General features: G+C 53.4%; 253 protein-coding genes and 2 non-coding genes across 255 annotated transcripts; 137 read left to right on the forward strand and 118 right to left on the reverse strand.

Annotated features, from left to right (window-relative positions):
* Positions 1 to 55,469: 55,469 nt before the first annotated feature.
* On the forward strand, positions 55,470 to 58,157 carry ColSpa_03954 (uncharacterized protein; the record flags this gene model as incomplete). The annotated part of the gene is made up of 1 exon (XM_049270166.1): positions 55,470 to 58,157. The coding sequence occupies one exon, from the start codon at positions 55,470 to 55,472 to the stop codon at positions 58,155 to 58,157; it is 2,688 nt and encodes an 895-aa protein (XP_049126123.1).
* A 480-nt stretch (positions 58,158 to 58,637) lies between these two features.
* Positions 58,638 to 60,042, reverse strand: ColSpa_03955 (meiosis protein mei2; the record flags this gene model as incomplete). Its single annotated transcript, XM_049270167.1, has 5 exons — positions 58,638 to 58,783; positions 58,840 to 58,929; positions 59,142 to 59,185; positions 59,517 to 59,638; positions 59,686 to 60,042. The coding sequence occupies 5 exons, from the start codon at positions 60,040 to 60,042 to the stop codon at positions 58,638 to 58,640; spliced, it is 759 nt and encodes a 252-aa protein (XP_049126124.1).
* A 3,193-nt stretch (positions 60,043 to 63,235) lies between these two features.
* ColSpa_03956 (exocyst complex component sec15) lies at positions 63,236 to 64,913 on the forward strand (the record flags this gene model as incomplete). Its single annotated transcript, XM_049270168.1, has 6 exons — positions 63,236 to 63,286; positions 63,354 to 64,364; positions 64,424 to 64,489; positions 64,615 to 64,716; positions 64,769 to 64,831; positions 64,857 to 64,913. 6 exons carry the CDS (start codon positions 63,236 to 63,238, stop codon positions 64,911 to 64,913), a joined length of 1,350 nt encoding a protein of 449 aa, XP_049126125.1.
* A 45-nt stretch (positions 64,914 to 64,958) lies between these two features.
* On the forward strand, positions 64,959 to 66,100 carry ColSpa_03957 (exocyst complex component sec15; the record flags this gene model as incomplete). The annotated part of the gene is made up of 5 exons (XM_049270169.1): positions 64,959 to 65,066; positions 65,124 to 65,416; positions 65,502 to 65,658; positions 65,715 to 65,968; positions 66,022 to 66,100. The coding sequence occupies 5 exons, from the start codon at positions 64,959 to 64,961 to the stop codon at positions 66,098 to 66,100; spliced, it is 891 nt and encodes a 296-aa protein (XP_049126126.1).
* A 364-nt stretch (positions 66,101 to 66,464) lies between these two features.
* ColSpa_03958 (transcriptional activator Myb) lies at positions 66,465 to 67,671 on the reverse strand (the record flags this gene model as incomplete). Its single annotated transcript, XM_049270170.1, has 5 exons — positions 66,465 to 66,494; positions 66,553 to 67,212; positions 67,287 to 67,340; positions 67,364 to 67,455; positions 67,587 to 67,671. The coding sequence occupies 5 exons, from the start codon at positions 67,669 to 67,671 to the stop codon at positions 66,465 to 66,467; spliced, it is 921 nt and encodes a 306-aa protein (XP_049126127.1).
* A 1,519-nt stretch (positions 67,672 to 69,190) lies between these two features.
* Positions 69,191 to 69,999, forward strand: ColSpa_03959 (rRNA-processing protein utp23; the record flags this gene model as incomplete). Its single annotated transcript, XM_049270171.1, has 2 exons — positions 69,191 to 69,400; positions 69,619 to 69,999. The coding sequence occupies 2 exons, from the start codon at positions 69,191 to 69,193 to the stop codon at positions 69,997 to 69,999; spliced, it is 591 nt and encodes a 196-aa protein (XP_049126128.1).
* Positions 70,000 to 70,546: 547 nt separating this feature from the next.
* On the forward strand, positions 70,547 to 71,525 carry ColSpa_03960 (37S ribosomal protein S10, mitochondrial; the record flags this gene model as incomplete). The annotated part of the gene is made up of 4 exons (XM_049270172.1): positions 70,547 to 70,573; positions 70,617 to 70,699; positions 70,776 to 71,203; positions 71,278 to 71,525. The coding sequence occupies 4 exons, from the start codon at positions 70,547 to 70,549 to the stop codon at positions 71,523 to 71,525; spliced, it is 786 nt and encodes a 261-aa protein (XP_049126129.1).
* A 1,176-nt stretch (positions 71,526 to 72,701) lies between these two features.
* Positions 72,702 to 73,634, forward strand: ColSpa_03961 (tuberculostearic acid methyltransferase UfaA1; the record flags this gene model as incomplete). The annotated part of the gene is made up of 4 exons (XM_049270173.1): positions 72,702 to 72,734; positions 72,803 to 72,918; positions 73,012 to 73,130; positions 73,177 to 73,634. 4 exons carry the CDS (start codon positions 72,702 to 72,704, stop codon positions 73,632 to 73,634), a joined length of 726 nt encoding a protein of 241 aa, XP_049126130.1.
* Positions 73,635 to 75,634: 2,000 nt separating this feature from the next.
* ColSpa_03962 (importin beta-like protein kap111) lies at positions 75,635 to 76,657 on the reverse strand (the record flags this gene model as incomplete). The annotated part of the gene is given in 4 exon segments (XM_049270174.1): positions 75,635 to 75,713; positions 75,728 to 76,374; positions 76,444 to 76,576; positions 76,641 to 76,657. The coding sequence occupies 4 exon segments, from the start codon at positions 76,655 to 76,657 to the stop codon at positions 75,635 to 75,637; spliced, it is 876 nt and encodes a 291-aa protein (XP_049126131.1).
* Positions 76,658 to 78,636: 1,979 nt separating this feature from the next.
* ColSpa_03963 (putative Xaa-pro aminopeptidase PEPP) lies at positions 78,637 to 80,725 on the forward strand (the record flags this gene model as incomplete). The annotated part of the gene is made up of 4 exons (XM_049270175.1): positions 78,637 to 78,712; positions 78,791 to 79,877; positions 79,975 to 80,236; positions 80,300 to 80,725. 4 exons carry the CDS (start codon positions 78,637 to 78,639, stop codon positions 80,723 to 80,725), a joined length of 1,851 nt encoding a protein of 616 aa, XP_049126132.1.
* Positions 80,726 to 82,231: 1,506 nt separating this feature from the next.
* Positions 82,232 to 82,759, reverse strand: ColSpa_03964 (histone H3-like centromeric protein hH3v; the record flags this gene model as incomplete). Its single annotated transcript, XM_049270176.1, has 3 exons — positions 82,232 to 82,447; positions 82,511 to 82,635; positions 82,696 to 82,759. 3 exons carry the CDS (start codon positions 82,757 to 82,759, stop codon positions 82,232 to 82,234), a joined length of 405 nt encoding a protein of 134 aa, XP_049126133.1.
* Positions 82,760 to 85,592: 2,833 nt separating this feature from the next.
* ColSpa_03965 (1,2-dihydroxy-3-keto-5-methylthiopentene dioxygenase) lies at positions 85,593 to 86,089 on the forward strand (the record flags this gene model as incomplete). Its single annotated transcript, XM_049270177.1, has 2 exons — positions 85,593 to 85,622; positions 85,718 to 86,089. The coding sequence occupies 2 exons, from the start codon at positions 85,593 to 85,595 to the stop codon at positions 86,087 to 86,089; spliced, it is 402 nt and encodes a 133-aa protein (XP_049126134.1).
* Positions 86,090 to 87,435: 1,346 nt separating this feature from the next.
* Positions 87,436 to 88,570, forward strand: ColSpa_03966 (putative oxidoreductase; the record flags this gene model as incomplete). The annotated part of the gene is made up of 2 exons (XM_049270178.1): positions 87,436 to 87,564; positions 87,629 to 88,570. 2 exons carry the CDS (start codon positions 87,436 to 87,438, stop codon positions 88,568 to 88,570), a joined length of 1,071 nt encoding a protein of 356 aa, XP_049126135.1.
* A 772-nt stretch (positions 88,571 to 89,342) lies between these two features.
* On the forward strand, positions 89,343 to 90,685 carry ColSpa_03967 (GDP-mannose transporter; the record flags this gene model as incomplete). Its single annotated transcript, XM_049270179.1, has 4 exons — positions 89,343 to 89,591; positions 89,654 to 89,744; positions 89,803 to 90,183; positions 90,252 to 90,685. The coding sequence occupies 4 exons, from the start codon at positions 89,343 to 89,345 to the stop codon at positions 90,683 to 90,685; spliced, it is 1,155 nt and encodes a 384-aa protein (XP_049126136.1).
* Positions 90,686 to 92,618: 1,933 nt separating this feature from the next.
* ColSpa_03968 (lysophospholipid acyltransferase) lies at positions 92,619 to 94,215 on the forward strand (the record flags this gene model as incomplete). The annotated part of the gene is made up of 2 exons (XM_049270180.1): positions 92,619 to 93,714; positions 93,785 to 94,215. 2 exons carry the CDS (start codon positions 92,619 to 92,621, stop codon positions 94,213 to 94,215), a joined length of 1,527 nt encoding a protein of 508 aa, XP_049126137.1.
* Positions 94,216 to 94,997: 782 nt separating this feature from the next.
* ColSpa_03969 (uncharacterized protein) lies at positions 94,998 to 95,395 on the reverse strand (the record flags this gene model as incomplete). Its single annotated transcript, XM_049270181.1, has 2 exons — positions 94,998 to 95,257; positions 95,311 to 95,395. 2 exons carry the CDS (start codon positions 95,393 to 95,395, stop codon positions 94,998 to 95,000), a joined length of 345 nt encoding a protein of 114 aa, XP_049126138.1.
* Positions 95,396 to 104,926: 9,531 nt separating this feature from the next.
* ColSpa_03970 (putative calcium-binding protein) lies at positions 104,927 to 106,035 on the forward strand (the record flags this gene model as incomplete). Its single annotated transcript, XM_049270182.1, has 2 exons — positions 104,927 to 105,022; positions 105,106 to 106,035. The coding sequence occupies 2 exons, from the start codon at positions 104,927 to 104,929 to the stop codon at positions 106,033 to 106,035; spliced, it is 1,026 nt and encodes a 341-aa protein (XP_049126139.1).
* Positions 106,036 to 106,084: 49 nt separating this feature from the next.
* ColSpa_03971 (maintenance of mitochondrial morphology protein 1) lies at positions 106,085 to 107,408 on the reverse strand (the record flags this gene model as incomplete). Its single annotated transcript, XM_049270183.1, has 2 exons — positions 106,085 to 107,291; positions 107,362 to 107,408. 2 exons carry the CDS (start codon positions 107,406 to 107,408, stop codon positions 106,085 to 106,087), a joined length of 1,254 nt encoding a protein of 417 aa, XP_049126140.1.
* Positions 107,409 to 108,155: 747 nt separating this feature from the next.
* On the forward strand, positions 108,156 to 109,977 carry ColSpa_03972 (vacuolar protein sorting-associated protein 51; the record flags this gene model as incomplete). The annotated part of the gene is made up of 2 exons (XM_049270184.1): positions 108,156 to 109,295; positions 109,363 to 109,977. The coding sequence occupies 2 exons, from the start codon at positions 108,156 to 108,158 to the stop codon at positions 109,975 to 109,977; spliced, it is 1,755 nt and encodes a 584-aa protein (XP_049126141.1).
* Positions 109,978 to 112,519: 2,542 nt separating this feature from the next.
* Positions 112,520 to 112,635, reverse strand: ColSpa_rRNA_015. Its single transcript, XR_007414246.1, has one exon. It is a non-coding gene; the product is annotated as a 5S ribosomal RNA (ribosomal RNA).
* Positions 112,636 to 113,176: 541 nt separating this feature from the next.
* ColSpa_03973 (tRNA wybutosine-synthesizing protein 2) lies at positions 113,177 to 115,370 on the forward strand (the record flags this gene model as incomplete). The annotated part of the gene is made up of 3 exons (XM_049270185.1): positions 113,177 to 113,298; positions 113,353 to 113,656; positions 113,685 to 115,370. 3 exons carry the CDS (start codon positions 113,177 to 113,179, stop codon positions 115,368 to 115,370), a joined length of 2,112 nt encoding a protein of 703 aa, XP_049126142.1.
* Positions 115,371 to 115,768: 398 nt separating this feature from the next.
* On the reverse strand, positions 115,769 to 116,780 carry ColSpa_03974 (putative CDP-alcohol phosphatidyltransferase class-I family protein; the record flags this gene model as incomplete). Its single annotated transcript, XM_049270186.1, has 3 exons — positions 115,769 to 116,075; positions 116,096 to 116,225; positions 116,354 to 116,780. 3 exons carry the CDS (start codon positions 116,778 to 116,780, stop codon positions 115,769 to 115,771), a joined length of 864 nt encoding a protein of 287 aa, XP_049126143.1.
* Positions 116,781 to 117,787: 1,007 nt separating this feature from the next.
* Positions 117,788 to 119,143, reverse strand: ColSpa_03975 (global transcription regulator sge1; the record flags this gene model as incomplete). Its single annotated transcript, XM_049270187.1, has 1 exon — positions 117,788 to 119,143. The coding sequence occupies one exon, from the start codon at positions 119,141 to 119,143 to the stop codon at positions 117,788 to 117,790; it is 1,356 nt and encodes a 451-aa protein (XP_049126144.1).
* A 23,061-nt stretch (positions 119,144 to 142,204) lies between these two features.
* On the reverse strand, positions 142,205 to 142,761 carry ColSpa_03976 (uncharacterized protein; the record flags this gene model as incomplete). Its single annotated transcript, XM_049270188.1, has 3 exons — positions 142,205 to 142,250; positions 142,349 to 142,507; positions 142,712 to 142,761. 3 exons carry the CDS (start codon positions 142,759 to 142,761, stop codon positions 142,205 to 142,207), a joined length of 255 nt encoding a protein of 84 aa, XP_049126145.1.
* A 126-nt stretch (positions 142,762 to 142,887) lies between these two features.
* ColSpa_03977 (uncharacterized protein) lies at positions 142,888 to 143,508 on the reverse strand (the record flags this gene model as incomplete). The annotated part of the gene is made up of 1 exon (XM_049270189.1): positions 142,888 to 143,508. The coding sequence occupies one exon, from the start codon at positions 143,506 to 143,508 to the stop codon at positions 142,888 to 142,890; it is 621 nt and encodes a 206-aa protein (XP_049126146.1).
* Positions 143,509 to 146,469: 2,961 nt separating this feature from the next.
* ColSpa_03978 (uncharacterized protein) lies at positions 146,470 to 147,612 on the reverse strand (the record flags this gene model as incomplete). The annotated part of the gene is made up of 1 exon (XM_049270190.1): positions 146,470 to 147,612. The coding sequence occupies one exon, from the start codon at positions 147,610 to 147,612 to the stop codon at positions 146,470 to 146,472; it is 1,143 nt and encodes a 380-aa protein (XP_049126147.1).
* Positions 147,613 to 149,780: 2,168 nt separating this feature from the next.
* On the forward strand, positions 149,781 to 150,307 carry ColSpa_03979 (E3 ubiquitin-protein ligase RBX1; the record flags this gene model as incomplete). Its single annotated transcript, XM_049270191.1, has 4 exons — positions 149,781 to 149,888; positions 149,940 to 150,018; positions 150,084 to 150,154; positions 150,209 to 150,307. 4 exons carry the CDS (start codon positions 149,781 to 149,783, stop codon positions 150,305 to 150,307), a joined length of 357 nt encoding a protein of 118 aa, XP_049126148.1.
* A 221-nt stretch (positions 150,308 to 150,528) lies between these two features.
* On the reverse strand, positions 150,529 to 150,999 carry ColSpa_03980 (signal peptidase complex subunit SPC2; the record flags this gene model as incomplete). Its single annotated transcript, XM_049270192.1, has 3 exons — positions 150,529 to 150,744; positions 150,819 to 150,878; positions 150,949 to 150,999. The coding sequence occupies 3 exons, from the start codon at positions 150,997 to 150,999 to the stop codon at positions 150,529 to 150,531; spliced, it is 327 nt and encodes a 108-aa protein (XP_049126149.1).
* A 1,501-nt stretch (positions 151,000 to 152,500) lies between these two features.
* ColSpa_03981 (putative metal ion transporter) lies at positions 152,501 to 154,441 on the forward strand (the record flags this gene model as incomplete). The annotated part of the gene is made up of 2 exons (XM_049270193.1): positions 152,501 to 153,807; positions 153,862 to 154,441. 2 exons carry the CDS (start codon positions 152,501 to 152,503, stop codon positions 154,439 to 154,441), a joined length of 1,887 nt encoding a protein of 628 aa, XP_049126150.1.
* Positions 154,442 to 155,063: 622 nt separating this feature from the next.
* ColSpa_03982 (mitochondrial import inner membrane translocase subunit TIM8) lies at positions 155,064 to 155,499 on the forward strand (the record flags this gene model as incomplete). Its single annotated transcript, XM_049270194.1, has 2 exons — positions 155,064 to 155,181; positions 155,297 to 155,499. The coding sequence occupies 2 exons, from the start codon at positions 155,064 to 155,066 to the stop codon at positions 155,497 to 155,499; spliced, it is 321 nt and encodes a 106-aa protein (XP_049126151.1).
* Positions 155,500 to 155,967: 468 nt separating this feature from the next.
* ColSpa_03983 (60S ribosomal protein L25) lies at positions 155,968 to 156,821 on the reverse strand (the record flags this gene model as incomplete). Its single annotated transcript, XM_049270195.1, has 3 exons — positions 155,968 to 156,348; positions 156,504 to 156,571; positions 156,797 to 156,821. The coding sequence occupies 3 exons, from the start codon at positions 156,819 to 156,821 to the stop codon at positions 155,968 to 155,970; spliced, it is 474 nt and encodes a 157-aa protein (XP_049126152.1).
* Positions 156,822 to 157,297: 476 nt separating this feature from the next.
* On the forward strand, positions 157,298 to 158,194 carry ColSpa_03984 (25S rRNA (adenine(2142)-N(1))-methyltransferase; the record flags this gene model as incomplete). Its single annotated transcript, XM_049270196.1, has 1 exon — positions 157,298 to 158,194. The coding sequence occupies one exon, from the start codon at positions 157,298 to 157,300 to the stop codon at positions 158,192 to 158,194; it is 897 nt and encodes a 298-aa protein (XP_049126153.1).
* A 974-nt stretch (positions 158,195 to 159,168) lies between these two features.
* Positions 159,169 to 160,222, reverse strand: ColSpa_03985 (enolase-phosphatase E1; the record flags this gene model as incomplete). Its single annotated transcript, XM_049270197.1, has 3 exons — positions 159,169 to 159,807; positions 160,001 to 160,041; positions 160,177 to 160,222. The coding sequence occupies 3 exons, from the start codon at positions 160,220 to 160,222 to the stop codon at positions 159,169 to 159,171; spliced, it is 726 nt and encodes a 241-aa protein (XP_049126154.1).
* Positions 160,223 to 165,880: 5,658 nt separating this feature from the next.
* On the forward strand, positions 165,881 to 166,315 carry ColSpa_03986 (uncharacterized protein; the record flags this gene model as incomplete). The annotated part of the gene is made up of 1 exon (XM_049270198.1): positions 165,881 to 166,315. One exon carries the CDS (start codon positions 165,881 to 165,883, stop codon positions 166,313 to 166,315), a length of 435 nt encoding a protein of 144 aa, XP_049126155.1.
* Positions 166,316 to 170,708: 4,393 nt separating this feature from the next.
* ColSpa_03987 (serine/threonine-protein kinase MPS1) lies at positions 170,709 to 172,658 on the forward strand (the record flags this gene model as incomplete). The annotated part of the gene is made up of 1 exon (XM_049270199.1): positions 170,709 to 172,658. The coding sequence occupies one exon, from the start codon at positions 170,709 to 170,711 to the stop codon at positions 172,656 to 172,658; it is 1,950 nt and encodes a 649-aa protein (XP_049126156.1).
* Positions 172,659 to 174,185: 1,527 nt separating this feature from the next.
* ColSpa_03988 (vacuolar amino acid transporter 2) lies at positions 174,186 to 176,657 on the reverse strand (the record flags this gene model as incomplete). The annotated part of the gene is made up of 8 exons (XM_049270200.1): positions 174,186 to 174,339; positions 174,415 to 174,809; positions 174,870 to 174,935; positions 174,996 to 175,156; positions 175,214 to 175,626; positions 175,692 to 176,236; positions 176,278 to 176,380; positions 176,497 to 176,657. The coding sequence occupies 8 exons, from the start codon at positions 176,655 to 176,657 to the stop codon at positions 174,186 to 174,188; spliced, it is 1,998 nt and encodes a 665-aa protein (XP_049126157.1).
* Positions 176,658 to 179,512: 2,855 nt separating this feature from the next.
* ColSpa_03989 (uncharacterized protein) lies at positions 179,513 to 180,393 on the forward strand (the record flags this gene model as incomplete). The annotated part of the gene is made up of 2 exons (XM_049270201.1): positions 179,513 to 179,865; positions 179,952 to 180,393. 2 exons carry the CDS (start codon positions 179,513 to 179,515, stop codon positions 180,391 to 180,393), a joined length of 795 nt encoding a protein of 264 aa, XP_049126158.1.
* A 270-nt stretch (positions 180,394 to 180,663) lies between these two features.
* On the reverse strand, positions 180,664 to 182,693 carry ColSpa_03990 (transcriptional repressor XBP1; the record flags this gene model as incomplete). The annotated part of the gene is made up of 5 exons (XM_049270202.1): positions 180,664 to 180,891; positions 180,946 to 181,413; positions 181,467 to 182,358; positions 182,426 to 182,507; positions 182,561 to 182,693. The coding sequence occupies 5 exons, from the start codon at positions 182,691 to 182,693 to the stop codon at positions 180,664 to 180,666; spliced, it is 1,803 nt and encodes a 600-aa protein (XP_049126159.1).
* A 6,536-nt stretch (positions 182,694 to 189,229) lies between these two features.
* On the forward strand, positions 189,230 to 189,424 carry ColSpa_03991 (putative delta(7)-sterol 5(6)-desaturase; the record flags this gene model as incomplete). The annotated part of the gene is made up of 1 exon (XM_049270203.1): positions 189,230 to 189,424. One exon carries the CDS (start codon positions 189,230 to 189,232, stop codon positions 189,422 to 189,424), a length of 195 nt encoding a protein of 64 aa, XP_049126160.1.
* Positions 189,425 to 189,484: 60 nt separating this feature from the next.
* ColSpa_03992 (putative di- and tripeptidase DUG2) lies at positions 189,485 to 190,427 on the forward strand (the record flags this gene model as incomplete). The annotated part of the gene is made up of 2 exons (XM_049270204.1): positions 189,485 to 190,152; positions 190,223 to 190,427. 2 exons carry the CDS (start codon positions 189,485 to 189,487, stop codon positions 190,425 to 190,427), a joined length of 873 nt encoding a protein of 290 aa, XP_049126161.1.
* A 902-nt stretch (positions 190,428 to 191,329) lies between these two features.
* ColSpa_03993 (UPF0382 membrane protein) lies at positions 191,330 to 191,716 on the reverse strand (the record flags this gene model as incomplete). Its single annotated transcript, XM_049270205.1, has 1 exon — positions 191,330 to 191,716. The coding sequence occupies one exon, from the start codon at positions 191,714 to 191,716 to the stop codon at positions 191,330 to 191,332; it is 387 nt and encodes a 128-aa protein (XP_049126162.1).
* Positions 191,717 to 195,756: 4,040 nt separating this feature from the next.
* On the forward strand, positions 195,757 to 196,591 carry ColSpa_03994 (putative 60S ribosomal protein L28e; the record flags this gene model as incomplete). The annotated part of the gene is made up of 4 exons (XM_049270206.1): positions 195,757 to 195,808; positions 195,913 to 196,007; positions 196,198 to 196,322; positions 196,414 to 196,591. 4 exons carry the CDS (start codon positions 195,757 to 195,759, stop codon positions 196,589 to 196,591), a joined length of 450 nt encoding a protein of 149 aa, XP_049126163.1.
* Positions 196,592 to 198,777: 2,186 nt separating this feature from the next.
* On the forward strand, positions 198,778 to 200,158 carry ColSpa_03995 (malate dehydrogenase, cytoplasmic; the record flags this gene model as incomplete). Its single annotated transcript, XM_049270207.1, has 7 exons — positions 198,778 to 198,790; positions 198,851 to 198,882; positions 198,959 to 199,069; positions 199,144 to 199,231; positions 199,294 to 199,756; positions 199,805 to 199,955; positions 200,018 to 200,158. 7 exons carry the CDS (start codon positions 198,778 to 198,780, stop codon positions 200,156 to 200,158), a joined length of 999 nt encoding a protein of 332 aa, XP_049126164.1.
* Positions 200,159 to 200,630: 472 nt separating this feature from the next.
* On the reverse strand, positions 200,631 to 201,641 carry ColSpa_03996 (trans-aconitate 2-methyltransferase; the record flags this gene model as incomplete). Its single annotated transcript, XM_049270208.1, has 4 exons — positions 200,631 to 200,762; positions 200,822 to 200,911; positions 200,996 to 201,113; positions 201,238 to 201,641. The coding sequence occupies 4 exons, from the start codon at positions 201,639 to 201,641 to the stop codon at positions 200,631 to 200,633; spliced, it is 744 nt and encodes a 247-aa protein (XP_049126165.1).
* An 867-nt stretch (positions 201,642 to 202,508) lies between these two features.
* Positions 202,509 to 204,453, reverse strand: ColSpa_03997 (E3 SUMO-protein ligase pli1; the record flags this gene model as incomplete). The annotated part of the gene is made up of 7 exons (XM_049270209.1): positions 202,509 to 202,944; positions 203,005 to 203,230; positions 203,283 to 203,388; positions 203,465 to 203,772; positions 203,830 to 203,898; positions 203,948 to 204,181; positions 204,303 to 204,453. The coding sequence occupies 7 exons, from the start codon at positions 204,451 to 204,453 to the stop codon at positions 202,509 to 202,511; spliced, it is 1,530 nt and encodes a 509-aa protein (XP_049126166.1).
* Positions 204,454 to 205,844: 1,391 nt separating this feature from the next.
* Positions 205,845 to 206,348, forward strand: ColSpa_03998 (uncharacterized protein; the record flags this gene model as incomplete). Its single annotated transcript, XM_049270210.1, has 3 exons — positions 205,845 to 206,031; positions 206,107 to 206,160; positions 206,218 to 206,348. The coding sequence occupies 3 exons, from the start codon at positions 205,845 to 205,847 to the stop codon at positions 206,346 to 206,348; spliced, it is 372 nt and encodes a 123-aa protein (XP_049126167.1).
* Positions 206,349 to 207,261: 913 nt separating this feature from the next.
* ColSpa_03999 (GPI ethanolamine phosphate transferase 2) lies at positions 207,262 to 210,218 on the forward strand (the record flags this gene model as incomplete). Its single annotated transcript, XM_049270211.1, is given in 8 exon segments — positions 207,262 to 207,473; positions 207,531 to 207,575; positions 207,626 to 207,917; positions 207,967 to 208,094; positions 208,150 to 208,520; positions 208,572 to 209,124; positions 209,184 to 209,540; positions 209,555 to 210,218. The coding sequence occupies 8 exon segments, from the start codon at positions 207,262 to 207,264 to the stop codon at positions 210,216 to 210,218; spliced, it is 2,622 nt and encodes an 873-aa protein (XP_049126168.1).
* Positions 210,219 to 210,431: 213 nt separating this feature from the next.
* ColSpa_04000 (condensin complex subunit 3) lies at positions 210,432 to 213,640 on the reverse strand (the record flags this gene model as incomplete). Its single annotated transcript, XM_049270212.1, is given in 3 exon segments — positions 210,432 to 210,874; positions 210,931 to 212,610; positions 212,623 to 213,640. 3 exon segments carry the CDS (start codon positions 213,638 to 213,640, stop codon positions 210,432 to 210,434), a joined length of 3,141 nt encoding a protein of 1,046 aa, XP_049126169.1.
* A 482-nt stretch (positions 213,641 to 214,122) lies between these two features.
* ColSpa_04001 (putative RNA-binding protein) lies at positions 214,123 to 216,435 on the forward strand (the record flags this gene model as incomplete). Its single annotated transcript, XM_049270213.1, has 1 exon — positions 214,123 to 216,435. The coding sequence occupies one exon, from the start codon at positions 214,123 to 214,125 to the stop codon at positions 216,433 to 216,435; it is 2,313 nt and encodes a 770-aa protein (XP_049126170.1).
* Positions 216,436 to 216,952: 517 nt separating this feature from the next.
* Positions 216,953 to 219,038, reverse strand: ColSpa_04002 (putative magnesium transporter NIPA8; the record flags this gene model as incomplete). Its single annotated transcript, XM_049270214.1, has 2 exons — positions 216,953 to 218,163; positions 218,219 to 219,038. The coding sequence occupies 2 exons, from the start codon at positions 219,036 to 219,038 to the stop codon at positions 216,953 to 216,955; spliced, it is 2,031 nt and encodes a 676-aa protein (XP_049126171.1).
* Positions 219,039 to 220,568: 1,530 nt separating this feature from the next.
* ColSpa_04003 (uncharacterized protein) lies at positions 220,569 to 221,762 on the forward strand (the record flags this gene model as incomplete). Its single annotated transcript, XM_049270215.1, has 1 exon — positions 220,569 to 221,762. The coding sequence occupies one exon, from the start codon at positions 220,569 to 220,571 to the stop codon at positions 221,760 to 221,762; it is 1,194 nt and encodes a 397-aa protein (XP_049126172.1).
* Positions 221,763 to 236,149: 14,387 nt separating this feature from the next.
* On the forward strand, positions 236,150 to 238,786 carry ColSpa_04004 (uncharacterized protein; the record flags this gene model as incomplete). The annotated part of the gene is made up of 1 exon (XM_049270216.1): positions 236,150 to 238,786. One exon carries the CDS (start codon positions 236,150 to 236,152, stop codon positions 238,784 to 238,786), a length of 2,637 nt encoding a protein of 878 aa, XP_049126173.1.
* A 2,078-nt stretch (positions 238,787 to 240,864) lies between these two features.
* ColSpa_04005 (allergen fus c 3) lies at positions 240,865 to 242,460 on the reverse strand (the record flags this gene model as incomplete). The annotated part of the gene is made up of 1 exon (XM_049270217.1): positions 240,865 to 242,460. One exon carries the CDS (start codon positions 242,458 to 242,460, stop codon positions 240,865 to 240,867), a length of 1,596 nt encoding a protein of 531 aa, XP_049126174.1.
* Positions 242,461 to 246,332: 3,872 nt separating this feature from the next.
* Positions 246,333 to 248,465, reverse strand: ColSpa_04006 (putative acyl-activating enzyme 1, peroxisomal; the record flags this gene model as incomplete). Its single annotated transcript, XM_049270218.1, has 7 exons — positions 246,333 to 246,637; positions 246,687 to 247,083; positions 247,141 to 247,266; positions 247,315 to 247,420; positions 247,550 to 247,566; positions 247,630 to 247,685; positions 247,763 to 248,465. The coding sequence occupies 7 exons, from the start codon at positions 248,463 to 248,465 to the stop codon at positions 246,333 to 246,335; spliced, it is 1,710 nt and encodes a 569-aa protein (XP_049126175.1).
* Positions 248,466 to 249,480: 1,015 nt separating this feature from the next.
* On the forward strand, positions 249,481 to 251,370 carry ColSpa_04007 (FACT complex subunit ctc-1; the record flags this gene model as incomplete). Its single annotated transcript, XM_049270219.1, has 4 exons — positions 249,481 to 249,717; positions 249,786 to 250,288; positions 250,342 to 250,713; positions 250,767 to 251,370. The coding sequence occupies 4 exons, from the start codon at positions 249,481 to 249,483 to the stop codon at positions 251,368 to 251,370; spliced, it is 1,716 nt and encodes a 571-aa protein (XP_049126176.1).
* Positions 251,371 to 253,734: 2,364 nt separating this feature from the next.
* Positions 253,735 to 254,611, forward strand: ColSpa_04008 (uncharacterized protein; the record flags this gene model as incomplete). Its single annotated transcript, XM_049270220.1, has 2 exons — positions 253,735 to 253,864; positions 254,034 to 254,611. 2 exons carry the CDS (start codon positions 253,735 to 253,737, stop codon positions 254,609 to 254,611), a joined length of 708 nt encoding a protein of 235 aa, XP_049126177.1.
* Positions 254,612 to 257,262: 2,651 nt separating this feature from the next.
* ColSpa_04009 (beta-glucosidase 1B) lies at positions 257,263 to 259,021 on the forward strand (the record flags this gene model as incomplete). The annotated part of the gene is made up of 2 exons (XM_049270221.1): positions 257,263 to 257,306; positions 257,635 to 259,021. 2 exons carry the CDS (start codon positions 257,263 to 257,265, stop codon positions 259,019 to 259,021), a joined length of 1,431 nt encoding a protein of 476 aa, XP_049126178.1.
* Positions 259,022 to 260,905: 1,884 nt separating this feature from the next.
* On the reverse strand, positions 260,906 to 262,637 carry ColSpa_04010 (uncharacterized protein; the record flags this gene model as incomplete). Its single annotated transcript, XM_049270222.1, has 5 exons — positions 260,906 to 261,352; positions 261,418 to 261,571; positions 261,672 to 262,104; positions 262,199 to 262,384; positions 262,469 to 262,637. The coding sequence occupies 5 exons, from the start codon at positions 262,635 to 262,637 to the stop codon at positions 260,906 to 260,908; spliced, it is 1,389 nt and encodes a 462-aa protein (XP_049126179.1).
* A 1,085-nt stretch (positions 262,638 to 263,722) lies between these two features.
* On the reverse strand, positions 263,723 to 267,152 carry ColSpa_04011 (uncharacterized protein; the record flags this gene model as incomplete). The annotated part of the gene is made up of 2 exons (XM_049270223.1): positions 263,723 to 266,775; positions 266,846 to 267,152. 2 exons carry the CDS (start codon positions 267,150 to 267,152, stop codon positions 263,723 to 263,725), a joined length of 3,360 nt encoding a protein of 1,119 aa, XP_049126180.1.
* A 3,460-nt stretch (positions 267,153 to 270,612) lies between these two features.
* On the forward strand, positions 270,613 to 270,840 carry ColSpa_04012 (uncharacterized protein; the record flags this gene model as incomplete). Its single annotated transcript, XM_049270224.1, has 1 exon — positions 270,613 to 270,840. The coding sequence occupies one exon, from the start codon at positions 270,613 to 270,615 to the stop codon at positions 270,838 to 270,840; it is 228 nt and encodes a 75-aa protein (XP_049126181.1).
* A 3,218-nt stretch (positions 270,841 to 274,058) lies between these two features.
* On the reverse strand, positions 274,059 to 275,643 carry ColSpa_04013 (uncharacterized protein; the record flags this gene model as incomplete). The annotated part of the gene is made up of 2 exons (XM_049270225.1): positions 274,059 to 275,091; positions 275,171 to 275,643. 2 exons carry the CDS (start codon positions 275,641 to 275,643, stop codon positions 274,059 to 274,061), a joined length of 1,506 nt encoding a protein of 501 aa, XP_049126182.1.
* Positions 275,644 to 283,048: 7,405 nt separating this feature from the next.
* On the forward strand, positions 283,049 to 283,834 carry ColSpa_04014 (Ras-like protein; the record flags this gene model as incomplete). Its single annotated transcript, XM_049270226.1, has 2 exons — positions 283,049 to 283,669; positions 283,727 to 283,834. The coding sequence occupies 2 exons, from the start codon at positions 283,049 to 283,051 to the stop codon at positions 283,832 to 283,834; spliced, it is 729 nt and encodes a 242-aa protein (XP_049126183.1).
* Positions 283,835 to 284,754: 920 nt separating this feature from the next.
* ColSpa_04015 (pheromone a factor receptor) lies at positions 284,755 to 286,476 on the reverse strand (the record flags this gene model as incomplete). Its single annotated transcript, XM_049270227.1, has 4 exons — positions 284,755 to 285,032; positions 285,101 to 285,261; positions 285,323 to 285,806; positions 285,855 to 286,476. 4 exons carry the CDS (start codon positions 286,474 to 286,476, stop codon positions 284,755 to 284,757), a joined length of 1,545 nt encoding a protein of 514 aa, XP_049126184.1.
* A 1,436-nt stretch (positions 286,477 to 287,912) lies between these two features.
* On the forward strand, positions 287,913 to 288,464 carry ColSpa_04016 (single-stranded TG1-3 DNA-binding protein; the record flags this gene model as incomplete). Its single annotated transcript, XM_049270228.1, has 3 exons — positions 287,913 to 288,190; positions 288,256 to 288,344; positions 288,412 to 288,464. 3 exons carry the CDS (start codon positions 287,913 to 287,915, stop codon positions 288,462 to 288,464), a joined length of 420 nt encoding a protein of 139 aa, XP_049126185.1.
* Positions 288,465 to 288,844: 380 nt separating this feature from the next.
* ColSpa_04017 (glutathione synthetase) lies at positions 288,845 to 289,903 on the reverse strand (the record flags this gene model as incomplete). Its single annotated transcript, XM_049270229.1, has 1 exon — positions 288,845 to 289,903. The coding sequence occupies one exon, from the start codon at positions 289,901 to 289,903 to the stop codon at positions 288,845 to 288,847; it is 1,059 nt and encodes a 352-aa protein (XP_049126186.1).
* A 12-nt stretch (positions 289,904 to 289,915) lies between these two features.
* Positions 289,916 to 290,563, reverse strand: ColSpa_04018 (glutathione synthetase; the record flags this gene model as incomplete). The annotated part of the gene is made up of 3 exons (XM_049270230.1): positions 289,916 to 290,068; positions 290,114 to 290,189; positions 290,256 to 290,563. The coding sequence occupies 3 exons, from the start codon at positions 290,561 to 290,563 to the stop codon at positions 289,916 to 289,918; spliced, it is 537 nt and encodes a 178-aa protein (XP_049126187.1).
* Positions 290,564 to 292,185: 1,622 nt separating this feature from the next.
* ColSpa_04019 (protein chromatin remodeling 20) lies at positions 292,186 to 297,156 on the forward strand (the record flags this gene model as incomplete). The annotated part of the gene is made up of 1 exon (XM_049270231.1): positions 292,186 to 297,156. The coding sequence occupies one exon, from the start codon at positions 292,186 to 292,188 to the stop codon at positions 297,154 to 297,156; it is 4,971 nt and encodes a 1,656-aa protein (XP_049126188.1).
* A 41-nt stretch (positions 297,157 to 297,197) lies between these two features.
* ColSpa_04020 (uncharacterized protein) lies at positions 297,198 to 297,689 on the forward strand (the record flags this gene model as incomplete). The annotated part of the gene is made up of 2 exons (XM_049270232.1): positions 297,198 to 297,445; positions 297,521 to 297,689. The coding sequence occupies 2 exons, from the start codon at positions 297,198 to 297,200 to the stop codon at positions 297,687 to 297,689; spliced, it is 417 nt and encodes a 138-aa protein (XP_049126189.1).
* Positions 297,690 to 299,726: 2,037 nt separating this feature from the next.
* On the forward strand, positions 299,727 to 301,681 carry ColSpa_04021 (5-aminolevulinate synthase, mitochondrial; the record flags this gene model as incomplete). The annotated part of the gene is made up of 2 exons (XM_049270233.1): positions 299,727 to 300,102; positions 300,153 to 301,681. 2 exons carry the CDS (start codon positions 299,727 to 299,729, stop codon positions 301,679 to 301,681), a joined length of 1,905 nt encoding a protein of 634 aa, XP_049126190.1.
* Positions 301,682 to 302,432: 751 nt separating this feature from the next.
* Positions 302,433 to 304,697, forward strand: ColSpa_04022 (uncharacterized protein; the record flags this gene model as incomplete). Its single annotated transcript, XM_049270234.1, has 5 exons — positions 302,433 to 302,542; positions 302,609 to 303,310; positions 303,391 to 303,612; positions 303,673 to 303,950; positions 304,012 to 304,697. The coding sequence occupies 5 exons, from the start codon at positions 302,433 to 302,435 to the stop codon at positions 304,695 to 304,697; spliced, it is 1,998 nt and encodes a 665-aa protein (XP_049126191.1).
* An 853-nt stretch (positions 304,698 to 305,550) lies between these two features.
* ColSpa_04023 (putative thioesterase atnL) lies at positions 305,551 to 307,393 on the forward strand (the record flags this gene model as incomplete). Its single annotated transcript, XM_049270235.1, has 3 exons — positions 305,551 to 305,836; positions 305,958 to 306,093; positions 306,220 to 307,393. The coding sequence occupies 3 exons, from the start codon at positions 305,551 to 305,553 to the stop codon at positions 307,391 to 307,393; spliced, it is 1,596 nt and encodes a 531-aa protein (XP_049126192.1).
* Positions 307,394 to 307,532: 139 nt separating this feature from the next.
* On the reverse strand, positions 307,533 to 308,232 carry ColSpa_04024 (isochorismatase family protein 1B; the record flags this gene model as incomplete). Its single annotated transcript, XM_049270236.1, has 2 exons — positions 307,533 to 308,103; positions 308,144 to 308,232. The coding sequence occupies 2 exons, from the start codon at positions 308,230 to 308,232 to the stop codon at positions 307,533 to 307,535; spliced, it is 660 nt and encodes a 219-aa protein (XP_049126193.1).
* Positions 308,233 to 309,029: 797 nt separating this feature from the next.
* ColSpa_04025 (uncharacterized protein) lies at positions 309,030 to 310,688 on the reverse strand (the record flags this gene model as incomplete). Its single annotated transcript, XM_049270237.1, has 1 exon — positions 309,030 to 310,688. One exon carries the CDS (start codon positions 310,686 to 310,688, stop codon positions 309,030 to 309,032), a length of 1,659 nt encoding a protein of 552 aa, XP_049126194.1.
* Positions 310,689 to 313,284: 2,596 nt separating this feature from the next.
* ColSpa_04026 (isoamyl acetate-hydrolyzing esterase 1) lies at positions 313,285 to 314,232 on the reverse strand (the record flags this gene model as incomplete). Its single annotated transcript, XM_049270238.1, has 4 exons — positions 313,285 to 313,842; positions 313,894 to 314,030; positions 314,072 to 314,168; positions 314,227 to 314,232. 4 exons carry the CDS (start codon positions 314,230 to 314,232, stop codon positions 313,285 to 313,287), a joined length of 798 nt encoding a protein of 265 aa, XP_049126195.1.
* An 893-nt stretch (positions 314,233 to 315,125) lies between these two features.
* ColSpa_04027 (U3 small nucleolar RNA-associated protein 11) lies at positions 315,126 to 320,632 on the forward strand (the record flags this gene model as incomplete). The annotated part of the gene is made up of 3 exons (XM_049270239.1): positions 315,126 to 315,502; positions 315,553 to 319,678; positions 319,730 to 320,632. 3 exons carry the CDS (start codon positions 315,126 to 315,128, stop codon positions 320,630 to 320,632), a joined length of 5,406 nt encoding a protein of 1,801 aa, XP_049126196.1.
* A 643-nt stretch (positions 320,633 to 321,275) lies between these two features.
* Positions 321,276 to 323,030, forward strand: ColSpa_04028 (putative NADP-dependent dehydrogenase in aabA 3'region; the record flags this gene model as incomplete). The annotated part of the gene is made up of 4 exons (XM_049270240.1): positions 321,276 to 321,426; positions 321,499 to 322,067; positions 322,120 to 322,855; positions 322,912 to 323,030. 4 exons carry the CDS (start codon positions 321,276 to 321,278, stop codon positions 323,028 to 323,030), a joined length of 1,575 nt encoding a protein of 524 aa, XP_049126197.1.
* A 763-nt stretch (positions 323,031 to 323,793) lies between these two features.
* Positions 323,794 to 324,890, reverse strand: ColSpa_04029 (pyrroline-5-carboxylate reductase; the record flags this gene model as incomplete). Its single annotated transcript, XM_049270241.1, has 2 exons — positions 323,794 to 324,779; positions 324,833 to 324,890. 2 exons carry the CDS (start codon positions 324,888 to 324,890, stop codon positions 323,794 to 323,796), a joined length of 1,044 nt encoding a protein of 347 aa, XP_049126198.1.
* A 366-nt stretch (positions 324,891 to 325,256) lies between these two features.
* ColSpa_04030 (CTD kinase subunit gamma) lies at positions 325,257 to 326,381 on the forward strand (the record flags this gene model as incomplete). Its single annotated transcript, XM_049270242.1, has 3 exons — positions 325,257 to 325,646; positions 325,698 to 325,874; positions 325,941 to 326,381. The coding sequence occupies 3 exons, from the start codon at positions 325,257 to 325,259 to the stop codon at positions 326,379 to 326,381; spliced, it is 1,008 nt and encodes a 335-aa protein (XP_049126199.1).
* A 395-nt stretch (positions 326,382 to 326,776) lies between these two features.
* On the reverse strand, positions 326,777 to 327,443 carry ColSpa_04031 (54S ribosomal protein L12, mitochondrial; the record flags this gene model as incomplete). The annotated part of the gene is made up of 2 exons (XM_049270243.1): positions 326,777 to 327,100; positions 327,216 to 327,443. The coding sequence occupies 2 exons, from the start codon at positions 327,441 to 327,443 to the stop codon at positions 326,777 to 326,779; spliced, it is 552 nt and encodes a 183-aa protein (XP_049126200.1).
* Positions 327,444 to 335,195: 7,752 nt separating this feature from the next.
* Positions 335,196 to 342,815, forward strand: ColSpa_04032 (midasin; the record flags this gene model as incomplete). The annotated part of the gene is made up of 1 exon (XM_049270244.1): positions 335,196 to 342,815. The coding sequence occupies one exon, from the start codon at positions 335,196 to 335,198 to the stop codon at positions 342,813 to 342,815; it is 7,620 nt and encodes a 2,539-aa protein (XP_049126201.1).
* A 384-nt stretch (positions 342,816 to 343,199) lies between these two features.
* Positions 343,200 to 344,750, reverse strand: ColSpa_04033 (histone acetyltransferase type B catalytic subunit; the record flags this gene model as incomplete). Its single annotated transcript, XM_049270245.1, has 3 exons — positions 343,200 to 344,341; positions 344,397 to 344,672; positions 344,732 to 344,750. 3 exons carry the CDS (start codon positions 344,748 to 344,750, stop codon positions 343,200 to 343,202), a joined length of 1,437 nt encoding a protein of 478 aa, XP_049126202.1.
* A 705-nt stretch (positions 344,751 to 345,455) lies between these two features.
* ColSpa_04034 (zinc transporter zipt-7.1) lies at positions 345,456 to 346,932 on the forward strand (the record flags this gene model as incomplete). The annotated part of the gene is made up of 3 exons (XM_049270246.1): positions 345,456 to 345,488; positions 345,765 to 346,690; positions 346,743 to 346,932. The coding sequence occupies 3 exons, from the start codon at positions 345,456 to 345,458 to the stop codon at positions 346,930 to 346,932; spliced, it is 1,149 nt and encodes a 382-aa protein (XP_049126203.1).
* Positions 346,933 to 352,311: 5,379 nt separating this feature from the next.
* Positions 352,312 to 354,494, forward strand: ColSpa_04035 (F-box/WD repeat-containing protein 7; the record flags this gene model as incomplete). Its single annotated transcript, XM_049270247.1, has 5 exons — positions 352,312 to 352,713; positions 352,768 to 353,363; positions 353,384 to 353,776; positions 353,836 to 354,184; positions 354,249 to 354,494. 5 exons carry the CDS (start codon positions 352,312 to 352,314, stop codon positions 354,492 to 354,494), a joined length of 1,986 nt encoding a protein of 661 aa, XP_049126204.1.
* A 1,070-nt stretch (positions 354,495 to 355,564) lies between these two features.
* Positions 355,565 to 357,032, forward strand: ColSpa_04036 (pyruvate dehydrogenase E1 component subunit beta, mitochondrial; the record flags this gene model as incomplete). The annotated part of the gene is made up of 4 exons (XM_049270248.1): positions 355,565 to 355,696; positions 355,813 to 355,946; positions 356,012 to 356,466; positions 356,524 to 357,032. 4 exons carry the CDS (start codon positions 355,565 to 355,567, stop codon positions 357,030 to 357,032), a joined length of 1,230 nt encoding a protein of 409 aa, XP_049126205.1.
* A 513-nt stretch (positions 357,033 to 357,545) lies between these two features.
* Positions 357,546 to 360,495, forward strand: ColSpa_04037 (DNA ligase 1; the record flags this gene model as incomplete). Its single annotated transcript, XM_049270249.1, has 4 exons — positions 357,546 to 357,601; positions 357,706 to 357,848; positions 357,904 to 359,888; positions 359,959 to 360,495. The coding sequence occupies 4 exons, from the start codon at positions 357,546 to 357,548 to the stop codon at positions 360,493 to 360,495; spliced, it is 2,721 nt and encodes a 906-aa protein (XP_049126206.1).
* Positions 360,496 to 361,194: 699 nt separating this feature from the next.
* ColSpa_04038 (uncharacterized protein) lies at positions 361,195 to 363,837 on the reverse strand (the record flags this gene model as incomplete). Its single annotated transcript, XM_049270250.1, has 1 exon — positions 361,195 to 363,837. One exon carries the CDS (start codon positions 363,835 to 363,837, stop codon positions 361,195 to 361,197), a length of 2,643 nt encoding a protein of 880 aa, XP_049126207.1.
* Positions 363,838 to 366,305: 2,468 nt separating this feature from the next.
* ColSpa_04039 (putative acid phosphatase) lies at positions 366,306 to 367,910 on the forward strand (the record flags this gene model as incomplete). The annotated part of the gene is made up of 2 exons (XM_049270251.1): positions 366,306 to 367,739; positions 367,797 to 367,910. The coding sequence occupies 2 exons, from the start codon at positions 366,306 to 366,308 to the stop codon at positions 367,908 to 367,910; spliced, it is 1,548 nt and encodes a 515-aa protein (XP_049126208.1).
* Positions 367,911 to 370,000: 2,090 nt separating this feature from the next.
* Positions 370,001 to 370,243, forward strand: ColSpa_04040 (uncharacterized protein; the record flags this gene model as incomplete). Its single annotated transcript, XM_049270252.1, has 1 exon — positions 370,001 to 370,243. One exon carries the CDS (start codon positions 370,001 to 370,003, stop codon positions 370,241 to 370,243), a length of 243 nt encoding a protein of 80 aa, XP_049126209.1.
* Positions 370,244 to 371,883: 1,640 nt separating this feature from the next.
* On the forward strand, positions 371,884 to 372,783 carry ColSpa_04041 (stress response protein NST1; the record flags this gene model as incomplete). The annotated part of the gene is made up of 2 exons (XM_049270253.1): positions 371,884 to 371,907; positions 371,971 to 372,783. The coding sequence occupies 2 exons, from the start codon at positions 371,884 to 371,886 to the stop codon at positions 372,781 to 372,783; spliced, it is 837 nt and encodes a 278-aa protein (XP_049126210.1).
* A 287-nt stretch (positions 372,784 to 373,070) lies between these two features.
* On the reverse strand, positions 373,071 to 375,261 carry ColSpa_04042 (1-phosphatidylinositol 4,5-bisphosphate phosphodiesterase 1; the record flags this gene model as incomplete). Its single annotated transcript, XM_049270254.1, has 3 exons — positions 373,071 to 373,224; positions 373,263 to 373,583; positions 373,679 to 375,261. The coding sequence occupies 3 exons, from the start codon at positions 375,259 to 375,261 to the stop codon at positions 373,071 to 373,073; spliced, it is 2,058 nt and encodes a 685-aa protein (XP_049126211.1).
* Positions 375,262 to 376,610: 1,349 nt separating this feature from the next.
* Positions 376,611 to 378,584, reverse strand: ColSpa_04043 (uncharacterized protein; the record flags this gene model as incomplete). Its single annotated transcript, XM_049270255.1, has 6 exons — positions 376,611 to 376,855; positions 376,937 to 377,105; positions 377,228 to 377,832; positions 377,890 to 378,071; positions 378,130 to 378,191; positions 378,291 to 378,584. 6 exons carry the CDS (start codon positions 378,582 to 378,584, stop codon positions 376,611 to 376,613), a joined length of 1,557 nt encoding a protein of 518 aa, XP_049126212.1.
* A 1,199-nt stretch (positions 378,585 to 379,783) lies between these two features.
* On the reverse strand, positions 379,784 to 381,559 carry ColSpa_04044 (cAMP-dependent protein kinase type 2; the record flags this gene model as incomplete). Its single annotated transcript, XM_049270256.1, has 3 exons — positions 379,784 to 380,318; positions 380,385 to 380,638; positions 380,714 to 381,559. The coding sequence occupies 3 exons, from the start codon at positions 381,557 to 381,559 to the stop codon at positions 379,784 to 379,786; spliced, it is 1,635 nt and encodes a 544-aa protein (XP_049126213.1).
* Positions 381,560 to 385,830: 4,271 nt separating this feature from the next.
* Positions 385,831 to 386,981, reverse strand: ColSpa_04045 (L-type lectin-like domain-containing protein C126.08c; the record flags this gene model as incomplete). Its single annotated transcript, XM_049270257.1, has 3 exons — positions 385,831 to 386,608; positions 386,691 to 386,761; positions 386,931 to 386,981. 3 exons carry the CDS (start codon positions 386,979 to 386,981, stop codon positions 385,831 to 385,833), a joined length of 900 nt encoding a protein of 299 aa, XP_049126214.1.
* A 717-nt stretch (positions 386,982 to 387,698) lies between these two features.
* Positions 387,699 to 388,027, forward strand: ColSpa_04046 (mitochondrial import inner membrane translocase subunit TIM13; the record flags this gene model as incomplete). Its single annotated transcript, XM_049270258.1, has 2 exons — positions 387,699 to 387,782; positions 387,848 to 388,027. The coding sequence occupies 2 exons, from the start codon at positions 387,699 to 387,701 to the stop codon at positions 388,025 to 388,027; spliced, it is 264 nt and encodes an 87-aa protein (XP_049126215.1).
* Positions 388,028 to 388,345: 318 nt separating this feature from the next.
* ColSpa_04047 (nuclear speckle splicing regulatory protein 1) lies at positions 388,346 to 389,554 on the reverse strand (the record flags this gene model as incomplete). Its single annotated transcript, XM_049270259.1, has 1 exon — positions 388,346 to 389,554. One exon carries the CDS (start codon positions 389,552 to 389,554, stop codon positions 388,346 to 388,348), a length of 1,209 nt encoding a protein of 402 aa, XP_049126216.1.
* A 530-nt stretch (positions 389,555 to 390,084) lies between these two features.
* On the reverse strand, positions 390,085 to 392,243 carry ColSpa_04048 (LMBR1 domain-containing protein 2 B; the record flags this gene model as incomplete). The annotated part of the gene is made up of 2 exons (XM_049270260.1): positions 390,085 to 391,876; positions 391,981 to 392,243. 2 exons carry the CDS (start codon positions 392,241 to 392,243, stop codon positions 390,085 to 390,087), a joined length of 2,055 nt encoding a protein of 684 aa, XP_049126217.1.
* A 3,815-nt stretch (positions 392,244 to 396,058) lies between these two features.
* ColSpa_04049 (CCR4-NOT transcription complex subunit 7) lies at positions 396,059 to 397,627 on the reverse strand (the record flags this gene model as incomplete). Its single annotated transcript, XM_049270261.1, has 2 exons — positions 396,059 to 397,111; positions 397,172 to 397,627. The coding sequence occupies 2 exons, from the start codon at positions 397,625 to 397,627 to the stop codon at positions 396,059 to 396,061; spliced, it is 1,509 nt and encodes a 502-aa protein (XP_049126218.1).
* A 2,152-nt stretch (positions 397,628 to 399,779) lies between these two features.
* Positions 399,780 to 400,943, reverse strand: ColSpa_04050 (uncharacterized protein; the record flags this gene model as incomplete). Its single annotated transcript, XM_049270262.1, has 1 exon — positions 399,780 to 400,943. One exon carries the CDS (start codon positions 400,941 to 400,943, stop codon positions 399,780 to 399,782), a length of 1,164 nt encoding a protein of 387 aa, XP_049126219.1.
* Positions 400,944 to 404,250: 3,307 nt separating this feature from the next.
* Positions 404,251 to 405,182, reverse strand: ColSpa_04051 (eukaryotic translation initiation factor 6; the record flags this gene model as incomplete). The annotated part of the gene is made up of 3 exons (XM_049270263.1): positions 404,251 to 404,797; positions 404,875 to 405,033; positions 405,148 to 405,182. 3 exons carry the CDS (start codon positions 405,180 to 405,182, stop codon positions 404,251 to 404,253), a joined length of 741 nt encoding a protein of 246 aa, XP_049126220.1.
* Positions 405,183 to 411,205: 6,023 nt separating this feature from the next.
* On the forward strand, positions 411,206 to 414,161 carry ColSpa_04052 (H(+)/Cl(-) exchange transporter 5; the record flags this gene model as incomplete). The annotated part of the gene is made up of 6 exons (XM_049270264.1): positions 411,206 to 411,419; positions 411,494 to 411,876; positions 411,927 to 413,072; positions 413,122 to 413,454; positions 413,505 to 414,050; positions 414,102 to 414,161. 6 exons carry the CDS (start codon positions 411,206 to 411,208, stop codon positions 414,159 to 414,161), a joined length of 2,682 nt encoding a protein of 893 aa, XP_049126221.1.
* Positions 414,162 to 416,296: 2,135 nt separating this feature from the next.
* ColSpa_04053 (4-aminobutyrate aminotransferase) lies at positions 416,297 to 417,892 on the forward strand (the record flags this gene model as incomplete). The annotated part of the gene is made up of 2 exons (XM_049270265.1): positions 416,297 to 416,601; positions 416,683 to 417,892. 2 exons carry the CDS (start codon positions 416,297 to 416,299, stop codon positions 417,890 to 417,892), a joined length of 1,515 nt encoding a protein of 504 aa, XP_049126222.1.
* A 7,141-nt stretch (positions 417,893 to 425,033) lies between these two features.
* Positions 425,034 to 428,008, forward strand: ColSpa_04054 (histone-lysine N-methyltransferase, H3 lysine-36 specific; the record flags this gene model as incomplete). Its single annotated transcript, XM_049270266.1, has 3 exons — positions 425,034 to 425,427; positions 425,510 to 427,116; positions 427,169 to 428,008. 3 exons carry the CDS (start codon positions 425,034 to 425,036, stop codon positions 428,006 to 428,008), a joined length of 2,841 nt encoding a protein of 946 aa, XP_049126223.1.
* Positions 428,009 to 428,997: 989 nt separating this feature from the next.
* Positions 428,998 to 430,116, reverse strand: ColSpa_04055 (25S rRNA (uridine-N(3))-methyltransferase; the record flags this gene model as incomplete). Its single annotated transcript, XM_049270267.1, has 1 exon — positions 428,998 to 430,116. The coding sequence occupies one exon, from the start codon at positions 430,114 to 430,116 to the stop codon at positions 428,998 to 429,000; it is 1,119 nt and encodes a 372-aa protein (XP_049126224.1).
* A 2,759-nt stretch (positions 430,117 to 432,875) lies between these two features.
* ColSpa_04056 (uncharacterized protein) lies at positions 432,876 to 436,403 on the forward strand (the record flags this gene model as incomplete). Its single annotated transcript, XM_049270268.1, has 5 exons — positions 432,876 to 433,346; positions 433,428 to 433,523; positions 433,591 to 435,865; positions 435,979 to 436,160; positions 436,323 to 436,403. The coding sequence occupies 5 exons, from the start codon at positions 432,876 to 432,878 to the stop codon at positions 436,401 to 436,403; spliced, it is 3,105 nt and encodes a 1,034-aa protein (XP_049126225.1).
* Positions 436,404 to 437,690: 1,287 nt separating this feature from the next.
* Positions 437,691 to 439,265, reverse strand: ColSpa_04057 (DNA damage tolerance protein RHC31; the record flags this gene model as incomplete). Its single annotated transcript, XM_049270269.1, has 2 exons — positions 437,691 to 438,871; positions 438,923 to 439,265. 2 exons carry the CDS (start codon positions 439,263 to 439,265, stop codon positions 437,691 to 437,693), a joined length of 1,524 nt encoding a protein of 507 aa, XP_049126226.1.
* Positions 439,266 to 440,843: 1,578 nt separating this feature from the next.
* Positions 440,844 to 442,367, forward strand: ColSpa_04058 (uncharacterized protein; the record flags this gene model as incomplete). The annotated part of the gene is made up of 2 exons (XM_049270270.1): positions 440,844 to 441,559; positions 441,614 to 442,367. The coding sequence occupies 2 exons, from the start codon at positions 440,844 to 440,846 to the stop codon at positions 442,365 to 442,367; spliced, it is 1,470 nt and encodes a 489-aa protein (XP_049126227.1).
* An 889-nt stretch (positions 442,368 to 443,256) lies between these two features.
* On the reverse strand, positions 443,257 to 443,829 carry ColSpa_04059 (uncharacterized protein; the record flags this gene model as incomplete). The annotated part of the gene is made up of 1 exon (XM_049270271.1): positions 443,257 to 443,829. One exon carries the CDS (start codon positions 443,827 to 443,829, stop codon positions 443,257 to 443,259), a length of 573 nt encoding a protein of 190 aa, XP_049126228.1.
* Positions 443,830 to 444,148: 319 nt separating this feature from the next.
* ColSpa_04060 (protein CBP3, mitochondrial) lies at positions 444,149 to 445,217 on the reverse strand (the record flags this gene model as incomplete). The annotated part of the gene is made up of 2 exons (XM_049270272.1): positions 444,149 to 444,690; positions 444,800 to 445,217. 2 exons carry the CDS (start codon positions 445,215 to 445,217, stop codon positions 444,149 to 444,151), a joined length of 960 nt encoding a protein of 319 aa, XP_049126229.1.
* Positions 445,218 to 445,947: 730 nt separating this feature from the next.
* Positions 445,948 to 447,380, reverse strand: ColSpa_04061 (3-oxoacyl-[acyl-carrier-protein] synthase, mitochondrial; the record flags this gene model as incomplete). Its single annotated transcript, XM_049270273.1, has 3 exons — positions 445,948 to 446,109; positions 446,196 to 446,918; positions 446,976 to 447,380. 3 exons carry the CDS (start codon positions 447,378 to 447,380, stop codon positions 445,948 to 445,950), a joined length of 1,290 nt encoding a protein of 429 aa, XP_049126230.1.
* Positions 447,381 to 449,246: 1,866 nt separating this feature from the next.
* On the forward strand, positions 449,247 to 452,055 carry ColSpa_04062 (sexual differentiation process protein isp4; the record flags this gene model as incomplete). Its single annotated transcript, XM_049270274.1, has 6 exons — positions 449,247 to 450,081; positions 450,134 to 450,473; positions 450,530 to 450,944; positions 450,993 to 451,198; positions 451,268 to 451,509; positions 451,568 to 452,055. 6 exons carry the CDS (start codon positions 449,247 to 449,249, stop codon positions 452,053 to 452,055), a joined length of 2,526 nt encoding a protein of 841 aa, XP_049126231.1.
* A 3,841-nt stretch (positions 452,056 to 455,896) lies between these two features.
* Positions 455,897 to 456,944, forward strand: ColSpa_04063 (catechol 1,2-dioxygenase; the record flags this gene model as incomplete). The annotated part of the gene is made up of 2 exons (XM_049270275.1): positions 455,897 to 456,118; positions 456,234 to 456,944. 2 exons carry the CDS (start codon positions 455,897 to 455,899, stop codon positions 456,942 to 456,944), a joined length of 933 nt encoding a protein of 310 aa, XP_049126232.1.
* A 766-nt stretch (positions 456,945 to 457,710) lies between these two features.
* On the reverse strand, positions 457,711 to 459,245 carry ColSpa_04064 (filamentous growth regulator 27; the record flags this gene model as incomplete). Its single annotated transcript, XM_049270276.1, has 2 exons — positions 457,711 to 458,512; positions 458,566 to 459,245. 2 exons carry the CDS (start codon positions 459,243 to 459,245, stop codon positions 457,711 to 457,713), a joined length of 1,482 nt encoding a protein of 493 aa, XP_049126233.1.
* Positions 459,246 to 459,287: 42 nt separating this feature from the next.
* ColSpa_04065 (uncharacterized protein) lies at positions 459,288 to 460,638 on the reverse strand (the record flags this gene model as incomplete). The annotated part of the gene is made up of 3 exons (XM_049270277.1): positions 459,288 to 459,656; positions 459,712 to 460,343; positions 460,512 to 460,638. The coding sequence occupies 3 exons, from the start codon at positions 460,636 to 460,638 to the stop codon at positions 459,288 to 459,290; spliced, it is 1,128 nt and encodes a 375-aa protein (XP_049126234.1).
* Positions 460,639 to 466,274: 5,636 nt separating this feature from the next.
* On the forward strand, positions 466,275 to 468,062 carry ColSpa_04066 (formyl-CoA:oxalate CoA-transferase; the record flags this gene model as incomplete). The annotated part of the gene is made up of 2 exons (XM_049270278.1): positions 466,275 to 466,668; positions 466,717 to 468,062. The coding sequence occupies 2 exons, from the start codon at positions 466,275 to 466,277 to the stop codon at positions 468,060 to 468,062; spliced, it is 1,740 nt and encodes a 579-aa protein (XP_049126235.1).
* Positions 468,063 to 472,139: 4,077 nt separating this feature from the next.
* Positions 472,140 to 473,314, reverse strand: ColSpa_04067 (pyruvate dehydrogenase E1 component subunit alpha, mitochondrial; the record flags this gene model as incomplete). Its single annotated transcript, XM_049270279.1, has 2 exons — positions 472,140 to 472,403; positions 472,460 to 473,314. 2 exons carry the CDS (start codon positions 473,312 to 473,314, stop codon positions 472,140 to 472,142), a joined length of 1,119 nt encoding a protein of 372 aa, XP_049126236.1.
* Positions 473,315 to 474,510: 1,196 nt separating this feature from the next.
* ColSpa_04068 (uncharacterized protein) lies at positions 474,511 to 475,533 on the forward strand (the record flags this gene model as incomplete). Its single annotated transcript, XM_049270280.1, has 1 exon — positions 474,511 to 475,533. One exon carries the CDS (start codon positions 474,511 to 474,513, stop codon positions 475,531 to 475,533), a length of 1,023 nt encoding a protein of 340 aa, XP_049126237.1.
* Positions 475,534 to 481,718: 6,185 nt separating this feature from the next.
* Positions 481,719 to 482,079, forward strand: ColSpa_04069 (uncharacterized protein; the record flags this gene model as incomplete). Its single annotated transcript, XM_049270281.1, has 2 exons — positions 481,719 to 481,793; positions 481,849 to 482,079. The coding sequence occupies 2 exons, from the start codon at positions 481,719 to 481,721 to the stop codon at positions 482,077 to 482,079; spliced, it is 306 nt and encodes a 101-aa protein (XP_049126238.1).
* Positions 482,080 to 488,626: 6,547 nt separating this feature from the next.
* Positions 488,627 to 491,276, forward strand: ColSpa_04070 (putative lipase ATG15; the record flags this gene model as incomplete). The annotated part of the gene is made up of 2 exons (XM_049270282.1): positions 488,627 to 488,659; positions 488,751 to 491,276. The coding sequence occupies 2 exons, from the start codon at positions 488,627 to 488,629 to the stop codon at positions 491,274 to 491,276; spliced, it is 2,559 nt and encodes an 852-aa protein (XP_049126239.1).
* Positions 491,277 to 497,844: 6,568 nt separating this feature from the next.
* ColSpa_04071 (NuA3 HAT complex component NTO1) lies at positions 497,845 to 501,543 on the forward strand (the record flags this gene model as incomplete). The annotated part of the gene is made up of 2 exons (XM_049270283.1): positions 497,845 to 499,323; positions 499,381 to 501,543. The coding sequence occupies 2 exons, from the start codon at positions 497,845 to 497,847 to the stop codon at positions 501,541 to 501,543; spliced, it is 3,642 nt and encodes a 1,213-aa protein (XP_049126240.1).
* A 6,768-nt stretch (positions 501,544 to 508,311) lies between these two features.
* On the forward strand, positions 508,312 to 509,531 carry ColSpa_04072 (serine/threonine-protein phosphatase PP2A catalytic subunit; the record flags this gene model as incomplete). Its single annotated transcript, XM_049270284.1, has 4 exons — positions 508,312 to 508,491; positions 508,591 to 508,992; positions 509,073 to 509,372; positions 509,436 to 509,531. 4 exons carry the CDS (start codon positions 508,312 to 508,314, stop codon positions 509,529 to 509,531), a joined length of 978 nt encoding a protein of 325 aa, XP_049126241.1.
* Positions 509,532 to 511,024: 1,493 nt separating this feature from the next.
* Positions 511,025 to 512,043, reverse strand: ColSpa_04073 (uncharacterized protein; the record flags this gene model as incomplete). Its single annotated transcript, XM_049270285.1, has 2 exons — positions 511,025 to 511,644; positions 511,956 to 512,043. The coding sequence occupies 2 exons, from the start codon at positions 512,041 to 512,043 to the stop codon at positions 511,025 to 511,027; spliced, it is 708 nt and encodes a 235-aa protein (XP_049126242.1).
* Positions 512,044 to 517,625: 5,582 nt separating this feature from the next.
* Positions 517,626 to 521,384, forward strand: ColSpa_04074 (eukaryotic translation initiation factor 3 subunit A; the record flags this gene model as incomplete). Its single annotated transcript, XM_049270286.1, has 4 exons — positions 517,626 to 517,669; positions 517,870 to 517,945; positions 518,100 to 518,363; positions 518,427 to 521,384. The coding sequence occupies 4 exons, from the start codon at positions 517,626 to 517,628 to the stop codon at positions 521,382 to 521,384; spliced, it is 3,342 nt and encodes a 1,113-aa protein (XP_049126243.1).
* On the reverse strand, positions 518,094 to 521,450 carry ColSpa_04075 (uncharacterized protein; the record flags this gene model as incomplete). The annotated part of the gene is made up of 2 exons (XM_049270287.1): positions 518,094 to 519,572; positions 519,690 to 521,450. 2 exons carry the CDS (start codon positions 521,448 to 521,450, stop codon positions 518,094 to 518,096), a joined length of 3,240 nt encoding a protein of 1,079 aa, XP_049126244.1.
* Positions 521,451 to 525,309: 3,859 nt separating this feature from the next.
* On the forward strand, positions 525,310 to 527,192 carry ColSpa_04076 (putative G3BP-like protein; the record flags this gene model as incomplete). Its single annotated transcript, XM_049270288.1, has 2 exons — positions 525,310 to 525,535; positions 525,589 to 527,192. 2 exons carry the CDS (start codon positions 525,310 to 525,312, stop codon positions 527,190 to 527,192), a joined length of 1,830 nt encoding a protein of 609 aa, XP_049126245.1.
* A 787-nt stretch (positions 527,193 to 527,979) lies between these two features.
* Positions 527,980 to 528,051, forward strand: ColSpa_tRNA_106. Its single transcript has one exon. It is a non-coding gene; the product is annotated as a tRNA-Thr (tRNA).
* A 2,288-nt stretch (positions 528,052 to 530,339) lies between these two features.
* ColSpa_04077 (rhamnogalacturonan acetylesterase) lies at positions 530,340 to 531,811 on the forward strand (the record flags this gene model as incomplete). Its single annotated transcript, XM_049270289.1, has 6 exons — positions 530,340 to 530,357; positions 530,554 to 530,572; positions 530,645 to 530,806; positions 530,895 to 530,999; positions 531,083 to 531,140; positions 531,196 to 531,811. 6 exons carry the CDS (start codon positions 530,340 to 530,342, stop codon positions 531,809 to 531,811), a joined length of 978 nt encoding a protein of 325 aa, XP_049126246.1.
* Positions 531,812 to 534,695: 2,884 nt separating this feature from the next.
* On the forward strand, positions 534,696 to 535,415 carry ColSpa_04078 (uncharacterized protein; the record flags this gene model as incomplete). Its single annotated transcript, XM_049270290.1, has 1 exon — positions 534,696 to 535,415. One exon carries the CDS (start codon positions 534,696 to 534,698, stop codon positions 535,413 to 535,415), a length of 720 nt encoding a protein of 239 aa, XP_049126247.1.
* A 261-nt stretch (positions 535,416 to 535,676) lies between these two features.
* Positions 535,677 to 537,083, reverse strand: ColSpa_04079 (uncharacterized protein; the record flags this gene model as incomplete). Its single annotated transcript, XM_049270291.1, has 2 exons — positions 535,677 to 536,516; positions 536,565 to 537,083. The coding sequence occupies 2 exons, from the start codon at positions 537,081 to 537,083 to the stop codon at positions 535,677 to 535,679; spliced, it is 1,359 nt and encodes a 452-aa protein (XP_049126248.1).
* A 56-nt stretch (positions 537,084 to 537,139) lies between these two features.
* Positions 537,140 to 537,526, reverse strand: ColSpa_04080 (uncharacterized protein; the record flags this gene model as incomplete). The annotated part of the gene is made up of 1 exon (XM_049270292.1): positions 537,140 to 537,526. The coding sequence occupies one exon, from the start codon at positions 537,524 to 537,526 to the stop codon at positions 537,140 to 537,142; it is 387 nt and encodes a 128-aa protein (XP_049126249.1).
* Positions 537,527 to 538,191: 665 nt separating this feature from the next.
* On the reverse strand, positions 538,192 to 540,309 carry ColSpa_04081 (putative actin-related protein 8; the record flags this gene model as incomplete). Its single annotated transcript, XM_049270293.1, has 1 exon — positions 538,192 to 540,309. One exon carries the CDS (start codon positions 540,307 to 540,309, stop codon positions 538,192 to 538,194), a length of 2,118 nt encoding a protein of 705 aa, XP_049126250.1.
* A 1,672-nt stretch (positions 540,310 to 541,981) lies between these two features.
* ColSpa_04082 (uncharacterized protein) lies at positions 541,982 to 542,758 on the forward strand (the record flags this gene model as incomplete). Its single annotated transcript, XM_049270294.1, has 1 exon — positions 541,982 to 542,758. The coding sequence occupies one exon, from the start codon at positions 541,982 to 541,984 to the stop codon at positions 542,756 to 542,758; it is 777 nt and encodes a 258-aa protein (XP_049126251.1).
* A 7,896-nt stretch (positions 542,759 to 550,654) lies between these two features.
* On the forward strand, positions 550,655 to 552,275 carry ColSpa_04083 (meiotic expression up-regulated protein 26; the record flags this gene model as incomplete). The annotated part of the gene is made up of 2 exons (XM_049270295.1): positions 550,655 to 550,916; positions 550,966 to 552,275. The coding sequence occupies 2 exons, from the start codon at positions 550,655 to 550,657 to the stop codon at positions 552,273 to 552,275; spliced, it is 1,572 nt and encodes a 523-aa protein (XP_049126252.1).
* Positions 552,276 to 561,949: 9,674 nt separating this feature from the next.
* Positions 561,950 to 563,398, forward strand: ColSpa_04084 (uncharacterized protein; the record flags this gene model as incomplete). Its single annotated transcript, XM_049270296.1, has 1 exon — positions 561,950 to 563,398. One exon carries the CDS (start codon positions 561,950 to 561,952, stop codon positions 563,396 to 563,398), a length of 1,449 nt encoding a protein of 482 aa, XP_049126253.1.
* Positions 563,399 to 564,365: 967 nt separating this feature from the next.
* Positions 564,366 to 565,767, forward strand: ColSpa_04085 (3-isopropylmalate dehydrogenase; the record flags this gene model as incomplete). The annotated part of the gene is made up of 5 exons (XM_049270297.1): positions 564,366 to 564,416; positions 564,504 to 564,524; positions 564,596 to 564,667; positions 564,751 to 565,471; positions 565,532 to 565,767. The coding sequence occupies 5 exons, from the start codon at positions 564,366 to 564,368 to the stop codon at positions 565,765 to 565,767; spliced, it is 1,101 nt and encodes a 366-aa protein (XP_049126254.1).
* Positions 565,768 to 569,489: 3,722 nt separating this feature from the next.
* Positions 569,490 to 570,805, reverse strand: ColSpa_04086 (uncharacterized protein; the record flags this gene model as incomplete). The annotated part of the gene is made up of 3 exons (XM_049270298.1): positions 569,490 to 570,224; positions 570,279 to 570,446; positions 570,500 to 570,805. 3 exons carry the CDS (start codon positions 570,803 to 570,805, stop codon positions 569,490 to 569,492), a joined length of 1,209 nt encoding a protein of 402 aa, XP_049126255.1.
* A 4,710-nt stretch (positions 570,806 to 575,515) lies between these two features.
* On the reverse strand, positions 575,516 to 576,007 carry ColSpa_04087 (uncharacterized protein; the record flags this gene model as incomplete). The annotated part of the gene is made up of 1 exon (XM_049270299.1): positions 575,516 to 576,007. One exon carries the CDS (start codon positions 576,005 to 576,007, stop codon positions 575,516 to 575,518), a length of 492 nt encoding a protein of 163 aa, XP_049126256.1.
* Positions 576,008 to 576,982: 975 nt separating this feature from the next.
* ColSpa_04088 (uncharacterized protein) lies at positions 576,983 to 578,443 on the reverse strand (the record flags this gene model as incomplete). Its single annotated transcript, XM_049270300.1, has 1 exon — positions 576,983 to 578,443. One exon carries the CDS (start codon positions 578,441 to 578,443, stop codon positions 576,983 to 576,985), a length of 1,461 nt encoding a protein of 486 aa, XP_049126257.1.
* A 1,020-nt stretch (positions 578,444 to 579,463) lies between these two features.
* On the reverse strand, positions 579,464 to 580,998 carry ColSpa_04089 (GDP-mannose transporter GONST5; the record flags this gene model as incomplete). Its single annotated transcript, XM_049270301.1, has 4 exons — positions 579,464 to 579,883; positions 580,076 to 580,298; positions 580,435 to 580,610; positions 580,735 to 580,998. 4 exons carry the CDS (start codon positions 580,996 to 580,998, stop codon positions 579,464 to 579,466), a joined length of 1,083 nt encoding a protein of 360 aa, XP_049126258.1.
* Positions 580,999 to 586,618: 5,620 nt separating this feature from the next.
* On the forward strand, positions 586,619 to 588,384 carry ColSpa_04090 (uncharacterized protein; the record flags this gene model as incomplete). Its single annotated transcript, XM_049270302.1, has 2 exons — positions 586,619 to 586,726; positions 586,942 to 588,384. 2 exons carry the CDS (start codon positions 586,619 to 586,621, stop codon positions 588,382 to 588,384), a joined length of 1,551 nt encoding a protein of 516 aa, XP_049126259.1.
* Positions 588,385 to 590,873: 2,489 nt separating this feature from the next.
* On the forward strand, positions 590,874 to 592,773 carry ColSpa_04091 (uncharacterized protein; the record flags this gene model as incomplete). The annotated part of the gene is made up of 6 exons (XM_049270303.1): positions 590,874 to 590,950; positions 591,018 to 591,222; positions 591,285 to 591,569; positions 591,627 to 591,690; positions 591,738 to 592,037; positions 592,097 to 592,773. 6 exons carry the CDS (start codon positions 590,874 to 590,876, stop codon positions 592,771 to 592,773), a joined length of 1,608 nt encoding a protein of 535 aa, XP_049126260.1.
* A 4,568-nt stretch (positions 592,774 to 597,341) lies between these two features.
* On the forward strand, positions 597,342 to 598,346 carry ColSpa_04092 (polyprenol reductase 1; the record flags this gene model as incomplete). The annotated part of the gene is made up of 2 exons (XM_049270304.1): positions 597,342 to 597,915; positions 597,958 to 598,346. The coding sequence occupies 2 exons, from the start codon at positions 597,342 to 597,344 to the stop codon at positions 598,344 to 598,346; spliced, it is 963 nt and encodes a 320-aa protein (XP_049126261.1).
* Positions 598,347 to 598,365: 19 nt separating this feature from the next.
* ColSpa_04093 (alpha-ketoglutarate-dependent dioxygenase alkB 6) lies at positions 598,366 to 599,248 on the reverse strand (the record flags this gene model as incomplete). The annotated part of the gene is made up of 3 exons (XM_049270305.1): positions 598,366 to 598,731; positions 598,809 to 599,048; positions 599,123 to 599,248. 3 exons carry the CDS (start codon positions 599,246 to 599,248, stop codon positions 598,366 to 598,368), a joined length of 732 nt encoding a protein of 243 aa, XP_049126262.1.
* Positions 599,249 to 599,649: 401 nt separating this feature from the next.
* Positions 599,650 to 599,835, forward strand: ColSpa_04094 (uncharacterized protein; the record flags this gene model as incomplete). The annotated part of the gene is made up of 1 exon (XM_049270306.1): positions 599,650 to 599,835. The coding sequence occupies one exon, from the start codon at positions 599,650 to 599,652 to the stop codon at positions 599,833 to 599,835; it is 186 nt and encodes a 61-aa protein (XP_049126263.1).
* A 1,390-nt stretch (positions 599,836 to 601,225) lies between these two features.
* Positions 601,226 to 606,059, forward strand: ColSpa_04095 (protein HOS4; the record flags this gene model as incomplete). Its single annotated transcript, XM_049270307.1, has 3 exons — positions 601,226 to 605,165; positions 605,217 to 605,446; positions 605,499 to 606,059. 3 exons carry the CDS (start codon positions 601,226 to 601,228, stop codon positions 606,057 to 606,059), a joined length of 4,731 nt encoding a protein of 1,576 aa, XP_049126264.1.
* A 1,031-nt stretch (positions 606,060 to 607,090) lies between these two features.
* On the forward strand, positions 607,091 to 609,081 carry ColSpa_04096 (ribosome-interacting GTPase 2; the record flags this gene model as incomplete). Its single annotated transcript, XM_049270308.1, has 7 exons — positions 607,091 to 607,111; positions 607,198 to 607,218; positions 607,482 to 607,764; positions 607,839 to 608,367; positions 608,536 to 608,644; positions 608,795 to 608,915; positions 609,062 to 609,081. 7 exons carry the CDS (start codon positions 607,091 to 607,093, stop codon positions 609,079 to 609,081), a joined length of 1,104 nt encoding a protein of 367 aa, XP_049126265.1.
* An 8,451-nt stretch (positions 609,082 to 617,532) lies between these two features.
* Positions 617,533 to 619,307, forward strand: ColSpa_04097 (major centromere autoantigen B; the record flags this gene model as incomplete). The annotated part of the gene is made up of 2 exons (XM_049270309.1): positions 617,533 to 618,041; positions 618,098 to 619,307. The coding sequence occupies 2 exons, from the start codon at positions 617,533 to 617,535 to the stop codon at positions 619,305 to 619,307; spliced, it is 1,719 nt and encodes a 572-aa protein (XP_049126266.1).
* Positions 619,308 to 620,837: 1,530 nt separating this feature from the next.
* Positions 620,838 to 621,290, reverse strand: ColSpa_04098 (uncharacterized protein; the record flags this gene model as incomplete). The annotated part of the gene is made up of 1 exon (XM_049270310.1): positions 620,838 to 621,290. The coding sequence occupies one exon, from the start codon at positions 621,288 to 621,290 to the stop codon at positions 620,838 to 620,840; it is 453 nt and encodes a 150-aa protein (XP_049126267.1).
* A 1,503-nt stretch (positions 621,291 to 622,793) lies between these two features.
* Positions 622,794 to 624,183, reverse strand: ColSpa_04099 (PXMP2/4 family protein 3; the record flags this gene model as incomplete). The annotated part of the gene is made up of 2 exons (XM_049270311.1): positions 622,794 to 623,488; positions 623,655 to 624,183. The coding sequence occupies 2 exons, from the start codon at positions 624,181 to 624,183 to the stop codon at positions 622,794 to 622,796; spliced, it is 1,224 nt and encodes a 407-aa protein (XP_049126268.1).
* An 855-nt stretch (positions 624,184 to 625,038) lies between these two features.
* On the reverse strand, positions 625,039 to 626,660 carry ColSpa_04100 (protein MSS51, mitochondrial; the record flags this gene model as incomplete). Its single annotated transcript, XM_049270312.1, has 3 exons — positions 625,039 to 625,069; positions 625,121 to 625,778; positions 625,832 to 626,660. The coding sequence occupies 3 exons, from the start codon at positions 626,658 to 626,660 to the stop codon at positions 625,039 to 625,041; spliced, it is 1,518 nt and encodes a 505-aa protein (XP_049126269.1).
* Positions 626,661 to 626,988: 328 nt separating this feature from the next.
* ColSpa_04101 (pre-mRNA-splicing factor rse1) lies at positions 626,989 to 630,950 on the forward strand (the record flags this gene model as incomplete). The annotated part of the gene is made up of 3 exons (XM_049270313.1): positions 626,989 to 627,232; positions 627,381 to 629,460; positions 629,636 to 630,950. The coding sequence occupies 3 exons, from the start codon at positions 626,989 to 626,991 to the stop codon at positions 630,948 to 630,950; spliced, it is 3,639 nt and encodes a 1,212-aa protein (XP_049126270.1).
* A 310-nt stretch (positions 630,951 to 631,260) lies between these two features.
* On the reverse strand, positions 631,261 to 632,159 carry ColSpa_04102 (uncharacterized protein; the record flags this gene model as incomplete). The annotated part of the gene is made up of 2 exons (XM_049270314.1): positions 631,261 to 631,929; positions 631,995 to 632,159. The coding sequence occupies 2 exons, from the start codon at positions 632,157 to 632,159 to the stop codon at positions 631,261 to 631,263; spliced, it is 834 nt and encodes a 277-aa protein (XP_049126271.1).
* Positions 632,160 to 641,916: 9,757 nt separating this feature from the next.
* ColSpa_04103 (uncharacterized protein) lies at positions 641,917 to 643,402 on the forward strand (the record flags this gene model as incomplete). Its single annotated transcript, XM_049270315.1, has 4 exons — positions 641,917 to 642,075; positions 642,271 to 642,487; positions 642,543 to 643,028; positions 643,092 to 643,402. The coding sequence occupies 4 exons, from the start codon at positions 641,917 to 641,919 to the stop codon at positions 643,400 to 643,402; spliced, it is 1,173 nt and encodes a 390-aa protein (XP_049126272.1).
* A 4,841-nt stretch (positions 643,403 to 648,243) lies between these two features.
* Positions 648,244 to 648,564, forward strand: ColSpa_04104 (uncharacterized protein; the record flags this gene model as incomplete). Its single annotated transcript, XM_049270316.1, has 1 exon — positions 648,244 to 648,564. One exon carries the CDS (start codon positions 648,244 to 648,246, stop codon positions 648,562 to 648,564), a length of 321 nt encoding a protein of 106 aa, XP_049126273.1.
* Positions 648,565 to 649,563: 999 nt separating this feature from the next.
* ColSpa_04105 (peroxisomal membrane protein PEX17) lies at positions 649,564 to 651,627 on the reverse strand (the record flags this gene model as incomplete). The annotated part of the gene is made up of 1 exon (XM_049270317.1): positions 649,564 to 651,627. The coding sequence occupies one exon, from the start codon at positions 651,625 to 651,627 to the stop codon at positions 649,564 to 649,566; it is 2,064 nt and encodes a 687-aa protein (XP_049126274.1).
* A 421-nt stretch (positions 651,628 to 652,048) lies between these two features.
* ColSpa_04106 (uncharacterized protein) lies at positions 652,049 to 652,556 on the forward strand (the record flags this gene model as incomplete). Its single annotated transcript, XM_049270318.1, has 2 exons — positions 652,049 to 652,359; positions 652,436 to 652,556. 2 exons carry the CDS (start codon positions 652,049 to 652,051, stop codon positions 652,554 to 652,556), a joined length of 432 nt encoding a protein of 143 aa, XP_049126275.1.
* Positions 652,557 to 652,599: 43 nt separating this feature from the next.
* On the reverse strand, positions 652,600 to 653,503 carry ColSpa_04107 (putative acetyltransferase SAR2635; the record flags this gene model as incomplete). The annotated part of the gene is made up of 3 exons (XM_049270319.1): positions 652,600 to 653,005; positions 653,085 to 653,207; positions 653,328 to 653,503. The coding sequence occupies 3 exons, from the start codon at positions 653,501 to 653,503 to the stop codon at positions 652,600 to 652,602; spliced, it is 705 nt and encodes a 234-aa protein (XP_049126276.1).
* A 1,437-nt stretch (positions 653,504 to 654,940) lies between these two features.
* On the forward strand, positions 654,941 to 656,121 carry ColSpa_04108 (protein-S-isoprenylcysteine O-methyltransferase; the record flags this gene model as incomplete). Its single annotated transcript, XM_049270320.1, has 2 exons — positions 654,941 to 654,960; positions 655,374 to 656,121. The coding sequence occupies 2 exons, from the start codon at positions 654,941 to 654,943 to the stop codon at positions 656,119 to 656,121; spliced, it is 768 nt and encodes a 255-aa protein (XP_049126277.1).
* Positions 656,122 to 656,280: 159 nt separating this feature from the next.
* Positions 656,281 to 657,981, reverse strand: ColSpa_04109 (diacylglycerol O-acyltransferase 1; the record flags this gene model as incomplete). Its single annotated transcript, XM_049270321.1, has 3 exons — positions 656,281 to 656,507; positions 656,560 to 657,565; positions 657,724 to 657,981. The coding sequence occupies 3 exons, from the start codon at positions 657,979 to 657,981 to the stop codon at positions 656,281 to 656,283; spliced, it is 1,491 nt and encodes a 496-aa protein (XP_049126278.1).
* A 4,250-nt stretch (positions 657,982 to 662,231) lies between these two features.
* On the reverse strand, positions 662,232 to 663,296 carry ColSpa_04110 (mitochondrial nuclease; the record flags this gene model as incomplete). The annotated part of the gene is made up of 1 exon (XM_049270322.1): positions 662,232 to 663,296. One exon carries the CDS (start codon positions 663,294 to 663,296, stop codon positions 662,232 to 662,234), a length of 1,065 nt encoding a protein of 354 aa, XP_049126279.1.
* A 1,886-nt stretch (positions 663,297 to 665,182) lies between these two features.
* ColSpa_04111 (zinc-responsive transcriptional regulator ZAP1) lies at positions 665,183 to 666,926 on the forward strand (the record flags this gene model as incomplete). The annotated part of the gene is made up of 4 exons (XM_049270323.1): positions 665,183 to 665,246; positions 665,329 to 665,459; positions 665,535 to 666,269; positions 666,501 to 666,926. 4 exons carry the CDS (start codon positions 665,183 to 665,185, stop codon positions 666,924 to 666,926), a joined length of 1,356 nt encoding a protein of 451 aa, XP_049126280.1.
* A 583-nt stretch (positions 666,927 to 667,509) lies between these two features.
* On the reverse strand, positions 667,510 to 669,123 carry ColSpa_04112 (transcription factor IIIB subunit; the record flags this gene model as incomplete). The annotated part of the gene is made up of 2 exons (XM_049270324.1): positions 667,510 to 669,017; positions 669,045 to 669,123. The coding sequence occupies 2 exons, from the start codon at positions 669,121 to 669,123 to the stop codon at positions 667,510 to 667,512; spliced, it is 1,587 nt and encodes a 528-aa protein (XP_049126281.1).
* Positions 669,124 to 669,515: 392 nt separating this feature from the next.
* On the forward strand, positions 669,516 to 670,205 carry ColSpa_04113 (DNA-directed RNA polymerases I, II, and III subunit RPABC2; the record flags this gene model as incomplete). Its single annotated transcript, XM_049270325.1, has 4 exons — positions 669,516 to 669,550; positions 669,602 to 669,871; positions 669,959 to 670,078; positions 670,169 to 670,205. 4 exons carry the CDS (start codon positions 669,516 to 669,518, stop codon positions 670,203 to 670,205), a joined length of 462 nt encoding a protein of 153 aa, XP_049126282.1.
* Positions 670,206 to 672,113: 1,908 nt separating this feature from the next.
* ColSpa_04114 (tyrosinase-like protein orsC) lies at positions 672,114 to 673,515 on the forward strand (the record flags this gene model as incomplete). Its single annotated transcript, XM_049270326.1, is given in 5 exon segments — positions 672,114 to 672,352; positions 672,442 to 672,598; positions 672,711 to 672,786; positions 672,846 to 672,966; positions 672,978 to 673,515. 5 exon segments carry the CDS (start codon positions 672,114 to 672,116, stop codon positions 673,513 to 673,515), a joined length of 1,131 nt encoding a protein of 376 aa, XP_049126283.1.
* A 556-nt stretch (positions 673,516 to 674,071) lies between these two features.
* ColSpa_04115 (uncharacterized protein) lies at positions 674,072 to 674,303 on the forward strand (the record flags this gene model as incomplete). The annotated part of the gene is made up of 2 exons (XM_049270327.1): positions 674,072 to 674,132; positions 674,155 to 674,303. The coding sequence occupies 2 exons, from the start codon at positions 674,072 to 674,074 to the stop codon at positions 674,301 to 674,303; spliced, it is 210 nt and encodes a 69-aa protein (XP_049126284.1).
* Positions 674,304 to 677,941: 3,638 nt separating this feature from the next.
* Positions 677,942 to 680,558, reverse strand: ColSpa_04116 (protein mesA; the record flags this gene model as incomplete). The annotated part of the gene is made up of 3 exons (XM_049270328.1): positions 677,942 to 678,361; positions 678,415 to 679,659; positions 679,713 to 680,558. The coding sequence occupies 3 exons, from the start codon at positions 680,556 to 680,558 to the stop codon at positions 677,942 to 677,944; spliced, it is 2,511 nt and encodes an 836-aa protein (XP_049126285.1).
* A 2,611-nt stretch (positions 680,559 to 683,169) lies between these two features.
* Positions 683,170 to 683,818, forward strand: ColSpa_04117 (myosin regulatory light chain 1; the record flags this gene model as incomplete). Its single annotated transcript, XM_049270329.1, has 2 exons — positions 683,170 to 683,347; positions 683,403 to 683,818. 2 exons carry the CDS (start codon positions 683,170 to 683,172, stop codon positions 683,816 to 683,818), a joined length of 594 nt encoding a protein of 197 aa, XP_049126286.1.
* A 2,984-nt stretch (positions 683,819 to 686,802) lies between these two features.
* ColSpa_04118 (protein DnaJ subfamily C member 7) lies at positions 686,803 to 689,006 on the forward strand (the record flags this gene model as incomplete). Its single annotated transcript, XM_049270330.1, has 3 exons — positions 686,803 to 687,436; positions 687,496 to 688,657; positions 688,712 to 689,006. 3 exons carry the CDS (start codon positions 686,803 to 686,805, stop codon positions 689,004 to 689,006), a joined length of 2,091 nt encoding a protein of 696 aa, XP_049126287.1.
* An 859-nt stretch (positions 689,007 to 689,865) lies between these two features.
* On the reverse strand, positions 689,866 to 690,403 carry ColSpa_04119 (mediator of RNA polymerase II transcription subunit 10; the record flags this gene model as incomplete). Its single annotated transcript, XM_049270331.1, has 2 exons — positions 689,866 to 690,305; positions 690,364 to 690,403. 2 exons carry the CDS (start codon positions 690,401 to 690,403, stop codon positions 689,866 to 689,868), a joined length of 480 nt encoding a protein of 159 aa, XP_049126288.1.
* Positions 690,404 to 691,484: 1,081 nt separating this feature from the next.
* On the reverse strand, positions 691,485 to 692,461 carry ColSpa_04120 (uncharacterized protein; the record flags this gene model as incomplete). Its single annotated transcript, XM_049270332.1, is given in 4 exon segments — positions 691,485 to 691,638; positions 691,689 to 691,708; positions 691,943 to 692,269; positions 692,285 to 692,461. 4 exon segments carry the CDS (start codon positions 692,459 to 692,461, stop codon positions 691,485 to 691,487), a joined length of 678 nt encoding a protein of 225 aa, XP_049126289.1.
* Positions 692,462 to 693,126: 665 nt separating this feature from the next.
* On the reverse strand, positions 693,127 to 695,513 carry ColSpa_04121 (uncharacterized protein; the record flags this gene model as incomplete). The annotated part of the gene is made up of 2 exons (XM_049270333.1): positions 693,127 to 695,379; positions 695,460 to 695,513. The coding sequence occupies 2 exons, from the start codon at positions 695,511 to 695,513 to the stop codon at positions 693,127 to 693,129; spliced, it is 2,307 nt and encodes a 768-aa protein (XP_049126290.1).
* Positions 695,514 to 698,342: 2,829 nt separating this feature from the next.
* ColSpa_04122 (uncharacterized protein) lies at positions 698,343 to 699,044 on the reverse strand (the record flags this gene model as incomplete). The annotated part of the gene is made up of 1 exon (XM_049270334.1): positions 698,343 to 699,044. The coding sequence occupies one exon, from the start codon at positions 699,042 to 699,044 to the stop codon at positions 698,343 to 698,345; it is 702 nt and encodes a 233-aa protein (XP_049126291.1).
* A 9,265-nt stretch (positions 699,045 to 708,309) lies between these two features.
* On the forward strand, positions 708,310 to 709,879 carry ColSpa_04123 (guanidinobutyrase; the record flags this gene model as incomplete). Its single annotated transcript, XM_049270335.1, has 4 exons — positions 708,310 to 708,441; positions 708,547 to 708,697; positions 708,827 to 709,156; positions 709,275 to 709,879. The coding sequence occupies 4 exons, from the start codon at positions 708,310 to 708,312 to the stop codon at positions 709,877 to 709,879; spliced, it is 1,218 nt and encodes a 405-aa protein (XP_049126292.1).
* A 1,526-nt stretch (positions 709,880 to 711,405) lies between these two features.
* On the forward strand, positions 711,406 to 713,214 carry ColSpa_04124 (asparagine--tRNA ligase, cytoplasmic; the record flags this gene model as incomplete). Its single annotated transcript, XM_049270336.1, has 3 exons — positions 711,406 to 712,302; positions 712,326 to 713,029; positions 713,088 to 713,214. 3 exons carry the CDS (start codon positions 711,406 to 711,408, stop codon positions 713,212 to 713,214), a joined length of 1,728 nt encoding a protein of 575 aa, XP_049126293.1.
* Positions 713,215 to 720,821: 7,607 nt separating this feature from the next.
* Positions 720,822 to 723,197, forward strand: ColSpa_04125 (RNA-binding protein rnc1; the record flags this gene model as incomplete). Its single annotated transcript, XM_049270337.1, has 2 exons — positions 720,822 to 722,725; positions 722,924 to 723,197. 2 exons carry the CDS (start codon positions 720,822 to 720,824, stop codon positions 723,195 to 723,197), a joined length of 2,178 nt encoding a protein of 725 aa, XP_049126294.1.
* A 2,307-nt stretch (positions 723,198 to 725,504) lies between these two features.
* Positions 725,505 to 727,543, reverse strand: ColSpa_04126 (uncharacterized protein; the record flags this gene model as incomplete). The annotated part of the gene is made up of 3 exons (XM_049270338.1): positions 725,505 to 726,716; positions 726,766 to 727,072; positions 727,122 to 727,543. 3 exons carry the CDS (start codon positions 727,541 to 727,543, stop codon positions 725,505 to 725,507), a joined length of 1,941 nt encoding a protein of 646 aa, XP_049126295.1.
* A 588-nt stretch (positions 727,544 to 728,131) lies between these two features.
* On the forward strand, positions 728,132 to 731,049 carry ColSpa_04127 (H(+)/Cl(-) exchange transporter 3; the record flags this gene model as incomplete). Its single annotated transcript, XM_049270339.1, has 6 exons — positions 728,132 to 728,947; positions 728,998 to 729,150; positions 729,201 to 729,315; positions 729,366 to 729,457; positions 729,506 to 729,691; positions 729,739 to 731,049. 6 exons carry the CDS (start codon positions 728,132 to 728,134, stop codon positions 731,047 to 731,049), a joined length of 2,673 nt encoding a protein of 890 aa, XP_049126296.1.
* Positions 731,050 to 732,553: 1,504 nt separating this feature from the next.
* On the reverse strand, positions 732,554 to 733,636 carry ColSpa_04128 (uncharacterized protein; the record flags this gene model as incomplete). The annotated part of the gene is made up of 2 exons (XM_049270340.1): positions 732,554 to 733,474; positions 733,547 to 733,636. 2 exons carry the CDS (start codon positions 733,634 to 733,636, stop codon positions 732,554 to 732,556), a joined length of 1,011 nt encoding a protein of 336 aa, XP_049126297.1.
* Positions 733,637 to 737,198: 3,562 nt separating this feature from the next.
* Positions 737,199 to 737,976, forward strand: ColSpa_04129 (uncharacterized protein; the record flags this gene model as incomplete). The annotated part of the gene is made up of 2 exons (XM_049270341.1): positions 737,199 to 737,528; positions 737,722 to 737,976. 2 exons carry the CDS (start codon positions 737,199 to 737,201, stop codon positions 737,974 to 737,976), a joined length of 585 nt encoding a protein of 194 aa, XP_049126298.1.
* A 3,117-nt stretch (positions 737,977 to 741,093) lies between these two features.
* Positions 741,094 to 742,213, forward strand: ColSpa_04130 (macrophage migration inhibitory factor; the record flags this gene model as incomplete). Its single annotated transcript, XM_049270342.1, has 3 exons — positions 741,094 to 741,342; positions 741,397 to 741,792; positions 741,962 to 742,213. The coding sequence occupies 3 exons, from the start codon at positions 741,094 to 741,096 to the stop codon at positions 742,211 to 742,213; spliced, it is 897 nt and encodes a 298-aa protein (XP_049126299.1).
* A 2,468-nt stretch (positions 742,214 to 744,681) lies between these two features.
* On the forward strand, positions 744,682 to 745,601 carry ColSpa_04131 (GTP-binding protein gtr2; the record flags this gene model as incomplete). Its single annotated transcript, XM_049270343.1, has 2 exons — positions 744,682 to 744,686; positions 744,743 to 745,601. The coding sequence occupies 2 exons, from the start codon at positions 744,682 to 744,684 to the stop codon at positions 745,599 to 745,601; spliced, it is 864 nt and encodes a 287-aa protein (XP_049126300.1).
* A 350-nt stretch (positions 745,602 to 745,951) lies between these two features.
* Positions 745,952 to 747,523, reverse strand: ColSpa_04132 (uncharacterized protein; the record flags this gene model as incomplete). The annotated part of the gene is made up of 5 exons (XM_049270344.1): positions 745,952 to 746,277; positions 746,334 to 746,483; positions 746,543 to 746,600; positions 746,653 to 747,363; positions 747,416 to 747,523. 5 exons carry the CDS (start codon positions 747,521 to 747,523, stop codon positions 745,952 to 745,954), a joined length of 1,353 nt encoding a protein of 450 aa, XP_049126301.1.
* Positions 747,524 to 748,048: 525 nt separating this feature from the next.
* On the reverse strand, positions 748,049 to 748,668 carry ColSpa_04133 (uncharacterized protein; the record flags this gene model as incomplete). Its single annotated transcript, XM_049270345.1, has 2 exons — positions 748,049 to 748,380; positions 748,437 to 748,668. 2 exons carry the CDS (start codon positions 748,666 to 748,668, stop codon positions 748,049 to 748,051), a joined length of 564 nt encoding a protein of 187 aa, XP_049126302.1.
* A 692-nt stretch (positions 748,669 to 749,360) lies between these two features.
* ColSpa_04134 (coatomer subunit delta) lies at positions 749,361 to 751,003 on the reverse strand (the record flags this gene model as incomplete). Its single annotated transcript, XM_049270346.1, has 4 exons — positions 749,361 to 749,450; positions 749,506 to 750,313; positions 750,367 to 750,569; positions 750,626 to 751,003. The coding sequence occupies 4 exons, from the start codon at positions 751,001 to 751,003 to the stop codon at positions 749,361 to 749,363; spliced, it is 1,479 nt and encodes a 492-aa protein (XP_049126303.1).
* A 769-nt stretch (positions 751,004 to 751,772) lies between these two features.
* On the forward strand, positions 751,773 to 754,586 carry ColSpa_04135 (uncharacterized protein; the record flags this gene model as incomplete). Its single annotated transcript, XM_049270347.1, has 2 exons — positions 751,773 to 753,122; positions 753,213 to 754,586. The coding sequence occupies 2 exons, from the start codon at positions 751,773 to 751,775 to the stop codon at positions 754,584 to 754,586; spliced, it is 2,724 nt and encodes a 907-aa protein (XP_049126304.1).
* A 4,320-nt stretch (positions 754,587 to 758,906) lies between these two features.
* Positions 758,907 to 760,522, forward strand: ColSpa_04136 (putative magnesium transporter NIPA7; the record flags this gene model as incomplete). Its single annotated transcript, XM_049270348.1, is given in 7 exon segments — positions 758,907 to 758,923; positions 759,025 to 759,068; positions 759,130 to 759,155; positions 759,233 to 759,323; positions 759,379 to 759,630; positions 759,684 to 759,975; positions 759,994 to 760,522. The coding sequence occupies 7 exon segments, from the start codon at positions 758,907 to 758,909 to the stop codon at positions 760,520 to 760,522; spliced, it is 1,251 nt and encodes a 416-aa protein (XP_049126305.1).
* A 1,096-nt stretch (positions 760,523 to 761,618) lies between these two features.
* On the reverse strand, positions 761,619 to 762,570 carry ColSpa_04137 (40S ribosomal protein S3; the record flags this gene model as incomplete). Its single annotated transcript, XM_049270349.1, has 2 exons — positions 761,619 to 762,498; positions 762,548 to 762,570. The coding sequence occupies 2 exons, from the start codon at positions 762,568 to 762,570 to the stop codon at positions 761,619 to 761,621; spliced, it is 903 nt and encodes a 300-aa protein (XP_049126306.1).
* A 1,212-nt stretch (positions 762,571 to 763,782) lies between these two features.
* Positions 763,783 to 766,246, forward strand: ColSpa_04138 (phosphoinositide 3-phosphatase; the record flags this gene model as incomplete). The annotated part of the gene is made up of 2 exons (XM_049270350.1): positions 763,783 to 763,797; positions 763,889 to 766,246. 2 exons carry the CDS (start codon positions 763,783 to 763,785, stop codon positions 766,244 to 766,246), a joined length of 2,373 nt encoding a protein of 790 aa, XP_049126307.1.
* Positions 766,247 to 766,252: 6 nt separating this feature from the next.
* ColSpa_04139 (uncharacterized protein) lies at positions 766,253 to 766,714 on the forward strand (the record flags this gene model as incomplete). Its single annotated transcript, XM_049270351.1, has 1 exon — positions 766,253 to 766,714. The coding sequence occupies one exon, from the start codon at positions 766,253 to 766,255 to the stop codon at positions 766,712 to 766,714; it is 462 nt and encodes a 153-aa protein (XP_049126308.1).
* An 870-nt stretch (positions 766,715 to 767,584) lies between these two features.
* On the reverse strand, positions 767,585 to 769,577 carry ColSpa_04140 (phenylalanine--tRNA ligase beta subunit; the record flags this gene model as incomplete). Its single annotated transcript, XM_049270352.1, has 3 exons — positions 767,585 to 767,630; positions 767,687 to 769,420; positions 769,525 to 769,577. The coding sequence occupies 3 exons, from the start codon at positions 769,575 to 769,577 to the stop codon at positions 767,585 to 767,587; spliced, it is 1,833 nt and encodes a 610-aa protein (XP_049126309.1).
* A 1,676-nt stretch (positions 769,578 to 771,253) lies between these two features.
* Positions 771,254 to 773,518, forward strand: ColSpa_04141 (protein phosphatase PP2A regulatory subunit A; the record flags this gene model as incomplete). The annotated part of the gene is made up of 8 exons (XM_049270353.1): positions 771,254 to 771,319; positions 771,405 to 771,510; positions 771,564 to 771,715; positions 771,770 to 772,261; positions 772,313 to 772,572; positions 772,621 to 772,721; positions 772,770 to 773,107; positions 773,165 to 773,518. The coding sequence occupies 8 exons, from the start codon at positions 771,254 to 771,256 to the stop codon at positions 773,516 to 773,518; spliced, it is 1,869 nt and encodes a 622-aa protein (XP_049126310.1).
* A 474-nt stretch (positions 773,519 to 773,992) lies between these two features.
* On the reverse strand, positions 773,993 to 774,937 carry ColSpa_04142 (protein-lysine N-methyltransferase EFM4; the record flags this gene model as incomplete). Its single annotated transcript, XM_049270354.1, has 2 exons — positions 773,993 to 774,764; positions 774,885 to 774,937. The coding sequence occupies 2 exons, from the start codon at positions 774,935 to 774,937 to the stop codon at positions 773,993 to 773,995; spliced, it is 825 nt and encodes a 274-aa protein (XP_049126311.1).
* A 1,113-nt stretch (positions 774,938 to 776,050) lies between these two features.
* Positions 776,051 to 776,362, forward strand: ColSpa_04143 (uncharacterized protein; the record flags this gene model as incomplete). The annotated part of the gene is made up of 3 exons (XM_049270355.1): positions 776,051 to 776,191; positions 776,250 to 776,324; positions 776,345 to 776,362. The coding sequence occupies 3 exons, from the start codon at positions 776,051 to 776,053 to the stop codon at positions 776,360 to 776,362; spliced, it is 234 nt and encodes a 77-aa protein (XP_049126312.1).
* Positions 776,363 to 776,819: 457 nt separating this feature from the next.
* Positions 776,820 to 778,090, reverse strand: ColSpa_04144 (uncharacterized protein; the record flags this gene model as incomplete). Its single annotated transcript, XM_049270356.1, has 4 exons — positions 776,820 to 776,923; positions 777,025 to 777,312; positions 777,337 to 777,882; positions 777,931 to 778,090. 4 exons carry the CDS (start codon positions 778,088 to 778,090, stop codon positions 776,820 to 776,822), a joined length of 1,098 nt encoding a protein of 365 aa, XP_049126313.1.
* Positions 778,091 to 778,296: 206 nt separating this feature from the next.
* ColSpa_04145 (uncharacterized protein) lies at positions 778,297 to 779,721 on the reverse strand (the record flags this gene model as incomplete). Its single annotated transcript, XM_049270357.1, has 1 exon — positions 778,297 to 779,721. One exon carries the CDS (start codon positions 779,719 to 779,721, stop codon positions 778,297 to 778,299), a length of 1,425 nt encoding a protein of 474 aa, XP_049126314.1.
* An 8,929-nt stretch (positions 779,722 to 788,650) lies between these two features.
* Positions 788,651 to 789,258, forward strand: ColSpa_04146 (uncharacterized protein; the record flags this gene model as incomplete). Its single annotated transcript, XM_049270358.1, has 3 exons — positions 788,651 to 788,723; positions 788,806 to 789,037; positions 789,099 to 789,258. 3 exons carry the CDS (start codon positions 788,651 to 788,653, stop codon positions 789,256 to 789,258), a joined length of 465 nt encoding a protein of 154 aa, XP_049126315.1.
* A 1,660-nt stretch (positions 789,259 to 790,918) lies between these two features.
* On the forward strand, positions 790,919 to 792,726 carry ColSpa_04147 (tRNA (adenine(58)-N(1))-methyltransferase catalytic subunit trm61; the record flags this gene model as incomplete). Its single annotated transcript, XM_049270359.1, has 2 exons — positions 790,919 to 791,401; positions 791,428 to 792,726. 2 exons carry the CDS (start codon positions 790,919 to 790,921, stop codon positions 792,724 to 792,726), a joined length of 1,782 nt encoding a protein of 593 aa, XP_049126316.1.
* A 5,196-nt stretch (positions 792,727 to 797,922) lies between these two features.
* Positions 797,923 to 800,857, forward strand: ColSpa_04148 (glucans biosynthesis glucosyltransferase H; the record flags this gene model as incomplete). The annotated part of the gene is made up of 5 exons (XM_049270360.1): positions 797,923 to 798,339; positions 798,390 to 798,935; positions 798,990 to 799,732; positions 799,785 to 800,434; positions 800,499 to 800,857. 5 exons carry the CDS (start codon positions 797,923 to 797,925, stop codon positions 800,855 to 800,857), a joined length of 2,715 nt encoding a protein of 904 aa, XP_049126317.1.
* A 1,682-nt stretch (positions 800,858 to 802,539) lies between these two features.
* On the reverse strand, positions 802,540 to 803,894 carry ColSpa_04149 (protein FYV10; the record flags this gene model as incomplete). The annotated part of the gene is made up of 3 exons (XM_049270361.1): positions 802,540 to 803,190; positions 803,245 to 803,784; positions 803,844 to 803,894. The coding sequence occupies 3 exons, from the start codon at positions 803,892 to 803,894 to the stop codon at positions 802,540 to 802,542; spliced, it is 1,242 nt and encodes a 413-aa protein (XP_049126318.1).
* A 2,338-nt stretch (positions 803,895 to 806,232) lies between these two features.
* On the forward strand, positions 806,233 to 807,270 carry ColSpa_04150 (transcriptional regulator CRZ1; the record flags this gene model as incomplete). Its single annotated transcript, XM_049270362.1, has 1 exon — positions 806,233 to 807,270. The coding sequence occupies one exon, from the start codon at positions 806,233 to 806,235 to the stop codon at positions 807,268 to 807,270; it is 1,038 nt and encodes a 345-aa protein (XP_049126319.1).
* A 5,775-nt stretch (positions 807,271 to 813,045) lies between these two features.
* ColSpa_04151 (uncharacterized protein) lies at positions 813,046 to 813,995 on the reverse strand (the record flags this gene model as incomplete). The annotated part of the gene is made up of 3 exons (XM_049270363.1): positions 813,046 to 813,138; positions 813,176 to 813,786; positions 813,836 to 813,995. The coding sequence occupies 3 exons, from the start codon at positions 813,993 to 813,995 to the stop codon at positions 813,046 to 813,048; spliced, it is 864 nt and encodes a 287-aa protein (XP_049126320.1).
* Positions 813,996 to 814,111: 116 nt separating this feature from the next.
* On the reverse strand, positions 814,112 to 815,043 carry ColSpa_04152 (uncharacterized protein; the record flags this gene model as incomplete). Its single annotated transcript, XM_049270364.1, has 3 exons — positions 814,112 to 814,552; positions 814,675 to 814,866; positions 814,918 to 815,043. The coding sequence occupies 3 exons, from the start codon at positions 815,041 to 815,043 to the stop codon at positions 814,112 to 814,114; spliced, it is 759 nt and encodes a 252-aa protein (XP_049126321.1).
* A 16,083-nt stretch (positions 815,044 to 831,126) lies between these two features.
* On the reverse strand, positions 831,127 to 836,430 carry ColSpa_04153 (metal resistance protein YCF1; the record flags this gene model as incomplete). The annotated part of the gene is made up of 5 exons (XM_049270365.1): positions 831,127 to 831,461; positions 831,816 to 831,884; positions 832,024 to 835,201; positions 835,256 to 836,059; positions 836,119 to 836,430. 5 exons carry the CDS (start codon positions 836,428 to 836,430, stop codon positions 831,127 to 831,129), a joined length of 4,698 nt encoding a protein of 1,565 aa, XP_049126322.1.
* Positions 836,431 to 841,525: 5,095 nt separating this feature from the next.
* On the forward strand, positions 841,526 to 842,530 carry ColSpa_04154 (uncharacterized protein; the record flags this gene model as incomplete). Its single annotated transcript, XM_049270366.1, has 1 exon — positions 841,526 to 842,530. The coding sequence occupies one exon, from the start codon at positions 841,526 to 841,528 to the stop codon at positions 842,528 to 842,530; it is 1,005 nt and encodes a 334-aa protein (XP_049126323.1).
* Positions 842,531 to 843,244: 714 nt separating this feature from the next.
* ColSpa_04155 (uncharacterized protein) lies at positions 843,245 to 843,759 on the reverse strand (the record flags this gene model as incomplete). The annotated part of the gene is made up of 2 exons (XM_049270367.1): positions 843,245 to 843,655; positions 843,712 to 843,759. The coding sequence occupies 2 exons, from the start codon at positions 843,757 to 843,759 to the stop codon at positions 843,245 to 843,247; spliced, it is 459 nt and encodes a 152-aa protein (XP_049126324.1).
* A 5,302-nt stretch (positions 843,760 to 849,061) lies between these two features.
* On the reverse strand, positions 849,062 to 851,595 carry ColSpa_04156 (target of rapamycin complex 2 subunit ste20; the record flags this gene model as incomplete). The annotated part of the gene is made up of 3 exons (XM_049270368.1): positions 849,062 to 849,178; positions 849,249 to 851,517; positions 851,573 to 851,595. 3 exons carry the CDS (start codon positions 851,593 to 851,595, stop codon positions 849,062 to 849,064), a joined length of 2,409 nt encoding a protein of 802 aa, XP_049126325.1.
* Positions 851,596 to 851,999: 404 nt separating this feature from the next.
* ColSpa_04157 (uncharacterized protein) lies at positions 852,000 to 853,160 on the forward strand (the record flags this gene model as incomplete). Its single annotated transcript, XM_049270369.1, has 1 exon — positions 852,000 to 853,160. The coding sequence occupies one exon, from the start codon at positions 852,000 to 852,002 to the stop codon at positions 853,158 to 853,160; it is 1,161 nt and encodes a 386-aa protein (XP_049126326.1).
* Positions 853,161 to 853,427: 267 nt separating this feature from the next.
* ColSpa_04158 (uncharacterized protein) lies at positions 853,428 to 854,902 on the reverse strand (the record flags this gene model as incomplete). Its single annotated transcript, XM_049270370.1, has 2 exons — positions 853,428 to 854,217; positions 854,277 to 854,902. The coding sequence occupies 2 exons, from the start codon at positions 854,900 to 854,902 to the stop codon at positions 853,428 to 853,430; spliced, it is 1,416 nt and encodes a 471-aa protein (XP_049126327.1).
* A 5,567-nt stretch (positions 854,903 to 860,469) lies between these two features.
* Positions 860,470 to 863,924, reverse strand: ColSpa_04159 (ubiquitin carboxyl-terminal hydrolase 6; the record flags this gene model as incomplete). The annotated part of the gene is made up of 4 exons (XM_049270371.1): positions 860,470 to 860,579; positions 860,630 to 863,523; positions 863,677 to 863,786; positions 863,838 to 863,924. The coding sequence occupies 4 exons, from the start codon at positions 863,922 to 863,924 to the stop codon at positions 860,470 to 860,472; spliced, it is 3,201 nt and encodes a 1,066-aa protein (XP_049126328.1).
* Positions 863,925 to 863,961: 37 nt separating this feature from the next.
* Positions 863,962 to 864,776, reverse strand: ColSpa_04160 (uncharacterized protein; the record flags this gene model as incomplete). The annotated part of the gene is made up of 3 exons (XM_049270372.1): positions 863,962 to 864,054; positions 864,102 to 864,409; positions 864,458 to 864,776. The coding sequence occupies 3 exons, from the start codon at positions 864,774 to 864,776 to the stop codon at positions 863,962 to 863,964; spliced, it is 720 nt and encodes a 239-aa protein (XP_049126329.1).
* A 58-nt stretch (positions 864,777 to 864,834) lies between these two features.
* On the reverse strand, positions 864,835 to 868,432 carry ColSpa_04161 (uncharacterized protein; the record flags this gene model as incomplete). The annotated part of the gene is made up of 3 exons (XM_049270373.1): positions 864,835 to 867,571; positions 867,701 to 867,791; positions 867,847 to 868,432. 3 exons carry the CDS (start codon positions 868,430 to 868,432, stop codon positions 864,835 to 864,837), a joined length of 3,414 nt encoding a protein of 1,137 aa, XP_049126330.1.
* A 3,248-nt stretch (positions 868,433 to 871,680) lies between these two features.
* ColSpa_04162 (uncharacterized protein) lies at positions 871,681 to 872,328 on the forward strand (the record flags this gene model as incomplete). The annotated part of the gene is made up of 1 exon (XM_049270374.1): positions 871,681 to 872,328. The coding sequence occupies one exon, from the start codon at positions 871,681 to 871,683 to the stop codon at positions 872,326 to 872,328; it is 648 nt and encodes a 215-aa protein (XP_049126331.1).
* A 1,253-nt stretch (positions 872,329 to 873,581) lies between these two features.
* Positions 873,582 to 875,125, forward strand: ColSpa_04163 (uncharacterized protein; the record flags this gene model as incomplete). The annotated part of the gene is made up of 2 exons (XM_049270375.1): positions 873,582 to 873,771; positions 873,819 to 875,125. The coding sequence occupies 2 exons, from the start codon at positions 873,582 to 873,584 to the stop codon at positions 875,123 to 875,125; spliced, it is 1,497 nt and encodes a 498-aa protein (XP_049126332.1).
* A 700-nt stretch (positions 875,126 to 875,825) lies between these two features.
* ColSpa_04164 (nucleolar complex-associated protein 3) lies at positions 875,826 to 877,925 on the reverse strand (the record flags this gene model as incomplete). The annotated part of the gene is made up of 1 exon (XM_049270376.1): positions 875,826 to 877,925. The coding sequence occupies one exon, from the start codon at positions 877,923 to 877,925 to the stop codon at positions 875,826 to 875,828; it is 2,100 nt and encodes a 699-aa protein (XP_049126333.1).
* Positions 877,926 to 878,328: 403 nt separating this feature from the next.
* Positions 878,329 to 879,026, forward strand: ColSpa_04165 (60S ribosome subunit biogenesis protein NIP7; the record flags this gene model as incomplete). Its single annotated transcript, XM_049270377.1, has 3 exons — positions 878,329 to 878,554; positions 878,620 to 878,708; positions 878,778 to 879,026. 3 exons carry the CDS (start codon positions 878,329 to 878,331, stop codon positions 879,024 to 879,026), a joined length of 564 nt encoding a protein of 187 aa, XP_049126334.1.
* Positions 879,027 to 879,543: 517 nt separating this feature from the next.
* On the reverse strand, positions 879,544 to 881,201 carry ColSpa_04166 (putative glutamate carboxypeptidase; the record flags this gene model as incomplete). Its single annotated transcript, XM_049270378.1, has 5 exons — positions 879,544 to 880,337; positions 880,424 to 880,694; positions 880,745 to 880,855; positions 880,913 to 881,100; positions 881,153 to 881,201. The coding sequence occupies 5 exons, from the start codon at positions 881,199 to 881,201 to the stop codon at positions 879,544 to 879,546; spliced, it is 1,413 nt and encodes a 470-aa protein (XP_049126335.1).
* A 2,324-nt stretch (positions 881,202 to 883,525) lies between these two features.
* Positions 883,526 to 884,835, reverse strand: ColSpa_04167 (serine/threonine-protein kinase ATG1; the record flags this gene model as incomplete). The annotated part of the gene is made up of 3 exons (XM_049270379.1): positions 883,526 to 883,642; positions 883,703 to 884,644; positions 884,740 to 884,835. 3 exons carry the CDS (start codon positions 884,833 to 884,835, stop codon positions 883,526 to 883,528), a joined length of 1,155 nt encoding a protein of 384 aa, XP_049126336.1.
* Positions 884,836 to 886,517: 1,682 nt separating this feature from the next.
* ColSpa_04168 (uncharacterized protein) lies at positions 886,518 to 887,237 on the forward strand (the record flags this gene model as incomplete). The annotated part of the gene is made up of 1 exon (XM_049270380.1): positions 886,518 to 887,237. The coding sequence occupies one exon, from the start codon at positions 886,518 to 886,520 to the stop codon at positions 887,235 to 887,237; it is 720 nt and encodes a 239-aa protein (XP_049126337.1).
* A 503-nt stretch (positions 887,238 to 887,740) lies between these two features.
* Positions 887,741 to 888,645, forward strand: ColSpa_04169 (tissue alpha-L-fucosidase; the record flags this gene model as incomplete). The annotated part of the gene is made up of 2 exons (XM_049270381.1): positions 887,741 to 888,463; positions 888,523 to 888,645. The coding sequence occupies 2 exons, from the start codon at positions 887,741 to 887,743 to the stop codon at positions 888,643 to 888,645; spliced, it is 846 nt and encodes a 281-aa protein (XP_049126338.1).
* Positions 888,646 to 889,142: 497 nt separating this feature from the next.
* Positions 889,143 to 891,025, reverse strand: ColSpa_04170 (uncharacterized protein; the record flags this gene model as incomplete). The annotated part of the gene is made up of 2 exons (XM_049270382.1): positions 889,143 to 889,488; positions 889,551 to 891,025. 2 exons carry the CDS (start codon positions 891,023 to 891,025, stop codon positions 889,143 to 889,145), a joined length of 1,821 nt encoding a protein of 606 aa, XP_049126339.1.
* A 573-nt stretch (positions 891,026 to 891,598) lies between these two features.
* On the reverse strand, positions 891,599 to 893,416 carry ColSpa_04171 (ATP-dependent RNA helicase MRH4, mitochondrial; the record flags this gene model as incomplete). The annotated part of the gene is made up of 1 exon (XM_049270383.1): positions 891,599 to 893,416. One exon carries the CDS (start codon positions 893,414 to 893,416, stop codon positions 891,599 to 891,601), a length of 1,818 nt encoding a protein of 605 aa, XP_049126340.1.
* A 952-nt stretch (positions 893,417 to 894,368) lies between these two features.
* Positions 894,369 to 896,537, forward strand: ColSpa_04172 (uncharacterized protein; the record flags this gene model as incomplete). Its single annotated transcript, XM_049270384.1, has 1 exon — positions 894,369 to 896,537. The coding sequence occupies one exon, from the start codon at positions 894,369 to 894,371 to the stop codon at positions 896,535 to 896,537; it is 2,169 nt and encodes a 722-aa protein (XP_049126341.1).
* Positions 896,538 to 900,445: 3,908 nt separating this feature from the next.
* Positions 900,446 to 901,700, forward strand: ColSpa_04173 (RNA-binding protein rsd1; the record flags this gene model as incomplete). Its single annotated transcript, XM_049270385.1, has 3 exons — positions 900,446 to 900,848; positions 900,903 to 901,510; positions 901,563 to 901,700. The coding sequence occupies 3 exons, from the start codon at positions 900,446 to 900,448 to the stop codon at positions 901,698 to 901,700; spliced, it is 1,149 nt and encodes a 382-aa protein (XP_049126342.1).
* Positions 901,701 to 903,202: 1,502 nt separating this feature from the next.
* On the forward strand, positions 903,203 to 904,621 carry ColSpa_04174 (UDP-glucose 4-epimerase uge1; the record flags this gene model as incomplete). The annotated part of the gene is made up of 3 exons (XM_049270386.1): positions 903,203 to 903,426; positions 903,509 to 904,302; positions 904,389 to 904,621. The coding sequence occupies 3 exons, from the start codon at positions 903,203 to 903,205 to the stop codon at positions 904,619 to 904,621; spliced, it is 1,251 nt and encodes a 416-aa protein (XP_049126343.1).
* Positions 904,622 to 906,723: 2,102 nt separating this feature from the next.
* Positions 906,724 to 909,057, reverse strand: ColSpa_04175 (tyrosine-protein phosphatase YVH1; the record flags this gene model as incomplete). The annotated part of the gene is made up of 1 exon (XM_049270387.1): positions 906,724 to 909,057. One exon carries the CDS (start codon positions 909,055 to 909,057, stop codon positions 906,724 to 906,726), a length of 2,334 nt encoding a protein of 777 aa, XP_049126344.1.
* A 4,487-nt stretch (positions 909,058 to 913,544) lies between these two features.
* Positions 913,545 to 913,951, forward strand: ColSpa_04176 (uncharacterized protein; the record flags this gene model as incomplete). The annotated part of the gene is made up of 2 exons (XM_049270388.1): positions 913,545 to 913,697; positions 913,841 to 913,951. 2 exons carry the CDS (start codon positions 913,545 to 913,547, stop codon positions 913,949 to 913,951), a joined length of 264 nt encoding a protein of 87 aa, XP_049126345.1.
* Positions 913,952 to 928,241: 14,290 nt separating this feature from the next.
* ColSpa_04177 (uncharacterized protein) lies at positions 928,242 to 931,952 on the forward strand (the record flags this gene model as incomplete). Its single annotated transcript, XM_049270389.1, has 2 exons — positions 928,242 to 929,690; positions 929,955 to 931,952. 2 exons carry the CDS (start codon positions 928,242 to 928,244, stop codon positions 931,950 to 931,952), a joined length of 3,447 nt encoding a protein of 1,148 aa, XP_049126346.1.
* Positions 931,953 to 932,908: 956 nt separating this feature from the next.
* On the forward strand, positions 932,909 to 934,001 carry ColSpa_04178 (tRNA A64-2'-O-ribosylphosphate transferase; the record flags this gene model as incomplete). Its single annotated transcript, XM_049270390.1, has 2 exons — positions 932,909 to 933,127; positions 933,336 to 934,001. The coding sequence occupies 2 exons, from the start codon at positions 932,909 to 932,911 to the stop codon at positions 933,999 to 934,001; spliced, it is 885 nt and encodes a 294-aa protein (XP_049126347.1).
* Positions 934,002 to 934,379: 378 nt separating this feature from the next.
* ColSpa_04179 (uncharacterized protein) lies at positions 934,380 to 935,639 on the reverse strand (the record flags this gene model as incomplete). Its single annotated transcript, XM_049270391.1, has 2 exons — positions 934,380 to 935,338; positions 935,426 to 935,639. 2 exons carry the CDS (start codon positions 935,637 to 935,639, stop codon positions 934,380 to 934,382), a joined length of 1,173 nt encoding a protein of 390 aa, XP_049126348.1.
* Positions 935,640 to 936,309: 670 nt separating this feature from the next.
* ColSpa_04180 (rRNA-processing protein FCF1) lies at positions 936,310 to 937,312 on the reverse strand (the record flags this gene model as incomplete). The annotated part of the gene is given in 3 exon segments (XM_049270392.1): positions 936,310 to 936,728; positions 936,746 to 936,901; positions 936,976 to 937,312. 3 exon segments carry the CDS (start codon positions 937,310 to 937,312, stop codon positions 936,310 to 936,312), a joined length of 912 nt encoding a protein of 303 aa, XP_049126349.1.
* A 576-nt stretch (positions 937,313 to 937,888) lies between these two features.
* On the forward strand, positions 937,889 to 939,228 carry ColSpa_04181 (GATOR complex protein MIOS; the record flags this gene model as incomplete). Its single annotated transcript, XM_049270393.1, has 3 exons — positions 937,889 to 938,468; positions 938,526 to 939,157; positions 939,205 to 939,228. 3 exons carry the CDS (start codon positions 937,889 to 937,891, stop codon positions 939,226 to 939,228), a joined length of 1,236 nt encoding a protein of 411 aa, XP_049126350.1.
* A 981-nt stretch (positions 939,229 to 940,209) lies between these two features.
* Positions 940,210 to 941,241, forward strand: ColSpa_04182 (sensitive to high expression protein 9, mitochondrial; the record flags this gene model as incomplete). The annotated part of the gene is made up of 1 exon (XM_049270394.1): positions 940,210 to 941,241. The coding sequence occupies one exon, from the start codon at positions 940,210 to 940,212 to the stop codon at positions 941,239 to 941,241; it is 1,032 nt and encodes a 343-aa protein (XP_049126351.1).
* A 1,664-nt stretch (positions 941,242 to 942,905) lies between these two features.
* Positions 942,906 to 943,821, forward strand: ColSpa_04183 (transcription factor tau subunit sfc1; the record flags this gene model as incomplete). Its single annotated transcript, XM_049270395.1, has 2 exons — positions 942,906 to 943,064; positions 943,114 to 943,821. The coding sequence occupies 2 exons, from the start codon at positions 942,906 to 942,908 to the stop codon at positions 943,819 to 943,821; spliced, it is 867 nt and encodes a 288-aa protein (XP_049126352.1).
* A 5,896-nt stretch (positions 943,822 to 949,717) lies between these two features.
* ColSpa_04184 (uncharacterized protein) lies at positions 949,718 to 951,130 on the forward strand (the record flags this gene model as incomplete). The annotated part of the gene is made up of 3 exons (XM_049270396.1): positions 949,718 to 950,021; positions 950,141 to 950,983; positions 951,051 to 951,130. The coding sequence occupies 3 exons, from the start codon at positions 949,718 to 949,720 to the stop codon at positions 951,128 to 951,130; spliced, it is 1,227 nt and encodes a 408-aa protein (XP_049126353.1).
* A 3,758-nt stretch (positions 951,131 to 954,888) lies between these two features.
* Positions 954,889 to 955,806, reverse strand: ColSpa_04185 (uncharacterized protein; the record flags this gene model as incomplete). Its single annotated transcript, XM_049270397.1, has 1 exon — positions 954,889 to 955,806. The coding sequence occupies one exon, from the start codon at positions 955,804 to 955,806 to the stop codon at positions 954,889 to 954,891; it is 918 nt and encodes a 305-aa protein (XP_049126354.1).
* Positions 955,807 to 956,388: 582 nt separating this feature from the next.
* ColSpa_04186 (TEL2-interacting protein 1) lies at positions 956,389 to 957,415 on the reverse strand (the record flags this gene model as incomplete). Its single annotated transcript, XM_049270398.1, has 4 exons — positions 956,389 to 956,925; positions 956,984 to 957,145; positions 957,219 to 957,324; positions 957,393 to 957,415. The coding sequence occupies 4 exons, from the start codon at positions 957,413 to 957,415 to the stop codon at positions 956,389 to 956,391; spliced, it is 828 nt and encodes a 275-aa protein (XP_049126355.1).
* Positions 957,416 to 970,551: 13,136 nt separating this feature from the next.
* Positions 970,552 to 972,615, forward strand: ColSpa_04187 (F-box/LRR-repeat protein 2; the record flags this gene model as incomplete). The annotated part of the gene is made up of 1 exon (XM_049270399.1): positions 970,552 to 972,615. The coding sequence occupies one exon, from the start codon at positions 970,552 to 970,554 to the stop codon at positions 972,613 to 972,615; it is 2,064 nt and encodes a 687-aa protein (XP_049126356.1).
* A 648-nt stretch (positions 972,616 to 973,263) lies between these two features.
* ColSpa_04188 (uncharacterized protein) lies at positions 973,264 to 974,724 on the reverse strand (the record flags this gene model as incomplete). The annotated part of the gene is made up of 3 exons (XM_049270400.1): positions 973,264 to 973,505; positions 973,569 to 974,594; positions 974,652 to 974,724. 3 exons carry the CDS (start codon positions 974,722 to 974,724, stop codon positions 973,264 to 973,266), a joined length of 1,341 nt encoding a protein of 446 aa, XP_049126357.1.
* A 2,413-nt stretch (positions 974,725 to 977,137) lies between these two features.
* Positions 977,138 to 978,945, forward strand: ColSpa_04189 (uncharacterized protein; the record flags this gene model as incomplete). Its single annotated transcript, XM_049270401.1, has 3 exons — positions 977,138 to 977,369; positions 977,469 to 977,863; positions 977,923 to 978,945. The coding sequence occupies 3 exons, from the start codon at positions 977,138 to 977,140 to the stop codon at positions 978,943 to 978,945; spliced, it is 1,650 nt and encodes a 549-aa protein (XP_049126358.1).
* A 3,676-nt stretch (positions 978,946 to 982,621) lies between these two features.
* ColSpa_04190 (uncharacterized protein) lies at positions 982,622 to 984,511 on the reverse strand (the record flags this gene model as incomplete). The annotated part of the gene is made up of 1 exon (XM_049270402.1): positions 982,622 to 984,511. One exon carries the CDS (start codon positions 984,509 to 984,511, stop codon positions 982,622 to 982,624), a length of 1,890 nt encoding a protein of 629 aa, XP_049126359.1.
* Positions 984,512 to 989,081: 4,570 nt separating this feature from the next.
* Positions 989,082 to 990,866, forward strand: ColSpa_04191 (vacuolar membrane amino acid uptake transporter fnx2; the record flags this gene model as incomplete). The annotated part of the gene is made up of 3 exons (XM_049270403.1): positions 989,082 to 989,294; positions 989,363 to 989,463; positions 989,519 to 990,866. The coding sequence occupies 3 exons, from the start codon at positions 989,082 to 989,084 to the stop codon at positions 990,864 to 990,866; spliced, it is 1,662 nt and encodes a 553-aa protein (XP_049126360.1).
* A 1,776-nt stretch (positions 990,867 to 992,642) lies between these two features.
* Positions 992,643 to 993,213, forward strand: ColSpa_04192 (uncharacterized protein; the record flags this gene model as incomplete). The annotated part of the gene is made up of 2 exons (XM_049270404.1): positions 992,643 to 992,847; positions 992,924 to 993,213. The coding sequence occupies 2 exons, from the start codon at positions 992,643 to 992,645 to the stop codon at positions 993,211 to 993,213; spliced, it is 495 nt and encodes a 164-aa protein (XP_049126361.1).
* A 5,412-nt stretch (positions 993,214 to 998,625) lies between these two features.
* On the forward strand, positions 998,626 to 1,000,515 carry ColSpa_04193 (putative exo-1,4-beta-xylosidase bxlB; the record flags this gene model as incomplete). The annotated part of the gene is made up of 1 exon (XM_049270405.1): positions 998,626 to 1,000,515. The coding sequence occupies one exon, from the start codon at positions 998,626 to 998,628 to the stop codon at positions 1,000,513 to 1,000,515; it is 1,890 nt and encodes a 629-aa protein (XP_049126362.1).
* An 866-nt stretch (positions 1,000,516 to 1,001,381) lies between these two features.
* On the reverse strand, positions 1,001,382 to 1,002,120 carry ColSpa_04194 (nephrocystin-3; the record flags this gene model as incomplete). The annotated part of the gene is made up of 2 exons (XM_049270406.1): positions 1,001,382 to 1,001,438; positions 1,001,512 to 1,002,120. 2 exons carry the CDS (start codon positions 1,002,118 to 1,002,120, stop codon positions 1,001,382 to 1,001,384), a joined length of 666 nt encoding a protein of 221 aa, XP_049126363.1.
* A 10,180-nt stretch (positions 1,002,121 to 1,012,300) lies between these two features.
* On the reverse strand, positions 1,012,301 to 1,013,086 carry ColSpa_04195 (putative 6-phosphogluconolactonase; the record flags this gene model as incomplete). The annotated part of the gene is made up of 1 exon (XM_049270407.1): positions 1,012,301 to 1,013,086. The coding sequence occupies one exon, from the start codon at positions 1,013,084 to 1,013,086 to the stop codon at positions 1,012,301 to 1,012,303; it is 786 nt and encodes a 261-aa protein (XP_049126364.1).
* Positions 1,013,087 to 1,018,883: 5,797 nt separating this feature from the next.
* ColSpa_04196 (uncharacterized protein) lies at positions 1,018,884 to 1,020,605 on the forward strand (the record flags this gene model as incomplete). The annotated part of the gene is made up of 1 exon (XM_049270408.1): positions 1,018,884 to 1,020,605. The coding sequence occupies one exon, from the start codon at positions 1,018,884 to 1,018,886 to the stop codon at positions 1,020,603 to 1,020,605; it is 1,722 nt and encodes a 573-aa protein (XP_049126365.1).
* Positions 1,020,606 to 1,022,302: 1,697 nt separating this feature from the next.
* On the reverse strand, positions 1,022,303 to 1,022,521 carry ColSpa_04197 (uncharacterized protein; the record flags this gene model as incomplete). The annotated part of the gene is made up of 1 exon (XM_049270409.1): positions 1,022,303 to 1,022,521. The coding sequence occupies one exon, from the start codon at positions 1,022,519 to 1,022,521 to the stop codon at positions 1,022,303 to 1,022,305; it is 219 nt and encodes a 72-aa protein (XP_049126366.1).
* A 1,600-nt stretch (positions 1,022,522 to 1,024,121) lies between these two features.
* Positions 1,024,122 to 1,025,608, reverse strand: ColSpa_04198 (protein disulfide-isomerase; the record flags this gene model as incomplete). Its single annotated transcript, XM_049270410.1, has 4 exons — positions 1,024,122 to 1,024,595; positions 1,024,659 to 1,025,016; positions 1,025,078 to 1,025,266; positions 1,025,484 to 1,025,608. 4 exons carry the CDS (start codon positions 1,025,606 to 1,025,608, stop codon positions 1,024,122 to 1,024,124), a joined length of 1,146 nt encoding a protein of 381 aa, XP_049126367.1.
* A 3,128-nt stretch (positions 1,025,609 to 1,028,736) lies between these two features.
* Positions 1,028,737 to 1,029,252, forward strand: ColSpa_04199 (uncharacterized protein; the record flags this gene model as incomplete). The annotated part of the gene is made up of 1 exon (XM_049270411.1): positions 1,028,737 to 1,029,252. One exon carries the CDS (start codon positions 1,028,737 to 1,028,739, stop codon positions 1,029,250 to 1,029,252), a length of 516 nt encoding a protein of 171 aa, XP_049126368.1.
* Positions 1,029,253 to 1,030,038: 786 nt separating this feature from the next.
* Positions 1,030,039 to 1,030,660, forward strand: ColSpa_04200 (putative oxidoreductase YfjR; the record flags this gene model as incomplete). Its single annotated transcript, XM_049270412.1, has 2 exons — positions 1,030,039 to 1,030,187; positions 1,030,261 to 1,030,660. 2 exons carry the CDS (start codon positions 1,030,039 to 1,030,041, stop codon positions 1,030,658 to 1,030,660), a joined length of 549 nt encoding a protein of 182 aa, XP_049126369.1.
* A 942-nt stretch (positions 1,030,661 to 1,031,602) lies between these two features.
* On the forward strand, positions 1,031,603 to 1,033,203 carry ColSpa_04201 (allantoate permease; the record flags this gene model as incomplete). The annotated part of the gene is made up of 2 exons (XM_049270413.1): positions 1,031,603 to 1,031,964; positions 1,032,021 to 1,033,203. The coding sequence occupies 2 exons, from the start codon at positions 1,031,603 to 1,031,605 to the stop codon at positions 1,033,201 to 1,033,203; spliced, it is 1,545 nt and encodes a 514-aa protein (XP_049126370.1).
* Positions 1,033,204 to 1,033,887: 684 nt separating this feature from the next.
* Positions 1,033,888 to 1,035,955, reverse strand: ColSpa_04202 (FAD-binding monooxygenase moxY; the record flags this gene model as incomplete). The annotated part of the gene is made up of 7 exons (XM_049270414.1): positions 1,033,888 to 1,034,360; positions 1,034,423 to 1,034,789; positions 1,034,843 to 1,034,979; positions 1,035,036 to 1,035,083; positions 1,035,184 to 1,035,341; positions 1,035,397 to 1,035,603; positions 1,035,666 to 1,035,955. The coding sequence occupies 7 exons, from the start codon at positions 1,035,953 to 1,035,955 to the stop codon at positions 1,033,888 to 1,033,890; spliced, it is 1,680 nt and encodes a 559-aa protein (XP_049126371.1).
* Positions 1,035,956 to 1,037,236: 1,281 nt separating this feature from the next.
* ColSpa_04203 (uncharacterized protein) lies at positions 1,037,237 to 1,037,638 on the reverse strand (the record flags this gene model as incomplete). The annotated part of the gene is made up of 1 exon (XM_049270415.1): positions 1,037,237 to 1,037,638. The coding sequence occupies one exon, from the start codon at positions 1,037,636 to 1,037,638 to the stop codon at positions 1,037,237 to 1,037,239; it is 402 nt and encodes a 133-aa protein (XP_049126372.1).
* A 2,376-nt stretch (positions 1,037,639 to 1,040,014) lies between these two features.
* ColSpa_04204 (pH-response transcription factor pacC/RIM101) lies at positions 1,040,015 to 1,041,959 on the reverse strand (the record flags this gene model as incomplete). Its single annotated transcript, XM_049270416.1, has 5 exons — positions 1,040,015 to 1,040,448; positions 1,040,538 to 1,041,305; positions 1,041,378 to 1,041,456; positions 1,041,519 to 1,041,722; positions 1,041,780 to 1,041,959. 5 exons carry the CDS (start codon positions 1,041,957 to 1,041,959, stop codon positions 1,040,015 to 1,040,017), a joined length of 1,665 nt encoding a protein of 554 aa, XP_049126373.1.
* A 15,005-nt stretch (positions 1,041,960 to 1,056,964) lies between these two features.
* On the reverse strand, positions 1,056,965 to 1,059,358 carry ColSpa_04205 (uncharacterized protein; the record flags this gene model as incomplete). The annotated part of the gene is made up of 5 exons (XM_049270417.1): positions 1,056,965 to 1,056,997; positions 1,057,032 to 1,057,920; positions 1,057,968 to 1,058,174; positions 1,058,227 to 1,058,305; positions 1,058,353 to 1,059,358. 5 exons carry the CDS (start codon positions 1,059,356 to 1,059,358, stop codon positions 1,056,965 to 1,056,967), a joined length of 2,214 nt encoding a protein of 737 aa, XP_049126374.1.
* Positions 1,059,359 to 1,061,829: 2,471 nt separating this feature from the next.
* On the forward strand, positions 1,061,830 to 1,063,800 carry ColSpa_04206 (topoisomerase 1-associated factor 1; the record flags this gene model as incomplete). The annotated part of the gene is made up of 2 exons (XM_049270418.1): positions 1,061,830 to 1,062,936; positions 1,063,168 to 1,063,800. 2 exons carry the CDS (start codon positions 1,061,830 to 1,061,832, stop codon positions 1,063,798 to 1,063,800), a joined length of 1,740 nt encoding a protein of 579 aa, XP_049126375.1.
* Between the last annotated feature and the right edge of the window lie 4,030 nt (positions 1,063,801 to 1,067,830).

The raw sequence follows: 1,067,830 nt of genomic DNA on the forward strand, positions 1-1,067,830 counted from the left end.
ATAAAGGGTAGTGAATTACATAAATAGTAATATAGTAATTATAGAAGGACTAGATATAATATATAAATATGTTAAGTAGTTTAAAAAAATACTAAAGAAAAGGACAATAAGTAGTTTTAATTAATTTTATATATTATAGCTTATTTAACTTATTTAAATAGTAAGAGGGTAGGTGTATATACGTTGCTTACTATAATAGGTTGCTTACTATGTATGTACGTTATGCTTATTATTTAAGCTATTAGAAAAGACCTAAAGATATTTATATAAAAAGTAAACTAAACCTTTTAAGTCTATTAAATAATAATCTAAAATTAATATACTAAATACACTATATACCCTAAAGGATAACTAAATTTTGGAAAAATATAAGATATAAAGAAAAACAAAAACTTATTATTATAATATAATTAACTTAAATAGGTAATATTACCTTAATAGGTAGTATTACTATAATAAGTAGTACCTAAAAAGTTATAAAAACGGGACTAAACCCTTTAGAATAACTAAAAAAGGTATTTACTAATAAGGTTAAAAGATAAAGCTAGGTCTAAGATATTTATAAAAGTAAATATTAAAATAAAACCGGACTACCTAAATACTGGTTTTAGGATAGTTTCTAGTTAAACTAAGGAAAAATTCCTTATTAAAGTACTTTTTACGTCTAAGGGAATTTAGTTATATAAAGAAGCCCTTTTTCTTACCTAAGGGCAAGATTTTCTATATTATTAATTACAGCAATAAAAATAACTATTAATAAAGCTACCTTTTAAGCTACTATTTGCCTCTTTATTACCCCTTTTTCTGTTAGTCTTACAAGAAATAACTATAATAACAAAAAAAGTAATTCTTAAATAATTTATTAACTTAATTAATTAAGGGGTGTTTTATAATAAATACATATATATAAGGAATAGTTAATTAACTCTTAAATATATACAATAATATATAAATAAGACTTTAATAAATTAAAAACATTATATAATATGATTTTTAATTAAAAATATAACTTTAATATTTATATAATTATTAAAAGGCCTTAACGTATCTATATAGTAAGTAGCCTATTATAGTAAGTAGCTTACCTTCCTCTACATTTTACGTCTTTAAATTTGATATTAACTTTCCTCTATATATAGAGATACAATATATATTAATTAAAAGTTATATTATTTTTGCCCTTTAAGCGATTAAAAAAGACCTAAAAATATATATACAAAAAGTAGTATTTATCTTTAAGGTCCGTTAAATATCTTCTCACTATTAACAGGCTAGATGTATTATGTAAGATAAAATATAACTATTTAAGTTTAATAATAACAATAATAACTAAAAAAGAAGTAATTCTTAAATAAGCTATCAACCTAATTAATTAAGGTTTTCTTTTATAATAAGAAGATATATAAGATGTAACTAACTAGCTCTTTTCTTAATATAACATAACACTTATTAGACCTTAATAAGTGAAAGACTAATATAAATAGGGTAATAAAGAGGTAGATAACAGGTTAAAAGGTAGCTTTATTAATAGTTCTTTTTATTGCTGTTTTAATGTGATTAATAATAATTTTTTTTACCCTTAAGTAGGAAAAAGGGCTTCCTTATATAACTAAATTCCCTTAGACGTAAAAAATACTTTAATAAGGAATTTTCCTTTAGTTTAACTAGAAACTATCCTAAAACCGGTATTTAGGTAGTCCGGTTTTATTTTAACCTTATTTTACGGATATCTTAGACCCGGTTTTATCTTTTAACCTTATTAGTAAATACCTTCTTTTCGGTATTTTCAAGGGTTTAGTCCTTTTAACTTTTTAGGTGTTACTTATTATAGTAATACTACCTATTAAGGTAATATTACCTATTTAAGTTAATTATATTATAAGAATAAGTATTTATTTTATTTTATATCTTATACTTAGTACATAGTAATTAGGACCTAAATAGGGACCTAAAAGCTAAAAAAGCCTTTAATAAGGCTATGGTTATTAGAGACTATAATACCTAAGCCTTTATATTAGTAAAGTCCCTTATTATAAATAATAATACTATTAATAATAGTAATTCTAATGATATTGAATTAATTGATATAGATTATGATGATATTGAATTTGAAGATATTAATATTGAAAATATACTTATAGAGGTAAATAAACCTATTAACAACATTAAAATACCTAAACTAACTAAAATAGATATAAATACCTTAGAGAGGTTATTTAATAACAAAGATTCTATTAGTTATTATAAGGTATTTAATATTAAGGATAATAATAATTATAAAGCTAATTTTATAATAGATACTGTAGCTGAATTGTATATTATAATAGATAAAACTCTTTTTAGGGATTTTAGAAACTGTAATAAAAGGGTTAGCTGGGGATTTGTAAAAACTATTATAATAAAAGGTTATGGAAATTGTTATATTAAATTTCTAGATAGTAATATTAAACTATTACTAAAAAACTACTTATATATGCTTGAAATAGGTATTAACCTTATAAGCTAAGGTCGTTTAAATAATAATATATCTTTTATTTTTAATAACTTATATACTTACTTTGTAAAAAATAAGGAAATTATAACTAAAGGAATTAAAATAGGTAACTTATATTATTTATTTATTAAAGTTATTAAAAATAATATCTATAATACTATAACTAATAATATTACTAATATTAATAATATTAGTAATAATAGTAATAAAGATATAGAATATAATATATTATTACATAAACGATGAGGCTATATAAATAAATACTATTTTAGTAAAATAAAATATAATACTATAGGTTTAAATAATAAACTTATAATAATGAATTTTAATAATTATGAAATCTATAATAAATCTAAGTTAACTATGAATAGTAATAAAATCTCTAATAGTAATAAAACTACTAGTTATCTAAAAAAGATTAATAGTGACTTATATGGTTTTATTAGTCTTATAATTTATAATAACTATAGATATTTTATTATTTCTTAGATAATTATATTAAATATTTAGAGGTTAAATTATTAAAAACTAAAGAAGAAGCTTATAAGGCTTTTTCTAAATTTAAAGCTATAGTTGAAAATAATTGCCTTAATAATAGTAAAATAAGGGTATTAAGTACTGATAATGGTATTGAATATGTAAATAAGTGATTTAAAGCTATGTTATAAGAATCTGGTATTATTTATTAAAAATCTATACTTTATACCCCTTTATAAAATGGTATAGCTAAAAGAATAAATAGAACCTTATTAAATAGAATAAGGGCTTTATTATTTACTGCTAATTTACTTAAATGCCTATAAGGAAAAGCTCTATATACGGTAGTATATTTATATGACAGGACTCTTAATGAAACTATTAATTATAAAACCCTTTATGAATTAAAATGGAAAAATAAACCAGATTTAAGTAATATAAGGGTTTTTAGATCTATAGTTTTTTGTAAGAATAAAGGTCCTAAAATAACTAAACTAGACCTTAAAGGGCTAAAAGCTATATTAATAGGCTTTAGTACTAATAAATCTTATTATAAAGTATAGGATATTATTAAAAGAAGGCTTATATAGACTAGAGATATTAAAATTCTAGAAAATACCTTTTTATTTTTTACCTATTATAATTTAGATAATAATTTAAAAGATTATAGTATATAACTAGAAATAAGCTTTAATAATAATATTAGTACTAATAATAGTATTAATACTAATACTATAAATAATACTAATACTAATACTAATAATATTACTAGTATAAATGATAGTAGAGATAACAATATTAATAACTTACTTAGTCCTAAAATAACTAAAATTAAACCTATATCTTATTATAATAACGATATAGACGAATTAACTACTGATATTTTAGTAGTTAATACTAGCTATAAAGACCTTACTAGTTATAAATAAGCTATATTTAATATTAATTCTGTAGAATAGAAAAAGGCTATAGATATAGAATTAAAAGAACTAGAAAACCAGAAAACCTGGGATTTAGTTGATCTACTTACTAATAGGACTTTTTTAGGTACTAGATAGGTATATAGAATAAAAAGGGATAAAAATAACACTATAACCTACTATAAAGTAAAGTTAGTAGTACAAGGTTTTAATTAAATAATAGGTATAGACTATTTAGATACTTTTAGTACTACTTATAGACTTGAAACTTATAGGCTACTATTTATTATAGTTTTAAATCTAGGCTATAGTATTAAGTAATTTGATGTTAAAAACGCCTTTATATATGCTAAAATAGATAAAGAAATCTATATTAAATAACTAGAGGGTTATATTAATAATAACTACTCTTTTAGGGTACTAAAATTAAATAAGGCCTTATATAGTTTAAAATAAAGCCTTAGACTATAGTATAAATATTTGGCTAAAAAACTAGCTAAATTATAGTTTATTATATTTAAATATAATAATAGCCTTTTTATTAATATTAAAACTAAGGTTATATTTTTATACTATATAGATAATATATTAATTCTAGGCCTTGTACTAGAAATTAATAAAATAAAAGATACCTTATTTATCAAAATAAAATTACAAGAAATAAGAGATATTAATACCTTTTTAGGGTAAGATGTTAGTATTAATAAAGAAAATAGTATTATATTTATTAGCTTATATAGTTATATTAGAAATATTATTTCTAAATTTAATAAAGAAGATATATATAAATATAGTACCTTTATAGATAATACTTTAAAATTAATTAAAAATAAAGGTATTATAACTAAAGAAGAAATTAAGCTATACTAACAGCAAATAGGCTGTTTAATATATTTATCTATTAAAACTAGGCCTGATATAACTTTTGTAGTAAATTAATGTGCTAGATTTATGGCTAATCCTAGTATAATTCACTATAAAGTACTAAATAAGATCTGGGGTTATTTAAATTATAATATTAACTATAGTTTAGTATATAATTATAATATACTTATATATAAGATATTAGGATATTCTGATTCTGATTGGGGTAATTATATACCTGAAAGGAAGTTTATTTTTGGTTATATATTTTTTCTAGGCCTTAATAATACTATAAGTTGGAATAGTATGCTACAAAAAACATTTGTAATAAGTACCTGTGAAGCAGAATATATGGCTTTAAAAGAAGCTACTAAAGAAACGTTATATCTTAATAACATGCTTAATTCTATAAATAATAGCTTAAAATTAAGTTATAATATAGAAATACTTACCTTAATTACAGATTCATAGTCTGTGCAGTTTTTAGCAGAAAATCCAGAATTCTATAAGCGTACTAAGCATATAGATATAACCTATTACTTTGTTAGGTGGAATATAGTTAATGAAAAACTATTATTAATTTATACTTTTATTAATTAAAACGTAGTAGATTTGTTAATTAAAGGGTAAAATACTATATCATTTAGGCAATTTATTAAGTAAATTAATTTAATAAATCGAAGTAATTATTAATAAGTTGAAATAACTATTAATAACTATTAATAAATACTTATTATTAAGAATATAATTAACTTAAAAAGATAATTATCTTCTAAGGGAATATAAGATATAAAAGAAAATAAATACTTATTAGTATAATATAATTAACTTAAATAGGTAATATTACCTTAATAGGTAGTATTACTATAATAAGTAATACCTAAAAAGTTAAAAAGGACTAAACCCTTAAAAATACCGAAAAGAAGGTATTTATTAATAAGGTTAAAAGATAAAACTAGGTCTAAGATATCCATAAAATAAGGTTAAAATAAAACTGGACTACCTAAATACCGGTTTTAGGATAGTTTCTAGTTAAACTAAAGGAAAATTCCTTATTAAAGTATTTTTTACGTCTAAGGGAATTTAGTTATATAAGGAAGCCCTTTTTCCTACTTAAGGGTAAAAAAAATTATTATTAATCACATCAAAACAGCAATAAAAAGAACTATTAATAAAGCCACCTTTTAACCTATTGTCTACCTTTTTATTACCCTATTTATATTAGTCTTTCATAATATTACCTTAATAGGTAGTATTACTATAACAACTAGTACCTAAAAGGTTAAAAAAAAAGACAAAACCCTTTAAAATACCTAAAAGAAGGTATTTACTAATACGGTTAAAAGATAAAACCAGGTCTAAGATTCTATAAAACTAAAGCTTAAAACAAAACTAGATAATAACTATCTACATAATAAGGTTATAATATAACTAGACTACTTAAATACTAGTTTTAGGATAGTTTCTAGTTAAACTAAGAGAAAACTCTTTATTAGATTATTTCCTTCTATCTAAGCAAATTCAGTTATATAAGGAAGCCCTTTATCCTACCTAAGGACAAGATTTTCTATATTATTAATTATAGTAATCTAAGTAACTACTAATAAAACTAGCTTTTAACGTACTATTTACCTATTTATTACCTTATTACTATTAGTCTTATAATTAAACTATAATATATAAAATTAATTAAAACTACTTATTACCTTTTTTCTTCTTACTATTATTCTAAGCTATTTTATAAGTTTATATATTATATCTAGTCTTTTTACAATTACCATACTATTATATATATAATTTAATACCTTTTATATAAATCTTTTTCAAAGTCTATTTTTTCTTTTAGTATTAATATTACCTTTTTCTACTTGTAGTACTTTTACTTTAAGAGTATTAAATAACCCTTTAAGATATAATCAGGTCTTTTTTACCTTTTAGCGTTTACTTCATACCTTTATCCTTGTATAGAGCTTATAGTTCTTAGCCTTAATAATAATAAGCCTATAAGCTAACTTACTAATACTTTTAGCTTAAAAGTTAATAACTTTATATATTAGTATTAATAAATTACTTTAATATACTTAAATCCTCTTTTTAAGAAAATAAGCACTTTATATATCTTTTAAACTATAATTAATATCTTTACGTCTTGAGAGTCTTAGCTACTTAGCTATAAGGTTAAAGGTATTAATATCTTTAGCTTAAAACTTAACTAAAAAATAACTACTTTAAGGTTAAAAAGTTTAAGGCTTATTTATTTAAAATTAGCTTACATATCACTTTTATTTATTAAAGTAAAAGAAATACATTTTTAGTGATATATAAAGTCTATATTCATATTATTTTCTTAAGTCTTTTATTATATAAGTGCTTTAATATACTAAAGCACTTAATATTAAAAGGCTAAAGCTTATATAATAAATAAAAAAGTATATAAAAAGTAATAATACTATATTCTTTATAGTAATTATTAAACTTAGTAGACTTATAGCTATTATAGCTATTAAAAATTAAAAGCTACTTAATACCTTTTATATAAGACTTTATATACTTTTTAAAATATTATAACTAATTTAGACTAATCTTATTTATAGTTAATTTATTTTTATTAAAATAAATATACTATTAAAATAAAAATTAGCTATTAGTATACTATAAGAAAAAGTAATATTTACTTTTAATAATAATATATAGAGATAACGCTTAGCTATTTATATATATACCTTAAATAATAGAAACCTATTTATAATTACTAGGCTACTTTATATAAGGCCTTTCATAGTAATTAAAAGTTATAATAACCTTTATATATAATAATATTCCTATTAAAAAGCTTATTTTATTAAAATTATAAATATTATTATTATAGACTTTATACTTTATAATTATATTTTATATAAAGGTAAACTAAGCCTATATAATTATAGGATCCTTAGCTAACACCTTTTAATAGTTAATTTTATATTAAAAATGCGTCTTTAGTTATAGTTAACGTTATATAAAGTTCTCTACTTATTAAGGTCTAATATATGTTATGTTATGTTTATTAAAGAGGTAATTAGCTATATTTTATATATTATTAAGTTATAGTAGAAATCTTTAATTAATTAAGTTAATAACTCGTTTAAGAATTACTCTTTTTTTTTAGCTTAGTTATTTTTATTAATTTTAATTATATTTTTTATTATAGTAGTTATCTAATATATTAATAATTAAGGGTTAAGAATAAGATCTTATAAATAAAGGCTATTTTTTATATAGATAATTTTAAGTCTTTTTAAATAGCTTTAAGTATAAAAATAATATAGCTTTTATTTAAGGAGGATTCTATAGTTGTATATAAAAGAAAATTGTTATAAAGAGAAAAAGTAAAAAAGAAGAGGAAAGTGATCTGCTCACTATGTTGATCTGCTCACTATGCATATACATTAAGTATTCTATACTTTATAATTATATTTTATATAAATATTAATTAGCCTTATATAAGTATAAAATTCTTAGGTAAGGCCTTTTAATAAGTAATTTAATATTGAAATCATATTTTTAAGGAAAATTGTTATTATATAAATACTTTATTTATTAAAGTCTAACACGTATTATACTATATTAAGAAAAGAGTGAATTAGCTATATCTTATATATCTTCTTATGATAAAAAAACCTTAGTTAATTAGGTTAATAACATGTTTAAGTATTACTTCTTCTTCAAATATAGTTAACTTTATTAATTTTAACTATGTCTTAGCTTATAGAAATATACTAGTATGTTATATATAAAAAGTTAATTTAGGAACCTTAAAGGTAAAAGTAGCTTTTTATATAAACATTTTTAGGTCTTTTTAAATAGCTTAAAAGGTAAAAATAATACAGCTTTCTTTAAAAACAGAATTCATATTTATATATAAAGAGAAGTACCTATAAAGGTGAAAGAGGTAGAAAGGCAATAGACGTACAAAGCTTACTATAATACGTAGCTTACTATATATATACGTTAACTATAATTAGTATTATAATTTAAATAACCCTAGATCTTATCTAGTGCTTTATAGTGTATCATACTAGGATTAGCTATAAATTTAGTATATTAATTTACTGTAAAAGCTATATTAGGCCTAGTTTTAATAGATAAATATATTAAACAGCTTATTTGTTATTAATATAGCTTGATTTCTTCTTTAGTTTTAATATTTTAAGTCTTAATTAATTTTAAGGTATTATCTATAAAGATGCTATATTTATGTAGCTATACCTTTTCATTAAATTTAAAAGTAATACTTCTAATATAGTTATATAAACTAATAGATACACTACTATTTTCTTTATTAGTACTAATATTGTTATAGTAGCGAATCTTATGTTAGTTAGTATATAACTGTATTACTTATTTGTAAAGACTTTAAGGTAAAGAAAAGAAGAAAACTATAGCTACGCTAGGCTAGATAGCTGGACCTTTGTAGGCACGCTGATCCCGTAGATGACGTGATATAGCCTTGGTTCTACTTCTAGCCACAGGCTCTGCCACAGCGTTTACCACAGGGTCTACTATAGCGTCTACTATAACATCTAAGTCTCTAGCTAATATTACTATGATATTACATTTTTTTTTAAGGAATATTATTACTTATAATAAGTATTTTCTTAGGCTAAAATTATTTATAAGTTAATTCTTTTGTTTTTATACTTAAAATAATTAATTAAGAAATGTTTTGTTTAGTAAAAATATAATATAGTAAAGCTAAGAATAAAAAGGAGTAGGTAGGTTTATAATAAGGTTATATAACACGTTAAGTAGCTAAGGTTATAATAGCGTTATTATTAAAGTAACTTAAAAGGTCTTTGTTAGCTTTTACTACTAATAGCTAGTAATAAAGGTTTTTAAGAGGCTTTATTACTTTTAAATAATTCTAATAAAATTACTATAATACTATTAATAAGTAGTAAAAGCCTTTTATGTTATACTATATAAAGTCTTTATTATAATTAACTTATTTAGTCTAATTTTATAGTTTTTTATAATAATTTTATAACTTTAATATCTTTATTACTTTGTATTTAGGTTTATTAGTATTATATACTATTACTAATAGAGATATTTAGTATTATTTTCATAAAAAAATTTTTAGAGCTTTCAATAGCCTACAGAAATAAAAAATAAGGTAAGCTTTTATATTTTTTGATAGCTAGACTTTCTAGGTATTACTAAGGCTAGCCTTAATAATAAGCTAAAGACTTGTTTAAGGGTTCTAAAGTTGATTAAGGTTATTATATTTTTAATAAAAAACAATTAATAAAAAATATTAATAAAAGCTTTCTTACTTATAATAAGATTATTAAGGTAATGATATTAATTAATATAATACTTATAGTATTTTTAAGCAGCTTTTATATTTCTTTAGGCTATCTATTAATACTCATAAATATATTATATTATTTTTTGTATATTAGTATAATTTAGCTTTTTATAAGTAGTTAAAAAGCGTTAAATATAGTAATCTTAATTAAAAGTTTAGTAAAATAGATTCTTAAACTTTACTTTATAAAGTAATAATCTTATAGTTTTATTAAAAAAAAGATATATTAACAAAGTTAATAGTAAATAATATTTTACTTTAGTTATCTTGGTATTAGTTAACTAAAAAGTAAAGTTACTAAGTAATATACTAACTTAAGGATTTTATATATTTATTAGTCTATAAGTAATTTACTGTAAAAAGCTAAATCTTAATGTAATATACATAGTAATGCTTATGTTAAAAGTCTAAAATAAATTATGGATCTTGATTTAAAGTAATAGTTTTAAGAAACCTAAAAATAAATAATATTTTTTATAAAACATTTTTATTAAATTATAAGCTAGTTATTATTATCTTATACTAAGATAATAAGATCTTTTACTTTTTTAAGTAATCTATTATTACCTAGATAATATTATATTTCTCAAAGTCCTTAAGGTAAGCTATAAGGTCTATAGTAGTATATTACTAAGAATAGCTAAAGATAAGTAAAAGATAAAACTCTTTAAGAGTTTTATTACAAGGTTTTTATGTTTAGTAATATACATAACGTACATATATAGTGAGTAACGTATTATAGTAAGCAACGTATATATACTTAACTCTATGCTAGTTTTCTTTCAAACATTTTTATATATGTATAATAATAGATTCTTTATAAAAAACGCTATATAATCCTTCTAATTATAGCTATCTAAAAAGACCTAAAACTATTTATATAAAAAGTATCTTTTATTTACTTATTCTTTACAGCTATTTTTTATTATTAATATACTAGATATATTAAATAAAATAAAACACGTTTAAAATTAATAAAAAAAATTCTCTTAGAAAAAGATTTTTTTTTAAATAAGTTATTAATTTAATTAATTGAAAGTTTTTACTTTAACTTAAAGATATATAAGATATAGCTAATAACCTCTTCAACGTATATAATATAGTATATATTAGACTATAATAAGTTAAAAACTTTACATAATATTAACTAGACCTTAATATATAGTTTTAATATTAAATTAATTATTAAAAAGTATTAATTAAAGATTTCATAATTATTTTAAGTTATTTTATATTTATATAAAATTTAATTATAAAATATAAAATATAAATAATAATATTTATAATTTCAATAATATTAGTTTTTTAATAGAAATATTATTATGTATAAAAGTTATTATAATTTCTAGTTAATATTAAGAGCCTTAACGTATATGTATAGTGAGTCAGCTATCATAGTGAGTTAGCTATCTCCTCTTACCCTCCAGCTGTTTATATAAGTTAATTTAGTAGCATTATATAAAATCAATTAAAACTACTTATTATCCTCTTCTTTAGAGGTCTCTTAAACTACTTAACATATTTATACGTTATATCTAGTCTTTTTATAATTACTATATTATTACTTACATATTTTATTTCCCTCTATATAAGCCCCTTCTTAACGCATATTCTTACCTCTATCTAGTATTAATAACCCTCTTTTTTACTTAAATTACCTCTACTTTAGCTATATTAAAAGACCCTTTAAGACGTAGTTAGGTTTTTTTAGCCCTCTAATATTTATTAAGTATTTTATTTATTATATAAAGCTTATTATACTAAGCTTTAATAAAAGCTAATTAATATATTAATTTACTAATACTTTTAGCTTATAAGTTTATTATTTTATATAAATAAGTTAATAAGCTATATTAATAATTAGTAATCTTTTTTTTAAGTAATATAAAGCTTTATATAGTATTATATACTATAGTTAGTATCTTTAGGTTCTAAGAGCCTTAGCTACTTAAGCGTAAATTAAATAATATTAGTATTTTTAGCTTAAAATCTAAATAAAAAATAACTACTTTTAGGTTAAAAGAGATAAAATTAGTTTATTTAAAACTAGCTTATATATTTTTTTTATTTATTAAAATAAAAAAGGTTACCTTAAAAGTAAAAAGAAAGTTATTTTTAGTAATATATATAATTTATATTTATATTATTTTTTTAATTCTTTTACTATATAATATCTTTAATAAACTAAAATAACTAATATTAAAAAGCTAAAGCTTATATAATAAATAAAAAAGTAAATAAAAAGTAATAATATAATATTTTTATAATAATTATTAAACTTAATAAACTTTATAACTATTATAACTATTAAAAATTAAAAGCTATTTAATACCTTTTATATAAGACTTTATATATTTTTTTTAAATACTATAGCTAATTTAAGTTAATTTTATTTATAGTTTATTTATTTTTATTAAAGTAAATATATTATTAAAATAAAAATTAGCTATTAATATATTTTAAAAAAAAATAATATTTACTTTTAATAATAATATATAAAAGTAAAACTTAGTTTTTTATATATATACCTTAAATAATAGAAACCTATTTATAATTATTAAGCTATTTTATATAAGGTCTTTTATACTAATTAAAGGTTATAATAACTTTTATATATAATAATATTTTTATTAAAAAGCTTATTTTATTAAAATTATAGATATTATTATTATATATTTTATATTTTATAACTATATTTTATATAAAAATTAACTAGGCCTATATAATTATAGGATTCTTAGCTAATACTTTTTAATAGTTAATTTTATATTAAAAATACCTCTTTAGTTATAGTTAACGTTATATAAAGTTCTTTACTTCTTAAAGTTTAATATATATTATGTCATATTTATTAAAAAGGTAATCAGTTATATCTTATATATTATTAAGTTATAAATTTATTTTTAATTAATAAGGTTAATAACTTATTTAAGAATTACTATTTCTTTTAGCTTAGTTATTTTTATTAATTTTAATTATATTCTTTGTTATAGTAGTCGTTTAACGCGTTAATCTTAAAGTATAGTTCTTAAGATATTATAAATAATAAGTACTTTTTATATTAAAAGATTTAGGTCTTTATTAATAGCTTAAAGTATAAGTATAATATAGTTTTCTTTTAAGGAGCATTCTATAGTTATATATAGAAAAAACTTAGTATAAAGAGGAAAGGTATAGAATTAGAGAGAAGCAGCCGACTCACTATGATAGCCAACTTACTATATATGTACATTATATAAAATAGCTTAATAATTATAAATAGGTTTTTATTATTTAAAGTATTTATATAGATAGCTAAATATTACTTTTATATATTATTATAAAAAGTAAATAATTCTTTTAATATACTAATAGCTTATTCTTAGCTATATAATATATTTACTTAAATAAAAATAATTAAACTATAAATAAAATTAGCTTAAATTAGCTAAATTATTTTAATTAATATATAAAGTCTTATATAAAGGCTTTTTATTACTTTTTAATCTTTAATAGCTATAATAGTTATAAATTAATTACTTTAATAATTACTGTAAAAAATAAAAAAATATTACTTTACATATACCTTTTTATTTATTATATAAGCTTTAGCCTCTTAATATTAATAAATTTAATTTTTTTAAATACTTATATAATAAAGTAATTTAATTAATAATATAAATATAGATTATATATACTATAAAGAATAACTTTTTTTTTAGTTTTAAAGTAATATTTCTTATTTTAATAAGTAAAATAAATATATAAAGAGGTTTTTAATAAGTTAGCTTTTCATTTTTTAATCTAAAAGTTATTATTTTTAATTTCAATTTTAAATTAAAAACGTATATAATATTTAACTTATCACTAAATAACTAAGGCTCTTAGGACCTAAAGACGTTAATTATAGTAATTAAAGGTATATAAAGCTTTATTTTATTAAAAAGAAGGTTTAAGGACTATTAAAGTAGCTTATTAATACTTTTATATAAAATAAGTAATTTATATATAAAAGGTATTAGTAAATTAGTTTATTAATTAGCTTTTATTAAAGCTAAGAACTATAGGTTTTATATAGTAAATAAGGTATTAAGTAAATGTTAAAGGGCTAAAAAAGCTAATTATATTTTAAAGTATTACTTAATACTATAAAAGTAAAAGTATTATAAGTTAAAAAAAGAATTATAAATATTAAATATAAAATTATAAGTTAAGAAGATATTTATATAAAAGGTAATAAATTATATAAGTAATAATATAGTAATTATAAAAAGACTAGATATAATATATAAATATATTAAGTAGTTTAAGATAATACTTAAAAAAAAGATAATAAGTAGTTTTAATTAATTTTATATATTATAGCTTATTTAACTTATTTAAATAATAAAAAGGTAAGTGTATATATGTCGCTTACTATAATATGTTGTTTACTATGTATATACGTTATATAGATCTTTTTACCTTTTAACCTTTTATTACCAGAAATTATAAGAAAGTTAAACGGTCTTGTAAAGAAAACTATAATAACTATTCCTTTAACTTAAAAGCTTTTATAATACTTATACTTTTAGCCGTTAAAAATAAACTCTACAAATACCTTTTAATTAAATAAATCCTCTAATTAAACTTATAACCTTTCATTTTTATTTTTTTAGTATTATTACAAAAATTAGCCTAATAAGGCTATGAATGCTAAAAGGTCTAGCTTAATAAGCTTTTTATTATACATAATAAGCTAATAGTACTTAAAAAAAAAGAACCTTTATATTAGTATTATTTAAGAAACCTATAATTAAAAGCTGTTAGCTTATTTAGGCTAAGAAAAAACCTTAAAAATAATAAAGGAATAACACTATTAGCTTAACTTAATAGTAAATATAGAATACTATATCTAGAACTACTAACGTATATACATAGTAAGTAACACATTATAGTAAGCAACATATGTATACTTACCCTCTTATTATTTAAACAAGTTAAATAAGGTATAATATATAAAGTTAATTAAAACTACGTATTATCTTTTTCTTTAATATTATCTTAAATTACTTAGTATATTTATATATAATATTTAGGTTTTTTATAATTACTATATTATTAACTACTTATATAATTTATTACCTTTTGTATAAATACCTTTTTAACTTGTATTTTTACTTTTAGTATTAATAATCCTTTTCTTAACCTATAATGCTTTTATTTTTATAGTATTAAGTAACCCTCTTAGATATAGTTAGCTTTTTTTAGCCTTTTAATATTTACCTAATATCTTATTTACTATATAAAGCTTATAGTTCTTAGCTTTAATAAAAGCTAATTAATAAATTAATTCACTTATACTTTTTACTTATAAGTTAATTACTTTATATTAAAGTATTAATAAGTTATTTTAATAGTCCTTAATCTTTTTTTAATAAAATAAAACTTTATATACCTTTAATTACTATAATTAATGTCTTTAGGTCCTAAAAGCCTTAGCTGATTATTTATAAGTTAAATAATATAAGTGCTTTTAGCTTAAAATCTAAGTAAAAAATAATAACTTTTACATTAAATAGTATAAAATTAACTTATTAAAAACCTACTTATACGTTTGTTTTACTTATTAATATAAAAAACACTATTTTAAAAGTAAATAAAACCTTATTTTTATAATATACATAATCTATATTCATATTATTTTTTCATTTCATTATTATGTAAATGTTTTAAAAGACTAAAATAACTAATATTAAGAGGCTAAAGGTTATATACTAAATAACAAAATATATATAAAATAATTATTTTATATTTTTTATATTAACTATTAAAAGTAATTAATTTATTACTATTATAGTTATTAAAGATTCAAAAGTAATTAAAAGCCTTTATATAAGACTTTATATATTAATTAAAATAATTTAGCTAATCTAAACTAATCTTATTTATAGTTTGTTTACTTTTACTTAAGTAAATATATTATTTAGCTAAAAATAAGCTATTAATATATTAGAGAAAAAGTAATATTTATTTTTATAATAATATATAAAACTATTATTTAGTTATTTATATAAATACTTTAAATAATAAAAACTTATTTATAATTACTAAGCTATTTTATTTAAGGCCTTTTAGATTAGTTAAAAGTTATAATAACTTTTATATATTATAATATATTTATTAAAAAGCTAATTTTATTAAAATTATAAACATTATTATTTCATATTTTATATTTTATAATTATATTTTATATTTTATAATTATATTTATCATTATGTTTTATAATTTATAATTATATGTTATATAAGTATAAGCTAACTAAAAATAATTATAAGATCTTTAGTTAATACTTTTTAATAATTACTTTAACATTAAAACTATATATTAAGGTCTAGTTAGCATTATATAAAGTTTTGTATTTATTATAGTCTAATATACATTATTTTATATATATTAAAAAGGTTATTAGCTATATCTTATATATCTTTAAGTTATAGTAAAAACCCTTAATTAACTAGGTTAATGATTTACTTATAAATCACTTTTTTTTCTAAGATAGTTATTTTTATTAATTTTAAATATATTTTGTTTTATATAATATATTTAGTGTATTAATAGTAGAGTGTAGCTTTAGGGACTAGGTAAATAGAAAATGTTTTTTTATAAAAAGTTCTAGGTCTTTTTAGATAGCTATAATTATAATAATTGTATGGCTTTCTTTCAAAAATAAATCTATTATTATATATAGAGAAAAAGTGTCTAAAAGAAAACTAGTATAGAGTTAGGTGTATATGTGTCGCTCACTATGATGCGTCGCTCACTATATATATATGTTAATATACTCCTTAGGTACTACTTAGTAATAAATTAGTAATAAAGTCTATAAAAATGTTAAATTATAATTACTAAGGAATTAATAATAGTTTTAAAAACCTTTTCTTATATTATTACTATATAAACCCTTTTCTATAAATATTATAGTTTTATATAAAACGTTTAATAAGTTATAATAGACTAGGCTAAAAGAACTATTAGCTAATAATACTAAAAGTACTATTATAACTAAAATAGCTTTTAGTAAAAGAGTTGTAAGATTATTAATTATCTTTATATAGAGTATATTTATTTTACTACTAAGGTTTTACTTACCTAATACTTATATATAATTATAAAATAAGAGTTAATTTATAGTATTTATAAAGTCTTCCTTGATTTATACCCTTAGACCTAATAAAAAGAAAAAGGCTTTTTTTTAGTAGATAATAGCTTAAAAAGCTTATAAATAAGTATTATTTTATATTAATGTTTTATTTTAGAGCTCCTAGAGCTTAGGGTATTCTTTAAAAATAATTATATATAGTAAAAGGTCTTAAGTAGCCTAAGCTACTTAGGGCTTATTTATTATACTTTTACTACTTCTAAAAGTAAAAGTTAAGATAACTTAGACTACTTAACTTAGCTTTTTTTTATTCTTTTATTCTTTTAGTATATCTTATTCCTAGTGAAATAATATATCTAGGACTATAGCCTTTTACTTAAGTTAATATTCTAAGTAGACTTTATAGTAGGTAAGTTCTTTAGCCTATTTACTTTACTATTTTATTAACTTTTACTTTTTTATAAAGTACTTTAAGCTCTTATAATCTATTAAGACCTTAAATAAGCCTATACTTTATAGTTTAGCCCTTTAAGTATATAAGTATATAAGTAGCTAAGTATAACTAATACTTTTTTATTATAACTAAAGTAATTATATTTAATAAAAGTGAACTTTTATAAGTAATAAGTAATAGCTTAGTGTCTTTTAAATAAATCTTTATAAGTTAATATACCTTTTAAAGTATACTTAAAGTAATTAACCTTAATAGAAGTTTTTCCTTTTAGATTAAACTATTATAGTATTAAGGCTTTACTAAACATTAAACTTAGTTATTAAAAAGCCCCTTTTTATAGCTTTTTTAATAAAATATGATAGTCTTTTTATAAGTTTAATAAATAAATAAATAATCTTAATAAAATTCAGTATAAATACTTAGTAATAATTAATAAATCCTAAGAAACTCCTTACCCTTTTTATAGTCTCTAAGGCTTCTTATTTTATAATAGCTCTTAACTTCTTAAGGTTATATAAAATTCTTTATCTAATAGTAACTATAAGGCTAATATACTTAATAGTTTTAACTGAGAACTTATATTTAATAAAGTTAAGATTTAGACTTACCACTAAAAAGATAATAAGTATATAATAACCCTTTTTTATATTCTTTTTTTAGCTGCTAATATATACTAAGACGTTATTAATATAAGTAGTAATAAAATTATTAAAGAACTCTTATAAGGTATTATTAATATAGTATTAAAAGGTTATAGGTATACTTATAAGACTAAAAAGGTAAACTAGCTACTTAAATAGTTTATACTAAGTTTAGAATATTATCTTAGACTTATCTTCTTTTTTTATTTATAGCTTATAAAAAGTAACTATTATATTAAGTTTAGTATACTATTTAGTAGTATTAACTTAGTAAAGGGTTTTTAAGATTAAAGGGAAAAAGTAATAATTTTTCTTTGTAATAGCGTTTAAGGCTTAGTAATCTATATATAGCTATATTCTTATACTTAGTTTTTATATAAATAAGACTAGTATTAAAGTAAAGGAGCAATTTACTTTAATAAACCCTTTATCTAAGAGGTCTTAAAGTATCTTCTGAAGCACTAAAAGCTCTTTTTATAACATATTATATAATAGCCCTAAGGTAATAGTAATTTATAACTATTTAGTTTTTATTTAATAAGGATTTTATAGTTTATACTTAGCTAGTAAAGTAATAATAGGTATATTTTCTAGGAGTTAAAAAGTACTTTAAATTCCTTTAAGATATCCTTAAAGACCTAGTTAATAACGTTTACTTTTTCTTTTTTTTATCCTTTAAGTAATTCTTCTTAATATACCTTTTCTTATTATATATATAATATTAATAAATATCCTTATTACTTAAGCTACTATTAGCTTTAGTTATTAAATTAGTAATTACTTTAATCTTAATAGCTCTAATTATCTTAATATTACTATTAGCGTCTTAATAAAAAGTTAACGCCTTCTTATAATATAACTAAAAGCTAGTCTAGGTTTATTTAAGCTTCTAAGCTACCTCTTATACACAAAATAGCTACTTAAGGTAAGTGTCTAGTAGTAATATAGTAATAAGGTAATCTTAAAGATAAAGCAAAAAAGACTATTTAAATAAGTTAATCTATATAGCGTTAAGCTAGGTAGTACTAGCTATATTAATAAAAGTTTACTTAAACTTTAGGAGAAAGGTTATTAAAGACTCGTTATTTTTCTATTACATTATATAAATTATAAAAGCAGCTTAAGGGTAAATATTAAAGTCTTTTTAGGTTTGGTTAAAATATACTATAAAGTTACTAAGGTCTTACTAATCTTTTACCCCCTTTAAAGCATAAAATATAACTATAACCTATTATAAGTTAACGTCTAAGTATAAGTTAATAAGATACTAGATTTCTATATTACTTTAATAAAATATATAATTATACTTAATCTTATCTATTATCTATTATACTTAAATAAAATACTTTTACATTTTATCTAAGAGCTTTAGTAAATTTATAAATAGCTTTTACTTTAATAACTCTTTACCTACTATTTAATAGGTAGTTACTATAACTTCTAAGGCATTTCTTTATAGAAATAATCGCTTTATTCTAGATCTCTTAATAAAACTACTAAGTAACGTTTTACTATTACTTTACTACTTAAGCTCTACTATAAGCTTAGTAATCTACATATAAAGTAGTATTTTAGCTTCTTATATTAGCGCCTCTAAAAATACTTACTAGCTACTATTATTACTTTAGTTTTTTATTACTAATTCACTAAGAAAGACTAAATAAGTTATAAAATAAAACTTTTAATATATAAAACGCTAAGCCTAGAGTTTAGTTTAATAGATAAATAACTTAATTAAGTTTATTTAAAGCTAAAGAAAAGAAAAAAAAAGAAGAGAACTATTAAGTAAGGCGCTATGTAAATAGTTAAGCTATTAGGTAGTTATACTAAGCAGAATACCGGGGTAATTACTAGGGGGTCACTAGACGTTCAGCCAAGGCAAAGCCTTGCCACGTTCAGGGCTCAGTCTGTTATAATAGCTTATATATCAATATATACTAAAAATAAGTATAAATTTTAAGAATAATTATATAGATATAAATATTTATAAAAAAGGTAATATTTTTAATTTAGAAACCTACTTATATTTATAAGACTGAGATTTTATAGTAGTTAACTTGTTTTATATAAAAGATTTAATAATAGAATAGTTAAGTAGTCTAAATACCTTAGATAAGGTTATATCTTCTTTAGACATAGTAAACTTCTACTTAGATCTAGCTATTAATAAATTTTATTAGTAAATACTAAAATATATAAATAAATGTTTTTTATTTATAGCTTATTTTACTTATAATTTTTTATTACCTAAGAAATAAAAGGCCTAAAAAGAATATCTTTTTTTATATTAAAATATAATTATTAAGCCTTTAAGTAATAAGTAGGTAGAAAGCTTATTATAAGCTAATTTTAATTAATATTATATTCCTTGTAGCTATATTTATATATATGTTTATATAAGTATAAGCAAAAAACTTTATTATAACTACTAAAGCTTATATAAATACTAAGGTAAATAAACATTTAATGTAAAAAGATCTTTTAAATTAGATTTTAAATTATACCTTAGACACTAACTATTAGACTTACCTTTAAAAAGTAAAGGAATCTTTAACTCTAAGATAAGCTAAATTTATCATAGAATACTTTAAAAAAATCTATAAGTAAAATAAAAAAGCTATCTTATACCTTAAAGGGTAAGTAATAAAAAAACTATCTACTAGAATTCTTATAGGCTAAGAATTTAATATTTTTAATAGTATAAATATATTTAATTTAAAAGGAATTATTAAGATACTGTTATATAATAAAATTAAAATCCTAGTATAGATATATGCTAAGAGATCCTCTTATTAGTATATAATAAAAATACTAGAAACGTTATAGTTAGCCTTTACTTTAAAGTATTAGTTTAAATTAATTATATAAATAATCTAAAATAAAGTTACTTTTGTTTTAACCTATACAAAGAAGCAGAATAAGATCTATTATAAATTATAAGCTACTTCTTATTATCTTTAATTATAGCTTATACTTATTAAAAATACAAAAGAATCAAACTAATAGTTTTATTTTATTATTTACATATAAAGTAATTTTCTTTTTATTAGAGATTAAACTAAACTAACTATTAACTAATTAATATAAACTAGAAAATAATAACATCTTTTAAAAAAGACTAATAAAGAATTAGAAGGTTAGAATTATATAAGACTATTCCTAAAAATTTGTTACTATAAGTAAAAGAGTAACTGTCTATAATTTTAATAATATATTTGTGAACTAGATAAAACAACTTAAAAAAGACTTTCTAAACCTATAAAAACTTACAAGTTATATTAAAACTACCTTTAAAAAATAACTATTCTTTTGGTTAAAAACTATTATAAATATCAGGTAAGTTAACATATAAGATCTAAAAGAAAATAAATATATATTATTAGAATATAATTAACCTAAATAGGTAATACTATTATAATAAGTAATATTACTTAAATAAGTAATACTTAAAAGGTCTAAAAAGACCTAATATCTATTAAAAGACCTATAAAAAAAGACCTTAAAAGACAATATCTACTAGATAAGGTTAAAAGATAAAACCGGATCTAAGATATCTATAAAAGTAAATATTAAAATAAAACCAGATAATAAATATCTATATAATAAGGTTAAAATAAAACTAGACTACCTAAATACTGGTTTTAGGATAGTTTCTAGTTAAACTAAGTATAAATTCCCTATTAGAGTATTTCTTGCGTCTAAAGGAATTTTATTATATAAGGAAGCCCTTTTTCCTACCTCAGGGCAAGAATTTAATAAATCACAGCAATAAAAATAACTATTAATAAAGCCACCTTTTAACCTACTATCTACCTCTTTATTACCTTATTTATATTAGTCTTATATAACGTCTATATCTAGGAAGCATTAAAAATTAAGAATTCTTAGATAAAACTATAAATAATATATATGTAAGTAATAAGCTAAAATAAGTAACTAGCCTAACTCTATTTAGAGTATTAGCCTTTATAGTATAAAGAATAGTTAATAATAAACTAAACAGATATATAGTTATTAATTTATAAGCTTTAAACCATGTAACTGTCCTAGATGCTTATTTAATGCCTTTATAAATAGAAGTAATATAAAAGATTAAAGGAAAATAATTTATTATTATTATAAATACTTAATTTTTCTTTTACTAGTTCCTAGTAAAGAAAAAGTATTAAGATAAACTTATAATTATTAGTTACTATAAATAAAAAAAATCTATGATAGCTCTTATAGGATTTGAGAATTTACTTACTTATATCTAATAGTATATAAATAATTACTTATCTTTATTTAAGGATTTTGCTTAGGTATCTATTTATAATATTATAATAGTATTAAATACTTATAAAAACATAAGAAATACCTATAAATAATCTCCTAGCTATTTAATTAAAAGAACTTAAATTTTACTTTAAATAAATCTTTTATTAGTTTCTTATTAGTCTAGTTATTTAGCTTTAAAGTTAATATATTTAAGCCAAGTAATATAAAAGATTATATAAAAGTATTATTATAAATCTAATTCCCTTTAAACTTAAAGGCCTTAGAAAAATAGATAAGGTCTACTAAATATCTATAATATCTTATTTTATATTATACTAGTAAAATATAACTATTATAGGCTTTAAAACCTTTTTCTTTTAGCTAAGACCTAGTCTTAAAGGATTACTAAGAGAATAAATAAATAAAACTATTACCCGGGGGTGTTAGTCAGTGCCGCGCAAAGCTAAACACCCCCTCCTCATAGAGGGGGCAAAAAAACCGGGTTGCTACTACGAAAAGGTGATTACTACTATGTCCTTACTTTATCTTGACTTTTATTATAATTTTACTAAAATAATTAATTATTTAGATATTTTATTAATAAATATTAATATTATTTAAACTAAATATTTTTATTTAATATAATTAATATATTTTTTTTATACAATAAAAATATAATTATTACTAAAAAAGTTACTAAAATACTATTTACTATTTAATAATAAGTAAACTAATTTAGCTATATTAGTAAGAACTTAGTCTCTATACCTTTTATTTGCTAGACTACTTAGGACTATAAAGTATCTTATATGGCAATTAAGAAGTATTCTTGTACCTTATGAGTTAGCAGTAACCTTTGCATAAGCCTATATAAAGGCGGCTAGCTATAGGTAATAATAGATACTAAAGATGTAGCTCTTATAGCCTTTGTTATATAGCTTGCTGAAGCTGGCTTCTTAGCTTTACTGATATAGGTTAAAGAGATAACTAATTATTTATATAGCTTTTATAATATACCTTTTATATTAAAGTACTTTATTTATACTTGGCTTATTAACTACTTAGAGCTTTAGAAAAAGGCTATTATTAAGCTAATTAAGATATACTATAAGGGAGTAAAGCTAGACCTTGCCTTAATAAAAGACTTTTTTATATAGTATTAGGTAATAGTCTAAGAGTATAATCTTAGCTTTTTAGAAATATAAAACACTAATAAGTTAAAGTATTATATTAGTTATTTTAATAATAAAATATATATAATACTATTTTAATAGCTATTAAAATATAACTATTTATTAAAGGTTATTAATCTTATAAATTAAAAGTTATATATATTAGTTAAATATAGTAATATTATAAGTAATAGTATACTAAGATGTTTAATTTTTAAAATATAATTAGTTATTACTTGAGTATATTATTAGATCTAAAAAGGTATTTACTTTATATATTTAGTAATTAGGTTTTTAAAACTAAGAGGTTATAATAGATAATATATAGTACTTTAATACTAAATTATATATAAAGTTAACTAAGTATTACTATATAAGCTATTTACTTAGAGACTATTTTAGTATTAATATATATAGTTATAATAACTATAATTTATATTTATTTAATAGTAAACTAAGTAAAATATCTTAATATTACTATAACTATTAAGATATTATTAAAAAGTTAAAGTAGTTATATTATTTATTTTTATTAAATAAGTTTATTAGTTATATTAGTATAAAGCTTATAAAGTATTATATTAACTTTAATATTATTTTAAGTTTTATTTTATTTTATATAATATACTTTTTTTAGCTTATAGATATTAAGGTCTTTTAGCTATTTAAGAGTACTTGATAAAAGATACTTTATAACTATATATAAAATAATAACTTTATATTTATAAGTGGTAAGTTTGTTATTACTTTTATTAATATAACTAATATTACTTCTACAGCTATAAATACTATAAAAAGGTTTAAAAAGTTAAGTATTTAGCTTATTAAAAATAATATTATATTATCTTAATTAATAAAAAAAATAAAGTAAAGTAAAGCTAATATATTATTTTATTTTATATATTTTTTATTATATAATAATTATTTTAATAAGGCTATATTTATTACTAATTATATAAAAAAGAAATATAATAGCTTATAAAGTACTTTTTTTTAAAAAAAGATTTAAAGTAATTAAAGAAGTTATTAATAAAAGAGCTTTTAGCTATAAGTACTAATAAAGTTATATTAAAGACTATAGTAAAAAACTAGTAATATAGTAATAAAAAAGCTAGGCCTAGTAAGTTATTAAGTTAACCTACTTATTTGTATTAACGGTTACTTTTAATAATATATAAGAAGTATATAAAAAGTAAGTGACTAAGGCTATATAAGTAGAGTAATAGTAGTAGTAAATAGTATTTAAGAGGATAGCTTATAGCTAAAAAAAAAGAAGTCTATTAATAATATAATACTTTAAAGTATTAGATAATAGATAACGTACTTGTATAGTGAGTCGCGGATCATAGTGAGTCATGTACTCTTCCTACTCTTTTAACCTTTTTATAAGTCAATTAAACCACAATATATAAAATCAATTAAAACTATATATCACCCTTTTCCTTATCACTATTCTAAACTACTTCATAGGTTTATACGTTATATCTGGACTTTCCGTAATTACTATATTATTGCGCGCATAGTTCAGTACTTTCTATATAACTCTCCTTCTAAGGGTTATTCTGTCCTCTAGTATTAATACTACTTTTTTCTACTTATAGTACCTCTACTTTAGTAGTATTAAGTGACCCTCTAAGATATAGTCTAGTCTTTTTTGCCCTTTAGCGTTTACTTAGTATTTCTATTCTTATATAAAGCTTATAGTTCTTAGCCTTAATAATAGTAAGCCTATAGGTTAATTTACTAATACCTTTAGCTTAAAAGTTAATTATTTTATATATTAGTATTAGTAAACTACTTTAATATACTTAGATTTTCTTTTTTAAAAAAAAGTACTTTATATACCCTTTAGTGCTATAATTAGTGTCTTTATATCTTAAGAGCCTTAGCTACTTAGCTATAAGTTTAATAGTATTAGCGTCTTTGGTTTGAAATCTAAGCGAGAAAGAACTACTTTAGGGTTAAAAGTATAAGACTTACTTATTTAAAACTAGCTTATATATTATTTTTATTTATTAAAATAACAAATATTACTTTAAAAGTAAAAAAAAAGTTATTTTTAGTAATATATAAAATCTATATTTAATATTATTTTTTTAATTTCTTTGTTATATAAGTACTTTAATAGGCTAAAGTACTTAACATTAAAAGGTTAAAGTTTATATAATAAATAAGGAGATATATATAAAATAATAATGTTTTATTTTTTATAATATTTATTAAAATTAATTAATATATAACTATTATAACTATTAGAGATTAAAAGGTAATAAGAGCTTTTTATATAAATCTTTATATATTAATTAAAGTGCTTTAACTAATTTAGGCTAATATTATTTATTATTTATTTATTTTTACTTAAATAAATATACTATATAACTAAAAATTAGCTATTAGTATACTAAGAGAAAAAGTAATATTTATTTTTTATAATAATATATAAAGGTATTACTTAGCTATTTATATATATACCTTGAATAATAAAAACTTATTCCTAATTACTAAGCTACTTTATATAAGACTTTTTTTTATAGTTAAATATTATAATAACTTTTATATATAATAGTATTTTTATTAAAAACCTAGTCTTATTAAAATTATAAATATTATTATTAAGTATTTTATATTTTATAATTATATTTTATATAAGTATAAATTAGCTTTATATAATTATAAAATCCTTAGCTAAGGCCTTTTAATAATTAATTTAATATTAAAATTATATTTTTAATTTAAGGATATATTATATAAAGTTCTCTGCTTATTAGGGTCCTATATACGTTCTATTATATGCGTTTAAGAGTTAATTAGCTATTTCTTATATATCTTCTTGTTATAAAAGGAACCTTTAATTAATTAAGTTAATAACTTATTTAAGAATTACTTCTTTTTTTATTATAGTTATCTTTATTAATTTTAGTTATATCTTGGCTTATGTAACGCGTCTTGTGCGTTAGTTGTGAAGGGTTAATTTAAGGACCTTAAAGGTAAAAGTAGCTCTTTGTATAGGCATTTTTAGGTCTTTTTTAAGAGCTTAAATGGCAAGGATAATGCAACTTTCAATTGAGGTAGATTGTATGTTTGTATGTGGAGGGAAAGATGTGTAAAGGTCAAAGAGGTAGAAAGGAAGTGGACATGTATGACTTACTATGATCTGCGACTCACTATGCAGGTATGTTAAGTAAATAAGGTAATTAACCTTTAAATAGTAGTTATATTATATTAAAGAAGTTAATACTTATATTTTATTTAATACTTTAGATTTTTATTAATATAATAAGCTAAAAAAAAAAATTATTATTAATATTAACTTTACTTTTTTATTATAGTATATATTTTATTTATTTAAGTATATAGTAAAGCCTTTTAGTTAAGGTAATGTTAACTAAGTATTAGCTAATGTTGTTATAAAGGTAACTAGGCTAGACTTTGATCCTAAGATATTTGTAGATATAAATGATCTTATTAATAAAGATATTAATAAAGCTATATTTAGTAAAGAATTAGTTAGTATACCTAGGGAGGAAGATAATGATTTTGAAATAGCATTAGTGCTATTTGTAAGACTAATATAAATAGGTTAATAAAGAGGTAGATAGTAGGTTAAAAGGTAGCTTTATTAATAGTTATTTTTATTGCTGTAATTTATTAAATTCTTGCCCTGAGGTAGGAAAAAGGGCTTTCTTATATAATAAAATTCCTTTAAACGCAAGAAATACTCTAATAGGGAATTTATACTTAGTTTAACTAGAAACTATCCTAAAACCAGTATTTAGGTAGTCTAGTTTTATTTTAACCTTATTATACAGATATTTATTATCTGGTTTTATTTTAATGTTTACTTTTATAGATATCTTAGATCCGGTTTTATCTTTTAACCTTATCTAATAGATATTGTCTTTTAAGGTCTTTTTTTTATAGGTCTTTTAACAGATATTAGGTCTTTTTAGACCTTTTAAGTATTACTTATTAAAGTAATACTACTTATTATAATAGTATTACCTATTTAGGTTAATTATATTCTAATAATGTATATTTATTTTCTTTTATATCTTATACTATTATTGCCTATAACACTACTAATATAAATAATAATATTATAAGCACTGTTGTAATATAAGTTATAATATTATGTAATTAAAGATAGTATAGATACCTGGTAAGGTAAGGGCATAATAGAGGATAACCTATTTACCTCCCTATTAGCGTAGGTTAAAAAGAAATAGTAATATATAGTCGATAATAATGCTAGTGATAGTACTATTATAGTAGTAATTTAAATTTTTAATTATTATATAAAAAGGGAAAAAAAGGCATCTCTATAAAGCCTTTGATTAGGAATATTAATTAACACTGCTCTTATTATTATATAACGTTGTAGTTATTGTAGCCTATTAAATTAAAAAGTAGAGGTTTTTGTGTATAATAGGTAAAAGTAATGCTATTCGTGATGCGGGGTAGCAACCCCCTTTTCGTAGTAGTAACCCGGTTATCCTGCCCCTTACGTGAGTAAGGGGTTTTTAGCGCAGCAGACTTAATAACTAAAATCCCTAGGTATAAATAAATAATAATTATTTTAACTAAGGAGTAAATAAACAGCTTTAAAGACATTAAGTATACTTTTATAGTAAATAACATAATACTTTACTATAATCTTAAATACACTTTATTTACTCAGCTAAGCGCTTTTTATAACTATAGATTTAAAGCTTTTTTAATTTTATCTCAAAGAAAATACTAAATAATTACTAAAAAAACTAATCTCTTATATATTAATTTAACTAATTATATACTTAAATAAAGTTTTTAGTTTAATAAAATAGAAGTACTAAGTTGTAAATCTTGAAGTAGCTTATTTAGTCTACGTAATTTATAAAACTAGAACTATACTTACTTTAGTATAAGTGAATCCTACTATAAGTCTTATAAATTATATTTTTACTTTTAAAGTAGTATTATAATAACTTTATTTATAATAAATAAACGCTAAGTAAATTTATGTCTTATATTTGTAGCTAAATATTTATCTTAATTTAACTCAGTTTATATTTATATTCTAGGAACTTTAAATATAAAAGCTAGTATATTATTAAGACGTCTAAATATAATAATTCTTTTTTAAGAAGATTATAAGGAATTAGATAAGATATAGTTAAATAATATAATTTATATATTTATAGACCTAAAAATAGATTATAAATTCTAAAAAGAAATCTAAAAAGGCTATAAAAAGATTAAAAAGCCTAACAAGATATAAGATTAACTTTAATAACTATATTATAACTTTAAACTCCTATTTAAAATTAACTATTATTTACTTTATTTTATAAAGTACTTTAAAAAAAGAGACTTTATGTTTTAGAATTAATAACTTATAAGTTTATTAGACCTACTTATAATAAAAACTATTATACTAAAAATAAGTAAATATAATATAAGCTTTAAAAGAACTTTTTTATTTATAATATAATAGAAAAAATCTAAACTTATTATAAACACTATTTTATTTATAGTCCTTTAAGAAAAAAAGATATAAACTATTAAGAGTATTATAACTTATTATTATACTACTAATTCCTTTTTATACTATTACTATAGATTTTATTATAGGCTTATTAAAGGTTCTATCTAAAAACACCTTATAGTAACTTAAAGGATTCCTATTATTTAAGTCTTTATTAATAGTATTAGATAAGTTTATAAAATTAATTACACTAATTCTTAGATATTTAATATATACGGTAAAAGACTAGGCTAAAGTCCTTTTTTGTTTTCTTTAAATTTATAACTAAAAGATATTAAAAAGTATTATCTTAGATAAAGATCTTAAGTTTCTTTTTTTAACTTTTAGTAAACTCTATAAAAAGAAACAAATACTATACTTTAATTCTTTATATCTTATTATTTTTAGACTAATAAACTATTAAAAAAAACTAGATAATAAAAATATTTATTAAAGCATTTTTATTTAAATTCCTTAATAAAAGATAGATAAATATAATAATATAAATCTAAGCTAAACTAAATGATATATATTTTAAAGTTATTAAAGCTTTACCAAACAAAATACTATATAGTTTTAAGACTAATAAAACATTAAACCTCCTAAGTAATATAAATACATAAACAAACTATAAAATACTTTTAACAAAAGTAAACTTTTTTATTAGAGTAATATAAATATATATAAAACAAGTTTTTAATTATTATAAATATATTTTATTTACCTTAAAAAACTTCATTTACTTATAACTAAAAAAAAAATATTAACTACTAAAAAGTCTACTATAAAAAACGTTACTATAATATACTTATCTAATAAAAGTCTTTTAAAAAGTAAAAGAATTAGCTTATAAGCTAAAGTTATTATTAACAATAAATATTTATTTAATAGTATTAATAGCTTATTTTATCTTTGCTAAGGATCTATAGTTAGGTCTATATTAATAAAAACTAGCCTTAGTAGAACTAGTAAAAACTAATAACCTTTAGTATATAGAATAGAGAAATAACTATTAATATTATGACGTAGAATATATCTTAAAAAAAAGAATTAATTATTAAAGTTAAAAAAACCTTTATACTTATTATCTTATTAAGTAAAAAAAATACTTTAGTATTTATAACACTTAGATAAATACTAATATAATAAAAGCTAATAAACTTATTTAGGAGTTTAAAAGAAATTAATAGGAAATAATAAATAGATAAGTAAAGATTTAAGTGAAAAGAGTATTACTAATATACTAATATACATTAAAGAATCCTAAAGACATATTTAAGGTTTAGGCTTAAACTACTAAATAATAATAGTTATTATTAAAAGAAACTATTATTAAATAATAGCTAAAAGAGAAATAATAAAGTGTTATTTATTGGTTAGATTTAAATTAAAAGATTTTAAGAAGTCTTAGTAAAAGAACTATTAAGTAACTAAATAATTAAGTAATATAGCTATATTATTTATAATAAATACGTTATTAATAGACTAAGATAAGTAAATATACTATTAGATATTACTTAGGACATTATAAATAACTTAGTATAATTTATTACTTATCTCTTTTACTTTTACTAAATAGATAAAGGTTGTTTACTTTTTATTTATTTATATTATTTTTCTTATAATTTCCTTATTCTTTAATAATTATTTAGTATAGTGTATATATTAACTTTATATACTTATAGGCTTATATATTAATACCTTACTAATTCTATATTATAAGATTCTTTTTTATTCCTTAACTAACTAATAAAAGTCTATCTTATAACTTTTACTATAAGTATAATTTCTATACTTATTTTACTAAATCTTAAAATAATGCTTTTTTTTCTTTTAAAAAATATCTTTATATAGTTATGTTTTATAGTAAAAAGTCTTAGCTAATTAATAAAACTAAGAGTTATACTACTACTTTTAACAAGTTTATATTAATAACTTTATTATTTTTACTTTTTACTATAAGTAAGCTTATAATTTTAGCTTAAATAATGTTAAAGTTAACTTTTTTAATTATATTATCTTTTATATTAGTTATTTAGTTACTTTTACTAATAACTAACGTACTCGCATAGCGAGTGGGCCAACATAGCGAGCGGGCCACTCCTTATCGCTAGAAAAACCCCCTTTTTTAACTATTTATTAAAAATCTACTTCTTATCTAAAATAGATATAACTTTGTACAAAGGCTTGGATAAGGGTTATTAAGTAAAATAAAATCTACTAGAAATTATTACTATACTTTAACCCCTAGATCTTTAGAAATTCTCTTATCTAGAGGCCTAGATAAGAGATACTAGGGTTAAAGAGAGATAATATTTTCTATACTATTATTTACTAGAATTTAACTCTTATCGTTATATAACACTAAAAACTAGGTCTTTTTTAGATAAGAAGTAGATCTTTAATAAATAGTTAAAAAAAAGGGTTTTTCTAGCGATAAGGAGTGGCCCACTCGCTATGTTGGCCCACTCGCTATGCGAGTACGTTAAATAAAAGCTAAATAAGTTTTTAAAGTAAACATTTAATTACTTTTTACTAAGTAATTTAATACCTTTAGCTTTTAACATAGTTAAACTTAATTATCTTTTACTTAGGTTCTTATAGTTATATTAATAAATAATAATAAAACTATTATTAATATGTTAAGTGTTAATAACTCTTTTAATAATAATTTAAAGCTCTTTTGAGAAACTATAAGTAGTTAATAATAATATATGCTTTTTAGTAAGTTAAAAAAGACTCTTGGTTATAATGTCTTAGTAATAGCTTAATAAATAAGAAAAACTACTAAGACCTTAATTATTCTTAATAATAGCTTTACTAAAAAGCAAATAAATAATATAGTTAAGACTATTAAAGGCTTTTATAAAGCTTTAACTAAATAAGAGAATAATAAAACTAATAATTAATAGACTATTACTCTTATATAGGCTCTCTAAGTATTTATACTATAAGTACTAACTATCTTTAAGTCCTTAGCTAGTAAGGTAACTAATAAAGACTTAACTATAAAAAATAACCTTTAAGCTTAGTCTTAAGTTATAATCAAAATAAAAAATAAAACAAGGTTTTTTTATTACTTTATACTAATACTTTACAGTATAAAAGAATAAACTCTAAGCTAAACCTTTTATTAATTATATAACTAACCTTTAAGTAACTAGCTATTACTAAAAACAAGCCTACCTTCAACACTAAGATTATATTTAATAGTGTTATTTTTAAGGACTTTATTAACTAACTTATAATAAATCCTTTATGTATTATTACTTTAAAGGAAGTTAATTTATATAGTAACTTATATTAAAATAACTCCTTTATTATCTTTTACTTATATCTTATATTAGTAATAGTAAACCTTAGTAATAAGTATTTTATAAAGTATATTAACTATAATAAGGTTATTAGTAACTCAAAGAAATAACTAGAGAACTATAAAAGAAGTCTAGATATTAAATAAGCTAATTAAGTAGTTTATAAAAGATTATATATACTTATAATAATAGTTTTATAATACTTTATAATTAATATATTTATATAAGTATATAGATAATAATATAAGAACTCTTAGTTATACTATAATAGTTAATAGTTTTTTACTAAGAATTATAATTACGTTTAGTTTAGTTAATTATGTTTTATTTTTTAATGATTTTATAGTTATTTTAGGTCTTTATAGTTATTTATATTATATGTATTATTATTAATTAATAAAAAAGTCTTTAAAATAAGAATATCTTTTATATAAGTAATTATTATATAATAATTATAAGTGAAAATAGTGAATTTATAAAGAAAGGTTTTTTTATATAGGTAAAGATAGCTTTAGGAAATTACTAGGAAATTATAGTAAATTTACCACGCTATAGTAATAGGTCTATTTATGTAGTAGCGGTATATCTACTAAGAATTTACTATAAATTCCTAGTAAGACCTACTTTTATAACTACTAGGAATCTACTAGGAAATCCTAGTAGATTCCTAGTAATTTCTCTATACTTTAAACAGCTCTAAACAAGAACCCCTCAGTATTTCATAACTAATTCCTAGCTAGCTAAGTAAAATAAGATACATTAATCTTAATACTTATCTTATTTGTACTAAAGTGTAATATAAACTAACTAAAATAAATATATATACCTTAAAAAAGGTTATTTAATAACAAAGATTCTATTAGTTATTATAAGGTATTTAATACTAAGGATAATAATAATTATAAAGCTAATTTTATAATAAATACTATAGCTAAGTTATATATTATAATAAATAAAAGCCTTTTTAAGGATTTTAGAATCTGTAATAAAAGGGTTAGCTAGTATTCTATAAAGACTTTTATGAAAAAAGGGTATGGAAACTATTATATTAAGTTACTAGATAGTAATATCAAACTACTACTAGAAATCTAATTACATATATGCTTAAAATAGGTATTAGTCTTATAGGCTAAGGCTATTTAAAAAATAATCTATCTTTTATTTTTAATAACTTATATATTTACCTTATAAGAAATAAGGAAATTATAACTAAAGAGATTAGAATAAGTAGCTTATACTATTTACCTATTAAAGTTATTTAAAAATAATATCTATAATATTAATACTATTAATACTATTAATAACGTACATGCATAGCAAGTGGCCCATCATAGCAAGTGGCCTACTTCCTCCTTCCTCCTTAAACTTTAACTTTATATTAATATTTCTTTATATATAATAATAAGTTCTTTTTTAAAAAAAATTACATTATTTTTATAATTAAAGCTATTAAAAAAAACCTAAAACTATCTATATAAAAAATAGCTTTTATCTATAATGTCCTAAGAATAATACTTTAATATTAATATATTAGATAATTATTATACTATAAGACTTATATAAAATTAATAAAAATAACTAAGCTAAAAAAAATAGTAATTCTTAAATAAGTTATTAAGTTAATTAATTAAGGATTCTTTTTATAACTTAATAATAAATAAGATATAGCTAATTACTTTTTTAATAAATATAATTATATATATTAGACCTTAATAAATAAAGAACTTTATATAACGTTAATTATAACTAAAGATATATTTTAAATATAAAATTAACTATTAAAGGGTATTAGCTAAGGATCTTATAATTATATAGGCTTAGTTTACTTTTATATAGAATATAATTATAAAATATAAAATTTATAATAATAATATTTATAATTTTAATAAAAATAAGCTTCTTAATAAGATTATTATTATATATAAAAGTTATTATAACTTCTAATTATTATAAAAGGCTTTATATAAAATAGCTTAGTAATTATAAATAAGTTTTTATTATTTAAAGTATATATATAAATAACTAGGTATTACTTTTATATATTATTATTAAAAGTAAATATTACTTTTTTTTATAATATACTAATAACTAATTTTTATTTTAATAGTATATTTATTTTAAAAAAAATAAACAAATTATAAATAAAATCAGTTTAGATTAGTTATAGTATTTTAAAAAATATATAAAGTTTTATATAAAGAGTATTAAGTAGCTTTTAATTTTTAATAACTATAATAGCTATAAGTTTATTAAGTTTAATAATTACTATAAAAAATATAATATTATTATTTTTTATATATTTTTTTATTTATTATATAAGCTTAAGTTTCTTAATACTAGTTATTTTAGTTTATTAAAGGCATTATATAATAAAAAAATTAAAAAAATAATATAAATATAAATTATATATATTACTAAGAATAACTTTTTTTTTACTTTTAAAGTAACTTTTTTTATTTTAATAAAAAAAAATTTATAAATTAACTTTAAATAAACTAATTTTATTTTTTTTAATTTAAAAATAATTATTTTTTATTTAAATTTTAAGCTAAAAATACTAATACTATTTAACTTATACTTAAATAGCTAAAGCTCTTAGGACCTAAAAATACTAACTATAATATATAACGCTATATAAAGCTTTATATTACTTAAAAAAAAGATTACTAGTTATTAATATAACTTATTAATTTATTTATATAAAGTAATTAATTTATAAGCTAAAAGTATTAATAAATTAATATATAAATTAGCTTTTATTAAAGCTAAGTATTATAAGCTTTATATAATAAATAAGATATTAAGTAAATATTAAAGGGCTAAAAAAACTTAATTATGTTTTAAAGGGTCCCTTAATATAGCTAAAGTAAAAGTAATCTAGGTAAAAAAGAAGATTATTAATACTAAAAGCAAAAATATGTGTTAAGAGGGGGCTTATATAGAAGGGGGTGAATTGCGTAGTTGGTAATATAGTAATTATAGAAAGACTAGACATAATATATAAATATGTTAGGTAGTATAAGAGACTTTTAAAAAAAAGGATAATAAGTAGTTTTAATTGATTTTATATAATGCTACTTAATTGATTTATATAAATAGCTGGAGAGTAAGTAGAGGTAAGCTACTTGCTATAATGGGCTACTTGTTATGTATATATGTTAATATTAATAATAATAATAATAATAATAAACATGTAAAAGATAACATATTATTATATAAATAACTAGGCTATATAAATAAATATTGCTTTAGTAAAATAAAAGATAATACTATAGGTTTAAATAATAAACCTATAATAAAAGGTTTTAATAACTATGAAATTTATATTAAATCTAAATTAGCTATTAATAGTGATAAAACCTTTAATAGTAATAAAACTACTAGTTATCTAAAAAAATTTGAAAAGTGATTTATATAGTTTTATTAGTCCTATAACTTATAATAACGATAAATATTTTATTACCTTTTAAAATAACTATACTAGATATCTAAAAGTTAAATTGTTAAACACTAAAAAAAGCTTATAAGGCCTTTTCTAATCTTAAAGCTATAGCTAAAAACTATAAGACTTAATAGATATAAGGTAATAAAGAGGTAAATAATAGGTTAAAAGGTAACTTTTTTAATAGGTACTTAGATTACTGTGATTAATAATATAGAAAATCTTACCCTTAGGTAAAAAAAAGGGCTTCCTTATATAGCTAAATTCCCTTAGACGTACAAAATACTTTAATAAGAAATTTTCCTTTAGTTTAACTAGAAACTATCTTTAAACCAGTATTTAGGTAGTCCAGTTTTATTTTAACCTTATTATATAGATATTTATTATCTTGTTTTATTTTAATGTTTACTTTTACAGATATCTTTAACCTGGTTTTATCTTTTAACCTTATTAATAAATACCTGCTTCTAAGTATTTTAAAGGGTTTAGTCCCTTTTTTAACTTTTGAGGTACTACTTATTATAGTAATACTACCTATTAAGGTAATATTACCTATTTAAGTTAATTATATTATAATAATAAGTAGTTATTTATTTTCTTTTACATCTTATAAGAAACCTATTTATTATTACTAAGCTACTTTATATAAAGCGTTTTATATTAGTTAAAAGTTATACTAACTTTTATATATAATAATATTTTTATTAAAAAGCTAATCTTATTAAAATTATAAATATTATAATCTTATAACGTACATGCATACTAAGTCAACCATCATAGTGAGTTAGCCACTCCTCTCTACTTCTATACTTTTCCTCTTTACACTAAGTTTCCTCTACATATAACTATAAAATCCTCTTTATAAGAAAGCCGTATTATACTTACACTTTAAGCTATTAATAAAGACCTAAGTCTTTCTATATAAAAAATAGCTATTATCTATAATATCTTAAGAATAATACTTTAAGATTAATATATTAAATAAATACTATAAAAAAATATAATTAAAATTAATAAAGATAACTAAGCTAAAAGAAATAGTGATTCTTAAATAAGTTATTAACTTTATTAATTAAGGATTTCTTTTATAACTTAATAATATATAAAATATAGCTAATTATTTCTTTAATAAATGTCATATAATATATATTAGACCTTAAGAAGCAAAGTACTTTATATAACGTCAACTAATGTATATACATAGTGAGTGACGCATCATAGTGAGTGATATATGTCTATACCCTTTTTACTTCTTTAACTTTTATACTAATTTTTTTTATATATAAATATATAATCCTTTTTAAATAAAACTTATATTATTTTTATTATATAAGCTCTTAAAAAAAACCTAAAAATGTTTATATAAAGTATTACTTTAAACTTTAAGGTCTTTAAAATAACCTTTTATTACTAATATACTAAATAACTATTATAAGCTAAAATATATTTAAAATTAATAAAAATAAATATATTAGAAAAAAAAGTAATTCTTAAATAAGTTATTAACTTAATTAATTAAGGTTTTTTTAATAATAAAAAGATGTATAAGATATAGCTAATATACATACATAGCAAGTGGCCCATCATAGCAAGTGGCCCATCATAGCAAGTAGCCCACTTCCTCCTTCCTCCTCAAACTTCAACTTTACATTAATATTCCTTTATATATAATAATAAGTTCTTTTTTAAACAAAAGTTATATTATCTTTATAATTAAAGCTATTAAAAAAGACCTAAAACTATTTATATAAAAAATAGCCTTTATTTATAACGTCCTAAGAATAACACTTTAATATTAATGCATTAAATAATTACTATACTATAAGACTTATATAAAATCAATAAAGATAACTAAGCTAAAAGAAATAGTGATTCTTAAATAAGTTATTAACCTAATTAATTAAGGATTTTTATTATAACTTAACAATATATAAGATATAGCTAATTATCTCTTTAATAAATATAATATAATATATATTAGACTTTAATAAGTAAAGAACTTTATATAACATTAACTTTAATTAAAAATATAATTTTAATATTAAATTAATTATTAAAAGACTTTAAGTAAAGATTTTATAATTATATAAGGTTAGTTTATACTTATATAAAATATAATTATAAAGTATAAAATATAAAATTATAATATTTATAATTTTAATAAGATTAGTTTTTTAATAGAAATATTATTATATATAAAAGTTATTATAACGTTTAACTATAAGAAAAGGCTTTATATAAAGTAGTCTTATAATTATAAATAAGTTTTTATTATTTGAGGTATATATATAAATAACTAAGTAATACTTTTATATATTATTATTAAAAGTAAATATTACTTTTTCTTTTAATATATTAATAACTAATTCTTAGTTATATAATATATATATTTAAATAAAAATAAATAAATAATAAATAATATTAGCTTAAATTAACTAAAATACTTTAATTAATATATAAAGCCTTATATAAAAAGTATTTATAACTTTTTAATTTTTAATAGTTATAATAGCTATAAACCAATTAACTTTAATAAATATTATGTTGTGTTTATTACGTCTATCTAAGCCTTAATTAAATGATTATATAGGAAGGCTATGGTAGGTGTTTGTAAAAACTAGTGTGAGGGCTTCTAGGTCTTAATAAGATCTCATAAGCCTTTGTTAGACTAAAAACTAGACTTCTATGCTATACTATATTTCTTTACTGTTTATTTAAGGTATTTTTAGTACCTTTTTGCCTAAAAGGAGTTTCTAAACGCTTTTGTGATAGCTTAGAGGGCTATATATACCCTTTATAAGGCTATATATAGGCTCTTTTTAGCTTACTGGGGCTGGCCTGTGATAGCTGCTTGGACTTAGGCCTAGGCTTACAGGGCCTCCTACTCTTTTTTTGCTTTTATACCTATTATATTATAATATTAGTAGTATAACTAGTATATTAATAGTTATATCTTTTTTTATTAACTACTAATTTTATTTTAGCTTTTTTTATAATTAAGTAATATTAACTTTATAGTTTATTTAGTAAAACTAAGTAATAATTAGTTAATAGCTTTTTTTATATAAATATTTTTTTATTTTTTTATTTTTTATTTTTTTTATTTTATTATTTTTTTAATTAGCTTTATTAAATAAATAAGTTTTTATAAGCTTTTTTCTTTTTATAAAGGCTTATAAGGCTTAATAAGATATTATTAACTATAGCTTTTTATTTCTTTAAGTTTAATAAGTCTTTATATATTTATGCTTTTTTAGGAGCTTTTATAAAATATAACTATTGCTTTTACTACTATTACTTTGTTGTTAATAAGGGTCTTAATTAAGAGATCTCTTATATTATTACTTATAAGTCTTTATGTAGTTATCTTTGGGCTTATAGGATCTTATATTAATTTCTTATAGAAGATATTAGTTGTTTTATGTGTTATTATAATAGTTATTATTAGCTTTTTGTTGTTTATGTTAACGTAAGTCTTCTTAAGTCCTTGGGAGCTCTTTTGAGTTATTAACCTTTTATAAAGATGTCTAAGCGTCTATATGCCTTTATTGATTATATGCTATTAACTTATAAGTGCTATTAGGCCTTTTTAGCTGACTAGTGTATAGCCTTTTGAGCTACCTTGAGCTTTACTTTTAAGACTTGGTGCTGTTAGGTTCCCCTTATGACTACTTATGAGCGTGAGGCTTGTGTGGCTTGTGAGTCCTTTAGCGCTACTATAAGCTCCTCTGCGGTCCTAGCTCTAGCTCCTATAGCCACCTTGGTTACTCTTATCCCTATTGACTTTATAGGCTTTTACTAAGCTTCTTGTGCTGCCTTGGCTTCCCTTATGACCTTGTAGTAGCCCTAGATGAAGGGCTTTTGTGAGGACTTGTAAGCCTTCTAGAAGACTGTTAAGCGAGCTAATGTGATCTATTTTAAGGTTCTTATTAAGCTTAAGGCTGTGAGTTTTTTTGAGTGCTTTATAAGGCTTTATTAATACTTATAATAGTTTAATAGTAAATTTGATGGCTTATTAGGCCTTAAGGAGGTGATTTAGGCTAACTCTTTTATAAGTCCTTGTGGTAGCTTAGTTGATTTTGTGTGGTCTTATGCTAACCCCTGAATAAGTTATATAGGCTACCTAGAGTATTATTAGCCTTATTAACCTTTATAAGGTTAATTTTAGCTTAAAGTCTCTTAAGCGTATTTATGAGGCTTTAGAGGATATTGATGTATTTATAGGTAATTTCTTTAAGAAGTGAGCTTATTACTTGGCTTCTGAGGCCTTATAGGTTATCTCTTTTAAGGGCTCTTAAGATACTGTTACCTTTGGTGAGGTTCTAGAGGCTGTTTTAAGCGTTTATAATACCTTAGGAGAGCTTAAAAGCGCTAATAAGGATTAGGATCTTAATATTAAGGGTAAGGAGGATTTAAAGGATTCTAAGGAGAAGTAATAAGCTTTTATATATACTTATTTTATTTTATAAGAACTTATAGATTTTTATATATATAAGGTTTTTAGTGTTTTAAGTAGATACTTTTTTGTAATAGTTTATATGCTTTTTTTGGCTTTTATAGGGTCTTTTATAGTCTTATAAAGTTACTTTAGGAATATAAGGATTGATTTTTTTATGTTTTTTTGTGTTTTTTTTAGTCTTTTATAAGGTCTTATGAAAGAGTAAATATCTTAAGTATATTAAGTTTTAGAAACTACTTTATAATAATTAAGGCCTTTTTTTTATTTATAAGGTTTTATATAAAATTAATATTTTTTATTTTATTTTAAAGCTTATTATGTTTAGTTTAAGTATTTATATAAAATATTATAAGGTATTATATAGTCTAGTAACTTTTTTTATAATAATATTATAATATATTATATTTAAGGACTTTAGTATTAAAAAGAAATACTATAAGTTTTATTTTTTTTATTTATATTTAAATAAGTATAAAGCTTTTAGATTTATAAAAAGTATTATAGAGGTATAAGACTACTTATAATAGATCTTAAGATCTTATAACTTTATCTAAAAGCCTAAGGTCTTAAGTACTTCTTAAGAAATAAATTTATTTTATCTACTTTTAGTTAAAAGTCTTAAAAGTTATATTTTTATTTAGTATCTAGTCTTAAGAGGCTTTTAGTTACTTAGTATATTAGCTAATAGGAAATTATTTTATATAGCTTTAAGAGTATAAATATACTTTTATAACGTTTTTTATAGTCTTAATCTTAGCCTTAATTTTTATAAAGTTAAGTTTTTTATAAAAACTTATTATTATAGTGTCTAGTTAAAGGTTAAAAGGGAAAATATATGTTTTAGTTTTATACTAAGCTATTAAAGTAATATAATAAGCTTTTAAAACTTTATATAAGTATTTATTTTATAAAGTTTAAAGGGCTTTTATAAGCTTTATAAGGTTTTTAATTATATATTATATTAAGGCTTTTATAAAAAAGCTAGCTTATATTATTACCTAATATATTATATAGGCTTTTTTTAGATTTAGGCTTTATATAAATATAGTTAGCTTTATAAATCTATATTTCTATATTTTTAGTTTTATTTAAGTTTTTTGTAAATAAGTAAGCTAAGAGAGCTTATAGTCTATTATAATTCTTAAGATCTTTATATTTAAGGATAATTAGATTTTATATATTTTTATAAAAAGAAAAGTATTATTAAGTTATTTAGATTATAATATATAAAAAAATTAGTATTTTATAAAGTTAAAGGTTATTTTATAAGTTTTTATTTACTTATAATATACCTTATAAACGTTTATAAAATAAGCTTTTATTATATTAAAGTTTTTTTTATATTTTATAATAATAGTATTATTTAAAAACCTTATTATATTAAATCTTAAAAGGCTTTATAGGCTATTATAAAGTAGTATAGTATATAATAAGAAGAGGAATAAGGATAAAGGGGACCTTTAAGGAACTCTTGTTTAGAGGTTAAACTTTTATAAGGTTTTCTTATTAAATTAGATTATAGTAGTTTAGTCTTTAAGGAAACTCTTGACCTACTATAAGGCCTATTTCTTTATTCTTTTATTTTTTATATTATTAAGTAGTTTAAAGTAAACTAGTTAATTAAATACTCTTATTATATCTATAGCTAAAATAGCTATAGTACTTTTATAGTCTTATATTCTCTTATAGACCTTAAGGAGCTAGTATAAAGTAATAAAAATAAAGTAATTAGCCTGATTTTTTATTTACTCTTTTAAGAAAATACTAATAGCTTTTATTACTTTATAGAGTCTTATATAAGTTAATATCTTAAATACCTTTTTAAAGGCTAATAAGAGCATAATTAGCCTCTAGGAGCTAAAAAGATCTTTATTTAGTTTTAGTTTTAGTATAACTATTATGTTAGCTTTTTTAAAGGGTTATAGAAAATACTTAAGTTTTTAGTTATAGTTTATTATTATTATTATTATTTTTATAAGCTTTTTTTTATAGGCCTTTAGGAACTTGTTTAAGAGCTTATTAGGTCTTAAGGCTTTTTATAGGCCTATATATATAAGTATTCCTATAACTTCTTCTGTTATAGTATTTTATTTAATCTTAATTATACTAAAATAATTATTATTAGAGAAGGTTTATTTTATAATATTTTATAAATTAGCTTAGGCTTTTAGGTAAAATTACTTATAAAATATATTAGCTTTTGTTATATATATATAGCTTATTATAAGGCTTTATATAATCTTATAGAAAAATAGTATTTTTACTAGGGTTTATCTTTTCTAGTTATTTTATCTAACCTACTTTATAATCCTCTAAATATCCTTATCTAACTTCTTATAAAGGACTTAATACTAGCTATTTTATTAAGCTTTTTATATAATAGTCCTTTTAAGCTTTTTTATAGCCTATAGGTCTTATTATACTGCTTTTATCCTTGTTTTCTTTTACCTTTTCTATGTTTTCTTTTTACCTTATATTATTTTGTAAGTCTTTATTGTTTATTAGGAGTTCTTAGGGGGGTTCTTAGTGACTAGGTAAGTGTACTTTATTACTATGGTCTAGAGGCTCTTAGTGAGTTTTATAATAGTGTTATTAAGGTCTTAGGTTGTTTTAATATGTGGTATAATAAGGTCTCTTATGATCTCTTAAAGTTATGTATTGTTAAGGGTTAGCTAGGAGGGCTAAGGGCTTACTTATGTTTTACTAGTTCTATTCTTATAGACTATATACTTATAAGCTATGTAGTCTAACTCTCTATAAAAGGCTTTACTTTTCTATAAGTATTTTATAGTATAAGTTGCTTATATAAGGTTAATTATAGAGTTTTAGTAGCTTTTATAGGTCTATATAATAATGTTTTTAAGAATAATAAGGTTTAAATCTTATAGTTTTATAAGTTTTAGTAAAAGTAATACTTTTTTATGCTTTTTTTTTTTTTTGTTATAAAAAGTAATATAAGTTAAAGTCTTTTATAAGTATAATATTCTTTTAGGGTTTAAAGAGCTTTATAAGTTTATTTAAGGCTATATTTTAGTGTATAGTATTTTAGGTCTTTAAGGACTATAAGTATATAAAAAAGATTATAATAGGCTAAGCCTTTATATAAATAGTAATTAAGTATTAGTTTTATAAGGCTTTATAAGTCTATTATTAGATCTTTTTATGAATATATAATATTACTTAGGCTATACTTTTTGTAAAGTATTATATTACCTTATATCCTATTAGTACTAAGATATTAGCTCTTATAAGTCCTTAATATAGCTCTTAAATAGCTATAAGGTTATATTAGTAAAGATTTATAAAAGCCTCTATTATATTCTCCTTTAATCTCTAGGCGTTATAGGTAACAATACTTAAGTATATTAAGAGTTAAGTAGGCTATTATTATTAATATTTATTATATCTATAAATAGTTCTTTATTATTATTTATAAAAGTATATAAGTTCTTAGTATATATATTAGGTATTTAGTTAGCTTTTATAAGGGTTTAAGAGTAATATAAGCTATATATTTAAATATTTTTTATATTCTTTATAGCTATTATAGAGCCTAGAGGTCTTTTTATTCTTTTATTTAGTTTAGTTATTTAAGAGTTTAAGGTTAAAGAGTATTCTTATAATATTTTTTAAGTTTTTTTTATTTTTACTAAGGGCTAATAAGGGGCTATATAAAAGGGCAGCTCTTTAAACTATTAGGCCTAATATCTCTAAACTTTATTAATATATACCTAGTGCTAAGCTTAGATATTATAGTTTTAGTTCTAGTTTAAGTAGCTTTTATAGTAGTTTAAGTACTTAGGGTTTAGCCTATAAGCTTATACTAAGTAAATATTTTTTTTATCTTTATCTTTATCTTTATAGCCTTTTTAACTATAAAAATTGTATTTTAGACCTTAGTAATAGCTTATAGCTATATAGCTAAAGGCCTAGTAACTAAAATATTATTTAACTTATATAACTTCTTTAAATCTTTTATACTTAAACTATTTTAACTTAAGTATTATATTATTTTATATAATTTTATAAATACTTTTAAAGGTTTTTATTACTACTATTATAATAGTTTTTTTATTATAAGCTCTTTTTAAAATATAAACTTTTATAATTTTATTACTATTTTTTTATTAAAGCTAATTAAGTAAAGTAAATTCTTTCTTCTTATTAGACCTTTTAAAGCTATATATAACTATTTAGAAGTATTAACTATATATTATAGTTTTTAAGTAAAAGGTATTTTTAACCTAGAAAAAGTTAGCTTTTATAGTCTTTTAGTTAGTTTTAGAAGCTATTATAAAAAGCTAGTTTTTACTAAGTAAGCGCTTAGTGTCTAGTATTAAGTTTATTTTAAGAGCTTTATTAGTAGCTTAAATAGTCTTTTAGGGAGTTTTATTTATAATTTTAGTTAGTTTATTTTTTATTTAAATAATAAGATTTTATATAGTATTTTTTATTTATTTATTTATATAGTTTAGTAAAAGGGTAGTTATAGTTATTTATAATCTTATAAGGGGTTTTAAGGTTATATTATTAAGTTTACTTTAAATTTAATTAAATTATTTAATAATTATAATATTATTTATTTTTTTAAATTTAAATTAAGCTAAAAAAGCTTTTATAAGTCTTATAAGACTTATATTATATTTCTTTTAGGTAAAGTATTATTAAGCTTTTATAAGTATATAATTTAGTAATAGATCTTTTAAAGTCTTATAAATAGATCTTATTTCCTAGGTTATTGTGCATTTAGTGTTTTTTGTGATTAGTATAGCGTTTAGGTTTATGGGGTTATATGAAAATTCTTGTGTTGGCTATGATTTTGTAAGGCTATTGCCTTTGTGACTGCTATTGCGGCTGTTACTATGCTTGCGTGGGGTATGTGGTATAATAGTAGGCTAGTAGAGGTCTTCTTGGGACCTTTTAAGGTCTTAAATATGATTTTAATTGTCTTATAAATTAATATAGTTAAATGTTCTTTTATTACTTTTTAAGTTAGTTAATAAATATTATAAAAAATAAAGTATTATTACTTTTTATATATTTTTTTACTTATTATATAAACTTTAGTTTTTAATATAAAATACTTTAGTTTATTAAAATATTTATATATAAAAGAAATTAAGAAAATAATATAAATATAAATTTTATATATTATTAAAAATAATTCTTTATTTATTTTTAAAATAGTATTTTTTGTTTTAATAAATAAAAATAATATATAAGCTAGTTTTAGATAAATAAACTTTATACCTTTTAACTTTAAAGTAATTATTTTTTATTTAGATTTTAAGCTAAAGATACTTATATTATTAAGTTTACTTTTAAATAGTAATAGCTTTTAGGACCTAAAGATATTAATTATAATAATAAATAGTATATAAAGTATTTTTCTTAAAAAAAAGATCTAAATATATTAAAATAGCTTATTAATATTTTTATATAAAATAATTAATTTATAAGTAAAAAGTATTAGTAAGTTAACTTATAAGGTTATTATTTTTAAGGCTAAGAATAAAGGTATTAAGTAAGTGTTAAAAGGTAAAAAAGACTTAATTATATTTTAAAAGGTTATTCAATATTATTAAAGTAAAGGTATTATAAGTAGAAAAAAATAATATTAATATTAAAAGAGAGAATAACTATTAGAAGAAGAGTTGTATAGAAGGTACTGAACTATGTGTGTAATAATATAGTAATTATAGAAAGATTAAATATAATATCTAAACTTGTAAAGTAGTTTAGGATAATAATAAAGAAAAGGATAATAAGTAGTTTTAATTAATTTTATATATTATAGTTAAATTTACTTATATAAAAGGTAGAAGGGTAAAGAAGAGTACGTTACTTATTATAATATGTTACTTACTATACATATATATTATAATATTTAACTATAAAACAAGGCTTTACATAACGTATATGTATAGTAAGTAGCCTATCATAGTAAGTAGCCTACCTCTACCTACTCTCTAGCTATTTATATAAGTTAATTAAGTAGTATTATATAAAATCAATTAAAACTACTTTTTATCCTCTTTTTTAGAGGTCTCTTATACTACTTAATATATTTATATATTATATCTAGTCTTTTTGTAATTACTATATCGCTAACTATATAATTTATTCTTTTCTATGTAAGTCCTTTTTTAATATATATTTTTGCCTTTAGTATTAATAACCTTCTTTTTTACCTAAATTACTTCTACTTTAGTTATATTAAGGGACTCTTTAAGATATAGTTAGGTTTTTTTAGCCCTTTAATATTTACTTAGTATCTTATTTATTATATAAAGCTTATAATACTTAGCTTTAATAAAAGCTAGTTTATATACTAATTTATTAATACTTTTAGCTTATAAGTTAATTATTTTATATAAATAAGTTAATAAGTTATATTAATAACTAATAATCTTTTTTTAAGTAATATAAAGCTTTATATAGCGTTATATACTATAGTTAATATCTTTAAGTCCTAAGAGCTTTAGTTACTTAAGTATAAGTTAAATAATGTTAATGTTTTTAGCTTAAAATCTAAGTAAAAAATAATAACTTTTAAGTTAAAAGGGATAAAGCTAGCCCATTTAAAGCTAACTTATATGTTTTTTTTACTTATTAAAGTAAAAAAAGTTACTTTAAAAGTAAAAAAAAAGTTATTTTTAGTAATATATATAATTTATATTTATATTATTTTTTTAATTTCTTTATTATATAATACCTTTAATAAACTAAAATAACTAATATTAAAAAGCTAAATGTTATATAATAAATAAAAAAGTATAACTATAAAAAGTAATAATAGTATATTTTTTATAGTAATTATTAAACTTAATAGATTTATAGCTATTAAGGATTAAAAGTTATTTAATATCTTTTATATAAAACTTTATATATTTTTTAAAATATTATAATTAATTTAAGCTAATATTATTTATTATTTATTTATTTTTATTAAAGTAAATATATTATTAAAGTAAAAATTAGTTATTAGTATATTATAAAAAATAATAATATTTACTTTTAATAATAATATATAAAAGTAATATTTAGTTTTTTATATATATACTTTAAATAATAGAAACTTATTTATAATTACTAAGCTATTTTATATAAAGCCTTTTATAGTAATTAGAGGTTATAATAACTTTTATATATAATAATCTTTTTATTAAAAATCTTATTTTATTAAAACTATAAATATTATTATTATAAATTTTATACTTTATAATTATATTTTATATAAAAATAAACTAGGCCTATATAATTATAAGATCTTTAGCTAATATCCTTTAATAGTTAATTTTATATTAAAAATATGTCTTTAGTTATAATTAGTATTATATAAAGTTCTTTACTTATTAAGGTCTAATACATATTATATTATATTTATTAAAGAGGTAATTAGCTATATCCTATATATTATTAAGTTATAATAGAAATCCTTAATTAATTAAGTTAATAAATTATTTAAGAATTACTATTTCTTTCAGCTTAGTTATTTTTATTAATTTTATATAAGTCTTATAGTATAATAATTATTTAGTGTATTAGTGTTAAAGTGTTATTCTTAGGATATCATAAATAAAAGCTATTTTTTATATAAATAGTTTTAGGTCTTTTTTTATAGCTTTAATTATAAAGATAATATAACTTTTATTTAAAAAAGAACTTATTATTATATATAAAAGAACATTAATATAAAGTTGAAGTTTAAAGAGGAAGGATGAAGTCGGCTACTTGCTATAATAGGCCACTTACTATACATATACGTTAAAGTAGCCTAGTAATTAAAAAAAGGTTTCTATTATTTAAGGTATATATATAGATAGCTAAGTAATACCTTTATATATTATTATAAAAAGTTAATAAAGTACTTGTATAGCAAGTTACAGATCATAGTAAGTTATGTATAGGCTTATTATACCTTAAAGGGTACTTTTTTAACTATTTTTAAAAAATCTTAATCCTATTTAAAATAAATATAACTTTATATAAAGGGTTTAATAAGAGTTAAAAACTAGTAAAAGGTCTGCCTGAAATTATTATTATACTATAACTCTTAGAAACCTTATTGTTTGCTCTGATAAGGAAGGTTAAGTAGAACTAAGGGTTAGGGTAAAAAAGAAATTTCTAATAGATCTTTTATTAGCTTTTAACCCTTATTAAACCCTCTATATAAAGTTGTATCTATTTTAAATAGGATTTAGATTTTTTAAAAATAGTTAAAAAAGTGCTTTTTAAGGTATAATAAGGTAATAGCCTACTTACTATATTAGTCTACTTGCTATATAAGTATGTTATATAAAGTTATATTTATTTTATATAAGAATTAGATTTTTAAATAATAGTTAAAAAGTACCTTTTAAGGTATAATTAGATAATAGCCTACTTACTATACAGGTATGTTATCTAAGTAAAAATAGATAAATAATAAATAAAATTAGCTTAAACTAGCTAAATTACTTTAATTACTATATAAAACCTTATATAAAAGGTTTTCATTACCTTTTAATCTTTAATAGTTATAATAACGTATATATATAGTAAGTCGGCTATTATAGTGAGTTAGCTACTCCTCTCTACTTCTACACTTTTTTTTATACTAAGTTTTTTTTATATATAACTATAAAATACTTTTTAAAATAAAGCTATATTATACTTATACTTTAAGCTATTAATAAAGACCTAAATTTTTTTATATAAAAATTCGCTATTATTTATAATATCTTAAGAATAATACTTTAAGATTAACACATTAAATAACTACTATAATATAAAACGTAATTAAAATTAATAAAGATAACTAAGCTAGAAGAAATAGTAATTCTTAAATAAGTTATTAACTTTATTGATTAAGGATTCTTTTTATAACTTAATAATAAATAAGATATAGCTAATTACTTTTTTAATAAACATAATATAATATATATTAGACTTTAATAAATAAAGAACTTTATATAACGTTAACTATAACTAAAGATATATTTTTAATATAAAATTAACTATTAAAGGGTATTAGCTAAAGATCTTATAATTATATAAGCTTAGTTTATTTTTATATAAAATATAATTATAAAGTATAAAATTTATAATAATAATATTTATAATTTTAATAAAATAAGCTTCTTAATAAAAACATTATTATATATAAAAGTTATTATAACTTCTAATTACTATAAAAAGCCTTATATAAAGTAGCTTAGTAATTATAAATAAGTTTTTATTATTTAAAGTATATATATAGATAACTAAGTATTACTTTTATATATTATTATTAAAAGTAAATATTATTATTTTTTATAATATACTAATAACTAATTTTTACTTTAATAATATATTTACTTTAATAAAAATAAATAAATAATAAATAATATTAGCTTAAATTAATTATAATATTTTAAAAAATATATAAAGTCTTATATAAAAAGTATTAAGTAGCTTTTAATTTTTAATAGTTATAATAGCTATAAGTTTACTAAGTTTAATAATTATTATAAAGAATATAGTATTATTACTTTTTATATACTTCTTTATTTATTAACGTATATACATAGTAAGTCGGCCATTATAGTAAGTCAGCCACCTCCTCTTACCCTTCAGCTATTTATATAAGTTAATTAAGCAGCATTATACAAAATCAATTAAAACTACTTATTATCCTCTTCTTTAGAGGTCTCCTATACTACTTAACATATTTATACGTTATATCTAGTCTTTCTATAATTACTATATCACTAACTACATAATTTACTCCCCTCTATATAAGCCTCTTTTTAACATATATTTTTGCCTTTAGTATTAATAACCCCCTTTTTTACCTAGATTACTTCTACTTTAACTATATTAAGGGACCCTCTAAGACATAATTAGGTTTTTTTAGCCCTTTAACGTTTACTTAGTATCTTATTTATTATATAAAGCCTATAGTACTTAGCTTTAATAAAAGCTAATTTATATACTAATTTACTAATATTTTTAGCTTATAAGTTAACTATTTTATATAAATAAGTTAATAAGCTATATTAATAACTAGTAATCTTTTTTTAAGTAATATAAAGCTTTATATAGCGTTATATACTATAGTTAATGTTTTTAAGTCCTAAGAGCCTTAGCTACTTAAATATAACGTATATGCATAGTGAGTCGCCTATCAGAGTGAGTCGCCTACGTTCTTATCGTATATAAAAACCCTATTTTACAACTATTTATTAAAAATCCATTTTAAGCTAAAAATAGAATAGGATTTCTGTTTTAGTATTCGATAAGCGTTAAATTATAGAAAATAATACTTTAAGAATTTTACTTTTAACCTTATGCCTAGATCTCTTATCATAAGAGCTAGATAAGCTAGTTTATGTAAGCTACTATTATAAGTAGAGTAAGAATTTCTAAAATATTATTCCTTATAATCTAACTCTTATCGAATACTAGAGCAGAAATCCTGTTGTATATTTAGGTTAAAATGGATTTTTAATAAATAGTTATAAAATAGGGTTTTTATCTACGATAAGAACGTGGGCGACTCACTCTGATGGGCGACTCACTATGCATGTACGTTAAGTTAAATAGTATTAATATTTTTAGCTTAAAATTTAAATAAAAAATAACTACTTTTAGGTTAAAAGAAATAAGGCTAGCTTATCTAAAACCAGCTTATATATTTTTTTTACTTATTAAAGTAAAAAAAGTTACTTTAAAGGTAAAAAAAAAGTTATTTTTAGTAATATATATAATCTATATTTATATTATTTTTTTTAATTTTTTTGTTATATAATACCTTTAGTAGACTAAAATAGCTAATATTAAGAGGCTAAAGCTTATATAATAAATAAAGAGGTATATAAAAAGTAATAATACTATATTTCTTATAGTAATTATTAAATTTAGTAAACTTATAGCTATTATAGCTATTAAGAATTAAAAGCTACTTAATACCTTTTATATAAGACTTTATATACTTTTTAAAATACTATAGCTAATTTAAGCTAATCTTATTTATAGTTTATCTATTTTTACTAAAATAAATATACTATTAAAATAAGAATTAGCTATTAATATACTATAAAAAGAAATAATATTTGTTTTTAATAATAATATATAAAAGTAATACCTAGTTATCTATATATATACCTTAAATAATAAAAACCTATTTATAATTACTAAGCTACTTTATATAAGGTCTTTTATAATAATTAGAAGTTATAATAACTTTTACATATAATAATATTCTTATTAAGAAGCTTATTTTATTAAAATTATAAATATTATTATTATAAATTTTATACTTTATAATTATATTTTATATAAAAATAAACTAGACTTATATAATTATAAGATCCTTAGCTAATACCCTCTAATAGTTAATTCTACATCAAAAATATGTCTTTAGTTATAATTAGTGTTATACAAAGTTCTCTGCCTATTAAGGTCTAATACATATTATATCACATTTATTAAAGAAATAATTAGCTATATCTTATATATTATTAAGTTATAATAAAAATCCTTAATAAATTAAGTTAATAACTTATTTAAAAATCACTATTTCTTTTAGCTTAATTATCTTTATTAATTTTAATTATATTTTTTGTTATAGTAGTTATTTAATATATTAGTCTTAAAGTATTATTCTTAAGATATTATAGATAATAGCTATTTTTTATATAAAAAGATTTAAGTCTTTATTAATAGCTTAAAGTATAAGTATAATATAGCTTTCTTTTAAAGAGAATTCTATAGTTGTATATAAAAAAAACTTAGTATAAAGAGGAAAGGTATAGAAGTAAAGAGAAGTAGCTAACTTACTATAATGGCTAACTCACTATATATATACATTATATAAACTTTAGCTTCTTAATATTTGTTATTTTAGTTTACTAAAAGTATTATATAATAAAGAAATTAAAAAAATAATATAAATAACTATAAATTATATATATTACTAAAAATAAACTTTTTTTTACTTTTAAAATAACTTTTTTTACTTTAATAAGTAAAAAAATATATAAATTAGTTTTAAATAAGCTAATATTATTCCTTTTAACTTAAAAGTTATTATTTTTTACTTAAATTTTAAGCTAAGAATATTAACACTATTTAACTTATACTTAAATAACTAAGACTCCTAGGACCTAAAGATATTAATTACAGTATATAACGTTATATAAAGCTTTATATTACTTATAAAAAAATTACTAGTTATTAATATAACTTATTAACTTAGTTATATAAAATAATAAACTTATAAGCTAAAAGTATTAATAAGTTAATATATAAATTAGCTTTTATTAAAGCTAAATATTATAAGCTTTATATAATAAATAAAATACTAAATAAACGTTAAAGGGCTAAAAAAACTTAATTATGTCTTAAAGGGTCTTTTAATATAACTAAAGTAAAAGTAATCTAGGTAAAGAAAAGGGTTATTAATACTAAAAGCAAAAATATATATTAAGAGGGGGCTTATATAGAGGGGAGTAAAATACGCAAATAATAATATAGTAATTACAGAAAAACTAGATATAATATATAAATATATTAGGTAGTTTAAGAGATTCTAAAGAAGAGGATAATAAGTAGTTCTAATTGATTTTATATAATACTACTAAATTAACTTATATAGACAGCTAGAGGGTAAGAGGAGATAGCCGACTTACTATGATAGCTAACTTACTATATATATACGTTAACTATAAATTAATTAACTTTAATAAATACTATAAAAATAAAATATAATTATTTAATATATACCTTTTTATTTATTTTATAAGCTGTAACCTTTTAATATTAAGTATTTTAGCTTATTAAATTACTTATATAATAGAATAATTAAAAGAATTAATATAAATATAAATTTTATATATTATTAAAAATAACTTTTTTTTACTTTTTAAGTAATATTTTTTACTTTAATAAACAAAAATAATATATAAGCTAATTTTAAATAAATAAGCCTTATACTTCTTAACCTTAAAATAGTTTTTTTTAGTTAAACTTTAAGCTAAAGATATTTATACCTTTAACCTTATAACTAAATAGCTAAGGCTCTTAAGATATAAAGACATTAACTATAGTACTAAAAGGTATACAAAGTACTTCTTTTTAAAATAAAAAAAGATCTTAGTATATTAAAATAATTCATTAATACTAATATATAAAATAATTAACTTTTAAGCTAAAAGTATTAGTAAATTAATTTATAGGCTTATTATTATTAAAGCTAAGAATTATAAACTTTATATAAAAATATAAGTATTAAGTAAACACTAAAAGATGAAAAAGACTTAACCTCTGCTGACCCTGTGAAACAAAGGACGTCGTTAACTATATCTTAAAAGGTTACTTAATACTATTAAAGTAAAAATACTATATAAAAAAAGTAATATTAATACTAAAAGAAAAAATAACCTTTAAAAAGAAAATTATATAGAAAATATTAAACTATATAGTTATATAATAATATAATAAATTATAAAAAGACTAGATATAATATATAAACTTATAAAATAGTTTAAAATAAAATAAAAAAAGGTAATAAGTAGTTTTAATTTATTTTATATACTATAGTTTAATTAACTTATATAAAAGGTAGTAAGGTAAAAAAGAGTATATAGCTTACTATATATATACGTTAGCTAAACAAATGTTATAACACTAGGAGTTTTTTAAATTAATTTATTATTTTTAAAGAAATAATTTAGTATTATTTATTATATTATATAATATAATAAATTAATAAATAAATAATGTTAATCTAGTTAAGGTTACTTAGGCTTATAACTTATAAGACTAATAGAAATAAGGTAATAAAAAGGTAAATAATAAGTTAAAAAGTAACTTTATTAATAGTTACTTAGATTACTATAATTAATAATATAGAAAATCTTACCCTTAACTAAGAAAAAGGGCTTTCTTATATAACTAAATTCCCTTAGACGTAAGAAATACTCTAATAAGGAATTTTCCTTTAGTTTAACTAGAAACTATCCTAAAACTAGTATTTAAGTAGTCTAGTTTTATTATAACCTTATTATATAAATAGTTATTATCTAGTTTTGTTTTAACCTTTACTTTTATAGATATCTTTAACCTGGTTTTATTTTTTAACCTTATTAATAAATACCTTCTGTTAGGTATTTTAAAGGGTTTTAGTCTCTCTTTTTTAACCTTTTAGGTACTACTTATTATAGTAATACTACTTATTAAGGTAATATTACCTATTTAAGTTAATTATATTATAATAATAAGTGTTTATTTTCTTTTATATCTTATATTATGTTTATAAAAAGATACTTTATAATTTTAAATACTACTTAAATTAACTAAAAAGATTATAAATTTAAATGAGTATACATTACTTAATATAATACCTTTTTATAAAGTTAAATACTAATTATTAGTTATTTACTACTTTTTATAAACTAACTAGCTTATTATTACTAAAAGGTTATATAAAGAATATTATAGATTATTATAGGTTTTATATAGTTACTTAACATAAGATTAAAAATAAATCATATAAAGTACTAGAACCAGATCATGTTTAGTTAAATATTATATTATATTAATAAGTTTTTAAAAAAAAGAAAGTAGCCTACTAGCTTACATAGCCCACTTACCTATAGATAACGTTATATTTATATAAAAATAGTTTACTTTACTAAAGGGTACATATAGTACCTTTTAACTTTTAAAAGAGGGTACCTTGTAGGTTACTATAATATCCTATTAATGGACGTATTAAACCAATTTGCGCCACATTTCGCCACGTTGCGCCCTATTGCACACTCAGGGACCCTCAAACCCGAACTCCCTGCCGTCATTGCTTTGACAAAAACCCCCTGCGCTGCTTGACAGCTACCGGCGATATACGACAAGCACCCACCCTAACATGAAAGAAGGCCTGGACCTGATTTTGCCAGTGCCCCCGTCGAACCTGGCACGACAATATGATGTGGCTTTGTTGTCGTGGCTACCCGTATAGATGCCTCCCGGTCCCTGTATTGATGGTTCTTTGCACGCAAGTATTGAGCCAAGCGTCAAGCGTGCTTGATGGCCCTGTTACCGGCACGCAGGCGGGCGTCTGCGAATTCAAGACTATCAACTATATTACCCACACACTCCCGCAACAGTGTCTGAAAACGAGCTGGCCGGGCGACAAGGTTACCACTGACGGTGCAATTCCGACCAGTGATGCAACCCGAGCCTTGATTGACGACTCAACAACCACTTCTGATGGCGATCATGCGACGCCTTCACCAAACTCCTCAACGACCGGGCGCCTCGAAGATGATGTTGTTGCGAACCCATCTCCCACAGATACTACGGCCGATGGCGAACCTACTCCGAGACCATTCATGTCATTTGAGGACTGGAAGGAGATGATGTTACGCAAGGCCGGACAAGACCCTTCAGATCTCAAGTCTCGAAAAACGCCAGATCGTAGCACGGAAGGTGATAGGACTACAAAGAGCTCAGGTTTGGACAGCCTCGGGGACGACGGCAAGATTGACCTCAATTTCGACGTTGTGTCAGAAAAGATAAGCAATATCGCATCAGCACCCCAAGCAACACCAACCGAAGTTGTAGCGTCCGAGCAACAGCTAGAACCAGTGTTGTACGACGACGGCCGCACTCAATACTACCGAAGCAAGGATGCAGGAAAGACTTGCAAAGAAAGATTCTCTTATTCATCTTTCGATGCCGGGGCAACAGTACTCAAAACCAACAAAGGCGCAAAAAATGCCAAGGCCATACTGGTCGAGAACAAGGACTCATATATGCTGCTGGAATGCTCAGCTGAGAACAAGTTCGTCATTGTTGAACTTAGCGACGATATTCTTGTTGACACGGTTGTACTGGCCAACTTCGAATTCTTCTCCAGCATGATACGGCACTTTCGGGTTAGCGTGAGCGACAGGTATCCTGTCAAAGTCGACAAATGGAAAGATCTTGGCATGTTTGAGGCTAAGAACTCTCGGGATATCCAGCCTTTTCTCGTCCAGAACCCTCTGATCTGGGCAAAGTATGTCAGGATTGAGTTTCTGACACACTACGGCAACGAATTCTACTGCCCCGTCTCCCTCCTCCGTGTCCATGGCACCCGAATGCTGGAATCATTGAAGGATCAAGAAACGGCCGCTGAGGATGAAGATGTGGTGGACGAGCCCCCAGCCGAGTTGCCCGGACCTCCAAATGAGAACGCGGTTAGCGACAGTGTTCAAGCGCAAGAAAATGTAACGGGGGCATATGTCGGGGGAGAGGGGCCACAAGATATGGGACCCGCCTTCTCGGCAGATCCGTTGATACCTATGCGCATATTCCGTCTTTTCGACGGTGAAAACGCAACTTGCTTGGTATCGGTTACTCCTACTCGCCCGTCGAGTACAAGCCCAGCAGGCGCTGGATCGCAGAGCAGAACGCATGGAGACTCAGACCCTGCCGCTCAGTTTAGGTCTGGCGTGGAAAGAGTTGCTGACCAGACTCCCGAGGAAAAACTGTTGTCTGTGTCAACGACAGATTCTCGCAACACCGAACGGAACTCGGTGCCATTGGCGGCGACGTCTGTTTCCTCAGCCGTACATCAAGGCAGTGTCAGTCCAGGCACAAAGGCTGGAGGAGCAGGTGAAAACACCATCAACGGCTCGTCTTCCACAAGAGCACCTTCGCAGGCCACTGCACAGAGTCGGAACAAGAATAACTCAACTGCGCCACCCACGTCTCCGACCGTTCAGGAAAGCTTCTTCAAAGCGGTCAGCAAGCGTCTTCAGTATCTTGAGTCCAACGTGTCACTGTCGCTCAAGTACATCGAGGAGCAGTCTCGGTCTTTGCAGGAGACTCAACTGCTAGCTGAGAGGAAACAGCTGTCCAGGATAGACATTTTCCTGGACAGCCTCAACCATACCGTTCTTTCGGAGCTACGGACTGTTCGCCAGCAGTACGATCAGATCTGGCAGTCCACCGTTATCGCGCTGGAGAGCCAGCGGGAGCAGTCACAACGGGAGGCGGTAGCTCTTAGCTCTCGGCTTAACATTCTTGCCGACGAGGTCGTCTTTCAGAAGCGAATGGCGATAGTGCAGGCGATTCTACTCCTTTCTTGCCTCATACTTGTTATATTCTCTCGAGCCATGACCCAACCGATCCTAACAGGCTCCTTTGACCTTGGACGGTCTCCGAGCCACAACCACCGGCTGCCCGGCCCTCCCATAGACCGCGGCCATGAGGGGGAGTACGTTCCTCGTTATGACAAGTTTGGACGGCCCTTGGACAACGACATCGCTGGCGAAGATGAGGCACCCGACAGGAACCTGGATGTGCATCGACTCACACCAGACACACCAAAACGGCTTCTCACGCCCACATCGGAAGCTGGGTACAGCCGCCGCCCAGATACGGCCATGACACCGGAGCTGCTCTCAGTCGAAGAGTTTATGGAGAGTGATCCCCACAGTAGCTTCCGTGACTCTTCCCCCGGCTCCGACGTTCGCTCTCCCAAGGACGAGCAATTCATAACGGACAACTCTAGAAAGGATGATCATGGATATCCAGTCCAGTGTCTAGATAAATCGACAGAAGTTCTTGCAGGTTCATTGCTAGAGGCAGATTCTGCTTCGGTGTATTCATGTAAATCTCGTGGATCCATCCCTTCTACGCTCCGCAAACCGCTCCCAGCATTGCCTGAACATCCGCCCTGAGAAACACCTTCTCGATACGATACCTTCAATACAATTAAACCCGCACTTCAGCCGTAGTTCAGTTAACATCATACTTGATTGTCTCTCGGGGATGATTATCTGCGCTACCGACTGTCCTCTACATACAATGTCGTGCTGGCCCTCTAGGCTTCCAGGGGTTGACTGTGTTTTGAGAGACAAGGAATCGCCGCGGCGATGCTACACCCCTCCGATGGGGTACAAGTCAGCGGAAGTGGGTGGTCCATGACCGTGGTCTCAAAGTTGATAATACAGCCATGATATCCCCGCAGAGTCTAGCTAGGTATTAATGATTACACACGTTGACGATGCTTCCAGAAAGCTCCTGTATATATAGCAAGCAAAGCTGAAGCCCCGTATGTGGTTAAAACCTTGTGGTGTGCAAATCTCTCACGGCAGTATTACAGCCCCGGTCGCTTCGTCCTAGGATCTCTCTTCCAAGTGGTGTCGATAAAGTGGGTTCTACTGTGAATGGTACATGTATGGCTGCATCGAGGCTTCGAGGTCATGCTCTTCGAGCGCAGCCAGTCTCGTACCCCTGTCGTACTGCGAACGTCTGCGGCGCTGCTCGTCGCGGAAATGCTGTCCAGCGTTGGGCGTGAAAAGTCCTACGTGTTAGCGATCAGCAGAGTTCGTTGTGCGGCATGGCATGGAGACACCTTACCAACGTGCTCGGCATTCTCGCAGCTACGCTTCATCTTGGATTGGTTGTCGGGTTGAGGAAATGGTTCCTCTTCTCCTGCCAGCTCAGGGACTGGTCCGTTAGAGGTGTAAAACAACTATGTTCATGTTAGCTTTACTGCTGTTCATATACAGGGTAAATTCGTGCCTTTGGGCGGTAATGCGCCGCTTCCAGCATCACAGAGCTGTTCCTGAATTTCTGAACAAGACAATCCTTGCCTTGGATAGCTTCGGGCATCGCGTCAGCAAGCGTTACGGCTTCATGTTGAGCATCATGATGCTTACTGGCATAGGAAATCTCGGCGACCTTGTCGCTCTTGAAGCAGTTCCTGTGCCCTTGTTAGCCAGACACGTCACGGACCTGGTAGAAGTTCACAACTTACCATCTTTGGTTGCCTCTTGTGTTCACGAACTGTATTCCTGGAGTTAGCTGGTTTATGAACATAAAAGCGGTGCTCACCTACATCGATGATGTCCAGGGGCTGAAAGTCGATATTAGCAGACGCTCATCGCTGGTTTTTTTGGTGGTTATTTGTTTTGGGGGGGGGGGGGGGTGGCTTACGTCGACGAAATTAATGAACGCATATCCGACACTTCCAGGGCGCTCGGTGTTAGTTCCACCTCGTTAGGGGGCTGACTGGCGATAGAATGAAAACATACTTGCAATCGTTCGCAAAGTCAATCCGTAGATACATGAAGTCATACTTGCCCCAGCTAGACTCGTCCACAATTCTCTTGAGCATTGCCTGGTCAACCTTGTTTGGGATGTTGCGAAGCATGATCTGGGTTCGTCAGTCAGGATATGCTTAACCCAATATCTCTATCTCACCGTTGTGCGGACATCCGTTCCCTCACGGATTCGGTTCACATCGACATGGTTGTGGTGACTGGCGACATTATAGTAAGAAGACCGGTTGACTCGCGCCGCATTCTGCCTGCGAGACTCGCCCCTGACGTTGGGCGAGATTTGACTCATGACCGACATGCTACGGGCAGGCCGAGAAAACAGGGGGCTGGCAAGGTGGTATTCGGCTGAGTTGGAGGTAGGAGGCGGTGACAGATGGCGGCCGTCATTGACCACGTAGGCACCATTAGGTTGGAACTGTGGCTGGCAGAAAATCGGCCACATCGCGAAGGGGGGCACCTGGAAACCGAAGGGCGAGTAGTGAGAGTTGCTTCCGGACATGGGCGCGCTATGAGGCACCAGGTGCATTTGAGGGGCCGTTTTGGATAGAGACAATGCTTGGAGGATGTTCGTCGGATCACCACACATACTTTGACTGGCACTGTCAGCTGTGCCATCACTGGCATCTTGGGTCACCTGAGAGGTGTTATTGGCTTCCAGAAGTGAAAGTGTTATATGTGCTCCCTGGTCAATGGTTAGCTTTTTCCCTCTCTCGAAATAATGGATGTATAGGGGAGGTTATTTGAAAGTACTCACCTCGACAACCCTGTTGTCGAATGTAACCACCGCTGATGCAGCCATGGATGGATCGTTGAACTGAACGAAGGCCTTGAATACCGAATGGTCATGGGTTTGTTGCACATGGAACGCAGAAAGTTGACCCTGTGAATTCAGCATACGTTTGACGGCTGCTTCAATACGAAACATGTCAATCAGACCCGGAGATGTAGCCACAGCAACGACAGACACCCAAAGGCCGGACCTGTTAGACTCTCGGTGGAATTTCTTGGTATGAGTTAGGGACTGGGTGACAGTAAAGTCCCGAATGGGGGCATGCTCACCTCGAATAAGTTGACATCTGAAAGATACTGAGCTTCACAATCGACCTCGGCCCGATGAATATTGTCGTGGACAAGGACGGCATCGCGGATATCGCTAAACTGGACGTAGAGTCTGCCACCTTTGCATTGGACTTGGGCCGGTTCCTGGACCAAGAGGCCGAGGCGATGCAATCTCTGAACTACCATTAGTCTGTTTTCTCAAACTTCACAGTGCGAATGGCTTACTGCGAAACACGCATTCAGGTCAGCTATGCCGAGGTTTCGGCTCGATGAATGAACGTTGAGACTTCGTGATAGTTCGGCCGCATACTTCCGGCCTGGTGAGGTTGAGTGTTGATTGCAGGCAGGAGTAACGTAGTTTTGGTTTTTCTCCAGTGTGTATGAGAAGGGCTGGAAGGTGGAGGCAGTCGGTGACAACTTCTGATGGCCGGAGCCAGAGTTTGCAGCGACAAAAGGGTCTATCTCGGCACTGGAGATGATGTTGCTAAAGCTGGTTGTAGGGAATCTGGAAGGAGTAGTTTCCGGAGAGTCTTGCGATGTGGACTTCCGAAGACGGGAGGATTTGACGGATCCTTCCTCCGGGGAGAAGGCAGTCAATCTCGTGTCGGGAGTTCCTTTGAGGGACTCGGCACCTCCAATAGAGGAATGCGGGGACGATGGATTGAACATATCGGCCTGTCGACTGGAGGGTATACCTTCTGTGAGCCGGTTGACTTGATCGCCGTCCAGTACCTGGCTTAATTAGCATACGGGTCTTGGCCAAGGACGTAACAAGAAGAAGTAAGTAGGTGACGCATCGAGAATCGAGTCACGAAGAGGACGTTAAACTAACCTGTAAAGAGATAGAGATAATCACAGCGTTGGATAGCAGACACTGACGGGATTTTCTCGCTTTCCAGCTGGCCACAATCTGCTATGTCTTACACGAAATAGAGTTGACGGCAGCGGGTAACAGTCGACCATGAACTGTAAAGAAGCACAGTACTCTGGACGAGAGGTGAGATGTGTGTAGCGGGGGAGAGAGGCAGAGGGACAGCGTGCGTATGTATGTGCGTGTGGAAGTGTAGGTTAGATAGCCCGCCTATCCCGGGTCTGACCGTGATCGACTGAGTTACCTTGAGGTGAGATGGTGCGCGTGTTATGAAGGTAGATCGACGTGGGTAATGCGAGGCAGAGGGATTGCGAGGCCAACCAAAAGTGAGAACAACGAAAGGTTCGTGGCCAAGGAGGAAGTGAGGAAAAGAAGAAGCCGCACTTCTGGGGAGTGGAGAGGATTGATATGTAATGAGAGTGGCGCGGTTGTGTTGGATGAACCAAAGAAGAAGCTGCGAGATGAAAGGCAGCAACGGAAAGGAGCTGGGGTTTGTGGGTGGCCGGTTGGACAGAGCAGGCAGGTACGTTTATCTTCTCCTTCCTCGTCCGCCTCCCACCCTGTCCTGAGTGCTCGTCTCTCTCATCGTTGTACCCCCTTTCACACGGCTTCGCGGTTTCATCTTGTATTTGGCCCTCCTCGTCTTCTCCTTCTTCTTCTTGATTGTTTTTAGTACATGCTATTCTTACGCTGTGAAGGAATCAAATACGGACCAAGCTCGCCCAGCAATCAACTCATGCTCACACAACTGTACACGGCCAAGGGTTACTTCGGCCGCTCCATAAAGTTGCTATGTGATATCTCTTTGGAATATTGAGCAATGGTAGCATTCGTTATCACTCATGATGGGCCTTGACGTGTCGTGAGATCAGGTGTCATGATCGAAACGGGGTATCACAAGACAAGGAGCGACGCAACTGTGATACCTGATGCTCAAGTTGGCACGTTAGAAGACATCGATGTAAGTGTAAAAAGCACCGTGGCGGACACACTGCATGGCATCGAAAAAATTGCAAAGTAACCACAAATCGAGTTTTTGAGGTCCGAAATGGCACAGTTACTTGAGGAACACCCATACATGCTGCTGGCTGCTACAAACAAGCTTGCTGCTTGACCGAGAACAGGGAGATTTGTGCGGGACAATCGAAGCATTAAAAGATATGTTAAGAATCAGCTGCCCAACTCGTCGTTAGCATTTCTAGCTAAGGTATAAGATCGGTCATTGGGCGGTCATGCTAGAGTACTCTGATGGGCGCAGGTAGACGACAACCATCGAATCCCTGTTGTTTTTGGCAGTCGAACAGAAGTGAGTGACATCCTGGCACAAAGTCTAAGGTAGGTAGTACAGTAAACGGCGAAAGACCCACCCTCCACGCCGCCGCATAGGACACAGCACCGGGGGAACGGCGGGACCCTGCACCTGGAGTACCTACCTATAGTGATGTCAGGGATGTTACCAGGTGAGTACCTGCATTAGCGGTGCTGAGCCAGCCTAGGCCCACTAAAGAGCCTCATCAGCTGCCGTCACCTCGAGTTAGAATACATAACGTCTTGTCCTCCGACATCACCATTCCGTCCGGCGTGGTCTCTCCAAATCCATTACTCATCTTACAAGGCTCCCGTTCTTATGCATCAAAATCACTTGGAAACACTACAGTAATATAAAATCGATTGCAAAAAACTTGAGGACCACATTTTACCGAAGAAAACACTCCCACTTAGTCCAACGATCCGCCGAAGATTGTCAAGGTCATGGTCCAGGATGCCACGACGTCCGCAAACCTACGATGATTACGGCGCAGCCGTCCAGCAGGTTTCAGCGACCCTCAGTTCTCGATATCTCGCATAGGATTTGCGCGAACTGACACAGACTCCTTCAGATCATCCTGACCTCGTCCGACACAGACTTCCTCGATCAGCTCATCCCTGTCCTCAAAGATGCCTCCCACTCGAACCGAACCCCCTCGCTGATGCAAAACCTCGTCCGATATGCCGAAGAGAGGGAATCCGATATCGAAAGAATAGGCCTGACGAAGCATGAAGAGTTTTTGGGTTCGGTGAATCAATTACAGAACGTACGCGAGGGCACTGTCGCGCTTACGGCGGAGATTCTGAGGCTGAACCAGTCTATCCAAGCAAGTACAGAGAAGCTTGCTGATCAAAAGCAAGCTCTAGTAAACACAAGGGCAGTGCGACAGAATATTGCCGATGCATCCGACGCGCTGAAAGAGTCTCTTGGGATCCTACATGCCGTCAACCATGCTCACGAACTAATTCGCAAAAAGAAGTACTACGCAGCACTCAAGTCTCTTGAGGACCTGCAGAATGAGCATCTGATTCCGACAATTCAGAACAAGTATGCCACCCAGCACAAGCTGGCTGACGTGATTCAAAAGTCAATACCAGCGTCACAGAAAATCATTTCCGAAGCTGTCATGACAGACCTCAACACCTGGTTGTTTCGCATCCGTGAAACTTCGCAATTCCTCGGCGAGGTCGCGTTCTATCATACCGAACTTAGAAGGGCGAGGCAGAGGGAACGTGTGGAGCGCGACAGCTATTTGAACAACTTCAGACTCAATTCGTCCATCGAGCTAGTCTTTGACGAGAGCGAGGAGTTCGACGTGCTCGACAATGAGGAGTTGCAGGTTGACTTCACGCCATTGTTCGAATGCCTGCATATTCACGACGCCTTGGGCCAGAGCGACAAGTTCCGTGCCGAGTATGCAACAACTCGCCGACAGCAGAAAGAGTTGCTATTACCAAGTACGGTTGGGCTTGTCGCAGATGACGAAACCTCACTCAGTAGTCTGCTTGAAGGCATCGCCGGTTTCGCAATCATCGAAAAGGCGACGATGCGTCGTGTTCCTCATCTGCGCTCTGCTGTTGATGTAGGCTCATAGTCTTCAGCCAATCATTGATCTTAATGCAGCTGCTAACACATGACCAGGTGGACGAGCTCTGGGATTCCATGTGCCATACTGCCATCACCCTTACCTCGCAAGCGCTGAATGAAGTAAGCAATGCTGAGATTCTACTCAAGATCAAAGGCGTCATAGCCTTATTCATCCAAACTATGGAGGTAGGGCTTCTTGTTATCTGTCTATCTTGATGCTGCTTCCTGACACTGAAGCTTGCCAGGGTTGGGGATACTCTGTTTCCATGCTCGACAACTTTCTCCTCACCTTGTTTGATAAATACGCCGAGCTTCTCAAGCGCCGATTCAGCGAGGACTTCCAGGAGGTAAGATCTTCTATTCGGCCTCTGCGGTGCACCGCGTAGCTGATGAAACCAGATTGTCTCGACGGACGACTACATGCCTATGGCCATCAACACCCGTGAGGAGTATGAGAAAGTGGTAAATGTCAGCTGGTTTTCTCAAGACAAACCTCTGGAAGAACTCAGGCGAGGCCTACATCCGCATTTCGACCTTGCTTTGATCCTAACGATTGCCCAGCTTCCCATGCGTCTTGCCGTTCTCGCAAATGTACCCGCTCTGTTGTATCGACATTCGAAACTTCCTGAACCAGTTTTACTTCTTCTCCGACGATCACTTCCAGCATCCCAATATTATTGACGACACACTTCGCAAGGTAACCGGCCTGACGAGCTTAAGGGCAGGGAAATTTTACTGACCTCGCTACTCTCAGTCGCTGGATGAGCTTTTGACAGAGAAAGTCTGCAAGTCTCTTGTTGAAAGGCTGAGCTCGCAGTATCTTGGGCAGATCGTGCAGATTCTCATTAATCTTGAGCATTTCGAAGCTGCTTGTCAGGAACTCGAGCAGCTCCTCATCAGAGCAAGATCTTCTACATCGGCCGGTGGTCCTGTCACGCTTGTTGCCACAGAAGAGTTTCGAAACAACAAAAAGACGGCAGAGAAGCGCATCTTCGAACTCGTGAACTCCAAGATTGATGACCTTGTTGACACCGCTGAATATGACTGGTATGTATCATTGCAGTTAAAGGACGATAGGCTAGACCGGCAGTTGCAAACCAAGCGATCGACGAGAACTGACAATGTCGTACAGGATGGCGACCACAACATCTCCCGATCCCAGCAGTTACATGCAAACCATGACCCGATACCTCTCCAATATTATGAACTCCACACTTCTTGGCTTGCCAAGAGAGATCAAGGAACTCATCTATTTTGACGCTCTCAGCCATGCCGCTAACAAGATTCTCGTCAGTTTTCTTACGTGCTGACCTAGATCTGTCCCTCACTAACACAAACTGTGCAGGCGTTGCCGCTGTCCCCTGACGTCAAGCACATTAACACTAATGCTGTTGCGGCACTGGCAAAGGATGTGCAGTACCTCACGGAGTTTGTCGACAGTCTCGAGAATGGAGCCATGCTCCGAGAGAACCTGGACGAACTCCAGCAAACCATCAACCTAATGCAGTCCGACAACCACGACGAGTTCTTCGATATTTCCATCCGCAACAAGAAATTTGGTCGCGTCGACGCCTTGAATGGTCCCATACTGCTGGAGAAGTACGTCCAGGCCCAGACCTCACTATTTGAACTATGTACTGACAAGCATGCAGGCTCACTTCCAATGCTCAAGGTCCCACCCGCAGCGCCCCACTTGCCAACTTCTCTTCGCGATTCGGTATGATGAAGTGAGGCACACCATCTGCTTCACGACAGCTGCTGGTTGGATCTGGCAACCTGCTGAATGTTGATATCATGCCCCAACGGTCACGACGTTACGCTCAAAGCTCTCTGTAGCAACCAATATTTGTATTTCTCTCCTAGTTGTTATCAGACTGGCCCCCATTTAGGCCAGATTCGCAACACCAACTGGAGCACTTCACGCCGAGCACCAGCAGTTCCGATGCGTTACGTCATGATAGCTCTCGTCACCAGTAATGCCTTCAACGCCGCGACGCCAGAACCAAGTAGAAACAATGTTCGTGCCTCTTCCCATCAGCTGTAGCGGTCAAGAACAGAGGTATTCAATTTATGCACCTTTCGGAGCTGAGGAATCCTACTCGAATTCCTCGGAGGACATGGGTGGCTAGAGGCACGTCAGCCGATCCGCATCGCAAGATTCGTGTAGTTCAGAGTTGACTCACCTGTTGAGGCTGCATCCCTCCATATCCGTACATTCCCTCAATCTCGCCATACATGGGCTGTTGAGCTTGACCATAAGGAGCCGATGGACCCGTTTGTACTTGGCCAGGGTACATGTTGGGGTTCTGTCGGTAGTCCTGGTCGGCCCCGAGAGCATGGCCGGCGAGGCCATAATCGGTTGCGGCCATAGGATGGGAGGAGGAAGAGTGATTGGCGGCTTGTGGCAGGGAGCCGTGCTGGCCGGGTATTTGAGAAGTGGCTTGAGCCGGGACGCCTTGGGGAGCAGGGGCAGCTTGACCGGCAGTCCTTTTGGCGTGGGACGAGGCCTCTTCTCGGGGAACGATGTCGATAAGGAAATCAAACATGTCTGACTTGGCTAGCGCAGATGCAATATCAGAGCGCTGCAGAGTCCTTCGCTTGTTCTCCTCGGCGTGAATCCAGGCGCGCATGGTGAGCTCGGTGATGAAGATGTCGCAGCCCTTGGCGAAGAGGATGGGCGCTTCGGCGGAGATCATCTTGACTTCTGGGTCGGCTTTCATGACCTTCTTTATGCGGGCCAAGGGCAGCTGATGCAGCTTGTAATCGTGGTTGTCGCTCTCCAAGTGGTTGATGGTCTGTTGCCAATAGGTCGTCAAGATGTCCTTGTACTGTCCGGTCAAACCCTGGTGAACCTGTAGTTAAGCTGCGTCAGCAGTCGGGCAATCATATAGCTATTAGGGCGAGGGGAGGCACGCACATTGGCCCATGGACCAGTGTAGAGTTCGGCGGGGGCAAAGCCCTGGGCGGAAAGCTATTGTACGAACATGGTCAGACGCGGCCGTTGGATTGGTACAAGCCAGCCATCGCAGGCGGAAAGGCATGGACAAGAACGAGGCGGGGGAGAATACGAACCGCAGCGCTTGCGCCTATGTGGATGGATAAATTGTCAGTAAAATAGTAACATGACGGGAGTAAACAGAGGGGGCGCGTGTGCAGTGCACACGTTGCGCTGGAGATAGCGAGAAAGGGGAGCGATGTTTCCCCGTTCCTTGCTTACCGTAGTGACCGCCATGAGTTGTATCGTAGACGGGCTGGGGACGGCCCTGTTGGGCATGGGAGCCAGACTGGTTCTGAGGATCCATTGCGATTCGTTTGACTGGCGAGTGAGTGTCGGAAAGGCAAACAGTCAAGCTCGAGTAAGGTAAGGAAAGGTAGCGTAGTGTGAGGCGCGCGTCGCAACTGTTGACCGAAGCTGTAGTGAGGTGGAGTGAAGTACCTCTGGGTCAGGCTGAAGAGCGCGAGTCGGGTTCCGTGTGGTGTCGCGAATGAAACGGCGCGTGGGGTCGATTCAGTACTGTCGCGCGAACAAGTGAGGGTAGACGCTCTGTACAAATACTCAAATTGTTCAGCTTCTCAGGTGGCGCCCAGTCAGTCAGTACCTATCCATGGGTACCCGACCAGCGGTGGAGATTTTCGGAGGTTGGAGCGCACCAGTACCTCAAGGTACCTAGCGTCAGGTACCCTGTGCTTGTCTGGCGAGGAAGATTTGAGCTGCAGCGGGTATACCTGTGCTTACCTCAAGCTCACTCACGGTCCTATGGGTAGGTAGTAGGTAGCATAGATGAAAGCGGGAGAACAAAGAACTGAATCCAAACAAAAACCGCCGTGCTACCAAAGTCAAGCAGAGTACCTATGCGGTTGTGGCTTGCGATAGACAGCAACTCCAAGGTTGGGCAACGTAAGAGGCGGAAGTTATGCGACGGTGGAGTTGAAAATGGCTGGTAAAGCGTTAGGTATGATGATGTTGGACTCATTGGCAGAAAAGCTAGGCTTGACTACCTTACCATCTTATCGGTGAGTGGGAACCCACGATTGCAGCTGCAGCCGGAACTGCAACCCAGCCAGCGTCCCTTGGTACCTGTAAGTATCTCTCGACGTTTGCTGCAGCAGGCCCTTGGGTACCAGCCTTGCAGCCTAGCCAATGGCACCCGCCAAGGTCATTTCTTAGCCACTGTTAGCCAACCTGCCTCATGCAAAGACATGCGCTGGTGAGCAGCCAAGCAGGGTGCACTTCCAGTACCGATTGCCTTCGACAATACGACGACCTTCACTGGTTAGGCATGCGTTGAAGAGTTCGTCAGCCAGCCTCTTTACACCTGACTGTCGAAAGCGCCAATGAACAGTTGTTGGTAGGCTGAGAAAGTCGGCCGAATGACGCAGTCACGCATTCGTTTACACACCGTACTATGCAGCAAGGTGACGTGGCTGAGGATGAAAGTCTACGATGTGACTGTAACAGTGCTCAGCACCATTGTCAAGTGCTTCGTCTTTCTTCCCGTCTATTCCATAAAACGTGTTGCTTCGGAGAGAGGAAGAGGTTGACCGCAGTACTACCAGCCACAGAGCAATCAAATTGAGCCAGAGCATTGAGAGCCTGAGGATGCAAGCATCCTTGCTTGTTCCAGTGGCTTACCTAATTCTTCTTGGCACTAGGCGTTCCTCTCTCGTCCCCATCCCAACTCCAAATCGCCCCACCTGAAGTTTTAAGAAAGAAAAAAATCGCAACCAGCCGCGCTTTCCCTTTGATTTTCCCTTTTTGACCGTTTCTATTTGAACTCGAGTTCCCCTTCAGCTTCCACGGTTCGATCGCACTTCACCGCTATGCCAGAGCTATGCGATGAGCATCTCGATGAACTCCTGAAAGAAGCGGCAAGTCGCCTAGCGGCTAAGCAGTCATCAAGGCCGAAGGATTGCAGCTTGATCGCCGTCGCGGCCGCACCTGTCGATCCATCTACGGAATCAAAGGTTCAGCCCCAAGCACAAGACTCAAAAAGCATTACGCTTCGCGATCCTAGGCCATCGGACGACAAGGTACGTTATGCGCATTCTTAGAACTCCTTGACAGTCTCCTGATGAGAAGCAAACCCCTGCTTAATATCTTGATGTGGTGACGGTGCCCGTCTTGGGTTGCTCCACCACGCCAACATGATCCTTTATTTTCATAGTTACTCTGACCTAGAATGTTCCCCTGCTCTACTCTGTTTCCGCACAATCTCTGTAGGAAACTATTACTGACAGCAACCGGACAGACACAAGACAATGCTGGCCCAGGCTGGTTCGGCATACCTAAGACGGATCCTAATGACCCCGATCTAAAGCGAGATCTGCAGATTCTTCACATGAGAGGAACTGCTATTGACCCCAAGCGGCACTACAAGAAGGAATCACTCAAGGCTAGAATGCCACGTTATGCTCATGTTGGACGCATCGTCGAGGGCCCAACCGAATTCCACAGCGCCCGCTTGACGCGCAAGGAGAGGAAGCAGACGCTGGTAGATGAGTTGCTGAGCGCCGAAAAGGCCTCAGGCAAGTTCAGATCCAAGTATGAGGACATCCAGGTGAAAAAGGCGAGCGGCAGGAAGGCGCACTACAAGAAATTGATAGAGCGTCGCCGGCGCAACCGCCATTAAGCAGAATGATACACAAATGCATAATTCTCCAAACGTTCCATCGCTGTACTCCCGTGCACAACCAGTCATATCTGTAGTTGTAGAACTCATCGCCAACCCTGATATTGCGTCTATCTAATAGCCTGAAAAATTCACGAAATGCTATCGCAGTTAGCTCTTCCGTCCTTTACATGATCTTTGAGAAAGCGATAAATAGAGCATCTGGGCAGCACACTGAAAGCACTCACTCCCAGTACAGAAGATTACCAAATAATCGGCCATGTACAATGAGAAGGTGGTCGATAGATTAAGCGATGCAGTAATATGGATGAGACAGCGGTACTTGCATAAATGCTACCTTCGATGCTACTTCTATCCTTTAAATGAATTATATGTGGGTACCTCGAGATTTTACGGGCTTGAGTACGATTTTCGACCTCTTCGCATCCAAGTGTACTGCTTCAACGGCAACGGCGCCCTGTCACGCATTCAGACACGATGCGCGCAACATCACTACTACGGCCGATGGCCCGCTGTCTGGCACGGCCGACGTCACAGGTTGTTCTTAATGTTCCCAGACGCAATTGCGGTCAAGGTGAATGGGTTTGCAAGCTAACCCTCCGACTTTGTTCCTGCAGGCTATTATTACCCAGAGAAACACATGGATCCGTTGCCTCGCCTCAGAGACGAAGCAGACCACTGCGGACAAGCCTGAAGCTGTGTAAGGACTATCTTCTCGCTTCTGCATATGCCTCGCGCGTAGTCTCCATGTTGTGCTAATTACTGCTGTCTTGTAGGGAGAACGTCCTTGCCAAAGCCAAGGAAGGCGGTCCGCGGTATCCCCGAAGTATACAAGCCCTCTACCTCCAGCCACTTCGACGCGAGGCCGAGTACGGCATCCCCTCATGCGATCTTCAGCTGCGCTCATACAGTTTGAGGAACCTCGAGTTCTTCGCCGACTTTGCCCTCCGTGCAGCATACTACCTCAAGCTTCCGGCCTTCGGCCCTGTGCCGCTCCCCCGAATTACCGAGCGATGGACAGTCCCCCGGAGTAGTTTTATCTTCAAGAAGTCACAGGAGAATTTTGAGCGTGTCACAGTCCGTCGCCTCATCCAGATCCGCGACGGAAACCCGGAGACGGTGCAGTTGTGGCTGGCGTTTCTACAGAAACACGCGTACTACGGCATCGGCATGAAGGCCAATGTGTGGGACTTTGACAAGCTGGGTATGTGCCAATCTTTGGCCGGAGGCAGCTTCATGTCTAATTCTGTATCACGGCGCTAACATTGTATCTCCTAGGCATCGGCAAGACCATGGATACTACGGACCAAGGTACAGCCAAGGCTATCGAGTCCAAGTGGAGCCACCTGGGCCAGAACCGGGACCTTGATACAGTTGAAAAGGTTGAAGAGTTCTTGGCCAAGGTGAGATTCGATACCGACAGCGGCAAGCGGGCTGAAGGCGAGCGGCGGTTCGTTGAGGGGCAGTACAAGCGGGAGGAGGCGCTCAGGAGAAGGGCGACAGCCGCAGAGACCGAGTCTTCCTGAGGAAATCGAAAGACTCGAAAGCGACGGGTGCTTGTTTGAACGGCTGTTAGCCCACTGGAAGGGAGACGGAGCGGTGGAAAACGACATGAGATCGGTACTCAGTCGATTTGTACTACGTATCTAGAATGGGCCTCACGCGCCCTATGTAAATCTTAGCAAAAGCAGACAATCACCCGGGTAGAAGGGTGGTCCTAGAAGCAATGCATCTGTACCATCATTCCCGGTTTTTCTTTAGCCAAAAGCCTCAGTCAGCACCGATTGTGAGGACCCTAAGGCTATGGCTTGTGACTGAGCTAACAAGGGATATCTGCTACGCCCCGCTATATAAATACACTGCATTAAGACCATAATGCACTCGCCCATACTTTCAACCGTTGGCAAGGTCGACCCCATGTACATCAACAATAATAAACCATTCAGACCTGTGGAACAATAAAGGGCATCTAATTGAATTTGGCACAGTCGCTGAGGTTGTAAGGATCTCCAAGCTAATACTGTCGCGGTCAGACTCACATTCATTATTGGCACTGAAGGTAAGCACTCTAGCAGAGCTTTTCCAAAGGTATCGATCGGCTCACCCTATTTCCAGTTCCTTGGCCCAAACAACCTCAGTCTGCAAGTACCACGACGAGAATCTCTTGTCATGTGGCGGCACGCAAGACCGGCAGCTCGTCGACTTCGAACCTTGGATGGACGGCGTGCCGTGTCAACTGAAAGGCAGAATGTGATCTTCTCTGGTATCCAGCCCACAGGGACGCCGCACTTAGGCAACTATGCTGGCGCCATTAGGCAATGGGTGCAGCTTCAGAGCGAGCCGGCCGACCGTTGCAAGCTGATTTACTCTGTTGTTGATCTACATGCCATCACCGTGCCTCAACAAGCGAAGCAACTGAGGCAGTGGAAAAGGGAGACACTAGCTGCCCTGTTAGCTACCGGTATCAACCCGAACGCTCGACATTGTTTTACCAATCTTCTGTATGACGACCTTGGCCTCTATAGGCAACACCGCTCATTCATTCACGCCCCCTCCGCTGTCCCCCTCCCACACAAGCACAAGCACGCTCGGCTGCCATATTCCTCACTCATATCTTGGCCGTTCAAAGCTCCATGCTTACAACTCGACTATAGGTTCCGGCTCACTCAGAACTTATGTGGATTTTGAGCTGCACAGCCTCTATGGGCTACTTATCCCGTATGACACAGTGGAAGGTTAGTTGAATTGCTGTCCAACGCTCTCTCGCCTGCTCTGTGTCTTACTAATGTCACTTTCTCTGTAGAGCAAGCTGTCGCTGTCTTCTGACGCCACTATTCTCGACGAAGGTGCCAAAGCTTCATTGAAGCTCGGCTTGTTTTCGTACCCGGTCCTACAGGCTGCAGATATCCTCGTTCATCGGTTCGTGACACTCCATCCAAATGTTGACATTCTGAATCACGTTCGGGTGTCGCGATAGAGATTGGCGACATAGCTTGCTGACGGTCCTTGCAGTGCTACACATGTCCCGGTGGGTGACGACCAGAAGCAACACCTCGAATTTGCTCGCGAATGTGTAACCAACTTCAACTACAACTTCGGCGCGCATCTCGTTTCCCCAGAAACCATCACATGTAAGTTGATACTCTTGTTTTCAGGACTTGATTCCTAACAGCGCAGCTACGGCACGGCGGGTCATGTCACTTCAGCAACCCAATCAGAAAATGTCAAAATCCGCCGCTGACCCAAGGTCACGCATCCTCATTACCGACACGCCTGAAGAAATTCACAAAAAGATCATGAGTGCGCGGACAGACTCCTCCAACCATGTTTCTTATGATCCGAACAACCGGCCAGGGGTATCAAATTTGGTGGAAATCTTATCTATTTTCGATGCACAGGGAAGAAGCCCGTTCCACCTTGCTGAAACCTTCTCCCAGACGTCTCTCAAAAACTTCAAGCAGACGGTCTCCGCAGCTGTTGTTCAAGGGCTTGAAGGATTTCGTGAGCGCTATTTCCACTTTTTGTCGGCCGACGAGGGAAAATATCTTGACGCTGTCGAGGCACAAGGGGCGAATAAGGCCCGCCTCAGCGCCGAGGAGACCATGGCCATTGTACGAGAGGCCACTGGACTGTGAGAGTCATTCTTGGCAGCTGTTCGTTAGATGGCCTATCCAATACAGCCCTCTTCTGGGCTGCAATGACTATAACAGACCATGTAAGATAGTGTAGCATAATCTCCTATGCTCGCAGAGCCATCGACAGAGACCCGCCATGGAACGTTCGTTGCAGAACGCAACGTACCAGTCGTCAAAGTCCTACACACTCAAGTGACTTTTTCCAGATACCCATTGCATCCGCCTCAAGAGGCATAGGCAAACTTAGACCCTCGGGCTGCAAGCCAAAACTCTCGTACGACTTGGTTGGTTCCTCTTGCACCCCTGAGGCTACATGAGGGAGTCAGCGTTGCTAATACCCACTCTCCACGTGGCTGACTAAACTCACTTGATGATCTTCTTGAGAAAGATTGCCTTCTCGTCACCGGATACTTGTCGACCGGGAAACGATGGATCATGCAGAGCTTGCTCGAGCCAAGCTCGAGATTTAGCATGATGGCTTACCATCTTCTTGAGTGGTTCGCTCAGCCTATCTAACTCGCTCCTCGAGGCATTCCCACCAATGTTGCGGATGATGGATTGAGCGAGCAATGGACCAAGCTGGTTTATGGCGTGGTCTATCGTTTCTTGCGTCCCTTGATCTGTAGGCTTCAACGTCATGAATGTTGCCTGGTTCCTATTAGCAAATTGCAAAAGAGAACTGCTCCTCGTTGAGGAACCTCGTTCAGAAACGAACCCAGAAATCAGCGGCTGCCGCTTTCGGTAGTGGCTCGCGCCCATCCAGTACTTGCAATGAGTACATGAAGAAAAACTCAGCGAGCGGAAGGTAGTCAGAATGAAACAGGGCAGCGGGTTCCCGCAAGATCAGGCGATTTGTGAATTCGATGCCATTCTGCGCTAGTTCCGTATCACTGTCCGGTTCTGTGTTGTCAAAGCAGTTAGTAGTGCACCTGGGTGAATCAAGCATCTCCTTACCTGACAGCTGCTGAAGTAAACCTATAACCCATCCGAGAAGCTTAGTCCTGATTTCATCCACGTCGTCCCGTTTCATGTTTCTCAGGGAGCTAAGAAATGAGCAAGCTGTGCTCACGAAAAAGCCGATGCGAGGTGTTTGAGATGTCTGTTGGACGAGATAGTCACAGACAAGCCGGGGAGGAAAGACAAAGGGTCCAGCCTCAGATTCGGAAAACCCTGTTCTGAAGATGTTACAAACACCCTCAGCCACTTCACCGCTTTGCGGGAACGAGTTCTGCAGCTGGGAAATCAGAGACAGGATTCCAGATTGTATTTGGTCCAGTCTTGAATCGTGCTTGGTGGATGAGAAGTCGTTCTCTCTCTCCAGGTCGTACGGCATATCTCCTGGAACCTGTAGGCCTTTTCCAATGCTAATCAGACATCTTAATGCTTTCAAGGCCAAATGAAGAGGGAGTTCGGAGAGTTCAGTCAACGCCGAGCAGCGGTGAATATCCATGGCATTGCCCGTTGCATCACTCGGAAGTCTGGGTAGGGACAGTAGCTGCACAGACTTGCGAGCATCGTGCTGAACGAATGAAAGCAGAGCCTCAAGATGCTCGAATCTTGATTTCTCATCCGGCACAGCCTGCAGAACAGCGGCAATAGCCCCCATAATTCTTTCACCAGCTAGGCAATCTAACTGACTCTGCGTGGCGATGGTCTGATACTGACTCAGGAATGCGCTTGCCTCGGATGCCAGAATAGACCGAGATGAAAAGCAGAGTCGTTGAATCGACCTCGCTGCAGGCCCAGCCAACAGAGAGTCGGCTAAGACAGAAAAGAGCAAGTTGAGCGCAGCAGGAAGGCTTTGTGTCTCGCGCTCAAAGTAGTCGGAATATCTTTCAATTAGAGATATGCAGGTCTGACGCGTACGGCCAGGCATAGAATCCCTAGATGTTCGCAACAGGTCGAACAAGGACGAAGAGAAGACAGCCCTGAGTGTCTCGTCGCACCTGGGATCGCCAGTCACACAATCGGCCAGAGACCCTAGACAAAAAGCCGCAGCCTCAAGATCTGATGACGAATTGGGTGACAGCGACTGTAGAGTCAGATTTCCGAATGTCGAAATCAATGATGGCCCAGTCACTGTGAACGCTGACTGGAGAAGGTCAGCGACATCCTTCCTTGCATCTCCAAACCCTGCTCGATCGGCCGAGTCCCAGCCAGCAAGAACACTAGCAGGTGGGTAAGCTATCCGTTGCCAGACGGTAGAGATGGCCTCCAGGACATGGGATGTAGCCGTCGCTACCCAAGCCTTGGACTCTTCGTCCTCCGAATAGATACTGTCCGTTAATGTCTCCACATAGGTAGACCAAAACTCAAGGGCTTGGACGAATATCTTGTCTTCGCTCACAGGGTATCCTTGGGCAGAGAGCAGACCGCGCAGATGTGCAAGAAAGCGAGAAGATCGGGCATCAACGCCGTGAATGAGAGTCTCAACCTTGGAATCACCAAGGGCGATCATGAGCTGCCCGAACTGGACAGATTCGAAGTCGAAGTCTCCATCGATAAGACGTTGGTAGCGTTCGCAAGACCATTGGGTCTCGAAGAGAGAAAAGAGAGACTCGTAGTGGTCTTCCGTCAGAAACCCTGAGTAGTTGGACAATATCTCGGAAAGCAGCTCCACGGCCGCTTCGTACAAATCTTCCTCGGCCAAGGCCGCAATCGTAGGCTGGACCAATGCACGTAAAGAGCCAACGAGCTCATCGTTATGCGCCGATACCCTCTGGGAAAACCACACCCATGACTAGGCATTGTCGAGTAAGTAAACGCTCCGGTAAAAGCATTACGCGGTTGCGCCAGGAGGGTTTCTTACCTGCAAACAGGCTATAGATTCTTTCTGGATGCCGCGGCTTGTATGATCTGAAGACGCCTGACGTGAAAAGCCATGAGACATTAACTCCAAAGCGTCTGGGACGTTGCGCTTCAGGGTCTCATATAAACCCATGCTACCATTTCGTCAGTAAAGATAAAGACTAAAGAGAGTGTCGCATGTTTCCAAGGCACACTTACTGTTTTGCTGAGTTCATTTCCACTTTGGCTGCTTCGTCTACCAGCCCTCCAGAGAACCACAGTGCAGCCTGGAGTTTTCGAGGATGAAGTACCTGTAGAACCTGGGATATGTTAATGGATCCGTCAACACTTTCCTGAGGCAAAGCAGTTCCCTCCGACAGAGAACAGCAGAGATGACGGATACAGAGTTTCCACTGAGCAGGGAAGCACAGGAAAAAGGTAACCAAAGCCGAGGATAATTTTCTAATAACCATGACCCCAGAGCCATCGTCCAGCGATTTGACAAACCAGCCGACGAGATTTTGTCGAAGTTCCGAAGCATCGTCATTTGACAGAGATGAGCTGTGCTCAACGTCAGTACCTATGGAGATAGATGAATAAAAATTGCCGGGAGAAGAATCGTACCTCTCGGTATTCAACTTGACGATCAATGTGAGGGCACCGAAGAACTTAGCCTTGTCATCTGCTTGACCAAGGAGATCTCGGGCAATCCACCAGCCGGATGGGGATCTCTGCATGCGATGGAGAGTCTCTTGGATCCTAGCGATAGTCTCGGGGGTGCCGGCTGATAAAGAGCCAAGACCAGCTGTGCATGGTCAGCCAACGGGTAGTCAGTCGTAGGTGAGTCGAGTGCCTTACGGCTTCTGCCTCTTGGATAGTCGATGGCAACGGGATATCCATGTTGCGAAGCTGTGCTTTTCCTTGGTCTGTCAAAAATGTCGTTATGTTACGCCCGTGGAAAAGCTCCGCGGCCAAATTGCCGGTGCCGTGAGGGTTCCTGGTCAGGCTCAAGCGAACTTGGGTATGGAGGGTGACCCAAGGTCAGGCAAATACGATATGAAGGAAGGCACAGCGGTGGTGGTGAGCACGGCCAATGTCAGTCTGAGGATCAATGTTCACCCAGGTCAAAAGAACGGGCTATTTTACGGAAAGAGTAAGAAAACAAAGAGTAGAAATTGCAACTTTGTCGTGACTGATGGTCTCTTGACGGCTCAACTCGTTGCTCGTTGAAAATGCTCAGTGAAAGGAAGGCCCATCTGCGAAAATGCAATTATGCAACTAAAGAAACGAGAGCAGGGGCTTGAGACGGTACAGTGACCTGACGATGCATGATGAACGGAGAGTCCAGAAACGGAAGCGGGGCATCGTTCTAGCCTATGTACCACGGACCGGGGGTTGCAGCCCACAAGGCGACAAGACGACATGCGAAACGGTGAGATGACGGAATTGGGGTGACTGACGGCAAAATGCTGCTTTGCTGGGCCGTCCTGGTGCGGGGCAGGCAACTGGTTCCAATATGGAAGGAGCGCTCGTTTTGTCTCCATTTGCAGTAGGTAAGGTAGGTTGAATCGAGGAGGTGCAAAGTGTCCATCGCAGTCATCTTGCTACTCGGGGAGAAAAATAAGAAAGAGGACAACTCTTGCAGTCTCGAGGCAACAACACAGGAAGCAGCTACCAGAGTTTTTTCCTTGTTTCTTCTTCTGAATAGACGTCCAATTTGTCGTCGAGGTATTCAATAGGTAGTGCAACGTAAAATACCTGTTGAATACCCTTGGATCACGTACCGTACTTTAGTGAGCATAGGCGGCCGGGAGTTACTTTGTGCTGCAGGGTAGCTGCGGCGATAGGTCACCATGGTAGGAGCTACCCCACCACCAGGAGTCGCCCACAGCACGACCTGGTGGTTCACCTCCACTGTCCCGTCGCTGCCCATCGAGTGGCTCCCCCCGCCATATGCAAGTAAACCTAGCCACCTTTGGTATTTAGTCGACGTTGCCATTGCAAAGTGATCGCGGTTTTAGCACCTCTCGACGCCTTTCCTTTTCCCTCCCTCATGCTCCGGAGTAGTCTTCGTCCTGCCTCCAGTCTCGCATGCCGATCTGGTCCTGTCTATTCAACGAACCTGTCTTCATCAATCCTGCAATCCATCGGGTTTCGTATTTCGTCACCCACTAACCTCGGCCGCCGAGCAGTACACCAAATACCAGCTCTCGACATGGAGCGAATTGACACAACTGGTCGCCTCTCCAGGCTCAGGGAGTTGATGAAGGAGCGCAAAGTCGACGTCTACGGTACGAACGAACCATCATATTCCATACCAGGTGCGAGGGTGCGGCAGAAATACTGATTCTTGACTCCTTTATACATAGTCATCCCATCTGAAGACTCCCACGCCTCCGAGTACATTGCTGGCTGCGATGCCCGCCGCGAATTCATCTCCGGCTTCAGTGGCTCTGCTGGATGCGCTGTTGTCACTCTGGACAAGGCAGCCCTGGCCACTGACGGGAGGTACTTCAATCAGGCCTCCAAACAGCTCGACCAGAACTGGTTACTCCTGAAGCAGGGCCTACAAGACGTTCCCACTTGGCAGGAGTGGTCTGCAGAGCAATCCGCTGGTGGGAGGGTTGTTGGCGTCGACCCCGAGCTTATCACGGGCTCAATTGCAAAGAAGCTTGCCGAAAAGATTAAGCGATCCGGCGGTTCTGATCTGGTACCCCTGGACGAGAACTTGGTAGACCTTGTGTGGGCTGAAGATCGCCCGGCTCGTCCCAAGAACCCCGTCAGGGTATTGCCTGAGAAATTCAGCGGCAAGGATGTCAAGACCAAGCTCAAGGAGTTGAGACAAGAGTTGGACAAAAAGAGTTCGCGGGCTTTTGTTGTGTCCATGCTGGACGAGATTGCCTGGCTTTTCAACCTTCGTGGCGATGATATCCCCTACAACCCCGTCTTTTTTTCATATGCTATCATCACGTCTGACTCAGCAACCTTATACGTGGACGATTCTAAGTTGGGAGAACAAACCCGGGCCTATCTTGCAAGCAATGACATTGCTGTGAAGCCCTACGAGACCATCTTCGACTCTATTGGCGCTCTACGTTCTGACCAATCCACCGAAGTGGCTCCTGGGGCCCCTTCCAAGAGATTCATGATTCCAACCAAGGCTTCGTGGGCTCTGAAGCGTTCCCTTGGCGGGGATGGTCAGGTTGACGAGGTTCGCAGTCCTATCGGAGACTCCAAGGCTGTCAAGAACAAGAACGAAATGGCTGGTATGAGGGCTTGCCACATTCGAGACGGAGCTGCCTTGATCGAATACTTTGCCTGGCTTGAAGATCAATTGGTCGCCAAGAAGGTGAAGTTGGACGAAGTCGAAGCGGCCGACAAGTTGGAGCAGCTTCGGTCGAAGCAGAAGGACTACGTCGGGCTATCATTCGACACCATTTCCTCGACTGGTGCAAAGTAAGTAGATTTTCCGTGACCCGACTGTCCAACCCCCTCAACTCCTCCAGCCTCCAGATCCTTCATATCCGAGCAATAATTGCTAACCTTTCTCAAGTGCTGCTGTAATTCATTACAAGCCTGAGCGCGGCGCATGCTCGGTCATTGACCCCACCGCCATCTACTTGTGCGATTCTGGAGCTCAGTATCTCGATGGAACCACCGACACCACAAGAACGCTTCACTTTGGACAGCCGACTGAGGCCGAAAAGCTTGCTTACACTCTAGTCCTCAAGGGCAATATTTCACTGGATACTGCCATCTTCCCAAAGGGCACGACAGGCTTTGCAATTGACTGCTTGGCTCGCCAGCACTTATGGGTGAGTGGCGATGCTCAATCTTGATTCCCCCCAGGAAGGTGGCTAACATAAATTGCACTGCAGAAAGAAGGTCTGGACTACCGTCATGGAACAGGTCACGGTGTTGGATCTTACCTCAATGTACACGAAGGCCCTATTGGCATCGGTACCCGCGTCCAATTCGCCGAGGTCGCTCTGGCGCCAGGTAACGTTGTGTCAATCGAGCCGGGCTTCTACGAGGATGGATCATACGGCATACGAATCGAGAATGTAGCCATGGTGACTGAAGTCAAGACGAAGCATTCTTTTGGCGACAAGCCCTACTTAGGGTTCGAGCACGTCACTATGGTCCCCTACTGCCAAAACCTAATCGAGCCCAGCCTCTTGACGGCCGAAGAAAAAGCGTGGCTCAACACGCACAATGCCGACATTTTCCAGAAGACCAAAGACTACTTCCAGAATGATCCTCTGACTCTGACATGGCTGACGCGGGAGACGCAGCCTTTGTAGTAGGACAAGCTTAGAAGCGGACGAAGGCGGCAAGAGTGAAGGTGGCGGCAAAAGATAGTCGAAATACAGCATTGTGGAATGGCTTCGTCAGAACGGCCTTATTCAATCGTTCCTTAAATCCCAAAAGACGCGGCAGGTCCAAGCCATATCGATGTGCAAGCTGCGAAGTCGATGTTAGCACGTGATGTGATAGGCAGTACAAAAATAGAAAATAAAACAGCAGGCTTTAGACAGAGGTCGTGAGTACATAAAAGGTAAACATGGCCAAGCCGGTGAGCAGGACCAGAGTGTGTGACAAAAAGCCAACTAAAAGCCCAACGCCGAACCCTGTAGCCCCGTTAGCAGAGTGAACCACCTTGTCTGTATTGTGGGATGGTTGGTATACCAGACAAGCTACCGCTCGAGAGCTGCCTCATTGCATCGGGGCTCAACCCCCCAAAGGCGCGGCTCTGGACACGAGGAGCTGGTGACGCAGATGATGTGAGATGGGAGTTGAAATAATTGGGTGTTTGTCGGCAATGCAGCGAGTAGGCGACACAGATGCCAGTTCCGACGGGCCAAGCTAAGCGCCGGCCGGCAAATCTGGCAGAGAGGAGACCGCTCATTGTGCCCAGGAGTTGATTGATATAATTATTACGGGATACCCGAGTGGGTAAGTTGACCCCGGAGCTCTGGAACCGCTGAAGCTGTTGGGTTCGGATTCAGGATTGTAGCATTTCTGTGTACAGGCAGGAAATACGACGTGTGCGCATAGAAGATGGATTGATTCGAGGATGACCCACGTATGAGTGTTGCGTTATGTTTTATGTGGTATCGGGTTGATATGTGTGTGTGAGTGTGTTTGTTGTTTGAGGAACGTCGTCATCGGAACGTACCTGGTCTTGAGGTTGAATGGGTAGTGTACCCAGGTACATAACTGAGGCAAGCTAAGGTGCGGGTACAACCAGGTGCCTAGCGTTCTACTGACGTAAGGGACACATCCACTTACAGTTGGAGGCCACTTGAGAGCTACCTAGACTGCAGACACAGCAACCAAAGTGCGTGTAGGTGGGTGAGTATTCAATCAATGGCTCTCATGAATTTCTCAATGTATCCTTAAGTAGCCCTTCCAATTTACAAAAGTTATCAGTCAACTCATGGTGCTTTGAAGCTCGATTGCCGCCCTGAAGCAGAACGTTGCCCATCGATGGTAGATTATGCTATAGGGTAACTTCCCTCTTTGCGATAAGGCAAGGTGCAGAGGCAGACCCCGTCATCGTTTCCAGCCATCTGGAATGCCTCCCTTTTCATCTTACGCAGTACTTGTGTACCTGACCGTGTCCTAGGCGCCTCTTCCAACTGAGTTTGAGCAGAAAAAGCAAAAACATAATGCCACCAACACCTCGGACTCCTAACCATACCACCACCCCAAATGACCTGGGTATTCATACAAAATGATATAAAAAGAAGTGCTTATGGCAACCACACGACCTGTCTCGTCGCCTCGTTGTAGCATGTGTAATGACCTCAACCCAGCCCGCCCCAGACACCCCGAATGCGTCTTGCGAGCTGAATATCTTTTTGCATTATGGTCACTCTCTTGGCGTGGATGGCGCAGAGATTGGTGTCTTCGAAGAGGTGGACCAAGAAAGCCTCGGCAGCTTCTTGTAGTGCCTGTATCGCTTGTGATTGCCATCGCATTGCTTCGCCCCGGGGTCTCACCGACTCGGCAATCTCGCGGACCTTTGAGCAAGTCAGCATGGTCGGTCCCTCGACCGATACGAATGGATATTCCGTGTGACTTACAAGGCGAGAGAAGGGAAGCTGGCGCAGCAGAAGCTGAGTCCCGCTTTGGTACTTTCGGATCTCCCTGAGAGCGACTGTGCCAGGCTTATAGCGTCGCTTGCCTCGGTTGGGAATAGGATCACCAGCTGTCAAGTGGTCAGAGCCTTGCCTTGACGGTCAGGAGTCTCGGGCATCAGGAGTCTCACGTTGTACGTCGCTCTGGCGCGATTTCCGACGCGAAGCGTCTGACTGTCTCTTCTTTGGGGGCATGATGCCAAGTAGGGTCTCTCGGCGTCGTGGCGTATAGTCGTGAGTGCAAAGAAGCTTGCGGTGACTTCAGAGGAGCAGAAATGCGACGATGCTATGCTGAACGATGCGACAAGCACCAACTGAGGTGAAAGTAAAGCGGGCGAGAAAGAGGCCTCGGCGAAAACAGAAATGACGACGGCGGTAAAGACAGAAAATAAGATGTCAATCGAGTTTTGTAATTACGGTAATCTCTGGAGGGAGTTGAAGAACTGGTTTGCGACGGAATTGGTGAGGTGAAAGCGAAGTATCAAGCTACGCGCACGCGTGCGAAGGGGGTGTCGGAGTTGAATTAATTAACTGACTGGATTTGCCAGCCCCGCGGGTTTTCTGGTTTGCGACCGGGGAGGGTAAGACGCGTTTTCGCGCGTACCTTACGCGTGCTGCAGGCAACTTAGTCGACTGTGTTAAGTAGTGGGTGACGTTTACCGCACTATGAGGCTGGCGAGGTGTGGCTGGAACCAGTACGACTCTATCCGCAGAATTACAATCGCCCCACAGGTCCTCTTGCCGTGCACAGTCATTGGTCATCAGATGTCTCTACCAAAAGCCACGGTACCTTATCGATTAGTGGTGAGGGAAGGTGTCCCGTGTCAGCAACCGTCAACTACCTACAGATGCCACCCACCTGTGTATCGGCGACGCAACAGTTCATCCCCGTACGCTAGACTTGACCAAAGGCCACCTCTCACCATACCTACCTCTTGCTGCCTCCTCTGACAACTCATTTCCCACTGGCCTGTTGCCTTCTCTCCTTTGATATTCCCAATCAAGAACTGCGCCGTCAACCCATTTATCCATCTCCATCGACACGCAATCCGACCTCCATCTGTTAGCTTCGTCATCTGCCGGTTGTCGTTCGAGCTACCCTGTCCAGAAGCCGACATCACGGACGTCCTCCCTCGTTCCCATATTTCGCAACACCCATCATTGCGCAGCCACACCTCTTCTGTAGACGGCAGATCCAGACTAGCCCTACGTGCCGCAATCGCTGGGCAATGAGTGCAACTGCCTCACCTTCTGCTTTCATTCCCTGAGCCACCACTCGAACAGCCTGCCGCACAGTATGGATCAGATGATGGGTGATGGGGGCCGGTTTCCCCTCGAGACATGGTTCTGGGAAATGCCCATATGCACCCGATGGTGGACGACAGCCACCGTCCTCACCAGCGCACTCGTTCAGTGCCAAATGGTCACTCCCTTCCAGCTGTTCTACAGCTTCCGCGCTGTCTTTGCAAAGTCACAGGTTCGTCCTTTTGTCTTCCTTTATGCTCCTGGTACCTTCGCTGCCCCTCTTCTGCTATACGAGGACCATTTCATCCCCCCCCTCCCTCCTCGGAAATGCGAGATCAAGACTAACCATTCCTGATGGTGCACTGTAGTACTGGCGTCTTCTCACTACCTTTCTCTACTTCGGCCCCTTCTCGCTCGATCTTCTGTTCCACGTTTATTTCCTGCAACGCTACGCTCGCCTTCTCGAAGAATCCTCCGGCCGTTCACCCGCCCACTTCTCGTGGCTGCTTGTCTACTCTATGACGAGCCTTCTGCTTCTCTCACCGATGGTCTCGATGCCATTCCTTGGCCACCCCCTGTCATCCACCCTTGTCTACATCTGGTCGCGGCGCAATCCCGATACAAGACTGAGCTTTCTAGGCCTGCTGGTCTTCACTGCTCCTTACCTCCCGTGGGTTCTCATGGCTTTCAGCCTCATTTTGCATGGCTCTATACCCAAGGATGAGATTATGGGTGTCGTCATCGGACACATATGGTATTTCTTCTCTGATGTGTACCCCCCTTGCACAATGGCTCGCGTCCGTTTGATCCCCCAAGCTGGTGGAGACGGCTTTTTGAGCGGCGACCGACAGAGGAAACGGCGGATGGTATCAATAACGAGATTGTCGTCGCTGGTGGCCCAGAGCTCGCTGCCGACGTCCGATGAGAGAGACTTGCCCCCGAGCTTTTTTGGGGGGTATTTGTACGGACGGAAAACAATGGGAATATCAACATTGGCATGGTTTCGGCGTTTAGGTCATCATTGTCGCGACTCTGCGACTCTTCCATTTGCATCAACATTCATCGTCATCGACGAAGCGCCTTGGCCCAGATGTGCCTTGAGAACGGAGGTAGAGCTGGTAGGGCCATGCCGCACCAAACAGTTCCGATAGAACATTGTCTCTAGGTTTTAATCTACAACATGCGCGCTCGTCTGACTTTGATGAAATCTATGCGTAGCTTACATTTTGCCCCTCTCCTTTGAAGTTGGCTAAGAGGGCTGTCTGGGCTGTTGCAACCCTTGTGTATCCAACAGGATATTGTCATGCTGGGCGGCTCGTATTATACTATGGTAATCTGACTACCAAGATCTTCGGTTGTGGAAGCGAAGGGCCCGACTTGGCCGGGACTAACAGGTGTCAAGGGCCATCGGTCCGGAGCCGGTACGGTCAAGAATGGCCCCACGTGCTGACGAGGTAGCCGCTGAAGATTGGACGACGTGCAACACTGGTATATAGGTATTTGTTCGGCGCACATTCTGATGACCCCACATGTAGAGCCAATTGCGTCATTTCAAAAGCTGTCCAGAGGTAGCCCGTCGGTTGCATTGTCGACATCTCGCAACCGCGCATTCGACGAAAAAGCAACTGAGTCTTACCGTTTGTTTGGCGAGTTCTAACCCTTGAAACATTCGACTTGTTGGTAGTTCCATTCTTTCCTCGGGTTGCGCTGCAGAAACTGACACACTGCGCTTTTCTAGACATATACCCCTCAACCATTCGCGACACGACGCCAACCATCCAATATGAGGGCGTATTGGTACGACAACCTCGATGTAAGTTACAAGAGGAAAGTTCGAAGAGCCACGGATCGGAAGGGGTTTCCAACGCCTGACTGTACGTCTTTTGCTGACCACCCGTGATACAATAGGGCGACCAACGCCTGGCGCACGACTCAGGCAAGGAGGTTACCATCGACGACTTGAAGAAGCTAGGAGTCTTCTACCACAAAATCCCCGACCTTGATGGTGTTAATCAACTTGCGTCCGAACGTGGATACAGGAACAGGGACGAGATCATCGTCTCACCGGAGAAGATGGGTGACGTTTACGAGGAGAAAGTTAAGTCGTTCTTCCACGAGCACCTACACGAGGACGAGGAGATTCGCTTTGTTCGCGATGGCCATGGCTACTTCGACGTAAGGAGCGTTGATGACGCATGGGTTCGCATCCTCGTTGAAAAGGCAGGTTTTGGCGCATCGGAGTATGGCACAGGCGGGCTAACTATGGATAGGATGACTTGATTATCCTGCCCGCTGGTATTTATCACCGATTCACTACCGACGAATCCAACGTGAGCGGCACCAGAGAATGCACATTTGTTAGAGACGCTTCGCTGACTGCAGACAGTACATTAAAGCGATGAGGCTCTTCAAGGACGAGCCTAAGTGGACTCCCCTAAACAGGACCACAAACTTGGACGTGAACCCCCACAGAAAGGAATACGTTCAGCAGTATCTCCAAAGCTGAATCTCTGCATGAGTACGGTCACGCAAGAGAGACCTAGCTGCAGCAGATGGAACCTTGTGGACGAAATTAACGAAACTGCCTAATAACAAATTCTACATTTCCAGTTTGATGCTCATCTTGCTGTCCATTTTCCACTCGTTCAAGAGGTACCTCACGTGGTAGAGATATCTTTGAATAATATCCTTGCAAACAATACGGCGTAGGAAAAGTAGGAGAAGAAGGGTGTTGCTCGTATGCCCTAGCAACCAAATCCCAGCATACAGTCAGGAATGAAAGCACTGTGAGTCGGTCACGGTGCTTGACTGAGTATATTTTCTCAGCCAAGCGACTGTTTTTACACGCGCTTTTGATTCGATTTTGCAGCAAGCCCCATCAGTCTTAAGGAAAATGCATTTTGCTGGGACTGCTGGCACACACTGGCACTCTCTCGGTGTTTGATTTTGCGACGCATCGCCAATACCGTGGCTGGGTCTTGGGCCCCTTGTGTGCATAATAATAGAAACGCGAGGCTGTACTTAGCACGACATACTCAACTGCTCTTTGGATATACTGATATGCTTTTACCCGAATGCTGAGTCCTAGCTGGGGTACGGTGTAACCCCCGATTTATCATAGGCGTACAGCGCACTAGCGGCAAATACGGAAGAGCACACGCTGGGGGTTCATTGGCACAGATCATTCGAAACTCACAACGTTATGGCCAGTGTCGTCAAAGCCGGTCGATGTTACCAGTACCATAACCGCCATAATATACCGCCGCGCGGTATCAATCTGTTCCAGGTCACCATTTTGCCATTTTAACTCGCTAGCTTCGCGCCTGTCCCACCTGCAACATGAAAGACCAAATGCAGTCTCCCTTGGCGACATAACTACCACCAACTCCTTGTCGATTTCCTTCGGAGGTGACGGTCCCTATTCGCCTTACCATCGCAGTCGTGCCTCACGCCACTCAAACGACCAGCAAATAACCAAGTTTCCATACAGTTCTCAGCTGCTTCCACAGACTCTGGTAGAACCATCCGTCTACTGGCAGAGGGTCTTGCGGAAGCTGGATCATAACACTAAATGAGGGCGGTTTAGCGGACACTATACGGCCAATCAAGCATTATCATCCAGATCCATGGACGTATCTAGTGAACACAGCGCAGCCCAGTCTGTAGCGGAAGGGGTTGCCAAAGCAAAGCTGCAGCTCCCAGCTAGTTGCGACCCGCCCCTAGTCGATGGCGAGAGGAAGCAGTTGGTGTGGGTGGTAAGTGATGGAGATGGAATCCCTACATCTACTACAAGCCGCACGCGTTGACCTTTGCTTGCAGGTGTTCGGTGGGACGGGCCATATGGGCAGGTCTCTTGTGAAGTCCGCCGTATCCAAGGGAGATCTTGTCACAACCGTAGGACGAGTTTTCGAAACGAGCCCCGAAGATATGGCCGTGCATCAAGACAAGGACAATTGCCTTGGGTTATTATGTGATGTACGCTCGAGAAGCTCGGTGGCGCGCGTGATTCACCGGACACTGGAGCGATTTTTACGCGTCGACGTCGTCGCCAACTGTTCTGGATACGGCGTCATAGGTGCGTGTGAGGACCAGGACGAGCACGAGATTCGGAATCAGTTTGAGACGAATTTCATGGGTACTCTAAATATCATCCAGGCCACTTTGCCCTACTTCCGCCAGCAGAACGGCGGCCGCTACCTTATCTTTAGCTCGACTTCTGGGGCACTGGGAGTTCCCGGCCTCGGTCCATATTGTGCCACCAAATACGCCGTCGAAGGGCTCATAGAGGCCATGCTCTACGAGACGGACTCATTCAACGTCAAGGCGACCCTCGTGGAGCCGGGCTTCGTTCGCAGGGATGAGCCCGACACCCTGGCCACCCCACTGCCTACCTGGGGCCATTTTCTTATCAAACCGGCGAGCGAGGCCTACGCACAAGCAACATCACCAGCATTGCATGCCAAAAGGATGGTTCAGTGGCTCGGTGACCGGCAGCCGACGAGTGCTGTCAAGTGTGCTGAGCTTGTCTGGCAGCTGGCCCACTGTTCGTACCCTCCGCTGCGGTTACTCCTGGGGAGCTATGCCATTGAGAGTATCCGCGACAGGTTGCGGTCCGTCACGGAAGAGTTGGAGGACTGGAAGCATCTGAATTTCCCTGTTGCGCCTGAAGCGGGCGGAGAGAACGAAGGAAAGGATGACAAGCCAGATCAAGACGAGAGCATGGCCGACTCGGGGCAAGATGCGCCTAGTCAAGGGCCGTGAGAGTTGTAGACTGCAGTATCAATCAATGAGATGTTGTACATGATCTACGATACGATCCGTTGCGCTGTATGCGGAACCAATGTGACTCGATTGTTATGGTTAAATGTATTACCAAGGAATTATGTATACGTAAGTGAGCACTATATGCGACTAACGGGCAATTTTCTAAGACGTCCCGCTGCCGCTCCCATGCTGCAGGGCAGATGTAATCAGCTTTACTATGTACCATGTACTGCAGGACCTTGCAGGTGCGAAAGGTCTTCTGGTCCCCTTGCATCCCTCCCTTGGCTGGACCGCGGTACCATGGCACCGTGTACGTGCTAAAATTTTCTCCACCTGGCCTGTAAAATACCTGCTACTAAGGCAATTTGGCATGAAATTCCATCACCCTTGATAGGTGCACGCGTGTTCCCCTGCGTTCCCTTTCCGCCCGTTCAGCGCTCGCGAACATACGTATCTCTGTTCTGTGCCCCCTTTACCTCAATTTCTCTTCATTTCCACTTCGGTTCTCCAAACACCAACAGACCTTGCTCCCTCTGTTGCCATCACGCGTGCAAAAAGGAGACGGCCCGTCAAGGACATCAACGGAATCGATCTATCCATTGTCCCTCTTCGAAGCGAGGCCGACTGACGCCCTCAACCGAGTCTGGCGCATTTGCATCCTCGTATCCGAACAAGCTCGAGTCCAAGCCAACGTCGCTAAAGTCAGCCTGCTTCACTCGCCAAGGTCCGACTCCATCCAGACGGCAACTGCGTCCCAGTCACCAATATCATGTCGGACAAAAAGAACGAGGATTACGAGCTTCGCAGCTCAGAGTCGTTCGGTGAGAAAGATGGCTTCCTGTCTCGACCTCCCCCAAGACCGAGGCCTGCGCTTGCTTCGCCAATCAACAAGATCGACAACAGCCCCGGCATCGCCATTCTCGCCTACTGCTTCTCTTCCATCAGTATGACGGTCGTCAACAAGTACGTCGTCTCGGGTCAGTTCTGGAATCTGAACTTCTTATACCTCGCCGTCCAGGTGCGTCCTCGCTCCATCTACACCCAGTCCGAAACCCTCTACTAATGCTCGAGTGTTCGCAGTCCATCGTTTGTATCCTTACCATCATCGTTTGCAAGAACCTTGGAATGATTACGAACCTGGCGCCCTTCGACACCGACAAGGCAAAGAAATGTCAGTCACAAACTTCGTGCAACCTCTAGCATCGCCCAAGGCTTACATCTACTCACAGGGTTCCCCATCGCATTGCTCCTCGTTGGCATGATTTATACCGGCACAAAGGCCCTACAGTTCCTCTCCGTGCCAGTCTACACCATTTTCAAGAACCTTACCATCATTGTCATCGCCTATGGCGAAGTCCTGTGGTTCGGCGGCAGCGTTAGCCCCCTTGCCCTACTCTCTTTCGGCTTGATGGTTCTCAGTTCGGTTGTGGCTGCATGGGCCGACGTGGCGCATGCGCTAGGTGGTGGCTCACAAACGGCCGAGGCTTCGGCCGCCGTTTCTACTTTGAACGCTGGGTATGCTTGGATGGGCATGAACGTATGCTGCACGGCGGCGTATGTGCTGGGTATGCGCAAGGTTATCAAGAAGATGAACTTCAAGGACTGGGACAGTGAGTTGTCATGGACTTTCCATCGTTGCGCCGTGGCTTGAAATGCTTTACTGACACGAGTGTTGCAGCTATGTTCTACAACAACCTGTTGACCATTCCCGTTCTCATTGTCTGCACCCTTCTGACGGAGGACTGGTCGTCAGCCAACGTCCAAAAGAACTTCCCGGTTGAGACTCGTAACAGCCTCTTCATCGGCATGGTATACTCAGGCCTGTGCGCCATCTTCATCTCGTACTGCTCGGCATGGTGCATCCGCGTCACGTCGTCGACGACATACTCGGTGGTCGGTGCGCTCAACAAGCTTCCTATCGCCATAAGCGGTCTTGTTTTCTTCGACGCGCCAGTCACGTTTGGCAGTGTATCGGCTATTGTCATCGGATTCGTCAGCGGTATCGTGTATGCGTGGGCAAGGATTCGACAGACGGAGGCTTCCAAGATGTCTTTGCCGACAACACAGCCCATGAGCGCGAGCGCCCAGAGCAACAGGGATGCCAACAAATAGGGAATCGAGCCCCTTCAATCTCCGAAGGGATTGAGAGAAGAGGCTAAGCGTGGACCGTCTAATGTGAGAAGGTCGCAGCGGCACGATGATGAGGGCCATTTCCCAAGTGGCCCTAGAGAAATGGCGCAAGGGCCGATTGTACACTGCGAAGCAACTTGCATGGCTGAATATCGCATGGCCAGCCCTTTTCTACTTCACGACAAGAAATAGACCAGTGTGTTGTACAATACTGCGATCCCAAGCTTGGGCATGCACAGGGAGAGGCTCAAGATGGCATGACATGAAATGGGGCGTTGAAATATTGCACAGGTTTCGTTTGCTCATGATACGATACGGCACGATGGTATTTGGTCGACCATGTTAGCATTGTTTTAATGTCACAACTTTGATACATATACCACAGTGGTTGTGATGCAGATTTGCTGAGGAGTGAGTAGGGGACGAATGTTGAATTGAGATACAGCTGGTTGACACGGAAATGTCTAACACGATTCGATTCAACAAAGAGGTAACGGTGGGTTTGGTTGAGATGGGTTAAGGTACCCCTTTAAAGAACACCCAACACTTAGTCCCGGACGCTAGAAGTACCAAAGATAAGATAAGGAAGCCACGGCCACCAGCTGTCCGAAACTGGGTATTTTATGCGTTTCGTCATTTTCGTCATTTTCGTGATTGTGCTGTGGTACACGACATGTTTGCTTGGTTGGGGTAAACTACTTGATGTTGACGTCCTCGGCGACGAAGACCCGATCTGGATCTCTGCGAATCGGATTTTCATGGCCCAACGAAGGCATGACCCGAAGGGTAAGATACTTTGCGGCCCAGGTTCTGTGCAAAATGCCCGTGTCGTAGTACATCGGTTGCCAATGGGTGGCAATTTGGTGACGGTTTATTTCCGAACAGATGGAATTACCTTTTTGTTCAAGGAAAGCAACAACGGTACCTTTTCTCAACTTGGATAGAAAGTGCCTCCAACATGCGGCAACCTCTGGAAAGTCAGGCTGGCACCTTAAATAGGCATGGGAATGTAGCACGGCAGTCGAGGCAGGCACAAACAGGTCACACACGCAGCTGGAGGGAGGACTGATCACTTTTGGTGGGGGCCCACCGCTCGGAGCCCACCACACGGTTGAAATCCTGTCCCGTCCCATCGCCATCCCGTTCCACGTGCTTTTCCTATACCATCACCTGCCAACTATCCTCTGCTTGGGACGACCCGCTGTTGCCTCTGCCGCGCCTTACCTTGCCTTGGCTTCTCTACATAAGCTCTCCCGCCTGTGGTCATCCGAAGTCGAGTCGAGCCACATGATCCCGTCGTAAAGCTGGTCAATCTCTCGAACAAGACAAGGACAAATCCACCACCATCACTATTCCACTTCCCACGGCGCAACCTCGATTCTCCGAGCCTTCACTTCTCGGCCGTTTCGCTCGCTCTTTACTACCTTCCAAGAGCTATGGCTTGAGCGAACCAGACTCCTTTTATCTGTTGCAGACCGGCCTCGCTTTTAACTTTTTCAAGCAGCTCTGTTGTAGTGGCAGTGTCAGTGGCATTAATCAACATGTTGCCCTTCATCAATAAGCGTATGTGATGCTGCCCTTTGAGCGGAACACTTGCTCGGATTCTTCTTCTTTGCTTCATTGCTTGTTGTGCACCATGCTAAATCTTTCTTGACTCCATAGCTTTCGAGCTCCTCGCCCAGCGTCTCGGCGCATCTCCAGACGAACGTTAGTCTTTCCTTTTCGAGTTTCGAACACAGAACAAGAGCCGAAACCGAGCTCTACGAGCGACAACCTCGACAGAGCATCATTGCTGACGCCGTTGTCTCCACAGTCAAGCTCGTCTTTTCGTTCCTGATATCGTACCCTCTGGCTGGCCTACTCAAACGAGTACCTGATGCCAGACCCGACCAGAAGAACCTCTTCATAATATGGTATGCTGCTCCGCCTCTTTGGCAACCTGCTATGCTGCTGGCTCCTTAGAGCTGACATTTTACGTCTTGCCTTTAGCACCTCTACGTTCTATCTAGTCGGTCTTTTCGACCTGTGGGACGGTGTGCGCACCCTTGCCATCGACTCTGTTGGCGTTTACTGCATCGCCAAGTACCTGCGCACTAGTCCCTTTATGCCATGGGCCGGCTTCGGTTTTCTCATGGGCCACATGTCCATAAGTCACATTGCCCGTCAAGCTGCCAACAGCCCATCCTCCGTCGACATTACAGGCGCCCAAATGGTTCTCCTCATGAAGCTAAGCGCGTTCTGCTGGAACGTGGCCGATGGTCATCTCCCAGAGGACCAACTATCTGACTACCAAAAGGAGAGGAGGCTGGTTGGCCTTCCAGGTATCCTGGACTATGCCGGTTACGTTCTCTTCTTTCCCTCTCTCTTTGCCGGGCCTGCTTTTGACTACATCGACTATCGCAAGTGGATAGACACGACGATGTTCGACCTCCCTGCCCAGGTTGACCCCTCTAAAGCGCCTCCCGTGAGGAAGAAGAGAAAAATCCCTCGCAGTGGCACGCCCGCCATCCTGAAAGCTGCTAGTGGCTTGGGTTGGATCGGTCTTTTCATGGTTCTTTCCAACTACTATTCAACCGCCTATCTGACGAGTCCCTCCTACATGGACCACGGCTTCCTACACAGGGTATGGATTCTTCACATGTCTGGTTTTACGGCCCGGTTGAAGTATTACGGTGTTTGGTCCTTGACAGAGGGTGCTTGCATTCTGGCTGGCTTGGGCTACAACGGTGTGGATCCCGTCACCGGCAAGGTATCGTGGAATAGGCTGCAAAACATCAATCCTTGGGGCGTTGAGACGGCTCAAAATACCCGCGCGTATCTCGGCAACTGGAACATGAACACCAATAATTGGCTGAGGAACTACATCTATCTCAGGGTCACGCCAAGAGGAAAGAAGCCCGGTTTCCGTGCAAGCCTCGCTACTTTCGGCACCAGCGCTTTGTGGCACGGCTTCTACCCTGGCTACTACTTGAGCTTCATCCTCGCTAGCTTCACCCAGACAGTGGCCAAGAGTAAGTACAACATTTTGCGCGGCGCTAGGCCAATCCAATTGGATTGCGTGATGGGCTAACAATATAACAGATTACCGCCGCTACTTCCGTGCCTTCTTTATCGATCCCACCAGTGGTGCACCCACCTCCAGCAAGATCTACTACGACATTCTCTCCTGGTTCGTGACTCAGGTGGGTATGTCGTTTGTCGTCGCTCCCTTCAACATTCTTGAATTTTCCGGCTCGGTTCAGGTGTGGGCCCGCGTCTATTTCTATACTATTGTGGGCACCGCGCTGTCCATAGCCTTCTTTGCCTCGCCCGCCAAGCAAATGCTGAGGAAGCAACTCGAGCAACGGCAAGGCAAGGCTGGGGCCAAGCTTACGCGCACTCTGAGTCAGGACAGTCTCTCGGGCCGAGAGCCCGTTTTGGGAGTATCGGCGGATCCTCAGCGAGAGATTGACGAAGCCATGGAAGAAATTAAGGCCGAGGTGGAGGCCCGGCAGAAGAAGAAGGCTGCTTAGAGTGAACGTTAATGGATTATTGAAGTCGACGTTGCCCGAGCCAATAAGCCCGGCTCACGTATAAGCATCGGCTGCTCCAGTTTAGGACAGCAGGCAGTGCGGGCCGAGTGTATAGTTACAATTAAGCAAGCGTTGCTGCAACTTATTCTTACGCGAGATGATGTTGGCGGTGTTGGAAGTGGCCCTCGAGGGGCTCGTCATTAGACATTGCAGGCTATTTGGATCTAAAACTAAACCATTAGAATATGTCTATGTACCACAAAAGTGAGATGCGTCGTTGGGGTTCCATCGATTCGAACTCCACGTAACGCCGATCCCAGCAAGTTGACTCCCGTGCAAGATCAAGGGGGGTATCGTCAAGAAAGTCCCAGTCGCCCAGCGGAAATATAGAAGAAAGAAAAACCCAAAACTCTGCCCCGTCATCGTCGAGTGTGAGCCTGCTTTGGCCTGATGTACAAATACAATAGTGCTGAGTGGAGGCAAGTACTGATAGCAAGCACCCCCTCACACTCGTATCAGGATTTCAATGAAAAGCAAAGGATGATGTCAGATGTTCCGTCAAGTCGCGATGCTGCTATGGTAAGAAGAATCGCGGTGTCGATGAACGAGAAAAGGTCGTATGTGCATGCGTCTATGTAGATGATGAAGAGAATTGCAGTCGTGTAATCGTTAGGGCCGTCGCCGGGCAGTCATAACCCGCTCGTAACTCCGATGCGCTGAAATGCCAGTAAAGATGTCGTTTCTCGAAACTTTTCAGAGCTGCCAGAGAGTCGGTCATGTTGCTATGACATTTGGCCCCAGCCCTGTTTGACGCCCACAACGACGAGTGCAGCGACAGCGCCGACGACCAAGAGACCAATGACAGACATGTACCGATTAAGTGCACGCCACCACCGGGCGCTTTGGAATAGCGTCTCGTCGATTGCTACGACCCTTCGAGGAAGATCATGCTCTTCGCCCAGAAGGCTCGATCGGTGGTCGCGCTCTGCCATCTCGGCTTGCGGGTCAGGGGGAAGCGGCAGAAAGGCAGCGATCATCCATGCTGTCTCATGTTAGTTCGCGTCCGCATAGATCCGAGAAATGGGGCCCACTTACCGAATGGCAGGATGAACCCGATGGCAAACAACGCGACTTGCATATTCCGCTTGCCCAGAATGCTGCTCTCTGCAGACCATGTCATCGAGGGCGGCTCCCAGATGCTATAACGGCCAGCTCGCTGATCGCGCCGCAAGTGGGGCGACCAGATGCTTGAAGTTTTCTTCCGTAATCCGTTGCGCAGTTGGTTATGCTGCAGCGGCGCTTGGCTAATCTCCATGGACCCTACGTCCGACAGTGGTCGGGGGTTCGCAGGATCGACTTCTCGTGGCCGTCGTCGTTGGCTATAGATATTCATAGGGAGATGCTCGGCGCTGGGCGTATGGCTTTGGAACGAGCTTGGCGGTCGGCTATCGTTGAAATCCGACATCATTGAATCTCCAGAGCTGGCGAGAAATCGGCGTTCGCCACTTCCATAATAGAACCTATGATTGAGCAGGCACGTCAGCACGGGTTACGGACACTAGTGATTTTTCCTCAGCAGGGAACGGCGGTGGCTTACCTGGCCCAGCTCGGAATCGACGCCGAGTTGAGGCTGTTAGCGCGCGAACTGCTCGACGAGTGAAGATTTCGATCCGAAGATGAACTTGAGAAGAAGCTGGACAGGCGGGTCCGCGAAGGGCGTTGGTGAAGCTGGTTCAATTCTGTCAACCCATCGCCGTGCTCGTCCTGGTCGCTGACCATTCGAAGGGTGTTTCCACGACTGTGTGTCGCTTGAGGACGTTCGAGAGAGTCGGTGAACGACCGCGAGTGTGACAGTGAGCGCTCTTCGTTGGCAGCCAGAGATGAAGAGATACTGAGCATCTGCCGACTATGACTGCTTAGGGGTATACTGCCCCGTCTCCCAGGTGCAGACCAAGGAGACACGGAACGGGACGGAGGCTCGCTGCCCCCTTCACTCTCCGAGATAACAGTGGACAGTTGTGAGCTCCATTGATGCGGATGGGGGTTCATGTGGAATGTGGCAGGGATAGCGGGAACGGCGGGGACAGCGGGGACAGCAGGAGCAGTAGCCGTCGGCACAGCTTCTGTCTCTGGCTGGCGTCCAGGCTGGCTGGCCAGTACACGTGATCGATAGAATGCCGCAGGAGACGTGAGAAAGCTTTGAGCGGCTTCGAGAGTAAGGGCACCAGAAATTGACTTGACCGAAGCTGCGCGTCGCAATGAATCTCTTGATCTTGACTTGTAATCACCAAATCTTTCGTTGGATCCCTTCTTCTTCTTGTTGGGCTTCAAAGGTGCCACCAAGAGACTTTCTTGCGAATATTCTGGTCGAAGTCGCAAGCGACGGCTAGAGGCTAGAGACGATGGCGCCGGAGACGATGCGCCGTGCAAGACGTAATTATGTTCGCTGTCGGCGGTCTTTGGCGGGCTTCTCTCGGCAGACGATGGTTCGGGGGGGAGGATCGGCCAAGCACTACGTAATTGGAATGGCTCGACGAGGGCGGCTGTAAGGACTCCTCTCTTTCAGGCGAAGGAGGTGAGCTGGAACCATACACCTTGTAATTTGTCGTCTCGGAAGTCGTCGACGGTGCATGAATCACGCTCTCGGTATCGGTCGCAGGGGGTGAATTAGAAGCGTATATTTTGTAGTTCGTCTTCTCTGAGGACGTGGACTCGGTGACGGATGACTGGAAAGAGGTCTTGGTCTGCAAGTCGTGGGTGTCCACGGATGGAGACAGATCAGCGGTAGGCGCCTCGGGCAGCGGCGCGAGTCGAGAGCCAGATGAGGACGACGGATAGGACGCGGCCGGTTCAGGTTCAGGCTCAGGGTAGATGAGTGTCGACTTTTGCTTTTGTTTGAGATCGGGGGTATTAGGAACCTTGCGAAGGCCGCCAACCATTCGATAATTCCAAGGTGACGAGGAGCCGGCTGTGCTGGTAATATGATCACCAGCTAATTGCGTGGTTGAGGATGCCGGGGTTAGAGTGGATGAGAAGCTTCGGTCCGGAAGGGAAGTCACTGTCGAGCTGGGACGATTTTCACTGAAGGCGTCGGAAAGGCGCTCATGCGAAGTCGTGGTAGACAACGACAAAGTGGGGGCTCTGGAGGACGAGCCATGGTCTTCTTGGTTTCCGGCCCGCTGCCCCTGAGGCAGGAGGGAGAATGTCTTACCATCAGCGTTCAGGGCGATGAGATTGCGGCGGCGGGACAAGGGGCGCTTCGCTGAGGGTGTGACAGGCTCGTCGTCCTCGCTGCGCTGGGAGGACCGGGATCGCGCATTAACGCGGGAAATATCAGTCTGACGAGGTGGAGTGGTAGGGACAGGGGTGGTAGGGGACGACTGGTCGCCGGGCAAGGAGTCGGATCGCAGTTTCGAGCCTGAAACACCACGGTCCTTGGCTGCAACCAATGGGAAGGTAGACGAAGCTGACGATAATACCGACGTCCGGTGGCTGGAGGAATAAGACCGTCGATGAGAATAACGATCGCTAGCACGGCTGGCGGAGCGGTCGTCAGTCCATGACGAACTAGTGCGGTCGTGTCCTGATGGGTTGGGGGAGAGTAGAGCAGTTGTGGATGTAGGGGTACGTGACGATGAAGCTGACGCGGTGGAATCGCGGTTTTTGTCGCTTGGACGAGGTGGGCTGTAAGGGACAATACGGATCGCAAGGGAGTTGGACTGCGACTTGGAATGCTCGTGTAGCGGCCTTCTTTGGGACCGGGAGGGGCTTCCCCGGGAGGGGCTCCCGGACCCGGACCCGGACATGCTCAGCCGCGCACGTGGGGGCCTTGGTCGAGATGGACCGGCCGCTGAATCTCGGATAAGGCGAACGGGCGAGTGGAGGCGGGTTGTCTTGTTCGGCGTAGGTGCTCCGGGCCATGAAGTGCCGGCGGTGCCCGGGGTAGACGGGGGCGAGGAATACCGGGCGAATAGACGGGGGCCGAGCGCGAGGAAGAGCTGCTCAGCGTGGCTGACTCGCCGGGACCTGCACGGCTACGGCGATGGAGGGTACCGATGGCACCTGGCCGGTCTGTGCTTCAGTTGTCTGGGCTCAGGCACAATGAAGAGCAGGCGCCGTGTCGCTAGAGCGATGGAGCTTTCTTAGAGCTTTGGAACTTCCTTAGAGCAAAAATGTTTGTACGCAAGGCGAGGTAAAACAAAAGTGGAATAACGTGCTGGAGCGAAGGATGATTGCAAGCTTGGGGCAAGATGCAAGATAGATGGCCGAGTTCGTGGCCGAGTCGGATCTATTCTGGTCGAGTCGGAAGCGTCGATAAGTCGTTGAAGGCGTCAAGATCCAAGATGCTCAGTCTCGTCGCCCAAGACGGTTCGATTGATCGGAATGCGGGTGTTGAAGAAGCATGGGTGGAACTCTTTTCTTCATTAAGGCGTGGGCAAGAGAGGAACTGTGCCGTGTCTGTCTCTTGGGGTTGGTTTTCTTCTCCTATTTTCTTTCTTTTCTTGGTGGTTGGAGAATTCGCGTGCTTGTGTGGAGCGGTAGCAGCCAAATTGTGAGAGCCAGCAGAGTGAGTGACTGAGGTAAGTCGTGCCGTGCTGGAGACTAAAACGGTTTAGATATTGATAAAAAGCAAACGGGAATGAAATAAACAAGGGAATGCGAGGCTACGAGGGTGCCAAAAGAAGGTGGGAAGATTATTACAGGCGAAAGCGCCTTGACATGGGAAAAACAGACGATAGAAAGAAAATAGATGTCGTCGAAGACACGCCAAACTTGGGAGGGGCGGGAGGCAGAAGCCAAAGGGAAAAGAGAGGAAGGGGAAGAAAGGTAAGGGGGAATGGGAAGGAGACGAGAGAAAAGGGCCAGACGAGACCAAGAGCAAGAGCAGGCACTTTTCAGATTTGGTCGCTCCGTATCCGTGCCTTCCCACCCACCTACCCTCAAATCAAGGTACCTCGAGAGGTGGGCAGGGCGATGTGAGCCAGGCCCGCAATGGAAAGCACCAACGGGGGTGCGAGAGGAAGGATGAGTGGAAGCCGACCAGGGCAGGAAGCGAAAAGAGGCAGGGGACGAATTGTGGTGATGGTTCGCGCAGTAGTGTACAGACACGGAGATGGTCCAAGTTACATACCTTTTTTTTTCTCTCTCTTCCCCTGTCCAGAGACACCTTACTGTGCAGGCCAATGGTCTGCGAAAACAACTATGCCTAGGCGTCTATCCCTCGACTTCCCGAGATCTCGTCTTGCTCAGTGGTCAGTCTCGGTGGTCTTCTACTAGCAGTCGCAACCTAACCCGGTCTCGCCACCAGACAGAACGAGACGCCTGGTCTCATGCAGGTAGGCCTGACTCCTGGCAGCGCGACAAGACCAGTTGCTCGTCGAAATGGGAATGGCAGCTGTGCCAGGAGAAAAGGAAAAGGCGGTCGCGGATCTGCGTCGTATGGATAACGGGGTTACTTGCACAAGGGGAAGAGGCATGGATGGATCTGTACCTGATGGAGACCTCGCTGCACTAATACCACGCGCAGACACGGGTACTGCACACTGGACTGCACCAAGAAGTGGGAGTCTTCGCCGCTGCTCGCTCGACCTGACCGGGGCACTGTGACTGGCTGGACAGCCTCGACTCCCTATCTTTTGCTCTTCCTCCTGTCCAGTAGTTGGTTCGATGGCTATGGCGGTGGCCCACTGAGCAGGCAGGGGGCGCTCAATACCGTCGGGTTGCAGGCGCAAGGGCTCGCGAACTGCTACTGGGCCGGATTCCCAGGCAAGCACCGAACGATGAACAGCCAGGACTGGACGCAATGCGGGGGGGCGGTGCGGCGCGGTTTTCTCTGCTGCACCTGCAGCTGGACCTGGTCCGACTCTGCAGCAGCCGGGGTTTGTGTGGAAATGGGACGTCGACCGAACTGGCTAGCACTGGAAACGGCAGAGCGATATGACAGGTAGACCGGGGCTCGCAGAGATGGACGGCGAGGAAGAAGAAAAGGAGAACACCGGACCAGACGTGATGGGACGGTCAAGAGCCGTTGCGTCGTATCGGGGCGGCCCTGGGGTTTGTTGGACCGGTGCTACCGTCCCAGCGTGTAAGTAGTCTTGGGGGGGAGGGAGGAAGGGCGAAAGGGGAGAGGAAGGCAATGCAGGATGGCGATGACGACGGGGTCGAGGCCTTTTTGACAGACGGTTATTAATTAGAATGTAATAACCATATCGTTTTATTTTGGCTGTTGACGTGGTTCGTAGACGTGGAAAACAACAAAACAACCGGCAGTTCGCGTCCAAGTGTTCCCACCGCCGTGAGGGGTCTGATCTTAAGGGCCCAGCGGAGACCAAGGAGGGCCCCCAGGCCGCGGACGACGATGAGGTCTGGATGACCCAGCTTGAACGCTCGACGGTGCCACCAAAGAAGACGACTAGAAGGGACACGGGCTGGACTGAGGTGCGACATGGGAAGGAAGACTACCATCGCCCACGGACTGCACTGCACTAGCGGGCAGGCAAGGCAGGGAAAGGGAAGGTAGGGCAAGACAAGGAAGATAGAGCTACTACCGTATGTATCTTGTGCAGTGTGTCGAGTAGCGGCAATAACATGATGCGTAAGGTGACTAGGTAGCCTCCTAGCGGCAGATGTATCCGATCATGGAGCATCTTACTTGCGAACCCGGGAAAAGAAAAGGGACGCCGGGTCAGACTTGGCACTACAAAGAAAGAAAGGGAGCGAGAGAGTGAGAGATTGTGAGTGTTGGACAACTACAGAGACAGAGATGTTGAGCCAGAACCGGGCCCGAGGGACGTCTCGAAATGTCTCGAAATGTCTCGAAATGTCTCGTCGGCACGTTTAGCGCGCACCCGTCGCCTTCGACGCCAAGGTAGCGGGAGAGGCGAAATGGATTACTGCGTAGACAACAACAGCAAGGCTTGCAATAAACCCTATTCCCCCATGTGGTGACGATTCGTTGGCGGCGCTTTTCCGGCCGTAGTTCCCGTTGGTCGCGCTGTGTCCGTGAGTTGCCCAAGCTCCCGATTTTCATGCTTTGGTTGTGAAAGGAGCAGCCAAGCACAAAAGCACAGCGCTAAACACGACTTGTGGTTGTGCTTCTCCATCTCCATTTCCATTCCTCATCTTCATCTTTCCATCGCCCATGTCCCTGTCCTTGTTTACTCGCCCAGTATCTTGGGTCGGCCGCCGATGACCGATCCGAAAGCAATAACGAGCGAGTAGCGAAGCACAAATCAGCTACAGGCACAACTGTAATGAGACGGAAGCTCTGCGGATACCGTCATCCCGTGTCCACGTCGTGGCACCACCTCAGGGAACACAAGTGGTGGATCCCCAAAGGTGAAGCAGGGTCACCAGAAGCAAGGAACCCCGTCACATCGTAACCTATGATGGTGACTATGCCGAGGTGAGTTGATGAGGTAAGACATCAGTTTAATTCACGTCTTTTTTTCACAACCTTTGCCCCTCCCCACAAACTTCTTTGCTCGATAGCAACGCAACCAGTGTACGAGGCGCGTCCTGGTGATCTGACCTCTGCTGCTGCAGTGACGGCGGGTATCGTGGACGTGAGCAGAGGTCAGGCACTAACAGAGGACAATGCACGACTACGGATATAGTTTCAGAATGGTCTTCGCACGCGGTTGCTCCTCCAAGGCCATCGCGTCCCTGCGTACGCTTCTCCTGAACGCTGCAGCATGGTGCAGTAGTCGCCGCCGTGCGCCGCCCCTCTGTGCGCCCGATGCTGCACTCACTTCGGTTGACAGAGCACAGGCCCGAGGATCCCATCGTATGGCCGGCGTCAACGGACGCAGCATCGTGACCATCCTCATCGAAGCACTTCGAAGAATGTACGATGGTGTACAGGGTGCAACCCAGACGGGACGATGGGAGAGGCGCCCCCACATATCCAGCTCGCCAATTTTCGTTTGTTCTTCTATTTTTTTCTTCCGCCTTTACCCGCCCGGGCAAGTCAGGTAGACCAACAGGCGCTATTTCAATAATTATCGATTGGAAGTGACCTCGTCAAGCAGAATAGACCCAACACGTTGCAACAATTCGTCGGGCTCGTGTATGGGTAGCAGTTGCACGCCTTCTTCTTTTTCTTTTCTTTTCTTTTTTTTTTTTGGTTGGCACATGTCGTACACATCTGTGACAGCTGCAGTAAATTACACTCGTCACCCACATTGTCGAAGCTTACCCAGGTTTTGGGTTTGAACGAACAACTCATTGAGAACGGATACCTCCATTGGGTATGGTGTCTTAGTGGGTCGTTGCCGCTGTTCCCGTAAAACGTTTCCCAATTATCTCAGAGTCCCACCAAGTACCTAGTATATGATAAGATGCGGAGTCTTGTTGACAGCACGTCAAATTTGCACTGCAAATCTCCCTGAAGAACACATTCTCCCAAGTCCCCAATGCGTACCAAAAGCGGAAGTGTTGTAAACAAATCCTTTTTCATGTGCAGCAGCCCTCACTCAACTCGACCTCACACTGTCATGCAGCACAACAATGCGATAGACTCCCAAGCTGTATGCCTCTATGGAGATCACGTGTCTAATGTACCTACAAACGACACAAGAAGCCCCCAACGGCTGGCCCAGATGCGACGCCGTCGCATCTGTTGTCGGTGCTCGGTGGCCCGTTGCCGCCGCAATGATAACGCCCCAGACTCAAACCGCCGGCCAGCTTCGCGTTGGCCCCCTCGAGGGCAGCTCTGGGCCTTCGACAGGTCTGGTATCCGACCGCCATTGTTTGTCGGCTCGTTGCCGGGCGCCATTGGAGGCATGTCCGTGATGAGTTGTACCTTCACAGGGCGGGCAGAACCCCCCCCCCCCCCCCCAGTTTATCGTACAGTATATCCGTATTCCAAGGCGTGCAATCTGTCGAAGCGAAGGAAACAAAAACTGGCCCGGCTCGCATGGACGGAGAGAGGAGCCAGGGAAGCTTGTCTCCTGCGCGTCGCCCCAGGTACTTTGAGCTGAGAATTGAGCGGAGGCGTTATCCATACTTGCATACCCAAGCTGGATAACGGATAGAGTGATGTGTGCATCATGGCGTTCAACCTAGCAAGAGGGATTAATTTCAATGACAGCCTTCTTGCCTGCAAGAGAGAAGCAGGTTCAAGGGGGTGGCCGGCAGTGGACCGCGCATTGAAAAGGGCCCACGCTGTCAATAGAGGGCCTTGCTTTACGTAGACTTGGATTGGCTCTCGTGATTGGTGAAGAGGCCAAGGGAGCCTAGGCCAGGGGCTGATGCGATGGGGTTCTTCTGCCAGTTGTCCTTCTCTCCAGGCTTCCGGCCACCCATGGACCATGCAGTACATAGTGTAGTACGCGCCTTCAAATTTGAATCTCGCGGGCGGTTCGCGTTTGCACTGCTCAAGATGGCGTCCTTGCGTGCAGACTTGGCGCTGCCGAGTTGCGTCCGCGGCAGCACTTCCAGCAAAAGATGGAAATTGGTTGATGGACACTGCAGTCTGCAGGTTCCTGACAACTCAGCATCCAATTTCCCGCTCCTGACGCGAAGGTGCAAAACAAAGGGGATGTCTCTTCTCGACGTTTTCCCCCGTTCTCAGGGCCATCACCGCAGGGAGGGGGAGGCAAGGGACAAGAAGGGTAATGGATCGGTAGCACTGACATGAGCCTCAACACCGTTGTCGTAGATATTCATGGACCAGTGCTTCGAACCCCGGCGAACTGGGGCCCCAGCCCTGCCGTCCCGGCATCTCCGCCACGCAGCGAGGCGCAAGCAGCAAGATTCCAGACTGCAGACGAGACAAGTGTGGGCGGCCTTAAGAGCAGCCCATATGAAGAGTTTGAGACATGGACGGTTCTGCTTTCAACTCAGTTGTGTCCGCGGGGCATTCCGCCTTCCACACGTGAGACCGGAGTATTTTTGGGATGGCTGTCATTGTGCCACCCTGTCCATCTTCAACGAAGCCCGGATGTCCGTGTCGGCCAGGGCTGAAGCGGTCGCTGCACCAGAGTCTGAGGACAGGCTCAACCCACGAACAACCACTGGATGAGGCCAGATCTACGCCTGAGCGGTTATGCACATGATGAACCGTAGATGGTTTTGGTCCACTGAGTAATAAATCAAGTCGAGCTGCATGCGTATCGAGAACATGGCCAAGGGCAGCAAGTATAGGCCATGCACGTTTGTGCGCTTGTTTGTTCTGTCAACCTGAGACGGGCGTCAATATGCTGCATGAACTGGCGCTTCGCGCGCGTTAGTCGGCACGAACCTGTTTGCATCTAGTGTACAGTGAATAAGGCGTGACGCTGATGTCTGTGGTCGCTACGCACATCCGGAACACAGGCAGATGCTGCCAGCTGCAGGAGAGAACACCTGATTATGTAAGTCGGTAACCCGAGCTCCAGCAAGACGGGCCAGTCCCACAAAGAATCGAATGTATGTGAGTGTGTGTGTTAAACTGCCCGCCATGCTTCACAGAATGCGGTTGGCTGACCAGTTGTTTTACTAGGAGTTTTAATTTTCTTTTCCGTTTTCTTTTTGATTTTCGATAGTCAAGGCAATCTTGACACTCCTGGAAAAGCTGCAGCATATGCGTCCAAGCTGTTGCTTAGTATTGAAGCCGTCACAGTTTGTGCCTTTCAACGAATCGCCAAGTCCACATCCGGCCATTCACGTCGCAAACCACGTTGCAGGCACCAGACGACCCAGATACCACTGACCTGGCCCTACCGCTCCCATGTCTTCCGCCAGCACGTTCGGCTTCGGGCCCGGCGCCGGCCCTTCCGACGCGCAACCGGCGTCACTGCAACCTCTCACGGCATGCGCAATGCTGGTATGTACCGATTCCTCCCGAGTCCATCCAGCCCTTCCCGGTCGACCCGTGACGTTGTCACTGACTAACTCATGAAATCCAAGGTCGTCTACACTGCCATCTACGTGCTGCCTCTGTACATCTCACCCGCCAGCCGGCCCTCACCAAGGCTTTCTCGAGATGACCCCGCCGTTATCCGCACCCGCATCACTTCCGTCCTGTTCTCCACCGCATTATGCTCTGCCTTGACCTATGTCATCCTGGCTCGCCTCCCAGACGGCGCTCTGCCTTTCGGCCCTCTTCATGCCATGGGATACTGGCCGCTGGGCATCCTCGAGTCTGCCGCATGTCTGGCTCTCACCGCAACGCTGTTCGCTGCTCCCCTTTACGAGATTCTCCTCATTGACGGCGTCTGGGAAGACTGGCGGGCATTTGACCCCATGGTGCGCATCTGGACCCAGTGGACGACCTGGCGAAACATTGTCATGGTATGTCGCATCTCCCTCGTGGCCCTCGGTCGGTCCTGTCTGAAAACTAACGTGGATCTCAAGGGGCCTCTGACCGAAGAGATGCTGTTCCGCTCCGCCTCGGTCCCGTTGCTCCTCTGCGCTCACATGTCGCTGACCCAGACCATCTTCTTGTCTCCCATCATCTTTGGTCTCGCCCATGTCCACCACTTCTACGAGTTCCGCATCACTCACCCCAAGGTGCCCCTAGTAGCTGCCATTGCCCGCTCTGTCATCCAATTCGGTTACACGTCTCTTTTCGGCGCTTACGCCACGTTCCTGTTCCTGCGGTCGGGGAGCTTGCTGGCCATCGTGTTGGTACACGCATTCTGCAACGCGATGGGTCTCCCTCGTTTCTGGGGAGCCGTCGAACCCTACTGGCACGCGCATGGACACTATACGCAAGCTGATAGTCGGAAGTGGACTTTTGTTTACTATGTACTTCTGTTTGCCGGTGCCTTCTCTTGGTGGAAAGGCCTGCTGCCCCTGACGGAGAGTTCGATGGCCCTGGTGCCGCGGCGCGGTTGAGAGGCGCTTCGTGTACATAGTTATGTTAGAGGCCACCCAAAGAGGCATGTCATGTCCTCATGTCAATATCTAACCCCGGAAGCGAGCCTGGTATCGCAAAGTCATCCTCACTCCGCATCCTCCGGCGACGGAGCGAATCATGCTCTCGACCTGTACGAGTCTCTGCTTCGGCCTCGACTTCTCTTCGAGCCTCTGCTCGGAGATCTTGGTTGATATCCTTCCCCTTCGCTCGGCCCACTGACGCATTGGTCTCGGCCAAACCGTCTTCCGGCCCTCTGGTGTTCTTCTTGCGTGGCCAAAGACTCGGCAATGCAATCTCCTGGAACCGAGGCTCCACGCACCGTTCGTCGAACCAACGGTGAAGACGTGCCTCAATCAACTGGGCGATCTTTGGGACATCCTGAAGCCTTGATCGGCTGCCAAGAAGACTCCTGATTGATAGGTCGAGGCGGTAATCGTCCATGAAACTGAAGGTCATCATGGTGGGGGTTGACTGTGAGGGGTTGCTGGGGATGAAGGATATGGATAGCGTGCCGCTGAACCTGACCACTGAGACGGAGAGGGCTACAGGTAGCACCGCGCTCAATTTCTTGGGGTAGTTTAGGAGAAGCTTGGTCTCGAGGGCGAGAGTCAGCATGTCGCTGAGGTCGACGTCCATTCTTGCCTGTAGCTTGGCCCCCTCCCTTGTTGCTGCGCTAGCGTCGAGCGTCCTGCCATTGCCAAGGCTCAATCCATCTTCGTCCACGGGGATGACGCGACAGTTGCTGAAAATGGGGAAGTCTTCTCCCAGGCTCAGTTCCGTCACGCGGATTTCGTCGACGAAATCGGGCCTTGAGCCTCCGTTGAGCGCCTTGGTTAGGGAGTTTAGGATCGCGTCGTCATGTTGTGCATCGCTCCGAAACTGAGCAATGGTCTGCGCTACTAGGACGTTGAACCAATCCAGACTTTCCGGCTGGTGGCTGTCGACGTTGTAGTATGTCTTGCTGAGGATGGAGCCAATGGTCAGGTTGGGAGGGTTGCGGAGGACGCTTGACTTTTTGCGGTTCAGCGTCTGCTGTCCTTGCTTTGCGTTTGCAGTCCGTAGGCTTAACAAGGAGCGCTTATGGGCCAATGTCCTGGACCGACGCTCCGTTGCTCTCAGGGAGGCCGTCACCTCGGGCGAGGGAGGGTCGCCGAAGATGAAGAATTTGATGAAGGCGGCAAGGACCAGAACAACCGACAGCTGACCCAGAATGAGACCTTGCGTAAACGAGAGACTATTTCGCGGCAGTTTAGCAGGTGAGTCTCGGTCGAAATGGGGAGCATTTAAATGGATGTATAACTTACGTTGGTTCTGCCTTTGCTGGGCAAGTGTCCGTAGACAAACTCGCCATGCTCTCCAATATTGAAAAAGAGCTGCTTGGTTGATGATGAGAATAACTATCAATGCTTCACCACAAAGTCATGGGGTAGACCAGCCTAGGTCCTGAGGTTGAGCTTGGTTAAAAAATACACCAGCCAACATGTCATCAACTTGGTGATGCTGAGGGAACTAACCAGGTAGAAATTCCGAAAAGAATGAGGCAAGGTGCCCGTTTGGTCGAATTGACACTGTAAAGAAGCTGGACCGTTACCCTTTGGTCAAGGTCCACCACCACCACCACCACAGCACAGTTTCTGTCCCTAAAATCACAGTGTGTACTTGTCTCACTTGTGTCTTTTCGCGTCTGTTCCCGAGGTTTAGACAACAGTGTTCATACACTGTGACAAACACTGTGTACGACAAATACCTGACGCAAGCTAAGGTACCCGGCGTGGGTAACCAGGCACGTCCAGGGAGCTCAGGCAAGCTGTCCCGGCTAGCTACGTATCGCATTCAACGACAGAAGAGGGATGTGCCAACGACTTGTGGATAACAACCACTGCAACCACATTCCATCTTATCCATCGACCCAGCTTGCTTCACGACCGACATATTCGAGGTACCTTGAACCTGCGCGCATTCACTTCGCGTTTCTAAAAGACGGTCGGCGGCACTCACCGACGGACCCAGACGTACAACAGAGCCTGGTCTTCTCCCTCGAGCCCACGGCATACCTCACCCAGCGTTCATTATTTGCGCTGTGCGCCCGTCGGCCAGGATGGATGTTGCACAAGCAGTAGCCGGCTATGTCTCTCGCATGATTTCTTCGGCCGACCCTTCGTCGGCATCTCAGTCGGCGAAAATGAAGGTCCTCCTGCTGGACCGGGAGACAGTGCCCATCGTGTCCACAGCCATCACTCAGTCAGCGTTGTTGAACAATGAGGTCTACCTAATCGATCGAATCGATAACGTCAACAGGGAGAAGATGCGCCATCTCCGATGTCTCTGCCTTGTTCGCCCGTCACCTGAATCGATACAGCTCCTCATTGATGAGTTGCGAGAGCCCAAGTATGGCGAGTACCACTTGTACTTTACCAACGTCGTCAAGAAGTCGTCGCTCGAGAGGCTCGCTGAGGCCGACGACCACGAAGTCGTCAAGCTTGTCCAGGAGCACTTTGCCGACTTTATCGTGATAAACCCCGATTTGTTCTCCCTCGGTCTCAGCCTTCCTCATCAGCGTCTCTGGGGAAGCAGCCCGGACACCTGGAACCCCGACGCCCTTCAGAGAAGTGCTGACGGGCTCATCGCTGTGCTTCTCGCTCTCAAAAAGAAGCCTTTGATCAGGTATGCCAGGAACAGTCCATTAACAAAGAAGCTGGCAACAGAGGTGCGATATCGCATCACGCAAGAGGAGCAGCTTTTCGACTTTAGAAAGGTGGATACGCCTCCTATTCTCCTCATTCTCGACCGGCGTGAAGACCCTGTAACCCCTCTGCTCACCCAATGGACATATCAAGCCATGGTGCACCACCTACTCGGCATCACCAACGGCCGAGTTGATCTGAGTGACGTGCCGGATATTCGCCCAGAGCTTAAGGAGATCGTCTTGTCCCAGGATCAGGACCCTTTCTTCAAGAAGAACATGTACCTCAACTTTGGCGACCTAGGCGGGAACATCAAGGACTACGTCGAGCAGTACCAATCAAAGACTCAAAACAGCGCAAACATCGAGTCTATTTCGGATATGAAGCGCTTTATCGAGGAGTATCCCGAGTTCCGTAAGCTCTCTGGGAATGTCAGCAAACACGTCACCCTGGTCTCGGAGCTGAGCAGGCGGGTTGGAGCGGAAAACTTGCTCGAGGTCAGCGAGCTTGAGCAAAGCCTTGCGTGTAACGACAACCACGCGGCTGATGTGAAGGTACGTGCCGCCAAACATCAGGGATCTCGAACCTGCGCACTATAGCTAATACGTCGCTCTCCTACAGAACATCCAAAAGCTCATCCAATCTCCTAAGGTGACAAGTGACAGCAAGGTTGCTCTCGTCGCTCTCTATGCGCTAAGATATGAGCGCAATCCCTCAAATGCACTTCCTATGCTTGTCGACCTTTTAGTGGCCGCTGGCGGCGTTTCAGTGCGGCGAGCGGATCTCATCTCGAAGCTGGTAACGTATCAATCTTCACTACAACAGTCTCAAGCCCAAACAGGTATCACGGACATTTTCGAGGGGGCCGGCATCTTTGGAGGGGCAGGCAACCGGTTCAAGGGACTCAAGGGCGTCGAGAATGTGTACACCCAGCACAGTCCTCTGCTTGAAAGCACTCTCCAAAACCTGATTCGCGGAAGGCTCAAAGAACAACAATATCCCTTCGTCGAGGGTGGTGGCACCACTCGAGACAAACCTCAAGACATCATCGTCTTCATGGTCGGTGGCGCTACGTATGAGGAGGCTAAAACGGTTGCAACAATCAACGCAAGCTCGCCTGGCGTGCGCTTAGTTCTTGGGGGTACAACGATCCATAACTCAGCAACGTTCCTCGAGGAGGTTGAGGACGCCGTATCGTCATGGCCCGAGACTCAAAAAACGGGGACACGGCGGTAGGGTGTTGGTCTTGTAATCTCACCGATGATTTGGAGGTTCGAGAGTTTGGGAGAGGAGGACGAGGAGAACAACTAAGTATTGTCGGTCATCTCAACGTGTTACGGCACAACCAAATACCTAATCCAGCGTTCTTTACAAACAGTTTCGACTAAGCTGAAAATCGCATGGGACGATCTCACATAGGAGGGCAGGAGAAGAAGAGGGAAAAGGGGACTCAAGGGTAGTCTAGAACCGAAGCAGGGCAAAGTCATTCGTCAGGTTAATGAAATCAAAACAAAAACATATAACACTAGGTAGTCGCTGGTCGAGTGACTGCCTGTTAACAGCTTAGTAAATGGCTGGCGCAGGGTGGCCACGTGCAAATATCGTCAGGCTTCAACAACCCCTCAGCTACCCTCTCAGTCGGCATGCTCAGCCGTGTGGACAACAGATGCAGTTGCAGCAGAGAGCTCGCCGCCAATATTTAGAGCTTTCAAGATGCGTGGTAGGGTCCATTACTACCACGGTGTCAGTGACGGAGTGGGGGCAAGCGACAAAGTATGGCCGCAAAGTTGCCAGTCTGCTGCCTTTGGCAGCGAACATAAGTATCAAGCCTTATATCTGTACTAAGGTCATATTTAACAATCTCCTCTCCCTTTCACCACCAACCATATTCCCTTTCTTTTACCATGAGGGACAGGTACAGCGTAACCAGATGCCATGGAATGGTACTTCGTGCCTCGACAAGAATAACAGCCTCACACTGGAGGTTTCTGCCCACAGAGCTTCGCCTCGTGATCTTGGAGGTGATTGCACAGCAGAAGCATCCTGGCTGGGCGTCTTTCGCATCTGTCTGCAAGGAATGGCAGCTCTTTATAGAGAAGCGAAACCTCAATTGTCTGAAGCTACAAGTGTCCTGCCTAGATGATTTCGAACGTATGACCATTCGGCAGAAAGAGCTTGTTCACCATATCTGGCTCGATATTGAGCTACAAAAATACTCATGCCGATGTTGCAAAAGGGAGGAGTCAGTTACCACGACACGAAATAACAGCTCCATCATTAGTAACGGAATCTGGAAACTCTTCCGTGTCCTCAGCACCTGGAAGCCAGCGAATGGCTTAACGTTGGAGCTCAACGCGCATTCTCCCAGCGACTCGGACCACTGGTTCAAGAACTACTATTTCTCTTCTGAAGAAGAGGGTAGCGAAGATACAACTTCAATAAAAGAGGCTGAATGCAGCTGGCACGATACACAGCACGGTTGGATAAATGGCCAACAGGTTACGACTCCTCCCAGCTCAGATATACTACGACTCTTCGGAGAGATCGATCTGCGTTTCCGAGAAGAACTTCCTCAAGTTGACGGAGTCAACCGTTTTATCATACGTCGACAACTGCGTCGTTGGCTTGTCCCTAGAGAACTTCAGCTTATACTGGACAGGCTTTGTTCTTTAGAACACCTGATCTACGAGCCATGGCGGGCATGGGAAAGCGGAAGGAGGGTGCTAAATGATCGGTGTGCGTATCGATATCACTCTTTCGAATCCCTACTTTACATACGACCACTAACATCTGGATCGCAGTCTTTCTACATTTGGTCCAGAAACACCTTCCCCAAAGTCTCAAAACGTTGTCAGTTTTCGAAGATTTTAACGATGATCTTGCTGTAGCACTGGGTAATGCTGTTCAGTTGACCTGGCTGAATCAAGTGGACGCCCACCGTATCGTAGATCCTGGGATTGGTGCGGCCTTTGCCGCCAGAAGTGTCGATCTTGAACAACTCTCTGTCTCCTATATGGTCAACGCCGAAGATTTCTTACGAGCTTGCATACCGACTTGGACTTGGCAGCGCCTGGAGTCTCCTACTCCAGACGGGAAGCCGGCTGAAAATTGATGCCTTGCTATACAATGCTGGTATTACTGCCCTGCACATGCCCAGACTACATACTCTAGTGCTCTGGAATGGCATCAAGGGGAATGCCTGTGCATTCATATACCATTCGGACAGAAATAGTTCCCATATCACCTGGCGCGGTACATGGGATATGGAACTTAGCCCTCGTGTGATGAAAGCGTGGCAATGTGTGGCACTTGAGACTCATTCTTGCACACTCTGGGTCGGCAAGCAGCAAGTTCATGGCGCCATAGGGTCCCATGGCGATGCCATCCATCATTTGGACTTGCCCTGTCGAGTGGTTGCTCCTGCATCCCTCTGGCAAATACGGAGAGAAGGGGCGTAGCGCACAAAACGAGCAGCTTTTCCTGTATTTCTAAAAGGGCGTCGAGTAGCCAACGCATCTCACCGAGGGAAATAGAGCAACCCTGAGGGTACCTGGAAATGGAAACAGTCCGTCTAGAACGTGTGTTACTCTACCACTCTCAGGAGTTTTCCAACGGGTGTGATTGTAAACCTCCTCCAGCATTCCGAAGGTTAGCGTAGTACTTGCGGGATACATTTCGAATGCTGAAGGAGGTTCAAGTGCTGTGAACCGGCATGAAAGATGCCCATCTAACGCCGCCACCAAATCAAGCAAAACAGAAATTTTAAACCGCAAAATAACATACAACACCAGGTATTCGCTGGTCGTCACCGACCCAACTACTAATCCGGCCCTCACTGGCTTATCTATGGGAGAGCGGACGGGATCCCGAGTTTTCCAGTGGGTATGGTCGTATGTGCTTGAAGAGCAGCATTTATTGCTATATATAGTAATTATGCCTGAGGTAGCCCTTACCCGATTGCGGCCTTTCAACATGGAAAACATGTGTTCCTTGAATGAGTTACAGTTGCATCTATTACCGGTCTGTAACCAAGCCGTTAAGTACAACCGGAATCTGGTTGTTGATCTGGTCAAGTGCTTTCCAAGTTTGGAGTAGGAAGGTACCACACATTTTGGCATTGGAGGCTGGGCTTGTCTTCAAGAGATGCAAATGAGGAAAAGGACAGGATGTGCACTCAATCAAGTCTACGGTCGGTGGTTGTAGTCGCCGTGCACCGACAATGTCACTGTGCTGCACTGTGACGCTAGGGAAAAAATCCCGACAGATTGGCGCACCAGCATTGGAACCCCTGGGAAGCGCATCTCGAACCATTTGTGACCCAGGAGATCGCCACAGCGCCAAAGTATGAATCAACCTCCCCAGACTTCATCCTGTAACTCAAGATAGACGCGTATCGATTCGAACGTGTTTTCCGGGTTCTCAGCGGAAACCAACGATGCGATCCCTTTCCGCGGCGCTGAAGCTGCGGCCGCGCAATGCCGCTCGAGGGCTGCGGCAGCTTCATCCATTGTGGACTCTCGGCAGGCGTGGATTCGCCGACGTCGCGGAGGGCACCAGGTTCGCAAACCAGCATCCGAGCTTCTCCAGCCATTCCTCTGACGTATAGCAAAGGCCATTCGATGTTGTCGTTGTCGGAGGCGGCCACGCCGGTGCAGAAGCATGCGCTGCCGCCGCCCGAGCCGGTGCGCGAACAGCTCTCGTCACCCCCAAGATCGAAAACCTGGGCACCTGCTCCTGCAACCCCTCCTTTGGAGGCGTCGGCAAGGGAATCATCCTCCGCGAGATTGACGCTCTTGACGGGTTGGCCGGCAGGGTCATCGACAAGGCCGGCGTGCAGTTCAGAGTCCTCAACAGGGCCAAGGGGCCCGCGGTATGGGTACGAAGAAGCATGCTCTCTGCCAAGATGACGATGACCGTGTTGCTAATGTCATTGTTGTCCGCAGGGTCCTCGAGCGCAAATCGACCGAAAACTCTACCAGAAACACATGAGGGAAGAGCTGGAAACGTATCCAAACCTCTCAATCGTCCTCGGAAGCGTGTCCGACATTGTCACGAGCGCAAACCCAGACACCGCGGGCTCTGCCCCGAGCAAGATCACGGGGGTGCGGCTCGAGTCCGGCGAGGTGCTTCCGACGAGCGCCGTCATCATCACGACCGGAACGTTCCTCAGCGCTGAGATCCACATTGGCATGAAAGCGTACCCTGCAGGGCGCATAGGAGAAGATGCGTCCTTTGGACTAAGCAAATCGCTGAAAGACGCCGGCTTCCGCCTGGGGAGACTGAAGACGGGAACGCCGCCACGCATCGCCAGGGACAGCATCGATTACACGCACCTCGAGAGGCAGCCCGGCGACGACCCCCCGATGCCCTTCAGCTTTCTGAATGACCGGGTCGCTGTTGAGGAGCAGATGTCGTGTTATGTCAGCTACACGAACGAGGCGACGCACGCGATTGTACGGGACAACCTGGACAAGACCATCCATATCCGAGAAACGATCAGGGGCCCGAGATACTGCCCGTCGCTAGAAGCCAAGATTGTCCGGTTCGCCGACAAGGACAGGCATATCGTCTGGCTGGAGCCTGAGGGGTTCGACAGCGAGCTCGTATACCCCAACGGATTGTCCATGACCGTACCGCCCGAGGCGCAGGAGCAGATTCTGCGCTCTATTCCCGGATTGGAAAACTGCGTCATGACACAGGTGGGTTACGGCGTCGAGTACGATTACATTGATCCTCGGAGCCTCAAGGCGACACTCGAGACGAAGAACATTGCTGGTCTATTTCTGGCGGGTCAAATCAACGGCACCACCGGCTACGAAGAGGCAGCTGGGCAGGGTATCATTGCCGGCATCAACGCCGGCCGATCCGCTCTGGGTCTTGCCCCGGCCGCAGTGTCCAGAGCGGACGGCTACATTGGCATCATGATTGACGATCTCATCACAAAGGGCGTCACGGAACCGTACAGGATGTTCACGACCAGAAGCGAGTACAGGCTGACGTCGCGGGCGGACAATGCAGACCTCAGGCTGACGGAACAGGGACGAGAGTGGGGCGTAGTGTCGGACAAGCGATGGACGGCCTTCAATGACGAGAAGCAGCAGATGAACCACCTCATGACATTGCTCTCGTCGACCAGCAAGAGCAGTCCCGAGTGGTCGAGGCAAGGGTTCCAGGTAAAGGAGGACACCACCCGACGTGACGCGACCGATATGCTCCGGCTGCGCAACGTGACCATGGACCAAGTCGCCGCCGCAGTGCCCGGTGTGGAGGCCTTTCCCGAGCGCATCAAGTCTCGCGTGCACATCGAGGCGACGTATGCGCCCTTTATCAAGCGCCAGCTTGCCGAGCGTAAGGTCTTTGCCCGGGACGAGAGCCTGCGGCTGCCGGCCTCGATTGACTATGACAAGGTCCCCGGGTTGGCCATGGCCGAAAAGGCCGTCTTGAAGGCGACCATGCCCGAGACTTTAGCCCAGGCGAGACGGTTAGAAGGCATCACTCCGTCCGGTTGTATACGCCTGCTAGGCTATGTTCAACGTCAACAGCGGAGCACGGCAATGGCAAACATGCCCAAGCCATGGCGGACGAAGAACGAGGGCCCCAAAGATGAGGGAACCTCTCCGCTTCCGTAGGTGCCTTGCGAAGAGGCGGAATGTAAAATAGTCATAAAAGCAATGGGCGGTCTGACGCTCGATAAAAACATTTTATGAGCCAAGTCTGCTGCACCCCGGTGATGCATACCTAACCTCTGGCCCCCTTTTGTAATCATAATGTACAAAGACTTATTTTTTTGTGCCCGCCCGCCCCCCGTAACACCCCTTGTGATGCGAATATGTTACAACATTTCGTTCCTGAGCTCAGTTGAGGATATGTTATGCAATGCAAAGGCCTCGGGGGATCGTTCCCCTGGTTCGTGACATGCGTGGTTCTCGACGCCCAAAGGCCACAAAGGCCGTACGTGGTGTGTAGCATTGCGAAGGCAGCTTCCATGTTCAGGGGAAGCAGCCAACGAAGACAGCCGCGAGACCGCTTAAACCTTGGTGGGCGGCTTCTTGGGCGGCGTCAAGATCTTGACCGCATCTTTGGTGTAGATGTAACTCGCACCGCTCCAGACGGTCGTGGTAGCCACGACGTACCTACCACCCAAGTCAGTATACTCATGGCATCTTCTCCTTGCCGTCCCCATCCACAGTCCAGCCGCAGTAAACGAACAAGGGGCGAAGGTGGGGGATACAACGTACTGCATGATGGTCAATGGCGTCGAGAGATCGTAGCTAAACACGGGGGCAGCGGTCGTCATGCCGATGAGGACGAGCTGCAGGAACGTGTTGTACTTGCTGATGGTCGTGGGCCGGACCTCGGCCGAGGGAGGGAAAAGTCCCAATACCGCGCAAAGGTCTTGGGAGGCGGCAGGGAGATCCAGCGGTAGTAAATGGCCGACATGGCGAGGCCTACATCGCGGCCGAGGATGATGGCCGCGAGCCACACTGCCGTACAGAGCTTCAAGTCAGCCAACTCGCATTCTCCTTCACCCGTTTCTAACGTGGAGCTTTGCCTCTTCCCGTCGCGCCCCTCCGCACGGGACGCCAACAGCAGACAGACCACACAAACTCACCCGGAAGCGACCCCTGCGCCGCCAGACACACCGTCAGGATGGTCATGAGCGTCTTATCCGCCATTGGATCGATGACGGTGCCGACGACCGTCTGCTGCTTCCATCGCCGTGCGATCCAGCCGTCCAACAGATCCGTCACGCCGGCGTATGCGAACAGGCCTAGCGCCCAGGCGTGCTGGTCGTGAAGGATGAAGTAGCCGACAAAGGGCGCGGCGACGAGACGTGAGAGCGTCAGTAGGTTCGGCAGGGTACGGATGTCTTCGTGGATGTTCTTCGGTAGCGCCGGGAGCTTCGCCGCGATCTTGCTAGCCGTGCTGCGTGGGAGAATGATTAGTCCAGTGGCTTCTCCGGGTGTTCTTGCCCATTGAGTGACAACAGCAGCGCCGCCATCCACAGGGTGGCAAGACATACCTAGGCGGCTTGCCATCGGGCTGGGACGCATAGAGGGCGACATATCCTGGGGTTGGGTACAGTGGGCGGCTGGTTGTGTTCGTGGAGGTAGGAATGGCGGCTCGCCTGAGCGATGGCCGGTGGTGCGCTGATGACGGCAGCGCATGGAGCAGACGATTATTGCAGCCGGGGAAACGACCACATTGCACCAATGCTCTTCGGCCACCAAACCTGAGAAGCAGCATCTTCGTGTCGTTCCCAGAGCCCGACTTGGACACTCGCACCAGCTTCGCTTCGAATCGTTGCGCCTAGGTTGACGCGAGCGTTCACCTCGCAATGCAGCTCATGGGGGCACGGTGGTGTGGCAAAGGGTCTCTCGGAGTTTGGCAAGCTTGGCCCAGTCATTGGCCCGAGTGTCACGTCACTCTGCGCGTCCTCTCATCTTTGTGAAAGCTCCGTTACTTGCATAGCTGTGTCTAATTCGCATGACCAGCAATCCGTATCTCTTTAAGATAGATAGGTACAAAACCAAGAAAAATGTGCAAACTGTCGGCCACCCAAGTCGACACACTAAGACTGCCGTACGCCCAAGGCACATAAAACACACAAGACATGAACAAATCATCATCGCGCGGCATACAGAACATGTATGGCTGCAAACTGTAATTGCTTTACAGGTAAACTTTTTGATGGCGCAACCGAGACCTTTCTCCATCTCCAAGATACTCTCTGGCGGCGCCGCGGGGGGACGCAGTCGCCTAACCTCACACGCCTCTTCAACCGCTGGTCTTCTTCCCAACAGTACAACCTCATCGCAAACCGCGCCCTCGGCGCCGCGCTGTTTTGGTTACACGCCTTGCTCGACGCTTGTTCTTCTTGCTCTTTCTCTGCAACTAAAGGATTCGTACCCCGCAACATTTCCACACTGTCGTTCAAGGGCGATCCTCTGTTGGACCCAAGCTATAGTCGCGTCCTATTCTTGCGCCCATTGGCGTTGGGCAGCTGCGGTCGCTGAAACATGTCTGCGCCTGGCATCGCTCTTGTTCAAGTTCTACCCAATGAGTTGCTGCTGCTGCCCGGCCAAGCCGCATTTCCCTGGGAGATGTATTGTCCTTGGTCTTCCTCTAGTTGTTCAAAGGAATTCCAAGTCTCGCGACTACTCAATCCGTCAAAGGATTGTATCGACCGGTCACCGCCCATGCCCGATTCCGAGTGAACGTTTCGAGGAGAGGGAGAGGGAAAAGGCTCATGTGGCGACAGATCGTGAACGCGTTGCTGCGAGTATAGCATCGAAGTCATGTAGTTTCCACCCATGCCCCGCGAAGGATCCGTTGGTACGGCTGGCAAGTTGCTGGCAAGACTCATGTCTGGCCCCGAAGTAGGTTCGTAAGCTGTCGAGTGCCGCCTAGGATGATGCTGCGACTCCAGGGCCATGGTTCGCGACATGTCGGGGGCCAACCCGGCACTGGAGGGATAACGACCGGCTCGGCTGATGTTGTCATAGCCGTAGCTTGGGTGCTGGGCTTGTGCGTAGCCCACGTTGCTCACGGATCCCGGGACACTGCTTAAATATGATGACATGTAGGGCGGTTGCCCAAATTGAGGCCCGCCCATGCCACCGCCCATGTGGTGCAGCGAAGGCACCGACATGGCCCGCGATAGGCTCTGGTGATGGTGGCCGTTGACTGGGTATGCGTGAGCGAAGAGGCCGTGGGCGCCACGAGAGTCGTCCATCTCGACCTCGTCGATAGGGGCCCGGAAGTTTTGGGACATGATCAGCTCCCCGCGGGGAATGATTGTCGAGAGCTGGTGGTCCTTTGAAGGAGTCATGAGTTTTCCTTCCGTGACATCTTCCACGTTGTAGTAGGACACCAGGTGATGCGGCACGCCTTGATACGTAACGCTGATTGTCTTCTTGACCAGGCCGTTTTCCTTGAAAGGATACGAGTCGACCAGAGACCCGATGAGCGCGCGTTCTGCTTCCTTGTTGCCCTGGGAGCCGTCTCCCATGCCCATGTTGGCGCCTGTCCCGTTGACGCTTCCTTGGCGTGCAACCTCGGGCTTTGTGACACCCGTGGGCTTCTTGTTGCGCTTCATGGCGCGCTTCTTCTCGCCAGGAGGGAATGGTCTGTCGAGCTCGCGATAAATGAGGAAGTTGCCCAAGATCCGACTGGGGCTCCAGGCAACGCCGTCAGTCCAGCGCTTGATGCCGGATGAGTGTTCCTCGTAGATGAAAACGTTGCCGCTCTTTATGAGATCTTGGCGTTCTCGGTCGTGAGGTCGTCGGGGGACGTGATGCAGGGCACTACTCAGGCATGCCTCGAATAGGACCAAAGCATCCAAAGTGGAGGCAACATGGCCAAAGAAGGTTGGGTTTAGCGGAACGTTGGAGTTTGCCATTTTGGCCTCCGGTTGCGTCGAGTCTAATCGTGTAAGTTACTTTCCCCAACGTTTGCGGAATCGACTGCAGAGTTGCGCCACGTACCAACTGGGTATGCTGTATAGGAGGAGGATATTTTTCAAAAGAGTACGGAGCTCAGATAAGGCCAATGTACTGCGTCGCCAGGTTGGCTGCAGGGAGCTTCCGTCAGCAAGGCTGTTGTCGTTGTTGCTTGTGAAGTTGTTGTCGCTATTGTTGTTGTTGTTGTTGCGCGTTATGTACGTGATGAGCTTCGCCACGGCGCAAAGGTCTTGACGAGTGAGAACGAGGGAGGAAGAGGATGAAAGAAGCGAGGAAGGGTGCTGGTCTTTCAACAGCGAGAAGGTAGACCAAGACGTGTCAAAGCTAAAGTTCAAAAGTGTCTCTCCGAAGGGGGAAGAGGGGGAAGAAATTGGGAAAAGGACCTGATGGGTAGGGTAAGTACGGTTCGTGGGTGGAGCTCTCTGGATTAGCAGCAGTCGGGCCTTGGTTCGGTCTGCGCTTGTTGTCGTATCCAGGTTGCGGTACCGCCTTCCCCCAAGCGCCTCTTTTTTTTCTCCTCGGTCCTTGGTGAACAACGGATCAACACCTGGTTCGTCGAAAGGTAGCTGTTGCCTGCCTGAGAACCACGGGGGAATCTGGCTAGGGGAGCTTGAGTGCGGGATGGCGCGGTAGCAAGATGCCTCGGATCGGAAAGAAGATAACTTTTTGGCGGTACCAGGGAAGGGGCGAAGCTTGAGGATGGGATATGTGCGGCCAGCAGAAGCAGCGCAAGATACCACGACAGCGGTCCGTAGGAGACAATGTAAGAGGCTTGTGGCTTGCGTGGGCCAGGAACCGGAGGTCGATGGGAAGATCCAGTGTTTTAAGGTTTGTCAAGCGCAGCACGGGCTGCAGGATAGGCGGTCTTGTTAACTGCGCGCTCTGGTTTCCCTCTCTGGTCCTGACGGGAGTACGAAACGCGGTGTGGCTGCTGGTGGTCGTGTGGGTTTGTACGTGTACGTAGCTGAACAAACAATGGTCGAACCTGTTGTGTGGAGGAGGGAAGACGGTAGGAGAAGATTGAGTGAGTGGTGGGAGAGACCAAGTGAGAGAAGGAGCGAGTACGACGAAGGTTGGTGGTCGAAAGGTTGATGTAGGCGGAGCGGGACCCTTAGAATTTAGAGGTTGTGGGAGGAGGGATGTAAACAGAGAGAGGGCCCTCGGAGGGTTTTGACTATTGAACCGAGCGGTTGGGCCTCGAACTCGCGTAGTTCCTACAAGCTTCGGGAGCTGGGGACAAAAGAGGTTGATGTACGAAGACTGGAAGCCACGGAGGACTTATAAGATATCGGTGCCCGACGGTAAAACTGGTAATTGCGCGCGAAGATCGGGACACTGGATGAAATGTGTACTTCACTGTGCAGCGCAGGTGCAGTGAGTGCAGTGCGACAAGGGGAGCTCACCCAGGGCAGCCGGGGAGGAGAGTACAAGACGAGGTCGAGCGAGAGGAAAGAACAGGCCTTGTCAAAAAGACAGGGCAGATCGGGCCCAAGGCTCAAGGCGGGTTGCCGACGTAGGGCCAGGCCAGGCAAGGTGCCGTGGTCGAGGGCAGCAGGAAGCTGTTTGAACCCGAGCAAGGGTAGCAGATGAAGCTCTGCCATGTACGTCAGAGAGCCAAGCAAGACAGGGCGGACGGGGCAGAGCGCAGAGCGGCGGCGGCGGCGGCGTTAGTAGCAAGAAGAGGAGACGACGAGGATGGGGAGATGGAGGAGGAGGGCTCTGCAGCGACAGGCATTCAACAGCGGTCGCAGCAATGTGGTAATGGAGACGAGTGCCTGTGCCTGGAGAAAGTAGAGCCGATGGAGGTGGAGGCAGGATGAGGCGGAGAAGACGGCGGCGGCGGCGGCGGCGGCGGCGATGGGACTGGGACTGGGACTGGGGACTTGGACGCAAAGACACACAACCCAGAGAGCAGACCGTCTTGTCGCCGGCAAGCAGGATACGGGGGGGGGGGGGGGTGAAAGCGGAATATGGAGATGGAGGAAGAGAGGAGTGGGATGTCTGGAGGGGGGTGTGAGGAAAGAGAACCGGGAGGGTGAGGGAGGGAGTGGGTAAGAAGACAAGAGAGAACGAGAGAAAGAAGAATGAGAGACGAGAGAGAATGTGCGTGTGCGCGTGTGTGTGTGGGTAGTCAGAAGGGGGGGGGGCAAGATGCTGGGGGAAACGCTCGGCGATCAGAGAGCGGGCGTGAGAGAAATGCCTCTCTGCAGGCTTACTGCAAGCAAGGTAGGTAGGGTATGTATGCTCGAGGGTGAGCGAGAGGAAAAGGAGGAGGAAATGGAAAGGAGAGAGAGCGCGCGCGAGCGAGCGAGCGAGCGAGACACACAAGCAGAGAGAAGAGTCGTAGAGCAAAGAAAGAGGTGCAAGTGCCCAATGGCAGTCCGTCCCAGTACCACTGCAAGCGCAAGTGCAGGTGTGCAAGGACTCGACTCGACTCGAATGGGACTGGACCAAAGTAGACTCACACCCACACATGCACACACACGCACACATATCGAGTACAAAGTACACACAGCATCCTGGGGATGGGCTCTGTCGTCGAGTGATGGAAGGAATTTGGGCTTGGCTTTAACCGACCGAACTGAGTGTGCCTACTGGCTGGCAGTCCAGCACCTGCACCCTGAAGGTACTGCTTTGTAAAGTCCTGCCCTGCCGTTTGTGCTCTGGATCCTCTGAGCAGCTGGGGCTTGGTATCCGTTCCAGTATGGACTGATGGTAATGGTCAATGGCGTACGGACTTGGCACAGGTCGTCCAGCCTTCTGTAATGCGGCATTACGTATGTACGAGAAAACGACCATCGAGTACCGAGTGTTGAGATGCTATGATTGATGCTGAAGTAAACGTCCCAGGCGGTACGGTTCGGCGCGACACTATCGCTAGGGCAGGGCAGGGTTGACGAGACAAATGCCATGTAATGTAGTCCAATGCTGGTGGGATGGAATAAAAGGATCGGTGTTGGTGGCAGTCGTGGTGGTGAAGGGCGAAAAAGAAGAAGGGTGGCTGTTAGTCCGGCAAGGTTAAGCTCAGGCGCCTCACGGTCTAGGAGGAAGAGCACAAGACTGGACAGGCCAAGGGGAAGGAGAGAGGAGGCTATGATTCGAATGGCAACCGATGGCCGGTGCTTGATGCTTGATTTTGGTTTTGCTTTGCCTGATCCGCGCGGTGATTTTCGTTTTCCCAGGATTAGGATACCGGCCGTTTGGAGGACAGTCGAGAGTAAATGTTGAGCTTGTCTTTGTGCCCCTGTTTTGCTCTGTCTTGTTTCTGCCTCGTCTAGTGCAGTGGGCTTTTTTACCTTTTGGGGGGTGGGGGCGTGATAATTTTTTGGTGATGAAGTTGAAGGTGGTGTCCCAATCCGGAAACAGATACTAATGCTCTCTACTGCTACTGCCGCTGCCGCTACGACTGCTCCAAAACAATGCAAGGCACGAACAAGGTGGAGGGGAGTCAGGGATCCCCAAAGATCCAGCGTCTTGGTGTGTGCTGTCTCATCCGGGAGTGGAGCCCAGATGAAATGAGGGGCCGGGCCCCAAGACGTCGATTCCCCAGTCTTTTCTTCAACAGAATCCCAAAGCCAAAGCTCGGGAGACGAGGATGACCGATGGAGGGCTCTGGAATCGCATCCACCACACCGGTCCAAGGCAGACCGACGTCGTGCGTGTAGTGTACATACACTCACTCACTCACACCTTCCTCCACGTATACATGCGCGCGTCTTAAAAGAGCAACTGAAGACCGACTGACCAGGAAGGAAGATGGTTAGTCAACGCGATAAAGTATCAAGGATGAGCAAGGTACTCGTCGTAAACAGAGAGGTTCCGCAAATATCAAGTCCAATAGAGGTAGGTGGACTTAAGGGTACCACAGGGCAGACCCAAGATCTAGCCAACCTTTGCGGCAGTGTCGTAAGGACACACTGGCTGCATTGTACAATGCGGTAAAGGGGGGGAGGGTTTCGTCGTAGCAATGGCGCCGCCGCTGTGCTACCTCCTTGCGGGTACCTGCCTCTCTGTCTGGCTCCGGCTTTGCCTGTTTCTTGCAGCGGGGAGCTGGCCGATGTCTAGGTGGACCTGGGCTACCTTTGCAATGCCATGAGGAGACGTGTGCTCGGCATCTCTGTTGTATTTGAAGGTTGTTTTCTCGACCCAACGTGCTTGCGAGGCCAAGCCGTGCTAAGCAACATGAGGTGAGGTGAACTGAGGCGAAGGGAGGTTAGAGGTACCCCACGTCTCGAGAGGTAGTAGCGCCAAGGTCGGGCTTAAGTTGGATCTCCCAAGGTCATGAGGTACGAGCGAGATGGCCATCAGAACGGGGCAGGTAAGGAGGGGTGGGAAAAGTGGAGGGATACATCAAGGCATGGTTACTGAGAGATAGAGATGGATGGAAGGATATGATGGGACGGATAGGATGGGATAGGATAGGCGTTAAACGGCCGAGTGGGACGGGGAGAACGGGGAGAACGGGAAGCATGGGAAGCATGGGGAGTGCTATGGAGGGGGGCGGCGATGGAGTGAGGGATGAGCACGGCCAAAGGTATCAGAAAGAGGGAAGAGGCGTGCGTACAGAGATGGGTACGGATGCGGCAGTGCGAGGGAGCCGACAGCGACGGCAACGACTTGGTGGATGCATGCGTGTCATGAGAAGAAACGCAATGTAGTTCCCGGGTGCTTTTGCCTGACGTTGCCGTTGCCATTGTTATTGCCATTCAAGACGAAGAGGTCAGAGAGAGGGAGAGAGAGATGGGCCCTGTGAGGAAACCAATGGATTGTTCGGCCTGAGGAGGAGATCAAGTACATCGTACCACAAAGGCCGAGTGGGAGAGGAAGAGGGAAGTAGAACATGAGGAAGGGGTTCCGCCTCCCGTCAAACGACCACTCCGGCCTACCTTGATAGATACGTACCGAAAATCGTTCCTATTCGTGACTGCCTCGCGCCTTGGATAACTTTAGATGGGAGGGGCAGGCTCACCCAACACAAGAGAGGCAAATTCCGAGAACAACGGGAAAGAAAGCACGCCTACTACGTCGACCTTGGGGGATGGGTCCAGTCAAATCATCAGGAACCTGGAACGCAAGGTACCTACCTACCACGCTGCGTTCGACCACCTTCCTCGAGATACCATCTAGCCTCCTTCTCTCATTCTCTCATGTGACGTCTCCGTATGTTCCTTCTTCATCTTCTTCAAGCGTTTCGCTGGGGACAACAGACTGCCACTACAGCTACCAAGATGCCGACCCAGCGTTCCTCTACCGTAGGCCTTGGCTGCTTGACCTTATGCCACAGAGTGAATGGAACCCCAAGGGTAGGCCGGTCATGAGAAACGCAAAGCACGGTTGAACAGGTAGTAGGGAAAGGGGCGCACGGGCAGGAACGGAAGGGAAGGGAAGGAAAGGAAAGGAAAGGAAAGGAAAGGAAAGCACAGCCGCGCGGATTCGATAGACTAAGGCGTAAGGCGAAAACAACAAAGAAGACAACGAGAGATGAAGGGGGGAGGAGCACGGCAAGCCGAAAAGCAAAGGTTTACCCAGCTAAGGGCCGGCAAGGCAAGGCAAGTCCAAGGGAAAGGCAGGGTGGGATACGAAAGGGAAGGGAAGGTGGCATGTCGACATCAATAGCTCCAGCGCCCTGCTCTGGAGAATCCGAGACAGGGGACATGTCTGCTGCGTCTGCACACAGAGCTTGAGCCAGGTAAGGTACGTATCTGGAGCCGCGGTCCGGACACAGGCCACCTGGTGCGCAAAGACCAGCAGCAACGCCATGGTCGTCGATATTGCCTGTCCGTCCGTCAGAGACCAGAGACCAGAGACCAGCGACCGCAACGCCCGTAACGTCCACGTTGAGAAACTAAAATTCATCCCGACGTATCCCTCCACGAGCCCGACGTGGCCTCATGATCCCATACCCGTTTTCCGAGGGCCATGTATCGCAAGACAGGGAGAGCCATGGCAACCCATGGCAGAATTGTGAGGCTACAACTGCCGCGTCAACCACACCCTCCCAACACCAAACGAAAATACAGTAGACAACCCGACGGGAGGACGAGGGGATGGATCGTAGTGATGTGTTATCAACGCATGAGATGGGGCATCAAAGAGCTCAAGGGTCGTGGAGACGACGGGCTCGGAGAGAGCTGCATATCTCGATGGGAAGGGGGTGGTGTGGAGAGAGGCCTATGCCGATTGCGAGTTGCAGTTGCTCCGAAAAGGCGATGCCACCAGAGATATCAAGTACGCATGTCAACGCACCTACCGCGGCGCTGGTTGCTGAGGGCTATCAGACAAAGTGCTTTGCTCCGAATCCGAAGCGCGCCATGAACCCGGCCGAGAAACAGACAAGAGGAACGCGAAGCCAGTTCCCACCTCGAACGTCTCTTTGAGAACGGGGCATGCAGCGCCAATACCATGCTGTCCTCGTTTCGTCCGGCCCCCTCTGGTGTTTATCCCGACTGAACCCGGCCTGAGACTGGACGGGACGGGGCTGAGCCCAAGGAAGTACAATGGACTGAACATACCCATCGTGGGCAAACTCAGACCTACCTCTGCCTTGCCCGAGTACAGCAGTTCGTCATGTCCGTGAGGATGATGCCAAACGTTCAATGCTGCCACCAACGTGTTGCCAGAACACTGACCAACAAGCCCGAACGTGGATGGATTTGAGTGCCACGCCTTCTCTTAATCATTGGAGCGTTGCTCCCTCTGATGGTGGCTAATCGACTGTTCCGGTCTGTCTAGTTCACTTTGCTTTGTTAGTGCTCCCCCTCTTCCTCCCCCCTTGCTTTCGAATGCCTTTCCCATTGCCCTGCCATGCACGCTTTCCGCGTGGCACTCCATGGCCTGTGGCGTCGCGCTTCACTCAATGTCACCCCATTGGGTTGTTATCAAAAGACTATCCCTTCGGCCAGTGACTGGGCGCAGTGTGGATGCTGAAGTAAACTTCTGTCCGCTACATGGCGTTCGCAGGCCTGCTGCAGGCTTCCCAGCGAGGCCACAAGGGCACCCACTTGCGGTTGCTCTGATACTCACTTGAGCTCTCGACTGCATGAGACATAACAGCATACCAGAACCATCTGTTTGTCTAAATTTCCAAAGCGATGCCGAATGTACTCTGTAGTGTCGGTGTCGGTGTCGAGCCCCGTCGGCAGCGTGCCGGAACCACTGGGTCGCACATCCTGGCAAACGACTGTGCTGAGAACCAGTACGTACTTTACAGCGCGCCCATTCACGGTCCCTTCTGAGGGACTTCACCACGGTCGAGACAAGCCAGGGGAGTCTTACCTAAGACAATGTGAGGGAGTACCGTGGTTGGTGTCTGTGGCTCGTTTTCGCGGTGCCAGACACTTTTAGCTTCGTGGTGTGTCAGAAGCAGGGAAAGGGTAAATGATGCACGGAGAGGCCCTGCGCACAAGAGAACAGCAAATCGAGAACAGAGGGGGGGGGGCGCAGGGGAGGGTGCTTGCGGTTGAAAGCAGCCCTGGCTTCTCGGCTTTGCTCATTTGGCACTCCGCGCGGGTATTGATTCGTGCCTGACCAGGGCCAAAGTCTTCAACCCTAGCCAGGATCTTTGAGAGACGGGTCATAAAAATAATAGGGAGCGGTAAAGCATCGATTCGACGTCTGACCTGAAGGAGCATGGAAAGGATACAACGCAATTGCTGCCCATACTTTCATGGTCGAGCTCTCGAGCTCAAGCTTCACAAGCTCGACCTCTTCCCTTATCGCTCTTGTTCACATTCCAGAAGGAGAAGCGAGGGAGCTATGGTATTGTTGGCGTACCTTCTTTTACCAAAAGTAATAACGGGAAATGTAATTGACAGTAGTTGAGCGAAGTCGGCGAGAGACTTCTCGCTTGATGACACGATGCGCCGAAGGCCACAATGGGCAAGGGATCATGGAAATGAGTATTGGAGGCGTAGGTATACTGGGAGTAGCCGCATCTAGTATGGTATGGATGAGACCACGACTTGCAAAACAGCAAGCCCGGATCTGTGCCTTAGATGCAGCCACGAGGTGGCTAGCAAGCACGTGCCATGCGAGAGTGCATGCTATGTATGACCGCACAGAGAGAAAATATACATACAATCGTGCAAAGAGATGTTCGTGAAGCATCCGGTTACGGAGAGAGATAGTAGCTTCGGACAGCTATTTGAGAAGCGATTGACGAGACCGCGAACCATTTACAATGTGATCACAAACTGCCTCCGCCGCCAGTCGATGGGCCGACTGGTCGAGAAGGGACAATTGTCAAGAAGGCAGACACTTTCGATGATGAGACCGACAACGTTGGACCAAGCCAAGCTCGGTGCCTCTGTTGGGGCCTGTCTGTGAAGTAGCACCATTCCAATCAGAGAGATGACGAGGAGGGAGATGGGAGGGAAGGATTGGCCAGCAGAGGGCCAAGGGGGGGGGGATTGAAAAATGTACTACTGTAAAGGGAAGAGAGAGAAAAAAATACTAAGGCCACAAGCTTGTCAGTTTGGGCAGGGTGCATGGCAGATCCGCTTGGACAGGTGCAGGAGACGCAAGCCGAGCCAGTGAGCTGCCAGGGTGTGAACAGGGGATCATAGGGACCCTTGTGATGGGCTGCCAGCGCCAGGATCCCTAGCGGGGTGGGAGGCTCGGGTCCCCGAGAGATTGAAGAATGATCAACACATGGGTGGGAATTGGGTGGATGGGCGATGAATGGCTGTGTGGTTGAAAGAATGGATGGAGATGGGGAGTTGAATGATGGTGGTGGGACAGAGATGTGAGAGGGAAAAGAGTAAGGAGCAGGATGCAAATGTAGGTGGGGGGTGCAATGACACATCAGGGATCAGGGGTGGGTTGAGTAATAGACAGACAGACGATGGTGGTCGACTCGTTACAGTACCTCTCTTCTCGCACCTCTTCTTTCATCGCCTGTCTGGGGTCCAAACCTTCAACATCCTTTTTGTGACAGTGCAGCCCGATGCCCTCGCAATCCCCCAGCTACACGATATACCACCAATACATGTTATTTGGTGGCAATGGCCGCAAATGAAGACATGGGTGACATATTGCCTCCCCTGGCATCGGGGCGTGTGGAGAGCGGACGGGGCTCGCACCACCAGCGCGTCGTTGTTGTTGTTGTTGTTGTTGTCGTCGTCCACTGAGGGTCCCTTCCGAAATCGATTACTACCAGGACAAATTCAACTTCAACTACACCATATCGAGTGGTCCCAATGGGCAAGGAGCAGAGAGCAAAATCGAAGGATACAGAGAGAAGATGGAAGATGAATTGCCGTTGGGAGAAACATGCGAACAGAACATACAACTAGTTTGGCTCACCCACTTACCTAGTCATTTGCTGTTTGCTCATCGTACCTTGCGTGTCTGCATCTGCGCTTACACCTGCACCAGTGCCCTTCAATGCATCGCAACGCCATCCCAATCAAGCCTGGGCAAGCAGCTAACGCACTTGCGTTCTAGATGCCGGGTCCGGAGTAGGAACGAACGGTGAGCGCAAGCAAAACCATCTCATCATGTCTTGAAAAAGTGGTGTGTGGTAGGTGCGCTGTGGACACTACTCTCGCTTGACCAGCAACTGCTATTTTCTTCTAATCCTTTTTTTATTCTTTTCTAGCTCCAAGACAACCCGGCATCTTCCTCCATGGCGCTAACCTTATTGGCATCACAAGGCAGGCCGAGTATGTACCTGTTGATCGGCGAAGCATCGCCATACAGGTTAGTCACCCGGGCTGGATGGAAAAATGTAATGTGGTGGGCTGAACCCGGCTATTGCAACCCACGGGAATGCCATGCATCTGTCCACACCTAGCACACCATTCAACAACGGAGTCCCCTTCTGCGTCTGGCCGAGGACCCTTTGGAACTAGGTAGAGTCGGCAATCGGTGGCCTCGAGGCAGGCACAAACTGATGAAGTGGATGCGCATCTACTGGTGCACTGGCGATGCACGCGCAGCACTGAACTACCATTGAGCTATCCCTCATCCATGGCACATGTTTGGTCATGCAAACCCCGCGTCAGATGCTAAATGCATGTCAACCATTTTTGTTGCATAATATAAGCCGTTTGGGCCATGTATATATCGAAGCCCGACCAGGGCTGATCAGATATGTCGCACGCCGTTCTACCTGGAAGTCAATTCTCACCCACAGAGCTGTGTGGGCGGATGGTTAAAGGCACATCCTGGACCGAGCAATGCATCCAAACACTGGCCTTGAGTTACGGCACGACAACTTACCACGAGTATGGCCGAAAATTAATTGCATGTCAAAATACCTAGACTCGTCCAATTGCTTCGGTCAAAGTTACGACTCGGGTGGCAGAAAACGTAAGAGCAGATGGCATGGCGACGGACAACCCCTCCGATGTGCTCTTGGACGTCCCCTCGGCGCTCGCCAAGATATCCATGGCAATTTCTCATCCGCCTCTTGTCACCGTATGCCGGCCGAAAATAGCACAGGTCGTTATCGCGTTCAACCACGCTCCAGGGGCTGGCTATGTACACTACACTAGATGCACCAGCCATCAGAAAAGGTATCGTGGAGAACGGCAATATCCGCTGGGTAACAAAGATGGCAGTCATGGCTGGCTCCAACCTTTCTCTTCGACATGCCACTTTTGGTTGCAGCGGTAACGTGCGTACCTTGCAAGTGCCTGTGCGTGTCGTTACACCGGCGGGCACCTGGACGACTGTGTTGGAACCAAGGAAGGTCGAAGCCAACGCGCCAAGACGACAGAAACGCATGTGGTGTGTATGCTTCTGGCGATGGCGTTGCGGGAGTGCGCGTACATGTTCTCGTGCCGCAAGCTGGTCAAGCCGGACGTTGTCGAGCATGGATGCAGCGAGGCGGGAACGAACTGCATCCAGTCTGCCTGCCACCATACCACAGGACTAATAGTATGTGGATGGTGTGCGATTGAGCGACGGCTATGCAATATCCATGCCAAGGTATCCCAATCTTTCGTGCAGATTTATACCGCCCCAAAACGATGCAGCCCAAGGTTCGCCCATACATCTTGGGGGTTCCCATCACGCATTAACAGAGTCTTCATCCAGAGTCTTGGTACGGTGACTTTGGGTACCCACGCATCTATTGCCCGTTGTCGGAGCTGTCTCCGATTGTGATTATGATATGAGGGCGGCGATTCTCTCCCATGTGCACGGATGGGTGAGACGGGCGCAGGATGCCTGACGTTGAAGGCGAGCCCACACACGTATCCTGAAGCCCAGGAATAGTGTGTTAGGGCGTCTGGGATCAGTCGGCGTTTATCGGCAATGGTCGATTCTGTGCCTCGTCTCCAAATGCCGCTCAGCGGCGAGGTAAATGTCATGTAAAGCGAAACGTATCCGTCAATTCACACACACGCCTTCTCTCTGTACGATTGAGGCGCTGAATGTCGGGATGCCTGTGTTCATGCCTGGCCTCTTTGGCCAAGTTCCTCAGGCAGAACCGGGAAGCACACCCCGGTGTGTGCCTGGGAGACTTGGAGCCTGAGGTGTGATGACAGCCTCAGGCCCAGAGTCTCCAGGACGCAGGGCATCAACGTCTGCTTCGCTTAGCATCGCAACGCGTGTGCTCCTGCACCTCCTTCTGCTTTTGCTTCTACCTCCCTCTGCCCAATGCCTGTCCCTGCGGCCACGAAGCGACACCCGAGATACCCGTGCATGGTGTTGACAGGTGCCTCGTTTGATATCGATTGTGTGCCTTGACCTGAAACTTGACAACAATTATATACTACTCTCTCATTTTTCCGCATCTCAGGCCTGGTTACAACAGACACATATCCTCCCTATCAAACGGCCAATCTTGCAACCAGGTCCTGCGAGGACTCGGAGCCGGCCCCGGCGACACATGCAGCCATTGTTTTTGCGGCGGACGGAGTGGGGGAGGGGGTAGGGTGCTCACTGGGGTTACAGTTGAAAGGAGGTTCCTTGCCATCCGCCCACCTCGCAACATCTCATCTCATTGCACATGACAGTCGGCGACGGGTTAAGCTCGTGCTATCCAAAACCTCTCAAAGTCTCGAGGGAGGCACGATGAACGCATCCGCGCTGGCGACCCGAAATCGACATGCTTTTCACGTCGCATCCTTGACCTGCTAAAATAGATGCCTGGTTTCTAACCACCGTCGACTGAGAGACGCCGACTTTCCAGGTTTCTGCGTTTCTGTTCTCGTTTCTAACAGCTACGTACACTACAACCCCACCAAATCAGATACACGGGTATCCCCAGCACCATTGATTCACACCCCAGGTGAAAAGGGGCAAATTCAGAATCCCAAGTAGTGTATCAGAGCAAGAGCGGGAGCGGGAGCAAGAGTCATTCACCTTGCTTATTAGCCCAGCCCCCTGCTGTCATCACAACAACAAGGATCAGCCCTCTCACCTCGACCCTCTCATCAACCATCTCTTAGCTTTACCAACGCCAGAAGAAGCAACCCGACCGTACAAGTTGTTGAGCGGAAGAGTTTTGCAGGGCACCTCACCGACTGTATCCAAGTTCACTTCCATAGGCGATCTCCACGCTTGAAGCCCGACCCCCGCGACACCGCACTGCTTCTCGGCCGGCAGAACGTTGGATTGTTGTGGGCAGGCTCGACGGTCACCAAGAATTGACCGTCGGCGATGTTACGACAGTGTTCATCGGCCAATCATGCCCACTGACGCCGCAGGACCCATTGAAGGCCGCCAATCGCCTCCGTTCCCGACCTACCGGAAGCGTGCCTGAAATGCCGATGCGGTACTTTGTCCTGCAGCTTGTTTCTTCCTTGATGACGGCACCGGCTGTTGGGGCCACAGCTCCATGTCCGTCTTGCTCGACTCCAGGAGGGGGGTTTCTCCATCTCCCGACTCCAAATCAATCGCCATGGACCCCCATGGTCAGTCCTCTACATAGTACATAGTGGTGATCCTGAACCTGGGGGGTTTGCTATGAAGCGACTCCAACTGCAACTACCCCATTCTGGGTGCACCTTAGTCTCATTCCGAAATTTGGCCTCGCCAGCTATCCTCGAGCCCTTGGGCTTCGTGCCCAATACAGTCAAGGGCTAGAGTTCCTGTCTTGGCTGCTTGCCCCTTGGACGACGAGATCCGGATGCAAAATGCTCACAGTTTGGTTGCTGGGGAGGGGGGGGGGGGGGGCTCCTGTCTCCGCGGGAAGATCGCCATCGTTCATCAGTCCTATTCTCGATCCACGCAGATGCCATTTCATTTTGACGCCAATTTCGTTCCTTGTCCTCAAATTACTACATTCATGCCGTACCATGAGCGGGCGTCGCGCGTACCACTCGATTTGACTAGTGTCTGAGGCGACGCGTGGTGGTCTGCCGCCCTGCGTATGAGTGGCCTGATTCGTTATCGTTATTTCTGAGAATCTCGCGTCGAGTGGTGTCATAGCCTGATGAGGCCTCGGAAAGGGCCCGAGCACGCGTTGTCTGGATTGTTTGGTTGCTCGCCCTGTCGTCAGTCCTCGGTTCGCCTCACGTGGTGAGACCCTTCAACGAACAGACATCTGGATATCAAAGCAAATCTAGCAGAAAACAGGCATGGTGGGGTTTGATGAAGAAGAAGATGCGCAACGCCCCAGGCGAACGCGAGGCTTCCGCTTTCCGCTTTCCGCGGGCCTCCGCGACCCGATCGCTACAGCCGTGGTTCGGGCTATTTTGTTGTGTCCAAGCAGCATGTTGATTCGGTCCTTGGCCCATTCAGCTAACCCCCTGTGTTGGTCAAGCCGTCCCATCCCATCATCACATGAACGACGACGACGACGACGACGACGATGATGATAGTCATTGCGAGAGGGAGTGCGAATGGGCTATAGGACAGGGCAGGGGATCGAGAGTCGAGGACCGGGGTTTGGGACTGAGGCGCAACGGCCGAAACCCCATCGCGGAAGTCGAGACGACATGACCGAGAGGACAAAAGGACGGACGGCCATTGCTCCTATCGGCGGCCGTTAATCAACGCTTCGCTCTCCTTCTCCTCCCATGATGGTGCGGACACTCGGCGGAGTATAGACAGACACACGCATGCATGACTGGTCAACAAGATACAAGACGGACGGCAAAACCACGAGAGCGAAGAGACCCATGCGCCCGCCCCCTCCCCATCTCGTCCCATCCTGCTTGCCCCACCCATGCTTCCTTTCACCGGCCTCACGTTGCCCTGTCTTGGCCGTGCAACACTCTAAATTTGCGCCCGCCCGCTCGCTGAGCTCCCCGCTCCCCGCTGGCCTGCTCCCCGTTGACAAGCGTCTCGTGGCCTCGCCTAGTGCCTCTCGTCCCCGTCTCCGCCCTAGGGCGACTTGTCTCTGTGCGTCGCACTCCTTCCCCGAGGAGAAAACTCTTGGCCAGGTCCTGCCACGATGATGGGGCTTGTCGATGTTTCCGATGATTCCTGCGGCGCAACCCACCCGACCAATGTGCGTACGACTCGCGGCAGCACGGCCACACCCCTCATGAACTCCAGGAACAAACCATGATGCCGTCTCACACGTCGTTGGTAGGCCCCTCCCCCCCTCGCCGCCCCTCCTCATGATTCCGATGCCGGTATGCCAAGGCAGCACAACTTCAGTCAATCGCTAGTGTACAGGGTGGTTGCCGCCCAGATTCGAGCTAGGTCCAAGTGGACCAAGCTCCTCCGATTTTCTTGAGCTTCGACATGACGGACGCGATCGAGGCTTAGACCTAGGCAGCGTGTCATGAGGGGGATTTGGAGGAGTCCTCGCGCTTGGCCTGGACGCAGAGAAACCGTTGTTGGCCAAGGCTAAAACAAAAGAGAGCCAAGTGACACCTGCGATCCAAGAACCGCCCCGGCCGAGATGCCAGTGCGGCTGCATGCCGTGGCCTGCATGGCATTTTTGACGTGCGGTATATTTGCCTTGCTACTATGGTTGCCGGCCGAAATAAAACCCCCCTACCAGGTACACTCTCCCACGCCCAATACTCACCACCAACACTGGAAGATGTATCTGTGTTTATGTCAGCCATTGGGTGTGCATGTGGGTCAGTGACCAATCAGGGGGCGTTTGACTTACCCATACCGTACCATGCTAGGCGTATGGCATGGAGCAGCCAATCGGTCCACCTGAGTCCAATGCCATGTTGTCGTGTTAAGCCTTGCAAGCGTCACACCTGGTTGACGGCAGTTTTGAGATGTCGTGCCACGTTGGCTGCAGCATGCGTGAGGCGCAGCTTGCATGTAGGCGCGCACTAATCAATTAGGTCCCGTGGAAGAAACAATGAGGATGGCAGACGGTGACTGGAGCTGTGTAACAGACTGACAGACAGACAAGAGTGAATTGTCCTCTTTCGGCCAGATTTGGCGCATAGCCATGATCCCATTGGGTTCCCGTCAAGCGGTGTCATACCTTGTCTTACCCAAGCAAGCCCAGAGATCCCGAGGAGGGGGAAACAGGTGCTTCTCCCCTCGAGAAGGCTGCGCGGATGCCGAGCCTGCGTGCTGGTCCCCTGTCCCCCTACCTCCCTGTGTGTTCCCTACACACTGACCACCGACCACTGACCACCGACCACCGACCACCGATCATTGACAAGATTCCGTGTGACCCGGTGACGGCCCCGCTTAACTTTCCATGCCACGGGTGACTCTCTCTCTCTCTACCTCTCCCACTCTCTGTCTCCAATTCTAGAACTCGGGAAGACTCTGGTTGTCTCATCGAGGCCTTCCTCAACATACCGAGGAGTCCCAAGGGCCTGTCACGGTCCACTATCAGCCGCCCGGACCCCGGGCGCAATGCGAACCTCTGTCCGGGGCGTTAATGAGGTGCCGTGCGGCGCAATGTGGCTGTTGTTTACACGCCAATCTCGCTTCTGCTCATCGTCACCGTGTTACACCACATATTACTGAACACGCACTGGGGTCGCACATTGGATTGCTTGACCTGACTGTCTGTCTCCCCCTCTCACCTTCCTCCCTCGTGGTTCCCCCATCACTCTCTCCATCCATGCTCCCTGGCTGTGACTGCATCTTGACCTTTCTGGCAGTCCCGCAAGCACATTTCCAGCCCGGCCCGGGGCCAAGACGAAGAGCCTTGTCGGATTAACTGGGGGGGGAAGGGTCGTTCAAGTCATGGCAGGGCTCGTGGCAATTAGCGATACAAGAAAACATACTCTGTACATCTCTGTCCCAGAAATGAGGACACCCCGGTCTCGCTATGTACCTAATCAATCGACCCAGCAAATATCTCCCCCTGCTTTGCCCGCCATGCCCGCCCCCCCCCAGTCTCAAGGTCGACCGACAGACTGGTCACCTGCACCACTCGCTGTGCCCTTGATCCCAGCTCCCGCCCGCAACATGGACAGCCACGCAGCTAAACGAGAATGCCATAGCCGCCGCGGCCGCCGCGACCGCTGCCATCATGACCCGCGGCCGCCGTGCTGTGGGTAATCTAGTGCGGCCCAATGAAGCCTTCGCCGCACAGCGATGGCGGCGGGACACCTTAGACTTGCCGCCATGCCGCGATGATCTTGGCGTGATACGTGGGAAGGGTTACGTCTGTTGTTACCTTACAGGACTTGGCAGGCTAGGCAGGCTGCAGCGGTCAGGGCGGTGCGTACGTCGTACTGTGTGGTTGAGAGGGTTTGGGTCAAAGGAGCAATAAGCTGTCAGATCCTCGTTGCGCATCTTCCACAGCTCTGTGGCTGCGTTTGTCCGCCATCAGCACCACCTCGGCATGGAAAACACTGTCACTATTCCGTCCGTCAAACCGTTGCCCCCCCCCGACTCCACCCCAGCCCGCCCATTGGCAGTGTCAAGTCCGGCTGAGTGCCACCGTGGTTTTTCCCTACGTACCTGTCCGGTTGTTCCCTTGCCCATCTGATCTCACCCTCCGCCCCCACCATCCCGGACGGACTGTTATGTCTGCCCGCCGGACTGCCGGATGCCCGGTGCCGATACAGCCGCCGGCGCCGAATGACCACCAGGGCCACCGCACCGCCTTCTCACCCCCTACCTCATCGAATCCTCATGATCTTGGTCCGATCCTCTTCCTGGCCCGGCTGGCCGTGACATCCGCTGGCGCCTCGAGGTATTCCCCTCGTTCCGGACCAGCAGGTTTCGGGCTTGGCTTGGGTCGGCTCGCCCATCAAGGTGGCGCCGCGTGATGTGAAAGATTTTGGGGCGCGGGCGTGGCGGAGCGAAGCAAAAGAGAGTGCGGTACGCAAGCAAAGGGGGCGCACGACGACGATGGGCATGTTTTTTCTATGTTTTTTTTTTTGCCAAGAGCCAAGACTCGATGCCGCTCCTCCTCTCATCACCCAAAACACGTTCCAAGAGCTCGCAATTATTTTCGACTACGCTACTGCTGCGCGCAGCCATTTCGCCAAGAAACAATCCTTGGCCGGCCCGCCTCTCTTGGAGCCGCCGCGTCCATAGGGAGCGATACAATTATGCTTTTGCCGCTGCCGATACTACTGGCTATACGTTAAAGGCGCCGCTTCACTTGGCCCGTCGTCATCGAGGCGTCAGGCCAACCTGGGCAGGGTTCAATTGACTTTTTTTTTTTGCTTACCCTCCTTGCTCCCCGCCCTCGTCCATCTTGCCTACCTTAGTCTACGGCAGTACAGCAGCAAGTTCGGACCCTTACCCGCCAACCTGACGTTTAGGCGCATCAGCTATACCAAAATGGTCAGCAGCTTCGCTCCATGCTACTGTGCACCAGGGTAGTAGCTTGATGTTAGCCTTCTTCCCTAGCTTGACACCTTCCTCGCTATCTGGGTTCGGTTCTTTATGTGCCTCACCTTTCCCTATTACCTCTAGCATGACGAAGGCGAAGCCACGAAGAGACGTCAAGGGGGAGGCAGCAGCAGCGTATCTGTACGAACAGACGAATCAATAGACAGGGCAGCGTTCGACGAGCTAGTCCACTTCAGACTAGCACTGGGGAGCCGGGCTTTCACGGCCTCACACTCCCACTGCCGTTTGCAGGCACATGCAGTATGTCCTCCTCGATCTGTCTGACCCTTCGCCTTGGTCAGTCATCGTCAAACCTGTTGCCGTGGACGAAAGAGCTCCAACGATCCCGGCGTCTCTCCCCCATGATGACCCCCCTGGAATGCCCCTGGTGAACCATTCCCCTGGGCCCGAAGCCGCCGCCGCCGCCACTTATCACCACCACCCGGCCAGACCAACGGCAATCCTGTTGTAGGTCTTCTACATAGTACTATGTAGGTTCCAGTTGGTTTTTGGAAAGTGGCACACCACCCACCGCGCTGTATGGAACAGGCAGGACTGAAGCAAACATCGCAATAGAAGACAAAGAAACCACAAGCTGGCGCCGCCCGCCCCCCTCCCCACCCAGTTCATGTGCGCCCGTTAGGCATGCTTTCCCCATGGTTTCTGCCGGGGCCATTGTAGCACAGAAATTGCCGTGTAGTAGTTGGCGGGGTGCATGTAATTAGAGACCCCCCCCCCCCCCCCCCCGACAAAAGTGCCCGTCTCCGCCCGTTTGTCTAACTACCATGTCGAGGTCTGGTCCGTCGCCCAGAGCACAAGGGGATCCGCAGATCGGGTGAGGAAATTTCCCATTATCCCACGGGAAATATACTAAAGCGTCTATTATTTGCCTCGATTCCAATTTTGCCTGCATTACCTAGTCCCATTTCTTTGCAGTGATGTTGCCTCAGGATCATGTATGTAGGTTCAAACTGGTTTTGGTCCCCGAATCCCCAGAGCTGGTCGCTGAATGGGGTCCTTTGTCTTGTTCCGTCATCGTCGTCTTCTCCTCTTGCGCACCCGATTTTCGCTATTCTCCCCACTTTGTTACCCGTCAACTCAGCCGTGTTTGGCTACGCCTCGTTCCTCAAGCGCAGGAGTGTGTACACTGAGTCTGGCTGGACGGACTAGCAAGTATAGCACGGCCTTGTCAAGTATTCGCACCGTCTGGCTCGAGTGAGCCAGGTGCCAGCGCCATGTCTCGTTGTTCGACTTCCAGAATTGACCCTTGGCTCTTGATGGCTAGTGAGAGGTCGCGTAGCCTGAAGCGGTTGCACCGGTGCGACTCCATCACGTACATTCTCGACTGCCCCCCCCCCCCCCCCCTACATCCATAACCGCGCGCCGGACTACTGCATTGCTAGCCAAGGGACCAAGAATAGACACTTCAGACCAGACGAGAGCCACCTAGAAAGTCAACAGCGAGGGGAAGTGGAAGGCGCCGGCGCCTGCGGCCATGACATGTCCGCAACCCGGCGCCGGCTCCTGCTTCTGTGCTCCTGTCTCCTGTCTCCCTCCTCGGCCGGCCCGTCTCCCTGAAGTTGCATGATCTCCCCCTCCTTGAACTCGACGCAACTCGACCCAATTCTGCCCACCATCTTGCTCACAATCTCTACCCAACTGAGCTATTCCATTTTGGACCAATCAACTGCATGCTGAAGCTCCAGCAAAAGGCTGATCGATGCTCCACCATCTCCCCAAGCAGAAATATCCGCCAAAACGTCTGGACGGACTCCTTGCCATAGCCCCGAGCTAAGGAAAGGGAACGATTCCAAAGGCGGCAAGGATCTGTTGCTTCTCAGCCATGTACACACATGCATGCAACCCACGCAACTTGCAACCCCAGGGCAGAGACCCTCTGCATAGAGAGAAAGGGAAACAGAAGGGGTTCGGTTTATTCCAAGGGTGCGAAAAATGGCGGCGGTAGGCTAATTTGGCACCTCATTACTGATCAGTATCACCCATGCGTCTAAGCATCCTGCTCCTTGCCTCTTCCCCTTTCCTCCATCGTCATGCCAATGGGCAATAAAACACAAGAGAAGAAGAAGAAGAAAAAACCCAAAAGTGGTTCTGGGCCCAACAGACGAGGGGTCGAAGGGAAGGGGAGGGGTGTGTGTGAGCGTCCAGCCACTTAAGGAAGAGACACAGGGAGAGCGGTCGATGAAGAAAGAGATTTTACCCACGTCGAACCCACGCCAACCACCACCCACCACACAATCCGAAAAAAGAAAGCAAGCCAAAAAAGTTACCAAACCTGCGATCTCACAATCTGGAGTTCGCACTAGCGGCCCAACTTTACCAGGACCCCGACTTTGCCAAGCTTCCACTGCGGGTTGGAGTACTTTGTACTTTGTAGTGTAACTGCACTACACCGCATCAAACGCATCTCTTCGCACTCATTCACTCACCGTTGCCGTCTCATTCACGCTCAACCATTCAAGCCCTCGCCAACTCATCCACGGTCGATATTTGTAGTTGTGTTCGTATATGGATGAAACTCGGTGAGAACTATGGACCTCGCTACCAGCAGCAGTGTTCCGTCCACTGGTGCACCAGACACGTAAGAGATGAGTCCAGGCAGAAAATCCACCACTTCACTTTCAACTTACATTCCAAGGACTGGCCAGGGCACGTAATATCAGCAACGACGCCCTGAGATGCTTCCATTTCCCATCTCCATCTGGAACCTATTGGGCAAAATATCCTGTCTTGGTCGCGCTAACCACCACGGGGCATTGCGGACAGCACGGACGGGTTGATCCATTGCATCCGCCCACTTCACGCATCACGAACATCACCATCATTCGCCGTCGCCGTCACCGCCGCTGCCAAGGAGCCACACTTTCGTTCTCGCCTTGCTCATATCGCATTCTCCCGTTTCATTTGACATCGCCACCGCTGTCAACTGTGCAGTGTGCAGTGTGCCACTGCCGCACGCAGTATCACTTATGGATCCGTACCGCCAGTCCACCGCGGTCGCGATGCATGCTTCATGTTACACCCCTGATCAACCAGCTATTTTTCCCATCGATCCCGCCCCCCCTACGTATATCGAGTGTCCATGTACTGGCTCCATGCTACAATACCCCTGGCTGACAGCATCCCCCCTTTCCTCCACATCCACAGCTGATTTGTATTTGAATATATTGCGCGGGTGCATCAACATGGACCCTCGTCAACCTATACCCAGTCCGACGGATTCGTCCGGCATGTGGGCCACCGCCCTGTTCTTCGGGATCATGGAAGACTCAAATGTGCGTCTAATAGTCCGCAGCCGCGTGTTATGGAACATTCCTACTGCATTCGGCATACCCATCCATGGTCTACCAGTGTCTCGTTTTCTCCCGAATGACTTTCGACCCGCCAACGGCCGCCAGTGCGTGCCGCGATCCATCAAAATGCGTACCCACGCCCACCTGTGCCCTATGCCATGGCAATGTAACATGCAAAATGTAGTCAGTCTATTGCTATCATGATCTAGGTTCTGCCCACTAACAAGAGCAGACCAGTCCAGTCACCAGACACCGCCGTGGGTGGATGAGTGCCTTGGCGAAACGTACACTACAGCGACATGGCCAGCTACGGCAAGATTAGTACCGCCATCGGAGGGCTAATTAGCCCGCCCGACCCGGGGCTTGCTGCAGGTTGAGACGACGCCATGCCATCCGCGAAGATCCATGTCTGTGCTCTCTGATGCCTGCACACGCACCTCACGTTGCTGAGGGCTCTGCTCTGCAGCGCGCGCTCTTTCCCCCCTCTCTCTCTTTCTCTCTCGCACTCTATGCTGTTTGTTGACTGGTGCAGCATTTGCGACTGCCGCCACTGGCCATCCTGATCCCCAGAAGGGTGTCTCAGTTGAGTCGCACCCCCACCCCTGGTCTTCAGTCGGCCTTCAAGAAGAACCATGGCCGGCTGGCTGCCGATTCACCTGACGTGTAGCGCCCCGCCGGTACCTTCATTGGTATGGGCATCGTCGTTCCAAACACTTCATCGAGGCCCACTGATTCGTCCTGATCGAGCTGGTGATGCCGCCGTTTCTCCTCACTGTCTGTCACCTTCACAGCTGGACCCCCTTCACTTTTCGACGCCTCTTTGCCCTTGGCGTGCCCCTCTAGCGTCTGCGCCTGCGCGCGCGCCCGCGGACGAAGCGCCAGTGCATCTTCGTCGGCTCCCGGCCCTGCTCCAGAGTCCGCGGCGCCCGGCGGGTTGCCATGCACCGCGACTAACACGCCACACTCCCAATTACGACAGGTCAGCTTGGCTGCTCCCGACACCCGATCTTTCACTAACCGGCCCCTATGGCCCAATTTAGGTCAGCCTTATGGTAGATCCATGTCCTTTCGTTACGTTGCCCTTGGACTCTCCCATCTGCTGTTATCCCTCTCGATAACCGCTTCCTTGCCCTTTGCGCTCCCACTAAATGAAGCGTATGGATCGCTGCCCAATCGCGAGGGTTCCCGTTTGACTTACCATGCGCTCTCCGACAGGTTTGCACTACCCACGTATGCCCAGGCTGCGCCGTCGCTTGCCCGCTCCCGGACGAAGATGGCTTTGCTATGTAGCAGCAAGCCGCTTCTGACGCTCTGGCAGTCTCGGAGTAATTCTCGTGGGAAACTAGACGCTTTCCACCATTTCTCTTGGAAGGAAATGGTGCCGCCAGACTGTATTATCACGCAAGATGAGCATACGGGGAAATGAAGAGGGATTTTGGGCAGCAGGATCGACCGGTACCGCGGCGATCCCCGCCGGCACGCAACTTACAGATTTACCGCCCCGGCTCTTAGAAACGGTCTGCTCAGTAGGGAAGTAGATGCGGAAATGATGCTGCCATTGAAGCGTCTCGTTGTCGACTGGTCTAGAACCGTCCAAGCCTGATTTCGCAGCCTTGCTTCTGGTCATCTTAGATTGTCTGACTTCATATTCCTTCATGCCCGAATCGCCTGCAAGGGGCCGCGGGGCGTTAGCATGCTGGTTTTCCACCCTGCCAAACAACAGTAGGCTTGCTTGAAACCAGACGTACCTTGACAGGCATAGTAAATCGCCGTTAAGTAAGCATGGTTCAACGATCCCAGCGAAGATGCCTTACATGACAAATTGATTAGCAACGTTCCCTGTCACGCTGACCGCCAAGACCTGGGCGTCCTGCTCAGCTAGCACACCGCGTACGTACCACGTAGTCAACGTCAACGGCATCCTCGGTTGCCAGACCTAAGCTTCGAACAGTGCTCCCTAGCCCGCAGTAGCCTAATTATAACAGTCAGTCTTGTTTCGGCTCGCCACGAACGTCAAGCCCTCGCGTCCCGGGCGACCGCGGGTAGACTGGCCTGTGTGCTGCCAAGAGTCATTTGCATGGCTGCCCGCACTAATTGTTCATGTCAATTGTCAGTCACGATGGCATACCAACTAGGATCGTCCTGGCGCTGACTCACATAGAGTGAATGAAACCGTAGCGGCTTGTTTCGGAGAAGTTATAATTGTCGAGACTCTTCACTAGCTTCTCGTCGAGGCCAAGAGCTCGCAGGAAACGCCGCAGCTCAGTTCCAAACAGGGTCTCGGCCGGGGGTGCGGTCGGACGCGTGCTTTCGAGCCTGGGGAGATCAATCAAGAAAACCATCTGTCAGAGGTCAGCGAGATGTTCAACGACATGCCGGATGTCGGAGAGGGGACATTTTCCATGACACCGGTCTCTCCCCAGTCGTAGGGAACCAGATTGCCGGAAGGAATCACAATACGGAGATAACTGCAAATCAGTCAGTAGCTGCCGGTGGCTTAAACAATGGAGACCAACTTACCCTTCATATTTCAGGATCTGCAGCTTGGAGTGCATGTACCCGCCGTGCATCGGCGGAAAGCAAAACCTGACAAGCCCAGATGGGGCGTTTGCGCGGATGGTGGCTCTCTGGTGTGGTGAATCGTAACATCAGCCATTGTTCCAGAAATCGAGCTAGATTAAGCTCAATTTTGGCTTTTATTGCACCAGAATACGCACCTCGGCCTCATTGTTTGCATAGGCAACCAGAAGCATCTTCGTCTGTCGGGCGTCGACCTTGGAGAGGAGCCACTCCTCGTCCCACTGGAAGGACGAGAGTACGGCCAGCTGCAGCTTGTCCTTCTGGAGGACCTCCTCGATCTTGATGTCCTCGCCGGTTCTGGGGTATCCGAAAGCCCAAGTTCGCTTGAAGGCGCCCTTTGAGAACGGTAGCTGAGGCGCATCTCCTGCTGTATTCGTTGACTTTGATGGACCAAAGGAAGTATTGGAGGCCTTATGCCCTTGTGACACTTCAGGCCGCTGTAGCTTTGGTCTCTGATGCTGATCATCGAGCTCGGCTTGAGTCGCCGAACGTTTCTTGAGTCTCGCAAGACGTTCCTCCTCCATCCTCCTTCTGTCGAGAGCCAAGGATCTAAAGCTAGTAGCAGGGGACGGCTTAGGGATCTGTTCCGAAGACCTTGCAGTAGAAGGTGCTGTTTCAGTATCCTCGCTTCTGGCATTCTCTTGTTCCTGCAAGGAAAGTGCAATGGCTAGGGCAAGATCGGGGTCATCCTCGGGACCTGGCGACGATGAATGCGCCCGCTGGCGGTTTGAAGCCATGCTCCCGGTCGTGTGTGTTGGAGGCAAGTTCGTTGCAATGATGACAACTTAAGCGATCTCTGCCCGAACGGTAGTCTAGTACAGTTTGCAGTGGAATGGAATGCGGCCAACCGTCTTTGACACAAAGATTGAACGTGAAGGTAGACGTTGGACATTGTACGACGTCCATACGCGGGCGACGTGTAACGAGGCACTTTGGGTGGAGCTGCCTGCCTATCGCGAAGTCATGTGCTTTCGCGTTGAAGTTCACCCCTTTAGCTGCACATCTCTGTCAATAGCGAATAGTGGATAAGCACATATCGTCGGATACCAACTTGCGGGCAGATCACCTTGCTGCCTTGATTGACGATATTCCGAAGCTGCTAGCTTTCATATGGGGAAAATCTATGGCTTCCTTCCTATTTGAATCATGTTTTACATGTTTTTGTGCAGTTGCGATGCTACTTACCACTCCGAACATATTGATACTTGCTTGAGTAGGCTTCAATATGACCTGTTGAGCTATGCATAGCTGTCAGTGAATGCAACGTTTTTCGAAAGCGCAATGTGCAGTTGATTGTGAAAAGTTTCAGGGACCCCGAATTGTGTGACAGAGTGTCCAAAGCCCGTTGGAGCATTCATTGGTTTAGGATGTATGAGGATTCAGAGTTCTGATGAAACCTGTGCCATTGAGTCAACAGCGTTGTTGAGCCTGGGAGTCCTAACGTTAGCAAGCCCATTGGTGTCAATCTAGACGCCTGATAGAATTTCATGGACATACTATTTATATTTCAGGGGCAGGTTTCTCTTCCACCTCAGTCTGCTACGGGGTACTGGTCCTTGAACCAGTCCGGTTGTAAGGGTATTGAGAAGACCGACTATTACTAGATGTTTGATTAATACCTATAAGAAAAAAGTACATTCGGCTAGTGGGCGCCGGAGGCGCCGGAACGGTCAGTATTCCTTCATGGCCCATACCGATGCGAACTTCCAGGTTGACCTTCAGACAGTTTGTGCTGCCACCTTGGTACAACACCTCAGCATGTCCAAAATCACGGTGTTAAAAAGGAGCAACGTGACTGGTGACCAAGTCAAATCAGTACCCATTGACGAGAAGATGGCTAGACCTTGTAGATGGAAGTAGACGTACGGGTTTCCAAAGGCCTGGCAATCCTTCTAGGCTCATAGTGGCTAGTCACCCCACCAGATCTTCAAACAACTCCAACCTTTTCTTGATATATGAGCAAGAACCCCCAGAGTTCCAGCTCTAGGTATCACTCAGGAGAGGCGTGGAAGGTTATGGACAAACTGCTCCACAAGCACAACTATCAACCGAATTGTCCTCCTAGGACTTTAATGAAAACACAAGCCCATTCCTTATCTTACTAAATAGAGTATGCCAGTACTCGGTCTCGTTCCTACCAGCTCCCGTTCAGAAGCTCCTCTTGTCTACATTATGCAAGAAATGTCGGCGAAAGGATGATCTACCCACTCATGGTGCCGTTATCAAGAACGAAAATCAGATCGCCCGTGTACCTGGCGCCATTGTCAAACGGTTATCCCAGGTCCTCGACAGGAGCCTCTGGGCCTATAACCCCTACGTCTCATGAATACACTAAAATTGCCGATAATGGTAGCCTCTGATAATGTATAGTCTTGGAAAGGGCCGGCAAAGATATTTCAGAGCAAAGACACAAAATCACGCCGAGAACCAAACTTATCCGCATCGTCTCAGTGACAGGTAATGGAGAGTGTTGCCGGAAGTGAGGGACACCGCTCGCAAGGAGCTATCGATTGGGGCGTTTGAAGAGGTAGAATTTTGCACGCTGACAGATTACACTCTGCGGCTGCTGGGCACAAGCGCGACTTGGCTGGGAAAAGCAGTATTATAAGGCGTGGTGTTTTACGACGTCACCGTCACATACAAGGACAAGCAATACTTGGAACGGCATTACGAAACCAATTTCAGAGGAAACCCTTGCGCAGAATACCGAGGTGAAGTACGAAAGAAGCAAAACGTCTCTTCAAAAGGCCGAAGAAGACTCATCCGGGGGTCTCAAGCACATGTACCATGTCAAGACGTGGAGCAGGGCCCGCGCCTCATCGAGATGTCCCCAATTGAAGCACCTACCAGCACCGGTACCTCAGGCTAGGAGCAACACCCGCCCAAACAGGTACGAAACGGTGTACCAGATCATCTTCCTTGGCAGGCGGCGGAGAGATCTCCGGATCATCGACAAGATCGACGATGACAGAGGTTATTGAGCGGAGCTGGTGGCACCGTCTGGGTCATGGGTAGCAGCACTACCTCTGCGTCGTGCCAGGCGTAATGCTTCTGCATAGAAAGCAGCACCCCTGGTTTGCCGGTTCATGGACTCTAGTGGTACGTTTCGCAGTCTCGCACCTTCGTCTATCAAGAACACCTTAATGGTCACAATACTGCGTAGGCTCGCCTGCGTAAGCGGCATTACCGCGGCCTACAGCTTAGGCGGGAAGTATCCCAAGTTTGAGGGAATTGCAGAGTTGAGTTTCTCCCAAGTATCTGCTCTTGTACCATGGCTCCAGCTACTCCCAAGAAGAGACACGCAGAGCGAAGGGTAAGCCTCAAGCCTGCTCACACAAATGTGACATGCATAGCGATCTGACATGACAGCATATACAACACGCCAAAGCTATATGGAAAAGGAATTTGAAATTGTCCTAACTGAAGAAAAACATCAATGTCGCTTTCGGGTATCAAGTTGAATCTCAGGTCGGCATGTAAAGCAATCGCCAGCCTACCGCTGCCCGCAATCCCAAGACACCCAACAAGACAAAAAACAATCATCAGATAGTAACCGCACAGACTCCTATTCCATGCCAGTTGGTATCAAGTAACCTCACGTCTTGTAAAGAGGATCAACAATACTAAGCCACCAATTGACGCCTGAATTGACGAGTGTAGTGCAACTGGATTATTCGTGTTCCACGCATATTCGTTACTCATGAATACAGAGGATGATCCCCGGACTTGGCGGTCGCCAAGGGAGATTCGAGTTTAAGAATACGACGCAGATTGTCCTCCATCGCGCGTAAATCGGCAGAGTGACCACTCTGGGGTTCAGGGTTGTTTCCCATGAAACCGTTGTGGACATACTGAGCTGGAGGGCCTGAAGCTGACGATTGGGGAGACGAAGCTGGACCTCTGGCACCGAAGAGGTACTTCTTCAAAGCCTCAGAGCGGTCTTCGACGGGTGGGGTTTGCGAAGTTCTCGGGCCGTTTGGCGACTGGTTAGAAGCGCCGCGAGCAGCCCGAATGCGCTCCTGATACGGCGTAGAGAAGGCAGGGCCAAGAGGCTTCCCAGGATATCCATCGAGCTCTGCTGCAGAGATACCACTAGATGACCGCGGGAGGGGCATACGATGGCCAGGATGAGTGTTGTAGGGCTTGGCGACAAACGGACTGTTGTGACCGTCCCTTGGCGAAGGAGCGGCAGGGGGCTCGGAACCGTCAGGCTGCACTGATGACTGGAGAGAACTGGAACGCCGAGCCTTCTCCTTCTCAGCTCTGTCAGCTCTGAAGATAGCGTCGAGGGGCGACTCGCGGGCCCTAGGTGCGGTGGCCGGATGCTGCGGTGTAGGGCGCTCCCGATCGGTTGGCGGAGGGGATGGCTGTTGCTGAGCGTCTTGCCTCGGGCCTGGAGATTCGGTGATCGACTTTGAGTAGAAGCTGGGCATGGGCAGAGCCGATGGAGCAGGCGAGGCGTGAAAGGTTGCCCCAGCAAAGGCAGCAGCGGCAGCAGCTGTTGGTTTGGTGTTGACGGGGATATTCTGAGGGGTCGAGCGGCGGTTATGGCGAGTAACGTCGGGCGAGGCTACCGTGTTGGGATTCTTGGCTCGGGGCTTGTTACGCGAACGCTGCTTGGAGCCAGTCTGGTTACCGGTACCGGACTGCGGCTCAGGAGAGCCGGAGTACGACTTCTGAGGGGTATGGGGATGGCCGTTTTGCTCGTAGGCGAGATTTGAGACGTTGGCCATGTCGTTCTCGGACGCATACATCTTCTGACCGGTCGACTTGTTGCCGCCGCCCCGACCCTGTCGACGACGAGTGGGCGTCGGCTTTGTTTGGTTTGTTGTCTCTTGCATTCTGAATCGAAATTGTGGCGCAAAACAATGTGTCGCGGTGGACTCGGGTAGAGACCAGCTGTACGGGGTCGATGAGAAATAGTCCCGGACTATGGTTCAGCTACGACAAAAGAGTATCGCGACGACGATAAAAATAAGATAGAGGTACAAGGCAGGGTTTCGCTTGTCTGTCTGTCTGTCGGTCGGTCGCAAGGCAGTGTGTGTATGTGTCTGTGTTTGTATGATGTCTGGTTCGATAGCGCTAGCTGGAATAAGTTATGCTTTTTTCTTGCTGGTTTTTTTCCCCCGTGGTTTTGTTGCTTTCAGGCGCCAGGGGGATGGTCTGTCTGAGGAGGCGGATTGGGAGAAAGGGAAGCCGAGATATAGAAGCCGGTGTTTGATGCAGGAAAAGCGCGTGAGTATTCTCTGCTCATGTTGCCGTGCAAACAGTGATGGGTTGAAGCGTCGAGTAGGGTGACACTGCGAAAAGGATGGGGGGCGGTGCGATAGCGTGCGGCGAAGGAGGGGAGAGGGGCTTAAGTAACCCCGGTGTTGGTGCGGGCTGCGGGTGCTGCCAAGTTTGGGTTGGCTTCGTTCGGCAGCGGGCAGGGCTAGGTGATGTGAGAGTAAGGTAAGGTAAGGCAACGGGAGGTGGCAGTCAACCACAAGTGGGTTCGCTGTTGGGTAGCATGCTGACAGACACTGCCATCCCGTCCGTGGTAACCCGTCCACTTCTTACGCCTCAATGTCCATGCCGTCCCAATCTCAGTCCCATGCTGTGTGTAGGTATGGCCTTCCCACCCCCTTATCGGAGCGTCCTCAGGTTCTTGGCGCGCCCGATAGGAACCCCACAGTGTCAAAACCAGGCCCCGTGGTGCCTGAGTCACTCCACTCAGGCCTTCTATCTACAGTGTTTAACCCTTTGAGCCTCAACTCAAGCCGTGGACAGGCTCGCATTACCTCACCATCCTTGCTTTCCCTCAGCCAAAGCGGCGTCAGCGTACGAGTCACAGCCCTGGACTACCTATGAGAGGGTGAATGCGTCACTGCTTCGATGGGGTAGGCTACTTCGAATCCAGGAAACCCGGACAACGTTAGCTTGGATGACGCCTATCTGCCCGGCTGGGTCGGGGTTAATCAAGAGGTTGGAGTTCAAGCCTGACTTGGCCTCACACGTGCAAGGTTCCTTGAGGTGGTGGACTGCTCACCTCGGTGTGGATTGTGTCAGATGGCGTGGTTCGAGCACCACTCACTGTGTCTTGGCCTTGAAGTTATTACAAGCAACCTAGAGAGTGGCGAGGCTTCCCTCAACGGTCTTCGCGAGACATCACAGCGCTACTGGGATGAGCCGCGCCTATATATCTAGATAAGTAAAGCATGTTCAAAATCACACTGGGAGCCGCGCATGACGTCGAATGCAGTCCCTCCGTTCTTCGAATGTAATCAAGAAATGTGTAATTTCAGTGAAGTCAAACCAACACCAATATAATGTTCTGCACAGTGTGCGATGTGATAAGGCAAGCGCCATTGAAGCCCCGCTGCGGCCTGGACGTGGACCCTCCAAGCAGCTGATTTAGGCTGTGCGGTAGTTGACTCTCGAGGGCCTGTTTCTGCTGCAGCTGTGCCGTTACAGGGACTTTTCGCCTATACCGTCCACTGGTAGAGCATGTTAGGCAGCAGAGCATTCTCCGCGAACCCCTCCAAGGTAGGTCCATCCCTCCCCTGCCGTAGCTGCCGCCGAGACTGCCTTACGAAATCGGACCGCCTTCGTCACTACCTTAGTAGCCTTGTCTTTGACCTGTCTGCCCGCCGCCATTCGTAGACATCACCAACACACGAGAAGCCTACCGACCGACAGCGACGAGAAACAACAAAGACTGCGGTGAAACTCACCGCATTTGCCTCCTTCCTCTTGCAAGAGCCGCCTCCACCATCTTTGTAAGTGTGCCTGCCCGCTACCCGGAAGGCTAGAATACGTCGTCCGCCACCCTTCTGACCTTGCGGAGCAGTGCTGACCATCACCCGCCACGAAATAGAAGGTACGAAATGCACGATTCACCTCAGACACCTTGGATCGATCACAGTCCGACGAACCCGCTATTCTCTTCTTCCGAACCACGCAACCAAATAGTTCCCGTGCTGACCGCCTGCAACATAGTCCGAAACCCGCCGCGAATCTAGCCAACATCATGGCTGATGTCGACATGACCGATGCGCCCGGCACTGCGATTGCCAAGAAGACCACTGACGGCGAGACCAAGGTTGCTGACGGCAAGAAGCGCTTCGAGGTCAAGAAGGTGAGCAGGTCGGTGCCGACATGCCTCGCATAAGCTTACCAGTGCCTCTAGTGGAACGCGGTTGCCCTTTGGGCGTGGGACATTGTTGTTGACAACTGCGCCATCTGCAGAAACCACATTATGGATCTCTGTGAGTCGACAGTTCGCACTGCAATCCATCTGCCTTCTGCTTCGGTTTGCTGATTGTTGTTACAGGTATCGAGTGCCAAGCAAACCAGGCCTCCGCTACGAGTGAAGAATGTACAGTCGCTTGGGGCATCTGCAACGTGAGCCCTTTCCCGAATCCCCCTCGCCTGTGTTTTTGCTGAACAAATACGTAGCACGCTTTTCATTTCCATTGCATCTCGCGTTGGCTCAAGGCCCGACAAGTCTGTCCATTGGACAACCGCGACTGGGAGTTCCAGAAGTACGGTCGCTGAGGTGGTGGAAGATCCGGACAAGAATCAACGGCAGCGCAGCAGCATGTCACGATGGCTGCGTGGGAATATCATACGAACAGTGGTACTTCCATGAAGGGGAGGGGTCTGCATGCCGCTGGTCCGAACGGCTGGCGAGTGATTGGGCCCACAAGGACGGGCACAACAGCAGATACGGAACCGTAAACTGTTACCGAAATGATGACCTCTTGAACTATTGACTTCTACTGTCCCGACTTCTCTATCGTTGGCATGTTCCGCGTCCCAGATCCAGATCCGGATCCGGATCCGGAACCTGGCTCCAACCACTTGACTGGGTATTGCTTGTAGAATGGCCAGGGAGGCACGACGAGGAGGAAAGTAAGGACGGTTCCGCCCAAACCAACATAGACTGCGAGTTTGATATCCTGAAGCAAGTAACCGATGATGAAGGAGAGAACCTGGGGGGAGCGGGCAGCAGATCAGTATAGGAAGCGCAAAGGCCGAGAATGGTGTAAGAGCTACGGGGACTTACTCCGGATGCCGAGAGGACGAGGGTTGCGAGAAGATCTGCCAGCTTCTGACCTTCAAAGTCCTATGGAAAAGCCATGGTTAGCCGATCGTCGCGAAAGAACAGTTGAATATTCGTGGTGTTGGTAACATACAATCTGACCTTCCGCCAGATCGCGAACTTGGTCGAGGATTTGATCGGCCATTGCGATTGCGGCTGTGGTGGATTAACGTAGTCGGATTGAGCAATGTGACTTGATTCCGTGCGTCGTCTGCCAAGTGGCAAGAAAGGAGGCCGCCGGTTGATGTGTCGATGCAATGTGCAACCCACTTGCCAAGTCGCGGTTCAAGAGTGTCGGGCCGTAGATGTGTGTCCGAGTTATACTACCTAGTATATTCTTCTGTCAGGTTGAGGCGATCGAGTGTCACTGGTTTAGGTAAGGGCGAGAGCTGTGTTGGAAACAAGTATGCCATTTCCCAAGCACTTGGAGCACGGACGGCATCTACGGTGTCTAATTCGCCGGCCTACTTGGCAGAGGTCACCTCTACACCACTTGCCATTGGCTGATCTAAACGATAAGGCGAACCGTGGAGACTGGGTAAAAACAAACTGTGTGAACTTGCACTGTTTCGTATCCACGGGTCGGCCCATAGAGTGGCACTGGAACCTACGAAAAAAATCCTCTCGGCTGGCCTGTGCCGGGCTCCTCCCTGGCTCTCATTGAGTCGGAATTTTCTACTGAGAACCGGGAAATCCTCTGTTATTCCATCGCCTCTTCCCGTCCCCGTCGCTTTTCTTTCACCACAAAAAACTCTCACCACGCTCAGGACAAAATCGTCCCAACTACTCTTACAGAGCCGACTTCTGCTCATTGCTTTGCACAAAGGACGGCCTCGTCTCCATCAGATTAATCCGATCTTGCTTTGATTGTTGATTCTAGCAACTACACCTGGAAACAACTTACTGGTTCCGGACAACGACAGGTCCCGCATCCTACCCTAGGGTTTAACGTCCTCGACGACCACTTGCGCCGTTCGTCAGCCAGCCTTTCTCAACACCGCTTCATTTGGCGAGCGATTCTGCTTGTCGGCCCCTTGCTCCTCGTACTGTCGAAACCATCCGCTCCTACGCACCCCGAACTGCTATTGACACCGCCTTATTCGCATCCGGCTCTCAGTTCTTACAGGTCGAAAGACCCAGCTGATCTATCACCCAACTCTCAATACCACCAAGTTGGCTTCACTCGCAGCTAACGCTACCTCCCCCACCTGTTCACTCCGAGGTCCTGGTTTCTGGGTCTATAGCGGAGTGCACAAGAAACCTCCGTAATCGGGTTTCTCGTCGCCAAACAAAGAACAACTGGAAACATCAAATCGACCGCATCGTCGCGCATCACCGCTGGCTTCTCAGCACTTACGCGCCTCCTAGGGACCGGCTTAGACTACAGCCACCCTGGAAGCTCTTCCTCGTTCAACGCACACCGCGCCGCGGCCGCGCGGAGTGCGATTCGACCACGGTCTATATTGAACGCGCATTAGTTATGGGTATCGCAGTCTGAGCCAAGAGTTGCGGAGGCTTTCGAAGAAGAACGAGTTCAGCTCTACACTTCGTCCCCCCCACACAGTCTTATCAAAACGAGCAGATAGGTCGCATCGTTGGTTGTGGAATCCAGGAACATTACCACTATTCCACCAGCAATCGCCAGTATGTCTGACCACGAGGAGAACACCTCGGAAGGCGTCTTCAAGACGCCGATTCCCGAGCTCGACGACCACCGCCACCAAATCGCAGCCAGTCCCCACCCGGAGCGGCCCCGAAGAGGCACTTTCGACACGCTCTACGGAGCGCGACTGCTAGGACCAGAGTCGGTCTCTGGAGAGCAGTCACCGAGCATTCGTGTCCGCGACTTCGAGGAGGCGATTGTGGACGATGAGGGAGGTGATGTCTCGCCCAGTGCGCGTCGTGTGCGCCGACCAACCGTCGAGACCACTACCGACCAGCGATCGGTCTCTCCGCCCAACTCGGTGAAAGCCTTCGCCGAAGCACGTCGTCGCGAGCGTGGCATGTCCTTTTCGGAGTCCAAGGCGGAGAGAAACGCCAGTGAGGAGGATCTTCACCGAACTGTCTCCATCAGTAGCCGGCGTAGCCTCCGTAGCCGCCCTTACACGGCGGACGATGGCGCTAGCCTGGCCACCAACCAGTCTGCGGCTGAGGACGTCTGCTTCCCCCTTCAGGACCCTCGACGCAAGGACCAACTCTACATCGACTTCGACTACCTCGAGAACTTCATCCATTCCGATCGAGCCTCGCGGACCGCTAGTCGTCGTGACTCTGCACGATCCTTCCCGGATCTTCGGCAACAACTGACGTCCGATGGCGGACCGCCTCAGCTGCAACTCAGCACTGTTGACGGGGATATCCTCAATATGCCCTCTGACTCTTCGGTGGGACAGGACACATCGGAGAAGGAGAAGGAGGAGGACACCCCCATCGAAGAGGTTAAGGCGAAGCCAGCGCCTGCTCAGCAGCCCCTGGATCCCAACCGCTTCAGCTTCTTCTCTTCGGCTTGGGAGTCTACGATCCACGCCGCGGAGCTTGGCGACCTGGTTCTTCCAGGTGAGGACCTCCGAGGTCTTTTTGCGCTGCCTGCCGATGAATCCGATGGAGTTTGGTGGTTGAACGTCAACAGCCCCACAAAAGAGGAGGTTACGGCCATTTGCAAGGCATTCGGCATTCATCCTTTGACCATCGAGGATATCACGACCCAGGAAGCACGAGAGAAGATTGAGTTGTTCCCGTCCTACTACTTTGCAAGCTTTCGGTCCTTCCACGCAGTTCAAGAAGACGATGGCCTGGAATACGAGCCGTATAACCTATACGTTGTTGTCTTCCGCGAGGGCACGTTGAGCTTTAGCTTCGAGCCCAACGCCCATGCATCTCACGTGCGGAAGCGTATTGCTTTGCTAAAGGACTATGTTGCGCTCAGCAGCGACTGGATTTGCTACGCCCTCATGTAAGTTTGCAAGGCATGAATAGCCCAAACGCCCTTGCTAACCCGTTCTTGTAGTGACGACATCGTGGATTGCTTTGCTCCAGTCATTCGGGACATTGAACTGGAGGCGGACGCTATCGAGGACGGTGTGTTTGTGGCGCGCGAGGATGATTCCAACCAGTTCCTGCGGTCCATTGGCCGCGTGCGCAAGAACACCATGGCTCTGATGCGTCTTTTGGGAGGCAAGGCTGATGTTCTCCGAGGCTTCACCAAACGCTGCAACGAGAACTACAAGGTTACGCCTCGAATGGACATTGGTCTCTACCTTGGTGACATTCAGGACCACGTTGTCACCATGGTTACCAACCTCGGCCATTTCGAGAAAATTCTTTCTCGTTCCCACAGCAATTACCTCGCCCAGCTTTCCATTAACAGCATCTCACAAGGCACACACACAAACTTGGTGCTCAGCAAGATTACCTTCCTAGCATCCATTCTTGTGCCGCTCAACCTTGTCTGCGGTCTGTTTGGTATGAACGTTGCTGTTCCATTTCAGGATTCCAAGTCTCTGGCTCCTTTCTTCACCATTCTCGGAACCTTAATCATCTTCAGTATTGTGAGCCTGACATTGGCCCGCAAGTACAAGTACATTTAGGGGTCAAATGCTATATGGTTGGTATTTGAGCATTATTTGACTGCTATCATGAGATAATCGACGGGTGTGTTTTGAGTAATTGCGATATGTCCGAACAGACAACAAACGGAACAGATAACAAACGCGTGTGAATGAGTTAAATAGTAATGTTACTGCTTTGACGAGCTCAGAAGTCAGTCCAATCAGCCGCGATGAGTACGTGAACTTGAGATGAACTATGCTTGGAAATGGAAAGAAGCAATCTACCTTAGTAGTTAACTTCTCTGGCCGAGATATTCGGCCAATAGTCGAGATTTTGACAACAGAGGTACTTCACACTGCCGACGACGGTTCGAAGAGTAAGGTAAGCGGTTGTGAGGTACCGTGCACGGAGGTCAGCCAATGGGAGATAGCAAATCAAGAGTGGAGACCTTGAAAAAGCTGGATAGAACAGAGGTCAACTCCATCACTCAAGGCTTTCCGTCAGTATCCCACACATTGTCGCAATCAACATACATCTTAGCGACTATTCCCTGTGCTGTTGCGCAACATCGACAAGCCATCGAGACGGAATCTTGCCACACATACAAGAACACAATTCGATTGCGTTCCACTATAGGACCAAACATCCACAACTATAGCCATGGACTCCTCAAGATCAGCCCTCGAAAACTCGGACCTCGACAAGCTCAACGACAAGGACAAGCTCGAGCTCCGCCAGTTCCTCGCCAACGAGCAACAGAGATCCCAGATCCAATCACGTTAGTACAACTCCTTCTCTGTTGCACGTCCGTCCAGGCAGGACGAGCGGGAGACCGACCTGCGAGACACGGCTCGGGCAGGGCGGCGATGCTGGGCGGCGATGCGGGTTGCTAGAGAGAACCAAGACTAACAGAGGTGCCAACGTGACAGAAACCCATGGACTCACCGAGATCTGCTGGAAGAAGTGCATCACTGGCTCGATCCGCAACTCCAAGTTGGACAAGGGCGAAGAGGGATGCCTGGCCAACTGCGTTGACAGATTCCTTGACGTCAACTTTTTGACGATGAAGCACCTCAACAACATGCGTTCCGGTTAGAAAATTTCCTCATGGAATTATGGAACAGACTAGGGAAAGCAGGCACGCAAGATTGCGAGCCACAAGAGAAGAGGACTTCACATATGAACGTCTCATGTAAAAAAATAAAGCATATGTAGGACTATGTTATAAATAGAGTGGCGCATCACAGCACTATTATAATGGCAATGAAAACGATAATGGAAACGGACAGACGATACGTTCGCACGAGTACTGAACATTCGAAGCATGATCACTGAAAGCATTGCGAGTTCCGCAGGTCATACTTTTCGGGACTGAACACGGTCATGGTACCCCAGCCTGAGTACCGGGGGAATCGATTGGTGCCCGTTGGAGATGCCACTCCCGGGGATTCTAATCAACAACCGTAAGACGCCCATGCCAATGCCTTTGTGGTCAATGAACCCGAATTGCTTTTTGTTCCATTCTCCATCCCAAATTCCCGTCAATCCCTCATGGCGGAATCGCTTAAACGAGAGCAAGCTTGGTGGCGGCGATGTCAAGAGCATCGACGTCGGGGGTAAGGCGGGCGTAGGCCTTCTTGGAGCCGTCGGGGCGGATCAGGGTGTTGATCTTGACGGTGTCGATGTCGTAGAGCTTCTTGAGGGCCTGCTTGATCTGGGCCTTGTTGGACTTGACGTCGACGATGAAGACGAGGGTGTTGTTCTCCTCAATCTTCTTCATGGCGGACTCGGTGTTGAGGGGGTGGACGATGACCTTGTGCTCGTCGAGGCGGGGCTCGTGGGGGATCGACTTGCGGGGGTACTTGGGCGCGCGCGAGACGACGAGAGTCTTGGGGCGGTGGAACGAGGTGGTGTAGCGGACCTTGTTCTTGTAGTGACCGTGGGCCTATGTGGTGAACAAGTTTTAGCCTCCATCACATAAGTCTCTTCCAGAGCGTGCCCCTCTTCCTCCCCGTCCGACCGCGGGGTAAAAAACCTCGCTGGTCGGACAGGCGGACAGGCGAAGCCAGCAGAATCCTAGAGTCTTGCGAGTTTACTTACACCCTTGAGGGTAGCCTTGGCAGCGTTATTGGCCTGCTTGGTGCCCTTAGGCGCCTTGGAGGCACCGCCTAGAGTAGAGATGTCGCATCAGCAATCGCTCTTTATATTTCAAAAGAACTCGCAAAATCTGCTGCAGCATGATGCTTCGGGAGAGGCCTGGTTGGCGGCGAGCCCCCCGTTGCCGTCGACGAAACAGGAGATTTTATCGAGTTGACTTCATCGTGGGTTTTTTGTGTATGATGTTGCGCGGGAATCTGGCGATATCCAGGCAGGAGATGGTGGTGTTCAAGTACCTTTCTTGGAGTCCTTGGGGGCCATTGTGAATGCTGGGAGGGGATATTGGCTGGCTGGGCGGGTTAGCTGGCTGTCGCGGTTGTCGAGATCTGGAAACAAAAAAGAAGAGATTCCCAAAATCTTTTTCTCCCGTCCGGTTTGATTCTGTGGGCTTAGGGCAGTGGTTTTTTTGCGCTGGCATGGTCTGTGCTTTGACCGCGGTGGCTTATGGAAGGGTGGTTCGTATGGGATCATTGTTTCGCCGCGAACGCACTCTCGACCGCCAGTTTGCAAAGTGAGATCAGTGCTTATGTAATGCTCCTGGGCCTCACCAATCATCTTCCAAGACTTACATCCATTGATATCAAAAAAATCAATTGCCAACTGCATACTCATGGTGATCAGCTAACGCCGAGCAACAGCTGAATCTCAAGCGGGAACACTGTAAACTTTAGTCGTTTCGCTCCCCGGTATCAAATTCCGCCAATACCCGCCTCACCTACAGCCAAAACCCATCAAAGATGGGCAGAAACAAGCCAGCCAGCAGGCTTCTCTCAAGTGGCCGACCTCCTACCTTCAAGAAAGCAAAGTCCATCTCTCGGAAAGAAACCAGGACTCTCATCAACACTCATCACACTTTACAGAAGAAACGCCAACAGGCACTTGCCCGAAACGACGAAAAGGAAGCGGCAGCGATAGCCGCAGAAATCTCTGCCCTCGGCGGCCTTGAAGAGTATCAACGAGCCAGTCTCCAAGGGCAGAGGGTAGACCGCGGCGGGGACAGCTCCAGAGTCCTTCTGGACTGGTTGCGATCAGCCAATCTCCAGCCCTCAAAAGCTACGGGCAGCGGGAAGGACAAGGGCGACGCCCATCGCCGATTGCGAATGCTCGAGGTGGGCGCCCTCAGCACCGACAACGCCTGCTCCAAGAGCGGCCTCTTCGAGATGGAGCTCATCGATCTCAACAGCCAACAGGCGGGCATTCTTCAGCAGGACTTCATGGAACGGCCCCTTCCCCAGGGTGACTCGGAGCGTTTTGACATCATCTCACTGAGCCTGGTGCTCAACTACGTCCCGGATCACTCCCTGCGCGGCCAGATGCTTCTCCGCACGCTGTCGTTTCTCCGCCAGCCCGGCGACGATCTATCAGAGAGCGCCCGCGCCCTGTTCCCCTCTTTATTCGTCGTCCTTCCCCGAAGCTGCATCGCCAATTCGCGCTACTTCTCACAGGATCGGCTGGTTGAGCTGATGACCCTCTTGGGTTACGTCCAGCTCGAGGGCAAAGTCACGAACAAACTGGCCTACTCCTTCTGGCAAAGAGCGACTGCTCCACGCTCTCCGTTGCCACCAGTTGCCAAGAAGGAGCTGAATCCGGGCCTGAATCGAAACAATTTCACCATCACTCTCAAGGGCTCATAAAACATCCTCTCGTACGCGCCGATCCCAGGCGTCTCGGTCTTGGAAGCCGGCGAAACGGTTTCCACGGTGTCCACCTATCTTCCGACCAGATACGGGCGACGATGGATTGCAATTAATGCACTACATTTCTTCTGCCCCTGTCGGCAAAGGCGGGCTCCAATCATTGATTCCGGCTGCCCTTTTGGGGCACCACTCGACGATCACACATCGGGCATCGAACGTGATGTAAGTTCCAAGCGTTTGTTTTTGCAGCGATCGGCGGGCGATCACTTGCGTTATCGTCTCTGGATGGACGCCTTGCAAAAGGTCACGTTTCTATTAAGTCGACGATGACCTACAATTTGCGACATTTGTCGTCAAGAAGCCATGCAACATACGATTTGCTTATCAGGAAACGCCTCTTACTAATGGGCTGTTGCCTCTACCGGCTTAATATCGCCGGATGGACAGTTGCTATTGTTGTTGTTTTGTGACAGGCATGGACCAATCGGCAAGATGCCTAGTCTGGCTCGTATGGAGGAAGTACCATCGACAAAGACTCAGACGGTGCGTCTGAGGGCGCCTTGGCTTGCGATTGTGAAGGCAAGATAACGCAATCAACCGCAGTTGAATGGTCTCCATTTTAAAATACCCTCAGCTCCTATCAACTCAGCTTTAGCTCGCCTCGTTTTGAGCACAGGATCGTCGTGTCTCGGGTGAGACTCGACCGGTACGATTACATCCATGTACCATATTCCACATTTGGAGCCAGGGCATGAGCGAGGGACATCTAGAACAGTCTCCTGTTGCATCGGGAGAGGGAGAAGGGATAAACAAGACGTGGGGATGTATGATTGACGGAGACGGGAAAGCTGAATGTGGTGTTCGCCGGATGCAGACTGTATTCGAGGCATTCCCTGCCGGTTCTCCCGATAGTGCTACGGTTTCTAGCAGAAACGTTCGTGGCCGGAAACCCCACAATCGCCAGTCTTCTTTCAATGGTTTGATCCAAGACCCTTCAGTTCGTTAAAGTCTCTGATGGGCTGTAACGCAGGGCTCAGGTCCGCCGGGAGGGGTGCGTTGCCTGGGCGGACGACGGGTATGCTCTGCATTCCAGCCGCCACGGCGGCTGCGACTTCGTGGGGGTTGTCACTGAGAAACAGCCATTCCTCGGGCTTTGTGTCCTCAAAGTTGGAGAGGATCGAGGCGTAGCTACTGGGCTCAGTCTTGAGGCCGGCGTTGACGGTATCGAACCAGCCAGAGATGAGGGACGTCAGGTCCGACGGCTGAGCGTCAGTGTAGCCAAAGAAGAGCTTCTGGGCGGGAACCGAGCCGGACGAGTAGATGACGAGGCGCAAGCCGGCGTCCTTCCAGGACAAGAGACGCTCAGCAACGTCCGGAAAGAGCGGCGCCTTGATCTCGCCCGACTTGTAGCCCTCCTTCCAGAGGTGTCCCTGGAGTGCCTTAAGGTACGAGGCCTTGACGTCGCGGCTGACGAGGTCGCGGAAGTGTGTCTCAAAGGCGGATCGATCAGACACGCACTCTTCTGGGAACGCATTCCGGTAAACAGCAAAATCGGGGTTGTCCCATTGCTTGTCTAAGGTAGCCGGAAGGGCCTCGACGGCGTAGGGGTACTACGGGGCGGAGGTTTCAGTACGGGATGACAGCGAACTGTGCCGCCGTGTGATCATGCGCACGGTGGCGACTCGGCTCGGAATGAAGAAGCCACCTCCGTGCCATCTAGGAAAGCAGCAAGACATCGGGGGGAGGGGGACTGCCCGGTACCCGAAGGACCGGGAGAGAGAAGGGTGGGGAGGCAACACATACCAGAATATCTTTGACAAAGGATATAGGACACACGGTACCCTCTGCATGTATTGAAATCTCATATCAGCATGCGCTGTCTTATCGAGGCTGAATCCACATTGTCCTGAAGAAAATTTCCCCGACGAGTGCTGGATGGGGTGAGGTGTGGTGAGGTAAAGCAAGGCAGAAAGGCTCACCGATGTCCAGCAATACGACCCTGATAGCGCCGAGGTTGGGTGCCATTGTGAGCTGTCGACGAGGGAAAACTTGGCTAGGTGCGTTGTCGGCAGCGGCGGTGACCAAGGTGAGGCTTGGTCGGAAAGAAAAAAAAAACCCCCCAAATTTGGAAAAAAAATTTCGGCGAGACGGTGAGACTCGAGACGCGACGCGCGACCGGACAATTTTTTTTGGCTTTCCGAACAGAAGAGGGCCGAAGGAAAAAAAAAACTCCCAATCCTTCAGCGACCTTCTGTTTCGCTCCCGTCGTTTCAAGCCTCCTGCAGCTGGTCGGAACAGGTTCGCTGGCGCCAGTTCATGCATGAAAGGTTGGATGCACGGGAAATTGGAAGAAGGCGGTCAAGCCAGGCCGGAATGCGAATAGGCCCGGACAGGAAAAGGGCGGTTGCAGTTTTGGCAGGTCAAGTGCAGGTGAGAGAGTGTGAGAGTGTGTGGTGTGTGTGAGAGAGACAGAGTCGGGTGCAGCTGTGTGAGTGGAGATGGCGGCGAATGAGGGACGGGAGAGCTACACCAAAACCTCAGACTCTGGGTAGCAGCCGTTGGCCAGGCCCCAATAACAGCACGCCGTTAAGGCGACCATTCTCACGGCAATCCTTGAGGGGGAACCGGAACTGAAGCAGCGGTGAGGAAGAGGCGATTTGGAACGACAAGTCACAGCATCGCGCCGTCGCCGCGGGAACAACTGACTTGGCCGCCGGGAAGACAGGCGAAGGAATGGGGAGGGAGCTTGGGTGTCTAGGTCAGGTAAGGCGGACTAGGACAGGTCAAAGACCGGACGGATTCGGCAGCCCGGGAACCGGAAAGGGGGAACCGGCGAGGAGGGGGAGGGCTGTCGAGAGTCCGTCGGCGGTCTGTCATCGTGACTCCCGTGAGGGTCGACAGGTGACTCAAGAGAAGCGCAAAGAAGCTCGTCGTCCGGTCCTCGTTCGGCGCCAACGGACGATGACGGTGCGCTCGGGTACCTAAACTGGAGCATCGCCGGCCTCTCTGCTCCAAGGCAGCTATGGGGTCCATCCTTCGGAAGCACGTTGAGGTAGAGCCATTTAGGTCGACCGGAACAACGGAGCATGCATCGTGAAGCGCGGCATCGTGGCGGTGGGAAAAGAGCCACATTAGCACGCCAGAAGGACCCCAAACGTGCCAGAGACTGGACGAAAAGCCTTTGGCCCAGGACGGACTGCGAACAGAGAGGCGTAACAGGGCCACCCGCCGGGCTGAGGTGGCTGCTTTCAGTGGGTCCCGCTGCCGATGGACCGCCGGTAGCTGAGAGCCAATTGACAGGAACAGGTGCCGGATCGAGGGACCCACTTCCTCCGGGTCTGCAGATTGGGCTGGGCGGGCTGGGAGGAGTGGAGTTTATGCAGCTTCCTGCCGTAGCTTCTCAGTGTTCCTGTCTCCCAACCAGCCTCCTTTTCTCCCTGCCAACTCTGTCACCACCTTATCGGGGCCTACAACGGCTTCCCTACGCTCAGGCACCAATATGGCAAGCACCCCGTCGTGGAAATGGATGCATCGCATTGCAGGCAAACAGGCCGAGAAGGACAGCCTTGGTATGCAATAAACACGGCGGAATGGGGCCTGCAGGGTTCATCGTATCGTCGTTACGTTGAACGGCAGCCACGAGTCTCTGAACCCCTTTGTTTCTCGTTTCTGTCTGCACCCATGCGCTTGGCCCATGATCTCCCCTCTCTCTCTCTGACCTCACATTCCAGTCAAGCATGACAACCGACCAGAGCTAGTGGTCCTGCTAGCCCCACGCGCCATGCCGCGTCCGTTATCCGTTTTGTCTTGCTTGATCAGGAGAGTTCCAGGCTAGGGGATACCCCACTCTGTCCGACAACGTGTCTCGCCGAGATGCTGTGGTAGTGGGCTAAACATGGGGACGCGGGCTGCAGCCACCGCGGTACCTCATGCGATGGCAGATGGGTATGGGGAGAAGATCAGGGACGTCTGCTTGGCTGGGTAGGAGGAAGAGGGAAGTGGGATCGAGGGCGAGGACGAGGACCAGCCGGCGGGAATGCCGCCCAGCGGCGAACGGACCCGAGACGTTGACCAAAGGTGCCGTAGTGCTTCACGTCGACGACAGGTCCCATCCTGCCCATTGCTAGCTAGCTGGTTGTCACTTTGCATGTCGTACGGCAAGTCATACACAAGCATGTCTTACAGTAGGTAGTGGCAGAGTTCGAGCCGTGACACACAGAACAGGGCATCCTTAACGGAGAGCAACGTATGGCCACCCGCGAAATGTCCACTACCAGTGAGAACCGCGCCAGAACTCAATATCGAGCAGGGCGAACAACGTTTTGGGCAGTTTGTCGTCAGGTAGGTATCCGTACTTGGATGCAGCGTAACGGAGCCCGGCTCTGGCCCGATCTCGCCTCTGCAGGAATAAGTGTGTTAGGCGAGGGAGGCCAGCAACCTTTCTGCTGGCCACATGAACTGTCGCCGCCACCCACCCTCCCGACTCCCGCCGATGAAGCCTTGGGACTGACAGAGCGAGGCATGAGCATGCAGGCAACTCGCTGTAGAGCTGCCTCAGCGTGGACAGCTATCTCGTACGAAAATGGGGAACTTGGAGCTCGGACTTGGGATCTCGGTAATATCCAAGCCAGGACCCGCGGAGATGATAAGATGTCGAAGAGTCATTTCGCCCTGCGTGACTAACTGACTGACTGACGGACAATGAGCCACCGTGTGTTTGCCTGCCCGAATCCTGGTCCTGCACGATGAATACCATATGCCCCGAAGCTCGCCGCTCACGGCGGCAGAAACCTACCCACCGCCGCCGTGGCTCCATAGCCAATCCTTACCGCCCCCATGGTTTCCCGCGTCTCTAACATTCTGTGTTTCTCCGGAAGCGGCAGGCATCGACGTTCGCCATAGTGGAGGAACGACCTGCCATATTCGCCAGCCGCGAAAGCAAAACGCCCAAAAAAATATGCCCTGCACTTCCCAGGGGCTGGCGGCAATCTTCATACGGCCTTTTAGCCTAAGCGAAGCCAGTTGCGCAGAAATGCAGGCCGCAGCAGTGCAGATAGGGTCGCGGGTTTGAGACATGATAAAGCCATGGATTATTGGGACCCAGCAGAGACCAACGAGGCGATCGGCTGTTGTTTGTTGTTCCTTAGGTCACGACCGCCCACCTCTGGCACTTTGCAAGCCTCAGCTGGGATGATGTGCTGCGCCGTGCAACGCGATAGGTCGGGGATGTCTCCGTACGTTCGTACATGCGTACGTATATTCGTAGGCTTCTAAGTGACCGTAAAAAGGTGGCCCCGGTGGCCGAGTCGCTCGCTCAGCAAAAAGGGCAATGGACGGTCACACGACCAAAGCGTTGGGGACGGCTGGTCCGGGATGTGGAACATGGATGGGAGCGACACACGTACGCTGTGAATGCCGAACGGCGACGGGGGCCGCCCTCATCGCCCATTCGGAGGAGCATCGAACGGGGCAAGCGGCCGTGCCCGTGTGACGCCTTTGCTCATTTCATTTCCCCGCATTGCGATTCGACCTGCCGAGCCATGAGAGCTGGTGGGAAGGAAAGGTGAAAAGGGATGATCGACCAAGAGGGAGAGTCATGTTGGACGACCCCGCTGTCCACGTATCCGATATCGTATCAGTCAGTCCGAGAAACACACACATGATACCTTTGAGAGTCCACATTGGGATGATGAAATGCGGACACAACCTCGAACCTTTTTTTGGGGAAAGCAATTTGGGTTCATGGGGATGACGAAGGGCGTCAATATCTGAAACGTTCTCAATGGGCGGTCGTGATCAGCCAGGGCCCAGCCGTGCCAGCGAGGCGGGCGCTACGTGCACGTACAGGTGTTATTGCGAGGAGACGGTTCCGAGCCTCTGAGAAGGTCTGGCTGGGCCGGGAGAGGAAGGCTCGAACGAGGTGGCCTTGGAGGGGTCAGATCAGCATGCAATCATCGGACGAAGGTTTGACGTTAGAGGCCCCGGACTCGGAATGGACCAGATTGGCGATACGACTCCAGGGGGCGGCGGTTCAAGGTTGCAGCGATGCTGTAATTAAGGACACACTGCACACTATACCAGGGAGCAGCAGATCGGGGGTGAGAAGCCAAGGGGCCTAGGACGGAGGTCGAGATATCGGTACCTGGCTACCTCATCCACGATAATGCAAGATAACATTGGTCCTGGGGTACAGTACACTAGTTGGTGGCCATCCGTTATCAGTATCAGCGAGCATCTTATCTTTGGTGTTCCGAGGAAATAGGCAGAGAGACTGGGACCCTGGATGTCTTGGGAAGTTGGAAACAGGAAGAGGGGGAGGAGGATCCAGAGAGGATGCTCCAATTGAGAAAAGGGTCCCGCGAAGAGAAAAAAACCACATTCGTCTTTGTTCTGGAAAGCCCATCCAGAGGCCTAGAGGCCTGAGCTGGGGACACGCGGCGGCGCTTGGGGACCTCCTAAGTTCCCGGGAAACTCTGGGGAGAGTCGTGGCTATCCGTGAGTGCGCTTTCCCTCTTGGCACGGATGGGAGAGGCAGGATGGAGACGGGATTGACGGTAAGGATACTTTGAATGGGTTCAGGACGCGATGTCGGTGTGGGATGGGCTGGATTACACTTCTGTCCCATCTGCAGGTCGAAAGGAGTGCAGTGAGATGCGGCCAATGAGACGGAGGGCAGGTGAGCAAGTGAAACAGAAACTCGAGGAATCCATTCGACAGACTGTGTGATGTAAATAGCTGCTGGGCGGGCACAGGTGACCATCAGGGAAAGGGAGAGCGCCAGCTGGAGACCACTGTGCGACGTGTCTGGGACAGGACTGTAAGTTGGAGAGGGCCGTATTGGAGGGGGGTAGGGGGTTGCCTTGGGAAGACGGTTTAAAAAATAAAAAAACCAAGTCAAAATAATTTGGGAAAAAGCCGTTTCCTTGTTCACTCTCTACGTTTGCCTGAGTCCCGAACCCAGTTCTCTCCATTTCCCCAACTCTGATTGTCGCGATGTGGGTTGCATGAGGACGCGGCGCTGTCAATGGGAACTGGCCATCTGTCCTGTCCTGTCCTGTCCCGTTCTACTATGTAATAGTACGTACTATGTCTTCAGCATGCCACTCAGTGCTGCTGCTATTCTTGTTCAGCACTGCGGTTCGGCAATGCAGCTCATTTCAGGAGTCATAGTCAATGGCCACCTGGGTCCGTAATCTGCCCTGGAGTCCCTGAATCCGTCCCCACGAGTCCCTGGGAGGGAAGCGAGTGACCAAATGACGATATTCTTCAGCCATGATCCAGGTCGTGATTTACGAGCATTCTGGGCCTCATTCTTGAGACGGATGCTGGACCCATTGGCGTTGCCACTCTATCTTTGGAAGCTAAGCCATAACCGGCACCTCCCTTCCCTCGTCGACTCCAGATCTGTTAGTCAACAAGGGTAGCTTATGTAATGTGGGAGCCAATAGGGAATGCCGTGGTCGTGGCGTGCTGCTGAGTTATCCACCGTGTCTTCCGAAATCAAGGCTCGACGACCACGACCAAGTCATGGGGACGTGACGAATCGAGAAGGACCCCTTTTCCTTTCTACCCACACGGTGCCCCATTACCTAACCGCTTTTGGCTGCCGAAGCCCATGCTGCACTCAGACGGCGCTCTTACGGTACAAAGCAAGGCAGGCCCGGAATGTGTAGTGTGCACATCATGCGGTACACGCCGGGCTGCTTGGCTGCTGAGGCTGCTGAGGCTGCTGGTGTACCGTACCTGGCGTGCATGGCTCCCGTTGGCGTCGACGAGCGAATGGGCTCCTGGCAATGGGCATTGGCGCTATGGACGTTAGCCCTGGGTCCATGGCCGTCTGGGCCGGTCGACCGGTCGCCGTCAATGGTCGCGCGCTTCCCGCCGCGCCTTGCCCTGCCCTGCCCTGTGCCTGTCCGGTTAATGGACGAGCTCGAATCGAGCAAATCGAAGGGGGGGCCTCGACGGCGCCGGAGACAAAAAGAGAGGAAGCATGGGCAGCTCAACACTGGCACACGACACACCCCCGGGACGCCTCACTGGCTGGCGAAGACTGGCGAGCTGGCGTCTGGCAGAAACTTGGGTGGCAGCCCCGTGGTGGCAGCGTGGCAGCTTGCATGAATTCTCGATACGCGGCCGTCAGGTCGTCCTTCCAGCGGGCACTGGCGTGGGCTATACTTGCTGGCGACGTACCGACAGGGCGGTGTGGCAACTAACCACGCAGCTGAGTGGGGTCGGACCCCAAAGAATGGCTGCCCATCGGTGGTCGTGGCTACCGCGGACTGTCAGGTACGTAGCCGGCAGTGCTGCAGCAGCCTGCGCCTGCCAGGCCTCGGGGGGTGTGAAGTTGGGTGCGAAGACGTTCGAGTGTGTGTTGCCGCTGCCAGCGCGGGAACGGAGGCCGTCTAGCAATCAACAGTCCGAGATACGGTGCGTTGCTGCAAAACAAACGGATACGGTACGTGTCTGGGTTATCAATGTTTGAGCTCGTTCCTCGCGCTTGGCACTGCAACCTGGCTTCTTGACGATGATTGAACCTTCTGGTTCCTAGTCACTTTTGCGTTCTTTTGCACCCCGCCAGCAGCGACGACGACAACCAAAAAAACACTGTTTACATGCTGGTCCACCAACGGCCGACAGACTACGTAGAGATAAACAGACAGACAGACACCAGCAGCCTTATTCACCCACGCACACGCAAGCGTGTCGTTGATGTCTCGCCATGCCCAGCACCAGTGTCGCACTCGAAGCAGAGCACATTGAGATGGATAGTCGGGTGTTCAACCCCAGACGGCCCCTTGCAGCCACTCGCAATCACACCTAAGACCAACCTCAGACTCACTCTCGATCAGCTGCGAGCCTCGCAGCGGCTTCCCCATCTCGACCGTCCCCCCAGTCGAGCAGCTTGCCAACCATTGGCCCATTCATGCAGGTCGCAGGGGTTCGCCCGCTGTCTCGAAAGCCTAGTTCCTCGAACCAAGTTTCCAAACATCGTCCTGTCGTCGCACTGTCGCATCGGTCAATCTCCTTGGGTTTATGGGGTACCTCGAACCTCTGCGAAATTACGCGGTACCGTCTCCCAGTGCTCTGCGGGCCTGGCGTATCTCGCTATCGACATTCGTCATAGCTACAGTGCTGCACGAGTTTAATTGGTTTGGCGGCACCCCTCCCACCCAGCAGGCGTCCAACGTTCCTCCCAAGTTGTTATTGTTGCAGCGTCCGTATTGTTGATGTTTATGTTGATGGGCATTAGTTGTCGGCTCCGACCCCGTGTTTACTTACACACGCCGATCCATCTACGCGGCGACTACATTGCGGTAACGCGTCTTCATAATCTCGCTGCCGAGGACACAGTGGTATCTTCGGCAGCCCAGGAAATGATGGCGTTTTGGTCATCGCCCCCTTGATGCCGGCGGAAGACACGGGCGACGGGTCGATGTCGTGCTCCGTTCCTGATGAATCGAATCCAACCCGTTCAATCCAGTCACCCGCCCCAACGATGGGTCGGCCGTAATCAAGTTCCCGTCTGCGAATCGCTGGGGGCGGGCACGGAGTTACCTCATCGCCTGCCACCTCGGTATCCCAACAGAGTACGGAGACTTATGGATAACGAGGTATGACTCTTGTTTCCTCGCTGGCAGCTCCCAGCAAGTTACGGGGCCGAGAAGAGAGATGATTAATTGCTCCTATGACGGGGCGGCATGGGGCTACAAGTTGGGCGAGAAAGGCCGTGCCGGGGACCCGTCGATAATCCACCGTGGGTTATGTCAACAGTCACCTGGCCTGCTGCGTGAGGACGCCCGAGTGCCTTGGAGCTGGTGGGCGAGGAGCTGCCAACTAGCTCTGGTGGCTCCGGCTAGGTTTACCAAGTCACATTACTGAACGCCCGCCCACAGCTAAGGTATCTCTCCCAGGAAACATCGGAGTAGAGGTACATGGAAGTGCCGTCAGTGCGTCAGCCAACACTGGGCAAAGCGTTCCGTTATGTCACCGCTGACGGCACAGTGTCACAGTGCACACCCTCCGTTGCCGTCTGAAGTGGTCTAGGCCATGCTCTGGCTCTGGAAGGTTTGCCAACTTGACGGAACGGGGCCTTACGGGACTAAACGGAGGGAACGGGCAAAGAAACAGACAAACAGGCCATCCAGAGACGAGAGGCGGGACATCTGGGCTGACCTTTTCCCTTGATCAGTCTGTCTCCTATGTCGGTTCTCTCTGTCAGCGTTTGAGGTTTGTGGAATGCGGTAACAACAGCAGCACAGAACAGCAGAGCAAGTGTCGGTCTGCCGATTGCTATCATGAGCATGGATGGGCATTGGCATAGACATGGCTGGGTTGCGTTGCATCGCGTTTCGTTGCCAGCCCAGCCAGAAAAGCAAGCTCAGTCCCGTCGTGCAGGAATACAGACAACTCTGAAGCTGGGGGAGGATTGACTGGCTGGGGCGGAGAGAGACAAGCAATCCTGCTGCAAGTTGGTCAAGCGTGCGTCCCGGTCGTCCCACTCTCCTCCCCCCATCATTCCACGTAGCGCGCCATGCTCCATCGAGGTACGTACTCTCTTTCGCCCACCGCCTCTCTCGGTCCCCTTCCTGGTTTCCACCTGGCTGAGGTAGCCACCCCCCGTCGTCGTTTTCCTACCGTCAGGCTCCCCAATGTGAACCGTATCTCTCGTGCCGCCGTCAAGGTGCCTAGCACCCACACCGTGTCTTGGCTGGGGAGTACGTCGCAAGTACCTCTTTCACTCACACTCATGTTGCAGCGAGAGAGCGAGAGAGAGTGTGTGTCGCAATACGCAGTCTCGAGTACGTACTCGCGCTCGCCTTTCCAACCCCGGTCTGCCTATCTCACTCGCTCTCTGTCTCTGCCTGTCCCTCTCCCGCTCGCTCACTGCCCTTTCCCCATTCCATCCCAACTTATCCAAGCCAATCCATCCTCGTCCATTCACCTCCATCTTCTTCTTTCGCTGTCCGTCTGTTGCTCATACACACTCACACGTCCTGCTCTCGTACTCTTGCACTCACACCTCTCTTTCTGTCACCTTGTCTTCCCTGCAACAGCCTACCCACCCTTTTCCTTCGTCCAACCTACCGTCCTCTGCCTGCCTACATCCTGCACTTACCTACTTTACTCTAATACTCCCCCTTCATCATCCTCACCCCTTCCTTCTTTTGCTTTCCCTACTCTACCGTACCTGATCCTCATCGTCGTCAACGGCCTCTCTTACTCTCCTTGCTTGCTAGCCACCGCCCTCCCATCCCGCCTTAACCTCCTCCCTTGTCATCTACACATCTCCTCCCCCTTCTCTCTCTCTCTCTCTCTCTCTCTCCGCGACCTCGTCCTTGTCACACCCGCCATCGCCAACCCACGGATACTCGCACCGCCAATCCAACGCTTCCACCCGCGAGTCATTCTGCAAGCAATCACGCAATTCCACCACCTCCGTCGAAGAGTTGACAACACTTGCACCCGTCAATCCATCGAAAGAGAGATAAAGAGAAGAGAGGCCTCTTGGACTTCGATTCAATACCAACTCCACGAGCCTCGGCATTTGCTGTCATCGAACATCGACTCACACCCGTGTCCTTTGACTCACTTGTCCCCGCCTTTGCCTATCCTCAAGGCCTCGTGCACTCCACGCAACGACACACCTCTACATCTCATCCAAACAAGAGCTACGTCCTGCAACCTTTCGTCTCGAACCGAACGACTTTCGTCATCCGATTCGTTCTATCGCACGCTCGTCGACGCTCGAATGCTGCTGTAGCCATTACCTTTGCCGATCCCGGTAGTCAGCTTGCTTGCAAGCCGTTGCATTCACACTTCGACGACAACCACCTTCGGCCATCGACCACCTGTCACACCGGCCTTCGTGCCATCCAGAGTCAGCAAACCGACAATCAACCACAGCCGCTAGGCGCCGCCGACTCGCAACCTTTTCCGAATTCTCTAGTCAGGAATCGGTATCTTCGTTTCTTCTGCAACTCAACGTACACACGTTGACCTTGCACTCCCTTCTGTTCGACCTCCGGGCGCCACTCTCTACCTTTTTCCATCAAACTTGCTCTATTTCAATGTCCTCATAACGATACTCCTTTGTCTTTTCCCCCGGACCCCGACGTCCCAAAACCGATACGACCAAACAACAACCAACAACACCAGACCTTCGCTTTCATATGTCCGATAACAGCAAAAAAATACCCTCGATGAGCCTCTGATACGTGAACGAATAGGAGTTAAATATCGTCTTGTTTCCTGTTAGATTTGTTCTTTCTAAAACCTGTATATTCTTGGCAACCACTCAACCGCCACCTGCCTCGAACGATTACACTTCGTTACGAAGCTACCACCACTCACACGCCTCATCTCAACTCTCCAACTCTCCGAATCCTCTTTCAACGAACCGTCGACATTTGAAGAAAAGCTTGCTTTTAAGGCTGCATCGTGACCTTCGTCGCCGCCTCGTTATTTCTTCGCTCGATACCCTTGCTACATCACTTCATTTTCCAGTTTCGACATGGCATGCTTGAGAGACAACTTTCAGAATGGCGTGTTGCTCGATGGTCGGTATAAGACCATCTCTCCCCTCAACCATGGCTCCTTCGGCATGGTCTTCATGGCCAAGGACATCAAAACCGACGAGACCGTCGCCATCAAGTGCTTGACTAAGAAGGAAGCTGCTGATGACCTCGGCTTCGACTTCGCCATCGATGAGAAGTCGGAGGAGCTCGTGCTCCACAGCCGCCTTGGATCGCACCCCAACATTGTCAACCTCCTCAACACCTTTGAGACCGAGGCTCACCTTTACCTCGTTCTGGAGTTCTGCCCTCAGGGTGACCTGTACGAGGCCATTCGCAACGGTCACGGACCTCTCGAGACCGAGCACGTTCGGCAGTTCATGTTGCAGCTTGTGGATGCCGTCGATTACATCCACTCCAAGGGTGTCTTCCACCGAGACATCAAGCCCGAGAACATCTTCCTGACCAAGTCTGGTGACATGAAACTGGGCGACTTCGGACTTGCGACGACCGAGAACTGGACTTTGGAGAACACCGTCGGTAGCGACCGCTACATGTCCCCCGAGCAGTACGACTCGGCCGGCGCCGGCTACTCTCCTGCCCAAGCCGATATCTGGGCCATTGGTATCTGCCTTCTCAACATCCTCTTTTCACGAAACCCATTCACCACCCCGACCGAGGCGGACCCGCTCTTCCTGGACTTCTCCAGGGACAAGCAGTCCCTCTTCGACGTCTTCCCTTCCATGTCGCAGGACACTTACGAGGTAATTGTCCAGTGCATGAGCCTGGACCCCAAGAAGAGGTCTCTCGTCGGTGCCCGTGCTGCCCTCCAGCGTGTTGTCAGCTTCACCACTACTGAGGAAGACGACGATGACTTCTGCTGCGCCGAGCGTCATGTCATGGCCAGCGCCAACCGCGAGCCTCTTCGCACACCCTCCATCCAGAGCCCTCAGGTCGACCAGGGTGCTTTCCCCTGGGCCAAGGCCCTACACACTACGCCGCCCAAGCCCATCCGCCAGCTCAGCGCCATCGCTGATGACGAGAGCTACACCGAGGACTTGTTCTCCAAGTCAGGAGAGACTGCCGACTGGTTCAGCTCTGCTCAGACGCCGTCCATCTCTTCCACCCTCAACTCTAGCCTTGGCGTCTCGATGAAGTCGCTCCACATTGGTCGACCCATGAAGGCGGCGCCTCGCCCCATTCCCAAGGTCTCACCCATGGCTGGCTCTCTTCCGATCAACATGACCAAGCCCCGGAGCAACCTGTCTTCCATGTCCTTGGTTTTCGGTCGCAAAGATGTTGTCTCCAAGAGCTGGAGCGACATGTGGGACGAGGATGAGGAGGAGGAGGAAGCGGAGCGTGAGAAGCAGATGCAGTCTCTAAAGGACCTCAACTCGAGGACTTGGAGCCACGACAGCAAGCTGGATGAACAGAACGATTGCGATACGGTTGACGCTACCCCCATTGCGACTACCCCTCAGCGTTCGCACCATGACAGCGCCAAGCTGATCCACAACGACATTGACAGCGACCACGCTGCCGATGGATTCTTCTTTCAACAGTCGTCTCCACCAAAGTCGAAGCCAATGCTGACCACTCGTCAATCGCCCCCTAAGCGGGACAACCTTGACAAGTGGTCTGCTTTGGGTCAGCGCCGTCGCGGGCTCACGGGCTCGTCGTACTCGCAAATGTCACCCGAGTTTCCTCGACAACAACGAACAATTGGGCTGGGATACAATTCTTATGCAGCGGGAGTTTGGGACCACACTGGGCATCACAACAATCACATTACTCACAACAATCACATTACTCACAACAAATCACCTAAGGAAAAGGTCAAGGATTGCCCCTGGAATAAGGGCAGAGATTGGAATTACTGGCGCAGGGAGAAGCGCAATGATCTCGCAGATGTCGAGTGGGTTGGTGGCTGGCAGGAAGCGCATTCCTAGCCGGGTCACCTCTTGTGGTTGGGTTCTCACCAGCAGGACATCGCCGGTCCCCTCTGTGTTTCTTGCCGTGGCATACTAGTCGCGGCTCGACAACCCGAAGGGCACAATCTGGGCAAGACATGTTACCTGTTTGGATGATGGAGCTCAACTCGCTTTCTGTGTATTAGATATCTCCAGATTAATGAACAATACCAGAAGTTACCCACTCAAAACAATTCATCATGCTCGTTTTTGATGTGCATGCTTCCAACGCCTCATCGATTATTCATCTAAAGACTGCTGATCCCCAGCTTTGCCAACCTTTTGGGTCTTGACATTGATGCTACGTCATGTTACCCCTCACTTGACTTGACTCGTGCGATCGTCAACAACCCCATAACAGCAGCAGATAACAGCCACAAACAGTGCTATGCAATCTCGGCGCGGCCGACAGCTCGGGCAGTGTCCAGCGCCCGTCCACAGTTCGTTATCGACGTACTTTCAAGGAGTTGGAAAAGGTCTTGGAAGGCACTCGATTGAACCATAGGCCCGCCAGCTACAGCGAGCGTCTAATCGGGGCGGGGAGGGAAAAGGGGGGCGCGCATGAGGGAGTCGCGGCTTATCATGCCTTCATGGACTGCCGCAGGGTTTGGGTTGTCGTCCGCGCCATGCGCGCCATGCGCGTCTTCGGCGGGCCCGGGTCCGGGCCCTTGTTGAGCTGGGCGAGGTGTGCTTCGGGACGCCTGTATGTAGGCCGGGCGCGCTCTCTCTCTCTCTCTCTCTCCCTGTCTGCCTACTTCACGGGTGACCGGGGGCGGGAATGGGCAAGCTTTTGCTGGCTGTGCCTTTGCGGCCCTGTTGGTACCAGTCCCGTTGGGATGTCGGCGATGAGATGGCTGTAAACATGGATTCGTTGGCGTGGTGGGTGCCCGGTCTGAGAAGAGGCTCGCGGATGAAACGGGGATCGACCTTTATCGCCTTGGCAGAAGGGCGAGCTGATGAGGTTCCAGGTTCGTCAGTCTCGCCAGCCAACGCTACAGATCAAGAGAACTCCGGATGGATCGAGGCTCACAAAAGGACTCGAGTGTCGAGCCATGAACGATACCGAGCATGTTTGTCTATTACGTTGCAAACTACCATGGCTCCCCCCCCCCCCAAAATATGACCGGGAGCACACCACCGAAGCCGGGATGCACGATGATCAGGACCTCACGTACTGGGACTAATGCATAGAAAGAATTACATGGGTATAGTACTGTAGACCAATAGTCCGCAAAGACTGCGAGGTGGGGCCGGTTTTTTATATATGTAAACAACATCGTCAAGCATCTATACATTGCCGTAAGAGACAGACCGTAGGTACACGCCGGCAACAAGGACGTGGGGAGGGGGATATAGCTGCAAAGATGCAGAAAGCAACCATTATATCATGCAGGCATCAGAACCCAGATGCCACCAGCGCCATGCAATGAGCCGATTTGGGCGGTTATTCAGGACGCCAACCATGCCACGACGAACACAAGCACCACAAAGCCACCACCGCGCGACTTATTCTGCGCCAATGAGGCTCTTGGGCAGGAAGGCCCAGACCGTGCCTACCACGGACAGGATCGTCGAGATGGTCATCAGGACGTAGCACAGGAGCTTCTCCTGGGGCGTGATCTCCTTGCTGAAGAGCTTCACGTAAAACATCAGAGGCAAACTGCGAGGAAGCGGTCAGTCGAGTTGTCCACAGGGTCACAGTCGATTAATGGGGCGTTAAAGGGGCTCCACTCACAGCACACAAATGGTGAAGCACAGCGCACTACCCATAAACGCCATGATGCTGTCGAACGCCGGGAACAGGATGGAGATGACGAGGAAGACCAGGACGGTCACTACCCTGATGGCGACCTTCATGATGCCTCTGAAAGTGGCAGAGCGGCCGACCATGACCGAGCTGTCGGCCACGGCCTGCTGGTGGATGCCGGTCAACACCTCCAGAGTCGCGACAATCGGCCGGGCGTTGAGCGGGATCTTGGTCAGAGGGATGATGGCGATGAAGACGCACAACAGGAAGTTGAGCGCGCGCGGGTAGCCGCTCGTCTGGAGGATATTGGCCGTGATCTCATCCATGACGTTGTCGCCATACATGAGGAGTCCTACGACGGCCGTGAAGGCGTCGAGGAGGTACTACATCGCAGTCAGTATTTGGTGCGACTAGGAAGCAGCATCATTGCATGTCAAACTCACCACGGACGTGAAGACCGTCTTGACGGCCCGAGGGTACTTGTGAGGGTGGCGCATGTCCCTGTAGATCTGCAAAAGCTGTCAGTATACAGCATTCTCCCGTTGTGGTTGGAAACACCGAGCACTCACATTGGGGAATACACTGTGACCACCCCAGGGGCTCATGAGCAGGCCGAAGCTCAACGGCAACGTGCCCCAGTTTGCCGGGAACAAGTACGTCGTGGCCGGCTCAATGAGGGAGCCAGGTGTCGTCGGCTTGATGAGCCCGTCAACCACCAAAATAGCCACGACTAGCCCGATACGTCAGCCAACTCCTCCAAAACGAGCAGGGGAGGAACAGAACTCACTGCTGAAACACGACACGATGCCAATGACGCTGGTAAAGCTCAACAGCCGGAGGGGGAGGAAGTTGAGGGGAATCATGATCACGGAGCAAAGCAGCTTCCAGGCGTTGACGCTCATGAAACCCGGGAAGAGTAGGGTCAGAGAGTCGGCAAAGAGGACAATGAGAGCGACGCAGGCAGCCAGCAGCTCGAGGGTGAAGAGAATACTGGTGGCAATACGTGCGTTGCGGCCGTACGAGATGTAGGCCAGGTCAGAGAAGGTGATCAAGCTGGCGTCGAGATCCATGCACTTGGCCAGGAGCTTTGCCGTGTACGCAGTCACGGCCGCGGAACCGGCCAGAATGACCATGCCGCAAATCCAGCCGGCATACTTGATACCCATGGGCAAACTCAAGAGACCGACACCGATCAGAACGCTGCGTTACAGGTCAGCAACTGCACTGCCATCGGTAAAAATGTATAGAGGTGGGGCGCGACTAACTTGATCGAGTTGAAGATGGTCTGAGGAAGCGTGGACTGTCCCTCAACAGTCAAGATGATCTTTCCGTCCTGCTCGACCTCCTTCACGAGAATGGGCATGCTCTCTCCGTCTGGCACATTGCCCCCTGCCTCTTGCTGCTGGCGCCACAGCTCGCCAGCCTGCGCCATTGATGGCGGGTCGACATCCTCTATTGTGCCGTACGTCCTGTACGAGCTGTAGCTGCCAACCAGCGGCGGCGTCGCCAGATGGGGCGGGACTGCGAAGATGGACTGCGACGGCCGGCGGCCGCTACCGAAGCTCGAGCCGTACACGGCGCCCGACATTTCTGCCTCGACGGCCTTGCGCTCTCTGTCGCGGAAGTCGTTCTGGACCAGGCCGTCGTCCGCCACCGAACCGGAAGAGCCATTCTGGTGTGAGGTGCTCGGTCCCGTCTCGGGCGTGGCCTCGAGGTGCTGTCTGAGAAGCGAGGTTCTCGGGTGCGAGTCCGACTCGACATGGCTTCGGGAGTAGTCGAGAGCCTCATTCGACCCCGAGGCAATGGGGACCTGGTCTGGTGCGAAAACGAAGGATGGTCGTTGGGGATCACTTCGGCGAAGCCTGCTGCACGCGCCCAACTGCGAGTGAAGGAGCGAATGCTGTTGACGCCGCCAATGTCTGTGATGGCAGCGAGGTGTCGCGTCACTGAAGACCTAAAGGAGGGGTGTGGGTTAGCGGTGGGGATCGCATGGAAACAACGACGGGAGCAACGACGGAGGCGACATTCGATGCCGCGAGTGCGTTGCAGAGTCTTTGTCCAAGCACCAACCTTCTGCGAAGCCCATGGGAGTTGCCGCCGTAGCCACCTTCGTCGTCCTCTCCCAGGAGCGACTGGTCCTCGGCGACGGCATTGGAGTCGATACTCACGGAGCGCTGGGGGGAGGCGCCCCGTTCGTACTCGTCCCAGGTGGACGGGTTTCTCGAGGCCATGAGGGAAACAGGGTCGTCGGGTAGAGGACTGTCGCGATAGGGGTTCTATGAAAGGGTTGCCAGAGCGAGGGTGCAATGGCAGAGAGGAGCGCGACAAGAGAGAGGGAGAAAAAAAAAAAGAGGTAGACCACGGAGAGGTAGATTTCGAGGTGGTCGCGCAGCTGGCGATTTTTCGTTGCGCGCGGGCGTTTGGACGTGTATATACCTGGTGGGCAGTAACCGTAGCACGGCACGAGACGCACGCTACACGCAGTGCCCAAAAAAGACCGTGTAAAGATAGGTCGCAAATCTGACCTTTTGCACCCCTAGCAGAGGCGGTCCAAGTGGAGACGTCGCGGGAGATGAGATGGTGCTAGTGCAGTGGGTTGTCAGAAGCCCAGGTTGTCGCAGGTAGTATCTGGCGAGGTCCCAACTGGGTTGTTTTTTTCCTTGCTCCACGTCAGGGTGGGTATGGAGGGCGGGCACAACAGAGATAACAGCAATTGAGGTTACGTCGCAGTGTGAGGAGAGAGAGACGAAGCAGATATTCACGTCGAAAGATGTGTGTTGGTTGGAGGTGTCTACGGGACCGAGGGAGAGGGAAAGCGAGAGAAAAGGGTGGAAAGACGTCGCAGAACCGGAGGCGGAGGAAAAGTGTAGATGCTCGAAAGTCAGGGAATCTTGTCAGTCGAACCAAGAAACCACCCCAGCCAGTGAAGCCAGCCAATGCTTCTTCAGCTTTCCGACAGACCAGGCGGGCTGCGGAAGGAAGCCGGAAACCAGCAATCGAGGGGTAGGAAAGGGGATCTTGGGGCTCATTGGCATAGACAGGTAGGGGATATTGAGAAGAAAAAAAGACTGGGTTAGGCCGTTTATGGTTTTCCTCTAGTCATTCGGCTGTCTAAATCCAAGGTTATCATCGGCGGTACCGGCCTATGGGGAAATCGCAGATGCGTCGATATCTGCAGATTGACCTGCATGACGGCATCCGACAAGGTAGTAGGTAACTACATAGCGCCACATAAGAACACGTCCAATCCCAAGCTCCCAAGATGTCGAAGGGGAATGCAAATAGCAAACAAAATGGCAGATAAAAAAACCACACGATCGAAGCGTCAAGTGGGTTCAACGTTGGCACCACGGCCGGGTAACAGATCCGGCAAGACGCGGGCGGGCGGACAGAGGAGAACAAGTCAGCTGGATATCAGGCCTTGGTTTTCATGACGCCGCCTGCATCGTCAAAGGTTGGCCGGCTTATCGCGGCGGCGCCTGTGGTTGGACAATGGGCGACCGGCTCAGACCTGCAATATCTGCAGGTTGCAGGGCCTCGCAGCGGCCAGAACTTGCCCAACCCCGGCTCCGCCCTCCACTCTCTCCACCCCCCACCGTTGCCTCCCGTCTCTGTCTCTCGTTGCGCGTGTCCGCCAAACCGTGCCTCTCTTCGCTGAGTGCTTCTAACCCAACGTCGCCTCGAGCTGCAACCTGCGCTACTTGCCCGCCTGTGTCTCGAGCCCGCCTCTCTGTCTTGCAGCAGGGTTGATATTACGTACTGCAGACGCCGTGGGGTGCAACGATGGGACGGGCAAAAGCAAGCAGGTCTTTTGACATTGACCCGTGCCGGTTCACTGCTCTGCTACTCTGTACCTTGTTCTGGCTTGTGAGTGCCTTGGTACCTACCTTAAGCCCCGAGGACGATGTGGGGCTTTCCACGACTTGACCTGGCTTCCCTTTTGCCTCAGAACCTCGGATAGAGACTCTATATCGCGGTACACAGATAACCGCAGGAAACCCGCCCGCCCCTCCCCGTACCGCCGCTACTCACCGCTACTTGCATACTTTTGTCCCAGAGTCCCACATGACATGTCATCCAATGCCCCGATGAGACAGGTTCATGCATGGAGGTCAGATGCAAGACGATGCCATCACGACTCGGGAGGGGGAGCGAAAAACTCAAAAACCCTCTAAAGGCGACGAGGGGGTTGCTCTCGATCCTCCTCGCCTCCCATCAGCTGCTCAAAGATCCGGTCGGTGAGGGATTATTCGCAAGTCTTGGAAGTCCCGGAGCCGCTCTTCACGAACTCAAATCCCCATTTACCCCGGATTGCTCGAGCCTCATGCTCACATGCTATGCTGCCCATCGTAGTTGCTCGGTCTGGTGCCGTAGCATAGCTGCGTCTCCCCTTAGTTGAGGCTGTCTACGGATAGGCAAATGTCGCAATCAAATCTCATGACCCCCCAGATCGTCAAAGACCATTTCCCCTTTCCACCAAGAGCCGGGCTCCCGTTGCACAGACTTGGCCGTCTCCTCGCTTCGGTGCCCTTTCTAAAACCGCCGTTTCCTTAGACCTCGCCCTCGCTGCCTTACGGCCTTTGGAGTAGCTGGTTGGGAGTGGCGTGGTAGCGCGAGGCTTGTTTTGATTTTGGTCCTGCGGCGGGAACCAGCTTGTCCCATGCAACATCCCCCATGCGGCTCACCCAGCAAAGTCGACACCTCGTCGCGCACGAAACGAAACGGGACCCTCCCTCTACTACTTTGCCTAATCTGACCTTACCGTACGTTACGTTACCAAGCTAAACTCGCACCGATCCGAACCCAACCAACCTCCGGTCCGTCGATTTTACTTCGATACAAGTCCGTTGCGCAAATAAAACAAAGTGAAGAAGGAAAAGAAGAAAAAAATCGAAAGAAAGGCAGAGGGGCACGGCCCCACCACCACCACCACGACATATCAAAAAATCGTTACGGCACGGGCGCCGCCCATTCCACGTCATCGGCGGCCTGCCTCGTCAACCAAACCATCTCAAGATTCCCAGCGCCGTCCAGAGCGCTTCGCATCCCGTCCAGAGCGCATAGGCAAGGCCCACGCGGCGGTACCATGACCCCCGCCGGCCTAGCCCGTCCCGACCAGCCCGCCATCGCCGCCCTGGTCCCTGTCCTCCAGATCCTCGACAGCTTCAACCACCGTAACAAGAACCAGCACCGCGTCGCCCGCTGGTGGGCCCGGTTCGACGTCCTGCGCCGCTCCGCCAGACGTCTCCACGACGCCCTCGAGGCCCGCGCCCGTCACCGCCACGCCCAGAGCTTCAAGGCGCCCTCGAAGAAGTCGGCCGGCAGGCCCAGCCCCGGCACCGGCACCAGCAACGGGGACCGTCGGGGCAATGCGTTAGACGAGGATGTCACTGCGAGGGTGCGGCTACTGCTCGACACAACCATCCCGTCGTCGTTCTTGTGAGTCGTCACGCCAGGCCCTCGGAGACCCGGGATGTGCTTCTGCTCCGTTGTTCGTGGACTAACACATAGATCAGAGCCTTCAGTCAGTTGGCAGCAGACGGCCAACATGCTGCCCTAGGCCTGGTCTTGCTGGGCGTCTTGGCCCGTATAAACTCGGCCATTGCGCCCCTGGCCCCCCGGCAGCCCGAGAGAGGTGATGAGACGCCCATGGCCAACCCGCCAGCGAGCCATGATGCGGTCGTAGCCAATGAAGGCCAGGCGAATCCAGAGCCAATGGGCCTCGGCGTGGCCGTTTCTCGAGACCAGATGAAGTTGGCCGCTAAACCCCTAGCGCGTCATCCAACAAAAGACGACGAAGCTGTCGCGCCCGTTGCAAGCAAAAAGAAGCGCAGGCTAGCGGATGCCCCCACCACTGAGCCTGAACCCAGCAAGCCGGCCAAGGAGAGAAAGTCGGAGAAGAAGCCCGGCAAGAAAAAGTCCAAAAAGGGCGACGAGTTTTCGGATTTGTTCAGTTCGCTCATGTAGAAATACCCATGTACATAGTCCCACACGATTTGTGTAAAGCTTCAAATTTTTCATTAGCGACGGCTATTTGCTACGAGATTCCGACATGTCCCTGCCCGTGCGCCCCCTACCGTCCTGTCCGTCTCTTCGACCGAGAGTGTCCCAAGACGTAGACAGGGACAACAAATTTCACCATGAACCCCCCAGTAACAGAGCACCCTTTACTCAACACTGCTATTTGGTATACACATCTGCCGCTCACGAAACCCACCAAGAGCTGAATTGGGCTTCCTACTGGACACTCCGGTAGGACCAGATGCGTGCCCGCATGTCACCAGAGCCGGTGGCGAAGTAGCCTCCCGTCGGGCTGGGCGCGACGGAGATGACACTGTTCTTGTGTCCTTGAAGCATCAACTGCGTGGCGCCGGTGCGAGGATCCCAGAATTGTACACCACGGTCCTTGGAACCGGACATGACCCAAGCAGCGTCGGGGGTCAGAGCGACGGAGAGAACGAAGTCCTATACTTGTCAGCATACCCATGCGGTGGCCCTTTGTTCCGGAGAATAACTCACTCTGTGTCCCTCAAAGGTCTTGACGCAACGTCCGCCCTTGGGGCCGGGGTTGGGCAGGCCGCGAGGAGTGCTCAGCTCCCACATCTTGATGGTCTTGTCCAGAGAGCCACTGACCAGATCTCTGCCGTTGGGAGAGAAGGCAACACTGTAGACACTGTCCTTGTGGCCATCGGGGCCCTCGAGTCGCTCCAGGAGGTATCCCTGGTGGATATCCCAAACACGGACGCTCTTGTCAAGCGAACCGGCCGCCACATACTTTGTGTCGGGGGAGATGGCAACAGTCGTGACACCGTCCTCGATGGTCAAAGTAAGGGTGTTGGTGCCCTGCTCGATATCCCAGAGACGGACGGTCCTGTCTCCACTTCCGGATGCGATCGTGCGACCGTCGCGGGCGAAGTCGAGCGAGTAGATATCTTGCTCGTGGCCGGAGAAGGTGTTGCGAATCTGCCGAGACTGGATATCCCAGACCTGAAAAGTGGGTTAGCATGGTCTACCCGGACGTCTATCGACGCTTCACTTACTCTGATCAACTTGTCCTCAGCACCAGTGGCAAGGTACTTGCCATCGGGACTGAAGCAGACGCTGCGTATGTAAAGATCGCCGGTAATGTCGACAGTGTCATCTTGGAGGACGCACAGCTTCTCGCCGGACTGAACATCGTAGATCTGCGCGGATCGGTTACATCCGGTGGCCACGTACTTGCCATCGTGGCTGAAGCGCACGCAGCAGACAACGCTTTCGTGTGCAAGAGTATGGACCAGGTCGACGTCAAGCATCCGTGGAACATGCTGGTTAAAGATGACGAACCAGTCGTGACCCGATTTCTTGGAATGAGGAGGCAGGCGATCAGGGTCAAGATCGCCAAGGGCGTTTCCCACAGGGGGCGCATGGGGGCCGCCCATCCGCGCGTGGTCAGGAGTCGGGTGGCTGACTTGAGGCGATTGCGTGGCGCCGGGGAACGGGATCGGGGTGTTGATCTGGGGAGTGGCCGGACCAACAGCCGCGGGGGGGCGTCCAATTCCACGTCTGCCAGGGCCGGGCGAAGCGGTCGTCTGAGGAGGTTGAGAGTTAAGGCCGTTAGAGACGGGACCGCCGGGACCCTGAGGGTATTGCTGGAAAGGCTGCTGCGACTGAGGGGGCGGCGGCGGCGGGCCAGGGAGACCCGGAGGGCCCTGTGCCATCTGATGCTGCGGGCCCATCTGCTGGTCCTGAGGCGGAGGAGGGGGGGGAGGAGGGGCCAGCTGAGCCTGGCCACCACCGGTCATGATGCCGTTGAAGAGACCAGTGCCGGGAGTGATGGAGGGGGGCTGTTGCGACGGGCCAGCGTGAGGAGGGGGGCCGCCGATGCTGGGAGGCGCATTTCCGCGTGCTCCCTCAAGCTGGCGACGGAGCATAGCAATCTCTTCCTCGTACCTGTTTGAAGCTTGCTGTTAGCATTTCCAAAGCTTGGCGGGATTCGAGACTGCATCGGAAGGCGTACTTTTGCTTCAGGTTCATCTGCGCCTGTTCCATCGCGTAAACTTTTTCTCTAACGAGCTGCATCTCCTGGACCTGGGCCTGGACTAAAGAGGCTGTTAGCGAGCGTGACGACATGAACCAGGCGCGATCGTCTTACTCTGATGTTCGTAGCCCTCGGTCTGGCGCAGCTGCGTGTCGAACTCGGTTCTGATCTGGTCGAGGAGCTCATTGAGCCTGGCCGAGTTGTTGGGGGGCACCGCGCCCATGGCGCGATGCGGATACATGGACATGGTTGTAGTTGCAGTTGCAGTTGGCAACGTTCAGTGCTAAAGATACGCGAATGGCCGGGGGGTAGGTGGAGGAGGTCGATAAAGATAAATCGCCAAGTATAGTGGAAGATGGCGAAGGATGACCGGTTGTCCGGGCGTCAACAATGAACACGATGCGTCGGGTTCGGTGTTGTGTTGTGGTGGTCGTGGCTCGGAAAATTTGGCCGTCGCCGCAATGGGGGACCCCCTTCAATCGGCGGGTGCAGAACGACAAGGCGCGGTTTGCCTTGGCTAAGGTCCGCTGCGGGTTTTGTGTGTCGACAGCGGCAGAGCCGTCCAGGCAGGGAGATACAGGTGGGTGCGCGATATCGATGTTGTCGCAGGCGGGAAAAGATGATGAGATGGAAACAGTTTGGGAATCGATTGATGATGACGAAGATGGTGATGTGTTGTGAAAGAGAGAGTGTGTGTGTGTGCGCGCGCGCGTGTCGAGGTTGTCACGGCGGAGATGGGGAAAAAGAGAGGAAGGGGAAGAAAAGTTCGGGTTAGGCAAGGAGAGGAAGGAGAGAAAGGACCCGGCTTGAAGAGGCTGGCGAGTGGAACGAGAGGAGACTGGTGCAAGGTGCAAGGTGCACAGGCGAAAAAAAGCAGAGCGAGAGAGAGAGACGGATGGGAGCCGCCTGGGGATGTGATCCAAAAGCGGGTCCCGCCAGAGAGAGAGAGAGGTGAACTGCTCTGTGCCGCCGCCGCCCCCCCTGGAACCAGGCGCACGCCAAGCTTGACAAGTAGCTGGCCTAGCGAGGATACATCTGGCTGCGCGAAAAGGTACGTGATCATCGAGGCACCCAGCCAAAGGTCTGGAACTGGAGGCGCGGGTGGCAGCCATGTAGTCGCCAAGTATCGGCCAGGAGGCCGCTACGCACCTGAAAGTAAGGTCTGTGCGCGCCGTCCTTTGGGGGTGAGCTGGCTCGAAATATGGGTCCTTCCATGTGGCGCTTGCTTGAAGTGTTCCTTCCAGCGGGTGTGGGTAGTTTCAATCTGCCCGGGCTTGGGTTGGGTGCGTGGGTCCCCAGGCGGCGGCGACTGAATCGGTTTAACAGGGCAGGGGTGCTCTAGTGCCAACGCTAGCCTTCGGAGCGGGGGTGTGGTGCTAGAGTGGGGTGCAGCCCGTACCTTGAGTCTACTGGGCACTGCGCAAGGTACAGTACCTCAGAAAACCTTCATGTCCAGCCTCTGTTTTGGCTGCCATGTATCCATCAAAATGAGTTGGTTACCTAGTCGTCTTGCCGTCACCTTGTGGCCATCCACCAACAATGATAACAACAACATGCTACGCCTGGCCGCGACATGGCACTCTGCTCGGCATATGTTTCGGCCTCGTGGCCATCTACCCAACCCCGGGTCTACGCCGCGACCTGAGCGTCATGAGCCGGGTAGTCAGTCACCTGCACAGTCAGTTGCGCAACTTAACGCCGGCCAGATCTCAGATCCCATATAGGACGAGTGAGGTTATAGCACCACTAACGAGGCCAGCTAGCGGTGCCAGTCCCCCTCCAGGTATCAAACATCTGGAGTTGGGAATGCAAGGTTTAAGACCTGCTGGCTTACGATGGCTGACAGGGCGCGTTCCTCCGAAGCCATGTCTCTGTCTCCCTTTCCGCATCACCCAAAAATTTCAGAAACATCGCGTTGCAGGTTCGTCATTGGAGAAGTCTTGCAACAATGGCATCGAGAAGCGACTCATTACCTCCGCAAGACATGAATTGATCTTGCCATGCCCTGTATAAACACACTCGACAAAAGGAGATGAAGCCTTCCAAGTACCGCTGGCGGAGCCCTGTGTCGGCGTCACGGCCCCCAAATCCTCGGACCGTGTGTAGGAAGCGTACTGCGTAGTTGCGCACGTACGCCGCCGAGGACGGACGTCACGACCCTGGTGGGAACAGTACATCACGTTATTACTTAATACAGCCGGGATGGCGGTGGACAGCAAGCTGCAAGGTGCTCACACGAGGGTGAGATTGATGAATGCGGGAGCAGAGGGGCAGTGTTGGGGAAGGGGCCGTCTGCACGTGGGCGAGAGCAGTAGCATTGTCAACATCGTTACATAAACCAGCACCAGCATCAGCATCAGCTCCGTGTGACGGCTAGGGCATGATGATATGGGATGGTCTCTAGATCTCACGGGCAGATAGGGCAGGGCACAGCAACGTTGGGCATTGCGGAAAAGGCAGATTGGAGAAAGCATCGCGAGATGCAGCGGTGCAGCCCGGAAAAAAAAAAGCAAAGGTCGCACACGCGGGTTGTGTATGTGAGAGCGTGTGGGTAAGATGCAGCAGAGGAGACGAGGGCGTGGGTCGTTGGTGCGGACGGAGAATGTTCCACTGGAAGAAGAAGAAGTGATAGTAAAAGTCGCGGCGGATTATTACCTAGCTAGCCTTTGAGGCGGCTGCCGCTGCCGATGATGAACGAGGGCTTGTTGTTTAAGCGAAGGGGTGTGTGGGCAAGCGTGTACACTAGGAGGAGGGGACGGTTGAAGGACGGAGAAGGGGGGCTTCATTCGGAGTAAGGGGTCAAGGTTCAGGGTCAGAGGGGTGCGCTTGGTGTGGTGCCTGTGAGCGAGAGGGTTGTGTCTGTTGTGGATCGTCTGGTCTGGTCATGGGTATCCGCCGAGCAAAAGATGGAAACGAGAGAGGGTTTGACGACGTCTGAGGGTCGGAAGAACCTCCTGCGTCCACCTTGTTAGCGCATGCGTGTATTTATTGCCGAAGGCTTTGTTAGTGCGGCAGCGGCAGCGGTAACGATACGGAGGTAAGACGTCGGTGAGCCAGGGTGAGAGGCCCGACACTACACCGCGAGCAGTCGACTCAAGACACTCTTTTCCCAGTCAAGTGGCCGTTGTTATCCCGTACATGCCATCAAAGAGCTGAGGGTATATACGGATACAACTTCTGACCGTTCCTTCAGAAAGACGACGCACTACCACGACCACCAGCTGGCAATAAGGTTGGAAAGACGGCCAAACGCGTTGCGTTCTTCGGCCGTCCGTCCACTACTATGTATAGGGTACGTATCATCCGTCATGGGTCAAGGTCAAGGTCAAGGCCCGTGTGCAACGAGCAATGGTCAAGGCGGCCGTCCCATCCCCCGCTTCGGGCATGGAAGCTGTCGAAATGTTCCATGCCCGTTTTTCGTTACCAAGAACATTACGGTACAAAGATAAATCAAGTAAACTCACCAATACATTCCCGAGCCGTGCCCCGGCAACTCCCTCTTGGGGCTCAGCAGCGGCAGCGTTCACAGTACCACATCACCACCGCCAAACAATAGTGTACAGGAAATGGGAGTCCCGTAGTCGCATGCATGCACCATGCAATGTCATGTAGTGGCTACGGGAACGCCAAACAGACCGGGAATACAACGCACACACGCACACAAACAACTCGGCTGACAAGGAGCAGGGAGCAGGCAACGGGTACTGTTACGCTCGCTACCTTGCGTGGAATACTAACGCTGCGCTCGCTGCTACCTCACCACCCATGCCATCCGTCTCTTGATGATGGTTGCTTTTTTTTTTTCCCTTTTCCACCTCCTCGACTCCTTTTTCTGTTTTCCGCTGCCTGCTCCAGATTGACGCACAGCCCGCCCTTCCGGCATTGATAGGACCAGAAACGAGCGGCGTGCAACCCTCCATCTTGAATCCGCGCGCGAGCCGTCAATTATCATATTATGCCACGCGCCATCCACCGTCGACACAGGATGCCGATACCCACTGCAGCATCCCACGATACGACAAGCCCCAGCTGGCAATAACCAGATTGATGCATCTTGATTCGCGGAGGTCGGTATTCAGATGCCAAAGAGGTTGATGATTCGCCGCAAGCCATGGCACACTGACGAGTCATCACGGTTTGTGCCGAATCAAATGCAACTCATCAGGCCCGACCGTCGCATCGTTGCAAACCCAGTTGCATTGTTCCAATTTGGCATTTCGCACAACAATAGTCTATCCCCAAATGCACCAGGGCATGTCTAACAACTACCTCTTATGCTCGTAACATCCGTCCCAGGCGCCATTGCTTTGTCTCAGTGGGCTGGGACGAAAGACAGGTGGGCAGGTGCAGCGCGTGCGCGTGCGCGTTTGGCGATGGGTGCGGTACATACTTGGCCACACCCATCAAGTCACGACAGGCCAGGGAACAATAAGGCGCATATTCGGGTGCGTTAGCGTTGGAATTGCGAGATGGGTTAGGTGACTTGACGTCGGGGGTTTCCGGCTGAGGTAAGCCACCTTGGTGAAGATGGGGGTGAGGTAAGGTGTGAACAGGCTGGGGTTGAAGTGGTGTGAGGCCTGACTAAGGAACTCCAGAGCCCATCTCGTGCCTGGCTTGTGGGCAGTCGCCGGTCAAACACCGGCTCGAGTACGGCCTATCTGATTCATCAAGGTTCGAAGCTGAAAGGGGCCGTCATCCGTTTATCTGTTCTCGCCAATGCCCGCCTATTTTGCGGTCTTCGAAAGGCCATTACCTTACAGCGGCACCAACAGCGGCCCCAAATGCGGCGTAGCTGGCAGGCACTCACCCCACGGTCTGGTTCATGAGATGGAGACTCGGATCGTTGGAAGCATCGCAACCTCTTTGAACCTGGCCAAGTCGCTCAGAGGTACGCGTCTCAGAGCATTAGCAAACTTCGTCCGAGAATATGGTTCTTCACGACCACATCAGCCGCTAAGCCTTGAAGTCCTGGCGGACCAACTTGGGGGTCGCCCTCCATCCCTCCCTTGGATGACCCGCAAGATGTGCAACAATTGTGAGGGAGGGCCCCGGATCATTCTTCGAGTCAGTGGCCCACCACTGGCAAACACTCGTTTCAACCGCCGTTGGGGACGTTCTATGCGCTGCGAGCCAGCCTTCTTTTCTCAACAAGGGTGTCTAGATCGACGTTCTAGGTAAGGGTGACCATGGAAAGGGCTGCTAAACGTCTTTGAGATGCCGCCAACCGATGTCAAGAGCCTGATGTAGCTCCGTGCAGTTGGGTTGGTACCTATCTAGCTCATCTCCCCTCATCTATCCAATCCAAAATCCGATTGCACCAAATCCCGAGGGATGCGGCAACTACCACCCGACAAAGCACATCGTCATCTAGCAACATGTGTCTTCGTACGTTAATCGTACCTGGATTCGACTGTGCCTCGCCGCGGTCAGGAATGTCGGCTCAAACCAGTCTAGCTTGTCTCTACGGGTGGATCTGGGACGATTCGGAAGACCCTGCGGCCGAAGCTGCATAATCACCCCAGAGAGAGACACTTGGACCCCGAATCACCGGCAGCGGGCGTTGTGGAAAACAAAACAAAAATTGGAAAAATAAGAATTAAAACACTCGAAGCGCACGAGGGATGAGATGCCAAAGACAACCGCCACCACCAAAGTTGGGATTCTCCTGCAACCATCTGACAGCAGCATTGGCCTGGTCTGCCTGTTGCACTGGTTGGCCGCCGTTCCATGTGAAACGCGCAGATCGCTTGCCAGAGAGATGGCACTAATCAGATCTTGGGCAAAGTACACCCATATCAGACCACCAACAGGATGACTTCCAGGTCTTGGTGCTCGACTTGCACTGAACCCGAATACGAGTAGGCTGCGTCTGATTTGCCAATGGACCGTACCAGTGGGCTCCCTGGCTGTCCACCCAATACCAACATCGGAAAAGGGACGACCGGGCCTGGGAAGCTCATCCTGCTGGATCATGCGATTCCCCAAGTAATGAACATCCCACTGGGATATTAACGTCGGACGACTCCCCAAAGACAAGATGGGCTTGCTCACACCGACTCCGCTACGTGTTGCTGTTGTCTGCCGAAAACCTGGACGGACCAGATTGAATAAAAAGATGCCCTACTCCCAGCTTTGGACGGGCTGTACTGTTTGACCTTGTCCGGCCTTGATTTACAGTAACCCTCTACGACTGCCTTTCGCATCGTGCACTCAATCTCTATCTCAGCTGTCCGCCAAAGCTTCAGATCGGCTGCGTGCCAGTATCAAGGTCCCCTGGCAAAGAGTCTCGGCAACTCGACAGCACACCTCGAGCTCCTCCTCAGCTTCGCGAGCTGCGCAGACTGATCGCGGCATCGGCATTGGGTCTTTGGCCTATTGTCATTGTCGTTGCTTCTCCCGTCTCGCAAACCTCGGACAAGCCTAAATTCCCGCGGTCCGTTGCAATCAGACAGCAACGCCCTTGTCCTCTGTATCTTGTAGCTTGCAGGAGAGCTCGCAACACGAACCAAACGCCGATCACATCCCGGTTGTTTGCCCACTTGCTGATGTGAACAGCCCACCTTGTTTCGTAACGCCGAATTCTTTGTAAACGTTCGATGAGATCAGGCATTCCCGAGCTACTCCAGCTGCGATCCTCTGCGACTCAAAAGACAGCTTCACGCCGCTGCCTTCCAACCACTACCACCCGCCCTTCTCTTTCTTTCTGTTGCTTTCCCGCTCTCTCCGCCGTCACCTTGGCACACCATTCCTTGAAGCCCGGGTTTCTCTTTGGTCCAAATCATCATGGACGTCGTTCTCGAGGTCGTCGACACCTTCGTCGGCGACAAGCTCTACGCTGCTCTCTTGCCCGCGCACGCCGCTCCGTACGACTTCCCCCACCATCCCTCTGCCAACGCCACGGCGCAACCGCTCTCGACATGGCAGTACAAGCCTCGACGCACATGCTCTACCTCGAGCCCTCCGAAGCGGCATACTTGAGCGCCTGGCCGAGAGACAACATCTTTCGCCAGTTCACTTCCCTTTTTCTCATCACCTGGTATGTCTTGTGCGGCGGATCCACGCGGGGTGCCGTCTCGCTCCGTCCAGCCGGCCGGCCGGCCAGTCACTAACACAACGACGCCCAGGATCTTTGGACTTCTCAACTACTTCATCTTCGCGACTCTCTCTTACAAATTTATCTTTGACAAGAAGACCTTTGACCACCCCAAGTTCCTCAAGAACCAGATCCGCCTCGAGATGAAGCAGGCCAACAAGGCCATGCCCGTCATGGCCGTCTGCACCGCCCTCACCTTCGTCGCCGAGGTCCGCGGCTTCTGCAGGCTCTACGACGCCACCGAGGACGGCCCAGGCCGCTGGTACGACTGGGCGCAGTTCCCGCTCTTCATCCTCTTCACCGACCTGTGCATCTACTGGATTCACCGCTGGCTGCACCTCCCGCTCGTCTACAAGCACCTCCACAAGCCGCATCACAAATGGATCATGCCTTCGCCGTACGCCAGCCACGCCTTCCACCCGCTCGACGGCTTCGCCCAGTCCGTCCCCTACCACGTCTACCCCATGCTGTTCCCCCTGAACAAGCTGGCCTACGTGGCCCTGTTCATCTTTATCAACTTCTGGACCATCCTCATCCACGACGGTGAGTACATCACCGACAACCCCGTCATCAACGGCTCCGCGTGCCACACGGCCCACCACCTGTACTTCAAGTAAGCCCTAAAGCCCCCCTCCTCTCTCCGACGAGCTGGCGGGACAGCGTGCTAACGGTACATTGCGCAGCTACAACTACGGCCAGTTCACGACGCTCTGGGACCGTCTCGGGGGCAGCTACCGCAAGCCCGACCTCGCCTGGTTCAACAAGAAGACCAAGATGTCTCGGGAGACGTGGGAGTCCAACATGAGGGAGATGGAGGACATTCAGAAGGAAGTCGAGGGCGACGACGACCGCCAGTACGTCACCGCCGAGGCCAAAAAGAGGAACTGAGGGCGGCAGGTCGTCCGAGCGACCCCGTGGCCCGCCGGTTCACTGTGCGCCGGCACCCTGTCGTTCCGGGGTGCCACTACTTACCTTTTCTAATGCCTGGGTATTGCCAGAACCTTTCATTGTACATATAAAACCGACGCATGTTGATGCTGTAAAAAACAAGGGAGGTCGGGGATGACCGAAATGACTGGGAATGAGGCGATTTTGACGCATCGTCTCAGCGGACGAGGCTCGACTTTGATAGCTAGTAGCGTATCCGGCCTTCACCAGGAAGAGCTCGCGATGCGGAATCAAACTTGATGTGGACTGCGACGGGCCGAGCTTCTAGTGACAGCATCGCTCAGGCTTGGCATCGTGGTAGTCGGAACGCAGGTAATTTACCGAGGGCCTCCCTTGGCGACACAACGGCAAAGGGTCTGGAATGGGAACGAAACTGAGTGTAGTATTGAAATCTCGAACCGCACGCGCTCTACGTGAAGGGGCAACACCTCGAAAGGGCGCCGTGGGTGATGTAAAGCATCCCACTCCATCTCTTCAAACCTTCATCCAAGCAGAACCCAAAGACATACGGAAAGCAACGCTAGAACGCCCGATTTCTCCAAGAACCCGCGGGATATCAGCGTGATGACAAAGTAGGAAAAGTAGTCGGTGTCGGTTTCGACATGGAAGAGTTTGGTGGCTACCGGCTGGGTTGGTGCAGCCGGCGAAAAATCTTGCGTGTCGTGGTATAATTCGGCGTGGTATTTCCCGCCATGGGGGTTCCCTCCCCCCTCAACTATCTCCTGTCCCTCTCCCTCCTGCGCTTTGGGGTAGGCGCACCGATGCGGTCATCGAGCGCGGTTCGCGATGGTCTCTTCCGACCCATCCGAGCAGTCCCCCTTCGCAACGCCTCCCAGCGGCGCTTAGCTGAACGTCACGGCCTTGGGATCCAGCGGCCGCCCGTCGGGGCCGATGCCGTTGGCCTTGAAGCGCTGCTGCATGTAGTACCTGCGAGCGTCGTCGAACTTCATGCGGCGCTTCTTCATGATCTTGAGGATCTCGGCCTTGGAATGGTCGTCGAGGCCGGCGCGGGCGTCGCCCGACTCGACGTTGGCGGCTAGGTCAAATGTGGAACTCGAGAGGCCGGCGTCCATGTCGCCGACAAAGCTCGAGGGGAGGCGCGAGTAGATGTAGTCGCGGCCGGGGAAGGGGAGGTCGGGAAGGTGGGGGAGCCAGTGGGCGCGGGTGAAGTAAAGGGCCGTGGCGGTGACGAGGAGGAGGAAGGAAACGGAATACAAAAGGTAGGACATCTTGGCGGTCGGGTTTCCGTCAAAGCCGGTCGGTCGCTGGGAGATTTTGAAGGGTTGAGGTTGCGATTGTGGCCCGACGTGGTTTGATGCGCTGGTCGGGTTGGTATTGGGTGACGCTCAGCTGTGCGTAGCTGGGCTCCCTCCCGGTCTGCTAAGAATGCGATTGTGGTCGCAGTGTAAGGCGAATGGAACAAAATAGGGACAAGACAAGGAAAGAGATGAAAAAGAAGGAAAAGTCGGCAAAGAAGACGAAACGGTCAGAGACTGCCGTTCGGTAGGTTCAAGCAATCATGTCGAGACTGCAGGTGGTCGGGCGTCGGTCGTGTTTGACTATTTGCAGGAAGGGAAAGAGTTGTAGAGAGGGAAACAAAATGACGAACATTGGCCCGTTATGTGATATGGATGCGGAAAAGAGCCACTGTGGTTGCGTAAGTGCGCATTGCTCTCGGGCCCGTTTGGGAGTGCTTGGCCTTCTTGGGGTCCTTGCCTGGGCACGCTGCGTAGTGGTAATCAGGCGCAGGCCTCTCGGGGCTGTCAGCGGTCCCGTACTTCCGTTTGGCCCTGCAGGTGCACCTGAGCTTGGGAAAGTTCCACTTACTAATGCCTTGGAGCATTGTTCCTTTTGAGAAAGCGTACGTAAGGCGGCGGGCGCAGGGTCATTCACGGCACCGGGGGCCGCAAGGGAGGCCGCTGACACAAAGCCTGCCCGCTGCCGACTTGGGTGCAAGAAAGGGATTCCCTTGCATCACGTAAGCTGCCCAGTTCGGCGGCAATCCCCTGGGCATGGGCCACGGAGTTTTATGGTGTTTGCCGACTGGAAGCCGCAGCAAGACATAAAATTCCCCCACCGTCCGGGGCCCCAGATGCATAAGGAGGGTTCAATGTCCGGGATGGCGTCGGCACTTTCAATGCCGCTTGGGTCGATCGGTTTAGGCGGTCGAATTGTCGCTAAGGTCCGTAGACTATGCCGAACACTCACACACAGTCCTGCCGTGATGGCCGATGCGCCAGCAACCCAAAAGTCAATTTGGATGAGAACCCCCCCCGACTGTCGATTCCGCATAATGGTGGGTTACGATGATCACGGAGCTAGTCCCCCGGTGATCTGGAAGACCTTGCAGCTGGGGTGGGGGCGCCGCCCGCAGTTGGGAAACCTTTGTCGAGCCCGACAAAGGTGGGCTGCCCTCCGACAACCTCTTGCCGTCGCGGCTGACACTCCCAGGCTGGACTCTGGTTTGCTTTGGGATATGGACCTGCATATAGTTCCATGTCGTAGCATTGGTCATGGCCTCTTTGAAGACTCCTCTTCTACGAGGGCTTTATTGGCGACACTGTCGGTAGGAGCCTAAAAGGCCGACATCTCCTGACGCAGGCGTTGGGAAAATGGGTCATGCTTGGTTTTCCGAAGCCTTGCTTGGAAGTAGCAGGGTTCTAAGCAGCATATGTGCCTGAAGTGGCATCTGTCTGCCCAGTCTACTGACCGTGAACATTTCTTATAGAGTGACGTTTTTGCACCAAGATGAGGAACGTTCAACCAGAAATATCGAAGACGTGACATTTCTCATGTGTGAATGGATGTGGTATGCACGCAGTGCAGTTTGAGGATAATAGAAAACAGTTGCTCTAGAGAAGGCTTGAGCAGAACCTACGTGTAGTCACGGTCAAGAGATGAATTAGCAGCCTGGGCCTGACAGGAGAGAAGACTGCTAGCTCTACATAAGTCCTGAGGGCAACTCATCCTTATTGGTATTGTTACCGTCTCCCAGCCGATTTGAAGCCATGTTCCTGCAGACTGGTAAGCTGTGTCCACAAAATGGCAACTCGAGGCTAGACAGCAATTCCAATCTGGGAGGCCGTGGGCTCGTGTTTGATGTACAGACTGCTCTTTCTCTATACTCTCTCTAGCTGCTGGGTTGTTTAGTAACTATGTTCTAAGAGTCATAGGTTGCAAATCTGTGACTCTAACTTCTCTATGACTTGCGGCAAAGGACTACTTACTTCTGTAGACGACTTGTCTATCGTTTCCCATGGTTATACTTTCTCGATAGCGTTGTTGTTACTGGGGAAGCTACGTGGTAACTGAGCTCACGAAAAGCCGATCTCACTTACTTTCCGGCTCTCATCGATGCGTTGAAGGAGTTTTGCTGCTGAATTACTGGATCATACATTCTTCCTCGGGACCGCGCTTTTGACCATATTAACATTTCATGCGTTAAGAGGGTGAGTGAAATTGATATGGTGTCTAAGTGTCCTTCCGTCGCAAATAGCAACAACCGTATAGATGGTCGTCCGTGCAGAGGTTTTCGTTCACGTGAAGCATGTAGTGGCTGTCGTATTGTATGCGCGTTGGCCCGTTCCTGAATTTCGCGAAACCCAACTCTGTTACTGCTTTGCAGTTGGAGCGGTTCTACATTGTGTTTGCTGAGCTAGGACGATTTGTACCACGTGGTTGAGATTCGGGCCTTTATTGACATAAAAAGGTAGCCCTGATAAAAGGACACTGTGACTATGGGGCATACTCACTACTCACTGTGAATATATGTTTCTGACCCATAACAGAAGGCTAATATGTAACATCTCCAACAGTCATTGATATCTGCATATCAGGCACCTGAGATGGCTCTATTGAGCAAAGCCATATATGCTTGTCTTGAAGAAGCATCTGCCTGCAAGGGACGTAGCGCACTTATTGGGGCCAAATCAGGGTCGCGAGATGCTCTGAATGTCGAAGGAACTGAAGCATCGGCATACAATCGCAAACGTATGCCCAAAATAAGTACTAGTCTCAGCTACAACTGTAACAACATACCAGGACTAAAGAAATATTGCATACCCACAATGTCTGTTCGCATTTTACCCTACTCAGAAGGATCACCTTATCTAGGATGCTCTCCGCATAGACAGAGGTGAGAGAATAGTGCTCTTCAGGGTACCCTGCGAATAGACACGTTCAGTGATTGAAAATGGGGTGTTAGCCTCATGACCGGCTCGTTATTATTTTGAATGTGTAAGGATGTCAGGACATCAACGACGTCTTTCAATAATAGGACGTGACCGTCACTGCTGATTGGTATCCCCATGTTTATCCTCGGGACTTGCTGAATGTAGACCCTAACGGCCAGCGCTCCTTAATCGACCCGGTTGTAGTACGATCCGAATAAGAGAAAGTATACAAGGATGAGTTCGAGGTTACAGCAATGAGCCACGGGAGTTGTGATCGACATCATTTTATGTCGTATGCATTGCTGGATGTCTTGAGCCATAGTGCCTGCATGCTTCAGTCCTGATGTTGCGAACCTCTATTAAAATCCACGTTGACACTGAGCTTGAACATTAACATCAAGCTGTGCAAGACCAAGATGGGTAAGCCTTCAAAAATCGGAATGCAAAATGTTTATGGTATTACGCTCTCGATCGCAAGGAGTTGCTGTCTCATTGATTACCCGATGGTAAGCGAAGAGTTTCATCTCCCCGGCACGCCACTCGCGACCGGCCTGATGATCATACTGAGAGACCGGTTATCCTGGATTCCATCAGCTACCTACTCAGGTAGAACTATGTCAAGCGGCCGATGGAAGCCCGCAGCCGCAGTTGAACTGTCATAGCCAAGGAGTGTTGATGGACGGCAATGTGCCGAGACCTTCTTCGTTAGCGCAAGCCACGTCTCAAAAATCATGAGACGCTGAAATAATCATGATCTAAGCAAGCCTTCGGGTGATGGACGTCGTCACGCCGTCAGTCCATGGTGATGTCGACCTGTAATCATCAAGGAGTCGCCCACGAGTCGTAGGATGCACCGCCACCACCAGCCACACCCGTGCCGGCCCGCCGAGGAGGGCTTTCGTGCCCCGGAGGGGTCTCGGGCGTGGCGCCGCGATAAGATGAGTGGACCGGAAATGCGCTAGTCCGCAAAGCGACAGCTAAGCGATAGCCCACACATTCAATTCCCGCCATTGAATTCTACGAACACCCAGAAGGCAGCGAACAGAGAATCGTGAAGGCATTCATCAACCATTCCGTGATCCCTCAAATCAGTCAAAATGGCCGCCACTCTGCCCAACGTTTCCTCGGACCTGATCTGGGAGGTCGTCCGTAAGTTGCACCTCGACGTCCGGCTGCGCGTGTAGCCCAGAACGCCCGCGAAAAATAAAGAAGACAGCCATGGCTTACCAGTTCTCGTTTCTCCCGACACACAGGCAGCCAGAATGCGTTCCTGGTCAACCGCAACGATGCCGGCGGTCTCCAGCTCTCCCGTGACCCCCTTAACCTGGTCAACAAGCACTCCCGCAAGGTATGTCGAAGATTCACCTGTTGGAAAACGAACGACGGAGATCATGGCGGCTTGGCTAACAATTGATGCAGTACGCTGGCTTCGTCAACGACAAGGTACATACCCTCACATACTCCACGAACCCGAGGACATATATCCACGAACGATCCGACGATCCCGAACAACAGTGACTGACAGAAGCGATAACTAGGCCATCGGCGTTGTCCCCAACGAGAAGGGTGGTGTCAAGGTGATCAGCAAGAACCAGAAGAACGGCAACAAGCCCGCCAAGAACATCACTGAGGTCACCTACGGCGGCAACAAGTCTGCGCGCAAGTGAGTTGCGACCCGTCCCGTGCCGTTCTTCGGCATGGATAAGACAGCATCGTCTGAAAGGGAGAATGGGGTATTGACGAGTGGAAAACAGGACCTACTCCGCCGTTGCCCGCCAGGCTGCCGCCAGCGGCTACCGTGCCGATCTCCGTGAGGCCGCCGTCCAGCGCGTCTCCGCTATCCGCCGCGCCCAGCGCCCCGTGAAGGCCACCCCCGAGAAGAAGCCCCGCGGCAACAAGGCCAAGAAGGCCTCCACCGAGACTGAGGCATAAACGTGTTGTCATGCTGTTTAGCGGACGGGAAAGGCTTGGTTTGGGCGTTACGTCGAGCAAATAGAATACCTTTTTGAGGGACACAGGCGGAAACAAATCAAAAGCTTGAGTCAAAAGGCCAAAAAATAATGACTGGGACTGGTTTCATTGCTCGCAAGGAGAGTCTCTTTTCTTCACTGTGAAGGTCCACGAGGCATTGTCTCACGTGTAAATGCTGCAGTGATGTTGCGCATCCACCAAAGGGAAAGTCCCGGAGCGAGAGTGGGTTGGCTGCGGTCAAAGTAGGGCGACATTAATATGCTATAGCCGGAGTGCAGCGTGTGTTGTTCGCGATGCCGTGGCGTGGCCGGCGGCCATCACCCGAAGTTGCCCGACCAGAGTAGGGAGCGATTTGCAGTTGAACCTCGGAACCACGGGCAAGCACCGGGATGTTGACGGGTCGTTCGGCTTTGACCATACTATGTCCCTGACAATGACGAAGCCCGAGCTAGCTGTTCTACGATAAGTTGCGGAAAGGTGCCATGGCATCTGGACGACGGAGCCTGATTGAGCCAGTTTAGCGGAGTAAGTCTTCGCCGACTTTGACCTGATTTTCACGCGGTTCAGGCTTTGTCAACTAGTCCCCTATTGTAACATGGCGGGGTAATTCAGCCTGCCGGGGTTGCACAATTGCCTTACTCAACGGAAAGGCAGGGTACGTGCTTTTATACCAGATAGACGATGCGCAAAATAGGTAATGATTACCTAGGTATCGGATGACAAACGGAGAAGTGTGTTTTAAAAAAAGGGAGCTGTTTACTCTTGCCAAGCATAGCAGACGCGATACGCAGCTCAAGCTGTCTCATCGTCGAGGCCGAGGACATGGTGCAAGTCACAAGTTCACTGGACAATGGGGCGCTTTGCCTTGTTATGCTAGCACCTTGGATGGAGACGTTTTGTTTCTACCGCACCCGAGTTTTGGCTATACATAGGACAGAGCTCCCCCCTGCGCTCGGGACTGAGCCGTCATAAACAGGAAGACACCGGAACGTATTGGCCAGTCCCCGGAAGTTGACGGGGACGGCATGGGTGGACGAGAATAGGCTTTTTCTCTGGCGGCTCTGCCTCCCTACCATTGCCGTGCTAGTTCTTTTTTTTTTTTTTTTTTTTTTTTTTTTTTTTGGGTGTCTGGCTTTCTCTCACATGCATCAGGTCGGAGGGAAATGGCGAAATGGATGAGGGGGGGATGGGGGATGGGGGATTGGGGATTGGGGAGGGAGGTAAATTGACTGAGGTAATCCGGCGTGTCCTTTTTCGGCATCGGTAGAGAAAGGCACCTACCTGGCTTGGAGGCAGGAAGAGCTGCTTAGGGAAAAGTCCCTCGTCTCCTTTGGCTGGGCGTGTCTCACAGGCCTTTTCTTTGTCTGGGTCTTGAATGACGACAAGGAGATATCTGCGACAGCTATTCCCTGGTGCGGCGAGGGAAAAGGTACCTCCCTCTTTGTCACATCCCGTTCTCCCTCCAAGTCTCCAACAACCGAGACAAAAACAGCACTGGGCCGGGACCAACAAGCAAGGCAAATGGAAAGTAGCAAGCAGCAGAATCTTGCTGGGTGCGGCGCATCGCAGCGCAGCGCAGCACAGCGCATGCATGCCTGCCGTAGTACAGTCGCTGTTGCTATTCTGCGCATGCACTGGCGTCGCCCCCCTGGTAGCAGCCCCCTTCCCCCCTCCAAATGTTGCCCCTCTTCTTGCCCCTCTATCCAATGACACAGCCGATCCCACGGGACGAGGGGTGAGCAAGAAGGTCCCGTCGCAATGTCCCCCCCGCGGTTGAACCTACGTCCCCGCCGACAGCCTCCGGACTAGGTATCAGCTGGCGCAGACTACTTCTACCTCGCCCTCACTCCCTCTTTCTTCCTTCTCTCTCTCGTACTAACCAACAACCTCTCGACTGATCCTGCTTTACCCATCTCATCTTGAGCATCACAGGTAAACTCCAAGTACGTGCGACGATGCCCCTTCCCTGAGCCTCAGGCAGAGAAGCTCCAAACATTGTCTAGCATCACAGGCCAGAGCTCGACTTGCTAAGCGAGCAAGCTCCCGCCGAGCTTCCTGAGAACCACCCCGCTGATCCGCGAGAACCCTTTAGGCCACCACCTCTTTTATCCGTCTTCTCCAAACCGAAATACACAAACACCTTCAAGATGGTCAAGGCCGGTATGCTCCCCTCTGTCCCGAGACCATTGCATGAAGCATCGTTCTGACTGCTCGTCCTAGTTGTCGCTGGCGCCTCTGGCGGTATTGGACAGGTACTGTGACGCCAGTCAGACCCCGCCTTGTCAGGCAAACCCAGTTCGCGTAGGCTTACCAACAGCTCTTCTTTAGCCTCTGTCCCTCCTCCTCAAGCTCTCTCCCCTCGTCGACGAGCTTGCCCTCTACGATGTTGTCAACACCCCCGGTGTTGCCACCGACCTTTCTCACATCTCATCCGTCGCGGTACGTCTCGTCGAATGTCAATTGTATTGTTCCACTCGAGTTGTTGCATGCTAAACGAAAATACCCGCAAACAGAAGACCACCGGCTACCTGCCCAAGGATGATGGCGCAAAGGCCGCCTTCAAGGATGCCGACATCATTGTCATTCCCGCCGGCATTCCCCGTAAGTTTCACCCGCTCCCTGTTGCTCGCGTCGCTTTCGTGCTGACGGAGGCCCCCTTACAGGCAAGCCCGGTATGACTCGTGATGACCTCTTCAACATCAACGCTGGTATCGTCAAGGGCCTGATCGAGGTTGCCGCCGAGGTCGCCCCCAAGGCCTTCATCCTCGTCATCTCCAACCCCGTCAACTCTACCGTCCCCATTTCCGCCGAGGTCCTCAAGGCCAAGGGTGTCTTCAACCCCCAGCGCCTCTTTGGAGTCACCACCCTCGACATTGTCAGAGCCGAGACCTTTGTTGCTGAGATCGCGGGCAAGTCCAAGCCCCATGAGCTGAACGTCCCCGTCATCGGCGGCCACTCCGGCGAGACCATCGTTCCCCTGTTCAGCCAGGTCCAGCCCTCCGTCTCTATCCCCGATGACAAGTACGACGCTCTCGTCAACCGCGTTCAGTTTGGCGGTGACGAGGTCGTCAAGGCCAAGGACGGCGCTGGTTCCGCCACCCTCTCCATGGCCTACGCCGGTTACAGGTGAGGACGAAATCAACCCAATGCAAAAAAAAACTGAGAGACTGACAGTGGTAGATTCGCCGAGAAGGTCCTCAAGGCCGTCAAGGGCGAGAAGGGTCTCGTTGAGCCTAGCTACGTCTACTTGCCTGGCGTGCCCGGTGGTAAGGAGATTGCCGAGAAGACCGGCGTCGACTTCTTCTCCGTTCCCATCGAGCTTGGTGTAAGTTGCGCAGCAAAATGCATCCCCGCCCCTCCTCCTGGCCCATACTGATGTTTTCGCAGCCCAACGGTGCCGAGAAGGCCATTGACATCCTCGGCAACATCACGGAGAAGGAGAAGAAGCTGTTGGAGGCCGCCGTTGAGGGATTGAAGGGCAACATCAAGAAGGGTGTTGACTTTGCCCACAACCCCCCTCAAAAGTGATTACCCCCTTTGTACAATTGTTTCAGTTACAGCCCCCGAACCCTCTCGAGGAAGCATCATGACAACAGCTTCCAAATGTAGCCAAACAAAAAGAATTGGCGATAGATGAAATACAACCGAGGGAGAATTCTGGCTGATCGATTTTTCTCTTCCCTAGGCTGTGAGGTGGTGTTGGTCTCGCACAGTGTGTAGCAGACGAGCGTACAACGTCAAACTGATCTCGTGATTCCGTGGTGCGTACGGGAGAGGCGTCGGTAATTTTGGGGATATGGCGATAATGGGCGGTATTACCGCCCGCTCACAAGGGAGCTTGGTTTATAAGTGGAGTTAAGACACCTTTGGAAAAACAACTCGAATTGACCGTATCTTCTGGTCGGGATTTGCGGCAGCATCCCCGTTCAACTCCGTGGTTGCCCTGCTTGTGCTTCAAGCCATAGCAACTGGAACTCAATAAAACTCGCTTTGATGGGTATTATGTACTCGACGGCAGTGTCTTGATCTGAAAGATGGCGGCCGGCAGCTCGTTCGTCTCGGCCTGGACGGTGGCGTTGATCCCTAACGCCGCCAGGGCTCCGCGCACGATTCCGCAGGGGAACCAGAGGAACTGTTGGCAAAGGCAGTCAGCGATTTGGAGTGTCGGCCGTGGTCTGGACCGAAACGTACCGGTTGTGCCCGTACAACGGCCTGTCCGCCGGTTTCTGTGCTCATTCTCGAGAACGGCTTGAACGAGTTGTCCGTCAGCACGTAGACGCCCTAGGGTAGTAGAGAGGGTCAGCACTACGTTCCCAAGCTCGGTGTCTACTGCTCGGAGGCTCCAAGGGCACCATGCCGACCTACCCTGTGATTCGTCTTGAGGTTGTCCACCTGTTTCCTAAACACCAGTGACCAGAGGTCCTTGCAGACGAACTTGATGACGTCGAGCGTGTCGTTGAACCGCGGCCGGTCTCTTGAGAATCTGTAACACCGAACACCATGTCAGTCCCTAACCTTGATGTACACACTGCTCCGTCTTGTCCCCGCTTCCAGTCGCAGAGAACTGAAGACGGAGAGACGACGAGCAAAGCCGGAAGCACACGTACCTCTCCACAAGGCCCTGCCCGACACGATACCCTAACGTCTCAAGCCGGTAGAAGACGGCATCCCGCTCCTCGTCCTCGTCCATCTTCCGCGCTGTGCCGTCCCCCGTCGCGCCCCCAGCGCTCGACGGCGCAAGGCCACCGGCACTGCCACCGGCTGCACCTCCGCCCTGGCTATGGCTCACAGACGACAACGCGTCCGCCGACGCACCACCGCCGGCACTGGAAAGCGCATCTGCGCCCGTACCGCTCGCCGCGTCGCCTGCCGGCACCGCATCGAGCTCCCTCGTCACGCGGAAGGCTAGGGGTACCAGCTCGATGAGCAGGAAGTCTAGGCAAGAGGAGTTGAGGAAGGAGGCCGACGGGTCCGTGGCGTTGTACGGCGGCATGACGCTCTCGAACGACATGGTTGCGACGTTTTCTGTTGTTCGGGGGTGGTTCTGGCTTGTGTGGTTTGGCGACAATGGTGATCTGTTCCTCGTTGGTACCTTAAGGTAAGGTAGGTAGTGTAGGTCTGGGGGACTGCTCGGTGGCCGATTGCGATGGAGCACAGGCGCGGTGGGGGTTCGCAAAGGTTATGGGCAGATCAGTGGGATTGTTGGTTTCGGAGTATCGATGGCTTGATAAGCGTTGGGTTGGTTCGCAAATATCGTAATCGCAGCTTCGTCGCGCGTCGTTTGTCGGTTGGTGGATGTATGGGTGCGAGGTAGGTAAATCTGTAGGTGAAGGACAGACGAATGGATGGAGCGAATGAATGAGGTCAGGTACGTACCTGCGTTGACCATTGAGTGGAGCTAACGTTGAGCTTCTGGGTCCACACCTCAGCTCCCGTTCCCATACTGGACTGCCTGTCAATAGGTGACGATTGGGATCAATACGAGGTAGGAGATGGCATAGAAAGACGCAAGAGAGGCTTCGCAGTAATGGTATCTGATTATCCGGATTCCTATCTGTGATGGTGACTAGTAGAGGGACCTCTACTCTCGAAGCCCAGCGATGCCTTCGCCTCCCCATCTAAACAGACTCCTGCTCTCCAGCCGACGATCGCCCTGCTTCCTTCACATGTAATACTCGGCCGTCAAGGATATTGGGATATGTTTTGCCCCTAAAACGCCTGAACAGCTATCCATCCATCCCTGCCCACGCCAAACTGGAAAAAAAGGCATACATGAGCCAAAACCCCGCCTTCATTAGGGATATATGTACGTGTTGAGGTGACTAGCCCCAGGCTCGTATCCCGTAGATGAAAACAAGGAGAATCACCAAGACCCTCCCTAGTACGGCAGACCACTGCTGTAGCCGTTGGTGTAACTGTTCACCCCCGGCTCTTGCAACTGTTGCCGCTTTGGAGGTGGGGCAGCGGGTTCGTCGTCGTCAGATAGGGTCAAGTCTATTGTCACCCTTTCCGAATGAAGTCGCTTGCCGCTCGTTGTGGCCACGCCTCGCGGCATTGTCGAGCTTTCTCGCGACATCACTGTTGTGGTAGGAGTGGCCGTGCTGGCCACCGAGCGATTGGGCGTTTCGAAGTTGCGGCTGCGGATGGGGTTGACTTCAACGATTCCCCAATCATCGTCATCATCATCATCGTCAACCAGGCCGCTCCCGCCATTGGTTGGCTTGTTCTCATCTTGCGCAGAATTCACTCGCCACTGTCCGTCAGGCTCGATCGTGACCTGATCGAGAGACTTCGACGTGTTTGCCAGGATGTCTCTGACATACCTTGAACAAAGGTTAGCTGGGAGCTTGCAACGAACTACAGATTGATCTTACTCGTCAACGGCCAGCTGCTCAAATGGTGCAGACTTGTTGCAAATAGGACAGAGCCACTGGGGGCCTTGCTCCTGCAGCTGGAGATACGATGTTGCATCAAAACATTGTATGTGTGAGCAGTTGACGGAGCGGCACGGGACATCGAGACGCATATATGAGAGAGGGCATTTGAGGGACAGGACTTGTGACGTGGTTACGATATCTGTATCCGCCGCCTTTTTGCTGACTATTGTTTCTTAGCAAAGTGGACAGACTGGGGCCTCGCTGGGCAAACTTACTCTCTTCAATAACCTTGTACTTTGGAATCTTCTTTCCCAGCTTGATCTTCTCGGCCAATTCCTGGGCCGACGTGATCTTGCAAGCGTAGAGAACGAGATAGAATTTCTGCAAACAGACAAGACATCAGAAAGGGTTGTCCGGACAGGGTGATATCCAGCAAAGCGCTATCGAGGAAACCCACCTTTTGAGTCAGCGCATAAGTGAACTCAACGAGATTCCGGTTGTCATTTTTCAGACGCAGGTAGCTCGTAATATCGACTGGTCTCGTCGAACCCGGCTTGTTCTTCAAGCCCCTGAGGTTGGCCTTGACCTCATTCCCGTTGATCTTGATTTCCGACTGGTGGGGAAAGGAAATGTCTTGGGTACCGCTATTGTCTCCAGCGCAGAACACCATAATGCGCAGTGACTTGTCCTCGAGAACTTTGCTAACTCCTGGGTTCTCGCTGACTTTAACCGGGATGGAGACCATGTTTCTGTGCTGGCTCATTGCTGGGTGCTCATCAGTTTCGGGCTTCCAACCAAAAGGACAGTAAGAGCATGACGTACCTTCGCAAGTCCGAACCTCTCCCACCCGGAACTGTATCTCGTAAAACGGACTATTCCTGAATGATGGTCCTGCGAACAATTAGACGTCTGCGGACGAATCGTAGTATGGCTAACGTACCACTCGATCCGTAGCTGGGTAGAGCGTGGCCATTCGGACCGCTGGGGCGAGCGGTGCGCGAGTTCCCCCAATATTGATCCTGTCGCACCATAGGTACGGGCGTAGTCGCTGCGGCGGGGCGACTCTGTTTATGGGAGGCGGGCGAAGAGGAAGCGCCGGTTCTTGCGGTCTCGATACTTCGTTGGATTTGCTGGAAGCGAGTCACATCGTTGTTATTGTAGGCGTCTTGAATAGCTGTAGGGCAGAAAATGTCAGCCAAGGTAGACCTCGGGATGGAAAGATACTCTAGAAATCTGCCGACGGCAGGAGCCATCAAGGCACAAGCGAGAAGGAGGAAGGAGTAGGGACAACTCACCATTCACGATGCGACTCTGCAGCGACGCCTTGACGCCACTGCTAGTGAGACCGTTCAGCTGGCAAATGCTGGAAAGCTGGCGATTAAGCAACTGGTTACTGTTTACCAGTTTGACCAGAGCGTGCAGCTCCTGCCTCGGGATGGAGGTCATGGTTCCCGGGCGAGGTGGACGAGTCGCGATGGTGCGTTCGGTGATAGCCTCATGAAGGTTTGCGTGTGCGACGTCGGATCGACTTCGGTCGTAGGGAGCGCGCAGATGTCGACGGTCGTGGGTTCTCGTGGCAGTGGTTCAAGTAGCTGCACCAGTGGCAGAGGCGGATAAGAAAACAAAGAAGGAAAGAAGACGGACGGGCTCAAATGGAAAGAAGAACCATGGGCGCGACCACACGAGGCAGGAGCGGCAAGGCTCGTGGTGCGCGCCGACAGGCAGGAGCAAAGTGCGTGGGGAAGTTGCAGTCGGTCGAGGAAAGCAAGGGCAGGGTAGCTCTGCACTGGCGCTTTTGACTGTCGTTGGTGGTGGTGGTGGCAGTCGATTGCGGCGACTTTCCCCCTCGGGGCTTTTTTCTTCTTTTTTTTCGGCGACAGGACCTGACAGAATAAACCTTGACAACGACACGGTGATGATGATACTTGACCCCCAACCTTGACTCTGTTGCTAAACCAAAGAAGCGAGACAGGACAACGGAAAGTGCAAGACAAAACGGCGATGCGAGTCGGAGCAGAATGAGGTGAGGTTAGGCCAGTGAGCGGGCTATTCTTCGGGTCGGCAAATGTTTGATGTCATTCGCGCCCGCCGCTGGCTTTTGGGGGCTCTGAAGACGAGCCAAAGTCAGTGTTGCAAGTGTACCGGTAGTCCAACGAAAGAGGGCTGGGTGTGGGACTAAATGGAAGAAGACCACAGCCAAGGACTAAACGTCCTGACTGGCTTCGCCTTTTAGCAACGTCTCAGGGCGGATGAGGGCAGTCGACGGTCCTGCAGGCTGGTGAGCATCACAGGCTACAGTGGACATGGCCACCGCTGTTTCAACATCTGCAACCCCTAAATCGGACTTGTTGTACTCTTCTGTAGGGCAGGCCACCATTCATCATCCGCCTCATCGTCTCACCCTTCGCAGGCAGAAAAACGCTTGTGTGAACTGGAAATGAGGTGAGATTGAGGGCGGCCTTTAGACGAAGTGGGGTGGCAATAGCCGGCAGGCCCCGCGACGACGACGTGGATTGGGCGGTGGCAGGCGGTGGTCTGGCCCGTGTGAGACCCTTCCAGGGATTCCTGCAGTGTCAGTGGGCGTCTGCATCGGGAGGCGGGGCGACTCGGCGACCGCTTGTGTAAAATTTCCTACGCTCACTCACTGAAGGCGAAGACTGCTCGCTCTCGCACAGTCATTTCCACTCTCTCGACGACTCGACTCTGTGCTCACAGCTTGAAGTAATTCTTGACAGATATCATTCTCCGTAACCCAGTCATTCTTTTGACATTTTCAGAGAAGCCACCCCTCGACCCTTTCCCCCCAAACATCAGTCGTCAAGACAACCTTCGCAACAATGGCCAAGAGCTCAAGATCCAGCGTCACAAAAAAGAACAACCAGAGACTCAAGGCAAATGTCTTTGGTCCCGTCGAGCAGGCGAGGGCCGAGCGTCTCTCGGCGAAGTTGCTGGAGCTATCCAGGCAGCCCAAGCCCGAGAAGGAGGCCGATGTCAACATGGATGTTGAAGAGCAAGACGATGATGGTGAGCACTGAAGGCCATATACCATGAACTAGTTTTTTGTTTTGAAGAATCAACGAGAAACTAACTAGATCACAGCACAAATCAACGGCGACGACGCCGAGAAGAAGACTGAGAAGACCGATGACAATGGTACGTCGAATCACCCTCATCGCCCTCTACACTTCACACAACTGACACTCATCACAGTAATGGACGTTGACTCGGCCAAGCCCAAGCGTCGGTCTGGCAGAATTCAGAAGCAGAGGAAGAAGACGTCCAAGGTTGTCTTCCCCAAGTACAAGGATCGCCGCGGTGGTGTCCAGAAGAAGAGGTCTTGAGCTCGTCGCCATCCGTTCATCTTGCTTCTGACTTTATGGCTCCTTCATGGTTGAAGAGCGGCTTTTCAATGATAAAGAAAAAGACGGAGGCGCCCTTATGAGAAGTCTCAATGTGAGGGGATTCATCTTGAATGTGGCCTATACCTCGGCGTTTTGTGTGGATAATCAAAGGGATTGAAATTTTCGCGGTCGTTTTGGGGGCATTTTCCCATTCTACACCCCAATGGAATTCGAGACTCAGTTAAAAGTTGGTAGACCGCATTTGCAGCAATGGGAGTAATCGTTACGACTCTGGAACGATGCGAATTCTTGAAGCGAATGCCAGCCCTCGGTCTTTTTACCTTCCTTCAACCTCAACGGTCACCTAATGTTTGGAAAGCATACATGGACTGAACCTATCGGTGGGACCTTGGCACGCCTGGAAGCGGACGATTCTTGCCCATATCGGCCGGGTCCTTTTGTGCTGCAACGGGACTTTCGGACTTCGCTTTACCGATTTCGACCAATCAGCGGGGGCAATGTCGTCCAGCTGGGCGCGTCTCATCCCTGTGCTAGAGCTGTCACAGTGTCCTTCTCAATCTAAGCTCCGAGTCCATAATTATTACATAGCTGTGAACCTCTGCTGGGCACTCGCTTTACCCATTTCGGATCCAAGCCTCCTTGACAACCTTGACGGAATAGCGCCGCTGCCTCGCGAGCGCCGCATCATTCCTCCTTCAACTCGTCGCGGCTTGCAGTGCTCACCCTTATTCATCGCAACATGACTGTATGACCCGGCGGCTGCTTCCCACTGCAATGAAACCACCCTCAAGCCGTTGAAACTCAAGGACGACTTCACACTACAGCCCACATCTAAGCTCCCCTGTCTTACGAAACAGCGCTCAACGGCCACCTTGATGGATACGCGACGAAGATGTCTTTTCGATATAGCCCGGGCTTCCTGACAATTCTTCTTACCGTTGCCAATATCCTGATTCCTCTGGCGATCGTTACCTTCGCGTCCGGCTTCTTTCCTTACAAGCCAGTTCTCCCAGGTCTGGCCCAGTATGAAACTCTAGAATATGGCCCGCCACCAGCAGCGCCTTTCGACCGTCTCATCTTTATGGTAGTCGATGCATTGCGAAGGTAAATGGCATCTATCCAAACACGCAAGCCCGAGCGATGCTGACCGTATGTATATAGCGACTTTGTGTACGTGGACGGCACAGGATTTACATATACTCAAGAGTAAGTGTCTGTGACCCCTGGCAGGCTTCGCAATATTAACCAGAGGGTAGACTTATCCGCGATGGAGCGGCCTTGCCCTTCACTGCCTATGCTCGGTCGCCGACCGTCACTATGCCGAGGATAAAAGCCATCACCACTGGCTCAATCCCTTCTTTCTTGGATGTCATTCTGAACCTCGATGAAGCCGACACGTCCTCGACTTTGGCCGCTCAGGACACTTGGCTTGCCCAGATGAAAGCTAAGCAAGCCGGAAAACTGGTCATGTATGGTGATGATACCTGGCTTAAGCTCTTTCCCGGAACCTTCGACCGCGCCGATGGCACTTCAAGCTTCTTCGTAGCAGTGGGTATTCAGTGTTGGTCCCTTGGGTTCTTCAGCTGACCCATCGTAGGACTTTACCGAGGTGGACAATAACGTCACCAGGCACATCGACACCGAACTGCAAAATGACGACTGGAGCACGCTGGTTCTGCATTACCTTGGTCTCGACCACATCGGACACAAGTCGGGACCGCGAAGGTAAGTTCATCGTTAGAGACTCTTTTCCAGATTCCTGTACTGATTTCAAAACTAGCTCGCACATGGTCCCCAAACAGCATGAAATGGATGACATCGTCAAGCGCATCTACAACGCTATGGAAACCCAAGGCCACATGTCCTCGACCTTGATGGTCCTCTGCGGAGACCACGGAATGAACGACGCCGGCAACCACGGAGCCTCATCTCCAGGGGAGACCTCCCCGGCGCTTGTCTTCATATCGCCGAAGCTAAAGGCCCTGCAACGCAACTTGTTAGCCCCTGCTGCGTTCAAAGAGGACTTTTCTTACTACACCATGGTCGAGCAGTCGGATCTAGCACCTACACTGGGCGCTCTGCTCGGTTTCCCTGTGCCGAAGAACAATCTGGGCGCATTCATTTCTGATTTCCTGCCCTTTTGGCCGAACAGTGAGTTTCCACCGCCTTGAGTCTGAGAGCGTAGTCCCTGATCTCTTGCAGAAAACGACCAGGTCCAGTTGCTCATTCGCAACGCTCGTCAGATCCTGAGTATTGTGACAGCGACCTTCGGTCCAGACATGTTCGACACCGCGACCACCTCGTCCCAGAAGGCTTGTTCGAGCCCGCAAGACGATGCCCAAGAGCTAGCTTGCGAATGGCATCGCGTCAATGACGCACTCAAAGACATGGATGGCCAGGAAGAACTAGATCCAGTGTGGCTTGAAGCCATGTCCAAGGTTTGCATTCCCTCTTATTTAATCCAAAGTGTACTCCTTACTAATGTCCCACAGTGGCTCAGCAAAGCCCAGGATCTCATGAGCAGCATGGCCAGCAACTACGACATGGGGAAGTTACATATCGGCGAAGCTGTAGCCCTCCTCGGCACCGGCTCTCTCGTCTTTGGTGTTCGGTTCAGCCTCATCCCACTGCTCGCCATAACAGTCGCGTACGGTATCATGATGTTCGCGAGCAGCTACGTCGAAGAAGAGCAGCACTTCTGGTACTGGGCCACATCCGCCTGGCTGGGCTCCCTAGCCATCAAGAACATGCAAACGTGAGCACTCCGCTTCCGACTCTACACTTTCGTCTCCCAGAACCTAACTGATTTTACAGCACTCACCCCCCTATGCGAACCCTCGCCTCGCTTCTGCTCGCATTGACAGCCACCAGACTGATCCGGGGATGGAACCAAACAGGCCAAAAGCACGCGGGCGAGCCCGATATAGTCAAGACTTTCATCGCAGCGAACCCTCCCCTCCTCTGGACTCTTGTCAGCCTAACCTACCTCTTTCTTTTCGCCCAAATCCTTAGAAAACTCCGCGGCCTGCCTCGCGCCCTCACCGTTACCACATCCGCCGCCCTTGTCCTCTCTGCCTTCGCCTTCAAGCTCGCCTTTACCAACGAAGACGCCCCGAGCTCGTCACCGGCCTTCCAGCAACTCTCAACGCCCTCACACAGGGCCTATCCCTTGTAATCCGGGCTAGGACCGTCTTTGTCGGCGTCGCCGCCACCGCCGCTTACTCAACCTATCTCGCCCTTTCCGATCCGCACGCCGAGGCGAGACACACCTCCCCCTTACTCCACCACCTCACGACCCTCCTCCTCGCAACCCAGTCCCGCGTGACAAACATCCCGCTCCTCCTTCTCTTCACCTTCCAGCTCCCCTTCCTCGCCTCCCTCGACCTCGACCTGCCCGCGCTATCCACGACCTCCCTGCTGCTGCAGTACGCCTCCTTCTTCGCCTTTGGCGGCACCAACGCAATCTCCTCCGTCGACCTCTCGAGCGCCTACAACGGCGTCGCGGGCTTCAACGTCGTCGCCGTCGGGGTCTTGACCTTTGTCAGCAACTGGGCCGGACCGATCTACTGGGCCTCCGCCACGAACCTGCTGCTGCTCCAATATCGCAGCCGTAGGGCCGGTAATGACGACGGGAAGAACGTGTTCTTGCGGCACGTCGGCCACATGACTCTCTTCACGGCGTGCAGCATCGCCTTCATCATGGTAGCATGCGAAGCACTGCGGACTCACTTGTTTGTTTGGACTGTCTTCTCACCAAAGTACCTGTACTGCATGGCTTGGAGCATTGGACAGCATCTCATCATGAACATCGTCGTCGCTGGCCTGTTGTATCGATTGGGCTCCGTGTGATTTGATCTCAGCAGAGAATAGAAGAACCGAGCAAAGCATCATAATGTGGAAGGAGAAAGTCGCAAAGTCGATTCCGCAAGGGATAATCATTACCAGTACATATACGTCATCAATCCTTGTCCAAATGTCAATCCATAAAGCTCCCTCGTCCCATGACCGGGAACGGTTATTCATCATCAAAAGTGCCACCCAGCTCATCAATGTGTTTGTTGCTTATGCCCCCTCCTCGTCTGACAATAGCTCGCTCACAAGAGAGTTGCCGTCGTCCTTGATGGTGGTCTGGATGACAGTGTCATCGCTGTCTTCATCTTCTTCTTTAATGTCGGGCTCCAAGTTGAGCGTCCTCTCATTGTCGGTCTCTTGCTTTTCGGACGGCGCAACAGATCCGGCGACAGACCCGGCCACTGAAGCAGCAACGGACACGCTTCGGCTCATGCGACGCGGCTCGCCATCCTGCTGCTCCCCGAGGCTGGCGACGATCTTGCCCAAACTGACATGGACCTTGTTGAGGGCGTTTCGGCCAGTCGTGTCGGAGATTAGCCTGTCGTTGACAGCGATCGTGACCTCGTCGTAGACCTCTCTGATCTTCTCCTCTGTGCTGGTAGGTGAGATGTACAGCTTTCCGAGTAGCGACGCTACGACCTTCTTTTCCTCCTCTGCAAGGGAAGTCAGTATCGATATTTGGATCTTGTTATCGTCGAGATTAACTTACTGCTTATGTTACTGTTCAAGCGGTCCAGGATATCCAGAGCAAACTCCAGGTGGATGTCGCCGTTGACAGTCTTCTTCTCCAAATCAAGACCGGTTGCAGGGTTGAAACACTTGCGAGGATCAGTCCAGTCCACCAGACAAGCACCAATGGTCGTCAAGCTCTCCATGTCTTCGTCGACATCAGCGTCGTCGTCCTCCAAGCTCTCACGGACGTTCAGAAGTGCATGCAGAGCATCCAGGGCGACGGTACGCATAAGGTCTTGGTTCTCAGCCCGCGAGTAGCAGAAGACGGGTAGGAAGTAGTTCAGGGCCTGTCTGACGCTCTGGTTGGTAGCTGTGACGGGGTCAAAGTATTGGACGACAAGTGTCTTGAGCATTTCAGCCGAAGCTTCCGGGTCCGTCACGACACGTCCCAATAGCAGCTTGGATACGGCCAACGTGGCAGCAGCCTGGACCTCGGGCGACTTTGTGCCTGATTTCAGCGCTTTAATATAAATCTTTAGCAGTGCCGGCGTTGAGCTGAGTAATTGGGCTCCATGGACATTAAGGATGTCGGTAAGAATCTGCAAGGCGGTGATCTGAAGGGCAGTGTGGCCCTTGGTGAAGAAGTGCATGAAGAGTGTCAGGTTCTCCTCGGCCAGAGATCTGTCCAGCAGGGAGCAGAGGCCCAGGCATACAAGTCCTCTCTCACGCACCGGTGCCTCGTGGCTGCGGACAGCAGGGACCACAAGATTGTTGAGCATCGAAACCAAGTGATCGTTCTGTTGCAGGTTGCCGGCGACGTTGGACAACATGCACTGCACAATATGCAAGCACTTCATGTTGATCATGATCTCCTTGACAGCCTTTGCTCGAGCTTCTTCTTCGCTGAGCTCGGGACTCTTTTGTCGACTTCCGCCCCTTGCGGGCGTGCCGTCGCCACTGACCTCCGACCTCGCTGAGTGGAAGCTGTCCTCGGTGCGGTCGTCCGGTGCTGGGTCATCGACGATTGTGTCATGAACATCAGCGACAGCCTCGAGAACCACTGAGCAGAACTCTTTCTCGCCGGCATTATCTGGCGCGCAGATGTCCCTAAGGACATTGATGGTGAGCTTCGTCACATCATCCGGAAGCTCGGGGACTGAGAGCGACTGGCGAAGGAGGGCGAACATCTTGCGACGACCGACCTCATCGGAGTAGTCAAGGGTGATGGCGATGTGAAGCAGTTGCTCGACGATGAACTCCTGCTCAACCGTGTCTTCTTCCTCTTCCTCTTCGCCTTCTGTCTCGGAAACCCTCTTAATGGCCTCGATCAAGACGCTGATGTATCTCTCGAGGTAGAATGCGAGAGTGGTCACTTCTGGCAGCTTCTCCTCAACCAGTGACTCAAATTTGCCATTGCTCTCGTTTCTGCAGAAGTCGTTGAAACTGCGAGCCATGAAAACAGACTCAGCAGAGAGCGTCTCCCAGAAGTGCTGGTCGAAGGTGACAGCTTCCCGGTAGTCGGGTCTCCCTTCCCAGAAACCCTTCATCGCCTCAAGAGCGACACCGTTCTCAACACCGGAGTTCACAACGTCGATTCGTTCTAGAAGCTCAAGGAGGCCATCGAAGTTGGGAGGCGAGGGTTCGGCAGGCGGAGCTCCTTCTTCGGGTGGCGCAACGCCGGCGCAGTCCTCGATCCAGCGTTCGCGGAAAAGCCTGCCTGCGGACTTACGCACATTTTCGTCTCTGTCACGAAGACCCCATCTGAGGAGCTTCTCTCTCATTGAGAGCGAGAGATGTCGGAAATCACCGAGAGCTGGCAGAAGCCGCGAGTATACTGCCCTGCGAGTCAAGGCATCTTGATCTCTGGCGCGCTCCAACAGATATGGGAGGGTAGCGGGAAGAATCGGGAGGTTAACGAGTAACGACCTTCTCACATCTGCGCTGGGATCGTTTTGGAGAACCTCTAGGAGCTTCTCAAGCAGCCCGCTGGCGTCGTCGTCATCGCTATCGTCCTCGTTCGCAGCGTCAACTTGGTTACCAGCCAGACGCCCCAGGCCCAGAACTGCCTGGGCGCGGACCATTGCCTCCTTGTCGTGGATGCGCTTGAGAAGGCCGTGCCGGAGTTTTTGGAAGAGATCGTCGTCGATGGCGTCGAGAGAGTTGATGATGTGCGAAATCAATTGAGTAGATCTGTACCGCACAAACTTGTCCTTGGCTACCATCAGGGGCAAAACCGTGCTCATGAGGTAGCTGGTGAGTCTGGTGCTGGGAGTCTCGGGCATGACACTAGCATCCTCGTCGATCTCCCCCAGAATCTCGTTGTCTTTGTCGTTCGCATGTCGCAGGAAGAAGCCAATGAATCGGATCGTCTTCTCTCCAACGCTCTCTGCCTTTTTGATGGGCATCACTCTCAAGACACACCGAACGAACTCAGAGTTGAAGGCTTCCTCATCAAAGTCGTTTGACGTTGACTTTTTCAGGCTGGTCGGCTCGTATGCGCAGGCCTCCTGGATCTTGCGCAAGGTGACAACAAGCTTGCGGTGTGACGCTGTGTTTTTTTGTGCATCTCGGAAGACGGCGCACACCTGACCGCGAAGTTCGCTGTCGGGTCTTTCGGTAGGGACATCGAGAGCAAGCGAGGAGGAGCGGGACGCTGTTGATGCTCGGGAGCCGAGTGTCGCTGCGAAGGATTTGTGCGAAACGGCGGCCGAGGTCCGCGTGGACCTGGTAGATACTCGTGCGGGCATCTTTGGTTTGTCGTGTTTGTGTCGTCAAATGCGGCGGATCGGACGAGGCCGCATGGGAAATGGGGAGAAAAGCTGTATTCGTTAATGAGGCAGAAAAAGTATGTGTTTGTTGATTGATGGGTGATGACTGGCGCCCCCATTTGCGAAATGACTGCCAGGACACACCGCACACAATCACAGTGAACCCCGGCGCGTTTTTGTTTTTATCCAGTCTGCAACGGGCAAGTCAATAGACTTCCAAAAAGAGTATAGCGCGGGGTCGCTCCTAGCTCTCCCCACTCCAAACTCCAAGTTCCTTGCACGTGCTGATAAGCTCAGGAAAAAAATCCTTATCGTAGAATTTCGCAGCGCGATCACCGCCAGCCATTTTCCATGCAGGAAGAGTAAACCTCTTCACAACCTCTTTTACCAGCCGAGGTCATTTTGTTCGTCATCTTTTCAATTGAAGTTGTTCGCGATACATACAACTCAACAAAACCAACATGTCATCTCCTGGTAAGCCGCTCAAGCGGTCACGAGCCGAGGAGGATGAGCACGATGCCCTCGTCGCAGCCGCCGTCGCCGAGAACCTTGCAGCAGACTCTGCAGCAGAACCGAAGGCAAAGAAAGCCCGCACCGAGGCCAACCGCTCTCTCTTCGTTCGCTCTCTTCCTGCGACCGCCACTAGCGAATCCTTGACCGACTTCTTCTCCGAGCATTTCCCAGTCAAGCATGCGACCGTCGTTCTCGACAAGGCCACCAAGGCTTCCCGAGGCTATGGCTTCGTCACCCTGACGGATGCCGAAGATGCTATGGAGGCCAAGAAGAAGCTTAACAACATGATGTGGGAGGGACGCCGCATTAGAGTCGATGTTGCCGAAGCCAGAAGCCGTGACGGCAAGGAGAGCGCCGTTGGAGCGGCCGCTGCCGGCCAGAAGCAGAAGCGTACGCAGGAACTTGAGGAGGCCAGGAAACCCCCTAAGTTGATTATTCGCAACTTGCCCTGGTCTATCAAGAACTCTGCGCAGCTGGGTGCTCTTTTCCGGGCTTACGGAATTATCAAGTTCGCCGACCTGCCCCAAAACAAGGGCAAGCTCAAGGGTTTTGGTTTCGTGACCCTCCGAGGACGGAAGAATGCCGAGAAGGCCTTGGAGATGAACGGAAAGGTTATTGACGGAAGAACCATTGCGGTTGATTGGGCCGTAGACAAGAGCGAATGGGACCAGGTGAACGGTACCAAAGAGGACACGGAGGATGACGAGAAGCCGAAGAGCAAGAAGCAGAAGAAGGCTGCCACAAAGGAAGAGGAGGAGGCCGTCGAAGACGACAAGACCGGCGAGGAACCACAGGGCGCCGACGCCGATCTGGAAAACTTTATGAAGAACCACATGATGAACCTTGAGGACGAGGAGGACAGTGATGAGGATAAAGACAAGGACGAAGATGAGGATGAGGATGAAGATGAGGACCTTTCCGAAGATGATGAGGAGGAAGCAGCCAGCGACGCTGAGGACGACAGCAAACCCGCCAAGAAGACTCAAACATCAACCGATAACACCTCGACACTTTTCATCAGGAACCTCCCTTTCACCGTTACAGACGACCAACTGAAGGAGCAATTTGTCAAGTTCGGCCCGGTCAGGTATGCCCGTGTTGTCATGGACCGTGCAACCGACCGCCCCGCAGGTACTGGGTTTGTCTGCTTCGTCAACGAGGAGGATGCGAAGGCCTGCATCAAGGGCGCGCCGCGCACACAGCCCAATGCCCTCCCGACCAAGCACTCCGTGCTGCAGGACGATTCCGCTGACCAGGATGGTCGATACACTATGGACGGCCGGCTTCTGCAGGTTGCTCAGGCCGTCAGCAAGGACGACGCTGAGCGCCTGGCCGCCGATGGCAGTGCCAAAAGACGGGAGAAGGACAAGCGACGTCTCTTCCTGCTTAACGAGGGCCAGATCGACACCAGGTCTACCCTGTACCATAAGCTCACCCCCAACGAGATCAAGATGAGGGAAGATAGTGCCAAGCAGCGCAAGAAGCTCGTCCAGAGCAACCCTACGTTGCACATCAGTCTGACCCGTCTGGCCATTCGCAACATCCCGCGCAATGTCGGCTCCAAGGAGCTCAAGGAGCTGGCTCGCAAGGCCTGCGTCGAGTTCGCCAAGGATGTCAAAGAGGGCAAGCGTCAACCCCTTTCCAAGGAGGAAAAGGTCAGGAGTGCAAAGGAGGCCAAGGAGGGCGAGCACGAGCGCAAGCTGAAGCGCAAGGGTATTGTCCGCCAGGCCAAGATTGAATTCGAGAGTCGCGAAGGCACTAAGGTCCCCGAGACGAGCGGCGGCAAGTCTCGTGGATACGGTTTCATCGAGTACTCATCCCACCGCTGGGCGCTCATGGGCCTTCGCTTCCTCAACGGCTACCAGCTGGAGAACGAGCATGGCAAGAAGCAGCGTCTCATTGTCGAGTTCGCCATCGAGAACGCCTCCGTCGTAGCCCGTCGCAAGGCCAACGAGAAGAACCTCGACCGCAACAGGCAGAACGCTCAGAACGCCAAGGACGGACAGAACGCCAAGAAGGGAGGCGACGAAGGCAAGGAGCTGCCCAAGATGGCCTCTTTGAAGGACAAGAAGAAGGGAAAGAAGGGCAAGAAGGGCAACCTGAACAAGGGCAAGAAGGAGGAGACTGAGGCAAAGCCCGAGAAGGTTGAGAAGGCCGACAGCAGGAAGCCCACGGGCAAGGTCGACCGCGAAGATGTGAAGCCGTTGTTGATAGCGAGGAAGCGTCTCATGAGAAAGAAGAAGGCCTCTTCCCGGGGTTAGGCTAGGTGGAGAGAAAGAATGTGTAAGGGATGTAATTATGGGCTCTGTGCATCATCATGGTTATTCAAAAGCATCAAATTTCATTCGATATCCAGAACATGTCTGTTAAACATCATTCTTGTTTCCGTGTTCGTTGAAAGGCAACCCAGTCATTGGTCAAGAGTTCTCGTCATTGAGTGCACCTTGTGAACTCCAAGATACATTATGAGATCGTATCGAAGTAGAGTTTCATTGCATTCGTGTCGCAGCCCAAGTATGTATGGGGAGGAACTAACGAAGTTTTTATACACAAGAAGTAAAAAGCAAGAGAGCGTGCCAGTACCCCATCCCGTGCGCGCGCCCCAAACGATGGACAGTTGTTGCATTTGTGTTGCGGATAATATCCCAATACCAATCAATTCCAAAGCCTCCTTCTACCGGAAACGCCAATATGCAATGCTGAGAAAAGATAACGATGCCTTCCAAGCCCCTCAATCAGAAAGTCCCCTTTTGTCACAAAATCGCATCCACCTCTTCTTTATACGTCCTCCTCGGGGTCTGTATTGGCATCCCGCCTGTTTCTCTTCGACCTAAAGAACCCTCCTAGCGTATCGCTCAGGCTCCGCGGTCTGCCCGTCTGGGGTTCTCTAGAAGCGCCCTCGCCCGCGGTCCGGCTGCGCTCGGCCACGCCTCCGTCTCCGTAGTCATTCCCTCGGCTCATCAGATCCTGTCTCTCGGCGTCGCTATCCGCGCCCTCGCTGTTCTCGGGCACGAAGAGGCTGGCCCGGATGCTCGAGCGTAACCTCCGCACCGAGGGCCTACGCAGCAGCGGACTTTCTGCGCTCCTAAGAAGAGTGTCCTTGACAACAGCGCTGACAGTGGACGAAAGGGGAGACGGGGAGAAGAGAGGGCTTGGGTATTGGTGGCTGTGAGGTCGGGTTGGCAGTGCTGTGCGCGGTGTGACCGGTCTGTTATCTGTAGGATACTTGGGTTGTAATTGACCGTCATAGTACGGTGTTACCGGCTCTGATGGCGAGAAGCCGAGACCGGGGAACGTGTTAATGGAGTCGTCGGATATCGTCCTCGTTCCAGGCGGGGGAAGGACCTCGTCCGCGGAGTTGCTCCAAGGGTTGGCTAACAGAGGTTCCACATCCGCGTTAGGAAGGTTGCCCGTCGACGCAGTCGTGGGGATACGAAGTGTGGGGATTCCCAAGTCGTGCTGCATACTGAACTGCTTCGACCCGTTGGTTGGATGCCCTCCGTTGGAAGCCCGAGAGGAGCGGCGCGATCTTGGGGATGGGATAGATGTGGATGAAGGCGCCAGCGGCTGCGTTGGGCTATAACCGTCTTGCTCGGCCAAGCCGATGGTCTCCTCCACGCCGTCGACGTCGGACATGCCGTCCTCAATATCCTCCTCGACTCGACCGCTAGTAATGAGGAAGACGCCAAAAAAGGTGAGCAGGCAACCTCCAATAAACTTGCCTGCCTGTTCGGCAGATGTCCTCTCGAAGTCGCGATACAAGACGGCACTGCCAATGATGACGCAGAGCGTGAACAAGACGAACTGGATGGGAATGACCTGCGTTGAGCTGAATCTCTGCAGCGCCTTGTTGACGTAGCGCACCTGCATGACTGCGGTGAAAAGGAGGATAAAGAGCAGCGCCCATGCAACCGGGGTTTTGAATGCGCCCAGGAGGGTCGTTGACAATATCGAGGACACGCCCTTGGTAGACAGAGCCGTGAAGCCACCTAAGGCAAACGTTAGCCGGCGTTTCGCATCATCGTTGACGAGTGCGGTACATACCAAAGAGTCCCACAAGACCCAAGTCGATCAAAATGGTCCGGTGACCATACCTCGGGCTCGCCCACATGAGGATGACTATTAATGATATCGTCACCGCAAGGTATATCTCGAACGCCAAAGTCGTGATCGCGTCCCACACATCGTCGGGGTCGAGCTTCGTCTCCTCCTGCTTGGCGCTCAGAACCACAACGACAACTCCGGCCACGGCGATAATGACGCCCCAGAAGTCGCGCTGCCTGAACTTCTCCTTGAACACGATCGGCGCAATAACACAGTTGGATATCAGCGCGACGACCCCCAGAGGCGACACGATCGAGGCGGGCGCGAAGCCATAGGCCAAAAAGTTGCCCAGCTCGCCGAGGGTGATCAGGATCTGGCCAGCCCACCAGTAGGGCGACTGGAGGTATGTGGAGGGGGCTTTATCGTCGTCGCCAGAGTAGTCGGAACCAGCGGACTCCTCGGAACGGAAGGATCTCGTCAGGGGCTCAGACTCGCCACCATCGTGGTCTGCGTGGTGGTTCGCGCTGTCACCGCTCTCGTTTGTGTCTCCTGCTTCTCCGCCGCCAACAGAGCCGTAGGGCCCCGTCTGGCCTCCGCCCGGCGCATGTTTCAGGGCTTCTTTCGCTCGTCGCCGGACCCGAATGCGCTCTCGGTGGAGTCGGAGGTGGGCGTAACGCTGAACGTTGAGGGCGAGGGCGATGAGGACGTTGCCGACGATGGCGGTGATGATGCCGATGAGCGATGACCAGTTCTGCAGGTCCTTGCCGTCGTCCGGGCGTGCCGCAGGCTCGGCGGCGATGAGCACTGGAGCTATCGTCATTGCCGGCGCACGCTACGAGTTCTGTGTTGTCGAAAAAGAGAAGGGCGAACGGTGTATGGAGCGTAGATATCGAGTCGCGGTCGTTTGTATCACAAGCTAATTTTTTTTCTCGGGGCAGCACGCGCAAATGGTGCTAGTTGGCCAAGGCTGGCGATGATGACGACGGCGCGAATTGAGTCGCCTGGCATCCAAACGCTGTGGATGATTGGGCTCGAATGGGATGCAGTATCATCTGGACGGCGCAAAGGATGCGTGGTAACAAAAAGGCACCAGAATGCTGGGAGGATATGTTCGTCGTCCTACAATGCAGAGTGCAAATCGTCGTAGCCAGCCATGAGGATCTGCGGTTGAGAAATGGGAATTGGTAGTCCGGGGGAAGAGTATGGGTCAGGTAGTAAGGTATTGGTAGTAGTAGAACAATCAAGATTTAGTGCAATCACTAGACTCGTGGTTGGTCGCGTTGACCAAGTGCTGCAATGGAACTTGGCTGACGCTACTCCATCCTCTTCCTTTTGCTTGGGACTTGGTGGTGTTTCTCCTCTCTCTTGGGACTCGCATCGGTCGGCAAGACGAGACCGACCCGATGCTAACGCGCGGGTCCGGGCATGAGGCACGTTCCCACATTCAATCTGGAAATCCCCCAGTCAAAGATGAAGGGCCCTTCAAGCAAGTCCCTGAGCGGACAAAAGGTGGGCCCTCTGTTGATGCTCTTAGAGTGTGGCTCAGCAGCAGTGTGGGGTTGTTAGGCTCTGAACTCTGCTGCAAAATGCGGTCATTCCGTGGCGCTCACTGCGTACCAAGATTTGGGTTGGCATGTGCTTCAGGCTACGAGGAACGCTGTCTCGCTCTGTCTTGCTCTGTCTCGCTCCGTTCACCTGCCAGCCACACCAGTTTAGCGTCCGGATGCTAGCCACATGTCATCAGTACATGGCAATTTAGTCCAGGGTCGTGACGGGCGGGCCTTCCAGGAACGCATCACCACCAGTGAGTGATCCGACCGGGGCAACGGCCAGCTGGATGAGGCTGGTGCCCGAGACCCCGATTGAACGATTGGAACGTGGGCCCGGCACGTGCTGGAAGCGGGGTGCGGGTTGTGGCTTGGCCGTAACTGGATTATTCCAGGATATTCTTGTCTCTGGAACCTCTGGAACCTCGCCCGCGCGCCACAGAGACCCGTCCAATCCCAGATTGTTGGGGACTTATCGGAACTTCTAGAGGCTCCGATCTCTCTCCCACAACTGCCACCTCATTGGAACCCCACCGTCTCCCGATCGCCACTACAGGTGAGCTGATGTGATCGACGACGTCGTTTTCATGATATTTCATCTTCGTTCGTCTCGTCCTTCAGGCATCTCATTGTTCATGTAGGCCTCGAGCCTTCTTTGATGCATCCGGAGACAATCCGCGAATTGCCTGCACCGAGTCCCAGACTCGCGCATCTCATCAACTGAGACGCTCATAAACACAAACAGCCTACATATAAAACCAACCACTTAGAGACTCGGCACCTCACCAATCATTTCGTCCATCATGCCCGACAACGACGACTCTTCGGACAACTTCTTCGTCCGCTTCAAGCAAAAGGTTGACGACCACATCGCCTCGGCTTTCCAGAGAGTTCTGGGCGTTCCCACCGCCGTGTCCCGTCTCAACAGCAGCTGGCCCGAACCTCCGCGACCGTCCCGGGCCGACGAGCATGAGCGCAGAATAACAACGTCAGAGGACGGTGTCGCCGCCGCTGCCAATGCCGTCCAGCCTCGCGGGCCGTCCTCGCAGTACCCCCACCCGACTGTGTTTGACCTCTTCTCGTCAATGTCGCCAATGCAAGCCCTCTTCGAAACCGACAAGCTCACAGAGTCCCTGTACCAGGTCATGTGGATCTCGTTTCTCATCGACTCGCCCTACTCACCGCTGCGGCTTCACGACCTGCCGCAGCCCACTCCCAAGGACCTACCCGAGGGCACCGACGCGACCCTCTTCGGCTTCGAGGACGCGTTTGAGGACCTGCTCATGGTGAGCAGCGGCCAGGGCTTGCCGGACATCAACGAACGCGTCCGCTTCAGAAAGGAGTGCCGCGAGTCCTTCCCCCACGGGCTGCCACCGATCCTCTGGCTTCACCAGCTCACCCGCCAGGGTCTGTGGGATGGCTGGGACCCGAGGCCGGAGGTGCTGGACGGGCCCGTGAGTGAGCGGTGGCAGCGGTGGTTGCAAGAGCAGGATGATCCCTTCCGCGAAGGGCGATCGCTGCCCGCCCCGAGCCAGTCGTCGCCCAAGGAGGTCCAGAAGACGCCGGCGGTTGAGGACGCGGCGCGGGAGGCACGAGGGCGTCCTGAGCAGGACCACCACGGGGAGACCGAGGAGGACTCGTACTTCTCGGTCATGGGCAAGGCCCGTCTCAACACATCCCGCGAGACGTCCACGTCCACATCCGAATCGCCCAAGTCGCACTCCACCACGCGAGACCTCTCACCTCATGGCCTCCCCGCGGGTTGGAGAGTCGTGGAAAAGGTCCAGGAGCGCGAGGACGCAAAGGGCAACGTCCATGTCACCAAGACCGTCACGACATTCAATGACAGAGGCGAGGAGGTTGGCAGGCAGACGGAGAGCCGTTCCGAGTACGCCTGGTCGGCGAGTTTCTCGGCAGGCAACAACAAGAACAGGGATCAGCAGCAGCGAGATAGCGACGAAGGCGACAACGATAAGAGCAGTTGGTTCTGGAAATGAAGCATCGGCTTTTTGACCTTTTCCCCTTTTCCTTTGTGTGTTTGGGTACCTTCTCTGGAGTTATCGGGATGGGATTGGAATCAGGGGCCAACGGTACGAACAAGAAGCCAACTTTCGTATACAGAGTAAAATATCAGGCAAAATTGAGAAGACCAAAACGGTCAAGTTTGTAACCAGGGTATGCAATCATCCTTTCGCTTCCTGATGTTCGTCGTCTCGCTTTCGGTCCTTTTAACCCCAACCCCACGTTCCTAGATCCTTCTCCCGCATGGCCGGTCCGACTCCTAACGAACCTACAGCGTGTTTTCCCTCTCTCTCCTTTCTCTTCTCCCCGGGAACAGGATTCGCTAATCCTTGGCATTGGCTGCCGCCGGAGCCTTTTGGAATAGCGTTTTAGTCTCTTCTCCCCATCAACCAACAGCATCTACCACCCAGCCTTAGTCTTAGTCCTCGCAGCACACCCCGACGGCCAACGAGCACGTTTTGACTCGTCTCGTATGAGGAACACGAACCAACAGCCAGGTCTACTTCCAACATCGAGCTACGGGCTAATTTAGTTGCTCTAGTCCATGCCCCTCCCGAAGGCCGCCATGCTTCCCCGGGGCCGATCACGTTCAGAAGCCCCAACACTAAGCGTTTAGGTCAGACAGACAGACTCCGTCGTTAGTCTGACGAAAACCAAGACGCCAGACTAATACACGGGGAGTGGCGGAGATGAGACGGAGGACGAACCCTTTCGATGTCGACCAATCTCTCTCATGCTCCTTTCGTGCTTGGCACCGATGTCCCATTTCCCTTCCTACCTTCTCTCTCAAATGGCCCCCAAGGGACGAAAGCTGACTATACCCAACTCAGCAATGATCGAGGGCCTGCGGCACGCGAGTAAGTTGCTCGTCGAATGGATGTCGAGTGTTCGTGTCCTTGCCCCGGCCTAGCTCGTAGAAGAGTTTCCTTCCAGAAAGTCCCGGTACGTGAAGCCACGGCTGGACCGACAAGACCTAGCAAACCCCCGGGCAGCCGCTGCATCGTCCGATGCAGCATCGCGCCAAACTTCCAGGGAGACGGAGGCAGATCCGTTGCCTCATCCGTGATCCTCCACGCGACGCGACGCGTATGAGGGGTCTCCCGACTCCTGGCACAGGACACCGCTCCCTCTAGACCAAGCGTGGACACCAGACAGAAGCCAACAGCCTACTTGAATAGACGAACAGACGTCGCCAGATGACAGTTGTCCCACAGCCCACAGCCCGCGGTCTACTTTTGACTTTGCGACAGCAGCTCGTCGGTCTGCAGGTTGACGGGGCGGACAACCGCTAGTTGCACAGTCACTTGGCTAGTTGGCTAGCGAGGAGGCCTGACAAGAAGACCCTAAGACATGATGGGGCACCACATCGTTCGGAAATACTGATCCTGCGCCCCGGTTCTAGGAGAAAGCTCAGCTGGCCTACGAACCCAACCGAGCAATTTCACACCTCGTATCGTCATATGGGACAGACGAGAGAAGAGCTCCGGCAGCAAACTTTGATCGTCAGTGGGAATCAACGAAACACGGGCTATGGGTTCGTACTTTCGAATGAATCCTTTCGAATAGTGGCTGCCCGCTAGAAGCGGTGACCGGGTTCTCCCGCACCAAAACCAATATCCTCCGAATTTGGGGCTGACGATCTTTCCAATTTGGCTGGAAAAGGCCGATCCCTTGCAAGGGGTACACATGAAGGGACACTCTTTCCGCCCGCTTCGCGCTCTAACAGGCTCACCCTCTCTCTCACTCACTCTCCCTCTCAGCGACAAACGCCGGCAGTTGCACGAGTATTGGCTCGGAGGTTAGACGGCGCGTTGGCGAAATGGCCCAGCTCGTTGGTTCCCATAGCTTTTTTTCCGAGGACGCCGCTGTTTCGTCTGTGCGGCCCTGTTCGGGCATGGATGCGGGTCGGGGCACCAATACGTCTCGAAACGTGCCATCCATCAATATCAACGTGCCGAACGCGCACGGCCAGAGAGATCTGGCTGTCCAGCCTGCCAAGAAGACCCCCGTATATTCTGGTTCGATGTGTCCAGCAGAGGAAGGTTCCGCAACAGGTGACCATTGCGATACTGGACGTTGTCAGATATCATGAGTGCTCGCGCTGCAAGCCAGGCCACGCTCATCACAATGCTTGCAGAGCGCGCAACCAACGACCCTACACCACATCTGCTGCGGGGCCATGCCGACGAAAAGATGTCAAAAAAGGGACGTTGGTGACGCCTAGGGGTCCAGAACAGGGCAGCGTTCTAGCGTAGGGTTTCCCGATCACACAGAAGACGTACGTATCATGAGTATCGGAGTAACCACAGAGACGTCAACAATTGGAACCGACTCCGGCCAGCTTCTTGAGTCACTCACCCGTGCGGTCTGGTCCAGTCGACCTGACTGGTGTAGCGCCCAAAGTAGAAGACCAGTTTGATGGTCTCTGGCAAGGATCGACAAACTCGAGTCTGGGCGCGGCGGATAAGGCTTTTCCTGATTCTATCCTTCATGTCCGTGCTGGTCACCGCTGTCCGAGCGTCAATGAATAAACTTTGACAGGACCTCGTCCGGGCACTTTGGGCGCCGAGAAAAGATGGCTGTTGAGCATTTACGAGGCACATCTGGGTTGTGCCCAGTTCATCAATGGCATCAAACGGAATGGACGGTGCCCGAAGCCATGAGCCGTTCCCGGGGATCGACGGCCTTGGGCCCGGAGGGTGTCCGCCTCGTTTCGCACATCGGCAGACTGGAGCTATCGGCAGACTAGAGACCTATCATCGTCAAGGCCTTGTGTGGTGTCCCGATACGTTGTGGCATCGCTTGCACACTGCCTCCACGATGCGCCCATCGTCTCGAATTATCAGCTCGGTATATGAGTGGACGGTTGGCGTGCGTACGCAGTAATGAAACAACAGCGCGACACAAACCGAGTGTCGAAGAGACGGCAACAACATACACGACGGCGATAGGAAGGGCGCTATAATAATGGAATCGGCGTTATTGCAGGCACTGTATCTCCCAGGAGCACGGGTACAAACTCCGGTACGAGCAGCGCGGAGGCCGACAGGGGATATCGTTCGAGAGGGCGAACCACGATACCACCTCAACGTTCGTCCGTTTCTGGAGAGGGATCGCTGGTCGGCGAGATCCCACAGCGCTCAACTGGGCAGGATAGATGAAACGGCGGTCCATATCTGGAAGCCTATTCGGCTCCCAGTCAGTGGCAGCGTGGCCCGGGTCTGTCCAACTCCCAGGGCGACGGAGTGGAGGTGGTCGGGCAGGAACTGCGGAAGTACAGACCGTACGTAAGGGGCCCGGCGCCGACGTGCTCAAGCCATCGGGATCCTCCTTGCTCGGGACGCAGCGATGCTACGGTCGAAACCCTCGATCGATGTCACCTCCTGGGGCCTTTGTTGTAGGTACCATCACACACCCAACCAGATGCAATAAGATCGGCCATATACTCGACGCGATGGTGAGAAGACGTTTGTCACGGCTTTGTAATCCAAATTGTGCGGCAGGGAAGTGCGCTGAGGAGCACGCCGTTTGGTGGTGGCGTGATATCGGAAGTTGTTTTGCGTTCGGGAGATTAGAGGTGACGGGATAAAAATCGGGATTCTGAGAGCTCTCTGCTAAAATTGGACAGCAGCCAAGAGCGCTGGAGTCGAACCCCGTATCGCCAGCATCCCCCGGGTGAAGAGTGAGGGGAAGTGTGGCACTTGGTCCAACTGTTGGTGGTTTGTCCCTTGGGAGTTGGCGATCCAACGGCCCTCATACATGGACTGAGTGTGGTCTTGATGAAGGGGAAACCGTTTACCCACAGTAAATGCATCCAGGCCCTCGATCCATCCCGAGGGGGTATGCGTACATGTTCCATCATGATGCATATTTTCTTGACGATGATTCAGTATTGGTGGCAATACAAGGTCGCCATTGTCAGCATGCTCACCTAGCGTGCGGGAGCAGGTCGCGATAACGGGCCATCTGTCCTTCTCCTGGGCTTCGATGCGAGCTTTACGGGACCTTGCAGACTCGCGAAGCCGATCAGGGCTTTTTTCGAGAGTACATATTGGCTGCACGCGGCTAGCAGTTGGAGCGTCACACCGGCCGACGAATCTGTCATTAGCCTATGCAAGTCCCATGAGAGAGAGATACTTGATGCATCGCGGCGGCACGGTACATGTAGCTCGGCGCATCCTTCAAAGGAGGGCGAGAATGCAACCACAACCGCCGTCTCTCAGCTGAGATTCTGTCAGGGCCGACACCACACACACCATGGACATTCGATTCCCAGCTCCCGGGAAGCGAGGCATGGATAGGCTTTGCTGGTCCATGGTTGTGTGTAGCATCCTCCACGATCCTTCTGTCCGCCTGTGCAGCAACCGACGAATCCTTGAAACCGCAGCTAATTGCAACCAGCACAGCACCATGTCTGCGTTGATCGAGGACGCAGCAGGTTGGCGCGTTGGGCTGGAGAACAAGGGTCCTGTCCTTCCAGTCATTTGTTTTCTTTCTCTTTCCCTATCGGGATACAGGCGCGTCGTGAAGAAGAGGGATGGCCGGAGCTGTTGCCAACCGGTCTCTGGCAAGGTTGGGGTTATCTTGCAAAAACCATGCTGCAGGCATCTGTTCCCCAGGATTGTACCCTTCTCCGCGTTGGAGACCGCCAAGGAGAAGATCCTACTCCAAATTTTGCTCAACCTGCACACATATCGCGCACATTATTAAACCTTTACGTTTTGGCTGAAGGCTTTCCTGGAATATCCGTACAGTTCGGTCTCGCAAGAAAGCTCGTTTTTTTATCTTTTTTTCTTACGCCGCTGACGTTGCCCTCGTGTCTCTCTGTCCAGAGTGCTCCTTGTCCATCTGCTTTCTGCTTGGGATGACCATGCAGTCTGCCAGGAGTCGCTGATCTTTGTGGAACCGTATCCGCCATTACATTGAGCATCGCCTCGGAAGGCGGATGATTGACGACATGCTGACCGACGGGGCCTTGCAAACGATGGTGTCGGATTCGGCTGTCATAGCCGCCGCCTACGCGTCGTCGTCGAAACAGAAGCTTGAAGACGACGCACCAACAAGGCAAAGCCCAAAAACAGGCGGCCCAGGGCTGACAATCTGGAAATGACGGCGTTGCAATCCGCCAAGTGACATGCCGCAAGTCATCTTTCAGGTCGGAGCTGGGTGGGCAGGGCGTGGCTGGGCTTCGTCTTCTGGGCCTATTGCCATCGATCAAGACGGGACGTCACCCCCAAGCTGCGTTAGAAAGCCGTACCTCTCATGTAGAGTTTGATGAAGAACTGCACCCAACATCCATCCAACACCTTACTGGCTTGGGACGCGACCCTCCAACAGAGGATTTTTTTAATCTCCCGGCTGCATGACCTTGGCGCTTTGGGGGGGGGGGTTGCTGCGAGGCAGCAGGCGGAAGAATCTGGAAGGAGACAATGGTGGTTGGCGATGGCGATGGACCAACAGCAACAATGAAGAGGATCAGCTTGCGGCAAGGACAGATGGAGGCAGGCTGGTAGTGAAGCAAAGCGATGTGCTCATGTCGGTTGCAGGCAGCCAACCCCCCCCCCGTTGCTTCCAGGCTGCATGCCAGTGTGTGCGTGCCAAAGGGGCTTTGCCTCGGTGTAGTTTACTTGGGGTAGAACGAGGTCAAATCCCTGGGGAGGTAACCTCGAGGACTTTGAAAAGTGTTGCCTGCCTGCCACTATGGGGTTGAAAAGTCTTACGCGAAACAAGTCGCGTTTTCCCCGTTGGCTTGGTTAGGTATGACATCTGCTCTATTTCCAAATGCAACCGTGAAGGTTCTGGGTGTGGCTCACTGGAGACCACCAATGCAGGGTGTCGGCCTCTCAGGACGTCATTAACTTTCTTCTCCCGGGCACCGATTCGTGGTCTTTTCCTTTCTCACACTATATAGGGCGACCCAGGGGTTGCTCGTTCGGACGTACATCATCCATGTAAGAGTTGCCACAACAGACGCAAACAAAGCATACAGAGCATGATTCCAACTGACAACCGGGCCGCAGGGAGAGGGGGAGCCGGAGGCAAAACCAACAAGCTGGTGACGGAGACAAGACCAGGCCATCTCAACCTCGGGTTAGTGAAGCTTACTGTACCTGGCCGATAGACGGCGGGCAGGCAGAACAACCAGAGGCAAGCAAGCTTGGTACGCTAGATGGTGCTGGAGGGGCGGGAGAGAAAGCCGTCCTGCAGAACATCCTGGACATCCAACTATTGCAACATCGACAAGGACCGGCGTCAGCGTCCCGTTTCTTGGACAAGGTGGAAATGTCCACAGTGCATTGAATCCCATAGCACCCGCCCACCATTCCCATCGCTAGCCCTCCAATTGGATTGCCCAACCTGAAAACCAATGGTGGCCTACAGTGGTATTTGGTGATATAGATGCCGTGCATGCATAGCACAAGGAAGGGTAGCTCGCGAGGGCTGGGGGCAGCTCCCAACACAGACAGACAGGCACAGGGCTAGCGGCTTCACTCCAGAGACTGGGAGCTGTTTTGGAACCTCGGGTGCAGCGAAAAGTCGAGGACAAGTGTGTGTAAAGGTGATGTCGTTGCATTTGTTCTGGGGTAAACGGACGGCTTTTCCTCTCCTTCGGGCTTGCTGTCCTGCCGCGGTCCCCAAAGTCAACAGAAGGCGGAGGCGGGAGGTCCATAAGCACTGAGCACCTCTCACCAACCATCCGTTCTCAAAGAGAGTCCAAGCACTTGGCCGCGTTTTGAGCAGTCTCCAATACTTCTTGGACGGCCGATCTTCCCAGCTCCCAGCTCCGAACCGAGGGAAAAGCAACAGAAGCAACCAAAACACGAAGGGGGAAAAAAGGCCTAGAACTCTGGGACCCAGCAGTATCGCCGATTGCCCCCACCTCGACCCTCAGCATCAGCAACTTGAAGTGGGTTGAGCGGTGCCCGTCCGTGCCGCCTTTGCCTCGACTATACAGACCGTACTACTGTATGTAGATGCATGTCCTGTTGAAAGAGGGATCGCATATTCGTAGCTGGAGAGCTGGAGAAGCGAGGAGGGGACAGGAGGGTGCACCTTGTTACGAGGAAGAGACGGGATCGCTCCAAGCCCGCCGAAGACCATAAGAGAGGGCAAAGGGAAAGAGAGAAGGTTCCCTTTGCAGAAAGCCCCCTGTGCCAGTGGGCAGGTACTATGTAGGTATGTGGTGTTGTGGACTGGCTGGACCCTGGCTCGGCCAAGTGGGCCCCCGACGTTTGTTCAACGCCTCACAGTGGGAGTTTGGTAACACAGTGCCGCACCGTGACTGGGCCAAACTCGGGGTGTGGAGAAGTAGGTACAGTAGGTACCACCTTACTAATGGTAGGTAGGGTAAGGAAGGCCGAAGTCGAAAGGCGGAGCGGGGTTTTGGTCCTCAACGGCGGAAGGAACAGCAGAGAACGGCAGGCACAAAGTTCCAACCGGCATGGAAGGTGCAGTTGGCGACAGCGGCACTACACTACCTACTGTACCTTACTGCTGAGAGTCCTGTCCTGTCCTGACAGGTCGAGACAAGGCAGGGCGGGCAGCGCAGGAACAGGCAAAGATGTGCAATAAGCTGCATCTGCACCTGCCTTGCTCTGTACACTACGTCCCTCTATCCCTTGCTCTCTGTCGAGCATCGCTGCCTCTGTGCCTCTGCCTCTCTGATCTGCTGCCACAGACGAGTCCCCCGCCCTCGACTCAGTTCAATCCTTTCTGGGTCCCATTTCCATTCGCTTCCTGTCCGTCCCGTCTGCCCTGTTCCAAGTGTTGTACTACTTCAAGGAAAACACAGTCAGCCTGCCCGGGCCAGAGCCATAATCAGATGCACGAATGCAGATCTGACCGGGTGCATGAATAACGGGCCACAATATATCTCTCTCCATCTCAGAGACGGAAAAATCAACAGAATATCGATCCTCTTCTCACGCAAGCCTTGCCTTATCCAGATTGGCTTCCTCGACCAATCACTCCAAGCGCTGCGTGCCACCAGACACGACAGGCAAGCCAACGGTTGACTGCATGACAGGCTTTACCATGAGTTGCTATCCGGCGTCCTGGAAAAGCTCATTTCCTGCCTCGAACCATTTTTCCGAAGTTCCGGCCTTATCCTTCTGTCACTGCACTCTGTCTGGCAAGTGCAATGTCAATCAATTGCCCAATCAGACCGCCTCATTATAACCGCAATACCAATCCACGACTCGTCGTCCTGAATCGGTCGACACCAATTTCCAAGTCCCAAATTGCCCTGAATCTCTCAACAGCGCACATGGACGTGAGCACCTCGAAGCGTCAAGGCTGGACACGCATACCCAGAACCCTGGATTTTCTACCCGTCCACTTGCCCACTCCCGTCGCTCTCGAAGCTGCGGATGCAACTTCGTTCCGACTAGGGTCTTGATCCTTTTCTCTTTCCGACAAATAACACACGCCAGAAACCGCCATCTGCGGGCTACACGACTTTGCATTGCGTCTCGAGCGTCGTACTGCAGTGTTGATGATACGGGTACGTAAGAAGAGCCTAGCAAACTTTGTTTCTCACCGGCCTGAGAGGTCCATCTGCAGAACCCAGCATCCGCACCAAGAGCACCACCTCGGTCGCACAGCAGAAGAAAGCCAAAGTCCATTCGAAGCCGCTTCCATCACTCTCTGCAAAGGGGCGCGTCCATTGGACATCAACACCGTGCCTTATCCACACTGCTGCCCCCTGCAGACGGCCTCGGCCTCGCTTGCCATCCCACGCTTGCTCCTGCTCTGCCGCACTGCTGCACCGCGCGGCGCCCCCGTCCACCCGTTCCCCTCGTCCCCTTCGCCTCCATGACGGGACCGTCGACAGCATGTTCGTACCCACGCGGGCCCAATCCGGGATGCCTTACGCTTTATCACCATCGTGCTCACCACCCTGCGTATCCGCCTCATTGCGTAACGTTAGGGGAGAGCTGTCCTAAGCTATCGTATGGATTGCGCAGCAGCATCCGTTCAGAGAGCTACCTTGCGTACCTTGCAGCCATCATGCCCGTCGACGGACATGTTCTGGTCCGGACTACGTATACCACCCGTGGTCTCCGCCGCTCTGCTCCCTCTGCCCGCCGCCTTGCTTCTCCATCGCCGTAGCTTCCAACGAATAGGCAGCCGTCCCGCCTCTGTGGGACAGTGGGAACAGAGAAGAAAAAATGGCACCCTCGCAGTCTGTGCGTTGGGGCCATGCAGGCACGCAACTCAGGTCCGCCTTGAGCCAACGCCTAGCAAGCTTGCCCGCAGCACAGCAAGAAAAAACGAGGGACATAAAAAGACGCACTCTCGGGTCCCTTGCTAGGTAGCCAATGTCCGTCGAGAGTTGTGACGAGCTTTGGCAACGCCCGGTGCCCGCAATGGGGAGACACGAGCGACATGTCAAAAGTGGACAACATGGAGAGAAATAGAGGGTACAAAGGCCGTGTCGTCCCGCGACTCAGTCGCCAGCTGGGATGCCGGGCGGGCTGTCAGTCTGACAGCCCGTGGATTGCGGGCTCGGGAGTAGCCTGCTCTGTTCTGCCCTGGGTTGCTGACTCTTCCTAGAGGGCTCGACCCAGACCTCGTGAAGTTGCGGCGGGTATGCTCAACTGGCCCAGACCTTTGTGCTAGTACGCTTCTAGCAACAACAGTAGCTATCGCTGCTGCCCTAATGATGGTCGGACGCATGAGTAGCATCACAGAGCTTGAACAAAACGCTTATTGCGGCGCAACACTATGCACACACCAGCACCAACTCCATCTGTCCTTTGCAAATCCTTCCCGTATCAACACAACAAATTCCAAGTCGAGCCAAGCCCCCGCTGTCGTCATCTCGTGTTCCCCGTCTCCGAGCTGCCGTTATCGACAAAGGGACCCAACGGGCTCACCTTACTATCTTGGAGCTGATGGGTCTCGCGCGGAGCACAAAACGCGTATGTGATAGGGAGAGAGAGTCATATCTGGAAATCAACATGGCATGGCGGATATGCACCAGCTCCGGATCCCCTGTGGGGCAAACGTGGCTGGTCCATTTCAAGCCCCAGTTCGACCCGGCCCCAAGCTCGCCCCCCCCTGGAAAAGCTCGGCGTCGCCTTGCCTTGCCAGAGCCTGGTCCCCTGACACCCTGGTTCTGTCGGCAGGCGTTTACACTAGACAGGTAACCTAGCTCGAACAGGGCGTCACGGGGAATTCCAGAACCGAACGACCGACAAAATATCGACAGGGCAGAGGAGATGCGAGCAGGCTTGTCAGTTGAGTTTGCCCTCCTGCGCCTTGCAATGCCAACCAATCGTGGATCTAGAGCTAGGGTATCAACCTTCGGGGAACGTGGGAGTGTGGCACGCGGGACGAGACAAGGCCATCCAACCCACAACCGCACCGCCATAGTGCCAACAACGGCCATTGTCTCAAGCTCTCCGCCAAATAAATGGGCTGTCTCAGACGGCCCCCGTTATGGTCGTAAACCTAACGGTCAGGCCAACACTGGTCTTGCAAAAAAAAACATGAGACACTGCGGTGTTGTACAGCATTGACTATCGAGGTTGGGGGACTGGCTCCGTCACGACCTTGACCGCTTCGTTCCTCAGACGCCGAGCGGCGCGCTCCAGGTGCCCGAAAACCTCAACCGGTTGATTAACCACCTGGCTGGCGGATGGGCGGATGCCGGTCCACGGCAGCCCTCGGCACCTCACTCGCGACATGGCCCTAAGATGGCCTTTTTTGCGTCAGAAGAAGCAATACCGTACGGCCGGCAAACTGCGAAGCCCACAAGTTGCGCAGTCCCTTGTCCATGATGCGGCGTGTCCACTGCATGGACCCAGAGCTCCCTCCTCACTATTTTATTCCCGGCACTGTGAAAAGCCCTCCGGCAGGGACCATAGCCTTCCGGGAGTCGTCGATCATGATCTGTCACAATCTGGATCTGGCACTGGCGCTGGCCGACACGCTTTGGAAATCTTCAAACGCCTCAGACAGATGAGTATCCACGGGCTGGCCACGTCAAAAGAAAAAGAAAGCCAACGAGAGCGTGGTCCCACGTCGATTGTGAAACCCCTCGCGGCGTAAAATCGAAGACTCGCTCAGCTGGAAATGCTGCACATGTCTCGCGTCATCTCGGCATCAATACGCATGATTTGAGCCTGGTTATAAAAAGTGAAGCAAATAGGCGCCCTACTGGATTGCTAGATTTGGTTAGAAACCCCAATAATCTGGCCAGAGCTACGGATAGCAGCATGATCAGCTTCATTGTCTCTCGGTAAAATGTTGACGACGGTAGCATCAGAAAATTTCCCTGGCATAACGCAAAATCTGCTTGTTGCGAGAACCCGTCAATCATAGCCTTTAAGACCATCTTGTATTGCATAAGTTCAGACGACAGAGGGGAGGGTGACGTTGGAATCACTTTGCCCGAGACAGTGACAAATATGTCAGAGCTAGAGGCACCACTTGGATTGAAACGGCAGCTCAATGGAAGCTCTGGGTCGCTTAGAGCGCACGACTCAGGAACCTTAACTCAATATTCTGGCGGGTCGATCAGATGTTTGGCCAGTGTTCGGATGAAACTGGTCAATTTCTATTTTATCTTTCATTTATAATGTTTTTAGTTTGTTCCCGTTACGACAAGGAATGAACAACGGTTTGCCGCCGTGTGCCAGATTCGAGGGTTTGAGCATATCGGCCGCTTGCTGCAACATGCATGGCCCACGAAGTTTGCTTGGCTTGGAGATGTCTGCGGCTCAGATCAACAAACTGGCTTCGAGAGGAAAAAAGGACAGCTCGGACTCATTATGTTACCACAGACATGAAGCTAGTGTGTGCAACCGACGCGAAGGAAGGAAATGGCGTCGTAGCTTGGGATCACCCAACCCCTCTGGCTGACCAGACGGAACGTTGTGCACTACCAACCACGCGCGTACCGGGGGATACACAATATACACTCCTAATGTTTGCTTCAACTTTGCATGGAGCAATAGATCGGTATCACAGCATGCAGTAGCGATTTTCATTCCGTGTCTCAGCTACCGAATGTCCAGCCATCTTAGCAGTTTCAGTACTTTTCGAGTCTATGCGCCTCCTCTCATAAAAGCAGCATGGATTTGGGAACAACGTCACTGGTGAGACAAACTGCTGTCTACCGCTAGCTTCGGGGGCCATTTCTCAAGTCTACACCAACCAGAGTCGTCAAAGGTTACACCGTTGAAGAAGAAGAGTGAATAAGAAAGTTAGAGGCAGGTATTTTGAGCAAGCGCGTCTTATCTAGCACAAAAGCAGGCAAGACAAAAGGCCCGTCGACTTGATGAAAAGTATGGAAGGCTTCCAAACTTCCGCGTAGTGGGCCACGATGGGCGAAGCAAGCATCAGGGAGGACTAGCTGCAATTGGAAAGTTTGTTGAGTGAAACGGACACTCTCGAGCTACACAACGACCACAGCGACTGTTTTTTTTTTTTTTTAGATTGTCTGCATCAACCATCGAGTTCGAAGCCGCTGAAGACGAATTCAACAGAAGTTCATCAAGTTTCCTGCCAAGGCGCCGCGCTTGCGAGGTGGTTCTTGTACATGGCATTGCCTTCGCGGCAGGTGTCGAACGGTACGGCAAATCGGCGCCGTCGGCGCGACTATTCACATAGCATACACGCACGCGCATACACACACCCCTCTCATACCGATTGCATGACGGTCATTACTAGCTAGCACCCGGATAATGGACACGTTCAAATTTGTCGCCATCTCGCAACGCACACTTCGCATTTGCAAATGGTCGAGTGCATCCAATCTCATTTCCCGCCGTCATTTGGCTTCCCGGCTTGACTCTGGCAACTCTTCAGCTGGGGAACAGGCCTCATCCATCCATTAGCTGATGAAGCCTCTTTCATGTTATTGCACTCCACTTTGAGCAGAGGAGAGTCAGCCAGCCCTGCGACCACAGAGTATGAGCAACCCGTGCTGGCGGAACCTTGCGGCCCAGATCCCATACACTACAAGTTACGACGCTCACAGTGCGCTGTAAAATTGAATAGAACAGCCTTTCCTGAAGCCGTTCTGCCGTCGTTGAATGCGTCAACTGTCTGTGACAGAAAAATACAAACAACCAAGAAGTGGGAATCCTGATATTGCCATCACACACACTTTTTCATTCATCCATCCAGTTGGTGCTGGCACGCGACAGGGAATCACCACACACGGAAACAGTCTTGACCGGTCTCTCTGCAGGGTGCAAGCCGCAGCGCTCCAAGAGGAGGGATAATCAAGGTTGGGGTTTTCCCGGCCAGCGTCCCCCGGACCGTCTACGACCAACCCGCCCCAATGTCGCCGCATTCTACATGCCGCCGCCGACCTTGCGATGTAGTATATGAGGCGGAAGAGCAATAGATGAGGAGGGAGTTATGGTGCCACTACTGCAAACGTCGCTTGCTTGTTGCTCTTCGCTGTTTTGCTGCTCTTGGACTCTCCGCCCATACCAGATGCTGCCCGCTGCTCGCTTCATGGGTGCGTGAGAGAGAGTTCGTTTACACCCTGCCTTCCACCCACCCACCCACATCGACCGACAGACCCCTCAATCCTCCCAACCAGGAACCCCAGACGACCATACCACACCCCCGGCAGCACCTTCAGAGTCAGATCCCTCCATCACCCTCCCCCCCCTGCCGAGCATCCTGGAAGAGGGGACAGACGGGGGGGATGCTGCGGCGTCGCATTTTGGGACTAGGTTCTGCGAGACTGGAAGTATTGCACAGGGCAAAGTGGTAGCAGGGCCGCGCTGACATTCTGCCCCCCCGGTATCTCTTGTCCTCCCCTCTGCCCATCTTAGTCTTGGTCTGGCTGCTCGCCCAAAGAAACCAGAGGTTGACGAATCCCAATGTTCGGATCCCGACCCCCGGCTCATAATGCATTGAAAACGGCACCATCTTAAATATATTACCAGTCCCAAGCGCATCCCCCACGGTCTGACAGATCTCTCGTCACCTGTCGCTCTCTCAGGACGAGACAGAATAGCAACAAGAAAAAAGGCGCTGGACGGTTGATACTGGTTACTGGTTTCTATTGTGCGCGCTCTCTTCCTTTTCTCATAACAACCTTTCACTCGGCGCGTTGCCTGCACACCACACCCGACCTTCTTACACAGACCACACAATCTCTCTCACACACTCACTCACTTTCAACTCGTACACCCCCGATCCCAAACCCGAAAGATACAGATCCAAGGCGGCCCAGTTTTAAATAGAAAAAAAAAAGGTAAACAACAGGAGAGAAGTGCAGGAAAAAGCCTCGACTTGCCCGGACCCGTCCACAGCACGCTGGAGAAGAAGGGGATCCCTTGAGAGGGGGCACGCCTGGCTTGACGTCGCCCTCTGCATTAAGTCGAAAAACAAGATGTGGACTACCGCTCCACTGCCGTATTACTCGGCCTACAAGCCAAGTCGAAGAAAGGAGAGGGCTACCACCGGCAACAAAGACGCTTCGCCGCCGCCGTCCTCCATCAACAGCAGACATCCACCTCCCCTTTCTCTTGTCACAGCTCAATACCACCCCGACAACATCACTGATTTGTTCGAGCCTGCTCTTGATGGACCGCCATCACCGGAAAGGATTCGTGCCCTGAGCAAGCAGATGCAGAGGGCTTCGGCCGTGGACAAGCACAAGAGTCACACAACCACGTCCTCCGGTTCGTCGTCCTCACTGCGCTCACTCAACTCGGACCGATCGTGGGAACACACCCTGGAAACCATCACGCTCTCGAGGCGTTCTTCTGGCCGATCAACCTCCAGCAGCATGCCGACCCGGGACCGCCCAGAGAGCGTGCAGCTCTTTGGCAAGACCATTTTCAACCGGAGGGCCAAGATGAAGAGGGAAAGCAGCAGTAACCAGAGTTCTTCTGGAAGTTCTTTATATTCTGGTGAGCTTGCCCTTGATGGCCCGACCTCGACAAACAAGGACCATTTCATCCCATCCATCTTCGGCCGCCGCAGGACTCTAAGACAGGACGACTTAGGTGATGACCCGGCCATGGGACGCAAACTGCAAATATCGGGCCCGTACAACTTCCAACACGTTACTCACACGCAACGGGACCACCTGCCGGACCTCCAGCGGGGCAGCCGTGCCGAACTGGTGACCGAATTCTCCGCCATCCGTGCCGGCCAACGGCCGACTACAGGCCAACTCAGGGGAATCGACGTTGAAGACCTGCATTTTTCCAACTTCTCATCTGAAGCGCTGCACACGCAGCACGAGAGTGCGCCGGCAGGCGAAACTCACGCAGAGCCCCTTCACCGCCCACCTCCCCTTACCCGGCATACAGGCCCAACCTCGGCGCCTAGGCGGATGATTAAACACTCTCGCTCTCAGGAACAACTTTACTCGAGCCCGCCACGACCAGCGCCTCCGCGGCCGCCTAGGTCACCCATCCGCGAAGAGCCCATGTCGCCAACTCTCCCGGGCTCGCCCGTTCCTCCACCCAGATCATCGAGTCGGATCGCGAAGCACTACACTGTTTCCCAGGACTCCATCGCCACCACCGATAGCGCCCCGGAAAGCCCCCAGACCAGCAGTAGCTTCCAGCACCCCAGCCCTTTCGAAGTAGTACTTGAAGTCGCCGAACCCCCCGCCACTGCTCTGAGCATCATGTCCTCTGGCGATGGTCCGGAGGCGCTGACGGACCCGCGGTTCTCCCACGCAATCACAACCCCCGACGATGCGGCATGGCCGCTCACCGCCAGTACCACCCTCTCTTACGAGATGGCGTTGCCGGACGTGCCTGAGGAGGAGGAGCAGTATGTTTTGTCTAGGCGGTCCCGCGGCAGCTTGGTCAGCATGCAGTCATCGCTTCGAGGAAGCCAATCTGTGCCTGTTCTACGACAAGTGGCGCAACCGCAAGACGAGTCTGAACGGCCGTCGAGCGGCGCATCGGACACGCTGGGCAGCTTCGACATGCTTCCTGCACAAAACGCCCTGCAGGAGGTCTTGGAAATAGACAACGTGGCCGAAGTCTCTCACCGAGCCAGCTGGGAGGACGACATTGATTATTGTTACGAGCACGAAGCCGAGGCCAACTGCGATTATGCCTGGGACCGCCCATCCTTGGATCTGGTAAGGGAGAGCTTCGTCCAGGCCCCCTTCGACACGGACGGCTTGTTTGTGGCGCCGCTGTCTGCTGGTTTGATGCCGGCACCGACCGGGCACATGGACAACCTCCCAGCCCTGAGCCCCGCAAGCCAAACCTCGATCAACGGCCACGAGGCGATTACGCCGACCATCACGACGTTGCCTGTGAAGTCCAACTTCTCACACCCGAGAAAGGAGACGAACTACCGGGGGAACTCGCACCTCCACGTGAGGACGGCATCGCATGCTTCGAGCTTCAAGGAGTCCCACGGATTCCACCTGTCGCCATCGCTTCTCATTCCCGGAGATTTCCACCAACAGATGCTGGCCGACTCGGACATGGACGCGTACCCGCTGGAGGCAGCGAGACACAACTCGGACCACTTTTCTTTCGACGAGGAGCCCGTCCTGACGATGGAAACCCCCGGCCTGTTCGCCAGAGACCGCGCCAGCACGTCGACGACTGGCAGCAACTCTTCGAGCCAGACCAGCTCGACCGAGGCGCGGCACACTTCGACCAACTCGACGTGGACGGCGCTGACGAGGTACACGGGAAGCACAACATTCGAGGGATGGAACCCCAAGTTCGAGGGCAGCGAGCACTCGCGCTCGTTCAGCGCCGACGACTTGTCCGAGCTCGCACTCGGCTCGCCCCGGGCGCGAAAGTCCACCATGGCTCCGCTGCCCGAGTCCGAGGAAGTCCTGACCCTGTCTCGTTCCACGGGCGACATTCGTACCGTCTCGACCCGTCTCGATGCCAGCCAGTCCCAAGAAAACCTACCGCTCGCCAAGACCAAGGAGGCTGGCAAGCAGCACCGTCGCCAACGCGCGCAAACGCTGAGCGCCCCGCCCCCTCCCGGGCAGTACGCCCTGTTCCCGCCCATCTACTCCGGCGGCCGCATCTGATGCCTGTCCACGACAGCGTGTCGAGTACACGACACGACACACACAGCCTACATATTCTAACCACTCATCTTTCTCACACACACACACACACACACACACACACACACACCCTCTCGCCTTTGGCAGAGCATCACAGTCTTGGGTCGCATCAGGCGGCGCACTTCACCTCCTTTGTTTGTTTCTCGACATGTCACGGCGGCGTTTGTTTGAGACTGCCGTGATTCGCTATAGACTTTTGACACACTCGGGGGGTAAGGCCGGGGAGGAGTTTCTCACGGGATTCGATACTTTGTTTTGCACACATAGACCAACGGGACCATTCCGACCACCCACCATCGCTGCCGCGGTTCGGCACCACACCTCAATTTCCTTTTGTCTACAGGCCCTCCAGGAAGGAGGAGGGGGAGGGAGGAAACCCGGTGAGGGGGGTGCGCATCGTCACCAGCCACCACTACCGCCACAACGGGCGCACTTCAAGGAGTCATCTTCTTGGGGGTGTTTTCTATACTCTTTGTTTTTTTATCTCATACACTACCACCACCAGCACCACCGCTGCCTACCGACCACTGTTATTTTGTTGTACAAAAACAATAAACCTCGAGGCGACAGAGAGGTAAACCTCCGCCGGGTACGATTTGATGGATTCATGACTGGGGGAGAGGAAGGGGGGACCAAAAAAGAAGGACCAGTAAGGAACTAAAAAAAAACAGCTGTAAAAAAAAAAAGAAGAGACTAGGTGGGAAGAGGGGGGAGTTGCATGGCACGCGTCGAGGACGAACGGGGTCCAGGGGACCAGCAGGGTGGGGAGAGAAACGGGGAGAGAGAGGATGTTGTTGCGAAAAAGGGAGGGGGAAGGGGGGCGGCACTGTTCTTCATCGCGGTTCGGAAGCAAAAAAAAACAAATAGGCCCTCCCTATATGTGGCTCCGAATAATTTCAAACCAAAAAAACCACCCACCCCCCACGGGAGACCTCTGTTTCCGCCGTGTTCCCCGTTGCTGCTCGCTTGCCCAGGCTGATGCTGATGCGCACCGCCGGTGCTGGGACCCGTGTAGTCGGCCGTCGCAAGGGGAGGCGACAACTAATACCGTGACTTCTGCTGGAGGAGGCGGGAAGGCAGGTGCCGGCGTCGACCAAGGTTGGTTCTGGCCCGTCCATGCTCGGTCCGCATCCTTTTGCGCGAGGACGGACACGTCGGCGTGGAGGACGCAGGCTCCCGTCAAAGATGTAGGGCCCGAATCCCAGATGCTCCAAGTCCCAGGTGACCACATGGTCCTTTTTGCATGATGGGCCGCCCCAAAGAAGGACGTGCCGGTAGTGGCATGCCGCCGCAGCCAGCCCGGGAGCATGCAAGTGCAAGTCGTGGTAAACCCGTGCATTACATGCCAAAACTACGTGCCCACGATCCCCTTCTGGATATCTGCAGGAGAATGGCCCCGAACTACCGCCGCTGACAGTCCCATGGCTCCCGGGGTAAACTAGATTCCCTCCCCTCCCCAGACAAACCCTTCTCCGTCCCTCCATCGCCCATGCACCCCGCACTTCCTCTCTCCCCTGCCGCCGGCCCCCCATACCTCCTCTTCACGATGCCCTCCCCATCGTCACTCGGTCTCTGGTTCCTGGACCGCTGCCCGTTCTTCTTCGTCTGCAGCTTGTCGATTGCGCACGGTATCCGCCCGGTTGCGCCGACTCCTCTTTTCATCATGAAACATCCCCTTCCGCGCCAGTGATTCGTCCGTGGAAGGTGGGAAACAAAGCAAGGCCAAAACAAGCCGGCCCAAACAAAAGTGAAGAAGCCAAAAACCCGCGTCAGCACAAAGGTCCCCCTTCGGCGACCGGTGTCGTTATCTGAGACGGGGGAGAACCGATCGGACCAATGGCTGGCTTGACGTCCCCCGCACGGCGTGTCATCGGACGGTCGGCGAAGCTCCGAAAACCCACCCCCCCGGCACCCTTGCCTCCGAGTTTTTGAGCTCACACGCTTAACCCCCCCCTTTTGGACGTACGGTAGCATGGCTTCGCACCCCAAACCAACGGCCGGGTGAGAGAGACAGGGAGCGCAGAAAGCCAATCGGGACTTCAAGCATTCCTCCACGACGGCTCGCCTCTCTCGTCCGAGGCCCCCTCGACGTCGAGGAACTCGTCCAACCGGCCGCCTCCGCCTCCGCTCACGGCCGCCTCTCTCTCCAACGTCTCCAGGTTGCGCAGCAGCTCCCCGCGTTCGCGATGCAGCACCTCCCGCTCCCGCTCCAGGTTCTTGATGTGCCGGCGCGCCATGTCTAGCACCTCGGCCTTGCTGACCCGCCGCTCCTCGTCCGCCTGCTGCGGATCCGACTCGTCGACGTCCCCGGCGCCGGCCGGTCCGCGCACCTGCTCCGGTAGGGCATTGAGGAGGCCTTCAAACTGGGCGTTGAGCCGGTTGCGGTACTGCTTCTCGACCAGGTTGTGCGACGCGCGCGTCCGTCGTTCTTCCGGCGTCTCCGTCGGCTTCTGCGACTGGTTCTTGGACGTGCGAGAGGCGCTGCGCAGACGTGGCACCGGCGCCGCTTTGCTATTCGACCCGGCGGACGAGGCGGCGGACACGGACTTGATCGATCGGCCGCTGATGCTGGTCCGGCCCGCGGGGCTGGTGGGTTCGTCGTCGCCGTCGGCGTCGTCGTCGTCAACGCCGCTTGCACCGGGGTCGGCCACGGCACGGCGCTTCCCCTTCCTCTCCTGTCTGCGAGACCCAGACGGTGTCTTATTGTTTGTCCCGGCAGCTCCGCCCCTTCTCTCCGCCCATTCGTTGTCCTCGTCGTTCCACGCAGGGTCTTTCACGTTTCTGTCGGCCTCCATGCTGCTTTTGCTGTGCTTTCGGACGTCGTGGTTCAGTTCGGCTGCGGCAACGGCTTCAATGTTTTGTGTCAACGTGACGGAGCTGCTGTCCTGGAGCCGAGGCTGCCATGGCGAAGAACGAACATCGAAAGTGGTTGTTGGTGGTTGCGGATGAGCTGCCGCCGCCGCTGCTGTGGAAAGTGGCCTGATGTCGGCATAATCTCCGCCAAGGAACGACGGCTCACATGGTGGTGCAGTAAAGCCAAAATCGTATAGGTGACCACCTGCGCCAATGCTGTCGCTGCTATTGATCAAGTCGCCTGCTGCAGAAATCGTGGCAGGTGGATTGACACCTGCCGTTGTGGAGGGCGACGTTGGATCGGCGTGCTGTTGCTGGCTGTCAGGGTACATCAGGACCCCATATCCGGGCGGAAGCCATGTGTTGGGTGGTTGCTCATGGCCATGCGTATGGAGCAGTGATGATGGGCCCTGCTGATCAGCGAAAGACGCTGCTTCAGGACGGAATCGGTGTTGATGGCGGTGACCCTGGCCGCTGTCTGCGTATGTTAACCCCAGACTCAGGGCTGAAGGATGGAGCTGAGGCTGCTGCAGCTGATGCTGAAGATCTGGGGCCTGGTGTAATTGTGCCGTCGCTAGTCCAGGGACACCCGCAATGGTTTGGCCCTGGTTGAGCGTTGTGGCCGTGGTCGGTTCGTTGAACGAGTTGGGGCGATTATGGTCTGGACTCAATAGAGTGGTCTGATTACCGGGCCGAGTGGCGTGGTGCGGGCGGCCGCCGGCATCGAAAGCCCCCCCGAAAACGTCGGCAGGGAAGTGCGGGGACATCGGCGTCGAAGCCATCATCTGCTGATAGAAATAACGGTCAGATATTCTTCTCTTCTAGTCCCCTGTCTCTCTCGTGTAGAGAATAGTCTTTTGAGCACGGCTGTTTCTCTTCTCTTTCGCCTCATCGCCGTCTGGGCTCATCAGTTGCTGGGTGGATTTCTGAAGACATCACCTTGCCATCACCCCATTCTAGATGACACACGGACTTTCAGCTCCTTGGGCCCCCCCGCTCCGCCCGCCATCCACACGCATATCATTCTTCTCCGAGGCGAGCATTGCGAACAGAACGTATGAAAAGGCCGACCGGTTCTCGATCATGGCTTGACTCATTATCGAACCCCTGAGAGGATCTGGCCCAGCTCGATGCCACGGCGTGGCATTGTGTATTCGCTTCCAACCACTTGGCCTCGCGCTTCTTTCATCATATCCTATGTCGCTACACTTAGCGGAACAAGCGTGATGAAGGAAGGGTTGGACGGGTTGAACCAGCCTATTGGTTCGAGAACTGGCTGCGAGAGAACAGACTCCTTGAAGGCTATCGCTCAGAAGAGAAAGGGGCTGATTGAGAAAGAAGATTGATGCGTAGCTTGAATTTCACTTACTTCCGGGTCATCCACGAGATACTCGTAGAAGGGGTTGTTGTTGTTTGGCGTGCGAGCCATCGTATCGACTTGCGTGTGGTGGCGAGGGTATCGGTCTAATTGGAGAACCCCCTTTCGAGTCCCACCGTCTGGTCCCAAAGCAGCGCAAAGCCGTTGGTGATTTATACGGCTTTTGTTCGAATTTTCGAAAGTTCGACTTCGTTCTCGTAACTACCTTGGATTCTGCACCCGAGGTAAAGGCCTCCGGTCCACGAGGGGCCAAGATCGGACAATGGCACACAAGTCAGCCAAGATTGGGAGACTCCGGGCAAGGCGTTTGGCCAGACAATCCTAGTGGGCGCAGGCTGCCGTTGGAGGAGCCAGGCAAGCGTCCGGCTAGTAATCGGGACCAGACCCCACGGCGTTCTCGGGGGATGGTAGAGAATAGCGGGCAATCGGGAGACAAAGTTGTGGCGTGCGGTTTGCCCATATGTCGCTCCCGTGGGGTGACTTTGGCCGCTGACGGGCCACCCTTCTCAATGAGTAGAGACTCAACGGAGTCAGCCGACTACGGTAGTATCTCAAGTGAACCGACTTAGTGGAAGTGTCGAGGTTGGACTCTGTGTCGTACGTCGGCGGGAAGCGAGTGCAATGCGGCCGGGCCCAAGACGCCGGCAATCGGGGAATCGGGGTGGCCTGGATCTATGACAGAGTCACTCCACTCCAGGGCTGCCGCCAAAAAAAAACCTTTGTTGCGGCCCAGGGCATGCAGGACACACCGAACGAGATCCGGACGACGTTGTCTCCTGCTGTGTTTTGCCTCGTCTACCGGTTCTGGCGGCTGTTCGGGTTATGAATGACCTGCCGTCGATATCGTCGTTCCTTTTGAGATCTCGATCTACCTGGCTGGAACACTTAGCGTCTCCTCGTCTTCTTATTTGTACGGCCAGTTAGCCGTGGCTTGTCCGAGGGGGCGAGCGTTCTCTCTTCCTCCCCCGTCTCTTCATCGGGCCACTATTTGTATCGAGCTTACGCCCCCGTCAGTTAACGACAGCCTCTTTTGTCTTCTTGTGTTATCCTCGTTCCCCCTCTCCTTTTATCTTGTCTTATCTCATAGTCGACTGCGTTTTACGATTCAACTTACCAGCTGGGGCGAGTCTAGTAACTCATTACCTGGCGTCGCGGCTTCTTCCTCGCCTAAACTCTGTCAGCTCTCACATTTGCACCGCCATTGACATTGATGCTGCCCTAAGACCTAGTTTCTTTCCTTAAAGAGGGGTCAAGGCGGGCTTTATGAAGGTCAGGCTCAACAGACCAGCTAGTCGGTAGGACAATTTCCATGTGAGGTTGACTTCGGGAACCGCAGTATCAGACGGCTCGAAAGGATCCGCGGTCGCTGGTCGACAAGGGCGACATGGGGCGCGGAAGGCCCCCAAGAACTATGCAGCGTCGACGTGGACTCTCTCGTCCAATTTGGAGAAGCGACTTGCGCGTGCGCCTAGTAGTGCCTCATTGCAGAAGCAACTACTCTGTATACCCACAGTGGTCTGCATGGTGCAGCTGGTCCTGTCGTGTCTGCGTGCTGTGCATTCTCGTCCGGGAAAAGTCACCTTTGATTTAATACATGGTGCACGAGGCTCCGAAAGCTGCTGCTCGTCAGCTAACCCGAGATGTTAAAGGCTTCTGGTCACTCGGCATATCTAAGGACAGCGGTAGCAGATCTTGGTTAGAAAGAGCTATCAGAGGCCTGACTCAAGTGGTCCTGAATCTCGGAGGCTCGTACCAGGGGCGGTCAGGTTAACGACACGTGCCAAGGTATGGGTGGACTGACAAGTGTCGGCACAGTCTTCCTTCCGCTGTCCCCGTCGATCACTCTGTTAGATGGAGTCCCTGCTCGGCTTCGAGATAGGAAGGACCCAAAGTCTTACACGGTGAGTGATGCGATTTGGGCAAGTGACAATCGCAAACAGGATGCCATGTGTCATCTTCTCGCGTTTACTAGGCACAAGGGGCTTTGACGAAGTATTGGGGTTATCTCGATCTACGTCTGTCGGTGAGAGTACATCCAAGAGCGGCATAATCTCCGTTCCAGGGGAAAGAAGCATTTCCTCCGTAGCCAACTAGCGGAGCATCACAAGGTTATGCTCGTCAGAAATCAAGTCGACGTGCTGGAGTTAGTTAACCCTCGGCTTTCTTGGCTGTGCCTGGGCATTAAACCATAGATCCATCTTGTTCTTTGAAGACGGACCGAGGTCCAGGGCTCCGCCTGTAAGAAACCGACACTATTGCCCTATGACCGTTGGTTGAGCTGACAAGCTTCGTAACGGCCATAGCCCTCTCCGTCTCCGTTTGGGGCGCTTGGGTCGGCCAAATATCTCGGTTGCGTTCCCCATCTGCTTTTCAGGGATGCCTCCGTGGCGTGTTTCTGTCTCTTAGCCTACGGAACCTCGGATGCCCACCCGTACCAGCGGAGGAATTTGCCAACGATGTTCTTCTTATTCTCGCCTTAGGGTTCGATATAACTGATCACGTACTCATCGATGAGGTTTACCGGGATGACTGGGGTACGTTATCGTCTGGTGCTTTTCTGTCTGCTCACAATGTGGAAGTCCGGTGTGACGTGCTCTCCCAGGCCGAGGTCTCATTGTTCGTGACTTGGAAAACTTGGCCATCTATAAAAAACCTCATCGCTGCTATGTAAATCAAGCGTGAAGACTGTTTTACGCTTAGGGGCTCTCTAGGTATTCTGGTCTAGGTACTCTGGGAAGGAAGGGAGTAGACAGGTGTTCCTGCCTTTTCGGGTGTGATTTCCCTGTGGCTTCTTCCCGGCCATGTCGGCCAGTCCCTTGTCCTTCCTCCCCGCCCCAAACACTTTTACAGGTCATGCGACGGATACCGACTCGGATCCCGACTGGCGTATTACTGTTGGGGGCTGGATACAGACAGAGTGTGGTTGCCTGCTTTGCCTGCCCACCTGCCATACTGAGCTCAGGTTGGTACGTGTCTATGCAGGTCTCACGGCACGGCAGCTAAGAAACGGTGGCAGGAAAGTTACAAATCGGTTGTCTGACAATACACCATGGTGGCCGCACCTGTAAAAACCATAGCTAACCTGCATTTTAAAGGGGCGTTCTGTGCAAGGATTCGCACCAACATCTTGTAACCACCTGTTTATTTTCCGTCTTGCTTCTGGGTCACAGTCTCTACAAAATCTTTCTTTGCCCTCTTTATCGACGCCACCGACCAGCAGTAGTTGTCTACAGCATCAGACAACACGCTGCGGACATGTCCCTGCCTCATTGTGCGTCACTCTCTGCGCCCTTTTGCCCACTCCCTGAGAACGTTCTTCTTCAGCTTCCCCGTGCTAGTTTTGGGAAGCTCGTCGACTACCTCAACCTCGCGAGGCACCATGAACTTGGAGATGCTGCTCTGGTGCTTCGCCCACGAAATTAGATCTTCCCCCTTCAGAGTCTTGCCTTCTCTGACCGTCACATAGGCTTTAGGTCGTTCGCCCCAGTGAGAGTCAGGCACCGCGACGACGGCCGCCTCGAGCAGATCAGGATGCTGGACGAGCATGCCCTCGAGGGCCACCGATGAGATGTTCTCACCCCCTAGAATTACGTTAGCATCGAAGCCACGACGAAGCACGAGACTGCTTACCTGAGATGATGATATCCTTCGCTCGATCGAGGATCTGGGCAGATCCATCCGGATGCCAGACTGCCAGGTCTCCCGAGTGCAGCGCGCCTCCATCGAACAACTTCTTGCTTGCCTCGGGGTCTTTGTAGTACTCTTTGGCACAGATGTTGCCAAAGAACACAATCTCGCCAATCTCCTTGCCGTTCTTTGCCACATCGATGAGGACACCTTCCGGTTGGTCCGTCTTGATGATACGAATGGGAAGACTCGTCACGAAGCCGTGGCCCTGACGAGCCATTTTGGCATACTTCTCGCTGGTTGGGAGGTTCTCCCACGAGGGCATATGGTAGCCTTTGGTGATGGGTCCATACGTCTCTGTCATTCCATACACGTGGACGGGGAAGAGATTGAGATTTGTCTGTCCGCGTTAGCAATACATCGATAGAGTGAACTGATTTTTGCAAGACAAACTTACCATCTGCTCAAAAAGATGCGCGCTCGGGGGACTGGCAGCCACGGTTACTCGGACTTCGTGAGGCAGCTTCTCGGCCTCCTTCGCGGAGCATAAGAGAGTGTTGACGGTAGGTGCCGCCTGCGTAGACTGTGTCAGACGTTCAATCCCTTTAGCATTTCGACTAGTGGTACTTACATTGAAGTGAGTGACGCCTTCTTCTTTCAGGAGTTTCCAGATGAGAGGATAGTCAATCTTTCTTAGGCATACATGTGTACCACGCACTGCCGTCACCGCCCATGGGCTAATGTAAAGTTAGTATGAGAGTAGGCATAAACGATGGATTTTCTTACAAAGTCCAACCAACAGCGTGGAACCTTTGACTAGTCAGCAAGGCCTTTTTTTCATATGGGCAGAATAAGTCATCACTCACATAGGCAACGTCCATAGCTACAACACCGAAGCCCGCAGTCAGCGCCGACATCACACGAAGCTGATCTGACCATTACTTACATATTTGCAGCGCCCAGTGTGATAGTTTAGGCCCGATTCAACGACGTTTCCGATGGCTGCAAAAGTGACAATCATTAGTGAATGTCAATAACGGATAGGCATTCTGACAACTGTTGGAACATGAGACACATACCGGCCAAGTAGGCTCCCCGGTGAGTGTATACAACACCTTTGGGCCGGCTCGTGGTCCCCGAGGTGAACGGAATGGCGAGCATATCATCCTCGTTGCCACACTGAGAGTGAAGCCCTGCCCACCCCTGGCCATGTAGACTGTCATACTGCAGCCCCTCCAGGACAGCGTCATCAAAAGGACCACTCAGCTCTCCTTCAGTGGCATCAGTGTCTGTGTCGACGATCAGGGGCACATTTGGATGCTTCGCCTTAAATTCGTCGAGCAAAGAGACGAACTCGTGGTCGACGATGATGGAGTCAACCTCGGCAAAGTCGAACATGTAGGTGATGTCATCCGGCTTCAACCTGTAGTTGACACCCACATTGACCCCACCAGCCGCAGCAATTCCGAAGATGGACTCGAGAAAGGCGGGAGTATTGGGCGCCAGAATCCCAACCCTCTTAAAGCCGTGTTTCTTCAGATAGTAGGCGAGGCCGCGTGCTCTGTCCGCGAATTCAATGTAAGACCGTCGCAGAGTTCGGCCGTTGGCCGTTATGTGGAAGATGGCTTCGGCATCTGGCTCTATCGCCGCGGCACGCTCGAGAAAGAAGGTTGGAGAGAGTTGGTGAATGTGGTGCTTTGTTTGAGGCTCATCCTTCTTCGGCGCTGACGACGAGAGAAGGTGTCCAAGTATGTTTTTGAGACGAGATGGAGGGCTGGACATGGCAACGGTAGCTTGAAACTTTCAGGAAAGCTGAAGAGTAAGATGTAGCAATGGATCCAAGGGAATGATTGATCTGAGACTGCGCTTAAAACGGTTCGTCCAGTAAATGACTTTGCTCTTGGGTACAAGCACTGCAGATGAGGAGTAGATGGTGAGAAGTACGGACTCCCGCAATTGGCGGCAGTCGTTCATTGCACTTGCCAAACAGACGAGGAACGCCCTTCCTCTTACCCGGTGGCCGAGCATGGCTTAGCTGCTGGCCGTGCTGGCATACCCCAACTGTCCAGCTGCTTGAGACACTCCAATACACTCTGCACTTTACCACAGCTCCAGTTCCAGCCCAGCTCCAGCCGTCGGTTGTCCTCGGTAGAAATTACCCCACACTTGGCAACTGCGGTCCAGCTCAAGCTCCTAGGCACATTTGGGGTTTGCACGCTAGGCCACCGACTAAGGAGAGGCCATGTTTACATAAGCAGCATCACTGGCTCAAGGACTACCTAGGAGCACGTTGTGGGGTGAAGCGTTCCTTGAGGTACCTTAGTCAAAAAGGGGGCCCACTGCCACTTAACAGAAAGTCGCGTCGCCGTGCCACCGACCACGCCTGTAGCCTTGCGCGACCAGGAGAGCAGCGCCGCGCGACGCCAATGCCCGAAATTTTATCACCGACAACCCTCCAAGCAATCGCCATCACCATCCCTTCCACCCGTCCAGACCATCTGCAACTCAAGCCGGGCGTCGCTCACTCACCTCTTTTGTCTTGGTCGTCGCTATATTTGCAGCACCTTTCGCCGATCCCGACCAACCTTCTTCCTAGCTTTTCGACCTCTCGTTAGCAACCATGGCGGCTATGTGAGTGCCCAGTTCGAGCTCTTACCCTGCGCAGATCCCACCCTGCGACTACCCGTCTGGTGATTGCCCTTTTTCCAAGCAAATTCGCGCAGTAAAAGGGCTTCCTGATCACCATCACACGCATTCAAAGTGGTCTCGGTATCATCAAACCGCAGCAGCTAACAAGATGCCTCCTACTAGCGAGAGTTTCGATAGCATCTACTTGGATCTGTCCAAGGAGAGCGGCAAGTGCAGATTCGCCGAGAGCGGTCTCGGATGGAAGCCTGCAGGCGGTGGCGATACCTTCACCCTTGACCACAGCAACATCGCCTCGGCGCAGTGGAGTCGAGCTGCCAAGGGCTACGAGATCAAGATCCTTAACCGAGACTCGCGCATCATCCAACTCGATGGATTCCAGCAGGAGGTAAGGAAGCCTTCCTGAGCCCCTCAATAATCAAGAAAAGCCGAGCTAATTAACCACTCGGCGCGCAGGACTACGAGCGTCTGGCCAAGATCTTCAAGAACTGGTACAGCACCGCTCTCGAAAACAGGGAGCACGCCCTGAGAGGATGGAACTGGGGTAAGGCCGACTTCGGAAAGGCCGAGCTTTCCTTCAACGTCCAGAACCGACCTGCTTTCGAAATCCCCTACTCCGAGATCTCAAATACCAACCTGGCGGGTCGCAACGAAGTCGCGGTTGAGTTCTCTGCCCCGACGGACCAGAATGACACTGGCACAAATGGCCATCTGGGTGGCGCGCGAGGCAAGGGCAAGAAGGCCGGAGCTGGCAAGGATCAGCTCGTTGAGATGCGCTTCTACATTCCCGGAACCGTCAAGAAGGAGGCAGAAGGCGACGATGCCGGCAGCGATGCCGGTGAGGAAGAGAAGAACGCCGTCACGCTGTTCTACGACACTCTGATGGAGAAGGCCGAGATTGGCGAGACCGCGGGCGATACCATCGCTACCTTCCTGGACATTCTGCACCTTACACCCAGGTACGTGCACATGGGTCACTCGTCTCAGTCGACCCTTGCTGACATCTCAACAGAGGACGTTTCGACATCGACATGTACGATGCGTCTTTCCGTCTCCGTGGTAAGACGTACGACTACAAGATCCAGTACGACGCCATCAAGAAGTTCATGGTTCTCCCCAAGCCGGATGAGACCCACGTCCTGCTGTGTGTTGGTCTGGACCCGCCCTTGCGCCAGGGTCAGACGAGATACCCCTTCATCGTCATGCAATTTAAGAAGGATGAGGAGGTTACAATTGATTTGAACCTCACCGAGGAGCAAATAGAGGAGCGGTACAAGGACAGACTCCAGCCTCATTACGAGCAGCCCCTCCACCAAGTCATCACCTACATCTTCAGAGGACTTGCCAACAAGAAGATTACGACACCGGCTAAGGACTTCCAGACGTACGTTGCACCCCGCCCTCCCTACTGATCAGTTCCACGCTAACCCTGACCAGGCACCGTAACCAGTTCGGAATTAAGTGCTCCATCAAGGCCAGCGAAGGTTTCCTGTACTGCCTGGAGAAGGCCTTCATGTTCGTGCCGAAGCCTGCGACGTATATTGCCTATGAGCAGACGGCATCCATCACATTCTCCCGTGTCGGCGGCGCCGTGTCTGCGCTCTCGACCTTTGACATCACCGTGCAGATGAAGAACGGCGCCGGCTCATCACAGTTCAGCAACATCAACCGCGAGGACCTCAAGGGGCTCGAGGAGTTTTTCAGACTGAAGGGCTTGCGTGTCAAGAACGAGATCGATGAAGAGTCGAACCTGATCGCCGCTGCCCTTCGTGAGCAGGCCATGGACGACTCTGAGGAGGAGGTTGTCGGTGCCGCCAAGGCTGACCGTGGTTCGGCCGACGAAGATGAGGAGAGTGTGGATGAGGACTTCCGCGCCGAGAGCGAGAGTGACGTCGCTGAAGAATTCGACAGTGACCACGAGAGTTCGGGCTCTGGCAGCCAGGAGAGCGACGTCGACAATGCCGATGACGATGCCGAGGAGGAGGACGATGATGAAGAAGAGGAAGAGGAGAGGCCCAAGAAGAAGAAGAAGACGGGCTAAACCCGCTTCGTCTGTCTGGTTTGAGGCTTGTGAATGGCGTGAGGAGGTTGATGGGCGTTTTCTGGACCCGGACGGAACATGTAACAATACGATTATCCACGTGCATGCTGGCCGACAGGCCATCGTGGAGCCGAAGCAAAAGAGGCTAATACTTGGGAAGAGATCTCGAGAGGAGTGCGGAACAGACGGGGGTTCTTTTCTTGCAATACCAGACCTTTACGTTTATTTTTATTCATCCTTCCAGTTTTCTTGAATGTATCTGCGCCTAGTACCTATGTGTCTCCTGGTGTCCTTACCTGCGCAAGTGGGGTCAAGGTAAGCTTGGCTTGGACGCCCACTGAAGGTGTGAGTCAAACCACTTTTTGAGACGCAGCCACCTATTCCTACGCCAGTCGAAGAATCGTCCTCGTCGCGTTTGCAAGAGCAATCGCCGCGCGCGATGGATAAAAGTGTCGCCTTACCAGGCACGACGGCCTCCATGCCGCGCATCGGCCTCGGCGTGTACCAAGTACGGGGTGTGGAGTGCTTCCGCGCATGCCTCGCGGCCCTGGAGGCCGGATACCGACACATCGACACGGCCCAGCTCTACGGCAACGAAGCCGAGGTGGGCAGGGCCGTCAAGCAGTACCTACAGCAGCAGCAGCAGCAATCACAAACCAACGGCACGGCGCCCGTGACGCGGGAGGACATATTCTTGACGACCAAGATCGGCCGCCCGGACGGCGGCGCAGAGAATACGTACCGGAGCGCGCTGCGGAGCGTGCGGCGCGTCGCAGGCGAGGCCGGGGACGGGGACGGGGACGGGGAGGATGAGGCCGAGGCCGGGTACGTCGACCTGTTCCTCGTGCACAGGCCCGTCGAGAAGCGCCGCGAGCTCTGGGCCGCGCTGGAGAGGCTGAGGGCGCAGGGGCGGGCGCAGGCGATCGGGGTGAGCAACTTTGGCGTCGGCGCGCTGGAGGAGATGCGGACGTACGCGCGGGTCTGGCCGCCCTGCGTCAACCAGATTGAGGTGAGTCTTTTGCACGGCCTAACCCCCGCTGCTTCTGGGCCCTCTGGATCGTTGACGAGGGAGGATGGGCGCGCGCGCAGGTCCATCCGTGGTGTCAGCAGCGGCGGCTCGTCGCGTACTGCCGCGCGCACGGCATCGTCGTGCAGGCGTACAGCCCGCTCGCGCGCGGGCGGCGGATGGGGGATCCGGTGTTGCGAGGTGTCGTGGAGCGGGTCCGGCGTCGGTTGCGGGGCCGGGACGGGGCACCGCGCGGCGGCGGAGGCGGACAGCCGGAAACAGATACGGAGAAGGGAAGACAAGGGGTCGCCGTGACGCCGGCGCAGGTGCTGGTTCGCTGGTCCCTGCAAAAGGGCCTCGTGCCGCTGCCCAAGAGCGGCAGCGCGGCAAGGATCAAGGAGAACGCCGACGTGTCGTGGTTCGAGCTCGACGGGGAGGAGATGGCGATGCTGGATGGGTTGGACATGGGGGCCGAGGGGGCTTTGTTTCCCGCGAATGTGAGCTAGCACATCCCCGACCGCCTTACATGGCTAGACGAAGGTGGACCTAGATGGGAAGGGGGGGAGACCCGGACGTTTACAAGTGACATGTTTTTAAAAATGATTGCCTGTCACTGGATCCCACCTTCCGGGCCCGGTGCTTCCTGCCGGACAATCACGCCCAAGCAAACATGTCTTCAACAAAAGCCTGGGAAAACATCTGCGGCGGGGACGGGATTGAGTTTGTTTGGTACCTGTAGGCGGAAAAGAAAAGCACACCACCCCAGGTCCTGGAAACCGGCATCTCAAAAGCATTCAAACCTCTGAAAAGCAACAAAGCCCCGCCCGGAGCAAAAGACGCTGGGAGACATGACGGAAGCGCCCCACGCAGAAGGGCCCCCCTCCAGCGGCGGGGGCCAATGCGCTGCGAAGCAAGGCGGGAGATCCGCCGAGACCTGGCGTTTACACTCGTACTCATACGTACTCAGCGTAAAGGCGTCCCGTGGGGGGAGAGGGGAGTCGCCCTCCACTGAGATGTCCGGGTGCCACTGGGGTGCCTTGTGAAAGGTCACCCACTGCCCCGGGCGTGCGTGGTTGAGGTGGGACGCGGCGAATGCTAGGTTCTCCTGGAAGCTTCGACTGAGCTGACCTTGCCCGCTTGGCAACCTTCCCGCCTGCCTTTGCAACAACTTTGGCGGGGGTAAAGATCAACGGGCAAACAAAACATTCGACAACACCTCTAGCGTCAGCGGAACCTACACTAGAAGCTATCGATCCTTTGCTTAATTTCTGCCTGGCAGTCCACGTCCCAGCCAGTTGAAGAACGATTACAACGGTTTTTTCCTCTTTTCGATTCAGCAAGAAACACCACCAACGAACATGAGTGAGAGTAGCTTGCAACGCGCCCTCCGCGGCGGCTGCCAGTGCGGGCGCAACAGTTACATCATCGACGTCCCTCAGGCCACCACTGAGAGAGCGCAGGTGCTCTTTCACACCGACTCCATGCACAGTAAGTCGCACCTTCTTCTCATCAAGTCCTGTCGCGAGTGTTTTTTCTTCTCTTTCTTTCTCATAGATCTTCATGCATGCGATTGACACGCCTTACCTTTGCGGATGTGCGGGAACTTGAAAGCTAAGAATGGTCTGATGCGCAGGAGTCCCTCTCGCAACCCCACTAGCCGCCATGATCCGCGTGCCGCTCTCGTGGTATCGCAGCTCGACTCACGCCTTCTTCCCGGACGAAAAGTACTCGACGATCCGCCGTGTCTTTGAATCCTCGTCGAATCACCCGTCCAAGAGGCACTTCTGCGGCTTCTGCGGTACGCCCTTGTCCTACTGGACGGAACGGCCCCAGACCGAAGCCGACTACATCCATCTGACGCTGGCAAGCCTCCGAGGCGAGGATCTAAGAGATCTGGAAGACCTGGGGCTGATTCCCGAGTTCGAAGAGGCGGAGAAGCAGCCCGCAGTCCCGACAACGACCACGGTAGTTGGACGGGAGACCCGCGGCGTCCCGTGGTTTGAGAGTATGATCGAGGGGACCCGTTTGGGCAGTCTGCGTCACAGCCAAATCGTTGACCACAGCAAAGACGGGAAGATCAGGGTCGAGTGGGAGATTGTGGAGTGGACCGACTCGGACGATGTCAACGACGTGGCTCCAGCGGCCGAAGATGTTGACATGACGGCGAGCCTTCCTGGGAAACGTAAGATGGGAGATCGAGATGATACGGATGCGGCTGTGGACGCCGTGCAGTGAGCCCCCGCCCATGTCGTGCATCACAGCAGCAGGGTAGGTGGTAACAAGGCCGGGGTAGCCGAGCTGGGCCGACTCACCATCGTCCCGGCTTCCGCACACCTCGGTGAGGTTCAGGCAGAGTCTCTGGACAGGGTTTTCGCTTCGGGGAGAGAATGATACGTACTAAGAGGCATGGATGAGATGCTGCAGAAGTGCAGTGAGACGGAGAGGTACCGGCTGGGGCGTGTCGAGACGTGGAAGGGACGTATGGGCCGATGAAAAGGATGGCCAAATCAAAGCGAAAAAAGAGAACCGGAACAATCGGGCAGAGATGTGCGACTCTGAGGTGCCCACGATGAGAAGAGTAGCCATCGAACAGGCGGCTTACATAGATGCGTCAATGATGACATGTGTAAAAGCTCCGATGATTAGCCGCTAGTTGTGGTTTGCTGCTTGATGTATAAGCTCCCGGTGCTTGGGCCCGAAGGCTCGTTGGCTCGATAAGACGGACCCGTCATCCGGCTGAGGCGGCTTCGTCGGCCGAAGATGAGAGCAATAGCGTAGCGAGGGCATTTTTGGGAGGGAAATACCAGTCTGTAGCCTTCCACGCAAGCATGAACCGGCGGTTCTTCATGTGGTACTCGCGTGTGGGAAGTCGCGCAAACAAAGGCGGTAAAACTGGAGCTGGGCGGCTTTGGAGGGGCGGAATTGAGAGTGCGAACTGCACCGTGGTAGTGCGAACCTGACTTTGATGTCGTATCCCGACTCGAGGGGTGCATGATCGCGGCATCTAAGAAGGCAGAAAATCCGGGTTGAGACTGATGCTGATGCCAGGTGTCCAGTCGACATGTCGTCTATATTAGAGCCTTGCTATGAAGCTGGGGGTGGGCGGCGCCTAGACGTTGCGGAGATGTTGGATGAAAGCCGTAGTTGGAGAAGCCCATCGCTGGCTACTGTAACATTGGACGAGTCGGGAGTCAGGTAACGTCTCCCAGGTGGGAGGCTCTCCCGTCCGACGTCCGCTCACCGAAACCGACAGGGATCAAATGGTGGGACCCGGACATATGTTTGGCAGTTGGGATCGGGTGGTGAGTAGTGGTGGTGGTGGTTCATGATGGCTGATTACCTGGCGTCTGGGAGACGAAGGGACATCGGGAGAATTTCCCGTAGCCTCTCCCTTTTTGCCTGATGCGAGCGGCTGCGTACCTTGGTACGAGACACGGCGAAACACGCGTAAAAGGCAGATCTGTCATGAGCCGATTCTAGTGAAGCAACCAGACAGGAAATGGATGTGCCATCTTCAATCGATGAAGCGTGAATCGTCACCCGAGGATTTGGCGAGGACTCCCGTGAGATGCATACTGCCGCCATCCAGGGTGTCAAGGGAGAGGTGTATGTGCGTGCGCGCGCGTGGGATGCGTGGCTGCAGAGCTTCTAGCGCTTTTTATGTTGGCTCTTGTTCCGAATGCAGGTCGACGCCCAATGAAACGGTCGAGGGAACCATCAGGTGAGGGATCGTGGTTCGTTCGTGTTTCGAATCGGCTCTTGCGAAGGGCTGGGCAGAGGAACGAGGTGAATTTTCGGAGAGACGGGCCGTCGTGCGGTTTTTCGCAAGCGGCGGACGAGGGAAATGGGGGAATTTGGGAAAAAAGGGACCCCACGGCGGGGTAATGGAAGGCGCCCCTGGCCTAGCACGCCGTTCTGCTGGTCCCCTGTATCTGTATGTACTGTAATAGTATCTGTAGCCGGTGCGAAGACAAGGTACGCGACCGGGCACAAGGTATCGGGATGGGCACATGTACATTTGAGTTTGCTGCAAATGGCCCCCCCAACGGACGGGGTTATTCACGGTTCAGTGGCGGCAGCAGCCCTAGAGACGGTGAATCCAACAGCGAATGGAACCAGAACATGTGCCTTCCCTTCTCGCGCCGAACTACAATACCCTGGCGTCTTGCTCGAGGTACTGCGTTGAAGGTTCCCTTCACGGGGCAAAGATACGTATCGATACCTGTCCCTCTAGTACTCCAACCCTGCCACCAACGCCGTCATCTTCGGGCGATGTCCAGTCTTAGCTCTTCGGTGACGACGGTCCGACACGGGAGAATTTCTGGAGACGTCCTGGGTGCCAGATTGACTACGCGGGACCACGAAACGCTATCCTGTATCCACTCCACATCCTCGTCCCATGTTGTCGTCGTCGTCGTTCGCCCGCGGGTGTTTGTCCCATCTTTGGACGCTGGATCCTTGCAGACCAGTCTATCTACTACGGATCCTGCTGTCCATGTACCTCACTTTTTGCCTAAAGTTGCCAAGGTCGTCCAAGTACCCCCATACAAACAGTAGCCATGGCATTTTAATTGCGCCGCTTCTTTCTCGTGCGTCCCTTGCCCAATTCCGTATAAGTATCGTGGCAGCACCTCAATTCCCATCTGTTCAAGGCCGCCTCTTGCTCTCCTCTCTCCGTCACTCTTCTCCCGAACCGACTCGAACTTTGTTTCATCACGGCTATCCACTGTTGCTGAGTGGTTAGTTCCGCCGGGACAGTTCATTCAACCTTCACCCCCTCATCCCACAAACAACGTCCCTAGTATTTGGCCCGCAAAACCACACTGTCGGAAAAGCAAGATACCAACAACAACCCGTAGAAACTCTTGCAAACCAACCCACCCATCATGTCTCTTCCTAGCGACTTCCTCTGGGGCTTTGCCACCGCTTCGTACGTACTTCGCTTCGCCATCATCCCGCATCACCAACAGATCCATCGCCGACCATTTCCCATATCCCTGGCCATTGTCACCATGCATACTCGCGCCGTCTCCCGCCGACGTCCCAATCCGGACAACTAACAAGCATTCTCCCACCACCCTTCGCTGTCCTCCCTCCGTCTTTCCCGCGTGCAAACCCTATCTCCCAGTCACCCCTCTGGCGTCACCCCACTCTCTTCTTTTTCCCCTCTCACCCCCTCATCCTCCGCTATTATAACAAGCAAGCGCAGAAATATGCCATGCTACACCCTTGCTGACACTATCTCCTACCCATCGCAGATACCAGATTGAGGGTGCTGCCGAGAAAGACGGCCGTGGCCCTTCCATCTGGGACACCTTCTGCGCCATCCCCGGCAAGATTGCCGATGGCAGCTCCGGCGTCGTCGCTTGCGACTCGTACAACCGCACTGCCGAGGACATTGCTCTGCTCAAGTCGGTTGGCGCCAACACGTACCGTTTCTCCATTGCCTGGTCCAGAATTATCCCCGTCGGTGGTCGAAACGACCCCATCAACCAGGCCGGCATTGACCACTACGTCAAGTTCGTCGACGACCTCCTCGACGCCGGCATCACCCCCTTCATCACCCTTTTCCACTGGGACCTCCCCGATGGACTCGACAAGCGCTATGGCGGTCTCCTGAACCGCGAGGAGTTCCCCCTCGACTTCGAGCACTACGCCCGCGTCGTCTTCAAGGCCATTCCCAAGTGCAAGAACTGGATTACCTTCAACGAGCCCTGGTGCTCCTCCATTCTCGGCTACAGCAGCGGCTTCTTCGCTCCCGGCCACACCTCTGACCGTAGCAAGTCCTCTGTCGGCGACTCTGCGCGCGAGCCTTGGATCGTCGGCCACAACCTCCTCGTTGCCCACGGCCGTGCCGTCAAGGTCTACCGCGACGAGTTCAAGCCCACCAACGGCGGCCAGATCGGCATCACCCTTAACGGTGACGCTACCTACCCCTGGGACCCCGAGGACCCCGAGGATGTCGAGGCTTCCGACCGCAAGATCGAGTTCGCCATCTCATGGTTCGCCGACCCCATCTACTTCGGCAAGTACCCGGACTCCATGCGCAAGCAGCTCGGCGACCGTCTGCCCGAGTTCACCCCCGAGGAGCTCGCCCTCGTCAAGGGATCCAACGACTTTTACGGCATGAACCACTACACCGCCAACTACATCAAGCACAAGACCACACCTCCCGAGGAGGACGACTTTCTTGGCAACCTCGAGACCCTCTTCGAGTCCAAGAACGGCGAGAACATTGGCCCCGAGACCCAGTCCTTCTGGCTGCGCCCCAACCCTCAGGGGTTCCGCAACCTCCTCGTCTGGCTCTCCAAGCGCTACAACTACCCGCCCATCTACGTCACTGAGAACGGCACCTCCCTCAAGGGCGAGAACGACATGCCCCTCGAGCAGATCCTCGAGGACGACTTCCGCGTCAAGTACTTTGACGGCTACGTCAAGGCCATGGCCGACGCTTCCGAGAAGGACGGTGTCAACGTCAAGGGCTACATGGCCTGGTCCCTCATGGACAACTTCGAGTGGGCCGAGGGCTACGAGACCCGCTTCGGTGTCACCTTTGTCGACTACGAGAACGACCAGAAGAGATACCCCAAGAAGAGTGCCAAGAGCCTGAAGCCCCTCTTCGAAAGCCTCATCAAGAAGGAGTAAGCTTGTTGTGGCGAGTTTGTTCGGGCGACAGGGGTAGGGAGCATCCATACACGTTGGAAATGCATACCTTTCAACGAAAATGTGAAGAGAGCCCGGTGCCGCTCATGACTGATGTATGAAGATGTTCTGTTTTGTTATGATCCATCATGTAGTTTGGATATATGAATTGCCGAAATGAAACCCGGACTCGACCCTTGCCCCTGTCCTTGTCCTTTCAGTGAGCTCGTGACTGCATGGTCCAACAGCCGTCTGGTTCTATCACCTAGCGGCTAATCATCAATCAGTCTTGATTACTCCGTAAGCTTTGTTTTGACACGTTCCGCGGCGCTGAGTGGCTGGTGATTCCAAAAGGCCATGGGCATTTGTTATGGACAACTGCCGAACCAGGCTTTGAGCCGCTTCGGTTCAGAGATATGGCATCAGCTCACACGTCCGATACCCTCATGAGGCGGAAGCTCGGGACCATTGGGTAGTGGTCTATGATATAGAATTTAGCCATACACGGGAAGCCCCATTTGATGACCGCATTGCGTTTGGGTACCGATGTGACGCGGCCTCCGTTGCTTGGTTTGAAGGATAGAGGACTGAGTGCCTAATGTGTTGGACTGCGCAATGTCGGGAAATTGGTTTTCATGTCTAGGTGTTGCATAGAGAACAGCCTTGACCCTACAGGACAAATGGCCTTCCAAGATACCAATCATCATGCTGGATCTGATTTATGACACTTTTTGATGAATCATGTACTGGGGTTGGGATGTGATGAGAAGACCCCAACCGGGTTGCCCATAACGCAAGGAGGTAGATTATGCGTGGCATTTTTCGGGGGCGGAGGCCAAGTTGCGAGCTTCCTAGGTCAGATATTCACCCTCTTTTCTCGTGAAAACAGGTCCCGAGATGCACTCTTACGTTTGCTATTTCTGATTTAAATTCACGTAGGTAATCATTACAGGTAGAGCCGAATGCAGAGGCCTCTGGAGAAGCTTCTTATGGTCTCGATGTGAGCTTCGACTTCTCGATCGTCGCACGGCATTGTGGAGTCTCTCCTCTCCAGGTCTTTTACCCAGACCGGTAAATCGGGTTGGTCAGTCGCGTGGATGGATAGCCCTCCTGCATGCCCGCTTACATGGCCAGTATTAGCCGGCAACGCCGTTCTTGAGTTCGGCGTTCTCATACAGATGGCTGCTCACCTTTGCATACGGTGGATCGTCAAGGGCTTCAGACTGTTATTCCTCGGGGCAGAGACCAGATTGCGGCAAGGGTGGTTTCGCGGCTGCTGCTCTGCAATCCCACCATCGTGTTCCGTGTTCGTGGTGCACACATATCATCCCGACCCCCTTCCGTCTCCGTCTGTCTTCTCCGTCCTTCTCATATTCATCAGGTACTCATCCACAAGGAAGCCGGAGGGGCAGGGACCGTTTCCACGAAGCTGATCTCATGCCTACCCAGATGTCGAGCATGATGGTGTTGATGAGCCACGTCGGAGAGGCGGAAAAGGCCCTCGACTCTGAGGCGCTTGGACGAATGCATGCCGTCGTGACGAGACAAGTGATAGTCGAGCAGGGACGTCTCTCTCTCTTAGCTTATCTCACATTCGTGATGTCGGGGTCGTTGCTGTTGGTCGGTCGTCTCGTCATTCCTGAGCTTCACGCTTGTGTAAATGCGTCAAAGTTAACCGCATTAGACAACTGTAGAAAAAGTCAGTCATTCTTGGTCTGCTTGCATAGGGGCAAGGAGCAGGACTGCGCCTCGAATTGGGACGGGTCCGATGATTTACGGCTTCCAGAAACGCAATAGATTGTACGATCACGAAATAACCCAAGAGCAGTTTATGTTTGCTTTTCTCGCCAGTACCATATTCAAAATTACGGCAATACTCGCCATGACTTACCTGACTATCGAGTTAGTAAGTAGCCAGCAGACGTCATGTCTGCGACATCGTCTTAACAGGTACCACATCACCAACCCCCCTTGTTCCTTTCCTTTCCCCCCTTCGTCCTCGCCATACCCGACGGAATTCCCCAAGTGCCCATCTTCCCTCCTGCCGTCCGCGAGGCTGCCAGCCCCGGAGTCCACACCGCCACCACCGCCCTCCTCGTCCTCCGTCGCCTCAGCCTCCGCCTTCGCAGCCCTCCTCAGATACCACTTGAAGACGTACACCAGGATCTGCGCCATGAACACCTGCTCAATGGTATACAGCAGCACGGGGATCTGGATCAGCGCCCGCGTCAGGTCGTCCGAGCTCGTCCACATGGCGGTCGCCAGCGGGATGCCCAGGGACGTCGTCTTGGCGGCGCCGCAGAAGCACACGGCGATGGTCTGCTCCCGCGACAGCTGGCGCACCGTCAGCGCGCGGCGCAGGAACTCGGGCCCCGGCGCCCGGCGCACCCGGGGTTCACCGCCTCGCACGCCGACAGCGGCGGGCGTGCAGCGTAGAAGCAGATGAGGGTGAAGAGCGCGTAGAGGGCGACGTTCATGAAGACGTTGAAGATGATGGAGGCGTGCGGGGTCACGAAGAGCGCGCCCGTCTTAAAGGCGGCCGAAAAGGTCGTCCTGTTCACTCACCGTCAGCGGGAGAAGGAAGGGGGCGGCAGGATCATTGCGTGGCGCTCTGTCGCCAGGCAACGCAGCGGGAGGGCTTTCTTCTACTCACCAGACGAGCAAAATCAGACAAAACGTCGACACCTTGGCGAGGTAAAACGTCCTCAGCGCCCACTCGACTCTCTTCTCCCAAAACCACCGCACCACCTGCCCCACCGCCAGCGGCAGCAGGACGCTCAACCCGAGCTGCTTGAGGACGTTGGCGTACATGGCGCCGAGGGTGCTCGGGTTGGCGGGCTGCCAGTTGGCGAACTCGGGCGTCTTGGGGATGAAGCCGTAGATGAGGCCCGGCGAGATGAAGCTGCCCAGGACGTTGCCGATGACGACCTCGATGATGGCCGCCGCGTCGTCGCCGCCCGAGGCGCGCGTCATGACGACGTTGGAGGCGATGGTCGTCGGCAGGCACGAGGCGACGACCATGCCGACGATGATGGGGGTCGACAGGACGTTGTTGCGGAGGCCGCCCGCGGCGATGATGATGTGGACTATGACTTTTCTTGGGCGTTAGCCATGCCTCCTTGGCCGTTGCTTGTTGTGTCTCTCTGGAGTGAGGAGAGGAGAGGGAGCCCTGTCTCTTACTTAGTAGTACTACGGGTATGACGATGAAGCTGATGCCCTGGACAATGATGTGCAAGCGCCAGTTGGTGAGGTTCTGCCGCAGCTTCGCATGTGAGAGCTGCAGGCCGCTGACGAGAAAGATGATGGCGATGCCGCCGTAGATGATGGAGTACTCGGACCTGATCGGTCCGCCCCTGGCGGCGACATCTTCGCGGTCAAGTGGTTAGCGATGCTTTTCGTCCGAGGCTGCGGTGCTCTCCGGGGGTGTCGTCGCAATCCAGTCGGACTTACTTGGGAAGAAGTACGCAAACACGCAACTCAGACCGAACCCGATGACGAGCCACTGCGCGAGCACGAGCTTGAAGAGCTTGACTGCCCTGGCCCGGAAGCGCGCCCACGCCGACGCGTCGGACGGCCGCTTCTCCTCCGTCTCGTTCTGGCCACCCGCGGGGCCGGCCATGGTTCACACTGTTCCGAGGTTCTCAGGGCCGAACGGGCATCGGGGGAGGCTCAGCGGGAAGCGGTGAAGTGGAGTCAAGTCGATTCGGAGTCGTCCCGGGCGCGGAACCCCCGTGAACTTAAACCAAAGTTCACCCCCGCCACCCGTGGGACGAGATGCGGGCAAAGTGCCAAGACTTGTCGTCAAAGGAAGGCGTGTTGAGGTTAAATGGACCTTCAAGGATCCGCGACACTGTCGACGATTCCTCGCTGCTTCCTGCGCCAGGAACGACCAGAACAGAGGAAAAATTTTGACCGCGACCCCAGGCGGACATGTCTTCCTCCGCTTGACAATCGGACGGGAGAGATTGTGCATGACCAACTATGGATGACGCCAACGCCCAGGTCGCTCGTTTCGTCGGTTGGCGGTGGGGCCGGGTTATTACCGGCCGGCGAGGCATCCGACATCGGGCGTCGTCCGAAAAAGGACGATCCAGAGCCTCGGCATGGGGTGGTTGGTGTCTGGACATTCTGAGCGGGTAATCGAGCCCGCGTGTTGGCTACCAGCGGCCTGTCTTGGTCGACGTGTCTTGGGCGCGTTGCCGGGCGAGTCCAAGAAGTCTCGGGGTCTCCGCATCGGTGCCGTGCCGGCTTGGCCGAATCTCCGCCGGTCCGGCTGCCTCGTGGCCGGCGGGTTCAACGCCAGAGGCCCCAACCATCAACGTGTGGACGATGTTTGTGTATCCCCGCGAGGCAACGTGGTTTATAGGTGGGTAATTAGGTCTTGCGATTGATTGTTTTACCATTACATTTACGACTGGCACCAGGAGGGTATCTCGGTGCCTCCTCAGTCTCGGTCCGTCGTCGCGCGCGGACATTACAACCATCCATCATTTTATCAGCTTGACTTCATATCCCATACACCCCGAGTCTCACCCTACAGACTCTGTACCATGGCCGTCGTGGATACTGTTCCGACGTGCTGTTTTCCCACCGCTGTAACCTAACCGTGCTTCCAAACCAGGGTATCTACCAATATTGCGTAATAAAAAAAAACCGGAAAAGAACATTAAAAGGGAATTTTGTGCTGTGCGCCACTGTAGCCTCTTAGGCGTCCCTGGCGCGGCGTTGCATCTTCCGCATCGCTTCCCGATGCGCCTCAAACATCTCGCCGCTCTGCATGCTCCTCGTGAAGGCCTGGTCAGCCCTCTCCTTATCGAGCCTCTCCTTCTCCTTCCGCTTGGCCTCTGCCTCCTTCTGGCTCATCATGAAGCTCCGCTGCAGGTCAATGTTCCTCTGTATGTCGGCCTCGCGACTGACGTTTTGGCTGGCGAGATTGGTTCCACTCGACGAGCGATGCATGCTGAGAGTCATGTCGCGACCGTTTGCGGCAGCAGGTGATGCGGCCATGCCTGCGCGGAGATCGGCTCGAACCGAATTGCGGAAGCTGGCGAGCCTGGCGTCACGGGCCTCTTGCGACGGTACGTTGGAGTACCGCATGGGTTGATGGGAGTCGAAGGCGACGCTCTCGGCCGACATACCAGGCATGAACGTTCCGCTAGCTGGTCTGGAGTCTCCCAGGGACGATCCGTAACTGCTCTGGCGCCGGATGATCTCTTTGCGCTGGCTCAGGGGAAGGTCATCCAACGAATCCGGTGGAATTTGTTGCGCGTAGACGGGGTAGTTGAACATGGAACCCGACTCGCTCGATGCCCTGTAGGCCGCCGGGGGGATCTCGGGCATCATGTTGCCTCCAGTCAGGAGTCCGTACGTCTTGTTGTGCAGGGCGAGGCTTCGTTGCGCAATGAGACTCTGGGGGCTGTCGTAAGACTGGATGCCTGGAGGCGGAGGTGGGCGTTCGAAGGCGACAGGAGTGGCGGGAGAAGCAACGCTGGATGCAGGTCCAGAGCTGCCACTCTTCGTGCTGGCTGCCTTGGGAGCCGCCTGCGCCTCTTCCTCGGCAATGGGCTCGAACTGCGTTTTGCTTGACCCTCGGCGGTGGGACTGGTACGAGTTGTTCCTCGAGTGACTGCGGTTCGGTGAGTAGTTTGGCGAAGGTCGCTGCATGGGAGCGGGCGACTTGGTTGGCACTGGCGCTGGGGTCGCGGACAGGGCCGTTTGCTGAAGCTCCTCGACGTGCACAGGAGCCGGGGCTTCCCGTGACTGAGGTCTGCTCCCGGCCAGCTGCAAGGCATCGGGCTCGGGCGCCTCTGCATGGCTCAGATGCTTGGCCCACTCGTTTGTCCGGTAGTGAAGCGCAACGTTGGAAAAGCCGGACGGCAGACGCTCTTGTGTCAGATTGACGGGCGTAGAATCCACCGAGGCCGTGGACTTGGCCTTCTGGGAGGGTGCAACAGACTGCTGGCTCGGGTCAGGGCTTGTCTGCTCTTGCTTCTCCGGTGTGCTTTCTTTGGCAACAGCGCTGTCGGTCCTCTTTACTTCGTCCGCGGGCATCTCGGCGATGATGGGAGAGACGGCGTCGCTGGCCAGAGGCTGGGTCGCGGCATCACTCATGATCGTCATTGCCGAGACACGCTTGCTGATGCTTTCGCCGCTCATACTTTTTCGAGATGCAGACGTCGGCATACGCTCCGGCTTTTGGTCCGCTGGATGCCCGTCAGCAAGTTGAGCGTTGATCTCGATGCTGCGGCGAAGTGCTTCATGGTCAATGCTTCCGCCGCTGTCGTTCTGAGTGTCGATTGTCGCAGCAATGGAACCGACATCGTCGTCTCGTGGCCGCCGGACTATTACCAACTCCTCATGGTCCCGTGTGTCTTCTTTACGAAGAGACGCTGACGTGCGCTGAGAGACTCTCCGCATGAGTTGTGCTGAGCTCCGAGACAGACGCTTCGTGAAGGAGCCCCGCCTGCTGCCAATGTCCGCCGGGTCTTCGTCATCATCGGCGAATGTTGCAATCGTGGATCTGTCCTCCTTCTCTCTGGCCATGTTCTCTTCTGTATCCGGCAATCTGAATGGCAGAGGAACCACTTCGGGAGCGGGAGCCACTTTTCGTACGCTCTCGACAACGGTGGTACCTGGCTGGGTCCCTTCCATCTCACCAACCGTCCTGTCCGCAGCGTCAGGGTTTGCGATGGTATCGTCCGAAGCCACTCGCACTGTCACAACGCCATCCTTTTCCTTCTCTAAAACCATCAGGCCTGTGGCTGTCGGCTTGGGCGGAACCGTAAGAGGCACATCCGAGCCTGCCATTTCAGCCACTGGCGGAGTCTGTGTCTGAGGAGTTGCGGTGCTTTGGTTGTAATGAACACCCTTTTCGCTGTCACTGTCTCGCGCGAAGCCGGAGTCATGGTCTGAGCCGTTGGGGACATAGTCTCCATGAACCCTTTCCCATGCCCGTCGCTCGCGAGCGTTTCGAGCCTCAAGCTCTTTACCAATGTTTGCCTCTTCCTCGTCGCGAGCACGTTGTGCCTCGGCTAGTTCCTCGTCTCGTTTGGCGCGTCGGTCCTTGATGACGTTCCACAGTCTCTTCTGAGAAATGATGCCAATGCAGAAAATTACAATTATGGCAGCGATTTCAACGCGAATGCCCTTGGTCAGCGGATATGTGTCGGCGCCCATCGGAAAAAGTTTGTCGTTCAAATTCCAGACGTATGCCCAAAATTCCTTCAACCCAGCGCGGCTGAAGCAGTCGATGCCGAGCACAGTCGCCGTGGCGCCAGTGAAGGAAATCGTGATCATGAGCGCCCAGTCCCGTGTCCACCGTGTGAAATATGTCGCAAATCCTGCCAGGGAGAACGCGACGATGAAAACGACCTTTCCAACGCCCGAAAGCAAGCCGCCGTCGTGAAGGCACAGAAGCCACATGGCAAAGCAAAACCCACCGAGAGCGCACGCCAAACACTCTGTGATCTCCTTGAAGAACCAAGAAGAGAGCACACCGGCGAAAACAGCTGGCAAGACGGCGGCGACAACGTAGGCTCCCTGTGACGCATTGGAGACTGGGACAACCATAACATAGACAACCAAAACCGCAATACCAAGGCTGACGACATAGGCGACAGAGAAGGCATTGTGCAAGACCGTGTTCTTGATACCAATCAAGGTATAGACGACGCCGGTGCAAAGCAATATCACGCCGGCCACGGCCCAGCCAGGTGTGATAGTCGGCTGAAGAGGCAGTTGTCCCGCAGGAATGGTCGCTGGAACAACAGTCAGCTTCATCCGGGGATTCGATCAATGGCATCATAGTGTGAAGCAAAGTATACTTACTGTTGAAAAGGCTCGAGTTGTCAAAGGTGTTGTCTCCGCCAGACACCGTTGGGATGGCCGAGGGAGTAGAGGTGCTGCTGGAGGGCTGAACCGAAGCCGTGGCAGTGACCGACGCAGACCTTATCGACGACGACGGCGATGGCGTGTTCTCGGCATCGCGTGCGCTTTCGGATCGTATCGAAGAGGCAATAGCGGCGGTCGAGGTCCCTGTCTCTTGTCGTCGAACTGGGATTGCGACATAAGCAACAGCAAGCTGAAGGCAGAGGAAGAGGACGCCCAAAGTGATCAGACGATTCCATCTCGCCATGGTGACTGTCTTGCCCGTAGGTGTTGAAGCAAATGGCCCAAGTATTGTCCAGTGGTGATCACAATGGCGTATAATCAGAGACGGGGAGCATCCGTCTTGATCACTAGCGACGTCAATGGAGTGAGGGATGCCGGCAAGGAGGAAGTAGCCGGAGGAAAGACGCAAGCGGAGGAAGAGGCCGGGGAAGGCGGTGTTATTAGTTGAGCACACAACGAGCAGCCAGCGTCGACTCGAACCCCAGAGACCAGTGGGTTTTGAGACAAGTCAGCTTCGAGGCTGACGGTAGAGACGGGAAGAAGCAAAGGAGGGTAGAGACAGGGCAGGGGAGAGCCCGGATGTCATAGGGTGGAGGCGAGGCCCGGAGGTGATCAAACTATATAGAACAAGGAAGGGAGCATAATGCCGGAGAGGAAGACCCATGCGGGATGCGGATCCCGCAGGTAGCACCGACCAAGGCACCATTGGCGTACAGATGCTATGGGCCGCTGATGGGTTCGTAAGAGGGCAGTGTGGCATTTTGGCTCGTATGACAGAACAGGTCCGGCACTCGAGCAACGCATGGAACTTCTCATGGTGGTGGCCAAGGTCTGCAAGACGCTTGCTTGCAGCCAAAGCAGAGGTGAAGAACAGTGAGATCGGATGAAGGTTGAAGCTGCCTTGCATGCTCAAAAGCAGGTTCGTAACGATGAGCTGCCGGCCTAGCTGGGATGAGGGAGAGCCAAGCGGGCATCATTGGGAGATGCAGCACAAACAGAACGACGCGCGAGTGCGGGAGATGAAGGCCACGGACGGACAGGAAAAGCAAAGGTGGCAGGCAAAGAGACGTGTGGCCGACCAAGGACGGTGGAATCGTACTTGGCCGCGTCGGATACAGCCGAGTGACCTGCGGTCCTCGGCCAGAGGTAAGGCCAAGAGGGCCCATGATATCGAGCAGAGGGTCTTGGACGACTAATCCTATTACACACCGGCTGTCCCGATTTAGCGGCCTGGAAGCAGAGCTTGCCTGCCGTGCCACGGGTTCCTTGAGCCAACGAGACGCGCAATGGAGTGCAAATTCGGATGGTCCCCCAGACGCGATGAGGGAGGTGAGGCGAGGTGAGGTGAGGGAGAAAAGCTTTGGTGGTGTTCCGATGAGGACGTGGCTGGTGAGCGGCTACCAGTCGTCGGAAGTCGAGGCGCATCCATCCTAAATTACAGGGACAGGGGACGGCCCCGGCATATCACAGGTTAGCGTTTGACTCGGATGGAAATAAGACAATCAGGAACACACAAGAAAAACCCGATGATTGAGACGGGGACTTCGAAGGAGGGGTGGACTTGGAGGGGCATGTGGGGGTGTGGATTGGAGCGAGGGTTTTGAAGGGCGAATTGGATAGACAGACCCGACGGATGGGATCCCGGATTGGATGAGATGAGAGACGGGATGAGATGGACGTCGAAGTTGGGACTTCCCCGGGGGGCGTACAGTTGGGATGAGAGGTGAGGGGAGAATAGGTAGGTAGGCAGGATTGTGTGCAGCTAAGTGCAGCTAAGCTCCAGCGCCACACGGGAAGACCTCACCTCCTGCAACTCAACGCCTCTCTGGTCCTATGGCGTCGTCCCGTTGAGTCTGTCCATGCAGAAATGCCCGAGACGGGCGGCGGAACACTGTTGCTCTGGCCAGGGAGACGGTGCAGTGCGGTGCAGCGCCGCGCAACGCTGCGTGCGCTGGCGTGGGCAGGCCACGGTTTGAGATGCAGATGCCGGATTGCCATTCGTGAGGTGGGTGGTCAGTTCCATGACCCCTGGCAGATCCATCCAAGGGGACTCGGTCATGATGATGTGGAAATCACGTCGACTGGTTTGGCTACTTCCCACCGCCACGTATCTGTCTCTCTGGTTCTCTGTTTCTCCCCTTTCCCTCCCTCTTCTTGTCTGTGTGTTTGCACTGCCGCAACAGGGGAGTTGCCTCAATAGGAGAGGATCAATAATCCTCTGCCACTGGCTTGATTTGGTGCCCAGATGCGGATGCGTCTCGGCCATGTTCATGCAATGCGGGAGCTTGCTTTTTCCTATGGCGCGCTGGATGGTGCTGTGATTCGGCCGACGGCCAGCGGCTGCGAACTGGATAGGCGAGAGGTGATTATTGCAAAGTGAGTCAGGTTCGCCGCCAGATCGGTGGCGCACGTAAAGCAAGACAAAACCGGTAGACGTAGTGTAGACGAAATTGCTGCTTTGCAAAACTTGGTTAGCAGTGCAGCAAGAAGCAATGGCGCGAGCTGCCTGCAGGCTGCAGCCGCCGTGCAGTCAGTCAGTATCCGCACCTGTAACTTTCCGGTCTCAATGGCGAGTGGACAGGATGGATGGATGGGTGGAAGTAGGTACATGGTTGGTCGCGATGCGTGAAATGAGAGTTGCACCGACGCGGCGGGACGAGGGCGATCACAGCCCACCGTCGCTTTTTTTCCCTTCCCCTTCCTCACGGCCAGGGCCAAAAAAAGCCGGGGCTATCTGCGCTAGTCTCTTTTGGGGGAATGTGCTAGCACAGCACGTCCTAGTTGGATTTTGCCGTAGCTTAACGGCGTTTGGCGGATGGAAGAAAAGTGGTTTGAGAAAAAAATCTAAGAAAAAAAATATATTGAGGTAGGCCCGTGCTTGCGATGCTCGATTGCCCCTCCCCGTCTCATCGCTCCCAAAACAGAAGGCACAACCATGGAAGTGGATAACTCCGGGTACGAACTTGGACTTGGAGTTCTCTGATAATGGGCCTCTCATCTCAGCAAATACAACATCACTCCTCTTTTGCCATGGTTGAACGATGTCCAACCCTCCCGAAACGCAACTGGCCAGTCTTGTTGGCAACGGGGTCAGAATCTCGACCCGTTACTTTGTCTCCAGTGATCGCCCGTCACGCTTTTTTTCCTCCTCAACGGCGCACACATCATTGTGACGGACCAGGGCTTGCTTGGCCATGTCTATCCAGCCGATCGAGATCCACGGGGGTTCCTCGTCAGCTTCACCATGGCCCATCGTAACCAGGCGCGATCGGACCACAGACATCATGTTGTTCCGGATCCTGTCACTCCTCCCTCCATAGGTATTCCAGCAATCCGGGCCACGAACCCAAAGCGCGAGCTACTGAGAGCCCGGATCGCCCACTTGGTCGCCGCTTTTCTTGCCATGTACCATACCTACAGTAGTCCGGAGAACCCGTACCGGACGCCGCACACGCATTTTGCATTCTCTTTTCGTCAGGACAAACCCACTTGCTTGGCCTTTGGACGAAGCTTTTCACCACCCGGACTGCCCAGTGGCACTCTCGACAGCATTGAGCTAGGCAGGGGCCGGGAGGTTCATACCCCTTGTCAATGAGACCTCTTGACAATGACAGGTTGACTGGCAGCCCCCCTGGCGCTGTCTGGAGGGGAAAGACATTTCAACGCGGTTTGTCTGATCGGTAAGGAGCATCTTGTGCATCGAGATGGCCACAAACAAGCTGATGCCGCCCTTCGTTCTCACCCCATCCCAGGGAGTAAACATGTCGCAGACTTCAGCGGCAGGCTTTGTTTCGAGGCTTGCTTCTGGAAACAGCCGCCTCTGGTCTACTTGGGACGGCACCAAGCCCACCTTCTATTTTCCGCCCATCACGATTTCGCGATACCTCGCCGACGACCAAGCCTTCCTCGTCACTGGCGGCCAAAAAGTGTGACTGATTTGGATTGTAACGGCGCTGTTAGCGCGGGCCTTTCCCACGAGGCGTCTTCGGCCAGAGACGTGCGAAATTGGAGGGTCCACCATTTCCTCGACCGGTCCGACAAACCAACAAAAAGTTCTCTCTGAGCCTTGAATTCCCGTCATATGCTTGACGGTGGCAAGTCAGCCACCAACGGAAGCCTGGGAGGGGTCATATTCCCAATTGGGCGATATTAGGTGGCCTTGTTCGACGGTCGACGTTGGACTCCACGCTCTGCGCCTCGTCGCATAAAGGGGTCATGGCATCCTTGCCCGCTTTGATGCAGGCAAAGCCTCGCCGCATGAGCTTCCCCCATATTAGCGACCCTGAGGGAACAACCCTCGTGAATTTGGTCTTTAGCCTCGAGAATCGGAAACTCCGTAGTTAATTGAGCTGACCCTCTAATCGGGCAACTCATGCATCTGCTACCTGAGAAAAGCAACTGCGCAATTTCGGCGCCGCAACGCAAAGCCTCGACGCCTCCCTGCTGTTGTCTGACGCGCATCATTGGGGAATCCGTCCCACACTCGGGCGCCCTGTCTGCGGACTCCCGTGAACCAGCGCCTTGGTCTCCAGTCTCCTTTGCAAGGGGGCTAGTTCATCAGCTCGATGTGGGACGACTCTACTGGACCAAGGTCGCGAAAAATCAAGTCGCAGAGCACAACTCGAGTGAGCTCGTCCCTCCCCAGCGGTTCGTCCAAAGTTACGTAGGGCAAGGTTATGCCACTGTCCTCAACAGGCTTCCCCTGTCAACCTGACTCTGGGGTCGGCCCCTTTCAACAAGCAGAGGGGTTCTGCTGAAGAAGCTTGCATTGGCCGTGCCGTTGGTTGACTTGTCGGCAAGACGGCATATTCGCGGATTTCAAGCCTCAAACTACGACCCGGTTCCATTGTCCTGCTACCGCGATGCCCTTGTAGGGATTAAATACTACAGGAACGAGGGAGCCGGTCTTGGTCGTCTCATCCACACGGGCAGACCATCTCATCCCATGCGGCCAGTCTGTACTGTCTCAGAGGGATCCTCGCCAGGATTGATCCCGCTCTTCGCTCTTGGGCCGTGACTTCTAAACCAGCGGGTTTGCCAAGCGAGTTCGCATGGCCGTCGGCGGTTGAGCATCCGAACGGACCTCGCCTGGCCCTCACCCTCCTTCTCGGCCCCAACTCTCGCTTCCCTGGTCGCCGTTAAGGACGTCCGTTTCCCGCGCTCTCGGTCGATGCGCCGCATAACCTCTACACCAGGGCCGCATAGCAACTGCGCGCCACGAACACAATGGCATTGTACGCGACAGCTCTCGGGTCGAGCGTTGGTGACAATTCTGAGCTTCCCCGGCTTCCTGTGGACCTAGAGTGCTCTCGGGCCGCTCTTCCAGCGTGAGGCAGACGGATCCTGCGAAACCTTGAATCACCACCGGCATGACTGCACATGGCGGCACGGAACTTGATGTCTTCCCAACCTCCTTCTCCTGCCTACAGCTCCATCCCATACTACCCGTTTCCGTCCCATGTTCCATTACGCAGCATCGGGACTCGGACGACAGCGTCCGCCTCGGTGTACGTATGGGTTCCAGGGGTCAGAGTACGGAACCCTCCGTAGTCAAAGACCAGCTCTATCAGGCACGCTCATACCGAGTCACTGGCGAGGTTCAGGAGGTCCGGTCGTCTGATTGGAGTCCTGTCAGAGGTCGAGCATGGGCCATAGATTATACGAGTGCAGGTACGACAACGGGAACACATCATCCGCAGGTTTCGGGCGCATCCTCGTCTAAACAGGCGTCTCTCCACGCTTCATCCTTGCCCAGAGCCGGGCCATGGCTACGAACTGTACAATGGTCACATGATATTTCAAGTAGCAACAGTCTCCGTGCGCAACGGCATATATGTCGACATGCCCAGCTCGCTTCCTCCCTATGTCCGGCCACGACCTTGTTCCCTCTTGTCCCCGGCGTCTAGTGACTTACATTGCAAGAGCTGAGTACATGCCAGGGCGGTGAAACCAAGTTTTTAGAAATGGTCCGCCGTCCTCCCGCCGTCCCTTTGCTCGTCGTGCAGTGTTCGTTTCCTTTGACAGTGTCGGGCAATGCGGCCTGCTTGCCATGTAGACCGAGTTCCAACCCCAGGTCCGCGGTACACTCGCGATGGGGGCTATAATCACACCAACGGTCGTTCTCACCAGGTATTTACACCCGGGTTTGCCCCGCCTAGTGAGTTCCCATGATCCCGGGGTTACAACCCCATACATGTGCCGAAGGGTCCAGCATAACTACCCGATAGACACCGCATATGTCTTCGTCGTGGTCCAGTGATTCCTACTCAAAGCCAAGAGCAACCGTGGCCAAGCCAAGCGGTGGCACCACGAGGGAAGTCGGTCAACATCACGGAGGCGAAGCCCGCCGCGACGAACAACCGCACCGTTCAACCCGTAATGTGGCACGTTGCGTATTGTGCCGACCCCAAGCAACACCGCCCACAATCACAGGTCTCCCGGCAAGGTCGGTATCACTGAGCAGGCTCCGTTAGTGTAGATAGTCTGGCGGGCGGTGCTTGCACGCCCGTGTTCGGCCGCGTTGAGGCCCGAGGGCTCGAGCCGCCGGTGGCTCTATATAGAGCCTTGGGCAGCTCAATCCACCTTTTCCCCCTTGTCGTCCTCTGTTGGTTTTTCTCCCTCTCTTGACCCTCCCGTGTTCGCGTAGACGGGTGCTTGGTGTTTGAGACGCGCAAACCTCTGGGCCAAGCACGGGTTTCGTCAAGCAATCCGTGGGCCTGGCGGCGACTGACGCCACAAGTCTTTATAAACCAACCGCATCCCGGTTCACGACATGGCATACGGTCATCCGCTCGGGGTGGAGTTCTGCCACCCAGGACCAATGCCGTCGATACTTGTCGTCGTGCCGAACGTACCTATGGACACGTTCATGGCACCCGCTAGTAGGTCGACGGAAGAACCAACACGGGAAACGAAGATTGCTTAGATAATTCGTGGTTCGAGACTACCAATACGATGTAGGCAATATTCGTCAAACAGGCTGGTCCAGTGCTTGACCAGCACCGGACACCATTGCAACGCCATCGAACCGACGCCACCCCAGCCCTCCCTTTTTACCCCATCAGACAAGGCCCTTTTCCCGTTTCGCAAAGAGGATATCATGTTCGTAACTCCAAGCCATTCAAACCCAGCCGCCGTCAGCCGTGACCCATCACCTCTTCGAAACCCGGCTCGGTGGCCTGTCCGCCGCGATTCGACCGTGCCCCATGGCCTTGCCGTTGCGGCCCGACCTGGACGTCCTTTCCGGCAGCGACTTCTTCTTGCGCTTGAGCATCCCGCGGACCGTCTTGAAAGGCAGCACCAGCAGGGCGACCATGGCGAAGAAGGGCATCGTGATGAAGGCCCACACCGACTCGACCAGCCACTGCATGAAGCCCGGCCGGGCCGCGCTGTTCTTGGCTGCTGCCGCGGCGAGGGCGATGGCGTCGTTCAGGCGCGTGTCGACGGCTGCGAAGCGCGACTCGGTCTGGAATGCGAGCACCGTGGCCTTCTTCTCGTACCGCCGCACGGCCCGGTTCAGCGCGTCGAGGTCGGGCTGGATGGCGTTGCGGACATCGCGGGCGATGGAGGCTTCCTGCTTGATCTTGGAGTTGTCCGAGTTGCCGTTCGGCTTGAACTGCGTCGGCTCCTGCCGCGATTCCAGCATCTCCAAGCGGGCCACCAGCACCCTGACCTGGTCCGACGTGACGCCGTCGTCCTTGTACGGGTTCACGTGGACGTCTCGCTGCAGCTGAATGGTCCGGCATTGGACCAGCTTCATCAGGTGCGACAGCGGGCGAACCTCTGCGGCCAGCAGGAAGATGGTCAGGTTGTAGTTGGATACGAGACCCTCAGAGGGCCGGCTCAGCTGCGCGCGGATGGCATGCAGCAGGTACGCCCCCAGCATCGGGAACATGAAGCACGATATCAAGGCCAGAATCTCATGCAACCAGAGCTCGGCCATTGCATCTTCCTTCCTGGACCGGGCCGTCGTCTTGGGCACTTGATCCTGCACGAAGGACGTGGGCGTCGTGGGCATCTCGGGCGTGTCGTCGATACTTCCGTTCGCCGTGTGACCGTTAGCCGTCGAGGTCGCTGAGGAGGGGCTACCGACGGCCTGTTCCGTCTCACTGTCATCATCAATCACGGCGCTTGTGCTGACCTCGGCGCGAACGCGCACTGCTTGCGCCGAATGATACCAGTTCCTAGATGGTTGGTGTCAGCGCTCGGATGGTCCTGTCCACCGCAACGAGCAAGGAAGCCAAAGAGACCGGCCGCACTTACCATGGATGTGTCACAGACCAGTGCAGGAACACGGCCGAAAGGCCTAGTAGCATGACGTCCGTCACGACGGCGCTACCATTTTGAAAGAGCAGGCCGCCGACGGCAGGGAGAAGGGCGAAGGCGAGAGGAATCGAAGCCCACTTTGACAGGTCGTCGGCCGACGTTGGCGATGTCATCTCGCCGAGTCTCGGGTTCAAAAAGTCCCTGGCTTCGGTGAAGCTATAGTCCGACAAAGTTGAGCTCCGTCTCCTCCCTAGGCCCTTCTCTGCGAAAGAAGTCTCTGCGGGTATGTGGCCAAACGGCGGCCGTCGCCGCATCTGGGAATTCTCATCTACCGCCATGGGGCGCTTGAAATGGCCCGAGGACACTGGCGAAGCTGTTGTTCCTGGCGAGGACACGGTCTGCTTTCTGCTGATGTTGCTCGTCGTTGTGACCGGCGAGGTCGGACTTCGAGAGCTGTTCTCGTCCGACATGGCGGATGACGTAAATGGTTCCGGACCGGGTGCCTCGTTGTTATTAGACGTGGTTATTATCTGTTCTTTTGTTGGTGTTTGGTTTAGTTGGTTCGGTTTGCTGTGGTGGTTGATTACGGGGATGTTCGCTGGGAGACGTGCGAGTCCAAGCTAGGGACAGGCAGTCGAGGGGTTTTGAGGACTCCTCATCCGACAGACGGCGCGCCCTTGAGAAGAGAACAAGCTGGGGGGTATGTGTCTCGTTTGCTGGACGTGCTCCTGATTCTTGGGAGGAAAGGGGAGGGAACGAGAAAAGGAGGAGGGGGAGGAATGGCCGCTAACTACAGATCAGGTATTGCGTGTCTTGCAGGGCGAGATGTAGCGTGTAGCGTGTAGCGTGAAGCGTGCGTGCGTGCGTACGAAAGAACCGGTTCGACCAGTCGTACCAAGGGCGAGAAGTGAAGCGCCACGGGCTGAGGATGAGTATGGCGTTGGTATGCCGCTGGCGGGAGTGGACGTGGTTTTTAGTCCTGGGCTTTGGTGGTGGCGACTTGGATCGTCCTTGCCTGCCTTAGCTAGGCAAGGTACCGAGGCGTGATTGGGTGGAAGGAAACGTCCGGCGACTTTGGAGTCTCAAATCGACGTGTGGCCGAGGCTCGTAGGGTGCCTTATCCTTGCTCCGCGTCAGGTCGCTTCCTTTTCGAGGCGTGAGTTGGAACGGGACGAGGTTTCGAGGAGACGTGGACGGGATGGAGGCAGAGGCCGGGAGGATTAGCAGAGGCCGGGAGGGTTAGGAGAGACTGGAGATGCTGCGAGGCGCTGCGAGGCATTCGAGGTGAAGAAATGCACCCGCAGTCCGAGGTGGAGGCGGGCGGGAAGAGGAGGCGAGGCGGGAGGTAAGGTAAGGTAAGGTAAGGATGGCAAATGCGCGGTAGAGGATTCCGGCCTGCATCTGGCCGAACTGTCTCAGTTCAGGGGAGGCAAAGGTATACTGCCTAACATATTCGCACTGCGAGTACCTAGGCAAATCTGACTTTGAGAGTCTACACTACATTGGCAGAGCTTGCTGTGGCCCTAGGAAGCTGGACTTGGGCTGGGGCAAGGTCGCTGGCAGCCCAAGTGTGGTTGCTTGGCTGCATGCTGATGACCTATCGGTGCTGACGACAAGGATGATGATGCAGTGATGCAACCCACCCACGGGGACGCCCCCTCACCCCTCCCCCCCCGCTCCCGCTCTGCCCGCATCCAGCCCTGGAGACCCTGTTAACAAGATCCACTGTGGACGCCGGACTGGGCCGAGAGAGCCATTCCCCATCTCCCATTTCAACTTCTCCCCCTTCATCCGTTTCGCTGGTTTGTTTTATTGTTTTTGGGTTGTTGTTGCTGCTCCTGATGGCTGCTAGCTGCTACTTCTGCTGCTGGAAACAGAGGATTCATCTCCACTGTATCATTACGCACGTCTCTCGAGCTTTCATGCCAACACGTCGCCGCTATCCTAGTAGTACATGTATCTCGCGTCGGCCCAATGCTATAGGCTAACGGGACGTGAAACAGCCGTCCCAGCCCACCATTTCGCCATCGCGGCGCACGCATCTAGAACGACGTCCACGTACATGTACTCCACGTCCTTGTCGTCACCGATGAGAGGTCAAAGATAAGGACGCTCCACCTGCCGCTGCCATTTCCCCCAATAACCTTATATGGCATACCAAGGCTTGGTCTGCCAACTCTGGTGGCCTGTGAGCCATGCTTCACACCATTCGGGCCTTCATCTAGGGATGAACGATCCATCAAACCCATCTTTGCCTCGGCCCCGGCCATGACCCTCGTTGAGTTTGCCTGCGACTCCGGTAGCCGATCTGGACGGGTAGCACCACCGGTGGTGGCATCGGCAGTGAGATCGGTTCCTGTGGACCAGCCTTACGTCCGTCTTTCCGCCCCAACAAACCCAAAAGAGCTCGAGTTGTTCTCGTTGTACATATTTCACCATCTACAACCAATCCGATCTCGCCCTTAATCCGATGCGGACGCCGCGGACCGGGTGGAGGACGACGAGCCTATGGGAGGCAGAGGATCGGATTTGTTTCGTTCCTGGGACTAGCCGGGACCTGGATCCATAGAAACGGCCGGTTGGCTTGATACCTAGATGGAACAGGCATCGTGACTGCAGCATCATTGACTTTTGTGTGCAGAGCCGTGCACGGTGCCTGCTGAAGCTTCCTATGTCATCGTCCGAATCAGGCCCGATGTAAACCCCTTCGTGGGAGAGAGAAAGAGAGAGAAAGAGAGAGAGGCTTCGAAGCGCCGTCGAGGCTCCGCATACCTCGAGACGCTGCGATTTCGGCCAGCATGTGTTCCAGCAACGCCGTCGAGTATTGCTGTCGTCGGTCCGGAATCACCTAATTCCGTCACGTTCCAGTGGCGAAGCATCGCGTCCTGGCTTGAGGATGCTCAAATTCGGCTCCGCGAGCGAAGTATCGGCGAATGTTGTAGTGGCCGGTTGGGTGTTTCGAATGAACCGGGACCGCTGCGTGCCGCAGGCGTTTTTGCATCCGTGGCCAGTTTGCAAACTTCATTGATGTCGTCGGAGCATGAATGACGATCCAGCCAACCAAGGCAAGTCTAAGCATGGTCAGTTCCCGTATTGAGAACGCCGCCCACAGACCAGAAACGGAATACCTAAGCTGTTAGGATGGCTTTCCTGCGGATCAAGTCGTCAGCGCCGGTTTGCAGCCGCAGCGTAGGAGCCATGGCGGCACTCAAGAGACATACATTGTTCTGCCGGAGCTGACGTCTCTGGCTGGGAAGAATCGTGTCTAAGAAACGGGTGTCAGACGGAACCCCGCAATTCTCCACGGGGAATGTCTCGTCGAGACTTGACACCAGCCGTCGGCGCAAACGACGCTCAATCGAAAAGTGGGAAAGCCCTCTTGGCCGAAAGTAGTCGAGAGCTTGTAGCCTGTTGCGGTCATGGTCGATGAGACACGTCTGCTATACCATCAACAACACCAACATCACCAACATCACCTCCCCCTCAAACAGATCCATGTAGCGAGCGATGTCGTTGTGGTTGATGAGCAGACTGCGTGTGGTTGGCTGTCTTGCTTGAATAGTGTGATCGGCATATGAGATACCCTTCTTGTCTCATGCAGGTATCAATACCAAGGCGAGACACCGGAAACCCCCATCCAACCGCTTGGAAGGGAGATACTCTCGTTCTTGCAATTATGAGTTGTGTTCCCACAAGACAGGTTCTCGCTCAAAACACTTCTGAGCCAATGACGCGAGGACTGGTAGCATCGTCATCTGTCCCGGGGTTGAACATCCCAGGCCTCCGTGTCCGCAGCCGGGGAGAGTGAGCATTCAAGAGAAGTTGGAATGAAAGACTGAACCGTACCTATGTAGTTCAACGGAACAAATTATTGAAGCCGCGAGGGATACTGTGGGATTGGTGAGAGGTCTCCTGCCAGATCGGCGTCACCATCCACATAACGCCCACTACCTATGCCGGGATCAACGTCAAATACTATACCAAGCAGGTGGCAAAAAAAGTGATACACAGAACCAGACTCCCCCGCCCATGGCCTTCACAACAGCACCAGCGACGTCTTCAATATTCAGAATTTTTCTGATTGAAGAAGACATTCATACATAATAACACTCGATCTAAGTTTTCCCGAGATTTGGAAAGAAGAAGTCGGGTATCCGTGGAGGTATTCCTAGGTGAATTATGAGACTAGTAGCAATTGGGGTGTTGTGTGTATCACTTTTTTGTCACCAGCTTGTATACGTAGTCCCTCCTCAGAGGGTATAGTAACTAAGGTTGCGTGGTGCTGGGGGCGGGGCTTGGCGCCCCACTACCCGTACCTGAACTTCCAATTTGCGGTTGGAAAGATGGATCAGTTGAATCTCAGTTCGTCTGTTTTTGTGTGCCTGGCAGATCGGCGTTCCCGTTTCGTGCTTATTTATTTTGGATCTATTGGCATGTCTTGACCCAGCTGGGTTTCCCCGTAGATACAGAGGAAAAGGAGAATGACGCTAGAGCGGATAAGCAAAGTGCCACTGTATTTTCAGACTGTCGAGGAACCGCATGCTAGGAGTGCATCCCTTCATGGGGACGTACGCAACGCACAGACGGACCGGGCGCGGCCGCAGCTCCTTCATCGGCGTGCAAAGACAGACCAGAAAAAAGAAAAGAAAAAGTGTGAGAAAAGTGGATACATAAATGCTGGTGGCCTGGGCCATGAGGTGATGTATGGCAGAAGTCCGCCGTTGCACGCATGCTTGCTAGAGACGGGCGCGCCGCCGACGAAGCAGCGCGGGTCCACCTCTTAAAAGACCCATGGAGTAGGTGGAAGATCCGCGTCGAAAGATGCTGCTTATGGAGAAGAATGCCTGGCAAGCCGTATTGCTGTCTCTCCCATCGCCGACGTCGTGTTCGCGGTGACGTTCCGGAAGACGAAGAGCCACCGATTTTTAGACCTTGCCGCAAAATACGCCTCAAGGTGCCAACGGGCGACGAAGCAAGGCATAAATTGGCGTCTGCCCTGACAACCCCGTCAGAACCCTGGTTTCTGGGCCTCGCCGAGCAAGGAGAACCAGGGTGACTGGATGGATCCGGGAGGACAGAGTGCGTCACTCGGAACCAAGAAAGACTGTCTGCAGCGCGGCCGTGAAGGAGAGGGCGAGGCCTGTCGGAAAATCTCTGCAAGGCTTTCCAACACAGTCAATTTAAAGCACCTTGGCTGTTGGCCGGGACAACAGGGAGGGACCTGCCAGGCTGAGCGCCATTCGGGTCAGCTGGAAGTCGTGAGCGTGGTAGGCCGTCGTCATATATTGATGGCTAGGGACGGCTGGTCGGCGAAGGACTCTGCATCGTATCTAGACCTTTCTTTTTGCTGCGAGACCCTTTCCAGCGAAGACTGGCGAAGCACCGACAGGATCGTTGAGGCCACCCTATATCTATCTGTAACCGAAACCGCTTCGCCGGACCACCGAAGCGTCCTGTGTGCCGTGCTGCTCCGCTTCGCAAACCGACGAGCGACTTTGAATTTTTTTCCAATTCATCGACTGTCTCTCTTTCTTCATCCTGGATCATTTTTGCGACACAACAGAAACTTGTGGACGACAGCCCTACTACGTGTTCGAGGGGACACAAAGACACAACTTTGTCGGAGTTGTCTCTCCGAGGCCAATGCCGACGAACGATCAGACGCCGGCGCATCCGTGAGCTCATACAACAACCAAAGACGAAGACGAGAACACAAAAGGCCGGTTGGCGAGTCCAAGACGACACACGCACACGCACACGCGCACACACGGGCGCGGCTTACAGTCTCGACAATTCTGCTCCCTCGGAGAACGCAACTCTAGAGAAACCAAAACCAAAACCAAAACCAACAATCAGCGAAGACGATCCGAGGCAGGACTGATCAGCGGCCCCCACTTCTGTTTTTGCAACGGGACGGCAGCAACACAATCTGGTGGGCATCAAGCTGCAGGAACGCTCATCCCGGGCGAGTTGGATCCGAACCATATCGCGCAGCAAAGTGGTGGAGGAAAGCGAGGACGCAGCCGATCGTGTCTCCCCCTCCCCCCATCGTTCCTGCACCTCTAGCGTACGAACCTCTGTGCCTTGCGGCGTCTGGCTTCTGGCGTCCGGCATTTACGGCCAAAGTCCAGACTTGGCCCGGGTTTCTCGGGTTACAGGTCCAAGGGTCCTCTCGCTCCTGCCTACCTTACCTTACCCCAAAGTGGGTGAGGCGACCTGAGAGGTGTGAGCCCTGAGGGAAGGAAGGATCTCTCCTCCTCCCCCAGCCTCTCCGTGCCAGCTAATTACTGGCCTTCCCAAAATGCTGGGACTGAGCTGTACTAATCCAATTTCGGCCATTTCCCCCCTGAGCGCACTCTCCACCCTTCATTCACCGTCAGCCTGCCTTTGGTTGCTCATTCGAGCGTTATTATTCACCAATTGTTCATTTCCGTCAGTCGTCAACTGCACTTGTGCCTGCGCCCTTGCTTGTGCCTGCAGCAGCTGCAGCACCACCGGCAGGTCACCGACCACGACGTCGCCCTATCGTCCGCCTGTCGAGGTCCGCGTCGCTTGTCGACCCAACGCCAGGGCCAAGACCACCATCACTACTACTCCTACTACCACCACCGCCATCAACAAGACGGCCATTTACGCCTTTCGCCATCTTCTCCCGCCGCGACTCACCATTGGCCGCATTGCCCACGCTTGCATTGAAAAAACGATCGCCGTTCAAGCAAAAGCCAAAGGTGCTATCCGAGCCACTATCGTCGCTGCTTCCCTTTCCTGCTGGTCCTGCACTTGCACGACTTTGCATTTCTTTGTCCGTGTCCCCACACAGCTAGCAGCAAACCTAATCCCTCTGCTGCGCGACCCGACTCTGGCCATCCGACGACATCTTTGCTCTAGTCACACCCGGTCCTCCTCCTCCCTTTACTCTCTGCCCCAGCGACCATTGCAATCACCCCTCTCGCTCTTCCTGGCATTGCCGCCGCTGCCGCTTAAAGAGGCCCTGGCGACCTCAAAGAGCTTGACCCAGGCGCTGCTGCAAACTCCTCCTCGCCGAAAAGACTCATTCCCCACCGTGCCCCGTAAGGCCGTCGTCCTCGCGGCGGCCTTCGTTAAAACATTCCTCCCACGGCTTCCCACGCGCCAAACACGTCTCCGTCACCGGCCACCTTAGATGCATCCGCAAATTCACGACTCGCCACGCTTTCGCAGCAGCCCGCTTATCCTGGCGCTTCGCCCGACCTGCAACGTCCAGTAGCCGCCGCCGGCTTGTCCCAAACCCGCCCTCCATCCCTGCCACGCCAATACGACCCCAAAGAATACTTCCTGCAGTCTCCCTTTCGGAATCGTGCAGCCTCCTCTGCTGCCCGCCGACTTCCTCACCTCTCTGCTGCTCGTCTCTGGAACCCGACCAACTCCACCCCCAGGCTCCCTGACAAGCCCGTCCGCAAACGACGTCCATCGACACCGCCCCCGCCTGCCGTTCTGCTATCTCATCCGACTCTCGATCCATATTCCGTCGACCCTGCCGATCCCCTGGGAATTGGCGCAGGCGACTATCCGTTGCTGACTCTCCCAGAGCAGCGCCAGACGCGGCACTCTACGTCCACCCGCACGAGCCTTCAGGTCGACCGCAGTGGTATCGCCGAACATCGCATTAGCCTTCCGCCCTCGCTTCGACACTCGTACGACGGAAGGAGGTCCGCGGATCCTTCCCCAACATTTCCTGGTCCCGACTTTGGCACCGCCGCCGATAAAGAAACCGCCTCTACAGAGCCTCCCATCGAACCACAACTAACCGACCTGCGGTACTACAGGCAGAGTGCCTCAAGCCCTGTCATTCGAGATTTTGCCATTACTCTCCATACAGACAAGGGAAAGACGGTGATGGATCAGAGAACCGATAGCCAGGCGCGAGGCGCCTCCAAGGACCTGGAACGAGGACCGGATGTGCTCCCGCGCCATTCCAATGTATCGGCCGGCGATGGAATTGGATCGGCCATTTCTTCCTCAGACTCATCGATCATGGGAGAGGAGCTGCCGCCGGATTTAGGCGAAGAATGGGGACCGCAACACCCTTGTTTCCCTCATCTCAACCCTCACGTTCCTCTCGACTCGCCCGAGTATCGAAACACCCGAATTATTCGCATACGTCGAGACTGGTTGATAGAAGGAGACCTGGCGCCGACGTTTTCCAACCTGTACCCCGAGATCCTGGACCCGGCAGGCTTGTCGGAACAGGAGTTTCGAAGGGTCATCGACAAACTCAATGGCGAGCTCATTCCCATCTTTAGCCCGTATAATTGGAGAAATGTGGTGGACGGCTTGCTGGGCCTTGTGACGGGCTGGTTGTGGGATGATCTGGGCTTCACCGGCGTCAAGGCTCGACTGAAGCGCCTAGAACGCTGGATTGACCAGTGGAACACCGAGATGGAGAAGACTGTTGGCAACGACGACAGCTCAATGGCGCCGCGAATCATCTCCTTGAGGAAAACTGGTTACATGACGGTAAGTCGAATCCTGCACCTCGCCCCGATTAGGACAGTGTACTAACCTGGACTGTAGCTGGACATTCAAATCCCTGATCCAGAAATCGCTCCAGCTCCTAGCACACCTGGGGGCTCGAGATCCGAAGGCATGCCAACGGAGCCGCCAGCTGTCGTGACGGCATAACCTTTGACGGCGAATACCGGCTCGCCTTTCTGTGTACCCTTCGCTTCGAATTCGTATTTCACCATACACTCTTTCTAATACTGGATCGGCCGCGGCGTGGGACGAACCGACATGAGTTTATACGACCGTAGCCTCTCTACTGCATGAGGCACTCGATATCCATTTATTACCCGGGGGTATTTGGCCTTTCTTATTTGCCACGGCCCCCATCCTACCACTAGTACCTTATACCAAGGCATGGCGCGGAGTTTAGGATCCCTTTGGCTGGGATAGTTACGAACGTTATTTTGAATGAATTTTTTCCCTCTCGCTCGTTGCCTTGACGCTTTTGATCATGTTTCTACTTCCACGAGTCAGAGTCAAACAGGAGTGCTCCTGAGACGCAGTGGAACATGGTTGTGCACGGAAATCGGGACATGGCGAGCCTTGTGATTAGGCTCGACTCGAAGCGAAGAGTTGGTGTTCAGGACCCTGTGATTTTATGTAGATGCCCATCATCATTTCAACCTTCGCCTTGTTTGTCTCTCATGGTTCCGCTCAAATGCCTTCATGTGACCTTTTGCCGTCTTCGCACTCACGTGTGGTATGTAAGCTTTCCATGCTACATCCCCTCGGCTACGACGCGGAGCCCCGTCAACAAAGGGGATGGGAGCGTCTCCTGTCGCAGACTTCACGTGCGTTGCCAACAACCCCATGGCGACACCCGCGACAACCCCGACGCTTGACCGCCGAGACGCACATCTTTGTCGAAAGAGGATGAACTTCACACCTCATGGCCAAGTTCTAGACTCGTACTAGGAGTCTACCAGCGTGTTGGCACGGGCGAAGTGTGCGTTTTCCGTGATACTGAAGCACCGTTAAAAGGTAGCAATACGAAGATGCGCGCTCGATCCGCCAGGCTATCGAGCCACTCCCGCAGCTCACTGTTGAGCCTGAACCATCGCAGCGGGATCCGGCAGTGGCGTCAGACGTGGCAGACGAGCCACCCGGGTCGTCTGCTCAAGCTGGCCGTGGCCTTCGCTCAGCCATGATCGGATGCGTACGTGGGTCGCGGCCGGCGGGGCGATGGCGGGCCGTTCGTCCAGGAACGTCTTGGTGTTGTAACATGGGGGAGCAGAGGGGTTGGAGGGCCTTGCGAGCGGCCGCGGGGACGGTCGGGACGCAGCTTGGTAGTGCCAGGTAGGCCGAAGGAATGAATCTGGGAGATGCAGGACCAGCTGCGTTTTACCATGATTCCGAGCCTGTGTGCCGAGACTGTGCTCTGACTATCATCCCATGCAATCGAAGGACTACGCATATCCTCAGCAGGACTGTCGAGCCCCTCCTTATACGACGGAGGCGGAGAGGATGCAGAGTCGTGCGTTCTCGAAACATGACTGACACGGACGTATTGGGAGCTGCCATCAGTCGACTTCATCAGCGTCAGACTAGTGATGGATGTTAGCTAATACCTTGTACATTCTGGGGTATGACAACCGCGGCACTCACTCTGTGTCTTTTTGCAACGAGACTCCCAGCTGCTGCTCTACTCGCCCTGAGGCTGGCCCCTCGCGGAGCCATGGGAAAACCCTGCCGAGACCCAGGGTCCGCGTGACCCGACGGTAGGTTCTCTTTGCGTCCTCCGTCATACCAAAGAAGTAGAAAATGGGCAGGGCCGTCGCGATGACGAAATACTGATGGTTCAGCTCAAAGAAGCTGAGGCTGTCGCTAGGGAGGAGCAGGATGGTGTCCCAAGGGTATGGATTGGCTTGCTGCCGGATTTTATTGAAATCGAAGCCGTAAGAGAGGAAGTTTGTTCTGAACTGGACGACAGCCATGTAGCAGTCCAAGGGGCTGTAGGGTACTATGACGCAGACCATGACGAAGAAAAGCCGCCATCGCGTTCGGCCCGCTCGCGTGGCGGCAGAGCTGTTGGACATGAGTGCCGAGCGGGTAGCCTGCGCGATCGAACTGTAACGCCTCCAGGTGAGGACTACACGTCGTGAGTGCGAGGTTTTCGATCTCACGTACGAGGACTTACCAGCGTAGTAAACCGACACGAGAACCGCAAGCAGGCGTGGGGCCAGGAAGAATACGACAAAGGGCCAGCTCGGGTGACTACTCCACATGCAACCGGTCAGGGTGGCAATCCTGAACCTCTGGGAGGATATCGGGTACAGCAGGCCCGTTTGGATGATGGGAAGTGGAAACATGATCAAGGCCTGAACGAGTGTCTTCCTGCGCTTCTCTCGGCCAGATAAGGGGCTGGCCCGCGACAGGTCCATCTGCTGCGCAAGGTTGCGCGTGATGGCGACGACCGAGAGCCAGAACAGAGGCATGAGAGGCTGGTAGACGTAGGCGTGGACATCGCACCAGACCTGGCCGTCCCACCACTCATACACGTTGTCATCACGCCAAATGAGGGCGTTGGCGATCGTAAGGCAGTTGGCGACGATGACCGTGCCGACCAGGACGGCCGGGGCGAGCTCGCCTTGGCGGCACAGGTTCCTGAGCGGCACCCAGCAGCCGGCGTTGGCCGCAAGGGCGAGGACGACGCGGCAGACAAGGTTCGCTTGGAGGTACGGGTTGGTGTACGGCGCCAATGGAGGGTTGGGAACCAGGGGAGAAGTGCGTGCTATGACTGTGCTGGCAATGGCCGCCATATCGAAAGGTTGAAGTGCTGTTGGTGCTCAGAGATCCGGTAGAGCTCCCTTTCTCTTGAGAAATGGGAGGAACTGGACCACTTTCCGACTAATAACATTCGTTGAACACGAAGACGAGCCGAGACAAAGGAGGCAGGCAGGGAAGCTTGAAAACTGTCGAGAGTGGTGGTTGCTAAGGGCAGGTGAGGATGCCTTGAGTATATCAAGTGAAGAGAACGATGAACCCCCGAATACGCTTACAATCAGCTCCTGACTTGGTCATAAGAAAGATGTAGTGAGATGTTGGCAGTGAACGACGACCATTAAGGGGGAACGAAGCAGAGATGGGAGGCAGAACCGAGGGTAATGTAGAGAATCAGGGCATGTTGCAGGATATAAGGATGAGTTAGAACTAGCCGAGTATGCCCTAACGAAGAAGACAAGGCGGGAAGCATACTTTGTTTAAAAAGGAAGGGCAGAGCACGAACGGGACAGCAGGTTGGACACCACTTGCTTGGGCCGCAAGTGCGGTCCCGAGTTCGTGTCATCTGTCCACCCATAGCCCTCTTTCGATACGGCTTTTCAGAAATCTCGTACCAAAGCCATTGACCTGTGGTCTTTGCGGACTCATTCCCCCGTGTGAGCCGCAACGGAAAGCCTGGTTTGAGCAGGGTGTTGTCTTTGAGCAAACATCCGCTCAGGCTACGGTCATATGTGATGGGTTTGAGCCACAACTCGACTTGTAGAACAAGACTCGGAGTTCATGAAACTCGGATTGCCGTGTGCGAATACTTTCCAGCCCGTCAAGAGCCGGGTGCATCAATTGAAGCTGCGCAGATACATCTAGAGGTATGTTGTCCACTAATATTACCCCATTTGGGGCAGGCAAAGTTGAACATGGCAGAGAAGTCAAATTGAAAGGTGAGACCTATTGATTGCAATGTAGTTACGGCAACCAAAGACCTTTCTACTGATCGGAGCAAAGACTGTTCCCAGAGCAGAGGATCGTGGGATGAGTTGGACCATTATGAAGTGATAAATTACCCCCCAAAGAGAGGTACCCCAAGTTTTGAAGGCTCGGATTGGTGAGTGCAACCTCGATAACTCGACATTGGAAAAACCAGGCGAACGATGCTGCAACCCCGGCTGTCAAGTCAATGCGCAAACTCAGGGATCTCAGGCTGGGCGGGAGGTGCACGAGCCACGGCGAGCAGCAAACGACCGCGGCAGCGTGCCTGAACCCCCTGGATTATGGACCGCGTCGACGGGCGCGCGCACCGCGAGCAAACTGATAGCTCCCATTTCCAGCTTCGCTCCCTCCCCCCTCAAACGACTGTCTCCGTCTCGTCAATTCCGACACATCAACACCACTCGCTACACCTTTGTCCTTCTTCCACTCCTTCATCACCACCCGTTTTATTGCCCACCACAACGAAATCAACCACAAAAAAAGAAAAATGTCTGCCACCACCCTCTTCCGCCGCGCCGCCGCCGCGCCGCGCATCGCCCGCGCCTTCAGCACCTCCCCCTCTCACAACGTCGCGCGCATCACCATCGTTGGCAACCTCGCCGACACCCCCGAGCTCCAGCCCACCAGCACCGGCCGCGAGATCCTCAAGTACGCAGTCGCGAGCAACAGCGGCCCCAAGGACAACCGCCAGACCAGCTGGTTCCGCGTCACCAGCTTCGAGCCCGAGGGTCCCCGCCGCGACTTCCTCCAGAGCCTGCCCAAGGGGTACGATATCCCGACCTCTGATAACTGTGGAAATGGAGCGCCGGAAAGCTAACGTGCGGCTACAGATCTCTGGTCTTCGTCGAGGGCGATGCCTCCATGAGCACCTACCAGGACGCCGAGGGCAAGACCCGCAGCTCCCTGAACGTTGTCCAGCGTACGTCTTCCCACAAACCGCGCTGCCCCTTGACCGCCATGCCAAGGTATCCTAACATCTCGTCCAGGCAATATTGAGGTCCTCAGACGCCCTCAGACCGGCACCAACGCCAGCGAGTAAACGCGTCCTTCCTCTAGCACTGACGAACCGGAGTTCTTTACCACGTATGACCGACGAAGACGAGTGTGTCCTTGAGAATCTTGACCTGACCTGGCCCTCTCTCTCCACTCTTGACGGGATTTCCTTTATTTTGTGTAAAACGACTGACAGTTGGGCCGGTTGAGGCGCGTTGTACAAAAAGCACTTTCCTAGGACGATAATTGATACCACGGGTTGCTCCTCTCACGCACCGATTGTTGCCTTGCGCAGCTCCATTCAAGTTGCTGCCTCACTCAATGCCTCACATGTCACCGAAACAAGTCAAGGACCATCTAAAACAGCCCGTCTTTTTTTGTTGAGGTTCTATTCAAAGTGACTCGTCCGTGGGCAAACTGCCGTTATCAGACGAGTGTGCAGCTATCCATGCAACCAAAGCCGGCAGCAACACCGCCCTCGTTGCTGGTGTCGCCCTTGGTGCGAAGCAAGTAGCCCGCCTCCTCATTGTGAACAACCTCCCCAGTGCCCTGGTTCCAAACAGTCGTGCCGTAAATGCCAAGCTCGCAGATAACACCGCCCTCCTCGAGGTTACCGTTGCGGAGGATGATGTTGTCCTGCTTGGGCGGGGTGATGAGTTCCATCAAGATGTAGGAACCCCAATGCGTCTCGGGGGTCTTCTTCAGGAACTCGGGGATGTCCTCGCGGTAGTGGTTGTTGCCGCCGCCCTCCCTCTGCGGCTTGAGCACGTAGTTCTTGCAGAGCTCGGGGTCCAGGGCGATCTTGCGTGCCTTGAGACCGGCCTCGGAGGCGTCCATGGGGAAGATGTTTGTGAATGTCTGGAAGACCTCGGCCGTCTGCGGCGCGTCGTCGGGGATGAACCGGCCCAACACCGAAGGCGACGATCCCGACCTCGGTGTGGCCAGGACCTGCTGGATCTTCTTGCTGCCCGCCAGCTGCGTCAGAACGGTCGGGCACTTGACGGCCGCCGACCTCTCGAGGTGGTAGCGGGCCTCCCAAGCGCTCTCGTCCGGGTAGTCGGAGGGATCGTACCAGCACCGCAGGTAGGCGACGGCGACCTCGAAGACCTTTGACGGGTCCCGGGGCAGCTTGTAGAGCAGCTGCCGCTTGGGCGTGGCGGCGACCTCGGTGTGCCGCAGGAGCTCGGAGCAGGGGACGCGGAAGACGGGGACGGGGTCGTCGGGGGAGCTGGCGAGGGCGTACTCGAGGTGGCGCTGGTCAAAGATGTTGCGCTCGCCGCCCTGGACAACGAAGATGACGCACTTCTTGTGGCCGAGCTCCGAGGGGCCATAGGCGTCGAAGGCGGCGCGGATGCCGCCGGAGAGGCCCTGCACGCTCTTGTTTTCGGGCAGGTTGAGAGAACCGGACTCGATGGCGCGGTCCAGCAAGGGGTACTCTGCCACGGAGAGGAACCTGGGGTCGTCAGTCGTTGGCTTTGGGTCCATGGGTATGGGCAATTACTTGTGGAGTAGCGAGGTGCGGGATGAAAGGCCACCGAAAGACGAGGCTATCGTGTTGAACTCGACCTGCTTAACCTGACGCTTGGGCTCGCCTGAAGACATGTCTTGGTGGACAAGGTAGTCCGACCTGAACAGCCCTAGGGAAAGTTTCTACCACTCCTTAGTCTCGTCTTGGGATGGTGAGGTAGAACATACCTGAGTGTACCCCTCCTTCTTCACTCGCACATGGGTATCCCACAGCTTACTGATGAAATCATCGCCGCCCTTGACTCTACACATCGTTAAACAAGAATAACAAGGGACGGTCTTCAGTACAACGAATCAGGTCGTGACGTACTCGTTCACCATTGCACTCAGAAAGTCCTCATCTCTGCTGATGGCAGCGTAAAGCTCGTTGTAAGTTTGCTGAACAGACCTCGCCTGCTCGAAACATGACCGAGGGAACGGACTAGGGAAGAGCGTGACCGGTACGTTGACAGCCAGAATGCCCTTGGGATCCGACTCGGGCGAGACGACGGTGGGAGGTGGTCGGACAGACAGACCGTTGCCAATGGCCCAGTCCTTGACGGTTTGTACGAGGGCGTCCTGCTCCGACTGAGACAGCCGGGGCGGGTACTGCTCTTTGGTGAGGGTCGAAGTCGCCATCTCAAAGAAAACTTTCCTGCTAGGAGTAAGAGGCCAAAACTCTCAAGACAGCCTTCTGTAGACTCCGGCGGCACGGGCGTGTAAGGACCAGTCGGCTTGGCGATGCGAGTGAGTGATTAATAATTGTCGGCCAACGCTAGATGAATCGATTATCTGGATGACCAAGTGGGGCTTCGTGACTACAGTTGCCAAAGGTTGTGAAGAGAGGTGGAGAGTAGGTAAGCAAAAGTCCAACTCGTTTGGATGTACAACTCAAGTAGATACGATGTCGGGTGAGGAGCCAGTGAGAATCACAATGAGGATGTTGAACTGGAGGGGAGAGAAATCGGTTGCCCCACCACTAGCATCCACGTCCACCTTGGGACTGGGTTTCCTACAACAATGGCTTGTACGATGCAAGTAAGACGTGATCAGGTTAAGCGGGGAGGCAACTCTATAATACACATATGAGTCGCGAGTATATCAACAACAACTAGAGACGAAGTCAAAGGCTTGGTGACAGTTTAGCAAACCTCAATCAGCAGGAGACAATTGTTATGGCTTGATTCTACCTGGCTGAACATTGTGCAATAACGCCAAAGCGGTACCTAGCCAGGCACTTTTTAACTGCAACCGCCTCTCATTACCCCTCCATCCCACTAAACATTGATAAGGAAACTGATCCTCAACTACCTATCTTAACGCCGAAGGTTGCCATCTAGTCACGTGCAAGGTAAGCAAACCAACAGCTAAGAAGGCAATTGGCCACTTCTTCGAGGCAACATGGGGGCTGGTCCCTTTAGGGCGATACGTACCTTCTGATAGTTGTAAGTCCTCCTGGAAGAGCGGGCCAGTGAGCACCTGCTGGAAGGTACCCTGTGCGATCAGGGAAGGTGGGGCTTCTAATTGCGACTGCGACTGCAACTTCCGCGACTTCACTCACGCGTCGTGAAATCTACAGAGGAAATCCATCACCTGCCCTGACCTTTTCTAACCTTTTTTTTAATTATCTCAGCCACAAATGGAAGGCCTCCTAGTTCCACTCCGTCTGCATTCAACTTGAACTCTCTTCTACCTGCTACTTCTGGCCTCCAAATTTCACACTGCGCAAATATTCGCAGGAACTCACCCGGCTTATGTCCTTCGTTGACGACTCGTTTGCCTGACAGGGATCTTTTACTTCTTTGTCAGTGCCTTCGAGTTGTCACCACGCTATCGCCAACCGCAAACTCTGTTCCCCCCTTCATCTAACTCATCACTGCCTTCTTGTTCCTTCGAGCAACGAGCAACGACCTTGCCGACTCCCCTATGCACCCCATTCCGAAATCTGACCACTCGAAACCGACTCGTAAGTTCATCCTCTTCGTCTCCTTTCATTCGGCTCGTCCTTCACCCGGCCTACCCCAATGTCCGCGCTTCAATGCTTCTTGGGCACCCTCAACCCAATGGCGTCTATAAGAGAGCTCAAATCTTAAAGCTATTTTGGTTGTGCAATGCTCCTTCCCCATCTCACCTTCTTAACCCTCAAAAGACTTTTATTCCCCTGCCACCCATTTCGCCTGCCTTGCTTGAATACTCTTATCTGGCTGCTAAGAAATCGCCACTATATAGCAAATCAATTCATGACCTGAACGACGATCATCATGGCGGGCAAGGAGGACGACCCCTTTGAGTGGTCCGTTGAGCAAGTGGTGCATGAACTATGCGCGGCTGAGAAGCGCCCATGGCACCCGAAGCTAGCCACCAAGAGACCCGATTCAGCAGCTCTCTCAAAGGCGTTGATCGACAACGACGTTGATGGCGAAACACTACTCACCTACGGAGATGTGATGCCGTCTCTCGACGGTCTTCTTCAGGACATGGGCCTCGTCAAGATTACTCACAAGATGACATTTGTCAGGGCGATTAATTATCTGAGGTTGAAGAGCCGCGGATATCGGGACTTCAAAGCCGACATAGGGAAGCCAGACTTCGAAACACCGATCAGCTCACAGGAGGTAGAGGCCAACGTTAATCATGATGTTGCAATTCCGGACCAAGTCAGCACCTTGGAGAGTCCGCAAACGAAGTCCCCAACTCACGACGTTGAGTTGCAGAGTGACCCAGACCATAGCAGTCTTGCATTGAAGCTGCGAAACCAAGCTCTTCCCGCCAATGAGCTCGATGCTCAGGTACTGAAGAAAACCGATCACCTGAGCGTCCTCCAGGTTGATAATACGGACCAAGCGATAGGCGGACCACCCCAGAAGAAGAGAAGGGTGGCGCCATCCCTGATATCCACCAACGTCCTTGGCGTGGGTAATACGCCTATCCGAACAGCTGCGGACGACCTCGCTGTACGGCTTAATGGTTCAAAAGACGCCCTGCCTCAGCCTCCTGATTCCTCGACTAGGACCTCTGCAAAAATTCACGGGGATGAAGGAAACAGGGTCTCTGCCCGGGAACGATCCACAACAGCGTACTTCGGACGCAGCGGGCTGATTACTGACAGCCGAATCCCAAAGTCAAGTCTGGTTCGGGGCACCAACGATGCAGTTGACGGCAGCAGCCTATTCCGTCTTGTTACCAAGGGCTCGATTCCCAATGGCCGGCGCCGACAAGTTAGCCGAGCAATGCGACGACTATTCCGCACGAACGACCAATCACTCGCCCTGATGCAGAGCGGTCAATCTCCCTACGTGGAACCAGAAGAGGAGGATAAGGTCCTCCCTCTCTTTGGCGACTCAGAAGACGAAGATGGCTACGACACGGAGACGAGGGAAGCAATCCAAGACGAGGAAGAGGAGTTGCAGAGGGAGATGGAACTGAAGTCCCAATACCTCACTCCAGGCGACATCGAACGCGTGCTACAGGAGGAAATCCAGCAGATGGAAAACGACTGGGACGAAAGGAAGCTGCCAAAGAAGGAGCGAAAAGCGAATGAACTCTGGAATAAAGCGCGCCGACGTGGTCTCATCCGACAAATCGCTAGCGCCACGGCCACGCTCGAGATGCTCAACACCCGCATCGAAAAGCTTTGCCAAGAGATTAGGGAAGACGAATGGCCCAACGAGGACCAGCTCAGACGACAAGCGCGCTGTCTCGAATGCAGTGTAGAGGATCGGAAAGCCGAAAGATGGCTCCTCGGCATCCTGCGAGGGCATGAGCCTCCGCGACCGGAAACAATGTCTAAGCCACGACCGATCGCTGCCAGGCGAGGTATCCTTTCGGACGAAGACGGAGAACTCATCACCAGTGGTGACGACGACGACGACGACGACGAAGACGACGGCGAAAAGGACTTCATCGTTAACGACATGCTGGATGTTACGCGCTCACCAGCCCCGGATGGGTCCGGATCTGCAAGTCCGATGAATCTGGACAAACCTGAGGAAATACTTCAACAGGACACTCACAGGCCAGGACCTCCAAGCGACAAATCGCCAGCGGACAACGTATTTGATATTCAATCCGATAATAACATCATCGATCTGACGACATACGATTCCGAGCCCGTGTCTGAAAACACCAAGGAAAATGTTATCTGGCTCGATACGCCTGAGAAGCCAAAGACGCCCCTAGCGCCAATCTCACCATCTCTTCCGGACAGCGATATTGAGGAACGGCCAAGACTGTCGCAGGAGGATCTTGAGACTCCATACGAACAATCTGAGCGAATCGGCGTCATCGCACCTAGGTTCTGGAAGCTGCATGCGGACAACAAGCGACTCCTGATCAGTGTCATCTGGCGACTCGACGACCAACGAAGGGGAGCCTTCTTCCACGCCATCAGTACGATGGCTCCGGCTGACATATGGACCGACTTCGTAATAACAGCATTGGAAGATCCTGCATCTTATGAGCAGCAATCTGCGTGCGAAATGGGCACTGTCATCGCCCGTCTCTTTAGAACTTATGTCCTCGGCAAAGCATTGTCTCCCTCGAGCGTCGCTAAGCCGATTCGCGGGCGGAAAGCCAAGAGCATCAAGGCCAAGGTTGATCGCTTTGAGGATTTCTGTGATTTTGTAAAGGACCACATCGTGCCCCATTTCCCCGATGCCACTCGAGTTACAGGCTCTGATTCAGGGACGCCTTGGAAGAACCGGCGTGAAAGTCTCGACTCTTTGGATGGCTATAGCGACGACGAGGCCGACATCCCACCGTCTAAGAAGCGGAAGCGGGTTTTCATCATTGACCAGACAGCGAAGGACCTCAGAGAAAGCGACCGACGTCGGAAGGAAGAACAGGAGAAACGGCGAGTGGAGCTTCGCAAGAAGCTGGCCGCATCCGATACCATCTCCAGCGACAAGTCACGGCTGATTATCAACGAGACCAAAGAAGACCACCAAGGGCTGGTCTACTTCAACGAAGACATTGGCAAACGGATCAAAAATCACCAGATCGATGGCGTTCGTTTCCTGTGGAATCAGATTGTTTACGACTCCAAGGTGCGACAGGGATGTCTCTTGGCTCACACCATGGGTCTCGGCAAGACTATGCAGGTCATCACCTTGCTCGTTGCAATCGCAGAGTCTGCGCAGTCAGAGGACGAAACCATTCGGTCACAAATCCCCAAGGACCTTAGGCAATCCAAAACCCTCGTGCTGTGTCCGTCGGTGCTTGTCGATAATTGGATGGATGAGTTGTTGATGTGGGCCCCTGACGGGCTTCTTGGACGTCTTTTCAAATTGGAGGCCATCACCAGAGTAGCGGAGAGAGGCCCAATGATTCGCACATGGGACGAGGAAGGAGGCGTGCTAATCATGGGTTACGACATGTTCAAGAGATTACTTGATCCCCCTACTAACGAACTCTCGCCACCTCACGATGCAAAATCGGTCAAGGACATTCTCACTCAAAGCCCCAACCTCGTTGTTGCCGATGAGGCCCACAAGTTGAAGAATCCCGATTCAAAGTTGTCAATGGCCGCCGCACAATTCAGGACACATAGTCGGATCGCACTCACTGGCTCACCGTTAGCCAACAGTGTGCTAGAATTCTTCTACATGATCGACTGGGTGGCACCTGGTTACTTGGGCCCCCTTTCGGAATTCAAGGCTTGTTATGCTGAACCGATCCAAGCCGGTCTCTACGAGGACAGTCCGAGGTCCGCTTATCGTAAGGCGAAGAAGGCACTTGCTGTCCTGGAAGCTACTGTGGCACCCAAGACACACAGGGCAACAATCAATCTTTGTCTCAAGGATGACTTGCCGCCAAAGACGGAGTTCGTGCTTACAGTCCCGGTAACACCACTCCAGGCCAAGCTGTACGACACCTTTCTTGACTCTGTGAGGAATGAGGCAAACGGCCTAGGCGGAAAAATTCTTGGTGCCGTCAACAATTTCTGTCTGATTGTCAATCACCCCAAGGCTTTCCAGACAAGATTGATAGAGGAGCGGAGCCTTCTGGGGAAGAAGGATAAATCGAACCTTACTTTAACGAGCCAGATTATCAGTGATGGTCTCAAAATCACAAAAATCCAGAAGGACATATCTTCGCCTGCCTTGTCGTGGAAGGTGAAGCTTCTCGTCGCCATTCTGGATGAGAGTGAGAAGGTTGGAGATAAGTTACTTGTCTTCACCCAGTCGATTCCGACTATGGATTACTTGGACTCCCTTTTCCGGCAGCAGAAACGAAAGGTTGCCCGTCTTGATGGCAACTCGCCAATCAGTCAAAGACAGCAGAGCATCAAGGACTTCAACAGTGGGGATACCCAGCTATACCTCATCTCGACAGCTGCTGGAGGCACTGGCCTCAACATATATGGTGCCAATCGAGTGGTCATCTTCGACTTCAAGTACAATCCTATCCACGAACAACAAGCAATCGGCAGAGCGTACCGCATTGGTCAGCAGAAGCCGGTCTATGTCTACACCTTCATTTCAGGTGGCACGTACGAACAGACTATGCACAACAAAGCCGTCTTCAAGACCCAATTGGCCTCCCGCGTTGTGGACAATGAGAATCCAAAACGATGGTCTAAAAAGGAAAACGAGTACCTCAAAGATCGTGAGGAACCCGATCAACTAGATCTAAGTCCCGTCGCTGGTAAGGATGCTGTGCTCGACAGCTTGTTGACGCATCCCGACCTGTCCCAGGGTATCCGTTCTATCATCATGACGGACACTTTCAAGGAGGAGGATACCAACGAAATCTTGACCCAAGAAGACTTGAAAGATGTGAAAGAGCAGGTCTACTTGAATTCAATCAGAAACACCGATCCGGAGAAGTTCCGCAAGCTGGAGCTTGAACGAATTGGCAGACTCCGCGCCGTGCCGTCAGTGGCTGGCATCGCGACAGTACCTCAAGCACCATATCGGCCCCTAGGCTTACCTATGGGCGGCGTTCAAACACCTGTTCCACTCCCCTCTCTTCCCGGCACAGCTTTCAGGAGTTCAAATTACGCATTGGGACAGCCTACAGCTGTGCAGAAGGTTATCGCTGCCCAGACACTGCCGTCGACTGCGTTTGTGCCAGAGCCAGCGGCGCCTTTAGAGAGAGATGAGGTGGATATGGACGCAGAGCAACGAGCTCCCCCACAGTTAGGTTCAAATGTCGCTTCGAGCGTCGAATTTGTTCAGCAGAAAACGACAGAGGTACAGTTGCTACGTTTGGATCTGAGCGACCAGCGCTAACTTAAACCAAACTACAGTCTCGAGCTGCCCCGCCTATGCCCATGGCTGGTGCCAATACGTTTTTCAGGAGCCAGCAAGGACCTTCATCTCCCTCGCCTGCAGATAAGCCTCTTCCTCCACCTTCAGCGAGGAAGCAGACGAAGTCCAACATCATTGTGTGGCCGGGTCAATTCGAGCAAAAGCTCCTCGAGTCAGTTGACAAGATCATAGACCCCGAGTTGCTGGGCGCAATTGGAGAGGACAAGAATGTCCTTGTCAAACGAATCGCCGACTCAACTTGGCACATAAGGTCTGCGATGAGTGAGGGATACTTATCTGACAATTCGCACATGAAGAAGTTGTGCAGTTTGATAGAGAATCACAGGTTTTCGGCGGCAATTCTTACAGGGCATTTGTCTCCGGCCCAGATTGCACATGCCTCAACGGAGGCAGGACTCGACAATCTTGTCAGCGAGTTGTCGCAGCTTGACGACAACACTTTCCACGAGAAACTCGGACTAAGAAAGCGCTTGGCTAAAGAACCTGACGTATGAGCCCGACCTTTTTGCTTTTTTCCGTCTTGCAACTACTTTTTCAATTTACCAAGCAGTGACTCCTCTCGCCGCTAACGACATGATCAACAGCAGCTACAGAGCGTGGCCGGCCGACCGAATCCGTTTCCAGCAACAAACCGAAGACACCCCTTCCGCGAGGAGGATGACGATGACGATGACGATATGAATATCCTGAGGGAAGTGGCAGCACGGAGGAGGCATCGTGCGCCTAGACTCCCTACATGGGCCAGCAAAGCTGTCGAGGAAAACAAGTTGGGGGAACAGCGATGAACACGAGAACCTTCATCGCCGGCGGGGCAAGGTTCGCGATTACGAAAGCGTTTGCATTGAGCCCTCATCATGGTCTGGTTGTATTGCGAGGGTCACTTCTGAGATCCTGGAAGGGCAAGGGAGTTTTGCGGCATTGCAACGCTTGATTTATGATACCCTTTCGTTTTGGCGTGCATCTCTAGTTCTCTTTGGCAGGAAGGATAGATGGGATGATCTGGGAATTGCATCAGCGTAACTGGGCGTCGGTCATAGTTGCTGAACTAGAGCTACGGAGTTGGGCAATACGTTCTTGATGCACAATTCAAAGGGAGTCGAGGTCTGTTGTGAACGGGCTTGACATCTCATTGGAGAGTTACATGAGCCGGCAAAAGTGGGTGAAGTGGCTGCGACATGTGGTGGCTCACTTATTGCTTCGTGTCTGTGAACCTTGATGATGAGTAAGACTCTGGAAACAACATGAGGAAATGCAGAGTAACAACAACCCCTCTTGGCCCCATCGTTAAGAATATTGTGCTTTGGGATCCAGTGGCAGCGGAGGGGCACTTTCGAAGCGTTCTAAGCGATGTGGCAGGTGACTAAATTCAGGCCGGAAACCTCGACGTGCCGGTTCCGCTCCCAGAGTGGTTTGCTGTCCTTTTTCGATGCCACCTCTCCTGCCCTTGGAAATATTTGGCTATTTTTGTATTACGCATGTTGATGTTCGTGTTACACGGGACAACATGTACATAAAAAAAAACGAGAGGATCATGACGGGAGCTGACGAGAGCTCATTTTCAGTCATACTTGTTCTCGGGAAGCTTCGGCATGTGCAAAGATGTTCGTACGATATATGTTTGGGTCCACCTCACTCAACAACGGTGTTTCTAGGGACATGGGGTTTGAAAAGAGACATTTGTGGGTGTTTGAGAAGAACACCGGTTGGTGTCCCAGAGGGTCGCTCCACGGAACCGAGTGACCCAGAGATGACAGCAACATCAGCAAACCCCGAAGAAAGAGCAGAAAAATACAACCAAGGGATTTGTATCCGTATTTTCCTCAGGTCATTGAAAGCCGCATATCCAACATGGACCAATCAAAAAATTGACGAATCTGCAAAGGATTGGCTCCATATGGACGGTGATTGGACAACAATCCCGATTGATTCCACTTTAAAATCGGGACTAAGGGTCCCGCACCCAACGCCGTACGACACATGGATGCGCCGCCCTTCCCCCTCCCTGGCCTGAGGGATGCTGAAAACGCAAGCGGCGACACCCCAACCCACCACCGCCTAGAACTCAGCACCTGCACCGGCCGCCCCGCCATCGCAGACCTGACCCCAGTTTGACTCGGCCCAGGCGCACGCACTAGGTACCTACCCTGCCTGCGCCTACCTAGTTAGTTTGGTGTCATGGCGACTCCCGAGTCTTCACCGGAGACACACTAAAATAAAGGACGGTCCGGGAATCTGCTCTCTTTTCCTCCTTCGCTTCTCCTCACATCCGACGAACTTCCCCTATTTCTTCTCCTTCAACCTGAAAAATCCCATATCCGTCGATCCAGGTCGACCGCTCCCTCTGCCAATTGACTTGTGTCCAGCTCTGGCGCTGACGCTTCTCGCTGGCAACACTGACCTCGCAACTCCACGTTGCGCCTCAATCGCCACACCAAAACCGCCCACAAATCTGAGTCGGATCGCCTCTTCCGAACACCTCTCACTCGAAACCCCACTCGAAACCTCGCTCGAAATCCTGCTCGCCCGTTATCATGGAGGCTGCTTTGCGTCAATCCAAGGCCATGTGCCCCTTCTTGAAGAAGGCCTCGCCCGCTAAGCTCCGCGCGCTGTCTACGTCGGCTCGTCCTCATGCCATTCAGGCGGCGCCCCAGACGGCTGTCTCCCCTTGCGGTGGAACCATGTCCAAGTTGCAGCTGCTCGCCCACCGCTGCCCCGTCATGGGCAAGGCCTTGACTGTCCAGTCGGCCCAGTACGGTCACGGCCGTCCGGCCAAGGTTGGAAACTCGTCTGTCGCCGGCATTCGCGCGCTGAGCACCAACTCCAAGCCTGGCCGCGCCAACATCCACACGAGCCGCAGCAACGATGCCCGGCCTGTTGATGCCCCCTTCATCAACGGACGTGACAGCGGTATGGAAAACCTGTTTTGAATGTAAAAATCTAGGCTAACCTTGTACCAGCTCAAATCCCTCCGACCATGTCGGCCGCTCGCCAGAACGCCGCTCCCAACGTGGGCATGAGCCATTCGGACGCTTCTAAGGCCAAGTTCAACTATGAGGCCTATTACACTGCCGAGTTGGACAAGAAGCACAAGGACAAGTCGTACCGCTACTTCAACAACATCAACCGCCTTGCCAAGGAATTCCCCCGGGCGCACATGGCTGAGAAGGGAGAAAAGGTGACTGTTTGGTGTGCCAATGACTACCTCGGAATGGGCCGCAACCAACACGTTCTGAAATCGATGCACGAGACCCTGGACGAGTATGGTGCCGGTGCTGGCGGAACGAGAAACATCTCTGGACACAACAAGCACGCCGTTGAGTTGGAGGGCACCATCGCCAAACTTCACGCCAAGGACGCTGCTCTTGTCTTCAGCTCATGCTACGTTGCGAACGACGCCACCCTGGCTACGCTGGGTAGCAAGATGCCCGAGTGTGTAATCCTGTCTGACAGCTTGAACCATGCGTCCATGATTCAGGGTATCCGTCATTCTGGGACCAAGAAGGTCGTGTTCAAGCACAACGACGTCGCGGACCTCGAGGCGAAGCTGGCGTCGCTGCCCCTCCACGTCCCCAAGATTATTGCTTTCGAGTCGGTGTACAGCATGTGCGGTTCCATTGGCCCCATTGAGGCCATCTGCGACTTGGCGGAGAAGTACGGCGCGATTACCTTCCTCGATGAAGTCCATGCTGTCGGCATGTACGGCCCGCATGGAGCCGGTGTCGCGGAGCATCTGGACTTCGAAGCGCACCAGCAAGGCCGCCCGAAGGGCAGCATCATGGATCGCATTGACATCATCACCGGTACCCTCGGCAAGGCTTACGGATGTGTGGGCGGCTACATTGCCGGCAGCGCCAAGCTTGTCGATATGATCCGCTCTCTCGCTCCTGGATTCATCTTCACCACCTCTTTGCCGCCTGCTACCATGGCTGGCGCAAAGACGGCCATCGAGTACCAGATGGAGTACGATGGTGACCGCCGCCTCCAGCAACTCCACACCCGCGCAGTGAAGGAGGCCTTGAACGATCGCGACATTCCGGTCATTCCCAACCCTTCCCACATCATCCCTATTCTGGTTGGCAACGCCGAGCTTGCCAAGCAGGCGTCTGACATGTTGCTCCAGGATTACCAGATCTACGTGCAGTCCATCAACTACCCCACCGTTCCCGTTGGCCAGGAGAGACTGCGCGTCACGCCTACCCCAGGCCACAAGAAGGAGTACCGCGACCAACTTGTCCAGGCCCTCGACGAGATCTGGACCAAGCTTGGCATCAAGCGCACCTCCGAGTGGGCTGCCGAGGGCGGCTTCATTGGCGTCGGAGAGGCGGACGCCGCTCCCGAGGCGCCCTTGTGGACCGACAACCAGCTTGGCATCGAGCAGGCTGCGAAGGAGATCAAGGCCGCGGGCAATATCAGCAACGGCTTCGTTGAGGCCCTGCTGGAGCGTGAGGCCAAGGCGGCTGGTCAGGCCGTGAGCTCTACTATTTGATTCCGTTCTATTGCCGGGTTGTTTGACCCGGTACGTTTGTGACGTTGATATCTAAAGGGGAGCTCAGCAGACCTAGACCACGTTCTTTGGAGCGATCAACGACGATTTGATTTTACCACGCGCCCGTGGCCTGTTGTTCTCTTTCGATTTGAGACTTTTTATCTACACGATAGTTGCTCTCAGTGTTGGTCGCATCACCATTAGTTTACAAAATGAATGTCATTCATTGACACATTATTCACCATGTTGACTTCTGTCTATAATTTCTGTGATGCTGAGTGATGAGTGCCTGCCGTTTGTAAAGGTCATCCGAAGTAACGCGATTGGGATGCCGATGCATGCTGACCCCCGCTACCGAAGAATGATGCGAGTGCGGCAGATGGGGTAGCCCGCTTCAGCCCATCAGCGGGCAGGCTGTCGCCACGCCACCACACCTCTCGCATGGAGCGGGCCTTCTGGGTGGCTTGGCTCTTTAGTCAGCAGCTCCGACGGAGACGGACGCACAGAATTGCTCCGTCTCCGTTCGACGAGTGCCATCTCAGCCCCCGTTATTGGTTGAAAATGCCCACCATGACTTACACGAGTTCAGGAGAACCGTCATGAAGCCATAACTCAGTTCAAGGCTTACGACGCGAACATTGGAGAGACGAGTGTTTCGTGTTGTGTTCGTTCCCTTTTCTTCCCTTTCTCTCACATGCCCGTGAACCCAGTTCATTGTTGGCTCTCATGACTGTCTAAAGATTTCCTCAAGATGCAGATGGATTTTGAGCAAAGAAACAAGGGGCCTCGGGCCTGTACCACCTGCGCCAAAGCGAAGGCGAGATGTATCCCGGGACCGGAAGGGAGCAACAAATGCGAACGGTGAGCCGCCTCCATCCCAAGCCCCTCTTTTATCTTCTCCGTAGAGATTTCTGATGATTCATCCAGATGCTACCGGCTCCGGAAGCCGTGCGGCTCGCAGACCCCTGCGCCGCCGAGGCCGAAAAAGGACCCAAGGCCGACAAAGGTCTCGGAGCTTGAGAAGAGGCTGGACGAGTTGACGACGCAGCTGAGCGCTTCCCAAGGTAGTGTCATTGCCACTCCTGCCTCCACCACCGCCGCCGTCAATGGCACCGCCGCCGGCAGCGCAAACTCCCCGCTCCCGCCCAGTAACAGCATCAAACCGGCGTCGGCAAAGATTCCAATCAACTGCGATCACCTCTTCCCGCCAGAGGACGTGCTCGCGGGTGATGGCACGGGGGCCGGCGCATCTGATACGTCGCCGGCGCCGAGTTCTTCGACGGCGGATGACCACCACACCGTCAGCAGCCACGGCCAGAGCCAGTCCGACGTCGCTGGCGAGTCGACGTGGCCGCTGAACAACGAGCAGAGCATCATGCTGCAGACTTTCGTGGACGATCTGCAGCCGCTTTACCCGTTCGTGATTGTGCCGCCGAACATGAGCCCGACACGGCTCGCTGCCGAGAGGCCGTTTTTGTGGAAAGGGATCCAGATGACGGCGAGTTATCTGGATGCGACGAAGCAGGTGACGTTGGGGAACGAACTGCTGCAGGATATCGTGCAGGCGGCGTTCACGAAACCCGTTCGGAGTCTGGACGTGCTCCAGGGCCTGCAGCTTTTGATTGCATGGTGAGGCGGTGAAACCCGAGGGATCCGGGACTCGATGAAGCTGACTTGGGCGGGCGCAGGTTTCACTACAACATCAACAGTTATCAGCTTACGAACTTTCTATTCTTGGCGAGGTCCATGTGCGTCAGCCTGGGCTTCAAGGACAACCCCATCCATGTCAAGGAGCGGGGGAAGGGGGTCTGCAGCATCAGCGTGCAGAACCCAGACGCCGATTCCAAGTCGAGGCCGCAGACCAAGGAGCAGATCTCGGCGCGGCTGGAACTGATGAGGGCTTTCGCTGGTTGCTACTACCTCAACACGCTGTAAGTGCACCCTGACGAAAGAAGCTGCACAGCCTTGGTTTCGACTGACAACTGGAACAGGGTCTTCACGACAAACAAGCGGCCGGATGCTTTCATGAACACCGCGCATCTCGAGTCTTGCTGCCGACAGATTGAAGAAGCCGCAGAGTACCCCACCGATGAGCTCCTGGTGCAGCTGTTCAAGATCCAGCAGCTCGCGCAGACCATCTCCCTTACGCTGGGGGCCGAGAGTACGAGTTTCCAGTCGCTGCAGCTGCCGCTGACCATAGTCGTCCAATCGTTCCAGCAGCAGCTCGACATCTTCAAGACATCACTCCCGGCACACCTTAAGGACAACCGTAAGCTTGGACGCGCGTATTCTTCCGGTAACAATTGTTGCTAACAGCCCCCACCCGCCAGTTGGCCTTCTCACACACATCAGTATCGCCGAGATCCTCCTCTATGAGATCGGCATCCCGGAAGGCCAGGGCCCGGCGTCCGTCATCTCGCTGACGGAACGCCTCGAGCTCCTCTGGGGCTGCTGCAGCGCTGCCAAGACGTTCCTCAACCTTCGCTTCCCGCACAACAACCAGAGCGTCCAGCCGCGCTTCACGTGCCTCAGCTCCTCCGACTTTCTCTACGTCTTCATTGTGTGCCTAAAGCTCATGACGCTCGAGGTGCCCGGGTGGGACCTGACGCTGATCCAAAAGCATCTGGACCTCGCGAGGGTGGTGGAAAGCCAGGTCGCGCATCTGGATATTTTTGTGGCGCACAGGAACAGGCGCTCCACGAGTGCCACTGCTGCGGCAGGGACGAACCCAACTGCATCGTCAACGGACGTCCCCGGCCCGTACATCGTCGACCCGTTCGTGCGGGTGACAGAAATGCTGCGGTACTTCAAGGAGCTGGTCAAGGGCGAGCTGAGCACGTTCCGGTCGCAGCCCGCCATCCAGGAGCCGATCCAGCTGCCGGCGAACCTGTCGGACGGCACGCAGGCCATGATTCGGGACCTGGACGCGACCTTCTGGAACGGGATGCTCGGCGATGACCCCGGGACGTGGGACGTCGGGTCCATGTTTACTGGCATGGACTGGACTGCCACGTGAGGAGACGGCTCTCGGATTCGTGCGGCCGGGACGACGTACGAAAGGTAGACGATCTGTATTACCACTAGAAAAGGGGGGGGATGGGACGACGCATACGAATGTTACGACTGAATGACATGGTAAAGGACGAACTCCGCTCCTGGATGAACGACCAATCTCATCTCCGATCGCGCAACAGCCTACGAGAATGGGAAACTGAGCCTGGAAGGAAGCCGGATACGGCTTGCATAACCTGCTGCTTGGTGCAGAGGGCCGGCGAGTAGGTGGCGCCGAGAACCATGCACGTTATAGGAGAGGAAATATCCTGGGCATGGCCGGAGTCGGTCGGCCGACTACAAACCATATGTAACAGTACAGCTCTGGGGGTTTCGTGTATTTTCTGAGAGGACACACGGCAGGCCGTTAAAAACTGTATTAATATTGAAAGGGGACAATGACATTGCATCTAATCACACGCATGGAACGTGTTTTAGAAGGAAACACCATCTCGAGTCAAAACAAACGCGGGATATACATCCAAGTGAGTGAACTTTACAATGCTTGGCCAATGTATATGCATCTTTGACGGGCGGCCCAGTCCGTTGCAGAAGTCTAAATAGTTGATGTCATCGTCAACCCCACCTGTGCAGCCGCATCCCCCCGGTTGCGCCATCGGCGCCGTTCCTCGGCCGCGGATATCCGCAAGCACGCCAGCAAAACGCGGCGCCGAGAGCGAACCTCGTCGGCAATCGTCCCACGATACAACACTCGCTCGCTTTGACGCACCGTCTCTCCCCCCTTCCCTTCGTAGCAGAAGACCCGTACGTGAAACCCCAAGGAACCAGAGACGAAGAAAAAAAGAGCCGCCGCCGCCATGCCCCAGCCCACGGTGGACTACTCCCTGTACCTGGTCACGGACTCAACCCCCGCGATCCTCGGCGACCGCGACCTCGCCTCCGTCGTCGCGGCCGCCGTCCGGGGCGGCGTCACCGTCGTGCAGTACCGCGACAAGACGAGCGACACGGGCGCCCTCGTCGCCAACGCTAAGAAGCTGCACGAAATCACCCGCGCCGCCGGCGTGCCGCTGCTCATTAACGACCGCGTCGACGTCGCCCTGGCGGTCGGGTGCGAGGGCGTGCACATTGGGCAGGATGACATGGGTGAGTGCTAAAGACAAACATCCCGCCTTTCTCTCTGTACTTTTTGTAGCCATGGCCCTATCTAGCACCCCCGCATTTGGTCACACATTGCTACGAGACTCGTGACTGACACCCCCATTAGAACTCACCGCCGCCAGAAAGATCCTCGGCCCGGATGCCGTCATCGGCGTCACGGCCAGCACTGTCGAGGAGGCCCTCAAGGCGTGTGAGGACGGCGCGGACTACCTAGGCATCGGCACAGTCTTTGCAACATCCACGTACGTTGACCCCGGTCCCCTCAGTCCTCAGTCACTCATCTCATCCCATCTCACCACCTCCTCACTCGCCTGACCACCCGGTCCATTGTCTCACTCCCCGTTGCTCGGCTCGCTAACGCCAAGCAGCAAGGAGAACACAAAACACATCATCGGCACGGCGGGCCTGCGCCAGATCCTCGCCGAGCTCGCCTCGGCCGGCCACCTCCCCCGCGTCAAGACCGTCTGCATCGGCGGCATCAAGCCCTCCAACATCCAGCGCGTCCTCTACCAGTCCGCCCCTTCGCCGCCCGCGGGCCCGGCCCTCGACGGCGTCGCCCTCGTCAGCGCCATCGTCGCCGCGCCCGACCCGGAAGCCGAGTCCCGCCGCCTGCTCGACCTCGTCAGGACCAGCCCCTCGTACCGGCAGAATGTCTCGCCGTCCTCCGCCGCCGGCCCCCTGAGGACCGTCGACGACATCCTCGACCGCGTCCCCGCCGTGATCAAGGCCGTCGCCTCCGCCTCCCCGCTCTCCCACAACATGACTAACCTCGTCGTGCAAAACTTCGCCGCAAACGTCGCCCTCGCCGTCGGCGCGTCCCCGATCATGGCCAACTACGGCGAGGAGGCCCCCGACCTCGCCCGCCTCGGCGGCAGCCTCGTCGTGAACATGGGCACCGTCACGCCCGACGGCATCGCCAACTACCTCCAGGCCCTGTCCGCCTACAACGCCGCGCGCCGCCCCGTCGTCTTCGACCCCGTCGGCGCGGGCGCCACGTCCGTCCGCAAGGCTGCCGTCAAGACGATCCTGGCCGGCGGGTACCTCGACCTCATCAAGGGCAACGAGGGCGAGGTCGCGACCGTCTACGGGCAGGCGGCGCTGGAGCAGCAGAAGGGCGTAGACTCGAGCTCGACGCTTTCGCATGCGCAAAAGGCGCGCCTCGTCCGGGACCTCGCAAGGAGGGAGAGGAACGTGGTGCTCATGACGGGCGTGACGGATTACGTGTCCGACGGCGAGCGGACGTTCGCCGTGGAGAACGGGCACGAGCTGCTGGGTCAGATCACGGGGACGGGGTGCGTGCTGGGGACAACGGTGTCGGCCATGCTGGCGGCGTGGGACGACGACCGGCTCGTTGCCGTCCTGGCGGGTTTGTTGCATTTCGAGGTTGCCGCCGAGCGGGCCGCCGTCCGGGGGGATGTGCAGGGCCCCGGGACATTTGTGCCTGCCTTCATTGACGAGCTGGCGAGGATACGGCGGTTGACCGTTGACGGGGACTTGAAGTGGCTGTCTGGGGCCAAGGTGAAGGCCGTCGATGTCGAGTGAAGCGTCCCTCAAACCAGGCCCGTGCAGGAGAGAGAGAGCGATGAAAGAAAAGTCTGTGTATAGCGAAACAAGACTCGAAATCTTTAATGATGCACGTCTAAAGGGGGTCTATCGCCCATTAAAACCAAACCACCGACCCTTAAATCTTGGGCGCCAAAGCCTGCAAAACCTCCTTGGTATCTTTCCCTGTGTCCTTGACCAGCCCGACAATGCTCTTGAACTCGGGCCTTGCCGCGTCCCCCATCATCTCGTAAATCACACTCTCGCTCGTCGTGACCGTGACGCCCTCGTGCCGCAGCCGCGCCAGCGCGATCGGCACCTCCTCCCGGTTGCAGCTGCTCACACCGTCCGCGAGGACGTACACCTTGTGCCCGGCCGCCAGCAGGTCCAGCGCCGTCTGCGTCACGCAGATGTGCGACTCGATCCCCACGACCAGAAACTCGTGGGGGCCCTTGCCGTCAAACTGCGCCGCGATCTCGGGCACCCACATGCTGAACTTTGTCTTGTCGACGGGCGCGCGAATCAGGTCGGATTCCTTGAGGAACGACGCCAGCTCGGAGACGGTGTCGCCAAGGCGCGCGCGGTTCTGCGTCGTCGTGTAGACGGGGATCTTGAGGGTCTCGGCGGCGCGGAGGAGCTTGGACGTCGTCTTGACCACCTTGTCGAACTCGAAGATGGCATTGCGGAACTTGTCCTGGAGGTCGCAGACGCTGTGGTGGTCTCGGGTTAGCCATGCGTACGCTTCCTTACGTCACCAAAGCTTTAGGAGGGCCCGGGGCGGTGTCGTCAACGCACAAGATGATCGGCCTTTGCAGGCGGCGAGCTGCGGTGCCGGACATGGTCGCCGTTGTGAGGGAGCGGGGTCGGAGTGAAAGCCGGTGCGGTCGTGGCTGGATGAATTGGACGCACTGGAAGGGGATCCGAAGTGTTCGCGCAATGGGCATTTCCCGAACACAGGATCCAAGGTCAATGAACGTCAATCGAGGCTATTACAAAGATGTACTCGGTCAGGAGCTTGGAAAGTGGTTGACTTTGATCAATCGTCATATTGCGGGGGAACGGAGCGCGGGGCGCGACTAAGTGGGGTAACTTAGTACCGGGCCCGGCCCCTTTGACCTAAGTCCCGAGTTTGAGGCGTGCTGCGCGGAGTGTGTGCATACATACATCTCTGCAATGTAACAATGGTACGAGTAACCCAGTACTTGTTGGTTGGCTAAAGGGGGCATGTCCAGCCGTCAATCATTACTTTGGCCCACAGGGATGGGTAAGTGGGCAAGTGGGCAAAGGATTTTCGATGCAGCCAACACTGTGGACTGCTCTGCGGCGCCACGCTGCCGATCAGGCGTGTGCAGTCTGAAAAACACTGGAGATGGTTGTGAGATCGTGGAATTTTTATTTTTGTTTCCGCCAGGCGGACTTTTCTAGCCGTCGTGCTATGAAACCTATCCTGTCCTGGTACACTGAATGGCTACCAGTCAGCCTGTCTCGCGCAGTACTGAAGTCACCCCGCCTCCTCATGTGGGAAGGGGTCGTTTGGTCAAAGCAAAGGAAAAAAAGATTAGTGCTCTCGCGCGTCGTGTTTGACCACCTTTACGTCAAGTGCCACCGGGGCCTGTTCTTTTCTCTTCCGCACCAACTACTCGGCCGTTGCCGTGGGCTTCGCTTTGCCGGCCGGGTTCATCCACGAAAACGCAGACGCGCCTCCGATTGGGTTCACCGACCGGGGCAAAGGCGGGCCGGCGTTCTTCGTTTCGCGTTGGGCCTTGGGTTCCGCCGTACTGCTGACACTACTAACTGTCCTCTTGGGTTCCCAGCGAACCGCTGCTGGGGGCGTGCTCTCTGCCACTAGACTGGCCTGGCTCTTTCGGCGGTGTTCGCCGCTGGTCCTGGGCGCTGGAGGCGGCTCATAAGCCGCCCCGGTTCGGGCAGAAGATGATGAACCCGATTTCAGGGGCTTCAGCACCTTCATATTCCGACTTCCGCGACCCGCAGGCTGGTAGCCGCTCAAGGGACCATTGGCGTCCCGCTGCCCGTTCTCGCTACCGCTTGCCGAAGTACCCTGACGCCATGAGCCCCAAATGCCACCAGCAGACTCACGTCGGCTGCCATCTGTGCTGGCTGAACTGTTTTGCACCATCAGAGGCTCTCTCGCTCCAGACTCGGACCCACTGGCGTGATCTTTACCTGCCCTCTCACTCTCCCCGCCACTTTCAGACAGGTTGCTGGCTCCAATCGACTTGTTGGGTACAGAGTGATGTCCCAATGGAGATAAGGGGCCCTGAGACTCGGCATCCTCAGGTTGCATGCTAGAGACGCTATTTTCCAGTGCATCGTGCATCGTAGAGGCCTGCGGTCGTGGGTCCCCAGATACGAATGGCGCGGCGTTGGCGTTGAGGCGAGGCTTCTCCGGGATGAAGTTGGTTGTGCTGATGTGCTTGAACGCGCCTTCATCCTCTGGGCGTACGAATGGCACTGATAACTTTTCACGCTCGCTGCCATACAGACACATGCGGTTCTGGGACAGGAGGATATCGGCCTGATGAGCACGGAGGGTGTCGCTGCCGATGAAAATCTGAACGCCCTTCTTTGGTTCGGCTCCTTCGGACTGCTCCATGCCAGACACCTCGAACGTAGTCAGAAGGCTAGGCATCTGATGGCCTGGGCTTGAAGACCGACTGCTACGTTCGGACACGGTCGCTTCGACTAGGTACACGGAGAGTCGGATCTTGTACGTGCCGTCCACATCACGTTGAACCTCGTCCAACAAGTCAAGGTCCTTGACGACAGAATAGTCCACCACAGACTTTTGGGAACCCGTACACAGATCGGCATACAGCACCGTATCGTGGCAAAAGTTGGTCGTGAGCCAGCATCGGATGATGGTTGGTACGGATCCCAAGAAAAAGAGGCCTGGTGGCGGCTCTGGCATGTCCAGGGGAGAGTCATCTTCGTGGCTGCTGACCATGAAGTTGGTGTCCAGACCCAAGCTACTGGCTCGGCCAGATGCCACGGAATGGAAGGAGTGAACTGAATGGCCCGCTGAACTGTGACGGCCGTCCGATTTATGAGATAACGACCTCTCCATCATCAGGCCACTGCTTGGGCGTGGAGGTCCAAACTCGCCAGAGTGGCGGTTGCTTTGACTAGACCAGTCTGCTCCCCGCAGTGCACTTTCGTCAAACCGTACACTGTTCGCTCGAGAGGCAGCGCCGCGGCGGGTAGGCTCTTCTTCGGCAGGGCCGAGATGGAGGGAGCTCAGCAAATGCTGACCTTGCTCGTCGAAATCATCAAACATGTCGTTGGGTGATATATGGGTCGGCCCTGGTACATATAACGTCAGCAATGTATGGATGGGAATGGAGATACATGGTGGCCCTACCTTGCTGGGGAGTTCCGGCTAGAACGCCAGGAAAGGGATGCTGCTGCCACACCGACTTGAGGCTTGCATCTTGCTCCTGGCGCCTTTCTAGTCTCACAAGTCTTTCGCCCTGATTGCTCTGAACCAGTTGGATTTGCTTCAAATCCATCTGGATGTTGAAGAGATCGTCACGGGTGATTGGGAACCGGTGATCCATGCCCGGAAATGGTCCCGATCAACTGAGTATGGTGTTTCGAGGTCGAGGGAATCGGAAAGTATATGGGATGGGATATACGTTGGCAGATGAGGAAAGGCAACAGCAAGCGAGTGTATCGGGATCGGATCGTGACCGAGCGGAAGCGCCAGCGAGGGTATCGGCAGAACAGGTGGAAGTGAAGGATCGGTCGAGTAGAGGGATACACTCATATAGGGGGTTGTCGAGTGCAGGCGCGTTCGAATGACGGGTCGAGGAAGGCTGTGGGCTCTTCCGACCTCGATCCCTACGATATCAGTTCACGAGGTCCTCCTCCCCCGCCACATCGCACGGTGAGACCAAATAGGTCGTCAACGGCAGTGGCAGCAAACGCAATTCCGATGTTCTTTCGTTTGACAGTTGGGTCTTCTCTCAGGATCCAGTCGATCTGAGCGACTGCGGCAGCTCAAGAATGGCGACGGCACTATGCTGGCTTTGCACGATGGTCAGTGGAGGCGGAATTGCCCCGAGGAGGATGGCTTCGGAAGGTCGTGGATATCGGCAGGATTTCGATGCCGCGACGCAGTCAAAGGTCGAGCTTATCGAGCACAAAGATATACGGGAACCGTGTGCAAACGGGAGTAGAGTTCGAAGGAAGGCTTCTTCTCTTTGTAGTTGAAGAGTGTCGTGTCGTCACTTGAAAGTGCTAGCGAGGAGCGGGAGTGATTGATACGGTTCAGGGCCGACGGCGGGCTCGCGAAAGAGCCGATTGAGTAGGGTGGGATGTAACGGAGGTGGCGTCGGAAGGAGTAATGGTTCGAAAAGGTTACTGCTAGGTTGAAGCAGACTGTCGAGCGTTTCGTGGCAAGGAGTTGAAGAGGGGAGGAGTTGAGGAAGACAAACAAGATCTCGGGGCCAGTTTAGAAAGGCACGTCGAATTAGTGAAGTGGAAGGGACGTGGACGGAGAGAAGGCCAGGCTCGAAGGAGGTGAGGTGAACGGGCAGCGACGGGAGTGGAGGATGGACCGGGCCAACGCGAGGTGTGGTCCCAGAGGTTCGGCCTGTGGCTGTATACGTATGGATGTAACCTGGATGTAGTGGTCTCCAAGTGTTGCCAGAGAGCCTGCAGCTTCTACAGGAAGAGAGCCGCTGTTGGCCTCGTGCAGGGCAACTCCGGGTACTCGGACAAGGAGGGGATGAGGCCCAGTACCTCTCGGCTTGATCCAGTGCGCTAGACCCGGACTTTGGAGGTACTCGATAAGTACCTTGCCACGGCCGCAACACACTGCCTGGGGAGGTACTTCCCACTGGACTCGCCCCTGTGCAGTGCAGTGCAGTGCAGTGCAGCGCGGTGCTCGCAAGGCCAAGCAAGTCGTGGCCCTCCACCAACTGGAACTTGCAGCGGGGCCACCAGTTGTTTGTCGCGCTGGCGTAGTGTGACGCGGTGGGAAGGGCTGATTGGGAGGGGCCTAATTTCAGTGTTAGGGGACGTGCTGAAGACTCCAGGCGTCATCCGTCCCACCCAGGCAGACCTGCCTTACACGCCGCTGCTATCACTTGCGAGCCGCACTTCCGTCCACAAAAAAAAAAAAAAAAAAAAAAAGTGACTTCCTCTACTTGCTCACCTCCTGCAGACACTTCAAACTCTAAAGCAGCTGAGATGTCGATGCAGAAGCAGTCGAGATCTACCCCCCGTTGCTAGGATGGACTCGCAAAACTCCGCATCTTGGCTGTCTTGCCTTGCCACACGCTACCTCGTGTTCCCACCCTGGCAGGGTAACCTCGCCGAGGCCAACGTAGCCTACGTTGGGCAGTCAGTGAGAGTATATGCATGGCACAGAGGTAGGTTTGGCGAGTTGCTATACTCATCCATGAGTATGGGTGGGTATATCAAAAGTCGGTACGTCCGGCCGGAACAAGTCCAGTCCTAGAGCAAAATATTACCCAATGCGCTGCTGAAATAGCATTGATTCTTGTACGTCGTCGGCAACCCCAATGGCCTGCCGTGGAATGCCAGGCTGACGAAAGAAACAAAGGCTTGGGTAGATGTTGTCGCTGGCGGTTCAAGACATGTCTCATAACAGCATGTCTTGTTGTGGCTCGGGACGAGGAAACGCGCGAAGATAGGTCAAGCTACGACATGATCAAACCAAATAGCGAAGGATTTTCACATGCTCGTCAGAGCACAAGGGCCGAAATTATATTTTTTTTCTTCTCAAGGTCTGGAATCACGCAGTTTCTAAACACGGCTTGATTTCTAATGCTCCTGCAGGGCACATGCAGCATCGCATGGACCCCTCTATTAGCCTCCCCCTTCATGTCAGAGTGCCCTTATCACGTCTACGCCGGAGGGTTCAGATCACGCCAGTCCGGGAAGATGTAGCCCGTACGATCGTCCTCGGGCAACCCCGCCCACTCTTGGCCGATGTGAGGCACCACCGTCTTGTAAAACACCCTGTACGCCTCGCCGCTCATGTGGAGGCCGTCCGGGAGGAGGTCCGCCAGCCCGCCCTGCTCGCCGAGCTCCGGCGTGCCGAGCAGGGGCCCTCCGGTCTTGAACCCAGGCGTCTTGGACACGGCGTGGTCCATCAAGGCCTGCCACAAGTCAATCAGAACCACACCGGGAACCTCGGCCGCCACGTCTCGGGCCGCCTGGGTGTACTCGGCGCTGATCTTGGAGGTCCGCGTGGCCTTTGTGTGACCCCAAGCCAGGTCGAGCTCGGTTATGCGAATCTCATCAATGGGCGGCGGTGTAACAAGAAGAATCTTGGGGTTATGAGCCGTGATGTTGGGGTGCGTGACGATCTTGAGAAGGTTCTCCTTGTAATCCTTCAACGGGACATGTTGCGTCGTGGTGTCCATGGGCCGGACAGCATCATTTGCGCCGAGAAGCACCAACTGGTCAAGACTTCAGCACAGCGCCCCCTGAAAGAGGTTTGTCGCACTCACAAGATACTTCAGTCGTGGTCCGGACTCTGAAGGAGGGGAAAACATCTCAGAGAGATATTTGAGAGCGTTCGCTGTATTCCAGCCCGAGAAGCCGCGGTTGACCACATCGTAGCGGCGCATCACGTCTGAGAGGCGGTCTGTAAGCTCGAGGACGGAACTCAGACTTGGGTAAACTTACGGCATTGAAGCTCTGCTTGGAACGAGAAGCCATCGGACGTCACGGCAGAGCCCTGGAAAAGGGAGTCTCCGAAGAGCACGATTTGAGGGTAGGGGTTCTGCGATCACAGTGAGTAACTCGCCTTGGTTGCACAAGCTCCCCGAATCATAACTCACAGCCATGTGGGAAAGTGTCGCAGGAGCCAAGATGTATTGACAGCAGGTGGTGTGAGAAGTAACTTGGCTGTGGAGTATTAGATAGTTAGGAGCAATCTTCTATGTGTAAGAAAAGGTTTGGTTGTTCAGTCAGACGAAGCGCACACTCGATTCCCGGTGTTGTGTCGCTCGGCCTTAGTTCTATCTTACTCGATTAGTCCCTACAGGCACCCCGCAGAACCCCTCTGAATCCCGCAATCACCACGGAGCCACTTGCACGGCATGGCAGCCCGCATAGCCGAAGGCACGACATGGCAACTGGTCAAGCTGGCTGTCTGCGGTTATCGGCCTATCAATAGTACGAAATGGCCGTGCCAGTCGCCCCGAATTGGGGAAAGCAAACAGGGTTCCTTTCACAAGACAAATAACAGCGGCGGAACGCTGCAATGACTCTTGACTACGAGATATGCTATAGGCAAGTATACCTGTTCACCAACAAAACATGAGCTATGGCTCGAGATTACACCATGACAGTGCAGTAGTCGTTTGAAAACCACCAGAATTTTAAGAATCAATGGATGGATGAATGTAATAAACCTTATAGTGGGGTGAGCTTAACAAGCTTCAAGCAACTGCGCGGATTCCTGAGATTCCAGAAGACTTGAGCTGGCGTGCAACGGTAGTCAAAAGTCCAAGAGGGACGGACGGTGGGGTCGACGCCGTCATACCCACTTTCTTATCGATAAGCATGGTGATTCGCTGCGCACCTTATCAGCAAAAAAAAAAGTCGGCGTAACTAATACCCGCCCAGAAAAAAAATCGAGAATCCCCGGTACATGCTCTAGGAAAAATCCTAGTCTTGTAGGACTCCCCGCCATTGAGTATTCAATCACTGCGGAATGCCGCAAAACTTCTGAAATATGGCGTCCTCTCTTGCTGCGCAGCTAGCGCAGATCGCCGCCAACTCCAAGGCTTCCTTGGATGTCAAGGCGCAAAAGGCCGCCCATTCCAAGTCCCTGATCTTCGAGCCGAGAGTTGCTGCGACCCAGAGCTACCAGACACTTTACACGATATGCTCCGAGGGCTTTGAGGAGCTTTGCGAACTCGATGGCCGCTTCAAGCCCTTCTCCAAGACGCTCTTCAGCGAGCAGAGCATGAGCGAAGACCGTACCCAGATGACTGCCGCCGAAAATGCCGAACTGGATAAGAAAGTCGAGTCCTTCCTCCGCCTTGTCGGCAGCCGATTGAGGCTCATGCCTTCGATCCGGGCCCTCGAGTGGCTTGTACGGAGATTCAGGTATGTCGGTTTCGGTCCATGCTATGTTGTTGTGTCTAATTGTGTAATAGGATTCACGAGCACAACACCAAGTCTCTCATTACAACTTTCCTCCCATATCACTCGATCCCCGCATTCGTCACTTTGCTCTCGATCCTCCCGTCCAAGATTCCTCACGAGTACCGATTCTTGAGCCCTTACATCAAGTCGCTCACCTCGCCCCCGCGATCCGTTTTGATCCACGAAGCGATTCACAAGGCTGACTTCCTTAACACTCTGTCTGAATACACGCTCGAGGCATGCAGAAACCAACAACAATACCCGACTTTGGTCTCGTTCTGGGGTGGCATAATGACGGAGGCTGTGAACGGACTTCTCGAGAACATGCGATCCGGACGCGCCGCTGTTCAGCAGGACAACAACGAAGCCTTCTTGCACCGTGTCGGACCTACTCTCGCCGAGGCAATGTCGATGAAGAAGGTTCCCAACATGCAGATTGCCTCCTACATGGCTGTCACCATCGTTGCGGCCAAGGGCAGCTTCGACGACGCGACTCTCTCGGCGTTCATGGAGCAGATCGTGCACGGTTGGACTAGCGAGACTGTGCGGCCGGGGCTCGTCTGCTTGTGCATCCTGGCGCAGTACCGGTCAGCGAAGCAGCTTTCCGGAAAGGTCACCAAGGCCTTGTTGAAGGTTCAGAACCTTGGCGAGATCCTGGTCGAGCTGGGCCAGGAGAGGAGAGTTGACAAGCTCACCAACGGACTTTGCATTGCCTTTATCGAACGTTTGTGCAAGAAGGGCGACGCTCGCGGCCTGCCGATCATCCGCGCCATCTTGATGAGCAAGATCCTGAAAGAAAAGCAGATTGCTGTCATTTTCAAGTCCCTGGTGCTGGCTGCACACAGACTCGACGACGAGGTTGACAAGGACGGTGAAATCCGCAAGGAGCTTGGCTCAACATTGATCGATTTGTCTCGCTTTTCTGGAGAGACTAGTGAGATTATTCGGACAGTCCTGGAGGAGGTCGATTTTGATGTTGAGGAGCTGGAAATGAAGCTCGACGTTTCCATTCGCCAAAGAAAGGCCCTGCCAGGCTCCCAGGAAGACGTTGAGATGGATGAGTCCAAATCCTCTGCCCCTTCAAAGGAAGACTTGAGGGAGACTATCCAGGAGCTATCGGGCCAGAAGCGCGCTCTCCCCTCCTGCCTTTCTACCAGCACTGGAGAGGTTTACGACGAATTCAGCCGACTTTTCCTCCGCGTTGTCTCACAGCAATCCGAAGACCCGACCTTGCTTGCTGATTTCGACCAGCTGCCATCTCTCAGCCGACAGACGGCAGTCAGCGATCACACTTACATCACCTTCTTTGTTCGTATCTGGTCAGGTCCTTACCCGACTCTCGCTCGCGCTGCCGCTGTGGACGCGGTCAGAAGACGTCTCAGCGACGGTGACGGTAACGACCTCGATTTCCAAGCTCTCATCCCCTACTGCCTCGTGGCTCTAGTCGATTCGTCCAAAAAGGTGCGGCGTGCTGCTGCCGAGCTCCTGATCCAGATCGGCCATTTCTTCCCCCATCAGTCAAAGGCCGCGAAGAAGTCCGTCTGGGGCGGTAAGAAGCTATACGACGACAGCACCAACGTGCAATGGCTGGACGCCGATATTGTTTCCCGCCTTCTGCACGGCGTTATCCTTCCGGCTCTTGAGGAATGCATTATGCACGAAGACTACATTCGCGCAGTACTGCACACTACCCTCGACAGCAGCGCAAAGAACGAGGGCAGCGACGGAAAGAAGGCACTCAGCTCGTCGGGCAGAATATCGGTTCTTTCGTTCCTCGCCAGCCATATCGTTGCAACGCCGCTGCTCCGGGTCAAGTCCAATCTTCTTTCAATCCTGAACCGTATCAGAGGAGTTTCGTCCACTTCGAGGACGAAGGTGCTGCTGCCGGCGTTTCAGTGGTGGGCGTCCTTGTCTGCTGAAGAGACAAGCCGTCTTTCCGAGGCTGAAGAGGTGGACCAGGCTGTGCTTCACACCAGATTCGCCGAGATCGTTGTGCCGAATGACAGCGAGGGTCTGGATTGCCTCCTCTCCATCATGAAGGATCCTGCCTCTGCCAAGCGCCCGGAACTGGTCCGATCCATCTCTGCCCGCATCCGTGCCATCTGGAGTTCGATGAAGGCCGACACCAAGTTCGACGTGGCTCAGACAATGCTGGAGCTCTCTCAAGCACGACATGCATCCCAGGACGAGGAGGATATCATTGCTGACGAGGCTGCCGATTTCCTGAGGAACGTCGAGCTCACCACGGAGATCCTTGCATACTTCCTCGAGTCCATCCAGACCGGCACAAAGCTCATCACTGAGCCCCCGGCGAACAAGCGACGCAGGACCAGCTCATCCGAGGCGAACCGCGGTGTCACCGCGCAAGCCAGTGCAGAGCTGAGTGCGACTCTGAGATCAGTCACTTTTGTGCTCCAGCTCGTGGATGGTTCCAACCCCGCTTCCCACCCAGAGCTCCTGGACAGTCTCTTCGGCACCCTCTCCGAGCTCCAGCATTTCCGTACCGTCATTGGATCCGAGCTCGGTTACCTGCAAAACCTGGTTCTCACGAGCTTGATCGCAATGGTTCCTGCCTACAGAAACAACAAGAGCCTGAAGATTGACGGCTCAGGAGGCCACGGCGACCTGCTTGTTAACTGCATCCAGAAGTCTTCCAGCCCGATCGTGCAAAACTCGGCCCTGCTTCTGATTGCTAGCCTTGCTACTGCTGCCCCTGATCTTGTGCTTCATAGCGTGATGCCCATCTTCACTTTCATGGGCGCCTCCGTCCTCCGCCAGAACGACGATCACTCCGCTCATGTGGTTAATCAGACCATCAAGGAGGTCGTTCCGCCATTGATGGCATCGCTCAAGAAGGGCAAGCGAAACCCGGTTGCTGGTGCCACTGAGTTGCTCGCAAGCTTCGTCACTGCATACGAGCACATCCCCGCGCACCGCAAGCAGGGCTTGTTCGTTGCTCTAATCAACACCCTTGGGCCCGATGAATTCCTGTACGCCCTGTTGGCGATGTTGGTTGATAGATACGGCCCCAACGACAGCCTGATGGCGTTTGCTTCTGAACTCCTTGGCGTGTACAGCGCTGAGGTGCAGCTCCAGACCTTGGCCAGGCTCCTGGATTTGATTAGTGACATCTTCAAGCCCAAACCCGGTCTGTCGGCTACCCTGCTGGGTGTTGGGGAGGACTTGGCGGAGAAGAAACCTGAGACCATTGCCCTGCAACAACTGACCGTCTTCCCGTCTCTCCTTTCCAGTAGAAAGCTCCGAAAGGAGATCACCGTCCTCACCGAGAGGGACGACATGGACTCTTCCAAGATTCGGGACTTGTACGCCATCCTTCTCAGGGATGTCTTGGCTCTCGCCGAGACCGTCAAACAGCAAAAGGCGTTGCACGAGTGCTGCGGCAATGCCCTGGCTAACCTGCTTAACCTCCTGTCTATTGGCGAGTTCATCAAGTCGGTCGAGAACCTCTTGGATCACACGGAAATTGACCTCCGCCGCAAGGTTCTCCGAGCCCTCGAGGTCCGCGTGGACCAAGAGGGCGTGGCAGATGTGGCCTCCAGAACGGCACTGCTCGCTTTCTTGCCGCAGCTCACTGCCGCGATCAGAGACACGGACGACCTCAAGTACAAGCACACCGCCGTTGCCTGCGTCGACAAGATTGCAGAGAAGTACGGCAAGAAGGATATCGAGGCTGTGGCAGGTGCCGCGGCGACCATTGCCGGACCTCACTGCCTCGGCCAGCCCGATGCCCGCCTGCGTGTCATGGCCCTGCTCTGCCTTGCCTCTCTTGTTGATGTTCTGCAGGATGGCATCCTGCCTATTGTCAACATTGCCATCTCCCAGGCTATCCTCTACATTGAACAGAGTGTGGAGGACGAGAATAGTGCAAATGAGCTGCACAACGCTGGCTACGCGTTCATCACCGCCCTGGCGCAACATCTGCCCTACATGATCTCTGCGAAGCACCTTGACAACATCCTCCTCGCATCCAACAAGTCAGCCGAGGCTAACCTGGACAGCGAGGCCGACGATGAGCGCCTCAACTGCCTGAGATTCCTTGCCAGAAAGGTTGAAGCCAAGACCATGCTAGCCAGCCTGAAGAAGAACTGGATCCCGGCTACCGAGACTGGTTTTGACGTAAGTTGTTCAGGGGACAGCCTGATTAGAACAAGACTAACAAGCATGCAGGCAACTGACGAATGGGTTGACATCTTTGGCGTTGTGGTTGAGAGCCACACCAAGTCTGTCGTCACAAAGAACGTGACAACCCTGTCCACGATTCTCCTCAATTCGTTGGACCTCCGAAGACGTGAACACGCGAAGGACAAGCTCAACAACGCAGCATCTCAGCGCGTGGCCAAGATCGAAGCTTCTATCAACGACGTCGCCCTCAAAATGATTTATAAGCTCAACGATGCGGCTTTCAGGCCCATCTTCACCCAGATCGTCGAGTGGTCGACACAGCTGCCCAAGCAAGATGTTGCTGGGCGCGCACTGCGTCGTTTCACCGTTTATGGGTTCCTACATGTGTTCTTCGAGAGCCTGAAGTCGATTGTCACCAACTACGCGACTTACATCGTGGACGACGCCGTCGACATCATCAAGGGCTGCGACCTCAAGTCGCCGGAGCAGAAGGATCTGTGGCAGCGCGTTCTATCTACTCTGGCAAGATGCTTCGAGCACGACCAGGATGACTTCTGGCAGGCGCCCGCACACTTCAGCAAGGTTGCGCCTGTCCTTACCGCGCAGTTCCTCAACGCTTCTTCCGTTGACCTGTCGGCTGAGCTGATCCCCGCAGTCGTGGAGTTGGCGTCCGCAGCAGACTCCCAGGAGCACCAGAAGGAGCTCAACAGCGCCATCCTCCGCCACCTGCGGTCCGAGCAGGCGGCCGTCCGTCTGGCGGCCGTCAAGTGTCAGCAGGAGCTCGCCGAGAAGCTTGGCGAGGAGTGGCTGTCGGCGCTGCCTGAAATGCTGCCTTACATCAGCGAGCTTCAGGACGACGACGATGAGGTTGTCGAGCGCGAGACGCACCGGTGGATCGTCAAGATCGAGGGAGTCCTTGGCGAGAGCTTGGACTCCATGTTGCAGTAGAAAACCCGCGGGAGCAAAAAGAAAACTGGAGAAAATGGACCGCGAGGCTGAAGGTTATCGGACGGATATTCGGGGATTTGTGCGTCGTCAATCCGTGTAATGGGTACAAAAAGTAAAATATTGAGACGTCATTTGGACATCAAAAAGCGGGAATGCTATGCCGGAGTGGCCGGACGGGGAAAAGTGGAGACGAAGGACGTCACTTGTCCGTGTAGCCCGGACACTTGCGACTCAGTCTCGGTGACGCAGAGCTTAGAAAAAAGTTGCATGTAATTGGATTCTGATAAGAGCTACTGCTGCAATACTGGCAGAATATTCTCCTTGACTTCAAAACCGTTCCCCCGTATTACAATAAGCGCCGCATTGTTTTCAGCTCGACAAGTTCTCACAGCAGCCCCTCGTCCCGTCTCGTCCCGCAAACAGTAATTGCGCTCTTTGAGAAGTCTCCGACACCGAGCGCCTTGACTTCCGGCACATTATCGTGCCCACCTATAAACGCCTAAGCCATCCGTCGGACTTAACCCACCGCCTAGGACGCAAGTCAAGGCCTAGCCAAGGGTTAAATTTGTGGATGTCCTATATATGACATAAAGTTACTACTGCCCCGTCTGAGTGCGTGTGGTGGTGTGATTCAACCGCCAAAATGGCCTCATCGAAAGTCGCACAGCAATATTGGAGAAGCCTTGCCCGGCCTGGACGCCGGGGACCCGCCGGGACGGCATTGCAGGTCGAGGCGGCAACTAGCACAAGCGTTGTGAAATATCGCAACAGCACGAGCTCGAGCTCGCCGACGGGTCAGTCTCACTTACTCAGCTTGACGCTCTCAAAGCCAAGAGACAACAGGAACTTGCTAACTCATGTATCAGAAAGGAAACGTGAAAGGGTCGTTGTGTTGGGTTCAGGATGGGCAGGCTACGCCTTCGCTCGCGAACTCGACCCCAAGAAGTACGAGCGCATCCTTGTCTCGCCGCGCTCCTACTTCGTCTTCACCCCCTTGCTGGCTTCAACCTCGGTCGGCACCCTCGAGTTCCGCGCTATCCTTGAGCCCGTCCGCCGGCTGAACCTGGATTCTTTCCACGAGGCCTGGGCGGACGACATCGACTTCTCCAAGAAGCTCATCCGCGTCGAGAAGGTCACCTCCGAGGACGCCACGTCCCGCACTCTCCCGGCGAAGGAGCCTAGCCGTCCTAAGGGGGAGATGATTGACGTGCCCTATGACAAGCTGGTCATCTCTGTCGGGGCGTACTCGCAGACCTTTGGCATCGAGGGTGTTAAAGAGTATGCCAACTTCCTGAGAGATATCGGTGATGCAAGGAGCATTCGTTTGAGGGTGCTTCAGTGTTTCGAGAAGGCTGATTGGCCTACGACCACGGACGAGCAGCGCAGGAAGATGCTGCACTTTGCCGTTGTGGGAGGCGGACCAACAGGAATTGAGGTCAGTCGCCATCCGACTTCCCTCCCGAGCGTGCTACTGACGCGGCTTCTAGTTCGCTGCCGAGCTCCACGACCTCATCCATGACGACCTGTCCAAGCTGTACCCGCACCTCATGGAGTTTGTTGGCATCACAATCTACGACATCGCGCCCAAGGTCCTGCCCATGTTCGACCAACAGCTCGCCTCCTACGCCGAGGACCTCTTCCGCCGCCAGGGCATTAAGGTGAAGACGGAGCACCACCTTCAACGCATCCGGCCGGATGAGGAAGACACGCACAACACGCTGAAGCTCAAAATCAAGGAGCTCGGCGACGAGGAGGTTAGCGCGGGTATTGTGGTATGGAGCACGGGGCTGATGCAGAACCCGCTCATCCAGACGATCATGAAGAAAGAGCTGCGCAACCCCAACGCGGCAGCCGAGAGTGAAGAAAAGGAGATGGTGAAGATCATGAAGGCGGAGAGAAGCGGCAACATCGTCACGGACTCTCGCCTGAGAGTTCGCCTCGACGACCCCAAGGACGAAAAGGCCGTCCTGCCGGACGTGTATTCCCTGGGCGACTGCTCCGTCCTGGAGACCGAGACGCTCCCCGCCACGGCGCAGGTCGCGAGCCAGCAGGCCGTGTACCTCGCCAAGACGCTCAACAAGGCGGCGGCGCGGGGCGGTGTGGATCCGGCGGACGACAGGCAGAGCAAGCCGTTCAAGTTCCGCAACCTGGGGACGATGGCGTATCTGGGAAGCTGGAAGGCGATTCACCAAAGCTCCGCGGACGAACTGAAGGGCCGCGCAGGTATGTTATGGAAGGTGCGCCTTTGGGAGACGACGGCTTTGCTAATGCGTGAACAGCTTGGATCTTGTGGCGCTGTGCTTACTTGACCAAGTCGATGAGCATTCGGAACAAGATCCTGGTGCCAGTCTATTGGTTCGTCACCTGGGTTTTCGGAAGGGGCATTTCTCGATTCTGAGCGGGGTCGGAGCTGGATATCTCATAATGGGTTACAAGATGTAAGTTATGGTTAGAGGTCGCAATGGTCAAAATTTGATAAATGGTGCAGCCAGGCTGGGTTTACGATCCGCATGTTTTATTAGCGATAGACTTAGACGGAGGAAGGTGACTTAGGAGCCTCGACGGAATTACTGGGAGGACCGAGAGTCTACCAGGCTGTATACCGTATAGAAATACTTCATTCTAATCCAAGATTTCAAAGTTGTGCAAGTCGACCTCGTCACAAGCGGCATTAAGCGTGTCTGAACCGAGGATCACGGCAACTAGCAGGTGACGCGTAGAAGCATTTGACCTTCATTCATTTGACTTACGAACTGGGCCAACCTAGCCGGAACAATACTTTCGGATGGAGTAGGTCGAAGACAACTCTGGCAACACATAAATCCGATCCTTATCTATGAGAGCAGCATACTGATCCTCGCTTTCAGCCCCGTCAGCCAGAACCATGTTGCTGGCGTCTACCCGGCAAGCTCCCAGGTGATTCCAGTGTTGCTCTAGTAAGAAATTCAAGAGTGAGATGGAGGCTTGCAATGATCCAACCCCCCACCATCCCAGTTAAGCCTGATAAACTACAAAGGGACCAGACAAACTATGTCGAGTTTATTCAAAAGAGGCGAGTAACAATTGTTTGTTCTTCATCCATGCTCTATATCTCTAAAACATTCTTATATAATCAGCGGCGCAAAAAGGAAAAAGAAAAAAGAACTCCACCAAAAGAAAAATCAGAAACCGGCTGAGTATTGGGTGTATCCTGATTGCGGGGGGAAACGAGTGCCGTTGACTCCCTGAACACCCTGACCAAGCTGGCTGGCAACGACGGTCGCCTCACGCACAGCACGCGCAACGGTGCCTCTGACACGACCCTCCTCGAGCACCAACAGCCCTCCAATCGTACAGCCGCCAGGCGTGGTGACCTTGTCCCGCAGCAGGGCCGGGTGGTCACCGTTCTGGACCAAGCATGCGGCGCCCTTCATAGTCTGAGCAGCCATCCTCTGGGCCTCGACACGGGGGAGGCCCATGGCCACAGCGCCATCGATGGCAGCTTCAAGGACCAGCGAAAAGAAGGCCGGGCCGGAGCCGCATAGAGCAGTGCTGACGTCCATATTGTTGGCGGGCAGGTAGACGACATCACCGATGCGCTTGAAGATCCAGGTAACGAGGCTCGCTGTCTGGGCAGGCAGCGGGTACGTCGGGGCGCCGATGACGGTCATGCTCTCACGGATGAGCGAGGCGGTGTTGGGCAGAGCGCGAATGACGCGGCACCGACCGTCCTCTTCGGGATTCTTGGTCGGCACGGCGCCGTGGAGGATCTCTTCCAGGTGAGTCTCGGTGAGGCCGGCGCAGATGCTGATGAGCAGCTTGCCGTGGAGAGCCCGGGCCATGCCAGGCTCGCTGAGGACGTCCTTAACCATGTAAGGCTTACAGGCAAGGATGATGACCTCGGATTGCTGAACGGAGTTGACGTTGTCGTTCTGGACAACCTTGAGGATGGAGGAGTGCTCCCAGAGGGCCTTCTTGACCTTCTTGGCGCTCTCCGGGCGGCGGACGCAGGCAATGAAGCGCGAGGGGAGACGGTGGGGAACCTCATCATACAAGGGGGTTGAAGTGCCCGATGGTGAGGGCGTATGGAGAGTCTGGAGAGGTCTGGGGGCCTGCATCTCCACGAGGGAGGTAAGGATGCCGTTGAGGATGGCGATACCCATGGTTCCTATTCAGGGGTCAGCATTGGGCTTCGCTCCAAGTGTTTATCCGCCTACTCACCGCACCCAAGGACAGTCACTGTCAGCTCCGAAGAGCTATAGTCTCCCATGACAGACATGATGAGGGTTGGTACGAGGTGAGATTGCGGTGTAAGTGATGCTGTTACAGAGCAATGAGTTTGATGTTGCTGGAAATATGAGTTGGATCACAAAAAAAACAGCTTGGTTTGCACAATCAGGTTCAGAGTGCAGAAATGTTATTTGATCAAAGCGACTAGGTTTATAAGCCAAAAAATACAAGATTAAAGGTGAATAAAAGAGTTTCCCGGCCAATATTATCCACCTCCTTTTACTGAAGAGAAGCTCTCCACTCTTCCGATATCGTCCGTCTTCCTCCACTGAGCTGCGTTTTCCACACGCTAAGCCCAAATAGTCCTAGCGTATCACCACACCCTTTCGCACAGTGCTGGCCACGCTAAAATCCCATGAAGACAGAGACAATTCCAGAAGGGCCCCCTGTGGGAAACTCGCCTGCTATCCCGGGAGAAAGAGACCTATGCTATAGTAGCTTTCATTCTCAGCAGGAGCATAGATCTAGTCTTGTCAACGACCTCAGGCTGGGCATCGCCAGCAAACTCGACAACCATTTCAGCTTGTTCCCTCAGGGTCAATCGACCGACACCGACGCCGACGCCAACGACAACTGGGATCCAGCAGACATGGCGGACCCTTTCGAGGTTCGAATGCGCTTCACGGCCCAACTTCAACATCTCAACGCGTCCGTCACCTCAGCTCAGAAGGCCGCTCAATATGCCCTTAAATACAAGGACATGGATGAGGACCTGCATTCTTGCATCCTCGAGCAGTTGGAACGGGTGAGTCTACTGCGGAGATGGTAGAGACTGAGACTAAATCTCTTTCCCCAGAACAATATGAATACGCGCGCCAACATCATGTACTTCATTGAGCATTTCCTGGAGATGGCCCAGAAGGAGAAGCACGTCGACTATGTTCGCATGATGCAGCGCGACATCATCCGCATCGTCGACGCCGTCGCCCCCGATGACGGATCTGGCGCCGCCAACGTCAAGGTCGTCAGAAGAGTGAGTCTCACCGTGCTCATGTGGCATGAGTGGCTGGGTTACTGACATACATATCAGGTTCTCCAGGGCCTTCAGCAAAAGAACTTTCTTGAGGCGCGCACCGTCGTCGAGATTGAGGAGGTACTCAAGGAGCGTGAGACCAGTGCCCACGACGCCGGTCTCTCATCACCTGTCAACGGTGACGTCGACATGGGCGACGCGCCGCCCAGCCACGCGCTCCCGTCTAACGGCCGGGCCCCGCGGCTGGAGAAGCGCCAGATCGAGCAGCGCATCGAAGAGGATCGCGAGCGGCACAAACGCCTGCGCGAGAACATCTGGGCCATCGGATCCCATGAAACCGCCGAGATCGACAAGATCTGGGAGGAGACGAGCGACCTGGGTGACGATGACCACATCCTTGCGGAGGAGGAGTTTGCCGCATGCACCCAGGCCATGAACCACTCATGCCCCCCCAAGCCACCTGCTGGTCCCGCCAGCACTCGTATCCCGAATGGGAAGAAACATTGAGGACTGACATGGTACTCACTTCTTCGACTTGACATGAGCATATCTCGGCGTTTTGGAAAGTGGAAAAACTGGCGTTCAGAGGTTGGTTTCGGCGGCTGGGTCTGTATACCGTTGGTAATGCCGGGTTTTGGGGTTCCCATCAACAGTAGCTCAAATAGCACAAGGACGAATCAACAAGTTCACGGGTTTCAAAATCGCCTTTGCAGTAAGAAATGGTGGTGTATGTCTTTGATAATATTGTTACATGGGTGTTTATACACTCATACACGTCCGTCTAGACCAATCCAATCCAGATGTCCGACAATAATGCTCCCTCCCGAGTTTTACATCTCCTCCCCAGGAGTAGGGCTCGCTCGTTTCTCAAATCAGCCAACCATGCAGACCGTCAGTGCGATTTACTCCATGGTGACGGTGGCGCCAAGCTCCTTCATCGTGGCGATGATCTTCTCGGCCTCGTCCTTGGCCACGTTCTCCTTCATCAGCTTCGGCGCGCTCTCGACGAACTTCTTGCTGTCCACCAAGCTGAGACCCAGCAGGTTCTTGACTTCCTTGATAACCTTGGCCTTCGCGGCGGCGTCGAACGCCGTGAGCTTGATGTTGAAGACGCTCTTCTCAGCAGCCGCCGGCGCGGCCTCCTCGACCTCCTCAACCGCGGCGGGGGCTGCTGCGGGAGCGGCAGCGAAGCCGCCGACGGGAAGATCGGGAATGTTGAGCTTGGACTGCAATTGAGCGGAAGACGGTCAGCATCAGCCCACTTCTTTGTCTCCCCCTTGTGACGAATCCATTTTGGGGGATGGATCGATGCACCCCCGTTCGCTGTTCTTTTCAACTAACCTTCAAGCTTGACACGAGGTCTGCGGTCTCGAGGAGGGTAAGAGTGCTGATCTGGTCGACGATGGCGGCGATCTTTGGGTTCGTGGGAGCGGCGGCCTCGGTGGAGTTGTGCCTTCGTGCAGTCGCGGGAGTTCGGGTCTGGAAGAGGGATGTCGAGGCACGCAGCGAGCCGGTGGCACGGAGCTGACGAGCGCAGCTCTGAGCTGCGTATCTGCAAGAGAGCGCCATTGTGTTTTGTGGATGCGAAGAGGTGGGAGGAGAGGGGAGCCCAATTGACGTTGGTGAAGAGCGGAGCGGATTGTCGTCGAGTCGGCCTCAAGCAAGCAGGGAGGTTCTAGCTCGGGATATCTCTGGCTTGAAGTTTTTCGAGCTCGCGAATGGTCCCAGTCGCGTGAACGGGCTGCAGAGTCGCCTTGGCTCTGATTGGCTCGGGGGCTTTGTAGCGCCGCCTTCCGCCCCGGCAGCAGCTGCAGGGACCCCGGTCAGGTCGCTCCATCCGAAAAAAAAGTTGCCTTTGGCTGGGGCGGCAGGGTCCTTCTCTTAGTAGGAAGGAAAAAAATAATTAGAGGTACATACAAACCGGCCTCCCATGAACATCACCGCCGACGACGTATCTTGAGATTGAGCCGCAACCATGGCTGCGATAGACGTGTCATCGCAGAGGAGCGCTCTCCTGAACGACGCGATCGTTCTGGAGCATCTACCTACCGAAATACTAGAGGTTATAAGAAATCACACGGCCTCAAACCTCCTCGACGCCATCGCAGAGGCCGCTCTCATCCCCCAACTTACAGATCGAATTTTCATTCACTTTGAAAATGTCTTTCCCGACATCTGCGCTCGTTGGCTTCTTAATCCCAGAAATCAAACCAACAATGGACCCGTACTTGCTTCTCTTGCAAGGATATTGTCTTTTGCTCCGTATTTATCGGAATTCATACAACATGTCATGAGAGAGGACTTGACCAAGACGCCACCCCAAGGACCCCAGGCGCTGAACCTCCGATTCCCCAACCTCACCACTTTCACTCCTACTCAAGATTCCGACCTATTGAGGCTGTTACTGGCAGCATGGCGGCTGGTCTGTTTCGACCAGAGGACTTACGGTATCTTGGTCTCACCAACGCACATGCAAACCCTTTTCACGCATGAGAGCCGTGCCGTTAGGTACTTGGCGATCCGAATATTCAGCCAGCTTCTCCGCGCAGCCGACTCGAAACTAGAAGCTCTTATTCACGAACATGTCGGAACGAAGGAGACTATCCTCGCTGACTTTGATGGGCGCGAAGTAGACTATGGGTTCCTGAGTCTGTATGAAGATGCACGGGTCAAGAAGGTCGCGGCGCTGCGTCGTGAGCTTCGCAATGCTTCTCAAAGCAATCAAATCCATCCTGTTCCACCACAAAGCCTGACCCCTTTCGTTGCGTGCTACGGCAAGACAATACTGCCGCGACCGTCTGGACCGGTCGAGAAGAACTCATCTCTCGTGCTGACATCCACTACCACCCAAAACCTCGAGACTCTGGCCGGTCTCCTGAAGAATGCAAGTCCGATTCTGCTACACGGTCTTCCCGGCTCTGGAAAGACTTCGCTGGTCCACGAAGTTGCCAAGGAGTTCGGCAAGCATTCAGAGATGGTGACATTACACATCAATGAGCAGACAGACGCCAAGATGCTTATTGGACTCTACTCGACAGACTCAAAGCCGGGAACATTCTCGTGGAGAGCTGGTGTTCTGACGACTGCCGTCAGAGAAGGTCGTTGGGTTCTCATCGAAGACTTGGATAGAGCGCCGAACGAAGTCATCAGCACACTCCTGCCCCTGATCGAGAGAGGCGAACTCCTCATTCCGAGTAGGGGTGAGAGGATCAAGGCCGCCAACGGATTCCGTCTTTTTGGTACAGTAAGAAGCTCAAGGGGTATGCATGGCAAGGAGACGCTTCCAAATCTCCTCGGCATGCGCTTCTGGCAACTTCTTTCTGTACATACGCCCACAGAAAGCGAGTTACAAGACATCATCGTCGGATCCTATCCCATCCTCCACAAATTTGCCCCAGGAATTCTCGCCGTGTATCGGCGCTTGTCGAAACCGATTTCCGGAAACATGCCGTTCTCCTCCAGCCGTGGCATGGCTGACCGCCAGACTAGCTTGCGAGACCTTCTACGATGGTGCAGACGCCTTACAGCTACGCTCTCAGCGGCAGGGTGCAGCACCGGCGAGGAGCCGATCACTGATACCACCAGAAACTGGATGTTTATGGAGGCCGTCGACTGCTTCGTTGCTGGTGTTCCGGACGTGCAAGTCAAGCGACAACTGATCTTTGGCATTGCTGAGGAGATGCATATGGCGAAGGAACTAGTAGAGTATCACTTCGACCAATATATTCCACAGCTTGAGCAAAGCGACAGCCAATTCAAGATCGGCCGCACAACGTTGCGCAAGCGAAAAGAGCGTGTGAACAAGGCTGCCCTCGCCAAAAAGCCGTTTGCGAGCACCACGCATGCGAAGAAGTTGCTGGAGCAGACCGCTGTTGCCGTGAACCTAGGCGAGCCGATCCTGCTTGTTGGTGAGACCGGTATCGGAAAGACGACAGTCGTTCAGCAGCTGGCGGACACCCTCGGTCACAAGCTGGTTGCCATCAACTTGTCTCAACAGAGTGAGGCCGGCGATCTGCTCGGTGGCTTCAAGCCCGTCAACGTCAGGAGCCTTGCTGTTCCTTTGAAGGAGGAATTTGAAGATCTGTTTTCTGCGACCGGAATCTCGACAACGAAGAACCAGAGGTACCTCGAGCAGCTTGGAAAGTGCTTCGCCAAGGGACAGTGGGCAAAGGCTGCCAAGTTGTGGCGCGAAGCCCCCAAGATGTTCAAGAAGATTATCGAGGAGTTGACACGACGAGAGAGAGAGCAAAGCCAGGCGCGCGACGAGGCAGGTCAGCCGACAAAACGACGCAAGACCGAATCCAAGCTTCAGACCCTTCTTGAGCTCAGTCCCAGGTGGGATCAGTTCTCCCGCAGCCTTGACCAGTTTGAGGTCCAGTTGTCTGGCGGCTCAACAGCGTTCGCATTCTCGTTCGTCGAGGGTAACATCATCAAAGCCGCCCGAAACGGTGACTGGGTGCTCCTCGATGAGATCAACCTTGCGTCGCCAGACACATTGGAGAGTATAGCAGACCTCTTGACGGGCCCTGCCGAAACTCCTTCTATTCTGCTGTCTGAGACCGGAGAAATCGAAAGGATCAGAGCACACCCGAATTTCCGTATCTTTGGTGCCATGAACCCGGCAACAGATGTGGGCAAGCGCGACCTACCCATTGGAATTCGGTCTCGATTTACCGAGCTTTATGTCGACAGCCCGGACAAGGACAAGAACGACTTGATCACTATTGTTAAGACATATCTGAAAAACAGCAGTATCAAAGACGAAGCTGCAACGAGTGATATCGCGGCGCTGTATATGAATACCAAGAGCTACGCCGAGCGAAAGGAGATTGTCGACGGTGCCAACGAGGTGCCGCACTTTAGTCTTCGTACCTTGACCCGCGTCTTGACTTACGTCAATTTTATTGCTCCTTTCTATGGCATTCGTCGGTCCCTGTACGAGGGCTTCTCCATGGGTTTCCTCACCCTTCTTGACAGAGAATCGGAGAAGCTGATCATGCCGCTGATCGAACACCACCTGTTTGGACGCATCTCAAATCCTCAGTCTCTCCTTTCTCAACCACCAAAACAACCTGACGACGGCAAGCAGTATGTGCGGTTCCGTAACAAGGCAAAGGACCGTCACTACTGGCTTGCTCAGGGAGAGGAGACGCCGAAAGAGCGAACAGATTATATCATCACGCCTTATGTAGAGCGGAACCTTCTTAACCTCGTCCGCGCCACATCTACTCGTCGGTTCCCCATTCTTATTCAAGGTCCGACGTCAGCAGGAAAGACAAGTATGATCGAGTACCTGGCGAACTTCACCGGCAACAAATTTGTGCGCATCAACAACCACGAGCACACCGATCTGCAGGAATATCTTGGCACATATGTGTCGGACTCTACAGGAAGACTTCGTTTCCAAGAAGGGTTGCTCGTGCAAGCCATGCGTCAAGGTCACTGGATCGTTCTTGACGAGCTGAACCTTGCCCCTACCGATGTACTCGAAGCGTTGAACCGACTTCTTGACGACAACCGAGAGCTTCTAATTCCAGAGACTCAGGAAGTTGTCAGACCGCACGAGAACTTCATGCTGTTCGCGACCCAGAACCCCCCGGCTTGTACGGTGGTCGAAAGGTGCTTTCACGTGCGTTCCGCAACCGTTTTTTGGAGCTGCACTTCGACGACATCCCTGAGGATGAATTGGAGTACATCTTGCAGAACAGAAGCATCAACACCGCACCCTCAGACTGCAAGCGGATCGTAACGGTCTACAAGGAGCTTTCTCGTCTTCGCCAAACGAGTCGACTCTTCGAGCAGAAGGACAGTTTCGCCACGCTTCGTGACCTTTTCCGATGGGCTTTGCGAGAGGCCGATACTCGCGAACAGATTGCTGTCAACGGTTTCATGCTGCTGGCGGAGAGAGTACGAGTCGAGGAGGAGCGAACCGCTGTTAGAGAGGTCATCGAGAGCGTTTTCAAGGTCAAGATTGATCCAGAAGTTCTTTACACCGCCAAGTCATCGCCGATCTTGAGCAAGCTTCAGGGAATGCCCAACAATCACGGCGTTGTGTGGACTCGCGCCATGCGTCGCCTCTATGTCTTGGTTCACACTGCCATCCGCAATAACGAGCCTGTCCTCCTTGTGGGTGAGACCGGATGCGGCAAAACCACTGTCTGTCAAATTCTGGGAGATGTGCTCGGAAAAGAACTGCACATCGTCAACGCTCACCAGAACACCGAGACAGGAGATCTTATCGGTTCCCAAAGACCGGTGAGAAACCGTGGGGCGATTGCAGACTCGCTGAAGAACGACCTGGCTGCGCTCCTCGTAACAATTGGCGAGGACGCAACGGGCTCGTTGGACGACCTGCTGCAAAGATACCACGCCCTTCCAGCCGAGACGTTGGCCAAAGTCGACGCCGTCACGCAAGAAAAGATTGCACTGCTGGAGGCTAAGAGCAAGGCCTTGTTCGAGTGGTCTGACGGAAGTCTCGTCCACGCTATGAAGGCCGGTCAATTCTTCCTGCTCGATGAGATTTCCCTGGCCGACGATTCTGTGTTGGAGCGTCTGAACTCGGTTCTTGAGCCTCAGCGATCTCTTCTTCTCGCAGAGAAGGGCATCGATAACTCTTTTGTCACTGCAGCGGATGGGTTCCAGTTCTTCGCTACCATGAACCCAGGCGGCGACTTTGGCAAAAAAGAACTGTCTCCGGCGTTGAGAAACCGTTTTACTGAGATCTGGGTTCCGGCCATGTCTGAGATGGACGACATGCTCGATATTGTTCTCTCAAAACTTGATCCAGCCTTCAAGTCCTACGGCAGGCCTGTGGTGCAATTTGCCCACTGGTTTGGACAAGTCTTCAGAACATCGTCTTCTACAGCCTTCTCGATCCGTGATATTCTCATCTGGGTCAACTTTATCAACCTCTGTGGACCTGCATCCCCCCAGTTCGCCGTGGTTCATGGTGCAGCAACCGTCTTCATTGACAGTTTGGGCGCCAACCCTTCGGCTTTATTGGCCATGGATCCCAAAGCGCTCGACTCCCAGAGACAGAAATGTCTCGACAAGCTTAGCGAGCTTCTTGGATACGATACTACGGCCATTTATCGAGCACAACCCCAGGTCATCCTAAGCGAAGATAGACTTTCCATTGGCGAGTTTGGTCTACCCAGAGAAGCAGCCCGCTCAACGGACCCCAGCTTCGCGTTCAACGCCCCGACTACCAGACTCAACGCTATGCGAGTGATGCGTTCCCTTCAGATGCGGAAACCCATTTTGCTGGAAGGTAGCCCTGGTGTCGGCAAAACAACTCTTGTCGCCGCTTTGGCTCGAGTATGTGGTCGGCCCCTAACTCGGATCAACTTGTCAGACCAGACCGATCTGATGGATCTGTTCGGTACGGATATGCCCGTCGAGGGTGCTGAAGCTGGCAATTTTGCTTGGCGCGATGCTCCCTTCCTCCAGGCCATGCAAAACGGTGAGTGGGTATTGCTTGATGAGATGAATTTGGCTTCCCAATCGGTGCTTGAAGGTCTCAACGCCTGTCTTGATCATCGTGGCGAGGTTTACATCTCCGAGCTGGACCAAGTCTTCAAGAGACATCCGGATTTCAGATTGTTTGCTGCGCAGAACCCCCACCACCAGGGAGGTGGCCGAAAGGGTCTCCCCAGCTCCTTCGTGAACAGATTCATCGTCGTTTACGCCGACGTCTTCACAGCTGAGGACCTTCTCCTCATTGCGCAGCATAACTTCCCAAGCATTCCCACCGATGTTGTTAGCGGCGTTATTCAGTTTATCTCTCGCCTTGACCACCAGGTCGCGATCGAGAAGGCATTTGGCTCACACGGAAGCCCCTGGGAATTCAACCTGAGAGATATCCTCAGGTGGCTGCATCTGTTGGCGACAAAGGACCCTCTATTGGCCACTGGCAAGCCAGACGACTTCCTCGATCTCATCATTCGTCAACGTTTCCGATCTTCTACGGACCGCGAGGAAGTGAACAAACTCTTTGCCCAAGTTTTCTCAAGAGCCCCGGAAAGCCACAGCTTGTACCATGATACCAACGCGGCTTTCTCTCAAGTCGGCAATGCGCTGCTTCCCAGAAACCAGACCTCGCAGCCTTTGGCCCTACCTGGCATCGACATTGTGCCTCGACTCCCGGAAATCGAGTCACTCATGGTTTGCATCAAGCAAGACATCCCGTGCATCCTTAGCGGACCATCAGGTAGCGGAAAATCAGTGCTGCTTGAGCACGTTGCTGCTCTCGTTGGCAAGCCTTTGGTCGTCTTCCCTCTCAATGCCGATATCGACACGATGGATTTGGTCGGTGGCTTTGAGCAGTCAGATCCTCTCCGCGAGGTCAACGCTTCTTTGAGAGAGCTCTACGAGGGGCTCCAGACTACAATCCTGACCCGAGTGCCCAGTCGGGTTCCGCCGCAAGCGCTCGCCTTGCTATACCTTTTGGAGACGTATCGCGGAGACACCAACGACCTGCCAGCCATCACAATTGCGGTTGAGAAAGTTCTCTCTGAAATTTCCAGAGAGTCTGACATTGGCGTCCTTCTCTCCAACGTCCACGCCGTCCTGCAGAGCCCGTTGGTTGTCAGCAACCCCCGTTTCGAATGGCTCGATGGAGTCATCGTCAAAGCTCTCGAGACTGGCCAGTGGCTAGTCTTGGACAATGCCAACCTGTGCAATGCTTCCGTTTTGGACAGACTTAACTCTCTGCTCGAGCCCAATGGATTTTTAAGCATCAACGAACACTGCGGTCCTAATGGAGAACCTAGAATCATCAGGCCCCACCCGGAGTTCCGAATCTTCTTGACGGTCGACCCGCGCTATGGCGAGCTGTCGCGAGCCATGAGAAACAGAGCTGTTGAAATTCATCTCAGCGAGCGGAAGACGCAGAGCCTCCAAGGGCATGCCTTGAACGTTCATGTGGAAAGCAGTCTCCAGAGATTCTCTTCCTCCAGAGAGATTTCCACCTCCGTCTTAAGCGAGAACGACTCCTCAGACGTGAGTAACGCAACGGTCGAGAACTTGTCGCTTAGAGACACGGCACTCATGGAAAGATTTTCTCGCTCCCTCCACCGCGGATTGACTGATCTCAGCTCGCCTGGACTTGACAAATACCAAGAGAGCCTGAACGAGCACCTCGGATTCCTTGATGCGACAGAGACAGCCGGTCTTCGCCAAGCTATTTCGCAACTTTATGCCGCCCTGCCTGGTGCCAACTCGGGTCTTGGTGACGCTCAGGTAAGATGACGTACCTTTTTAAGAGAGGAAAGCCAACTAACAGTTTAAATGTAGCCCCTGAACCCTCTTCATAACGCCTCTATGGTGCACGTTCTGCATCAAAGCAAGGATGAAATGCCTTTCTGGCTTTCAGTCTCCTACGAGTTCCTCTTGGAGACCCAGCGATGCCAAGCTGCGATTACTACCCAGGCCACAAAGGCAAAGGCAGCAAAGCTCGCATCCTTGAATCGTCTCCAGCGATCTATTGTATCAGACCGCGTCGCACCGGTCGCGAAAGACTCCACAGTCAGAGTGTCAAAGTTCCTGTCGAGAACACTTCAAGTCGTCAGAACCTTTATCCAAGCCAACCTTACGACATGCCAAGGCTGGAAGGAGCGTGCTCGCGTGATTCGAAAGATGCTGGACTTCTGGTGGCGAACTCACAACCTTACCACCGAAAACCTTTTTGAGGAAGCACGATTCCAAGCGCATCTGGCGCATGGTGTTGAGTCTGTTCAAGCACTCCTTTCGCCTACTACGGAAGCCCTCAGCAAGCAACTCGCCGATCGTTATCTCCAGACCGTTGACGAAGACTTCACAACTGGTTTCCGTCTGACAACTGGCTTGAGCATGGAAGTCATGTGGAAGCAGATCAAACCCCTACCCATCATGAGCGAAGAAACACTCGCCAAGAGCCAGGAGATCGAGCAGCTTGGCAAACGTCTTGACGAGCTCAAGTGGAAGGTCAAGACATCCATTACCGACCTAGCCAGAGCCATGACAACTCTCGTCAAAGCCGACGAAATTGTACGAAGTACGGACTCTGACGTTACCGAGCTTATTCATGATCTCACCAAGGAAATCGAGCTTTTGGAATCTAAGGTCGGTTCAGAGTCCAGCGAGGTCAAGCCGTTCTTTGCAGCGGAATTCGAGACTCTTAGACAGGCCTCCCTGTTAAGATCTCAAGCCATTGAGTATTTCGAAGGTCTCCCATACAGCGCCAATGAGACGGACCTTTTGGTCTTGTCGAACCAGCAGACCATAGACCAGATTCGCCTTGGCAGTTTCGGGGCCAAGGAAGCCCGTTCCTTGACCATCGGCCTGCTCGCTTCCCATGATCCTGCTACTCATGTTTGGAACGGCAAGTTCGCCACGTCTCTCTTGTCAAGACTCAACTCTCTTCATGCAACGAGTCTGCGCTCACTCGGACTCCTTGAGACTGAATTGCCTGCCATGGGTCGTTCTGTTGCGGCTCTGGCGCCGGCGTTCCAGAAAAACCAAGTCGTGGCCCTCAATGCGGTTCTCAAGAAGCTTATCACAACTGCATTTTCTGTCCATGGCAACGAGCAAGAGGAGCCTGTTCGTGCAATCTACGACAGGGTCATTCACGGTTTTGAAGGCACCGAGGTCGCGCCTCTGATGATACATCAGCTAGCCGCCCAGTTCGAAGGCAGCATCCCCAGCGACTGGCCAGCGCATCTTCACCAGATCGCCAAGCGGCACTTGATTCCTGCCACGGTGGCCCTTGCTGTGTCCGACAAGATTGCAGGCAGCAGTCAACACAATGGAGAAGCCAGCGCCCGCGCCGTTGCTGCTTGCTCTGCAGTCGCCTGGGTTGAGTTCTCGATCGGCACGATCAAGCTGTACGTGCCGGACAAGTCTTTCGACCCGCAATTGCGGCCGCAGTTCGAAAAGGACGTTCACGACGAGCTGACAAAGGGACTTGGGCACAAACTGTCGTCGCTCTTGGACTTTGAGACTCGCTTCACAGGTCAAAATACGTCTCTTCGCATACAACTTGTGCAAGAAGATATTGAAGCACTCGGCCCTGCACCAGCACCAACACAGCTGCTTTACAGACCCGCTCGATCAGAACTCACCAACGTCCAGACATCCTTTAATAACGTCCTGGCTACCGTAATTGGACAAGAGCTGTCAGCCCATCACACAGCATTTGCCCTAGCAGGTTCTCTTGATGCTGTACAGGTCATCAACCTCGTCAAGCAGAACTTGGCTCATATGGTTGACCGCCTGGCAAACCGTGACCACCGGGCAAACCATCTCGATGCCTACCAAGATATGACACGGCCTCTTGTCAACATTCTTGGCTGTCTCCAACTTGGTCTGTCGTTGAGCGACGGGCTCGAATCCATTGAACATCATGCTGCAGACCAGACTCTCATGGACTTGACGCCCTTCATTGGCGGCAACCCCGAGCACCATATCCTCAAGAAGTTCCCGAACAGGTGCTTAGAGTTCCTCGACTATATTGGCCTGATCGCATCTGTTGAGGGATTGACAAACTTGAACGCCAGTGTCCGCGAAGCATTGTTCGAATGCGTCCACAGATTCTTCCAGGAATGGACCAAGAGGCTTGAGGACGACCGCAAAGCTGAAGAGGCTCGAACGAATCTCTATCGTTTCAAGGGAAGTTTTGAAGATGAGGAAGAGATGGACGAGCAAGAATTCAACGAGCTCTTCCCCACGTACGACGAGGAGCAGGAAGAGAAGCCCGCCATCGGACGTCAGAAGGTTCGAGACGTGTCTGTGAAATTGGCGGAGTCCCATCGCAAGGTCTTCCTGGAGCAGCCGACACCGTCCGAGGCACTTCAAGAAGTTTGCAAGAAGGTTGGCAAGGGCATTGCACAGGAGCTCACACAGAAATCTGCGGTTCACCAGGGCATGAACAGCCGAATGCTTCCCCTTGCACTTTGGTCGGTGGATGAGCAAATGACAATGCTCAACGCGAGTACCGTCAGCACAACTTATAACTTCTACACCGACTCAAACCTCTCTGAGGTTCGCCGTCTGATTCCACTTGTTGACAAGGTGGAGGCTCGCTTCCGTGACTTGCAACAGGTGGACGAGATCGGCCACATGCAGCCTTTGGCAGATGTGCGAGCTGCTTGCGAGCAGCTCCTCGACCTCACCCACACCGAGCCCCTGGCCAAGATTTTGCCCAAGCTGGAGCATCTCCACGGCATTGTCTATGAGTGGCAGCACGGAGGCTACGCTCCGGCCATCTATGGAGCGCCTGCCCTTTACACGTCTCTGACAGATACCATCATTAGCTGGCGACGCCTGGAACTTTCGACCTGGGCCAAGCTTTTCGACATGGAGGCTCAAAAATGCTCGGAGGATGCCGACTCGTGGTTCTTCGTCGCTTATCAGGTTCTTATCGCCGTACCTCTGTCCCTCGTTGACTCCACCGAGCTGAAGGACTATGCAGTCAACCTGGTGAGGGAGCTCGAGACATACTTCTCCACTGCAATCATCGGCCAGTTCTCTGCCCGCCTCAGGCTTCTGAGACAGTTGCAGAAGCACCTGCAGCTACTCACCGTTGACTATCCCTCCTTGGCTGTTGTCTCCGACGCAGCACTGAACTTCATCGACTTCCACTCTCGTTTTGAGAAGGTCGCTAAGGAGGCAATTGCTAAGGGGAGGGCGCCATTCGAGAAGACCATGAAGGAAGTTGTCCTGCTGGCTAGCTGGAAGGATACCAACATCAACGCTTTGCGTGAGAGTGCGCGCAAGTCTCACTTGAAACTTTTCAGACTTGTTCGGAAATTCCGCGCTGTTCTTGGCCAGCCGATGAAGCCAATCTTGGAGCAAGGCATCCCTGATGAAGAGGTTCCCATCGTCCAGAACACAGATGCGGGAGACAAGGCCGATATCAAGGTGGACTCCAAAGCCATCTTGGCTTGCAACAAGGCCTTGCCTGGCTGGTTGGCCCAACACAAGCGTCTGTCAAACTCTTCAAAGACGCTTTCCATCATGGCCAATGTTGCTTCCAAAGCAAATCAGAACTCCCTCAATGCCACCCAGGAAATTCTCTCGTACGTTGAAGAACTCAAAGCCTCCATTGCGGAACTGCGTAAAGAGACTCCCGGCACCTTGACCCCTGAGAACAAGGACCAAGTTAAGCACCTCAAGACGCGCAAGCGCAACCTCTTTGCGGACGTCCTGAAGATGATGAGGCAGATGGGCTTCCGCTACAATCTCGGAACTGAGGAGTTGACCAAGCAAGAGTCCCTCGCAGTCGTCCTGGCAAGTATGCCCGCCTCTCATATCGACAACAGCATCAACGACGCCGCCGAGTACTACTTCCACAAGGTTGTCGATATCGCGCCCAAGGTCAGAGCCTCTATCCACGAATACTCGGAGGAACTCACCGGGGCCGAGATGTCTCGAAGCACTGGATTCATGGAGGGCATGTTGGCTGTAGTTTTGGGCCAGCACAGCTCTTTGTCTGCTGCTCGCGAGGCCATTGCCTCTCTCGACCAAGTCATCGCCTCAGTACAGAGCTTGAGCAATACGACCATCGGGCGCAACACCAACGGCGGCCGGCCGAGCATCACCGTGAACTGGATGAAACCAATCTTGGACTTCGGGATCAAGATTGTGGACATTCACGGCAAGTTAGCTTCAGTCGACAACGGAAATGTGTTGAGCCACCTGCAGAGCACCTTGCAGGAAGTCGATGATTTGTCGAAGCAATGGTCCTCTCTGGGTTCGATTCCTGACAGATTCACAACCGAACAGCACGACGTCCTGCAGAAGCGCTCCTTGCTCGCAGAAGAGAATTTCAAGACTTTGCTCCCTGGTCTTGGCCGCTCGGATCTTGACTTTGTTCTGAAGCAAATTACGAGCTGGTTCAGCATGGGGATTGCGCAGGGCGATCGCGAGTTTCACGATTCTGACAGTACCGGCCAGCATTTCAAGAATTCGATTTCCAGTCTTTGCGACACCGTTCTTGTCGCGGTCCAAGAGTACAAGAAGGCTATGGCCGACCTGCCAAGTTCAGCTGAAGATTCGGGCTGGCTAGCAAAGACCTCTGCTGTCCGCAACTCCGGTCTTAACGCTCTCTACATCAATGCGATCGTGAGCAAGGTCAAGGCTTGTCTCTCCGCCTTGGGGAGTGTTGACCTGGAACAACCCAGTATGGGCGCAATTACTTCGTCTCTCTTTTCCATTATCCTTCCTATCCTCCAGCAATATGCTCTCACCTGCCGCCGAAGCTTCTCTCAGCTGTATAGCTTGCATGCTGCAACTGGTCACATGACCTATCAGCTGGCGCGAACTTTTGTTCAGCTTGCTGCCAAGGGCTTCTGCTCTCCGCAAGAGAAGCCGGGCGAAGAATCTGGGGAATCTGGAAAACTCGAGTCCGGAACTGGTCTGGGAGACGGCGATGGAGCAGAGGATATCAGCAAAGATATCCAGCCTGACGAGGACCTATCCGAACTTGCCCAGGAGCCGAACAAGGAGAAAGACGGCAAGATGGAAGACGAAAAGGACGCGGTCGACATGGCGGATGAGGAGCTTGAGGGAGAGATGGGTAGTGTGGGTGGTGGAGATGACGAGGAAGACAAGTCAGACGGAGAAGGCGAAGATGGCAAGGAGGAGAACGAGATGGACGAAGAAGTTGGCGATGTTGATGACCTCGATCCCACAGCCGTTGACGAAAAGATGTGGGACGGAGACAACGAAGAGGCAGAGAAGGACCAGCAGGGCGACAAGGCCAAGGGGCAGAAGAAGGACGAGCAGATGGCCGCCGATGCCGACGCCAACGCTGAAGACAACAAGGCAGAGGATGACGAGCAACAGGTTGACCAAGGAGATGAGGAGATGGAGGAGGAAGAGCCCGGCCCGGAGCAAGAAGACGCGAAGTTTGAGGACGATCAGGTCAAGCAAGATCAAAACGTGGAGGAGAATGACGCCCTAGCGATGCCTGACGAGATGGACTTCGACTTCGACGAGGAGGGAGAGGACGCGGATTCCGAGGACGATGAGCTTGACAAACTGTCAGACATCGGAAAGGAAGAGCCTCAACAACAGCACGAATCCGACGTAGAGGACGGAGAGGATGAGACGCAGCGACCCGACGAGAAGGGTCCTGAAGAAGACGGAGAGGAAGAAAAGGAGGAGGATGCGCCTGAAGAAGACCTGGCGGGTGAACCAGAAATCGACATGGAGCCCAAGGCAGAGGAGGAAGAACAGCCTAATCAGCCCGAGGAGCCTGACAACCGCATGGAACCCCTTCGGGATGACTCCAACGCGGACGCAAACGCTGCGCCGAGCGATGTCAAGGGTGGCGGTCAAGATCAAGACGCCGAGGATATGGACGTTGAGAACGACTTCAATACGAACGCTGCTCAGAGGGACGATGGAGACGCAGGAGATGGGTCTACGGAGCAGCAAACCAGTGCCGGAAAGAAGGGCCAACTGTCTCGGTCCGACGACCAAGCGCAACCTACCGACCAGGACCAGGATGATATGCCTGAGAACAGCAGACAGGATCCCTTCAAGAAGCTCGGTGATGCCCTCGAGCGTTGGCACCGTCAGCAAAACGACATTAAGGACCCCGAGAAGCAGCAGGAAGAGGGCGAGCAAAAGCAGTCGCAGGACGTCGATGCAGAGCTTGGCGCCCGCGAGTTCCAGCATCTCCAGGACGACGAGACTGCGGCCGATGCCCAGGCTATGGGCAACGCCTCCGAAGACCAGGTGCAGCCTATTGACGAGGCGATGGCCATTGACGAAGAGAAAGAAGACCCCCAGAGCCGCGTGATGCCCGACGCCGAGGATGTGGAGATGGATCAGGATCCCGACAAGATGGACACCACGGAGGCCCCGGAAGCCCAGGAGAAAGACACTGGCGCCGACAAGGACGATGGTCGGTCGGGTGTCAAGACGCGCCAGGGCGCCTTCGACCGTGAGGTATCGCCCTCGGAGGACGAGGTCCAACGAGCCGAAGAGGAATCGGATGAGGAGCAAGTCATTGAGGAAACCTCCACGCAGCTCTCCACGACACATATCAGCGACGAGCAGCTGCCCCTCCGCGACTTCTCCGAATCTCTGCAGTCCTGGACGGGCTTCCAGTCCAAGACGCACCCGCTGTCGCTTTCCCTCACCTCCCAGCTCCGCCTGATCCTCACCCCGTCGCAATCTACCAAGCTCTCAGGCTCCTACCGCACGGGCAAGCGCCTCAACATCAAGAAGATCATCCCCTACATCGCCTCCAGCTACAAGCGCGATAAGATCTGGATGCGTCGCGCCATCCCCACGAAGCGCAGCTACCAGATCCTCCTCTGCGTCGACGACTCCCGCAGCATGGGCGAGTCGAGCTCCGGCACGCTCGCCCTCGAGTCCCTCGTCATGGTCTCGCGCGCGCTGACGATGCTCGAGGTCGGCCAGGTCGGCGTCCTCGGCTTCGGCGCAGACACATTTATGGCGCACGACTTCACCGAGCCGTTCGCCTCCCACGACGCGGGGGCCAAGGTCCTGCAGCACTTCAACTTCCAGCAGGACCGCACCGACATTGCGCTGCTGGTGCGCCGGACCATCGACCACTTCCGCGCCGCGCGCATGCAGAACCCGGCCCGCGGCGCCGAGGACCTGTGGCAGCTCGCGCTGATCCTGTCAGACGGCCTGACCCCGTCGTCGCAGCACGAGCCCATCCGCCGGCTGCTCCGCGAGGCCATGGAGGAGCGCATCATGGTCGTCTTCATCGTCATGGACGACACGGGCAACAAGAAGGGCGACAGCGTGCTGGACCTCAAGGAGGCAAAGTTTGTCAAGGACGAGAGCGGCAAAAGTCGCGTCGTCATCGAGAGGTATCTCGATACCTTCCCCTTCCAGTACTACCTCATCGTGCACAACCTCGAGGACTTGCCCGGCGCGCTGGCTGGGCTGTTGAGGACCTGGTTCGCCGAGGTCAACTCGTAAAGAGGGGAGACGGATAAGCGAAAGAGTTTGATGGAGAGAGCAAAAACAAAAGTCAATGTGTTTTTTGTTGTTGGTTTCTGTATGAACTGGAGTTTGGGATGGATGCATGTCATTATTCAAAAAAGTTTTATAAGGGCGTTGAAAAAGTGAGACTTTAAACTTAGACAAACAGGCAACTCATTCTTGCTAAAAACCTCCTTCCATTTTTATTGGTATGCCGGCCTTGCTTGGCCTGCTTTGAGAAAACGTGGTATCAACCGGGCCGTAGCCAAAGGTGCGTAGAAGTACAAAAATGACCCGAAGACCGCCGTAAACTCCTTAACCTGATCCCCTCCCTCATCACGCACCTGTCCCTGCGTCTCGGAGCAAGCGCCATGAACAAGGTTACGCATCCTGAACCCGGACCTTCTTGCTCGCACCCTGGTCCTCGGCATCGTCGACCGACTTGCGCTTGCTGCTAGAGCTCTCTGCGCCAGTGGCGTGCTTCTCCCATCGGGCGTGCCAGTCGAGGAGTCTGGCGTACTCGAGCTCGACGCTGCCCAGGGCCTCGTTGAGCTTTTCCGAACGCTCGGACTGGTCCAGCTGGCCGAGGACGTCGGCGTTCTGGCGGTACAGGCGCTGCTTGACAAACAGCTGCCACAGGCGGTAGTGGTGCTTCTCCTCCTTTGTCGGCTTGGCCTTCTGTTCCTCGCCGAATCCGACCTTCACAGACGCGGGTAGCTGAGACATGGTCTGCATCTCGATCAGGCGCTTAAACTGACGCTCTACGATCTTTGTCTTCTGGCGCAGGTTTCTGAGAAGCTCCTGGTCGACCAGATCCTTGGGTACGGTGCCGCTGGGAGGGCTGGGAAGGGCAATGCTGGTGTTGATCTTGACGTTGCTAAACTCCGGCAGAGATCGCAGGAAGGTCAAGTCGGCCAGGTCGCGCATGTCGTCAAAGGCCTCGTTGGGATCTTCCACGGTCAGCTCCAACGTCTGCGGGTTGTTGTAGTAGTGCTCGAAGATGGTCTTGTACAGGCGAGCACCAATGCCCTTGCCCTGGAAGGGCGGCAGTACCAAGAACTGCGAAAGCCGTGAGCGGCAGGGCAGCTCTTCCAAGAGGTTGAACTCCTCTTTTGGCAGATCCCACTCGGACGAAGGCGGGGTGAGCGGGCGGAAGCAGAAGAAGCGGTAGACAGTCCCATAGCCAACGAAGGTGTACGAGGGCTTGTCGTTCGCCTCTGCCGACGTCTGTTTGCGATAGAGGAAGAAGACAGTCCAGCGGTTGGCGTCCTCGGGGACTTTCCAAGGATCTTCTTCGTTGTCTATCTCGCGGGAGATGTATGATCCTCCCTCAATGAACATGGGAACGAGAGCCTCGACGCGAGTGACGATCTGCCGAACAGCGGGGTCCGCGAGGCTGCCCTTCCACACCTCGTATGTGCCGTCCTGGCCCTCAAAGCTCGAATGGAGCGTGCCAGGAGGGGTCCAACCATCAGGTTGGCTCTGGGCACCCGTGTTAAATTCGCGTGCAGACTCGAAGGCAACTGCGGGGCATCAGCATCAGCAACGTCAGTTGTTCGCGACGGCAGTGTCACTTACCCATTGGCAGGTGCTGCTTCAGTGTAGCGTCGACATCCGCAGCCTCGGTCTCGCCAACGGACTGGAACTTCTTGCCATACGACACCTTGACATTCGGTCGCATGTCAAAGGTGCGATAGCGCAGATCGATCCTGAGGTCCTTATATCCGAAGATGCGCTCATCGTCGCCGAAGATGGAGTAGGTAAACTTGGGGTTGAAGGAAGCAATCGTCTTGGTGGCTCCGACAGCAGGTGCGACCAGGCTGATGTTCAGCGACTCGGTGGCGTTGGCCGACCCTAAAGTACCATTTAGTGATTGTTGCGACGATGGATACCCAAGATTATGGGAAACATACACTCGTCAGTCTCAGCCATGGTGTCGACGGAAGTGTAGGTTGGAGCTCTTGTGCAAGGTATGCAAAGTAACGGGTCGCAGTTGCGGATTGTATCGTGGGATGATCTGATGTTTGGGAAAGGAGGTTTCAGGAGGGGAGCTCTTTGTATAGAGTGCGAGAGAATACGATCCTGTTTGGCTGTCAAGGACGATGCTCCTGGTTGAGCAGAGCTTCTTTTTTGCGATCAAAGCCTTGGAGAGGGACGCGCGCCAAACGATTCGCGACAGAGACGCGATTAAGTGGTTCATGCAGTTAAGAGGAACAGCTTAATGGGCTGTCAGCGGCTCAGGGCGCTAGTACTGGAATAGATTAGCTCCAGTACTCTTCGCAGTAACAGCGGCGGGAAGGATCCACCAGGCATTACGACATGGGGTGACAAGGCGCAGAAGGGGGGACCGCCAAAAGAGACCAAGGAACGAGGGAAGCCAATGGCCAATGGTTTGCGCCCGGTGCACCCCAAGAGCCAGCTCAGCTCCCCAACCTCGACGGAATTCTCCCTGTGCAGCCAAGCTGAAAGTCGAGAGCTCGGCTTTTTTCTGCTTTGGGTTCTTTTGATTATCTCGATTGCCGTTCGCCGACCATTCTAGTATCAGACATGCTGGCGTGATCCCACAGCTCTCGACAAACCCTCTCTTTGCGATTTCACGTCTTCTCCTGGCACGATCGACGGCACAATACCCAGAAGATGGGAGGGCTATTGTTGTTGCTCTTGCTGAGCGTATGTACCTCTTTACCTCTTGGCTTTGGGCTCCCAGCCGGATGGTAGACTTCTATGCACGACGGAAAGCTAACACGTTTCTTTGCGACAAATCAGACGGTAATGGCATTGGCGTAGGTTGCTCCTCGTGCGAAAAGGCCCAAGTTTCCTTCCCCATCACGGGGAGGAAGCAAATGGCCACCTTTACTGCCCGAAGGATCCATATACTGACGATCGACGTCGCGAACCAGGTCCTTCTTCGCCGGCTCATTACCCCTTGCCATAACCCTCACGCAGTCGCAACTCCGCTTGATCTCCAGCGTGGGCGTTGGCATCTTGGTCGGGACGTCGATGATTGTAATTATACCCGAAGGCATCGAAGCCGTCACGACTACCGGCGGGCACTCGCATACTAAGAGGAACTTGTTGAGTGCGTCAGGCAAGCAAGGGGCGCTCGATGTGCGGTGGGCGGCAGGCGACGATGTCCCCCAACTGGCGACCGCCCCCAGGTCCACGAGAATAGCGGAGGAGCTTCATACCCTCGGCCGTGATGTCGAGGATATTCCAAGGCTGCGCAGTCGAGAGGAGCAGGGCGAACACGGCCATGAGCAGCCTCCAACCGGCCCGCCGGGCCCCGAACCCCACCACGACGAAGAGAAGCACAACGAAGTGCCGACGTTCTACATCGGTCTCTCCATGATCCTCGGCTTCGTCCTCATGTTCCTGATCGACAGGCTGCCGCGGCACGCGACGGACCGAATGCAGTCTGAGCCGCAGATGCGCCACGTCAGCCTGGACAACCTGGGCGGATCATCGACGGTCGGTGATGAGGAGACGGAGGGCTTCCTCGGCCCTCTGGCGCCCCCACCGAAGCAGTCACGGAGCCTCGCGACAACCATTGGCCTGGTTATCCACGCCGCGGCAGACGGCATCGCCATGGGGGCGTCTACCTCGACATCCAACACCAAACTGGGCCTCATCATCTTTGTTGCCATCATGGTGCATAAGGCGCCTGCGGCGTTCGGCCTGACGTCGGTTCTCCTCAAGCAGGGGCTCTCCAAGCGGACAGCGCGAGGCCACCTGATCGTCTTCAGTCTTGCTGCGCCGTTCGGGGCTCTCAGCACGTGGGCAATTATCAGGATCCTGGGTGGCGGCAACTTTGAGGGAGAATCCGGCCAGTGGTGGACCGGCATGCTTCTGCTCTTCTCCGCGGGAACGTTCCTGTAAGTCAAACGACGAACCGATGAGTGTGGCCAGCAACTGACAGCCGACAAGCTTTGTCGCGATGCACGCGATGCAGGAAGACAGCAGCTCTCCAAAGCACGAACACGGTAGTGGGATGAACGGCTACTCGGAGGGTGGCGGCGTCCAGAGGGTCCAGCAGCAACCGCAAATGCGTGATACGTTTGCGACGGTCGCCGGTATGCTCTTGCCCCTTCTCACACAGTTTGGGCACCACCATTGAGTGATGCCCAGTCAAGAGCGCGGTTAAAGATCTACATCTGAGAGCTCAGAAGATATATCATATTTGGGTTTCTTGTATGAGTAAATCGAGACTTCGATGAAGCCAGGTTTTCCTGGCATATGACGATGATGATTGCATTGACTTCCACCAGTCGGGTTCCTTCTCTGGATCCCAAGAAAAGTCCAGACGATGTATCTAAAAGAATCTGTGCTCTCAGTTGGATCTGTGCTGCCGTGCTGCCGTGCTGCCGTACCGTCGTGCCGCTTTCTGGCCAACCGGGAGAAAAAAAGTAATTTTTACAAACCAAAATAATAAAAAGAGACCCGGTTTTCTCAGCGTGACGTTCTAGAAGCGGCAGATTACTGGCTCGAAAGCTGGTCCAGGTGGCTGAGTGGTGTGCTCGGCGTCGAAAGAGGACGGTGCTGCGGCACCGAAGCGCAGAAGAGTTCATGGATCACAGCGGCCGACGGGGTCGGGCGCATGGCGGGGGGGGGTTGCTCCATTGTCGACCGAGCGTCGAAGGATGGAGCTAAGTTTGTAGTCGGGGTGTTTCAAGTTCGTACGGCGACCTGGGCGAGCCGGCGAGGCGCTCCTGGCGCTTCCCTGCAACGGGGGAGGGCTACGTCGAGATAGACGAACGGAGGGCCACCCAAAGTCGCATTCGCTTGTCAAACAAACGCATGGCGTTTTCAACGCCTCAATAGTCCTCGAATGGTCCCCAATGGCGGACGGGTGGGGATCCTCGTCTTTGGCTTGGCTCGTTGGCGTGAGATATACTATGTATCGACAACCTTTTTTGCCTCGGCGATGAGGGAGGGCAAGATCTGCAAGACCTATTTCTAGAACCGGACACATGCATGCCTGCTGGCATTTCAGTCTGCAACGGTCAGAAAGGCATGCACATGTCGCATTTCTTCAGACATAGATCATCCCATAAGGACGGTAGCATTATTGCCCTCCCCCCTAATATTGGACAGTCTGAAGTCTGCAAAGGCAAAGAGAAGGGTCGGGCTCTGGCAGCGTCGGCCCAGGCGAGAGAGAGAGCCTGAGCGCCGGACAAAAGCCATACCCCTGTATCGTATCACTTGGGCAGATCTGAGGCATCCAAGCCGCCAGTGTCGCAAGTAAGAGGGATCCCTTGGGGGGAAGGAGCTGAGCAGAACGGCGACCGCGCTACGTTGAACCATGCAGCATGGTTTCTTTTTTTGTGGCATGTCGGAATTCCTTTGTCAAGGTGCTGAGCTGAAGTCGCTGTTGCAGTAGCTCGACTTGTCCGGGATGGTCGCCACGCAAATTTGCTTCTTGCTTCTTTCTCCCTTCCCGTCTCAGTTCTCTGAACTCTCTGAGCGCGAAGCTTGCAAGGTATTCCGACATTTGGCGAATAGGGATCTCAAAGAAGTCAACTCCAGGGCCGCAAAGATAACAGATTGGGAGGGGGGCGCCCAAGCCGTGCGGTGGTGCTGTGGATTCAACACCGGCGGGTACTAATGTCGACTACGCCGGATCTGTACCATACATAGTAGAGCGATGGACTTGATCACATCGACTCCATTTGAGAAGGACAATCCCACCAAGAATCTAGATCGATCTTGGTTTTGACAAGCTCCCAAGGACGATGACCACTCGATAATGTTCCCTTTTGCGCTTAGCTTGTACTAAAGACTCTAACCGGGTCGACATTGAACCCTCGCATGCTTTGCAGCGCAACCCGCCCAGACAGAGTGATCGATATATGGCCGGCCCCGAAGAAGAGTACGACACTTAACGTTGAACGAAGTTTCTGGCTAGCGAGCCAACGGCGAGCCGTGCGCATTCCGCTGACGAGCAGTTATTAGATCGAATACTTGGATAAGTGCCTGTGCGGCGGTTGGTTGCTTCGACGGCCAATGATCAGGGAGTCCAAGTCTTTCCCCATCACGCGACAAACACCAAGTTAGGCAGGAAGAAAGCCTTTATTGTTACAGCACCCAACGGTTTTGCTGGATCACCATGTCGCCGCCGCATGGCTTTGGCGGACCCTTGGGCTTAGCTGATAGTTGCTAGAAGCTTTGGGTTTGCGTATGAGTTTTTCCTGCAAGGCAATGAAAGCCGCAATCCCAGACGATAGCGCAGAGTCCCGGGCTCAAAGACGAGGGGGCGGCTGTGGCTGCCCCAAAGACTGGGGAAAGATGCGGCTTGATCCCCATTCGGCGCAGATATCGCGAGGGCCATCGGCTAGCGTATTGTCAAGATATGTAAGTCAAGCGGAGCCATCCCCATTGCGCCATCTGAGTGTCTCCATCCACGGACTGAAGCATGACAGTGAGAATCAAGGCCCAGCTTTTGTCGTCCCCCCCTCCCTTCGCAAAATCATGAAGGCACCATGGCAGGCATTGATGCGGTTGGAGTGGCTTTGTTTTGTACAGAAGAGAAGCTGACACCGAAGGACAACTCGACATGAGAGTGCTCAATGAACATCCTGGCTCCATATCCAGACTTGGTAGTGACTTTGCGTGAATGAATCGATCGACGTCACGAACACCCACTAGGATGTTGATGAAGTGTAGACGAGAAAGAACCACTAGTGCGGTGTAAGCGCCGCTAACTCGGACCCTGCAGGGGCCCCCGGGAAATAAATGCGCGGTTCTTGGTTGTAGCATGAACAGCAAATATGTAAGACCCCTTTCCACCTGCTCATAGTAAGCACCATATAGACAATAGACCCAGGAGCTGTGGAATGGAAAGACTCGAATCGGTGTTAGGTCGCTGCATGCGAAGGAGCGGGCTCGATGGAAAAGCGACAACCGCGGTGGTTGAACGCGGTTATAGCCAGTGTTGAAAACGCATAGTGTTCGCTACCATACGTTCGGTCTGCGAACGGTGTCACTAGTTTCTCAAACATGCCAGGCGGCCTTCGGAAGCCAGCGGTGACTTTTTGATGCAATGTTACATCGAACGTGCTTCCCTCTTGACGATGCGTACGTCGTCGGCGGCCAACCGTCATTTGCCCTCTCGAACAACGATGCTGGCGGGACTTGAGGCCAGGGGACGGACGCTTGCGGGCCCTGCTTGGCTCCCGTCCCAGAACCGGGGGTATTCCGTGTTGTTCCCACAGCCGCACAGGAACCCCGGCGGCTCAGGAGAGCCGGACGGCGTTTCCTGGGGTCCAACGCTGAACAAGACGTGCGAGTCCCGTCATTTCTCAGCGGTTCAACAGAAGGAAAGGGGGCCCTGTCTCCTTGTCGGCGGGATGTTATTGTCTTGGCCGATGCCTTGCATCGGCTACCTACCTAGACCGTAAGGTCAGCTGAAGTGGCAGATGTCAGTGCTGTGGTGGAGGGTAGGTGAAAGGTGCCGTAGCGCAAGTGTCTTAGCAAGAACGAAACAGCGCTAGAGGGGGGGCCCAGAATAAAATTCTATTTTGTTTGGGAATCATGAGTCTGAGCCTCTGCTGTTGTCTGCGTGATTGGTGTCTGAGTAATGATACTCGGGGACGCGGGAGAGGTGACGCTGGCTGGCAGGACAGGCTGGCGTGCGAAGCGGTGTGTGTGTGTGTGTGTGTGTGATTGCGTAGTAACGTCTTTGTGTGCTTCAAGTTGAGACGACGGTTTCCTGCTCTAGAGGCTTCTTTTGCTGCCGAGTCTGGTAGTAGGGCGCATGCCGAATGTTGTTGCTCGATTAGATACGTACTTGGTATAAAGTGAGAAGTGAGCGAGGTGACCGACTTTGCAAGGTACGGACTGCCCAGGCTTTGCCAGATGCGCTAAGATGAAATATCTGTCACGGGCTCTTACAATGCTGCTTCCTTTCCCTTCTTCGCCTCCTCCTCCCCCTCCTCGCCTCTGTCCGCTCCGTCCAAAACCAAGCCAGCGATGCGTGTGCCTGTGCAATGTGAAAGAATCGACACAAAGACAAAGGAAAGCGGATGCACAGTGACCTGTGTGGCACTTTCTCCAGTGTCCCATCCTTTACCCTTCTCCCACCCTCGAATGGCACTCGCGCACACAACCCACATTGCCTGAAGCCCAGGCCTTGCTCGGCGCACCTCCTAGGTAGTGCAGTCCCGTCCTGCCCGCCCCCTTACCCTTCCCGTCGTTCTTTCTGCACCTTTTCTCTTCCCCGAAAACAAGGGCCGCCCACCGACTCCGCCTCTGCTCTGCTCTGCTCTGCTCTGCTCTGCTCTGCTCTGCTCTGCTCTGCTTGGTTTATTACCTGCCCAATACCAGGCACCGTGCCTTGTCTCTGCGCCTCGAGCCTTGACTTTCTTGACCTCGCTTTTACTCTAACTCTCACGCTGTGCTCACTGGCCTCTCCCCCCTGGGTCTTGGTCCTTTTCCCGTTCCCTTCCCTTTCCCGACCTGGTCCATTATCTTGCATACTAACCCACCCCCATACCTCCCAACTCCTAAACTCCCACAGCCGCTAGGAGACTCACCCAGTGCATTCCATTCCTTACCTCACCTGCCCTGGCCTATCTGATCTCCCCCCTCTCTCTCTCCCTCTTCCCTCCTCCAAAATCCCCAATTCCAGCCAACAAACACTCGACGGCTAAACTCCTCTCCAATCCCATCCCTCACCCTCTCCTCCTTGTTGCGCTTCGACGACAACCACCAGGAACGACGCGAGACACTCCATTGCAGGGAGGTGCAACAGATATTTGGGCGTCAATCAAGCGAAATCCTCCGATACTATCGAACAATCCACTTTCCATTGTGATTCGCCCTGGCATTCCACACTGCAAGGCCTAAACGACCCACGCTTTCCGCTTGACGCCTCCGATTGTTAAGCTTCCCGACTCCCGCTGGCCCCATCTCACAGTACACTATCCTACAGCGTCACCATATCCTCTCGCTTTCTTCGTTCCAGTTCCCGACTAGGGACCGACCAACTTCAGGTTTCCCAATCGACAGCGTCGCTACCCCACGGGAGACACCCCATCGCCTCGTCCTGTCGCGTACGGAACCATACCACCACGCCGTTGCCGCCTCGCCGTGATCCTCGTTGCCATCCAAGTCGCTCGAGCCCGCGAGAGTCGCCGCACAGATTCCTAACGACCGACGCTTTGCTACGGCGTTTCGTGCGGCCCTACGGTCCTCATTTGTAACACTCCGCCAACACAGCGGCTGCGTGTCTCCTCGAAAATTCGAACCGGTCAAACGTTGACCACTGAACTTGGACGTTTAATGAACGCCAGGTAGCGATTTCAGACACCCTGAACCGCCGCCCTTGCCACCACGTCCCATTGCTTAGGGGCTTGCGATCGCGACCTCCGACATCTACAGTACCGCGGTCTCGAGGCTGTTCAACTACGATCGTCGTATATCACAAATCGACATGGCCGGCTACAGTAATAGACCATTAAGTTTCTCTGAAAGAAGAGGGAGCATGCTCAGCGACGACATGACGCTCAACACCGGCGGAGCCTCTAGTAGTACAAGGCTTGAGAAGATGCCCCAGCGACCAGGACACATGAGAGGTCCTCCGACGCCCAGCATGACCACTCCTGCTGCAGACTTCGATCAGCAGTTGACCGGCTCGCCGCCTCCCCCGCCCACGCCAGCAGCCTCTCCCGGCCCCTCGCACCGTCAACTCGACTGGAGCGATGCCGCGGACGACGAAGATTTCTTTCTGGCCAAAGTGCGCCATCACTTTAAAAACTCTGGTGGTCCTCACCGTACCCGTCTCTTGGCCGACCTCCTGAACATGTGCACAAGTCAACAGCTGAGCTTCGTCCATCAGTTCGTCAGTCCTTTACTCAAAAAGGATCCGTTCACGAGTCTTCCGGATGAGCTGTGCCTACGCGTAAGATATCCGAAATCGGTTCGTGGGAATTCGGTACTGACACCATTGCTCTAGATTCTCTCCTTCATCGACGACCCCAAGGTCTTGGCTCGTGCCTCACAAGTATCCCGGAGGTGGCGGGACTTGTTGAGCGATGATATGACGTGGAAAAATCTTTGCGTAAAGCATGACTACGGCAGGCGTCTGTCCGAGGTCTCGACATCGATGGGAAGTGGCTCGCGACCTGGAGCTCAGCCTTTATGGGGGGATGACTACGCCAGCAGCAGTTTCCCGGGCGCTCTGCCAATGACGGCTCATGCTTCAGGGTCTCGCAGCCTTGACGGCGCCAGTAATGCGCGGCCCAAGATGAGATCATACAAGTCGCATTTCAAGCAACGGTATCTTGTGGAGGCAGCCTGGAGATCTGGCGGTACCAGCACTACTAGGAACATCACTCAAGAGGGAGGGGTTGTTACGAGTCTGCATTTGACGTCCAAGTACATCATCGTCGCTCTTGATAACGCCAAGATCCACGTGTTCGATACAAAGGGCAACCAGCAGCGCACTTTGCAGGGCCATGTCATGGGCGTATGGGCCATGGTCCCTTGGGACGACATTCTGGTCAGTGGTGGATGCGATCGCGATGTGCGAGTGTGGAACCTGGCTACGGGGTAAGCAAACGACGACATAGATGCAAGTTTGGAAATGCTAACATGGACAGTGCCTGCCTTCACACACTTCGTGGCCACACATCAACAGTTCGCTGCTTGAAAATGTCTGATGCAAACACGGCGATATCGGGCTCGCGCGATACGACGCTTCGAGTGTGGGATATTCGGACCGGGTTGTGCAGAAATGTGCTTGTTGGCCATGGTGCCAGCGTCCGATGCCTCGAAATCAAAGGGGACATTGTTGTCTCTGGCAGCTACGACACCATGGCCAAGGTTTGGAGTATTTCGGAGGGCCGCTGCATTCAGACGCTTCAGGGTCACTTTAGCCAGATTTATGCCATCGCCTTCGACGGCAAGAGAGTGGTGACTGGCAGCCTGGATACCAATGTTCGAATCTGGGATCCGAGAACAGCGTAAGTGCTCTTTACACACAGAGTGATGTAATTTATGTTGGTATACTAACTTAGTCTAGTGAGTGCTTGGCCATCCTACAGGGTCATACGTCTCTTGTTGGCCAACTGCAGATGCGCGGAGATACTCTCGTGACTGGCGGCTCCGATGGTTCAGTACGAGTCTGGTCATTGGAGAAGATGTGTCCCATTCATCGACTTGCTGCGCACGATAACAGCGTGACCAGTTTGCAGTTCGACGATACACGGGTCGTCAGTGGTGGCAGTGATGGCAGAGTCAAGATCTGGGACTTGAAGACAGGCCACCTTGTTCGTGAGCTTATTGCTCAAGGCGAGGCTGTCTGGAGGGTAGCTTTTGAAGACGAGAAGTGCGTGGCGCTGGCTTTGCGGCAAAACCGTACAGTGATGGAGGTAAGAGACTTCCCCTTGGCAGCTCTTAGTACGACCGCTTCGTTACTAACTAAACACCCCTTAGGTTTGGTCGTTCTCTCCCCCTGAGGATGTTCTGTATGACCGTCCATTATCTCTTCAACAGCGAGTCTTGCAAGAGGCACCCCATCGGCCGATGAGTGCCATGCAGCTCGATTACAGACAATCGCAACCGGCAGTCGCAGGTCCTAGTCGAGAAGCCGCCGGAAGCCAGGATGTCGACATGAGAGACGCCGGCCCATCCACGGCCCCACTCCAGGGCGGTAACAAGACTTTCTTCCACGACGACTGAACGGGCTTCCACATCTGGATCTACGGAGGCATGAATTCCCCGGGGCTCGACTGACGACGAACATCATACCGCAACAAACATCAGGTCCATTTGTCCAGAACGCAATGTTGCTATCGGAGCATCAATAAGACGTTGTGTTCACGACGGTCGACGAGATCAAGGCGGCTTGGCATGGCTCATTCATCGTCAAGACGCTACTGAGTATAGATGGGAGGGACGCCTGTTGAGACAAGGGCGTCGTCTTTTGGCGTTGGTCTGGAAGCATCATATGCATTTGAAAGGGCGGCCAGCATAGGTTTAACAGCATTGGGAAGAAAGCTTGATTCGAGGGTCTAACCGGCAGGACAATTTGGGGCGGTGATCACGACGACTTCAGGGCGTAAAGCGTTGCTCAACTACGTGCATGCGGTCGGCCCGGCCGCTTCTTAATATACCCCGTGGTAGCGTTTAGTAGAGCTGTATACCACATCAGAACGAGTGTCGATGAACAGGATGTTCGAAATGAGATGACCGATGTGACTGCGGCAGTGGGGCGTTCATGCAGCTTAATTGTCCAGAGTGTTATGACAAGCTGTGGATTTGCCCATGACTGTTGTGTGGTGGTGAAGTAGCACAGAGCAGCATGGCTTTGGCTGCTGGGAACACGGTGCCTGGCCAAATTCATCGGCACCTCCAGTGTTTTGATTGCCCTGTAGGGGTTTGGGTGTTTGCGGCGATTGGGCCGTTACTGCTTGCTCTGTTTCCTTGTTATCTCCGAAGGCCGCTCTCCCAGTCCACTGAACTGGAACAGAATGGGGGCGCCGAGCAAGAATAGGACCGACCGGTGAAAGTCGGGCCCGCCAAAGTCGCTGCACCTCGTAGCGCGCACCTCCCAGATCCCGTTGAGGAAGGGTCACGTGCAAATGTGCTAACCGTATCGGGACTAGTAGTTTTCAACAAGCAGCAGCTCCCTTCCCAACCAACGCCGCGATTTTTCGGAGCTCCAGCGACAAATAATTTGTTATCACCCTCCTTCCCCCGAACCCTTCTCACTCTCATCGTCCGGAGGCTCCATCATCACCACCCCCACGATGTTCTCCCGCGCGATCAGGTTAAACCGAGCGGTGCCTCTGCGCACTCGCGCCCCCGTCTCTTTTGTTGCTGCGTCCCGGTCCGTCACCACCAATGCTGCATCGGCAACCCTGGAGAAGGGAGTCCCGCAGGTTAGTTTGCGCTCTTTTCCGCCGCCACCTCCGTCGAAGGTGCCGCGACAACGACGATCATCGGACCCGGTGAAAATTACCAATTGCGCACTACTAACGTGCAGCGTTGTTTTTAGTCCGAGGAGGAGCCTTTCCAGATCACCCTGAGCGATGAGAGCTTCGAGACGTACCAGCTCGACCCCCCGCCGTACACCCTCGAGGTTACGAAGAAGGAACTGAAGCAGATGTACAAGGACATGGTCGTTGTCAGGTATGGCGAATTATCCTCTCTGCAGTGATAATTGCAACCAGGATCCCGTAATTGACCCTGCGCAGACAACTCGAGATGGCCGCAGACCGATTGTACAAGGAGAAGAAGATTCGTGGTTTCTGCCACTTGTCTACCGGTCAGGAGGCCGTTGCCGTTGGTATTGAGCATGCTCTTACCCGCGAGGACGATCTTATCACTGCCTACCGTTGCCACGGTTTCGCTTACATGCGCGGTGGCACCGTCCGCTCCATCATCGGAGAGCTTCTCGGTCGCCGTGAGGGTATCGCCTACGGCAAGGGAGGTTCCATGCACATGTTCACCAAGGGCTTCTACGGTGGCAACGGTATTGTCGGTGCACAGGTGCCCGTCGGCGCTGGTCTTGCTTTTGCCCACAAGTACGCTGGCCGCAAGAACGCCTCCGTCATCCTGTACGGTGACGGTGCTAGCAACCAGGGTCAGGTCTTCGAGGCTTTCAACATGGCCAAGCTCTGGAACCTGCCCGCTCTCTTCGGATGCGAGAGTAAGTTTGAGGGTACCAAAAAACTCAGTTGATGTTTTAGGCTAACCGTCTTGCCAGACAACAAGTACGGTATGGGTACCGCTGCCGCCCGCTCTTCCGCTCTTACGGACTACTACAAGCGTGGTCAGTACATTCCCGGTCTGAAGGTCAACGGCATGGACGTCCTCGCCGTCAAGGCCGCCGTCAAGTACGGAAAGGATTACACCGTTGCCGAGAACGGACCCCTCGTCCTCGAGTACGTCACTTACCGGTACGGTGGTCACTCCATGTCCGACCCTGGTACCACCTACCGTACCCGTGAGGAGATCCAGCGCATGCGTTCCACCAACGACCCCATTGCCGGTCTCAAGCAGAAGATCATCGACTGGGAGGTTGTCACCGAGGACGAGCTCAAGACCATCGACAAGGAGGCCCGTAGCTTCGTCAACGAGGAGGTCGCCGCCGCTGAGGCCATGGCCGTCCCTGACACCACCCCCAAGATCCTCTACGAGGACATCTACGTCCCCGGCACCGAGCCCCAGTTCATCCGCGGCCGCACCCCTGACGAGACCTACTACTTCCACTAAATGTCTTCCTGATGACGAATAATTGTCTCTTAACCTTTCTGTCCTATTGTACAATACCTACTAGCTAGAGAGGGTGAAGTGGTCACAATCTGAACATGGCCGGGGTCTGCAGATATCCTCCTGGTTAAACAATATCCGTCCCTAGTTTGAGTGAAATTCGTCTCAATGAATGTGAAGTGCAATTTGGCATGTATACAAAATTGTTCGGCGTACCGCACTTTTCTACCGCCGCGGTGGTTTTTGGTGCATTAAACCCAATTGGTGCATATCAGATATCTGCCTACCTGCCTAAAAATTAAGTGGGGCTACTTAGCTGCTCTCTCGCGTCGCGGCGGTGCTCAATTAAGGGCAACGCGCCTGCCTGGCGCGTCGAGCGTCCTCAAAAGTCACCCGACAGTCTTCATGGCCTGCGCTCGCCTTTCAAACAGTCCAATCCCTCTCAGGAACGCAATCAGGGCGGCTTTTCGCATCGACACTCGATTCTTCACTATTTGCACTCGATCAATCATCACAATGGCGCCGAAGCAGGCGACATTGGGGTACGTCAAGCCCTCGCAGACAACGCTGGGGTGTGTATAAGGGCAATTTTCCTCGGACCACCATGTATGCTCTGGAGCTCCGTCTTCTTAGCTATATTGTGGTTGATGAGATTGCCTGCTGACAATTGGTACAGCAAGTTCTTCGGAGCGAAAGGCTCCAGGCCCGAGCCGCAGCAAAGCAAGCTAAGCTTCGCCACCAAGGCAGCACCAAAGAAGGAGGTCAAAAAGGAGGAGGATGCTTCAAACGCAGCAGGCAAGGAAGAGAAGGCTTCAAATAGTAGGCCTGAATACCTTGTGGTCTAAAAAACACCTTACTAACAGTTCGTGTGCAGAGCCCAGGAAACGTACCAGAAGCCCGAGTCCCGACGTCAAGGCATCAAGTCCGAAAGTCAAGCATGAGGTCACCGAGGAGGACGATGAGGACGAACCTGCCACAAAGAGACCTCGCAGAGCTCGTAAACGTGTCATCGTGGAGGACGAGGACGAGGTGATGGACGAAGCCCCAGCCAAGTCACCTACAACGTCACCCAAGGCTTCAAAGGCCAGAAAGAGTAGTCCTGTGAAGTCTGCAAAGGTTGATAAGGCAAAGCCTGATGACCCCAAGCCTTCTCGTTCGAAGAGAGTCTCCAAATCTCCCTCGCCTACGCCGGCCGTCAAGGACGAAGAGGAGGAGGCGACGGAGTCTGCTTCGGAAGATGACGTAGGCGAAGATGACGAAGAGGATATCAAACCTGCGGTAGCAAAGAAGACATTGGAGGAGGTCCAGAAGAAGCTCAAGACGCAGACCAAGGACCCGTACCCCGACTGGAAACCAGGCGAACCGGTTCCCTACGCTGCGCTCTGCACTACTTTCTCCCTCATCGAGCTCACAACCAAGCGACTTGAGATCATGGCTCATTGCTCGCTGTTCCTTCGACAGGTCCTGCGTCTGACCCCTGACGATCTTCTTCCCACCGTCCTGCTCATGATCAACAAGCTGGCTCCCGATTATGCCGGTATTGAGCTGGGTATTGGCGAGTCTCTCATTATGAAGGCCATTGGCGAGACGACAGGTCGCAGTCTTGCCGTCATCAAGCAAGATCAGAAAGAGATTGGAGATCTCGGCCTTGTCGCTGTCAAGAGTAGATCCACGCAGCCCACCATGTTCAAGCCCAAAGCCTTGACGATCAGGGGCGTGCACAATGGCCTAATGGGCATCGCTACTGTGTCGGGCAACGGTGCTCAGGGTCGCAAGGTGGATGCCATCAAGAAGTTGCTGTCGGCGGCTGATTCCCGTTCCTCTGGAAAGGTAGACATCAGCAAGGACAAGGGAGGTCCTAGCGAAGCCAAATATCTCGTTCGATTCCTCGAGGGCAAGCTGCGGCTTGGTTTGGCCGAGAAGTCTGTCCTCGTTTCTCTAGCTCAAGCTGTGGTTTTCCATGAGGCGAACGCTAAGGGTCAAGTACCCAAGACGACGGACGTGGAACAGGCAGAGGCCATTCTCAAGACGGTGTACAGGTATGTCATTCTGTTCTACTTCGTGCCCAGTGCATCGCTGATTCATGACAGTGAACTCCCGAGCTACGATGTCATCATACCCGCCATGGTGAACCACGGCATCATGAATCTCCGGGAACACTGCAAGCTCAAGCCTGGAGTGCCTCTCAAGCCCATGTTAGCCAAGCCAACAAAGGCCATCACCGAAGTGCTGGACCGCTTTGAGAACCAGACCTTCACCTGTGAGTACAAATACGACGGTGAACGAGCCCAGATCCACTATGTGGCCAAGTCCGCGGACGAGGAGATTAGTCAATCTCTGCCGGGAGCCACAAAGGCTGCGGCAGATGGAGTTGCTTCCATCTTTTCCCGAAATTCTGAGGATCTTTCCAAGAAATACCCTGATATTCTCGCCAAGCTACATACCTGGGTTAAGGAAGACACGAAGAGTTTCGTTCTGGACTGTGAGACAGTCGCCTGGGATGTCGACGAAAAGAAGGTCCTGCCTTTTCAGCAATTGATGACACGCAAGAAGAAGGACGTCAAGATTGAGGATGTCAAGGTCAAGGTGTGCGTGTTTGCCTTTGATCTACTCTATCTCAACGGAGAGGCCATTGTCGAGAAGCCGCTTCGCGAACGCCGCGAGCTCCTTGAGAACGCTTTCCGCCCAGTGGAGGGCGAGTTCTCTTTTGCTACGCACATGGATGGACAGGAGCTGGAGCAGATCCAGGTGTTCCTTGATGAGAGCGTCAAGGCATCCTGCGAGGGTCTAATGGTCAAGATGCTGGACGGCTCAGAGAGCGGGTACGAGCCCAGCAAGAGAAGTCGAAACTGGCTCAAGGTAAGCCGCTTTGGTCCCCTACGATTGATCTGTGCCGATGAATGTTGTGTGCTAACTGCATGCCCTCTAGATAAAAAAAGATTACCTCAGCGGCATCGGCGACTCGCTCGATCTTGTCGTGCTGGGCGCATACCACGGCAAAGGCAAACGTACATCCGTCTACGGCGCGTTCCTGCTTGCATGCTACAACCCTTCGTCCGAGTCTTATGAAACCGTCTGCAATATCGGCACGGGATTCTCCGAGGCCGTCCTCGAGGAGCTGCACCAGCAGCTCTCGGACATTGTCATTGACCGGCCCAAGCCGTTTTACGCACACTCCTCGGGCGGGCAACATCAGCCCGACGTGTGGTTCGAGCCGCGTTACGTCTGGGAGGTCAAGACGGCCGATTTGACGCTCAGCCCGCGCTACAAGGCCGGGTGCAAGGAGGGTGTCGACCCGGGCGGCGAGAAGGGTATCAGTCTGCGATTCCCGCGGTTCATCAAGGTGCGCGACGATAAGAAGCCCGACGAGGCTACGTCGAGTCGCCAGGTGGCCGAAATGTACCGCAAGCAGGAGAGCGTCACCAAGAGCAAGGGTCCCGCGGCGGACGATGATTTCGAGTATTAGCTTAATGGGTTGTACGATTTTGCCATCACCAACACGGCTTACGGCGTTCTCGCATTGCTTTTTTCCCCGGGAGCATGTTTCCTTCTCCCTGGGAGGGGGTGGAAACGACGGCGGATGTGTATGACCTGCCCCAGCTCGCTCCCATCATGTCATGTTTAGTTGGTCACGGAAGTCAAAGAAGAAACGGGGAATTTGTAAGCATGGGGTTTTAGATAACCTCGATCCATGGATTTTAACTCTCGCCTGCATACGTCCCATGTGGTTTGCTCGGTTCTCGTGTCCTTTTTTTTTTGTTCTTAATCCCCCCCCTTTTGCACGTCTCATGATGGACACATACAACACCGGGCTCAGACGTCTGCGATCGACCGCCGCCCAGATCTGCTTCGGCTGCTGCATGCAGCAGGGCAAAGCGCGGCGTTCATGTGCGTGGTCGTCATCGCGCGTCCCCCAAAGGCCAGCCGCCGAAGAAGGAAAAAGAGAAAAAAAAGAGCCTTGCATCGGGACGTGTGCGCGGATGCAAGAAACACCTGCAGCCCAGCCCTTTTTTCCGCCCCTTTTTTTATCAAAACGTCTGCTGCGGGCAGCAACCTTCATCGACGGGGTCAGGTTACTGGTGGTGGAAAATTACTAGATGACGTGACGGGTTTCAGGGGGGGTTCACAGAGGTCTCGAGAACTTCATGTTTGTGTAATTCCGTTGCTACATTCTATTGTACAACCGACGTTGTGTTAGACTTAAACGCTTGGGCATGATCTTGCGCCAATCCCAGTTACGTTGGCTCTGTCTAGACGGCCGGGCAAAGCCTAAACGGCCGGATGATAACCTTCTAGGCTCTAACGACACTCCCCTCTGCACCTTTTCCTTCGTCACGCTTCCCAGACCGATACCCTTCCGTCGGCCCCGAACAACAGCTTCCAACGCCTTGCCAACGGCTGGCATGTCGCCGAGCATGGTCAAGTGCCCGCGCTCGGTGCTGACCCGCCCGCCACGCACCAGCTCATACCCCTCGGGCAACTGCGCCTCGCGTGCGAGGACCACGCCATCCCCAGCGCGGAAGATGAGGTCGTCGTAGGCGCCGTGGTGGGCGATGGCCTCGCGGCTTGCAACCTTGACGGCGTAAACAGTGGGGATCTCCTTGCCGTAGATGACGCCGAGAGGCGGGTAGGCGTTGGCTTCCGAGAGGGCCGGGTTGAACTGCGTCTCGGCGCGGAACTGCTTGACTTCAGCCAGGACACGCTCGAGGTAGGCGAGGTTCCTGGCGCGGTTGGGAGGCGTGGGCGTCCCCGATGACCCTTTGGTGAACGGTGACGGCTTATTGCTGGATGCCTGGCTACGAGTGTTGCCATCGATCTGCGGGTTCATGTTTCCTTCACGGGCCAGCTCTGCTTTGCGGGCCGCGTCGGCGAGTGATGGTGAGAGTATGTGGTTCTGTTTCTTCTCGCTTGAGCTACGACTGCGGACCGATAGAAGAGACCCAAACGTTGTTGACTTTTCCTTGGGAACCAGCGGCGGTAAAGGGGGCTCGATGCAGGGCGAGAGGCAGTATTTGATCCAGTCGTTGACATCGTGAAAATTGATCTTGTACTCTTCCTTCGTGTCTTTGTTGACGAAGCAGAAACCGTCATCGGGCAGAAAGACGAACGTCGTCCTGAGTGAGAAGTTGACCTGAGCAGTCAGGATCTTCTCGTTCAAGAGTACCGCATCGCCGTCCCTCAGGGGCCCTAGGACGTTGATGCACCTTTGAGGAGTGCCAACATATACCACACCGGAGAAAAGATCTGGCCGCTGGTTGACCACGTGGCGGGTGATGAGACCTCCGAGACTGTGTGCCAGGACTAGCGCGCCTCTGGGTTCCTTGGAGTCCGGTTGGTTTGACGGGAGCTTTTCCAAGAACTCTATCATCTTTCGGGACAGCAGGTGAGGGCTTAGTCTCCAGTCATAGCCATAATCCCACAAACGTAGCTTTCCTTTTCGAACGTTTTCGCAGGCGGCAATCTTCTTGAACAACTTCTTCGAGATATCAATGGGGCCGATGTTTTGCAGCATGCCTGACGGGATGATGCGCTTCTCCATCGTTTCTTCGTCTTCCGGATCCAGGCCCACCTCCAGATCGACTTTCCTCATGTTCAACCCAATCTTGACAGGAGCCCATAGCTGATGGTGTGGAGGCTCCGCCGATCGCAGAATTGAGCCTCGATATCCGCCGAGAATGACTATATCCCCAGTCAAAGTCTCCAGAACTCTGTCCAGGGTCGAGGATCCATCGTTGTCAACCTTTGGCGCGGGAGCCTCAGGCACGGTTTTGCCCATCCCGTCCTCGTTCAGTTTCAGTGACGACCCGAGCCTCTGTAGACTGGGCATTTTGAACGTGGGTCTCTCAGGCAGACTGTCCTTGATCGCCTTCATTCTCACGTTCGCCATTTCCCTGACATGGTCAAACCTGCCATCGTCATCCCCAATCGAAGATGTGCGGGACAGAGAGTGATACAGGAGCGAGTCATCCGAAGTGACCCTCCTTAGCACGCGAGGTCTGGTGGTGGAAGGCCTTCCTGAAGACACGGAGGGGCGGTTCGCAGGCGCATCTTTGGACATGGTTTGCGCTCGAGGTAGCCCGTTGGCACCGCTGGACATGGGAGCCGCATTGCTGTACGACCTTCCGCCCTGGGACAGGGCTGACCTCCGTTGGTCCATTGGGGACTTTGGCTCGGCTCTCTCTGCGGCTGCGGTGAAGAATGAAAATGAATTGAAGATTGCAGAAGGTGCTGGAAATGAGGAAAATGCATTTGAGAACTTTTTGAGGGCGTCGGCCCCCGTGGAAGAAGAGCGCTTGTGCCTCGTTTGACCGAACGATACGGACTCAAGAGCGTTCTTGGGCGCCTCGCCATCTCCGCCGCCGAAGAAGGGGTTTTTTGGACTCGATTGCCAGGGTGAGGGCAAGTCTTTCGGGACTGGCCTTGCCTTTTGAAGCTTTTGCGACTGCCGTCTGCGAGGTGGCGCTGGGGAAATCCGCAGTTCTGGCTCCGTCTCAAAGTTGGTAGGGATCTCGTCAGGGAAGGGTGTCAATTCCGGCGAGCTAGCGGAATCATCACTGCTCAAAAGACCCGATTCGAAAATGTTACCGGCAGATCTTTTTCTTTCCAAAGCAGCAGCTTTCTCAGCAGCTGATGTTTGTGGGAGAGTGAGACGGGTCGCAGCAACGCTCAACGCGGGCTGCATGACGGTTTGGGCGTCATCCTGGTCATCATCACCATAAACAGGGTCTTCAGAAGGGACCCTTTCAAGGGTCGGCGGCGGCGAATTCCTCCTCATGGCGATGCCTTCTTTTTGAGACATGGCAACCATTGTGAATCGGACGCTGTACGTATCGAGGGTATGTGAAAAGCCGGGTCGCAAGATGGTATATAAAGGCTGCAATTTGCAGCCGGGAGTTCCGGGGAATTGGCTCAATGGCACATGCTCAGTATCCTCTTTTGGAGGCGCGATAGTGGACACCGGCCAGCACTGCACCGAGGTAATTGCGGGATAATGACTTCAACAAGAGGCCAAAACCGAAGGCGTGATAAAAGAAGGGGTCTAAAGAATCTGGGGAAAAGTTGGGTCGAGGAAGATGTGACCCAGTAAACCGGATAGGAATGACGAGGCTGCTTGCTGTGGTTGGGTGGTGTTTGGGGGTTGAGGTAATGAGGACGATGATTCAACACAATCCCTCGATCTGAAAAAAAAGGCAGATTTGGCAGTGACGACCCGGGTTTCTTGGGGGCAGGGAAGCACCAGGTAGGTATTATAAGAAGACGACCGTTAGATAGTACCTACCTTGCGACTCAGTAATGGCCGTGTACCTAAACGCGTACAATGGGGAGGAGGCAATCTGCCAATCCACGCGTGCCCACTTGTTCCTACCTTTGGCGGGCGTGCGTGCGTGCGTTGCCGTACCTGGCCAAGTTGCCATGACAGAAAAGTGCCCAAGGCAAGGTACAAGTCGCCTCAGTGCAAGAGAGTGGGTAGCTAACACAAGACTGGAGCACGGAAGGGAAGCTTGCTGATGTCGTCCCGCCGCGTAGGGACTACGGTGGTAGGGAGCCAGAAGTCTGATGTGCACAGAGCTGCGCCTCCTTCGCCCGAGAGCAGGGGACACCCTTCCTCGGTCGAACATCGTACACTGCGAAGTAAATCTTCCGGTGCGAAGGGGCTCGGACTTCAGGCTGCCAGACGTCGAATGCGGCTAGGCTAGGGGATCACCGAGTTCATTTCACTTTTGTTGCTCCCGCGCACTCTACTGTCAGAGAGGCTCGGGTAATGGCGCCAGGAGCGTTGTTGCTCTGTGGATTTTGTGGGAGAGCGAGCAAGACGATGGCCTTTTCGTTGTTGTTTCTTCTTTTCCCCCCTCAACCGTTGTAGAGTTGAGAGGGAGGCTCTTGACGGATCCAATTGCAAGGAAGTCACCCCATGCTTCGGCTGCGATTCATTGACTGAAAGGTGCGCGTATTGGTACGCGAATACGTCAGGTCGTCAACCAGCGGGCGTTTTTTCCTCCCAAGCTCCCCGTTTCTTTTCTCTCTCTGCCACTGACATAATCACATGCGCCGCCGGAGACTAGCTCCGGGTCCACTTTGTCTTAGCTACCAATTGGAAAGAGCCTCATTGGCCCAAGGCCCACATCGCCGGCCGGCAGCTACGGGCACTGCGGCACTCGATGATCCGGCATGGTCCATGTCGATCGGCTCGGCTGAGCTGAGCCTCTGGATGATTTTCTTGGGTTGCTTCGATACCTACCTGTACAGCTGTGGTGGGGGGATATGGAGAAACAAACCAAAAAAAGAAGTCGAAGTAGGATGCAAAGGACATGTGCCATCACATGGACTGAGTGTGAAGCAAAGCTGCGAGTCGATCCAACAATAGGTACATAGTATGTGGTGCATAATTATGGGTCGGTGCAGCCAGCACAGTTGGCAAGTTTGTCCAAAGGCCCTGACTGATATTAGGTGTTTGTCGGCAAAAGTAAGCTCGGGCAAATGGCCTGACAGAAAGCTCAAACCCGCAAGCGTGAGGCTCTGAGGAGTACAATTGGGCCCTGCTCGGACGTTCTCTTGTGATTCCAGAGTCTGACTTGTTGGGCCGATGTGCGGCGCCCAACGCAGCAATTCATACCGAGCCGGCCAGCATGAAGCACGTTCCCACGCTGAGATGCGCGCTGCACGTCGCCCACGGACGGACCACGGCGTTTTCAGAGCCTCCCTCGGGTGCCAGAACGGACTGCTTGCCCAGCCCTCAGTGCCCCTCACAGCTATCTGGAGGTGCTGTCCCGATAAGGATTCCGATGGCCCCACAAATTGCCATACACGTCAGTGTCATTCCCGCCAGGGTAACTTCCAGCTTGTACCGTGAACGTCATTGCAGGGCCAAGCCGCCAAACCAAAGCCTCACCCGCGCGACAACAACACCAATAGGTAACACTGCTGGGCTTGGCCTTCAAACGTTGAATCCTTGCCCCCGCGAAAACTGTACGCGGTCGCACACTGCTTGCAAGCACGACAAGGTACCCTTGGGGTAGCGCAAGGGGTTGTGGCTGACACCATCCGCCGTGCCAAACAGAATCCCCATCTCTCTCAGCGACTTTTGGCGCAGCAACAGCTCTGGAGCCGCGTTTCCACCCTCCTCTTTCGTTGTCTTCGTCCCATGCATCACCTTGTTTCCCGTGCTTCCACCTCCCTTCCCTTCCCTTTCGCGCCCTCTCCTCACAAGCATTCCTCCACGCTCCCTACACTCCACCTGCACCGTCCATCCGAGAGCCGCCCATAATCTCCGAAGCTATGACTACCCTTGAACCTCGCCAACCTTACACCGACGCGGAGCTGCGCCAGCTCTACCCTCCACAGCTCAAGCTCCAGCTTGTGCAGATCCTCCTGCGCCACGGTGAACGAACTCCCGTCACTCCTCGTTTTCAGAACACCGGCCTCCCGCCGTACTGGCCCTATTGTCGTGCCGTCCGCCACCTTCGATCCGCCGTCCTTGACCCGGATACCGGTGAATACTCCTATCTTGACTGGAAGCGTCGTCTGGAAACGTTCAGTTCGGACGATGACAGCCCAATCATCGCTGCCGGCCCCAACGCCGAGCTTGACGATATCTGTGACATGGGCATGCTCACCGACCGCGGTCGGGAAACCACGCGCAACCTAGGACGCCGCTTCCGCCATCTCTACGTCGATCGCCTAAACTTCCTCCCCGCTGACCTCACCAATGCCGAGTCCCTCTACCTCCGGTCCACCCCGGTTCCTCGAGCTCTAGAGTCCCTCCAACAGGCCCTGTCTGGCCTGTACCCGGCGACGCACCGAGCTCCCGATCTTCCTCCTCTCACTCTCCTCACTCGAGCCCCTCAGGACGAGACCCTGTTTCCCAACGATGGCAACTGCCGCCGCTTCGCCGCCCTCTCGCGCGCTTTTGCTCAGCGCACTGCCGAACGATGGAACAACACTCCGGAGATGGAGTACCTCAACAAGAAGCTCGGCAAGTGGATGCCCAATGATGCTCGCATCGCCGTAGACTCCAAGCCTCGGTTGAGCGGCATCATGGACACAATCAATGCCACCCGCGCACACGGTCCCCAGACGAAGCTGCCCTCCGAGTTCTACGATCCCAAGGCCATAGCTATAATCGAGAGAATTGGCGTGGAGGAATGGTATAGCGGATATACCGAGAGCCAGGAGTATCGTACCCTCGGCATAGGAGGCCTGATGGGTGATGTCGTGGCTCGCATGGTTGGTAGCGCGGAGCACAGCCCAGCGGACGGAGACTACGAAATCAAGCAGCCAGATGCTGCCCCCAGACCCATCCGGTTTGGAATGAGCGGATGTCATGACACGACACTGGCCGGTGTGCTTGCCAGCCTGGGAGCCTTCGGCCCAGACAAGTGGCCTCCCTTCACAAGCCACATCGCCATTGAGATGTTCCGTGATGCTCGGGTCCCCGCGGTCGAGACTTCGACCGAGCTACCGGTTGCGCCGACCCCCAAGAACGGTAGCTGGTTTAGCTCGTGGTTCTCCTTCGGTCGGGCCAGCGCTCCGTCGCCCGGCACTGCGCCGCCCGGCATTGGCCGTAAGACAACTCCCGAGTTGACTGATGCCGAGAAAAGCAAGCTGGACGGATACTATGTGAGGTTGCGGTACAATGATGAGCCCGTGATGATCCCTGGCTGCAAAGCCCCTGGCAACCATCTTGATAGTGACGAATCTTTCTGCACTTTGGTAAGAATTTGTATCTGTGCGTTTGGTCCCGGCAGGAAATGACTGACATGTGACCAGGCCGCCTTCAAGTCCATTGTCGACAAGTACACACCTGTCGACTGGAGAGAACAATGCCGCGCGAACGCCAACATTCCCGCTTTCCCGGCCAAGCCTGAGCCGGCAGGATATTGATGGCTTTCAGGAGCCGCTGGATAGGGCTGACCTAACTTTTTGAAAACGAGACTTGTTGCAAAATTACATAAAAGAGCGGTGAGGGGCATGGCCATGCGGTTATGATAGATCACCTCGGAGCGTACAAGATGTCACTTCTCACATATCTGAGTTCTTCAATCCCGCCATGTTCTAGCAGTCATTGGCGTGGCGTGTCTGTCATAAGCCACTTTGTTTTGGGGGCAAGAAACATATGTCCCGGTTTGTGTTGAAACAAGACCAATAAAATACGGTCTTTTTTTATCAGTGGCAAAATGAGCATGCAAGAGAGTCGGGCTTTACTAAGATGCAAACATTCGACTCATGACAAAGGTATATACGTTGGCAGTGAGACGGCTGTGACGAGACGGGGTCTCTGGCCGCCCCGGGACGGCACACACAAACTACCGCACGCGTCCTGGCCCGTAAGGCTGCATCCGCCATCGGTGAGTGGGAACTTGGCGTCCAATGTATCGTGAGATGCCGCCAAGACGACAAAGTATCCCAGTGCATGGTGTTCAGCCTCAACATGCGTGCTCGGACAGCCCATCTCGCAGGTTGCATACTGGACATTGATATGATACGGAGGAGTCACGAATACTGCAGCTACGTAAAGGACCAGCAGAGTGACGGTCATCACGATGTCTCGCTGCTAAAACTGGCTACCATGAACTTGTGTGATAGCCATTGGAACCCAGGCAGGCGGTTGGGTAGGCTGGTGACCGCTGCAAGGGGTAGTTGGGGGAGACGACGTCCGCGCCAGAGGCACTCGGAGCTTCGTATACTATGGACACTTATACCCGTGGTGGTTTGCGAAGCCGTCCTACACCGACCTGGTAGTGTGTACTCGCAGTTTTGTATAGGAATACCAGACAGTAGCTCTTCCTCTCCGATCGGGCTGTCTTTAGAGAACGGCACATGCGATATACAACAGAACCGGTGGTTTCTCAGATTCTTTCTTTGGTCAACCCGAGCCGTTATCAAATTGTTTCGACCAATCTGTATGACAGGATGCAGTATGGCCCCCAACTCTGGGTTTCCCTGTTTGTTTTCAATGTTGAACTATAGCCGATTGCTTGTCTTTGACGTATACACGTCAGCACATGCGGATATCAGAGAAGGGCAGTGTGGACTTTGCTTCGAGCTGCACGGTAGCCGTCGGTTATTCACGTCAACCAGATGGCTCACCTCCTATGCTGATGAACTCTTTTCTCTTCACCAACAGAGAACCCGATAGAGGTTTTATGTTGGAACTCAGAAGGAGATTCCCATAGAATTGTTGCCTTATATCATTTCCCTCGGGGCTTTTGCCATAAGTGATGCCTCAGTTGAGCTCGTCCGTAATGGTATGAACATTGCTTAGCTAGGTTACGAGAGGATGTCGAAAATCGTAAAAGCTCTCACCTTGATCACGATTCTCGGGCAAGGATGCAAGATCTATGCTTGTTGCATTCCCAGATGTTTGTTGAATTGCCGTATCAAGCTCTGGAGCTCGTTGCTGCGTTTGTAGATAGGGCTGGGCTTTATCATTGTGCGAGGTGGTGTTTGAGTTACAACACACATTAGTGTAATTGCCATCGGCTGTTTCTTGATCTGGGTCCTTCCGAAATCTTCAGCAAGCAGTGTACCTAGCTGACAGGAACCCGCGCGAATGGCATCTTGGGCACGGCCAGCGGTGGCGGATGTAGTTGCTGAAGCCAACGCCACGAGTCTACGTTTGCGGTCCAGTAATGTATACAATTCTACTGTATCCCTACTCAACCTGTTTTATATGTTCTTAAGAAGTCACCGTTTCTCATGGATCAGCCATTGGAAAAATCGTGGACTGAGAGGGGTGAGCAGCACTGGGCTGCAATGCATTGCTTCAGATTCGGCCCGAAGCCGCTTCCGCCCATCGGCAACCTTCATGACGTGCTGAGGTATACTCGGTGTTGTGCCAACCATTCTTGCCTTTCAACATGAATTTGCGAGACACAAGCGGTGAGCACTGCCTTACACATGCATACATGTTGCAGTCACTGCTCGGCCACTCGTGCCAAAACCAAATGTGTTGAGAAAGGTTATCGACCAACATGCTGGCCTCAAAGGCAGATCCCCAGAGAACCAGCCCCGCAGCCGTCTCCCTTTCCAAGAACTCGAATCTATACGTACTTGACACCTTCAAGGCAGGAATCAATGGCGGAATCCGGGCCATAAAGCGGTCGTCTGCAGTGCCCAGCGTGGAAGAGACGAGTGCTGTCACCAACCGTCGCGGAGGCCGCCAAGGGCACCGAAGGAATCTGCCGCCCACAAACCCGAAGGCCACCTTCGTCTAGCTGCTCTGGACCTATTCATGACGAGGAGCTACGGCCACCGCGGGGTAAATCCCAGCCCAGCACCTCACCACATCGAGATCCGACAGGTCCAATTCCCCCGCACCGGTTCCTAGACGTCACTCCCAAGCCCATGTTGGAATGCACCCCTCTCAGCTAGGCAAGCTGCCGCGATCCAGTGCGCATGCGGGGTCATCGAGCCATCGACGCACGTGGAGGTGCAGTTGGCAGCTAGTCGATATTGCAATATCGCAAGCTCAGCTGGTGATGGTTGCCGGAAGCTTGAAAGGTTGCCAGGAACGTCAAAAGCGCGCAATTCCATAGGTACCCCTGTCAAGCTGTGCTGGTGGGGCACGCTGGGCCGTAACCTTGAGACGGCAGCATTCCCGGAGTCCAGGCCGATCCATCTGATTGCACCAATGCGTGGGGGAGCTTGACGTCGCCGGCGGCGCCGAGGCAGCGGTAGCTTCCTCCTTTCCGTGGCATCCATCCAAAGGTGGGCATGGGGAAGGAGAGGGAGGGCGCCCGATTCGTCCCATTCGCCAGCTCTGCAACTTGCATCATTTGGCCTCCGACCACCCGGGGCAGCTCATGGTGTCCAAATCAGGTTTCTTGGCACCCGGTTACTGCGCTACTGCTACGCTACACCCGGGTCAAACGCAAACAACCGACGAACCGGTCTACGGCCCAGGAGCATCTCCAAGCTCCTTGCGTGCCCTTTTCCTGCCAGCGCAGGGAATGCACTCGAGATGTTGGGACAGCCGACGCAGTGACACGCCCGCCAGCAAACCCCCTTCAATCCCACACCAATCGGCAACGCGTCCCCGGTATGACGACATTTCGGTGGACCAGGTGTCCGTTGCGCCATGGCGATACTGTGTAATTTTCCCTGCTCGACGTTCAGATATTATCCTGTTTTTCTGGCCTGCTGCCAGGACGAGCCGCAACGGAAGGGTCCCTGTGTGCCGTTGCGCCAGGCTGGTGCCGCGCCAGGCGTTGTCTCCCCATTGGCACACGTCGCCCCAAGGATAATCAGGGTCCCCGTTCAACCCGCTTTCATTCCTGTCCGTCTCGTCCTGCAGCTCGCCCACTTGGCTCTTCCCAAGACATTCCCTTCAGAGCTGAAGAGGAGACTGGCCAAGGGCCTCAGCTAGCTCGACCCTGGGCTAGACTATACGGACACAAGCGTTTCCCTAATCGCTGCGCCAAGTGGCGCAAGCATGGTCCAACGTCTCCCAGATACAACCGTTGCTCAGCTCGGAAGGGGGCACCGGTTTACAGTGACGACCACATTGAGCGTCCCTGCCGCCTGTTCCAGCCCCCAATACGACGATAGATTGGAAGAGGGGTTCCAGATATGGCGTAAACGTGCGTCTTCCTAGCGTGCGACCCTCATCTCGATGGGCCACTGCCTTGTCGATCGGGAGGGTCAGGGCCTTGGGGATGAACATGGCAAACAGGGTCCAGCGCATGTGAGAGTGAGACTGGCATCGTGGCACAGCTCCAAGACGGACCCGGGTTTCTTAAATACCCATCCATCTCTCGAATTCCTTCTACTGCTTCCAAGCCTTGCACCATCTCTTCATCTCCATCATCCAAGCTCACTTACACAACTTTACCCCAAACCCAAACCCTCAGTAACCATGTCTTACGGCGGCAACGACGACGTGAGTGATGCCCCTTTGCCTACTCTCCTAGCCTCTCCAAGCCATTGACTAACACACCTTCAGTCCAACTACGGTTCCTCCCGCAGGGACAACGAGGACAGCTACGGCACCTCGGGAACCACGGGCTACGGCTCGTCCAACACCCGTGGGGACAACGACTCGTACGGCTCGTCCCGCCGCGACAACGACAACGACAACAGCTTCGGCTCTTCCCGTCGTGACAACGACGCATCGGACTCGTACGGCTCCTCCGGCCTCGGCAGCGGCAACAACGACTCGTACGGCTCCTCCCGCCGCGACAACGAGGACAGCTACGGCTCCTCGGGGACCACGGGCTACGGCTCCTCCAACACCCGTGGTGACAACGATTCCTACGGCTCCTCCAACCGTCGTGACAACGACACCTCGGACTCGTACGGTTCATCCGGCCTAGGCCGCGGCGACAACGACTCGTACGGCTCCTCCCGCAACACGGGCGCCTCGTCCAACCTTGCCGGCGCCGACTCCCTCTCCTACAACGCCTCGGACAACAACAAGAGCAGCAGCAACTACGACAACGACAGCTCCAACACGTACGGCTCGTCGACCTCGCGTCGCGACAACGACAGCTCCAACACATACGGCTCGTCGACCTCGCGCCGCGACAACGACACCTCCGACTCGTACGGCACCTCGACGACGTCGGGCGCCTACGGCCGGGGCAGCGACGACAACGACACCTCGTACGGCAGCAACGACAGCCGCAAGGGCGGCGACAGCAAGGTCGGCAAGATCCTCGAAAAGGCCGGCGACCTGTTCAACAGCGACAAGCTCGAGTCCAAGGGCCAGGCGAAGCGGGGCAACGCCGCGTACGGCAACGACGACAACGACTACTAGGCGCTTGCTTGGGGTTGCGGGCGTGTGTAATGGCGAGGGCGCGTCCCGTCCTCTGCTCTCTTTTTTGACCATTGTAATATTGCTAGCGAACCGTGATTGGAACTTTTGATACCAGACCGTACCTCCGAATGAGAAACCCATGTGTGGAATGTGATGCTCGTATTGATGCTTTTGATGCTACGCTATTAAAGTAAACTCCACTGCCTGGACGCCTCGTCCACTGTACACCTCGACACAAGGAAAGCAAAAGCAAGGGTCCCTCGGACGTAGGAAAGGCTCCTGACAATCTAGGACAACTTCTTGGTGACCTTGACCAGCACCACGCCGTCCGTCAGCCGCCCCTCGCAGTCCATGAGGTGCACGAAGCGGTACCCGCACCGCAGCCGGTCCAGCCGCACGGCGGCCCACGCCGCCAGGTCGTCGCGCCCAATCTCGTCGTCCCTAACGGTGAAGCGCACAAACGTCAGCTCCTCGACGACCCGGGGACGCCCGTGAACTGCAGCGCCTCGCTCCCAAAGTCCGGGTCGACGCCGCGGTTCGACCTGGTCTTGGCCTTGTACTCGCTCTCGCGCTCGCGGCCGTCGTCCTTGATGTGCGCCCCCGGCAGCCGCTCCTCGGGCGACTCGGCGTGGATCTCCACCTTTACGTACGGCTTGAACCCGCTGACCTTTGTGTCGCCGGGCGGGAGCGGCAGGTTCTGGGCCGCGAGGATGTCGATCTGGAGGTCCAGCGTCTTGTAGGCGATCTGCGGCACGCCCTTGGCCGTGTCGGGGGCGAGCCCGCTTTGGGGCACCGGTATCCTGTTGGTAGTCAGCATCGGTGGCCGTAGTCGTAGTCTTGTAGGAAAATCATTGAAGCCGGGACACAAAAAAAAGAAAAAAGAAAAAAGCAAAACGTACCCTCGGGCTTCAGGACGTAGCCGCCCGTGCCGGCAAACATGGCCTCGTTGAGCATCATCCCCTCGTCCCAGTTCTGCCAGTTCAGCGCCACGATCTGGATGCCCCGGCGCCAGAACACGGGGGCGTCGAGGTTCGAGCTCCCGATCCGCAGCCCTGACGGGTACGCGCGCATCAGGAAGTGCCGGTTGTGGTGGAAGAGCTCCGCCCCCTGCTTCTCGTGCACCTCCATGACCCCCTTCTCCGACAGCGAGAAGATGTGCGTCGGCATCGTGGCCTCGGGCTGCGTCAGCGACTTGAACGACACGCCGCGCGTGTAGACGCCTAGCCTGCTGAGCGCCTGGATGATCTTGCTCGGCTTCTTCTTGGCGGCCGCGGCCCTCTTGTTCGCCGGGTCCACCGGCGGCGACGGCGACCGCTTGCCGTCGTCCTCTTTGTCGTTGTCTTCCAGCGCGTCCGTCCCGGGGCCCGTCGGCGGCGCGTACTTCACCTTGACGAGGATCTTGCCCAAGAGGTCCGCGGGGCGGGGCAGCTCCTCGGCGTCGACGTCGGGCGCCGGGACCAGCAGACCCTTCCACGTTTCCTCCATGATCTGCACCATGACCTCCTGCTGCTCGGCGCCGCAGTGCACCTCGAGGCTGACGATGAGCGGCGTGTCGGCCGCCGCGAAGCCGTAGTCGCGGATCGTCTCGCAGACGTGCCGGAACGGCACCTCCTTGGTGAGCGTATACCCGTGGAAGACCTGGGGCTCGATGGGGCGGAGCCTCGAGGGGGTCTTCTGCAGCGTCCCCGAACCGGCTGCCGCTGTTTGCTGACCCGCGGCCGCGGGCGGAGGAACGGCAGTCTCCGCCGGTGGGCTGGTGGACTTTTCGATCCGCTCGTCCATCTTCTTCCCCAGCGACGTCTTCTCCAGCCTGCTGGCCAGAGACCCCGGCATCTTATCCTTGAGCATCTTGAGCTTGCTCCGCTTCTCCTTCTTGGGATTTGGCGCACCCGCCGCAGCGGCGGCGGCCGCCTCCTCGTCGCTGCTGCTGACGGACGTGTCGTCCTCGTTGTCCGAATCATCGCCGTCCCAGACGTCGATCTCGATGCACCTGCATCCCCGAAGCAGCACGTTCTTGTACGCATCGGTGCTCGACTCGCTGTACAGCTGGTTCCCCGTGAGATACGTGTTGTGGCTGGAGCTGATGAAGTAGCTCGACAGCGGGTACGTCAGGTCCTGCTCGCGGGCCGGGGCAGTGGCGGCCGAGGCCGACGAGGTCATGTAGTTGAGAAAGCCCTTGAAGTCGAGCTCCTCCGGGGCGGTGGCTGCCGCCGCGGTCCCCGCCGTGAGACAGTCGGCCGTCTCCTCGGCCTGGATGTGCTTCACGAAAGAGACAATCTGCTCCTTGTGCCACTTCTGATCGGTTTGACCGGCATGGATCTCGAAGATCTTGGTCAGGTACGGGATGACGGAGTCATTGAGCGTCTTGACGGTGCGCTGCGACTCACTGGCGCCGCCGCCCGCCTGGGCCTGGAGGGGTGGCCTGCTGGTGGTGGTGCTGGCCGTGACGGCCACGGGTTGCGTTGCTGTGTCTGCCATGATTGGAGGTGCTAATGTCGTGAGGCGGTGAGGGTTTTGAGAGAGAGGCGAGCGAGTATAACGGGAGCGGCTGAGAGTCAGCTCGAGGGAGAAAAGGACGCAAGCGAGGTGAACAAAAAAAGGTGAGACGACGCCTGATGCAAGCTAGACTACGAGATACGGTCCGCGTCTCGTATGCTGGCACACAAATCAGCCACTCAGCGTCGGCAGCGTGTGCTTGTGATACCAAAAGTGTAGAGTATAACGGGGTTCGAGCTACAGCTGTATGTGTTGTCGCTCGGCTCGCTGTCCCGAGCTGATTGATATATGTGGGCGGGCTTCCCGTACGTCAGCCCGCCAAGCTCCCACAGCTTCGGTAGAGAGGAAAGGGGACAATCTTGTTTTGACCCGCACCTTGTCGTGCCAAAATAAAATGGGAAACTGGCGATCCAGTAAGTTTCAGCTTGGCAAGGGTGGCACAGAAGCCGAGTGGCTCTCCCAGGGGCGGCTGGCACTATGGTACGGCAGCTCTCAAAGGTCCAGTGGCTCTCTCTCTGCTTCTACCTGGTCGTGTCGAACCGTGGCAGCTTGTCGAGTAGCGGGGTGCTGTGCGGTGTGAGCTGTCCCGGCCCCCTGCACCCCTCCGCTGATTCTCTGTGGGATGTCGTCACAGGGTCTTGTGCTCTTCTTCTGGCGGTAAAGAGAGCCCAGCCCAGACCGTCTGACGAACCCCCGGGAAGCTGCCCCTCTTATCGATAGTACCAAACCCCGCCATCCACCCCTCATTTTAGTGCCGTTTCTCACGCCGGCTGCCACCCCTGTCTTGAGCTTTACCTCTGCCATGGTGATGGAGGGCGGTTGTGGGAAACGACTTTGCGAACACACGGCCTACGGTCGAACTATTTTATATAGTCTGATACCCGGCTAGAGCCAAGACCGCGGCCGTTGCCTCCCGCCCCCAAGCATGAGCATGAACGTCCAAAGTCTGCCAGGAACGGCCCGCACCGGTTCAAGTTGGCCAGTGCTTATTATGTTCATGCGTACGTTCATGTACCGGATGAAGTGAGCCACTATGAGCATGAACACGACCCGAGCCGAGTCGGAAGAATTACCGTGTAGCTCATTTTCGGTTCGCTGGTAACAGTATCGAATGTCGCTTGTTTGTCATATATAGCTAGCTCATAAATGTCGTCAGGTCGTAAGGCGTGATAGCGATAGTCTTATGTACATGTCCATCCACCATCCACCCACCCTCTTCATCTGAATGTTAGAATCCCGCGCTTTTTGGGCTTGTTTTCACACTGGGGCGTCTTCCGCACCCCCTCACTCGTCTCTTACAACCCTCACACGGAACGAATCATGACACCCATTCATGGTCGTATGGGCGACGTAACCGACGTCCACGTGTTGGCCTTGCTCATCGTCCGCTTCCGCATCATGGCCATGATGTCCGCCTCCATGTGCTCAATGTTCTTCTCCAGGTCCGCGTCCTCGGAGGCGAACTTACCCTCGCGCCGCCTATCGAATAGGATCCACCCGCCGACGATGATGATCGTCAGCGGTATTGTGATGGCGAAGTACACCCAGAGCTCCTTTGATATGACAGGATTCGCATCTGTCCGAGGTCAGTCGCCGTGCTTGGGGGCATTGCGTTGCAAAAGGGCTGCGACCATGAAGAGACTGGGGTTGAACTCACCGTTTCCGAAATCGAAAAACGTCATGCTGAAAACCGACGCGAGAAAGGTCCCCGGCAGGAACACAGCACCGAGCAGCGAGATGGTCTTCATCGCGGTGCTGTCCCGCTTGCTGGCGTGCGCCAACCTGCGCTGCTCTCCGGCCATCTGGAACTGAATCTTGGACTCTCGCTGGGAGAGTAGGTTATACAGCTGCGCGTGATCGTCAGCATTCCGTGAACAAGTTTTGACAACGAGGGTCTCTGGGACAGAAGAAACCAAGAAGAAGAAAAAGAAGAAGAACAGCCACATACCGCGCTACGCTGGATGTGAAGTCTCTCCAGCGTCGTCGCCTGGTAGTTCTCGATCCCCTTGAGCTTCAGCCGGTAAAATTCCAACCTGGCAATCATGCTCCGGTGCAGCTTGTCGAGGTCCGGCGTGAGATGCTCCGCGGGCACCTTCGCCTTGAACTTGTCCAGCCCGGCGGCGATCTCCTTGACAATCTCCAGATACGCCTGGGGCCGCTTCCACAGCACCTGGCTGTGGCACTCGACGAGGTCCCGGCTGATGGCGTCGACCTCGAGATACCCGTCCTTGCTGACGTAGCCCTCCTCGTCCTCGATCTCGTTGCGCATGCTGACGGCGTGCTCGAGCTTGCGCAGCCAGTCGCGTGCATCACGCTGCTTCTGGTCGTTCTGCGACGACAGGTCGTGCGAGAGGATGATGATGGGCAGCAGCATCGGGTGGCCCACCTGGCGCGCGCAGTACTTTAGGTGCTTGATCGCGGTGACAATGTCGGAGCTCGGCGTGCCCTTGACGTAACCCGAGGTGATGCCGTTGCTGAAGCAGTGCGAGAGCATGATCTCCCACCCGCGCGTCTTGCCCTTTTTGCGGACGTCGGACTTGCGGAAGATGATTTCTGCGACGGGAGGTCAGTGGTTGCAAGTCATTGGGCTCACGCATCGGCAACACCAACGTAGAGTGGGATCCTCGTCGTCCTGGTCGTAGGCGCACCAAAAGAACGGTCCGACGACGCTGGTACCCTCAACGGCTCTAAATGGCAGCCGCATGGTGCGGACCATGGACTCGTAGGCATCTGCCTTGAAGGAGATTGTGTGCGGCGTAAAAGTGTCCTTGTGCTTTGCGTTCTTCTGGAGCCTGTGGAGGTGTCAGTGTGTATTCTCTTACAAGAAATGCTTCACGGGAGTATGCGCACACTAGACGGATGCCATTGACCAGCTCGACGCCCTCCTTGACCTTTGCCGGCTCGAACGCGCCCTGCACGAATCGGGTTGTCAGCCGGGCCCAATTCTCATCGTGGGCCTCTCATGGAAGGCTGTATGGTTAAGTCCATTGTCACACAGCGATAGCACATACCCGTCGGTGAAGGAAGTTGTCAAACTCGTCCATGGTCAGGGGGTGCTCCTCGGACGAATTGTAGAAAGGGTCCTGGAAGTCAATTGGGTTTAGCCTGCGCTCAATGAGACCGCGTTCCTGCGCCTTGGACCCGTCGCATCCAGGCCATTCGACCCCGTCCGTCCATTGCGCAAAGATGAGTGAGGCATGTGATTCCTCGAGACTCACCGAATAGTTGAGAATCTCAACATAGTGCGTCGCCTCCTCGACTTGGCGGCAATTGCTGACATGTTCTCGGAACATGTAGTCGTCCATCTTGGACTATTATCAATGGAGCAAGTAGTGTGCCAACGACCAAAACGCAACCCGAAACAATTCCTCGGCTTCGGAGGAGGGAAAAACAGCAGCAACGACAACAGGACTACACCGGGCAAAGAAAAGAGAGGAAAAAAAGAGTTTTGAAGGTTCATGCATGCCGACTTCATGGCTCCAGACGGGCTCCTTTCATAAGCCGCCCAGCCCCGTGACTTTGCACCATGTCTGCACCGATTGCAGCGGTCCATGGTCGGGGCCCAGGTCCAGTCCCCGGCCCATCCAACTGGATCTATGCAACCTGCACTCTGCCCGCCTTGCAATTGGCCCAGTCCACCACCCACAGCCCAAATCGCTCACTGTCGACTGGGGCCTTCTACACCTTGCCACAGTGTGCCCAGTGGTCTGACAGAGTCTAAACAGGGGATTCCGGCGGGCTCTCATATCGCCTGCCAAATGACCGAAAAGCTTGAAGCCCCCGGCGGCCCGTCTAGCGTTGGAGCTCGTACTGTAAAAGAGGAGTCAAGGCCATCCTCCCGCGGCCCTAGCCAATAATCCCCGCACTTGGACCCTGTCACCGCCAGAACGAACCGCTGTTTCTCTGTGCATTAATAGGCTCGGATAAGGGGGGCCTCCTCTGGAGCTTGTTTGAACGCTTAGCTCACTCACGCGTGGGGGGAGCATTATGGCCTACATAGATAGTACATCAATAGCTAGAGGGCCCGATTCAGCTCAACTTGATAGCCAAAGCCGCCTGCACAACATGCAGTACATATATGCCGTGCAATGCCAGATGGTGCCCGCCATTTGTTCCGTTGCAGGTGCCGCCTGTTAATTTCCACATCATCGCCCTTGGCCACCCCCCCATCGAGGCGTTACCCAGCTCATCCGCCGGGTCCCATGCCTGGCAGACTATTGCATCAATGGTAGCCCCAAGGAAGCCTCAACACTCGTCCCCCCCTGCTTGCTCGCCTGGCGGCCATTTTGGAATATAATTGTTGTTAGGTATTGATGTAACCAAGGGATACGGTAACAAGTCTGCTCTTGTTGCACTTTTTCCATCGTCCAGGACTGTTCGAGCCATCACCCAAAGGCCCCCGTCGCTGCACCCCTTACCATTTTCCAAACCGTCGACCGGGCGCCCAAAGCAGTGCAGACACCATTATCGACACCTCCAGGGTCTGCCAAGCGCCTTATACTACCTATTCAAACACTGCTCGCAGACCGGAGCATGCAAGCACACGCCTTGCGCGGCAACTCGAAATCTCCTTCAAGCGAGACATTAGAAGTCGGTGAATAGATGGCCGTACCTGAGACTTCACGTTAGCTACACCCCGAATCGCCCTCTCAGGAGAAACCCACTCGTCATGTCCGGATGAGCCGTATCGCTCGGGATCCTCTGGATATCTGTCAAACTGGCTCGCGTCACCCGCGCCGGCCTTGACAGGAGGCGTGTAGGGTGCGTCGATGTCCTTGCGGGCGAGCCTGTCCCACGTGACCTCAGTGAACCACGGGTGGTTCTTGACGTCGTTCGGACCTGCGTACAGGTTTCCCAGCCGCTTGGTCAGATCCGCCGTAATTAACTTCTCCAGCAGATCCTGCGCATCCGGGTTGATGTAGGCAGGGTATTTCACCTTGCCCTTGAGGATGTTTTCGTAGATCTTCATCGGCGACCCGCTGTCCCAGAACGGCGTGTACCCGCACAACATTTCGTATATCAAAATTCCAAGAGACCACCTGCGACCAGAGGTTAGCACATGTGAGACGAGCAACGCGGCACGGCCCAGCCAGAGGACACCTTACCAGTCTACGGATTTGTTGTAACCCTTGTTCGAGACGACCTCGGGCGCCAGGTAGTCGGGGGTACCGCAAAGCGTCCACGTCTTGTCTGGCACTCGCTTGGCAAAACCAAAATCTGTTATCTTTAGGTGCCCATGCCGGTCGAGCAGCAGGTTCTCGGGCTTGAGATCTCTGTAGATAATGTTCCTTGAGTGCAGGTATTCGAGCGCTAACGTGACTTCGGCGGCGTAGAATTTCGCGACAGGGTTGGGGAAGCGCTGCAATTAGAGAGTGCCGGGTTAGCTCGGACGGCAACGGGGGGAGGGCAGAAAACATTCAATAACCGCACGTACCCCGGATTTCCGCAGCAGCGAAAACAGTTCACCACCCTCGACGAAGTCCATCACCATGTACAGGTTCTTGGAGTCCTGGAACGTGCCCCATAGCGTGATGAGGAATGGGTGCTTGACCTCGCCCAGCATCTTTCTCTCGTCATTGGTGTGCTCGACCTGCTTCATCTTGACGACCTGCGCCTTCTTCAGCACCTTGACAGCATAGAAGCGCTGATTGTGCTTGGACTGCACCAGATGCACTCTTCCAAAGCTACCAGTTCCCAGCGTCCGCAAGATATCAAAGTCGGTCAATGTATATTTCCCCTTGGTCTGACGGACCTGCTGGTCCACCGCCAGTTGTTGCATGCCGAACTGCTGCTGCTGCTGCTGCGGCGGCGGCGGCGGCGGGTGTAGCATCGACTGGGCTTGCTGTTGCTGGAGTCGCGCTGGGTCGGTTCCGGGGCTCGGGTTCGGCTGGGACGGCTGGGACGGCTGCGCTAGATATTTTTGGCCGTTGTTCGAAGCGTCCTGCTGCGTCGGGTTGATTAGGTTGTTGATGCTCGGGAGGTTCTGTTGCGATCCGGCTTGCTGGTTGTATTGCGATTGGTGGGCTGCTGGCGGGTTGGGAGGTTGGACGGCGGTAGGATACATCTGCTGCTGCTTCGCCGCCTCGGACGAGGCCGAATCGTCGTGCTGCTTCAGCCCCTGCTGGGAGTTGGAAGACAGCGAAGAGAGGGTGGTCGAAATGGAACTGTCGAAGGGCTTCGAGGAGGTAGGCGTTACCGGGCTAGTGGGTAGACTGGAGCCTTGAGGGTCCTGATTGCCCTCCCTCGTCCGTTTTTTCTTGAGGAAGCCGAGGGTAGGCATATGAAAGTCGGAGAAAGGAAGAAGGGCTGCGTGCCCCTTGACGAAAAGACGGATGCGTATACGCGCAGGTCGGGGCCCACGACGTTTGCAGTTGGGTTATGGGGGAGGAACGGTCGCAAAGTGATTCGTCGATTCAAGGGACAGCCCGGTCGGGCTGAGAGGTCCTTGGGGGGTGAGGTGAGCAGCGAACTGACCGAAAAAGAGGAGCGCGGGGAAAGCTGAGCTGTGCTTCTCCTCTGGCTGCTGCAAGTTCAGTGGGAAAGCCGCGCCTATTGTTGTTAGGAACAATGGGGCCAGATTGACGTAGCCTTTGGACGAGAAGAGGAGGGGGGGGGAGGCCGTCAAAGGGTGACGGGAAGCTCTTGCAATTGGGAAAAAAAGACGTACAAGTTTCGAGGGATACTACGAAGATGCAAGCAACCGGCCAGTTGGAAGCAGGGCAAGGTCAGGCAAATCGCGATGAAAAATCTCGGAAACGGCAGAGCGGGAGTAGTGGGAGCGTCTATTTGGTTGACGCTGGGCCAAAGGTGGTGTAAGTTTACGCCGCAGATGGGAAGTTTAACCAATGAGGGTCGGACTGCAAGGTTCAAAAGGTGATGATTCCACGGCACGGATCCATGAAATATAGCGAGAAAAAGCGAGGATAGCCAGCCGCCACAAACAAAAGAGGAGGGACGGGGAGAAGGAGGATATGGCCGAGAGCAGAACTGGGGGGAAAGCGGGCGGGCGCCAGATGGAATGGAGGGGGAACGAGAAGAACGTACAACTGATTCGAAAGCTGGCGCCTTTTCCTCCAGGGGTCCGTTTTCCTAGACTGAGAGTGACAGAAGGTCCCGTAAGACCGGATGAGGTAGGACTTTGAGTCGTCGTTGCTTTTCCTCCTTCCCGTCTCCCAGTCGGAAGCGACAGACGGCTTGATAGACAGCGGCGGCTGCGTCTGTGTCCGCGTCTGAGGGTTTCGGGGACGACAGGGCCAGCTGGGCAAGAGGGTGCGGGATCTGTTACTCTGCCTGGGCCAAGTGCGGGTGGGCGCAGGAGGTGACTGAGTCGTTGCGCACCCTATAACTGGGGACAGGATGGGGACGAGAAAGATTAAACGACAAGCTCGCGCGGCCTCGTAAGCAATCAATTGGACTGTATAGGCGACACCAGGGAACTCGGAAAGGGTTTTGGGGGGTGCTAGAGATGTCAGATGGGGGTTGAATGAAGGGTAAGAAAAAGGACCAAAGGAGGAGGAGGGGTGGAAAGGGAGGAAGAGAGAAAGAAGAGGGACAGCTCGACCAGTGGAAGCTGAGGTTAATGATGATGTAGTAGCAAAGGGTCAATTGGTAGGCAGACAGAGCTACCTCACTTGCTGTCTGCGTCTGCGTCGTGCGTCTCTGCGCCTGCTGCGTACGGATACAGTACCGGAGGGGAGGGGAACGACGGGGGAGCTTCTGGCCGCGGCCGTGAAGGTGGGAGGAAGTGGGCGTGCAAGGTGGGCGGGGGCGGAAGTGGTCCAGTCTGGTTTGACGCCCGCGTTTAGACGGGAACGGCATGGGCAGGGAAGGCCAGGGTACCGTCAACTGCAGCATCCTTACGGTACCGTCCAATGGACCACGCGGGAGACCAAGACACCTGCTGAGGGCGAGAACCAAGACGGCGATCCAGTCCCTAGTTCAGGGTCCCGAGAGGGCTGGACACAGAGACAGAGACAGAGACAGTCGGGGAGGCAGCGTGCGATGACTGCCGGTGCAGTACTCGGTCGAACGCGTGAGGACGAGCAACCGGCGGGGATGCCAGGTCCGTCGGTGGTTCGAGGCAGCGGCATGACTTGGTCACCGGGGCAGCACCAGGTAGTCCAAGTGCCTCGCGCGTGGTTAGAGGGTGAATCGTATCTTGCATTCTCTGGCTGGCCGAATGCCTCCTCCTATGCCTCGTCCTTGGTTACCCAAGGCACATCCCTTCCCCCACGGTTGCTCTACATCTACCAACGGATTGCTGCTGCTCCATCCTACCGATGCTGCTACCACCACCGCCCAGATCGAGCACCAAAGCGAAAGTATCGTAGTGGTAACAACTAACAAGCTTGCAAGCCCAGCCGAGGTGGGGTAGGGGCAGAGCCAAGTAATCCGACCTCAATCTCGACGGGGTCACTGACTGACTGAACTGACAGTGGCAAGCAGCGAGAGGACACACACACACACATTGTGTGGGGCGGCCCCGGGGACTCTCAACATGGAATTCCAACCTGAATCGAGCAAACTAGTGGTGCTCATCAAACGACCACTTCGAGTCCTCTTGATCCCTCCGTCAGCCGCGCCCAGTGCGCATGTGTGCGGAAGGTGGTCGTCCCACAACGGGGCGATGTAAAGGCGCGGGGTCATGACACTCTGCCCTGGAGCTAACTAACTTGCCCAGCTACGCCGTGTACCTTGGCGTGATAGCAGAGCCCCGGTATCCAACACCTCTAGCGCAAGGCAATCACCAACGCGCGACGTCGACAAAAGAGCTCGCAAGACTCGCCCAGTACCATGGCTGACCACCTGCTTGCTGCAGCTAGACCTGGTTGACCCCCCCTACGCCCAAGACGGGTTCAAGGTCCAGTGATGTGCATTTGCCATTCCAACCTCACCTGAAATAGTGGGAAAGGCAGAAAGAGAGAGAGAGAGAGAGAGAGAGAGACGCAAGGTACCTTGACTGGCTGGGCCTCTTCCATCTCATTCTCAGCTCTCCCTCCACCTCGTTCCATACATAGCAAGAAAAAAAGTACGTACCCTAAACAGAGCGAGCTTTCTGGCTAATCCGACCAAGACCACCCGCGCTACGCCCAGAATGTATCAAGACGACTTGAACATTCGAATCCAATTCCGCTTCCCCTCACGCTGAGGGTCTATCCCACCCAATTGTCAGATCACTCGCCCTCACGTTCCCGTCTGGCCCTCGCCGTCCTCAAAGGCGTGATACCGCACTTGTCACCGATCGTCCCTTTCCAAAACACAGCATCTGCCGCCGCTACCGTCATCCTCCTGCATACCTACGCCTACCTTTACCCCAACCTTAACCAGCTATAACCCCCGGCCCGTAGCGCAAATGCCACTGAGCACTCGCGGTCCTCGCGGAATTTCGCCGAGCACTCGCTCAAACTCGCCATGTTTGTCTCGTTTCCGATGAACCGTGAACGGAACAAACAAATTAAAAAGAACGCTCGTGCTCTCTAGCCCCCGCTCCTATGCGTGAGGCGGACGAGACCGCGGACTACCTACGGACGAGAAACGACATGCAAGCTAGATTCCATCTGAGCTTTCACGGGTCCTAGCCTTGCTACCCGCCCCGGGTCCCGGGGAGGTCAGCGTGCATTCCAGCGCCCCCCGTCCAATGACGAACTCGCGGTAGCTGCCGGTCGATGTCGCCCTCGACACTTCCCCCGGTACCAGACGTGCCGGGAACGGTAGGGTGACACCCGACGACCGTTCTCTCTCTCAAATTTCCCGTCTTCTCAGCTCCTTGCCATTTACATAGTATGTAACTTCGTTCGGCGATTGATGCAACCAGCGGCAAACACGGCATCGGGCTCGCCTGATTCAGCTCTCATCATTATTCCGAGGCCATGCTGAACCTGCGATCCCTGCCAATGGTGTCTCGGGGCCGGCGCCGGCGCCTCAAGCCATTGCCCTGATGCCCAGCTATTAAAGACTGAAATCAGCACATTCCCTCTCATCCCCCCCCCCCCCACGCGCTCTCCCTCCGGGCGACAAAGTCGGTCATCGAGCCGAGGACCCTCTGCACTCATCCCTATGTTAGCTTTTCACGTGGCGGTCTCTCCAGCGAGGTTCTCTCAGCCGATGCCGGATCTTCTCTAGTCACACAAAAAGCTGTGTCGGTCGTTGTGTCAATGAATCTCAAATCCCATTCCTCTTGCATTCGCATCGGAAATTCCTGTCGGACCAACTTCCCGGCCTGTCCAGAGTCTCGTCATCGTGTATGTACCAGAGATGGAGCATTCCACAGGCATCATCCGTTCGCCAACCAACCGTCGTATAATACACTTGAATTCATCTCAGACTGGTTATTCGTAAAACAAAAGGTAAAAAACATGAGTGAGAGAAAAAGGGTAGCCTTAGAAACTCGGTTTTCCGACCCTCGACCTGCTCATGCAAGGATGTGAGTTGATGTTGTTTTGGTATGTACGGTGTCAGTCCATCGTCCCGATTCACCCAAATGTTGCCCCCCCTTTTTTCAACATGCCCCTAATAAAAACCCCATCGCCAGTCGTTTTCTGTACTCGTAGCTTAGAAGCGATGTCTCTTGTCGTTCTTCGCCCTCCAGGCCGTGTAGCCGACGTAACCGCCGCCGAGGACGCCAAAGAAGAGGAAGATCTTGAAGAAGGTCCAAGTCCAGCTGCCACCGCCGCTCTCCTTCTTGATCGAGGATCCCTTCTTGCCCTTGCCGCTGCCGGGGGTCGTCTTGCTGTTGCTCTTGCCGGCCTGCGTCGTGTAGAGGTTCTTGGCCTGCACCGAGATGATGTCGTGGTTGTCGCTCAGCTCGCCCGTCTCGGCGCTAAAGCCGAGGTAGGCGATCTGCGGGATCGCAGGGGGCTCGCTGGTCTCGAAGCACTGGGTCCACTCGCCCTCGCTCTTGTACTGCAGCTCCAACTTGAGCAGCTTGTCCTGGAAGTAGGTGACCTTGGCCTTGGTAGGCACGCTGGCGTGGCGGATGCCACGAGCGGAGCAGCCGGCAAGCTCCGTGTTCTTGCCGTCGTTGTCCTTGTCGTAAGTGGTTTTGCCGTCGCCGAACATGGCCATGACGTAGGGGAAGACGGTGCCGGGGCGGTTGTTCTTGTACGTGTCGAAGAAGATGCCAAGACCTTCAAAGTTATCCGGGCTACCGAAGACGGGGCCGGCCTGGCCGCGGTTCTTGGTCACCCACATGGCGAAGCCGTCACCGTAGAGCTGGTTCTTGCCGTGGATCTTGAACTCGACTTCGATCTCCCAGTTGGTTGCTGTCAGAGGTACTCTCGAGAAGAGCCAGCCGGTTTGCGACGGGCGGTCCGATGTCAACCGAATATATCTAGATTGTTTGCCTTTGCTTTAGTTTCTCTTCTCTTGCCCTGGCTCATGTCTTTAAACCGTTGGAGGCGACTGTGACGTACGAGTCCGTTCGGATGATGGTGTCTCCGCCAAAATCATACCAACGACTTGCCATGTCGGAATCGAGGTACGGCTATCGTGAATAGTCTCAGTAAAGTGCATTCAGGGGTGTGGCACATGCAAGCGGGTGTCGCGAACCTGGTTCAGGGAGTGCGTTCGGAGCTAAAGACATATAAAGTCAGCTTCATCGTTCCACAACAACTGCGCAACGTGATTTTTGGGGGGAATGGGAATAGACGAACCGCAATGCTCTTGACTTCTCCATCATCCGCCTTTGCGGCGCCCAGGGCCATTGCGGCCAGCCACAGGGCCGACAGGGATTGCTTAAACCACATGGCTGCTGCTACTGCTAGCTCGAAATGAAAAAGAGTAAACCCAAGGAGAAGATGAGAATAGAGTGCGCGCTTCGCAACAGAGGAGAGGGAGGGGAGCGAAGAGGGAAGAGGGCGCCGGTTGAGGAAAGTGGTAGAGCCGCAAGGTCCAGCGACGAAAGGACGTCGTTCGGCGAGAGTCGAAGATGGTGGTGGGTTTTGCTCGTGTGTCTCCTTCCCAGCCGTTAGCTGTCCTCTTTTTTTTGGCCGATGGGTCCCGATTCCTGGGGTCAGCACGTTTTGGAGCTTCCCCCCCTGTCTTGCGCTAAGAAGTGCTCAAGCCAGCTACCACGGTGCTCACCACTGCAGCGCTCTTCACACTGCTGATGGGCGGGTCCAGTCGCTGTAGAGAGGCTCGGTTCTTCCCCCCCCCCCTGCGTCACTGTCCGCCAGGAGGACCAAACTGGAAGAAGCTATTGCTGCCTCAGGATTGAAAGTCTCAGCCACAGCAGCCTTGCAGCACAAGCCACTCCAGCTTTTCAGCATCGAGTTCAATGCGAAGCTAGCCGAGTCTCTGCGAATTTCGGTGCAACAATCAATTGCAGGTCAAGAACGTCACTTATTCTTCGCACCAACACAGCTTTCCAAGGTCACAACAATCTCCCTTGAGCTCCGTTCTACACACGAAAATCAGCAGCTATGGACTCCGACTCTGTCAAAAAGGCTGTTATGCAGCAGGTCCTCCAGGAGGCAAACCTGGCCAACGCGCGTGTTCTCATCGAGGTATGTAAAAAGCTCCAGTCAAGGCGCAACCGTGGGTAGACACTAATGCAGTCAATTGTAAACAGAAACTCCAGGAGAACTGCTTCGAGAAGTGCGTTCCCAAGCCCGGCAGCTCCCTATCCAGCGGCGAGACGACATGCATGACCTCGTGCATGGAGAAGTACATGTCGGCATGGAACCAGGTCAACAACGCATACATCAACCGGATAAAGCAGGAGTCTGGCAACACCAACAGGTCCTTTTAATCGATTTTTGCGAATGAAGGAACTACGATAGAGGGATAGGGGGTTGTTTATTATGTACTACTACTGTACAACAAAACCGCAAAAAGGGCCAAGGAGGCCCATTGGAAGCATCAACTGGGGGAGGGTACAACGGAGGAAGGAAATCTCCCCATGCTTGATTTCTACATCAAGGATTCGGCTTCAAGAGCATGTACACAGGAAATCAGCCCAAGCATCAGGTACAAAAAGGCCAGGCCTCGTCATGAAGCTGTCCAGCCCGCATAGAAGGCATTAGAGGAAGAGACGCACTTTGGTTCTCAGGGTATCTTGTCAACTTCTCTACTCGGCTAGCCCCTTCTTCTTGGCCTCCTCCGCCTCGCGCTTTCGGGCGAGGTACCGTTCCTTCGCGCTCGAGATCTCCCCCTCCGTCTTCCTCGTCTTCGTGACCCGTTCTACCTTCTCCCGCTCCGCCTCCTCTTCCTCGCGTGACCGCTTGAGCGCCGCCTCCAGTTGCGCCTCGAGCATCCGCGTCTGCCGCTCCCGCATCGCACCCTTGCCTCCAGAGCCGACAAATCCGGTGCCGGAACTGCGCTCCGGTCTGCTCTCTTTCGGTCGCGCGGCCTCTTGTCTAACCTGGGCCTCCTTCTTGGCGCCCACGTTGAGACCGCCTTTGAGAAGCTGTCTCTTGTCCACCACCTGTCCCTCCTCGTTGACGGCGACAGAACCACCCTTTTCGTTGATCTCTTTTGCAATGTCGGCCTCGGATTTCTCCTTGCCCGCGTCGTCTTCCTCCGGCGCAGGTGTCGGGCCAGCCTTAGTCTTGTCCTCGGCCGCCTTCAGGACCTCGGCGTGCCTCTCCTCACCCTTGTTGAGGAGGTTCTTATAGAAGGCGCTCATGCCACCCGTCTTGTTTTTCTTCGCTTCCTCCTCCTCCCTCCTCTTCTCTTCTTCCTCGATTCGCCGGTTCTCCTCCTGCTGTTTCTTGTACGCCTCCGTGACGAACTTCTCCTTGTCCGCGTACTCCTCGCCCTCAGCCTCCCGCTCCCTCGCAATCTTCTTCTCCTCGGCAATCAGCGCATCGCGTTTCCGCACGGAAGCCGCCTCGAGCAGACTTTTCATGTACTTGGGCTTCCGCTCGGCGTCCTCCTTTGTCTCCTTCTTCTGGGGCTTGAAAGACTCGTACACGCCGTCGTAGTCGTAGACGCTCGGGTCGAGCTCCTCTGCCTCCTCGGCGTGTTTCTTCGATGCGAGCGAGCTCGAGAGGTCGCCAAACATGGCGCTTTCTTGCTTCTTGGTTTTACTCGTTGGCGGATGTGTCGGTAGTGTGGTCTTGCTCCTTGGTTTTCTGTTGCCGCTCTCTTGTCTGCTGGACGAGGAGTCAAGATCGAAGCCGCCTAGCTCGGCCACTGTCTCGACCTTGGTTCCCGACTTGGGCGCATCATCGTCCGAGTCGTCGCCGCCGAATGCCTTCCGTTTCGCTGGTGCAGGCTTTGACACGCCGGGCTTTTTGCCCAGGTTAAGGCCGAAAGACAATCCTGGTTTACTCATGTTGTGTGTTGGTTTGAAGTTGTAGGATGAAAGCTCGAACCAAATCATTAAGACGCCTCTACGCAATGGCAATCGTGCACGGTCCATTTCGCGGTCCCACTAATGTATCCGGCCCTTGCGGCCCGGCGCCGACCTGTAGTCGGCGACGGGTCCGGATCCGTCCGCTCTACCAGATGTTAGAATAATGCTGGAAGCAGCTTTCCACCAGTGTTTCCCGCCAATGTTCGGAGCGAAATACCCCTTTGATAGAGTGCATTATTGATTACTATTTTGTGATTCATGTCGAGAAGTCTATGAAAAGTATCTATCTGGTACACGCGGCTTCTCGCGACTGCCATTAAACAATGTCTAAATAAAATTTCTCGCGAGACTGATCAAATCCCCATCTCATTGCCCTGGCGCGGGAACTCAAGCCGAAACTCCTAGCAATGCGTTCTCCCCAGCCCTTGGTAGAGACTCCGAATTCGTGGAAGCAATGGTAATTCAAAACAACAAAAGAGAAGATGGTCTCAGCCACTTGTTTGGCTGAATCAGAGTCGAACGCGACCCTCGCCGCCAAACCAGCGTCGAATGTCAGACTCGACGCCGCCACTACCGCCTCTCGCAGCACTACCACTGCTGCTGCCTGGCTCGTCATCATCACCGCCGAGCCACTTGGGTTTCTTGATGTCTTGAAACCACTGTGGAGCTTCAAATGTGTCCATCGTGTTCTTCATGCGATGGCCCAGTGATTCGAAAAAGTTCTGGTCTTCCTCCGGTTCGTCATCGCGGTACGGTCTGTTCCTAGCCGACTGGCCGGGTTGATGGTTGTGAGTGGCTCGAACAGGGGATCTTGCTGGGGATGGCGCGGCACCGGCTCGTCCGCCAGGTATGGTCAAAACGGGAGCAGATCTTCCGGCGGATTCAAGCCTGGCAAAGGCCTCTTCACGGCGTCGCAAGGCAGAGTTGCCGCCCAACTCGCGCTCGATGAGATCTCGACCCTCGCGCCAAGAACCCGATCCGAAGACTCTTCCGTCAACGTTGTCGTCATCGTCGATGAACTCGCCACCGAAGCCGAACATGCGCTTGATCTTCGAATACAAGCCAAAGAGAGTGGCCGCAACAGGGAGTAGTACAAAGATGGGGAAGAGGTAGTCTGCCCAACGGCCCAGCGCGGTGAAGTCGATAAGCTGTCCGAGGAAGCCATAGAATCGCGTCTTCTCATAGATATCTCTGGACAAGAAAGTCATAAAGTTGTAAGACAGAGGGACACTGAGCTTGGCAACTTGACCGGAGTACCAGAACGCCGATTCGTAAGCAGTGTTGCGTCTAACAAGCGCACGTCCTCGCCACGTCTTCACCTCTGTCATGGTGATAAAGGTTGCTGCACACATGTACAGAAGCCAAAGAACAGAAATGAGTTGCCCAGCAAATCCGACTTGTCCTTTGTCTCCGACCCAGTGGTGCACGACTGTCAGGCGGATAACAGAGAGTTGAGGGAATGCCGCCTTGATCACTTCAGACCAGATGATAAGAGCCGATGCCACCGAAAGGAAGGCCCCGAGAGCAATGCATGCATACGGCTCAAAATGGTAGTAGTACAGGTATCGCGTGTAAGGTGTGTGGATGGTGAATCGATCCCAGAATCCGGCGTGGGGGGAGGGTGCGCCAAATTCAAGCTTCTTCGAGGCGGCCGAGTCCAGAATAGCCTGTGCGTCCGATGCCTCCTTCAACAAGTCGTTCCAGTCGTTCACGTAACGAGACCGAGCATGCCGGGCGCGCATCAGTTTTCTCGACAAGTCTGCCATGAACTTCTCCGTGATGACCGTCGGCAGAGCGCGGCTTTCGACAGACCCGACAGCCGTCCGGGGCTGGGACTCGGGCATGCTGGCGGATTCAACGAGCTCATCGATCCACTCGCTGAACTTGACAGCACTACCAGTCTTACGGCGGCTCAGCTCGGACACCTGCAGTTCGACATCTTCCAGGTTCAGTAGGGAGTCTTCCATCTTTTCGTACAGTTTCGGCGCACGGATCTGTAGCCTGCGTAGTCTCCCGCTGATGGATGAATACCGGAAAAGTCGACGAGGAACTGCAACCAGGCCGTGTCCCATAAGATAGATGGCAAACACCAAGCCATAGAAATATGCGAGTGCCATGAAAGATGTCTTGAGCGTTGTGGGATTGAAGTTGTATCTGATGACAAGATATGCAAGTCCAATAGCAGCAGTTCCTAGTACCATCGCATGGTATTGAGCGTTTTGACGAAGCGCGTACTTCAGACTGTCGTTCGGTTCGCGGTAGCCGGAGTCGGAGTATTCGCCGAGGATGGGAAGGATAAACCTGTGGTAACCGTTGTCAGAACAGATAGAGGCCTGTACCAACAGCAGAATACGTACCATGTCAAGGCGAACGTTAACCAATATGTTATTCTCCACGATACCAACAGAAGCCGCTGTGGGAGCCAGACACCGCGCGTGGCCTCATCGTCGGTCCTAGCGCTCGAAGCCAGGTCGATGGGCACAAGCAGCACCATACATGCAGGCAGCCATAGTGCGAAAAAGATGGGCACCAGGTAGAAGGCCGGTGTTGTTCGCAGGGGCAGAAAATGGCGTAGAATCAGGAGGACGATGACGGATATGACAAGCAGCGCAAGGAGCGCAAAGATCTCCGAGGGCACTGGCGACGAGGCGCTCACGATGTGGAACATTGTGTCGTTGTCGGTGTAGCGTCCATGGGGTGCTGTTGTGCGACTCGTTCGGACTCGATGCTGTTGCCGGCTTATGCTTGAAGGGTATGATCTATGGTGGGCTGGTGGTTTAATGGGCAGGAGGTTTCGCGGCGCGCCGGAAGATGGGGGGTTTAATCTGTAGGCTTCCGGAAATCTGCCCAAAGAAGCACCCTGAAGAATGGAATGTTTTGGCACAGGGGATCGGACTGTGACGGACCAGGTCATGTGCACGGACCCGGAGTGTCTGGAAGGTCCGCAAGCAAGAGGTTTACGTCATCTGCACGGCACTCATAGAGGTCTACCTTGCACCGTTCGCTCCAGTTTAATTGATGAAGACTCTCCCAGACCCCCATCTTCGTTCCCGGCAGATCCGCTTTTGCCCCTAAGGCGGACCTTCTGGGCGTGGGACCGGAGTTCACATCAAGCTCCCTCCCCTGTTCTCGATAAAGGTAGAAGTGACGATCTCTCAGGAGGTTGGTTCAAGTTCTAGTTCCACATAGTTCTCCCTGTTGTCTCAGCCAGGTGCAGAGACTTACACCAAACCTCAGTTACTGCATACCCTTGACAGGGTCTCTTAATGGCTCTTGAGTATGACTTGAGCAAGTCTGATTTGGACGGTCCGCGATTTGATTTATTTCACGCCATGTAAGCCCTACAAGGACAGTGACTGTCCTACAAAGTGATACGAGTGCGACTGTGCTTGGTTGAGGTTGTTGTGTAAAAGCCAGTCTTTACTGGCACTCAGAACTGAGAGCTTCAACAAAGGCCCTAGTTCTGGAATTGTTCAGGAACGAAGACATTCTCATTAAAGGAAGGACCCGAGGAAACCAAGGTATGGTTTCGAAACGGAACGAATAGAAAGGTCACCCATCATTCCTCATGGTGGTCCTTTGTTCACTCGGCGACAGTAGTAGAGGAGTTCTCTCGGACACAGACAAGATATCGTGCTCAGAATAATGTTATGATTTGGTACCGGAGCATACAGAAGCCCTTCGTTGTAGGGTAAGCTAATTGTGGACGAATGAACCGAGATCAATTCAGTAAATGGATGGATTATTCAGTTGGCATACGTGTTTACACGGTTGTTTCCTAGATTACAAAGTGGAAGCATTACTTGGTCGCTCTGAACCTCTGATGGTATTCTATCTCCCACGACATAGAAACTCAACAGCATCATGACATAGGGGAGGCTGTTCTCGGAGGACGTGTATCTTTCTCGGCAACCCTCTAGGTACAGCCCGCGTATATTGGCGGACACTACCGCAGGGGAAAGTGATAATGGGGGAAATCTGTCAGCCCATATACGCATAAGAGCGTACAAAACATGCCCAAGGGCAAGATAGACACACTCGTTGGCCGGCTTCAGTCCGACGAAGTATCACTGGTATCAGCAGGGATTTTCCAATAAGGATGAACCGATCTATTATGTTTCCTTGTCCCAAAGCCCTGTGGTGGGATAGGAATGTCTCTTACAATAAGCAAGACAGGTTTGGGGATATGCACAAAAGGTTGACGAGGTACACGAGCGCCAATAGTCCATGGCCGGCCGGGATTGGCTGACAGGCATAACACAAGCCAACCAACTCATGGCCTAGGCCATTGCATCAGCTCTAACGGAACGCATATGTAGAACCATTTCAAACTGGGCTCTTCGGTCAGAAGACCGGACAGTGGACACCACTAGTCTACGTGCTTCTTCTCTCAAGGTTGCCTCCATCGGCACGAAAGAGCCGTCCAGCACTTAAGGCACCAACGTTTACACATGTATCCGAAGATTTAGCCCTGGTGCCCAATAAAGTTTGTACCTTTTTCCCTCGTGCCATAAACATTGACGTTGATCATGTAGGACCCCTGGTGTACGCCGGGCTGAGTGGCTGCTAGGTATGGCGGTCCACCAAACAGTCTTGGACGAACGGCCGCGGTACACCCAAACGAGAAACGACTCCGAGCCCTGGACCCTCTACTGTTAACAGGGACGGCAGGTACCAGATTGTACAAGGTGATTGGTTGCTGATAGTGCCTCCGGCAGAATCTTCAAACGCGTAGAGGAACCCTGGTTTATGGCAATTCCATGACGGATTGCACCAACTTTAGAACCGTTTCCAAACACCGGCATGGCCAAGGTACATAACCGCACGAGCTCTCTTGAATCCGAACGAACCCTTGATTTCAAGTTTCTGGCCGAGCGATATGTCAAGAGAAAAGTAAGAAAACCACGTGCTTCGACATTACGAGACAAGCGTCAACTCTCCAAGATCTCCCCATCTCAGACAGAGGCACTACCATATACGATGTATACAGTAGCAAAAACTAGTTTTAGCCCCAACTAACACCTGCATCATTTCTCGTAATACGTCTTTCAAAATGCCCTGCAGACGTTGGGTGACGGCGGTTTGCCGTCATGGTCGGGAGCCCCGGATGTTTCTTAACTAAATGGGTTGTAAGAGTCTTGCCCAACTCTGTCCGAGCTTTTATAACCTCAAGTTGCCAGAATTTCACATAGTCCTGACATCTCAACAGAATATAGATGAAAAGTATTTCTCCTGATTTCAAATTAAGTACCAAATACTCCGATAGGTCCGGTTGGTTCCATCGTTGCAATGGTCATTGCAGTGTTGAATACAATCTACCTCGAGACCAACCGAGTCCGGCAGGGCAAGGTACGGGCAATCTCAGAACCAACTCCGCCACTGGCACCCTATGGCAGGCCCCTCTTCCTGGAGTATCCAAGTGAAAACACCAGAGTGACGAGGGGGAAGAAGGAGCAACCCCGTTTGGCGGCTATGGCGTGGTACGCCCCTCGTCGTCATCACACCGCGCCGTAGTCACAAGACAGCAAGCAGCAACGGCAGCTATGGAATCATTCTCCCCAGGCAGACGTCAGGAACAACCACCTACTGAGAGCACAGAGCTGCTCGGTAACCAGCACACCGTTTACAATCTGCACACGTCAACCCCTGTGATGCCGCCAGAGCTTCGAAACTCGCAAGCCCAGACGTTGGCGGTTCGGCACACCGAAGCCAACCAGGAACAATATCACAGTCACTTTGCACGCCCACCCACCGGTGGCTCCCAGAGATGAACTCGAGAAGAGCAAACAACTAAACTCGCGTTTGAATTCCAGTCGTTCTCCCGCCCCCCTCCCTGATCCAGGTATTCACAATACAGTACATGATTAAAGGGAAAAAAAGATTCATACGCTCGTCCTCTTCTTCTCTCTTTGCCATTCGCGCCTCCATGTGTTCTTCTCTCTTCGTGAGCCTTCTCGTCAACACTCCCTTTACCCAAACGAGGTGTTTGCATGTGGCATGCATATAATTCGTCGTCTTTCAACCGGAGAGTCCCCCCTGTTCCCCGAACCTCCCAGAGAAAAAGAAACCCAACCGTCATCCGGATGTAAAAAAAAATACCCGACCGCCATAATCACCGCCGCATATTTTTGCGCCCTACGTGATGCTGGAACCAAGGACCTTCCCGAATCCCAACTCCATACGTCACCGCACACAAAACACAGACAGGAAAACAAATTGCCATTTCTTTTTTTTCGTGAAAAACGAACCTGGTCTACTCCCAGCGAGGTTGAGTTTTTCCCTTCCGAAAAGGTAAGAAGGGGGAAATCGAGTTTCCCCCGCGGATTGTATAGACGAAGTATGCAAAACCGAAGCCCAGCGCCACATTGGACCCCCTTTGAGAGCAAGTCACCATGGCCAGTCCCCAAAAAAGTCTAATGCAGGCCGATAGCTTCATCGACCTCCCGCGCAAACCCAGTCCGGCAAAGGTGGGCACGTGGAAGCTTATCTGGAGCCTCCAAAGGCAAAGTTGCCGAATACTCCGCCGCCACCGCCCGGTGTCATTGGCCCCATAGAGATGCCGTTGGTGTTGTGCGATTGCGCGGCAGGTGTGCTCACGAGACCGACCGTAGCGGTGTTGGGCGTGCTCGGCGCTCCGTTGTGCTGTCCGTTTGGACCCTGGCCTTGCGCCGAATCTTGGTTGCCGCCATTGTTACCGAACGGCAATCTTTCCAACACCAACAGCTCGGGGATTCCTAATCCCCAGACCTTGCCGACGTGCTCTTCCGGGATTTCTCCGTTAAAGATCTTATCCCGCATCTGGAAGAAAACCTTGCCAGTAAGAAGAGAGTCCGAGCCGGCCTGGTGCGCATTTCCTACGCGCTTAATCTTTAGGGAATCGGCGATGTTCTCGAGGCCAGACTTGTGTTCGAACTTCTGGAGGATATCGGCGCTGCTGGGATCGCTGGGGGTCAGGAGCCCAGAGTTATGGAGTCGGATGGCATGCTTCATGAGGTGCTTAACATCATAAGCCGACGGGAAGTACAACTTCATGACTTGGTCGAAATCCGCTTCGTCGTTAGGGAGGTCGTTGCAAGTGAGGAGCTTAGTGAGGTAGCCAAAGTCGTAGCCTCCGTGGAACGAGATCCATTTCACGTTGTCGAAGCACACTAGACCGGATGGGATGAGGAGGGAAGCGAATTCGTGAGGGTCGATGCCGTCTCTCTCGAGAGACGCAAAGTCGATTCCGGCGCTGGATAATGACTCGATCGATTTCTCGTTGTACATGTCGTCTTTGACGGAGAACTTGAAGTTGAACTGCCATGCGTAGGGGAAAGGGCCTTGTGACGCTGCTCTTCGTTGGGCTGCGCTCAGTTCGATGTCCTGCTGAGAGTTTGGTCGCGCGGGTGGGGTCTCGCCGTCTTCGTTGAACAGCGTCAGTCCAATCTGGATAACCTTGAGCATGTCGACGTTGGTGCGCAGGCACTGGTAGTGGTAATCGCTCTTTCCTCTAAAAGAGCCCATTGGCCGTGATACCACGCCTGGAAATTCCGTGTCCTGTAGTTCAGCTCGTCAGCCTCGGGTTCATCGACCTAGGTGCTTTGCAGGTCTGCTAACCATAGCGATGTAAGGGTACTTGTCGACGAGCTCCCTCAGCACCGACATTTCCTCGTGGAGGTTGTGTTTCCACACTTCCCTTATCCTCCCCTTGTTCTGCGTCGTCCGCGTCGGCGCGGCGCCGTGGTCGAGCGCAAAGTTGTGTTGCGGCTGGCCGTGCTGCTGTTGTTGCTGCAGGCTCGCCGCGTGCGCGAAGCCCATCCGCGCGGCATGGCTCCCTAGCCCGGTGTCGGCGCCGATAGGGAAACCGCCATTCAGGCCAGGGGTGCCGCCGAGGACGTTTCCATTCGTAGAGAAGGGGCTGATCTGGGCGGCGTTCGCGTTGAGGTAGGAAGGGTTGGCACCTAAGGGCGGTCCATGGCTAGGGCCGTGGCCTTGAGCATGGGAGGGGAACTGCTGATGGTAGGGCGATATGGTGTTGGGCCCGCCAGGGAACCTAGGCAGCTGTGGCGGCATAACAGATTATGCCTCTCGGGAGGGTCGTACAAAAGAGTCGAGATTCACCGTATCGTCGAGCAAGGGCGTGTCAGGGTTTGAGGTGTTGTGGACGATCCACGGCCCTGCATTTGCGTCTGGAGATGCGAGTAATGGACGAGGGCTGGCAGCGGAAGAGCTCCTTTGTTCTTCGCCGCTGGTCGTCGGGAATTGATTCGGCTCGAGGAGGGTCGTCAGAAACGTCTAGCGGAGTATTGAGAGATTCGAGTCGATTGAATTTGTTCGTCGTCCGGGGTCGTGCGAAGCGAAGGCGCTGGCAAGAACGTCTGGTTAACTCGGATTTGGACAGAATGTGTGAATGAGGCCTGAAGGCTTGCTCTGGTCGACCGACCGTGGACGTCGAGGGGTGGTCTGTGCGGGGCCTTGAGCCAGACAGGTACGTACCGCGGTACTTGCCGACGACAACATCTCAAAGATCTCCAATCAGCTTCCTCCCAACTCGACTGACCACCAACGAAGCGTCCATTGTTGTACGGCAAGACGACATTAACACAGCAATCATGCAGCCAACGAGGTATTTGCGCTCTAGAAATCTCAATTGATGCCAGTGGAACGAAAATAGGCGGCTGACATCCCTTCGACACCAGGTTAGCGATGGCGTCCGTCCGCGGACAGAAGCCCAATGTCACCGGCTTCGACATGAGAGCCTTCAAGGAGGCCGCCGGCCAGCCCAGATACGACCCCTGGGAGAGGGCGTCAGTACACCCCGAGATAGCTTCATAGCGACGCCGCGACATCCGCTGACGATTGACAACCACAGAGAGTCCTGGAGATACAAGGGCCCCTTCACGAGATTCAACCGTTTCAAGGGATCCTTCCCCGGCCTCGGCATTGCCACCGTTGCCTTCGCTGGCTACTGCGCCTACGAGTACTTCTTCCTGGCCGACGACCACCACCATGGCGACAGCCACGGCAAGGACCACCACTAGAGGGTTGTAAACAGAGAGGGAGGAAGAACGAAGGGGGAGGAAGGACTGCTCCGATGTACATTTACCTCTCGAGTCGGCAGACCGGCTCGCTGGATGGGTCTAGACGAGGACGAATTGTATTCCTGCGATCAAGATGCATTGTAGTGATGTGAAGTTTTGATGATGGGTGTCGGCGAGTTATGGTTGTCGGAGATGATCGAGGCTTCGATGCTTGTATGGCCCGATGAGCTAGGCGAAGAGCACGAATAATTGGCCTCCTATGCTTGGACCGCAGATGGTGATATGTTATCCAATCATGTAGTCTGCTAAGCCGGCTTTCCGGTTTGATCGAAAACTCCCTTGTATCCAGGTCAAGATACTATACTTTAGATTCGCACCGATATGGAGTCGGCACCGCCAACGCAGCTGCGAGACTGAATCGAGGCACCGCGAAAAAAGCTTACGAAAAACGAAAGGCGGCCTTGCTCAGATGGCTCTGAATACTCTGCCCTAAGCTCGAGTGCCTGCCCTATTAGGTTGACCATTCAGCAACCCGGACAAACTGCAAACGCACCTCCTCTCTAGACGAACCCACGCACGTCACGAAGGAGCCACCTCCCCTCTTGCCCTCCTGCTCTTAGGTTTTTCTGCCATTCTCAAAAAGGTGGCATGCCTTCCTCCCAGGCAGGAGTCGTGGTGGCACAGACTCTCATCCCATGAATCTCACTCTCGTGGCCATGCTTGCTTTCCCTCGCTACGTCCAAGCTTGCTCAACAACAAAGCTTACATGGTCTATTTCAGATGTCTACAATACCTTAAAAGTCGACGCAGTCACCCTCTAAACTTGACGACAAGTCCATTGGCTCACTCTATACACACGGGCTTCCTTGGTGAAGCTGCTGCTAGCACATGGCGCCACCTACCAACATCACAAATACTACTACACATGATTCAGACAGGATCCGTCAAGCTCGTAAATGTTCGACACCGGTTTTTTTTTTCATTCTCTAGGCCTCAACTCATGCGAGGAGGTATATGCCGTATATCGCCAAACATCGACAATGTCAGCTCATTGGTATCGCATTATCCGTTAATATCCCAAGGGAACTCATCCGAACAACTCCGTTTAAAATCACCCAAGTAAACGCCGTCATGCCGCAAAGACCAAACATCGATCTCGCGGGTACATTCCACGAATAATCCGATCATTCAAGCCTAAGGCCGTTGACCGCGTCCAGCGCACCATCCACACACGTCTCCAGCTCCGCCACCCGATGCTTCAAACCACGGTTCTCGTCTCTCAACAGACTGACGGTATCCCACGCAGCCCGCTCGTCCTGCCCATGGCAATTCGCGCACGGCGGAGAACCGCCCTCTTTCGCTGCGTCACCAGTGACGCCTCTCATGAGCTTCTGGAAGACGCTGGTCTGCTGTGGCGAAGTCTTCTGGACGGCCGACCGCGACGCCCTTGGCGGCCCAAGTGTGCTGACCCTTGGCATTTGCGTCGCCGGTGACATTTCCGCGATGCTCCCTTCGAACACGCTCGGGGCGGCGGTGGTGGGGCTCCGCGATCTCGAGAAGACGCTGGCGTCCCCGACGCTCTCCTCGTCCGTGTCGAAGCCCGCACTCTTCCTCCACTTCCGTCTGGCCAGGTCTTCGTCGACGCCGAGATCTTCCGATATTGAGGACCCTTCGGAGAGGGGGCGATTCCGTTCGCGCATCATTTGCTCCTCCTGCCTTGCCTTCTTTTCGGCATTCAGTTCCGCCATCAGCTGCTGCATCGACTGCTCCTGCTCGGCGACCTTGGAGGCCATGTTTTCCAGCTGGACCTTGAGATGCTGGATCCTTGTGTCCGCCTCGTCGTTTTCCTCGGCCTGTGTGTCTTTTTCTATGAGCAGCTCCCGAAGGGCTGCGTTCTGTCTTTGGTAGGCGCCTTGGAATTTCGTCAACAGGCCGACGGCGGTGGCCTCGAGGTTCTTGAAGGCCGCGGGCGAGAAGGCATCCCGATGGGTCGGAGATGAGGGAGGGAACAGAGCCTCTTGAACGTTTAGTGACAGCAGCTCTTCGTCCTGCTTGGGGTCGACCTGGGTTTGGGCGTTCTTGGAGAACGGCGAGCTGAAGAAAGCGAACCGCGAAGTACTCGGCGATGTGCCTTTGGGTGTCGTCTCGGTGGAACCTGGCTGCTTTCTGCGTAACCTGTTTGCGGGCGTCCCTTCTGGTGTGTTTTCAATCCTCCTGGCGGCTTGGCCCTTTGGGCTGTTGTCCTCCGCTGTGCTGGGGGATCCAGAACCCAACCAGCCGCTCAAAATACCCCCTCGTCCGGCGTCTGATGATCTCCCACCACTCTTGCTGTCTCCTGTAAGAGGCATGTTGACCGATAAGGGACGGCCGCTCCCTCGCTCAAGGGATGGTGAAACGGTGACCTGTGGGATGGAGTTGTTGATGGAGGAAGGGAAGTTTGGGACAGATTGCTGTCTTTGATGATGGCCTGATCGTGTTTGGGGAAAGCTTCGACCTGGGCCAGACGACGAGCTAATGCGACACGGCTCTGGGTGGACAGGCGGCTTGATGTTTATGGTAGCACCGGGAGTAGCGCTCGGGGAGGCAGGATCGTCTTCTGGATCAACGCTCGAGGGCCCATGTGCATGGCGTAGTAGAGTTTGAGTCCCGTCCATTCCCGAGTGCTGCGTCGAAGGGCGTGGAACAGACATTGGGGAGTCGGATGTGGAGGAGGCGGCCAAATGGCTTAGCATGATGGGTTAATGTTTCGTGTGGATCGGCCAATATCTCTCTCTCTCGCCTTCCTAGCTGGACGGCCGGGGGTTCGCAGATTGGATGGTAGCGGCCAGCCAGGAATGTTGACCAACTGGAGCGACTCGGACCACAAACAACGGGGGATCGTCCCTTGCGGAACTAGGACCAACCCGGAGGAACGCAGAAGTTCCGAGGGGGGACGTTGGGACTTGTGTGGAATATCGTTGATGCTCGGTAAGGGTGGTGATTCAAGCTGGACAAAGGGGACAGACTTTGGGCGAGAGCTAAGGCCAGGTTCCCCTGCAAGCGAAGATGAGCGCCGTAGTAGTCGACCTAGCACAAGTTGACAGGCGACGGAATGCACAAAAAGCCGTACGAAACTCGACGGGTTGTACTGGCCCGTGGACGAAGCCGGCGGGATGCAGAGCGCTCAAGTGCGCAAGCAGCCGCAGATCGAGAACAACGTGACGAGAGCTTTGCCTTTTCGGGCGTAGGCGGCGCGGGCTAGCAGGAATCGTCGAAGCTGTCAAAGCCACAGGTGAGTACACGACTACGCTTGTGGCTGAGAGCTACGGGATGCTATCGCGATCCAAGGCCTAGCCGATGATCCAAAAGGGGCCAGACACAATGTTGTGAACTGTCCTATGCAGCGAGCCGGGTGTAGGCGGAGGTATTTGGAAAAGCGGAGGACGCGGTACGATGCCGCTTGGTATTGAGGTTCAATCAAAGGAACGCGAAGGTGGGGTGGATTTGAGAGGACTTCCGTGTGGTAGTAAGGTAAGTGGGCAGTTCTGGAATCTGATAACAAAGGAGTCTGCTTTCTAGGATCCGCGAGTGCTGCGTGGTCGGGTACAAATAATGCAGATGTCGAGGAACGAGCGGGGACCCTGGCCTGATGCAGAACTGAATGTTTGGCTCCCACGAGTTCGAAGGCTTGCAGGACGTCAACGTGGTCGTGGCCGAAGATGGCGGAGAGGAAAAAGCAAAACAAAACAAAAACCTGGTTTCTCCAAAGCCAACGGCCACGAGAGGGAAGAACAAGGCCCCTGATAAACAAAACAAACCGGAAGGACGCAGGCGACGCAGGGCGACGTCAACAACAGCCATTGGCGGTGGTTGGGTATCTCCATCTGCTGGGGACCCAGTGATCATGGGCTGCCGCCTGGCTGACCAGTCCCAGTGGACGACCCTGCCTCGCACCGGCTTGCAGCCCGCCCCGGCCTCGGTACCGGAGGGGGGAGCGAACAGCCACTCAGTCCAGTCCACGCATCGCAATGTCCAGTCCAGTTCGTCGTCACTGGACCGCCTTGGCCCGTCTGTTCCGGGCAGCTCTGCACAAACTTGCTGTGTCTTCACAAGTGCTGTCGTGTTGTGTCCAGCGCACCGTCCTTTGGATGGCTTTTCGGACCGGAACACGCCCTCCCCAACCGCCGTCCCATGTGGTCCGTGCAGCGCCTGTTCTTGGACCCTGGCAGTTACCGTGTGTTTACGTCTGTGCAAACAGTGGCTTGCGCTGATGTTTCTGCTTGTGATTTTATGCTCGAGAGGCCGAGATGGTACTCGTAGGCATACAGCAAATACGTCAACGCCGCGCTGTTGCACTACGTTATGCCGTCGTTGCGTTTGCGGCGATCTCTCTCTAAAATAAACACAGACGGCGACCAGACCACAGCAGTATCATCGAAGCTCTTGTCGACCGGAAGATCGACGTCCTCGGAGGCCGCCGCTGCTGATCTTCCGTAACCTACATCATAGGGCTGGGGAAGGGGGACGAGGCAGACGATGCGCGAGCGTATCCGATTGTGCCATTGTTCTTTAGTCGCACGAGGTTCGAGGAACATTCCGAGCCGCCGCCCAGCCCTCTGAGGCGAACTCGTGGCTTTCCAAAACGCCGACATCTTCTGGTCCCCCCCTTCCGCCGCCACGCTCAGGCATGCAGACTGCATTCCACGCAGAACGCCCCCTTGCCTAGGCGCCCAAGTCCGAAGGCAGACGGCGTTGGGACCGGTGCACTGGAGCAATGTGGTTCGCGTACGCCCCTGGGAGAATCCCTTGTCTCGTCTATTCAAAGAAACCGTCAAAGTTCGAGGTCCACGAGGCATCGCTCACCCGCCATTGCACGGCCCATTCGCACGAGAAGGCATCATGCTCCCGATGGAAACCCTCCACGTCGCATACCACCGCGTGGCTTGGTGGCTGGCCTCACTTGTCTGGGAAGCACATGCTCTCGACTATCGAGCAAGGCATCTCGATCTCTTGCACGTAACCATCGGCGGCTCTCGCAATCGGTGGTGGTGGTGATGGCGGCACTCTTTCCTCCCACGTCCCCGCAAAACTTAGTTTGGCTCTCACCAGAAACCGGGCAATGTCTCGATGGGCAGTCTTCTGAGTCAGTGAAGACTAGCTGTGAGTGAAGACTAGCTGTGAGTGTAGAGAAGACGCAGACGCCCTTGGGAGCAGTATCTGAGCATTTACTTGCAGACGGATGTTCCCGTGAAAGAGAATCGGCATTTGGTATTTCAACGCTTGGCAGCACTTCTTGTTGCTGACCTCGGTCAACCCTTTACTCGTCAACACTAGGCCTCCCCTCACGTCATTGGGAAGGGCAAGTACTCCAAGCCATTGTCTCGCAACTCGTGCCCACGCACATGGCTAGACCTCCAGAAACCTCTGCCCGAAGGAAGCTACAGTTAACGCGGCCTTGACACAGTGAATTGGGTCCCAAGTGCCCGTAGGCTTTTATTCATGCCGGCCGTAATGATGTACGCCCGCGATGTACTGAACCCTAAACCTGGCTCGTGGGATGAGCCTACCAAACCGTGCTCAGCCCATTAATGGTATCCCAAACCAACGAAAAACCCGACATAGCAATACTCCGGCAGTCTCCACCAAAACCTCCTCCGCAACGTCGCAGCTCCTTCTTTAGTAAAAAGACTCGACCATGGTGTCCTTGAGCTTGGTGTTGACGTTGTCCGGGCCCAGACCCTCGCCCAGTCTGAAGACGCTCTCAATCACGCTGAGCTCCGTTGCCGTCGTGTCGAGGCCGGTGACGGCCATCCAGTCGTTGACAACCATGCCGGAGCCGACGACGTTGCTACCGCGGTTGACACTGCCGGCTACCAGGGGGACCTGCAACAAGCTCGAGAGCTCGTCCTGATCCTGTATCGACGTCTTGGGGTGCACGAGGCCGCCCTGGTTCGTGAGTGACATGTACGAGCCGACAAGCACGTTGTCGGCGATGGTCTGCCTGAACACCTCAACGCCGAGCACGTCGGCAATAATCTCCTCCGTCTCACGCTCCAGGTCCGGGTGGATGAGGGCGATGTGGTCGTTGCATACGATGACGTTGCCGAGGGCCGACAGGCGCTCTTCTATTCTCTGGATGCGGACTTCGTCTGGCAGGGAGTTGCGGAGGTGTTGGAGTTCCTGATCTGACGTGGTGTTCGGGACCAAAAGACCCTTGCGGTTACTAGAGCCTCAAAGTCAGCCACCCTGTCCTCGAATGCGTCCAAGGTGATGCGGGACCCCCGTTGTCTGTGGACTTACCCAGCTGTTAACCGACCGATGATGCGGACGCCGGCAATGCTAGCCCGGCAAATGGGGATCACGCCTTGCAACTCCGCCTCGAACACACTGTAAAAGTTCTCGCTAGCGCCGGGGGCGACGAGAGCATAGGAGTTGGTGAGGGTTGCAAAGCAACCAATCCTAGAGAACAGGCACACCACGCGTCAGCAAATCTGGTCTGGCAGAGCATCGCGGTGCAGGCGGAAGAAGTTGCAGCACGATGGCGGGGTCGTTCCGGCGGGGCTTTTTTCTCACTCGTTGGAATTCTCGAATTGCGCGCGCACCGCCATGATTGTGTTTGTTCCGAGGTATTCGGTATTGACTGTCTGAATGGTGTTTTAGGGGGAGGGTATCGGGGTATACGACAGCAACAGTCGTAAAAGAATCCTTCGTATGGAAATTCCTGCACAAGCGTAGGGGGAAAAAATATCGTCGTCAAGGGTCCTGTCGTCAGGGTGTTGTCGGTGATGGAATTTTTGCAGCGGCGGAAGTCGCAATTAATAAAAAGCGACAATTGAGAAAGGCCAAAGGTGGGGCAGCAGAGCTACCCGCCGCTTCCAGTTCTTCACCTCCCTCCTTCCAAGGTGCTGTTGGCAGTTGCTTGGCCTGAAGGGGCGGCTTGGGGCGGGGCGGGGCACACCGAGCGACCTGTGTGGACCCTGATTCGCCTCAAGCACTGGAAAAATAGAGTCAATGGGCGCTGTATGGCGGATGAGTCACTCCGCATCATCCAAACGGCGCTCTTTGGCTGGTCGACATTACCAACCAGCCCGACTTGCCCTATTAGGATTTTCGTCTCACTGCGGATGCATTGCCACTGTGACTCTTCACTTGGCTTCGAGTCCGATTAATCGTTCCAGAGCCGAGCTACCCCCAATCAGGTTCCAAACCAGTCATTTCTGGGGCTGAAGGCCTGCAGCGGCATCTAAACCCCAGATTTTATTCATCATGGTTCCGATTGAATCACTTCAACAGTTCTCATCATTGTGATTAGAAACTGCACGTTGCATGAGAAAGCAGGCTGTTTAATCTCGCACACCTGATTAATTGCGTCCCGCTCGAGACTTCTCGTGGCTAGCTACGAACTCGTCCAAGTCGACGTGTATCCGCAACCCTTTGGACGACATCGTGTTGAATACAGACCTGAGTTCGAACTCATCCATAACATTGATGAGCGTCGTGTACGCCTCGATAGCCAGGTCCTTTGACCATGGGCAATGACGTAGGCCTCTGAAGTAAACATCCTTTGCCTTGGCCCTGAATTGCTTCCTGGCGTAGCTGAATTTGATGTAACACCGCCAGAGATCCGGATTGGACTTGCACGCGGGGCTGTCGAGCGCCCGCTCAAAGGCGGCTTGTGTAGAATGTACGTTCCCTTTTTGCAGTTCGTACCGGATTGCGAAAATGTGGTTGCTGATGCAGTCGCTGCCGTTCGCGAAGACGACCTTGCGAAGTATGTTGCGGACAGGGTCGTCGATGCCAAACGTGGTCGATGCCCAGGCAAACAGACTCAGGAAGATTGTGTTGCGTGGGAAAAGCTCAATGAACTGGGTGAGCTGATCCCTCAAATAGGCCCGTCGAAATGGTCTGTTGAACAATTAACTTTTGGTCTTTAAGAGAGGGTTGGGCCTGCTTACCCTCGGCTGGCATGATGGTATAGAAGCCTTGCGCCAGCTTGCAGTAGTCTCTCGTGTGTTGGCGACCTGGATTGACCTCGAGCACAAAACTCCGACGACATGGTCCATATTCTTTCCATCGCAGCCGAAATGCTTCCTTGGGCTTCGGATGTTGGTTCAGAACCTTCCTGTACTGTGAGATATGCGAGAAGTGCAAGGCATTCGGTGGTGACGACAGCATCATCTAGTTGCCCGGTAGAGATTTGACTTTCGAGATTGGCCAAGAGCGACTGCTGTACTTTGAGGAGCTGAGTCGGGGCCGCGATCACAGTTTCCTGGGCATTTCTAAAGGATCCGTCTGTTGCCGCGCACAAACGCGTAATAGCTTGCACGTTGCTCCCAGCATGGAGGTCCATCCAGGCCCATGTCTTCCATAGTATCAGTCCGTCACTGCTGCTCGAGATCTGAAGTAGCGCTGTCAGTGTTTGAACCCGCGAAGACACTGGTTGTATAGGCTGGAGTACTTACAGAGATGAGTCCGGTGGCTGATGCAACAACCTGCTGGCCAACCTCTTGTTTTCCATAGGCACTCTCAGCAAGAGCGTACGCATTGTACAGTCTCAGGTTCGATGGATTTTGTTTGATAAATGCTCTGGCGCGCTTCTTTATGTTGCTGGGGTCGTTGATAGCTTCGATTGATAATGAGTATTCAGCCAGTTCCTCGAAGCCCTTCGAGCTCGCCAACAGCCGCAGAGCATTAGCAACCCAGGCCAGATCTACTGGACCGTCCAAAGTTTTGGATGTAGTTGTCCATCCAGAGAAAAGCGAGAACCAGTCAGGGCGGGCGAAAAGTGTATCAGGCGACGCTACGAACCGAGATCCGTCTTGTCTGAATACTGGTGTCTTTTTGGACTCATCCATGACATCGGGTTCATTGGGCTTCCGGAGTACATCGGCCTCAAATAGACTCATGCTGCCTGCAATCAGCGTGTCGTTCTCCGCCGCTTCCGTCCAGTCACTCATTCGGAACGCTGGAGGCAGACAGCAGAATAGCAGGAAGGCGTCAACCAGCTGTTTCCAAATAGTAGGGACGACCCCTGAAGGTATGATAAAGAGCAATTCCTCGATATCGGAGAACATGACCACACGGTATGGGTCGTCCTCGAGGACATCATCCGTGGCTCGTGCTGGGCTTCTCGAATTTGTTGCCCGGAGCCGTTCGGTTGCGCCCCAAGACTTATAAACGTCTCGAGACCCTTGGATGGAATCGTCGTCTCTTTGCGGTTCTGCTAGATCGACTGCGCCGTTTGCTTCGACATAATGACTCCACCCACTCGCGCCTTTTTCTCCTATTCTTGGGGCCTCGTCCTCCCAGAATTCTCTGAAGACATCAAGGGTTTGCGACTCGGCCGTAACCTCGCAGTTCAATGGCCGTTGGAGGTTGAGTTCAAAGAGTGCCTGCCATGCTGCAATGGCCAATTCACGGAATCCAGCGTCGTAGGTGAATCTTGTGGCTCTGAGGAACACGAATATCATCTGCTCGTAGCGTGAGGTCTCTGAATCGTTCGTCACGTAACCTGGTCCGGGCGACACGGAGACCTTGGCTTGTTTGGGTACGGCCCGCAGCCGATTGACGTGCATGTTCTTGATATCAGTGTATTGGAACGTCGATAGGTTTGTAAGTTTGTGGTCGACTCTAGCTTTCCATAGACAGAAGCTCCAGTCGTACTTCTTTGTCACTTCCTCCCAGCGAGTGTCAAGTTTCGAGGTTGACCACACTCTGGAACCTTCACGCAGTAACCCAAGCAATAGCCGCTCCTCATCTTCGGACCGCTTTGCTTGGGCCAAGGCGGACTCGTACATTGATATCTTGATCTCTGCAAAACTGTGAACCTCGGCTTTCGTGACCTCATGGTCCAAGCTTGCGCCAGCGTCCATGAGTACGTCTTGATGCCTAATGAGTTCGAGCCAAGCTTCAATATTCTCAGGGTGCTCCTTGACTCGACGGGATAATAGAATCGAGCGCTGTTTGAGCGGATCATCCATATCAAGACGCATGTCCTCCTGCCCGTCAGAGTCGAAGTCGATATCACTATCGGAAAACTCGTGAGCCTTGGCCTTGCCCTCAATGGATCGGTAAGAGGGCTTTTCCTCTCCAGACGACTCTGGCTCCTCGGTGCGCCGTCGTTTCAAAGAAGAGCCCAGCGAAACAAAATCCTCTTCGATATTGTGCGACTCATTTCCATTGGGATCATTCCGCACTCGTATGCGCTTAGGATTCGCTCGATGAACTTTGGAATGAAACAGTGCTCTGTCCCTCACCGTCGAGATACCTTCCCCAGGCATCCGAATACTGAAGCGCTCCTGTGGGCCATCTCTGTGAATGTAGAGAAAACCATCTGAGCCGAGAACCCGTCCGTTGTAACCACGACGATACGTTGGCACGCGAGAGCGGTCATTACCACCATACCTTCTGATCAAGGGGTCGCCCTTTTTGTCAAAGAAGAAGAGACCTTCCGCGGGTTTGTCGTTCGAAGCTCTGGGCACATCTGCCTTCTCAGCAGCTAACCGGTCCCGGCTGCGGCTGCGACGATGGTGACGGTGTTTGGAGCGGTTCTCAGAATGGTGCCGTGACCGGTCATCATGGTGCCGAGGCTCATGCCGGGAACGTTTCTCCCTGTCCGCCCCATCCTTTCCACCCCTTGAGTCATGAGCTGCTTCCCCGGACGATGGTCGTGGCGATGGTGCAGGGCTCGGTGCCTTTGGCTTAAAGGACGAAAACTTAGGCACCGTCAACTTCTTTCCCCCACCTTCCGACATGTCGACTCCGCTCGGTGCCTCACCGGAACATACTCATGCACAAATGGCACTCAGTCCTTTAGGCTGTGATGTCAAATTTGTACGACAGAAGCGACCGAATTCTGGCGGTGATCGACGTTGCTTTCTCGCGGCTGTTTGATGAGGTGGAAGTCGTCGACAAACGCGCGACGCGTCGTCGCATTCACGGTAGTAAACGGCAGCCACTGGCAGCCGACGAATGAACAGCCGGGGATATGCCGGATATGTAACTTTGGCACCCACTCCGTTTTCTACGCAGCTCCGCGCCGTTCCTCCGTGCTCGGGACGGTCGAATACCGTAGCAGCCCCGGGATATAGCTTTGGCACGTGGGCAGTATGAGTGCATGTGGTGGTTGCAATCAGAAAATAGGGGCGCCAAACTAGCAGCGTATGGCGAGTGACCTCGTAGGAGACACAAACCAGACCCAGGGTCCCGGGTCAGGGATTTCCCGTGAGGTTTCTGTTACGAGCCCAAATCAAGAGACGTGTGAATGTCTGTGACGTGTTGGAGTGGCCGGTGAGGGTGTGATGTTCTGGACCGGTTGGTTTTTGGCGAAGAGCCGGGCTTGAAATCTGACACCGGCAGTTCGATGTCTGACCAACTTGACAGGCAGAAAAGACGGTCTGGCCCAGTCTTGGTTGTCGTCGTTGTCGTCTGGAATCCTCACGTCGAGAATAGAAGGTAGTTGTGGGGTACCTTTGACTGACAACCGAGAGAATCAGTATGAGATATCGGGCCTTGATCAGATGGGATTGGCTGGTTGGCAGCCGTTACGGACTAGTGTTTCCGTGTAATGAGTCGATATTCCGGCGTGTTCAGACAAAGTGTCCAGAGCGACATCCACACGAAGGCCACAAACAGAAAGGGGTCTGATGGTGCAATCTACAGGGTCCTTCGACCCGACCGTTTTGTTAAAAGGCGACGCTAGGTACGTTCGGCCAATGAAATCCCCTTGCGATGATCCACCACAGGTCAGCCGGGGCAATGACCTCACAGCCAAGACCACTCTCCCCTTCGACCGCCTCAAATAATAATTTCCATCGCTGTCTTGGGCGCTTTTGGGTGGATCATGCTCACCAACTTTACCGCGCGTGCCCCGGGTGCACAGCCCGCCTGGGGGTTCTATTGTCGGTGTCTGTCGCTCGTGTTTAATGTCGGGGTTCAGCCGACCAAGACCGCGTCGCCGAGTTTGAAGCTTTATTGCAACCTCCTTGGATATCCCCAGTGGACCAGTTGTCTCGCTGCTTCGTTTCATCCACGGATATACTTGTGCTCCTCTTTTCCCCGCGAGTCCCTCGAACACCTCTTCCCTTTTCTCCGTCTCTCTGTCTCACATACCCACTCAGTCCGTCGCGTATTCTGGTTCATGGCAACACTGCCAAGAACTCGCCATGTCTTGTCGACGATAGTCATCCGCATACACCGCACACCACCCTCTTGCATCTGACTCCGCGCTCTTCGTTGTGATTCGAGCTCTCACCCCAACCTTCGGAGAGCTTGTTCCAGCCTTGGAACCAACCAACATCTTCGTTCACGTGTTAAACTATAAGCTGCTAGGACCCAGGGCTCCGGAGCCTTCAACACCAAGGCACCGGCGAAGCCACCCACCTAGTCTCCCTGAGCCTTACACCTGCTACCCCTAGCCTGTCAACCATTTAGTCTCTTGCTTGCCTCTCCGATTTCGACCGAAACCTGTGCCATCGTTATCCCATATCAGTAAAGTTGTAACCTCGCTGCCTACAACTAGCGGGAACTTTGCTGTCGAACCTCAAATCATCCGGTTTACTCTTCGAAGATCGAAACGCGAAACAGAAAACGTTAACTTTAACGGCTTGAGCCGCATCCCCACGACCCTGCCATGGCAGACCAACCGGACGACGACATGCCCTCGGGGCCTCCCTCGCCGATGAGCACGAGGAGGCCGCGGTTCAACCGCAAGGCTTCGGATCTGCAACCAGACGAGCGGTCGCCGCTGCTCACTTCTTCAAGGTCCCGAATTCGGCGCCAGCCCAGCAGCACACCGGAGAGCCCCAAACACCCCTCGGGCCTGTCCAGAAATCACAGCGCCGCTGGTATGTCGTCTCGACTTCTTCGTATGGCAATCTCGCAACAGGAAAGCTGATTGTGCGCGTTTCTCACCACCTAGGAAGCATCCGCAGCGTCTTACACCACAGTCGCAACCACTCCTTCGGCCAACGGCTGTCCTATGCCATCTCCGACTACCCCGACCCAATGAGCGAATCGAAGCGATCCATCCTCCCGAACGAACGTGTCTGGTACGACCAGTTCACCTCCACCGATTGGGTCCACGATAACATTGTCGATGCGCATCGAGTCAAGGCCCTTAAGATGCGCAAGGATTTTTGGGGGAGGGTATACGCCATCTTCGACGCCTCTCAAGGCTGGATTCTGAGTGCTGTATGCGGTTTCGTTGTTGCCCTCGTTGCCTACGTAGTCAACTTGTCGGAAGCTACCGTTTTCGACTACAAGTACGGCTACTGCGCGCGAGGGTGGTACATCAGTGAGAAGGTGCGTGTGCCCATTGGTGGCTGGCGTACAACGATGCTGACTCGTCATAGAATTGCTGTCCCAAAGGTGCCGAGTGCGAAGACTGGCTGAAATGGTCCGACGTTCTGAAGTTCAAGCCATTCGGGGAGGTGGGGACGTCGTTCGTGATATATCTCGTCGGCGTTGTCGTGTTGTCCCTGGTGGCTTGCGCGATGACTCTTACCACGAGGACCGTGGTGCCGTCCGCGTACCGGATGACAACCTTTGACGAGAATCTTGCCGCAGAACTTGCACCCTATGTGGACGATCCGCCGAGCGACAACAGCCATGGTCCTCAAGAGGTCACCCCAGCAGTCGAGGCAGTTGATGCTAACGTACCACCTCCGATGGTCTACTATTCCGCTGCAGGAAGTGGTGTTGCCGAGGTTCGCGTCATTCTCAGCGGATTTGTCTTGCACGGTTTCCTTGGTGTGAAGACCATGGCCATCAAATCCGCAGCACTCATCCTGAGTGTGGCCTCCGGTATGAGTTTGGGAAAGGAGGGACCGTACGTTCACATTGCGACCTGCGTCGGAAACATTGCGTGCCGTCTTTTCACAAAGTACGACTCGAACGACGCCAAACGACGAGAGGTCCTATCTGCAGCCGCAGCCGCAGGTGTTGCGGTGGCGTTCGGCGCCCCTCTGGGAGGAGTCTTGTTCGGCCTCGAGGAGGTGTCATACTTCTTCCCAGCGAAAACACTCTTCCGTACCTTTTTCTGCTGTATCGTCGCGGCGCTGTCGCTCAAGTTCCTCAACCCTTACGGCACACACAAGATTGTCATGTTCCAAGTCAAGTACGTGGAGGACTGGCACTATTTCGAAATTGCCTTCTTCATCCTCATCGGTGTTTTGGGCGGCGCTGCCGGCGCGCTCTTCATCAAGGCTTCCAAGTTCTGGGCCAAGTCGTTCCGGAGAATCAAGGTCATCAAGGCATACCCGATGCTTGAGGTTCTTCTGGTCGCTGTGGTTACCGCCTTCATGAGTTACTGGAACGTTCACACCAAACAGCCAGTGGCCAAGCTCATGCTGAATCTGGCTGCCCCGTGCCGCGACGGTACTGACCGTGAGGATTTCGGTCTCTGCCCCACCACTGTCGAGAGCATTTCCCCTGTTGTCCTTAGTCTCTTCTGGGCATTCTTGATCAAGGGCTTCTTGACAATCATCACCTTTGGCATCGTAAGTTTCCAAGTGATTTGCACCTGAACAAGGCTGATGGTTTGTACAGAAAGTACCGGCAGGTATATACGTCCCGTCCATGGTCGTCGGTGGTTTAATGGGCCGGATGGTCGGCCACGCCGTGCAGTACATCGTCTTGATCTACCCCGACTTTGGATTGTGGGGTGCCTGTGCTTCCCGGGCTGTGGGATCGTGCATCCAACCTGGAGTATACGGCCTTATTGCTGCTGGCTCGACAATGTGCGGTGTCACCCGCCTGTCGGTAACGTTGGCCGTCATCCTGTTCGAGCTCACGGGCAGCTTGGACTACGTGCTGCCGTTCTCCCTGGCGATTCTCGTGGCCAAGTGGACAGCTGATGCCATCGAACCGAACAGCATCTACGTGAGTACATTGCTGGACGAAACGCCAAGGAAGCTACTGACGCGATTTAGGATCTCCTTACCAGTATGAACTCGTACCCGTTCCTCGATAACAAGCACAAGCCCATCTTTACCTCGGACCTTGCGGACATTGTACCCAGAGTCCGTCGGGAAAGGATCATTGACATCAGTGCTTCTCCTATGGTATCTGCCACCAGCCTTCGTACCAAGCTGCAGACTCTGCATCGGGCTGGAGAAATCGACGGTGGTCTTCCAATTATCAGAGACGGCATCCTCGTCGGCCTGATCCCTGCTCCGGATCTCGAGTTTGCTCTGGACAACTTGGACGACGAGGACAACAGCATGTGCTTGATGGCCCATGTGCCTACCATTGAGGACTCTGACGACGAAGGAGAGACGGACAAGACTGACTTCACTCCGTATATTGATCCGGTACGTACGAATGGGAGGCAGCTCCAGGTTGCAGAGGCTAACGTAGGCAAACAGGCGCCCGTGGCGTTGGACATCAGGTCTCCAATGGATCTTGTGTATGAATGTTTCGTCAAGCTTGGTCTGCGCTGCGTATGCGTACTCAAGAACGGACGCTACGCTGGACTGGTGAGTTTGGCCTGCACCGCTTGTGAGAAGCGGCCCACTGACGTTTTCCAGGTGCACAAGAAGAGTTTCGTCAAGTACATGCGGGAGCTCGAAGAAAAAGAGGGACACTGAGAATGTGTCTTTGTTCGACCGAGGCCACCAGGCCACTTTACCAGCCATATTTCCTGCATGCACCCTTGTCAGGTAATTCCGGACAGGACTGCGAAAGACGTTTGGAGGAGTTGTGTCCCCCTATATTGCCCTTTTCCTAGACTTATAGTCAGCATTACACGGCGCGGCGTTTATGGGGCTTTGAATCTTGCTGGGGGTTTCCCAGGAGTGGCAGGTTCTTATTTGGCCAAACTGCATAGCATCGATATACCTTGTGCAAGGTTCGCAATCATTGGGAGGTAGATTGTGACACATCACCCATGGATCTTTTCAATATAAACCCGGATTTTCGCATCGTACACAGTAGACTCCTCGGAGGTCTCTCGCGCGCCGTAGTTTGATATTCTGTCAGAAAAAGAGTAAAGCTCTGGGCTCCAGACACTTGCGAACGACAGTAACAGAACTGTTCTTCGCTGTATGCAATGACGGCCAGATACCACGGCGGCTAACGGCGGTGTACGGAGTTGTCTATACGGCGCCGATAGGTATCGGCGTTCGGCAGCGGGCGCTGCGAAAGCGAGAGTCCTCGGCCGGCAAGCCGTCGAGTTTCGCAAACAAATGCACACAATCACACAATCACGCAATCATGCAATATCAATTCTTTGTTTAATTTTTCACAGGTTGAGTTCGGAGTCGAGCGAAGTCACGACAACAGCCCACCATTTGACCATTCAAAGACCGGCAAACGACTTCCCGGTCCCGGTTTCCGGTCCCGTCTTCGGCGTCTCTTGGGAGGGTTCGCCAGCGAATTAAGTGGATAAACAATGGCGCTAGTCCCCAGATATTGCCCCTGGCGGGGTGGATAAGAAAGTCCCCACCAGCTAAGATTCAATTGTCTTATCAACGGCAGTCTGGCAGAGAGGCACTTATCGGACAATGTGTACAGCCAGGAGGGGCGGAGGAGCCATGATTTGGTGGTCTACGGAGCGTCACCGAGGGAGGGCGGGGGTTCTGGATCGGGCTCGAGGATGCGGTGAGTGTGAACCTCTCGGGTTGGGGTAACGATCAATATGACAGAAGATGTTGAAGGAGGCTCTACTGCGGCAACGACGGCACGGCGTGGCGTCATGAACAAGGGAGCCAATCGAAGGGGCGCAGAGTGCTTCTGTTTATGCAACGCCTGCACCGTCACTCGCGGCGTCGAACACACAGGAACTGGAAGCCATTAGAAGGCATTTGCGTCCGAGCTCTGACAAAGTTGAGCCGTATCGGGATGACAGACGTCTACACCGAGGCCTGCTGGAAGCTGCATGCCTGGAGAAGTGAATCGAAAAAGTAGCATATTCCTAGACGGCAGGTTTCCGCGGGTGCGAGGTCGCGTTTTGTCTGTCAATCAAAACGCCGTTTACGCGCGCCGCCGCGGTCGGCAGCAGCAGCAGCAGCAGCAGAAGCCCACGGTGAAGGGCGAGGCGGTGGCGGCGTAAACGGCGTAAAGTACCCCCTCCAAAGATGGCGCCCGTGTCACTGTGTGTGTGTGAGGTCAGGTCCCCGGCTTTCCTGGCGCAGGTCCCCGCATTTTCACACACTCTGGCACGTAATCTTGGCACGTCTCCCTGTCCGTCTGTGGTAGTGGAGGCAGAGGGGAGGGGCAGACGTACATTAGTGCCGGCTCGAGGAGGGCATGTAAAGAGCTAAGCTCGCTGCAGCTGCGGCGCGCACGCCGGCCGGTCTGATCGTTGGATGTACCTTGGGCTTGACTCAACACCAGACCGGGGGACCAAAGCTCCAAAACAGGTACATATCGTGTAATGCCTTCTGCTAGCTATCGCACCTCCACCGGCAACGCGATGACGAGGGGCTGATAAGCCGTGGCCACCCGCTATCTATAAACTTGCCCCTCCCCCGCGCAGCGACGCATTCCTCAAGCCGCCCTTTTCTCTCCCTACTTCTCTCCTCCCATCTGTTCTTGCAATTGACCAGTTGATACCCTCCTCCTGTCTGACGATCGTTGTCCCCTCCGATACCGCACAGGTTCCACTGCATTCAGCCCACGACAACCCCGCGGGAGTACTGTTGAGAGCCGCCCAGTCGACAAGAGAGCGTGTGTGGGAGAATTATACAGAGAGGCGTAAGACAACACAGACACCACCGAAGCAATGGTCTTCACCAGAGCCTCCGCCACCTTGGCGCGCCCCGCCGTTCGGGCAGCCCGGGCTTCGGCCGTCGCCTACCCGCGCCGGACGCTCTGCGCCTCCGCCCCGCGCATGGCCGCCGCGAGCCTGTTCCCCGGCGAGCCCTCCGGCCCGGCGCTCAAGACCGAGATCCCGGGCCCGGCGTCCAAGAAGCACACCGAGGACCTGCACAAGGTGTTTGACACGCGGAGCTTGAACATGCTCACGGACTACAAGAAGAGCAAGGGCAACTACATTGCCGACGCCGACGGCAACGTCCTGCTCGACGTGTAAGAGGACACCACTTCTCCATCCCCTGAAGGTCTGCTAGAGAGAGACTACTGACACGCAAACCCCCCCCCGCTCGACAGGTACGCGCAAATCGCCTCCATCCCCCTGGGTTACAACAACCCGGCGCTTGCCAAGGTGGCGCAGACGCCCGAGATGATCAACGCCATCATCAACCGCCCCGCGCTCGGCAACTTCCCGCCCGAGGACTGGGCCGAGGTCCTCCGCGCCGGCATCCTCAAGGTGGCGCCCAAGGGGCTCGACCAGGTCTTCACGGCCATGGCGGGCTCCGACGCCAACGAGACGGCCTACAAGGCCGCCTTCATGTGGCGCCGCCAGCAGGAGCGCGGCGGCTACGACGTCGACTTCACCGCCGAGGAGACGGCCTCGGCCATGGACAACAAGTCCCCCGGCGCGTCCGACCTCTCCATCCTCTCGTTCCGCACGGGCTTCCACGGCCGCCTCTTTGGCTCCCTGTCGACGACGCGCTCCAAGCCCATCCACAAGCTCGACATCCCCGCCTTTGACTGGCCCCAGGCCACCTTCCCGCTCCTCAAGTACCCGCTCGAGGAGCACGCCGAGGAGAACGCCGCCGCCGAGCAGGCCGCCCTCGACGAGGTCGAGCACCTCATCAAGACCTACCACGTCCCGCCCGCCGCCGTCATCGTCGAGCCCATCCAGTCCGAGGGCGGCGACAACCACGCCTCGCCCGCCTTCTTCCGCGGCCTCCGCGAGGTCACCAAGAAGCACAACGTCCTCCTCATCGTCGACGAGGTCCAGACGGGCGTCGGCGCCACCGGCAAGTTCTGGGCCCACGAGCACTGGGACCTCCCCACCCCGCCCGACATGGTCACCTTCTCCAAGAAGGCCCAGACCGCCGGCTACTACTTTGGCAACCCGGAGCTGCGCCCCAACAAGCCCTACCGCCAGTTCAACACCTGGATGGGCGACCCGGCCCGCGCCATCCTCTTCCGCGCCATCGTCGACGAGATTGAGCGCCTCGGCCTCGTCGAGCACACGGCCCGCGTCGGCGACTACCTCTTTGGCAAGCTCGAGGGCCTCGCCGCAAAGTACCCCGGCCAGTTCGCCAACCTGCGCGGCAAGGGCCAGGGCACCTTCATTGCCTTTGACAACCCGCGCCGCGACGAGTTCCTCAAAAAGGCAAAGGCCCTCGGCATCAACATTGGCGGCTCCGGCGAGAGCGCCGTCCGCCTGCGGCCCATGCTCATCTTCCAGGAGCACCACGCCGACATCTTGATCGAGGCTCTCGAGAAGATTGTCAAGTCGTGGTAAAAAGAGACGCGATGAGACCACGAATCTTAAAGTTTCTCGGGGGGGGGTTTTTTTCCCTTGTGTTTTTTTTTTTTTTGTTTTTTTTTGAAGCATCGTCATGGGGTTTACTGTCGGGTTCATGATCTAGCGTATGGGACTGGTCTCCAAAATTCGAGGGACATGGAACGACATTGGGTTCAAAACAACACCAGTGTACAAATCTCAAAGCTTCCATTGTGCATAAACCAAAACCGTACGTGACATGAACAGATCCTCCTTACATGCCAGTCGGCTAGGCGCAATCGGGTTTCTGGTATCATTGTGTGCTCTCCCCTCATACATCATACAGCCCGTCCTGCGTACATCCACAGTACTTCTTCAAAATCCTCTATAAAGGGGCAACAGTGGATTGTTGCGATCCTGACTTGTGCCCATTCCATCAAAGCAATAGACCTACAACGCCATGGGTCTAGTATACACTCGCTCGTAGCAAGCATGCGTCAGTTGTTATACACGGGGAGGTCTGATTACAACGCAATCCCCCTTCCCCCCACTCATGTGCCCAGGCTCGTCGATCCATATGCGTTCGTACATCAAGAAGCCTCCGAGCACCAACCCCGCGGAGGGCTTTGCATATGGCGGTTGTGGATGGCGTTTGGCCGCTTCGTGGCCGTCGCTCTCCTCTATCTCGCCAATCCCTCTCGTTGTATATGATTGATATGTGGGATAGCATTTTGCTTCTGCGCATCCGATAGCTGTTCGCCCTCGTTGTAGGGGTCGCGAGGCACCTCGTCAGATGGTCTGCGTGAGGCTCGGCTGGGTGTTGATCGCGCCGAATGCGACTTCGACTGTTCTTCTGTCGTCAAAGTGCTCTGAGGAGCGGTCAGATAAATGCCAAAATAAATGATCATGGGCACCTACTGGTTGTGACTTGTCGGATAATTTGGGGCGGCCGCGCTTCCGCTTTGCCGGCTCGCTCTGTCCCTCTGTAGCTGGGCCAGGTGACAAGCTGTAAGCGGAGCCTTCTGCCGGCGTCGTTGGGCTTTCTGCCACCAGAGTCCGTGGTGCTGGTGCCGGTGCGAGGGGAGTCAGGTGTTGTGGCAGCAAGGGCCGAAGCTGCCTGGCCTTATCTGCACGCGATGGACGGCCTCTTTTACGGGGTGGGAGCGATGCTTGCTGTTGCTGGCTGGGGCTTGACGATCCGTTGGGCACCCCTATGCTCTCCATGCCCGTGGGTCTCGGTTGTATGTTGGCAAGCTGTGGATTATGTGACTGCGAAGGCGTCGTCAAAACTGAAGGTACAGACATCGACGGATACGGCATCAGGCATTGCGTGGCGGAAGCCAAGGACGGCAGCTGTGCTGGCGGCTCCATCGGAGAAGCTGCAGCCAAGCGTTTCGAAGGCTGTTCGAGGAGATCGTTCATGGATTTACGCTTCAAGTCCGGTATCCTCATGGGACCTTGGAACATCTGCCCCGTGACGGCTAGGCATTGCCCCATGGTGCGGCCTGGTCCGCTACTGTTAGTACATAGAGCACCGGGTGCGGCGAACGCTGGACGCGCAACGTACCACTGGGTAACTGCATCTTAAGCCAGTCCGGTTCGATGTTGTGTGTTTTGAGAAACCCTACTAAAAGGCCAATATCTAGGTTGCTGGTCTTGATGACTTCCGCGAGGATAAACCTCTACGATTGAGCTGGGCATCAGCGTGAATACGCCACAAGCGGATGGAGACGGGCCAACCTTTTCCTCTTCCGTAAAAGAGTAAGCCATCGTGGGAAGGGCTAAAAGCTATGTGAAGAAGTGTCATGAAAGATGGAATGGAAGTGTGGGTATCCAAAGAAGCAGCAAGGCAGGCATTTGCGACGTATGTTCCTAGCAAACGAGTGTGTCGGCGTTGTCAGAAGGTGAACGAGCGGCGAATGCGCCGTTGAAATGGAAGTGAGCTGTGAAAGTACAGTATGGAGAATAATAGAGAGCGAGCGATATTGACGGGGCCGGCACCGTCAAACGAGTAAGTCGTGCGAGGCGAGCTCTCAGTCTATCGGGCAGACAAATGCGGAAGCAGACAACGAATGCTCGTCACAAAGGCCAATGACGACAGTCGTCAGGAGCCTTCCCTTCTGCTACGCCACGAACTGAACGTCGATGTTTGTGTCCGTAAGGCTAATTACCAGCCACAACACAGGTGCGTCTGGAGAGAAGGAAGGTAATCAGGCCGGCGCAAGCGCGCGTTCTTGACCTGGTGACACCGTAAACGAGACGTCGTACCGCGACGCCGTCGAGGGGAAGTTGAACGAGGCGTGAGGAGGGGGGGTAACACAGCCTAGCCAGGCCGTGTAGGACGAGGTGGAGGCTTCGATTGTTTCGTTTGCTTCTGGGGACCTGGACCACTTTGCGACTGTGACCGCGGGAGGCCCTGCACGGCGCACACTTCGGAACTTGCTGGCGCGACTAGGGTTGGGGTGGCAGGCATGAGGCGTGTTTTGCGCGTGAGAGAAGGAGAGGCACTCTGGGGCGACCAAGCGAGACAGGTTTGCCGAGTCGTCAATTACGCGTTAGGCCTTTCTAGGAGAGACTTTCAAGGGTACTGGTTCAGTCGGGACTTGGGACGGTGTCTTTGGACGGCTGTTCGCAGCAAGGGTGGAAAACCAGAGGATTCGAATGTATTCCGTTGACGAGACTTGGGCGACAGTTACGGCGGAATACTGTTCGCCTTAAGATCTGTGTTTGTGGGAGAGAGGGAGGCGATTCTGTCAGTCGCGATTGCCAGTGGGCCTCCCTTAGCATCAGTTTGCTTTATGCTGAGTGAGATTCATGAAAGTATGTGCACGCTGAATAAATAAGTCACAACTCCAACAGCGCCGTTACACTTGTTGGAGCGCCCTAGCTAGTGTAGAGTTGCAACGTCCGAGCGAGGGTGGCTGGGAAATGCGCGCAGATCGATGGACTGATGGCGATGACTGACAGTGACGGCGCGCTGCGGCTCATCAGGGCAGGAGATGGGATGCGCAAGGATAAGATCGGGAGAAGACGAGGCTGCCTGCACAAGGAAGTTGAAGGGGCGAGATAGATCGTCAAAGACCGAATGGGAATCCGACCCGGGAGCAAGCCTGTCGGGAAGGATGTCAAAAGTCGCCTTCGTCGTCGGCAGGCCTGTCTGTGTGCTCGCTCGTTCAACGGCTGACGATGGGCTGCGGGGCTGCCAATCCGGGCATAAGTTGATGTAAGGCAGGGTAGAGAAAGAGAAGTACTGTCAGTGTTGGTGGGATGGGTTGGTGGGTGGTACGGATGGAGGGATGTTGGCATAACCTGTTGTGCGCATCCGAACCCAGAGGCCAGAGTCGGGTCAACGACACAAGGACGAGCATGTGGTGGTGTCGCTGTGGTGTGGGAGTGACGAGTGTGTGGTCGGCGCCGTAGTCATCATGCGTGTCGGCCGTGCCTTTTGTGCGTGTCCATGTCACAATGCCGTGTCGTTTTTCGATGCCGCTGGTGTCGCGGTCGCTGTGCCTGTCGCTGGTGGTGGTGGTGTGCTTGGAGTCTTCTGGCCCATGCATATTTCTGCCGCCATTTCCTCGTCAAAGTAGTGCCGACCTCTGGCGGCAAGCTCTCTCTTTTCTTCTCTCCCTCCCTCTGTCCCTCTCTGTCCCTCTCCCTCGTCTAACCCGGCAGTGGCTTTGTCTCACGCGCCTCCCGCGTCTCTTATTCCGTCGTCGGTTTCTTCCTTTTTCTCGGCAACCAACCGCATCCTCTGCCCATTTGCAATGCGTATGTCTCACCAGTCCCCCAAAAGGGAAGATATGCTCTCTGGTTGGCTGCGAGCCACATCCCGGGGCCTCTTTCGTTCGCATCCGAGGTCGAAAATGGGGCCCGACGCTCGTAAATGCCTTCCTGGTTGACCCTCACTGGAGGTAGCCAACCCTCATATCACATATGACTGACTGCATACGCTGTAGCTCTCCCCCTCCTTCTCCCTCTAGCTTTGTCTCTCTGCTTCTGCGATATGCAATCGACAGAGCATATATCCCTGTCTCCCGCCCGTCCTGCACACACGCTTCGGTGCAGCACGGTCCCTCCGCCACGCTGCTAGTGGCCCGGAACTGGGCTGAGAAGAGCCATATGCAGCCCGTTTTTTCAGAGTGCAGACTGGGAGTACAATAGGGAGGAACAGTGGCCTGCAGATGCAGATGCAGATGCAGTGCTATGCTCGAGTAAGAGGGTTGCGTCCGCTGGCCAATCCGATGGATCGACACGTTCCGCCTGACTAGTCTTGCTGCCACTTGCAGAACGTCATTGTTGATGGTGCTCGCCGAGAGCATGATACTCCTTGTCTCTGGACAATGAGAGACGTAAGCTTAAATGAGAAAATACCACCAGAAAATGTCAGCACTAGCCAACAGTTCTGATGGGCTTGGAGAGAGAGAGTCAGAGAGAGAGCAATGATTGTAGGGGAGCTGATGGACGTCAAATGAACAATGAACTTGGCTGAGCATCAGCAAGCGGTCTTTTTCCGCCTGCACTTGCACTCGCAGTGTCAGTGAACTAGCAGCAACCACTTGGTCGCCCGAGTTCCCCTTTGATGGTGGTGGTGCTTGCTCTGTTCCGGGGCTTGCTCGGGTTGCGAAGCCGCCCCCCTCCCCCGCCAACTTCGGCGACTGTTCTGTCAGCAGGTGCCCCCTCCGTTTCCTTCCTTCATCTGTCTTCCTCTTCTCCCTCTCCCGAATCGGCCGTCCTCTTGTTCTTCTCGTTCAACGCGCCGTTCGCTGCGACTTTGGACATTTTCTTTGACGACAAAAAAAAAAAAGAAACATGATCGACGTACGACCGAATAAGGGTATAAGGGCGTTCTTAGTGCCCGCGACGGAATTGCGGTTTGCCGTCCTCATTGGCTACGGCACAGCGAAACCCAGTCCGCTGGTGACTTCAGCAGGAAACCACTGGATTCCCTCCTCGCCAATCATCGACCAAGACCAGCATATGAGCCAGCACGGGGCACGGGTTCGTCACATTGCCTGCTTGTCAGAGGGGGCCGCGGCGAAGAGCGGCGCCGCACATGAGTGGACAGTGGACTGATGCCCGAATCTCCCACTCGTTGCTGCGAGGGCGGGCGGCCCGTAATGTGACCCGAAGGAGAGAGAAGCGAAGCAATGAGGCTGAAGAATTCGAGAACCCCATTGTTGCGAATCGACGACAGTCGGGTGTCGATATTGACAAGGCAACAGACCGACCTCGGGTTTCAAGGTTGTTGCGTTCTTCCGCCGCCTCTTTATACTCTCTGCCCAAGTTGGCCACCTCATCCGGCTTCAGCGACGTTTTTGCTGCACAATGAGCTGGCAGCCTCCCACTGGGAGGACCCACCCATGTGCAACCCGTCCATGTAAATGGCTCTCTGCCATTCCCATAGTCCCAGACGCCAGCAGACGATGCAGACCTGCCGTAGCTACCAGGGCCTTATGGCCCATCTCTGGTACGGTCGCTACATGTCGGGTTCTCCATCTGAGTGCTAATCGGCTACCCGCGTGGTTGGTTACGTTGCCTGCATCGTCGTGTTCTGTGCGTCATGTTACTTCAAACCCCCTTACCCTCCAGTTCAAGCTGGTCTCTGGTGTCTGCACGCAAACGCGTGAGGAACTCTAACAACTCTCTACACCGTTCCAGAAGCACTCGGCCGGTCATTTGTATATGAGTTGAAAACGTTGCATGGCGTGTGCATTGTAGAGCAGCCATCACCGTCCTAGGCGAGAGTTGCGAGCCACTTTACCTGCCCACCGCGGCGTCAATATCGGATAGCGACCAGGCCTGAAGACCAGGCTTTGCGGAGACCATAAGACGATGACTTGTACGGATAGCATCAAACGCTCGACGGAGACTCCAACCCCGCGGGAAACAATAGAGTTCAGGGTGGTTCCTTGAGAACATCATGCAGACCAAGTGGATGCGAAGTGTCGGCGAGAAATAGCCGAGAACTTCATTGCCCTCGGTTGCCAGGTTGTGGTAAGTCTTCTTGACCCTGAATCCAACTGTGCGGTCGCAGCGAAATTATTTCTACAACTAGGGCCGACTTCTGGACAAGATATCTGGGTTCTCTGCGATTCCACGTCTTCAGGTTGCAATCTTACCGACTCTGGCGATCTGACTACACATCAATTATTTGCGTACGTTAATGTATAAAAAGTACTACAAAAAGTACGAGGTAGAGCCCCCAAAGCATATGGACATTGCCAAATGCCTTTCGACACATGCGTCAGTTCTTGAGTCTCTCTAGACGAGCTTACTTGGGTTACAAAGCAAAGCAAAGCATTGGGTAATCAGGCAACCCATCGTGCTTGGTGGAGGCTTCAGTGACGTGAAATCCCCAACTCCGAGGACTGGATCGCTGAGAAAGTACCTCCGTACCTGTGAGCTTTGGACGGTGGGGTCGGCTCCAACACATTTATTGGGCAGATCTCCCGCATGCTATTTCTGGGGAAGCTACGATCGGAATTTGAAAGTCCAGGCTCCAGACCTCGGGGTCCGGCAAGGGAGATAATCCGTGGCAACCCTCCTCACGGGCTGGGTTCGCTGCAATGGCTCTTGACGGCACACTCGACCACAGGGAAGTGGCTAGTTCTGGCCCAAGCGCGACTGGACGAGCTGAGAGTGGCTGTTCAAGTCGGAAACTGCTGGTACGAGATTGTCCACCGTCAGTGCCTCCCATCTTTGCGACTTCGCCCTGAATTCGCTTTTTTTTTCACCTTCTCTTCCAGTCTTCTGGTTATCAGCGCGGTATATTCCAGTCACTGGCACCGCTTTTGCAAAAATCGCAATTGCCCAATTAAAATCTGGCTTGCTGTACTCTTTCTTGCGACGTCTGCAATGCCTGGAACCTTTGGCTCGGACTACTAACCCACCCGGTCTTCCAACGCGCCGTCGCCTCTCGCATCTCGCTCCCCCATTTCCTCTTTCGCCCTCCTATTTCCTTCTTTTCTTCTCCACCCAACACAACAATCACAGCCACATGCGCACCGACCTGCCGACTTGCAAACCCTTTCGTCTCCCCTTCTCGAGCTTTCTCTGAGCCTTCGCAACAGCTCGGCCCTCCGGACGATACGAACCGCGGGACCGTCTCGCACCCCTCGTCTTGCGCGCCCGCCCTGTCGAGGGTTCCCGTAACTGCTTGATGGAGGATGAAGCGCTGGCGATGGTGAAGATGGAGGAGGTCAAGATCGAAGAAGGCGTCGCGCTGAACGGCGTCAAGATGGAGCGGGACGCAAGCAAAACTTCGTCGCAGAACAAGAGCAACGAGGGCTCTCGCACCACTAGCCTGTCGCCCGGCGAGGACACGACCAACGGCGAGGGCATCTCGACGCCGGGAGGCACACAGCGACCGAAGCTGTCTCGCAAGGCAACGCAAAAACCCGTCAAGCGCGAAGCGCCCCTCTTCCACGACCTGCCCGATGTCACCGAGCAGTCCTGCACCACATTCCAGGTGATACCTGATTGTCTGTACGGATCCAAGCACATGGGTTCGACCGACAATGACGCTCTCGATTGCGATTGCCGTTCTGAGTGGCGTAAGTTTCCCCGCCCTGCCTTCGTGCACTTTTGCGATACCGCTGTGAACCGCCCCTTACTGAAGTCTGTGTGTGTCTGCAGACGATGGAAAAAATTTGTCCTGTGGCGAGGACTCCGACTGCATTAACAGGGCGACGAAGATGGAGTGCGTGGCGGGTGCTGGGAATTGCGGCGATGGCTGCCAGAACCAGAGATTTCAGCGCAAGCAGTACGCCAATGTTTCAGTCATCAAAACCGAGAAGAAGGGCTTCGGCCTCCGCGCCAACGTCGATTTGCAAGCTAACGACTTCATTTTCGAGTACATTGGCGAGGTCATCAACGAGCCGACTTTCCGACGGCGCATGGTGCAATACGATGACGAGGGTATCAAGCATTTCTACTTCATGTCGCTGACCAAGCATGAATTCGTCGATGCGACAAAGAAGGGCAACTTGGGCCGCTTCTGCAACCACTCCTGTAATCCGAACTGCTACGTCGACAAATGGGTCGTTGGAGAGAAGCTGCGCATGGGCATTTTCTCCTCACGCCAAATCAAAGCTGGCGAGGAGTTGGTTTTCAACTACAACGTTGACCGCTACGGGGCCGACCCCCAGCCCTGCTACTGTGGCGAGCCGAACTGCACTGGATTCATTGGTGGCAAGACGCAAACCGAGCGGGCGACCAAACTACCCCTTACCACAGTGGAGGCGCTCGGCATCGACGACGGCGACAGCTGGGATATTGCAGTCGCCAAGAAGCCGCGCAAGAAGAAGCCCGAGGAGGACGATGAGGAGTACGTTAACAGCGTGCAGGCTAGAAGCCTCGACGATGACGGTGCTCGCAAGGTTATGGCGACACTGATGCAGTGCAAGGAGAAGTGGATTGCAGTCAAGCTGTTGCAGCGCATTCAGCAGTGTCAGGACGATCGGGTGATCCACTCCGTCATGCGCATGCACGCCTACCAGATCCTCAAGACCACCCTCAACACCTTCATCGACGACCATAATGTCGTCCTCCAGGTTCTCGACATCCTGGACAAATTCCCGCGATTGACGCGAAACAAGATTGAAGGCTCCAAAATCGAGACTACGATTGATGGACTGACGCAATCGGAGCACGAAGAGGTCAGCGCAAAGTCGAGGAGGCTGTTGGAGGAATGGTCCAAGTTGGAGCTTGGCTACCGCATTGGGAAGCGAAAGTTTGACCCCAACGCCTCCGCGACAAACTCGTTCCAAGAGCGACGCAACATGGGCCGCGACGAGGACGTGACCCCCAAGTCGACCCCTGACCCCCTGCAAAATGTCGAGATCCCCAAGGGTCCCCGAAGCAACATTCCACAGCGGAACACCCATTTTTTCAACGGCCCTCCTCGCCAGCGAAGGCATCAGAACTTCAACAACCATGGCGCTCTTCCTGCAGGATGGTTCACAGCGACAGACCAACGTGGAAACACATACTTTTATAGCAAGAATGGTGTTACCACCTGGCAGCGTCCCACGAAGCCCGCTGACGCGCAGAAGTCGACGCCAAAGGCTCTGCAGGAGCAACAATTGCTCAAGAACATCATTGACCAAGTCACCAAAGAGCAGACCCCTAGACCTTCGGCTTCGCAAACGCCTCAACGAGCAGAGACACCGGTGCAGGAGAACAAGCCAGAAAAGTGGCGCTCTCTAAGCATCGACAAGCAGATGAAGATCTATGAGAATACGGTACGTGATTCATGCCAAAGAGTGTAAGAGCATCCACTAACCTATGGGGTAGCTTTTCCCTCACGTCAAGTACGTGGTCGACAAGTATAGACACAAGCTTCCCAAGGACGATCTCAAGCGGTTGGGCAAGGACGTCTGCAAGAAGCTTGTCTCATCGGACTACAAAGGCAAACGCGTGCAGGACCCGACGACACCACTCGATCAGAAGCAGGCCAGGAAGGTCAAGACCTACGTCAAGGACTTTTTGGACAAGGCCATTGTAAAGTTCAAACAGTTTGAGCAAAAGGAAAAGGCGAACCCTGGGGGCGAGGCGGGCAAGTCGAATGGTGGCGCGTCGGCCAGCAATGATCCTAGTGCGGATACCGGCGGTGCTGCCACGCCGGCTGATATCGCCGACGACGTAGTTCTGTCGGATGTGGAGGATGCCGGCTTGATGGGAAGTCCCGAGCGCAAGCGCAAGCGTGCGGAGGAGGAGGCAGCAGAGTCCCTGAACCCGACTCCCTCCGACGAGCCGTCAGTGAAGCGTTTGCGAGAGGACGAGGTGGAGGATGGTGCAACGCCGCCCCCTCCTCCACCACCCCCTCCCGCCGACCCGGAATCTACTGCTACCCCTGAGGAGTCAATGACGGAGGAGCAAAGAGCTCTTAGGGAGCAAGAGGAAGCTCTCATGAGAGAGAACGAGGAATCTGAGCGGCTGGAAGAAGAGGCCGAGCTTACCAAAACCAAGGATATTGGAAGCGTACCTCAGGCAAAGAATGATGCGCCCCTCAATGGCCACCCCCGGATTAACGGGGGTGTGATTGTGGCTGGCGATGGAGACGCTGGCGATGAGTCGACATTTCCAAACACAAGCAACAAGGCAGCTCGGCAGCAGGAGGTCCTTGGACACTAGCTGTGGGCTAGGGCGAAGGGAGCGTTACCAACTGGCGCCCATGATGTGGAGAGAGTGAGAGAGCAGGTGGTGGCCGAGAACAAGCGGACAAGCAGTCCTCGGCATTGTACGTATAAGCAGGCATATTGCATTTTTCTGGAAGGGAACCAGCAGACCCCCCAAGCACCTGGTTTGTTTTGTCACGATTACAATGTGGATATATCGGTCATGGAAATGGCCATGGCTCAATGAGGCCGTGCCCATTCTGCGATGTTCGTTTCTTTTTTCTGATCTGGCGTGGTTCAGGCACGGCGGGCGGGCGGGCAGGCGGCGACATCGGCTCGGGCTCGGGGCATTTGAGATGTGGGATGGGATGGACAATAGGACTGGCGGCATTTCAAAGCATGGGTCTCTTATTTATTTTTTCTTTCACGCCCGAACAGGGCAAAGAGAGAGGGGGGGACAAAAGCATTGTGACAAAGGCACATCATCTTTTTCATGTCGAGCAGCTCTCTTGTGAAGGGAGGGGCCTAGAGCAAGGGGAAACAAAAGCATGTCCACCACTGTACGTGGTCAAATGGCATTAATAGCGTTAATGGCATGTAGGAAACGGGACAAGGTCGTCTTGTGCCAACCTCGGGGCCGTCGAGGATAAACCTCACGAAGGCTACAAGGGAGGTGCACAGTACCCAGTTCTCGTTGTTCTCTTTTCTCCATGTGTGACCCCTTGCCAAAGTTGCTGTGAAGCGCCCGGTTTTGTTTGCTGTACCCCTAATCCAACCCTCTTTTTGTGTGTGTGTGTGAAGACCGAGACCCATTCCGTGATGAACGCCGTGCTACCAATGCCAGATTACGCTGCCTCCTGAGGTTGGAAGGGGCAGGTCCGATACCAGATGTCTTTTTTTGCAAGATGCAACTCCTGGACCAAGCATGGTCCACACCCCCTTTTTTTTTCTTCCTCTTTCTTGCCGAGTCCCCGACGAATTCGTTAGTAGCACCGAACCGCGCCTCTAGTCGTCAAGGTCTTCCACCTCGGACTCTTCCTCGCTGCTACTCTCGTCCCCGCCGCGCTTCCTCTTCTTCTTCCCGGGGACCTCTTCGGGCGCCTCGTCCTTGCGCATGAAGACGTAGCTCCGCGCGGGCCTTTCCTCGCCCTTCCACGCCGCGCCGCTCGCCTCGCCCGTCTTCTTCTCCCTCACGACGCCGAGCGTCCGCGCGTGCTTGTACCCGGGGTACGCCTTGGAGTGGAACCTGAAGCTCTGGAGGGACTGCAGCCCCGCGTGGCGGCCGAGGTCCTTGACGTTCCACAGCGTGTACGGGTCGCCCTCGAAGAGGGTGACGACGATGGTGCCGCCGGGCGCGAGCGAGGGGATCGCCGAGTTGAAGAAGGCGACGAGGAGCTCCTGGTTGTAGCGGACCTGGCGGTTGCGGTCGGTGGACTTGCCGCCGACGTGGGGGAAGTTGAACAGGATGCGCTTGAAGATGCCCTGCTTGGAGGGGGCCGCCATGTGGAAGCCGCGGTGGTTGGGGGCGGACTTGCGGGTGAAGGGCTTCATGGTGCGGGCGTCGACGTTGTAGAGGATCTTGTTGTTGTTGGCGACGGGGGGTTTGTACTTTTCGTCGTCGTCTTCGTCGAGCTCTTCCTCGTCGGCGGCGGGGTCGTCTTCTGCTTCTTGGGCATCGTCGTCTTCGTCCGCGCCTTCGCCATCGTCCTTTGCCGGTTTCGAGCCCGGCGCCGCGGGCTTCGACGGAGCAGCGCCGTTGATGAGCGCAATGTTCTCGGCGGCGTGCGGGTACTTTTCCAGCAGCTCGCGCTCATTCTTCTCGAGGACGGTGGCCGTCACGTTGCGGCAGCCGTGGTGGGCAGCGAGGCTGGCGGCGAAGCTGAGGTCGCCTTCGCCGATGAGGAGGATGGTGTCCTCGGGCGCAAAGGGGATGACGGGCTCCTGGTTCTGGTGGTACTGCTGCTGCTGCTTCTTCTTCTTGGCGTCACTCTCGGCGGCGTGCGCGCTCTGGCTGTTCTTCTTCTTGTTGTTCTGGGCCGGGCCTCCGGGACCGTTCTTCTTCTTGCCCGAGTCGACAAAGTGGCTCCTGTGGCTGATGTTGCCGAGCTTGCGCTTCTTGGCCATTGTGAATGGGGGGGGGGGGGGGGGGGGGGGTGGTTGAAGTTTCTCGGTGGGTGAGGAAAGGTCGCGACCCGGGCCGTCTCTTCGTCGGGAGGCGGTTAGGATTGGGGTTCCGGTGTCAACGTCCGGCGGCGGCGCGCGTGGTGATCGCGGTGCAATGTGGGATGTGTAGTCGGCGGTCGGTGTTGGTGTTGCTACCCGTATCGGCGCCGGGGGTGTGCGAGTACCCCACGGTTGTACCTTGACCGAGAACTTTTTTTTTTTTCCCTTTCTGCCGTTCTTACTTTTTGGCTTTGCGACCCTGCTCGGCGGTGAGTAGCGTGGCGCGAGAGCCCCGGCGGCTCGGGAATAGACGAGGTTCAACCGTGGCTCCCGTCGCCCGTGTGTCCGCGTTGCTTGCCCGTGTGTGGCTTTTACAGTGGTCCAGGTGGTTCAGTGCCAGCGTCACAGTGAGTCTCTCAGCGTCCCCTTTCGCCGGCCTTGTTGGAAACCGACCCCTGGAACGGGGGTGGGATTGGGCGACGCCGGGTTATGGAGAACCGCAGGGGTGGAAGGGGAAGAAAAAGGACGGGCGGCGGGAAAGTATCCGGTACATGCGATGCCTGGGCGAGTGTCGTGCTGTTCAGGGACTTGGCGGACTTTGCACCCCGGGCGTGCGGCGTCGGTGGACATTCGAGTTTGCAGGGAGAGGGAGAATTTCGGAACCCATACAAGAATACGGTGAGATTTTTGAAGGATACGTTGCAGACTTTGCATATGACAACCAGCTAGACCGCTGCCGTGCGTCCTATCAATCACGTTGCTTCTTCGGAGCATGTCGTGGTGGTGGTGGTGGTAATAGTTTGTTGTTCGTCCCTTCTTTCTTAGCGTAGCTCCTCTTAACCAAGTGGACCAAACTTGGATGAGGCTTACCTGGCACGCATGGAACCTTGAGCAGCTTCGCACTTACGTAGACGCAAGGGAGATGAGCATGCCAGTGTACAGATTGGGTTGCCGGAGCAGGCTATCAGTAACTCATTGTTTGCTTAGAATTCCGGCAGATAACGGACATCTCAAGGCGATCGAGTCCCTCGCTCGTCTAGTCGAGGCCTGCCAACTACGTAATGTGGTTCCGGTTTCCCATCGCATCATGGCACACGGTCAGCCACAGACAACACCAACATGCATCTCGCTGGGTCCTGGAGGAAGAACTTGATCCGGCTGGAGCTCGGAATCTGGCTGAAGGAGGCCCACCCGGACGGGACCAGCACCTGTAAAAGTCGCCCCGTCCGACTCGTCCGGACAAGCTACGTACTTGAAGAAAATGTCTGCCTCCGGCATCGAGAACTTCTGCCTTTGAGGTACGAATGAAACATTGATAACATAAAGGGGCAGGGTCCCGGTGGAGAACAATCATCGTCAATGGTTGGACGGTCGTGGGAGCACAGCTGATCACCGCTTGGCTCAACGGTCGACGTCTCGAGGTATAAACAGACTCATACCGAGGCTCTTGAGGGAAGGGGTACCGGCTGCTGGGTAGGCTTTTATCACGTCAGGGGACGGGTGGGAGGCGCCCTCGGGAAACGGGAGTCGGGGGTCGGGACAAGCCACCCTCGCGGTCAACACTGCTCCAAGGTAGTGTACTTTCAGCGCACTCCAGGAGCTGTCAGCTTTGCTAAGCAGCGGATGCTATCTTGCTTCCGAGCCCGGGGTCTCAGTCATGATGCGAAGATGCAGCAACTTGGCTTGGATGTTCGCCATCGTATACGTCCTGGTAAAGGCCAGCCGGCACAAAGCAGGTGGTGGCATTGAAGCAGTGGGCAACCAAATACAACCCAGGTACGGTCACCCAAGGCCGTGAACCACACGCAACTCAGGCATGCTCGCGTGTTGGCCTGCCAAGTCGCAAACCCCCGTTTTGAGGACCTGAGCGGCCCAGCTCACTGGTGAATGAGGTGCTCGCAGAGGGCTTACACTGAGCGGTGCAGGTGGCAGTGGCCTGCCAGACGGCAAACCCGACAAGTATCTGGTACTTCCTGCCCTCTCTACCCGACAGGGGTAAGAGACTATTTCCGGTAGTCGGATTATCATGGCGTCCGGGCGAATGAGAACGCGGCAAATCGAGCCTACTCCTACCAGATTGGTGTAAGTGTCTGCAGGACAGTGCTGGGCTGGGCCTTGCCTTCCGCCTCGCTGTAGCAGGGTGGTCACGTCTGCTCCTGCCTCTGCTGCCGCTCCGCCTGGTATTATTTGCAAAAGGCAGGAAGGGGAAAAAAGCGAGGCAATCTTTCGTTGCACGCCGCAATTCAACACCGCATTCGCGCCACTTGACATTGACAGCCGTCGCTGCGGACGAATCTCATCTGTACCCTGATCCCCATTCTTTCTCGCTCAAGCCCGTCTCTCATCGAGAAATCCTGGTCGTTGCGAGAGGCCAGGCGGCTGCTTTTTCTTAGCCCACACCATTACCGTCCCCGTCCAATCCACACCACACACACCTCACTCACCCTCGTCCTGTTCTCCGAACAGCCAACAACGAACTTCTACAACTCAAAAGCTCCCACCTGGCTTGGAACAGTCGCGCCTGCTCCGTCCTTTCTTGAGATCGATTGAATCGCATTCGGGCGGCTCGTCACCCAATTCTCCTTTTCTTCAAGCCGCGTACCGAACTCATCTCACGTTACCCCCCCGTCTCATTACATCCATACCCGCTCACACTTTTGCCTCCACTCGCCCCCATTTCCTCCGTCTTCACGTCTCTTTCATGAACGGCCGTCGCCATCATGTCAGACGTTGAGACACCGGAGCAGTCTGCTTCGACTCCAACGCCTCAGCTGACGCCCAAGGCCAAAGGCAGAGGCAAAGGGCGAGGCAGGAAAGCCGCCGCTCCCAAGAAGGAGCCACCCAAACCCGCGGCCACTGCGGGAACAGGTCGACGCGGCCGCTTCAAGCAGTTCGCCGACGACAAAGTCCAGGCAAACTATGAACGCCAACGCGAGCTCAAGGCCACTTATGCTGCTCTCGCCAACGTCGTAAAGCCGGCCCTTCAGGACCTGGCCTCCCGAACCGTCAAAAAACTCACCAAGGATGAGGCGTACCACATGCTGGTGCCGGAGTTTGCGGTTGTCAGCGAACACGTCGATATGCGCCTCGACAGGCAACTCGCCTTTTCAGAGAATAAGCTGGCGATTGCCGCCAAGATGACCTTCAAGGCCAAACACATCCAGCTGGGTGCTGTTCGCGATATTTACAAGGTACGTGACACTCGACTGACATGTCATGTTTTTCTCTCCACCCCTGGTCATCCGCTGACTGGTGGTGATCCGCGGCATTAGAACGGGTTTGAAGACCTTGAAGACGAATTTTTGGACGCGCAACTTCATCGCCTCGACATCTTGGAATACCTCCACGATCATGGCCTACCCGTTGACGTAAGTTTTTTTTTTCTCTTCGATCCCCAATTTCCTCCTGTATCTCGCTTATTCACACTGGCCTCAGCTCGTCGATGGCGGCTGGAACTACAAGCAAATTTCGGACAAAGAAGCCGATGAGTTTGGCATTTATGAAGTCTACGTCGACGGCAAACTTGTCCCCTACCCTCAACTCGTCGAGGGAACTGAAGCCAATGCCCTCAGACAGGCTGCTTGGGCCGAGCCTCAGCCAGCCAAGGACAGTCTTGCACCACCTGCCTCCACCGCCGCTGCGACACGGACCAAGCGCAAAGCAAAGGACCAACCCGATGGCCAGCCTGCTTCCAAGAGGTCTGCTGGTGATGTCGCACCTGTCCGTCACATCGCTGGTATCATGTCGGCTCAGCATGCTCCTATTGAGGACGAGTCGAATGAGAGTACGCCGGTCCCCGAGGGCCCAGTGACGGCTGACCAAAGAGAACCGGCCTTGCCAGCAAAGGCGTCCGAACCAGATGAGTACGGATGCCGGCAGGTCAACCGCCCTACTGCCAAGAACGGCGCTAGTATCGCCAACCGTCTTATTGTTCCCCCGTCATTCCAGTTCGACGACGACGAAATTGGGTATCGCGATTCGACAAACTCCGCTAGGCATGGAGCTACCCTCGCAAAGCGTGGCAAGTATCTCGGCAAGCCCAACTCGAACACATGGCATTACGATCCTCTGCTTGCTCGTTGGGACGCTCGAGAAATCGAAGAAGACGACTACGACAAGGAGCTCGTGGATAGATTTGCTGTCCATCCGCGCTACGGCTATTTCCTTCCAACCAGCAAGAACGACGCCGAGCCTCCGAAGCCGGAAGCAAACCCAATGCACCCAACTGTGTTCCTGACGCCTTCTGGCAAAACCATCCATGCGTCTCGCGTCATTCCCGTGGCAAAGGTCGAGATTGCCTTGGCCGATAAGCCTCATCAAGATAAAATGGCGGCGGTTCTCTCCTTGGTCTGTGGCAAGGACGACATCTCGCTGGATGACATCGAAGGTCCCGAGCTCAAGGCGTTGAAGGACATACAGGCTGAGTATGCCGAGCAGAGGCTTATCGCCGAGTCTATCAAGGAGTCAGAGCCTGAAAGCGTTGAAGACACGCCGGCCACCTCGCCTCTTCCCATCAACGATTCCGCCTTGAACATTGCGGGCATGGAGGAGCTTCTCGTGGCCGCTGAAGCTGTTGAAGCCGAGGCCAAGGAGGTTAAGCCTATCGAGGCAAAGCCAGTGATTCTGCCCGCTCCGACCCCCGTCAGACCTGCTACACGCGCGTACGACGCAATTCGAGATATCTTTGGGGCCAGTGAGTCGCCCGCCCCCGAACCTCCTGCTCCTGTCGTGGTCACTGAGTCTCTCGACACCACCGCACTTGCGATCCTTGCAGATGCGTCCACTGCTACCTACACCACTCATCCCGTGGACGTCGTTATGGCCGATGCGCCTGTTGGCCAGCCCATCCCAGTTGATGGACCTCCCCACAACCACATCGAGTCCGGCTATTCTATCCAGGCCCTGCCAGCTGAGTCTCGTATGCCGATTGCACCTCCCAGCGACGGTGTCGGCTGGGTCGAGCCCCGTATCGCCTCTCCGGGAGTCGACAACCGGATCCATCCATCCATCGAGACTGGCCCGATGAGGGATTCTCATCCAAATCAACTACCCCCCGCACGCCCAGTTGAGATGTCGCAGATGCGGTCTTCCATCGATGCTTCCAGTGACACGCGCCGACACTCTATGTACCACGAGCACAACGGCCCTTCCGCCTACAGTGAGCAGCACCTACCCCCTCCTCACCCACAGCAACACTATATGGCAGTAGATCCAATGATCGATCCGCGCCTCTACTCCGCACCGATGGAGGCGCAGAGCGGACACCACGAATACCATCAGCAGGCCTATAACCAGAACCAGCAGACGTACCAATTGCCGGGGATGTCTCTGCAAGGAAGCCCTATGGCCCAAGGCCCTCCCCAACTTCAGCAGTCCGGCTCTACCGCCCGGATGCCATTTACGAATCCCTCTCAGGACAGAAGCTCCCCGCTTCCCCCTTTGCGGCCGTCACGTGGCCGCAAAAGCGCCCCTGCCGCACCAGAGCAGCCTATGCCTGTTGAGCACCAGCAAGTCCAGCAGCAACAGCAGCAACCTCCGCCGCCGTTCATGAACAGCAACAGTGGCTCTTTCTACCCGCCCGGCCCGCCGAGGCCCTACCATAATGGCTACTCCCAGGAGCAGCCGGGGATGCCGCCCATGATGGGGCAATATCCGCCTTATCCCGGGTCGCAGCCCCACCGCCGCCTCCGCAGCAGCAACAGCAGCAGTCGTATGCCCCTCCGGGCATGTCGCCTACCTACTCCTCCATCGCGCCTGTACAGAGCCCCCCCACTCTACAGTTCGTCCAACAGCAGCCTAACGAGCCATCGAGAAGTCGGGCAGGAAGCGGTTCATCCACACCGAGCGCCCCGGGCAACAGCAAATACCCCAAGCTGGCTCCTGCCCCCCTGCCTGCTCACAGAGTTGGCTGGCCTCAGGGCCCCGAGCTTAGAACCGTCCAGTATGATTACAAGGAGAACATCAAGGACTATTCGCCCACCGAGCCTCCTCCGCGTCGCGGCCCTGTCCAGATTCGCGGATGGAATATCAACAACAATAGGATCCAACGTCAGAAGACGGAGGAGAATGGCGACGAGCGCCGTGGTTCCCGCTAGGACCAGGACCAGCACAGCAAGAAGCTAGGCCCGACGCCCAAAATGAAGGGTCTTGAGAAGACCACCGAAAAGGTGATTGCCAAGAAGGCGGTCACAAAGAAGGCAGCTCCTAGGAAGTCCGCTTCCAAGAGGCAGGAGTGCAAGGAGACGTAAGCAAATTTTCGAGCATCAGTCGAGAGCGAGTCAGGAAAAGCGAAAAGAACATGTACTATTATCTTATCACTTTGGACTTTGGTTTATACCTCTGGGGATGTTTTACCCCCATCATGCCGAGGCGGAGGAAAGACAGGGAGCTTGGGCTGAAAAGCCATTCAGAAGGCTCCCCGAAAGGAAGGGGAGTTAGGGCCGAGAGGCCAGGGTCGATATAAGACCAAAGTAAATTTGGAATGATAATGAATACGAAACAAATCTTGGGTTGGGAGAATTGTGCCACTGCATTGTGAGTTGACGATGAGTGAGAGCGAGAAGACAACAGCTCAGGCAGAACTTACTAACCGGATGGCTAACATATCTACCTCTGACTTCGAGTCACAGAACAGCTTCACAGCGGAAGCTATACCGTGCTTTGAGCCACTCGTGTTGTGTGTGAGATGTTGAGCCAGGTATCCTCGTGGGCCGGGTGCTGCCTGCGTCAGAGGGACAGGGCCGTCGCTGCTACACTTCCCAACGCAGGCAACCTCAGCCGTACTTGTAAACCCAACGTCCCTGGCTACTCCTATGACCAGAGAAGCTACCGTTGCGTTCCCGTGATGAACCTGCTGGCGGTCATTGTCTCTTTGGATTTGCCAAGCTTCTCATGTCCTTAGTCCAAAGGGGCTTAGACTTGCGAACGGAGGGATGGGACAGTAGAAGTATTCTCGCTATCGTCTCTTGTACTTTACGTCTAACTGACTGTGTGTATTCTTGCGGCCAGACTCAGACGAGCAGGTGAGTTAGTATCTGTTGTTTCCCGTGTAGCTCAGCGGGAGGCTTGGTGTGCTTGCTTGGTGTGTAGATAGTCGACTATCGCGCCGACTTTCCGTTTGCCCAACGCCCAAAGCCTCACCAGTCCCCATCGATCCCGCCTTTCATCACTACGATATCCGAATTACAATGGGCTTTCCCTCTTCCTCTGACTGCACGCCTTTGACACTTGTGGCACACCGGCCCTTGTGTCGTTGCTGGTATTGTGCATCAAGGAAGCGAGATGGCAGTGTGGGATCACACGTGACGTTGGCTCCGCACGTCAAGGTCAACGGCGACGGCCAAGGTTCTTCAGAGCATGGGCGCGAGCCTGGTTCAATTTAGTTTGATTACAGTGTAGCTAATATTACATGTGTCCGAGCCATTTCCCCCTTCACGCCGGCAAAAGGGTGTCGAGATGGGAAATTTCTGTGTCTCGACTCCTCGAGCAAGTCCGACTTTTTTCTCAAAGACCGCAGCTCAAGCGAGGGTAGAGGTCTACTGGGTAATAATCTGGTTGCTGAAGTCCACCGTGCCGTCCATGCTCATCATCATGCTGGGGTCGCCGGGAACCATGCCTCCTCCGTTCGGCATGAGGCCGCCCGCCGCGGCGAGCGAGAGCAGACCGCGGCCCAGCTCGCCGACGGGGTGCAGCGGGAGAACCGACGCCTCCATGGTGTTACCGTCGAAAATAACCATGTTCTGGATGGGCTGCTGGGTCTGGCCGAGGACGTTGATGACGTCCTGCGCGAGCTGACCTCCGAGGATGGCGGTGACCGGGGCCATCTCGCTGCCAATGTTCTGTAGGAAGCTGCGCAGGACTTCGGAGCGCAGAGTCTCGGACGGGAGGCCCAGCTGGGTATGCTTGGCCGTGGCAAGCTTTGTGAAGAGACCGAGGTCCTCCTTGGTGTGGCTGGGCAGCCGACCGCTGTTGAGGACTTGAAAGTCCCACAGCGCCCGCAGGCAGGAGATGACGGGGCTGACTGCCTTCTTTCTCCTCGCGCTCTTTGCGTACTCCTCGGGCAGGGTAGCACCGTCACTAGCGAGGTACCATGTCGAGTAGAGCTCACGCTTCGTGACCACCTCAATCGTCTTGCCGCCCTCCTTCTTTGTGTTGACGGCAATGACACTCCGGGTTCTCGTCTCGGGGGCCAGCTTCGTTGCGACGTTGCCGAGATCTCGTTCGATGACGTAGTCGTGCTCGATCAGGTCCGAGAAGATGAAGCCGTACATGCCATGCGTACCGGCGGCGTAGAACGATCTCTGGTGCAAGCGGGTGGCGGTGTTGATGATGTTAAGGGAGTCGGGGTCCATGTCGGTAGCAATAACGATGTCGAACGCCGAGAAGTAGCTCGTGCCTTTGGACTTGATGCCCTCGGCGTCAACGTGGACCTGAACACGGGGGTTGAGTTTCTGAATGGCGGCCGCCGCAGCCTGTGCGCGGTTCTGGCCGACGTGGTTCTCCTCCTCGGAGAGGAAGAACTGCGAGCCCAGGTCTGATTCTGAGACGGTAGCGCCGTCGAGGATGGTCAGGGATCCGATACCGGCGAGGACGAGGTTCTTGGCAATCTCATTCGCGAGAGCCTTCATGGTGATGAGGAGGATGTTCGCGTTGCGGATCTTCTCCTGGGCCTTCATGCCCCAAAGGCGAATCTGACGGTCATAGAGCGCAATCTCATCTGAAAAGAGGTCAGCCATCTACTAGGTTCTTTTTGCGAAGTGAGGCGTACCTGCGCTCATGGCGGGAGGAGCGGCGACGGGAAGGCCTTGCAGCATGCCGTTGTTCTCATACATTTGTCCACCTTGTTGCAGAAGCTCAGGCATGAACATCTGGGTCGCTTGGAACATGTCCGGAAGCATGTTAGGGGGCAGCTCTCCGCCTCCAGGAATGACCCCCTGCAACCCTTCAGGAAGGACCTGATCCATGGGCGCGGCTTGCATGCTAGTATCGAAGCCGTTGGAGGCGTTGGGTAGGGGGTGGTGAGGAACAATGTTTTCCTGTGCTGGGACGCTGTTGCTGGGTGCGGCGGTCTCCTGCGCCGGCTTTTCCTGAGCCCGTGTTTGCTCCTCCATCTTGAGTGATTGGAATGAGACTACGCCGAGAGCACGGTGAGAGATGACGAAGGGATGAAAAAAAAGTCGTCCTCAGCTTGTGAGACTGGTCAAAGTGCGGCCAAAGTAGCTCAGCAAGGCATACGCGCCGGGTCGTGGCTCGGGAGATGTGTTGGCGCAATGGTGTGTAGTGAATGGAAGGTGAGAGCGCGTCAAGTAACACCGGGTCAAATATGTCGTGAGTGGCCGGCTTGTCAATAGACAAGTGTCGCGAGAAACGAGTGCCCGCTCGAGGGAATTGATGCCGATATATGTGGACGGCCTGAACTCACGTCTTAAAGCAAGGCTGAAGGCCGAAGGCTGGACGGGTTCATATGAGGTTGAGGCTAAGCTTGGCTAAGGTAGCTCTCACTCGCCCGACAGAAATTGTTAACGTGCCAGCCAGGCACCTTCCCGCCTCCCAACGCTGGCTATGGCGGGAGCACGGATATCACGCTAGAGCCACGCTAAAGTGGTACCTGTGTGAAGCGTGGCATTCCACACAAAGGCCGAGTACCGCCTAGCATTTACTGTCGAGCGCCCCCTTCCTTGCATGACCGGTTCTTTACAGGCACGAAAACCCCGCGATAGACAGGGCCAGGGGCTCTCTTTAGCGGGTGCATCAGGGCGATCCCACCACTGCCACTGGCCGCATGCCCGCCCGTTTGCTCGCCTTTCGTCACTCGTGGGATTCGAGGTGGGCTTGCACTTGGAACAGCGCCAGCAGTCCAACCCCGACTTTCTACGTCAACCAACCAACTTCCGCCATCCGCTGGCCTGCTGACGACAAATCTTTGAGCCCGCGACGACGGTCGTTCGCGCCAATATCGTTTGGCCCTCACCTCGCTGTCCGCCCTCTCGAGAAAATCCAAGCTTTCAACTCATCAGCCACCCGTCCCCTCGTTTGCGGCGACGACTGACCTCCGAATACACACCCTGGTCACCGACCGTGACACCTTTGTGAGTGCGCTCTTGATGGCAGCGGTTCGATGCATTCGAGCCATCGGGCTCTGCAGGCTGTAGCTTCAAGCACTGCCAAACCCCTCGCCACGTTTCTGCGGTGTTTCCTCCGGTCTAATCAGTCTGCCAGCTTCCAAGCCCCTCAATCGGCACCCGGCAGATTGCTCCCTGGCCTACATTGTTCGCCCGCCCACTCAAGCCCACCCAAGTTACCGCCCACCGAATCCACAATTATCCCCTCGAACCGCCGCCAATCCTCCCACCGCTCCTCTCCCCCCTTCTCTCGCCGACGTGGACGGACACAATACCAGGAGATTCTGAACGCACGCTTCTGTCCCCTGGCAGGCGCCTGCGTCGCTGGGCCTCTGTACTCTCCACCGACGAAGCATGTCATCACAGCGGCCAGACCCGAGCCAGAATTCCCAAAGGCGCGACAACGACGACTATCCGCCCTTACCACCGCATCGCAGACTCCCTCCGCTGCCGCCTCTCCCCTCGGATCATGCGACATACCCTCCCCAACCACGGCGACATCCTTGGGAACCCGAGCCTTACACAACTCAAGACCAGACCGAATCCTACCTCCATCTCAGGCGGCACATGGCAGACAGGAACTTCCAGGCCGAATACGACGAGCTGGTGGGGAACAGCCTGAATGGTTTCACGGCATTCATGTCTGCGGCGCAGGACGACTTTGGCTTCTCTCGAGATAACACCCAGAACCGGAGCCAGGCGTCCAATCTACTGGACACACTACAGAACGATCAGCGAGAAGACGAAGACGTTCGACGACAACCCCTCCAATTACCGCCTGTCTTCGGTTACAGGGCTGTTCGATCATTAAGCGGGCGCCAGCGACCCGACGGTACTGAAGACGACTTAGAGGCAGTGAGAGCCCTGTGGAATCGTAGAGCCCAATACAGCTCCTCACCCTTCTCACCGCCCAGGATGCCTCCTAACCTGTCCCCGCCGAACATGTCCCCACTCCCTCCTTCGGAGGAATACCCTGAGGAGAATCGGAGAGTGAAGAGGAGAAAGCTCGACTCTGAACGGGCTTCTCAGAGCTTCAGGGGATTTCGGTATGGGCGTTATGGGCAAGTCGAGCCCGGTCAGCTAAAGATGGAAATCCTGAGCTGCGACGGGGGGCTATACGAGAACGCTTCCTTGCATGCTTACGAGAACATTTTGAAAGACGACAAGACGGTGTATTGCACACAGTCCAACCGTTGCAACATCATCCTGCGGCATCAGGGCGCAACGGCATTCACCCTGAAGGAGCTCGTGATCAAGGCGCCTGCATCAAACTACTCATCACCGTAAGTAAAGTCTGCGCTGATCTCGTGGGAACCACATCTGACAGCTTCCGGCAGCGTACGAGAGGGAATGGTCTTTGTTTCTATGAACCAAGATGAACTGCTTAAGCGCACAGCGAAATACGAGATACAGTATGCTCCCTTGAGGTCAGGCCGACCATCAGCAACGAGGGCGTTGGCTCCCATTATCTCGATACGGCACCACGAGGATGGCACAACCGTCACCAGAACACATACACGGCAAAGGCGGCTATATAGCTTAGGTCACGATGACGAGGAGGACGTACAAAGGACGGCGCAAATTCCTGCGGAGTTCACCACCCACTTGCCGCCCTTCAACATCACAACCGAGTGCAGTTACGAGGAGACCGATGACGAGGACACCCCGAGGGTCCCAGTCAATCGGCGAGCACCTAATAGGATTGGTTCCTTGCCGTTTGAGAGCGACAGCAGCGACGACGGCAACCCGTTTGCCTCGGACGAGTATGGCTTCGACGACTATTCCTTCACCAACAGACGTCGGGACCCTTCCGACATGTCTCTAGCGGAGGCTGTCGAGGCGACTCAGATGGCAACGCAGGATGCCGTACGAGCTGTGGGAGGCGAACTGATGGCTCCTCATGCCAAGTTCTTCATCGAAAAGGACAAGAGCAAATGCACCATACGGTTTGATCCCCCGGTTTCCGGACGATTCATACTCCTGAAGATGTGGAGTAGCAGCCGGGCATCCGGCAGCAACATTGATATCCAAGCGGTACTCGCCAAAGGATTTGCAGGACCGCGGTATTTCCCTTCAGTGGAGTTACGATGAAGTCATAAGAGCGCGGTTGGCGAGGAGGAACTGCTACAAGTTATAATCATGGGGGGATGACTGCATTCGAGTTGCAATGTTTATAACGGAGTTGTTGGCGTTTGGCCACAGATGGCTGGGTTAGTCAGGTGTGACAAGGAAGTCACCCATCATATACCACGTGCGACTATATTAGGTTTAACAATTGGATTGACGCTTTTAACGCTCACGTCGAAGTTCCGAGTCTGACGAGAGCTGTATCCTGGGTGAAACTGGGTTCGAGCGTCGCAGGCAGCTCTTTACAGGCATGCTCATCACCGATTTCATACTAAGCAATGACATTTAAGGAGTGTGACTACTTCGGTCCGACTTCTAGATTAAATACTTTCACCATGTCGCATTTCACTTGCGGGTTTCGGTGACGTTTGGCGCCCAATTCGACATTCCTCAAGGAACCCACCAATCGGCCGGCGCCAGTCGTGGCTCGATCGCGTCCCGCAAAACTCAGAAACAACGACACCCCATCCATATCTCATCCAACGCACTATTCTCAACCGCGGCCACCCGACTTATAGGATTTTGCTCTGACACGAAACGATAACCCAGTACCGTTTTCTGGCCAAAGGAAGGACGCGGCTCAACGGACGGAATTCCAACAGGGACAACACACCAGTGAAGGCCAGAGTAGAACATTCGTTCCACCATGAGCCACGAACTCACCCTCATCGTCGCGGCGACGCGCAACATGGGGATCGGCGCCAAGGGCGGCCTCCCCTGGACGGGACTGAAGAAGGAAATGGCCTACTTTGCACGCGTGACAAAGAGGCTCCCTCCTCAGGTAATCGAGACTCTGTTCCCCCCGTCTGACCTCTTGGCTGCCCAAGGGACAATTGGAGGGGCGCCCAAGCCGTCATGCAGCTCGCTCCATGTATTGGTCCCGCCGACGCTGACTCTGCAAACACTTGAATAGGCCCCCTCGGACGCCCGCAACGCCGTCATCATGGGCCGCAAGACGTGGGAGAGCATCCCCCCAAAGTTCCGACCCCTCAAGGGCCGTCTCAACATCGTCATCAGCCGCTCCCACCCCGCCCTGGACCCCGCCTCGGCGTCCGCGGCGGCAGCGACGACGCCGGACCTCGACAAGGAGCCCGTCAAGGTCGGCTCGCTGGAGCAGGCCCTCGCGTACCTGCGCGTCGACGGCGTCGCCGGCCGGCTGGGCAAGGTGTTTGTCATTGGCGGCGCGCAGATCTACGACGCCGCGCTCCGGGCGCCCGAGGCGAAGAGGGTGCTGCTGACCAAGGTCCTGGCCGAGTTCGAGTGCGACGTGTTCTTCCCGTTGAAGCTGAGCGACGAAGGGGAGGCGGCGGAGGGGTGGAGGAAGGCTGACAAGTCCGAGTTGGATGCGTGGGTCGGGGAGGAGGTCGAGGGGGCGAGATTGAGGAGAACGGGACGAGGTACGAGTTCCAGATGTGGGAAAGGGCATGATGACCATGGTATGATCTGCTACAATGGCAATGAAAGGTTGTCTATGTTTTACAAAAAGTTGGGTTGGTGGGCTTTTTTCTTTTTTTCAAAAAAATCTTGCCCTTTTCCCCCGGCCTGTGCCTCTATAGTATGCGTTGGTGATTGTACAAAATTACAAAAAGCCTGAAATGCACCATCCCCTGCTCGTGTGAGGCTACAATCCGCGACTTCGGCCGATGCTATACATCTCCGTCGCTCCATACAATAATACAGGTACAGCCCCCAGCAGCCTTGCTTAGGGCCGTCTCCCTCCCCAGTCACGAGTCTGCCCCTCGAACCTACGCCTTCGGCGCGGCCTCTCCCTGAGCACCACCAGCCTTGGCCACATCCTCCTTGACCTGCGGCGCAACAGCATCGACAAGCTTGAACATCTCCCTCACGTCCCTCTTGAAGACCTTGGCCGGCGCAACGAGCAAGTCCTCGACGGGCGCGGCCTCGAGGTCCTGTAGCGTGGCGCGCATCCAGCCCACGACGGCGGCGACCTGGCGCATGTCGGCGTCCTCGCGCGACTTGAACAGGTTGCGCCAGACGGCGGCGGCGAGCACGCGGTCGTCCTTGACGACGCCCTCGTCGTAGGCGGCGATGAGGCCGCGCCACTGGACAAAGATCTCCTTGAGGTACCGCTGGCGCAGCGCCGACGAGGTCATGCCGTGGTTCAGGTGCATCATGCGCTCGCAGTCGAAGAAGAACTGGTCGATGAACTGGTGCTGCAGGTTGCGGGAGGCCTCGCGGTCCAGGCACCGCATGCGCGCGAGGACGAGGTACATGTGCAGCATCGTGGTCTGGGACCAGGAGCTGAAGGAGGGCTGAAGGTCGAAGTCTGTTGGCGGAGGGAAGGGTCAGTAACGAGGCTCATGTCCAACTTTCGTGCAACTGGCGACTAGGAGCAGCTCCGAGGGGAAAGGGGAGGGGTCAAGAGGTCAACGTACATTGTAGCCAGGGTCCCACCGGGTCTCCGACCTCCTCGCCCTCGGCCGTCATGCGGACCATGTCCTTGGCGCGCTCCTGCTCCGAGATCTTGTACAGCGCCGGCGACGAGCAGATTTTATAGAGCGCCTCGAGGCGGGAGGTGGTCAGGGTCGCGGCCATGGTCTTTGGCGCAGCGGCCATCATGCCCGACGCGATGGCCTGCTTCAAGCCGGTCGGCGGCGCCTGGTTCCGTCGTGTGGGCGTCTGGCTGAAGTATCTCCTTGAGGGAGGGGTCGTCATCGCGGAGGCTGCCGGAGCCGCCGGGGCCGTCCGGCGCGCCGTCGCGGCGAGGGAGTTTTGGGGCGAGGCGAGGTCGGCGGTCGCTCGCAAGCTCCGGGCCAGGAGTCTCGCCTGGTAACGGCAGCTTTGGCAGGCCATCTTTTTCGGTGTTGGTAGCGATAAGCTTAGGTCGGCCTGCACATGGGTATAAAGGGAGGGGGTTCCTCGTTCGGAGATGTGTTGTGTACGTCGGGTTGTATTCGAAGGTAAACGGGACAACCTGTCTCTCCTCAGCTCGGTCCCAAGTCGCGGGAGCTCAAAAGTCTGGACGTCATCCAAAAAAGTTCATGAACACATCGATTTGGAAATTTCGAGCTAGCAGCCCATGGCAGGCCGGCGGAACTTCGGGCCATCCACGCCCGCCCTACATAGAGTGTACAGTCTCTTCCACTCTTTTGCACGGTGCTGATCTCCAGGCTGGATTGCGCTCTTGCATATCGGGCAAGTTACCCTTGGGTCTTCCAGGACTCCAACTGCACTATCTAGATTATCTAGGTTTATTTTTTCGCATGATGCGTCCACTCTGGAGGAGCTGCTGCAGGCTAAGCCCCCCTTTTCAAGAATCTCAACTCTGTCTCGTTGCTTTGCTTCTGCAGACTTTGCCGTCAGAGAGAGAGTGCGACGTTTTGAATGCCGCTCACGATAAGATGCTGGCCACGTACGATCGCCGGCATTTGTATTCTTAGAACTCCGAGCTCCAATCATGTATCGAGTTTTGCATACGAAGCTTTCCCAAAAAAGCCCCTACTGCAGGTAGATGTGCAAAAGTCTGAGCCAAATTGCGATGAGCCGTGGATGAACCTGTCATCGCAAGGTTCTTCTCCTGGCTCTAGTGGAGTTTGGAGAAAACCAGCGAGGCATTCGTCCCACCGAAACCAAAGCTGTTGGAGACGGCAATGTCAACCTGTCTCGCCTGTGCTTTGAGTGGTACCAGATTCATGGAACCCCCAACGTTCGGGTTTGCGAGATTCAGCGTAGGCGGCACAACATCCTTTAGCAGAGTCAGTGAAGGGCTCATCTGGACCATAGATCTGGGGATAAGGTTTCGGTTTCAAGACCCGAAAAGCTGCGACTCACCTCTGCAACTGATAAGACGGTAAACAGGGCCTCCATGGCGCCAGCCGCCCCTAATAGATGCCCGACGGCACCTTTAGTGCTGCTCACCGTGATACGCGACTCGTCCGTGTAGCCCTCTTCGCCTGTCATGATGCGTTGTATCGCGAAAGCTTCTGCCGCGTCACCCACCTGCGTTCCAGTCGCGTGCGCGTTAATGTAGCTCACCTGGGCCGGCCGGACCCCAGCGTTCTTCAGAGCAAGCTTCATGGCACGAAAGGCTCCGTGGCCGTCTTCGCGTGGGGCCGTCATGTGATGGGCGTCGCCGCTGCAGCCGTATCCCCTCACTTCTGCGTAAATATTGGCGCCCCGGGCCTTGGCGTGCTCGAGTTCCTCCAAGACCAACACTGCCGACCCCTCTGAGACGACGAAACCGTTGCGGTCGCGGTCAAAGGGACGACAGCTGGCGCGGGGGTCGTGGTTGTAGGCCGTGGAGAGGGACCTTGCCCTCCCGAAACCGGCAAAGGTCAGGGGATGGATGCAGGATTCCGTACCGCCAGCAACCATGACGTCTGCGTCCCCGAAAGCAATGAATCGCATGGCATCTCCGATGGAATGGGCGCCAGTGGTACATGCGGTTGTGACGGCATGGTTGGGGCCTTGCAACCCGTACTTCATCGAGATGTGGCCAGCAGCCAAGTTGATGAGAATCTTGGGGACGAACAGCGGCGAAACTTTCTTGTAGCCCTACCCGAACAGAGTTTAGCTTGGCTCCGCTCGTCGATCACTGCGGCGAAATCTCACTTGTTGATGGAAGGCCAAGCTCGTTTCGTAAACCTCCTCGAGATTCCCTATACCGCTTCCAAGGCAGACACCAGTGGTCTCCCGGTCGTCTTGGCTCTGCGGCTCCCACCCGGCATCCTTCAGGGCCATCTCGGCGCAAGCCACGGCATACTGGGCAAACTTTGACATGCGGCGCTGTTCCGTAGCGTCCAGCCAGTCGCCGGGCCGCCAATGCTCGGGATCTGAGCCATGGCTGGGAACTACGCCAGCAACTGTGCTCGTCAGATCTCTCCAGCGGTTTTGCGGCTCCAGGTTGGCCACGCTGGTTATGGCAGACTCTCCAGCTAAGAGACGATTCCATGTGGTGCGCACGCCGACACCGAAAGGCGAAATGGCGCCGAGACCCGTCACGACAACTCGTCGCATCATTCGGCCATGTCCGGGGGGGGATGTGTGCCGTATTATGCCCAAGGACGCACCGACGTATGAATGGTGAGAGGACAAACAAGAAGGTGGAAAAGGCGGGGGGGTGGAAGGGGGCGCGCTAAGAGAGGCGGACTGTTGCTTCAGAGGTAGGGATGAATGGGAGGCGAGCGGAGCAAGAGAGTGTGTGTCAGTGGGAAGTGGAAGTAGGTGGCTAGGCGAACAACCGGTAAGTAGATGGACGTGGTAAGGTAGACAATGGGAGGCTTGAAGTCGGAACAATGTCAGAGACATGTCGAAATTCGCGGTCGGGTCGTCTCTGCTGCGCCGCACAAATACAGCTTTTAGCGCGACGTGGACTTTGATAACGCGGTACGTACCGGCGAGACCCAGCCTCATGCAGCGAGACATGGCTGCAGGGGTCGAGGGGAAACATGCAGACACTGTGCTAGCAGGGGCTGTCATAGCGGAGAATAGGAGACTGAGGTGCTGAGATCACAGTGTCGGGATCCTACATAGTATTTACCGCCGGTTGATCCCCTTAAGGGACCATTGGTACCTGGCCTAAGGCTAACTGCAGCGGGAAGCGGGGGGACACTAACGTAGCCTCAATGGGGTTTGGGGGTCTGGTCCAGCCATTGAGGAGTCAGATTCTGGCTGGAACCGGGGAACTGGCCTCTGCGCCGCAAACGCAACGCAACGACACACGTTGCGACTGGCACGTACTCACACTTTTGTCTCTCCAACTCTTCCCCCCCCCATGAAACGACGAACCTTAGTTCCCTTGTCTTCGTGGAAGCTTTTCTTAACGTTGTTCTCTCATATGCGCCTCGCAAAACCGTGAGGTGACATCCTCTACCGTCCCATCGGATCTTCCCTCCCTGGTCGCTTCAGCAGCATCACAACCAACCGACTCCTTGAAAGAGACGGTATCCTTGGCGGCCGACATCTCATCTCACCAGTCGTTCCATCGAGCCACGTTTCAGACGTTGACGTCTTCCCGGCATTCCAAATCGCCATCATCAATAGCCTAAACAGCGTGGCAGCCAAGGGAAACAAACGAGCCCTCAGGAACAGAGGCGACTTCGAAGCTTGGCTCCCCGCCTTGCAGGGTCTCCCATCGCATCTCGGCATCTGCAAAACTCAACGTCCGCCCTCATCCCCGCAGAGCGCGGCTCTATCTTCGGGCCTCGAGTTGCCACACCATACTGCATCTGTGCTGAGTTGTGCCGCAGCTTGGTTTCAGTGTCGCATTTGTTTCCTTTCTTATCGTTGGCCACTCGTCCTATGAGAGCAAAGCAACCACTTCTCGCTCAACCTTCTCGTTGTCCGAGCATTGTCACCAGTCGGGAATCCCGCCTTCCTTGAGATTAGCCTCCTTTCATGCCTTTGCCCACCTCGTCTTCGACGTCCTCGGCCATCCGATCATCGCACATCACACCCTCAACGACACTCTGCTCCAGTCATCGCCTTCGCCATCCCTTGGTCTGATCCCAGTCTGCGGATCGCCCGTCCTTCCTGTCGAGCATCACCCTGTTTCCTCAAGCACGGGGCCGGTCTCTACGCTTTTCCCTGCACTGCAGGTTGCTTCATTCGAGTACCAGGTCCAGTCACGCCACCGTTTGCCCTCGGAGAGGCTCATTAGAGGCTTATCGGGTACATCGAAAAGGCCAATTAGCCTTTGCTTCATGTTGGTCTGGGATCGGCGCTCGTAGCTCAGCCGGTTCCCATTTTCCGTCTCTTCATCGCCGTCCGCCTAGACACTGTAGACTCCCCCTTATATAGAAACCCACTGCTTCCTTCTGCTTTTGGACGTTTTAGACCCTGCGTCGATGATTGTGCTCCCACACTTTTGGGAATACTATCAGCATGCCCCAACCATCTAGCGACAAGTCGTCTGGCACGGCTTTAGGACCTATGATGGCGGACAACGATCACGGGCTCGATTCCAAAGCAGAGGTGGAAGTCAGTGGGCGCGAGATCAACCCCGCTACCGACTTGACCACGTCAAGTTACCATGACCATGACCCGGTCGAGGACTTGCGGCAGCGGCTCTCGCAATGGGGTGAGTCAAGTGTCTACCAAGGCTATGATGACGATGAAGATGAGCAAGGGTCCGAACATGAACTTCTCTTAGATCCCAACCTGCCCGAAGAATACGAGACTAGAATTCGCAAAACGGATGCGACACCAACCGAAGAGGTCGACGACGAGCTCGCGATGAAGAGGGAGGAGGAGGAGGACTCGCCGTACCCCGAAGTACGCGCCGCCGTTCGCAACTACGACGAGGACATCCCATGCAACACTATCCGAGCCTGGACTATCGGCCTTTTGCTAGTCACCGTCGGCGCTTCGATGAACACGCTGTTCTCATTACGACAACCTTCCATCGGTCTTGGTCCTCTGATTGCCCAAATCATCGCCTGGCCCATCGGCCAAGGCTGGGCCAAGGTGATGCCAAAGAAGCAGTTCAACACCTTCGGCCTCAAGTGGAGTTTGAATCCCGGACCTTTCAACATCAAGGAGCACTCCATCATCGTTGTGATGGCCGGTGTCTCCTTCTCGGTTGCATACGCCACCGACATTATTCTGGCCCAGCTGGTTTTCTACAAGCAGGACTTTGGCATCGTCTTCCAGCTCCTTCTCACGATCTCGACCCAGTCGCTGGGCTACGGAATCGCCGGCATCATGAGAAAGTTCCTAGGTGCGTCAACTTTGAGTAAGCCAAGGTTCAAGTTCGCTAACCTTATACCCAGTCTACCCGGCGGCCATGATCTGGCCCGGTAATCTGGTGTCCGTCACTTTGATGAACGCTATGTACGAGTCAAACGACCGACCCGATCCCAGCTTTATCGGAGGTAGCATGCCTCGGTACAAGTGGTTTGGTATCATAACCCTCGCCTCGTTCTGCTACTACTGGATCCCCGGCTTCCTTGCCCAGTTCCTGAGCATCATGGCTTTTGCGACTTGGATTGCTCCCAACAATGTCATCATCAATCAGCTGTTCGGCGGCACGAGCGGTCTTTCAATCCTGCCATTGACGCTCGACTGGACTCAGATCTCGGGTTTCGTTGGTTCCCCGCTCATTCCCCCGTGGTGAGTTTACCGGCACGCTTCGTGAAATGCTTGGGGCCCAGACTGACCTCGTGTAGGCACGCAATTGCCAACACCCTCATTGGTGTTGTCACCTTCTTCGTCATCGGTGCCTCAATCTTCCACTACACCGATGTCTGGTACGCCCAGTACCTGCCCATGAGTGATTCGGGCACGTACGACAACACGGGCAACCCGTACAACACGAGTCGCATCTTGACGCCCCAGCTCACCCTTGACGTGGAGGCTTACAAGAACTACTCGCCTCTGTTCATTAGCACAACGTTTGCCATTTCGTACGGGTTGTCTTTTGCTGCCATTGCCTCCCTGATTGTCTACACGTACCTGCACAACGGCAAGCAGATTTGGGCGCAGTACAGGAACAGTAACAAGGAGAAGCCCGATATTCACATGAAGCTCATGAAGAAGTACAAGGAAGCGCCAACCTGGTGGTACATGAGCCTGTTCGTGCTTGTGAGTACACGCCGCCTCTATTGACGTTACCCTACTGACTTGGCATAGATGCTTGGTCTCGGTTTCGTGACCGTCCTGGCATACCCGACCAACCTCACCTGGTGGGCTTTCCTTCTGGCCGTGGCCATCTCATTCGGCTTCTCGCTGCCCATCGGCATCATCCAAGCCGTGACCAACAACCAGATCGGCTTGAACGTGTTGACTGAGTTCGTCTACGGATACATCCAACCCGGACGACCGCTTGCGCTCATGATGTGAGTCTCGACCGGTGGTGATGTTTTTTTTTGGTTTTTTTTGGTATCATATGCTGACAATACGAACAGCTTCAAGACTTTCGGCTACATCACCATGTCTCAATCTCTGAGCTTTGTCTCCGATCTGAAGTTTGGCCACTACATGAAGATCCCCCCCAGGACCATGTTCATGTGCCAGGTCGTCGCCACGACCTTCTCGTGCTTTATCCAGATCGCGGTTCTCAACGCCGCCCTCAAGAACATTCCCGACGTGTGCACGCCGCACCAGGAGAACAAGTTCTCTTGCCCAGGTGGTCGCGTCTTCTTTGCCGGTACGTCTGCTTGTTCTTCACACTCGGGGTTTGTTTGTGTTGCTGACCCAGTCCACAGCCTCCGTCATCTGGGGTCTCATCGGGCCCGCCCGCATGTTCTCCCCGGGCCAGGTGTATTCTGGCCTCTTCATCTTCTTCGGTCTCGGCGCCGTCCTCCCCGTCATCTTCTACTTCGCCGCGCTCAAGTGGCCCAAGTCGCCCGTCAAGTACCTCATGGCGCCCCTCATCTTTGGCGGAGCCGGCTCGATCCCGCCCGCGACGCCGCTCAACTACCTCAGCTGGGGCGTCGTCGGCTACGTCTTCCAGCACCACATCCGCAAGAAGCACTTTGCCTGGTGGTCGCGCCTCAACTACCTCACCTCGTCGGGCCTCGACCTCGGCCTGGCCCTCGCCACGCTCGTCATCTTCCTCGCCTTCACGCTCAACAAGATCGATCCGCCCAAGTGGTGGGGCAACGACATTGTCACCGCCACCATGGATGCCCAGGGCACAGCCATCCAGTCCACGCCGGCGCCCGGCATGAAGTTTGGTCCGACATCCTGGTAAGTATTCTCAACAAGGCACGACTTGGCGTCACGGTTATAAGGACTTTGTAGCACTAAAGGCTTCGCAAACAGGGAGCACTAGGAAGGCGCTCTTTACGCTTTCCTCCTATCTGATTTTTTTATCTATCGTACTTGGATTCCATGCATTGGAAAGATCTGGGCAAGAGCGGGAAAATCGGCGGTGTTCAATGGGTAGAGAGACGGCCGAATCACCATCACGGCAATGTGATGATGCAACTATTGTGTATATTCTCTATTTCCGTTGCGGATTGCGTCTAATTTTTTTATTTTTCCACGTCAAAGAAGGATTTCCAATGACTTTTTTGTGACTATCGACGAATCGTGCAAGTCTAAACGTTGTCAAGGCATTCTGAGTTCAACGATTCGAGACTCAAAATGTTGACCTCGGCCACTGGCTCCAGCCGCGCCAGCGGTACGAGCCTCACTCACCTCGAGCACGCTGTGCCTCTGACTATACGAGACGGAGTCGAGCCACACCATGTTGGCTCCATTTCGGTGGACATCTAGTTCCGCTCCTGTTTGCATTCTTTGTCAGGGTTGACGACAACTGCAATGCCAAGAGGAATGTGCTCGTAATTCAATCTAGACTGGGTGCCTAATGCAGGCTCGGCATCTCAAGTCCGAGGAGGAGGCGTAGATCTTACACGTCTCTCGGCCTCGCCCTTTCAATCATCGATGCATTCATGTGTGTGTATGTGTGTGTGGACATGGCGTCTGTGAAACCCTGACAGCGTAGTAGTGGCACCCGAAACTAACCACGTCGCATCGATAGTGGAACGAAATTGTTTCCTTCGCACGCTCCCTCTCTTGTCGTGAGCTCACACACTTGGCGTGGAGACGGGAGGAGTCGCACGGAAGAATTGTGAACGTTTTGATGGGTGGGTCCGGGCGCGCTCGCGGCTCTCGGGGTGGGCTTCCCATGGGGCGCTAACGGTTCGGGGCATGACGGCCCCGGTGGGGGGGCAATCGGGGCAGTCGGCGGGCGGAGAACCGCAAGGATTGGCGCTGAAAGAGAACGGAGTCATAGGCAATGGTACCCGCATCTTATCGAGGTTTTATTTGGGGCGGTAAAAACCCATAATGGGGTATTGTGTGGATTCCATTCGGTTTAGGCATTGGGTTCGAGCGCAAGATCTCTGTGGGGTGGGCCTGTAGAAGGAGATGGCCCAGACCGGATGCCAGTAGGAGGTTACGTCGATGGTCTGCGGCCGAATGATGCGCCTGGCAAAGAAAGGGGAGATTAGATCGACATTTCTGACCGTGGAGATGTAATTCCTGCCACCGGGCTGCCAAGCCAATGTCGACGAAATAAAATAGACCAAGATAACGAACGAGTCAAGGGCTGCGGTTCGAAGCTTCGTTGGGTGGGGGTCTAAGTCCGAAATTGATAACGTCACGACTGTCGTTCATGTAGTGTATATCGACAAGGGGCACGACCAGAGGAGCAAGGCGTTGGTGAATTGCCGGCCGGAAGCGTGGGTTTCTTCGGCATGTCGCTTGGCGTTTCTTGACTCCGTCTTTTATCCACACAGTTTGAAGACCCAGCGGAACTTCAAAGCTTTGCGATGTGGGCGTTCGGAAATAGTAGTTCCTTCGGACACGATTGGGCAGCTCGAGTGCCGCAGACCCAGTGTTCAGGTACACACTAGTTCACGCGCACCAGAAACCGGGGCGCCTTGGATTGCCGGTAATGGCAAAGTGGCATTTGTTGCATCTTGGAATCGTCGGAAAAGAAGTTGGCAAGCTGTTGATCGGTCTGGGGTTCGTGTGCTGCGCCCAGGTACACGAATTACACCAACCAACTGCAGGGGCAGTTTCGAGATTGCCTTGGAAGTGTTCCCCGAAACCCACAGAAGTCAACCCCAGGGCAATCGCAGTGTTACAAATGAAGTCGCTGATGGTTGCTGTTTTTTGATGGTTTGATTGTGATGGGCAAGAGGGGGGGCTAGAAGGAAGAGGCTACTACGTACGTATGGCAGGCAAAACGGCGACCCTCGATGCCGCGCCGCTGCTGTGCGATGCGATCTAATGCGATGCAACTTCGGCCCTGCTACTTTGCACTTTATTTCGACATCCCGTCCGGCGTCTAACCTTTGTTTCCTTCTTTGGCGGACCCTTACTTCACGTAGGCAGCCCGCCCGATCTCTCGCCGATTTCCATATGTTCTGGAAGGTAGAAACAATGCAGGCCTTGCTTTTTCTTGCCCCCAACTCCACGCCGGTATGCACGTATCGTACGAAGAACTACGGAGAGACGGCCCAGACTCCCTGGATCACTATCAGTAGTCGCGGATTTATAATTGGACCGTTCTCACCGCCATCAGTCCCGACGCCCCGGACGGCCTGTCGGGGTCCACTAAATGGATGAACCCCGAGCTAACCAAGGCTAAGAGTTGCCATTGATTTTACCTACCCATGTTCATCCACGGGAAATCCAGTTGCCTGCCAGGTCTCAAGCTCGTCAGACCCCTGCCGTGTCTTGTCTGGCGTCTTCCCAAGCCCTTGCTGCAGGGGCATTTACGGTAATACCTACACAGGCAAAGAGACTAACGAAGAGACACGATGGCTGGAAACGGCCAATTGCATGCCTGGAGCAAGTGATCGATTATCACTACACGAGATTAATGCGGCTATGGATCAAAGTCCTCTTTGTTGGGCCCGGTGGACCGCCGGCCTTGATCGAATGCCCGATGTCGAAAGCGTCGTGCTGCATTTGCATCCTCTGCCGCGGCCGTCGTCCACAACGGCGGAGATGACACTGCAATCGCCTGCCCCTCTCGTGCTCGCAGCTCCACCACCAAGCCATTGGCGATGGATTCTCCGACAATGACCGCTGCAGAGCTAATGCCTCGCGCGGTCATGCTTTAGCTCTTCTTAGTAAGCGTTAACTCGCATAGGGCCCAAGATACTGCCCGGCGGTTCACGCTAGAACATGATGTTCTGGTGAACACCGCCAGGACCCCGACTCCAGCCTGCATGCTCGGTGTCTGACACTGCAGTGCACCGATACCCTTCCTTCCGGTCGTTGACAGCGTCCCGGCCTCGTGGAACCTTCTCGGCCGCTTGTCCGCGGGGCACTTACAGCACGGCCATCCAGCTTGTCAAGCCGCATTACTGTAGCGGCCACGCACACCACACCACACCATCGATCAAGCGAAGAGGCGACCGTTGAGAATAGCACCGCTACTGCAACATTGCCTCATCGACCCGAATACGGGGATTTAGCTTGGCTATCATGGCCCATCGCAGTGCCAAATGTTTAGTCTCGCCAAGGTGTGGATTCGCGAAGGGGCGTAAGGGGCTCGACCGCCACGCACCTTGGTGATGACGGCTTTTGCCAACTGCCATTGCCCTTTCTGATGGTCCTTGGGGACCCTATTCCATAGCCGCTTCCCAAATTACAAGCGACCAGATACACCGCCCGAGAGACCACCGGATCCGGCCTATCAACGGCGCGTACTTGGCGTTTCCCCTCTCCCTCTCCTTGTCCAGGTGTGTCTGGTTGAGAGTGCATTGCGAATCCTCCTCCGACTTGCCCTTTTCAGTTACTCGGGTCTTACGAAAGACTCCTACTTTCTCATTTCACTCAGAAGACATCACATTTCTCATCCTCCTAAAGAAACTCGGACTCAGGGCCAATCGTCAGCTCCTCCTTTCGTCTGACCGTTCGTTGAATCCGCCGAGACCCCTTTGACAAGAATCGCCCACATATATTTAAAGTTTGGCATTCTTCCGACGAACCTTTCCCACTCTCGGGACGCTCTGCGAACCCTGAACACCGATTATTACGCCAGCCTCCGAACCCAGTTCACCCCAAGGACTATGGCGGAGCAGAATGGTTCCAGCACCGCCAACGGCGACGGCCCCGCGCCGGCCGCGAAGGCAGTCTATGACCCGACCTTCACCGGCCGGGTCATTGCCGCCACCGGCCCACACGCCAACCCGCGCCTGGCTCAGATCATGCCGAGCCTCCTTCGGCATCTCCACGACTTTGCGAGAGAAGTCGACCTGACCGTGGGCGAATGGATGGCCGGCGTACAAATGGTTGGTGCTGGCGTTTGGCCTCTTTTTCTTCTACCTACACATTGTTTGCCAGCTAGTCGTGCCGACTACCCCGAGGACCACCGGCCACTAACATGACGTTGCTTCGCTCCACTAGATCAACGAGGCCGGCCAGATGTCCAACGACGCCCGTAACGAGACACAGCTCCTTTGCGATATCCTCGGTCTCGAGTCCCTCGTCGACGAAATCACGTCGAAACAGCTCCAGTTGAAGACGTCCTCCTCCCTCGAAACCAACCCAACCTCGTCCGCCATACTCGGTCCGTTCTACCGCTACGACGCACCGATTCTCCCCAACGGCAGCTCCATCGTCTCCTCCCTCGATTCTCCCGACTACCAGAACGCCTCCACCCACCTCTACGGCCGTGTCCTAGACCAGCACGGCCGGCCCATCAAGGATGCCATTGTCGACATCTGGCACACGGCACCCAACGGCATGTACGAGCAACAAGACGCAGAGCAGCCGGACATGGACCTCAGGGGGCGCTTCCGGACCGACGGCGAGGGGCGCTACTCGCTGTACTGCCTCAAGCCCGTCCCCTACCCCGTGCCCAACGACGGGCCGGGCGGGAGGCTCCTCAAGCTCCTCGACCGGCACCCGTACCGTCCCGCGCACCTCCACTTCATCGTCTCTGCCGATGGGTTCCGGCCCGTCACGACGCAGCTGTTTGACAGGGAGGGCAAGTACCTCGACGACGACTCGGTCTTTGCGGTCAAGGAGGACCTGATTGTCGAGTACAAGCCTACCGAGTCGGACCCCAAGGCGAGGTGGACACTGGAATACGACTTTGTTCTGTGCAGCGCGTGAGCATTGCCTCGAGAGAGGTGGTTGCTTGGCGACTCTCACAAAGGGGACGAGAAAGGAGAGCCGCTCTCCAGGCAGGGTCGGACCCATTGTCCAGCGTGGCCTCGGGCTACCATGACGATTTGACGAAGCCACGAAATCAAGAAATGGTGCGGGTGGTTTCCAGTCGCCCTGTTTCTTCGGGGAACTGCGCAAACACACAAATTACGAACGGAAGCGCAATCGCGGAGGGATATATCTTTGGATTGGTTTTTTTTTTTTTGGTCTCCAACGCGTTTTGTTCCTTTCATGCATTGTCTCCCCTTGTTGCTTTGGCCTTGCCTCTCGCCCCCTGTTTCCCCCGGCCTCACTACAGCTCCAGTGGCTCGTTGGTAAATGAAAAATAAATGAAAAGCACCAACTACTCATCGCCTCGTCCCTCTACCGGTACATTTACGCATCGCCATGCCCTTGGTGCCAGCCTCGCCCCGTTCGCACCTTGCTAGAATCACTCCGTGTCTCGCCGTCGTCTGGGTATCTTTAACCTCGCTTCATTTCCTCGTGCCCCCCCGCTTCTCATGAACCCTGTGTTAGCACTGACCGAATCGTCGTGCACATGAATGACTCAAAAAAAAAGTAAAAGATAAAAGAATAGAATAAAAATACCCTCCTCCGCACTAGCCGCCCGAGAACAGTATACAGTGTACATTGTAGGGAAGGGGCTTGACGTTTGTAGGTCCCGTGTGCTCCCTCTCCCGTGCATCCCGGTACGTCCTGGATCTTGCCCATACTACGAGTACTCCGCTGGAACATACATTGGCACACTGGGAGGAGCAACGTATCCTGGAGGCCCGACCGCCGGCACACCAGTCCCGTTAGGGCCGCCGGGCACAATGTAGTTCGGGAAGCCCTGGAACCGTGGGCCGGGGCCGGGACCGGGACCTGGGAACGCAGGCAGATTGGACGTTGTCGCCGCTGTCATCAATGCCGGAGGTGCCCCGGCAGGGACTGCTGCCGATCCCGCTGCGGCGGAACCGGCTGCGATGTTGGGTACCGCTGACCAGCCCCATAGCTGGTCGAACTCGAGCTCCCCATCGGCCGTGTCCGAGTCGCCACCCATCCTCACGCTTTGATCGCCCTGGGACATGCCGGGAGTGCTCCCCGCGGGCGACACACCTGCCGACGGGCCCGTCGGCGTCGAGAAGCTAAGGTCCGTCTTTGTGGACAGCGGCGGCGGAGCCATCGCCTTAGCGGCCGCCGCCGATGGCCCTGATGTGTTGGCTACAAAGGAGCTCTTCCGCGATACCCCGGATGGCCGGAATATGGTGCCGATCGGGTCCTGGGTCGATGTCGGGGATAATGTTGGAGGGGCGGGCATGGCCGGCTGCTCTGGTTTCTTTTGCCGGAGCTCGTAGATGACGTTGCGGAATGATGTCAGGATGAAGAGCAGTCGGTTAGCCTGCGGATCACTGGTGGCGCAGTAGCGCATGATGGCGATTGTGTTGGATATGGAGGTTCCGTAGCTCGGGTTGGGGTATATCGCCGCGAACTCGTTGCTCAAGATGATGAGGGAGGCTGCAAAAAGGAAGTAGCTACGGATGATGTCAGTAAAAAATGCTTAGGTGGCCTTCTTGGGGTTACGAACAGAACGAAGGGGTTGCGTTGTGGGAGGTAGTTGCTCTCGAACGCCTTTTGCACGAGAATGATGGTTTGGTTAGAGGCATGCAGGCATGCCTCGCAGTACTTTGACATGCGGTTGATCCAGCGGGGGACCGGTAAATGGAGGCCGCTTCGCTCTCCGTGTACCTTGCTTAGCAGACATATAAAGAACGGCCGAGTCAGCAACATGATTGAGTGGCAGTAGAGCAGATTAACGTGGAGCGCTGCGATGCCTTGTGCCGGGTGGTTGGGATCAGCGGCAACTTGCCTCCCAGCCAAGTCCGGGCTGAGTGTAGAGTACCAGCTGCTGCATTGCTCCCAGATCTCTTGGGCAAGGCGGACCGATATTCGTCGGCGGGCATAGATCTTCTTGAGAATCAGTCCAATAATCCGACAAGACCGCACGGCGGCATCAAGCCCGTCGTTTGGAGCCGTGACGCGAACCAGTTCCCCTTGAGCGTTCTTCTCGAACACCAGTAGGGCATCCGTAGAGCATTCCTCCTCGTCAATGGCAACTGGGCGACCGAGCGAAGCAGCAAGGAAACGGTCAAGAACGAATAAACTCCGCCAGAGATTTCGTCGAAGTTTGATTTCGTGGCTCTTGAAGATGAAATGGTTCTCTTGGACCCTGTGCAAACCGAGGGCAAATCCGGATCGGACGGCCATTCCTGGAGCAGAAGGTCAGACACTGCGTCCTTCGCAAGTTCGTCAGGGTTCAATCTCACCAAAGTAAGCATAAGCCGCATTTCGTTTTGATATCGCAAGCATGTAGACGGCCATCAACGACAGGGCCTGTACAGACCAAAAGTCTGCATCTTCAAACCCCGTTATAGGGTCGCCGAGGGCTTTTGCGCTTCGGAAGAAGAGCTCTGCGCGGTCGTATTCACTTGCGCGGAGCTTCTTGAAGATCGTGTCCTCCTTACTACCGGGAAGTGGCGTGCCAAGGACCGTACCAATGGCAAAAGTCAAATACAGCAAGCAGAGAAAGGAAGATTGGGCCGCCAGTGGATCCGAGTAGCAAGCATCGAACGACTTTTCAAATGCTGCCCTGTTGAAAATCTCAATCAGGCCATGAGTCTACGCGGGTTAGAATGACAGCATTCCTCTGGACGAAGTGAAAAGGGCTGCATACGTTTGTGAAGAAGGAATCAACCAAAGCGTTGGCTGTGTCCCTATCAGGCAGGATGTGCGGAGGGCGTATGTCCGTCGGCATTACTATGGTAGCCTCCATGATTTTATGGCGGCTGGGATCCATTGTGAAGTCGCTGGGACCGACGCTCGCCTCAACAATCATTCGTATGAGCTGCAGGTATGCCAGCGACGCCGAGTCCCCACATAGACTGAAAACATGGTTAGCAAACTCGACCCATGCGGCGCCCAAAGGAGATAGCATACGAAGTCTGCCTGTAGGGTCCTGTAACATCCTGGTAGACTGGATGAGAGAGGTTTCTTCGTCGGGGCCTGATGCTGTGCTGTGTCTGGAGCGGATGTCGAACTCTCGGTCCGCTGCTGTCATCTCAGGGTCATTTTCAATGGAGGGTTTTACATCAAACCCAACGGTCGTTAGTTTTTCCTCGGCGACTGGTTGCTGCGGCTTAGACTCCCATGGTGTCGTAGCCGCCGCGGGACTCTCAGATGCAAGCGAGCCATCGGGAGCTGTTGGTTTTCCGCTGGGTAGTTCTTCAATATTGCGACGCTTGGAGGGAGAAGCCAATTGGTCCGGAGGGGTCTGCTCGGAGCCGTTGCTCGTCGTATAGGTACACACTAGGCTCCTCTTGGTACATGTGGCACATGGGCGAGAGCCGTTACACTTTGAAGAACTGGTTAGCTAGTGAAGGTGACTTGGCAGTGAATGCGTTTACGGGACCGGGAAAGGCCTCAGAAAACAGGTAAGACTAGCACTTGCCGAGCCCAAGGTCTTTCACATAGTACGGGATGCGGTGTAAACGAGACCGGCAAGATGGAAACCCGTTGTAGATCGAGACTGGGGCCCTCCATAGACCGAACCAATAAATATGGGAAGTACGTGACCAGATTGTCGGGATGTCCACTGGGACATGTTCAGATTCGAGGAGCATCCCAGACGTTAAGAAGAAGCCCCGTTTAAGGGTCCAGCGATTCCTGCGAATTATCTCGCGCGGATGATATCTCTGACAAAATACCGAAAGTACTTGAATACCTGCCACCCACTTGGATAGGCCAACTTAGTCGGCAACGAAACATTGACGATCAGGACTACAGAGGTTATTTTTTTCATGGGTGGGCGCGACGAAACCGGATTAGATTCGGATTTGGAGCCCCCGATCATCGTGGCGAGGGGCTGTAGAACAGTTGCTATTCGAACATTCGCCCAATAGAAAGCGAGACAACATTGAAAACAAAAGGGAGGAAACAGGGCGATGAGTGGACAGGACCCCATCGTCGGTACTCTCCTGATATGTGCTTATGCAGGGCTCTTCGGGCAACTAGCCAAGAGCGACACGAGGGGAGTGGCGGGGAGCGGGCGGGATTCCAGGCAACGCCGTTGACACTTCTGACAGGCCAGAAATGAAGTCACCCAACGCAACAACGACAACAGCCAGGGTAAGGAGAGAGGAGTAGGAAGCGATCAAGGCCGAGGGCAACGAGACGACAGCTTAGGCAGGGTTTGGGCGGGAAACAAAAGCATGCAAACTAGGAGAAAGGACGGCTCACCTTCTGCTTTCGGCGCTTACAGGTGTCACAGGCCTGGGCAGTCCGTTGACGTTTGTCCTCTGGAACCTTGGGTCGGGTCATGGTCAACGACGATGATGCATCGGCTGATAGTCCATGGACCCTTGGCAATACCCGCTATCCGATGAGGCGACGAGGTGGAGTTGGGTTTGGAACAGCAGCGGCCGCACGACCAGGTGTGTCGAAGGGGGCGGAAGCGGGCGGAAGAAGGCGGAAGCGGCGCCGAGGGTTTACGGATGACTGCACAAGCTATGCCGGAAGGTAGACTGCAGAGTGGCGGATAGCAGGCACCATGTACAGATGCGCATGCTTTCCTCCGTCTGTAATGAGTGATGAGCGAGGGTGTCGGCTAGGAGAGGAGAGGGCGGATGCCGCAGCCGCAGAGAGGGTTCCGTGCTGTGGTCCGAAGCGGGAAACTAGTAGGGATCGATTCTTTAGGCAAGCTTTTCTGTCATGTTCCGACGACGGGACAAGCAGGTTGGGCTAGTAAAAGACGGGTGACGAGGATAACTGCAGGTGGGGAAGCTTGAGCTTCGGGTATGGGGGTGGTTACTTTAAAGAGTAATCTAGGTACGCGATGGTGAGATGTGACGTGGGGAGTAGTAGATCCAGGTTTGGTTTGCACTATGCCGCGCCGAGTTGGTCTGCTGCTGCGGGCGAGCAAGAGGGGAGGGGATGGGATGGGACGGGACGGGATGGGATGGGATGGGATGTGATGTGATGTGATGGGATGGGATAGGACAGGATGGACCGCCTTAACGGCAGTGGGTGTCGGCGAAGGCGGGGAACGGACGTGAGGGAGAGAAGAGATCTCGCGGAGATGGAGAGAGGATAGAGAAGAGCCTGGCCCGCAGAGGGAGGGAACAGCGAGACTTTGATCGGATATGGGACATGCGGCCAGGCCGGGCCAGGCAGAAGTTAGAAGAGACTCGTAATTGGGCAAGCTCGCGCCTGTCACGCCTTACGGGAGAGGCAGGCCGCGTAAAAGAAAGATTAAAAAAGGAAGGGGGGTCGGGGAGACGGGAACTTGGGGTGGGAAAGGCAATTCGACTAGAATAGTCCTCTGCAGAAGCAGGCAAGGCAGGGCCGTGGAGTCGAGTCGAGTCGAGCTCAAGGCGAGCTTGAGTCGCGCGCAACCGCAACGAGATGCAATGCGGAGTGGGGAGGGGGGGGGGGCCAAGAGGGTCAAGGATGCAGACCAGGGGGGAGGGGGGAGAGGAGAGACTTGAGCAAGGGGGGGTGGGCAAGGAATTAAAGCTAGGACCGCATTGTAGGTAGGGCAAGGGGTTTCTTGGGTTTGATGGGCAATCCACACCCCCATTGACATGATCTGGGTTTTGGCGCAGGTCGAATTTGGGGAATTCGGGATGGCTCGATTCAAGTCAAGGGGTGCGGGTGAACCCAAGCTTGACTCTCCTTTGTTCTGGCCCCGAGTCTTCTGAAGAACAGACGTGTGAGTCGAGGCCCAATGTCCGTTCCAGCCAGGCGACAGATCAGACACAAGCCCAACCCGTTTTTTGACATGTCTAGAGGCGAGGCCAAGGTACGCCCGCCCGCGGTACTGGGTCTAGAAGGCCGTCGTGACGGCGCCGCCCAAGTTTCCATTCGGACAGCGAACAGACACACACCTGCCAATGTTGATGTTTCGATTACGCACTCGTCTGTAGCCGCGCAAACGTGGATGCAAACCTCTTGGTGCTTGATGGAGCTGTCAGCCGTCAGAGCTGCGGCAAGCAGTCTGTACTTAGAACACCCGTTGCATGGTTGGGTATCCACCTCGTTCGACTGGCTGCAGCTGGAAACATTAACGGCATGCCCACCCACCGTGGGCAATGTCATAGCTGCCTTTGGTTTGGGGCTGCCACCTTGTGTCAGGCATGGGTTTGTGTGAAGCAAGACGACATGCGTGAAGCGTGCGTGCGATGCAACGAGGCGGTGGTGGGTGATGATCACCAATATTTGGTTTGATGAAGCGTGCAAGGGTAGCTACACTCGTACCACCCAGACGCCTCGCACCACAGGCTAATTCCGCAGAGCTCTTGGATGGAGAGCTCATGCACCAGATGCATGGCCTAGATCGTGGAGCTGAGTCACTCTATTTTTCTTGCTAGCCTCCAAGCCACGGCGCTGCCGCTAGCTTGGCAGAGAAAAGCAAGAGTGCCCGAGACATCATCTGGCGTCTGCTGCCCTCTTTGCCCTATGGCCCTATGGCTGGCAGAGCAAACGAGTTGACGGGGAAGAATGTTGGACGTGTGGCGGCCACGCTTCCGCGGACTTCTCTGGCTGGACTGGGCTGGAATCCGTGCTGGGCCCTTGGCGGGAGTGAGTGAACACGCAAGGCGGGCGAGGCTCGGACTGTCCAAAGCGCGAACCCCAAAACCTGCCCCCTGTACTGGGCTATTGATCGGAGATGTTTACCTCTGATCGAGTACGGCGGGTTCTCGATCGAGGCGCGCAAGTCGACTGGAATGTCTCCGACAGCACGGTACAGGAGGAATGCTTCTCGAATTAGCGGCCGCTCCTGACAGAGCATGGCCCGATGGCATTGACTCGCCAACATCGCGCGGGTTGCAATCGGCCATATCGGTTCTCGTGGAACGGTCGGGCCGTTTTTCATTTGGCGTTGCCTTGGAATGTGATTTGGCAACGAGGCCGTCGAGGACTTGGTTGACAGTACATAGTGTAAGGGCGCTGTTGATCTGCAATGTTAAAGTCTAAATCGATGCAGTCCAGGTCTAGATGAAGATGAAGGGTGTGCCACACATATGCATCTTGTAGTGCATGCGGGTGCAGCGAAGAAGCTGTTTGAGATAAGATATCGAGATGCAGAGCTGATGAGAATGGTGATGGGTAGTGGACGGGGTAGCATCGACATCGGCACCGGCACCAAAGTATGAATAGGCACGCTACAATGCAATCCTCTTTTTGGAAGTTGCTGGCGAGTATGTGCGAGAAGCCCAAAGCTCCTTCCTTTTCATCCCTAACCTGCAGCTTCCTCACGCAGACTACTTACTTGTTTCTTTCTGGAGTGCCGGGGTTCGACCGGAGGTGTCACCCTGGATGGGACCGGTGGTTCTGCTCCGGAAGCAAGGCCGGATCGGAAGGACCTGCATCGGAGCATCGGAGCCAAGGCCGGCCATGAAGAGTTGCAACGCCGCCATGTTCCTACCCCGGTTCCGATGCAGTCGCCATTGGCCAACATGCTGCTCAGACTGTTGTTTCCGTCTTTTGCCCCTCCACCACGGAAGTACAGCGCAGATACCTCCCTATACATACAACCTTTCTTTCAATCATCGACCTCTTACAGAATCCACAACTACAGATTTATCGTCGGATAGCGCACCGGCCAAAGAACTCAAACATGAATCGCAAGGTGCCAGACAGGGGTCGCATGCGCGGGAAAGGGAGCGGGAGACGACGCATTGGGAGCTTTTCCCGCTAGTCGACCGCATCTCACCTGCTGGCTTCAAACCTCGCATTCTACTCCAATACCTCGCAAGCCCCATCCTCCATCAATACAATCTGCCTACTCTTTCATTATCAGCACTTCCCCGCTGCAAATATTCTGCCCGGGCAACTTTGCGACCGCCAGCTCCATCTTCCATCGCTCTCGTGCATACTGCACTCGCAATGAGGGTAGATAGGATAGATGGAGATTGGCTCAACACCAATCCGAGTTCAACCGTGCCGCCACCACGAAAATGGCACCTATCATAACATGATACACGACTTACAGCTATCGTTGGACCCCGCCGAGACGGAAGCTCGTACGAATCACCTCCCGCAAACAACCGCCTTCGGATCGGATGTTGCACCGCGCAGACTGTCGTAGTCGGTCAACTGCCGCTTCCGGTGTTGATTGTTCGGATCCAGCATGCATGACATTCCTCTTTTTCTGATATACGACGACGAACCTCAGGACGCCGGCAAACTTGATTGCATCCCATGTCACCATCGCCTATTTGCCCTTGCTATTCACGCAAAGACGGCGATGAGACAGAGTTGCCTCGACATCGGTCGTGGTGCCTTTGTCATGGGTCATGATCTTTGTGTTCCAGCTGGATTCCGAGTCAAGCTGCCTAAACCAAGTTTTGGTCCGGCTCCGGGACGACCCCTTGAGCTGTGTTCCGCATCTCTTTCGCGTTCCCCTCTTAGCCCCTGGCCTGCAGGTTCCGCGGCCACGGTCCCCAATACCCCTCTTTCTTCAACATGTACAGCCATCCCACCTACGTAATGTACATCCCTGTGTCTTCTGGTTTGTCAACTGCGGTCGAAGCGCATCCGATTGACTACGTGCCATTCGCACCTACTTCTATTTCAACCCCACCCTTAAACCTCGTCGGGCTGCTGTATGGTGTTCTACCACCCTGCACCTGATCCAACTAGATGCTTGGTCGTCGTCTTCTCAGCTTCACTAAACTCGTCGCGGTAAGAATCGTCAAAGTTGTCTACTGTATCCGCCCCCAGTGGCGGACGTTCTGTTCGGATGAATCCCGTAGTCACATTTCGCATCCAGATTCTCATCTGCCGGGATCTCATTCTAGCTGGGCACCTTTTTCCCTGCCAAGTTCCCCGTCGCGGCTGTCCCCGTTCATAGCCACTCATGGCCCGGACATCCTCCGGGTTTGCGGCGATGCCATCCTAGTACGGATACCGACAAACCACAAAGTGCATTGGATCCCAACGTAGCCGACGGTCTACCCGTCTCTTTCACCCATCCTTGTACTTCCCGCTCCCGACACCGCTTGCTTTGATGGAGTTGCTCGTCCCTAGCTCCACAACCTTTAATATTTGCCCTTTCTTGGTGGAGAGATCAACATACACCAGCCGACCGGCTACTCACCTAGACCTGTCCTCCTGTGTCCCTTGATACATATATACTTTAGCCATGTACAGAATGTGGCTGTCTTAAACTTCCCAAGTTTGTCCCCCCTGAGTAAATCACAACCTCAAACCGCCTCACCAATCTCATTTCCCCTGACGATGGTCCCCAAGAGACCTGGTTCTCAACAAAGAGCGGCGCCGAGCTACTCCGTCAAGGAGGGTTCTGATAATGCTTTGACTGCCCTCATCGCCACATGCCAACGACAACTCCCGCCTGAATTCGTCGACCACGTGCGAAACGTTGCTTTCACCGCACCGCTAGCAGATGCCGCTTTCTTCCCATGCCCCCTCAAGGAACAGGAGGCAACAGCCTCTATCAAGGCTCTCGAGGGTATGGCTGCCGCTGCTATTGCAGACCTTCGGCACGGATCTCACGCTCAGAGAGAGATCGAGGTCGACGTGGCTCGTACGGCGTGCTTCCTGATATCGGCCTACCTCACAACGGTCGATGGCATGGACAAAGCTCACCCCAACGTGAAGTCCAAAATTCCAGGTGCGTATGACACGACTCGGGCAATAGCCCCTGACTTACACATCGCAGATACGGACCTGAACCAAGCCCAGTCCATCCTCTACAGGCGTCTCTCAGCAAATCTGTACAAGACAAGGAATCCCGGTGAATACTATCACCTTCATGGGTCGCTCGAGGCTTCCAAAGCTCTGAACATGATCGGCCTGCCCGCCTTCAATCCAGAGCTCCAGGGTTACAGCGAGTGCATCAACACAATCGAGGCCGCGATGATGCGCTTCTCGGTGCATGAGCTGGAAGAAATGAACCGAAGGGAAGGTCAGGCCGGGGTTCCCGTGCTCAAGAAGGATCATTTCTTGAACACGCCCCACGGCAAAGCGCTTGGGCAACTTCCTCCCTTTACCATCAAGTCGGTAGAGTCCGCTACGCCACCGGCCCCCTTTGCGGCGCAACACGATAATTCGGGGACGGAGCAGTGCCTCAGCGGTATCCGAGTGTTGGAACTCTGCCGTGTGATTGCCGGTCCAACCATCGGCCGTTCTCTGGCGGCCCACGGCGCTTCTGTTCTCAAGGTGACCTCGCCAAACCTCCCAGACGTCCCCTTTTTCCAAGTGGACGTCAACACAGGGAAACACACGACCTCTCTGCACCTGAAAGACCCGGAAGATCGCGCTAAATTCGAGTCGCTTCTCGCTAGCGCCGACATCATTCTAGACGGCTACCGGCCAGGGGTCGTTGACCGTTTGGGTTATGGGCCCGACAAACTGGCCGCCATCGCCACAAAACGCGGCAAAGGCTTCGTCTACGTCGCAGAAGACTGCTTCGGCGGCTCGGAACTGGGCGTGGCGAAGGCGGAGTGGGCAGGACGCCCGGGGTGGCAACAGATCGCTGACTGCGTCACCGGCGTCGCCTGGGAGCAGGGCCACTTCATGGGGCTCGACGCGCCCGTCGTACCTCCCTTCCCCATGTCCGACTACGGCACCGGAGCGCTGGGCGCCGTCGCCGCCATGGCCGGTCTGTACCGCCGCGCGACGGAAGGCGGCTCGTGGGTCTGCCGGACCAGCCTGTGCCAGTACGACATCTTTCTCTTGTCGTTGGGCGCGTATTCGCCCGAAGTCCAAGCCCGCCTGCGCCAAACGCACGATCCAGCCTTCTTTGACCTGCGGCACCACGACTCTGTGGACGAGGTCAGCAAGCGGGCCCTGCGCAGCGTGAAGCGTCTTCATCCGGAACTTTTTGCGGAGGACCTGATGCATACCGCGTGGAGCCAGGGGTTTGACGCGGAGGTGAGGTGGCCAAGGGAGGCTGTGAGGGTGGAGGGGTTGCGGGTTGGACATAATCGGGCGTCGAGGCCGAACGGAGCTGATGCGCCTTCGTGGGAGGATTGGGAGGCGCAGGATGATATTGTCAGGGCATAACGGGTTCCCCATGAATGATGATGATTATACGGCCTAGTCTAGACACACAAGCGACAAGTGGGACGCGAATAAAGATAGATCAAAATGATACGATACCATTTCCCCGAGGCCTCCTGCTCCAACGCGTTGAGAACTAAACAACAGCCATCAACGCTCTACCAGTAAACGTATCACACAACCAGGACGGGAACGGATATATCCCGATGCCAGTGGAACATGCCACGGGATTGTTCCCGGATTCATTGGCATCCACATCACAAACTCGAACCCGCGCCGGGCTCCTGAGTATCACACCCAGAACCCCGCATTGCCAAGCGTGTTCCTCTTCGCCAATTAGTCGGGCGCGGTGGCGAAGTAGTGACGGTCGGCAGTATTCATCGGTTCTGTTCATGCCAATGAGATGCCGTCGGTAATGCAAAAGACGTGCATCTCGGGCGGGCACCTGATTGGAGAGGGTGACAGAGATCTAGAAAGGACTTGGCAGTTACACTGCGTGATGCATGCACGGTCAATTTGAACATCAAGTTAAGTTCTTGCCCCGTGAGATTTTTGTTGGGAAGTAGCTGAGCTACCAGACTCGTCGTGGCCGTTCGCCCAAGCTCGACATCTGACTGACGACTCTCAGGAGTCAGCTTCCAGCGTAGAAGAATACGTCCGCGATGATTTCGTTGTTGTTGAGAATGGCCACGAAACTTCCACATAGACTGAAAATGGGACATGTGAGGGAGTGCCCCATGCGAGTATCAACTAGTAGAATAAATGAGTGATTTTCTTACAGTTAGCCGCGAGACTCGCCTGTCTATACCAGCTACTACGTTCAGCCTCGGATAATTACCTATAGCTGGAGAGCTACTAGTCGGGACAAGTATTCTTAGAATCCGAACGTTTTGGGCTGTCGTGGAATTACGGTCGAGTTGGAAGCAGACCTCACGGCATACCAGGTGGCATATCACGTCGTCGACTGGCCGTTCCACAAAGTGGACGGAAAGCTCTCACAGGGGCAGGTACAACTGAAGCTCAGATCCTTATGGACTCCCGCATCACACTCATGGATAGGATGTTCTCCGGACTCCTCCATCCCATAACCCTAAGCAGGAAGATTTCAAACTCTTAGAGCGACCCGTCAGGATGCTGGAGATGACAAGCCCCAAGATTCTTGGGAAACAGATCTTGTGGCCAGGGCATGACAGTCTCGGATCAAAATTCTATTGGACTAGTATGATAAGAGCAGCTTGTCTCGTGGAACAGAGGTTCCCGGTAACGACTTTCACATCAACCGCCGGTTCTATAATTGCCCATGGGCTTATTTAAATGTATGCGCGCTAGGTCAGACACGTCTGCTTCTCGTAATTTGAACCCGTGTTATCGGGTTTCTGGGTGTGAATGTGATCAAGCATTTATTGACACCAGTGTTTCTTCTACTCAGGAAGATATTCGAGGCCCTACGAATATTACAGTCGACATCTGTAGTTCCCTTCTTCACACGCAAGCCCAGATGATCTTACCTCTCACGATCCGCTTTCGGCGAATTGCCACCTTTAACTACGAGTCCTTCTATCAGCCACGTCAGCATATTATTTCATACCTCCTTGCACGGCCCATGATAACACAGACAAGGGGATTTACCACGGTAACGTTTTCAGAGGCGTATAGGGATTGTTGACCTGGCGAGGGCTGAACGATGCCGTGGCCTCTGGGGTTACGACCATGTCGAACCAATGCAAGTCGAATGCCGTCGACCTCTGATTAGTTATGAACTGCTCAGTCAAGAGATTGATACCCGGTGTCAACCGACATATTGAAAAACACCCAGCCGCGACGTCCACTGAGTATACGCCAACGGTAGGCCAGGACAAGTGAATACTCAGTCACGTTCACTTCACCCAGGACACCACGGACAATACTGGACAACCGGTTGCCCCGTCCTTTCACTCTCACTTGACGGTCAAAGGTCTTCCACCTTTCGTTTGTTTACATTGTTTTCCCTGCGATTTCATCATTCTCCAACCTTTGCGACCAGGCGCAACGCAAATATCAATCGCGCCCGGTCAACACATCATCCTTTCCTCGTCTCTTCCCATCATGAGATTCATTTTTGTCCCTCACCCTACGCACAGAAACCTCTCGTGCGACTACTACTACAAGAGAGACTACTGCCTCCATTTACCTCCATTTCGCCAAGACTCGCGACGGCGCAACCCTCTCCTTCGACGGATACCTGCGTGCAGCCGCTCTCTACGGAGGATATCGGAGTTAAGTCATCAAGGATCGGAGTGAGACTCTAGCACACAAAAATAGTGAAAACAACCGTTTCTTCAACGTCGAATGCGTACTCTGGACTCACACCGAAAGGCCTAGAACCGGGATCCGGTGGGTGCTGAAGGATTTGGCTGATATGCCCTAATCGTTTACCAGTGATGACAATAGTAAAGGAAGTCCCAGACAATGAAGCCAGGTGCTCTAGCCTTCATTCGCCCTGCTTCTTTGGCTGGATTCAGTTTCACCTGCTCGCCGACAGCCAGACAATGAAACACAAGTAGCTGAAACTCCTCTGGGTTGCTAGTATCGCTACGAACATGAAACTTGAACGGAGACCATACTAGCGAATGACCGGTCCATGGTTTGCGCCCCTAGCGAGCCTTCGAGCGAGTAGATGACAAGAGCGACTGTCTGCCCGAATCTCTTCAACCTATATGTTGGAGGTTATTCATAGAACGCTAGAACTTACGTCGTCACTTAGGAGAATGCAGTTACATTGTAGTGGCAATACTTGGTCCTGCACTCGCGTCCTCTGGGCGTCTTCGTTTGACTGACAAACAAACGACTACGAGGCGTACTTCGTTCGTTATCTTATACTTTTCGTAGCCAAAAGATGGGGACTGACTCTCGTCACAACGAACACGGCACACATGGTCAAAAGACAATGACTTGCAAATGATAAAAGGAAATCTAGGCGTAGAAGCAGTTGGATAAACGACGGGTCAAACACACAGCAATAATGCGGGATATGAGCCCGTCAACGAGTGGCGTGCGTATCGGCTTTGAACGAGCGAGACGAGCCCTACCGATCTATCGTGGACACTGCCAGATGTCTCCAGAGTTATATCAACATCCTCGGAAGTATGCCATGTAGAAAGATGGGGGCTCAAAAGACAACATTGTGAGACATCATAGGACTGGCGCTCGAAGTGGTCATGAATCCGTAGACTGATAAGTGTGTTCGCCTATTGAATGTTCATGACTGAAAACTTATCGTCTGCACCTTGCCGCGCAGTGATGGTCTTCTACGTCCGGTAAGATAGGCAAACAACATGTTCCCGAGGGCCGAAAACACTGGCCTCCTATACGCTTAAAGAAGACTTATGCAAGTGGTCCCGGCCCAATAAACAGGTTCACCTTCAGCCGAGAGCTCGAGCCGTGGTGCGCCGTGGTGCCTTTTCGTAGCGGATGTTGAGCTGGCCAAGCTCGTCTGCAACGAGCAGGGCATACGCTTGGTCAAGACACCTCTCTCAGCCTCGTGCCTATACTGCCCTACAATAGCCACTGCACAACACGACGGGGACACTATACGTTCAAAGAGACAAACCGACAGATGGCATACCGCGAAGGGGTGTTCCTTCCGCTGACTCTCAGCATGACACTTCCGCACCCTTCTCGGACAACAGCCCCCTTTCCAACGAGGGCTAACGAAATGGAGTTGTTACCGCAGCCTTCCCGTCATGACAATAGGACACAGTGCAGCACCGCCCCTTGACACACACCGCTGGAATCACCATGGATCATTACACACACGGGTCGAAGCCTTGAGTGGCCGGAGGGTAGAGCGGATCTTGCAGAGCAGGCAACAGAAAAACAAACATGGACGCAACTCTCTCCGAGTTTTCCAGATGCAGGAAAGAACAAGAACTGAGTTTTGGAAGGGGTGTATATGACTTTCTATTGTATCCGTCCACAAACATACTACAAGTACATTTCCCGTGTGCGGGAGGACGAGCTTCTCTCATCGCCGCCTCTGGGCCGTCAACTCTCCCTATTACTCTAGTCTCTCTCGCGCGCGCACGACGTCGCACTCCCCTCTCACAGAACGAGCCTGCCGGGCTCCTCCTCCAGAATGAGCTTGACCCTCTCCAGGAACACCTTGGCGCGCTTCTCGTCGCCCTTGGGCACCGTCACGGAGAACAGGTTGCTGCCGGACGACATGCCGGGGGTGTGGCGGGCGGGGGCGGGCTTCGGCGCGGCGGCCTTCTTGGCAGGGGCGGCGAGGAGGTCGATGATGTCGGAGGACGACCGCCTGGCGGCGGGGCGGGGCGCGAGGAGGGACGACTCGGGGAGGGCGGAGATCTGGGGCAGGTAATAGCCGCGGGAGCCGCGGGGGAGAGCTTGTCGAGGCCGAGGACCTGGTTGAAGAGCTCGTCGGCGGTGGGCTTGCGGGCGGAGGGGGGCAGGTCGTCGTTGGCGACCTCGGCGGCACGCGCGACAAAGGTGGAGACGGGCATGAAGACGCCGAGGGTCGACTGGATGCGCTTCTGGGCCTCGAGGACCTTGGACAGGGAGACGGGCAGCGCGACCTCGGAGTCGACGGGGGCGGCAGGGGCCTCGGCGGGCTTCTGCTTCTGGTCGGCATTCTGGGGCGCGGCCTCCTTCTTGGGGGCGACCTTGATGTTGCTGAGGTCGAGCTTGGACATCTGGACGGCGCGGTCCATGATCTTGCTCGGGGTCTCGGCGTTGATGGCGCCCAGGTAGGCGAGGACGTCGCCCTTGAGCAGGCGGCCGTTGGGGCCCGTGGGCTCGATCTTGCTGACGGCGTCCTTGTCGAGGCCGTGCTCGTTGACGAGGGACTGGACGGAGGGGAGGAGGGGATATCTCTGCTCGCGGGCCTTGCCGCCCGAGGTCTTGGGGGCGCCGCCCTGCTGCTGGGCGCGGGCCTCGCCCTGGGGCGCCTCGCGGCGCTCGGCGGTGTCGCTCTTGGGGGCCTCCTTCTCGGCGGGCTTGGAGGAGGGGGAAGAGGTCTGCTCGTCGGCGGGGACCTCGAGGGAGGACAGGTCGTCACCGGGCTCGGCGATGACGGCGATGCGGGTGCCGACCTGGACGCCCTTGGCGCCGTCGCCGGTGGTGATCTTGAACATGACGCCGTCATCCTGGGCCTCGACGTCCATGGTGGCCTTATCGGTCTCGATCTCGAGGAGCACGTCGCCGGCGGAGAAGGACTCGCCCTCCTTGACCTTCCAGCTGGCGATGTTGCCCTCCGTCATGGTCGGGGAGAGGGCGGGCATGGAGAAGTTCTGCGCGGCGAGGCATCGTGCTGAGGTCCGGAAGCCTGTTGTCACCGTCGACCTGGTCAGCTCCGTGTCTTTTTGGTTTATTGCCGCATGGTTCCGGACAGAGGAGAGGGAGAGGGGGGAAGCTGCTTTCTGTTGCAGCTACACGTTCTTTCGGGGCAATCATCTACGGACCTCGAGCTGTGGACTCTGCGGGTATTCTCCGGCCAACAACCCTCGCAGAAAGACGAGCCGCCGTCGCAAGGGAAGCCATCTTGTTTTGATTTTTTCTCGTTTCGCAGGAACCGTCGACCCGGGGTGGAGAGTTTGAACCTCAATTGACTCGGTCGTCAGGGGGGGAGCGAGGGGGAGGAGGGCGAGTTCGTTTTCGTTTCGTGATACCCTATCGAAAAGGTTCGGAGGAAAAAGGGAGCGTAGGGTGGGTTGAGGTTTCGGGCGTAGTCGGCGGAGGTTCGAATTGGCCTTGCTTGCAGCTGGAGGGACGCACACCGGTCCGGGAATCTTTTTCGCGGGACCCAGCAGGGGGGAAAATTGTCGAGCTTTGGGGTGAGCTCCTAGCAGCAAACACGCCTTGTTGGGGGGGACCGGACCGTTGGCGCGCGCTGGGCTGCGCTAGGCGGGCTGGCTGGCTGGCGCTGTGGCTTATCTCCGACTATTCGCTGCCGCACGGACCAGGAAAGAAAAAAAGGACGTTGTAGAGATGCGCAGTTTTGTTGGCTCATTGGCCAGCTCTCGCACCTGATAGGCTGATTGGCTTTCTGATGGCCGTTAGATCGGACGGCACACTGGTCGGGTACGTACCTCGCTGCGCGGTTTTCCAAGGCCCAGCGCCGTATCGTTGCGCCGCCCTCCGATAGGTAGGTACTGTAGAACCCTTCATGCTGCAGATGGACGTCGCGTTTCGGTTGGAGGACCCGCTCTCCGACCCCCGGCGCCGGCGGCGCAGTCCACACGGTGGTCGGAATCCAGTCCCAAAGCTGCGTGCTCCACTGAAACTTTTTGGATAGCTTCAATTCCCAAAGGCTGCTGCTCCTCGCGCGCGTGGTCTGACGAACGTTTGCGGGCCAATTGAACCACAACCACCGCAGCGCACCAGCCTTTTGCCATCTTTTTGTTCTTGTTCGTCTCATTTAAGCGGATCTTGGGTCTTCGGTCTGCGATACCCAACCATGGCCTCCCTCTCGAGAGGCCTCGGCCTCCGGCTCTCCCTCCTGGCCCCGAGAGCCCCCCTCTGCGCGGCGCAACAACCCCTCCAGCCCTTCTCGCAGCGCCTCTTCAGCTCCCTCAGCCCCCTGCGATACGCCGCGAAACCCCCCTCGAAGTCCTCCTCCGCCTCCCGCATAGCGGCAAGCGTGCCTCGCGCCGCAGCCGTCCCGAAACCCCCGACCGCGAAGCCGACCACCGCGCGCCCGACAAAGCCCGCCTCCCCCGCGATATCCTCCGCCGGCTCGGCCTACGCCCTGATAACCCAGCTCGCGCAGCGCAGCCAGCCGACGGTGCTGTACGAGGCCGTGTCGCACTTCTGGATGAAGTTCTCGGCCTGGACGGCCATGCTCATGTTCTACTCGTACGCCGGCATCAACTACTACACCATGCTCCTCCACCCGCCCGAGGACATCGCCGCCTGGGTCCCGCACGCCTTCGCCGTCATCTGCCTCGCCATGGCCGGCTTCGGCTCTTACTTCTTCTACAACACCCACAACATCGTCAAGCTCATCCGCGCCGTCCCGACGGCCTCCCTCGCGCCCTCGGCCCGCGGCGTGGCCCCCGGCGCCGCGCTCAACCCCAAGACGACGCCCATCCACCTCGAAATCACCTGCAAGCGCATGCTGCCCGGCCGCGCCAAGGTGCTCGTCGTCCCGCCCGAGCGCGTCTCGATGCCCGGCCGCATCGTCACGCAGGCGGCGCAGACGTCGTACGTCTCGCCGGCGCAGGAGCGCGCCGCGTCGCGCCAGAAGCAGATCAAGGCGCGGGCCGAGTGGGAGTACGACAGGAACCACCTCATGACGGTGCCGTTCCGCCACGCGGGCAAGGGCTTCAAGGCCGCGTGGTACGGCATCCGCAGGGCCGTGACCAAGGAGGGGTTCATGAAGATGGAGGTCGGCGGCCAGAAGCTCAAGCTGGACGTCGCTTCCGGGTGGGCGCTGGACGACGGGCGCGCGATTGACCGGCTGGTCAAGATCGGGGCCTGATGTGCCCAGGTGGATAGGGAGGCGGTCCTGTCGAGGAGGCCCGCGCCGTCCTTTTTCGAGCGCGGATGTATAAAAAAAAACCTGCTGTATCATGATCTTAGACGTCAACATAGACAGACCTTTGTACCATAATGACCACAACATGCAAAACGATTTACTCGCACGGGGGACTGGGCTTTGGCTAAACCCTCGAACACGATTGCATCCCATTATCGTATTCGCTGATACCAAATGGATATTTTTGCTAAACCAAAATCAAATCTAATAGTAATACAAACTAGTGTAAGGATAAAAGAAGCCAGGCAAGGTTCGCGATATCACGAGCGTCCGCAGCTTGTGGGAAGGGGGTAGAATAGAGTCTCCCGGCCAGACAGGCCATGGAGGGCTTCTTTACGAGTACGGACAACCTGACAGAGACCAGGAATCACAGATGAACACAACCTCAGCAGACTCTTTACAGTCAAACACAACATGGTTGCAAGATATCGGGTCAAGATTACGGTGCCTTGAGCTCCTCAGCTTCCAAGAAAGGGGAAAGACAGAGCCCCTTCCAACCAGAGAAAACACTCAAGCTGCGTAGCCATAACCACTCGTAACAAAGTGCTCCCATCTCAACAAGTCCAACAGAACCCGAAGCAAAGACCTCGGGCACACCTCGACTCCCGGCTGAAAACAGAGACATGTCCACGGCAGCAAGACTCTGCAATCACACGGACACAAAGCGCAGCTGACAATAACCCCGCCCCCCTCTCTCGACAGCATCGACCCCATAAGCAAAATCATCGGCGGCATCGTCGATCCTCCACAGTCATCGGGGCCTTATCGAGCCTGGGCCCGACCGACTGTCGTTCAGATGATGTAGCCCTACAAACAGCCGCCCCTCTTTGCGGCGGTAGCCTCATGTCCCACTCCAAGACCGCAGAATTGGTGAAGAAAACATGGCAGGAGCGATAAACCGCCTCGGCCAGCGCGGCGTGCCCGTCCGCCCATGCATCGTGGGAGGGGACCCGGTATCTTTTACCCAGACCGCCTACCAACGGAGCCCTCCACAGCCGCAACAAGAGCCGCATCACTTGACAGCGAGGTCTTGGATGGCCGTAGTCTGGGTGACCGGAGGGGTAGGTCAGAGATACTCACGAGGCACAGATCGACCTGATGCCCCTGATCTGCTCTTTTGCGATCGGCTCTTTCTTTGCGTGACCCCCTGATCACCGGCCACACTAGTGGGCCGTCAGTGCTATGTTTGGCAGCCCGCGATGTCTCGCCTTGTCCCTGTCCTGCCTATAATGGCGTGCGTCGAAGGGGGCGGAGAAGGCAAAAGTACACTTGACATTGCGCGCGCGGAGTCGATTCCGGCTCGGGTTTACCAGAAGGGGTGGAGGGGTGAGGCAGTTCCTTGATATCCCATGGACCCAGAAGATGGCCTTTGTGGGAATGAGAGACTGGAAAGAAGGAAAGGCCAGTCCCGTTTGCTACGTGGACGAAGCAGCGGCTGGCGATCTCGGATACAGGTTTCTCCAGCGGGCGCGAATCGAGCAAACGCCCGCGGGATCGATCATGAACCACTGATAACGTGTTGGTTTAGTGCATGTACCTAGGGTGGGCTGTGTAGTTGTCGTCGGTGGTTGGAGAACAAGCAGAGGGTGAAAGAAAATAACGCCCCGAAAAAAGTTGGCCGGTCTACGGTGTTGTCAGAGCAAAGTCCCACTCGGCCGAGGGAATATCCAGGCAGTTCCAGTTGGATAAAACGGTTGCTGGCGATCTATGGCGGTCAGTCAGCCTCAAGTCTACGGAGCGCGGGGACGAGGCGGCGAGGCTATCCCTGCCTGCCAGATGGCCACGTCGGAAAACCTTCAACGGCTGATCAACAAACACTTCCCAAGCCCAGTGGACGCAGGGAGGAAGGAGGGGCACCTGAAGAGAATGTACGACTCCGAGTGTCCGGTGCAATGCAGCGCGGCGCAGAAAGGGGTGTTCGTCCCGTCCCAGACACGGAGTTGTCGATCGCCTCGTCTTGAGACGAGAGAGAGAGTGAGGGGCAAAGATGCAAGGCGGGGGGGGGGGTTGACCTCTAGGCGAGGCCATTCCCAAGAAAGACCAGCAGCCGGTTCAAAACTTGGTTGAGTGGAAAAGGAGACCGTCGGGCGCTTGCTGAGCGGTGTAATGGTGAAGCGGTTCCCCTCACCGCGCGAGGGACTGGTCGTGGTGGGATATCATCCGCAAAACAGACAAAGGACGACAACCGTCGCTCTTGGACTCCGACCCTGCCACGGCCCTGTTCAGAGATTCTCGTCCCACCCCGCCTTTTCCGTTTCTCGAACAATGCCGTCATCGTTCCTCAGTCGATTCATTCAACAGGCAGGGTGGACAGACGATGAGTTTCGGCCGATGTCGACCCACCGAATTGAGTGGGACGCCTTACTTTTGTGCCATATCATGTCAATTGTTGGTATCGCAGGGCGGGCTCCTCCTTCTGCTGTGCTCGGCACAGTCACGGAAACCCAGCAACGGGCCTGCGATTACAAAGGGGACGTGCAGCAAGGACTCGATCGCATTCTCCACCCTCCGAGATGGCGGCTCCGGGCGCCAGCACCAAAGGGCCCCGTTGAGGGCTGCTTGATTCGGGCGACTGCATTACTGCTTCCTCCCGACCGAGGACTGATGGGAGAAAGAGAGCACGAGGGCAGACCGACATCGTCCAATGTATTCGTACATTGTTTCCTCTGTATCGTATGAGAAGAGGGTGGCGTTGTTGGGTGGGTTTCACCACAGTCAAGACAGAGTTGCACAAAGATGCGGTTTGCATTTGCGGTGTGGGAAATTGCGCGTGAGTACGATGAGAGGACTCGTTCCGGCAGTCTTTTTGACGTCCTGCTTCCCGAAATTGCCTGGTGCAGTCGTGCGGCTAAGCGTGGAATGTGTCGAGCATGAGGCGATGGATGGGCTTCCCTACGAATCCTCCGTCACAGCACGCCGCCGCCGGGTAAGGGTCAGATCATCAGCTCACGATGGGCTAAAGGGCCAATCCATACGACACCCGCAGAAAGGAAGCAAAGACGTAGCAGCAATTTGGCTTGTTGACGTGCAAAAGCGGAGATGGGCGAGTAGCGCAAGACAAGGTCCAGGGTCTGACAGGAATCCTTTGTAAGTGTAGAGTTTCCGAGATGAAGTAGTGGGGGGGGGTGCCTTCCGATTACAGGCGGTTTGGATAAGAAACCTGGAATGGTAGCATCGCGAGCATTGGATCCGGTGGGCTTTGGTGTCGGCAGCGGCAGATGTGACATCTCGTTTCACGGCAAAACAACAAAACTAACCAAAAGATGAGTTTTAGTGATGGCGTACTCGGTACACCCACCGAGAAGTGTCTGCATGAGCCCTGGCCAAGGCAAGGGCGGAGGTATCCGCAAGGCCACAGAGGCAGTGCGTGCCGTCGAGCTCGCCAAGGGGGATGGAACTTGCCAGAGAAGCCGACGACGCTTCAACGTGTCTATTTGCGCGTACCGGAGGGGGCGAGACGGCCAACGGATGGATGGTGAAATGGAAGAGGATGCGTACTCGGGTTGCGTGGTGCGGGCGGGAATGGCGTTTGGTTGGCCGCAGCCAACTGCCATCGCCAATTCCCCACGAGATCGAGGGGCAGGCCCAGGGTCCAGATGCCCCTCCTTTTCGCTGGTTGTTGCATTGCTTGTCATGAACCGATAGCAGCACGGGCCATCTGTAGCGAGATATCAACCGTCCCCAGTCCACAGTCAACGGTGCTAGGACAAGTCGAGAATAGCGTCGTCTTCTGGCAAGTGGAACGAGGCCCGCCAGCCCAAGTCCTGTCCAGTGGTTGCGCCTGCGACGCCCACTCTTTGCAGTCTTGCTTGCATGAGGGAGAGGGAAAAGGTGTGCGAGCCTGCAAGAAGAAAAAAGAATTTTTGCGACGGAGCGGTGAGCGTTCAATAGGCGTATCGCCTCCCAACCACCCCCTGTCAAGCAAGCGAGGCCACTGAGACGACGAACGTCCAACATGTCGAACATTCCGCATTCCTCATGTCCCAGAGCGGCTGCATCTCCAAATCATGTGCCCCGAATGCCAAAGTCTCAGCTCTTGGCGGGATTCGGTAGACGGCATTTCTTGAGGATCTTCAGGGTTCAAGCAGCCTTGTTCTTTTTTCCCTGGAAATCTCGAGTTTGAACCTTGTTGCGCGAGTAGCGCCGTCGTCAAGGCTCGCCGTCTTTTGTCAGAGCGGGACAAGACACGGATATGGATGGGGCCAGCAAGGAGTACGGTGTAGCCAGGACGAAGGTCATTCGGATTCTGGATCTTCTTTGCACCGACCAACGACCGACGACAATCCAGGCCCAATCATCAGGTTCCGTGTCCAACGTCAGCTTCAGCAGAGAAAGCCGGGGTCTCCCGTAGCGGCTACGAGCAAGTAGTTGAATAGCAAAGGTGCAGTAGTGCTGGCTGGCGTGAACGGTGTCTAGTCCGTTGTAGTGTGCCGTGCCATGCCATGCCATGCCAGCCGGCATCCACGGAGTTCGTTCCAATGGCGGCATATTATTTTCGGGCTGGCACGCGGAATCCTGTGGCATGTCGTTCGGCGCTTGTTGATGCCCCTCCGCTAGGTCTCCTTTGTCGGGGATTCCCATGACAGTCAACACGTCAAGTTGCAAGTCGCGAAATTCGGTCGCTCGCTCGCGGGAAGCAAACCCCCCTGTAGCCGTCCTGGTCCGGCGAGATCGACGGATGTTCGGCAGTCACCGCTCAACGGTGAGCATTGGAGGGGACGACTCACGTTCAAACGTGAATCGCACAGCTGGCCGATCTTTCTTGGCCAGCGAGTCAGCGGTCCCCAGTCTCCAGACCTCCAGCCTCACATGTGCGGCACATCATTGGTGTGCGCACCGTTACACGGACTGAGAGCCATGGAGAGCCACATGCGCGCAGGAGCCGCCGTTCCTCCATGGTATGCCTTGGCGTCGGAACTGGCTCAAAACCTCTGCGAACTCGGTGGTTGGCCGTGGTCGACAAGCTCTGGACTGACATTGTTGCCGGGGACAATCCAACAGCTCGGTACCTCTCCCTCTTCTCATCGGGTCGACATTTGCCATCGAGGTCTGGCCCCGAATCGCCCTCTCGGATGCGAATGTAGAGAAATGTCTGAATGTCAAATGATTCCTGCGCCTGCAGGTCAGGTCGCGACCTTGAAGGCCGGATGCGCAGGCGGCTTGGTTGGGCCTAGCCCTTGTCTCACTGATATGGACGGTTTTGGGGTTCACAACGTCGAATGAGGAAACGGCATCTGCCAGCCCGCACCCTCCATCACGTCGTTAGGCCCGAGATGGCTGTACCACCTGCATCCTCCACCGCCTCCTGGTGAACCCCAAGAACAGCCATCCCTAGGACAAGCCTCAAGTGCCTGATGATCGCTTCTCCCGTGCCTGGTCACCGCAGAGTCGTCCGCGACACCTGGGATTCGGGACTGACTCGCAGTTCTACGATTGCGCCTTCCGACCTCGCCCTTTTTCGTCATCCAAATGTCCAAAGACAGGACCGTCAGACGAACCGCCGTTCGTTTGTGACGGCGGCCAAAGGGGGGCGGCCGTGAACCGACTTGCCGTCAGGTCGTTGCGGCACAGCCCAGCCGCGCCCACATGATGAACGTTCAAGTCCTCACCAGCTCCCGCGGGGGGCATGGCGCTGGAGCTGACCTACCCAGGCGACTACCGTGATGGGAGGTTAACATCCGGACAAAGGTCAGCGTTGCAACCACCACGCGAGACACTGTGTCGCAATCATTCTTGTCGATGCCGTTCGTCGTTTGCCTCGCATTTCACTTTGAATCTGGGCCATTCCGACGGACCTCGGAGAAGCGGTGAGAGCACGGCGAAACCAAGGCGCAAAGTTGGCGCTGCTGCGAAATGTGAGAGGTTCGTCGCGCATGATGGGAGGCAGTATACCGAGCGTATAGATGAGGGGCAGCGCGGGCATCAAGCGGAGGGCAAGAAAAATGGGACAGACGGAGATGGCGGTAGACGACGATGGATAGGCAAGTCGTCGCCAGTCCGCCCGTTGTGCGTGCATGCACGGTAGTTCTTGAGGGTGTAGTGCACCCGCGCAACAGCCCAAGTTGGCAAGTAGCGTCTACTTCGGAGAGACAGATGCACACACGCAGTGCTGCAACCACCCGCGCGAGATGGCCGGCCGTGCACTCCGCCGGCTGACCGACGTTGCTGCGACGGTCCCGGCCCAGAAGTCTCAGGCTGGCGCCGTGTGCACTCGATGCGTCAAGGCTGTCGTGAACCTGAACATGCAGCTATTCACAGAGTGAGGCGGCGCCTGACGATGGATCTCCGCGAGAGTCCACAATGATGAATGCCGAGCGGATGCGGTTATGTAACAGCGCGTCAGCATCCCGGCTCCTCAAGGCGACCAACTACAACGAACCGAAACGGAAGAGCATGCTGCACGATGATGACGATGAGTTGGAGAGCGATGTGAAGCGTGGCCGTGGACATGGGAAAATAGGCCCGACGTATGGCGGCCTGGAGAGATGACCAGGGTGTTGGAGGTAGTCGGGGCCGGCGGTGCGTGGAGTGTTGGCGCACAGAGATATTCCACGCGCGTCTGCCATCATCGAAGTATTATTTTCCCACGGGGACGGCGGCGTGATTGCTGCGGCGATGCGCAGCGCAGTAGAGGGGTGAGGAGGGGGGGGGGACTCATGATGGTGGTGAGCATGAACAAGGTGTAGCCCCGAACGGGAATAGGCTCTGGGACGGGGGTGTGATGAGATGCAATCCACAATTTCTCTTTTGTCTTCAAGATGGCGGCGCGCCATTGAGGCGAAGGAGAAAGCAAAAATAGTGTGGGGGTTGAAGAAGCAGGGATGCGGGTGAAGGGTTACAGGCAAGATGACATGCCATCGGCAGCTACAAGAGGTTCCAGTGTCACTGCGGTCCCAATCAGGAGCCATCGCGAGCCACGAGCCGGTGGAGTTATGACATAATTGTCGCCCATTGCGCGCCCCAGGATGCAGCTCCCCCCCTGCCAGAAAGACTCCATATCGACGGGTGTGCGCTCTCGACACTCTGTCTGCTGTTGCTGGATCCTGTATCTCCTTGCTGTGTGTGATGCGTCGACTCGTCGCACGCATGCAGCCAAAGGTGGGAGAAAACAAGGTGGGATGGATGGGGAGATCCATCCTTTCTTTTGCTTGTCGTCGGTACAAGCGACGATGGCACATGGAGAAGAGGGGGATCAACGGGGCCATGGTGCATCGAGCCGGCGCCGCCATTGGTCGCGCGCCGGAGCGGCGGTCATGGGAGAGGGAAGCATGGGAAAGGAGCTGAGAGGGATCGGCGGGCGGAAACCAGCGGGACGATAGTCTGTGATTTTCTGCAACGGGTATGATGGGGAGGAAGATCTCTGGAGTTTGGCGCAGCGCTCGGAAGAAGGATAGGCAAGACTATCAAACGGGCGATTGGCAGTGCAAGTGATATGTTGTCGACATGGACATGGAGAGGTCGGGCAATCTAGGTGAGGAATGGAGGCGGTAGGCGCACTTGTCATGTCGTCGGGGCTGTTCTTGGAAAAGTAGCGCTGTTATGGCGTCCAAGTCGGGTCCGAATGCACGCCGGATTTGGACTTCGCGGACGAAGATCCGTTATAGCGAATGCGTTACTATGGCGTAGCGTGGTGGCTGGCCGGTTTGGGTGTTTCTGAGATGCTGCTATTTTGGACCGGTTGAGTTTGAGGCGCAATGCCTATCTGAGATTGATTGATGGGCATGGGGAATGTTTCTCAGCCCTTTTCCCCCAGGTTTCATTCACCTGGTTCTAAATGCGTACTGCAGTGGCAAACAGTCAATTTAACTCTTGGAGGCTGGAGAAACGGGTAGATGGTCGACGGGACAGGCTCGGAGGCAACGAATGTTTAAAGTTGCTTCAAAGTTACCTCAGGGTCGCAACGGTCGGCCTATTTCCAGACATGACCACTGTTCTGTTTCGACACGTGCAAGCGGCGTTTGCGGTGAGGCCGTAGGTAAGTTGCATGCGCAGCAAGAGAGTTGGTGAGGCTCATATACCTGATGTTGAACGACAGGCAACGATTGTCGCGGAGAGAAAGCAGTTGTGGATGCATGATGATTGGGGGACCACATTTTTCCTCTTCTGTTGTGGCGTGCTATACTGGGACATATGCCATATCGGTTATCAGCGATAGCAGCGACATCATGGCGATAGCAGCCGTTGAATATGGCTTTGTGGAGATGGATTATTGGAGAAGCCCCAGGGCCATTAGGGGGGGAATTGGCAGAATCGAACAGGGTCCAACGCTCCTTCTGGCAAGTGCTGGCCGACAATTCCATGGCTTCCCTGCGCAAAGCTCGCCCGGCGACGCTAAAACTGACGAGCGCCGCGCACGGACATGGTAACAATCCCAGCCAGTGAGATTTCCTTGCGCATGAGGGTGAGGTGCAGCTTTTTCCTCTGCCAGCCGCTACCTGGTCGGGGTCGTCTTCCCAACACCAGCCGTCCCACCACCAAGCGAAAAGGCAAGAGAAAAAAAAACTCGGAGGGTCCTGTCCTGTGGTGGGGTGGCTTGCAGGGTGCGATAATGCCCGGGATCCCTTAGCGCAGGACATGGGATGACCGTGCTGGCTGGGGCCCTCCAGCGCTGGGGGTGGGTGGAGGGACTCGAGTGGGCCAGCAAGCGGAACAGGCGATGAAGAGACGAGATTGACCTCTCCGCCACGATCCAATGTCGTCGTGACAATCCATGCGCGTTATTGGACGTGCTGAGCCGCTGCAATCTTACTATGCTTTGCTTTTGCAGTCGCGACTGTACGCTATTGAATCGGCCGTCCATGTCAACATCAATACCGCCGACGAGGGCAACAGATCCCGCCGTGATGGTCTGCATTGTTGTCAACCGGCTGGCTGGGCAAATTCTGCTTGGACACGATGCACACACAGCCCAAGTAGTGCCGCACGCACGTACAGGTACCGCGATCCTCGCTGTGTGTTGTCGTGTCAAAGAGGGATGGACGTCAACAAGACTAGGTGACAGATATTGAAATGGCATCATGCTGCAGCAGATCGCATTGTCGACGTGGAGCTCGACCGTCAGACAATATGTCGTAACCGGGCGGTTCGCGACGGGCAACGGCATTGCGGTAATGTCCTGCGCATGACGAGTCGGCGATGCTGGCCGGAATGCGTTATCAACGGCCCGTGGTCTTGTTGGGCTTGGCCTCCTTTCCGGGCAGATTCTAGTTGTCTTCAGACGACACCGCGGGAAAAGCAGCCGGATAGGCAGAGCAACAGGCATATTGCCGTAGATCTTGACAGCGGGTCGGGGAACCCATCAACAAAAACAATGGCTTTCCCTGGTGTAAACAAGGAGAAAGAAAACACCATGGCAATTAATGGTGGTTGGACTGGCTCACTGGCTATACGAGATCCTTGATGCCAGTTCGCATGAATAAAATGAGGTGGAAATGCGCACCAGCCGGATCCGAGGCCGAATGAGTCGGGGTAGCGAGGTGGCCTTTGCTCGACGTTGGAGGCGGTGCGTTACTTACACTCGCCCGGCCATCCCAATGCGCTGGATCCGGACGGAGTCGCGATGATGTGATTGTCTCGTGTGCTAGGAATGCGACAGCTAGAGAATTCGGAGAGTCTGAGAGTGCCCTGCGTCGGCAATGTTGGGGATTCTTTGGTGAATTCCAGACATGCAAAAGTCATGTACGGAAGTAGACCAAGAGTAGTGAGACTCGCCGGTCGGCGGTGGAAACGAGGCCGACGAAGCCATATCGTTCGGGGCAGAGACATGTTTCTTTCCTTCTTTCCCTCACCTTGTTGCTCCCCCTTCGTCGTCCTTGTCCCGTTGCTGCTGTGCTGCCGGTCGCTTGTCACACGTTTGGGGCCAAGCGCAAGCCCCATCCGCAAGCCAGGATCACTGGTCGGTCGACCCCTCCTTGCACCCCCCCCCCCCCAAGGAGCTCCGAAATCTCGGCGACAAACGGGCGACTGGTCTTTGGGGAAGGGGGGGAGCATGTACAGAGTACCGCACAGTCGACTTTGCCCACCTCCCGCCCGTCAGCCGCCAGTCTCAGTGACCACTCTGTGAGTCGTGACCAACAGAATGCAGCGAACAATCGTGTGCCTTCGCAGGTGTTCCATTCCTCCTGATGGCGCCCGGTGTCATCTGACTACCCTCTGCCGTACGCCCGTTCGCCGTCGCCCCGGTCACCGATGACGAGACAAACAACGGCGGAGGTGGCGGAGGTGGAGGGGTTCTAGAGGCGCGATGGCGATGGCTGTTTTGACTGTATTGATATGCTGCCACGGAGAATTAAATGCAACGGAGATGGAGACTGTTGTTAGGAGTTGATGGACCGGCCGTGCGCCGGAGGGCTTGACGGATTGAACGCTCTCAGGTAGCCATCTTTCTGGAGCCATTACGGAGAGGTATCTGCGGTGCTAATATCCATATCCCGTATACGGAACACACGTGCATGTCACCCTAGGGTGTCGTAAGTCGCAATCGCAAGTCGTTGGCGGCAAGGCCCATGTATGTGGGAAATAGGGGAGAAGGGAGAAGCACGGGGCTTTCGGGGGTCGGGCGTGGAGACGGCGGCATTCATGACCGATTTGAGACGACCCGGGAAAGTCGAGTCGTGACCGTGGTCGGCTCTCGAGGAACTGCCAGGTACGGATAGGTAGCGAGGGAAGGCCTGGAAGGCGGAAAATGGGAAGGGAAAGAAGAAGAGGAGAATAAAAAAAAAAGACTCGGCGAGAAGACCAGGGCCGGAGAGATCAAACGAAATCAGCCGTCAAATGCACCCTGTCGCCGCATGAGGCGCTTGCGATGCACGTCTTAAAACCGAAGGTGCAAGTCAAACAGACGTGCAGTAGAGGCGGCAGGGAAAAAAAACATTGTGATGAACGCTGCCAAATGGGAGGAGACAAAACAGAAACACACGGAGTCTGCAAGTGCAGGTGCAGCTTAGCACCTCACATGCAGACGGCTCTCGACGGCCATTATTGGCTGAGGTGGTTGATGAGACGAATCACGATGATGGGCAGGAAAGAGGCAGGAAGACGAGGCGGGAAGCAGGAGGCAGGAGGCAGGAGGCAGGAGCAAGCAAGCAACCAAGCATCGTGAGTCCCCTTCTTTCCTGCCTCGCCAGCCCAGGAAAAAAAAAAATTCAGGCAGTTGCAGTCGAAATGGAAAGGCCCATCTCGCATATTCCTCAGATGGCCTGTGGCTCTTTCCCACAAGTACCTGATACTTTGCGCCTCCAACCCACTGCCTCTCGCTCTGCTTTGAGTGAATGACCCGCCGCCCCAACAGCAGGGGTGACCCCAGCTGATCTTCTCTACCCTCTCTGCGCCAGTGTCTGGCTCTCGCGAGCGAACGAGCACCCTTTCTCTCCTGTTGCTCGCCGTCGCCGACAACCAACGGTTCCTCTCTCCTGGCCTGCCTGTCGCTCACTCTTCTCGCTGCTGCCACTGGCGAACCCTCCCTGGCGCTTCTTGTACGCAGTCTAGCACACTACGTGAGAAAGGGTGCAGGATCAACTAGCAAAGACCCATGGTTGTTGCTAGGGTGTCCAAGGCAGCTGGGGGGGATGCTAGTCCAGGAGGGTCAGCGTGGTGATTCTTCTCGATGTCCGCCCCTCGAGTGGGCGACGGGCCTGTCGATTTTGTGTCCAGGGTGTCCTGGTGCAGGGTCACCCGTCAGGGAAGGCTGGCTACTGGTCTTTCTGTTCGCTGCATCTGGTGAATTTCATGGTGTGGATGCGGGTGGGTTGATTGAGCGAAAGGTGTGGGTGCGGCAAGGGTACGTACTGCGTATTCCAAGGACAGGCGCACAGAGAGAGAGGAGTGGCAGAGCGAGAGTGCGTGGGTTAGAGCGGTAGGCGGTACTGGGGAGGTACGGCACCACCACCATCAGGACCACCCGGGCAGTGGATGGATGGGACAGGCAGGGCAGGTAGGTTAGTAGGCGGCCATTTGTTATTATTAAACCCGGACCCCGTCCGACCACCCCCCTTCCATTCAAGAAGACCCTTCTCGGTTTTCCTCACACTCCTTTTCTCTGTGTCCTGCAGAGTCGTCGTGAGGAGTTTGGAAATAGCTTCCTCGACCTCGAATCACGCCTTCGCGTTCTCTCCTGCCTACTCTCCCGATCGTCTCTTTCGATCCCGTCTCCTTCGCCCGCCCGAGGAGCTCCACGGAACACAACACCAAAGAAGGAGAACCACTGTCGCCGGTGAGCTATCTCTTATCTCGACCGCCCAAAGGTGAGTGCCCTCTGTTCGGCTGCGCCGCCGTCGTCGTTTGCGTTCAGGAGAACAACAACACGAGAATACCCAGTACCATGGTTCATCACCGCCGCCTTTTGCCTCATGCCCAGCTTGTTACCTCGCTTTTGTGACTCTTCACCACCTTGCCTGCTTATCATGTCGCCTCGTTTCCGAGGGACGAGGCAAATCTCTGCCTCGCACCGCACCGCACCGCACCGCCGCACCCGCACATTTGTTGTTGTTGCCTATCACATCTTTTCCCTGCTTTGTGTTTGCCTGTACTGTTACTCACCGTTGGCGGCTGCGCTGTGTTTTCTCGAGTTGCCGCCATACCTTCACATTCCCCTCGTTGTCCTCGGCGTCTTGTACTTCTCCCCTCAAAATTCCTGTCTTGTGAGTCAAGACGACTCCTGCAGCATCTGCAACGGGATACACCACTCGTGGCTCCTCTCACGAGCCTCCTCACTCATCCCGACTGTGCTGCCCGGCAAGGTGTCGCAACAGCGCTTCTCCCCCTCTCCGAGAACTTTTCATGCCCACCTTCAGACTCTCACCTACCTCCAACACGCTCAGCAACGATCCAACGACATGCTAACACTCATCGTCGTACAGGCTGCGGTATAACCTGTTGCGACCGAACCCCGTCGTCCGACCTACCTGCGAAATCTGATACAAGTGTCGAGAGACTATCTTTCGATCATATTAGACACCGACACCCGCCATTCTCTCCTTTACAGGCCCCCAGATACCCTATACCCTGTACTCCGTCTGCCCTCGATGCGTCCTTGATCATGGATTCGGAAGACGGGGAGTTGTTCATCAAGGTACGTCGATTTGGTCGACATTTCTCTGCCTTTGCTGCTAGGCCTCGTCGTCTAGCCTCCTGCGCCGGTTGTGCTAATATCACTTTTGCAGCAACTGGCCAGCTTCGTGCGCACTCACGAAAAGGCTCTTGCCAACGCCTTGCAATTCCGAAGACAGGCAGCCTCTCGCCATGGCTCCTCTCAGAGCGTCAGCTCGATTCCCACGCCGCAATCCCCGGTCGTCCCTGAACGGCCGTCGACTTCGGCTTCGACTTCAAGCGGCCTTGCATCCGCCCTGTCTCTCGGCACCTTGAACTTTACTACGCACAATGTCAAGTCGGCAAAGCTAGCCCTGACGCCACACCATCTGTTTTACCTACTTTCTCGATTTGAAGAACTCGCCATTCCTGTCGGCCCCATGAAGATTCGTCTCGAGAACCTCCACGATAGCTCTACATCCGCCAACTACGTCTCTTTCCTGAGCAACACCCAGCGATCCCGAAGCAGAGGCTCCGATGTTGGGTCCATCCATTCTGTATCTAGCGTCCGAAGCGTCATGTCGGGCATGTCGGCTCTTTGGACGAGTTTCGGTATCGGTGCCAGCATCTCCGCTGCGCGAACTGAGCGACAAAAGGCTGCACTCCAGGCCGACTTGAAGTACCTCTACTCGGCGTTTACCAAGATACCCTGTCTGCGACTGGCACCTGACTGGCGCGCCCGGCTGATCCGCGGCTACGAAGAATTCCCCTTCGATTCGGCCGTCCCGTTGTACGTCTTCAAGAACGTGCAAGCCCTCGAAGTCAACAGCATCGACTTCAGACAGTTCTTTGGCTGGGATCGTTTGGCCGAGCAGCTGAGATCGCTGACGCTCAAGCGCGCCGGCGTTGAGGACCCTGCCGACATTCTCATCGACATCGTGCTTGACGATATGGACAAGAGACGCAGAAGAACCTCAAAGCAGCAATCTTCGCCCACTACGCCTTGGCCCGCGAGCTCTAGCCCTCGCAGGAGTCCTGTCATTCCTCATGCCGAACTGCACAAGTCGACCTCGGTGCCCGGTTCTCCGGATCCGCGCAACTCCATCGGTGATTTGGGTATCGGTTCCCTGAGCACACACGACCATGCCGTCGACGAGATACCCGGCGAAGGCGGGCGGCCCTCTCTGGCTAGAGCCGAAACGTTCGAAGCCATGTCGCCGCCCAAGGGATCAAGACCGCGCAGCAACTCGCCCACTCGGCCCGCCAGCTCCCGCAACCCTTCCCACATGAGAGGCGGACACAAGGTCCGCCGCTCTGGTTCTGGTAGCTCGCATTCTAGCCTTTCGGACTCGTGGCATCACAGCCGTACCGGAAGCTCTTCAAACCTACTGAATATGGGCGTTCTGCCAGCGTCCAAGTGGCGATTCCTGAAGCACCTTAGTTTAGCCGACAACTCGATGACCTCGATTCCTGCCACCAGCTTGGTGCCCCTTGCGAACACGCTTCACTCTCTGGACTTGTCGTCGAACTTGTTTACTCAGATTCCTGACAGTCTGGCCACCCTTACCGCGCTTCGCGCACTCAATCTCTCACACTGCATGATTGACGGGCTCCACTCCCTGACGCGCAACCCCCTCCCGGCCATCTCGGCCCTCAACCTCCGAGCCAACCGATTGCAATCAATCGCCGGCATCGAGAAGCTGTACCCCCTGGAGCGATTGGACCTTAGAGACAACCGCTTGTCGGACCCCCTGGAGCTTGCCAGGCTGACCGGCATCCCCGATATCCGGGAGATCTGGGTCGAGGGCAACCCCTTCACTCGCACTCACAAGGACTATCGCATTACCATCTTCAACCTCTTCCGAAAGACCCCGGGCTACACTGAGGACATTGTCATCGACAACAGCGGTCCCACCTACTCGGAGAGGAGATACTTGGTGGAGCGTACCCCGGTGCCCGCCGCGGTACCGGTCGTTAAGCCCGCTCCGGCAGACATCCCCGCCGTTGACGTCAGCAAGCCAGCCATCATTTACGACATCCCGAAGGAGCCTTCCGTTCTACGCAAGGAGCGACCTGTGCCGAAGGCTGTCACTAGCGAGGTCAACACCAGTTCCACCCGCCGCCGAAAAACACCAAAGAGGCGAATTGTGGATCTCTCGACCACAGATTCATCCGTTACTGTGACACCCAGTGTCATGCCCCCTGGAGACGTCAAGGTTCTCGCCGCTGATGCCACGGCCACCGCAGCGGGTTCGGACAGCAATTACCGCATCTCCCAGGCTCCCGAGGTCCCTTCCTTGCCGTCGGCTATGCTCTCCGATAGCCGGAAATCCAACTCTCAGCCCGAAGTGCCCCGCATAGACACCAGCGTGGTTCCTGAGCTCCCACCCATCTACACAACCCGCGAGGCCCTGGCAGACCCTCAGGACTGGGACGTCAGCGGGGAGATGTACCGCCGGAAGATCGAGGCATTGCGGGACAAGGTTGGAAATGGCTACCTCAGTGTGCTCAGTGAGGAGAGCTGGGATCCCTCCCGCCCGCCAACATACTCTGTACCAGATTTCAGCCCAGCCTCGACTGTCCGGCCCAGTCCTACCACCCCTCGGACTACTTCACACCACCACCCTCCGGCCATCCACAGTGGCCGCACCCTTGGTTAAAAAAACAACAAAAAGAGTCGCCCTTTACACATGATACCCTTCATGATACCCCACCCCCCTCTTGAGGTTCCATTCTACCGTTGGGCTACTTTTTCGAATTTTCCTTCTGCAGCATTGCGTCTCGCATTGCCACGAGCATGGACATTCAATTCACGTCCACCCCATTGTCTTATTGTCATTTATTCCCAGCATGGTAGAGCATAGCGTACGAGGCGTTCCGGTTTTGGCGGCTACCTGACTTCAGTTTCCGCATTTTTCCTTTACACAGATTGCACCGCTTGAGGTGGTAGAAAGCCACAGTAGATCTTGTTGCTTCCCGTCTGTTTTGGTTTCTTGGTGCGACCTCCACAAGGTCTCTCTTGGGCATCATAGGGATGGGAGAGGTAAAAAGCGAGTGACATTCGGCGTGCAGGCCTCTTCTTCTTCTCTTCTCAAGACTTGTCTTCTTTCTTTCTGCGGTGCGCATGTTGCGGATCTGGGCTTGGCGTTGGCGGAAACATATCTCGAGTGGCCTTTGTCATTTTAGTATCATGGGGCACGAAAATTTTCCCGCATGAGTTTGCATTGCGTTTTGTTTTTGTTATGGTAGATGAGCACTTGTCTGAGGGACAAGCTGGCGGCCGGCTTCTAATACATGATGAAACGCATACTTCATTGAAACTCTCTGTCCACTATCCATTGTGCCTTGTGAGTCACCGTGACCTATAAATCCATTTCTCCAACGATACTATGTTTCTTCAACCCGATCTCGTCCAGTTCTGGTCATCTCGACGTTGTGTTCTTGTGAATATACCTACAACGGGTTGGAGAGGGAGGGCGCCAAAAATAACCATGCGTTGGATTGTGGATAAATGTCACGTTTTCTCACGGCGTGTTTGACGGACCGGACACGAGCACGCTCCTGCGCTCGGTTTCCAACGGATCTTGTCTTGCAGCTGATTTAGCTTGATGCCAGAGGGGGTGAGGGGGGGGGGGGGGGGGGGGGGGGGGCAGTCCTTTATGGATGGTGGTGAAGTGATGCATCCGCTCACGGTTTTATATCGAGAAAGATATAATACGCAGACGTACAACAAGGCTAAACCGTCATCGCCATCGTGTGCATATTTCTAATAGACGGCTTTTGCGCTACATACTAGTCAACGCTGGAGTGAACGTCCGAGGATGACTGGCCGACCTCACCTTTGAGGACGAGGTATCCTTGTACAGTATTCAAAGCCTGGCGGTTCCTTGAACCCTGCTATGTTTTCCCTCTCGGCGTATGCTTGGGGGAATACCAAAGAGGGGGGAGAGACGTGCCGTTAGGGGAAACAGGCCCCCCAGTGCAGGGATAGTAAGTCTCCCCGTCGACGGCGCCGCGGCAGGTTCTCGCGATATACGAGCGAAGATGTGACCCGATCCCTCGGCTGACGGCTATCATGCAGTGTTCCCTAATTCCCATGTCGCTTTTCAACTTGATACTGTCCGGGCATGGGCGTCCTGAACGCAGTGGTCGTCGAGATTCATCCGCTTGAAACGGAGACATTGTGCTAAACCTGACTTGTCTCCTCTTCGTCTCTTTCGTATGGCAGGTTACTGAGCGGCGACGCCAGGCAGAACCGAATCCAGTTCTCCAAAGCTTACCTTTCCTTCGTGGCGGTTTGAACGGCACAAATAACCCTCAGCCAAACGCCGGCCCGATAAATACGCTCATTGGTACCCACGATGGGCGAATTGAAATGCTGTGGGATGTCCAAAGAATGGCCGTATCGTCCGTTTTGTGATTTGAGGAGCAACTCGAACCCAGACTGGAAGAAGAGGTCCGCTTCAAGCTTGACATGTCGATCAATCTGCGGGCTTAGTTTGTCATGGCAACCTTTATTTGCCGTTGATATGTTATTGTTCGTCTTCGAAGCAGAGTCTAAAACGGATATACAATCAAAGGCTAGTGAATTGCACAGCGTGATGGGAGGTCTAGTGGGCTCTTCGAGTGATATAATTGTACAATGATATCTCAGTGCACCCACTAGACGTGTAAAACCCCGAATATAGGATCGTTGCTAAAGATGAAAATGCTTCGTATACCCAGAGAATACTATGCCGCGGCCACTGGCTGTAGGCACCTGGATGACACAAGCTCCGTTCGTCGTCAGTGTGGTGCACGTCGTCGATCTTACCCTCCGTCACCCGATATCATTCGATTATCCGGTGCTCATAAGACAGGCAAATCACAAAATTGAACAGAAATAAGGAATGATAATTGAACGATGATGTGAAGGCCCAGATGAGGAATAGCAGCAGTCTAGATGTCTTAGTCTCCGGTGGGCATTTACTTTTCGTGCCCACTCCTAAAGGACAGTCCGTTGACATTATAAGCCATAGCAAATAGTTTTCCCATCACCAAGATTAGCAAAACGGCGTGCTATTCAGTTATTTTAGTAATGTATCTTAGTCCTGTAGCACCATAATAAAACAGATTTGTACGACAGACCTCGGACCTCAGACTGGGTGGTTATAGCCTGGACATCCAAACCTACCACCTAGCCATTGGTTTACAGGTTAGTACTGCGTCCAATCTCAACGTTAGTCTAGACGAAGTTTGCCCGGAAGCATCTGGTTGGTCTGAACCGCCTGGTTCAAGCTGAGAGTAGAAGGACCACTTCTTCGTCAAAGACGAGGCCTCTACCACGGAGGTAGACACGTCTGGTGGTACCTATGAAGACACGAATTGCTGGGATACGAGTCCTGTTTCCTTGCCTCTGGTCTCATGGAGGATGACGCGCCTGGTGCTCCAATAGTAACCGAGGAACCTCGACTCTGAGGCTGCGATAGCAAGAAGGCTTGTCTCTCCAACTACTCACGGGTAGTAGCAGAAGCATTCAGGGGCGATGACAAATGTAAACGGCAACTGTGTATTGCCAACTCAGTAGCGACACCACACACCACACACCGAAACAGATGGCAGTAGCAATAATGATGAGGTCAAGCAGGGCAGCCCGTGTGAGTCGTTGTATCTACAAAAGACGACACCGCGCAGCGGGGCTTGCAAAAGTCATATCCAGTGTAGAAAACATCAAACGGAAGGGACGGCTCCTCAGTGTCCGGACAAGCATCGCATGAACAATGGGTGCTCCTGACTATGAAGCCGTAAGGATAGGGGTCTCAAGCCCAAGACAGATGGCTTGGATATCGCCTGCTGTGTTCGACCGAAGCCCCTTACATAGATAACATGGTGGGACTGAAACGCATAACTCAATGGAAGTTACCCGACGTGGTGTTACTCGGAGCTTTGATAAGCTTCTCGGAGATCTTGTCCGGAACACACCTTGGCATCGACTGTTCACGCGAGCGAAGTTTTGACTCCTTGGAGCGAGCGATTCACCGGATCTCCGATAGCATGAGCAAAAGATTGCACCCAACCAACGGTACTAATCGTCGGATCGTGCTGTAAACGCGTGGTTGAGATACGTAGGCTTATTGACGCCTAATGCCGTTGTCGAGGGCCGCGAAGAGCCATGGAATTCGCAGCCGCCACATATCATGATGTGTTAGAGAGATAGACCACGGGATTGCGTCTCCATGGCATGACCCCTGACTCCATCCAGCATCTTTACAAAGCGGGCCAAGTAGCGTGCCGAGGTCGGCTCGCTCTGAGCATGAGCCTGAGTCGCCTATTGACTCGCGCAGGTTCTGCGGACTGCTGTCATGCATGCCGACTCCTTCGTCGGTCGGGCGTTGCCGTCGAGACTGAACGCCGTTCTGCTTGTCCTGCCGCTGCGGCCCGATTGTATTTCATCTGAACTAATGCGGTTTCATCCAGTCGATGTTTAGGCAAAGGAACCGGGGGCCATCCCAGGCGGGTGATGGCATCTCTCCCGACTCAGAAATGCGACTGGGGCACAGTTCCAAGCCCGGGAAACAACGGTAAACGCACGCCGGTCAGGCGTTTGCGTGATTCGAGGCCGTATGGCAGCTCAGGAACCTCTGCGTCAAGGATATCCGAGGCTGGAGGTTCCAAGGCGGTGAACTGTCGGGAGGCGCTACTACAACCAGGATTTAGTCGTGGTCCAAGGCAACGGCAGATACCAATTTCTACGATTCTGCGAAACATGTCTGCATTGCATGCTGGCCTCGAACTGGGATATTGTTTGGGGCCTAGGCCCTAGGCACCAGCTGGGTATGCTGGTCATGGGACCTTGACACATGGGAGCAACACTGACATCTGTCATTAGGTTCCAAGGCCAGAGCGCTGCCGCATATGTGCATCTCTCTGAGGGCTCATCGATTCGGCGAATAGCGCACCCTAGAACATTCTCTCATTGCAGAAAGACCGGGATCATGGGCCCGAAGATGTTACACTTGGAGGCCTTTTAATAGGATACCATCACTGTGCACAGTAGAGGTGACAGTACAAGCAGTCATGACAAGTTGCTAATGGGAAATGGGCCGGGCGTTCCGTAAGAGCCTTACGCCTTGAAGGTAAGCGAGCCCAGCGACCCAAATTGAAAAGCGAAAGGTGAAGTCAATGTCCGATGATGTAGTTGGGGTTCCACACGTGCAAACGCTGACGGGGAACTTCTCCACTACCGCGCTGGCCTGCCAGGTCGACTGAATGAAGCGGGCGGTGAACATGTTCTCCTTCGCAAAGTTTTCGTCTCATGTTGGAAAAGTGGGAGAGGAGGCCAGACAACAGGGCCCATGTAACTCAACACCTCTATCCAGAATAAAAAAAAAGGCTCTAGGTCGGCGCGTCAGACACGTACGATTGTCAGCTGTGTCAAAGTCGCGATTTGCGCTCCGTCTTCAACGACGATTGCATCAAGGGAAACAATTGGGAATGCCATTCTCTAAGGCACATGAACATAAAGTCTGACGAAGGCTGTGCTGCTCGGTTAGGGTGTCGGAAATCCTTAGCCTGAACAAACCATCTCGGAGTAGGACTCGGAGAAGCGCACGAGAGTCGGCCTGCTGAGAGAATTGAACGATTGACCGATACGACGAGCGTACCAACGCTGAGGCCATCTCGCCAACCGGATCGCCGTGGGCTATCAAAGTTGTTGATTTGCAGATGATACTCTCGGCTTAAGTGGACACTCGATCAATCGGAATGGGTCAATGGAGAGAGGGGCAGCACACTCCGCCCACAAACGCTTGGCCGGTGAAGGAATAAAGGGTTTAACGTGGTGTCTCGACAAGAACAGTGAGAAACATGCCATATTGATAAGAAACAATCGTGAGACGTAAACGTCGCCCACGGCTAAGACAGTGAGTGAATGCCTGCTGGCAGTACGTCGATGGCGAAACCTTGGGATGAATAGGCTTCGCAGGCCGCGATCCCCAGAACGTGCCTGGCCGGGCCAGGTCTTTGAACGCAAGTTGTTTGGCTGACCGGAACCTTGAACAGCTACCTGCTAGACAGGGTGGCCATGTGGTGGTGGATTAGCGGTGTCCGATCGAGGAGGGGCGGCAAGGCACATTGGTCGCGACTTGGCCGCCTCGGGAAAGAGCCCGGAAATGTGGAGAGACATCCGGGGTTTGGTTGTGATGACATCAATATCGGTCGCAAGTCTGGTAACTGAGGGTGTTAGAGAAGAAGACATCCGTCTGCGCTGGTGTGCGACGGGACTCTGATTGGACCGGGGTGGAGAGCCCAAGGGCGCGAGGAATAATAGCTTCGTGCTGATGCGACGAGTCTCAGCCATGGCGCACCACAGGTGAAGTGCGAACACAATTCTCGGCTGAATCACCGGGCTGCGTTCTCGCCATGTCGCTATGTTCTCGGGGCTCTGATCGAGTAGGAAAATTAGCAGAATGACTCGGTGCATCCAAACTAGTGGAGATGATGTTTGGCTGGTTACCTTTCATTGCCTGCATGTTTGTTGCGACGGCCCCATGCAGAGATTCAGCCACCTTGTGGGTAAGGTGAATGATGCAAAGCAGCGAGCAAACAGCTGTCGCATTGACGAGATGAACAGAGCTGCTAAGAAGTGAGAGTGCAATGATGGGATGGCCCTCGGTGTCAACGGCCCAGAAGGATAACGACTTGCAGAAGAGGTGGCTGCCAACAAGGGACTATGGCCCTGCCAGGAATACCAGTTTGATCTGATAAAAACCCAGGTGGGTGAAGAGCGCATCCAATCAACGGCCACGGGGAAGGTGCTAGTGCGGAGGTGGATGCGGGTGCGGCTTCCCCCCAAACCTGAAGCGAACCCCATTCACACCCCTGCCTCGCATTTGCGGATGACTAATAGCGCGTTGCCCCTGCGGCCGACATTGGTATACGAGTCCGTGCGTTTCAACTTCACGCGTTCTCTGTTTTTCGCAGGAGTAACTCTGAGCCGCAAGTTTGACATCACCTCGTCTCCTGATGTCCTTCTCAACTCGTTTCCAGATCAGCATCACTTTCGCTTGCCCACTATAACCTTATTGCGTGTCGGAGATACGTGCGCGGTACCGTTTCGCCAATGCCCCGCCCCTTCCCTCAGCCGCACCACGACTCCGCGCGCCACCTCCTCCCAACGCGGTGATTCTTGACACTCTTCCCCAAACTCATCAAAAAGACATATAATTCTCGAGAAACCAATTGCCAAACATGCCGTCGAAACCTTCCACACCGCGCCGACCGCCCACCGGCCGAAAACGGGGACGTCCCCCGGGGACTACGAATGCCGCTCGCATCGCGCGCGAGGTCGGCGATTCCCCCGCACCACCTCCGTCTGGCCGATCAGCGCGGGAGCACGCAACCCCTTCGGCAGCTCCTCAGACCGAACCACCGCCAAAGAGGAGGAGATACATACCCGGCGGCGCTGGCGGCGGCGGCCGCTTCATCGATGATGACGGGACCCAGACGCCTATAACAGTGCGCAGGCAGCCAAGGGAGCCGCGCACCGTATCTGCCGTAGTACCGAGACGAGAAAGAAGCGCAAGGCTACGAACCGCTGCCGACCGAGACGATATGGAATTTAGCTCGGCTGCCGCCGTTGCCGCGGCCGTTGCCGAGAACGAAGGTTACAAGCCCAGAGAGGAGCGAGGCTGGGAGGAGTTCCACCCGAAGCTCGATATTGATGCCACATTCATGATCTTCCGCTCCGAAGAAGTTGATGGGATCCCTCTTCCAGTCGCCAAATCGCCCCCCAGAACCCCGGCTGCAGTCCGACCCTCGACGCCGATGAACGGCTCCAATACTCCTCTAAGAGAGATGAATCCGGCCTCGACCGGCAATACCCCAGTCCCGACGACGAATTCATATTTTGCGCTTCCCATCATCGGAAGCGAATCACCACAAAAACGCCGGACGAGGCCGCCACGCGAATCTGTTTCTTTCCTCAACCGAGACCTAGCTCCGGTGTCAACGCCACGAGTACCCCAGGTTCTGCCGATTCGTAATCAAACACCAAAGGAGCGCCTCGACCTCAAGGCACCATCCTACCGTCGCTCAGACCAGGTGGAACAGTTCGAGAGCAAGAGCTTTGGCCAGGCGAGATACGTCGACAAGTCAATGATGAATGTAGGCTACCAGGAGACCGATCGCTACATCCGACCTGAAGGCAGGCTCATCAAGGCAGCCGAGCCGAACCTGGAAGAAGATCTCGAACTGGCGGTTGTCAAGCCCGATGGCGATGCACATCCAACTTCTGGCACCAACGTAGGACGCGTCGAGTACGACATGGACGAGCAAGATGACCAGTGGCTGGAGGTTTATAACAAGGAACAGCGCAAGGGCCACGAGCTGGAGCCGATCACCCGTGAGGTGTTTGAGATTGCCATTACCAAGATCGAAAAAGAGTGGCACGCGTTGGAAAAGCGGATACCGAAACCAAACCCCAAACCTCCCCAGACTCATCGGCCACGGTCGAGTTCGGCGGCAGCGGTCAATGGCGAGCCCCAGGTCGGAGAGGAGCAAGACAGCAAGTGCGCAATTTGCGACGATGGCGACTGCGAAAACACCAACGCGATTGTGTTCTGCGACGGTTGCGATCTTGCTGTCCATCAGGAGTGCTATGGTGTACCTTTCATCCCTGAAGGGCAGTGGCTCTGCAGAAAGTGCCAGCTTATTGGGCGTGGCATTCCAGTACGGACCCTTTCTATCTCTCTAAACTGTGAATCTATTTGCTAACCTAGTCTCCAGACATGCATTTTCTGCCCTAACACAGACGGAGCCTTTAAGCAGACCAACTCCTCAAAATGGGCTCATCTTCTCTGCGCCATGTGGATTCCGGAAGTGTCCTTGGGAAATGCCACCTTTATGGAGCCAGTCATGGACGTGGAGAAGGTACCCAAGACCCGCTGGAAGCTGAGTTGCTACATCTGCAATCAAAAGATGGGTGCCTGCATCCAATGCAGCAACAAGTCTTGCTACCAAGCTTTCCACGTAACCTGTGCGCGGCGGTCGCGGCTCTTCCTTAAGATGAAGAACAGCCATGGGGCCCTCGCAGTTCTCGATAGTAACATGGTACTGAAGGCTTTCTGCGACAAGCACTGCCCGCCGGACTATGCCAAAGATAACGGAGTGGCCCAAGCAGCGCGGGAAGCTAAGAAGTTCTACAAGCGCGCAATGAAGGGACGCATCTGGGCGGACAGCCAAGCAACAGCACATGCCTTAGCTGCAAACCACCGCCATGCGCTGACGGAACACCCACCGGACGAAAGCCAAATGACTGGAGCCAAGTTCGCATCCTACGTAGGCGGTGACAAGAAGAAGGGCCAGCCCGGGAAGCAGATTTGGAAGTTACCTTCAGGTGCTCCCATTATCCCTCAGGCTGTATTCGAAATTGTCGAACAAGCGCTGTCTCGATTCCCATTCCGAAAGCGCAAGGACTTTGTCAGCGAGGCGTGCCGCTATTGGACGCTGAAGCGCGAGGCCCGCCGTGGCGCGGCGCTTCTCAAGCGTCTGCAGCTGCAAATGGAGACCTTCTCATCGATGGAACTGACGAGGCGTAACTTTGCGCAAATGGGGCCATCTGGCAAGTCTCGGCTTACGCGGCGCGTTGAGTTCGCAGAGACGTTGCTCAAGGACCTCTGGGAACTAAAGCTTCTCTCGGAAAGCGTTGTGCAAAGGGAACAGGAGAAACTCGACGCTGCAGAGCTCGAGCAAGAGTTTGTGGACACTTGCTATTTCCCAATTGCTAAGCTTCTCGTACCGGTAGTCGAGAAGGCGATATTGTTAGTTCATCTACCCGCCGCACCGACCTGGTTTGCTGACCATGATTCCAGCCTCGACAAGCACATTTTCAAAGAAGGCCTTTTGGAGCTTCAGGAGAAACTTGAGCGCCGATTCTACACCAACACCCTCGTCTTCACTCATGATCTCTGTGAAGTAATCAACGTTGGCATTAATACCGAGCCTCAACATAGCGAGAGCGCCTCCCAGGGCGGCGCTCTTTCACCCGTCAAGCAAAACTTCCACGACCCAAGACAAAGAAAGGCACTTGGAAAACGAATACTCAAGGCTGTCCAGGCACAGCTGGAGACGGCTCTGAAGACAGAAGCCGAGATCACGCACAAGCCCTACGACACGCTGGCCAAAGAATTTGAGGGCATGCTCGAAGCTAGTATTGAATTCCGCCAGCCATCAATCATAGTCTCGCATACGGAAGAGAGCACCGAGCCCAGCCAAGACACCATTATGGTGGATGCTGCGAACGAGCAGATCACTGTGGCTAGCGATAACGATGCAAAAGCCGAAGAGGAGCCAGCCGCTGATGGCGACGAAATGGACGTGGATGCCGAAGGCGAAGATGACGATGAGGGTAACATAGAAGTCAACACTTCAACCCTCGGGAAACCCAGCGAGGTACACTCGTCAAGCTCCTCGATTGCTGGGCACGAGGGCAACGGCAAGGCAGCAGTGAAGACGGAAGGTTCGTTGGCCTCCACCATGCAGCCCTCGGACACGCCGCCCGAAACCGACGACTATGTCCCCGTCACCAGACCGGCGCAACCAGCTCCACCGACGCCCCCGCAATCCAACGGCAGTCTGGGCAACGAGTCCACGGATCCGTTATCCGAAGGTGGCGTGCCGTGGTACTTTTCTGACTTCAAGCCCAAGGGCACCACCATTATCGAGGAACAGTGGACGGGTCGCGAGGCTCTCCGCAGTCTCAGCGAGGACCTTACCGACATGGACGATCAGGAGCTCGAAGGCCTCGCTTTCGACGTCGAAGACAGTACCATCACGGCGTCGCCCACCGTCAACGACGAGGTCACAGCGGACACCATCGTCAGCAAGGCCAAGTCCAACAGCAAAGTGCGCAAACGTACGAGTGCCCGAGCCTCGGCCAGAAGGAGATGAGGCATCCTCGTCGCAGGAGCGACTATACGTGTCTGATGAATTTGTGTTGTTACGAAATTGTATTTGTACAAAGGGCCCCCTCGATTATGTGTCTTGGGGTTTTTTTTCTTCTCTTCTCTCTTTCATTCCCCAACACCGCCGCGTCACGATTCCCTCTTTAACCTACCTTGGTACTTCTTTTTCTCTCTTAACCTTTAACTATTACGCGGCTGCTATGGCGACCACCCCCTACTTCTACTTTAGGCTCTTCTTCTTCTTCTTCTTTGCAATTCTAAACGGTCAAGACCAGGCGTTCATCAGGATCGAGGGGGCCACCCCCAATCATGGCTTCACGGGCGTTTTGGGAAACGGCGGGAAACAGTGGGAGGTATAGCCAAACACGCACAAGGGAGGTTATGTTCTAGCTAGTCCGTTGGCATTGTAGCTTACGGGAACGAACGAGGGCTGCTTTGCGTCTTTTTTCCTACCTTGTGTTTTTTTTTTGCTTCCAACAAAGTCTTGTCTTGTCTCGTGTAGTTCTCCCTCTCGGAACGCGCAGAGGGGATGCAAGCGTTGTGCCTTTTTTGTTTTATTACTATTTTTTTTATATGAGACGATGCAAGAGTCAGGGCTCGAATTGCGCGCACAAAATACATATATCCTAGTTGTCCGGTTATTCAAGTCGAAGAGATGCGCGCGGCTCTTGGTAACACTGAGAAGTGAGGCCCGGTTGTGCTCTTCTGCTGCAGAGGCATTCCTCGGCCTCGACCTCGGCAGCTCGTCCGGGTCGGAGTCTCGCCGACATCACACCCGTGCCTCATGTTTGCCTCGTCTTGACTAGAATGAAGCCGTATGGCCGTGGGAGCCTGCCCGACAGTCGCGAGTTTATGTTTGTGAGACATCGCCCATGTTAGCAGCGGCATCGGACCAAAAGCAATGGTGATGATGACCGGGGGATTGCACGTAATCCCGGGACATGCTTAAGGGCCTCCGTTCAAGGCCGCCGCATTGTTGCCTGGTTGTGAGTGAACACACCCAAGGCCGAGGCATCAACGACGTTGAGTCAAGAGACGACAACGTCGAAAAAGTCAATTGGAACTCGAGGCAATTTGGTGGCAACAGGTTTTGATTGCACATGTGGAAACATGACTAGGCTCTGTGGAGGGTCTGTTCTGGCAGGGCACACTTCCTCTCATGGAGGAGGGGCACTAAAGATGCGCTGCCACGTCGCTCAGTCTGTCGTGGGGGGGGTAATTGGTGAGTAGAGGGGGGAGGCCCTTGAGTCAATGCCCACCGCCGCCTCTGAAGATGTTGAGTGTGGGACGGGACGTCGCGGGGCAGTCATGTGATACGTTCCGCGAAAAGACGGGGGATTGACGGGATGGAACATGGGAATGCGAATGCCTTTTTGGTCGACCGTGTGTGTCTCATGGACACCTCGCCAGTCAGATCAGGCGAATGTGGTCCAGTCGCCAGTGGGGGAACATCGGTTTGGCTGGGGGAGCAGAAAGCCGGGCTCCACCCGATCTCCATGCATTGGTGCCAATTAGATCCTAGGCAACTTCTCCCCGAGCCCCTCCTCCTTGTCGGCTGAGAGCGGCGCTGTCATAATACATATAATTCGGGTGGAGGGGTACCTGTACTCTGGCGCAGGACGCTTCGGTGCCGGCCGCTGGCCAAGCCGAGTGAAGAGTCGGGAGTTGGTGTGCGAGACTGGAGCGAGAGAAGCAGTACCAAGGAAGTCGTGCTGCACGACATGACCCTGACGCACTTTCCGTACACACATTGCTGTACGTCGTCCGTCGGTGCAGGCTGACTGTCAGGCAGACAAGGCACATGACTGACGTAGTCGGCCTCATTCTCCCACGTCCGCCAACTCTGCTGCCGTCTCTCCCGCAACTGGCGTCTACCCCGTTCGTTCAGTTTCTAGTTTTCCGAGCCGGTCGCGCAGTAGAATTTAGGCCTCATTTCGTCCACCTTACTGGAGGGGAAAGGGATGGGACGTTCCGAACATTTAAAGGATCGGTTGAAGTATTTGTAATGCGGCGAGGCTGTCCCTACCATTGACTGGTCGGACAAGACTTGCTTTTCGGGCGATATCCCTCTTTTCAGTGGCCGTGCAAAGCTTCGCCCTGACCGCTCCAAGTCTCGGTCGTCAAAACCTAGAGCGCATTGGTGGCTCTGATTTGAAGCCGCCGTCAGCCTTTGGTTGGCAACTAGGTGCTAAGTAAGGCTCTGGACGAGGGGACGAATAGGCGTTCAGCAGGTGAACAAGATGGGGTGGGTTGGCCCATCTTAGCACGTTGATAGCCTCCGTCTGATCAAAATCCTGCTCGGCTGGCTTCTTTGTAAGCCGTAACGCCGGTCTGACCAGATTGTATACCGAAAAATCCTGCCCCGAGTCGGGTTGTTGCGCATTGGAAATGCCTGGCTGTACTCGTCGACTGGGCTTCCACTTGCAGTATGTTACCGGTGGCAACTTGTCAAGTTTTGACACGGGCGGGAGAGCAAGCAGCGTCTCTTAACCAATACCGCACTCTTTGCCAAGGTCCGTCCATGAAGTCATGACCTAAGCCATGGCACTTTCTGCCAAAGCCAAGCATGTCCCCTAGCGGACTTGAGGATCTCTTAAGAACCCACGGAAAATCGGAGCCGGACCCGAGGTGTGAGTTCTGAGAGGAGAAGGAAAGGAATGTCTTGTACCGAAATGGCTTGAGGCCGTTCAGCTGATCTCCATGGTGTTGGTGGCACCCTCCAAACTGGCCGTGCCAAGCGGGGAAGCCCTCGAGGAGATGTTTGGTTTGGGGTACGAGAGGTGGCTGAGAGCATGGACGTGTCGTCAGTGTCCTTGAAAGCCATCCTCGGTCCCGGAAACATGAACTGCGGACTGCTGCATACTCGAGAGTAGAACCCTGCGGCCTTGGTTGCAGACAAATGGCGCAACTGCATGCGAGTCGCTGTCGTGGGCTGCCATATTGATAGAGTTCCTCTGCGAGAAACGCAAGACAGGTACAGGCGCGCACGCGCGCGCGGTGACTAGACGTACGTAGTATGGAGCGAGTGGCTTCAGATGAATGCGGTAAAAGGTGGTGTCGGAGAACAGCTCGACTTGGGGTAGGCACCAAACAGACCGTCCGACGTGGCCTCCCTCAGAAACCTGACTCGGGGTCGGACCCTGATGATCATGGTGTTATTTGAGGGTTGACACTCGCAAGTGTGGTCGCGGGCGGGCAGAGACGTGGAAGGGAGGTGCCGAGGCGGGTGGCATGGGTACGATCGCTTCCGCGGCGCTGAGGAAGGACGACACAGCCTGAGCGTGGGGGAAACACTTGGTCATCCAAGAGGGTTGGTCGCTGCTTTCTCGTTGGTCTCGTCCAGTCCCCATCGGCCAGCGTCGCAGCGGCTGCAACATGTACAATCTCGGTTGCAAGAGAGAGAGAGTGAAGCTTGAGGTTGGCATAAGGAGCCGATGGTTTTGCTGACAATGAACTTGTTGCTTTTCTTTCTGAGAAGCAATGAGGTCAAGCCGGAGGGGGGCTACAGAATGAAAACGGCGCTAGCCGGCACCAAGTGCTGATATACCTAGGACAGAGTCAGGTTCGGGAGGGAAGGTCCAAAAAAGCCCGTGCCAAGATGTCAGAAGGCAAAAGCTTAAGAAGTCGCCGTGCAGAGCACCTGCACAAACCAGTGAGGGAAAGAGAGGAAGGAAGAAAAAGAAAAGAATGAGAGACAGGCCGACTCGTTGCAGACATCGAAGCAGCGGAAGTCAGGAGTGGCGCGTGGACGTGGACAGGACGCAGGCGGGTATGAGGTGAGGAAACAGCAGCAGCGGTCGATCCAAGAGTCGACTTGCAAAGAAGACATATCACCATGCCGAGCGAAACTCTGACCAGGGACAACCGGCTTGTGGCTGCAAACACACGGACTGGACTTGAGCAGGCAATCTCATCTTCCCTCAGCCCAACGCCAATTTGCAGGGGCTGCACTGACGATTTGTACCCGAATGCTGTTTGCAAGGGAGGGGGTTAGGAGAAACACTGAGAGTAAACAAGAAAAACAACAACAACCAGGCGTGGGAACTCGGACACAAGATTGGTGAATCGACCACAGAACATGGAAGGGGGAGGCTGAGTTCACGGCGTGGACTGGGGGAGGCGGCTGCTATTTGACGGGAAGCTGTCGTGATACAAGTTTAGCAACAGCTCCAGCGGCGGGCCCCTGTCCGTAAGTCTCGCCCAATGCTGGCTCTCCCACTGCGACGGTGCCGGCACGGCATCGTTAACTCCCAAGTGGCCCAGTGGGTTTTCATCTCTTCCAGACCCCGGGACGTGACATCTCCCACCCCAACCCAACGTCCACTCGACGGTCCACGGCCCACGGCCCACGGCCTAGTGCCCATGTAATATAGACTGAAAATCCCAACTGGAAAGGAGCCGCAAGCTTTCAGGCTCGCCGAGGTCCCCTGTGGCCGACCCTTGCTACTGGGTCATGGAGCTTCTCCCAGTTGTTCCACGGGTGGGCGTTGCCCCAGACCGGCACTGGCACCTGGGTGTCGAAATCTCCATGCTGGATTTGCCATTGCATTTTCTTGGAAGGAAAGCCCATTTCTGTTTTGTGGTACGGCCAGACCTCCCCCCTGATTTTGTGAGTTGGGGTAGCTGCTCATCCAGCCGTTGCCGTTATGCCTGCCGTGCCCTCACCACCCAAACTCCATTCCTCTGGTCCGGTCTCAGGCAATTCCGTCATGAGGTAGGTACCGTGTTCGTCGTACCTTTGGGGGATTGGGGATCAGCAGGGGATCTTGGGTACTAGGTTTGCGTAAGGCAGGTAGGCAGGCAGGCCGGCAGGTGTAGCTACCTACCTAAGGAAGATAGGCAAGAAACGATATTAGCAAGACCAGGCACGGGTAGGGTAAGGTAAGGCAGGAGCGGTCGAAAGAGGCACGATCGTAGTGTAAAGCGAAGGCACGTCTGCGGCAAGGTAGGTCACCCCCTGCTGCCGCAGCTACGCACGCCCGGGTCGCGCTTTCCATTCCTCCCGTCGTCGAGAGAAACGTGCCTGCCCAACCTGAAGCCCCCTGGCTGGTCGACGGGCTGAGGACTGACTGACTGGCGTGCTCAAAAGCGCCAAAAACGGGAGGAGGCGCTTGCTGATGCGCCCATACGCTCAGCGGCACGCTCCAAGAAAAAGACATCAGAGGGAGATTTTTGGGGTGGGAGAGGGTGCTGTGTCTCCAAGCATTGGATGGAACCACCGCACTCGCATCCAGTTTCGTTGCCGACCCAGCAGCCCGTACCTTTCACAGCGTCTGGTCTACCTTGACCTGCCTGGCTATTATTTACCTCAGGTACCTAGAAATCCAGGCGGTCTCTAGTACACGACGAGACGTGGAGGAGCGCGCAGCGGAGCAGCAGCACCTGACGCGAAAGAGAGAGAGAAGGAAAAAAAAAAAAGGGAAAAAGAAGAGGGAAAAAAAAATCGAGACCATTCACTATTGACCCCAATTTTTTTTTTTTTCTGCGCATCCAGACCTCCCTCTCTGCTTTTTTCCCCTTCGCCTTCCGGTGTCTCTCCTCTCGCTCTTCACCCCTTCCCCAAGTACACGATCCTCATCGTCTCTCTTTTTCTTCAATTCTCTGTTGCCTCCAGAAAAAAACACATACACTCTCCTTCTCTTTTTGCATTTATATCGTGCACAAGAATAGTGAGAGAAACGCTTGGTAGGAACCTTTGCTGCTCGTGTTTCTCGGTTTGGTTTTTCTTTCTCCCTGCCCTTTTGGCTCTCAAGGAACCCATAATATCTACACCACCCACACCCACCCGCGATCACTTAGTGCCCATAGCACTATCCCTCTTTAGCCCACCCCCTGTAGTACGAGCGGCCCCCTCACGCTCTCTCACACACACACACCCACGCAGGCGCAGACGCAGAAGAGACCGATCCCTCCATCGCTCTTCCTGGACTGGACTGGACTGGTCCTGCTGCTCCTCCTCTCCTGCCTTTCCGACCGAGCAGCCCGCCGCCGCCCAACACAAAACACGAAAATCCTCCTCCCCTCAAACCCACCCTCACCTCTCCTCCCCCAAAGCCTCTTTTTTCCCCCACGAGGCCACACCTGATCCCAACGGCGACGATACGTCTAATCAAGACGACAACGCGATCCAGAGATTTCCATCTCTCGAAAACAATCAAAACAACGACGATCAATCAGTCAAACGATCCACGCACCGCCATTTCCGGCTTTCGCGGCGACTGCTGAAAAAAACAAAGGCGAAGCTATCAACACAGAAAGACGGCCCTATCTCAGCGGCGATTTCCACCCCATCCAGGCGAACTCGATCCCGCCCAGGGACGACGAAAATTTTCTCATCGACGACGCGAGACGCTACCACACAGTTTGGTCTGCGAACACTCCCAAACAAGCCGTCCATTTGTCGCCGCTTTCTCTTCTCCAGGAAGAAAGGCCTACAAGAGCTGAGATCACTTCGCCGTAAGTCCCTTCGCCGCCTCGTCCCGCTCGCGCTTTCCCCTCTCCTGCCTTCTCACCACACCACCCACTTCGCCGGTCGCCTCCCAAACAAATCCCCAACACTCGCATCTGGCTGCGTTGCGCCCTGCTAATCACGCGTCGCCGACAACAGATCCGAGAAGTGCATCATCCCCGTATTCTGGGCATCCTTTGTCTCTGGCCGCTACAAAGTTTACCCCCCTGGTACTCTTGCTTGCCGCAGTCGCGAACCATCCTCTCGGTATCAGCGGGCCATCTTCCTGGCTGGTGAGGATAAAAGATGGCGGACCAACATGAGGTCGACCTTGACTCGATAATCGACCGTCTCCTCGAGGTTCGAGGCAGCCGTCCCGGCAAACAGGTCCAGCTTCTCGAGGCTGAGATTCGCTACCTGTGCACCAAGGCTCGTGAGATCTTCATCTCCCAGCCCATCCTCCTGGAGCTGGAGGCCCCGATCAAGGTGAGCACACTCCTTCGTGGCCTGTACTGGTCATGATCTTCCCCTTGCTTCGTAACCCCCCGAGTAGCACAGACCTGCTGACGCCGACCCCTCATTCAGATCTGCGGCGATATCCACGGACAATATTACGACCTGCTCCGTCTCTTCGAGTATGGTGGCTTCCCTCCCGAGGCCAACTACCTCTTCCTTGGTGACTACGTCGATCGTGGCAAGCAGTCTCTCGAGACCATCTGCCTGTTGCTCGCCTACAAGATCAAGTACCCGGAGAACTTCTTCATCCTCCGCGGTAACCACGAGTGCGCCTCCATCAACCGTATCTATGGTTTCTACGACGAGTGCAAGCGCCGCTACAACATCAAGCTATGGAAGACATTTACGGACTGCTTCAACTGCCTGCCCATCGCCGCCATCATCGACGAGAAGATCTTCACCATGCACGGTGGCCTCAGCCCTGATCTGAACTCCATGGAGCAGATTCGCCGCGTCATGCGACCCACTGACGTACGTTGTATCCTGACTCCGTGGCTAAGCCTTGGACTGGCTTGTCGTTGCTCTCGTGATACTAACATCTCACTTTGCAGATTCCTGACTGCGGCCTTCTCTGCGATCTTTTGTGGTCTGATCCTGACAAGGACATCACCGGCTGGAGTGAAAACGACAGAGGTGTCTCCTTCACCTTCGGCCCCGATGTTGTGTCCCGATTCCTTCAGAAGCACGATATGGATCTGATCTGCCGCGCTCATCAAGTCGTGGAAGATGGCTACGAGTTCTTCTCCAAGCGCCAGCTGGTCACTCTCTTCAGCGCACCGAACTACTGCGGAGAGTTTGACAACGCTGGAGCGATGATGAGTGTGGACGAGAGCTTGCTCTGCTCGTTCCAGGTGAGCAAACTTGGCTGAAACCCGGGTTGTTGGTCGCATTACTCACATCTCTTGCCTTCACAGATTCTGAAACCCGCTGAGAAGAAACAAAAGTACGTCCCTGGTGTTCTCGGAGGCAACAGCCGACTAGTCACTCCCCGAAAGTCCGCTTCCAAGTGATTCTGAAGAGTTTATACGAACATGCACGTCTTTTCTAGGTTCGGCCGTCGTTAATTGCCTCCCGTCCATCCCGAACGCACGACTTTTCCGCCCATCGACGCGGGTCTCCCGCCCCCGCCTCCGTCCTCCCGCACTCTGGAGCCCTCATGGGGTCTTCCTCCGTCAACTCTTCAACCTGTCCGATTCTTCCCAATCCCATCCATCCGATGACAAACCGCGCAAACTGTTCACGATTACGGCTGTCTGGTAGCTGAAGATAAAACACAAAAACACTGGAATTTGCAATGGCTACCACAACGTTTCACGTGTCAATGTGCGAAACCCCAAGGCGGACATGAACTCGCCTGGGGTCTAATAATGAGTGATTTGCACGCAATAACGCACCCAGAGCAGAGTCAACGCGATGTTCCCTCGTGGCGACTCTTGTCCTCCCCGGCCGCCAGTATGAGCAGACGCACAGCCCTCAGACTGTCCCTCAGCCAACCTCTTTTCGTGCCAACTGGCTATGTATTGCGGTAACGAAGACATGCGTAATGGCCACCTACTCTTGTTTTCTCAGCTCCGGATGCTCGCCTTCGAGTCTCAGACTGGAGACCGTTGCGTTGCGACCCCTGAGGCAGCCCTCAGTTCAAGTGCCGGAGCACCTGTATGACTATGATTTCACTCGGAACGGGAAGGATCAAACCGGGGGGTGGGGGGTTGGCATTCTGATGTCTTTAAGGGACGGGATTCCATCGGCTGGACAACAGGAGCCCGTTTTTCTGGGGGGGGGGGGGGGGGGGGGGGGGGGGGGGGGGGAGGTTTCGGGCGGCTACACCACCTCTTCTCTCTTTTTCTTTTTCTTTTTGCTTGTACTTTTCACCACCTGTTTTTATTTCTCTTTCTCGGCATGCTGGAGAGGCATTTGTCTGGTCGGCCGACAGCAAAGGTGGGTACCGAGACATCAAATCCGGGGATCGTCATTAGGCGTGGTCCTGGGATGAAAAGGTCTAACGTCCTAGCCCGAGTTGGCGGTCTTCGTACACTCGAGACACATTGCGTGGGTAGCTTTCGGCCAGTTTTGGTCAGGTCCACGCTGAGCGCCGCGCAAAGGATGGCACTGCGGCTAGTAATGACAATGAAAAGCCTTCACTTTCAACTACCTCCCCTGCGGTGGATTTCTGCGTGAAATGAATCTAGGGATTGGGTTTTGGGTATAAACTCGCTAACTGCCTAGGTCTTTGTCGCCTTTGAGCCGTGGTCTTAGCATGGCTTTGCCAGGCACGCATCTGAGCCTTCTAATTAGACCCTTGGTGCCGCGTGAGCGTCCCCGTCCGCCGCCGACCGCAATCTACATTCCAAAGCCCTTCACGCCAGGCTGGCGATCACTGGACGACGAGAGGGTGAGGAATGCATGCCTGCGCAGCCTCATCTGCCCCACGGGCAGTTCCGTTCCTTGGGCGGTCCCGGTAGAGGCCGCGCCCACGGACTGGCTGGCGGTGGTCGTTGTTGACTCAGGCACAGTCCTCGCACTTCTCCTTGTTGAACTTGGCCGGCGGTTCATCGTACTGCTGCCCCGGCAGCTGACCCGCGGGCGAGATCTCGGCCTTGGCCTTTTGGCCGGTGTTGCCGCGCGCGGCGCCAATGGCGTCGCGGGCCGCGTCGCTGAGGGTGCTCTGTTCCTCTCCGCCAGCGGGGCTCTTGTTCGCGTTTGCGGGGTGCTTCTTGAGCTGGGAGATGACGTCCGAGACGGAGGAGGCGGAAGAGGGGGCCATTGTCGGCGCCGCTGCCACTGCGTCCGAAGCTGGGGTGTCGGACGTTGTTGTTGTTGTTGTTGTTGTTGTTGTTGCTGTTGTCTCGGTGGCAGGCTTCGCGTGCTTGCGGTCGACGTGGCCAAGGTCCCTGTCGGGCTGGATGACGTCGCGGAGGCGGCGCTTGAGCTCCTTGGTCTCGGGGAAGCCTCCTTCCGTCTTGCGGTCCCAGAGGATCGTCGTCGAGGTCGTTTCGGCGCCGGCGGGGAGGTGGGTGAGGGTAACGGTGAAGGTGCCGCCTGTCGAGGGCTGGAGGGCGACTTCGCCGATGGAAGTTGAGAACGTCGAGAGGAGCTCTTGGGCGAACTGGGAATCAAAGTTGTCTGTTAGCGGGATGGGTTGTTTGGTTCGGGGTAGACTTGAGAGCAACAGGAGAGTTAGAAGGGCTGTTTAGTTGAAGGTTCAGACTGCGGGGATGGCAGGCTGATGGGCTAAGGAAACGAGAGGCAGTCGCGAGGTGCCAGGGTTGTTTGTGTGAGGGGTATGAGGTCATCCGCGGCTAACATTCCACATCGAAGGGAGGAACGGTGTTGCGCGTAACGGGTAGCACCGAATTGGTTGACCGAAAAGGAGACGGAGCTGGGAGGTTCCGTTTGGGTTAGACTTACATATGCTGCGCGAAGCATCCACTTACACTGAGTGCAGAATTGGATGGCGACGCGTGGCAGCAGTGTCGGTGTCGAAGCCGATGTTGGCTGCGCTGCAGAAGTTGCCTCGGCCATATCCAGCTCCTGATTCCGCTTGGGGGAAAGTCAAGCCGGCAAGACACTAATCTCTCTGATGTTGACTGATCGCTAGACTGCTCGCTGAAGGGGATGAGCCCGAAAGTGTACGCCCGTCGATGCAGGGGATCAGCTCCGAGATTCCTCAAGGTCAAGCAACAGAAAGCTTGCTCGTCAGGGATCACTGTCGCTGCTTCTTACGAAAAGGGGCCTGAAAAGCTCCTTATTGTGGAAATCTTGACGAACTGGTTTCTTCGCAGGATCGTCGATGCTCGGATGTCGTTTTGCGCGCTTGCGACTGCGGGAAGCTCCAGGCGGACGGGATGATAGCGTGGAAGGGGGGAAATCGCGCCTCATGTCATGCTGCGTCATCAGCGGTGGCGCTAGTGGGAAGAGAGGGGTGGTGGGAGGCGCGCCATCCTAGCCCGGCTCCTCTGGAACATCAGGCAAGAGTGCAGCAAAGCCTTGGCCAATCAAAGAGCCACAGGCGGGGGGAGCAAAGCCACTGGGCTGACAAAGGCTGAAAAGCGCCGGCGGAGAGGGAAAGAAACTGGAAACAGAGACCAAACACTTGCATTCGCAATCCCCCGTTGACGAACGCGGTCGCGGCGGTGTTGCAGGCTTTGCCAGCCGGCAGCTGCAGCTGGCTCCTTTGCACCCGTTCCTCGGTGGGCAGTACCTGTTGTGTACCCCGGTGCCTGCCCTGTCATGAGGGCAGGGCTGCAAAGAAAGAAAAAAGAGAAAAAGAGAGAGAGAATAACGGGACCGCATAAAACTGGTACCCCCAGCTCGGCGGTGGCAGCAAGTGGCTCGAACGCCCTGCAGCAATTCAGGTACCGATGGAGCCACGGAAAAGACGTGCAAACGCAACAACAGGGGGGTTGCAGAGTCCGCCAGACAGGTGGTGTCGTCGGCCGAACCCAACTTTGGTGGTCAAGTGACTGGCAGGCGGCCAGTGTGTGTGGCATTACGAACTGCCAAAAAGACTGAATGAACCGGTGGGTTTGCTTGTTCATTCGAACATTGGCATCCATTGTGATGCTCGTCCACGGCCCAGTAAGGGTGGGGACAGCAGCTGGCCGAGAGGAAACGAACAGCAACCGAGGAACAAGACGAAGAGCCGTGTCCGGGGACGTTGAATGCAAGAAGGCAGACGCGGAAGAGTCGAGGACGGTCGCGGCGTATCGACGGGAGGGAGGAGCAGGCCGTACAAGTAGGAGAATTTTAATCGAGAGCGACTCCTTCGCATCCAGTGGTGGCCGGCGGAGATGCCTTTGACAAAAGGGCAGGTAGCAAACAAACGAACCCGCAACCCGCCCGATGTACCCCTCGGCGGAAATGAAGTCGTTCTCTTTATGGCTTAAGCGGTATCCATCCTGCCTATCCCCGGCACGGCACCTCCTCTTTCTCCCCTCTCTGCCCCAGTCTGGTTGCTGCAAATGGAATCGGCCAATACAAAAGCACAGCGACAGAGAGATGGGTAGAGCGAAAGAGAGAGAGAGAAAAAGGGATGTTGCATGTGTCTCAGATTTCTTCCCTCACCTGAGAAATAAACAGCCCCAGAGGAATATGCCACACCGACCAGGACGCCTGAAAAGAATAGAAAAAAGAAAGAAAAAAGGGTTTGCCGGGCCCATTTCCCCTCTACACATCCGTCGTTGCTTTTTTCCTGCACTACTGTCAGCCGCCAGCCGCCAGCCGCCATTTGATTAACAATGGGCTGATGGGCTGATGTCTCTGGTTTCTATGCTTCCTGTTCCCAGGTGCCTGGGTTGCAGCTTTGCGATCGTGGCCGAGGTGCGTCGGCTTTACCTACAACCCCAAATGGTTCGCTGTTTGCCTGCCACCCCGGTCCCGTTAATACGGCCATTGGTTGGCTGAAATGACCTGATATGGGGCCACCGCAGATGCGAGTGATTTCGTTGCTCCATGAGCACGGCGCAGGCGTGGCAGGCATTGAGAAGGGGTTTTTTTCGTTTTTTGGCGATCTGCCCTTTCTGTGAAACCCTCCTTTCCGGTCTTCGAATGCGCTGCAGGCTGCGTGTGGTCAGTCGTGATGATCGTCGGTTTCAACCGTAGAAGCAATGTCAATTCAATGCGAGCCGGCAATGGGCCCTGGGTGTTTCTTTCCGGGGGAGACAAGGTGATTGACGGATTGAAGCTATTCACACACACGGTGCGGAATATGGTGGAAAAGGGGGGAGCAGACGAGACAGACCCGAGAAGGAAAATGAGTACAGGACATCAAGAGAATTATTACATGCTGAAGAGCTGCCCGCCGAAAAACCTAGCCTCCCCCGACTTTCTCCTCCCCGATGACAACAGAAAACAACAACATAGAAGCATTATCGTAGCGGGGGCCATTGCCTCTTTACTCTCTCGTGTCTCCCCCGCTTCCTCTCTCCTCCGCCAACCTCCTCCTTGAGCTTGTTCGTTCCCAAATATTACTGACCCGTATGTCGCTGCCCATGTCTTTCCATCTTGACCTGTCGACGGGGGGCAAAAGACCTGTCTCTTGGCTGGCAACATCGGATCCTTTCCCTTTTCCCAACCCTGGGGAAACTTTTGTGGTGTTCCTCTCCGACTCCGCGCTAGTCTAGGCCTTTTGGATTCCGATGGCTTCACGACCGCGTTAAAAAACAACAACACCGTCTCTTTCCGGCTTTCGAGATAGGGGTCGCTCGCTGTTTTGAGGAGGTTGCTGCAATCCCGACGACCCTCGGGGGTTTGGTATACCACGCGTAAATAGAAAAATGACAATCCGATCGGAGCGTTTCGATTGTTTCCGATACCAACATCGCTAACCCATGATAAACGTTGCTCTACATCACCACACAGCATCCGCCGCTTTGTTGTGGTGCGTAAGGATCTTCGCCACGAGGGACGGCGCCCCAAACCGATGGAACCATGTAGTCCCTCGTGCTGTTGCAGTAGGCAATGATGCTAGAGGTGAACGAGTTAGTCGCCGACTCGCCCAGTCGCGATGGCCCACAATCAATTGGCTCGATTGATGGGCACATTGACGACGAATTTTGTCAAGGATGAGGGAAGCCTACCTCTTAGAAGCATTGCTCACAGGGATGCGTTCCCTTTCAAGGTCCTCGCGCAGGCGGTTGTTGAGTTCCGTCAGTCGCCTCAACTTGAGGTCGGCCATTGATTGCTTGTTCTTCTTGATCTGCGACGGGTCGCCGACATCGCGAGAGGTGTACTGAGGCATTGTGGCCGTGGCTTGAGGCGCTGAAGACTTGGAAGACGACGGGAGTGAGGACGACGCGGCGGCAACAGAAGCGTCGGCGGGTTGTCGTCGTGAGTGTTTGCCGTCGGAGCGAGACTGCTGAACCTGATCCTGCCGCTGGCGGGAGGTGGAAGAAGAGGCTGTGGCGGCAGCGGCTGCAGCAGAGGATTCGGCGGTGGTGGTGTTGTGTGAAGGACGGTCCTGATGAGAGAGCATATCGTGTCAGTTTGATTAGAGTTTCCCTCCTTTGACTCCGCTTGGGCGGTGGTTGCCGCGCTTTCCCACCACCCCGTGGTACGAGCTCAATCCAGGGCGGGAGATGGGGGAGTTAAATGGACAGTCGGGGGCAAAAACTCACAGCTGCGAGACGGCGGGGGAGTTGAGAGAAAGATCAAGGCCGGTTTCGATCGAAGCGAATCGACAAAGGAAAGAGCGTCGGGGGGTGATTGGATTTGGGGGGGAGGATTACCAGCGTCGAGATGGGTAGGTTGGTTGCTCGGATAATGGTTTTGGTTTTGGGAAAGCAAAGCAAAGGAGAGGACGGGACGGGCGACGGGGAAGGAGGAGGGAGAGGTCAGGAGTGGTCCAGCAGTTGGGAACCAGGACAGGACAGACAGAGACGGCCCTGGGAGAGAGTAAAAGAGCGAGAGAGTGAGAGAGACCGGGACTGGGTCCTGGACCGGGACTAGGTGCAAAAGCTGGGATTGGGTTGGATTGCGGAGCCTGGGAAGGTTCCCCTAACGTGAAAGGAAAGGCCAAAAGGTCAATGGTCGCAAGGTTACCTCTCGCGCTAGGGCCACCAGGCGCGCCATGGGAGCAACAACCGCTCCGTTTTCTCGAGGTACCTCCACTACCTAACTTGCGTCCCGCAGAGCACTTGCACCACCCGCGCGCGCACGTAGCGAAGCGGAGCGAGAGTCTGTGCCAGCTGTCGACGGGATGGGCGGCGAACCAACCTCATGCATGCAGGTGTAAATGCGCTTGCTTGCTTGCTTGCCTGCTTGCTGCTGGCCTAGCCTGGCCTTGCCCTCCACAAGCGATTTGTGGTACCTGACACCGCGTCGCTGGTGGTAAATGGTACCTGCCGTCGCAGTCGGCCAGGGCCCGGGGTGGAAGGCCTGACGGGGGTGTTCGCTGAGGTTCCAGTCACCTTGCAGAGAGGGTAATTTTGAGAAGCGATGCTTTGCACGGACCCGTCCAGTGTTGGCCAGCTTCGGCAGGATTGGCTGGAAATTGGCCGCAGCGGGCAATGTCCCAGAATTGGGTTTCCCCCTAGCTGGTCGACACCCCCAAGGAGTCGCTCGTACGGATCACGAGACGCAACATCTTTAACTAGAATCGGGTTGCAACATGTCTTCTTGATGACGAGCATCAATAAACGCTGTACATCTTAGGCATCATGTGGCGAAACCTGCCAACAACTCACTTTTTCGAAGCGTTGTTCCAAGGCCCGCCATCTCGATCTGACTTTGACCCTGCACCGCCGACTTTGTGTAATGAATCCACGTCCTTCATGCGGGCATCCTGTATCCGGCTGGTTTCGGTGCCGAGCCAATTGATGCTCTAGATCATTCGTGAGGGTTGTCATATGGTGAGGTATCGATCAGAACTTTTGACATCGAGACATGCCACGGAACTCTCAGCGCGGAGTGTGACGCTTGCAGCCGGGCTGGCAACCCATCGATCTTGGTCAGACAAAGAACGGAACGCTACCGGGGGCCTAGTTGAATGGACAGGCTCAAGGGAGACGATGGCGCAATGCTCTACATATATGGGCAACATACATATGGGATTTGCCGATTGTACGTCGGCCCTTTCCTGGTTTGGTCCAACGTGTCAGCACAACAGTCACGAACTCGTCCTCCCGTGAGGCGTCAACCGGTCCGGGGAAGCCAAAGATAGCACTGTCCTCACATGTGTACCGGTAGATCTCCCCTGCAAAGTAAGGACGAGCCCGAATCCGAGTCGGTCTCCTCGATCTGCCGTTCTATCGAAGAGTGTGTGAAGTTACAGTCTGCCTCGGGCTCGGTGTGGAGGCACGGGAATCTATGCCGTCCTCCTCCCGGTGTCAAAAGTAAGTTCGTAGAGCCTTTGGATTGGAGATTAATAAGGCTGGCAAGTAGACATGCAGATCGTAAACGGGCGTAGCAAGCAGAGTGACGAAGGTTTTGGAGGCCGACGCGCAGCTTGAACGTAATGTGAACTTGAATCGGCGATTATCATCCCAAGAACCAATCGGCGACCAGTCGTTGATCCCGTCACCGAATCGTCATCTAAGCTCGATGCCGGCGCCGTCTTTCTCTCGTTGGCTCATCTGCAGAATTCACTGATTGAGGACGTTGCTGGAATGGACCACCAAACCTTGAGCCCCAAAGGAAGAAGCCTGGCTCCGTAAGTCAGCCTCGGCTGACATAATCCTCTATATCACGTGATGTCCGTTTCGCACATGCACGGACACTCTAGCCCCTCAGGACTCGCATAGCGGCCACACACTAAATTGAAAAATTCCTCTGGTCGTGATCCGCCTCTATTCAGCAACGCCAAACGCACCTCGAGCGACAGCCAAGTCAATATCCCGCTCGCACCCAAAGGCTTGCGCTCGCAACTACTCATTTCAGAGACCCTCTCGAGAATATCATTTTCCCGCAGAGGAGGTTGCCCATCATGGTGAGTCCTCGACTTCCCCTCTGGTCCCTCCCGACCCGGCGCCCAAGATTTCTCCGCCCGATTTTGACGCTACCCCTCTCTCTCACCTTGCTGTCACGAGGCGTCATCTTTGCTCGCCATGGACATAGACAAGAGTACTGACAATTTACTATAGCCTCCTCCACCCCACCAAAAACCCGAAAATGTCCTGAAGCGCGCCCACGAGCTCATCGGCGTCAACCAGGTCCCGGCAGCCCTGACCCTCCTCCACGAGCACATCACCTCGAAGAGAAGCCGAAATGTCCCCATCGCGTCGTTGGAGCCGGTGATGCTTCTGTTGGTTGAGCTCTCCGTCGAGCAGAAGAAGGGAAAGCTGGCCAAGGATGCCCTGTACCAGTACAAGAACATCAGCCAGAACACCAACGTCGGCACCATCGAGGTAGGCCATCTTATTGCCGTGCATGCTGGTTAGGGCAACTGTCGCTAACAAGGGCTCGTACAGTTGGTTCTGAAGAAGTTCATCGAGCTGGCCGCCGAGAAGGTCACCGCCGCCCAGGCCAAGGCCGACGAGGTCCAGTCTAGCATCGAGGCCAACACCTCCACCGCCAACATCGACGATCTGGAGGCTAGCGAAACCCCCGAGTCCATCCTCCTCGCCACCGTCTCCGGCGAGCAGTCCCGCGACCGTACTGACCGTGCCATCGTCACCCCGTGGCTCAAGTTCCTTTGGGAGGCGTACCGTACCGTCCTCGACATCCTCCGCAACAATGCCCGTCTCGAGGTCCTCTACCAGAGCACGGCCATGCAGGCCTTCGACTTCTGCCTGAAGTACACCAGAAAGACTGAGTTCCGCAGACTTTGCGAGTTGCTGCGCAACCATGTCCAGACCGCTGCCAAGTACTCGGCTCAGATGCACGCCATCAACCTGAGCGATCCCGACACCCTCCAGCGTCACCTGGAGACTCGTTTCCAGCAGCTCAACGTTGCCGTTGAGCTCGAGCTCTGGCAGGAGGCTTTCCGCTCCGTTGAGGATATCCACACTCTGCTCAACCTCAGCAAGCGTCCCCCCAAGAACATCATGATGGCCAACTACTACGAGAAGCTCACGCGTATCTTCCTCGTCGGTGAGAACTACCTTTTCCACGCCGCCGCCTGGTCCAGGTACTACACCCTTCTGCGCCAGTCCGCCGCCGTTGTCGCCAGCGGACAGGGTAAGAAGGCTGACAACCCCCCGGCTACCGAGAACGACCTTCAGAAGGCCGCCTCGTTCGTGCTGTTGTCCGCTCTCGCCATTCCCGTCATTAGCACCACCCGCTCCCGCGGCGCCATGGTCGACTTCGATGAGTCGAGGAAGAACAAGAACGCTCGCCTCACCCACCTTCTCGGCATGGGCCAGGCTCCCACCCGTGCTGGCCTCTTCCGCGACGCTCTTGCTAAGCAGATGCTGAAGCGTGCTCGTCCTGAGATTCGCGACCTCTACAACATCCTCGAGGTCGACTTCCACCCCCTCTCCATTTGCCAGAAGATCTCTCCCATCCTGACCAAGATTGGTGCCGATGCTGAGATGGAGAAGTACATCCTGCCTCTTCAGCAGGTCATCCTCACCAGACTCTTCCAGCAGCTCTCTCAGGTGTACGAGACCGTCGACCTGAGCTTTGTTGAGCGTCTGGCGCAGTTCCCCGAGCCCTTCCAGGTTACTCGTGGCACCATTGAGAAGTTCATCATGAACGGTAACAAGAAGGGTGACTTAGCCATCCGCATGGACCACGCCACCGGTGTCCTCAGCTTCGACAACGACGTCTTTTCTTCCGCCAAGGCTGCTCACGCTGGAGCGGCTGCTGGTTCCGCTGAGGCCGACGGTAGCTCCGTCCAGCGTCTCCAGAGCACTCCTTCTGAGATCGTCCGCTCTCAGCTCACCCGCCTTGTCAAGTCTCTCCACACCACTTGCTTTTACATTGACCCCAGCTACAACCAGTCCCTCATCGCCGCTAGAGAAGCTGCCCTGGAGCGTGCCCGTGCTGGCGCTGAACAGGAGCACCACGCTATCCTCGCCAGAAAGGACGTTATCCAGAAGCGCAAGGAGGAGGCTTCCGAGGCCCAGGCTCGCAAGGAGAGAGAGAACGCCCGCCAGAAGCGTCTCCGCGAGCAACTGCTCCAGGAGGCCGAGGACAAGCGTCTCGCTGCCGAGCAGAAGGAGCGCGAGGAAAAGCGTATGAAGGCCGAGCGCGACCGGGTCCGTAAGGAGGAGCTGAAGAAGCAGATTGCCGACCTCAAGATTGGCACCAAGACTATCGACCTGGACTTGGAGAACCTCGACAATCTTGACTCCAGCGCGATCCACGCAATCAAGCTGGAGCAGCTCAAGCGCGAGAAGAACGATGTCAACGAGAAGCTCCGCATCGTCTGGAAGCGTATTGACCACTTGGAGCGTGCGTTCAGAAAGGAAGAGGCCAAGAAGCTGGGCGAAGACTACCAGAAGCAGATTGAGAAGGACCGCGCCACGTACGAGGCTGTCAAGACCCAGACGCTGAAGGAGGCCGAGATCAAGCACAAGGAGAGCGTCGAGCTCAAGCACCGCCTTACCCGTCTCATGCCCGAGTACGAGTCTTTCCGCTCCAACCTCCACGAGCGTCGCCGCGACGAGTTCGAGAAGCGCCGCAGAGACGCCGAGAGGGAGCTGGAGAAGCAGATTGCTGCCCGCAAGAAGGAGTACCGCGAGCGCAAGCTCCGCGAGAAGCGCGAGCGCGAGGAGCAGGAGAGAGTCCTGCGCGAGGCCGAGGAGCGTGCCGCCAAGGAAAAGGAGGAGCAGGAGAAGCGCGCCGAGGCCAAGAGAGCCGAGATGCAGCGCCTCAAGGAGCAGCGCGAGAAGGAGCGCCAGGAAGGCTTGGAGAAGGCTGCCCTCCAGGCGAGACGCGAGGAGGAGGCTCTCGCCCGTCGTAAGGCCGAGAGAGAAGCCCAGCGGACGGCACCGCCTTCCCGCGTGCCCGAGCGCGGCGCCGAGCCGTCCAGCTCCGAGGGTCGTCGCCCGCTCAACCTGCCCGGTGCCGGAAAGTGGCGCGAGCGCGAGGCCGCTGCCAAGTCCACCTCCCCCGCCAACGCAGACTCCGTGCCCCCCGCTCGCGCGCCCCCGGCTCGTGCCCCTCCTGTGGAGCGTACCGAGTCTGGCGACCGCCCCAGTGCCGGTGGCCCGCCCCGCCTCAACCTCGCCGGCAACAAGCCCAGCTGGCGTGAGCGTGAGGCCGCCAAGTCCGCCTCTGGTGGCGCCAGCGACAGCGCGCCCCCACCCCGCGCTGTGTCCGGTGGCGCTCCCCTTAACCGGGGTGGCTCCGGACGTGACGACCGCGAGAACGGCCGCCCTGGACCTGAGCGGACCGGTTCGCCCGCCACGCCGGCGGAGCCCCTCAAGCCGTCGGGCGCCCCCGGCAAGTGGGTTCCCCGTCACCTCCGCGACAAGGCCTAAACGTCTCGAGGGACGAGGTCCGTCATGGGAAATGGGAGAACGAAGAGTGGTTACTTCAGTCTGCATCGGCGTTCTAGGTTAGGCAGGAAGTTGTTTTAAAAAGGATGTACTCTAGAGCCCCCCCAAACGAGGATGGTCTCCCTCCTTACCGAGGGGGGAGCTAGAATGGAAGTAACAGATAGCCTTTAATCGTCGATCAGGACGGGGGTGAAATGTGACATGACTTTTTGGCATAGCTCCTTGCTGGAATTCAATTATTGCACTTATAAATAAACCGTTCGCACACATACGCACATCGAGACCCTAATATGCTCGTGCAGGCTCGACATCGTGGAACCCCTTGGGTTGTGGGGAGCGGTTGACTGCGACCCATGACTGCGTGAGGCCCAAAACACGAGCCCATGAGCCATGAAGCGTGTCTGCTGCTTTGGATAGTCGAATGTTGGGCTGAGCAGGCAGGATCAGGTTGCTCCCGTCTGCCTCTTGGAATCGACGGCGTGGGATGCCCACGGGCTGTGAGTGTCGCCAGGCCGTGACAGCCAAGGAGAAGAGACAACGAGGTGGCTAAGAGTATTTGAGAGCCTCGTCAGGGGACAGGCTCGCAACGGGGAATTAGGTCCAACATCATGAAAGTTTAGGTAGCCGGGACACTAGAGGTCCGACTCAGGTATGCCAAGACGAGTGTCGCCGGTCTGACAGGTCCAGATCTTTCACCCCACTCGGGATAAGCGAAAGGCCATCAAGTTGGTCTACCTGCGCTTTCATCAGGGAGAGTTGCCGGGTTGGGAGAAGAATCCATAGAGCCCCGAGGGACTTTGGCAGATCTTGGATGTTTCTTAGCGGCCAACCGAGTCTTGTCGAGCTCGAGTACCTTGGACTCCTGGTCTTATCCCCCTACACGAGGCCCGGCTAGACCACATTAGCATAAGGAGGAAAGGTGGAGTTGAAAATACTAGGTCTCACGGTCGACAGTTCACTCCAAGCCAGAGGAGCCGTCGTGGTCAAGATTAAAGGAAGCGTAAACTTGGGTAGCTCGAGTGCTAGGAGCCACGAGTGGCCTGAGCATCAGATGTGTGGCGCCGCCGACGGCCCAAACTGGTGAACCGCTTTGCTCTTCTGTCGAGCTGGCATCACTTGGTGACGGGCGGTCGGACACTGCAACCCAAACTAGCTTTGCTTGAGAGAAGGGTCGCTAGTGGCTCTTCTCAGGTGTGGATGGTCAAGTTGCATTGACATTGGACCGACGCCGTGGACAGGTGACTGAGGCGTAGCCGTCTCTGTCGAAGTTGTCTTTGCAGGAGCCGACAAGGACTCGACAAGCTTCTTGCATGCACAAAGGGTCTGTTGCCTCGGACGATTTTTCGTCCTTGTTGTGAGAGAAGTGGCCTGCATGGGTGGCAGTCATCTGAAGGTTAAGCTGGCTTGGATGCACCGACACCTTTCCTTGGCTGGATGGCTCTTGTGCTTGTCCAAGTGCTGTGGATATCGACGCGAGTAATCATGTAAGGCAGCTCCCACCGGAGCGCCTAACGTTCGTATTTGAAAGGTTCCAGGTACCGAAAGCACCTTAAAAGGACTATGGCAGCTGTTTGGCAAAGAGATCGGCGATATGAATGAAAAGGACTAGAGCAAGCGGACTCTCACCCAGGAACCCGTGAATTCGGACTATGTCGAGCCCCACAGTCCACGCTGGAACGATGACGGGTAATTCACAGCTCGAGGCAGGCCGTTCTGGACAGTAGGGAGACTTCGGCCACTTCCCGATGGTGCTTCGGATTCGGGGTTTTGTCTCGTATCCCGGACGTAGGTGGCACTCCACGCTGCGGGATCTCAATAGTTGCAACCATGCAGTTGGGGGCCCAGCCGTGCTCGCCTGCAGTTGAGAGGTCTGTGTCTTGAACATCGCTTAAGCTGGCAGGCTTGACAGCCCTACTAGCGGTAAACAATCCGGTGAGGCAGCCGACCCCTGGAGGCGGGAGTGCCCTTCTTCTGGGTCGGAGATTCTCGAGCATCGCCAGCTCGACTAATGGCCCACCCCGCACAGGATCGATAACTCCATGTTTACGAACTTGATTGTTCGCACCGACATTGTAGACCCAAATCGTTGGGAATGGAAGGCGAAGCACAGAGCACGGATTCAAGCGAGCTGATGCCAGAGCATTCTCTGAGGTCTTCGCCCGAGGTTATTGGTAACCATGCAAGCACCGGGACTGTTGCATAGACGTCAATATTCGCCCAAGCGGACACATGTTGGAAAGGCCTTGCATGTGCAGCTGCCCTGTGCTTCGAAGCCGTGCCAGCATTGTTTTTGACGGCAACGCCAGATAACACGGAGTGTTTCCCAAGGCCCCGGTCGTAAACCCGGGGTAAGACCCAATATTGCAACCGCGTTGCATTAAGTACAGTGGTGAGGCGCAGCAGCTGTACGGGTCTTGACAGGTCAGCCGGGCTGGACGCACGAGCGACGCGAAGCTGGTACGATGTTGGCTTTGCGGTAGTCAGGGGGACCCGCGGTCGCCGGCTGTAAGTGAGGATGACGCAGAAGAGTGGGAGATGAGCGGGTGTGGGCGAGGGTCCCGATCCGAGTCGCTTCCTTTGCGGTGAGGACGAGAGGCCCGGTGGCCTGGTCGACAAGTGAGGCTTCTGGGCAACATGGGTCGTTCTTCAAGGCCACACGGCGACGACGGATATTCTTAGCAAAGCCGTTTACCCCTGATTCAGATCTGATCAAAGGAAGACAATGATCCAAACCCACGTTCGGCCTGGGTCGGTGGCGTATGTGTGGAGGTGTTTTCATGAGAGATTGAATCTGACGGCATCCAAGAAGCAAGAAACACTACTAGTGGTTTTAGGGTGGTTCTGAGAGGCGCTGAAGTGAGAGGCGAAAGAGCGGAAAAGGTGCGACTGAGATTGGCAGTAGAGGAGAATTAAGCCTAATGCAGGTACGGGCTTTGCTCCCCTCTCGCTCTTCCCCCCTTGTTCACCTGTATGCCGATAGACGGGACGAACAGAGCTTAACCTCAGTTGCGCCAATGGGACTGAGCGGTCTCTCCGAGAGTGGGTCGATATCTTTCCCGTTCGGGAAGTACCCCGACTTTTGTTTGGTTTCCTTGCTTCTCTTTGTATGTTTTACCCTCAACTCTCACTCACTTATCGTACAATGATCCGACGACTCCTGCCGGCCGGAAGAGGTCTGGCCCCTTGCCTCCTTTCTTGCCTTCGATACTACATCTGGTGTAGGCTCCTGCTGCTCGGACCCTTGGCTCTTGCTCTTGGTCGCCTGTCCAGCCCAATCTGGCGGGTATCCCAGTATAACCATACCTCGTTCCTGCCTCTTGACCCGAATGAGTATGGTCTTTGCTGACCAGGCCTGCAAAGGCCGCTGCTGGCGCAGGTGAAAGTACGCCGCCCGCCCGCCGTTCTGTTGTTGTTCTGATTTGTCTCCATCGTCCTCGCGCCGTAGCGTCCTGCTACTCCTTTGCCCATCCAACTCTAGCTCGCCAGTGCCTGGCGCCAATGCCACGGTATGGCTGTCCTTTGCCGAGTCTTCCGTGTAAGACGAAGATACGGGCCAACGGCCAGCATATTATCTGGCTGGAGGCGAACGTCGTACCTTTCATTCTATCCTTGGACATGGCACTAACGCTCTAGTCGTGGCGTTGGCCCCGTCCGACCTGACACCACTCCATTAACCGCTGCTCGCCTCTCCCGCTCCCCTGACTGTGTTCGAATCGAGACTTGCATCGTGAAGGCTGTGTGATGGAGTTTTTACTATATATGGAGACCATCCATGCCCGTCATCCCGGTATCTTCTCATCTGATCATCACACAACCCAATCCGGGAAGGCATTCACTCACTCTTGTTCTCTCCTTCGCGTAGAACTAGTACATTCTTTCAACTCCATCATCGCCACCATCGTTTACAATGGCTCCCCTCGTTCGAGCCCTCGCTGCTCTCGCAGCTGCTACCCTCTTTACCCAGGTCACCGCGACCACCGTCGAGCTGCCGCCTTGCCTTGATGCTTTCAAGCCCTTCACCTATTCTGGCTGCTTCAAAGAGAAGGGTACCCAAGGCGAGCAAGCCCTCGACTTCCGCTCTTCTACCGACCAGAACACCAACACCGTCGAGAAGTGTATCGCTGATTGCAAGGGTACGTTTGATTAAGTCACCCTTGATCTGCTGGATAGACTAACACCCCGAAAGGCAACAGCTACCGCTATGCCGGTCTCACCTACTATGGTGTCTGCTACTGCAGTCAGACTGTCAACAGCGAGATTCTTCCTGAGACCAGCTGCAACTTGCCTTGCAATGCCAACAACACGGAGACCTGTGGCGGCGACGGTGCTTTCTCCGTCTGGCAAGATCCTACGTTCCCTTCTTCCACCGGCGTCACCGTCAACGACTTCGAGTCCCTCGGCTGCTACACCGATGACACCAATCATGGCCGCACCATTGCTGAGCGCCAGGATCAGGTCGCGTCCGATACCATGACCCCCTCGATCTGCTTGAAGGCCTGCGCCGACGACGGGTACCCGTTTGCCGGTGTTGAGTTCGGTGGCGAGTGTTACTGCGGTGTGGTCATGGGCAACTACACCCAGCCCGCTTCCAAGGACCAGTGCAACACCCCCTGCAATGGAGACAACACCAAGAACTGCGGTGGCGCCGGATTCGTCGAGATATTTGTCGCCAGCAAGCTCAAGTCTCTTGAGCCCTGCGGCTACGTTCCCCCCGTGATCTCGGTCTCTTCTTCCACACCTTCCGTCAGCATCCCCTCCGTCAGCATCCCATCCATCAGCAGCGCTCCCCCCACCACTTCCAACATCGTCTCTACGACTGTTTCCACTCAGGCTCCCGCTATCTCGACCACTAAGCCCAGCTCCACGACTGTCTCTACCCAGGCTCCTCCTTCGACCACGACTCGGCCTATCACCACCACCTCCAAGCCTTCCACGACCTCCACCGCTCCTCAGATCTGCACCACCACCATCGTGACCCCCGCCACTTGCGAGTACGGCTGCGGCAACTGGTGCAACAAGAACCTCCCTGACTTCGATGACGCTGACAGCTGCACCAAGGCACACAACAGCTGCAAGCTCCAGGTCAGCGCCTGCTTGAGTGCTGGATGGCCCGGCTCTGCCGGCTGCATGGATTTCAAGGCCTGGTGCAGCGACATCAGCAGCTACTGCTCCAGCAGCTGCAAGGGCAAGGGATCCTGCTCCAAGAAGGACTGCTTCAGCAAGAAGGTCCCCAAGGGCTACAAGCCTGGCACCACCTCCGTGTCCACCTTCGCCTGCCCTTCCAAGCCTACCTCAACCTCGACCCCGGTCACCACCATCGTCCCGCCTCCTCCTACCGGTGTCTGCAAGCAGCCCACCAGCTGGTGGTTCGGCTACGGACCCGGCAACCCCGTCGGTGGCATCGAGATCCCCATCGTCACCTGCAACGACATCGCCGATGACTTCAAGGCCGGCAACCAGTTCAAACTCTACACCAAGTCCGACTCCCGCACCTGCAAATCCTTCGGACGCAACAACATTCCCAACGCTTGCCAGGAGGCCTGCAAGGAGCAGTACGATGAGTGCCAGAACACTTACGCCCAGGGCTGCAAGACCTACAACAACCGTCGTGGCCGCCGCGATGATGCTGCTGTCTACGCCCGCGCTCCCGAGTTTGCCAAGCGCTGGTTCTTCTCCGACACTTACAGTGTCGCCATCAACAAGTGCAAGATCCAGTACACTGACTGCCTTTCCGAGAACGCCAACTCGTACGCTGCCAACAAGTGCGGTGCCTTCGGCACCGGCTACTAAGGGGTGCACCCTGCTCACTCGGAGACGACGAATATGCATTGACGCTATAGACGGGGAGTTTGCATTTTCAAAATGGGATTTGCTGCGACTTTACACTCTTTGAACAACTTCTAAACCTTACCTGTATTTAATGGCTAGTTTTCTCAATCTACTCAAGCCTCGGCTTGGTGCCTGTACTCTGATGCTTCCTATGCTGCCTTTGCCTGCGTAAAGCCGAACCCGCGTGCTGATTCATTGGAAATATCGAAAGCATATGATGATCTTCTCGGCACTTCAAGCCATCCATCGTTCACCCAGGAAAAGTATGCGGAGGGAAACCATTTCAAGATCATGGTGCCAGACAAGAGACCTCTGCCTTGAGTTGCATTTTGCGCCAACGTAAATATGCTTCGTAGTCTTATCTCCTCTGATGAAGAGCACTGCAACAGTTGCTACAGAGTTTGGAACTCATGGCCGTGTAAGCGAGCTCACTGAGGTGAAGCACAGTCAGTCTCGAACTAATGAGGCAATCTCACCGAGCCGTTCGCCCCAGTACTTACCTGGCTGCATGATCGCCGACATTGGTAAAGGGCAAGAAAGAACAGTTGCGACCCAATTACACCCATAGTTCCCTATAGTTTATGAATGATGTGCGAAAGAGCAGATGCGACACCAAGCTGCCTTTTGTGTGCTGACAAGGTCTGCGGGTGTTGTCAAGACGCATGATGCGACGATGAGCCGGAACGCAGGTGCCTACCGGGAAGCCTGGATAATCCCTATCGCGGCATCGCTGGTGCAACGCACAACCGCCAGCATGGCCAAGTGGTAAGGCATCGCACTTGTAATGCGGGGATCCTGTGTTCGATCCACAGTGTTGGCACTACATTTGTACGGGTTCGCCTGTGCCCATTGTTTTATAATTTTGCTATCCGCTCTCTCCTCACATATGGATCAAAGACGAACATGGCTGTGCAAGCAATATTTAGCCATTAAGTGCATCTCGTTACAGTACATGCATATAGGGGCTGTGAGGAGAATATTGTTGATTCCGTTTTTTGGCTCTCTGCGGATGCGTTTTGGGCCGTTGTAAGCTGATGTCGCGACTGTACGTACGTAGTAGCACCGCACACCTATCGACTGCAACGACACGCTACCTGAACCATGAACATGGGGAATCTGACAGGTTGAATCCTTCATGAAGCGCAAGTAGGCGGTGACTATTGTAGAAAGACTTGTATTGCTCATCTTCACTTGCTAACACGCCCGTGATACCCTGATTTTGATGGGGCAAATTGACTGCACTATACAAGACCAAGTGGTTGCAAGCAAGCCGATACATTTCCGACCCGGCCTGCAAGGGAATTCTCCTCCTTCCACCGAGTTTGTCCTCTCGACCAACCGCGTCGGGATACTGAGAGGTGGATGTTAGACCGGCCCTCTTTCACTCGGCGCGTATGAACCGTTGGAGTGTCCCGCTCTTCCCACGACTCACCTGCATACGGTGGATTTGGTGTGATTGTATGGCCCTTTTGCGCTTCACTGCCTTGGAAGTCAGGGCCCCAAGTGCCTTTGACTGTAATGGTGCCGGACATGCTTGTCCTGTGCAAACGAAACCGCATCTTGAGGACCAGGGGTGCTTCATTGTCATCCAGGTGTCTGACCACCAGAGTCATTCTTCCAAGAGCCTGAGTTGGTTGTACTTTTGCTCTTGGGTTTCCCAGAAGAGCCTCCCTCCAAACAACGGTCAGGACTCTTTTACCACAACTTGGCTTACTTTTATTGCAGTGCAACTACTAATACCATTCACCACCGAGTTTTCCATGTCACAGAAGATACCCAACAACTGGGATTCAGCATGATGAGGAGCCGGCAAAAACGAGAACAGCATACCGGAAACCCCCAGCACGTGGGCGCCGCGAAGATGCAAGACGGTGTACTTGTCTGTACCTGCTGGTACTGCGTACCGCGTACTGGACGTCGCTCACCTTGTCAAGCCCCCCGTGGCCAGATGCGGATTGAGTTTCCCCAGCTTTGTGTTGTGGAGCCCTTCCGTGCGCATATGACATTGGCCAGGCATCGGGTAGCCACCGAGGCTTAGCATGCGTCTTGCAGCCGGGAAACGGTGTGCTTCGACCGACAGCCAGGTTTCAAGAGCTTGGGGGCTTAGAGGTCAGGGCAGAGAGGTGCACTGAGCTTCCCCTTTTTGCTCGCCCCATACTCCTTTAATCGAACAAACGGGTGGTGTTCCAACAGCCAACAACCAGCACCAGCGGCGACGGCGAATACGGACTGGCAGAGTTTTGTGCTCGGTTTGGGTTCCGTATGGAGCTGGGAGGGGGCACAACCGTCAGATAAGGGACGATATGGAAACGTGCCGAGGGTCCCGCCCCTCCCTCTCGCATCAGCTCTCGTGGCCCGCGGACATTGGCATGACGACGGCGGCGACGACGACAACGGCAGTGTTGTTGTTTGGGTGGAATTAGTCCCAGTCGGGCGATGCTGGTGATCCGGGACCGGGTCCTCAGATTGACCGAGGCCAGCCGGTCCGAGCTAACTGAGCTAAGGTGAGCCAAAGTTTGGCCGGCAGAAAAGGGCCCTCGCTCCTTGGTTCGGTAGGTTGGTTGAGGAGGGGAAAGGCAGGCGCGTCTAGAACCCTAAAAAGGGCAGGTTGTGAGCACTGAAAAAAGGCAGGAACGACACACAAAAATGGAGGTCGGAAGAATTGTTAAGCGAGCCCCCAGCGCAGCGATGATCTCACTCACACACCAAACGTGGCCCGGGAGGAGGCCCCTATGGTCCTCTCTTTCAGCGCCAGTACCGCCCGTGCTACGCCCAATGCTGGCCTGCGATTGGTGGCGGAGCTGGCGTGCCCTTCCTGCCTGACCTAATTTGCTCCGTGCTCTTTTTCGTCGCTTCCCTCTTCGAGTGCTGTGTGCCGCTGCTGTGATTTGTCCCGTCCTGAAAGGACCCCCCTCAGTGCCCCATCGCGCAGTTTCTTCACCTGAGAGTCCCCATCCGTAACATCACCAGAGCACCGGCACTAATTGGTCCCATACCCCCCATTGAGCATCACCACCACCGCCAGGTCATGGTGTTCTAACCTTGTCTCTTACCCCAATCATCATCCTAGACTAGGTCGCTATTGTACACCACAATCCAGGCGACAAGATGTCGGTCGCAAGCAAGGTAAGCTTCGCTCTTTTTCCTCGGTCCTTGAATTTGTTTGTTGGTCGTCGCTTTTCGACTTCGTCGTTGTGTGGGCGGTGGCTGTTTGTGTGCGTCGACGTCGTTGCCGTCGTCGTTCCTCCCGCCCGTCGCCCACGATGCTATTTTGTTCCACGCTGCTCGGCCTCAAGATCTCGACTGACAATGCCCTCCACAGAACCTGTTCGAGCTCCTCGGTATGAATTCCCTCGATTAACGATGCCCGACGAATCTTCGAATCTGAACCATGCCCTAACCACCCACAACAGGCAACGATGCCGAGGATGACACTCCTCAGGCGCCCGTGAAGACGGTTGACAAGACCACCATGCGTTCAACCAAGCGCGGCGTCGAGCCCGAGGCTCCCTCCCGTGCTGCCGCCGGTGCCACCGGTGGTGCTCGTCGCACCAACGCCTCTGGCAACGAGGCTGGTAAGTCGACTCGATCACCAATTGCGGCCCTTGGAGACGCAGACCCCGCTTTGTGCTTCGGCCCGCTGACTCGACCCTTTGTCGACAGCCTTCCGTGACCGCGGTGCTGGCAGCGACCGCAACCGTGGCAAGACCACCGAAGAGCCCGCTAGAGGTGGCCCTCGTGGTGGCTATGGTGCCCGCGTCCGTGGAGGTTCGTGTCTTCCTGTCGCTTCCTTGCTCCACAACTGGATGCCGGGTGAATGAAGGCGTTTTTTGGTATTAACAACAAACTAGGCCGCGGTGGCCGCTTCCCTCGCGAGCGTGACGACCGCCAGTCTAAGGGTATCGCCAGGTAAGCTCGATCCCCAACTCGCTGGCGACATCCTTCGTGCTAACCTCTCGCGCAGCGGTTCCGAGAAGCAGGCTGCCCAGTCTTGGGGCGCCACTGAGGGTGAGGCCGAGCGCAAGGACGAGGTTGCCGGTGAGGCCATCGCCCAGGCTGAGGCCAAGGATGCCGAGGCCGAGGCCGCCGCTCCCGCCGAGCCCGAGGAGCCTGAGGAGAAGCACATCTCCTACGCCGACTACCTCGCCCAGCAGGCCGAGAAGAAGCTTGCTCTTGAGGGCAACACTGAGGTCCGCAAGCCCAACGAGGGCACCAAGCTCAAGAAGGAGTGGGCCAATGCCAAGGAGGTTACCCGCGAGGACGAGGACACCTTCATGATTGGTACCGGCGGCAAGACCAAGCGCGAGCGTGAGCGCAAGACCAAGCAGCTTCTGGACATCGACCAGCGCTACGTTGAGCCTGAGCGTCCCCGTGGTGGCGCCCGTGGCGGTGCCCGCGGTGGTGCCCGCGGCGGTGCTCGCGGCGGTGACCGTGGTGACCGTGGCGGTCGCGGTCGCGGCGACGGCCCCCGTGGTGGTGCTCCCCGCGCCGGCGGTGCCCCTCGTGGCGGCCGTCGCGAGGGTGGTGCGCAGATCAACACCAAGGATGAGTCTGCGTTCCCCAGCCTCGGCGGCAAATAAATGCCCACGCCACCCAGCACCTATATCCGCCCACATATAGGCAAGAATGTGCTCCGACACATAGTTCCGCTCTAGTCAACGATAGAGAACGGAAGGGAAGGACCAGTTTTCGGGGAAAATTTGCAGAAGGATGGTTGCGTCATGGTTTCCGAGGACTGGGCCGGCTGATTTCTGGTCGTTGCACGATAAATGAAAGGCTTTTTTTTCATCTAGGTACTCAAGGACGGTATCGTTCAAAAAAGTCAAAAATGGTCTCTTTTGCATGGTTTCTAAAAAAAAGGGTCTCCGGCCCCTTGTCGATTACGTTGGTTCTGGGGTGTATGTGAGGAGGTCTGGCTCATGACTGGAAAGGAGACGGTAACTCGAACAAGTTGACGCTTCCGAGGATAGTGCCATCCATGGCTTCTGATTCATGATGTCGTTGCGCTTCCCATCCCATCCCTAGTGTCTGCTCTTGGTCAACATCCGTCGTTCTTCTGAGCCTTAGCCAATGCGACAGAGCGAAAAATGGAAGATCGTTCACAACTACATAACAGATGTGTTGTATCAACAACTCGAATCTATACATTATTTGTTCTGGGGTAGCCCGGAAACATCAGGAAGGAGAAGGGTCACCCGTTTCCGTACAGTCCCCTGCAAACGCCTCCTCGAACGACGGACAACGGGTGCCTACCTATTATATGAAGTCTGTACATGCCTCTTAGAAGTACCCAGGCGCGGTTAGTTCGGAATTCCCTCTCAGCACGTTATTTGCCAGCAACTAGCAAAGTCAGATCGGCTAGCAATCGAGAAGCGAATAGAATAGCAAGAAAAGCCGCTGCCATGGCCTGCCTAACCTGGCCCTTTCGTTCGTTTGTTATTCATCCCGTCTTCCTGGTCAAGCACAAGCTGCGGATCGCAGTCATTGTTCCGAGGGGGTCAACCAGGAGACGGAACGCCTACGAGCCACTGGTCACTGTCGTGGCTGTAAAGACGATCCCACAAATCGTGGGTTTCACTTTCCGAACGACACAGCCTATTTCCTTGCCTTCCGCCCTCGCTGGATCCACCCGCTGTGAACGGAACAATAGAACCTATAAAAAGCATTGTTTGCCGCGGTAAAGCAACGTCCGTGGTCCCTTGTTGAGGAGCTGTGTGCGGTCCGAATGAGTGTGAGTACAAAGAACGGTATCACGTGTAGACTATAAGTCAATGTCATCTCCTAGCGACCTAGGAGAGCGAGAGCCTTGGAGGTGCAAGCAGGGCCTTCCGCTAGGGTTGTGACGATTATATACATATCGATGTATGATTGCTACCACAACCTTCTCTGCGTTGACTAGAGGAGTCTCAAACTGTGGTTTCTCTTACGCTCGCATCCCCTTGCGTTTCCCGCCCGGCATTACACCCGGATTCGCTAGTATACAGGTGGAACTGTATGAATTGCCTCTTCGGACCCTAAGATTCAGGCTGAGCAAGACTTGGCTCGCCATGCCCAAAGTTCAAGAGCATCGTCTCCAAAACAAAAAAAGGCCGAGCTTTCGAGCTTCGGGACAATATGGCCACTCACGGTGGGTTCGGACGAAGACCATGGCATGGCTCACAAAGCATCCTCTCAAAATTGATCACGCTCATCACCGCCCCTCCAGCCCCAGCGCTTATTCAGTCTGTTTTGCGCTGGAGGAAGGCAGGAACAACCATGGACATACTACTGTGTGGCGAACGCAAGTGACTTCATCGCTGCCTCTAGGGTTATTTACTTTGGCATCAACCTGGAGTGTGCCAGAAGCATGGGTGGGAGTCTTCTCTGGCAGCCCTCAAACACAGAAAATCACCTACTCCCCGGTCCCGCACTTGTTCCTGGGAGTCTTACTTGCAAATCCTCTGCAGGTGGCCACCAACGCTGTTTCCTTGTCCCCGAAGAGCCGATACCCAGAAACATGACTACTCATACCGGAGTAAGAACATTGATATGTGTATATAGGTGATGTGTCTCGACTTCGTCTGCATGTGTAGTTCTGTTACTATGTGTGTCGATGCCGAGTCCCTATTCGGGAATCTGAAAAAACAAAACTCTGACCCAAAATATAGACAGAACAGCAAGTGTAGCATTCACGATACCTACGGTCACGAGGCAGAGATTTTCACACGTTGCGGGTAAGGCGAAGCGAGGAATACGCAAAAGCAAGAGAACCTCTTCTTGTACAGCCTCAAGAATTTCAAGGGGAGAGTATTGAGCATCGCCCTTATGCAAGTCTTGTTAGACACACTGAGAAACTCCAAGGCCTTGGTTGTTTGAAGAAGGGCTCGCCCAAATGCAGTTTGAACGTCATGCATAAAGCTGATGCCGACTCTAGTGCTACAGAGAGCCATGAGATTCCATCAATGGAACAGTCCAAGAGCGACACGGTGAGCTTGTGGGTTGTATCCGGAAACAAGGCCCTCGGCCGATGTCTTTCGGCTACCTTTCTTCCACTCGCCAGTCTCGTCAACGCGGCCACCATCGACAGCCAGTTCCACACAATACCTCAAAGGAACCCGATCTGTAGAAACCGACCCCCGACAAGAGACCAAAGCAGCACAAAGCGGAACACCGTCCTCTTCCACAAAGGACTTGACCATGAGACCCGGCCCCTCTCGAACAAGTAACAAAACCGCTATCGAAGAAGACGGCAATGGGATTGTTCGCACGCCTTGTGTGCGAAAGGCGGGAGGCCGAGGACCACTCGACCGCATGTTGACGAACGACTTGATAAGTGCTGGACAATAGCATTTAAGTAGATTGGAAATGCCGTTGATTCTTGACAGTCCTGAAGCAGAACCACTCTCGCAGAACATAGGCCGCGTACCCAAGATACAGGCACGTTTACAGCAAGCCCATTGACACTAGCGCGCCTCGTAGGAAATCATGCCTCGCATTGTTTGCAACCCTGACGCCCCGTCGGGCCCGTGGACGGCAAAGACGCCCTGCCTCGTCTGCTATGAAGCTCGCAAAGTCCGAGAACGCCCCAGCATCCTCCGTCGACTCCTTTGCAGCACTCGCCGGCCCGACCCCATGTTCCTCCCCTCCGTATGTTCTGAATGCGGCAGCGCCGGCAGCGTGACATTCACCTTCAGCGAACCCAACTGGAATCCGGAACACCGTGCAGACCGCCGCGTGGAAGAGTCCGTGGGGCCCACGAACGAGACCCGGGCAGACGACGTCTTTGGCCCGCCGACACCCATGGGCAAGCCGGCGAGGATGTGGGCCAGGTTCAAGCCGCTGGAAAACTACCCGCAGTTTGCGGCCCCCGACGCTCACGACCTGGCCTGGGCCAAGGCCATCAGGAAGGCGCAGAAGCCGGAGCGGAGCGTCTCGGGTTTGCTGAAAAGGTTGCGGAGCATGGCGGCCCCTCTCATGCCCCCTCGCGGACCAACACCGCTGCCCTTGACTTACGAAGAGCGTCGGAGAAGATCGCAGGAAAGGTGGCGCCTGGCCAAGAAGTTGAGACGGACCAGGAACGGAGCCAAGAATCGATCCACGTCAAATGTGACCTTGCCGCGGAGTATCCTCGAGTCTATTCCGGAAGAGGAAGAGCCCGAAGAGGAAAGCCGGACCCTAGTTCGTCACCAGTTGAAGGGTGGGTAAGTTGCCCGGTGATTGAATGAGAGAGCAGGTCAATAGTGTAGATGGTGGTGGCTTGTGAGACTATATGATTCACAAAGAGCGGTGGTGGAGTGAACTGGTGTGGATAGCCTCATTCGGTATGAGTGGGTTGTGTTGGTCTATATTGGTGCTGCGGGGGAGAGATGCGATCAGTAGTGCATCTTCTCGGACATTGGGCGAGTCACATGTGAACAATGATACATCAGAGATAGGTATATTTTTCGTTACTTTCTTCTTTCAATTTCACTGCTTGTCTCTGTAGAAGCGAGCAGCATCAATGCCCAAACTGGCCAAGAAGAGGATCGCGTTGAAGGACGCCATCATGTAGAAGGGCGAGCCGTGTGACACGGTATCAAACATGAAGCCGCCCAGTTTCGTGAGCAGCAGAATTGCAGCTCCTCCAAACCAGGAGTACATGCCAGCAATAGAGCCCTTGAGTCGCACTCGCGACACAGCATCCACACTAGCATTGTGCTGCAGCAACGGTGCAGACTCGGTAGGGTTCTCCATGGCCTCGGTCGAATCCTCAACCGTATCGATAATCTGCGACTTGGGAATATCTGCCGTGAGAACGCCGCGCCCGAGGAAACCCAGACTGCAGACAATGGCGCCAATCTGGCTGATACCGATCAATATTACAATGAGGAAGATGGCTGGGCTGCCGCCGCGGCCATCGACATTCTTGTACTCCGGGCTTTGCAGCTGAGGAAGGGCAATGTAGCCGACGATTCCAAATGTGGTCGCGATAAGGATAGGGTAGTTGACGCGGCCACGTCTCCTGTTGAAATAACCGAACAAAGGCGCAGCGAACAGGCCGAATAACTGGGCAACACCAGTCAGAATAGATGAGAGAAGGTAGGCTGCCCGGCACTCTTTCTTCAGCTCTGGCGAAGGGTCATGCGGAGACCCATGACAAAATCCATTGCTGATGTAGTATGTGTTGATGTAGAGAGGGATGAAAAGCGAGATGGCGACGGTAGAGGCTCGGGCCACGAAGCCGCCCAGGTATCCAAGAGCGATCTGGGAATCCGTGAAACCCAGCGTGACAGAGTCTCGCAGCAGACGGAAGTATGGTAGAACCTTCTACGGATTGTCAGTAGGGTTTCCTGATCTTGCGAGGGGGTTGCTTACCGGCCGTGTCGGATGGTCCGATCCATGCTCATCACAGTCGTCCTCCGAGTTCGAGTTTGTCTTGAGCCCCAGAAGCACGCTCCAGCCCTTACCTTCCTCGCCCTTCAGGTTTCTCAACCCAAAGAAGACAAAGACTGCAACGACAAATGCTACGAGCCCTACCACGTAGAAGCTGTCGGCAACAGCATCGGCCGAAGTGACACCGTCAATCTCGCCAAACCGAGCGGGGAGTGGGAGGAACAACGAGAGCGCAACCAGTGCGCCGCATCCCGTAAATAGTCCAACATAGCCCGCCAACGCTGAGGGCTTGCCGGCCTTCGCTTCTTCCCTTTCGCTCGCCGTTGCAGCCTGGTCATTTCCACCAATGCCATGGAAGCGTGCCGGAGTGATGGTCATGTCTGATTCGAGGGACATGGCCACGCTGTTCCGCGGGTTATGGGTTGGCTTGTTCACAGCGTCTGCGGAACTGTCGGACTTGCTGCCATCGTCCGTCAGAGAAGGCAAGATAGCCGTTACCATGGTGGCGCTAAGTAAAGAACATGAGCCATACGCCCGCTTGAGAATTCGTTTATTACTTACGCGGCAGTCGCGCCAATGGCAAAGAAGATACGTGCCAGGAGCAGTTGCGGATATATGTTCTTCGCTTGAACGAACAGTATCAAAGCTGCGCCAATAACGGCGTATCCAATGACGGCCACCCATCTTACACCGAGCCGATCCGAGACCAACCCCCAGACCGGACATGCGACGAGCGCAACGAGCTCGTCCACGAAGCCGAGAGTGCCGACGATGTCGCCGACGCCATCCTTAACGCCAATGAGGTCGGTAATGACAAAGGATATGCTGCTGTTGAGGAAGACGAGAAAGGAAATGGAGAAGAGAGAGATGCCGAGGAGGTATGTCACTGCTTGCAGTGTTGTAGTCGCCTCGGAGAAGGGCAGGTAACGGGAGAGAATTGCCATGGTGAGGGTTCTTGCGCAGTAGGCGTTATGTTGAGCAATTGAGGTGATTCTCGTTTTTCTTTGCCGCAGACCACCTTCCGGTCCTCCGCTTACATCTCGCGGTGAGTCGAGGAGATGCTTCAAGAGGTGGGCAGTTTTGTTTGTTGTTGACCACAAGGGAGAAAGTATGTCAAAGTGGGTAGCTGCGGTAGCGAGTGCTGGTGCGGGACAGTGGGTGAGCATCATACACCTGAGCTCCCTGCAACGATACCTAGGCCGAATAGTCCGCCTTACATAAGCGCCGCACCGACACTCTACCGTCACCTCACTATTACGCACACGACCGGACTCCGGCGTGCCGATCTCGGTTGTTGGGCAGTAAACATGTTTGGGGGGTTTCTTGTGTTATGACTTTTTTATTTTTGTTTTTTAGCTCGGTTTCTTGTGATTGTCGCTCGACTGGCTCCTATTTGCCTAACTACATATCTCAAGATGTTCCAAGGTACCCCTGAGTAGAAAAGAGGTATCAGCATGACGCCCAACGCCAGTGGCCAGGCACTTTCTCACGACTATGCCTCCGTAATTGCCGGTTTCTGCGTAACCCTGTTGATTCCCCGACTCCGTTGCTTTCCCAAACCGTAATTTTCTTGCCTGGCATTTTGATTCATCGTTCATCGTCATCCAGTCTACCATGACCAGAGCACTTTGTGGTGCAACACTCGAGCTCCAAGTCGCTCAAACTCGAATGGTGTAACCCACGAATCATTGGCCGGCAGTTTGGCAAAGACACTGGCTCCCTTCCATGTCACGACCTGCTCATCCATGTCTCTTGCGCTTCTGCTGACGAGAATGCGGTCAAACAGGTCAGGCCGCCTAGCCTTGAGCTTCTCTTCCAACACGACAGTAAATTGTGGGATCTTTGATCCGCCACCAACCACCATGATGCTGCCTAGGTAGTCGCGCAACTTCTTGTCATCTCCCTTAGCTGCGTTGTAAATGCTAGTAAGGATAGCAAGGTCCAAGGGTGCGGTAGGCAGAACGCCATCGCGCTCGATTGCGATTGCCTTGGCACTACGTGCAGAGGCATCAACAAACATGCCAGCAGGCGGCTGTGCAGGCGTCGCACCGTTCGGTCCTGGTGTGCCGCCGCTCCTTATAGGAGGTGCCGGGCTGCCTCCGTTGGCACCATCTTTGCTTCCACCAAAAACGAAGGGCGCAGGCACTGGCGTGCTGACACCCTCCGGCGCTGGCGACGGGGCATTGGATCCCAACGGAGTACCATTGATACCGTTCTCGCCTCGCTTGAGGAAGTCGAATGGCTGCAGCTTTTCCTTGACTGGAGTTGACACATCGTTCTGCGACTGTGTGAAGCCGATGGCAGGCACAGCATTCAGTGAAGGCTTGACGAGGGCTAGAATGCCAAACTGAGCCGCCGACGTCGGGTCGTCAGGAATGTCCACGTCGTAAGCGTTGTAAGACCGTTCAATCAAATTCCTTCGGCCTCGTAGCTTGGTGCTGTTGTCGAAGATGGCCGGGTCGTAAAAACCCATAGGTGCGAGAATGACCTCGTCGTAGGTCTTGAATTGGTATTTGTGCGTCGGCTGGTTCGGAGCTCGCAGATGGAACTGGTACAGCTGGACAGAAATGTCGGCTTGGGACATCGTGCAGTGCTTCATCTTGAGCTCCTCTGCAAGCAAAAAGTCGTGGCGTCTACGGAGGTTGATGTCCTGATAGGGGAAATTGTCGTAAAGCAGCATCTTGATGAAGGTCTCCGTAACGTCATAACCACCATATTTTAGGTTGATCCGAGAGTCTTCAACGCAAAGTCCATCTTCGACACAGGTGATGGAAGTCTTTTGTGCTCCAACATCAACGACGCAGGCCTGAGTGTATCCCGCTCCGAATGTGGCAGCCATACTCTCTTGAATGAAGCATATCCGGTTGAACTCGAACCATGTCATACAAGACCTGAGAACCTGCTCAACATACTTTTTGTCGTATAGATCAGGAATGACGAAGACGCAGCTGTACTGCCTCCACGTGCTGTTCTTGGTAAGACCAAGCTCCTGTCTGATTGCCTTGTCAAGCAGGGTCTCGAAGTCGTCAAAGAGGTGTTCGGCGTTCAAGTATTCGTCCTCGTTGAGTACTCCGTGCTGGATTGGCCACCAAAGCTTGAACTTTGGCTCAGAGTCATCAGGTACTCGTTGTGCTTGATGTCCGATGAAGCAGGAGGCAGATGATTTGGGATCGTCCAGGTTGTTGACGTCGGTCCAATCGATTTGCAAAGGGTCGTTGTGTGTTTGAATGATCTCGGGTTCGGTTCGGCGATTGTAGTTCAGCACCAATTCCTTGGAGTTGGGCAGTACTTTGCGCTTGTTTGCGCGCATGTCCAATTTGAGATCGCTGCACATCTTGTTGTACTTCTTTGACCATTCTTCGCCATATTGCTGCTCTTGCGTCTTCGCTTCGAACTGCCTGCGGGGAAGCGCTTCATGCATCTCAGCCTCAGTCTGCGGGAATTTGGTCGCAAGTGTCATCGGAATTGACTTGGGGAGTGCGTCGCTGGCGAAGCCAATCCGAAGGTTTTGACTGCCAGGGTGAATGACAATGACCTTGGACGGGTCGAGACCTGCGGCGGCGTCGGCAGGCGCTTCGTCAGGCTGAAGTTCGGGAATGACGAGGGGGACTTCGGCGCGGCCGCTCTGTGCAAGAGCACGATCTCTGTCCTTAGCAGCTTGAACGATTCGGTCGCGGGTGGCGTCGCCTTGGAGTCGTAAAGCGAGAATCTGGTCATCGCGCTTCATGTAATCCCTGCCATAGACAACGATATTAGCATCCAGACGGAGAATATTACGAGTCTCTGTCTCTGAAGGCGTACGTGTAGTAGTTCTTTTGGTTTATTGGCGTGACATCCGGCCAGCTGGTCTGCTTCATGCCATTGTCGGTTCTCTCCAGGCCTGCGATACGCGATCAGTATTTCGGCATCAAAGTAGACAGCTACGTCTTCACTTACCCTCCCGCAGGAGAACCCTCTCACTAACTTTTCCTACCATTTTGTCGACTTGCTCCTGAAAATCGGAGCCAGAGGCAAGCTGGCGCTGGTGTCTTGGGTTTCCAACTGGAAAAACAGATCAATAACGACAGCTTCAAGGTCGGATTGCTCTCAGCCTCCTCGTAGCGACCAACCATCGTCCTCGGTAGCCCGCTGGCCCGTGCATACAACGTGGCTGGAGTTTACCTTCCTCAAGTCAGGACCCGACGATGTGGCTGGAATCAGCTTCTCGGTATAATATTTATCCGACGAAGTCCTTATGTAATTGTGAGATGCCAGCTGGCTAGGCCTTTTTAGAATGTCGCGCTCGTACCGATTTGTGACCTTGGATAATCTCTCACAATGGAGGCCAAACTGCAGCAACACCATCGACATGTCGCATGTCGCGTCTCGAACTCGACCTCACAACAAAAGTCACTTTCTTGGCACGGCACGAGGTGTTCCTGAAGGAAGAAGGCTCACTTGCTATGGCACTAGCCTGTTCAACAGGTGATCCTTGTGGTATCGCTGCATTGCGTGCACAGTTGGGTAGCTAAGGTCAAGTCATCGACAACGTGATTCCGCTTCCTCCCCCATGCAATGAAGCTTGGATTCGCGGCTCAAAGCGGTCCAAGCACTTTCCGGTAGCAGACCATTTTGCGGCTCCGGTGAGTGACAAACCATTGGTCCTGAGCTACAATGCTCGGACTCAGACCTTGGATGTTTGGCTGCTTCATGCTTTACAGCCTAACTACTGCTTGTTTTGCATGAGGCGACAACTGAGTGGATGAACTTGACACGACAGTTTGCGCCAAATCAAAGACCAAACAAGATGATGCGAGGCTAGCATGTCCCGGAAAACTCGGTGAGAGGTCTTCAATTATAAGCTTTTTGAGGTGTAGGTAGCCGCATTTTCTCCCCGGAAGTACCTCGATGCAAGTGATGCTATTATGAACTCCCCGATGCTGGTTTGGACAACCGCCGACTTCCTTTTTCGTTCTTAGCGTCACATACTTACCCAATACTCCTGCTCACATCCCCCTTGTTTGCTTTGACAACAGAGACGACTCTCCCGCGGAACGACGTTGTTTCCCGAGGATGGGGCAAGAATGAACGAGGTGAAGACGAAAAGATGTACCGTTTCCCTAGGTCCGAGCCGCTCCTTCCTTCACCGGCCACACACCTCTAGTCACCTGACAGCGCCCCAGTTCAGCAATGACGTCGTCACGTAAGGTTCCGCCTGTCACAGAGGAAACCACACAACGTGCCACGTCTGCTTCAAGACTCCGAGCCGATTTCAGACACAGCCCACGAAAGACGCTCGCGATCTCACTCAAATCAACTTAAACCACACGGCAGCCTAGATATTTCGAAGTACTACACGCGCCAGAACCCCCGCATTTCAGTCCCTCTCACACTTTAGCCAAGAAGTCCAACGTCAAGCCATGCCTGCCATTCCCATCTTCAAAGACACTCCGATCAACGCCTCCAAGGCGTCGGAAGCCACTCCGCAGACCGAGGAACCGCAATCCAACGCTCACTCCCATAACACCCCCGAGCTATCGCACAGTCGAGTCGGCGCACCCGCACCCGCTCTCGCACCATCATCTACCCACCAGCAGCCGTACCCGCCGGCACAGCCTGGTGCCGCCCTGTCTCTCCCTGTCCAGACAGCTTCCGCACAAGCATATCCTGTCCCGCGGCCAACTCCAACTCAGAAGACGGATGATGTCAGCCCTCCACCGCCCCAGCCAGGTGCTGCCCCGATGCCCATGGCAGGCACTTCAACGCTGCCTCCGCCTCCGAAGGCGGGCGAGGCCTACCACCCTCCAGCCCCAACGCCCGCAACTCAGGCCACCCCTTTTTACCCTCCACAGATGGGCATTCCTCCTCCAGCCATGTCTCACTCAGCGTTGCGAGGTTCTTCCACGTCTATTGCCAGCGGACCTCAGATGACTGGACCGCGACCCATTCCACTAGGAGGCGATCCTACATCTAGCCTTGAACACCCTCCGGGATATCAACAGGACGTCGGTGCGTCTGAATTCAGCAGCCATCAAAGAGCTGCTCACCATGCTGCGGTGACATCGTCTGCTGAGAGAGGATTCCAGACTCAGTCCGAAGAAGGGGTCTGGGACACAGCAAAAAAGTGGGCGCAAGCTGCTGGTGGCAGTCTGGCCGCAGCCGAGCAAGAGGTATGGAAAAGGATTAACAAAGACTAGAACTGCCTCAAAGGCTTTGTGCCTACATACCAATCAATATTTCACTGTCAAGGCTCAATCTTCTGTTCGGCACTCTACCTCTAATCGGCAACACTGTGAAGTTGACGCAGAGCGATTTGACGGCCGGCAGTCGGCCGACCAGTCCTTTCTGGGCCTGTCATAGCTGGTGATGTCTTGTCGGTCTCCAACTTCAGGCATCATACGTCCAGCTTCTGGGCCCCTCACCCATACTCACTTTCCATCCAGGTTCATCCATTGTACGATCTCGCACCATTGACCTAGCGCGGGCCTCTTCGGCTTCGTGATTGAATCTTGCTCTGCCCACACAAGTGGCCCATTCGGGGTTGCTTTCTTTTCGGCAACCTGAGGCTTTCCCGGATCACGAAGTGGCGAGGGCTCGGCCGAGAGCGAGGGCGTGAGGAGTCTATGACGCCTGGAGCGTCCTATTTACGGCGTCGTCGATCCTGAAATCAACTTGTACCAAACAAAAGTACATTTCGCCGGAGCCAAGGCCTTGTCGAGCCCATCATTTCCTGGTCGCCCTGTGGAAGAACTGAACTAGCTCTGGCTATGGTAAACATCAAACACATCGACAAACCTGATAAAACGCCGACTAACATAGCGCACCACAGAGAGTTCGTCGCTACCCTGCTCGCCTCCTTTCCCCTTGTGGCTGCAGATGGGATCTTGTCAGCCTCCCCCAATGATCCGCCTGATGTCTGGTGTCCAATATCGAGCCGAGTCGACAAGCAATCGTTGGCGGGGTAAAGTCGCGTCACTATTGGTCCATGATCTCCATAAGAGCCGTGCTATAGACAGCGGCCATGGCTGGAGAGTTGGCGTAATTTCCCAAAACGTCCGAGGTTGTCATGCAAGCAAGACAAGCAGCCCTTGTCGGCGGACAGTCCGGAGGATCCACAGAACAACTCATCGAAGGCACGATAGAAGCTGGGCACCGGATACTGGAGACTCTGCGAGGCCACCGGCGCGAGACAGACGTTGCATCTCTCGCACAGACGAATAGGCCAAAGACGGCTTTTGCGTTGCTCTCAAATGTGCACATCCGATCTAATGGGGAGTGTCAATTCTTATTCGCTTTGGGTTGCAGCGTGGCGTGTGATGGCGGCAAGACGGATGTCCGCGACCGTTGTCCTACTAAGGAAAGCCACGCTAAGTTTCACTGACACTGTACAACACATAGAGCCCTACGACAGAGTTTTTGACGGACTGGCGATGTGCATCGTTAGCGCCATGTCAGTATTCGTAGTGAGTGGACTCTCGCCAACAGATTCGCACAACAAGCTTTAACAACACACGAGTTTCGTACTAGCGACAAATCATGATTGGGGAGAGCCACTTTACGCGTGTACAATCCGTGCCGGATGGTGGTCCCCGGTTGTCAAGTCACGCCCGCAATCCGGATTGCGATGGCGGGAGCTGGCGACCATCATAGGCGAGTGCACCATGAATTTAGCAAGGAGATCCATGGCCGACGGAGCTATAGCGGATTTCCATTATATGGATGAACGACTCTTTATTGCCAAAACAAACGGAAGGCCACAGGCTCGAGGCATTAACATGACGCATGTTGTTGCCGCCAAGCGGCCTGTTAGTCGCGGAGTAACTGGCCTTTCTGGTAGTTCTAATTATTCTCAGGAACGACAGCTTTCTTTTCTTATCAAGACTAACATCCAGTCAACTTTCGGCCAGACTCTCTACTGTCGCAATTGTGGCTCTAGGTAACTATATGATCCAGATCAGCCCACTGTGGCACATCGTGGAGGCAGGTACGTATATCCATCATGGCAGATGGCAGAGCGAATCACAGGTTACTCGAGACGAGGTGGGCGCGGCTCGCAAAGAGGCGCGTCAAGGGATGATAGCGCGGGGGCGACGGCGAGGGGGAGGTGAGGGGCAACCAGTCGCGAAGCCAGGTTTGTTGGATCGCCAGCACCAGTGAACACTCTTGGCGCAAGAGCCAAACAGAAAACGTCTCTACAACACATTTTAGGGGGGAAGGTTAAGGTTGCGGTAACCAGAAGATGCGTTTGAGTAAGCAGAAAAGTAGCAACAGGCGCGATGTAAAGCCACGTTAGCCAGAGTGTCCGGATGTGTCGTGAGTTTCGTCTAGACTTGGCCAGTTCTTGACAAGTCTCACGTCTCATACAAGAGCCCAAACGCCAGCATCCGTGCGGCAACAGTATTTGAATTAATTTGATCTTGATTTGATTTTTGTCATAGCCGGACGACTGCCAGACCACTCACAAGAGGACAGATAAGTTAGATGGGGATGAACCTCGTGGACGACAACGCACAACGACGACTTCGGATCAAAGTAACGGCAGAAAGGGTTGCGCCAGAGCGGCTGTGGCCACGGGAGACACAAGCATGCAAACGAAAGCGAAGTAGTATGGAATTCGGCCTCTATACACATGATGGCAGCTGTGGCACGCGTGGCAGACACAGGGTTAGCCACGTGTGGGGGAAAATCAGCGAGATGGCGCCAGCGTGAGGTTGTCGGATAGATGAGGTGGGCAACGATGTGAGTTGACCTTTAACCTGCCATGTGCGGGAGCAAACGAAAAGTCGAGCGACGTAGGAGAAGCCTGCACACGATGAGATATAGAATCGAGTGCTCCAATTACACTGACGAGTCTCCCATCACAGTACCTTGACAGACGTGGGACGGCGTGGTGTCTCTTGCGCCAGGTGACTGAATTGCGGCTGAGGCAAGGCACGTGAGAGACGCCCGGTGACTAAAGAGACACCAGAGGCACGGAGAGGCAGAAGGGTGCAAGAGGATGGCGATCTGGGATGAGAGTGAGAACGAGAGGCTCGCGTGCCGACGGGGCTCACGATTTCGCAAAAGAGCGATTGCAGTCAACGGTCAACCCAGTCGAGGGGCTAAAGCGAGACAAGGGTGTGTCGTTCTGTGACAGATCTGAGACAGCTTGCACCCCTGCAAACCCCCTGGCACAGCCCCGCGTCCCCAGTGGACTTGCAGTCAACAAGACCCAAATCCAGCGAGTCACGACCGCGAGTCAGCGGCAAGTGGGTGGGATTTGACACGCTGTACAACGAATCCCGCCATCAGAAGCTAGGCACGGCTTGCGTACCATGGCTCTCGAAATTCCATTGCGCTGTGGCGTGTCGTACTCCTTGACATGCCTGTGGGATGGACAAATACGCTAGCGTGGGAGAACGTGGCGAGAGTTGGGCAAGAGAGGTCAAAGATGTGGAAAGGGGGGTTTTGACGAGAATTAGGATTTGACAGAAAGGCTGTTAACAGACAAGACGATGAGATGAAGGACCGGAGATGGACCGGGTTTTCGGTACCGAGCTGAGTCGAGAGTCAAGAGTCAAGAGTCGAGAGTTACAGCTACATATAACCAGAGAACGGACGAAAGACGCTGATACATGGCCATCCGTCTAGTGCAAACCCTCCAAGTTGGGAAAATAAGGACGGACGAGACACGTAGACCACCAGTAATGGATGAGCAGTGTCACCAGGCAGATGTAGATTGGTATCATTGTGCTAGAACTGCACTCTGCAAGGCACAAACAGCGATACGCTACATACAGCGCAACCCCTCCCCATGCTTCATCGACGCTGACGGAGAGAGCGGCGCCCGCGAGGAAGAGGAAAGGAATGGAGCAGAAGGGGAGTACGTACCTCTCTTCAGGTACGGAACAGAATGGAACCTACCCAGGCCAAGGCCAGCCCACACACCCGCAACCCCTTCACAGCCCCTGCAGATGCTTACCTCAGCGACAAATCATATTGCGTGGCTGGCCAGCTCAAAGTCAACTTCAAACGTGCCTGCTCCGTGCCACCAGCACCACCACCATGTCGAACCGACCAACGGTGTCAAAGATATCGACAGCGTCCCGGCTCCATCATGGCGCTCCGTATACCCTCCATTATTGGTGATAAGTGGCACGAGTCTTTCCGCCAGTTCTTTTGCTCTGATCTCCAACTCTACTACCTCCCTCCCCTTTTGGCGTCCGGCCCTAGCCTGGGTATATCCGCATGGTCTGGTCTCGACTTTACCTTCGCTCCCCGTTCGCAAGGTTTATGTGCAACATGGTGTCGTCCTTTCTCTCTCTCTCTCTCTCTCTCTCTCTCTCTCTGTTGTTTTTTCCCTTGTTAGAGACGTAATGCCTGTCGCGTGGGCACTCACCCTGTTTGGCTCGTGCTGTTGGGCAGCGGAGAGACTCGCCTGACTCCTCACTCTTGACCATGCCCAAACATTCGAATCCACTTGCCATCCCAGGCCGGCCGGCGGGCTTGTTGGCCCAAGACCAACGATTCCAATTCTTTGACGGATCGCATCAGGACCCAGCTGGACTGACCTGGCCTGGAAACGACTGCAACTGGAACCGGAACTAGAGCTGTGACTAGAATCTCTTCGTTTGACCCCTCATCCACATGGTTCCGAGGCTAGGTACCTCCCCCTCGGCAACACTCCGCTCGTGAAAGCCCCTGCAGCCCTCCCGGATCACAGCCGGCCTGCAAGACAGACAGACAGACAGACAGACAGACAGACAGACAGACAGACAGACAGACAGACAGACAAGATGGAAAGAGATGGATAGCCAAATTGTCATCCACTCATGGCAACCCTTCGCACATTTTCTCCGATCTCCAGCCGTGTGTGCTTTGCATACTGCAGCAGCCAGCTAAGCTCAGCTTAAGCTCAGCTAGCTTGACGAGCTGCGACCGGATAGCAATCTCTTTGCTCCGCAGCCGCCGCCGCCGACTTATCGATCTATCTGAAAACTGACATTTTTCGTTCGCTTCGACCCAAAAAGCACATAACTGCATCTGTGCTTGTTCATGCCTCCCGCTTCTTTGCTCGCTATTGGCACAACGGCCGAATGAACAAGAAAAAGAAGCCCGAGAGCGGATCTGCTGGAAAGGATAGGATGCCAGGTTCATCATGTGGGGAGCCAGGGATTTGACAAAACACTGGCAGGGCCATCCCTGCAACGCACTCGCTGCCAAAACGAGAGCCCGACGTCAGGATCCTCTTGCTTCTCTTGCCAAACACTCTCTTTTCATGATCTTCGTACCCGAGCCTGATTGGCCCCAGGAAGGTCGCCGACAGAATCTCAAGTGCCCACACCCAGCTGCTACACAGACCTTGCCCGAGGCCCCTCTCCATGGCCCCCATGCCCCCCCCATTGGCCTGGGACGGGATCAGGATTGGGCCTAGCACCGCGGCGGATTTACCTTGCAGACGTCCCGTACGGACTCGGCCTACTGACACTCCAGGCAAGTTGCATCGTATCATTTCGATACTGGACTGAGGTTCGTCCGTGACCCCTGCCTGTTCCTTGGTTTCCGCCGCAAAAGGTTGGAACGCAACGCAAAACCTGCCCGCGGAGATATACGACAGAAAAAGGGCAGAAGAATCGAAAACGACGGTAACCAAGGAGCGCATCAGACCAGGCCCCAGTTCAAGGTGGCTTCGGTTCCGCGTTCCCTCCTAACCCATTACACCTCCAGGCTTCGGCATAGCAGGAAAAGAAAGCCAGCCTGCCGGCCGTCGGCCCCAAGCCACTAGCCGTGATCCATCCCGATGCCTCACTTTCAGTCTCCCCGGCCCCTCTCTGTCCTCGGCCCCTAGGGCCATGTTGCCACTTGTGGGTGTATGGGATGAGACAAGCCACCTCCTCGGGAACTATTTCCTTCGGATCGCTAGGGTCCTCGCCAAATCTCAGCCCTGATGGCCCTCGCCGGCGACCACCGAAGGGGTGCGTCTTCTAGTTCATACGTCAAGTGCGATTATTGTCGATGGCAGGCCATCGAGTGGACGCTCCGTCGTCCAAGTTTAGTACTACATTTCGTCACGATGAATTTCTCTGCTACAAATCCACACCTGCACTGCCGCCGTGGGCGTGCACTATGGCGAGGGGATGGGTAGGAGGAGAAGGGGGGAGGGTCTAAAAGGTCTAGAAGGGGGAGGGCGTTTTGACAAGGTCCTGTAGGCGTCTCCGTATGACGAGATAAATGGGCTCTTGTGAGGAGATAATCACCACCATGGTACTGTATGGGCTATGGTAGGCGCAAGTGAGCCTCTATCCGGCAAGGTATTCATTCATTCCTCTTTTTACCTTTTACCCTCTTTTTTCCATCCCATCGCTTTCGTCCTCTGACTGGTCAGTTGGTTACTCTCTTCATGGGCTCTTCCTCTTACTTTTTTGCTCACAATCTCCATCTCTTTTGCTCTTCCACCCCCCCTCTGGCTCTCAGTCCTCTAACTCTCCACACCACCCTCAGCTCTTTTCCTCTCTGTCCTTCCACCCTCTATCCGGGCCTCTCTCTGCCTCTTCCGCAACTAGACTCCCCCCCTCCATCACGCTTTTTCTTGCGGCGCCGAGTTCGTGCCATGTACATAGTTTATGAACACACATTCACAATCTGGGTACAGCCCTGTCGGCGTGTTTGATCCTTGTCCTCGTCTTCCAAAAACAGTTGGGAGTTGGGCCGCTCCCTGGTTCATCGGCATCTCGCTCCCACACATCCACATCGACGAACAGATGTTACCTTGTCCACCACCAAAAAAGACACCCCTGCAACTCTCGTCCTTCTCCCTCCCTCTTACTGAGCCAGGCCAAGCACCATTCTTGTACACTTGCCTCTGCCCCCAAGTTCACAGACAGGAAGAGGTTTGTATCAGGGAATCCGGCTTAGCTCCAACCGACGTTCCGAACCTGACCGTGCAGACCTATTGGCCTGTTCATGGATGATGCTTCTTTTTACACACTACTTCTTTTATACCTCTAGGATCCGTCTGCACCGCCCCTCAACCTGTCTTCTTCTCGCTCTCCTTTTGCGTCCCACTCACCAAGGCCTCATTGTCCTTGATTCCCATTGCTAGTCACTCCTTTTTTCGACACAGAGAGCCTTGTAACCTATAATATTATTTTCCTTTTTCGAGGGGGCTGCCTCTTCGCATCTATAATACCTACTCTCCGGGAGCTGGCTCTCTTTATCCCGCCAGGAACCCAGACGACCAGCTGCGCGCTCTACCACTTTCTCAACTTCGTCACCAAAGCATCAAAAGAGGTTGTCGCTTATCGCAAACTCACCACGCTCCTTTACGTTGCTGCCCGGTTATAACACACACATACATACACGCACAAACAAACACACACACACACACACACACACACACACACACACACACACGCGCGCACACACACACACACACACGCTATTACACACCTTCTACACCACGCTGAGGACGGGAATCCCTACCGCCTCCCACCACCACTAGCCTCATCGCGAGGACCCGCTGTCCCTAACGCTCATCATCACCCAACCCGTCTTCGAGGAAGAGACCAGAAAGGGATCAAGAGGCATCCGAAATAAAGAGGAACCAAGAAGGGAAAGAAAAAAATCTACCCCTTCCCTGGCCCCAACAGCCCGCTACCACTCAAGCTGCCTGCCCATTACTCGCCTGGCCCGGAGATTATTTGTATCTCTCCGCCTAAGTTGGCCACTGCGCCAGATTCTTCCAAGTAAGTTCCTGGAAATGCTCTCTTGCGGCCTGTCGGATCGCACTCGTCGATACGTGGGCAGTGTGGATCCCCCCCCGACTGCCACCCTTGGTGTCCCTCGTCCGAGGATCAATGCTAACAACCCACCGTCCCCGTTCAGCATCAACCCAATAATTGAATAACCGCACGCTCCCTTGCTCTCCTCCTGTCTAAGCACCATGGATTCTGCTCAGGCACAGCTGTAGGCCCCATCCCGTCCCTGCAGCCTCCGGCATACATGACTTACAAGTACAATTTAGTCGGCAACAAATACAGACACCTTCCTTCACTTTCAACCCCAACAACAAGTTCAGAAGAGACGTCCCGCCTCGTATAACGCCCATCATCAACATGAACGGTAATGACATGCCCGTCAAACAAGAGGGCGTAGGAGCACCTGCTGGAGTCTGGACAACCCCAACGTCCCAAGGCATGCGACCCCGACCTGCGACCATTCACGAGGGCTTCTCCTACAGTATGGGCGACGACTTCGGCGCCCTCCCATCGTGGGATTCATCGCCCCTCCCATTCCAGCAGACGCCCAGCGACGCCATGTCCCGCCCGGTCTCGGTTCATCAACAAGACTTTTACCCCGTCACCACGATGGAGAACAGTGAGTCAACCTCGTCAGAGGCTACCTCGCATGCTAATGCGCGTATCAGACTGGCATCAGAAGCCTTCCGAGGACACGTTTGAATTCCCCGGCCTGGACACTGAGATGATTGGCCAAGCATACACCACGGACGAAGCCATTCCCGTCCTTGACTTGAGATACCAGCAACAAGATAGCGAAACCTTCAACTTTGACTGCGGCCCCAATCCGCGACGCATGTCGGGCTCATCATTCACCATGTCGACGTCGGGCGCTCTCTCCGACATGCCATCCTACGAAGACTTCTCTGCCGCCCTGTCAGAAGCGCCATCATTCAGTTCAGACTACCCTCCGCCGTCCAACCGCAATTCGTTGATGTCGTCGACGCAATTGTCCCCCGTGGCGTCTCCCCGGATGACCCCTCAAAGCCGATCTGAACTCGTCAGGACTCAAAGCCGCGGCCGAGCCTCTCCGTCACCCCGCCCGGGAATGCGATCTGCTCCGTACAGTGTTGAGCGTGGAACGACGAAGAGATGGTCGACAGGATCGTACGGAACCCAACAGAACCGACGTCAAACACCGTTTGTGTTTCATCCTGGTCACGATGCCTTCGGTGCCCACCAGCGTATGTCTTCGAGACACTCATCGCCCACGATCCAGCATCAACAGGTCCCTCTGAACTTCACCAATCTCCAAGCCGCGCAGCAGCACCCGTTCATGATGGCGGCCCCGCCGCAGTACCAGAGAAACAGCATGAACAACATGCTTTTGCCGTCGCAGTTGCCGTCCAACGGCTTCCACCCCGAAGCCCATCACTTCGAGGCCCCGCCGCCGCTCCTGTCCCATGGACTCTTCCGTATGCTTCAGAGCAATGCCGACCCCCATTCTCTTCACAGCCACTACACGGACCTGTCAGACCCGCCCGACCTGTACGCTTCATTGCACGAGGAGCAGATCCCACCCCCTCCCGAAGACATGAACCCGTCCGACCCTGATCTTGTCCCGCACGAGCAAGAATTGCGGTTCGAAGGCGACTTGTACACCCCCAGATGGGTTAGAGGTCACGGCAACAAGCGTGAGGGATGGTGTGGAATCTGCAAGCCTGGCCGTTGGTTGGTGCTCAAGAACTCGGCCTTCTGGTACGACAAGTCCTTCACCCACGGCATCAGCGCCGCCACGGGCAACCCGTTCCAGGAGCCCCAAGAGACACGCCGGATGGACGGCAACCCGGATGTCTGGGAAGGATTGTGCGGCAGCTGCAACGATTGGATTGCTCTTGTCAGCAGCAAGAAGAAGGGTACCACATGGTTTAGGCACGCGTACAAGGTATGTATCACGGCATCGGTTGGGGCAGATTGCCATGTGTCACCGCAGGACTAACTCGTCTCCTTTAGTGTCACACCCATCCCAAGATCAAGGATGCGCCAAAGCGTCGACGGGAGAGCAACCACAACCGCAACCTGGCGGCGTCTCAGATGGCCAAGCCAAAGGTTGAGCCGCAGCAACAGCCAGCGCCTCCCATGCCACAGCAGGCCCCGATCACACCCCAGATGACCTCGTCGGCCGCGTCCGCTACAAGCACGCCGACGCCCGCTCAGATGCAGCAACAGCACCAACAGCAACAGCATCAGCACCAGCATCACCAGGCCCAACAACATCAACACCTTCAACAGGTGCCGCCGCCTATGCCCCAGATGACTCACGGGCAAATAGGACAGAGCCACGGCCAGCAGGGCAACGTTATGAACCCTCTGGAAGGCATGCCTGGCATGATTTGATGGCTGCCAGCTGTTGCTTCATCCATCCTTGATCTCGAGAGTCTCTGGTTGCAGAACCACACCCCCCCAAAAAAACGTACACGGTTGATACCACTTCTTTCTTGTTACTGTTTTTTTCTTCTTTCCTTTGTCATAGTTTGGCCTCCGCCGCAGCGCGTGCCTGTGGTACAAACACCCCGATCCGAAACGTCGTCACGAAAAACAACGAAGCCTTTTTCCTTGACCCTACCATTTATAGACATGGGCATCATGTGATACCTCAGAGGAGGGAAACGGGAGATTTTGGGAAGTGTTCAAGGGTGTTGGGTTTCTTTGTTGGTGTGTGGACAAGAAGACAAGAAGACGCCGACGATTTTACTGCAAACTCCCCTTACCCTGAAGAGGAGTAGAATGAGAGAAAGAGAAAAGGGAAGGGCATGTCATGACGATTTCCAAAATATCTACTACCTTACCTATCACCGACACAATCGCCACGGTTGACCCTCTCTCTCTTTCCTCTCCTTTCCTTTCGTCTTCGCCCGCCGCTGTCTACATTGATTCCACGTATGAGCAAAGCACGACTCTACGTTTTTCACGCCCCGTTCATGAGAAGGATTGATTGAGTCTTGTTCCGCACGGTCGCCCTCTTTGTTTCCCCGCTTCATTTGCCGCCACGTTCAAACACAAACGACCCAGAGTGCAGGATCCGATAACGGCCAGTCACCAACGAAGCCACGCGAAGAGGGAAGGGAAAACGGGGCCTAATTCCGATTGTCTCGAAAGAACTTTGTTTGATGTTTATCTTTTGCTTGTTCACCCGGGTTTTTTTCGGTTGTTTACTCTTTTTCTTCTGCTTTCTTTTCCTTTGTTCTTCCATCTCTCTCTCACCTGGGAAGTTGTCCAGGAAACCATAATCGTAGATAGTTAAATAGTGCCAGGTGGCCCTCCGAACCGTGGACCGCGCGTTGTTGTCATTTTTTATTTTTATTTTATTTTAGTCATTGTTTACTGTTTGTTTGAGGAGGACATACCAATGATATCAAGGGGAGGAAAAGGTGGAATTTTGGGGCTTTTTTTTTATAACTCTCTCAGGGGAACGGAAAAGGAGAACGAGGCGAAATGCGGATGGGATAAGGGGGTAAAAAGGACGGGCGGAAATTTTTGAAAGTCCCTGGACGAAAGAGGGACGATGCCACGGATGGGAGGGGAGGAAGCAGAGGGGAAGAGGGGGGCATTTGTCCGGTCCGGACCAGAGAAATAGGGTCACAATGGGAAGGGAAATCTTTTATCGTTGGGAAACCTCGTGGCAAAGCAGTACTAGTTAGAATCGTTTTCACCCAAACCGCGCAGAATGAGGAACACACGGTCATTTCAGAAAAGGGCACCTTGGTGAAGTCGTGATTTCGTGAGACTTGCGCCAGTTGGCCCGACTGCCCGGCCTGCACTTGTCACGGAGAGCAGGGTATCGGACTTGTAGTCACCATCCATAGAGCGCAAAGAAGACCACCCCAAGCAATCCGCCATGGGTTCTGCTCACAACCCGGAACACAGGACCTCTCTGAGCTGCCTCCTATGACTCCCCAAACCCCAACCTTAGTTGGCAGCACTTAACCCGCCATCCCGGCCGTGAATCGCGGTGGCAGTGAAGCGCCGGAGAAGAACATGGAACGGCCCAAGAAGGGGAGGGCCCTTCTGTCCCCGGTTCAGTAAACGGCGCGGGTTCAGGGGTCTGGCGGACAGAGTCACGGTTCCCTTCCTCCAGGGATTGAAAGATAGGGGGCTACGATACCAAGGACAAGGGGAGGGAGGGACGTGGCATGTAGTATCGAGACGTGTGTTCCAAGAAGGGACCTGCCATCCGGACTCGTACCTTTGCGGGATCCGAGGACAAGGACAGGAAGGTGAAAAGGAGAGCCACCCGGATGCCGATGGGTCAAGATCGATGGAGGAGGTGTTGGGACGCCGAGCAAAGGGACTGGGGCCTAGGCCGCGGGCATGGGAAGTCGGAGTGTAGTCGTCTTCTCCGTCATGGTCCCGCAACCCTGCCCTGCGACCTGTGCCCCTAAAAGGGTATGGTCCAGGAACCGCCAACTACCGACTGGGGCTGATGTTGTTGGGCCACGACGTTGTTTGTTGGCTCTGTGTACTGGTTTCGTACCCCTCCCGAGCAGACGTCGACAAGCCTCATGCGTATAGGAGTGTACCGGGGTAAATGGTACATAGGCAAAAGAGCGAGCGGAACAGGCTGGCTGCTCCACACTGGCTGTCAGGGCCTAGGGCACGCTAGAAGCAGGGTTTTAAGGAAGAACATCAGACCAGGAACCAGACAGGGTGACAGACAAACTACCGGGCTGGGTCAGGAACCCGGCATAGCCGGTGAAGAGTGAAGGATTACTGGCACGGGGCCCCGTATGGTGGAGGCTGCTGGAGGGACCACCACCTGCTTCGCTTCGATTACCCGCCGGCGGGGGACGGGCATGACTTCAGATTGCGTGTCTGAACACCACGTCGATGCATCTCTGGGAGGGTTTACCGTTCCAGTATTCTGCTCGAAAGCTGGTTCAGATGGGGCTGATGGCGGAAGAGGAGCCGCTTGGTCATTTGGATGCAAGGGCGAATTGAGTTGCGTGTCGCGTGTATGTGGTTCCTCTCGAATGCAAGACACGTGCATGATCGACGGGGTCTCGCTATGCACTGCCCAGAAACAAACGACGGCACTTTCGCCGTGGAAAGTTGAGGTGACGGCGGTTATTTTGACGAAGAGTTTGGACGACCCGAGCGGCCTTCACTTGCGAGCCCGGTGAAGCCCGGTCGGGAATTCCCAAGACGACTGACTGGGAGGCAGAAAGCTGCAACAAGCTCTCGTTTCGATGGAGAACGGTACCCCCGGGCGATGCGGATGGAGAGAATTCGGTGCCGGAGACCAGCCCTCCCGGCATTTTCTCTCGCTGGAGAAGCCCCGTTTGGTGATCCCCTCAGGGTTATTCCAGGAAACTAGTGTGCTTTGCAAACTTTTCCCTGGCACCTCCCACTTTTTCTTTTCTTGAGATGGTTGTTTCGATTCGACGGGTATCCCGGGAGAAGATCCATTTAGGCAAGAGAACCAAAAAGGATCTGTCCGTGACGGCGGCGGGCAGTACCAAAGAGAGGTTTCTTGGAGTCTAAGGGGGGGTGCGTGTCCAATTTCCCAAATTCATGCGTCTCGACTGGGAGACCCCGCCATTATGTATCCGAGAGGTCGGCGCACAAGCTCTCTATATTCATCTGGCTGACAGAGAGGTGATAGGCGGAAGATCGTGCTTATTTTTTGCCCTACGGACGTACAGCAAGCAGGGTGACGCAACAACCGGGAACGCCTAAGGTGGTTCCAAGGTCGTGGTATTGCTGTGTGTTCTTTGTTCTCCGTGCTGGCCCCCGGTGATGCCTACTCCACGGAAGTGGTGTACGAGGTCGTATCCGGGCTTTTCGTTGTGCCCAATCGGCCGTGCGGGCAAGGGGGACGGGATATACCAGGAAGAAAAAGGGGCAACGTCAGGTCGGAACGACTGGCGAGGAAGTTGGCGTTGACGCCACACCCCGGTCCCTGAACAGAAACTTAAGGGCTGCCACCTGCCACTTTTGAGGTCTTGGATGATGCTGTAGCGGTCTCGCATCGTACGATGACCGGATGAAGAGGAGGGATTGCACAATGACATGGACTTGTGGTAAGATGGCACTTCCTAGCGCGTCAAAGAGGCTCTCGCCAGATGTTGGTGCTGCTCCTCAGTCTCAAAGCGGTGGCTCCCAATAGCATTCAACTGCAACCACTTAAAACCCCTTGCAGCTGAAGCGACAACGAGCCAATGGAAAGCCGGCGAGAACATGTGCTTACCAAGGCCCCTCCACCACACAGCAGCTGTCATGAAGTGGTGTCAACCAATCGATCAGTTGTTTGCTGTCCTTCATGCCACAAATTCTCCGCTCCCTTTGTTAGATGGATCTTGTTTTCGAGGTAAGCCATTGTCCTCGACTGATTGGACTGGCTCGAATAGCTCCGCATATGTTGGTCCTGTTGGTGTCACCGGCTGGTCAACATCACTTGGTGTACAATGTCGGAGACAAGTGACTGTGTTGAGACTGGCTGTAGTCAAACGTTGATGGAAGCCAGAAAAGCAATGGAGCGCTAATCATAGCAGTGAGTTTTCCGTTGTGTCGAACGAAGACAATCAATTCCAGAATCGCAACCGGTTGCTAATGGTACAGGCATCGTCTGATGGCCTGCTTTGTACATGGCGACGTGTGCACCCTTAAGCTATTTCGTCTGATGCCTTCGTATTGCGCTATGGTTTGAACCCCGAGCAGCAACTTTGTGCTTCAACGACTGGCGGCCACGACTTTATACCTAAGATATTATATGTACATAGGTAAGACGACCGGTATGTATGAAGACCTCAAATACTGTGCCAACATGGGACTTGGATGTGTAAAACTACGCCCTCACCATGGGAGTTCGTCTGATGGAGCTACATGCCAAGCGCTTGGTGAGCATCAACATTGTCTGACAACTAAAACCAACTGCGATTTTTGCGTGTACGGTCTTTGCTAGTCGACCATGTTGGCTTCTGGAGCTGCGCAACTGGTATTCGGGGCAATGGTGGTTGAGTACAGTCCCAGCATACGTGATATCATACCACCAATATCACCTCCCGGTTATCTTGCTAATGAGCTTCATGGAGAGCAACCCAAGCTCAAGCTAACGATTTGCCAACTTTGGAGAGGAAGAGGATAGTGGGCTGAGGATCATACCGGTCTTGGCAATGTCATGAGTTGACGGAGGTGAGACGTTTCGCGGTACCCGGCTGCCGCAGTTCGCACTCTGCATCGTCTCCGAACAAGTGCTTGCCAATCTTGTGCATTCCGTGGTTCGTGCAGGAGAACCCGGCTATAATTGAACTCTTAGCCTACAGGCGACATCCGAAGGTCTTGCGAAACGACCAGGCAGGAAATGTCAGCAATATTGAGCAATGGGATGTATGATGTACGTTGCGCATCGGTGTCCCTAAAGAAGTAGTTAAGGGACAATCGCCCGGCCACTGGGCACCTCAGACATGTTTTCCGACGACTGCGTGGGCCCTTTCCGGACACCGAGCCGGTTGCCGAGAAGGGCTTCGAGTCGGAAATGAAGGACAGACTCCAGCTAGAGGACACATAATGCGCAACTAAGAAGGAGCTCATCTACTACGGGCGCCGATGCTCGAGCGACCGGGATTGTGTCTCACTCTGTCCTTTCGCTTGGCCTATTCGGCAGATGCTCATGTTTCCCTAAGCTTTGAATCTTTTGAACTCTGACTTATGTTATGGGGAATGGGAAGGGGGGGGGGGGGGGGGGGGGGGGGGGGGGAGGTTGAAAAGAGGCTCTTCGTCCCGCTGCAAATACCCTGGCGACTCGTTGATATCGGACGGAAGGTTTCTCGTTACCTGCGTTGTCTCTCCAACCGATCGATCTGAGGTTTGAAGATGCAGAGTTGCTTCCACGAGGTTTCAGTGCACTAGAGAAGCCCCTAGCTGAACATAGCTGGAGCCTGCTGAAGCCGACTCCGAAACAGTGGGACCTCCCGGCCTATATCATCCTGCCTCGTCCATCTCTCTGGGCCAGAGCGAGGATGATAGCGAGTGTTCGTCTTTCGGTGTACAGCAGATGGGTTAGCGCAAGTAGCATCACCACGGGGAGCCCCGTTAAGCAACACGGCGACGTCCAGCGCTCTCAGCTCCTCCTTTTCCTATTCGCTTGGCGCGCTCACAGATGCCTTGCGATCCGGTGATGTGCAGCGTGTCGCGGGAGAGGCACGAACAAGGCTAGTATCGGTAGCGCAGGGCGCCGCGTTGACTCACACATGCCGCATACGTGCCTCCGGAAGTCGTGGTGGCCAGCCCAGCAAGTTTTCAAGGAAGGTTGCCGGGTCGTCTCTCAAGGCTGTGGAATGACACCACGAGTGGTTACGAGGTGTTGTGCCAACTTGTACAAGATGACCATGGAAGAAATGGGGGCAAACTGTCTCACTGGCAGGGCGGGCTGCATGGCCGTCTGGATGCATCGTGTTTCGTCGTCATCATCACATCAAAGTCAGTAGGTTCGACTTGGTACCTAGTTGTGGGCGGGAACGAACGGTCTTTGGCAGCTGCCATCTTATCCTGGTGCAACTGCTACTGACGTTGGTTGCTCCTCGCCCGGCCTATCATCACCTGCCCAGACATTCCTGCCTGCATACGCTTATAGCAGGACTACAGCCGAGTCGAGGATGGCGCTCTGCAAGCCGTTCCTGCCTCCCTGCCTGCGGAGAGTCCTCTCCCTATCTGTCTTCCCCACCCGCCTTGCGGTGCAGTTGCGAAAGATATGATTGCCTTTGCTGAAGTACCTTGCATGACTCTGCAGGCGATCCCTCTTCGCATCACATTCGAACATTTCGCTTGTTCTGTAGCCGAGGCGTTGCAACCAGCAACCGGCTCAGCAACTCAAGTTGACTTAGCAACGAACGTCCTGATAAAGTCCAGACACAGCGCCGGAGCTATTGATCGACTGGCTGCACTTCATAGTCCGCAAAGCCGATGATGGAATGTATGTCACCGAGTCTCGGAATGGTCAAACTGGAGCAGGTCAGAGCAGAAATCAGGTCAGGTCAGGGCAATTCCCATGTGGTTAGACCAATGCTGATTTGCATGTCTTGGCCGCAGGCAACTGCGAGCCGCCCCAAGACAAGTCAATTCCACGCAGGAACATCCTTGGAGCAGCCCCTTCTTCAGCCCCTAGAGTTCATCGCATTTTCCACGTCGCGGTCGCGGTGACAGCCGCAGTGACAGTGAGTACCTACGAGCTAGCCGCCGCCGCTCAGGTCGAGCATCATACCCTTGGCAGGCCTAGGTGTTCATCTCCTACGGACGGCGCTGTCACTTGCCCTTCAGGTGCACTTGTTCGCAGATGCCAGTTTGCCACTCTGCAATGACTGGCCCAGAAGACAACGCCAGCTTCAGCGCCGACTGAAGATTGCTTCCCAGCCCATCATCCGGTTCCTGCGAACCTTGAAACCCCGAGTGCGCGCTGCTATTTCCTTCGGGAGGAACACCTTGACGTGCTGTCGCCGCATCGCAGCGTCATTATCTGCGCAAGAGCCGGCTGTAGTTCTGGCGTCCCTCACACTGTCAGAGTCAGTGCGCTCATGGTGATTCGGCGATCAGAGCTGGGGACTCGGCCAACAAGGCCCCAAGCGTGGCTCAGAACACCCTTCTGTCTCCCTGTCTAGCCACCTTTTGTCCTGGACGGTCAGTTCCCCTCACACTGCATCGGGGTTAGAAGCAGCCAACACCGTTAAGGGGCGTCATGGCGTGTGCTGTCATGTGCTGTCCGGCGATAGGGACCCGACGCAGGTGGCTTCAAACCGAATAAAGAAAGAAACAACGGACGGGCGAACGAACAAAATCAAGAAGCAAACGTCGTTTCGTTTAATTGACTGGACCTTCAGACTAATTAGCAACCGCCGTCCCCCGGGAAGCCCCTAGCAGGGAGACGAGGTGCCTGCAGTCTATCCCAGATGGTAAGCAATCCAGTCACACCAAGTGCGCTGTGCTCCGCTGGACAGTGCTCCTGTCCCGTGGTCTTCCGCCAATAGAATGCACCGGCCCACGAGATACGTACCCTTGATGACCTTAACTCGAGGTACTTTACGTACCTGTGCATATTGAGCATCCCAAAAAATTTACCGAGCATCAACAAGTCTCCAACGAGAGAAAGCCCGTCTCTGCCTAGCTTGCCTCTACGTACCATTGTGCGCCGTCCTGAGGTTACCTGCGCCTCTTCACAGTGCTGCTGCTGCTCGTGCAACTGCTGCGGCTCTCTGCGGCCACTGTTGCTGCCACTTCAACCAGTTGGCTGTCCCTTCCCTCTTTCTTCCTCCCACACGGTCAATCATTGGTCCTTGGACGTTCCTTACCTCTTCTCCCCCCCTCCTCTCGTGCTGCAACCTCCAATCCCGCGTTCTGTGGGAAGCGCTGTGCCTGCCTACTACTACGGACAAGGCTGTTGCTCTGCTGGTCCTACGACTCTGACGACTAGACATTCATCTGCTTCTGTATCCTCTTTTCCGCTGGCACGCTCGCTGTCTCTCCTGACCGCACCTCACGGACCTCCCTGCCCGCAAACTGCAAACCGTCCCTCGACTCCCAGCCTCCCTGCTTCGGATTACTTGGAAACGCTCCTGCTCACACGAACCCTTGGTCCCTCGCTGTAATGCCATTTTAATGAATCTACCGTCCTCGAGCTTCCTGTAATGATCAATGATATACGAACCTGAAGTCGCCCCACACACTTCTACATTCACGAGCCGATCCATCGATATCACGCAGCCCTGCTTCTACTCGCCTCCAACTCGCCGATTGCGACTCTGGGACGTTTTTTGGCCTTGCCCGAAACCCCTCTGCATCCTCAAACCTCGACAATTCCGTTTCGTGACGGTGGTTCATGTCATGTCGAGTTAGGGTTGTGTGAACTACAGTAGAATTGCTATGAGTGGGGATCAGCTGGCGTCCAGGCAAGATTTCAACCAACCCGCCCCGTTCACGTTGGTCTTCTGCCTCCCAACAGGCCGCAAGATCAACAGGCCGTCTCTTCAACAGAACCTCCTTGGCTAACCGTAAAGAGTCTGTAGCTTTGGAAACCCAAACGCTCAACCGCCCACGCCTAAACAGACACCCACTTCCGCCGCTTTCCCGAGTCCCGTCTTCGAAACCCCCAAACAGCGACAAGGTCACTTTGACGACGCTGGCGGTTGGACGCCTTGCTTTGCAGAGGAATACTCCGTCTTCAATACAACCCCCGGCAACCTTCGAGGTTCTCAGGGCCCCTTTCCCGACTTTTCCACTGCAACATACTCCTCGGCCAGTCTGAAGAGGCCCTTGTCCGCCGAGAGTCTTGCTGCACAGATAGCAACCCATGCCAACCACTTCTCGCCCAATCCGAACCTACCCTTGCCGCCAGTTGCTCCCGCTCGACGACTGCCTTCCTCTCCCAAACCCCCGAACGAACAATCCGAGTTTTCTGGTCAGGAGGACGGATCCCCGTGTCTAGAGACCGCATCGCAAGACAGGGTGTCAGAAAAGCCCAAGGGCAGGGAGAGCGCTGCGGACCTGAACGGGCAAACCGCCACTCCTCCTCCGTCTTCCCACAAAGGTGGGCGGAAACTGGTTCCAAAGCTTCAGGCCGACAATATGCAGAATGATCACGGCTACGGCCAGCCAGATTTTTCCGGGACCCCACAACATCCCAATATGGCGGCCGCTTTTGTGAACGGCACCGATATGTTCGGGTTTCCCTTGTCTGCTCCAGCAAACGTTTCTGCGAGCTTCTGGGACCCGAGTGCAGACATGTCAGGAATGGATATCGACTTTTCCTTTGGTCCTAATGTTTTCCAGACCTCGGGCCACCGTCACATGCCTTCATTCGACGCCTCGCAAATGTTTCAGGAGGCGAGTGCTCTGCCATCCTCAAATAGCCAGGAGAGCTCCCAGCCTATCAAGCGAACTCGACCTCTGGCTCCTAAGCCTGCCTTGCATAATGTTCAGTCCACCTCAGCAGATATCTCCATGGCGTCGACCTCGTTCTCGACGTCGGTGGATGACCCCTTTGGCATCGTGAGCCCGGGCGGAGTCGATCCGGGTCTGTTGTTTGGCCGACCGTCATCCTCCCGTATGGACACCAACATCCCCGTAACGCAGGGCTCGGCACAGTTCGCCTTGGCTGTTGCTGCGGAATCCCATTCCAGAGCACCAATGCACAACGACATTCGGCGTTCCCTTAGTACGAAAGAGCTGGGACCCGGTAGAACAGCTGGCAATGCATCTGTGAACTCGCCTGTCAAGGCCCATGGGCGTCCCAGTGGCCTACAGCGGAGCGTCAGTGAGAACCGAGGGCGCCGCGGGTTGGCAAAGGCAGCGTTGCCAAAACTCGCCCCAGCCATACAACCAAGACCGCAGGCCACTAATGGACCAGCAGTTGGCTCGGGCCGGCCACCGAGCCGTCCCTCCGGCAGAATATCGCCTCTAAAACAGCAGAATACTCGCCTTTCTAGCCTAACCTCGATACCTGAGGCTGCCACCTCGCGCACGCGGGCCGCTGTCAAGTTCACCATTGACTCGAAAGGCAGAGCAAGAGCTGAGACCACCATGGTGGTGGACGACCCAACGACCGACAACCCGCAGAGAAGACCGGTAGCCCGGGAAATGCCACGGAGGGAGAAGAGCTGGGAATCGGATGACGACGAATCTTCAACAGACGATGAGCCAATCATCATACCCAGCCGAAACACCTCTTTTGCGCTACCCGATCCTCGAAGACCATCTTCGGCCTCTATCTTTCACTCGTCTAGAAGAAGTGTCAGCGAACACAGTTCGAGCAGTTTTGGAGCGTCAGTCTCGCAGCATGATGCCGAAAGTGAAGCGGAGACCGTCATGAATGAGGCGCCAGGAAAGGGAGGTGACGCAGCAAGCGAGCTGCGGAAGCTGGTCGAGAACCGACAGAAGCGAGGGCTTCAGGTAGCATCCAACCAACGATCACAACGATTTACGTCCGGAAGCTTTCAAGATCATCATGGGTGCCTAATGTCGCCGACCGCATTTACTGAAGTCAGCCTGCCGTCCCCAACAAAGGCGACTTACAACGTTCGATGTGTATGCAGAAACGGCGCGGATAAACAAGGAGAGTATATGGTTCAATGGTAGGCTGCCCAATTCGTTCCAACCAGACGGTCGGTGCTGTAACTTTGATCAAGACTAACAGTCAGCTAGCGAGTCTTGCGAAATGTGGCTTCATGGTTCTTGTATCAACATTTCCAGGCGGACACTTCCGACTGTGTATATCTGTGCTTTCTGTTCGAACACGCCCAACATGCGAGGCGGTCGGCTCCGCGGTAATGGTCCGACGCTGGGGCTGTCAGGGGCAAGTCCCTTGGCCCGCAAATCATTCCGATAATCCGTGACTGTAACAAAGCCGAACGATAATGACCGGGCTCAATAAGTCGATGACGGTACGCATGAAAAAGAAGAGTCTAGAGAACAGGGCAGTTCGCCATCAAATCATCTTGGATGTTGATGAGTACATATGATGCCCGAGTACACACTTGCGGCTTAATGATAAATAACGAATGAGTCGATGCTGAGAATCCCCTCTGGAGCGCTCAGAGTTAAAGTGATGATGCGTAGATCGTGACAGGTGAGCATGACAAGGTGTGATTTCAATGTTCGGGAGCCTTTAGTATCGAGGTTGGGCATCCAGCCGCGGCAACAACATCGGTAGAGCACTTCCTGTCCTCGGTGTGAATCCATCCGACGCGAGGGTCGTCGTTGAATGGGGCGGCCGGAAGAAGACGATTTAGTGGAAACCGGGACGAACCGGCGCCGACAGAAGCCGAACGAAGCTCCAAAGCTTATGGAGCGCCTGAGGCTGCGGGGCGTGGGCTGAGCTCACAGCTCCCTGCACCTCCGACTTCGGAAGGCGGGGTTGAGACCGTGCCTGCACTTTTCAAATCTTGTGCGGGATGCGGGGCAACAGCTCATCTGTTTACCGGTACTAGGCATTCGCTGACTACACTTTCTCTCCTCTTCCAACTTATTTCTCCAATTGCACAGATACCCCTTTTGCTTTGACGCTTCCTACGAACCCTCAATCTTTCTCAAATCACATTCAAACATGGCTACTCACAACATTGTGGTGTTTGCTGGCGACCATTGTGGTCCTGAGGTAAGCTCGATTGCCGGAAAGGAGCTTTGCTCGGCAGATGTGAGTTGGGAGATGAGGGGGAACAAAGCTAACCAAACCTTGTTCTAGGTCGTTGCTGAGGCTGTCAAGGTATGCCTATGGATCCAATTGCCAGCGAAAAGGCATGCATCAAGAGACTGATCAATCCGTGTCTTTTGTAGGTGCTCAAGACAATTGAGACCAACAGCCCCTCGGCCGGCAAGTTCAACTTGCAGGAGCACCTCCTCGGCGGTGTAAGTCTCAATCAACCCAACTGGATTAAGCCCAACGGAAGACCAATTGAGAGGCGCACGCTGACGAAAACACACACAACCAGGCCTCAATCGACGCCACCGGCTCTCCTCTCACCGACGAGGCCCTCGCCGCCGCTAACGGAGCCGATGCCGTTCTCCTTGGCGCGATCGGCGGCCCGAAATGGGGCACCGGCGCCGTCCGCCCGGAGCAGGGTCTCCTCAAGCTCCGCAAGGAGATGGGTACCTACGGTAACCTTCGTCCCTGTAGCTTCGCCTCTGAGGCTCTTGTCGACTTTTCTCCCCTGAAGGCCGAGGTCTGCCGTGGTACCGACATGGTCATCGTTCGCGAGCTGACCGGCGGCATCTACTTTGGCGAGCGCAAGGAGGACACAGGTGACGGCAAGGCATGGGACAGCGAGCCGTACTCGCGCGAGGAGGTCGAGCGTATCGGCCGCCTGGCGGGTTTCCTCGCTATTGCCCGCGGCGAGAAGACGGTGTGGAGCTTGGACAAGGCCAACGTGCTGGCAACCAGCCGACTGTGGCGCAAGGTCATTACGGAGCTGTTCGAGCGGGAGTTCCCCCAGCTCAAGATCGAGCACCAGCTTATTGACTCTGCTGCCATGCTGCTCGTCAAGAGCCCCCGCGCGCTGAATGGTGTTGTTGTTACAAGCAACTTGTTTGGTGACATCATCTCCGACGAGGCGAGTGTTATCCCTGGTAGCATCGGTCTGCTGCCCAGTGCCAGCTTGAGCGGTATCCCCGACGGCAAGGGCAAGTGCAATGGTATCTATGAGCCCATCCACGGTATGTTGGAACCCAAATGCACTCCTATAGGTTCGTTTCAGGTATGCTAACGACATACAGGCTCTGCCCCCGACATCTCCGGTAAGGGCATCGTTAACCCCATCGGCACTATCCTTTCTGTGGCTATGATGCTGCGCTACTCTCTTAACCTGCCCAAGGAGGCCCAGGCGGTCGAGGATGCGGTCAAGGCCGTCATTGATAACGGTGTAAGGACGAAGGACCTCGGTGGTAACGCGGGCACCAAGGAGGTCGGTGATGCTATCGTTGCGGAGTTGGCTAAGGCCCTGAAGGCATGAGTGATGCGGCCAATATGATGCCATCTTAATGAGTTGGGTTCGCAAAGGCGGACCCGATGCTAAATTGTAAAACGTGTTTCAAAAAAAACAAATCAAGAAGACAGGCGGGATTGGGCGTGGAGGCTTTATATAGCTCGCTAATTATGATGCGAGTTGACTAAGGTAGAGAGAAGGCTTAGTTGAATTTTCGGTATGAGAACCTTTCCATGTGTTCTCAGTTGTTGTAGCTTTTGCCTCCTGTAGGCTTTAAGTCGCGTCCCTCTGCGCAGTACGTCGTCGTTGTCGTCGTTGCTTTCTTACTTCTGCTTATCCTCTCTGGATGTGTCATAGAAGAGGATAGACGCCGGAGGCAAGAGCCGGTAGGTTGGGAAGGTCGGCCGGTAACCCTACCAAGTAGGCAGCAAGGTAACGCTTTTAGTCTTTCTGGCAGTTGGTCGAGCCAGGTCTTCGCGGCCAAATTAAGCCGCTCGGACTAACTCACCAACACATCTCGGCAGTGATTATCTGCGACAGCCCATACTTTATCCAGTTCCTTCGGAAGTAGGAGGCTCAACACTGCATCACACCAAGCGCGGCCCCTTTTTCCTAGGGTGCCCAAGGCTTGGTCCCTTTGCCTGTTGTTTATCTGATTTGACTACAACTATCCAAAGAAATGGGAGGTCAAGGCTTTGCATTGTCAAGCCATGCATAACTCGAGTGAGACGGCCATTCATCACATATCATCTGCATATGAGGTAGCTTGTTGCTCCCACACATGTGTAATCACAGACTTGAGGCATTCCATTGGCGTCAAGACATTAACATTGGAGGCCTGCCATCTCAGCCCCGTCGGTCGGTCCAATTCGAGTTCAGTAGAGACTTGGAGGCGTTCGTTCTCACCGTCGAAAATCAAAACGTTCTTTTCGCCTCTCAGTCACAGAGTTTTCCTACGACGTTGATCATTTCCTTTCATGTTCCTGGCCGTCAGAATTATTCTTAACTTCTCCACTCGTTTCTCGACTCCTCGAGGTTTATACAGTACCTCCCCCTCTGCCCGAAAATCCACTGTTTTGCCGAAACTTCCATTCAGTGAGATCCCGCAGACAAACCCTTCGCTACTTTACAAGTCCCAACGTCAAAGTTTCATGATTCAAAGGAGAATGACGCCTAACCAGACCCTATCTTCGTTTCCATGGAGAAATTTTGCGCGGGTCGTCTGGGCCCTGTTTCTTTTCGCCCAAGATGTCTTGACCGAATGGGTCGTCTACGTCTTGGTTTTCCAATCGATGACGGCTGTTGCCGCCCTATATCTCTTCCCCCCTCTCGATTTCGTCCTCGGTCGCGGCTTCGGGTGCTATATCGATCTCTCTCTTCACTGGTTCTTCGTGCCGATTCGAATCGAGCTCAGCACCTTTGACCATCCCACGAAACTCTTTGTCTTGGCACTTTGGTCTCTTGCGGCTCGCCCTTCGCTCATTGTCGCCGGATGGATCGTTCGCAGGCGCATGATGTCTGGAGAGGACGAACCGCAAGCACGATGGATATTCGAGTTCTTCTGCTCGTTCGCCAACAGGCATCATTGCTTCGTCCCGGATCCCGAATTCTATTTTCGGCAGGGCCTGTGTCTTCTAGGCCGGGGCAACGGCAACGGGGCAGTGTCGCTCCATTTAGGAACCCTCTCTCACGAGGAACAGACGGAACTCATACTGATTGCGGTCAAAGTTATGACGCTCTGGGACAAGGTCGTTAGGCCAGAGTATGCCATTCGAAAACGGCAGACAAGTTTGTGCCCCGAAATACCTACACCGACTTCTAAAGACAAAGGGCTTATCAGTAGTATCTTTCCAGAAGGGTCTTCAGCCCAAACTTCTTTCCAATACTGTACGAGACGGGGAGTCCAATTCTTTGGCTCCCGAGGCCGCTACCCCCACCGATCTGGAGCTCAAGACGAAACAACGTATGAAAGACATTGCACGGCGCCTTCGGCGGTACAGGGACTGGTTATTCTTTACATTGATGTACTATTTTGCGATGACCTACTGGATATCGCGAATCTTGGGGGAGTTAGTGTCTGATCGTGCAAGGCGGTCTGCCGAAAGAGTCACCTCTAAGTCGGAGAAAAAGCCTGGCGTCGACATTAGTCTGGAATCGAATCGAGGCCCAAAGAACTAGTGTATTCAAACGGGCTGTCAAACCTAGACTTGTTTGTAAGGCTCTAAAGCTATCGATCCCTGTGGTAATGCGTTTCATAATGAGACGACACGCACATCCAACGTAGCCTTTCCGTTTGTCTATGAAACTGGGAACCTTTGAGGGGAAGACAGGCTCAAGCAGTCGGGAAAGAACCAGACTAATTGAGCAAGCAAGTCAGTGCGGAACAAGGGCGAACCTCTGAATAGGATGGCAATTACAGGATACAAGATGACAGGAAGGTCTGGAGTTGCGCCAGTTTCTTCTCCCTCCTCGAATTTTTTTGCCTAGGATCTTCTGTTCTCATTGTTCTTGGAAACTTACATCCGGCCGGCACGGGGGCCAGACGACGTCTCACAACGGGTTCCACATTCCCGGACTTCGGCGGTAGAAACGTTGGTAGGTCCACTTTTTGGCGGTGTTCCGCTCGGTCATCAACGGAGCACCCCGCTTGACTCCTGCTTTTTAGAGAGGTACCTCATGAGTGTATACCGAGTAGCTTGATGTTTTTTTACAATGGGGAATCCCATAGCGGACGACTGAGGACCGAATGCTACGCTGCACCCGCCAAGCTCATGTTCAGCCACCCAATTACGCATCAGCCTACTTACACAATAGACGTCCCGCCACTGAACCATCATGCTCGGCAGCTGTCGTAAAACTGCACCCAATCAAGTAAACAAGGGTTCCAAGGCCTTCAGGTAATGGGTACTCCTACTTCACGCCGTGACGCCTTCGTCAGCCCAATCCCTCACCAAGCAGGGGAAGGAACTGTTAGCGAGCCTCTCCCAACCAGACATGACGTCCAACACTATCACATCCCGTACCCCTCAACCATTCAAAACCCGAGCTCTCTAGCGCCTTCGTTCCCCCGCCCTCCGCCCGGGAATCCATGACAGCCCAGCCGCAAAGCGACCCCGTTGGCGCCGGCCAAGAGCCAACGTCACATCGGCATCCCGACACGAGGTTGCATCGATCTGATCGCTGGCCACCACACACACAGTGCACAGAAGTATGTGGAGCAGTTGCAGCCAGTCGATTTCGGGGCGAGTGAAAAGAGAGCGTTGTCACGATTTTTTTCCTTACGAGAATGCAATATGCTATTATTTTCCTCCTCCCACATGACCTCCCATAGCGAGCGCCCCTCGCAAATCTTCTATGTACACGAAAAGAATTAGGGTCTACTACTAGTTTGCGATCTTGTTCCCTTTTGCGAGAATCGCCGGACCTCCGTTAGAAAAGAGTGAGCCATCCCGATTCGCCTGGGATACCATGATCCAAAAGCTGCACCGCCTTGTGTGCTTTCCACGTGTCCCATATTTTTCCGCTTTCCAGCCGTCGTCAGAGAGTGTAATTGGGTATATTGGTATATCCGTGCCGTCGTAGCCTTGAGCTTGTCGTGAAAATCATGTGGACAGAGTCCATTGATTAAAAACCCGGCGCTTTCGCTACCGGCCAAGAGGGTAGAAGTATAGTTGGAGGCGTGTGAAAGACCAAAAAAAACATTGAGATAAAGAAGGGAAACAAACGTCCATTGTTTCAAATCCGAGTTTTTAGAGGAGCGCAACAGCACCAAAGATGCCGGCCAAGACGACAGCGGCCGGCGCCTTGCGGGCGTCCGCAGCACCGGTCGGAACAACCACGGGAGCGCTGCTTGCGACCAAGGTTTCCGACACGGTAGTCGCAGGAATCGTGACTGCGCTGGTCGTGGGTACAACGATGGTGCTGGGCGCTCTAGTCAGCGTGGCGTAGGCTGTGCCCGAAACGGTGACATAGACCCAGGACTTCTGGGTCACGACGTCCTCGCCGCCAATGGTGACAGCGTGGGTGACCTCGACGTGCTTCGTCTTGGTCTCGACCAAGACCTCGGTAATAGTGTGGACCTTCTCAACGGTAATGGTCTTGGTGCCGGTTGCTGTAACCCATTGGGTCTCGCCGTGCTCGATCGTCTGGTACGTGGTGACGGGCTTCGTGATGGTTTCATACACTTCTGTCGAGAGGTGCTGGGTGGTCTTGACGGTCGTGTACACGTCGACCTTTGTGGGGACCTGAGTGACAATGGTTGAGGTCGAGGTCCACGTGACGACCACGGTCTCTCCGCCGACCGTCTTCGTCTCGGTGATGGGGCAGAGGCTGGTCAGGGTCGTGTACTCGACGTCCTTCTCAGTTTGGGTGACGTCGGGAAGCTTCACAGTTTCCCAGACTTTGGTCGGCACCTCTGTGACAATTGTCTCGGTCTCGGTGTACGTCTGGGTGATAGTATGGCCGTCCTGAGTCAAGGTCTTGGTCTATCAAGAGTTTTAGAGAACTGCAGAAGAAGTTCAGAGTGTACCCAGACTTACGTGAGGGATGAGCTTGGTGATGGTCGTGTAGTCGACCTCTTTGGTCTTCTCAGTCACCGTGGGGCCCGGGACGGTTTCCCAGACCTTGGTAGGGACCTTCTCGACGATCGTGCTGATCGTCGTGTACGTCTTGGTGTAGGTGTGGCCATCGCCGGTAACGGTCTCGGTCTGAAAGGTTGTCAGTTTTGACAGCTCATCTTGAACTTTTGGCCAATGCTTACCACAGGGCACAGGCTCGTGTACGTGGTGTAGTCAACATCGGTCTTGGTGACGTAATCAGTGTGTCCTGGGAGAGTTTCGTAGACTGTTGTGGGAATCTTCTCGACTACGGTCGAGGTGGTGGTGACGACCTCGTAGTGGGTGGTGCCGTGGCCGGGCTTGGTGATGGTGACCGGGCAAACGGTGGTGTAGGTGGTCGTGATTTCAGTCGTGATGGTCTTGGTCTTGTCCTTGCCCTTGTCGTGGTCATGTTCCTCGGTAGCGAGGACAGTGGCAGCGAGAGCCAGCAGAGCAGTGGTGAACTTCATGGCTGCGGACGGAGGGGTCAGAGCAATCAACGAGAGATACTCTTGGAAACGATGGTTGGAGAAAACGAGGGCTTCGACGTGAGCGAGAGTCTCTTAAGTAACCTTAACGAACGAGTTACTTGATAGCACAAGGCCACGAAGTGGTGGTTGGCTGGGTGATGGGGAGAGGTTGGTAGAAGCTGCAAGAGAATGGGTAACAAAGGGAGAAGGCTCGGAGAACACGGGATGGCTGGTGAGCTTATATCTTGAGTTTCTGAGCATGCGGCCGGCCTGCCCGGTCTGCCTGCACCTGGGCAAACGGGGCGTCGAGAACGCAAAGTGCGGAGGTTGCGATGACATCTTGCTGGTCAGCTAACAGAGCTCGACGATCTCCACAGCAGGCTTGCCCTAGTTTCTGGCCATGTGGACGGCAGACAGGCCACGGCCTGGCCCATGGAAGACAGTATGGGAGAGTGGAGAGGCCAAGAAGAGAATGCCAAGCTGTGATACGAGAAGAGAGGATCTTGGGGATGCATAACAGCAGATGGGAGAACCAGAAGCTTCATGGGTGGCTGGAGAATAAACCCGATGGGGTAGTTAAGGTTGCTAGTGTTGAACAAGCTCGTGGTGTGTGTCGATGAAGACCAGTCTCGACCGGATGGCGACACCGCAGCACAGAGCGTGATTCGATTCGAGCCAGAGGGTGAAGCATACGCCATCCGGTGTGCGTAGTGCGACTGCGGCCAAGAGACGAGGTTGGACGACGACATCAACAAATAAGAAAGGGCGGGCAAGCTTACTAGGACTCAATGGCATTCAAGTTTGCAGAAGGACCTGGCAGACCGCCCTACCCTGGTCAACGATGTCGCGAAGGTAGACCTGGAGGTCAGCGCGATGGTTGTCAGCGTAGGCTTTGATGGTTGGGCGGACTATTGTCGGGCACGGCCGAGTCTGACAATGACGCTACATAACGGCATGGTCAATATAATCCGGGTCTCTTATGCGGTGAGTCCCAGGAATCCCTCGGTTCAATGGCAACCAAGACGAAAGAACGCAGAAGCGAAGCCAGGACTTTTGTCACTTCCGTCTGACTAGGTGAGTGAGAAGTGGACAAGGCAGCACTGCAGCTCGCAGGGTGATGACAATGTTCGCTGGCGATCAAGAGTCCCCTCATTTTGGTTTCCCGTGCCACGGTCGTGGCCGTCGAGCATGCCTTGTCTTCATCGTAATGGAATCGCTCGAACTGAAACTGAGTCAAAAACTAACAAGACGCGGCGGCTTCGTGTTGATGGTAGTGGGAGGGCTTAAGCTATCAGTTGGTTTCTGACCGCATCTCCGTGGATTGAGTTTCCCTGGCGTGCTTTGGAACTAGGCGGACTGAGCCGAAGCACACATATTTTGTTGTTGCATTGTCGTACAAAGGTTGTGTGCTCGTTGTGCATCTAGGAGCGCTCGTGTCCAGGTCGTGGCACGAGGCCGGAAACCTGTAGCTCGCGGGAAAGGTCCAATCAACCTATGCACCCGGATTGTGGCCTAAGTCCTTGGTGCACAGGAACGCATCCAACCAGGCCCAAAAGCCAGCCCCAAGCGAGGCACAAAACTTGTTTTGGCGTGGTTGCCAAGTCTAACGGAGACGCGACTGTGGTAACCAAGCCGGCGCGGGCAAACCCAAGAAAATAAGCGTTGGAAAACCCAGCCCTTGGAGAAGTGCCTCATACATCTAACAGGCGTGCGAAATAAGTTCGCACGGCTAGTCAGGTTGTTTTCGAAAGCCATCCAGAAGGGTTCAGCCGGTTCTAATGGCTTAGCCTGTGCCCGAACTGCCCGTATCATGGCCAAGAACCGAGCCGCGTGTTGTCCGTGGATCTGACATGTTCGTCGGTGAACAACAAACGCTCGGCAAAGTTAACAAATGCCGCTTTTGCCCGAGCCCATCCGGCAACCGTCAATGTGGTCCAGTGTTTCCCGCGGAGCACCCCTGACTTGCCGAGCTAATGATCACAGCTGCCCCGGACTGATGTGATGATTACGAATAGGAATAACAACACTTGCCGACAGCACCAGGAGAAAGTCCCGGGAGGGGCAAGGAAACTCGTTGCACCAAGGCGCTGGCGACTCGGAAGTGAGCAGATGTGGCCTGGTAAACAGAGTACGCACCATGCTGCTTCGGGAGGGTTCGTCTTGCGTCGGTGGAGGTGACTAACAAGTGACGGCTCTCCGGACTGAACATCAGAAATCGAGGCTATGACAAACAGATCAGACGGTGCATACGGCAAAGCATCCAAGGCCCTTGTAGATGGTGTGAAAACAAGCCACGTTGCGGTGGCACCATACGAGCCGGGGAGAAGCTGACAGCCAGGGAGAGAAAGGTGGCTGCTCAATGTCGTCGCATAGTCCCCATACTCTTTGAGGCAATGGGTGAGACTGCCCGAGTACTGCTGCGTCGAGCCGCTGTGCCCAGCCGGCCGACCGCGCCATCGATGTACCCTGCCCTCCAGTATTTACTCTCACAACAGCGTCGAGTATTTGTCCCGAATGCGTTAGCAACGGTCCTCATAGTCGGATGGAACTTGGGATCGAGGATGCTGAGGCTAGGTGCGTCATTCCCCTTACACAGTGATCGCTTGGTCAAAGACTGCTGTGCCACGCTGACAGCCCAATGCCACGGGTACACATCCCATCTCATGGCCAAAGTTTCCGGGCGAAGGACTTCCTGGCTAGCAGAGCGGCACAGGCTTCAATGATTGCCCCGCGATGGTCTTCGGACAGGGCCGACATGACTGACGGCCCCTCGGGAGCGGCCATTACGCCCAGAAGAAAAAACAGACATAGAACCAGGCACTAGCTGCAAGACGCATACAGAGGACCACGGCGGGAAAGGGGACAGGGGTTAAAGACGAGAGGGAAGTGGGTTGTGGCGCTCAAGTCCGACGCACGTCGAGGTGGGTTGGCGGGAGGGATGTGGGGAGGAGGATGGGTAATATTGGAGCCAAGGAGGGGACGAACAGATGAGAAGTGACAAAACAACCTTCGAGGCGCGAGAGCAACTCGAGCGAGAAGACCAAGACGGACGATTTTTCATCGAACAGGTTTAACAAAAGAATGCCTGCGAAAGAGAAGAGGAGGAAGGGACGAGGAGAGAGGTTGGGCTGAGCTGGTGGTTGCCCACTCAACTGTGCATACACTTGCATTCGAGGCTGCAACCACCAACTACCATCCGCTTCCCACAACATCACCGGGCGTTTCCAGCCCCCAACCCACACAACGACTGTAGAGCGAGGGAGGCGGGGTTCTTGGTTACCACACGTTGCAAGCAACGAGTTGTCTGGACCGGGAGCAGCTTTATGCAGCCGCATGCAAGTTGACTTGACCTTATGTAGGCTCCCAGCCATACACATTGCATATAATGCATGCTCAAATTGCTTATACGAGGTTCGAGCGCGAGAACACACACACAATGAGTTGGATGGCGATGGATTTGCGGGGGATTTGCACAGCATAGGGCAGTGTGGTGGGACGAGATGATCCCAAGGTTGTTGGTGGTGGTGTACCGTGCCATCTCATCACCCCTCCCAGCACATTACCCCAGGCACCGGCCGCCCTAACCTCGGATGCGGATGCCTTTAGCGTCTCCCAAGAGAAATTTTATGCTTAGGTTCCCCGCTGCCCGCACCTCGATTGCTTCACCAGCCCCACGTCCGTTGTTTCTCATCGTCGATTCCTCCGTCGTTTCTCAAACTCCATCATACCGGTGACATCTGCCATGCGCGAGCCACATCTCGTGTTGTGGTAGCGTGTGGGGCCGCCTCCGCCCGTGCACCGGCGCACCTACCTTACCTTACCTTATTTCCTATCCGTGCGCGAGTACGTACCTTGCCTCGCTTCCGTTCCTGGACCCAACTTCATCTGTCCTTCTTTTGCTTTCTTCCGGGGCTTCCTACCTAATGGTATGCAATCTGCGTCTAGCGTTCAACAGGTACCGTATCCTACGAAGAGTCCTTCGCCCTATTGTTGAACGTAGACGTCCTCCCGATGATGTCAGACTTTCAAGAAGAGGGAGTGAGAGTACCACCGAAGCCTTGAACGAGAGGCCTTGGGCGGATCTGCATCTCTGTTACCAAACCGGGACATCTTGGAGCGTTGCCTGGTAGGCTGCCAGTTGTGCCTTGGCGGAAACGAAGGGCGAAATTCGGTCTGGTGACTAGAACGTGTTTCCAAAGTCGAAATGCGGGTAGATGCGCAGCTTTCCACTATGTTTCTCTTCTGTACGTACAATGTGACCAAGGGCACCTGGTAAGAGTACCAAGCCGAGTAACCTGTCATCCCTGCCTTTGGCTGTTGAAGTACCGGTGAGAAACGCTCGACGGATTCAATGCAGGCCGTGACTAGCAATACTGGACTCTTGGAAGGTAAGAAGTAACACGCTACGGCCTCTGTTGTGTTGAAGTTCACTACTGTAGATTCTGATTTATGTTTAACAATGTTTCTTCCATCCTCTATAGCAGACTTGGATTCCAAGGAAACGGCTTACCAGAATAACAAGCAGTCTCTGATTCACATACCGGACACATGGATTCAAGTGCGTTAACGATCGGCGACTCTCAACTATATTCATGTCCTGCTTGCCTAATCATACTACCATGGCAACTGCTCAACGCCGCAACTGTAGATGTAATAACTCAGGAATCATCAACGAGAATAGGCTGCAATGACCCCTGTTCTTGCTAGATTTCAGAACAAAGCAATAGACACAGCCAGGGAAGAGACAACGAAACTCCACACCGGGCTCATTGTGCTTCCAGCACTCCCCACCAAATCCCTATCCTCCACTGCGTACTTGACACTCTGCGTCTCAGAGCTAGGCGCAGATGCATTCGGTGGGTGAAGCTTGCCCGCAAAGTAGAAGGCTTTGCCCGAGGAGAGCTTGCCGGTCCCCGACAACAACGCCTCTCGGACCGAAGCCGGATCCCACTCGTACTGCCCGCCGTTTGCCACGGTGATATTCTCCTCAAGTCCGTATCCGAAGGTGCTGCCAGCCCGTTCGCCGTGCCACCAGAGGTCGAGTTCCGTCCAGCTGGCTTCGGCTCCGGCTGCTTCGTGTTTCCATGAAATAGTGATGGGCGCCGAGAGATTGAGTTTCACGCCGGCATGGGGGCCTGTGAACTGCAAGCCATAGACGGCGGAAGCCAGGAGCGGAAGCAACGTAATGGCGTTTGTTGCCATCATGTCGGTGGTGGTGTTGAAGTTTGGGACTGATTTCGACCGCGCGCTTCTGAACAGGGTTCATAATCCCCTCGTAAATGGGAGAGTCAGAGGAACCATGGTCTAAGTTTCCTCCTCGTGCACCATGCCGTTTAAGTACACCGCGCCAAGGTCTGGGCCTTGATTGTCGACCCAGCTGTTGGACGAGTGTCGAATGCAGTGAGACTAAGCCTCACCGCAGGACACTAGCCGTGCCTAAGTGGATTGACTCCCCAGCACTGGCTCACGAGATGCTTTGAGCTTGGCATTCCCTATGTAAGTCTCAGGAATCTCCTATTATTGTTGACGTTGTGAGACTGGGTTCTCTCGACAGCCGCTCGTGCGTTTTGACATGCCTATCGGACAGCTTCGGTCCGCCGCATAAAACACATATCTTGCAGACGTTTTCGACGGGTCGCTGTACCTTGTTCCAAAGGGCAGACAAATACCCTGCTTCGGGTTAAGTTGAACCGTTCCTTCATTATTTCGTCCTGTAGTATTACTTTCTGAAGCTTTCCGTAACGGAAGTGCGTCGACAGATGCGACCGGCGTTCTCAAATTGCAGGCTGTAAGAAGATTGACTTATTCCTGTTACGCCGCTGTCGTCTCCGCTTCTCCTGCGTTCGGAGCCCTTGAATCCCAGCCAGATGAACGAGCCGTATCTTAGCTGAAGCCTCACTACCTCAGGTAGTCCACACAACCAACAGATGCAGAGTATGGAACAGCCGGGCTACGGCTTCAACTCACAGGAGCAGCTCAGTCGACAAATTTGATGCGATTTGTATTCAGAGGCTCCATTAGTTTTCAAGCGATTCAAAAGGTATTCACTCCCAGCAGGGCCGAGTCGTGACGCTGCTACCACTGCGTTGGGCCTCCAACCCCGACTCTTACTCCAAGTGTACTCTCTAGGTCTATTCATATCAAACACCTGAACAATCACAAGCATCCCATCCCGCTTCAAAAGGCCTTGAAACATCTTCTCACCAGCCGCCAAACCTTGCTCAACCACCTCCGCCTGCGCCCCTGAACCTCCCTCTCCTCCTCCTTGCTGCCCGCGAGTCCGAGCCCCCCGTCTCCAAACAACCAGACCCTCAACCTCTGCAAGTCCCACCAGTCCCTCTCGTCGACGACCCTCCCCAGCGCGCCGTCGTCAAACGCGATGCCCCTCCACAGCAGCACCCCGAGAACCTGCGCCAGCCTCGCCCGACGTATGACGTCGTCGTCGCCCACGACCCGGCCGACCTCGTCCCAGAAGAGGTTCCGGAGGGCGTTCGCCTCGGGGTAGTATTCGAATCTGGTCGCGGCCGGCCCGCCGCTGGCGCTGGTGGCGTTGCTGCCCCCCGACTTGGGACCATCGTCTTCGACGGGCACGTCTTCCCCCAAGACCTCCTCGAGGCCGTACATGCCCACCCCGAACGGCAGCCACTCCGCTTCAGCCCAGTCAATCAACCCGACCAACCCGCCGGCCCTCTCCCTCATCTCCCTCTGCCTCCTCCCGTTCCACCCTCTCGCCCCGTCGTCGACGTCCTCGCAGGGTGGGTGGACCAAGATGTTATCCGGCACCAGGTCCCCGTGCGTGACAACCCACGGCAGCAGCCCCTCGACCTCCTCCAACTCCTCCATCGCCCCCCTCGCAACCCCGCGAAGATCCTTCGGGAGGCCCTTCGCCAGAACCTCCACCCTCCACCTCAGACTCCCGCCGACCTTGCCCTTGGCGACGTCCCGCCGCTCCCGCCGGCCCCGCCACGAGTCGGCAAACACAATGGCCAGATCCGCCACGACCCGCCTCCTGCACGCCCGCGGATCCATCCCCAGCGCCGCAGACAGCCCCCGGAATTCCGTCAGCGAGACGCCGCCAACTCTCTCCAACGCATATGCGCGCAGCTCCCCGTCGTCCCCGCGCCCCGCGCCCACCGTCTCCAGCCCCGTCAGCGCGCCCAAATCTTCGACGCCAGGCACGATCCCGCTACCAAACACGCCCCTCGCCTCCGCACAGACCCCGACGTCGATGCCGTGCCTCCCCGGCCGGAACTGCACCAGCAGGTTGCTCCCCTTCTCGACGCCAGCGGGGAAGCCCTTCCCGCTGCCGCCGCCGCCGCCGCCGTTGCTGCTCCCATCGCCGGCCTCGACCCCGCTGTCCCGTCGTCTTCCGCCGGGCGTCGGCGGCAGGAGGAGCAGCGTGTACGAGCAGTACCCTTGGAACGGCGCCGGCGCGACCTCGCACCCGGGGAACTTTGTCCCGGCAAAATCGTGCGCCGCGGCGACAGTAGAGGGCTTCAATCCGCACCGCGCCAGGAACGCCGCGACTTTCTCGTCTTCTCCGCCGCCGCCGCCGCCGGTGGTCGTGCACGTCGCGGCGTCGACGCCCGCGTCCGGGCCTCCCGTTTCTCCGTCGAGATTGTTCGTGTCAACAGGCATCGCTTAGTTCAGGGCGGGTTCCAACGTGCCATGATGGGCATCAGGTCGACTCTCGCCCCCGGGACGCGGGCGATGGGAGAGAGGGGTTAAAGTTATCGGCCCTCCTTGAGCCGCAGCCCGCGTGAAGATAGCGGGCGGGCCCCGTTTAGGTTCACATGACAGCGCCGTCAGCAGGCCTGCATCGGGTCGGTCAGCAGCGTGCCTTCTGCAGCAGATGGTGTTGGGGGGAAACTAGATGAGGGGAAATAACCGTTCTACCCCGACCGACTACACACCACCACGGGATGCGCCCGCGTGGGGTGCTGTCTTGCAGGTGACTAGTCATCTTATGTCGCCCAGTCGGGTTGGTGATGGCGGTGATAGCCATGTCGAGCGCTAGAAGCGGCTGCGAGGGCTAACGCAAGAATGCCACATCAATGGCAAACCGGCAAAATGCGAGGGAAAAGGAGCGCGGGCTGATTTTGAATGGTAAAATATATTATTATCCTCGTCTCGAAATTTAGAGGTGAGAATATGTTTCTAGAAGACATATGAAGCTTTCCCAGCCCGTCGATAAGAGAAAAGAAAAAAACCTTCCAGTGTTTATGCTTCCGGTGTTTATGCCTGTTTCCATTACTCCATGCAAAGGGTATAAAATATGCGCGACCCTTTGGTAGCGCATGTATGCTTGTTTGCTTTGTGAACCTCCCCCATCTTACACGCGGCGCCGTCTTCGCCCGATGAGGGGCGGCACGGCAACCGGCGGCGTCGTCACAGGAGTGGTGAACGGCCTGGCTCGGCTTCCGCCGTTTGTGGGGTGCCTGTCCAATTGCCAGATGCCACGGCCGCTGGTCTTTGACTTTACGGCTGATAGTCTTCCGCGTTTCTGTCAATGATTCAACCAGACGCCCCGTGCCCACCACCCACCGCCCTCCAACCGGCTGACTCGGTTCTGCCTGCGTCCGATTCTATGCTTTTCGGCCGTTGCTGATATTCGTTACACGCGCAGAGATGCGCAACTCGCCAGTCGATGTGAGCCCTTTATTTGCGGGATCTGCGATCGAGCTCAACCTTGCTGTACCAAGCAGCACCAATCATGGTGAGAATCATGCCGGAGCCGTTGAACAGGTGGACCTCGACGCCGAAGGCAAGGATTCCGAGTCCAACAGTGAGGCACTGCTTCAGGTTGCCGCAGATGCTCATGGTAAGAGCACCGGCGACCTTGTTGGTCTGGAAAGAGGCAACATTGAGGGCGAAAGCGAGGATACCGTTGCCGAGGAGGGCGATGACGGTGGCAAGGCTGATGTTGCCCTCGGCACGCATGGTGTTGAGGTTTCCGAGCTCGCCGGCGGCGATGGCGCAGGCCATGGACTGCATGGCCGCAAAGGGCGACATGCGCAGCAGGACCTCCATGGCAGGGAGAGCAAGGGGACCGGTCATGATGCGGTTCGTAGCGACCGTCTGTTGATGTGTTTGTCAGCGTCTGCAAAGAGCATGGGCAAAGGTGCTGAAATTGGGATGAAGGTTTGCTGGTCGAGTTTCAGAGGGCGGAGGGGGATGGCACCATTGGATCATCAGGGCCACTTTCCGCACTCGAACAAGCATGCATTTCGGATGATAGACGGGAGACGGGCAGATGCATAAATCACGTACCTTGACTGCAGCAAGCACCACACCTGCAAAGGTGAGCAGGAAGCCAAGGTCGGTGAAGGTGTACTCGCCAATCGTGGTCAGGGCGGCACCGATCATGATGGGCACGAGCGTCAAATATGTCATGTTCTCATAAGTGCGGCCGAAGACGACACGGTAGATGAGAACAGTGAACACAGGTACCGTCGTTCGCAGGACCTGGTAGAATGGCACAGAGACCATGGCACTGTATGGTGTTAGCATCGTGTTCATCACTTAGATTGAGTCCCGCTCCCATCCAGAGAGGGGGGGGCCATGGGCGGGAATCCGCTACGGCCGCGGCGCAGGATATTCCCAAAATCGGAAGGGGCTTGGCTGCTTACAGTGACAGGTTAGAGACGGCAATGTTGGTGGTGAAGAGCAGACTGAAGGCGAGGAGGATGAGGTTTTCACGGCGTCCCAAGTGGGACATGGTGAAGTAGCCGCATTGGAGCAGCATGTAGCAGCCCAAACTCGCACAGGTTGCGTGTAGGGAAGTGAGAAGCCACGGGAAGGGGAACTTGGGTCGATGTTAGCGAATGTTCTTTGAATGACGCATCTGCCCAGTCCGCCGTCAGGGCGCCGACAATTGTGCCGAGACTTGGGAATGACAGGTTGGAGAGCAGGCAGGGCAAGTAACGTACAGCTCCGAGGATCAGCTTGTTGTAGAGGGTCAAAACCAAGCTGAACATGAAGTAGGCGCTCAACCAGCCAAACTTGACCCGAGGCGAGATGGTGTATTCGACGGGGTTACGGTTCCTGTCGGCGTCGGTCTGGTGTCCGGTAGCAGGGCTGGCGTTGGCCTCGAGATCGTAGCTCTCCTCGATGCGCTTCTCGTCGCCGTTGAGGAGGCCGTGGCCCTCCTCGCTCCGTCGAACCTCGTTCTTGAAGGTGCTAGATTCCGCCATTGCTTCAGTTGGTGAGGTTGCTGGATGGATTGAAGATTGGTGTGGTTTTCCTGCGTTCCCCCGTTCGTCGCAAGGTTGGACTTCTTAGTTTATTTGTTTAGACCGTGTGTTCGTCCACAGATACCCTGTCGCTTAGGGGGTCGAGAAGCTGACGACTGTCCTGGTTTCACGACGCAGATCGGTCCCGAGCGTGGGGGAAAGTCGGCAGGATGGGCGTGCGTAGACTAGTCGAGCTTAAAAATCGGACCAACAAGCGACGAATGGCGGATATTACGGCTTGCGATGGGAGGAAGGTGTAAAAGGAGACAAAAGAGGTCCGAACGAGAGGCAGGCGACAGAAGGAGTGTGTTGTCTTTAGGTGGGTGGGAAGAAGTGAGGAAAAAAAAGGGACCTGGATGAGTGGTGCAAAGGTCCTTGGGAGGATAAGGGCGTGCAAATGAGCCCAAGACTTCGGATCACGGGCTTTGCGAGGCGTCAGCTAAATCCAATGCACCAATTGTCTGCCAGTGTCGAAACCCTGAAAAATCAACGGTCAGGTCTGGGAACAGGGGGGAAGGGCAGTAGAAAGCTGGGAAGAAGGTTCAGAAAGGGAACGACAGAAACGGGGACCGGAAGCAAGAAAAAAAACGTGTGGAGAGGAAAGTACTGGAGTGATGAGGTGTGCGTGTGTTAATGATGGGAGGAAGACGTGGAGGTAGTGGTGGCAGAGTCAAGGAAGAGTGGGAATAGGAGGGAGTGGAACACCCGAGAGAGAGGCAGGGTAGAGAGCTTCAGGGGGGTCGACGGGGGGGGGGGGGAGGGAGGGAGGGACAAGAGGAGGAACCACAGGATGCCGAACTACTCAAAACGGGCATCTTTCTCGCTTCCGCGCTTGGCATCAATGACGTTTCGGCTGGCGGCATTGGCATCGCCATTGCCATCAGCTCTTTTGCTCAGTCACTCACTCTTAGTCTATAGTCTCTCTCTGGGAGTCTGCGTCTCTCAGTGCCGTCCGCCGACTGTCCGCGGCCCGGTGCAGGGCCAATGACGCGTACCTCGCCGGGAAGGTAAACCTGTCCGCCACGATCCGTAGAGTCGCAAAGCAGGCAAGGGGTTTCTCAGATCTGTCTGATTTTCTGAGTCTATTGGAGGAAAATGGGTCATTGGTTTCTCGTACAGTTTCCCTTGGAATATAGGTAGGCTTGTGTAGGCAGGGAGAGCGTGTACGCAGTATGTATGAGAAACTAAATACGGATACACGTTGGATCTTGAAGGGACCGCGTGGGACGTAAAAACGCAGCCAAGGCACATCACACACACGGTGAGGGGAGAATCCGTTGCCCATCAGACCCGCGGGGGGCTCGTTTCTGGATGATTGCGCGGGAAACCCTGGCCGACTCGCTGTTCCAGTATCGTTGCGTCTTCATTGCCTGCGCCGGTGTGCGTGTATGACGTACATTGCCTGCTGCCAACCCGTTTAAATCCAAACGGTAGCCGCCAATCGGCACGCCGCGCCGCGCTGGTTAGTAAATACGCCTACGGCCACTAATCTACATAAAAGCAGAGGGGATGCCTGGGTCCGATTTGACCCCCACCAATTGTGTTGTGGGCGGGGAGGATGACTATTCACAGCAACTACTACTACTATGTATGAGGCAGGATCCGATTGGAATATGAGAGGGTACAGATCGCCAGCGACGTCGGTATCATCATCCACCCCAATCTCTGTCCGGCGCCAGTGGAGGACCTCTCGCGACCTTGCGAGTCTGGGACAGAGTAAACGACATAGTCAGTGAAAGTGTGGCGGCGGGTCGACCACCGACCTTGGTCCTGGTCTGCTCCGCGTCTGAAGTGAACTTGTCCTGGGGACTTGGGAGCCCCCCTTGGCAGCCGCGTAAGCCTGGACCTGATTCACCCTGGTGTGACCGGATGGCAGGGGCACGACTTGGAGCGAAACGGGGCGAGGTAATCAAAGGGGATGAGCCGGATACAGTGCAATCGCGGCAGAGGGGGGGCCGGGATTGTCTTTAATTGGAGGGATGGTAGCGATCGTCGTCTATGGCGGGCAGGCCGGGGTTGAGAATCCGCTTTGGAAGTCGGCGATGAAGAAACCTGGGAAAAAGAAACGGAGACAACTGGAGGCAAGTCTGGACTCTGGCACCAAGTAAATCAAGTGAATGAAGCTCACGGATGGGACAGGTTTAATTGCCCTCAGATAGCGGCGGCGGTGGCAGCAGCAGCAGGCCATCCTCACCCCCGATCTTTTCTGGGAGCTCCATGTCATTCCAGTCCGGGGCGATAGTGCCTCTTGCTCCAGATGCACGTAGAGGATACCTAATCGACAACGCTATGGACGGTTCCTCAGCTTGACTGACTCTCGAGGCTCCGTCTGGAAAACCTGGAAGGAAGGCGGAATAGCGGGGGTAACACCCAGCACAACCAGCATACCCTGAACACTCAGCGCGTGGGAAAGAGGGTCAATCTGACTGGCTCATCTCATTTAAATGCGGCTCTCGGCATGGACCAGCATCCCAAGGCGCCAGGAAGAATTTTAGAAAATAAAAAAAAGATAAAATAAAAATACAAGATCAGACGCAGAAAGCTGCCGATTGATTGATGGATCGACCCCCGCCATTCTTGTCTGCGCCTGCTTACCTAGTGCACATGCTAGGTCTCGGAAAGCATCTTGTTTGACAGGTCTCGAAGCTCAGGTAAGGTAGGGGAACTGAAGGCACCCGCATGGCGATGCCTGTCTGTCTCGTCTCGCGGTCGTCTGTGAGGTTCAGCCGCTTGGAGCAACACCGCCCACGAGCACTACCAGAGCCGATAAGCCCAATGTGCTGCACGCCGAGACTTGTTTCGGTGTAAGCACCGCAGCCATTTGGGTTTGGCTCCCTCCCTTGGCCTTGGGCCTGGCTCTTGCAGAGGAGGAGGAGGAGGGAGGAGGAGGAGCGGAACTTTCGGTGGAGGCAAGGAGGTGGAGTGGGAACAGCTGTTAGCAAATAGGGGGTGAACGCCAAGCCAAGGAACAAAAACAGAACACCGAGCGGGAAACAGCTCTGCAGACATTGGATGCGACTGGCCCAGAGATGCAGGGCGGAAATGACGACAAGAAGGCATTGTTGCACGACGGCAACACGACACTGGGGCCTTCAGGACAGCAGTACATAGTAGGTAGTGGAGGAGCCGTGGATGCTGCGCCGTAGGAGTGGAAAGGGGGGCGTGGGATGGCACCGACGGGACGCGGTGGAGAAGAACCCGGCCGCGGGAACCGTACCTGTGTACTGCATAGGTGCAGTGGACGTCGTACCTGCTGCCTCTGTACACTGACGACACTACGTACATACATACGCTTTAACCTTCGACTTATCGCAAGTGGACCCGCTTACATCAGCACGCACCCCGACGCATATCTTATCTCCCTCCAATGCGCGCTCACAGACTCTTTTTGCGCCAGGTAGATTCACACAATCAACCGTCGTGGGGATACAAATGCCGCTCGCAATCACGGCGGCTCCCCGTCAATCTCATCTTGGACCCATTTCCAACACCCACGAGGACACATTGTACAAGGTGGCCTCGAGGTCCTGCTGCGTTGGTGAGACGGGTGAGACCCATCTCAACACGCGCCAAAAGGGAGCAGTCAACCAGCGAATCGAGGTGCGTGGCGCAAACGTTCGGCACCTTGGCCCATCTCAAGCCTCCAGCCGCTTAACAGCAACCGCATTGCGCTAAGCTTAGCGCAGGTTCCAACGGCTGTCTCGGGGCAACGACACTCAAGACCACGACGGACGACAGTGCGTTTCCTCGACTCCTTCTACAGACATGTCTTTGCCATGTGGAGGCGTGGACCGGAAAAACAATGCGCCAAGCAGAGCCACCTGGCACCTCAGGACGCGGGAAGTTGGGAGCGGCGGCGGCGGCGGCGGACACGACGACACACCACTAGGTATAGGGATGGAAGTATTGACGGGTTGCAGGACAACAACCCCCAAGCAGGGGCCCCCTTTGGGGTGAGGTCTCACCGATGCTGCGATACCAAGCCTCCCAAGCCGGACGACGCGGCAACTTTGATATCTTGGGCTCACCACGCCAGGGCGACCAGACCCTCAGCCTGGTCGCGGCCAGCCAATGCCAGCGAGCCCACGTCAGCGCTCCCCCCGTCGCTTGCCGACGGTCCCACGATCCTTGGAGTATGTATGGATATGCCCACTGTTCACTGTCCGCGACCTTTGTTGGACCCAGTAGGCTATTTTTTTTTTTCGCTCGATGCTCACGCGCGTATCTTGTTGCAAATTAAACCCTAGCCATGCGACAGCACGCCCTCCAGGGACCTGGTGCACCGCTGCTGTTTCTTGTGGGCAATGTTCAAACTGTGAGACGCTTGTTTGCGTGTCCCTCTCCGTGTACACGATGCGAGGATGCGAAGGGTCCCTCCTGCCCATCCATGGGTAGCTGTTGATGCAGGTCAACTACATTCCCGACTGGCTCGTGGCATTTTCTCCTTTGCATCCAAAACCGTCTCGTCGTGCTGCTCCGCGCCAGTCCCGTCGTCCCGTAACGCCACGCCACGCCGCATTATCCGTTCCCCTAACTGCTCGCCCTCTACTAGGTATTCCTCTGTACACCTACCTACCTGCCTGCGCCTGCGCCTCCTTGCCCTCCAGGCCACCCTAGCGCCCATCCCGTCCCTTCCTTCCTGCACTGAACAGACCACACCGCCGCCGCAGCGGCAGCAGTAACAGCAGTACCTATCTTGGCTCATCGTAACTCCCGTGTTCTTCCTTTCCCCCCCCCAGCCTGAACCCTCCACTCCCTTTCATTCCGCGGATGATGACATAGCACATACCATACCCTCCTTCTTTTCGATTTTCCCATCAGCCCAACATCCGTCCAGTACAATCTCGGGCGAATGTTCTTGTGTACCCGGCCCACATTACGAGCACCCCCTACCCAATTTCCTCGCACCTCTACTTCCCCGGACTGTGCAGGACTGCCGGCCCTCACCCATATCACCAGGTGCGGCTCAAGTACAGCCTGAAGCGAGGCTCGCCTGCCTGTCGAACCGCGTGTCTCTCCCGCCGACGCACGACTGTCTTGACCACGAAGGGGGCAGTCCAAGACAGACTAGACGATATCGAGACCCAGTCAGGTCCAAGGAAGCGGCATCCTACTCGAGAGGAACGGGAGAGGGACTGCAGGCCATTTCGGAAATATTTCGAACCCCCCGCCCTCTGACAGCTCCTGGAGACATTGGCATTGGCAAACTGGCCCAGCCGCCCAGAAGCTCCTCCGCCCATCGCCCACCGCACATTTCTTGCCACTGGCACTTCTTTTAACTCGGTTTTCTCCCCTTCTTTTCCCTCCAGCCCCTTAACGACGACGATCCTCGACTGCGAGTGCACTCGCTTCAGTTTTTCTTTCCTTCTCTCGCCCTCATTATCGCCAGCCTTTGTTGCTTCTCTACATTCTTTATAATACCCAACTGCGCTCTCGACTGCGAACCCGTCATCGGCGTCCCCTTGCCATCGCCCGCCCAACCGTCACTAATTAGCTTGCGCTCGCGCCCTTCAACGTCCCGAAATCGCCCACCCTGGATCTTAAGCCGAGCTGGCAGCTAAATGAAACCCGCCTCCCACCCATGCTGATGGCACTGAAAGGCCGCAGACTCGCACTGCTGGCCGCCTTCGTTCTTGTTTCCGGTCTTCTGATCTTCTCGCAATCCCTTTACCCGGAGAAGCTGAGCTGGGTAAGTTTCTTGTCGTTACTTCAGGGTTCTTGTCACTACTTGATCGCCGTCGCAAATACCCCAAAAGCCGGGGCAGCCCTTTTTTTCCCCCTTCTCCTCCTTCAGGAGAGGAATGCGTCCACGTGCCGATCTGGGCTGAAACGTCAACCGAACTCCTCGCGGCGGGACCCTGAGACAACCGTCGTAACTGATACTGACATTACATTCCTCCACAGTCCGACATATCAGCTTCGCTTCCCACCGGAAGCAAGTCCTCCGTGCCATCTACCAAGGGCAGCAAACCCGGCTCCGAGGGCGTCGGCCGCTTCCACTTTCTCATCGCCGCCAGTGCCCCAAACTTGCAGTTCTGCCGCGCCCTCGTTTCGTCGACCGTCAACCGCTTTGGTGCGCCCGTCATTGCCGGATGGAACGGCACCGGAGACAACGACGCAGCTATCTCCCACTTGGCCAAGATCCGCGTCGTTGCCAAGTACCTTGAGGAGCTGCCCGAATCGAGCGACGATGACCTGTTCCTTATGATCGACGGCTATGACGTCCTCCTCCAGTTCGGCCCCGACGTTTTGATCGACCGTTACTTCAAGGCTGCCGAACAAGAGGACGAGCGCATCATCCAACAACTCGGACCACAAAAGGCTGAGACCCTCGCCGGTCCCCTCGGCCGACACATCTTCTTCGGCGCCGACAAGGTCTGCTGGCCTGTGGACTGGCGACGCCCAGCATGCTGGGCTGTGCCTCCCGTCCCCAAGATGGACGGCCGAGAGTTCGGGCCTTATACTAACACGGAGGACATGGCCTTCAACCATCCGAGATGGCTCAACAGCGGTACCATTATGGGCCCGATCAAGGAGGTCCGCGACATGTTCCGGGCCACCCTCGACCTCATCAACGAAGTCTACGATCCCGAGTACGAGTTTAGAGAAAGCGACCAGTTCTATATGAGCGACGTCTGGGGTCTGCAGGAGCTTGAACGGATCGAGATGCAAAAGGACGAAAACCCCGACGCCGTTGTCATGCAACCTCCGGAGGACGGCTGGGTCCCCAGCCTGGAACCCGCTTACAGCTACAACTTCCACATCGCCATGGACTACTGGAGTCTGATGTTCCAGACATGGGCTGGCTACACGGAGTGGGTGGACTGGCGCAAGTTCGTCGGGCCCCTGTACTCGGTCGAGATTACGCAAAACCACCGCAACAACTCCGACTTTGTCCCTTGGAACCTGCAAATGCAGGCGGACGGCATGAAGTCATTGAAGCGCATCTTCAACACGACGTCAGATGAGACTATGGGCGCGACGGTGAACGAGCTGATCCGCAAGTCCGAGTTTGGAGCCAACATTATCACCAAGCAGACGTTCCCCCTGCTGCACGTTACCGGAGAGAAGGGAGCCTTGGATGCCTTCTGGCCTCGCATGTGGTTCTTCCCTTACGGACGATCGCTGATCCGCTCTGCCATCAAATGGTTTCAAGCCGAGCAGCACTATGCGCCCGAACCGATCAACAACCGAGTGTGGTACCCCGCGCACTCATATCCCAAGGACATCAGGGAGAGCGACGCCGGTGCCTGGTCAGACGCTAGCAACGACAATGCAACCGTTTACTGGTTGGGCTTCGACGAGCTCTGCGCAGAGCATCACGGCATCCTATTTGGGGAAGAGTAAACCTTCAGGAATGGGATCTACTACATGTTACTTGATTTGAGCATATTTGAGTATCTTGGGATACAAGGTCTGGAAAGAAAAGAAACACTGCGGGTTCTCCGCGAATCCGATGCATTAGATCAGCGGCAGAGAAGCTGCTGCAGGCCAGGGACTGCAAGAGTGTGTACTTCACACAATATGTGACGGCCGGCATGGCATGTTGAGACACGACATGCAAAGTTGTAATACACATGTACTTGTGCGCATTCTCCTTCTGTATAACGCAGCGTTGTCTGTTATCTCGAGTTGAAGCCCGGCGACAAAACAATAGACAGACCGCCATCAAAGGCGGCGAATTTTCTCTCCAAAGATATGAGACTTTTTTGACCAGCTGAGATGCCAAACGCAGGGTGAGTGCAAAGTGTCTGGGGCGGGGTCGTGCCTGTCTCGGTATGTCTGGGTCGATGAAAGGAAGTCGAGTTTGACTCTCCCGGTCCCGCTGCGGGAAGATGATGGGTCATGCCGGTTCCTGTAGGGCTGGATTTAGGGACTATTGGGATCGGGCGAGATGGTGGCTGAGAGGACGGCGCCTGCGAGGCGAACTTTTCATGATTAAGGTTCTGTCATGCCCTGCAGTAGCTGAGCTGGGTCAGACCAGCCAGGACCTTTGGGGAAAAGAAATCTTTCCGAATCAGGATGCATCTCGGTGTCGACTCTCGGCGTGATTGGTCCCCCTCGTGCGTGAAGAGGCGTTGATGACTAGGCCGCCAAGACTGGCCATGGCTTGCTTTAGCCTGCGTGGTCCCGTACACCCATCGGAAAGGGAGAGAGACCGGGAAGTTAAGGGAGAGAAGAGAAAGACAGAGGCGAGCGGATATGGACTTGTTCTCGGCGAGGTTGCTTTTCGTGCGGCGGCTGGAGTAGGACGAGAGGGATGGCGGTGAATGGTTTTACTTTGTCACGCGCGACGAGCTACGCCTCCGGGCTGCTCGACACGGCCATGGCTTTTCCGTAGAGGGGTGGAACGGGGATCTGGTGGCGTTGCTTCAATGGGGGAGGGCGCGGGAGTCAGAAAGCAGTGAGACGGGAGTCTTCGCGGCCGCGGTGTGACGCGAGGGCGGATTGGATTGGGGTGTGGCGGAGTGGTTGTGTTCACGTGAAGCCTTTTATTTTATTTTATTTTATTTATTTCTATTTTCCCTTCCCAAGGCTTGGGAGGCGAGGATGAGACTGTGAGCCAAAATTGGATTGGATTGGATTGGGTGTTTTTCGTCCGCCTGTGGATGAGATGTGACTAGGGGGGAGTGAGAGTTCAGCTGAATGGTTGCCGTGGTTTCGACGTGGGGTTCGTCCGATCTCTGGGATGAACCGATGCTATCATAAGCCTGGGATTGGGCCAAAAACGGACTGCCTTGCACATTTTTTTTCCCTTATATGTCTTGTGTAAGGGACGTCAGGCATAAAACAATTTAGTGAGAGCTATGCCGACGAATTCAGCACGACGTATCAGACTTGCCCGCTCTACGATTCCAAGGCATAAATTCCCAAAACCCGTCGAGAAGAAGTACGGTGACGTCTGTACACCTGTTCACCTGTTCACCAAAGCCACCGAAACATGAGTCCCCATTACACCTTGTGCCTCGCCAAGCACGGCCCTGCTCCTCACGATCCACTCGCAATGTCAGAAAACAACCCCCAAACGGCATCACGCTTGCTGCTGAGCTTACTTTTTACGCGAACGGGGCCGCGAGGTAACCAAAAGAGGTCCCTACGCGAGTTCAATAAACTGGTGCCTATTTGCTCACTACAGATACCCGTTTCCTCAGCTAGCTACCCCGGATACGGCAGCCGGCCCAGGCGCTCGCTCCCTCTTGCTGCTGGGAAGCCTGCGCCGAGCCAGTCACTCCTCGTCCGCAATCCCTCCCTGCTCCGCGTGTTCCTAATTTGCCCTCCGTGTAAGACATTAGCCTCGTCTCTCGGCTCCGGCACTGGGCAGCGAACGAGGGCGTGCAGGGCGTGCGCATACCTCCACCCACACGACTGTGTCCTCGCTGCCTGTATCCTGCTTTGCTTTCTCAGCGTAGAGGCTGACGGGCTTTGCTTTCCTCAGGAATGATCCATTCCACCTCGGTCTGGGCTCCCCTTTCCTCCCATAGGACAGCCTTACGAGACTAGTTTTGTTTTCTGTTTCCTCCCCGTGCCTGTGCCTCAGACAGGGGAACCACATTGACTGCTCCCTTGTTGATATAATAAAGGGAGCTGCCGCGTCCCGCAGCACACGGACTCCCGGGAAGGCGCACATCGCGAGTCACAGACATCTACAGACAGGCAAGCCTGGGCCGCTTTTTCAGAGATTAGCTCAAACCCTGTCCACTGCATATCGATTCAATAACCATCTATACGACCTCACAGTTGTCCTTGTTCCACCTCTGCCTCTACATATCCAGACCAGCACTCCACCACTTACCGCTTACCTCCCTGGTCGACCTGTTTAGGCCAGGCTGTCCATCATGGCCACTGCACCTGCTCCCATGAACTACTCTCCAAAGAGACTGATTGTGTGTTGTGATGGCACCTGGATGAACTCGTAAGTGCTCCCATGTCAATTGTCCTTGTCGGCCTACGCCACGTCAAAGTGCTGACCTGTCGTTCAGGGAGAGCGGCTACGTCAAGCCCACCCTCTGGAATCGCAAGGGCTCCCTCCAGATCCCGTCCAACGTGACCCGTATCTCGAGATGTTTCCGCCGTAGGTGCAGCGACGGCCGGGTTCAGGTCATTGAGTACGAGTCGGGCGTCGGCACGGGGAGCAACACCCTCGACACCCTGACCGGCGGCGCCTTCGGCCTCGGTCTTGGAGAGGTGAGCACCTCCCTCTCGACCTTGTTCATTTTCCTGAACCAGAGTACTTACACACTAGACAGAGAGTCCGCAACATCTACAGCTTCCTCTGTGCAAACTACTGCGACGGCGACGAGATTATCCTTGTCGGCTTCTCGCGTGGCGCCTACATAGTCCGCTCCGTCGCCGGCATGATCGCCGACCTGGGCCTCTTGACCCGTGAGGGGGTCGAGAACTTTTGGCCCATCTTCAAGGACATGGAGAACTGGAACAACCACCGCTACCGCGACGAGTTCCCCACGGTGCCGTTCGACAACAAGCCCAAGGGCGAGGGCGCTGCGGATGTTTACCGTTCCAGGTTGAAGAAGGTGAGTTTGACGGTCGTCCATGCTGTTCAATAGAACGCGAGTGCTGACAGATTCTAGCTTGGCATGACGCGTGTTCGTCAAGAAGAAGGAAATGGCGAGATTATCAAGGTCAAAGCTGTCGGTAAGTAGACCCCTGTCCTACCGAGAAACCCAGCTAATCGGGAACAGCCGTCTGGGACACCGTCGGTAGCCTGGGTATTCCCCAAATTGCTTGGCTCAACAAGCTCGGTATCTACGCATCGAACCGGGAGTTCAGATTCTGGGACACGAGCCTTTCGGACAGAGTTGAGCACGCCTTCCAGGCCCTTGCCCTTGACGAGACACGCTACTCTTTCCAGCCAGCTGTTTGGGAACGCCTAGAGGCTAACCGGCTGTCGACTGATCTCCGACAGGTCTGGTTCCCCGGCAACCATGGGAACTGCGGTGGTGGCTGGAACGACCAGGGGATGGCCAATATCACGCTTGCTTGTAAGTTCACACTTGATTCGATGCTTCTCTCCATCGTTGGCTGACGAAGAGCCGCATAGGGATGATGGACCAGCTGGCGTCGATTGGTGTCGAGTTCAACCATACCGTCCTTGAGCGCTGCGTACAACAATCCAGTTCTTTCTACCAATCGCAGATGAAACAAAAGAGTGTTTTGCAGTGGGCCATGGAGCCAATCTACAGCCAGAACTACCCTCTGCGGCCTTGGGGCCTGGGCGCTATCCAGAAGACGTCGAACCTGCTTTATTCCTTGGCCGGGAAGATTGTCCGCTCGCCCGGCCTGTACAGGCAGGTCAATGCTACAACGGAAGCCCGGAGCGGCAACTTTCTCAAGGATACGAACGAACGTATCCACTCGTCAGTGCGAATCCGTCTGGCCTGCAAAGGCCTCGGCCTCAATGATGCTGGCGTATGGGACAACCCCGCCATGAAGAAAGACTGGAAGTTGGTCCGAACAAAGGCCCAGTACGACGATCCGGTGCCGAGTCACCCGGCTTGGGAGCCGGAAGAGGACAGGGAGGGATGTATGAAACATCCTTCCGAGTGCGAGGACGGTCGTTGGGTCTGGGAGTACTGCGGGCCGGAGGAGAAGGCTCCTACCAGCCCTTTGGCGAGGGTCATGGTCGAGGAACCCCTGGGACCTTTCGAGCGTCACTTGCTGAAATTGACGGGCGGCACCCCCAGTGTGTACCAGCAAGCTCTTGAGACCTCCCAGTAGCCGAGGTGGGCGTTTGATTCTTCCGTATGGTTGGGCGTTTAGATACCACCTTTGTTCTCATCAGCCTGGCATTGGTGTTTAGCATTGTTTGGCTCTCACACATAGACATGATTATTGAATGGCATTATGAGTTTACTTTGGATCTGAGCTATGTTTCCTATCTATCTTGGCTAGAAGTTTGGTGCAGATACCAATATCCTGAATAAATCTCGGCCTGGCGTTGAACTCCGTAGATCAGCCAGGACGTCATCTGCTGTGGGAGCAGCCAGGACGTCTTCTACTGAGATAATTTGGTGAAGTAATGTCTTGGATATGAAGCTTCGGACCTTCGATCGCCCGTCTCCGTCTTTGGTCGGTAGCTTGGTTACATTGAGCCGTACACGGTTGAAATATTGAGATTCGTTTACCAAATCTTTATCTGCCGTGATATCGTCGAGGATCCGGCTCCGTGACTCGGTCGTACACAGTCCCTCCACAGTAAGGTTCTCTATGCTTGCTCTAGAGAGCTTCACCCATATCCCACAGCCAGGCTTGCCACTGCTCACTGAAATTAGCCCTATGAGTAGGTCGGAAAGGGAGTAAGAGCGTGACTATTACCATTTGACATTATTGTCTACTGAAAACCCTCCAACGGTTTTGCATCGCGGGCATTCAAAACTCCCTTTGGATCCCCCGCTAAGCTGTATATAGTTTGAAAGTCGACTGCCATGTTTATTTTCATGCCAGGGCGTAGGGCGCCGTTCCATGGTAACGACTCGAGCAGTTCCCTCCCGCTCACCTCGTCTTCGAGCGTGTACTCCCCATTGACAATCTTTCGATGACCCCTTTTATTCTCGAAACGGTTCACGATAAGACACCGGAGATGCTACCGTCGTCAGTAACTGGAGTCTTTGTTGAAATGGAGAACATTACCTCCCATGATTCTAGCCATTCAAGTGGCAACGTCAAGACGTAACCCAACGCGTCTTCGAACAATACTTGGCTGCGCGGGACAGTACCGGGACCACAAAAGAACCTGGCACAATTTTCAATATCGCGCTTTTCCACGCTCAGGCGAACGTTTTCCTCCATCATCGCCTTGATTTCCTGAATGTGGCGAGAGTCCTTCTCGATAACTCCCGCCAGTGACTGGCTTGCGTGCTCTTGTAACGTCAAATGATGATTTAATGCGGTAATTTGCACGGAAAGCGACTGGAAATCAGCTACATGTTTCGAAAGCAAAAGACCTTGTCGATTGACATCCTCAGACACTGCATGGATGAGGGACTGAACCTCTTGAATGCGTGTTTGCATTGTAATGCTATCAGCCTGAGCCGCTTTCCTTGAGAGAAATCAGTAACATGAAGTGTAGCTGTGGACATTTATACCTACCGTATATGAACTTGTAGAAGAAGCGAGAGCCTAAGTGTTGTCGTTGACAATTTCTGATGTAGTCCTTGGAGCCGATCTTGTTCCTTGAACGTGAATTCAAGTTTTCTGACAATTAATGTCGGCCTGAATCGGGGTTGAGAACTGCCGAGCGCAATGTCGTACTTGTATCGTAAATAATCTAAACATTTGCGCATGTCGCTTATGCAATCGTCCATGACGGACTTGATTGCAGCATCAATGGCGACCAGCCATTCGGAGTGCTCGCGTTCCTGATAAACAGAGATAACCTATGTCGAGTTCAATCACAAAACAATTGGGTTGGAACGCAGCGCTGTCAAGCCGCAACAACTTACGTTCATCAATACCTGGACAAATTGGTCCAGGTTTTTTCGGAGCTCTTTGTAGTTTCTGACACTGCCACGAGTATCATCTAGGGCCTTGCCTACAGCCATGCCGATTTGGCATAGCTGCAGAATGTCTCCCAAGCTACCAAAAGTAAAGCCAGTCGACATTTCAACCGATAGCCAGTGTCAGAATTCAGATGGTGTTTATTGTGGAGTCGCTCGAACTCATAGCGGCAGGAGAAAGGACGGGAAGAAACAAACCCGGAAAGCAAGCCTCTGGCTGTGGATTGCTTTACATACTCAGAAACAAAGGTTACGTTCGATCAGGCTCATCCGTGGGCATACTTGGCGCACTTTTGAATGGCTGGGATTCCATCCATGGCGCTGACACACAAAATTCGACTGCACCCGGGGGCGGTGTTCCAACCTCTAGCTACTTCAGTGTGTGTCTTGACGAGGGTTTCTATTGGCTCAATCTGATACCAAATCTTCCTGTCTCATTGCGAGACTGCTGACTGGCACTCACAGCTAGCCTTTTCCACACGAGAGTAGTCGGGCCATTTGTCTCCGGGTGAGGTATGTTGTAGAGCTTGCCACTTGAAAGATTGACATGAGTCAAAAGGTTTTTGATATGCTTGGTAACCGTATAGCACGCCTTTCACGCATACAAGTACGATGCTCCTCACTATCTATAGTACAAGCAGAGCGTCAAGACCAATATCAATAACATTGACCTACTTGATTTTGCTAGGTTGTCAGTCACCAGTAATGGTAGCTGGCTTGCTGCCGTCATCAAGCCCCCGAAGGGCATGGGAGTAGGCATTCTGCTGGGGCCGCACTTGAGAATGAGATATTCGATGAAGAGCCAGCAACGAAACCCATTATCCGCATCCTCGTTGGTGTTCGTGGTAGAAGATAATCACAAAGCACGTACAAAGTCACGCAGTAAATGCTTCTACATGTCCAGACCAGTCATGGAACCCCGGACTCTTAAAGACACTGAGAATTTAGAGGATCTACGCGGGAATCTTGAGGAAAAAGGTAGTATTTTTGTGTTTCATGCTTCTGGATGTTCTGGGTGGAAGGAGAGGGCGCCCCAATGCACAGTACAAGTTTATAGAACAGTATTATAAATAGTGTAAGCAAGTTGATCATGAAGCACTTGGATGTCACCTAGTGTTGGCCCCGTTTAGACGATCTCAACCATGCTGCAAATACTGAATAGCCATTGCTATAAGCGAAGACTCCGACGCTGAGCAAACACCATATCCACCGGTATGTATATACAGCAAGCTGGTCCACTTGACTAATTCGGCATCCTGAACCCAACCACCACCTAAGCGCCGCCCTCAACCACAAAGCAAGACCAAGCCAACCGTTGAGTCCCGAGCCCCCATACCTCCAGTGTGTCTACTTACACGGTGACTATCAACAGCTGCTCAAGTCCACGAGCTAGTTCGAGCGGATGACCTCGGATCGATTAGATGCCCGGTGCTTTAGTTAAAGAGAGGCGCTCCATTCACCCAAGTAAAATGCGAGCATCTGTACGAATCGAGTCACCGGATGAAGCGCAACGTTCATCATGATGAAACGGCTGCGTCGCGACTACCACTTTACGTTCGTGAGCTCTCAAAGACGGGACACACCTAGAGTACTTCACAGGGACCTCGAAGACCTGCGAGGGCTCGCGTTGCGGATATGGAGAGGAGGCGGCGCGCATGGACGGTCTGCGATATTGTTCAGTATACAAAACACGCCTACAGTGGTCTCTACAATATGGCGTCAGCGCAGTGGACGATCGCTTTGGCCATGTTGAGCAGGCTTCGATGCTGCGGGGGAATAATCCCAAGAAAGGTGCGAGGACGGGTAGCGAGGTGAAGGCTAGGGTGGATGCGCTACAATGGGTTGCGAGGCGAGCGATACTATGTTGCAAAGACACTCAGAGAAAGGGGGTCGAGGCAAGGAGCGCTGGAAGGCTTGTGTGCTGCGTGGTGAAGAGTCGAGAAGACGGCGAGGACGTGGGCGCGATTTATACAAAGTTCGAGGCTTGTTGTCCAAACGGCCGCTCAGCGGTGCGACCCATCCTTTGATGGGCCGCACATGGTTCGCAAAACCTGTCTTCGCGCCAGCACGATCAGGCGACCAACCAGCGGCCGCCAATGCAGCTCGTGTAGAAGAAAAGGGTGCCACCGTCAGGCAAACCCCAACACCTCACTGCCACAGAGGAAACCCAACCGAGGTCGAATCACATCCTTCCACAGGGGCAGCCCGCGTCGCCTCGGAAACATTTGTGATGAAGAAGCAAAGCCCTTGGGTCTAGATGCCTCAGGAAATAAGGGACGCTGTGTACAGATACACCACCCCGTTTCACAGCATTCTCAACTCCCCCAGAGGGCTTCTTGAGGCAGACACCGGGCGGGCTAAAATTGAGGCTGCCGGAGGCAAGAGGCGGCCAGCCTGCAGCAACGCAGCTGCGCCTCGCGGGGGTTAAGGACGCCTTACGAAAAGGGATGCGTCGCTAGCCTCATCTTGGCCGGGCGAAGCGGGCGGGAGGACGCAGTGTGCGGTCCGTAGAGTACCCATGTGTGCTTCTCAATTAAAATCCCCGTTGAGCAATGGAGCTGCGAGGCGTCTGCGGACGATATTCTATCGACTAAGAGCCCGGTACAGCTCAAGCTGCGGCCGTCATTAATGTCGTTGAAGTTGACAAACCCCACCGGGCGCGTGCCCGGGTATTAGATGATCCGATGGAGCGATTTTGGGCCGTATCAATACTCTTCGTGACACTGTACTACGCTTATTCCTCCTGCGAACCCTCAACAGATTGCAGTGAGCGTCCACCAAGGCCCTATCATGGCCTCCCTTGCACACATCACCGAGGCCCTCTCGGCCCTCACACCAGCCCAATGGTGCCAGGTGTTCTTCGGGGTCTCCTCAGCAACCGTCCTGGCCATACAGGCAATCCCCAAGGCTGCCCAGCACCTGCTCCTCGACTACGGCGCTCGCTCGCCGGCCAGTACCGATGACCAGTCAAAGGAGGCAGCTGGACCCCAGGGATCGAACGTTTTCAACGATATCGTCAAAGCGGTGACCTCAGTCGGCCAGATTCCGCACTCGTGGTTCATTCACTTCTATGTCGCGTCCGTTGCGGGCTCGGCTTTCTGGGCATGGCAGTACCTCCAGGGCGGTTCGGCCATTACATCCATCGCGGCGCAACAGGCGGCTTCTGGAGCTCCGTCCATGAGCTTCGAGCAGACGGTGCTCGTCTGGGCGCTCATGGCGCTGCAAGGTGGGAGAAGACTCTATGAATGCTTGTTTGTGATGAAGCCGGGATCTTCCAAGATGTGGTTCATCCATTGGCTGCTCGGACTGGGCTTTTACCTCTGTATGAGCGTATCCGTCTGGATCGACGGTTCAGGCGAGTCTCGTCACTCCAATCTACGTCGAGTCATCCACTGACCTGTCCTAGTTTCCCTGCGAGAATCGACCAAGCCAGATTTGGGGAGCCTACTGTCGCCTACCGCCATCTTGGGAACCGCTACGTACTTGTACGGCTGGACCAATCAGCACCTATGCCACAAGCACCTGGCCAGCCTCAAGAAGTATTCATTGCCAAACCAAGGCCTTTTTCGATATCTCGTCTGCCCCCACTACACGTGCGAATGCCTCATCTATCTGGGGCTTGCCATCACGGCCGCACCAGAGGGCCAGCTGATTAGCCGCACTCTCCTGTGCGCCTTCTGGTTCATTGTTGCCAATCTCGGCACAACAGCCGATGGAACGAAGCAATGGTATGCGCAAAAGTTTGGCGCTGAGAAGGTGGCCGACAAATGGAGAATGATTCCGTTCGTCTTCTAGACCCACTTGAGCCACAACATCACTTCTTGCCAAATAATCCAAATCTGGCCCCAAGCTTCGATACCTGCATCACGTCGCGGTATGTGAGGCTTGTTCTGGTTGCGCGCACGTTTCGACCGGCTGCGAAATCGGTTTTCGACCGCAAGAGGTCCCAGTTCATAACACTTTCGGCAGAAATCTCGACGTCCTCCTTGATATCGGCAATGCCATGCAAGTAATCGGTGTAGAGGTCGTCGGTCGTAATAAGGAGGCTTCTGGGTTCTTGGAGAATGCGTCCCACGGGCTCTGGATCCAACCCGCCGTCCTCCTTGCTCTGGTAGAGGTTCAGACATAGACTTGCTCCCAGGCTGACAGTGCACACGACTGGATGATAGGCAGGCCCGTCCTATAGCCAGTATGAGATTCAAAAGCGCTTCACGTCAACACCTACCGTGTACTCAACTTATGCGGCATGATTCCAACTCCCGGAGGATATTCGTTAATCAGCACGTGGTTCGGCCGCTTGTGAGGGCTGTCGGCGAAGAGATTGGACGAATCAGGACCGGCGACGAGAGGCAAGGAAAGAATTCGCGAAACCACGGGTTCTTGCAACCACTGTGGCAAAGGAGCCTCAATTAGCTTGTTGTTGACGAGATCGGATGGCCACGTCTGGAGACGTCGATGAGTCAGTTGCTTCCAGCGGGGTTTCGGAGCATCGGCTATCTGTTGGGTGACGGGGACCGACGATTAGCTACAATGTCAAATGAGGCACGCTTGTCGGACCAAGTGCTTCATACCTTTTGCAGTAGGAATTGTTCCTCTTCCTCTGATATAAAGTCCGCGATGTAGTAGGATGATGACGGTAGCTTCTCGACCTTGACGTCTTCGAGGGAGGTGGGCAGGTTCAAAGCTCTCCAGTCCATCGTGCCGGCTTCGCCCCACTGATGCGTGATCCAGAGAGTTTGAAACTTGGGATGCAGATGGTACAGTTCGGCGCTGCGCCCAACCTTATGGACGGGAATCCCCAATAGTGTGACTTGATGTGGATGGATGGTGCGGTTAAGAAAGATCAAGTACAGCGAAGCTTGCCGACGCGAGCGAGGGGCACCGGTTCAATCGTGTTCGTGTTAGCTCTCAAGCTCCGACTGGAACGCGATGTGGGTAGAGTCGGCACCAGTAGTCAGCGACAAACGGTTCTGCGTCAAGCCGGAAGATCCAGGCGGTGGGTGATGATGAGAGCGGGAAGATTAGAGTGTGGAGAATCGACGAAGGGAGCTGGAAGCGGAGGGCGGGTGGCAGGCGAGCGAGGCGAGATGTAGACCAGATGCCTGGAATGCCTCACGCCGAAGCCGCAACACTCGCAGCAGAGGGCTGGGCGCGTGCGTGTCAAGCGCCAGTCGCCAGTCGCCAGTCGCTCCAACAAGAGTCCAACAAGTCGCGGGACGAGGACGAGTTGTGTGGCGCTGGAACAAAGGAGGCGAGAACGGACGCTTGCTCCCAGAGGCGCTAGAACAAAGCAGGCAACGGCATGTCCGTTAATCACGGCAGAGGATTGCATGACCGTCAGGTGTCCGTTCCCAGTCACGCCGGCGCTGCCAGGCTGCTAGGTGTCGAGAGCTCTCTGTTTTCAAGCTTGGTCGTGATTCGCTCTCTGAATTCAAGATGCGACGACGGGGGAGAGGGGAAAAGAGGAGCCTGCTACGACGCTGGAGGAGGTTGGGATTGGCTGAGGTGGGGCATTGGGAAATCGAAGGCTCCGATACGTAGCTTCCGGGGAGCACTAAAAGGTAAGACCTGCGCACTGGGTTGGCTCGGGGTTTCCTACCGGGAGAGCGAACTTTGGCAAGGCCAGCAAACCAGAAAACCTGTACGGTCGGGTCAGTTTGTTTTGGATTGATATCCCCTGAGAATCCCGAGGGCTGGTCGTCCAGGGTCAGGTGGTCCATTATGCACTCGGCGCTGCAGCTTGCAGAGCCAGAGCCAGAGCCAGAGGCGAAAAAGGGAAACAGAGATGGCGCCGCTATCTCTCACCCTATCTTTCTGAAGCAAGGTGGGTGCCAGGGCTACTTCAAGGTTGTATCCTCGTCGACCCTCGCCCATCCTCGTTTGGGGCCTCTGCTAGTGCGCCTTTTGACGGTACTTGCTTGCGCCGCAAGCAACTGCCTGGCCTCCAAGTACCTGGCCTCAAAATCCACTACGTAGTTCTGACTGCAGGTCGGTGTGTGTGAGCGTGTGTGTGCGTGTCCAGGTGTCTTCCTGTCTGGTCTGTCCACCCCAGTTGTCAGGCTGCCACTGCCACAGCCGCTACTACCAGGTGCACACCAGGCTCTCAACTCACTGCCTGCACCTGCTTGCCTGGTATCTCCCGACGCTTGCTGCTGCTGGTGTTCTTGTCTGCTTGGTGGCTGTCCCGTGTCCCGTGTCCCGTATTCTCAAGCAAAGCCCAGTGCCCCCCGTCGGGTCCAATCAAATAGGTGGCGATCAGACTTTTTGACTCTGAAGACTCTCGCGGCCCCGTTTTCTACCTTCAGCCATACCGAAGTGTCAAGCGTCACCACCAGAACCTTTTTTTCCGCATTACCTACCCACGCCGCGCCCATCGAGCCCATACGCATTATTCCCACTCGGCCAGGCGCTTTCTTTGTTTTTTTTTCCTTCATCGTCGACGTGATCCAGTCTCTACATCCAACTCTTCCTCGCCTTCGACAACCGACACCTGCTCCTTTCGCGCGGCCCCCCGTGACTGACCTGGCCACTTTCTCTTAGGGGGTTCCTTTCGAACGACCGAAAACCCATCCACCGACCGCAATCAATTCGACCCGCGCCCTCAACCCTCTTTCTTTTGGCCGACCCTTGGCCAGGATGGTGCTGGCCAGTTTTTCGACCTCTAGATAAATGATATGGATGCGCAGAATGCTGCCGGGTCCGACAAGCCGAAGCCCGTCGCTGCTGCGGAGAAGCGACCGGGCAATCACCCGCCTGACGAGTCCAAGGAGTCCAAGGAGCCCAACAACAAGCCTGCGAAGGCTGCGGACGAGTCCATCAAATCCCCTCCTCATCTGCCCAAGGACATTAAGCCCAGCGTAACCGTATCGCGCGCTCCTTCCGCCGCCGACGATGCTCCTGCCGACCGAGACTCGGATGCCGAAACCATCGTGCTGCCCGGTAAGGATGGCCACTCACCCTCCAAGGTGAGGAAGGTCAAGCACGAGGATCGCAGCGATGGAGAGCCCCCGGCCCCCCCGGCCCTCCGAAAAATCCGTGATGCCAGTGCCAGCAGAGACGGCGACAAGGAGAAGACGCCCAATCCTCCCCGCTTGTCCGAAACGGCCTCCTCGCTCGGATTGAAGAAGAAACGTCTCCACGATCAATCCGTCAGGAGCAAAGATGGTTCTAGTGGCCTCAGCTCGGCTCCTACATCGCCTCCCCACCACAGGCGTCGATCTGGTGGGCACTCCGATTCCGACACGGCGGGTGCTGACCGTAGGAAATCCCCTAAGCTGCCCATGAAAGACCGAGCCAAGTCCACCGACAGGACAATACCCCACAAACGCAAAGCTCCCAGGGCAGACTCGGATGACGAGGCGGAAAATCGAAAGGCCCGACGGCAACGCATCATCTCGGATCACAACAGTGGCATCGAATCTCGTGCGAACCGCCTATCCAAAGAACCAAAATCCTCGTCTTCATCTAAGAGAGAACACGACGGCCACTCAGGTTCACGCACCAGATCCGTATCTCCCCACCATCCACGTGCCCACCGGCGGAGTGTTTCGACGCAGCTCCCTGCAAACTCCTCTAATGGCCTGAGCTACAAGAAGAAGCGCTTACCCCCCCCTCTGCAATCGACTGATTACCATTCGGACGAGTCTTCTGCCAGCGGCAGTCCTCATCCCCGGAGCTCCAAGCTTCGCAACCTCTCTACGCCCGCTACTGCCGAGTCAAACATGTCGCCTGCGAAGATTGCACCACACAAGAAACACCTTGACGCACACGGCCAAACCTTCCTCGCCAGGGCATGTGCTAGAGGCGAATACGACCTCGCTAAGCAGAGACTGGGCGAGCGACCCGAAGACCTCAACGTAGCCGACTACGCTGGCAATACGCCACTCCAGATTGCTGCAATTAATGGTTACGAGGATATCGTGAAGCTCCTCATTGACGCCGGCTGCAACTTGGACTGTGTGAATTATGACAAGGACACACCATTGTTGGACGCCGTCGATAACGGACATTTGGGGGTCGTGAAACTGCTGTTGAATGCGGGAGTCAACCCACGGAAGGCCAACTTGAGCGGTGAAGAGCCTTTGGACCGAGTCAGCGACGACTTGGAGAATGCCGAAGAGTTTCGCGCCGCGCTTGTCGAAGCAAAGTCTAGGCAGGGCGACAGGAGACGCACATCCGAGGACCACCACCAGACCGACCACCTGGACAGCCGTTCTTCTCACGGACCAGACAGTCCTCGACGATCGCCAGCGCCCTCGGGTTCTCACGCAAGTGGCCGCCGGGCTGGTACTGTGAGGGCAAACAAGACGAGCAACCACTTGCTGTACATGTCATTAGACGACAAGACACTTCGACAAGCTGCTGGAAAGGGAGACGAGGAGACTGTCACACGCATTCTGCAGGTCAAGGACGGTTGCGACGATTCAGAAGCCATGGTTGCGGCCGCTCGAGGCGGCCACGAGGTGGTTATTCAACTTTTGCTGGCGTTGGGCGGAGCAAATCCCGATCCTGCTCCAGTCTCGAGCATGCCACCCGAGTTTGCAACACCCATGCTGGCCGCCATTGGCCAAGAAAATATCAAAGTTGTCAGGCTACTCCTGGATCAGGGCAACTTTGACCCGACCCGGCGGTTCAAAGGCGAGACCTACTACGAGATTGCGCGACGCCGACAAGGAACGAACTGGAAAGACGAGGAGCACATGCTCAAGGAAGCTTACGATGCGTACAGAAAGTCGCATCGTGATATTGCCAAGACGAAATCCCCGAGCAGGCGCGAACGTGAAAGAGACCGTGAAAGGGATCGCGATAGGGAGCAAGACCGCGAGACGAAGCGCCAAGGTCGTACTGAACTTAAAGACGAAGCTCGGGTACACAAGCGCAACCTTTCTAGCCCCCCTCGCGATCCTGAGAAGAGGAAAAAGCTGTCCACTCGAAACGTTACCAGTCCCAAGGAAAAGCGGCGGGCTGACTCTTTCCATGACGACCAAGCTTCACCAAAGCGTGGTCCTGGTAGACCTAGAAAAGAGGATCGATTGCCGACGATCGCTGTATCAGACCGAGAGGCGTCCCCTGCACTGTCGCAAAAACAATCAGCGAAATCGGTGAAGCGAGCAGAATCCGATGTTGCTGCCATGTCGTCTGAAGGAGAGGCTGCCAAGCCTCGTCGGAAGTTAGTTTCCAAGGGGGAACTCCGCGGTGAGAGGGAAAAGAATCGACGTGCTAGCATGGTGTCTACCACTTCATCTATCAAGGATCCGTCGAGCCCCCGCGACCCCAAGAACGACGATCATCCTGAAAAGCCAAAGGGTGAGCCCTTGTCAGAAAAGTATCACGATCGCACCAAGGCTCTCAAGAGAGACGAGTCTAGAGACCGGCTTTCCGTCTCAGGCGATAATTCTTCCAAGAGGCACCGGTCTAGCGTCACACCGCCCCATTCGAGCACGGGCGAGAAAGACGAAGGCGAGGTTCCTGTGAAGCGAAGGCGACTCGATGTCGACGGCAAAGAGCGACGGACAAAGTCAACAGCATCCCCCGACGACCCTCACCGAGCTTCTCGTGATGGCCTCCCGCGATCCAAGTCGAGTTTGAGGGATCAGGATGACAGCGATCGTAGACCGTCCAAAATCAAGGTTGACTCTGATGGCCACAGACGAGAGTCAGGCAAGTCTAGCAACAGCGACAAGTCGAGCATCCATGTCAAGTCTGAGGACGTTGACATTGAGATGCCCGATGCGTCAGAAGTGAAAGACACTATTGAAGCAGACACACGTCTGAAAAAGGACCGCGATGAGGAGAAGAGGCGCCTGGAAGAGAAAGAAAGGCGTCGAGAAGAGAAACGTCAAGAGGAGAGGAAGCGTCGCGAAGCCGAATCCGAGGAAACCCGCAAGAAAGAAGAGGAACGCCGACAGCGAGAGGCGGAAGAGAAGAAACGAGAAGCTGAACAGAAGAAACGCGAAGCCGAGCAAAAGCAACGCGAGGCTGAAGAGAAGCGACTGAAGGAGGAGGAGGAGGCCAAGCAACGCGAGGAGCAGGAACGCAAGCGCAAGATTGAGCTGGAAAAGAAGCGCCAGGAAGAGGAACTTCGGCAGCGACGTGAGGCCGAAGAGAAGAAAAGACGCGAGGAGGAAGAAAAACGACTCCGTGAGGAAGAGGAAAAGAAGCGGCGCGAAGAGGAGTTGAAGAGGAAGGAAGAGGAAGCCCGGAAGCAGCGGGAGGAAGAGGAAAGGCTTCGCAAAGAACAGCTTGAACGCGAGGCTGCCGAAGAAGCGCGACGTCTCCGGGAGGAGGAGGAGCGCAAAGAGCGTGAACGCAAGGAACGTCTCCATCGCGAGGAGATGGAACGCAAGCGGGCCGCCAAAGAGGCCGAGCAGCGGCGAATCCTTGAGGAGCAAGAGCGTCTACGCTTGGCAAAGCTACCTCCTCTGTTGCGCTGGCTGGACGGTTGCCCCAACCCCAAGACTCCCGAACTCGCGGCAAAGTTCAAGCACATGCAGGGTGTGCGGTACGACACCATCCAGCCGCAGGCCACCGGTACGGCCGACGGCAGAGAGCAGTGGGTGCTCAACACTCATGCTGCACTGCTTCTTGGAGAGAAGGACCTCGCCTTGTCACGATGTAAGTACCCCAGCGCGCGACAAAGTCAATATCATCCTGACAGCATTTCAGATACGGCTTGGGAACATGTCCCCGTCTCAGATCTCGCCAAAAAGGTCATTTGGAGACTCGAGTCGGATCGGTATGCCTTGATCAATGAGAGCCTCTACGAGCTCGGCACGGGCCTGTCGGGTTACTATGGCGAAGGCCAGGACCCCTTCAAGATGAGCTACCGCATGAAGGAAAAGCTTCGTGGTGAAGCGCGGGAGAAGTTCCTGAAGCTGGACATGTTCTTCGTCAAGGTACGTGTCAAAGTCGGCTCTTTGCAGATGGCTCAGACTAACAAATCCCCAGGTATCGGACTTGATGTTCATTGTTCCGAACATCCCTCATCTTCGGAGTCTCAAGATGAGCGTCGAGTATCGCGAGCTCCCTGACGATGAAGGTCAACTCTACGGATGGAAAGTCCCGCAAAAGTGGAAACAAGACCCGGACGCTGACCGATTTTATGGTTTCGCGCCGAGGAACAAATATTACATTAACGGTGTCATGGTTGAGGAGCAAAAGCCCGGAATGTCTGCCACGAGCAGCTCCCCCTTTCCCGAGAAACGGGTCCCTCGGAAGGGACTGCAGCAGGTTTTCCCATGCGACCCCGACTATGCTCGCGTTTGCAAAGAACAGGGGCTGGAGCACCTCCTGAACGGCACAAAAACCCCGACGATGCCCAACGGCGGGCACTTGTCGCCGAGAAGCCAGTCGAATGCTACCGAGTCATCGGCTGAGCCATTGAATGGCCCTCACGCTGTGGTCTCTGGGCCAGCGCCCGCGCCCGCGCCCGCGCCCACACCGGCATCGACGGAACCGAGGCTTCTATCGAACGGAGTTAACGGCGTCTCAGTTTTGGGTTCCAACTGAGTTGAGTTGATTCACGAAATAGATCAAACGAGTCACACTATTTAATATACAACCATGCACATGCCTCTCAGCAGCCCCCGGAAGCGACACATGATTGATCGTTGGAATCATCAGAAGCCTTCCAAATAAAGTTGGGGACCGGGTCTAACTACCCTCTCATTGTTTCTTGTGCCAGGGGTTAGAGGACAGAACGACATTCGGTTTCGATTCATTCGGCCGACTTGGACGGGCAGTTGCGACCTGGAGATGTCGCCGGACCGCCATAACTTCTACGATATATTGGATGACCGAGTGCTGTAATTATGAAACAGCCGTTGTCAGTATTTGCGAAGACGAGGAATCAAGATATGCATGTGGGCAGATGATGGACGAAAGACGACTACGGCTTGAAAATGTTGAGAGTCGGCTGGTGCTCCGGGTCGGGTTTCCAGGCGAGCTACGTAGATAATGAAAACAATACCGTTCAAAACGCACTGTTACTCTCCATGCTGACCGTGGGTGCTGGAATCTTCCAACGCTACCTGATGATCTTTTGTCAGAACGCAGGGCTGAGATCGCGAAAGCCTACAGAGTTGAAATGAATCAGGTTCTGACATCACCGACGGGACCCAGACGATCCGACCAATCAGAAGCGCCGAGACGGCAAAAAGGACGGCCCCGCCAAAATTTTGATGTGCCTTTCTCACATTTCGCACCGCCGCCCCGCCATTTGCCCCCGAAAACCCACCACCACAAGCCCACCAACTTGCCAGGACTATCACCAAACCTCCCCAAACCGGGACAGCGGTCTTTTTTTCTTTTTTTTATGTTGTGTTGGTTGCGTTCGTAGCATCTGCGCATCCTCGAACAACCGCATCACGAACACGTTACGACCAAAGGACTTTTTTTATTTGATACCCAAACCTCCTTCCGAATTACGAGGCGGCAACCACAGTCGGCTTCGACGCGGACGCTGAACAGGCCAGACGGTCCATTTCCAACTTAACCCCTCCATCGAGTAGAAGCGTCTTCGGGACGACGAAACCGCAGCCATGGCGACCACGGTGGACAAGGTATGTTCGGCCTCATGGCGCTCTACTCCTTCAGGCTCTCTCCTGCCTGGTTTATGGTCCAGCTTGCTAACCTCAAAATTGTGTAGATCAAAGACATCGAGGCCGAAGTACGTTTGCAACCCCTCCATTATCATCTTGCCTCTCGTCCCCAGCTCCCCTCCCGATCGCCCATCATCGACGACGTCAAACGGTCCCTTCGAGTCCTCCCGCGTTCGACATGGCGAGGGTTCTTAACCTGTGGCGTCGCCGACTGTGCCTTCTCCAATAACCAACACTCCGAACCCTCCCTCCCGTCAAATCGCACATGAACCGCACAAAGAGACGAAGAAGAGCTTTAGGAATTGGAACTGACCATGGTACTTCACCACAGATGGCCAAGACCCAAAAGAACAAGGCCACGTCCTTCCACTTGGGTCAGCTTAAGGCCAAGCTCGCCAAGCTCAAGCGCGAGCTGCTGACGCCCTCGGGCGGTGGCGGCGGCGGCGGTGCCGGCTTCGATGTCGCGCGTACGGGTGTCGCCAGTATCGGCTTCATCGGCTTCCCGTCCGTGGGCAAAAGTACGCTCATGAGCAAATTGACGGGCCAGCACTCCGAGGCCGCCGCCTACGAGTTCACGACCCTGACGTCCGTCCCGGGTCAGGTTACCTACAACGGTACGAACGTCCTCTGTGGATGAGTGCAGAAAGAGACAACCGTGGACACAAAATGGAGACTGACATATGTTTAGGTGCGCCGCTCCAAATCATCGACTTGCCCGGTATCATCGAAGGAGCCAAGGACGGTCGCGGTCGTGGTCGGCAGGTTATTGCCGTGGCTAAGACGTGCCATCTCATCTTCATCGTGCTCGACGTCAACAAGCCCCTGACGGACAAGCGCGTCATCGAGACTGAGCTCGAGGGCTTCGGCATCCGCATCAACAAGAGCCCTCCTAACATCACCTTCAAGAAGAAGGAGAAGGGCGGCCTCAACATCACGAGCACAGTGCCGCTGACGCACATCGACCATGACGAGATTAAGGCCGTCATGAACGAGTACCGCATCAACTCGGCCGACATCGCCATCCGCTGCGACGCCACCATCGACGACCTCATTGACGTTCTCGAGGCCAAGAGCCGGAACTACATCCCCGTCATCTACGTCCTCAACAAGATCGACGCCATCAGCATCGAGGAGCTCGACCTGCTGTACCGCATTCCCAACGCCGTGCCCATCAGCTCCGAGCAGGGTTGGAACATTGACGAGCTGATGGAAGCCATGTAAGAATTTTTGCCTTTCCCCTCTCCTCCCACGGACTATTGAAGCCGTCATCCGGATGTTGGCCCCCGGAGCGGCACAGCCGAGATACGATCAGGGATCACCCCACTCTGCAACCTGTGACTTGTGAGAACCCAGGAGCTGACAATCTTCCTCGTTGTTGCGCACAGGTGGGAGAAGCTGAGACTCGTTCGCGTCTACACCAAGCCCAAGGGCAAGCTGCCAGATTACTCCCAGCCCGTCGTGCTCCGTTCGAACAGGTGCACGGTTGAAGACTTTGTGAGTAGTGACCCCATCCCTGAGGCTGCCCCCAAGGAAAGCCTCGCCCAATACAGCGCGAGCATCTTTTCCTTTCTGGGAAGAGGGTTGCATTGTATTGCTTCCTCGTTTGTCCTTACTCTTGCTGACTGAAACGTTTCCTCTTGTCAGTGTAACCAAATCCACAGGAGCATTCTTGAACAGTTCAAGACTGCCATTGTGTACGGCAAGTCTGTGAAGCATCAGCCTCAGCGCGTTGGACTCTCCCACGAGCTAGCCGACGAGGATATCGGTAAGATCTTTTTGCGTCTTGTTTGCCCTGCAACCCCCATGTCGAACGCCTTGGCTTCTGAAACCCTTGTTTGGCTTTTCCTCCGGACATTGGAAAAGGAAACCGGGCTAGGAGAAGCAAACGTGGCTAACATCTGATGACTCTAGTAACCATCGTCAAGCGCTGACGAAAGCGAGGACAAGCTAATTTGCGCATGGCGACCGCGTTGTCGTCATGTCCATGTCTGCCTGGACAAGCCGCCGGGCGACCCCTCTGTGGGAGGGGGAAAAAAGCCACTTGCCTCTTTCCTCCCCTACTCTCTAGATCTCTTCTGGATCCTGAGGTCTTCTTTTGTTCGCCACGATCTCTTGACACCGATCTTACGGGATCGCGTGTAATAACTTAAGAAGCTTTCAGCAATCTAAGTGATATATACCAACACACATACGTGCGTGGCTGGTGAGGCCGGACGATGCGCTACCAGCTGCAACTCTGAGACTGCCGTCATATTCGGAACAGAGCTGAGTGGCGGTGCTGGGCATGGGCATGGGCGCGGCCGCAGGTTGTCCGGACGGCGCATCAAGTTGACTACCTACCTTTTTGCCGCCGAGAGCAGATGGGGTACAAGAAGGTGACGTTGGGTCAGTTGAGCAGCGTTTTCGTTCCAGCATTATAGAGTAGGAGTAGATGCAAAGACAAAAGAAAAAGGGGGGCCCGAGAAGGACCTGGCTTGTGGAGTGTTGGCTTAATCGAAGCGGCTTCTGGCAGATAACGTCTCCATAGCTTTTCCCTCTTGTCCTTCATTTGCCCCTGAGAGGAACGTTGTATGTGAAGTTCTGGCCTCGGGCTAGTCGCGTTGGGCCATGTTGTGAAGTAATGGCCGTCGGGCACTAAGCTGCCCGCCGGGTGAAGGTGCCTGAATTGCGCAAGCTTCCCGGTGCCATGCCCGGGTGGGGATGGTGCTGAGCCCAGAGCCTCGCGAAAAACGAGTTCATTGTCGTCCTCTTCGTCACTTGCATGTCGTTATCGTCGTAACCAACGTGACTATGGATGGGGGCGGCGTGGCCGTGATTCGAGATGGACTACCCGGTGCGTACCCCACACACGCCACCATCTGATGTCGTCGGTCAGCAAGCGGTATGAAGCAAATGTCGTGGGCGACCTGCATAACCGAGGGCCTCTGTTTCTGCGGCCGTACTTTTCCCAGGAGAAGCGCGGGATGCATATCTTGTCTGCAAGAAGGCACCACATGCCCGCGCGGTGCTTGGTGCTCTGCAATAGCTCCGCGCGCGAAAGAAGAGGGTGGGAGGAGAAGCATGCAGCTTCAACACGCACATCCTCTTCCTAGTGCATGGGTTGACAGGAGCGGGCAGATGTGGGTGGGTGAGCCAGACGGGGGACTCCCTGGGAACGAAGGCAACGTCGGCGCTTAAACCAGAGCTAAGACGACACCCTTCCCTCCTTTCTCTCTTCCCCTCGCAGCTGCCACGCTCATAATTCGGCCTGTTAGCATTCGCTGCTGACGGAGCGTCCCTCGAGAAGAGAGACCCGGTACTACTGGCGCGATGCATTTCACTGCAATTCCCCGTTGGAAAAGCATGCCCGGCGCAACACCAGCAGCCCCGGACCTGGAATTTTTTCTCAGCAAAAGAGGGGGGAGGCGCCGGAACCAGTCAGACGCAAATCCTCCCACGCCCACCTTTCACAAGGCTTGCTTTACCGCCCATGTCAAGCATATTTTGTCCTCACGCAGTCCCGTTTTTTTTGTTCGTGCTGAGCGGATGTGCTAGTCAAAGGTGGGTCGGCCGTGGCCCCCCTTCACAGCGAGCCGTGATCTCATTTTCTCATTTCATCTTATCCGAGGAGGAGAGGGTCCGGGCCCGCGGTATGCGACGAAGAGAAAGGAGGGCGGTTGCGGAGTATGGTAGCAGTGAAAGTCGTAGACCGATCTTGGCTTCTTGTCTCGACTCCGGCTCGAGATTGCCCACGGGCAGACGAGTGTATCCGTCGTACCTTGCATCGGATACAGATGAGGCGAACGATGGGCGATAGGACACAGACCACGGGAGAACGGCTGCAGGGAAGGGAAGGGAAGACAGGCGCAGGGGCAACACAGACCGACGGCGGCGGATGCTGCGCTGCAATGTTGCTCGTGCTGGCTAGATCCCCTGCTTGCTCCAGGGCGACATGAGTCGGCCAGTTCGGGTTTGGGAAGCGCTCGGGGACAAGCAAGATGCGCTCCGCTGGAAACACTGACGCAGCTATCATCCCACTCGAGAGGCTTGCTTGAGAAGGGGAACTGAGTATTGAACGTGCCGTGTGTGCATATACAAGACAGCAAGTACTTTCGAGGGCCAGATGCAGCTTTGGTCCGGGGTGGTGTGCCACCGACGGTCAGCATGGCAGGGTGCCATCTGAGGTGGTGGTCCGGCTGGCATGTTGTCAGCCACGGGAGTCGAAAGAGAACGTATTTGCAGTCGTGATGGGATGTTGAAATTTCTACGTCAAGTTTCGCGATCATGATTTACAACGCACAGCTTCTGGCAAGACTGCGCAGCAGAAGGCGACCATTCGACGCTGACCGCCACTGGCATAGACCTTCGTTTAAGCTGTGTCTTGGTTGCTCGATCTTGCTATCGACGCAAAGCCCAAATCCGCTGCTGTGAAGGAATGTTTTCATCGACACATTGTCGGCTTGCTGAATGCTAGAGTGTCAGGGGGCATCGCTTAGAAGGGTCCTTGAAATGAGTCTTTTTGTCTCTTTAGTTTTCCTTTCTGACCTGTCCATCATCATGCACATAGATTGTCCGGCACCGTTGTAAGATGAGAGTCTCATTCTCATGACTGATGCGAACTCTGTGCTGAGCGATCAGATACTGATTCGGGCGACGGTTGAGTCGGGGTAGTCTAATGTTCATTCAGCCTGGCCCAGGGTACCGCCGGAAAGGCCCGCTTCATATTGAGAACGGCGCGCGTTGCGGGCCAGTGCGTGTGGATGCTGGTCGACCCTGGGCTACGCCCCAATCGCAATAGTACACTCCAGCCAAGCACCCAAGCTCTCCAGGATGAAGCATTCTGAGGTGAGGGTTGGTCAGGTCCTTTCCAAAAAGCCCTTGGAGGACAACCAGATCACAAGCCGTTGAATGGTTCAGGAGGTTCTCGTATCCAGCAATCTGACCAACTGGAAACAAGCCCAGGCTGCGGAATCTCTTCGCCGGGACCGCTTCATGCGCGAAGAATACCTTCTGCCCAATGGTGAGTGCGACAAAGTCCGATGAAACCAGGGATTTAGTCCAATGAGAATGCTGAAAACGATTTGAGCACTGCTGTTGGCCAGCAACAATCCTCCAGCTCTTGGGCTTCAAGGCCTCGATGGCGCATGCGCTTGTCTTCTGACTTGGGAACAAATCCGGTGACCTCGTAGAAATGTAGCTCTCTGGAGGTGTCGGAGTTGAACGGTGTGCGCAAGTGGACCGGGTGCCGGCGAATGTACTCTATTAATTTCCCCTTGGCCAGGAGACATGTATAGAGGCCCGTCCCATGATGAGCTAGCCAGATCTACCAAACTGTATCGAAGCTGTTCTCAAGCTGCATGGTCATAATAGGCTGAGGTGAGCGGGTCACAATATGGACCGATAATCTAAGGACCATAAGTCATGTTTAACATCATTACGTTTGGGTCCAACGCGGGACGTAGGTCTTCAATGACGGTCCGCAAAGAATGTGACAGAAGTGGATGTCGGTTCCGTGAGAGTTGAGGCGTCGCACCAGGGCCCTGTAGATGTCGGATACGGAGCCACGGTGTTATGGCGAGTGCTTCAGAGTGGTTCAGGTAGGCCTTAGCCCAATATCGAGTAGCATCAAGGCTTCATGGATTGCCATTGACGTCCGCAAATCAAACTCGAGATGGGAGATCAAAGCGTTTTCCGGACCTTGTCTCGTTTGACGTCGGATTTTTGGCAGGATTTGAAGGCTCGCGACACGTTCTTGTGAAGGACGAGTCGAGGGAATCGACCAGACCGGGGAAGGCCTTCTTCCATGGTCGAATGCATTGATCGCCATAGACTGCCGCGAGGGTTTATGCTGGCAATTCAACCAGGCCAAGTCGACTTAACTTGGCTGACAAAAGGCACGCTATTTTGAATATTGCTGACAAGCTACAAGGAGCTGAGGGGTGCTTCAAAAAGGGATAGGCGTTCTAGGTCCATGAGGCCACACCCCCTCCTCAATGCTGAATGGTTCCTCCAGACCGTTAAGAGGGGTGGGACATCGGGGTTGCCCCCTCCCCGGCAACAGTGCAGCGCAAGGATGGGATCAGGTCGCTCGCAGAATATCCTCACAGTATCAGTCTATCGCTTGACAACTTTGACGGATGGGGGATAGAGGCGGGAACGGGTTGGTGTGTCCGTACAGCGTCGTGAGTTGGAGATTGGGAATGAAGAAGGGCGACAGAGCCGTGGGGGAGTTTTGTGGACAGTGCCGAGTTATGCGCACATGGCTTCGATGCAAGAGGGGGTGGTAGTGGTGGTGAGGAGTCGATACTCGGCAGAGCTGGGGCCTTGTTCGAAACGGGACTTAACCGGAGGCTCATGTGGCACGAAAAGGCGATCTGCTGTTGCATTATTCGCGCAGGTGGTTGGACTCGTGTTATTCGATGAAGACTCTGTAGCGAATCGAGGTTATGACGAACTATCGGTCAGAACGGTATCCGTAGCAGAAGTGTCAGATGATGAAGTCGTTGAGTGGATGCGTTTCCAGCAGGTCAATGTAGAGGTCAAGGTAGCTAGCTAGCTAGCTGGGGAGACATGGAGGCAGCTGCCCGAAGCACGCCGAATAGAATTGTACCAAGCCGAGCAGCTAAGGCAGCGGGAAGGTAAGAAAAGTTGGAGCTCCGATCCATTCAGGGTCTGTAAGTCGGGAGTGAGCCTCCTACTGGTTCTTCTAGCAGCACCCTGGCGATGACATTTGACCACAGAATGCTTGTAAGTTGTTTAAACGCTTGGAAGGGGGCAGCGGTAGCCAGAGCAAGCAGGACATGGAGCTTCATGAATCGCAACGATGGGAGAAGATTGGGCATCGATGGTCCTATGGGGATAAGAGGAGCGGAGGATAACCCCTCATGAACCGGGGGTGCCTATCGCAGAGACGGCCGGGAGCTTTTGCCTTTTTTTTTGTGGTTTTTTGCGTGTGTATGTGTGTGTGAGTGTGTGTGTCCTTCTCTCTTTCCTTCTTCGCTCTCCTCTTCTACCTCCTCGTCCTCCTGGGGGTTTTTGATGCTGCCCTGTTCGAACCTCGTTCGTTCGGGGAGAAGGTACAGACCGTGGCGGTACAAAGTGGGTCCGATGTCCAGAAGTGGGTCCGTTTTCGAGGTCAAGAGCTATGAGAGGTCCACCAGTCCCGCCACAGTGTGTGTCGCTCGACTGGAGAGTAGAGACTCGAGTGCTCACAGTGCACCTCTTTCCCCTCCCTGCCCAGACACCCCTGCCCCATGCGTCCCTAGAGCTCTTAGTGGAGCAAGGGAAGGGCGGGTGAACCACTGAACGCTCGGCCGCCGGCCCACTGCCCAAGATGGGACGACGTTGTTTCCTTCCTTTCCCTTTGGCGTTCCGTATCCGTCCATGTCCTTTCCTGCCATGTTGCCCGTTCATCTGGATGTGACCGCCTTGCTGCTTCCCTTAGTACCTTGGAGTACACGACATTTGTAGGAGAGACAAGAAGAGGAACAGGTATCGATACATCGGCATCACTCTTCCAGGCCGCCCGGTCAACCGTGAGGAAAGTCGTCCCTGGACACCTTATGGATACTGGAGTTGCCATACAAACAGGCGAAGCAAAGGCGCGGCCATACCCGTCACACGTCGTCATTTTCGCCGGCTCCACGTCTCGCGCTCGTCTCGTCCTACGAATAATCATCTCTCACATTGGCAGTATTCCGTCCACTGGCCTCGCCCACGCCTTGTACCTTACCGGCGATATCCCCACACGCAGGTCAACCGCACAATTCGTCGACGTCTCTTCTGCTCAATCAAACCCCTTGTTAGAGCCATTTCAAGTGCGGATGATGGACGAGGAATCTCCTGTCGCCCCACGTACTGTCGCTCGCAAGGCCACGCCTTTCTGGCTTAGCTACCGACCTTAGCTGCTCGGATCTCATCTGTCCTTACATAGCTACTGCGTCAGCCCGTCCAGGGTGCGAGTGCTCCGTCCAGCCTTGGAGTTTACTTCTCCGTCTCACAATACCTCCGACCACTGCTCCAGTGAGCATGTTACCTGGTACGTGTGTGCCCGCGTGTCGTGTGGGTGGTAATCTCAGCGCGAAGCAGGTCCTGATGTCAGCTCATTGGCGCGCAATTCTTCCGGTTCTCAAGCCCGACTCGGCCTTTCCCTGATTATTGAGCACCCAAGCAACCGTTTTCTGTAACATTTCGCTTTTGGCCTTTCTTTTTCCTCGTCCATCAATTCCACCCTCGTCGGCCATCATCACGTTCCCTGGGTGATACAGAATCGGGTTTTCCTACAGAATCTCGCCATCCGCGCCGCTGGGCCACCCATCTATTGTCATCTCGCAGGAAGCTGTCAGACTCAGCTCCAGCACCCTTGATCCAAAAGCAGAACCAGACATGGACGCCGAGGCATTGGTCCCTACGACTGGCTAGTGGCCGTTCGCCTACCAGCTTCGAGCGAGCGAGACATGAGAGAAAGCGAGGCGCGGCCAGGCCTAGACGACGCGCTACAGGACGAGACGAGACGATACGAGACGGAAGCAAATCAACATCCCAACTAGTGTCTGTGTGTGGCTTGCCCCATTCCCGTCAAGACCGTCTTCCAGATGGCCCGTCGTTTCTATCCATGCGGCAACGGAGACAAACTGAGCCAGTGGCTTCTTCTAGCTCCTCCCCATATCCCTAGCCGTGGCGGTTGTCAAGGTCTAGGCATCAATCGTAGCTAGACTATGATGTCTTTATTGATGAAAACACTCACACCATCGCACGAGATACGCAACCTCATTACCATCAATATTCATCGCTCAGGAATCTCATGCCTCCGTTTCATGGTACTTGCGTTTTACTTTGTCATTTACTTTCCACTTACGCCGGTTGCGAGGGCCTTTTCAATGCACTCACTTGATCCTTCCGCTCTTACCTCTACCCTGCCAATATCATAATGCTTTACGCATAAAACTACCGCACCTAAGTCCTGTTGTCGCACCTTGCCAGGTTGCTACGTATCAAGCCTGTCGGAACCGCCTTCGTTGTCGAGCACTTTCTTCCGACAGGTAACTCTGCTATGGAGATATATTTCCAGTCCTCGTCTTCTTGTCTCACCAACCAAAAGTCAGAACACAGTTCACGCACTTCTTCCTTCTCATCTTTCCTAACGGATTGCTTGCGCGCCGGTGTTAGTACTGATCAAACCCCCCATGTCATTCTTTGCCTGGTCTGCTACCACACACCCACAGACAACCCCAAGTCACGACCCCCAGTCCGACTTAGATTCAACCATACCCACCACACGCCCCTAGCAGCAGATGGGACACCCCCCCCCCATATCCTTGCCGGTACTTAGCATCCGCCGCCTTTGCCTGCATAGCTTTTACATATGTACAATACGGCCCACCACCGCCCACACAACCTTCATCCTTCCGTGCGCTTGGTAGTATTACTACCTGAGAAGCCCGCCTACCCCAACCCCGACCTGCCAGTTCTGCTCTTCAAGCCTTGCCTTGTGCGCCGCGGCGTCTGATCCTCGTAGCATACCGCTGTCTACTCTTCTCGTCTTACTGGTCCGATTCGATTCTTCGGTCCCCGTCAGGCTCGCCCTCCTTCACTGGCCACTGGGACAGACACACAAGCCTTTCTTTCCGGCATCAGCGCTCTCACCAAGCAAATATCATCTCTCTTTTCTCACACCACTCTCCATGCCTCCCTTTACAGGTTGATCCAACGTCGAGGAACTGCTGAACCGTAACGAGTTGCCAAAGTAACTCAGCCGCCTATTGTCTCGGTGCCAAATAGCGTCACAAGGGAAGCACCTGGATCAGAGGCTATAGACGAGTTGGGCTCTCCTGATACAGCAAAGGATCAACTGTGTGGCTACTCGGTTGAGACGACTGTTGCACCCGCAGTTTAAGCACGCCCTCGAAACCCAACCCCGGAGCCTGCACCCAGGCCCGGCCCTTCTCGTTTAACGGACCTACGAAAAGAGGAACGACTAGTCAATCCGATTCAAAGACGACTCCCCCCCAACGCCTTTCTGCAGACTGCAACGCACTTGCGTCCAAGTCACCCCAAGCTCCAGGGCTTCTTAACCTACAAGCAGACCGCCTGCACGCCGCCCCCCCAGAGCAATTGGCCGTTTCTATCATGCATGTCGTTTTCTGTTCATGAAACCAAAACCGACCAGTATCTGTCGGGAACAGTAATCTCCACACTTGATCTGTGGTGCCATCTCATCAGTAAAGGCAGACTCAGCGGCGCGATCTCCTCCTTGCCATCACCAACCTGGAACCTGGCTTCGACGACGACAGGTCAGCCAGACACTACCATTTGCATCCTTGCCGATTTGGCTTCTTGGGCTCCGATACAAGTCGAATAGAGTGATATATACAATGAACCACTCCATCGCAGGGACTGCCACCATGGACCAGGACAACCACCTAGCCCAGGACGAAGACAGCCACATGGCTCACAACCACGCATCTTTCGGCAACGAGGGCTGGGGCGACATGAGTCCTTATGGCCATCATAATGGACTTTCTGATTATGGAGGTTTCGCTTTTATGCCGACAGTCACTCATGGCTTGCCGTCCGAATCAATCGGCAGAATGCCCCCTCCGCCAGCTCCTGTCCAGCCGATGCAGTCACACCAACAACAATCTCATGCGCAACTTCCGATGCTCATGATACCCTCTCAGCCAACATGGCCCAGTATGTTGACGAATCCCAACAGCTATTCAGCACCGCCCTTGGGGATGGCGCCTGTAGTTGCTCCGGCGCCCTCCAGATCGACACGAATGTCCAACGGTTCGCAACCTCAGCAACGTAGGGTTCTGACCGATGACGACCGGAAGAAGATGTGCCAGTATGCCGCTGAGCACCCCAACGTAAAGCAGACGGATATCGGTGCCATGTTCGGTGTTGAAAGAAGGTAGGTTCAGGTAATGCCACAGTGAAGGCAACGAGGCTCTAACGTTGACATCTCAGCACGGTCTCCAAAGTTCTACGGAATAAAGAAAAGTATCTTAACCCGGAGGCAGACAGGAGCCAGTCTCCCGCTGGTAGGCGGCACAACAAGGGCAAGTTTCCGGATATCGACCGAGCTGTTGCCGCATGGGTCAGGAGACAGCAGCAAGTCGGATTGACTCCGAGCGACGACGAGATCCTTGATCAAGCAAAGCACTTTTCCCGGACTACCAACGGTGCTGAAGCCAGCCAGATAAAGTCCATCAACACCACATGGCTCGAAAGGTTCAAGCAGAGAAACATTTTGGTTTCAGGGAAGCTCTTACGCCGAGCTTCGGAGACGAACATCACCGACCATGCGAAGCTCTCTGGCTCTCCATCTCTTGGGGCATCTGCAATTTCACCGGCATCCCCAATAGGGCATCCATCTCCGCTGTCGGCCGACAGAAGCGATGAGGATGCCGTCCATGGCCTTGGTTTCATCGGTTTCGGGGAAGGCGGCGCGTACAAACACACCAATTCGCAAAGCACTACATCTATCAACAGTGCCTTGACAGACGCAGGTAACTCATCGTTCTCCGGAAGCGCCCTAAGCCCGACGGCAACTTTCACGTTCTCCCCTGACCCCAACAATGGGCAATTCCTCTCAAACGACGCATCCCGTCAACTACATGGGGGAGCTGCTTCGAACTTCCAGAGACCGAGAAGCCAGACATTTCCGACTCTTGACATTGAGTACATGAACCAAGTCGGGGCAACAGAACCTATGACTCCGAAGTACCATCCTGCTTCCACGGCACCCTCGTCCGCATTGGAATCTCCTGTTCATGAAATGACAGCCCCGCATTTTGGTCTGGACACTGCTATTACCTCTTCGCCACATTTGCATCATAGTAGTAGTAACGGCAGTATGGCTGGGCGATCTGCTACAACCCCCGCGGGTTCTTCTCCGACGTCGCCTACTCAGGAGGATGCTCGAAAGGCCGCAGACACTCTACTGAGCTACATTCAAAGCAGTGGTGGAGGAGCATTGCTGGATCAGACAGAGTACATGATGATGATAAGGCTTACGGAAAAGCTACGACTACAGCAGCATCAGCTTGCCAAGGCTGGAGCGCCTCAGTCATTAGGTACTCTGGATCGAATCCCCGAGGGAGATGCCGAGATGTCGCCGCAGCACCCTCCCCCAATGTCCCTAGAGATCAAGTCCGAGCCGGTCGTGACTCGGTGATCACAAATTTATCGCCCTTTCCGAATGGCTTTACACAGGCAACACCATATCGGATCGGCTATCGGATGCCTCCTTTTTGGACAGAACGTTCATTGTTTTCTCAAGGCGTTTGTTGGCTTTGGTTTTGAGCTGGATCTGGGAACAGCCACATCGTGCATACGTGTGCGGATATCAACAACAGAACAATGGATCATCTTGGTCTCACCATTCTCTAGACTCGGCAAGAGTTCTGCAAAGAACGTAACCAGCTTGCCGTGATCGGGTTTCGGTTTCGTGGAAAAAAGAACAAACATACCATCAACGGTTCCTATCACAGGGTATCCAAAAGCCCTAGGCATACACGGTTTCAGTCTCACGACGGCCCCCGGGCCTCTCTCGATGTATCTTGAGGCCCCCGTCCCCCTTTTCCGTTTGAACTCCATGATGACGAGTTCAACCGCCTCATCTCCCCGGTTGCCAGTCTCACGACATTGGAATATGGCAGAATATACCTTATTATTACAGAACCGGTGAGGGAGCGTGCTAAACAACGTCCGCGCGGTCAACTTTTGATCTCCTTTTCTTTTCCCGCTCGGAACAACGCAGTATCATTGCCATACTCAAAACTACCATCAACATATTCATATACCCCAAACACACTATCGCTCCCTCAGGGGAAGAACTTTCCGCTCACGCGAACACCGAAATTCCCCATTGCGCGACTGTTTCAGCTTCAAATTCTTTCTGTTAACCTTCTTTCATATCTTTGTTGGTGCGAATTTCTGCAAGTTTCTGTCACTTCTTCGTATTTGGACTCTGGTCTCGACTCTTCACTGTATTATCTTTCTTTGACGCTCTCTGCATTGGAAGACGGGTACTTTCTTCTTCTATTGGTTGGAGGCTGTTTAGCCAGGCGCGGGAGGACGGGAAGGAAACAAGGTGAGAGGGAAGGGGTTTGGGAAGAGGATTATACGCAAGACTCGGAGAGTGGGTGTTTACGGTGATGGTCTTGGTCACGAGAAGGCATGGGCACGGGTTATCATAATTGATCAGCGGTTCAGGACGATGTCGGGACGGGGAGCAGGACAGCGAGGAACACGGCATCAATTTCATGGCGGAAGAGGCCCGAGGATGATGGGGAGACGATGTTGGACAAAGAGGGGTGAGAGGCGTTCACCCCCCGAGTCGCGGCCAGACGGCAGGGGAACCTCCCTTTCCCTTATGACTGGTCAAGACTCGCGTTGCCCCGGCCAGAGTATGCGCGGAAAACCGAGAAAACCGGGCGGCCCCTTTTTTGCATTTGATTTCCTAGGGAATAGCCCCCTTTTTTCCTCTCTTCCCATATCCCTCACTGGTCCGCAAAGCACACGAACAAATACGTCGTTTCTCTCTCACATTCTCTCTCCCGCCTCACTGTGTTCACAAAATATGTGTGGAGAAGAATCAAGGGTGAAGAATACTGCGTGCGTTACGGGCGTCTCCTACAGAAAGGGTATCTAAAACACGAGAAAAGAACGATCACAAAAAGGGTCATAAAACTGCAGGAATCCATCATAAGCTCAGACGCTCCTCCCAGAGCTCGACAACACCCTTTTCCGCCAGCTCAGGCATCAACCTCACCAGAATCAGCTCCAAGATGCTGTATACCAGGTGCTTATTGCAGTACTCGTCCGAGAAGACGTCAAGAATTCCATCCTCGATTTCGGAGAGCATCTGCTGTTGGCTACCATCCTCGCCGTCTCTGTCACTGATGTTACCGTCTTCGCTATTGGCAATAACGTCGGCCTCTTCGCCGCTACTGCCAACCTTGCTAGGGCCGTCGGCCTCGCTCTCGCTCAAAGCAGCAGCAGCAGACTTCGAGGCCGGATCGGACCGCCACCGGAGGCCAAGGCCTCGCCCGCCTAGGTACAGGTTGGCCAACCAGGGCGGGAGTCTGGCCAGAAGGGCGCTAGCGCACCTGCGGCGCAGAGCACGCAGCTCTTTGTCGGATGAGGGGGGCACCATTGTCGAGACGCCCGGGGCGTTGTTGGGGAAGAGGGCAGCGCGGATGGAGCGGAGGAGGGTCGGTAGGTATGCGGCGTCGAGAAGACGTTGGTGGATGGTGTGCGAAATGAGCCTGTATTTCGACGCGGCAAGCGCTCCATGTCAGTCCCGGGTACACTTCCGACTCGGAGTCACAACGGTTAGTGTGTGGGGGTTGCAGGATCTTTCGTATGTGAGCTGACAAAGGGAAGCAACGATCTGCGGCAAGGGAACTGGGCGAAGGGGGCTAGAAAGTAGGAGACGGCAGGAAAGGAATGGGGCACAGCTGGGTGGTGGTAATACGAGAAGCAGGACAAGGGATCAGACACCGCCGATGGCGGGCTTGCGGCAAATCATGTTCAGAGCCGGTCGAGGATGCGGCCTCCAGGTCCGGTAGACGAAGATGCGAAATGAAGCCATCGCAGCTCAGGTATAGGAGGCTTCAGAATCTCGTTGTCGCTCTTGAAAACAGCGTGTCGAAATATCTGGGCGTACTATATGTGTGTTCGTCTTCGCGACAGAAGGTGGCGTGGACGACAACAAGCCACCAAATGCGCAAAGTCTCGAGGTGTGAGTCGCTGTGTACTTCGTCTTCCCAGGACGAGCCCAGCCAAGCTTCGCATCGAACCACGGGGGACAGGTAGTTAGCCGCCCGGGGAGGACAGGCTATCCAGCCCATTTTTCGGGACGGGTCGAGTCACTGCTCGTGATCGGGACCGTTCCGCCGCATTGATCCAAGGCATCGACAGGCGGTCAGGAACGAGAGCCCTTGACAAGCCCCCTCATAAGCTGGATCCTGATAGTGGCCTTAGAAGTAAGACTCTGGACCGGGAATGCGCGTCAAATTCCAACGCTGGGTTGAGATGACAGTGGGGCGATGCGAAGCGAAGGCCGACGGTTGAGCTGCTGAGTACAGTGTCTCCGTAGGCGAGGGTGGGCGAAGAGATGACGGTGATGAGAGGGCCCCCTGCACAGTGATGCTCTTTGTTGGACCTGGGCGCGTAAATGAGGCTTGCTGGTGGATGGAAGCGCAGCCCCGCGAGGCCTATCAAGCAAATCGGAGGCGAGTAACGTCGAAACATGCTGCGATTGGTTGAAAGCCACGAGGTCCTTGGAATGCAACCGCATGTTTCGAGGAATCGGGAAAAGAGGTCAAGTCAGGGTTGGGTCGCATAATGGGCCGGGTGGGAGTGTGTCGCACAGCAGATCTCGGCCTTTTTCGCGCGGTCCTGCACCAAACTCGACCACATCGCTGCATGCACCCCAGGCCGTACCGTTGCAAGCGGTATCAACCAGCTTCAACAAATCCGTTCAGTGTGCAGCCCACTAGACCATCATGGAAAAGGCTGTCCCGTCTCACGCACTTGTCCGACGGGATGCTTCTGACCGCTCACTGGAGCTGGCTGAGGTCCAGTGACTTGAACCTCATGCGGTGTGACGTGAACATTCCAAAACAGGGAGAGAGAGAAAGTGAAGGGTGGTTGCCTACCTATCCATGGCTCCGTTGAGACCAGCAACACGACCTGGGCCTTTCATTGCTCCAAGCTGTAGCATCGATAGCATTCCGCTCAACCAAGGCATGCGAGTGTCCATTTCGATCAAGTCCGATATGCAGGTCCACAGTTTGAAGGTGGCAATAGGCGTCTTCACTGGCCGCGCCTCGTTTGAACTAGTGGCAGGATTTGGCGTTTTCGAGTTTGATATTTGACCAGTCGCCTCGTGTTCCTCGTTCAGGTCACGGTCTGACCGTGGGGGCAAGGATGAAGACATGGCGAGAGTGGTGATGAGCAGACGGATGGATGTGAAGGCGAGGAATGACCATTGTACAAGCGACCAGAACGCCCCCTGGACGGACCAGCTACGACGAGCCAGTTTAGGGCCCGCGGATGTTGACCCGGCCCGCAAAGAGTCCGCAGCCCCTTCTTCGATAGGTCCTGATTTCCCCTTATCAAGGACTCTGGTGAGAATGATAAGGCATTCGTAAATGAGCCAAGGTTGCGAGAGTCGATTGGCGAGAACATTACCAATGATCAACTCGGAAAAGATTTGGCCGACTAGGGAGGTTAGGCAGTCGTTTTCAAGGTCTTCAGTTGGCAGGAGAACAGCGAGTACTCCATGTACCAATAGCTGACGGTAGATGGCTTCGTTTCCTTTCTGAGCCGCGACAGACGAAGGGTCTTCTGGACGAGGTATGGGCGACAAAGGGGCCAAAGGGCAAAGTGAGTGGTACACTTCTCGAGGGTCGATTTCGGTTGGAGGTTTGGAAACGGGATCATGCGCTGCGCGATAGGCTGTTGGGTACATTGTCAGCGAAAACTGCTACGAGAACTGCATATGCTCACCCACCTAAAATGTGTCTGTCCAGCAAATCGGGAAGCTCATCAAACAGGAGACTTTCCAAGTCAACTTTCCGTAGTCGTTGCTCCAAAGCTCTCGTGCAATGGGCAATTATCTGGACGATTTCGTCGACAAATGTGTCATCGGGAGTGATCTTGCTATACCACGCTTGTACATATTCCCTCAGAATAACCGCAATGAGTGCGTATAGCTGCAGGTCAACATCGTTTCGGCTGGTCAGGGGCGGTAGCAGCTCCTCGATCGGGGCGGGAGTTGCCCTCCCTCTTTCAGCCAGATGCTTGGAGCATAGCACGCGACGGATGAAGGCAGCGGTGGCCTTGTCGGATAGGAAGTCTGTCGGCGCAGGCCGGGCGGACCGGCGAGCAGAAGGGTTGCCCTGTAGTGGAGGACGAATTCGGTCGGCGCCGGGGGTGGGCAGAGGTGTAGGGATGGTCGAGGCCGCGTCGGTCGAGAAGCTGACTGTCGCGGGGGCTTTTGGGCGCGGCGTCGGGGCGCGAGGGGTAGCGACAGCTGCCATGGCCGTCTATGTTCGGCGCAACCGCAATCTCATGGTCTGCTTAAGGTGGGTTTGGGCGCGTATGGCCCTTTGGCGGTGATGGTGGTGAAGTGAGGAGCTGTCGTCGACTTTGGCTTGCAGCCAGCAAGAATTCAGACGACGCCGATCCGCGAGGTGGTCGAGACGGCGGGCGGGAAACTGGGGACCTCCCCCCCGGTGCTGGTTGGGTTGCAGGGAAGGGCTGGTCTCCCGCTGCAGTTGCGTTTAGCGGCTCAACGGCCATGGCCCTGTGCTCTGCAGCCAGCCACCTCTGGTACCAAAGGCTGACTTACATAAGGCGCCTGCCGGAGTGGCCCGCATCTGCATAGGACGAGCCGGCACTTGCCCCGGTCGCCGAACCTGACCTGCCGGGACGTTTGGCAACGCATGCGCTTGTCTTGCTAATGCGAGTCAGATTCACATGGAGTACACGCAAAACGTTCTGGAAGCTTTCCCGTCTTAGTCCCTTGTGGCGCTGGTTCTCGAGTACACTTTCGAAACCGAATTCTGAGCATCAGTTATGCACGTCTGACTGGATTAACTTTAACACTGGTTGGCATTTACTCTTCACTATGTTAACTTAAATCACCTAGGTATAAGTTAGAATAAGTAGCTCAGGTCAAGCACTTGTGGGTACAGTGCTTCAGAAGAAGCGGGCATGCTCCTAGTCTCACAAACAAGTCACACAACGGTAAGAGTCGACTTGATCTTGATATTTCTCATCTCCTGTTGTACAATGCACATGCCGGTAGAAGTATAGTACACTTATTTACAGGGCCCCCGCATTCGGCCAGGCACCAGTCCCTACTTCATGCCTTCAGTGAACACAGCTGCCGCCTATTCATCGTCCTTCTTGGTCGTCTCATATCTGCTGCAAATTAGCACTGAGTCACATCAAAGGCATAGTCGAATCGCGTACCTCTTTCCGCGGAACGCCCACACTCCCCAGTTTCCGCAGCTGACGTCCTGGGGATCCAGATCGTTCATGTCCCACCTCAAGCTGCGGAACAGGTTTTCGCCAGGTTCCAGCAGCACATCGAACTCGCCGGCGGCCGTCTTGCGAACCCATTCAATGTCTCTCTCCATGTCGAACTGCGTGTAACCCGTGGCGATGATGGGAAGCTTGGTCTCCAAAAGTAGAGGGAGCGTCTCCGTCCACTCGTGGCTGCTTGCGGGATGGCCCAGGCCAGGGTGGAAAAGACAGAAACAGTCAAAGTACGGGTCGTACGGCGCAAAGTACCCGGTCTTGTGGATGGTATGGTAGTAGTCCACAATAGTGCTGATCTTCATCTTGTGCGATATCCGGTCCTCAATGACCATACCGAAGGGGTTCTCGGGGGTTCGCGGCGGCAACGGGAACTCGTCATCGCGGTTTGCCATACTCTCCGGGCCGATAAAGATAAGATGAACCCTGCTCTCGGGGAACAGATGCGCGAGCTGGAGCCAAACGTTTCTAGGCAGCGATGATTCGGCACGAGCTCCCAGGCAAAATATCCGCACAGGAGGAGCTTCGGGACGAAGGTCCTTCATAGCCGTGCCCTTTCCGGACAGTGGAGGGTGAAGGGTGTACCGTAAAGCTATCACAATGTCAGTTCCGAGGCCCTTCCGTTGCCGGTATTCGCAAACTTACCACTCAAACTCTTCAAACCCTCGCTCGTCAATCTTTCGCCTTGCTTGATGCTGTAAGGGCTCAGCTCATGGAGAACACTACCAATGGTGATAGGGTATGTAAGCATCTTCGTAACCTGGCGCATGCTACGCTCATCATTTATGGCCTCGAATTCGCGGCTGTACATGAAGGTATCCCAGTTCGTCATGTTAACAACAGCCTCAGGCATCTGATCATCTGCCATAACGAACTCGGGGAACGCGCGGCCAGACCGAAGATCATGGTCGTCTTCGTTAATCTCCTTCAAAGTGTCACAGATCTCGAGATGAGCCTCGTAGTCATCCATCCAGTGTTCCTTGCTGCAGTAAACAGGGACTCCACAGTCGGGGCATTCGAAATCGACGTGCGCCGGCGCAAGCTGGCCCGTTTGCGACTGGGCTTCCTCTCCGTGAGGGGCAATGGTAGGAACTCGAGTCGCGCGATGTTCTGGGTGAGGGCAATACGCATGCTGTCTCATGAAAGCCGCACGGCGGCGGATCTCTGGGATAGGCGAGTTCGTGAAGGAGTGGAATAGGTCGTCCGATCGGAGCTTAGGGGCCGGGCTTTCGTTGGCGGTGGCCTTGGCAGCAACAGCTTCTTGCGAAGCTTTCGGCGTCGAAGAAAATTGTCTCGTAGGCGTATTGGTTGTCTTCGATCTCCTCGAAACAGTTGAATGGAGGCTTCGGGTCGAGTGGGCTGATGCAATTCGAGGGGCGGTTCTGGAGACTCCATTGGCAATCAATTGCTTCCGCAAGGTTGCAGAACATTGTCCGCAAACGCTGGATACTGCTCTTCGCAATGCTGGCTCCATCTTGGGCAACTGTGATGTAAGCCCAGTTGCGTGACCTGCGATGATTCTCAGTTCCGGCGAGCTGCGGAAGCTTGCGCTCGATGCCTTCCGACCCGAAATTTTGGAAGAGCTCGGATCAACAAAGCCCCGGCGCCGCTGGTCCCCACTACTCCTAGCGAACTCGTCTCAGGTGCCAAGTGGGAACCTGGAGCTTCTGAAATTTTGTACTGGAGCTCCCCAGCCTCCCAACCCAGCAACACCTCAAAAACACCACCGCGTCTCGTGTCTTGCCCATCTATTCGAGCTCGAACCTTGAGGCCGCGCAGGCTATCTGCGCTCACCTGCAAATATGGCGACGACCTCAAACATGTTCCTGTACTCGCTGACCCTTCAGCCGCCTACCAATGTCACCCAGGCGGTGTTGGGTCAGTTCTCAGGAACGAAAGAGCAGAACATTGTGACGGCTTCGGGATCTCGGTTGACATTGCTTCGTCCGGACCCGTCACAGGGCAAAGTCATTACCTTGCTCTCTCACGACATCTTTGGAATCATCCGTTCCATGGCCGCATTCCGTTTGGCTGGAAGCAACAAAGGTAAGTCTCGTGCCCCCATCCCATTTGAAGCTTCACTTAGTGATTTGAGAAGCTTGCCGGTCGCGACAGGTGTCCTCACAACCAATGTCGCTCGACTTCGGAGGCGAGACGTGATTGTCAAAGGACTTTGCTGACCTTGTGTCAAAAGACTACCTCATTCTCGCGACTGACTCTGGAAGGATCACCATCATCGAGTACATTCCTGCACAGAATCGATTCCAACGTCTGCATCTGGAGACTTTTGGCAAGTCTGGAGTGCGACGAGTCATACCTGGGGAATATTTGGCCTGCGATCCTAAGGGTAGAGCGTGTCTGATTGCCTCGGTCGAGAAGAATAAGCTTGTCTACGTTCTCAATCGTAACTCGCAGGCAGAGCTCACAATCTCGTCGCCTCTTGAAGCACACAAGCCTGGCGTTCTCGTGTTGTCCATGGTTGCCCTGGATGTTGGTTACGCGAATCCGGTCTTTGCCGCGCTCGAGATTGAGTACACAGAAGCAGACCAAGATCCCACGGGAGAGGCGGCTCGTGAAGCAGAGACACAACTTGTTTACTACGAGCTGGACCTTGGGTTGAACCATGTCGTCAGGAAATGGTCTGAACCAGTCGACCCCACGGCTTCCCTGCTCTTCCAAGTGCCGGGTGGTCAGGATGGCCCTAGTGGAGTCTTGGTCTGTGGCGAGGAAAACATCACGTACAGGCATTCCAACCAAGAAGCCTTCCGTGTACCGATCCCGCGTAGGCGCGGTGCGACGGAAGACCCGTCGAGGAAGCGTCACGTCGTTTCCGGTGTGATGCACAAGCTCAAAGGCAGTGCCGGCGCCTTCTTTTTCCTCCTGCAGACCGAAGACGGAGACCTCTTCAAGGCTACCATCGACATGGTCGAGGACGCTGATGGTAATCCCACTGGCGAGGTTAAGAGGCTCAAGATCAAATACTTCGACACCATTCCAGTCTCATCCAGCTTGTGTATTCTCAAGAGCGGTTTCTTGTACGCCGCAAGTCAGTTCGGCAACCATCAGTTCTACCAGTTCGAGAAGCTTGGAGATGACGATGAGGAACTCGAATTCTCAAGCGACGACTTTCCCACAGACCCCAAGGCTGGATACGACGCTGTGTATTTTCACCCAAGACCTTTGGAGAACCTTGCCCTCGTTGAGAGTATCGACTCGATGAACCCTTTACTTGACTGCAAGGTGGCAAATTTGACTGGCGAGGATGCTCCACAAATTTACACAGCCTGCGGCAACGGTGCTCGCAGTACATTCAGGATGCTAAAGCATGGATTGGAAGTCAATGAAATCGTGGCTTCAGAGCTACCCGGCATTCCCTCAGCTGTGTGGACGTTGAAGTTGAACCGCGGCGACCAATACGATGCTTACATTGTTCTGTCTTTCACCAACGGAACACTTGTTCTTAGCATCGGTGAAACTGTTGAAGAAGTCAGTGACTCTGGCTTCCTAACATCTGTGCCCACGTTGGCGGCACAGCTGCTCGGTGAGGATGGTCTCATCCAGGTTCACCCCAAGGGCATTCGCCACATTCGCCATGGCCAAGTCAACGAGTGGGCAGCGCCGCAGCATCGGTCCATTGTCGCAGCTACCACAAACGAGCATCAGGTTGCGGTGGCCCTGAGCTCGGGTGAGATCGTCTATTTCGAGATGGACGGCGATGGATCTTTGGCCGAGTACGACGAGAAAAAAGAAATGTTCGGTACCGTTACTTGTCTGAGCTTGGGCGAAGTTCCGGAAGGACGCCTTCGAAGCTCATTCTTGGCTGTCGGCTGCGATGATAGCACCGTGCGTGTTTTATCGCTGGACCCGGAGTCGACGCTCGAGAGCAAGTCGGTGCAAGCTTTGACTGCACCTCCCTCGTCTTTGGCAATCATTGCCATGGATGACTCCTCGTCTGGGGGATCAACCCTTTATCTTCACATCGGCCTTCACTCTGGTGTCTACCTTCGTACAGTTTTGGACGAGATCACTGGAGAGCTGACGGACACAAGACAAAAGTTCCTTGGCCCCAAGCCGGTGCGGTTATTCCAGGTCACTGTTCAAGGGCGGACTTGCGTCATAGGGTTGAGCTCACGTCCATGGCTTGGATACTCTGACCCTATCACTCGTGGCTTCGTAGTTACGCCCTTGAACTACGTTGACCTTGAATGGGTCTGGAACTTCAGCAGTGAGCAGTGCGAAGAAGGTGTTGTCGGCATCCAAGGCCAATCGTTGAGGTAAGCACGCCTTCCATTTGAATCACCCCTTCCTTTCATGACATGATGAGAAATTTGGGATCCTATGCCAAAGCGCTATGAGGTCTTACGCAACATACCAATTGTTCCTACTGAGTCATATCAAAATCTACATCTTTTGAAGTCACATGTCTAGATCAGCACTGACGAGACATAGAATTTTTGCAATTGAGAATCTCGGGGACACTATTACACAAAAGTCGATACCCCTTAGCTACACTCCGAGACGCCTTCTCAAGCACCCAGAGTACCCCATGTTTTACACTATCGAGGCAGATAACAACACGCTGCCTCCTGATCTTCGAGCCAAACTCATCGCGGAACCGGGTGTTGTAAATGGCGACGCCCGGATCCTCCCACCTGATGAGTTTGGATACCCTAAGGGCAAGGGCCGATGGGCTTCATGCATCAGTGTCATCGACCCTTTATCCGAGGAGCAACGGGTCTTACAGACTGTTGACCTCGATAACAACGAAGCAGCCGTAAGTGCTGCGATCGTGTCTTTCGCTAGCCAGGACAACGAAAGTTTCCTCATTGTCGGCACAGGCAAGGATATGGTTGTCAACCCCCGCCAGTTCTCTGAAGGCTACATTCATGTCTACCGTTTCGGCGAGGATGGCCACGAACTGGAGTTCATTCATAAAACCAAGGTCGAGGAACCCCCTTCGGCGCTCCTCGGCTTCCAAGGAAGGCTACTTGCCGGAATCGGCAAGACCTTGAGGATATATGACCTGGGTCTGAGACAGATGCTTAGAAAGGCTCAAGCCGATGTGGCTCCGCAGTTGATTGTGTCACTGAGCACACAAGGAAGTCGTATAGTTGTCGGCGACGTCCAGCACGGCATCACCTACGTCGTCTACAAGCCTACCACCAACAAGCTTATCCCCTTCGTCGATGATACCGTCTCCCGATGGGTCACCTGCACTACTATGGTCGACTACGAATCAGTTGCTGGAGGCGACAAGTTTGGCAACATGTTTCTTGTCCGCTGCCCAGAGAAGGCAAGTCAAGAAGCCGATGAAGAATCTGGCGGTTTGCACCTTCTCAACACGAGGGACTACCTCCATGGCACCCCCCACCGCCTCAACCTCCTCGGCCACTCATACACCCAAGACGTTCCCACCAGCATCACCAAGGCGAGTCTGGTTGTCGGTGGCCAGGACGTGCTTCTATGGAGCGGTATCAACGGCACCATTGGCGTCTTCATCCCTTTCGTCACGCGTGAGGACGTCGACTTCTTCCAGAACCTCGAGCAGCATATGCGAACCGAGGATGCGCCGCTTGCCGGCAGGGACCACCTTATGTACCGTGGCTACTACGTTCCCGTCAAGGGCGTCATCGACGGCGACCTGTGCGAGAGGTACACTCTCTTGCCCAGCGACAAGAAGCAGATGATCGCCGGCGAGCTAGATCGCTCAGTGCGAGAGATTGAAAGGAAAATCTCAGACATTCGTACTCGGTCCGCCTTTTAAGGCTGCAGACCGGCGGTGGTTTTGTTTTCTCATATGGGCAGGTTTGCTCCCCAAGTCGATCTTCGCGCAGGAGACGGGGACGCTAGGACATGTTGCGTGTATTGTGTACAAAGCGTTCCAACGGAATATGGTAGCGGCGTTTTTTATACAGGCCAAACAGAGCCTTGGGTGGTTCAGGACATGATGACGATGCAAATGAAAAGAGTTCTAATAAACACCAGATGCCCCAAACGCCGACTGTTCTTGCGTCGTGCCAAATGTCAAGTGATGATCCCCTAGTGTCTCAATTCTCATATTCGCCCCTCGAACCTCACGCAGAGCCCCTCCAAAACGGCCCACGATCTCGCGGTGCGGCTTTGTTCTTCTTCTTCCCTCCCTCTTGCACGGGATGATTTCTCTCCCAAGCCTCATCGTCACAGTACGCCTCCATGGCCGCCGCTAGGTCGTACCCAACCTGCTCAAGGTACAGCACAGCAACATCGTAGTCGGAGACCTTACAACCGGTCATGAAACGGCGGATGCGACTTTTGCGCAGCTCCTCCTCTTCGCCCTCGACGGGCCGCGGCGATAGGCTGACGCCGGCGGCGTAATACTCGCCCGGGATCAGCACCGTCCGGCGGCCCTGGAGAAGGTGGTCGCTGGTAATGTTGTTTGCGCGACGGAGGACGGCGGCGGGCACGCCGTAGCGGAGGGACAGCGAGGCGACGGTGTCGTGCTCGTGGTTCAGGAAGTGGAGGGTGTCCTCGGGCGGCGTCGCAGTCGAAGATGACGGGGCGCTGCCACCGCTCTTCTCGTCGAGAGATGTGTCGGCGGTGCTGGGCGTGTACGGCGGGGGCGGGGCCGCAGGGGCGCCGGAGGAGAGGTGGTGGGTTGGTGGGAAGGAGCTGTACGACGGTGGGTCCTTGAGGTTCGGGGGCAGCACTGAAGGCGCCGAAGAAGTTTGGCAGTATGGGCAGTAGGACGCGAAACGGGGATTGTTCTGCAGGCAGTCAGCATCGCCAAGCGGGGAAGGCGAAGGGAAAGTAGACGGGAAAGTAGACGGACGTAGATGCAATTTCCGCAGATTACACGAGAGCAGCACTCGAGTCGCCTATCGCCCGGGAGCGGCTTCTCGGTGGCGGTGCTGTGCCGGGGGACGGAAGCGAGAAGCTTCGCGCAGGTGCAGCAAGCTTCGTCTTCCATGGCTGTTGCGTTGCGCTCGGTTTTCATGGTTCTGCAAGATCAAACGTCGCAGTTTACAGGTCTTTGGATCGCATGTGTACCTTGACTTCTAAGGAAAGTTAGCAGCATGGCGCGCGTGAGGATGGGTTACTGCCGAGGGAAGTGCATGAACCTTAGTCCGCGATAGTGAGCCGCCGACGGTGTCACGGGCTGAAGGGTCCTATCCCCACAGTGTCGCCACCCCCACTGCGCCGCACCGCCACCACGGCCGAGCTGGCCGGAGTTTACTGACGTCTTCCATCCGTATTTCGTCCAAGTGTTTCGAACCGCTGTGGTGAAATGCTCGCAGGCACGCCATCGCGGCCCGACCAACCCTATAGGATATATATATCAGAGACGAAGTCTGACACAGCTACCATTGCAAACTCGGTCCTTGAGCGGTACTCTTACAGCTCAGTCAAACTGATAACAGCCGGCGCTACAAGTGGCCGGCAAGTAAAGGATTTTCCGTGTCAAGAAACAGCTTCTAGACTAGGGCTCGGATATGCTGAGATCGCATGCGCGTGCTGTGTGTTCGCGAAGATAAAGACTGTTAGTACTATCTCAATAGCGTATGTTTCTTTCAAGTTGCTGGAATGAGTTTGGAATGAGTTTACCAAAAACCTCGGTGACACATGAGAGCAACTTGACAATGTACCAACAAACGCTTGAGAAGAGATAGGGATGGGAGGAAACGCCATAATGAGTGGAAAATATAGATAGCTCGAATCCGGGCCGTATTTCGAGCTGTCCTGTTATGTCAAGTATGAGCCTAAAGCTGTGGGTGTTCTCACAGGACACCCACCATACCATTGCCAGAATGAAGTCATTGTCGCTGTTGATCGGGTTAGAGGCAAAGCTATTCAACAGAGGGAGGAACCTGTGGGGTCCTCGACCTATTCCCTTGGGCTTTCGATGCTGCCCGGCCATGAAGACAATTCTCAATCTGCTAACTTCGTGTCCTCTCGCTCTATGTATTAATACAGTTTGCATGAATACTTGCAGTCCAAATCTTACCCTTATCGGGCAGTTGTCCTAGAAAGACAACAGACACCATAAGCCGTTGCGCGAAGGCGCGGTCTGTGAAGGGTGAGGACTAGGCCGCAAAGGGGGCATTCGGCATCTCCAACACAACATCATATACAATAGACGGAGTTAGCAAAACTGGAAAGAGAGATCGTATCTCGAAGGATCTAAAGACTCCAGTGGTTCTCTCTCAAAGGGCCCCTTACGAGCAGGGAGAGAGGGAAGCTTCGGCAATCACCAGCCGGTCCACCTGTAAGCCGACGGTCATGCGTCCAAAGCTTCGAAACAGCTCATTTGGCTACGTTACCTTTCAATGTGGCGCTTGAGCTTGATTGATCCTGTTGAAACCTAGCTTCCATAAGCCGGTGTTTGATATAGTAGAGGCTCAAATTCGATGGAAAACCAAGTTAGTTACATATTATGGAGCTAACAGAGCTACCAGCAACTGAATCTTTCGGAACCAGTCTTAGATAAAATTCAATCACAGTCTGTTTCGAAGCTTTATCCCACCAAGCCATTGGCTGTGTTGTATCATAGGTCAAGGCTGTCTTTCTTTGTACAGTCTTCGTTCCAGTCGTAGTGCAATGAGATGGTTTTCTTACTCTGACGGACGAGCAATCCCGTCTCATCAATGTCTCCAGCCTACAGGGCCTCGCCGTGCCCTTGACGCGTGACTCAACAAAGGCCTCAACCTCGATTGCTGCAACGTCGGCATTATACTCCCCCAACAACCACTGGGAGCGGGATACTTCCCTGACAGTCATGTTGTTTCCTCATCCACGTCTTCGGCTGTATGGGCCATGTCTGTCATCTGCTCGAGGAGTTGGCAAACATCGTTGTTGTAGGAAGAAGCTCGAACGAGATGATTATCGAGACTTCTTGAATGGAGAGTTGCCCCTTGCTCGTTTGTTCGTTTTGGTAAAGCCATCATCTTAGCAATGTCGGCACGTCCATCCGTCATATGATGTAAATACCGCACTCCCATGTGGCGGCCGCAGTTATCTTCTGAACAAGACTGTTTATTGTATACCAGTGAGTGTTATTCAGATTGATTGCGAACATTGGGGTTCTGATGCTGAAGGCCTGTTGATTCTCGCTTCATGGGTAAGGCAACGGAGGGCCCGAAGAGGATGTTTTCTTGTTATTCTCACAGTGGGCTTCGAGATTACTAACGCTGAAGGTGGTGTAATCCGCCGAACGCAACGGCGTCAACTTGGCGTCTGCTGGCCGGGCAAAACTTGGACCAAAGATAGAGGAGGCAAGGCTGAGAAGACATGATGTAAAAGATCACGGAACAGTCTATTCGAGTGGCTCCAAGAAGGGCCTCTAGATATCTTTATGAACAGAAGAGGAAATAGGGAGAACATAGACATAGAGGGGAAGGAGTAGCGTAACTTCCCCAAAGACATCGAGGCAACCGCCCGCAGTGGAACTACTATGGCAGAAGTTGCTACCTCCCATTCACGTGTCAATATTCTCATCCTGTACCCTTTGATGAAGTACCCCCAAACCCTGCTAGTGCTCCTCATAGCTCATGTCTCCTGCCGTTCCCACTGCCTTCATCGCAAGAGACTTTCAATGACGTGCAGCCGAGTGAATTAGGCACTTCAGCCTAAAATCTGTACGGGATTGCCGATAGTCCATTCGTGACTTGAGTTTAATAGGACCACGAACTTAGCAAGTTCTAGTCTGAGCTTTTTGCCGTTTTGGAGACTTTGAATATGCCTCATACTGTTTGCCACATTAGTATGTCGGGGTTTCTTTCAGGCTTTTACGTTCGGTTCGAATTCTAGAGAGCCAACTCACTTGGTCGCGCCTTCAGCAACGTCGTTCAGGCCCAATATACTAACGCAAGGCCACCGCTTCCATGTGTCACCTTCCAGTCAGTCAACAGCGAGTGCTGAGTGTAATCCTTCTCCTTGCTCCAAGCTCTATCGCATACGATAGCCATATCTGTAGGGTCGTACACAAAGAGTAACGTCCGCTGATCACCTACGAAAGCCCTGTGTCTTTAAGTCACTGAGACGTCATTCGATGAACCAGGCAATCATACGTCGTAGGAGCGACCTGTGGTTTGTATTAAAAGCCTCAACGATTTATTAGATCCCCTTTTTGACGTCTTGGCACCTTCCAAATAGCAGCTTTAGCAGGAAAGACGATATCGTTGCTCATAGAGGTTCTTCAATATGCGCGTGGTTAATTCACTGGGCTCTCGGTGTTCTGTTTCGTCCGGATCCTTGGAATGCTTCTTGTCCGAGGTCAAGAAGGACATCTACTTACCCTGAATATGTAATTGGTTCCCAAGCTCCGTTACGACTTTCGCTGTGATTCCAGATTTTCGAATAGTGAACATGCGCTTCTAAACTAGGATCTTCGCGCCAAGAAGTGGGCTTAGATGAGGTTACCTACGATACCTAAAATACTGTCCAGATGTAAAGCCCTGTCAGAGGTTCAACTGCAACCCAGCGATAAGTCAAAGATCCAAAAGTGAAAGCTATAGACATAAAGAAAGGGATGGTCCCGATTCGATCAGGCACAAGATACAGTCTTAAACGACCGATGAAGCAAACGTTGGTAAACAAAAAAGAATAGGCAAAGCCGTTTGGGTAGGGTCAAGCTCATCTTAACCATCAAAACCAGATTTATAAACAAAAGGTATAAGTATATTCATTCCCAAGAGCAAGGTATGTATTGCTACGGTCAGATGTCCAACAGTGATGTTTTCTGCTGCAAGTTGCCAAGGTTGATACTACCGAACAGTAACCGTAGGTCTTGCTGGCAATCTTGTTGGTCTGAGTAAACGGCAACCAGCCGAAAGTAATATTTCGGGAACCTAGAAATTATCATCGCAAACTACAATCGGAATCGCTTGGTAGTTGACTTCTTATGGTCTACGTATCATTCATGTTCTGGGCTGGAAATCTAAAACTCATTGCGTGTCTTTTACGATGGCGTTTGGGGCTCGATATTCCTTCTGTATTGCAACTCGGACCAAGACCACTCAGAGAAAATGACACATAAGAGGCCATCATTAGGCCGGAACCAGTCGACCAGGCATATTTCTTTTCATTGATTCTCAGCAAGCAGCGGGCTTTTATCGGGCACACAAAAGGCATCAAAGGAGTGTAACCAAACTCTTCCGCTACCGAGAGCCCCACTCGGATCTCCCCGGATCTTCCAGTTTTGTTAATATTATACCAAATAAGAAGACTGATTTAAAAGCGTAGTATGCCAATACTATAAACGATACATTTTTAATTTATGTGAGTTTGTCGAAAATTGCACCATCCCATCGACGTCGAATAGCCGTGGTGGTGAGCCAACCGAGAGACGGTTACCAATTTAACGACTCGAGTGTGAACATAGAGCTCAAATGTGCTTTGTAACCACAGGAAACCTAATATGAAAGTTCACCATGTTCAATAAGAATTGTTTTTTATGATTTGTTGCTTGAGCCATTCTATGGGCCATCTTCATTAGAGCACATGTGCAGCGTTTACTTACTCAAGTTTTAACACGAAAATGAGGGTGGTTTCCTACTACGCTACTCAGAGAGACCCGATACCCGGGAATGCCAGCTGGTTGCAGCTGGTGGAATAACAGCTACCTACCAAGGGGATGATCCACAAGTTGTTTGAGGGCAATCACCACTGGAGGTATGCCACTGAGTCAAGAAAGTCGAAATTCCCTTGGGCTCCCCTTGGAATGGCAACTCCAGTAGGCATTCAAAAGACCCTACACATCATCTTCACTCCTTGCGGTCATCCATTTTGACTTCTCCACCTTCAACATCAAACCATTTCATGACAGAGCCAAACGCAACCACCCTCCACAGATGACCACATCGGAGCGCTGAACAGGTTCCCGAACATGCAGATTTTCATCTCGCCACGGGCAAGGTTTCACGTTGCAAAAGACTTCGGACACGGCGGCATCGTCATCTTGGCAAAGAAGCCGGACTCAGTCCGAGCATGTTTATGAGGTGCCAAAGCCAAGCATCGTGACAGGACAAAGGGGCAAATGGAATGTCAGTTGTCTAATTACTGCAGCTTTGGAGTTCAGGTGGCCTCTCCACAGCTTCCGAAGATCACGATCTCGCCCGAATAGGTCACAGTTTTGGGGAAAAGGCATCTCCTAACCACCACGTAACCGCGCTGCGTACCCAACAGGCGAGGGCTTCGTGTTGAGCGCCAGGTGCTGACATGAGCGGCGGCCGGCGGCCAGCTCCCACTCACACCCCTTCGGCAGGCTTGACCCAAAGAGGCAATGAAACGACAATACTTGCGTCTGAGGAATCCATCTCCACCGCGGCCCACCAAGCAAGCGCCCCGCCCAAGGGCCCGTCTACGGATGGAATGAGTTACGTTGCAGGAGGAAGAAAGAGAAAGGGAAATGTGTGACTGAATGCAACGCGCGAGCAAGGCCTTTTTGCTTTCGTGTCAGAACCATTGGCTTTCCGATGTTCGGATGCTGCGGCCAATACGACGCAGCGCGGAAGTGTTCCGGACTCGGAGACTTGTTGGAGACTAGAAGTTTTCTAGAAGGGCCAAAAGATCTTCGCTGTTCTCCTTCGCTGCGGGCTCGGGCCACCTGGGTCCCGACCCGACGCTAGAACCAATCTGTCCGGACAGACGACGCGACGGGGTCAGCTGAACGGAGCCCATCAAATGAACCAACTACTTCGACGGTGTGGACAGACGGTCTGATCGGCTGCCAGCTCAACAAGTGCCGCTCGCAACAGAACCTTGGCTCTCTGGATCTTCCCTCCCCCCAAAAAGTTCCTGGAAGCAGAAACGAAAGGACGAACGTCAGTCGCTGTGCAGATGTTGACCGGGGCGAAATAAGAGTTGGAGTATATCTCCAACACTGCATGACGGAATGTGAAAATTATTTCAACCTCACGGCACAAAAAGGGGCGTGACGAAACACCGCCAATCCCTCTCCCGACTGCTCGGTTCCTGCCGTAATAATGGACGCACGCTTCTTGGAGGGCCAAGTCCGACAGCCACTGGCCGCCGTCACTCGTCAAACCTTTCTCACACCAGGATGGACCATCACACCAACTCGAACCACATCGCCTGCGTCACGACGGTTAAGGTGCTCCGCGGAGATGCAAATTTCTTATCGTCAAGGATCCGAGGCAAGCATCCATTAGTGCGTCGCTAACCTTGCCTTACCGCGCAGTTTGCAGGGATGCCGTCCAACGCTATGCCCTTGGTTTTGTTTATTGCAGCCTGGCCCTCCCTCCTAACAGGACGGCCGCTTTCAGGCCTGCTGTTGCTGTTACGGCACTTCACCTGCTCCCGTCGCTGATCATTGCGTCGCTACTGCTCGAAAGATGCCAACGCTTTAGGTTGTCCGCTAGAAGCTTCAGCGCGCGGGGGGGGGGGGGGGGGGATGCAGTCTACCTAGCAAGTGATCTATCTGCTCTGTCGAAGACCCTCAGCTTGGCGATCATCCGCTGGGGGTCACTGTCCGATGCTTCTTATCTTCGGCTTCAAGGGAGCCCCCAATCATCGAGTTGAATGCCCTCAGCCTCACTCCGGAGAGCCAGAGATGCTCTCATTTCATATTAAGCGATCACCAAGCCACACAACGACAGACAGCCCGGCTACCAGAAACGTTTCTAACGTTTCGCCGGCAACGGTACATCGGCTACATGTACCTGATGCCACTGTCGGAGGGTGGGTGTGTGTGCCGCGCAACTGGGCAGCAGGTTGGAGCTCTCCGCCGCCCGGATGCTGGCTAGAGCTCAGGTGATCTGAAAATTTGATCGATGCGAACGTGGCTCCGCTCTTGTTCAAAGCCCGGCCCCAGCTTCGTCCGATGGCCGCCAGAGGCGATCAGTCGCCAGCTGCACCGGCTACCGCGAAGACGCCTGGGACGTCCGACGTCTTGAAGAGCTTGGTGGAAATGACCTCTTTCTTTGCCAAGGATAGTCGTGGTGATGTTTCTGGGCGCAGCAAGTCTGTGGTCTGGATGCCCTTCGAACCGCAAGGAAGTGCTTGTGGAGCATCTCCGGTTCGGAGCCTAGGAGATTGACCTGATGGAACTCTAACATTGCATCACCATTTAGGTTCATCTGCGACAACCGCAACCCGCAGATTCCATGAACATGCGAACTGGCCAGGCAGGGCAATTGGTGGTGGGCAATTCCATCGCGCATCACAATGCGTATAATTACCTTCCCAATCTCCTGAGGTGCATGTCCACAAGGGAAGCGCTCGACTGTGATTCACTGCCTCCCATGAGCTGCTTCAAGCCGACATTTGGCTGAGAACTCATTGTCAACGGCGAACAAGAGCTCTCGGTCCGAACCAACCATGGCGTTTCCTGGAGCAGCTGTCGCGTTGAACATCCAGGTTTTGGCGCGCGAAGTGTGCCAATTCTGCAACCCTGCCGCGGCAATCCGACGAGGATGAGTCTGGATAGCGTTAAGGGCAAGGTTCCCCGAGGCGACCCCTTCCCTGGGCCTCGAGATGAGAGCCTCGAGAGCCAAGGGGTGATGCGGGCCTGTCCTGGTCGGGTGCCATGAGACCTGCGTAGGCTTCAGGAACGTGATGGGAAAGCGAGCTGGTGGTCAGAGAAGCCGCCCCAGCCCAATATCGCGTAGGGCGTGATGGACAGCCACATCGTCTCCGAGACCAGTCGTCTTCAGAGACCCATGGCCTTGGACAGAAAGGAGGTTCTGGACCAATGACTGCCCGCTTTACAGGACGAGGCGAGTGCCTTGGTCTCTGGGCCCAGCTTCTTCCCACCCTTCTCCACGGGCGAATCCTCATGTTAATGCTTCGTGTGCCACAAAAAACTTGCCAGTTAGGCCAGGGGGCGTGTACGCGGCTTTTTTGGGGGAGGCTCCTTAACACCTGAGAAGCAAATGTGACCTAGAGTCAAGTACCCCATTCCCAAAGGCCATATAACCAGTCCCACCCCGAACCCCCGACTGCCTGTTGTAAAGGAGTTTGAAAAGCTTTTCCGGCCTTTTGCGACCAAATTCCCTCGTCATTGAACCCGCCTTTGGAACTGGAACTGGAACTGGAACACCTGATTTGCGAGAAACAAACGGGCAGATCCAGACGCCGTTGAGACCGTGTTAGTTGTCAGAAGGAAACTACGACCGAACGTCAGACAGTGCGGTCGAGACAACGCTGCGCTACGACACATTCGCGCGCTGCAAGCCACCATCACGTCCCCTCCAGAAAAAAACGCACACCTCTACGACCGACCCTCCACCGTCAGGAGCGGGGTTTTCTAAGCCGGCGCAGCCTCCTCGCGACCTGTTCTGCGAACCTGCATCGTTTCTCTTGAGCCGACCCGAGCCAGCTCTAAGCTACTGGTCTTTCGCAGCATCCAATCCATCCATCCATCCACGAGGCCCGAAGATCCTCGCTTCCAGTCGTCGTTGGGTTACCTTCCGGAGCAACAGCCCCATCTCGTCCCTTAATCGATCATCGTGTACTATTTGCTGGTCGTCGGTCTTCGTCGTCGTCGTCGTCGTCGTCGTCGTCGAGGTGCTACAGCATACTAGCGCCGCCGGCTGGATCGTCCGGAGAAATAGAACGAGAGAGAGAGAGAAGATTGACATCACGCGGCTCATCGTCATCTACTGACCACCAGGTCCTCTTTCCCCCTTCACCTTGTTTCTTACCCTCTCATATCGTCCGGGTGGCATCCACCACCATTATCACCAGTACTCACTCACGGCTTTGGCCTGCAAAAATTGAGACAACCAAGCCAGGCAGGGAAACGCCTTGGCAATCCAGTCCCTCCAGACGTTTGTTGCACTACGTCTGTACCAAAACGTGGAGAAGACACTCGGTCCAGCTGCACTGGCAAAAAGGATACAGAGAAAAGACGGACGAGGGAGACGAGCAGAATCCGTCTTGTCATCGTGGGCTCGCATTGTGGAAGCAGAGCATCCCGCCCTTTTTAACAGGAATAGCGACCTGGTCAAGCTTGGCCTACAGCGTCCCCACACCCCCCCCTGGCGCTCTCCTGATCTCTCCTCTCAGTCTCACACCCCCCTTCTCCGAGTCCCTTCCTCTCTCTCTCTCTCCCCCCACCGTCGCCCTCACATTCATCCTTCACCCCTCCCCGCTCGCCGCTGCACGCCCACCTCCCACGCCGGCGGCCCTGTTCGGTGGTGTCTGGCAAGTCTGGGTCTAGGCGAATGGCTGAGGTGCCCCCCCTCTTCAAGCTGGCAGTTTATTATCATTACATAAAAGACCGCCGCTCTCTTCCATTTCCTTACACACTGCAACCTCTCATCGCTGCGTCCCTTATCTCTGGGCTGGCAAAAAACAGCTGTCAAAGATTCACCTGAAGCTCAATTGCGCCCGCTTGGATGCCTTTCCCCCCAGTCACAGTCTCAGCTGCGCACCGCTCTGTACCTTATCTGGCGACTGCTTAGATTTTCCCACCCTTTCGAGGTCCCGTCTACCACGCTGTCGGTTTCGCCCCAATTCCTGTGCGGGCGCTCGTAGGCGCCACTGGGCATCTCTTCCCCCCGGATATCCCTTTTTCGGGCAATCGTTTACGACCCCGTCCCTGCTTGTCATCTCTTTGCGCCCGCAACCACGCGCAAACACCCTTACAACGAACACTTGCAGAACATCGTAGGGCTGGGAGTGTGGAACACGCGACGTCACAACGGCGTCCTATCTACAGATCCTCCCGTGCTTGCTGCCGCCGACCGGCGTCCTGCCTCAACCCCCGGCCGAGATAAGGCATGGCAGATAAGATGTCCATCGACAACAAAGATCCCGTCAAGGAGGACACTCCCGAGACCACGGGCTCTAGTCCCGAGGCCGATCAGGCCGGTGCTGCCAATGGCACCTCGAACAACGCCAATGCTGCCACCGAGAACCAGCAGCCCAAGCGAAAGGGTGGCCGCAAGCCCGTGAGTAGATCTTTTTCTCGTCACCCTCACTCACTATCCATCTATCGCTGCCCTGTCTGCGTCTCCATCTCACTCAACACCAAAATATTTCCCCAGACTTTTGTCTGTGTCACACGCCATAAGGTTTCCACCTGGGACGAAACCTTGTTTGATCCCGTCTCTCGCCCAATCGAAGGCTAACTGGAGACCACAAAGATCTACGCCACGTCCGAGGAGCGTAAGCAGCGCAACCGTCAGGCCCAGGCCGCCTTTCGCGAGCGTCGCACCGAGTACATTAAGCAGCTCGAGGAGGCCATCCGTGTCCATGAGTCCAACCTGCACAACCTCCAGGCGGCTCATCGGACCGCTGCCGATGAGTGTCTGATGTTGCGTTACAAGAACTCCTTGCTGGAACGCATCCTCTTGGAGAAGGGTAAGTCAATAACGTGGCATGTCATCGCCGACCTTCTGTTAACACTCCACCAAAGGCATCGATGTCCAGGCTGAACTTCGAGCCAAAACCGGCAGTCCCAACTTGGGGCCGACCCATGCTCCCCAGAACATGGTCCAACCACCACCCATCCAGCGTGCCATCCTGAATCGACATCACCAGTCGCGACGGTCCAACTCGAGCATTGCCCCGAAGCTCGAGCCCGGCATCAGCAGTCTGCCTCCGCCAATACAGGCAGCTCATTCGGCCGCGTCGCCCAAGGGTCGACCTACGCCATCGTCACACTCCAATTCCCCGACGAACACGGCGGCGTATGGCAGTCAGCCAGCGCTGTCGCCAGCGGCCTCTGACCACGGCCCGCTTCGCGCAGGCATGGCTCCGTCCATGAAGTCCCAACTGAGCCCCATGGGCCCCATGAACCCAGCCGCTCGAGCTCACATGATGTCCGGCGGCCCTCCCAGGGTCGGCAACAACGGCTCATATTATCCGACACCTGGCTTCCAGAACCACATTGAGCAGCTAGGTAAGCCGGTCTCTTTCCCATGTCGCAGAACTCTGTTGTCCTAGTCCTAACACCAAAGCCCAGAACAAGAATATGATGCTCCTGCAGATATGATTGAGGATTCCGAGATCGATACCCCGAGCGGTCCCGGTCCATATCCCAGCGGCTTCTCCGGCGACGCGTCACAACAGATGATGCCTTCTCCAAATTCTGTCGGCCCGGGCCAGCACATGACGTCTCAGGGCGAATCTGCGCAGCCTGCCCACACGACCCAGGGTGCATATCCTTCCATGACCCAGCTCTTGGATACCGGCATTGACTGGGATCCCTTTGGGCTGAGCGCCAGCATGGCCTTCCCGTCTCAGTTCTCTTTCGACACGAGCAACATGCGGTAACACTATGCCCCACGCCAACCAGGAGTCATCAGCAGGGTCCCTTGAACAGGAACCGACGAAGTCCGAGACTCTACTCACTAGGTGACAAGGGGGAGAGGGCTTTTCAAATGTTCTATCACGGCTCTTGCGGCCAATGTTTTATTGCAAAAAGAAGAAAAAGTAATCATGTGAAACGGGAGGTTGCGGCGAGCGAAAAACTCGATACCCGCAACGATACGACATCAGCATTCGGAAGGCGAGATTGGTTTTTTTTTTGGGACGAAGCATATAGCAGCGTCCGTAATCACAACAAAGCGAAAGGGGGAAAACAAAACTTTTTTTTCAAAGATGGCTTCAATACCCGCGCCGAGCGGTCATCTACGGGGAAAATGCGACCACGACATAAAAAGTACAACACCAAACTGTTTTGGTTTCTTTCGACAATAACGGACATGTCAACTGGGCGGCGGAAATACCCCACGAGAGGTTAGGCGGCCTGCAGTACTTGTCTTTTTTTGCTTTCATTATAGGGACGGGCTACGGAGGAAGCCTAGTCATTTGCTTGCTTTAATGGCGTTTTTTTTCAACATCACAGTCGATGATGGCATGGGGGAACATGGAGGAACGAAAAAAAAGTTTTTCTTCTTTTCTTTTCTATTTTATTGGCTTCAAAAAGTTACATATTTTGTCTTGCTTCGGTCTCGGTGCGTCTGCTCCCAGTGTGAAGTGGCTCTTTGTCATCCGGGCGATGGCTCTTCGACAATAGCTCGTCGTCGTCAAGGGAGGGGAACCCCGACGCGAAGTTGAGATCGGCCGCCGGCGAAAGAAGTGGGGCACGGGTTTCCAGGACCGAAAAAGGAGGGGGGGAGGGCATTGCGATATCCACGCCCTCCATCACAGCCCGGTGCGGGCATCGGGATCGATTCCGCGCCGATTCCTGGGCTAGGGTTGAGTCACTGGCCGAAAGAGGCCTTGGCTTGGGTCTGTTTTTGTTCGATACTGTACGTTTATAGAAATGAAACATCACGAGCAAGCAATGAGAATTGCGTAGCTGCCGTTTCTGACAAGTGATTGGTTTATGTTGACTGGGCCGGCCTGCATATTTGGTACTATCTTCGTCACGTATGCTGAGTGCTTCGCAACCCGGGTCATATGACGCCTGCCTGTGCCGGGGGGGCTTTAGGTAATGAGCTAGGTATCCCGGGAGCTTGACTCGACGGGCGGGCTGGGCGAGTCCGAGGCCCGGGGGGGTTTGCAAGATGCGAAAGTTCGGGGACTCCCTTTTCCCGGATTTCCTGTACATATGAAGGCTCGGCTTTGTTGGACGACACGTGGAATGAGGGTGTGTGTGTGTGTGTGTGTGTGTGTGTGTGCGATGGGCCTGGGCATGAAGCTTGTGTCTTCCCTCCTGTGTCCTGCAGCGTAACGAGATTTGTCAAGACGAACGAGCAAGCCCCTTCCGATCGAAGGAGGGATAGACGTAGGTCTGGCCAACCCGTACTACCACTCGTTGCTACCACCTGCGTAATCGAGGCTTGGCCGGGTTGCGTTATGCGCGCTCCCGGATCTTTGTTGGTCATGAAATGTCAGAGGTGCCTTTGCAAAACCGATCTACCGTGGCAGGTGTAACTTTGGCTTTTTGGAAGACGACCCAACAGGCCAATTGGAACGTCCTAACCCGCGACGTTTAGTAAGAGTTATGTCTGGGGTACTGGAGCCCGGCAGGGAATACAACGTACCTGAGGCAGGCTCCCATCAGTGAACGATCGGGGTCCGGAGTCGGGCTGGAAAAAGGGGAGGGGGGAGGGGTTGGTGTCAAGGCGTGTGAGGTGACGTGACGGGGGACCGGTATTTACACTAGTGTAGCACGTCGGCGTGGTGTGCGTGTAAGAAGCCGTGCCTGACGGCGGCCCCAGTCCCCGGATGGGGACCTTTGCGAAGAGAGAAAGACCAACAAGAATCCGGGGACCCCGTTTTGTTTGATTGATTGCATTGCTCTCCCGTCGAAGCCGTGCGCAGGACTCGGGGAGGGAAGTCGATGGGTGGGCTGCCCGTTTGTCGTGACGGGGGGAGGTGGGGAGCAATCACCTAATAATTATGTTTAGGATGGAAGGAGAGCCACCAGCCCGACGGGGAGATGGATCTTTGGAGAGAGGGACAGAGTTTCGGTCCCACCGTTGGCCTTTGGGAATTACGTAAGTGGGACTTTGTTCTGTGTCGGGTGCGTTGGAAGAGGAATACGAATATGCGAGGCGTGAGGGGGTTTATCCCCTTTGGAGGCGATGGATGGATGGAAGGAGGCTTCCTTTGGCTCGTTGGAGGTCACTTGTGTGGAGCGGACCAGGAGGAAGAAGAGCGAGAGGAGACGGGAGCTGAAGCCCCGTTGGCCGGCGGCCGAGGGTCGGGGCGGCCGGGCTGGTGGAGATGAGGTTTCGGGACGGTGGTTTTGAGTTTTGATTCTGGGCCTGGACTGAAGATGGCTGGCTGGGCGGAGGGGTTGCCGGTTAAGGATTGGGAGTTACGCGGATTGCTTGGCTACCTTACGGCAGACCAAGAGATGTGATAAGATTGAGCGGTGATGGTTCTGCACGGAGATCGTGACGTCGTTGGAACAAGTTTGTCTAGGAATCAGGCAGGAAAGAGTATGGGTTTGTCAGCTTCTGGTCTAGGCCTTCAGATGACGGGCCGAGTGGTCTGAGCCAAGAGAATCAATCAAAGGCTCTCCGAGATGATGTCCTTGGCTTTGGTGATTGGGATTGCATTGTCGACGTCACCCAAGACAGATGGATTAGGGCATACCGTTTGCTCTGCCTTTCTCGAATGTGCTTGTCTTGACTTTACCGAGGACTCTAGAGTTGACATGACGTGGAGGGACTGATGAGAAACTGTGACGTTTCAAGGACCGTCGACATGCTTGGCTTGGTTGGAGTGTTTGCCGGGCCAATGCTGTGTTTCCGAATTATTAGGAAACTCTTGTTGTTTGTATCTAACAGTATTGGACAATGTCCCTTCGGAGGCATGGCCATGGAATATGGAGGTCAGATTGCTTTCTGCCTTGACGTTGTTCCCGTCAGGTCGGTTCTCTGTCAGAGGCTTTTAATAACGAGGAAGAGCGCATATTGAGTGTCATTGTATAAATAGGCTTACACAAACACCCTCCTATAGCTATGGAGTTGGCGTGTACGATTATTCTGCCTTGCGAGACCTCTCACTGTTGAGTATCTGATGGTCCCATTGCAGTTTCGATAAGTTACTGTCCTTACTTTGAGCCCATTCGAAACAGTCATCCTCCCTTGCAAAAGCCACCAGCCTATCCGCATACAATAATGGGATTTAATCCGGTATGTTGTCATAAAGAAACGCTGGATATGACCCTTCTTGTCCTGGAGAACGTTTCACTGAATCAAAGTTCAGTCTTACGCTTGATGCTTATACCATGTGTCAAAAAACGTAGTATAAGGTCAAGACACTCGGGGGTGAAGTATATGGTAAGATGGCGACTCAATGGAGCGGCGAACTTCGTGGCTCAAGCGTTGCTTCTCAAGGCATCTGACTGCTGGTTTCGGGGCTTTACATGCTCACCTTACTTCCCACCTTGACTCTTGCTTATCTTTTGTGTTGACAGTCTGGGTTATCTCAACTCTCCCTCAATATGCATGGTGGGGCTTGTCAAGTGAGGCGTCACCTAGGAGTCATGACTGCATGTGATGTGTAAGAAGCTGTTCACGGCAACTGCTCACTTCAGCTAAAGCGGACGCCTTTATTGAGCTTGCTCAGTACCAGTTCTGGAGCATCTCTCCTTAGAAATAACGCTCGAGCTTATGTGAAATTGTGGCCCATGAGAGAGACTATAGTCAAGAGTACATATTACTAGGTTGCTTGGAGGCACGTTGATGGGAAGGTTGACTGTAACCGGGTTCGCATCTAATGAAGGAAAGAAATAATAAACTGTAGATCATCTATCAACCAACCTTTCAGTCAATTGTTTTTCTTTGTCCACTCCTGACGAAATGAACCTCTGCTTCTATGTTGCACATTATTACTCCAGGAACATAGGATCGATGGGAGCCCCTCCATCCGGCTATGGATACATATGTAGGCAGAAATGAGGTCGTCGGTGTGTGCTTTGGAGTCCTCAGATTGCTTCTTCATTCAGAGTACAACACTCCATGGACAGCAGCAAGAATGGGGGATGGTGAGAGCTGGGAAGTATTTGATGGTAGCAGCATAATGACCTGTGTTAGAACATTAGACATATTCGCAGATTGGACGTGTCCCTTTTATGGCGTTAAACAAGAATGCCATGCATGGGCGTCATAACAAAAACACGTTTGATTCTCGCCACAGCTTGAACACAAGGTAAACACAAGTTTAGGCTATGAGGAGGTATAAATAAACAAACACGGCTCAATGGTTAAGGCCAAGATTCAGTCTCCTGGCTGCCGTTTGACTCCTACTGTCTGGCCACCACTCCCGTACGGCGCTATTGCTTGTCACTACTTATTATTCCCCAAGCGTGCTCTCATAGAGGCGCCGTGAGAAATGATAAAATGATTGAAGCCCAAACGAGGCGAATTGTGAGTTGAAGGCAACAGTCTTTGGATAAAAGGGAAATAGGAGTGTGAAACGTATGGGTCGCGACTGCCTTGCCTGGGCGATGGCTTCACCCACGCGCCTTTCCACATAGGCAACTTCTACATAAAAACCCCTGCCTATCGGCTTGGTAAAACTCTCTCGAATTTTTCCTCTGTATTGGTCTCAATTAAGACCGACCAACGACAGAGATCTTCGCGTCACTTCCTCATTTGCCCACCTTCCACCTCAATACAAAAATACCATCACCAAAACCCGTTAACCTCAACATGAAGACCAAACTCCGCGCCTCCGACCCCGTTGAGATCGTCGACCCAATCTTCCTTACTCCGCGTCCAAAGATAGGCCGTGAGTACAAGGCCGCGCTCAAACGGCTCCTCCGCGCCAAGGTTGGCAGCGTGCGCGAGGAGGACAAGCCGCTGCTCCAGGCGGTCATGCCCACGCTCATCCGAGCAGCCAACGACCCGCTGATGCCGGACCCGGACCGATTCTATCAGGACCCGGAGTACTCGCCTGACTACAACAGCGTCTTGCGGCTGGTGCAGCAGTTGCGGGCGTGGTATGGTCCTAGGGCGCATTTTCATCGATGAGGGAATGGTGAACTCGGCAACGTGGAGTTCGCGATGGTCCAGTCAGTCTTTCTCAGTAAATTTGGTCTTCAGGTTCATGTGCTGATTAAACATTCTGTTTGGCAGTCTGCAAGGGGAGTCAGATTCTGTAGTGGGCAGTTACGACATCAATAGCGGCGAAAAGGGGCAGGCGCAGTAGACGAGGTCGTGGGGTCGATAAACATGGGTTATAAACGTAATAAAAACATCACGATACCTAAAGAAAGCGAGTCACATGATTAATTCAGAAACTTCTTGGCCTTCAATGCAATTGAATGAAAGACGTGGTGGTGCCAGTTCAATACTACACCGTCCGCCCATCCTCAATCCTAGGAGGTGCTGACGCTAAACCTCACCACGAGCAAGTTTTCCATTGCTCCTCCACGTTCTCAAAACACCAGACCCAAGCCGAAAGAAGGGGTGTGGGATATTTAATACCAAAAGCCCTGGGCATTCTTCAACAACAGCCTCAGTTTTCGAAGGGATGGCTTGAGGCAACGGGGCCAGATCCAGCGCTGAGTGCGGCGGAGGTGAGTTCATGTTCCGACCTGTTCCAGCGAAGCCTTTCTTTTTGTACCTTTTCTTAGTTTCTCGACGCGTATCCACAGTATTATACATGTTCTTTGTTTAAGCATCCGTGTATGATGGGATGTACCTCGTGGTGCGGTGCTGTCGGCGGCGGGACTGGTCTGGTGTCGTCGGGTCGAACTGTGGGTACCTTCCGTCCCGTCTCTCGGGCCCCACCGCGCGACCGGCCCCGCGTGCGTGAGTGCATCGTGCCTTCCTGAGGTGGCAAGGGGAAGTTGGTCAATGGGTCATGTAGGTAGGCCCTTTTGTTGTCGACGGGGGTCGATCTCGGGGGCCGAGGTTCGAGTCTTCCCTTTTGTCTTTCTTTTGTAGTTAACGTCGTTGATCATTTACTATTCGCTTGAAACATGCAATATAAAATACACGCTGCAGCTCCTTTCATCTCGCCGTCTTTTACAGCCGGCTCGACTTGCCCTCATCCATGATCGCGCCACTCATCATAGGAATCTGCTGCGCATCCCGCCCCAAGACTAACTCCCGCCCGCCTTTGGTGGTCCACCATGCGACGCCAATCGTGGCCCTTTCGACGTCCATCTCGCCGCTGACCAGCACCTCCCAGAAGCGGTCCTTGACAGGCTTGCGCATGACGGGGTCGGCAACCTCGTTCATTGTCTGCGCCGTCAGCGTCATCCAGTCCTCCACAAGCGGCAATGGCAGGAAGGGCAGCGAGTCGATGAGTGTCAAGACGAGCGAGCTCTGCTCGGAAAGAGGCTCTTGTTGCGGCGTAACGCCCTTCTCACTCTGCGCGATGGCATCTTGCGTCTGGGGCAGGAGGATGGTGCTCGCGCCCATAGCCTTGAAGCGCACCATCTCGAGTAGTGTCTCAGACAGTTGTGGCTCTGTGAGTGAGATCGGGAACGGCGGCGAGACAATCTGCATGACTGTCTTGAAAGCTACCCGGAATTGCCGTGACGATATTTGTGAAGGGAAGGATGCAAAAAGAGCATCAACGTAGAACGGCACAAGCCCCACGGTCAAGGGGCCATTGTGTGGGCAGGACAATACAGAGAGGACGGCGCTGTGTGCTGCCTCGAATAGCTCAACCATGGTCGCCGTCAGCGCGCCAGTGTGGGTAAGGTAGGCGGTCGCTGGCCGGACGATGAGGCTGTCGCAGGCCTCGGTGGGCATGTTGAGTGGTAGGTGTTCCGACACGTTCATATAGAAGAGGTCCAGCGTCCGGTCTAGGGGGCTAGGAGGCACCGTTCCCGCATGAGGGGGTTTCGTCTCGGTTAGGAAGGACACACAAGCGTCCCCGAAGCGTGACAATATGTCTAGAGATGTGAGGTAGGTGAAGGTGTATGCCTGGAACGCACTAGCTCCATGCCTCGACGAGACGAAGAACAGGAAACGTAGGGTGTGTAGTGACTTCGTGGCGACTTGGGGAGCCATGGCATCGTCCCTCATACGAGGATCGAGCAGGCTGCGTCCGATAACTGCCTGCAGAACAGCGACCGTCGCGTACATCGTCTTCTTCAGCGTCCCCCACAAGATCGGCCAGGTAGCCTCCAGCGTGTTGATCTCCAGCCGTGCCGTCTCGTCAACGGCGTCTACTGTTGACAACGGATTACGCTGCCATTGCTGGAATAGTTTCTGCGAAAATTCTAGAAGGGAGTCCTGGGCCTCGAGTATGATTGTCGAATCCGTCGCGTTCGTGACGGCAAAGGCGGCCAATCTCGATAAAGGCCCCATACCGCCCATCAATGGTTTGCTCTCGATCGATTGCAGCAGCTGAAATGATGGGGAGTTTGGGTGCCATTCAACGATCTGACCGTGTTGCCTGACATCTTTTCTGATGTCCTCCAAGAACCGGCCATCTTGGAAGCCGTCCTCCCCTGTGATAGCCAGCACAGCAATCGGCAGAAGCGCATTGCAGTTGATCGCGCTCTGATGGAAGTCCGAGAGGAACGGGAAGACGTAGTTGAGCGCAAGCACAATCGACGCCGAAGCAAACGACCCGTCCTGCCTCGACAAAGCCAGATTCGCGGCCGTTACGACCGCCTCCTCTAGCGTATTCCTCAGACCCCGCGACAGCGAGTGCCTATCGTTGCCTTCCATGCCCATCAGGATGCCCGTCAGAACTAACAGATGCTGCCACCGGTTGGAGCGGTCGTCGGCGCCCTTGACTACGGCTCTGACCCAGGCATCGCAACCGAGCCCGCCGCCCTGCCGCGGAGCGTGTGGAGCCGTGATTTTGGCATTGTCCAGCTCATTCTGGCGCACCCGGATCGCAGCGCTGTTGTAGACGGAGATGATGCGCAGGCTCGTTTGTAGGCCGTCGCGGCGGTGCCAGATGGCCGGCGCGGTGAGCAGCTGTGAGGTGAGGAGACCGAGGTTCAGTGGGTTTGAAAGAGTCGTGAGGAGTGTCACGGTCGAGCCGACGATCTGGTCCGTCTTGCGGTCATCGTGGACGTTTTGGTACAGTTGCAGGACCGTATTGAGGAGTCTGTCGGCCGGCATCGTGCGCAGTGGCGGTGCGTCGTTGTGCAGTTGTCGGTTGACGAGCAATCGTGAGCAACGGGCCCAAAGGATCGAGTCGGTGGTGGGACAGACGATAAGACAACCGCGGATGGAAGTCGGTTGGGCTGCGGTGGCTATGATTGACGCCGATGGCAGGACGTTTACGTAGGACGCGGGCGATTTTACCGAGGCACCTGAAAACGGGCCTAAAGCCACACCTCGAGCTTTCCCGGGGAGCTGCGCCATCCCTGCACAACTTCCCGATGACACCTGAAGATCGACCACCCAACCCCAGCAATAGCAACCCCCCAAAAAGTCCCAACCCAACAACAACTACCTACCCGCCGAGCTGTCAACCGCGGGTGTCGACGACTTCTCCAGCCGACATCCCTCCAAACAACCACGCAGACGGACCGCCACGATGTCGCAAACGGCGCGCAACTACCCCCCCGACAACTACAAAACACCCTCGTTTCCCAGCATCAACTGGCAGATTAGGGACCTGACGGACGACCACCGCTGGAGCCTCTTCCACATCAGTGACATCTGGCGCTTCACTGTGCTATGGACCATCATCATCTACTCGGTCGTGCACCTCGGCGCCGCGGCCATCACCATCGCCATGCACACCAATAAGCGGGGGTCGCTGACGTATCTCTGGGCCGTGCCGCTGCTGTACCTCATCGTGTCCGGCGTGCAAGCGCTGGTCGCAGGCAGCGTCGTCGGGCTCATGTAAGTTGCTGCCCTGGACCGCCAGGTGCTAGAAGAAGAAGAAGAAGCAAGGGCTGACTTTTGAATCTCTTCATAGCCTCGGCGCGGTCTACAACTCCGGTTTCTTTTCCATGTCGACCTGGATTCCACTGCTCTGGGGCATCATCAACGTCCTGGTCCTCATCATTGCGTCCTTCACCATCCAGGGTGGTCTATGAGTCGATTACACATACGAATGCTACGAGAAACGATATGATATTATTACATAGTAGAGCTATAATTGATGTTGGTCGACAACGGCGGCGTGAACCCGGCAACCGACGGCTGCGACGGCACGATCTTTTTGATTATCCGCGCCGGGTTGCCGACGACGCACACATAGTCCGGCACGTCCTTGGTCACGACGCTCCCCGCGCCAACGGTCACGCCGCGCCCAATGGTGACGCCGGGCAGAACGATGACGTTGCCGCCGAACCAGCAGTCCTCGCCGATGGTGATGGGCTTCCCGGTCTCCGGGCCACGGGTGCCATTACGCAGGGTGGGGTCCAGCGGGTGCTCGCCGCTGTAGAAGGAGCAGTTGGGCCCGATGATGGTGCGTGAGCCCACCGTGATGAGGCAGGTGTCTACCCACGTGCTGTTGGAGTTGATATAAACGTTGTCGCCGAGCCTGTTGTGCGGTTAGAGGCGGTGAGACGACTTACGCCTTTCACTTGGCTGTGTGTGGGGGGCACAAGGGGGATACGTACTTTACGTTGTAGCCATAGTCCATCTTTATGGGGGCGTCAATCCACGGGTAGCTCTCAAGGAGGGCGTCGTCTTCGTCTCGGCGGGCACGCGGCGGAGGAAGAGGGATGGTGTCCCCGTTGATGCTGTTATTCCGAGTTAGACACATGCTCACCAGGACAGGGCAACGAACTCCTCGGGTGGCAGGGGGTGGGAGCCAAATGCTAAGAAAGCCATGAACACAAACAATCAAGGCGCAAACTTACTCCTTCCACAGACCGATGAGTGTGCGGCGGCTCACGTCGCCGGCGCGGTTAAGCTTGTCGCATGCCGTCTTGCACCGTTTCCGGTCCGCAATGAGGTCTGGGGTGAAGGCCCAGTAGAGCTCGCCGTTCCTCATGCGCCTCCGGTTCTCCTCTCTGTCGATGGAGTGGACATCCATGACTAGCTGCTGCATGTGTGGACGTCCCGTCTGTGTCTGCGCGTTGTGCGTATGTGTATATCTCATGGTCGGGACGGGTGGGTGGGATCTCACGGACAACGCGTGTCGGCGAGTGACCAAGAGTGATGAAGCGAGATTGTGTAGGAAGCGAGCAACGGTGGTTTTACGGGGAGCGAGGAGCAAGGCAAGGGACGTCTGGAGCAAACCCAAGACTTTTTGTAAATGACAAGACCCAATAGGCAAAGGGGATTCCCTGACGGAGAGGTATGGGTATGGCTAAATAGCCTTGAAGATCTCGGATGCCAAATGCCGGCCGTTGTCAAGCTAGGAGTAGTTTATAAGTTTATTTCGCCGTCTAACCCTGAAGAAGGGACGTCAAGTGACCAATTGAGCGATTTGGACCAGGGAAAACTAGGAGAAAAGAGAGCCAAGGAGCAGTAAGCAGTCGGTGAAGCCGAATCGTTCAAGGGTAAAGTTGTCAGTCCGTCGTCAGCTCCTTGTGCTCTGCTCTTCTTCCCCCTCCCCAACAACAGCAGCAGACCAAAGCGCATCCCGCCTCTGTCGCAGTGCCGAGGAGACTCGCGACGACGGTGGGGTGGGCAGCTGCTCCACGCACTTGCGTCACCCGCCCCCCTAACTCGGCCCGCGCTCACGCTTGGCCTTACCCGCGTCCGACTTCTGAACTCTCTGCACTCCCTCTTCCATACAACCACTCGGAAACGTTTCTCGTTCTTGTGTAGTGAGAGGAGAACTGTATCTTCACACCCGAGAAGAAGCTCTTTCTCCCTTTGCACTTTCCACTCAGAGTTGCATTTGGGCTGGAGTGGGGATTTGCGAAAAGCTGGATCCCCCCACAGAGTCCACGCGATAATCTGGACCATACACTTTTTTTTCTGTCTTACCCTGTCGTTTTTTCTCCTAATCTCCTCTGTTCTCTCCACGCAGCCACGTCTTCGGAACCGAAGACAAAGTACCAACCCCCAACGAGCTTTTGCAGGGAGCGCACTCGCGGACTCTTGTCGGTCTCTCTCGCATCCGCGTCCAAAGTGTCGTTGCGCGTAACACTCTCCGGCCGAATTACTCACCCAGTCTACTCTCACTGCCCACGCTTTGATCTGAAGCCGACCAGAGTTGATCAGTGTTGCCAAGTTTTTGACTCTCGTCTCAACGTCTGTGCAACGCAGGTAGCATTGGAATGACGGCACTTGGGAGCTAGAGCCGCCACACCTATTCCTCACATTGCCCCCCTGCTTGTCTGTCCTTTTCGCTGCTTGAGGCTCAGGCCGAGAACTCGACCACAAAACTCACCATTCCGTCCTACCCGTCTCATCCGCATCCCGCATCCCGCGGCCCCAAAGTCCTGCAGGCACAGTGTTCCTGAGTGGCTCGGCCAAGCCTTGAAAAAAACATCGGATCACTGATCCCACCGCCGCCACAATGTCGACCTTCCGTCGCGTGTAAGTAGTTGGCTGTCCTTTCCTTGCCCTTCCCTACCAACTCAGCCCTGCCAAGCCTCCTTCCCTCCCCCATCTTCGGCTCCAGGCTCCGTCAAGAGTCCAGCCCGATTCCCCGTCCGTTCCCCGTTCCCGCCCGGGATGTCGCCCCTCGATAGGTGTGGCTACCGCAGCTGAAGACCCCTTTGAGGGACCCCTTCACTCGACACTGCCCCTCAACACCACGACCCCCGCCTTCACGATGTCCTTACGCAGGCCCGTGAACCCCCTTCACTCCCAGCCCTCGAGTCTTCTAGATCGCTACTATGAAACATCCCCTTCTTCGCCATCTCAAGACCCTCTCCCACACCATCCCATCCTCTCATCGACGCCTCCCACCCTGCCCTCCTTACTCGTAACTAACACTCCACCCCCAGCGACGCCCGCCCCGCGGACCCTCCCGTCGCCGGCAAGGAATACTACCCCCGCCAGCCCAAGTCCCTCGCCGGCATCGCCCTACGTGCCTTCTGCCTCGGCGCGGCTCACCTGACGGGCCTCCTCCTCACCTTCCTTCTCCTGTCCGCGACCTCCTCCCCGCTCTGGCGTCTGCCCTTCTTCCTCGCCGCCCTTGCCCTCTTCCACTTCCTCGAGTTCTGGACCACGGCCGCCTACAACACGCCCCAGGCCACCGTTCACGCCTTCCTTCTCACCGCCAACTGGCCCGCCTACGCCATCGCCCACGCGACCGCCTTTGCCGAGTGCTTCCTGACGAACCTCGTCTTCCCTGGTGCCGTCTGGGTGCCCTTTGGCCTGCGGCCCGCCTTGCTCGCGGCCGGGCTAGTGTTGGTGGCCGTGGGCCAGGCGGTCCGCTCGCTGGCCATGGTCACGGCGGGGCAGAGCTTCAACCACACCATCCAGCACTACCGGGCCGAGTCGCACACCCTCGTGACGAACGGCGTGTATGGCTGGTTTCGGCACCCGTCATACTTTGGCTTCTTTTGGTGGGCCATCGGCACTCAGCTGGTCATGGGGAACCTGCTCTCCCTGGTTGCCTACGCGGGCGTGCTGTGGTACTTCTTCTCCAAAAGGATACGCCACGAGGAGGATCTGCTGGTGAGGTTCTTTGGCCAAGACTACGTCGACTATCGCAAGCGCGTCGGAATCATGATTCCCTTTTGCGGTTAACATGCCTGTGTGGTGGTGTACAACCTCGCAACCGAGCCAGTGGACTGTATAATTCATGTGGTGTTGAACAGCGCCATTCTTGGTTTTCCTTTCTTTTCTATAACCGAGGTAGATACATAAGAGACCAGGCACCGCTATGCCCTTTACAAACTATGCTCGTTACGAGCTTGATGCAGACGACCACGCTATCTGTCTGCTCACGCTACCGTATTTTGCCTGCCAAGCGTAAAAGTACATCAAGGCAGCGAACGGCTGGCCCAGAATGGTGAAAGAAACCCAGAAGATGCAGTTGCCAAGCATGCGGCCTGTTGGGGTCTGCATCTTCTCGAGGGGAGTGGTGATGGCGATCAGAGGAAGTTGTAAGAACATGCCGGCGAAAGCAACACCTGGTGTTGATTAGTATCTGTTTTACGGAATTTGCAAAAAAAGTTGACGTACCAATAATGTTGTGAGTTGGGATGCCCACGAGTACCTCGTGGAGAACTGCCGAGGCGAAGAAGACTGCCAGCTGGGCAGCCCTGGGACTCCATCCTCGACCGATCAGGGGTGAGTAGACGTGACGCTTGAAGTACTGGTACACAGGCTTGTTCCAGAGACGCCAGTACGCACCCAGACTTTCGCTGTTCCACCAGTCCTCGTAGAAGCACCGGTCGCCAAAGCAAGTCACTTCCGCAAGTGCGTTGAGAAAAGACTGGAACAGAGCGAAGAATCCAGCGAGCCAGATGACCAAGGAAATGGTTGAAAGCTTCATCAGCCGCTCAAGAATCTTCGGGACATCCAGGGACGCGATCTTGTCCAGAGAGTTAATCAAGACCGGGGCGGCGTACTGAGCACTGGCGAACCAGATGAAGACGCCCAGACCAAAGACTTCTGCCATGCGCTTAGCGACAAACAACCATCTGATCTTGTCCGTTCTCGGGTAAGCCGGCTGGTAGACCAGGGTCGGTGCCCACCAGAAGTAGGCCAGGTTGTGCATCGTAATGTTTTGCGGGTAGGGGCACTGCTGATAGATCTCGGGCATGGCGGCCAGCTCGCCCTTGACGGGGTGCAGGTAGGCATGTCGCAAGTCTCGGTTCGTGAAGGCGTACGATGCCGTCTTGAGCCAAACGATGATGGCATGAAGCTCAGTTAGGGTACCGATCAAGGGATGGTGGATGTGGAAGTAGACGACGTAGGACGTCACAGCGAGAGCAAGCGTGATGTTTACGGTGTGAATCCAAGCAATGATCATCCATGTAGAGTTGAATCGTGCGCGTTGGTCGTGTGTCGGGCTGGCGGCTCCATCCTTTGACTTTGATCGCAAGCCCCTTGCTTGTTGAGCGGCGGCAAGTTCAATCAAGTATGCGGCAAACAGATGGCAAGGGATGAGGAGGTATAAGCCCAAGCCCAGCGCAAGATCTTGCCGACGGAAATCGTGGCAGCGAACACAGATCAACACTCCATACTACGAATGGTTAGTAACGCGGGACCACGTTCGAACACCAACAAGTGCCTACTTTTTGTATGTTCTCCATCATCAGACGAAGGTTACCGACAACTACCCATCGTTAGCCCAACCACCAAACAGCTCGAATGGCGATTCAACATACCTAGTACAATCACCATTAGGTTCCTGAAACCAATAAAACTCGGAGCAGCATTAGAGTCGTGGCTCAAAGTGGAAGGGCGAGACCTGTGGTGGACGGCAGCAACGTGTCTGTACTTCCGCTGGACCGCCCTCCTCAGCTCATCAGTCGTGCGTTGCTTCTCGGATGTGGTTGGCTCGGCGGCCTCCTTCGGGTTGGAGCTGCCATTGTGTGCGTTGCGTAGGGACGAGGTGGTGGTTGAGCTCTCGAGGCTCGTCACCGTGGCCGTGTTCATGACGGGCAGGACGTCCTAGGAGCAATTGGATCCTCGACAAGAAGGTATGAAGAGGAGGAAAGAGAAGCGTCCACGGTGGATGACGAGGGGGACAGATGGGTGAAAGTTTAAAACGTGAGGGAGCTGGGTTGGTAGGTAAGGAGTAGCTAGTGTGTATGTATATGCAATGCAGGTGAGAGGTGGCAAGCGCGATAAGATATCGGACTGTAAAATATGCAAGACACGACGCCCGGCCAGGGCAGGAAGAATAGGAACGAATTGACTTCGTAACCAGTGTTTCCAAGGGACGACGGATGGCGATTTCGTTTGGATCTAAGCTCCCTAAAAGCTGAGAGAAGCTATTTTATTTTGGATGAGACGGGCGAGTGAGCGCATTGACATTTTTAGGACTGTTCCTTTTTGAAGAGAGGGGCAATGACCGAGGGTAGGGAAAGTAAAGTAGGGGGTACGTCAAGGCACAACAAGGGGGGGGGGGAAACAGGTGGAGGGAGCTAGGCCGACGCCATCAGCCATCGAAGCGTGGGGATCCGTTCGTTAACGTGGAGGAATGATGGAAGAGGAGGCGCGCTGACGACAAGAATGCAGCCGGCGTGCAGAACTGGGCGAGTCACAGAGACGCGAGGCAAGAGGATAATCAAAGACAGAAAGATGCAAGACAACAAAACAAAAGAACTACCTAGACAGACGGAGAAGATGAACAACGCAGTGGGCGGGCTAAAGGTGGCACGTCCCTGGAGATTGGAAGGGGGCCTTGAGAATGTCAGGGTCGTCGGCGCTGTCTGATGTGACGCTCTGGATCGTTGAGGGACAGGGCCAACACTGTAACCAGCCTGGCGCAGTGAGCAGCCCACCTTCCAAGAACCAAACCACACTGCTAAAGCTGACGCCAAGGTAGTTGAGGCCCTGAGAGAAGAGCGCATGCATGCACGCCAAGGGTCTCTATGGTTCCACGGATAGCGACGGCGATCCCCGGTGACATCTCTGAGTGGCGGTACACAGGAGGGCCTCGTGGGGCGTAGGGTGCATTGCGAGAGAGAAAATGAGGAAGGAGCCGTGGCTTGAACTCAATCACATGTAAATTTCCAAGGGGGTGGGAGAGGAATTTCTCTGGCGGAAAAGGTGACTGGGGTCGTCAAATCGCGCCTTTCCGTAATTATCACCTCATTCTAAAATCGCGGGATATTTTGGGGCAAATCCCAGAAATCGCGGATGGAAATTTAGGACCTGAGTCCGATGTTGGCCCGGATAAGAAACCCTGATAAGAACCGTGGAGCTCTCTCAGGTGCACTAGCTTACTGAGCTGCCACTTGCTCAACGGGACATGGGACGTGCCTTCCAGCTGAACCGTTGGCTGAGCTTGCCGGTCATGTGACCTGGAGAAACCGGAGATGGCTCGTGCACGCGTCGCGCTCATTTTCGCTGTGGTGATTGGCGATGAACCAGCCTCGTGGACCGAACAATCGGAAGCTCCGTCACCAACAACGCCGAATTGCAGTTGGTCAAACCTCAAGCTTTTGTCCATCAGTATAAACAAGGATACGCCTTACAGTTGTGACTGGTTGACCTGAAGCTCTCTCATGAGAGTCTAAAGATGGCGTACGATCCTCGAGGGGATCACCATGACAGGAGAGGGCCAGGCGGAGATGGCGACGGTGGATTTGTGAGAGCTCGAGGTCGACGTGAGTTAACTCGTGATTTTCTTATCCCGAACCCATGAAAAAAACCTGGGGCTGGAGCTACTCATTCGGCTGCTTCATCAAAAGCCTGGATACACCATTGTTCACAACGGAGTCACCTCGAAATTCGTGACACTGGTCAGAAGGCATCAGAGAGGTACACGGCTAACATCCTCCAGGTCCCGTCACTGATTACGGATCAACTGTTGCCAACTGGATGCGTCACAGGGCACCTCTGGATGGCGATGCATACACCGGAGAGATCGAACGACCGAGTGCAAGCTTCATTGTCGATGTGAGTTTCTGGCAAGACCTTTACCTACTTACCGTTGCCTTGACACTAACAGCCTCATAGTTCATACCACCTGCTGCGAGGAGGACAGATCCTGGTGACACAATTCCAGTGAAGCACCTCCACTCATCACTCAACAAGATCAAGCATCCCATCAATGTCGTCCGTTGGACGCCAGAGGGTCGCCGTCTTTTGACCGCCTCCAGCAGTGGAGAGTTCACATTATGGAACGGCACGGGATTCAACTTTGAGACCATCATGCAAGCTCACGACTCTGCCATCAGAGCGCTGGCCTACTCCCACAACGATGACTGGCTGATTTCTGCCGATCACGACGGAAGCGTCAAATACTGGCAGCCCAACTTCAATAACCTCCAAAGTATCGCCGCGCACAACGACCCTGTCAGAGATCTCGCCTTCAGCCCAACGACTCCAAGTTCGTCACTGCTTGCGACGACTCAACCTTGAAGATCTTTGACTTTGCCGGAGGAGTGGAGGAGTCGATCTTGAAGGGCCACGGATGGGATGCCAAGAGCTGCGACTGGCACCCGACCAAGGGATTGTTGGTATCGGGCTCGAAAGACCATCTGGTCAAGCTGTGGGATCCCAGAACCGGCCGTTGCCTCACTACCCTCCACGGACACAAGAACACAATCACTAAAACCTTGTTCGAGAAGGTGCAAGGCGACTGCCTCGCGACATCAGCACGAGACCAGACTGCCCGAGTCTTCGACCTCCGAATGATGCGCGATATCTGCTTGCTTAAGGGACACGAAAAGGATATCTCGACCATCGCCTGGCATCCAGTCCACTCAAATCTGCTGACCACTGGCGGCCATGACGGCTCCCTGTATCACTACATCCTGGACGAGCCAAATACCCCGGCCGGCCATGCCAACTCTATGGCGCCGTATGACAGCTCCGATCCCTCGACAACCACAGCCCAGACAATATACCCCGCACACAAGATTCCCTACGCTCACGACTTCGCCATTTGGTCTCTGGATTGGCACCCCTCGGCCATATTCTAGCCTCCGGTTCCAACGACCGTATCACGAGGTTCTGGTCCCGAAAGCGCCCCGGCGATGCCGATGTCTTCCAGGACCGCTACCACGTGGGAGAGGCAGCTGCCGAAGCAAACGGAACCTGGGACCGCCGCGGTGGTCGTCGCCAGAGGCAGGAGGAAGAGGAGCAGGAGATGGAGGACGAGATGGACGGGCTTGTCGACCAGAAGATGCCCCTCAAGCAGCCCATGGTGCCTGGCTTCCCCGGCCTTCCGGGCTTGCCTGGACTACCCGGACTTTCCATGCCACAGAACGGTACTGGTGGTCCCGTTCCACCACCACCCATGATCCCTGGCGTCGGTGCCAACGGCGGAGCACCTCCTCCGCCGCTTCCCTTCCCCTGCCCGGTCTGAACGGCGCACCGCCGCCGCCAATCCCCTTGCCCGGCGGCATCGACCCGAGCAACCCTGCCGATCTTGCCAAGATCGCCGAGATGATCCAGAAGGCCGGAGGCACTCTCCCGCCACCGCCTCCAGGCGGGTTCGCCCCCCCGGCTTGGTACCGCCGCCAAACTTCGTGCCGCCTCCCGGATTCCCGCCCATGCCATGCCTCCCACTGCGAACAACCAAAGCGAGTACGATAGTCGCGGCGGCAGGAGAGCCCCGCTGCCTAGTCAGGAGGAGAGCCTTAAAGCGGAGCAGCGACGGGGCAACTACACCAGGTCGCGTTAGGAACGCCTCCAGGGCAAGGGCAAGATGAGCGAAAATTTGGAGGAGAGGAAAGCGAAGGCCAGAAACCAGCAGCGCGTTGTCACGCTGCCCTGGTGAACCCTCCATGTATGATATTGACTTGAGCTGGACAACGGGTTGATACCCTGGCGTTAGATGGAAACCAAAACAACATAAGTCGGGCACAAATTCGGAACATGAGGAAACTCAATCGTCTCTCACGCTGTGATGTATGTGGTGGCAGTCTGTTGCCAACCGTCTAATCGGCGGGGTCTATCTTAGGTAGTGTACATGTGCGTCGTTGCCGCAAGGGAATCCCTCGCTGAGTGCTTGCTTGCGCCCCCCAAAAATAACTAACTCTCTTCGTATGCAAACGCGACGCGACCAGCCTCTTGTGATTGCTCCTCAGAGGTACAGTAATAGTACAGACATGAAGGAAAACACGCCTCGTCATGCTAAATGTCCGCTACCAAAAAAAGGCATCAAATGATCAGAAGGAAATGCCATGCCCTGTTATAGTCCCAGCTCTCCCGTACCGTCACCATCCAATCTATGGGCTCGGGCTCCGGGACTGCGATCCACCCTTGCCGAACGACTTCTGCCTGTCGGCGTATTCCTTGACGACGATGGCGCACGACGTCTCCGTGCACAGCCTCTTGCGGCGCTGAGGCGCAAGCTTGGTCGCAAACTCGATACCAGCGGCGCGCTCGACGGCCTCGAGGGGCATCTCAAAGTCGGAGAGGGGCTTCTCGTTGGGGATGGGCGCGTTGGGCATGACAAAGGCTCCGATGGCGACGTTGCCGCCGACCTTGCCGTCCTCGGCGAAAATGACCTTATAAAAGTGCGTAGGCACGGCGACGTTGGGCGGGTTGCCGATGACCTCGTACTTTGTGTACCACTTGCCGTCGACGGGGTCGCGCTTGGGCAGGTAGAGGGGGCCGGTGACGATGCGGACGGAGGGGTAGCGGGTGGTCAGACGGCGGCAGAAGTCCTCAAAGTGTGCCCAGTAGTCGCGGTTGAAGCCGTCGCCGACCTGGGGGCACATGTTTGAGAGGTAAAAGGTGTCGTCCATGGCCTTCTGGGACCACTTGCAGTCGGCGGCGGGGACCTGATGGCCGCGGTCGTAACCGCTGCGGTAATAGTCCTTGAGCTTGGCCTGGAACTTCTCGGGGATAGAGGTGTCCTCAACGAAGGCGCTGTGCTTGCGATCGCCACCACGCTGGGCGAGGGAGGCTGGGGTAATGTGCTCGACGACCCAATGCGGGTTGCGCGTGCGGCGGTCGTAGCTCGAAATGAGGGCGTGGCGGCTCGCGAGGTCGGCGACGGGGCCAGGGAAACCGTACTCAAAGAGACCGGCTGGGTTTACGGGGCTGCCGGGGACGGAACCAGGTAGCGGCGGCGACGGCGCGGCGAGCGCAGGAGGGAGCGGCGCATTGGGGTTGGTGAAGACTTGGGTGCTAGGCACCGGGACGGAAGAGGAGGACGTAAGAGAGGTCGTGGTTGTTGGGGCGGTAGGTTGCTTCTGAGAGCGGAACGAGTACATGGTCGCTGTAAGTGCGGCACCGCCTCCCGCGCTTAAAGCTGCGATGAGGGCGAGAGATGTGGTTTTGGACATGGCGACGGTGGATTTCGCAGCGCGCGGCCGGGCTTTTTGTTAATGGTTTGGTTTTGGCAGCAAGCAGAAAGAAGGAGAGAATAGGAAGTTGCCAACGTCAGGCGTTTGGCAACAATGACACTGTTCTGGCCACGGGAATAGGAAGGATGGGCATGTGGTGATGGTGGTGTGGTGGATGTCTCAGCTGTCCTTCATGGGACGGGACTTTGGGAGCTTCGGAGCTGGAAAATTTTGGGCGACGGGCGGCCGCGTCTGGGCTGCAAAGGGATCTCCAGGGACCTGCCGTGCAGTTGCATGGGGGAGCAGGTACCTTGTCCCGAGCATTTGCCGGTGCGAGGTCCAAAGGTTGGGGTGGAAAGCTTTCGGGGTGCAGGAGCTGCTGAGGCAGGCGCGCTAAGGCAGCTCACAGTGGGCTGGTCTCGGTGTGCTTCTCTCACCGAGACTGGGCAAGGTGGGGGGGGGACCAGAAGGGAGACGGGCGGCGGGCGGATGACCAACCCCAGTCTCCGATTTGCGGTTCCCGTCAACCCTGCGGCACGAGAAACTCTCTTTATCTCAAGGATCCCAGCCAACTGGCATCAAGCATGAAAATAAGACAACAAACCCACGGGCATGCCACTTCGACAACATTCAAAAACGCCTTTCACGTGTGCTAAACCAGGCATCCCTTAGCAAGGCGCTTCAGGTGGCGTACGTCAATGAGCTGGCGCGCATAGCGAAGATCACGGGGCTCGAGGGAGTACAAGGATACCGAGCCCATCCGGGTCCTCAAGCCAGGTTTTTCTCGATCATTTGCGTGCTGTCAACCGTATGCCTTGACTCGACCTGGGGCCCAGGGTGGGGGAATCCCCAACAAAGGCGGACAACGTTGCTGTTTTGTAACTTTTGTTTGGCTGCGAGCCCGACCTCTTTTGTGGGATACACAAAACAAAACAAATCCGGGTTGCCCTTGGATGAACGGTTGGTTGTTCTCCTCTCTCGCCTCACCTCAACTCTTCTATGCTAGATGAGCCGCATGTTGACAGCACTCGAAATGAAGAGAAAGGTGGGTCGCTTTCGGGGAGGGCCAGACGGCAAGTTGCCGGATGGCAAGTCAAGTAAGAAAAAAAAGAAAAGGACGAGGCCGAAAGGGAAAGGGAAACGGACAATGTCTGGGCGTGAGACCTCAGACGGGGCGAGTCCAGCCATCTGGCTATCAAGGTTCTCAAAATTCGATCCTCCATTTGCATCGACCAGGACCATGAATAAGGCCCGGCCCCCGGCCCATTTCGCACAGAAACAACGCAGCACCTGCCCCAACAGCGCCCATTTCAGCGCTCTCCGAATCCACTATTCCACGCTGGTCACAAAGCTTAAGGCGCCCGGAGAGTCTCTCCCACCCACTCGATCCATGGTCCCAGCGCTTTCCTTCTAGTTCCATTTTTGTTAGCAGCCATCGACATCACTGCTTTCTCAGCAGCAAAACAACACCCTACTACACTCGTCACATCCTACACCTACGTCCTCTCACCCAACTCCTCGCCTCTCCCCTCGGACCTGTGACGAAAACATCACGACGTCTCCATTGGTCTACCTGCCACCTTGATATCCTTTTCTTCGTTCCAACTTCCAGGCGCCCCTGCATCTCCGACGACTAACCTACTACCCACCTGGGTCTCTTACGCGCGTGTACTACCTACGTCAGAGGTCACCCGTTCCTGCAGAAGGAAGAGCAGCCACATCGATACCTCCACCCAGCTCTCTGGGACCCGCGAACGAGATTCGAAAATCCTATAGAACAAATCCCATTTGAGAAATATCGAATTTACTGTCTGCCCCCCTTATGCGCTGAGCCCCGAGCCCATCTACAGGCACCGATTGGAGGCGTTGGAGCCGAGCTGCTCATCATGGAGGCGACAGAGCTCGACAACGACACCAGGGGGTGGATCATGTGTATCGTGAGCGGAATAGGTGGGTGATCATAGATGCTGTGCCGTGCCGTGCTTCGGCTTGCTGACACGAGTTGCCGCTGACGTTTTCTGTTCCATGACAGCTTGCGTTGTTGGTGCATCTATTATCTGTGTCGATTTGCTTGTGCGCTACATTCCTGGGAAACGCAACTTCAGGATACAAGACAGCAATGGCTTTCTGGCCTGCTCACTAAGCCTGAGCTTCGGCGTCATGGTCAGTTGGTTCCCAGAACCTTCTTGCGATTTGCTTCTGGAGAACGTTGACTGACAATGGCATTGTGCGCAACAGCTCTACTCGGCGTTAAACAGCATGCTGCCGTCCGCGAAACAGTATCTTAAGGAGGATGGGTTTCAGGATCAGCTGGCAGGATTCCTTATGATGGCCTGCTTCATTGGGGGCTTTGTCGGCATCCAGGTCATTTCACGCCTGCTGCACCAGTACATGCCGTCGCATGTTGTCGACTGCGACCACACGCACGACCACAGCGAGAGCGATGCTCGATCGCGCAGCCAAAGCAGAAAGACATCTCTGTACACCTCGAGCCGCCGGTCGTCTCGTCGGCCTCTTCTCGAAAGCGTCGCAAAGAATGGCCATGCCACCGAGTCTACTCCTCTGCTCAATGGAGGGGTGGCGCAAGAAAACGGTGCTCCCCTCGTGGCTAAGCGCCACGCCTCAAGCAGAGGCAACCTGGGCCTCAACACCGGGCATTCGACACCGGCCCGGACCTCGCGGAGCCGTGGTCCCACCGTCGACAGACGACCGTCCATGGCCCAAGTCCAACAGCGGGTCATGTCCTTCGTCAAGGACACAAAAACCAACTGCGATGAAGAGGGGCCGTGCTTTGGGTATACCGACCCATGCGGTCAAGAGTGCTTCAAGCACTTGAGCAACCGATCATTAGCAACTCTGAGACATCCGACTATGCTGCGGAAGAGCACGGGGAGCTTCTACGCTCACAGCCATGCCGACCTGGAGGATCTGGAAGAGGGCGGCTCTTCATGCGACTCGCCAATCAGCGGAAATGTGCGGACCAGCCGTGCGACGTCGAGAGAGCCTCTTCCAGCGCATCCTGATACGGATCACAATGGCCACGGCCACGATCACGATCATCACGATCATGACCATGACCACGACACTCACAACGACGACGAGCACGTGGACGAAGACGTCGAGGCGCAACATCACCACCACGTCCCGACCAACGCCTTCCTCTCCCTTGGCCTGCAGACCTCGATCGCCATCGCGCTGCATAAGTTTCCCGAGGGTTTCATCACCTACGCAACAAACCACGCCAACCCCACACTGGGCTTCAACGTCTTTATGGCCTTGTTCGTGCACAACATCACCGAGGGCTTCGCCATGGCGTTGCCGCTATACATGGCGCTTGGCAGCCGTATGAAGGCCATGTTCTGGGCCGCCGTTCTGGGCGGTCTCAGCCAGCCCCTGGGTGCGGGCGTCGCCGTTTTGTGGTTCAAGCTCGCCAAGCACACCCACCTCACCCCCAACGCCGTCGCGTACGCCTGCATGTTCGCCATTACGGCTGGCATAATGGTGAGTGTCGGTCTGCAGCTGTTTGTCGAGGCGCTCGGCCTGAACCACAACCGGAACCTCTGCATCTTTTTCGGATTCATGGGCATGGCTCTGCTGGGCATCACCAGCGCCATCGCCTCTACGCATTAATGACACGGCATGGCATTTGCAGACGTAATGCTATGTTTAGAGACACAAGCATCAAAATCCCTCTCATCGGCGTTAAGGATTACTCTTTTTGGGTTCAAATTTAGTAGGCATGTTTAGGGACTGGCACAGGCAGGGGCAAGGCAGGCATGGCATATAAAGTTATACCACTGTACGGGTTTATGACTTGAAGGGCTTCAATTGGATTAGACTGAATGGAAAGGTCGCTCTCACAACCTCGCGAGCACGCGCCTGACCAGGTTGGGTTGGTTCTCGACCGCAGGGTATGACGCTCGCGCGACATTATAGATGTGATCACTGAACAATGGAACTTGGAAAGATCCTTTCACCAGAGAGCAAACAGCAGTGACATGACATCATAGAGCGTAAACAGCTCCTCGTGGCTTCCATTGATAGTATGTACATTTTGATTGATCAAAGCAACAACTTTTGGTGACCCCCCTTTTTATCTAGCAACTAAGTATCGTGGCCCTCCGTGCGGCCGGGTATCAATGCTGTCGTCAAAAAAAAAATCACTGCGAACTGTTTTTTGGTCTTGCGCATGGATCTCGCTTAACCCTCGTTTTTAGGCGGTGCTTCCGAGCGCCGGGTCGACGAACTGCGAAAAGTCCTCGTCGATGAGCGCGCGCATGGCCGCCTCCTCTTCCTGCCATGTCTGCGGCGGCGTGCCGAATTCCTCGGTTGCGCCGATCCAGAAGTCGTCGTTGGGGCCCGGGACGTCGCCGTCACCGTCGCCCGTGAAGTCAGTCACGCCGGGGATGATGCCGTATAGCGGTAGCTCCGGCATCTCGCGATCCCCGCCAAAGGGCGCGCCGTTGCCGTTGGGGTCATCCGCCAGGCTGAGGATGGCGGCCTCGATCTGGTCCATCGGCGCAGCAATCGGGGTGGACTCGGGGTGGTGCTCGAGGTGGACCTGGAGATCGTGGTGGCGGATGAAGCGTGCCGTGCAGCCTGGCATGGTGCAGAGGATGGTTCGCTTCGTGCCGGCGATGTCGTCGATGATGTTGGGGGCTTTCTGGTTCGGCACAGGGCGTTCAAGGCCCAGGTGGACGTAGCGGATGTGGTCCTCAAGGTTTGCCTTCGTGACGAAGCCTCCACCGCAGCCCTGGTCGTTCGACCAGGTCTCCAGGTCAGGGGAGTTCTTGACGTCAACCTCGCCGCAGACGAAGCGGAAGCCTTCGTGCGCTGTGCGGACGTGCACCGTGAGGTTGTGTTTCTTGGTGAACTTCTTGTCGCAGCCCTCCCACGTGCATGGAATCGTCTTGCGCGCATCAACGGGGATGCCCGAGTGACGAATCTCAACATGCCGCTCCAGCTCCCACTGCCCTGTACACTTGAACTCGCAAAAGATGCAGTTGAGATGCTCCTTGCGGATGTGCGCCTGGAGCAGCGCAAGCGTCGTGAACCCGACCCTGGTCTCGTCGTCGCCGCCGCACTCCTCGCACCAGAACTGTGGCTCACTGTGCTCGCGGCGTGTATGGTTCCGTAGCGCACCCTGGGAGTCGAAGCCTGCGCCGCAGCCGGACACAGTGCACGGGTAGGCATGGGCGCCAAGGTGCTCGGAACGGATGTGCCGCTGGAGAGTGTTGTGCTTGCGGAAGCTCTGGCTGCAGGGAGGGAAGTCGCGGCACCGGAAGCGTTCCTGGCCGGCGTGGACGTCCTGGTGACGGCGCAAGCGAGTCGCCGTGAGGAAAGACTTGCCGCAGCCCTCGTGGGTGCAGGTGTAGGCGCGCTCCTGGGTGTGGGAGCCTTTGACGTGCTGGCGGAGGTGCTTCTCCTCGCGGTAGTCCTTGTCGCAGCCGGGATAGGTGCACTTGAAGGGGCGGTCGTCTGTGTGGGAGCGGAGGTGGGCGGCCAGCCGGGCGGGCCGGTTGAAGGTTTTGTTGCAGTCCGGGTATGTACAGGGGATCGTCTTTAGGTCCGAGGGAAATTTGCGGGAGCGAGTGGTGAGGGAGGTTTGACCGGTCAGAACGGACTCTACCTCTGCGTTCGCGGTCGAGCCAGAGTTGCTGGCGGTGTCATCGTAGTCGTCGTCGCTGGGGGCTTGGTAGGTCGTGTTAGCGAGATACACCGCTGCGTGGGACGTCAGATATCACCAACCAGTGTCTTCCTGACTCTCTACCTTGGACCGTTTCGGGTCCGAGGCAGCAGCGGCCTCTTGGGCCTTCCTCTTCGTCATGACAGGCGAATTGAAAAGGGCATTGCCTTTATAAACGATGGGGAGGAAATTTCGTCGTCTAAGGTTTGAGAGAGGCCGGTGAACTTATTCCTGGCAGAAATTCAACGATCTTGGGCGGTCAGACGAAATTTTGTGCGCTGCACCAGCCACAGATAGAGGGGCCAGGGTGCCACTCGGTCCGGATAAGCTTTTGATAACGATAGCACGGACCCACCGGAGGAACGCCGTTCAATCGTAGCCTCGTCAATAATTTTTCACGGCTGGACCAAGTAGAGGCACTTTGGCTTTCCCCCGCGACAACCTCTCAACCACGCGACCGAACCAGCGCCACACCTCGACAACCGATCGCACCACATCTCCCAGTCATCACTCTCATCAATTGACACTCCAAGATGTCTGACTTTGGCGATGACGATGTTGGCGGAGGGTACGTAGACAGATCTTGGATCTTGCAAGCGCGACTCTAACTGTTGACCAGCGACGAGCCCATGTACGAGGACGAGGCGGCCGACTACTGGGACCCGGAGGTGCCCGCCGATGACGAGGAGGTTGGACGAGCCGAGGGCGATGAGGAGGAAGCCGATAACGTGGTTGTGTCGGGAGACCCGTCGGCTGCGGCGAACGCAGGCAAGGGAAACGAAAAGTCGCACCGCGACAAGAAGATTCCTGACGACCAGCGGACCACGACGCCATACATGACCAAGTACGAGCGTGCCCGCATTCTCGGCACGCGCGCGCTTCAGATTAGGTAAGAAAAAGGAGCCCTCGCCCATCATCAGCTCCCACGATGCTCGTCGTCATCCACACGATCAACAAGGCTAATACAGACGTTTAGCATGAATGCGCCGGTGTTGGTGGACTTGGAAGGCGAGACGGATCCTCTTCAAATCGCGATCAAGGAGCTCCGAGAGAAGAAGATCCCTCTCATCGTGCGCCGGTACATGCCTGATGGATAGTAAGTGCCGGGTTTCCCCTGTCTGCGCAAGCTCATCCTGGATATTTCTCTCCTGGATTTGATGAACATGTGCTAACTGCGCGCGAACAGCTACGAGGATTGGACTTGTGAGGAGCTTCTCCAGTAAAAAGGGAGACGGCTGACTTTTCGTCACTTTCGGGACAAAGGAAGACACGCACACGCGACTAGATGCAAGGCACCTTATACCCATCTCCTATTGTCGTTGCCTGAAGAGTAGTCAGATCCCCCCTGAGCCGAGGCTCCAAATCCGTTTTCTCTGTCTCTTCTGAGTCTGCCCGCTTCATTGTTGCTGCGCAGGAAGATTTTCGAGGACCACTCCCCCCCCCCCCCCCCCCCCCCCCCCCCCCCCCCCCCCCCCAAAAAAAAAAGATACACCGAAAGGAAGTGTATTGTACTTTGATTTTGCATTAAGCGTGGCATTTTTCTAGGCAAAACAAAAAGATTGGATTTTCAGACCAAAAAAAAGTACCTCCTCGCCGTGAGACGTAACCACATTTACCCCTATTTCTGTTGTCCGGCACTCATCCTTGTGACTATTGCAGCGATCCATGAACGAGTTACGCGTTTCCTTGCTCAGGTCCTCGCATGCGAGTGAGAGACAGTTTGCAGTGTAACCAGTGGGAGCGAGAACCTGATGTCCTCCTTCCCCCGCCAGCGCGCCGGGCTTGGCAAACCCCCGTTGACTGTCCTTTTCTTCCTCTGCGGCCTTCGTGATCCCTGGAACGCGGGGGCCTCGTGAACCCGAGGCCCACGGATCTCGGTGCCATGAAGCGTTCCCTCAAATCGTGATCAAGGACGTCAACCCAACCAACCGATGTTTCGAGCTCCGGCTGTCACAAAGTTCTCATACTTTCTCATCTGAGCTCCTCAGCCACAAGGTTTCCCGATGCTGCGCTTTTCTCCACAGGGCATTAGGCCTTGCTGGAGACCAAGGTTGCAAGAGGGAGGCTGAAGAGACAAGGTTAGCTAAGAACACGCCGTAACGACGAGCTAGGCCCGATATGATTGGCCGGTACGGGATACAGCTTAAAGGACGACGAGGCGATCGCGATCAAGAGGCCTTGGTAGTCGATCCGCGCCAACACCACGGCTCAACTCTCGTAGTCTTTCTGTTGTTGCTGTTCTGTAAAACCCTTTGCGACCCATCTCTTCTTGGCGGAAAAGTCTATCTCGGCAACGACGCAACGGACCGAACTAACCGCACCCGCCTTGACTTAACCTGTCAAGTCTGCCCTCCCTTTCTACTCTCCTCTGCAAAACGAATACGGGGAAGGGTCCGCTACGCTTCGCGTCCTATGGAGTGGCCCATATTTCCTTACAGACAGTCCTATTCAATGCTCGAACCTCATGTCCGTCTCGGCCTGGCCCCCATGTAGTCCGTATGTCCGCACCCAAGTGGAAGCCCGAAATACAACCTCGCGCCATCTCATTGTAGCAAGATAGCCCGTCTGCCCCGTAAGCGATGGAGTTTGCCTCCATCATGGCCCAACCACCGCAGACTTTCTCCCGAACGCGAGACCGCCTCGGCTGCGGCTCTCCGTCACCTCCCGTCCTTACCCCGGCGTGTCCAGCCCTCACACCCGTCTTTGCATAGTTTACGGATTATTGGCTCCGCACTTCACTGCCGCCTTTCACCTTGCCATCTCTTGATCTGCATCGACTTGCGCGTCGTCACGTTCCCTTTTATCATAAACGTAGCGATGCTTACGGGCCGGAGAAACCGACTAGCTGGGTAGCCCTGCAGCTTGATACCCTCCACCACGGAGGACCGAGGGTGCAACCAAAGTTTTGGCCTTCTCCCGGCACGATGTTATTTCTCGTCTTGGCATGGTCTGCTCCTCAATCGTGATATAAAGGGGAAAAGCCTCTGCGCCTTTTGGTGAGAGGAACATTCTGGATAGACCCCCATCCCTCAGCTTGGCGTCCTCTGTCAGCATCTCTGGAAATACCCTGAGCCAGCACGCTCGCTACACCCATTTTTTGCCCAGATCGTTCGTTCTCTTTGTGTCCCACGATGATACTCCAACACTCCACCCTCACGGCGGTCGTAGCCGTTCTGCTACTGTTTCTGGCGAACGCCTCCGCTCTTGTGGCGCCTTGGACGACGAACTTCACCCAGCAGGAGATCGACAGTGGCACCGTCCTCGCGGACCTCAACAGGAAAGCCTACAACAACGTGCTCGCACGTCTTGCGGACAACACCAACAATACTGCGCGGTGCACGAAAGAAAACATCAAAGTCCGGCGCGAGTGGTCCGTCCTTCTCCCCTACCCCCCGGGACGAGCATGAGATCCGCAGTATGATATCACAAACGACCAATAGAAGACTGACTTTGCTCCAGGAGGAGTATACCGGCCGAGGAGCGCATCAGATACACCGACGCCGTCACCTGTCTGCAACGGACGCCGCCCCTCTACGCCGACGTCCCCGGCTCAAAGTCCATGTTCGACGACTTCGTCGTCCTGCACCAGCGCGCGACGAATTTCATACACTCGTCGGTAAGGTTTTTTTTCCCTTCTGGGCTCCTTTCCTCAAATGCAGAGTAGCGCCGGGGAATGACAAGGTGATACCCATGCTTACACGCTAACACCGATGATCTTTCTTCACCAGGCAACTTTCTTCCTGTGGCACCGCTACTACATCTGGACGTATGAGAAGCGGCTAGAGACCGAATGCGGCTACAACGGTAATCCGCCATCGCCACTTACTTTGCTCACCTACAGAGAAAAGACTGACACTCGTCAGGAACCTTCCCTTACTGGGAGTGGGGGCACGACACCACGGACAACCTCTCCTCTAGCCCCGTTTTCGATGGCTCCCCGACCTCCATGGGCGGCGACGGCGCCCCGTCCCGCATGGGGGCCTCGTCCTTAAGAGCCCCTCGAGTAACGTCACCACTGACCTCCCGGCCGGCAACGGCGGCGGCTGCGTCACCCGCGGCCCCTTCTCCAACATGACGGTCCACCTCGGCCCGCATGCGATGCCGTCCTATGGCAACGTTACCGCTCAAAACTCGGCCACGCCTGAGGAGGACAACCCGCGCTGCCTGAGGCGGGACCTCAGCGCCTACCCGCTGCGCCGGTGGGCCAGCTTCCGCAACACGACGACCCTGATCCGGGACAACCGCGATATCGAGATGTTTCAGGCCGTCGCACAGGGTGACTCGCGGTACGTCGACGCCGGGCAGCTGGGCATCCACGGCGGCGGGCACTATTCGCTGGGCGGAAATCCGTCTTCTGATGTCTTCTTGAGCCCTGGCGACACGGCGTTCTATCTGCACCATGGGCAGATGGACAGGGTGTATTGGATCTGGCAGAACCTAAACTGGGCGAATCGCCAGGTGAGTGCCGCCATTCCGTCTTATTGGCAGCACCTACTGCTTGTCCCTCTAAGCGTAGCGGCGACCGATGGATGAGATACTGACCTGAGACTATAGACCATCTCCGGTACGAATACGACCATGAACCAGCCGCCTAGCCCAGAGGTAAAGCTTGACGACGTGATGACCTTGGGACCACTGGGTGCAGGAATTACCCTAAGGCAAGCAATGGATACGGTCAATGGGCCGTTCTGTTATGTATATGCATCAGACTAAATGAGTGCGCTCAGCACGGTAGAGGTTGGATTCGCGATGCGATAAGCTGCGACGTTCAGGCATCGTCTCATCATAGCGATCGAATCCTAAGATAGGCATATAGATGGACAGCAAGCATTATTCTGCCCAACGGTTTGCCGGAGGGCCATAGCTTCTGTATCAGCGAGTACACTTTCAGACACCACGAACCTCTCTTAGCACGGAACCTCGGTCGCGAATCTGTGTGATAAAACCAGGCAGGCAGGGCGCCTGTTGAGTTGCCAAACTTGGGCATTGTCAGTTGCGAGTCAGCCACCTCGTCGTCAAGCTTGAAGTGAGGCGGTGGATGGGAATAGACATGCGAGTGCTGCGGAGTCTCTTCCGGCGTCAGGCAACGATGCACCCCGAGCGCCTGCTGCGATACAGAACACCATCATACCGTTCGTCGTCGTTGCGAGGTGAGTTCTCCAAGACTACCAGCTCGCAAGGGGCAACCCGGTATCATGGAGAGCCGGGCAAGCCGGCCGCCCGGGCATGACGTTCCTGCCGTCATGGACAAACCCTCGGAAGTGCCACACTGCGGCCTGTCGCCCGAGCGGCGCCCCTTTCCCTCCGGTTCATCGCCCTGAGGGAAGATCGCGCCGAACCCAGCCCCAACGCATCGGGCGCGGGTGGGACCCGGTCTCTTTTCTCAGGCGGCTTCATGCTTCATGCCCCGTCGGTTCCAGCTCTCTCATGTGAGTCGTTTCGCAAATGAATCAGTCTGCGCTCGTTGGTATCCCGGATGATAATCCCAACGGCTTTGTTGGTCTGCAACGCTAGTTGCACTCGCTTTAAGTAGAAGGTCGAATCGGTAACGGCAGCTATCAGCGTGAATGATCGGACGGCTTCTTCAAAGGTTCTCCAACAAACGCCAACCTCGTCGCCCACGTTCGCGATCGTTAACCAGCCCGAACCCGAGTCAACCGTCGCATCTTGCAGTCGTCCGTCTCACCATTCTCGAGACGCATTGGCGCCTTGGTTCCGGAGAGCCCGCCCCAGAAAGAAGCAATGATGTTGTCGTCTCCCATTGGCCTGCCCACGGTTGCTCGATGGCTGTCACCCCACCCAGGCCTTGCCATTGCTCGTCCGAACCCAAACTGAATCGGAGAATTTATCTGGTCTACCATTCGAGTCCTTGTGGCTTTTGCCCCGTTGCCTCTTGCTGTCGTTCGAGAATGTGTGAACGGACGGACTTTACGCTCTCGGACCTCTGAAGTCCATCCCGATGGCTGTTTCTGTGATAAGGCAGCATGAATCTCTTAGCTGCAAATATGCGCTCGGCGACGGCGGATCGCTTGCAGCAACAGCTCCCACCGTCGAACGGACAGCAGCACGTCGTGCCGCTCTTGGTGTAGAGATCATGCAGTCGGACGCCGCGCTGCAATCTCTGTGTCCTCGCGTTATGATGGCATGGGTTATCTGTGAATCGCTGCGAAACCACAGCTCCAGATGAATTGTCGACAGCGTGATATCACACGTAAGCTGTGTGTAAGAGGCTGAGATTGCTTAGTAGGCAGCTCTGGCTAATTTGCGTGGACCACCCGAGACCTGACAGTACGTGACAGGGATGTAGGCTCCGTCTCGTCAAAGCCACTTCAGGAAGCTCGAGTATGTGAATTGCGAGCATATCGAATCATCCTCCTCATGCCCTACCAACTGTTCCTTGGGAAACGCAAGGCAGTTCACATGTTGGCCAGTGCCTGGACGACGAGGTCAATATAGACCAAACCACGGCCAAAGTTTCAATGCCTTGGGTCGGGACTTAGAGTTTCCGCGCTCTGGTCTCCCAGCCAAGGATGGTCGCAGGAAAGCAAGCAGAAGGACGGTAGGAAAACGGCAGGAGGAGGCCGTGGTTGGTGAAAAGATGGAGAGAGAAGCTTGCCGTGTGCTCAATATCGCATAATAGGCATGAGTTGTCTCTGGGTAGGTTGGGGAGGTTGAGTTGGGGCTTACGCGGAAGCCAACCAGGAAGGGAGCTGTAGCTCTCTGGTCCAGTCAGCGTTCGGGACAGGTACCGAAGCTACCTTACAGCGGATACATTCCCGCCACGGTACTTCTTAGCCAGTGCGGTGCAGCGCGCGGTGCACCCCTCATGCCGATGACGCACCCCCCACCTCACCAAGGCCAAGAGACAGCTAGCTCCCAGCTCTCCCAGCTTCGCCGGTCCCGCGCGACAATGCGGGGTTCGTTGCAGCATGAGCGAAAAGACCTCCATTGAGCACCCACCCACCCCCCCCTTCTAACGGCATTACAAACACAAATTGGACCTTGCGATAGCTCGCCGGGTAGCTTTACCAGCTTTGGCATGTTACACGCCCCGACTCACCAGTCTTCAAAAAATACCTTGCTGGATGAGAGTCTCGAGGAGGGGTTCTTCTCCAATCCCTGCTGGGCGTTCGGCGGTCCATGGTGGGGTACAATTGGCATCATCACGACTAGGGGCAACGGTCAATGGCAGAATCCAGACGGCGGGACGGGGGAGGGAAAAAACGATGCAGTCCATCCATCCCAAAGCCAAGGCCGTCTTGTCTCCCCTTCCTCCACTTCTCCGATCTGATCTCGGTGGACTTAACTCGGGGTTTTATTTATTAGACTCCTCGGATGCCGCCCTCCTTTCTTGATACCCTGCCCTCCTCTTCTCTACTCTGCAAGCATAGAATAATCCCAACCTGTTTTCCTCTTCTTCCATCATCGCCCCCCTCCTCTTTTCTCATCTCTTGCCTGTGCTTCCTCTCGAATTGAAAGCAATATACCCCCTTCTCACAAGTGATACCCCCCAAAAAACAACCGCAACAATGGCCGCCGCCGCCGTGTTCCAGACCAAAGCTACCATCACCTCCTTCGGGGGCAGCTCCTCAAGCTCTCTCACAAGTCCTCCACCACTGGCACCGACATGGCCGTCAACCTCTACCTCCCGCCTCAGTGCACCACCCGCGCCGTCCCCGTCCTGTTCTACCTCTCCGGCCTGACCTGCACCCCGGACAACTGCACCGAGAAGGGATTCTTCCAGGCCCAGGCCTCGGCCCGCGGTGTCGCCATCGTCTACCCGGACACCTCCCCGCGCGGCCTCGACCTGCCCGGCGAGCGCGACTCCTGGGACTTTGGTGAGGCCGCCTCCTTCTACGTCGACGCCACCCGCGAGCCCTTCCGCCAGAACTACCGCATGGAGACCTACATCACAAAGGAGCTGCCCGAGATGCTCTTCCGCGAGTTCGCCGGCAAGCTCGACCGCTCCCGCGTCTCCATCACCGGCCACTCCATGGGCGGCCACGGCGCCCTGTCGCTCTACCTGCGCCACCCGGGCATGTACCGCAGCGTCAGCGCCTTCGCGCCCATCGCCAACCCTTCCAAGTGCCCCTGGGGCGAGAAGGCCTTTAGCGGATACCTCGGTGATGATCGTGCCGAGTGGGCCAAGCACGACTCGACCGAGCTCGTCAAGAACTGGAGCTACGGTCCCCTGAACGCCCTCATCGACGTTGTATGTTGAAACCCATCACCTGGTGCAAGATGACGCAGACGCAACAAAACTGACAGCGGAACAGGGTCTTGGTGACAACTTCTACATCCAGAAGCAGCTGCTGCCCGAGAACTTTGAAAAGGTCGTCAAGGAGAAGAACATCGAGGGCCTGAGCCTGAGATACCACTACGTGAGTCGGACCATACGAGCTCGGTACGCAACAGGACTTGAGAAGCTGACAATGACAAGGGCTATGACCACTCCTACTTCTTCATGGCGTCCTTCGCCAAGGACCACGTCGACCACGCCGCCAAGCACTTGGGCCTCGGCAACGCCACCTCCGCCTGACTCGAGGGCCGGAGCAATAGACTGTAAACGAAGTAAATGTTAATGTTGACGTCGTTGTTGCGGTGGCCAGAGAGCAGTCGCCTGTGTGTGTCAAAGGTCAAAGTTGAAGTGAGATGGATACCATGGAGGTTGTGCGAACAAGGAGTCTCGCGTTTTGCGCATAGTCGAAAGTTAGTTTTTAGTAGTATGCTGCTGCTGCTGAGATTCTTGAAATTTGAGAACAATAGCCGACGTTCATCCACCCGTTCCATCATGACCTTCGTGAAGTGAAACATCAAAAGCAACCCTTTCCCTCTTTTGCGCAACCCACGTTGCGCATGACATGAGTGCTGAGCAGAAACGCCAGTGCCGGGTCAAGAGACCGCCCGTCGACCTGGAGGATATCTAGAAGAATGCAACCAAAGAAGTGAGTAAAAGCGCTTAGCTGACCCGTTTCTCCACCTCGGGGCTCACGCCCTCCTTTTCAAGCTTCGCCCGCATCTCCATATCCAACTCCTTGCGTATGCGGTTATACGCCAGTTTCTCGAACCGGCTGAGTGCCTTCCACCAATGCTGACCCGCCTCGTGCTCCCCGATGCGTTCTAATAAGTCGGCCGTCTTGAAGCGCACGTCGCGGTCTTTGTGGAAGAGACCCAGGGCGACGTAGAACAAGCCGGCGTGCGATTCTGGCGCTACGCTTAGGAGAAGGCAGATCTCGTCGTAGGAGTGGACGTATTTGGAAAATGCCATGTAGATTTCCTTGCTTTGCATCGGATTCAACCGCTGCGTCCGTAACCGGTCGTGCATGTGATGCAAGTCGAGGCCTTTGAGCGGCTTGATCGTGTACATCAGTGCGAGATCCTAAGACTGTCAGTCCAAACATCCGGCGCTGGTCAAGAGTGTCTGGCGCTTACTTGGATGAAGCTGTAGTAGCTCCTTGTGTTTCTCCACCCTTCGATTCTCGTCACATTGCCTGCCATCTCCTTGGACTTGGCCTGCTCGTTGGGCCACACGTAGCCGTGCCCATTGACCCCTACTGACCCCATCTCCAGCTCATCGCCACCAATGTAAAGAGCACTCGCGCCATACACGCTCTCTTCGAAAGCAGCTGCGATTCGCGTGAATTTAATCACCCAGTCTCGCCATTTGGCGCGTATCACCCTTTCACCATGCCTGGCCGCTATGCTCCTCAGAATGTCTTGCATGAAGGCTGTGTCTCCGGTGAGATCGCTCTCGGCTGCGACCTTGGAGGTGCCTCCAACGAGGCCAGCATACGACGGATTTTGTTGTTGAAAGTAGACCATTCCTTCGGTCGCGAGTGCCGGGTCGATCTTGCTACTGATCTTGACTCGTCCTGTAGGCAAGTCGCACAAGACGTCCCACCATTCGGGGTGCAATTCGAAGGTCGGATTTGTGACGCCAGCGATGAACCCAGGTACATTGAGGAGATCATCAATCTTCGTCAGGTCGGTATAAGGGAAAGCGTGTCGTGTGAAGCCCCTGAGTATGCCGCCGGACGCCAAGGCGCATGCCGCCAAGACTGCCTCCGCAACCTCGCCCGAAGGCATGTTGTGCCCCAGAAAGATTACCCGCTTCTGTGTCAGCAATGCATTGACCAACACAATGATCGGGTGCGTATGCGGGCCGTTTGTTGTCAACTGCGCGTGCAAGGGAAACGGTTGTGGCGCCTTACCCTGCGGCTCAGAAAACTTCTGGATAAGCTTAATCAAGGAGAAGTCGCCCACAGTCTCTGGCATGACGGCCACAGGCACCTTGATAGGAATCGGGATGCCCTTGTACATGACTTTGCTTTCGAATTCGTGTGTATCGCGGGGGACCGAGTATTGTGAAGCTCCCTCAACATGTGCTTTTGTCCCTGCTCTGGAAACGCCGGGCAACTTCGGCGGATCTCGAGTCGCATCAAAGGGCAGATCAGCAAGGTGCTCGCCGCGATCTTCGGCTATGCGCATTTGAATCATCTGTTCAAACTTCTCCACAAACAAGTCTTTGTTGTCACTGGCCAACAACAAATGCCGTTCAAGCAGGCTGAGTTTCGGCATGAGAGACAAGTCCATGGAGTTGACGGCATCGTACAGCAAGGCCAATGTCTCCGGGACCGGCGCCTTGAAGTATTCGTCTAGTGCCAGCAGCAGAAGGGGCTATAATATGTCAGTGGATAGAGCAAGGAGATGAAAGTAAGATGCCTGCTCACTTTATATATGTGCAGGAACGGATGCCTGGTGCAGATTGCCATGGCTTTCACAACAGCACCTCTCTTAACCGTCTTGTCCTGCTTTGTGTTGACCAAGTTCAACACATAGATCAAAGGCGGCCCTTCTCCTCCTTCGGGTTCGCCGTCGTCCGACTCGGAATCGTCGTACTCGTCCAAATCATCCAGGTCTCCATCTTCCTCGTCCAAGTCCTCGCCACCATCTTCTTCGTCAATAATCCCAGCAGCTCGGTTGCGCAAGCGCCTTCTCTTCTTTTTCCTGGCTTCCTTGGCTTTGCGTTCCTCGTCCTCCTCTTCCTGACTCGTATCCTTGTGCAGAAAGAAAATGGTCCAATCCTGATTCCGAACGTGGGCCTGATCGGGTAACATGAGCTCCGCCAGCATGTGCTCGTCGCCGGTGATGGAGACAGGATATTGGTGCTCCATCACCGGGCCGCGGTCGATATCGAAAGAGGCTACCAAGATGTACTCGACATGGTTCTCGGTGGACCCACGCGGGTACTGTGAGCGCAACTTGCGAGGAGGATGCGCATCGGGGTTGTAACGCCTTGGGGCGGATAGAGACGAGTGTTGTGACGACACACCAGTTGAGGGCGTCTTGGATTTGGAGCTCGGGTTCGAGGAGCGATCCGTCTCGACGATGGGAGGCGGCTGAGGGGATCGTGATGGACGAGATGTGTTGGACATTGACGAAGGAGATCTCGAAGCTGGGAAGCTGGAAAGCGACGTCCGACGACTGGGCCAGGGGCCGTTGGGTGGGGGATACTGCGTTTGCGTATTGGAGTAGTTGCGCGTGAGGAACGGCAGTGCAGTCTGGGTTGAAGCCATGCTAAAGAGGCAATGTTTAAATTGCGGAGTCGATCAGATTGGTGGATGGAGGGTTCGAGGCGTTGCGCAAGATGCCGGTAGCCAGAGCCATTCAGGATTGGATGCAGTCGAGGGGTCCGTTCGGGGAGGTGCAGCAAGTAAGGTTGACTCCGATCAAGATATGCGAGGTTAGCAAGCCTTGCTAGTGGTTGTCAGAAAGGTTAACGGCTCAAGGCCAGGGACAGTTGACGACGGTGAGGATGCGACATGAACTGGGCGACCGAGAGGGCGGGAAGTCTGTAGTGAATCGTGATTGTCGTCGGAAATCGTGAAGGTTGCTGGTAGTCTGGCAAAGTCCTGGAAGAAGCCAAGTGCGAGGCGTCGGTCCAGGGTGCAGGATGCGAGGTAGGGAGGGCGGCGACGGTGTGATGGAATGGGTACGAGGGAGGGACGCGGACGACGCGGCGGTACAGTACGTACTTGGTAGGCCGTAGGTGTGCAAACTCGTCCTGGAGCGGTATTCAAAGGTATGTGTAAGTCTCCGTCTTCAGGTCCAGGGTAGCGCGTGGAGGCGTTCTCAGACGATTGCCGAATGCGCTCTTCGAAACGTCAGATGCAGGCGACTGACTGACAGCAACCAGTCACCGCCAACAAGCGAAAACAGGAACGCCCCTCGGGAATTTGAGGTGGCAGAGAAGGAATATCCTGTTTGAAATGACCTAAAAAGCGTCAATGCGTGAAAGAGTAAACCACCGAGACATGATCTGCTACGACGTTTGGTTTGGTCTTCTCTCCCGCCCTCCCGCTCTCCTGAGCTTCCGAGCCTTCTCGTCCATGGGTTGGCAGAGGCCCTCGAGGTCCAGACTACCCACAACTCCTGACAGGGGATGGTTTAAGGTGTGGTGCTTCTTTTTCTCCTACCTTTTATTTATTTTAAATTGTGCAATGCGATTCGAACCGCTCGCCAGCTCAAATAATGCTCAGCTAAGGCGCATCGAAGCAAGGTACACGCACTCTTTTCGGCCAAACAGGGCGTCGGATTGAGATGGAAGGAGGTCTGCCCCTGGAAGGAATGCCGCGAATCGAACCTCTGGTTGGTTGCTCACCCTCTGCTGGCTGGCGGTCCTCCGCGTGTCGCTCTGTGCTAGTGAGCGGTGACGAGTACTTAGAGCAGCTGGTGGTTACGGATAGATTCAGATTTAGAACTCTTCAGTGCGTACCTCAGCGGAGCGCGGGCCAGCTGGTGGGCAATCGAGCGACACACAGATGGGGAGCCAAGTCCTAGCTGTGCTAGGTAGGCTATGCTGTCGGTCGGTCTGTCCAGAGACACGCAATCCAGAGACGGACAAAGAGACAGACAAGCAGGCCGATAAGCGGTTGACAGTCTGAGCTGGCATCCATATCCGTGAGCAAGTGGGCAGTGTCTGTGAGAAAGCGTCGACGAATGCGTGCTAAGCAATGCTGATCTCGGATTCCAGGTGTCCCTTTTACGGAATGCCTTTCAGTCAATAGTGTATGGGCTCGGGCCCCTCCTTTTGCTAGGCTTATCTCAATCTGTTTGAATTTTTTATTCTCGGCAGCTCTTCCCCCTCCCCAAACCTAAGCGTCCCCCTTTGGTCCCCTCCTTTCTCTCCCCTTTCCACGTTCCTCCCCGCTTTCCTTGTCCTCCCTGCTTTCCCCTTTTGAGAGATAGGTATCCCAAGCGGTCGCACCTAACCTAAATTCTGGCTTAGCGCCTAGGGTCCTTACATGAAACCCCTGTGGCTGAGGAAGAGGCGATTTGGCAGCTGATGTACTATGTAGGTAATGAAGTACATGTGAACCACACACCACCCCTACCCACCAGCCACGAGCCACAAGCCACAAGCCACGGTACCCTCTAATTCGGAGCCTGTCATCGTGCACGGACTGAAATGAGATGCAAGGCTGCCGTTGTCACGGAGAAGGCGCCTCTGTTTACTTCCAGCCCCCCAGAGCCACATTGTCTTGTCTTTGAATCAAGCCTTTCCACAAATTGAACCGCAACGCCAACTTGGCTTGACACAGAAGATTTATCTTTTCTTCCTTCGAGAAGTATAATCTGACACTGACGACGCCGCTTTCAAACCCCATTATTGCTTCTTTTGCTGCATCATCGCTGCCCCTCCCGGCACTCTCACCACCGCCTCTTGGCCTCCCCATATTTCTCGCATTGTTTACTTTGGTCCCAAGTGGGCGCGCGGCATCACAGATCCAGAGCAAGGCATTCCCTCTTTCCCGCCCACATCTGCTCCCGCCCCAAGTCCCGTCTCAATATGGTAGGCTAGGGCCCATCTCGCGCCCGGATCATCAAAATCTCTTGGGAATTCGCATGAATTTTGACCTGAAGAACCCACAACAGGCAATGCCCGCTGGCTACAAACCTTCCCCACTAGGGCCGCATGGCTCTCCTCGCAGCTCTCCGTTTAGAAGACCAGAATCTCCAGCATCACCGTCAGCAGTGCGACAGCCCTCGACCCAAGTGACGCCCTTCGGATCGCCGACGAAAGCGTCCTACGCAACCAACAACGGGCGCTTCGGCAACCCAACTACACCGACAGACACGGCCGAGAGTCGGACCCCCCGAGTACGAACGCCGACTGCTGAGACCACCATGGTCTCGCCACAGCCTCTCCGGCCGGGGTTGAAGAAGGCGATAAGTCACGGAAATGCGCTCTCGCATCTGCAACCCGCCCAAGTCAGACAGCTTCGGGAAGGGTTCGAGATCTTGGATCGCGACAGTGACGGTGTCATTAATAGAGAAGACGTCGCGGACATGCTGAACCAGCTGGGTAAGAAGGCAGGTGCGCGAAGACATTGAGCGCAACCGATCTAACACATCTCTAGGCCTCCCGTCCAGCGCATCCGATGTGTCACAGTTCTTCCCTCCGTCCGCGTCTCAGGCGATGACGATGGCTGCTTTCCTCAACTCCGTAGCCACGATGTTGGCATCATTATCACCCCAATCCGAGCTTCTTTCTGCATTCTCTGCATTCGACGATGACGATAGCGGGCAGATCGACCTCGCTGAATTGCGAGATGCACTACTACACACAGCGCCAGAGCCCGGCGAGCGGCCCTTGACGGAGGCGGAGGTCGAAAAGGTGATCGAGGGATTCACAGGCAGGAGAGCATTCAACCGCAACATGCAGGGCGGTTTGGGCAACCGTCGCGAGGTCTTTAGATACCAAGACTTCGTCAACTCCATCATGGGGACCAACACGGCGTCAGAGGGGGCATCGGCCGAAGGGTCTGAGGATTAAGGTCGCTTCGGGCAAGCAAGGCATCTGGCGTTTGCCAAATTGGGTGTGACGACATACGCGAGCGGCGCATGTGGAGACGAGGGCCGCGGGGGAACGAGCACAATTAAACGGAAACGAGGTTTGACGAACACATTCGGACATGATTGTACTTTTATTCATAGCAGGGCCGTTGGATCACGGTGGTGTCAGGTATAATTTCGGTTCGGTTTCACAATATCACAGTGTTGTGCCAAGGGTATCCGTTTGCTGTTGGGTAGTACCGGCAGCCCGCTCCGGACCCCATGTGACAGTGCGATCGAGGGACGGGGGGATGAAGGCCCAGAGGCCGAGATCGGGTGGGTGCGGCCTCTCGAGGTCGAGTCTGTATCCGTATCCTTGACCAAGCCATGCGCATGGGAATTTGGGTAATGCGAAAGGCTGGGAAAATTAGCCGTTGATGGCAGTGCATGCATCTTTTGTAAAGTTGATTCCTGCTTGCATATGTACGCAAAGGAATGCTTGGGCCCCACCGTATTCTTGGGTCTCGCATGGCCTTATGTCAAGAGAGGCACTTGACGGACAAAAGGACGGCATGGTGATGCCATAACTTTGGTTTGCAGGAGGTTGGGAGCTGCAAATCAACCAGGGCCCCCTTCCCCCTCCAGTGCCTGCAGCCTGCGCTCGCACCCGCAGTGCAGCACACATATCCCAAGGGGCGGGCGGCAGTGGACTGGGGCATGGGTCGGTTGGTGACCGCTGGTGCCCCCTTCTGCTGGTGCTGCTGTGTGTTATCGCCAAAAAACTTCAAGGGACCTTTTTCTCCCCTCGCCCTCTCTGGTGCTGGTTCAACACGGCGCAGGTAGTGGCTCGGGTTGGGTGGCATCAGGGAGAGCAACCCAACACCGGGCGGTTCGGCGGACCTTGAGGAGGGTGACACCGGGCGACAACCCAAACTGATTGGCTACAATCGCAGGGGTCCCCGACGGACCCCACCGAACCTTCTCGAACCGGCCCGCTGGGTTGCAGCGAACGGGAAAAGGCAATAGCCGTTTGTTGCAAACGCCTCGATATGCCGATTTGGGCTTTTAATCTGTGCCGGACATTGGACTGAGAGAGGAATTGGCTTTTTGGGCATTGACCTCGCTGTCAATTGGGAAACGATTTTCAACGTACCCGCCAAGTAACCTGAAATCACTGGAGAGTCCGTCTTTGAATACTGCGACTTCATTCTCAAAGCGAAAGCATTTCACCAAGCTTCTATCAGTTAACTAGCCAATTTGGTCCCCTGCAAACGCCTTGACGCCATCACACTCTGGGGTCCGGAGCTGGAGACCCTCTAAACGGAGGCTGAACATGTGTCGAGCTCCTCTCTTGCGGACTAAAAGCGCACCCATCACCCTGGTCTATGTTTTTAGAGGAAACCATAGGTAGGCCCATCTGGCACCTGCCTGATGCCCTCATTGCGCGTGGTGCACCATTGGCCACCAGGAAAACACCAAGAAAAATACAGGTGGCTAGGAAACGAGACAACGGCAACAACCACAAAGCGCGACCAGTGGCATTCGACCGACGATCTCGTCGACCACCCACCGATGTGCAGGTATCATGGTAAACAAGTTGCGGTTTCGAGGTTGCCATTGGCTCCCCGGCGGCTGCTAGTAGTCATCGGGAGACGGGACTGGGCCGTTTGGACAAGCTTCCTGTGGGGGTAATAATGTGAGCGGGCGACTCGACTTTGTCCTGGTTACATCAGATGCTGGCGTTGGCATAGGCGTCTCTGCATGTAGTCGATACCGTGGTCTGATGGCCATTGGTGATGCTACTGACGACTTTTCGCCCGTCTTGCCAATGGGAGTTCCCATGGGGTATGCCTAGGCCCCCGTTGCTGTACACACACGATGTATTCCTCGTTGTCTCCTCTCCTAGAGAGGTTGTCGTGGGCCAGCTCTTGGGCATATACATAGTACATCTCTGCATGCCCTGCTGCGTATGGACTGGTTGACACATCTTCCACATCACACACGCCCAGCCAGCACATGGGCAGCATCCAGGGCCTTGTCTAGTCGCCCAGTCTCCGTCTTCCCCGTAATCCCATAGGCGCAGACCCAGGCCTGGTAGGCGGGAAAAGCAAGACGAGAGATGGGAAAAATTTGTGCACAGCTGATAAATCGTCAAGAGTGTCTGCCCCCTGGGCGAGTAGCAAGGCACTCTCACTCGCCTCGCTTGTTGTTTGGGTTAATTTTGGTACTTCATCTCTGTTCCTGCCTTGGGCCACCGAGAAACGACAGCAGCAGAAAATCAATAACTTTGTGCAATTCACATCTGAAGCCTCCCCGCCGACTTCTTTCCTGCTTGCTTGCTTGACTGCTTGCCATTCCTGGAGAGATTATTCCCCTCCTACCCCCCTCTTCCCTCTTCCATCCATCTATCTGCCTCAACTTACGTATACTCTTGCTCTCTCGCTCAAGCACCCTGCCTCTTTCGCCGGCTGCATCTCCCCTCCAGTGTCCACTCTGATGGGCTGTGTTTCCTCTGGCCGAGCCTCTTTGCAGCAGTAGCCTGGGCTTCCTTCCTCTTTTCCCTCCTCATCCGCTCTCGCCCTACATTTCATACCTTTGCCTCCCGAGAGCCGCCCAACCTCTCTCTGCTCCTTCTTCCTCTCTCTCGCCTCCTCTTCCCTTCGTCTTTGTATTCTTGGACTCTTTGAGACGAAGCTGAATACCCAACTGCACACTCCTCCCGCACCAGCCGCACTCTCTCGCATTCCTCAAAACGAGTCAAGCTAGGTGCCGCTACCTTCCACCGGGCGCACCTGAACCCAGTAAAAAAAAAAGGACAGCACCTTTTTTTTTCTCCCCCGTTCCCCCTTCACTAGGCCCGTTAATGCGCTTTGGGGAATCCGTCACACAAGCATAACCTTGCATCGAGGTTCCTTACCTAATTAACCAACAAAAAAATAAGCCTGCGCATTCTTTGGTTCCCCTCAGAGGGTACTTGCTTTATCAATGAAGCTCTTCGCAAAGAAATCGTCCAAGAAGCAAGGCCAGGACGACGACGACCACCACCAAGATTCGAGCTACTTTCCCTCCTCTGAGGCCTCTTCTCCTACGAAGTCGCCCACCAAGCCCCGATCCCCCACCAAATCGCCGACAAAGTCCCCCACCAAAAAATCCTCCCAGCCCGCATCTCCAGGCCCTCGGGAGACAAAGTCGTCGCGCACATCCCGCACCTTTGGCCGCCACCCTACCGACCCGGGCTCACGCAGGAGCAGCAAAATCGACCTCGATTCCCACCCTCTTAACCTCCCTCCTGAAGAGCGTGCAAAGAGACTTTCCGCCCTGTCAGCCATGAGTGGAAACGCCATGGACATCGACCGTGAGTCGAGTGCAGCGCCGTCATCGCCTGCTGCTGCGGCACCCCAACAACCCTCCGTGCCGTCTTCTTCCTCCTCCCCTAAGCTGAATGGCATCAACACCAATGTCAACGGCACTGGCGATGCTCCGGCCCCGCCCCCTCACAAGTCCAACCCCTCCAGCCCAGTCCCCACGACCGAGGATGAGGCCGAGGCCTACAAGGCTGCGGGCAACAAGTTCTTCAAGGAGAAGGACTACAAGAACGCCATCCTCCAGTACTCCAAGGGTATGTTTTACCGCCGACTGCGAACTCCGTAGCACCCCAAATTGACAATTCCGCTCCAGCTATTGAGTTGGTCCCCGACTCGGCCACCTATCTGAGCAACCGTGCTGCTGCCTACATGTCCAATACCCAGTACGAGTACGCCCTCGAGGACTGCACCCGCGCTGCCGACTTGGACCCCGAGAACCCTAAGATCCTTCTCCGACTTGCCCGCATCTACACCAGCTTGGGTCAGCCCCAAGAGGCTCTGCTTGTGTTCGGCCGCATCAACCCTCCCCCCTCCGCCAAGGACCAGGCTTCAGCTAAGGAGATGCTCAAGCACGTCACCGCTGCCCAGAGTGCCCTCCGAGATGGCACCGCCGGCTCCATGGTTCTTCATGCCCTAGACCAGGCTGAGCGTCATCTGGGCTTCGGTGCCTCCAGACCTCGCAAGTGGCAACTTATGCGGGGCGAGGCGTACCTCAAGATGGGTACCGTTAACGCCCTTGGCGAGGCGCAGAACCTTGCTATGGCACTGCTCAGAAGTAACAGCCAGGACCCTGAGGCTCTGGTGCTTCGTGGTCGCGCTCTGTACGCCCAGGGCGAGAACGATAAGGCCGTCAGCCACTTCCGCAAGGCCATTAGCTGCGACCCCGACATGAGGGATGCGGTCAAGTATCTCAGAATTGTCCAGAAGCTCGACCGGATGAAGGAGGAGGGTAACTCCGACTATAAGATGGGCCGCTGGCAGTCCGCCATTGAGAAGTACAGCGCTGCGCTCGAGGTCGACCCGGCCAACCGCGGCACCAACTCAAAGATCCTGCAGAACAGAGCGCTGTGCAAGATCAAGCTTAAGGATTACGATGGAGCCATTGCTGACTGCGAGCGCGCCATCAGCCTGGACTCAACGTACCTCAAGGCCCGCAAGACCAAGGCCAACGCTCTTGGGCAGGCAGGCAAGTGGGAGGATGCTGTGCGGGAGTGGAAGTCGATCCAGGAGCTCGACCCTGAGGACCGTACCATCGCCAAGGAAGTGCGCAAGGCCGAGCTGGAGCTCAAGAAGAGTCAGCGCAAGGACTACTACAAGATTCTCGGCGTCGAGAAAGACGCCGACGACAACCAGATCAAGAAGGCCTACCGCAAGCTTGCCATCATTCACCACCCCGACAAGAACCCCAATGACGAGCAGGCTGCCGAGCGCTTCAAGGATATCGGAGAAGCCTACGAGACCCTGAGCGACTCTCAGTAAGTCCAATGTTCTGTGACGAGAAAACGACCGTTGCTAACCCCCCTTTTCAGAAAGCGTGCTCGCTACGACAGCGGTGAAGACCTCGTCGACCCGTCTGACATGTTCAGCGGCGGTGGCGGTATGGGTGGTATGGGCGGCATGGGCGGCATGCACGGCGGCATCGACCCTGAGATTCTTTTCAACATGATGGGTGGTGGCGGTGGATTCGGTGGTGGCGGCGGCTTCAACGGGGGCGGTTTCCCCGGCGGAGGCGGCGCACACTTCAACTTTGCCGATGGAGGAGGCGGTCGTCCGCGCGGAGGCGGTGCCGGCTTTGGCGGCCGCGGCTTCAACTTCTCGACCTGACAACCCGAGTCGGAGGAAGATGAAGCAGAAAATTACGACGAGCCCGCCGAGCCGGGACGCAAGACGGGCGGCTCATTTGCCCAAGAGTCGAGGAAGAGCCACACGAAGCGGCGCCGAGATGAAGGCGACCGACTTGTGGACAAGATCCGCCGGTATGGAGTCTGGGTCGTGGCCGCTCTGGTCCTCGTCCCCATGCAACTCCTTTTACTGGCGGCGGCAGCTGTGGGATTCGTGTACATTTGCATCATAGGGGCCCGGAAGCTGGGCATACGGCTCCGCGGCGGGGAATGAGCTTTCGACTGCAAACCTTGGCATTCGGGATAGACTATGACGCACAGAAAGAGTCACACACACCGGCGGCGTTTTACCCAGGCATCGAAATCGTCCTTTTTTGCGTTTTCACCACTTTACTTTTGGTAGAGAGAGAGAAAGAGTCACGACCCAAATTCTCTAGCCCCCGAACTCGTGGAGACGAGAGAAAGGGTAGGGGAGACGTCTTGCATATCCCATCGAATGCTGGATGGGCTTTTCTGTTTGCGAGGTTAGACATAATTGACACTGGTAATGGAGCTGTGGGCGTCTCATTGGGACGCCGCGCCAGCCCACTTTTGACTTGTTCATGAAACTGCTCTGGTGATTTTTGTTCTGCCATGCTCTGCACGTGGCTATGGGTATCATTTTCTCGCGCCCCGATCTCGGGCACCATCATCCTCGCGCTGCACGCGTCGCCCTTCCCGTCTGCTTTGTAGCCATTTTCAATGCTGCTACCCCACGGCCTCCGCCACGACCACCGCATCCCTCCTCGGCCAACGCATCGGGCCCCAAAAAGACGAGGCCTCGCCCCAACGGGCGGGCCTTCTCAGTTCGCCCCGGGCCTCCCACTCCCGACAACCCTTGTCCCCTCCAGGACCCTCGCCACGTCGTCCCGCAGCTCGGGCATGCCCCTCTCGATGTGGTCGGCGAGGACGTCGCGGAACTGCGCAAACGCGCCCATCTTGCCCTTCATCAGCTGGTTGCCCCGGCGCACGAGCTCGACGAACTCGCGCGTGTAAATGTCCGGGTTGCGGCCGTTCTCGACGTACTGCACGAGCTCGGGCGGGATCTTGGGGAGGGCGCCGGGCAGGTCGGGCTGGGGGGGCGCGCCGGCGGTGGCGGTCATGTGCACGCGCTGTAGGGACTGGGAGAGGGCCTGGACGGACTCGGAGAGCGCCGGGCCCGAGGGGTTCGAGGGGGTCGCGTTGTAGGTCGTCACCTGCACCATGATCTGGTAGAGGTCGTGGATCGTGTCTTTGAGCTGCTCTGCGAGGTCGCGGGAAGGGTCAGCGCGGAAAGGGGGGAAGGACGTGGGGATGCGTACGCTCCAGCTCGGCGGGAGTTGGCTCGTCGAGGGGCGCCATCTTGGCGGTTGCGTTGGTGTTCTCTTCTTTGTGTGGTGTGTGTTTTTTGGTAGCTCGGAGAGGGACGACACGGGCGGATTGAGTATCTTGGGCAGGCCAGCCGTGGTTGATGACGACTGTGAGTTGCGACGTGAGGGACGAGGCTGAGAGAGCGAGGTTTGGCCGATCAAGGTTGAAGTTGGCTCGCACTGGCGGGATGGGCCGGCGGTGGCACCTTGCAAGTGTGGGTGTGGGACAGGTACTTGCAAGGGTGGTAAGTGCAGGCAGGTTGCGACGGGTCGGAGCCGGTGGTCCCTGGTTCGGGGGCCGTTATGCTGCGACCCCGGTCTTAATAATGACAGAAGCTCAGTAATGAACCCCCTACATAACTTGCCAGCGGTTCGTGCTTGGCTCTCGGCCATGTGTACCGGGAGGAACCTACGACGTCAACAAACTAGCATCAAGAGCCCAGTCGCTGATTAAGCGTTTTAGTTCGAGTATTTCTGCATGTTGCACTACTGCTAGCGGTAAGGATATCTCTTGAGAAACTACTTGTTCAGGGTCCGAAACCTTTCACTTCCCGCCAAATAACTTCCGTAAAGCTTGCATGTTCTTCCTCTTACCCAATTCTCGAGGCGAATCCGCCCCGTCAGAGAGTAATCTGATCGTACTTTGGTTAGATCCTTGACCGCTGCTGCTTTCGTCCGCTATACTCGCCGTCTCCCGTGACAGTCCCAACCCAGCTCCAAGGGTCGCTCGACTTAGAGCAAACATGGCTGGCTGCTTAGCCCGTAGTCGCGGTGACGGGGACCGGATCGGGTTGTACCGCTCCAAATACTCGGATGACTGAGGCGGTGGAGTCCGGCGTATGGCGTTGTGCCGTGGGATGCGAGCCGGAGCTAGCGGGCTTTGGGGCCTGGTGCGGCGGAGCTGCGGCGGCGGGGCCTTGTACCGCATCATTTGCTCCGAGGGTGTTTCCGGCGGCGTGACGTAACCCGACGAGGTCGTTGTGTCTGATTTCTCGAGACGGGATGCTACGCGGGAAGAAGGACGTTTGAGAGGCTCATTGCTCACCCAGGAGAGGGGCGGCGCACGTCTGATCTCAGAAGGCGTCCAGATCGAAGAAGAGCCGGGTGGGGTCTGCGAAGGCGATGGACGACGAACGGGTGTAGTCAGTTGGTCGGTTGGTGTAACTGACCTTGCCGACCCCAATGTCGAAGTATCTGACGTTGATGTGGCCGGTGTATGCGCAGAATCTGTCAGTGGACGAGGAGGTGTGCTAACTACTTGCCATTTCTCGTCTGACCGTGCAACCCCGCGGAATGACTGCATCCATATTGGTATGGGCTTTGTCGGACTGGGTTTGAACGCAGGTCGGCCTATGGGATCATGAATGGAGACGTATATCGTAGACTCTAAAGGTGGTGTTGCCGAGTGTCCTCTGGCCCCATCGTGCGAACCGTCTCCCACTCGACGAAGTGAAGATGAATCTCGACTCAGTGATCGAATGGACTGTGACCGGGTCAGCCTCCAGCCCATACTCTTTTTCTGATGACTTACCGCTGGGGCCCTCCTCAAGTGTCCGGCTCTAGCCTCACCAGCATCCCACCTTGCCCGACTCAAACCACCGTCAACCTTCTCGACCCTCTTGAGCCCTTGCTGCATCACATCCTCCCCCTCCATACCCAGATAACAGGCAGCACACAGCGGCGGCACATCGACCTCCTTCATGCGCCCCTTACCCGCCGTCCCAGCAACCCTGCGAGTCGTGCTCCCTTCCTCGTCGACATCGTGGCTATCGTTGAAGAGCTCCAGCAACGGCACGCCACGATACACCAGCTTGCTCCCGCAAAACAGACACCCGTAATACGAGCGATGCCAGAAGCACTATCCCAGGCTCACGCACTCGTCGCCGCGGTAGACGATCTCCCCGCAGACCCAGCAGATGGCGAGGTCGATGAGAGCCGCGTGGCAGGGCGAGCAGGTCAGGCGTGCCTCGGGACCCAGAGCGTGAGGGGGGTCTTCGGAAGGTTGGTAGCAGAATGTGCAGGTAAAAGGGACTGAAGCGTGCGGCGCCATGCTGTGCAAGAGATGTCATCGTCCCGGGCGGCCGAAAACAACTGCCCCGTAGACGATGAACAACTAGCAATGTTGGGTTGCTAGCGAGTGGTGTTTGTTAAGGCGCAAGAAGAGGTCGGCGTGGCTACCCACTGCTAACGACAGCGGCTGCTTCAATATAAACGAACAAGTCGACCCTTCCTACGTCGTACGTCCCCCGCAACTGCAGTCTTCGGCCAATGCAACTTCACTAGGAACATATTGTGAGCTCAAAATCAGAATGACATTGTGTTGTAAGAGTACAACTTTTGATACCCCGAAAAGCTCAGTTGAGGTAAAGCCTGCCCGAGACCTAAACAAAGACAACCCTTTTGCCAACTCCAGTCGGTATTGTACAGAACAAAGCACAAACAACGCCGAGACCAATCCATCTCCCTATGAAACCCCCACGGCCCAGCCTACTCAACCCAGTTGTCAAGACAAAGCATCCTAGTTACGCCTGTCGTACACCCCTGCAACCCCGTACTGCCAACAGCCATCAGTTGTCGGACGGATCTGACAGTACGTGTTCGACTCTCCAGAAATTCGCGTTTGTCATCATATAGTACAGTTAGCAACACCAACACTTGGCATCGCATCGCAATAGGTGGGTCTGTTGTGTTCCCCAGCAATCATCCATGGAATGCTCAGCGTCGCAGCTTCGGCTTCGCAAGCATGTTGAGTCGGCTCAGACTCATGCCGCCGCGCTTCATTGGGCTTGGCGACTGGGCGGCCCGGAAACCCTGAGCCTTCTTGCCTACAGTGCGGGGGGTCGTTCCCATCAGTCTGGGGGCAAGTAGAGCATCTCCCTCGGGAACATGCTCAGCCTTGCGTCTCTTACCGGCTCTCTCGGCCGGGTTCTCCTCAAGATCTCCCTCCTCCTCACGAGCTCGAGCACGCTTCTTGTTCGGCATGCCGTGGGGCTTGCCAGCGAGCAGCCGCATGGGGGACCTATTCTCCTTGTTGGCAACGAACTCGGTCCCGGTCGGGAAGCTACCCGGCATGTCCAGCGAAGACCTGACATGACGGACGCTAGCTTGTCCAGCAGACGATCCAAAGCCAGTAGGCGAGGCGCTACCAAAGCGAATGGTGTGGTCACTACGGAAAGTGAACGTTCCAGGAACAGTCGGAGGCAGATCGCTAGTGCTCTCGGTCACCTTATCGGTGGCCTTCTCGCTCGCCTTCTCAGACGGGCTGTCGACGTTCAGGTCGGGATAGAGACCGTCGTCCTGCTTTCGTTGGGTGACGTTGCCGAGCATGGCGTCAAGGCTTGGATACTGGACCTCTGCCTGCTTGCGGATGGGAGTCATGCTGGCAAAAGCTCGGTGCGCGACCGTGTTGGGAACGGCGGCGTCGGCGGTCCGATCAGTGTCCGGAGTGAAGTCAACCCTCTTAAACAGCTTCCTTCGCGGCGTGGTGAATGGAACCGCGTGCAGAGGCTTTTCCGCCACTTGCGGAGCAGGAGTTTGGGAGACGCCAGAGGCGGGCTTGGGAATGGCGCTCTTCGTCTTGTCCAGAGCCCCCGTGCCGCCGCGCAGAATCGACTTGACTCGTTCAAACCGGCCTGGGCTCACAATCCGGCGTTTCAGCTCGGCCGTCTTCTCGAACGCAGTGAGGTTGTTGGTTGTAGCAGACTTTGTGAGACCACCCAGGTCAGGTTTGGAAGGCGATTTTTTGAGGCCTCCAAGTTCCGGCTTCGAGGGCGACTTTCTAAGACTACCCAGGTCGGGCTTACTAGCTGACTTGGTCAGCGTACCAGGAAGAGGCATTCTGCTGCCGGCGGCGCGAGCCAGCGAGGAAGCGGTAGGGCTCGTCAGCGACGCCAAGCTGGGCTGAGGTCGAAGACCAGAAGGTGCGTCAGTTCCGCTAGACTTAGGGCGCGGTAGAGAGCTGCCATCGCGGGAAACAGGTCGAGCTGTAGAAGCGTCGTCCTCAAAGCGCTGTCGCACGCGTTTGACGGAAGAGGGCGGCTCGATGAGGGCAAAGAGACGAGCCTTGGGCCGAGAACCAAACGAAGCCTTCCTGGAATCACTAGAGTCCGTGTCGTCCAGATTGGCCTTGGACGGGGACCGCTTGAGGCTCGACTTCTGCTGACTAGGCGTACCGGGTACGCCCAGGTTCAGCTTGGAAGGCTGCTTGAGGATAGACTTCGGGTGGGTAGGAGTGTCTTCAAGGTTCGCCTTGGAAGGGGATCGCTTGAGGCTTGACTTGGGATGAGTGGGAGTGTCGTCCAAGTTGACCTTCGAGGGGGACCGCTTCAAGCTGGACTTGGGCTGAGTAGGCGTGTCGTCGAGATTGGCCTTGGACTGAGTGCGCTTCAGCGAGCTCTTGAGAGGAGTGACTCGGCCGGGCTGGGCTCGGAAAGATGAGGGGTGACCTTCGATAGAGTCCATCTTCTTGAAATCGGCCATGTGGGCGGCGCTGAAGCGACCCGACTTGCCCCTGGCCTTGGCAATCCTGCGTCCGTTGATTTCTTCATCCTCTCTCTCCAATTCACGTTTGGCGACCAGCTCCGCCTTGATCCGGGCGGCCTCCTCGCGTAGGTCGTTCATCATCCGCTGAGCATCATTGCTCAAGCCGGTGTCGCTGGTAGGCTGCGCGACGCGAAAGGTGAAGGGCGACTCAGGCACACCAGTGGTCTTGGACGGCGTCGCCTGAGGGTCGGCGTCAGAGGGCTTCATGTCTCTGAAGCCGAGCCAGGTAGCCGAGGGAGGTGCGACGGTGGGGTGGACTTTGCTCGGGTGCATTTCAGACAATGGCGCCTTAAGTTTCGAGGATGAGGAAGGCGTGGCAGGATCGTGGGTCGGGACGACGAGGGCATTCAGACTCTCAGCGACCTCTTTGGAGGGAGGAGTATCATCGCGTTCGGCGACGGCGGCTAGGGCAGACTTGGCCTTGGGCTAGAAATAAATAAAATGTGAGTCAGGGTCCGCGAGTCGGCTTTTTTTTGTTTATCCAAGCGGTCAAAGAGCCTCCTTACCTTTGGCGTGTTGGCGCTGGCCAACCGGGCCGAACGACGGCGGGGCGGTGACATCCTGATGGCTGATGGTGAACGTCGTCAGCTTCGTTTGCTGGATTGCTGGACTGTCAGTAAAGAGCAAAGAGCAAGACGAACGAGGTCGATCCAACGAGGCCCTGGGTTGAAGGAGGAAGGGTTGATGATGTCAGGCGAGAGTGGATGGGGTTCGGCTCGGTGCGCGACGGGGGACTTTGGAGGGGCTCCTCGTTTGTTTACATTGCGCGCCGCAATCCGATTTCTGATTGGGTGGAAACGGACAGACGGCCCAAGCTCCAGGCCCTGTGCCCACGGTGGGTGAGGTGGGGCCACAGTGGGCGAGGCCGTGTTCTTCACAATCTTTGCGGTGAATTCAAAGTAAATATGTGCGGCTCCTCTTCGTGATCCGCCCAGTATTTACTTGGATGACCCTCGGGTAAATAGTACTCCTCATGGGTTGTAAACAAGGGCAGCGCGTGGCTATGGAGCCTGTGTCGGCCTACTAATTCTCGAACCCTCTCTTGTTTCATAACAGTTGGTGCATCTCATCTTGTTTGGACCCAATGCTACGCCTGCCATGGCACAACCCTATTCTTACCCTTGGCGCTACTGCTCGAAGCCCGTATTCCTTCGATGTCCTGGAACTGGGTAGGGTCGAGATCTACAGCCGCCAAAAGCGGTAAACTTGGGTAACATTGATCGTTTGGTCTAAGCTGTGGCTTGACAACCATATCACAAGCCAGTTTGAATCCCAAGAGCTAGGTCCCAAACCCGATCCGCCCTGCCATCGCAACAAACGTTTCGACCCTGCCTCCGACCCTGGTTTTCGGCTGCATTTTCAGACCTGCTTGGTCTACAATGTCCTATGACACTTGGGCTATCTCTTGACTTGCTTTTGTTTTTATCCGGTCCAAGTGAGCGGTGATGTTGGCCCATGATCTCTACACGTCGACACAGCATGTGTTGGGACATGCTTCTTCGTCAAACCGGCACCACTTCTGACTCAAAACGGATTTGTTTGCTACACCTAAAGCCTATGCTTCGGAGTCGTCTCACCTGATTGGTGCCATCATGTCACAACTCATCGCAAATCCATCTCCTCCGCAGCGTGACTGTGCCCCTGGGCGACTCCGGTCAGCCACCATGTGACAAATTGATCTCTCCGACGAGTGAAACGACATGTTGTCTTAGAAAGCCGCGGGAAAGAGTTGACTCTGCTTGACAGCTTCGAGGCCCATGACCACGGGAGATGTCTGCAACATAGTCACACCCGCCATCTTTCTGAGGCTACTACACTATCACTGGTATCAACAGGCGTATTGCACGAGCCTCAAACTTTCTCAGATAATCTCCACATGAGTATTTGCCGTCTCTGCTAGCAGTGTTTGTCGAGTTAAAAGAATGTCCAGATGACAGCGATAGCATTAGGTGAGAAGAACCCACCTGGACAGACTCTGTTCAGCAACTACGTGGTTTCCCCAGCTGGATCTGGAAACGGTAAGCAGGGGGGTGTTCAAGTAGAGCTACGATCTTCCTCTACTTCCAGGCCACTTGAAGGATGGCAGAAATTCTTCGATATAGTCGATTGACCAGGCTAGGAGACCTCCATTCAGCGCTACAATACACATAATACAACATCGTACAGGAACAACGGTAGAACAGGAGAGTGTTCCAGCATTGTTACAAGTCGAGCAGCTGCCGACTTTTGGGGAAAACAGAGCAAATCGAACTCACCGACCCTTCCAGTGTCGTTGGAAACAGTAGACTAAGTCGGGCGTTGGACGATGCTCATGCTGTGACTATCTGTAACGGATTGTGGTCAGCTCGTGGTCAAATGAAACTTGGAAAGAAAGAAACAGAAGTTGAGAAGCCCCAGGATCGCGTTTGGCCCTTCTCAGGTCGCTCCGATGCGTATCAGAGTCAAACAAGACGAACCGCCATAGCCTTTCATGCTCAAACTTCGATCAGAAGCTTAAAGGCGCTAGGGCAGGTACCCTTCTTTCCATCATTATACTCCTCGCTGTCCCCTTCAACGATACCGCAGACCGGGGTATTCAGGAGTGCACATGGACAAGAAAACTACAGAAAGGCTGGGTTTGGCACAACCCCTTACTGTAACTTTCGAATGGACAACGGACGTGTAGTGAAACGAAAGGCCGAGAAGACCTTTTCATTAACCATGGAGGAGGTGTGTGGAGGCGTGTGAGCAATGTTAAGTGGACTGAAGAGCACACCATCGATGTTTCGCCCGCGGATAGCACCGAGTTTACATGCATACAAGTGTTGTTTTTGTTGTCAGACCCAACTCAGAGAACACCAGCCAGGCAAGGTGAAGATGGCGTTATCTTATTACTATCAAGGTAGCTGGACCCAAGAGATGGTACGGCCCATCTCTCAACCGGTCATGCTAGATGTAAAAACACCGCATTTGTCTGAGGAAGCATCGTGCGAAGCTGATCCATATTGCCAAACACTCAAACCCTCGACACAACCTTCCTCCCAAGTCTGCTGTTCATAGCATGGAGAGTCCCGTGGTACGGCGCCGTGTGCGTGGTCTACACGGCTCAGCTACCATAACATAGAGGCATCGGCACCAAAATTTTAGGTGTTTGCGAGACGCAGGCGGCCAAAAGCCTGGCCTCACCATAACGATGGCTGGCGTGAAAGCAGACAGGCCCCCGCGCTGCAGGAGTTTGATAGTTGACAGTGATGTGCGGGATAAGCTGTCAAACTCATGCCATTAGTTGGCCCAGAACCTGCCGCTCGAACACATCCTATATTGCCGGGGCCCGAACATCCTTAAAGGCATGAACGAGAACCGCAAGGTCCCTAGCATCCTGACCGGTGTCGGGCGTCTCCCTACGCCCATCACGTCGATTCAACGGCCGTCACCGGGGGGGTATGCAAGCCGTGCCGATCCGTCTCGGAGACCTCTTCCGTGCCGCTCTTCTTGAGGGCGGCCTCGGCCTTGGCTCGCCTCTTCCGCGCCCGCCGGACCTCGATCTCCACGTCCTTCATCTCGGCATCCACCGAGACAAGCCGCGGGATAATGTCCTGTACGGCCTGCACCGAGAGCGTTTGCGCCTGTCGCAGAGTCAACGGCGCCAGGATGCCGAACCACCGCAGAGGGTCGCTGCTCTTCTTCTGCTTCTTCGCCTGCTCTTCCTTCTCCGTTTCCGCCTCACCCTTGGCTTCATCAGCAGATGTTGCCTCATCGGCCCCATTACGCGGAGCCTCATCAGCGTCACCAGACGCGCGCCCCTCGCGGGTCTCCGCCTCCGCCTCCACTCCCGCCGCCTTTGGCACCGTCACGGCATCCGCAGGCTGGACAACCTCGAAGCGGGGAACACCCCTGGGGTTGGCAGAAATGTCGAGGACCCTCGAAGCCCGCATGCGCTCATCGTAGTAGTCGGGGCCGTATCGGACGCCCCTCTCTGCGGAGAAATTGGCTCGTGCGATGTTCTGATACATGCCGACCTGGGCCTTGCCGAGGCGCTCGCGCAGGACCGTGTACTCGTCCAGCAAGACGAGGTAGCGCTCCAGCAGGCTGTCGATGTGGTCCGTCTCCATGGTCGCGTGGGCGGGCGTATGTGACGTGTGTCGGCTGTTTTGATGGGAGAGGCGAGGCGGCGGTGATGTGGCTGGTGTATAATACCGGTATGCGGAATAATGGCTTTGTCCGTTGTGGCTCAGTGTACGCTGTGACGAAGCCGGCACGGGTGATTTGCAAACGTCGTCAATGTTGCGGAGGCGGATTGAGCTCCATAGGGCTATGCATGAAGTCGATAGTCAGCTGTAAGCCTCAAAAGAGCGAGGAATCTGTGGCTTGGGTGATGATCTGCACAGAGGGGGTGGTATGCAGGGTAGCCCTGAGCTAGTGATTTCCAAGACCCAAGTTTACGGCTGCAGTAGCGGTACTTGGCTTTCCTGAACTGCCGTGGGCAACTCTGGCCAGAATTTCGACGAGGATTAGTATCAGTACTTTGGCCATGCCTACCACCAACAGCAGAAGCTAGTTGCAGCTCCGCGAAGCAATCAAAGCAATTTCCATGTGCAACTCCTCGATATGCGAAGAGCGCCATATCCAAGTCATTTCCGAACGGGTCATGGCCCACGCCAAGACCGGCTTCCACAAAAGAAAACGGCCCGGCAAACAACGTGAAAAAGAGAATGCAATGCAACGGCCCCGTGGAGCACAAAGGCCGAGGCGAGGTCGAGATTTAGCAGCACACACAGACGGGAACAAAGAACAGCGACATCGTCCAATCCACTCTCTTTTGGAGGCTTGCCCTGCCCCTGCCATGGGGGCCAGGAGGCAGTCGGGTCGATTGCTTGCAATGCCTTCGTATTCCATGTCACCATTCTGGCATAGCTTCAAGTGGGGACAATGGCCACTGGATGTTGCGCTGGGGGAGAATGCCGTCCGAAGGGGGGAAAACCGACACTCAGGGAGAATTACAGACAGCGCAAGGACTGTCAAGGAAGGGTCTATATTGCCTGTTAGTACTTATTTCCCGTTGTCAACCGCAATCTGTCTAGCACGAGCAGGGGGCAGTTCTCTTGTGTCGGCGATCCCCGTTATCAATCACATAGGACCCTTGACAGCAACGGTAGACGGAATTGAAGATGAACGGATAAAAAGGCAAGCGGAGACCTTGGCTCTCATTTGGTGACCGGAAAGAGAGTCAGAAACGATGAAAGACGGAAACCTAATGCAAGGCGGGATGCAAGCCGGGCTATGCTGTAAAGTACCGGAGTCATGGACGGATGGAAGCATTGAAAGAAGGACGCGGGCGTCCGTTGGCCGATCCCCTCCATCTAGCTTGTTCCCTGTACGCAGGAGACTGCTTCAGATGCGTATCGTCCATATGATTTGAGAGACACCGTCCGACCCCAAGTCTTTCCCGGACGCCGTGCTGCGTCTCGACTTCATGTTGACAGCATGAAGCGAGGGTCTCATGCGAGACGGAAGGCGGCAGCGGCAGAAAGATTGCATAGCAAATGGGATCTGGCTGACACTGCATGCTGCGAGCGGGCGGTGGGATGGCGTGTCAGTGTCGAGCGTCTGGGTTCGAGACCATGGGCCGAGCCAAAGACAAAGAAATGCTTGCCAAACGATTCGTTCGTTGGACGAACCGAATCAGCGCACAGGCACTCCGAGGGATGGCAGACCCGACCGTTAGGGCTCGAAGAAAGGCCAGAGTGACAACACTTGCCTTGCACGGCAGGCACCAGCAAACAAACTCAAGGTATGGAATAAGGTGATGGTAAAGACCGTGGGGAATGTTAGTTCTAGGCCGTTTTTGCTTTTTGATGGAGGTGCGGATACGCCCGGAACGACCATCTCACCTTGATGCAACCTGTTCCACAGTAGGCAGAGTCGGTTGAAGGCGTAGGCCCCGCCTCCGAGAGGCCAGGCTGCGAAGAGCAGCGTTCGCCAACTAGGAAGAGAAAGAGGATCGATTGAGGGCCTTCTTGGATCCGGTAGTGCTCCTATCTCGATAGTCGGGTGCTGCATGCCGCAAGTGGCGGCGGAGCGCAGCCGTTGGTTGTCCAACTTACGATTTCATGCCGATACGGGCAGGGCGTCGATCTGTTATCGATCCTCGAGCGGAAATCGTCGGATGGTTACGTGAAAGAAATAGGACTGACAGGCTGGCGAAGAAAGCTTGCCAGACAAATTTGAGTTGATGCCCATCATCGACCCATGCAGGTCCGTGCGTTGTGCACCCAGAGGCTGTTGGGTAGGGGGGAGGGAAGAACAAGAACCTATGGATGCATGTTGAATGTTTTATCAACCTTAGCCGAAGAGTCGAAGTCTAGTTTGCCTATCTTACCCAAGGAGCTGCGTTAAAAACGCACCCTGCACCGTCGATGTGTAGGCCAACGTGAGGGTATCCAATTCCCATCTGCCGAAGGACATTCGGGCGTTTTCCTCATCTGATGAATTCTGTGGCAACCGTGCCAGTGTCTTGCATCGAATTACACACTGACATGAGCGTCACCATTGTTAAATCGAGAACGGGACGAAAAACAAAGGCCTCGGTGACGGGAGCGAGCAAGGCCTGAGCTGTTTGGCAAAGAGGCAGATATGATTGACGCCAAACAGGCTGGCGGGATGTCAGGCCTGGGAAGCAGGTGCTTGTGCTTTGCCTGTGCTTGCGTCGAGGAAGGTCTCGCTCTTGCTCTGCCCTTCGCTTCCCGCCTGACATGTTTGTTCAGCAAGAGGATACCTTGGTACGAACCAATATGATATGTACGTACCTCACCCCTCTGAGCACATGCGTTCTGCATATGTACACTACAAGGAGACGGGTGGGGTGGAGGCGCCTCAGGCCCCGAAGATCCTCAATTTGCGCAACGACGAGGGTCCTCTGAACGCAACACGGCTTGGCACTCCCCCAAGCATCAACAGCGCCCTTACTGGCAAATGCAACTGCCTCCCGTCATTAATCACATCAACCAACACGGCTTGGCCACCCCGACAGAGGCACTCTGATTGCTGCCGGCCCAAGATCTGCTCTCAGACTCTAAAAGTCTAAGTCAGCGGATGCTTCTCGACCAAGAATAAGGGACGACGACCCACCTTTTACGGGATTCACGAAAAAAAAGTGGTCAGCGAGAGCGGTGAAGAAGTCCCATGGCCGTTGCCAGTGCCCCGCGTCCGACCCTGAGCGAGATGGGGGCGGTTACAAGCCCAGAGCCCCCCAAAGGCTTTGTCCAGCGCATCATCGAGGCCAGTGTTTAGTCCGTTTAGGTTTGTTGGCAAGACACCGAGTTTGCTTCCTCGGGTCCAAGGCACGCATAAGCATCGGCACCGGCACCGGCACCAAACGCACCTCTTCGTCTCAAGAGCAAGCGCCTGAGGTGTGTCTTGTCGGCAGCGCTGGGTGGCTGCTCGCGCCGCCGTCCATGCTGCATCTCATTCTCTTCTGCTATTAGTGGAAAGGGAGAGAGCGAGAGGAGAGGGGAGAGGTCGATTGGAACTGAGATGACCAGACAAGGGCATGGCACTGGCAAATGGCTACGTACCCCCCTGAATGGTGTGTTGAAGCCCGGACAGATTGGAAGCAAGCCAGCCGGGCTTGAGAGATGGGAAGCCCCAGCCGGAGAGCACCATTCCTCGTACCGCCGCCATGGATATTTGATGGTTCGGTACCTTGGTGCAGTCAGGTACGGCACCAGGCAAGAATTGGAGACCTTGGACGCTTGGGGGGTTCCTCTCCTTTGCAACGGAGAGGTCATGGCTGGAACATGGCGACCTTCCGGGTTAGGTCATGTCCTTCAGCTAACACTGCACCAGACCGTATCAAGGAGCCCAAGGACAACCGACAAGGCGCCGTTGATCCGGCTGGAACAGTGAACTGCCTCATCTGCTGAGTGAGGTACGACGGGGCGCCAATCCCAAGCTTCTGCAAATGTCAGCCTTGCAAACAACGAACTAACACGGAGGGAGTGGTGGATAGGCCAGGAACTGGAGTCTTGGAGCCCCCCCCTCGACACGGGCACTCTCCTCTCCTCCCTCCATCACCACCAACAAACCACTTTGACAAGGGAAAAGGCGAGACAACGGGAGACACTTGCCATTCCCCTGCTCGTCTTCGTTGCCCTTTGACGAGAAATGAAAGGTCCGTACCCATGCCCTCTCCCCTTTTCATCGGGTACCCTGCCACCCTATCTGAAGGCCGTAAACTACCCGAGGTCGGTACTTTCGATGGAATCCTACTCATCTGGGTATTATTGTGTGCAGTTTGCCCAGACCACTCGTGCAGATGCTGTTCTTGCTGCAACCCTGCTTAATTTTCTCTGCCAGCAGCCTGGGCTGGTTGTCTTCAACCTTCGATTCGGCCCTTGAAGAGACTCGAGCGTGTGGCTCACTCTGTATGGGTGTGGTTGAGAGGAGGAGGAGAACCAAAAGGAGGAGTGCAAGCGCTTTCTTCTTTTCCTACCTAGGCAGTTTGTGATCAAATCCAACAGCATACCGGTTCTCGGTTTTTTTCTTCTTGAACCAGCACCAGAGACATCGAGTGAGAGACAGAGAGGGGGGGGGAGAAAACATTCACACTTCCCCTGTGCATGGTTGTCTTCCTGCAACTTCCCATCGCCGACAGTTGGACCCCCTCCACTGACTGACTGACACCGACACCGACTGACACTCGACATTTCACTTCTCCCCGTCTTTTAGATTATCTGATTGTTATTTTGCCCCCCCGCCCTCCTCTCAGGGTGCATGCAGCCTTCTGTCCTCTCTGCTCTCTGCTCTTTCCTCCCATATCCTAGCTGCTGCTCCTTCCTTCGTACCAAAGGTGGTGCTGCTGCTGCTACTGCCGATTACTGACTGCCCCTTCCACTATTCCTTCACTCCGTTCCACTTTCCCGCGTTTGCTGGTCGCTGCTACGTGCGTCGAGACCACCGCCGACGCCATCGCTCCCAAAAAAAAAAATCCCCGACGACATCTCACTTGTGGCCCTTCCTTGCCTTCCTTGGCTGGGTCCCTCCCCCGTCCCGTCGTCGTCGCCTCTTTCTCACTCGCTGCTCCCCTGCCTCGCCTTACTCTTACCGACCTTTTACCTTGCCTTACCTCGTCCTCCTCCTCGTCCTCCTCCCTCCTCCTTCCTGCCTCTACCTGCCTCTACCTGCCACCAACCACGCACACGACTGGACTGCGCTCCCTGCTCTGCTGCCGCACCACCACCCAATCCACGCCTTTATCCCTCCCCGTCTAGCCCCCCCTCGCCGCCTCCCCCCCCATTTCGATTCGGCCCAGTCGACACCCACGCCCACGCCCACATCCACGTCCCACGTCTCCACCGTCCATCTTTCCGCCCTGCAGCGACGGCAACCACCACTACTACTACCACTACCACTCCCACTACCACTCACCACTCTCGCTGCCACTCCAACCCCCAAAACTACCCACGCCCGTCCCAGCGCTGGAAATCACTTCCGACTCCGACCCCGACCTCGACAAGACAAGACACTTCGACACGACGCGCCGCGCGATAAGGGAGAGACTGCGAGACCAGTCTTAATTTTTTTTCTTTCCCACAGGTCTCTGCTCCTGCTCAGGAGCCTCGTTGATCTAGACAATGGTGGTCGCTACTATCAAGTGCGTACATTCTGAACCGCTTTTCGCCTCTGCCCTGCTTCACTCCTCTCCTCCCCGTCCCCGATGCTCGTCGCCCTTTCTCCCTGCTGCCGCCTACCTACTAGCCTGCCTGCCTGTCTGCATCGATGCTGTCCATGTCATCGCTGTCGCCATCAAACTGCTCTCTGCTCGAGTACTCGACGAGGGCATTCTGCGCTGTTGCCCGTCTTGGCTTGACTTGACGATCAGCCCCAGGGCAGCTCATCAAAGCGCGCGTGTCATTCAACCTTTGGTTCTGCACGGAAACTGATCCCTCTCTTTTCTAGGTGTGTTGTCGTCGGCGACGGTGCGGTCGGAAAGACATGCCTCCTCATCAGCTACACGACAAACAAGTTTCCCTCCGAATATGTTCCGACCGTTTTCGATAACTATGCCGTCACTGTTATGTGAGTCCTCCAGCACGCTTAAAACACGAATGCCGAGTCTTGGGGGTCTTCCAGAGGTCATCAATGGTTAAACGGATGGATGAGAAAAAAGAGTTCGAAGAAGACTACGCCCGAGATGACGGTTGTTGGGATGAATATTCGTGGGCCTTTTCGCTGACGGCCGCTTGTTTTTCTCCTCCGCAGGATCGGTGACGAACCTTACACTCTGGGATTGTTTGATACCGCTGGTCAGGAAGATTACGACAGACTGCGCCCCCTCTCGTATCCTCAAACCGACGTCTTCCTCGTCTGCTTCAGCGTCACATCACCCGCCTCCTTCGAGAACGTCCGCGAGAAGTGGTTCCCCGAGGTACATCACCACTGCCCAGGCGTCCCCTGCCTTATCGTCGGCACCCAGGTGGACTTGCGCGAGGACCCCAGCGTTCGCGAGAAGCTTTCTAAGCAAAAGATGTCTCCCGTGCGGAAAGAGGATGGCGAGCGGATGGCAAAGGATTTGGGTGCGGTTAAGTACGTCGAGTGCAGTGCTCTGACGCAGTACAAGCTGAAGGATGTCTTTGATGAGGTATGGTTTCAAGTCCCATCTTGTTCTCGCCGTTTGACTCCTTTTTGGTCGGAAAATCAAAACTAACACGTGCGTCTAGGCGATCGTTGCGGCTCTGGAGCCTCCCGCCCCGAAGAAGAAGTCACACAAGTGTCTTCTCCTCTGATTGCGGGACCCTCGACGTATGGGTCTTGCTTTCCTCCCGTCCTGCCCGGCTCTGGCTCTGGCGGCGAGCGGAAACGCCGAGAACCAGGCTTGGGCCTTTTCTCTTGCCATCCAGACGCGCGCGCGCAAACGGTTCCGGGTTTCCGGCTTGGAATGGCACTTTGGACCTCTATTTTTTGTTTGCAGCGCGCATGGCATAGGACATGCCGGGCCTTGATTAACCGCAACATTGGACCGGCCAGGAGCGGTCGTTCCTCGCGATGTAATGGGTTGGGGCTTCCTGGTTCAGCGACAGCGAGGATTTGGATTGGACCATCTGCCCGGCAGTCAGGGCTTCTAGGCATCTCGTCGTTGGGGTCCTGCGAGGGACAGGGAAATGGGCAAGACGACTGGCTGTATTTCCCCTTCCATATTTCGTTCACCAATTCCCAGGTCCTCTCTCTCTCTTCCTCTCTCCTCCTCACCCCCTTTTACCAAAACCCCAACCCTCTTCCCTCTCACACCCCAATTACTCCTTGCCCTGGCCCGGATCTTGATGGTCTCTCTTGCTTCTTTCTACATTTAGGGATGGGTAAATTCATCACGCAGGCAGGAATACTTCGATAGGACAGTTTGGCGATTGGAGTGCACTTTAAATCGATGGTCATTTTTCGCGCTGAAAGCCTCGGGTATCCTACCATTCTTCTTATCGTTCCGGTTACAACTCCCGACGTAACGGTTGCCCAGGCAGGCTCCTATGAATGACGAGAGCACTGGCCGGCCTGGGAACACTGCCTTGTTGGAGTCATCACCCACAGACCGTTGATGTTTAACAACTGTGCAGAGTAAACCCTCCAGTACTGGATCGGCAAGGCGAGTCATTAGTTGCGTGCTGCTTGACCCGATAAACGCCATCTGTTCCCTTTGCTTTCTTCACACGTTGCCAGGGGGAAAGCATGCGGCGAGCAATTGATGATCGGCAGTAGGCTTCGCCGAAAGGATGGCGTTATTCTCGTTCAATCTGCTCCAGGCCGCAATTTTCTCGGCCTCTTCTCGCTCACAAGCTCTGCTTACTACGACCGCATGAGCGCGCGCAGGGGCCATCTTGACCAGACCCCTCCTTGCCTACCCTCAGGGCAGCCAGCATTCGACCGGCCTGTTGGGCAGCGAGTTGGGGGAGTTGGGGGCAAGGAGGAGGGGGGAAAAGAGGTCTTGTGAGAGGATGGGGGATGGCTGAACAAGGGACGGAGAACACCGCGCATGACAAGAATGACGTCGGGTCCTCGGCGCGCCAGGCTCGCCCACCCGCTGGAATTGGGGCCATTAATGCGAGACGGATGCGGTTAAGGAAGTTTGCGAGCCGCTGAATCAACGGGAGAGCATTCGATCGCTGTTCGCTGGGACTCCAGGGGGGTTTCTCTTTCTTTTCCACTCATTCATTATTTTTTCTATTATTTCCTTCTCAATCAGTGCCTTTTTTTTTGTTCTTTTTTTTCTCTCTCTTGCGCGCCCTCTCTCTGCACGTCCCGGATACGTCCCTCAACTCGTGAGGGAGATAGCGTTCATTGCGCGTCGCGAACGCCGCCAAGGCTTTCATGGGGTTCCCTGGAGTTCAATGAGTGGGGTGGGAAGGATGAGGAGATCTGAGAGAGTCGCGAGACACAGTCCGGCTTTGGCTTTGTGGGTTGGGTGTTGGGTAGGCTGACTGAAGATTGGATTGGGGGGAGAGGTACTTGAGAGGTGCCGCACAAACGCATGCGCGCGCCTCGACCACCTATACTCATTGCTCAGATGGTGTGGTGCTCCAGGCGACGACTTCCTGGTTGAAGATGATGGATAGATGGATACGCCTCACTCCATGCGATAAACAGTTTCCTGTAGTGAAGCGGATCGCAGCCGGAAGGAAATCGGATGCCGCTTAGCTGCACATCCGGTCTCCGCCCCGCTGGCCGGCGGCCACCGCACCACCCCGCATTCGGCCTCTACACCCATTCAAACACCCCTTCCCTTCCCCCAAATGCCATCGGCATCCCGGCGAAAGAAAAAAGTGCTAATGCATTCAATGAAAATTTATTTCCTTACTCAGTCTACCGGCCTCGGCGGGGTGCGTTTTCCCTTTCGGACGATAAGCCATCGACCGTTATCGCCTGGCCTCTGCACCCCACTCCCCGCGGACGTTCTCCGCAGCGCCCCTCCCCAGACGCTTGATGACCACCGATAACCGTGTACGTAAAGGCACTTGACAAGCAGACGGGGATTTTGGTTGCGTGGGCCAATTACAGGCACGGGCAGGTAAATAGAGTCCTTTGGGAGAGCCCCGAATGGCATGGTTGGGAAGCGGCCCAAGTCAATCGCAAGGGCGCGGGTGGCCTGGCCCGGCCCGGTCGACGTTGGTTGCGCTTACCGGTCCCCGAAAGTACTTGGTCCGGTTTGCTATCTACTTATAAGTCGTCACGCCGCTTCTTTGACAACGCCCCGTATCTTGTGCCTCTGAGTCCTCTTGTCTCCCTCCCATCTCTTGTCGACCTTTGCACAGCACTCCCGCGACTGATCACATCCCTGACGACGACGACTACCACGCGGCGCCACACAAACACATTGCATACGACGACGCCATGAGGTTGACATCGCTGCTGCTGGGCTGCTCGTCGGCCCTGCTGGCCGCGGGCTGCGGCGGACACGGCGACGACGGCAAGGAGTGGACCAAGGCCGAGCTGGACGAGTTGGAGGCGAAATGGGGTTTCGAGGTGAGTTTGGCGGTATCTCCGCTACCCCCAGTGTAGTATCGAGTAGGAGACACTGACGGATGCGCGTAGTGGGGTTGGTCATCGCCTTGAGGGAAACGTTGTGAGAGAGCGACCCGGGCTCACCGGCGTATAGGATTCACGGGCATCGGCTCCTTTGCCCACCTCAAGCATGCAAAGTGCCTGACGACGCCGTCCGAGCTGTACGACATCGCCATCATCGGCGCCCCCTTTGACACGGCCGTCAGCTACAGGCCAGGTAAGCCACGGCTTTTCACCTCACGTCTCAACGGCCCTGCAGCAACCCCTCCTGCCAGATCTGGTCTCATCCCCCGCTTCGTCGGGGCCATACGAGATGCGCCGGGCCAGTAAACTAACGTGAGTCCAGGCGCCCGCTTCGGACCCCGTGCCATCCGCCAGGCCTCGAGCAGGCAGACGTCGTTCCGGGGCTTCAACCCGCGCGCCAACGTCAACCCGTACGCCAACTGGGCAAAGATCATCGACTGCGGCGACATCCCCGTGACGCCCATGGACAACGTCGTCGCCCTCGAGCAGATGTCGGCGGCGTTCAAGGAGCTCGGCGCGCGGAGGCCCGTGTCGTCGTCGCTGAGCCGGCCCAAGCTCATCACCCTGGGCGGCGACCACAGTCTCGCGCTGCCGGCGCTGAGGGCGCTGAAGGAGGCCTACGGGGCGCCGCTCCGCGTGTTGCATTTCGACGGTGAGTGATGCAAGCCCCATGGTGTCGGACAGAGGGAGACGTGAGAGAGAGAGAGAGAGAGAGAGAGAGGAGGTCGGGTCCCGGCAAGACCTTGACCGGACGGCTAACGAGAGCGCAGCTCACCTGGACACGTGGCACCCGGCCAAGTACCCCTCGTACTGGACGTCGACGCAGTTCAACCACGGGTCCATGTTCTGGATGGCGGGCAACGAGGGCCTGCTCTCCAACGCGTCGTCGCAGCCGTCGGTGCACGCGGGGCTGCGCACGCGGCTGTCGGGCACCGACTTTGCGGACCACGAGGACGACGCGGCGCAGAACTGGGTGCGCATCGCCGCCGACGACATTGACGACATTGGCACGGCGGGCATCGTCAAGTCCATCATGGACACCCTCGGCACCGAGGACCCCGTGTACCTGTCCATTGATATTGACGTGCTGGACCCGGCGTTCGCGCCCGGCACCGGCACGCCCGAGCCCGGCGGCTGGACGACGCGCGAGCTGATCCGCATCCTGCGCGGCATCGAGGGCCTGAACCTGGTCGGCGCCGACGTCGTCGAGGTGTCGCCCGCGTACCAGAACGCCGGCGAGGAGACGGCGCTGGCGGCGGCGCAGGTCGTCTACGAGGTCCTGAGCTCCATGGTCAAGAAGGGGCTCGAGGGCATGGGCAAGGAGGGCAAGGCGGCGGCCGCCGCTGCTGTCGAGGAGGAGAAGGACGAGTTGTAGAGGTGGGGAGTTCTGTGATGACTCAAAAAGGGGGTTTGGCTGTTGAGGTTGGCGCTGCGGCGGTCGATATCAGAGTGGGCAAAGTAGGGGGAGGGTTGGCGTTCAGAGGACGGGAGAAGAATCTGGCCTTACGAGTGACGCTTAACGAAATATCTCAAAAAGTTGATAAATCTGCGTATTCGGGCCCTCGATCATTGGTCTATCAAAGTTGTTATTCACGTGTTGGGCGAGTATCCCCCTTCCCTAAGGAGTCCCATTATGCTCAAGACGCAAAACGACACGAGAACGACCTTCACGGCCCGTTCCCATGCACGTAAAGATGGACCAGCTGGCTGCCCTGTATCGACTGGAGCTCTCACGTCGAGCAAGGAAGCGTTTCTTGGTCTAGAGAGTTGCGTTTGTAGACATCATGGATCCCAGAACACATGGATACTGCGCGCCCGTTCTTCGTTCCCGCGCCAGCGAGGCCGCATACTTCTCGAGAGCAGCGCGTCAACGGAGGCCACCCATACAGAACTAGAAGACCATGGACCGCACCAGCAATCCACAGCGACCGCTTCGACACGGCCTCTTTGCAAACTTGGTCGTCCTCGCCACGATGTACAGTCGTGACCCTCGCCGACTGACCCTCCATAGACCAGCAACGCCCACTAGGAACCTCGCTCTCCCAGAAAGACCCCTTCAACTCACCGCCCCCGAAGCGTTGTAATATAGACCCCGGAGCCTCACCGCAGTTTGCTCTGCCCGTCGCCCCGTCCGACAAACAAAGGCTTCCGGGGGTGCACCATGCCCGGCCGTCCCTCGTCTAATCGCCCAAGCAGCAGCAGCAGGGTCTCCTATCTTCGGAGCGAAAACTGGCGCGGTATGGGGGGGGGGAGGGTAATTAGGGGGGCCCGAGCTTCCCTTATCTCTGAGCAATTGCAACGCTCAATTGGAAACCCCTAGCGGTCGGCTGGCGGGAACGCCCACTGCGCATGGCACCCGGCATCGAGAGTCGTCGACGAGGTATCAAGGGGGGACAGGCACAGTTTGGCCGTCACTTGTAACAAGCCTCAGACAGTGCAAGGTGACTCACACGTCCAGCAGCTGCTCTGTTGAAATAGAGGGAGCGTCGTCCTCGGAATTGAGACAACCAGAAACCTCAAGTCCTTCTCTTGTTATATCTTTCTTCCCTTGCAGGTCGTTTGTTGTTTGGGGCCTTTCAGCCTCTCTCCAAGTGACTCACACAGCACAGTCACCAATTCCACCTTCTGCTAGATACCCGGCCTCTCAGGTCACCCTCCGCCCCTCCTTTGCCTGCACTGCACCTTCCACCCCCCTCCCCTCCTCCCACCAACTCAATCCGAATAATTTACCCCGCCATCCAAACCGTCCCAAAAATTTCCCATCTGCAGCCATCACCACCGCTGAGTCAACAAACACCGTGTTCTTACACCCGTGTCGGATCTTGTGATAGCTACACACTGGGACATTCCGCACGAAATAAGAAGAAGAAAAAGAAAGAAACACACATACGCCCAGCAGCCATGGCCGCCGTTCAGGAATTGGCCGAGCGCCTCAAGTCCGACGACAAGGTCTACGTCGACACCGACGCCGGCGCCGACGAGCCCTCCACCACGGGCACCGAGTCCTCCCCCTTCAAGTCGCTTGCCGCTGCATACATCGCCAACAACGACTCCGTCACCTCGCGTCAGTTCCTCACCCGCGCCTCCAAGACGGGCGACGACGAGGCCGCCCGCCTCGAGTGGAAGGAGCCCGCAAAGAGTGCCGTGAAGAAGGCCCAGTCCGCCCTCGACGCCCACCGCAAGAAGCTGGCAAAGCAGGCCCAGATCGAGGCCAAGGAGGAGGAGCAGAAGAAGGCGCGCCAGCAGGCTCTCGAGGCCGCCAAGCAGGTCGTTATCAAGGAGGATGAGTCACTTCCCCCGGCGAAGCGCATCACCATTGGCGACAAGAACGTCGAGCTGGGCGAGGGCGACAAGAAGGGAGACCGTGTCAAGATTGCTGGACGCATTCACAGACTGCGCGCGCAGAAGCAGGCCACCTTCATCACCCTGGTCGACGGCTACGGCCACCTCCAGTGCGTTCTCCAGGCCGGCGACCTGACCAAGACGTACGATGCTCTTACCTTCGCCCAGGGCACCTCCCTGTGGGTGTACGGCGAGCTGAAGAAGGTCCCCGAGGGCCAGACGGCTCCCGACAACCGCGAACTCCACGTCGACTACTACAAGGTCATCGGCACCTCGCCCACGGACGAGGATGCCATCACCAACAAGGTCTCGCTGCTGCAGAACCAGTGGGACTCCCAGATGCTGGACAACCGCCACCTGGTCCTCCGTGGCGACAACGCCTCCGCCATTATGAAGATCCGCGCCGCTGTTGAGTGGGCTTTCAGCAAGACCTACAAGGACCTCAAGGTCACCAAGGTCTCCCCCCGGCTTTGGTTCAGACCCAGGTCGAGGGTGGCGCCACGCTCTTCTCCGTCCCCTACTACGACGAGGCGGCCTACCTCACCCAGTCCTCCCAGCTGTACCTCGAGACCGTCCTGCCCAGTCTTGGTAGCGTCTACTGTATCGAGAAGTCGTTCCGTGCCGAGCGCAGCTTGACCCGCAGGCATCTTTCCGAGTACACCCACGTCGAGGCCGAGCTCGACTTCATCGAGTTCCCTGACTTGCTCGAGCATCTCGAGGAGGTCATGTGCCGCGTCATCGACAACGTCCTGGCCGACGAGGAGATCGCCGCCTTCATCAAGGAGCTCAACCCCGACTTCAAGAAGCCCGTCCGCCCCTTCATGCGCATGAAGTACACCGACGCCATCGACTGGCTCAACGCCCAGGACCCCCCCATCCTCAACGAGGACGGCGAGCCCCACAAGTTTGGCGACGACATCGCCGAGGCTGCTGAGCGCAAGATGACCGATGCCATCAACAAGCCCATCTTCCTCACCCACTTCCCTACCGAGATCAAGGCTTTCTACATGAAGAAGGACCCCAACGACCCCCGCGTCACTGAGAGCGTCGACTGCCTCATGCCCGGTGTCGGAGAGATCGTCGGTGGCTCTATGAGAATGGAGGGCTACGAGGAGCTTATGGCTGCCTACGACAGAGAGGGTATCCCGTCCAAGGATTACTACTGGTACACCGACCAGAGAAAGTGAGTTCTTCTCCTCGACTGACTTTGTATGACAACTGCTGACGATGTATCTCTCCAGGTACGGTACCTCTCCCCACGGCGGCTACGGTCTCGGCCTCGAGCGTTTCTTGGCCTGGCTGGCCAACCAACACACTGTTCGCACGACGTGCCTGTACCCCCGTTACATGGGACGCTGCAAGCCTTAAATGGGTGGCCGTTGACGTGTAGGGTTTGAGCAGCTGGAGGAGTAGACAAGAAAAAAACGCCCGGCGTGCTTTGAAAGCGCCGCGGCGAGGCATGAGCGAGATCATTCAGGGTTTTCAGGGGCTTTGCAATGGTTCTGACAGCGATTTGCTGCAAGGGTATCGGAGACGGGTCGGGGTCCTAGATAGGAGTTACGGAATTCAAACCATCTCCATCGGAGTGCTGGCTCCTGTGGGAAAACGAGAAAACCTTTCAGCTGGCTCGGGTGACGAAGGATGAGAGAGGGGTTGATGAGACGTCGCCAGGCACAGTTCTAACAAACGCTTCCCGTGGTCCTCGTCGAGTCCCCGTCTCGGCCGAATTACATATACCTGTGTACCGACAGAATCGTGGAGGCGGCTCGACGACGACATGTCCATCCGAAGGGATGTGCTTACTCGAGCCCGTGAAATCCAGCCGTTGCCACGTCAAAGCCCAAAGTGAGACAGTCAGTGAGCGCAGCCCGAGCCAAGCAAATATCACAACCATCGACAAGTTTCAACGGCAGTCATGTCGTGGTCAAACTCTCGTCGCAAAACCAATATGGGTTCGTGGAACAGTGGCCGTTGGCGAGCACAGAGTCAGTCCGTGGCAGGATCGTATGTTCGCGCGAAGTCGTGTTATCTGATGCCTGGCGGACCGGGATCCGGCCCCAGACGAACGGGCGCCGGCTGGGAAAGCTGCCAATTGGGCCACGCAGCCGTCCGAGTTGCAGCCGTGAGTCCGGAGACTGTCAGGAAACACTTAAGCTCTTGCTAGCTCGGCCGATCTTGCGTTTGAAGCGTCCCCATCAGACCTCCTTCTAGAAGGCCTTGGTGCCGTCCATCCCGGGCTACACCTGGCTGATGACGCTTTCCTGACGAAAATCTGGGCAGAAAGGACGCTTTGCGAGTCGGCGGTTGAACTCTGAAAGTTTGACGAGAACCAATGAGGCCCCAGAACGGCCACGAGCCTGGTTATCACATCCATCTCATCATCATGGTGCCAGTGCTCGTGTGCCGTGCACGAAGCATGCTTGCCTTGCGGAGGCATCTCAAACGCACTCGTCGAACCCGTCCGAGGGGCGAATCAACCCGAAGCGTTGGCTCACCCGTCGTACTGAGGACTCGTGCAAGGCGCGCATGCCACTGTTGCACTCCCAGGCGAATACGGCGGATCGCGTGTGCATTGATAACCCCGCGATGATCGCCAGGGGACGAGGATGACGGTCAGCAAGTATTCCGGGCACGACAGGAGCAGCCAAGCGGTGCATGCGTCTTGCCATGTATGCAGTGATTCACGATGCTTCAGGGCGGCACCACCGGCGCAGTCAATTGATCGGATGGCGGGGGAAACTTGCCAGGTGCGCCCATAGTAGAGATCGGAGCCGTCGGGGAGTAAACTATGTTCAGCTGACAAGGTTTTGCCGACAAGTTCCAAGGAGACGGCAGCGTAGCAGTCGAAGCGACTACGTGTGAAGCTTAACCTCCGACCCTCGCACAGTTGCTGCGTCGGCGCGTCGTCTAGTTGGATGCCGATGTTGGTTAAGCAAGCTGAGCAACGCGCAAAAGCAGTTAGCCACCAGGATCCTGACTCGAGAGGCAGTTGGTTTCCAGGCCCTCCCAACGGCGTGGCGTAGGCTTTCTCTGAAAAGAAAAGAAAAATGTAGATCAGGGAGTTTGCCCGAAGCGGAACGCATTAGCGACGGGTCGAAGAAGAACATGCCATGGTCGGTTGATGGGTTCAATGGGAGAATCAATTGGATGGGGAATGAGTTGATGCAAGGCGGACCCTATGCAGCGTTATGGCAAGTGAGTACCTAGCTAGGGGATCCAACTTCCGATCCAGGGCATGGCCGTTGTGCTCGGGATTCTGGACCAGCGGTAGTACCGGCAAGCACATGCGTTGGTGCCACGACGCACATCGCGGCTATGTAAGGCACGGAACCCAGGTTGGTTTTTAGCTCGTTGTTCAACGCAGGAGGTGTGGATTACAACCCCGTGTTTGACAAGTCCTGGATAGCGCCGAAAGTCGGACCCCTTACGGTGGCAGGGTACATATGATTTTCAACGACTCTACGACGCTTCAACGAACGGCATGGCGGGTTATCCCACGGTCGATATGGCAGCAGTGATGAGTTTGGAGGCGAGGCAAGTCGAATACAAAACACGTCAGGTCAGGTAGTGGTGAGCTGGTAGTGCCTCTCGATGGGCTAGGCAGGACAATTGTGTGCGGTGCTGGTCAGCTAGATGGTTCAGCGTCCGGCTGTTCCTTGGCGACTCTTGGTGCCAAGGAGTTTCGAGGTCTGGGTAGCGTATCCAAGCTTGGGTTCGCTTTCTGTTTCCGTTACGACTGGCCCAGTTTGGACATGGCCGTAAGATGTTTGACCGATGGCGGATGTTGATGATGGCTAAGCCACAGACGACGGTGCAAGCCTAGTTAGGAATTTCACTCGACGTGGTTCTCTTGTTGACCCAAAGCTCCCGTGGCAATCTGGGGTTATTTTTGACGGACCCAGGCTCCTTGCAGCCCGCGTTTCATCCGAATAACTCGACAGGTGTGGAGGCTTGGGAGGGAGGTTCTGATATCACAAGACACGGATGCAGCAGCCGCACTACAAGGAATGGCAGCAGCTCCCCGGTCGAACAAGGAGGCTATTCCGACAGCAGAGCCGCTGGCATTGGTGTGTTCTTGTGCACCGTGACTTGCATTGTGCCATCAGTTGAGCCGAGGAATAGCGTTTCCGGCATTGTGCAACCAAATCGCAAACACTTGCGTAAAGTGGTGCTGAGAGAGTAGTTCCTCGGGTCTACTCTCCGAAACATGCCGCGGGGTGGGGTGACAACCCCTATGGAGCAAGACGGCACAACAATGACTATGACCGTTCGAGACGTTTAGTCGGACTGTGCTATGCCAGCCTTATGAGGGGCTGTGAAGCGAGAGAGCGATGAACAAGGCGATTCCGAGAGCGTAGTGGACAAGATTGATGTGCGGCTGAAGCAATTTCAATCCTTCATCAGCATGATCGGAATCCCCTGTGAGACAGGGAGCCTGTGTGCATGTTATGATGGGGCCGATGTATCCAATATGGGGAATCCGAATGAGCGTAAGAGAGAACGACGGGTTGGTCCGGGGCATGCGACGGCAGCAGAGATGGCGTCTAGGATGCTGCCCAGATCCAGATAGCAGAACACCGTGATCATCCACAGTCCTTCGGTAGGGCAACTCGGATGCCTCGAGGCCATGGCCGAACCCGCAAGGTAGATTCCCCAACGGCCGTCGGCGGGCTTGAGTGTGCCCGGGAGGCTTATAGTCTTGCAACGGACGTATACAAACGTCATCCACTCAAAGAGCAAAGTGCAAGCCGGAAGAAGGCAGCATCTGCTCATGCTCACGCGTATGCTGAAATGGTGGAGCCAGTGTAGGGACAGATGTTCTGGCAAAGGCGGCTGTCAGTGTTCCACGGGTTTGGGTGGAGAGGATGATGAACCCTTGGAGGATGGATCGGGGAGACTGTTCAGAAGGGGACGGACCAAGCCAGAACAGGCGGTGCCTTCCCCTGGCTATGCCTGTTGGCCAGGTGGGAGGCAAGGGGGGGGGCGAAAGGTAGGGATGACTGGCTGGAAGGGGCCAGGTGGAGAGCAGGAGAAGGCCCAGGTTCCAGGGGGCCACAACCCGCACAAAGGAGGAGGCGGCATGAGATGTACCGCCAAAGTACCATGTCGGGTGCGGTGCAGCGGACAGTAGGGTACCGGTGAGGTAGGACCGGGGGGTAAAAGAGAAATGAACAGGGGTTGCGCATCTGCCCGCCGAGCAACCCCCCGTTTGTCGAAATGCAATATCCGCATCTTGGCTGTGCAAAATAATAATAAAATAAAATAAAAAGAAGGCACAAAATCTTCGTCTAGATTGGAACTACGAGACGGCCTTATCCACGACTCCTAGCAGCGGCCTTGGGAAGAGAGCACTGTCCGAGAGGCCATGTCTGTTGGGTTCTTCGCAGCAGTGGCCGCCACGGCAACCAATAGGGGCTGAAGCAGACGGTACTCTGGCTTGACTGTGCAAGTGAGCAGGAAACGAAGCGAGGCTCTTTCCTCGACTGTTGAGGATGGGGGACCAGGTCCAAGGGTGAGCGGAATCGAAGGAGGGGGCCGAAAAAAGGGGACCAAGCAGGGGGGTTGAGGAGGCGGTTCATGTGGATAGTCAGGACTAAGAAGTCGAGGTGTCGCATGGCTGATGCCAACCGACGGGTGGGCTGAGGACAGACGGATAGGAGTTGATCTGGTGGTTGTTAGGTTGGTTGAGTGAAGACATGGCGGCTGCTTCGTCTGCCACTCCCGGATGGAGCTAAAGCCGATAGACATCAGGAACCCCGACGTTGTAATTACCGTGATGCTCAACTTTGGAGCTGTACGAGGCGTGTTTCGTGAGGCAAGATAACTCATTTCGTTCAGAGAGTTTGAGAACTATCACGTTCCAGACTAAACGAGCCAGCGAATGAGGAAACGAGCGTGTTTCGTCCTCTTCTCAGCCATCACGAGCCGGTATAATAATCCCCCAGCGACCGGTAGAGGTGGGAGGCGGCATGGCGGCCGCTAAAATACTACCATGACGGTCGACGTTGACAAGTCTCGTGGTTGTGGCTGGCGAGAAACGGCGGTTGGCTGTCCCTACCCGCCGCGCAACTGGCTAAAAGACGATGGCGGCTTGCTGTCGATGTTTGGCAACCCTCGAGTCTCAATTAGTCTCGGGGGCTAGACAAGAACAAGTCAGGGACGACGTGTTCGGTTCGTTTGGCCCTGCCTCTGGTGTTGGTACTGTCTCTACTTGGCTGCCATAGCTATCGCTCTGCTGCCCGTTGCTGCAGCACAGCACACGTCTCCTTGCATGGGAGCCAATCCAGTCGACATGCAGGCGGATGGATCTGACAGTTGTTGGTGCGTTGTTCTTTGCAGTCTGCAGAGAAGCGAGGCTCTCTGCTCTTCCGGCGCCCTGAAGATCGGGGGGGTTGAATTGCTCCTGAGCAGGCTTACACTGCATATGCACAAGGTAGACGCCCACGTCCGGATATAGTGTACATTGGGGGCAACTTCTATCACTTGTGCAGATCGGGCCTGAAAAGCCAGGAGGTCGCTGCCGTGTCCGGTACGTACCGACAATCAGGTGTCCGACGCATTCGGTTAGTCCCATAACGTTCCCTCCCCCTCTACAGTAGCAGAGTGCCTCCCCGTTGCGTTGCCGTGCGTTCCCTTCTTCGCTGCCAATGCACGGCAAGCTCATCCTCGTCCCCCACTGTCAGTTGCAAAGGTACTCCAAGCTAGGATGACTCGTCTTATTGGCCCCCCCGTACTCCGTATGGCACCACCCCCCTTTCCCTCTTCCCAAGTCACCCCTAAACTGCAACCGTGCAGAGCGCCCAGAAGGGCCATCACGCCGTTGAAAGTATCTTGGACGTGCAATTTCTAACGCAAAATCCGCGGAAGGGGGCCATCTCATGCAAGCTGGAGAAGGGGGCCGTTGGCGCTGGTACTTGTACCGGACCAGTAGTGTACGCAGAACAGACGATCTAAGGAGTAGACAGGCAAGAGACAGACGGGCGGTCCGTCGACCTACTGTTTTCAAGCACCCAGAATAGACATTGGCAGGTCAGGCCAGCCCAGCCCAGCCCAGGCCAAATCGCACTACCTGGATTCCGTCTTACCTTCAGGTCGAGATAATATTCATCTGCTGGGGAGGGGGCAGAGAGACACACCTACTATGTAGTACATCTGCCCACACAGACCGACAGTGTCAGGTTCCTGTCATGGTGGACTCGTGATGGGCGGGCGGATGGGCCAGATGCTGCTCTGCGCCCTCCGCTGAGCCGACGAGAGGTGAGCAGAAAGAAAGAGAAAGACGAACAGAGCGAAGCAAGGCCAAGTCGCGAATCGGCAGAGCCGTGCAGCCAGCGGCGATCGGGTTGGATAGACGGGAAGGGAGCAAATGTACCTTTGGCGGTTGAATCATAGCACGCATCATAAAGGCACAGAGCACATGGGCATGTCGACCAACCATCCATTTGCCTTTGCACTTTTCTCAACCGTGGACTCAGCCAGGGCCATGGCGAGAGACATGAGCTTTGACTCATCTGGCCCTCGACTTTCTCCCTCTCTGCTTGTGATTGTCTGCAAACGTCGATCTGCTGATTATTGCTGCGGCAAAAGGAACAACTGAGCAGATAGACACTGCGCAGCTCCTCCATGCCCATGCCATGATCCATCCCCCGGGCTCCCAGCGTTTAGTCTCTCTCCCTGCTGTGGACAGCAGGTGTGGGCGGTGGTGGTGCCCGTGGGCTTTCGGGAGTGGGTTCTCCTGCCGTAATCCCTGGTCGGGCTCATTAAACTTAGCGCAGCCAATTCTACTTTTTGACCCTTTTGGGCAATCTACCGCCTACACGAACCCCCCATCCACTCTCCTTCCATCCCACTGTCCACCGCCGCCCTCTCTCCTTGCTCTCCTGTCCTGGCCCTGCTACCCTTACCTCACCTAACCTACTCCTCCTCACTCCGCTTTCCTGCCTTCGCTGACCTCTTCTTTTTTTTTTTTTTCCCTTTACCCTTCGTCCACCTACGCGTGCTCCTCTCACTCCCTCTCCTTCTCACTCTCGCTTCCTTGAGCTTTCTAACCCTTCCTTCTTTCTTCTCTCCTTCTCTTCCTGGCTCTACCCTGCTCATATTCTTGTTACCTAACCTTACTTCTCTCTCCCTCCTCCTATTCCTCTCCACCATCCGACTCCTAACCCCCTTCTCAACCTCACCTCTTCTCCTCCTCTTCACCTCCCATCACCCTTATACCTCCCACCTACATCCTCTTCCTCCTATCCGCCCGCTCTCATCCTTATTCTTCATCTTCTATTCTTTATCCTTGCAGCAAAACTGCCCGTCGCCGCTGCCGACTACCACTGGCCCATGCGATCGTTACCGTCGTTGCCGTATTGATCAATCCTTCACCTTGGCTTCCACATTCGTTGCCCGTATATCCTTCGTCTATAATTCTTTGACCATCTTCTGGTCTGTCTGCAAGGAGTGATCCGTCTCACCGCCGATCTCAATACCGAATCGATCCGAACCATCGACGCTCGCTTGCCAAACGGTGGCTCAGTATCGACTTCACGCACAAACTGCAACTTGCTGCTGCCCGCCACTCGGCTCCCGAAACCATTGTTGCCTAACGCCGTTGCCTTGCAGAGCTCTTCGTTCTGGACTGCAATTGTTGCTTGGACCGTATAATTCACATTGCTCAACGTTCGCTGGAAGACCCCTTCGCCACCAACTTCAGCCAACGGCCAGTCCTAGCTTGGTCCGCTTCCAAGCTATCACAATCAGTCGTGCTCCACTCGTGTCTTGGATTCCGACATTGTTTGCTCGTCCCTTGATCAGATTTGGCACCCATCCAATCACACGTTGAACCTACGGTACTCCCAGAGTCTCGTAGCATTCCAACGCGCCCATCTCCGATTCTTCGTGCCTGCTCGGGGCACGTTTAATCTTTCAAAACGGCGGTTCTATCTCAAATCGGTCGGGACAACCTTGTCCCTCCGCATCTTCTCGGGATGCAGGAAATCCAAGGACCCGTCGGCCAGGGCGGCCCCAATGCTCCTGGGAACCGCTTCGGCCACGCTTCCAAGCCTTCCAACAGCGAAACCGGCTTCTCTCACGGAGCCTTCACTTCCAACATCTCTGGCTTCGCCGACAGGCACCCTCGACGCGGAAATATTCCCACCATCAACACCCAGCCCCTGAACCAGCACCAGCACCACCAGGCTCCCCCCTCCGCTGCTGACATGGCCACCCCTGGCACCGCCTTCGACATGCAGTTCACTCCTCTGCTTCCCTCCCAGCTGCTTCTCGGGAGCCCATTCCAGCCCGGAACTCCCGCCGCCTTTGCTAGCCCGCAGTTCCAGAACCTCCAGAGCTTCCAGCAGGCCCAGCAGCAGAGCCAGCACCAGCAGCACCAGAACGGCCTGCAGAGCCCTATCCAGCAGAACATGTCTCCCCAGCAGTATCAGGCCATGGTGTCTCCCTCGACCTACGGTGCTCCCCAGTTCTTCCAGCCTCAGTCCCCGACCGGCGGCAGCTTCAACAACATGCAGATTCCCATGCAGCCTAGCTCCCCCGTCTCCATGGGCCCGGGAATGGTCACTGGCACCAGCCGCACCGTCTACCTCGGCAACATCCCCCCTGACACGTCGGCCGAGGAGATCTTGGGCCACGTCCGCAGCGGCCAAATCGAGTCCGTTCGTCTTCTTCCCGACAAGAACTGTGCTTTCATTTCCTTCCTGGACGCCAGCTCCGCTACCCACTTCCACTCTGATGCCATCTTGAAAAAGCTCTGCATCAAGGGCCAGGATATCAAGGTCGGCTGGGGCAAGCCTTCCCAGGTTCCCACCTCGGTGGCCTTGGCCGTCCAGCAGTCGGGTGCTTCCCGCAACGTGTACCTGGGTAACCTGCCGGAGGACATCACCGAGGAGGAACTCCGCGAGGACCTTGGCAAGTTCGGTGCCATTGACACGGTTAAGATTGTCCGCGAGAAGAGCATTGCCTTCATTCACTTCCTGTCTATCGCCAATGCGATCAAGGCGGTTTCTCAGCTTCCTCAGGAGCCCAAGTGGCAGGCCCCTCGTCGCGTTTACTACGGCAAGGACCGATGTGCTTACGTTTCAAAGACCCAGCAGCAGAACGCTGCTCAATACCTTGGAATCGCGCCTGGCTATGCGCACATGCTCACTGGTGCAGACCGCGACGTCATCTCCAACGCCCTGGCACAGCAATCCGTTGCGGCGGCTGCCGTCGCTACCACTGCTGGTGGCATCAACAACCTTGGAAACCGCACCATCTACTTGGGCAACATCCACCCCGAGACGACGATTGAGGAGATCTGCAACGTTGTCCGCGGTGGTCTTCTTCACCACATCCGTTACATCCCCGACAAGCACATCTGCTTCGTCACCTTTATCGACCCCACGGCCGCCGCGTCCTTCTATGCCCTCAGCAACCTGCAGGGCTTGATGATTCACAACCGCAGGCTGAAGATTGGCTGGGGCAAGCACTCCGGTGCTCTCCCGCCTGCCATCGCCCTCGCTGTCAGCGGAGGAGCTTCTCGCAATGTCTACATTGGCAACTTGGATGAGACATGGACCGAGGAGCGCCTGAGACAAGACTTCTCCGAGTACGGCGAAATCGAGCTGGTCAACACTTTGAGGGAGAAGAGCTGCGCGTTTGTCAACTTCACCAACATTGCCAATGCCATCAAGGCTATCGAGGCTGTGCGAAGCAAGGACGAGTACAAGAAGTTCAAGGTCAACTTTGGCAAGGACCGTTGCGGAAACGCTCCCCGTCAGCTCCAGCAGCAGGCGCAATCTCCCCGCACCGACGGTGTTTCGTCGCCGCCCCCCAACGGTTCCCAGAACTCGGGCTCCCCGACCAACGGCAACACGCCCCAGCAGTCGGCGACAATGTTTAACTCGAACAACCACCCCTTGACGATGTACCTGAACCACGTCTCTCAGCAGGCTCAGCATCAACAACACCAGCAGCACCAGCAGCTTGCTGTTCAGCAACAGGCCTTGTTTGGCACCGCCCAGTCGTCGCCGAGCGAGATGTCCATCGACATGCAGCCGCAGGGCCCCATCTCGGGCCATCAGCAATCCGCCAGCATCTCGAACGGCTACCCTCAAAGCGCGTCCGGCCCCGGCCCCACCACCATTGGCGGTCTCCTGGCTCCCGGTAACGGCCGTGGCCAGCACAACCGCGCAGTCAGCCTGCCTGCGCTGAACCCTGGCTTTGACAACGGCGGCGCTCCCTCTGGCCACGAAGGAGAGCGTCGCGGCCACCAGTACCAGGCAAGCTTCGGCGGCATGGGTGCTGGCTACGGCCTGGCCATCCAGGGCGGCTTGAACCAATGGGTTGAGGAAGAGGTTGCCAACTAAAAACAGTGGACAGTTTGCTTCCCCCGGCACACGATGCAACAGGAACATAGGGGAAGATTGGTTAATCGTTGTAATTGCATCTCACGTCTTCTCACTTCTCATTCCTTTCTTGATTCTTGCTTCTATTTTTCATCTTTTCTTGTTCTCATCTATAATTTTATCGCCGGTTTGGCAAAGTGGTCTTGGGCTGTTTTCCCGATCCCAGAGCACGGGGAGGAGACTACCACACAAAATTTGGCACACCCCTTTCATGCATATGATGGTGGTTGAACATAGCAGCAGATACCAGAGCATGGTCGGCCTGGAAAACGGCATTCACGATCTGTCGCCAACGTGGAATGGAAATGAGGGGCGCAGGCACAGGCACAGGCCCAGGGAGGGAGAGAAAGGATGTGGCAGAGAGAGGCGATGCTAGCTTTACGTAGCAGTATTGTCCGCATGTGTATGTCCATTAGAGCGTAGTTCAGGAAAGGCATTGGTTGGTTTCCCTGGACAAAATGCAAGCAACTCTTAGTTTGCATCTACAAGTCATTGTTGCAGCATGAAGTTGAAACGTGGAGGCCTAGCTTCGGCTTGGGTGACGTGCTTGGGGCTCTGGAGCCGACGTATCCCGCAGATTTCATCAAATATGCGTCGACTTAGGCATCGGAGCTGTGTAAATCTCTGGCCAGCCAGCACCGTTATGCTTCCTGCCCTATTGCCACTGGACTACCTTCATGACTCTCAGCGGCGGCGCGAGGCGTCTTGTCTCCAGCACAATGGACCATCCCTTCTCAAACTACCTTGACATGTCCCACTGTAGCCGCGTATTTGATATAGCAACTCGTTCGTCAGATCACCTTTCGACGTCCTGTGTGTCGACGAGGGATCACCGCAATGTTCGTGACCACGGCGATTTCGAGTAAGCTCGCTCAGGCCTCGGCTGAAGCCGCAGCTGTGCCGTTGCGCATGTGGGAAGGCGGACTAGAGTCGGGGGGGTAGTGGTCCCCGCTGGGCATCATCGTCTGGAATGGCTTCCAGAGTGATGGAACCAGCAGGAGACGGAGAGGGCCGGGGCCGGGCGGCGGCATCAGATGGGTCTGTGTCCGGATTCTTTCTTGGTTTCTCCTGCCTGTCCGTAATCTCTGGACATGGACGAGATTTCCCCATAAGAGGGACTCGCATCCCCAGGGGGGCACTCGGCGGGTAATTTTGACCCTCTCTGCTTCGTCTCATGTCTGGCTTGGACTGGTTGTTTGATGGAGTGCAGGCGTGTTGCGCCTGGAGTACACGGTAATGTTGTTTAGGGAATCGGCCCTCTATTGATGCCAAAGGTCTATGTACCATCTGCAGTGTTCCACCTCTGTCTGGGGTCGTCCATAGATGTCCGTTCCAATAAGGAGGGGGGAGGTGAAGAACCGAGCTTGGTAGTTGCCCTCCCTATCCTCAGCCGTCACGATGAGTTGCCCCTGGGCATAGCGTGGTCCTCCTGAATGGAATAACCCAATACCTAGTTGCAGCAAAGTTTCGCGTTCGAGGGAACGAAAGGTCTAGTACTCCCCTTAGGCCGCAGGCAGCTTCCTCGAGCTCACGTCTTCATGTCATCGTCATCTCCGCGGTTCTGTTCATGGAGGACGTCTCTTTGCAAAAACCGGCTTTGGTCTCTTCAGAGGTTTGTGTGTCTTTAGTGGGGGCCTCACAGCCATGGTGTGTATAATGGAGGCTGTCACATTTCGTCCTTCTTCATTGCTCTTGGCTTCATCTCGTGCGCCATGTGCTGCGTGTCGGTATAGTATATACTGAAGGCCCATCGGTCCTCTTTGACCTTTCCAAGGACCCGTCCTCAATACAGGATGATCTACCCATATGTTCTCCAACATGGAGCTGGCCTTTGGGTCAATTTAGACTTGGGAACTTGCGCGGTGGAGAAATAGGCCCATAACGACAATGTTGTTCTTTTTTTGTTTGCTGCCTGTGCTGTTTAGACAGTAAGACCTAGACTGGCTTACTCTGGCAGTCATATACTTTCAAGGCAACCACTGTGTGCTTGAAAGGGTTTATTACCAATACGCTGACGCGGCGCATGGCATTGAAACAATCCAAAGCATGTCATGGCGTTCCCGCCAGGTCTGTTAGATGGAAATTACTCAATTGAGATTCGGCACTAACCTCTACCTCCTATTGACCTCAATAGATGCATGGGACTGCAGTCAAGTGAATAGTCAATCACACGGGAAGGGGTAAAATCCAGTCGCAAAATCACTGACACACCACACCAAATGGTTAAGAATGCAGCATCACACTAAGTGTGTCGATGTTGTTATTCAACTAGCGGAATCTACCTAGGGTTTGCAAAACATCGACCAAAGACTCCCTCAATGGGTGGTCAACGCCTATATGCTTCTCTAACCGCGCGGCTATGCCGAGGATGGCGCTGGTGGAGTGAACGTATCGCCTCTTCATCCCCTCCGGCGCTCCAACGAGCAGAGCGGTTGTGAGCTGAAGAACCGCAATCTGGGCCTCCTGGACGAGGAGCGGCTGTTCGACCTCTGGCGCATCCCAAGCGGCCACAAAGGTGACAAGAGCCATCCAGTCCTCCCTTGACCCGGTTTCCTCGCTCTCGACGATGGGCAATAGAATGCGAACAATCTCAATTGCGCGTGCGGCCTCGTTCTCATCGCTTACCGTCGATATGTGCTGCAGTATCGTCAGAAGGTCCTGGGTCAGAGCCTCCCAGCCGTTGTGCGTGGTGAATTCCTCCAGACCTGCCTTCTCGACAAGGATACCCTCCAAGCCTACCAGGATCGGGGAGCGAAAGTCGAGTCTTGCCGGGGAGCTTGCTTTGTAGAGGTCAATGAGCATGTCCGTCAAACCTGCTGCCTCCTTCCTCAAGAGGTCGTTGTCATCTTCACGAAGCCAGAGCGACAAAGCTCTGATAGCTGCGAGAATCAGGGGGTCCTCGTGGATGTTATCCTTCTTCGACTCCCAAGAGATTGTCAGTCTCTTGCCCATGGAGGTGTCTGTCTCCTTTGTTCGCGCATCAGGGTGCAAGCCAAAAGTTCCTGCCACGGACGCGTCCCATCTGTCTCGGAGGAACTCGATGGCGAGAGACATGGCTTCCGCAATGGTCCGGCGAATCTTGAGCAGAAAGTCTGGAGGCATGACCATGTTCGCGGGCGATAACATCTCATCGTCAAGACTTCTCACAAGATATCCGATAAAGTGAGTTGTGACATCGAACGCTGATCCCAAACGTTGTGCAATGGCTGGATATGTAGGGTCATTGAGAAGCTCGAGTAGTCGCGGCAGTGTAGCTCTTGTGTCGGTAAGGAGAAGGGTAATGAACAGGTACGAAAAAGGTTTGTCTTCTTTCACATCGCTTGTGAAGAGCAGCTTTGACGCTTCAGCAGGGTACACCTCGAGCAAAGATGCAGCGGCGATGGTGTAGGCGTTCCTAGCTTCTGGAGTAGGCCTGCTGGTGAGGAGCTTCTTGATGAAGTCAACAACTGATTTGATCCACTTTGGGCTTGAAGGGAGGGCCTATTCGAGTGTAAGTCAGCTGCCTGTATCGACTTGAGGGGAAAACTACCTTGGGGTCTGAATTCCGAAGAAATTTGCCCAGGAACTCGAGAAGAGTGACACCGTCGGTGCCGGTGAAGGTCGAAACGAGGGCTTGTATTGTCCCATCTATCTTTGTCTTCATGACTGTTTTGTCCTCTGCTAGATCCATGCAGTTGATCCAAGCAAACGCGAAAATTTCGAGAGCCGATGGGTTGTTTGGTGCGATTTCGACCAAGGGACTAACATCCTCAACCTCAAAAAAAGATTTGGCGCCTTCTGGAAAGACAACAATGGTAAGTATCGTCTGAATAATCAACTTAGATGTCTCCTCGGAGCTTTCCATGGGTTAGTATCAAAGCCGTGTGAGTGGTTCTGATTACACACCTCTGCAACAAGCTGGAGACCAGAAGAGGCAGCCTCCCAACAAATCTCTTGTCTCTCTTTGACTGCTCCGGTAGGAGCAAAGCAAAAGTATGTATCACTGAGACTGCGAGATCAACCATGTTCTTTGCGTCCTGCTGGGTTGACTGGGCCGAAGACCCTGTCCTCACTAGCCGATCCAGAAACTTCGGGGAGATGGACTCCCAGAGACCCAAGACGGTACCGGCATCATTACGCAGCTCTTCAGAGTTGTCGAGCAGACTTTTCAACAAAGCTAAGCCAACGAATCTTGAGGTATCATCTTTGGCCTTCAACATACTCCGGATCTGATCGAGTGATGCGGTTTGCTGGGTTGTCTGCGCCGGGTCGGGGGTTTCGAATGGCGCTTGAGGGTCGGCAGACGCCGATGGCACTTCTTCCGCCATATTGTGAAATAAATCCGATATATCCCAGCTGGGCGTAAATTATATCGGTTCAAGATTCATGTGAGGTGGACAAAAACCGTGTAAGACAAGCTTCAGGTATTGTCGATTGGGGAAATAGCACTCAAAGGACCACCAGTACTGAGAAAAAAACACTTGCTATACTGAGGTTAGAACGCCGTTGGTTGTCTTCGCAGGACCTGAAGAAACGCACGGGTCATAGCTTGTCAACGTCAGAAAGCAAGATGTTAGAAGCCAAGACTGGACGGATGACGCTGTCGTGAAAAATTGCCCCGCGTAGAACATACTGGAGACCCAGATCGTGGCAGGAGCCAGCCCCCACTGTTAGATGCGCTCCATCAAGACCCCTGCAACTGCTGCTCTTGGCTACTTGACCCGGCCTCGCATCAGCCCCATGTCGGGCCGCAGGGGGATCCGAGCTCCCAGACCGAGTCAGCCACGCGCGGCTTGTCACCGAACAGGTATCCGGCTTTGGATGCGAGGTAATACCGTTCCCGTCCATTTAGGAGAACGACAACAGGATGGCCACCATCTGAGGACACTGGGAGTCAATGTCGTCAGATTCGCACCATGGCCGGTACTGTACACAATGATTCGTCCGCCTCATCTTCTTCGCGCCCGCTGAACAACGGTAATAGCAGCGCCAGCAGCGACCCCGCCGACCGAGACGAACTGGACTTTTGGAGCGAAGACGAAGACATCGCCGACGTCCTGACTGAAGATCCGATCCGCGAGGACCTCGAAGAACCCTTGTCCTTCAAGCGCAAGCAGAAGCAGACCGTTCCGTCGGCATCAGGGCGCTTCCTATCTGCCTTCACCGGCTCGCGATCGGGCACAGCCTCCCCTGACTCTTCGCCGCGAGTTCGAACACCGACCCAAGACCCCAACAGATCTCCCCGGAGAGCAGGCGTGCATGGCACTGCAAACCAAGGCACAAAAGATGGCGCGCCGCTGGACTGGTACGTCGAGGGACCGGGCAGGAGAGTGGGATACGAGGATTTGACGGCCATCGATTGGATCTTTGAATACACAAAGGAGCGCCAGCGTCTGCGCGTCCTCCACTCGAGCGCGCATGGCCTGCTCGGCCTGTTAAAGCAGCTTCTGGATGCCAGCGAAGTCTGGGTTATTCTGATTCTGACCGGCATGGCTGTTGGAGCCGTTGCTGCTGGCATCGACATTACGACCGATTGGCTTGGCGACCTGAAGACTGGCTACTGTTCCAGCGGTCCAGAAGGCGGCGCGTTCTATTTGAACAAAAACTTTTGCTGCTGGGGTTACGATGAAATGTCCAAGTGCGCTGGCTGGACACCTTGGGCCAAGGCATTGGGGATTTCTTCGGCTGCTGGTAAATGGTTCATGGAGTACTTCTTCTTCCTCATCTTCTCGGTAAGAGGGGCGCTCCCACTGCCCGTCATCACAAGCTAACTCCTCTGAAGGTCATTTTGGCATCGGCAGCGGCTGTACTGGTTAAGGAGTACGGGATGTATGCTAAACACAGCGGTATACCCGAGATTAAGACGGTGTTGGGTGGCTTTATTATTCGCAGGTTTCTCGGCAGCTGGACTTTAATTACAAAGTCGCTGGGTTTGGTATGTTGTTGCGGCTCCCACTACTTCGTTCCACCGACTGACCGTCGTAGTGTCTTGCTGTTGGATCCGGCATGTGGCTGGGCAAAGAGGGACCTCTGGTTCATGTTGCCTGCTGCTGTGCCAACTTGTTTATCAAGCTGTTCACGAACATCAATGACAACGAGGGTAAGTAAGCCTTGCAGGACACTTGACGTCCACTACTAATATATCAACAGCCCGGAAGAGAGAGGTCCTGTCTGCGGCAGCTGCCTCCGGCATCTCTGTTGCTTTTGGGTCCCCGATCGGAGGTGTATTGTTCAGTCTCGAAGTTTGTAACGTCGGTGTGCCTTAGTATCTTGGACTAACCGGCTCCCAGCAACTTTCTTACTACTTTCCTGACAAAACGATGTGGCAAAGTTTTGTCTGCGCCATGACGGCGGCTGTGGTTCTCCAGGCATTTGACCCCTTTCGAACGGGACAGCTTGTCATGTATCAAGTCAAATTCAGTACCAGCTGGCATGGCTTCGAGCTCATCCCCTTTGCTGTACTTGGCATTCTGGGTGTAAGTATCTTTTACCTACTCCTCGAACTTTGTTAACGACGTGACAGGGAATATATGGCGGCCTCTTCATCAAAGCCAATATGGCCGTGGCCAGATGGAAGAAGAACACGCCGTGGCTACCCGGACCCATCACCCAGGTCGCTGCGATTGCCCTCCTTACGGCACTTATCAATTACCCGAACCACTATATGAAGTTTCAAACTTCAGAGCTTGTATCAAACCTGTTTGTCGAGTGCTCCAAGTACGTCGACGACCAGATTGGACTCTGTAAGACAGGGGCTGCATCGGCACCTACTATAGTGCTTCTGATTTTCGGAGCCATCCTTGGTTTTTTCTTGGCCACTGTAACCTTTGGTCTCCAGCTGCCTGCTGGCATTATTTTGCCTTCAATGGCCATCGGTGCTCTCACGGGCCGGGCCGTGGGTATTATCATGGAGATCTGGGTCGCAAACCACCCTGCGTTCTTCCCCTTTGCCTCCTGCGAACCAGATGTCCCGTGTGTGACTCCTGGGACGTATGCCATCATTGGTGCAGCAGCCACTCTGGCTGGAGTCACTCGCATGACTGTTTCGATCGTGGTTATCATGTTCGAGCTGACAGGAGCTTTGACGTATGTCCTTCCCATCATGATTGCCGTCATGATCTCGAAGTGGGTAGGAGACGCGTTCTCTCGGAAGGGTATCTACGAGGCCTGGATTCACTTCAACGAGTATCCGTTCTTGGACAACAGCGAGGAGATGGTCATACCAGACATTCCCGCTTCCCAGATCATGACTCGTATCGAGGATCTGGTTGTGCTTACAGCGACGGGCCACACTATTCGCAGTCTCAAGAACATCCTCGACATGCACCCTTACCGAGGCTTTCCAGTTATCTCAGACCCCCGCGAAGCTCTGCTGCTGGGATACATCTCACGAGCAGAGCTCACCTACAACTTACAAATGTGTTCTCAGCCACCACGGTCCCTTCCGCTGGAGACGGAAGCTTTCTTCTCCCATCAGCCTCTTGCGGATCCTCGCACCACGCTTGATCTCCGGCCGTGGATGGACCAGACACCCATCACCATGGCATCGCGCTCTAACCTGCACCTGGCTGTGAGTTACTTCCAGAAGCTCGGCCTGCGGTACGTCCTCTTCAGCGACCGCGGTGCCCTGCAGGGTCTCCTGACGAAGAAGGACGTTTGGTATGTCCTCAATGGTGCGGATGAGACGCGTCGGACCAGCGGGTTGTCGAGAGACATGGGCGTCGATACCGGCATTACGAGAGAGGATGCCGGCGGTGAGCAGAGGGGCCTGCTAAGGGGCGACGGACACGAGGAGGGAATTAGTCCGGCGGACGACCGTGAAACAATATTATAAGCTAGACCATGATCTCAAGACAGTGTACGATTTTTACTTAGACATGAATGGAATCTTGTTACGACTCGACGGCCCTTGACTTCTCCATCTAAGGTTGCCACAACCCCAACAAGTTGATATCTTGGAAGGGCTTGTTGAGACTGGCGTGCATCAATGACGATATTCATAAGTAAAATTCGAGGTTTGCTGTGTGTTGGTACAATTCGTTCCTTGTGGCAGGGTTGAGCGGTGCCGCAAACAAGATGGGGGGACAGTCACCCCAAATATCACGTTGACAAAGTGCCAAGGTGACGACTACCAACTGCCGACATCCCTAATGCATTCTTAGTGACGGGTAATGTCGATCTCGGCTTCTTGTTGTAGATGGAAGCGAACGTCAACCCTTTAACAGCATTGCAACTCCGGTGAGGGTAATGCCACCACCACGTCAACGACACCAAGACTTTGTGCGCCAAGTAACCACGACCACAAGACACCAATTAGGCCAATATCAGATCCACGATTATTGCGATAACTTCATTCGAGAGCGTACCGCGCGATGCGTTCTCATGTCTTGCTGACCTTAAGTCCGCTTCCCATCTCATACTGGCCTCGCCCAACGCATTCCGCATCTTCGCGAGCATCAGTACTGGAGAATATCATGGTCAAATCGGTGCCATGTCATGTATCTCGGTCGATTCGGCTTATCGCGGCCTTACGCATGTCGATTCCAGTAAATCGGTACAAAGTTCGCGACCATCTCAGAGGCCCAGATACCATGGAGAGAAGTATACAGTGGAAGACGGCAACGAAGAAGGCCCACCTGCCCCTTTCCCCTCCTTGATGGATATTTCCAAGGCAAATGACCCATCGCATGTTGGTAAGCTTCTCTGCGGCAGCTCCATAGTCTGGCTTACAAATTTCTGCATATCACACCACCACAGACATTGCAATGCCGTCGCCTCGTTGCAGTTAGTAAATCCAGAGGCGCCGTACAGTGGAGGAAAGCGAGTGCGGCTTCAAGTGTTCCCTGGACTCCGATATGACACCTTTTACATCGGTCGGTCGGCATGGGTCCAGGAATAGCGCGCTATGGCAGCACTTTGGGCCCTTGCAGCTATTTCTCGAGGCCAACTTATAAGATCGCAGGCGTTACTAGGGGTATGATGGGGGGGCTACGGTTCCTTGAAAGCTTGCCTCCAAGGGATACCAGTACTGGAAGCGCACCATATGGCCCGAGGTCCTCACCGTCGTGGATTACGTTGACCATATCTGGAAGAAGCCATCTCGCCGAACATCCAGGGACCCTTTGGTTGGCTGTTTGCTTTGGCTGTATGCTTCTACACCAGGTAGCCGACTTGGAGCAAAGATCCCTGCCTCTCGTAAACGGTTCTTCAAGCCGGCCACGAAGGGAGTGTTACGCGATATGAATACCGACTTTGTTCCGGACAGACTCCTTGCTTTTTGTTGACATAATATACGCGATCTCTATAGCTTCCAACTGCTCCTTGCAAATACTGCAGTGTCAACTTCCCAAATAACCTCCAACGCCGAAATTATCCCAGGGTATCTTTGAATTGTAATTTGACCAGCCCACTACGTCGTATCGCGGCCTACGCACGCGGAAAGCATTCCCCACTAACCACGGGGAGGCAGACATCTCCACTGCATTGCTTTGCAGAGAACAAGGGACGAACGAGTCAGAGATATATTCCGGCATCGAGGAGACGAGGCCCAGCTTTCCTTGTGTCGCCAACTGCGCCGTGCCCAGCGCCATAATGCACCAGCGCGGCGCGTTCCAACCCGGAAACAGGTCGCAAACGGCCCGCATCGCCACTTCCATTTGCCTCGCCATCCGTTGCTCGAGCATACCGTGGGGGTTTGCCGGCACCAGCTCGATCTGTTCGTCGTAGACAGGGTTTTCGTCGCGCGGCACGAACACCAGCCGCTCCAGCCTTGGCATGCGCAGGCGAACCTGCTTGAGTACCTCGACCGTCAGGTTTGCGGCGCTCATGGACTGGTACATGCCGTCGACCCAGAAGAGGGAGTCGTTGATGGCGAGGTGGCGCACGTCGGCAAGGTCTGTGGGGTCGCAGAGAGCCATGACGGTGAGGAACTGGGCCTCGGAAGCCATGTAGCCGTCGCGGGCGCCGAAGTAGAGGACATCGTTTGCCTTGTCGAAAAAGATCTGTCCCGGATTACGCGTCATGCCGAAGCTGAGGTGGTACGAGGCCAAGGCCTCTTGGCGGGACTCTTGGCAAACGTGGAGGTTAACGGGGACGGCGGCGTACGAGGTGCATCCGCTCGTCGACGGCCGCGAAGACTGGGCGTAGGAGGCGAGGGTGAGGGACTTTGCGCCGCATCTGATGGGGACGACCCGCGGCGGCGGGAGGTTGAAGTTCCAAATCTTGAGCCGGAGCTCTACGGGCAGTCTGGTGAAGAAATGCTGTGATGGCTTCGGTCAACGGGGACTGGTCGCAAGATAAACATTACGGGAGATCGACAGAGCTAGACGTACGAAGTGGTCCAAGGCCTGAGATGGTGTAGCCTGCGCGGGGCGGCCATCCGTCTGTCTGCTCGGCGCGGGAGTGGTCGTGATGGGTGTCATGTTCTGTAGGCTTGAGGAGGCGACGCAAGACTGATGGTTTGCGACGTCGAGTTGATGAAGGAGGAGAGGAGTCCGGAGCGATTGATGTGTTGCTGGACCAGTGCGGGACACACGATGACGGAAGCCGGAGGGATGGCAAGCATGAGTAGTTAATATATCGCCGCGACGCCGCGGTTACCAGCGCCATCCCAGACAAACGACGACAAAGGATAAAGGATATGCCTGCCAACATGCGTCCCCCAAGGGCCCAAAGGCAATCCGAGACATCATTAGACTTCCTTGACAAATACACAGCCCCGGCTCTCCTTTCACAACCAGACAGCCGGGTAGCCAAAAAATTGTCCGCACAGCTGTAGGTATGCAGTGTGTCGTGAATCATGACTATTTAGCGGCCACCCCCCAGTCCGATGCATGCTTGTGTCAGGGAAGAAAGTGTGGCGGCCCAGAGCCCGAGGCCTTGGGTCGGGGCAACAAGGGGGGAGGGGGGTACGCTCATATCTGTCGGAATCTGACGGTGATTTTCCGCTTCAAGTAAGACAGCCTTTGGTGTCAGTGTCCTCGAGGGCGGGGTGTCAATCCAAGGGATGCTCAATATCCGTATGTAGGACAGGACTACAGAGGTGCCTGCCATGAGCCAAGGCTTGAGACCCTCGTGATGGCAGTCGAGGCGCCCCGTAATTGGACCAATGGCATCTGAGATACTCCTGGAACTAGGCTCTATATTGATATTGAGAGAGAGCAGAAAGTAGGGATCTCTGCAGTGCAAGAAAATACAATACCCATCGAGGCCAAAGCCGGGCTGGACGTCGACCCCAAGAGGGGCAGATCTGCGGAAGTGCCAATGGGGACGAGCAATAGCGGCGCGGATTGGGATGGGCCGGGCTCTATGTCAAGGAGTTGGTGACAGACATGAAGGCAATGGTGGGGAAGAGGTGGTGAAATTGCCCATCCGCTATTTTGTCTGGTCTCCCGGATATTGAAAGAAGCGAATCTGCAAACCCGGTCGGCCGTAAGAAGGTCTATACTGTAGATCCTCCTAGATGCAAAGACGGGTGATGGGCGCGTGGTTGGTTCCAGTGGGTTGGGCTGAACCAGGGGTCAGGGGTCGGGAGAGGGCATGTCTCGGTGACTACTGCAGGTGCTTAGGTATGACCGTCTGTGTGCTGAACCGGGGCCTCTCTGATGAACCATGATATCCAAGTGGCTCTTTGGCGTCGTATCCCTCGCTTGGCTATGGACAACCTCAGCTGAAGTTGGAGTACGTACTCGTCCGACTCTTGGAGTGGCTGTATTGAATGGCTTTCTCGGAGGAACCTTGCTGCCACCAAAAAAAATCTCCGACCCCCTCTCCAATGACCATCGTGGTTTTGCGTAGAGACGTAAATACGATAGGTAGACTTTCTGGCCGCATGCAAGGACATGGATGCCTGGTCGCCGGCTGCGATGCATCGTGATATGTGCAACTGAGCTCAACCCGAGCATCTGGGACACTCAACCCGGAGAGATGGACTTGGGAGCCGTGCCACAGTGAACCCTTATGCGGCCACTGCGAAACCTTGAGTTAGACCATTGACCTGTCAGTTGTTGACTTGACGGCCGAAGTATGAACCCCGTAGTCTCTGGCTGCCGAACTGCGAGCACTGTTACATGCCTAGCTGAACACTGTTGTCCTCGTCGTCGTCGACAACCTTGTAGACCCTCGGCGCTCGCTATGCTCAGTATGACCCGATCGACATTCCACAGCCGGTAAACGTTGAGGGCCAAGCAACTAACTCCTCTTTTCCTCAGGTGATCGTCACGTTTGCATGCCAAACTCGTCTTTTGCAGTTGGGCAACCAGTTTGATAGCTTGTGGAAGAGGCACTGGACAAGCTGGTATCGACTTGTCAGTTTCGACCGGCGCTGCTTTATCCATCTGGTTGATCACTAAGCTCCGGACTAAGGGGGAATGTTTTAGTCGGCCCTACCCGACGCACCCTTCCGATAAATGCCAAGAACCAGGCAGGCCTAGGCTTGAGGTATGGGCGTCTTGCTTGAGGAAAATTGAGGTTGAGGCTGGGCGCTGAAAAAGCCTTGGGTGATGATAGCAGGTTGATAGGGAGGCCGTATCAACCTTGCCTGGTAACCGAACCCTTCCGAGCCTCTTGGTTGTCATTAGTTCTAATCCGACAGGTCCATCTGCTGAGGCCTGATAATTATGACAGTTCGGAGATCAGGTTTTGATCGCCATGAGTCGGCGGTATACCATTGGCAGCCTCATCTGCAACCCTGTTGCAGCTGCTGTGCAAGTGCTTGCTTACCTGACCCATTGGACCAGGGGTCTCATCCCCTGTCGTTCAGACGCCCCTGGTGACATGGAATCATTCATCGCATTATGGGAAGGTAAGAGACTCATTGGCTGGTGTGTGCTGCATGTCGCAGTTCAGATATGAGACACTCTCGTGGGGATAGGTAGAGAGTTCATGACAGTCCAGCCCTCGCCGTTCGTTAGTGAAATTTAGCGGACAACGTCGCAGGGCCTGCCACGAACGGCTCTCTTGTCATGTCTCGTTTAGTTTCCGTGCCCGTACGTCCACAATTCCCGTGTCCGTACGTGTCGCAGTTGCTTGCAGTGCTCAGCAACAAGAAAAATGGCCTTGAGAATCGGGCAAGCCAGTTAAGTGAATTTCTGGTAATGCAGCAGGCGGAGGGGTAGATTGCAGATACGAAGATGCAAAAGTTGCTTTTTTGGTGTTGGCGAGGATTGCCAGTTTAGTTGGTTGGTGGGTGGAACGGAGCGGAGGTTGGCTCTCCAGCTGGCATGGCAGTTGGCCAGGTGTCATAACAAAGCTGCCACATCATGTTATCACGTGCTGGTTAGCCACAGAGGAAGCCAACTGGGCTCCTCGTCTTCGATCTGCCGGGATTTTCCTCGTATCCCCACATATCCCACTTGACGTGAGCTTATTCCCCGGGTCACCTCAACAGCGGTAACTGAGAAACATTGTAAAGCGTCTATGCCGACTTGTACCGGCCCTTGATTCGTGACCGACTTCTGACTGGCGAATGAGCGCCCACGGTCGGGTCTATTTAAGGGTTGATCGAACCGACTTACTGGCCTCGTTATTGGCCCTCCCGCTTTTAAGCGCCGGGGATGACCATCAAGATGACCGGCATCTGCGGGCTCCTGACCAATCTGAAGCCTGCCGGCTCTCCAGGGCCCCCGATCATCTCTAACCTTAGAGCTACGAGATGTTGCAAGCGCGGCTATCTTGCATCGGCGCAACGCTTGTCAGGGTAAACTTGGACTGATATCTCTTTCCCCGGACACGGGCAAGATTACGTGCTGCATCCAGGCACGGCACCCGGCGCGTAACTGAGTTGTGTCTCCTGTATTTGTATGCTCCAGAGTCCCCTTTTCATAAGTTTGTGATGCCAGATACCAATCCATAGCACAGATCCCGTTCCCTTTTCTCTTTCTTAGGTCCTTTTCTTTCGCCGGAAATACTTCTTCACGTTCGTCGATTGTTACTCTCTATTTCGTAATTGTTGAACAAGGCCGTCTTCTCATTCTTCCAGCCGCCATGTCTTCCGAATCCAAAAACGTCTCCCACACCTCAGACTTTGAGATCGATGTCGAGGAGGTCCACATCTCATCCCAAGCACGTGTCCTCAAGGCTGTTGATGCGGCAAGGGTCAGCTTCACCGCGCTAGCTCTTCTTGCGAGCATCACGGTTCTCGGCGTCTCGGCAGACGCTCTGGCGGTCTACGATGCCACCCACGTTCCCGCCCATTACTTGCTCCCGTTGTGGCCAGACGCCTTCGACCTGCGCCCAACAGTAGCTCTGGTTGTGGGGAGCTCAATCCTCATCGTCGCCAACATAGTCTCTCTGCTCTTCAGTCGGGTCCAATCTGTTAGTCAAGAGCTCGTTAGAGCTAGATGCCCTGTCCACCTAGACCCAGACTGACACCAAATAGCTGCGTAGTCGAACTCTCATTCACAACTCGTTGGCAGTGACAGCTCCGGCAGTAGGACTAATAGCCTCGATCATCTCTATGTCCTTCTTTTACAGCATCAACGCATCCACCACTGTCGACACCCTCCAGAGCTGGAGCTGCCGGTGGTCAGAGGTTGTGATGGTGACAAGGCCGCACTTCGGCACTCTCTGCAAGCAAAGCAAGGCGGGCCTTTACCTGTCTGTTTTGCTTCTCCCGATCGAAGCCATCATACTGGGAGCTGGTGCATACCAGATGATCCTTCAAAGGAACATCGGCAGGACCAGCAGAGTCGTTCAGGAGCGACGCAAGTCTGGAAGCCCGGTGCCGTCGTCAGTCCGTGACATCGAAGGAGAACAGCACTGATGAAGCCGGTCCAAAGCCCACAAGAGATTGGGCGAAATTTCGATCCTCTGATTGGTGTCAACTGGTCGCATCGAACGAGGAGAGCGACGCCGGAAACGGATGTTGACTCTTGACGGGTTGGCTGGATTTGGGAGTCAACGTGTGTAGAATCTGAAGGGCTTGGAACCCGCTGCGTCCTGTTACTGTATGGGTAATCTTACTTATGGATAATTTCTATCACCGACCAGAAGGGGGGCGACACCATTGGGTGGATGAATATGAGCTGCCGATCCAGAATCCGTCCACACTCACTCAGCTGTAGCCCTCAACCGATCCCGCATCCGGCTTCCATGTAGGTAGGTCGAACAAAGTGAGGCCTGTAGCCACCATAGCGCAGCTTCACAAGTGGCCACTCGAGTCTCCGCTGACGCAGGTGCACCCGATGAATATGATTTGCGCACTCGGCGACTCTTGATTCTAGCCGGTTGCGGACGGAGAGCCGCGGTGGATGTAGGTTCGATGGATCCAATCATCTCATCATCAAGAAACCTTGTGCCAGGTCTCCTCATCGACATCTTGACATTGTGTATGATATCGAGTAACTCATAGGTCTAGCCAACTCGGCAACACGGAAGCTCTTATCCACCCGTCGGCTCGTCAGGTGTTGGTAGTCGTTAAGGGTATCAGGCACAGGAGATGATCGAGTGTCGAAGGCAGCCGTTCACTGGACAGATACGGGAGCCAAGATTGAAGGGTCCCTTGACCACCTTCAGAGGACCCCGACCCCTGCTAAGCCACCTCGAATCATCTTCTAATGCGCCTAATACATCTATCGTCAAATTTCAGTGGAGCGCCTTCAAGCCACTAGACAGTTCAGCACGGGTCTCGCGAGCCGAAGCGCCAGTCACGATGCACCGCTAACAACCCTTCAGGGCTGGCTACCTACGAGTGCAAGGGGCTGTTGGGCGACAACTCAAGAGATTGACGCGGAATGATTGGTCTGAAAGCACCATTGGCTGCTCCTCGACGCGTGCTGAGAAAAAGATGAACACCGCTCTGACCCCCTTTGACTGGCCGTGAACTCTGCCTACCTCCTCCCCAGTATTTCGTAGCGGGTCCTACCTACCTAGTGCCATCCTCTGGTACGTATCTTGCCTTTTTTGGTCCACAGCCAGACAGCTTCACATTTCCCATGTTCAACCCCCCCCCGGAAACATGGACATTCCGTCCCGTCTTTGCCTACTTGTTCACAGCGCTCGCTGCACGAACTCTTGGTCCGGCACCCGTACATCCATCTCCAAGTGTAGTGCCTTCTCCGTCTTTGACGACCCGTTTAATTCTTGTCGAGACAGCGCAAGTAGACAAGGCACCGCGCCAGGACGGGTATGAATTGGCAGTCTCTAAGCTGGTCAAGGGGCCAGAGGGTTCCAGGGCAGCGCAGACAAACTCCACAGCCCATGCGAAGCTAAGCAAACATCGTTCTTTTGCCAGCGTTGCTCGAGTTTCACACCGTCCGTAATGTGGCCGGCCGAGCAGCTGCCTGCAGCGTGCCGTGTGGCATTGTCTCTCTCTCTCTCTCTCTCTCTCTCTCTCTCTCTCTCTCGCTGCCCACTTATATCTCAGGCACAACTGGATACCGTAGGCCGAGTTGGGCTGGCTCACATTCCAGAGCTGCCTTCGGATTCCGGATCCTGTCATCCGGTTTTTAGACCATCAGGAACGACGTCTCCAATTTATGTTGCATTGGTACCGACGGCGGCGGGAAGGCTGAGACGGGAGGAATCCCAGGCAATTTCGTGATGATCCAAGGACGCACGAATACATGGCATATTGAAAGCGACGTCGAGGTAAGGTAGGAATGGGGGCGAGGTGGGATGATTGCAGGTTTGCCCATGTGCCACATACAACCACAAACTCCACGATCGCAATCAACCGAAGACCTTGGCAACAGGCATGCAGTCGGTCCAGTAACACGACCATGCCTCCAGAAATTGCTTGGTCAATCAATGCGAGTAGCGATACTGGCTGTTCCCCCGCAGTCACCTGGTCAGATAGGGTACGGTATGCGACTAGTTCGCATAGTCTGCCTTATGTAAGGTGAGGCAAGTTGCCAGAGGTAAAGGCAGGTCGAGGCGACGCAAAGCAGATGCGAGCTCGGGGCAGCTTCGTCCAGTCCAGTCCGGTCCAGCCCGCTTTCTTCCTCCGTCTTTTCTCCTTCCGTTCGTTCTGATCGACCGGTCTCGAGATGAAACCGGGCTCGTCGAGCGGGAAGAAAGACGTAGTGTGCGCATCTGGCCTTGGCTCTTTCCGTTTTCAACCATCCTCTCGCGTTGTTGGGTGGCTAAGCGCCTCCGCATCGATTCCCTCCCAGCGATTCGCGTCCTCGTAGCCCCTTGGGCTGGCAACCAGCAGCTAGCATGAGCCATCCTCATCTCATATAATAGTCGCCCCAGTCACCAAACAGTTGTATCTGGCTTTTGCTCGTTCGTGCAGCTTCTTTATTCCCGTCGAACCCTCGGAACTACACCGTCTCCTGCTCAGGCCGTCTCGTTCCCACATCTTGGAAGATCGGCAAGTCGACCTCTCAGTGGCTGGACCTTTCCATCTAACCTTACGCCTTCTTCATCCTTTTGGCGTCTCTTCCTTTCATAAAGCCTGGCCCCCCTTCGAGTACGAGAACCTCCGTGCGTCGAAGCGCACGACCTATCTACACCTCTCCGTCCTTGACAGCTGAACATATTACGCCAAGTTCAAGGGGACTCTAGTCGACAGGACCACGTCAAGTTACTGGTATCACTTGGCGATTGCGGTTGGTGTCTCTTTTGGTACGTGTAAGCTAGGAGGGCTCTGGGCGGGGGCGAGATTAACACGGCCGCTACTAGTATAGACGCCGTTTCCAAACAATCACGTCTGATACATCAGCCAATCCCTAGCACCTTCGAAATCTCCTTTATCTCAGCTTCGGCCCTCAAAACACTGTCGCAGATATGGCCGACCCCGTCTCTCCGCCTTCTTCTCCCCCGCAGGAGTCCAACACCACCCCTAGCACCAACAACGAGAAGACAACGTCCCAACCCCCGTTACCCCGAAAACAAACGTCTCTCGCAACTCGGCGGGCTCTCCTTTGCTGAACGAAAGATGAGCCGTCGTCCTTCGACTGCTCCCACCCCAATCGTCGAGGGGGATGGTGGCCTGATGAGAGACGTGAACCACTCTCTCCCGGGCGACCCTCGCAACAACAGAAAGTCCAAGTCGCAGGCCGAAATGGCGAAGCGCAGGAGCTCATACTATGAAGAGGCTTTCCAGGGCGACAGAGAGTCTAACCTTGTCAAGGACCGCGTCTTCAGCGAGGCCATAGTGATGGCTGAGTTGCGCACCAATGTGATCGTATGTGATAGTACTCTAGCAATGGCCTGCAGCCGTGACTAACCTCTCACGCAGATCAATGATGAGTTTAGCTTCATCACGGATTTTTCTTACCAGCTGTCGATCCGATACCAGCGGCCGGTAACTTCGATCGTAGTCAACTTGCAGCATGGGGCCTGCATGCTATTCGGAGGTACCTTCGAGCCGGCTTATACGATGTCGATCCACGCGCTCTCCCTTGAGGTCGGTGTAACCAAGAACAAGAGAAACTCGGCTTTGCTGCAGAAGCATCTTCAGGAAGCTCTTGGCGTTCCGCCCGCTCGCGGATTCGTCAAGTTTGTCGAAGTCCCTGCTGAAAACATGGCTGTTAACAGCAAGACCACTGCCTCTCAGATTGCAGAGGTGGGTGGTGACGAGGAGGAGACTCTTGCTGAACGTCGCGCTCGCAACCGCAAGAGTATGGGTGCCAAGGTATGTTGAAAAGAAACATCGGATGCGGAAGAGTATTGTTAACAGTATCGCAGTCCATGTCGGCTTTTCGTCATGGATCCATTGTCGGAACTAGGAAGGGTTCGGTGTTTGATTTCCGTAGGGAGTCTGTCGTTGCTCCACGCAAGGAGTCTGTTATGGCGCCCCCCAGGAACTCACTCCTCCGCACAGCGCCACAGACGCGCCTCCTATTCCTCCTATCCCCGAAGCTCACGCCGTCGACAGCACTGGTTCCGCCCCTAATGAGAAGGACACACCTATCAAGGAAGTTGAGAAGGCACCCACTAATCCCACGTCCCCTCCCAAGAAGACCAAGGCGGCGAAGCGCAAGAGCAGCTTTGTCACGTCGCTGTTTTCTCGTTCTCACAGGAATACCCCTACGCTGCCTGCCGTATCATCGTGAGCAGCGTTTTGTCATATCATTTCATTTGTATTGCGCTAGCTATTTGGGTATGGAGCAGTGGTCAAATTGGAACTTTAGAGGCTGTAAGCAACCAAAACACTGCATCGATAAAAAGGGAGAAGGAGTTCTGTATAACAACCCGGCTGGGCAGGCGACCTGGAGCCATAGTCTAGGGGAGGTATTCCTTCGCAATCGTATCTGGACTCTCTAATGCTAGAGGTGTAACTGGTATGAGACTTGCTCTAGTCTTCTCAACCAACCTCAATCATGCCATACGCTGGCAATCAATAATTATAGTGTCACTATTGCATTTTCTCTCGATCTTAGTAGTACTGGCTATCTAAGGAGTCATTTGCTTGTGCGGACGCCGTTCAGGTGGTAATGAACTTGATCTGGTGAAACAACCCGCAATCGATAAGTCCTTTTCAAAAACTTGTAACCGCAGCTTAGTCGACATTGACATGTTGCAAGAGTGAAACCCCCTCGGGTAGTGACCTTATTCTATGCAAGTGAGCTCCAGTGGTGAGATGAGCATCGCTGTCAGCTTGGGGCGGGCAGGCGAAACGACCTCGCTTAATTAAATGGGGCCGCCGCCGCTGGGCGTCCAATCTCTTATCTTATCGCCGCTCCATCGTCATTCTCCCCCCCGTGCCCAATTGCCAATTGCTTCGCTCCGTCGCCTGTCTTGTCGCTCCACAGCTCCGGTCCGCAATACGGCCTCCTTGACATAAACACAGTGATAGGTTGGAACGCAGCATCGGCACGATTAATCGGCAGACGTCGTACAAGCTCATACCTTTTTTCTTCTTTTATTTCTGCGTCCATCGTCGGAAGGCTGCAAGGGTTCCAAAACACATCGCGGTACATCCATCGTTGACCGGCGTCTTTTCAGAAACAAAGGGTCCTCTTGCTCGTCGCTGCTGTGGACTAAGGTGACCGACGACCGGTCTCGGAAGCTTCTGGGCAGGCGCAGTGAACACGGGGAGCTCTTCATCCACAGCAAAAGGTGGACGGAGGATAACCCCCTGCGCAGAAGATGGAGGTGAGATTTTGAGTTTGCTTCTGTTCTGATCCCCATTATCATTGTGCTGCAGCGCTCTTTTCATCTTTTTCCTGCAAACCACATCGTCCCTTTATCCAAGATAAGAGGCTTTGGGTATACAGCGTTGTCCGTATAAGACAGTTTCCGAACTTGAGATGTTGGGTCAAGCCTCACGTGCCTCAGCCTGACTGAGTAAGCAAGCATCAACCTCGTCAACCAAACACAGGCGTCCGTAAATACAGCTCGAAACATCCTTGGGACATCACCGACTTGCTAAGTCCGGCAGCGTCTTACGTTACGCCAGCAGCCGCAGCCAGGGTTCGCTAAACTATAACCCGGCTGGGCTGGCTCGTCCGCCTCGATGGGGGTTGAGTCACAGTCCGATGGAGTGGGAGGCTGAGCCACGGTGTTATGGTGGATGTGTTGTTTGTACGACGGTGAGATCCGCAGAAGAAAGAAGAGTAGCCTGGTTTGCCTCATGCCACCACTGGGATTCGCTTCGGGCCGCATATTCCATCCCGGTTTCTCTCACCCGTTCCTCGAACGCTTTGCGACAAGCCACTATTTACCCCCTTACGAAGATGTGCAAGCCTGCCGCCAGCTTCCTCATCCTGCGCACATCCGTTGGAGGCGGTCGTATTCGACCGAAGCTGTGCCAAGGCAGTTGATTTTGCGGCAGCTTTGGGAAACTGCAAGCGAGTAGATGGCAGCGCTCGCCTCTTGGTCTCTGGACGGACACATACGGGGAACGGCCATTCAGTTGTGGTAGTCTCCGGACTTCCCGTCGCCAGGCTTGGGATCTGGTCTACGTATTCAACAACCCGCGCAAACATCAAGAGATCCTTGGCCCGTAGAATCGACCTTCCTGAGACACCAACAAACACGAAAAGATCTACAACGTGGTAGAGGACTCAACAAGACTGTATTCCGCTGGACCTACTAGGGCTCGGAGCTACGCCATCTCCAGAGACTCGGTCGGCAACGATCGCGGACGTCTGCCAAAGCCACATCTTGTGGTTCTCACGATGGACATATCACACCGTTCAACTGACTCGGTGCTGTCCCAAGCGGTTGACGGCCTGGGTCTTTCTGTCCATGATTGTTCTCGAGCGAACGGTCGTTATAGTCCGGCAAGGCTAACCCTTAAACGTGTCTATGATCAGGATCAAGGAGTACCGCCCACAGATGCGAACAAGCCGATCGAGGTTCCTCCGGGGCCTCCCGGAAAGGGGAAGCCTAGACTTCTTCTGATGGGCCAGCGAAGGTATGGTCTTTTCCCCAATAGCAGCCTGTTCTCATCCATGCATACCTAAAACTGACCGACAACAGGAGTGGCAAGTCCTCAATATCGAGCGTGGTGTTTCACAAGTTACCGCCTAATGAGACGCTGTTTCTCGAGTCGACAGCTCGTATTCAGAAAGACTCAATGGCGTAAGAACCAGTTCAAATCACCCAGCTCTGAAGCACTGTTCATTGACACCGCCCAGATCGTTCATGGACTACCAAGTCTGGGACTTCCCCGGCCAGATTGACTTCTTCGAGAACCCAAACTTTGACATGGACGCCATTTTTGGCGAGATTGGCGCCCTCATCTGGGTCATTGACGCGCAGGACGACTACCTCGAGGCGGTCGCGCGGCTCAACGCCACGGTCCTCAACCTCCAGCGCTTCTACCCAAACATCAACATTGAGGTCTTTATCCACAAGGTCGACGGCCTTTCGGACGACTACAAGCTCGACATCCAGCGCGACATCACCATCCGCATCCAGGACGAGCTCTCGGACCACGGCTTCGAGAACGCCCCCGTCACCTTCCACCTGACGTCCATCTACAACCACTCCATCTTCGAGGCCTTCTCCAAGGTCATCCAGAAGCTCATCCCCCAGCTCGGCACCCTCGAGGCCATGCTCACCAACCTCTGCCGCACGTGCCGCTTCGAGAAGGCCTACCTCTTCGACGTGCTCTCCAAGATCTACATCGCTACCGACTCGGCCACGGCCGACATGGCCTCGTACGAGATCTGCTCCGATTATATCGACGTCATCATCGACATCACCGAGGTCTACGGCTCCTGGCCGCGCTCCGACGGCCAGCGGAAGCGCCTCGAGGCCGAGCCGTGGAACGCAAAGGTCGAGGACCAGGTTGCCTGCAACTGGGCCGAGAGCTGCATGGTTCTGCACGACTCGCAGCGGCCCATCATGCTGCGCGAGGTCGACCGCTACCTCGCCCTCGTGGCCATCATGAAGGAGGACTCGTACGACCGCATGCCGCTCGTCAACATGAACGTCGAGGCCGTCGTGCAGGGCGTCACCGAGTTCTTTGAGATTACAAAGTCGCGGAAGTGAGAAAGGAAGAGAGGTGGGGCGAGATGGAGGTGGAGGGAATCCGGGGAGCGTATTGCATTGAGCATTCATCAAAAGGAGGCCTTTCAATCTGTTTCGGCTCGTGTTGTACATTACGTTCTGTTCTTCGGAAGAATATCAAAGTGTTTCTCTAGCCATTTGTTCACGCCTGACTACCTCCGTCCTTGTCTATTAGGTGTTTGTGTTTGTAATCTGTGGTGGAACAGCTCATCCAGCGCCGCCGCCTCCAAACCCTGGAACTCTAGTACGCCCATACGCTTCTTACTACGCGGCGTGAAGCGTTTCGGCGGCACCTTGAACATGTTCCCCGGTGACAGGGGCACGGGTGGGTTCTAAACGTCCCGTGCTGCTGCGGCTGTCGCCGGCGCCGGCGGTCGCGTGTCGTCGGGACCAGCTCCGAGACTGAAGACCTTGTAGGTGGTCCGGTTAGCACCCAGAACGCACACGCGGGCGGGGACTTCGCCACGCGCGTCCGAGGCATCCTGGACGTCCATGCGCACCGGCGTGAAGGACGGATCTTCGGGGAGCGTGACTGTGGTGTCTTCGCCCTGCAGCTGCTCGGAGAGAGCTGTCGCGGTGGGTAGGTTACCCTCCTGGTAGGGAATGTAGGTTATGTTTGGGGATTGGACAGGAATCGTAACTATGTTGGCGGATTTGCCTGCGGGAGTTTAGTAAAGGTGTTATTTGGACAGGGCGTGTCTGGATTCAACGTACCTTGCTTGCTTACGAGCAAAATCAGCGTACTGCTGTTTAGAAATCTCGCCTCAACAATCTTGCCATCGCCTATAGATAGAGCTGCAACTGCGGTGGTGACATTGCTGCTGATGCCATTGATGATGCGGATGGACGTGCGGAAGATGAAGACTGTAAGAATTTTGTATAAGCTTCATGTGGAAATCGCAAAATCGCGAAATATCACTTACCATCCTGATCGCGGCCCTCTTCGGTTACAGCCGTGAAAGTAAGTCCGTCAGTCTCTTCCTGTACGGCACGTTAGCAAGTTATCCTGGTTGCCTCACATTTTAGAACGAACCTTGGTCTTTTCGGGGCACATTGTCGAGTCGAACCTAGCAATCTTGCGACTTAATGCAATCTTCGTTGGCTGTCCGAAGCGAACGCTTCTCTTCTGTGCTTCGGCAATGTCCTTGAAAAGCCCATTCGCGCGGGCAGTAAGATAATCGACAAGGAAGCTAACATTCGGGAAGGCCTTTAAATAAACCTGTCCCTCTTCCTGGCGTCTAAGCTGCGTATCTAGCTCCTCGAGCATAGATGCTCCGCTCTCGGCTCGCTCCCAGTTGGCCGAGTAATCTTCCTTGGATACCTCGTTCAGGAACAAGGCCATGGGACTCTCCACAAGATAACGTTGGACATACACCAAGACTTTGCTGTTCTCCATAGTGGCTTCCTTTTCGGTCAGCTCTTCACTTGCTGAGCTTGGAGCAGCAAGGCGGTCTATCTGGAATCGCATCCAGGTGGAAAAGGCGTTGAAGAGGTCAAGTTCTTCCATGACATTGAGTAGGATCTTGTGACCCACCAATGTAAGGCAAGAGACGATGTCCATTGCACGGGTAGTTTGCGCAACGGTAAAGCCGATGTCGTCTCGTGAATCGTAGAACTGGGCCAGTCCGCGGAGGCGGCTGAGAATGATAGCGCATCTCTCCAGTGCGGGCAGCAGATTCTCGTGGATTAGACCGCGCAGGTTCTCGAGGCCAGATACTACGGCCTTGTCCCATCGCTTGTGGCCCTGTACGACCGTATTAGTTATCAACTCCAGAGCGATAACATCACATACTTACACGCTCAGCTAGGTTATCGACGAGCCACTCGCGAACAGGTTCGTGTGCGTGGCCGGTAACAACTGTATGGAACAGGGCCTGAACGATGTTTGTCGGACCGCTGGCCATCTGTTCCAAGTCTCCCTCGACACTACGTAAGAACCTAGAAGGCAGCTCTCTTGTGTTTTTGTATTCCACTTGCATATGTAGTTGCGTCTGTTTCACATATCGTAGCAACTTTTGCAATGTAGTAAGCTTTGACGCCAAGAGAGAGATGTTAATCGGTGAAGAGGGGATAAATGGAAGGTCCATGGGGACAAGATATACTGCCTGGTCGTCGTCGGCTGAGGTTTTCAGAAGAAGAGCATGGGTCGATACCTCTGGATGAGAGGCATGCTCGACTAACTGAAGCACACCCGGCCTATACATGGAGCTCGGGAGGGTATACCGGAAGTCGCCAATAACAAAAGAGTCATAGATACTGAGATGAAGGCGGCCGTCACTTGTTCCCACGACCATCACGAAGATTTGGTCACTGTCCTCGGTATTGAAGGGCTGGAACAGGAACTCTATGCCTGTCCGTAGTGTGAACACCAAACCATCTTCTCTGCAATCGCGGTCAGCCACTAACAAGAGATAGCTTGAAAACCTGACCTACCCTGCTCCAGCACTTGAGCTGGGCAAAGGGCTGATTTTGGGTAACGCCGAGTCCACCTCCAAGAAGGTGAGTTCTCGCGGAAAATCCAGCGGGGCGGGTCCCCCGGGCAGCTCCAGCTCCTCTGACATAAGCTTCTGCCATGGCTGCGACGATGTCTTCTGATAGTGAGATCGCGGTTTGCCTACGGTGTTGCGCGACCAGCCGATGTGAGTGATGCTGGGAGCTGATGCGTCGTCCCCGCAGACACGGATGTGATGTGCAGCCTTGTTGTTCTCCAAGCCCATCAACCTGATATAGCCGTCACTCCAGCCTACGGCGAGGAACTGGCCTATCGCCGAGTCAGTCGAAGCTGGCCTAATAGTCGTGTGTAATGCACAAACTTACCGTCCGGTTTCCATTTCACGGCTTGCGGCTGAGGTGCCTGGTGGCCAGGTTTCGCAAATTGGTGAATCTTGGACACGACATGTTCCCTGGGCCGGTATATCAGAAGATTCTTCCCCGATGCGTCCCAGCTGACCGACAGATCGACAGTTGGGTTGCTGCAGGGAAACCCATCGGCAACCCGGTGGTCGAATCTAGTCTCGCTGTAAGAGCGCAGCTGCGTGATTTTTGCCATTGCGAAAACACGAAGCTATTCGTGATGTCGTTAGGTGCTTGTTGTTCGAGAGACCATAGCTGGTCCCGTGAGGGAGGCCGCCTGCCTAGACGAAAGTAGTGGGCGATGCAAAACCTGGCCCAAGCCGAGTAGTTTTCAGTTGGGACGTAACGTAGTTCATTCAACTCGCTTCATCGAGGACGGCAGTCATGCTTCGTGCAAGTGTTGAGTGTCGACTACGTTTTTGAGGTTCGCAGCTTCCACCATCTTGCAAGGCAAGGTACCTCACTTCAGGGCAGGTACCGGTCCGTCTTCAGGCTCATGTTTTGTGGAACTTCAAACCGCCTGTCAGTGGATTAGCGCGCATTACAGTCGCTGAAAATGGGGCAAGTGCATCCATGGCCCACTACAGGCTCACTATCCGCAGCGTCCCTCACAGCGCAGGGGTGGATAGGTGGAAGCAGTGACAAAATGTCGGTGCATGAATGGGCTGGTAAAGAGCAACAATAAATCAATAAACATCTTTTGCAGGTGCTTTCGCATCCTGTTTCTCTCTAAGATACGTTTCATTTCATGCAGCCAAATATAATGGCCATTTCCCAACACTGCAAGTCAAACCCGCTGCTCGGAAACTCCTGGGTTGGCGCTCAACAATTGCAACCCCTGACAACTTCACCTCAATCAAGGTACCTTAGCTAGCTACTGGAGCCTCTCTATTCAATCAAAAAGTTGTCTGCATTCGACTTGACCTCCTTCGAGAAAGTCACTTCCTCGTCCTCTTCAAGCAGTAAAACCGTGGAGACCTAGTACACAGATCAGCGTTTGTGCCATCCACACAATTCATAAGCTGCAACTTACATCGACATCAATGAAAGGAGATGTCTTCGAGAACCTGACCGTCATGGGGAAGAAGTCATTCTCGTCATTGGTTTCGGCCTCGAACTCAAACGATCCGGTAGGGTTTTCGTCTGACACTGTTCCAATGTTCCACTCCAGAGAATCTCCAGAAACCTCGTATGAGGCATCGAAGCTTGACACAACAGGCTCGCTGGCCTGGTAGGGAATGATCACACTAACATCTTTGAGAGTGTCGCCGCCCGTCAGTTCATACTCGACCGTCATGTTGTACTTGTCCGCATCCTTGTTGATCCAGACTGTGAACGTTATAGGGCAGGCGCTGGTATCGTCTGCCTTGGCCGTTGCTCTCCAACGCAACACGCCCACTGACTGGTTGGTGGGGAAGCCGCGAGCAGTGTTGCTCATCTGAATCACCTTGGAGCTGTTGAAGAGGTTCTTGTCGACGTTGGGATGCGTTCGGAACTGGGCGCCGTGAGACGCGTTGGCCGTCAGGTTCAATTTGACCTTAGTCAAGTTGGGGTCGGAGATGCGGAGGCTCAGATCACCAACTATCGCAAGGGAGTTGAGGGCTCCCTCTCTCGACAGCTTGGCACTGATGGCCTCATTGATCACGACGTGAATCGCGTCATGGTCAAGGTTAGAAGAGACGCGGGGCTCTGCCGCAGGCTCGGGCGCATGGGCAGGGGACGGCGTGATAAGAGGCGTGTCGTCCACCTCAGCGCCCATCTCGCCTCGAACACGCTCGAACATATCGGTGGTCTTAGACTTCTTGCCCAGTTGCATACCCTTGCCCTTCGGAGCGTTCAACCTGCACATATTAGCCGCCGATCATCACGTCCTGGTCCCCACACAACAACTCACTTGTTGAAGGTCTTGTTCTTCTCAGCTTCATACGAGTCGTACGTATCTGTTGGCGTCGGGCGGGTAGGGGGAGTGTAAGTCGGGTATACGGGCGTTCTGGGCATTCCACCGCCGACGCGGCCGGCTCGAGCCGACTCCTTGCGCTGCATCTCCAGCTGCTTGGCCTTTCGCTTGCGCTCCTCTGTCGCCTCCAATTCCTTGTTCTGTTGTAGATGTTAGTGTGACGGGCTCGAGAATGCCGAGAAACAGAGTAACGGACTCTTGCGATGATCTCCTGGATTCGCTCCTCGTGACTCTCCATCTCGAGGAAGGTCTTGATCTGGCTGATGGTCAAGTTCTCGCGGTAGCCAAGGGTGACAAGCTCGTCGAAAGCACTAAGAAGCTCGTATGCATTCTTCAGGATCTCCCTCTCGTCAAGACTCTTGCATGTGCTGGTGACGACCTGCGCGAACAGGTGCAGGGAGTCGATGTCTTGAAGGATGTTGGATTGGCGGTTGGTAATAAGCACCATGTAAAGCTCGTCCAACGGCTGGTAGACGAAGCGCACATTATCTTGTTCGACGGTCGTATGCTGGGTACCGCTGTCGGCGAGCTTCGGGAAGGATGCGAGGAGGGCTTCGATGCGGGATCGTGGCATCTCCCTGAACTGGCGGGAGAGGACAGCTTTCCCGCCACGGGTACAAATCGACGCTGCGAGGACAACCTATTCAAGTCAGCATCCTGTGTCTACAGTCTGCAACAGAAACAGTTAGCAGAAAGGCATCTCACCATTTTGGATGGAGTGTTGTGACAGTGTTAAAGGGCGAATTGGAGATGTAGGCAGGCTGTCGCAACTCGACTTCAAGTTCCCAGGCCAAAGGGGGACCACATGGGGAGCTTGAATATTGAGGTACGAATGTGTGAATCTGGCCAGTGCACGGACCAGTTCGACCTTACGTACAGCGGCCAATGCTAGGCCCAAAGTAGTAAGGTGGGAGCTACCTCAAGAGGGCGCGTCTAGCCGCGCTTACGGAACGTAGAGGGGTGGCACCTGGACCTTTTTTAAATTCCCAACGCGCCTCGTCCAACTCCACCCAATTTGCCCTGCCTGGCTTCACTTTGCCATCTTTTGACTCTTTGTTCTACAACCCATCCCTCTCTTTCCTAGGGCATGCGTCTGGATAACTCTTACAGCGATCATCGCGTTAAAGGCTCAGAATCTCGGGACTCAACCTTAGCTTTCCAGCAACGTTCAGCCGACACCTGTTCCCTTCACAAGCAACTGGATTTCGCTAGCTTCACCGGGCGGACATCCGAATTCACGATACTTGAAAGCCCAGCCGAACCGACGAGCGTCCCGACAATAAGAGGAGAGTCACTTCCTTCCATCATAAATAATTCTTTCCGATTTGTCGGAATCAAAGGGGATGGCGACCGAAGCAGCTCCACCCCCGAGCCTTGAGGCTCAGCAGCACGAGGAGTACATCGATTACTCTGAAGACGACTCGACAATGCCTGCCGTCGCGGCCAAAGACTCCAACAATAACTCATTCTCCGTCAATGCTCAGTTTGGGGCTGATACTTCAGAGAACACAAAGATGCTGCCTTCAAAGTCAGACCATCGAACCCAAGCTATCGACTTCCAGGTTGACGCTGATATTGAGGCCATTTCTGTGGTTTCTGATGCAAAGTTGGATGGCGACGGCGCAGAATTCATTCCTATAGTCGACACTGAAACCGCCCCTCAAATCGATGCTACGGAAACCGAGGTTGGTTACTTCGACGAAACCGAAGACCTGGGTGCGGTCAATCGTACGGAAGCCGATGGTGCTTACATCAACGAGAACGAAATCAGCTGGGAGGATGGTCCCAGCAATGAGCAGGATGCAGATCAAGAGGGCAGTCACGTCAAAATCGACAATGATGACTGGCAGCTAGTTGGCGAAGCAGACCACGTTGCACAAGATGCTACAAACCTCAACCTGAGATCTTCTGAACACGAAAAAGTAGAGAACCATGAAATCGAATTAGCGCTCGAGGGTCCTCCAGATGCCTTTGGCAACCTGGACACCGACCTTGAGGCGACTGCTATTGTCGACGTTGATCCTGCCCCGGGAGAGCAGCAAGCCGCTGGGACCCAAGATTCGGAGGCAGATGATGATGTGAACGAGATAGATTATCCCGAGAACGAGAACGGAGATTCAGCCGTCGATGCCTTAGCAGATGTCAGTGACGCCCAGTTCGAGCGTCCGGATAATGATGAGGAAAGCCTCGGTAACGCCCCGAGCGAACAAGACGCCGAGGACCATACCATGGGCGAAGATCACGACTCTCAACTCGAACAAGAGGTCGAAAGCAACATAGCTGCTAACGATGAAGGCAATGACGATGATGAGGTCAACGACGAGCAACGCGATGACACAGTCGCCAATGTTCCAGACTACGTCGCGCCAGGGGAGGCTACATCGGACCACGAGCATGTTGAGTACGATGACAAGATGCTTGCCGATGCGCGATCTTCAGTTTCGGCAGAAACGCCATCCAATGAGGATATGGATATCCCCGTCATCACGGTCTCATACAAGGGCATCGACTATCCCTTCTTTTATGGCTCCCCGGATAGCGAAGGCAAGGAATGCTTCTTCAATGACCTATCCCTTCTGCACTGCAAAATGGAAGGAGTATTGGCAGGTTTCCGTCGAGAGCTTGCCAATGAACTCGGTCCATTTGACGAGCTTGTGTTCCAGATCGACGAGCTTGGACTTGAGTTTGCTGAAGTAAGCCTTCATTCCTTGGAAATTGAATCCATACTGACCATCTCGAAGTCCAGCCAGCCAGATGTGTTTTCCGATATAACTTTGGGCCAGATTATCTCCGTGTTTGACTCACTGGTCAAGAACCAGAACCCTGACGCGTCGAAGCCGCTTTACGCATATCTTTCTACGCGACCGAACTGCAAGAAGAGATGGCTTTCACTGGTCGATGATGCCTACAATGGTAAAGGCCTTGATGAGATCAGCTTCTATTTCGCATCCAGGGCGCAGAGTGAAGATCCTGAAATCATGGATGATGAGCCTGACCTGATTGGAGAGGAGGACAATGCCGATGCTGCTGCGTGGCCACAGTCCCCTGGCGAGAGCGATCGTAATGACCAGAACGACGAGACTCAGGGTGAAGCTGGCGAGACCAACGAGGAAGTTAACGAGTATGACGACGTTGGCGATGGCACCGCCGGAGATAATGATGCAGAGTCACAAAATGGCGCCTACGAGGATTCTATCCAGCCAGAGGCGACCGCTGTAGAAGATCTGGATGCCGAGACGACCATGGTCGACAATGAGGCTGCCCTCCTGGACGAGTCCACCGTAGCTGCCGACATTGACACCGTTGAAGACGCTGGCGCGGTGGACACGATGGAGGACCAGCAGCCCGAACACGACGGAGAGAATGGTAATGCCGACTGTTTCCTATCAACTCCTTGCTTTTACCCCAGTTTTTGCATTTGTACCACTTGCGGTTCGACCTTCGCTGCAGCACAGATGGCGGAGGATGATGACTTCCGATACGAGTCTCTGGTGCGGACGACCAGAGAGTCGGCTAGACGACAGACGCCCTTTGAACTTGGTCATTCGCATGTGGAGGCTCACAAGGGACCCCTTGCCCGAACAGCCTTTCGCCACTTGCAGTCTCATTCTGACGTTAGCATGGCTTTTTCTTCAACCACAGATGCTGACAATACAATTCAAGCTCCAGAAGTAAATGCGTCTAACCCACTTGTGTGGGATACGGAAGAACCTGATACGTTCAACACTACTGAGGACGCCCAAACCTTTCCAGAAGACGAGGACCTCACGCACAGCTTAGACCAGATCGTCGAAGGCGTCGATGTGAACTCAGCAGACAAGGTAACCCCCAATACCAGTGCCACATCGACTCTGAACGGCGACGAAGAGGCCACCTACGACAATGAGCTTGATCTCAATGCCGACCTTCCTGGAGACGGAATTGTTGGCGCTGAGGTTCATGGTCAGGACGATGAACTGGCAGAAATTGATTGGAGGGAGTTTCCTGGACAAGACGATGATGCGCCGAAGTCTCCTTCGATCTCTGGCAAACGCCAGAGATCGGATGTGGACGACCTGCTGGATGACGAAGCCCAGAAAGGTGTGTTCCATGTCTTCAAAGAACGCAGGATGTACCCGACTAACCGTGCTTTAGACGTCAAGCGTCGTCGGTCCTGAGCTTCAGGCATCCTCTCCACTAACCCTTTTTATGGCTTTTCCACCGGCACAGCTCGTATTTAGGTCTGCTGGACTTTCGGATCCAAGCGTCGGTCATCTTAGCGAACTCGAGTACTGCGGTGCAACTCTACGACTACAAGAATGCTTCCCAGTAGGGCATTCTATCCGACCACAAGGCGTTCCGCTCGGAGCAACAAAATTGCCCACTCAAGGTAGGCTTCTGACATTGAACTCTTACTGACTTGCAGCTTTCCCGCCCAACAACTACCAACCAGGCGGCGACCTGGCGTATTGAATTGGCGACACACACCTCTTGATGCAGTTTCTCCCAAATCTTCTCGATACCCCGTTTATTCTCTTGCGATGTTGGTGGAATTCTGGCGTATGATGGGGATGAAGAGTGATGGGACGTCCTCACTGGCTCGGTTAATGTTTCTTGTACAACATATTTTTTCGGGGAAAGGACATGAACAACGGTGCCGAGGAGGCCTGCTCAGCCAGGTGAAGTATGAAGTCTTCTTGCGAAAAGACACGGAGTGATCAACAACTAGATCCCGTCAGGAAATCTAGTTCATGATCGACCGCTTTTGTCTCGAAAATGAGCTCTTGGAAGGAAGCAAGTCAGGGTGCCATACTTCACCAAACTGATGCATAGAGCCCCTTGGGGAAATGACCTACATTAAGAAAACCTCACCAACGAAGAATACGTATTTGTTCATTGATTCTGCAGCAGCATGATCACGTTGAAGTAAAGAATGTCGTTTGTCGAGTCGTTCTGCTGAATGAGAACGACCCGTTGCAAGTCCAAGCCTCGGCTTACTTGGGGTTGTCATCACGTGAAACAAACGCCCATCAGGTCCAATAGGATATCGCCCAACATCAGTCATCAAACAGCGTATGTTTGATATTATGAGAGGATCGTGCTGAGATGCCATTGAGGTGAGTGAACTTGGGACGCGGTCTAAGCACGCATGCACTGCAGGATGAGATGGTTGCATGCTACGAAATCTCACTAAGGGCGCATTCCATCGCAGTCTATTCTGGTCTTTTTTTCTTCTCTTCCTTCTTTTCCATCTCATGTTTGAGTTTGAGCTCTGATAGTTCATGACTACAACAGATCAGGAACGCAGGTTAGCGGCATGAAGATTGGCACCGGGACAGTCGGGGAATCCTGCGAAGAAGAGGGTTATTCGAAGCTCGGGCTCTTCCTCCCCCAATCTGTGCCTTGTGGTAGGTGTGATTCGACGCGAGCCTGGCGATTTAGTTGAGCTGGTGGCATTCCGGTCGAATGCAAGATTCTAAGATCTGGCAATGATGGAAATCTGCGAGCCCAAAGTTTGGATATGAGTGGATCATGAGACGTGCTGCCAACCATGGGACTGCTGGCTGGTGTAGAGTTTTTCAAAGTTGTCGACCATTTCCTCTTTGGCCCTGGCTAGCATGGGGTGGGAATCCTTGCATGCTCTTTCTTCCTGTTGGTGTTTTATCTCCGTGAGAAGGGCAGATTATGACAGGTTTCGTTTCGACGACGACCGTTCACCGTTATGCGGGTGCGCCTCTGCCGTCGCTTGCGCCGCGCTGTTGGTTTCTCTCCCCTCCATGATTCAAATGGATTCATGGGCAATTTGCATATGTACTTGACTGCCACCAGTGCGAGGTCCTCGGCAACAACCCTTGCTGACAGGCCACTTGCACTCTGCCCTAATCAGTAGAGAGATCCGGGGAGAGGGTCTGTTGGAGATATTGGGCATGGGGTACAGAGCACGAGGCATGCTGAGGAACGTGTAGTCGCGTTTTTGGAGCTGCGGTCGACATGGAGGCGTTGGTCACGAGTTACGGCATAGAATCGCGCCTTTGCATTCCTCTACCATGGCAACCCTGCCTAAGATGTGGTAAGGGAAATTCAAGGGTACGGCAGAGGCCTGGGGGCCAGTGACTGCTGTAGTGGTCTGTGTCGGTGAAGCGGACTCGAGATCTTCCCGTCTGCAGGTGACGACGACTTACACTAACACTCAATGTGGATGTGGCTGTGTACGGGGGTTTTTAATAAGTTTAATAAGAGAGGCCGCCGTTGTGTCGTGTCTAGTCTTGAGAGGCAGAGAGGCCAGCGGGCTCGCCCAGTGTCATTTCGTAATGAACCTGTTTCAACCAGACCCCACATGGCTGTGAGAGAAAAATAGAAATGCCGATTTTCCCTTTCTGTTGGATCGGATCTTCGTATGGAGATTGACAGGGGGAGGGGGAGAAGAGCACTGACTATACATGCCCGACTGGACTGGCCGAAAAGGGACAACCATCCCACCTTTCCTCTCTCTTTACTCCGTTCCCTGTGTGTCGCTGCTTTCATAGGGGACTTCTGGCTACATAGTCAAGCCATGACTAGCATGCATGTATGCTTACAGTCCCTAACAAACGGAGTGCGCATCCGGTCACCGACGGAAGCGGCTCAGGGATTTCTGGGCGTCGTAAGCTCAGTGTGACAGGCCCATGGGAAGAGTCCAGCCTGACAGATAGCCTCAAGCCCCGTCCAGGACTGGTCAGTCTGACACTCCAAGAGTTCTGGAGAGCGCTGCCAAACTACGGCCCCCTGCGGAGAGAACAGCGGAACCTCCCACATCAAGTCCCCTTAGGCGCCCTCCCCCCTGTCGGAGTTGAGTCGAGTTGCGTCAGTCAAGGTCCTATTCCAAGCCCCCTACCTCTGCGATGACCTCAGCGTTGGTGCCATCGTCCTTGTGATACAGGGCAGATTGTAGAGGACCACAAGAGGACAAAGTGGAGAGGCATACGATGGATGCTTTTTTGTTCCTTATTGCATTTTGTTTTCCTTCTCGGTCAGATAAGGATAGTTCCATGGTACGGACGAAGACTCAAAAACAAAAAATTGTTCAGAGAAAAAGGTGCCAAAGTCCAAAGAGGCTTGGCTTGGCGTCCCTGCAGGATTGGCTGTGTCAGAAATCGCCTTCCGTCCAAAATCGCATGCGAGGTACGTTCTACCCTACTGAATCAGCCCATCATCCACCATTTTGCAATTCCCGGTCTGTACATCGGACCTGCACAGCCTTATCTGCAGAATTCCTACAGCGCTTTCAATGCCCCTCGCACTCCTGCTACACGAGAACATACCACATCACATCATCACACCCATTGCCCACACACACACACGCATACACACATAGTATAGGTACTACCTCGCCAGTCAGCAGGCTGAGCACCAGTACTCTGTTCCTCCAAAGTGGACAGTCTGGCCTGGTCTCTTTCCTCTAGCGGCGCTGCTCCCCGCCTGGTCGATACCTACTCAATACAGGTACCCTGTACCCACCCGCACTCAACCAGTCTGGCGTCGCGGCCAAGTTCCCGTCTTCGTGCAGACAGCCACTGAGCCAAGGACAGACCACAGCAGGGCCCATCGCAGGTCGGCCGTATTTCTAAGGACAGTTCTTGATTTTGCCCGGTACCTGGCATTGCTCATTTTCGCTATCCAGCCCACTAAGCCACTCGTAAATGGGTACGACTAAAAGAGAACGCGTACACTACTTTGCAGGTTTGCTTAGCCTTGTTGCATACGTACATGTCCGATTTCCAGGGCAAGCAATCTGGCAGGTAGCTCTCATCAGACTGAAGGGCGCGCCTCTCCAACCCTCTCTCCCCAGGGGCCTCTGAAACCCAAACCTGTCCCTATCTGGCCGGCTGGCATTCCTCTACCACGCACTCTCCCACTACGTGAACCACTTTTCTGCTACTGGACCACACCACACTGCACTCCCAGCAAGTACCCAAACCACCAATACCTCCTCCTCGCCTTGCCTCACACGTTCTCGCCTTGCTCTATCCGTTGCACGGAGTACTGCCGCACGAATAAACCTGGAGAGGTACCTGATCTATCCGCTACGTACCGCTCTCACAGTTTTGTCTGCAAAATCCCACGAAACACCCTCCCTCCCCTTTCGGCCACCCATTTGCGCCAACCCAACTTTCTCGACCCCGACACTCGTACACCACGACTCCCTCGACCTCGCTCCCGACCCTGAGCCTACGACTCGACGACGACGGCCGCCATCATCACGACTGTCATCGCTCTCGATCCCAGCTCTTACAGCTACGACAGCCAGAGTCCTCCGGGTCCATCTTTCCATGTGTCGCTGCTGACGAGGTCCGACTACCAATTCAATCGCTCTACCTCGCCCGGCGCGAGCCTCGCAAGCTCCCCTTCACGGGATACGACACTCTCTATAGCGACCGCCTCGCCACGGCGCACACGCCCGACAAACACCGACACTCTTTTCGCTCTTTGACGCAGTCGGCGCAATCATTCTCGGAAAGATGATGCTAGACGAGAAGTATGTTTGCGCGCCCTGGTCGCCATTCTGGTCGCAATCCAGCTACCAGAACGTCCACCTGGCCTCGGGACCCCAGTTCGCTGACAGTCAACCTCGCGCAGATACATTGGCCTCGGCCTCGCCATGGCATCCAGTTTGGCCATCGGTACGCAGACGTTTTTTCGATAAACCTCTCGAGATCCATCACTGACTTTGTCGCCTTACAGGTATCAGTTTCGTTGTCACGAAAAAGGTACGCGACTTCTGTCGTTGCCGCTCCGGCACCATCAATTGCGTGAACGAAGTGTGGAAGCTAACCCTTGACTGTAGGGTCTCATGCAAGCAGAAGAACGCCATGGTTTCGAAGGTGACGGCTATGTATACCTCAAGAGCCCGGTGTGGTGGGCTGGTATTTCGACCTGTGAGTCCGCACCAGCCCCTCGACTGATGGCGACAAGTCGCTAACAGGTGTTCAGTGGTCCTTGGAGAAGTCTGCAACTTCGCCGCGTATGCATTTGCGCCCGCCATTCTCGTCACTCCTCTGGGAGCCTTATCTGTCCTGATCGGGGCTGTTCTGGGATCATATTTCTTGAAGGAAGAGCTCGGCGTCCTGGGCCGCCTGGGGAGTGCAATCTGTCTCATCGGCGCCGTCATTATTGTTCTTCACGCGCCCCCAGATGAAGACATTCAGACCATCGACCAGATCCTGCATTACGCCATCCAGCCGGGTAAGTCTGCGGTTTCCGCGGTGCATTGCGACCGACAACTGACGTCTTGCTAGGCTTCTTACTTTACGCATTTGTCGTCACTGCCTTCGCCGTTTTTATGATCTACAAGGTTGCGCCGGTTCACGGACGGAAGAATCCCATTATCTACCTCTCCATCTGCTCGACGGTCGGCTCAATTTCGGTCATGTCTGTCAAGGCTTTCGGAATCGCACTCAAGCTTACCTTCGCCGGAAACAACCAGTTCAGCCACCCCTCGACTTACGTCTTTATGATCCTGACGACCGTTTGCATCCTGACGCAAATGAACTACTTTAATAAGGCACTTGCTCAGTTCCCCACAAACATGTGAGTCAAGCCGTTCAGGGTGCGCGTACCGGACTACGCTAACAAGAGATCACGTAGTGTCAACCCTCTCTACTACGTAACCTTCACGACAGCAACCCTTTGTGCCTCCTTCATTTTGTTTGGCGGCTTCAACACCACCGATACGGTCAACACGATATCCCTTCTCTGTGGCTTCCTTGTTACCTTCACCGGTGTCTACCTGTTGAACCTCTCGAGATCCGATCCGAACGGACACAAGCTGATTGCCGGCCGTGGTGGCGACGATGCTACCGGCACGGACATGATCTCAACGATCCAAACCCGCCTGAGCATGCAGGCCCGCAGAAGCCAAGACCCCCACCGATTGAGCATTGGTAGCCGTCATGGCGATACAACTGGCTTGATGAGGGCCTACGACGAGGAGGCTGGTGCCGAGTTTGGTCTTACTGATCTGGCTGAGGAAAGCGACGACGACAATGACCAGCGCAGAGCGAACGGATCTGCCAACGGCCACTCGAAATCATACAATGAGACAATCGAGCTCCAGAACCAGAGGTCCGACAGATGAGAGGTGGCGGCGGAACCGTCTATTTCCTTGTCACCGGTAGACGCTGAGGCGGCGATTGTCTTTTTCGAAGCATTTCTTATTAGGAGCCCAATATGGGGGCAGTATTGTACATTTTCTCGAAAGCCATATGACTGAGAAGTTTTCCACGACATGATCGGGTTCATGAAATAGGCAAAGACCTACGGAAAAGGTGCAGGCGCACCCCAAGCCAGGGAAGGAGAAAGCACCAGGAAACCAGAACCATCAAACTTTCCACACACTATTTCACTTCTGCCACGGCACGAGGAGTATTACCGGCACTGGAGGGATCACTTGGGGGGCGTTCATCGGGGTTTCCATGGTACCACGTGCGAAAGCACCTCTTGTACGATTAGGGCGGCGAACGATGGAGAAGGCGTGATGATAGAGGCATACCCCGATTCGCCCGCAGACTGGCATTTTTTTGTTCATTGTCTAGAAGCATTCAAAGCATCATAGACGTAAGCCACGGCCAAGAGCCTGGTAAAATGAGAGCACCATGGACCGTTACAACAACCTTGATTGCAAAAGTGTTTTGAAGAACAACCTCGACTAAAGAGAGAGAGAGAGGCTTACTAGACCAGCCCAGGACACGTCGTGTTCGAGCAGTATCTGTGCAGCGCGCACTACACACATTTTGAACGGGTTCGTGACCCAGTGTACTCCATCCGTCGGGCATGCGTATTGACTGGCATCACTCGGGAGGCGCATAGGGCACCATGGTTTACTTGAATGATTTCGTTGCTCATTTCATGGTTTGATCTACCATTACAAGCCAGTCGCAACTATCCGAATTCCCTTTCGCAGAGTGATGCAAATGTTGATCAAGACGCCTGAGTAGTATTCCACCCCCGTCCTCCCAATTTTTTTGTGCCTGGTTCGCGCGAACACCCCCATTTTTGTGATCTCCAAGTCTGTCTGGTATTTTGGGAAAGTAGACAATAGAGACTAGAAGCTAGCGGAAAGCAGACCAAAAAATTTTCCCCACTGACATCCTTTACCAACCAGCAGGGCTGGTGCCAGACTCAGCGGCCTCCTCAACGACGACATGAGAAGTAACCTGCGGCTTGGCAGCCTCCTACGACTGAGCCTCGGCCTCCTCGCCGCCCTCCTGGGCCTGCTGCTCCGCTTGTTGCGCCTCGGCGGCGGCCTGGGCCTGGGCGGCCTTAGCGCCGTAGTCCTGGGACATGGGCTGGACGACGGACTGCTCCTCCTTGGGCTCGAGGACGGAGACGGCGTCGGGGAGGGTCTTCTGGGGGCCGGCCTTGCCCTCGGGGTCGGAGCCGCGCATGATCTTGACCTTGATACCAAGGACACCCTGGCGGAGAAGGACGTGACGGGTGGCGGAGTCGATGAAGTCCTTAGCGGGCTGACCGGAGTGGATCATGAAGCCGTCGGTGAACTTCATGGACTTGGCACGGGCGGCACGGAGCTTGCCGGAGACGACGACCTCGCAACCCTTGGCGCCGGACTCCATGATGAAGCGGAGGACACCGTAGCAGGCACGACGGACGGCGAGACCGTTGAGGAGCTTGTAACGCAGGGACTCGCACTGAGCGACGGCGGACAGACCGCGGTTCTGGACCTTGGCGGCGTAGAGCGAGACGGAGTTCTCGGGGAACTTGAAGCGCTTCTGGATGAGCGAGGTGAGCTCGCGGATGCGGCGTCCCTGCTCGCCGAGAACCTCCTGGGTGTGGGTGGCGCGGATGATGATGTCGGTTACCGTGGGGGTGACGCGGACCTCGACGCCGGAGTAGCCCTCCTCGGCCAGCTCGCGCTGGAAGAACTCGTTGAGCTCAGCGTAGAAGACGCCATCGGCGACGAACTTTCTGCGCTTGGAGCTGTTGGAATAAGTCGTTAGCGATCCATTGTCCCAATTTTTCGTGCGCAGCAGAAGCATCTCCTCTTCTTCCTTCGGGCGGTCGTGCGAAATGTTTCGCGGCGGCGGCGGCGGGGAACTTGTTTCGCAGCGAGCAGCAACAACACAGAAGGAAGGAAAACGCTTACATCTGAGTGCCTGGAACAGCCATCTTGACTTCTTTGCCCGGTTGTCGAAAAAAGGGGTGGGATAGTTGGGACGGGTTGTTGGAGGTTTTCGACGGTTCGTTCGCGGTCGGGGTCGGGTGAGAGGGTTGAGAAGTGAGGTTGTTCAGGTAGCCCGCTTTGCCAATCGTCCAGTGCCTCGCCAGATTTTGGACCGCGACAAATTGAAATTCTGTGTGCCCTAGGAGGTAGGCGATAAGGGGACCATGGTGGTCTGTGCTCGCCTTATCAGAGAGTCGGGTTGAGGGTCTCCACTGTGCCAGCTGAAGTGACCTGCCAGCCAGCGGTGCAGTGATTTCGGTCAGCAGTACGTACTGTAAAGGCCGGGCGCAGGTACGTACTGCGAGCCATCAGCATTGCACGTGCTGGCAGTCGGGAATCGGGACAGAGAGCTCCGTTTGCCGAAGGTGGGGTTTCAAGGGGGCAGCTTGCTGGAGCGGGAGGTCCCTGGTCGCGTTGTCAATCCGGGCCACGACAGTGAAGGTCACAGGTTCAGCTGAAGCCGTCAGGTGGATGCCATTTTGGTTGAAGGTTGAGACCAAGCTGCAATTCATTACCCAATCCTTTGCTAGATAGTGATGTACTGGCTGAAGTGCTCTTCTGTTTGGGACTGGAGTACATTCGTGATACCTTTTCTGCCAAATACAAACAAGACGCAATACACGGTTTGACAACTTATAAATCGGGCCACGGGTTACCAGTCATCACCGGCGGATTTCGCATCCATCGTCGGGGGGGCAGAGGCCCTGGCATTCTGCTACCAAACACTCCCTCTAGAAGCCGTGACGTCGGCTCTTTGCTCTCAGCCCCGCGCTAAGGTAGTGGGGACCAGGATCAGCCGTTCCTTCTTGCTTTCTGCTCCTGTGCCTGCACTGTCGACAGCCAGAACAACCAGACTGCTGCTAGACAGCCGACCTTCGGCCTGACAACCGTCTCCCCACGCTACCTTACCTCGCCTTCCAAACCTTACCCTGCGCAACCTCTTTAACTTCAATACTGCGTGGTTACATTGATTTTCCTTCTTCGTTTTCCCTTCATCGCCGCCTTTTCTTTCTTCCCCTTCACCGAAGTTGCGCGGCTTTCCTGCTGCTCTCCTTTGAGTGAATCTCCCCACCTACAACACCTCAACCCTCCGGACCTTCCGCGCGCGGCCATGCACCAGTAGCTCAAAGAAGCATCATCTTCAATTGCACTACACCATGGAGGCCAGGAAGGTGAGTCTCACGTGCCCCCTCGCTTGATCTTCTCACAGCACAAAAACACAAGAGAAAAACAAAGCTGACCGTGTTGCGATCCGAAATACAGGTAGTCGAGAATGTCCAGTGCATCAACGGAGGCCTGACCTCGGTCGGCACCCTGCGACTCACCGATTTCCACCTTGTTTTCTGCGCACCGCCTCCTCCGAAGGACGAGGGCAACAACAGTAGCCAGACTCCTCCGAAGAGCCGAGAATCATGGATCACCTATCCAATCCTTTCACAATGCACCCTCCGACTCATGCCTCCAAACCACGGCATCCATAGCTCCATCCGCATCCGCTGTCGCGACTTCATCTTCGTCACCTTCACGTTCGAGGACAATAACATTGCCCGAGATGTCTTTGAGTTTGTGAAGCTCAGAACCTGTAAACTCGGTACTGTCGAGCGTCTCTTTGCCTTCAGCCACAAGGGCTCCAAGGCTGAGAGACAGGTCAATGGCTGGAAGATCTACGATCCCAAAGCCGAGTTCCGCCGTCAGGGTATTAGCGAGAAGTCAGCAGATAAGGGATGGAGGATCTCCAACATCAACAAGGACTACACCTTTTGCGACACCTACCCCGCTACTCTGGTGGTTCCCTCTTCGATCTCGGACAATGTGCTCAAGTACGCCAAGGAGTACCGATCTCGACACAGAATCCCGGTGCTCAGCTACATCCACCCTGCCAACAACTGCACCATCACCCGCAGCGCCCAGCCTTTGTCGGGCATCACCAGAAAGAACAACGTTCAGGACGAGAAGCTCGTCATGGCTTCCTTCGCCCCGACTGTACCCCGAGCCAGCATCGACAGAGACCAGCCTCCCCGTCGGAGCCAGTCAGACACCTCTGAGAATAACTCATTGGACGCCTCAGAGCTCTCGGAGCAGGCCAGGCTGGAGGAGCAGGCAATTGCAGATGCAGAGCCCAAGATGTACGACGAGAAGGGCAAGCGACTGATATACGGCGCCCAGCAGGCCAACATGATTGTCGATGCCAGACCTACTGTGAACGCCATGGTCAATCAAGTTCAAGGCATGGGATCTGAGCCCATGGATCGATACCCTGGCGCCAAGAAGGCGTTCATGAACATTGAGAACATTCACGTCATGCGCAGCTCGTTGGCCAAGGTTGTGGACTGCCTCAAAGACGCTGACATCTCGCCTTTGTCCCCTGACCAGAACGCCCTGGCTTCGACTGGTTGGCTGAGACACACGCAGGCCGTCCTGAACGGGGCCGATATTGTCGCCCGGCAGGTGTGGTTTAAGCACTCGCATGTCCTGATCCACTGCTCCGACGGCTGGGACAGAACCAGTCAGCTCAGCGCCCTTGCCCAGATTTTGCTGGACCCCTACTACCGAACCATTGAGGGTTTCATTGTCCTGGTCGAGAAGGATTGGTTGTCATTTGGCCACATGTTTAGGCTTCGGTCCGGTCACTTGAACCATGAGAGCTGGTTCACTGTTCAGAAGGATGCGATGGCTGGCTCGACCGTACAGCCCGGCGAAAACGACGGTCGCGACGATGCCTTGCAGAATCTGTTTACTGGCGCCAGGCAGTTCTTCAATCCCACCAAGGAGGATCAGGCTGACCTCGAAGCCGTTGCCGAGGGATCTACTGGAAAGGTTGCCAAGGATGAGGCCACCGTTCCAAAGATGATCAGTCCCGTCTTCCACCAATTCCTAGACTGTGTGTACCAGCTTCTCCGCCAGAACCCCACCAAGTTCGAGTTCAACGAGCGATTCCTTCGTCGTCTGATTTACCATCTTTACTCTTGCCAGTACGGTACGTTCCTTTACAACTCCGAGAAGCAGAGAACCGAGGCTAGGGTTTCCGAGCGAACAGCTTCGGTTTGGGATTACTTCCTCTCCCGAAAGCCCGAGTTCACCAACAAGGAGTATGATCCGACCGTCGACGAGTACGTTAAGGACCGTGGCCGCATCATCAAGCCGAACCTTGATGATATTCGCTGGTGGCATCAGCTCTTCAACCGCACCGACGAGGAGATGAACTCGCAGCTGAACGCTGTGGCGGCAGCCGCAGTAAACAGAGCCTCGGCTCTGGCCAACTTCCAGCCGTCCACCGAGGAATCCTACGCAGACAGCCAGCCTGGCACCCCGCCTCATGGAGCTTCAAGCCCCAAGCCGCCGCCGTCGCTGCCTACTAGCCAGTCCGTTTTAGCAGCCGTAGAGACGGCGCACACAACACTGACCCCCAATCGACAAGAGCGCCAGGCACCGCCTTTGCACCGAAGTGTGTCGGCGGAAAACTCGAATGCCTTCAGCGCTTTGAAAGAGGGCATTGCCGGCCTCAACATTGGCAAGAACGTCAGCGGCATGCTCACCAACCTCGGCGGGCGCAACGCTAGCCCCTCGTCTACTTCGAGAGTTACAAGCCGCAGCGAGCAAGAGCTCCGGGAGATGACATAGGGCGTCATGTTCGAACGAATGCACGAAGCGCCTTACACAATCGAACTGACGGACAAGACCAAACTTCTCGACGCTGCGCTCTTCTACCAGGAGAGCTGGGCCGATCCGAACTACACAATGAGCGACTGGGACGACGAATCTGTGTGGGCGTGGGGTACCAGAGGGATGGTGAACTTTGGCATGATGAGTTTGACCAGCTTGAACGGTAGTTTGGCTGAGGACAGGCTGGCTAACGATGCTTGCTCTGATGCATCGATAAGCTTCGCCGATGGCATCGCTGAGAGAGAGCCCAGCGTTAATGCTTGTTCCGACTACTCGTCGATTCATTCTCTCGAGCGCGTCCTGACGGATGAGGTCACCAACGGCGGTCTCTTCATCATGGTAGGCTCGAGTACGGAGGATCTCTCTTCCGCTGAGAATGGCGAATCTCTGAGCTCCAATCAGCAGCACGACCCGACGAACAATTAGTTCACAACCTAGTCCAACATTTCAGGAGTTGGGCGGGACCTGATGCGTTTTCCCACCTTACGACTACAACAGAACGGACGAATGGATATCGGCAAAAGGGATTTGGGGATTTGGGTGGATTGTTTCACGGCTTCATAACGACAGCGCAATGATTTTTCTGTACTTGTACTACGACTCTTTTCGGTTCCTCTTCGCCCACCTTTTTCACTTCTTCGCTTCGCATCGTCGCTCATGCCGGAACCGGCATCTGCACAACCTGCTTTCCGGCGTCAGGAGTCGAAGATAACTTGCATCCAAGAGCGGTAAAGGAGGATTAAGACGGAATGAAACGGACGAAGTGAGAACGACTTCGCACACGGCAATTCAGATGGGAGGGGTCTGGGAAAAAAGAAAATTTGGTCTGGATGGAGTGGAATGGAGACGAACACCAGAGGAGAGAGAGGCGTTTGGGGGGTCCGTTATATAGGTCCGCTTGGATTTCGAACTCCTTGTACTCTCTCAGTTTCGTAATTTTAATCAGTCTCAGGTAACTTCCTGATCGATCGATGATGCTTGTCCAAGAGGAAAATACGTGTCGAACACCGGGCACAAGACATGCTCATACAACCGACATGTGTGTTGACACGAAGGTGATGTCTATGTCACAGCGATCTTTGGTTATAACCACTCCAGGGTATCCATCCCTTTTTGTTTGACAATTTTTATTTTGGTCTTTGTGTCTATTGCTTCATTGGGCATCAGATCGGGCTAATCTGGTGCAAAGAACAAAGTCTATGTCCGACCGCCCCACGCTAAGCCTCCCTTTTTTTTTTCAACGATTTTAAACTGTCCGTAGCCATTCATCATGTTCATGTCCCATCATGCTCATCACTACAAGAAGACTTCGAGGTTGATCTCGAGGGTGCTCACGGGGTATCTGTGCACATGTTAGTATTTGAAGGCCCAAACGTTGACCAAGGGCTGGAGACATACCTCAGGTCAAACTTCTCCAGCACGGTGGGGTGCAGAATGCCGAACTCGCCGATGCGCGCCTCCTTGCCGCCGAGGCGCAGGTAGATGGCAGCCGCATGCCCGGGGAAGAAGGTAGCCTCGTCAATCTCCTCGATCCAGTAGCCGTCGGGCTTACTAGGGTTCTCAGTGACCTTGAAGTCGACGCTCTTGCCGGCCGTCAGGCCCTCGTCGTGGGTGAGGAAGGCGGTGCGAAGCATCAGGAGGATGCGGTCGAGAAGGCCGTGAACGACCTCGAAGCCGCTGGTCTTGCCGTACCAGGCAGCACCGAAGTGGCGCTCGTTGCGAGCCTTGCGCTCCAAAGACTCATCCTTGAAGACGACGTCGGCTGACTCGAATATCTTGATGGGGACACTGTGCTTCTTGTTCTCGCGGATGGTCTTCAGGAGACCAGGAACCAAGGATGTCCGCACAACCTGGTACTCGGCAGTCTTGGGGTTGGCAAGCTTGACAGCGGTCTTGCCGTCATCTTTCCGGTTGAGCCAGCCGAAGTTCTCGTCGTGGCTGCAAAGAATCAGTGGCATGACCTCGCTCCAACCGGACATGGCGGCCTCTGTCCGGACAATATCGGCGAGCTTGTTGATCATGAGAGGAGCGCCAATGGTTGCGCTCTTGTTGGGAGAAGATCTAGGGAGGTTGTTGTATCCGTAGCAGATAGCCAGGTCCTCCATAACGTCGCATTGGTGGAGCACATCGGCACGGGTGACAGGGATAGACACGCTCAAGAGGTTGCTGTCCTTGGTGGAAGGCTTGGCGATGTAGGCCATCTTGGTAAGGAGCTTGCACAGGGTCTCGGGGGACTCGTTGAGACCAGTGCAGGCGTTGAGGTAGTCGATCTCGACATCGATGTTGCGGGGCGCCAAGGTAGGTGTCGTTCTTGAGGCGCCGTTGTGCTCGGAGACGATCTTGACGGGCTCGACAGTGAAAGGCTCGGAGCAGTACTGTGAGAACATAGTGACCATCATGTCACAGACAATATCGAGCTTAGTGGCGTCGGTGGCCGTCATCTCAATGAAGACATTCTTGGTGTCTACGGTGATCTTAGAGTGGTCACCGTTGATGATGGGCGGCAGGGAGCAGACGACGCGGTTCTTGTCATAAATGACGGGGTAGACAGGCGAGTCCTTGATGATGTGCAAGTACTTGCCCAGGTGCTTGTCGCCCTCGTAGAACTGCATCAGCTCCTCGCCGTTCATCTCCTTGGTCTGGTTCAGGGGCTTGAACTTGATGTCCTTGGGCGGCAGGGCCTCATACGTGAAGGGGCCTTGTATCGTATCGAGGTCGTGGGTTCCAATGGCCACCAGTGTTCTTTGTCTCGCCAGGTTCATGTGCAGCTTGTCCTGAAGACCGATGAAGGAGTCATAGCTTTCTTGGGTGAACTTGATGTTGCGGAGGATGGCACCGGCGACGAGGGGCCTGATCTTGCTGGTGTCCTGGGCGACGGTGATGACCTGGGTCTCGGGGTTCTTGGGCTCGACGACTTTGTAGTTGGGGGCAGCAACGGTTCCTCTGAAGATGTTGAGCATGAGTGCTATTCCCTCGAAGCACAGCATGTCGTATCGGTTGGCGGGGATCTCAATCTTGAGCTGGGGCGGCTCCTGCACGCCATTGACAATTGGTCGCTCGTCATTTTCCGTGTCCTCGTCGAGTTCGATGCCGAATTCGAAACAGAGGTCCTCAAACTCCTGGGTTGTGAAGCTGTGCGGTATTGGTTAGCAAAACGGACCTTTCGGGATGGCGGGGTCGTGATATGTGTGTTCGGGAGGCGGCGGTGCGGCAGGTGCGATTGCGGCGCAACTTACTTTTGGCCCAAGGCCTTGTACAAGTCATACTTGTTGACGGATATGGTAGGCATGGTGAGGATTGGCGAGAGTCTCTCGAGGGTGCAGAGGTCCGGCAGTCGTCAGGGTCAGGAGAGGATCGGGCAATGGTCGCTTTCCTTCTCCAAGATGGCCTTGAGTCACAGAAATTTTGGGGACAATCGGAGGTGAAGCAACAGCGCGCATAGAGGGTTCGCATGCGGGATGGGGTTGCTGCTTTTACAGCCTTTGTAGGAGTCATTCCAACCTTACGCTGCTTTTCCTGCCCAATGTCGAGGGGCTGCGGGGTTGAGGGGCAGCAAAAGCGGCGGCAGCACTCGGCATCTCAATTTTCCAGGGTCCGATGTCACCCACTGGCCCGTGCAAGGCGAAACCGGGACGGGCAGCAGCGCAGCACAGAGCTCAGCACCCACGACCTGCTGCTGCTGCCGCTGCTGGTGGTGGCTGAGATGCAGCATACCGGCACCTAATTACTGTTCTCCCCTTTTCGCCTACGTCGTCGTTGCAGGACGGGACTGGTGACAGCTGGCGCTCAGTGCGCCGGCCCATTCTCTCATTCCAGCACCACCTGTTTCGTCGTCAACAGACCAAGTCGGGATAAACGATAGCTATATTGACATCAAGGTTTAATGACTGACAGCTCACAGCTACCTCACCGGAGAGAGGATGGTCGGCTTTGTTTGATGCATGAACGCCCTTAGAATTTATACGTCATTATCCCACAAGCCCCAAATATGTGCACAGAAGATTCCTGGTCATTTAGCTCTCTCTGACCATCCCCTTGGTTGCGTACCTTAGGTAGCTTAGCTGCATCCCAGATGACCCCTCCCTCGGCTGGTCACCTGGGAGACTTGCCAACATGGCCAAGAGAGGATTCTAGAGCAGAGAGATCTGGTGAATGTTTCTTGTAGCTCAAGGCTTGACACAGCTTACATGGTCGTCTTCCCATCCAGACAAAAGAGGACGGCCAAGGTCGAGTGAAAGCCTAGCACAGTATATACGTTGGAGGGAGATACGTCAGTAGCGGCAAATCCTCTCTTCACCTCCTCAGAGGCAGCAGCCCCTCACAACTCACCTCAAGAGAAGAGCACCACTTCTTCCTGCACCCCTGCCTTACGACACCCACCGCCCAGAAGGTCCCGGTACGTACCCCAGCAACCTTACCTAAGGCGGCTCATCTGGTCACAGATACAGGGCTCCTAGGCGCCGTGGACTGCTGTTTCCCATCACCCACACGGGGCACCTCAGCTAATAACTCAGGTGCGGTAGCGTAGCCTAGTCTGGCCGGGTGGGACAGGACCAGAAGCAGAAGCGAAAGTCGACCTCAGAAACGTCAAACTTCCCTCTCCATGCCTTATGCTGCCGCTACCTATCTCAAATCAACACCACATTTCTCCTCCGCCAACTACCACACGAACCCTCTCCTCTCACCACGACAACCAAACCGTATCTGTCGCCAACCCACCGTCGGATAGTGGCATGGTCTGCATGCCCGCAACCTCCTGATAGTAATTCCCATCCACCGTCCCGGTTGCGTCGTCTCGGATTTTAGAGCCCGCCCCCATCCCACAACGACCGCCGCTCACCCTCAACCAACCCATTGCATCACTCGCACGCGATCCACTCCGATCGCTCAAAACCAAGACGTCGACTTTCTTGAACATCGCCCGAGCCCCCCATCGATAGACGCGCCTGCGCTCCCTCGCTCGCCATGGTAGACGCGCCGAATACCCAGGACGAGCTTTACCCCATCGCCGTCCTCATCGATGAGCTAAAGGTATGGCGGTGACTCTGCCTCGTCGGCCTCGATGCCAGCCTCCCATCCGCCAGTGCACACTCCATTGCTAACCTCTCAACCCCAGCACGACGATGTCCTCCTGCGTCTCAATGCCATCCACCGCCTTTCCACTATCGCCCTCGCCCTGGGCGCCGAGCGCACGCGAGAGGAATTGATTCCCTTCCTCGACGGTATGTGTCGCGCATCCTACCCCATTTGAGCCAATATCTAAACAAATCGCCAGAGTCCGTTGAGGACGAGGACGAGGTGCTGGTCGCTCTCAGCGGCGAGCTGGGCAACTTCATCGAGTATGTCGGAGGACCCCAATGGGGACATGTCCTTCTTTCTCCCCTCGAGAACCTCGCTGCGATCGAGGAGCCCGTTGTGCGGGACAAGGTAGCTATCGCCCCCTGCTCCACCGGCCCAAGTCACGTCGCCTAATCAAAACAGGCCGTCGAGTCCCTCAACAAGATCTGCGAGGAGCTTTCCTCCCAGCAAGTCGAAGAATACTTCATCCCCTTGACCATCCGACTGTCAAAAGCAGACTGGTTCACCTCCAAGGTGTCCGGCTGCGGCCTTTACACAACGCCCTACAAGAAGGTGTCCCCGCCTGTTCAAGAAGAGCTTCGAAAGCAGTTCGGCCAGCTTGTTCACGATGAGACGCCCATGGTCAGACGCCAAGCCGCCACCAACCTCGCGAAGTTCGTCAAGGAGATGCCGGCTGCTATTGTTGTCGAGGAGATGATACCCCTTTTCCAGCACCTCGCCCAAGATGATCAGGACAGCGTCCGTCTTCTTACCGTCGAGATCCTCATTTCTATCGCCGAAGTCGTGCCCAAGGAGCAGCAGTCAAGCCACGGCGTTCTCCTCACTTCCCTGCGCAACCTGATCGAGGACAAGAGCTGGAGGGTCCGGTACATGATCGCCGACAGATTCGAGAAGGTTGGTTGGAGCCGTTCTGCTGGTAGTTGGTTTACGCTAATGCGCGTATAGATTTCCAAGGCCGTTGACGAGGAGGTCGTTTCAAGAGATCTGGTGCCATCTTTCGTCAAGCTCCTTAAGGACAACGAGGCAGAGGTTCGGACCGCCATCGCTGGACAAATACCTGGCTTCTGCGCCTTGGTTGACCGAACCGTTCTCTTGAACGACATCATGAGCAGCGTTGAGGACCTTGTTTCCGACACCTCTCAGCACGTCAGAGCTGCTCTCGGAACCCAGATCAGCGGTCTTGCTCCCATTTTGGGCAAGCAAGAGTAGGTATTCTGGCTGACAGGGTAATCGAAGATTCTAACGTCTCCCAGGACCATCGACCACCTGCTGCCGATGTTCTTGCAAATGCTGAAGGACGAGTTCCCCGAAGTCCGCCTTCACATTATTTCCAAGCTTGAGCTGGTCAACCAGGGTATGTGAGCGTTTTTCCCGGCGGAAGCGCATAGCTAATAGTCTGTAGTCATCGGCATCGATTTGCTTTCACAGTCTCTCCTCCCTGCCATTGTCCAGCTTGCTGAGGATAAGCAGTGGCGCGTGAGATTGGCCATCATCGAGTACATTCCTCTCCTTGCTAGCCAGCTCGGAGTTAAGTTCTTCGATGAGAAACTCAGCAACCTGTGCATGAGCTGGCTGGGCGACACGGTCTTCTCGATCCGTGAGGCTGCGACGCATAACTTGAAGAAGCTCACTGAGGTATTTGGGGTCGAATGGGCAAGCGAGGCGATCATTCCCAAGGTTATGGCTATGGGCAACCACCCCAACTACCTCTACCGAATGACGACCGCCTTCGCCATCACCGTGAGTGGCTCACTTTACAAATGACCAGGCTATCTGAAATGTGCTGACAAATGGCAGACTCTCGCTTCGGTCGTGAGCCTCGATGTCATCGCCGACAAGATCCTCCCCATGCTGGACAAGCTCGTCGATGACGAGATTCCTAACATCCGCTTCAACGTTGCCAAGACATACGGCGTTTTGATTGACGTTCTGCGCCGTCTGCCGGAAGAGGGCACCATCTACTCGCTGGAGAAGGAGGGCAACAGCTTCACCGCATCCCCGAGAGGCATGGAGCTGATCCAGACGCGCGTTATCCCCAAGCTGGAGAAGCTGCAAAAGGACGACGATGTCGACGTGCGGTACTTCGCCACAACGTCTGCGAACAGCGTGTCCGGACCTTCTGCTGGCGAGCCTATGAATACATCGCCATAGATGAGAGACGTAATGAAGCAATTCCCAATCTTTTTACCCGGGCCGTCCCAATGATCTACCTTGCATGCTTCGACCAACACATGACGGTCTTTGGTGCTACCTTCGGCTCGCTTGTCAGGTTTGCGGAAAGAAAAGAGAAAAAAGACAGAATAGAGAAAGGAGGGGAGCGTGCGCATGTTCAAGTGTGTTGGGCTTGGCGACATGGCGGTCCTGGAGCATCGGTTGCACGCTGGGTTAAGGGGGGAGGTTGGAGGACAGGGTGCGAGGGTAGAAGAGCCTGCCCATATTCTCGTATGAAAGAGACACGCAATGTATGATACACCAGCAGCCGTCAGAGAGGAAATGCGATGCAACGACGAAGAACATTGACCTTATGTGTCGTCGCATGTGCTGGCAATTGTACCGTGCCAGTGAATTTGGGTATCTTCATGATTTTATCTATTCGTCTAACTCGTGGCATCGTGATGAGTCTGCCTATGCCTGTCTCTGGAAGCACAGGCTGCTAATAGTCTGACCCTTGGCGCCGCCAAATGTGAAGCTGGGATAGTCCACCTTGCCGACGGCGACGAAGCGGCCGGCGTCGCCCTCGTTGGCGGGGCCCTCGAACCACGCCCTCAGCTCCTCCTCGGTCCAGTTGCAGCTCGTGATGAGGAGCAGGCCGCCGGGCCTGACGAGGCGGAGCGCGCGGCCGCGGTAGCCCTCGCAGATGCGCCGGCCCTGGGCGTCCTTTTCGTCGCTGAGGCAGATGGCGTCAAAGGTGCCCTTGTCGAGGACGACGTCCCAGCCTTGGGCCTGCGCGCCGTTGAGGACCGTCTCCCAGGGGCCGTTGAGGACATCCCATTCTTGGAACTCGGGCTCCTTAGCCTCCTCGTCGTCCTCCTCTTCGTTGCCGGCGTCCGCCATGTCCTCATCATCCTTGTTGGGGGAGGAAGAAGAAGAGGCTTGCCTCTGGGCGGCGATGCGCCTCGCGAGCTCGACGCTCTGCGGGGCGTAGTCAACGCCGAGGGCGCGGCCGGCCCACCCTTCATCGCGGAGGGCGAAGAGGAGGGAGCCGTTGCCGCAGCCAAGATCCAGGAACGAGGCGTCGGACTGGCGGAGGGAGTGGTCGAAGGGGGCGGACTCGGTAAGGTCCTCGAGGTAGGTCAGGAGCTTGGACTCGGCGTCCGAATCGTCGAACCAGACGGTGCCGCGGTCGTCGGGGTTGGAGGCGTTGTTTGTGAGTTCGGTGGTGTAAAGAGTGGACCAGCTGTTCGGCTTGCATGTCAGTCATGAGAGCTGGTTCCGTTGAGACGGCGAGGGGAGGTGTAGAGGGTGGGTTTGTTCGCGACGCCCCTTGGGCATCGAAGGGAGAGAGGGGTGGACGGACTATTCTTTTGTGCCGAGCTTGGAAGGCTCAAGGTGGGCGGGTTTGGAGGCCATTGTGGACGCGTTTCCGACGAAATGAACTTTTTCCCTACGTCTCTGAGTGTTTGGCCTAAATACCGAGCGTGGTTCTCCTGGCTGTGCGTTGTGTTGTTCACCCCGCATACATCCTCAATGTCCCAAAATTTGATGCCATCGCGAATGGGTTTGGCGGGGTGTTTTGCCAACGCCTTTTGAAAGAGGAAGGCGGTGGGCGGTGCAATGGAGGGACCGACCCCCACTCTTGTTGTCCGCGCAGGTGCCTGCTGCAGATGGAGGGGCAAACGACAAGTCTATCGCTGTCAACGTGTAAGTAGGTCAATGAAGCTTAAAAGAATGACGGCTGCGATGTGGTTGGGGAGGAGGGAGAGCGAGCTTCTGAGAGAGTATTAGGGCATCTGCTTTGCATTTAATGACAGAAAGATGACCACCATCATTGGGTGTCTTATGTAAGAGTCAGGAATGACAGTTGCCAATGCGATGATTACAGAGTCAAGGGAACGGGGCCGGAGAGCAGTCTGATGTCTAAGAGCATTGACATCGTTCGCTACCTGCGCATGCTACAAACAACGCAAGACAAGCTACTGCACCCACACGAGCCCTCCCTTCGCTACCAGACACTGCAATACCGTTTCGACAATGGCGTTGACAAAGGCGTGCGTAACCTCCCAAAGGAGGACCAAGGAGGTCTGTGTAATGAAACCCCCCTCCGTACGACCAGGTGACCGCCGAGCAATGACATGTTCCCCTCGAAAGCAAATGAGGCCATCGCCCACCACAAGGCGCCTTTCGTCCCTTCTTCAATGTCAAATGCTTACGAACTTAAGGGAGGGGGAATGGGTGACGTTTCGTCTGGAGTCGGAATCGCTTGTATAGATAGCCCACGCGCACCACCACAGCAATCTCCTTTCTCCATCCCCTCCTGTCTCTTGCTTCTTCCGAACCGCCCCCGTGAAGTTTGACCCCGGCCCAACGTGTCACCACACTCGCTTATCATCCACCAGCCTCATACCAACGCCCGCCATACCAAAGATCAACCCCATCTCGGAAAATTGTGCTTGAAGGAGCCAGTGATCGAGAACTCGAGACGTAGTGCGCACCGTGGTCTAGGGCGGAGACGAGACCGGCTTCATGTACAACTTCCACATCCTCCTCCTCGCCCTCCTCGTGGCCCTCAGCGCGGGGAGTACCGCCTCGGCCCGCCTCATCGACCGCCAAGCCCTCGTCGCGGCGCGGCAGTCGTCCGGCCAGGACGAGAGCAGAACCGGGGGTGTAAGTCTGACCAGTCCTCAAGACGGAGAGACGTTTGTGACTGACTGCGGAGCCACAGACCTGCACGCAGATGAGTAACAAGTGCAGCTTACCCGGCCGAGACGCCCAGGTTTGCCCGGCGGACTACAACAGGGTATGTCTTCCGGCCCAAAGCACTCCAACAATGCTTGACTCGAGACTGACGAGATTGGCAGTGTCCATTCGACGGTGCCTCATGCGTGTTAATCGAGCCAAAGGGGGAGTCAAGCCGCAAACCCGAAGTGCGTTGCGGATACCTTGGCAGCATATGAGAGAAGAGGGCACGATGGAAAATGTAAACAACGGCAAGAAAGCAAGAAACTTGGAGGTACCTTGGTAACTGGCTGGGTCCTCCCTTTTCCAAGAGAATCCAAGCATCCAAGCAAACCTTCTGGTATGAACGTAAATCTTCAGTCGTGATTATCGCCCCTTTCCGGTGCAGGTGGGTGATTCCGGTCCCCTTTCCTCCCAATATGGTCGTTCCCTCACTCATACCACCCAAAACCTCAAATGCAGTACCATCATCCAGGATATTGCTCCTCTATACGAACTGTTGCGGGGCCCCCTAGACATACAACCTCTTCTTGTCTATGCGTCATCCCAAATACTTTCAAATCGTCCACACAGTTGCCTTCACAAGAACCTGGCGACCCCTGACTTCCACAGCTGGGAAGCCTGCAAGCCGCACAGTGTTGCTGTCTTTGGATGGGAGAGCTGAAGGAGGGGGGCATCAGTACTTGTGGGCACGATTGACGACGCAGTGCTGCCCTTACGGCCTGCATGCGGTCCACCGCCGAGTATGGTTGTGAACATACCGCTCTTGGTCTTGTCAGCCCGCTGGGTTTTCCCGTTCTTGTCCTTGTCTCCCTCGTCACCCTCTGCATCGCCATCGGGTTTGGGGATATCCAAAGGCGGGAGTGGGGTCTTTTCCACGTCCATAATGTTCAATTGGACAGGATCTCCAGGCAAGGGGTAGTTGATCGCAACATCTCTGCTTTCTAGCGGAAGGTTGGCAGCGATGCCGACAGCCAACTCCACAATCATAGAGGCGCTGCCGTCAACGCCGGCGGGCGGCGGGTCTGTCATGTACTGGAACAACGTCGCTGTGAGGTTCGACGTACACATACGGGTGAAGTCCGCCCTGTTGTCTGCACTTTCCGGCGAGTTCAGAACCCTCTGGAGACCCTCCAGCGTGGCCATCCGCCAGCTGACAACCTTGCTCGTCAGGGCATCGAACTCTTCTTGGCTGGTCATTGTATAGGAGAAGCGCCGGATATTGAGCTCGATCTCCTTCAGATGCCGGCTGAGCTCGAAGTTGAGGCCAGGATGGAAACACTTGTTGAAGATCTCTTCTACAATCCATCTTGTAATGACAGCACGTCCGACTGCCGTCATCTCCTGCTTTCCGGTCTTGAGCGCATCAATACTGACAAACATGTCCAGCCACTGCGGTACTGTACGCCAGTCCTTTCGGATGTTGAATGAGAGGTTGTTGATAGCACCATTGAGACGGTTGAATCTTGTTATGTACTCGCTATCGTCAAGAGCGGTGCGCGACTGTGATATTCGCTGGTTTGCAATTGCATTCTGTAGTTGCTCGATTTGAGAGTTGAGGTTGTCGATCTGCGTCTTGCCGTCAAAGTACAGGCGCTTCACGTTCTTATACTTAGTCACTGGAAGCTGTTAGCATAATGCCGATACGATGCCCGTGTACACCTTACAGAGCTCCTTAAACTTGTCGGGATCCGCGCCATCACGGTCGGGGTTGGAAGGCTGGGGGCTGTTTCGGCCCTGTTCCCCTGTTGCACCCTCGAACTGGCGCGCTTCTTGAGCACCGCCAGACCGGAAGGCAGCAGTGGCGCCGCCAGCAGTAGGAGGCATTGTCTGGTTCTGTCTGTATCCCGGGGGCGGACCTGAAGGTGCGTCGACCTGGTTGCGCAGTGCTTTCTCCGTCTCTTGCGACCGCCGGTTTGGGGGAGGGCCTCCGGAGGGGGGGGCCATACTCTGCTGCTGAGGTTGAGGTGTTCCTTGTTGGGTAGGAGGAAGTGTTGCAGGCTGCGGGTTGTCGGTAGTCTGCACAGCGTATCTCACTGCGGGGAGGTTTGGGTGGATTGGACGTTTGCCGAGCGAGCGTCTGAATCAGTGACAGGCGATTCATGCGACAACTGGGAAACAGTCTCAGGATTCTGATGCGAGCCGGCACCTAAATGGCTGGTGTAGATCGCAGGCGGCCTGGCTTGATATTGGCCGCTTTGCTGTTGGGAATATTGCTGGTGTTGCTGCTGCTGCGACGGATCGTAAGCAGCCTGCTGACCGAGTTGGTGCTGCTCTTGCAAAGCGGGCACCTGCTGCGTTTGCTGGTCTCCGTAAACGGTCTCTTCGTAGGGTGTGTTTTCGAAATCGGTCGGCGCGTAGCGAATCGAGTTGCGGTTGGATTCTGGGTTCTGTAGACGGGAATCTCTGTTAGGGTCTTGTGCCAAGTGGTGATCCTCGATCTCGCCAACGCCCTGCAGGGGGGAAGATTGTTGATGAGGTCCCGGAAGCGGCCAGTCGACGGATTGTCGGTCCAACGACAACTGGGAAGACTGCTGGGACAAGGCAGTTCTTGCGGGTGGTAGGTTGCTCACTCTCTTGGACGGTCGGCGAGCAAGACCAGCCGTGTTGTCGTAGGAACTTGGCGGGGTAGGTTGGGGAGGCGGGGTGTTGTGGTGATCGCGGCCCGATCCGCCCAAGATGTTCTTGAGCAGCCTTCGTGCAGATCGCTTCTCCGGGGCGGGTTGCGGAAGCGGCGATGTCGCTTGATTATTGAGGGGAGCAGGAGAGGTGTTGTTGGCGGATGCTCTCAGACTGTCGACGGAGCTAGATGCAGCAGCGTTGAATTGGTTGCTGTTGGGGTAAGGGGCCACACCAGGCGGGTAGCGCTGTGACTGTGAGCGGGAGACTGAATCGGAGAAATCCTGCTGACTTCTTTGGCGTAAGTCGGCAATGGGCGGGTTGTGGTGTTGCAACAGGAGGGAGTTGCGTGAGGCAGAAGCAGCGGTGGTGGTTGAGGTAGGAGGATACTCGTGGGGCTGTGGAGGTGGCCCCTGCTGCCCTTGCTGCGGAATGTTTGGCTGTTGTTGCTGGAGGTGTTGAAGTTGTGGTTGTTGGAGCTGGTGTTGATGGGCCAGCTGGTTTTGGTGGATGTCAAAGGATTCGCTGGAGCTGAAGGCGGTCGACGAGGCTGAATGGGGGGTAATCTGATTACTAGCGCCGGCGGCGTTGGCTGTGAGTGCACTCGAGACCGGCGCGGGCGCAGGACCAGGAGGGCCAGAGGCAGGAGCGAGGGAGGAGTGAGGGTAAGGGTGAGACGAAGAGGAGGAGGAAGGAGCACCAGGACCGGCGGCAGCAGAACCAGAAGGCGGCGCAGGTGTAGAATGTGAAGCTGCTGGGCCAGCAACCTCTCCGCCCGGATCAACAAGTGCTTGCTGCGAGCGGTTATGGTGCCGTCCAATGCGACCAAAGGTCGGCATTATAGCTGCGATATTGTCGTGCGCAGCCGCCGCAACCCCAGGCAAGGTCAGATAAGGCAACTCTCTTTTTTCCCACTTGCTCTCGGACTCTTTGTTTGGAAGGACCGCGCTGCACTGTACTGACGTCGTGTGTGTGCAGCAAGCAAGCAAGCAAGCAGGCGAGGCCGGAAAAAATAAAAGAAGACAAGCAAGAACAGCCTGGCAACTTTCTCTCTCTGTGTCTCTCTACTCAACCTGCTGAACGGCACAGCCCGCGAATGCCTGGTACTGAGTAGCAGAGAGATACACAAGACGGGGAACGGTGGACCAAACGCACAGCTCGCTGGGCTCCGAGGCGGGGCAAGGACAAGTTTCGCTTCAGCTCAGATCAGTCAATGTCGGGCAAGGTCTTGTCTCGTCAGTTGGATACCAAGGTCGAAAACAGCGAGCGGCAAGCCGGAAGGGAAGCAAGAGGATGACAAGACGAGGTTGATCAGCCCGCCCTGCTGGTCCCTCGTTCCTATTTTTTGCGCGTCTGTGTATGCGGTTCTGCGTCTGCGACCCTGTCTGCCTGTCCACTTTCTCACCCAAATTCAATCTAACGTACGTGTGCAGGTGTCCGCCAGAAGGAAGAAGCACTAGTAGAGCAACAGGTAGAAGACCAGACCGATGGAATCGGATTGGCTATCCAAGCTGCAGAAAGCGGATGCCGTGCTGGGTCTGGGGTTCCCTGGAGGGGCTTCCTTGGGGCTGTGCACAAGTCAATCCCAAAGTCGCGCTGAGCTGTCGTCCTCGCGAGCTGGAGTCGCTGATGGCTTACTGCTAGGGTGGTGCCGATGGCTTGGTCCGATGGTGTCTGTCGTTCTGTTCGTCCAGTCCTGGCGTGCAGCGCTATCCCATTCTCGTCCAGCGATAGCAGACCAGAAACTAACGGATGCAAATGGGTGGTGGAAAGAAGTGCTTGTCTTGTCTGGAGTCGCTCGTCTCCGGCTGCCTCTGTTCAGACGAACAGCGGTTAAGACTCGACCGTCGATGGGGGATGGGTGACACACTCCAGCTGCTGCGGGGAGGGATCTGGGGTCGTTTAGTGAAACACAGAGTGGTTTCGATCAGCGTCGCCAGGGGTGGTTATTCAGTCTGCTGTCAGCAACAGGCCGGAGGGTAAAGCCTCTAAACCGGTGGCTGGGATAGTGAAGACAGAAGACAAACAGCCAAACGGCCAAACAAGGTATCGAACACAAGCGAGAGTCGTGGTTTTGCCAGCGGACAGTTGGGGATGTCAGAGGCAAATTCGACTGGACTCTGTGAAATTGGGCGGAATGCAGAAGAGGGGAGGTAATCAGACTTAGAAGGAAGGTGTGAGGGTGAGAGAGGCGAATGGCGTCGTGTTAGGATGCCACGCCAGGATAGGGCTGATCAATTGCCTTTTCACCGGCCCGCCATCTCTCCACTACGGACGGGGTGCGGACACGGAAAACTTCACAAAACGAAGCTTCGGACGGGAGGCTCGAAGAAAAGCCCCGAGAAAATGGTCCTGTGTCTCTCTGTCCCTCCCATCGCCCGCTTACATGATCTCCACGGTCATGATGATCTAGTTCCTCCGGAGCCTGCGGGAGGCAAAAAATCCCATTAGTGCCAACAGTCAGCACCGGCTACACCACCACCACTGCTGGATGAAAATAACCATGAGATGAGGACCCAGTCTCGAGCACCACAACATCGGATTATATGGGGTTACGGTCCAAGACGGAGGGAAGCCAAGCACCAGCGGGGAGTAATTAAACGCAAGCTTCATCCAAATTCCAACCCCGAGCAAATACATCTACCCTCAGCAACAACGACGGCATCCTTCAGCAGCCATATCCTCGTTCGGGTCTCCGTTGCCGTCTCGGTCCTTCGGTACAGTACCGGGAGGAGGGCTGCTACCACCCAACCTCTCAGCAAGGCCATACCCAGCCCAGCCTAGCCTAAGCTTGGCTTTCGTCCCCCGTCGTCGAAAAGTCGCCGACCACGCTGCGAGCTGCGAGCTGATGCCAGGCCCCGAACTACATACATGCGCAGACGGGGGAAACGGGTGCTCCATAATACTCACTTTGCCCGAGCTGAGAGTAGAGCGGGCATAGGAGGAAGACAGGGAGGGGATGCGCTAGATCCCGGGCTCACCACAGCGAGACGTTTGGCAATGACAACATCCAGCATTGAGCACTCACTCCCGTTGACCCTGCATGCATGTCATATATGTACGCCTTTTGCGGCCGTTCTGTCTCTAAGCAAGCCACGGAATAATGCGAGTCCTTGTCGACCAATGTCTTGTTGCCTCTTGCAGACAGCCATCGTGCTGTCGCTGTCGGTTGTGGAAGTTGGATAACAATGTTCCACATCAAACAACAGGGTTTACCAGAGAGAGATAAAGAATCCATTCGTTGGAGGGGCCATCACTCAATGTGAGTTAGTTACCTCAATCCCCCCCCCCCGTCAAGCTCGGACAGCTCGGACAGCTCAGCCCTAAAGGGTAACCTTGTTCGCGGGCGAAGCTCAAGGTGCCAAGTTTGATGCTTCGCTCTTCGTGCGCTCCCCTTCGGCAAATTACTCAGTGGAGAGCTCTCTCACCATGTTCTCGGCGAAGACCTTGATAGGAACCCCCCACCTCACACTTCTGCCCCGCATCAGTCCGGGACAGCTATCATGTTACACGGGCTTCGTGTGGTATCAAGCATGTCTCCAGCATAGAGCAATACTTTCTGAGGCCAGGTCGGCCAGCTCTTCGCTCATGCTTGCAATGAACATGCGGCCTAGTGAATCATTCGTCCGAAGATGCATGATAAGTCTTCACAGTGAGCGCCATCGCATTCATATGATATCTGGGCTCACGAAAGCTATTTCCAGCGTATATCCCAGGAGTTATTTGGCCCTTTAGCTCCCTTTAGTGGTACACCAATCAATTCAAGAAGCTTAGCTACTATCTTCGTGGCCGTTCAGACAACCCTCGGCCCTAGAGAGCTCTGGTGGAGCTATTGTTGAGAAAAGAAGCTACTAATGGCTCACCGCCAAAAGAAACAAGCAGGGCCAACAGTAAGCTCGTCAGAAGGCTCGTCAGGTTAATGAGCTAGTTTACATCCAACGTGGATTTTGCAGTCAACCGGCATGGGTGAGTCATGGTGTGTCATTTGGATTGGGGTCGTGAGAGGTGACGGTTTCAACAAAGCTGAATTAGAGTCCACAAACACGCCTCCCTTCCTAACACGGCTCATGGCAGTTCGAGATTGACTTTTCAGGCTGCCAATGATCGTTGACTCTCTCGTTAATTACAGCTGATTTCATCTGCACGCTGGCTGCCACCCTGCCAGATGCATCCACGCCGAAGGAGGCTTTCTGTCATCCGAGCCATCAGACCTGGCATTGGGCAACTTTCCAGCCAAGCGGTCCAATGTTAACAAGGATCTGCGAAGTGGAGGGGGCACGAAGGGGGACCCTTTGCCCTTCTCTTATGCAAAAAGTCAGTTTGGCGTGGGCATTGGTGCTATTAATAGCAGGGAAGGACAAGGACAAGGGAACGGAAGGGGGGGCAAAACTTCATCAAAACCTCATGGGTGGAAGCCGGATCAGCTCTCGTCAATCGCGCTTGTCCAGATTCGGTCTTCGGGCTCCGCGGATCACCTAAGCAGACGACCACTGGGAAGGGGGACCAGGTTCCTTGCGGCGAAGGTCTCACCACCACCACTTCAAACCACACGACAAGTCATCCAACCTTTGCACGTCAACCTTCTCGGATAGATAAGGGATCAGCTTCATATTCATGCTACGGATACGTTTGTAACATAGGGGTGCGCCTCCCCCAAAGAGCTGGCTTCCAAGGAGTTGATGGAATGCTTCAGACGACATCGAGACGAGTGATCTACACGTTAGGTGTTTATGCGTCTTCTCGATTCGGTGCTTACAGTGCAGGCATACTCCCTCTTGAGAAAGACATTTTGCTATCTTACGTAGCTTACATGACAAGCAGCGATCGTCTTTGCATCAGAATCTCTTGTTTGACGGTCCCTTGAGATGCCGGTGGCTAGCTGATGCTTGATGCGAGGCTGATAACTGCAGGTATTGATATGATGGCTGAGTCAAATAGTCCCGGGGGCTCGGGGTTTTATTGGATTATCTTGCATCTTGGTGCTCCGAAAGGAGACTTGAATACGAAGCATACTCTGATACCTTGCCTATGTGCGTCTTGTTCTGGGAGAACGAGATTTTGGCCCGGTTAAGGCTACCGATGCTAACCTTCATGGCCCCCAAGGTCAGTATAGTCGGCTCACAGCCTGGGGCTCACCCCGCTTGTTCCTCCTCAATCAAGTTATGCGTCCCTTCTGTATGCGAAAGTATTCGAGGCCCTCGGGTCAATCACGCAGAGGGCCCAAGCTCCTATAACGGATTAGCGATGCCCTGAAACGTGGTACCCGGAGCCTGAGCGTCGGCCATTCCGACCGACGAATCCACCGTGGGTGTGGGCTTACAGTCCCGTCCCGCTCGGATCCGTAAGACGCGGCTACCGAACGGCTCCGGAGGCTCTTGGCTACCTATTCCCCACCTAGAACCGTTGTTTGTGTTATATTCGGTAGATGAGGGCTCCCTCCGTATCTCAATTCAGGAGTATGCTCTATTATATGTCAGTATGCGACTGCTTTGAGTAGCTAAAGGGGTGTTTGTGAAAGACTGACCGATGGACTGCACGGAGGCAGCGGCCACGAACCTGATGTCGATCTTGGCCGACTATTCTCAATGGTCATGAGGATGGGAAGCTCCGGCCTGATTCCACTCGAGGAAATGACACCGATGTGACTTCAAGCTTACCTTCTGAAACCCTGCTGGGATCTGCAACCTAAAGCCTGGGATGATACCGCCGTGTCAGGACACCGCGGTGACGATCATGATTTTGGTCTTCTCGTCCGTTGCGGCACCGTCGTTGTGAGAGGAGTATCTTTTGGGGATTAGAGCAAGCTCCGAACACCCGGCCCATAGTGAGGAGAGCGAATGCCCAGAAGCTGTCTTGGAGGCTGACAGCAATGTGGGTGACGTAGGTGATCTTGACTATGTAGTTTAGGGCATGGGCTAAGGCGAGGCTGTCGACCTGAACATTGTCGCGGCCGTTCAAGATGATGCGGTTTTCCGGGGGCGCCTAGATTCGATGACTACCGTTACCGTGGAGAGCTTCCAGGCATGGAACTACCTCTTTGAGGGTGTTGTAAGCTTCGAAGTAGGCCTGGGGGTGGGCCGGATTCTTGGACCGGTGTCAATACCCACCTAGAGGGTTCGGCCGGTAGAATTGCGGTGCGGTCCTATGATTCTGATGGCTTGGGGCTGCGACAATGCCTCAATCCACATACCACGGCGGATCTCAGTCGGAGGAGAGCCAAAGAGATCCAGGGAGCCTTGAAGCACCTTGGTGATAACAAGGTAGTTTGTGCCGTTGGCTTCTTTTAGGAGGCCAGAATTCTGTCTCCTCTTTGTTTTTGACAAGATAACGTAATATGAGATGATGGAAGTTAGGCAAATGAATCCTCTTTAGTGTTTAAAAACAAGTGCAAGGTGTAGTGAGATGAAGTTGATAAGGGTTTGTTAAAGCAGGCATGTTCTTGAGTGTGCTCCTTATCTGGGCAAGCCGGAATCACTCAATAGCAGTTGAGTGAGGTCAACAAGGATTTCCTAGAGAAAAAGGATGTCTAAATGTATATACACGCAATATTTCATAGAAAGCAGCCATTAAGGGTGAGGCGAGGTCAGATTAAGAGCCGCTGGTGACATTTTCAGAAATGCGGACACGTCAGAAAGCCCTGTGCTTCTTCTCTGGTCAGGTACGATTGCTCACAGCATGGAAGGCCTTAACAAACGCCTGAGTCACACAGGTCTGGTTTATCCGCCAGTGTGTATCTTATCAGTAGACAGATATCGCAGAAAGCAACGTAACATGAAGATAAAGCGTGATAGAGTACCTGCCTCACATGCTAAGCTAGAACGCGTTCTACAGCGACAGTCATCAACCTTTGTTAATGCCGGACCGGGCACTTTGTTTGCACGAGTGGTATCGTTGGAGCTATATTCATATACATCACTTATTCGTTTAGGCTCAGGAGAAGGCACGAAAAGACAGTTCCTTGGCAGATGTTCACCAAATGTATCTAGTGTACGTATGCTATGAGCAGTGCCAGCTACATCTCGGGTGTTACAGCCGCCGGAATCATCTTTATTCTTTGTTCTTTTCTGTTCTATCCCATACTCTTCTCTTAGCTTACCCTTATCCCGTGATCTGTTTCAAGCTCCCATACTTGTCGAGTTGTGGCCTATGAAGTACCAGCACAATACAACCTTCAGCAGCCCCCTTACCGTATCCGGAAGGAAAGTGTTGTGCGATGTGATTCCTTTGAACTTCGGCACGAAGGGTTTCGATAGAGAGAAAGAGGGTATTGACCACGGATTAACAGGCCAATTGATGTTGGCCTACGTGAAAAGCTCTTTCTGACTGTCTACAATACTACTTCTTGACCAATTATCTCTCCAAGTCTCATCGGTACTCAGCTCGTGGATCTTTTCCATATATGAAAACTTATAATCCTCTATTATTCCTTCTGAGATCAGAGTTGTTCAGGGTCTGCGGTTTTGCTCTTATGAGATCAAGTCTGCCGTTAATTTGTTAGTAGCTAGGAAGAAAGAAACCATACACATTGGATCTAATACGTGCCTGCCAGTCCCATGTTTCCAAGCTGATATCAAGTCATGCAAAAGCCCAGTCAAGATATGCAGACCGGAAGTTTCTGATGCTGGGAAAGTTGTCTCATTCAGGAGAACCCAGGATGCTTATTATGCTAAGAGCCATTTGTGAATGCTTGTCAACAACCACCACAAATTCCTTCTAATCGTAATGTCTACTAGCTCATCTACACGCACCAAGTAATAATAGCATGGCACTAGTCTCTCTAGGCTTAGTAGATGTTGGTCTAGTCTTTATACGAAACGGCTCCAGCCCACTGTTGTTTGTACTACCACCGCTGCGTGTAGTCTGTTGTAAACCTGTCACTGTATGGCCTGCCGAACAAATTGATCTTGACCAGAATGATGTCGCCGGATCCCCGGAACTCGTAGGAAGATGCCTGAGTTGAATGTGTATACCCAACTCTCATGATTGACAAAAGAAGACATCGCTCCCTTGCTGTGTCTCCAAGCAATTGCAGGAAACGGTTACACGGAGCAGTTGGGCATTTGCTGTGGCCTCTTGGAGCAGTGTCTCCAAACACGGGGTTAGCGACCTTCCTAACCATCGGTGTAGTTTCTTGCAAAGTTGTTTGAGCATAATCCGCTCCGTGGGACACGATGCTGTGTGTTCTAATGAGGCTGACGAACCAATCGAGAATCGTATTGCACACATCTGTGCAGCCTTGAGCGGAGTCACCTCGGAGATCGACATCTGTGGAGCCTTGATTAGCCTCGTGGAATGACTGGGCGTTGATAGCAGTCCCTCACCGCTTGATCGCTGCCATTTCGCCCCTGAAACAGAGTCATCGAGCGATATACGACCATGATTACAACCAAACCCCTCCCATTTCCAGCGGTAAATTATCACGACGAGCTAGTCATGAGACAGCCTTTGCTCTTGAATTTTTACATCATACATACATAGCTGTCCAACGCTACCATATTCGGCTTTCCCGTTGACCTTTCCGGTTCAAAGGCACAGCATGGTCGGCTGGAAGGTTGCAGTGATCGTGCCACTAACACAATCCAGGAAACTGGATGTGCTCCTTTCCGGGAGCAAAAGCTTTCTCATAGACTAGTTAAGATATGATAATTGGTGATGCTTTCGAGCAAACAAAAAACTTACGGCAGGCCTTCAACCGGGTCAGCGTGGTTGCACCGACAAGGAAAACCGGCAAATTGCCGTTCCCGGTCACACAAGAAAACTCACAGGTGACCGGCTTGAATATATCTTAAATTCACACGTTGAGTTCACCTATGCTGTTATAACATGATATGTTGTGAGGCATGAAAATACACTGCCCGTTTGGGCTGTTCTGGCTTCTCTATATCTACGGCGTGGATAACCAGTCATGTCCACGGGCCAGATGACACGACCGCCAGTCGTAACAATAAAAGGAGACCAAAGCGGTTGATGAGTGCTACATAGTCGGCCCAAGTCCTTCGTCTAGGTTCCATTCGTGCTCAAGCGCGACCTGTCTAGTCCATAGATTCTCACCGCCTTGTCTTGGACAGCTTCAACATAGACGATGATGGCAAAACCCAGTTTTCTCCATCCTGATCGAGAAAGGTTGTTCCGGTTCGAGGCTTCGGGGAACCATATGGAATCTCGTGCTCACTTCTCACAGTGCAAAAGCCATAATCTGCGGTAGCACAATAATCTCCGAGGAACATTAGGCAACTTCTCAGCAGGTACCCTCTCCTGATTTCGGGACCCGCCGTATCGGTCATAACTTGGCATTGTTGCCCGCCTGGTTAGACCGCCGCCAGTTCCTCATATGATCAACGAGAATGGCGTATAACGACGTACAACCACGGGTTCTCGCACCGGGCCGCGTGGGCATATCACCGGTCGCCCACATACTGCTGTGATTTGATGACGTTTCGGTTTAGGGCATCACAAAAAAACAGGGCATACTATCGTCGTTATTGCTGGATACCACGTCTCAATGGCTCTTCTCAGGAAGATATAAAGGCTGCCAAACACGCAATCTTTCTTCATCGTAGATACTCTAGATTAGATCGAGATCTTCCGAGCTCCTATCAGGTCCGTGTTCAAATCACAGCTTAATAACTTCTATTGTTGATGCCTTTAAAGAGTAACAAGATGAGACTTCTAGCATTTTCACCAATCTTTTCTCTCTCGTCTTTTGTGGCAGCATTGCCGGCCCTGGAAAGCCAAAACGCTTCCCAGTTCAAGTACCCCTGGCTCAACATGACTCTCAGCAACCTCGAGTCCGTCTGCTACAGGGAGGAAGGAAACGAACTGTATACCTGTACCCTCGAATGTGAGTAGAACCATTTATTCCATACCCTATAGCCACGCACGATCCGTGATAGCTCGAGTGACACTGACTCCAAACTACCCAGTCGACCTCTACGACCCCAATACGGAAGGCGTCGTGGAAATCAACGGTGCACACTGTGGCACGGCGTGGGAATGGGACGGCATTACATCAAGTCATGGCCCGAACAACAAGTACCCCAGCAATGGCGTCCTCTGCTGGAGCGGCGGCTCGAATTCATTTCAGTTTAGGGTGGTAGAGTTTTGGTCAGCCTCGAGATTCGAACTCTACGTCAGTCATCTGTATAGAGACACGCGGTGAGTCCGGACTACTCCTCCTGTGGAGAGGCATGATGTTCATCTGTCAAAAATGGCACAGGTTTTTCAAACCACCGTACGATGGGAGGAAAGCTTTGGTCAACATCATCATCCCAGAAGAACATCCCCTTCCACCTGTCGCGCCGTTTGTGCCTCCGATCGACCAGTTCAAGTTCATCGCCACGGCGACGATTTCGAGGCGCACAGACGGATTGTCATAGCGGCGTGGGCGTGAGGTGGTGTTGTGTCAGTTTCACAATACTTTTGGAAAAACTCAACTCAGTTTGTCGGAGAGCGCCGGCCGGTCGTAAGAACTTTCAGTCGTGTTTTACTACGGCCTCATGTTGTTGAAGATGAGACGATGCTCTTGTGGATCTGCCGCACAATGGCTAGGCTTGGGCAAGAAAGAGCTCGGGAAGGTAATAGAATAAGTCTGTCTACAATAGAGTTGAACGGAGTATTCTGTCTCTATTTGATGGGTCCCGACAAAGCCTAAAAAAATCCTTTAAATAACTAGGTCGATTGCCTGGGCTCTTTGCCGTGATTTGCCTACGGTACCAAGTGAGCCAAGGAGGTTGGTGTTAAGTTTGAATGCGGCTCAGATTCGTATCTCTTAACTGTTGTCAGAACACCCACAACCTTGTCGGCAGTAGGCCCAAACAAGCACCGAAAAAACAAGACAAATACTTTTGCCAAGAGACAGATTAGTCTCCGTTTCCCAGCCGTTGAAGAACCAATCAGTTGTCGATACCCGCCGTCGGGCGTAGAGCCAAGACAATGAATAGAGGAAGGGCCACAAGCTGATCATGGAGGAGCTCATATGCGTGTGAGAGTAAACCCATTAGGATCTACGAAACTATAAACGCGGCTCGATTGTCTCCCCCCCCTAGACCATACACGATGCGCGCGGGGTTTCTTGTAAGGATGGCCAAGCTTCTGAATTCGCCAATCACATCGTGTTTTCTCCGGTGTTTTACAGGTTATGTCGACAACAATCGGCGACTCGCTCGAATCCGACGGACTTTTTGGCATCTCTTCAGACTGCGTATGAGTAAGGAAGATGTAGTATACAGCGAGTAATGCATGGAATACCAATCGCTCAACTTGAGACTTGCGATCGACTGGTCAGACTTCTCAAGACTCTACAGAAATCTTCGGGTATGCTTCTCTGATTCGCCTTTCTACCTAGCATCAGGCTTGCAAATTAAGATCACACCGAGATCCTAGGTAGTGATTTCTAGGCTGAGTGAATGGGGTAGGGATGCGCAGGGAAACGGGCATTGTTCATCGAAAGAGACTTCTGTGTTCCTGCATTCCCTTCCAATTTCCTTGCTCCCTCGGCAAGTTGCGACAAGGTGCGGTGGGCAGGGTTCATGCGTTGAAACGTGCAGACGTGCAGACTCGCATTGTTTGGAATCTTGTAACCTTACGGTTTGTTTCCTTGTGGGCCAAAACACGGCCCAACTTGGGACGAAGATCATCGTATACTGCGAAATTTATGACGAGTGCCGTCCGGAATGTCGCACCTGTCCTGGCAAGGCATTGAGTTACTCGGGGACAACTTACTTCCCGTGCGGCAAGGGAAGCCCTCTGATGCCCGACTGAAGTTATGGCCAGAGGACGGGTGCAGCCGTAGGGCCATGGCTCTTACCTTTTGGCTCGTGACCCTTTCATCCCAAGCGACCTCTTCCTTTTGGTCTTATACATCTTGTGCTATAGCCTGCGTGTGGTTCCCCTCTTTCTTTTCTTTATAGCTGGGCTATCCGGTTTTCTCTCATCTACTGATCACGTTCGGACCTCTGCGAGACGCGCGAACGACCTGTGCCTGGCAATATCTCCAGCCTCCTTTGAGTCCCGTGAAGCATAGACGGTTCAGACAGAATGGCTCTCAAGGCTCTCGTCGCCCTTGCGGCTGTCTTACCCGTCATCGACGCCCGCCTCATGTCCAGGGCGGCGAACCTCGCCCAAGGCGTTCGGATGATGAACATGGCTGCTGACGGCCAGCAGATCAGCCTTCAGATCGGCATCAAGATGCAAAACATTGAAAAGCTGGAACCGATGCTTCGGGACGTCTCGGACCCGGACAGCCCCAACTATGGAAAGTACCTGACGGCGGCCCAAGTCAACGACATGTTCAAGCCGGCCCAAGCCTCAGTCGCCGCCATCCAGACCTGGCTGGCCAAGGAGAACGTCAGCGACGTCTCATACACGGACGGCGGTCGCTTCGTCAACTTCGCGACCGATGTCTCCACAGCCAACAGAATGCTCGGCGCGAGCTTCGCCTACTACGACGTCCAGGGCACTATGAAGCTGCGCACGAAGGAGTATTCAGTCCCGGACGCCATGGCTGAGCACATCGAGCTCGTCACGCCAACGACCTACTTTGGAAGCACAAAGGCGGACCCGGCCTTCACCAACGCCGAGCTGCCGCCAATGCCCGCACCGCTCGCCCGCAGACAGGCCCCGGGCCCGGCTCCACAACCAATTGCTCCAAGGTCTTCACGCCGGCGTGCTTCGAGCTGGCCTACAACTACGGCGCCTACCAGGCTGATCCTGCGGCGGGCAGCCGCGTTGGCTTCGCCAGCTTCCTCAACGAGTCTGCTCGCCAGGATGATCTTACGACCTTCCTGAACAGGTTCCAACTGCCGGCCCAGAAGTTCACTAGCATCCTCGTCAACGGCGGACAGGACCACCAAGATCCCGCCGGCTCCATCGGCGAGGCGAACCTCGACGCCCAGATCATAGCCGCCACGGTCAAGACACTCCCGATTACGCAGTACATCACTGGCGGCAACGGGCCCCTGACTCCCAACCTGCGGACCCCGACTCAGGCGGAGAACCAGAACGAGCCGTTCCTCGACTTCTACCAGTTTATGATGACGCAGGAGAATGCCCAGATCCCGCAGGTTCTCTCCGTGTCGTACGGTGACGACGAGCAAACCGTGCCCATCGAGTATGCCACGCGTGTATGCAACCTCATCGGCATGATGGGCCTGCGCGGCGTCACCGTACTCGAGTCCAGTGGTGACACGGGTGTCGGCGCGCCGTGCCGCGCCAACGATGGCAGCAACGCTCCCCAATTTACGCCGCAGTTCCCCGCCACATGCCCGTACATTACCGCCGTGGGCGGCACACAAGCGTTCGGCCCCGAGACCACCTGGGTCGCTTCCGGCAGTGGTTTCAGCAACTACTTCAAGCAGGCGTGGTACCAGGAAGGCGCCGTGAGCCAGTACCTGGAGACCGGCATCACGTCTGAGACGAAGGCTTATTACAAGCCGTTTACCAACTTTAGTGGCCGAGGGTTTCCTGATATCTCGGCACACTCTGCCAGCCCTCCGTTCGCCATCGTCAACGCCAACAAGCTCGTTGGTAGTGGAGGCACCTCGGCTTCCTCCCCATTGGTTGCGGGATTGGTTGGCCTTCTCAACGATGCCAGAATTCGCGTGGGCCAGCCGACCATGGGTTTCATGAACCCGTGGCTTTACAAGAGAGGCTTCAAGGGACTGACGGATGTCAACACTGGCATCGCTCAAGGATGTGGCGGTGTTGATTTGCAGTCGGGTAAGCCCTTGCAAGGTGCTGGGGTTATTCCCTTCGCATCATGGAACGGCACTCAAGGATGGGACCCTGTGACAGGGCTGGGTCTTCCCAACTTTGAGCAGATGAAGGCAATTGCTGTGATGAAATAGAGAAATGGTTTCATTTTTTATCACAAACATTGTGTAGTTGGGATTCTAGCTCAGAGGCTGGCTGGCCCTTTCGTAAATATACCGAGGAATGAATATCAATGCTGCTATTTTCCATACCACAACAACCGAGTCTATTTAGAAGAAGGCTTGCTGGTGAGGCAGACGGTGGAAATCCACGTTCCCGGAATGCTCCCAAACGTAATAATTCCCTTTGGGTCGTGTTGTGCTACTGTCTCAAGTGTTCTTTTTTTGGGGTTGACTAAACTTAAAATCCGAGGCTGATCTCTCCTTTAGACATTGACCACAACGCTTGTTATGTCATGTTAAGGAAGCTGAGCATTGTGTCTAGTATAGTGCAGACTCAAGGAGTCTTCCATGGACCAGAACATTGCCACTCGGCAGATGTTCAATGAAGAAGACCCGGGTTGACCGGAATTGCGAGAGTAGTCAAGTCAATGGCAACTGTCAGAGTAGCCATTTCGCACGCCGACTATAAGGACATATCGTGGCAATGAAGACGGAACCGGGGTAGTGAGACAGAGGATAGACAAAAAGTGAGACGGGAGTTCTTCACCAACCAGCCCGAGATGGCCTTGGCAAAGACTAGTTTGAGGTTCCCGCGACGGGGTTCCATAGCCATGGTAAGGCTTTCCGCCTATTCTCGTCGCGTGGCTCGTTTGACAGATGCATTTGCACCTTTTAATTCAAGGGTCGCCATCGAATTTCAATAGCGTATATCCTCAGCGCGTGGCAAAGGTCCGAGCCCGCGCCAGTCTCGTGGATGGCTGACAGCTGAAGCCTTGGCACCAAAAGAGGCTTTTTTCAGGGGTAGTCTTTAATCCTCCTGAAGCTCCTCGAGCAGTGCAGGATTCTCGAGTCTGGCCGTCTTTCAGCTGGCGAGACCAGCGATGGTAGTCATGTGTAAGCGAGCTTACGCTTCCACCGCAGAAGAGCACGCTCACCTGCGTGGTCGAATGCACCTGTAGGGTCGAGATAGCGGATTTGGCAAAACCCCATTGTAAGATATCGACGGCCATGGCGCAAAGTTCTTCTCGTTATCTTCCTCGCACCATTTACTAGATTGGGAGGTCGACAAAGACCAAAGCCAAATATAGATTGTTGCACGACGTGAATACGGGCCACTGCAGGACGGAGCTTGCATGGGCCAGCGTGTTCGTGGTTGTCGACACAATTATGTGTCGGTGACGATCTAGAACGAATGACTGCAGGAGTAGGGTGCCTTACCTACTGACTGCAGCTTGACGGCAGCTCGTCTAGGCTCCAGGCCCTTAGCGCCATCGCGCTGGCTTTGCCTGCATGGATCGTGAGGATGTTCGACCTCGGTCGCATGAACTATCGCTCTCCACGTTAAGGTTGTGCGGGATTTCTTCTGAGATGCAGAGATTCAATGGTCCTGGGGCGACGATGCCTGCGGGTTTCTTCTCAAAGGAGGAAACCATTCGGGAGCCTTAGCCCTAATGAGAGAGGACCACTCTCTCAGGATTGAGAGAGTCCGTTGCCATCATTTCAAACTTTCTTCTGGTGGTTTGGATGTTGGCCCCAGCGCTGCTAAATGCCGCGTGTCCCGGTCTCGACCTTTCAGATACGAACCAACGCAGACCGGCTAGGCACGATGCTTGCTCCTCGAGAGTTGCGGGCTGAAGTCCTTGCAATCTTCTTCTGTGCCGGTGCTTCGTTGAGCAGCGAACCAGCTCGACACGAGGCCTTGTCCACGATGTGGGCGATAGTGGGCGGTAAGAAAACAGGATTGGTTGAATCTGGACAGGCTACAGGGTGTGCCGGGAAAATTGTATGCGGGAAGGCAATAGTGGGAAACAAGATCTGCGCAGGCACAGGGGCCAACGAACAGGTTAAGTCTGCTGAAGCTGAAGTTGATTGACAGCACCGCTGGCATCTTGGCGGCTTTGCAAGTTGCCATTTGATAACATAACGCAGATGGCAGCGTCAGTTCCGATTGGATGCCGGGAGAGCTGAACTGCAAGATCCGTCAGTTATTGACTAGACTTAGTCGAAGACGGAGAGGCCACTGAGTAATAGCAACGCACATGGCCGAAGGTCGATCAAAGTTGGCAGTGTGCTTTGCTGACTCAGAAGCTTAGCCTGTCATTGTTAAATGAGGGAAGACAGGCGCGCGCGGCAAACCTGGTCCAGCCAGGATGGAGTGCCGAAGGCTTGGCGAGTTTGGACTAGGCAGCGGACACTTGCAGCTCCTTTCGTCGTCATCATCATCATCGTCACCAACAACAAAAACAATATTGAGCTTTCTTCTCAAGATGGTTCTTATGAAGACCATCCACACGCGTCGTTCGGCCAGTGCCGCTTGCTAGCGTATCAGACGCCTGCTATGGCGCAACGACTGTAGCCCAGTCCGAAGGATCGTAAAAGAGGCGATGGTACGTAGCTGGGGTTCGAAGCAGCTCGGGGGCAAACAAAGGGCCGAGAAAGCGCCACTATCGGGCAAAGAGTTGGACATGACGGGAACTTCGGTCCAGTCTTCTCTGTGTGGCATACCAGGAGGGTGGAAAACGAGCTTCTAGCGTATCAGATTCAACCAAGATTGCTGGAAAGCAGGATAGTCGCATGCAGTGGCATGGTGTCCACTGCGTAGCATACAGTAGCAACGAGAGCTATGCGGGCGGGCGATTTGGTTGTCGAGACCGAAGATAGGATGGGCCTGGCCTTGATGGAATGTGACTGATGCGATTGTACCAGCAGGGTAATAGACGCATATCCGGTGGTTCGAACCGATAAGAACGCGTCCGAGTGGGGCCAATCCTGATAGACGAATACGCGCTGGGTTGCATAATGGACATGTTCGACAATGCACGGTATAGGCAGGCGGGAGCGACTCAGAAAGTATGCGGCAGGAGCATCAAAGACATGGCCTAACCGTAACCGGGATCGCTATGTGGGATCTGCCGTCGTTTGTGACTGCCTGCTGCAAAGTTACCCTCTGCGTCGCACTTTTGCGTGCTTCGAGGCTCGACCTGCCCCGTCACCCACTCTCTTCCGCCTTTCTTTTCCTCTTCCTAGTGGCCCTCCCCTCCCCCAGCCACTACTGACTGCATGGTCAGCATCAACTCGTCCAGGAGGTATGCCCAACACGGCCACCAACCCACAAGCAATCACACGATGTTTGTTCGCCAAAACAGAGCGCTGCATGGTCCCTGGCGCGCTCGAGGTAGCCCAGAGGCAATGTCAGAGATTCAGCAAGCCACGTTACCGCCAACTCATCTTATCTCTTCCGCCCTCCACTTCGGATGATGGCAGCCTTACCGCCTTGCGCCCAAACTCTCCTCAGTCGACATCTCTTGCGCATGTCCTTCGGACCCGACGAATCATGAGACCGCCACCATCATGCCGCTGTCTGAAGCTGACATGGTGATATTGTTCCAGACTTCACAGATATGCACCCGCCGGAGAACGACCTGCTTTGGGAACATGAAGGTGATAGACCGTTGGCCCTCAGCCTCAACGTTTGCTCCCCCACGCTCGCCCTTCACTGCGGTCAATGCCAGAGCGACGAGCTTCTTAGCACACCGGCTTCAGATCCAGAGCAACGTGGTTGAGATCCTTGGCAGGCGAGTGCCTTGTTTTGAAGCCAAAACACCATCAACGTCGAAGGTCTTTGTTATACGAGCCTACCCCCACCGAGAATCAAAGAAACCCGGGGGCCTAGGGATTCCTCGGACCGAAAACCGATGGATCCCAGGAACTGTGAAATATACCTGTAGACCCCAGAGTGCTCGCTCACATCAGCCAAGTGATGAACGGGTCAAACCTACCAAGACCTTGGAAGACCCTGCCAGGTCTTGCCGTCACCAAGGATTTGGGTTGAAAGCGGCTAGGCGCCTGAGAGCAATCATCCTGCAGCTTACGGTAAGCCAATTTTAGCGTTTGTTACCAAAACTGGCCGGCTCAAGCCACGCAATCGAGCGGAAGTTTTTCAGTGGCCCAAGACCTTGCGAAGGCTTGATTCGCGGCAAGCCCATACTCGGAATGGAAACGATGCGACAAAAGTCTATTCCTCTCTCGGCTGTTGATATCTACTAGTGGCTCTTGCGCTTCGTTGCTTTGAAAACACATCCTGGAGCCGCAGCAGTGTGGCTGACCTAGACCGCACTAAGTCAGGAGTGCACTCGCGGTTCCTGAGCTAGACTGTCCAGAATTTCCTGTTCCCCCTCCTGTCTTCATGCTGAGCTGACTGACCCGTTACCGGTCCTCAGAGACAGACAGACGTTGGATCTGTCCCAACCGTCTTGTGCCCAGGCACTCTCGGCTGGACGGGCATACAGTGGAGTCCATGTTTGTCCCGTTTCAATGTCTCAGTCTTTAATGAGTAGTCCTCCACTGTACTCTCACGACGTCCCGTCAACCCAGGCCAGTCGCTTAACTCGAGCAGGCATCATGATGATGGCAACACTCTATGCCGGAGTTCGACCACCAGGGGAACGCCGAAGGACGAGTATGCCTCTGGCTTTGCAGGGATGTTAACGTTCCTTCCCAGTCTAACGGCTTGGCCATGCAACGCTTGGGGAGGCATCGTTCGCGCGATAAGGCCTCGACTCTCCTTTGTCGCCCTCGACCAACGCTACCACCTCACGATGGGTGAAAGCTTCCTCCTTCTTTGTACCTGCCCACCCACTTCCTACCCAACGCACGGGTGGCGCCAACTTCCCAAGTATGGAGCCAGGAACAATGCCGCTTGTCACCAGTCCCAGCTAAGCTACTGGTCCGTCTTGAGCGGACGACTTAGGCCGGTGGAACCCATGTTTGTGTGATGGCCTCGAGTGATGGTGAGGCTAGCCCGTTGCTTGTCCCCGGTACGATCCTTGACCATGGTGTTTCGTTGCCGCGGCGGGAGCGCCCATGGCAGCCCATATCGTTTTGGCGTGGCCAATTAGGCCAGGCAATATTGCTCTCAGCTCTCCGGTGCCCCCGTATATGCGGCTTGACTTGGTCTTTGTCCCAAAGTCGATGACCCCTCCGCGCTTGCGAAGTCTCTCTAGCCTGAACCCGTAACACATAACTTGAGCCGATTCCCGTCCCCTGGGTGACTGAATCCCTTCACCAGTATCACATTCGCTTGCGGCACTCACAAACGTTCTTTCTTCACCTCAAGGCTGGAAGTGGTTTGATCGGCTTGTAGTTCGTTCGTTCCATAGTTCCCACAAGATGAAGGCTTTCAAGTCCTATTTCACGCCCGACCAGGCGCCGGGTAAGGCTGCCACCGAAGCTCCGAAGCCTGACACACTCCAACCGGCGACTCCTTCGCCAAAACTGCAGTCTTCCGAGAAGCCAGCGCCCTACCGAAACTACAGCAACAGAACGTCCGCCCGGCATTCGACAGTGAGCTTGGCGCTCACGGCGGGAATGAGGGACAAGCATGCTAGCAGTATCCACGATCTCAGGGCGGATGTCACGGTACACAGCTTGTATCAGGACCAGCTCAGGAAGATGTACGCTTCAGCTTGGAATCTTGGGGAGGGCTGCGTTCTCAAGAAGGGGCGCAATGACTACGTCTGCGCCCCTCCTCAACTGTCAACCATCCCGAATGGGTTCTTCGATATGGTCAGCCAGCTCAACGTGAGCGTAAGTGAAGCCAGACACCACAAGACCATGACCGGTACTGACAAGATTAGTGCGCCATGACTGTCAATACACCCGTGATTCAATCCATCATTCATGGACTCATGAACAGTGGAGAGCCCATGAACTCGATCCCTCTCTCAGGAGGCCTGCAGCTGCAGGTCCTCCCGAGGATGACGGACCTGCCCCGGTGCCAAAAGCATCATTTCGCAGCCTTCATTCTTGACCCTCCTCTTCTGGCTGTCTGGGACGATGACGCGAACAAACTCCACGACCGTGCAGAGAGCTTGGAACAGATGATCATCGCTCACATTTGGCGAAGTGACCCCATTGATGAGGAGGAAGGTGATGAGAAGAATGAGAAGCAGCCCGGAGTCAACGTTGAGGAGCTCTCGCCTGCGGCGCTTGAAGAGGCTCTCAAGACCGAAGCCCGGCCAACGCGGGTGATAAGTTCCGCTCTCGTGGCATTGGCCCTCGGCCTCAGCTTCACGTGCTTGGGTCTCGGCTGGCGAAGTCTGGCTTTGGAACTTGCTGTCGATGGCGACTACACGCGGTTGGCGTTGTTGGCAGTGGCGCCGGTTACCCTCTTCATCAGCTTGGTGAGTTGATTGATACCTCAACCCTGCATGAACGTTGACTGACACACCCTTTAGTTCTTCTTCATTTCCATTTCTGGAATCATCTTCCAGATTTTTGGTCCCATCTCCTCTATCCACGCCAACTCCTCAAACTATTCTGGAAAGCCTCCTCGCCGGCTCAGCCCTCACCGAGAACAGCTTCCTCATGTGACCATCCAGATGCCAGTATACAAGGAAGGCCTGAGCGCCGTCATCAAGCCCACAGTTCTTTCGCTGAAGGCCGCCATCTCGACTTACGAGATGCAGGGCGGTTCCGCCAACATCTTGGTCAACGACGATGGTATGCAGCTCCTCGACGAGGAAGAGGCCGCGGCCCGTAGGGAGTTCTACGACGAGCATAACATCGGATGGGTTTCCCGCCCTGGCCACAATCCGAAGCCTGAGGATCCCGCCGAGAAGCCCTTCCTTCGCAGGGGCAGATTTAAGAAGGCCTCCAACATGAACTACGCCCTAATGACAAGCAACAAGCTCGAAGAGAAGCTCAAGCAGATCAACCGTGGCAGCAGCTGGAACCAGGAAAGCGAAGACAAGGTCTACGAACAGGCCTTGGCACAAGTCATTGACGAATCCGAGGGCCGAACCTGGGCCGGTGGCAACGTTCGCATTGGCGACTACATTCTTCTTATCGACTCCGATACCCGTGTTCCTCGTGACTGCCTGCTGGATGCTGTTAGCGAAATGGAGGCCTCTCCAGAGGTGGCCATCCTTCAGTACACTTCCGGTGTCATGAACGTCTCGGACTCGTTCTTCGAGAAGGCGTAAGATTTTCCAACCCCTAGTCGAGGTTTCTGATGCTAACATGTTTAACAGCGTCACCTGGTTCACAGAAATGATTTACACCATGATCACTTTTAACGTCGCCAATGGTGATATCTCCCCCTTCGTCGGCCACAACGCCGTGCTCCGCTGGTCCGCCATTCAGGATGCTGCTTCCTACATGGATCACGAGGACGGCTACGAGAAGTTCTGGTCCGAGTCCCATGTTTCCGAGGATTTCGACATGGCTTTGCGTCTCCAGACAGCTGGTTACACCATCCGATACGGCGCCTATACCGGCGACGGCTTCCAGGAGGGAGTGTCCCTGACTGTTTATGACGAGCTAGCCCGCTGGGAGAAGTACGCCTACGGCTGTAACGAGCTGCTCTTCCATCCCTTCCGTTTCTGGCCTACCCGTGGTCCCTTTACGCCTCTCTTCCGCAATTTCTTGACCTCCAATATTGCCTTCTTCAGGAAGTTGACGATCCTGTCCTACATTGGCACGTACTACGCCATCGGGGCCTCGTGGCTGCTGACCCTGGCCAACTACTTCATCACTGGTTGGTTCAACGGCGTGTACGACAAGTACTATCTCGATTCATTCGCCACTTACTTTTCCATCATCATTGTGTTCCCGCTCTGCGGTAACGTTGCCCTCGCTGTCCTTCGGTACAGACTGGGTCACCAGTCCCTCATCGGAGCCCGTAAGTCTCACCTTATCATTCTGCTTCTCCAATAAGGGCGCTCGCTAATTGTAATTTTATCCAGTGTGGAACAACTTCAAGTGGATGCCGATTTTCTCCATCTTCCTTGGCGGCATCTCGCTGCACGTCTCCAAGGCCCTGCTCTGCCACTTCTTCGAGATCAATATCCAGTGGGGCGCCACGTCCAAGGAGGTTGAGCGCTGCAACTTCATTGAGGAGATCCCCAAGATCATCAAGAACTTCGCGGGCACCTTCGTCTACACCTTCGCCGTGACGGCCCTCATTGTCTGCGGGTACTACGTCTTCCCTCCCCAGTGGCAGATCCACACCTTCGCAACCATCTTCCCCCTGTGCGTCTCCATTGTGTCGCACTTTGCGCTGCCCGTGCTCCTGAACCCGGCCTTGATGAAGTTCACCTTCTAAGTCCAGCGACCTCTTCTTCCTATTTCATGACTTTTTCTCCTCTTTAATGAACATAAATTTTTCGGTATGATAAAACTGGGATCTATAGATGGAGTTCTATTTTGGCAGAGAGGTGTTTGAGGGACACATAGACTTTGGGCACGCTATTGGGTACACAGCTGCGGCGCTATATGCTCTCTTGCTCGCTTTGGTATTGGTGGGAATCATCGTCACTCATACGATATGATTTAATGTCTCTTGTTTATTTCTATACGTACCAGATATTCAGTTGCATATCTGATGAAATGAACCATTCAAAGCAAATGTTTGCGCAACACTTTTCACTGCCGACCAGAATGACATGCTTCCCCCGCTCTTTCCTATGGTCTGACACACGGCAAAAGATACTCCACCCAACCTTGACTACTCACATGGTAGTACTTATTACAAACTGGTATCGTGTTGACATGAATCAACAGGAGGATTCGAGGACTTTATAGACCTGAAGGTTCTCTATCAAGTAACTTGCTACTGTTCAAAACCTACTATCATCCCGTCTCATGAATCAAACACGGTTCAACAGTCATTCCCCTTAGGATTATGGACTATGAACTCGAAACTAGCAAAAAAGACGCTGCAAGCAGTGACCTTGCCGTCCGTGGATCCTGCGTATGGGCACGCGTATGGGCAAGAGCTCCATCGTGCTGTACTCGGTCAGGAAGCTGTTTTTTCTCGACTTCTCTGCCTCTTCCATATCTTGATCGCCAGTGGTGTTTTGAGGCGGGGGATGGAGGACTCAAGAAAAATGGAGCAAAGTGTTCATGTAGGTCGCAAGGCTCTGTGGGATGATTTTGGCGGGCCAGTCCGTTCGCGGGTGAATCTCAACGTGCGTTCTCAGCCAGTCTCTTGTAAGCAAAGTGATTCATGCGCCGCATGTACTTGTCTTCCTTGGACTCCGCGGAGAAGGGTAGTTGCATCGACAAAGAGACGTCCAACGATACCAATATGCATCTGTACCTGTCCGAAGGACCTGACGAAGGGATGGAAGGCATTCGAGTCAAAGTCCGTAGGACAACCAGTCCAGGGTCGGTCTGTGTTGTTTCCTCGGTGTATTTTTTTGCGGTCTGTGGACCCATGGAAAATGTCGAAGTGAAGAGCCCAGGGGCATTACCATGCGCCCCGTGACTTGAAGCACGGGTCTTACGGTCCTGTCCAGATGCCATCATTTGGAAGCTTTGAACAGGGCAAGTCTGCTCAGTTAGATCAAATTGTCTCGGCCTCACATCCTGGCTCATGAAAAGGTACACCCCCAGTGTGCGGGCATTGCTGCTAAGCGCAATGTTGCGGCGAAGTTTCGATCCTGCCATCAGAACAAGCGCAAAGGTGAAGCCTGGGCAAAAAGATCACGGTTAACAGATACATTGGTTAGGAGCATTTCCAAAAATTGACGTTACACTATTTCTTCTCATTTGATATGAATCTGTACTCTTTGTGTAGGAGTCGTGTCCCTGATGCCCGCTTTCCCTTTACCCAGGTTGCGCCTGAAAACTCCGTTACCCCCAGTAAACGCTGACATAAAGCAATAATAACAATCTGAGGTATGGCGACCCTGACAATGGTATTTTAACCAGACTAGCACCAAGCCTTGGGGGCGAACTGGCACACAAATGTGTAGAGTACAGCCCCAGGTTTCTGCCACAGAATCACGTAATGTAGACCTTCTTGAGCTTGTCCATGGAGTAGACCTCGCCGGTGCGCAAATCCTTGACCTGGTCAGGCGGCAAGCCCGACTTCTTGGCGTACTCTTCGAGACGCTCCTTGCCATAAGCCCGGCTATTCGGCAATAGCAGCAGGTCGTGCTCAACGTAGCTCTTGGTGTGATGTGCATAAGGGACGTTACGCGCGAGATCGTTTAGTTCCGTCGAGCAGATTGGGCAGACGGACTGAGTGCCGGCAGTGGCTGACGCATTGGTAGCAGTGTTGGCATCCGCAGCGACGTGTGATGAGTTCAATGAGTGGCAAGCAGGGGTCTTGAGGGCTGAAAGGCCTGATGAGAGAGCGATGTGCAGGAGAGGGTAGGAGGGGAGAGCGAGGAGGTTGTTATGGGTACGAGTGAAGAGGTCAGCGAGGGCATTCCAGCGGTCTGGGCTGTAGAGGTCCGAGTAAACGGCGTTGGCTGCTGTAGGAGGATAGGCAAGGAGACCAAAGGCCTTACGAAGCTCATCCGGATACGTTGCCTTAAACGGGACAAGGTATTTCTTCGCGTGGGCGATGGCTTCGAGGAGTTTTGGTTGGGATTGGGTGCGGACAAGCTCGATGTACTGCTGAAAGCGGAGCATGAACTCGAGGTTGCACTATCAAAGTGTGGTCAGTTTCGACTCAAGGACAGGGTGGGTGGAGTAACGTACATCCATCTTGCGAAGTTCCTTCTTGTTGTCCTGACACCAAGCCAGCGCCTCGACAACGCTCCCACCTCTGAGTGATTCCTGAATACGACTCATTTGCACAAAGGTCTCAACGTCAACCAGGTCATCCATGTTACGCTCGGCGGTAAGTGCTTGGGCACTTTCGTTGTAGCCGTGGCGAAGCAGGTAGTCGACAAGCAAACGGTCAAGACGGGCGCGGCTCCAAGCCTCGTACTTGACGTCGTCAACCGAGTGCATGTTGTAGAGGTCGCCGAGGTGCGAGATGCGAGCGCCGGCCTGGCGGGTGAGGCGGGCCTCCTCCTCAGCGTGGGCGGTGAGCTTGCGCTTGACGCCGCGCATGCGGGCGATCATGGTATCAAGATTGCGGAGGACATCGTCGGGAGATGCGCGGCCGTTGACCGAGGCTGTGGCGGTCTCCTTGAGAAGGGTTTTGATGGCAGTCGAGTCCTTTTCGACGGTGAAGTGGGCGGATCGGAAGTTTTTGCGAAGGAGCTCGTACGGGAGGCGGAGGAGGGGTTGGTCCTAACGGTTGGAATGGAGGTTAGTGCTGGATTGAGAGCTAGCTTGTGACAGCGACGTACGAGGAGGAGATGGTCCTGATGCTTTATCGTGGAGTGCTCGTGATCGCCCATATTGGCAACTGTCAGGACGTTTCAATGGGTTGGCAGTACTGCTTGGCCGTCTACAATGGCGTGTGTGTCTTCGAAGGAGGGATTTGCAAAGGTTGGCCGCGTCGGTGTGGCTTGAGTGGATGTTGGAAACTCGCGGACAAGAGGTTGAAGCACAGATGCACAGATACGGCCGCTAACAGCAGTTGACGTTATGCGGCCCGATGTGGCGGGGCCGGGGTCGCTCCGTCGTGGAAATGCGTACGGAGAGTCTGCTTGCGTTAATAAGTATTGGAGCCTTGCATGTAGTCCACAGCGGCATAATTTCACCCAAACTAGCTTGTAGTACTAGTTTTGCGTTTTGCTGAGAAAGCCCATTGAGCTTGAGAGAGTCTCGATGCTGGCTATCAACTGCTCCCAGCACGTCCTTTGGTCCCCCACAATGACGAATCCGACGTCGACACACAACTGAACTGTTCTGGTGAACGGACCACATTTGTGGCTAAACTGGTGCGCTTATGTAACACGCCGGCCACACTGGGAACTCTGTCCACAAGCCACCTCGGTACAATACCCCACGCCCTCCGCGCTCACCTCGACTGAATGTCACTCGCTCATTGTGAGAAGTAAGCAGGTGCGATGTGAGAGTCTGGGTAAGAGGTGGGACAAGAACCAAGCAAGCCATGAGTAGCAACGGTCGAGACTACCGCGGAGCCGGCGTATTTGCTGTACTCGTCTTCAAAGTGGAATGTCTCACAGCCCATCAGTCAAGTGATTCATGCTGGCAGCCCAGGAGGGCATCAGGTGATTGGTGAGGCTCGGTATTCCCAGTCACAAAGTTGGCGGGTGGGTGCAATGAACTGCTCGAGTCGCTGAGGCTAAGGCAATGGAGTAAGCCCACCTACTCAAACTGGTGGAAAGCTACCCCCTGCTGCAGCTTGGGAATGTTGTCCATCGCTAACATGAGAGAGGAGCAAACCTGCATGTCAATCGATAAGTAGCAACAAGCAGCACTCGCATTCCCAGCCTGCGACGCTGCTGCAGCAGGTGCCCCTCTGCAGAACGGGGATTGGGTCGGGGCATTCGGGGAAGGAAGCACCCACAGCAGCCAGACGCCTGGGGGTGTGGCTTCCTAGCCCCTGATTGGCTTCAAGCGGTTTCTGCCTCAGGCCGGCTTCGTCCCTCACCCTCAAGCGTATTTATCTCCAGCCTCACCCACTTTGCACGTGTTCACCCTCTTCCTTTGCCGCGTGACCAAAGCTTCCCGCCGCCGTTCCCCCAAACCAACGAGCCAACTCAACCGGACCCCTTCCAGCCCGTTTCTCCTCAGGAAATAATAAGAATAAACGCAAGCCTTCGCCCAGGCTACGGCAATCCTCAAGACTCGCGATTTGTGAAAAAATCCGACGCGTTTTCCCCAGATTCTTTCCGTCACTCAACCTTCGACTGCTTATAACTGGACGGGCTCCATCCGACGAGGTCCCCCCCCAGCTACCCGCTGCCGCGCGATATCACGAGTTTGATCACGCCGAACACGTGAACTCCAGCAAAACCCGTGATCTGGCACTCACCGCCCAGACCACGCCGCAAAGCACATGATCTAAAGGTATGCGACCTGTCCCATTTTTCTGGCGATCTTCCCATCGGCCCTATCGTCTTTCATTACAATCGCACTGCACAGCGACGGAAAGCAGGGTTTTTCAGTAGTGTTGATTTTCCTCATTGCGCCATTTTCTGGAATGCTGCCTTCATCAAGCATCCATCGCGACGTTGCCTATCAGCCCCAATCAAGCGATTCAAGATGGACTTCTTTCATCTTGCGAGGGAAACACATTTATCTTTGCTCAAACAGACATAAATTTGGGTCATCCATACAGTCAAAAACACCCTTATTCGGAGCAGTGCGCGGCCTCTTTGGATGGCCTTGGATCTCACGATAATCTCTGGACTTGCTTGCTCAACAGCAATATGTCCCGCAGTTCATGTTCGGCAAGCATGCTGAGAACATACCCGAAATAGCTCATGCATCTCTAGAGCAAGCGCTCTCATGTTCCTGCCTCAAACAAGCGATCGCTCCTTCCTTGATTGTTCGTTAGCAGCCGCTTGAACCCGTTGTCTACCGCTCAGCTAGCAGTGCACTTCGTCCTCATCTTACTACCGCTTCGTCATTCTGCACACCCACTCTCTGGACTGATATATCATACCGTTCGATGCTAACCATCCTCGTAGTCCCACGAATCATCCTCGTGGCTCCGACTTGTGCTAACGTCGAAGCATCATAAACTGTCAAAAGCATAGTCCGGCACTCACATCTAATCCCCCAAAACTCCCATCCCATCAGAAACCCCATTCCACCGCAACAATGACAGACGTCATGGCCGATCACCCAGACCTCTCTGAGCTAGCAGGGTCGCCCTCTCCAGGTCAAAAGCGGAAGCGCGATGACATGTCAGAGTCAAACAGCCCTGGTCGGGCCAAGCGAGCCAGCGCTGGGCTCTCGGATGCCGACACTGCAGCCTTCATTGAAAATGCTGTTGAGGCTGCTCATGCAGCCGCCGCCAATGGTGTCAACGTGGCTGACTTCAGTGCCCTCCAGCAAGCTGCTGCTGCTGAGCACTCGGAGGCCGCTGACCCAGCCAACGCCTCCAGCACTGCGGCCGCCGCCCTGGGGTCCATGTATCCCACTCTTCACGTTCCGCCCACCACCGAGGAGCAGTTCGCCGCCCAGGCAACTAATGACTCAAACCATGGCCAAGATCACACCTTCGGTCACGCCGATCTGAGCCCGCCGGACGGACTCCCTGCCCTTCCTGCTGTACCTCAGCCCACGAACGGTGTTCAGGCTGTTCAACCACAGCAGACCCATCAAACTCATCAACAACATCAGCAACATCAGCAGCATCAGCCTCCTCAACCTCAACACCGATACTCATCTGGATCAGCCGGCACTCCCGCTAAGAAACCGGACGTTGGTTCCGAGGAATGGCACAAGATGCGCAAGGACAACCACAAAGAGGGTAAGCAACTGAAGGCACTATACTCATGGATGTTCAAGCTGACTCGAACAGTGGAGCGTCGTCGTCGGGAGACCATCAATGAAGGCATCAATGAGCTGGCTAAGATTGTTCCTAACTGCGAGAAGAACAAAGGATCAATCCTCCAGCGCGCCGTTACGTTCATTAACCAACTCAAGGAGAATGAGACGCAGAACATTGAGAAGTGGACTCTTGAGAAGCTGCTTACGGAGCAGGCTATAGCAGAGCTCAGTGCTTCCAACGATAAGCTCAAGCAAGAGTGCGAACGTCTTTACAAGGAGTTGGAGACTTGGAAGCGGGTTGCTCAGAATGCGGGTCTTTCGTACCCCCAGGCGAACAAGGAGGAACCTGCCGCTGCAACTTAGGAGGTCTCAGCTGAAGCCCAGGACCCTTCTTATGTGGCTGACATGGACCAAACTATGACCACACACGGTTTTCCGACTAACCACACGAACAGCCGCCATCAGGGTTTTCATCAGTATCGCCCTTCGGCTACGCACAATCTTCCAAGTCGATCTCAGACTACGGTCCTCAGCCCTGTAGCGTCGCGCCAGGTTACCTGCACCAACGTAGCGGCATCGACGCCTACAGCCTACGCAGACCAGGCTCAGGCTTTCGTTCAAGTCAACCCTTCACCTTTCTTCTTTTCATCTTATACCCCTAGTCAGCAATAAGCTGCTTTTTTGTTGTTTTTACTCGGATTCCAAAGCACGTTGCCCGTGGTCGCAGATACACTATAGTTTATAATCAACCATGCTCTCAGGCTCTCGTTTTTTTGCCAATGTGTGGATGAATTGGTCTCAGCGATGGAGGAGTTTCAGTGTTTCATGAAAAGAATCTATATTTGGTCAAGGTGGTGCCGATAGCAGCTCAGAAGTTCGAGCCTGGTAATCACAAACGATAACGACACATTAAATTGGTCACAATAGCCTTATAATGCCTGCTGGGAATGCCTGTCGTACTTGTTTCAGTCCGGTCTAACCAGGTCGATCGATAGAGAGGCGGGGAGGAGGTAAGGAGCCTTTGACTAGCGAGAGGAACGTTTGCCGACGTTGATCGTCCGTCTTAAGTTTGCGGCGCTATGCCAGAGTGCGTGCCGGCCGAATCTTACCCCAAAATATAAAATCTCAGAAGTCGGTCTGAGTACGTAAGCCGAGCTTGCCTTGCATCGCACCAGTCAGGCACTGGAACCATACTGTAGGGCTGTGCTGGTCCGCTTCTCAAACTATCAGGTCAAGGAAGATGACCCACTCACCTGGGATACAAAAAAAGACCCTGTAAGCTCGTGTCTCCCAATAGAACACTGGCTGTGTAGTGGTGACAGACACCGAGTATAGCGTGGGTTCAACGATATTTCACTCTTGATGATTGGGGGATATCGGCAGGGTATCGTGTTAGGGAATATTTAGCATTCTCTTTCACTCGACATCCAAGCTTATGGATAAGGCCACTGTGCGAGTGGTTCGTCTAAAAGGATCTGGCCGTTTTGTGAGCCTACAAAGGTGAGGAGTACTGACAGGGGCAACAATGCGGTTGACTGCCTAGCTATGAACTCTGCACTTACGTCTCAAGGGCAATCGGAGTTGAGCCCAACACCTGGTTGAGGATACACAGTCACTACCGGTTGAAACAGAACGACACGAGATGCCTAGCTGCATGGGAGTGTTCAAAAGTCAGCTATGTTTGGCGCTGTGGTCCTCCCCGGCGTAAAGGGACAGCATAATCTCAGGCAATCTCTTTGGTCGTCATGAGAGTCCGATACTAAGAGGGCAGAAGGTTGTTCTGGGAGCAACAATCAGGCGCCTCGAGGCAGTGAGAATGTTCCCTAGAGTGCGAGGTCAGAAAGGTCAAATTCATGTTGACATGTACCAGATCGCTTCCCGATCCCTCTGATCATCGACAACGCTTTATTCGTACGGGAAGATAGGGGACAGGATGAAGGGTGACCAGAACCCGCCGGTAGGTCCAGTGTTAATGACGACACGAGACAGAGCCTCCGACGTCTTGATGTAGGTGGCCGAAACCCAAGTCTTGTAACTGATATCCACGATCAGAGATGGTGGCACATTGAGACGGAGGCGGCTGTTTTCTTTTGTTTTGAGTCTGAAACAGTTTCATAGGGGAAATCTGACGTTTGGATGGATGAATTCGTGTTGGGCAGGGGTTTTCAGGAAGGTTATCGGTTTACCAGTAGTAGAGTCTGAAAGCTAGCAAAAGGTTGCAGCCAAATCTACTACCTAGCATGCCCGGTGCCTCATTATAGAAAGGGTAATTGAAGAAGATATCCCAAATGGCAGCGAGGGCGTTGGACCTTATTGAGCTGATATGACTGACAATTACGCTGGCTCCTGCCAAGTTTGCTCCTTCGCCATCCTTGCCTGAGTGTTCCCTGAGAACAAGAAGAAAAAAGGGCCAAGATAGCTCTATCACAGGTAAGCACACAAAGTTTTCGCAAACTACGTCAAGAGTCGGAACATACGGCAAGGTGGTTCCACCTACGCGTCGCCTTTTCGTCGACGATCTAATTGCCCAGGCCAGTGGCTCATACGTTTGCCGTTCCTACGTAACAACGCAGAACCCCCTTTTTCTTACACTATCAAGAAAACAGCCACCATGACATGCGGCCGTCTTGGTTTGATGTATATCCGAATGCGCTGCTGGTCTAGATGAAAGGAGGTGTCATCGCCGGCGCAAGCCTTCATCAGCACAACCATCTGCTCTCGGTAGATTGAATCATATTTCAGAACGGGCGAAAGCATAGAAAACGCCTCCTCAGCCGCAAAGGGCTGCAATCAGCGGATCTGCCTGAGAGTTGCTCCTGCATTCATCCCCTTTCGTACATATGCACGACACGATCAGACTCCCGTTTCCATTCTGCAACCCCATTCGCGCATCCGCGACGGGAGATTCCCCCGCTGGCTTCACACCGGCCACAAAATACGCGCCCGCAGAAGTTGTGACGCGAGTGAGAGGGCCAGTCGGCTCGGAACGCCGTGCATGACGCATGAGATAGATCAACGCTTCCCGGCTGTAAGGGGTTGGCGTCAGGAGAAGCCCCTTTCCCGCCTGGATCTTCCGGCTTCTGTATCCGTATGGGACGATGCAGAGGTCTTGCGTCGATGTGATTCAGTGTGCTCGATGTCTGATGCGGCAACGGAGGCAAATAGTGCGCCCCCCCCCCCCCCCCCCTTTTTTTTTTTTTCCTTTTCTTTTCTTTGGTCTTTCAAAGAGGAAGTCCGGCATGGCTGGCGATTGCACTCCATGTTTGCGTACGACGGCTGACGTTCGCCACAAGGAAAGAGTTATCCCGGGTTGTGTACAGAACTGTCCTATGGCCTGTCAGCCTAGTTGAGAGCTCGTGGTAGTCTATCGTTTGATTTCGGGGGGAGCGGGAATCTGGGCCACGAGGAGCATGTTCAAACGACCATCTCTCGGTGACTCCAAGACCCACATGTCCAGGGGTTTATTCAACCTCGAGGACTGCTTCATTTTCCAAAAAAGTTTTTCGTTCTCTTTAGACCGGATCTCCCCGTCAAGCTTTCGGTATGACTGCAGAGCCTTTGGAACGGACCCTAACCGCAATACCCAACACAACACCAGAAACTCTCACAGGAGCAATGCTTCTTTTCCAAGAGGGGAGACCAGACTGAAGGGAGTTGATTGGCAGCCATTTACAGCACAAACTTTACTTTCCACTGTCGTCTATATATGAATCCTAACAACGGCAAGGGGCGCGCGAGCGTAAGTCACTTGCGTGATAGTGGGTGACCGTGAGCGAGTACCTGTACATGCCTTCCGGCGACAACCCCTGCTCATCATCCAAACGCCGTCTCGTCCCGCTGTCATCTCTCGCTTGGCTCTCCGGAATGCAGTCAGAATACATGCGAGTGTATATGTGTGGGTGGGGAGAGGAAAACAAAGAGAGGGGGAGGGGTGGGCAAACATCCAAAGGCAAAAAAGGTGGAAAGGGAAAGGGAGGGAGGTGGTGGGAAACATTCTGCAGCGGGAGCCAAATCGACGGGCCGTGCCAGTAGCTCCCCTCCCCCCTCTCTGCCCTTCCATCCTCGCCGGATCCCGAAATCAAGCGGCCGGAAGAAGAAGGAAAAAGAAAGCATACAGCACATCATCTGTCAGGAATCAGGAAATCTGCTGCTAGGGGTGGTCAGACGTCGAAACAATGACGGGCACGAAATGGAGGGGCGTGTGGTGGTCATGGTTTAAAAAAAAAAATAAGGTTGATTAAGGGTCATTACGAAAAGGATGGGATAGGGGGGGAGAGAAATCCGACAAACCTTGGATTAAGGTGTGAGGTGTGGTACGCCGCGACCGGTGACTGGCCGCCCGGTGGATCCACTTCTTGACCGGTGTGCGGGGCTCCGGTGACCGGGGTACCACTTTTCCCATCCCCGGCGAGAACACACACAGTCCAAGACTTGACCGGGCCTTGGAAACTTTCGTACCATGCTGCCACACTCCCCCTCCTACACGCCAAAAGAACTCATATTCGACGAGTCAATTATTGTTTCCCCCTCCGAGAAAGCGGATCCAGCGTACCGGGATCGTTGCCCAAAGCTTCGACGTTTCCTCTTGTTGCATCGGTTCCTGCTCCTTCGTTACCTGTCAGATTTGCTCGGTCGTGTGTGCAAGCCCACTCCCCCCTCCTCCCTTCCCTCTTTGACATCCTCACTTCTCACACCCGGATTTTTATTCTGCCCCTGGACTACTGGAGCCCTTGACCACCCCCCCCCCCCCCCCCCCCCCCCCCCCCGATGGAGTGGGAACTCAGTGTTTACTCGTCATTTTGCAAATCAAACGGCGTGGAAGCCATTGGAAAACTGCCGATTGGCGCAGCTGGAATGCAACGCATCCCTGATTGCGGTTATTGGGAAATCATGGGCTCGCGCTAACGCCGCTCTAAAACCTTGGACCGGCTAAGGAGCCTCATTGACGTTGGAACCCAATGAGGCTGGCGGCTCTCCGAGACACGCACTAAATCAGACAACAAAGAAGGGGCATGCTGTACTGCAGAAGGCAACCTCAACGACACATCTCAATAATGACTTCGTGGACGAACAGAAACCCTTGCGACCAGACTGCCGTCCATTAATCGCCTATCTATAGCGGCACTCATGTAAGAGTACCCATGGTCGAATCTCAAAGGGTTCTAGAGACAAATCAGTCTTCAAAAGGCTTTAAGTCACAAAAAAGAACTCCGTCATCACATCATGTCGAACCTTTCTTTCCCGTCCCAATCTTTTACCATTTCTTCTCAAGGCACCGTTTCTTCCTCCAGCAATAACCCCCCTGTACATAACTCCGCCTCCTCCATCTTTGTATCCCAAGCGCCTCCCCAGTATGGACTTGACAGAGAAGAATAGAACACCCAAAGCCAACGGCATCGCAAAAAAGGCCTCGAAAATGGAAACGGTCATCCATTCAGGAGCAGTGGCCAACACCCTTTCCGAGTAACCCAGTCTGTCTTTGCTGATGTTTGGGGCAAGGAAGAACTCTGGAAAAGACAAAGCAAAACGTAATGTTCATGACGGCGTAAATGCCGACGGATGAGGATCGAAGAAAAATCCCCAAATCCATCTCGACCTCCTAGAAAACAGAAACTCCACTCATCAGGCCGCAGGCCGTCCCGCTCAAAATAGCTCGATCTGTTGTTGAAATCACAAGTTACCGCCCTTTGCATTGCTCCAATCTCGATTACCCTGAAACTTCTGTCGCTGACTGATGCGCTCCGGTATGCTTTCGATGTCAAGTGTTCCTTTTTGACCCGCAGACAATGATATAAAAACAGAGATGCCGCTCGCGAGGCGAGTGATCAGGCCGTAGCGACATAGACTCCAATAAAATAAACTAAACACGTAGCCGCACCATATCTCTACCTTCGTTCTGATGTTCCGATTTCAGTCGGCTAACTCTGGGTTGGTTCTGGGCTAGATGAACAGGGCTTCGTATGCGACAATGCCAGGACATGGTAATAAGTATCGGCATTGAAAGCGCGGTGGTTCCGTCTGCCGCACCTTACAAGGCCGACTGTTCGACACTGATGCATCTTGAAAGCCGGAGCCGTAGCATTGATGCTGACGCCTGGCGACAGGCAAAGAAAGACGTCATCGGGATCTGGGTTCACCTTATTCAATGCATTTGCCCTCGCGCAAGTGATTCTGCTTTCCCTCCTGTGCCAGGAATCCCTCGTGAATCGGTAGGTAGGTAGCCAGGAAAACCTTGGGAGTTTTGTACAGGAGTCTGGCTGGCGCTCACGGGTCGAAACACAGAATCGAAACCACCCCGCGACATGTTGTCATACGGCGTCGGCATGTACTGGTTTTGAGCCATTGGGACGCTGGGGTTCGCGAAGTGGCCTTGTGCTGGTCCGGGTTGTTGCGGAGTAAAGGAATAGACTGAGTTGCCACCAGGAGCAGCTGTACCCCCTTGCCACGTTTGCGTGTACATGCCCGCGGAGGCGGCGTTGGAGTATTCCGTGGGAGATGTGTACATGGAAGATCGTCGATGAGGATCATGAGATGCCGGCACAAGATCTTGAAGTGGCATGCCGGGCGGATGGATACTGTTGCTCTCCACAAAGTGGTGTTCAGGTTGGATATTTGAGGACAGCATTTGAGTTGAATACTGTTGGCCACGCATCGGCATCTCGCTCATGTAAGTGCCACCATGCAGAGGCCCCGCAGGACTGTGGTCGCCGCTGGACGTGTGCAAGAGATCGTGCGGCGCTCCCGTCTTCGTTGGTGATACGCTTGACGTGATGGAGGGATGCTCGTCCTCCTCCTTCACGAAGCCGTTGTCTTCGTTATCAGATGGGTAATTCTCGGGAAACTTGTCCTCAGACATCACAAACACCTGCGTATCGGCGTCTACAGTTCATTAGCTAGAAGCTCCCCTGGCAGAAACGAGAACGCTTACCGATTTCGCCATTCTTATATCGCTCCTCCGCCTTGGCCACTTTGAAGATTTCGTCCAGATATGGCTTCTTCTTCGCGTTTAATTTGTTTTCCTTGTCCGAGAAGAAAGCCGACATTGCCTCCGTAGTAGCGTCTTCTAACTTTTGTACATTCAGGTTCATTTTGCGGATGGCTGGGTGCTGTTTCTCGGGTGGTTCCACAATCATTCGGAGGATGTGACACAAGAGATGAACTCGCTCTGGGCCAGCTGTCAGCGTGTGAACCAAATCCTCGGGCTCTAGCATTTGACCGTACCTCGTTTATAGAGATGATCAGGCTCTTTGTGCCTGACTTTCTCTTCTTTTGTAGGGCCCCATGGTTTCGGCCACCAGTCTGGGGCTTTCTCGTCCTGGCCAGTGTACGGGTGGTTCGTTTGCTTCTTGGGCTCGACAACCTTGACCCACGCTTTGGCGATAAGCTTGCAGGCTGTTTGCTGACAGTTCTTGAATCGTTGTTCGTATAGATTCCACACCTCTTTATGGTCGCCCACCTTGAGGGTTTTCTTCGCATTGGACGTGACCACAATCGCGACATCGTCGTCGTCGTTGGCGGCTCTTCGGTAACCGGCCCCCATCCCTACTCGATGTCTCTTACGCGTCTTGTAGCTGTTGTCCTCGTCGAACACATCGCCACCTAGTCGTCGACGATCTTGCATGCGGTGCCCATAGCCGCCGAAAGCCTGGTGGTATCCATCGCCTTCGAGTCCGAACTCGGAATCATCATGTAAAGGAGTGGCAACTAAACATGTGTTAGAAGGTGAGCAGCCGTGCGAGATATGATGGGATATGTACCAGGACGTACACCACTGACGTGGCTGGCATGGTTGACATAGCGAACAAAGTTCTTCAAGCTGAAAAACTTGCTGTACCCATTAGGTTGGTGTCGTTCTCCCGTATTACCAAAAACCTCTGTGGACCCGTCATCCAACACAGCTACCATAAAGAACTTCTTGGCTGGGATGTTGCAATGATCTCGCAGCGCCTTCTCAATATCCTGGTATTGTCAGCAACCAGCAACGGCTGGGAAGGAACTGTATACACTCACAATCGGGGGTCTGCGAGTATCACGAGATTCGTGGTATCTACCATCGTCGGGGGGTGGGGGGTCAATCGGAAACCGCTCCGGATGCCATTGCCGGGGGTATGGCTCCCGAGGAAAGTCGCGGACCATGACGATGGCACAATCAGCGCAGCAATCAGTTCGACTGACAAGAAAGTTGCGTTCAGTTGCCAAGTTGGAAAGCCTGAGGCGTCGTTCGGGCAGGATTTAAGAGGTTATCGTAAGCAATGACACGTGAGGCGTGTAACGCTGAGGGTCGAATCCAGAAGACGAGAAGTCGAAGACGACGTGCAACTGTTCGAAGGTTAGACCATACTGACACACTGGAATCCACTGTCGAGTATCCTACGTAATGCGGTAAAGGCTAAGGCTTTACAGAGATGATTGTCATGTGGCAGAAGTATAGGTGCAGAAAAGGAGCATCGAGGTCAGATATCAATGTGGTCGAGTAGTTTCCAGGCCCGGAATACTAGTAAATGATGGCCAGCGGGCAATGCTCAAGCCAGAAGCGCGACGTAGTTCGTCAAGAGTTGACGGAGGTGTGCCGAATTTCGTGCGAGGGTAAACGCAACAGAGAGTCAATCTCGTCTCGGTGCCTGTTTAGCTAGTGCTGGCTAAATATCCCGAAGCCGATCCGAAGAATACCTGGCGGATTGGGACCAGAACAGGACACACAAAGTGTTGATACAGCTCACAAGAAAAGAAGCGGGATCTCGCCTGATATTGTCGAAGGTTGGCGGAGCGAATGGCTTCCAAACGGAGAGCCAGAGGCAGAGAAATTGCCCAGTGTTGTATTGTGGCTGAAGAGACGAGATTGACGGCCCAAGTGATGGACACGACGAAGAAGATGGGTGGTGACTTGTCAGCGGGCGCTGCTGGTATTTGGGAAGGGAGTCGGCGGAGACGGCAGGATTGGGGGCGGTCGAAACAGATCTATCAGCTTGCGAAACTGGGCGCCGGGAAGGACCTCAAAATCCTCTTTGTTTCCAAGATGACTTGAGACATCGGGGGGAGAAGCCTCTCCACTGGTTCGCGATTTGTCTTAGAGCGCAACTCTCCACGCAATGTCTCGGGGATAATGTGTAGACCAGGAGAGAGAAAGGCTGAGAAGTGAGAAGAGTTAGGGGAACAGCCAGCAAGACGCGTTTGCGATCTCAACCAAGAGGACAACAAGAGTACGGATACGGCTGTCTTCGGGAAGAGAAATCAAGAAGAAAGAGCCAATGACCACAGGCTGGAGGATGAGGGCCCTAGATGAGGACAAGGCTCGCGGGCTGAGGTGGATCTTGGAGGAGGGATGGGCCTGCGAGGCGAAGACGAGTTGAGTTTGTCGACGGGTCCAGTACTTTCGTATTGATCTGACTTAGGGCTTCTTAGTGCACCTCGATTTGCTGAGGTATGTGAGAGCTAATTGGGGAGTGCGAGCGCAAAGTGGTGTCCCGCAAGCGAGGGGGTGAACAGCGAGACCACCGATGACTTGAGGTCGAGACCAGTATCCGCAGCAGTGGAAACAAGAACGAGCCGAGAAGCAGGAAGTCAGCCCAAAAGGGACCCTGGTCTAGTCGAGGGGATATTTCTACCCTCCTTCAAGCTTTGGTTGAATGGTTGGTAGGAGACTAGGAACGAACAAGCTGCAGAAGTAACAAAGTTGACCCGTATGAATGTCAGAGGGAAGTGCAGCTAGGTTGCGGAAAAAGGGTGGATACACACGCCTGAAGCAGGACAGTAGGTCTTCCGACACGAGACTGACGACGGTGGGGAAGGAGAGAGAAAAAGAATTAAACAAATAAAAATAAAAATAAAAAGGGTTTCTCAGGTAAGCCTTTGAGAGGTGTGGTGGAATGTGGCCAAGGTACTTATGAAGTTGTGCAAGGGGAAAACTCGCGGGTACCTATTCGAGGGCCCTCCCTGGTCCGCAATCCTGATAAGGTGTGGCAGGTGCCGGTCAGAGAGAGAGGGAGAGGGTGTTGGATGATCCCATACACCACCAAACTCGAAGTTCCAATGTGTCCTGCAGGTGACCACACCCACCCCCCTCCCAAGGCAGCCCCCAGGCTCTCCTGTCGTGTTTGCGCTACTGTGAGTAGACGAGGTTGTCCAAGTACAGTACCGAGCAAATACTGCTCGCATCTTCGTACATACATGGCCTGTACCAGACCCAATACGGCCATGCGTGGTCAAACACACGGATCCCCAGCCGTCTCCCGACAAGGAGTCCACCATGTGCTGTCACTTGCAAGATTTGTGAAGGGCGGGCGGGCGATCCTCGTGGCCCTGGTCGCTCTCCCCAGGCCCCCACTGTCTACACTTTACAAAGCGAGGGAGTACCGCAGTGAGGTCCGCAAGTCGAAGACTCTGATCGGTCACAACCCGGAACGCATGGGTTTGTAGTTGTCTCTTCATCTATCTGGTTCCCAGTTACCCTCAAGATCTTCATGAGCATGGCGTCTCGAGTCTGGGTTTCGAAGAGGCAATTAGGGAAGCAACCACGTGGGGTCCACAGGTCGACGTGAGTTTCCAGCACGACGGCCGTAACGAGTACTAAGGCACCCATCTGCTGGAAGGTTCGGCAGGTGCTTGGGTCGCGCTTTTTTGAGCTGCCAAACATTCTTCCCGGTGGTGTTGGGGAGATACTGGCAAAAATGATAATTTGTGTGAGTGCATGAAGGTGTGGGAGTGACCCCATGTCGATGAGCAGGGGTTGCAGTGAGACAGCGGTGGACCGGGCTGAACGGCGCATCGGTCGGCAAGAGCCTCGCCAGCCATACGGGTCTCCGGAACTACTTGACTGGCTGCATTTTTGGACGCTGATTGCATCATGTTTAACCCGGTGCTGTTTATCTCAGGACTTTCTTTTTCTCTCTCGATGGCTGCTGCTATCTAAGAATGCCTGAAATACTCCCTTGGGCCCTTCTGTGCGCCTCCTAGGATGTCCGTATCATGGATGTCGAACAGCATGACGACTACGAGGGGCCGTGGTGGGGTGGTAGTCGCCAACGTAGCGACACTGTCCACTGTCTCGAGACTTTCCGATTTGCATTGGCCGGCAACGCTCGAAGGATAAATGGTGGGCCGAAGCCAGAAAAACAAATAGCAGTTTGTTGTGTTTAGCTCGAGATCGAGGCGGCAATATGTGCGACCAGCAGCTTGCCGTTCGGTGTATGCGAGACGCAGGGCTGGAATCGAAGCAAACCAAGGAGATTCCGAACAGAAGAAAACCCTCTCCTACAGAATTGGATGAGACCTCAGCCCTTGTTCGGTCGATTGCGAATGCGTAGCGACAACTTGCTGGTCAACTGGTTGCCAGACAGTGTACGATTTTCGAGCGGCGTTTCACTTTGAACTGGTTTGTGGACGAGAGCAGCTGCAATCGTGGGTGGACCGCCACGCGGCCACAATATGAGTCCTTGACTCAAAGGTCCAGCTTGCCCGATGCAGGTTCCCTGGAAGCGATAGCGTGTTCTTCGTGACAAGGCTAACGTTCTGCCCATAACCAAGCTGCGGGCGGGCTTTCGGGCTTTGAGAGTGGAATTAGTACTGTACAGTATTGAGCTACGTAGTTAGCCAAAGGCTCGCTGGAATTCAGGGGGGAGAAGACCACACAGCCCGAAATCGTCCAGACCAGCTCACTGTTGCAGAGCGGGGATTTCTTGTTGGTAACTTTGGATGTGGTTCGTTCTTGGTGGACAGGTTACCCCTTGCGTCAGAACGGGATTTGGGCGGGGGCTAGGTACCTGAGCAAAGGCCGCTATGCGAGTCCGTCGTCGTCGGCTTGACTGTTTGTTTTTTGACAGTTCAGGGCCAGCTGCGGGAAGCGGTACGGCGCGGAAGTTAGTACGTTGGATGGCAGGCAAACAGTTTTTGATGGGGGCCCGGCGCCCCATCGACACCGGTTCCCTACTTGTCGCCCTCGTCGCCCTCGTCGTTGTGATCGTCGGGGGGGTTGGGGTTGATAGGGAAGTGTCCATGCCAACGGTTTCATCCGGTAATCCCAGTGGCTAAGTGCTCAGAGGCCCCGGCAAGACAAAGTGACAGAGGTCCGAGGAAGGCTAGCTGTTAATTCGCCATGCATCAATACCTTTCCGTCGGCCACAATCGATGGCAAGTCGTCAACGGAAGGTCAGGGCAAGTTGTGAAGCTGGGGCCGCAAGATGGGATGAAGCCTGCAGTAGGAGCGGATCAGAACCAAACATAGCGTGGTCGGGGGATGGTTCCGAACGGGGGTCGGCCTGTCGGCGTTTCGCCCTGGCGTCCCCTCGCATGCTGGAGGCGTGTGATTCAGGGCCGGACCTCATTGTACCGATACCTGAGGGATTGTTAGCTCCTGGCAGAGCGAGAAGGACATTATCAATGGCAAACACCAGGGCAGGCCTCACTAACCGAATCACCAATAGCAGAAGACGGCGATTCGCCAACCGACGGTTACTGCTGTACATCGGGGGCTCGACCCATGCTGACCCAGCCGGGACAGGCAATAAGAAAGGTTCGGTTCATTGTGGAGAAGAGTGGACGGGGCTCAACGGGCTTCATACCAGTCTCGAGGAGCCTTATGGATACTCTTCAGGCGTAGGAATTCCAGAAACGTTGGAAGCCGAGAAACGCATGTTTGCTTCCTTTACAGAAACAGGGAAGGTGGTTGGCGGCGGACGGTGGGTTAGACCTTTTGTGAGTCCCCCGGGTATCTGGTGTACGGTGTTCGTACACTACAGGTATGCGTGGGGCATGGGACGAACAAATGGGGGGTGGAACGAAGCGGTACGTACTGACCAGGTAGGTTGGTACCAAGGTGTCCCGTTGGACGGACTGCGGTCCCGCAAAGTAGCCGGCCATCGCCCGATCGTGTTGTGTTGTAAGGGCGCATTCGATGCACTGACAATTCGTGCGTGTATGCACAGAGGAGAAGTGGTCGTCCAGGGACGGAAGCCCGCCAGAGAGACGGCCGTTGAGAGGTAAGTGTGGGCTGGGCAAAAGACGACGAAATGGATGGATTGTTGACCAAAAGGGAACAGCAGGAGTGTGAGCCGAGAGAGGAACTGCTAGAGGACGATCATGAAGTTGAGCAGGAAAAAGGCGGGGGCGACGGGACGACGACAGGTCATTTAGGATGGCCGTCAACCGTGCAAGCATTTTCCAAGGGTAACGTCGTGCGTGTCGTGGCGCGGTCCCCAGTGGAGAGGATACGTACCGCGGTATCTCCTCTGGGAGCACGTTCTGGGTGGGGAAAGGGTGCGGCCGCTCAGCTTGCCCCACTTGCTGGAAAAGAATAATGCTACGTACTTGCATCCAGTGTCAGTGCTAGTACTACGACAGTCCCATCGTGCTGACCATGTCAGTTTGCTGGGATAAGCTATCCGCACCTACCTCTCCCTCCATCCCTCCCGTCGTCGTCGGCGGAAACCATGCGCGCCCACCTCCTGTCAGGTTCAGGTACACTGATGAGCGGGCAGACTCCCCAAAGGCGGACTGGGGTTATGGAGGAACGTGTTAATCCTACGTCGACGGCTATCGACATCAAGGGGGGCTGCCCGCCCTGCCCTAATGTACAGACTCGGTATATCCTCTGCTCGGGTGGGTGTGGGGGGTCGCGCAGCAAAGATTCTCGACATGGAAGTGCTCTCTGCCAACATCGACTTCGAACCAAGCATATAACCTTGCGGCGCATGGCCGGCGGGCAACTACATGATGTGATGTCGCCAAGAATTCATACCTACTCGAGTGTAAAGTAGGATGCCTCGGCTGATTCTAGTGACAAGGTCATGCAAGATGGGCGCTTGGTGCATGCCGGATGTGATCCATCGGGGTCTTAGTCCGTCCGTCTGCTCATGCGTCTGTCGACACATCCGGCGTTGGTGATAGGCTTGTCTGTCCGCTCCCTGGATCCAGCCTCGGACTTCCATCAACGCCAAGTTGAAGCATGCAGAGTGCCGTGTCATGTCAGATCGGAGGATTGGAGCCTTCTCGGGTATCTCGTTTTCTTTGTGTCTCTCGCTGTGAAGCGTCGAGACCGATACGTTTGACCTCCATCATCGATCAGCATGGATGATTGGCAGCACATTTTCCCCGTGGTCGTTAGACTTCGAGGGCCACCACGGCAGTGGGGGCTACAGGTCGTCACTGTCTATGGGACGGCCCGGTCATTGCGCCGGCGTCCCCGGCTATTGACTGACTTAACGCAGTGTTGAGGTCTAATTTAAAGTTCATACCACTCAAATTCGTCTCATCTGCCTTTCGAAGTCTATATAATTGGACTTTCCGGCCCAGAGCGGAGGGAGCAAGAGTGAGATGTGGAAGCGGAAGAAATCTCTGCCCTAGTCCCCGCGGGTCCAATTTGAATCCCCTGGGGGAAGATGGCCTGATGTTCCCAGTGCCTGTTGCCGAGAACTCGGCTGGCTGCCTACCTGTTGCTTGTACGGTAAAGACAAGACCCTAAAATAAGCCAGCCTTTCTGAAGCACGGTGGGATTTGGCGTGGGCCTCCGTGACGGGATGATCAGATAGTTGTGGTCATGGCCCCGTACTGACAGAAGGCTCGACCGATGTCTCCAAGATTCGGAAATCTCAAGACCGTGCTGCATCTAAAGCCAGGCTGGCTCAGGAACCTCAAGATCAAGGAGCAACACGATGGCGATGAAACCCACGGATGGAGAAGACAAGCCCCTCTTGCCCTCTCCGTTGCCAGTGTACCTAGGTGGTTCGGCCCGGAAGGTCCCAGCGCTTTGCTCCAATTGAACCAATTCAACCTGGAGGCATCTGTCCCAGCCAGATCCATGTCCAGCGCCCGTGCAGTTTTTTCCATCCTCCATCCCCTGGACCCTGACTTTCAGAATGAATGGATGTCGAAGGTTCCGCAGGGTCTCAAAATCCAAGTTTCCTGGGTATTGCACGACGCAATAGCGTTCATAATTATCCAAGACTGGAAGTCACCGTGATGTCAGTCCCCTTTACTTACCTTGCGTAGCCAAGTTAGCTTAGGTTTCTGCAGTGAGGCACTCCCAAGTTCTCATCACCACAAGGTAGCTGAGGTAGGCGGTCAATGACTCCTTCCTTTCTGCCGTTCTCAACTGGGACTGCCCAACAGGTGATTGGTTAGAATGTGTCATCTTCTTCCAACTGCACCTGCCGTCAGCCCTCAGCCCGGGCAGTTGTAGTGCTTGGCTGCGCACTGTGCATTCCATTCGAATCCATCTCAAGCACCCACCCAGGCCAACGTCCTCCATGTTGGTGCAGGGCAGAAAGCAGAGAGTCCTCCGCAGCTGCCGACGGTGCATCGTCCAAAGCCCCCTTTCTACATACACTAAAAAGCCCTCCCTTGCACCACACAAACCCCCCATCGTCAATCGAACATCACGGTCAGTGCGACCCGCGACGCCCGATCTACCCTTCGCGAGCGGAGAATACGTACCGGGTCGTACGGCAGACATATCAAACCGACCTTGCTCGTCAGAGACATTAATGCCCTTCATGACTTGGCGCATCTGGTCGAAGCCAGGTCACACAACAGACCGCCCATGCTCATGCGCAGAACCGAGCTCGTCCTGCAAATACCATTCTGTCCAGAAAGAAAGAAAAAAAAAAAACTTTGCTCCTAGGGTTGGGGCAGTCGGCCTGGGGCCGGCCTAACCCATCTCATTTCGGGCAAATCGGAGCGTCAATTATTCTCGGTGACGGCAGCATTTTCGGGCCATCGTACGGTCCACCTAGAACCTAAACCAGTCAGTCATTCGACTCTGTCACATATTCCACCGGCTCGTCTCGAGCGATAGTGCAAAAGCAAGATATCGTCACATCCTATCGATCCAAAACTGCCGGCCCGGGCGAACCTTGGACTCCACCACGCTAGAGTTGGTCTTGCAGTGCCTCCATGCACGCTGCGAGACCACCATTCCATCGTACGGCCTACCTACACTACCTGCGGCCATCCTCCAGATCCTCGTCAGCCAACCATGGCATCCACGGCCACCGTAGCCAAAGGCATGTCTAAAGCAATGTGGTTAGTGGGAAAACTTGACGTCTCAGCGCAAAACACGAAACCCCCGCCGCTACTATGCATGTACAGCCTACCACCGCCGGAAAAAGCAAGCAAACCAACAGCCACCTGTTTTGTTTTTGCTTTTCTCGTCCACGGCGGCCCTTGCCCAACCGAGGAGTGCGCAACGATCGTACTCCTCGCTTACCCAACGCGATGACCATTGCATCTTACGGCCACGGCGGCCACTTAAAGCAAGTTGAGGTTGCATGGGCACAACGCTACTTCATCCTTTTGGCAAACACTTGCTCCGTTGCTGACGCACACATCCTGAGAGGCCGAGCCGAGATGTCTCGCAAGAACAAAAGTGACGGTGAAAAGAAGAACCGCTTTGCATTGGTTTGCATTCGGCATCTCCGATTACGGTGTCGCGTCGCCCTTGGCAGAAGAACCGTCCATGTCTTGACACTAGGAGTGCGTTACCTGCTTGCAGAGAAGGCTCAAACAACTGTGTCTGACGACCGTGTCCTAGCCTCGTTGCAGGCAGAGGCTACAGTATGCGGGATTGCCGTACGCAGACCAGCAGTTCGCCATGCCGGGCTGTTGAAAACGCCTGGTGGAGAAGTATGCACAGGTCGACCTCTCTGATCACCTTCCGTCGTTCCGTCTGCAGAGAGTGGCAAGCGTGAAGAAGAGACTACCAATCCCTTGGGACGGTTGATAACTCGGTGTTGCTCTGGCGGGAATAACACTCAAGAGGGAGAGGTTACATCAGCTACCTCTTGGCTCCATCCTCGGTTCCCTGCCACAAGCCCTAGAACCTGCTGCTGGCATTCCTCCCGTTCTGCCTCCCAACGCTCATGAAGGTAGTGTGGAAGGGAGCACCAGAGGTCTTCCCGCAACGCCGGATAGGAACATTTCTATATTTCTATGATTTCGGCGGATGATTACCGAAGATTAAAAAGAACACTAAAACAAACACTCGCCTTGAGGCCTCTCCTCTGCTCTCCTCTCAGCGACAATGACAACGGCCGTAAGAATAGCGGAATGCTCATGACAGGCATCGACGCAGATTGCACAGGAAACATTCAGCCGGATCCTCGTGCAGTTCGGTTAAATAAACCTCTCAGACACACGCTACTCGGGGGTTGATGGCTCCAACCGTCTCTCTGTTGTAACCTTGGGGCTTGGAGAATGGGGCTTTGGACTTGAATAAACCTCATTCGCAGCACTGTCAATTACTCCCCTGACCTTCAGGCCGTGATTTGTCGTCTCAACAGGGGGGGGGGGGGGGGGGGGTGATAGGCGCCCCAATGCTGTTACCACCCAAAGCGGTCACTTCAAGCCATCAACTCACTCACTACCTGTTTGGCGACCAGGGAGGCCCCCCGGGGAGCCCCAGAAGACCATGCGCATTGCACTGGAGCCTCGGCGGAACTCTCCACTTATAACCGGTCTGACAGCTCAAGTCACCTCACAGTTGGAGCCATCTCCACCTCTATTCTCTCTTCTTTCGTCACCTCGCTCCTGGCAACGGGCACGCAGGCCACTCGACGGATGGTGGTGATGGCGGCCGTACCCGACATGTCAATACCTACCTCTCCTCTGCCTACCCGACTGCTTGCTATGGACCTGGACTTACTACTACTCGTTCGATATTTTCTTGGTATATCGTCGCCTGGGGTTGGTGGAGGGTTAGCTTAACGTCTGTGTTGCCGGATCTGTTGCCGGATGCGGCTTGCTATGGGAGCTTTGTGGTATACCGAATTCCAGGTTGGCTTCACTTTGCCAAATCTACCGACACGTAAGTCTTAGCTCATTTTTTACTTTCAACCCTATTTCAACATCAGCATCCCGGACCTGTTCCTCGAACAGTATGCCTATTGAACTACGGCTCGTGTCCGAATTGCCAGAGTTTTCCGGCACATGTGCGTCACTATGGCCTGTGTCTAAGGCGTCGCGGCTGTCGATGACTTGTATCGCTCATTTACCATGAGCCTGGTAACGAATTCTGTGAGCCACTTTTGCACCTCTAGAACACCAGTTCCGCGGTGTCCAACCAGCACCAGTCGTGCCTCACAGACTAGGAGGAAGGGGACAAAAGCCAGGTATTCTTACCATATCCTGGACACTCTTCGCCCCAATCTTCTCCTGTCATTTCCGTCCTGGTCTAAATGTCTCGGGGTAGCTTCATTCAGAATGGTCTGGACCAGGATGGGTGGCTGTACCAAACAAGAAGTACCATCTTAATGCGACACCGCCAATGTTGGGGTCTGTCTCTCACGAACCGTAGAACCCGCATCGACTGTTGATATTAGAGCCCTCTTGCCAATTTTTAATAGGGCGTTTCCGCCACCACCACCGAGAACAATGCCATGCTGCCCCAGATGGATACCATCAGAACAACAGCTGTAATCAAGAACATTATTGGGACCGCGAAAAATTCGAGCCATGGGACGAGACCGGTCATTGATGGATGGCACCTTCTCAGGTAACCGATCCAATCAACATGGACCTCCCATTTTATTTTCGCTGTGATCGTTGCACGGCACCGACACATTTGCAACCGCTGTCGTAATGTCTTCTCTTCACAAGGCCCGTCCACTGCTTAACTGCTTGCGCTCTCTCACTGACATACTGCAAGTGAATGAACGGGCATGAAAGGCACACCGGATGATGACGACCTGTCTTTATCGTGGCCGGTTCAACTATACGACACAGACGAAGCTTTCTAAACCCTTGCAGTCCCGAATCCAAGTGACTCTTGCGTCAAGCCAAGCATCGACGCCTACGGTTGAGGACAGTCACTTGACGCGCCAATGTCACAACCATTGTTGAAGTACCACTCAAGCCGAAGATTCAATTGTCATCGACTGCCAATATCTCCTCGCACGGTGGCTTTGAGCCAGCATCATTGGCGTCGAAATGGAAGACACCTTCCTAACCAGCATTTCCGCCCCTCGGCCATACAAAGACACAAGATTTCTTGGCTCTTTCCACGTCTTCATACCAGCACACCCTTTATCTCATGGAGGTACATGGAGGAGAGCGATACTCGTCTGCGTTACACAGCATTGACGGTGTCACAGCAGTTCAGGCGGCCGCCACTGACTCTCGTTCGACAGCCCGTGCAACCAGGAAACGCTCTGGCGTTTCCGGGGCTTGATTGCGCACCCATGGCCATACCAGAGGATGCCCGCAACATAAGTACCAGGCCAAAGTTTGGTTCTTTTACCCACTCATTGATTCGCTTATTCGCGTTCGGTTCCACTGTTCGCCGCGGTCCGTTCTTATACCAAAATTACTACTCTTCAAGAACGCGTAACAAAGACGCCGTCAAGTGTGTCCTTGACGTTTGTTGGTAAGAAAACATTGGCGTTCAGCGATCATGTTTAACACACGATTGCTTATTCCTAGTCTTCGTGGTTCAAAGTCCTCCGTGCCATTACGAAGCGTAGACAGCTGCCGAGGCCTGGTCCTTTGGACAATCCGGCTGGTAGCCCGGCGCCTTCCAGAACTCTGTCATAAATGACGGCACATGCTGCGTATCCACCAATATACGAAAGGGGGCCGCGAAGAGTCCCTCCCTCACCAAAGGTGGATATTGAAAGGGGGTTGAGGATTTTTTGCACGGTAATCCATTGGTGCAACATGCAACATGCAGCATGCTATCCTTCCTTGACGTCCATTTCCAAACTTCCACAGCGAGCCAGGTGAGCTCGATGGGGGCTACTCACCAGATGGACGACATACACCCTGCCATCGATCTACTGTGTCTCTCTGGACGGCCCAGAATTTCTCGGGGTATGCTAGTTGCAGCGTCCAAATACAGTAATCAGCGGGTCATCACGAGCATCCAAGACCAAGCTTGGAGTACCGGGCAAGGCATGACCTTCTGGGCTTGGTCCATGAGAAAATTTTTGCCTCCAAGTCAACGAGAACGCCCGGGGCATCGCGAGAGTGAAGCATGACGGGGTCCATGGACACTCGCTAATCACATACAGGATGCAAACTTCGTGCTTGTGATCCCTCTCCGATTTGGCGTTCCGCCCCTTTTCGGCTACCACCCACACAATCACTTTTGCCAAGACGCTGACCAACCCGAGGATGCTGTGGCCAGCCCTCTTATCTTTAGTGCAAGCCACATATCACCAGTTTAGCTACGAACAGAGGGTTTTGTGACGGCGAAAGAGGTCTTTCCGCTCCCAAGGCGGTGTATACACACTCGTGGTTTCAGCGGCTGGGCTCTTGCGGTCTTGTTCACATCAGAGACGCTGCTCAGACGTTCTACTGGAGCCCTCTACATTTCCCGCACTTCTGAGCCTTGGTCTTGTGGATTTGGGTGCTGGATGTAACCATTGTTTTGACTTTAAGGATCCCGTGGACCGTCGGAGCTGCTTCGGAGCCACTTGGTAGGAAGGAAAGGGAACCGCACTGGTGGTAATTGCAAGTTTCGGAAGTGAAAGTATGGTTCCGAGAAACCATTGCTGATTTCTGACGTGTAAGATTCCGTGTGTTAATTGTAATGAGCCTTCGCCGTTGTGTTATTGAAGTAATTCCCCTCCGCGGGCGATCGGCGATATAACAATCTCCTCATCAGACTGTCTATGGACGGTTCCTCCCCCTGAAGTAAGCCATTCTCTAGCTATGAACTACGAAAGCCGGCCGCTCCTTGGTCGTTTTTACCATTCCGTTTGCCCCATACTAGCAGCAAACCCTTTCTACAATGACCTTGACGCTACGATACTAGAGTCATCGCTCGTGCCTTTCCACTCGACGAATGCGCCCCTAGTCGCATCGCCACCACTCCATTACGAGCCTCCCCCTCTATCGCCTTTACGAAGACGATGTAGACGAACCGATACCTCTCACTCACCCCTGACCTAGTCCCCGAGCGTGTTCCGGAGCTATCTCCGCTGCTGGCGAGCAGCGGTTGACGGTGTCGCCGCCTACGAACCCGATCATATACCAGTTGTTTTGAAGGGAAAAGTAATGGGATCTGCGGAGCGGAAGACATCGTGACCTGGGAGGAGTGCCGTAGGGTCGTGCCGAAGCCGTCCCTGCCTTTACTTTGTAGTTTTTTGCTGCAGAGGACAAGACGCCGCACACCGACGGTCTGCTCTGGCCACCTAGGAGCTATTCCTCAGACTCGAATGGCTTCTCGTTGTGGGTTCCCATCCGTGTCAATGGAGATCCAGCTGGAAGTCCAGCGGCCTTGAAGGGAAGGATACAGAGACTGCGTAGATGGGCGCTGGGGTCGCCTTGTGGCAATTAATATAGTTCTCCTGTCTGGCGAGGATGCTTCGGGCGGGAATCATAACAGTTTCCATGGACCGTCCGCGCTCATAGACTCTGATAGCTGTAGACTATTGCTGCATATCGTTTGTGATGTTGGCAAGGCCTCACTTGAGTGGTAGGTAACCTCAACCCTGATAACCACCTGTTCTGGACGAATCAGTTTCGTGGTTGCCATGGGTCAGCCGGAGTGTCGTACAGAGACGATCGGGCAAGCCGTTGCGGAAGGGTTGTCGCTGGTGTTGCTCGGAACGGCCTTGAAACTCCCCGCTGACGCATAAGTTGTCAGTATTCGCTCTTGTATGGTCCAGGATGGTTCGACCAGAGGACTAAGGGACTTATTGTAGGTGTCTGGATGTTGATGTATACTGCGCGCTTCATACACTGCTCGTATGATGTGACGGACGGACAATCTCCCTGATTGCGAGATAGGAGATAGGAAACATTCGGCGGGCGGTATTGATACTGAGGAGAGTCGTCACAGTCTTCCTTGTAAAAAACACATGCTCAGAATCGTGTTATAGTCTGAGGAGCCCAGGAACGAGATTGTTCTTTCCGCACCCTGAGGACGGGCTGTCGTCCTTCGCCTTTTGCCACGGAATTCCCCCCTTTTCGCTTTTCTAGCAAATGGTAGGTTGCATTTGTTCATCACGGCCAACCAAGGTTCGGCATTTTCAAGGAAACACAGCCCTAGCACGGCAGAACAATGCCGCCGCATATAAGCCGAACCCAACCTGATCTGATATGGGAGTTATGGCTGTGTTTGCGAACGCTAGTGATCTTGAAATAAACCACGTACTGTCGAAAGACCTCTCTGCCCATGTAAACCGGCCACGGGTGGCTACTTTTGCTTCAAAAGCCGCGGAAGGTCCATCCCTAGACCCCATACATATTGGAATTTGATCAGATATACGAATCTTTTTCGATGATTGCTCTTCACGTAGTGACTTGGCCTCGGGGTATGACAAGGTGTCATTTGAACGAGGAAGACGAATCGGCTAATACGGACAAGATACTGTGGATTCCAGTAGGTTAGACTATCACAACGCAAGCTTCAGCCCCTTCTCCCCACAAGAAGGCATTTCTGTATTGGAGCGATATTGGAGATGGCGTATGCTGATGTCCATCTCTTGCAGTGTTCCTGTACGCCTCATTATCTTCGTCAAGGCCTAGAGACCTAGCTACGATGTGGCCGGTTCGATAGAATGACTAGACGATAACTTTCTTACATTGTACAGTTACACAGCAGGGCGTGGCTGGTTGCTGCTGTGTTTGATAGCTGCTTTGTCGGGAAACCGATATGATCAATTATCTATGTGGCCAAACTTTTTCATTGTCGATAACTGATTTGTGAGCATGCACCAGCCTGCCCTATATTCATATTTCTTTCTGGTCGTTGAAGAACCTAGTTTCGTCTGAGGTTCGATCGTAGAAACAAGGACTAAAGCTTGGCACGTATTTTTGGTACTCCGTGACACGGAGTCGAGTACAAGGATGCGTCTTTGGACGCCAGCAGCATCGTGAAATCCGAGGAACAACCAACCACTTGGGGTGTTCAAGCCAACAAGTGACATATATCTTGTCTTACTTCAAGCGGAAATAATTTGGTAGACGTCCGGGGTATGTTTGGAAGCCATGTGCTATCTAAGACACAGGAGTCACGAAGAGCTTATACGCCGGCCGTTCCAGAACAAAGGTCAGTGTGAAAGCAAGGGGAAACGTCGAAATGGAAAAGCTTGCGAACCTGTACAAGGTGGTATTCGCCATCGTTCAACATCCGGGCATAGTCTACTAGTTGCTTTTTTCGACGACATAGCCTCCACGCGAAACTTCATCGAGGCATTTCGAGAGTCGGAACTACGCCGCAGGAGTTGGCCGCAAGTGGCTTAATGCGAGAGGATATTTCAACACGTTCTGATGTAGTGCAGATTTTCCACCTTTGGCTAGAGGTTGCCTGCTGTTCGTACCACAACGAGTATGGAGAAGTTGTAGCTCGTATGGCCGCCTACCGCATCAGGTATCACGACACCCCCCCTCGCACAGCAAATTCCCGTCTGACGCCTCACCCTTCTGTTCACACGAGCCCAACCCCTCCCCATTCCAGTCGTCGTCCATGTTGTCCAAGGTGTGCCCGTCTCACTCAGCCAGCTAACCCGCGGATAAGCCTTCAACAGCCGCATCTGCCCATCTCACGTCGCACAAGACTCATCTTCCCCGCACCCAAGAAAAGAAACAGACGAGGGAGAATGCGCGCAAGGCCCCAAAGAGGGTGTGCGGCGAACCCGACGACCGCCTTCTCGGGTGATGCGAATCGTCAGCAACAGCCACCAAACGCACCACTTCGGAAGACCACAACCCAACCGGTTCGTCTTGCATGAGCTTCGGAAATAGAAGGGATAGGGCAAAAAGGGAATAGGGGTTGTGGGATATGAAGGCGTGGAAAATGGATAGCTCGAGGCCGCAGCATAATGACGTTGGCAGTAACACACCACCAAGCGTTGGGCTGCAGAGGGTTCCAACGTCGCCGTCGGACAACATCCAACATCAGGCCACAACCCCAACGCCGAGCCGAGGCTTTCTGTCTTCACGATGCGGAGAGGTACAGCGGATGTAGATTCATAGTGGCTCCGAGGTCCTTGCGGGTAATTCTACAATGATGCTGGTGTATGCATATTCCTCTCTACAGGCCCACGCTATCTCACTCATACATGCCCTCTTTTTTGGGACTCGCTTGCAGCCTGTACATTTTGATTTCAAAGAGAGAGAGAGTAAAACACCGTGTAGTTACACAAAAACACACGCTCTCCTGTTTTCTCTCTTGCCTCGTCCCCCGCCCCCACTGTTGCTAGAACTTCCCCCCTCACCGTATTCTTCCGTCGCACAGGCTTCTGGCGCCAGCCGCCGTCCGACCAACCGTCTTATGCGTCCACCCTACTATGACGATTCCGAGGTATCAAGACCTGCCTGCTTGACCAAGCCGTAAAACACACCCTGCTTCTTAATAAGTTCCTGGGGCGTGTCAAACTCCACCACCTCGCCCTTGTCCAGCACAACGACGCGGTCGCTATCGAGGATGGTATTGATGCGATGCGCGACCGTGATGATGGTGCGGTTCGCGAACATTGGCGACCGCAATGTCGTCTGCAGCATGGCATCTGTTTCAACGTCGACGGCCGCCGTCGCCTCGTCCAGCACGAGGATGTTGGACGGTGTCAGCATCGCACGAGCGAGCGACACGAGCTGCCGCTGACCCTGCGAGAGGTTGGAACCTGCGGCGTGAAGAGAATGAGTCAGCAATCGCAATATGCGGCTTATCAATAGTTGAAGTCGGCAAAGCTGGGCAGAGCGAGTAAAGAAGGGAATCATCGGGGGAAGGACGCAGAATGAGATAAGCTAGCACGAGACATCCACTGCATGCGTGGAAGATCATGCAGGGGACTCTCAATGCGGGGATGGGTGCATGTGAAAGATGATGGCCACCCGGTAACTCAAGTCCCATGCAACGGCATCGACTTCTGATATGGCATCCGGGAGCACACGATTGCGAACGGCCGTAGACAATGATGTGGATGGCCGAGGGGTAAAGCCGACAAGAAGCGAAGAGGAAACATGCGGCAACTCACCTCCTTCATTAATCTTTGCGTCTAGGCCGCCTTCCATGCTCGATACGTGGTCCTTCAACCGGGCGTGTTCTGTGATAGTAACGCGCATTAGCTCCAATTTCCGTTGATGGAGGGGTCAGAGACACCCTTTCTCATCGAGAGTGTGGGGGGCGGAAAGTTGCCACGATTGGGTCGGCGAGGGGATGATCGCTCGTCTTGTATTACTTACCCAACACGCTCCAAAGCTCGGTGTCATCATGTACGTTGGCGGGGTCCAAATTATCCCGGACCGTGCCCTCGAACAGAGCAGCGTCCTGTGGGATGATGGCTAGTCTTCTACGCAGGTCCAGCAGTCCAATAGAGGACGTGTTAATCTGGTCAATGCTGATGTGACCAGCAGTCGGCTCGATGATGCGGAAAAGCGCCAACGTCAACGAAGACTTGCCCGCTCCCGTGCGACCGACGACGCCAATCTTCTCGTGCGATTTTATATCGAGGTTGATGTTCTTCAGCACGTTATCCAGGCCCTCACGGTATCGCGTGCTGTAGTTCTTGAACTCGAGGGAGCCCTTGGATGGCCAGGCGACGGGTGGCCTGTTGCCCTTGATAATCTCAGGGGCTTCGCTAGGCAGGCGGGCATATTCGAGAACACGCTCGACCGACACGATGTTTGTCTCCACTTCGACCGTCTGGCGCACAATCCAGTTGAGCGATGTCGTAATCGACAATGCGTAGGACATAGCGAGACCGACCATGCCAGGGCTCACCGGTCTGCCGGTTGCCACGGTGAGAACAATACCTCCAGCGGCCGCGAGAATGACAAGACCACCGATGAATTCGAGGCGGACAGCCAGCCAACGGTTCGCGCTAATGGACGGGAAGTACGCCTTGAGATTGGCATCAACACGCCATTCGTTCTCAAGCTCAAATCTTTGCTGTTGACGGTAGGCCCGAATCGTCGAGACACCTCCAAGAGACTCCTGGAAGTGGGCGTAAACGGGACTCTTGGTAACACTGTCGAGTCTCTTGAGCTCACGAGAAGTGCGAAGGTAGTATCGCTGGATCCAGTAGTAGATCAAAGTGATCGGGATGATGAGTGCGGTGAACGGAGGTGTCGTTATCGAAATGACCACCAGGGTGAAGCAAGAGCGAGCAGCATTGACAAAGAGCATGTTGAAAGTTCTGGCAAGAACCTCATCGACCCTGTAGATATCACTCGAGAATCGGTTGAGGATGCGGCCAGTCGGCGTGGTGTCGAAAAAGGACATGGGAGACCTGAAGATAGCGTTGGCCATCCTTTCGTGCAGCTTCCTTGATGCCTCAATGGAGCAGAAGATCCACAAGATAAGTGTTTGGAGGACCGTCAGGAGCGAAGAACCAATGCCGAAGACAAAATAGATGCCGATGTAGTATCCTACGTTCAAGTTGCCACCTACTTTCTGGTTTTGTTCGGACCATGTCTTGAGCCACGCAGAAGCACCGATATTTGCCGTCTGGGAGGCCAACAGAGCGATCAAGTAGATTGCGACAGCAACAATGTTGCTGTTCTTGGCGTACTCGAAGTAGACGTTCCATTTGACCTTTCCCTGCTCAATGTGTTCCTTGGTCTGCTTGGACTTGCTGCCAGCGATTTCTTCGTCGGTAAGCTTCCCACGAGGTCCCTTGAAGCTGGCGGTACTAGCGCGACGCAGAGTGGCCATGCTCGAGGATCGCTTCTTATTTCTCACAGAGGCGCCGATTTTGATGGGTTCCATCTCCGGGAGCTGCTCTTGGGCCTCTTCCATCTCGTTCTTTTCTTGACTGCTGCCCTCGGCTCCGATGATGGTCGATGTCTCGCTACTGGAACCGCTTGAGTTGGCGGAGGAGGACGGGCCTGATTCTTGGCCAGCAGTCTTGATGAGATCATTCACCATGCCCTTCATAGCCACGAGCTGCTTGTAAGTTCCACGCTCGGCGATCTCACCGTCCCTAATCATGGTGATGTAACTGGCCTCCGAGAGCACGGCGATGGCGTTGGTTGCAAGAATCCGGGTCTTGGTGTTCAGCAGACCTCTGGGGCCTAGGACATTCTCGATGATGTGTCTTCCAACGTGGGAGTCGACAGCCGAAAGGACGTCGTCCAAGAGGTAGATGTCCGCTCTGGCATAGACAGCGCGGGCCAAAGCCACACGTGCCTTCTGGCCACCACTCAATGAGATACCTCTTTCGCCTACAACTGTCTCATCACCATCAGGGAGTTGAGCAAAGTCATCGACGAGAGCGCAAGCCTTGACAGTCTTTTCGTAGAAATCGGGATCGAAGCGGTAACCGAAAATGATGTTCTCCTTGACCGTAGCGTTCAGGATCCAGGAACCCTGGGCGACATAGGCCGTGGTTCCATGGACCTCGACCAGTCCCTTAACTTTCCAGAGGTCGCCCAAAATGCACTGCAAGAAAGAAGACTTGCCAGCGCCAACACGTCCAACAATGCAGGACAGTTCACCCTTGTAGGCAGTGAAATCGATGTCCCTAAGGGCCTCCTTATCCTCATGGCGGTTCCAGGAGAAGGACCCATCTCGGATGATGACGGTCTCCTCTCCCATCTCCTCAGGCGCCGGCTTGACCGTGATTGCATCAGGCTGGATCTCTTCGGCAGTCAGGAAGGAAGTCAAGCGACCAACGGCGACACTAGCTTCGACGATGGAGGTAATGACCATAGGAAGTACAGCCAGGGGAACGTGAGCAGGTTGAAGAGGGCTAAACGAATGATTGTCAGTTTTGAACTCTATAATTCGAGTGCTGGGGGGCTTACTGAGCGCGGGGAAAACAATGTCTGCTGTCAACGGCTTGTCCTGTGTCAGAACAAAGACGGCAAAGGTCGAGCAGGAAACAAAAAACGGAGCCGTGCTCCAGGTAAAGTTGGCGAAGGCCTGCGTCGCTCCAATCTTGCGTAAGTTCTTGAGTTCGAGATCATTGCGGACAAAGTTTAGCTTGTTCATGAAAGCAGCACCCCAGGCGTAGAGCTTGATGCTCTTCATGTTGTTGATGATCTCGTTGATCAAACGGCTTCTCTTGTCCTTGTTCTTCATCTGTTCCTTTTGCAAGTTTCTCATGATCCTGGCAATGAAACCATGCGCAGGCATCATGATAATCATGACGCCGATGCCAGCAAGCATGGACCAGCCGACCAGCTGGTAGAGAGACACCATGCAGATAATGATCTGGAAAGGGGCAGACCAGACTTGCTGAGCAAACTGGGTCAGGTCCTGCAGACGTTGTGCATCAACCGCCATGTAGTTCACGATATCGCCAGTTGACTTGGAAGCCCGCCCCTCATTGGACAGCTTCATGGACTTTTTGTAGATGGCGGATGCCAAACCACCCTTGATACGCATACCGGTAACGAATGCAAGCTGGAAATATTGATGCTGCCGAGGGTTAGTGGGGCTGATCTCCAACTACTCTTACAAGGTTAGACTCACAATCATGGAAGTCTGCAGGACGGCAATCGCGAACATAGCCAAAGCAATAGCAGCACCCTGGATCACAGGCTGGTTCTCCTCTGCAGGATTTTTCCAAGAGTCCACGAAAGCGATGAGGTACTTGAGCAGCTGTGGCTGGACATACTGTGTGACGTCGTTGACGATCTTGAAGAGCGCGGCTATCGCGTAGGGACCACCATAAGCACGGAACATGGCGAGCCACAAAGACGGGTTCTTGTGGTGCTTCAGTTCGTAGGCCCACGCTTGGTTGAATGCCTCGCCAGTATTTTTGGTCTGGTCCTTCTTGGCAAGCCCCCATAGGTCATCTTCGGTAAGATACTGCTTGTAACCGTAGCGCATCAGGGGAGTCATCCACGAGAAGGTCAACAAGGAAAACACGGTAGCGTATTCGATCGGACATTCCTCCTCGTCAATCAAAGCCTCGTACGCGCTGACCTTCCTCGGCCACAGCCACTCGATCAGGAACTCGACGATGGACATTCCAAAGCCCACGGTGTAAGTGATAAAGTATGCCGGGCTCGTGTCATAAAGCTGCTGCGAGATCAGAGAGCGGAACTTGACGGTGTAAGCGATCAGGAGGAAGAGCCAGTAGAACAACACAACGCCGTTCGCATTGCGCAGCCGGGCGTGCTCGATCCATTGGATGGCAAAGATGACGCCAAGAGAGATGATTGTAGCAACAGTCGTCCAGAATCTAAAGTCGCCGAACCAGACACCGGGGTAGTTGATTATTTGGATACCAAGTTGTACTGCGACATCGGCAATGATCAATCCGAGGAGCGTCTGCAGAGGCGGCTTGTCAGAATAGAGTGATAGAAGGAACAGCGGGCCAGAGCACTTACTTGCTTAGTCCAAAAGTGCCAGTCCCTTGGAGCGTCGGTCGGCTTCTTGCGCTGGAGAATCCAAGCTATAGCAAAAGATCCAAAGACAACACCAAAGACTGCCACGGATGCTATCCAGACATCGATAAAGCAAGGTGTGAAGTCGTATCGGATGGGACTCAATGGGCCCCAACCCTCCTCGTTACCGCATAGCGGCTGCTTGTGGTCTGCGGTCGCAGAAAGGTAATTGCTGCCGAGCTGTCCCAGGCGGTGGAATCCGGTGAAAGATCCCGTGTGCAGAACGCGCTGCGGCGAGTATTCGGAATAGTCCATGACGAATTGCTCTCTGCGGTTCCCCGAGCCCGCCTGTCAACGCATGCTAGACAGCAGGACAACTACTCGATTGGGGGGATTCTCGGTCGCAGGGTCTCTCGGGATGTGGTTTTCGGAAGATTTTGACGAACGAATAGTGTATGTGGGACGTAGACGCTGCAAAGAAGACGACACCGACACGGAGGCGACTCTGTCGTGGCGGGAAAAGTTTTGAGAGAAACGACCGAGTCGGAGCAGACTGCATGCGACGTGCCGCGAAATGGATGACCGAAAGGTGTGGTGGAGGCTTCTCGTCCCAGATCGGTGTGCGACGTGACGCTGCTGCACGGTTTGTCAGCTTCCCTCAGAGTGTTTGAACGCTGCGGAAAACGTCGTTCGGGTTCACCCCGGAGAGGACCACGCTTGCAGGCAGCGACGGCTGACCCAACCACAGGGCTCACCGCAGTTTAGCTCTCGGAAAAGTGGGGAGCTATGACGACCTGCATTGGGGCCCTGTCCTGCATTCGGCTCTTCTACAATACATGTCCGGTACCTCCGACGCGTGCACAATTGGAAAAGCTCGCCAGGTCAGGCCCATGTTCTCTGTGCAGATACGGATACACCAGAAACGATGGTCCCGCGCGTGTCAGCGTCTTGCACCTCAGATAAGACGTTCGGCTCGGGCACTTCAAACCCGGACCATCCATCTTTGCCGCGTATCCTTGTGGACCTGAGTCGTCGCCATCGTTCACTTTACACCTGTTCAAGATGCAATTGAGGGAGATATTGAACAATTGATGAAATGCATCTCCAGCACGAGCTGCGCCAGGGTCCGGTCTCTCGGCTCCAACAGCTCATCAAACACACATCCGTTTTCTTTGAGCAACCAACCCGAGACAGAAACACGACGCGGGGGGATGTCCCCGGATGCAACATTGCTTTTTGCCTATCCCGATCCATGCCATTTAGAGTTTGGTGAAACAACCCCCTTTATCTTCAGACAGCTTCCACCGCGTGTATCGTGACACCTTCATCGCACTTGGCTGTCGAACCCCCAAACCACAACCTATTGCAACAAACATACGCATTTACTAATCATGGTGTACGCGTGCGGTGTCTACTGGCGCGAGTTCCCATCTGGCTGGCGCGCCAGAAACTAACACTGCAATGCCACCGGGCACTACCCGCCAACCTATGAATGTGCCCTTTGCGACGATTACTTTGACAACAAACAGCAAATGCTGGATCACGAGAGAGAGGAGCACTTACATTGCAGTCCTTGTGACCGCGATTTCCAAAGCTGGAACAACAGTCAGCAGGTTTAGTCCCTAGCCCCTGCCCTTTGCACTTCGCCCTGACCCATCAACAGCATCTGAAATCCAGTGTCCACCGCGGTTCAAACATGTCTTGCCCATTTTGCGGGGCAAGCCGGACCTCCGCAACCGGCCTTGTGCACCATCTCGAGAGAGGAAGCTGTCCCGATGCCCCATTGGACCGTGACTCCCTCTACCTTGCTGTCCGTCGTCGCGACCCAGATGGCATTCTCTCCAAGAAGCTTCTCGAGTTCCACGGCTCGATCCAGTATTCCGCCTCCGAAGGGGCTTACAACTACCGCCTCAATGCCTATCAGTGCTACATGTGCGGCAACCTATACGGGAAGCTCAGTTCGCCGAACCAGCATCTGGCATCCCCAGCCCATCAGCAACCTTACTACCACTGTCCGAACAAGAGATGTGGGCGAGAGTTTACCACCTTGGGGGCCACGATGAACCATCTTGAGAGTGAGACTTGTGGCTTTATGAGATTTGGAGCTGTACAGAGCAATGTCGGCCGTATTCTTGACTCGCGGCGCATGATTTCCTTCTGAAGGCACTAGACACCTGAATCTTGATACATAACCATGTCTGTCACTAAGCCGGCATGCGCTGATCTTACAGCTATGGGTTTTCCAGCCAGATAGCCTGTCTTATTGTGACGGATGTATTGTAGATTGAGCGCTCAACCCGAATGAATTGTTACGGAATTGACTCGATATCCTGAAGATGATAACAATCCAACCGCGAGCCGAATGAATGAACGCCTCCGCCATGTACTACATCAAGGCCAAATGCTCGATTCCGTATCGGGTAACGTAGAAGCCAGTCAAGTTCACCGGGACTTCACTCGGTTCCTTTGCCTTCATCCGGGGTTTCACCAACTCTTTCAGTGACACAAAGCCCGCATTCCTTCGCCCTTGAGTTTGTGCTCAAAGCAGTGCTTCTAATAGGTCTTGACTATCTTTCTTCCGACATACTTTTTGTTGGCAGTATCACGCCGACGACCGAGCTTGAGGGCGGGGGTTGCGGTCGAGCGTTGCCTTTCTCCGACACGCAGATGACCTGGTCTGTCGCGACAGACCCGGATGAATCGCACCTCCGACAGGCTGAAAGACATCGCTGTCTTTTGTTTTTTTGTTTTTTTGACACGTTGCCCTCTGCAGTCTCGGTAGTATCAGTGCAAGGCTTTATCCAGGCACAAAAAGACTGTTTCTGCTCCCTCATGATCAACTGTGCAGGGGATTTCGTGGGCGAAACTTTCACATCGATATTGTAATGACGTTCGAAAACAGCCCTTAGCCGAGTTATTCGGGCGATACTTGTGTTTTTTTCTGAAAACAGATAGGGCCCTCTCGACCCAGAATTTGAACTTAATATCATGAACAGTATCGTTCGATTCTTACGCGACCGCGGTGAGCGCGATGGATTAGATGACTTCCCACCAAATGATCGAATTTGGTACAACAAAGAGAAAAAAAAGGCATCTCCTGAGTCCTTCGAATCCCATGCCTGGATTTACTGCAGCAATCGACCGCCTTATCGAGACCAAGGGAGTCAATCGTCAGTGAAGGGCATCCCTGCTGGAGGGGACTGGGAACCAGCATCCCGACTTTGCCCAGTAAGTGCCATACTATCCATCAAGTTGACCACTGGCTATGTGACTGTATGAATTTCCTATCGTGTTCCGAAAGAAATTCAAGCTCATTTTCTTTGGATTGAAATCGGCTAGAAACTCACGTGGACCAAGACACATCGTTTAATGCAGCCTATGAGTCCTATAGCGATGACTCTGAAAACAGTTCGACTAAGACATACAGTTCCCCGAAGCTTCGACTTTGGGTATCATTAATTGTTGCAATTGGACAGCAGAGCAAGGTCATACCTAGATCTACTTCCGCGCTATACGGATGCGGCCGTCATCTTGACGGCAATGAAGCTTACAGCGACGCAGGCCACCAAAAGAAATGGTTCAGCAGTTGTGTTTAAGGCCTGCTTCTGCTCTGTTGGGATTTCAACAAAGGCTCAATGCAGCCATCTGATAATGACGTCTGTCGAGAAGCTTTTGGTCTGTCTGTCAAACCATATAGGAGTGCTCTTTGAGGGGGTATAGGGAGACTATTTCAGATTGGCTCAGTGCCCAGCAGAAAGAAGATATCATGAAATCAAACCCGGACGAAAAGAATTCAAACCCTGAAGTCAGCTCCCATGACTTTGAGTCACATCTTTCTTTCGAACTTGGGATTGTGAGACGGACTTCCTCTGACTTCAGCTTTTGGAATACGAAAGGAGCAGCCCATGTAAGGTATCAAACAATCGGCCGAACAGTATTCTCCTTTCGCCTAAATAGATGATTGGATTGTTACCGAAAGCAGACTCCCGTCCTTCCATCGAGTATTGACCGTTGTCCCGCCTGAGGCAGCTTCGCCGAGTTTCATGGGAGGATGGTTGGAAAAGTCGTCCTAAGTACAGGCAACCATTCTAACTAGATCGCCTGCTCGATAAAGCCTTGGATTCGTCAAGAAACTGGAGAACACATGCTTCGGCAGGCCACGGGTGCGCTACAAGACCGGTTGAAGACTGTTATCAAGAGGACGGAGGTAAGCTGACTTTTACCGACCGCCTGACTCAACGGGATGAGGAAACGCAGATGAGGAACACCTTTACCTGAGGTTTTGGGAGCAAGAGCGCATGAGCGATGACAAGTCGAACTAAGAGCGAGCGATGTGATGCTGCAGTGTGAGATGATAGGCTAAGGCGAAGATGATGGGGGGCGGAAAGGCTGGACGAGTTGATAAATGGATGGAAGAATAAAAAAAGTACAAATGCATCAGAAAACGGGCACAAAGACGACATTGGGGCCAAATTGAATAGCACTGAGAGCACTTGGCTTCAACTCTCACTAACATTCTGTATATGAGATCAGGTAGATTTGATATTGAAAGTGCACCTACTTGATTTCCACTATCCCTTCTTCGTTTACATTGGCTTGACCGGTAAAAATATAAAATCACCTCTGCGTACAGCCCAGTCAAAGGGGTCTTGATACAGAAGAAGAAGATAGACTACCAACTCAAGACAACGAGAGAACAACCGTTGCGAATGTTCCGATATCTCGGGGGAGATGGGGCGTTCAACCAGCACTAACTGACTTGTATAGAATACGCCTTTCCCGAACAACTGTTTCTGCCCGTGTGCGTACTGATTCACATCGCCCTTAGTGAGAATCTTTGGTACGCCGTCAAATCTGCTGACAAAATCAACATCAGAGTCCAATGATTGCATACTGAACGATGTATTTGGATTTATCACGACCCTTCAGAACATTGAATCCGAACTGTCGTCACCAGGCTTAGAGATGCCTTGCCTTTTCATAACGCCGTGAGAGGCACGAGAGTGGCTTTTTGCTTCTTATTATGACAAACACCTCAGCCAGGTTGCACATGGCATGTAGTTTGGCTTATCGGACGACGTTGCAGCCGGCTGAGCCTCAAGATACCTAAAAAGAGCCAAGTGCCTTCCTCGTCCGGGGAAAGGGCGTTACGTACCTAGGCTGGTGGGCTCAACCTTATCTCGCAGCATATGGAAGGAATGACCCAGGCACGCGGGAAATGTGCCAAGACCCGCAAACAGGAAACCTTCAACGCCGCAAAAGATAAGATAAGCAACAACGACGTCAACCTAGGACAACCCCTCCAGCAAACATATCCGAAACTTTATTCAACTTCACCTCTCAATCCAGCGTTTTTACGACGACGAAAACGACGAGCTTGACTAGTCACCGCGCTGATGGGAATCTCGCCATGACGAGCCCGCCAGCTTCTCCGCGACGGCGGCACATACTTTCATCCGTCAACCCCGAAGAGCGTCACGAGGAGGCGCCACAACCCACGAAGCGCAGTTCACCTATCGCGGCGGAATCGAAAAGAGAAGAACAACCGGCAGCGGGCGATGGCGAAACCCTACAGCCTAGATCATCGCGCATTCGCCTGAAGTCGAAACACTCCAAGTCGAGCAGATCACATCGTCACCGCGACCGCGATGATGACGAATACCGTTCCTCTCATCACCGTCATCACCACCGCCGGCGGCATCACAGACGATCAAGATCACCGACGCCACCGAATCCCTACGAACAACAAACGCTCGACCCAGATGCCGCGTTCCGTGAGTCACTCTTCGACGCGATGGCGGACGACGAGGGCGCAGCATACTGGCAGGGCGTCTACGGGCAGCCAATACATGTTTACTCCAACGAGCGCCCCGGCCCAGAGGGCGAGCTCGAGCGCATGACGGACGAAGAATACGCTCAGCATGTCAGACAGAAGATGTGGGAGAAGACACACCAGGGCTTGATCGAGGAGAGGGCCCGCCGAGAAGAGGCACGAAAGCGCAAAAGCGAAGAAGAGAAAAGGAATCGGAAACTCCAGGAAGACATGGAACGAAGCCTTCGCCGCGGAGAGGATCGCCGCAGAAAGAGGATGTGGACACAGCTCTGGGAAGAGTACACGCAAGCCTGGTCAGATTGGGCCAACGATGTGGACAAGATACCATGGCCTGTGGAAAGTGGACGACGAAAAGACATCAACGAAAAAGAAGTCAGGCGGTTTATCGTCAACGGACTGGCGGTTGAGGATATCGGCGAGAAGGAGTTTGCCGCAAAGCTACGCGAAGAACGTGTACGATGGCATCCGGACAAAATGCAGCAGAAGCTTGGAGGACAAGTGGACGACGCGGTCATGAAAGACATTACGGCCATTTTCCAAATCATCGATAAATTATGGGCAGATACCCGGTCAAAGGCGTAGCAGATGCTAGGCTACATCTTTCGACCACCACTTATTTATGGCGCAATCAAAGGGAAATTAATCAGGCACAGACTATGGACTATTTTGGTAAATGCGGGAGCAATCATGTTCCAACGCAACTGTATGTACAACGTTTCTTTTCTTGTACTGTGAAACATTGGGTGAAGCAATTGGGCGAGGTTCGTAAAGCCAAGGTGGCCGAAGCTGGGTTGCACCATTGTTCTCCCATCTGGGCGATGACGAGTTAGGACACCTACAACCAGGAGAAGCGCGTGGGTCAGGATACGAAGTCTGGCACGGGACACAAGCGTAGCCCGTCGCACCCTGAGACTACCAGGTGAAGTGCACCACTATTTGTCAAGGCCACAATACCGTCTATTCGTCCAAGGAAAATACTACCACCAGCATCCAGTGCCAAGATGTTGGAAGCGGCCAAGGTGCATGCGACGGCAGCCATTTTATTTTCAAACATCTCAATCCCGCGCCCAATCTTCACGTCCAAATCGAGAAACTGTCAACAAACAACTGTTTCAAAAATATACGGTTCGATGTTTGATTTGATGTACAATTCGTACTGGTATTACATCATGATATCTCTGATAATCCCAAAAAGCCCAAACAATGCTGTGTGATATCCATCATCACCACCCCTACCAGAGGTGTCGATCGTTTCCGCTAGCTCAAAAAATCCGTAACGAGTCATAGTTCCAAAATTTACAGGTTGGCAACGAGAGCGGCACCACCGAAGAGGGCACCGAGAGCGACGGCAGCGGTCTGGTGGGCACCAGCGCCGGGGGCGGTGGTGCTGGCAGCAGAGCCGGTGGCAGCGGAAGCTTCCGATGCAGCGGAGCTGGAGGCAGCGTCGATGGCGGAAGAGATGCTGGCAGAGGCGGAAGCATCGGTGGCAGAGCTAAGAGCCCCGCTCAAGGAGCTTTGCACAGAGGCAGCGGCCGAGGTGATGGAGCCGAGGCGGGAAGAGGCCTCTCCGGCAAGGGACGAGGCGGCGCCGGAGGCGCTGCTCAGGACGCCAGAGGCATTGGACTCAATGGCGCTAGAGGCGGAGGCGATGATGGAGCTGAGCTCAGAGGCACCAGGGACGGCAGGGGCAGTAGTGGTCTCCTGGGCCTTTTGAAGGGGTCAGTACATGGTGTTAACAAGAGAATTGAATGAGATCATCTTACGGCAGCCAGGGAGACAAGGGCAAAGACGGTGGCAGCGGTGAAACGCATTTTGGTTGATTTGATTTGGGTTGGTGGTTTAAAGATTGAGGTTACTGATTAAGTGATTGAAGGTTAAGTCGATGAGTATTGAGTACAATTGGGATGATTGGTAAAGTGGAGGGGAAGAGAGCAAACGTCGGAAGAGCTGGTGGAAACAGTCTTATATATCCAGTGGTGAGCACCATTCTGCGAAGCCAAGACGAGTCCCGTCCTCAGTCTCTCCCGTCTCGGTTCGTTCCTACACGCCCCCCCCCTCGTCTCTCCCCTCGCGCCGAGAGAAGCCAGGCACCACTACGCGATCCTCCATAATACCGGGCAGCCGTACGGAGTACCTTGGCGCGGTTGTGGTGAGGTGAGTGGTACGAATACTGTCCATGATGGGATTCCTCCTCACCTCCACACGCCCCACGCCCCTGTGCCTCACCTCACCAGCAGCCAGCACGGAGGCGAACACACGACAGACCGGGGGGCTTAGGTGCGACTAGGTTACGTTGCTAGTCTAGCGGACCGCGGGTGGCACTCCGAGACCTGATGCCACGGTACGGACTACATACGTATCCCGGGAACCCATGTTCAATACTTTGGAGCAGTGTAGGACAGAAGTGCGAGAGCAGACAGGAAGACAACGAAAGAGAGGGAGACCCACAACCTCACGTCATCCCCACGGTAACTTGCCTTCTCCCAACTCGGTTACCCAGCTGAGGAGACAGGCCAGTGGGTGTGTGTGGCTGGCCTGGGGCACTTCGAAAGCCTTCGACAGCTCCTCTCCTTCGTAGCAGCCTGCTCGTCTTCCTGCGTTTTGTCTGAGACTTGGAGAGGATCATGATCCATCGGCGCTCTGAGGGTTTGCCTGCGAGCCTGACCGGGTTAGGACGTGGTGTAGGTTTGGCAGGCTGCGGCAAAGCACCAAGCAAGCAGCTCGCAAGGCTCGTCACATCCATCATTCTGGGGGAGCGGCAAGTTTCCACCAGTCCGCTGGGACGTAGGTACGTCGCAGTACGTACACACTAGCCTGAATACAAGAACATCCTGGACGAGAGAAGCTGCAGAGCTGCTCCGTCGAAGAATCCGATCCCGAGAGAGGCGAGATCCCCAATCGGTTGATGATGGAGAACGTGTTCGCCTTTCCGTTACCTGCTGTGCTCCCCAACGAAAAGAAGCGCTAGACTGGCCAAACTGGGCTAATCCAGCGCCGTTTGAGGAAATCTCTCGAGGGGGACTGGAATGGTGCTAGCTGAACGGTGCACAGCAAGGCGAGACACGCACGCACGCACACAGTACGGTGGCGTTGGGTGCCGCGCTGCGTGGCTAACGTTTGTTCCAGAGGGGGAGGGATGAACAAAGAGAAGCTCCTAAGCCCGGTGCCTGAACAGCCATTCCCAAGATAGCAGCAGGGAGACGAGCAGCTCGCAAGCCACGCGGGTCCATGGCATTGGCGCGGAGGGAGTTGTCATCCGCACGATCCACAGTACCCGCTCGAAGGCACCTCCAATGATGGGAGAAATTGCCCAGTCAAAGTGACGGTCAATCGGCGGGAAAGCAAAAGGGCAGAAGAGGGAAGGAGGATGTAACGGTCATTGGTCGCCAGAGGGGCTTCGGTGTATCCTCCGGGGTCACTGTTCCAACAAACAAAATGGGCAACATGTCATCGAACAACAAAACCGGGATCCTTTTGTCGAAGGGCGAGAGCACTGGATGCTGGATTGAGCCGGCAACAAAAAAGACACACGAAACGGGGCCAATGACACCATGGCCAAGGACTGAGTCGGCGGCGGCGGCGAGGCGATCGACAGGAGGTGGAGAAGTTCCGAGGACATGATTCGTCAGAGCTTCATTCTTTGGCGTCGAGGTCGGGGCAGCCATTGGAGAGAATCACACCGTTCCGAGGTTACTCTGGGCTACGTGCATCTCATCCTCGTACAGACCCGGCCAGAGCAAACGGTGACACACACAAACGGGAAGACGGCAATGCTGGGCAGTATGGAAGCTGCGGAGATAGCAACAAGAGCCTAAAAGAAGACGAAGAAGAACCTGTTTGCGGAGGCAGGGCGGAGGTTGGACAAAATTGGCATGGCAATCAGGCTCCCGCAAAGGTTTCGAGTAGACAACGGTTCACAGTAATGCTGAAGCCCTTTCTTGACGTTGCTCGCCTAGGAGGAAGCAGCACAGGATGAGACTTGTGGGCAGGGGGTTGCATCGATTGTGTCGGGACCCCCGGATCGACATGATCCATCGGGATTCTGTGCCAGTCTTTGAGGCTATCCAGCTACGCAGCTGAGAAGCCTTGCCTGTCAATCCTTCAACACCCAGCGTCCACCCGTCGAACCCATCTGCCAGCTCAAACTCAAATGGCATCCCAAGTGCTCTGCGTTTTTGTGCTGACAGCTGATAGACGAGCAAACTTTCCACCTTCGATCCGCAAGGTTTCGGCGTGCCTGAAGCTTGATGCACTGACGGCCGGCAAGTCAAAGCAACCGCACCGGTTCACCCCTGAGCATTCCGCCTTCCATGGTTGGCGCTGATCTAGTTTGCAATATCGCACCGGCAAACTGACCTTTAATATGCCATCGCCCTGGTGTTTATCGGATCAGATCAGACAAGACAGATCAGAATATCTAACCGAACAGCCACAGGCAGGCGTCAAACCCCCGGAGGCCCGAGCCACGTTGATTATGCCATGACGTAACAGGCGACAGGGCCTCAGTTCGGATGAGCCCGCCGCCCCCCTGTCGGCCCCCCAGCGTCCAGCAAAAGCCATGGGCAATTCAGTCATCATCGCCCGCCGTTGATGCAAGTGAAATCCCCCCGAGGCCCGGAATAATGTAAAATAAAAAAAAACGTGACGGGACGGGAGGAGGACAGGAACCTCGTCCTGCCGTTTCCGGTGTGCTCTCATGTCGCAAGTGATCATACTACCACTTGCTATTCTCGGTTGGCGAAGCCATGCAAGCCAATGCATCTGTGGGAAAATGGGACCCGTAAGAAAAGGGGGGGGAGGGAACGTCCTTGTTTGGGGTTCGGTCGTTGGTCCTGGGTTTGAGCTTGACCGCTCACTGGCTGGATCGACTTAATATTGGACGTCTCGACTTCCTTGGCCCGGCACCCCCAAAGGCGAGTGGCCGTTTTCGCTGCTTGGCCGTGTTGGACTGCCAGACTGCCAATGCTGCGCCAATGTCGACCTTGCACTTGGGACCCGAAAGTGCCTCCATCGACTGAACGGTCCTGAATCAGATCAGGCGGCGGGGGTGACGGAGGGGCGGAGCGAGCGGTGGCGCCTCGTCATCGTTCTCGTCGTCTCTTTGCACCTTTACGGCGCCCGAAGGATATTCGGGACCCCTTGTGCGACAGAATACGTACTCGCCGTCGCCGGTCAGCAATCCCGTCGGAGAATGGCCCTGGAGTTAAGCCTCTTGGCCCTTGGGGAATTCGAAACTTCGGCCAGCACAGCAATCTTAGCCTTGGGGGGAGCGGGCACGCCGCACGCGATGCGAGGATGAGGATGAGAGGAGATTGCGTCACGGGCGGCCAATGTCAAGCACACGGTTCGTTTCGGAGTGCGGCGCCGCGTCTGCCAACCCGTCCCAATCGTCGAGATGGCCGCCCAAAGCCCTTACCCGATACGCCCTGGTGCCCTCTCCAAAGTTCGGATTAAGGTGAGGTCTATGCAGCGTAGAGCAAACTCGGTTGAGTAGGCGAGGGGCCTGGGAAAACCTGTCGCTGGGCACAAGGCACGCGTTTGTCCCGACTTGCCACTGCTTCGTAGGAAGGCCTTGGAAGCGTCTGATATTCAGAGCTCGTGGTTTCACCAAGACCTCTGGAAGGAATGCAACGTGCCTTGGAGGGATTCCGTAACTCGCCCGCCGTCGCGATCATGCACGGCTCTAGACCAAAGAACCCCTTGGACACGAGAGGGAGGGTGCACATGCAAACGGGTACGAACGGCAAGCCATACCAGAGAAAGGATGCAGTTGGCCTTGAACCCTGCGTCTCAAAAGGTCTCTGACCCGAATGCTTCTGCCTCGACCGTGAACAGGGTGATCGACAAAGGATCTTTCGTGGGCAGTAACGCCGTCCCACCGTCGCCTCGATGGTAGCTGATCGAACGTGTCCCACATCCTTTCCAACGTCCCACTGTAAAGAGTTAAATGGACGAACTCGGGAAACTCTCCATCCTTGGATGATTCCACCAGGGATGAAGGATGCAACAGATAGTGAACGGACGAGCAAAAAAACGACGCGGCGGCTCCAAAGGCGTTGATCCATCGGCGCCTGACGAACATCGTAGCACGACATGTCGACGGGCATTACATAGGCATGATTATAAGCATATGTACGCCGTATCGTACGCGTCCTCCCACACCAGGCCGCGAAATCAAGATGGGATTCGAAACAATGACCCCCGCGGCAAGTCAGCCTTAATGCAGCTCACATCCTTCGTTTCAGAAAGCTCGGAATGTCCGTTATTTTTCAATTGTCTAGGCTGAGTGTTTTTTTCTGTATCGACCAGAGGGAGGAGGCTTGGCTAGAGTTGTGTCAGCTCATTGTGCCCGACAATCTCTCGTTGCCTCATCCCGCTCGTCCATCATGTCATCCTTCCATGACTCTCATCTCCTAGAAAACTGGGCAATCTCCAAGCATCCTGACCCTCTCAACCGAAATGTGCCTGGCCTTGCCGTTCCCAACTCAGAAAAAAAACGCGAGAAGCGCGACCGCGGCGCCAAGCATCCCGGCCTACGGCTCCAATCGCTTCGATCTGCATGACGCAGAAGCCAGGATACGAACCTTAATTGGACATGTACCCCACACCTCGGTAATCCCACCACCGAATTCCTCTTTTGCCTGTTTGTCACCTGTGGATGCACTTGGTATGCGGCCCAGTCCTGAGTCCACTGCATGTATGCGTCGGTACACATTACATAATTCTTGTCTCCCTTCCGTCATGAAGGCGTAGCAACCACCGGGCTCTGCTAATTTAAGCAGCAAGGGGGTCCTCCTTTGGCGGTGACGCGTAATCCTCCTCTAGCACAAGGCACGCGGTGGCGGCTTCATCCCGTCCAACCAAATCCCGTGCTGGTCAGCAAATCCAGTGGATCGGCGTTCAGCCCGTTCCATAATCCAATGCAGGCAACCGCATCTCCCGTGCAGTCCGACTGGAACGTCACCAATGAATCGAGGGGGCCTCCTTTTGTGTGGCGGTGAAAATACGTGGCGTAACCCCCCTGCCTGCCTGCATTTGTGGCGGGGGCAGGACACCTCATTAATGATGTGGCTCATCGTTGTTGAATCATCATGCGCAATGCCATCGGGATGCTCAGCCCATAACCTGAGCAACCCCCTTCTTGAGCTCGTTGACGATCTCATGCGCCTCTTCGACCGATTTCGCCTCGAAATCGTAGCGCTTACTCTCCGTGTCCTTGTATATGAAGAGCTAGTAGATGATCTGTCAGCCTATGCCGTGATGCGGAATCCTGCTCGGCAACTTCTGTGCATGTACTCACTTTGAATTGGTTTGGATGTTTGCTCGAGACCTTGCATCCAATCACCTGAGAGATGTGCGCGGTCGTGGTCTTGGAGTCCCTCGTCGTTGGCTTGATGTGCACATACTCTCCATCAATCTCGAACCGCTTCTCAGACTGCGTAATCATTCGGACTGTACGCAGACGCCAAACCACCCACGACTTGTGGTACGCACTGGTGAACTCCGCCTGCTTGATGGCCTCCTGAGCCAACGGGTGGCTTCCCATGATGTGCGGCTTCTTGGCCTTACGTCCCGGCTGGCCATCCACAAAGGGAAGAAGCTTAGGCGAAGCACTGCTCGGCGACCCAGTCATGGCGAGTGGGCCGTCTGTAGCGAAGCGGCGCCGATGCAACTCTAGATCGGACAAGCTGCCGATTGCCGCGACCTTAGTGTCAAGCAAGATCACGGGCCCTCCGCCAGGCATCTTGAGAACGTGATTGGCCTTGTCCAGTTGTCTCTTACGACATACCATGTCAAGGACCTCGGCCATGTACGTTTCCGTTGTGGTGTCTAGCGTGACCAGCTGGCCGGGAGCCACATCGGTTGAGTGAAGATGCACACGCAGAAGCTTTTGTTGACCCCGACTCGTGTTGGGGGCCGCTGCCGGCGCCTGAGGTGCGTCGGCGAACATACTATGCTGTTGACGATAGGTAGTGTTTGTGACGGGGTTAGGGCGAGGCTCTGTGGCGACAGGCAGGAATGAGTTCAGGTTCGGCTGCGGCGTGTTGCGCGGCGTCAAGTCCTCGTCGGCTTCTTCAGTCACTTCCTCCTCCTCCTGCGGTGTGATGTTCTGGTTCTCGTTAAACTCGGACTGAGTTGCCTGGACGAGGCCAAAGTTGTCGTAAGTCTTGGAATTGGCACGCATTCTTCCAGCAGCTCGGTTGTTTGCCGTGGTGAACGATGTCAACGCCTTGTTCCGCTCAAACGGCGGGAAGTCGTCGTCAACCTCGCCATCCTCCTCGACCATCCGGAGGGTAAACCAGTTGATGTTGGCTTTATCCGCGGGGATGGGCGGCTGCCTTTTCTCCTCATTGTATCTCCAGAGAGCGAGACCGATGAGATCCGCCACTGTCACAGGTCGATCACCGCCTTCGCCATGATGTACCATACGCCGGATGGGAACCTCAAACGGTTTCGCGGGGTTATCGGAGAACGCGGGATAGATCCGAACGGCGATGGGATTGTTCTCGCCCTGGCCAGACAAGGCCGCAAAGCCTTCGAATGGCACCTTGGGCTTCGTTTTTCTTGCTTTGAGTGCAGCAGACAGCAGACTCTTGGGCTGGATCATGCTCATGGGCCGAATGGTGCTCATTGGACGAGGTGGCGGCAACGCCTGTAAGATTCGGGGCGGCGCTTGTGACTTGCGGATGGTAGAGGTTCTCGTGAACTCTCGAGGGGGCGTTCCGACAACTTGCTTGTGAGGCGGTGGCTCTGGGTTTTCGACAGCGTCCAGGATCGAGGCCGAATCGATGCTCTCGATGTAGGCACCGGACATGTCCGACCCATCGGAATCATCCTCCTCCTCTTCCGGCAGCAAGTCAGTACCAGCCCGCTTGATACCGAGACTTGGCTCCTCCATGATCTTAGCCTGGAGCTTCACAGACTTGGCCGCGGCTCTTGCAGCCTCTCTCTGCTTGTGGAACCCGGAGGCGTCAAACTCGTTCTCGGAAGATACTTCGCTGCTTGTGACCGTGTCTCTCCGTGCCCTCTCTTTGACAACCTCGAGTGCAGACTGGGAGCCTCGGCGGGCGCTGTGGCCTGCTCGAGGAGACATGGCTGGTGATTGCTTGATATGCGATGACTGAATAGGGCTGGAGCCGGCCCTCGATCGAACGGGCATCTTGGCGAATTTGATCTGCTGAGCCGCTCGCTGGCCTGCATCGTCATCGTCGCTCTCGTCGCTGAGATCACTACTATCATCGTCTTCGAGCGTTTCGCGACGTCTTCTTCTTCTTGTAGCCAGGCCTGGACCGAGGGTATCGGTGCCTCCACCGGTCAACATTCCAGCTTCATCCGGTTCGTCTTCAAGGGTTACTCCAGCCTGTCTCGGGGCTTGGAAATATTCCGAGGCAATCGCTGTTGGAATTGGAGGAGAGTAGCATCGTTTGACGAGGTCGGGATTCGCCTGCCAAGCAACCGCCTTGAAAGCCGACGAGTTCATGAACCCCTCATTGAGGGTAATCAGTCGCTCGCCGACTCCATCGGCGATTTCGGTAAGGTAGCCGCAGCGCAACTGGTATGCGACCAGCCTGATAAGCCGAGATCAGCAAGGCGTGTAAGCATCAGGGTATTCATTGCACCTACTCTTCATTCTGGATGACTGACATGGTGGGCAGGCGTGCTACCGGTCATCAGGGTCGGAAGGGACGTTCAATCGCAGATCATTCCAAAGGGTATCAGATCAAAGGAGCCGCGCCCACGATCTAAGAAAGAACATAACTGCGAGCACAGCTCGCCAGGTCGCAAAGGAAGATGATGTGCAAGGTTGGAAGAGGGAATCGCCGAGGGGTACCTACCAAATGCGTCGGTAACGACCTACCTCAGCCTTGTGAAACAGCAGTGTTAGGCAGATGGCTCGTGCGCTAGAATGACGCACGGTCCTAGACTAGCCTTGCAGATGGGTGCGTGTGGCGGTGCGTTCCTGAAGTTCAGCACGTTGTTGATCATGCAAGTCACTTGTTACATTTACCCCAACTTCATTCACAACTAGAATCTACAACCAGCAGCGACAATGGGCTTGGTAGACTACTCAGAATCGTCAGGGTCGGAGGACGAAGCGCCCGTCAAGCCAAACACCACGAAGCCCGCACCCACCACAGGAAAGAAGCCGTTCCAGAAAGTCGTCGACCGATCGAACCCAGGCAAGATTGTCGTCAGCCTGCCATCGTCGCAATCCGAAGACCCCAAACCCGCGAGCGACGAGCCACCAGCGAAGCGCGCACGCACTGGAAAGAGTGGTCTGTTCAGCGGCTTCAACTCCTTCCTTCCAGCGCCCAAGAACGCTGCAAAGGCTGCCCCGGCGCAAAGCAGCAGCAGCAACAGCAGCAGCTCGGCACGGCCAGTATTCCAGCTCAAGACTGGCGCTGAGCCCGGCTTCAGCAGAGAAAGGGGAGGTGGAGATGGCGAAGGATCTTCGGGGACGGGCGGCGGTGGTATGAGCCTGCCTGCCCCCAAGGCTCAGGCGCAACCGACGATACCTGAAGGGATGAAGCCGGCGGACGAGGTTAAGCTGGTGGGGAAGCCGATGATGTTCAAGCCTCTCTCCGTGGCCCGAAAACCGAAGAAGAAGACCCCAGCTTCGACACCCGCGACAGCGCCGAAGCCAACATCCACAGGAGACAGAGGGTCAGAAGCAAAAGATGCGCCTCCAGCAGCGCCGGCGCCAGCACCAGCGGCGAAGAAGGTCTCCCTCTTCTCCATAGAAGCCGACGACGCACCGTCAGACAGCGCGCCCGCCAGCGGCGCGTACGAGCCGCTCTTCGAGACGGAACAGCCGACGGACAACGGCTACGCAGACTACGCAGCGCAAGCCGGCTGGTCGGCCCCGACGACGGCCCCCGACCCTGCAAACTCGCTCGACACCATCGCCGACGACCTGAACCTCTCGGCCGCGGCGCGGCGCGAGCTCTTCGGTCGGCAAAAGGGCGGCGGCGCCCCGCAGACGGCCTCGCGGGTCATCAACTTCAACACGGACCAGGAGTACAAGCACAACGAGGAGCTCCGGGCCTCGGGCCAGCAGCAGATCCACAACCCCGTACGGGCCATCGCGCCGGGTAAGCACAACCTGCGGCAGCTCGTCAACCAGGTGCAGAACCAGCGTGAGGCGCTCGAGGACAGCTTCGCCAAGGGGAAGAGCAACCGGAAGGAGGCGTCGAGTCGGTACGGATGGTAGACACAAAGGCAAGATACCCAAATTGAATGAAGAATCGTTTCTTAATGTTTTTTCCTGGTATTGTACATGATGATGATGCTTGTGCATCGTACCGTCTAGGTATCCCCCAAAAACGTTGTACTCGTAAAGGTCATGACGCACACTGGAAGAAGAAAAAAAGCTATATTACACACAGAAGAATGTTCACCAAACCATTGCCAGTGTCCTTTGTAACCATGAACAAGAAGAATAAATGAAGAACTGCCGATGCCCAGGAAAAAAGCACGCTTAGCAAGTCATGACTGGCGCGGTGCGGCCGCTTCCAACCCCGCTAGGTCCCATGAGGAACCCCCACTCACCCCTGGTGATGGGCGAGATGTCGTCGTACCCGTTGGGCGTCATCGGGCCCGCCTGCTGCCTGTCGTCGTGCAGAACCTCGGCGATGGAGACGGGGCTCCAGACGGACACGGGCGGCTGACGCTCCGGCCGGGCGGTGAGGTCCTCCTCCTCGGAAACCTCTTCCTCTCCCTTGACCTCCCGTGGCGGTGACTGCGGCTTCGTATCAAAGTTGGTCTGCAGCTTCAGCACGGGGCCCTTTGGCGAGGGCGGCTTGGCGATGCGGATGGTATCCATGGCGGCGGCCATGGTGTCATCAAGCTCCCTCTCGAGCTCCCTGACGGTCCGCTCCACCTGCGCCGCGGAGCCGACGCCCTCGATGGCACCGATGCGGTCGGGCCCGCCGTAGGCCCTGCGGTACATCTTGTCGACGTCGTTCAGGGCGACGTCGGTGATGCTGAGCCAGTCGTAGGAGCGGAGCAGGTCGGACTTGAGGACCTTGCGGCCGGCGCGCGAGAGAACGAGTCTGCGGAGCTCGTCGACGGCGTCCTCGAGCCTCAGGGGCGCGTCGGTGCGGGAGTAACTGGAGAGGGCGGCCTTGAAGGTGTACAGGCGGTCCAGGGAGACGAGAGTAAGGCCCTCGGAGGCGAAGAGAACCTCATTTTGCACGATGGAGCGGCGGATGAGGTTGCTCGTCAGGCCGCATGCGGAACCGTCCACGACGGGCGGGAGCCATTCGGTTCTGGGACGAGTTAGTGTGGGGGGTCTCTCGACGATGTCGTGGGGTGCTGGAAGACGTACCCGATGCGGAACTTCTTCTCGGCGCGCTCAATGGTCTGCCGCAGCGTCCTCTCCTGTTTGTCGGTGAGCAGGTCGGCGTGGATGAGGCGGATGCCAAAGGGGTTGGGCAACATGGGGCCCGAGGCGTCGGTGATGGTGGAGCAAGCGGTGCTGGGCGTCATTGGCGGCGGCGAGAGGGGGATGCCCGGCGACAGGGGCCAGCGCAGCCTCGGGCCGTTGGTGTCCATGAGGAAGGAGGGCGTGAAGACCAAGGTCTCGGGGCCGGAGCTGGAGGCGACGCTGCCGGCGGAGGAGACGGAGCACTTTGAGGAGACGCTGGAGCCCGTGTTTGACCTGACGAGCTTCTTGAAGTTGAAGCGGGAGGCGGAGAAGGATGAGTTACTCGAGGCCGAGCCGGGTGGCGACATTGTTGGCGAGGAGAGGACTGAAGACGGCGAGGACGAAGGGAGCAGGGTGGGAAGTTGGTACTCGCGCCGGGCGACGACAAGGGTGACGTGGATGGACTTCCTGGCGAGGCGCTTGGAGGCATACTCCAAGGCTTCGTGGAGATGGGGCGGCAGGTTCTGTACGTCGAGGATAGAGGTGCCGGCCTCCAGAGGCGACGAAATGCGACTCTTGAGAGCCATTGTGCTCGTTCGGTAGTTTTGTTTCTTTCTTAGGTAGAATTGAAGTTCGGAGGGGGAACGTTTCCCGAGAAAAGGTTGTAAAAAGCTGTAATGGGTGACGCCAGGTCGTTGGAAAGTTACAAGAATACTAAAAGAACTGTAAAAATGAGACACTGAGCGCCAGGCTTCTGTTTGTGGGATGTCGATACCGGAATACTACTACTGCTGAACCTCTCAAGAAGCCCTGGGTGGAAGAAGGAGGGGGAGAGATGACGATGTTATATCGACGGGAAGAAGCACGAATACAAGGAAACCCAAAAAAGAATCTGAAACAAGAGGCATTCGTATGCAGGAACCCCTTGCCGGCCCCTCGTCATTAATATGACGATGCAACTCAAAACAGCCTTATGGGTATTTTCTTTCTTGGTGCTATCTTGGCTTGGGAGAGTCCAAAAGGGGAAAGCAGCTATCTACCGAGGACGGTGTGGGGGGAAATGCGAGAAAGAGAGAGACTTCGGATGTGACCCCACACCCGATGGCCCCGCAGGTACCTTACCTAGGTAGGCACAGTCGACGAGGGGTGTGGTGTGTGTGTGTGTGTGTGTGTACTCGACAGTGTACGTACCTTCCTACTGTACCCTGCATTAGAGGGAGGGGACCACTGCCAAAAGGACATGACGGACACGCAAGAGGATAAGAAAGGCCGGATAAAAAAAGGTTTGCCTGGCGTGCGGCGTTGGCGTGGCGTATCTGACAAGGGAAAAACTCTACTTCTAGGGATACGACCTTGCCCAAAAAAATGTGAAACCAGTCTCTATTAGATGGCATGTCGAGCGACGTGACGCATGGTGGCTCCGTCCTTTTCTTCGGTGGTGAACAGGCGACGAGCGGCGCGCGCGTGTGTGATTGCGCGGGCCTGGGTGGGCGGCGTCATGAGGACGGGATGGCCACGCGAGCTTTTGTTTCATGATCTACCTCGTTTTCTCGTCTTGAGTTTACTACCTACGTCGTACCTGGAGCGGACACCGAGGGAGGCGAAGGCGACGACGACGACAGCGATGAGTGGGCTCCAGGGAGAGACAGAGAGAGCGAGAGGACTCACTCGCTGAGGGATGTGGGAGAGTGAGTGCGAGGCGGTACGGGAAACGGCGTGGGAGGAAGGACCCGCCTGTCATCTATCTCAGCCTGTCATCAAACATCTCGCCAACGAAATCCATTAACGGCCAGCACCACGCTTGCGGTCTTGCGCCTGTACACCCCCCCCCCCCGGGCCCAAGGTGCCGAACGTCGACGACGGGCATCGGGTATATTGGTATAGCTGATGGGTCTTGGCTAAGCGAAGCATTGTCGCGAATGGACGGGCTGCGCAACGTACCATGGTACAGTAGCTTTCCCGCGGGAGCAGGCAAGATGGGGTTCTCTCCTATTTCCAGCTCAGAATCGCAGGCTACTGCACTCCCATCACACGGCCATCAGCATCTCCGTGTCTAAAAATTGAAGGATAAGCTTAGAACGGCGAGGAGAAAGCACGGGGTCTGCCACGACCTGCGATTCCCTCCCCCCGCCCTCCCATTCCGACCTAGATCTCACCTACCTAATGCCATCCATCACTCCGGGTTCTGCCCAAGGTCAATCTGCAAAGCAACACTTGGATACCAGGCTGGCCTCGCATCGTCCAATCGTAGATTTCCGCCAGCTCCTTTCCTCGCAGTAGCGCCATTCTGCCCGCCATCCCCTGCCCGCTGGGCGGCTACGCTGCTATTTTCAGTGACCGACCGACGACCGTCAGCCAGGTCAGACCAATCAGGCCTCGCAACGCGGCCGCGGGGATCTGCTTCGAGATCGCCGTGAACAGAGTGTGCCGAGCAAGGGTATCTCGTGCATGATGCGGGGCCCGCCGTTCTCGCCAGTGTCGCAAAAATAGATTGATGCCTGCTCCTGGCAAGCGGGCGTGACACCTATCAACGCCGGCAGAATGTCTCACCGCAAAGACAGACACGAAAAAAAGAGCAAAGGAGAGCCCGGGGAGGGAGGTCAAGGGTTGGGCCGCGCGCCGCGGTGGCGGTGACAGCGAACTCGCGGGAGTCGAGCCCGTCGACCCACGCAACCCTTTGATGGGCTCGACACCAAACAAAGAGAATCGTCCCTCGGGCTATCTTCCAACAAAGGTCTCCTCCTTCCTAAAGAGGCAGTCGACCAGAAGGATTCTCAGATCGGTGGGTCTTCTCTCCCAAAACAATGGAATGGCACAACAATTAAATCCCCATACCTACTCGGCGGAGCCTGCTACCATGTACATAGTAGTTCTCTCTTGCTCTCTCCGTCGCATGCCCGCTTCCTTGGCCGGGCCATCAGGAGGGGCCCTGGAGGAACCGACCGTTGTGCCGCGGTGAGTAAATTCAGCTAAGCCTGCGTTGCGGCCTGGCCCAATTTACCTGAAGGCTGGCCGTCACGGCTGTCACGGACGCTCAGTCCAGCGCTGGGGCCACGGGGAAAATGTCAGATGTGGAGCAAAGGTACACAATCTACCAGCTACCTTACTCCGACGGGCAGAAGCAGCAGCATAACCATCAATTTACCCAAGGAAGCTTTCCCACCAGATTCCCGTTCTGGGCGTCTCTTGCCCGTCTCGAGATGCCGCTCGAGATAGATTGCCCGCCCACTCCAGCCCGCAGCGTGTCGCAGGCCTTGGCGGCCGATTCGAAGGCGATCTGGGGAAAAAAGAGCCAAGAGGCCGCCGCGAGTCGCTTCAGCGGTCATCGCGATCCCAACGGCCAGGAAAAGGATGGAGAGTCAGGTGCGAGGGCAACTGGAAACGGTGCCAAGCAGCTTGGCAGGCCCTGTCGCAGCAACAATTGTCGAGCACAGCCATCAAACCATCGAGGCAGCCAACAAAGAGTTTAAGAAGCAACAAGGAGGGCGTTGAAGGAACGGTGCACGGGATTGGAGAACAAAGAAAAATGGTAACACAATGGGATCTTGAACAACATGATCTTGCTTGGCCTCGGCGGGTGACAAAAAGTAAACTTTTCTCAAATCCGTTGCAGAAGCCACATATCCTCGCCTTGGCTCCCATCCTCTTCCCCCGTTCCCCCCCCCCCTCTCTCTCTCTCTCGTTCCGCTCCGATAACTTCACGATCGCTCTCACCGCGAATCGGTGACTCTCAACTCTACCCCCCTTCTTGACTCGCTCTCGCTCTCACCAAAAGACCACAGCCTGCCCGTCGACCAACACACCAACACACACTTCCGGGTAAGGGAAGCGAGCTCCAAGATTTCGCCTCCATCCGAAGTTGTTATCCTGGCACGCCGCCCAGCCGTGTGGTACACCAGAATCCAGAAGCACGTCAACCCGCTCGTGCATCATGGGAATGCCAGCCAATGTTCGGGAACCCGAGGACATCGCGTCCGCTCACAGCCAGAGTCAATGTCCCCTCCTCCAGAAGAGCCTAGAATCCGAGCCTCATCCCAACAACAATCCTCTTGACGGCGACCACACGAAACCGTCAGACTGCGAGACTACCCAGCCGTCAAAACCTGCTTTCTTCTCTTCCTCTCCTCACGGGCTCCCGCTCCGTCGTCCCATCACCAACCGCCAGACTGCGTCATAGAGCCACGCCGCTCATCGCCCTTCCCCTCTCGTCTTCTACCCCTCACGAACATCACCAGATTTCATGTTTCGCCACGTGCCGAGAAGTCTCCTCCATCGTTGGTTCGGCCGATAATCATCACCACCACCCTCGGAAGAGCCGGCCAGAATTGATCCACGGCATCACGAGGAACAAACACAACTGCTAGACCGAGAACACACACGAGAAACTTCCTCGTTGCCGGCGGACCCGTCGAGTGCTGACCCATGCCCCCCCCGCGTCTCGGAGCCAGATAGTTCACCGTACCCCGAAAGACAGAACCCTCTCCAGTCTCTGACCAAGTATGGAAAGACGTCAGTTGTCACCCATAACCGCAACTTCAGATGAAGAAGAGCTGCCATCCACCACCGTGACACCACCACCACCACCACCACCACCACCACCGCGTAACCGCAAACTGTGGCCCCAGCGAGTCCCACCCATTGCATCATATCCCAGCCGGCACTTGAGACTGCCCACCACCGTGACCTCATGCTCCCCGGAATACTGCTTTTACTCGCCCTCCGGCCATTGCTTTTTCCCTGGGCCTCGACCTTTTGCGCCGCACAAGCCACGACCGAGGGACCTCCGTCCGGTGTCCCCCTCCGACGCCCAGCCGCATGTGCTCTCGTCGACATAGATTTTCCCACGGTTCTATTTTTCACTTCGTGCCCCCCGCGCGGGGAATCCAATCCGAGATGATGTAGAAAAGACAAGAATGTAAGCGCACCGTCGACGCGGCCAATCACCTCCCCAAAACACGCCCCCCCCCCCGGCCTCCCCAAAAACGAACCCGGATTTGCGCATACGATCTACGCCCAGAAACCAAACAGATCCTCGCTCTCTAAATCGAGTTCCCCCTCTCCCGACACCAAGCTGAAGGCGGATCCGCACGTGTGATGTATGCTGGCTGGTATAAGTAGGTAGTCGCCAGGGGGGGGTGCTTCTCAGGTACCCACTCGGATGGCACCCTAGCGGACCAATAGAATCCCACCAGCACTTTCATATTGTGCAGTATTTCAACAACAACCCCCTCACAGCTCGGCGGTTAGCAAACGACGGAACACCACCACCACAAGCACAACGTCTCTCTATCCAATCTCCTTTTCTCAGTCATCGTATTGCTTTTAACCCCCATCGGAGCCGCCCAAACAGACCTAATATTGGATCTGTCCGTGTCGACACTCCGCCCAACGTCATATTTCTTTATCCACTTGTACCCTCACCAAGGTAGTCAAGCCGCCAAAGGGCCTGGCATGGCAACTTTCATGCTCGCCAGTGGGCTTTCACTCAGCCGATGCTTTCAAAGCTGCGCCAAAAATAGTTTTTAATACAGCTCCCATCTTCCTAACTAGACCCACCGCGAGAGCATCGCTCTCACAGGCTTGGTCCTGCATGTAAGAGAGATTCCACACTCCATCACACACACCCCTTGACGCAATCTCAACTCAGAGTCGTGCGTCCAATAAAGGTCTTGTCAAAGCCGTGTGTGACATATCATCCACCATGCCCCTTGACGGTCAAGGCCAAGAGCAAGCTGGCCGGAAACTGAACCGTTGTATTCCACCCGCCTGGCCGTCGCTGTTCTTCGTCCAGCCCCATGAAAACTTTTACCCACCCCTGGGTCCGTAAACGCCAACACGCCATTAAAATGCAAGAAGCCCTCTCCACCCTGTATAGCGCTTTGTGCTGCCAATCCCAGAACTCGTCCCAAATGAGACTCCTCATCTCCTAGACTCCTTGCGTGGCCGGACTGTTTCCGACCATGTCGCACAACAGAAACGTCTTCAAGTAATGTCGTAGTCATTCAATTCATCAAAGGGATGTGTTGGCTTCATCACTGGAGATCCGACTCTGGCAGATCTCCAGCCGCCTGCATGCTAATATCTGCAAGGCTCTCCAGCTGTTCAGAGGATCCGCATGAGTTCTCCCAGTCTTGACCGCCGTTCCAGTCAGCCATCATGGTTCTGAACCGATGGTGTCCGTGTCACTGTAGAGTCCTGGGGACATACCGGAACCCTCATCCTCCAATTCTTCCACTGTCATGCGTCGCAGCGGATCAATGACAGCTAGATCGCGTGTTAGCAGTGGCCCAGCCAAGGATTGGTTTATGACTTACAGCGATAGAGCTCTTGGAAGTCTTCGTACGAGATAATTCCCATCCCATTGAGTCCCACGCCATTCGTGAAGAAGGGTTCGCACTTGGCAACAATGGCTAGCAGGGGCTCTGTGGACTGCTTGGCCACTTGGGCGCGCCTCTGCACAAAGTGCTCTCGAAGATAGATGAGGCAGTTCATCGCAAGTCTCCGAGCCACCGAGTTCAAGACTGTTGCTATCCTCTCGTCATCGTCTTCGACCGCTTCGTGATTTGCAAACCACAAGTACAAGAACTCTTCCGCTCCGCGCCGCACCTCTGCGTCGTAGTAGCCCAGCAGCGTGGGTGCCCACACGGGAACGTGCTCCATATACAGAGGGTATCGAGCGGCCCTGACCTCCTCGCGTTCGTTCTGCAGGCTAACGTAGGCTAGCCGGAAGAAATCCAGGAAGGCCTTGCCGTCCGTGTTCTGCAGGGTTCTGCACTGGAAGGCAATGTGCCGGAACAGGGCCTGAACGCAGGCTGCATTGCTGCTTTCCTCAGAGAACAGTACAGCGGCTCTGATGTAGGGCGTCATCGAATACTGGACCACTTGGCCTGTAATCATACTCTTAATAGCCATGAATACTTTTTGGTCCATGTCGGGGTTCAAATGAATGATCCGCTTGATGATTGACGCTGTGAAGGCGGGCTCCTGGTCAAGGTCGATCAACTTCTTGACGAAAGTGCTCCCCGTTCCTTTGTTCCATTCGTGGGCAAGAACATTCACTTCGTCGGGCGTCCAAGACATCTTGGGCGCTTGGTGCTCCATGTAGATCTCCAAGCGCATCTCGTGGTTTTCCACGATGGTGTGAACGTCAATAACGTCCTCCAGGGCGTCCATAAAGTGGTCAATGAGCTGAATAATCATCTCGTACGAAGTCGACCGCGTGTTGTTGATGCGGCGTATGACGTTGGTCAACATTCGGGCATAGTTATTGGGAAGGTCCATATTGGTATCAGCGAAGACGATGCGCAAGACCCTAAAGAACCAGTCTTCCGACATGAGTACAGCCATCTCTAACGGGCCCATCTGTGCGAAGGCCAGAATGGTTTGGAAAACTTCGGGCCACGACCGGATATTAGCGTGGAAGTTGCTCCAAAGTGTGTCGAACATCTGAACAACTTGCATCATGACAGGATCTTCGACCATGTCTGCCTGGGACAACCCCCAGACCTCGGGCTTGAAGGTCTTGATCTGCCGCAAGGCTGTGATGAATAGACTTCCAATCGTGTATCTGACATTGCAATCAGGGTTTCTCTGAATAAGTTGCCGGAATGCCTCGTGCCTCTCTTGAAAGTAATCGAAGAAGTCCACGGCGCACTTAGCACAGTTGACGACAGCATGCTCGATCTCGTCTCGAAATAGCTCGAAATAGGGGAGGTCTTTGGTTCGGGAGGCAACCTGGTCGAGGTGACCGAGAAGCATATACATAGCCCGTTGCTCAATGATGTGCATGCTCGAACATTCGCCGCCATTGCGCATCTTTGCGTTCTGGAACATGCGGAGCACGAACTTTAAGTGGCTTGGATCGTAAAGGCAATGCCGTCGGAGTAGGACGGCGTTCTCGCCGTTGATGTGGTCGGCGACCTCGGCGGGAACATCGACCTTCAACGGAGTAGTCAGCGAAAGACCCTGTAACTTCTCCTGCTCTGCTCTCAAGACGGAGGATCGTTGGTAGAAAAGCATGTATGCGCTGTAAGTCTTGTCGTAGGCGATCCCGGTCTCCACAGACCCATCCGTGCCGCCGAAAGTCGACTCTTCCATTTTTGCTGGGTCCCACGGTGAAACGACGTCGTCATTGAACTCGAACCATGTCTCCGAGGAAGCCGTGGTCGGTCGCTCCCGGATATACGAATAGTAGTGGCCAGATTCTGCCGTGCCTGCGTGAACAAGGACGCCAACCAGCTCGAAGATGTCCTCCTCACCAGAGTCTGAAGGAGATCCGAGATGGTCAATGGTGTATGGGCGCATGTCGATCTTTGTGGGGAATGAGAAGTGGTCATTGATCTTGCTTCGCATCAAAGTCCGGAGATTGAAATCGAACCGTTTGAGATGGAAGATCAGGTTGTCCGGAATATCCTTCAAGCAAGCTCTTTTGACTGCGTCCACGTGTCGGTCGCAGCTCGAACACTTGTACTTGTTGTCCCCTTCCATGATTTCACCATCGACGTAAGCCTGGAGACTATCCTGAAGAGTGCTTTTGCCCTTGATGTCGCACTGAATGGCCGAGAATGGCTCAAGACGCTCGGAAATATGCTCGCATTCCTTGGAAGCAACTTGCTGGACAAGTTGGCCACCATAAAAGGACCTCAGGGCTTTTCTGTCATCGGCCGTGGAGAGCTGTCCTTCCCAGCGATCAAAAAGCAGGTTGTAGAATTCGTCAACGTCCATCTGGTTGTGCACATCAATGATTGTCTCCTCGTACGTCTTGATCGAACCGACCAGCAAGCTGGGATCGATGAATTTTCGGGAGCTTTCTTGCATGAATGCAAATAGCTTTCGAGTTTCTCTGAGCAGCGCATGCGTGTTGGCCTGGCTTGGAACGCGAGCGTTCATCATGAATTTGCGGAACCCTGTGTTCATAAAGAGCTGGGTGAACAGCGAATTGAGGTAGCAGGTGTTTGACAGATTACGAAGCCCTGCATATCCGCAGGGCGCCCTCACGGCAGACATTCGATCGAATTGAGGCTGCAGTTCGTAAAGGTACGGGTCTTTCTCATCGCGTAAGCTGTTTTGCCAAGTAGTGGCAGATTCGGAGGGCATACCAATATCAAACTCATCGAAAGGCACTAGTCTTTCGAGGTCCTCGAGCATAGCGTGGAACTCGCGATCCCGGTCCCTGACTAAGTCAAAGATGATTTCGCAGAGAACCGATCTGGTTTCAGTCGACAGGAGACAAGATCGACTTGAACTCAAGCCATGCTGTCCAGGAGGGGGAAACAAATGCCTCCAAAAGAGCTTTTTCCCAAGGTTTCTGTGACGAGTCAGAGTTGCCTGCTTCAGTAGTTTTGGTCTCTGGCTAACTTACGCTGGAAGGTTGTTCTCCATATCCACATCGGATCCCTCATTCAAACAACTTTGGAGGAGCTTCACTAGGCCCTCGGCCACGGCGTCGTCACTACCAACATGGCCAAGTTGCTTGATTTGGTTAGCAGAGGGGCTCTGGCAGAATAAGGCAGTGCTACTCACCTCCGATGATTCGTGCTCGAGAAGCAGCCTGCCACAGTCGCTTGCCAAAGCAGGGATGTCGACAACGGTGGCATCCTCGAAAGCCATTTCGCGCAGAAGCGCCAGGGACAGCCCAAATACTTGTTTACATTGCTTCGGAGACATTGCCGCCCTCGGGATCAGCCGGTGCAGTATCGGCCAGAGGAAGTCGCAGAATGAGACGGTGTTCGACGTAGACCTATTGGTTACGTCAGACAGTGGCAAACGGCTGTCAGTCAGATGTACATACTCATCAGGAGAGATGACCCTTTCCTCTAGAAGTTTGGCGACATTTGCACGGATCGCCTCGGAGGGTTCATCCAGAAGCAAAACTCCCAATAGCTCCTCAAGACTCGGCACATCTTTCAATGAAGCCCAGAAAGCAGTGTCGACAGATGCACTTCGAAGGACTGCGGAGAACGTCGATGCAATCAGGGGAATGAGGCTAGTGTGTCCTTGTGTCGTGATCGCTGACCAGAGTATTTCAACGAGGCGATCTGCAGGTGCTATGGCCACGGCGTTGGGCAGAACGTCAACTCCGTCGAGATCAGGGTCTGTGATCGTGTCAGAAAGCTCACAATCAAGAAGCTGGCAAATCTTACCTCGAAAAGTCAGTCCATAAACGTTCATCAAGTTGAACGTTAAGCGGTTCTTCAGAGCTTCTGAGCCACAGCCGTCGAGAATCTCACGATCAGAGATCGCCGCCACGACCAAGGTCCTCACCCGAGCCAGCGCTTCGAGGTACGCCCTAATCTTGCTATCGCCTGCATCGGATATGGACGACTCCGACTCCTTCAGCCGTCGACCAGCTGTACCGATATACTCCGTCATAGCGTAGAGCGCATACAGCGACTTGAAAGGCTGTCCAGAAGGGAAGATCTGCTGGTACGAGGTTCCTGATGAGTCGAAGGCAGCTAGCATGTGGGTATCGGCGGGTAATTTGGTAAGGAATGAATGAATCTGTGACCGCGTCAGCTCGCTAGCACTTCATGCGGGGTGTCAAGATGCATACCTCTGCGGCAATGGCCTCCTGCATACTCAAGTAGTTCCACAGTTGCTCGAAGTGACCCAGGATTTCGATTTCCAACAGGGAGGCGCCTGGCTTGATCCTAGATGCCATGGCTGTCCCAGTCTCTTCCCGTTTGACAAGGATCAGGCCGTCGTGGATTTTTAATTCTTCGAGAGAACGACATACATCGCTTTCGTTGGGGGCGAAGGGGTGGCCGCGATAGTATATTCGATAGTTGTCGAAGCCAGTTGCTTGGCGGATGCTTGCCAGCAGCGATGCAGCGGTGTTCTGTCTTCCAACCTCGAGGGGCATGATATCCGTCTGCATATTGCCATCAAAAGACTGAAACTTGAGCTCAGCAGGCTCACCTTCGGCCACGCTTGGCGAGCCAGGCGTCAGAGCACGGAGGTCGGGTGCAGAGAAATGAGCCTTGGCCTGGTGCGCATTCAAAAAGTGCCGGAGAACAGCAAGGGATCGTGTGAAAATGCGTTCCTGTTCCAGTGTCTGTTCCTCGGTTGCCACAATAACCATGGGCTCATCGTCACCACTCCGGGTGCCGTCGCTGAAAGCCTCCAGCCGGTTTGCAGCGTCTTCCATCTGCTTGAGGCAGCGAGCCACAAGCCCCAAGTGAACTTGGCAAGCCCTGTGATGCGGATACGCCAAGATGGATTCACTATCGATGTAAATGTCGCCCACGAGCGTCTGGATTGCGGCATCCACGAGGGCCATATCCTTGGCCACGATCGTGGCATCTTCGGCATCAAGAATCATACGCCAGAGTTGCTCGACCCCACTCTGCGCAAGGCTTTCACCGTCATCCAAGATGATGTCGTTAATGTCATTCACGCGAGGGAGCACCGCGTTTCTGACAAACTCCAAAGCACCTCCGCAGAGGCAGTCACGAGCAAGACTAGGCAAATACTCGCTGAAGCAAACCGAAAGGAACGGGTTTCCATGAGCCGTCTTTGGGCTGGTGGCGTTGAAAATTTTCCAGCCGTCGTCCCGATCGTCCTGGCATGCGGCGCCATGACCAACAAGCATGTCCCATAAGCGTGGTCCAAGGTCGGAGGTGATCGTGGAGGGCTCGTAAACCAGGATGTTGGCAATGAGGTCTCTGCGAGGATGGTTGACGGTTCCGCCAATGATCCTTCGGATGCCGGCTTGTTTGCCTTGCTCGATCGCATGTTCGAGCTCATCCACTAGTAACAGAGTCAGGTTGTGTTCTGTCGTCAACACGCGTAACTCCGAAGCCACGGCAGGTCGCAAGGCCACCGAAAGGCATGATAGGGTGCCCAACGTCGTGGGTGTTTTGGAGGCTATGTCCTTGATGCAATCGTGATAGATTTCCTTGCGGATTTCGGGCTCAATACCGTCTCTCACGAGCTCTCTCAGCTTGTTCAAAGCAAAATGGTGAACGTCGGGGTGAGCAACAGCCGAGTCCGAGACGTATATGGAAGACTCGCGCAGAAGCCGGATGCAGATGCTCAATGGTAAAACACTCTGCGTCTCCCCCGCGAGCTGAATCTTAGTCTGAAGCGCTCTGAGACTGTTTTCGCAAAGGCCTCGCACGGGTGGAGTGAAGTTGTCGATTGGTAAGGTTTGTAGCTTTTTGCACAAGTAGAGCAACTCCTCTTTGTAGAACAGATTGACGATACTCGTTGTCATGCGAATCAAGGCTTCCGACACCCGCGGATCCTGTGTAGTCGTGATCGTCTGCCAGAGCAAGTCTGTTTGCTCGCTGCGGTAGAAGCGCGTGACCACCAAGAAGCCCACGATGTTGCCGCTCTCGACGGTGATTTCGGGATGACAAGTTGGTCCCAGGATGTAGTCGACCAGCTTGGTTCGAAGGAGGTATTCAGCCACGTAGTTCAAAAAGAGCTTGCAGTCCTCGTCCTCGTTATCATTGTATCTTTTCCAGCAGGTGACCAGATCATGACACATAGTAGAAGCCGCCATTACACGCAGTTGCATTTGGCTTGACGTAATCAGTTTCCCGAACACGCCCAATCGCCATTCCGATGAGATGGCCTCCGGCGTAAACCGATGCGGCAGGTCGGGGTGCGCTTGCCGATGTGCTTTGAGCCGCTCTGCAGCCAGCCTATGATCACCACCCAAAGAGATTTTAAGGATGTCCGACAAGGAAGTGACAAGACTCTGTGTCATTTCGTTCGAGAGCTGGGTCACCTTGTTTTCAATCGTCCTGTGCAATGCATTCGAAGCCAGGTTGTAAAGCAGATGACCATCCGCCAAGCGACCTTTTGCAATTTCCAGGCTCTGAGGAGAAGCATCAGGGTGAACGCCTTGAATGGTCTTTTGCAGAATGAGGGCCGCAACGTTGCAGATGGGTGAAAGCACATCCATCAGATGCTGGTACCTCGGCGCGTTGCTAACGTGCATTTGGACGAGCTTGATCAATCCCTTGATGCTGCCAATTCCCGACTGAAACGTGTTCATCATCTCCGTACTAAGCATCTCTTCTTCATGCATTTGACCGTTCTGAATCCGGTTGTGTTCTCTCCTTGCGAAGGATGTTAGTGGTTGTAGAAACCGGTAAAGAAGAAACTCTGGTTGTCGGCGCTCGTCGTCTGGAGATGTATGGAATGCCTGAGCAGTCAGAAGATCGAACTCAACAAAGTGAGCCGCCATTCTGGAGTATGCGATGAAGAAGTCGGCGACGATCTGCCGGCTTTCCGGCGAGACCGGTTGTCTGGGAGTGCAGCGTAAGTAGATGGGAGTTTTAGGGAATGAGCTATATACTCACTTTCTATTACACAGTACCCAAGCAATTTCTGGGAACATATGCCAGAATGTATGATAAGCCACTTGAGACTCATACGCGGCTCTCGTTCCGACGATGCCGACGTATTTCGTGTATTGGACTGTCCAGGAACGCAGAGACTCCAGCACAGCCTCCTCTGGTGGTGCTTCTGTATCTAGTTAAGACCTCGCTACATTGCTCCTAGTGATCAAGTTCAGACTTACGAGAAGAGAGGTAGTTGACCAGCTTGCTAACCGTCTCTGGCAGCGACTCGTGGGCATCATGGTATGGGAATTCGGGGGTTGGATCGAAGGATGCGGCATCCTCGCGGATAATGCTGACCTCCTCGTCGAACGGGGCATCCTGGTCGTCGTCGGGTATGGCAACTACTTCCACCTCGGGGCTCTGTGGGCTTGAAGAGGAAGAAGGCGGGGTGTCCGTGATCTCGATGGGAGCTTGCGCCATGTCGACTTCCTCCAAGTCTTCCACACTCTTCTTAACACCATCTGAAGGTTCGGTCGGCCGGTCCGGCAACGTCTGCGGCGTCGGGGAAACAGGGGATGAGGAGAGGGGGTCGGGCTGGGCGGTGTTGCGCAGGTTTATCGTGACCCGACTAGAGGAAGGCTCGGTCGGGGGCTCTTGTGCAGTCGACTGGGGCTCTGGCGTCTGCGGGGTGGAAGGACCAGTGTCTATCTTCATGGCAGAGTCTTGTGTGGCAGCGTCGTCGGCGTGTTGTGCGTTGGAGGAGCTTGAAGTGTCGCGATCCGACTTTGTGGTCTCGACAGAGAGGCTCCGGGAGCCTCCAGACATCGAGGTTCGGCGCCGTTTCCTAGAAGAATCGTCGCCTTCAGTAAAAGGGTTCGGTCTCGTTGAGCTGGGCTCTGAGGAGACCGCGCGTTCTGCTTCCGAGGATCCTGTAGGCTGGTCCATCTGGCTGGTGCAATGAGGTGTTGCAACGCGGGTCCTGGAGCTCCAGAGACGTCACTCGGGCGCGAGAGACGACTCGGCAGCAGCTGGCCAAAATTAGCATGTGGTTTTTTTTTTTCTTTTGGCCTGTAGTGATGATCGAAGCCGATGAGGAAGTACGTGTAGGCAGCGATGATGTGAATTTTTAACGGGCGACAAGGCTTCACAGCAGCTCCGTCCCTCGAAGAAGAAGAAGAAGGGAGGGCAGAAAAAAGATTCAGAGGTCGGCGCTAGGATGTCGAGGTAACGGTGACGATAGCGAGGTGCAGGCTGAGGTCCAACGAAGCAGAGGAAAGGCGTGTCGAAGGTGGGCTTTTTTGGGGGAAGCAGGGGTCGCACGTCGGTCTTTTCGGTGCTGGTAGGAGACGCGGTGCAGTGCGGGCGCAGACGTGAACGACGTGAATCCACTAGAGCTGGGAGCTGTAGTTCGGAGGGGGAGGGGGCGGATGGATGCTCGTCTGTTTTGGAGACGGGCTGATGGGGAGAGGGATGATGAGGTAATACCTTGAGGGGACGGAAAGACGGGAATGAGTACCTCTGGATGCTTGGTTTGGTGTGCGTGCGCAGGTGCAAGGCTCAGGTACGAGATGTACCTTTTCTTGGTGGTGGTAATGGCGGGAGGTAGAGATGGGCGAGGGAGCTCTGAGCTTACCTTACCTTAGCTTATCAGCGCGTTGCTAAGGTGGAAAGGCCCGGGCGCGCAAATGGCTGTCCATAAAAGAAGATAAAAAAAAAAGGTCTGGAAGAAAGGTCAGATTACTGCTGGGGTATTTCTTCTTAATGAAAGCACGCCATTCCATCCCTCAAGAGAGAAAAGGGTTACTACACCTTTCTGACACTCCGACTCGGGGACAGCTTCCGTTGGCAAGTGGTTGATGCTGCCAGAAGCTTGTGGACGACAAGGCGCGCTTGAGCTGATGGGTGCGGGGTGACGGTGCCGTGCGAAGTTCGATGTGGTGTGGCTCAAGAGGGTGAACACAGTCGGGAAGGCACCGAAGGTGGGGACGGGGGCCTGGGCGACAGAGCAAATCGAGGCAGGCAAGGTACCTGCAGGTAAAGTGAGAGGTTGAAGAAGGAAGGCGCGTCGCATTCACACGACGCCAAAAAAAAGAAATGGAAGACCGGTAGCCCTGTATGAGTCTGAATTACGTCAGTTTTCTCGATTCGTTCCTCAATCGCTCCTTCGACCCGTTGGTGTTGTTCTCGCTACAGGGCGCCCAGCTTTGCTGATGAGGTAATGCCGGGACGGTCGACGGACTTGTAGAAGCTAAGTGGTCAGATAAGGTGCTTGCAGAGACTGAATGGAGCAGGCTGCACAAACGGCCTGCGACAAGGAGCTGTCGGCCCTTGGATTCTTGCTTGATGTGCACAAAGAAAGAAAGAGACGTGTTTGGTTTCCTTCTCCGTAGGGATGCCGGTTTTCTTTGGTGAGATGCGCGGCTCTGGTTCGCACTCTGGGGAAGAAACGGGCAGATGACAAGCAGCTGTCTTGCACCGCTGCCTAGGTGCCAAAGAATCTGGCAAGTATGCTGGGGTGGCTTGTCCCTTCAAGGTGGTGGTGTGCTTGCGCTCGAGGCCGTGGTTGGCCAACGAGGGGGATGCTAGATACGGGCCGCAAAACACCTCTTGGACTTGGTCTTGGTTTTCGTGACCAGGGCCAACCCAAAGTAAAAACCGTGGCTCGGGGATTTCCAGCTACGACTTGTGCCAATCTGGCATGCCACTAGACAGCAAAGCAACCCGGAAGTCAACGGTGTCGCATATTGCTAGCGTTTGGTGAGGGCGCAATAGTACCTTGGACTTTCCGAATGGGACACGGCCCCGGGTAATGCGAGTAGGCAGCAATCCAGAAAGGGAATACGCGATGTCCCCTGCCATTAGGGACGCCTGTCCGACCCCGTCCTCTTCCTGCCCACTCCGAGTGCCTTGTGCAACCTACGTGGTAGTGTCAAAGGCCGGTAGCAGCCCCTCGAACTCTCGTTTTTTACCTCTCTCATTCTCGGGATTTGGAAGGTCTTTGATCTGTACTATGTAGTTGTCCAAATGACACTTCGGAGCTACTTAATGCAAGATGATACCCCCACCAACAGCGTCCCTTCCGTCGATACTCAACGTAGCACTCGGCCTCTCGGCGCCCCTTGCTCGACCCGGCTCTCATCCCGTAGCTGTCCGTGCCCCCCGGAGAGCCTTACTACGTAGAGCTCATGCGGGGCCGGTATCCTCTGTGGCCCTTGTCCCTGCTGCGTACCTCAACAACCTCAACGCTCATGTGTTTGTGTCTGCCCCGAGCTGACGTCAAGCGGACACATAGAACCTCGGGAAGGTTGTTTGGTGATCAATGACGTTCCATTGGAAATATCACCTCGTCTCGTGAAACCATCTACTCTTTTGCATCCTCATCATGTTGTGGAAATCCGGTGTTGACCTCAAGCTTCATGTCTGTTCGTCTCGTTTTTCTCCGATAGTCTCTCATGTGGCGCTAGTGCCACCCGTCCACCTCGCTTATCGGGTTGCCGGCCGCTAAGACCAATTGGCCCAATCCGTAATTTCTGACTGATGAATTTTACTTTTGTCTTTATTTCGTCCAGGACTCACACATGCCAGCGTTGTACCCAGGACTGCAATTACCTAACCAACTCCAACTTTGACATCTTCGGCAGCCATTCTTATGGATCAGTAAAGTTGGCACCTGCTCGCAAGGACGACCAAGAGTTCGCTATAGGCTCTGCAACATCAACACCCATTACGACTAGTCTCTTGCTGGATAGGCTTTGAAACCAATCAGGTCACCTGCTTGGCTTGCCGCTTGAAGAGCACACAGGCATTCCTTGTGTTTCTATCTTTTAACTTTCAGACTGCCCACATCATGACCGCACAACTACGGAAGAAGCTGGTGTATTCGGTCGACACGCCTTTTTCAGCAACACAATGGTATGACGTTTCGACCTAACCGTGTCTTCGTGCTCGCTCGTGCTAACGGACGACAGGCCAGAGATAGCTCCTGAAGATCAAGACGCGATATTAGAACTACTCTGCAGGTATGTCTTGAACTTTCCCGTTCCACTTCCTTTCGACAAGGTCGCTTTCTCGCGATGACCTCTGAGCTTGCTAACAAGAAACCCAGTCTTTTGTCTCCCCTAGGCCAACACCGCCAGAGGCATATCAAGCCCTCAGAAGGCAAGCGAGCAGCCAAGAGGAAGAGAAAAGAAGAGGGCATAGTATCAAAGGAACCGGCCAAGAGCGGACGCCCACCTATGCCGGAGCTTGCCTCCTTCGTTGACGTTGGTCTGATGAGCATCACTCGCAACCTAGAAAAGCTTGCAACAGGACAGCAAAGCTCGGGGGAGATCTCCAGCGACAACACTACGGCGAGCTCACCTACTCCGTACTCTATTATCTTTGTCGCTCGCTCGGGGCAGTCGTCCGCCTTCAATTGTCAACTCCCCCAAATGGTTGCCGTTGCCTCCAAAGGCTCACCATCTACCCCTACAACTCGGCTTGTGGGCTACTCGAAGCCATGCGCCGAGAAACTCAGCGCTTGTCTCGGTATCCCAAGGGTCTCATCGGTTGGTATCCGGGTTGATGCTCCCATGTCCAGGGCTCTGGTTGAATACGTCCAGCAGCACGTTTCGCCCGTCAGAGTGGCTTGGCTCGAGGAGGCCAAGGAAGCCGTGTATCGTCCTACGCAATTGAAGATAGACGAGAAGATGGTGCCGGCGAAGAAGAGCGGCAAGACTTGATTTTGACCATCGTCATCGCTGTTCGTCGGGGCAAGATAGGCGACAACTTCTGGGCTGGCTTCAATCCCTTGCAGAGGATAGAAGAATGTCATATACCCCCAAGCTATAGGTTTGTGAGAAGCACCGCGTGAGGAAGGTGTCCATTTACCTGCTATCTGATTCAGATTAACGTAGAGGGCTCTATGGCTGGTCCTTCTTTGTAGCCATCGCCGACTTGTTGCATCCTTTCCTCTTTGCCTTGTGTGCCTGTTACACAAATCCCTTGTCTTGAGTGTACCAATTACCTAACACGCAATGTTGACGAGAGGCTCTCCGAGCAGTTCTACGTCATGCTGGTAATTGTCACAACACGTCAACACGACATTTTTATCACATCCTTCCACTTGACAACCCCCTGTTTTCCGGTTCAAATGAGCTCATTCTCACATCTCCAAACCCTACAATAACTTGTCTTCCCCTTCACACCCGCATGCCCGCTCGCACTTGTCGCTAATAGCCTACTTGTTAAGCGCATCAAGCTGTTACAGACAATCCCGTAGGAAGGAACATGGACGGTGTTACTTTGCTCTTTCCTGCCATCCTTCGACCCTCTTCCAAAATCTCGCATTAGGCAAACCATTGCGGATGCTCCTTCCTGGTTACTTGATCACCGTATCAGTTACCCGGGGAACAAGCCGGCTCTGCTACTCAAGCCGGCTTAGATTTGACCATTTGCTTACACTTGTCTCGGTGCTTTCCCAGTTGCTTTCCTCTATATTTACTCGATTTTCTTTCACTCGAGTTTCCTCCTGTAGCATGTTCTTCTTTTTAATCCATCTTTTCTTCAACCATCACTTCTTCTCTCTTCAAGACCACCAGAGAACGAACTCTTTCACAGTTTCCACACTTCCTCCAAGCATCTGAGGCAATTCTTCTAGAATTCTTGACGTCCTTCCACAGCTCTTTCTAGAGTTTTCATCAGAGATTGAGAAAGTCGTAAGTTGCGTCCTCTGCTGCGCAATCTGCCAGCTCAATACTTCCTGCTTCCCCATGTGTCTCAAGCATTGTTTGTTCCTTCTTTGCATCATCACTACTGCCCATCACCTCAAATCTCCCACATACCACCCCAAGTGATCAGTTCTTCAAGTATTGAGAAACTTGACTCTCCTAGATCATCCTATAATATTCGGAGCTAACTCATTCGGTGTGGAAAATAGCGGACTAATCCAGGCACACGAGACACAACCGCCGTCCTTCCAATCCAGGTCTTCAACATGGACAAAGATGCGCAGATGGAAGCGGCTAGACTTCTGGCACTGGAGTTCAAGTCTGGAAGCAATTCCCGACGTGGCGACGGTGCTCGAGGCGGCAGCAGAGGAGCGAGAGGCGGACGTGGTACCCGCGGTGTTGGTTTAGGACGGGTTATGGACACCCCTCGATCCGTGTTTCCTCATAGCCCAACAGGTAAGTCATCTTCCAAGATATATATTGCTCTCTGCTGATCCTGTCAGGCCGTCCCATTTCGACGACTTCTCGCCCGGTGCTCGCTGTGGGAAACGTTAACAGGGCCCCTACTCAGATCAACCCAGCCCTTGCTGGCTGGCTTAGTGGTCAGAAGACAGATCACAATACAACTAACGAGACTACTACCCCAACTCCAATCGATCCCAAGCTTTCAAGCTGGCTCACGCACAACAGCCAGTCTCAGCCTCCTTCAGCCAGTTCATCACCCATTTCCAATGCAACTGTTGGCCTCGGAGGTTCTTCCGCATCGGCTTCAACTCGGGGCGCCGCTACTGCCATCCAGTCTAATGCGGTTTCCCAAAGTCAAACTCTCACAGAGCCGGTTCGTGTGATGGCTCAGCCTGAGAGTCACGCATCTTCAATTAACAAAACTTCGGGGGGTCAGCCAAAGGCTTCGGATAGTCCCTTCGCGAAGAAGACTACTTCGACGTCGAAGTTGAACGGCCTTGGCATGAGCATGTGGGCCAGCGAGGAGCTAACAAATGCCCACACTCAGAACGGAAGCAAGAATCCGTATGCTATCGCCGACACCGACTTGAGTACCAGAGCTTCTACTATGCTCCAGGAGCAGTCAGTCGATGACCCCACCGCTACATACAATAGACAGGCCTCCCAGCTCCTTGAGACGGACCACATCAGAGACGAGACCCAGAAGATCCCCAACATAGTCGGCGGCAACCTCCCCCTCCGCCAGCAACCAAAGGTTGGCACCATGTTATGGGCTTTACAGCAGCTTGACGCAGGATTGGAGCTCCCGGATCCGCAGCTGTTCAATGCTCACAAAGATGAAGTCAAAGGCGTTCATCTTCGTGCCCAGTCTGGGGCTACCCCGAAACCAGACAACGCCATTGATGCCGCATCACAGATTCAAGATCAGATGGTCGAGAAGGCCAAGGCTAACAGTACGATCCTGATAAACGATCTCGATTGCCACTGCCCCAAGAGAAGCCACCCCGTTATTGGCCTGGCAGCTTCTAAGTACAATACGGATGCAGACGGCGATGTTGACATCTCCGGCATGTCCGCTACAGCTCGCAACAAGTTTGCAGTCAATGTCATTCTCCAAGACCATCCTTTGCCTGATTGCCCCGTTCTGTTAAAAACCCAGGCAACGTATCCGCTATACTTCGGTGCGAACCCGGCTACGGTGAACGACAAGAACGATGGCCTCAGTGTAACCCGCTGGGAGGAATCGCACCACGCAACCCGTCCCCTCTCTCAGCAGCATCAGGCCCGGTCCCAGCAACAGTCTGACGGAGGCAGAGGTCTTATGTCTTCTATTTGGGCTGCTTGAAGTCTTTTCTTAGTAAATAGGCAGACGTGATTCGGCTGTGTCAGTCTTTCGAGCCGTTTCGTCAACGACTAGACGCTGGTTCGCCATTTTCATTGTGGCGATATTTCTGAAAACGTCGTCCTACGACTCGGTAAAGCGAAAACTCGCGACGATATCCTAAAAGACTGTGTTCGGATTACGACACCACAATGTGTCTCCCTTTGCCGGCTCTCTAACGATACCCTGTAGCAGCACGATCTCAAGTAGCTACCAAATAGAGACTGCCTTCTGAAATGATGCCTTTTCAGGGTTGGCGTTCAGATATCATGAACGGGCCGGAGAGGCGAAAGGTGGTTAGAGGACGAAGGATGGAGGATGAAAGTTTGTTTTTGACTCAGCAGACAATGGGCTGATGCGGCATCACTCTCAGCCTTTAGAGGCACCTATGCAGCTGCCAAATATGTCTTGCTCAGAAAAGGTAGAGCAACCACCCGATAGAACTTTAGGTGGTCAGTCAATCAAGGAGATGCGTAGAAACTTGTGGCCTGGTTTACCAACATCAATGCGCCAAGGGCCGGGAACTTGCGGACAAAACGCCCCTGAACAACCTCGCGATATCACAACGTGCTCTTCAAGATGCAAGACACCATGGTTGTTATGTTGTGGACAAGATCGCCAGTTTTCATTTCCCCCCAACTCCTTGTATGCTTTCAATTACTCTTTACGAGCTACTAATCTCCTTTTCTAATAACTTGACACCCTCCCGCACCTTGGGCGAGAAATGCCTCCGCAGCAGCTCGCCCTCCCACACTGTCGTCGCGAACGGGTTGCTTCCCTCGACGCTCTCGCTCAGCGCGTTGTAGGTGCCGTCGCCCTTCCTCTCCTCGGTGCGCCACAGCGCCGCAATCTTCTTGCCGTGCGTGTGCGAGACGTCCTGCATCAGCGCCAGTACCGCCTGCGCCGACTTGTCGGGCATGTGCAGGGCCGCCGACATGAGCTGCTTGGAGAAAGCCGCCAGCCGCAGGGGCGGGACGGAGCGGATCTGGTAGGCGGGCAGGAGCACGGCCGTCAGGCAGCGCAGGAGCAAGACGGTGGTGGTCTGGAGGTTGACGCGGTTGTCGCGCGTCGCGGCGGCCGCCGAGGGCCGGATATGGAGGGATTTGGAGGTCAGCTCGAGGTCCGGGTTCATGGAGAGCGAGGGGAGCGAGGTGAAGAGGTGGGTGACGAAGTGGGAGAGGTCGAGATGCAGCTGGGCGCGGGAGTTGTGCGCGTCCTGGCCCGCGAGGAGGGCGAAGGCCGTCACGGTGCAGAGGAGGGCCTCGCGGGTCGTGTTGCGGGACGGACCATCGTCGTCCTCGTCGTCGCCGTCTGCTCCGTGGTTTTCTTCATCGTCGGCGTCGTCAGAGTTCCCCTCCGCGTCTTCTTGAGCGTGGCGGATGAGATCCTTGAGAGCCTCCAGCAGATCGCCGAAGAAGTCTTGGTTGATGAGGTGGGCGTACTTGGCCAGTCCCTCAAGGACAGCGCCCATAAGATGCGGCACGCGCATCTTCAGGATGCGGAAGTAGGATGCAAACACGAGCTTGAGCGTCTCGGACTGCATACGCTCGCGCTCCTCGTGGCTGACGAGGGCGTCAGCCTGCTGCATGTCCTTCTCGATGGCCTTCTGCTCCTTGAGCATCTTGCGCTCCTTCTTGGTGCGGAACTCCTTCTTGAAGCTCTTGCGGGATTGCGGCGGCGGAGCGCCCGGGTCGCGCTCCCGGTCGACGCGGTCCTGTGATGCCTTGCCGGCGAATTCGGAGAGCAAGCGCAGGTGGAGGAACAGGTTCGGCACACTCTCGTCAACGGCGAAGCCGCGGGCCTTCATCATCTTGGACAGCAGCGACACAGCCTCCATCGAGGGGCGGCCCTCCTCGTCTTCGATGAAGAGCGTCTCGAGGGAGCGGCGGCATTTTACGTAGTCGGCGTCAACCTTACGTTTTGAGAGCTTGCTGACGAGGATCTTGAGGAGGTCGCTACGGAAGTTGAAATGCGGCACCGCGTTGACGAGCGTGCAAGCGCAGGCGATGGCGACGCTCGAGATGCTCTGCCCTGTCTTGCGGGTGGCAGGAATGTCGGCCTTTGCCCACTTGGCCAGCTCCTTGACGTACCCCTGGTATCCGGACACAAGAGCCTGCTCAAAGGCACGCAGTTTGCGTACCTCCTTGGAGAGCTTCTCGACGGGGGCGTCCTCGGCGACGGGGCGGATGCGGTAGCCCGGGATGACGTCCTTGTAGACGGCGAGCTGGGTGGCCAGCGTGAGCTTCTGGATGGCCGGGATGCGCGACTGGCCGATCTTCGCGAGGGCCTTGAAGGCGCCAACGTTCTCCTCTGGGTCTTCGTTCAGTGCCATCGCGATCTTGGCGAGCTCCTCCTTGGCCTGGTGGATCTGGACGGGCTCTGGCAGGTTCGATTCCTCCTCCTCTTTCCTGCGGTCCTGGCGCAGCCGTTCGGCGGCTGCCTCAGCGGTGGCGTCCTCATCCTCGCGGCCCTCGAGCCATTCGCCGTCGCTCTCGACCGAGGCAGCATCGTCGTCTCTGTTGTCGCCCTCGAGGGACTGGTACTGCTCGAGGCGGCCATCGGCCGTCTTGATGGGCAGCCGGTTGCTGTCCTTCTTTTCCTTCTTTCCCTTGCGCGGGCGGTTCTCGTAGTCCTGCTCCAGGTTCCAGCCGGCGGCGCTCTTGAAGAAGGATTTTTGGATCTTCTTGGAGCCCTTGCCGGCAGCATCGTGCTCGTCTTCGGGGGGAGGCGTGAGCCTGCGGCGTTTGGTAGCTCTAGATGACATCTTGGACGATATTATGGGATATGTAGTCAATCGAATCGGAGTGTGGTGGGCGATCGGTGTTGTCCTGTTTCGCTGGCCCTCAATGCTCTTCTCTTCCTCGCCGAGTGGAAGATTTCTCGATGCACGGGTGGATTGAACGGGACCCTGCGAGACCAACAGCAGAAAGAGGGACCGTCGAGAACTTTTTAGTGGAGTTATTAAAGTTCAACCAATGAAACCCCTGTACGCCCCTCAGACCGCCCGAAATTTTTTGGGTTTCTGCCGCTACTCCAACCTTTTCGCATCGCGATGCACTTCAGCATCCCACTCTCGGTACGATAGCGCTTGCAACTTTTCCCAAGAAAGCCGCCCTGTTTCTCAACATACCAATAGCGATCCAAGGAAAAGAATACAGCAGCCCATCATGCGTCCCCTTACCGAAAAGGAGACCGAGACCCTCTTCAACAAGCTGGCCAGCTACATGGGCAGCTCGCTGAAGAACCTCATCGCCCCGCTCGACAACGGCCCCGAGCCGGATCGCTACGTCTTCCGCATGATCCGCGACCGCGTCTACTACGTCCGCCTCTCCGTCGCCAACCTTGCGACCAGCATTGCCCGCGAGAAGCTCCTCAGCATCGGCATCTGCCTGGGTACGTCCTCGCGCGCATGGTCTCCCACAGCATTGGAAGCCGTGTCTCTAACCTGTACGATGTAGGCAAGTTCACAAAGACTGGCAAGTTCCGTCTGCACGTCACCGCCCTTCCTATCCTCAGCGAGCACGCAAGATACAAGATCTGGGTCAAGGTGAGTTGAACCCGTCTGAAACTAGTCTACCCCCAGGACGGTTATGCTAATTGCAACCCCCCTCAACAGCCCAACGGAGAGATGCCCTTCCTGTACGGCGGCAACATCGTCAAGGCCCACGTCGGCCGCTGGTCCGAAGACTGCCCGGAGCACCAGGGAGTTATCGTCTTCTCCATGGACGACAAGCCCCTCGGCTTCGGCGTCACCGCCCGCTCGACGGCCGAGGCGCGCCGTCTCGACCCTACGGGTGTCGTGTGCTTCAGACAATCCGACTGCGGCGAGTACCTGCGTGACGAAGATACCCTCTTTGCCGGTTAAACGGGTTTTGCTTTTTTACATAAAGGGAAGGGGAGGATGATAGAAGGAGGAGGCCGGGATGCTGCCCCACCCCTTTGGCTTCTTGGGTATTTTGTGTTGTACATCTTTGGAATGGCGTTTTCGGTTTCACCCAAAAAAGAGAGTCAGAAGACACGGCGGGGCATTTTGACGGCGTTTCTTGTTGGTCATCAGCAGTCTTGTTCTTTCGGTCAATTTTAGCTGGGGGACTATGCTGGTACTGCCGGTGGCCTTGCGCTGCCCCCCGACTATTAATATGCAACCATCTGAAAGATTTACGCATAACTTTTGCATCCCTGATGATTGAGGCGCAAGTGACAGTGACGGTTCCTTATTCGTACCCTAGTTTGGGAGAGCTCTTGTATAGTTCTTGCCAATGTCAGCCGATCTGACATGGACATCTAATGCCCCTGTATAAATTGCACCTCAAATTCTGAAAAGATTGCTTTTGATTCATCACACATGCAGACCCCCTCCTCGTCATTCTCCCTCTCCAGCCTTACGTCTTCTGCTCATACCCGGTGATCCCTGAAATCACCTCCTCGACAATCTGCTCCTTGGCCTTCTCGATGCTCGGCGTCACCGGCCGGCTCTCGCGGCTAAAGATGCGAATGTGCTGCCTCTCCGCCACGTACTCGCTATCGGCGTACCCCAGCAGCCCTCCGATGTCCGAGCTCTGGTGGCCCTTGATGCGCATGATCTCGGGCGCGGCGTAGTTGACCAGCGCGCGGCCGACCTCGACTGGCGTGCCGCCCCACAGCTTGCCGCTCTGGTTCGCGCTCGAACAGTGCAGCCGGTCCACGACGACGAGGCGGACGGCCTCCTGCTGCGCAAAGTTGCCCTCGACGTCGAGCACACCGGCCGGGAGCAGCCCGGCCTTGCGGAGCAGGGCACTGTGGGCGCCGGCGTCGATGTACAGCGTGCCGTGGGGCTTGAGGCCGTGGATGAGCCAAAAGTGGCGGTCGCGGATCGGCTCCGAGGAGGGGAGGAAGCGGGTATGCAAAGGGGGCTTCTCAACGGACTGGTCGAGGCGTAGGGAGGCGGTGGACTGGGACAGGGGGTCTTCGGTATGGTCGTTGTGCTCGTGGTCGGTGTCGTGGTCTTCGCCGTCTTGGATTGTGGTGGCATCTAAGCGCGGGGAGGACTTTTGCTGGGCCTGGACATAGCGCACTATCTTGACAATGTTGCCCGGGTTGGAGGAGCGGGTAATGACGGTCGTCACGCCTGCGGAGGTTGCTAGCCTCGCGGCGACGATCTTGGTCATCATGCCGCCGGTGCCGAGGGCGGAGCCGGCTGTTGAGACTGTTTGGGCATGTCAGCTTCAGTGCGTTTACATGAGATTCTCCCTGGAATAGGGGGATGCGTTTGTCTCGGCTTACCATCCGCTTGAATGCTGGATATGTCCTCGACTACCTCAATGGCTTGGGCGTCAGGGTGGGTTCTGGGGTTCTTGTCGTAGAGACAATCCACGTCGGTCATGAGGAAAAGCATGTCGGCGTGGACCATGCCGGCGGCGATGGCGGAGAGGGTGTCATTGTCGCCAAACTTGATTTCTGACACCGCCAGGGTATCGTTCTCGTTAACGATGGGGATGACACCCATGTCGAGGAGCTCGTTGAACGTGTTTTGAGCATTGAGGTATCGTGTTCGCTATAGTTGTGTCAGACAGTCCCATCATGTTGTTTATCAGTGTGGCTTACATCTGCTATGTCGTTTCGAGTGAGCAGAATCTGGGCGACGGGTTGTCTAAAGTGACTGAACAAATCGTCCCACAGACTGATGAGTCTGCACTGGCCGATGGCTGCTAACGCCTGCGATTCTACTCAGTCACGTCTCTTGTAGAGTTGGGATTGCAGATTCGGACCAACCTGTAGCGTTGACAAGTGCTTCGGCCGTCTGTCCATTTCCATGCGAAGAAGACCGACGCCAATGGCGCCGGATGAGACAATGACCACCCTATGGCCATCTTTCCTCAACTTCACCGCCGTCTCGACAATCAGACTGAGAATAGATAGGAGGGGCTGATGGGTCTTTTCATCAACAATGGAGCTGGTACCTGTAGAACAAGTTAGTATGAATCATCGCGAAACCGGTATTGAACGACTCACCCAGCTTTAGCACCACCGTCAGAGGTTTCCTGCCCTCACGGTGCTTCATATCTGCAGTCGAGGGTACCCAAGTTAGTCACAGAGTCTGTCTTTTTAACCTGTGCCTTTCGCCAGTCCCAAAGATCGCAGCGAGCAACAGTATAAATGCTTAAAGAATGAAAGGTCAAAAAGACGCCCAACAGCGGCATCTGACACATTACGTAGGGCAATACTTGGGGAGAAAAATATTGGATCCTCTTACACGTTGGACCACTCTCTTCCGCCATTGCCAGAACTCAAAACCAGCCAGTTGTCGACTAAATGTGGGACGCTGGGACGAAGAGGGTGGTAATGCTCAAGGCCCCTGGTCAGTGGTTTTGCGCCCTTTGTCGTCGGGCTTGGTTTGGCGCAGCGCTGGATGGATGACTGGATCGGTGGAAAAAACCCTGCCGGATGGCCCGACATCGGGATCGTCCGGTGTGACAGAGGGAACCCGGGAGTGAAGCTGGTAGGAGCCTGTGATTGGGCGGGTGTCTTTCCTAAAATCCGGGGCAGAGGTGGTCCATGTCGGGAATCTACACTGATGTCTTTCGATGGGCGCTTCTCCATGTTGATTCCATCCCTGCTGGTCTTCCTTTTGCGCATGCTGTATGCAGCCAAGGTCGGAAGATTCGACAACCAGCGTGTCATTAAGTCGACTTACTCAGGAAGGGCGTGCCTCTGTAGATCGCATATGGGCTAACTCCAGGGGTGTGTTCGATCCGTAAAACTGAAGTCGTACAGTGAGAGCCACTGCCTTCAATCTTCAAGGTAGCGGATCTATCCTAGTACCGCGGCCTTTCCTACAAACCATTGCCGAAATCAAAACACGGTCATTGAATTATCATACCATAAACAGTACGTTCTTATCTAGTTTGCCTAACACAATGAGAGTGATGAGCTAGCTGGCCACTGGTGAACGGCCCACTGAACTGGCGCTCCAGGATGAACATTAGCTCGCCCAGCACCACAGGCCTTATCGATAGCGGCCAAAATTTCCCGATCTCCCATCCATCTCCCATTCACAACCTCCATCCTGGCTATCACCAACGTTATCAATCGCCAATACCCAGCGACAACATCCATCGTGCCATCCAGGTAGTCGCCCAAAATGACAATTCTCGACGATAAGCCGACGCCCGCAGCGTCCGCCGAGGCCCCCTCGACGACCGCATCCCCAGCGACGGCGGCAGCACCCTCCACGCAGCAACAGCCGCCGCGCGAACTCCGCAACGATCCCGCCCGCACCGGCTTCGACCCGCAGACCAAGTGGTGGATGAACTACTTCAACGTCCTCACCGGCCGCATGACCCCGAGGGCCAGTTCCACTACCGTGAGGCCCGCTACCGCGCCAACGAGGAGCGCGACTGCAAGCGCTGCGAGGAGCACCGCGACTGGCTCCTCGCCTTCTCCCCGACCGTGCGCTTCCTCAACGACAAGATCACCGCTCTCAACGGCAATCTCGACTCGTCCAACATCCTCTGCAGGCGGTGTCCTGCCCGGCTCACCGAGGACGGCGAGGTGCACCGCCAGTCTGGCGGCTTCAGCCCCGCCCACGGGATCCTGATCTGCGCCAACGAAGTGAGGGACCGCAAGCACCTCGAGGACACGCTGTCGCATGAGATGGTGCATGCGTGGGATCATCTGCGGTGGAACGTGGACTGGATGGGGGATTTGGATCTGAAGCATGCGGCGTGTACAGAAGTAGGTTCCGTCAGGTTTCTTGAGAACGGGGGAATAATGAAAAGCTGACTTGCGACAACAGATCCGAGCATCGATGCTCAGTGGCGAGTGCAGGTGGACGAGAGAGGCCTTCACAAGAGGCAACTGGAGCCTGTCGCAGCAGTTCCAGGACTGCGTGCGGAAGCGCGCCATACAATCCGTCCTCAACCGGCCGAGGTGCAAGGACGACGTGCAGGCGACCAAGGTAGTGAACCAGGTCTGGGACTCGTGCTTCAGCGACACGCGGCCCTTTGACGAGGTCTACAGATGATGGGACGGCGGGCAGGACGGGACGATAGTGATGGATAGGCTCGGGAGATCAGCGTGTGCGTGTGTACAATACCCCCCTAAAACTGGATGTACTATATTTCTTCTCACAGAAGCAAAAAAGACCCAATATCAATGCTTGACGATGAATGGCTATGCTACTCTGGTTTTTCTCTCTGAATACTTCAAACACCACGGACATTAGAAAACCCAACTCCCGTACATGCAATTGGAAACCGCACCCCCCCAAAACCCCAAGCCGTAGATCAGAGCCCGCCTGAATCCCGCAAAGAAGAAACGCCGTTAATCCTACAAGGACCGTTATGCCTTGATGGTATGTGATGCATGAATCATAAGGGTCATTAATTAGGAGCTCTTCTCGCGGTTGGCGGCTCTCTCGCCCTTTACGCAGTGCTTGACGATCCACGGGTGGGTTTGGACCTGTTCCAGGGGTATTCTCTTCTCGGGGTCGAGAACGAGCAACTGGTGAGCGGCGTCAGTATGCAGTCTAGAAAAAAAGCGGCGTGCGTTGTGTTGACTCACCTTCTTGATCAGGTCCTTGGCCTCGGGACTGACAAACGACGGCACAGTCATGTCAGCCCGAGCAATCCTCCTTTGCGTCATCACGGGCGTGTCCTCAAAGGGTGCCTCGCCGACAAGGAATTCGTATGTGAGGACACCTAAACTCCATAGGTCGACCTTTTCATTATAGTAGTTGTCGGAGCTACCGGGCTTGATCATTTCGGGTGGCAGGTAGTCAAGAGTACCGCACATTGTGTTGCGGCGGTTGTTAGGGGCGTGGACGCTCCAGCCGAAGTCCGAGATCTTGATTTCTCCGTGGATACCCATGAGGATGTTCTCAGGCTTGATGTCCCTGTGGATGACGTGCTTGCGGTGCAGGTAGCGCAGGGCTGAGGCCATCTGCGCAATGTACTGCGCCGACTTCCACTCGGGGAAGCGGCTCTCCTTGCGGAGGTGCTTGTACAGCTCGCCCTTGCCGGCAAACTCGAGGATGAGGAAGACGCGCTTGCTGTCGTGGAAGTGCCCGTACAGCTGGAGAATGTTGGGGTGGCGCAGGTTGCTCTGGATCTCAATCTCGCGGCGGACCTGCTTCTCGACGCGGCCCTGTTGGAGCTCGTTCTTGTGCAGGACCTTGAGAGCGCAGATGAACCCGCTCGTGCGCTCCCTGGCGAGGTACACGCGGCCGAACTTTCCCTTACCCAAGGGCCGGCCGATCTCAAACATGCCCAGGTGGAAGACCTTGGGCGTCGAGGGCTCGACGATGATGGAAATGGTCGACTTGCGTTCGATCTCGGTGACCTCATCGGACGTCCTCGACGAAGTCGATGGCAGGGGCTTTCTCGTGGGCGACGCAGGGTTTTTCGCATGTCGTTGTGCGGACTGCGAGGGCAGCGTTACCGAGGCGACGGCGTTGGTGCTCTGGGACTGGAGTGCGACCTTGACGAGGTTTGGTCTGCTCGAGCTCTGTGAGAGCTGTGATGTCTTCACCAAGGACTGTACGCCTTGTGTCAGCGAGGGCGTCGTCGGGTGATGCAAGTACGCCGACGAGAGGCACGAACCTGGGTCTTGGAGTAGAGCTTGCCGGTTTCGACAGGCTCATTCTCGTCATTTACAGACATGCGCTCAAAACGCGACTCCAACGTCCGAGTAGCCATTGTGCCGTGTGTTGGAGAAGGTGTGCAACTAAGTCGAGTGTTCCCTGCTGGTTAGAAAAGAGTGCACGGGGAGGTTTCTGGGTGTAAGGAAACCTGGAGTTGGCTGTCAGGTTTATTAAGAAAGGTTTCGGGTTACGATGTACGAGCCGCTGTGGAAGCTAAACAATGGGGGTGAGCATGGTTGCCAGGGGAACGGGCAAACTGCAACAGCAGGGCAGCGACCCGCCCCGCTGTTTTCAGGTACAGCACCTAGGTACTGTGTAATACTGCTCCCCCCCACTTCCCACTCCAGCTGGTGCTTGCTCCCGGGCTTGGAACGACCACCTCGTCTTAGCCGCTGTCAGCTTGGCCTGACGTGAACATTTCCTTGTTCATCAAGGATCTAAGCGGCAGTTCCTCGATGGGCTCGATAATTTCCAGCCCCGTTTCAAGTCAGGCGCCTGTCCAAAAGTCAAGATGAACCAGCCCCGGTGGTTTTTGGACAATGAGCGGTCAAGGCTGCAACATCCCGATGCGGATGCACTCGAGTCGACCCTGTCGTCGACCAGCCTCCTGTTCTACGACTGCGTATCGTATCCATGGTTGTATGTAGGGGCTAGACCAATTAGGTCCATGACTAATGAGCATTCTGCCACTTGGAGCCCGAAGAGCGTTCTACCGACCATTATAGGGCGTTGGTAGCTTATCCATTCTCAACCACCTAGAAAACAACAGAGCCTCATCTCATTGCAAAGGCCCAGCTCCACCGTTGCTGTCCGTTGCTCCAAGTACGTTATGAGATGCGGCTTGAATCGAGAACGATTGACAGCCATGCCTCCCTTTCTCCGATGCGTCGCGAGAAACAAAGTCCGTCTGCCCAAAATTTTGCTTTGACTTGGATTTGTCCAATATAGGACCACCATACTGCATGAAACGTTGTGGCAGAAAGACGACAAATCGCTCTGAGCCAGCTTGTCTAACATTCACGTTGCTCCCGCGAGACAACGCACTCTCCTTGCACCAACTACTTGGTTCCAGTTCTCGCGTGTCGGACTGGTCTTTCAAAGCGTCATTTCCGAATCGAACGTTTTGTTGTTGAAAGGAAAAGCGTTGACTAAGTTGCTGAGATATATCTCCGGTAACCTGGCACAGAAACGTATCACCATACTCGCATACCCAACCCCTCTCGCGGTAAACAAGACCTCGAAGCCACGAAGAGGGACTGTAACAAACAATCTTTGACGACTATTGACTCTGACTATTGAATCTTCTCCTAACACTCAATCACGGATCCTGGAGTTCACAACACTGTCCGATTCGATTATTGAGCACAAGATGGGATTTGACCAACCGACCGCGCCGCCCGTCCCTAGACGTCACCTATCGCCGTTGGAACTTCTGAGAGAAAATGCAAAGATCTCAGGGGATCATATCGAAATGCACGTGAGATGCGACAGATGCGATAGACGCATAGAAGCACCCGTGCCCTACGAATGGCTCCGCAGGATGAGCGAGACCAAAGACCTATACCCAGTACCTGTTCCAAGCTTTAGACTATTCTGCGGAGAGAAACCGGGGGGACCACGATACGGATATCTCCCCAGCTGTGTCCTGGCTACAATGACGGCAGGTGCCTTGCCATGCGAACTCCCAGGTACATCCAGACGTGGAAAAACTTCAAGTCGCTTCCAGGTGTATTCGAAATGGACAAGGCGTGGTTGAAGCTCCGATACCCGCCAGCGGAGGGATATTCCACACATCCTGGCTGGCAGGACAGACTGGAGTACGCGACAAGGTCAATGGCTGACTTGAAGCCTCCGTACGTCCGTTACCTGGGCTGGCGATTTGCGTGGCACCTCTTCTGGCACCACAAGGGCATGAGGCACGAGAACGCACCGCTCGAGAGGATGTGGGGCAACGTTGCAGCGGACGTGCTGCTGTGGCATTTCGAACTCCTCAAGGAACGTGACCTTGAGGCGCTTTACTGCACGAGCGTGGGTAGCCTCATTGGGTTGCTAGTGTGTCGTTGGGACTATGGTATTGCCATCCTTGAGATGTTCTACGCCGTAAGGCAGGACCTCAACAAGCATGGCTTCAACCCGCTCAAGTCGGCGGTCCAGGGTGCCGACACGGCCATGCGCAAGTACATTGAGGCTCGTATCAGAAGAGATGACGAGGAGCAAGAGCATCGATGGTTTCTAGTAAATGGTGCCTTCCTAGCTGTCAGCAACATATTAAAAGAGTACGGGACCGAAGAACAGCATCAGCTTTTTGACAAGCTGTATTTCTTCCTTCCGCGTCTCCCGTACGAAGACTTGTGTCTGTTTTCTCAAGAGACAAGCGAAGAGGAAGCTGGAGAAGAACCAGATGATCTAGATCTAGATCAAGGACGGGCGGATCAGTCGATCGAGTGGCTCTCATGAACCATTGTCGAGTACGGGCAAACTATAGGGCAATCAAGCCCAGGGACATGATGTCCCCATGCGGTCGTAAGCTGGGCCGTATGAAGAAGCCCAGAACTGACTCGGCCGCAAATTTATTAAGAAGTTCGCAGAGTCCATACATGAGCGCGGAAAGAGTGACAAGTTGGAATATTTAGGCGTGCTGGTGTGCTCGGTGGAGATCTCAAAGTGACGTTGGGCCCCTCCCCTCACCGAAACAAGCAGGGATTCTAGTCCCGAGACACTTGTATTCCCCGCCAAACCCCCACCATCACCACCTGGGTGCTCTCCCCCGACCAGAGCTCCAACTCAACTGCCTACCTCCGATCCGAGCTGCACCAGCACCAAAACCTTCCCTCAACACCAACACCTCCGGACTACCATCCCACGATCCCTACCACTTCACCTTGCAGCGCAACCTTCCGGCTTTCTATTAAATCTTTCAAGCCTCTCAAAAACCAACACCGCGACAACCATCGCCCAAGATGAACCACATAACCTCCCCCAACGAGCCCTTCCCGACCCCCTCCGCCCTCGCCGCGGCCACGACAACTCACACCCAGCGTAACTTCCGTATTGCTTCCCGCAAGCTCCCCATCTCCAAGGCCGGCCCCATCGACGAGATGACAGCCTCCCTCGGCATCCCGGTCCCCGAGATGATCTTCGGCGACAACCTCGTCTCCGTCTCCCATGTGCCTACCGGCTGGTCCATCTCCTTCAACGCCTACGACGCACTCGACGCCGTCGACAAGACAGACAAGAAGATGCTGAAAGTCGCCTACGCCCGGGACTGGTCCTCTAGCAGAGAGAAGACGAGCGCGGGGATCAAGGAGGTCGTCAAGCCGTACGATTGGTCCTACTCGACCGAGTACCGCGGCACGCTGCAGGAGCCTGAAGCCCAAGGACAGAAGCTGGAGGGGACGACGACGCGGCAGATCCCACTCGAGCTTCTGAAGCGCCGTGACCCGATCCTCTTCTTCGACGACGTGGTGCTCTTCGAGAGTGAGCTCGACGACAACGGCATCTCCATCGTCAGCGTCAAGGTCCGCGTCCACGAGAAGCGCATGCTGCTGCTGTGCCGACTGTTCATGCGCCTCGACAACGTGATCGTGCGCATCCGGGACACGAGGGTGTACGTTGACTTTGAGACGGACGAGGTCATCCGGGAGTACACGGCCAAGGAGGACAGCTTTGACAGCGTCAAGCGGGTGAGTTTTGAAAAAATTCCTGGTATATGGATGAAATTGCTGACGAGGAGCTTGTACAGTCGTTGTTCATGGAGGGCCGGCTGCCGGATGATATCACCATCGCCTTGCGGGACCCGAACCTGCTCTACAACCTGCTGCCGACGGTCGAGCAGACGGTACAGAGTGTTTCCCTCAAGCAATGAAACGCCTCCCCTCCTTTCTCAATTGTTGCTTCATAGGTTTCGCCTCTTTATGGGAAACCGGCGTTCAGGACAGGGCATGTAGATTCAGGCGTTTCTGGCACGAGGGAAAAGTTTACGGCATGGTGAGGGTACCGCGATACCTTGACAGAAAGAATCCAGTTTTCTATACACACACACCGCACATCATATTGATGGAATCGTTATTGAATCCGCTGAATGAACTAACTTCTGCTTCTGTAAGTGACTGCAGCGGCCTCCCTATTGAAGAGGACGACATCGACGAGACGCGTCAAACGCCCAAGGCTTCCAGCAAAAGCAACGACGTAGTGTAAGGCGCTACGAGCTCGACCACAAATGGACCCCAACAGCGACTGCGCGGATATTCCCGGCTTCATATAAGCATGACAAGCAAAACTCCCTGTTTTCCCCTTGCAACCCGTCGTTCTCCTGTTTTCCTACAGATCCATTAAAACAGCTAAACAGTCGCCGAATTCTCTTCACCGCGCATCTCGGTTCGGCGATGAGTCCTCAGTCACCTCCTCGAACTCCAACTCCCAGCGATCGACTTCTTTGAACTTGCGCGCTGCCTTCTTCAGCTCGTCAGCGCTGCGGATCGGATCGCTGCTATCCTGGCTCTCAAAGACGTCGTCCTGGATAGGGGCGAAGCTATCACCATCGACCTCCGGCTCTGCTTCTGCCTCAACCTCGGCCTCGGCTGCGTCCTCGCCCCGTTCTCCTTGTCCGACAGACGGCGGCTGTAAGTGCGCGTCGCAGAACGCGTCACCGCCCTGGCATTTTCTGCCGACGCAGCTGCCTTGCCACCACGGGAAGTTGCCCGATTCGCTGTGCTGCGGTTCAGAGGTGTTACCTTGGCACGTCGGGAACGAGTGCGCGCGTCAACAAACGAGAGCTCATCGTCGTGCTCTGCAAGGTTTGAGGCATCAATCTCACCCTCCTCTGTGTCATCCACGCTGTAGGGGTCTCGAGCCTTCTTGTGGCGTCTGCGGGGCAACAGCCCGGTCAGATCCGCTGTAGTGACTTTGGGCGACTTGGCCTGCTTCTTCTGCCGGGACTTGTTTCTCGTTGCCGGGAAGTTGGGGGAGTGCGTGAGAGACGGTGGCGAGGAGGCATCGGAGACGTTGCCATCCCGCGTTGGAGTGACCGGCGAGGCGCGACGGCGGCGCTGCTTGGCGAGGGTGCGGATGTCAGGCCAAAGCTCCTCGCTGTCTTCGGAATCACTGCTCTCGGGGGGTGCCATAATCTCATCCCGGTTCGGGGTAGTTGGGCGGGGCAGCGCAGACGGCCGCGTGGGCGTGAGAACGGGCGAGGGCAGCTCTGAGAGCTCCGAGTCGCTGTTGTCATCTCCCAGCTCAGGAACAGACTCAGGCTCAGGCTCGGTCCGTGATGCCTTTCCTGGACGCTCCGCCTCCTCATGGCTCTCTACGCTCTTGCGCTTGCGTGATCGGGTGCTGGAAGTGAGCCCCGCCTCCTTCTGGGCGGGCTGTGAATCCGGTGCGAGGACCTGCTGCGACTCCGACTCGGGCTCCGTCGCTGGGGGCGGCTGCGTTTTGCGCCTGTTCTGTAAAGGTGTTGACTCGGCCTCGGGCTCGAAACCGTTGCCCTCTTCATCGTCAGAGTCGGGTCCGGACGATAGCTCGATCGGCCGCTGCGCACGCTCCTTCTGTGCCGTACCCAAGATACTCGGTTCCCTTTGACGGCGCTTGAACAGCCCAATGTTGAACGTCGAACTGATACCTGGGGTACCGCCAACACCGCGACTGCTCGGTCTGATGGGCGCGTCGTCCTTGTTGATGCTAATACTGGGCGCGCGGCCCCGACGCTTGAAGTGGCTAACACTGAACGTCGAGGTATCCGAACGAGGTGCACTTGGCGGCGCAGCGGCATCATCGTCGTCGCCTATCGTAGTGTCGAGCCCCTCAAACATGTCGTCGTCCAAATCCAACCCCGTCGTGTCCCTCCGGTGCTGTACCGGCGTCGAGCGCGTCTTCCTGCCCAGCTCCAACTCGACCGAGGAGTCAGACTTTTGCCGCTGTTCGCTCAACGTCTTTGCCTTAGAAGACGTCGTATCCAGCTCGTCCTCCAACCTGCTCATGGCCTCGTCCCGCGCGCGTGCTGACTTCTCCAAGGCCTTCCTCTGGCGCAAGCTCGAGCTCCTACTCGGACGCGCAGACGCGCCTCCCGTGAGGCGAGACGGCCCAGGCCCATCCTCCTTTTCGAGCTCCTTGCGGATGACCGAGTGTTCGCGATCGCTGTGGCTGTAGATGTCGCTGCCCGAGGCGGGCGCGGGGCTCGACTTTTCCTCCGGCGCGACGGCGACGGGCGCGGGTGGCGCGCGACGCGCTCGTTTGGGTCTCGGCATTGCTTGGGTTTGATGTTGAGGATGCTAGATTGACGTCCGAATGATTTGCACAGCTTATATATGGGAGAGAAGCTCGGCACGGTTCACATGAAGCGGAGGGGTTGGGCCGAGATAAGGATGGGATGGCGGAGGCTTGTGATATTTTGAAGTGGTGTGGGAGGGAAACACCTGGAGCCGGGACGCGTCGCGAACTCGAACCTTCTGGGCCGGGTCGCGACCCACCCACCCCAAATTGAAAGCAGATGGGAGAGCTAGCGCCACGACATCAGCCACACCTTCACACAGATGCAGGCTAGCGATCAAAGCAACATCCGCGTCTATTATGTCATTGAGGAGTACGTACGTTAATGCATAGGAAGTGTTGGGTGGCTAGCAAGGTCAGAGTTAATGTTTGGGAGAAATATGTTTCATTAGGGAGTTGAGACCTTGAATCCGCCCAGTGCGACTCTCCATCTCAGGTATAATGTGCGTCGTGCCATCCTTCCAACTTGACTCTATCTTTTCTGGTATACATGGTGGTTTTACATAAAATGTTGTACATCCTTCTCTCCTCCACCCAGGCCAAGAAGCACCTTAGATTAGAGCTTGACCCATGAACATGCTCTCCTTAACTTCGGCAACAACGTCCTTCTTGTCGTCCTTTCCAACAAGCACAATGCCTCTTCCACGACGTCCCATGCGCCCAGCTCTTCCTAGGCGATGGATGAAGTCGATGGTAGTGTGCGGGACATCGTAGAGAATGACGTGTCGTACAGCCAGAGTGTCAATGCCTCTAGACGCCAGGTCCGTGGCGACAATAACCTTGGTGTTGGGCAGCGAACGCTTGCCCGTGACGGGGGACTCTGTCGACACTGAGCGTAGAGGTTCCGACGACGTGAAAGCGTTCAGCATCTCGGACTGGCGATTCTCGGCCGTGTCCCTGTTCAGCGCGACGGCGTCGATGCCCTTGGACTGGAGATACTCGGCCACCTCGGTCGTCTTTTCGCGCTCGTTGACAAAGACCATGATACGACGGACGTCAATCTCGCCCTGGATCGGGCCCTCGTGCTTGGACGCCTCGCGGCCAATCGTATAAATGGCGTCGGCGCAGGCCAAGTTCTTGTTGTTGCGGTAGGGGTCCTTGACGACATCAATGACACCAAGCTGGACTCTTCTGGGGATGGCGTGGAGATTCGGCGTCGTGATGCGGGTCATGTTGGGGAAGTTGTTGGCCAGGTAGTTGTCCAGTCTCTTGGGGATGGTCGCTGAGCAGAGGATGAACTGCTTCAGCGACGGCATCGCCCTGTCGATGATGGTTGTGGTCACGGGCGCGAAGCTTCGGTCGAACAGCGAGTCCGCCTCATCGACGATCAGGTGGCTGACCTGAGAGAGGATGTTGGGGTCGGAGTCTGCGATCGAGGCCAGCAGGTGAGGCGTTGTGATGACCATGTCGATACCGCGCGGCGAGTACAAGTTGCGCTGGATCGTGGTAGCGCTGAGGTTGGCCGCGAGCTTCTCCGACTTGAACTTGACAGCGTGGGAGAGCGTCTTGGCCACTCTGCCGACTTGGTCAACAAGCTCTGCAGAAGGAACCAGGACGATGACGCGAGGCCTGGCCAGGGTCGGGTGAGGCTCATCGAATGTAGAGATCTTCTTTGATTTCGATGTCCTCTCTCTGGCCTTCTCCTCCTCAAACCGCTTCTTGTAAGCCTGAATCTCAGGGTTTGCCTCTTCGGCAATCTTCATGGCGTTGACGGCAGGCAGCAGGTATGCCAGCGTCTTGCCGGAACCCGTCTCGGCTGCGAGCAGAAAGTCTTGCCTCTTCTCGCCCCTGACCTTGAACGCGCTGGTCTGACCCAGCATCGCCGGGATCGCAAGCCTCTGGACGGGCGTCGGCTTGATGTCCACCATTCCCCGCAGGAGATCCTCGTTGATGGCTGTCTTGACAGCAGGGAGGAGGTTGAACTGGTCAAAAGACTCGTATTCCTGCATCTTATCTTTCAAGGCGTTCCTCTTTCCGTACGACACGCCCGCCAGAGACCGCTGCATCTTCAGCGCTTTCCTCGGATCGGATGAGGTCTGGGATTCGCCCCCTCTGCTAGGTCTGCCTGATGGCAGTTTCGCGTTGGACGGTCGCGAGGCGACACGGCGCGGCCCCTCGGGGACCCTCGCAAATTTCTGGTTCATTCCGCCAAAGGGTCCCTCGACCAGTCGTCTCGGCGGGCGGGCATCTCGGTTTCGGGGTTTTGCGACGTTGTCAGAGAGAACCATGCGCGATGGCTTCTCTTTTGCCGCCGAACGGTAGCCGGCGCTTTGTGTGAACCACGGCGAAGTCGTCAGTCGGGGGAAGGGCTGGGGCCGTAATGTCAGTTGGCATCTGGGGCACAGCGATGCCAGTGTCCTCGACGACATGGTGGGCAGGCGTGTGGGAGTCGTGGCTAAAGCTGGACCTGGAGCTTGAGTTGATGCAGGAACGAGATACCCCCTGGCTCTCTCGAAATTTTAGAGCTCGGTTTGGAGATTTCTGCGCCGACCCCCACGCAATCGGCGTGGTCTAAGCTCCGTGCCGACTTCTGGCAGCGCCACCTCCGGGGTCGTGCGTCCCAGCTTTCTTAACAACCTGACATAGTCAACGTTGCCGTTACATTTACTCTGTAGGCAGATTGAGCTGGCTTCAGTCATCAATGAGAAGCCTGATTTGATATACGTCCAAGGATTGCCGAACGATGTGAATCTGCTTCTAGTGCCAATGTGTGCATGATGCATGGTTTCGGTGTGTTTTGAAGGCAAACCTAGCTGGCTTGAGGCTTCGTCGCGGCTGTTCGAATGCACTCGCTTCGGATAACACTGTCATGGAGTGAAAGGCATGAGCCAGGAAAACACATTCTTCTCGTAGGGCTGGGCGGTTGTCCGATCGTTTCCATCTCCAGACAGATAGACTCGCGCGTATGTCTTGGCCAAGGATCCTCTCCGGCATTACTGTGGCTGTGGCGCTCTGTAAGGAACTATCCGAGCTTTTTTAGGCCTTGACATCCCGTCCCCTTCAATCCCACATTTCAGCTCAGGTCATCCACCGTTCGATTCCAGCCCAGTGGAACCCCCCTCGCCTTTGTTACTCTCTCAGCCCCATTTACCACCGTTGTCGAGGGGGCGATCCCCTATTTGATCAAGCCTGGTCCTGAAAGGTCAGCTATCTCGATCCGAACCTCCTTTGTCCCTGTCGTCGCCCGCCCGACTTCAACTTCTTCTTCCCCTCGTTGCTTCGTTTTCCTCTCATCAGGACTCCACGTCCTGTAACGTACATACCGTCGGCATATCTTTGAGTCAGAAGCATGTGTATCCCCAGGTGACGGGACCCGAAGCAATGAGCGCCGATCTCTTAGACCTCGACAGCTTCTACCAGAGCCCTCCGTCGCAACAGCAGCGAACGGGGGGCCAGCAGGGCCAGCCGCAGCAAAAGCAGCAGCAACGCCCGCAGCAATTCACGGCATCGTCAACGGACCTCTTTGACTTTGCCTCCTTCGCCAGCAACAGGCCAGCAGCCGCGGCGACGCCGGTTCAACAGACCCAGCCATGGCCCAATTTTGAGACGCAGCAACCAAGCGGTGCTAGCGGTGGCAGCAACGGAGGATGGGGTGACTTCGGCTCATTCTCGTCGGGCTTCACGCCTTCATCAACCTCGCAGCAGCAGCCGAGGCAGACGCAACAAGCTGCCGACGACGATGACGGATGGGGCGACTTCGAGGTTGCGGAGCCTACACCGACTCAGCGCTCATTCGTGTTGCCCCCGCAGACGAACAAAGCGAGGGCGTCGCCGCCACCGCGGAACCGCATCGCGCGCGCCTCGACGTTCGATCTCATGACGAACAACCTCATCAACGTTGTCGACATGCCTCGTGGCTCGGGCCTTTCGTCGATCCCGAGTCCGGGGCTCCCCTCGCCGAACCAGCAACCCGCCCCTAGCCCGGGACTCTCATGGCAGCAGTCGAACCGACAGCCCAGCCCTGGGCTTACATGGCAAACAGCGAGCTCCAAGCCGCCGGTCAGCCCGGGGCTTTCGTTTCAGGCATCATCTGCGAAGCCGCAGCCAAGTCCTGGGTTTGCTAGTCAGATGTATGGGTCGCAAAAGAAGCCAGGCCCCAAGCCGGCTAAGCAGTCTGACTCGAATGTCTTATTTGACGCGGAAGATTTCGAGCTTCAGGGCGGAAACGACGATGAGGAAGAAGATGATGAGTTTGGCGATTTTGAGACTGTACAGACTCCGTTTCCCGGCGCAAACATGAGTCCGACGCTGGATTCAAGACCAGCCCAACGGCAACCACCACAGGCATCACAGCCCCCGCCATCTATGGACTTGCTTTCCCTCGACGACGATCCTATCCCGGTTTCCCAGCCTCCATCGAAGAAGCCGCAGCTTTCTTCATTAAACCTCACCGCGCCTACCTCACCATATCCCCAGGCACCCAAGTCGCCGTCCTTCCATGAGCGCAACCCCTTTCCGGGCCTGGGTCTCAGGACGCCGACTTCTGGAAATTTCCAGGATGAGGAGAAGAAGAAGGACGACCAAACCAACTCCCCCTCACCCGTCACGGCGTGGCCCTCTTTCGGCCAGACATCACCCAAGAAGCCATCCACCGGTGCGACGAAGAAGTCCTCTACTGCCACCAACCTCCAGAAGACGCAAGAGGAAGAAGCCTGGCCAGATTTTGAAGACTTCCCCGACGATGAGCCCTCTGCCGTTGACTCCGCCAAACCCCCGGAGAGCTGGGATTGGGACGCAGTGGACGGCGTCCAGCCCGCAGCCCCGTCCCCGGTCGTCGCCAAAAAACCCGCCCCGAAACCCAAAACAGAGCCGGAGCCAGCCCCCGACGCCCGCGACGACGCCCCGCCGCCCATCAACATCCCCCCTCCTTCCGTCCTTCTATCTATCTTCCCGCAACTCCTCGACCTCGCAAACTCATCTCTCTTCAAGCCCACGGGCCAGATGCCGGCGCCCATCAAGAAACGTGTTCTGTCGGACCCGGGCACCGTGACGTTCCTCCGCGCATACCTTCTCCTCGCCATCGTCGCCGCCCGCGTCATCGCCGGTCGCAAGCTCCGCTGGCACCGCGACAAGTTCCTCGCCCAGGGCATGGCCATCTCGGCCGCCGGAGCCAAGGGCATGAAGCTCGCGGGCGTCGACAAGGCGCAGGCGGCGCGCGAGGATCGCGAGGCGGCCGACGTCGTGGGCGTGTGGAGGGAGCACGTCGGCCGGCTGCGGTCCGCCGTCGCGGCGGCGAACTCGACGGTCAAGTCGCCGCGCGACCAGCTCCGCGTGCCCGAGATCAACGAGACCATCCCCGTATCGACGGCCAAGGTTGTGCCGACGGCGCCCAAGCCGTGCGTCATCTGCGGCCTGAAGCGCGAGGAGCGGGTGAGCAAGGTCGACTTCGACGTCGAAGACAGCTTTGGGGAGTGGTGGGTTGAGCACTGGGGTCATCGGGCCTGCAAGAACTTTTGGGTGGAGCACGAGAAGCAGCTGCGGCAGAGGTGAATGGAGGTGATGTCACGGTGGAAGGAGACCAGATTGTACATACTGAACATACATGATACCTCGGGTGTTTTCTTTGCATCTATCGGGCGGCGACCTTGACAACATCAGAACATTTAGGTTAGGCGACAGCACATCAATGGCTTCAGGCTATCGTTTTACGGTCATGGCTTCATTTGAGCCTCACCTCCTGGGTTAGTCGAGACGGGCATTGCCGCGGTGAGACGTTCCGTCGCTTATTCAGTCTCAATCGGATCAGATGGTTTCTGTGCGATGAGCAGCAGTTACCATGCTGTAGAGGGTGTGTTGCCCTGGGTTACCTTCGACGTGTTGGCGCTTGATGACTCTGATCGCTCGTTGTGCGCACCTCCAGCCCGACATCGTCTATCAGACATAGGGTATCCCGGCAGGGGCCAAGTGTCGCGTGCAATCCGTCCACGACCAATGTGCCCTGCGAGCGTCGCATGATAGAGGCATTGAATAGCACTAGTCAATGAGAAAACCATCGAAATCCTACAACGAGTCTCTTGTTGCAGGCGAGCCGGCGCTGCGAGGTGCACTTAGGCCGGGATGGGCAGAGGCTCGCTGCCGAATGAGAGAAGACGGTACGAGCATTAGTGAAGAGGCTACTGCAACGTAGACGCTACGTGAGGGTTGCTGGAGAGGCTTCTTCGTGGAGCTTCCGTCGGCACGCATAAATCCCACGGCTGGGGTGCCTACCTTAGGCTGGCCAATCCGGAATGATGGCAAGGAATGGGCTGTCCTTGAAAGGCTGACCCATTTGCATCGTATTTACGGGGCGGAAGAGCTGCGACGGATGGCCGGAGACTAGTGAGATGCCTGCGACGGCATCGCATGTGGCGGCCGATTAGCGGGGAGGCTGGAAGAGGAGCACATTGTAACTCTCCTCGTCAGATTGTGTAAGCAGATATCACCCGCGCAATCCGGATAGTGAGGGATGCTGCAACACCGCGTTACACTACATAGCAAGCCCTCTTGTTTGGCCATAGTGGCTCAACAAGGTCGAATGTCAAGCATCGGAGGACTGGGAAAAACAGATTTGCTGGGCCGTCTTGAGGCGAGCCTGCGAAGCACGGACTGCCATGGGATTTCCGACATGCCATTTTGACAGGTGATGGACGATTCTTCTGAGACCCATGAGGAGGGGGGAGGCTGGATCTGTTGGTACCGTTTCGCGCCAAAGCGTCGGCCGCACCGATCAGTAGCCGCCTGGCGTATCAATATGGCAAGGCCGGCGGGAGCCAAGCATTTATGGTTGCTTGTACTCCGTACGCGTGCTGGCTCAACATCGTGACGCATGCGTACGCTGCAAGCAACGTGACAAGTGGAGCGGCGAAGGTCCCCTGGTTGATCAAGGCGTCGGATCCGATGGGGATGTGGAATTGGTCAGCCACGGACCACTGGGGGGAACTGGAGCTTGGGACGCTCGATGCACTGCGTCTCGAGCCTGCAACAGGTTTCCGTCATTGGGATGCAGCTGCGAATGCGAGACTGACTGACTGTAATCCAAGGCCAAAAGAGCCCGCGTGGTCGCATGCCGCATGTTGCAAGTCGGGCAGACATGACCAGTTCGATTGGATACTTGTTTGATACAACAAGACGCTTGCCGGCAAAAGCCCCGATGCGGTCGGGGAATCAGGCACCATCAGATCCTGGAGAGACTAGCAATGCGCATTGCACTGAAAGATTCAACCCTGGAATGGGCGACAATTCGAGACGGCTGCAAATGCTTCTTCCCTGTCGGGTGGCCTGGCGGGGATTAGTCCGAGGGAGCCCCAATAAGGGCAGCACCGTCCCGTACTCCAAGAGGCCGCCCGGAGAAGCTGCCCAGAGTTTACAGCCCACCCTCGATGAGGTGTAAATGGTGCGAGAGATGGAGGGAGGGACATATCTATGTCTTGGGTTGGGGGATCGAGGCGGTGGATGGTCCGCGTAGGGGGGGGGCGGCGAGCCATTGGTGGGTGAGGGGTGACAGTTGGTGGGTGATTGAGACAGTCTAGGAGGCGGCAGGTTCTGAGAAGCTTGGGTGCAACAACTGCTTGGTGTCTCATCGTTCTGTCTCCTGTCGTCACCTCACTTCAATCGCACCTGTGAGTAGGTTGGTGCAAAAAGGCGTATCAAAGGAGCGAGTCCCAGTCTGTTTCCAAGAGAGGAAGTGAGCACCCCCGGGAAGAACAAGTCCAGATACTGGGTAAGCTCCATGCCGCGTGGAGGGGTTCTGGGTGAGGTACCATGTACGATTTGGATACAGCTCGGGAAGCATGTGCAGGAGGGGCAGGGGACTTGCTGAGGTGATGACCCTAGCGTCTCTGGATGTATCGCTTGGCCGGATTTCGCAGAGAAGGTACATATGACCTACCGCTGCAGGGTGAGACCCCGAGTAGCCGCCGTTGGAGTGATGAGGCGCCTGCCGCCTTCATGCCCGTACCTGCCCCGTCTTCACGGTCATTCCGTCCCATTGAAGCCCCCCTCCACTGGCACTTGCTGCCCGTACCTGCCCTGTCTTCACAGTCTTTCCATCCCATTCAAAGGCCCCTCCACTCAAAAACAGCGGTACTTTGACCTCTTCCAGCAGAGGAGCTCCCCCAATTCTTCCCCCTCCTTACCTCGCTCAACCACCACCACCACTCACCTACCAACCAACCAACCATTGACCTACAGGCAGTACCACCACCTACTGGGGACCACCTCGAGCAACAATCAAGCTAGCCACCCCTCAGGTACCTACCTACCTTTATCAACGATACCACTCACATCCCATTCGCAAATCGGTACCCGGCTTTTCACCCGGACACCACCTTTTGGTAAGTACCCTGTACCTTTGCTTCCCCCCCCCCAGCCCGGCAGCCAAAAGCCAGACAGAAAAAAATACTGAGGCGCACTTTCCTGCTCCTGCCCGTCCCTCACAATTGCCTACCGACTTTTCTCCTCCCATTTTCACCTCCCACTCTTCTTTTCGTCCTTCACCTCTTCACCTCACTCTCCACGTCTACTCCACGACCTCACTTCTTCCCGACCCCCCAACTCTTCACCTCTTCATCTCACCCAACTCTCCCAGAAAACCTCACTTCCGCCGCATCTCTCTCTTCACCTCTCCCGCTCCAACCCCTCTACCTCTCCTCCACCCAAACTCTTTTCTCTCCCATCTACTCCTCTACCCCTCCATCTACCAACTTGGGCGGTCCACCACCCACTTCAATCCACCACAACCTCCCGCGCACCTAGCCTGCACAATCCGCACGCACACATCACATCGCGACTCCAGCCAGCCAACATTTTGGAGATTCCAGCAATCCGTTCTCGGTTCAACTTGCTGACGTCCTACTCAATCGCGCTTAACAGCCGGTTTTCGCATCTGCCATCACTCTTGACTACCTCCCTCAGTAGTCATCACTTCAGCAAGACCCCGCGCCCTACTGCTTTGAAAAGTCAGGAAATACCAAGGTAATTACTAGCACCACACAAACCCACCTCGTGGCATGCGCGCACCGCACCACAACCGCACTGCACTGCACACTCATCTACACACCCTCCCAGCGCGCACCAAGCCTGCCCTGTATTGGTGGGTTCAGAATGTTCTACGCGATGCAGCTGGAGGATGTTTCTACATCATCCTTATCTAAAGCCCGGTGTCGAGACACTTCTGTCAACCCGTCTTTGGGCTGGGACCGTGGTCGCATACACACACAACTTCCACAAATCGCGATCCTACACTTGCACATTCCCTCATCCATTGCTTCCAAAAAGAAGAGAAAAATCTGGATAAAAAAAACTACACAATCATCACGTGCATTTGTTATACGTCGCAGCTTACTAACTGTGGCAATCAGGTTCACCAGTTCCAATCTACTACCTGGCACCCTACCCGTCTCGAACCCGAACCAGTCACCATGTCTGCTCAGGAGAACCTCCCTTCCAACGGCAACGATATTGTTGGATCCCTCGATCAGCTAAAGATGGATGACGAGGTCAGGCTCGGCCCCGATGGCGAGCCCGCGCCCCGCACCGACGAGGAGTATGCTCAGGCACAGCTCACTCTGAGAGCCATCGTCTCCTCCAAGGAGGCTGGCGTCATCATTGGCAAGGCGGGCAAGAACGTCGCCGACCTTCGCGACGAGACTGGCGTCAAGGCCGGCGTCAGCAAGGTCGTCCAGGGCGTCCATGACCGCGTCCTTACCATCACTGGCGGCTGCCAGGCCATCTCTGAGGCCTACGCCATTGTCGCCCGCGCCCTTCTCGAGGGAGCGCCCGCCATGGGCATGGGCGGTGTTGTCCAGAACAACGGCACTCACCGTACGTTCCCCTCTTGAACTCTTGCTGACAGATATAGCTGACAGTTGTTTTTAGCCATCAAGCTCCTTATCTCCCACAACCAGATGGGGACCATCATCGGCCGCCAGGGACTGAAGATCAAGCACATCCAGGACGTCTCGGGTGTCCGCATGGTCGCCCAGAAGGAGATGCTCCCTCAGTCGACCGAGCGCATTGTCGAGGTTCAGGGTACTCCCGAGGGCATCAAGGGGGCCGTCTGGGAAATCTGCAAGTGCCTCGTCGATGACTGGCAAAGGGGCACTGGAACCGTCCTGTACAACCCGGTTGTCCGCACTCAGCCTGGCACCACCACGACCGTTGGAGGTGGCTCGACCGCGACATACTCTTCCGGAGGTGGTCGCTCCAGCGAGTACTCTTCTCCGCGTGTCATGCGCACTGGCAACGGTGCCGATTTCAGCACCAGCAACACCAGCAACAACAACGGTGGTGGCCGTCCCTATGGACGTCGCTCTGACTCGGACGCTGCTTCCCGTGGCCCTCCGACCCACGATGAGAACGGCGAGGAGCTTCAGACTCAGAACATCAGCATTCCCGCCGACATGGTGGGCTGCATCATCGGCCGTGCCGGCAGCAAGATCTCGGAGATTCGCAAGACCTCTGGCGCGCGCATTTCCATTGCCAAGGTAAGAAGCTTCGACGCCATGCACACACGTCCCAGATGACTAACGTTACCAGGCCCCTCACGACGACACTGGTGAGCGCATGTTCACAATCATGGGAACGGCCAAGGCCAACGAGTCCGCCCTGTTCCTCTTGTACGAGAACCTCGAGGCAGAGAAGATGCGCCGTCAGACTGCTACTTCGCCCGAGTAGAAAGTGTTCCACTTTTCGTCCCTTCCGTGGTTCGACATCTAACTTCAGACGCTGGACATTGCAGACTTTTGGCCGCAAGGCTCGATATCTGAGATGAGGGTGTGTTGGTTCTACACACTTCATTTCTGGGACGGACGCAACAAAACACTTTTTTTTTCTTGCTTTTCCAAAATTCCTGGGTCGACGGGTTACCCAGACGTGCGCGCAACAACATCAGTCACCAAGCTGGTCCTCAACTTTCGCTTTTTATCGTTGCGCACACAAGTTGCTTTTTGGGAGGGTGGTCCTCCGGTCTACGTTTGGGCAGGCAAAAGATACCCCCGGGTCCACGGACAGGGATTCTTGTATTCAGCCTTCCGGAACTGAACATACGGCACGACTTATGATTACTTCACGCGGATACCTCTTTGAAGCAGAGTTGCAGCTTCGGAGCACTATTAATGACATCGGCCTACAACTCATCCCACATCCTACTCGAAAGTTACCCCACCCCCTACACTCCGACTGATCCGAAAACACCTTCAGTGGCCTATAAAATCTGCTGGTCTTGGGTTATGGAACTCTTACTTCTGGTATTGGCTTCCCGACACCAGGGGAATTCAGATAGTACGCCCAACCCATAGCTAGGCAGACAAAACTCTTTGAGCAAGGCCGCTCAGTAAATCGACGTCCCGACGTCCTTAATGTGATGTGCTGACTCCCTGTAAAACGTGCTGACGTAGGGAATCGGATAGTGGACGGCGTGGTGCGTTTCGCCCGCGATCGGTACGCTCTATCAAGTGCTTAGGTCAACACGAGATAAAAACGGGTGGCCCATGTTTGATATGACGTGCAGCAAGAACCACAGAGACCGCGGTTTGCCAGTCAGATCAGGATGGAGACATGCGATTGATCTAGCAGAAGAGCCATGGTAATTCTTGCACCTCATCCAGGATCAAGATGCGCTCCTTTCGTGATTGGCCAATGCCGGGCGGGGTTCTGGGTACCTGTGTGTGATGCCGATCCGGAGAGGGGACACCGGGCTGGGCTTGTTCCTGATAAGGTTAGGGCGGCCACAAACAAGCAGTGGAGGGGGACCCTGAAGAGGCTTGGGGGTAGGTAAGCTCTCCACCTTATTTTTAATTTTGGCATGAAGCCAACCTGTCATCTGGCCCGGCCTGTCACTGAGGTTGACCATCTATCTGCAATCGCTTTTTTTTTTTTGGAAGTCTTTGTATGTCCGTCTTTTTTTCTAGGAACGCCTCTAATCTCGAACCTCGAGACTCCTTGTGCTTCTTCCTCTGTTTCCTCTTCCAACCATTCTTTTTCCTTTTCGATTCTGGACCGCTCGTAGTCACGCATCGAGTGATTGTCGCTCCTTTTCCAATCACCGCGTTCCACGCCCAACGACTGAGTTGTGCACCGCGACTCTTTCTTTCTGCTTGCCCTCCCGAAGCAACTTCGCCCGACCGACGACGCGAAACGAAACGGAAGAATACACGCAGCGCCGACCACGAAGCACAATGGCACGCTCGAAGCAGGCCACCCCCATCCGTCGGCAGACGTCGTCCGAGTACTTCAGCAGGGCCGACACCCTCGCGCGGACGCCCAGCCACGGTAACGGAGCCGCGACGCTGACGTCAACAAAGCCCAACGGCAAGGTCGACGCGCCCGCTGCGCCCGTCGAGGCGAAGGAGGCCGGCGCATTGCAGATCCTGATCGCCGTGGGCGGCATCTACGCCTCATTGTACGTCGTCGCCCTGCTACCCCTTTTCCCCATGTAGCCATATTCTTTGAAGACGTCCCGACTGACATTGATTCGCACGCAGCTTGACGTGGGCCTACCTCCAAGAGAAGCTCACGACGACCCCCTACGGCCCGGCCTCTAAGCCCGAGGTCTTCAAGTACCCCGTCTTCCTCAACACGATCCAATCCCTCTTCGCCGCGACGACGGGCTTCCTCTACCTCTGGTCCTCCTCGCGTGGCGCCGCTTCCCTGCCGCCCGTCTTCCCGTCGCGCGGCATCGTCCTGCCCCTCGCGCTCGTCGCCGTCACGTCCTCCCTCGCCTCGCCCTTCGGCTACGCCTCTCTGGCGCACATCGACTACATCACGTTCCTCCTCGCCAAGTCCTGCAAGCTCGTCCCTGTCATGCTCCTACACACCACCCTCTTCGGCAAGCGCTACCCGCTGTACAAGTACCTCGTCGTCGCGGGCGTCACGGCCGGTGTCGCCGTCTTCACGCTGCACTCGGGCAGCAAGAAGAAGAAGTCGGTCGTTAACCCGGACGCCAACATGCCCTGGGGCATGCTGCTGCTGTCCATCAACCTGCTCTTCGACGGCCTCACCAACACCACCCAGGACTACATCTTCAGCACTTTCAAGGGGTACACTGGCCCCCAGATGATGTGCGCCAACAACCTCATGAGCACCGCCGTCACGCTGGGCTACCTGGTCCTAAGCCCCTGGCTGGTGCACACGGGGCTGGGCGAGTACCTCGGCATGGACGTCGCCGGTAACGCGGGCGAGCTTAAGGCCGCGCTGAGCTTCATGGCCCGGTACCCCGCCGTGTGGTGGGATGTGCTCGGCTTCGCGGCGTGTGGCGCCGTCGGCCAGGTCTTTATCTGTACGTCTCTTGCCTTTCCCCCTTCCACAATTGCTCTCGTTTGTCTGCATGTTGCCGTGAGACTTGGCTCGCTAACGTGCTCCCAGTCTACACCCTCTCGACCTTCTCGTCGGTCCTCCTCGTCACCGTTACCGTCACCCGCAAGATGGTCACCATGGCCCTCTCCGTCTTCGCCTTTGGCCACAGCCTCACCAGGATGCAGTGGCTCGGCGTCTCCCTGGTCTTTGGCGCCATCGGCGCCGAGGCCCAGATCGCGACAAAGGAGAAGAAGGCCAAGGAGGCCGCGAAGCGCGCCGCTGCCGCCGGCAAGGCGCAGTGAAAAGGGAGAGGGAACGTCCCGGTCCGGCGCGTCCGTCTCTGCCGCCTGTCACTCATCTAGGCCTTGCAGTGCTTCGTGCGGGCTCTTATCCAGTCTGTGAAAATGCCGCCCTCTTGAGAGCCGTCGCCCGGCGTCCCACGTCGTGGTGTCCGCTCGCGGAGAACATCTCGGGTCTTTTGAAAGAGACAGCAAGAACGCAACAGAGCACAGCTAGAGAGGAGTGTTTTCTTTCCATGGCAGATTGGGGGGGCGTCGTTTATTTTGTCGTCTTTCATTGCATCAAGTACAACTTTTTGAGATATCCCAAAAAAAACAAGCCTGGGCCGTTGGGCACCTGCTTTTTCTCAAGGAACGCCCGCTGCGTACAGTTCCTCGTCTTCTCCTTTCTAGTTTGGCGATACATAGAAAGCCGCGTCTACTTGTACATACACGTCTATATACATACACACATACGTACATACATACACGCACGCGCGCGCGCGCACGCGGACGAGTCCACAAGGAACCCCTCCACCCAGCGTCAGTGGGCACATCGTCGTTGTGCAGAGTATCAGAGGCCAGCTAGACCCCGACCCCGAGGTCCCCCGTGACGTGCACCGTCTGTCCAGCGACAACGCTCAACCGCCCAGGGCCCCGAGCCATCGTCACCACGGAGGGGGTTCCGCTCCCACAGCTCACGTCCCCGTGGTCTTCCTTTGCCTTGGTGACCGACCCGGAGACGCCCGCGGTATCTTTTGGAACCCCCCGGTAGGATTGGGCCGCCGGTCTTCTCACCGGACCGAGTGGGCTTGGGGGTTCAGCCTGTAGAAACATGCCCTCGACTCGGCGGCTGCCGGGACCCCGTGTGTGGATCAGACGTCCCGTCCACGTCGACGAGCCGTTTGGCTGACGGCATCCCACATCCTTCACCCCCCCCCCCCCAACATACCCCGCAAGTCTCATACTCTCACGATCATGACACAGTCCGCAGGGGGAAACAAGAAACAACAGGTTTGACACACAAAGTGTGGCTTCTCTCTTTTTTTCTTCTCAAATCATCTACCTCTCTTTCCCTCCAGCCATGCAGTCATGGTATCCTCGTCTCGTCCTCGCCCCCCACCTTGCCTTGGACTCCATATGCGTTTGCGGAAAGTCATCCGTAGATAGACCCGCGGAAAAAATAGTAAACCTAAACTCGACAACAATGGAAGGGAAAGAAAAAAAGCATGCCGGTGTCCTTTTTTGGAAGTGGAAAAATATGTCGTCCACAACCGTCGTCTCTCCAAGCAAGCCAGTCCCCGTAGGGAAAAAGCCTTGTGAGGGAAAACCTGTGTGTACCAAAGAAACAAAAACAAAATACCCTCGGGTCCCTAAACTCCCTCGTCCAAAACGTTGGCACACCTGATAATGACTGCACGATAGATAGATGGCCGAACCCCCGTTTCCTTGCCTATCCATGTCCAAATAGGGAGAAGTTGCTTCCCGCCTTTCCGTTCCAATATTCGCGCCCGGAGGATGCGATTCTAGATTACACATTTCGGTTTATGGTAGTAAAGTACGTTTGTTTGCAAAGTGCTCGCGTGACGATACCAATCGCCAGCTCGCCACTCGCTGCGCTCTGAAAAGAAGGCTTGAAAATGACAAAAGAAATGCCGGCTTAATGATCGCTAAGCTTTTGGAGCTTGTCGTGCTTGATGGGGTTGGCCCGGGAAAAGTGCACGTCTCGTTTGGATTGTCGGCGGTGGTCGCGAGGGTGTTTTCCATGATGCTGTTATGTCTACCAATGGTTCCCCTTTTTTTTCCCGGCCCGAATGATGCAACGCCTCCAAATGCTATACAAACATTCAACGGGAATGGATTAATCCTCTGGCTCAGCTGGCGGGCGCGCGTGTTTTGAATCGCCGTCTCATGCTCCGATCGCCCGCAAACCTCGTACAGAGAGAGCCCCGGGAGGGTTCGGTCGTCAGTGTTATTGCGTTGTCGCAAAGCACTCGTATCGACTAGTGTGTGTCGCGGAAAATAGTCGCAGTAGCCCAAATTCGGCCGAGTGTCGCCGAAATAGTCCAATCTCAGGAGGCTTAGTACTAGCCGCTTAGTGGCGGTGTATACCGTCCTGGCCGCGGTCATAGCAGCTCGTCAATAGACCTCACAATTGGCGTTTCACCTTTGGTAGGCGGACTTCGCGGGTCGGCAACCTGGGTGGGGCGTCCGAAGGGGTAGAAAGGATCCCTGGGGAACATTGTTTGTCGAGGCGAGAACAGACCTTCGCTTGGGGTTGGCGGAACTTCGACAAATCGCATGCCTGGGAACTCGCTGCAAGAGTCGTGCAGTGGGTTTTTCGTCATCGTCTCTGCTCTAGGTGACATGAGGGCCGCATCGTCAGGGATCGCGCCAACCATTGTGACAGGACGTTCCTTTTGGGTGGTGCTTTTCGCTTCGTAGTCTATTGACGGGCCGAGATTCAAACTGGAGAAACCAAGGCCGGCTGATGGGCCGAATCGATGTGCTCCAAAGCCAGGCGACGGCGGCGGTTTGGCGAAGAAGGACGACGATGGTGCCAGGCCCGAAACAGGCGGGGCAGGCTTGGTTGGGAGCAAGCGATCGACGTCAAAGGTCCCAAACTTTGCCGAGTTCTCGCTTTCTGACCAGGAAAAGCTCGACGGTGCGGATGACGGTCCAGGCGAGATTGGCTGACTGCCAGGCGTTGAATGTCCTCTTATGCGGGTAGGGCTACCCTTGTTTGGGCTTGCGTTCCCAGAGCTGCCCTCCTTCTCGCCTGGGAGAGGAGCCGTCAAGGGCTCCTTGGGCGCAATGTCCATGGCGGCATCGGCGGAAAGCGTCAGACGGTGCTTTGTGGGGCTGCGTCCCGCTCGAGGGCGGAAGGCTGATCCTGGCGAGGCCTTCTTCTTGGAGACCTGCTTCTGGAAGTCCTGCAGGCAGTACATGAGCTTCATGTTGGGGCTGATCCACTTGCTCTTCCCCTGGGCTGCGTAGTAGGCGTCGTTGACGCTGAGGTCAGGGTTCCGGTAGAGACCGTACGCAATAATGAGACTGGCAGATCGACTCGCGCCCTGTTGGCAGTGGACGAGGACCCTCTTTCCCTCCTTCGTCCTCGCGTCGATTGTTTCGCAGAGATGCATCAGGTCCTGCGCGATGTCTGTGTTGTGGTCCCAGGGCATGTGAATGTACTCTGGGCGCTTAATGGAGAACGACATGGCCTTGGGCGTCGTAGGTGTTTCGACTCTGTCGCTGGTAGGGAACTCAAAAGCCGTGGAGAAACTTGCGGTGGATACGGCGGTGTCGGGGATGGGGCTGAGGACGACGGGAGAGTCCGACATACGCTCATCCTGCGTTGGCAGGAACGCGAACGGGTTATTGACCTCCCGCGCGACGTTGATGACGGTGTCGAATTTGGACGCCTCCTCTGCCGTCGGCTCCAAGTAAAGGTAGACGTTGTCTTCGTAGATTGCAATGGGGCCGTCTGGGTAACCAGGTGTCTTCTGGTCCTCGTTGTTTTCGTTCTCGTGGTAGGGCTCAAAGTCGAGGGCAGCGCGGCTCGCGAGCTGCGTCTTGATCGGCGATTCCTCCTCAACAATTGTCGTGTCGAACGAAGAGCCGACGCCAGTCTTTGTCGGCCTCAGGAACTCTGATAGGCCCGACTCGTTCCTCTCCAAAACCTTGGGGAAACCCATTCCACCGGGGGGACCAAATGTCGCAGACTTGAGCGAAGGCAGCATGTGGGGGGACGAGGTCGAATGCTTGAGAGCGCGCCTCTGCAGAATGGGTGCCATGCCGGGCGTGCCGGGAACCTCCAGGGTGTTCCGCATGACGAGATCTGATGTCTTGGTGTTGAGGCTCAGCTGGCTGGGCTTGCGCTTCATTGCTGGGATGGTAGGCTTGATAAATGAGGGCGACGCCGGCTCGGAGACGAGCGTCGTGGCTGTGTTGCTCACAAAGGGCGGCTGGATTGACAGGCCCTTCATGTTCTTGGGACGGCGCGGCGAGGGAGAGGTCATGGGTCGGCCGAAGCTCGTGGTTTCTGCCGCAGTAAGAGTGTTCATCGAAGACATGGGCGAAAGACCGCCAAAGGACGTGGCCGGGAAAGAGTTGAGGGGTATCAGATTGACGGGAGAGTCCGGGGAAGACGAGGGGGACGGATCCGACAGCGGGGAGCAGTCGCTTGTCGAGAGCGTCGTCGTGGGCGAGGACTCTGCAGACTCGGAGGCCTGTGTGGAGGTGCTGTCGTGGTGCTTGTGGGTGGGATCTGACGGCATCGTGGGCCGCAGGTGCTGGATCGGGTTGCCCAAGGGCTTTCCGGTAGCCTCCATCTCCATCAACTTGGGGTCGACGAGAGTGACAGTTTCCTGGGCGGCGATGGTCTCTGCGTCTAGGTCGAAGACTGACATGAAGGAGGGGATTTGATCCTCGTAGATCCGCCTCGCCGCTGCTGACGGCATGGTTCTGTGCACCTTTGGAATGGGCTGCCCGGATCCCTTTTCTCTTCCTCTTCTCTTGCGCGAGGGAAACGTGTTGGCGGCAGTCTCGGGCGGCGAGACTGTGAAGGCCGAGGGGGGCAGCGTGGGCGAAATGGTTAAGGAAATGATTGCGGTGGGTGGTGGTTGAAGGAGCGGGAGTCGCGGTTGGTGCCGAATGAAGGAAAGGTGCGCGGGCGATTGGGTTAGATCGCAGGACAGCGCTGCTGAATCCCGTCGATGCTTTTGCTCCTCGTCGTCGGCGGGTTTTGGTGATCCAAGTCTCGGCAGGACCGAGATCTCCTCTCTCCTTCTCTATTTCGTACTACTCCTCGTACTCGGTGCAATGCCCGCAGTATGCGCTGGTCTGGCGAGCAGTCTCGCGACAAGAATAGCTCAGACAGGTGAGATGGCGGGGACACTGTTCGTATTGGGCGGGTCTCTCTGGCGTGGGTGGCGAGAGTTGAAGACGTCGTGAAGGTCGAGAAGAGAGCAGAGTGTGTGAAATGGAAGAACAGTTGTGAAGAGTAAGTGGTTGGTGGTGGTGGTGGTGGTGGTGGAAGAGAATGGAGAAGAGAGAAAACAATGGCTGGTAGTCACGACGAAAACGGCGGCTTGGGGTTAGCACATGCTGTAGGCGGGAAACAGAGATGTGGCACCGTCGAGTCAATATGGATACATGGATGAGAATGAGACGGCGGGTAAAGTAAGAGGGAGAGTGGAAAGGTGAATGAAGTAAAGGATGCTTGCCGGTTGGGAAGGGCGCCGGACCAGAATTGAGTATTGGTAGGTAGGTGTAGAGAACAAGAGAGGGGTGGAATTGGGAATTGGGGGGGAGGAAGAAGTGGGAAAAAGAGGTGGTGGTGGTGGTGGAAGAATGTGCGGTGGTTGAAAGTTGAGTTGAGTTTGAATGGACTGAGGTGAGAAGGGTTCGAGAGAAGGGCCCGACAGGACCTGGAAGGGGAAAGACGGAGACGACGGGGGCAGGCTCGCAGCAGCAGTAACAGCAGCAACAGCGACAGCGACACAGCAGCGGCGGCAGCGGCAGCGGCAGGAGTGAAAGGATTGGATGGGTTGGTTTGGGATCTTGGGGGGTGGAAGGAGGAGGGGGGGAGGACGCTGCGCGGTGCAGAGATGCTGGTTGCTTGGTGCTGGAGCTGGTTCTGGTGCTGCACGCAAGCGACTGGAGAATGGGAGAATGGGCCTTGGTCGAAAATGGACGCGGGCGGGCTGGGTTTGGCCTGCGCCTGGAGAGTGATGCTGGTCGATGGATGCTGGTCCAAGGCAAGGACCACGGGTGGTGGGTGGGTTCCCAGGGTTGGCTGCTGGCTGAGGGCGTGAGGCACTGGGGCGACCGGGGCAGGGGTCCTTTCCCGGGCTGCTAGTGGCTACCGTAGAAACTTGGGACAGCCCAAAGTACCTTAGCACGGCTCGAGGCAAGGTACGGGAGGTACGTACCCTCTCTTCCCCTCTGTCTCCCGCCCGTCGTCCTCTCTGTCTGAGATACCACAGCACGGGGTACGTACCCTTTTTGTGCCTCCCATTGCTCCCGGGTACGGGTTACGCCACGAATAGTATCACTACTGCTACAGCTAACTACGGCTACGACATTGCTCATTGACCTCGAGGCTAACTAGTCCATACGCACGACGTTTGCTCGAGTGGCAGAAGCAGCAGCAGCAGCAACGACAACAGTCATGACAGCTACCTAGCTGGCTGGTGGGGACCCAGGGAATATACACTAGAGGAACGAACACTGGAGAGAGAGGGAGAGGCTCGATGCAAGTGACAGAGTTCCCTGTCTGCCCACTGCCCACCCAGCGTTCCCAACCATAGCGCGTAAATAAATAAAAACGTGAGAGACCTCGTCTGCTAGGGTCGGATCGGGTGTTGCTAGTGCGGTCTCGTCTACAGCTTCGTCTGCACAGCACTACCGTCTGTCTCCCATCCATCGTACTTCGGCCTTGGGGGGAAGGGGCAAAAGTCAAAGTGCATCACCACACTAAGCCGCCGCCATTGAAGAGGACTTGGACTGGTGCCCGTCCTTGGGTTCATTTGTTGTTGTTTTAGAGCCGCGACATGGCGGCACCCGAGAGGGGAGATTGACTGCCTGCTCTGCCGAGTTGTTAGTCGGTCAGTCAGGTAATGAATGACCATCTACCTAGTATGCTCGCGTACGGGCCCGGCCATATTGAACAATCGCTGGTGAGTGAGGCCTGACGCCTGCAACATGCAGAGGGAACAAGCCGCGCAGAAGCGACAGAACGGCCTGGACTGGCATCGATGCCGTGCTGATGCCATTGACGGTTGGGAAGAGGGGAGAGAGGCTGGCGTGTCGTAGCCGCCGCTCCCCACCGTTGCCGCCAAGAGAGGCAAATGGACGAAGCTGACTGGACCGTCGCCTTCGCTCGCGCGGTCTCTCTCTCTCTCTTTTCCCTCTCACGTCTCCATCTTCAGCTCTACACTACATACGGTACATATTACCTACATAGTGCTTGTGAGGGTTGGTGAAGGGCCACCAGTCCAAGTGGAGCCAAAGCCTTATTGTGGAGAGTAGAGACACGAAAGAGTGGGGTCCCTTTTTTTTTTCCTTCCCCTTGCCAAGTTAGTGCAAGTGATCCCTGAGGGAAAGGGAGTGTGTGGGCTTGCATCGTGACTGGAGCGTGTTTTGCGAAACATGACCGGGGGCTATTAATAGCAAAAGTCCGCGGTTCCACTCCGCTACCCCCCCGTCCCAGGTTGTCGTCGTGTGTGGTGGTGCATGCGCCTTGCGTCGCCCGTCGGCGCCAATTCTAAGCCAATGGGAGCTCGACGAGCGCTGATTTGGCTTGACCGCGTGCAGGATAGGTTCATTTTATTTCAATCGTCTTGTTTGGACCATGGTGTTCATCATGTCAGTCTCGCCTTTGCTTCCTTGGAGAGAGAGAGAGAGAGAGAGAGACCTACCGTCTTAAGTCTTTCTGACCTGTCTGTTGTTGCAGCCGCTTCCAACTCGCAGTCGCGGAATCACACTCCCGGTTGATCGTCGACTTCTTACAGATAGGGGGGGGGTTTGGTTGAGAAGAGACTACTGCAGCAGACATAACCCATCATTTCCACTCTCCGTTTCCCTTCTCGCCACTGCACCGCGCTGCCGCATTGCTCAGGACGGAATGGATCTACTATGTATCTGCTGCCAGGGGCCGCCGCCGTTTTCTCTACATTACTTCTCTGCCGTCGCAGGACCAGGAATGATGCGCCATTACGGTTGCGGGTTTGCCCCTCGAGTGTGAACACCAGCACCTTATTTCCGGCCCTGTTTGCCCCTCGAAGAACGCCATGTTTGGACTTGCTTACCCGAGCGAGAGACCACCACGGACTTGTGCAGTGTGCAGTGCGTGCAGTGCAGTCACAGAAACGACCAACAGCAGCTCACACAGAGCAGAGTCACAGCCACCACACACACACACACACATACACGTATGCGCGACACTCAGACACCGAATCGGTTCCGTGGTACGGACGGGACATGGAAAAGCCAAACTAAGAAGAATATGACAGGCCTGTCAAGCGTAACAACACCACGTTTCTTGTTACCCGAGTGTCAGCTTACAAGTCTGCAACTCATCATCGGCCTGAACTTTGTTTTTCTTTCCCTTTTGCTTCCTTTTCGAGCCGGGCAGCCTCGGCCGATTCTCTCCAACAAACAGGAAAAGTGATCGTCCTTGCCTCGGCCGCCTCGTTTCGGTTGTTGGATCTCTCGCTCTTAGCCCCAGTGTTTCCGAATGTCCCAGCCTGTCTGGCGCTGAGGTGCTTACCAGGCATGGAGGACCTCCTGGCGTCCTGTGCTCTTTTTTTTTTCTTTCTTCCTTCGTCTCCTTCTCTAGTTCCATCCTTGCAACGAAATACCGAGACTCTGGTGCTAGCTGCCCTCTTTTTTTCTTCCCCTGTTGCTGGACCCGGTCAAATCCCGACGTTCCAACCCACAACCGTTTCCTGCCGCGTAGAGAAGAAAAAAAAGAGAACATCCTACAGTAAGCGTGTCTTTGGGAAAGTCCGACCGACATTCCTATCTCTCGGCCGGGTTCGTGGGTTCGTGGGAGAGTCATGTCAGATGAATTTAAAAATGTCGATTGCAGATCATTTCATCATTCCAGCATTCCCACTCTCCACAGTTCAACGCTGCCAAACCAAAAGTCGATTGTGATCTCTTTCGACTTCCCCAATCTTTGAACCAAACAAAATCCCATGCCAACGTCGCTACCGACTCAGACACCAGCCTGCCAACAAGCCAGTTCTCCTACCGCACGCCGAGCCCCCCTTGGGCAAAATCTAGAACATGAATGTCTCCAAACCGAGCCCCTTCCTTCTCGAAGCCGAGTTGGCGATGGGCTCGCGTTGACTGGTCTTTGCGCGTGCTGTCTTGCCCTCTCGAGATGTGGCCGTCCACACAGCCAACGGACCAACCACTGGTTTCAGTTTGAACCACCCCCATGAAAGCCGCCGCCGTCGCCCCCCTTCTCCGCGGCTCAGCGTTAGCCGCCAAAGATATTGTTCCCGGACGCTGGACAACCTGTTCCAACATTCCAGCCAAGCAGTCTGAACACAGCCAACTTTGCGCCCCGGGCGGCAAAGCTGCGATCACTGTACGCTCACCATCCCCATCGCAAGTAGGGGTCCCCTTTTCGAGAAAACTCAACCCAGCTCATCGGTCATGCCGCCAGTGGTCCTCCCCCCCCCCCCCCCCCCCCCCCCCCCCCCCCCCCCCCCCCCCCCCCCCCATTTGCAGTGTCACAAGTCGCGATGGGATGGGGGATACTTCATCGGTTTTGATTTGTCGGAAACAGTGGTAGACAATGACTACATTGCCACCCTGACCGATCCGGTTACCAAGGTTTAGTGTGGAGGGAGTCAGGGATCCAATCTAGACTCTCCTCTCCATCTAGTGTAACACGGCATCTCCATCTGCCCCAAACAAAGGAGGCGACAATGACGAGCGGAGGTCCGTCTTGAGGCTCAGGTTGACGCTGGACCACCGAACCCACCGCGGCCGGCATGTCCACAATGTAGGCGCAGGCCTCATCTGTCGGCGGCCGACCGAGAACGGGGACTCCCCGTCTCGGAATCTCCAACGGTCGTCTCCATTCTGTCGATATGGGATCCGCGCTGTCAATCACTGGACGGGCAGCGCCATCTTCATGGAGATCAAGGTTCAACGAGAGATTCGCCGTGCCATTTTGGTGGGCAAGCTTCAGGTGACTCAGTTCGGGGGGCGAGTTTTCCATCGCGCACCGTCATCCGGACCGCGTGGCATGCAGGAAAGCAGAGACAGGATCGAGAAAGCCACACCTAAAGGCAGCATTCCATAGTTCCTGATCGACATGTGTGGTGTCTGAGCAGCTAGCTGGCCGGCTCGTTCTTGTTCGCTGCGTAAACCAGAAACGGGCATTTTCTTTGACAAGCAGAGACATCCCTCCGACTCTGCTCTCGGCAAAATCCCTGCACGCCCTCGTATGGGACTTTCCGAGGCATGGGGCAGCTTACATCGTGGGTTTCCCCTTCATGGATGATACCTTTACCTGACAGGCGGCGGCCATGATGGTCGATATTGACTCTCTACCAGATTTAGGAACACCCAATAGTTGCTGCTCGTATACGTGCTCTATTTTACTCTCACCGTTCGTCAATCTCCCCCGTCGAGGCATGGCATTACCCACCGATTCGTCCCATGTCTCTGCCTCGCTCCCCACACGCCGGGGGGGCACCATCGTCATCCTCTGCCTCGTCCCTCACCAAAAAAACGAAGACGACGTTGACGTTGACGTTGACGTTGGACGCATGGGATGGATGGTGGAGGCGAGGAGGAGAAAGGAGGGCGCTCGGATGTCTGATACAACTCTCGCCCTGGCAAGGCCCGGCAGAGCCTCCTTTGTTCGATCGTCGCATGAACCCAGATTTGTTTCTTTTGACGAGCATGCTGCTGCGGCGGCGCGCCCGGCAGGCGGCAACAAACTGAACAAAGACAGTGCCCCTCCCCTCCCCTTCCCTTTCACCCAAAACAGGCCCCTTCTCTCACTCTCTCTCAGACTCACACTTGCGCATAGCTCATCGCAATTTCGCGATCGGAGATCCAAAAACACTCCGTCAAACAATCTAGTGTGAAAACGCAAAAATGCGACAAATGAGATGACGAGACTAGTGTGATCCTCAAACCCTCTGTTTCTCCTCTGGCGCCCCCCCCCCCTCTCCTCTTGCCAGGCCTTGCCTGGTGTCTTGCCTGTGGCTTGCGAATCCCGCTGAAGGAACGCGGCAGGAGATCGTTGGAGGCAATTTCTCGTCGTCCGCACTGTCGCCGCCGCACCACGGGGAGGCCGTCGTACAGTGTAACAGTGTGAGAGGGACTATCTCGATCCAGGCGTGCCCCCCACCCATGCAGCTTTCCAATCCAGGTTGCTGCGCGGGAGATTAGGAGCGTCGGGGGCCTGCTTGTTCTTGGTCGAAATTCGAAGCTACACTTATTTTCCTCGACGTCTTGGCAAATCTGAAACAGCGGGACCCCCTGAGCGGTCGGGTGGGACCCACCCAATGAGTTCGAAAAAGAAAGCGTGGCAGCGACGAACCGACCTCCGGCGACTGCACCAAATTTGACCACTTACCAACAGGGAAAAATAGAGAGTGGCACCTCGGCATCGCAGGGCAGGCGCGCAGATGGACTGGGGGTCCGAAGGGAGGAAGGACTGAATGAGGTAGCAGGTCCCTCACCTCTGGCACCCACCCGTTCATGACTTGTCGCGAGCATCACTGGCAATATCCGTAACAGCAAGAGCAACTAAGTACCTGCCGCCGAATACCTGTACTAGGTAAGACGCAGGAGGGGCAGATAGACAGAGACAGAAGCCGCCATTTTCGAAATGTCGGTCTGTTCATCAGCCAACACGTCCATTCTGCTCTGCACGCACAGGGAACATCCCGCTTCGCCCTTCTCGACCACTTTCCCTCCATCACACGCCCACACGTCGTCCTCTCCCTCGTCATTCGTGCACGCGTCTATTTTGGGCGCCTATTTTCCGGTAAATTACCACACTGCAGGTCGGCCCTTTCCGGTCCACGGCCACTGACTCTTCCCCCTCTGCTCAGCGCCCCGTTATTGCTGCCCTCGAGCTCCTGCGGGACGACGACCCCCGGCCACTGATTCCAGAGTCTCGAATCGTCACCTGAAGAGGATATGGGGCTCCAATTCCCCTCCAATGTCGTTAAACTGAGCAACCCCCGGTAGCAGTCTGTGTCACCGTTCCTCCCAGAATCCGGGGCTGTTGCAACTGCCCGCCTTCCTCTTCAAGGGACGACGACGGCTAGATAGGTACAATCGCATAGGTACGCAGCACAGGGACACAAGTCAGTCGTCCCCATTCGGGATTCCCGTCTGATGAACCTCACCAAAATAGGGTTCGGGAGATGAGGACAGAACGGGAAAACTCTCCATGCACGTCCAAATGCACGCGAGCAGCAGAAACTCTCGCGAATCCTGCGCGTGTACTTGCGCACTCGCAGACGCTCTCACCACGACAAGCTCCTCTCCCCTGCCCGACCCGTGCGCAAAAAAGGACGATGCATATCATCCAATTCGCATCGCCGCTCCAGCCCACCTTCATTTCGCCCGCCATCGATTCGGTCAGTGTGGGTTTGACTCTGCCCGGTCCCGAAATAAACCCTCATCTCCTTCTTGATACCGGGCACGCGTCTATTTGCGCTGGCGTATGTGCTGGCCACGCATAACGGTAATATCAGCAAGGCAGTTGAGTTGACACAGCCAAGCCACCCGCTACAACTTGCAAGCTTTGAACGGCAGATCCACGTCTGTCAAGACGATACGCTGCAACCAGAGGATCCTGGACCATCAGGCGAACCTGTTCACGCGCGGCGAAGCAAGACCTCTATCCAGGCCCCTGGACGATGTGTCCGCCCGATCGTGATCCCTCATTCGAGGGATTCAAACCTGGCATCCCCACCTCGTCGGCCGTTTTCCCTGTTCTCTCGTATGCCCGCAGAAGATGCTTCAACTCTCCAACACCCGTGAACCCATGCCATGCCTGGGGGAATCTAGGAACCACGACACGATCCCAGTCCGTGTGCAATTTCACCAAAGGGCCTTGCTCGGCCGAGCCTCAAATCCGTTACCGTTTTGGGACGACGCCTGGTCGGGGACTGCTTATTGCTCTCCAATCTGCTGCCCGTCGCCCCAGCAATGCAAGACTACCGGAGCATTGACCAGCCCGCCCGCCTTCTGGATCGGCGAACGAGCCCGTTGCTGCCTCTCTCTCTCTCTCTCTCTCCCTCGTCATCCTGCCTCGAAGCTTCGCCTGGCCAGGCCATGAGGAGACAATGCTGGGGTCGTCATCCTCTCTCTTTCGTCTCTGTCTCGTCTCATCAAACGACGCTGCACACGCACGCATCTGGTCGCTCAGCCCTGGAAGGCGGACACTCTGTGCTTCATGCGCCACGGTTCCCTACCCGGATTGGGGAACACGCGCGGTCTAGGCCTTGTCAGGCAATCCCGGCTTGTCTGCTTTCTGTCTGCGGCTCGCAGCCAACTTTAACCCACTTGGTCCAATCTCTCAGTCTCGCTCGCTCTCCATGAAAACCTTCTAGCCTTGGGGCGGCTGGGAGTTGAGTTGGGCCTCGTCACTTGAAAGGTTTCGAACAGATGCCGCGTCAGAGGTTGACAGCCATAATCTCATCGTTCCACCACGGGCCAGATCATCAAATGACACTGAGGCCACCAACGGCTGCCGCTCTACAGCCCGCACAATCCGTCGGGGGTCACTCAAGATGGTATGCGATTTTTGGGTCTCTCTCGTCTCAGCTTTGGTAGGGCCTTCTGCCATCTCAAAAGCTAGACCTCTCTTCTCTTCGCCAGAACTTGAAGATGCGGATCAAACATGCGTGATGCCTGGCACGACTGTGGACACTTGACTCCCCCGGTAACCCCTTCAAGGCACCCTGGGGCACGGGCACGAAACTGGCGACATGCCGTTTCAGCATCCCTCGCCCACCTGGCCCACGACCACGTCGCCCTAGTGACTGTGCACGTGAGGTCGTACGGGAAGACGACGACGACGACGACGGGCAGTGCTCCGTTGTGTAAGTTGTGTCGGTAGTCCGACAACTGCGCGGGGTTAATTTTTATTTATTTTTTGCGTTTTGGACAGATTTGTCTCCAGGTTATCTGATACTCCAAGCGGGCGGGAGATATGCATTTGAGCTAGTTTTACTTCGGACGCTCCATCCTCTTCGTGGTCCCCCCACCCTCCTCACGGCCCGTTTTGAGACGTCGACGGCGTGTGTATCCGCCGCCGCCCGAGATTCGTGTCTTGACGCGCCCACCTCGAACCTTCCCACCACACCAAACCACTATCTTGGGAACACGCGCTACTGCACGGCAAAACCTTTGCTTGCACACTTTCGCGTTCACTTTAAGGTTGACGCCTGTAACCCGATCACGACAGTCAATGACAAGGAGCCATCCCCAGCGGGCGATAAACTATGGCCCCCAAATCGAAACCTGCCCCGTCGTCTTCTGCCCGCACGATGGTCTGGACTACTATAACCGGTGCCCGATGCGGTCGGCAAGTCAGGTTGTCCCGTCGAGCCTTGTCATTCAGCCTAATCTTGCCTCTGGCACGGCACAGGAGCGGGCTCCGGGCGTTGCTCGTGCAAGTTTGAGGAAGGGGCTTCGGCCTAAATCAGGGCTCCTTTTCTTCCGAGCCTGAATCCGGCTTCCCTCCTCAGAGTTGGTTCATCCAAGCCGGTGTTATGACTAGTTGCGTCGTCGACCATCGGTCCGCCTGTTGGCCATGGAGGCAAAGGCAGATGGACAAGTCCCGTATTGTGCCCGCGGCCTACATAGTAGGTTTAAGCCGGTCTTTCAGGTCATTCATTTTATTTTCCGCCCACGATGTCCCTGCCTTTTTCGGAAGGACTTATCCGCAATTCCCGATGGGATAGGGTCCTCTGGTGGTTAATCTCTCTCGGTACTAGCCATCCCGCGTGCGGCTGCCTTAACGGCTGGCTGTGCAAATTTCCGATGAAGTGCGTGGCTGCGCCAAGACACAGTGGCCTTTGGCGGTGTGTTTTGGGGGGGGCATTCTTGTTCCCTTTCACCGTCGGCTTACGGCTTGAGGCGCAGCTCTAGGCTCGTGACGTTTATTTGAGTTTCGTGACAAAGACTAGGTCGGCGCGATGGGGGAAACGAAGGGAGATAAATATTCGAGAGGGGTAAAGCGAGGTCAAGCAAATGACGTCTGGCTTTGGACCAGAGAACCGGGCGATTCTAGATGGAGGGCAAAAGGTAGGTGATGGCAACGACAAGTGAGTGAAGTCGACGTGAGCAGCGCGCAACCGCGCCCTCCCACGCAACCCCGATGCCGATCGCGAGTGCGGGCGGTGGCCGGGATGGCCGTGGTAAACTCGTTCCCCGATGCGCGGCCCCGCTTTTCGCGTTTGGATGTGCCGGGCTGGGCCGTTGGGGGCCCGGCCGATGCGAGGGAGAACTCGGGCCACGGATCGGCGGTCTTCTTTCGCAATCGGGCATGCGGGACGGGAGAGGGAAAAGTATAGCCTTTGCGTTTGGTGTTTTGCGGTGGTTTGGGACGGCCAGCGCTCCGTGGCCGGGGCGATGTTTGGCGTGTTTGGTTCGGCGTGGTCTAGGTCGGCGGCGGTTGACGGGGGACGTCTACAGATGGGCCTGGTCATGTTGAGAGCCATCCCACCTTTCCTCCCCCCCTTGATCTAGACATTTAAGAGAACTTGTTACTGGTACCGTCGAGGGTTAACCCTTACTCCCGCTTTGCGCAATTCCTTTGAGGTGAACAGGCAGCGATGTTTGACTCCTCGGGGCGCTCCGTCCCATCGGTCATGACTATGGTCGTCTCGAGACCAGAAAGACATTTGTTTTAGAAGGCAGTCTTCCCTTAGTGTTCCTTGTTCTCGTTTGAACTCTCCGCCAGAACCAAAGGCCAGTGACCGAGGAGATAGCTTTGTGCTTGCATGTAATATAGCCCAGGCCCTTGGCATACCAGTCGTCGCCAGGGTCGCGGAGGCTGGAGAGAGAGGCACGCATTGGCCTAATCGACATTCCGCAGGTGCACGTCCTCGAGAAACCGACTGAGTGGTTCGAGTCTTCTGCTGAAAGTACTACGTGGGTTTAGAACGGCGTTCATGTTGTCCACGGGGAGCAGGACTCGATCATGAATAAAGGTCCGATTTTGAAGTGCCACGGATTCAGGCCGTGTTTTGTGTGCTGTAGACAATCTTTCCCCACTACTTATTTTGTATACATACAGGCATGCCTATTCTAGATCAGAAAGACAATGAATGAAGGTTGAGATGGCTTTTGAGTGTGGCCAGAGATGTGTAAAAGGCTGGGAGAGCCTCAAGCTTCTCAGTCCAAAACACCCATTATCGCTTGGCAACATACGTCTTTTTTCCCCCCCAGAGTGTTTACACAGAAATATTTTGGAGAACTGAAAACTGGCAGACGGGCCTATTCACTATCCTTCTTTCTATTGGCTGGTCGAGATACAATACGAACAAGTACAGGTACATATCTAGGCGTACCCTTGACTGTAGTGAAGGGAGACATAAAGAAAGATACTTGGACCGCTTTAGAGTTGCATTCGATGATAAAACCTATAGCACAGCAAAGTCCAAGGTCAGGACATAACAAACCATGCATTCGGAGGTATCCTCGGCAAGGCTCGTGTTATATACCACAACTTCCGTAGCATATAAGTGCTCGATCATCTCCGTTATATCACAGTTGGCTCAAGTGTTCTTCTCGGCCCAAGGAAAAACACTGCGTCGCTCCCTGTTTCGGGATAAGAAGAGGAGGGGATAGCAACAACCTCCCAAAGGGTGCTGATTCCGAAATAAGCCCCAATGATCCCAGTCTGAAATCTCCATAATCATCCGACTTTTCATAAAGGGACAGAATGAGGCATCGGGCATCGACGGGCTTGCTCCAACCATAACTTGGCGTCAACGACACGCCGCTCCCATGAGTCACCCTGGGAACTGAAGTACATGATCCAGTCTCTGCCGTCGCGAGGCTATAAGATGGGCAGTGTCGGCTGGGGCGGAACCGCCTGCAGCAATCTACCAAAGGTTATCCTGCTATCCACAGAATCTGTAGCTGACATTTACGGGCTTGGAGTCTCCGGATTTCTCCTTGACTCGATTAAAGCTGTGCAGCGAGTCCCCCCATGAAGGGTTGCATGGACAGAATCTCATTACCCAAGAGGCGTAAATTGCAACGTGTCCTCATTCTAGAGTTCCCTCTATCCCATGCCCTGGTGCTTGCTGCTGCACGTCGTACAAGCCAGGATGGTCCGGCATAAGCAAGCAGACAGAGAGATGCCCCGCGCCAGGCAGGGTACTGGCTGGAGGTTGCATGTCTCAACATGAGCGGGTTCTTCGCAACGATTCGTGGCCCTTTACAACGGGTTCCGGAATACGGGTTATATTCGCCTGGCTCGTGTTCCCTCGCTAGATCTTCAACGATGCCGGTGGCCCCTTCTTGGGGAACCGCTCTACAAGCTGCGGGACGTGTCGTGGCATTCCGGCAGCCACTACAGTGATGTGGAGGCTCTGATGTATACCAGGAGTTCAAACACGCTGGAAGACAATACGAACGACGGGTCGCGGTCGAGATTATCTAAAAGCGGCTTGGTTCGGCATGTCACCGAGTAGAAGACTTGCACAAAAGACTGCGCCATGCCCTCCAAGCCCACCCTCACAGCAGTGACTCGCGCTTTGGGCGTTCGAGACATCTGGGAGCTGCGTCTGCTCAAGTTGCAAACTCGATAGGAGACGATGACATGGCAGGTCGTTCCATCATGTTCGATTTGTGACTACTTCTCTCCCTCCTCCGTTTGTTCACTGCGGAATACCAAAGACAAGAACAATTTGATATGACGCCAAACCCCCGTTTCGATGAGCAGTGCCGCCTGGAAACCCTCACAAAGCCATGGTAGTTAATCCCCGGGGCAAGCTATTGAGTCAAAACATCTGGAAGAAGAAGACAAAACAGGACGAACTGGCTTATGGCCCCTGTGTACCAACCCTTACCGGCTTCTGAGAGAGGTTCTCGTGTCCCGTCAATGATGAGTCCACAGCTCGTGTCGCCATTGTACGGTCGTTCATGTTGAGGGGTCGAAGTACATGAAGATCACACAGAGCCATGGCCGGCGGTCTAGGAAGACGGGGTGGTAATTTATCCTACACTGGTCATCGACTTGACCCTACACTATCTTTTTTCACTTGACATTCGCCAGGAACAGAAATACAAGTCCCTTTCGTCCAAACAGCGAAATTTAAAGTAAGGCGTGAGCTTCATACAATGGAGTCCAGAAATGCAAAGACTCGATGGATCCCGCAGTCTGCCAGAACTTCGAGATCAACGAATACACAGGCGATGACTGGTGTATCGAAAATGCAAAAGGCAGCGAGGAAGAACCACGGATGCTGCTCGACCGCTCACCGCAATCATGCCGAAACGGCATTCCCATCGAGACTTACCCAGCTCGTTCGGTTTATGGACGACACTGGAGGAGCTAGAGGCACTGCTCTCAGATCATCTTGAGTATGTCGCAGAAGAAGCGAGCAGGCCCAAAGTCGTGAGAAGCCTATCCTATGATATTCCAAAGACTACCTTCAAGTTGGAAACCTTTACGTTGCTCCCAATGCATAACAGTCTGTGAATCTACTTACATTCGCACCCGAAAACGATTGAGTAGGCCCTGCCCACCTCTCTCCCCAGCCTCTGCGACCCGGGCGGTAGTTTGTGTGTCAAAGGCTTCATCCCTTTTATACGCAAGGCCTAAGGCCATTGACCTTTGGCTCTGGCGGAGCATTCAAGTGAGAGTACGGGGACAGACTGGAAGGGAGGGCCGCTCGCCAGGCTCCGGACAATCGAGCGTCAGTGTTTGTTCGCCCCAATGGACCTAGCACAGCGGTAGCAAATAACCCTAGAAGCTACAATATAGTATGAGGCCGCCGATTCTGTTATCGGAGTAGTGAGGCGGGCTTCTCAGATGATCTCGTCTGCGATAATTGGTGTTTGTAATTGGACGTCGGATCATCGTGCGCACTGTAGGGTGACATGAGGTTATCGGTCTTCAAGCATGGTAAAGAGGCGAAGCCAATCCGGAGCCAAGTCGATGCCCGAAATGACTCCGGGGTTCTGCCAGGTTTCTCGGCCGGACATTGGCCTAGAGCCGCGTTGATCGATCCGCATGGATAGGCGCTATGGCAAGCCATGTTAGGTGCAGACCTAGTTATGTTGACGACGACGAAATAGGAAGGCAGTTCGGGAACACTAACTCGGATGGTCTGCAATGCAAACCGTAGACGACACTTTGCTGGTTCGTCCAAATGACACGATGGAAAATGCACGACTCGAGGCCAATGGTGTTGAGGCAGAGCGACCGAAAATGTTTCGTTTCGCAGACTCGGGGGTCCATTGAAATTCCGGCTGGAACGCTTCGCCTCGGACCAAAGCGCTTGCCCCTGGTATATAGTTGCCAGGCTATGGATGGAGTTCTGTTCACCGGTACGATTACCGGAGAGTTTTGAGCGTCGATTCCAACCTCAGCGTGTCGGCCGAGGACCCCGGCCTCCCGAAAGTCTCACTTTGCCGAAGTCGATCGCAACGCGGCACCGGGGATTGCGACCGAAGTACGCTATATGTCCGATCTTCCATCTGTGCGTGGGAACGTGAAAGAACGCGAGGAGGGAAAGTCCTCTGTTCATCTTAGCGATGCGCAACCGTCGCAACCCTGAGCCCGTGCGGCTGCAGACATCCCTGCTTGGGGTTTGGGAACAACGTCCTATTGTTCTCAAAAGACTCGAGCTGGACTCCACAATGGACTCGTCCTTCGTTCCCGTTGCTGACAAGTCTCGAGCCGGGCGTTCCAGATGAGACGGTGTTCCGAGTTTTGATGTTTTGGGTTTGGACGTTGGACCATCCGTGCGCGTTGCGACAGACTGATATGAGGTGGCAGCTTTTCCCAAGCATGGTAAAGGGGTAAAACGCCATCTCGATTCATGTTATGTCTGCTGTGCTTCTGAAAGCCAATTGGTGACCATCTGCCGATTACCTAGCCTGCCCCCTTCCCAGGCTCACCTCATTCTTTGAAGTGACAGCTTGATGTCCACGGCCATGACCGTTGCGTCTCTTGTCCAAAGCCGTACGGGCCTGGCTGGGAGTTCTGCACCTCATCAACATCTCATTCCAGCAGCCCTAATCCTGCCTGCCGGCTTGGAAGGGATCTGCGTCACTAGCGTCTCCGCTCTTAGGATGAGTGCAGAAAAATACGACATTCAAGGTTGAATTGTGATAGAGGCTGCTCCGGCAGGGAAGGCAACGACAATGCGTCGAATTCGACATGCCATCAGCAAGTCAGAGAGACGACGTCTGCTACTGAAAATGCCCAATCGGCCAGCAGCGATGGCGCCACAGCGAGATCCAGTCGGTTATTGGCGCAGATAACATGAGGGCGGGTGTTTCAGTCGTCCCTGCACGTGGGAGTCGTGCTACTGGTGATGACCTGCAGACCCCTTGCGACTGCACACCCGGGGGTCTGCATTCCTTGATGTGCTGTTGGCTCCATTCTGGCGTACCTGTACGACAATGTCAGGTCTCGGATCTCGAGGGTTGAAAAAGCTGCAGAATGACGGGTCGGCGCCATTGTCAAGGTGGATTTTGAGGAGAAGAGCTCGAGCCTCGTCCCGTGTGGTTGCATTTTGGTACCGACCACATAGTCTGGAGGCTACAGAGATTGGACGGGGAGCACTGAGCGCAAACCGACACGGGGCGGGTTTAGCTGGCAGCTGTCAACCAGCTGGGTCCGCTGTCTGTCTGTCGACGATTGATGGGAAGGGACCAGTCGTGCGGAGCTCGCGCGTCCTCTACACCCGTACGTATGCATGGATGGGCCCGATATTCCGCTGTACTATTTCTCGCGTTTTCCCGAGTCGACGTGATGGCAGGCCTAGGCGACTCAAGGGCTGCCGGATTTCTCCTGGCACCCGTGGTTTGCCCTTCTCTGTGCAGATGTACTATGTAGGGTAGGGTAGGGACCCAGCCCAGCCCCTTTGTTTTTGCTTACGGAGTCGTTCTCTTGCTTGCTCACTCTAAGAAGAAAGAGTTTGCCAGCCGACATCCCCTGGCTTGCACCCGCCATGTTGTGCCTGTTTTTTCTCTTTGCTCATAAGTAGGGCTGGCGTCTTGATCCCGTCGGACTGATTCTCCAGGCTCATGCTGTGAAAGGTGACAGCGCGGTAGCAGCGGTGTTGCATGTTTGAGACAGGCACGAGTAAAACGCCCGTGACCTCGTTGGCTTCCTTAAAGCTGACGTCGCGCCAGCACTAATGCGACTATCGGTGGCAGCTTGGTCGAGGATGTAGCGCATGGCGTCGAAATGGTCAATAAGTCATCCCTCCCCTATTCCAACTGGGCCGACTACTTAGTCGTGCCAGCCACCTCGAATCGTTGAGTTGCAAGCGACGTAAAAGACCCCTGAAGGCGTATTGCCTGACAGCCGCGGACCCCTGTCCTCGCACCTCATTTGTCCAGATTAAGGTGCTGGACTTCCCTGTGGCTTCTCCACCAAAACGGCCTTGGCCTTTTTGTTTCCTGAACGGCGAAGGAGACCCGAGCTCCCGACATCTTGTGTGGGACAAGGAGATGAGAGCGAGATGTCCAGTGTGTTCGCAGCGTAGACTCGATAGTGTCAACATAGCCGGGCAGACGGGCTGGGAGCTGTGTGGTCCGATAACGAGAACTGAAGTCTGTATTTCTGTGCGTCCGAGGACGTCGACGATAAAAGCCATGGCTGGCGGATGCGATCGACGAGCCGACAGCAAGAGCGGTGAGGCGGTGATTGGGTCCTTGACCCTCTCAACGACCAGGTTCAGAGGGAACATGTGTGCAGAACAGGTGGCGGGAGGGCACCACGGCCCGCTGTGAGTATCCACGAATCCGTCCACTGGCCTCTTTTGGGTGGTGTATCTGTGGATGTTGGTGACAGGTGTGCAGGTCCTGCTGGCCGGGGGTCGTCAGGCGAGAACCACAGCTGGACCGCATAGACATCAGTCAGGAGCCGGGGCGTGGTCGGCAAGGACCAGCCAATTTGGGTGCGGTGGAACTGTGACAAGGTGAAATGTGCCTGGCCTCTTGCGCGTAGTGTAGTGTACAGACAGATGTCGAGGTACATGGGCCAAGGTGACTGACTGGACGTAAGGTCGCGCGAAGCATAAGAAGCTTGAGGCAAGGTTAAACGAAGAGTTTCGAGCGAGCGGTGGCATTTGCAATGCCAGATGATGGCACGAAACGAGCTTTGGTTTAGACTAGGTATCGGTATAAGTCGAAGTGGGAAGCAACCGGCGAACAGACAGACAACGGCGAGGACGTTGGTAAGTTACCGCTGTTGCTTATTGGTCTTTGGGCAGGTATCCGTTGAAACCAAAAGGCACATCTGGCCGGGACGGCGCAACTGCACCGTGCTCCGTAGGCATGCATGCATGTATGGGGAGATGGATGCTGGCGCCCAAACGAAACGACGAGGCAATATCAAATGGCACAGGTACACAGGCCACTTGCAGTCTCTGGTCGAGAGTAGAGGTACCCCCTCTCGACTGGAACCTGAGAGGCGGAAAGCACCACAAATCGTGAGCTTAGGTGTAACTGGAGCAAGAAGTGCGGTGACCGGCGAGATACCTGAGGAACTCTCTGCTGCTCCATCGAAAAAGAACCTTGGGAGAGAAGACAACGGCTCGAGGAGGGGTGAGTGGGAAGGACAAGTCGACGATCCTCGACCACAACCAACTAACTCTCTCCTTTCCTCCTTCTTTACCTTTTTAGCTTCAGTCCCATCTTCTTCTTCTTTGCCGTCCAGTCCCCGTCCAGCCTTGCCCCAAAAACGACTGTAACTCTCCTTGCTTCTCTCTGCTCATCAATAATTCCCGACTGGCTGCATCGGGCTCAGACTTTCCCTCTTGAGGCAAAACCACACACACCGGACGAGGAGCCCGTTGCTTGCTTGCTTCCACACCCACACCCTCCTGCCCGCACTTGGACCTGTTCACGACGCTCCTTCCTCCCGTTCTTAATACTAATCCCCCAAGCTCTCACGCTGCCAGTCTTTCCCTCTCTCCTTCTCGGCCCTCCCGATCCCTCTCTCCCCCCTCTCTCTCTCCATCGGCCGTTCTTTATCCCATCCTCTCCTCTCTGTCACAACTGGCTTGTCCATTGCACCGAGAACGCCGGCGTCCACCACCGCTCCTTGGAATTCCCTTCGATTCGATCAGTCCGACGACAGCCTCTAATACGCTTGCTTCCGTTCCCTCCCTCACGAATACCGCAATAATCCCGTCTCACTAATACGCACGCCATTCCCACGAATCGCCCGACGACTAGCGAAGACATTTCCGCAGAACGCCGACGTGCACACGCCCAATACAAACCACCTGAACATACACCTGATGGACGATCGCAACAAACGACCTGTGCCACAGAAACCGCTAATTCCTAATCAACGAGAGCAACGACCCGTCCCAACGGCCGCGGATTGCGCAAAGACACAAAACAAGGAAACGACATCGGAAGAAGCAAGATAGAGAGAGAAGAACCTCACGCAATTAGGAAACTGGACCACGAGTACCCTGGAGAAAAGCAACGAACATCGCCCGAGTCACAAAATCTGCAGCATCGCAGGTCCACAAAAAAAGCAACCACCTTTTGGGTACGACCTGAAGAATAGAAAATAACGATACACGTGCATCAACGAACGACTAGTTGCAGCAGACGCACACACCACACGGCGCCCCTGGGAACCCGAGATTCAACTTTTGGACGGGTGGATTCCCAAAAGAACGAAAGGACAGGCCTTGACTTGAGTGGACCAGGGTTAGTCAGAGACAGACAGCGAAAAGGACTGCCCCCCCTCCAGTGCAGGCCCGGGAAACAGACGGGGGGAAAAACCGAGGAAAAACGAAGGGGAAAAAAAACCGACAAGCCCTGGCCAACTCGCAGGCGCAGCAATTCAAGCGAACGAGAAAGCGGATCCTGACCTGGATTTCCTAACTGAGAGACAGTGTGAGTCCAGCACAGGGAGGACCCCCCCGACGCGACCATGGCCACGGCCACAGCAGCAACAACAACAGCACCAGCACCAGGAGGTGGTTTCGAACTTGCGGGCCATGCCCCGACTCTGAATCCCACATTGTCATCTTCTGCTCCGGTATCCGCATCCGCGTCCGCGTCCGCGTCTCTTTCATCCTCATTCCCCTCGCAAAGCGCTGTCGCATTCCATACTCCCTCAGCGTCAGCCATATCCTCAGCAACCTCGCCCTCTTCACCCTACCACGCCCATCGACTGAGCCACAACTCGTCCAAACTTCCAGCCTTTCGATTCGCCGACTTACACAAGCAGCACCAATCCCCACGACTAGTGCTCCCCTCACTGCTGCAGCACATCCCGCCCTCGCCTGTTTCGCCTAAATCCGATCCGGTCTCCAACGAAACCCAATCTGCTGCCAGTGCCAGTGCCAGCACCGTCACTGACATTGACATTGGCGTTGGCATTACCACCGCTACCGACACCGCCTCTCCCACCACCCTGCCAACAACGTCAGACTTGCAGCAACATCGACAACCACAACACAACAACGCTCAATCCGACACTAACAGCCCACAACAACAAGACACTCGACCGACTTCACTCCGACCGAGCCACGATCGCCGCCCCTCCCGCCGCCAACTCTCCCAGCTCTCACCTCGAATTTCGAGCCCCATCCACGAGCTGCCCGAGTCGCCTCCCAAACTCAGTCCGCGGTCCAGAGCATCGACATACCAGACCGTTTCCCAGTCCATCCCTGCGAACACGGCCATTTCATCAAGGCGGCCCGCCTCTTATCCTGACTCTCCTGTCATCGTGCAGTCCTTTCCACCCCACAGCGACGACTCAGAATCCAAGACATCTGCCCTTCCCACCAGATTGCAAACTCGACGGGCCGCAGCATCTCGATCCCGCGAGTCAAATGCGACCGACGCCAAGTCACCGCCTGTAGAGACTGACCCCACGCATCCCTCCGACACCACCGACGACGCTCAATCCCCGGCCGACAGGACAACCAAGGACTGGGCCCAGGGTCAGCGCGAACTATTGTTACCAAAAACCCTGCAGAACTCGAGTCCGACAGATGAGAAACGAAAATCGGTAGCGTCGCGACCGCCCGTTTCTTTCAAACCTACTGCCGCAAGCACCTCGACCACCTCGGTGCGCGTGGCTCCTATCCGCTCCTTTCGATCATCCGGGTCTCGTCGAAGCCTGGGACTCGACACCAGTACCTCTACGATGCGGTCTTTCGACTTTGGCGACGAATTCGTCGATTCCAACCAACGCGACCGCACCTTGCGCGCACTCGAAGGCAGACGCGACGACGATTACTCGCAAATGACACCGCCACTGTCCGCCGAGGCCGACGACACCACCGGTGACGTCTTTATGAAAATCGCGAGGCAAGAGCCAACACGTCGTGGCTCTGGCGATGTTGCGCCAGTGGAACAGCCAAGTGCCATAGTAAGTTTAGCCACCTTTCATGAATTCGCGTTGTTGTTTCGGGAATCTGTTAGCGCGATGCGAACGGCCGTGCCCTGCAATGGGGGCAGCGTCTGTTCGCCGTGGTATCAAGCCGTCTTCCATATTTTTAGTTGATCATCCCGCTCTTCTTGTCCTTTCCCATTCAATTCCCCGCCTGGGTCGGATGATCCAGCGCCTCTAGCGCTGCTTCATTTCTCCCGTCCCTGCAACGCCCACCCTGGCGTCCTGGACACATGCCTACAGGGTTTCGCCATGGACGACCGTGAGCTGACCGACGATGACCAACAGGCCCGTGTCGCGAGGTCCTCCCATCGTCGACCCCTCTCGGCAGCTGTCCCATTGTCTTATCATCATCCCGTCTCCCCGCCCCAGATCAGTCGTCGCCTTTCCGACCAGCAAGAGACCTCGAAAAAGCGGGTGCGACAACCAGACGACGAAAGTGCTGCTGACCCAATGGCACGCGCGTTGGCGTACCGATCAACCCTGACTCGAGACCGTCCAGCATCTGTTCATCCCGCGGAGGACCTTGGACGCGCGAAGACCTTCCACTCTGCCGGCCACTCGGCCAGTCGCTCTACCGTCAGCACGTCCCGATCTTTCACCTTTCAAGATCCGATGGGCGAGAACTCGCCGTATGCACGGAGGCGACCTTCGCTGACCGACAGCAACACCGGCTACGCTGCTCGTAACTCGGCGTATAGACAATCGAACCTCTCATACGGCCAAACACGCACATACAATTCCTCGCCATTGGTTCCGAAATCGACCGAGTCTCCGCGTACTGAAGCGCAACAAGATACTAGTCACGGGGTTGAGGGCACAGAGTCGACAGCAACGGCCTCAACGAACGCACCCTCGACTGTGTGGGACGAGTTGGACGATCTCAAGTCGCGAATCCATCGCTTGGAATTGACCGGCAAGCTGCCTGCAACCTCCGGCGCCGCAATGTCTCGAGCCTCGGATGAGCGTCCGCCGACCGCAACCAACACCACCATGTCCACTTCGCCGAAACGAACCCCGGGCAGTAACCATCCTCAGCATGATGCCGTCAGCACCACATCTTCGCAACGCGAAACCCAGCAGCCCATCCTGCTCTCTGCTGTCAGCAAATCAAAGCCCTTCCTTAGTGACGAAGTAGCCCGAGCGCTTGAGGTGGCTGCCACGGACGCGCTGGCACTTGCCAACATGATGGGCACAGCAGGTCAACCGGGCCCCATTTCGAGCGGTGCAAGCACTATCGGCATTGGCACGAACTTGACCGATCGCCAGTTGCGACGCAAGGCCGACAGCATTTGTCGAAGCCTGACAGAGCTGGTTCTGGCACTGAGTGAGGAAGCGGCCGGCAACAGGACTGTCCAAGTCAACGTACCTACCCCCAAGGAAACGACGAATCCTTCTACCCCGACGGTTGTCAAGACGTTTACCGGTGGAGCCGCTCAACGACGCTCTAGTATAACTTCGGAGCAGCCAACCCTCCCAAAGCCAAATGCCAATGCCGTCACCAGCCCCAGAACCTTGTCCAAATATGAGGAGAGGCGCAGCACCATGCTCAACTCGAGCTCGCTGCCGAGCCCTAGATTTGCTCTACCGCCTGGGACAATCCCAAGCACTCCAGGAGACGGCAGCAAGACGGCTCACCGGAAGTCATCTCTGTTCATCGGCCGATCTCGTCGTGCGGTTACCGAGGAGCCCGAAGATGGTCGGAGGTCTTCGATGCTCTTGAGAACCCGACGAGCGGGCACCGAGGAGCCCGAGGACTCGCGCGAGAATGGCCGTCAAACCTCCCTGCTCCGGTCACGCCGGGGTACTGTTGGAGAAGATGACGACGAGTCTCGATTCCGTGCCCCCTCACGAGCTGCTACGGAGCTCACCACACCGGCTCGCGCCGCCTCCCACACCTACCACTCTCAGACAAGTCCGAACGAAGTGTTATCGCCAGCTTCTTCCGCCCTCCCTCGCAGACGATTCGGGGCATCGTCGCTTACATCTCGCCTTGTCGCGCCATCTACGCCATCGCTGGCAACACGCCGGTATCTCGAGAGAACCCCCGAGCGCGAACAATTCTCCCCGGCCGAGAAACCCACCGAAGAACGGCCGCAACAGGCTGTTGCGCAGCCGCGGCACTTCTCCTTCAGCCACACGTCGCTGCTGAACCGGACAAGCAGTGTCAGCCGCAGGCCCAACCGCGACAGCACAATAACGAACTCATCGACAGCTGCCCAATCTGGCAGCTATCGATAACGTCTTAACGAATCACAATCACATGGATGAATGTATCATAGATGTCTTTTCTTACGCGGGCGTCATTCTTGTTTGGCATATGTTTCAACCGCATGGGTTCGGCAGCGGTTACTCTGTACTTGTATGACAATCGATGACGGACGGCCGATTGGTTTGTGGGACTCGCCTGCACTAGGGAAGGCTGGAGCATTTGTATATCGAACAGTCAATGAAAAGGTTATAGGCAGAGGCCTGGGATTGCCTCTGACGAATTTTGTCAATCATGTTCCTGGTCCTCTGATGTGACCATTGAATCGGATGGAGTAGGCCTAGCTAGCTAGCTTGTCTGCAAAATGAAATGAGGGTTATGAGCTCACTAAAGAGAAGAGTGTGTGCGGTCGGACGCGACAATTGACTTTTGCCAAAGTTTGTTAGCCAGTTGACATCCCACGATCGCCAAGCGCTCTGTCCCGAGATTCAAAAGCTCTGTGCGAGATTGAGTAAGGAGCTCGAAGCCAGGTTGTATGTGTGCGTGTTCGGTTTCCTAGCATGCCCATTTTGACTCATCGGCGAGTGAGGTTGACAGCTGAGAGGGGGTGTTTTTTTGGTTTGAGAGAGCCACTGACCGAGTCGAGAATTTTCGGCGGGCCTGAGCCCAACCTAACTCCGACTTCACACGGCCACGGATCGCTGCAGCCTGCGTCCTCTCACCATACTTGTAAACTCACCACATGAAATCCGGCATTGCTTGTATTTTGAAGCGATATAAAACTTCCCCGCCTGACCGGGTCAGAAAACCACCGTATCAAAACTTACACGTTACGCACGCCACTCCGCTACTGCCAGCAACTAGGCGAAGCCCGGCGCAGGAGACGTTTCTTACCCGGCATCTCTCATCACTCTGGCCGGCGCAGCGAATCCGATCATTTTCGGTATTTCCACATCATCAGGCTTCGTCTATCGCGAAACGAGACAAGATGGCCGATCAGTCCGTTGAGGCCGCGACCGCGGTTGAGGATAAGACGCAGAAGAGGGGAGAACGTAGAGGCGGGAAGGGTGGCGGACGAGGGGGAGGCGGTGGGGGACAGCCGAGGGAGGTGTTGGTTTCTAAGGCGCTTTCGAGGCTTTTGAGACACCAGGCTGAGAACGCCGGAGTGAAGCTTGATGAGGGCGGGTACGCGCCGTTGGACAAGGTGGTGAGTTTGGATCTCTACTTGAATCAGGTTGATGCTCATCCCTGGGTTGGTTGACACGGGATGTGAGCTGAGAACGAGTGTCCAACATTCCATGCGATGACCTGGCCGGGAGAGGAGATGAGCCTGGGTAGAGGATTACCCTCTCTTATACTCACTCTCATATGAGCTACACAACTCTAGAGCGACACGGCTGCTAACAACACCACAGCTGGCCTACGGTCCTATCCGATCCCTGCAGGTAGCCTTTTCCGACATCCAAGCCGCCGTCACCACGTCGGACAAGCAGCGCTTCGCCCTCAAGCCCAACGCCGCGACGAACCCCTCGCTGGACGAGACCTCGACGGAGCCCTCGCACTGGCTGATCCGCGCGAACCAGGGCCACAGCATCAAACTCGACTCCGCGTCCCTTTTGACGCCCATCACCTTGGAGGCGGGCAACGTGCCCGAGGTCGTGGTGCACGGGACGTACTTTGCGTTCTGGAAGGCCATTGAAGAGTCGGGCGGGCTGAAGAGGATGGGGCGGAACCACGTTCACTTCGCGACGGGGCTGCCGGGGGACGACAAGGGCGTCGTGAGCGGCATGAGGAAGGACGCCGAGGTGCTGGTGTATGTCGACGTCGAGAGGGCGCTGAGGGACGAGGGGATGAAGTGGTGGGTCAGCGAGAACGGGGTCGTGCTGACGGAGGGGGACGAGGAGGGGAGGGTCCCGACGAGGCTGTTCCGGGAGGTTTGCGCGAGGGACGAGACGGCGGGGGTGGGTGTGCTCTGGAGGGACGGGGAGAAGGTTGGGGAGTTGCCCGAGGGGTTGAAGATGAGGGCGCCGCCGGGCAAGGGGCGGGGCGGTCGTGGTGGGAGAAGGGGCGGGAAGGCGTGAGGGGAGTATCAAAGAGATGCTCGCCTTGAGAGACGTTTCTGACAAGTTGTGATGTCTGCATGTGCTGCCTATTTCCTCCAGGCCCATGGTTCAGGGGAGCTGCCATGCAACAACAATGTGAGAACGGACATCCACGACCGTTTCCTGGCTTCCATCCAGCGACCGTCTTGTTTAACTCTTTCGGAGTAGCAATCCCTGTAGTTGTAGCATATTCCGGATGGAAAAGATGGCAAGCATGTTCATGAGAAGTTTTATCATTGCAAACCCTATTAGCATACTAGCCCTCACCGGACCAAAAGAAAGCCCCCAAAGAACACCCAGCTCCCAAGCATCAATCCCAGACCCCCAGGCGCCAAAGTCAACGCCCTATAGACCACATCATCTCCCTTTCCCCGCCAGCGCCTCCTTGGCCACCCTATCCCTCTTCTCCTGCTCGTGGAGCAGCCACGCCAGAATGTCCGCGCACATGCGATCCTTGGTCGCCTTCTTCGTCAGGACCTTGTAGACGGTGCCCAGGTCATCCGGTACGCGCAGGTCGTTGCTGAAGTCCGCATGGCCGTTCCAGAAGTCGCCCCCGGCTATTGTTGTGTCTTCGGTGAGCTTGTAGTGAGGAACCGGGTACTTTAGGCGGGCGCAGAGCTCGCGAACCCTCTGGGACATTGAGGGTTCTGAGGGGTTGGAGGCGGCTGGGGGACTTTCGGCAATGGAGACGCCGGCATTGGCCGAGGGGGTGCTTGCTGTGGATGTTGTCGCGGAGGAGGAAACCGAGTCGGACGCTAGTGTTGGGGGAGAGGGTGCTATCTTGCCTACGACTGAGGGTTCCTTTGCAACGTTGGGCGCGCTGATCCCGCCAGCGCTGCTGTTTGGGAGGTGAGGAGGCGAGGAGGAGGAAGCCCTGGCGGGTAGAGTGTCCTGCCTCTTCCTTGCTGCTGCTGTCGAGGAACCGCTGGCCCCGGCCGAAGGGGAGCTAGGCGGTGACCTCTTGGAAGGAAGAACAGAGCCCAGCGGGGAAGCAAAAGCAATGGCGGCTGAGGCGGCTGGCGCGAAGGGCTTGGGCTGCTTTGGTAGATCACCCGAGGGCAGCATCTGGCCGTTGGCGATGAGCCACTCGCAAGCCGCCCTGGCGGCGTACTGTTTCGCGTCCTGCTTCCTCTGGAAGTCCGGCATGCTCGCGCCGGCGTCGGTGCCCACGCCGTAGCCAGGCTGCGGAAAGATGTCGCCGGTGCTGGCAAAGGTTGCCGTGCATGCCCAGCGCAGGTCCGGGGCCTTCCCGAGACGGGGGTACTCGCGGCACACGTCTGTGAATGTGACCTTTTGGCTCCTAACCTGTTGGAAATCTGTAATCGGGGAGGGAAGCCCTGTGTTAGCCGAGGGCTCGATTGGCTACACCATCGCGGGAAAACGGGGGGTGTGCCGATACGTACGGTTCAGCAGGCCGAGCCAGTTCTTGCTCCCGAGCTCCGGGTCCGATCGCGGGGCCGGGCGGAGGAGGACGGCGATGGCCGAGAGCTCCGTCTCGCTGAGCGGAGCGGGGTGGCCGTTTTCCGCCTCGAATCGTTCCTTCTCGGCGATGTACGACTTGAGGGCCGTCCAGTCTACGCGCTGGGCAGGCGTGCCGTTGGGCGATGGGGCGGACATGGTCGATCGGGGGCTCCTTGCGCCTAATTGGGGCGGCGGGTGATGTGAGAGAAGTATCAATCGCTACGCAGCAGAGTGAGCAGGCGTGAGAAGAACATCGGCATTGGGTTAAAAAGAAGTGCGTGTGTCGAAAACGATCTATTGAAGGAAGGCACGCTGGCTTCTTGAGTAAACTGTGTTGGCAGTGTAAAGGCTGCTCGAGAAGACTGAGAGGTGTAACTGCTGGTGGGGTTACTTTCCCTCAAAACGCCTCGCTGGCCGAGGCTCATGCGAGAGGCCGCGGGCCTTGCCTGATGACGCCTTCGCGCATATTCTCCTCTGCACGTTGGAATGTAGACTAAAGCTACTGGACAGTTGCGGATCGCCTTTTTATAGGCAGGTTGTTCGAGGTTACTTGAATTTGATAAAGGAGACGGCGACTGTCGTTGGACTGGTGGTCACATCGGACGACTTGCACCCCTTACACCCTGCCATGAGGGGTGCTGGTGAGGTACGTACAGAACCGCATGGATTCCGAACTCTGCTGTTGACGGGTCTTTTGAGATGAATCATCATCGACTGTTGTTCCATTGACGGCTATCCCGCAAAACTTTTAGGGGGTATACAAATGACAACCGAAACGCTCAACACCACGCCCATGTTTCTTGTGCGAGTTCCCCTAGTCCCAGTCTTACTCAAAGAAGCCCGTGCCATCGTCCTCTTCGTCCACCTTCATCGGGGCCTTCCTCTCCTGCGCTCTGCGCTCCCTTCTGTTCATCGGCTGCTTGGGATCCTTCGTCTTCGCGTCGTTCCACGTCTTCTTTGACCGCGCCAGCCACGGGTCCTCCTCCTTGACCCGCTCCGGCCGCTGCTTCCGCTGCGGCAGAGGCTGTCTCTGGTGCGGAGCCGCGTCCGCCGGCGACTTGCGGTCGCGCAGCCTGTACAGCGCCGCTTCGCCCTCTGGCAGGACCCTCTCGACGGTGGCCCACATCTTTGGCCGTTCGGCGTGGAGCGCCCGCAGGGCTTTGGGCTGCTTGAACGGCTTTGCGTCGGCCTCGGGCTTGTCCTCTTCCTCCTCCTCCTTCTGCCCCCCTCCTCGGCGTTCTTGTCCTTGTTGGGGTACAGACTCTCGTAGCGTTCCATCAGAGGGAAGAAGCGGGCGTAAGCGACATCGACTTCGGCTACGTGGGCCTCGGCCTCGAGGCGCTTCTTCTCTTCGGGGTCTTCGGTTTGGTGGAGCTTCTTGCGCAGTTGCTTCAGGAGTCTCTCTGCCTTTTTCCGTTCTGATGATCGCAGTCAGTTAGTCGAATGCATCCCAAAGGCACAAACATAGCATGGCGTAACGAGTCTGACGTACCAAAGAACCGAACCATGTGGTACTTCTGGATCATGTTGCTCCGCCTCTTCTTGAAGTCGTGCTCCTCGACCCTCTCCTGCAGCGCCTCCAGCTCCTGTTCCAGTTCATTGCGCTTCGTGGCGGGCAGCTCCTTGCCGCTCTGCAGAAGTCTCCTGATGGCTCTTGCGCGGGTCTTGTTCCAGTTCGTCGTGCCCTCCTTCGCCCTGTGCTTCTTCCTGGTGGCCTTGAATCTCTTGTTGTCGTGCTGCCCGTTTTCCGAGCCCGGGGAATTGCTGCGTTGATCGTCCAGCTGTGCGCCTTCCGAGTCAAACTCGGAGTGTCCTCGTTTTGTGCCCATGGCTCTTGTGACTGTGCCTAGACGCGCCGTGTTTTGGTTGCGATGTGGGCTTTGGTGCGGCGGGTTGGGTGCACGAGATGAAAGCCGACGATGGTTTCGCGGATTCTGCCTTTCAAAAATTTGGATCGTTATCGGTAGCCTGGAGGCTGCCGACCCCACCCGAAGATCCTTATCGGGCCATTTGGGACTAGCGCTGCGGGCGGCCCGCCTAGACCAATGACAGACTCCAATTACAACGGCTCACTGACCTGGTCGCGAAGCTCAGTGATTTGAGGTACCCGACTGACGCCAGCAATCATTTGCGCCGACTTGCACTGAGCAAATAACTTTGGAAAGAGTTGAGCTAGGCGTTCCGGCGACACGTTGTAAATCGAGAGTGTCTTGGAGTTTTGCCACACTTGGCCTGCTTACACTAGGTCCCACCATCAGGCGCATCTCACCCACTCAACTCAGACACCAAGAAGCGATTGAGCGTCGTTTCGAACTTGAGTCGTTGGCGCGGACTCTCGATTCGACTCGACTTCCCGGGAAATTCAATCGCGATATTAATCCAAAGTTCAGGCGCGCGCGGCCGCCATGGACCGCCCGGAGCCTGGACTGATCAAGTGGTCGCAGATTCCCGGCTGCGATAGCTTCATCCACATCAACCTCCAGCATCGCGTCGTGCAGCTATACGAAGCCAGCGGGCTCGCGCAGAGGAGCCGGTTCGACTACAAGAGGCTATCGAAACACGATGACTTCCCCACCCTTACTACGTATGACTGGTCGCCGACGGTACCTGGCCTGCTGGCCGTTGGCACCCAGACCGGTGTCGTCAATCTGCTGAGGATGGACGACAACTCCAACGCTTACATCGAGTTGAATCTTAAAATGACGAGAACGTGTCAAGCAGTGGCATTCAGCACCGAGGGCCTTCTCGCGGTCGGCTTGGACCGGGTGCGCATGGACCAGTGCCTTCACATTTGGGACGTCAACCGGCTATCAACGATGAACAAGACAGCCAAAGGGTTTCCCAAAGACCTACAGGCTTTTGCGGACCCGGCCTATCGACTGGAACCTAGTGTGTCGGTGTCGAGCGTCAAGTTCTTTGAGGATAACCCAAAGACCCTGGTGGTTGGAATCAAGGCTCAGGGCCTGCGCATTCACGATTTAAGAGGTAGTTGCCCATGGCCGCGTCAACTTTGACTTGTGGCTGACATATCTCATGCAAAAGAACCCGGCAGTGTTGTCTCCACGTTCCAGACCAAATGTAACAACAACCTGGCCATCGACTACGCTGACCAGAACTACTTCGCATCGTCGGCGCTAGACCAGCCTGGCATCATGATCTGGGACAGGCGAGCGACATCCCGACCGGTCGCTTCGCCATCCTACTTGAGCGCACTAGAAGAGGACGATCTGCCGTGGGGCGGCGCCTTGAGACTTGACCGGGTGGTTGAGATGGACGACGATCCGTCCCTGAGCGAAAGCAAGCACTCCATCGTCCGCTCCCTGCGCTACTGCCGGGACCGTCGCGGGCTTCTGGCCGTGTTGTCTCGATCTGGTCAGCTGAAGGTCCTGGAAACGAACAAGGAGATTACACATAGTGGCGCGTCTCTGGAGGGTAGTCCGGAGCTGTTGGAGGTGCACAAATCTCACGACATGGATGTTCAATACGGCGATATTGGCCGGAAGAACGACCGGATCGTGTCTTTTGACTGGGTGACGCTGGATTCGCCGGTGCTGCAACCTCGACTCGTGATCCTACGCGCCAACGGAACCTTTGAAATTCTCGAGCAGCCATCGTATACTTCCGACTACCTGTACAAGCTAACGCCATGGCAGCCACCCCATCGGGGCTCGAAGGTATGTGGGTGAGCTCACTTGTCGGACCAACTTCTAACTTTGCGTAGAAGGAGCTGCCTATCGCGGCATAATGGAGTTTGAGCAGTCACAGTCCTCCGACATGCTTGGCCCGCTGTATGTGGAGGAAGCGCTCTCAGATATTCCCATATTCGGGCCCAACAAGGCTGATGTCCAGTCTATCGTGGATAAGATACTGCAGTCCAAGTTCTCGGTCTCTGAACTCAACGGAAAGCTGGCCGACAATGCGGATAAGGCCGCACCGGCACTTGACAAATCCAAGTCAACTGCGGAGAGGATGCGAGCTTTGAGGTCGGAGCTCAAGGAGAAAGCCAAAAAATCCGAGACGAACGGGGCCGAGAGCTCGGTCATGGAGGAGTCTATCAGCTCACTCGCCCAGTTGTCTATATCCAGAGATGGACCGGTTTCTTGTCGTCATATGCACGAGTCTCTTCTTTCGCTACCGCTGAAAGCCCCAGACTTGTCGACTGAAGCTCAGTGTCTCCTCGACCATGTCATGCTTCTCCGCGCCAAAGAGAAGTACCTTTTTGACTGCAACGTCAACCGCGTTGTCGTATCTGATGATCCGTGGCTGCGCTATGTGTGGGATTGGATTGCTGGTAAGTGTCTCGGATGATTGATTGATGTAGTCGCTAACCAAGGGCAGACGCGGAAGACGCTGCCTTGGACGGAGGCATGAAACTGTCGCCCCTCGACCTCAGCTACATGGGAGTCTGTACCATTTGGACCGATGACCTAGGTTCGTAGAATGTGGCTCCCTACTACGGATTGTGACTGACCGCCACTGCAGGTCGAAAGCCCTCATCGAGGCTTCCAGAAGCGTCGCCGATCCCAGAGACAACCCTGTGGGAAAAATGCATTGGGAGCATCTGCAAAAAGCGGCGACTGCCAAAGTACGAAGGCATCCAGACCAAGAAACCATTCCACAGGCAACTGTGCCTGGACATCTGCGGTTGGGGAGACACTGCCGCGCATGAAGCCAGGGGGCAGCGGCACATGATCCTAGTCAAGACTACCCAACGACGGCACATACAATGGCAGCAGCGCGGGCTCTCTTCAAAGGCGACACGCGGGAGGCAATCCAAATACTCAAGACGGCGAGCGTTACGCATCCAGAGCTGCTGTTCGTCTCGTTGGCGTTGCAGCTCATCGGAAGGAGCGACAAGCACCTTAGCAAGGAGCAGCTCGATTTCGACGAAGCCGTTGCTTCGAAGACGGATCCTTACCTCCGGGCGATTTCGTCGTTGATCGCCACGGGAGACTGGTTCGCCATCGCCAACCAAAAGTCGTTGCCCCTGTCGGATCGGGCCTACGTTGCGGTACGGAACTTTGACGACGAGCAGCTCACCAAGTGGCTCAACGAGCAAGTTGCCATGGCAGTGGAGACCGGGGACATTGAGGGCATCGTTCTCACGGGGATCACGGACAAGCTGGTGGACATCTTTGCCAAATACGTTGAGAAGTTCAACGACTTCCAGACGGCGACGCTGGTCACATCGATATGCGCGCCACGTTACATTGACGATTACCGGTGCCTCGCGTGGAGGAACGCCTACAGGAGGTACCTGCAACGGCACAAGGCCTTCCTCCAAAGGACCAAGTTTGAGGTGGAAAGCACAAAGAAAAGCAAGCGTGGAGGGCGCCCCACGATCAAGCCGCCATCTCGTCAAATCGCGCTGCGCTGCGTGTACTGCGACGCTGAGACGACGCTCGCCGGGCAAGGCGGAACCGGGTCAGGACCGTCGGTTGGGGCGCCCGATTCGAGGAACCCCCTGATGGCGACCAGCATCAACGCGGGCATTAGCTGCCCAAACTGCGGGCGCCACCTGCCGCGATGCGTGGTGTGCCTGGAGGTGGTTGGCGTTCCGAGATCTGACCGACCGGAGCTCAACGGCGAGCCGGAGGTATGGATGGCGGCCAACTTCCCAACGTTTTGTCTAAAGTGCGAGCATGTGCTGCATCTCGACCATGCGAGGCAGTGGTTCACGAGGCACGTCGAGTGCCCGGTTCCCGAGTGCCGGTGCCGGTGCAATTTCAGGGCCAATCCGGAGTTGAATTACCACTAATCATGAGACGGGAGACGGCGGGAAGGAGGCAGCAGGGCATGGCACAGGCAGGGATGGCTGGTTCGAGGCTGTCAAGGATCCGGGCTCGACCGCAGTCTTTGGTTGCCCGAGGGCGGCGTTATATGTCAAATGTGCAAGTCCTTTGTTCTTTGCTTTTCTGGCAGCCGTGACGGAAGACTTATGACATGATTATGTTTCTGCATCCGCTTGCATTTCTGCAGGCCGCACCGGGGGGAAGCAGCCGAAGGTGTCACGGAGAATTCGAACCCTGTCAACCGGGCAGCCTGCATATCTTCTCTGACGCCTTTGTACCCTTGGAGTAGCCATTGCCCGGTCGTCTCGTCGACGCCGCGGACGAAACGTCTAATATTAGGTGTGTGCCATACTGCCGCCCAGATCCCCCAGAGGATACCTAGGGATGCAGGATTAGGCTGCAACTCGGTGAGGGATGGACTTGTCACATTCGGTGCCGCGCTGCAGCTTGATCGATCACCTGCGCATCTCCAAGGTCGGCGGGGATCTTGACCGGTGGTGGGAATACTACCTGACGCTGCCGGATGCTGCCCGTTGGAGTGTCCCGGTCAATGGCCTGGCCCACACCACGAAGCATCGACTCCCGGTTTGGGAAGTGGGTGGTGTTTGCTGGCCGCCACCCATTCGAGGCATTCGTATACAGGCACCAAGGTAGGGGGAGAGGACGCGAGTGAGATGTGAGCTTGGATGATGATAGCTGACAGGGGGAGGAGAGAGGGGGGAGGAGGAGGAGGAGGAGAAGGAGTGGGTGAGGGAGTGACCGAGGATGTCCGGAAGCCATGCTGCCATGCCATGAGGTGCTGAAGGATGTGGGCCCACCCACTGTATCCGTATATGTAGCGTAATCACGGTGCACAGGATGCTACCGCCCCCGGCCAGGTATCCCCCAGGTACTGCCACCCATCCAGCCGTTTTTGACAGCAGCTCTTGCCTGCCCCCGGCTGGCCTCGGCTGGCCCCCATGCCCGGCTTGCTGGGTTACGGTAGGTCACTGTTGCCGTTCTATTTGCCTCGGCAGGGTGACTGCGTTGGTTTGGGGGAACACAGAGCACACGGGGAACTGGCCCGGGCTCTTCCTCGACACTCTTAGTTGAACGACATCTTCAGCCAGTCCTCACAGGGGTCTTTGGTCCGTGGTTGTCGGTTCTCTGCCTGCAGCACCCACGTCGCCTCATCCTCGTCCTGCTGCCACACCCGACCGAGCCAACTTCTCTTCATCACATCCCGCCCCAATTTACGGGCACCGTCCTGACCACCACAACGACCACAACCGCCAACACTGCAACCTTGCCTTGCCTTGCCTTGCCGTCCCTCGCTGCCTCGCCTCGCCTCGCCTCGCCGCACCGCGCCCCGTCTCACGGTCCTCACCTTATCCAGGAACCAACGCAATCCATACGACTGAAATCGAACACGACAGCGCCCGACCCATCTTTTGCTGCCCCTTCCTGGGCCTCCGTTTCGTCCTCCTTCTCTCATTCAGCTAGGGTTGCGACACTCTGTCCCCGTCACGAACATGTCATTGGAAGTAATTTACATCACCCGCCATGGAGTAAGTCCCCGTCCCCCCCCCTGCCCTGTTCTGTATTGTGTCGTCGCATCCGGCTTCATCTCCGAGACCGAGACTCGACACCAATGAGGGCGAGAATGAGATCCAACGGACGGGGGGTGCTGTCTAAAGTCCCCTCCAAGGAAGACGAGACCAGCCCATTCACACCACAGCACCCCTCGAGTCATCGACAGTGGACCAACGGACAAGGGTTTTATGCTGCACACTTGGCGTTTGGTGGCATCGTGTGTTGGTCTGATGAAGAAAACTGACAACAGCCTTGGCGCCCCTTAGTTCAGGTCCAACTGGCTTGTCGACCCTTCCACGGGCAGCTACACGGCGTCCATTCCATCTCCGACAGGAATCCCCGCGGATCCGGAACTGACAGCTCACGGCGTCGACCAGGCTAGGGAGCTGGGCGCCCATCTCCTGACTGTCGACCCTCCAATCGAGGCCGTCTATTCCAGCCCCTACTACCGCTGCCTGCAGACCATCGCGCCGTTCGTCGCCCTCAAGCAGGAACGCCTCAACCGCCTCCGGGAACAGGACGATGGCGCTAACGCCGCCGCTGTCACTATCCGCCCCGAGCATGGCCTCTGTGAGTGGTATGGCGCTGCCCCGTTTGAGCACCCGACTCCGGCCTCGTCCGACGTGCTCAAGTCCATGTTCCCTCACCTCGATGACACGTACCAGAGCGCCGTGGTTCCCGCCCGCAACGGCGAGACCATTGCTCAATTGCACGACCGTGTGGCTGCCGGCGTCCAAGCCATCATTGAGCAATGCGACGCCGAGGGCAAACGCGCCGTCGTCTTGTGCTCGCATGCCGCCTCAATCATTGCCCTTGGACGAGTCCTTACCGGCGTCATGCCCGAGAGTATCGACGCGGAAGACTTCCGAGCCTTCACCTGCGGCCTGAGTGTGTACCGGAGAAGAGCGCATTCTTCCTCGGCACAGACCCCAGGAATACCAGGTAGGATTCGCATCCCTACGTCATCAGCATAAAATGGGACTCCTCGCAACTGACAATGGGACCAACAGGGCCAGATCTGGACACCAGCTCATGGAGAAATGGTCGGGGAGTTGGAGGAGGGTGGGTTTGTGAGCTCAACAGCGATTGCAGCTTTTTGAGCGGAGGAGAAGAGAGGGGATGGTAAGATGGAATTCCCGCCCCCACCCGCGCGTGCACTCGCGCTCCGATCTCACCAATGGGGCAGCTCGGCCAGCCCTTCATTACCCTTGCCGCCATTGCAACGCGGAACGCCCACCACCGGGGACGCTCCCACTTTTCTTTCCTTTTTTTTCCTTTGCCCACTCGCACCGCCGCCGCCCGAGAGGGTCAAGCCGCTGTATTCGGAAGAAAGCTGACACACCAAACCATCTACAGGAGATTCTCGGGAGATGAGTCTTTTTCCACGGCCGAAAACTCATCGCAGGCCGACGCTGGAGTAGCACTCGGTGTGGTTGTGGAAGGAAAAGTGAAACCAGACAAGGTGTCTCCCCACAGAGCTGCAGGTCATCACCATCTCTAGGAGGGCAAGATTATTGGCCGGGTGGCGTCCTTCGTCATTTGCATTTGCTTTTTCTTTTCCTGCCCCATTCTCTAGAGGTCAATTCCTCGACGGACGCTCAAAGGGTCGAAGGGGGGCGGGCGGGCTTTTGGGGCTGCGACAAGTCCTGCTTCTCCGACCTGGCCAGAGACCGATCCGCACCACCCGTGTCCTTGCGGCCGATACACGATGGCAGCTAATGCCGGATAGACTTGCCTAGCTGCTGCGGGATGCATCATCTGCATGTCTCTGGCACGGCCTGGGTAGCATAGAATCTGCGAGCCAGTCACCACAGCGGCTAGCCCCGAATCCATGACAGAAGCACCCCTGTCAATTTCGTCCCACAGCTGCCACACCATTTCATCGCTCCATCGTCCAACCTCAACTGCTCACCCTTTGCTCTTTATTCAATGCCTTCAATCCTCCAGCAGACACCCGGGCACTGGAAATGACCCAGCAGCTTCGCGCCTCCGCCGTCTGATCTTTGCCCAGCCAGATTGGCTCGTTCAGCTGAAGAACCTAATCTCGTAAAGGCAATCACTGGCGTTCAATGTCTATCCTGTGTCATGAGCACATGCAAGACGACTGACGTGCTTGTATCGTGCGTCTCCGCCTTGCCTGCTGCCGTTTCCTAGCTGGCTCGATCCCTTGACGGCTTGGCTGCCGAAGGAGGGGCTCACTGGCGAATCCTCGAGCATCGGCTGATTTCTTATCACGGTGCAGCTCAACAGCACGGATCCGTATCCTTTTTCGCACCCGCTACCACCTCCTCAGCCTTGCTCACTGATGGGTCCATGCTTAGGCCCCCCCAAGGGAGCGGATATTCGCATACAGAACAATGGGAAATAACGAAATAAGGGCTAGATCTGGTACGACGTTTTGCTGAAGAAAGCGAGCTTGGCATACCTATGCCACGGGCGTGCCCACAGGGCAATCTCTCTCAGTGCGGGACATCGAGTTGGAATTCTGGCCGCCCTCCAAAGAAGATTGACAACGGCGACTGGCAATCGGCCCCTTTCGACCCTTTCAATGTCTACCGGGTTCAAGGTTGGAACATTGCTTCACTTTGAACAACATTCATCCTAGAAGCTTTGATCTAGCAGCGACGCGGGGTCGGATCGGTCGCGATGCATCTTTCGAATCGTTCATCTGGTGTCTTTGCCGAGACCCTAGCATCATCTTCGGATACCTGTCTCGAAGCCGGCCTCCCTAGCGGTGTAGGCTCACATTGCTTGACTCAGCTGCTCAACGAAGAGCGTTCCCGTTGAATCGTGGGATTACACGGGGCGTGTTACCAGTGGCCACGGCAGCTTGCATATCGCAACTACGCAAGGCCATCAATTCGCCAAGCTGCAGTTCATGGGAGCTCATGATCATCTCACTTATGTCAAAAGAGCGGTGGACGAAGGCAATCATGCGTCGGAAGGAGATGGGAGGGTCGGAAAGGGCTCACCGTTCTTCTTATGAGAGGCTCTGCCATGGGCCAGGCCTCGAGCATCTGCCTTGACATGTGTGCGGCGCGGGGATGGCAACTGTGGCTAGCACGCATGTGCTTGTCGCAGGGAAAGGAAAGTACAACCTTCATCCAGTTGCAGAAGAGGGCGATTATGGAGGGGGGTGCGACGCGCCTGGCAACAGATGACATACAGTCCTCAGTGTACGACGAGGCCGGAGGCGATGGCTAATCAAGGACGACTTCTTAATCGGGCGCCATGCTTCAGCCGATCACGCTTCCAACCCAGCCGGGAGCTTGTCTGTTTCGGATCTTTTATGCGGGCATTGGTCTGACGAGATCCATGATTAGGTTCCAAAAGGAAACGGAAGAAAAGTAAAGACGGTCAGCCATACGTATGCAGGGCGAACGAGCCAAGGTGGTATTATTGCTCACAAAACAGGCGCCAGTCTAACACGAGCATCTGCAGAGAGCAGAATCGGGTAACTGGAGAGGCTTTCGGCCGGTGCGAGGAAGGTCCAGTGAAGACTCGAAACAGTTCCCCTTCAGCTTCAAGCTTGTACGAAGGAGGAGGCGATGGCATCGACCGACACCTCGAGGGCCTGCGTTCCGTCAACTTGGTTTTGTCTGCCCGCTTTCAGCAAGTGATTGGCGTCGAGGCATTCTGCGTGGGGTAGTACAAACACTGCCGAGTAATTGGCAACCACCCAATCTTCAGGCCCGACCAGAGGAGGCGGCATATCCTATGGTCAAGGGACACGCTGCAATGGCGTGCAGTGCGTTGGGCGATTCGCGTTGCAGAGAAGGCAGCGAGACGATCAACGGCCGTCAGATGCCATGGTTTGCAAAAAAACAACAACAACAAAAAACAGGCACGCACCAACAACAAGGCCGAACTAACTCAAGGTGGTCCAACAAGAACCAAGCAATTGCCAGGGTCCCAAATGGATCGGCTGGGACTCAAAGGTTTCCCGGCCATGCTGACTTTTGCCTGGCGCGGCCGCAACTTCACCAGAGCGGTTGAGCGGTAAAGCCAACTGAAGAGAAAAAGGAAAGCCGCAATACGTCGTGGCGAAACCCCCTGCATCTCAGACTCGGCCAGCATCGTCGCGTGGCTTCGACAAAAGGGAGAAAGATCCCTGAAATTGACACCGCGCGCTTGAATTAAGTCTAGTGAAGAGTCCAGCCGAGACGAGACAGGGAAAATGTACCTCTCTGACCGTGGAATAAGAAACCTGGGGGTGTTCGTTGGTTGGCCAGACGCTCATTTGGCCGGCAACATAATCGCAGACGAATGGCCAGGGCAGGCTGCATGTTAACCCAGGACGACCGTTATGCCATTATGCTTACACGGGCTTAGTTTGGCGAGGAGGTCGGGTGGCAGCGGCTTCTCCACCAAGGCAGTTGAGACAGAGTCCCTTCACCAGTCGCCATCTAGCCATCGAACTCTGCGGCGGCGATGTGTTTCTTATTCTTACCAACTCGAATCATGGTGAAGATCTAGATGCGCTCATCTGAACCACAGTTACGCGCACTTTGGATACCTACACCCCCTCCCTTGCTTTGCCCCCCCTGGCCAATGCCAACCTAACCGTACCCAATCTTGCCAACTTTTCGACCTTTCTCTCTCTCTTTCTCTCCCTCACTCCCTTTCTCTCTTCAACCAGGCTTTGGCAACCCTCTTCAGTCGGTCCCCGCAAGCCCTTAAGCGGAGTGAGCGGGTGGGTGGTCGAGACTACATAGGTACGACGGCGGCCCCACAAACCGTCTTCCCAGACCCTAGACGACGGCGGTAAGGCGGCTGCACTCAACGACTACCGCGTGGCCAACCCCATCTCACCAGCGGGTACCGATGCCCGTTTCTCTCAAATCAGATATGCATCTCAGACAACAAGCTGAGATGTTACGAGGAGCATTTCCTGCGAGATTTGAGGCGGGTATGTGTGTGTGTGTGTGTGTGTGTGTCTGTCTGTCTGTCTGTGTGAGTGGGGGCGGGTGGCCAGAAGGAAGCCCGTTCTGTCCGTTCTGCATCGCAGAAGCACACCGACTTTGACTTGACGCTGTGGCTGTTGCTGCGGAGGCTGTTGAGCATGCCGCAAACACCTAAAAGAAAACTGCGGGAGTGGCAAGGCCTTACATGATCGTTATGAAACCGCAACGACAATGAACTCGGCCCACGACAAACAGAGCAAACACTTTTGCCCAGTTTTTCAAAGGGGGAGGAATGGGACCGGGGCAGCTATTATTACATTTCCAGTATCTCGGGAAGCAAATGCCCCAACCGGGTCTTGACCATCGTCTTCGAGTCGGCTTGGAGGGGCGGCCTTTTGAGGCGATCCAATCGTGGCCTCATGCTAGCCCAACAGCAAATGAGGCCTAGCGTCGTACAAAGCAAAGCAGAAGCATACGTGCCATGCCTGGTTGTGTGTGCCTCACTCTCAAGTGCTTCGGCTCTCACTCACCTTCGCACACACACTCCTCTCTTTCTCTCTCGGGGTCTCTCGGCCTCGCAACGTCCCTGGGGGGCATTGTGTGGGTGTCTATCTCCACCTTATACCCACACCTCCAGTGTCCCGATTAAGACGGTATCGTTCGTTATTCGTCTCTGCTACGTCCGGAAGACAGTGGGACTCGCAGCTGGGCCCCGGGCGACTACAACCTCACGCACCGGTTGTGACGCGCAGCTACGATCTAAGACTAGCGTCGCCGGAGGAGAATATCGACTGTGCAGCAGGTCCCGAATACCACCTGCACCCACCACAATCACCTTTTCATTCTCACACTGACACTACAGAGTACGCTTAGGGGCCTGCCTGCACTGCAGACCGCACTATCCCCTTCATTACTCTCTATGCACCGTCGTCTCGACCATTGGACTGCCTTCATTTCGGCTGAGGAACAACTCGCTCAACTCTCCCTTGCGAACCGGCAAGCCTCGCTACCCCCGCCTGCGGGCGCCGCTACTTCGATGCCTCACGCCTCTCCCCCGTCTCATAGTCTTTCCCGCCGTCAGTCTCGCATGCCTGGGTCGTCCTCATCATTCCCAAACAGGCCATGACCTTGCTTGCTGCATATCACATTCAGAGGCGGTGGCGTGAGGCTGGTATCGGAGGGCGTGTGTGTGTGTGAGAGAGTGGTTTTTATTGTGAGTATATACGCATTTGCACAATTGGATGAAGAAGAGAAGCACACGCAGACACAGCGCCTATCCTTAAAGGTCTCTCCCCATATGACGAACCAGGATCATGACCCTGGAGGAGGGGCAGCCCAGGCTTGACAGATTGGGCGACCTGCAGGAGGTGCATGCCATGGATCTACACATTTGGCTGCGTCTGCACATAGCCAACCTTAGTACCGAAGAAAAATAAGAAACGGCTTTTCGCTGTCAGAATGCCTCCAGGCGGAGCCCGATTTCCCTGGCCCTTACTTGGAGCTATAGACACAAACCTAGCCAGCTTTCTCTCTCTCACTCTCTCACACACACACTCACACACTCACTCTCTCTTGGCTCTCGAACCCCCCCTGCCCCAAACCAGGGTCCCGGCTCGTTTCTTTCCTGACTGTGTTGTACAGCCAGACAGGCGAGAAAAAGAGATATAACAGAGACAGAGATCCATCGCGGACGGGAACTTGACTATCAGGGTCTGACCCGTTGTCGATGACTCGTCTCGTTTCTCTTCACTCCCCGATCAACATACACCTGTCTTCGCCCCTCCCGCATCAACATCTGTCCTCATCAGCAATTCTTCATCAATAAAGAGAGATCTCCGCAGGTGTCAGGCATCATTTCTGCCCCTTTGGCTTGGAACACGTTCCAACCTGATCAGACATCTCTCTCCTCGGATCATCTTCGATCCTCCCACCTCGCCTCTTCAAAACATCAACATCACACCACAACATGTTCGTCAGCTTACAAGAACACCAACACGGCATGGACCGGCTGCCGCCGCCCATGAGCTACAGCCAGGGCCGCAACGACGAGGTGCCCAGAGTGCTTCCCAGCCTCTCATCATTCACCTTTGACGACAGGATGGATGTGGATGCCCTCAGTAACAGCATCAGCAGCAGCAGCAACGACCCAAAGCCCGGTAAACGTCACGAAGTGGAAGTGGCAACGACGCTCGCCTCCATGGCCTCCTTCAACATCAAGTCGCCGACTCTCCCTTCACCCACTCAGAGCTTCACCTCGATCAAGTCAGACGGTAGGACACACACCTCACAAGCATCATCCGATGAAGACGATGTGAAGCTTACGCCCGGTTTCCAGGCATGACGAGGTCAACTAACTCCCAATTCTCCTCGCCTGAACCCAGGTCGCCAGACCTCCCTTCCGTCAGCACCCGGCTCTCCTTCTCCAAGGACGGCGGCAGTGGTACAGCACCCATCATCACGCTCCCGCGCCTGCGTGAGCTGGACCTCCGGCCCCTCGAGCCCGAGTTCATCCCTAGCCCGGGCTTCCTTCCCCCGTCCTCCTCCTCTTCCATCTCAGGGGCAGGCCCGCGGCGGAGCAGCATCGACTCCATCGGCACCTCGTCCTTCGCGGAACCCAGGCTCGACCTCTCCTCGCCACCGGCCTACCGAATCCCAATGCCCCCAATGGCCTACCCGGACGCCCTCCCCTCCCCGACACTGAGCGCCTCCCACCACCACCATCACCACTCTCACTCCCACCACTCCCACCCCCTCACTTCGCCCCGCCGCCTCCAGCACAGGCTACCGGTAACCGCCCTCCGCACCTCCAACGGTGCCTGCAGCCCCTCCCGCCGGCCGCGCCGCTCGCCCACGGGGTCCCGGTGCAACGTGAAGTACACGATCCAGCAGGTCGACTTCATCGACTACTTCCGCGTCGACCATCACCTCTCGTGGAAGGAGGTCGAGGCCAAGTACGCCGCCGTGTTCCCCGAAGACGCCGCAAAGGGCCACAAGCGCGGCCCGCAGGGGCTGCAGGGCGTCTACTACCGCAAGAACAAGCAGATCCCCGCCACGGACCCCAACAACCTGCTCGTGTTTGACGAGGACGACAACCCCAAGACGTTCCAGTGCGACGTCCGCGAGCAGGGCAAGAAGATGAACAACTCGATCGGGCTGCTGGGCATGCACCCTGAGCGCGCCATCACCTACTCGTGGGTTTCAGAGGAGCACAAGCGGCAGTACGAGAAGCTCGGTGAGTCCCCTCGGCCAATCCACGTCAATGTATGCTGCCTTGAGCGTCGACTAACCAGAATCTTCAGGTCGTGCAAGACAAGCCCAGCTCGACGCCGCCGAGGCACGGAAAAAGAGGAGACGAGCCATCCAGAACAGTCGTCTCTGAGCCCCCCTTTTTCCAGCCTCTAGCCTCTTTTCTTTTTCTTGCTTCTCTTTCGTTTCTGGGCTTTTGATTCGCTTCTACTCATGATATCCAAACTTACTCTTTCCCCTTTATTTTGCTTTCTGGGGTTTCTCCCACTTAAACAGTTGTGGGGATTTATACAACTACACTACACCACACTCCTAAAGGCAAGCGGAGACGGGCGTGCTCCGGCTGAGGAGATCAGGAATACACAAAAATATCACAAGCATTTGTTTCGTGTGTAATCACGCAAGCAGGCGAAGACACTAAAAAAACACAAAAAGGCAACACCCAAAAAAGGATGCCGGCGACGCACCACAGTGTGCCTAGACGCCGTTCGTGTACGATGATCAAGACAAGAAACGTTCTTTTCTCATGTGGAGTTCTCAAGGGGAAACGGGGTCGAGGGGAGGGGCCTCTCTCCCCAGACGGGATGGACAAACAGGGTCCCGGGGGCAACAAACGAAGCAACAAAGGGGCGCACCGGGATCTCTAGAGAATTGTTTCTATTCTCCCTCTCTTTCTCTCTTTGTCACGGTTCGTTTACTCTTTTCACTTCTCATCTCCCCTGCATCAGGGGCAGGTTCACACTTTTCTCCGAGCGAGGGTGTTTTTTCTCGTCTGGGAAGCGCAGGACACGCCGCGGCGGGGGCGGGGGCCGAGGGCGAGGAAATATATATGCATTTACGAAATCTGGGATGCGATACGGCATAGCCACTGGGAATAGGCACGCACGAAACATGAAACAAGGACATGATGACTAGGAGTTGGAACGTTTTCCGGGAGGGCAAGGGGCGAAATGCTACAATGGGAAAGAAAAAGGGATACCAACGGCGTGTGGTGGTGCGGGATTGCGGTCAAACATGGGCTTATTACTATTATCATTATTCCCCCCACTGTTTCTTTACACGATAACTTCTGCAGGGCTCATGATATACGAGTGTGTCTTTCTCTTGCATTTACAATGGGTTCTGGGATTTAGAGGTGTGCGGTTGGGGGTTGATGATGATAATGGCGGGGGGGGTTACGATGGTCATCTGGAGATGGGAAATTCCCCGGACAAGGGGTAGTAGACTTAGAAAATACAATCACTCAGTCAATCAAAACCATGCAGTAGGTGCCACTCCTAGACAGAGACGCCTTCCGAATCCGGGTGGTTCAGGTAGCAGTGTTGTCGCACAGAAAACATGGCATTACCGGATCTTGCACGCAAAGGAAACCGCTTGCTTGGGACGCGGGACGCTGGGCGTAGGACAGACACCGACAGGCTCCCATCTCCGTTTCCTTTGTGCGTCGGTCCCTCGATGATGGGGGAGGGGGGCATCGTCCACTTACAAAGTGCAAACGGGACAGAGCCTGGTGGTTGGTAAAAGGGGGACAAAGGAGATCGCTTTTCCGAGGCCACATTGGAGGGAGATGACAGGACAAACATACTACGTCGTTGAGCGTCTGCTGGTGGCGTGTGGGCCGCCCCTGCCTCGTGGACGAACTCGTCTGTCACCGACCTGCAGGACTGTCGTGTTACAGAGCCGTGAAGAGATCCTGCAAGCGGGTTGGGAGGGAGCTTTGCCTTGTCCGATCCCCAGACGGTCCGTCCGGTGTTCCGTACGTGGAGTATCTTTGGAACGGGATGGATGGTTTGGGCGGTCTGTCCGGCGATAGGGAGAGCGGCGTGTTTGTAGAGGGATGTTTGCTTGTGACCATTGCGGCAGGGCTGGGTGAACGATGTTGGCCAGTTGTCACGGCGGCCAGTATGAAGGGAGACCACGAGGCTATGATGCATGGAGGCTTGTTTTGGGGGGGGGGGGGAAGCACGCCTACTTGGCGATTTTCGACAACTATTATGGGCAACACTTATGCAACCAAAGTGCCGTAAGAGGAAGGAGGGAGTGACTATTTCAGGGTACGTTGTTGGCACGCTGTTTTCTCGACGCAGGAACGGTGAAACATTGTGTTGGTCTCTTGTTGTCGTATTTGGGATCTTGTTGCGAGCATGGGGGAAAAGGGAGCCTAGAGGGTGAGATGGGTCGGTGCGAGGTGGCGGCGATGAAGAATCATGTAGGATGTGGCAGAGATGCCACGATTTCCCTCCTGCATCTACTGCGCATGCCCCAAGCAGACCACGAACCAGCCTGTCGGATCCGGCGGTGTCGTTGGTGGCATATTGTGTGGGTGAGGGATGGGAGAGTGGGAGTATTGTAAGGATCGTTCTGCAGTCGGTAGGGGCCTGGCTGTTGGAACTTGGAGGAAGGTGTGTGGGTGAGGTGTTGTTTGCTTGTAAGTTTGCTGCCATGCCTTGCTGGGCTATGCAGCGCTTGGTGGTTGATCTCATTACCGGTGCCATATGATACATCCGTTTCTGGACGTTTTGGCAATAATCCGGGCGGTGGTACAGAGACGCGCCGTTGAGAAGGCCACCTTCACATGTAATGCATGTTCTCGAAGTTTGACAGTCACACCTAGGAGTGAAGACATGAGATGTTTGGGGGCACACTCTAGTCCTTTCGATGCATTGTTCGTCTCCGATCCTGGTATCCTTCGACGACCGTTTCCCTCTGTTTTCTCTGTTATCACTCTCGGCCCAAGCCCATATTGCAGGAAAGCTGTTATTACGGAAGGGGTCGGTTGGTGAAGACGCTGGTCCGCTGCATGTTTGCTTCAACCCCCCCTGACGGATTTTGTAATATCCTGCACCCACACGCGATTGCAAGGGTTCAAGGTTGGGTTGGGGAGCGCTCTGGCATATGATCTACCTTCATCTCCACAGATCTTCCATGCTTGAGGAGGAAAGCGGCTGGATTGTACTTCAATGATCACCCACGCATGCGACGACGACGTCGAAGAACGCCGGCGTGGACGCCTTCTCGAAGGACCTGCCATGGGATACAGTGCTGATCGCGGCTGTCATTGACGGTCCGTCAACGCACGAATCATGGTGCCTTCCAGATTGGACCGCCGGCGGCCGTCCAGATACTCTACCTTCAAGACCGAAGAGACGAGACCGTTGGGCCCTCGGTACTGTTCCGCGGCCTGATGTGAGCCAAGAATAATACGACCCGTCTGTTGGAGGTATTTGTAGCGGCCGCGAAAAGACATGGCTTGCCGGGTCTGCCAGGGTTGCAAGGCGCGAAGAGCGAGGCGTCTGAGAAAATGTGGACTCTGCGTCGGGTAGGTAGTGTGATGAGAAAGGGCCGGAAATGACGAGTCGGATATTCCTTGGCCCTGATGGTTGTTGGAAGTGTGAAGTTGTGAAGAATTTGGTTAGCTGCGGTTAGCTTGAGTGGAGCAGCCGTCCAACATTGAACGGGCAAGAGCTTCAGGACCAATAGAGTAACCTCTAGGTGCAGTTGCCGCCAACAAAATTAGATCAGGAGACACATCCTCGTCAACTTTGTTGGCCCATGCCTGCACGTGCTATGCCGACGCGGAAGGCCGGAGAAGGAAGCGGTCCCCATTCAATTGCGACAGGGACCCACGAGACACGATGGCGGCGGGTGAAGGCTTGGTCTACGACTATTGATGGAAACCAAGAATGATCGTCAAGGCATGGGGGCGCCTTCGTGTGTAGAAGATTATCGCTGGGCAAACATGTCTGTATTGTCTTGACAATCCCCGAATCTCCCATCTATGGACACACCCGACCTCCTTTCTCGCTAGTAAGCCTCACAGTTGTCATGATGCCGGCCTCTCCAGGTTCTCCAGTCATTGTCGTCATCTCTCACAACGTGTTCTCGTAATCATCATGCAAATGGAGACTTTGGCTTCTCCATGGGTTGCAGCCCAAAAATGTCATCGGACTTGATTGGCTTGGTCTGATCGTCGGTATCGGCGACAACCTCGCCGAAGAGAAAGGCGTTCCGCTCCCTGCTGATATTTCCCGAGGGTTTTTTCCGGTGTGCGCCACCGGAGCTCGACTTCAGCATCTGCGGCGGCGATGCGGACTGCGGCGATTGGTCCGGCTCAAGCATCCACGAGAAGGACGACTGGGCAAGGGTTGACCGCGTCGGAATCGGCGGCTGAGGACGTTCCTTTGGCTTTGGGGGAAGGGTTCCGAATTTCGGGATTGATACCGTCGCTGATGGATGCTCGGCAGGTCTGTCTGCGGGTGCATCTTGTGTGGTGTCCATCTGCTCGGGGAGCGGTGATGTCGAAGCTGGCGATTTGACTTTCCCTTGGTCCGCCAGGGACAGCGTCGAGATGGCGCCTGCCACATTTTCGGCGGCAGCAGCGGCCTGTAGAGCAGCCTTGCCGTCTGGCTCGACGTCCATCGAGATTTCTCCCCTCGCTTCTTCAGGAGGCGGACTAGTGAAGCCCTCCAAGTCCGGGACCTCGATCGTGGGGTCTTCTAGGTAGACTTTCACGAACTGGACCTTGGCGGCTGCCACCTCAACAAGCTCCAGGGTCTTAACCTTGTCGTCGAGGTTCGAAGTGGCCAAAGATCTGAGGCTTGTAACCGTCTCGTCCAGCATGTTTGCCAGCAGTTTGTTCCGTTGCTCCAGTGCAGCAATGGCCTGTGTCGCCGAGTCGTCTCCCAGTAGCTGTCTTGCTGTGCGAGGTGTGTAGCGTACTTCGTTCAGGCCCTGCATGTTTCTTCTGATATCGCCCATTGCATCACGCACGGCTTGGTTGATACCGAGCTTCTCGCTTCGCTCAAGCATGCTTTTTGCAGCACCCTGGAATAGAGCCTCCACCCCGCCCTGTTGCTGGATGAATCTGCTTGCCGAAGGAATCGGCGATTGACCACCTTTGGTTCGATTCCTAAAAGACGAAAATGCCTGACCCATTGGCGTCGTGGGCCGCGAACTACTCGCTGACTGCGTCGTACTTGGCATCTTCCCTGTGTATTTCAAGAGGAGTGAGACCCCCCCTGAGACATTAAGATGTGTTCTCAAGTACACGGCATCGTCCACGAACGTGTGAGGTCCATGAGGGACCTCTGGTGCGGGATACTTGAGAAGTAACTGCAAGCAAACGGAGTAGTCTGCCTCGAGTACTGCAACGAGTTAGCTAGAGTAGAGGTGAAACAAGTACTTGTCGAGAACCCACAACTCCAACGAATCCTGAGAAGCATCGCAACGCAAATGAGGTCTATCAAGCTTAGAGACGGGTCGACCGCGAAAAGGGTATCCCAAAGCACAAGCAGCTCGCCGAACGGAAACTCGCGACCGAAAAGAAGGCGGATCCATCGACTAGGGGCCGATCCTGTTAGTACCGGGCGACAACATACGGGTCACAGATGCTTACATCAAGAAGATCTGCGGCAGAATTTCAATATCTTTGAGGTGGTTGGCCAACTCTGGGTCAACCTTTGCCAAGCACACCTCATGGATATACTTGCTCTTCTCGACAATGGCCGATGATTCCACGCGATCCTTGGACGCGGATGCCAACGCCGCCTTTGAAATGGAATCTTTGACTTCGTAAAACGACTTGGCTTTCTCCATGATCTTGGAGAACAACGCAAACGTGTCGTGTTCAATAAAAGACGAGTCAAGCATGCCAAGCATCGTTTCATCAGCCTCCTGGCCGCTGGATGTGATAGCTTCGCGATCAAGCGCGTCTTGGTTCATCACATATGCTATCGGCGCCAGAAGCTCGTGCATGCCCTGACGGTAGCCGCCGCTGTTAGGGTGCAGCTTGCAGTAAACAAACAGCGCATCGATGATCAATGTCTGCGTTCGGTCTTCGTGATAGAAGGGTTCGTCTGGCAGGCGACGAACATCCTGCGCGATTTCCGCCCTGATGATCTCATCTTGGCGGACAGTGTTCCACGGCGACTGCGGCAAGGTGTGAGCTCAAGACCACGGGCATAGGGAAACGCTCCGTGATACGGACCTTTGGGTCGTCGGTCAGCGGGTCAACAGCCACCTTGGTCAGCTCCTCTGGGTGCTTGATGAACTTGAGAAAGTGGTCCCGTCGCTGAGAGTAAAAGCCGCGCAGCTCGGAGACGTGACGTAGCCAGTCTGAGGGGTCGACGTCTTGCAGGAGCAGGAAAGCCTGGGAAGCGAACGTCAGCTCGGCGTTGAGACAACATCAACGGCCTCGACTTCAAACCGACCTTCCAGCACACCGACCTGAAGCCCGTGATGCATGGGCTCGAAGGCCCATTGTACCTGACTGCATTTTGCAACTCAGAGAAATTCCCGGCATTCTTCAATGTCTCGGCCCATCGCGTCCTGGGAGTTAGATTAGCCAGTGAAAATGATGTCAGAGCTCGCGATGATGCCACGCGCACGGCACTTACTGGGCTTCATCGAGGGTTCTCATCGCGTAGCAAGAAGGCCGTGGTTTGAGGGGCCTATTGACTGCAGCGCTACAGAGGCAACGGGTCTGACATCCCAGGTCGAAACTTTGAAACTCAAAGAGCTTTACACAGTGAAACGCGAGCAGGTTGGCGGTCGATTGGAATGTAGTTAGTTGAAGGTGGCTGGAGAGGAACTAGGCGATGGCGGAAGCTTGGGCCAAGCCAAAGTACCACAGTTACGTACCCTGCGTGAGATACGCTGATGAGGTAAGGGAGTCTGGCAGCAGGCCTGGGACACAGGCAGTGGAGGGGCAGCAGTGAAGGGCCAGGGTGGGGCTGCGGGGGTACATCGCAACCTGTGACCGCCTGCTCAATAGTAATGTACCCCGCCATCGGCCACAATACACTAGTACAAGCCAGTCATGTCACTCATTGCCAGTGAGTGTTCGTCCCTGCATTTTGACGTTTGTAAATCTTTCTCGGTGTGGGCGTCCTCAGTGGTACAGATACTCACACCAGCTCCTGAAGAATACACACGGCAGATATCGTGACACCAAGAAGCCGTCAAAGTGTCGGGCGTCGACACGTACGAGGTGCTCAAGACTCCTCCACCATTACGAGATCACCTTTTGTTTGACGGTCCGACTTGGCAAGTTTGATTGAGTCTGGCAATGGCTCAAGTTTGGGTTTGAATAAAAAAGTCATGGGCAATCCAGCTCTAGATTGCATCACGAAGTATCTAAAAGCGCCTTGAGGGGTCTGAGCTTGATACGAGACAGCTGCCAGATACCAACAACAAAGTGTTCCTGATTTTGCCATAAGTGCAAAAAGAAACCATGTGTTGAGCTCGGGGGCTTTTCATGGCTTACTGGGTAGTTATTGGCTCTCTTGTACCTGTACTCTTGCAGTATGCTCAAATGGACGAGGCAAATTGTCATGGTGGTTGCCAACCTCGTTCAGAAGCAGTCTGCGCAGCAAGATCCAGTATCGTGTCGAATGGTGAATGGAGTCCAACTAGAGTGTGCTAAAGGAAGCACTCCGGTCGATCGCGTTGTATGTGTAGGAAATCATGAGTCTTGAAACTGCCCGAAGGGATCCCCGGTTTCGATCCCCTCGGACCATTCACCCTCTTGCACCTCGGCCCGAGTTATTATATACTGAAATACATAGCAAAGCCTACATAATGATCGTCTCGGTAGAATCGCTCCAGGGTTAGTATCGTCAGTAAGTCTACACATCCATCACGTCATCCTGCCGGCGTCCCAAGTACGGTTGGGGAAAGCGACAGACCCAATCCCACCAGTTCACGTCCACACATACATATATACGTAGGACAGAGTACGGCTGCCGAGATGGGACGTTCATCATCCTAACTTCATACACCTAGATAACACGAAGGGGAGACGATCAAGACACGGTGCAATGATTCATATTTTGTATTCCCTGTTCACGACGCCAGTCTCCTCTCTAATCTAACCCGCAAACCGAAAGAAAAACCCAAGCTCGCCATGGATCCCCTCCGTCGTTGACTTACCTGACGCGGCACAGAACTCCATAAGAGCCCTGTGCTAAACGGGCCTTTCCGCCCGCTCCCCGGCCCCAAGTCGAGTGAGTCGCCAGTCGAATTCGAGCCGGGCTCGTTGTCTCCCCACCCCTCTTCCTCTTCTTGTTTTCGAAAACGCTCGTTTTGTCTTGCACCCCGATGTTGAAAGACCAGCTCAAGTCATCACACGGACTATAGGAGAAAAAGAAGAAGAAAACGTCTTGTTGCGTCAAATGGCTCTCTCTAAGCACGTCCGGCTCCCCCTCGAACGAGAAGCCGTGCTGTTCAAGATTGCTCTTTAGGGTATCTTGACCAAATTTGCTCCGTGGCCCCAAATGGGCCTAGCTCCCTTCCCATGCCTCATGCCCGTTTCTCCTTCGTCATCATGTCATTGCTCTCCGTCAGTCCTCCTCATCAACCTCCTGGCACCAAGGATGCTCGAGAACCTGGTTGATGTCGTACCTCGCAGCCACGTCCCGGTCGAGCATGCGGCGTACCAGGTCAATGCTCTCGTCGCTCATCGTCCACGGGACGCGCAGATCTCGGTCCATGATCTCGTCAATGCTGTAGAATGGGTTCTCCTTGTAGATAATCGTGTAGAGCAGAATCCCAAGCGCCCACACGTCTTGTTCCTTGCCACCATATGGCTTGCCTGCGAGCACCTCCGGAGCAGCGTAGTCTGTGTCATGGTTAGCGTCTATCACCTCAGTACAAACAGGCAAGGTTCGACCAACCAATTGTGCCCACGAAGACGTCGAAGGGGCCGTTCTTGATGTACGCTGCACTTCCAAAGTCGATCAACTTGATATGACCCTCGCCGTCGAGGATTACGTTCTCATCCTTGATGTCCCTGTGGACTACCAGCGCCTTCGTGTGAAGATGACCGATGGCTTTGGCGACCTGGACGAAGATGCTCCGGCACTCAGCCTCTTCCATGTTGCTCCGAAGCTCAATGTAGTCGAAAAGATCCATGCCCGGTAATCCGTGGGGCACCATCTCAATGTAGTAGTTCACGTCATCCTCAAAAAACGATTCCATCTCGACAATGTTCGGATGTCGCAAGTCGGGGCGTCGCAGATAGTCAAGGACGTGGATCTCCAGAGGCACGGTGCCTAGCTTGCGATCTCTCGTCCACGTGTCAACCAAGATGCGCCGCTTCGTCACATACTTCAAGACCACCTTCTTTTGCGTCGTCTTGTACTTGGCCAGCTTGACCTGGCCGTAGGCGCCCTGGCCCATGTCCTCTATAATCTGGAAGTCATCGATCGACTTCTTCTGCTGAGCCGGCTCAATCACTTGTGGTACGGGGGCCTTCTCTTGCTTCTTCTCGGATCGCGATCCACCAGTCAACTTCGCAGCAGCCGTCATGGCGACTTCTTTGAGTTGTTTGGTGATGGCAGACGCAGTCGACGACGACGCTCGAGGCTTGGGTTCATCGGAATCCGAGCTAATCTCGATTGGCGTGTGTGCGGGCGTCTGCCCAGGCGACGGCTGATGCAAGGGAGTTGTCGTTCCAGAGGCGGATGCCGACGTCACACCGAGGGTGGACCTGGCAGCGTGCATGTGCCTGGAGTAGGTGATCCAAAGGGCAAAAACCACTTCAGAGTGAGGGATCAAGAATGAGTCGCCGTGGTTCTCCCCGCCCTTGTCCTCGTCTTCGTCCTCAATGACAGTCTCTTGAATTACCGTGGATTGCTTTGCGCTCCTGACCACCCGCATCTGGACGTCGATCTTGAGCTCCGAACCATCCCTGTGCTTACCCGGCAGCCCATCCGGCCGCAAGAAACTAGCCGCGGCATCGGGGCGGTTCTCTCGAAGACCCAGAATCGCCGACGCCCGGCGGAAGCTGTGTTCTGGTACCACAATTCCGTCCTGCAGTTGTACGCCGTCCTCTTCCGTCAAGATATGGAGGATCTTCTCGAAATCGGGGACCAACGAGTCAATGGCCATGCCGTCGGGCTTTTCATACCCAAACAGCGCACCGCAGAAGACCGAGTTGGAGCTTTGGATCTTCAGAGTCTCGGGGTCCACTACGATGATCCCTGCGATGTGTGGAAAGCTCGAGACGCGCAGTTCTGTCTTGCCCCGAACCTGCTCGACAGTGCAGGGAATGTTGACTTTGGCTGGGTTCGGGCATGTGAAGTACCTACGCTTGGCAATCTGCGCAAAGTCCACCTCGCCGGTGCGAGGGTCGATGCCTTGCCGAGGAATGCGTGGTATCAGCTTGCCGACATCGACTCCGGACTGCAGTGACTCAAAGCCCCAAATCGGCGCTGTGGCGCCAGAAATCTTTTGGATGATGCCTTCGTCGTCGAGTTCGATTTGAGCAACGTCTTCGTGGATTTCCTCCAGGACCCAAATGAGACCGATCCGCTTCTCTTTTACCCAGAGACTTGCGGAACCCGTGGCACCGTTTCGCTTCTGGATTGGAACGACGTCACCGCACAAGAGAACACCCCTGGATCGACTGCTTTGGTGCCGCGAAGTTCCTCTAAGTTTGGGTGGGTTCGGGTCTCCACTGTGGACGGTTTGAGCTTTCCGTGCAACGGCTTTCGGTGGCTGCGATCGCGAGTTAGGCTTGCTCAGCAATTGGGCGGTGATTCCACCTCGCCCACCCAGAAGCGAGGATGTGGAAGGAGTCGGTGGATGTACCGTCGTCTGTGGGATGTCTTCCGCCTCTTTGATGGTATCCTCGGGATCCATTTGCAAGAGTTTCTTTTCCAACCAAGCCCTCCGTTCCTCTTGAACCACCTCCAGAATGCCCATCTTCCGGACCTCTGCCTTGGTGACACCGAAAACCAAGCAGGCGAGATCGTTGGCTGCAATGATCGTCCATGGCGGCTTGGACTCCGTGGTGAAGATGGCCTGCGCTGCCGGAACCCATCTCGTCGAATGCCCATGGACGGCCGGCCCGAGTGCGTTTGGCATGGTCCCTGACAAGGGATGTGCGGTTGTGGGGGATGTAACCATTTCCTGATTTGCCAGGTACGGTTGCGCCATGGTGTCGATGAGCTGTTGGTGGACCGAGACCGGGAGCGTATCCGTCAGTGTCCGCTTCAAGCTGAGTCTCCGGGACGGCGGCGGAGACGATTTGGCCGTCGTTCCGCTCTCGTTTGTTGGCGTTCTGCTCGAGTTTTCCGATTCGGTCTCGCCCGCGGGGGTTTTTGTGTCTCACCTTGTGTGGTTTTCTTTGAATTGTCTTCTCTAGAGAAAGGTGTCTTGAAATGGGTGGCCGTAGGAGACGTGCTCGGTGACCGCAGAGGCTCGGGGCTCGATGTTCGCGGGACGAAATTCGCATCGAACAGGTTCTCCCCCGAAACTTGCGGGGGCCCCGTCAGAGGACCGACGAGGGACTGGTCCATGGATGGAAGGTTGCCCGCTCCGACCAGCTGCGCCCTAGCCAGCAGGTCGAGCATGTTCTGAGTCTCGACGTCACCCGTCGCTCGCGCCTGCGCGCTTGCAAGTGCGACATTTGAGGGTGAGACGGACCATCCCATTCTGTCTTTCATAAACTCTATGGATCGCTTGAGGACATTCTGCCGGTTGTGGATGTATTCTTCGGACTGGTGGGCGAAGGAGAAGGAGTGTAACGACTCGGAAGGGAAGCGGGAGAGGTCTTCGGAGAAGTTGGGTGACGAAGGGTGCGAGCTGAAGGGCATGCCGGGAGGGTTCGCAAGTAGTGTTGTCATGGACGTTGACCTCGACAGGCCGATCGAGGAGCTTCTGGATGCGGGGTTCGAAGGGGCTCGCGATGAGGGCTGTTGTCGAATTCGACGCAATCCGGATAGGCCGAGGCCATGGTCGTGGTCCGTTACGATGGAGGATCTGTGGCTTTAAAGACCTTGTCAGCGACGATGCCTCGAATGACTGTGGGTTGCCATGTGATGATCCGACCGCCACTGAGTGACTGTTGCGGCGATGCACTTGCACCCGTGACATCCGTCCGGCTTGGTGCCCAGCAAAAAAGTCCATTCATGTATCTGTCGCCAGCTCTTTCAGACGTGCATATCCCGCCTCGTCTTGCAACTGATCGTCTCATTTGGAACCGCTCTTTATCCCTTGCAGGCCACAATGCGCCCACGTGGACGTGTCGCGCCCCATTCTTCACAGCCTTGTGTTTCGTCGCCGAGACGACTACCTTGGCGACCCAAAACAACCTCATCCATCGAAGACCAAAAAAAATCGTCAACTCGGCGGCAGCTTTGCCGGATCGATAGAACGCATCGGGATGTATCCAAAGGTGAAGTACCAACCTTGGCATTGCATCGCTGCCTTCGGCGACTGAGCCGGCATCGAAGGAAAAGCGCATCCGGCCGGGGCCGGCGTTGTCGGTTATGACGGCGAGGTTTCCGGTGCTTCGGTTCTTGGGGAGCTGCAGTTGGGTCGTCGGGGTTCGGCTCCTTCCTCGAGACTCTTCATGGTGTTTGTCGTTGCCTGCAACCGTGGGAGAGGTCTAGGTCAGAGAGAGGCCGCAGTGCTTCGGAGACGGGGGTTTTGCGTGGTCGGGAAGACGTACCATTGTTGTGAGGTCCCCCATGCGTCTGTAGCATAATTGGAAAGTAGAATAGCAGTCGACTCGGATAATTGGCAAGGTAATAGACAAGATGCGGGCAGGAGGCGGATTCGATGATGCAGGTTCGGATTCGGCGGGGTCGAGTCGAGGAGCAAGAGGTCGGCCTGACAGGTATTGATCGGTGGCTCGGCTCTGCTTGTCTGGGACGGTTGGTCGTAGGAGAGAGAACGAATGAGTGGTGCCCGACAGTAGTTGGTGCTGTACAACGGTGGCTGTTCCAGCTAAGGTAGTAGGCAATGAGGTACAGATGCAAAACACGCCTGCAAGATACAATACCTCTGGGTAGGTAAGGCAAGGTTTGGGGGCAGTCAGAGGTAAGGTAGATCGGGTTCCGGTGGGCAAATCTTGCCACAAGGATGAGGGTGCGAGCGGTATCGACTGGGGAGTGGTTGAAAAAAAAAAGGAATATTTGGTCGTATTTTTTGCTGGTGGTCCGTCCTGTACAAGCGGGAAAAATAGCGAGAGGGACCGCGGGGAGAGAGAGAGAGAGACAAGAGTTTGAGAGTTTGAGGGAAGATCGATGGAATGGTCCGACGGCAGTCGGAAATGGTGATGGTGAAAGTGCAGTGGATGAGAGCTGGCAGCAGTGAGTAGCTAGCCGTAGCAGTAACGGCACCGATATGCAATGCAATAGCAACAGCGAAAGCGCAGCAGACCAGAGAGGAGACCGACGCAGGCAACAAAAGTCGAAGCGTCTCGTCCTCTTGTCTTGGTGCTGGTTCTGGTCCAGGTCAAGGCCCAGTCCGGTCCAATTCAACTCACCGAAGGGCCAAGAAAGGGAACGTGAGTCGTCTCGCCGTCCCGTGCTAGTGCCACCTCGGTGCCAGCGCCAATGCCAGAAGAATGCCAATGCCAATGCCAGTCAGTGTCAGTGCCGGCGTCAATGCCGCAACCGGATGTCCTGTCTCTCGTCCAGTACAATCCAGTGCGGTGCAGCCTGCTTTGCGCTCGCTCACTTGCTCACTCTCTCTCACACACTCTCTCTGTTTGTGCCGTTGACAAGCGCGGGCGTCGAGAGTCGGGCCAAGAAAAGCAGGCGAGAGCAAGGCAAGTGACTAGCTTTACACCTAGCAACCGACCCACGTGCGTCTGGGCCGCGTGAAAGGATTGTCTGCCGTAATCGTTCAAGATGACCTAAGACTGACTGAGAAGTGGTGGCAGAATCCTAAAGGGAGGGGGATTCAGTGCGGTTTCGGTCTCGAATCTTTAGTCCACAGTGTTGCCGCAGGTGCTTGTCCGCAAGGTAGCGACAAGCAAGGCCCCAGAAGCCAGGAAGTGTCCCCTTGTTAAACCAAAACAGCGATGCTGAAGCTTGGGTAGTAGCGGGCGTCAAGTCACGGACGATAGGGGGATGGCGGGCGACGGCGGTGACGAGTGTTGGTGACGAGGAAGACGGAGACAGCACGAGCTCAATGTCACCTTGAGGGAGAGAGAGGGAGAGAGAGAGAGAGAGAGAGAGAGAGGATGTTCGCTTAGTTGGCGAAGTGAGGGAGAGGGGAGAAAGAGGGGTGAAGAAGGCAGTGGTGGATGGAAGAAGGAGGAAAAAATCCCAAAAAAAAAAGTCCACTTTCTCTGCTGGCTGTTTTCTGGTGATCGAAAATTTTGAGATGCATCTGTCCACAGCTTCTAATTACTAGCCATTCTGCGTCTGCACCTGTGTGTCCTAGTTGCCTCATAGAAACCCTCTATTCTCCTCTCAAGAAAACCCTCCAAAATCCGCACGTTGTGCAGCCCTCTGCAGCTCTGGGTGGGCACGCAGTATGAGTTACAGGCTTGACTTACAGGGCCAGCAAGCCATTGCAACACTGATTGGGAGAGCTGGCGTGCGGTACTAGCCCCTGAGAGGGATGCGAAGTGGGGGCAACACAGGTATGCTGGGGGGTGACGCTGTGAAAGCCCACTGTAAACCGGGAACGCTGTGAGCTGCTAATTACCTCTCCCCCTACCTCGTCCTCGTCAAGAGGGAAAGCCACAAGACGGGAGGGAAGCTGCGCAGCACGTGAATCAGCCAGCTCCGCAGCTTGGCCCAACGGTGGACCCGCCTCGTCGATGCTGACCGGCACCAATCTAGTGTATGGTGATATCCCCCGGGGTCCACGCTCGAGAAAAAGGGACTACGTGCCCGGGATACGTCACAGTGCCGCAGCCAAGCCCGGCGACGTGCTGGCCGAGGCCGCCGCCCGTGAAGCCATCATTGCCCAGATTCAGATCTGCCCAAAGACCTCCCACCAGGTCATTGGACAATGGCCCAGATTGAGCAGACATGTATACACTACTTCCCGGCAGGCCCCTCCGGTGCAGTAACGATGATCACCGCTCAAGACGAACCGAATTGCCGCGGTGCCAGCTGCATGTCGTAGAACCCGACGGGGCACTGGACGGGGAAACGGGCGGCCGAAGGAACAAAACAAACATTCCATCGTCCGCCCACCAACCGCCGGGCTGACGGGGCGGACCCCTGCATACAGCCTTCCACGACGACGTCGACAACGCAACTGCTCTCCAGGGAGTTGCGTGGGTCCAGAAACTTCCGCAGTGCTGAGGCCGCGGGTCAAGCCGTGGTTGTATCTAGAATACAAGGCTAGCTTCTTTGCATCCGCCTCTTGTTGTCGGTGTAGCAGTCGATATCCGCCTGTGTCGAGAACTCGGCCATGCCCACCGTAGGGGCCTCGGTCTGTCTGCAAGAAGCAGGATGCAAACGGATTGGCAAGTGGGCATGGCATTGCGGATCGCCACGAGTCTGTGACGAGGATTGGATTCATCCTCGCGATGAGTGGAGAAGCATACTCCGCTCTCTTGAACATCACGCTTGACTTTAAGAAGTGCCGCAACGCCCTCCTAACACCCAGTCGCGGCCCGTTTCGGCGCTGAAGTGGTCGGCTGTGTGCAGTTCTGACAAGCTGAGCTTCGCAAACAGGATGCGCAGACGTCATGGCCTGAATGCGCACGACTCATGTGATATCCTTTCCTACCCATGGGGCATGCAACAGGCTACCTGCACACAAGCCCGCACCGCGAATGGTTCGAATAGCAGACAAGCAAGACTGTCAACGGGGAACTTGGCGTCATGGACTTCGGCCAACACTTGCCATTGTCATCCCGCGTTTGGCATGCCCGGTACCTACAGGATCATAACCGCCCTGCCGCTGAGTCCAAAGGTTGAAAATGCCTTAAACTTCTTCTAGAAGCATGGAAGGCTGACTGAATGGAAAGATACCGGGCGAGCTGGCCTCACTTTCCTGGCTTATTGCAGGATATTAATGCTCAAAGATCATCTTCGCAGCAGCTTTCATGACCATGGCCTCCACGAGCTATCCCCCTGATCCGGATTATCGTGATGTTCCCATATCTTATCGTTGAACTACATAGTACCGGAACTTCGGGCGGCACGTGGCTGAGAGTGCCCACACATCTTTCTTACATACCTACCTAGTAGGAGCGCCCGTATTTGATGCCGAGGCAAGGTGAAAGCTAAAAGATCGAGGTAGGGCAACAAGAAAATTGCCGTCAAAAACCTTTGGATGCCTTCAGATGCTGCACTCCGATTCGTTCAGATCGAGGACTCGGAGACGGCCACCACACCTTTCGACAGGCCATCAACAAACACGCCAAGCACAGTAGTTGTTTCGACGGTTCACGAAAGGCATTCTCCTCTGGCTGGACGGCTCAGGATGGTTGAGACAGTTGGATCATGAGATCGTATGACGAAGACAGTCAGGCAAGGGTCGTCTCAAGGAAAACACCATCTCGAACGCGATGTCACGATGCGGTACTGGCAGGCCGGTCGGCGGCGAGGAAATGCAGTTGTTCGGGATTCGCCAAGATTGGCCGTTTGGTGGGAAGGTGTCGCGTGGCTCACCGCCTGCTACGTCCTTATCTTTCCTACCCAAGTCGCCTGATATGTGGCAGTACTCTGGCTCCCGATTTTCGGCGTGAAAGCGTCAGCCGATCGGACCAGTCTGTGTGGTGGTACTTGAAAGTGCGCTTGATCAACAGGACGAGGTCAGGGCACCAAGAAACCGTGTAAGAACAGTCGTGGTGTCAAAAATGCCATGTTGGATTTGATGGAGATCTGCCAAGCGGTTGCGACCGTGGAGAGAAGAGACCTGAGGATTGCTCTGGCGACAAAGCGCGGCAATGTCAGCTTCGGTCAAGCTTCGGATGAACAGTCCCGAGCCCGTCCATTAGCTAGAATACTGGAACAGCGGCAGCTTAAGATTCGCAGCATATGCATCTCCAGCAATACGCCCCGAACCCCGAGAAAGGAGCGCGGCGAGGATCGCTAGAGAAAAAGATTTCAAGACAGATTCGTTTGCTCCAAGTCCCTCGTTAACGTGGAGGCGGGAGAGTCAGCCCCGCCAAAAAAGGTCGAATTCGGTTTCGTTTGGAGGAGTAATTGTTCTCTTGTCCACGACCGTTCGGTTGCGGCACGGGCCAAGAAAAACGGATTTCGACCCCTACAAAATGCTTTCTCTAACACACCTCGCGGATCGCTCGTAGTCTCCGAGAGGCTGGGGCATCACTACCTTCTCAAGAGTGAGCTTTGGTACGTATAGAACATCTCGCAGCAGGGCCCGGTTGAAAGTTTGATTCAACGGCACAAGCCTTGGCAGAGCAAGGCAGAAACATGTATTTTGCAAGCCTCGAGGTGCTCAAAGCGAACTGTATCGAGTCAGTCTGTTTCGGTTGAATGTTTCTCGAGGCGGACCACCGGCATCTTCTTCCAGGGTTGGCGAATTCAGACTTCAGATGGAGATGCGCCAGATGTACCCGCAAACCAAGTGGCACGAGTGCAGATACCTCGACGACAAGCCCAAGGGACGGTGCTGCCACCGTGCAGGCAGTAAACGGAAAGACGTACCGGCCACAGCGACAGCGACTGGGGACCGGTTCTTTGGTACGAGTCGAGTTCCTCCAATGACTATTGATAGAAGCGGTCGGCGGTGCCGTGCTGCAGGTCAGTACATCCAAGTGCGTCTGTGGTAGGAGTGTAGAGTTCAAGGGTCCAGCCAACACGCTAGTGAGCTGAGGATAGACGTTGGGGGAGTACCTACACAGGATCCGTCCTGCAGGTGTGATGCTCAGGTCCCTGCTTAGAAATTCCAAAGGCGGAGGACCCTGCGGTGAGCTGCCTGCACGCTGTACAGCTCCTCCTACGTGGCGCGTCTTTCGCAGAAGTCCATGGTGGTTTTGGGCAGGTTCCCATGCAGTAGGATCGGTGGTGTTCATGAGCACGGTGTTGCTGGCTGCTCAAGACCCGACCTTGCATTGTTTGACTGACCAGATGGCGGGAAAAGCACCGGTGATGGTGCCACAAAAATAGGGAGGATGGTGACTTGGGCAAGTGCTCAAGTCAGGCTCTCGCCGGTTTGGGGGGTCTTGGAGGCAAGTTGTGGTGTCAGTCAGCGGCGATCTGACTGGTAGTGGGTAGTGGGGTTCAGATCATCCGAGACCCACCTTTTCTCTCCAACAGCCGGATTAATTGGTCCAGATCAGAGGGTCTGCACTCCGGGCGGGCCCCTCGCCTTCCCCCTCGTCCTTCGACGTTCCCCACCCGCCCGCTCTTTCTCGCCGGGCCACGGGCCCCGCATCAGGTGGATAACTGAGAGGTATCTTTGCTGCGTATCGGCCACCAGTCACGACTTTGCATGTTTCTTTGCCTCTCGGAGGGTTTTAGGCCAGACCAGTTACCCACTGTATCTGTAGTCTAGTCCTCGCCTCCGTTGGGCGTCGTCTTCTGCTTCCAGGCCCTCTCCGCCGCTGTGCCGCTTTCCAGCTTCAAAATGGTCTAGAGCTTAGCTAGAAAGGCAGGTAAGAAGAAGCTGGGAGCTTTATCCTGATAGGTTTCGTTGGTACTTTGTTTCTCAAGTCTTGGCCCAACGCAGCCGAGATACCGAAGGTCTTGTCAGTGTTCTAGGGCCAGTGGCCACCTTCCAGAGTCAGACCCCGTCGTCCCAAGGTACATACCAAGGATTGGGGGGCAGAGGCGAGTCTGGCATTGGCACCGTCGACCGTCAGAGTGACCCGTAAGGCCGTAGGTGTGGGTGGTGAGAGACGTGTATGGCGAGCCGGGATCTTTCGGTGCCCATCGATAAGGAGGGAGGGACCCTGTTCCGCCGACTGGGTGGGTGATGGGGGAGAGGGGAATGGCGGCCATGGAGGGGTGTGAGGGCCGTTTTGTGCATCCGGTCCAGAGCGTGTTTTAAGCTTCTGTTGCTGCTTCCCGTCCCCTTCGGTGCGGTGTGCGAGTGCGGTCGAGTTTTGCTAATGGCCGATTTTTCCCTTTTTTTGTTTCTCATCCTCCATCTTTTTTTTCTTCCTCCTCTGCTCCCATCCTCACCCTCACCTTCTCATTTTCGTCTCTCGTGCTTGTAGCCTTGTTCGTGCCCTCCCCCGGACTTCTGCTCGTGTGACCTGCCACACAGGAATACCAGGCCATGATATCTTGAGCTTTCGGTGTGCCATGTGCTCCGCCCCAACCCGTAAGGTCCCCTTCCTCCAGCCTTCTGAGGCTCCACACCCCGCTACCTGCACCGGCTGACCTCCATCATCGATAGCCGGCTCACACCCGTTCTCATAGGAGATCCCATAGAACCCCTGCCCACCCCTCCGCTCCTGCCCCCCTTCAGAGAGATAGAGAGCAGAGAGCGAGCATTCAAGACCGCATCCTCTCCCCGACTATTCGCGCTCTTATGCCTCAACCGCTTTCCTAGGGACTTGGTCTGTCTCTCGAGCTGTCTCGAAATTTACTCCCGCGTCTTTCCGACATACCGCTATGAAATAGTTAGTATCTTGCCACCAACTGTTTCGAGCGCTTTGCCCTCACAAGGGTTTCCGGAGTAGACCTTCGAGCTCAGCTTCATATTGCCCCGCGCTGCCACACCTGCAAAGAGAATACGAGAAAGGCTGCGCAACCTTGAAAGCCAAACGTCGGCCGTTGAGGTTACTGGTTTCCCTGTTGTAGTCCCGAAGCTCCTTTTCCCGCTTCAGGTCGGTCTTTTGCATATATTTTTTGCCCTAGAGGCCATTATCGAGCGTCCAACATGACCGACACTACCGAAATCACCGCCGGGCCTACTCCCATGGAAGTGGTCGACGAACAAGGCCCCGGTCTCTCGACGCCAGCCAGCAAGACAAAGGGCCGCCACCGTGTGCTCTGTGGCGTACAGCGAATGTCATCCTCACCTTCGCTGTCCAGGACCGGCCGCTCAAGATCACACAGCAACCCCCAACGCGGGCGTGGGAACGTTTCCTGCGTGAGCTTGGCAGGACCTTCGACCTCCGGAACATCTTTTAGTGGCGATTCTTACTTTCCCGCAGGCGCGACAGCATCTGGCTACGCCAGCGCCTCGAGCTCAGTCCCAGGAACGCCGTCGAGCGAAATCATCCAGTTTGTGGGCATTGACGGCCGTCTGGCTATCCGGCGAGTCGACAATGTCTTTCCTGCGTCGCAGTCACCGGTACCCCAGACCATTGGACTTCCGTCTGACCTAAGGACGACGAGCAAGATCCAGATCGCAAACCCGGCGGTTCCCAAACGCGGCTTCAACTTCTGGGAGAACATGCCTTACGAGATGCGTGTGCAAATCTTCTCCTACCTTTCACCCAAGGAGCTTGTACGAGCTTCGCGTGTCAGCAGGGTGTTCCACAAGATCTGCTTCGACGGGCAGTTGTGGACATCCTTCGATGCCACGGAATTCTACCAAATCATTCCTGCCGAATCACTCGCCAGAATCATCGTTGCTGCCGGTCCTTTCATCAAGGACCTGAACCTCAGAGGTTGCGTCCAGGTCGAACATTACAAACGGGCCGAGGTGGTTGTCAAGGCTTGCAAAAACTTGGTCAACGCTACGCTGGAGGGATGCCGCAATTTCCAACGCAACACGCTACACAGCCTGCTGAGGAGCAACGACAAACTCGCCCACCTGAACTTGACTGGATTGACAGCAGTAACCAACATGTCCTGCAAGATCATCGCCGAGTCGTGCCCGCAGCTGGAAATGTTCAACGTATCATGGTGCGTGCACATGGACGCACGAGGAATCAAGGCAGTACTCGTGGGGTGTCCCAGACTCAAGGATCTGCGGGCAGGAGAAGTTAGGGGTTTCGACAACCTCGATGTTGCCGAGACGATCTACGAGACGAATAACCTTGAAAGGCTGGTCCTGAACGGCTGCGCCGAGCTTAACGACCGCGCGCTCAAGGTTATGGTCCACGGAGAGGACCCCGAGATCGACATCCTTACTGACCGTCCCGTCGTACCTCCGAGGAAATGGCGCCACCTCGACCTCAGCCGCTGCTCCCGCCTTACGACCCAGGGCGTGAAGGCGCTGGGATACAACGTTCCGGATCTTCAGGGGCTGCGACTGTCTGGTTGCACCGCACTTACAGACGCGGCGCTGGAGCCCATCTTCGCATCCACCCCACGTCTCACACACCTCGAGATGGAAGACTTGTCGGATCTCACCAACGGCCTTCTCTCTGAGCACTTGGCCAAGGCCCCCTGTGCGCCACGGCTAGAGCATCTGTCCATCAGCTACTGCGAAAACCTCGGCGACAGCGGCGTGCTCCCCGTCGTCAAGAACTGCGTCAACCTCCGAGCCATGGACCTCGACAACACCCGCATTAGCGATCTTGTCCTCGCCGAGGCGGCCTACATGGTCAACAACCGTTCCCAGAGCGCCGCGGCGAAGCCGAAACCACGAGTCGGTCTCCACATGGTTATCTACGACTGCCAAAACGTCACCTGGACCGGCATCCGCGAGGTCCTGTTCCGCAACGCCCAAACCAAGCCCTCCATGTCCGAGATCGGCAAGTTTACATATTCGGCAGAGGCCATCAGCCTCAAGTGCTTCTACAAGTTCCAAATGACGGTCGACGAGCACATGAAGCGCGTGCTCCGCGGCGACCTCGCCGCCGCCAACCGCCTCGAGCGCCGGTGGGCCGACTACATGCAGGCCAACGAGGAGGCAGGGACCACCGGGGCCGGCCACCGCCGTCGCAGGCGCAGGGCCCGCGAGGCGCAGATGTTGCACGCCGACGAGGAGGAGGGCGGCAACGGCGGTCGGCGGCGGGGCCGGACCGTCGGTTCCTGCGCCATCATGTGAGGCGGCAAGTGCTCATCTACGAGGGTCGCCCTAAGTGAAGTATTCGTGACGGCGGCCTTTGTAGCGTTCTCACGGGAGGCGATGCATCTTTTGCACTTTTTTTTCTTCTTCTCCACTTGTTGAGCCATGTCGGTATTCTTTCTATTCAGAGAGGCGTTTGGTGCACAACAGACATTTCCGTGGCTAGATTCGGGATGCATTGCCATTTCTCTCCGTGGTACGGATGAACTCGGCGTCTCGCATCAGGAAAGGCGTCACCTCATCCAGCCCTTCCTTCCGTGCTGTTTGCCTAGAAGCACGTCTTATTTTCTTCTTCCTCTTCTTCTCTCTATACGGTGTTCAGGATGATCGGGCTTTGGTTATCGATCAGACAGGAGGAGTATTTCTGCACGGGATGCGAGGATCCTCCTCGACAGCATGCGAAGGAGACAGATTGCAAGGCACTTGCGCCTAGGCGGGAGGTGTCATGTAGCTATCCTAGGACTAGGGTGCTGAGGCTATTTCAATTGCACATATCACATTGTCCTCATGAGCCAGCACTCTTTGAATCTTGCATGGCCTGACCTGCTGAGAAACCGTTTCTGCCATAAGAAGCTGCTTCTGTCGAATACCGTCTTCTGTCCAGCTACGCCAAGTACGCCCAACGACTCAGTGAGCGCCATGCTGGCGGATATACCGACGGATCTTGTCCTGGAACACGTCGTCCTCGTCACGCTTCTCGTCGCCCTCCATGACGTACATGTCCTCGTCCTCGTCTTCCACCTGGTCGCGGAAGTCAAATTCCTCCTCGTCCGAGGCATTGGCGTTGCGGAAGAGGTAGGCGTGGCGGTCGTACTCGTCCTCGGAGTCGACCTCGTCTTCGGGGTAATCTGCTGTGTAGTGGTTCTCGGCTGCGGCGCGTCAACACATTGAACCCTACCCGGTCCTCCAAACAAGAAAAGGGGGGTCCTCACCATTTTCGTCCTCGTCATCGTCAAAGTCTGAATCGTCTTCTTCGTTGCCATAAAACAGCTCCATGTCCTCCTGCGTGTCGAAGCTAAGCACACCAATCTCCTCGGGCGGGATCTCCGCCAACACCGGCTTCGAGGGCGCCAGCTCGTACACCTCGATAACGTAGTCGTCGTCGCTGCTCTCCTCGCCACCGCTCGCCTCGGCCATCTCCTCGTCGCGGTCGCGGCCGTCGAGCTCCTTCGCCAACTCGGGGTGCCGCTCAGCGAAGCGCTTGACCGGGGCCTTGGGCTTGAAGCGGGACGGCGACGCGGCGGTCGGCGGCGCGGGCGGGTGTTCCATCGCCTTCAGGTTCAACCCGATCTCGTGCAACACCCACTGGTCCATGTCGGCGGCGATCTTGTCCAGGTCTTGGGTGGGCGCGACGCTGGGCATCGGCTTGCGGTCCGCATCGACGTTGGGTGCCGTGGGCCGGGGCGGGCGTTTCGCGAGGGGTTTTTTGGGCGCCGGTTTATCCTCCTCTTTGACGCTGACATCCGTAGATGCAAGGGCAGCGCTCTTCTTGTCTGCATCGAGCTTGTCGAGGGCCCTCCGCGCGCTCTTCTTCTTCCCCCGTTCCACGAAAACGGCGGTACCGTAGCGGCCCCGTTTTGTGACACCGCCGGCCTTGAGTATCGTGCTGCCACTGGGAGAGCTCATCGCCGATCTGGACATGTGGAAGCGCCTCGGCTCGACGGAAGGGTTCGTTGGGCGCTGCGACCCCGCGGCGGTTGCTGAAGTTGTTGTCTGCGCGGCGGGCGCTGCGTTCGCTGCGGACGGCGCATGGCTCGACGATGCGGAGGGGGTGTTCGAGACCGGAGGGCGATGGGAGCTGGACTTCTCGTCGCCTGGCTTAGACGTCTGGATGACAGGCTTGGCATGGGCGGCGGCTTGCTGCGCCGCGGCGGCGGATCTGGCGCTGGCCTTTGCCAGGCGCCTTTGGTAGACCCAACTGCTGCCGGCCAAGTGCCTCTTGGATCCTGGCTCAAGCTCTGCCCTCTGTTAGTACGCGTGTGGTCCCCAGAGAGACAGTAGAGAGGGAGACGCACGAAGGTAGGTAACCGGCGCATCCTCATCGCCCCGCTTCCTCTTGATGTGGATCAGTTGAGGAGGGGCAGACATGGCGGGCGAGAGAGGCAGAGAAGACTGTGACGCGGGGAACCGGAGAGAGAGGGAAAGAGCTACCGGGTTTGCGGATGCTATTGCTATGAAACTTGAAGAAACGATTAGCTAGGGGGGCTGCAGCTGTGATCCCTGGTTTGCGGTGAGCTCTGCTACGTCGCAATTCATGCGGCGATGATGATAGGGAGGGGCTTTTTTTTCTTGTGAAATATGGATTTTTCTGGAAGCCGCCCGCTAGACAACCAAATGGGACCTGGACCACCTGTCAAGACACAACGAGGTCAGATAAGCATGTCTTATCGGTGAGTGGCGTCATTGGCTTAATCTTCTCACCGCTCTCGGCAGAATCGATCTCTTTCTGGGGATGACCCCAGACGGTGGGCTCTCGTTACCGGTTGGGGACTGGAGGGCCGGCGATGAGAAAGCCCCGCCGTATCCGATTCAAGCACAAGGTTGAGCTCCCCACCTTTAGAGCAGACGGCCTCAATGCTGTTTCCTGGCTCTCCAGCAGCCAATTGAACGGCAAGAGTTAAGCTTGACGCGCCTCAGCCACCCACCCTGTTTGCTGGATCAAACTCTGTTATCTGACCGGTAGAATTTAGAAGAAGGGGCAGGCGAGGTTATGGCTGTGTGAGGCCCTGGAGAAGCGTCGTAGAGCTTGGTGATATCTGAAACCACCCAGCGTTTGCCTTACTTGGCCAGCTAGGTAGCTTAGCCATTCGGCCAAAGTCAACAGTTACCATTCCGAATTGCAGTTTTCTAGGGAAATCTTTGGGTTTAGCCAGTCCTGAACCTTGGCATGGCTTCAATGTGTAGTGCAACAAGATGCTAGGTTTAGGCTAGCTCGTCGTTAGTGTTGAGTGCGACATTGGCAGAGCTATTGTGCCGGGCGGCAGACAACTATGCAATGATGCAGCAGATAAATGGGTAGATCTGGGATGGAATTGCCTTTCATCATCAGCGGACTATCCATTCCATGCGAAGCATGATGAAGGTGGGCTAAAGCTCTGGCTCCGCGAGGCCTCAATATGCCTGGAAGCGTCGGTCCTGGTCTGGGCCTCCTTCCACTGGCGCCCACCGTCGAGCTCGGTGGCCGGCGGCTGTGGGGCAACATGGCCCGTGCGCCACGGGAAAGTCTCCGATACTTTGGAAAGATGAGCCGCCACGGCCAATGGGCATGTTCCAGCGACTCCCCCTGCCTCCGGGATGCATCAGGGATGATGACGCACCAAGCATGCCGACGCTGAGATGGAGTAGCAATTACCACGGCGCTGATAACCGCTACTCATGCCCCGGCGACAATGTGCGGGAGCTCTTGCGCCTTGTGCATTGCGTTGGGGAGGCTGCCCGCTAACCACTCGTATCAAGCGTAACGGGGACGGAGGGAGGTGCCGCAATGCTGCAATGCTGCAATTTCGTCTCGTGCCTCACGGCACACCTCTTTGGGTCTGCTCGTCCCATCACGGACGGCATCCACTCAGTGTGCCTTCCAGGCCGACACTGCTATTCAGCTCAATTGCCAGTCGTAGCTGCCATGAGCCATGACGAACCACTGCCTCCCTTAGCCACAAGTTCGCATCTCGTCAGACGATAAACGTAGCTGGCCAAAGTTGGCAGGTCCCTTGTCCTAGCTTCTTCCTCCATCTCACCCCTCCCAACCTCTCTCTCTCCCCAGTCTTCTTACCCTCTGGGCACCCCCAACCTTTGACATGGCACATACGGAATAATCATGCAATGAACCCCTCCTGTGCCACAGCTTCCCTGTTATGAGCTGCTGCACCTCCCACACACCTAGAACAAGGTCATCGCCTCTTGAACTCTCTGCTATCTGAGCCTATCGCTCCTCCGCTCCAAACGCAACTACTGCGGCAACTTCTACCTCCTTCTTCTCCTCTCATCTACTACTCCCCGACCAGCCCAGCTCGTTCCCTCAAAGCTGTTTCACTCGCACCAACACCTAACCCGACTCTTCCTCGTTGCGTGAAACACTCCAACGCGGGTACTCCACTCCCAGATTCCTCTCACCAGGAAGTGGTCTGCGTTCTTTTGTCTTTCCTTTTTCTCACGACCTCATTCAGCGCCTCTTCTTTCCCTCTCCCGAATTAGCACTTTTAAGGTACCGCCCAGAGACAGCCGCATTCGTCAGCGTTTTTCTTCTTTTTTTTCTTCCTCTTCTCAACCCGCTACCCGCACCGTGGGTTCCAAGGGAACGGCTTCCTTTTTTTGCCCCTTTCGTCAAGTTTTCCCTCCCGAGGGTCTCCCTTACCCGTGCTGACTGAAGGTGTGGTAGACGGAAGGCCCAAGAAAAGTCCCCTTTCCTCAACGCTGCTCGCCTGATCGAGTTGGCCGAGTGACGACAACCTGCCGAGCTCTCAGACTCTGACATACCTGGCCGCTGACACCAGCATCGACAATGGTTTCCGTAACGATCACCTACAAGAAGCCCGGCACGCAGCCTCCCATCTTCGTCGCCGGCTCCTTCTCCGATCCACAATGGCAGCCTCAGGAAATGCAATTCACTACCGAGGACGGCGGAGAACACACCTTCCACAAGAATATTGAGGTGCCGCCTAGCTCGCAGATCCAGTATAAATTCCGAGTTGGTCTGGGTGACTGGTGGGTTCTCAACGAAGACGCCCCTACAGGTGAGCCGCTCTGGTTCTCCTACTCCCGGTGGGCTTGGCTAACATGACGTGACCTTGCAGTGACCGACGCCTCTGGGAATCGAAACAATCTCTTGACAGCTCCGGAATCCCAGGAGTACAAACAGCTCAACGGTGACAACGGCGAGCAAGCTACCAAAGCTTCTGAAAGCATGAAGGCCTCAGATGCCGCTGCTGCTCAATCGGCCTCTCAGTTTGAGCCGAATTTAAAGGTTATAGATCACCTCAAGGACGGGGAACGGCAACGACTCTCATCGACGCCAATTGAACAAGTCGCGGCTACCGCAGCAGAGGTCGCCGACAGCGCCGCGGAGCTCGACACCGAAGAGGAGGCGGCTCGCCTTGCACCACTTCTCAAAGGCGTCGATCAGCTGAAGGATGAGGAGCGAAAGCGCCTCTCGTCGACGCCTATTGAGCAGGTTGCTAGCGTTGCCGCCGAGGTTGCCGACAGCGCCCAAAAGCTGGATGTTGATGAGGTGAGGACCGCCAAAGTATCAGAAGCCCAAATCTATGCCCACAACTAACGCGCCGGTAGAACCTCGAAGAGAGGGACAACGCAGAAGACGGCCCCCCGCCACTGTTTGCCCACGAAGCTCTAGGACCCTACGAGCCTTCGGGCAGTGACGACGAAGAGGAGGCTTCTAAGAGGTTTGATCACCATGGCACTGTTGATTACGACGTCGACAAGTACGATCTCAATGATCCGACGTTGGAGCGCTGGCCCTCGAACCGCAGCGAGATCATCGACGCCGTGCGCAAGGTCGAAACTGGACGTAACGAGGATCAGACCACCTTCCACGGCGCACCTGTGTCCCCCATTATCGTATCGCGAAAACCCAATCTTGATCACTACTATGAGGAAGCCGTCATCTCGTCAGGACCCTCTAGCCCAGGTTCCACCAAGAGGCTTGAGTTGCCTAGAAGATCTCACGGCTCAATGGTATCAGACAGATCGCTCCTGTCTCTGGGATCAATTGCTGAAGAGGATAAGGAAACGCCGAGTGCTGAGGAAGCCGACCGCGAGAACGATGGTTTGGTCCGGGTCCCGAGCCCTGCGATACGACCAACACCAAACACCTTTACGTCACCCGCGAGCGACGAGGACGAGGGAGTCGTTATGAAAGGTTCCAAGGCCAAGTCAAAGAAGAGTTCGGAGTCGGCAAGGTCAGAGTCTCCGCACATTAACGGCGAGTCCAACGGCAAGCATCCGATGAATATATCGCCCAAGACATCGCCCGCACAGCCGGACAGCCCTAGCATCCATGTCGAGCCACCCGAGCAGGCTGGAGAGTCCAGCAACACTCAGGATAACAACCAGGCAAAGTCTGTTGGCTTCAACCCTGCCGATTCGGCGTCTACGACCGGCCGAGATGGTGGTCACAAGGGGCAAATCAAGAAGCGCGGAGCTTCATCGACCGAACGCCCTAGCACTCCTTCCTCGATACACAGCGTCACAGACAGCAAGGGTGGCTGGCTGCACGCTTTCTTCCGCGTGTTGTTTGTAGACTGGATCGGTGGTTTGTTCAGCCGGTTATTCGGCAGCAAGAGAAAGGCGTAAGGCTCTCTTCTCTCTCTTCCGGTTCGAATGTAGATCGGTCGCTCGTCTTGTGTTTTTCTTTTGTTCATGTCTTATTCCACACGAAATCTGACAGGTTGACTTTGTCTGTAGGATGCTGGCCACGAGCACGGCCGCCATCGTTGTGGGGGTTGCGTGGTGGAAGCTTACCACGGACGGCGGCGACTTGAGCTGGGTCAGGACTTTGCTGTAATGGGCCGCGGGTGGCTTGCACCAAAGTTGCAGAGCACAGGAGTTTGCACAGGCACACCGGCATGGATTGTACAAGTAATGGAGGGGAAAGAACATTGCTAGGGAGGGAATGAGTAGAACCCGGGGGCATTATGGAGGACCCGGTGGGAGAAGGAGAGTATTGTATCGAGGGGGCATGCAGACAGATACGCATTACTGGACCTGATCAAATTGATATGGTACGGAGGAGCAACGTCTCTACCCATTCGTGCTGGCTTGCTCGTGGCGGTTGCTTCCTGTACCGTCCAAGGCCTCAATTCCACTAAACCACTCTCCAAATAGCACCGGCTCTCGGGGTATCTTTGCCACGACCATCGTCTCCCTCGCGGTTCATTCTCCTGATCCACTCCGCCTCCCTCTCCACGGCGGCGGCTTCAATCTCTCCCATGACGGCCAACTCGTCAAGCATGTCCCTGACCAAGCTGCCGCACCCATCCAACATGCGCTTCAGGCTCGACACTTGCGTCTTGCTATTGCTGCCGTCGCCGTCGCCGCCGCCGCCCGCGTGCTCCGCCTCGACGTACTCGAGCTCCCGCAGCTGCGCGTCCCAGCCCTCGAGCTTGCGGACGAGCGCCGCGGCCTCCTCCTTCCAGCGCGCGTCGAGCCCTCCGCAGAAGCGCACCTCCGAGTCGGCGTCGAGCAGGGCCGAGGGGTCGCCGCTGTCCTCGGCGCGGGCGCGGGCGGCCTCGAGGTCCGGCAGGGCGGAGGCCCAGCGCTCAAAGGCGCGGACGAGGCGGTTGTGCTTGCCGCCGGGGGTGTCGAGGGACCAGAGGGACGTGAGGAGAGCGTCGAGGCGCTGGATCTTGTCCTCGAGGGCGGCAGAGGCGGCGGCGGGGGCGAGGAGGAAGACTGGCCCCAGCGCCGGAGGGCGGCGACGTTGAGGCGCTCCGCGGCGTCGGCCTCGAGGCGCGCGAGGTCGGCCGACGACTTGCCGAGGGAGGCGTGGCGGGCGGCGAGCTTGGTGCGCGCGCTGGCGTGCCACTCGGCCGTGGTCTGGGGCAGGTCGCGGTGCAGGAGGTGCAGCTGGAGCAGCTCGGTCTGCAGGCGGGCCGTCTCGGCGGTAAGGGCGACGTTTGTGGGGAGCTTGGAGGGGGACGGGGGCGCGAGGTACGACGCCGTCAGGGGTTTCGGGGCGAGGGACTTGGCGGGGGAGTAGTGCTGCTGGAGGGTGTTGAAGGCCGGGCGGAGGGCGGCGGCGGTGGTGGTGGGTTTCGGTGGCTGCCGTGGCGGGGAGGTGGGTGAAGCCTGTTGGTGGCGGGAGAGTTGCGGTTGGGGTTTGGCGGGGGGTTTCGGGGCCACGGATGTGGTCGCTGACCGTGTTGGTCTCGTCGATGCCGTTGTGGTCGCCGAGGAAAGCGAGGATATGGACGGTTTCGAGGAGAGGCGGTCCGTCGCGGAGGGCGGCCGCGGCCTCGCTGTCGTCGTCGTCGTCATTGTGGAAGCGGGAGGCGCACCGTAGAGGGACGTCGGCCGCGGCCTTGCCGCCGCAGGGCCGCCGCGACGTTCGGATGTGGACGTCTGGCTGGGCGGCCGCAGGACGGTGCTCCCGCTGAGGGTCGCGACGCTCCTTGCGCGCGCGTGACCCTTGGTGGGGCTCGTTGTCGTCGAGGATGCCGTATTGTTGGCTTTCGCGGCGGGTAAGCCGCCCGACGTCGTTGGCCTCGTGGTCGTTGTGGTGGTCGATCGAGTCACGGCGCCGGTGGTGGATGATGGGAGGTTGCTCGTCGAGGCATTGGGTGGGTATCGAGTCCGCGTCAATCCGGGTTCTCTCGTAGACGACGTCCTCGTCAGGCCTGAGAGGGCACTCGTTCTCGACAGCGGCGCGGACGGGGGCCCCGAGCCGACGGATCCCCCCGAGGCGGCTGCATCTTTCTGTCGCGCTGACGTCGTCCCCGCAGGCTGGCGCGTCGGGGCGCTTCGTCCGAGGAGCGAGGACAGGGGGTTTGATCTCTTCTTCTTCGCCGCCGTCGCGTCGGAGGCGCTTGTCGTGCTGGCGACGCTGGCGCCGGAGACGCTGCGCGTCACCGGGCGCGGGGCCGCGAGAGACCGGGGCGCAGGGAGTCTGCTCGGAGAGGCGGGTCGTTGGACCGAGGTCGTGGGCGCCGTCGCTGCTGCCGTCGTCGCCGCGGCGGGGGCGGTCGATTTCGGGGGTAGATCTGTCGAGGAGGCCTGTGTCGGCTTCCGCAGCGAGCGGGTGCGGGCTAGGGACGAGGACATGATGGATTGGCGTTCATGCGGCTATCCGATGGTCGCTTCTCGCGTTTGCTCGGGACCCCAATTGAGGATGCGGGCCCCTCGTGTCGGGCGCTAAGTCGAGGATAAAAGCAACGAGGGTCACGAATCGAGAAGTAAGTAGGTTGCAGCGGGCCGGGAGGTGTGAAAGCGAAGCCGAGCCGCAATGTTGATGTTGATCTCAGGGGGGGCGTGGGTGGCTCTTGCGGGGTGGGGCTTTGCTGGGGACCCGGGGGTGGGTGGTGGGGGACGGGCGTTGGTTCGGAGAGCCCGCCGGAGCCGCGCGATGACAGGGTACTTCTTCTCTCGCGGCAAAACGGTAGTACCCGTTGGTACCGCGGTAACGTTGTCTGGCTGCAGGACGAGTACTCCGGCGCTTGGGTCTCGTCGACTCTCACGTCGGCGGACGGGCTGGGCCGACAGTGGTACCGTCTGTTCGCGATTTTTGCTTGCGTCACTCCGCCTTTGACGTGCCCCGTCGGAAGCCGAACGCGACGGTGCAATTTCCGGCGCATCCGGGAAAACCCAGCATGCTTGGCAAGGTTTCTCTGGGCGTTGTTGGCGTCGAGGACCAACACACGCGGGAGGTTCCTTCTCCCATCACAAGGTCACGGGATTATTCTCGTTGTGCGACGGGATTCGCCATGCATGTCTTGTTGAGCTATCCGTAGCACAGGGGTCACTAATTCAGCATCTCACAGAGGCTGCATTGCATACACGAGCTTTAATATCTTTTCTTTTCTTCAGGCTTTGGTTTCTGTGGCTCTCGAGGGCCTGGGTCTCTTCATACTCTGAAGTAGTGTTCCTTCCTTCCCGTCTTCGTTATCTGGCTTCGGTTTCATATGCTTGCATCAAGCAAGTAATATCCCACATTCGACAAATCAAAAACAAAAAGAAATGTGCGCGTTCCTCAGCCTTCTGTCGAGGTCACGGCAAGCCCCTATACACAAGAACGTGGTATCTGGAGGGGAAAGAAAGGGGGGTATCAACCAACAGACATCTCTATCTAGTCCCACAATGAACAAAGTTGTTTTCCCTGATGCATCCGAGGCCGAAGTGAACAGGGGGAAAATATGGCCAAGTAATTTTCTTTCCCTATGCCAAAGCAAGCAAGAACGAGAATGAAGAATGGTTATGTCCATGATCAAGTCGCAACCTAATGGGGCTGGGTATGATGATGTTCTTCCGTCGACTTCTACGCCATCTGGTAGTGCTGCTCACCCATCTTCTGGGTCGGCTCAATACCTGCAGCTGTAGTAGGACGCTCCTGCGAGCCGCCGCTGTGCGGGTTGCCTTCCAAATGTGCCATGAGCTTCCTGAGGTCCCTGCGATTGCTGTTGAAGACCTGCAAGCACGAGCCGCACATGCGGACGTAACAGAACTGGCACTTGTAGCGGTCTTCCGTGTCGGCCTTGCCGCAAGTCTGGCAGGTAAGGGCGTAGTTGCGGTTGCGGGTACGGTCCATGACGCGGTGCTTGACGTAGCAGTCGAACATGCTTTCCTTGAGCGGCAGCGCCTTGAAGACGATGCCGGGACTGGGGGGCTCGGAGCCCTGCATGGGGAAGTAGGACGCGCGCGGATCGGCGGGCGGCAGGTCCTTGACCTTGAGCTCGCGGTACTCGACGGGTTCCTGGTGAGGGCGCTGGTCTCGCGAGGCTGGTCGCTGATCGCCCTGCGTGGGGCCGGGTGCCGGCGCATGAGGCGCATAGGGGGTGTAGTCCTGGGGTGGGTGCTGCCATTGGCCTCTCTGTTGCTGTTGCTGGTTTTGTGTGGAGCGAGGCGACAGCTGCTTCTGAGTACGGGGACTGACGGGGCTCACTGCGAAGTCTCTCGTGATTGTGGGAGGAGCTTCGTTGCTGGTGACAGGCCCGTCCGTTCGCAACTGAGGTAGGCTGTGGACGGCGTGTAAGTTGCGCGCAGTGACTGCCTTGCGAGGAATCGGCGGCTTCGGCTCGTTGTTTGCTTGGTCGCGCGCGGGCTCGGGGGATGAAGCGGGCGAGACGGGGGACACGACTCTGTCGACAACTTGCGTCTTGACGTCCTCCTTCTCGTAGTCGGGGGTGGGCAAGCGCTGGGTCGGCGAGAGCGCCGTGTCGCTGTGGGACGCGCCCCGGTTGGGGCCTTCCTGGCCGTCGCGCAGGTGCGAGATCTTGCCCTTCAGTCTCGACACCTCTTGGCCCATATTGCCTGCGTCCGATGCCGGGTTTGGCGAGGGCACGGGTCGGATATTTCTGCCGGGTAAATTTGACGTGCTGCGAGCAGGGAATTGCTGTTGCTGCTGGGCCGAGAAGGGAGCGGGCGAGTTTGAAGGTTGCGCGGTGTTTGGTTGCGAAGCGGCCGTCGACCCGTGGCTGGCTGCCAGTTGAAGTTCGGGAACTTCTATATTACGATCAGATTTTACAGATCTCCTCCTCCACAACGGTCGCTGCGGCGATGAGCTTGACACGGCGCTCGTCGGGCTGCCAACAGTCGAACTCTGCGCCGGCTTGGCTGGAGGGGGCGGGCCTTGCTCGCCGCGGTATGCCGGGTGAGGCGGCAGGCCCTTGTTGGACGTGAACTTTTGTGCGCCGCGGTGTTCATTGTCACCAGACGACAACGAGGTGGGCGGCATGATCTTTGGTTCCCTCGTTCCATACTGATCAGAGGCGTATGTCGGGGCCGAGTCTCTCTGGCTGGCGCTTCCGTCCGGCGACATGATGAGGGATTCGCCCGAGCTCCTCGAATAAGCTGACAGCAGGCTACCGATCGAGTTTCTTTCGTCTTCGGGGGAGGTGGACTGCGGCTGAGATGACGGCGTCGGCGGTGGTGGTTGCTTCGCGACTGGCCGGCGAGAGATATGTACTGGCGGTAACGCTTTCGTCTGGAGGGGAGGGAGGGGAGGGAGGGACTGGTTGAGGGTTTGCGGCGGTGGCAACGGCTTGTCCGACATGGCGAAGGTCTTCTTGGACGGCACGGGAGGCACGGGGGGAATCGAGGGAAGCTGTTTAGACTTGGGAGAAGAATCCGTCTCTGGAGGCGGAGGGGTCGGTAGGGCTTTTGAGAAGCGTGATCTCCCCTTTCTGCTGTGAGAACGGAGGAAGTCCATGTTGGACAAGGCCCCCGGATGGGCGGTGGACTGAAGACTATTACTGGGATTGATGGCGCGCTTCCCCTTCCCCTTAGCTACCTTGCCCGGCTTGCCTTTGGATGTGGCTCTAGACTGCGTCGATTCTCGCCAATCGGCTGGAGGAAATGACCAAGGAGGTCGGGCGGCGAGGAAATCAAGGCACCGAAGTCGAGCAGGCAGGCCTGGTGGGACTCGACAACGTGGGACAAAGGAGGTATGGCGACGAGTTGATTGGAGCGATGAGGTTCCGGCTTTTGCCACGGCATTCAGCGTCGTAGCATCGTGGTTCTGCAAGTAGCAGGCATCAAGGGTCTCGAGAGGGGAGGAGAGAGGATTCGCGACGTGCACAGCAGCAGATGCCTGCAGGATAAGGAGCGGTGGTAAGGAGGCACAAAACTGGGAGGGGGGGAGGAGAGACGCCGGAGAAGAAACTTGAAGGGCGTGTGGGAGGTTGCATCTGGCTGGATAGCAACGGAGCTTCAAGGGGTGGCAGAATCAGAACAACGACTGAACGAGTCCGGCAGAGATGGAAAAGTGGTAGAAGCGGGAGGGGGGGGGAGGGGGGTGTAATGTTGGCGTCAAGTTGAATGCTGGCAGCCACGGAGAACCCTGCAATGGGCCAAGGTCTGAACGTTGGACTTTGTCCTCTTCTTGGGATGGAAGATGATGGGATAGACAAGGGTGTCATCGATATGGTTAAAGTGAAAGTACCTTTTGCATGTCCACCCTCATCAGTAACCAGGTACAATACCGTAGGCACGCCGAACGACGCAAGATGGGGAATCCGTTTGGATACGCGGCGGTTCTCCGATGCTGGGCATGTGCATACGATGAATGTACCTCGCCTGCGTTGCGAGCGGGAAGAGATAGTCTTGACTCCCATTCTCACTTGGTGGTTTTTTTCTTCTCCTTTTCCCTTTTCTTTTCGTCTCTGCTGTCTTTTTTTAGCGTCTTGCTCTACTCTACGCCGCCCTGAACACAATACCTGCAAAGTCCGTTATTGGCTCCGTCAGGCTGGAACCGGCCCCTCCCATCCCAGGGGTGCGGAGCAATTGGCTGTTGCGACCCTCCCACGTCGCATCGGCAGCCCTGCAATGAAAGCAAGCAGGATTCAGGAACAAGAACTTTCCTGCCGCGGGTGCTGGGATCATCGAGGCTGGCGTGCCTTGGGGGGCTGGGGCTGGTGACGGCTGCCCGGACATGGTGGGTGGCGGGTGGGTTGATGCGTGTGTGGTGGTTGCCCTCGTCGCCGATTGACAGCTTGCTCGCGCAAGTACTATGTAGTTGCTACGCTAACTGACTACGGAGTCGACTTTGACAACTCAATGCAATCCGCGCCCACGTCGTCGACTCACAGACTGGCCCAGGCGACACCTTCAGCTGACAACGTCAATCCCGTCATGCACCTAGCGGGCTGTGCACGCTTCAATGCTCACTGCCACTGCTTGATCGCTCAGCGTCAACCGCTCCGCCACAACCCGCCCGCTCGCTCCAAGTCGCCCTCGAACAAGTCATCCAATTGCCCACCAGCCGTCCCATGCGGCTCATGATTCAACCCGATCTCTAATCTTAATCCTGCATTCCTCGGCTGTGGCACCTACGAGACATTAATCTAAGAGACAGAGACACCCGCACACACACGCCAGGCGGCAGACCCCCTCCCTACTCCGTCACCCAACATTCCCATCTCGATTCTCGATAGGCTGAAACTGGCCGCCGCTGTGGAGGGGTTCAACAAAAGGGTCGAGTCGCTCGACCTCGCCAAGGCCCGCGTTAAATCACTACGGATTGACTGCACGCCGCAATTATCGGGAATGCCTCTTTGTTGCGAGTTGATGGTTCGATATGAGCACCTCGATATTCATGACGCCATGGCAGCACCTATTGGGTGTCGTGGCAGACAGACGACGCAGATACCGGACATCAAACAACGGGCGGGCATCATTAGCAGTCCGAGGTGCCCCCGTCCGATTATTGACTCTGACGTCCAAGCTGTTTGTGGTGTGCGCATTAGCCCTCGTGATGGTGCGCCCTCCGCATCTCACCCGCCGTGCCGCGTAATGAGGATGACATTCATGTCGTATCCGGTATGGCCACAATCAGCAATTGTGCCAACACCGCTCGAGTCGCTGTGCCACCAGAACACGGTCTGGCTGATACAAGGCCGCAAGGCGATAGCACCCATCAGAACCACGCTGGACTTGTCGCCGTTTGTGCTCGCGGACTGTCTGGTTGCGGTGGCTGCCAGTATAGGGAGCCCGACCAACCAACTCCTAGCGGAACACGGGAGCTACGGAATGCACCGTTGCAGACTTGGAGACGGCCGAGCCCCAGCACTCACCAATCATAGTCTGCGAACCTTGACGTCGAAGCTGAAAAAGAGAGGTTATTGCCCAGCCATTCCTCAACGTGGCAGAGGCCAATCCCGTCCTATCGCAATACCTGTGCGCTGACACGACACAACTACCGTAGCACGATTAGACCCATCACTTCTCCCGACTTTGGCTCCATTGCACATCCTGCCTGTCTGTCAGATTCTCATCCTGTACATCTGTATTGACAGCTGGTCTGCGCTCGCCCTTTCCCACCGTCCTTCAGGCCCTTCCAGCGCCCAAGCCAGCCACGGCGGGCGAATAACGATCTGCGCCAGGGAAGCCAACCAGACGCCAGGCCCTACGACGACTGCTGGGACAGAGATGGGGTCGCATCTCACCTGCAAATCCCGGTCCGGCATCAGATATACAGGGGCGGTGCCTTGCCTCGCGGCTCGCTAACCCTAGGAGCCCGCCTGCTCGCGGGCTCCCCGACCGGGAATCCGGTTAGCAACGTACTAGACAATGTAGAGCGCAACTTCTGATGAACTCGACATTGAACCAACCCACTGAGACCAGACCCGACCAGCATCGGTCATCGAAAATACCAGCCATTTGCTGCAAAGCCAGCCTGCTCAACTGGACGGCACCAGCTTGCAAGGGGGCGTATCGCTGAGCAAGGGCCTCTCTGCTCGCATGAACCGCAGGTTTGAGCCATTTTGACTTCTGTCATTCGAGTCTCACAATTAGGCTGCTGGGGGGTCCCTGCAAGCACATCAGACCGATAACTAGTGTAGGTGCCGTGCTCCTGACCAGACTCCACTGAGCCCCCTTGGACTGTGAAGCTTGATGATGACGAAAGGTCGCTTCCCGTCGCGTAGGCGCACAGAGTTGGGACGACATAATGGGTCAGTGCGCCATGACCGCACTGCAATACAGCGCAAGTCACATTCTTTCATTCAATGTTCAAAGCTTGTTGACGAGAAGAACCGGCTTATCCTGATGAGTCGCACTGCACACGCACATACACAAGAAATGGCGACGCCAGCGCCATGCTGTGCCACTTGTCATGGCATCGATTCCAACAGGATCAAGCTGCTTTTGGACCGAGGGCCAACCTGTAGAATGTTGGTAGGGAAAAGAAGGAAAAGTTGGAGGGGGAAGAAAGACGCGTTTGCGACAATAGCCTTGTTGTCGTTGGCCAACCTCCGGCCCCTTGACAGTTCGCATCCTCCCAGCGCTTTCAGAGCGCCATCGCCAGTTGGCAGGCAGCGTTCTGACGGGAACCCGCGCTGCGGAGAATAAATTAACATTCAAATGATTTTTGGGGCCCTCGATGTGGGATGATGGAGTGGTAATGTGACGGTTTGTTTCACACTGACTGGATTTTTAAGATGAGTCGCGATCCGCTTTCATTCCGCGCCCTTTTTTTTTTTCTTCTTTACTTACTTTTTTTTTCTCTTCTCGATCCGCTTCGCTAGCGTAATTCGCTTCCACTGCGAACCCTGTTCATTTTGCCGACCGATTGGTTGGTTAGGTGACTTGTCAATGGACCAACGGAAGCCTCGGAGAGATTCGGTCGAAGGCCGCGCGAGGTGAGGAGTTTGTCAAGATCTTTGGGAACACTTGGAGCGGGTTACCGAGCTGATTTGGTTCTGGGGCCGTTGCGATATCCACTTTGCCCCTGCTCGTCAACCAACGCTTGGGTTTGCCATTACGTTCCTGTTGCCAGCCGATGAAGGTTTTCGTATCGAAGAGACATGTCTTCGGAGAGTTTTGAGGCAATACAACCCAACCCGAAAATTCGGTGAGCAGCCCACGAACCATGGCACTACTCCAGAGCTTTCTGGTGGCGAACGTTTCTTACCCTCGGGTTCCAAGGTCGCCTATTCTCGAGCGAGATGCAAGCTTCATTCATGATCACGTGCCGGCCCGCAGGAATGGCGTTATCCGGATAACGGGCGGGACCGGCTTATCGCGGGCAAGTGTCCGATGATGGTGCCGACAGAAACGGGGCTTTACTGTATGCAGGAGGCGGGTTATCGATCCTCGTCGGCGAGGATGCGAACGTCGGAGAGAGATAACAGAGTGGTGGCTTGAAAAGGTCCAAGTTCGCAATTGTGCTTCAGTGCTGTGATTTCTGCATTGAGACGGCAGCGGTATCCCCGCGATTGATTCTTGACACTCGGACGCTCCTTTGAAGCCTTCTTCCCCTCTTCGGCCCCTCTTCCGCAACCATGACCGGCTCCGCTGATGACGCCTCCGTTCCGACGGAGACGTCGCCGCTTCTGCGCAATGCCGACTCGGAGGTTGCCAATAGTAACGGCACCGTCGAGAATGGCCCGGCAAACGGCGCCTCGGCCGTGGCCGACGACGCCAATAATAACCGGGACGGTAACCCGGAGATGGCCAAGAAGATGCACATCCTCCTTCCGGCCGTCGGCATCGGCGTAGGTCCCACCCCGCACCCGGCGTAGGTACCCGTGCTCAACCGTCTCACTCACCGGGATGTACCTAGATCTACCTCTGCGCCGTCGACCAGCTGCTCACCGTCGCGACCTACGCCAAGATCGGCAGCGAGCTGCACGCTCTGAAGAACACGAGCTGGCTCGCAACCGCGTGAGTATACCGCCGCATCCCTGAGCCATTGCCGCCTCGCTGACACGCACGACAGCTACTACATCACCCTGACCAGCTTCCAGCCCCTCTACGGCAAGCTCAGCGACATCTTTGGCCGCAAGGAGTGCCTCCTGTTCGCCTACGTCGTCTTCGCCCTCGGCTCTCTGGGCTGCGGCCTCGCCCAGTCCTTCGCCCAGCTCTGCGTCGCCCGCGCCGTCGCCGGCATCGGCGGCGGCGGCATGAACAGCGTCGTCGCCATCCTCCTCAGCGACATTGTGCCGCTGCGCGACCGCGGCGTCTGGCAGGGCTACCTCAACATCATCTTCGCCGCCGGCACCTCCACCGGCGCGCCCCTCGGCGGCCTGCTCGCCGACTCGGTCGGCTGGCGCTGGTCCTTTGCGGGCCAGGTCCCGCTGTGCGTCCTCGCGTTCCTCGCCGTGTATTTTGTGCTCGACCTCCCGCCGACGGACCACGCGCACTGGCGCGAGAAGTTCCGCCGCATCGACTTCCTGGGCGCTGCGACCCTCGTCGCGGCCGTGGTCGCGCTGCTCGTCGGCCTCGACTCGGGCTCCAACAACGGGTGGTCGAACCCCGTCACAATCGCCGGACTGGCCTCGACGCCGGCCCTCTTTGCCATCTTCGTCTTCGTCGAGATGCGCGTCGCGTCGCACCCGTTCGCGCCGGGCCACATCATCTTTGACCGGTCGCTGTTCGCGTGCTACCTGGCCAACTTCTTCGGCATCGCCGGCCACATCGCCTCCATCTTCTTCCTCCCGCTCTTCTTCCAGGCCGTGCAGGGCGCGTCGGCGACGCAGGCCGGCGCGGCGTTGGTGCCGGCCATGATCGCCTCCGTCACTGCGAGCGTGAGCGCGGGCGTCTTCATGAAGCGCCGCGGCAAGTACTACACCCTCACGGTGCTGGCGTACGGGCTGATGGTTGCCGCCGTCGCGCCGACGGTCGTGTTCCTCCACCTTCGCTCCACGGTGGGCGTTGTGGGCAGCATGGCGCTGCTCGCGCTCGGCGGCGGCGCGGGCATCACGACGACGCTGGTGGCACTGCTGTCCAACGCCGCGGTGCAAGACACGGCTGTTGTCGTGGCGTGCTCGTACCTGTTCCGATCGCTGGGGTCGAGCATCGGCATCAGCGTGTGCTCGGCGGTGCTGCAGCAGGTGCTGCGGACGCAGCTCGCCGCGCGGCTGAGCGACGGCGACGAGGCGCGCCGCGTCGAGGAGCGGGTGCGCGAGAGCCTCGACTACATCCGCGAGCTGCCGCCCGCCGTGGCCGGCGAGGTGCGCGCGAGCTACCAGGTTGCGACGCTGGGCGCCATGGTCCCGATGGCGCTGCTGCTGGTGCTTGCTTTCGGGTCGACCTTTTTCATTCGGGAGAAAGCCTTGGGGAAGTAAGTAGACCGCAAAGGGCGTGCCCCGTCATCATCTGTCCTTCTGCGCGAGGTCCATCGTGGAAAATGTCGGGATGGATGGCTTGAGTGTACATGCGGTTGCAGCTTTGAGAAGGAGGGTGTGGCTTAGTAGCTGTAGATGGTTGTGAGGATGCCATATCAAAAGCCAGATCAGGGGTACGAACATATTTCGTGAGCAATTGTCTATTTGTGCGAGTAGTAAATGTCACTCGTAATATGAGCGTTTGTCTTCTGCGCAATACCGCTTCTTCTGGCCTTTTTAAAGAAACCTTGGCTCTTGTCGGCTTTCAGTGAGAGGGACTTCTACAGAACGGTCTACTAAACACTCGGCCACAGTTCTATCGAGTGTCATCCGCAGGCTAACTTAACTGCTGGCGTTGAGCATCCGTATTATCCTAGGTGTGATAGACGCCATCAACACTGAAAACAACCCCTTACATTTAACCAGGCGCACATATTCCTTTACATCCCTTTATATCCGCTCCCTCAGGTGTAAATGTATGGATGCTCAACAGCTCTTGGTTTCATGGCAGCTTGTATTCCGATTAGTGTCACCATCAATATTGTTTGAGGCAGAGAGAGCACGGCTACGGTGGATTTAAGGAAAAGGCCCAGGTCAAAGTTGTATCGAAGTAACGCGTAGGCTCTAGTTGGGCTTTGACTTGTATTGGAAGACCGACGACCGTATACTAGACAAGTCTGTGGGGTTGAGCCAGTGGCTTCGTCTTGCTGCCTCATGAAGCCGATGCAGACCCTAGTCTTGAACATGGTCGCATCCTCCATTTGCGCGCTGTTGCATACGATCTGCCTCACCCACTGCAGGCGATCCACCAGACCAGGAAGGCCAATGTTAGGAATACAGGCAATGCCCCACGGGCTTGCCGCCCTACCCGTCATGTCCTTCCAGGCATTTGCTGCCCTTCCCCAGATTCCTTCGCAAACTGGGGATGGCTGCGGCACATGCGTCTGGCTCTGTATAGTCAAGAAGCGCTCGCTTTCACCATGCGCGCAAGTGGACTTTGCACAGCTGCCCTGCAATTCAGTTGGTCAGTGGCTTGGAGTAAGCATACGCCATGACCACCATGGCGGGGATGGTGCATGGCAACCCGCCGCCCCGCGAACTGAAGTTAATTGCCCGTCTTGGTGTCGTTCCTCAGCTACTACAAGGCCGTTGCGGCCTGGGCTCTGCAGGACAAGCTTTCGACCTCTGGTCTGTGCAGCACGAGATAAATCATTAAGGACTGGCCTCAATGTAATAAGGCTGAGGCCGTTTGTCGCGATGTCCGTGTATAATAAGATGCGAGAACCCCGCATCTTTTTTTGGAGCTTCTCCACGAGTAAGGCTGGACTTTTTACAGAGAACAGGCCCTGGTACCACGAACCATGACAGGGAGTTGCCAGCGTATGACTAGTGGCGCAGGCCAAATGGCTGACTGGATAGCAGTCAAGACCAACAGGTACTATAGAAAGATCGACAGGGGCGACTCTTCAGCAATGCGGACAAGAGGTCATCGCCGAGTGTCGGACATGACCGAGGTCCAGTCTGAACCTAAAGCAAAGCATCTTTTTAGGTTGAAGGGAAGAACATCAAATCTATAAGATATCTGCACTGTTCCGTCGTCAAAATGATCTAGAACATTAACAAGATAACTCTAGCGCTAGGCAACCGCCTGTCACATTCTTTTCAACATTACACTCAGTTCATCGTTACACTCATTCAATTAACAGACACAAATCACACTCACTTTTATCAAATAAGATGCGTGTCTCCATCCCGACCATTCTTACAGGCCTCTTTATGGCCAAGCCGATTTTGGCTAGCATCTCCTCTCCCCTCTATCTGCCTTTTGAACTAGAGAAGCGCGATTGCGGATTTAGCTACTGCGACTGCCAGCGCGTGCAGTGTCAACTTGACTTTTGCTTTGATGATCATGTAGATCCATGGGTCTTGGTCGATAGTGCCTGTAAGTGGACATCCCTATAGGCCCTTTCTTGCGCTACAAGAAACTTTGGTCCTAATAATTCCCTCTTTCATTGCAGTAAACAGGTACTACGGAGTCGACTGCGGTCAATGGGACAGCTGGCAACGAAACGACCCTGCCCAATGGTGCAACAACGGCCTGCGCCAGGGGAACGGTATATTCTACATTAATCGCAAATTCGGATCCCTCGGCAAGGCCTTCTCCGTTTCCTACAAGAATGAGAACGTGACCGATCCTAACCGGGGCTCCGTGTCTGGCACCTGCCGCCCGGTTCAGAACGTCCAATGCAAGTGTCACTCGGTATACAATGCTACAGCTCATGATTGTTCGGTTCCATGCAAGGATTGAGTCGTGCACCACACAGGGCGGTGGGTTACCTTACGTACTAGACTGCAACAATTCATCGACCTGAAAAGGAACCTCATTAGTAAAGAATGCGAGTTCATGCGAGTGTTTGAGCCTTATTCGCAAACCAACATGATAGAGAAGTTTGTCAATTTGGCATGGGAATCTGAAGCGTTCTTGTCAACCGTCCGCTCATAGAAGGGAACCCCCCTTGTTTCTGGATGGTCATGCGCCAAGTTTGACCCTCTCGGTGATCATAGTGCGGTCCAAAGACGTGCAACAGCTAGTCGTCAAAAACACCACCGCAGCGTGCGTTAACAATCATGTGGGGTTGAACATCTCTTTCTACCTCCTAGACACCAACGGGGAAAAAGGAGTGTACCCAGGATGAAATAAGGCAAAGTTGCACCTAGTGGCACCTGGATCGCAGTATATGTAAGGTTACTCCTCGACCGAACACGTGAAGTTAAACGAAGCTCGGTTTGTCATATAATAATAACACTGAGAGCCCCTTTTGTCTTTTCAAGGGCCATGTACCTCTGCTTCTTCCCTCTAATGGTGGCACGACATCCACAGAACGCTGAGATCCGTTCAGCCATGGGTACATCCACAATGGACGCTAGTCGGGTTGTTCCAAAAGCCCGACGACAATGGCCAGCTCAAGCCGGCAGCAGCATTCTACAACAAGGACTTTGAGAAAAGATGTCTCGTCGGAGACCAGGCTTCAAAAGGGAATCCAAATGAAGGTAGAGTTCTGGTGGAGGGAGGATGTTGAGAAGTAGGTACAGGACACATATAGCCCACCACCAACGAGCTTGGTCATCAAGAAACCCAGTAGAGCCACGAGTTCGGAGGTTGGTCTTACTGTATGATCCCAACCAAATGGCCGAGGCAGAATGCAAGACTAAGCCGGACGACAACGTGGCATTCTTTTCATCGGGGACTCGGGTCGTTCTCCACCCCGGTATGTGAGGTCTATAGATCCATGTAGTTCCTGGTGCCGGGAGCTTGTGGGAAAGAATACTTTAATATGCTTCCAATGTCCTGGATTGCACATGAGTTGTCAGGATACTGTCCGTCCACTTTGACAGCCATCTGCTTTACGAACCCGCGGGCATCCGGGCTGGCGAGATTGATCAGCCGACTTTAAAGATAGTTTAACGGTGCCAACTAAAATAAGAAGGGCAAAGCTTGTTCCAACGTATCGGCTAAATGGCGTGCACAAAGTTTCACAATACGGACGATTTTGGAGCATTGGCGGATCATATCAGGTGTCCATTAACCATCAGACCAATTACGTAAGGTTTGTTGGTAAAGGTGCAAACAGAGCAGACCAGATACAGGAGACGTTCAAAGGTTGATACTTTCGCCTTTTTGTGTTGCGTTAATTGCTACGCAGAAACGTAAAGGCAACAATGCTAAGCAATCCGCGCACGCTTCTCTTCATATTGCTAAGAATGGTGGCTTCGCTAACTCTTCACGTCTTGTAAGTTGACTTTGCCAAGGATCTTCTTGAATTAGCGACATGCTGTCTGATGTTTTGACAACTAGCAGAATGTCAAGTTGCTCTGTTGCAGCTGCGGTGGGTACAGCTGTAAGCAGTCCTGTTGTAATATACCAGCACCCACGAAGGTCTCGCCTGTGTACATCTGCAAGACGACAAATAAGTCTTATTAACTGGCCATAGGTCATGGTTGAAAAGGTCCATAACGACCTGTGGTTCGTTATCCTGACAAACCGAGTGGGTTGAAAAGTCTTTTGACTAGTTAGAGATGGCCTTGTAACAGAGCCATTCAAAGCGGGAGATCTGCCAATTATCACGATCCCGTTAAGCTCCTCCTTGTGTATATCAGTTGTAACATTACCTTAGATACCTATATGTATCGAGCTAGACCACTTTGCTTTGCTGTCAAACTTCCAGGCTTTCAAGATCTCTGTCTGTCTGTCCAATCTGTGAAGTTATATTCGTTGGGCCATCTCGCAACTTTCGGTTCCCCGCAGCCTGTGACAGAAGGATTGACCCGACGTCGTCAAACCCGACCATCCCTGCTAGGCTCAAATGAAGTGGTCTGCAAGATGTATCCTGTGCCCCTTCAGTTTGCAGTACAAATGGCCTCTTCAGCCCCTCACTGGCTAATATTTCTTCATTTGTCAAGGTTTCCCAAAAAACTTACTCTTCTAACTGATGCCTCGGTTGGTTCCTTGATTCAATTTGGCGAGCATGGTCCAACTTTACAAAGACTGACTAGAGCGGGTATCCGGAACGGTTCCTGTCCGTTGGGATCGTGAATGTGACTCTGCATACTATTAAGGTTGGGTACGAGGTTGTCGTACAGTTTACCCACCAAACCTTGGCATTCGGGAGCTGCATCGACCGCACTGTGTAAGGTTCCACCGGTGTAATCGTGCCGGTGGTCATGGCTTAGTACAAAGTGACAATTAAACTTTACCCCTGGTTGCTCAATCGGGATCTTTGGCAGCTCGTCAACTCCAAAGTTGACGATGATGGCCGTCAGTCATAAGTCGCTTCACCTCCACCGTGTTCACCTCGCAGTGTACAGCGAAGGAGTAACCCGTCTCAACTCATCACATTCGTTTTAAGGGTTAAACCCCAAAGCTTCATATCATCATGGTCAACTTAACTCCAACCGTTTTGACGGCTTTCTTCCTTTTAGGGAGAGCCCAGGCCGCCTCCTTCGTCTGCACTGATCGTAACTCAACATCGTATACGGCCATCACGGACTATGTGGGATGCTTCCCAGGTAACTCTGGTTTCCTGAACGATGGAAAGCTATACTCCGTTGCCATGTCTCCTCAGGTTTGCGCGAATTATTGTGGAGAGCGAGGCTTTAGCTATGGCGCAATCTATTCTGGAACGTAAGTCGGCCAGAAACTGCTCCCGCAAACTGAAAGGCAGCCTTGGCTAACCCAGATGATATCAACAGTCAATGCGTCTGCGGATCGAGCATTGACAACGCGACTACTGTGGCTGATAGTCAGTGTAGCACGAAGTGTCCCACTCAGCCTTCACTTATGTGTGGATCATACAGCTAGTATGTTAAATCCTCTTATTACGCTTGCCGGGCTGACTTTTTGGTGCGAAGCTTGTCTGTATACAAAATCACGAACCCTAATGACCGTGATGACACTTCCGCTTCTGCACCTGTCCCGCCTGCCTGCCACACCTACCCGCTTTGCCAGCACCCCATTTGCGATAACTCAACCACCCTGCTTCCCACGCAACCCCGCATACCACGCAGCCCCAAACCCCCATCAATATCACCATACCCATCAACAACATCCATTATTCCTCATCCCTACCACCTACCCAGATGCAACTTTCTGCTTCACTAGATAATTCAGATCCACTGGATTCACTTGTGCTACTCTCTGCTTCGCCAGCAGCAATTTGCGCCCGTCGGATATCCTCGATATTAGCGAACGTCGTGTTAGGGTCCGTCTGGACCCTTTTTCTCCTGCCTTGTTGCTGACTATCCGTCTGGGCCTGGAATGCCTGGGCCTGACGCTCTAGGACTGTCAGTCTATAGGCCTGTTGGTCCCAGCCTTTTTGGACCTTTCTAAATAGGTGGCGTTGGGTGTAGATTTCTCGGGTATCTTGCGTAAGCTGGTTGAATAGGTGCAGCTGACGCTGAAGATCAGCAGACTTACGCGGGGTTGACCATGGGACTATAGATACAGCTCCATCCCACTGCTGACTTCCTGACTGCCCAGCTGTCTGGCCGTCTAGCTGTCTGGCTGGCTGGCTGGCTGATGCCTTAGACACGAAAGGGCTAGATAGAGGTTGCGCTACATCAACTGGCCATAACCCAGTGTGTTTCCAGCCGCTTTTAATAACCTGGATAGTCAAGGCGTCTAGACGTGCCCTTCTATAACAGTCTATAAAGTTCCTCTTGCCTGTTACAGTTGAATCGCTTTGTATATCTAGGTACCCTAGATACTTCCTATAGGCTGCCTTAAGAGGTCGGAATACTGACTGATCTAGAGGCTGGAGGACGTGTGATGTGTGCGGCGGCAGAAACAGGAGGTGTATGTGGTTCCGGAAGCATCGCCACAGAAAGTCTGTTGTTGTATGGCTATGATGGGCGTCTAGAACTAGTAGTCTAGTATCTGAAGGGTCCTCTGGGACAGTCTGAGGGATAAAGACCTTTTCTAGCCATTCTAGGGCATTCTGATCAGTTGTCCAGCCGTTCTCTGTTGCTGTGAATTTCCAGCTAGCATAGGGTTGAAGATCTAGAGGAAACCACTGTTGCTGGACTGACTTGCCCTTATACATAACAAGAGGCGGAAGTGCGCGTCCTCTGGCAGAGACGCACTCGATCAGAGATACCCATGCCCGCGATCCAGGCTGTTTTTTCTGGATATACTTGGTCTCTGACGATCCTAGTACTAGCCCATTGCTTCCTTTGCCCTCGAGGATACCAGTCTCATCCATGTTCCATCTATTAGCTGGCTTGATGGGCAGGATTGCTGGCAGATCAAGGCGATGAAACCATTCCTGGATAATGTCAGCAGTTGCCCCATTAATTCGCCTAGCGTCAATTGCCCTGCATCGCTGGGTTCTGATAGATGGGTTTCTGCGAAGAAATCGCTGCATCCACTTCCTCCCAAGTGGTCGCTGCCCATCGCCCAGCATGCGCTCAGCCAGCCCTTTGACTTGCTGATGGCAAAACGCAGAGCCTAGGGCAGCCTGCTTAGATATCCACTCAGCAAGTAGACCTTCCTGGTTCTGAGATAACCGCTGCAGTCTACCAAAGGCAGTATTTCTAGACTGGGTACCATGGAGACGTTGTCGTACAGTCGCCTCTGGGATGCCCCATTTGCGACCTGCCCCGCGGATACTAAGCCCGTCAGCAATATCCCAAAGTGCCCGCTGCAGCTCATGTTCACTATACTGCTTCATCTTATAGTAAAAAAGATATCCTCAAAAAATGGCGTTGTTTGGGGTAGAATAGAAGATGTTGTGATAGTTAGAAAAGAGGAGTAGGTTTTATGGTGACGCGTTGTTGGGCTGCGTGGTATGCGGGGTTGCGTGGGAAGCAGGGTGGTTGAGTTACTTCTAAAAGTATCTCTGAGCGGGTCGCTTCGCTTGTTGGTAATCTTACTGTGGAGGAGAAGATCCAAAATCTTGTTGATGCTGCCGCGGGTGCCAAGGCTTTAGGCTTGCCCGCCCATGCTTGGTGGAACGAGGGCCTTCACGGAGTTGGCTCTTCCCCCGGTGTTTGGTTCACAGATGACCCGAAGCCTTTCAGCCACGCCACGAGCTTTCCTTCGCCGATTCTCACAGCGGCAAGTTTCGACGATGATCTCGTCCTCGCAATTGGCAAAGTCATCGGCAAAGAAGGTCGCGCTTTCAGTAACTACGGTCACGCAGGCTTTGACTTCTGGACGCCCAACATGAATGCCTTCCGGGACCCTCGATGGGGCAGAGGCCAGGAGACACCTGGTGAAGACATTCTGGTCGTCTCGAACTACGTCCAGAACTTCATCGCAGGGTTACAGGGCGAGGACCCGAACGAAAAGATGATCATCGCTACGTGCAAGCATTTCGCCGCCTACGACATCGAAACTGCCAGGCGTGCCAACAACTACAACCCTAGCCAGCAGGACCTGCAGGATTACTTTCTGCCCGCCTTCAGACGCTGTGTTCGAGACAGCAATGTCGGCAGTGTCATGTGCTCTTACAACAGTATGGATGGAATCCCAGCATGCAGTAGTGAGTATCTATTGAAGGAGGTTCTCAGAGATACATGGGGCTTCACCAAGGATTATCAATATGTCGTGTCCGATTGTGCTGCGGTGACGGACGTGTGGCTTCGACACAACTTCACCGACACGGAGCAGGGGGCGGCTTCCATTTCATTGAATGCTGGCACGGATCTAGAGTGTGGTTCGTCGTATCTTCGTCTTAACGGCTCCTTGGCCGACAAGCAGGTCACCGAGGAGCGTGTCGGCGAGGCCCTGACGCGCTTGTACAAGGCACTATTTACCGTCGGGTACTTCGATGGCAGTGCTCATAGCTCGATAGGCTGGTCTGACGTATCTACGAACGATGCGCAGCAACTTGCCTACCAGGCTGCCCGCGCAGGAATGACCCTCCTCAAAAACAACGGTGTTCTTCCGCTCAGCAACGGCAAGTTCAAGTCCGTTGCTCTTGTCGGGCCATTCGCCAACGCCACTTCGCAGATGCAAGGAGGTTACCCTGGAACCGCACCTTATCTTCGAAGCCCTCTTTGGGCATTCACGGAACAAAACGACTTGGAAGTCAACTATGCTATGGGTACCGAAATCAACAGCACTAGCGACAGCGGCTTCGCAGACGCACTGGCAGCTGCCAAGAAGTCCGATGTTGTCTTATATTGCGGTGGAATCGACCTATCCATCGAGTCTGAGGCAAATGACCGTGTGGCCATCACCTGGCCCGGAAACCAACTCGATCTCATCAGCCAACTATCAAAGTTGGACAAGCCTCTTGTCGTTGCCCAATTTGGCGGCGGACAGGTTGACGACACGGCCCTGGTGGAGAACGAGAACGTGAATGCCTTGTTCTGGGCGGGATTGCCAAGCCAGTCCGGAGGCCTGGCTTTGCACGATCTTGTCGTCGGCAAGGAATCCTTTGCTGGCAGATTACCATCCACACAGTACCCTGCCAGCTATGCTCAGGATGTCAGCATCTTCAACATCAACCTTCAACCAAACGGGACATTCCCAGGAAGGACCTACAAGTGGTACACTGGCAAGCCCGTCTTTCCTTTCGGATACGGCCTGCACTACACAAAATTCAAGTTTGCCTGGAAGTCAACATTAGAGCCCAGTTATGAGATTTACAGCATCGTATCCTCTACAAAACCCGGCGCCAGCGGGAATGTGACCGATATCACGCCGTTTAAAACCATCACTGCAACCGTTGACAACGTGGGCGATTTCAATTCTGACTACGCCGGTCTTCTTTTCCTCTCCAGCAAGAACGCCGGTCCCGAGCCGCGGCCAAATAAGTCCCTGGTTTCATACTCCCGGCTGCACAATATCACGGCCGGTGGCAGCGCCGAGCTCTCGCTGCGCTTAACCCTCGGCTCGCTTGCTAGGTCTGACACCAAGGGAGATTTGACAATCTTCCCTGGCGACTACACGTTGGAACTGGACAATGACAAGTCTTTGACTTTCAACTTCACGTTGACTGGCGACCCTGTTGTAATCGACTCTCTACCTGCTCCAAAAGCGAGCTATGAGTTCGCTGTGCCGGTTCACATCCAGCCCCCATCTGACAGGGCAATGGGTCCGGCCTAAAGAAGACGTTGCCAGAGATAGCTCTTCGACTGCTGAAAAGCGTCAGTATATGTATTGGAGGTCATGCCCAGATTAGAGCCGAAACCTGGTTTTGCTGACATCTCTTACCCTTGTTAAAGAAAGAACCAGTTTAAAATTACCGACCAAGACCGTCAATTTGGTTTCTGATGTGGTCTGATAATTGCTCAACCCTAAACTCGACAGGTGCATGAAATATATGGCATTTGAGTTAAGACTTTGTGATGGCTGCACAGCAGTCAAAGAATTAAGAGAAACAAGCATTAGAGGCTATTCAAGATGGAAACTTGCTAAGAGTATCCTCGTCAGAGTTTGCACGTACTGTAAATCAACAGGGATGTTAAGAGATCGACTTCTTCCTTGGAATCTAGATTTGGCTGGGTTTGATATGAGTTGACCTCTTAGCATGTCTTGATAGCAGGCATGTCCATGTCCAGAAAAACGTCGATTACCCAGCCGAAGTTAACAGTTACAGTGAGGTACTCAGCCAGCGCAGGCAACCGACATAACCCATTAAGCACAACTTGTTATCGAATTGCAAGCAGTGTGAAATGTATGGACCGTTATATGTGTAACTAGTTTCACCCCCGATTATTGCCATTATTCCATCCTTATCCAGCAGATGCCTCCATCGTCTTACGTGGGTTGATTTGGGTGACGACTCCAGCCACCAGCAATACAGGCTGCATTTTGACATTCATCTCTTGGAATGTGGCAATTTATCGACTCTGCGTCCTGAATTCGGCCCTGAACCAAATAGAGTCGACGAAGATTATCAGCAGCAATACGCGATTGCTTATGGGTAGGTCCCAGCCTCCTCTTAAAGCCTTCCAATGCTGTCATAAACATTACCTCAGCACCCAGTAAGTCGTCTTGGGCCCAACAAATGTTACCGAGATTGCCAACTGTACTAAGAGTTGAGTAGTGATCTTTCCCCATAGTCTCTTCCCAGCCCTTCAACGCCCGCTTAAACATCACCTCAGCTTCCTGTAGCCGGCCCTGGTCCCGATAGAACTGACCAAGATTGCTGACTACCAGAAGCGTTCCATTATCGTCTGGTCCCAGCGCCTTTTCCATGGTTTCTAGCGCTCGTTCGTATAGTGCCTCAGCATCTTCTGGTCGATCTTGATCCGCGTAGACAATGGCGAGACGTTCAACCGTTGAGGTATAGTCTGATCCCAGTGCCTCCTTGAAGCCTTCCAGTGCCCGTGTCAACATCGCCTCAGCTTCCTGTAGCCGGCCCTGGTCCCGATAGAACTGACCAAGATTGCTGACTACCAGAAGCGTTCCATTATCGTCTGGTCCCAGCGCCTTTTCCATGGTTTCTAGCGCTCGTTCGTATAGTGCCTCAGCATCTTCTGGTCGATCTTGATCCGCGTAGACAATGGCGAGACGTTTAACCGTTGAGGTATAGTCTGATCCCAGTGCCTCCTCGAAGCCTTCGAGCGTCCGCGCCAACATCACCTCAGCATCACACAGTCGACCCTGTTCCATATAGAGACCACCGAGACAACCGAGCGTGTGAAGCGTTGACTTATGGTCTGGTCCTAGCTCCTTCTCTCTGCCTTCAAAGGCCCATTGGTACATCCTTTCGGCATCCTCAAGTCGACCCTCTCTCGCATAGAGAATGCCACATTGATGGGCGGTGTGAAGCGTTGATAGGTCGTTGCGTCCAAACTCGTTCTCTTGGCCTTCTAGCACCCAGCTGAGTAAAACATCAGCCTCATGAAGTCGGCCCTCGTCTCGATACAAGATACCTAGATTTGCGACTGTATTGAATGTTTGCCCAAGGTTTCGGTGTTGAGACTTCTCCATAAGGTCTAGTGCTCGATTGTATGTCGCTTCAGCGTCCTGGGCATGCCCCTTGTGAGCATATATCCCGGCAAGCTGGGAAATAGCTGCCAGGGTCAACTCGTGGGTCAATCCCAATGTCTGCTCAAAGCCTTCTAGCGCCCTCGTACACATTTTCTCGGCGTCTTCATGTCGATTCTGTCTCCGGTATATGATACCTAGGTTGTGCATCGTACTAAGCAGTCCACTGTTGTCTGGCTGCGGTACCTTTTCGAAGTTTTCTAGCGCCCGCTTGAACATTGCCTCTGCGCTCGACAGTCGCTCATGATAAATGTAAAAACTGCCTAAAGGAAAATAGATCTCTCCATAATCATCAGAAGATTCTGTGACTCCAAGTACGCCTACGCATCTATCTGCGTGCTGAAGAAGTCGCCGTTGTGCCCACCAAGAGTCGTGCATGTGTTTAGATGACGCACGCGAGCTGACACACTTTATTGCCGTCCAAGCCAACTCATCTTCTGTTTCCTTGTTGAGACCATGTATCATCCAGGAGTGAACACATCCATGGACGCTATATCCTTGTGACTCAACTCCATGTTCCTCCGTCGGCAGATTTGCTTCCACGAGCCCATGATCGCACAAAACTCTCATGGCTTTATCAAACGTCAGTCTGTCTCGTGTGACATCTTGCAGCCACATCGGTCGCGTTATTCCGCCGTCTCGCAGTAGCTCGTACCACAAGTCTTCGTTGTTGAAATACGCCCACAGTTGAAGAAGCTTCGCTGAGGCACAGTTTTGTTGCCTAATATGTTCAAATGAGATTTCCCACGTTGAGAATAAAGATTTGTCATAGTCCAATAGCTGAGGACTTTCTTGCTGTAGACGTAACCACGATTCATCGTACAAGCTAAGATATTCTGTGCACGTCGTTGATACTTGATCCAGGTAAGCTCCAGCTGTCGCAAGGGCAAGAGGAAGTCCATCTAGTCGTTGCGCAAGTGCATGAGCCGCAGGATCTAAAATTTGATCATGCTTTAGTAACTTGCATTACCGTTGGTCGTGGTGACTTACCCTCATTAAGACCAACCCGATTAGATGTTGTTGTCAAAATTGCTAAGCTGTCCACAGTGTCTTCAAGCTTGCTAAGCCGAATACACTCTCCAAGCTTGATACTTGACGAACGTGTGGTTACGATGATTGCGCCGTGATATGTCTCCGGGAAGTAAATGCGAATATCGTAAGGCTTAGAACCTGTGTTCCCAAGCTGGTCTGGTTCCTCTAAAACCAGCTCATTTTGCTCCCTGGACGCCGAAGTAGTTTCTTTGCATTTGGCGTTGGTGGTCAGGTTGATGTCATCATAGTTGTCGTAGACAAGAAGCCAGCCATCGTTTTTTGGTTCATCCAGCCACCGCTTGACTGCTGCCACGATCTCCTCCAAGTTGCGACTTTCTGTAGCCTTTTGTAGGTACACCACCAAAGGGTGCTCTCGTAGGATCCTTGTAGCTACTCGAGCAAAGCTCTGCTGCAGCGTATTTTCATCTTTTGCGTTTAACCAAATGATGGCTGAGTAGTTATTGCGGTGCCGCTTAGCGTACGCTATGGTGAGTTGAGTCTTGCCCATACCCCCCAGCCCATGCAGGATGACAGTTCGACGCTCACCGGCCCCTTTCAAAACCGCATGCACCTGGCCAAGCTCTTTTTCTCTTGCCACAAAATGGTTAACCCCGGTTACTTCTGACAAATTGAGAGCAAGGGCAAACATGGAATCGGCTGGAGAAGCTTTTCTGCTGTTATTTTTGAGCAAAAGTATCAGTTATACAAGTTACCACTTCTCTAGTTCGGTTATAGAAGACTTACGCCTGTACTTCGGCGACAGGCATATGAAAGAAGAGTTGTCGGGCGTACGCAGCTGCCGTGGCTGCCGCATATCCGTGCCACTGATCGTTTTTATGCGAGTCGCAATAGTCGGAAATGCCACGAATGACGATGCAGGGGAAATCAGCGAGTGCTCCCGCAGCTTCCGTCTCAAAGCATAACACTGCATTTTGATGCGCAAGACGGTCCCTTAAACAGCCATCTTTAATCACCAACTCCCCAGAAGCTATTGTGCCCCGATGTACAACGATGGATGATTGGCTACTCCCACACAGAGGCCGCTTGAGTCGCTTAATACGTTGGGTAGGATCACAACCGCATTCTTCGCAAGACTGCCCTGGTTGCAGGTGGGTGTACATTGGCGTGTACAGATGATCTTGTTCTATACCAGGATATTTGAACCGTCGAAATATTTGGCGTCTGGTGTTGATTCGCTTGACGTTTTCTTTGATAGGGTCCTTGGCAGCTCGCGATCTCTCTACTGCTAAGTCTTGAGCGGCATTCAAGAGGAGCGCGGGTGGCGGTGCTAGGGCACCTGTGCGTTCGAATTGACCGTTTGTCGCTTTGCCGTGATCATATTGCACTACGCCAGAGTGTATACCGTTCGGTTTGCTAACGATCACATGCCCTAATCGGATCACTTCGTTGTCTGTCCTCACCGGGACCCCGCCACCAATGCCAACCAGTAGGCCAAATTGTAGGTTAGGAAATGTCATTCTCATCTGTGTGACGACTGTGGCTGCAGGGCTGTTTCCTGTCTGATACAGTCCTGTAATCACGACATTGTGGCCATTGATGCTCCCAATACGGTAGACGTTGTGATCAGCCGGAGATTTTGACAGACGTTCGTGCTCCTCATCTAGCATCTCTACTGCAGCAATCTGCTCAACCTCCAGTGGGCATATCCATCCTACAGTGTAATCGCCGTGGCTCAGTCTCTTCGGCATGGTCGGTATACTAGGGGTCCGTATCGGCTTCTTCGCTCGCGTCGCTTCAAATAAAGCGGCTTCGTTCGTCGCCGCTTCGACGGCAAGCTGCTAAGTTGCTTTTACGCGCGCGAAATACCTGCAGTATAAACGTCTCTGAAGTTTATAGATGTGTAAGGCAATACTGCTGGCGCATTCGGGCACGAATTGTCGGTTGGGGTGAGAGCCGACGTCTGACAAGCCGGTTGTCGGTTTCAAGGCGATATCAGATCGAGACTGCCGAAGAAGGTCTAGCCGCTAGCCTTACGTAGTTAAGCGGCGCAGTGCGATACCACTTGTCATCGTTCGAGATTAATCAAGACTGCAAGAAGTGATGGGAGAACAGAACACAGCTGATGTCAAGCAAAAGAATATATGCCCCAGCCTGCTGGCCAAAGTGGGTACAGAAGCCTAGAGTGTCGGGCGCATAACTTAGACAGATCCAGCCACTCATATGGATTACTTCAATGTTAGGTGCATCTGACACTCACAGCAGGCTATGCCAGAGGTCAGAATGGCAGTAAGTAGACAACAAGAATAATCCAATGACTTGACCACATCTATATCGGCATCTCGGCATCTCTTCTTATGGTGTAAACGGTGTGGCTAAAGGTGTCTTCGTGTGGGTACCCGACGGTAAGTCGAATTCTATAGTTTCTCAACACACGATGTGAGGTATGAACTAGGCAGCAATAGCTGGTGTTAAAACCCAAGAGCTAGAGGTAGATATCCTCAGTTTAGGTACCAATGTTACCCAAAAGATCACACGCTCTGGGGGTGAGTCATAATCAGGACGATGTATTCCCCTAGACTCTTTTCGTCTTTTTCTCCTTCTTCAGATACCACTTACCCACCTTTACGGACAGGCTAGCTGCTTGGCATCCGCTGACCCGAATTGCTGACATTATTTGTATCGGATTCGTCAGCCGATTGGAGGTTCGCACGCACATAATCGCCAAGCACCTCAATCTTTCCAGGTGCGTCGCTGAGTAGGCATCCATATGCAGGTATGCTTGTTCTTCAAGGCCCTCAGATGTGAGTTCTGCCAACACATCAAGTGACGGCAACGCCTGTTTGGTTCAGGTAAAATGAGGCGAGGTGTATGAATCTGCCTTATGGCTATGCTCCAGCCTGGCTAGGGGCCACATCAGAGCTACCAATGGGGGAAAAATATGTGTGCACGAGGGGACTTTGAGGCCCCATGTAGATAAGGAGAGAAGGCTGCACAGAATTTGAAAGCACAAAAGCCTTTATACAGCCCAAGCCCATTGATCGTGGCCAAAAAGCCTATTTTTTTCTTCGAAGTCAGGCCTTTCGAACTCTGTTAACTGCAACCCTTTCTGCAAACCCGCTGTCGAGACCACGCAACTCAGCAGGGATAAGAATGATCGACACAAGGGGAAACACGAAGCCCGCGTGCCTTGAATCCGGTCTTCCCCCCGGACTTGAGAATCAAAGCGCCAAGGCCACAACAGATGAAGCTAATCGCTCTCAAGAGCCACCATCTGGCGAAAGCGAAGACCACGCTGTAAGTTTATTTTGCTTTCTGTTACTATCTTTTCTCGCTTGGACTGATATTGTGACACGATGCTAACAAAAGGACCGAAGATGCCCAGAATTGAAACCCCCCCCTGGTTTCTCGAGCATTGTGTGACAGGATGTGATGAATGGGCTAGAATCCCAGACCCCTTGATCCTACGGGAGACTACGCTCACAGACAATGAGGCGCCAAAAGAGGATAGTCGCACCTCTGTACTACAGCCAGACACACAGCGTTATGAAATGGCCCCGGCCTTGTTTGACCCACTTCGTGGGCTTATACGATCTGATATAACTGTTTCACCAACCACCAATGCCCAAATTGGATCAGACAACAATTTCAGAAGCCGATTTACTAAGGACATCATACAATTGTATGCTTGTATGCACACGGAGTACGAGGCTCGGCTGAGATTTCTAAGGTCTGCCGTCCAGTATTTTGCGAAGACCATTAGTGCCAATCTTGTAACCGTCACACAAGATGATCTCAAAGATCTAGCTGCACATGTACAAGCAGAGGAATCTGATTATGAGTGGTACAAACCCGAAGAGAGCTCTTCAACGTTATCTGAAGACGGCTGCCTTGAAGATGACTCTGAAGAGGGCTGTGGATGTTCTGGATGTAAATCCAGCTTTCTTGGGATCAGTGATTATTTGAAAATACTTTTCAAAAGACACAAAAAGTCCTTGAGCTTCGGCCCAGTTCCAGATCAACTCCCTGCATCTGAAAATGGAGCGATCGATTTACATGAGGAAGATTTAGACTCGGACAAAAGTTCTAAAGTATCGATTGCCTCCCACGTATGTACACGGTTTTATCTTTATGAATAACATCAATGCTAATTGATACCAGACAGCATCATACTTCTCAACAATCCTTACGGCATTATACGAAAAGGCATCATTGCTGTCCCAAACATCTCCTCTTATCGTCTATCTAACCGTAGATCAAAGAGATCTTCAGCCCGCATTGATAAAGTATATGCGGGATGCAATCAATGATGCGACGCCCACACAAGGCATACTGTTTATCATCTCAACAGAAAAAACACCCTATAATTTGAGATCGACCTCTCGTACAACGGCAGATTCACCTCCTCTCTACAATGAAGCCATGCCAAGCACAGGCCTAGCACCAATCGGATCAAGTTCACAAATGGCTCTAGTAGCAGCAGATACTAAACTTGAACGGCAGTCCCGTAACATCAGGGCCTTGCAAAGAGAAATGAGGCAACAATTCAAACATGTCTCCTGCAATCCTCTAGTAATTCCGTATGCCAAGTGGGAATTCTTACAAGCTTCTGACTCCGCTGAGTTGCTTGGAAATATCACCTTGAGCAGTTCCCATATCGACTCTGTAATGCAGTCTATCGGAGACCAACTCAATCACGACAGAATCCAGAACGCAGTGCTGGGTCTTGGTTGGAGAGAAAAGGCCTTGAAAGCCTGGGCAATGGCTGGACGCCCAAATACTAAGGGTCACAAAGGAAAATGGGCAAGCTTTTCGACGAAGGCCCAGAAAGTACTTCTTGAGATAGAAGCCCATTCTCCAGAAGATAGTACCGACAAGTATTACTGGGAGCAGCAGTTTTTAACTCACCTTATTAATCCTGAAGAAATACAGCAAGGTTGGTCTGACATCGTGATCAGCTCAGAAGTAGAGAAGACTCTCAAACAGGTCATACTTCAGCATACCGATGCAGGGGAAGCAAAACCGTCTTACGGAATCCTAAAGCGCAGTCGCATCGGCGGCGCACTTGTATATGGTCCACCTGGAACAGGAAAGACCCAGCTAGCTCGAGTACTAGCTCGTGAATCTGGATCAAATGTCATATGTGCTTCTTCAGCAGATATCGAGAACAAGTGGGTTGGCGAAACACCCAAAGCCATTCGGGGACTCTTCAACTTAGGGAGAATGTTAGCCCCAAGCATTATATTTATGGACGAAGCGGACTCACTATTCGGTACCAGAGGAGCTTCACAAAAACACTGGGAAAGGGTTCAGCTCAATCAGCTATTAGCAGAGATGGATGGCTTCTCAAAGTCGAAAACAACCCCTTTCGTATTACTCTCCACTAATTTCCCTAACGACTTGGACGCCGCTGCACTACGCCGAGTTTCCAGCTTCTTCTACATCGGGCTCCCGTCTCTGAAAATGCGAAAGGGCATCTTTGACATCATGTTGAGGGGTGAGATTATTGATCCAGATATCAACACATCTGAGCTCGCTCTCATGACAGTCCGCTTTTCAGGTTCAGACATTCAACACCTGTGTGTTCAGGCAGCCGTTATGTGCGAAACCTTTGTTGATACCGGCGAAAACAGCGGTAAGAGGCTCCTGAAGCGCGCTGTATTTTTGCAAGCCCTACAGCGAACGCGTCCCACTGTATCCAGGACGGTTCTTCTTCGTATGCGACAGTTTGCTAAGGATCATGATACTTCTGGCTTTAAAAGTATGGAAGAATTGGAGGCTGAGGAGTCTAGAGTCCAGCAGGATGCGGGCCATAGGTCTATGCCAGGTACAAGAGTTGGCCAGCAGGATGCGAGTGGGGCCTACACCTCCTTCAAGCCCTCCGGCTGACACAGCCAGTCATATAGAGTTGTATGCGTCAAACACAAAAGCGTCTCGCGGGCAGTTACAATAATTAAGCAATTGACTTTTTTTTTTCGTTTCCCAGCGTCCCAATACCTGATACAGCCGCTACTTCTTGAGGGATCCGCAACCCGAGTTCATATTTACAGCGTAAAGATTCCTTAATGGCACTAGGACAGAACACAAAGTCCAATTAACCGGTCTATCACACAATTGGCATTGATCACTGGTGATATTTGTTCGTGATTCTTTCTACGATGGCTCTTTTTTTTTTTAAGCACAACTGCGTACCAATCATATCTGGCGCGTCATGGCATAGCGCGGGAATCCTGGCTCTCGATGGGAGCCTGTCCAGCAACCAAAGCAGCTCCGTCCTCGTGGCTGCTCGCTTCGCCGCCCTAGCTGTCGAGCTCAAGAATGACACATTTTGTAACTTGGCAGTCGCAAATCCCCTCCTGGGACAAACTTCAACATCTTAATCGAAGCCTGGCTGCTGCTGGACCGGAACGAGAGATTCGTGGCTATCGGAGGAGGCGGTTATACCACAGGCCGCCTCGCTTCGAGTTACTGTGCATGAACGGTGCCATCCCCGACGGACACACCACTATGACCACGGGGGTAGGTCTCGGGTCTGCACAGGAGACGAGTTCCTGAACTCTCAATAGTCCCGGTTACGCCAACTGATATAACTTACACAAACTGGGCTCTGTTTCTCTTAATGACGAGCACATACAAACTGTGTGTCGAGCATCTTCGTGCTTCAGTTTCCCGCGTGGGTGTCTCCTACAGCGTCTTTGAACAGCCACTCACAAGCGCGCTTTCGCTTTGAAGACAACGATCAGCAAGCACCTATTAAAAATTGCTATGGACACGGTCTCACGTGCTCCTACTGGGTCTATTGCTCCCGGAGCGGGTGCCGTTGCCTCATACCTACCCAGCATTGCCTGGACGTCTACGACGGCATCGTAGCCGGAGCCCCTGCGATGGATTGGTCCAAGTTAAATTCAATTTCTGATTTACCGCGGTAAGTGATGAACGAGCTTGACGAATAATGTTGCTGCGAGTTTGACGCTTTCGTCAAAGCTGTCATATCTGCAGGCGATAAACTAGACAGCGCCGTCGACAGCGTCATCTCCAATATCGATGACCCCCAGGAGTGGGGTTCACTTTCATGGTCTGAAAAGAGTCCATTCAACTTCCTCGCAGCTCTAGCTCCCGTTTGAGTTGTGACGTCTCATCTCTTAGCCCCTTGACCCTTTCAGCGCTGCACTTATGTGATATAATCAACATCAACGTATGACTAGTAGCAGACACTCCGCGAGCGTTGATGCGCCGATTGAGACAACCACCGCCACCTCAGGGGGGCGGGGGCTTTCAGGAAAGTCACTTGCGAAGCTGAGGGCACGACGTAAGACATCGTATCCGTCCACCTCCTACCGTAGGCCAACGTATGCATTGTATGTCAACCTCTTGACATTCCGGAAGTAGTAGCTGTAACTTGCAAAGACGAATGTCAAGCTGCATTTACTTGCAAGTTTTGCAAGGTGCAGCGTCCCGGCATCCGTACAGGCTTGAAGGGGGCATATTTCGAGGGCCGTTCAAAATCCCCATGCTCAAACACGATCTTTGAAGTACAGTGTGAAGCTCCCAAGAGGCCGCGGCATCCTTTCTGTTGGCCGCGAGAGAATGGGATAGGGAAACCGGACAGAGCGACAGAGCGAAGATTCGCCTTCCCCCACGGCTTCTCTCGTTCTCACACTCGCCCTACTTGTCTCACCTAAAGCCTCAAACCGATGACTAGTCCTGCCATCAGGTCCCACGTACGAGAAAGGATACTGACAGCGTAGCTCGCCCATGCGTCCGGAAGGAGATACGCTGAGCCTCGGAACCCAGGATGTGGAGCTTTTGGTCTTGGAAAGCCTGGGCTGTCTCCCTCCCATTTAAACCGCGTGATTCCCATCCGCATCTCCTGCCATGACTCTCCTGATTCTTCACTAGAAAGGTTCCTCCGTACGAATTGACTTCGTATACCATCATCCATCTCTATACCAAAACTCTTTTGCCCCTCTATGCTGATACCACCTAGTTACGTCCAGCGGTGCTCTACCCATCGACCCCTTCTCCCAAACATGACATGAAGTGGACTTAGCCTCTCAGCGGCCCACCGCACCGACGACTCGGGACCGGCCTCTGGCTTTCCTCCCGCCGATCTTTCCGTAATGGCACCAATGCAAGAGTGACAGGCGGGCAAATGACGAGGGAAAAAAAAAGTGTTTCGTCCTCAGCCCTACGCGGATCGTCATCGGCGGGGTGAGGTATGTGGCGTCCAGCCAAGGCAGACAAGGGGCACGCATACGCGGTATGATGCGGGAAATGCAGAAGCCGCCGGATTCCCCCTCCCCTCTCTCCACAATGCAACGCCGCCCCTCCCCACGAGTCACCAGGCCCGCGGGGACGAGACGGCAAAGACAACATGACATTGGGCTTGGATAAGCAGTTTTGGGTCAGAGGCGTGTGCACCGGACAATGTTTGATATGCATGGTGTGTCTTTTTTTGCATTTCGGGTTTCCCGCTCCTTCGTCAGAAATGAGAAACACCGTCGCACTATCTACCGCTAAAGGTGCAATGTGACGGCAGCGTACCCGGTCCGTCCGGCAAGTATCGTCCTACTCTGCCCTTGTCTCGTTTCCTTCGTATCGTGAAATCATAATGTTTTGACGTGAGTGGATATCAAAAGTTCGGGGCCCAGCGGACAGATCCAGGAAAGAGGGAGTTTAGCGAGAACCCTGAGAAATGGTAAGAAACATACCGGGACCAAACCCGCGACGCGCGCAAGCAGCCCGACTGTTGTCTGTGAATGATACTCTTTACAACTCCACCTCTTCCAAACATGTGCCGTTTATCGAGTCCCTGTCTAGCTGAAATGAGCAATGATTTTTTTAATGCGCAGTCGACTTCCACATGTCCAACTTCCCCCTCCGATCGTCCATCACAGTGTGTTGCTCACAAAAAGGGACGACGGGGGTAGCTAACACCCTCGACGGCAGCGTTGTCGACGAACCAGCTCACGCGGTCGCCGGCGCCCTCGTTGACGAGGGCGCAGGGAAGACCATCGCCGTGCTCAAAGATCCTCTTCATAATATCCTTCTTGCTGCCGCCGGTGGCGACAAACGCAATCTTGACGCCATGGTTGACAACCGGGAGAGTAAGAGTGATGCGCTTGGGAGGAGGCTTGGGCGAGTCCTCAATAGGGGCGACCCAGGCGGTGGTCTCGCGCAGCAGCTCGTGGCCGGGGAACAGACTGCAGGTGTGGCCGTCAGGGCCGGAGCCCAACAGCAAAAGGTCGAAAATGGGCAGACGTACGCTGTCGCGGCTGGCGAAGCTGGTAACCAGGGTCTTCTCGTACTGATCGGCAAGCTCCTGGGTGTCGTTCAGGTAGGTGGTGTCGATGGGGTGGACGGTCGGGGCGCCAAGATCCTCGGGGATCTTGTCGAGAAGCTCCTTCTTGAGAAGGGCATAGTTGGAGTCTTCGTGGTCGAGGGGAACGGCACGCTCGTCGGCGAAGAAAATCTCCCACTTGCCAAAGTGGACTTGGTCGTCGGGACCAGAGGAAGGGGACAGGAGTGCCTGTGCCAAAGTCTTGGGCAGGGAACCGCCAGAGACGGCGACCTTGAAAGCACCGTGACGGCTCAGGCCGGCATTTTGCGCTTGGATGACGTAGGATCGCAGAGCGGGCGCGAGGTCGTCAACCGACGGGTAAGCGAAGAGGTTCGGCTGCTTGTTGCTCATGGTGGGGTAAGGGTATGTGGAAGGCGGGGGACGTGGAAGTGTGATGTCGGAAGCAAGGTTGTGAAGAGGGGGGGAAAAGGTGAGAAAGAAAAACGGTCTGCTGTCGGTGCAGAAAGAGGGGTGGTCCGAAATTGGAGAAGCTGCGCGACTTCAAGTTTGTTCTGCCGGATGTGATCCTTTTGGGTTGGCAGGTCCAAGGACAGTGGTGTGGTGGTTCAGACGAAGATGGCTCGAGACGGGGGGTGGCACTTTCTCTCTTTCTCTCTGCTCTGCACTGGCACACGGGAGGCAGGTAATAAGGGCCGAGGAGATGGGTTGGGTCGGTCCAAGAATCAAGCGGCAAGATGGGTCATGGATGTTTCCAGATGTCTGAAAATGGGGAATAAAAACAAAAAACAAAAACCGATAGCGGGGCTAAGGTATTTTGTCCTTTTTTTTTCCGGGGCAGATGGAGGAAAGGAGAGTGCACGGTACAAGCACGAGGCAGAGGCGGCAGCTCAGGCTGTGGCTTGAACTAATGCGTTTTTTATGTTCGAGGCTGGACTTTTGAGCTTGGATTGTCCAAATCGAAACGATTCAGCTGGGTTGGTGGTCAGTGTTGAGTAGGGAAGCGATTCGTACTTGATGGTTGGTGGTAATAAGCAGACGGGAGATAGTGTAGATACCTAGTGCAGGCCGGGGCGAATGCGGGCGGATGTATGCAGGCGACTCGTACGTCTCACCAGCGATTTGTGATCGATAACGGCGGGAACAGGGAAGCCTGACCCTTGGTGAGGTGCGCAAAAGGGTGTGATCTGGTGGGTGAGCGATGTTCCCAGTGGACCGGCTATTGTGGACTAGTGGTGAGTGAAGACAATGCGGTATTATGTATTTCGAATGCCCGACTTGTTGCTGTCGAGGCAACAGGAGCAACGCCTCACTGAGGAAGAACTTGTCGGTACTTTGATGGTTGACACACGAAGAGGACGCCGGCTGCGGTACACCCCTTGTATCTTCTTTGCTCCATTCGTCTCTGCATTGCAAAGAAGGACTACTATGTACGAGAGAAGCGGCAAGGAGAGACGGGAGATGTTGATGCCACTAGGTACTGACGGACTCCCTGACGTCGAATGACATGCTCGCAAACCTTACTGCGGTAATTGTCCATCGACTCGTGCTTCCGCAAGGTACACACAATGATGATTTGCCAACAGGTCATCGTGCGGCCAGTGTCCAGGAGTTTCTGGTCCGGGATTGGAGAGCCCGTCCGTCAGCGTCGCCATCCAGTACTAGGTGAGGTCCGTCTGTCCGTGTGTCCGTCTTTTCGTCTGTCTGTCTCTGTCTGGCTATCGGATGGCTGGCGGGTGGTGAGGTGATTGGGGAGTGGAACATTGTTGGTGGGATGGGATGATTTGTGGCGACGCGCCAAGACGATGGCTGGGCGTGGTGCACTCGACGGCGTGCGGCCCACGGGCATGACTGAGGTGCGGTGTTGAGCCAGCTCGGCCGTCGGGATGGCAGCGCCGCCACTAGAGAGCATGGAAGCACCCTAGCGGAAGGAGGACGGCGGGACGGTCCAGTGTTCCTCAGGGTCGGTGCTCTTCGCTCCCGTGCATCCCGTGGGTTTGTTGACATTGGAAGTCGGCCGCAGGAAGCGCAAACAAGACAGGGTCAGCGATATTGAAACCTAAGCAGGGGATGAAGCCAGAGAATGGAGACTTGGGTTTCCATTCTCGGTTGTCGGCTTGTCTTTCTCATTTTTATTGTTTCATCTATGTTTAACTTATTTTGGCAAGAGCTGGATGACCCGGACAAAGCAGGCACACTGCACAGTGATCCTCTCCTGCCTCTCCAATGCCCAAGTGACAGCCAGACAAGCGGCAAGCAGGCACCAAACGTGGTAGGGACAAAGCCCACGTGGATGAGGTAGGAGCTCCGGTGCGTCCAACCGGCGATTGCTCGGAGGAAGGCCCAACCGTTACCTGTCGTCTCGCCATTCTTCGCGCTTGGCTCATTTGCTTGCATGAGGCAAGTCCGATAAACAGTCGAACGGAATGGCATGGGATGGGAAGAGAAAAGGAGACATCAGATGTCACGACTTATCACCACAAGCCCATAAAGGTGGCCCAGTTGGGCCACGGGACATGGCCGCTATGCATGATGCTGTCCGCTCGTTTCTTCCTCCCCAGAAGACCGCAGCGGGACGTCGTCAGGAGCTGATGATTTGTGCGCTTTCCTCTCAGTGGCAGCAGTATGTGAAGAAGCTGCACCGGGGTGGGGAAAATAATAAACATTCTCCGGCTCAATATGTCGGCTGCGGACACAATCGTTGCCGGCTTCAAACCTACAGCCACGTCGACGTCAAACGTCCTGCTGCCACAGGGCCGGTCGATTTCCAGGCCTCATTTTCGTCTGACGCGAGCCTCTCTGACCATTCGCAGTACAGCACATACCGACTACGTTTCAGGAGCCAGGTCCGCCCTCGTTCAGCCAATCGCCCGGGCTGCCGGTTCGTCGGATGCTATAGCCGGACGCCCGGTGGCAGTCACGGCAAGCTTGTCCGTCGCTGTATTGTGCTTCCGTCGGTTAGTCGCGCTCACCCGGCCCTGATGCCGGTTCCTCAGGATCGACACCGCGATGCGGCACTACGGGGACGAACGAGCCATTTCACCACGTTATGACTCCACGTTGTTGCTATGTTGCAGGCCTTTGGCATGTGTCAAACGCTCCGGGGAAGGAGCCTAGAACACGGCTGGCCCATGAACCGGTGCGCCTCCTGCTGCGAACTACCGACCAAGTATGGAGGTGAACGTAGACTAATCCTACGTCGATTGCGGCTGTTGAACTTACGTGCTCATGTTGTCCTACTGCCGGCGGCAGCATTAACGGAGACGTCCAAAGAAAGGGGCAAAGCTTCCCACGTCGGCAACCGGGATCACGCAATCATCGATGAAGCCCAATGGAGACAAACTCGGTCTTCTGACCGAGATAACGCATGCCTCCATGCATCGACTGCCGTGACCTGATGATACCTGAGGGCATGGTCTAGGATTCGCTGCCTTAACTGTTGCTGACAAAAAACCATTTGTTATGTCAAGTTGACGACATATCCGACTAACCACCATGCTCCCACCCAGTCACCCAGCCCAGATGCTTGTGCATGACCATTTTTGCACGCCGTTACAGTAAAAGTCTCGTCATGTGCCTTCAGCCTTTTTCGCGCTCGCAACAGTCATTGGTTAGAAATCGCAGCTGAATACGGATGCTGCCGGGGCTCAGGACAAGAACAAGGCACGACTGCGTCATATGTTGCGGCACGTTTGATAAACCATTGCATGACTCGACGAACTACTGCAGGACCTCCCGATAAACTCAATCCAGTCAGCGATAAAGCTGGGTGTGGAATCGATGGAGCGTCAGAACGTTGCTCCGCGCATCGAGACATCTTGACAATGACGTCACTCTGCCGGGCTGACTCGGAGGCTCGTTACTTTCCCGATTCATGGGAACAAACAGAACCGCCGGCGGCCGGGCGGGCGGGGGCTCACCAGGAACCTGGTCCGGCTGCAGCGGGGACTGTGTCGTCATCGCCCCGAGTTTGATGGGGGGAAAGGGGAGGGGTATTGGCGGGTCACAGTGCTTGAATTATGAAGCGCAGCTTTTTGAAACGGAACGCCGCGATAGCATCATCCACAAACGGTCCGGCTGCTCTCTTTCGCGATGCGCGTTGCGCCAAAAGGTGACACGATCGAAATCGTCGATTTATGTGTAAGAGGCGTCCAGTTCGCAGCACCCTGCAGGATGTGGGCATCATCTCCGGCGGTGTGCCCTACGCCGCGAATCCATCCACTGCACGGCGCATGATGCCCGTACATTGGCGACCACGGGACGGAGCCTGCGGAGGATTCCCCGTTTTAACATTTCCCAAACTGACGATGAGCAACAAATGGCCGGGGGGTTGATTGCGACAGCAATCTCAACCAACTGGACCCCTATCGCGAATGAGACGAGAACGCAGCGACATTATGACGACCGGGGAGGGTGCCAGGGCCCATGTAAGTAAGCCTCATTCTGCGTGCTGCCCTGCTGCTCCAAGCCATTCCTTGCTGCCCCAGATGCCGATCAGGCACTGACAAGGACAACCAGAGAAACAAAAGACAGGAATAACTTCGGTACGGCGGCAAAACGGTGTGCTCGGGACGACGCCGCGGAAGGGAGTTCTGGAGGGGTCAGGTAGGTTGATCTGCTACGGGCGTCAACAACCCCATGACGCGCGCCTATTTCGTGTCATACTGAAGCTTGTCTCGACTCGTCACTGGGCTAGCATGTGAAATGCCACGGCCAAAGGCCGATGCGAAAGAAGCAGGAACCCATAAAAATAAGGCAAAAGCCAAAACGGAAATGACGGGATGAAAGCAAAAGGGCTCAGGGTCGTGACGTCACCGGGCATAGTGCTCCTTGGAGAAGTCCCTAACCCAATTCGCGACAAAACGCAACCCATGGGGGGGAGGGGGAGGGGAAAGCACAAGCAGGCTTGCGGTACGTGAGATGGCCCTTGAGCGAGGGTTCCTTATCATTATGGTGGTACGAGAGCAAACGTCTAGTTTACGTCTTTTGCTCCTACCACTATCCAGGGTACCCCCCCCCAAACCCCTCCGCCCTTTGCGAATGAAGGGTCAGGTATCGTGGTGTCTAATTAAGGGTCACAACGCCCCCCCCCCCCTATCGGAGCGTAAACAAGGATGCCCGGATGCTCTCTGCTCCAGTCACAGCGTCGCGCCTCATGATTCAACGTCAGGACTGCCTCAAGGTTCGTTCGGTGTTGCGCTTGCGGACAGTTTTCTGGAGCGGCTGCTACGCAATGTCCAAGTACCAGGGCAGTTCTACCCCTCCACGCGAAAGGACCCTGAAGTTCCATTTTTCAAGGGTCCAGAACCCCCCACTTGTCATCGCGCACCAACGAACTGCCATCCGCGCCAATATCCAATCGTCGAGTTGCAAATTTCTTCCCTCCTCTCCCCAGACGAGAAAACCGTCTTGCGGCTGTCACTTCCTTTAGCCACCCCTCAAAAACGGCACATCTGGACGGAACTGCTATCAACCAAGGCCACAGTTTTCCGTCTTAACGGGACTGACCTGGATCAACCGGCTAACCTTCTGCCAAGAGTGTCAGGAAGAATCGAGTGCGAGGAAACAAGTTGCGAGTAAAAAAGAAAAGGAAGAGGCATCGTTTTGGACGTCGTCCTCGGCCAAAACAAACCACGTTCATTTCTCAGGGTTACGAACAAGGACGCACACCATTCTACGCGGGTCCATTCCTTCGCTTCCTTTCTTCCGTCAACTTGTCCGCTTAGTCTTCGGCTTCTGGGAGCCGTATCTCGACGTTCCAGCGGTCCGATCCAGGCAGGGTTACCATAAAGTGGTCTGACCTTTGTGGGCTTGCCCCGTTCTCCTTGCCAAAAAAACCCAAAATCAAAATCCTTGAGACACCGCCGCCGCCGCGCGCCAGCAGGCTCATTCTCTCCTAGGGTTCAGGTTCATCTCACCGTCCCGTTCTCCGAGACGGTGTTCCAGTTAGGTACCACGACACACGTCCGCCTGACTTGGACCTTGAGCCCAGCAGAACCAGGATCGTTGTTCTCCTCACTGACGTCAGTGTCACTTGCTTCCATCTCGATTTCGATCTCGATCCCCCGGCGGCTTTTTATTTTTTTATTTTTGCTCTCTGCATTTTTTAACCAGGCACATTTGCACCTGTTGCAGCCCAGGCCCTGCATAGTGCTGCCCCAAGCGCATTGTACTGGTTTCTCCCAACGCAATGTCCACAGCAAGCACTGCGACAACAGGCAACGAGTCGCCCATGGAGGACGACGCCTCCCGTCGCGCAAATCAGCTGTTGGAGCGTCGCCAGCATCTCACCGATGCTCTAGCCGGCCTTCCTTACGACTTGATCCTCTACCTGGAGCGGGCCGTTGTTCACTCAGAGTTGGCCTACCCCGATCTCGCTGCGGGTGACGCCTACCGGGCCCTGCTCCTGACTGACGAGGTCCTCAATGAGGGCTTTGAGTATCACGAGCAAGCCGTCGAAAGTCTCCAGTCACGTCCTCTGGACCCTTTGCCCCTTGTCCTCGACCATGGGCACTTACTAAACATCGGAAGCGACTATGTGGACGATGAGCCCAAGGACCAGGCTGGTCTGGTTGCACACGTGGCCAAGCTCTCTTCCGTGCGCGCTTTCCAAATTCTGGCACTCAGCCTTCTACTGTGCGGATGCCTCAAGAGCGCCTACGATTTCTGCGAGCGGGGTCTGACGCTTGCTCCCGACAACGACGAGCTGCTCCAGACGATGGGATACATCAAGGACATGGCTCGCCGTAGGCTTCGCAGGAAAGACTTCAACCCCAACGTCCTCCCGGAATGGGGACTCGTCCGGAGAGAAGTCTACCCCTGGAACTCGTACGAGCCCGACCGCTTTGCGCCCGAGTCTCTCGACTTCCTCAACACCGAGCTATCCAAGTTCGCGCCCAAATGCGCGGTCCAGGTGTCCCAGCTCCCTGTCTTGTTGGAGGGAGCTAGCGAAACGGACGACTACGAGATCATACCGACCTGCAACCAGCTGGGCCTCTTCGCCAAAGAAGATATTGCGCCGGGGGAAACCGTCTTGGACGAGTACTCGCTCTTGACCGCCAACAACCGCCTCAAGGAGCCGGTCTGCGACGCGTGCAGCGCCGACTTGCCGCCGTTGGGCAGCGAGCCGGCCGCCGTCAACTGCGAGGAATGCTACGACACAGTCTTTTGCAGCCAAAACTGCCACGATCTGGCGCAAGAGACCTACCATCCTGCTGTCTGCGAAAAGGATGTCGATGCCATCGCCAAGGATCCCGACGCGTCGGAGGCGGACGAGACCTTGCACCTGCTACTACTCGCCCGCGTCCTGGCTATGTCCAACCACCAAGGCATACATCCGCTGGACGTGACACAGATCAAGTACATATGGGGCGATTTTGTGCCGTCGGCGTCCAACGACATTGAGATATCACCGTTTGCAAACCCGCCGCCCGAATGGACGTTGCCTTTCTCGTTCAAATACAACATCGAGACGCCTTTCCACATCCTCGAGAAGATGGATGTTGACATTTACGCCACTCTCAACGAACACGACTTATGGGTCCTAAACACGCTCTACAGCAAGTTCCGCGGCACGGCGTCGGCACGCAAGAACCCTCGAGACGGTCGGCCGGACGTTGCGGCGGTACATCCTTTCTGGTGCCTGGCCAATCACGACTGCAACCCGAACGTTACATGGGAGTGGGGTGGTCGCATGGTGCTCTGGGCCCGGAAAGAAAAGATCGTGGGCAACGTACCGGGCGGCCTCAAGGCCGGAGACGAGGTGCTGAACCACTACTGCGACGTCACGCTCCCGGTTGAGCAGCGCAGGGAATGGGCCAAGGGAAGTCTCGGTGGATGGTGCATGTGCCAAAGATGTCGAGACGAGGCCGCCGCCGCCGAACAGGCCGCTACCGACGACCAGACTGCCTAGTACCTTTCGACATCGGACGCGAACCCATCACAGAGACGTGCCGCGCACTCTCTGCACTCTCTGCACTTTCCGCCAACGAAACATTCCGCGTTGGGGAAACCCCTTGCGAGTAGCGAGCGATTTACGGGATTAGAGAAACATACCAATCTTAGATATCATGGGAGGTCGGTTTTTTATTTTATTTCTTTCGGGTTGGAGCAACAAAAAATCACAGTTTGCGTCTCTGGGACAGTGGCCTCCGGGTATTCCATTGTACACGAGCGGGCTTGGAGACTTGGCTTGGGAGGCTTTTGGTTGGCAAGGAGGGGGGTTTATTTGGGAAGAGGAAGCATACACGACAACTAAATCGCGAAACATCCTTGATTTTTTACATCACTCGTTTTCATGTGGACGGTTTCTGGGTACGCTCCAGGGATTGCTCTTGCTAACCGGACTCTGTATACCACCGTCAACCCACCCCCCCCCCCCCCCCCCCCCACCGTCACCCAGTTACTCGCCCTCGAGTGTGCCCGTTTGTGCACGCAGTAAGACTGCTCTCGTAGCATTTGGGCTTTTCGATTACCGCAGTCGACTCCGATGGCATGCGATTCGAGTTTGCGACTTTTTGTAAGAGGGGACCATACCCAGCGGCCTTGGTGTCTTGGAACCAATCCTCAGCCCTGATGCTACGTAGAGACTTGCAGCTAGAGACGGCCTGCTAGCCGAGCTGGAATGTGAAGATTGGCACTCTGAGCTCTCTGCTTCCAGCATCGTCTCCTTTCATGGTCTTAGCGGCCAGAAAGCAAGCGGCAGCTCCATGGGCTGGAAACCACGCCCAGGGCGACGCGGCATCCATCAGCCTAGTTTGCGTCAAAAAGCACAGTAGAAATGAGATTGTTAACCAGGCAAAAAAGACTCAAAAGCTTTTTTTCTGCGTCACGAACAAACAGTCATCGATTGATCATGCGAGACACCTTGCCCTCGGTTCACTAACCTAATTGTGGCGGGGAGGGAACATGCCAGGAGGGAGCTTGTGTAGGCCCGATGAGGCGGGCTGCTGGAGTAGAATTTTCCAGTGTGCATACACGCGCAAAACTATACTCCCCTTCTCCCTCTGCATGATGACGGAGTGGTCAAGTCATAAGAACGCTCACGAGAGCTAGGGAGGGAAGGAGCCGACGAGAGAGAGGACAGGCATTGGTTCCCTAGGATTTCGGGATGGGCTTTAAATTAACCATTCGTCCGATCCATGCAAAACTCTTACGATTTTGTACAGTCTTTTGTCCTTGGTCTTTGCGACCTTAGATACCTCCAAGCGGGGTCGGGCATGCACTCAGATTGCGTAGGGTGAAGAGAACCTTGGGGTGGTTCGAAGGGGGCGAGGAATGGATGACGTGCTGCCAGCTGGGTCGGGGTTTCACGACCGACGAATGGAGTCTTGGGAGGTTTAAACTTTCTTTTCTCTAGAGATCTCGATTTAGAGAGTTCTTGGCTCTGAGCACTTGTGGTTGCTGACCCGGCGATAAGGAGGTTGATCGCCCACACCGCCGACTGCTCTCCGCGATGATATCCGCTGCCATCGCTTAGGACGTGTGATTACAACAGCCAGTCTTCCCCTCCCACTGATGGCCAGCCATGCAATGCCTCGCAAGCCCAGTATGCTTCGTGTCCGGCCCCCGTCATAATGATCTCCTACTCAATCCGTCTTGTGTGTGTCTCTATTTGAAGGGGCACCGCGTGTCCAAGCAGATGCTGGCGGTGATACCAGAGCAGTTGAGGTCCGCGGCGCAGCCGACCGACGGCCCGCCGTAGCAGCAGCAGCACTCGGCCTTTGTAGGCGCGCGCTTGTCGAGGTGGCCCTCGCCTCCCGCGTCCGCGCTGGGGGCGGCCGCGGCGATGGCGGCAAGGGCGGCGAAGAGGAGGGGTCCGAGACGCATGTTGGTGTTCGGCGGCGGATTCGATATAGAGCGGGATTTGGTTCCCCGTGCGGTAAGAGACTATAAAGGGGTCTAAACGTCAGGCTGGTGTTGTGACGGCGGCTGTGGATTGCGTGCTCCTGGACATACTGGCTGGTTTATATGCCGTCGCGGTTGACGAGCGGCGCCGGGTCAAGATGGCCGCTGGTTGCGAGAAGGGCATATTGGAGTGCGAGGGGAGTCCGACATGCCTAATTGAGACTCGTCCCTGATAGCCATCTCGTCGTCCAACTGCCAATCCCAACCTAGTCGGCAATCGCGCCAAGGGCGAGGGATCGGGAAGGAATCTAGCAGGAACCGAGTCTCGCCCCGTGGCGGGCCAATTGACTGATGTGCGGCGGCGTGTCACCGAGATTTAAAGCCGCGGGTTTTGCGATGGGATTGCGGCGCAGCTCGCGATGGTTAGGCTAGGTTGCCTTATCGAGTCAACAAGTCTGACTGGGGCAAGTGCCAAGGACGAAGGATCGAGATCCCGCGCGGGGAGGACGCGGATCTTGAAGACGAATGGAGAAGGCGGCTTATGAACTTTGGTGTTGTTATCTTGGGCCTCTTTCTGGGATAGTCTCTATGGCCCAGTTGCGTTTGTTTTTGGTCATGAGGTGAAACTAGACGGTTTCCCGCTGGGTGCTGGTAAGGGGTTGGAGGTTGGAACAATGAGCGGGAAGTTTGAGAGAGACGGGTTGGCGGTGAGCGTGGTGCGAAAGTTGCTCTTCCGATGCTGGGCTGAGGTCGATGAGACCCTGTCAACTACAGTTGATAGAGTTGTGAACTTGTGCTGAACGACAACTACAGCAGTTGTCATAGTCTCGGCGGATGGTAACCTAGCTTCGGAGTCGTGTCCGGGTCCCGACTACACGTGGCCATAGCATCAATGGCGGCGTCGGAGCTACGGCCGCGTCCCCGAAACAGCGTACTAGGCCGTAACGAGAGTTGGCAAGCCAGGAGCCGCGTCCCGTGTCCCGGATTCGATGGCTCTCAGATTATATTTGGGTTAGTGGTGTTAACGTTCCCCTAGCTTCACGCTCACTTGGGACGGAGATGGCAACATCGGAGCATAGGCCGTCTCCCCGAGGTGGGATACTCGGCTGGAACGAAAGATTGAGAGACCGGAGCGACGTCCGATACCGCAGGGTCTGGGCTTCGGCCGCGATGGGGATGGGACCGTCGGGGTCAAGTCCGACTCCCCGGCTGGTGTTCGTGTAAAGTCCTATAGCAGTCAGATGCATAAAGTTAGGGTTGAGTCCGACTCGTCTCTTTGTTGATTAAAGAGGCAAAGACGGTTGCTGGACATGGAGACCAACGGCCCGGTGCCGGACGGGCTCGCTGCATAACCTGCAGGCCTAGTCTGCCATACATTTCCAAAGTGTCCGTGCCATACTTCCGGGCACTGAGCTGCTGTCGTCAGGCGATCTCTATTCTTAGATATCTGGTCTAAGTTTTCGACTCGACCGGTTCCGAACAAAATAATCAACGTAGGACCATTACAGCGATATGCTTTGAGAATGGTTATTTTATTTTCGAGGGAAAAGAGGAGTCTGGATGTTTAGTGATAACGTCTCCGTCACAGCTCATCGTGCGCCTTGGCCTTCTTCTCCCCGGTCTCTGGAGCCTCGGTCTTCTCCTCCTCCTGAACTACCTCCTGCTTCTTTCCCACACTCTCCTTTGGCACTTCCGGCTCACCTGCCTGCGACGGGACCTCCTCCTCGACATCCTCCTCTGAAGCCGGCGAGCCCACCTGCCAAGCATCGGCGTTCCCCTCGGAGATGTCGACGATGAGCTGTTCTACAGCCTCCACCGTGACCTTCTCCCCCTTGAAAGGGAATGCCAGGCCGACGGCCGGGTTTTGTACAGCGACACCCTCGCTCGCGTCTGCCGGCAGGCCAAAAAGGGCCGGCATTTCCGGATACTCGCCGAGGTCGACCGTCACGAAGGTGATGTATTGATGGTACTTGCGCGCCAGGGGCTTGATGGCGGATGTCCACGCGTCCAGGCTCTCCTCGCTCTTCGAGAAGAAGTAGGTCAGCGACTTGCCGGTCTATACCTCTCAATGTCAGCAATGCCGCAACACAAGATTAGCTGGGGGAAGGAGATCACGAACGCTCAGATGCTCTGCCTCGTTGCGGCGCGTCAACCGCGGCACGAGCTGCGAGGCGCACTTGCGCAGCAGATTCTCCATGGCGTCGACGTCGTCCAGCTCCGAGGTCATGTGGTACGCCCCATCGGCATTGTTATAGCACCCGATCCGGCCCGGCGTCTCGTCGACCGTCGCCAGCCCGAACGCGTGGCGGTCCCGGTACCGCTCGGCCAGATCTGCAAAGCGCTCGCGCAGGTTCGTCTCTGACTCGGCCATGTGCGCGATCATGACAACCTCGTCGTTGTCACGGAAGGAGGTCACAGATTTCTTGTCGAGGGGAGTCACGGCGGGGCGGAGCATGCGGCGGACAAAGGCGGTGATTCTGGAGGAGTATGGTGTTCAGCAAAGGATGATAGACGCGGCCAGTGGAGCAAGAGACATACTCGGACGCCTTTCTAGGACCGCGGAAGTGGTGTTTCGTGCCGTCTTGGCGATACAGTCGGATGGCGGGGAATGAGACGACGTCGAGATCGGCGCATAGCGAAGGAGAGGCCAGGCAGTCGACGGACAAGGCACTCGGGATCTCTTCCTCGACGGCGGACCAGTGCTGCTCGAGGGCTTTGCTTGCGTCGCTGTGGCGGGGTTAATGGATGTCGTCGCAGATGTGAGGGGTGGTGTACGTTGAGGGCTTGGTTCGTCAGCACCAAGCTAACATGCTATGACAACATCTGATCTTTCGATATTCTTGACGATCGGCTCATCTTATTGCAAAGGGGCTTACCGCAACAACTATTCACGTCGTTAGCACATTTGAGAAGGATGGTATAAGCTGACGATATGTGGAGTTACTAACACGCTACCAAGCTAAAATCGTTGGACTTGAGGGCATCGCGGACTTCAGCCTCAGTCTTGTGCTGCCATGCAAACCCCGCGCCCGCAAGCGCCAGCAGCGGCAGGAGAGTCTTGAACGACATTCTGGAAATGCGATCTACGTGGTTCGAACTCCAGACAGCGATTGAACATCAGCGGAATAAAACAAGAGAAGAGAAGCAAACACGGGGAAAAGAAAAAAGGAGGAAACGGTTGGCGCAAATTGTCAAGCTCCGCGTCGGGGGTAAGCTCCCCAGGTAAGGAATTGAGTTGGAGTTGACTCGCCGCGGCGGGGTGTCCCTGATGGGATGGAGACCTGCTGATTGGTGCAACTTCGGAGAGCGCGGCCGAGACTCCTGAAACGGCGGGAGGGCAGGGGTCTTTATGAGCACGCCGTTTGATCGTCGGCGAAGGTGGGACTGATGGGGCCATGGGAGTGGTGACATAACTAACTATACATGTTGGACAGACTGCAACACCACCAAATATACTCACGATGGAGACAAGCTGTATTCTTGTTGAAGAAAACGCGTCTTGTCATTTTTTACTATTTTTTGTTTTGGTCTTTCCAAAGTCCAGAAGTACGAAGTTGACTCCTGACCTAAAATGCCTCCCAAAGGCAAGGCGAATGTGCGTGCGGTTATCGCCCCGTCTTTCATCCTTTGCGCGGGTTTCAACGGAAATCAGAAAGCCGAGTCCCAATTGATTGTACCAACGTATGAGCTCTGTAGCCAGTTAAAAGCATATAATGAGCAGAGTGAACTTTAGTATCATGCCGATGTCGAGTAGAATTATGTACTAGGGCAGGACTGCAGAGTGAACAAGATAGCAGGTAGAATTAAAGCCACGTAGTTAGTTTGAGATCAGTCTACGGAACGCAGTGGCTAGCGGAAGAACCTTGTTGAAGAGACAGAAAACCCAACTGAATCTATATTTAAGAGGAGAATAAACATAGGCTCATTTGATCGAGACGGAATGACATAAAATTTGAAGGTGTATCTTCACCTCAACTTGCTACTAGGAAAGCCTTGAAGAGCGCTACCCTTCGTCACGCCCTATTGGTGTTCGGCTCCAGTCGTCATGCCTGCATTTCATGCTTTCTGAAGGGCGAAAGTATTGGCAAAGGAGAGTGATTGTAGACTCAGCGCAACAAGCCTTTCAACAGAATGGGAATGATGAGTAGGTGTGGGAATATTTGAATCTGTTTTGGTCCGATTGCTTTATCCAATCCTCCGTTTCCTACTCGAGCGCAGACACTTGAGAGGGTATGTCTAAAACCAATATGTCGTTGATGACATATGCAACAATCGAAGCGGATGAGAGTGTGCACGGACCCGATACCATCTTAGTCATGGAGCACTGAGCGCCATCAACGTTCACCCAAACACAAAAGATGCATGAAAACCACGATGAGTTCTCGACCCTTTGCTTGTACGGAGTGCTCTCAGACGTTCACTAGAAACGTAGGTTATTTTTTCCAAAGGCCTGAAAGTGTACTGATTTTCGGCTCAGGAAAACTTAGCACGGCACAAACGGTCAAGTAGGCTTCGTTCCCACCCTTCCGAGCTGCTCATCTGCTATGCTCACACTTTCCAGGACATGGAAGTGATAGCCGAAGGCCTTTCAGATGCCAAAATTGCAAGGCCAGGTTTACCAGGAAAGATGTCTGCAAACGCCATGCCGAGAGATGTCGAGGCACATTCAGCCGCGTCTTGACCATCCCCAGCATCGATGATGAAACAGAACAATCAGTACCGGGCCTCGAGGAAACCTCTTTGTCGCCAGTCGAAGATGATGAGTCGCTCACTTCCAACTTTCAAATCGGCACCTCAGCCCCAGAAAATGGAGAAATATATCCTCAAAATCCACCAGAAACCGCAGAAGATCGTCTTGCTGAAGAGCTGGCTGTGGTTGAGTGAGTCCATTTGAACTCATCAGTGTCTGGCACCACTGTTGTGTGCTATCTGAAGCTTACAAAAGTCAAATCTAGGTCGATGATGCGTGACTCAGAAACTTACATCACAGCGTACTTTGAGGGATTTCATCCGTCGTTCCCACTACTACATCGGCAAAATTTAGGTGGTGAAGCCACAAAGCTGTTGAAGCAGATCGTCGTTTCGATTGGCATGCTGTATGCTTCCCGAACCTTGTCTGAAGGTGATATAGCGTCTTTGTCACAGAAGAGTCAAACGTTATGGCAAGCTGGTTATGAAGAACTCTGGCGACTGGTAGGCTTATAGCTGATCATACTATTCCGATTGATGCTAAATGGACTAGGTAGAGTCTGACTGGAGGGAGATACGAAGGACGTGGGTCATGCAAGCATGGCTCTTACACATTATCTATGGTGCATTTACAGGCAATGCCGCCCAATTCGATAAGTCAAAGAAGATGCTGCGCTGGGTCGTTGATGTCAGTGTGCCCCTACATGTCAAACTCGTTTTGTGCTTCATTAACTTGTCTCCCATAGGCCGCTCGGGATCTCGGGCTTTTACGGCAGACTGTTTTCGCGTCCACATCCAGATTCAAAGACAATGAAGAGCAGACGCTTCACGATCACTGGACGGCGTACGTGGAATCAGAGTCAATGAAACTCTCCATGTATACACTGCTTTTTCTCGACTGTCACATCTTCTCCCCTTGTAACATTCGTCCACTAACCACACCCACTGAGCTTGATTGGGAGCTACCCCTTGCCACCTCGTTATGGGAGGCGGATACCTCCCTGGCATGGGCCCAACGTCTCGGTGACGAACCCCGAACCGTTGGTCTCGCTCGATCTCACGAAACCCCCGGGATGACTTGTCCTACAACCAAGTCATTGAACTTGGCAATGCAGTCACTCATGACGGACACGCCGAGCCTGCAGCTTCTAGCGGCACTAAGAGCATCCCCGATGGCAACTCTCTTTGTCCTCACCAGCCTTGACTCTCTTGTCAGGGATTTCACACGCTGCTACTATCAATTACCACCAGCTTTAGCGGACCCGAATGCATTTCACATCCTGACACAAGCTCAGAACAGACAAGTCAGTGCCGCCTTGCGATATCTCTCAGAGTCAATTGCTGCACAAATCTCTACGGCAGACAACTCGAACTGGCATATCTTGAAATTTGCAGAGCGCATAGCACTATCCGTCAAGCTTGCTTTGTGCAAGCCAGATGATCTGTTGATTGGTGGCATCGTGGAAAACAGTGTCGTCGCCGGTCTTACCACAGCAACACATCTCACAATGGGGCTTCAAGTTGGAGCACGAAGATCGTTACAGAACCTACTCAGATACAACTCCGGGGACGACGGAATGTTGGTGTTCCTCGACGATCTGATGGATGTGCTTTCAAGTGTCGCAAGCCTGGACAGGCAAGATCCGTTGCGTGAGGCACCTTGGGCCACAGTTGCTACATACAAGATCCTCCTTGCCATCTGGAGGTTACTACGTTGGGCGGCAGGAGAAACGCGCCGGAAAGCCGGTTCACAGTCAACCGTCCGAGCCCGCTATGAGGCCTCAGCGATAGTGTTCAATTCCATACTGGAAGTCTTGCAACAACAGGAGGAAGTCGACGGCCAAACTCGGCGTCTCTCGGTTCGGGAGTCTACCGCATTGGGCATGGCACCGGAGGCGAGCGAGGTGCGCTTCATGGAGACGGTACTACAATTCTGGAAGGACAGGCCGGTATGGTCCATGGGATCCTTCATGACGACGGTCTTGGAGGAGATCGTTTCGGCTGGCGGTTTAGCTTACGAGTAAGGGGGTGCTGACTAGCGCGCGGCGAGGAGGCCGCTGCCGAAGGAACAGGGGCCAGCGGAGCTCCGCCGCCGCCGCCACAATACCTCAACCTGTATATCTTTACCACAAAATACACCATGTAGCTTGGGATAACGTGTTGCAGTCCGAAGTTGCCGATTTGTTTCATTGTGTTATCGGGACCTGCCAGTGGTTGGCATCTCGTTCTACCTTGCAATCATTTTTCCATATTCCAAAAGAAAGACCACTACTTGGCACGTGAGATGGCGGCCGCAGAAAGTTTTGGCTGGGTATTGCCTACTCTCCTGGCTCTTATCTTTGCTCCCTGCTTACTCTTGCTTTAGTATGGCCTAGGTTCGATGGGTGTTGGCATGGCGTTGAACCTACAGAAGCACCTTGTATCCAATGGTCTGAAGCCTCTTCGGTACAGCAACCGGACAATTTCCCGGGGCGACATTATACGGGAAGCCGGAGGACTTCCAGAGCGGGACTTTGAGACTTTGGTCCTCAAGTCGACAGTCATCTTTACGATGGTTCGTGTTGGCCACTCTCATGACAATTGTAGTGACAGCCTGGGAAAACGACAATTAACCTTGATAGATTTCAAATGACGAGGTACTTGAGAGTCTCGTTTCGAAAGCCCTGGATACATGGAGCGGCGCTCTGCTCGAAGGGAAGGTCTGGGTCGACACATCAACTGTTCATCCTGACACTGTCGCAAGGTGCTCTGAACGCCTCGCTAAAGCAGGCGCTACATTTATTGCTTCCCCTGTTTTTGGCGCTAGCCCCATGGCGGATGCCGGCAAACTCATCTTCGCCATGGCCGGACCCTCTGCAGCTATCGAGAGACTGAGACCCTACATTATTGATGTCATGGGTAGAAGTATCATTGACATGGGTGAAGATGTCCGCAAGTCAAGCTTGCTTAAAATATCAGGGTAGGCTCTACCCTATCGGATCTATCCAATCTTATCCGAGACTAGGTATCATGCTGACTTTGCTCCTTGACAGGAACATCTTTGTTATTGGCTTTCAGGAACTGACTGCAGAGGCTCAGGTCTTTGCAGAAAAGACGGGGCTTGGGACCCGCCAGATGGAGCAATTCATTAGTGATATGTACGGACCGGTCATCGAGAGCTACTCGAAGCGGATGACAACGGGCGCCTATGCGCCACCTCTGGGAACTCCTCCGGGCTTTGCAGTCTCTCTCGCAGCGAAGGATGCAGGGTATGCGATCAAGATTGCAGAGAAACATGGCACGCGGGTCCCAACCATTGAAACAGCTTTAGCCCGCATGGAGGCAGCTAGAAAGTTTGCAGGAGAGTCATTGGATAGTTCATCGATATATGGATCAGCCCGATTGGAGGCTGGGTTGCCATTTTGGAACGAGAACAGTAGACAGTCTAACTAAATGAACCAAGAGGCTCCCGGGTACTCATGCGCACGAACAATCTCATCTGCACCACAACTTTGATATGTAAGTTACGCAAGTGATAAAGAAGCATTCGACATGCTCTCCGAGGGAAGCTTCATAGCTGCAAAGCTACAGGGACTGAACAGAAGTGAAAGTAGTATACGCATCATAACCAAAGTTATAATTATAAACCAAAGTTCAAGACTCGAGCGAAAGTGTGTATCTGTAGTCTGTGGGAGCTACCTTGCAGCATTGAATCCGGGGTGAAGGGAACGGGGCTCCACCGGCAGATCCATCCAGCTGGACTACCATCCTGTTATCTGGCATGATGTGGAAGAGTGTATTGGCTTGCAGTAGGAAGACTCGGAGATAACGGCAACGGCACTCAGCCAGGAAAGGGGTGTCTTCATCCCAGCGTACCCCAAGATTGCGGAATGTCTCCTAGGCCAAACCTCAAAATGCGGGGGCGGAGCTCCGTTGGCGTGCATGAGCCCAGGGTGGATCTGAGATAGCAGTATGACTGAGTTTGACGTGGAATCCCCTATCTCAGCGATAACCAGCCAAGCCACTTTGTCACCAGAACAGCCTGTTTGCGACCATATCGAAGGGCCCCTTGCCGATGGAACCAAGGTCAACTATAACCAAGATGATTAAGGCCATGAATTGCGAACGTATACTGCGCACCATGAAACACGTATAAACTCCTAGTGTCCCCGCGAGTTCTTGATACTGTGCAAGTCTTCCACAAACATCACTCTGGAGTTGTTGACCTGAGCTACTTCGATAATCTTCCTTGAATGAAAATCTTCAATCTGAATTTTCTCGTTTTAATCCTGTCTCCGAGTTTACGAGCATAAGGCGTGACGCATGTTCAGCTAGTCAGTCGACACTCTTCAACAACAATCCGTTACATTCGTCTTTCAACCATCGATGTCAACAATGACTTCAGACACCAACAAGAAGACAACTCAGCAGGATGGTGGAGATGTCATTCGAACACAGACCGACTTCGAAGACGGCAGCATGGAGAAGCTCAAGCATGGAGACGTTGATCCTGCTCTCGCCTTCGTCAATGGAGAAGAGGTCACATTCACTCCCGAGGAGGAAAGAAAGGTTCTATGGAAGATTGACAGAGCCATTCTGCCACTTCTGATGTGGATTTATGCTCTTCAGTTCGCCGACAAGACGTCTCTAAACTACGCTTCCCTAATGGGCATTCGCGAGGATACCAAACTAGACCCGAAAAGTCAACAATACAGCTGGGCCTCTAGTATCTTCTATGCCGGTTACCTCCTATGGGAGTAAGTTGCATACAATGAATGCTCGCCCGGCATCATTCCATACTGACCGCGCCAAGGTTCCCCACGACTTATCTCCTCAGACGTCTACCTCTCGGAAAGTACACATCGGCCAACATTATCCTCTGGGGCGTCGTCCTGATCTGCCACGTTTTCGCTTTCAATTACGCCGGTCTCCTCTCGGTCCGCTTCTTTCTCGGTGCCCTCGAAGCCACCGTGACGCCCGCATTCGTCATCCTGACTTCCGCCTGGTACAAACAGAACGAGCAGGCTAAACGAATGGGCTACTGGCTCAGCTGTAACGGTGTCGCTCTTCTGACAATCGGCCCTATTGCCTATGGCCTTTCTGGTGCACACAATACTGTTCTGGCAACTTGGAAAGTATTGTATCTCGTTCTAGGCTTACCCACTGTCATTACTGGTGTCTACTGCTGGTGGTTCATGCCTGATAACCAGACCAACGCCAAGTTTCTCAACCACCGGGAGAAGTCCATCGCTATTGAGCGTATCCGCGGCAATTTCCAGGGAATCGGAAGCCGCCAGTGGAAGTGGGACCAGTTCTTCGAGGCCTTCAAAGACCCTCGCACATATCTCTATGTACTCTTCTCCCTGCTGATGAATATTCCCAACGGTGGCATCACTGCCTTCGGCTCTATCATTATCAACTCTTTCGGCTTCAACTCTCGTCTGTCACTGCTTCTCAACATGCCTACGGGGGTGGTGGACATCACCTGTAAGCTTCTCTTCACATACCTCTCGGACAAGTTTATGGACCGCTCTCTTTTTGCCTTCATTGCAATCCTCATCCCGATGATTGGCGGCATCATGATGATCGTCATCCCTCTTTCCGCACAAGCTGCTTTGCTTGTGGGTTACTACCTTATCGGCGCCGCGGGTGCCTCGTGGTGTCTTGTCATGGTCATGATCTCAAACAACACCCTCGGATACACGAAGAAGGCTACTGTCAATGGTCTTCAGATCCTTGCCTATGGTGCCGGTAACTGGATTGGACCGCAGACATTCCGCTCGAATGAGGCGCCAAACTACCACAACGGCAAGCTCATGGTAGCCATCATGTACGGACTTGCTGGCTGTACTATAGTTGCCATCAGAGTTGTCAACATTTGGGAGAACAAGCGTCGGGATAAGAAGGCGGCCGAGGAGCCTGAGGTTGTTACGGCTGGAACTGAGTTCTTAGATTTGACAGACTTTGAGCAGCCTAACTTCCGTTACGTGCTTTGATTGTAAGGCCTCTACACGATTGAGAAGCAAACTTTCTGGCAACTTGATTTTCTGGGCAGAAAACGAAAACTATGGGTTGATTGTACATCGCAGTTTAATAAGAGAATTTGAATGAGTACGAACTACGTTTCCAAATCTGAAGCAACACGAAGAGACGTATCACCCTATCATGTTGCGATGATATACGTCCCAGAACAGGATTATTATTAAGCATGTCAAGCGTAATAAGCCTTGTGAAATTCAAGTCACAGTATGCTGCGAAGTGGCTTAAAGACTAGTTTGAGAGGGGACATATCGAAGGACCTGGGGGCGAATTTGACCTTGCGGCTTCGTCCTGAGTTCAGCGTGCACACGCCCATGCTGCTTTTTGGGCCTTTTTGCAAGAGTTAATTCCTAGAAACCGGCGACTCAAAAACCATACCAAGTTTGAGAGAAGAGTTTATAGGAGCCTTTTGTACAGGCCAAAACGTGAGCGCAAGGTAAACCAATGTGGCGAGGAAATCTCTCGATATACAGCGGCCAAAAAAAGGAGGGCAAAATCGCAGCAGAAATTGCAGTTCTCTAACTTCTGGTATTTGCATCACTACACCAATAACTCTGTATGTATACATTATGAGGCATCATTTCATGGAAAAAAAGAGAGAAAATCGTAGTACAGAAACGAGCTGGCACTCTATGACACATCTATTTGTTCATGAGAAACTCTTCGAAATCCTCATCAGGCAACACAGGCTGCTCATCAACTCCATCAAGTAGACCTAAGTACCAGGACAAATCCCGTCCATCTGTTTCACGCTGCGCAAAGCCATTGCCCCAGTATCCAAAACGGTTGCTCGTCGTGTACTTCAAGTCATAGTCTTCCCAACGAGGTGTGGCAATCGTCTCAAAGAACTGGATTCGCGAGCCGGGCCACATCATAGGCTCGCCATCCACGGTACCCTGCTTGAACCACGAACGACATGGTGACGTCCACGCGGTGCGCGGCAGGAATTGCCGGCGATGCTCGACGAAATCATTGACGGCCTCCTGCTTCGGACAGAAGGACGCGATCTCTTCCTCTGACATCTTGTGCAGCATCTGCATCACATATCTTGCCACTGTCTCAGTGATGGGAAGGAAACTTCCGTGGCCATAGGGCCCAAACGGGCCGTTGAAGACTTTGATTAACGAGTTAGTATGCAGATCTTTGTCAGTTGAGCATGTTACGGATGTGACTCACTAATGTAGTTCGGCATGTTGGCAACCGTCAAGGAGAGGTAAGTATTGGGAACGTCCTTCCAGTATTCGCTCAGGCTGACGCCGCTGCGTCCGATTGTGGGGTAATGCGGCCTCCAGCTGACGTCGAAGCCAGTAGCGCAAACGATGATGTCGAACTCGTGCTCCTTTCCATCCGCCGTCCTGATTCCCTTGGGAGTAATTTCCTGGATACTTGAGGAGATAACAGTTACGTTGTCTTCACAAAGGGCCTCAAGGTAACCATTTCCAGGGGTCGGTCTTCGGCAACCGACAGCGAAGTTTTTGGGGATAATGAGATCTTGGAGGTCCGGCCTGCCTGCAAGCTTGCTGCGCATGTCCTTCTCCGCAAACTGATGATGTGTAAGGACGTATTGCATGATTCATTGTGGCGGTAAGCACTTACAGCCTTGGCATCCGCCTGCTCTTTGGATCCGTTCAGAATGAAGCGGAATCGGGAGTTCAGCTCAGACTCGATCTTTTTCCTGTATGCAAGATACTTCTTTGGGTCTTTCCTAAGGATTTCGTGCTGTTCTTCGCTATCTGTTATCACGCCATGTCAGTGGGTGTTCATGCTTGAGTCCGGTAGCACAACTTACACTCAAAGTTGCTGCCGTTCTTTCCAGCAAAGCGTTGACCAAAGCCACCTACCACCCATGAAGAACTTCGAATAAAACAGCTCATGCTTCCCACGACTTTGGAATGTTAATGCTGTTATTCCTGCAGAGATCGAATGGTGAAACTCACTGGGCTGGATGTTTGGGACAATCTGGACTGCCGAAGAGCCAGAGCCAATCATTCCAACTCTCTTGCCCCTGAGGTCAATGCTGTTGTCCCAGTTGGCACTATGGAGCATCGTCCCCTTGAAAGTCTCCTTGCCCTTAATAGCAGGCCACTTCCACTTGCTGAAGGTTGTGCGTTAGTTAATAACACGCAAGAGTGTTTGCAGACCCTACTAACTTGAGAACACCGCTCGCATTGACGAAAATGTCGGCTGTATCTTCGAACGTGGTACCGTCTTGCTTCTGCACCTGGATATGCCATTTCTGCTTTCCCTCGTCCCAGAAAGCTCCCGTAACAGTGCTGTTCAGGCGAATGTACTTGTTCAAGTCGTATCTCTCTGCAACATCCTTGAAGTACTGCAAAATCTCAGGTGCACTCGAGTAGCTTCATAAAGGATTTCTTGGTCAGCGTTAATTTAAGTGGGCCAACGATCCTGTTCGACTCACAATTTCGACCATTCTGGAGACGGTGCCCAAGAGAACTGGTAGTTGACCGACGGGATATCGCACCCGCAACCGGGGTAACGGTTCTCGTACCAGGTGCCGCCGATGGAAGGGTTCTTCTCGTAGCAGACGAGCTCCAACTCGAGGGTCTTGCAGGTGTCGATCTCATGAGCCAAGTTCAGAGCGCTGGCGCCGCCCCCAAGGCACACGATGCGGAGCTTTCTTCCGCTGCGGCTCGGTTTCTCCAAGATCTGGTATTCCGTCTTGGACGGGGGTACGGAGAGAGAACCCATGTTTGCGCTCCGATAAGAAGAAGTGGGTCGGTATGTGGACTGATAGTCTGGAGCCTTGGGAATTGATGCAAGGAGGGTTATAAGAGATGGTGAATTGATGAAGGGCAAAACAGAAAGAAGCGATACCAAGGGACATGAATCTAAAAGGCCTCTGTACACAAGATTCAGTTATACTTGGGCTCATGCTTTTATGTAGCATCTATAAGTTTCGCAATGAATCCAACAATTACGTGAATAATCACGTACTGAGGTTCAACGCCTCCACAAACCCAGCGGAGCCCCGCTCACTAACGCGCCATCATGATTGTGGGTTGTGGTTGCGGCACCATGCCCCTCTCCAAATCGCGTCCTTGTTACCCGCGGCATTCACTCCGCCGCCACCTCCGCCTCCGCCTCCGCTGGAAGCTCCCTCATCCTTCCTATACATGTCGTCGGCGCTCGTGATCAGTTACTTGTTATTTATGGGCGGTTAATGTTAATAAAAATAAGACAGTTATGCTGAAATAGAGGCTGAAGGCGTTGGGATTGAAGTTCAACCTGCATGAATCGCTTTTGATAAATCCACACACGGAACAGGTGGAAGAACTTTAATTGAGAGGTACAGCATTTTTACTCAGCTCGACGCTTTTCTGTGGCCTCGTGTGTTTTCTACAAAACCTAAAATCAGTTTGGATGGGTCATTTTTGGAGGCCGTAACCCCCGTGTATCCGGGCTATCATTGTTGGCTGTAACATCAGCTGCGACGTTTACATTACATATTGTGCCTTTGAAACTGCACATAGAAGGATCTACATTGCTTTTGACTATGAAGCAGCAAAAGAAAAGCTACACAACTTCCCTGCAGCTCGGTCTCTAAAGTTCTCCATCTCGCACTTCCAAGTCTTGTGACTGGCCAGGATGATCCGTCAGCGAGCGCCTTCCGCAGCTGGATGACATTATAGAGAACCATTACCCAACCCGGGTATTGTTAAAGTGGGACAATCTTTTCACCAGACTCTGTTTTAACGCCACAGCTTGATGGTTAGGCCCTGTGATTCTCCAAATCTTGTATTTCGCACATGACTATGAATCATCTTTCACCAACAAACTTCAGATGTCATTGAGCGAATGTAATTATTTGTATCTCAAGTCATACAACCAAATTACTGGCCAGACAAAACGGCCTCAACAGCTGTCAAAAGGCAAGCTTCCAACCCACCAATCAAGGCTTGATCATAGTATCCCAGGGTCCGTTTTCTTGACCTCCCCGCAAGCCCCCTTACACGCGACGTCGCCTAATCCCTATCCATCAACCTCCGCCACTCCACCGGCTGACCCATAGTTTGGCAAGTACGACATATTAAACTGGAAAGGACACTTGATCATGGTACAGAAGCACCCGCTCCCCTTGGGAATCGCCTTGCAACGCATCGCAGGCACACTGATGTCACAGCAGCAGCATTGCTCCTGCGTCTTGGGGTCGTGTGGGCACGCGATGGCCGGCACGGCACAGACACCGGCTGGGGGCACGCGGCAGATGTAGTTGGGTCCTCGGTTCTCGAGGTCACATGAGCAGCAGTCGGCCTTGGGCTCGTCGGGAGTCGTCTCGCGAGGCGCGAGGGCGTGTGGGGACGCCGGGGTTGCGTTGACGGCAGAGAGAGTGCCGATGAGGGCAAGGAGGAGGGTTTGGGTGTTGATTTGCATTTTGTTTTGGTATTGGGGGTTTGAGATGTGTAAGAGGAGATTGTGCTCTGCTTTAATTATTGCAGTCTATATGCGGTTGCAGGTTCAGAATTATGTGTTGTTGACTGTTACTTCGATGCGAATTCGAGTCTATGGTTATCGCTCTTTGACGCTTTATATAGTTCTCAGCAGTGTAGTTGTACTCCTTGTCCCTATGTTCGTGAATAGGCAGGCTTCCCGACAACGATGACAACATCGTACCTAGTCCTCCAACTCCAACACTACTAGCCGAGGGCAACTAGTCAACCACCCTTCACGTAGACTCGTCACGAAGGGGGATGCTCGCTAGAGAGAGACACGAACTTCTCTAGACAGAACCCAGAAGCCGCCAATCGCGCCACGGCGAGTTTGCTCCTCGTCTGATAAAAGCGTCCCAAAAGGGAAACAGTTTGAATCAACGGGGCGTTGTCGTCGATCACCCGCGTGCAACTGACAAGACGAACATTCCCGGGTTAGCAGAGAGGGATCGTCGAACGCTTACTTCCTTGGCTCTTATTCCCCCTCCGCTCCGCCGTCTAAGACATTGAAAGTTCTTCCAACGCAGCATAGTGATCAGTAAGCAGAACATTGGACCTCTTTTCCCAATGTTCACGGGCAAGAAAGGGGATCTCTGGAAATACCTTCTCAACATTGGAGCTCCCGTTGAGATACATAACTCTACTCACAGAAACCACACGGTTTCCCAGAAACTCACCATTTCAAAAAAACAAACACGATTCCCTGCATTGTGTTTGTGTATCCCACCTTGTCCGCATGACCCTTCGTTCCCTCCAGAGGAAGGGCCGAACACAGTGCTCACATGTCTCACTGGGCCGCGTTCCGTCATTGGATGGCTTCGTGAAGAGAAAGCGCTTGTATCAATGAGGCAGTATGCTGTAATTCGTCTCGCCAAGAAGAGAGGATGGCGTCTTCATTTCGGGCTGCCGTCCTTCTCACCGGCTGAACAAGACACACGTCAGCTGAGGTCTCGGCCGGGCGGGCCCGCTCCTACGTTCCTGTCAACAACCATTGCTGTTTTTGCACATAGCTTGTTCTTTCGCGCCCGAGATAGCAAGGCGTCGGCAAGGGACCCTGAGTCTAGTTCTCGCCCGGCTAGACAGGCTTCAGCGGGAGAGACGTGCAAACATTCCATGGCCTCGGGAAGCGTAGAGAAGATGCGAACTTGGGGAGTCAATGACGGAAGACCCTGACAAGGAACCCGGGATTATTTTTGGGATACGGCGTCCTGGGCAGACGTTACAATGACGCCCGTCACCCCCGGATCCGTCGATTTTGAAGAGTACAGGTTTGTTCACCCGCCAAAGCACCGGGCACGGGGATCTCGGTTCGGACCCCCATGCGCCCTGCCTGCTCGGCGTGCCTAATGTATTAGGGTCTCCTTCACCCGAAAGACATGTTTCTATTCTTGGACACAAGCCGGACATGGACAGTTCGTCCAAGCTGGGATCTAACTTTTTTTTCGTGAAGTGTAGTCAAGGGGCCACAATGAGGTTCGTGACGCTGACCAACTTATAAGCAGCCCGAGCGGCGAAAGCGACACCGAGATGGCCACGGGGTCGCTCTCGCGTTGGCGGCGGGACATTCGCCGGACGGGGTGTATGGTGGCTGTGCAAGAGATTGGCATGACAGGTAGACATTGGATTAATTAATCACGGTCAATTTCGCAGGTTTGAGATTCACGCTTTGCCAAGAGAATGCCAAGAGATCAGAGTTTGGAAGCGCAATAAGCATTCATTTCGACCCTGGAGTTCAGGCCAAGGAGACTACATAGGTGGCGAAGCAACATGATTTGTGGTTGTTCATGGTTTTCATGATCTCGTTTCCCATTCCGTTGATTTCCGTTTGATGATCCGCGCAAAACCCGTTGTGTGAGAAAGAAAGAAAAGATAATGTGTTTCGCACCAAAGTATTCGTGCTTTGACGACTCGCAAAGCCCTCCCGAATGATAAAACTCTCCCTCTTCCGTTGACATGAAAATGTGGATAAAATCAAAAGTGTTTGTTAAGGAATCGAGGGAGTATGTCCATTCCCCGTCATCCATCCATCTGCGTTGTGTTGGGAGACTGCGTGATCAATCCGACTTCCCCTTTCCACTTCCACCGACCAGGGTATGTAACGTAACAAAGAGGCTTCGACAGGTTTGGGAGGTTTTTTGCCGGAAGTGTTGTGGTAAATAAAAAAGAATGCAGTAGAATCAAATACGAACCGGGTTTCTGAACCGGTCACACAATTTCCCTCGTTTCGTGAGAAAACTTTTGTGAAAAAAACACGCTTGTAGGACATCTGTTGGTACACGCGCCTAAGGGGCCTCTTCTTTCTTCATTGCAGAAAGCCTCTTCAGTTCGGCATACGCAGGACGGGGTAGAGCGGCGCTGCCGGGCTGGGCTTGGCATCAACCTCCATCGGCTCGGGAGACTTGAGGCGGCTGGCCACGGGAGACTTGGACCCTTGCTCGGCGGGCTCCTCGGAGTACTCTCTGCGGTCGATGCGGTCGCGGATGTACTCACGGAGGGCCTCGATGGTACGCATGTTCTCGAGCCACTGGTCGTACTTCTCCTCGCGCTCGCGGGCACCCTCGCTCATGTCGGACTCGGAAGAGGGAGAGCCGACGGATGAAGCGATGGACTCGGCCTTGGGAGTGGTGACGCCGGAGGAGTCCTCCAAGATGAGGGGAGACTTGGGCGACGAGGGGCGGCGCGCTGGAGCATGCCTCCAGAGTAGCGTCTGCGCTCGTTGCTGTCGAAGCTGGGGCCGAGAGTGGATGCGGTTGACTGGCCGGGGAAGACGGAGCTGACAGCGGGGAGGTTGGGGTACATAACTGAAGAGGCGGTTGAGGAGTGTCTCGACTGAGGAGACATACCGGAAGAAGAGGGGCTGGGCGAGTGACCAGAGGTGTAGGACATGGTGCTCGAGGGAGGTGTGACGGCGGGGGTCCCAGTCGAGGAAACGGCGGTGAGTGGCGACGCCATGTGAGCAGCGGACACGGCGTGGTAGCCGTCCTGGGAGACCGACATGCCGGCGTGGGAGCCGCGGTGGCCGCCCGGGGGCGAGGGGCTGTGGCGGAGGTCGAACGTGTTCTGGCCGTGGATGTGGATGCCCTGGGTGGCCTGGTTCGCGTTCTCATAGACGGTGCTCTGCATCTGCTCGAGGATCTGGTCGATCTGGACCAGGTCGTTCTTGGTGCGGGCATTGGGCATAGGCGGCAAGTAGTACTGCTGAGTGAGGGGACCGGGGCCGGAGGGAGGGCCCTGGACGTGCTGCTGGACGTGGTGCTGGGGCTGGGCGGCCATGTAGTCGGAGCCGGGCATGGGGCCGGTGTGCAGGCCGAGGGCGCCGTGAAGCGGGAGAAGGGATCGGCCGACTTGCTGGTAGGAGGTAGGGTCGACCTGGCGGCGCTTGGCGTGGGCGAAGAAGTCGTCGACCATGTCGAAGGCGCGTTTGCGGTTGTCGTAGCCGCCGTGGTGGCCAATGTACTCAGTTCGGGGAGGATTCAGGGGTTGTTGGTTGAAGTACAGTCCATAGTTTGTAGATGGTTGGGGTGCATAGTAGCTAGCATGCCCAGCCTGATGTGCGAAGGCGGCCGAGTTAGTCCGAATGTGGCCATTATGATCATAGTAGCTAGAAGAAGCTGGAGGCAAATTAGCCTCTAGTTGGGAGAAAATAGAGGACATTGGATGCGCAAATGTGAGCTTTTACATACCTTTGCCTGGCTGCGCCCGGTAACCGTTCAGGCCTTGGTCCTGAGGCGAGCGGACGAGCACCGAGTCATCGGCGTGGGTCTGGAGAGTGTTAGTTTCCTGTGCGTCTTCGATGTGCCGATTAGGGCGGGTGTGCATCTTACCTTGACGTGCTTCTTCAGGTCCTGGGGACGCTTGAATGACTTGCCGCAGAACTCGCACTTGTGAGGCTTAAGCGGGACGTGCACGCGAATGTGAGAAGTAATGTGGTCACGCTTGACGGTGGTCGTTCTGCATGAGTTCCACTGGCAAGTCAAGTTGAGGTTATTGGTGCTCTTGCGGCCGACATGGCGCTCGCAAATGTGCTCCTGAGGAAGACGATTAGCAGGATGATTGCGGGCATCTGGGAGTCAGGTATGGCATACATAGAGAGCCTCGGGTGAGACAAACTTAAGGTTGCAGGCGTTCCACTTGCAGATGAGGTTGTCCTCGGCGCTAGTGCTGTTGGCTGACTGAGAGGTGTTGCTGGTCGTTGTCGAGGGAGCCGGGGTGTTGCTCTTGGGAGAGTTGCTCGCAGAGCTCTCATTCTCTTGCTTTGTCGACATGATTTGTGAGTGTGATGGCCGCGCAGGGTAGCTCGGTGAGATGAGTCCGGGAGGGTGAGTTGAGTCGGGTCCCGCGGGTCAGGGAACACCGAGTGCGGGAGTGAGGTGAGATGTGTGTAAGTGAAGTGGGGTCCTTCAGTGTGCTCAGGCAGTGGGTGGATGGATGATTCCAAAAGTGTAGATTGCCGAAAGCAGGCAAGAGGGTGATACTGCGAATAGGGCAAAAGGCTGGAACGGGGGGAAAGGAGACGGTCAGCAATGCTTTTATGTTTTTCTGCCGACTCTCGCAAGACTGGGTTGTTCTTCGAGAATTCATTCAGTCTGATCTGGGGGCATGGACGATGGCTTGTCTCTTTATTCATGAATCACATTTCCTCTCCGCTCTTCCTACCCTCCTAAGAGTCTTGGCAAAGTCTTGGCGACCGGGGGCTTGTCAGACCAGCTGACTTTTCATTGGTCGAGGGTGGCGAGGGCTTCCGAGCAGATGTCGCAGGTGGTGGAGAGAGACATGATGTGGCAGCACTGCGCCCGGCAGCCCCGTTTTTAGCACTGTACGGAGGACGGTAATGACTATCCTTCTTCCTCCTTTTGCAATCGCAGTTTCAGTTAGGCAAGGCTACAGGCACAGTGTCCAAAAGACAGCCAGCGCCATGGGCACACACTGACTGGCCATGTATCCCGCCAACACCGCAACATCCGGGCGCATACGATGCCAAGACTTTGGCTGTCTTGGGAAGTCTTGGCAAATCTCCAGTTTTCACCTCTTTCTCCCTTCGCCGAGACCTTGGCATTTGCACTTGGCGCCCATTGCTTCATCCTGCGCGCACCCGTTTCCAGTTGCTGTTGGTCAGTAGCTCGCCATCAGCTGATGGCCGCAAGCGCGGCGTAGGCGTTTGGTTTTCTCGTTTTGTCGTCGTCGGCCGGCCGGATGATGGGACGTTCCCTTGTTTGTCACCTTCCGTCGCCCGTGGTGGGACTGCGGTTATTGTTAAGAACAAACGGGATCCATCGGTGATGTCGCGTCTTGTGGTATACAGTGACAGCAATTATTTCCGTCTATACTCCGCACCTGGCTGGCAGATGCTGCAACCATATTCTCGGTGTCGTCTGAAGAGGAGGCCCGCGACCGTCTCAGATGGGGAAGAGCTGTTTCCAGCCGAGCGAGTGAGCCGAGTATTTTTGGGGTGTGACCGGACGGGACAACAGACCCAGGACTGTCCTTCCCTAGAGAAACAAGCCGCCAAGTACTCTCGTACCTGATGTCACAGGGCAAAGGCAAAGCATCCATCGTACCAAAGGTACATTTTCAGGCAGCTCAGAGATAGGACGATTGACAGGACATGGGAATGCCCGGTGACGATTGACAGGCAAAGGGAGAAGCGACAAGAAGCGACAAGCCTTCCAAGCCTTTTCCAAGCCTTTTCCTGGTACCAAGACTCCCCAAGAGGCCAAGAGACCGACGAGGAAGGGAATAAAACACAGGGGCTCCACGGATGCCCAGGAAGCGTCGGCGGGCGGCCTCGGACGCTCCGATAAGCGCATACCCCGTAACTCCATAAAAGGCGACGGGAATGGGACCCGCCCCAAGAAACGCCTGCGCGGACAGATGCAGCCCGCTCGTCATTCCGCACTGGGCATGTCCCCAATGTGCTTAACCGAGCGTCTCCACCTCCCCTTTTTCGACTCGATGGTGGGATCAAGACCTCGATAAGTCGGGGCGGCCCCCACTGTTTTCGGGGCCAGGTGACTGTCGACACGGTGGATGAGGGGCGACGCCCAAGAGCGAAAAGAAGCTTTCCGCTCCTCTCTTCTTGGCCTCTCCGCCGCAGCCAAGACTGCCAAGTCCTTAGCGCCAAGGGCTACGCGCAAGCAAAATACGCTCGCCTGCTGTGTCCCCCCTTGGCCCCCTCTTCTCGACATGTTCGCAGCACAGTCGCCGCTCCCCTTTGGTCAGCGAGGAGCCGTCCAAACCGGCTCGTCCCTAGAGTGTTGCGCAATACCGCCTGTTGCGGCCCACGCGAGGCAAGCCGATGTGCCGGGCGTTGGGAAACGTATTTGTGCGACGATATGGGTGGGCATTGCCAAGACTTAATATCTGGGAAGGGGGGGACTTGTTGTGTGGTGCATGGGAAGAAGGTCGGCGAGCAAATTGTGCGAATCGAGAATTGAGTGAGTGAGGTGGGAAAAGTAGGCACTGAGGTAGCGTGTCGTGCCAAACGCACATCAGCCAGTCGGGGTCCGAGTCGTACGTATCCGCGCAAGGCGGGCACTCTGGTACCTAGGTACATCTCCAGATGTACAGAGTAGCATCTCCTGCCTGCCAACCTCCATATGGCCAAGACTCAATTTCTGGCAAAGGCAGGTACCTCCACCCATCCCTCCCATCCTCCTTCCTTCCCTGCCTCTCTTCCCACCATCCAGCTGTGGTGATTGGAGTCACCTCCCTGGACCGTCCTTTTTGCCTTTCCCGATACCATTTTGACTCTCGTTGTCGGATTTTTGCGCCATCTGCACCGCATCGCAGAAGCCCTCAGCACAGCCTTCTTCGTCGATCCACCGAATCCGTCTCCCCGTCCGTTACCTTAAAACATGGACCCCAACGTGTCCGAGCCGACGCCTACTCAGGTGAGCGGGTCGGCTAAACTTGGCAGTTCGACCCACGCTGGCGGTACACCAGCTGGTGTCAGAATCCTTCTGAGAGTCTTGAGTACTTTGGTCTTCCCAGGCCGAGTCGCCGCGTCGTCGTCCGTCTCCATGGTCGCCGCGCCAAGCCTTCATCGATAAAAGACACGAACCCCAAGAACGACGAGCCGTCTCACAAACCCATGCCATCACATCATTAGCAACCCCGCAGGGCCACCAGTGGGTACTGTGCGTTTGCTGCTGCAGACTACTTCCAGCTTGTCGAGGCCAGGACTCGAGACAGCACGAGACACGACACTGCGAGCTGGCTACGGGATACAGCCATCACAGCCAGCCCAAACTGAGAATTTGCCGCTTCATCGCCCAGCCAAGACAAAGCCTAGGCGTTCTTGGCTGCAGATACCAAGCACCATCAGCCCGTGTCCAATCTTGCCCACCTTGCGGCCGCCGCTTCGTGGTTCAATGAGGCTGTGCAAGTAATGCCAAGACCTGCGAGGATGGACGGTTTCGCCTTGGGTTCAACCCTCTCGCCTGTTCAGGGGGGAAGCCTCCAGTCCACCACTCCAGCCCTCAGCGACTCACACTCAATCAGAGGACAAGCAATCAAAACGAGGCCTTTGCCGGTCTTGGCGCTGCTCCTCTCGCAATGTTTGGCCCGCCACTTGCATTTCATTTGCGCGATTTGTGAGTTTGTTTGGGGCCGTCTCAACGTCTCTGCCCCATCCCCGTCAACCACCAGATTGACTTTTTGACTCCTCAATCCCCATCGGTCGTCGCCTGTCCCACGCTGTTGCTGACATCGACCAAAGAGATTAAGGTTCTAGGACGGATACCCGCATACCTTGTGCCGTCCTGCATGACCACCACCCCCCATTGACCGCACCGTGAGAATACTCACCCATGCGCCACGAGCCTGATGAGTCTGCCGTGCCACGGAAATATACCAAGCTTTCCGGCTAAGTCTTGGGAGCTCAAGACCCGAGCGAGAAGACGACCTCGTGCCCCCAATGGTGACACCACAATCAACGGCAACGCCATGATGTAATCTGATAATACCGCGACCCCTTCCGAGCTTCGGCATCTGTCCACATTGGAACCCGCGACGTTTGGTAGTCGTTATTCTGGGCTTTCATCAGACCATTTTGTCCATCCCCCAAACGATCTCGACGGCCCCGGCAGTTTGAAGACGCAAGGCCCACCAAAAAGGCCCAAATGCGGAGGTTTGAATGGGGTGGCATGTGTTCGGACGCCAGGCCGATGTTAGGAAGGATTCTGCTGGCGCTGCAGGCAACTCAAGAGGGGGATCACCGCAGTCCTCGCTCGGCGAGCTCAAGCCAAGATGCCAGTAGGGCTTGTTGCAGAGTGGGCTTTGCTCCATTTTCATGGAACCCACGCGCTCTTGGCCTTTTGTCTCACAAGCTCCAGACTTTGGAAGACCGTCTTGGCACTCGAGCAGAGGTCCATTGGCATCGTTCCAGTGTACAGACCGCGTTGGCAAGCGGACAAGGAATCGCGTTGCGCGACCAGGCTTGGAAATCTCTAGGCGTCTTGGCCCATCAGCTTGGGCGTTCCCAGTGGCCTTGGATTACATCAAGTTTCGGCGTCAATTGGCCCATTGGCGGGGCCAAGGCTCACAGCCATCGTCCCAATCTTATCCTTACATCCATCGGTGGTGATGGGTGATGGGTGATGGGTGATGCTCGGGCGCACAGGAGCAGGGGAACTCGGAATGCGGACGCCTCAGGTACTGACCTCCTTTCCACAGAAAGAACACGCGATCACAGCGCAACCCTCTATCAACAACCGAGAAGTCTTGCGGTTTGTGAGATGCAGCCGGAGTTTCTCACACCAAGACGACATGGCCTTGGTTCTGGTCTTGGCTCCATCTTGGCCGGGCGATTGTGACGATGATTAAGGACAATCCTAGGATAAATGGGGACTGAAACGGCTGCCGTCCTTCGGTACCCGGGCCCCGGCCTGCCGGTAGACGAGAGGGTACGATCGTCAAGCAATGGGCCGTGCTGTCAACTGGCGATTACCCATGCCTACCGAGTAAGGTCGTCGACTTGTCAATTCTTGGCGCCTACCTGCCGGAGAATAATCCTTAATCAACACGAACATCTGTCTTCTGAGTCGCCAAGCCTCCTCACCATCGTTCTATCAAGCGGTGCACTGGCTCATCAGTGCCGGCAGAGCGGCTGTAACCTCGAGTGAACCATTTGCTTACCATTACTCAATGTCTCAGCTAATGTTAGATGATAGCTTCAACTGCTCACTGTTGATAGTAGCATTCACTCTGCAGAGTCGCCACATGGATCCAAAAAAGGTGTGTGTTCGGAACAGTTGTGATTCAGGAGGCCTGCATTTGTCGCGCAGCGAAAAGATGCTGTGTTTCCCAGCCGTTCAGCGACACGACGGCAGACCACGATCTCCACTTTGCGGGAAATAGCTGTAACCCAAAACCCCTTTTCTCATCACGTAGTGTTTGTTTCCATTTCTGTTTCCGTCTATTTCTGTTTCTTGTCACTTTTCTATCAAATTGGTGGCCTTGGACACTCATAAGGACTCAGCGACTCACCCCATGAGACGCCAAGCATTTGGAGTTGCTTCGCTTTTTGTTGACCAACGAAATCCCTCGTCAGGGGGGAGGGAGACTTTGCAACTGTGTCGCTCAAAATTCCCCTCAATCTTCCTTCAATCAATGCACTTAGGGCAAGACGCTAAACAAAGAAATGGGCCGGGATCCTCACCGGTGAAGTGGCCAGCTGTTCGGCCTGTACGCTCACTTGACATGGAGCTACAGCTGCCCTCAATAGTGAGGCCTCCAGTTCTGGCCGTGTCGTCTCCCAAATAGGGCCTTTTTTGCACATATCTAAGATAATACCAGTTTTTTGCTGGTCATGGATAGTAAGGGAGCAAGATTGTTTTGAGCTGCGACTAAGTGCTTCCACAGGCGACATGCGGGACTTAGAGGACTTGGTTTTGTATGGAGAGAAAACCCTGGGCCATCGGCAGAGAACACGGCTCGCTCAACTATCGAGACCAGTGGGCTGTTGCGGGCTGTTGCTCTGGTTGCTGTCATATCTCGCCATGTTGCCGCCCTACAATGAGCAAGTGTCGTTCTTCAGTTACGGTCCTTTACGTTTCAGGATGTCGATTTATTCTGATCATTCTAGTCATGTCGGAGGCAACCAGGTTTTTCAGCGTGAAAGTGATGGCAGTATACTCAGTGAATGTTCCGAAAAGGTCCAATTGTCTACAATCTAGATCATAGGCTCTGGCAGCTCTAACCAAACCTTTGTCGTAGCATCTAGGCAGGACTGATTGTATTCTATGGGGCCTCGTCGTTAGTAACACAATAGTTCTCCGTCTGACGGGCCACCAATCTGCCCAAATCCTCAAACTCCGGAACACTTGTCAATTGCATCAAGTTCACGTCCACCCCGAAGATGGCTAGCCACCACTTGCGTATGTCGGCGGTTATGAGTGAGTCCATCCTAAAGGACAATAGGCGCATCGATACACAGGCATAAGCCTTGCTTCCGCCTTCGTCCACAATCATCAATGAAGGCAGCACCTGCCAGGCGATCTCGTGAGCGATGAATAACCTGCTGATGGGGCTGTCTACCGCTGATGGACGAGCCCTCAAGCAGCACACGAACTGATTCAAAAAGACAGGGGAGTTATCAGCCTGACTGGACTCGTTTTTACCCTCGCAGTCGGTATGATTGTGAAGGGCCATCCGTGGATCGAGCTTCCGTATCATGGAATTCTTTGGATGGTTGAGCCGTACTGTGCAGTGGAAGTCTATGCCCACCTGGACGGACGGAGAAATGCTTGTTCAGTGCTAGAGTCCCTGCCGAGACTTTCGCGAGATATGAGGAACCCGGCTCCAGCACTCTCCATTGCCTCGCGGAATTCACGCTTATGAGTCGAGTTCTGATGTCTTCCACAGGATCAACACCGAGAACTGAACACGGCATCACCAGCCTGTATAGAAACTGGACGAAGCTGTCAGGGAACTCGTTCACCGCCGCCTAGTTCGCCTGGCCAACCCGTCCAGTCACGCCAAGCCAGGTTCTATGTTCCCTAGACCTTGGACGCCACAGCCGCCTGCCACTCGTCCACGGCCATCTACGAAAGCTCCATATCAGCGAGAACCACGGCGAGGTGGACCATGCCCCCGATTCTTGATGAGCTTAGATACTCGACATGACTGCCCGAACGGCGTCCTTATCGGCGAAGTCGCAGGCGCAGGCGTGAATCATGCAGCCCATACCATTCAGCTCGGCGACGACTGAGCCGTCGTGGGTAATGAGCCTGCCGAGCGGGAGAGGATTATCAGGTTTCGGGCGCCATTGTGGGCTAGTTAGCGGGTGATAGAGGCGCCGAGGTCGCTGATGTCGCTGGTGATGATGTAGACAGGGTCGAGGGCGAAGATTGGCTCCGGCTGATCCGGGCTTAGGGGTAGTCAGTTTTGATCGACATGCTCGCCGACAAAGCCGACGACGATTTTGCCCATGTGGGTTCCCTTAGCGAGACATTGAACAGGTTCCTTTATCTCGCTGCACGAAAACGTAAGCAAGGGCGTGATGGGCGTTGGTACACCCTCTTGGGAGAAATGGACGATTGTGGTCCCACGACTGGCCAATTTCACCACCGTCAAGGAGAGCCAGTCGCGACATTTGATGCCGACAAAAGCACCACTATCGTCCAAAGACTCCATGACCAGCTTGTAACGCGCAGCAGCGTCTCACTTGCTGAGATCGACCAACGTCCCCCCTGGCGCGATACATTGCCAAGATGCGTATAGGAGTTCGTCAGACAGCAAGTTGAGCACCACATCAACGCCTCTTCCCTCCGCAGCCGCCATCAAGTCGTCCGCATTCCGTAAAACAGTCATCACGCAGGCTGAGTGTGTGACTTGAATTGGTACCCACGGTATCCTGCAGGAGCCCCCTCCTCGCCTCGCGCCCAACAGTCGCAAACACCTCGGCGCCAAGCCAGCTCGCAAACTGCACAGCAAGCAGCCCTACACCGCTCGCAGCACTGTGAGTCAACACCGTCCTTTTCAGAGCCCAAACTCGTCTTGTCTGCGCGCGCGCATAGCACGGTGGGGAAGACGCTAGGCATCCCGGCCGCTTCAGCAAAGGACGTTTCGTCCGGGATGCCTGTGCAGAGAACTTCGGGTATTCGGCCATTACCGCATAGTTAACTTTAGTTTCGCTGGTGAATGAAGCAGGTTTTGTAAGTGCTTTGGCGTTAAGGTGGTACAGAGGCTTTACGTCTAGAACCATGCTGTCCAGTCACGAGAAGCCAGCTTGGAGGAGACGCTCGTCCCATTGGTACGATGACATGTACGGTTTATCTTCACGGTTGTTGAGCTCGTCCAGCCACCATCTGGGAAGAATGCTATATTATACTCGGGTTAGTTACAGCCGAGAATCTGGCTGGAGATTTTCCTTGCCATGATAGAAGCTTTTCAAAAGCAAATGCATCAGGCCATTATAGAAGATGGTCTAGGTCAGAGCCCTTCAGAATCTGCCAGACGTGTCTATGCAGACCACGGTATAACGAGGAGTAACAGTCCAGCTCTTCGTAGTGACATAGGAAAATACGCTCTTCGTCGTGGTTTGCTGTGTTCTTTTCACCTGCGGCTTTGTAGGCTGATGATAGCGAAACCTCTCTTGTAGCGCGACCGCTTTCTCCTCCCAGTATACCCGAGTCAAAATGCCCAGCTGCCAAAGAAGGGATATCTAGCATGTTGAAGAACTGCCAGGGACTTTGATGTATCGTATCCTCCGTCATCTAATTCATGACGGCATTTTCCTTTATTGACCCCATTGGGGATGACACGATGGTATTGGTGTTGATTTGGGCAGGGGCACCGCCCAAGCCTGCGCCCTTTACATCGGCCCCACATGACTGTTGGACATTACTATCAGCCGCGTTAATGATACAATGGGAACCGGCTGGGTTGGGGGTATATGGCGCCTTGTTGAGGGCTTCGAATATCTCCTATAAATGGTACTCTAGATCCGGCCCCACCGCTCTGACCGTCTTTTACAATGTGTCGTTCCGAAAATAATCGCTTGTATAACTAGTTGGAGTCATGTACTGATTATAAAGATCGGCTTGCCTTGCAAATCCTTGTCCGGGCCTACAGCTGTCCCAGAAGGCTCTTGACGGACAACCCAGCGCTAGGGAGAGAGACCGCTGAGGACGGCGATTAGTGTGTTCTTGATAGAAACATCGCTGGCCTAGTCGCTGAATATGAAAACTTTGTCTCAGACGTGAGTTATTTCCGAATCAAAGTGAATGTTAACAGTTTACGGTTGGTGAATCAATCACATCGCGACTTATGCATGACCGCCCCCGACTGCCCGCAGAACTTAGTTAGTATGATACCTGATTCCAGGATGACCTTGAGCGGCGCGAACATCGAATTTTCTTGTCGCGGCATGACTAACAAGCCCCGTAGCGTCGCTTTCCAGTGCCTTGAGGCATAAGGTGTTGCAAAGGTAGCACTCTGCTCAACTAGTCTCAAAGCTTACCTTTGTAGTTAAAAAATCAGTGCGGTAACGATTACTAGAAACAGCTGCAGACTTCATGAACGCATAACCCTACAGCTTTCAAATGGAATTTTGGTTGGGATATGTAGCTGTAAATTAGTCGCCGCGTGCATTTGACCATGCCAACATCAATGTTGCAACGCAAGTAGCCACCCACCTTCAGTCTTGCTTCAGTCTCTTCTCGCTTTCCAGCACGTGGGAAGGAAAACCGGCCTACTACGTACTGCACAGGAATTGGCTCTGAAAGGGCAGGTTTTGCTGCTATGGGGATGAAGAGTCCTCGTTGTCTTTCACTAGACAAACTTTGGCTAAAGGCAACAGAGTCCAAGCTGAAAAACAGCCAATGAGAATTCACAGACCAAGTCGAAAGTATCAAGAAACCTTGGTTATCTGCAGGTGGTACCTAGAATCAGCAGTTATTGGCCGTTTAGGGTTACCCTGCACTCTGTTGGCCCTTTTGTGAGAATGTGTGTCAAAGTTTACACGCGTGGACTCACATGCCAGCATAGTCGAGATTTCGTTCGTTTTGTTCCAGGAATGGGGTGAGGGTGCATGCATATATATGGCGAAGACCATCGTGGTAAGCCGTTGGTTAGCCCTAGAAAAGTCAAAGCATCCGAGCAACTAACAAGCTCTGTATCCTTTCCTGCAACCACAAGTTTTAAATCAACCTTTTGACTTTCCTGCTCTCCTATAGATTGCCCATCCAGTTTTACTCAGCAGTTTTCTTTCTTTCCCTTCTCCTGGTCTCAACTCTTTTCTCGAGTGCTTTTACTCTTGCTCTGCATCCTGAAGTGATCCTCACAAGTTACACACGAGATGGTAGACCAAAACGCACCCGCGAGATGGCAATCCTTGCCACAAAAGGGCCAACTTATTATTATTTGCCTAATACGGATCTCTGAGCCAACTGCCAGGTTTTGTATCAACTCTTACATATTCTACCAGCTCCAATTCCTTGATCCGTCATTACCCAGTGATGAGATCATCAAGCAATCGTCGTACCTTCGGACAGCTTATATGCTAGCTCAATGCATCTCATCCATCTTCTGGGGTCGAGTTGCAGATTCACCGCGTGGGGGAAGAAAGATCGTCATTCTCATTAGCTTAGCTTGTACATGTGCGTGGACGTCCTAACGTTAGCCTCTAAGATGCAAAAGTAATGATCATGTCTAATGGTTGATTCTAGCTCTTAGCGTCCTAGTTTTCGGGTTTATCTCCAACTTCACACAGGCTTTGCTTCTTCATGCTGTCCAAGGCCTTTCTAATAGCAATGTCGCCATTGTAAGGACTATGATTTCTGAAATAGTGCCACAAAAGCGGTACGTTTTTCGCAATTAATGCTGAGTTTAGCATTATGTTCTCTTAAATGATCAATAAGAATAACGGGTTTATAAGGTTCCAAGCAAGAGCATTTGTGTTGTTACCAATGTGTACAAGTGCTGCAACGATTCTCGGCTCGCTCATAGCAAGTTTGACAGTTGAAGTCAGACCCTATACAAAAGGATACAACAATAATGATAAAGAAGCATCATTATGGAGATACCCTTATGCGCTTCCAGCTTTGGTAAACGCAACGCTCTTATTGGTATCTTTGTTGACTGCTTTCTTTTTCCTTGAGGAGGTACATTGGTTTTGTTGTCTTTGTCACATATTTCCTAGTCGTTATGTGATAGAGACTAACCTCTCAAGACCCTAGAGCCCTTGCGCAGAAGACCAGATCCTGGGATCATCATTGTAAAAAAGCTTACATCGTTGCTCTCCGCTTCGCCTGGAGGTCATACAGTACATTACGAAGCTATCTCCCTTGACTCCGAGGAAACGAAAGAGACAGGTCTACCCACAGACACTGAAGAAGATGACCAAGAGCTCCTTTCAAGGCCATCCAACTCAGTTGCAGCTGTTAACCAGTCCGATTTGAACATTGTTTCTCAGCTGCCAACATCTCAGCTGTTCACTAAGAGGATGCTGCTTGTTCTGTTTGCCACAGTCCTTCTAGATATACAAATCGGCGTCACTAGCGACGCGATGATCAATCTGTTGAGTTTCCCCGTGGCAAGCCAAGAGGAGGAACAACAGAGGATACTCCCATTCCGATTTAGTGGCGGCGCTGGTTTTATGCCACATTCGCTGGCATGGACAACAATCATATTTGGTAAGTTAGCTAGTTCTTTTCCAAATATTTCAGATTGATTCTATTGGAAGCTCTGCTTACATATGAGCCCCCCTACAGGTGTCACTGGACTTCCTTTCCAGCTATGGGTATATCCTCGGATTATCCAGCGCCTCGGCACATTGAAAACTTGGCGTTACTTCATTCTCACCCTCCCCTTAACGTGGTTTATATACCCATACATTGCCGTTATTCCTTCCAGCACGCCGCCGCCGTCATCAAAGACTGGCATTGTTGTTTGGCTATATATCGTGCTTCTTGCCTGTACAGCAGGGCTTTTCCTAGGTTGTGTAGTAACCTGCCAACTCATACTGACAGCGCTTTCCTCGCCACATCCCTCGGCTCTGGGAAGAACTCAAAGTATTACATTCGTTGTTTCAACGGCTGTGCGAGCCTCTAGTTCGGCTCTTTCCGGGTATCTTTTGGCTTACGGTTTGAACCACAACCTGGCTGGTCTGCCGTTCTGGTCCAGTAGCATAGTGAGTTTGTTGGCGATTGCATTCTGCGCATTTGTCAATGAAGGGAACGGTCATGAAATTCATCTACCTGGGGATGCGTAGAAACCTATGGTCTCATACATTCATTAGGAAAGTGAGGTTAAGGATTGATTCTGTGCCGCCATGTCTCGAAGCTAAACGTTTGAATATGGTATGCAGATATTGACCGACATCACGAGATCACGGTTTATCCATCATGGTGTGTGATAACTTGTCGTGATGGCCCTTCTACTATTGCCAGTCGCTCCCAGGAATGCGCTCCTTGGCCCCGTCTTCTGCCAACCATTACTCTTGAGGCTTATTTAACTACCTCAACGAACCGGCGATAGACAGTGTTGCCACCAGAGGCTACGGATTAATAGGGTGAAGAAGTGTTCTTGTACTTGTCAGTGAAAGAGTCCCAAGCTGAAATGCAGTAACATCAATGTTAAGGATTTCAGGCAGTGATTCAACTTGTCATTTAACACAATAACTGAAGGGAAGACTATCGCCAAAGTCCGGAATATCCGAAGCTGGGCTACCACAGCAACTGCCCACATAATCAATGGCTTGCCAACTGTAACCGCAACGAATGGAGTAAGAGAAAAGGCCAACAGCATACACCAAGAGAACCAACGGATTGTTCCAAGAGTGGTGATCTTGTGACTGACCAGCGGATACACAAACAATTGCAAAGGAAGAGAGCCAATTGCGAGAATGAACATAGTAAAAATAACCTAGGAAGGTTCGAAACCAGCTCCCCCCGCAATACCGAAGTCCTTGCCGGTTTTACCGCCCGGAACCGAATTGCAGATATTCAATTCAAGAGATCTCTATGCTGACAGCCTCCCCCCTCCCCCTGAGGGACCTGGTAACTAGCTCCCGAATTCATTACTGCGGTTCCCATCCTGGTATACCAATAAGCACGGTAAATGCAGCATCAGTCGTGGTTTTTGAAGACCGATCGCAAGCCATATGAGTTAAATCCCGTCGAGTTCTTCCAGTTGACAGTTGTGCTAGAGAGTATGGCTCCCTTGTTCTAGACTCTCATTGGGGGAACATCTCGCTCACGACGCCTTGCATCTAGTGGAACTTCAGCCTCTAAGAACGAGAGGCTGTTTAGCCCACACTAGATACTACAACCCCAAAGCCTAGTCGATACATACGTCGCTGACTACCAGGAGAGTACGAGTTGTCTCGTTGTTGGATGGGAAACCGAATAGAGCTCCGTTGAGCTCTGATGTGCTTTAAACCAGAGTCGCGCATCGAAGTTCGGGCAGCGTAACATCAAGGTTAGCTTTCGGACCGAGAAACGAAGTACTTCCCGGCGGACTCAGCACTTGAAATGCGGCTATAGTGGAGATCTCGTCTGTTTCGAGAATGATCCGACTTAGCATCGTGCTATGGCATGCTGATCTTCGATTCCTATGAAGGCTTGATTTCACGTAGAATCTCTCCATGTCGTGAACGTTGATTGCACCACGACACCATGGCATCGGTGAAAAGAAGGCTCCAATAGCTGCATCAGACATAACTAATTACAGGTTTCATGTTTTCCAACCGAGGGGACACACTAGAAAGGGCTGCTTATATCTTAAGAGAGTGTTGTGTATCAATGAGGATTGCTGGTACCTCTGGCATAACCAGAATGTCTAGCCAGCAAAAGTGCCTCTGAATTACTGTATAGCCAGCCCGTTGAGATCATCAGTACTAGTTGGTTCTATCTCACCTTTGGCAAAAATGACGTTAGTTGGCATCCGTTCGGATACGGCTTGGCAGCTCACATCTGCAGTGGTGAAGCACTCAAGAAAGAATATAAAACAGAGCCAAAGTTGGCCTGCCGCTGACCACTGGCAATTCGTTCAGGGGACCACCTCGCCTAAAAGGTGTCTTGCCTCCATTTGTGCTCTCCCCCTTCCTCTCGACCGTCTCTTCTTTCGCCCTACAATAATGATCGTAGGACTCGCAGGACTCGCAAATCAGATTATACGACTATATCAATCGGCCTATTTGGCTCATTCGGACTGTCACTATGAATATTTGTATTATCAATGTTCCAGCTAAGAACTCATCGTCTACGCAAATTGTGCTTGAATATGATTCGCTTCTTCCGCTTCGGAACCTTGAAGATGATTCGCTTCGTCGCAACTAGAACCTGCTCCCATTCTCTAAGGTTTGAAAAGGAGGACCTGGTGTCGGGATGACCAAACCCTAGACGATGCTGCCGAAGCCTAAGGCAGTCGCGCATTAATCGGATTGCATCGACCTGCCGGCCCTGGCTTTTCCATGTATGAGCTAGGTTGTTCATGCTGTTGAGTGTGTCAGGATGTTCATCCCCAAGTACCCTTTTCCTTGTCTCTATCACCTGCACCTCTAGCTCTTCTGCCTCTGTCCACTGCCCTTGGTTCTGGTATGTTGATGCCAGGTTGGACATGCTGGTGAGCGTATTAGGATGTTCATCCCCAAGTACCCTTTTACTTGTCTCTATCACCTGCACCTCTAGCTCTTCTGCCTCTGTCCACCGCCCTTGGTTACAGTATATTAATGCCAGGTTGTTCATGCTGGTAAGCGTGCTAGGATGTTCATCCCCAAGCACCCTTTTACTTATCTCTATCACCTGCACCTCTAGCTCTTCTGCCTCTGTCCACTGCCCTTGGTTCTGGTATGTTGATGCCAGGTTGGACATGCTGGTGAGCGTATTAGGATGTTCATCCCCAAGTACCCTTTTACTTGTCTCTATCACCTGCACCTCTAGCTCTTCTGCCTCTGTCCACCGCCCTTGGTTACAGTATGTTGATGCCAGGTTGGACATGCTGGTGAGCGTGGAAGGATGTTCCTGACCTAGACTTTCCATACAAATACACACAGCCTCTTGTACAACCGCCTCGGCCCTGGAATATTCGCCTAGCGTGAGAAAGTACCGAGACATTTTCGCTAGTAACTTGCTCCATTCTAGCCGGTCGTTTTCTTCTGGCGGCTCTTCATCCAACAGTGGCTCTACATGGGGCATTAACGTTTGACACTGCTCCCACGTTTCGAAGACGCCCGATGGAAAGTGTTGTGAGGCGGACTGGAGGAATAGCTTCTTCCATCGCTTGGGGCAACCAAACTCTAAAATCCAAACTTTTGTGCAAAACTGTACTAATGAATGCATTTCGCAGAGTCCCGGTTTAGCTGTCATTGCAATAAGCGAGTAGCCCCTGAGCACATCTAAGTCATCCTCAAAATCCCCGTTATCGCCTATCTCGTCGTTCTCGTCGTACTCATTCTCGCTTTCTTTAACGTCTGCGAGGCCGCTATTATTATAACCGAGCAGCATATACTCGGGAATATTTTGTGCGTGAAAGTAGCTCATCAGTGAAAGAAGATTGGCTGCGCGAGGCTGCTCCCGTTTAATTTGCTCAAACGTCACCTGCCACGTCACAATGACAGAATTAGACAAGCCGTCATATCGTTGGATGTCCCCTCCATCGTTGCGAAGCAGTGTGCCTTTTCTTTTTTCACTCCTCTTGAACTCATTTAGATATGACTGAACGGTCACTCGAGGGCTTCGTCTGTAGATGTACGCTGCTGCCTGGTTCACGGCGAGCGGGATGTGGTCGAGGGTGTGGATCAGGCGCAACGCAACAGCCTTGTCGATATCCGGGCCTAGCTTCTTCTGGAGAAGCAGTAGCGCCTGCGCTTCCTCCATTGTCGGGATTCTGAGGATCATCTTGCCGTTGCCCGTTAACTTTTCTGCGACATCCCAGCTGCGCGATGTGAATAGGATCTTGCTGTTGTTCGATTTGGGTAGATACGATGCTATCGGCATTGGCGCGTCGTTTTGATCTTTCATCTTGGAAAATAGCATCTCAGTGTCATCTGCGTTGTCGACAATCATCAGCCATGGGCTTACGTCCTCTCTTTGCAGCCAGTCGCGGACCAGCGCTAGGACATCAGCCCCAGGGTCGCGACGATGTGGGAGCGCCAGGGCATCTGCTATGGAACGGTAGGATTCTTCGAATGTCGCTTTCGTGCTACCGCGGACCCAGAAGATGCTGGATTCGGGTGAGGCGGCGTGGACTTGGTGAGCAAATTGAATGGCCATCTGCGATTTGCTGTTGCCTCGTTAGTGTAGATCTTGATGGCAGCCAGTGGGACATACCCAAATCCGCCTAATCCCACAAGAGCGAAGCGGCTCGCACTCCCAGCGTACTGCTCTTCGATCCATGTCCAGATGTCGGGTCGGTTCACGAAATCGGGGTCAGAGGGAAACGGTACAACGAATTGAGGATTACGAGCGATAGATAAGTCCTCGGCTTTATAAAGGTTTAAGTCCTGTACACCCTGTTGGATATCACAAAGGAGAATCCTAAAAAAAGTCAGCATATGGCTTTATTAGACAAAAGAGGGCTTGCTCTCACGTTTGGTTAGAGTGCATGGTCTCGACCGCCTTCTTCGTTTCATCTGCCGTCTGATTCAATCGGTGCAAATCTTCCTGAACTGTTAAAGTTAGACGGTGTTGGATGAACTGGATTCGCGATACTAACTGGTATTGAGTACTTTGAGGATAGGCCTCTCCGCCTCGACACTGGTTAGCGGGATTTGAAGTAATAGATCTTTTGCATACGCCGCCGCCATCATGGCCGCGAAGCCTTGCCATTCTTTATTCTTATGCGAGTCGGAGTAGTCGCAAATTCCGCGGATGACCAGGCACGGAAAGTGGTTCATCAGGCCGGCAGCCTCCATCTGGCCGGCAGCCTCCATCTCAAAGCAAATGACGCCCCTTTCCGCCGCTAACTTATCCCGTAACTGCGCGTCCTTTATCAGCTGGTTCCCACTGGCAATCAAGCCATAGTGAATAGCAGGATCATCCTCCTCCTCGTCTCTTTCGTGTCGAGCTATAAGGTAGGTAACATCATCGCCGCACGCGACGTCGCAGCCGTCAGGTGAGTTCAGAGGGTGCACAAAATCAGGCCGGTACAGTCTGTCGCTTGCAAATGCAGGTCGTCGGTATTTGCTCCGCTTCTTGATCTTCTCAAGTCTCTTATTTACGTCATCAACAAGTTGGTGGCCCTTAATCTCATATGAGCTTCTCAGCGTGCTGAGAGCTGTTCGTAGCACTATAGGCGGTTGGTTCAAAAATCCGGTTTCTTGAAACAAGCAGTTCTGGATGGTTTTTCCAAAGTCATACTGGAACACGCCGCCTTTTCCGTCACCCGGACTACTAACAACAACATCACCGAGCCGTATGTCATGCTTCTGGCTAGGCGCACCGCCTCCGATGCCAACCATCAACCCAATGCGCACGTTCGGGAAGCTATGGAGCATGTCTCTGGCTACTGCCGCTGCTGAGGTCGTGCCATATTCACCATCAGGTAAGGCGGCAATTACGACATTGTGGTTGCCAATCTTGCCCAGAGTGTAGCTGTTGTTGTCGTGGTGGGCGACCTTTTGTGGGGGTTCATGCTCCTCATCAAGAAAAACTCGGGCGGCCACAGACTCGGGAGTTACGGCGCAGATCCAACCGACCGTGTAGGCCTGGGGATCGGACATGGCTGGATCTCGTTCGAGTAATTGAAAACACGCGGGTACTTAAATAAGAAAGGCAATGGAGACTGGAAAAATTAGGTGCGGCGGATGTCCTCCCATAGTTATCTGTTGGACACAAGATCAGGCTGGCGCTGGTCCCACCCGGATGCGACCGAGGTCCTTGGGGCATGCAACTGGTTGGATCAGGTGGTTGGCGAAGAGCTTACGGTCGCTCGGTCACTGCCTCTTGGATGAATCACGAGAACCAACCGGGGCGCTCCTTTGATATGTAGGCCTGCGGCGGTGCAGGTTGGCGCAGGGCATAACGAGGTTGTTGATTGGTGAGTTAAGGGCAATTGGGCAGAAGTGGGTTTCGAACGGGTGTTATGCATCCAGAAATGGCATAGATCAGGCAGTCTTGTGCTTGAGAACGACGGGGCTGGAAAGACGAGATGGTTACAATTGAGCAAGAGGACCTCAGAGGTTTGTGACGCACACCAAAGGACTTCTTATAAACTGATGAAGTTGATCCGTCCGTACATCGCCGGCACCATGATCAGGTTCCACGTCAATTATCAAGAAAGGCTCTATCTTGTGTCTTGTTGGTGGCTCTTGCGGTCATGGCCCCGGTGTCTTCTGGCTTAGCACTCGAGCTGGTCAGCCCAGTACAACGTGAGACAGTGATCGCTGTATCTACGAGACACTATCTTGAAATGGTACCGGGATATATCACTATTCTCTCCCTTCTCCCGGATAATTCTTGTATACAGCTCAGTTCTCCTGTCTTTAGGAAGCGATAATGCCATACTGGAATTCAATGCATTCCCAGAATTATGTAGGATTGGAAGCCTCCAGACGTTTGTTTTATAGCCTTATTAACCATCACAACATCGGCAACGGCAGGTAACATCATGGATCCATTGACATCGTGATTGAAGAGCCAGTTGGCCTCCTATATATCGAGCGCGTTTCTATATACAGGCCCCCAGGTTGGTTCTCTCGAGTACGGGAGAGCCTAAAATAGTATGTTGAGAAAAGCTCATGTTTCGGATCTTCCAGGTCCTATGGGAATGAATATATAGTTCGCCGCATGACATCTTGAATACGACTGAAGATTAGGTAGAACCCTGGCTTGGCGGGAGATCCCGCGCAGATTAATGTCGAGGTTTAGACAAAAACACATAACCACCAGCGAGGCGGAGGGGCGACACACTGCTGTCTTCGCGCCGCTTCAGAGTTGTGATGTATGATTATTACTCTTGGATTACATTATCGCATAATATCATTGATAGGACCCCAAATGCTGGATGAGGCCCGACTTCGATCAACATGCTGTTTTCATTGGTAGACAGAATGCTGCGCACAGCAGGACCGAGTTCGACCGGCAGCATAATTTGTCAACCCAACGTTCAATCTTATTTGGTTTTAGTAAAGCCATACACGTGTAGAACTTATGTTTTGCTCCATGAATAGTTCGAATGATTTCCTCACCCTTTCAGGGTGGCCTTTCCCGTGACTGTCCCATACTCTAGTCACGAGTGTTGGCCAAAGACTGAAACATATCATCTCAACATTGGATACGTAGCTACAGTCACAGAAGACTTATCAAAAAACTCTATCAGTGGGCTGAGAAAAACCAGCATCAATGCGCTCAAGTGGTAATTTATGTTAGACTACTTTGTCTGGCGCCCAGGACCGTATGATCGGGGGCTGCCGACTTTGGCCATGGTTCAATGAAGTCATGACCACAAATCTTTCCCGGTGGACTCAAGCAAATTGCCCTCGCCACTTTAAGGGCTGATCGATTGATAAGACAACCTAATATGGCCTTAACGTCATGCAACAACCCGTAAGAAGGCGTCAAACCCGTTGCCCTTAGTCGTAGTTCGCATCTCCCCCGCTACCACACTACCAGAATTTTCTTCGTCATCCAGTATCTCGAGTAGAATGAACCAAAACCCCTCAACCTCCACTGGATACGCAAAAGCTTCCTTCCCCATGTAGTGCTTACCAGACTGAAATGCGACTGCGAGCAGTAGGTTCATCTCGCCTGCACGGGAGCTATCCGAGTTGTGGGGCTGATGCGATCGAATCGAAACACTCTCCATGTCCATGGATGTCACCTTTAGTGGAGGCGGCTCTCCAAAACAAGCTCTTTAGCATCTACAACGTCCCGCTTGCCAAGACAATCAAGGTCTTCTCGCAGGGGGGAACGGCAATGTGCCTGAAAGAAGCGTTGCAATCTTGATGGGACCCAAAAGGCTCGCTCTGGTCGAATGGCCCACGGCTTGACTGTTAACCTCCAAACCCCTGGCTTATTGGAGTGCAAGCTTCTCCTTGATCGGGCTTCATGAACATGTCAGGGGAGGCGACGGCAATTTCGAGTCATCAGCAAAGAGATACAAATACCAGAGGAAGAATGTGACATCGCCTAGGAACTCTCAACCTGCTGTCCACCACTTGCCTCGTTCATTTCCCATAGCGGTGCCCTAAAGATGCGGTCGTCACTCCTTCTCTCTCTAGTATGTCTCTCCGCAGATGCAACAACCATCTCCCGCCATTTCAACCAGCTGCGTAGTGACTTCTCCTCTCTACCACAAGCTCACTCGGCCCGCGGACTGCCCGCCGCAGATGGCAAGAAGGGCGTCCTTCTGATGAACCGCATCGGTCCGTCCACCTCAGAGCTTTACATCGCCAACGCCGACGGCACGAACGAGCGCAAGCTCCTAGGGAACAGCACCTCGCGTTACGAGTACCATGCCTCCTTCTCCCCTGACGGCCAATGGGTGACCTTCACCACCGAGCGCAACGGCGACGGTAACTCCGACCTTTACCGCTGCCGCTTCTCCGCCACCGGCAACACGACGACGTGCTCGGGCCTCGAGAAGCTGGTCGCTACCCCTTCCGTAGAAGACGCTGGTGCCCTTTCCCCCGACGGTGCTCAACTTGCGTTCGTGTCGACGGAGAACGGCTACAAAGCCAACGTGTGGGTCATGGATCTCGCGACTGGTGAACGCCGTAACCTCACCAACACCGCCAACGTGGCCGGCGACCCTTTGAAACCGGACGGCTACTTCAGACCCAGCTGGTCTCCAGACGGCGAGTGGATCGCCTTCGCCTCGGACCGCAATACCGAATGGCGCGGCCACGGTAACGGCACAGGCTGGGAACACACGCAAGAGCTCTCCGTCTACGTTATCCGTCCCGATGGTACAGGCTTCCGCCAGATCGCGACAAAGTTGGGATACTGTCTCGGCTCGCCCAGGTGGTCTCCGGATGGAAAGCGTGTGATCTACTACGAAATCACGACCGAGAATACGTGGGGGGCGCACCGGCCCGAGTCCGTCACCAGCGTCACTTCGCAGATCGTCTCTGTCGACTTCGAGACAGGCACCGACCGAGTGGAACACACCTCCGGCTCCGGGTTGAAGATGTTTCCGCAGTGGTTGGCTGGTGACAAGGAAGACGCCAACATCGCTTACCTGATCAAGGGCGGTGACAACGAGGGCTACAACTACACCTCGGGCGCCATCCCTGCCGTCACTGCCGCGATCCGTTCTCCGGCATGGTCCCCTGACGGAAAGTTTGTTATCTACGAGAAGGTGAGCTTCACGGCTCGGCCCATGGAAATGCCTCTCTGGAGCTGGGATGAGGACTGGGAATACCGTCATACCGATGTCTTCCCCCAGCTCTCCCTCCAGGGCCGCCTGGTGATCACTCAGAAGCAACTCGGCAACTCTTCCATTGTCTCCATGAACCCAGACGGCTCGGACCTCAAGCTCGTCTTCGACTCCTCGTCAACCGGCGAGATCGACTCCGCTCTTGTCGCCCAGGGGCTTGCGGGTGCTTTCCAACCGTCCTGGTCATCCGATGGCGAGTGGATTGCCTTTGGGCTCGGCTCCTGGTTCCAGGCTCGCGCGACTGGGAAAGCACGCGTTTACCGCACGACATCCAACGGCAGCTATTACGAGGCTCTCACGGACGGCACCGTTCACTCCGGTTTCCCCAGCTACTCGCCCGATGGGAAATCCATCGTCTTCAGGGAGTGGGGTGTTCGCTACGGACTTCGCGTCATTGACCTCGAGACGAAGGCAGTCCGCAGTCTGACAAACGCAACGGACAACCTTCCCTTCTGGTCTCCTGACGGCGAGCGCATCGTCTTCACGCGCAAGACTTCCGCGACAAACTTTGACGTTTGCACGATCCGTCCAGACGGCACGGATCTGAAAACCCTCACTTCCAGCGGTGCCAATGATGCCCATGCAGTGTGGTCTCACGACGGCCGGATCCTGTACTCAAGCGGCATGTACGGCTTCAGGGACGAAGCCGCCATTTATGATCAGACTTTCCAGCCGTACGGGCAGATTCTGGTTATGGATGCCGATGGATCGAATAAGCGCATGCTCACGGATAGTCTGTGGGAAGACTCCATGCCGCTTTACGTGCCGAACGAGTTTCTTGTGTAGAAACAAACGTTCGATTTGAAGGTCAATCTCGTTTAGAGAAGTAGATATCAATTGTAGGAAAGAAAATGCCTTTACATATCCGGAGCGATGAAACCGACAGTGCCATACCCATACTTCAGTCTGTCAACATGTGTGCGCCTGTTAAGATGGACATCTGGATTTGAACGTCGCAATATTTTCTACCCCTTGCCCTTCTGACTAGGCCTTATTGCGAAAGAAAAGATGTCAGGTCAACCAGGACTATGTCTCTCTTACAAGACTGACCAACATGAAGTCGCCTATGCCCTTCGGGTTGATGCCTTAATATAACAGGCCCAGCGTGTCGGGTATCAGCCCATTCTTGCTGAAATCATCAACCTCTCTGGTCCATACGTCTTAATCCACGTCTCGACTCCATAATTGGCGCCTCGCGAGACGCAAAACAGATCATCAGCTTCCTCATTGCCAGGCAGCAGTTGGCTTCAGAAGACAACCAGAATATTCCAAGGCATGTGTGCTACACATGCTTGTGTTTGAGGCCACCATGGGCCAACTGTTTACATCGTTTCCTATTTTCAATACACACAGACGGACAACACACGGAGAGTTGTAGAATGTGGTGGCTTAGCTGGTCATCATCCTAAGGTGTGGGAATTCTCAATATACATCACAAGACAGGACAGGACAGGACAGGACAGGCACTGTCACTCTTCTATCTTGAGACGGAGTGTCATTACAAGCGTTGCACATAATCGTTTCCCAATGTATTCTTCTCTCCCGAAAAACCCATGGAAATGGTTACTTCCAAGTGCATGTAGAATAGAAAGACTGGCATCTCCGTTTTTCAAAAAGAGCAAAGTTGCCGCACCAGGACGACTCCCATATCTCAACTCCAACAACCCCAAGCTTATCATCTTCCAACTTTCTTCCGTGTCCTTTCCCTTTCTCTTCGATACATCATAAATGGCGAACAAGAGACGAAAAAACCACACGGTGCCGTCGTGAATTACCTGCTCACAATAGCAATTTACCAGGCTGCTGCAAAGCACGGCAAGCCTGGCATTCCCAGGACGGTTTGCAGGAGGAGAATCTGATCCTCACAGCCTTTCTAGGTGCGACTAAAGAAAAAAAAAGAAAAAAGCTCACTGTTTCGTCTAATATCTGGACAGTCAGAGACCAGGCACCTCGTCATCAAGGAGAGTAGGCTCTCGCTAGTCGGACGAGGCTTCTAACCGACGTCGCGGCTCCGTGCTGCCTTAACATGGCGTTTGCCTCGGCACCAGGTGACGTCACCCAAGCATGAACACCACATGTCGCGTTAGACGGGAAGACATCATAATGGGACGAAACAGTCACGAGTTCCATTCTCAAGAGTGCTAAACCTAGCTGCCCGTAAGCTCGGAATACCCAGATCCGCCGTTCACCAAAAATAGGATGAAGGTTTTTGTTCCTTGTTTTGAGACTTTTTCAATTCCACTGCTCATCCTCATGTCCCAAAAGACACAGTGCTCCGTAGCCGATCGATAATGCCAATATCAGCGAGCCAAGCATCACCAGTTTTCTACTACTGCGCGTCCTGTCCTCCGCGAGAGTTGCCAGACAGCCAAGCTCCGGCTGACTCTTCGATTTCGAAACACACTATGATGTGTTGTTATCTTGTTCAGTGCCTTGATGACAAGAAAATCCATAATGCCTTCTTCGTCAACCCCCAAGGTGATTAAATAGGTGATCAGAAGGGCGCAACAAGCGCATGGTTGTGATGGCTGACGAGGTGAAGCTCGCCAGCATAAATGTGTTTGTGATCCTCCACGGCGTGTTGAAGTGGGGAGATGCAAGCGTGTAACAAAAACAAAAAGGGGTATGTGCAAAAATGAGGTATACGCATGAATGGGAGAGAATCGAAGTGTGTGGGGGAAACCAGTGTTGTCAGGCCAGCCCATTCCAACCTGTTGTCGAAACCCTCCGTTTAAAGTCTCTTTGTCTTCATAGCCATCGCTGCTTGCAAAGGCTGAGACGGCGAGCTTTGTGACGATACCGTGCCTCGGTATCTTCTCTGCATCAAGTTGTGACATGAGACAGTTAAGAAAGGCAGGGGATGACTGCCCCAAAGCGGCCAGTTGGCGTAGGTAAGGTGTGTCGAAATGATTTCGACGAAAAAAGTGTCGGGGTATCCTCCAATAGAGCCATGATCGTAATGCAAAGTGGTGCCCAATGCCACATTGACTGCCCTTCGCGCGAGGGCGTAGTTTGTCGTTCCAAATTTCCAGGACGCCGAACCCACAAGTTTGTAGGATCGCCGTGTCATGACAACGCCGGAGAGTGATGAGATGTGATCTAGGGCACGCCGGCCCGATCAGTCAAGTCATGACACGGCAACCTTGGCTCGGCCAACCCAGCCCACCAGTCCGAACCCAATGAAAAAAAGGAGAGGTGCTTTCTCATCAGTCAAACAGACCAATCGCACAGCGCAATCTCCATCCCCCAACGCCGTGCTATGCAAAAGTTGTATTATACAGAACCCAGTCGCAGGAGTGCCTCCACCGCCTCACGCTCTTGTGCGTCAGACGGGGCCCCAAGCGCTGAGAAGTCAAAAGGCAAAGGTTGGTGGGAGCGTGCCATACCCGTGGAGACGGTGCGCATGCCGAGGAAGCTGCGCCCAGCAGACTGAGCAGTTGCACCGGCGGTGTTGTAGGACTCGGCACGAAGAGCCGCGGCTCCCACGGCGGCCCAGTCCTCGTCGTCGGTGGCATCCTCGGGGTCGTCGTCCATGGCAACATCGTCATCATCCGGAGCCTCCGAGCACGAGGCGGAGGCTGAGCCATCCAGGGACATCTTGTCCGCTTCGTTTTCCATCATCATGGCATCGCGATCGTCGTGGGAGAAGACAATCGAGTCGCCGGCGCTGGAGGAGGCGAGGTTCAGGCGAGACCTGTCCATGCCGCGTCCGCCGCTCTTGTTAATGGGGATGCCGGACCGGTAATCAGTGGGGGTGAAGACCCCCGCGGAGGCTGACCGCGTCGTCGGGCATCCCATCGTCCCCAACCCACCTTCTCGAACTCCACGTCGCCGTCCGGACCGCCACCCTCAGCTCCACGACCCTCCAAAGCCCCCACCACCAAGCGACGCGCCTTCGTCGGAGGGATTCCAGCGAAGCCCGGCACCGACGTTGTCAGGTAGCCCATGATGTGGCGGATGGCCAGAGGGCCGTGGTTCAGGAGGATCTCGGGGAGATGGTGCTTGGCCAGCAGGGTGGTGCTGATGGCGCCAGTCGCGTCATACGAGGGCGACCGCGAGGCTTCGCGCCGGAGACCACTGGGGTCGTCGTGCAGGTCCAAGTCCGAGTCGATGGGCTCGAGCTTGGCCTTCTGAAGCTGGGCCTTGAGGCCGTGGGGCGGCAGAGCGGGAGAAATGGAGTTGGGAGGGGTGGGGAGGGCTTGAGATCGTGTCACAGTCGTCGCAGGGACACTCCGAGCCGCTACAACAGCTAAGTTGTCTCGGCTCATGTTGGAGGCCTGGTGGATATCGCGAGCAGCAGCTGCCATAGTCGCCATGATGTCGTTTAGACGTGTCTTGAGCTTCTAGACGTGCCTGTACGGGAAAAAGCGACAGTTAGTGAAATGTCTTGGAGGGCAGCGATGCAGTCGACAACGACCGGAAAAGGGGAGGGTCTTGGAGGGGAGGTATCCCGCGATGAGGGGGGAGAAAGGGTGGTGATGTTTGGGTTGTGGTTTTGAGTCACCCAGGGCACACTGTTGACGTACTGCTAGAAGCGGAAGTGATGCGATGCAAGTGTGGAACTGTGCGGGTAGGCTCAGTTCGACAGGGTCGGCTAATGACGGGTTGGCAGATCAGGCTGGCAGAGCTGTAGCTGTTGCGATTATCGTGACTGTGACAAGAGAATCTCGTCAATATTCGTGTGTGGTATCTTGGTGATGTTGTATTTGCGTTGAAGAAGAAAAAGAAGAAGAAGGGAAAGGGAGGGCCGGGAAGGGCGACGGCCAGGGCTAAAGTAAAAGGGACGTGGACGGATACGGAGATGGGATGGGATTGG

The sequence above is a fragment of the Colletotrichum spaethianum genome, assembly GCF_022836535.1.
Source record: "Colletotrichum spaethianum MAFF 239500 DNA, contig08, whole genome shotgun sequence".
In the NCBI taxonomy this organism is placed as follows: Eukaryota; Fungi; Ascomycota; class Sordariomycetes; order Glomerellales; family Glomerellaceae; genus Colletotrichum; species Colletotrichum spaethianum.